We start from the raw sequence: 1,153,433 nt of genomic DNA, 5'->3' as shown, positions 1-1,153,433 counted from the left end.
GTTGTCATTCCATTAGACTGCTGATGGTTGTCCATATTCGCAACTGTGAACACATTTCATGCATACAATTTCTGAAATCCATCTACTTCTTAAACGGGGGGACATCAGTGTCACCTATTTCCTTTTGCACAAGTTTCTTTGCATTATCTCAACAGTGGTATGTTATTTATCAAAGTTGTACGCCCTTGCTATCAAAAATTGTGAGGCAATAAATATGGTTCCTGTCTCTCCTCTTTTATAATTAACTGCGGAGTCAAGCAAAGTTGGGCTTTACTCTTCTATAGTGTGCCACTACCTTCTTCTAGGGAGTCTCATTCCACGTGGTATGAAATAGATTTGAGATCGATTGCTGAAACAGCTCTGATAATCGTAATCTCTCTTTTCTTATTGGTGAGGTCACGTCGCCCAACTTATGTGCAAGGGTTGTACTGAATCGTGGTGGAATAAAAGATTAAGCTGTAATGATCTTCATGACAATGGTATGCAAAGGAAATGTTTGCAATCCCGTATGGCCATATTGGTGACGAACTATTCTATTGACATTCTTTTCACATTTCTAAATTTAGTGCCTCTCTCAGATGCATCTACAAAGGAGGTGTCTTGCAGTGGTAACTCAAACAGAAGATTAATTCTCATAGAAATCTGATATTTATCATATAAAGTTTCAGTTCAACATAAAAATAAATCTTATAATCAGGAATAAATTTAAGTTAGTGTGGTCCCATGCCACACAAATAGACTTCGACTAAATGGATCAGTGAAAACACCTCTCGACGAGACGTGGGATGTCATTCAATCCAGGGACAAGAAAGCTCCAAGTTAGAATACCTGTTAAGAATTTAATTATTCCAATAACAACAGTTCAAGGAACGTGCCACTGAGCATGTCAGGGTTCATTGTACTCAGGGTAACTAGTGTCATGCTGTTATGTCGGAAGCTATGAATGTACAAAGGAAACAGGCCAACGTGCGGTGGCCACGTTCGTTATTCCCATGAGATTATTCATGTGGTTATCCTATATGTTCTTAGAATCGAATGGTGTCCAATATCACACAAAGAATCAACATGATTCTGCTAGACGTTGCCACAGGTTTTAAATATAATGTCAAAGCTCGTCAAAGGCGATAGGAGGAACAAATAATAAAGAGAACTTAAGATTAGAGCTCAAGATTACAAAGAAACACACATAGGGCCATCATTCATGAAAGACACCAAGTATGCTCCACTACTAGAATTTCGTTACGTCGGGAATGTTGCAACTGAATGTTACTATTCAGTCCAAACATCCACAGTTACAGAAAAGTGTTTTACTGCTGTAGTTCCTTAACGGTAGCACCTTGCACAAAACGACCAAAAACATAAAAAATCTCCTGACGGGCGCTACTAGAACAGAAATGTGGCAATACAATAAGAAACAACCAAAAACATTTATTAAGAACTATCATACCATACAGAATTTTCGTACAGTTCGATGCGTGGCACTTAATGTCCTAAATCTACGAGGGTTTTCTTTTCTTTTTTTTTTTTTTTGCTTTATTAAATTTAAATTCCCCATCTGGATCGGGCTGGCAGCAGCATAGGCGCCGCTCTTGACCCTAGAGACAGTTAAGTACAGAACATAGAGACATTTAAAAAAACGTAAAGGAGAAAATGTGGCAAAACAGGGATATCAAAAAGGCGGGAACATAATGGAAGATAACAAAAAGAGGGTGATTGTAAAAATGGAGATAAAAATCTAAAAAACAGTAGTGTACACAAAAACCACATCCTGTGACGATTAAAAGCACAAGGTGACTTACGGCTGGAGCTTAGAAGTTGCGACGAGCGGCGTATCACAGAACAGTCATGGACAGCAACACTATGTACAAGGCAGGCACACAATTAAAGCCACAGCACTTGACTTCACTTTAGAACAGCAGCGGACACAACACCGACGTAGCACAATGACAACGAAGAACAAACTGGGAGCATCTACCAGCGGTAGGGATACGAGGGAGAAGGGAAGAAAGGGAGGAAATGAGTAGTGCTAGAGGGGGGTGGGGGGTGGGAAGGGAAGATGGAGTGGGGGGAGGCGCTGAAGGGGGTCAGGGAGGGGAAGACGGATGAGGGAAACAGCTGAGGAGAGGGTGCAGAGACTCAGGGGGGGAGAAGAAAAAACGACTTTGGTGGAAGGAGGGGAGAGGAAAAGGAGTGAGCCCTGAGGAGTGGGGGGGGACAAGGTCAGGCTACAGTTGCTAGGGAGGGTAGATGTCACAGCAAATCTCATCATTTGGGAGGGGGAGGTGCTGGAAATTGCTCTGATGAAGGAGATCGAGGGTGTGGAGGTGGAGAGAGGGAGGGATGCAGCGATAGAGGAGTGGCAATGGGCAGGGGGTGGAGAGGCAGGAGGGCACCAGGAGGTGGGGATCAAGCCTACAGACAATGTAAAGGATGCAGATATGTTGGAGGAAAAGGAGGAGGTGGGGGAAGGGGATGAGGTCATTTAGGAGGCGTGTGGGGGATGGAAGGCAGATACAGAATGCAAGACAGAGCGCATGGCATTCTGGGATTTGGAGGGCCTTATAAAAGGGGGAGGGCAGAGATCCAGGCAACGCTGGCATAACAGAGGATAGGGAGGATTAGAGATTTGTAGGTGTGGGGGATGGTGGAATCCCCACATCCTGCTGGAAGGAGTTTAAGGAGACAGAGGTAGGTATGGGCTTTCTGGTGGATGCTCAGGAGGAGATGAGGAGTCCAGGTGAGGTGACAGTCGAGGGTGAGGCCAAGGTATCTCAGGGTGGGGGTGAGCTGGATGGGACAACCATAAATGGTTAGGTAAAAATCATGAAGGAGTGGGTGGTGTGGCCTATGATGATTGCCTCGGTCTTGGAGGGGTTGATACAAAGGAACCACTTGTTTCACCAAGTGGTGAACTGGTCAAGGTGGGTTTGTTGGGACTGTTGAAGGGTAACATATGAGGGACATTCAATACGTGAAGCAACATCTTTTTTCTTAAATTGGGTTGGTTTTATTCAGGATTCCAATACACCATATTATTCCCCACTCTTTTGGCTACAAAACCCTATTTTTCAAAATAATCTCTGCTCAATGCGATGGCCTTACGCCATCTTACTGAGAGGACCTATATACCCTCATGGTACCACTCTACTGACCAACGCTGGGACCAACACCTTGCTGCATGTATAAATCCCAATCACTCACGTACTTCATCTCACAGAGTGCATCCTTCATTGGGCCAAACAGATGGAAGTAGGAAGATGAGAGATCTAGGCTGTAGGGTGGTTGAGACTGAACAGTCCAATGAAATTTTCTGAGCGGTTCTGTGACCGTGTACTGCAGATTCCTTGACTTGCGCCATCGGGTGGTGGGTTTTCGGGTTCCGCTTAATATGTCAGGAGTCCACTAGACACAGGAGGCCGCTACACGGGTAGCGGGGGCTGTGTGGAAGGGACTGGGCGATGTTTTAAGTTAGAGGGTCTCAGGGAACCACAGAAGGGGCGTCCGTCTAAAAGTGGGCAGGTAAAACACAGTAAGGTACTTGTAGAAACTATTGGTGTTGTAGTTGTAAATTGTCGTAGCTGTGTTGGAAAAGAACCAGAGCTCCAAGCCCTAATAGGAAGCACTGAAGCTCAAATAGTTGTAGGTACAGAGAGCTGGCTAAAGCCGGACATAAGTTCAGCCGAAATCTTTTCAAACGATCTAACAGTGTTCATAAAGGATAGATGAAATACAGTTGGAGGTGGCGTATTTATTGCTGTCAGAGGTAGTTTGCCTTGTAGCGAAATTGAAATAGATAGTTCATGTGAAATAGTATGGGTAGAGGTTATGCCTGACAATCGGACTAAACTACAGTATTAACTGGATCGTTTTACCGACCTCCCGACTCAGAAGACATAGTTGCTGAACAGTTCAAAGAAAACTTGAGTCTCATTTCAAATAAGTAGCCCGCTCATACAATTATGGTCGGTGGTGACTTCAAACTACCCTCGATATGCTGAAAAAATTGTAAGTTTAAAGTCGGCGGCAGACATAAAACGTCATCCGAAATTGTACTGAATGCTTTCTCAGAAAATTATTTTAACAATTAGTTCATGAGCCCACTCGAATCGTATATGGTTGCGAAAGCATACTTGACCTTTTAGCAACAAATAATCCTGGATAAATAGTGAGTGTTGTGACGAATACAGGGACTAGCGACCAGAAGGCAGTTGCTGCTAGGCTGAATACCGTAACACCTATAACCATAAAAAAGATACGCGAAGTATATCTACTTAAAAAAGCTGATAAAAATGCTCTTAACGCCTTTTTAAGAGACAATCTTCACTCCTTCCGATCTGATCATGTAAGTGTAGAAAAGTTGTGGAATGTTTTCAAACAGATAGTATCAACAGCAATTGAGAGATACATACCACATAAATTAATAAGTGATGGTACTGATCCCCCATGGTACATAAAACGGGTCAGATCGTTGTTGCAGATGGAACGAAAAAAACATGCCAAATTTAAAAGAACGCAAAATCCCCAAGACTGGCAAAGTTTTACAGAAGTTCGAAATATAGCGCGTACTTCAATGCGAGATGCTTTTAATAATTTCCACAACGAAATTCTGTCTAGATATCTGACAGAAAACCCAAAGAGATTCTGGTCATACATAAAGCACACCAGTGGCAAGACGCAATCAATACCTTCACTGCGCGATAACAACAGTGAAGTCACTGATGACAGTGCCACTAAAGCAGAGTTATTAAACACGGTTTTCCGAAACTCCTTCACCAAAGAAGACGAAGTAAATATTCCTGAATTCCAATCAAGAACAATTGCCAAGATGAGAAACATAGAAGTAGATATCCTCGGTGTAACGAAACAGCTTAAATCACTTAATAAAGGCAAGGCTCCCAGTCCAGATTGTATACCAGTCAGGTTCCTCTAAGAGTATGTTGATAAAAAAGCTCCATATTTAGCAATTATATACAACCACTCGCTCACAGAAAGATCCTTACCTAAAGACTGGAAAATTGCTCAAGTCACAGCAATACCCAAAAAGGGAAGTAGGAGTAATCCGCTGAATTACAGGCCTATATCACTAACGTCGATTTGTATACTGTATTCGAACATTATGAAGCACCACGAAGAAAACGATTTATTGACATATAGTCAGCACGGATTGAGAAAATATCGTTATTGTGAAACACAACTAGCTCTTTATACTCGTGAAGTAATAAGTGGTATCGACAGAGGATGTCAATTTGATTCCATATTTTTAGTTTTCCAGAAGGCTTTCGACACCGATCCTCACAAGTCTCTTTAGCCAAACTGCGTGCCTACGGAGTATCGCCTCAGTTGTGCGACTGGATTCGTGGTTTCCTGTCAGAAAGGTCACAGTTCGTAGCAATAGACGGAAAGTCATCGAGTAAAACAGAAGTAATATCCGGCGTTCCCCAAGGAAGTGTTATAGGCCCTCTATTGTTCCTGATCTATATTAACGACATAGGAAACAATATGAGTAGCCGTCTTAGATTGTTTGCAGATGATTCTGGCATTTACCGTCTTGTAAAGTCATCAGATGTACAAAAGGACTTGCAAAATGATTTAGATAAGATATCTGTATGGTGTGAAAAGTGGCAATTGACCCTGAATAAAGAAAAGTGTGAAGTCATTCACACGAGCACTAAAAGAAATTCAGCTAAATTTCGATTACGCGATAAGTCACACAAATCTGAGGGCTGTAAATTCAACCAAACACTTAGGGATTACAATTAAAAATAATCTAAATTGGAACGATCACACAGCTAATATTGTGGGTAGAGCAAACCAAAGACTGCGATTCATTGGCAGAACACTTAGAAGGGGCAACAGGTCTACCAAAGAGACTGCTTACACTACGCTTGTCCGCCCTATTCTGGAATATTACTGTGCGGTGTGGGATCCGCATCAGGTGGGACTGACGGATGACATCGAAAAAGTACAAAGAAGGGCAGCTCGTTTTGTATTATCGCGAAATAGGGGAGATAGTGTCACAGACATGATACGTGAATTGGAGTGACTATGATAAAAAAACAAAGGCGTTTTTCGTTGCGATGGGATCTTCTCATGAAATTTCGGTCACCAGTTTTCTTCTCCGATTGCGAAAACATTCTGTTGGCACCCACCTACATAGTGAGAAATGATCATCACGATAAAATAAGAGAAATCAGGGCTCGCACAGAAAAATTTACGTGCTCGTTTTTCCCGCGTGCCGTTCGAGAGTGGAACGGTAGAGAGACAGCATGAAGGTGCTTCATTGAGCCCTCTGCCAGGCACTTTATTGTGAATAGCAGAGTAAACACGTAGATGTAGATGTAAATGTCCCAACATTGCAGGAGTCACAGCTGTGTGCGGCCGCTCGGCATGCGGGATATCAGACAGGTTTCTGCGACCTTGTTGCGATGATCACAGACGCTTCGCCCAACGACTCACAGCGCTTTTGTTCGCTGTCATATCTCCATTGATATTCTGCAAGCGCCTATGAAGTCTGCGATGCTCTGGTTTTCCTCAAAAAGAAATTGAAAGATAGCTTTCTGCTTCTAACTCACCTCCATTACAGACGTCATTTTGGAGGCTATGTATAGACCACTATCTATCGGAACTTCGTGAAACTACTGGAGCAAATGCGGCAATATTCCACTATGTCCAACAACACATTCAGTGGTTTTCCAATCGAAATTGGCCGAGAAAAATTGTTTTGCATTGCCTGTTGGACGTCCCTCGTAGTACCTACACGTCTAAACAACTCTGCTGCCTCTAGGCACCATACGATACTGTCACTATGACTCAGTGCACTTTGCAGACACTCTCTTAGTTCTCCATCAATAGCGACTGCTAACTAGGAATGTTGTCTTCTCAACGAAAGTCGTAAATCTGTGCTTTGGAGTGTAATTACAGGAGCTGTACTGAGCTACCTGCTGGCACTGATCTGTACTGCGCGACTGCTGAATGGAAACTGTGCTAATGTCTGCGGCGCGCTGTGTTTTTAGTCCATGGATGACAACACTCTGGCGGCTGGCTGCACTGTCAGCGGATGAGTATGATGTGAAGATGGATGGGGCGTGGAAGCAAAATCTGGCCCTAATTTGTGAATGCCACCTTGAGGCTCTGTTCGATCGCGCCTGGTACACATCATCCTTCTCTTGACGGTGGGCGGGGGCGGGGCCGGGGAGGCGCGGGGGGGGGGGGGGGGGGAGAAAGCTGATGTGAAGCCGGCTGCCTTCATTAGCGTCCTACTTCTTTCCTTGCCATTGTGCATATTTGGTGGGTGCGTTATGTTGCTCCCTGGTGTTCACCTGCAGCATCGCGAGAAACCCACTCAAAACCGCGGTGAGGGGGCGGCTGGTCAAGCGTTTGCCAACTTGATGTCTGTTCTCTGGTCTGAGGTGCGAGGTGAGAAGCCCATTTCCGTCGGTTCTTCTTTGGTTGGATGCAGCTGCATCGTAAGGTCCCACAGACAACAGGTATTCTGATTCTATAAAAGAAAACGTCCTAGGAGGTCTGCCTATTTTAATCTGAACGCTGTGCTGCCGGATTAGATTTTTACGGTGCTTTGCGACTCTATTTGAGCTTCAGTATTTAACATGACATTGCTGAGCTTCTCTATGACCATAGATGGCACCCACATCTTTTTCCCATACTTTTACACTGAAATGAGTACATGATCATTCAGATTAAAAAAATTTCGTTTGGACTGCTGTCGAACCTCAGCCTGTGAATAGATGAATGGCTATAAAGTAGACATCGATGTTCGATGGCGTCTTCCATGTAATTTCTCCACTAGAGATTGTTCCTCGTTTGGAGTCGCTCTGTACTGAGAGAAGAAGATAAATAAAGTATTGTCTTTACAGTATTGCTGAACCAGCTTCATCATGCGCGACTTGAAAGTTCGTACAAATGTTCAGCGAGTCACTTGGTCTCAAGGTGAAACGGTGCAATCCAGAAAGAGTGAAATGCCATACCTAAGAAGAAAATTGTGTACCTTTGTCAGTGACAATAAAGTTCGGCAGTCCTTCAGTAGAGAAAACCTTTGATAAGGCCTGAGCAGCCTTTGTTGAAAATGCCTACTACATCTGTATCACAAATCAAAATTTGGAGAAGAGGTCAATAAGGAAGAGCCAGTGGTTGCAGAGAAAGCTCCTGCAAAATCAGTATGCGGACGTGACCAGGGTTCTGACGCCTGTGGCCACAGAAAATATTATAGAGGCGTTCATTACTGGTGTTTTTAACTTAAATGGCACTTAACCAACATCATTTCAACGTCTCTGTAAATATTTTTCGAGTAATAACACCCTCAAGCAATGCGTCTGATACGATGCCTCTGTGGCATTAATGTAGCATCTGTAGTAGATTAGGTTTAAGCAGTAATAGTCACTCATGTCTTGCCTGATTCTGGGTATATCAAAATGACACTTCTGTACACTGTAAATCCTTGCCTCACATTCCAATAAGACTTAATCTATTCTTCACTAATCAACGTCTTATCATTAGGCCACGCCCTGTAAACATACTGTTTGATCTCCGGCAATACAGGATCGTTAGGCACAAGTTAGGCAATTAAATTTTCATTTACTGAGAATTTTTTCACAGTGTCTTCACTACTGATATCTATTTAAAAACAAACATCAGCTCATCAGTCAAATCCTATGGATGCTTTCGCATGTTGTGCTTTGAATCTGAATATAACTTCGTAGTCATAATTCGACATAAGTAGCACCCACCATTGCAAACGTTCGGCTGTCTGTGTAGGAACAGTATTTTTTGGTCCAAATATCCTCTTCAGTCCCAAGCAATAGTACAAGTGATCTACTATTGTGTTGTGTAAATTTAAAGAGATGTAGGAAGACAGATCCGGGCAATCGCAGAGGGTAGGATTATTGGTAGTTGGGAGCTCCAACGTTAGGCGCGTTATGGGGCCCCTTAGGGACTTGGCTGACAAGAAGGGTAAGAAAACCAACGTGCACTCCGTCTGCATATCAGGTGGAATCATTCCAGATGCGGAAAGGGTCCTCCCGGATGCCATGAAGAGCACATGGTGCAGGTAACTGCAGGTGGTTGCTCACGTCGGTACCAATGATGTGTGTCACTTTGGATCAGAAGAGATTCTCTCTGGTTTCGAGCGGCTAACAGAAGTGGTAAAGGCTGCCAGTCTTGCTTGCAAGATGAAAGCAGAGCCGACCATTTGCAGCATAGTCGACAGGACCGATTGCGGACCTCTGGTACAGAGCCGAGTGGAGGGTATGAATCAGACGGTTCTGCAACCGTGTAGGCTGCAGATCCCTCGACTTGCGCCAAAGGGTGGTTGGGTTTAGGGTTCCGCTGAATAGGTCAGGTGTCCACTATACGCAGGAGGCGGCTACACGGATGGGAGGGACTGTGTGGCGTGGACTGGGCGGTTTTTTAGGTTAGAGGGTCTCGGAAAAACACAAGAAGGGCTTCAGTCACAAAGGTAGCAGGCTGAACACATGAAGAACGTAGATAAAGGAACCATTGGTATAACAGTTGTAAACTGTCGTAGCTGTGTTGGGAAAGTACCAGAGCTCCAAGCGCTAATAGAAAGCACTGATGTTCAAATCGTTATAGGCACTGAAAGCTGGCTAAAGCCGAAATTTTTGCGAAGAACCTAACGGTGTTCCGAAAGGATAGGCTAAACACGGTTGGCGGTGGTGTGTTTGTTGCTGTCAGAAGTAGTTTAACTTGTCGCGAAATTGAAGTAGATATTTCCTGTGAGTTAGTATGGGCAGAAGTTATTGTTGGCAAACGGCATAAAATAATAACTGGATCCTTTTACCGACCTGCCAATTCAGATGATACAGTTGCTGAAAGGTTCAAAGAAAACTTGAGTTTGGTTTCAAACACGTACCCGACTCATACGATAATAGTTGGTGGTGATTTTAATTTACCCTCGATATGTTGGCAGAAATACATGATTAATTCCGGAGGTAAGCATAAAATATCATCCGAAATTGTGCTAAACGCATTCTCTGAAAATTATTTCGAACAGTTAGTTCATGAGCCCATGCGAATAGTAAACGGTTATGAAAACACACTTGACCTCTTAGCAACAAATAATCCTTAGTTAATGACGAGCATCAAAACCAATACAGGGATTAATGAACACAGGGTTGTCGTAGCGAGACTGAATATCGTAATCCCCAAATCCCCGAAAAATTAGCGAAAAATATACCTATTCAATAAAGCAGATAAAAATTCACTTGACGCCTTTCTGAGAGACAATCTCCACTCATTCCAAATATATAATATAAGTGTAGACCACATGTGGCTTAAATTCAAAGAAATAGTATCGGCAGCAATTGAGAGATTTATACCAAATAAATTAACAAACGACGGAGCTGATCGTCCTTGGTACACAAAACGGGTTAGAACGCTGTTGCAGAAACAACGTAACAAACATGCCAAATTTAAACAGACGCGAAATCCCCAAGATTGGCGTTCTTTTACAGAAGCTCGAAATTTAGCGCGGACTTCAGTGCGAGACGCCTATAACAATTTCCACAACGAAACTTTGTCTCGAAACCTGGCAGAAAATCCAAAGAGATTCTGGTCGTATGTGAAGTATGTTAGCGGCAAGAAAGAATCAATGCCTTCTCTGCGTGATAGCAATGGAGATACTATCGAAGACAGTGCTGCCAAAGCAGAGTTACTAAACACAGTCTTCCGAAATGCCTTCACAAAAGAAGACGAAGTAAATATTCCAGAATTCGAAACAAGAACAGCTGCCAACATGAGTAACATAGAAGTAAATATCCTCGGAGTATTGAAGCAACTTAAATCACTTAATAAAAGCAAGTCTTCCGGTCCAGACTGTATACCAATTAGGTTCCTTTCGGAGTATGCTGCTGCATTAGCTCCATACTTGACAATCATATACAACCGTTCGCTCGACGAAAGATCCGTACCCAAGGACTGGAAAGTTGCACAGGTCACACCAATATTCAAGAAAGGTAGTATGAGTAATCCACTAAATTACAGGCCCGTATCGTTAACGTCGATATGTAGCAGGATTTTAGAACATATATTGTGTTCGAACATTATGAATTACCTCGAAGAAAACTGTCAATTGACACACAGTAAACAAGGGTTTAGAAAACATCGTTCCTGTGAAACACAACTAGCTCTTTATTCACATGAAGTGTGGAGTGCTATTGACAAGGGATTTCAGATCGATTCCATACTTCTGGATTTCCGGAAGACTTTTGACGCTGTACCACACAAGCGGCTCGTAGTGAAATTGCGTGCTTATGGAATATCGTCTCAGTTATGTGACTGGATCTGTGATTTCCTGTCAGAGAGGTCACAGTTCGTAGCAACTGACGGGAAGTCGTCGAGTAAAACAGAGGTGATTTCTGGCGTTCCCCAAGGTAGTTTTATAGACCCTTTGCTGTTCCTTATCTATATAAACGATTTGGGAGACAATCTGAGCAGCCGTCTTCGGTTGTTAGCAGATGGAGCTGTTGTTTATCGACTAATAAAGTAATCAGAAGACCAAAACAAACTGCAAAACGATTTAGAAAAGATATCTGAATGGTGCGGAAAGTGGCAGTTGACCCTAAATAACGAAAAGTGTGAGGTCATCCACATGAGTGCTAAAAGGAACTCGTTAAACTTCGGTTACACGATTAATCAATTTAATCTAAAAGCCGTAAATTCAACTAAATACCTAGGTATTACAATTACGAACAACTTAAATTGGAAGGAACACACAGAAAATGTTGTGGGGAAGGCTAACCAAAGACTGCGTTTTATTGGCAGGACACTTAGAAAATGTAACAGACCTACTAAGGAGACTGTCTACACTACGCTTGTCCGTCCTCTTTTAGAATACTGCTGCGCGGTGTGGGATCCTTACCAGATAGGACTGACGGAGTACATCGAAAAAGTTCAAAGAAAGGCAGCACGTTTTGTATTATCGCGAAATATGGGAGAGAATGTCACAGAACTGATACAGGATTTGGGCTGGAAATCATTAAAAGAAAGGCGTTTTTCGTTCCGACGGGATCTTCTCACGAAATTCCAATCACCAACTTTCTCCTCCGAATGGGAAAATATTTTGTTGAGACCGACCTACATAGGGAGGAACGATCACCACAATAAAATAAGGGAAATCAGAGCTCGTACGGAAAGATATAGGTGTTCATTCCTTCCACGCGCCATACGAGTTTGGAATAATAGAGAATTGTGAAGGTGGTTGGATGAACCCTCTGCCAGGCACTTAAATGTGATTTGCAGAGTATCCATGTAGATGTAGATGTAAAAAGTGAAGGGGCTATTATATCAGTTGCATCAGGTCTTTGTGCGGCATCAGCGGTTACGAGTGAAAATGTGTGCCGGACCGGGATTCGAACCCAGGATCTCTTGTTTACAAAGCAGCTGCGTTAACCACTGCGCAACTGGTCGGACTTTCTTGTCACACATCTCAGCTGACCCGCACTCCCACCCAGCGCCACCTACCTGCAGTCCCTATCCACGTCTTCCAAGCTCGCTACTTTGAGGTCGGACGTAATTCAAAAATGTGTGTGAAATCTTATGGGACTTAACTACCAAGATCATCAGTCCCTAAGCTTACACACTACTTAACCTAAATTATCCTAAGGACAAACACACACACCCATGCCCGAGGGAGGACTCGAACCTCCGCCGGGACCAGCCTCACAGTCCATGACTGCAACGCCCTAAGACCGCTCGGCTAATCCCGCGCGGCGGACGTAATTGCCCATCTGTACTGAATGTGGTGGACTCATTGCTCACTGAGGTGAATCGGTTATATGAACGCGTGGTGTCTGTACTTTTGGACGTGTCCGAAAGAACAGACCACATGCATTCATATGCTGTTGTGTTAATTGCTTTGTGTTAATGCTAGTTAACAATGAATGGCCCCCAAAGATTTTTTGAAACTGTAGTGAAATTTTTTTGTAGATGACATCATATATGACACCTCAGGACTAGAGTTGTAAAATTACCGTAGGCTACTGTAGACAGTCAGAAGTAAGAATAGACTACGGTAGTTTCCTAGTAGCCTTGCTCAGTTAAGTTCGTAACAGCATTATCCGTGTGTTAGCTGAGTTGCAGACCTATCAGGCGTTACCTCGTTTCGATCACTTTGTTTGAGTAAGCGATCAACTTTTTATTAGATTCCACTACAAACAAATGGTGAACCGCCTAGAAAGTGCATAATGTTAGGAAGAACTCCGCTAACAGCTGGTAAAATGGTTGTTTATTAAAACACAACTGGTTTCGCAGCCTAAAGCCGCATCATCAGGTGCGACTTACATGGTAAAAATCAAAGTACAGTGTCACCCCATTTTGTGGAGATTGAAATTAATAAAGCAATGTCCAAAATATACTTACAGCGTTAAAAGATCATAGGCATACCCATCGCTTCTTGCCAAAATTTACTATTCAGTGAATATCGTCAACACTATGGCGAGCAAAAGGTAAAGGAGACGTGCTTCATGTTTTAAAATTAGCCTGCACCTGAAAAGAGAAAAAGAGAAGGAGTAGAAGAAGGGGTTACGAGAGAATATGGGTTTGGTAGTAGGAATGAGAGAGGAGAAAGACTGACTGAGATCTCCAATAAATTCCAGCTAGTAATAACGAATCTCTGGTCAAGAATCACAAGAGGAGAAGGTATACTTGGAAGAGCGCGGGAGAGACGGGAAGATTCCAGTTAACTTACATCACGGTCAGTCAGTGATTCCGAAATTAGATACTGGATTGTAAGGCACACCCAGGAGCAGATAAAGATCACAATTTAGTAATGACGAAGAGTAGGCTGAAGTTTAAGAGGCTTGTCAGGAAAAATCAGTGCGAAAAGAAATGGGATTCGGAAGTACTATGGAATGAAGAGACACGCTTGAAGTTCTCTCAGGCTACAGGTACTGCGATAATGAATAGGCCAGTAGGCAGTTCAGTTGATGAAGAGTGGACATCTCTTAAGAGGGAAATCACAAATGTTGGACAGACGAACATAGATTCAATGAAGGTAACTGCGAAGAAATCTTGATTAACAGAAGAAATACGTCAAATAGTTGATGAAAGAAGAAAGCACAAATATGTTCAGGGAAAGACAGAAACACAGCAGTTAAATCCCTTAGGAATGAAATAAATAGGAGGTGCAGGGAAGTTACGGTGAAATTGCTGCATAAAAAATTTTAAGAAATCGAAAAAGAAACAATTGTTGGAAGGACTGATTCACAACTAAAACATGACAAGTGCCATAACCCAATTTTCGGAAACTTCGCTCAATGAAAAAGGCATCAAAATAAGCGAACACATGTCCCAGCTTATCAATAGATACTCGATCGTTTCTGAGAAAACGACGGTCAAAGTTTTCAGATACTTTATGTGCCTTTAAGTAGTAGTAGTAGTAGTAGTAGTAGAAGGGTTGTGTGGGCGCACGACAGCAAGGTCTTCAGCGCCCGTTCAGTATCATAGTGAGACGGGTGTCAAGAAAAAAACTCAGAACATTTACATATAATGGAACAGAAAACACGGGGAACAATCATTGAAAGACATGTGCTCACCCACACCGAAGCGTGGGATGAAGCAGGGCGTCAACAGTAAAACATGGACAACACGGGAAGAAAAGTGTGAAACAAAGATCAGCTGAAGTGGTGACAAAGTGGTTAGCGTCGTAGCTTCATGCTTTTGCGCTCCGAGTTAAAAATTCGAGTACCATATTTATCTTTGTTTTTCGCTTATCTACCTATGTCCACAGAAGATTTCTCCATGAATGTTTCGCAATGTATATTGAAATAATATTGTCCTTATTCGTCTACTAATTACATGGCTGGTGAATAAATGTAAAAAAACAGATAAAAGCAATAAATAAATTAGAAAATTATTTTTGGGGATGTTTCTGTAGTGTATCTAGATTCATAATAACTGGAAGCGCCAATTTTTGATAAAGTGATACGTTACAATAGATTGCAGCGAAGTTATTGGCAAAGAGTGAAATCTTCAGCAATGTTAACGGCGTATCTATCCCCCAGTAAGACTGATACGAAGAAATGACACTCTGGTAAACCTGCCTTCGCTTGAAGCTCCTCGTGCATCCAAGTGAATGCACTAAATCTTCCTGTGGAATAAACTCACGAATAATAGATACGAATTAATATAAGACTGGATGTAAGAATGAAATATAAGAATATGAGAATTTAAAAAGATTTTAACCCCCGCAAATACCACTCACTCGTATATTATATAATAAATATATGACACTTATTGTGAAACATAGTTGTAATTTTACCATTAATGTAACGCCCTTGTATCCCCTAACTTGATAAGAAACATTCGTGTAGTAACCTTCTACTGACATGGTTAGATAAATGAAAGACAGAAAACATTAAAATAAAACAAATAAATACATTAATCGGGTTTCTAACACGGGACGCAAATGTGAGAACTTGTAAACGCTGCCACTCAACCATCGATTGGCTGAGATAATCACCAGCTAAAAGACATGTAAATTACATCGAAAACTTTAACTGTCGTTCCCACAGAAACAGTCGACTATCTACGGAGAAGTCGAGAAACGTCTTCACTTATTTTGACTGCTCTTCCACTGCTCGAAGATTCCGAGAAACTGGTTTATGGCACTTGCCCTATTCTCTTCATCAGCATATAGAAAATCAAAACAAGAATGAGCGGTAACATTAAGAGTGCAATGGGAATTCCACTGTTAAATGGAGATGAGGGAGCAGACAGGTGGAAAGAGTACGTTGAACCTTTCTATGAGGATTAGGAATTTCTGATGACGTGAAAGAAGAAGAAACAGGAGTCGCTAGCGAAGCAATAGGGGATCCAGTACTAGAATCAGAATTTAACAGAGCTTTGGAAGACTTAAGATCAAATAAATTCTAAAATCATTGGGGCAAATCTATGAGACTGACAATGTGCCATCAGACTTTTGGTAATATATCATTCATTCAATACTGAAGATAGTAAAGATAGATAAGTGGGAGAACTATCCTATCAACTTAACCTGTCATGGATCCAAGCTGCTGACAAGAATAGTACACGGAAGAATGGAAAAGAAGATTTAGGATCCATTATATGATTATCGGTTTCGCTTTGGGAAACTTAAAGGCAGCAGAGAAAAAGCTCTGATATAGCGCTTGTTAGTGAAAGTAGGACTGGAAAAAAAGAGTAGGATACCATTATGAGATTTATCTTCCTGGAAAAAACGTTCGACAACATAAAATGGTGCAAGGTGTTCGAAATTCTGAGAAAAATAGGAGTAAGTCATATGGAAAGACGGTTGATCTATAATACGTATAAGAACCAAGAAGGAATAAGAACGAAGTTCTCGGATTAAAAAGGATGTAACGTAGGGGTTGTAGCCTATCCCCCACCCTGTTAAAAATATACATCGAAGAAGCAATGGCGGGAACGAAAGAAAGGTTCAAGAGTGGGCTTAAAATTCAAGATGAAACGATATCAAGGATAGTATTCGCTGATGACATTGCTTTCCTCAGAGAAAGTGAAGAAGAATTACAGTATCTGCTGCGTGGAATGAACAGACTAATGAGTACAGAATATGGATTGAGGGTAAATCGAAGAAACTTGAAAGCAATAAGAACAGCGATAAACTTAATATCAGAATAAGAGACCACGAAGTAAACAAAGTTCTGCTACATGGGCAGCAAAATAACCCATTACGACGGAGCAAGGACATAAAAACCAGTTCAGCACTTGCGAAAAGGGCATTTTTGACCGAGACATGTCTACTAGTATCGAACTTAGGACTTCAATTGAGAAAGAAATTTCTGAGAATGTATATTTGGAGCACAGCATTGTATGGAGTTGCAACATGGACTGTGGGAAAACCGGAACAGAAGAGATTCGAACCATTTGAGATCCGTTGTTACAGAAGAGTGTTGAAAATTAAATGGATGATAAGGAACGAGGAGGTTCTTCGCAAAATCGGCGAAGGTAGGAGTGTATGGGAAAAATTTTTGGGCAAACACTGACAAGAGGAACAGAGAGAATGATAGGACATATGTTAAGACATCAGGGAAAAGCTGCCATAGTATTAGAAGGAGCTGTAGAGGGTAAAAGCTTTAGCGAAAGACAGAGATTGGAGTACATCCAACAAATAACTGAGTATGTAGGTTGCAATCTCTACTATGAGGTGAAACGGTTGGCACAGGAGAAGAATTTTTGGTTGGCCGCATCAAACCAGTCAAAAGTTTGATGACTCAGGATAAAAGAAAACAAAAAAGCTTTCCGTACGCTTTTAGGTTAACGATTGAAATTGCCAGTCCTATATGAATCTGAAAAGTGAATGGCACTTTATCAACTCGAAGACTTACTGATTACTACTCGTTATTCCCAGAAAAGATAGCATTCGTGTTACGTTTCGCCAGTGAAAGTTTTTCAGTTTGTACATGTTCGTTATGAACATTACGGTACTTGAATTTTCATTGTTAAGCACAGTCGTATGTTTGAGTGTCCGCTTGGTCTTTCGGTTGTGCTTTGTTTTCACACCTTAGCCGTAAGTCAAGTCATTCTACAGTAATTACAAGGTGCGTTGCGACACAAAAAAAAAGAAAATAAATTGTCTCTTCCGTGGCTCACATCATAGATCGAACAAGATCAGAAGTTAGAATTCGTAAATATGTTTACTGACTGTTTCAGTCGAGTAGTGTGCGTGTCATGTTTTTTTGGGTCTGGCTATGCTGGTCACTTGGCCATGCCGGCTGCTTACGTAAAGTGAATACGTCAGTGACTTCATACTCTATTACCTTAGGAGAAACCGGCATGAACCATGGATCTTGCCGTTGGTGGACAGGCTTGCGTGCCTCATCGATACAGATAGCCGTACCGTAGGTGCAACCACGACAGAGCGGTATCTGTTGAGAGGCCAAACAAACGTGTGGTTCCTGAAGATGGACAGAAGCCTTTCCAATAGTTTCAGGGGCGACAGTCCGGGTGATTGACTGATCTAGCTTTGTAATATTAACCAAAACGGCGTTGCTGTGCTGGTACTGCGAACGGCTGAAAGCAAGGGTAAACTACAGCCGTAATTTTTCCAGAGGGCAAGGAGCTCTACTGTATAGTTAAATGACGATGGTGTCCTCTTGGGTAAAATATTCCTGAGGTAAAATAGTCCCCTATTCGGATCTCTGGGCGAGGACTACTCAGGAGGGCGTCGTTATCAGGAGAAAGAAAACTGGTGTTCTACGGATCGGAGCGTGGAATGTCAGATCCTTAATCGGGCAAGTACGTTAGAACATTTAAAAAGGGAAATAGAAATTAGTGAAGTTCGGTAGCAAGAGACACAAGACTTTTGGTCAGGTGAATACATGGTTATAAATACAAAATCAAATTGGGGTAATTCAGGAATAGGTTTAATAATTAATAAAAAAAATAGGAGCGCGGATAAGCTACTACGAATAGCATATTGAATGCATTATTGTAGCCAGGATAGACAGGAAGCTCACGCCTACCACAGTAGTACAAGTTTAAATGCCAACTAGCTCCACAGATGATGAAGAGATTGAAGAAATGTATGATGCAGTAAAAGAAGTTATTCAGAAAGTTAAGGGAGACGAAAATTTAATAGTCATGGGGGACTGGAATTCGATAGTAGGGAAAGGAAGAGAAAGAAAAGTAGCAGGTGAATATGAACAGGGGGTAACGAATGAAAGAGGAAGCCGTCTGGTATAGAATTCTGTGCAGATCACAACTTAATCATAGCTAACACTTGGTTTAATAATCATGAAAGCAGGTTTTTGTACACGTGGAAGAAGCCTGGAGACACCAGAATGGTTCAAAATGGTTCAAATGGCCCTGAGCACTATGGGACTCAACTGCTGAGGTCATAAATCCCCTAGAACTTAGAACTACTTAAACCTAACTAACCTAAGGACATCACACACATCCATGCCCGAGGCAGGATTCGAACTTGCGACCGTAGCGGTCGCGCGGACACCAGAATGTTTCAGACAGATTATATAACGGTAAGAGAGAGACGTAGGAACCAGATTTTAAATTCTAAGACATTTCCAGGGGCACGTGTGAACACTGACCACGATTTTTTGGTAATGAACCGTAGATTCAAACTGAAAAACTGCAAAAAGGTAGGAATTTAAGGAAGTTGGGCCTGGATAAACTGAAAGAACCAGAGATTGTAGAGCGTTTCACAGAGAGCATTAGAAATGTTGGAACACGTGAGGCAATACTGATCCTACGACTAATCTTAGAAGATAGATTAAGGAAATGTAAACCTTCGTCTCTAGCGTTTGTGATTTAGAGAAGACTTTTGAAAATGTTGACTGGAATACTCTCTTTCAAATTCGGAATGTGGCAGAGGTAAAATACAGGGAACAAAAGGCTATTTATAATTTGTACAGAAATCAGACGGCAGTTATGGGAGTCGAGGGCCATGAAAGGGAAGCAGTGGTTGAGAAGGGAGTAAGACAGAGTTGTAGCCTATCCATGATGTTGTTCAATCTGAATATTCAGCAAGCAATAAAGGAAACAAATGGGAAATTTGGAGTAGGAATTAAAATCCACGGAGAAGAAATAAAAGCCGATGTCATTGTAATTCTGTCAGGGACAGCAAAGGACCTGGAAGAGCAGTTGAACGGAATGGACAGTGTCTTGAAAATAGTGTGTAAGATGAACATCAACAAAAGCAAAACGAGGATAATGGAATGTAGTCGAATTAAATCAGGTGACGCTGAGGGAATTAGATTAGGGAATGAGATACTTAAAGTAGTAGATGAGTTTTGCTATTTGGGGAGCAAAATAACTGGTGATGGTCGAAGTAGGAAGGATGTAAAATGTAGACTGGCTATGGCAAGGAAAAAGTTTCAAAAAAAGATAAATTTGCTAACATCGTGTATAGATTTAAGTGTCAGGAAGTCTTTCCTGAAAGCATTTCTATGGAGTGCAGCCGTGTATTGAAGTGAAACGTGAACGATAAATAGCTTAGACAAGAAGAGAATATAAGCTTTCGAAATGTCGTGCTATAGAAGAATGCTGAAGATTAAATGGGTAGATCATGTAACTAATGAGGAGGTACTGAATAGAACTGGGGAGAAGAGAAGCTGACTAAAAGAATGAATCGATTGGTAGGACACGTTCTGAGGCATCAAGGGATCACAAATTTAGTATTGGAGGGAAGAGTGGAGGTCGTAAAGGGGGACCAAGACATGAATACACTAAGCACATTCAGAAGGATGTAGGTTGCAGTAGTTACTCGAGACGAAGAAGCTCGCACAGGGTAGAGTAGCATGGGGGGCTGCATCAAACCAGTCTCTGGACCGAAGACCACAACAACAACCTCCCCACAGAAAGAAATCCGGCGATGGCAAATCAGGCGACCAAGCGGGCCAATTAATAGGGCCACTTCTGCCGATCCATCGACCAGTGTAAACATGGTCTAATACCTCCTGTGCATCAGACCAGTCTCTGGACAGAAGACCACAACAACAACATATGCCCAAATCAGTGACAGACAGTTTGGAAATATGGATTTGTTAGACTAAGCAGCTGCTTCTTCAATTTATCATCAGCGGAATGCGTGATAAGCATATAGCGAATTAGGGATTCTGCGTAAGTCTTTTTACATTTGTCATTAACAAAATGAAATTTAAATTTCAAATAGACAAAAAGTTGTGTGTGTGGTTTGAGACTATATTGATATAAAAATTATAACGATTGCTGGTGGATCGCTAATAACAGTCATAAGATGTTAGGAGAATTTCTTTATTGCACTACGCGTTTCGGGCAAAGGCCGTCATCAGATGATCAAAATACAAAGTTGCTGAAAAAGTTTTAGATGCAAACAGTGTCATGTCACAACTAAAAATCCACAGTGAGAGAATAGTAGTGCCAAGTGATAAACATCATTCCCTAGTCAGGCCCTGTTATTGACTCAAGAGTGAAAAAAAATCTGTTTCTGGCAGCAGCAACATGGACTTGTGAATCAAAACATTTCACAAGCATTTCTTTACTATCAGAATAAGAGAGTGTAATAGGTTCACAAGTAGATGAGAATTTCAGAAGGAGTTGAAATGCAGTGGGGTCTACAATGCTAATAAAACGGATTATCATTGCACATCAGCTGATATCTGATCCTTGACGTAGTACTGCTCCAGACGCTGGAATAATTGTTCCAGGTCTCAACAATCCGATCGAAACGCAGAAAGGGTAGCACTGGCATCTTAAGTGATTTCAAGACGCTTTTAGCCGATACCATCGCTCACTGAACACAATTTGAAACACCACATAGGTTTGTACTTCTTTATTATAGGCGATCCACAATTTGACATTTAGTCCAGCAACCAATTTAAGTTTAGTAGAGAGTGCTTTATAAAATTTGAATGCCACAATACATTTCCCTGTGCCAGTGTCATTTCTCTGAAGTATTTGCTTAGCTCTATCGGTTAAAATTCGATCTGTAGCATGGCGATCTGACAAACCTTAATTTGTAGTTTATGCTAAATCCTGCTTCTTGCAGGGCTCATCAAGTAGATTAAACCCCATATCACCATGAGCCAAATGATTTTTCAGTTTCGTTCGAGAGTCCACAGAAATTTTATACAGGAATATTAAGTTCAAGTGGCCATTCATCGAGAAAACCATCACGACCTCTGATGCGCTTCCTAGCGCTCATGGTATGTTTGCACACACCGTTATATACCAAATCGAGTGTGTTCATCCAACTTTTTTGTGATGCTGGAAAGCTGAACGATTTCACTAAATTCCTGTTCCCACAACACAAGAAACACGTCCAGTTCAGAACTTTTCTGTAATTCCTCTGCTATTTCTTCGCCGTCACTGTCCTAAGAGATGCAAACTATCAGGTTTGTCCTCTGTACTTTGGACACTGTGAAGTTCTCTGTCGACTCAACTGTCGACTCAAGACTTTTGTAGTTCGAAACACGTACCAAATTGCCTACATTGAACTTCTGCTTGTAATTTATTAACACAGGTCTAATAATGTTAAAGAATTTCTTACTGTTTGGGTTTGTCAGTCGTCCTTTTGGACCATTGTCCTGCCTATGTATGTTAGTCATACACAATATTTCATTGTATGATCTCTCTTCTTTCGGCAAATCCTTTTTGGCTTTCGAAGCTTGTCGGAATATTAGCTACACTAAAACAGTGTCCACTGAAATTCCCTATCGCTAACGTGTAGAGTGTCCTCCTTAAGCTTTCCTCGTTAAGCTTCCCTAGATTATACGGCTGATCTCGACTAGCACTGTGACAGTTGATGAAATCCGTGATAATATATGCTTCTTCTTCTCTTGTCCTGTGTATGAGAGCTGTTGAACACTTTCTGTTATGGGTCTAAGCGTTTGAAAGAGACTGTTCACACGCCAGCTGTCCCAGTTTGAATACTTGCATTTTACAACGAATTTCTTTCCACACCTCTTCTTAGCTCTCCTATCTCAGACTCAAGTCGACGGATTCTTTAATTGGCCTCCCCCATCAGGGATTCATACTACTCGACTTTCATAGACTTTCTCTTGATAAACCTATTAATAAAGCATTGACACTTCCGCTGACTGCTTCAATCTTTGGCTCTACGTGTCTCCCACATATATGGATTCCACTATTCCACCTTAGATTAAACTTTCGTAACTGCTGCCTTGGTAATGCTATCCAAATCCGTTAACTTTGTGTTGACTGCTTGCTCACTTCGTTGGATTCTATCATTCAGCTGAGATTCACATTTCACATCCGTCGCCTTGACACTGATATCCAATTCCACTTACCATGCGTTGATTGTCTCGATTTTTCTGTTGATGTATAAACGCTTCTGCTTCATCCCACTGGAACGAGCGCACCGCATAAGTGCGAATTTATCTATAGCCTACAGTATACTGAGACAGTTGCGTTTAGTTCGCTGCCTTTTATGCAGAATCTCGTTGAAGTTCCGTCTATATCGGTCTTCATCCAATTTCCTCGTTTTATCACTAACCAAAGAGCCGTACTGCGAGTTATTCCAGCACTCTCCACACATGGTAAAAAATTCATCTAATGCCATGTCGGTTCGTACGTGAGCCTGGTAAACATGCTTCAAATTCAGATTGTCTTGAAACTTCCTGGCAGATTAAAACTGTGTGCCCGGCCGAGACTCGAACTCGGGACCTTTGTCTTTCGCGGGTAAGTGCTCTACCACCTGAGCTACCCAAGCACGACTCACACACCGTCCTCACAACTTTACTTCTGTAAAGTTTGGAAGGTAGGAGACGAGGTACTGGCAGAAGTAAAGTTGTGAGGACGGGGCGTGAGTCGTGCTTGGGTAGCTCAGGTGGTCGCCGGCACGGTAGATCAGCGTGTTCGGGCAGAGAGCTGGTTGGCCTCTGTAATAAAAAACTGAGTGGAAGGATGAACAAAACGAACTTGAACGGATGTCAAATGACGTCCGCAACGACCAAACACAACGACCAGCAACAAAAAAAAAAAAAAAAAAAAAAAAAAAAGTAGAGCACTTGCCCGCGTAAGACAAAGGTCCTGAGTTCGAGTCTCGGTCCGGCATACAGTTTTAATCTGCCAGTAAGTTTCACATCAGCGCACACTCCGTTGCAGAGTGAAAATCTCATTCAGATTGTCTTGTTTGAAAGCAATAATAAAGTTCACATTATCCCGAACTAACTGCTTTTGTGTCCTTGAGTATGTCTGCTCAAATAAGATGTGTCAACTTGTATATGGCGGCCAAAGCAAACATATTTGCAGATCTCGCTCTGATTTTCCACTGCTACATGATGAAATATAAATACACTGTTTGGCTTTACCTTTTCAGGCGGTGGAATATCGCCACTTGCCCTGAGGGTCTACTAAGCTGTTCCCTCATTGCCGTGCAAAATCTCCTGCCATAGATGATATTCTGTCTGAAAAAATATATACATGCTCGAAGCCTATCCCCTCAGGAAGTGTTAAGAATGTTAGAACAAGATTTGTCTTTCCACAGTCTCAAAGTCCAATAATTAAAGCATGTATGATATCGGAAAGTAATGATCAATACTGTTTCTTTTTCTTCCGGTTTCCAGCATCATCATTGACGGACTAGTCAGTTACTACAAGACTCTTGTGAAAGGAATGTTTCGGCCACTCAGTCATGATGACGACTATGGGCAGACATTGGCATGCAGAGTATTTTATAGAGAACTCACACACATATAGCTCTCTTTATAATCAAATACATATTGCTTTGTGTACGAACAGTCTTAAATACAATCGAGACTTTGAGCCTACATCAGGCATGCTTGGCTCGCAGATTTCTGTTTCCATACTGGCACGACATGAATAATGTAGTTGAGTGATAGTTTCTTCCGATGGGTACAGAATCCGACAAGCAGACTCCAACAGTTTACTCCATAGTGGCTAATGTAATCATTGGATGTGTGACTGTCACCGTAGTAGACAGTCACATGCACATTGTGTAAACACCATGTGTACAATAGATTCTTGAACCTCTGTTCTTGCAGATGCATGTACTCTCTGCTATTAAGTCTGTTCCAGGGACGTCTCCTGCTGTGACTGTACGATCTTACAGCATTACTGATGCTGCGTGAACAATGCCATGAAAGGAAGCAGAAATATACTCTGCGGTACCACACAGTCGAAGCCATACATCTGCAGGTAATATCACCTTAACATCACAAAATCGCGGATTTTCTAATACAATGATCTGATTGAACTTTTGATCCAATATCATACCGACAATGTCTCGTTCATAGCTTGTGTTGTTTAAACTGTAGTTAACGTTAAACAACATAATTATTACGTCATGTGGCTGCTGCTTCTTCGCCTTACCTGCTACACAGCTCAAGCCTTATGTCGGTTCCCTTGCGATTAGGTGAACTGTTCATCAATCACTGTTTATATACAGGGTTATTACAAATGATTGAAGCGATTTCACAGCTCTACAATAACTTTATTATTTGAGATATTTTCACAATGCTTTGCACACACATACAAAAACTCAAAAAGTTTTTTAGGCATTCACAAATGTTCGATTGTGCCCCTTTAGTGATTCGGCAGACATCAAGCCGATAATCAAGTTCCTCCCACACTCGGCGCAGCATGTCCCCATCAATGAGTTCGAAAGCATCGTTGATGCGAGCTCGGAGTTCTGGCACGTTTCTTGGTAGAGGAGGTTTAAACACTGAATCTTTCACATAACCCCACAGAAAGAAATCGCATGGGGTTAAGTTGGGAGAGCGTGGAGGCCATGACATGAATTGCTGATCATAATCTCCACCACGACCGATCCATCGGTTTTCCAATTTCCTGTTTAAGAAATGCCGAACATCATGATGGAAGTGCGGTGGAGCACCATCCTGTTGAAAGATGAAGTCGGCGCTGTCGGTCTCCAGTTGTGGCATGAGCCAATTTTCCAGCATGTCCAGATACACGTGTCTTGTAACGTTTTTTTCGCAGAAGAAAAAGGGGCCGTAAAATTTAAACCGTGAGATTGCACAAAACACGTTAACTTTTGGTGAATTGCGAATTTGCTGCACGAATGCGTGAGGATTCTCTACCGCCCAGATTCGCACATTGCGTCTGTTCACTTCACCATTAATAAAAAATGTTGCTTCATCACTGAAAACAAGTTTCGCACTGAACGCATCCTCTTCCATGAGCTGTTGCAACCGCGCCGAAAATTCAAAGCGTTTGACTTTGTCATCGGGTGTCAGGGCTTGTAGCAATTGTAAACGGTAAGGCTTCTGCTTTAGCCTTTTCCGTAGGACTCTCCAAACCGTCGGCTGTGGTACGTTTAGCTCCCTGCTTGCTTTATTCGTCGACTTCCGCGGGCTACGCGTGAAACTTGCCCGCACGCGTTCAACCGTTTCTTCGCTCGCTTTAGGCCGACCCGTTGATTTCCCCTTACAGAGGCACCCAGAAGCTTTAAACTGCGCATACCATCGCCGAATGGAGTTAGCAGTTGGTGGATCTTTGTTGAACTTCGTCCTGAAGTGTCGTTGCACTGTTATGACTGACTGATGTGAGTGCATTTCAAGAACGACATACGCTTTCTCGGCTCTTGTCACCATTTTGTCTCACTGCGCTCTCGAGCGCTCTGGCGGCAGAAACCTGAAGTGCGGCTTCAGCCGAACAAAACTTCATGAGTTTTTCTACGTATCTGTAGTATATCGTGACCATATGTCAATGAATGTAGCTACAGTGAATTTATGAAATCGCTTCAATCATTTGTAATAGCCCTGTACTTGATTTCCAGCAGTGTATGCGAGTTTTTAAAGACAACAAAAAGTCGCAGTATAAAAGACGAATACAATGGCCGCTACTGCCAGTTCATTGTCAGAATCGACAAGGTTATGATCATTCTTGGAGCGACTGTGATCACCGTTAACGTGAAGTAAGTGAGTTTTGCTGATATGTCGACGATTACCTTACTATTTAGGGAGGACAGAGATTGCACATCTTTGGTGTATTCGAGGAAACGACTTAACCCAGCCGTTCTGGATCTTCCCCAATATACAGTGATTCAGTTCGAGGACTATGGCTTTGAAGATTAGGACGAGCGAGTTATTACTACTTATTACATGTCTGAGTTGCTGTAATCAAAAGATACTTGTAAAGTGATTATTGGTAAGTTATTGAAAGACATCGCCCTTTGAATGTCGTAAACTATTACTTGTTCCCAACTCAATTTATACTTTCGCTATGTGATATTTCACACAACGATAATTTTGTGTTTCAAGTGTCTAAAAATAATGTTCTTTTCTTCTGTGTATGATCCCTGCTATAAACATTCTGATGTGAATGCACGATGTCAGATTGGTGGACCTCTTTCCATTGAACTGCTTTGTGTTAGTTGTAAAATGGAAAATAATAAATGATTTTTTCCTACTTAATCTGTTTTTAAAATAATAGTATGCATGTGTAGACAAAGCAGTTAAAAAGTACGTAAGATGCTTCTAAGTGACATCGTTTCAAGACTATTACTTCATACTTCAATAAGACACTTTGAGATACGGACCCCCACAGTTGGGTGCTAGTAGCTGCTTATCAGGCCCCAAAAGCCACAGACCCTGGGCTGTCTCTCAATGTATCTGACAGTTAATTCGCCAGTGTTGCGTTCAGCAGCATCGGCGGAGGCAGCCCCAAGGTGCTGAGGATGGTCCCTTTGCACCATTGGTTGCGGCAGCAGCAGTGGCGCTTGTACGAGCTGATTCCTGGTAAGAAGCTATATATTTTTATAGGTAGTTGGATAGGGCGGTGTGGGGTGTGTGGGGGGGGGGGGGGGCTGTGTGTGAAATGAACAACAGCTTTTGAAACACACTGTGCCTTAATGATGTTTTTTTCATCGCAGATTTCATTACACAGTTGCAAAAGAAAATTTTAAAAATAGCTTCCATCAGTAGGCTTTAAATTCGTCCTGTATCCCATTATTCAAGCCAATACGTGGCATTACCCACAGAAGAATTGCTTCAGTGAACTCACTCTGTATAGACCTGCCAGGATCTACACTCATACACTTTCGGCATAGGGGGTACACAGGCATTGGTACACTGCTCCACTTGGTACATAGTAACATTACTTATTCAAATAGTCTACCGACTCATAGCAAATTGTTTTTACATAAGGCTGCCAGTGGCACAATCTTTGGCGATAGACAGTGCCCAGTAAAGATTTTCTAAATTCACAACTCTTGAATATTTTAAGTACACTACTGGCAATTAAAATCGCTTCACCAAGAAGAACTGCAGATGATAAACGGGTATTCATTGGACAAATATATTATACTAGAACTGGCATGTGATTACATTTTCACGCAATTTGGGTGCATATATGCTGAGAAATCAGTACCCAGAACAACCACCTCTGGCCGTAATAACGGCCTAGATACGCCTGGGCATTGAGTCAAACAGAGCTTGGATGGCGTATACACGTACAGCTCCCCATGCAGCATCAACACGATACCACAGTTCATCAAGAGTAGTGACTGGCGTATTGTGACGAGCCAGTTGCTCGGCCACCATTGACCAAAAGTTTTCAATTGGTGAGAGATCTGGAGAATGTGCTGGCCAGGGCAGCAATGCGAACAAGAGGTGACCGAGACGTGTAACCAATGGCACCCCATACTATCACGCCGGGTGATACGCCAGTATGGCGATGACGAATACACGCTTCCAATGTGCGTTCACCGCGATGTCGCCAAACATGGATGCGACCATCATGATGCTGTAAACAGAACCTGGATTCATTCGAAAAAATGACGCTTTGCCATTCGTGCACCCAGGTTCGTCGTTGAGTACACCATCGCAGGCGCTCCTGTCTGTGATGCAGCGTCAAGGGTAACCGCAGCCATGGTCTCCGAGCTGATAGTCCATGCTGCTGCAAACGTCGTCTAACTGTTCGTGCAGATGGTTGTTGTCTTTCAAACGTCCCCATCTGCTGACTCACGGATCGAAACGTGGCTGCACGATCCGTTACAGCCATGGGGATAAGATGCCTGTTATCTCGACTTCTAGTGATACGAGGCCGTTGGGATCCAGCACAGCGTTCCGTATTACCCTCCTGAACCCACCGATTCCATATTCTGCTAACAGTCATTGGATCTCGGCCAACGCGAGCAGCAATGTCAAGATACGATAAACCGCAATTGCGATAGGCTACAGTCCGACCTTTGTCAAAGTCGGAAACGTGATGGTACGCATTCCTCCTCCTTACACGAGGCATCACAACAACGTTTCACCACGCAACGCTGGTCAATTGCTGTTTGTGTATGAGAAATCGGTTGGAAACTTGCCTCATGTCAGCACGTTGCAGGTGTTGCCACTGGCGCCAACCTTGTGTGAATGCTCTGAAAAGCTAGTCATTTGCATATCACAGCATCTTGTTCCTGTCGGTTAAATTTCGCGTCTGTAGCACGTCATCTTCGTGGTGTAGCAATTTTAATGGCCAGTAGAGTATATGCCTGTGTCCCATGAATTTAATTCTGACATGACCTCATCATACACGTCAACTTTTGAGACTTTACGGCCATACATATGGGATGCATCATACTCATCCGTCATCTAATTCTTCATGTACCCCATCATATTACACATATAATATTTCCTCTAGAACTGTGCATATTGAACTCTGGTACCAATGCACTGTGCGTTTTAAACTTTAGTTACTATGGCAAAGTCATTATCTGGTGACAGACCCACATTTATTCGTTTAGATCCAACAGCAGCCACGCTATATATGCTGGTGAACAGAAGTGCTCTTGATAAGGCACTCGCCTGCAGTTCTGTAAGATGTGGCAGTTTTTATGGTAGCAGCTGCTACTGTACCTGGTACTGAAATGGAATATAGTGTAGAGGAGCGACACTAGTCCGATAAATGAGGAAGACCATCTCTGGGTTGCTGTGGCAGTGGAGCCAGTAGTACGAGGATTTCGTCATCTAGCAGTTCTGCCAATACTGGATCAGGGGCTCATTGTGCTGCTGGAAAAGTAACAAACTGTATGTGTAATCGAATGTATATTTGTTAATAACAATGATAATTATATTATTATTAGATAATTACTTTCAAATATAACAATCTTATTCCTCTTGTGCCTGGAGGCGTTGGTTAATACCTCTCAGTATGAAGAGCAGACCTCTAATGAGGTAGACTTGGGCAGCTGTATTCATAATATAATGAAGGGGAGAGGTTGGGAGAGCTCGTTTCCTATTGTTACAGCCTTGCTATTGGTCGGCAGGTTGGAGGTGAGGAAAGGGGGAAGGGGCAAAACGGGAGGAATGGGGTTCCCATGAATGACCTCTATCATTTGCTACTGGTTCCCAGTGGTGGAGGGGAGTGACCATGAATAAAAGTCACCCAAGTGTGTAACCTGTCACTGAAAATCCTTATCAGTGACCCTGTGGTAAGACCATCATCTGGTCTTGTTCTCTCACTGGTAACCTAATAGTAACTTACTATTATGTATTAAATGAAGTAGGCAACAACTGCTTTGTACCGTTATTTCACAGTTGCTTAATACGCTAGAATTTCAGTGAAAGTTTCCTCTGCATTACTGTAAGAAGCAATAACATGTTTATTTTGAAGGACCAAAAAGCATCATAATTTGATGAGCTGTTCCGAAAAATTTTCTTTTATCTGTAAATCCGTTTGCAATTACTCAGACCAAAGGCTTAGAAACTAGAGAATGCAAGAAAAAAGGTACCATGTGGATACAACTTCCCTTTAGGTAAATAATGCCTTGAAAGCTTTATGGTAGGAAAAATTTCACGTGGGGTGGTTTCACATTAGTATAAACATTATCCTTTCTTATCCCTACAACACCATAATTTCTAAGACAGGAGAATCAATAGGCAAAAACCAGAATCACATGTATATGAGCAAAGCATGTAATTATTGGAAAACAAGTTTGCACCGCAAATAAATTCACACTACAAAGGTAATTAAATTTTATTTTCCTTGAAATATATTAAGTTTCATCTTACTTTTATTTGCCACTTTTTCTGACTGTATGTCTGCCCACTTATCTGTGTGATCAGTGCATCTGACTACCTTGCATTGGGCCCAGGTTCGATTCCCCTCCAGCTCAGAGATTTTCCGCACTCAGGGACTGGATGTTGTGTTGTCCTCATCATCATTTCATTATCATCGACATGTAAGTCGTCCAATGTATTTGAAACTGTATTTGATACATCTTCATACACATCACTTAAAACATCACCACACAAACAAGTATCATGAAGAAAGAAGTTTAGACTCGCATCTGAAGAAACACTTCTTTTTCAAAACTAACTTGTGAACCTGCTTTTGGTTACACATTTTTAAAAAGTGTAGTTCATATGAATCTTGTATTAGTACACATATAGTATCCAAGCTAGGTGATATAATTTTCAAACAGTTGAGGATGGCAAAGTTAAGCCACGCTTATTAAGAATGTCAAAATAAAGACATTCATTTGATTTCAGAACTGGAACACAAATTTCACATGACCTCTTTTGTACAGCCTTCTGTGCCATATATCCACAGACTTAAACAATAACAGGATTATTATTAGGTATATCATTTTTGTTCGTATCTTTGGCACATCTATCTTCAATTCTTGGCTTGCTAGACACTGTGAACCACTCCAGAATCATCATTAAGAATCTGGTAGTTGAAAGAAATGCTCCAAAACGTGAAGACAGAAGTCAAGTAAACTCTTGACATCAATTCTGGTTTTGTATTCTAAAATTTAAGTGTACAATATATGATAATTTCCTCCAGGCAGTTGTTTGTCCAATCCAAATCTTGCTTCTAAATTATTGGTCTGAAACTTTCTAGTCAGAAAATATTATTTAGAAATTGTTGAGACATAACTGAATAATGTAAGAAGAACTTTGTGGCACAATGCTTTGTGTTTAGCTCTTAAAGGGATCTGTTTAACCAATATTTAGAACTTTCCAACAAATGTAGCTTACAAAAATTACAAACAAATTGTGAAATGGATTTCTCAGTATCTTTATCTTCAACCATTTCTTTAGGAAAATAAATTGTTTCAAAATGTGCTTTTTTCCTTACGTGTATGCAAATACCACCATGGCTGTAATTTTTTCAACAAAATTGACCAGCTAATGCATAACTTTAAAATCCAACAATGTAAAGTTTTTCCTTGTCAAGCCAGCGTTCTGTTAGACATATGGAAGTCGGGTATGGTGAGGGTATCATATAAATGAGGTGTGACATGATATGGTAGACCTACACATTATTACGTGAATACATACACAGATAAAAGAGGAATGACTGTTCACCATGGATGCTAGGAACAGAGTCAAGTCTCTGGTCATTGACAAGTATTGCACTCATAGCACGTCAGCAACCTAAATCGCATCGTATGTCCCCACAGAACACTTGTCCCCCATAGTGTGAAGCTTTGAAGTCAAGACAAGAGTAGGGTGAGCGACTGTGGAAGTGCTAGGTACAGACATACATGACCGGTAGCGTTACGGCATGCAATTTCGTGAGACATGCCTGGCCTGTTTTTCAAAGTGATGTTGTGCAGATGTGTTTGACTAGTCGTAATGTGGCTGTCACTTTCTCGAGACATGACTGGACTGTTTTTCAAAGTCACATGGGCGTGGTATGAGCACTGAATGGGTGGTATAGCTGTGGCTGATGTTGGAAGCTTTCAATGCATACACATGAGATGCAAGTGGAACCACTGAAAAGATGGGGTTGAGATGTCAGTAGTGAGGATGTCTGCATGTGGAGGCCTCACATGTCAGAGAGAGTTTGATCTGATCACAGTGATGGCGTACATTGAGTGGGCAGTGTGGTTGACATTAACTGCTAATTTATATGCGAGTGCAAACTTCAGTGGGTGCACCTATACCACTTGCCATCCATGGCAAACTGGATGCCATGATGAGGTAGAAATGCTAAGTAACAACCCATTCTGGGCCATGGTTGAAGTGGTACTGTTGGAGATACAAACTTAAAGTCCAGCATTGTTGTGTTGAACTCATGTTGGGGAGAGGTGCTAAGGTTGTCAACGGTGGTTGAGGGCAAACTGTGCTGTTGAAAGACGTCAAAAAGGTGTTGTGTCTGGTTCCTCTGATGTTTTCTGTGTGTGGCATTGTAGAGCATCATCAACCTGTAGTATGTGTATAGTAGTCTTAACATGGAACCAGGTGGACACAGCCAGTGAAATCAGTGTTTTCATGTGAAGATCAATGGTAGGTGGTGGTCGGGATGCATAGCAGTGAGTCATGTGAAAGAGATGTGTCGACAATGTACTGTTCAGCTGGAAAGCATGCCTGATGATGCCAGTGGCAGGGTAGCTGGGTGGCGAGGTAGGGCACTGTGTTCTAGTGTGTGTGCTTCAGTGTGTGCCAGGCAGCCATGACAAAGTGATTGTTGCATAGAGCAGAGAGTGGGTGTGATCAGATATAGGGTAGGCATGACTGGTCAGCAGAAATGGGGCTACACAGAATGGGGCCACACATATGCTCCCACTGTAATCATCATGACGATTGTGTGACACGCCCTTTGGCTGCTCGCACAGCAGGGCGGGTGCAGTGAATATATCATTATTACAGTGTGGGAGCAATGTTTTCCCTGTATGTAGTGCATGTCGTGACGGATAGCAGTCAGTGTAGCGTTGCTGAATTACCAAGAGCTCACCGACTGTGGAGGCAGACTTGTCGAGTGTGTTGATAGATGTGCAGTCGTCTTCCTGTTGTTTGTCTTGAGCAGTTGATGTACCAGATAGGGCTAAAAGTCCTGGGATGTAGTGGCCTGTATCAAAGTACAGGAGCAGGATGTTTTGTATCAGTAAGTGATGGGAATGGAGTAAAAAGTCCAGCAGTAGGTCAGGTTTTATGATACGATTAATGGGGATTGTCCATGTAAGGTTGCATGAAAGTGACAGTGCACTGTAGTCGATGACCTGGCAGCTTTCCGCAGTTGCTGCGCATGCAGTGCAGTACAGGGTGTGGTAGATAAGTAATGAGACTGGCCGCCGCGCGGCGCCCCAGTCGCTCGCAGGGCGGTCTCCACCTGTACGTCACGTGGTGGGGGATCTGAGCTAACAATAGAACCGGTTCGCAGTCGCGTCGGAGCTCTGGTGCAGTGAGGGTCGAGCTTCGCATATTACGTTGTTTGTGTGCCCGTGACACTTGTGAAAACGCTGAAGATGGATCGCTCGATAGAACAGCGGTATGCAATCAAATTTTGCTTTCGCTTGGGCAAAACTGCTTCGGAAACTTTTGCTATGATTACGGAGGCCTACAAAGAAGACTCCCTATCAAGAGCTCAAGTGTTCCGGTGGTTTAATGAATTTAAAAACGGGAGGGAATCCGTTGAAGACGTGGAACGATCTGGACGCCCTTCAACGAGTCATGTGGATGAAACGGTGGCCAAAGTGAAAGAACTCCTGGACTCCGACCGTCCTTTATGTCTCAAAATGATCGCCGATGTGGTCTCCGTGAATAAATTTACGGTTCACCAAATTGTTACGCAAGATTTGATGATGAGGAAAGTTTGCGCAAAATTGGTTCCCCGAGTGCTCACCGCCGAACAAAAGCAACAACGAGTGGACGTTTTCCGTGAGATGTTGAATGATTTAGAAAATAATCCAGACCTTTTAGACAACGTAGTAACAGGCGACGAATCATGGACATTCCAGTACGACCCGGAGACGAAAGCCCAGAGCTCGGAGTGGCACACACCGGCATCCCCGCGGCCGAAGAAAGCAAGAATGTCAAAGTCCCGCATCAAGACAATGCTGATTGTGTTTTTCGACAAGCGGGGGTTAATTCACAAAGAGTTTGTCCCTCAGGGGAAGACTGTCAATGCCGAATTCTACAAAGAAGTCCTTCAGCGATTGCACAGAGCCGTCAAACGGAAGCGACAGGACCTTGCTCAACGCTGGCGTCTCCACCACGACAACGCTCCGGCGCACACAGCGTTTCTCGTGACCTCCTACTTGACCCGAATTGGAGTTGAAGTTCTGCCACAGCCACCATACAGCCCTGACTTGAGTCCTCCTGATTTCTTCCTATTTCCGAAGGTCAAAAGATGCCTGAAGGGTCATCGTTTCGACGATATTCCAAACATCCAACGTGCTGTCACGAAGGCACTAACTGGGATAACTCAAACGGACTACAGTGGGGCCTATGAAGCTTGAAAAACGCGCTAGCAACGTTGTGTCGATGCCCAAGGCGAGTACTTTGAAGAATATTAACGTTTTGTACAAATTGGATCAATAAATTTGTTTTTCTAGACTGAGTCTCATTACTTATCTACCACACCCTGTATGTTCATCCATCGTCGATGAGCTTTCAAATAGTTAAGGGTGGATGTCAGAACTGATGTCTGCCAAAACGTGGTACATCAGGGGCAATGAGGCATCTACATCTACATGATTGCTCCACAATTCACATTTAAGTGCTTGGCCGAGGGTTCATCGAACCACAATCATACTATCTCTCTACCATTCCACTCCCGAACAGCGCGCGGGAAAAACGAACACCTAAACCTTTCTGTTCGAGCTCTGATTTCTCTTTGTTTTATTTTGATGATCATTCCTACCTATGTAGGTTGGGCTCAACAAAGTATTTTCGCATTCGGAAGAGAAAGTTGGTGACTGAAATTTCGTAAATGGATCTCGCCGCGACGAAAAACGTCTTTGCTTTAATGACTTCCATCCCAACTCGCGTATCATATCTGCCACACTCTCTCCCCTGTTATGTGATAATACAAAACGAGCTGCCCTTTTCTGCACCCTTTCGATGTCCTCCGTCCATCCCACCTGGTAAGAATCCCACACTGCGCAGCAATATTCTAACAGAGGACGAACGAGTGTAGTGTAAGCTGTCTCTTTAGTGGACTTGTTGCATCTTCTAAGTGTCATGTCAATGAAACGCAACCTTTGGCTCGCCTTCCCCACAATATTATCTATGTGGTCTATCCAACTGAAGTTGTTCGTAATATTAACACCCAGGTACTTAGTTGAATTGACAGCCTTGGGAATTGTACTGTTTATCGAGTAATCGAATTCCAACGGATTTCTTTTCGAACTCATGTGGATAACCTCACACTTATCGTTATTTAGCGTTAACTGCCACCTGCCACACCATACAGCAATCTTTCCTAAATCACTTTGCAACTGATACTGGTCTTCGGATGACCTTACTAGACGGTAAATTACAGCATCATCTGCGAACAACCTAAGAGAACTGCTCAGATTGTCATCCAAGTCATTTATATAGATCATGAACAGCAGAGGTCCCAGGACGCTTCCCTGGGGAACACCTGATATCACTTCAGTTTTACTCGATGATTTGCCGTCTATTACTACGAACTGCGACCTTCCTGACAGGAAATCACGAATCCAGTCGCACAACTGAGACGATACCACATAGACCCGCAGCTTGATTAGAAGTCACTTGTGAGGAACAGTGTCAAAAGCTTTCCGGAAATCTAGAAATACGGAATCAACTTGAGATCCCCTGTCGATAGCGGCCATTACTTCGTGCGAATAAAGAGCTAGCTGCGTTGCACAAGAACGATGTTTTCTGAAACCATGCTGATTATGTATCAATTAATCGTTCCCTTCGAGATGATTCATAATGTTTGAATACAGTATATGCTCCAAAACCCTACTGCAAACCGACGTCAATGATATAGGTCTGTAGTTCGGTGGATTACTCCTACTACCCTTCTTAAACACTGGTGCGACTTGGGCAATTTTCCAATCTGTAGGTACAGATCTATCGGTGAGCGAGCGGTTGTATATGATTGCTAAGTAGGGAGCTATTGTATCAGCGTAATCTGAAAGGAACCTAATCGGTATACAATCTGGACCTGAAGACTTGCCCGTATCAAGCGATTTGAGTTGCTTCGCAACCACTAAGGTATCTACTTCTAAGAAACTCATGCTAGCAGCTGTTCGTGTTTCAAATTCTGGAATATTTCATTCGTCTTCTCTGGTGAAGGAATTTCGGAAAACTGCGTTCAATAACTCGGCTTTAGCGGCACAGTCGTCGGTAACAGTACCATCGGCACTGCGCAGCGAAGGTATTGACTGCGTCTTGCCGCTTGTGAACTTTACATACGACCAGAATTTCTTCCGATTTTCTACCAAATTTCGAGACAATGTTTCGTTGTGGAACCTATTAAAGGCATCTCGCATTGAAGCCGTGCCAAATTTCGCGTGTCTGTAAATTTTAACCAATCTTCGGGATTTCGCGTTCTTCTGAACTTTGCATGCTTTTTCCGTGGCCTCTGCAACAGCGTTCGGACCTGTTTTGTGTACCATGGGGAATCAGTTTAATCTCTTACCAATTTATGAGGTATGAATCTCTCAATTGCTGTTGCTACTATAGCTTTGAATTTGAGCCACATCTCGTTTACATTTGCATAGGCAGAGGGCTTGGTTGAAAATGCGGTCCTCACAAGTGGATCAAGCGGAAGTGGAAGTCTCATAGAATACTAGAATTCAAGTCGATGAGATCATGTTCATGTGCGTGATCAGAAATTTGAACCCGGTAGCAGTCACTGTCTGTAGGGTGAGAGAAGATTTGCTACTGTGTGGAGTGTCAAGGCCAACAGAATAGGTGAAATTGTTACGGGCGCTGTCGAGTAGTCGAAAGACTGGCGACAGTCGCATGAAGTGTTGGCAGACTACTCTTGCGTGAACATGGTGAACATTGACTCACAGTCGTTTTTTTTGGCTGTGTGACAGTCATTGTGTCGAGAAGTGGCTGTGATGTATGTTGCATGATTCCGATAGAAGTGGTCTTGCTCAGTCGGGACACACTTGGTTGGTGTTGTGGCTGGATGGGCAGGGCTTGGCTGGCAATGTTCTGCACAGGCATGAGAGCAGCATGCTCAGTGCTAATTGGTGCAGGCACGAGCACGTTGCAAATTAGAGATATTCTGCAAAGGTGTGGGTGCAGCATTGTTAGCGGTATTCCGTGTAGGCATGGGCGCAGCACAGATGGCTTGGATGTGATACTTTGTTGATGCCATAAGGTCATCACTACAGCCAGATGCAGTACTGACGGAGACAGGAGTGACCAGGTTAAGTCGGTCGAGCATGACCATTGTGTGGAAGTTAGCATTTTGAGGCTGCTTGGCGGTCAGCATTGTCGTTAACAATGTGAAACATTGTTGGCATTCCACGGAACGTTCTATGCGTAGTTGTCCATTTGTGGTGCCAGTCGCTACAAATGAGTTATCAACAAATGCAGACCAGTCTTGAGGTTGGTCCAGGCGAAGTTGAGTAAGCTCCGGATTCCTCCACAGCACAGTGCGAGTGTCTGAAATCTGGGTAGCTGGCAGCACCAGATGCAGGTAGAACTAATTTGTGTGGATGTGGAAAACACAGTATCTGTGGCGGACGAACCCAAATCTGAGGATTTGGGATGTTGCATTTCACCAGTTATGTAGTATTTCTGTATGGCCAGAAGAGCAATGAGGTGCCACAGTAGATCATATGTTGCTTTTAACTGTTCAGCACTAGTATCATAAGTTGAAGCGAAGTATTGAAGCACATCACTTGCAGTACACATCACTGTAGTGACTGAGGAGTCGGTTGAGAAGCACTACACTTTCCAGAACAGAAAACTTCGGTATGGTGCGTGAATTTCGGCACACGACCATTACTTGTGGATCGCTTTTTCATAGTATGACAACTGTATCGGCGTTAATTTTATGTTATATGTGGTCAAGAAGATTTGTCAGAATCACCAGTGTTGAATTCGGGTATGGTGTAGGTGTGTTACAAATAAGGTACAAAGCGGATAATAATGATGTAGTTTATTTTTTTGATTCAAAAATGGTTCAAATGGCTCTGAGCATTATGGGACTTAACTTCAGAGGTTATCAGTCCCCTAGAACTTAGTACTATTTAAACCTAACTAAACTAAGGACATACACATCCGTGCCCGAGGCAGGATTCGAACCTGTGACTGTAGCGGTCGCGCGGTTCCAGACTGTAGCGCCTAGAACCGCTCGGCCACCTCTGCCGGCTTTTTTGATTCATTTTCAAATAATTCTTGAATATCATCTACTTTACTTGGTGATGATTGCACATTCCGCTCAAATACAACTAAGTTTTAATTTAATTTTGGACTTGGTGACTTTTTGGCCAAGAGGGCTTGATATATTGTCTATGGGTATTTGTCATGTGTCACCACTTAAGTCCTGGTTGTGTGCTGCAGGTCAGTGTTTCCTGGATGCTGATGTCATAGTCTTCTGGATGACTGGAGTTATACTCTCAGATGTAATGTGATCTTCTATTACTGGAATAGACAGATGGCATCCAGATGTGATCTTCAAGGTTTTTTTCGTAAGTTTCTTGTTTCCTCTGAATCTGCTAATGTTTCTGTTGTCAGTGCTATTTCTGTAGTTATGGAGTTGCCCTTAGATCTAGCATAACTACTTACTGACAGAGTAGCTTTTCTTTTTCTTATCACATAATATAATTTGGTCACAGAGGAAACTGACATAAATAGTGTTTCCATTTCTTCAGTAAAATTTTTCTTCAAATTTGCAACAGAGTTTTTTAATTTTGTGATACAATCAAGTTCACAACTTTCACTGGACGTTTCAGTTGTTACATACCTCTACAGAAAGTTCTCTAATAGTGACCACCGGTTTATTTCCAAATTTAGAGGCGCTATCCTTGACACCTCATGGACATTACAATATTATTGCCAACAGATACTTGAACGTACATACAACTAACAATCTTTACACTAACTTGAATTTTTTGAATGCTTCCCACTGATAACCCATAGAAACATGTAGAATCATTCATTACAGTATCGCACCACATGACACTATCTATATTTTTATACAAATCAGTGACACTTTTTATCACATCTTCCGCAAGCTGCTCTTCGTTTCTCTTATGAAGATGTTCCTCTCATTTAGGTCTTCTTTCACTGGGTTTTTTCCCAGAGTCAGTTTTAGATGTTTTATTTAAATAATGAGATATATTGGCGAAAACTCTTGGTATTACGCCGTCTCTTGATTTTGGTCGAGATCTTAGGTATTTCTGCCTATTTCCTAGCATATCCTTAAACATTTCAAAGTTTATTCTGTCCTCTTCTTTCAACTGATTAACACATACCACAGAACTCTCGGAAGGGAACCAGTATTTTCCTGGAATTGCTTTCAACCATTCACAGTGTTTGTCCTTATCTCCTGGGAACCAGAATAACGTGATGTAGCTTTGACCACCACTGGAACGGTACCTGTTTGGACATCCTGGAGCATAACACGTGTCTGGCATCTGAAAAATGTCGTTTAACTAACAGTAATACACATTTCCTGTAGTTAACAAACTACTCTTAACTAGCATGTTTTCTATTTGGCCTCATTCTCGTATGTTGTATTTAAATGTCGTTTCTATAAAAACATATCAGTCAGAAAACTTACCTTTAGAGACAGACTAGCGATCTTTGGACGTTTAGAGACAAAGTTTAACAAAAGTAGCAGACCTCACTGCAAAGAAAGCCGAACATTCACAATCTGGATGTCTCATAACATAGAACTGCATAATTTCAAGAGGCTGTCTTCACAGTGTTGCTATTTCTTATGACTATGGCGGGTGTGGAATAGAACTTAGGATGAGGTTGGCGAAGAAAAAATGGGCACATAAATACTGGATACAACGATAGGTATTTGTAGAAATCGTTTGGAGATATTCAATAAGCTAATAAGGGAACTACCTGCCGAGGACGAAATTCATTTTCATCACTGCAGTACATGTGTTCCAGACAGCACTATTTCTAAAACTTTATGTTAAGTACAGTACTTCGATGCTACATACAACAGGTTTTTGTCTCAACAATTCTACTTTGTTTTTATTTTTAGAGGTAGTTAAGAATCTGATAGCTTGTGGGCGACATAAACATGATGCTTCCCTTACCAATACAGTACTTAATTTTGTAACCAAACTTTCTACTGCTGTCCAGAACAGTTATTATTCAGTGGTTGCAGCAGTAGAAACACTGTTGTACTTACATAGCATTTTAATTAGGCTGAAAAGTAGCTTTAAATTCATAAAGAGCAAATAAATTTCTTATTTCCACTGCACTCGATGACTAAAGAGAGAAACTGTTCCCATAATGGTGAAATAAAAAAAAATCCCTGTACAATTTTGTCTATTCAGCAGTAATATGAACCTCAACAACTTCATACTCCCAGTTACAATATTTTTCTAATCTATACATCAATTTAAAGAATGCTGTGTTATTTTATTACAAATAAGTGCTTATAAGGAATTGTTGAATGCCAGAATGAATTTCCTATCACACAATTTAAGAACATTTTTCCATTTTACAAAATATTTTCTCCTTAGTTGGAAAAGTGCTTTTAAAGAGCCCACATACAAGCAATGGATTGCAGCGATCGTATGATTACTTCATGGGTCTCACTTGTGTGGGTAAATCGCAAAAATCCATTGCTGACTGCATGGAAATCCCAAGCATTTTGAGGTTCACATGTGATTTGTGCATGAAATATGGCTACCTGGATGTAAAGCAGCAAATGTGGCAATATGGCTGCAATTCGTTTCTGTAGTTGTTAAGTTTTATTTCATTCCACTTTGCCCATGTTGAGTAATAACATCACATTAGAATTCATAGTTATTCAGGGCCCCCCTAGATAGGTCAGGCGTGCACTACACACCGGAAGCAGCTACTAGGGTAGCAGAGTACGTGTGGCGTGCACACGGGGGTTTTTTAGGTTAGAGGGACCCCCCCTTGGGCGAAACGATAAAATACCTGACGGCTTACCAGAGAGGACATTATCATCGTTGATAAAGAACGTCCGTCCTCAGAGACCAAAAACAGGAAAAGTTAACGTAATATTGGTAAACTGCAGGAGTATCCAGGGCAAGGTTCCTGAATTAGTATCTCTTATTGAAGGAAATAGTGCGCATATAGTATTAGGAACGGAAAGTTGGTTAAAACCGGAAGTGAACAGTAACGAAATCCTAGACACAGAATGGAATATATACCGCAAGGATAGGATAAACGCCAATGGTGGAGGAGTATTTATAGCAGTAAAGAATTCAATAATATCCAGTGAAGTTATTAGCGAATGCGAATGTGAAATAATCTGGGTTAAGCTAAGTATCAAAGGTGGGTCAGATATGATAGTCGGATGCTTCTATAGACCACCTGCATCAGCAACCGTAGTAGTTGAGCGCCTCAGAGAGAACCTGCAGAACATCGTGAAGAAGTTTCGTGATCATACTATTGTAATAGGGGGAGACTTCAATCTACCAGGTATAGAATGGGATAGTCACACAATCAGAACTGGAGCCAGGGACAGAGACTCTTGTGACATTATCCTGACTGCCTTGTCCGAGAATTACTTCGAGCAGATAGTTAGAGAACCAACTCGTGAAGCTAACGTTTTAGACCTCATAGCAACAAATAGACCGGAACTTTTCGACTCCGTGAATGTAGAAGAGGGTATCAGTGATCATAAGTCAGTGGTTGCATCAATGACTACAAGTGTAATAAGAAATGCCAAGAAAGGAAGGAAAATATATTTGCTTAACAAGAGTGATAGGGCACAAATCGCAGAATATCTGAGTGACCACCATCAAACGTTCATTTCTGAGGAAGATGATGTGGAACAAAAATGGAAAAAATTCAGAAACATCGTCCAGTACGCCTTAGATAAGTTCGTACCGACTAAGGTTCAAAGCGAGGGGAAAGATCCACCGTGGTATAACAATCATGTACGAAAGGTACTACGGAAACAAAGAAAGCTTCATCATAGGTTTAAGAGTAGTCGAATCATAGCTGATAATGAAAAGCTGAACGAAGCGAAAAAGAGCGTAAAGAGAGCAATGAGAGAAGCATTCAACGAATTCGAACATAAAACATTGGCAAACAATCTAAACAAGAACCCTAAAAAGTTTTGGTCATATGTAAAATCGGTAAGCGGATCTAAATCCCCTATTCAGTCACTCGTTGACCACGATGGCACCGAAACAGAGGACGACCGAAGAAAGGCAGAAATACTGAATTCAGTGTTCCGAAACTGTTTCACTGCGGAAAATCGTAACACGGTCCCTGACTTCAGCCGTCGCACGGACGCCAAAATGGAAAATATTGAAATAAACGATATCGGAATTGAAAAACAACTGCTATCACTTAGTAGCGGAAAAGCATCCGGACCAGACGAGATACCCTTAAGATTCTACAGTGATTATGCTAAAGAACTTGCCCCCTTTCTATCAGCAATTTATCGTAGATCGCTGGAAGAACGTAAAGTACCTAGCGACTGGAAGAAAGCGCAGGTCGTTCCCATTTTCAAGAAGGGTCATAAATCAGATGCGAATAATTATAGGCCTATTTCGCTTACGTCAATCTGTTGTAGAATAATGGAACATGTTTTGTGTTCTCGTATTATGACGTTCTTAGATAATACAAATCTCCTTCATCATAACCAACATGGATTCCGCAAACAGAGATCATGTGAAACTCAGCTCGCCCTATTTGCCCAAGAAATTCACAGTGCCGTAGACACTGGCGAGCAGATTGATGCCGTATTCCTGGACTTCAGGAAGGCATTTGATACGGTTCCGCACTTACGTTTAATGAAAAAAATACGAGCTTACGGAATATCGGACCAGGTTTGTGATTGGATTCAGGATTTCCTAGAAGAAAGAACACAACATGTCATTCTTAACGGTTCAAAATCTGCAGATGTAGAGGTAATTTCGGGAGTACCGCAAGGAAGCGTGATAGGACCTTTATTGTTTACAATATACATAAATGACTTAGTTGACAACATCGGTAGCTCCGTGAGGCTATTTGCAGATGACACGGTTGTCTACAAGAAAGTAGCAACATCAGAAGACTCGTATGTACTCCAGGAAGACCTGCAGAGGATTAATGCATGGTGCGACAGCTGGCAGCTTTCCCTAAACGTAGATAAATGTAATATAATGCGCATACATAGGGGCAGAAATCCATTCCAGTACGATTATGCCATAGGTGGTAAATCATTGGAAGCGGTAACGACTGTAAAATACTTAGGAGTTACTATCCGGAGCGATCTGAAGTGGAATGATCACATAAAACAAATAGTGGGAAAAGCAGGTGCCAGGTTGAGATTCATAGGAAGAATTCTAAGAAAATGTGACTCATCGACGAAAGAAGTAGCTTACAAAACGCTTGTTCGTCCGATTCTTGAGTATTGCTCATCAGTATGGGACCCTTACCAGGTTGGATTAATAGAAGAGATAGACATGATCCAGCGAAAAGCAGCGCGATTCGTCATGGGGACATTTAGTCAGCGCGAGAGCGTTACGGAGATGCTGAACAAGCTCCAGTGGCGGACACTTCAAGAAAGGCGTTACGCAATACGGAGAGGTTTATTATCGAAATTACGAGAGAGCACATTCCGGGAAGAGATGGGCAACATATTACTACCGCCCACATATATCTCGCGTAATGATCACAACGAAAAGATCCGAGAAATTAGAGCAAATACGGAGACTTACAAGCAGTCGTTCTTCCCACGCACAATTCGTGAATGGAACAGGGAAGGGGGGATCAGATAGTGGTACAATAAGTACCCTCCGCCACACACCGTAAGGTGGCTCGCGGAGTATAGATGTAGATGTAGATGTAGACCATGACCTACTGTGAAACATGGAGTACAGAGCTGCCATTTATATTAAGAAGTAATACAAAATGCACCCTCAGTTTTTGCAGTGGTTAGCATTTTTAAACTTGTGATGCAGAAGTAGACTTTTTGGGAAGTTGATAAAAGTATCCCTGTACACTGGGCTTCTCCAGATGATATCGGGTTATTCATCAAGAATTACATGCATTGTTAACAAGTTTTAACTTTCAAACAGAATGATCAACTGTAATATTAAGTGGTAGTCAAGCTACACTCAAGTTCCTTCTCACTTCTCATAGTCTTTTTCTTATAAAATTTATAACAAGGTTTATGGTAATCAGAAGTACTGATACTGAAAACATTCCTACAGATATAAAAGTTTTCTGAGCAAAGTTGTTTACATTATGACATGGAACGATACTCAGAAAAGTTGTATGTCAACTGACTCTGAATGTGGAAGCCTACATAGACATGAACATTTCTATTGAGACACTGAGATGGTAAAATAAATTGTGTAAATACTTGAAGTTAAGCTATAAAGTAGGTAAAAGGTTTTTAACAAGCTACCAAAGTCATTAAGGAGATAAAGGAATTAAATTGATTTAAATATTGTTTAAAAGTGTACCTTACAGAGAAATGTGTATGCAGTATGAATGAGTATGAAATACTACATTAAATATCAGTTGTTATCTTGTGACATAAAACAGTAATGACCTCATATGTGCGTGCACAATGTAATCCTGTTTTCTTTACTGTACATTTATTGCATATCCAACATTGTATGACATGCCCTACACACTCAACTGAAAACTATCAACTGGACTCCATGGGCAAGAATAAATAAATAAATGAAAAAATACCAATAAACGAAAAATGAATTTCATTAACCTTGTAGTAAGATGTACACAACCCACTGGTGTCAATGAAAAATGCTACATATTATGTAAAATGGTCTACAGTTACTAACTGGAAGAAATAGTTTCAAAACAAGTTTAATAAATTCCAGTTCCTGTATTTTTTATTTATTTTTTGTTTGGGGATACCTACTGCTGCTAAACAGTCGATTTTCCAGACGATAACTTCTCAACACAGTGGCGTTCATAATAATGGACTGACAGGAAATGCTCTGCAAATCGTTTGTGTGTGGCGGTGTCAAGGCATGCGACCAGTTGCAGCAATATCATATGTGACAGATTGCTGTGATCCATCGCTCATGTGTGGGACTCTTAAGAAAGTTAAGTGGATATTAACTTTCAAAGCTTATGTGTGTAAGGTGTGATGGCAATGTGCATGTAGGATGTCTCCACTTGTAAGTTGACTTTCGCCAGTGGTGGTGGGGGAATGCTCATGTAAGTAATCGAAGGCTCTGGAAACCTTAATTTAATCCGGGTTCAAACACACAACTACAGTGATGCCTTAGACAAGGCACGGCAGTTGGAGTTGTACAATATTGTGGATCAATAAAATACATAAAATACAATGAGAATAACCTGACATCATTATTTTATCCATGTTGAATCTCGGCTACTCTGTGCCCATTTATCATAGCTTGTGAGTGACTCAACCATCCACCATCACTTTTGAAAATGTTTTATTTCAATGCCATAACCAATTTCTGGTTACCATGTTCATCTATCATTAAATGGCTAATATGTTCAGTTAGATAGATATTTTGATCAGCAGAATGTCATCTATTCCTCCAATAAAGCTAGGTTCACACATGCAAACAAAGTGTAAACAAAGCTAATGGCAAACTGCAGTTGTAATGCAGTTGCGTGTGTGGGCTCACAGTTTTTAGTGGCGCAACGCAAGAGAAATAACTTTTGTCATGCCTCTGAAAGTTGAACTTGGTTGTACTTTGTTGCACCACTTTCCTTCCACTACTTCTCACTGGTGGCAGATTTCTAAATGCAAGCATTCTGTCTCATTTATCACAGAGCAATTGCTGCTGTGCTCCTTTACATTTCAGTGTGTTTTCATCTTATTATCGAAAAAAGTGAAAACGGTGGTCATCAGATACACTTTTGCATCTTCTAGAACTTCAAGAACAGCAACCCATGTTTGATTTTCTGCAGTAAAATCACGTATCCCATAACCTTAAGATTATTTATTTCCGACTAGCTAATAGTTTCATTACATACTCGAATATCAACATATAAAATACTGAGAGGAAGATAACATTTTTACACAGCACAGATTCAACTTGTATTTCGTGCGAAAGATATAAAGCATCAGAGGTATGACGAACTTCGTAATGTTTGTTTCTTTTTGGATCCAACTTTTGGGTTTCTTCTTCCTTAAATTTAACTCTTATCACAGCGCTAATACCATAACTCTCACTATAACACTCATACCCACCCATATGATTTCAGTTGACTCCATATTAAAAGCTGTGCAACTACATAGAATTTGTGGCATCCTGTGTGCATGGTAACTCGTAATGCCATTACAGAAAACCACAAGTGGTGGCACCACATTAATTGAGTGTGTGTACCCGGCTAAAATTCCAGTAAAAAGAGATTTTTAATTTTTTTTAAATCCATATGTTTTCCAGGTCACTATATCTACATCTATACTCTGCAAACCACTTTGAAGTGCATGGGAGAGGGTATGTCCCATTGTACCAGTTATTAGGATTTCTTCCTGTTCCATTCACGCATGGAGTGTGGAAAAATGATTGCTTGAAAGCCTCTGTGCATGCAGGAATTATTCTAACCATATCCTCACGGTCCCTATGTGAGCAATATGTAGGGTCCATCAGTATCTCTGTGACACTCTCTTACGGGTTAAACAAACCTGTGACCATTTGTACTGCCCTTCTCTGTATACGATCAATATCCCCTGTTAGTCCTATCTGGTATGACTTCCACACATTTGAGCAATATTCTAGAACCGATCACAGGAGTGATTGGTAAGTAGTCTCCTTTGTAGACTGGTTGCATTTCCCTAGTATTCTACCAAAAACCGAAGTCTACCACTTGATTTACCCACAACTGAACCTATGTGATCATTCCATTTCATATCCCTTCAAAGTGTTACACCCAGGTATTTGTATGATTTGGCCAATTCCAACAGTGACTCTCTGATATTATAGTCCATAGGATACTATGTTTTTTTCTCTTGAAGAAGGGCAACATTTTGCATTTCTGAGCATTTAAAGAAAGTTGCCAGTCTCTTCACCTCTTTGAAATCTTATCAACATATGACAATATTTATGCAGCTTCTTTCAGATGGTACTCCATTATATAAAACTTCAACGTCTGCAAAAATCCCGATTTTACTGTTAATAATGTCTGCAAGGTGATTAGTATACAACATGAACACCAAGGGTCCTAACACCCTTCCCTGAGACTTACGTAAAGTTACTTCTACATTATACGATGACTCTCCACCCAAGAAAACATGCTCCACCCTTCCTACCAAAAGGTTCTCAATCCAGTCACAAATTTCACTTGCTACCCCGTATGATCATACTTGTGACAATAAGCTTAGGTGTGTTACTGAGTAAAATGCGTTTCGGAATTCAAGAAATACAGCATCAGCATCCACCTGACTGCTTTGATCCAAAGCTTTCAGTATGTCATGTGATAAAAGTGCGAGTTGGGTTTCACGTGATCAATGTTTTCGAAATCCATGCTGGTTATCATTGAGGTCATATTGGTTGAGCCGAGAATAAGTTCTAAAACTGGGATCACACTCGCAATTACTGTGGTATCACAGGTCGTGGCTTTCTGTAGTGGCATCTTGAGCTACCATTTACACAAGGCAGCACAAATTCTATTTTGTTGCACAGCCTTCAATATCACGTCAATTGAAATCATGTGGGCGGGTATGAATGTTATAGTGCAGGTTATGGCGTTACAGTTGTGACAACGGTTAAATACAAGGAAGACGAAACCCAAATATTTGATCCGAAAATAGATTTCGCATAAGGACAAGTCAGGAGCCACAAACACATTTATAAAAGAAATAACACTCAGAGACGAAAATACCGCCTGCAATGGCAAACTAACCAACAGATGGCGCGTAAATATCATCTGCAGACATGCCACTCTTCTAAGATTTTAGAATCTTATTGTACTCGTTGATATAGGCATTTCGAATAACTGATTCTAAAGTTTAGCAGCTACCACACCACACTTGACAGCTTTTTCGTGCATATAATCCGTAGTTTATATGATGTTTGGTCTCACAAACCACGAAGTTTATATAACTTACTTTCTTTGTTCCATGTATCAAGTTTATTTATTTATTCATCCAAAAACCTTGTAAGTTGTGGCATGCGTCACTGGTTTGCAAATATTGCCCCTCCCCCCTATCCACACACACACACACACACACACACACACACACACACACACACGCACGCACTCTCTTTCACTCTCTCTGCTCCAGAAATCAAACTATGTTGCTCCTCTTGCTGTTGCAGAAGCTGTAAAATTTTACCGGCTACCACTGTGATCACTTTTATTACAAATAAAATGAAAACACACTGAAATCGAATGGAGTACAGCAGCAATTACTCCACGATAACTACAACAGAATGCTCTTGGTTGGAAATACTGCTGTCAGGGAGCAGTAACGGAAGGAAAGTGGCGCAACAAAGTACAACCAAGTTCAACTTTTTGTGGCATGACAAATGTTGCGTCTCTTAAGTTGCGCCAATACAAACTGGAAGTTAGCACATACAACTGCAGTATGCCACGAACTGTGGCGACACTTTTTTTGCGTGGGTGAACCGGGCTTACGGTTGTACAACAACTCGATGTCAAGGATATTGGACGGTAGTTATGTGGATCACTCCTACTACCCATCTTGCAGACGGATGCGACCTGTGCCTTTTTCCAAGAACTAGCACGGTTTTTTGTTTGAGGGGCAGATCGTAACGAGAAGAGAGGATAATTCAGCAACAAAATCAGTACAGTATCTAACAGGGATTCCACCGGGGCCTGGAGCTTTGTTCCTGTCACTTCACCCCAAGGCACCGACAGGTTTCTCGGGAAGAAAGTTTTGATGGCTGAAGTCATTCGTCCGTTGTCGATCAAGTGACCCCACGCCCATTCCCTCCCGATACACGGCCATACGCAGATCTTCATATTTCATTTCGTTATGGTTTCCGTGGTTGATTTCAGTTGTATTTTGTTCGTTAATTGTTATAAATTGTTTCGTTTCGTTATTTCTTTTGTTAAAATTTATAATAAATGATGAAAGATTAATTGAAACAGTGAGGCAGGAGACTGAATTATACGACATGAGCGCACTAAATTAGTTGCCCTGTACTACACTTATAAAATGGATTTTTATACATACCAGTATGGCATTTAATATTTAACAATGAAATGGATTACAGTATGGCTGCAGCTTGTAAAGTGAAAAATGTATTGTAGCTAGAATCACATTGATTAGTAGGTGGAATTTATTTATTGTTGTCAGGCATTTGTAGCGTTTTGTAACGAAGTGGACTGAAACCTTCAGACACTGCAAGTTCTTTGCTTTAATGTTTGTTTGTGGCGGACTTATTTTTAGTAGCTCTGATGCAAGCATCAGGGGTTAATATTTGTGTGGTTTCATCAGCTAACCCAGTACAAATAAGGCACTCGAACTGTTAAAATCTTCATACAAAGCTTAAAGAAAATCTATAAATCTTGAAGGGAAAGGTACTGAAGGAGATACGACTATTGCACAAAAGTTTGCATTGGCCTAACAAATAAACTTAACCTTAAACAAACCAATATTTCACGGTGATGGCAGCGTGTAACACTGTGTTCCTTTTAGTGAGTCTGGTTTCAATTTGACGTAACAAATGAAAAAAAAAGAAAACTGATTCTTCGACTTTCTAAAATATAAAATCCAGATTCCTCCTCCTCGAACTCATATTTTTCAGACCCACACATTTCTTTGGTTCTTGTTTTTTGCACTTCTGTCTTCCTCCTCAAATATGTACCCTATCCCTGCAAGCTGCAAACTATTTGAGCCGAATAAAAGTAATTTTTGTACAAATGTGAACTCTCAACTCTGTGTATATGAACTTTGTGCACTTCGCGCGTGCAAACAGTTGAATGCAATGCCCGCGAAAAAAAAAAAAAAAACTGCGGACAGCTATACAAGCCGATATCAAGGTACGTTTACACTGGGATACATGTATCGCGACATGTATGAGCGACATGTCAATTTGACATGTCGCGATACATCACCTGATACAAAAATTCACGGAACTTGTATGCGGACCCTCGAGCCCATACATGTCGCGTATACATTTTGTATATCGCTTTTTGGCCATATATGCGACATGCATGAGTGACATTTGAAGAACTCGTGCATGCGCAGAACTATAATTTCCTGTCATCTTGTCGCCTGCCGCTTATTTTGGCGATTAGCGCATGGGTAGTACCAGGCTCTTTGGCAGCTGTTTGAGTTTTGAAGGTGCCGACTGTCGTTTGTTGTGTAGTTATATGTGTATTGTGTCGTGTGTTGTGCCCTCGTGTAATACTTTAAAATTTTCCATGACTTCTTGGTCAAAACAAAATACACTGCATTTTATAGAGGCAGTGTGAAGGCATCCCTGTATATGGGATGTGAAACTAGGAGACTATAAGAACACTCAGAAAAGGTACAACGAGTGGGAGGAAATTGCTAAGGCATTTAACGTGTCAAGGAAGGAATGTGAGGACAAGTGGCATAATTTAAAAAGCCAATATAGTCGCGAGTTAGCGAAAAGGAAAAGCAGCAAAGGAACTGGCAGTGCTACAAGCAATGTGTACCACTCTACAAGCTATGCTTTTGAAAGTATGCAGTTCATAAGAGACAATTACAAACCACTGTCTCATAGGAGCACACATGAAGTAGTACCAGTAAGTAAATTTGTTATATTGTTTTATTAATCATATATTTGGCAACATTTTTTCGTTCTAATGCTTTGCATAATGTGAATATTTACAATTTCACTGAGAAACATGATGCTCCATACTGCTATGGTTTGAAGTCCTGAATGCTGCAGAAGAATAGAGCATATTCCTTTATGTCATCATTTAACAATGATGTGGAACTTATTTTCCATAATGCCATGGGATGGAGCCCTGAATACTGCAGAAGTAATCAGCTTATTCTCTTCTCTTGTCATTCAGCAATGAAGTTCTTCGGGCAGTTCTGGGCAGTGGCTCCAACACAGTAGGGGTGTCCCTCCAGGACGCAGGTATTACGTTGCCATCATCTCCCTCTCTGTCGTATGTTCCTGCTGGACAATACCTTTGAGATTTTCTGTTTTGAAGAAAATTATGTAAATAAACACAGGCTAGTGCCACCACTGTAGCCTTTCCCGGACTGGGAAGCATTTTCTTCCTCAGCACTCTGTAAACAGCACTTATAATCCCAAATACATTTTCTATTACTCTTCTTGCTCTGCATGCTCTATAGCTAAAGATACGTTGCCAACTATTTTTTTCATGCAGACCTGGAAATGGTTTCACAACATTTTCCTCTAGGCCAAAGGCTTCGTCAGCGACGAAAACATATGGAACAGGCTTGCCCCTACCAGGAAGAGGAGTTGATGGAAGTGGATCTGCAACCGTGTCACCCTGTGCCACTCCAAGTCAGAGTGGAACTGGTAGATCAAGTGCACTGAAGGGAGCCAGGAGAGACCTGGATGAAGACCGAGAAGGTCTTTTACAGACCTTAAGAAAAGTTGGCGACAATTTTTAGCAGGCAGAAAAAGGGACCAGTTTACCCACTTGGGTGACTTGGTCACAACTAAGCTCAGAATTCTTTATGAAAATGGCCATACTAGAATTATGGCAAGACTTGAGAACAGAATACACAAATGTTTGCAGGAGGCAAACGATGAACTAATAGATGCAAATGCAACATAATTTATGGATTCTTTAAAAACATGTATAAATGTTGAAATATGCATGTCATGTGCTGTCAAATACTACTTAATAAAACTGAATACAAAGTAAAGTTGTTGGATATCTTTACAGTGCAGAAAGTGTCCTTAGAAATTGTGATATTGTATTACTGAGTGAAGCATGTCAGTCGTTCCAAAGAACTCAAAGCTAACCCATTTCAGCAAAATTTGAGAAATTTATGGTGCAAAATGTATGTGCCGTTAAAATTTTACTTCCTATTCCAGCAGCCTTATGTGGTTATGTTGGCAACATCAACGACGCGGTAGAAAATTTGTGCTGCTGTTCCTGGTTGACAGTTACTTGTATGTATCCTCGTCCGCTCGTTAAAAGTAATTGCCCTCGTAAAAGGAAGATTTAATGACAAAACATTTGCATTGTCGCGCGATTGCTAATGCCAACATCTCACACACGATTGTCGGCATTAGCATCGGTAGTCAACATTATCACGCGAGGCCGCCGGAATAATAGCAAAAAATTTATATACGTGCCGGATGCATGAAAAAATTATATAACGTATTACATACTCTGATATAATATAAAACGTTTACCTTCACTTCTTGGGATAATACTTGCACAATGGCCTCGCAAATACGAAGAATAATGTTGCATATGGCACTTTTTGATATTCTATGCAGATACATTAACGTCGAAAAGGAATCCCCAGTGGCGAAAAAACGGAGTGTTAGTGCCAACTGATCCTCTGGTGGAATCGCTTCCCGCAAGTTTGTGTTGGTTTTAGACACAAGAGGAGCCGCAAGAGATAACAAACCGCGGAATTCCTCCAGACTCATCCTAACATAATTTCTAAAATATGCTCCATCCTCTAGCGTTAATTCATGAACGAGCATTGCGTAAGCTCCGTGAGTAGCGCGTTTGCGAAGAAACTCTCTCTGCCACCATCTACGCTTCCTCCGCCTTTTCTTCCCATCATCTTCCAAAACAGCAAGTGTACCAGCACATAAAAATGTGAAATCTTCCAAATCGTCGTCGGAAGCCATCGCACAGTGATACAAATCAACAAGTGTAAACGCACGCTCATACATGTATGAGGTTGATACTTGTCAACTCATACAAGTCGCGATACACGTCGCAAAGTCGCATATACATGTATCTCATACATGTGCCGATGCAAATCGCAGTGTAAACGCACCTTCACATGACTTGAATTGGCTTGTCGTGACCAAGGAGGTATATAAACTAGGTCGTTGGTCGTGACGGTGCTTTGACAGCCAGTATGAATCGGCATAATTACCGTTACATTTTCTGTAGCTGTAAGTGCGTGAAAGATTTTTGGATGAATAAAGAAATAACTTTTATGTGTTGACAAAGAGAACGCTATAAACGTTGTGGTTTGAGAGACCAAACATTGCATGAATTTGGGTTATATGTGGGCAATAGCTAGCTCACGAGTATGATGTGACAATTGTGAAACTAAAAATGACAGGTATTTGAAATGCATACGTTAATGAAAATAATAAAATTGTAAAAACCAATTTGTAACTGCAACAGCATTTGATGTTGGCTGCCTTGGATTGTGCGTACCAGTCAGAGATCACTAATATCGACTTATTTAATAAGTATCACTGATGTTATGTGAATGTGGATTGTAGATTGTAAACATGGCAGCACCTGTAGGGATTGATGGGCTGGATCCACCGCAGAATCCTGATACTCACGCGGCTCCTCATGGCAGGCTTGATCCCCAGTTTTCACCTCAGATGGCAAGCCACCTCATATGTGAAATAAATGAAAGTGACATTTTGTATTGTTACTTTATTGTCAGAAATTCAGTGTTATTGTTTGGTTTATTTTAGCCTTACCGGCTTACGATGGAAGAAGTAAGAGTACTAAGACAATGCAACCGAGATAGTTTCTATCAGAGATCGTTACCTTTCGCAACAATTTTGGGTGGTACAACCTATTTAGCCGTGAAGTCAGGTGAGTGTAATTGTCAAGAGTGTGTTCAGATGAAGTAAACAATAGTGGCGTCGCATCACAAGAGAGAAAACATTTGCTATAGCGCCTAAGAAACATACTGTCATTGGTAAAATAAAGCAGTTTTTATCAATTTTGTAACAGTTTCGACAAGTTACATCATTGTGAATTTGAGTTTACTTCGTAGTCTGTAACTATCAGAATGTTATAGAAACTAACATAGATTTATATTTTTTACGCATACAGGGATTATCTTACAATGCTGTAGGTAGTGCCATAACAATATCAAAAAGAAAATAAATAGCGCGAAATACACATACACTCAAAATGTAAAAGTATGCTTTTATGAGGATAGGAAAGGTTGTAGGACGTGCTCTTCTTGAAAGAATCATCCTAGCATTTGCTAGAAGTAATTTAAACCTATGTCAGGATGGCCGAAACTCTACTCTCGGTTATGAGGTCATTCAAAACGCCTTTACTCCTTCAGTTTGTATGGTTCCTATTGTACAGGATTCTTTGATATTCCCACAATTTGCTCTTGATAAGTTATGAACATAAATTTGCTCTTCATTACTGCATAGATCAAGTACACTTGCTGGGGACTCCAGAGCCTTAAACGTGCTTGTATAGCCTAACTCCAATTTGTCCAGGAAACTGATTCAGTGCCCATAAACATACTGGTATGCCTCATGCTTGTATTCGTACTTGGCTTCATTTCCTCCTGTTAGTCAGCTGGAACAAAACTGACAGCATTCTCCCCCATCCCATAATGAGTAACTCGGAGAATGGCAATACATTACTGACCTCCACTAGAGATCTCAATACATGATTTTCTTGTTAAAATTTTGTAATGTTGCAGAGTGTTGCAGTTATCACCTTTCATTATTAACCAGTACTCCGAGTCCACTATGTAGTCCTTTAATCTGTGGTATGCATTACTTTTGAAGACTGTTTTAACTACTACTTTTTATTATATTTTAATAAAGTGATTCAGCTCCTTGGGCTATTTGAAATACAGTTTTTTTGCTGATGGAAAAAGCTTTTGATGTTTACTTGTTTTCCTTTGGTGAATGTAAGTCTGAACTGGTTCCTGTTCAGTGATTATGTAGAGAACTGTTAGTGAAATATTTGGCAATGTTTTTTCTGATATGGACACAGATTGATTAATGTACTTACTTGGTACAATAAGTATAGCCATTGTTAACTGTTTTATTCAGTGAGCCTGACTGCTACTTCTAGATAGTTATTATCCTTAATGTCCTTTTCCTGCAGTTTAAAAAGTGTTCCCATGTTTTATATCTTTGATCCTAAGAAAAGAATCACATACTAGCTAAAAATACGGTGTATGTAGGCACACTATGAGTGCAAGACATTGACTCACAAACTGATGGTAGAACAGTAGAACCCTACAAACAATTAGTGATTAGATACTGTTTACTCAATAGACTTGTAGTGAAGAATTCCTCGAGAATATATAAGACGATAGAAAATGAAGTAGGCCCCTAACTACATAGGTTGATAGGTTACATCATCACAGATGTCAGCTTGATCTTACTAATAAAACCGAAATCTCGTAGAAACTGATAGCACATGGAGGAGTATGTAGCATAGGCCTTATATATATATATGTGTGTGTGTGTTAGCTATTTTCATGTTCATGTGATTATTTGCATGATTGGGATTGGTGGTAGTGGTAGTAATAACAATAATGAGCAAGCCATTTTACATTTGCATGTAAAGTATTTGAGAATAGATGTGAATTAGTAATTCCTACAGAGCACCTGTCATACATTACAAAAATAGAAATTGTTCTGTAGGCTGTGTGTTGCTCTTTTCCTCAGTTACATGTAATGATGTTCATGGAAAAGATTTATATTCTGTATATGTCCAAACCCAATATGATTTCGAATGCTAGATGATCCCCCATTGTTGAACCAGTGATTTCAGAAAAACGTCCTCCACAGGCCTACTAGGTTAATTTTGAAAACTTACAAATGATTTTCTTATTACAGATAATTGAATGAGACAATAAAAGTTCTGATAAAATTAGATAAAGATCTCCAATAGATACAGATGCCAGTTAGTCCTCCTCCACTGAAATGCTGCACAGAATCTGCAGAGTCACTGCCACAGTTAACTTGCATTTCTTCCCGTAGCAGATTATCTTCACTCCCATCTAATGCATATTTGTTACTCAGCGTGTCTTAGTCATTTACAATTGATAAACTGGATATGCATGTGCAAGGGGCCTGAATCCATTCTGTAATTAGCGATAGGCCTACTGAAGGCTTCCTTAGTTTACCAGTAGGTGTCATAGCTTGACCACCTTAAAATAACTAACAGGTGTACAACTGCTTTCAGATCTTTAAATGGCTCATTCACCAATGCATCTAACACTTCTTGTTATGAAGTCATGCCTCCTGGAATGACAAGATCTGTGATCAGTTTCAGTATTTCTGCCTTTACTGTGGGTGTCAGATGCCCCTTGAAAGCATTAGGGATCCACATCCTAGCCTTCCGCTCCAGTGCTCCAGACTGTATGGAGCCAGCCTGTAATGAACTCATTAATGTATCCTTGAAATGAAATACGACACCAGGCAGCAGCTTTTCCTGTGGCATAGTTTCATGATTGAGGATGGCATATAGTCGCATCTTTGTTCCATCGGCAAGCATGCATAACATCATGGTGATTCAGAATTTCTCACTGCATGTAGTGCAAATCAATACACTTTCAGCACCTTTCTCTTCACTGTTGTACTAGGTGGCATCTTGAAATAAACAGAAGTCTCGTCAGCATTTCCAATTTGCCCTAAAAGGCAAGCATATTCCTTCTTCAGTCGTATAATCCGATACTGATCCTCTACCAGTTTCTCCACGTTTAATGCCGGAGGACGCAGAGCAAGGTACATTCAATGGCACAGCAGAAGTACGTGGTGTCTCATCACCCCAGTACACTATCGATAGTTCACTTTAAATTGGTCACTGTGATCCTGTGCTAATTCATGTGCTTTATTTCATATGGCATTACAGGAAACTGCCATTACTTCTTTTCATTTCCCGTGCACCAATGCTTCTACTTCCATTTCAATAATTTTGAAATGTCTACTTCCATTTCAATAATTTTGAAATGTCCACTCTGTGGACCACTGAAAGCTTTTGTAGTTGGCTTCACATTTTTCAAACATTCTTCTTTTCACCATTTCCTAAAATTGGCTTATGTCACTCCACACTTCATTCAAGCCGCACAATTGTTTGTTCTTTCTGCATGGTGAAAACCATGATTTTGAAATTTGCATCATAGCAACACCTGTTGAAAAACTTTATTTCGAACTATGTTGTTCCACACTAAGATCTATTGCACACTTTACTATGCGGTTTAGAGGTGTGATGTCCAAAGTTAAACAATTACTGATGTAAAATATTTGTCACAATAAACATTTAATGCTATCATACCACAATGCTCAAAGTGCATGTATAAGTTCAAGGCTAAAGTAGTAGATGTAGCAGAGAGTAGAGTTATGGCTTAATGGAAGCTCGATGTTTATTTGGTCACGAAAAGGAACTCGACATCATGTGCTGTGACTGCAAAAAGACCCCCTACAGCTGGGTGTGATATTTCAGGAAATAACCTCATCTTGAATTCAGAGATATATGATTATTCATAAGTAGTGGTGATTTTACTAAATGGGCACAGACTGCAGGAAACAATCCCTAAAGGGTAAGAATCAAAAGAAAGTCATAGATGCATATGGTCGGAAAGTCTTTCCAATGGAACTACACCCACTAGAAGGCTGAGTTAAAAGATCTTTAATAGTGCAGATTTCAGTGATTTAAAGGGCTCATGAAATTGCACCAGGGAAGTTGGAACATTCTGTCTGTACTAGTGTTCTAGCTCTGCACTCAAGAGAGCATTGAGTGTGATGCACCATTATCAGGTAGACCTTTGCACCACCAAAGACATGCGTTTCAGAAGGGAGGCACAGTCACCTGCAGGAAGTGCAGATATGCCTTGTTGTGGGGTATTGTGGAAGAATGGTTGGTCACATGATGCTGTTAACAATAATCCCTCCCCACCCATCAATGCTGAACCAGTATTGACGGTTCGCTGCCACCAGGCCTTGGGGATTCTGTGTAGTACATATGTGGGTTTTGTGAAGGTTGACAATACTGCCCTTTGTAAAGATAACCTCATCAAAGAACAGGATGATTGACAGAAATCCCAGCATAATGGAGGCCTGTGCAATGAATCAACAACAAAACCTTTGCCACGGTGGCAGGTCTGCAGTTAATAAGGCCGGCATTCATTATAAGTAATATAGATAGTGGCAGCTGTCATGGGAAATGTTCCACACAAGTGTCTGGCTGACCCCATGCTGGCAGGCCACCTGTCTATGATCACTGTTAAATATCTTTTATCTCTACCTCAAAGTCAGTGTACCTCCTTTGGAATGCATTTCTGGCCTTATTCCCTCAGGTGTCATTTTCTGCAGTTTGGCCTCATTTTGCAAAAGCACCCAGTATACTCATATTTAATCTACTGTACATAAAGATGTTACAGATCTATTGAACCTACAAGTATCGGATGTTGGCTTTACCTTACTCAGCTAAAGTCTGGACCAGTGCCAGTGGCACTCATGGTGCTATTTATCTACAGATGGTAGATTGGCATTGTGTCAATTACAGGTAGCAAATGGGACGATACTTTCATGTAACAGTTGAGAGATGAAAATATTAATTTATAGCATTCTCTTCTTTGCTGTTGTCATAAATGTTTGACTTTTTCCAAATATGTCATGAATTAAAAGGTTGTGGCTATGTTGGAACCTAACAGTACAGCTTCAGTTGCAGCAGCTGACTATTTGTAATAAATATTTCCACTAATATTCAGCTGCTTTTTTTAATATGTCACAGTTTCCAAGGGTGTGGTTAAGCTGGGACAGAGACAGATTAAATTTATTATCATCATTTTCACAAATATTTGATTGCTTTTTTGCCGATTATGTCACAAATTGAGGCTGTGGTTGAAATGGAATGTGAGGGTTTGGTTGTGAGTTAGCAAAGCAAATAGATGTGAAAGCTAAAATACCTCATTCTGGCGACAGACAGATCTGTAGCTTAACGCAAGGCCTAGATTGGACTAAAATGCAACAGTTTTACTCACACAAAATAAATTTAAAATCTGCATTGTGACATAAATTTGAGTATTTCATCCATATGTCACAAATTAAGAGTTTTTAGTTAGTTTGGGACCTAATACCACAGTTTAAATTAAATTTATTGTCTTAGTTATCAAAATATTAGTCTATTTCTTCCGCTTGTGTGACAATATTACGTGAAACACACCGTCTGCTCCCTGCTCTCTCATTGGCTATAAAGAGTCAGCAGGTAACACACCCTCTTTCTTCCCATTGTCCCCCAGAGTTAGCACTGACAACATTGCTGCACTAATCATGTAAGTATGCTACAGCCCTGGTCTAGACCTTTAATGCTCTCCTCTAATGTTGCTTATAGAAACTGACTGATTTTGAAGTGAGAATATAGTGAAATATGTTTTCTATTGTGTACATATAGTTGCTAAAATTTGACAAAAAATTGTATCATATCCTCCATTCATTTCTACTACATAACAAAACATACCTGTAACTATACATACTACTTCCCTTGTTTGTAGGTTACTTCAAGGCTCACCCTCGTTTTGGTGCCACCCCAAAAGTCATTGTGGCAGGCCTCTTGGGTTATTTTGTAGGGAAAGTATCATACCAGAGCAAATGTGCTGAGAAATTGATGCAACTTCCCAACAGTCGTATTGGAGAAGCTCTAAGGCAAAGGAAGAGACAAGGAAATCAAGAAATGTGAGGACAGGTTTTAACTGTAATTTTTACAATATAATTGGATAAAAAATATACTGTAATTTTGAGCATTAGTTTGTCGTAGAATTGTAAACCATTTCTAATGATGAATCACCAATTTGTTGTTATAAGCTCATTATTAGTTTTTTGTATACTACTATGCCAGTCTCTTTAATTATACTTAGAACTGTAATAGTTGCTTCTAAATAGTGCTCCCTAACACGAGGACAGAAACAGAACTAGGGGGAAATAAAGGGTTGTATGTGTGAATAAAGTGTCTGGTACCATGGACAGACATATATTTGTAATCTACAAGCAATGTGTGTGTGTGTGTGGGGGGGGGTTATGGTCACCAGTCCATGTAATTTGATAAATTACATATGTATTTTGAGTCATCTACATGTAAAGCCATATTTTGCAAACCAGTGGTCACTGTGGTAGAAGATAAGTGGCTTGGTAGAAGATAATTTCCATTGACCACAACTTTGGATTTCTTCCTTTCCATTCACATAATAGAGTCCCGTAAGAATGACTGCTTAAGGAATGCTTTTGTGCATGCTGCAGTTAGTCTTATTTTGTCTTGTAGCAGTCTATACAAGAACAATGTGTATGGGGCTGTAGTACATGTGTATTCATTGCTTCGTGCTTGTTCTTGAAACATTGTAAGCGGTAGGCTTTCACAGAATAGTTGCTGTTACTCTCTTAAAGTGTCTATTAATTCAGGTTTTTCAGCATTTCTGTGATGTTATTACATGAGCCAGATACTTAGAAGTTAGAGATTGAACAGTTGCATGTAGATGAATTCATGTTAATGTAACATAACTGAGGAAAGGGAGAGTAGCTATATACACAATAACACAATAAGTTGAGTGAAGTCACAGGCCACACACCACAGTGAATACCACATTGACCACCTAATTTGAATGCTGCACTTCAATAATAGACTTGGAAATATACAGTGCAACAGTTCTGACACTCTGTAGTAACAGCAGAAATGCTTAAAGGAGTACTTAGTTGAAATAACTGAGAAATGATAGTATGTGGTGATTTCAGTAAAGAGTTCATCTTAGATAGTTCTGATCGAGGATATTTGGAGTAACTTTTATGTGACTACCTCAATAACATTCCTGACAAGAATGGGACATAGTGCTACAGTGACTGATAGTTTATTTTTAAATATGTCTTTACTGAAATAGATGTTAGCCCCATAATACGTGGTTTATTTGTTGATTGTTGTCAAATGGCAGCTATAAAGCGTCCTCATCAGTCATATTCAAGTAAGAAAGGAAAAGGAAATTTCACAGATTTCTAAATGCTTACTTAGTTTCACCATTAAGAGTGACTTAACATCATAAAAAGGTAGTAGTAGTTCACTAAGGATACACAGTAGACAAATTTCTTTTCTAAAGATACTATTACAACCTTATGAATCCAGTTTTTCCTCTACAACATGTTAGGGGCATTGCAGTGGAAGCCAAAAGAAAGCTTGGCTGATTTATGGGATCAAAAGACCAGGTACTAGAGAGAGAGAGCTTTATTTAGTGCAAAGGGCTAGCTCTAATTAACGCTTTAAAATACATTACAAGCAGCAGCAGTATTGCAGAATTCTTCAGTGTGTCTTGAAAAAGCCATAAACTATATACTGTCCTCAAAAAATTCGAAATTAAGAACAAGGCAAAAACAATTTGGACAAAATTAGGCATGAAACAAATGAACTCGGCAAGACAAATGATAAGTATAGCAGTAAAACAAATGGTATAAAATTAAAATCATTGGCTCCTAAACTCTTCATATCTATAGCTGAAAACACAGGAATAACAAAAATATGTCCGTCAAAAGCAAATCCCATAGACTTGTTTATGTAGGCAATCCATACTCCACCATCAGACGTTGGTATTGCCAACTCATCTCTTTGAGAGATCATGAAACTCATTGGTCTCAAAAAGTAGTTAATTTTCTGTGTATACTGGTATCTCAATCAAAGTACTGAAATAGTGGGCTGACTTTTTTTGTGTAATCCTTAACTTTGTAATGAGTCAAGGTGCATTTGCTGGAAGAGTGAAGTATGCACTACATCAGTATAAATATGTGGAGATAAGCAGCAGACCTCTAATAATAAGCTGAGCATCTGCCTTTTAATTATAATTTCACCTGCCTCAAGATGACTGGGTGTTTGTGTTGTCCACATCATTTCATCATCATTCATGAAAGTGGCGAGATTGGACTGAGCAAAGGTTGGGAATTTGTACGGGCACTGATAAATGTACAGTTGAGCACCCCACAACCCAATAATCACCATCATCATCATGATCATCATCATCATCTAATTATAAACCAATTTCCCTCATTCCATGTTCTAAAAAGTTTTTGAGAAAACAGTTCACAGCAAAATATTAAGCCATCTTTCTGAGACCAGCCTCTTTACAGCAGTTCAGTTTGACTTAGGAATGCAATGTATGATGTTACAAACTCAATTATAGAAGAACTAAGCAACAAAATTTATCTTGTTGGAATTCTCTGATTTTTCCATGGCCTATGATTATGTAGATCATACAATTCTGATGGGGAAACAAGATTGGTATGGCATCTTTGCATGGATGGAACCACAACACCAAAAAAAGACTCTTCAGGAACAGTAATACATGCTGCTGACATTAGTACATTGATAAGAGGCCCACATGCAACTGCACCAGACACTGCCAGGGGAATAATGGAACAGGTTTATGATTTGTTTACAGAAAACGGTGAACCGTTAATCTTGCTGAGCTTGTATTATGCAATTAGTGATACAGTAAAATCTCCTTTTTACGCTTTTCAACAGACTGACCCAAAAAAGTGTAAAATACAGAAAAAGACGAAGACTGTCAACTTTAGTGTTTTCACCTGTATTGCTTTACATGTTGTATTTAATGTAGCTTTATAATGATTATCAGTAAGAAGCAGTACATTACAACACGAATATCTTTTTATTGTATTTTCACGAAAGAGTATTGCTTCCACATTTTATTTTAGCCATTGGACATATTTGGAATGAAGAAGGAAACATGCGTTTGAGTGTGTTAACACTCACCCACTGCCTTTGTGATTACCACAAATGTGCCTTACTGACCAGGTTTAGCACCATGCGACTCCTGGCACTTTCCAAAAATTAAAACCATGCTTACAGGATAACATTTTGACTCCATTCCTGTCACTGAGGGGCCCACGACAGAGCAGCTGAATGGACTTCCAAATGAATCCTTCCAGAAATGTTTCCAGTCAATGTTTGGGATAAGTGCATTGCCAGCCAAGGACAGCACTTTAAAGGAGATTAACTCAAATTATGTGTACTTTGTTTCTAATAACATTATTTACCATAATTTCTAATCACACCTCATACGTGCAGATAAGAAATTTTATGTATCTGTTAATGCCTGGGTGGACAATTCATGCAAAGTCATTCCCCAGTGACCACCCGCAATGGGTATCAGCACGTCAGCTACTACAAATCGAAGTTTCTCTCTTTTAGTACCAAGGAGGAATTTTCTGTTTACCATAATGTGCAGGTGGCAGAACAAGAAATAATATCTTATTGGGAACTATGTGGTTGTCAGACTCTCAAGTCAACTGTCAAAGAATGTTATCGTGCATGGTGCGAGAGCCACACCTTCTGATGTAGTTGGTAAATTCTCTAAGATTTTGTGCATCTATACATCTGTTATGAAAGGATACTATATCTATGCAGTAGAAAGCCAGATATGGGTCCTTAGGAAGTTGTTGGAGGGTGTTGCCCTGTTGGTTCATACTGGATCTCATATTGATATATGCTCTGAAAATGGGCCCATCTCTTTAGTCTTAGCACAACTTTTTTTTCCATCAATGCCAGATCATTCCATGTCAATTCAGACAGAAAAATTCTCACCTAACATCTCAGATTTAGATGAAACTAGACTTACTTGTTTTCCTGTTAGCTATTTTCATCTCTCCATTTCCCTTTTATACCACTACAAAGTTGGTAAGTTTTGTTGGTTTTAACATTGTCATGACATAAATTGACACTTGCACACATTTGGAAATTAAATTACCTCATTTACCATTCAGATTGTAAAATTTGATGGTAATATTCACTGTAGTATAAGGATTGTAAAAGAAAAGGGGGAAAATCCTCATACCTTTAAATGGAACAATTAAGACAGGTAAAGAAATTTATTTTTATCTATGTAGTTTATATTGCAATAGACGTGGTTTCTACATTACACTAAATATGACTTGAATGGAAAAGGGTAATCTCAAATATTCTTTTTTGCAAAATAACCCTCAAGTATTGTCTTTCACTTAGGAAAATAAAATTAGTGGGGTGATTGTTCATCTTTTGTTTTTCATTTTAGCAACAGATAAATGTTTTTAGTTTTTGCTTGAGAATTTAACATAAACTGCTGAAATTTCAAAGGTCTGAAACAATGTGTGTTTAAAAATGTAAGCGACTGAACTGATGAAAGGAGCAGGCTCAACCAACAATATTGAAAAAAAGTTAAAGTTGATTCAGTTTTTTAAAATAGCAATGCTTGTGGTAAGCATAATTTGTTTCAGTAACTTTTTAATATTTTCTCAATAGAGGACACACACTCCTCTAAGTTCTTCCAGTTGATGTTTTAAGTGGTTCAACAATAAGCACGTGAACTGGAACCAGAAAATACCGCCTCACTTCTGCCAACGGTATGACAATAAAAGATCTGAAGGATGCATGAATTGTACAGCAACATCATGTTCTGTTGTATTTAGTTTAATTATTATCCCAAATTAGCACTTATTACAGTATTTACAAGCTATGTACATATCTTTATGCGATAAAGTTTTCTTCTCATGCAGAAGGTTGACACCTGCGCGGTCTGAGCACCTTGTCACAGTCCAAGCAATGTTCCCCCTCCCCAACAAATTTCCATTTTTTTCCAAGGTTGACAATTTATTCCTTAAATTATCTTTGAAGATGGGCTCCACATCACTGCTGATCTCCTTTCTTCCAAGTTTCCTAAAGAATCTAATTATTGAAAGGTACCAGTACCATGGGGAAGTGCGTTGGGAGTGGATGACAGAATGGTAGAAGGGGAGGATGTGGGAGAGACGGTGTGGATGTACGATTAGTGAAGGTAGGGTCCTGTAGCAAGGTGGAGGTGGGTGAGGGGCTGGGCATTTGTAACCAGGAGGATTTGTAAGGACAAAGGATGTGTTGCAAGGATAACTCCCATCGATGTAGTCCAGATAGCATGGGTAGTGAAGCTGCCAGTGAAATCAAACTGTTGTGCTCAGCAGTATTTTCCACCACTGGGTGGTCAACTCTGCTCTTGGCCGAACACCAGCTTTCCTGAACTGCATGCATGGGAATTATCCTTGCAACATATCCTCCGTTCCAGTAATGTTCCTGGCTTCAATCTCTACTAAGATTAGAATACAGGAAAGTTTACAAAACCCATAGGAAGTAAAATATTGTCAGCATTAGATAAATTTCTTTCAGTGCTTTAGTGTTAACATCACCAAATTAAGTTTTATTTTATGTCTGAAGAGTCCAATACATTCCTCCCTTGACAAAATTCATGCACTGCCTGGAATCAGAGGTGTCCATAATTTTGAACAGGAACATTGTTTAGGAAACATGGAAACAAGGAAGATCAATAGTGACAGGGAGCTCACCTTGAAAGATAATTTAAGGAATAAATTGGCATCCTTTGTAGAGAAGAAAACTGATCCCGTAACAAAATGTACATAGCTTGTAAATATTAAATTTTCTGGTAATTTGGGATAATCATTAAACTGAATACAACAGAATGTGATGTTACTGTACAGTTTGTATATCATTCAGATCTCTCACCATCATTTTATTATCCGAAGTGAGGTGATATTTTTCTCCTTCATGTGATCATGGTAATTGAACCATCTAAAAAATCAACTGGAAGAACATAACAATTTTCAGAGGAATATGTATCCCCAGCTCAAAAATATATCACTTTTGCACATTACATTAACTGTGTGACATGTTGTTAAAAGATTAAATTAACTGTAACTAACTTTTAAATATTGTTGGTTGTGAGCCTGTTTCTGTAAGTTCAGTCACTTACAATTGCAGCTTTACCACCAATGTATTGTTCAGATCTTGTGAAATTTCAAGGTTTATTTTAGGTTCTCAAGAAGAAATTGAAAAAGTTTATCTGTTGGAGTCAGCTGGTGTGGCTGAGCGGTTCTAGGCGCTTCAGTCTGGATCCCCCTGCGGGTTCGGGGGTTAGAATAGGCCCGCGGTATTCCTGCCTGTCGTAAGAGGCGACTAAAAGGAGTCTCACATGTTTCGGCCTTATGTGATGGTCCCCTCTCGGGTTTGACCTCCATCTTTCTAAATTATTCCGAAGAGCGAGCCAATTGGGGAAGGGCGCCTTACGTGGTGCACTGTATCCATCGTGCAATTAGACCTTTAGCCGTCTTTCTCGTCGTTGCAATGGTGTCCCGCTCGTTTTCGATCTCTTGGGCGATTACCACACTGCACTCTGCAGCGTTTCTTTTAACTGCGACGACGGCCTTGGCCATTTTTGCACCTAAGATCCAGCACGGTAGCCAGTCCGTTGTGGTGGGGCCGCCATGTACCCTCTTGGTTGTAGCCCCCTGACAACACAGGGATCGCTCTACTGATGCCTGCGCCGTTAACTCCCCACGTATGCCAAGGAGTAGATGCCCATCGCCCTGGGGCATCGGGACTCCCGGCAATGGCCATCCTGCCAGGTGGCCTTTGCTGTGGCTGGGTGGCGCCCGTGGGGAGGGCCCTTGGTCGGAGTAGGTGGCATCAGGGCGGATGACCCGCAATGAAGCGTGGTACATCATCTCTCGCTGGTGGGCCTCCACCAGCAGTCTCTAAGCGATCGAGGTCTAACCTCAACGGCAGGAAATACGATCCACGATCATTTCCCTCCCTGGCCACTCCATGGGAGGAACGTATGGCAAAAGAAGGCAGTGGAGACTATTCACCCCGGTTCCTTGTGTGTACGCGAGTTGATGGGGAATCGTTTATGTCAACCAAGCCCCAGTTTTTTGTGGAGCATTTAGAGGACAAGTTCGGGGAGATGGAGGGCTTGTCCAAGATGCGCTCTGGTTCTGTGCTCATCAAAACGGCATCCTCTGCCCAGTCACGGAGGTTGCTCAATTGTGACAAGTTGGGGGATGTTTCAGTTACCATCACGCCGCATAAGAGTCTGAACATGGTCCAGGGTATTATATTCCACAGGGATCTTCTTCTGCAGTCCGACGATGAATTACGCGCCAACCTCGAACGACGAGGTGTTCACTTCGTCCGGCGCGTCCATCGGGGTCCGAGGGATAATCAGGTAGCCACCGGTGCCTTCATCTTGGCCTTTGAGGGTGATGTCTTACCCGAAAAGGTTAAGGTGATGGTTTACCGTTGTGATGTGAAGCCATATATCCCTCCTCCGATGCGGTGTTTTAAATGCTGGAAGTTCGGGCACATGTCATCTCGCTGTACTTCCAGCATCACGTGTCGGGATTGTGGACGTCCTTCGCATCCTGATACTCCATGTGCCCCGCCTCCTATCTGTGTTAACTGCGGAGAACACCATTCCCCCTGCTCGCCGGACTGTAGGATCTTCCAGAAAGAAAGGAGGATAATGGAATATAAGACCCTGGACCGCCTGTCCTACACCGAGGCAAGGCGGAAATTTGAGAGGCTACATCCTGTGCCAATGCCAACTAGTTATGCCGCTGCTGCAACACCAGTTCGATCTCAGCTCGGTCAGCATTCACCGGCCCCCTTGGTTGTGGGGGGCACTTCACTCCCTGTTGCTCCTGGTCCATCTACTTCAGGAGCAACGCCACCCCAACCACCGGGGCCATCTGTTCCCCCTTCACAGCCGGAGAAGCGTGAGCCTTCTTCGGCTCCTCTCGCTCGGAAGGGGTCCCTTGGGGCCCTCCCATCCCAGGCTTTGCCCAGTGCCAAAGTGGACACCCGCAAGGTTGTCAAACAACCACCGGTCGCTGGTCGTAGGGCGTCACGGTCGTCTTCAGTCCCAGAGACTGACCCAGTGAGGCCCTCCCAGCCAGAACCACCTAAGGCTCAGCGCGCAAAGCAGTCAAAGAAAAAGGCTCCCAAGCATCCTGAAATTGCGGTGGCACCTGTCCCACCGCACCCTTCTCCCTCTGCGTCCGAAGATGAGGTGGAGATCCTGGCGTCCGCTGAGGACATGGATCTCGCCAGTCCCTCGGATGCAGTGGATAGCTGTTGTCCAGGTGGTGACTCAGTAGCAGCAGGGGCCCCGGAGGCGTAATCTGCCCCCCCCAGTCCCTTCACGCCTTTCCCATCCATGGCTAATACCATCCTCCAGTGGAACTGCAGCGGTTTCTTCCACCATCTAGCTGAGCTCCGCCAACTTCTCAGCCGTCATCCTTTCCTTTGCATTGCTCTGCAGGAAACTTGGTTTCCAGCAATGCGAACCCCCGCCCTCCGTGGCTATCGGGGTTATTTTAAGAACCGAGCAGCTTATGAAAGGGTGTCTGGTGGCGTCTGCATCTATGTCCTTAACTCTCTTCACAGCGAGTTTGTACCTCTACAAACAGCTTTAGAGGCTGTCGCTGTTCGGGTGTGGACGCCACAGGCTATCACCGTCTGCAGTATTTACCTTCCACCTGATGGTGTTGTCGCACAGCATGTCCTGGCTGCTCTGATAGCCGAACTGCCGCCACCTTTTTTGCTGCTGGGTGATTTCAATGCCCACAACCCTCTATGGGGTGGGACTGTCTCCGACGTTCGCGGTCGGGCCGTGGAGCATGTGTTGGCTCAGCTCGACCTTAGCCTCTTGAACACCGGTGCTCCCACGCATTTCAGTGTGGCCCATGGCTCGTTCTCGGCCATCGATCTCTCTATTTGCAGCCCTGGCCTTGTCCCATCCCTCCACTGGAGGGTGCACCCTGACCTGTGTGGTAGTGACCATTTTCCCATCTATTTGTCACTGCCCCAGTGTCATTCTTCTGGGCGCTTGCCCCGCTGGGCTCTCCACAGGGCTGACTGGCCAGCTTTTACTTCCGCTGCAACCATTGAGTCTCCCCCACAGGGTGACATTGACGAGGTGGTTCGTGTTTTAACCACGTCCATCATTTCAGCGGCCGAGGCTTCCATCCCCCGTTCTTCTGGCCTCCCTCGGAGGAAGACTGTCCCCTGGTGGTCGCCGGAGATTGCTGAGGCTATTCGCGACCGTAGGCGGGCTCTCCAGCGTCATAGGCGGCACCCGTCTCTGGAGACCCTCATCGCCTTTAAGAGGCTCCGTGCCTTCGCCCGCCGTCTTATTGCACGGCGTAAGCAGGTGTGCTGGGAGAGGTACGTCTCCTCCCTGGGCTCCCGTGTCTCGTCCTCGCACGTGTGGTCCCGGATCCGGCGGATTTATGGCTCCCAGACCCCTATGGGTGTCCCTGGGCTCTCCTTGGACGGCGCTGTCTGCACGGACGCTGCCGCCATTGCTGAACGGCTAGCCGCGCACTTTGCTCAGAGCTCTGCGACTGCTTCCTATCCCCCCGCCTTTCGCTCTCTAAAGGAGCGAGCCGAGCGGACGCCGTTCTCATTCCACACGCGTCATTATGAAACATACAATGCTCCTTTCAGCGAGAGGGAATTCCTCGCTGCCCTCGCCGATTGCCCTGATACAGCACCAGGACCGGACTGCATCCACGCACAGATGCTGAAGCATCTCTCCAGTGACTGCCAGAGACACATTCTCGCGATATTTAATCGCATTTGGAGCGAAGGCGTGTTCCCGTCGCAATGGCGAGAGGGTGTTATTGTCCCCATCTTGAAGCCCGGTGCGGACCCACTGGCGGTGGACAGCTATCGTCCCATTACCCTCACCAACGTTTTGTGCAAATTGCTCGAACGTATGGTGGGGCGGCGTTTGTGTTGGGTCCTTGAGTCGCGCGGTCTCCTCGCTCCATCCCAGGGTGGCTTCCGCCGGGGCCGGTCTGCAGTGGACAATTTGGTACGGCTGGAATCTGCTGTCCGTACGGCCTTTGCCCGACGTCAGCATCTCGTTGCCGTGTTTTTCGATCTGCGGAAGGCGTATGACACCACATGGAGGCATCACATCCTCGCCACATTGCATGAGTGGGGTCTTCGTGGTCGACTCCCGGCTTTTCTTCAAAGCTTTTTATTGCACCGCTCTTTCCGGGTGCAAGTCGGTGCCACCTCTAGTTCCTCTTACATACAGGAAAATGGGGTCCCGCAGGGCTCGGTGTTGAGCGTCTCCTTATTTTTAGTGGCCATTAATGGTCTGGCAGCAGCAGTGGGGTCGTCGGTGTCTCCTTCTTTGTATGCCGACGACTTCTGCATCTCATTTAGCTCCACGACTACGGGAGTCGCCGAACGCAGGCTGCAAGTCGCCGTTCGTAAGGCAGCATCATGGGCTCTGACTCACGGTTTTCAGTTCTCTGCACCCAAGACTCGAGTTATGCACTTCTGCAGGCGTCGGACGGTCCACCCTCATCCTGCACTTTACCTCGACGGCCACCTGCTTGAAGTGGTGGACACTTGCCGCTTCTTGGGACTCGTGTTTGATGCCCGGCTCACATGGGTTCCTCATGTTACTCAGCTGAAGCAAAAATGCTGGCGGCACCTCAACGCCCTCCGCTGCCTTAGCCACACGTCTTGGGGTGCAGATCGCTGCACGCTGCTGCGGTTGTACCGAGCCCTTGTGCAGTCCCGGCTTGATTATGGGAGCCTGGCCTATGGGTCTGCGTCCCCCTCAGTGTTGAAGTTGTTAGACCCCATACACCACTGTGGGGTTAGGCTTGCCACTGGCACTTTTCGCACCAGCCCCGTGGATAGTCTCCTGGTGGAGGCCGGGGTTCCCCCGCTGCGGATTCGCCGCCATCGTCTGCTCGTCGACTATGCTGTCCACGTTCATTGCTCGCCAGATCATCCCAATCGTCGCCTGCTTTTCCCTGCTATGGTCCTCCATCTGCCCGAACGGCGACCTAGGTCTGGGCTTTCCGTCGCTGTCCGCGTTCAGTCCCTGCTGTCGGAATTGGGTTCATTCCCTCTTCCGCCTCCCTTCCGGGTCCGTGCACCTACGCCTCCCTGGTGTTTGTCCCGGCCGTCCGTCCGTCTGGACTTGGCACAGGGACCCAAGGACTCGGTTCCGCCTGTGGCCCTCCGTCGCCGTTTTCTTGCTCTCCTCGCCTCATTTTCGGACTGTGAGACTGTCTACACTGATGGTTCCCTGGTTGCTGGTCGCACTGCCTACTCTTTTGCTCATGCTGCTCATGTTGAGCAGCGCTCCTTGCCGGCTGGCTGCAGTGTTTTTACTGCAGAGCTGGTGGCCATATTGCGCGCTCTTGAGCATATGCGTTTCTGCTCAGGTAGGTCTGTCGTCATCTGCAGTGACTCCCTGAGCAGCCTTCAGGCCATCGACCGCTGTTATCCCTCCTCTCCTCTGGTGTCCTCCATTCAGGAGAGTGTTTCCGCCATTGCCCGTTCTGGTCGTTCGGTGGTCCTGGTTTGGACGCCCGGTCATGTTGGCATCCCAGGGAACGAACGTGTAGACAGGCTGGCCAAAGGGGCGATCGACGCCCCGGCTTTGGAGGTCGGCCTTACGGCTCGCGACCAGCAGATGGTGTTGCACCGTAAGCTGATTGGGCTGTGGGCTGCTGAGTGGCGTGGCATGACAGCCCCGAATAAACTGCGGGCTGTCAAGGGGACGACCGATGTGTGGCGTTCCTCCCTGCGGGCTTCTCGCAGGGACTCGGTAGTCCTGTGTCGGCTGCGCATCGGCCATACATACCTGACGCACGGCCATCTGTTGCGTCAGGAGGATCCCCCCTTGTGTCGGTGTGGGTCCCGGCTGACGGTCGGCCACATTTTGCTGGAGTGTCCTCGACTGCGCACACTCCGGCAATCTTTTAATCTCCCGAGCACTTTGGCTTTGGTTTTATCTGACGATGCCTCCATGGCTGATGCCGTTTTAAATTTTATCCGTGGTAGTCCGTTTTATGGTTCGATTTAGGGAGGTCCTGCACCTTTCCTTTTCTGTGTCTTTTGTCCTTGTGTCTGTTGCTGTTCTGGTGTGCCGTGAGATGGTTGGCTCTTTCCGTTTTTTCTTCTCGTGGTCAGTCAACCAGTCTCCGGCCGTCTTCCTTTCTTCTGTTTCTTCTGTTTCTTTCTGTCTGGTGTTCCTCTGTCCTGTTCTTGTCTGTAATGTTTGTTGCTCCATTTGTGTTCTTTTAGCGCCTGGGGGGACGTCTCCTCCCCCTTTGGTTTTTACCTGCTCCGTAGATTTTCGGCTCGCCTGATTTTGGAATGGGGGACTGATGACCTTCGCTGTTTAGTCCCCCTTAAACATCCCAACAACCACCACCTTCAGTCTGGAACTGCGCGACCTCTATGGTTGCAGGTTCGAATCCTGCCTCAGGCGTGGATGTGTGTGATGTCCTTAGGTTAGCTAGGTTTAAGTAGTTCTAAGTTTTAGGGGACTGATGACCTCAGATGTTAAGTCCCATAGTACTCAGAGCCATTTTATCTGTTGAAAAAAGAAAATAAAGGGAACAAACAGCATATGAGTCCTATTTTCCTAAGTGAAAGACCATGCTTTGAGGTTTATGTTTCAGAAAAGGAAATTAGAGAGTGTCCCTTTCCATTTATGTGATATTCAGTGTAACGGAGAAACCATGTATTTTCATAAAGTGAACTATATAGATGAAAATATACCTTTTCTTTCCTGTACTGATGGTTATATTCACAGATATGAGGCTTTGTTCTTTCTATACTATAGAGTATAACCACCAAATTTTACAATTTAAATGATAAATAAAGAAATGGTAACTTACTTTCTAAGTGGTAGCAAATGTCATTTTGTACAGCCAGTGTTAAAAAAGACAAAATTTCCAAATGTTGAAGTGCTGTAAAAAAATTAAATAGAAATAAAATGATAAAAATTTGGTATGGTTACTTACTTCTATAGGGAGAACAAATAAGCTGTGTTAAATCAGTGCAACATGCTGTCGTGACTTTCTAAAGTGTCAGTTCTAGCTTTCTGCTCGATAGGCATTTTGTGCCACGGGAAGTTGTAAAAATCTTGACTGCTTGGTGCTCCACAGCTCTCAGATATTTATAATAATAAACAAGATGTTGTGTTACAGTATGTATGAAGTCCGTAGCAAATCCCACTTTTTGATCTGCAGTGGTTTAGCAGAAAATTTTCCGTATACACTTAAAAATGAAAGTTGTGGGAAACGCAGAAAAAAGATTTTATTAGTATTTGTGACAGAAATAAGTTCTTTAATGTTGGCCATTACCATACATTTGATCTTTTAGGTCTTCATTGCAGCTCTCTTCTTCTAGTATGATCCTTCCGGCATTAACTTTTGCCAGCATCTTCATCTGACGTTACACACATCATCAGTCTTTTTCAGTGGAGCAAATTGCATCAAATCCTGGTCTTGTAAGAGTCCCGATTCTTCCAGTGTCAGCATCATCAAACACCAAACAGGCATCATATGAGGAATTTTAGTAACAGTAGCTGAGCAAAATGTTTTTTTAGGGTGTCTCTTCTAAATGAGGTTTTGGGTTCCATCGTGTATGCATTTCTGTAGTAAATCGTAATTAATGACATGGTCAATGGGCTCACAGCCTTCTGTACTCTGCAGGTGTCTTCCCTGATGCGAGGAAGTAATTAAATATTGCAAACAATGACAGAGTTGAGTTGTGTAAAAAAGGGTCAAGTCACTGTGCATTTGTTGATACTAGATGGCTTTTAAACCATTTGTTGTACGAATTACATTCTGACAAATGTAGACAATAGTTCCAACATGCCACAGAACTTTCTAGTTAAAAAAAGAAAAAAAAGACTAATTTATGTACATCCCTCCTTAAGTCTATAAATGTTTCAACATTTTGTGCTATCTCTGGTGATGGCTTTATTATCATCAGTATTATTATTTATTTATTTAATAGTCATGGGTGGCTGGAATTCGAGTGTAGAAAAAGGGAGAGAAGGAAACGTAGTAGGTGAATATGGATTGGGGCTAAGAAATGAAAGAGGAAGCCGCCTGGTAGAATTTTGCACAGAGCACAACTTAATCATAGCTAACACTTGGTTTAAGAATCATGATAGAAGGTTGTATACATGGAAGAACCCTGGAGATACTAAAAGGTATCAGATAGATTATGTGATAGTAAGACAGAGATTTAGGAACCAGGTTTTAAATTGTAAGACATTTCCAGGGGCAGATGTGGACTCTGACCACAATCTATTGGTTATGACCTGTAGATTAAAACTGAAGAAACTGCAAAAATGTGGGAATTTAAGGAGATGGGACCTGGATAAACTGAAAGAACCAGAGGTTGTACAGAGTTTCAGGGAGAGCATAAGGGAACAATTTACAGGAATGGGGTAAAGAAATACAGTAGAAGAAGAATGGGTAGCTCTGAGGGATGAAGTAGTGAAGGCAGCAGAGGATCAAGTAGGTAAAAAGACGAGGGCTAGTAGAAATCCTTGGGTAACAGAAGAAATATTGAATTTAATTGATGAAAGGAGAAAATATAAAAATGCAGTAAATGAAGCAGGCAAAAAGGAGTACAAACGTCTCAAAAATGAGATTGACAGGAAGTGCAAAATGGCTAAAGGTACGTTGTCCAAGACGCGACGCACACTTGCGACTGCGACGGGTCGCTACGTGACGTCAGAAGTTGCCTGCTGGCGCATGCGCAGTTCGAGTTTGTGATGCGACGCGTGACTGTTGCGGCAGCTGCCGCAGCACTGCACCAGTGAGCAGTGTTGCGACGGAAGTCGGACGACACAAAGACGTACGGCTGCCATAAAGATGTCGAGCCAGTCAAGGAAAACTGAAATGAGCCACTCACAGGATGTGATGCTCTGTGAGCTGGTCTCGCAACATCCTTGCCTTTACGATTTGAAGAACCCTAAATATAGAGACACTATGTTCAGAGACAGAATTTGGGAAGAAATTGGTGCACAGTTGAAACTGGCAGGAGAGTGAAATATATAATGTTTTCCCATTAATGCAAATTTTTCAGGCCTGTTATGAAAATCAGTATAATCCATGCAGATGTAGAATTAGAATGATGAAAATTAACTTGGAGGTCAATTTTCGCATTACTCTTTTTTGTGACGATAAAAATTAAAAACGGCAAGTACATTATAAATTGAACAATCTAAAGTACAACGAGAAAGTTACATTTTACAATACCTTCACTTTGAAAGTAAACGGTAGATTGGTGTCTTGATGATACCTTCTAGTTGTGAAAAACCACCAGCAGATTGTTGTACAGCTTTCTGTAATCAATAGATGTTCGTTTTTGAGGAAGGCGTTTCTCAACAGATTGCGCAAACAGTATGCTGCAATAAGTAATTTGTCACATTCACTACAATTCATTGGTAGAAGATGGCGCTCAAAGAACTTGTGCCAAAAGTGCACTACTGTTTTACAAGGCCCTTCTGGTCTGACACAGTTCACAATTGAAATTCGTCTTTTGTAAATCCTGGAGTCATCTTTTGAGTGCAGCTTGGCAGGATTAAATGTTCAGGTCATCCATAACGATGTATGCTGTCAGAATATAAGAATATGGAAGTTCATTTGGATGGGAATAAAGAGTCAGTCGGCTATGAAAGTTGCCTTAGCTTGATCCAAAAGTTTCTGCATGGGAGAAACTGACAAGTATAATTTGGGGAAATTTTGTGAACAAGCACGGACATTATTTCTTCCACATTTCTGCCTGTGTATACTGTAGACGTTCAGAATGAAAATTCTAGAGATGTTTAAGGTGTAACCCTATCTTGTTGTCAAGAACTTGAAACAATGCAATGACGCTAGCGTGCGCTTATTGTTAATAAACTTATCTTTCATTGAAATTTTAGGTGAAATGTGCAAAAACAGATGGAGGAATGTTCGGGACTCGTATCAGAGAAATAAACGAGAAAGAAAGCTTGGAACAGGTTCAGATGCCTCAGCAAAACCAAGAAAATGGGTTCTGCTTGATCACTTGGCTTTAAGAAACCTACATTTCGTGGCATTTTAAATGAAATTGTCAAGAGCATATGGAGAAATATTAGTAACTCATACCGGAGAAGTATATGACATAAAATGGTTTCATTAGGTCCAAATGTGTCAGCAAAACAAAACAAATGCATTCTCTATCGTGTGATGACCACACGATTCTCGTTGCGCGTCGACAGAACTGGCGGCTAGTCGCGACGCTCCCGGAGATATATGAGCCCAAATCTCGGAAACGGAGATCGATATCATTCTGATCTCAACTTTAAAAATAATTTTGATATGTTAGCTTCTTTTCATCGGCAACGATGTATGACCTAACTTGAACCATACGTAAAGTAGCCAGCGACCACATTTTTCACTGTACACAATTCAAATTTTATGCAGTAGGTTACTTGTAAATTAAGTATCGGAATAACTGTGACGAATATCGGAAAAATAGACACCTCATTATCAAGCTGTGATGTGAAACTGTAAGATACGCAAACATCAATTTTTTGTGCCTTTTACATTCCTAACAATTGATAGAGAAGTAATACACAGTGAAAAAAACACGCAAAACCGGAAGAGATACTTTTCAATTTTTTAAAGTAAAAGGAGAATCTGTATCGAAAAACTAACTCTGGGAGCCGATGTAATTTTGTAGCATTAACATACAGCAAGAAAATCGGAATTCTTATTTTTCTTATGTATTTGAATCCGCCGCCGCCGACTGGAGCTTGGGAAACAGCGACGACTCCTGTCGTGTTGCAGCCGTGTCGCCGTCTGCCAGGGTGGGAAAAGAGGAGGGGGCAGCTTCGCAGTCGCAGCCAACTGTCGCGTCTTGCACAACGTAACTTAAGCAGGGATGGCTAGAGGACAATGTAAGGATGTAGAGGCTTATCTCACTAGGGGTAAGATAGATACTGCCTACAGGAAAATTAAAGAGACCTTTGGAGATAAGAGAACCACTTGTATGAATATCAAGAGCTCAGATGGAAACCCAGTTCTAAGCAAAGAAGGGAAAGCAGAATGGTGGAAGGAGTATATAGAGGGTCTATACAAGGGCGATGCACTTGAGGACAATATTATGGAAATGGAAGAGGATGTAGATGAAGATGAAATGGGAGATACGATACGGCGTGAAGAGTTTGATAGAGCACTGAAAGACCTGAGTCGAAACAAGGCCCCCGGAGTAGACAACATTCCATTAGAACTACTGACGACATTGGGAGAGCCAGTCCTGACAAAACTCTACCATCTGGTGAGCAAGATGTATGAAACAGGCAAAATACCCTCAGACTTCAAGAAGAATATAATAATTCCAATCCCAAAGAAAGCAGGTGTTGACAGATGTGAAAATTACTGAACAATCAGTTTAATAAGCCACAGCTGCAAAATACTAACAAGAATTCTTTACAGACAAATGGAAAAACTAGTAGAAGCCGACCTCTGGGAAGATCAGTTTGGATTCCATAGAAATACTTGAACACGTGTGGCAATACTGACCTTATGACTTATCTTAGAAGAAAGATTAAGGAAAGGGAAACCTACGTTCCTAGCATTTGTAGACTTAAAGAAAGCTTTTGACAATGTTGACTGGAATACTCTCTTTCAAATTCTAAAGGTGGCAGGGGTAAAATACAGGGAGCGAAAGGCTATTTACAATTTGTACAGAATCCAGATGGCAGTTATAAGAGTCGAGGGACATGAAAGGGAAGCAGTGGTTGGGAAGGGAGTAAGACAGAGCTGTAGCCTCTCCCCGATGTTATTCAATCTGTATATTGAGCAAGCGGTAAAGGAAACAAAAGAAAAATTCGGAGTAGGTATTAAAATCCATGGAGAAGAAATAAAAACTTTGAGGTTCGCCGTTGACATTGTAATTCTGTCAGAGACAGCAAAGGACTTGGAAGAGCAGTTGAACGGAATGGATGGTGTCTTGAAGGAAGGATATAAGATGAACATCAACAAAAGCAAAACGAGGATAATGGAATGTAGTCAAATTAAGTCGGGTGATGTTGAGGGTATTAGATTAGGAAATGAGACACTTAAAGTAGTAAAGGAGTTTTGCTATTTGGGGAGCAAAATAACTGATGAAGGTCGAAGTAGAGAGGATATAAAATGTAGACTGGCAATGGCAAGGAAAGCGTTTCTGAAGAAGAGAAATTTGTTAACATCGAGTATAGATTTAATTGTCAGGAAGTCATTTCTGAAAGTATTTGTATGGAGTGTAGCCATGTATGGAAGTGAAACATGGACGGTAAATAGTTTGGACAAGAAGAGAATAGAAGCTTTCGAAATGTGGTGCTACAGAAGAATGCTGAAGATTAGATGGGTAGATCACATAACTAATGAGGAAGTATTGAATAGGATTGGGGAGAAGAGAAGTTTGTGGCACAACTTGACCAGAAGAAGGGATTGGTTGGTAGGACATGTTCTGAGGCATCAAGGGATCACCAATTTAGTATTGGAGGGCAGCATGGAGGGTAGAAATCGTAGGGGGAGTCCAAGAGATGAATACACTAAGCAGATTCAGAAGGGTGTAGGTTGCAGTAGGTACTGGGAGATGAAGAAGCTTGCACAGGATAGAGTAGCATGGAGAGCTGCATCAAACCAGTCTTAGGACTGAAGACCACAACAACAACAACAACAACATTATTATTATTATTATTATTATGCCTCGCGTAAGTTATTTAATGCCAACAGTGTCATATGTAACAGACTGTGACCAACTTGTCACAGTTGCTGGAGTTGAAACACTATTTACCATAGTACAAGACCTTATGTGAGTTGTAATAAAGTCCCAGCCTAGAGGCAATATATATCTATTGAAGAGACACGGTCTAAACTACTGCTTCAACCCTTTGAGAAAATGAGGGTCGGAAAATACTGTGATTCAGGAGGCGAGTAGTTCATTCTCATTGAGTAATTATCTTTCATGTAAACCTTTTGAAATATTGAAGATACCATTTTTTGGTGTTGCAGACTAACAATGGATCCAAGTTTTGGTGCTGGAGTGTCATTACCAACATTTGGAAGTTTGGATACATTCTCAGATGTAGGACCACAACATGACTTGGATTCTGGATACCCAGTGAGTGAAGGGTTAGATGATACATACAGGCCAACTCTTGACTGTAAGTAGTTTTCACATTTTCATGGATTAATGAATGCATAAAAGCCTGTTCATTACCTTTGTGATTTCTTCAATTTTCTTAATGGGGTAGAACATTTCAAACGGTACAGTGTATGGAATGTCCTACAAGCATATGGATTTCACCTTGTACAGCTTTTCCAGTTAAATACCAGTCTCACTTTAATGTTTTCAGCTGGATCCTGATAATCATATTATTTCCCATATAAAAAGTCTCCCACAGTCTGGCAATAGGGTCCTGATTTAGGAACCAATTATCAGGTCAATCTCTTGTTATTTGTTAGGAAAACATACACTGGTAATAATCAGTTGCAGTTATTTATAGAAAACAATATAAACTGTTGAAGCATATCTGCAGAGAATAGGTTTACATTGATTTTGTGATTAAATTTTGCTTTGCAGTAAATTGCAGAGGTTACTTTACATCCAAAATGGATCTTCTGGTAAAGGCTTCGTAGAAAGAAAGAATATTTGACCCTCAATGAAAAATATTTTTAGTTCAAATACGGTAAGAAAATGAGTCACTCTCACTTCAGTTTGTCATTCCTTCAGTGTAAGAGCCAACTAATGAGTTCTAGGTGAAGGCGGTGTGGTGTAATGTAAAATCATTCATAAGAATGCAGTTACTTATTTAAGGACTGCACCGTCACAGGTTCACTTACCGTGAAGTAAAAGATACTAAATGTAACAACAGAGGCAGCTGTCAAAGTGGATTAGACTGGTGGGTTTGATGTGAACAGAGACCACCATCAAAAGTAGTGCGATCTGGAGTAATATTGTAGATTTACTGAGAATAGGCAAAATGAACTAAGTAGGAATCTGAAAACCGATCATAAACAGCAGAGGGAGGGAGTGGGGGGGGGGGCAACAAATAGGAGTGAATAAGTATATGAGAACAATTACATCTGAGAGCAAGTGAACAAAACAGTATAAGAAATAAATCTGCAGTTGTGTTTTAAAGAAGACTGTTCCCAAGAAAATGTGAGGTACACAAGATAACAACTGAAGACTGCTTGCTGACAAAGAAGAGACAAATGCCCATGAGCAAGGTTGTGCAATTTTAAGACACCGGTCTCACATTCACGAGCAAGACCTTTCAAATTCCTGTCCCACTATCCAGATTTAGAGTTTTCATTGTATCCTTAAGTCATTTCAGATGAATGCTCGTATGGTTTTTTACAAGGATGTGCCCTATTTCTACCCCATTTTTCTCCAGTCTGAGCTTAAACTCCATCGTCAGTGGCCTCAAAGTCAGTGGGATATTGAACCCCAGTGTTGCTTCCTCTGACAGGTTTACATAAGTGGAAAATTCAAGTCTGGCCTCAGTGTCCGGAGATAGTGGTCATTGTGTGCGAGTTGTGGTTGTGTGAACGTGTGTGTTCTCTACTTCAGAAGAAGGCCTTTTGGCCGGAAGCTCAAATGTATAGCAGTCTTCTTGTTGTGCTTGTCTGCAGCTCAACATCTCTATATGGTCAGTAGCGATGTACCCTTTTTGTAATGTTGTTATTTCATCCCGAATTTTCCATTGCGGGACAATACAAAATACTGATAAAGAAACAAAATGTTGTCAGCCTGTTGGTCCTATTTAGGTACATATTTTCAATATGTCTTAACTGGTAATGAATGATTTTGCACAATTTATTTGTGAAGTACACTGTTTTGACCATATTGCTCTTTCCCATGAATATTTACCATGGCTATGTGCAATAAATGTAGAGATTATCAATCCAGTATAGTATCTCAGTCATTGCAAACACAGAAGAAATACTAATTTTCAACAAATTAAAATCATCCTGTACTTAAACACGACACTGCCCTGTTTTCTAAATCGTTTTCTGTATCAAGAACCTGACTTTGGAACAGTCTTCTTCAAAATATTAGAGAAATTAAAATCCTTTCGAACTTCAGAAGATAGATAATGGCCCACCTCTTCCAAATTCTCCTCTGCAGCTCACTCTTGATTCAGCCTTTCCTCCCCCATATTTCCCTCCCCTAGTCTACAGAGTTTTCTATCGAAAGTCTCTTCTTTCGAAACAGCCATTGTCAATTTCATTTCACTCTTCTCCTCTCTCTTCCATTTCTTTCAGTACCAAACAAGGCTTCAAAAGTGCATAAATGATCAGTATCATTCTTAGTGCCTCCATTAATTATTATTATCATAATTGCCAACTATTATTTTTTATTAATAATGGATATAATTTTCTGATCGTTATGTAAATTTTTTGTGTGTTAATTCCTCGGCAGTTGTAAGAGAGGGCTCCTAAGGCCTTAATCTGATGAGGCTAAATAAGCAGTAAATAAATAAATAATCTGCTTATCCTTCAACATTGTCACAGACCATGACCATGTCATATATTAAATGTGCAAGAATTAAAGCCAGCCTCTCTATTTTATTTTCATTTGTGTTTTAGCACCAGCATTTGAAGAAGAGATGCCTCTGCCTGAGGCACAGCAGCGTTCTACAACATATGAAGAACTACGTAGGAAGAACAGAGAAGAATATGAGCAAAAGAAAACAAAACCATACAGGTATAGCAAGAGATGTTTCAAGAGTTTTGTGCACAAAAACCACTTTAAGAACATGGATTAAAATGTTTCGCGCTATGTATTGGATGATGAAGCATCAATGTGTTAACCCCCATTTCATAAAGATTGGCTTTCAGTTCAGTTCTTTTTCCTTTATCTTACTTACAATAAGAGGTAACAAAGAGTATAATATTCTCAAGAAACAAATTCACCGTTTTTGCCGCCACCTCTCTCTATTGGCAACCCACCATTTTCTTCGGTTTTAGTTGATAATTGAAAGTACAATAGTCACTAATCACTGTTGAATCCATTTCATGTTGTACTTGCTATTACATGTCATGTTAAGGTTTCTTTCATTTTATATTTGTAAATGGAGCATGACAAAAATTGCCACTTTAAATGCCTCTGTGCACACTCTTACTAGTCTAATTTTGGGAACAGTTCATAGGGGACTCTAGTGTATTCTCAGATTCTTCACTTAGTATTAGTCCATGGAGATTTGTCAGTAGGTTTTCACAGGATGTTTCAGAATAAAATTCAGTTGTCAGTTGCAAATCCATTTATATTTTACTTTACTGGTTTCGAAAAATTAATTTGTCATATTCAGAAGCCTACAAAATAAGGAAAGTTATAAAACTTCAAACCTTGGCTAAACATATATGCTAAGTACAAAAAAAGTGCGTTACAGAAACTTACTTAGTATTGATTTAGCAGATATCAGTATCTTCTTTGTAGAAGTGTGATGCCATGATATGTCCAAAAATGTGTGTATTATATTTGATTATATTAAACACAAATTGACAAATAGATGATTTACAGAACTAAATCATCTATGTACATGTCAGTGTGTTGTGCCAGCAGCAAGGAACATTTTATAAAAGCTTGTAAAAAGTATAATTAAGGTATACAAGGAAATTTTATATAATACTTGCGGAAAAACATAGCACATAGTTCTTATATATAAAGGGAATGGGCTAATTTTCACATTTTATGAGAGATGCTGTGCATTCAAAATAGTGTCTCTTTTTAATACAATTTGATCATTCAACAGAGCTTGTGAATTGAGGTGGGAATGTTTATATATTTCAAATTCTTCTAAAGAGTTCATTTTGTAGCCCATGTGCACTATATGCAAAATTTCCATGTTGTGCAAGGATGGAGGAGGAAGAAGAAGCTGTTTTTAGATTTTGAGTTATCCTACAAAAATGGACTTACATGAATTCTCACTTTCTTTATTGAGCAAGTGATTCAGTTACTGTGAATTATCAATCTGTTTTTAAATCACATACACACATATTTGGACGTATCATGGCATTGTGCCTCTGTGAAGAAGATACTGACATCTACTAAACAAATACTAAGTAAGTTTCTGTAATACACTTCTTATATTTTACATAAATGTATAGCCAAGGTCTGAAAATTTATAATATCCCTAACTTTTTAGTCTTCCGAAGATAACAAATTAATTTCTCAAAACCAGTAAAGTGAAATAAAAATATATTTGCAACTGATAACTGAATTTTATTCTGAAAGATATACTACAGTTGCTGAAAAATAACAGCTATGAATAAAGTACTTTCACAGGATGGTAGGATCTGCCTTAAAGCATCTGCCAGTTCAGTTTCTTTCTACTTTTCAGTGAAATGCTTCTGTGAGTCAAACAAATCTTTGAACATTTGTGTTACTTTTCTTTGCACATGTTCAGTATTCATTGTAAGTCCTATTTAAGATGGGTCCCACTCACTTCAGTGATGTGTTGCACAAATTACATGTAAGCATTTTCATTTATAGATGCCATATATTTTCCCGTTACCCTACAAATTAATAAAGTATGCTACCTCCAAATTGAGCCTATGTGGTAATTCCATTTCATATATGTTCAAAATGTTACTCCCATTTATACCTATAAGTTAATTGGTTTTAGTTGTAACTCTTTGATACTATAGTCATAGAATACTATGGTTTTGTATTTTGTGAAGTGCATAGTTTTAGACTTGTGAGTATTTGAAGCAAGTTAGCCATATCTGCAGCTTTTTGGTACCTTATCAAGATCTCAGCGAATGTTTGTGTGGTTTTGTTTTTTATCCCCCCCCCCCCCTTCTCTCTCTTTTTTAGACAACTGCTTCACCTGGAGACAAAATATAATCTAAGGATACTTTTGATATTGTCTGTCAGGTCACTTAGACATAAATGAGCAATAAGGGTCCTAAAACACTTCCATGTGTCACAATTACAGTTTTTTCTATATCTTTTGTTTATCTGTAGCCAAGATAACATGCCCTTTCTACCTAGAAATCGTTGACCCAGTCACAAATGTCTTTCAATACCCCTTTTGATCATTCTTTCATTAATAAGCTTTGATCTGATGTGGAGTCAAATGCCTTTTGGAAGCCATATGTATGGTAACATGCTTGGATGGCTCTTAATTCTAGTTAGCGTGCCATTCTCCATAGACTTGTTTGTGAATGAAGAACTGATGACCTTGTAGTTTTGTTCCTCAGTCCCCATTTAACAAACTGTCATAAAAAGAATAGTCCCTTGTTTTTTTTTCTTACCACATAAACACTGTGTAATTTGTTGATTTTATTTCAGAGGTATAGCGGGTACTGATGAAGTGCCTACCGTAATTCGTCAACAAACACCATTGGAGGAACAGGCACCTAAAAGACCTACACCACCACCTTCTTGGAACAAACCAAAAAACAAATATGGAGATGTGTGGGAAGAATAACATGTAGGTTGTTAATTTTTTGAAGAATGTTATTACGTGTGTTACTGCTGAGCTATTCTGCACAAAACCATTTTACATTGTAAGTATTGGTAGAGAATATTCCAAGTCTCCTTGAATACACAGTATTAGTTTAAGTTGAATCTAAATGTTAATTCTCTGTTTATGAGTTCTCCCTCGTGTGTGTGTGTGTGTGTGTGTGTGTGTGTGTGGAGGGGAGATCTGTAGAGGATCATCAAAGAACAAGTTATTACTTTAACTACTAGCATTTGGATTGATATTTCATACATCTGACGAAGCAGTCATTCGAAGATCCATCGGGGATTAATATCACGTACTTGTTATTCACAGGTGTTGCTGGTTTATTTAGAGATGTTGAATGCTAATAGTACATATGATGCAGGCTCTTGTTCAGTCCAAGTGAAGTGACAAATTAGAGACCTTATGTAATGCCCTCTGCCTCCTGATGGAAACACAGATGTGTTTTGAGAGAGAGACTATTACCATGCTGCTATGGTGCTTGGAGATCATAACAAAATTGGTGTTACTACTTATGTACGGTTGCTCAGTTATTTTTTCATGTAAGAGAACATTTTAATCACACCTGGCCTCTGCATTTGCACAGCTGCCATTAAAATGATGTTACTGTCTGGTGTTTCATCTTATGGGAGCATATGATTGTTGCATGAAGTGAGTGGCTGAATAAAAGGAATTTCAAAGTGCTGATTTCTTCAATCAATGTGGTTGTAAGGAAGTATTCCTGTAAAGTAGTAGTTACTGGTTAGCAGCTTACTGTTTGTTTCGTTTGAGAAATGATAGCTGGTCTGAAAATGTTTCTGTAGGTCAGCTATTTATGGCTAGCACCTTTAAACTTACAATGATGCGCAGTGTTTTCTGACAAGTGCCAAAGTCTAATACCTGCCTGGCACATGCATGTAACCTTCAATAGGGTTCAACGTAGCATTTATTTTATCAGATCTTATTTCGTAACTGTCGCTAAGAAAATTAGAAACTAGGTACCTAAAAATGTAACATCTATGTTTGATCAAATTAGCATCCAGATTTTGGAAACACATAGAAAGTTCAAAGAATTTATCTCTATTACCAAAGTGTATTACAATTAATAGTTGTTAGTTGATTCATTAACTACTATTGTTCCTTCAGTAACTTTGAAGAAAGAAACAAAATTGACGCTTGACAACTGAAAAATAATGTTATAATGAGGTAAAATCCATCATCATGTTTGATAGTGTCCACAATAAACTCAGACAAAGTGTGTCAGTTATATCATTCTAAGTTCAAATAGCAGTCAAGATACTTATCAGATGATTTTTATTATTCTGTTTTAGCTGCATTTCAACAAGTCTTGAAAAGACAATAGCCACTGGAACTGCATGTCACATTATACCCAAAAATAGAAAAAAATCTCGGCTTTTGTTTCTCTTACCACTATTACTTAAAATCACATTCATTGGCTCAGATATCGAAGATAAAGGCTCAAACCTTGTTTGGATTTTAGTCTTATTTATTTATTTATTGTATGACGATACAGGGCTTGGCTCAAATACACAATTTTAAGAGTATACTGTGTAAGAAATGACAAGCAATATATAGGTACAGAATCAAATGTCCAAAGTATTATGCTAAATTATGTACACATTACACAAGTTCTTAGACTTCTAAGTCCAATCTGTTGATCCAGTTGAGCCCTTCAGTTGATGCATGGTGGATGTCATTTATTGATCCCCTGAAGGCTCGTTTTGGGCAGTCACCAACAATGTGATATATTGTGGCTACGAAGGCTTTCCCGGCGTAATAATTGATAATATTCTTCTCGGGTATGCAGCCGGATCATAACGTCTTCATGACACAATATTTCCGCAGTCCAACTGGCCGCCATCATCAGGTGAGAGTGCTGGAGCACGATCTCGCTAGAACTGACTTCCTAGCGTAAGCTGCGGCCCCTATATAGGCCGCAGAAGACCCACAACGCGTGCGCGAGAAGGTGCCGTAACTGCCCTCTAGCGCAGTAAACATACCGTGCCGCCAGTGGTGGAAATAGGCGAAATCAAGATATCGCTGTCAAAAATTAAATTTTTTTTTTTAAATTTTTATTCCGATGATCGAAACAAAGACCGTTGTTTTTTGATGTCAGATAACACCGGGTCCCAAGTCTTACTTAAAAGAGGATTTTGAGGACATGGCACTGAAGACGGCGTCCTTAAAACCAACTTGTTTCTGGAGGTACGTTGACGATACGTTTATGGTGTGGCCTCGTGGGAGAGAAGCTCTTGACCGCCTCCTAGATCATTTTAATTCCCTGCATCCTAGCATCAAGTTTACCATGGAGGTGGAAAGTGATGGAAAGCTTCTGTTTCTGGATGTTGTGGTGTACAGAAAGGATGATGGGACACTGGGACACAGTGTTTATCGAAAGCCTACACACAGGGACCATTACCTGCATGCTTCTAGCTGTCATCCATCGTTCCAGCGTACGGAGGTCCTGCGGACATTGGCGAGAAGAGCTTATGCCATTTCAGATGGAGAAAGCTTGACACAAGAATTGGACCATCTTAAGTTTGTGTTCAAGCAGAATGGCTATACAGATAAACAGATCCGTCGTGCTTTCCAGTTTGGACCTTCGCCTGAACCACCAGAAGATACCTGCAAATCGGTGGCTTTTCTGCCTTTTGCTGGGAGCATTTCCTCGAAGATAGGAAGAATTCTGAAAAGATACCATATCAAAAGTAATTTTCATCCGCCAGCCAAGATTAGAGCGCTCCTTGGCTCTGTAAAGGATGACTTGGGTTTGAGGAAGCCCGGTGTGTACAAGATCCCTTGCCACTGTGGGAAGGCTTATATTGGGCAGACAATCCGGACCATTCAGGACCGATGTGTTGAGCATCAGCGGCACGCACAGCTGCTTCAGCCTGAGAAATCTGCAGTGGCGGAGCACTGTCTCACCGAGGGACACAGAATGCTCTATGACAAGACACAAATGGTTGCCCCTGCATTGGGACTGTGTTTTAAAAGAATCCATAGAGATTCGTTTATCTGACAATCTTATTAATAGAGACAAGGGCTATCTTTTAAGTAAGACTTGGGACCCGGTGTTGTCTGACATAAAAAGACAACGGTCTGTGTTTCGATCGTCGGCATAAAATTTTTTTTTAATTTTTGACAGCGATATCTCGATTTCACCTATTTCCACCACTGGCAGCGCGGTATGATTACTGCGCTAGAGGGCAGTTACGGCACCTTCTCGCGCACGTGTTGTGGGTCTTCTGCGGCCTATATAGGGACCGCAGCTTGCGCTAGGAAGTCAGTTCCGGCGAGATCATGCACCAGCACTCTCACCTGAAGATGGCGGCCAGGTGGACCGCGGAAATATTGTGTCATGAAGACATTATGATCCGGCTGCATACCCGAGAAGAATATTATCAATGTGATATATTGTTTGCAGGGCAGCTCCACTGTCGCAATCTGGAGATGTTGCCCAGCCCCATTTGTGCTTTAGATATCTGCAGTTCCCTTGTCCTGTTCAGATGCGGTTGATGGTTCTCCACTGGCATCTGGGGAGTGTGAAACCTGGAACTAGCATGAAAGGCTTTTCAACCAGATGACCGTTGAACACTGACGATTCTTCCCACTGACTTCTCCATACTTCATTGATGTTAAAGTCGGAGGCTTCAAGATGTTGTGCAGTTTGCCAAGGTGGCTTTCTTGACTTCAGGCGCTGTTGTTCTGCTATTAATATATCGCTGTGTAGGGGTAGCTGGGGGTTCTCCTGAATGTTTCTCCAGATCTTCAGGAGAGCATCTGATCTGTGTAGAGCTGGAGGTTGAATTTTACTTAAAACTGGTAGCCATGCAGTTTGAGTGCTATGTATGCAGCCTGTGATAAGTCGCATTGTCTGGTTGAGTTGCACATTTATCTTGCTACAGTGAGCACTGTTCACCCAAGTTGGACAACAGTATTCAGCGACAGAGTATGATAGTGCCAAAGCAGTTGATCTTAGGGTTTGTGCGCTACAACACCGGAGGTACCAGCAAGCTTCTGAATGATATTATTATGGGTCTTCACTTTTGCGGCCACATTGGAGAGATGTTGTCGGGAAGTTAGAGACTTATCGAGTGTTATTCCGAGGTACTTCGGTGTGCTGCAGTACTTCAGGGTTTGTCCTCGGAGTTAAACTTCTGGTTCATAGTCAGAGAGTGTGATCCGTAGGTGGAATGCTGAAGTAACAGTTTTCTGAGGGTTTAGAAAACTGCTAGAGTCTTTGCTTCACAATTGAGTAAATTTGCTTTCTGCAGAATTAGCTGCTTTGTCATCATGTCTTCGAATGCAGCTTGTTGTAATGTAGCTATTGCATGAAGTGATTTTTGTATGGCTGTAGAATCTTTTCTTTCATATTTGATTCCAAAATTTAGTTCTTCAGAGCTGTTCCAGAAAACAAGTACTGTTTGCACATACTTCCCACGCTACTGAGTGCACGATGGTTGCTCATGCACAATTACAGTTCATCGAGAACAAAGTAGCCTAGCCATTTTGTTTCATTATGTTAACATCTGAAACCATTATTTGTCAGTAGTCACGTTCAAAACTATTGATTTATCTGCCAGCATAAAATTTATCATGAGATAAGTGAAACTTACCAAGAGAATGTGATGAGTGAAGGTGTGGTGTGAAAGTGGACTAAGGTGTTTAATGAAGGAAGGAAAAATGTCCACAATGAGGAGTGCATCTACTGTCTTTGAACATTGAAGAATTGGTGTGCTGCATTGATGAATAGATGAATAACAATTTATGATGTGTCAATCTACTTTCAAAACACTTCACGATCTTTATTATATGCAATTGTAACTGAACATATGCACTAAAAAAAGATTGGGCACATGGTGGCCACTGACAGTAAAAAAGGGAAATCCAGGGACCAGCCTTTTGTGTTTTTTTGCAGGGTTATGGGACAGAAGAAAATGTATTTTGAAAAGGATTGCCAGAGGCAGAGACATGGATTTGTTACAAGACACCCAGAAGAAAATGACAGTCACTGGAATGGCTCCCTGAAACCAAGAAAGCAATGCCACCTCTTTCTTTAAGGAAAATAAAGTGCATCATGTATTGGGAATGTGAGATTGGGGTGTATTTTTCATTCTTTTCCTGTTGGTGTTTATTTTGTAAGATTTGTGGTGGGTCTTATACCAGCACTAACGCCTACCCCAATACACCACCAGATGAAGGTAGTATTACCTTTATCCCCTCTCCTTTTTGGTGGTCCGGATCCTTCCGTGCCACCTCCCTGTCGATACAACTGCGCTGAAGATAACTGGAATGCTACCGCAAGTTCTCTCTATTGTGCTGCTAAATAAATAGCCACATTTCTCATAAACAGGGGTATATTTTGCCCAGCATTTTCATTATTACTTTCTTCTATGCAACTAACAATTGCTATGGTAATATCACACTCTTGAGTACATCCATCTTTGCGGCCGCTTCTTTATTACATCAAATTCTGCACAGAAATTAGAGTCATCTTAGATTTAAAAATCTAGTCACTTGCCGTGCTTCATTTCTGACTGTATCGCTGTTAGGCATAAGAATAATACGAATATAAACATGACACGATACGTATATTCTTCCGCGTTTGCTGTTGTCTCACTCTAGTTTCGTAGTTTATTAGGCAGACAGGATTTAAATGAGAGAGCAGCAAACACGAAAGAATACGTGGCAAAATGTTTATATCCGTATTATTCTTATGGTGAAGAGAATACTGTATGTGATTCAAATTTCATCAGGTTCCTATTAGCAACCATCTCTTCTCACAGATAGGAAAAAATTCAGAACGTAGAGTTGGCCATATTGACAAACATCCCAAACAGTCTTGCCAGTCAGAATTTCGTAGTACACTGAAATTGTGCTACATTCGAAGATGAACAATACGGAATTTGTATTTACTTCGTTGGATAATGTATGAAAATGCAGTGGTCGAAACTCGCGGCGGAGAAAAAAACTCGTCTTCCACTTTTTTTAAAATTTATTTACTGACGCAGAGGTTTTGGCGCCAGTATTTATCTTTGTGCCTACAGAGCATGCGTGCGTAGCGCTACATATATTCGATGGCAGAAGTTAGTTGTGGCGGCACGTACCAACATTTTTCATAACTTCCGCTTGCTTTGCACTCGATTCTAAGCCGCAGGCGGTTTTTTGGGTTACGAAAACCGGAAAAAAAGTGCGGCTTAGATTCGAGTAAATACGGTACATGCACACTGTAGGAACTGAGAGAAAAAACCAGAAAAACAACTACCACTCTTCAATTGTTCATTAAGCCAATGATGGTGCGTCATTTACTCCAAGGCTTTCGGGTTCAGGCACTTGTTGCATCATGGCACAAATGACTCCCAAATGACCAGTGGTTGTAATACCATTTCTACTGGTCCCCTTCTTGCAGGCTTCACCACTACACCACATTCACTGCATAGAAGAAAGGAAAGCACATAGTTTCCCTTTCCCACTACATTTATCCTTATTCAGTTTACTCACGAGCATCTCTTGTCGACAGCTTTCCAGTGGTGTGTTGGGATGTTTACAAATATCCCAAAACAGTACAAGACATAGAAGAATTTACATTGCATAATACAGAACAAAAGGTTTGATTACTGATTTGTGGTGCTGTTTTCATGCATGACAATGTGTGGTCACATACTGCACATGTAACAACTATTGTACTTGTAAGAATATTATGAGAAGGAAGGTTGCCACTCACCATATAGCAGAGATGCCAAGTTGCAGATAGGCACAACAAATATTCTCACACTTACAGCTTTTGGCCATTATGGCCTTTGTCAGCAACAGCAACAACAAAACACACACACACACACACACACACACACACACACACACACACACACACGTGAACGCGAATGCAAATTCAACTTACACGTATGAGTGCAATCTCAGGCTGTACTTCATTCATTTTACTGGGAACATTTCTGTCACCCTCCTTACAGTGTGGACCTAGTTGCATCCGACTTCCATTTGTTTCAAACAATCCAGTTGGAAGAACATCCACAACTGAGCATGAGCATTATAGCAGAGGTTGAAAATACCACTTCAGTTGTAAGTTACTTTATTATCACACAACCGGTTTTGGACTGTTATAAGCCTATCCTCAGGTGTTGTACTGGAAATAGCAAAAGACAGGAGATAATTTTCACATGCCGCAACACACACACAAAACAAAACACATTTTTTTTCCTAAAAAGTTTTAAAAACTTTTAAAAAACATTTCGAAACCGCCAGTTGGGCTAGGTGCTGTGAAACCAATATCAATGTGCAGGTGGCACCAGACAGTACTAGGGAATATATACTAATGATATCATGACACGCTGTGCTGCGGTCCCCGACCACTGCGTTTACCAGGCGCAGTGTGCTGCCTATGAGCGCAGAACAGGGAGTAGCGGATGCGAACGAGGAGGCAAATTGGTAAACCAGAGTGGCAAAAGTGCTCCCATCATTGACAGAGAGAACAACGCAGGACCACTAGCCCGGCCGTTCACAATTTGAATTTATTGGTTTACATTTAAAATGAAGGAAAAAACAAAAATAAATATATAGAAGACACACGATATAATGCTTTATACATAGTAAAGAAGCGTATTGAACAGATCGGTCCAGAACTGTGGTAAAACACAGTTTTTTGTTTTTTGTATGTGTTGCAACATGTGAAAATTATTTCCCGTCTTTTGCTATTTCCAGTACGACACCTGAGGATGTGCTTATAACAGTCCAAAACCAGTCACATGAAAATAAAGTAACTTGCAACTGAAGTGGCATTTTCAACCTCTGTTCCATTTGTTTTCTCATCTCAGGAAATTTTTTGCTGGCCAGCCTTTGTTAGTGATGGAGATCAAGGTAAACATCCAAAACTGGTTCCAGTCACAGGTGGCCAAATGCCGTGAAGCGGGTATGTTGCAGTTAGTGCCAGGATGTAATGCCTTAATTTTCAATGTGAATATGTTGAAAAGTAGTTTAAAATCTGTAGGTTTTTTTGTAATAAAATACAAATGAAAACAAACTGCTGATATTTGTTAGTTACATTCTAGATCAGCTTTGCAGTTTTACCAAGTTTTGGATATAGTTTAAGTGTAATGTCTGATAGTTGGAGACCTTGAGGAAAATTAAATTTCCACCAGCTGACTACCATAATCTTTCACAAAAACCATGTGGGTGTAAATTCTGTTCACATCGTCACATCCCAACACAGGTTCTATCACTGGTTTTGGATGAAAGTGTGACCTTTATGGCGTAATCACGATGTCACTACAGTGTGGTCTGAGATCTGCTAAGTTAACTTTAACAGAGTGAGAGGGAGGAGATCTCCTCGGATGCTTACACCGAAACCTCCAGACGTTGAGACTCTCAGATCGGTGTCAAATGTTGTATGTCAGTAGACTATCAACCGAAACACCAATTTAGTTTGTGCTGTATGCTGTCATGTAGTAGAAGGTCCGTAAATGGTAATTAAAAGTAACAACGGAACTATGGAGCACAGGAAAAGCATATCTCTGAGTCTTTTTTGTAGATTTCTAATGGGTGAGTTTGTAGAGCATGTGGTTGTCATACCAAGGGTCCCATGTTCAATCCCCACTGATGATAATTTTTTTAATCTGATAATGCGTGAAACTGTTGTATAGAAGAACATTTTCCTAACTTGTAAAAGGACTTTGTGGAGTTCGTTGCAACTTTCTTGTGACAGTCTGTTTTCACTTTGTTAGTTGAAAATAGCAAACATATAGAGTAAATTTGTGTAGATAGGTGTGGTGTTCTGTTGCACATGTCCATCAGAACTCCACACCTATCTATACAAATGTACGGTCTGCTATTTTCAACTAATGAAGTGAAAGCAGACTGCTAAAAGAACATTGCTGCCACCTCCGAAAAGTCCGTTTACAAGTCTTGGCCCTCACACTGACTATTTTCAGGTACTCTTGTGAAACTTTTTTCCTTAGAGATGTCACCTCCCCCCACCCTCATGCCCTGTTCACCGTTCCCCAACTCTTCCAAAGGTCTTCATAAAGATTCTTCCAGAAGATTCTCGAACATTCCTACTGGTGCTTGAGGGTGCTGTTTTTGCATAGCCATTAAGGCATCACTGCTTCTCAGCATGGTGTGAGCAAGTGTGATTCCATTTGGAGTGCTGGCCCGCTCTCTGATGTCCATGTGACATCATGCCTTGTGTGTTGTTCTTACTAAAATTTGTCTCCTTTCCTCACAGCTATGTGACTACTTGTATTAATAAAATTTTATAACTGTGACAACATCCTTGTTTTAAGCTTTGTATGAAACTTTTAGCAGAGTTAATAGTCTGTATTTATGGCATTTAAAACAGATGCTTACAGTATCTAAAGCAACTTTCCAAATAGAACAGTTAGTAATTACAGGTAATGGAAAGAAAGTTTTACCTTCTTTATATTTCCATTTCTTGATTACAACAATTGAGTATTCTTTTATTTACATTTTTTGTGTTCAGTAATGCTGACTTCACAATGATTACTTCATTTGAGTAAGACGTAGTTCTTGTGCAGCATTTGCCAAGTAAGTTGTGTTTATGTGCTCAACAGTGCAAAATGATCAGAATGTATTGAGTGATGACTTTTAAAGTTTCGTAACAAGAGTTACAAATAAAGCACTTTTGCAGACATATTCACAGCATCATAAGCCACATTATGTTCGTGTGTTGTATCTAGTATTACACAGGAACAATATTATGGGAATGATAGATTGCTGCTCACATAAAGATGTTGAGTAGCAGATGGGCCATCTGCACTCAACATCTCTGCTATATGATGAGTAGCAATCTATCCTTTTGTTCCATCTTGTATTTTCCATTGTTTGCTTATACAGAAGCAGTTTGTCTTGCATTTTGTAGTTCGGGGAAGCTTACTGAGGCACCGAATAACTTGCATTCTTGTGAGCTTCGTACAGTGAAAATTCTGTATAATACTTTTGGGGCATCACAGATTCTGAGCACGGTATAGGGGAAACCACTACACTGAGGTAGCAGAATGCTTGAGATACCTCCTAATATTGTGTCAGCCCTCCATTTGTCTGCCTTAGTGTAGCAGCTTGACACGGTAGCCCCTGCAAAAATGAGTCACGCTGCTGGTTTAGCCATTCATAATTGTGAAAGTTGCCTGTGCAGGTTTTTGTGCAAGAAATGACCTCTCGGTTATATCCCATAAATGATTGATGGGCTTCATGTCAAGCGATCAGGGTGGCCAAATCATTCACTGGCATCGTCCAGAATGTTCTTTAAACCAATCATGAGCAATCGTGTCCTGGTGACACGGTGGATTATCATCCATAAAAATTCCATTGTGTTTGGGAACATGAAGTCCATAAATGGCTGCAAATGATCTCTAAGTAGCTGAACATAACCATTTCCAGTCAGACATTGGTTCAGTTGGACCAGGGACCCATTCCATTTCTTGTAAACACAGCTCACACCACTATCAAGCCACAACTAGTTTGCACAGTGTCTTGTTGAAAGTTTGGGTTCATGGCTCTACCATAAGCTCTTACCAACTGAAATTGGGGCTCATCTTACCAGACCACAGTTTTCCAGTAGTCTAGGAGCCAATGTAAATGTTTACAAGTCCAGGAGAGATGCTGCAGGTGACGGTGTGCTATTAGCAAAGGCACTCACGTCAGTTGTCTGCTGCCACAGCTCACACTGTCCAAGTGGACGTGTTTGTTGTACATCCTACATTGATTTCTGCTGTTATTTCACCCAGTGTTGTCTGTCTGTTTGCACTGAAAACTCAACACAAACACTAAGTGTGAAGGGCATCAACCACTGTGTTGTCTGTGGTGAGAGGGAATACCTGAAATTTGGTGTTCTCGGCTCACTCTTGACACTGTGAGTCTCAGAATATTGAATTCCCTAACAATTTCCAAAACAAAATGTCCCATGTTGCTAGCTCCAACTACAATTGCACGTTCAGATTCTGTTAATTCCTGTTGTACAGCCCTAATCATGTCGGAAATCCTCTCACATGAATCATTTGAGTACAAATGACAACCAACTTGTGTATGCAGTACTACTGCGTTCTGTATTTATGTATCACTATCCCATGATTTTTGTCTCCTCACTGTCTAAAGAGGACTTCCAGTTGACAATAATCAAATTTTACCGTAGACATCTTACACCAAAATACAACTGTAGTCAAATTATCAGGAAAATCTTTGAATTGATGCAACTCGAGCATGGCAATCCTAGTATTTTCTTTTAAGTATTCAAGCAAGCAGTTTGCTTCCTGTTTTTTCTGTATATTATTGGAATCATTTCTAGCTTCAAATGAGAAGGTTGTGTTATGGTTCCTCTACATCTACATACATACTCCGCTAGCCATCAAGTGGTGTGTTGGAGGGCACTATTCGCGCCAAAGTCATATTTCCACCCCTCTGTTCCATACGAATCACGCAAAGGAAAACCAACTATCTGAACGCCTCATTATGAGTGTGTGTCCTCAAGTAGAAGTCTTGTCTGGCATTAAATTAAAGAGTATGCCTGTTTCATCAGCATTAAAAATGTTGCGTAATTCATAGCCGGTTGTGAGATTGGGGAGAGTCTGCATCTATTGATGAGGTACAGTGTATGCTGGTATACACTTTTGCTCTCCCCTTATTCTGCTTTATACACAGCACCATGCCACTCTCAAAATTTGTCATTCCAAGCATTGAGTGGTGCTGATGTTTGGTTTGTGGGGTGCTCAGCTGCGCAGGCAACAGCACCCGTACAAAGTCCCGATTTTTTTTTTTTTACACACACACACACACACACACACACACACACACACACACACAGTCCCAGTTTTTACACAGTCCAATCTGTTCACTGTCACGGATGACGACGACGACGACGATGATGACCATGATGATGATGATGATGATGATGATGATGACCACGAAATAATGAGGACCACACAAACACCCAGTCTCTAGGCAGAGAAAATCCCCAACCCAGCTTGGAATCGAACCCAGGACCCCGTGATCCAGAGGCAGCAACACTAGCTACTAGACCACGAGCTGCAGACATTCCAACATTGAAAGCCTTGAAAGTTTCAACCCCTAACCACAAAGCTACTTGTAGAACCATTTCCTTTAAAGTTGTTCAGTTTATGGGGATATTTGTGACATGAGCTTGTTGAAGCCCAATTATTAAAACTGCTCTGTTTCGTCATAGGTGTCATCCGCAATTTTCACATACTTCAGCAGCTTCTATTATGTATGATTAGGTTTTCAGTACAGTGGTGAGTAGAAGGGGCCAGTTCCAGTTCCTCAGCTAGCTCTGTCCGACTCATGAGGATTGGACTCTAATAATTAAAACTTTTTCTTCAGTAGAAATCTTTTTCCGCTTCTCTGCCATTCACTGAAAAGTCTTCAAAACCTTGATACTGGTGACCTACACTTCTTTACATTTCACTGCCGTCTGCTATATCCACTGTTGTTTTCGCTACAGCTCATTAACATTTGCTTATGTTAAGAACAATAAAATGGCACCAATAAGACAGATAGCAAACACAATGTGCATTACATCTCAGGTGACTTGATTGCTGACCCTGTCATGTGATGTGACCTTTCAGAGCACATGCAAACCCACAGAAGGGAAAATGAAGCGTCTACATGCATTTCCTTAAATGTTATAAAAAGGGAAATAATTGATTAGGGTTCCAGAAATAAGACAAATATAGGAGCATTACATGGACAGAATCATTGTCTAGAGGAAACATAGTCCAGAGAAAAATTTAGCATTGTGTGTATGGACTGGTGTTCAGGACTGGAAAATATGGGCATAATATAGAGGAATTATAGGGGGGGGGGGGGGGGAGATATTATAAAGAGGTTTGTTTCACTGTACGTGGAACGATGAAGACACAGCATACCATTCTGTCACAATTTTTTTTAACTACAGTGAAACACCAGTTTTATATTTTCGTGTTGTACAGACTTTAAAAATGCTAAATAGAGAAGAATTAACAATTGAGGAAAATGTTAAAACCTCAAAATGTGAGAAAAAATATGTAATTAGTGCATTTGATTAAAAATAGTAATCCTCTCCAATACATTGTAAAAAATCTGTATAAGGAAGGAAATTAAATGTACAATACGATGCTTATACAATAATTTGTGGTAGTGAATTTAATCACAGATGTGTAACAACAAGCAAAAGCTCATCAAAAAATTGAAATTGATATTTGGGGGAAGGTTATTGAGCTATTTTCCAACATGCTACAGTCACAAATTATATGTGAAAACATGCTGTTTTGAGAGAGTTTTCCTTTGTGCTCATGGAGAAAAAAAAGCAAAAAATTATGAACATGGTGAATTAAACTGAAAATGTCACAGCAGTCAAGTTGTTAAACAATAAGCAAAAATGTGGACATCTGCTTAATTACAAACTTCGTCACCATTGCTATTATTGTTTAACGTGTTTCTTACAAGCCAAACTTCATATGCTTACCACCATTAAAGTGCTACTTTAGGCTCGATGAGAGAAACAGAGACATGAAAAAATAAGCTTACTCCCCCAATTGACGTTACAAGCTTATTAGGAAGCAGCACAGTCAATTTCTGTATACTTTGTAAAACGTAAATTTAAAAGAAAGCTTAAGTGCTACAGTTTTACTTCATGGCTTCTATCTATGCTACCAATCTTTGCGATCTACAGTGTGTATTGAAAACTGTGTGTGTGATTACTGTACGTAGTTCTGCACCTGTACAATGTCATATTTGAACACAAAAGTTTTTAAAATGTGCTATCGCAAAACCCTTGTTCTGTTTCTGTGTGACACCTCTGCCATAGCACATGATCTGCACAAAAGTGTATTATCAGTACTTCACAAGCTTCTTTAATCCGTATCTGCATTCCCATTGTTGAAGAGCCACTCCTCTCCACACATCCAGCAGGCGAGCTCATTTTAGTAAATATCTAGAATAGCACCAGTGGCATACTTACTTGTTTCGTGCAGGAATGTTGTCAGCACTGCTGTGAGGTGTGATGGAAGCAAAAGAAGGTGGGTCAGCTGTTTGTGTAGGGCAGCCAATGAGAGAGCAGCAGGAAGATGACATGTTTCAAAGTAATACATTTGGAAGGAAGGGCAAACATTGCTGTAAATGAGGGTTATTAATTTAATTGTTCCTTGTGTGAGCCACAGCTGTTTAAACTGTGCTATTATTTGAAACTGAGGGCCGTGTCGCAAGCATTGATATATTAAAAAAAAAAAAAAAAAAAAAGGTGAACTATTTCTCTGTAATGTGTTGCTACACAGTCAATCTGCACACTGAGTTAACAGATCAATGTTTTTTGAGTGAATCATAGGTGGAGGCAGGTGGATCAGTGTTTTTAATTAAATCATGGGAGACAGTAGGTGGATCCATGTTTTTAATTAAATCATGGGAGGACGTCAGTGGATGAGTGTTTATTAATGTATCGAATGCGCGACTACTATGAATAAACATTGAGCCACCTTCCTTCTCCCATGATACAATTAAAAAATACTGATCCACTTACAGTATACCCACACAGATCGATTCTGTACCACCTCCACATTTGATACATTTTTGTGTTTCTGCAATTAATCCACAAGACATGTACCAAAATCAGTCCACTTTATACACTCGCTGCCATAATCACAAAATATTTTTCTAGAAACTCACTAATATACCAAAAAACGACAAAGAAGTCAATGGTTTCAATTTCGGTACTACATTGCCCCTCTCCTCGCCTCTCATTGGCTATACAAAATTGTTGCACTGCCAATCTATGAGCAATCAGATAGTCACCACTATGACTGCCGGTAGCCCTGATCTAGACTTAAGGCACTCATTTTGTGTGTGTTGTTTGGTGTGGTGGCTGTGTTGGCTGATGTAACAGGTTGACAGCCAATAAGAGCAATATCAGTCTGGAAATGGCCAGTGTTTCCTTGATTCTGACGGCACATTTTCTTCAAGACTCTGGGTTTGAATTTAAAAGGTTGATGATTGATATTATGCTGAATACAGTACGTTAGAAATAGGCCCAAAAGAATTCGGCTGAATTATAAGTGACACAAGTAAAGGTGGGGGCTGGGCCCTTTCATCACATGTTGGCTCGATCCAGAACATCAACTGTCCCGTTTTTCCACTGCTGCTGCAACCTAGCAGTAGTTGTATTATATTTGCATGATGAAGCTAAATATTGCAAATTGTGTTGGCAATACCGATCATGGATTAGGTTAGTATTTACTCCCTGATGTCTCCTAAATCTGCAACAGCCTAAAACATTCCCTTAATTTTGGCATCTGCGGTGCAAACTGCCTTTCTTTTGTGGCACTTACAACTTGTTCAGTCACATCAAATGTCAGTAGGAAGACAACGGGATGAAGTCTCGTGGGATGTTGAGCATCGTAGAATTGATGTAAATCTTACGAGGAAGAAATGTAAAATCGCAAAATTTTTAGCATTGATCTTATAGATTATTCACAGGGGCTATGAATTTATGGTGCAGAATTGTGAAGAACATAAAATCAGAGAATATAGAATCGAAGTTCAAATTTAATAATATATTTGCTGCTACTAATCATGATTTTTGTTTAATTTGTATCTTGGTCAACACTTTTCTTGGAAATACTTCCGATAAAGTAGTGACAGGACACAACAATATCATCTGATGGCCGTTTTTGATGTGTTTTTTTTTCTTTTTTTTTCTGCCAGTTTTGGAGTAATTTTTTAATGATTTATTTTTCCAAGTTTGTTCTCTATTTTTTCCTCGTGCCATAGTTTTCAGTGTAATGTTGAAAATGAAATGATACCTATCAGTTATATTTTTTGCACATTATTGCTGTGTCCTTCAGTCAGTATAAGAATTGGTATACCAGGTATTGGTGCTGTTTTCAGTTATTTCTAACACACAGTCCAATTTCCAGTCTCAAAAACCTGTTACTTACCTGGCGAATTTTCTCATGCAAAGTTCTTATACACATTAGATATTCATTCAGGAATTCAGCAGAGCACAATCATAATGCACTGTTTTCAGCTTTACAAATAGAATATTTGCTTTTTCAAGAACTTCAGTCAGCCTTTTTCCAAAATGATCTTTCCTTTCTTCTATTAACAGTTTTTAAGTTTTCAACTATTGAAGATGGCTGCTGTTGGGAAGCAAGAAGCAATATTTAGATGTGAACACAGTGTTTTTCAACATTACCTTCTTGTCTTATTCAGTTTGACCAAGGCAAAACCTGCAGAACACAGTTCTTATTTCTATAGCATATAAACCATTACTAGAAAATTGCTCAGCTCTTTTATGTGCATTAATAGCGATGTGATACCACACTAGGTAATGCTATAAATACAACCTCTGACAAAGTTCAGTGAATAGTCCTGTAACATGAACGTAGATGAACTATGAACTATGAACTACAGTTACCTTACTCTCCTTTGAAATAGTCACCTCTCAGAACTATGCACCACTGAGCTCCGTGATACACGTCCTAGGAACTTTGCATGAAGTCTTCCTTTGGGATGGTGTTCAGAAGCTGCGTCATGTGTTGTTGTGTGTCAAGAATATCGTCAAATCTCTTCCCTTTCAAAGCGAGTTTGAGTCGAGGGAATATTAGGGAGCCTGGAGGATTGAGATCTGGTGCGTATGGTGGATGGTGGTGCACACCCCCTTTTTTGCCAGGAACTGTTTAACGATTTTGGCTGTGTGTGAGTGAAGGTTGTTATGAACAAAAAACCAGGAACCTTGTTGTGCGTACTGGGGTCATACCCTGTGTAGATGTTACATGAAATGGTTCATAATTTCAACGTACTGTGCAGCATTCGTTGTCATTCCCTCGGGTAAAAATTCCTTTTGGATAATGCCGTGACTATTGAAAGAGGTGATGAGCATCGTTTTTATGCATGATTTTTTGGCTCTGACCTTTTTCCAATGAGGTGATGTTGGAGAACACAATTCCATGCTTTGCCGTTTCATTTCAGGGTTGTACTGGAGACACCAGGTTTCATCCTCAGTGACAATACAGTTCAAGAAATTGGTTGTCACATCCACTGCTTTGACAGAATCCTTGAAGCCTCTGAACGTGCCTGCTTTTGGTGGTCTGTCCAGTGATGGGATAGAAGACAACACGTTTTCCTCTTTCCTATCTCCTGGATAAGGACTTGTCACACGGATTCATGGTTCATCTGCAGTTCATTTGCTATCATGCGCACAGATAATCAATGGGCATTCGTGATTAATGTCCTCACTTTCTCAATGTGTTTGTCGCTGACGGTGGTCGCCGTCATCCACCACGGGGATCGTCGGAAACCCTTTCCCAGCTTCGTCAAAAACGGCCAAACCTCTCGTTCACACACATCGTGGACAGTACTAGATCCCCATAAATACGTACCAGCATTACATGCATTTTTTTCAGTGTCTTGCCAATCTTAGCACAAAACTTTAAATTGACCCTTTGCTCGTTCATTGTCCTGTTCTCAGTTGAGAACCAATGCACTAAACAAGCACTTCATCCAACAGGTCTAACGCGGAACACAAACGATGCTCAATGGAACTATGGTGAGGGCAGGTTGTCAACACTGGCAGTTGCAGCGTTGCGAGTCGCCACTGTTGCCCGATTGATCGTTCTGACTTCATTCACTGAACTTTATTATCAGAGGTTGTAGAACCAAACTTAACTATCCACATTACTTCATTCTCTGATGATAGGTCCCCCATTTCGGAGAGGTACACTGCCATTTGTGGAATATATCTTGTACAGTCCCTTCACCCAGCTGTCAGTTGGCATAACACCATAGCATCACTTACAGCTGCACAACTGCATTAATAGGCTGTTGTATTCATGCACAGGTTCAGTAATTATTTTGCAAATGCATAGTTACACACATTCTCTTTCTGAATAGGTATTTGCCAGATGTGATAAAACCAGTAACTACACCCCACCCCCCACCCCTCCACCTAACCTCTAATTATTAACAATCAAACTTCAGCTGAATGTGAACTTTTCACAAATTTCAATGTCTGTGACATCACATATCCTAAATTGTGTGTCATACAGTGATATAATTTTGCAGGTGCCTTCAGTGGATAGTGTTTGCAAAATGGGTTCTGACTAGAGCTGGTAGGAAAGAAATAATAAATTAAAATGTCTTTGCCTGATGCTGAAGTTTTACTGCATGATAGTGGAAATATAGCTAGGAATAATCTTAATAATCTGTTTTCTTTCATTGTTTTGCGAATGAGAGAAAGTTTCAGAAAGGTTTGAAATTAAGTGTAGAATTTGTTGGACATTTCTAAGTGCTCTCATTCTTGAGTACTGGAATAATATAGTGTGGGTAATTTAAGCAATGCAAATTATACTGCTGCAATACATACACGCAGTTTCTAACTTTAATATTTGTCTTATTGTGTTAAACCTTTAACTTAAGATTTTTAAATTCAGTCAGTAATTTCATGAAATACTTAAAAATCAAAATTTTGTTGCCCCTGGAAGTCATTAAATAGGCAATCTGCAAATGTAACTGGATTAGCTTCTAGCAGTTTAGTATCAGGGATTGGTGCATAAGTTTATAGCATTTTTGTTTTGCATGTTAATATTGTGGTTGCTATGGGTTTGTTTATTGGTTGTTATTTTGTACATGTAGTTCACTGTTGGAGATAATGACTGGAGCTGTGGATGCTAGAAAATGGAGTGCCAAGTGGAGAAATCAATATGTTTCCGACATATGCTTCTGTTTGATTTCAGTAGAAGGGTAACAGCAGCGGAAGCAGCCAGAAATATTTGTGCCCTGTATGGAGATAGTGCCATTGGACAGAGCATGCCAAGAAAATGGTTTTCTTGTTGTAAAGAGGATCATTTTGATACTGATTCTCTAGTGTCAGAAACACCTTCGGGGTTTGGTGAATGTTGTTTAAATGAATTAATCCACAATGATCTTGGTCAGTGGACTCGAGAACAGGCAAAGATGATGAACTATGATGATTCCGTCACCATGTGACATTTGCATGCAGTGTGGAAGGATCAAAAACTGGGTGTGTGGATGCCAAATGTTCGAAGCCAAAATCACAAAAATCAGCAGCTGGCCATGTGTGCATCACTTTTTGCTCATCATCAATTGGCTTGTGAGCAACACCAACCATTTCTATGCTATATCATTACAGGTGTTATGAAAATATAAGGAAAAGAAAGGAGTGTTGTGCCCAAACAAAACGGCAACTCTCCACAGAAAGACCTTTGCACAGTCGCAGAAGATAATGTTATGCATCAGGCGGCACAGTGACAGTGTGGTATACTGAAAATTGCTTCCCTGAGGCGTAACCATCACTGCTGACATTTATTGTCAATGATTGAGGCATCTTGTGGACACGGCCCAAAAAAATGACCAGGAAGATTGCGTGAAGTGATGTTCACAATAATGCCCATCCTCATTCTGCTAGACTGACAAAAAACATGATACAGGAGTTGGATTGGGAAGTCATTTTGCACCAACCTTATTCTCGTGACCTTGCACCCTCAGATTTTCACCTTTTCCATACTCTGTCAAACAGCCTTCAAAGAACTTCCTTTATGGATGAAAATCTGCTCTGAATATGGCTTGACAAGTTTTTTGCTTCAAAACCACACGATTTCTACAATCACCGAATCAGAAAGCGTTCGTAGTCTGTTGTAAATAGTGAAGGAGAATATATTATTGATGACTAAAGTCCCTGTTACATGTATTTATTGTCTTTATTAAACTTGTGGAAAAATGCTATGAACTTGTACATCAACCCTATAATATAGATACCAGTATCTGTAAATATTTACACCTGCTAAAAGCCTCAGTAACCCACTTTTTACCGTGTGGATCGGTGTAGGACATGCAGCAAGTGCATCATTGAAGTCTTGGAAGGTACCAACGGCAATATGCAGTTGTGACAGACTCCAGTGCTGTGGCCAATTTTACTAGTTTTCTCGGTTGAGGATCACTTGCATGAACAGCATGATCAAGGTGATCCAACAGATTATTGATTGGGTTTCAATCTGGAGATTTTGGTGGTCAGGGGAGTACAATAAAATCATCCTGGTGCTCTTCCAAACAAGCATGTACACTGAGCTATGTGACACATTGCATTGTGCTACTGGCAGATGCCATTGTGCTGAGGGAAAACAAAATGCGTGTAGGGGTAGACATATCCCACAAGGATGGATGCATACATGTGTTGATCCATTGTGACTTCTATAATGCCATGAAAACATTCACCAGACCAGTAACGCTACCTCCTCTGTCCTGGATGCTTTTGCCTTCAGATGTTGCATGCCATACATGCCAACATTCTTCAGTCCAGTGGAACATAAAACATGATTCATCTGAAAAGGCCAACTATCACCACAAAGTGAACATCCAGTTGCAGTATTGGCATGCCGATTCCTATCTTCATTGCTGATAAACAGTAGTCTGCATGGGTGCTTGAACCAGGTGCCTGCTGTGGAGGCCCTTATGCTGCAACAGTGTCCACTGAATGGTCATTGAGGAGGCATTGTCAGTAGTCTCATTGTCCATATGGGTGATCAGTTGCCCAACACTTACATGTGTATTCGCCAGTACCTGTGCTGCACCACAGTTGCTTCAACTCTGGTTTTGGGCAGTGCTGTTTTGCCATGAAAGGTATACTTTAACCAAAGTGGCACAAGAACAGTTTACAAACTTAGCCATTTCAGAAATGCTTCCACCTTTGGCCTGGAAACCAGTGATCATGCCCTTGGATGTCAGATAAATTGCTTCGTTTCTGCTTTATGACAATGACTGCAATGTTTTCCACACCCTCCTGGCATACTTTATATACCCTCTACTGCTAGTGTTGTCCCCTACAGTCTACAAGTGCTTATTGCATGTTGACATTGAACATAGACAGTGGTCACATTAATCTAACTGGACTGTGTATTAGTAAAATAGAAAGAAACATTCTACACGGGAAAAATATATTAAAAACAAAGATTCCATGACTTACCAAACGGGAAAGCGCTGGTAGATAGGCACAATAAAAAAGCACACAAACACACACACAAAATTTCGAGCTTTCGCAACCCCCGGTTGCTTCATCAGGAAAGAGGGAAGGAGAGGGAAAGATGAAAGGATGTGGGTTTTAAGGGAGAGGGTAAGGAGTCATTCCAATCCCGGGAGCGGAAAGACTTACCTTAGGGGGAAAAAAGGACAGGTATACACGCGCGCGCGCACACACACGCATATCCATCCGCACATATACCAGTATTAGGTTATTTTGAAGCACTAATTTATCGCAGATGTTACTTTTTGAGATTGCTGTAAATAAGTACACAAACTAGAGTTAGAATCGAAGTACCATAGATAAGATATATGTAAAAATTCATCCCACTAACCAGATCAGCCAGTGTGCTTTCATTCTATACACTTAGAATGGCAAAATTGATCCGTACGTGGGTCACCTTCCCATTCCTGGAATTCATGTACTAACCTCTCTGCTGTTTCAAGAAATTGGAAAAACTATGAAGACCACTTTGTGATTGTAGAAAGAAAAAAAGTAGTATTTTTTCATAGTCAGTGTTAAGAGCATTTTTATTCATGTAACTGATTTTAAGATATTAAATCTCATTTCCAATAATACAGTGTTATTTAGTAAAATGAACTGTACTTGTCTTATTTGACAAAATGTACAAATGTTTGTTGCAGTATTTTCTGTATTAAGATCTAATTGTTCTTGTGAGAGTGCAAGTGTTTACAAAAAACAGGGAGAGAAATGACGTAATCTAGCTTATTTCAAATGTTTGTTTTCCTTATTTTCAGATTTGCTCCGTTGCGGTCTTCATGTGCAGATTTTTTAGATTGTCTTTTATGAGGTATTCAGCAATAAATTGTTTGGCTATTATTTTAGCAGAAAATATTTTTGAGTGATTATGTTATTATGATGAATATTTGCAATTGACCAACATATATGCTAATTTTCCAAAAAGTTGTTTCAAATATATTGATACAATTTTATCGCTGTTTACTCCAGTATTTGTTTATTGTCCAGCATACAGAAAAGAATGGTTTTAGCAAGAAGGTTTACCCTTTGAAACACGAAGTTTTTTGTTTGATGTTTTCAGATGTAATTCTCATTGTCTATTGGCTTTGAACTTTTATTTTTATACTTGAATCCTTATTGCTGTCAAAACAAATATGAACACCAGTTAAGCAAGTTTCAAAATGAAGTTGAGAGCAGTAAACCCTGCCTCCTAATGTGTGTTAACTATAACTGAATCTTGTGAAATTTGACATATTGCTGTTTTTATGTGTCCTCCATGATTGGATGAAGAAAATAGCTGAAGTTACAGTAAACTGTATATAATATATTTATTGTTTTGTGCTTTATCCAAAGTGCAATCTTCAGATTTTGGTGAACTTATTGTATGCCTTTCAAATTGTTTTCATGCTGCAGAGATTTCATTTTCTTAAAAACTGTCGAGTTTTGGGTTCGATGCTGTAGTATGGTGACGTTACTCATTTTTCATTGATGAACAAGTAAGACTGCTCAAAACAAGGCCTGGCATAAGGTGAAGCACCTGGAAAACATGGTCAGATGTCAATGTAACTTCGTAAATGTACATGTACACACCATTGGTGAGTATGTAACTGATTAACATGGCAGTTCTCAGTGACAGGTAGAATTCACATCAGACTGCATTAGTGTTGTTCTTGTTTAGTGCTATTACCTGGCCCCATAGGATATGTAAAGTGCAGGAACATCATCAGATCTTGAGTGATCATGATGATGTTGCATAATCATGTGTGAAAGTGTTATAAAGTAACTGACAGTGTTTGAAAGGGGCATCTTCTTGGGTCTCCATTTGGCTGGCTGATTGAATAGTGCAATATCCAGATTTGTAGAACATTCGGTTATGACAGTGGCCTGGTGTTGGACTACAGGGGAACATAAGGGCAGGCATATTTGTCAACAAGAATCTGGTCAAGCATGAAATGAAATGAGTGTATGGCATCGTTGACCAGGAGGTCCTATCTGGGGAAGTTCATCCCCAAGTGCAAGTCTTATTTCAGTTGAAGCCATGTTGGGTGACTTGTGCACTGGTGATGAGGATGAAAAGATGATGACAAAACACAATGCCCAGTCCCCAAGTAGAGAAAATCTCCGACGTGGCTGGTAATTGAATCTGGGCCCATTTACATGGGAAGCGAGCATGTTACCACCCAGCTTAGCAGGCGGACTCCAGTCAAGCATGTCTGACCAGCACAAGGGTAAATCATTTCACCAAGTGCATCTTAACCCCTTAACATCTGTGTTTGTCATATGAGAAAAATCAATGGACTCTGCAACATTCTGTTCTTTCTGTACCATTGGACAGAGACTAGGAGCAGTCAGACTAGATTACCATCCCATGCTTAGGCCGCTGTTTACACTACAATACAAATGACTGCATTTGGATTGGTACTATGACAGTGAAGTGCAACTGTTGATGGACAGTGTCACATTGTGTTCAGTAATGAATTGTGCATGTACACTACCCCAGTGAACATCATTGCCAAGTATGGAGACAGCCTGGAAAAAGATCGCTTTCATCCAATATTGGAGAGGCACAGAAGTATTACTCGTCCATCCTGTTATGGGGTGCCATCAGTTATGTCTTCTGGTCACAGCTGCTAGTGATTGAGAGAACTCTGATGGCACAATGGTACGTAACTGATACCCTGCATCCTCGTGGTCACCTTTCATGTGACAGGATTGTGGTACCATTTTTCCACAGGACAACACTCGTGTACATGTGGCACATGTCACTATGAACTGTCTGCATGATGTTAAGGTACTCATGTGCCCAGCAAGTTCCCTGATGGAACAAGTGTGCACCAATGCAGACATCACTCTATCCAGTGCCAGTATCTAGGATAGTTACAACATTTGTGGGCCAGCTTGCCTCACAATGGGATACAACTACTTTATGGCACCCTTCCCAACCAAATCAGTGCATGAATACAGGCCAGAGGGTGTGCAGTGTTATACTGATAAGTGGACTAACACTGCTAATTTATTTGTAAATTTGATTCGAGTATGTAATCAGTGAAATAACATCACAGAACCTTCAACAAGTGAAGTTTCATTTTGTTTCCTCGTCCTCTCCTGGGTACTTCACCTTCCTTATCAGGCAGTGTACAAAAGCTATAGGTGACCTACTTGGGAGCAGCAATGCGTCATCCACTCATCTACCGGTGTAGAAAGTGCACATATATGTTGATGATGTACAAAACTTTTTTCAGAAATTGGAAATTCATTTCCTTGTGAGAAGTTTCATGTGAACTGTAGGAAGCAATTTCCTATAAGCTCGCTTGCCCCAAGGGTGACTTCAAATAGCTCTAGTGTTGCTGGGTGTCAGTGTAGTATTGAAGGCAGTAACATCAAGTGAGACCATACAGGAGGTTTTATATTAATTTCAAGTTCTAGTTTAGAGCAGGAAACTGCACACAGTGAGGCAGTGAACACTGCAAACATCTGTCTGTGCAAGAAAAAAAATCATTTAAATATGCAAGATGAATCCAGTGTTTTTAGTTGTACTCCCAATGGCATCCAATAAATTGTTAAAAATGAAAGATAAAGCTCCAATTTTATGATGATTTTTTTCAAAGGGCATCACATTCACCATTGCCTGTAGAAATTATTTATTTTGCAATTGCAATTTCAGTCCTTTTGGGCCATTGTCAACTGGCACTGCAAAAGCTAAAACAAAAATGAAGCACAATGTATGTAACATCAAACAAATATGAAGCTCTGTACATCATGAAATGGTGTAAATTATGTTAACTGTTAACATTGTGAACATCTTGCACATAAATTGCTACAAACCAATATTCTAACACACTTTTTACATGTGCACTAAGACTGTTGGCGTGAAAATACATTCACAAGTCAGACTGTCTGTGGTCTTCTCAAAAATAGTACTTTTCAGAGATAATAATTTAAGTGTTGTATCATAACATCTTTTTATGTCTGTTGAAATGTACAGTTTTCTTAGCTGCCCTCAGTTTCCTAATACTGAATTGCAGGACCCCATCACAATTAAATTTTCATCTCCGTTAGTAGAGCAAATAAATTATTTTACATCAGAGTTTCTTAATATCATCATCATCATCATCATCATCCTCTGCAGAACTAGTAGGCATGTAAAGTATACTAAGTATACTTGTACAAATACAATGGGTCTTGTCCTTGCATCTGTCTGAGCTACAAAAAATACGTTCACTGTACTGATCACAGTTGTACATCACATTCTTAATTTTTTTTTTTAAATTAAGACTATTTAATTTTGTATTGACAGCCTTGTTCTCAATTGGCCAGAAATCCATTCTGTCACTGTATCTTACCAATTCTTACTGTATTTCTGCTTACCTACTTATCTTTCCAATTATGCTATTATGTGATCTGAAATTCCACACGATTCATGGAATGTTAGTGGAGTATTTTTTATGACTATATTGGTTTCAATAAATCCAGTCCAGATATTCTAATGGAGGACAGTTTTACCCATTCAGTAGAGTTGCATATCCTCGGAAATATAGCGGCTGTAGTTTCCCCTTTCAGTTGTTGGCAGTACCGAAATAGCCATGCCATGTTGATTATTGTTACAAGGTCAGGTCAGTACAATCATCCAGACTGTTGCTCCTACAACTACTGTAAATGCCGCTGCCCCTATTAAGGAATCATGTACGGACATTTTGGACCATCAGTATAGGCATTACAGATGACTATGATTATCAGGATCAAATCTTCACATAATAAAGAACTGAATGGAGAAGAGGTAGATGCTAGTTGATGACGAATGCTTGAAATTGGTAAATGTAAAATACATAATACAAAGATGCTGAAAGGGTACACAAATATTGTTAACATTTGTACGTGTATTACAATGAGGTGACAAGTCATGAGATAGTGATGTGCACACATACAGATGGCAGCAGTCCTGCTTTCACAAGTTATAAAATGGCAGTGCACTGTTGGAGCTGTCATTTGTTCTGAGGTGATTAATGTGAAAAGGTTTCTGTTGTGATTATGGCCACGTGACAGGATTAACTGACTTTGAACGCAGAACGGTAGTTGGTATTAGATGCATGGGACATTCCATTTTGGAAATCATTAGGGAATCCAATAACCTGCAATCCACAGTGACGAGTGTGCCAATAATACAACATTTCAGGCATTACGTCTCACCACGGATAACACAGTGGCCAACAGCCTTCACTTAACGGTCAAGAGCAGCTGTGTTTGTGTAGTGTTGTCACTGTTAACAGACACGCAACACTACATGAAATAACTGCAGAAATCATTGTGGGGCGTACAAAAAACGTATCCCTTAGGACAGTGTGGCAAAATTTGGTGTTAATGGGCTATGGCAGCAGATGACTGACACAAGTGCCTTTGCTAACAGCATCACATTGCCTCCAGGGCCTCTCCTGGACTTGACTGCATCTGTTTGTCCCTAGATTATAGGAAAACCTTAACCCTGTCAGGTGAGACCCAGTTTGTTGGGAAGAGCTGATGGCGGGATTAGAGTGTTGTGCAGACCCCTAGCAGTGGCTCCATAATGTTGTGGGCTATATTTATATGGAATGAACTGGATTCTCTAGATGTTTGGCTACTTGTAGCCATTCGTGGACTGCATGTTCCCAAACAACGATGGAATTTTTGTGGGTGACAATGAGCCATGTCACTGGGCATTGTGCCAGGCAGAAGGAAGTCCGACACGATATTAGGTGGTGTCCCATAACTTTTGTCACCAATCATCGCTAATCTTGATGTAAACAGAAATTACTCAGTAATAAATCATGCCATCTCTATGCTACGTGTTATGGAAAGATGTAACTGGAAGAAATCTAAAGAATTAGAAAAACATAAGTTGAAACATTAGGTGACAAAATGACTTTGTATTTAAAGTACAAAAGTAAGGTACAGAATACTAATCAAAAGGTTCTATACACATGTCATAATTTGTGATGCTGGCACTAAATAAGAATACAGTTTCTATAATACAATGAGAAATCAGTACAAGACAAGAATAACACAAAACATGGTAAGATTGATGCATAAACCTATGTATATGAATTAAGGACAATGCGTAACAATAATGGGGAACCATACACTAACAAAAAGAGAATGCTAACACTTGGTATCAGTATTCTAAAAAATCACAAGCTCTCAAAGCATCTTGCTGCTAAAAATATTAAATATTAACTGAAAATTGAAGAGGGGATTTGAATGCTTACACTTAAGGACAAAAATGTTTAAATAGGGAGAAAGGATTAATGAACAGTCTTCAGATAATTAGATTGGGAATTGGAGGATAAAGTAATATTTCATGAGAATTTTAATGATAGTTTCTGGATACATTTGAGAGGTGTGGATGTTGTTTTCACAACCTCACATGTACGTGTTAGCACTGTCAGAAGGCTTTACAATTACTGGAAGCAGATTCAATTGTTTATTATGTATGTAAGTTTCAGTTGTGAGCTAAATAACCACATTATTTTACTACTTTATTATGCAACTAATTAAGTGTGAGATGCATAAAGGCGAGATCACATGAGACTGAAAACATCAAGAGTAAGTAATCATAGAGAATTGAATTTAAAGGATGGAAAAGAAAGTAATACCACACACAATTCTGATACATTGTTGTCGTCAGGTACATACTCAAAAGTTATTATTTTCATGAGCTACAAAGAGCATACATTGCTGACAATTAAATTGCAATAAGTTTTTGGAAGTAAAAATTCGTGCTGTTTAGACACCAAATCAAACACATTAAGGCAACTTCATACTGGCTGTCACATCACATCAAAAAAACATTTCAGTGTGCATTTCAAATGGTGGCATTCACTCTTGCCTTCGAGTGACTATCGTGTCACGTCAGTGTTTCTTGGGAAGAAAGTTGTGATGGTGTCCTGGTCTGCTAAAACTGGGAGTTAACCTGCTACCATTGCGTATACTATGTTATAGTTGTGAATTTTGTCTCTTGTTAATTTCTATCATATTATTTTGCTTTGTTTTCATTACAAATTTCAGATGTTACATCGCGACTTTTTTTTCCCCAGTGTTCTTACAGACATCTGAAAGCGAGAAACTTATTTAGGATTTACAAAAACAGAATATAACTGATGGGCACATTGTGCATAAAGAACATCATTAGTTGATGAAGCAGTTTTCATTAAACATCATTTTAAGCAAAAAAGCCAGCTCGAATGAATGAGAAAAATACAGCGGTTAGTTACATTAGACATGTAAGCAAAAGAAACATAATGGATATGGTAAACAGGTTCTAGACATGTAAGCAAAAGAAACATAATGGATATGGTAAACAGGTTCTATTTATTCCCTTGTCAATATTGTTTGAGGTGTTTGTTTGTTTCACTGGCAAATAAATTTCAGTGTTTTGAAAGGTTTTGCTTCTCAGCACTGTACCACACAAAATTGAAGAACATATGTTATGAAGTTTGCTTTGGCCATTATTAAACTTTATTGTTGTTACTTCCTCAATTGTGAGACTATACTCCAACTGAAACTTCCTGGCAGTTTAAAACTGTGTGCTGGACCGAGACTCGAACTCAAGACCTTTGCCTTTCGGGAGCAAGTGCTCTACCAACAGAGCTACCCAAGCGTGACTCACAACCCGTCCTCACAGCTTTCTTCTGCCAGTACATCCTCTCCTACCTCCCAAACTTAACAGAAGTTCTCCTGCAAAACTTGTAGAACCAGCACTAGGAAGAAAGGATATAGTGGTGTTTCTTTCAATGATGGATGTGCCTTTATTTGCGTATACATTACGAGAGGTACTGTAGCTGTGCTCCTTTCAAAGGCATAATTTGGCTGAAGCACCTGGGTGCTTGTATTTGGTGTGTGTGTGTTTTTATTTTTTTTTATTATAAACAAATTTTAACTAATGTGCTATAAATAAATGTTGCTCCGAAACACTAGCACATTGAGGATCTCTTGAAAAGGTACAATTTATTGATATGAAATGTCAGGTTATGAGTTACCGGTGTTAAGTTTCACAAAGCATATGACACAGGACGTAGTTATCATTTTTACGTCAGCACTGTGGTGTGTGAGTAATGTTTGCAGTGGTGGATGAACAGATGGAATGACGAATACAACTATTCTGGTTTGCTTCGTGCTACCAGCAAACATTTTATTGTTCACCTCCACTTTCTAGGACTTGTCATTGTCTATAATTTCCGAAAAAAGAATGATACATGGAAATGTGAATTATCTCGTAAAAACAAAATACCTTTCATTGTCTGAAAAATACCGCACATATGCAGATGATATATATATTGTAGGAGTGGTACAGACATATTCCTGCTGAATTTTTCTCATTATTTCAGTTACTTTCAAGAGAAAGAAAGAATTTTACTTTTCTGTCAGTGAATTGTAATTTTTCATACAAATTAGAACGTATTTCAAACAACTAGCACATTTATCTACCAGTGGGTGAGAAGCTGCTGTGGTACTTTTTGTAATGCATACAGCTGGGTAAATAACAGATTGCCCGCGAAAGGCAAAGGCCCTGAGTTCGAGTCTCGGTCCGGCACACAGTTTTAATCTGCCAGGAAGTTTCGCAACAAATATTTAGTTGACAGTTCCTCACTTTCAAGGAAAGAAAAGACAGCAATGGCTTCCAGATTTGCAATGAGTGAACCAGGTGAACATGTAGAACTTCTTTAATTCTTCTGCTAGAATAACTTAGCAGTCACGACGATACCTTGGCAACAGAGACATCTATTGATGCCTTTAAGAAAGCTGCTTAAAGTGATGGAGGAAGCCTATGGTGATAAGTGCTTCAGCCATACTCAGTGTAACGAATGCTTCACACGGTTTAAATATGGCCGGATAGAAGTTGAAGAATGCCCTTTGACGTCAATTGACGATGCTCATGTCAGGAATATCAATGAAATTGGGCATTCCAGTCAGCATCTGTCTGTTAGAGAGACTGCAGGAGAATGTAACTTTCAGTTGAATCATGTCATGAAATCCTGACACAATATCTTGAAATGCATTTGTGTTGCTGCCAAGTTCGCCCCATGGCTAATGGGTCAAGACCAGAAATACCTTTGCCTTGCAGTTTGCAAATAGCTTTTTCAGTATTCACAATGGGTTGGGAAAGATTCTCCAAGACCATAAGAAGCTCGTCAGGTCAGGTCAAATGTGAAAACCATGCTGATAGTTTTCTTTGACTCGAACGATTAGTTCATCATGAATTCGTGCCACGGGGATAAACTGTTAATCAGTGGTACAATCGGGATGTGTTAATTGTAAGAATGAAACACCTGAAATGTGGTGAGACAATTCACGACTCTTGCATCACAATAATGCAACCAGACATTCATCCATGTTGGTGCATGTCTGTAGCACAAAAAACGAAATCCCTGTGCTGCCTCATCCTCCGGGCTCTCCAGACTTGGCTGCTGCGGACTTTTTTGTTTCCGAAGTTGAAAATCCCATTGAAAGGAAGATGATTTATGACAGACAAGACAAAAGAAAATTTACAGATGACACTTCACACTATCCAGCAAGAAGTGTACCAAGACTGCTTCTGCAAATGGAAACGGTGTTGGGAAAGGTGTATCAATTGTGGAGGAGAGTAATTCGAAGGACACCATGATGAGTAAATACAAGGTGTGCCTAGAAAAATATTGTGAACGAAGTTCTGGAATTTTTTGAACAGACCTCGTACACTTCATGACCATAATTCATGATCACATTACAAAGAATTTCAGTTCAGTAAATGCTCAAAGTTTTGACTATTAACTTTGACGCATTTCTGAAAACACATTTCAAAAGACAGTGGAACACGCCTGAACATTTTTTTGCTTATTTCTGCACAGACGTTCCTAACTTGTTGACATAGATTTTTGTGTTGGCATTTCTTGATAAACTTTGTCCTTCATGTATCCCCATAAGAAAAACTCTGGGGGCATGAGATCTGGAGAGCAAGCAAGCAAATGGACAGGTCCTTCTGTTTACCTTCAATGAAGTATGGTCTAGTGATGCGTAATCCCAGAATTCCACACCAACCATTCATGTTCCACTGCCTCTGATGCTAAACTTCCTGTGACCACCTTGGATTTTCCATTGAGCAATAATGCATATTATGTTGGTTCACTTGAACATGATGGGTGAATGTTGCCTCATCAGAAAATAAAATGTTTGATAATGTTTCAGTTTCAATTTGTACTAGAGCCATTTGTTAAAATTCAACAGGCTTCTGGAAATCATCCCCATGAAGGGCTAGATGTAGACTAATGTGGTATGGATTGAATTTATTACGTGGAATTATTAGAAGAACACTCCTTTGCGAAATTCCTGAATCACGTTCCAGTTGACGGGAACTTATGTGTGGATTAACAGTAAATGCAGCAAGTACAGCGACTTCCAAATTTTCCCCAGTAGCAGTTCTTTGATAATGTTCTCTTGTTGCAACACCTCCAGATTCACAGGATAAGTTCACAAGTCGTTGAACATTTCTTACAGGTGGCAGTATTCTTTCAGGGTACCGTTCTCCTTGTAAGTTGCTAGCTGATCTAACGTTCTTACGAACTTAACCATAAATGTAAATCTTATCGGTTCTCTCATTAATCATGTATTGAACATCCATGATTACAAAACAAAGTTCTTATGAGGTTTAAATTGGCTTTGGATACACTCCTACCGATGTCAACAAATGAGTATTGTAATGAGAATACAACTAAAAGATCAACAAACCAGCTTACTTAATCAAATTAATTTTGCTCATTGATTATCAGTAACAAAATAAAAGTAGGAAGAGAGAAGTCATAGTTTGTGAGAAACATTTGCTGTCTTATTTATCCAATATCACACCACCTATCACCACTAGCAGATAAACATACGGCAACATTTATACTCAAAATTGAATGCCCTCTCCATTTCCATAGAAGGAAATACACTATCCTATTTTTTTTTAAAAAAAGTAATTTGACACTGAAAAACATTGAGCATTGTGACTCTTATGTCCCCTTACGAATACCGCAAATTTTGTATGAAAACATTTTTGATTTCCCCCTTCGTTTCAGAGCATAATGCCTGTGACACTAGAAACGTCTCACCTTGTGTATATCTCAACAGTAAATGAAAGGTTTGAGTGTTAGCTTTTCTAGTGAGATCAGAACTGAAGTTACTACCTAGAATTTACATGAATTAGCGACTTAAAGGAAACTGTTGTAAAGTATAAACTGGTATTGATGGAAGAGTCAATATCAGTTAAATGCTGACTCCTTCAGAATGATAAATGATATGGCATCACTGGGAAGCAGGTGGAGGATAGGACGGGAATTGCAGTGTTGCCAGTTCCAAACTTAATCAGCTTTGTTTTGATTGAAGTACAGAAAAGCGAATTGTTGACTGACAAAAAGAAGAAAACTAAAATATATTGTGTGCTAAAACTCAAACATATATGTGTAGAACAATGTATAGAAATGATGTAATAAAGTAAACATGTCATTAATCCAAAGACTGTTTTGAACACCTCAGTGGAGGTGCTACACCTTTGCCTTCCTCTTACATTAGAGTTGACTTACTCAGCCAGTTATAGGTGTGTGTGTGTGGGGGGGGGGGGGGGGGTGTAGTCCAATGTAGATTCTGAATCAGCGTGCTACTCAATGCTGCAGCAGTTAAAAAACTGACCAGTAAAGATGCTTTAAAATAAAGTGTAACCTGTCTGGTCTAAATGACTTTTATTATAGTGGCAAAAGTCAGAATATATCCCAGTATTAGGTGTACAACTGAAAATCTTGAAGAGAGGCTACCGAAACCAGAAAAGACAACATGAATATTGTGTGTGTGCACACCCCATATTTTCCATAATATTCAGTCAAACCGATTGTCAGCTACATTGCTGCAGTCTATGTCTGTTTCTGATTTTGGCTGGTCTTAGAGTGATGATGATGGGATCAAGCTGTTCATCATTTAAAATTTCCCTCTCCATATCCTCATCATGTAGCCACTCTGCATGCCGAACACATTTTGCCTGTGATGAAGTTGTTTTGCTGCCAAGTGCTTCGTGCAAAAGCCTTTATGTGTTGGCAGCTGCCCACATAAGCCCCATCAGACTGTGTTGGCAGTGATACAATGGCAAATGCAAAACTGTATGTCCATGTTTCTGTGTACTGCATTCGAGGCCCATTAAGCATTATGACGTGCAACAATTCAGCACGAGCTTAGTTGGCAGCATGCAGTATATCTTTCTGCTTGTAAGCCACAGAATGAGATCAGTTTTTTTGTACTTGCTGTGGGTACCTTGTCAACAACAACAGCAGCAGCAGCAGCAGCAACAATCCCCCGAACTGCTAAATTTTACCTGAAACACTAATATGTCTCATGGAATGTCTCCAGAAACAGAATGAGTGTGAAGTACAATTATTTTTCCATCTTTACCAACTGCGGCTTTAAAGCCACCTGAACCATCCCTTGTTTTCCAACATGCTTTCCTTGTATGAATCTGTATTACCCACGTTTTGCCCAAGTAAAAATTGTTCTGACTGGTGATTTTCTTGTGACTTCGAGATTCGGCATAAATACCGCGACTGCACCTGGGCTCTTCAGTAGTTGTGTACTCACTTGATGATGGCCGGACGTCTCTGGGCCGAAATATCGTGGCAGAATGTCGACGGGATCCGGCTGCATACCCGGAAATTATTAGAAGATGGTGATTTTCTTATTTGAACAATATGTCCCAATACTGTGCCCATGAAGCAACGATATCACTAAATTCCGTTAAAAATTTTCTGCCAACATTTGTGTGTACGTAAAATATCCTTTGCATTGAGGTAATATTGCCTGTAAAAGTTACAGTTTCACACATTTGCAATATTATTTTTTTGACAGATGGAAATTCTCTTGTGTTATACATATTAAGCACAACGCGTGTTAGAGCTTTAATGGTCACACTGGCTGTAATGTTGAAAACAGAGCACCCAGAAAACTACGAAACACACACTCACTGCCAGAGAATGTGTGACATCAGGTGCACAAAATGAGCCTAATTCAATCAGCTTTGTTTGTGACTGACTGTAGGTGAGTGGCTTTATCCCCCAGTTTTATGGCCGTTAGTGGCAGACGGGGCACAGACACGCCACTGTGATGATAGTTACCAACAGCAACTGGCATGGGTACAGTGACCAAGACAGTGGCCAGCCATATAACTGGCAGTTGGTGGACTTCATCTCATTTACATGCTGAATGTGTCACACATTTATGTGGTTCTGCATAGTGATGCGAAACGAAATGAGCAAATTTGTTGGTAAGTAAGTAAGTTAGTAAATTCGTGTTGCATCATCAGTTGGGAGGCTGCCAAACCTGTGTTACTGTCCTGGTCCGAGAATAGCTTGTTTGCTACCATTTTGTGAACTTTGCAAGTAGAAAGAGAATTTTTTAAATTTTATTAGAATGTCTGAAAACAGATTTAATGAACTATTAAAGAAAACTGAAAGCCACACAAGGGCTATAAAAAAAACAGTGCACAGGAAATGAGAAGAAACTATGGTAATATTAAGGTAAGCTTTTTAGTACTATGTAAATCCTTACTTAATATCAGTAATTCCACTCAAAGAAATGCAAAGTAGTGATGAAACAGCACTATCAACAACTCAGCCTTCATATTATGTTTCTTGGTATGACTGTGCCTTCGTGCAAGTTTGCGAGGAACTGCTTGGTGTAATGTTGTGCTTTTCAGTGTTCAACCAAGTTATTGTTGGCATTTTTATGCACGCTATTTCATCGACTAACCCAGTGATTGGGTATATGTCCTTATCGTGAACAATTTTCTTCATATTTTAAATAAAAAATTGCGGCAACTAGTATGTTTGTATGTATGTATATATTTCATTCTGACACAGTCCGTCCAGTCATGACTGGACGTAGATATAGTGACGAAGTCATCAAACTAGGTGTTGCAAGGTGTGGTGTTATAGTAATCGCTACGTACACACTAGCAGTGTAGGTGTCGTGCCTTTATTTATCAGTATAACATGTCTGACTGTGTCAACAACACCTTTGGTGCCCTTGTTCAGAGCTCGCACTGTTATTCTGAGAAATGCTCATTTCCTTAGCGTTTTCCAGCGCTGGTGGATGAGATTGCAGAGAGACATGAATAAACAGACTGCTGGACACCAAGATTTGTTTAAATAGAAACTTCTACTTCTACATCTATACTCCGAAAGCCACCTGATGGTGTGTGGCGGAGGGTACCTTGAGTACCTCTATCGGTTCTCCCTTGTGTTCCAGTCCCGTATTGTTCGTGAAAAGAAGGATTGTCGTTATGCCTCTGTGTGGGCTCTAATCTCTCTGATTTTATCCTCATGGTCTCTTCGTGAGATATACTTTGGAGGGAGCAATATACTGCTTAACTCCTCAGTGAAGGTATGTTCTCGAAAGTTCAACAAAAGCCTGTACCGAGCTACTGAGCATCTCTCTTGCAGTGTGTTCCACTGGAGTCTATCCATCATCTCCGTAACGCTTTCACAGTTACTAAATGATCCTGTAACGAAGCACATTGCTCTTCGTTGGATCTTCTCTACCTCTTCTATCAACCGTATCTGGTATGGATCCCACACGAGTGAGCAGTATTTGAAATGTCCCCTTAGAAAAATTTATGAATGACTTTGCTGATAAACCTCTTACATTATTTGATTTTCAAACAGCTGAGCAGAACTAAACGTACTCAGACATTTTGCTCTTTACCTATTCTGATCAACACTAAACTGACACACAATATTTTTAGCGCAACGCAATCTGACTTTCAATAATCCCTACAAAAGAATGGCCCTGACTAACAATAACCTATACCTTTCACAAATCACTTACCTCACAAAAATCTTTGTTACTCAAACTACTGCAATACAGCGAGCGCCAATACTGCCAGCTAAATAAAAGATTCTAACTACTGAAGGCACTAACTACTGATAGGGATAGTTAGCAAATGAAAGATTTTGATAGAGAACAAAAAATGTATTTACCTTAATAGTGTTCAAAAGTCATAATTATATAGCAGTTCATGACATCCAGTCTTACAAATTTACTGTCTCTGATGGACACACGTCCAGATCATCCGCTCTCAAAACTCCATCTCTCTCCCCACATCCACCACTGCTGGCGGCTCACCTCCAACTGCGCAACGCTACGCGCTGCAAACAGCCAACTCCCCAACGCTACAATAGCGAACAGCAGTGCAAACCAGCCACAGACTGCACACAGCACAGCCAGTGATTTTCATACAGAGCGCTAGGTGACGTTACCAACATAAAAGCCTAAGCAGCCTACTTACATATTCAAGCAGTGGGCGAACAAGTGTACTGTAACCTACTTCCTTTGTTTTCGGACTGCATTTCCTTAGGATTCTTCCAATGAATCTCAGTCTGGCATCTGCTTTACCAACGATTAATTTTATATGGTCATTCCATTTTAGATCACTCCTAATGCCTACTCCCAGATAATTTATGGAATTAACTGCTTCCAGTTGCTGACCTGCTATATTGTAGCTAAATGATAAAGGATCTTTCTTTCTATGTATTTGCAGCACATTACACTTGTCTATATTGAGATTCAATTGCCATTCTCTGCACCATGGGTCAATTCGTTGCAGATCCTCCTGCATTTCAGTATAATTTTCCATTGTTACAACCTCTCGATGCACTACAGCATCATCAGCAAAAAGCCACGGTGAACTTCCGATGTTATCCACGAGGTCGTTTATATATGTTGTGAATAGCAACGGTCCTATGACATTCCCGTGTGGCACACCTGTAATCCCTTTTACTTCGGAAGACTTTTCTCCGTTGAAAATGACATGCTGCGTTCTGTTATCTAGGAACTCTTCAATCCAATCACACAATTGGTCTGATAGTCCATATGCTCTTACTCAACTTCCGTTGCAGTTTATTAGGTTTTGTGACAGCTTTAATTTTGTAGACTTCTTAATTACACTGTCTTATAAACTTGAATTTTGCACCATAATTTTGGTCTCCCGTTTTCATTTCGTGAGTATATTCGAGACAATAATGCTTGGTGATACATTGCTGCTTGTGATGAGAAATAACGCCTGAAATTTGGTATTCTGGTCACATTCTTGACAGTGTCAATTTCGGAATACTGAATTCCCTAACGATTTCTGAAAAGGATTGTTCCAAGCGTATAGCTCCATCTACCTTTGCGCATTCAGAATCTGTTAATTTCCGTAGAGCGCCCATAATCCCGTCGAAAACCCTACACAGGTACGAGTGACAGCTCCGCCAATGAATTGCCCTTTTATACCGTGTGTTTGCGGTACTACCGCCATCTGTATATGTCCATATCGCTATCCGATGACATTTGTCACCTCACTGTAAAGCCGTGTACACGTCTAGTGACGAAGTAGCCAAACATGAGTTGCAGGACAACTTGCGCTTGTTACTTGCATAACACTTAAAACACACTTGTGAAGAAAAATGTTGACCTGGTGCTGAGAGCAATGTAGCATCCCTCGTACTGGAAGGATTGACGCCGCATCTTAAGTCGACAACAGACAGTTGCATCCCTTCTCTGAGTTGATAGCAGCACAGCTGACCATCATTTCAGCACTCGACATTGGTTTCTAGTTATCACAGAGGAAGCGCTACAAAATATGTTTTCATCCATTTTATTTACATACCGGAGTGCATTCGAAGAGAAATGTACTTTTAATGCAATTCCTGGCTCTCATTCAAAGAGAAATGGCGTACCTGGCACGCATTTTAAGAGAAACGGCATAATTTACTTGCGACTTCTACGGTGGGCTAAAGCACGTTAGTCACCGCTGCAGTAATTCGTTTTTTTTTTTTTTTATTTTGAAGGGAACAACACTGCAACAAACCACCCTGAATTGGTGGTCTAAGGCAGTGGTTAGTTGGCACAGATGCTTCCAGTGTGCTCAGACAAGCCCGTATGACGAAGAACTATGTGGAAGACTGTCTGTGACCAACTGCAAATGACAAGAGTTGTGGAGGTCCTGGTGCTCGACGATTGGCGTGTAACATTCGAGGAAATAGTGAAAAAGTGAAAATCAGTCATGAATACTGATTCATGAGTACGAACTTTAGTGTGACGATAATCACCCTACGCGTGTTGGATTCCACAACTGCTTATACTCACTCAGAAACCCTCTAAACCAAGACAGCAACGGAAATGATAAGTTGTCAGGCTGCGTGACGTTACGAGTAAGTGGCTTGTGGAGCATGAGCTGATGGACTGGCTGTCAATGTTGTGGCTGGGCAAGGCTGGCCACTGATAGGGAGAGTGATGGGTGGATGTAGGATTGTCCAGAGCGGGTCCATTCACACCTGTGTGATGGGATTGTGACGAGTGACAGTGGCAACTAGACTGAATGAAATTTGAGATGGATATTGCATTGTCACCGAAACCACGACACAGATCTTACCAAAATAACTCAGCAAAACAAATACACCTAAAATATCGCGGCATGAGACGAGCTCGTTGCAACTTTAACATGTTGACTGCCTCATGCATAGTGATGGATGTTTCTCCAGCAAACCAGGCCATGGTGTCATAAGTGAGATTCTGCTGTGGCTGCCAGCAGTCTCGTAGCAGTCAACTTGTTAAGCAAGATTCTAGAACAAATGTTAAGAAAGCTGCTACTGTTTCTAGTTATGAATACACCACTGGACAATAGAAACGAATAATAATTAAACCAGTGGAGCGAGCACGGAGTATGAAATATCAAATGAAAGCTGACGACGTCAGGAAACACCATAGTAGGCTGCATTCCAAATTCTGCATGTATGCAAATCCCATCAGATCACCGAAGTTAAGCTCTGTCGAACTTGGACAGCATTTGGATGGGTGTTCATCTGGGCTCTCGAGCGCTGTTGGCAAGCTCGGTGCACTTGTGAGTCCAATTGGGAATCTACTTGACTGAGGAGTAGCGTCGTCGATCACGAAAGCTGATAACAGCCGGGAAAGTGGTGTGCTGACCACCTGCCACTCCGTATACACAACCAGTGACGCCTATCTGGTGAGGGTGACACGGCGGTCGGTCAGCACTGTTTGGCCTTCCGAGGCCTGTTCGGACAGAGTTTATGCTTGCAAAAATGCCACAGCCATAAATACGCCACAAACTGCATATAGCATGAAGGTGTAAAAGTTACCTAGTTCTCACCTAATCATCCCAGGTAATGACTATATACATTTCATTTTTAGGTATATTTCAAATGATTATTTATGTAAATGACCAATGAAAAACATTATTTTAATCGCTACGGAAGTGCAAATATTCAAAGTAAATCATTTGCACAAAATAGCATATACATAGAAGCCAGAAAATCACACTTTCTTCAAGGTGGTAATATTTATTTTACAATTTTAAATAAATTACAAAATTTTCAATGAGCGATTTTATATTCGAACTGGTCGCTTCAACCACGATGGTAGTCAGCTGTAAGCGAATTAAAGCGTAATGAGTGTGTTACAAGTAGATATGTGTTTGGTTTAATCTAGTAGTAATTGCGCCAAAATGCAGTCGTGCAGTGGTGAGAAGGTGATTTGCAGCAAGGCAGAAACCAGGGCAACACATCGGCGCAGCTGTTCACACCAGCATCAACGGGCGCTGCAAATAACAACTTGATGGAAGGGAACGCTGTTCATTTGTTTGGGAAACCGTTTCGAGTGAAATTATCATAGGGCTTAAGGTCAGTACGATTGGAGCCTGAGAGATCGACCAGTTTCGGCTCAAGACTCAATCGTTCGGAAGTAGTAGTGGGCAGTCGGGAGTTGGCCACAAGAAATATAGCAAGTCGGTGATCTGTTGAATACAGTACTGCTCAACTAGTAAGTCATGCGAGACGCCTGACTTACTGATTAGTAAAGAGCCTATGCTTACAGAGCAATGTTAAGAGTTTTCCGTGAGAGTGATATAGTGATTATTTACGTGAACACACATCGGAAGTTTGACTGTCGATATCTGAATATAGTAAAGATTAATTTGAGTGCTATTTAAAGTGATTTAATTCAGCAATACTAGATACACCGCAACTGCTGTTGGCTATTAGAGTGTTGGAGGATGTTAAATAGATTTGTTTGGTGATATTTGGTCAGAGTTTAAGTGTTGGTGGCCCTTAGTGGTTTATTTTTACTTATTTTTCTGATCTTTAGTCCGCTTGTCAGGGAGGTGTCAGCCCCCGTAACGTATCATCGTGTGTCTGTATTAAGAAAATATAGTCACTCAAAGAAAAGGAAAAGTATATTCCGACTTGTTAATAAATTGAACCCTATCTACTATCTTCCTATGAAAGAAGGAAAACTATACAATAAAAGAAAGTAACAATTTAGTAAAGAATAATTACGAAATTAGAGAGATTTGTCAAAATATTAGAGCTTTTAAACCTGGTGGAATAACCAAGATGTTAAAACATGGCTATTATTTACAAAAGAAATAAAGTTCCCAAAACCAGTCTAAAAACATATAGTCATTCCAAAGGAAATAACAGGAATAATTAGCGGGTTATGAAAAGAAAGTGAGACTTTGAACAATTAATATTAAGAAATATTTTGTAATGATAGCAAAGAAAGAGATTGTCAATAATCAGTTGGGCAAGGATTATATCACAGGTGAGTAGTTAAATTCATCGCTGTCTTTAGAGACAAGATTTGCACTCTTTAACAAGAATTTTTGCCATCATACACTGGAGGAGCACTGGAATAAAAATATTAGGCTTGTTTTCTTGAAGAGCATTACTGTAATGGAACAGGATTTTTCTGAATATTTACTCCACTGGTTGGTAAGTTATATGAAGTGAATCGACAGTGAGGCTTAAAGTATGCAGTTGACAGCCATTTAGATGGTCGTGCATCGATGTTACTGTAGCAGTACCACTGTTTAGGATAGGGAAAGTTAGTTTTGTGCGATATTCGTAGCACGAGTTACAGCCAGGTGCAGGCCAGATGGCAGTAAGTTACACATACCAGCAGTTGCGAAGACGAGTACAGGCCACAGAGGCATAGAACTGCCAGAGAGGGTGCACCCAGCAGTATCCATGGCGCAAGTCACAGGCAGAAGAGGGCCACTGGCCAACCTAAGTGTTATGCAAACGTGACGTGAAGTTGCGTGCTTGGCAAAACAGAGGCGCACAGCCGAGTATATATAGGTGTCGTTTTCTAACGGGATTGATTCAAGTGTGTCAGCTCTCCTGGATGGCGGGGCATGTCACACCGCTGGGCTACACGCAGAAACAGATGGGGCGACTTCGTCACAGTCCATGGTGGATCGTTGGTTCGACGCTGGGTCCACAGCCAGCCAACGGCGGGCCAATCTTCGGCTCACTGCCGCGGGCAGTCATCTCGGCTCCAGACACACATTAGAGACTTCCCAAGGTGAGGGCCGCAGATTCATAAGCCGGATAGCAGGCGCTTGTTCGTCGCTGTGATCTCAGCCACGCCGGCGAGGAGAAGGACACAGCTGGCTGCCCGCTGCTCACACCGAGCAACGCTGTATTGGTTGCTGGCACAGCTATCCTGACATCATTGGAACTCAGTGGGCTGGCCAAGGCCGACATTACACAGCATTGCATTGCACAGGCCAATGGGGCGCTTCCTCAGCATTACGGGGCCCTGAGATGCAGACCGAGGTGATCGGAGCACTGTAGTGGAAACAAGTAAATCATTCGGAAAGTTCTCACCGAGTTTTAATATGGCAACTCCTGGCCCATCCATATTAATGTATATGCTCATCATTCTTGAATACTATTACGAAATTTTAGATGAATTGTGGTACATCTTTAGAGTTAAGCATAAAAAAGGCTCAAATCAAAGTAACCACAGTCATCAGAATAGTTGTGCTGTGGCAGCGATTGTATGGCAAGGTCCTGCAATCTTCTAATAGAAAAGCAGTCAGTGCAGGATTAGTTGTTTCGGTCTTTACTGAAGTATTATGAGCGCTCGTTCTCAAGTGCAACATTGTATAGTGGTGTGTGCCAAAGTGCTTCATCTAGCTTAGACGATTTGTTCATTAGATTACGCATCATTAAGGTGAAAGCCTTTCTTAAAACAGTGTTTCTTTGTGGAAGTGCTGTTCGAGAAAAACGCCTACACTTTTCTGTCCACAAAGTAACTCCTTTACGATGTTAGAGAACTTAAAAGTTTTCCAACGACTTGTTTCACAGACGTAAATAGGATTTATTTTATTTATTTTTGGTAATCCTAATCTGAACGATGACAGTGTAGTCTGTGGTAGGAAGAGCGATACATGTAACTGTTTCGAAGCACCAGACTACCGTTCTCGGCAACTGATACCCTGGCAGCCAAGTCAGTGAAGCTACTGCATGTTCTTTGAGTGAGCCAACGCACGGAACACGGCGGACTTCGTTATTCGCTTACTGTTTCCTTCGTGTTGACAGTATGCGTGTGTGTGCAGTGTGTCCTGCCGTTCGTTGCGAGTTAGCATAGAGGTTAAAAAAAAAGAAAAGGTAGGATGACCAGCAAAACAAACTATTTTTCTTGTTCTGTCTTTAAAAAGCTAAAACTTACCAATAATTCTTTTGCGACTGAAAGGTCAGGAATGTCGGCGTTGTCGATGGATGATAAAAGTGGAAATGTAAACCTGAACACTGAATCCATCTGTGAAAATACAGTGAACAAATGTATACATAACAAGTCAAATAATCGTCTAATAATTCTTTTGCGACTGAAAGGTCAGGAACGTCGGCGTTGTCGATGGATGATAAAAGTGGAAATGTAAACCTGAACACTGAATCCATCTGTGACAATACAGTGAACAAATGTATACATAACAAGTCAATTAATCGTCCAGAATGTTGGACTTTTCATCAAGAAATACACTCCTGGAAATGGAAAAAAGAACACATTGACACCGGTGTGTCAGACCCACCATACTTGCTCCGGACACTGCGAGAGAGCTGTACAAGCAATGATCACACGCACGGCACAGCGGACACACCAGGAACCGCGGTGTTGGCCGTCGAATGGCGCTAGCTGCGCAGCATTTGTGCACCGCCGCCGTCAGTGTCAGCCAGTTTGCCGTGGCATACGGAGCTCCATCGCAGTCTTTAACACTGGTAGCATGCCGCGACAGCGTGGACGTGAACCGTATGTGCAGTTGACGGACTTTGAGCGAGGGCGTATAGTGGGCATGCGGGAGGCCGGGTGGACGTACCGCCGAATTGCTCAACACGTGGGGCGTGAGGTCTCCACAGTACATCGATGTTGTCGCCAGTGGTCGGCGGAAGGTGCACGTGCCCGTCGACCTGGGACCGGACCGCAGCGACGCACGGATGCACGCCAAGACCGTAGGATCCTATGCAGTGCCGTAGGGGACCGCACCGCCACTTCCCAGCAAATTAGGGACACTGTTGCTCCTGGGGTATCGGCGAGGACCATTTGCAACCGTCTCCATGAAGCTGGGCTACGGTCCCGCACACCGTTAGGCCGTCTTCCGCTCACGCCCCAACATCGTGCAGCCCGCCTCCAGTGGTGTCGCGACAGGCGTGAATGGAGGGACGAATGGAGACGTGTCGTCTTCAGCGATGAGAGTCGCTTCTGCCTTGGTGCCAATGATGGTCGTATGCGTGTTTGGCGCCGTGCAGGTGAGTGCCACAATCAGGACTGCATACGACCGAGGCACACAGGGCCAACACCCGGCATCATGGTGTGGGGAGCGATCTCCTACACTGGCCGTACACCACTGGTGATCGTCGAGGGGACACTGAATAGTGCACGGTACATCCAAACCGTCATCGAACCCATCGTTCTACCATTCCTAGACCGGCAAGGGAACTTGCTGTTCCAACAGGACAATGCACGTCCGCATGTATCCCGTGCCACCCAACGTGCTCTAGAAGGTGTAAGTCAACTACCCTGGCCAGCAAGATCTCCGGATCTGTCCCCCATTGAGCATGTTTGGGACTGGATGAAGCGTCGTCTCACGCGGTCTGCACGTCCAGCACGAACGCTGGTCCAACTGAGGCGCCAGGTGGAAATGGCATGGCAAGCCGTTCCACAGGACTACATCCAGCATCTCTACGATCGTCTCCATGGGAGAATAGCAGCCTGCATTGCTGCGAAAGGTGGATATACACTGTACTAGTGCCGACATTGTGCATGCTCTGTTGCCTGTGTCTATGTGCCTGTGGTTCTGTCAGTGTGATCATGTGATGCATCTGACCCCAGGAATGTGTCAATAAAGTTTCCCCTTCCTGGGACAATGAATTCACGGTGTTCTTATTTCAATTTCCAGGAGTGTAGCATTTTGTGAGAAAAATGACTGGTTAATCGTTTCAAACATAAAAGTCGGTTATAAAATTATCAAAGAAACGGGAAATTTAAGTGCAGAAAGAAGCAGGACGTGAACGTTGCGCAACCTTGGGCCACTGTATTTGTGTCATCTTCAGGTGATTCGAGAAAAGAAGGTTGCTGTCCAAATACTATTTAGTGCTAGAGAGAAGACTAGGACATCTCGAAATGAATAGGAGGTGACAGCAAATATATTTCGCACTTCTTTTTAAAGTCACGTAAAAGAATGGACACTTCAGTGAATTTGAGACCAAAACTGTCCTGCAAGAACTTAGCAGAATTGGCATGGGCTGCAGGCTCCATTTTACATTCTGGAAATACGTGTATCACCATTATTAATCACAGCGCACAAAAATGAAAAAAAAACAATGATTAAAATAGTTGCTGAGACAAGATGTAAAATATCATTAATTATTGATGAGACAGTTATCATCTAAAGTCATTTATTTACAAACCTGAGTCCAAGAGATGAGTGAGCCCAAAAAGGTATTTGTAAGAGATCGCTAAATCGTCTGGAATCCATGGGATTTTCTAATGAGTTCCTCATTTCAATTGCAAATGGCTCTGAGGACTGTGGGACTTATCATCTATGGTCATCAGTCCCCTAGAATTTAGAACTACTTAAACCTAACTAATCTGAGGACAGCACACAACACCCAGTCATCACGAGGCAGAGAAAATCCCTGACCCCGCCGGGAATCGAACCCGGGCGCGGAAAGCGAGAACGCTACCGCACGACCACGAGCTGCGGACATTTCAATTGCAACAGATAGACCAGCAGTAATGATGGTATTAAATACACAACAACCTATATTGAAAACTTCAGTAGTTGTCGCTGCATTTTATCTAATGTGAGAGTACCTCAAAAGATTTTTTTTTTTTTGAAAAATGGCACTGCTTAAAATACTTTACAGTACTTTCTGAATTTGAGTGCCCATACGAAAAGACTTGACACTTCTTACAACTACAACTATTTTGCAGCAGTTTGAAACTCACGTGTGATGGATTTGTACTTGTTGTCACACTGATTATTTAGGATAATGAACTTTTGTTTTATGTAGAGATTAAAAGTCAGGACTTGTGCCGTATGACTTTGAGTGTTTGTCTTTGAGTTTTGTCATTAATGGGCTCTTAAACAAGCTATTAAAGTCAGTGTTCCATTTGTACTGCTCTGCTGCACTAGATTAATTATCATTTATCTTTTATTTTAATTTGAATTCGCAATTGTGTGAGGCTGCCTTCCCGAAATGTGTAATCAATTATTATTCTCTTTCCAAAAAAAATTTAACCCAAGGGATTTATCTGTGCAGTTTATTTATAAATTGTATCGCTAACATGCCTATTAGATTGTGATGGTGTAAGGGTCAAATGGTAAGTAAATCCATGGATTTCATTGTGGTGGTTCACTACCGATCCCTACAACAGTGAAGCGAGCCAAGCTAAAAGTCTAGGATATAAATTGCTCGTACCCAGAGCAGTCTGTGTAACCGCTAGTGCAGGCATAAGGCCAATCAAGATGAGTTCTTTAGCTGCCTAATGTCCATGGAAGAGTGCTGGATGTTTCTATGTGATTCTGACACAAAGATGCGAAGAAAGCATTGGGAACATGTGGATGCACCGTTACCAGAAAAAGCAAAGACCTCACCAGCACTGATGCTGAGTACCTTTTTTTGGACTTCTATGGTGTGGTGCTAACATTACGCTTATAATGGCTAAACTGTCATGCGAGTATACTACCGAAATCTCGTGACAAGTTTGTGTATGCTTCGAGGCAAAGACCTGAGGGATCCTGTCCAAGGAAGTGTTTTTGCTAACTGCAGCTATTTCTGCTTCTTTGGGCTGTATTTCCTCGCCCCACGTATTCCTCATCTTTCCGTGAATGAAGAAACCATTACATGACAGATATTTCCAGAATGCTGACGAGGTGATATTTGATGTGGAATGTTGCCTGCACACACAAAGTGCAGACTTTTGTAACTGTGGGCACCCTCAAGTCATCCGTCTTGTGTAAAACTGTATCGCACCGGACGACGAATATGCAGATAAGTGCTAACATTATCATTAAGTTTCATGCTCACAGCTTAAGTTTTTCACCTTTATAACCACTACACCGACAGATAATTTTCTGTGCTGGGATATTTTCTTTGCTTATTCTTCATATGATGAGTGCCACATAGCAAGTCTTGACAGAATTTTTAATATAAACTTTTCCACTTCCAGAAGATCTATAATAACAACGAGATATTTATTTGCTTGCTATTTTCTTTAGCCTGTTGTCTATATAAAAGACCAGATTTAATGCTGCACATGACTTCGCATGATTATAGCACGTAATATGTAACATAATTTCAGATGTGTTAGAAATAACTTTGCCTGTTTAAGGGGGAAATTGTGCATAGAATGTTACATGAAAAGAATAATAATAATAATTGAAAATATAATCTACTTGCTATCGTTCGACCATGAAGATACCTGTTCATTCGGAATCCAAAGGCACACATAACTGGTCTGTTACACTAGGCAGCATTGGTATACCACAAATTTTGTGATTAACAATTGTGGACTACACTGCTATACAGCATACAGATAAAACCTTTACAGAAATTTACACACTTGGAAGCATGCCGTTGGCCGGACGGGCTCTGTCTGTGTAGCGCGTCCCCTGCCCCTTAGAGCTGGAAACGTTGCCAGCAGTGGCCATCTGGCTGGAATTTGGTCCCAGTGGTGATAGTAACAATCTCTGCCTTAACGATCGTAATATTCCAGAGATGCTCTGCACATTGGTTCTGCACATGTGCTTTGGATATCCTTCAGTCGTCTTTTTTTCCCTCGCTCCATTAAGAAATATATAAAAGTAAATTAATCTGGGAGAAACCACTTTTTAGCCTTCGAGGGTAAAAAAAGTACAGACGTATATACGGTAGACATCTATACTCATGCTCATAAATTAAGGATAATTGCAGAATGTGGTGCCACACAACGTGGCACTACACAGAACTGGCGCTAATAGCATAGGCATGTAGGGAACACACACGACATATACCTGTAAGTCCACGGTATTGGTGATAAGTTGAGAAAACCGTCCCGAAACACCTGTGCTACAAAACGCCACTGTTTCCTGCGCATGTACCCAGACATCAATATTGGATATGGTCACCATGCACACGTACAAAGGCAGCACAGTGGGTTGGCATACTCTGCAGAAGGTGGTCTAGCAGCTGCTTGGGTATAGCCTCCCATTCTTGCATCAGTGCCTGTCGGAGCTCCTGAAGTGTAGTAGGGGTTTGAAGACGTGCAACGATACTTCGACCGAGAGCATCTCAGACGTGCTTGATGGGGTTTAGGTCTGGAGAACAGGCAGGCCACTGCATTCGCCTGATATTTTTTGTTTCAAGGTACTCCTCCACGATGGTAGCTCGGTGGGGCTGTGCGTTATCATCCATCAGGAGGAAGGTGGGACCCACTGCACCCCTGAAAAGGCAGACGTACTTGTGTAAAATGACGTCCCATTACATCTGACCTGTTACAGTTCCTCTGTCAAAGATATGCAGGGGTGTACATGCACCAATCATAATCCCACTCCACACCATCAAACTACTTCCACCCCACACCATCAAACCACGACCTCCATACAGGTCCCTTTCAAGGACATAAAGGGGTTGGTATCTGGTTCCTGGTTCACCCCAGATGAAAACCCGGCGAGAATCAGTGTTCAGACTATACCTGGACTCGCCTGTGAACATAAACTGGGACCACTGTTCCAATGACCATGTACTGTGTTCTTGACACCAGGCTTTACGGTCTCTCCTGTGACCAGGGATCAGTGGAATGCACCTTGCAGACCTCTGGCGAATAAACCATGTCTGTTCAGTAGTCTGTAGACGGTGTGTCTGGAGACAACTGTTCCAGTGGCTGTGGTAAGGTCCCGAGCAAGGCTACCTGCAGTACTCTGTGGCCGTCTGCTGGCACTGATGGTGAGATATCGGTATTCTTGTGGTGTTGTACACTGTGGACGTCCCATACTGCAGCGCCTGGACACGTTTCTTGTCTGCTGGAATTGTTGCCATAATCTTGAGATCACACTTTGTGGCATACGGACGGCCCGTGCTACGACCTGCTGTGTTTGTCCAGCCTCCATTCGCCCTCGTATTCTACCCCTCATAACGTCATCAATATGCGTTCTTTGAGCCATTTCCATCTCACAGTCACCATTAGCATGTCTGAAAACGTCTGCACACTTACTCGCTGCACCGTACTCTGACATGCACCAACACACCTCTGCGTATGTGCACTGCTGCCAGCGCCACCGTGCGACGACCGCAGGTCAAATGCACCGCATGGTCATACCCCGAAGTGATTTAAACCCGCAAACCTCCCAGCAGAGCGTTGGTTCACCATTCATCAGCATTATCCTTAATTTATGAGCATGAGTGTATATACACCATACCGTAATGTGCATTACACCAATAAATTATTCGTCTTGCCCAGTGAGCTACATAAATCAGTTACGATTGTTATTTCATTGTCCTCATTAAACATAGTAATAAGATGTAGTTTTCTGTGTTTCATGGCCGATATTGCTAGTATTAGTGTAGTAAAGCAGTTACGCACCAGTCTGGTGATAAAATCAATCAAGACATTGAACGCTCATTCTGTGATTATTCATCTAATTATATTTACGAACCTGCGTCGTCGTGGTTTTTTTTTTTTTTTTTCAAAGATCATTTTAACTGTAACCTATAGCGTAACCACATATGTTTAATTTTCATCATTCCCCAGAAAATGTAGACAGATATTGTAAGCAGGCTGTTTAGGTTTTCTTATTGGTAACGGCACGTAGCGCTCTGTATGAAAATCACTGACTCTGCTGTGGGTTTGCTCTGTTGTGGCCCATTACCTGTCAGCATGTCAAGAGTCAGCACTGTCTTTCCGTTGGAAGGACAACACTACTTGTTCAAGACTGCATGGAAATCCACTACTTCCGTGTGCATTTTCTTTTACTGCTCAGACTTTGAAAAAAAAAAGCACTGAAATTTTACTATGATGAATGATCAGGACTATCTTTATGGACTGTGAGAAAATTTTAGCTTTTGACCAACATTGTATCAATAAGTGTGTGCATTTGATTTCTTTATTATTGTAATTACGATTATGAAAAATTTTAACAAATATGTATTGCCCACCGCCCAAAACAATTTATAAAATTTTTTGTGGGGAGCATGGGGGCTATGTAAGTAGGCTGTTTAGGTTTTCTTATTGGTAACGCCACGTAGCGCTCTGTATGAAAATCACTGGCTGTGCTGTGTGCAGTCTGTGGCCAGTTTTCATTGTTGTCAGCCATTGTAGTGTTGGGCAGCTGGACGTGAACAGCGCGTAGCGTTGCGCAGTTGGAGGTGAGCCGCCAGCAGTGGTGGATGTGGGGAGAGAAATGGCGGAGATTTGAAATTTTTAAGACTGGATGGCATATATATTATGATTATTAAGGTAAATACATTGTTTGTTCTCTATTAAAATCTTTCATTTGCTAACTATGCCTATCAGTAGTTAGTGCCTTTAGTAGTTTGAATCTTTTATTTAGCTGGCAGTAGTGGCGCTCGCTGTATTGCAGTAGTTCGAGTAACGAAGATTTTTGTGAGGTAAGTGATTTGTGAAAGGTACAGGTTAATGTTAGTCAGGGCCATTCCTTTGTAGGGATTTCTGAAAGACAGATTGCGTTGCGCTAAAAAAGATTGTGTGACAGTTTAAGCACAGTCTTGTATAAATGTTCAAAAGGGGACGTTTCAATATTTACCCTACAAAGTGCAATTCGTGGCAGATGTCACAAATCAAGATAGCGTATCTTTCCAAGGAAATGATATGTAAACCCATTCCTGACACAAAGTGAGAAGATGTGTAGTTTGTGCCTCATCAGGGTTGGCTGTGGAGTGGACATAAAGGAATGGAATAAAGCGTAAAGGAAAGGAATAAGGCAGTATTTACTTTTTAGGAATAATGGTTTGTTCATGTATGGGGACTGACCCAAACTGCATGCCAGGCTACCGACCAGTCGTTGGGACATGGGAAATGGTCACATTAGGAGAGTGGGCTTGAACGTATGCCATTCAGGTCTATATTGGAGTAAGGGAGACAATATGTCGTATTTAGATGGTCGCCAGTTCACGAGTGTGGCCTGGGCCGAGACTCCTAGGCAGCCACCAGTAGCCCACACCTGATTCCTCCCCCAAGTCTTCTTTTGGCGCCGGCCGCGGTGGTCTAGCGGTTCTGGCGCTGCAGTCCGGAACTGCGGGACTGCTACGGTCGCAGGTTCGAATCCTGCCTCGGGCATGGGTCTGTGTGATGTCCTTAGGTTAGTTAGGTTTAAGTAGTTCTAAGTTCTAGGGGACTTATGACCTAAGATGTTGAGTCCCATAGTGCTCAGAGCCCTTTTTTTTCTTCTTTTGGCAACACACGGATTCTTTAGTTGCATTTCAGGAGAATGGCTGGAGCTGCACTATCTTGCTATGTAGGTCGTTGTTAGCTGTAAAACTTTTAAATAAATTTTGTTAACTACGGTGCTTGTGTCCTTTCGCATAATTATAAAAATCACTTGTACTCTGAACCCAGTGATTCTGTACATATCACCTACATGTGCATCTACATCTATACCCCGCCAACTACCGTGAAATGTATGGCTGACAATACGTCCCTTTCCACCAGTTATTAGTGTTTTTCCCATCGACGTATGGAGTCCGAGAAAAATGATTTTAAATGCCTCTGTGCACGTTGCTCTCTTTCTGTTTCCGGAAATCGACGTGTTTTCCGACTTCAACTTTTACTTCGTAAACTCAGCTGTCATATTTGAGACCTTAGCCAAATGTAATCTTTTGCTGTTGGAGGGAAGATAGTTTAACATTTGATATTTAGCTATAACTTTAATTTTCTCTTTTTTATGAGAGTATTTGTCGTCAGCTAATATAAGTTCCATTTCACAGAGAACCCAGCTTAATATCTGCTCCCATTAGGCGACCCTTAGAACTCAGATATCAACAGTAGTAATGAGCTTCTATGGGTCCTCGCTTTGGACGCTTGTACCTTTCCATCAGTGCTAACTACTCGAGTCCCCTTCGTGTTAAGATAATAGTTTTCACTTCTGTCCGTGCAGTTGATTTTACAGTGCCTAAGAATTAAAAAAATTGCGAAGTCCATACAATTAAAAGTTTTCCTTAAAATTTTCGTCTTTTATTAACTGCACTGTTGAAATTGCTCTATGAGTTCCTCTGTTTCTCATAAAATAAAATAAGTACTACACCAATCTTTCTTCAATTTTCTGTTACATTCTTTGGTAAAATACCCTTTATCAGTAGTTTTGAAGCATATGGAAATTGGAAATTTGTGATAAGTTCCTATGGGACCAAACTGCTAAGGTCATCGGTCCCTGGGCTTACACACTACTTAATCTAACTTAAACTAACTTAGGGTGAACAACAACACGCACACCCATGCCCGAGGGAGGATTCGAACCTCCGAAAGGGGTAGCCGCGCGAACCGTGGCAAGGCGCCTCTGGTATATACCCACTTTTCCTTACTTTTGGCCGGCCGAAGTGGCCGAGCGGTTCTAGGCGCTTCAGTCTGGAACCGCGCGACCGCTACGGTCGCAGGTTCGAATCCTGCCTCGGGTATGGATGTGTGTCATGTCCTTATATAAGTAGGCTGTTTATGTTTTCTTATTGGCAACGTTACGTAGCGCTCTGTACGAAAATCACTGGCTGTGCTGTGTGCGGTCTGTCGCTAGTTTGCATTGTTGTCTGCCATTGTAGTGTTGCGCAGCGGCAGCTGGATGTTAACAGCGCATAGCGTTGGGCAGTTGGAGGTGAGCCGCCAGCAGTGGTGGATGTGTGGTAGGAAATGGCGGAGTTTTGAAATTACATATATTATGACTTTTGATGATATTAAGGTAAATACATTGTTTGTTCTCTATTAAATTCTTTCATTTGCTAACTATCCCTATTAGTAGTTAGTGCCTTCCGTAGTTTGAATCTTTTATTTAGCTGGCAGTAGTGGCGCTCGCTGCATTGCAGTAGTTCGAGTAATGAAGATTTTTGTGAGGTAAGTGATTTGTGAAAGGTATAGGTTAATGTTAGTCAGGGCCATTCTTTTGTAGGGATTTTTGAAAGTCAGATTGCGTTGCGCTAAAAATATTGTGTGTCAGTTTAAGCACAGTCATGTATAATTTTTCAAAGGGGACGTTTCACTTAGGTTAGTTAGGTTTAAGTAGTTCTGAGTTCTAGGGGACTGATGGCCTCAGATGTAAAGTCCCGTAAAGTCCCATAGTGCTTAGAGCCATCTGAAACTTACTTTTGCTGCTTAATGGCTCTGAGCACTATGGGAGTTAACATCTATGGTCATCAGTCCCCTAGAACTTAGAACTACTTAAACCTAACTAACCTAAGGACATCACACAACACCCAGTCATCACGAGGCAGAGAAAATCCCTGACCCCGCCGGGATTTGCTGCTTACTTACATTATTTACAAAAAGTGGTGGAACTTCTCAGTTTCATGAATTTAATTTATGAGGATATCAGTTATTGCTCCGTTATATTGCTTGATTTCAATAAGATTTCCGATCGTATTTAATCAATATTTGGGCAATACTTCTTTCCGACTTCGTGCAGAAGTTTTCGGATTCACAAAGTATTCAGTGCCTCCTATCATCTTCTTGTGCTTTGTCCTCATTTTCAGTCCTCATTTCTTCTGGAAACCTTTGAAATTTCTCTAGGTATTGTTTCCATCCTTTTGCCTTATTTTCTGCTTCCATTACACAACTACATTTTCAGTTTAGATTTATTAGGATCCTTGTTCTGTGTTTCCTAATATTATTGTTATTGAGGGTGTACGCAGCATCTACTTCATCCTATTTCAGTTTTGTATCTGTAGCATGCCATATTTCTTCTGTTCCGTTTTTCAACATTTCTACAGCTAATTTTATTTCTGAGTAGCGTTTATTGTTGCTGTTTACTTGCAACATTATGAAATTTTAGTCGTTTCTTTATTATAACAGTATCTCATCTGTTATCCATGTTTCTTTAACCCTTGTACCTCGTATGCTTTATTGTACTTACTACGTCTCTTAAGGTACTTTTATCTGTTTTTGAATATCATTTCTTTTTAGTTAGATATTGTCAAGCTACTACTAACATTAAATTATGTTTAATACTTTGCACAAACCAGAATAGTGATTGCTAGTCAGCTGAGCAACTTAAGCCTTTTCGCTGGGTCCTCACTATGTTATTCAGATGAATATTTTATAACCATTAATTCACAAATTTCTTATTAAACAATCATAAAAAATTAGAATACTACAGATCTTTCATGCAGCGGCTAACCTTCTTATGTAGTGGTGCAGAAATCTGGTTTTGCCACTCAATAGTAATAATATACTTTTTTCTTTATAACAAATTATTTGTTTGTTTTTAGGATATTTAATATGTTCGATTTTTAGATGACTTCATACTCTTTCAGTTGGCTTATCGTACGTATCTGTAATTTCTCTTTGTTACTTTGTTTTAAACAGTTTTACACATGAAAATTATTAACGCTGCTGATATTGGTTGCACAATGGTAAACTGAACTCCTCCCGAACAGGCCACGAAGGCCCAACGCTAGCGACCGGGCGCCGTGTCATCCTCAGCCCATACGTGTCACTGGATGCGGATATGGAGGGGCATGTGGTCAGCTCACCGCTCTCCCGGCCGTATGTCAGTTTCCGAGACCGGAGCCGCTACTTCTCAATCAAGTAGCTCCTCAATTAGCCTCGCAAGGGTGGTGATAATTTTATTTGAATCGTTTCTTTATTATGAATTCATAGCAATATCGTGTCTTGTCTGGAATCAATTTTAGCATTTTTAGTGAATATTTGATACTTCATATATCGGCGCAGACTCTCGTCATGGTACTGAGTTGCTTTCAAGCGAGCAGTAGTGGGGATATCGTAATGACGCGTGAATTCCAAGAACCAGAAGCACAGCCAACCCGCCACTCCCCCAGACCTTTCAACGGTTAGCAGCAGTACCTCACGTACCTGATATAGCTGTTTGCTGCAATTTGCTGGCAACGTAATCCTCAGCTGAATCTTCCTTTTTATGATTAATTTACATATGTGACGTGTTGCTTGTAACGTTACAGAAGCCAGTTCTATTATTTCTTTTTCACATGGTCTTCAAAGGCTTTACATTTTTCAACATGCACTGGTACCAACGTTTTAGCTGCTTTAACTTCTTGAATTTAAACAAGCATTTTTTTCGTGCTAGGGTGTGGTCACTATCAACGTTAGCAACTTACAACTATTACTGATCTTAAATTGATTCCCGAATCTTTATTTTATAAAAAATAGCCAGCTGTGTTGTTTGATTCCCTATCATACTATATGATAGGGAATCAAACTATATATATATACAGGGTGTTACAAAAAGGTACGGCCAAACTTTCAGGAAACATTCCTCACACACAAAGAAAGAAAATATGCTATGTGGACATGAGTCCGGAAACGCTTACTTTCCATGTTAGAGCTCATTTTATTACTTCTCTTCAAATCACATTAATCATGGAATGGAAACACACAGCAACAGAACGTACCAGCGTGACTTCAAACACTTTGTTACAGGAAATGTTCAAAATGTCCTCCGTTAGCGAGGATACATGCAGCCACCCTCCGTCGCATGGAATCCCTGATGCGCTGATTCAGCCCTGGAGAATGGCGTATTGTATCACAGCCGTCCACAATACGAGCACGAAGAGTCTCTACATTTGGTACCGGGGTTGCGTAGACAAGAGCTTTCAAATGCCCCCATAAATGAAAGTCAAGAGGGTTGAGGTCAGGAGAGCGTGGAGGCCACGGAATTGGTCCGCCTCTACCAATCCATCGGTCACCGAATCTGTTGTTGAGAAGCGTACGAACACTTCGACCGAAATGTGCAGGAGCTCCATCGTGCATGAACCACATGTTGTGTCGCACTTGTAAAGGCACATGTTCTAGCAGCACAGGTAGAGTATCCCGTATCAAATCATGATAACGCGCTCCATTGAGTGTAGGTGGAAGAACATGGGGCCCAACCTGTTGATGCTACGTACTGATGTGCTTGATGCTAGTACTGTAGAGCAATGAGTCGCATGTCAACACAAGCACTGAAGTCAACATTAACTTCCTTCAATTGGGCCAACTGGCGGTGAATCGAGGAAGTACAGTACATACTGACGAAACTAAAATGAGCTCTAACATGGAAATTAAGCGTTTCTGGACACATGTCCACATAACATCTTTTCTTTATTTGTGTGTAAGGAATGTTTCGTGAAAGTTTGGCCGTGCCTTTTTGTAACACCCTGTGTTTATATATAAACAGTACGAGAATAAAACTTCCTGGCAGATTAAAACTGTGTGCCCGACCGAGACTCGAACTCGGGACCTTTGCCTTTCGCGGGCAAGTGCTCTACCATCTGAGCTACCGAAGCACGACTCACGCCCGGTCCTCACAGCTATACTTCTGCCAGTACCTCGTCTCCTACCTTCCAAACTTTACAGAAGCTCTCCTGCGAAGGTTTCGCAGGAGAGCTTCTGTAAAGTTTGGAAGGTAGGAGACGAGGTACTGGCAGAAGTATAGCTGTGAGGACCGGGCGTGAGTCGTGCTTCGGTAGCTCAGATGGTAGAGCACTTGCCCGCGAAAGGCAAAGGTCCCGAGTTCGAGTCTCGGTCGGGCACACAGTTTTAATCTGCCAGGAAGTTTCATATTAGCGCACACTCCGCTGCAGAGTGAAAATCTCATTCTGGAGTACGAGAATAGCTTTGGCAGGACATATGTATATATATCGTTTGATTCCCTGTCGTATAGGATGATAAGGAATCAAACAACGTAGCTGGCTATATTTTGATAACATAAAGGCTCGGGAATCAATTTAAGATCTGTAATAGTTGTAAGTTGCTAACATACATAATGTGTGTGTGTGTGTTGTTGTGGTCTACATTCCTGAGACTGGTTTGATGCAACTCTCTATGCTACTCCATCCTGTGCAAGCTTCTGCATCTCCCAGTACCTACTGCAGCCTACTTCTTTCTGAATCTACTTAGTGTATTCATCTCTTGGTCTCCCTCTACGATTTTTACCCTCCACGATGCCCTCCAACAGTAAATTGGTGATCCCTTGATGCCTCAGAATATGTCCTACCAACCGATCCCTTCTTCTAGTCAAGGTGTGCCACAAATTGCTCTTCTCCCTAATTCTATTCAATACCTCCTCATTAGTTATGTGATCTAATCTTCAGCATTCTTCTGTAGCACCACATTTTTAAAGCTTCTATTCTCTTCTTGTCCAAACTATTTATCGTACACGTTTCCCTTCCTTTCATGGCTACACTCCATACATATACTTTCAGAAACGACTTCCTGACACTTAAATCTATACTCGATGTTTACAAATTTCTCTTCTTCAGAAACGCTTTCCTTGCCATTGCCAGTCTACAGCAGCCTCTTCAGTAGATGCAGGGGCAACAGTCTGGATGATTGACTGATCTGCCTTTGTAACACTAACCAAAATGGCCTTTCCGTGCTGGTACTGCGAACGGCTGAAAACAAGGGGAAACTACAGCCGTAATTTTTCCCGAGGGCATGCAACTTTACTGTATGGTTAGATGATAATGGCGTCCTCTTGGGTAAAATATTCCGGAGGTAAACTAGTCCCCCATTCGGATCTCCGGGCGGGGACTACTCAGGAGGACATCGTTATCAGGAGTATATATATACGTCCTGCCAAAGCCATTCTCGTACTATTAATATTAATATTTCTCTTCATTCATACCACTTGCCGAGTTCGAACTATCCCGATATTTTCTCTCTCCCCCCCCCCCTCCCCCACCTTCAGTAACGACCATTCTTATCCCTTTTCACATATTGTACGAGCTCATTTCTATTATCCTACACTTTTACAAGACAGTCATGTCTTCCGCATCTGTGGTCAGCATGTACACTTATAGGGGTTGGACAGAAATATGGTAACACCGCGAGAAATGTCTGCTTGATCAAATATGCAGATGCTAGACAAGCCTGCCGGTTAGACTTTGCAAGTGTTAGTCTTGTTCAGAACAGTGTTCTGTGTGGCTTTGAGTGAATTATGTCGGAGTTAAGTGTTGGTGCTCGTATGGTGGGTGCTTCTGTAACCAAGGGAGCTCAAGTATTTGGCCGGCCGCGGCGGTCTAGCGGTTCTGGCGCTGCCGTCCGGAACCGCGGGACTGCTACGGTCGCAGGTTCGAATCCTGCCTCGGGCATGGGTGTGTGTGATGTCCTTAGGTTAGTTAGGTTTAAGTATTTCTAAGTTCTAGGGGACTTATGACCTAAGATGTTGAGTCCCATAGTGCTCAGAGCCAGCCATTTTAGCTCAAGTATTTGGTCTTTCAAGAGGCACCGTATCGAAGATTTGTACCATATGCAGGGAAAGCGGAAAAACATCATCCGCTAAGTCACAAAGCGGGCGAAAGTGTGTGTCGAACGATCGTGTATTTGGAAGAGGGCTGTGACGATAAATGCGAGGACGGCAGCTGCGAAAGTCACAGCAGAACTGAATTCCGCCATCGCGAACCCTGTCAGCACCAAAAGAACACGAAGGGAGCTCCTGTAGCAAGGAACCGCTGGGTGAGCTGGAATTCCAAAACAACTCTTCAGCGATGCAAATCCCCATAACAGGAAAACTTGGTGCTGAAGCCATAAAACCTCGACTATGGAGCAATGGAAGAATGCTATTTGGCCGAATGAGTCTGCTTTGACACTGTTTCCAACTTCTGGTCGAGTTCACATCCCAATAGTGAAATATAGCGGAGGTTCGGTGATGATTTGTGCAGCCATATCGTGGTTTTCCTTGGAAAACATGGTTACTCTCCAAGGGTCGCGTTACTGTCAAGGATTACGTGACGATTTTAGCTGGTTACGTCCATCCTATGGAACAGTGTTTGTTTCCCACTAGTGATACAGCGTTCTAAGACGACAGCGTCTCTGTTCACACACTCGCATAATTCAGAACTGCTTTCGTTAACAGGAGGATGAATTGTCGCTTCTTCAGTGGCCACCATAGCCATCAGATCTCCATTTTACTGAGCCATTGTGACCTACTTTGGAGAGAACGGTGCAAGATCGCTATCCACCTCCATCATCGTTATCTGGTCCGTCCCTAGCAGCTGAGTGGTCAGCGCGACGGAATGTCATATCTACCTGCCCGGGTTCGATCTCCGGCTGGGTAGGAAATTTTCTCCGCTCAGGGACTGGGTGTTGTGTTATCCTTATCATCATTTCATCCCCATCGACACGCAAGTCGCCGAAGTGGCGTCAACTCGAAAGACTTGCACTAGGCGAACGGTCTACCCGATGGGGGGCCCCAGCCACACGGCATAATATAATCGTTACCTGAACTTGGCACTATTTTGCAGCAAGAATGGTATGAGATTCTATTTAAAACCATACCTTTACTTATCCATTCCGAGACGACTGGAAACTGCACTACTGGCCATTAAAACTGCTACACCAAGAAGAAATGATGATGATAAACGGGTATTCATTGGACAAATATACTATCCTAGAACTGATATGTGATTACATTTTCACGCAATTTGGGTGCATAGATCCTGAGCAATCAGTACCCAGAACAACCACCTCTGGCCGTAATAACGACCTTGATACGCCTGGGCATTGAGTCAAACAGAGCTTGGATGGCGTGTACAAGTACCGCTGCCCATGCATCTTCAACACAATACTACAGTCAAGAATAGTGACTGACGTATTGTGACGAGCCAGTTGCTCGGCCATCATGGACCAGACGTTTTCAGTTGGTGAGATATCTGGAGAATGTGCTGGCCAGGACAGCAGTCGAACATTTTCTGTAGCCAGAAAGGCCCGTACGGGACCTGCAACATGCGGTCGTGCATTATCCTGCCGAAATGTAGGGTTTCGCAGGGATCGAATGAAGGGTAGAGCCACGGGTCGTAACACATCTGAAATGTAACGTCCACTGTTCAAAGAGCCGTCAGTGCGAACAAGAGGTGACCGAGACCGAGACGTGTAACCAATGGCACCCCATACCATCACGCCGGGTGATACGCCAGTATGGCGATGACGAATACACGCTTCCAATGTACGTTCACCGCGATGTCGCCAAACACGTATGCGACCATCATGATGCTGTATACAGAACCTGGATTCATCCGAAAAAATGATGTTTTGCCATTCGTGCACCCATGTTCGTCGTTGAGTACACCATCGCAGGCGCTCCTGTCTGTGATGCAGCGTCATGGTCTCCGAGCTGGTAGTCCATGCTGCTGCAAACGTCGTCGAACTGTTCGTGCAGATGGTTGTGGTCTTGCAAACGTCCCCATCTGCTGACTCAGGGATCGAGACGTGGCTGCACGATCCGTTGCAGCCATGCGGATAAATGCCTGTCATCTCGATTGCTAGTGAAACGAGGCCGTTGAGATCAAGCACGGCGTTCCGTATTACCCTCCTAAACCCACCGATTCCATATTCTTGTAACAGTCATTGGATCTCGAAAACGTGAGCAGCAATGTCGCGATACGAAAAACCGCAATCGCGGTAGGCTACAATCCGGCCTTTATCAAAGTCGGAAACGTGATGGTACGCATTTCTCCTCCTTACGCGAGGCATCACAACAACGTTTCACCAGGCAACGCCGGTCAACTGCTGTTTGTGTATGAGAAATCGGTTGGAAAGTTTCCTCATGTCAGCACGTTGTATGTGTCGCCACCGGTGCCAACCTTGTGTGAATGCTCTGAAAAGCCAATCATTTGCCTATCACAGCATCTTCTTCCTGTCGGTTAAATTTCGCGTCTGTAGCACGTCATCTTCGTGATGTAGCAATTTTAATGGCCAGTAGTGTATTTTGAATGCCGACGATTTTCCTGCACCGTACTGGGCATAGTAATGTGTTATGTTCTTGGTTTTTGCACATTTTTGTCCACCATCTGTATATGATTATAAGGGACAGGCAAATGAGAACGAAACAGATGAAAAAAGTAAGTAAACCGTTTATTATTTCAAAAGTAATTGCGATAGCTGTTGACACATTTATCCCACTGTGAGACAAGACGGTCACTGTCTTCATGGAAAAAGGTTTGTGGTAGCCTACAGAACCATGGTTGGCATGCAGCTCTTCGTTCGAAACAAATGGACGACCACGAGTGCCTTTCTTCTCTCTCTTCTCAGCGACCACAGGCCCTGTAGACCACGCGCTGCATCAACAATCTGCTTCCACCGCCTTCTGTCTTTCGCAGCCTCTCTCCACCCTGCGGAAATTCCTAATATTGTGATGTCCTTCTCTATATCTACTTTCCACCTTGTACGAGGTCGGCCCAATGGTCTTGTTGCCTGGAGAGTTCCTTCAAATGATTTTTTGGTGACTGTTGTTTTCCATTCTAGGCACATGTCCAGCCCATTGCAGTCTCCTACTTTTTAATTTCTGGATGATAGTGGGTTGCTTCATTAACTGATGAATTTCTTTGTTCTTTCGAATTCTCCATACGCCATTGTCCAACTCAGGTCCCCAGGTTATTCTCGTCACTTTTTCCTTCGAAAACATTCAGTTTTTCTCTTTCATTGTTTGTAAGCGTCCAGCTTTCTGAACCGTACAGTACTATGGGGCAGATGGTAGTGTTGTATATCTTCATATTTGTGGTGATTGACAAAGCTTTACTTTTGAGTGGGTTGCTTAGTGAGTGCAGACATTTTGACCCTGAGGCTATTCTTTGATTTATATCCATTGTTATGATATTTTTACTGTTGAAACGTGATCCAACGTATTTTAACCGGAGAACTTTTTCTAGATTTAGAATGCTGGTCAATTTCAAAGTAAGGATTTGGGTTTATGACTCGACCTATTTCCAGGTATTCGGTTTCCTCTTGGTTAATCAAAAGCCCCATTTTGCTAGCACTGTGCCTGAGAGATCTGTACATGTCTTTCATTTCTTCTTCAGTGTCACTCAGCATCACTATATCATCTGCATAAGCCAGGAGTTTTACTTCACTGTGTTCGAATCGGAGACCATTGTATAGATGTAAATTACTCTCCCGAACCACTTTCTCTAATGCTAGGTTGAAGAGGACACATAAAAGAGCGTCGTAAGCCTGTTTTAGTTGGAAAGGTGGGTGATATGGATCCTCTGAATTTCACTGCTGCTGGGGAGCCATCCATGTACAGCTGTATCATCCTAATGATTTTCTTCAGGACTCCAAAAATATAGAAATCGCATGCGAAGAGATCAGGACCGTATCCAGGATGTGTAAGGGTTTTCCCAGCAAAACTTTTGCAGCATAGTTGCAGGCCCTCCAGCTCCGAGAAAGTCATGATGACCTTTTTCTGTGACTGCAAGGACCTGCTGCTCGTTCACTTTCTGGAACACGGCGACACAATTAACGCACAGCGATACGTGGACACTTTGCGAGAACTGAAGCGCGCAATCAGACCCAAACGACAAGGAGCGTTCACCGACAGCATCATTCTGTGACAAGATAATTGCCCGCCCACGTGTAGCCAACGCTGTTTCGACTACGTTGCAGAATTTTCGCTGAAAAGCCAATAGTCACTTCCTTAACTCAGTCCGGATCTCTCCTCATGCGATTCCCATACTTTTGGTTCTCTGAAGAAAGGCATTCGTAGGCGTCGATTTGATTTGGACCGAGAGGTGTAAATCTGCGTACAATATTGGTTCCGCAGGCAACTCAAACATCTTTACATGAAGACATTGATCGTCTTGTCTCATTCTAGCATAAATTTATTAATAAAATATATGAAAAGCCACGATCGCTTCAATATAGTTTACTAGATGACCGGTTTCAGCCTCTGAAGGTGCCATCATCGGATCTGTGAAGGTATAACGTAACAGGTTTCAGGGAGGGCTTACATGAGTTAACTACATACATTACAATTATTACAGAACCACATACCTGAAACGTGCATTAACATTTATAAAACCATATGGACATCATGGCACATGAGTCAGACCATCTGATAAAAATAATTGTCACAACCAATAAAAAATAATAAAAAACTGCTCTCATGGTCGTTCTTTCCATAAAATATAAAACTGAAGTCACCAGATGAAACTACCACTGTTCGCCTAACACCGGTCAGCATCATCACTGCCCTATTCCGCGCAGGCTTACCTGCTGTGATTCTAGCGGTTCACGAACAGCCACCAGATAGCGCTGTCCAAGCAGCGCACACACACTTGTGGCAGATGTGATGGTCTGCCTCGTGCCATGATGTCCATATGGTTTTATAAATAATTGTAATGTATAAACACTCCTGGAAATGGAAAAAAGAACACATTGACACCGGTGTGTCAGACACACCATACTTGCTCCGGACACTGCGAGAGGGCTGTACAAGCAATGATCACACGCACGGCACAGCGGACACACCAGGAACCGCGGTGTTGGCCGTCGAATGGCGCTAGCTGCGCAGCATTTGTGCACCGCCGCCGTCAGTGTCAGCCAGTTTGCCGTGGCATACGGAGCTCCATCGCAGCCTTTAACACTGGTAGCATGCCGCGACAGCGTGGACGTGAACCGTATGTGCAGTTGACGGACTTTGAGCGAGGGCGTATAGTGGGCATGCGGGAGACCGGGTGGACGTACGGCCGAATTGCTCAACACGTGGGGCGTGAGGTCTCCACAGTACATCGATGTTGTCCCAGTGGTCGGCGGAAGGTGCACGTGCCCGTCGACCTGGGACCGGACCGCAGCGACGCACGGATGCACGCCAAGACCGTAGGATCCTACACAGTGCCGTAGGGGACCGCACCGCCACTTCCCAGCAAATTAGGGACACTGTTGCTCCTGGGGTATCGGCGAGGACCATTCGCAACCGTCTCCATGAAGCTGGGCTACGGTCCCGCACACCGTTAGGCCGTCTTCCGCTCACGCCCCAACATCGTGCAGCCCGCCTCCAGTGGTGTCGCGACAGGCGTGAATGGAGGGACGAATGGAGACGTGTCGTCTTCAGCGATGAGAGTCGCTTCTGCCTTGGTGCCAATGATGGTCGTATGCGTGTTTGGCGCCGTGCAGGTGAGCGCCACAATCAGGACTGCATTCGACCGAGGCACACAGGGCCAACACCCGGCATCATGGTGTGGGGAGCGATCTCCTACACTGGCCGTACACCACTGGTGATCGTCGAGGGGACACTGAATAGTGCACGGTACATCCAAACCGTCATCGAACCCATCGTTCTACCATTCCTAGATCGGCAAGGGAACTTGCTGTTCCAACAGGACAATGCACGTCCACATGTATCCCGTGCCACCCAACGTGCTCTAGAGGTGTAAGTCAACTACCCTGGCCAGCAAGATCTCCGGATCTGTCCCCCATTGAGCATGTTTGGGACTGGATGAAGCGTCGTCTCACGCGGTCTGCACGTCCAGCACGAACGCTGGTCCAGCTGAGGCGCCAGGTGGAAATGGCATGGCAAGCCGTTCCACAGGACTACATCCAGCATCTCTACGATCGTCTCCATGGGAGAATAGCAGCCTGCATTGCTGCGAAAGGTGGATATACACTGTACTAGTGCCGACATTGTGCACGCTCTGTTGCCTGTGTCTATGTGCCTGTGGTTCTGTCAGTGTGATCATGTGATGTATCTGACCCCAGGAATGTGTCAATAAAGTTTCCCCTTTCTGGGACAATGAATTCACGGTGTTCTTATTTCAATTTCCAGGAGTGTAGTTAACACATGTTAGCCCTCTCTCAAACCTGTTATGTTATACCTTCACAGATCCGATGATGGCACCTTCAGAGTGCTGAAACCGGTCATCTAGTGAAGGATATTGAAGCGATCGTGGCTTTTCAATTAATTTAAAAATAGAGTGATCACCCCACGACGCACCATGTGTTCACTGCAATTTATTAATCGTTATGGATTACTTTTTAAATAATTAACAGTGCACTTACTTTTTCCAACGGCCTTGCTTTAGTGGTAACACCGGTTCCCATAAGATCACCCAAGTTAAGCGCTGTCGGGCTGGGCTAGCACTTTTGGATGGATGACCATCCGGTCTGCCGAGCGCTGTTGGCAAGCGGGATGCACTCAGCCTTGTGTGGCAAACTGAGGAGCTAATTGACTGAGATGTAGCGGCTGAGGTCTCGTAAACTGACATAAGGCCGGGAGAGCGGTGTGCTGACCACATGCCCTCTCCATATCCGCATTCAGTGGCGCCTGTGGGTTGAGGATGACAAATGGCTCTGAGCACTATGCGACTTAACTTCTGAGGTCATCAGTCGCCTAGAACTTAGAACTAATTAAACCTAACTAACCTAAGGACATCACACACATCCATGCCCGAGGCAGGATTCGAACCGGCCATTATACAATCTTTGTGGAATATCAATTCGTGACTGTTCTTTCTGTTTATTCCAGATAACCCGTTACTGCAGGCTACTGTGGCCGAGTGGTTCTAGGCGCTTCAGTGCGGAACCGCGTTGCTATTAAGTCAGTAGGGTTTAAGCAGTTCTAAGTCTAGGGGACTGATGATCTCAGATGTTAAGTTCCATAGTGCTTAGAGCCATTTACACCATGACCCGTTACTCTATTACCAGCTTCCCTACTCATTATTTCTTCGCCTGTCCTACCATTGTCGGAATCGGTGCGAATAATCATTTGATACCCACTCCAAAAATCTCCCTCTACCCATCTCAGTGATTCGTAAAATTGCATCTGTATTGTTTTCAATTTCACCTTTAGATTTTCTAGTTTTCGACCACATCGTAAGGTTAAAAAAAGTTCTCGTGATCGCCGTAACAGGGATTTCGTTTTTTGTAGTATTACTCCTATCGATTACATTCCACCCTGAGATCTGAATAGGCGACTGTTTTATCTCTGAAATATTTTGCCGGGAAGGAAGCTATTGTGTCATATTTAGGAGGTAATGTTGTGGTTACGCTTTTCTTTCGTTGATGTTGTCACACTTGGTTTTTAAAATTCTTGGTGAGTCACTTTCATTAGTTACGTACTCTTTCTTTTCAAAGGATATTTATAGATCTGACTTCTCAGTTGTTCTCTTCAGAAGTTCTGGTCTTCTCATTATATGAGGTTCCATCCATTATTATGTGTTTTTCTTCCTCTATTTCCCATTCTCTTATAACTTTTTCCAGTACACAGTTGAATAATAATGGCAGTAAACCCTCCCGTTGTTTGATTCCCGATACAATTTGGAAGGATCTAGAATTTGTTCCTAGAAATTCAACTTCAGGTACTATATTTGTGAGAGTTTGTTTAGTTATCTCTAGAATTTTCCTGTCTACGGCAAATTCCTTCTGTGTTTTGAGGAGTGAGTCTCTGTCTGTTGAATCATAAGCTTTTATAAAATCAACAAATATTAGAACTATTTTCTTATTTGATGTTTTCATGCTCCTATTTATCTGTGTAAGGTTTAAAATTTGCTCTGGATAGGATCTGTTACTCTTAAATCCAGCTTGGTACTCTGAAATTTTTTAATTATTGGCTTCTGAATTGTAAAGTTTAACACTATCTCGCTAGTGAAAGCTAGGCTGGTGACCCTTATTAATTTGGCTCGCACGCCACACATCGCCAACAACGCGTGCATCCCGAGCACGGGCGAGAGTGTGATTTTCCACGACGGCACGGAAGTTGCGACGCACGGACGAAAGGAACGTATCACACTGTGATAGACAAAATGTAGACTAAGAATCCGTACTAGTCGTTTTGCGAGTTCCGACAAAAAAGAACACGGTTTCTCGCATTACTTAGGAACTATGTGTCGTGACTTGTTAGGATGCGACTGTACAAAGTGACAATTATTAAACTATATGAAAAACGTAAATTAGTTATAAACTACGGCGTGGACACACCTTATTAAACATGTAAACGTCACTATAGGTATTCGGATTTAGGTTATGACATGTTCGATATGCCTGCCATCATAGGCAACGGTGTGGCGCAGACGAATAGCGAAATTCTGCATGACCCGCTGAAGTGTCGGAACATCGATGGTGTCGATTACCTCCTGAATGGCTGTTTTCAGCTCAGCTATGGTTTTGGGGTTATTGCGGTACATCTTGTCTTCAATACAGCCCCATAAAAAGTAGTCGCATGTGTTCACATCCGGAAAATATGGCGGCTAATCGAGGCCGATGCCAGTGGCCTCTGGGTACCCTAGAACTAGAATGCGGTTCCAAAACTGCTCCTCCAGGACATCAAACGCTCTCCTGCTTCGATGGGGTCGAGCTCAGTCTTCCATGAACCACATCTTGTCGAAATCAGGGTCACTTTGGATAACGGGGATGAAATCATTTTCCAAAACCTTCACGTACTGGAATGAAATTTTCACTCTGCAGTGGAGTGTGCGCTGATTTGAAATTTCCTGGCAGATTGAAACTGTGTGCAAGTTTCGCAGCAGGACTTCTGTGAAGTTTGGAAGGTAGGAGACGAAGTACTGGCGGAAGTAAAATTGTGAGGACGGGTCGTGAGTCGTGCTTGGGTAGCTCAGTTGATAGAGCACTTGCACGCGAAAGGCAAAGGTCCCGAGTTCGAGGCTAGGTCCTGCACACACTTTTAATCTGCCAGTGAGTTTCACCTCCACGTATTGTTCGGTAGTCGCCGTGCCATCAGGGAATACCGCACCGATTATTCCGTGACTGAACATTTCACACCACACAGTTACCCGTTGAGGGTGAAGAGACTTCTAGATTGCGAAACGCTGGTTCTCAGCCCCCCAAATGCGCAAGTTTTGCTTACTGAAGAACCCATCCAAATGAAAGTGAGCTTCGACGGTAAACCAAACATAATGCGCATACTAATTCCCATCATACGTCGCGGCCGACCGTGCAGTTTGAACGTCCTAACGCAACCCGTTCAGGACTTATGATGATTTAATTTCGTATAGTTCAATAATTGTCACCCTGTATTTCAGTCTTGAACTGTGTCCTTATGCTCTGACAGATTTTATCAAGATTATGGGATTTCCGCTGTGAAATAGCGTGGTGAAGACTGATACACACACACACACATATACACACAAAAAAGTCTGGCGTTTCAGATTTGTTTATTTATCGGATTAATTGGATTAGAGGTGGTCACATTCGAAGGTGGATCCATTCGAATCCACGCACGTCTGAATTCATTCCTTCCACTATCCAAAACATATCCGCATTCGTTTTCCGTGAGGCCGTGCATAGATCCCGTCGTTATTGCATGTTGTTGTTATTGTGGTCTTCAGTTCGAAGACTGCTTCACACTAGTCTATCCTGCGCAAGCCTTCTAATCTCTGCAGAACTACTGCATCCTATATCCATTTGAGAATGGTGACTGTATTCAAACCTTGTTTTTCTTCTGAAGTTTTTACCCCAACACTTCCTTCCATTACCACATTGACAATTCCTTGACGCCTTTTTTTAAAATAAATTTCGTCATAAATTTCTTTTTTTTTCCCAGTTCGATTCAGTACCTCCTCATGAATTATATGATTATGTAATCGTGTACTTTCCGTTGCACCACATGTCAAAAGCTTCTATCTTCTTCTTGTCTGAGTTGCATATCGCCCACGTTTCACCTGTACACAAACATCTTCAAAAAACACTTCATAACCCTTCAATTTATATTAGATACTAGCTGAGAATCCAGCGTTGCCCGGATATGTATTTATTGCAGTCTCCTATTAGTCCATGCCCTCCACCCCCTCTCTCTGTCCATCTCCTCCCACCCCTTTCCAACTATATCTTCTCCTAGCACCTCTACTACTTTTTCTTTCCTCTGTTCATCACCTCCCCCTCCTCTCTCTGCCTTATCTCTGCCCGTCTGTTCCTCCACCCAGTCTCTGCCCATTTTTCCTCTTTCCTTTCACTGTCCGTCTCTTCTTCTCTCCTCTCTCTGTCCTTTTCCCCATACCCTACTCACTCTCTCTGCATCTCCTCTTCCCTTCTCTCTCCACATTATCATCCGAACCCCAACGGGAGGCTGCTGGATCTTATCCTCACAGTATTTCTTTCCATGTCGTAAAAAATATATATATGCCAAATTTGACTGAAGTCGTTCCAGGGGTTTAGGATGAGTTTTTACCCGTGGCTTAGCCCGCGTGCGCACATATAAGATATATTTCACATATATTTAACTTACTTCACACCCGTTTGAAAATATAGTTCACATGTATGTTAGCGATTTTTGCTCTGCTGTTTCATTTCCACACAGTTCAATGTTTATTGCGTCGTATCTCCTGAGCTATGTGTCGTACAATGATATAATGTTGCAGTTACATCCAGTGGCATATGTGGCTACTGTCTGCGAAATGTGTTGTGAACAGAGTTAGTAGTAAAGAACTAATAAATGAAAACGTCATGCTTGATGCGGCACTTTTACTGCTAGAACAGCGAAAATGTAGTAAGCGATAAACTTTTTTTCTTTTCATAGTTTTTTGGGGGTTTCATAGAGGTTTGAAATTATGTGAAAAGTTTGTTACAAGTCACTATGTGTTCTCGTTCTCAAATACTAGATGAGTATTCACCCGTTGTGGGCTACACTGTTTTTTCACCCCTACCCCATCCTCGTTCCGTTGATAGGTAGGTAGTCCTTATCCTCACAGAGATTCTTTCCAGACAATAACTGATATGTGTATTAAGTTCCGTTGAAATCGGTCGAATGGTTTCGAAGGAGATCGAACATACATACACCCATACGCCTATTTATAAACATCCGCCTTTATGATATCTGTGGATTAATAAATTCCAGAAAGGCTTTTCTTGCTATTGCCAGTTTGCGTTTTAAATCTTCCTTACTTCGGCGATCATCAGTTATTTTGCTACCCAAATAACAAAATTCATATGCCACTTCTTGTGCCTCGTTTCCTAATCTAATTCTCTCATCATCGCCTAAGTTAGTTCGACTTCACTGCATTACCCTTGTTTTTCTTTTATTGATGTTCGTCTTAAATCTCTTTTCACAACAGTATCCATTATTTTATGCTGCTCTTCCATGCCCTCAGCCGCCTCTGACAGAATTACAGTGTTATCACCTGCAGTAAATTGCTGCTTTCAGACTTCAATTCATATTGTGCTATTCGTAGCAAGGCATTCTACGAGTCGTATATCTGATGATAGTGCACTGAACATTGAAACCAGTCGTGTATTAATAAAAATACTTCGCCATCGAGAACGAAACTTTTTATAATACTAATAGTTCGGTGATAACTGCAGTGAAAACGACCCAATTCAAATTAACTTTTTGATTTTAATACGTTTTTATGTGTCAAATGAGGGTGACAAATGCAACCACCAAAACGTTCATCTGTCGGTGCTGGGGAGTGAGGGAACGTGGGGTGTGAGGAAATGAGAACAGCACGACACGTTTGTACGCTAGCAGATTTTTATTGTAGGAAGAGCAGACTTGGTTCTCACAGGTTGTACTTGATGAGGGCGGCCAGAAGACCCTGGAAGCCTGCGTTGTAGTCGAGTGCGACCTCGTTCTTCTGGGAGTCCTGGCGGGTGTCGACGTAGTCGTCGTTGGCGCCGGGACCACCCACCAGTGCGCCGTTCAGCACGTGCGCGTTCGGCTGGGCGCCGTTGAACGTGTTCCAGTCGCACGTGGCCGGCGGGTCGGGGCACGAGCTGCAGACAGGTTACTCCAGTGGGTAAACTCATTTCTAGTCACTATAGCCAATAAAAAGAGAAGAAATTGAAAACAATGTATTATATGCGGACAATGCAATTGTCTCACAGCTCCTGGCTTTCTTTCTTTAAAGCAGAAATCACTGATGGTACTGATTCGCCATAGTCGATATTATTGTGTCGAGAAATTAGCGAGTGTATTGGTATTTAAAACAAGTGTAGATTTCTTCAATCTCAGTTGCATACTTTTAATTACATGACATGTTTCGATCTCTGTGGATCATCTTCAGGTATAAGTAATCTGATATGAGTTTCTGACGCTCACAAGACGGGTTGCTGACGCAACTACTTAGATCTGAAGATGATCCAGAGAGATCGAGACATGTCATGTGATCAAAAATATGCAACTAAGACTGAAGAATAAATGACAACTGTTTTAGGTACTGATTCAGCCGTTGCATTGCATCTCTTTGGACTAATAGCTAACTACACGCATTAGATTCTCGTTAAAGTAGAATCTCTGTTCCTTCAGGTACTTGGTCAACTCCCCCTCCCCCTCAGAAGATAAAGGTAGCTTGTTGTTCAATGTATGCTGCGTGCACGACGATCAAGAGGTTCTAATTTTTTCCACGTGGAGTTAAATCAGCAGGCGGCGCACTCTTTCTCAACAAAATTTCCACAACGGATGTGTATGGGAGAGTGTCGTGTACAGTACTAAGTGAAAAGCTGAACTCATGGATCAAGTTGGGATTTGTCAGCAGTTCGTGTTTCACATACCAGCCAGCAACGTTCATCTGCTACGATCACTGTTACCGATACACAGAGACGATTATGCAAGATATAACCTCTTGATTGTATTCGTCAGCAGTTAAAAGACAAGCATTGCCCACTTCTTAGAGAGATTTTACTCTTTAGCCCTTCTCACCGTTCTGCCAGTTGGTATCTGCAGGTAAACTAGGGCGTGTACAATGCATCTGACAACTCATTATGTGACACTCTTAGTACGGGACCATTTGAATATACCTGGATGTAACAGTTACAGTATATTGTATTGCAATATACTAATGTACGTGCACTTCAATTGTTGTCCATAATGTTCACGACATAAGTGAACTATTTGGCCAGCAATGAAACCGATCATTTTTATTGTCTCATCATAGTAGGTGTGATCACTTCTAACAGTGCATCATATCTACATCGCACTGATTTAATAGATTATCGACAAGTTGTCGACTGTGATGGTCTCGTAGTGAAACTCGTGACTGGTAAATGAGAAGATCCTAGTTGAACAATGGGAATTTTTCACTCTGCCTTTAACCTAACTTTCACCTCTCAATGATGTGAAGATTCACCAGAAATGTCTCGAGGTTCGCTTTCCACGTTAAACTGTAGGTCCTCTTTCCCCAGTAGGACTACTAGGGCTGGTTAGGGATACGGAAGTCTCCGAAGTGGCGTCCGGCTGAAAGACTTACAACAGGGCTTTGAACCACACGAAATTATCGTTACTATTATTTACAAGTTCCGCTTGTACGTTTAGCCATTTCTGATAAAGAAGAACGTACAGTTCTGGAATTGCACTGAATCAGCCAAATGAGTCCCAGATATGTTCAACTGGGTTCAAGCAAGAGAAAAACGATGCCTATTCCTTCTGTAAAATTGAGTGAGCCTTTAATTGTACCAGCATGAGGTAGAACGAAATGTGTAAGGATGGTAGCCCCCATATTTTGAGACTCCAGTGCCGGCAGACTGAGATAATAGTCTGTGGTGTCGTTTTCTTTGATTAATCTGGCTGTACGTTAGTTACATTAACAGTAGAAAAGAGCAGCTTATGGCTGTAGGTTTCTCCTGTTTTCGGACATATTCAGTTAATTCGAAACTATTCGGCTACGACCATGCAGCAAATCGACTATCTGTAACACTGAAACCAAAGTGAGAATGGTAGTGTATAGGGCTGTAGGTTTATACCGTGGATTTCAAGTCTGTCAACTCCGAACCCCCCTCCACCCCCCCCCTCCCCATTTTTGAAGAAGAACTGTGTGGGAACGTAAAGTTTCAGGAAACAGCCGAGCCATTATGTTCAGCGAATGCAGTCGTCATTTATTTTCGACATTCATATCTGTGTACGCACTAGTGCAGCGACATGTTACTCCCCTGAAGTAGTTAACAAGTGTTTCACGAGCGTCGACTGCATGAAACCATACTTGCTCTTTGCGTTCACGCAATTGAGAAACTGTAAAAGAGCAAAACTTCATTTGTATCCGTTACAAACGAGAAGCGTTCGACACAGTTTGTCATTGCCGCTTAGTAAACATTCCGTGCCTCTGGAATATCAAACCAGTTCTGCGGCTGGACAAAAATTTCTTACTTTACATCACTCAGCATTTCGTTTTCCACGGAAATACACTGCCAGAACAGAAAACGGTGTCAGTGTAACAGGACTGTGAATGTACACCACGTGTATAAATTATTTTGTGCATAACATGGCTCGCTCTTTGAGGAAGTGGAAGAGCTCCAGATCATCAGCGTCTTGAACAAAAACTTCCTGCTAATTCCAACGAAAACGAAGCAGTATTATGGGCGTAAATAAGCCAAAACAGCGGATATAGTTTAATTATGTCATAATTATTCACGCAGTAGAACAACAACCATCATATATCTACGTTTATCCTCCTGGAATGATTGAAGGTGGAAGATGTTGGGTTGGTTGGGTTGTTTTGGGGAAGAGACCAAACTGCGAGGTCATCGGTCTCATCGGATTAGGGAAGGACGGGGAAGCGATTTAGGGAAATCATGGAAAACCTAAATCAGGATGGCCTGACGCGGGATTTAACTGTCGTCCTCCCGAATGCGAGTCCAGTGTGCTAACCACTGCGCAACCTCGCTCGGTGAAGGTGGACGAGCACGTAAGTCTAGACGTGAGGAATGTAGATGACGGATTCGTACAAGGAATCGTGAAGTTAGCGTAATTCACTTTCAAAACGCTCTTATGGCTAATTCTTGAGTGCCGTTCGGAGCTATCGGTCCTTTACCAAGTTGAACTAACAGAAGGGCTGTGGGAATCGTCATGGATTTGCGTAACTAATGTATGAGCTTAGCAAAAATGTTCACGTAATCATAGCGGTGAAGCTACAAGAAAGACTTTGTCTATTAAACAAAGATGCACATACGGACATTTGGTGACTAAATCTGGCAAATACATTTGCTTACTGACCATTTGAGAGGTCTGGTTTCGTACTGAGCACCAATCACTTCTTCTATGAATCATCTGCTGGCGGTATAGAAAGGGAGAAAACCTTACGGTGGCTAACAGTGCGAAGATGTAAGCAGATGTGTTGATGTAAGAAGTCCTGTATACTTCTACAGACGTTCCTTGATCTAAAGAGTGTTTACAACTGAGTTTCTTTCTCAGCCGTTGACACTGAAAACTGATGTCGACTTACCTGGAGCGGTGATGCGGGCTGCGTGGGTAGTTGCTGTCGATGCCGCACACGTAGCTGAAGCCGGTATCTCCCAGGGCGTAGCCCATCTGCTCCTTCACCATACTGCGGTACGCTGTTGGGTTGATTCCAAGGTCGGACGCCTGCAGCAGAGGAACAAATTCACCATGCGCTCTACGTACCGCTATTACATTGCTCTCAGTACACACACCTCAATAGACGGATGAGCGAACGGTTATGACTAGTTTCCACCAAGAGACTGATTGCCGCCTGGTGGCACTGAGGTAAGTGACGCGTTAAGGAAAGTACACAGTCCAGTCACATTAATTTGACCACTACCTCTGTCCTAGGTCAACGTGCTATAACCACAGACGGCATGTGGCAACACTCGCAGTGGATGGTATATAAAGCGTGTCAGAGGTGTGTCGAAAAGAGTGCAGTCGTCGTCGTGGTGTTATCTGCTGTCAAAAAGGGCGTGATCATTGACTTTCGCCCAAAGGGCAGCGTTTCCGAAACGGCTAAGTTTGTAAGCTGTTTGCGTTCCGAACCGGCAGCATAGGTCACCGATGACAGAGGTACGGCTGTGGGGATGTTCATGGGCAAACAGATGTGCAGCTGTTGAACAACTGACCGCCCAGGTGAACCAAGAAGCTACTAGCACTGTCTCTCCAACAACTGTTCACCGAACATTGCTTCGCATGGGCCACCGCTACAGACACCTGGTTTATACACCCATATTAACTGCGGTTCTTCGTCGATGAAGGTTGGAATCTTCATACCAGAACCTAGGTTGGACATCTGCTGAGTGGCGACAGGTGGAATTTCCAGATGAGTCACTTTTTATGCTCTGTCAGACAGATGGCCGTTGATGAGTACGGACTTGGAACAATCGTCGGAAAGGTCCACGTCAAAGGAGGGAATGTTATTGTCTGGGGAAAGTTTCTGTGCTATTCCGTAGGTGATCTCGTCATTCTGGGGGCCTAATAGATCAGCTCGAGTATCTGTATCTATCTTTTGGGACCATGTCCACCCGTATATGCAGTTTCTTTTGTTCTCGATATGATCGCAAATAACAGAACGACAATGCAACGTGTCCCACAATTCGCAATGTACATGAGTGGTTTGGAGTTTACCGTAATCTCCTGGTCCAAAAGTCCCCGGATTTAAACCCAGTTGACAGTCAGTGGGGCCATCTTGATCGTATTGTACGCGCCATGGATCGCCAATCGAGAAACATAGGGCAGCTGACCATGGCACTAGAGTCTGTTTGTTTCCAAATTCATGTAGGATACATTTCACAACCTCACTGACTGTCTGCCTTCACGTGCGAACTGCAGAAGGCGGTTGTTCACGCTTTTGAAGGTGGCCACATGAATGTGACTGAACAGTATATATAAGCGGAACAGAGACGGTGAGCAGTCATTCTGCGGACATTACGTGTTGCGAGTGGGGAAACCCACAGATATAAATGACTTGAACACAGGGCAGATTGTTACGGACGGCGACGAAACGAGCTTCTCGGAAACAGCGAAGCTGTTCAGCTGTTCACTTGTTTCTGTCGTGAGCATCTATGGAAGATGGCTGAGGACCGTGGAATCAACGGGCAGGCGGCAAGGTGTTGAACGCTCACGCCTCACCACCGAAAGTGGATCTCGGCAGCTAGCCTGCTCTGTACAGCAGGACAGCGGCGAACTATAGCGAAGCATAATGTTAGTGCAGGAAAAATTCTTTCGGAACACACGGCCTCGTTGTGGAACTTGGAACTCCGCAACAGACGACGCCTAAGTGTGCTGATCCAATGACATCGTCATTTACGATTGCAGTGGGTGGAGTATCGCCAAAATTCGATTTTGGATCACTGGAAACGTGTCGCTTTGTCGTCTGAATGACATGTATTGTTACAACAGCTCGATAATCGTGACTGGATGTACCGTCATCCAGATGTACGGCTGCTCGAAATAAGCAACTTGTCACGGACACAGCCACAATGACAGCCGTGGACTACGTGAACATTATTGCGGACCATCCCTTCGTTCTTGATGTCTTCCCCGACTTTTATGTCATCTTCCAGCAGGATAAGTGCCCATGTCACCAGGTCGAGGCGTTCTAGTTGGTTTGGGGATCACGTGTAGTGAAGCCACGTTGCTATCTTTGTCAGAAAATTCGTCTGTTCTGAAACCGATGAAGCACATCTGGGACGCTATCGGAGGGCAACTCCGCGCCCACAAACCACCTTCCTGTAATATACTAGAACTGTATGACCTGTGCGTAGTCACGTCGTGCCAGACAACTCCGGAAACCTACCAAGGACTTGTAGAGACCTTGCTATTCAGAATCGTTGCTGTGTTGTTTCCCGAGATGGTCGAAAACGCTATTAAGGAGATGGTCGTAATGTTCCGGCTTATCAGTCTATATTGGCACTATTTTAAAAGCTCTAGCAAACTTAACATCGCTAACAAAAAGTTCATAACCTCGCAGTTTGAGGCGTAAGTATGCGTCGCGGAAGGGAGCGGAGCTGTTGGGAACCACGTGCGGAGTGTAGATAACTGTGTGTTACTTACAAACAATACTGACGTGAGGGAATGGACAACTTGGGTGACTACTTACAACCGTGCATCATGACACCCGTAGAGGAAAGTGTTGAATTTCACATGTAGTCATAGTGTTTAGATTTATCGGTGGTGGCAGGCCAGGTCTGTGACAAATTAATATCAACATCGTGTCAGAATGACGATCCTGACTGGCCGAGACCTCCGGCGGTTCTCAGCAGTTGTATTTAAAAATTTCTTGCCTTGAGAAACATAAATTGCCATAGGGAGTCTGCAGTTGTCCTTCTTGTCCTATTTTGTATTCTGCAAAAAGATCACATGGATATTCACACAAGAAACTCTTCCCCATTTACGTCCACGAAATTTTCCGATTACACTGGGCGAAAATAACAACACAGGGCTGTGAAGGACTTGGAACGTGTTATGTGATCAGATGAATCAGTGTTCTACCATTATGCGAATGATGCGCACCGTTGTGTTCCTCTAGGATCTCAGGAAGCCTTCCGGGACGGCTACGTTCAAGAGAGATGCAGCAGGGACAGTGGCGTCTTTTTGTTGCTATAAAAACATGAAACTGGTTCCTGTGGACCAAGCCACCATGGCGTTTGTGGGTCCAGTGTGACATTGTTTCAGTTTATGTCTTCCCAACCTGAGAACACATGATTCACAAGACTGAAGTCTCTGGTTCTGCGGTACTTACCATCATGCAGATGAACATAGCGTCGGACATGATCCTCAGGGAACCCCACTCTCCCAGGAAGATGAGACCCTTGGGTGTCCTCTGCTGGTTGTTCATCAAATTGTCGCAAATGTTCTGCACAGTCGTCTTGTACGTCTGGTCACTCGTGAACCGCGCAAGCATAACCTGTACAGAAAATAGTTACATTTAAAAAGAAGCCCTACGAACAAAGCATAAATGACACCAGTTTTTCTTAAATTAGTGCAAAATGTTTTACACTTGCATGATGCAGCAATTTGTTACTCGAGCATCACGTGTACAGCATTTCATTCTTTTTAAAAAAAAATTAAATAGCTCATTTTCGCTCCTGTCCATAAATGCATCATCTGTAGACAGACTTTCTTCTTTACCGAATGACGTATCGAAGTGATTAAGACATTGGATACAATTTCCGCAGGAGAGGTCAGTGAGACCCCTGTCTGTTCGTCTGGACCTCGGTATTTTTCATTTTGCCCTATTCAGTGACAGCAATTAACCTCATCATTTCCGCAATTTTGGTCCACAATATAAGCCAAACTGAGATAAGTATGAGGAAATTTCGCTGAACCTTAGCTTTGTAACAGGAGTCTAAAAATAACTGTATGTAAATAATAAAACAAATAAATAAAAATTCCGATTGCGATGCTTATTTTAGTAAGCCCACAGCCTATACTCTTCTCCAGGCAAGTTTTATCTTACAGAGCACTGCTCCGTCTGTAACGACCACAATGTTGCGACAACATTAAGTTCTAGCCTGCATTTTTCAGTCTTATGGTTTTATAACTGGAGCATACCTGTAGCAGTGGTAAATTATAGACCGTTTTTCGCTCTATGGACGTCACACAGTAGGAAAACAGGAAAATTACATTTTAACATGGCGTTAAATTGATGATCATTCTATCTGAAATCAGGAAGACGTGCTGAAGGGGATCTGTCGTGTGATTCCCAAGATAGTGAAGAAGGCACCGTCAAGGAAGAGAGTGAGCCATTCTACTCATTTTTATTCAGGATGAGTAGGATTCGATCCCTGCTCTGCACAGTGGGAAATCCGCAAAGAGAGACAGATACTCACTACGCACAATGTGCTTGGCGGTTTACAAAAGGACTCGTTTTACCTGCACGTGCAAAATCTAGAGTGGTGGGGCAGTGCACAATAGCAAGAGGCAGTGTATCAGTATGACACACCAGTCAAAGTCGTCATTCGTCTGTAGCGTGTGCACTGAGCAGGGCGTGCATGGGACATTTAGCATGGATTTTGTTGTTAGCGCGTATCCAGTATCTGTTGTTTTCTCACTGTAATGTTCATTACTCATGACATAAAGGAAGCGCAACAAGTATTACATGAATAACTGAGAGTGGTAAAGTGCCGCGTAAGTAAATATTGCCGTCCGGGATGGTCGAGCGGTTCTAGGCGCTAAGTCTGGAACTGCGCAACCGCTACGGTCGCAGGTTCGAATCCTGCTTCGGGCATGGATGTGTGTGATGTCCTTAGGTTAGTTAGGTTTAAGTAGTGCTAAGTTCTAGGGGACTGATGACCTCAGCAGTCAAGTCCAGTAGTGCTCAGAGCCATTTTTTTGAAGTAAATATTGTCAGAGACTCTAAAGAAGGAACAATATGCCCAGGCGGAGAACACATCACAGTTGCCAGTTGACAGATGAAAAGACAGTTGGAGAGTCAAGACAATTGTGAGCAGACAGTCCAAATAGATGACCGTCGTTTTTACGAATCAGTTGTTTTAAAAGCAATAATTGCAACAGTCCTTGTCTTGAACAGCAGTATTAAATTTATCTGTTACAAGCAAAACGTATTAAGTCGGCTACCAATGTTAGAAATACTTGAGGATCAGGATTAACACTTTTCTGCTGTTGTTTTTGCATGTCACCTGACCAAAAGGTATTTTATAAAAAATATTTAGGTTGGTACAACTGAAAGGGAAGTTGCCCTGTCGGAACCACAAAGGGAGTTTTATTGGAGTTTTGTTGAGAAAGAGATTAGGCGTACTTTACGGCTTCGGTTATGACTTTTGTGACGGACTTCAATCTGCTACGGACATCAACTAGACAGACCTTTATAGCAAATTATGATGACATTTCCGCTCGAGATTCCTGTCATAGTCTTAGATGGGCGAACTGAAGCCTTCTCTTGCTAGGGATGGAAGAAGTTTCATAGTTTCGTGCGAGATATGTGACGCATCGATTCATTGGAGCCCACTGAGAAGGTACTGCAAGTCACTGTACATGTGTTTCCAATGTCGACATGATTAGTCGCTGTCGGCTGCAGTAGACTCGCTTCTAGCAAAGTAAACCTCAACAGTATCATAGGCGAGGTCTTTACCGTCGCTCCACTGGACTTCTCGTCCCAGCCGTATCCGCTCCTGTACTGGAGACCTCCTTCATTGTAGAGCTCGATGGCACGGTTGAGGTAGCTCTCGGAGGCCGTGGCGCGGTACAGCCACACCGCTGCCCAGGGCAGCTCGTCGGCGTATCCATTGGAGCTGGAAAAAGAGAAATGGTTCAGCATATTATCCAGTGTCGTGCTGATGTGAAGCATGTGCTCTGGGTACCATATGGACGTCATCATGGCGAAAAGGTGAACATGGATGCCTCACAAGCTGCAAGACGCATTACCCATGTTAGTTACGCTTCAGTAAAATGTAGAAGCGTGCGTTTTAGTTCGAAGTTTCACAGTATCGCCTTTGAAATTGTGGACATGCTTTCGTTTTGCAGCTATGAGACGACGAGCAACAGAGACGTATAGTGTGAGTACTTGTACTACAGCTGCTGCTGCCACTAATAGTGATAACAGTAATAATAATAATAATAATGGCAATAATAACAATAAAGATAGTGACAGATATAAAAAGACTTTATATTGTACAAAATAGATGTTTCTGATATAGCAAGTTGTGGGCAAAGGAAATTTAGAGACAGCTCCAGTTAAGAATATTAGGAAATGCGGAAGGTCTGTTTGGAAAGAAGGATGTACAAGGGTAACGAGTGCTAACGGGCACAGTGGTAATCATTATTGATACTTAAGCAGATATGTCATTAATTGTCTTCTAAAGCTGGAGATATTATTTAGTTCCCAAATGTATTGCGGGAGGTTATTCCAGAGTCGGGTCCCTGCTAATGAGAAGCACCTCGAGAAAGTGGCTGAACGTTGGACAGAAAGGATTTTGCTCCGATGGGAACAGGTGTTTCTGCCCTGTTGTTCAGACTAGAGTGTTAAGGTTGAGGAGTGAGACGCGGGACAGTATACGTTGATAGGACAGTAGAGAAGACAGAGGGCATGGAAATCCCTGCGCTTGTCTGCACGCAGCCAGGATAGCGGTGCATATGACGGTGAAATATGATCACTGAGTCGAACGTCATAGGTATACCGAACCCAGGCATTCGTAACCAGTTCCAGGCACCGTGAGATTTCCTGAGAAAGTTCTTGCAGGATAACATTGCCGTAACCAATAACTGGAAGCATACGTGCTTGTAGAAGTTTCTTTTTGAGGTCGAGAGGGAAGATCTTCCTTTATTTTTGTAGGGCACGGAGAGAAGCTGATGCCTTCTTGTATATTGCAGCTACGTGCGGAGTACAATTTAGATTTTTATCTGTTATTACTCCTAGACTCTTTCTGAAGGAGAGAAGTTGATATTTGTCCCATTTACTGGTAAGGGGGGCAGGGATTACCGATATTTCAGGATAATGAGCCTAGAATGACCAACCAGTACAGCATGGGTTTTGGACGGGTTGATCTTTAACCCTGTATTCCGCACTCATTTTGATAGTGCACATAGGTCGTCACTAGATTCTCGATAGCTGTCTTTAGGTTTATTGGTTTTGCATTTTGGCATAGATCATCAGGGCACGTGTGGTATTTGCTTTAAGACAAAACTGATGACACATCTTGACTTACAATAAATAGCGTGTTATAGGGTTACGAGACGAGAGTTTTTTGCGTCCTTTCATCGCCCACTAACTAGCCCCTTCTGACAAGACAGAGTGCTTTGGAGGTGTGCCTGAACATATAACGTTACTGTGGGTGTCATCAATAGAGAGGATTTAGTTGATATACCGATAAGATCGAGCTGACACAGCAGGTATTATCTTGGTACAGTTATTAACCTATTTGGGATAAATGCTCATATTCAGGAAGAGTGGACTTCAGACCCCCGTCTGGACATTCTGATTTTCTGCAGCGTTGTGGACAGTCGGTAGAGAAAAGAGTGTGTGTTTACCTTAATCATACGTACGTTATAACTCACATGTAAGTGAACTTATAAGGAAAGAAATGAGGACCCACTCTTCAGAATGGGCGGGGAAGAAATATTTGGAAAATTCTAGCCCTATGTATAAGAAGTGACAGGATGACAGATCATATTTTAAGATATCATAAATTAACTTCCATGGTTTTGGAGGGAGTCGCAGAGAGCAAATATATAGTGGGAGGCAGAGATTAGAATATACACAGCAAATATTTTAGGATATTGGCGGTAAATGCTACTTTAATGTGAAGTATATATTACAAGAGAGGAAACTGTGGTGTGTCACACCCAACCAGCAGAAGACTGATTTTCCAGTAGAAAAAGGATACGTAGGTATATAATGTCTGCACATTGTTAACGTACTACCAAATTTGTTGAATTCCAACTCACGCCATCAAAAAGCCCAACATCTTACTCCAAACGAGCCGATTATTTAGATAAAGGGTCAATTTATAGTTCAGTGTTGTACTGGGGACTCCCTAGTATAGTTAGTTTATAACACCTTTCTAATGGTTCAGATGGCTCTGAGCACTATGGGCCTTAACATCTGAGGTCATTAGCCCCCTAGAACTTAGAACTATTTAAACCTAACTAACCTAAGGACATCACACACATCCATGCCCGAGGCAGGATTCGAACCTGCGACCGTAGCAGTCGCGCGGTTCCAGACTGAAGTGCTTAGAACCACTCGGCCACTCCGGCCGGCTTATAACAATTTTGTCAGCCAAGTTTCTTGAGCCTTATATCCACCAGACCTGAGCGATATTTCTTATTTGGAAATGACTGCAGTTCACTCAGATTCGGTCCCAAACTCAGTCAAGGGATATTTTGTAATGGGGGGCACAAAGAAACACAAAAAATAAATTACAGAAGGCAAGTAACTTAAAGTAGATATTTCTATAAATAAGTGCATGTGAGATTACACCATGGATGACCAGAAATGGGCAACTCAAGTTCATCTGGAGCCGGCTGCAGAGTAGGTGGTCGATGGATGACCAGAAATAGGCAACTTCAAGATCATCTGGGTTCGGCAACGGAGTCGGTACTCCATGGTTGTCCCTCTCCATAGCGGCAGTTCCAACGGCAGAGAGTAAGCGATTGGGAGCACGCCACGCCGTCCACTTTCCTAGTCTCTGTCTGCAGCTATGCTCCGCAAGCTTCCTTATGATGTGTGGCGGAGGTTACTTTGTGTACCACTGTCACTTCCTGTCTTTCCTATCCCAGCCACGAACGGTTCGCGAGAAGAACTATTGTCGGTAAGCCTCCTTTTAATGAGGACCAGGAGGGGACTTTTCAAATTGTCAGGGGCGATGAGGATCTTCTAAAACTTCTGCTTTCCACATTGTCATTCTCGTTTTGGATCAAGTCGTTCGCAAGATGGTGCTGCTTTTCGTGAAACTTTTCCTGGACCTAGATCTCTGTACACATCGATTGGTGCACAATCATGTAATAGATGGCTAGGTTTGGTGACAAGGTGTACCCTTTCCGTGCTGGCAGCGACCTCAAGATGTATGTCTGGGAGATCGATAGCTACCAGATGATAAAAAATTTTCAGATGTGTGTGAAATCTTATTGGACTTAACTGCTAAGGTCATCAGTCCCTAATCTTACACACTACTTAACCTAAATTATCGTAAGGACAAACACAGACACCCATGCCCGAGGGAGGACTCGAACCTCCGCCGGGACCAGCCGCACAGTGCATGACTGCAGAGCCCTAGACAGCTCGGCTAATCCCGCGCGGCACCAGATGATATATGTATATGTTGGTTGGTGGAGTAGGCTGCGGACAGCCAATAATAAGACTGCAGGTATCACTCAGTGCTGACAAGCGTGGGCTGACCTGTCTAGATTGGGCATACATATTCGGTCACGAAATGCTCTTAAATTTCACGAGTGATGGCCCCATGTACCGCCGATCATTTTCCTTTCTAAAAGGGGGCCCTCAACTCACTGCAGTTTTGAGACCTTGGCTTCGGAAGCAGGTTGCGGACAAGAGGGAACGTCGCTTGTGCTTTATTGGACGAATATCCTTGCAGATACGTAGTATCTGGTAAAGTGCGTTAAATGAGCGCAACGGGCACAGTGCGGAACCTACCCATAGAAACTGGCGGCGGCGGGAACGCTGTTCGAGTAAACGCCACGGTAGTTGTCTGCGAAGTCGAAGAGCGCCTTGGCGTGCGACAGCAGTGTGTTGGCGTAGTTGTCGTCCACCCCCTTGAAGACCAGCGAGGCGGCAGCGAAGGCGGCAGCTGTCTCAGCGGCTACGTCAGAACCTGCAGGAAGTGGGGCAACCGTGACGCCAGTGGGTCGGCGAGAGCTTTGCACAGTGGACAAAATAGTTTGAACATCCATATGATAAGTTGTAAATAAACACTTTTTAATTGCAACCGGGTAAGCAATAGACAGTGTGTATGTGCTTCTGAATGGATCGAACACGAGACATCGGTTCCGAAATGAGCGTAATCTAAATGACAGTAATACATCTCTCGACCTTCTTAAGTTACAGTCAATAAATAATCAATATTAGCTGTGCAGATCATTTTAAGACTTCCAGTGCCCACACCTTATTTTACTGTAAAGACACTGAATAATATACTACTGGCCATTAAAACTGCTACACCACGAAGACTACGAGCTACAGACGCGAAATTTAACTGACAGGAAGAAGATGCTGTGATATGCAAATGATTAGCTTTTCGCAGCATTCACACAAGGTTGGCGCCGGTGGCGACAGCTACAACGTGCTGACATGAGGAAAGTTTCCAACCGATTTCTCATATACAAACAGCAGTTGACCGGCGTTTCCTGGTGAAACGTTGTTGTGATGCCTCGTGTAAGGAGGAGAAAGGCGTACCATCACGTTTACGACTTTGATAAAGGTCGGATTGTAGCCTATCGCGATTGCGGTTTATCGTATCGCGACATTGGTGCTCGCGTTGGTCGAGATCCAATGACTGTTAGTAGAATATGGAATCGGTGGGTTCAGAAATGTAATACGGAACGCCGTGCTGGATCCCAACGGCCTCGTATCACTAGCAGTCGAGATGACAGGCATCTTTTCCGCATGGCTGTAACGGATCGTGCAGCCACGTCTCGATCCCTGAGTCAACAGATGGGGACGTTTGCAAGACAACAACCATCTGCACGAACAGTTCGTCGACGTTTGCAGCAGCATGGACTATGGCTCAGGGACCATGGCTGCGGTTATCCTTGACACTGCATCACAGACAGGAGCACCTGCAATGGTGTACTCAACGACGAACCTGGGTGCACGAATGGCAAAACGCCAATTTTTCGGATGAATCCAGGTTCTGTTTACAGCATCATGATGGTCGCATCAGTGTTTGGCGTCATCGCAGTGATCGCACATTGGAAGCGTGTATTCGTCATCGCCATACTGGCGTGTCACCCGGCGTGACGGTAAGGGGTGCCATTGGTTACACGTCTCGGTCACCTCTTGTTCGCATTGACGGCTCTTTAAACAGTGGACGTTACTTTTCAGATGTGTTACGACCCGTGGCTCTACCCTTCATTCGATCCCTACGAGAACCTACATTTCAGAAGGATAATGCACGATCGCATGTTGCAGGTCTTGTACGGGCCTTTCTCGAGACAGAAAATGTTCGACTGCTGCCCTCGCCAGCACTTTCTCCAGATCTCTCACCAATTGAAAACGTCTGGTCAACGGTGGGCGAGCAACTGACTCGTTACAATACGCCAGTCACTACTCTTGATGAACTGTGCCTACGTGTTGAACCTGTATGGGCAGCTGTACCTGTACACGCACATCCAAGCTCTGTTAATGCCCAGGCGTATCAAGGCCGTTATTACGGCCAGAGGTGGTTGTTCCGGGTACTGATTTCTCAGGATCTATGCACCCAAATCACATGTCAGTTCTAGTATAAAATATTTGTCCATTGAATACCCGTTTATCATCTGCATTTCTTCTTGATGTAGCAATTTTAATGGCCAGTAGTGTATGCCTTTAAACGAACATTTTTTATCAGTGTTAGCAACTGGAAGAGTTGGAGTTACGAGTATGTATTCAGGGTCGCAAAATTGCTGTAAATATAATAAAATGTGCTACATAAACTAGAATTTTTAATTTGTAAATAAAAACAACAGCCTAGCCAGAAAAATGAAAAAGAAACCTGCTCTAGGGACGTCACATTTGCTTTCTTCATGCTTTTCCCATTGTTCTATTGATATCCCATTTACGCACGACCTACTCACACTTTACAACTCGTCACCTCTATTCACTGCGCTACTGTGAACACACAATCCGTGCCTATATTTTTTACTTGCACGTTCTTAAGGTTCTTAACCGTTGATCTGTCACTGTCTTAGATTTCATTACAACAAATCATCACACAATACCGACGCGGTTTTGAGAGATCGAAAATATTTGAAACGCATATTCCCATAGGAAATTCATTATAATGTAAAACCCGTCAAATAAACATTCCAACCAAAACAATGAATTCGATACGACCGCGAAAGTCGTTAGACATCCCAAATGGTCGAAATTAGTCACGTACACAATACAGACGCCTCACGGAACGCTATCACAGCGGAGAGCCTAACGTGTCTCACACAAGGAAACCTATATCGATTGATGTGAAGAAAGAGTGACATCTAATTAATACCTAGAAACCTAAGTACGTATTGTTTGAGGTAAAACGTCAGAGATAGCATTAATAGTGGAGCTAGGTTGATAAAATACTTCCCCAATTTCCCCCGTACCGAAATTTTCTTCTCCAGAAATTTCCCCAAGGTTTCCGTTTCCCCAAAAGTTCGCCCAGAATTTTTTTCCCCAAAATTACGAAAAAAGGCTAATATGGAGCCGCTGTGTTGGACGATAACGGAGTTAGCCAACAAGAATGATTTAAAAATGGCAAAATGATCGAGCATTTCTGTTGCTAACTGAATGACCCGGATTGCGTCGACTGTTTTCATTCGGCTGCTCCCCTAGACTGGTTTCACTTGAATGAATATAGGAGCAAATCAACTGATAAGTAAAATTACAACACAAAGGGTGGACTGCTTCCAACAAACGACTAAAGTGACTGTTGTCATCCGGTTGCTCCCATCACTAAAAATGCATTCATGAATTTGTACAAGAATTTACGGTTGCAGTAGGTGGAATTCTCAGGATTGAAAAAGGTGCGTGTTAGGAAGCTATTCCACAGGAAAGCTTGTTGGATCACTTTTTGCGATATGGCCGGTCGTTTATGGATGACTGACGTCTCATGAAACTACGCTGGAAGACTGTAACGCTAGAAATCATTTCAAAGAGGAATGAAAAGAAAAGGAACTTCAGCGTGCAGCTGTTGGGCGTTGGATTAGAGAGGACTGCCTATACGTACCTGGTGCACTGGTGGTGATCTTGTACGAGGGCCTGTCCATAGTCATGTCCTCGGGGCGACCCCAGTAGTTGTGGTCGGCTGTGCCGTCGCCCACCTGGACGTAGAGCTCGTTGTCGGAGATGTGCGCCTTGATGAGGTAGTCCATGCCCCAGCGGATGCAGTTGCGTGCCTCGTCCATAACGCCGGCGCTCGTGTAGCCGTCGCCCCAGTCCAGGATACCCCAAGCAAGCGTCGTCATGGCGAACGCCATAGGGAAGCCGAACTTGACGTGGTCGCCAGCTGCGCAAAAGTAGACGGCCTCATTGTTTAGCACGTCCTCAAGTCTCGCTCAGGTACGAGATAAGTAAAAGCCTAGACTCACACTTGTTAATTTTATTCACGGGCAATCGGTTTCAGTTACTTAACCATCATTAGTCCATTAACATGCTGCCAACGTGGAGGGAATGTCGATTAGTACTTAGGTAGGTAAACATCGCTTTTTCTTTTCAAACATGTAACTTTATCGACAAATGGTTATTATGCGCAAGAAAAATTTCAATAAAATGCGTGTCTTAAATAATTTAAATAAAAAATATAACAATAAAAAACTTCTTGAGCGGTAAAATTATACGTTGTCAAACTTAAATTTGTTCTTGTTAAGTTTGTTGTTCTCTTCTCTGTCTTACTTCTGTCCCCTAATTAGATTCTCCTATTCTGAGACTGTCAAATGATATTTCAAGCAAGTTGCCAAATAATCTTTTTGTGTTACGAATCCTTTTGGTTTTCCTAGATCATTTCCACGTGGCTAATGAAGTTGGTAAAGTTATCACATCCTCTTACGTTAATTATGTAACTGGCATAATCTCCCAGTAACCACAGTACAATGTTATTTTTTGTGATGGGATGCAGTTTGGATGCGGGCCGAAGTAGGATGTTTGTCGCGTAGTTGGTTTCGGAGCTCCTTGTTAGCAGGGCGAGTCTATTCCTGATCCATCTCCAGTTGCATAAATGACCACAGCAAGTGAAACGCTGAAGAAGAGAATCAAGTAACCCATATGAGTGCTACTAACTCCGTTTCTATGGAGCTTTTCGCTAGTTGCAGTGTTAACGATTGTGTGTCACGTGGTTGTAACGTCAGATATTAAGTATTTTAATGGTATGTTCGTCCACGCAGTCTCCTGGTCGGTGGCCAGTTGCCTATACATTGTTAAGTTTTTCGTCCTTCTTCCATTCACACAGGAAATCTCTTGTTGTGAGGTGGATCCTCTTTAGAAGACTAGCATCTATGTAGCTGGCTGGAGGTAGAATTCTCTACTATGTTTTAACTTGTAGTTAATTTTGCTTGCTTAGATGGCAGAAAGCGTACTAGCTGGGCGCACGGTTTGAAAAAGCTTTGTCTTGATATTGCCTGGACTTCTAGCAGTGTTGTTATTCTCTTGAGGAACAACTCTGTTGCTTCTCTGCTAGTGTGGAAAACTTCAAGCCCACCAGATTCCCTCGATTTGGCTAGCGTATCATAAGACAGCTTGAATATGCTTTCCTTCCATATGCATCTGCCAGGTAGTCGCATTATCCTGGTGCCCTGGATTTTTGAATCGAAACGAACTGCTCCCATAGACCATGAGCTGCTGACCTCTTATCTGATGGTATGGTATGGTATGGTATTGGTGTCACAGCAAGCTTGTGGAAGCTGTATGCCGTCCCGTTAGGACGCGAACATTTCAAGCTTACACTGTGTCGTCAAAAGTCGTGGGAAGGGACTGTGACACTAGTCAGTTGTTGGCACTGAAGCGTACCCTTGTATTTGTCTCGTTACAGCCGCAGTAGAAATGGGTTCCTGACGACCCACATTCAAATCTACGCGAGCGCCTAGAATAGCTCTGCACAGGCATGTGACGTTCGTTCGTCAAACACTTGCGATCGTCCTGTCTGGCGTGTGGAAAGTTGTTCTCTCTGATAGTGAAGATTCGTCCAAGGCGCTGTTGGACTCAGAAACACAAATTCTTGTGTTATCCTCTACTTGCTATGCCCCATGGGTCTCGCACGGATTATCATCTCAAGTTCAAAGTCGGCTAACTTGCTCTACACCGAGAAGTACGCAACATCTAACCACAACGTTCGGGCGTCGTACAAAATGGGATAATCTACTTACCTCTGACTTCTCAGTTTGTTAATATCTGTGTTTTAATCAAACGATGTTGATATGCTGCTTGTGTAATGTTCACTTTACTTCTTGTAATGATGCACGACATTACCATTTCTGTATCCCACTTTCTAAATTTCTGATTCTGGCTGACCAGCAGGAAACTGGCTTACCCCACCTAGGGGCATGGGAAGGGAACGGACCCTCTCTCCCTCTAACGTGAGGTCATATGTCCCCTCCTCCTAGCACTGTACTGAGTACGCTCTTGCTCCATTGCTCCATAGTCTATTGGTTTGAAAAGACTGAACTGTATTGCGAATTATAAAGTCCGCTACGCAGGAGAATCTCTGTCTCCCCTACTTCATCAAAATAAATGCTATAAAACTGTCCTACAAAGTCAAAATAACGATTAAGATTTAAGGCTGTTCTCAGCTTTGGGGGCTACGGTAGCCTGACGTGTGCGTGTGCTCAGCAATCTCTCTGTAGTTACCATCGTAGTATCCTCCAGTGAGGTCCTCTCCGTTCTGGCCCTTGTCGTTGAGCGCAGAGTCTCCCCTCCAGTAGAGGGAGCTGTCCATGCCCGACAGCTTGCCGGACCGCTGCGCCTGGTAGAACAGCAGCGACTTCTGCAGCGCGTCCTTGTAGTCATAGGCTGTAACACCGGAAAAAAGCGTCTCCGTTAGTCAACTGTCCACTGAGACTGATGCTGGGGATCGCAAATCAACTCCAGGCAGACAGCTTGCACACACCATGTTACACTGTTTCACGGAGAAAAACATTCCAAATACGGGTTCTAATTTTCGAATCAAATAACATCCAATTGTAATCAGAAAGAGCTTGCTTAGTGCCGTCATCACCTTCCGTTTCACGTACACAGTCATGATAAAATCTTGGTGGATAATGGAAACGCTTGAGATTCGGTTTTATAGTGCAATGCGAAAAACGAAGTGGCCTGACAAGAAGCGCAGGGTTCTCAACAGAATAGACGATGAGGGGAGGAATGTATGGAGAATGGCTAGCAAAAGGGATAGGAAAATCAGAAACGTGTTAAGAAATAAAACTTCCATTGTACTAAAGGGCAAAACTTGTTGAGGAAGTCAAAGTTAAATGCAAGGTAATGAAGAGGAGTTAAAACAGGCGATTCGTAGGAAATAGATTAGGAAATAAGATACACAACATTACTGGAGAGATCTGTCATTTAAACGGCAAAATAGCTGATGGTGGCTGAAACAGGACATAAAATGCAGTCTGGCAACAGCAAGTGAAAAAGGGAAATATTTTACATCTAATTTAAAGTTCTAGGAAGACACAAAGGAATTACAGACATTTGCTTCGACTGGGCATTGATATAAATCAATGGGGAAGGTTGAAAGTTTGTGCCGGACTGGGATTCGACCCCCGGTCTCCTGCTTAGTAGGCGGAAGCGCTGACCACAACGCCAGGCGGACACAGTGGTCATCGCAAGTGCACGTACTGCCGTAGCACGATTCCCGTCAGACCCAAATTCTCAGACTATCCACCCACTGTTGATGTAGTGCCCCTTGTCCATTATCCTCATTACTCGCAGCATTTCGCCGATTCCCGTAACAGTTCGAAAAAAGTTTTTGTCTCGGGCGTACATTTGTATGGAAGTGACTCGTAGACGACAAGGAACGAACAGAAATGTGGTGATGCATAAGAAAGTTGAAAATCAGTTCGAATAATAATTAAGAGGTAGTCAGTGGATCAGGAGAGCAATAATTGTATGGCACCATTAAAAGAAAAAATCGGTTGATAGGACAGACCCTGAAGCATAAACGAATAGTGACTTGGGCTGTGGAGGAAAGAGTGGTTGGTAAAAAGTGTAGAGGTAGACCAAAGCATGACTTCAGCAGTAGGTTCACGTGGATGCAGGTTGTATTAGCTGTACCTAGATGAAGGGACTCTCACAGGATATACTAACGTGCAAAGCGAGAGGTCGCAAACGATAACAAGAGATGGTGGTCTTGGGTAACACATAAGGGTTGGATTAACAAGACGTCGTCTGAAATTGATCCAGTAGCGGAAACAATATCCCACAATGTGTTGCCACGTTATGGCTGGAAATAAATACTTATTTTTATTGATGCGGATAACTCTCGCTGTACAGGAACAGCTTAAGCTAACAGCAACTCTCGAAGTAATGGTAGCCAATCTCAATGCGTGAATTTCAACATAATCCATTGACTGAGCTGAATTCTGGGTTTAAAAGTAATTGAAGTCATTGTCTACAAACGATGTTTATGGTAGATGTATAAGTTCTGGTCCACAAGCACTCTCAGGCTGTCTTCTTCAAATTGCTCAGAGGAAAATAGAGATGAGAACCCATACTGCAAAGGAGGCGACAGCCGAGCCTCAGTAATAGACAGCAGAGCTCACAGTTCCTAGAAATGCACCTACCTTGGCTCGAGGCCAAGAGGCCGAGTAGAAAGAACACGCCGTACCGCGCCATCGTGCACAGCTGGCGTTCGGATACGCCTCCGGCTTATATAGGCGCGAAACGAGTTATTTTTGCGGTTGATTACACAAGTGTTATTTGCGACGATGGTGGCCAAGATACGAATCGCACTTGCCTCTATTGAGAGTTTTCCTCGATAAAGGAGCAGCACGAGTAAACAAGGTGGCAGGAGAAAGAGCAGCTGATTAGAGGGCTCGTCTGGGTGTGTCGTAGCTTTTCGAGTGGGAAACGTAATTACCCGGCATTCAGGCCGTACCATGGGAATTGCACGATAACAGAGCTAAGTGATTTGTGCCAACAGCTTCTCGAAGCTTTTCACGTGGCCCAAGCATGGCCACGAGCGTCCACAGAAATTTATGCAAAAGGTGGCTAGTCTCTAAAATTTCCAGTTTTAATACCAGAAAACTGAGCAATTTTTGTTGAGTATTAACGAAAATAACCAACAAAACTGCCTCTGATTATCACACCCGGAAGAGAAGAAAGAGGAAATAAACGTTGAAGACGTTTATTAAGTTTAGCAACCTTTTCTTACTTACACAATTCCACATTTTATGATCTTAATGCATTTATTACAACATTTTCATCCCTTTCATTGTTTTTGATGTTGACTGACATAATTGAGGATTAATATAAAGTTTTCTGAAAGCTTCGTTTTAGTGTGACAAGGCAAATGTGGAAAACCTCCCAAAACATTCGTAAATTCCCCAGCACAAACTACTCTTAATGGCCTCGGATTGATGCAAGATGATCTTTGTCCCTTTTTTTTATCATCAGTCTTCTGACTGGTTTGATGCGGCCCACCACGAATACTTCTCCTACGACAACGTCCACATCTCAAAGTAGCACTTGCAACCTACGCCGTCAATTATTTGCCGGATGTATTCCAATTTCTGTCTTCCTCTACAGTTTTCACCCTCTACAGCTCCGTCTAGTACCATGGACGTTATTCCTTGAAGACTTAAACAGATGTGCTACCATCCTATCCCTCCGTCTTTTCAGTGTTTTCCACATATTCCTTTACTAGACAATTCTGCAGAGAACTTCCTCATTCTTTACCTTATCAGTCCATCTAGTTTTCAACATTCGCCTGTGTCACCACATCTCAGATACTTCTGTTCTCTTCTTTCCCGGTTTTCCCACAGTCTGTGTTTCACTACCATACAATACTGTGCTCCGAACGTAGATTCTCAGAAATTCCTTCCTCAGACTAGCGCCTATGTTTAATACTACTAGACTTCTCTTGGCCTGGAATGCCCCCTTTGTAACTGCTAGTCTGCTTTTGATGTCCTCTTTGCTCCGCCCGTCATTGGTTATTTTGCTCCCTAGGTAGCAGAATTCTTTAACTTCATCTACTTCGTGTTCGCTTATTCTGATGTTAAGTTTCTCGTTGTTCTCATTTCTGCTACTTCTCATAACTTTCGCCCTTCTTCGATTTACTCTCAATCCGTATCCTGTACTCATTAGACTGTTTATTCCATTCATCAGATCCTGTAATTCTTGTTCACTTGCACTGAGGATAACAATGTCATCAGCAAATATTATCATTAATATCCTTTCACCCTGAATTTTAATTCCATTCTTGAACCTCTCTATTATTTTCGTCATTGCTTCTTCGACGTACAGATTGAACAGTAGGGACGAAAGACTGCGTCTCGATTCGAACACTTCGTTCTTGGTCTCCCACTCTTATTTTTCCCTCTTTGCTCTTGTGAATATTGTCCCGTAACTAGTGGTAAATAACAACTGGACTACTGGTTTCGTAGACTTGTGGCTACTGAAGGTGGAGAAAGTCCCATTTCTTGAAATGAAGTTCTTTTGGACCTTGACGTTTTCTCAGATTTTCCCCTCTCTTCTAGCGCAGAAAATGGTCTTTTTTCTAATTCCAATTGATGCATTTAGATCCATAAATGAGTTAAAAATGTACACAGCAAAAAGTGGCAAGACTGTAATGTTCAGCGGCTACTGAAATCGCTCTGTGATTGTATAACTGGATGTGGCATCAGCATGATTCTATAACTGGATGTGGCATCAGCAAGGCATGACGGGTCTTCCTTGACCACACATAAACATTAAACTACTGTTGTGATTAAGTCATGCAGTAGTAGATGTGGGAATTGGGGGAGAATGTTGAACATGGATACTGCAACCACGTTAATTTCACGCTGGGAATAGGCACCGGAATTTGAGCGCCAGCATGTTGGAATGGTGTCTTTCTGCAACCATATAAAGAGTATATGAGGAAGGGATGGAATAGTTTTGGGATTATTTTGGCCATGTCCTGTGGATCTCCACAGCCACCTTGAATGCAGGACAACGCAGAAATCGCCGCTCCAAAGAACAGTGAATGTGAGAATTCTGTGTCCCAGATTCCAGGAAGGATGAAGCGCCCCCTCCCCCCCCCCTTTCTTGCAGACTCCTGTGAGCACCGCGCTTACCCGTGGGAACCAATGCTCCGGTATACGATTTTTGGAGATTTAGCGCTGGGGTACCTTTAGAGTGTAATAAATTTCTTCTCTTACGGAGAGATTTAACAAATGTCCATCCATGTGACGAGTTCCTGATGTGCATGCTTTATTGCTCCGAGCTTTTGAAGCGACAAAATAGAATTTTTTTCTGACTAGTTTGTGTCGTTTTACGACACTGTTAGTTTTGATTTTAACGAAAGGCTTATGCGAAATGACCATAAGAATACGATGCGACTAACTTAAGTAGCTTTACTAGGGATACTCCTACACGAAATGGCAAGTTTTTGTCAACCTCTGACTGGATTACTGGCTTACCTAGACGTCTTTGCGGTGTTACCAGATCTCACCGATAAACTTTGAAGAACAACAGGCCTCAGCTACTGATTCAGTTTTTATTCCTGAATGTATTTATGTTAATTCATCGATTATAAACCCGCAGGATTCTGAAAATGAAGAACAGTAAGAGTATCCTCGCGAAAGGAAAAGTTCTGCGTTTTGTTCCCTGTCCAGCACACATTTTTAAACCGCCAGGAAGATTCGAAATAGATGAATGAAGGATTCGCTGTGGAAACGATCTCCTAGGCTGCGGGTAAGCCATTTCTTCACCACATCTTTTCTTCCAGTACTGTTAGTACCGCAAATTTGCAGGAGAATTGTGAAGTTTGGAAAGTAAGAGAGATGTGGTGGCCATGGTGAAGCTCTGAGAGTGGGTCTTGAGTCGTGCTTGGATAGCTCGACCAGTAAGAGAATGACCGTGATAGGTAATGTTCCGGGTTCGGCACACAGTTTTAATCTGCCGACATGTTCAAAACAACGATCACTGCGTTGCAGAGTGACATTTACTCTAGAAACAGTATTGTACAGAAATTTCCTTTTATTAATGGCATGTTTCATTGAATTAACAAGAGTTGGAACGGTCTCCATAAGCGTCATTACATGATTAGCAGCAGTGATCATACACCTGTATCTCGCACGGCAGGATCCTGTAGTTTCGTATTGTAATTAAAGTCTAACACAATTGCTTTTATTTTCACAAAACACTTTATTTTGTTTCTGTATGCATATAGATAGGGAAAATCAGCTTCTAAACGATCATTAAAATTCATGATAAAAAACTACAGCTGTCTTTTATTTTGCACAGTGACATTATTTTCGGACATAGACAATTTTCAAGCTTAGTGTAAACGAGGAAATACAAAACGTTAGAGATTGTACAAGCTGACAAGTTAGTGTAACGCTATAAACAGCATACCTACAGGCGTAAATGGCAGATTCGTTCTATCATTTCCATGTTTCTTCGTACTTCACATTTCCACGTTCTCCCCTGGCTGGCTTCCATCCGTCCTTCCAAACTCCCCCCCCCCCCCCCCCTTTTCACACCTACCGCAACTTCCCGTGGCACTACAGTGTGTTCCTTCCCTTTACATTTCCTGTTTCATACAATGATACATTCAGTGTATATTATTGCTACATTATTATACTCTTGTATTGAACTTGATGATTCTGAAGTAAAGCTGTTCAAATATGGCCTCAGTGGGCAGTTTGTTGTATTGTGCTGTTCAGTGTAGATATTAGGCTGTACTATATACTCCAATATCGGGAATAATAGGATTTTAATATGCAGTATGATCCTTAAACAAAATATTTGCAAGTATATTTTGTAATGTTTGATAAGCTATGTGTGGTTCCAATTTTAATACTTTGATACATTTTCATTTCTCTCATCTTCATTATTCTGCTACTAGATTCTATTATTTTTCCTCTCTAGTGTCACTTTTCCTTTCTTCCCTCTTCTCCCCGCCCCCCTCCCCGCTGCCCACCCCCCATTACTCTTCAATGTTATATTGTATTTTGGCTTTTTGTATACCAAAACCTACTCGTAATATAATTTTTGGTGAACAATTTGTACTTATAAAGAAATAATTTTTTGTGAGAGATTTTTTCTTCAGTGTGTAATATAACCTTGGTGACTTCCCTGTAAATAATGTTATGCTGTGTACTCTCCTTAATTCACGGAGAAACTGGAGCTTTTTCCTATTTTGTTTCTCTATGAAAAAAAAGTTCTTAAGCGTAAAAATTATTTTCGTTTAAGCTTTTAAAATATTATGTAAGCTATGGGCTGTCATCTTGCGTTTTGTTAGTACAGTTTCTTCTCATCCTTTCCTTGTTTCTTCTAACTTATATTCGTATCTTCTCCCCTGCTGGCCTCCGCCACTCCTTACAGTCCCCCGCCATCCGCCCACCTCCTTACGTTCCCATCTATTAGTTTTTATTCGTTCTCTGTTTTGTACGATTGACTCGATAAATAATTTTATTCATGGATTCTCATCCGCTCTTCCACCACTTTTACCCCCCTCCCCCCTCTCGACGATTGTGCAGGGTGATATAAGGATACTTAACCACTTAGTTAACATATAAGCTAATTTTTGACTGTTAATGTCCCTTGTCTCCCTCTGTTGGTTTTTATATGTTTTCTTCTCCCCTCCCCATCTCCTTCCCCCTTGATACCCTTCTACCCTCTTTCCCTATTACGTTTTCTTTTTCTTTAAATTGTCCTATGTTTATAGTGGATCATTAAAATATCACTGTAAAGAAGTGGGTCAACCCGCCTCTTCTTTGGTTATAGTGGTTACAATTAGGTTATTTTCCTAAGCTCTCAGTTCAGTCGAATGTGCTTCATAGTAAATATAAATTTATTACTAAGCTTTTTGGTCGGTTTGACTTTCTTTGTTTATATTTATGTTGTACACTTAATATTACGATCTGTTTGACAAATGTAAGTTGTTTACTTTCAGCCAAAGACAACGTTGTACCATTCTGTTTGTTAGGTTAAAGCTTCAATTGTTAGCATTCCCAGTTTTCCGACGCTGTCAGAAACGTACGTTGGCCAAGAATGTTCCTTTCTAAAACCATTTCTGATTAATCATGAGTCATATTTAGTTTATTTGATATTAGTAAACTTCGTGTCCTGTTGAGTAATAAATATTATTAGGTCTCTTCAATTGTCTCCACCATTACACAACTGTCGTAATGACCTACAGACAAAGACACTTAGGTGGTGCCTGTCACTTACGTCCAGCTACTGCAATAAGACCAGGGAGTTTAAGTGCCTTCAGTTTCGCTGTCTGTCACCAGGTGGCGTGGGAATCTCTCTTACACATCAATACAATATCAGTTCTGTTTCGGATAGTATGTCGAGGCTGCATGGTTACATTGCTGCCACTTTTGTTTTCATGCTTGTAACATTTTTAAGGATTGGATCCAAGATCTGGGACTTGAATTTTACCAAGAAAACATTACTTGTATTGGAGGAATCCTTTATAAGGTGCATCCTTTATGACTGGGCATGCTGTGAGTTTTTGAATCTGAAAGAAAGCTGCCTTTAACAATGTTTGGATCCGTAGGAGAAGCAAACGCGCCAAGTTCTAATCACCTTATTCAACTGCGTCAGCAAGAATAATAGTCATAAACATATGAAGAAAACTAACACGAACTACTGATTACTTATAGCAGCAGAACCGATTCTGAAATACAAACGAATAATAATGGGCGATAATGGATGGTAACCAAAAATTTACTTTAAACTGTAAAAACCTTTTATTATGCATATACGGTGTTTTTGAATGTTCAGTTCGAAACACTTTTCTATAAAAAGTGTGGGTGTAGAATTAAGTTGTTGCGTTTTTATTAAAAAAAAACAGTGTCACATGTTTTACTTTGTACTAGATAGGTTTTTCATAATGTTTTCAGAACAGGACTGGTGATCTGTCGAGTGTATACCAAGCGAGAGGCAGTGGAGTGGAGCTGACACCCTAATTAAAAAAAAAAAAACTGCAAAGTAGCATCGTGCTCCGCTAAACAGAAGTATCAGTTTAGTGAGTTTGAAAAAAGTAATACGTAATGCATACCGACTAGTAGCAGGTGTACACCGAGTTTGTAATTCAGAACTGTTTTTGTCACTCACGACGAATCTAACATGGCTTTTCAAGCCGTGGGTAGCTCAGGGGAACTAAGTGACTTCGAATGTGGACTAGTCGTTGCACGTCATTTGAGTAAAGAATCGATCGGCTATTCTGAACCCCTCTAAAGCTACCCAAATCGACTGTTGGTCTTGTGATTGTGAAGCCGAAACATGAAGGCACAACTGCATCTAAGCCAAGACCAGGTAGACCTCTTATGGGCTATCTTCAGACAGGGAACGCTAAACATTGCGAAGGTGGTTGTAAAAATTCGTATGAAATCAGCGGAAGAAATCAGTGGTGAGTTCTAAAGCGATACCAGTAGTCCAGCTAGCACGGTTACTGTGCACAGGGCGTTAAAAATATGGGTGTTCAAGGGTCGAGTAGCTCCTCATAAGCCACATAATACTGCAGTCGCCACTACGCAGAGGATGACCGGAACCGAGTGATTTGGAGTGATGAGTAACGCTACAGTCTATGGCAATTCTATGGAAGGGTTTGGGTTGAGGCGAATACCCGGAGAACGTTACCTTCCATCATGTGTTGCGCCAACAATGAAGTACTGAGGAGGCGGTGTAACGGTAGGGGGCTGTTTATCGTGGTTAGGGTGTGATCATTTGATTAATCGAAGAAAATGCTTAATGCGGAAGGATATGAACACATTTTACGGCACTTTGTTCGGGGACGATGACTGTATCAACATGACAAATAAATTTATCGTAAAATAGCATGGTCCTTAACTTTCCTGAAATTGACAGGCCTGCCAAGAATCCCGAAAATTTATCATAAAATAGCATGGTCCTTAGACAATAACTTTCCTGAAATTGACAGGCCTGCGAAGAATCCCGACCTGAACCGTATGGAATACCTCTGGGATGAGACAGATACAGCTTCGCTCCAGATCCCAGCGGCCAGGATCACTGCCTTCTCTAACCTCGGGTCCTAATGAAATAATAGGCTGCCATTCCTTTATAGACATTCAGACACCTAATTGACAGTGTTCTCAGCAGAATTCAAGACGTCATGAAGGCGACGGGAGGACATGCTCCATATTACTGTCCACTAATAGGTGGCTGGATGGGCAACGGCCTTGCCGCAGCGGATACACCGGTTCCCGTGAGATCACCGAAGTTAAGCGTTGTTGGGCGTGGCCGGCACTTGGATGGGTGACCATCCAGCCACCATGCGCTGTTGCCATTTTTCGGGGTGCACTCAGCCTCGTGACGCCAATTGAGGAGCTACTCGACCGATTAGTAGCGGTCAAGAATACCATCATAACGACCGGGAGAGCGGCGTGCTGACCCCACGCCCCTCCTATCCGCATCCTCCTCTGAGGATGACACGGCGGTCGGATGGTCCCGGTAGGCCAATCGTGGTCTGAAGACGGAGTGCTATAATAGGTGTCGGGATACTCTTGATCAGATAGTGTATTTATTTATTCGCTTCGTTACGGTGGTCAGAGTATACGATACAAGCAACTATGCAACATTGTTTGAGGAGAACTCAGATCTACAGCCAGCGAGAAGTATTACAGAGGCTGCGCGTTAGAGCCATTATAAACGACTAGGTGGCTGGCTCTCTCTGATGTTTGGTATACTGTTAGCAAGCTTCCTTATCCTTGTGGGCATTAACTACATACAGAGGTGGACTAATGGGTTTTACAATAACATCGTAGTACATAACTTTAAAAAAATCCGTTTCTACCTCCATTTAACTGAAGGGTTCAAAATGGTTCAGATGGCTCTAAGCACTATGGGACTTAACATCTGAGGTCTTCAGTCCCCTAGACTTAGAACTACTTAAACCTAACTAACCTAAGGACATCGCACACATCCATGGCCGAGGCAGGATTTGAACCTGCGACCGTAGCAGCCGCGTGGTTCCGGACTGAAGCGCATAGAACCGCTCGGCCACAGGGTTTTGCTCTGTCAGCTTAGAGAGTTTTTTATGCCGCCATAAAAAAGAAATCTGTTTCCAACACCATAGGTCGTTATAGTCATGATATTTCTGTAAGCCGTTTGATACTTTATTAAGTTGGCCGAATTACGTCCTGGAGACGGCCTTCTGAAATCTCCTTACGGCGACGGAGGAGGATGTCATCGAAAGTTTGAGACTGAATACAAATCTTACGCGGCAACAACTCCGTGAAGCTTTTATTCAAGAATATTGTGGCGAAAAAACTACTTTGTCCTACGACTCATCTGCATCTGATGAAAATTATTCCCGTTCAGATTAGTTCAGGAGGTTACGGCGTACAAACGTGAGAACAGTCTGGGGAACGCTGGTGAACTATTTCAGCCCATAGCTAGAAAATGAACATCGCAACGGTGGATAAGCGAGAGGTTTGAATTCAATACCACATCGACACCCTTTAAGCGTAATATGTTTTTAAGGAATATCTAATTAGGTCCGCCTCTGATTTGAATAATTATTAACAGACAGAATGCAGAAAGTCATCGTGGACGGCGAGTCGTCTACAGACGCTGAATCAATATATGGTGTTCTCCAGTGGAGAGTAATACGACCGTAGCTGGGTCCATCGATACTTTCGTGACTTAACGGGTAATATTATTAGGAATCTCAAACTTTTCGCAGACGATGCAGTTGTCTGTGAGGAACTTCTATGCAGTAATAATTTCATTAATATCCTGTTATAAATTCAAAAAGTGGCAGACTGGTGCAAAGATACGAGAAAGTAATGATTGTAGTAGAGAAGGCGAATGACTGACTTTTTAGGAAAGCGTGGTTCTTCTCTAAAGGGGACCGCATACAAGACACTAGTGCGACACATTCTTGAGTACTGCTCAAGATATCGAAGCAACTCAGAAGCGTGCTACTAGTTTTGTTACTGGTATGTCCGATGAATACGCCAGTACTACGGAAATGCTTTGTAAACTCTAATGGGAATCTCTGGGAAAACAACGACGTTCTTTTCCGGAAACACTATGGAAGAATTTGGAGAACGGACATTTACGGGTGAATGCAGCACGAGTCTGCTGCAGCCGACGTACACTTCGCGTAAGGACCGCGGGGACAATGTAAGAGAAATTAGGAATTATGGAGAGTCGTTATTCCTTCGCGCCATTTGCGTGTGAAACAGGAAAGCGAATGGCTAGTAGTGCCTTGTGGTACTCTCCACTATGATGGTTTTTGATGTATGTGTGTATGTACAGGGTGTTTCAAAAATGACCGGTATATTTGAAACAGCAATAAAAACTAAACGAGCAGCGATAGAAATACACCGTTTGTTGCAATATGCTTGGGACAACAGTACATTTTCAGGCGGACAAACTTTAGAAATTACAGTAGTTACAATTTTCAACAACAGATGGCGCTGCAAGTGATGTGAAAGATATAGAAGACAACGCAGTCTGTGGGTGCGCCATTCTGTACGTCGTCTTTCTGCTGTAAGCGTGTGCTGTTCACAACGTGCAAGTGTGCTGTAGACAACATGGTTTATTCCTTACAACAGAGGATTTTTCTGGTGTTGGAATTCCATCGCCTAGAGCACAGTGTTGTTGCAACAAGACGAAGTTTTCAACGGAGGTTTAATGTAACCAAAGGACCGAAAAGCGATACAATAAAGGATCTGTTTGAAAAATTTCAACGGACTGGGAACGTGACGGATGAACGTGCTGGAAAGGTAGGGCGGTCGCGTACGGCAACCACAGAGGGCAACGCGCAGCTAGTGCAGCAGGTGATCCAACAGCGGCCTCGGGTTTCTGTTCGCCGTGTTGCAGCTGCGGTCCAAATGACGCCAACGTCCACGTATCGTCTCATGCGCCAGAGTTTACACCTCTATCCATACAAAATTCAAACGTGGCAACCCCTCAGCGCCGCTACCATTGCTGCACGAGATACATTCGCTAACGATATAGTGCACAGGATTGAAGACGGCGATATGCATGTGGGCAGCATTTGGTTTACTGACGAAGCTTATTTTTACCTGGACGGCTTCGTCAATAAACAGAACTGGCGCATATGGGGAACCGAAAAGCCCCATGTTGCAGTCCCACCGTCCCTGCATCCTCAAAAAGTACTGGTCTGGGCCGCCATTTCTTCCAAAGGAATCATTGGCCCATTTTTCAGATCCGAAACGATTACTACATCACGCTATCTGGACATTCTTCGTGAATTTGTGGCGGTACAAACTGCCTTAGACGACACTGCGAACACCTCGTGGTTTATGCAAGATGGTGCCCGGCCACATCGCACTGCCGACGTCTTTAATTTCCTGAATGAATATTTCGATGATCGTGTGATTGCTTTGGGCTATCCGAAACATACAGGAGGCGGCGTGGATTGGCCTCCCTATTCGCCAGACATGAACCCCTGTGACTTCTTTCTGTGGGGACACTTGAAAGACCAGGTGTACCGCCAGAATCCAGAAACAATTGAACAGCTGAAGCAGTACATCTCATCTGCATGGAGAGTTCCTTCAAATGATTTTTTGGTGACTGTTGTTTTCCATTCTAGCCACATGTCCAGCCCATTGCAGTCTCCTACTTTTTAATTTCTGGATGATAGTGGGTTGCTTCATTAACTGTTGAATTTCTTTGTTCTTTCAAATTCTCCATACGCCATTCTCCAACACAGGTCCCCAGGTTATTCTCGTCACTTTTCCTTCGAAAAAATTCAGTTTTTCTCTTTCATTGTTTGTAAGCGTCCAGCTTTCTGAACCGTACAGTACTATGGGGCAGATGATAGTGTTGTATATCTTCATATTTGTGGTGATTGACAAAGTTTTACTTTTGAGTGGGTTGCTTAGTGAGTGCAGACATCTTGTCCCTGAGGCTATTCTTTCATTTATATCCATTGTTATGATATTTTTACTGTTGAAACGTGATCCAACGTATTTAAACTGGAGAACTTTTTCTGGATTTAGAATGCTGGTCAATTTCAAAGTAAGGATTTGGGTTTATGACTCGACCTATTTCCATATATTCGGTTTCCTCTTGGTTAATCAAAAGCCCCATTTTGCTGACACTGTGCCTGAGAGATCTGTACATGTCTTTCAGTTCTTCTTCAGTGTCACTCAGCATCACTATATCATCTGCATAAGCCAGGAGTTTTACTTCACTGTGTTCAAATCGGAGACCATTGTATAGATGTAAATTACTCTCCCGAACCACTTTCTCTAATGCTAGGTTGAAGAGGACACATAGAAGAGCGTCGTAAGCCTGTTTTAATTGGAAAGGTGGGGGATATGGATCCTCTGAATTTCACTGCTGCTGGTAAGCCATCCATGCACAGCTGTATCATCCTAATGATTTTCTTCAGGACTCCAAAAATATAGAAATCGCATGCGAAGAGATCAGGACCGTATCGAGGATGTGTAAGGGTTTTCCCAGCAAAACTTTTGCAGCATAGTTGCAGGCACTCCAGCTCCAGGAAAGTCATGATGACCTTTTTCTGTGACTGCAAGGACCTGCTGCTCGTTCACTTTCTGGAACACGGCGACACAATTAACGCACAGCGGTACGTGGACACTTTGCGAGAACTGAAGCGCGCAATCAGACCCAAACGGCAAGGAGCGTTCACCGACAGCATCATTCTGTGGCAAGATAATTGCCCCCCCCACGTGTAGCCAACGTTGTTTCGACTACGTTGCAGAATTTTCGCTGGAAAGCCAATAGTCACTTCCTTAACTCAGTCCGGATCTCTCCTCATGCGATTCCCATATTTTTGGTTCTCTGAAGAAAGGCATTCGTAGGCGTCGATTTGCTTTGGACCGCGAGGTGTAAACCTGGGTATAATATTGGTTCCGCAGGCAACTCAAACATCTTTACATGAAGACATTGATCGTCTTGTCTCATTCTAGCATAAATTTATTAATAAAATATTTGAAAAGCCACGATCGCTTCAATATACACTCCTGGAAATTGAAATAAGAACACCGTGAATTCATTGTCCCAGGAAGGGGAAACTTTATTGACACATTCCTGGGGTCAGATACATCACATGATCACACTGACAGAACCACAGGCACATAGACACAGGCAACAGAGCATGCACAATGTCGGCACTAGTACAATGTATATCCACCTTTCGCAGCAATGCAGGCTGCTATTCTCCCATGGAGACGATCGTAGAGATGCTGGATGTAGTCCTGTGGAACGGCTTGCCATGCCATTTCCACCTGGCGCCTCAGTTGGACCAGCGTTCGTGCTGGACGTGCAGACCGCGTGAGACGACGCTTCATCCAGTCCCAAACATGCTCAATGGGGGACAGATCCGGAGATCTTGCTGGCCAGGGTAGTTGACTTACACCTTCTAGAGCACGTTGGGTGGCACGGGATACATGCGGACGTGCATTGTCCTGTTGGAACAGCAAGTTCCCTTGCCGGTCTAGGAATGGTAGAACGATGGGTTCGATGACGGTTTGGATGTACCGTGCACTATTCAGTGTCCCCTCGACGATCACCAGTGGTGTACGGCCAGTGTAGGAGATCGCTCCCCACACCATGATGCCGGGTGTTGGCCCTGTGTGCCTCGGTCGTATGCAGTCCTGATTGTGGCGCTCACCTGCACGGCGCCAAACACGCATACGACCATCATTGGCACCAAGGCAGAATCGACTCTCATCGCTGAAGACGACACGTCTCCATTCGTCCCTCCATTCACGCCCGTCGCGACACCACTGGAGGCGGGCTGCACGATGTTGGGGCGTGAGCGGAAGACGGCCTAACGGTGTGCGGGACCGTAGCCCAGCTTCATGGAGACGGTTGCGAATGGTCCTCGCCGATACCCCAGGAGCAACAGTGTCCCTAATTTGCTGGGAAGTGGCGGTGCGGTCCCCTACGGTCTTGGCGTGCATCCGTGCGTCGCTGCGGTCCGGTCCCAGGTCGACGGGCACGTGCACCTTCCGCCGACCACTGGCGACAACATCGATGTACTGTGGAGACCTCACGCCCCACGTGTTGAGCAATTCGGCGGTACGTCCAGCCGGCCTCCCGCATGCCCACTATACGCCCTCGCTCAAAGTCCGTCAACTGCACATACGGTTCACGTCCACGCTGTCGCGGCATGCTACCAGTGTTAAAGACTGCGATGGAGCTCCGTATGCCACGGCAAACTGGCTGACACTGACGGCGGCGGTGCACAAATGCTGCGCAGCTAGCGCCATTCGACGGCCAACACCGCGGTTCCTGGTGTGTCCGCTGTGCCGTGCGTGTGATCATTGCTTGTACAGCCCTCTCGCAGTGTCCGGAGCAAGTATGGTGGGTCTGACACACCGGTGTCAATGTGTTCTTTTTTCCATTTCCAGGAGTGTAGTTAACTCATGTTAGCCCTCTCTCAAACCTGTTATGTTATACCTTCACAGATCCGATGATGGTACCTTCAGAGTGCTGAAACCGGTCATCTAGTGAAGGATATTGAAGCGATCGTGGCTTTTCAATTAATTTAAAAATAGAGTGATCACCCCACGACACACCATGTGTTCACTGCAATTTATTATCGTTATGGATTACTTTTTAAATAATAAACAGTGTACTTACTTTTTCCGGCCAACGGCCTTGCTTTAGTGGTAACACCGGTTCCCATAAGATCACCCAAGTTAAGCGCTGTCAGGCTGGGCTAGCACTTTTGGATGGATGACCATCCGGTCTGCCGAGCGCTGTTGGCAAGCGGGGTGCACTCAGCCCTTGTGTGGCAAACTGAGGAGCTAGTTGACTGAGATGTAGCGGCTCAGGTCTCGTAAACCGACATAAGGCCGGGAGAGCGGTGTGCTGACCACATGCCCTCTCCATATCCACATTCATTGGCGCCTGTGGGTTGAGGATGACACGGCGGCCGGTCGGCACCATTGGGCCTTCCAAGGCCTGTTCGGACGGAGTTTAATTTAGTGGTTTGGTTTACTTTTCTCCATCCGCCTAGTTTCCATTCAACTGGCCATTATACAATCTTTGTGGAATATCAATTCGGGACTGTTCTTTCTGTTTATTCCAGATAACCCGTTACTGCAGGCCACTGTGGCCGAGTGGTTCTAGGCGCTTCAGTGCGGAACCGCGTTGCTATTAGGTCAGTTAGGTTTAAGTAGTTCTAAGTCTAGGGGACTGATGACCTCAGATGTTAAGTTCCATAGTGCTTAGAGCCATTTACACCATGACCCGTTACTCTATTACCAGCTTCCCTACTCATTATTTCTTCGCGTTGTCTACCATTGTCGGAATCGGTGCGAATAATCATTTGATACCCACTCCAGAAATCTCCCTCTACCCATCTCAGTGATTCGTAAAATTGCATCTGTATTGTTTTCAATGTCACTTTTAGATTTTCTAGTTTTCCACCACATCGTAAGGTTAAAAAAAGTTCTCGTGATCGCCGTAACAGACATTTAGTTTTTCGTGGTATTACTCCTATCGATTACATTCCACCCTGAGATCTGAATAGGCGACTGTTTTACCTCTGAATTATTTTGCCGGGAAGGAAGCTATTGTGTCATATTTAGGAGGTAATGTTGTGGTTACGCTTTTCTTTCGTTGATGTTGTCACACTTGGTTTTTAAAATTCTTGGTGAGTCACTTTCATTGGTTACGTACTCTTTCTTTTCAAAGGATGTTTATAGATCTGACCTCTCAGTTGTTTTCTTCAGAAGTTCTGGTCTTCTCATTATCTGAGGTTCCATCTATTATTATGTGTTTTTCTTCCTCTATTTCCCATTCTCTTATAACTTTTTCCAGTACACAGTTGAATAATAATGGCAGTAAACCGTCCCGTTGTTTGATTTACGATACAATTTGGAAGGATCTAGAATTTGTTCCTAGAAAATCAACTTCAGGTACTATATTTGTAAGAGTTTGTTTAGTTATCTCTAGAATTTTCCTATCTACGGCAAATTCCTTCTGTCTTTTGAGGAGTGAGTCTCTGTCTGTTGAATCATAAGCTTTTATAAAATCAACAAATATTAGAACTATTTTCTTATTTGATGTTTTCATGCGCCTATTTAACTGGATAGGATCTGTTACTCTTAAATACAGCTTGGTACTGTGAAATTTTTTAATTATTGGCTTCTGAATTGTAAAGTTTAACACTATCTCGCTAATGAAAGCTAGGCTGGTGACCCTTATTAATTTGGCTCGCACGCCACACATCGCCAACAACGCGTGCATCCCGAGCACGGGCGAGAGTGTGATTTTCCACGACGGCACGGAAGTTGTGACGCACGGACGAAAGGAACGTATTACACTCTAATAGATAAAATGTAGACTAAGAATCCGTACTAGTCGTTTTGCAAGTTCCGACAAAAAAGAAACACGGTTTCTCGCATTACTTAGGAACTATGTGTCGTGACTTGTTAGGATGCGACTGTACAAAGTGACAATTATTAAACTATATGAAAAACGTAAATTAGTTATAAACTACGGCGCGGACACACCTTATTAAACATGTAAACGTCGCTATAGGTATTCGGATTTAGGTTATGACATGTTCGATATGCCTGCCATCATAGGCAACGGTGTGGCGCAGACGAATAGCGAATTTCTGCATGACCCGCTGAAGTGTCGGAACATCGATGCTGTCGATAACCTCCTGAGTGGCTATTTTCAGTTCAGCTATGGTTTTGGGGCTATTGCGGTACATCTTGTCTTCAATACAGCCCCATAAAAAGTAGTCGCATGTGTTCACATCCGGAAAATATGGCGGCTAATCGAAGCCGATGCCAGTGGCCTCTGGGTACCCTAGAGCCAGAATGCGGTTCCAAAACTGCTCCTCCAGGACATCAAACGCTCTCCTGCTTCGATGGGGTCGAGCTCCGTCTTCCATGAACCACATCTTGTCGAAATAAGGGGCACTTTGGATAACGGGGATGAAATCATTTTCCAAACCCTTCACGTACTGGAATGAAATTTTCACTCTGCAGCGGAGTGTGCGCTGATTTGAAATTTCCTGGCAGATTGAAACTGTGTTCAAGTTTCGCAGCAGAACTTCTGAGAAGTTTAGAAGGTATGAGACGAGGTACTGGCGGAAGTAAAATTGTGAGGACGGGTCGTGAGTCGTGCTTGGGTAGCTTAGTTGATAGAGCACTTGCACGCGAAAGGCAAAGGTCCCGAGTTCGAGGCTAGGTCCTGCACACACTTTTAATCTGCCAGTGAGTTTCACCTCCACGTATTGTTCGGTAGTCGCCATGCCATCAAGGAATACCGCACCGATTATTCCGTGACTGAACATTTCACACCACAAAGTTACCCGTTGAGGGTGAAGAGACTTCTAGATTGCGAAACGCGGGTTCTCAGCCCCCCAAATGCGCAAGTTTTGCTTACTGAGGAACCCATCGAAATGAAAGTGAGCTTCGACGGTAAACCAAACATAATGCGCATACTAATTCCCATCATACCTCGCGGCCGACCGTGCAGTTTGAACGTCCTAACGCAACCCGTTCAGGACTTATGACGATTTAATTTCGTATAGTTCAATAATTGTCACCCTGTATTTCAGTCTTGAACTGTGTCCTTATGCTCTGACAGATTTTATCAAGACCGATGAACACTATGGGATTTCCGCTGTGAAATAGCGTGCTGAAGACTGATCACACACACACACACACATATACACACAAAAAAGTCTGGCGTTTCAGATTTGTTTATTTATCGGATATATTGCATTAGAGGTGGTCACATTCGAAGGTGGATCCATTCGAATCAACGCACGTCTGAATTCATTCCTTCCACTATCCAAAACATATCCGCATTCGTTTTCCGTGAGGCCGTGCATAGACCCCGTCGTTATTGCATGTTGTTGTTGTTGTGGTCTTCAGTTCGAAGACAGCTTCACACTAGTCTATCCTGCCCAAGCCATCTCATCTCTGTAGAACTACTGCATCCTATATCCATTTGAGAATGGTGACTGTATTCAAACCTTGTTTTTCTTCTGAAGTTTTTACCCCAACACTTCCTTCCGTTTCCACATTGACAATTCCTTGACGCCTTTTTTTAGTTAAATTTCGTCATAAATTTCTTTTTTTTCCCAGTTCGATTCAGTACCTCCTCATGAGTTATATGATTACGTAATCGCGTACTTTCCGTTGCACCACATGTCAAAAGCTTCTATCTTCTTCTTGTCTGAGTTGCATATCGCCCACGTTTCACCTGTACACAAACATCTTAAAAAAAGACTTCATAACCCTTAAATTTATGTTAGATACTAGCTGAGAATCCAGCGTTGCCCGGATATGTATTTATTGCAGTCTTCTATTAGTCCATGCCCTCCACCCCTTCTCTCTGTCCATCTCCTCCCACCCCTTTCCAACTATATCTTCTCCTAGCACCTCTCGCTATCCATCTACTACTTTTTCTTTCCTCTGTTCATCACCTCCCCCTCCTCTCTCAGCCTTCTCTCTGCCCATATGTTCCTCCACCCAGCCTCTGCCCATTTCTTCCTCTTTCCTTTCACTATCCGTCCCCTCCTCTCCCCTCTCTCTGTCCTTTTCCCCCATACCCTACTCACTCTCTCTGCATCTCCTCTTCCCTTCTCTCTCCACATTATCACCCCCACCCCAACAGGAGGCTGCTGGCTCTTATCCTCACAGTATTTCTTTCCATGTCGTAAAAAATATATATATACCAAATTTGACTGAAGTCGTTCCAGGGGTTTAGGATGAGTTTTTACCCGTGGCTTTGCCCGCATGCGCACATATAAGATATATTTCACATATATTTAACTTACTTCACACCCGTTTGAAAATATAGTTCACATGTATGTTAGCAATTTTTGCTCTGCTGTTTCATTTCCACATTGTTCAATGTTTATTGCGTCGTATCTCCTGAGCTATGTGTCGTACAATGATATAATGTTGCAGTTACATCCAGTGGCATATGTGGCTACTGTCTGCAAATGTGTTGTGAACAGAGTTAGTAGTAAACAACTAATAAATTAAAACGTCATGCTTGATGCGGCACTTTTACTACATGAAAATGTAGTAAGCGATAAACTTTTTTTCTTTTCATAGTTTTTTGGGGATTTCATAGAGGTTTGAAATTATGTGAAAAGTTTGTTGCAAGTCACTATGTGTTCTCGTTCTCAAATACTAGATGAGTAACGCATGGGTATTCACCCGTTGTGGGCTACGCTGCTTTTTCACCCCTACCCCACCCTCGTTCCGTTGATAGGTAGGTAGTCCTTATCCTCACAGAGATTCTTTCCAGACAATAACTGATATGTGTATTAAGTTCCGTTGAAATCGGTCGAATGGTTTCGAAGGAGATCGAACATACATACACCCATACGCCTATAGATATACATCCGCCTTTATGATATCTGTGGATTAACAAATTCCAGAAAGGCTTTTCTTGCTATTGCCAGTTTGTGTTTTAAATCTTCCTTACCTCGGCGATCATCAGTTATTTTGCTACCCAATTAACAAAATTCATATGCCACTTCTTGTGCCTCGTTTCCTAATCTAATTCTCTCATCATCGCCTAAGTTAGTTCGACTTCACTGCATTACCCTTGTTTTTCTTTTATCGATGTTCATCTTAAATCTCTTTTCACAACAGTATCCATATTTTATGCTGCTCTTCCATCCCTCAGCCGCCTCTGACAGAATTAGAGTGTTATCACCTGCAGTAAACTGCTGCTTTCAGACTTCAATTCATATTGTGCTATTCGTAGCAAGGCATTCTACGAGTCGTATATCTGATGATGGTGCACTAGACATTGAAACCAGTCGTGTATTAATAAAAATACTTCGCCATCGAGAACGAAACTTTTTATAATACTAATAGTTCGGCGATAACTGCAGTGAAAACGTCCCATTTCAAATTAACTTTTTGATTTTAATACGTTTTTATGTGTCAAATGAGGGTGACAAATGCAACCACCAAAACGTTCATCTGTCGGTGCTGGGGAGTGAGGGAACGTGGGATGTGAGCAAATGAGAACAGCACGACACGTTTGTACGCTAGCAGACTTTTATTGTAGGAAGAGCAGACTTGGTTCTCACAGGTTGTACTTGATGAGGGCGGCCAGGAGACCCTGGAAGGGTGCGTTGTAGTCGAGTGCGACCTCGTTCTTCTGGGCGTCCTGGCGGGTGTCGACGTAGTCGTCGTTGGCGCCGGGACCACCCACCAGTGCGCCGTTCAGCACGTGCGCGTTCGCCTGGGCGCCGTTGAACGTGTTCCAGTCGCACGTGGCCGGCGCGTCGGGGCACGAGCTGCAGACAAAACGGAAAGACCGGTTACTCCAGTGGGTAAACTCATTCTAGTCACTACAGCCAATAAAAAGAGAATTGAAAACAATGTATTATATGCGGACAATGCAGTTGTCTCACAGCTCCTGGCTTTCTTTCTTTAAAGCAGAAATCACTGATGGTACTGATTCGCTATAGTCGACGTATTTGTGTCGAGAAATTAGCGAGTGTATTGGTATTTACAACAACTGTAGATTTCTTCAATCTCAGTTGCATACTTTTAATTACATGACATGTTTCGATCTCTGTGGATCATCTTCAGGTATATGTAATCTGATACGAGTTTCTGACGCTTACAAGACGGGTTGCTGACGCAACTACTTAGATCTGAAGATGATCCAGAGAGATCGAGACATGTCATGTGATCAAAAATATGCAACTAAGACTGAAGAACAAATGACAATTGTTTTAGGTACTGATTCAGCCGTTGCATTGCATCTCTTTGGACTAATAGCTAACTACACGCATTAGATTCTCGTTAAAGTAGAATCTCTGTTCCTTCAGGTATTTGGTCAACTCCCCCTCCCCACCAGAAGATAAAAGTAGCTTGTTGTTCAATGTATGCTGTGTGCACGACGATCAACAGGTTCTAATTTTTTCCAAGTGGAGTTAAATCAGCAGGCGGCGCACTCTTTCTCAACAAAATTTCCACAACGGATGTGTATGGGAGAGTGTCGTGTACAGTACTAAGTGAAAAGCCGAACTAATGGGTCAAGTTGGGGTTTGTCAGCAGTTCGTGTTTCACATACCAGCCAGCAACGTTCATCTGCTACGATCACTGTTACCGATACACAGAGACGATTATGCAAGATATAACCTCTTGATTGTATTCCTCAGCAGTTAAAAGACAAGCATTGCCCACTTCTTAGAGAGATTTTACTCTTTAGCCCTTCTCACCGTTCTGCCAGTTGGTATCCGCAGGTAAACTAGGGCGTGTACAACGCATCTGACAACTCATTATGTGACACTCTTAGTACGGGAGCATTTGAATATACCTGGAAGTAACAGATACAGTATATTGTATTGCAATATACTAATGTACGTGCACTTCAATTGTTGTCCATAATATTCACGACATAAGTGAACTATTTGGCCAGCAATGAAACCGATCATTTTTATTGTCTCATCATAGTAGGTGTGATCACTTCTAACAGTGCATCATATCTACATCGCACTGATTTAATAGATTATCGACAAGTTGTCGACTGTGATGGTCTCGTAGTGGAACTCGTGACTGGTAAATGAGAAGATCCTAGTTGAACAATGGGAATTTTTCACTCTGCCTTTAACCTAACTTTCACCTCTCAATGATGTGAAGATTCACCAGAAATGTCTCGAGGTTCGCTTTCCACGTTAAACTGTAGGTCCTCTTTCCCCAGTAGGACTACTAGGGCTGGTTAGGGATACGGAAGTCGCCGAAGTGGCGTCCAGCTGAAAGACTTACAACAGGGCTTTGAACCACACGAAATTATCGTTACTATTATTGACAAGTTCCGCTTATACTTTTAGCCATTTCTGATAAAGAAGAACGTACAGCTCTGGAATTGCACTGAATCAGCCAAATGAGTCCCAGATATGTTCAACTGGGTTCAAGCAAGAGAAAAACGATGCCTATTCCTTCTGTAAAATTGAGTGAGCCTTTAATTATACCAGCATGAGGTAGAACGAAATGTGTAAGGATAGTAGCCCCCATATTTTGAGACTCCAGTGCTGGCAGACTGAGATAATAGTCTGTGGTCTGGTTTTCTTTGATTAATCTGGCTGTACGTTAGTTACATTAACAGTAGAAAATAACAGCGAATGGCTGTAGGTTTCTCCTGTTTTCGGACATATACAGTTAATTCGAAACTATTCGGCTACGACCATTCAGCAAATCGACTATCTGTAACACTGAAACCAAAGTGAGAATGGTAGTGTATAGGGCTGTAGGTTTATACCGTGTATTTCAAGTCTGTCAACTCCGAACCCCCTTCCCCCCCCACCATTTTTGAAGAAGAACTGTGTGGGAAGGTAAAGTTTCAGGAAACAGCCGAGCCATTATGTTCAGCGAATGCAGCCGTAATTTATTTTCGACATTCATATCTGTGTACGCACTAGTGCAGCGACATGTTACTCCCCTGAAACAGTTAACAAGTATTTCGCGAGCGTCGACTGCATGAAAACATACTTGCTCTTTGCGTTCACGCAATTGAGAAACTGTAAAAGAGAAAAACTTCATTTGTATCCGTTACGAATGAGAAGCGTTCGACACAGTTTGTCATTGCCGCTTAGTAAACATTACGTGCCTCTGGAATATCAAACCAGTTCTGCGGCTGGACAAAAATTTCTTACTTTACATCACTCAGCATTTCGTTTTCCACGGAAATACACTGCCAGAACAGAAAACGGTGCCAGTGTAACAGGACTGTGAGTGTACACCACGTGTATAAATTATTTTGTGCATAACATGACTCGCTCTTTGAGGAACTGGAAGAGCTCCAGATCATCAGCGTCTTGAACAAAAACTTCCTGCTAATTCCAACGAAAACGATGCAGTATTATGGGTGTAAATAAGCCAAAACAGCGGATATAGTTTGATTATGTCATAATTATTCACGCAGTAGAACAGCAACCATCATATATCTACGTTTACCCTCCTGGAATGATTGAAGGTGGAAGATGTTGGGTTGGTTGGGTTGTTTTGGGGAAGAGACCGAACTGCGAGGTCATCGGTCTCATCGGATTAGGGAAGGACGGGGAAGGAAGTCGGCCGTGCTCTTTCAAAGGAACCATCCCGGCATTTGCCTGGAGCGATTTAGGGAAATCATGGAAAACCTAAATCAGGATGGCCTGACGCGGGATTTAACTGTCGTCCTCCCGAATGCGAGTCCAGTGTGCTAACCACTGCGCAACCTCGCTTGGTGAAGGTGGACGAGCACGTAAGTCTAGACGTGAGGAATGTAGATGACGGATTCGTACAAGGAATCGTGAAGTTAGCGTAATTCACTTTCAAAACTCTCTTCTGGCTAATTCTTGTGTGCCGTTCGGAGCTGTCGGTCCTTTACCAAGTTGAACTAACAGAAGGGCTGTGGGAATCGTCATGGATTTGCGTAGCTAATGTATGAGCTTAGCAGAGTTGGTTGTTGTTGGTTGGTTTGGGGAAGGAGACCAGACAGCGTGGTCATCGGTCTCATCGGATTAGGGAAGGATTGGGAAGGAAGTCGGCCGTGCCCTTTCAGAGGAACCATCCCGGCATTTGCCTGGAGTGATTTAGGGAAATCACGGAAAACCTAAATCAGGATGGCCGGACGCGGGATTGAACCGTCGTCCTCCCGAATGCGAGTCCAGTGACTAACCACTGCGCCACCCCGCTCGGTGAGCTTAGCAGAAATGTTCACGTAATCATAGCGGTGAAGCTACAAGAAAGACTTTGTCTATTAAACAAAGATGCACATACGGACATTTGGTGACTAAATCTGGCAAATACATTTGCTTACTGACCATTTGAGAGGTCTGGTTTCGTACTGAGCACCAATCACTTCTTCTATGAATCATCTGCTGGCGGTATAGAAAGGGAGAAAACCTTACGGTGGCTAACAGTGCGAAGATGTAAGCAGATGTGTAGATGTAAGAAGTCATGTATACTTCTACAAACGTTCCTTGTTCTAAAGAGTGTTTACAACTGAGTTTCTTTCTCAGCCGTTGACACTGAAAACTGATGGTCGACTTACCTGGAGCGGTGATGCGGGCTGCGTGGGTAGTTGCTGTCGATGCCGCACACGTAGCTGAAGCCGGTATCTCCCAGGGCGTAGCCCATCTGCTCCTTCACCATACTGCGGTACGCTGATGGGTTGATTCCACGGTCGGACGCCTGCAGCAGAGGAACAAATCTCACCATGCGCTCTACGTACCGCTATTACACTGCTCTCAGTACACACTCCTCAATAGACGGATGAGCAAAAGATTATGACTAGTTTCCACCAAGAGACTGATTGCCGCCTGGTGACACTGAGGTAAGTGACGCGTTAAGGAAAGTACACAGTCCAGTCACATTAATTTGACCACTACCTCTGTCCTAGGTCAACGTGCTATAACCACAGACGGCATGTGGCAACACTTGCAGTGGATGGTATATAAAGCGTGTCAGAGGTGTGTCGAAAAGAGTGCAGTCGTCGTCGTGGTGTTATCTGCTGTCAAAAAGGGCGTGATCATTGACTTTCGCCCAAAGGGCAGCGTTTCCGAAACGGATAAGTTTGTAAGCTGTTTGCGTTCCGAACCGACAGCATAGGTCACCGATGACAGAGGTACGGCTGTGGGGATGTTTATGGGCTAACAGATGTGCAGCTGTTGAACAACTGACCGCCCAGGTGAACCAAGAAGCTACCAGCAGTGTCTCTCCAACAACTGTTCACCGAACATTGCTTCGTATGGGCCACCGCTACAGACACCTGGTTTATACACCCATATTAACTGTTGCTCTTGGTCGATGAAGGTTGGAATCTTCATGCCAGTACCTCAGTTGGACATCTGCTGAGTGGCGACAGGTGGAATTTCCAGATGAGTCACTTTTTATGCTCTGTCAGACAGATGGCCGTTGATGAGTACGGTCTTTGAACAATCGTCGGAAAGGTCCACGTCGAAGGATGGGAATTTTATTGTTTGGAGAAAGTTTCTGTGCTATTCCCTAGGTGATCTCGTCATTCTGGGGGCCTAATGGATCAACGCAAGACTGTATCTATGTTTTGGGACCATGTCCACCCCTATATGCAGTTTCTTTTGTTCTCGATATGATCGCAAATAACAGCACGACAATGCAACGTGTCCCACAATTCGCAATGTACATGAGTGGTTTGGAGTTTACCGTAATCTCCTGGTCCAAAAGTCCCCTGATTTAAACCCAGTTGACAGTAAGTGGGGCCATCTTGATCGTATTGTACGCGCCATGGATCGCCAACCGAGAAACATAGGGCAGCTGACCATGGCACTAGAGTCTGTTTGTTTCCAAATTCATGTAGGATACATTTCACAACCTCACTGACTGTCTGCCTTCACGTGCGAACTGCAGAAGGCGGTTGTTCACGCTTTTGAAGGTGGCCACATGAATGTGACTGAACCGTATATATAAGCGGAACAGAGACGGTGAGCAGTCATTCTGCGGACATTACGTGTTGCGAGTGGGGAAACCCACAGATATAAATGACTTGAACTCAGCTGTTCACTTGTTTCTGTCGTGAGCATCCATGGAAGATGGCTGAGGACCGTGGAATCAACGAGCAGACGACAAGGTGTTGGACGTTCACGCCTCACCACCGAAAGTGGATCTCGGCAGCTAGCATGCTCTGTAGAGCAGGACAGCGGCGAACTATAGCGAAGCATAATGTTAGTGCAGGAAAAATTCTTTCGGAACACACGGCCTCGTTGTTGAACTTGGAACTCCGCAACAGACGACGCCTAAGTGTGCTGATCCAATGGCATCGTCATTTACGATTGTAGTGGGTGGAGTATCACCAAAATTCGATCTTGGATCTCTGGAAACGTGTCGCTTGGTCGTCTGAATGACATGTATTGTTACACAGCTCGATAATCGTGACTGGATGTACCGTCATCCAGATGTACGGCTGCTCGAAATAAGCAACTTGTCACGGACACAGCCACAATGACAGCCGTGGACTACGTGAACATTATTGCGGACCATCCCTTCGTTCTTGATGTCTTCCCCGACTTTTATGTCATCTTCCAGCAGGATAAGTGCCCATGTCACAAGGTCAGAGTCGTTCTAATTGGTTTGGGGATCACGTGTAGTGAAGCCACGTTGCTATCTTTGTCAGAAAATTCGTCTGTTCTGAAACCGATGAAGCACATCTGGGACGCTATCGGAGGCCAACTCCGCGCCCACAAACCACCTTCCTGCAATATACTAGAACTGTATGACCTGTGCGTAGTCACGTCGTGCCAGACACCTCCGGAAACCTACCAAGGACTTGTAGAGCCCTTGCTGTTCAGAATCGTTGCTGTGTTGTTTCCCGAGATGGACGAAAACGCTATTAAGGAGATGGTCGTAATGTTCCGGCTTATCAGTCGATATTGGCACTATTTTAAAAGCTCTAACAAACTTAACATCGCTAACAAAAAGTTCATAGCCTCGCAGTTTGAGGCGTAAGTATGCGTCGCGGAAGGGAGCGGAGCTGTTGGGAACCACGTGCGGAGTGTAGACAACTGAGTGTTACTTACAAACAATACTGGCGTGAGGGAATGGACAACTGGGGTGACTAATTACAACCGTGCATCATGACACCCATAGAGGAAAGTGTTGAATTTCACATGTAGTCATAGAGTTTGGATTTATCGGTGGTGGCAGGCCAGGTCTGTGACAAATTAATATCAACATCGTGTCAGATTGAAATCTTGACTGACCGAGACCTCAGGCGGTTCTCAGCATTCGTATTTGAAAATTCCTTGCCCTGAGAAACATAAATTGCCATAGGGAGTCTGCAGTTGTCCTTCTTGTCCTATTTTTGTATGCTGCAAAAAGATCAGATGGATATTCACACAAGAAACTCTTCCTCATTTACGTCCACGACATTTTCCGATTACACTGGGCGAAAATAATAACACAGGGCTGTGAAGGACTTGGAACGTGTTATATGATCAGATGAATCAGTGTTCTACCATTATGCGAATGATGTGCACCGTTGTGTTCCTCTAGGATCTCAGGATGCCTTCCGGGACGACTACGTTCAAGAGATATGCAGCAGGCACATTGGCGTCTTTTTGTTGCTATAAAAACATGAAACTGGTTCCTGTGGACCAAGCCACCATGGCGTTTGTGGGTCCACTGTGACATTGTTTCATTTTATGTCTTCCCAACCTGAGAACACATGATTCACGAGACTGAAGTCACTGGTTCTGCGGTACTTACCATCATGCAGATGAACATAGCGCCGGCCATGTTCCTCAGGGAACCCCACTCTCCCAGGAAGATGAGGCCCTTGGGTGTCCTCTGCTGGTTGTTCATCAGATTGTCGCAATAGTTCTGCACAGTCGTCTTGTACGTCTGGTCACTCGTGAACCGCGCAATCATAACCTGTACAGAAAATAGTTACATTTAAAAAGAAGCCCTACGAACAAAGCATAAATGACACCAGTTTTTCTTAAATTAGTGCAAATTGTTTTACACTTGCATGATGCAGCAATTTGTTACTCGAGCATCACGTGTACAGCATTTCATTCTTTTTTAAAAAAATTAAATAGCTCATTTTCGCTCCTGTCCATAAATGCTTCATCTGTAGACAGACTTTCTTCTTTACCGAATGACGGATCGAAGTGATTAAGACATTGGATACTATTTCCGCAGGAGAGGTCATTGAGACCCCTGTCTGTTCATTTGGACCTCGGTATTTTTCATTTTGCCCTATTCGGTGACAGCAATTAACCTCATCATTTCCGCAATTTTGGTCCACAATATAAGCAAAACTGAGATAAGTATGAGGAAATTTCGCTGGACCTTAGCTTTGTAACAGGAGTCTAAAAATAACTGTATGTAAATAATAAAACAAATAAATAAAAATTCCGATTGCGATGCTTATTTTAGTAAGCCCATAGCCTATACTCTTCTCCAGGCAAGTCTTATCTTACAGAGCACTGCTCCGTCTGTAACGACCACAATGTTGCGACAACATTAAGTTCTAGCCTGCATTTTTCAGTCTTAAGGTTTTATAGCTGGAGCATATCTGTAGCAGTGGTATATTATAGACCGTATTTCGCTCTATGGACGTGACACAGTAGGAAAACAGGAAAATTACATTTTAACATGACGTTGAATTGATGATCATTCTATCTGAAATCAGGAAGACGTGCTGAAGGGGATCTGTCGTGTGATTCCCAAGATAGTTAAGAAGGCACCATCAAGGAAGAGAGTGAGCCATTCTGCTCATTTTTTTTTCAGGATGAGTAGGATTCGATCCCAGCTCTGCACAGTGGGCAATCCGCAAAGAGAGACAGATACTCACTTCGCACAATGTGCTTGGCGGTTTACAAAAGGACTCGTTTTACATGCACGTGCAAAATCTAGAGTGGTGGGGCAGTGCACAATAGCAAGAGGCAGTGTATCAGTATGACACACCAGTCAAAGTCGTCATTCGTCTGTAGCGTGTGCACTGAGCAGGGCGTGCATTGGACATTTAGCATGGATTTTGTTGTTAGCGCGTATCCTGCATCTGTTGTTTTCTCACTGTAATGTTCATTACTAGTGACATAAAGGAAGCGCAACAAGTATTACATGAATAACTGAGAGTGGTAAAGTGCCGCGTAAGTAAATATTGCCAGCCGGGGTGATCGAGCGGTTCTAGGCGCTAAGTCTGGAACTGCGCAACCGCTACGGTCGCAGGTTCGAATCCTGCTTCGGGCATGGATGTGTGTGATGTCCTTAGGTTAGTTAGGTTTAAGTAGTGCTAAGTTCTAGGGGACTGATGACCTCAGCAGTCAAGTCCCATAGTGCTCAGAGTCATTTTTTTGAAGTAAATATTGTCAGAGACTCTAAAGAAGGAACAATATGCCCAGGCGGAGAACATATCACAGTTGCCAGTTGACAGATGTAAAGACAGTTGGAGAGTCAAGACAATTGTGAGCAGACAGTCCAAATAGATGACCGTCGTTTTTACGAATCAGTTGTTTTAAAAGCAAGAATTCCAACAGTCCTTGTCTTGAACAGCAGTATTAATTTTATCGGTTACAAACAAAACTTATTAAGTCGGCTACCAATGTTAGAAATACTTGAGGATCAGGATTAACACTTTTCTGCTGTTGTTTTTGCATGTCACCTGACCAAAAGGTATTTTATAAAAAATATTTAGGTTGGTACAACTGAAAGGGAAGTTGCCCTGTCGGAACCACAAAGGGAGTTTTATTGGAGTTTTGTTGAGAAAGAGATTAGACGTACTTTACGGCTTCAGTTATGACTTTTGTGACGGACTTCAATCTGCTACGCACATCAACTAGACAGACCTTTCTAGCAATTTATGATGAAATTTCCGCTCGAGATTCCTGTCATGGTCTTAGATGGGCGAACTGAAGCCTTCTCTTGCTAGGGATGGAAGAAGTTTCATAGTTTCGTGCGAGATATGTGACGCATCGATTCATTGTAGCCCACTGAGAAGGTACTGCAAGTCACTGTACACGTGTTTCCAATGTCGACATGATTAGTCGCTGTCGGCTGCAGTAGACTCGCTTCTAGCAAAGTAAACCTCAACAGTATCATAGGCGAGATCCTTACCGTCGCTCCACTGGACTTCTCGTCCCAGCCGTAGCCGCTCCTGTACTGGAGACCTCCTTCGTTGTAGAGCTCGATGGCACGGTTGAGGTAGCTCTCGGAGGCCGTGGCGCGGTACAGCCACACCGCTCCCCAGGGCAGCTCGTCGGCGTATCCATTGGAGCTGGAAAAAGAGAAATGGTTCAGCATATTATCCAGTGTCGTGCTGGCGTGAAGCATGTGCTCTGGGTACCATATGGAAGTCATCATGGCGAAAAGGTGAACATAGATCCCTCAGAAGCTGCAAGACGCATTACCCATGTTAGTTACGCTTCAGTAAAATATAGAAGCGTGCGTTTTAGTTCGAAGTTTCACAGTATCGCCTTTGAAAATGTGGACATGCTTTCGTTTTGCAGCTATGAGACGACGAGCAACAGAGACGTATAGTGTGAGTACTTGTACTACAGCTGCTGCTGCCACTAATAGCGATAACAGTAATAATAATAATAATAATAATAATAATGGCAATAATAACAATAAAGATAGTGACAGATATAAAAAGACTTTATATTGTACAAAATAGATGTTTCTGATATAGCAAGTTGTGGGCAAAGGAAATTTAGAGAGACAGCTCCAGTTAAGAATACCAGGAAATGCGGAAGGTCTGTTTGGAAAGAAGGATGTACAAGGGTAACGAGTGCTAACGGGCACAATGGTAATCATTATTGATACTTAAGCAGATATGTCGTTAATTGTCTTCTAAAGCTGGAGATATTATTTAGTTCCCAAATGTATTGCGGGAGGTTATTCCAGAGTCGGGTCCCTGCTAGTGAGAAGCACCTCGAGAAAGTGGCTGAACGTTGGACAGAAAGGATTTTGCTCCGATGGGAATGGATGTTTCTGCTCTGTTGTTCAGACAAGAGTGTTAAGGTCGAGGAGAGATATGCGGGACAGTATACGTTGAGAGGGCAGTAGAGAAGACAGAGGGCATGGAAATCCCTGCGCTTGTCTGCACGCAACCAGGATAGCGGTGCATATGACGGTGAAATATGATCACTGAGTCGAACATCATAGGTATACCGAACCCAGGCATTCGTAACCAGTTCCAGGCATTGTGAGATTTCCTGAGAAAGTTCTTGCAGGATAACATTGGCGTAACCAATAACTGGAAGCATACGTGCTTGTAGAAGTTTCTTTTTGAGGTCGAGAGGGAAGATCTTTCTTTATTTTTGTAGGGCACGGAGAGAAGCTGATGCCTTCTTGCATATTGCAGCTACGTGCGGAGTACAATTTAGATTTTTATCTGTTATTATTCCTAGACTCTTTCTGAAGGAGAGAAGTTGATATTTGTCCCATTTACTGTTAAGGGGGGCAGGGATTACCGATATTTCAGGATAATGAGCCTAGAATGACCAACCAGTACAGCATGGGTTTTGGACGGGTTGATCTTTAACCCCGTATTCCGCACTCATTTTGATAGTGCACATAGGTCGTCACTAGATTCTCGATAGCTGTCTTTAGGTTTATTGGTTTTGCATTTTGGTATAGGTAATCAGGGCACGTGTGGTACTTGCCTTAGGACAAAACTGATGACACATCTTGACTTACAATAAATAGCGTATTATAGGGTTACAAGACGAGAGTTTTTTGCGTCCTTTCATCGCCCACCAACTAGCCCCTTCTGACAAGACAGAGTGCTTTGGAGGTGTGCCTGAACATATAACGTTACTGTGGGTGTCATCAATAGAGAGGATTTAGTTGATCTACCGATAAGGTCGACCTGACACAGCAGGTTTTATCTTGGTACAGTTATTAACCTATTAGGGATAAATGCTCATATTCAGGAAGAGTGGACTTCAGACCCCCGTCTGGACATTCTGATTTTCTGCAGCGTTGTGGACAGCCGGTAGAGAATAGAGTGTGTGTTTAGCTTAATCATACGTAAGTTCTAACTCACATGTAAGTGAACTTATAAGGAAAGAAATGAGGACCCACTCTTCAGAATTGGCGGGGAAGAGAATATTTGGAAAATTCTAGCCCTAAGTATAAGAAGAGACAGGATGACAGATGATATAAGATATCATAAATTAACTTCAATGGTTTTTGAGGGAGTCATAGAGGGCAAATATATAGTGGGAGGCAGAGATCAGGATATACACAGCAAATATTTTAGGATATTGGCGGTAAATGCCACTTTAATGTGAATTAATTATTACAAGAGAGGAAATTGTGGTGTGCCACATCCAACCAGTCAGAAGACTGATTTCCCAGTACCAAAAGGGTACGTAGGTATATAATATCTGTATATTGCTAACATACTACCAATTTTGACGAATTCCAACTCACGCCATCAAGGAGCCCAACATTTTACTCCAAACGAGCTGATTATTTAGATAAAGGGTAAATTTATAGTACAGTGTTGTACGGGGGACTCCCTAGTATAGTCAGTTTATAACACCTTTCAAATGGTTCAGATGGCTCTGAGCACTATGGGACTTCACATCCGAGGTCATCAGTCCCCTAGAACTGAGAACTACTTAAACCTAACTAACCTAAGGACATCACACACAGCCATGCCCGAGGTAGGATTCGAACCTGCGACCGTAGCGGTCGCGCGGTTCCAGACTGAAGTGCCTAGAACCGCTCAGCCACTCCGGCCGGCTTATAACAATTTTGTCAGCCAAGTTTCTTGAGCCTTATATCCACCAGACCTGAGGGATATTTCTTATTTGGAAATGACTGCGGTTCACTCAGATTCAGTCCCAAACTCAGTCAAGGGATATTTTGTAATGGGAGGCACTTATGTGACGGTAGTGTCAGTAGTATCGGTACAGACAAACACAAAAATGAATTGCAGAATACACAAAGGAAGTAACTTAAAGTAGACATTTATAGAAATAAGTGCATGTGAGATTACGCCATGGATGACCAGAAATGGGCAACTCAAGTTCATGTGGAGCCGGCTGCAGAGTAGGTGGTCGATGGATGACCAGAAATAGGCAACTTCAAGATCATCTGGGTTCGGCAGCGGAGTCGGTAGTCCATGGTTGTTCCTCTCCATAGCGGCAGTTCCAACGGCAGAGAGTAAGAGATTGAGAGCACGCCACGCCGTCCACTTTCCTAGTCTCTGTCTGCAGCTATGCTCCGCAAGCTTCCTTATGATGTGTGGCGGAGGTTCCTTTGTGTACCACTGTCACTTCCTGTCTTTCCTATCCCAGCCACGAACGGTTCGCGAGAAGAACTATTGCCGGTAAGCCTCCTTTTAATGAGGACCATGAGGGGACTTTTCAAATGGTCAGGGGCGATGAGGATCTTCTAAAACTTCTGCTTTCCACATTGTCATTCTCGTTTCGGATCAAGTCGTTCGCAAGATGGTGCTGCTTTTCGTGAAACTTTTCCTGGACCTCGATCTCTGTACACATCGATTGGTGCACAATCATGTAATAGATGGCTAGGTTTGGTGACAAGGTGTACCCTTTCCGTGCTGGCAGCGACCTCAAGATGTATGTCTGGGAGATCGATAGCTACCAGATGATAAAAAATGTTCAGATGTGTGTGAAATCTTATTGGACTTTACTGCTAAGGTCATCAGTCCCTAATCTTACACACTACTTAACCTAAATTATCGTAAGGACAAACTCAGACACCCATGCCCGAGGGAGGACTCGAACCTCCGCCGGGACCAGCCGCACAGTGCATGACTGCAGAGCCCTAGACAGCTCCCGCGCGGCGCCAGATGATATATGTTGGTTGGTGGAGTAGGCTGCGGACAGCCAATAATAAGACTGCAGGTATCACTCAGTGCTGACAAGCGTGGGCTGACCTGTCTAGATTGGGCATACATATTCGGTCACGAAATGCTTTTAAATTTCACGAGTGATGGCCCCATGTTCCACCGATCATCTTCCTTTCTAAAAGGGGGCCCTCAACTCACTGCAGTTTTGAGACCTTGGCTTCGGAACCAGGTTGCGGACAAGAGGCAACATCGCTTGTGCTTTATCGAACGAATCTTCTTGCAGATACGTAGTATCTGGTAAAGTGCGTTAAATGAGCGCAACGGGCACAGTGCGGAACTTACCCATAGAAACTGGCGGCGGCGGGAACGCTGTTCGAGTACACGCCACGGTAGTTGTCTGCGAAGTCGAAGAGCGCCTTGGCGTGCGACAGCAGTGTGTTGGCGTAGTTGTCGTCCACCCCCTTGAAGACCAGCGAGGCGGCAGCGAAGGCGGCGGCTGTCTCAGCGGCTACGTCAGAACCTGCAGGAAGCGAGGCAGCCGTGACGCCAGTGGGTCGGCGAGAGCTTTGCACAGTAGACAAAATAGTTTGAACATCCATATGATAAGTTGTAAATAAACACTTTTTAATTGCAACCGGGTAAGCAATAGACAGTGTGTATGTGCTTCTGAATGGATCGAACACGAGACATCGGTTCCGAAATGAGCATAATCTAAATGACAGTAATACATCTCTCGACCTTCTGATGTTACAGTCAATAAATAATCAATATTAGCTGTGCAGATCACTTTAAGACTTCCGGTGCCCACACCTTATTTTACTGTTAAGAAACTGAATAATATACTACTGGCCATTAAAACTGCTACACCACGAAGACTACGAGCTACAGACGCGAAATTTAACTGACAGGAAGAAGATGCTGTGATATGCAAATGATTAGCTTTTCAGAGCATTCACACAAGGTTGGCGCCGGTGGCGACAACTACAACGTGCTGACACGAGGAAAGTTTCCAACCGATTTCTCATATACAAACAGCAGTTGACCGGCGTTTCCTGGTGAAACGTTGTTGTGATGCCTCGTGTAAGGAGGAGAAATGCGAACCATCACGTTTACGACTTTGATAAAGGTCGGATTGTAGCCTATCGCGATTGCGGTTTATCGTATCGCGACATTGCTGCTCGCGTTGATCGAGATCCAATGACTGTTAGTAGAATATGGAATCGGTGGGTTCAGAAATGTAATACGGAACGCCGTGCTCGACCCCAACGGCCTCGTATCACTAGCAGTCGAGATGACAGGCATCTTTTCCGCATGGCTGTAACGGATCGTGCAGCCACGTCTCGATCCCTGAGTCAACAGATGGGGACGTTTGCAAGACAACAACCATCTGCACGAACAGTTCGTCGACGTTTGCAGCAGCATGGACTATGGCTCAGGGACCATGGCTGCGGTTATCCTTGACACTGCATCACAGACAGGAGCACCTGCAATGGTGTACTCAACGACGAACCTGGGTGCACGAATGGCAAAACGCCAATTTTTCGGATGAATCCAGGTTCTGTTTACAGCATCATGATGGTCGCATCCGTGTTTGGCGACATCGCAGTGATCGCACATTGGAAGCGTGTATTCGTCATCGCCATACTGGCGTGTCACCCGGCGTGATGGTAAGGGGTGCCATTGGTTACACGTCTCGGTCACCTCTTGTTCTCATTGACGGCTCTTTAAACAGTGGACGTTACATTTCAGATGTGTTACGACCCGTGGCTCTACCCTTCATTCGATCCCTGCAAGAACCTACATTTCAGCAGGATAATGCACGATCGCATGTTGCAGGTCTTGTACGGGCCTTTCTCGAGACAGAAAATGTTCGACTGCTGCCCTCGCCAGCACTTTCTCCAGATCTCTCACCAATTGAAAACGTCTGGTCAATGGTGGGCGAGCAACTGGCTCGTCACAATACGCCAGTCACTACTCTTGATGAACTGTGCCTTCGTGTTGAAGCTGTATGGGCAGCTGTACCTGTACACGCCATCCAAGCTCTGTTAATGCCCAGGCGTATCAGGGCCGTTATTACGGCCAGAGGTGGTTGTTCCGGGTACTGATATCTCAGGATCTATGCACCCAAATCACATGTCAGTTCTAGTATAAAATATTTGTCCAATGAATACCCGTTTATCATCTGCATTTCTTCTTGATGTAGCAATTTTAATGGCCAGTAGTGTATGCCTTTAAACTAACCTTTTTTTTAGTGTTAGCAACTGGAAGAGTTGGAGTTACGAGTATGTATTCAGGGTCGCAAAATTGCTGTAAATATAATAAAATGTGCTACATAAACTAGAATTTTTAATTTGTAAATAAAAACAACAGCCTAGCCAGAAAAATGAAAAAGAAACCTGCTCTAGGGACGCCACATTTGCTTTCTTCATGCTTTTCCCATTGTTCTATTGATTTCCCATTTACGCACGACCCACTCTCACTTTACAACTCGTCATCTCTATTCACTGCGCTACTGTGAACACACAGTCCGTGCCTATATTTTTGACTTGCACCTTCTTAAGGTTCTTAACCGTTGATCTGTCACTGCCTTAGATTTCATTACAACAAATCATCACACAATACCGATGCGTTTTTGAGAGATCGAAAATATTTGAAACGCATATTCCCATAGGAAATTCATTATAATGTAAAACCCGTCAAATAAACATTCCAACCAAAGCAATGAATTCGATACGACCGCGAAAGTCGTTAGACATCCCAAATGGTCGAAATTAGTCACGTACACAATACAGACGCTTCACGGAGCGCTATCACAGCGGAGAGCCTAACGTGTCTCACACAAGGAAACCTATATCGATTGATGTGAAGAAAGAGTGACATCTAGTTAATACCTAGAAACCTAAGTACGTATTGTTTGAGGTAAAACATCAGAGATAGCATTAATAGTGGAGCTAGGTGGATAAAATACTTCCCCAATTTCCCCCGTACCGAAATTTTCTTCTCCAGAAATTTCCCCAAGGTTTCCGTTTCCCCAAAAGTTCGCCCAGAATTTTTTTCCCCAAAATTACGAAAAAAGGCCAATATGGAGCCGCTGTGTTGGGCGATAACGGAGTTAGCCAACAAGAATGATTTAAAAATGGCAAAATGATCGAGCATTTCTGTTGCTAACTGAATGACCCGGACTGCGTCGACTGTTTTCATTCGGCTGCTCCCATAGACTGGTTTCACTTGAATGAATATAGGAGCAATTCAACTGATAAGTAAAATTACAACACAAAGGGTGGACTGCTTCCAACAAACGACTGAAGTGACTGTTGTCATCCGGTTGCTCCCATCACTAAAAATGCATTCATGAATTTGTACAAGAATTTACGGTTGCAGTACGTGGAATTCTCAGGATTAAAAAAGGTGCGTGTTAGGAAGCTATTCCACAGGAAAGCTTGTTGGATCACTTTTTGCGATATGGCCGGTCGTTTATGGATGACTGACGTCTCATGAAACTACGCTGGAAGACTGTAACGCTAGAAATCATTTCAAAGAGGAATGAAAAGAAAAGGAACTTTAGCGTGCAGCTGTTGGGCGTTGGATTAGAGAGGACGGCCTATACGTACCTGGTGCACTGGTGGTGATCTTGTACGAGGGCCTGTCCATAGTCATGTCCTCGGGGCGACCCCAGTAGTTGTGGTCGGCTGTGCCGTCGCCCACCTGGACGTAGAGCTCGTTGTCGGAGATGTGCGCCTTGATGAGGTAGTCCATGCCCCAGCGGATGCAGTTGCGTGCCTCGTCCATAACGCCGGCGCTCGTGTAGCCGTCGCCCCAGTCCAGGATACCCCAAGCCAGCGTCGTCATGGCGAACGCCATAGGGAAGCCGAACTTGACGTGGTCACCAGCTGCGCAAAAGTAAACGGCCTCATTGTTTAGCACGTCCTCAAGTCTCGCTCAGGTACGAGATAAGTAAAAGCCTAGACTCACACTTGTTAATTTTATTCACGGGCAATCGGTTTCAGTTACTTAACCATCATTAGTCCATTAACATGCTGCCAACGTGGAGGGAATGTCGATTGGTACTTATGTAGGTAAACGTCGCTTTTTCTTTTCAAACATATAACTTTATTGACAAGTGGTTATTATGCGCAAGAAAAATCTCAATAAAATGCGTGTCTTAAATAATTTAAATAAAAAAATATAACAATAAAAACTTCTTGAGCGGTAAAATTATACGTTGTCAAACTTAAATTTGTTCTTGTTAAGTTTGTTGTTCTCTTCTCTGTCTTACTTCAGTCCCCTAATAGATTCTCCTATTCTGAGACTGTCAAATGATATTTCAAGCAAGTTGCCAAATAATCTTTTTGTGTTACGAATCCTTTTGGTTTTCCTAAATCATTTCCACGTGGCTAATGAAGTTGGTAAAGTTATCACATCCTCTTACGTTAATTATGTAACTGGCATAATCTCCCAGTAACCACAGTAAAATGTTATTTTTTGTGATGGGATGCAGTTTGGATGCGGGCCGAAGTAGGATGTTTGTCGCGTAGTTGGTTTCGGAGCTCCTTGTTAGCAGGGCGAGTCTATTCCTGATCCATCTCCAGTTGCATAAATGACCATAGCAAGTGAAACGCTGAAGAAGAGAATCAAGTAACCCACATGAGTGCTACTAAGTCCGTTTCTATGGAGCTTTTCGTTAGTTGCAGTGTTAACGACTGTGTGTCACGTGGTTGTAACGTCAGATATTAAGTATTTTAATGGTATGTTCGTCCACGCAGTCTCCTGGTCGGTGGCCAGTTGCCTATACATTGTTAAGTTTTTCGACCTTCTTCCATTCACACAGAAAATCTCTTGTTGTGAGGTGGATCCTCTTTAGAAGACTAGCATCTAGGTAGCTGGCTGGAGGTAGAATTCTGTACTATGTTTTAACTTGTAGTTAATTTTGCTTGCTTAGATGGGAGAAAGCGTACTAGCTGGGCGCACGGTTTGAAAAAGCTTTGTCTTGATATTGCCTGGACTTCTAGCAGTGTTGTTATTCTCTTGAGGAACAACTCTGTTGCTTCTCTGCTAGTGTGGAAAACTTCAAGCCCACCAGATTCCCTCGTTTTGGCTAGCGTATCATAAGACAGCTTGAATATGCTTTCCTTCCATATGCATCTGCCAGGTAGTCGCATTATCCTGGTGCCCTGGATTTTTTGAATCGAAACGAACTGCTCCCATAGACCATGAGCTGCTGACCTCTTATCTGATGGTATGGTATGGTATGGTATGGTATTGGTGTCACAGCAAGCTTGTGGAAGCTGTATGCCGTCCCGTTAGGACGCGAACATTTCAAGCTTACACTGTGTCGTCAAAAGTCGTGGGAAGGGACTGTGACACTAGTCAGCTGTTGGCACTGAAGCGTACCCTTGTATTTGTCTCGTTACAGCCGTAGCAGAAATGGGTTCCTGACGACCCACATTCAAATCTACGCGAGCGCCTAGAATAGCTCTGCAGAGGCATGTGACGTTCGTTCGTCAAACACTTGCGATCGTCCTGTCTGGCGTGTGGAAAGTTGTTCTCTCTGATAGCGAAGATTCGTCCAAGGCGCTGTTGGACTCAGAAACACAAATTCTTGTGTTATCCTCTACTTGCTATGCCCCATGGGTCTCGCACGGATTATCATCTCAAGTTCAAAGTCGGCTAACTTGCTCTACACCGAAAAGTACGCAACATCTAACCACAACGTTCGGGCGTCGTACAAAATGGGATAATCTACTTACCTCCGACTTCTCAGTTTGTTAATATCTGTGTTTTAATCAAACGATGTTGATATGCTGCTTGTGTAATGTTCACTTTACTTCTTGTAATGATGCGCGACATTACCATTTCTGTATCCCACTTTCTAAATTTCTGATTCTGGCTGCTCAGCGGGAAACTGGCTTACCCCACCTAGGGGCATGGGAAGGGAACGGACCCTCTCTCCCTCTAACGTGAGGTCGTATGTCCCCTCCTCCTAGCACTGTACTGAGTACGCTCTTGCTCCATAGTCTATTGGTTTGAAAAGACTGAGCTGTATTGCGAATCATAAAGTCCGCTACGCAGGAGAATCTCTGTCTCCCCTACTTCATCAAAAGAAAGGCTGTAAAACTGTCCTACAAACTCAAAATAACATTTAAGATTTAAGGCTGTTCTCAGCTTTGGGAGCTGCGGTAGCCTGACGTGTGAGCGTGCTCAGCAATCTCTCTGTACTCACCATCGTAGTATCCTCCAGTGAGGTCCTCTCCGTTCTGGCCCTTGTCGTTGAGCGCGGAGTCTCCCCTCCAGTAGAGGGAGCTGTCCATGCCCGACAGCTTGCCGGACCGCTGCGCCTGGTAGAACAGCAGCGACTTCTGCAGCGCGTCCTTGTAGTCATAGGCTGCAACACCGGAAAAAAAGCGTCTCCGTTAGTCAACTGTCCACTGAGACTGATGCTGGGGATCGCAAATAAACTCCAGACAGACAGCTTGCACACACCATGTTACACTGTTTCACGGAGAAAAACATTCCAAATACGGGTTCTAATTTTCGAATCAAATAACATCCAATTGTAATCAGAAAGAGCTTGCTTAGTGCCGTCATCACCTTCCGTTTCACGTACACAGTCATGATAAAATCTTGGTGGATAATGGAAACGTTTGAGATTCGGTTTTATAGTACAATGCGAAAAACGAAGTGGCCTGACAAGATGCGGAGGGTTCTCAACAGAATCGACGACGAGGGGAGGAATGTATGGAGAATTGCTAGCAAAAGGGATAGGAAAATCAGAAACGTGTTAAGAAATAAAACTTCCACTGAATTAAAGGGCAAAACTTGTTGAGAAAGTTAAATGCAAGGTAATGAAGAGGAGTTAAAACAGGCGATACGTAGGAAATAGATTGGGAAATAAGATACACAACATTACTGGAGAGATCTGTCATTTAAACGGCAAAATAGCTGATGGTGGCTGAAACAGGACATAAAATGCAGTCTGGCAACAGCAAGTGAAAAAGAGAAATATTTACATCTAATTTAAAGTTCTAGGAAGACGCAAAGGAATTACAGACATTTGCTTCGACTGGGCATTGATATAAATCAATGGGGAAGGTTGAAAGTTTGTGCCGGACTGGGATTCGACCCCGGGTCTCCTGCTTAGTAGGCGGAATCGATGACTACAACGTCTTATGGACACAGTGGTCATCGCAACTGCACCTACTGCCGTAGCACGAGTCCCGTCAGACCCAAATTCTCAGACTATCCACCCACTGTTGATGTAGTGCCCCTTGTCCATTATCCTCATTACTCGCAGCATTTCGCCTATTCCCGTAACAGTTCGAAAAAAGTTTTTGTCTCGGGCGTAAATTTGTATGGAAATGACTCGTAGACGACAAGAAACGAACAGAAACTTTTGAAATGTGGTGATGCATAAGAAAGTTGAAAATCAGTTCGAATAATAATTAAGAGATAGTCAGTGGATCAGGAGAGCAATAATTGTATGGCACCATTAAAAGAAAAAATCGGTCGATAGGACAGATCCTGATGCATAAACGAATAGTGACTCGGGCTATGGAGGAAAGAGTGGTTGGTAAAAATTGTAGAGGGAGACCGAAGCACGACTTCAGTAGCAGGTTCACGTGGATGTAGGTTGTATTAGCTGTACCTAGATGAAGGGACTTTCACAGGATATACTAACATGCAAAGCGAGAGGTCGCAAACGATAACAAGAGATGGTGGTCTTGGGTAACACATAAGGGTTGGATTAACAAGACGTCGTCTGAAATTGATCAAGTAGCGGAAACAATATCCCACAATGTGTTGCCACGTTATGGCTGGAAATAAATACTTATTTTTATTGATGCAGATAACTCTCGCTGTACAGGAACAGCTTAAGCTAACAGCAACTCTCGAAGTAATGGTAGCCAATCTCAATGCGTGAATTTCAACATAATCAATTGACTGAGCTGAATTCTGGGTTTAAAAGTAATTGAACTCATTGTCTACAAACGATGTTTATGGTAGATGTATAAGTTCTGCTCCACAAGCACTCTCAGGCTGTCTTCTTCAAATTGCTCAGAGGACAATAGAGATGAGAACTCATACTGCAAAGGAGGCGACAGCCGAGCCTCAGTAATAGACAGCAGAGCTCACAGTTCCTAGAAATGCACCTACCTTGGCTCGAGGCCAAGATGCCGAGTAAAAAGAACACGCCGTACCGCGCCATCGTGCACAGCTGGCGTTCGGATACGCCTCCGGCTTATATAGGCGCGAGACGAGTTATTTTTGCGGTTGATTACACAAGTGTTATTTGCGACGATGGTGGCCAAGATACGAATCGCACTTGCCTCTATTGAGAGTTTTCCGCGATAAAGGAGCAGCACGAGTAAACAAGGTGGCAGGAGAAAGAGCAGCTGATTAGAGGGCTCGTCTGGGTGTGTCGTAGCTTTTCGAGTGGGAAACGTAATTACCCGGCATTCAGGCCGTACCATGGGAACTGCACGATAACAGAGCTAAGTTACTTGTGCCAACAGCTTCTCGAAGCTTTTCACGTGGCCCAAGCATGGCCACGGGCGTCCACAGATATTTATGCAAGAGGTGGCTAGTCTCTAAAATTTCCAGTTTTTATACCAGAAAACTGAGTAATTTTTGTTGAGTATTAACGAAAATAACCAACAAAACTGCCTCTGATTATCATACCCGGAAGAGAAGAAAGAGGAAATAATCATTAAAGACGTTTATTAAGTTTAGCAACCTTTGCTTACTTACAAAATTCCACAATGTATCATCTTAATGCATTTATTACAACATTTTCATCCCTTCCATTGTTTTTGATGTTGACTGACTTCGTTTTAGGTTTGTTTCGTTAAAGTGTGACAAGGCAAATGTAGAAAACCTCACAAAAAATTCATAAATTTCCCAGCACAAACTACTCTGAATGGCCTCGGATTGGTGCAAGATGATCTTTGTCCCTTTTTTTTATCATCAGTCTTCTGACTGGTTTAATGCGGCCCACCACGAATACTTCTCCTACGACAACGTCCACATCTCAAAGTAGCACTTGCAACCTACGCCGTCAATTATTTGCCGGATGTATTCCAATTTATGTCTTCCTCTACAGTTTTCACCCTTTACAGCTCCGTCTAGTACCATGGACGTTATTCCTTGAAGACTTAAACAGATGTGCTACCATCCTATCCCTTCGTCTTTCAGTGTTTTCCACATATTCCTTTACTAGATAATTCTACAGAGAACTTCCTCATTCTTTACCTTATCAGTCCATCTAATTTTCAACATTCTTCTGTGTCACCACATCTCAGATGCTTCTGTTCTCTTCTTTCCCGGTTTTCCCACAGTCTGTGGTTCACTAACATACAATACTGTGCTCCGAACGTAGATTCTCAGAAATTCCTTCCTCAGACTAGCGCCTATGTTTAATACTACTAGACTTCTCTTGGCCTGGAATGCCCCCTTTGTAACTGCTAGTCTGCTTTTGATGTCCTCTTTGCTCCGCCCGTCATTGGTTATTTTGCTCCCTAGGTAGCAGAATTCTTTAACTTCATCTACTTCGTGTTCGCTTATTCTGATGTTAAGTTTCTCGTTGTTCTCATTTCTGCTACTTATCATAACTTTCGCCCTTCTTCGATTTACTCTCAATCCGTATCCTGTACTCATTAGACTGTTTATTCCATTCATCAGATCCTGTAATTCTTGTTCACTTCCACTGAGGATAACAATGTCATCAGCAAATCTTATCATTAATATCCTTTCACCCTGAATTTTAATTCCATTCTTGAACCTCTCTATTATTTTCGTCATTGCTTCTTCGACGTACAGATTGAACAGTAGGGACGAAAGACAGCGTCTCGATTCGAACACTTCGTTCTTGGTCTCCCACTCTTATTTTTCCCTCTTTGCTCTTGTGAATATTGTCCCGTAACTAGTGCTAAATAACAACTGGACTACTGGTTTCATAGATTTGTGGCTACTGAAGGTGGAGAAGGTCCCATTTCTTGAAATGAAGTTCTTTTGGACCTTGACGTTTTCTCAGATTTTCCCCTCTCTTCTAGCGCAGAAAATGGTCTTTTTTCTAATTCCAATTGATGCATTTAGATCCATAAATGAGTTAAAAATGTACACAGCAAAAAGTGGCAAGACTGTAATGTTCAGCGGCTACTGAAATCGCTCTGTGATTGTATAACTGGATGTGGCATCAGCATGATTCTATAACTGGATGTGGCATCAGCAAGGCATGACGGGTCTTCCTTGACCACACATAAACATTAAACTACTGTTGTGATTAAGTCATGCAGTAGTAGATGTGGGAATTGGGGGAGAATGTTGAACATGGATACTGCAACCACGTTAATTTCACGCTGGGAATATGCACCGGAATTTGAGCGCCAGCATGTTGGAATGGTGTCTTTCTGCAACCATATAAAGAGTATATGAGGAAGGGATGGAATAGTTTTGGGATTATTTTGGCCATGTCCTGTGGATCTCCACAGCCACCTTGAATGCAGGACAACGCAGAAATCGCCGCTCCAAAGAACAGTGAATGTGAGAATTCTGTGTCCCAGATTCCAGGAAGGATGAAGCGCCCCCTCCCCCCCCCCCCCCCCCTTTCTTGCAGACTCCTATGAGCACCGCGCTTACCCGTGGGGACCAATGCTCCGGTATACGATTTTTGGAGATTTAGCGCTGGGGTACCTTTAGAGTGTAATAAATTTCTTCTCTTACGGAGAGATTTAACAAATGTCCATCCATGTGACGAGTTTCTGATGTGCATGCTTTATTGCTCCGAGCTTTTGAAGCGACAAAATAGAATTTTTTTCTGACTAGTTTGTGTCGTTTTACGACACTGTTAGTTTTGATTTTAACGAAAGGCTAATGCGAAATGACCATAAGAATACGATGCGACTAACTTAAGTAGCTTTACTAGGGATACTCCTACACGAAATGGCAAGTTTTTGTCAACCTCTGACTGGATTACTGGCTTACCTAGACGTCTTTGCGGTGTTACCAGATCTCACCGATAAACTTTGAGGAACAACAGGCCTCAGCTACTGATTCAGTTTTTATTCCTGAATCCATCGATTATAAACCCGCAGGATTCTGAAAATGAAGAACAGTAAGAGTATCCTCGCGAAAGGCAAAGTTCTGCGTTTTGTTCCCTGTCCAGCACACATTTTTAAACCGCCAGGAAGATTCGAAATAGATGAATGAAGGATTCGCTGTGGAAACGATCTCCTAGGCTGCGGGTAAGCCATTTCTTCACCACATCTTTTCTTCCAGTACTGTTATTACCGCAAATTTGCAGGAGAATTGTGAAGTTTGGAAAGTAAGAGAGATGTGGTGGCCATGGTGAAGCTCTGAGAGTGGGTCTTGAGTCGTGCTTGGATAGCTCGACCAGTAAGAGAATGACCGTGATAGGTAATGTTCCGGGTTCGGCACACAGTTTTAATCTGCCGACATGTTCAAAACAACGATCACTGCGTTGCAGAGTGACATTTACTCTAGAAACAGTATTGTACAGAAATTTCCTTTTATTAATGGCATGTTTCATTGAATTAACAAGAGTTGGAACGGTCTCCATAAGCGTCATTACATGATTAGCAGCAGTGATCATACACCTGTATCTCGCACGGCAGGATCCTGTAGTTTCGTATTGTAATTAAAGTCTAACACAATTGCTTTTATTTTCACAAAACACTTTATTTTGTTTCTGTATGCATATAGATAGGGAAAATCAGCTTCTAAACGATCATTAAAATTCATGATAAAAAACTACAGCTGTCTTTTATTTTGCACAGTGACATTATTTTCGGACATAGACAATTTTCAAGCTTAGTGTAAACGAGGAAATACAAAACGTTAGAGATTGTACAAGCTGACAAGTTAGTGTAACGCTATAAACAGCATACCTACAGGCGTAAATGGCAGATTCCTTCTATCATTTCCATGTTTCTTCGTACTTCACATTTCCACGTTCTCCCCTGGCTGGCTTCCATCCGTCCTTCCAAACTCCCCCCCCCCCCCCCCTTTTCACACCTACCGCAACTTCCCGTGGCACTACAGTGTGTTCCTTCCCTTGACATTTCCTGTTTCATACAATGTTACATTCAGTGTATATTATTGCTACATTATTATACTCTTGTATTGAACTTGATGATTCTGAAGTAAAGCTGTTCAAATATGGCCTCAGTGGGCAGTTTGTTGTATTGTGCTGTTCAGTGTAGATATTAGGCTGTACTATATACTCCAATATCGGGAATAATAGGATTTTAATATGCAGTATGATCCTTAAACAAAATATTTGCAAGTATATTTTGTAATGTTTGATAAGCTATGTGTGGTTCCAATTTTAATACTTTGATACATTTTCATTTCTCTCATCTTCATTATTCTGCTACTAGATTCTATTATTTTTCCTCTCTAGTGTCACTTTTCCTTTCTTCCCTCTTCTCCCCGCCCCCCTCCCCGCTGCCCACCCCCCATTACTCTTCAATGTTATATTGTATTTTGGCTTTTTGTATACCAAAACCTACTCGTAATATAATTTTTGGTGAACAATTTGTACTTATAAAGAAATAATTTTTTGTGAGAGATTTTTTCTTCAGTGTGTAATATAACCTTGGTGACTTCCCTGTAAATAATGTTATGCTGTGTACTCTCCTTAATTCACGGAGAAACTGGAGCTTTTTCCTATTTTGTTTCTCTATGAAAAAAAGTTCTTAAGCGTAAAAATTATTTTCGTTTAAGCTTTTAAAATATTATGTAAGCTATGGGCTGTCATCTTGCGTTTTGTTAGTACAGTTTCTTCTCATCCTTTCCTTGTTTCTTCTAACTTATATTCGTATCTTCTCCCCTGCTGGCCTCCGCCACTCCTTACAGTCCCCCGCCATCCGCCCACCTCCTTACGTTCCCATCTATTAGTTTTTATTCGTTCTCTGTTTTGTACGATTGACTCGATAAATAATTTTATTCATGGATTCTCATCCGCTCTTCCACCACTTTTACCCCCCTCCCCCCTCTCGACGATTGTGCAGGGTGATATAAGGATACTTAACCACTTAGTTAACATATAAGCTAATTTTTGACTGTTAATGTCCCTTGTCTCCCTCTGTTGGTTTTTATATGTTTTCTTCTCCCCTCCCCATCTCCTTCCCCCTTGATACCCTTCTACCCTCTTTCCCTATTACGTTTTCTTTTTCTTTAAATTGTCCTATGTTTATAGTGGATCATTAAAATATCACTGTAAAGAAGTGGGTCAACTCGCCTCTTCTTTGGTTATAGTGGTTACAATTAGGTTATTTTCCTAAGCTCTCAGTTCAGTCGAATGTGCTTCATAGTAAATATAAATTTATTACTAAGCTTTTTGGTCGGTTTGACTTTCTTTGTTTATATTTATGTTGTACACTTAATATTACGATCTGTTTGACAAATGTAAGTTGTTTACTTTCAGCCAAAGACAACGTTGTACCATTCTGTTTGTTAGGTTAAAGCTTCAATTGTTAGCATTCCCAGTTTTCCGACGCTGTCAGAAACGTACGTTGGCCAAGAATGTTCCTTTCTAAAACCATTTCTGATTAATCATGAGTCATATTTAGTTTATTTGATATTAGTAAACTTCGTGTCCTGTTGAGTAATAAATATTATTAGGTCTCTTCAATTGTCTCCACCATTACACAACTGTCGTAATGACCTACAGACAAAGACACTTAGGTGGTGCCTGTCACTTACGTCCAGCTACTGCAATAAGACCAGGGAGTTTAAGTGCCTTCAGTTTCGCTGTCTGTCACCAGGTGGCGTGGGAATCTCTCTTACACATCAATACAATATCAGTTCTGTTTCGGATAGTATGTCGAGGCTGCATGGTTACATTGCTGCCACTTTTGTTTTCATGCTTGTAACATTTTTAAGGATTGGATCCAAGATCTGGGACTTGAATTTTACCAAGAAAACATTACTTGTATTGGAGGAATCCTTTATAAGGTGCATCCTTTATGACTGGGCATGCTGTGAGTTTTTGAATCTGAAAGAAAGCTGCCTTTAACAATGTTTGGATCCGTAGGAGAAGCAAACGCGCCAAGTTCTAATCACCTTATTCAACTGCGTCAGCAAGAATAATAGTCATAAACATATGAAGAAAACTAACACGAACTACTGATTACTTATAGCAGCAGAACCGATTCTGAAATACAAACGAATAATAATGGGCGATAATGGATGGTAACCAAAAATTTACTTTAAACTGTAAAAACCTTTTATTATGCATATACGGTGTTTTTGAATGTTCAGTTCGAAACACTTTTCTATAAAAAGTGTGGGTGTAGAATTAAGTTGTTGCGTTTTTATTAAAAAAAAACAGTGTCACATGTTTTACTTTGTACTAGATAGGTTTTTCATAATGTTTTCAGAACAGGACTGGTGATCTGTCGAGTGTATACCAAGCGAGAGGCAGTGGAGTGGAGCTGACACCCTAATTAAAAAAAAAAAAACTGCAAAGTAGCATCGTGCTCCGCTAAACAGAAGTATCAGTTTAGTGAGTTTGAAAAAAGTAATACGTAATGCATACCGACTAGTAGCAGGTGTACACCGAGTTTGTAATTCAGAACTGTTTTTGTCACTCACGACGAATCTAACATGGCTTTTCAAGCCGTGGGTAGCTCAGGGGAACTAAGTGACTTCGAATGTGGACTAGTCGTTGCACGTCATTTGAGTAAAGAATCGATCGGCTATTCTGAACCCCTCTAAAGCTACCCAAATCGACTGTTGGTCTTGTGATTGTGAAGCCGAAACATGAAGGCACAACTGCATCTAAGCCAAGACCAGGTAGACCTCTTATGGGCTATCTTCAGACAGGGAACGCTAAACATTGCGAAGGTGGTTGTAAAAATTCGTATGAAATCAGCGGAAGAAATCAGTGGTGAGTTCTAAAGCGATACCAGTAGTCCAGCTAGCACGGTTACTGTGCACAGGGCGTTAAAAATATGGGTGTTCAAGGGTCGAGTAGCTCCTCATAAGCCACATAATACTGCAGTCGCCACTACGCAGAGGATGACCGGAACCGAGTGATTTGGAGTGATGAGTAACGCTACAGTCTATGGCAATTCTATGGAAGGGTTTGGGTTGAGGCGAATACCCGGAGAACGTTACCTTCCATCATGTGTTGCGCCAACAATGAAGTACTGAGGAGGCGGTGTAACGGTAGGGGGCTGTTTATCGTGGTTAGGGTGTGATCATTTTATTAAGCGAAGAAAATGCTTAATGCGGAAGGATATGAACACATTTTACGGCACTTTGTTCGGGGACGATGACTGTATCAACATGACAAATAAATTTATCGTAAAATAGCATGGTCATTAACTTTCCTGAAATTGACAGGCCTGCCAAGAATCCCGAAAATTTATCATAAAATAGCATGATCCTTAGACAATAACTTTCCTGAAATTGACAGGCCTGCCAAGAATCCCGAAAATTTATCATAAAATAGCATGGTCCTTAGACAATAACTTTCCTGAAATTGACAGGCCTGCCAAGAATCCCGACCTGAACCGTATGGAATACCTCTGGGATGAGACAGATACAGCTTCGCTCCAGATCCCAGCGGCCAGGATCACTGCCTTCTCTAACCTCGGGTCCTAATGAAATAATAGGCTGCCATTCCACCTAATTGACAGTGTTCTCAGCAGAATTCAAGACGTCATGAAGGCGACGGGAGGACATGCTCCATATTACTGTCCACTAATAGGTGTCTGGATGGGCAACGGCCTTGCCGCAGCGGATACACCGGTTCCCGTGAGATCACCGAAGTTAAGCGTTGTTGGGCGTGGCCGGCACTTGGATGGGTGACCATCCAGCCACCATGTGCTGTTGCCATTTTTCGGGGTGCACTCAGCCTCGTGACGCCAATTGAGGAGCTACTCGACCGACTAGTAGCGGTCAAGAATACCATCATAACGACCGGGAGAGCGGCGTGCTGACCCCACGCCCCTCCTATCCGCATCCTCCTCTGAGGATGACACGGCGGTCGGATGGTCCCGGTAGGCCAATCGTGGTCTGAAGACGGAGTGCTATAATAGGTGTCGGGATACTCTTGATCAGATAGTGTATTTATTTATTCGCTTCGTTACGGTGGTCAGAGTATACGATACAAGCAACTATGCAACATTGTTTGAGGAGAACTCAGATCTACAGCCAGCGAGAAGTATTACAGAGGCTGCGCGTTAGAGCCATTATAAACGACTAGGTGGCTGGCTCTCTCTGATGTTTGGTATACTGTTAGCAAGCTTCCTTATCCTTGTGGGCATTAACTACATACAGAGGTGGACTAATGGGTTTTACAATAACATCGTAGTACATAACTTTAAAAAAATCCGTTTCTACCTCCATTTAACTGAAGGGTTCAAAATGGTTCAGATGGCTCTAAGCACTATGGGACTTAACATCTGAGGTCTTCAGTCCCCTAGACTTAGAACTACTTAAACCTAACTAACCTAAGGACATCGCACACATCCATGGCCGAGGCAGGATTTGAACCTGCGACCGTAGCAGCCGCGTGGTTCCGGACTGAAGCGCATAGAACCGCTCGGCCACAGGGTTTTGCTCTGTCAGCTTAGAGAGTTTTTTATGCCGCCATAAAAAAGAAATCTGTTTCCAACACCATAGGTCGTTATAGTCATGATATTTCTGTAAGCCGTTTGATACTTTATTAAGTTGGCCGAATTACGTCCTGGAGACGGCCTTCTGAAATCTCCTTACGGCGACGGAGGAGGATGTCATCGAAAGTTTGAGACTGAATACAAATCTTACGCGGCAACAACTCCGTGAAGCTTTTATTCAAGAATATTGTGGCGAAAAAACTACTTTGTCCTACGACTCATCTGCATCTGATGAAAATTATTCCCGTTCAGATTAGTTCAGGAGGTTACGGCGTACAAACGTGAGAACAGTCTGGGGAACGCTGGTGAACTATTTCAGCCCATAGCTAGAAAATGAACATCGCAACGGTGGATAAGCGAGAGGTTTGAATTCAATACCACATCGACACCCTTTAAGCGTAATATGTTTTTAAGGAATATCTAATTAGGTCCGCCTCTGATTTGAATAATTATTAACAGACAGAATGCAGAAATTCATCGTGGACGGCGAGTCGTCTACAGACGCTGAATCAATATATGGTGTTCTCCAGTGGAGAGTAATACGACCGTAGCTGGGTCCATCGATACTTTCGTGACTTAACGGGTAATATTATTAGGAATCTCAAACTTTTCGCAGACGATGCAGTTGTCTGTGAGGAACTTCTATGCAGTAATAATTTCATTAATATCCAGTTATAAATTCAAAAAGTGGCAGACTGGTGCAAAGATACGAGAAAGTAATGATTGTAGTAGAGAAGGCGAATGACTGACTTTTTAGGAAAGCGTGGTTCTTCTCTAAAGGGGACCGCATACAAGACACTAGTGCGACACATTCTTGAGTACTGCTCAAGATATCGAAGCAACTCAGAAGCGTGCTACTAGTTTTGTTACTGGTATGTCCGATGAATACGCCAGTACTACGGAAATGCTTTGTAAACTCTAATGGGAATCTCTGGGAAAACAACGACGTTCTTTTCCGGAAACACTATGGAAGAATTTGGAGAACGGACATTTACGGGTGAATGCAGCACGAGTCTGCTGCAGCCGACGTACACTTCGCGTAAGGACCGCGGGGACAATGTAAGAGAAATTAGGAATTATGGAGAGTCGTTATTCCTTCGCGCCATTTGCGTGTGAAACAGGAAAGCGAATGGCTAGTAGTGCCTTGTGGTACTCTCCACTATGATGGTTTTTGATGTATGTGTGTATGTACAGGGTGTTTCAAAAATGACCGGTATATTTGAAACAGCAATAAAAACTAAACGAGCAGCGATAGAAATACACCGTTTGTTGCAATATGCTTGGGACAACAGTACATTTTCAGGCGGACAAACTTTAGAAATTACAGTAGTTACAATTTTCAACAACAGATGGCGCTGCAAGTGATGTGAAAGATATAGAAGACAACGCAGTCTGTGGGTGCGCCATTCTGTACGTCGTCTTTCTGCTGTAAGCGTGTGCTGTTCACAACGTGCAAGTGTGCTGTAGACAACATGGTTTATTCCTTACAACAGAGGATTTTTCTGGTGTTGGAATTCCATCGCCTAGAGCACAGTGTTGTTGCAACAAGACGAAGTTTTCAACGGAGGTTTAATGTAACCAAAGGACCGAAAAGCGATACAATAAAGGATCTGTTTGAAAAATTTCAACGGACTGGGAACGTGACGGATGAACGTGCTGGAAAGGTAGGGCGGTCGCGTACGGCAACCACAGAGGGCAACGCGCAGCTAGTGCAGCAGGTGATCCAACAGCGGCCTCGGGTTTCTGTTCGCCGTGTTGCAGCTGCGGTCCAAATGACGCCAACGTCCACGTATCGTCTCATGCGCCAGAGTTTACACCTCTATCCATACAAAATTCAAACGTGGCAACCCCTCAGCGCCGCTACCATTGCTGCACGAGAGACATTCGCTAACGATATAGTGCACAGGATTGAAGACGGCGATATGCATGTGGGCAGCATTTGGTTTACTGACGAAGCTTATTTTTACCTGGACGGCTTCGTCAATAAACAGAACTGGCGCATATGGGGAACCGAAAAGCCCCATGTTGCAGTCCCACCGTCCCTGCATCCTCAAAAAGTACTGGTCTGGGCCGCCATTTCTTCCAAAGGAATCATTGGCCCATTTTTCAGATCCGAAACGATTACTGCATCACGCTATCTGGACATTCTTCGTGAATTTGTGGCGGTACAAACTGCCTTAGACGACACTGCGAACACCTCGTGGTTTATGCAAGATGGTGCCCGGCCACATCGCACTGCCGACGTCTTTAATTTCCTGAATGAATATTTCGATGATCGTGTGATTGCTTTGGGCTATCCGAAACATACAGGAGGCGGCGTGGATTGGCCTCCCTATTCGCCAGACATGAACCCCTGTGACTTCTTTCTGTGGGGACACTTGAAAGACCAGGTGTACCGCCAGAATCCAGAAACAATTGAACAGCTGAAGCAGTACATCTCATCTGCATGGAGAGTTCCTTCAAATGATTTTTTGGTGACTGTTGTTTTCCATTCTAGCCACATGTCCAGCCCATTGCAGTCTCCTACTTTTTAATTTCTGGATGATAGTGGGTTGCTTCATTAACTGTTGAATTTCTTTGTTCTTTCAAATTCTCCATACGCCATTCTCCAACACAGGTCCCCAGGTTATTCTCGTCACTTTTCCTTCGAAAAAATTCAGTTTTTCTCTTTCATTGTTTGTAAGCGTCCAGCTTTCTGAACCGTACAGTACTATGGGGCAGATGATAGTTTTGTATATCTTCATATTTGTGGTGATTGACAAAGTTTTACTTTTGAGTGGGTTGCTTAGTGAGTGCAGACATCTTGTCCCTGAGGCTATTCTTTCATTTATATCCATTGTTATGATATTTTTACTGTTGAAACGTGATCCAGCGTATTTAAACTGGAGAACTTTTTCTGGATTTAGAATGCTGGTCAATTTCAAAGTAAGGATTTGGGTTTATGACTCGACCTATTTCCATATATTCGGTTTCCTCTTGGTTAATCAAAAGCCCCATTTTGCTGGCACTGTGCCTGAGAGATCTGTACATGTCTTTCAGTTCTTCTTCAGTGTCACTCAGCATCACTATATCATCTGCATAAGCCAGGAGTTTTACTTCACTGTGTTCAAATCGGAGACCATTGTATAGATGTAAATTACTCTCCCGAACCACTTTCTCTAATGCTAGGTTGAAGAGGACACATAGAAGAGCGTCGTAAGCCTGTTTTAATTGGAAAGGTGGGGGATATGGATCCTCTGAATTTCACTGCTGCTGGTAAGCCATCCATGCACAGCTGTATCATCCTAATGATTTTCTTCAGGACTCCAAAAATATAGAAATCGCATGCGAAGAGATCAGGACCGTATCGAGGATGTGTAAGGGTTTTCCCAGCAAAACTTTTGCAGCATAGTTGCAGGCACTCCAGCTCCAGGAAAGTCATGATGACCTTTTTCTGTGACTGCAAGGACCTGCTGCTCGTTCACTTTCTGGAACACGGCGACACTATTGACGCACAGCGGTACGTGGACACTTTGCGAGAACTGAAGCGCGCAATCAGACCCAAACGGCAAGGAGCGTTCACCGACAGCATCATTCTGTGGCAAGATAATTGCCCCCCCCCCCCCACGTGTAGCCAACGTTGTTTCGACTACGTTCCAGAATTTTCGCTGGAAAGCCAATAGTCACTTCCTTAACTCAGTCCGGATCTCTCCTCATGCGATTCCCATATTTTTGGTTCTCTGAAGAAAGGCATTCGTAGGCGTCGATTTGCTTTGGACCGAGAGGTGTAAACCTGGGTATAATATTGGTTCCGCAGGCAACTCAAACATCTTTACATGAAGACATTGATCGTCTTGTCTCATTCTAGCATAAATTTATTAATAAAATATTTGAAAAGCCACGATCGCTTCAATATACACTCCTGGATATTGAAATAAGAACACCGTGAATTCATTGTCCCAGGAAGGGGAAACTTTATTGACACATTCCTGGGGTCAGATACATCACATGATCACACTGACAGAACCACAGGCACATAGACACAGGCAACAGAGCATGCACAATGTCGGCACTAGTACAATGTATATCCACCTTTCGCAGCAATGCAGGCTGCTATTCTCCCATGGAGACGATCGTAGAGATGCTGGATGTAGTCCTGTGGAACGGCTTGCCATGCCATTTCCACCTGGCGCCTCAGTTGGACCAGCGTTCGTGCTGGACGTGCAGACCGCGTGAGACGACGCTTCATCCAGTCCCAAACATGCTCAATGGGGGACAGATCCGGAGATCTTGCTGGCCAGGGTAGTTGACTTACACCTTCTAGAGCACGTTGGGTGGCACGGGATACATGCGGACGTGCATTGTCCTGTTGGAACAGCAAGTTCCCTTGCCGGTCTAGGAATGGTAGAACGATGGGTTCGATGACGGTTTGGATGTACCGTGCACTATTCAGTGTCCCCTCGACGATCACCAGTGGTGTACGGCCAGTGTAGGAGATCGCTCCCCACACCATGATGCCGGGTGTTGGCCCTGTGTGCCTCGGTCGTATGCAGTCCTGATTGTGGCGCTCACCTGCACGGCGCCAAACACGCATACGACCATCATTGGCACCAAGGCAGAATCGACTCTCATCGCTGAAGACGACACGTCTCCATTCGTCCCTCTATTCACGCCCGTCGCGACACCACTGGAGGCGGGCTGCACGATGTTGGGGCGTGAGCGGAAGACGGCCTAACGGTGTGCGGGACCGTAGCCCAGCTTCATGGAGACGGTTGCGAATGGTCCTCGCCGATACCCCAGGAGCAACAGTGTCCCTGATTTGCTGGGAAGTGGCGGTGCGGTCCCCTACGGTCTTGGCGTGCATCCGTGCGTCGCTGCGGTCCGGTCCCAGGTCGACGGGCACGTGCACCTTCCGCCGACCACTGGCGACAACATCGATGTACTGTGGAGACCTCACGCCCCACGTGTTGAGCAATTCGGCGGTACGTCCACCCGGCCTCCCGCATGCCCACTATACGCCCTCGCTCAAAGTCCGTCAACTGCACATACGGTTCACGTCCACGCTGTCGCGGCATGCTACCAGTGTTAAAGACTGCGATGGAGCTCCGTATGCCACGCAAACTGGCTGACACTGACGGCGGCGGTGCACAAATGCTGCGCAGCTAGCGCCATTCGACGGCCAACACCGCGGTTCCTGGTGTGTCCGCTGTGCCGTGCGTGTGATCATTGCTTGTACAGCCCTCTCGCAGTGTCCGGAGCAAGTATGGTGGGTCTGACACACCGGTGTCAATGTGTTCTTTTTTCCATTTCCAGGAGTGTAGTTAACTCATGTTAGCCCTCTCTCAAACCTGTTATGTTATACCTTCACAGATCCGATGATGGTACCTTCAGAGTGCTGAAACCGGTCATCTAGTGAAGGATATTGAAGCGATCGTGGCTTTTCAATTAATTTAAAAATAGAGTGATCACCCCACGACACACCATGTGTTCACTGCAATTTATTATCGTTATGGATTACTTTTTAAATAATAAACAGTGTACTTACTTTTTCCGGCCAACGGCCTTGCTTTAGTGGTAACACCGGTTCCCATAAGATCACCCAAGTTAAGCGCTGTCGGGCTGGGCTAGCACTTTTGGATGGATGACCATCCGGTCTGCCGAGCGCTGTTGGCAAGCGGGGTGCACTCAGCCCTTGTGTGGCAAACTGAGGAGCTAGTTGACTGAGATGTAGCGGCTCAGGTCTCGTAAACCGACATAAGGCCGGGAGAGCGGTGTGCTGACCACATGCCCTCTCCATATCCACATTCATTGGCGCCTGTGGGTTGAGGATGACACGGCGGCCGGTCGGCACCATTGGGCCTTCCAAGGCCTGTTCGGACGGAGTTTAATTTAGTGGTTTGGTTTACTTTTCTCCATCCGCCTAGTTTCCATTCAACTGGCCATTATACAATCTTTGTGGAATATCAATTCGTGACTGTTCTTTCTGTTTATTCCAGATAACCCGTTACTGCGGCCACTGTGGCCGAGTGGTTCTAGGCGCTTCAGTGCGGAACCGCGTTGCTATTAGGTCAGTTAGGTTTAAGTAGTTCTAAGTCTAGGGGACTGATGACCTCAGATGTTAAGTTCCATAGTGCTTAGAGCCATTTACACCATGACCCGTTACTCTATTACCAGCTTCCCTACTCATTATTTCTTCGCGTTGTCTACCATTGTCGGAATCGGTGCGAATAATCATTTGATACCCACTCCAGAAATCTCCCTCTACCCATCTCAGTGATTCGTAAAATTGCATCTGTATTGTTTTCAATTTCACCTTTAGATTTTCTAGTTTTCGACCACATCGTAAGGTTAAAAAAAGTTCTCGTGATCGCCGTAACAGACATTTAGTTTTTCGTGGTATTACTCCTATCGATTACATTCCACCCTGAGATCTGAATAGGCGACTGTTTTACCTCTGAATTATTTTGCCGGGAAGGAAGCTATTGTGTCATATTTAGGAGGTAATGTTGTGGTTACGCTTTTCTTTCGTTGATGTTGTCACACTTGGTTTTTAAAATTCTTGGTGAGTCACTTTCATTGGTTACGTACTCTTTCTTTTCAAAGGATGCTTATAGATCTGACTTCTCAGTTGTTTTCTTCAGAAGTTCTGGTCTTCTCATTATCTGAGGTTCCATCTATTATTATGTGTTTTTCTTCCTCTATTTCCCATTCTCTTATAACTTTTTCCAGTACACAGTTGAATAATAATGGCAGTAAACCGTCCCGTTGTTTGATTTCCGATACAATTTGGAAGGATCTAGAATTTGTTCCTAGAAAATCAACTTCAGGTACTATATTTGTAAGAGTTTCTTTAGTTATCTCTAGAATTTTCCTATCTACGGCAAATTCCTTTTGTGTTTTGAGGAGTGAGTCTCTGTCTGTTGAATCATAAGCTTTTATAAAATCAACAAATATTAGAACTATTTTCTTATTTGATGTTTTCATGCGCCTATTTAACTGGATAGGATCTGTTACTCTTAAATACAGCTTGGTACTCTGAAATTTTTTAATTATTGGCTTCTGAATTGTAAAGTTTAACACTATCTCGCTAGTGAAAGCTAGGCTGGTGACCCTTATTAATTTGGCTCGCACGCCACACATCGCCAACAACGCGTGCATCCCGAGCACGGGCGAGAGTGTGATTTTCCACGACGGCACGGAAGTTGTGACGCACGGACGAAAGGAACGTATTACACTCTAATAGATAAAATGTAGACTAAGAATCCGTACTAGTCGTTTTGCAAGTTCCGACAAAAAAGAAACACGGTTTCTCGCATTACTTAGGAACTATGTGTCGTGACTTGTTAGGATGCGACTGTACAAAGTGACAATTATTAAACTATATGAAAAACGTAAATTAGTTATAAACTACGGCGCGGACACACCTTATTAAACATGTAAACGTCGCTATAGGTATTCCGATTTAGGTTATGACATGTTCGATATGCCTGCCATCATAGGCAACGGTGTGGCGCAGACGAATAGCGAAATTCTGCATGACCCGCTGAAGTGTCGGAACATCGATGCTGTCGATAACCTCCTGAGTGGCTATTTTCAGTTCAGCTATGGTTTTGGGGCTATTGCGGTACATCTTGTCTTCAATACAGCCCCATAAAAAGTAGTCGCATGTGTTCACATCCGGAAAATATGGCGGCTAATCGAGGCCGATGCCAGTGGCCTCTGGGTACCCTAGAGCCAGAATGCGGTTCCAAAACTGCTCCTCCAGGACATCAAACGCTCTCCTGCTTCGATGGGGTCGAGCTCCGTCTTCCATGAACCACATCTTGTCGAAATAAGGGGCACTTTGGATAACGGGGATGAAATCATTTTCCAAAACCTTCACGTACTGGAATGAAATTTTCACTCTGCAGCGGAGTGTGCGCTGATTTGAAATTTCCTGGCAGATTGAAACTGTGTGCAAGTTTCGCAGCAGAACTTCTGTGAAGTTTAGAAGGTATGAGACGAGGTACTGGCGGAAGTAAAATTGTGAGGACGGGTCGTGAGTCGTGCTTGGGTAGCTCAGTTGATAGAGCACTTGCACGCGAAAGGCAAAGGTCCCGAGTTCGAGGCTAGGTCCTGCACACACTTTTAATCTGCCAGTGAGTTTCACCTCCACGTATTGTTCGGTAGTCGCCATGCCATCAAGGAATACCGCACCGATTATTCCGTGACTGAACATTTCACACCACAAAGTTACCCGTTGAGGGTGAAGAGACTTCTAGATTGCGAAACGCGGGTTCTCAGCCCCCCAAATGCGCAAGTTTTGCTTACTGAGGAACCCATCGAAATGAAAATGAGCTTCGACGCTAAACCAAACATAATGCGCATACTAATTCCCATCATACCTCGCGGCCGACCGTGCAGTTTGAACGTCCTAACGCAACCCGTTCAGGACTTATGACGATTTAATTTCGTATAGTTCAATAATTGTCACCCTGTATTTCAGTCTTGAACTGTGTCCTTATGCTCTGACAGATTTTATCAAGACCGATGAACACTATGGGATTTCCGCTGTGAAATAGCGTGCTGAAGACTGATCACACACACACACATATACACACAAAAAAGTCTGGCGTTTCAGATTTGTTTATTTATCGGATATATTGCATTAGAGGTGGTCACATTCGAAGGTGGATCCATTCGAATCCACGCACGTCTGAATTCATTCCTTCCACTATCCAAAACATATCCGCATTCGTTTTCCGTGAGGCCGTGCATAGACCCCGTCGTTATTGCATGTTGTTGTTGTTGTGGTCTTCAGTTCGAAGACAGCTTCACACTAGTCTATCCTGCCCAAGCCATCTCATCTCTGTAGAACTACTGCATCCTATATCCATTTGAGAATGGTGACTGTATTCAAACCTTGTTTTTCTTCTGAAGTTTTTACCCCAACACTTCCTTCCGTTACCACATTGACAATTCCTTGACGCCTTTTTTTAGTTAAATTTCGTCATAAATTTCTTTTTTTTCCCAGTTCGATTCAGTACCTCCTCATGAGGTTATATGATTACGTAATCGCGTACTTTCCGTTGCACCACATGTCAAAAGCTTCTATCTTCTTCTTGTCTGAGTTGCATATCGCCCACGTTTCACCTGTACACAAACATCTTCAAAAAAGACTTCATAACCCTTAAATTTATATTAGATACTAGCTGAGAATCCAGCGTTGCCCGGATATGTATTTATTGCAGTCTTCTATTAGTCCATGCCCTCCACCCCTTCTCTCTGTCCATCTCCTCTCACCCCTTTCCAACTATATCTTCTCCTAGCACCTCTCGCTATCCATCTACTACTTTTTCTTTCCTCTGTTCATCACCTCCCCCTCCTCTCTCAGCCTTCTCTCTGCCCATATGTTCCTCCACCCAGTCTCTGCCCATTTCTTCCTCTTTCCTTTCACTATCCGTCCCCTCCTCTCCCCTCTCTCTGTCCTTTTCCCCATACCTTACTCACTCTCTCTGCATCTCCTCTTCCCTTCTCTCTCCACATTATCACCCCCACCCCAACAGGAGGCTGCTGGCTCTTATCCTCACAGTATTTCTTTCCATGTCGTAAAAAAAAATATATATATACCAAATTTGACTGAAGTCGTTCCAGAGGTTTAAGATGAGTTTTTACCCGTGGCTTTGCCCGCGTGCGCACATATAAGATATATTTCACATGTATTTAACTTACTTCACACCCGTTTGAAAATATAGTTCACATGTATGTTAGCGATTTTTGCTCTGCTGTTTCATTTCCACACAGTTCAATGTTTATTGCGTCGTATCTCCTGAGCTATGTGTCGTACAATGATATAATGTTGCAGTTACATCCAGCGGCATATGTGGCTACTGTCTGCGAAATGTGTTGTGAACAGAGTTAGTAGTAAAGAACTAATAAATTAAAACGTCATGCTTGATGCGGCACTTTTACTGCAGGAACATGAAAATGTAGTAAGCGATAAACTTTTTTCTTTTCATAGTTTTTTGGGGGTTTCATAGAGGTTTGAAAATATGTGAAAAGTTTGTTTCAGGTCACTATGTGTTCTCGTTCTCAAATACTGGATGAGTAACGCATGGGTATTCACCCGTTGTGGGCTACGCTGCTTTTTCACCCCTACCCCACCCTCGTTCTGTTGATAGGTAGGTAGTCCTTATCCTCAGAGATTCTTTCCAGACAATAAGTGATATGTGTATTAAGTTTCGTTGAAATCGGTCGAATGGTTTCGAAGGAGATCGAACGACTATAGATATACATCCGCCTTTATGATATCTGTGGATTAACAAATTCCAGAAAGGCTTTTCTTGCTATTGCCAATTTGTGTTTTAAATCTTCCTTACTTCGGCGATCATCAGTTATTTTGCTACCCAAATAACAAAATTCATATGCCACTTCTTGTGCCTCGTTTCCTAATCTAATTCTCTCATCATCGCCTAAGTTAGTTCGACTTCACTGCATTACCCTTGTTTTTCTTTTATCGATGTTCATCTTAAATCTCTTTTCACAACAGTATCCATATTTTATGCTGCTCTTCCATCCCTCAGCCGCCTCTGACAGAATTAGTGTGTTATCACCTGCAGTAAATTGCTGCTTTCAGACTTCAATTCATATTGTGCTATTCGTAGCAAGGCATTCTACGAGTCGTATATCTGATGATAGTGCACTGAACATTGAAACCAGTCGTGTATTAATAAAAATACTTCGCCATCGAGAACGAAACTTTTTATAATACTAATAGTTCGGCGATAACTGCAGTGAAAACGACCCATTTCAAATTAACTTTTTGATTTTAATACGTTTTTATGTGTCAAATGAGGGTGACAAATGCAACCACCAAAACGTTCATCTGTCGGTGCTGGGGAGTGAGGGAACGTGGGGTGTGAGGAAATGAGAACAGCACGACACGTTTGTACGCTAGCAGATTTTTATTGTAGGAAGAGCAGACTTGGTTCTCACAGGTTGTACTTGATGAGGGCGGCCAGAAGACCCTGGAAGCCTGCGTTGTAGTCGAGTGCGACCTCGTTCTTCTGGGAGTCCTGGCGGGTGTCGACGTAGTCGTCGTTGGCGCCGGGACCACCCACCAGTGCGCCGTTCAGCACGTGCGCGTTCGGCTGGGCGCCGTTGAACGTGTTCCAGTCGCACGTGGCCGGCGGGTCGGGGCACGAGCTGCAGACAGGTTACTCCAGTGGGTAAACTCATTCTAGTCACTATAGCCAATAAAAAGAGAAGAAATTGAAAACAATGTATTATATGCGGACAATGCAATTGTCTCACAGCTCCTGGCTTTCTTTCTTTAAAGCAGAAATCACTGATGGTACTGATTCGCTATAGTCGATATTATTGTGTCGAGAAATTAGCGAGTGTATTGGTATTTAAAACAAGTGTAGATTTCTTCAATATCAGTTGCATACTTTTAATTACATGACATGTTTCGATCTCTGTGGATCATCTTCAGGTATACGTAATCTGATATGAGTTTCTGACGCTCACAAGACGGGTTGCTGACGCAACTACTTAGATCTGAAGATGATCCAGAGAGATCGAGACATGTCATGTGATCAAAAATATGCAACTAAGACTGAAGAATAAATGACAACTGTTTTAGGTACTGATTCAGCCGTTGCATTGCATCTCTTTGGACTAATAGCTAACTACACGCATTAGATTCTCGTTAAAGTAGAATCTCTGTTCCTTCAGGTATTTGGTCAACTCCCCCTCCCCCTCAGAAGATAAAAGTAGCTTGTTGTTCAATGTATGCTGCGTGCACGACGATCAAGAGGTTCTAATTTTTTCCAAGTGGAGTTAAATCAGCAGGCGGCGCACTCTTTCTCAACAAAATTTCCACAACGGATGTGTATGGGAGAGTGTCGTGTACAGTACTAAGTGAAAAGCTGAACTCATGGATCAAGTTGGGATTTGTCAGCAGTTCGTGTTTCACATACCAGCCAGCAACGTTCATCTGCTACGATCACTGTTACCGATACACAGAGACGATTATGCAAGATATAACCTCTTGATTGTATTCGTCAGCAGTTAAAAGACAAGCATTGACCACTTCTTAGAGAGATTTTACTCTTTAGCCCTTCTCACCGTTCTGCCAGTTGGTATCTGCAGGTAAACTAGGGCGTGTACAATGCATCTGACAACTCATTATGTGACACTCTTAGTACGGGACCATTTGAATATACCTGGAAGTAACAGTTACAGTATATTGTATTGCAATATACTAATGTACGTGCACTTCAATTGTTGTCCATAATGTTCACGACATAAGTGAACTATTTGGCCAGCAATGAAACCAATCATTTTTATTGTCTCATCATAGTAGGTGTGATCACTTCTAACAGTGCATCATATCTACATCGCACTCATTTAATAGATTATCGACAAGTTGTCGACTGTGATGGTCTCGTAGTGAAACTCGTGACTGGTAAATGAGAAGATCCTAGTTGAACAATGGGAATTTTTCACTCTGCCTTTAACCTAACTTTCACCTCTCAATGATGTGAAGATTCACCAGAAATGTCTCGAGGTTCGCATTCCACGTTAAACTGTAGGTCCTCTTTCCCCAGTAGGACTACTAGGGCTGGTTAGGGATACGGAAGTCGCCGAAGTGGCGTCCAGCTGAAAGACTTACAACAGGGCTTTGAACCACACGAAATTATCGTTACTATTATTGACAAGTTCCGCTTGTACGTTTAGCCATTTCTGATAAAGAAGAACGTACAGCTCTGGAATTGCACTGAATCAGCCAAATGAGTCCCAGATATGTTCAACTGGGTTCAAGCAAGAGAAAAACGATGCCTATTCCTTCTGTAAAATTGAGTGAGCCTTTAATTGTACCAGCATGAGGTAGAACGAAATGTGTAAGGATAGTAGCCCCCATGTTTTGAGACTCCAGTGCCGGCAGACTGAGATAATAGTCTGTGGTCTGGTTTTCTTTGATTAATCTGGCTGTACGTTAGTTACATTAACAGTAGAAAAGAGCAGCTTATGGCTGTAGGTTTCTCCTGTTTTCGGACATATTCAGTTAAATCGAAACTATTCGGCTACGACCATGCAGCAAATCGACTATCTGTAACACTGAAACCAAAGTGAGAATGGTAGTGTATAGTGCTGTAGGTTTATACCGTGGATTTCAAGTCTGTCAACTCCGAACCCCCCCTCCACCCCCCCTTCCCCATTTTTGAAGAAGAACTGTGTGGGAACGTAAAGTTTCAGGAAACAGCCGAGCCATTATGTTCAGCGAATGCAGTCGTCATTTATTTTCGACATTCATATCTGTGTAGCGACATGTTACTCCCCTGAAACAGTTATCAAGTATTTCGCGAGCGTCGACTGCATGAAATCATACTTGCTCTTTGCGTTCACGCAATAAAGAAACTGTAAAAGAGCAAAACTTCATTTGTATCCGTTACAAGTGAGAAGCGTTCGACACAGTTTGTCATTGCCGCTTAGTAAACATTCCGTGCCTCTGGAATATCAGACCAGTTCTGCGGCTGGGCAAAAATTTCTTACTTTACATCACTCAGCATTTCGTTTTCTACGGAAATACACTGCCGGAACAGCAAACGGTGTCAGTGTAACAGGACTGTGAGTGTACACCACGTGTATACATTATTTTGTGCATAACATGGCTCGCTCTTTGAGAAACTGGAAGAGCTCCAGATCATCAGCGTCTTGAACAAAAACTTCCTGCTAATTCCAACGAAAACGAAGCAGTATTATGGGCGTAAATAAGCCAAAACAGCGGATATAGTTTAATTATGTCATAATTATTCACGCAGTAGAACAACAACCATCATATATCTACGTTTATCCTCCTGGAATGATTGAAGGTGGAAGATGTTGGGTTGGTTGGGTTGTTTTGGGGAAGAGACCAAACTGCGAGGTCATCGGTCTCATCGGATTAGGGAAGGACGGGGAAGCGATTTAGGGAAATCATGGAAAACCTAAATCAGGATGGCCTGACGCGGCATTTAACTGTCGTCCTCCCGAATGCGAGTCCAGTGTGCTAACCACTGCGCAACCTCGCTCGGTGAAGGTGGACGAGCACGTAAGTCTAGACGTGAGGAATGTAGATGACGGATTCGTACAAGGAATCGTGAAGTTATCGTAATTCACTTTCAAAACGCTCTTATGGCTAATTCTTGAGTGCCGTTCGGAGCTATCGGTCCTTTACCAAGTTGAACTAACAGAAGGGCTGTGGGAATCGTCATGGATTTGCGTAACTAATGTATGGGCTTAGCAAAAATGTTCACGTAATCATAGCGGTGAAGCTACAAGAAAGACTTTGTCTATTAAACAAAGATGCACATACGGACATTTGGTGACTAAATCTGGCAAATACATTTGCTTACTGACCATTTGAGAGGTCTGGTTTCGTACTGAGCACCAATCACTTCTTCTATGAATCATCTGCTGGCGGTATAGAAAGGCAGAAAACCTTACGGTGGCTAACAGTGCGAAGATGTAAGCAGATGTGTTGATGTAAAAAGTCCTGTATACTTCTACAGACGTTCCTTGATCTAAAGAGTGTTTACAACTGAGTTTCTTTCTCAGCCGTTGACACTGAAAACTGATGTCGACTTACCTGGAGCGGTGATGCGGGCTGCGTGGGTAGTTGCTGTCGATGCCGCACACGTAGCTGAAGCCGGTATCTCCCAGGGCGTAGCCCATCTGCTCCTTCACCATACTGCGGTACGCTGTTGGGTTGATTCCAAGGTCGGACGCCTGCAGCAGAGGAACAAATTCACCATGCGCTCTACGTACCGCTATTACATTGCTCTCAGTACACACACCTCAATAGACGGATGAGCGAAAGGTTATGACTAGTTTCCACCAAGAGACTGATTGCCGCCTGGTGACACTGAGGTAAGTGACGCGTTAAGGAAAGTACACAGTCCAGTCACATTAATTTGACCACTACCTCTGTCCTAGGTCAACGTGCTATAACCACAGACGGCATGTAGCAACACTCGCAGTGGATGGTATATAAAGCGTGTCAGAGGTGTGTCAAAAACAGTGCAGTCGTCGTCGTGGTGTTATCTGCTGTCAAAAAGGGCGTGATCATTGACTTTCGCCCAAAGGGCAGCGTTTCCGAAACGGCTAAGTTTGTAAGCTGTTTGCGTTCCGAACCGGCAGCATAGGTCACCGATGACAGAGGTACGGCTGTGGGGATGTTCATGGGCAAACAGATGTGCAGCTGTTGAACAACTGATCGCCCAGGTGAACCAAGAAGCTACTAGCACTGTCTCTCCAACAACTGTTCACCGAACATTGCTTCGCATGGACCACCGCTACAGACACCTGGTTTATACACCCATATTAAATGTTGTTCTTCGTCGATGAAGGTTGGAATCTTCATGCCAGTACCTCAGTTGGACATCTGCTGAGTGGCGACAGGTGGAATTTCCAGATGAGTCACTTTTTATGCTCTGTCAGACAGATGGCCGTTGATGAGTACGGTCTTTGAACAATCGTCGGAAAGGTCCACGTCGAAGGACGGGAATGTTATTGTCTGGAGAAAGTTTCTGTGCTATTCCCTAGGTGATCTCGTCATTCTGGGGGCCTAATGGATCAACGCAAGACTGTATCTATGTTTTGGGACCATGTCCACCCCTATATGCAGTTTCTTTTGTTCTCGATATGATCGCAAATAACAGCACGACAATGCAACGTGTCCCACAATTCGCAATGTACATGAGTGGTTTGGAGTTTACCGTAATCTCCTGGTCCAAAAGTCCCCTGATTTAAACCCAGTTGACAGTAAGTGGGGCCATCTTGATCGTATTGTACGCGCCATGGATCGCCAATCGAGAAACATAGGGCAGCTGACCATGGCACTAGAGTCTGTTTGTTTCCAAATTCATGTAGGATACATTTCACAACCTCACTGACTGTCTGCCTTCACGTGCGAACTGCAGAAGGCGGTTGTTCACGCTTTTGAAGGTGGCCACATGAATGTGACTGAACAGTATATATAAGCGGAACAGAGACGGTGAGCAGTCATTCTGCGGACATTACGTGTTGCGAGTGGGGAAACCCACAGATATAAATGACTTGAACACAGGGCAGATTGTTACGGACGGCGACGAAACGAGCTTCTCGGAAACAGCGAAGCTGTTCAGCTGTTCACTTGTTTCTGTCGTGAGCATCTATGGAAGATGGCTGAGGACCGTGGAATCAACGGGCAGGCGGCAAGGTGTTGAACGCTCACGCCTCACCACCGAAAGTGGATCTCGGCAGCTAGCCTGCTCTGTACAGCAGGACAGCGGCGAACTATAGCGAAGCATAATGTTAGTGCAGGAAAAATTCTTTCGGAACACACGGCCTCGTTGTGGAACTTGGAACTCCGCAACAGACGACGCCTAAGTGTACTGATCCAATGACATCGTCATTTACGATTGCAGTGGGTGGAGTATCGCCAAAATTCGATTTTGGATCACTGGAAACGTGTCGCTTTGTCGTCTGAATGACATGTATTGTTACAACAGCTCGATAATCGTGACTGGATGTACCGTCATCCAGATGTACGGCTGCTCGAAATAAGCAACGTGTCACGGACACAGCCACAATGACAGCCGTGGACTACGTGAACATTATTGCGGACCATCCCTTCGTTCTTGATGTCTTCCCCGACTTTTATGTCATCTTCCAGCAGGATAAGTGCCCATGTCACCAGGTCAGAGTCGTTCTAGTTGGTTTGGGGATCACGTGTAGTGAAGCCACGTTGCTATCTTTGTCAGAAAATTCGTCTGTTCTGAAACCGATGAAGCACATCTGGGACGCTATCGGAGGGCAACTCCGCGCCCACAAACCACCTTCCTGTAATACTAGAAGTGTATGACCTGTGCGTAGTCACGTCGTGCCAGACACCTCCGGAAACCTACCAAGGACTTGTAGAGCCCTTGCTATTCAGAATCGTTGCTGTGTTGTTTCCCGAGATGGTCGAAAACGCTATTAAGGAGATGGTCGTAATGTTCCGGCTTATCAGTCTATATTGGCACTATTTTAAAAGCTCTAGCAAACTTAACATCGCTAACAAAAAGTTCATAACCTCGCAGTTTGAGGCGTAAGTATGCGTCGCGGAAGGGAGCGGAGCTGTTGGGAACCACGTGCGGAGTGTAGATAACTGTGTGTTACTTACAAACAATACTGACGTGAGGGAATGGACAACTTGGGTGACTACTTACAACCGTGCATCATGACACCCGTAGAGGAAAGTGTTGAATTTCACATGTAGTCATAGTGTTTAGATTTATCGGTGGTGGCAGGCCAGGTCTGTGACAAATTAATATCAACATCGTGTCAGAATGACGATCCTGACTGGCCGAGACCTCCGGCGGTTCTCAGCAGTTGTATTTAAAAATTTCTTGCCTTGAGAAACATAAATTGCCATAGGGAGTCTGCAGTTGTCCTTCTTGTCCTATTTTGTATTCTGCAAAAAGATCACATGGATATTCACACAAGAAACTCTTCCCCATTTACGTCCACGAAATTTTCCGATTACACTGGGCGAAAATAACAACACAGGGCTGTGAAGGACTTGGAACGTGTTATGTGATCAGATGAATCAGTGTTCTACCATTATGCGAATGATGCGCACCGTTGTGTTCCTCTAGGATCTCAGGAAGCCTTCCGGGACGGCTACGTTCAAGAGAGATGCAGCAGGGACAGTGGCGTCTTTTTGTTGCTATAAAAACATGAAACTGGTTCCTGTGGACCAAGCCACCATGGCGTTTGTGGGTCCAGTGTGACATTGTTTCAGTTTATGTCTTCCCAACCTGAGAACACATGATTCACAAGACTGAAGTCTCTGGTTCTGCGGTACTTACCATCATGCAGATGAACATAGCGTCGGACATGATCCTCAGGGAACCCCACTCTCCTAGGAAGATGAGACCCTTGGGTGTCCTCTGCTGGTTGTTCATCAAATTGTCGCAAATGTTCTGCACAGTCGTCTTGTACGTCTGGTCACTCGTGAACCGCGCAAGCATAACCTGTACAGAAAATAGTTACATTTAAAAAGAAGCCCTACGAACAAAGCATAAATGACACCAGTTTTTCTTAAATTAGTGCAAAATGTTTTACACTTGCATGATGCAGCAATTTGTTACTCGAGCATCACGTGTACAGCATTTCATTCTTTTTTTAAAAAAAATTAAATAGCTCATTTTCGCTCCTGTCCATAAATGCATCATCTGTAGACAGACTTTCTTCTTTACCGAATGACGTATCGAAGTGATTAAGACATTGGATACAATTTCCGCAGGAGAGGTCATTGAGACCCCTGTCTGTTCGTCTGGACCTCGGTATTTTTCATTTTGCCCTATTCGGTGACAGCAATTAACCTCATCATTTCCGCAATTTTGGTCCACAATATAAGCAAAACTGAGATAAGTATGAGGAAATTTCGCTGAACCTTAGCTTTGTAACAGGAGTCTAAAAATAACTGTATGTAAATAATAAAACAAATAAATAAAAATTCCGATTGCGATGCTTATTTTAGTAAGCCCACAGCCTATACTCTTCTCCAGGCAAGTTTTATCTTACAGAGCACTGCTCCGTCTGTAACGACCACAATGTTGCGACAACATTAAGTTCTAGCCTGCATTTTTCAGTCTTATGGTTTTATAACTGGAGCATACCTGTAGCAGTGGTAAATTATAGACCGTTTTTCGCTCTATGGACGTCACACAGTAGGAAAACAGGAAAATTACATTTTAACATGGCGTTAAATTGATGATCATTCTATCTGAAATCAGGAAGACGTGCTGAAGGGGATCTGTCGTGTGATTCCCAAGATAGTGAAGAAAGCACCGTCAAGAAAGAGAGTGAGTGATTCTGCTCATTTTTATTCAGGATGAGTAGGATTCGATCCCTGCTCTGCACAGTGGGCAATCCGCAAAGAGAGACAGATACTCACTACGCACAATGTGCTTGGCGGTTTACAAAAGGACTCGTTTTACCTGCACGTGCAAAATCTAGAGTGGTGGGGCAGTGCACAATAGCAAGAGGCAGTGTATCAGTATGACACACCAGTCAAAGTCGTCATTCGTCTGTAGCGTGTGCACTGAGCAGGGCGTGCATTGGACATTTAGCATGGATTTTGTTGTTGGCGCGTATACAGTATCTGTTGTTTTCTGACTGTAATGTTCATTACTAATGACATAAAGGAAGCGCAACAAGTATTACATGAATAACTGAGAGTGGTAAAGTGTCGCGTAAGTAAATATTGCCGGCCGGGGTGGTCGAGCGGTTCTAGGCGCTAAGTCTGGAACTGCGCAACCGCTACGGTCGCAGGTTCGAATCCTTATTCGGGCATGGATGTGTGTGATGTCCTTAGGTTAGTTAGGTTTAAGTAGTGCTAAGTTCTAGGGGACTGATGACCTCAGCAGTCAAGTCCCATAGTGCTCAGAGCCATTTTTTTGAAGTAAATATTGTCAGAGACTCTAAAGAAGGAACAATATGCCCAGGCGGAGAACACGTCACAGTTGCCAGTTGACAGATGAAAAGACAGTTGGAGAGTCAAGACAATTGTGAGCAGACAGTCCAAATAGATGACCGTCGTTTTTACGAATCAGTTGTTTTAAAAGCAAGAATTCCAACAGTCCTTGTCTTGAACACCAGTATCAATTTTATCTGTTACAAACAAAAACTTATTAAGTCGGCTACCAATGTTAGAAATACTTGAGGATCAGGATTAACACTTTCCTGGTGTTGTTTTTGCATGTCACCTGACCAAAAGGTATTTTATAAAAAATATTTAGGTTGGTACAACTGAAAGGGAAGTTGCCCTGTCGGAACCACAAAGGGAGTTTTATTGGAGTTTTGTTGAGAAAGAGATTAGACGTACTTTACGGCTTCAGTTATGACTTTTGTGACGGACTTCAATCTGCTACGCACATCAACTAGACAGACCTTTCTAGCAAATTATGATGAAATTTCCGCTCGAGATTCCTGTCATAGTCTTAGATGGGCGAACTGAAGCCTTCTCTTGCTAGGGATGGAAGAAGTTTCATAGTTTCGTGCGAGATATGTGACGCATCGATTCATTGGAGCCCACTGAGAAGGTACTGCAAGTCACTGTACACGTGTTTACAATGTCGACATGATTAGTCGCTGTCGGCTGCAGTAGACTCGCTTCTAGCAAAGTAAACCTCAACAGTATCATAGGCGAGGTCTTTACCGTCGCTCCACTGGACTTCTCGTCCCAGCCGTATCCGCTCCTGTACTGGAGACCTCCTTCATTGTAGAGCTCGATGGCACGGTTGAGGTAGCTCTCGGAGGCCGTGGCGCGGTACAGCCACACCGCTGCCCAGGGCAGCTCGTCGGCGTATCCATTGGAGCTGGAAAAAGAGAAATGGTTCAGCATATTATCCAGTGTCGTGCTGGCGTGAAGCATGTGCTCTGGGTACCATATGGAGGTCATCATGGCGAAAAGGTGAACATAGCTCCCTCAGAAGCTGCAAGACGCATTACCCATGTTAGTTACGCTTCAGTAAAATATAGAAGCGTGCGTTTTAGTTCGAAGTTTCACAGTATCGCCTTTGAAAATGTGGACATGCTTTCGTTTTGCAGCTATGAGACGACGAGCAACAGAGACGTATAGTGTGAGTACTTGTACTACAGCTGCTGCTGCCACTAATAGTGATAACAGTAATAATAATAATGGCAATAATAACAATAAAGATAGCGACAGATATAAAAAGACTTTATATTGTACAAAATAGATGTTTCTGATATAGCAAGTTGTGGGCAAAGGAAATTTAGAGACAGCTCCAGTTAAGAATACTAGGAAATGCGGAAGGTCTGTTTGGAAAGAAGGATGTACAAGGGTAACGAGTGCTAACGGGCACAATGGTAACCATTATTGATACTTAAGCAGATATGTCATTAATTGTCTTCTAAAGCTGGAGATATTATTTAGTTCCCAAATGTATTGCGGGAGGTTATTCCAGAGTCGGGTCCCTGCTAATGAGAAGCACCTCGAGAAAGTGGCTGAACGTTGGACAGAAAGGATTTTGCTCCGATGGGAACGGATGTTTCTGCCCTGTTGTTCAGACAAGAGTGTTAAGGTCGAGGAGAGAGACGTGGGACAGTATACGTTGATAGGACAGTAGAGAAGACAGAGGGCATGGAAATCCCTGCGCTTGTCTGCACGCAGCCAGGATAGCGGTGCATATGACGGTAAAATATGATCACTGAGTCGAACATCATAGGTATACCGAACCCAGGCATTCGTAACCATTTCCAGGCACTGTGAGATTTCCTGAGAAAGCTCTTGCAGGATAACATTGCTGTAACCAATAACTGGAAGTATAAGTGCTTGTAGAAGTTTCTTTTTCAGGTCGAGAGGCAAGATCTTTCTTTATTTTTGTAGGGCACGGAGAGTTGCTGATGCCTTCTTGCATATTGCAGCTACGTGCTGAGTACAATTTAGATTTTTATCTGTTATTATTTCTAGACTCTTTCTGAAGGAGAGAAGTTGATATTTGTCCCATTTACTGTTAAGGGGGGCAGTGATTACCGATATTTCAGGATAATGAGCCTAGAATGACCAACCAGTACAGCATGGGTTTTGGACGGGTTGATCTTTAACCCTGTATTCCGCACTCATTTTGATAGTGCACATAGGTCGTCACTAGATTCTCGATAGCTGTCTTTAGGTTTATTGGTTTTGCATTTTGGCATAGATCATCAGGGCACGTGTGGTATTTGCTTTAAGACAAAACTGATGACACATCTTGACTTACAATAAATAGCGTGTTATAGGGTTACGAGACGAGAGTTTTTTGCGTCCTTTCATCGCCCACTAACTAGCCCCTTCTGACAAGACAGAGTGCTTTGGAGGTGTGCCTGAACATATAACGTTACTGTGGGTGTCATCAATAGAGAGGATTTAGTTGATATACCGATAAGATCGAGCTGACACAGCAGGTATTATCTTGGTACAGTTATTAACCTATTTGGGATAAATGCTCATATTCAGGAAGAGTGGACTTCAGACCCCCGTCTGGACATTCTGATTTTCTGCAGCGTTGTGGACAGTCGGTAGAGAAAAGAGTGTGTGTTTACCTTAATCATACGTACGTTATAACTCACATGTAAGTGAACTTATAAGGAAAGAAATGAGGACCCACTCTTCAGAATGGGCGGGGAAGAAATATTTGGAAAATTCTAGCCCTATGTATAAGAAGTGACAGGATGACAGATCATATTTTAAGATATCATAAATTAACTTCCATGGTTTTGGAGGGAGTCGCAGAGAGCAAATATATAGTGGAAGGCAGAGATTAGAATATACACAGCAAATATTTTAGGATATTGGCGGTAAATGCTACTTTAATGTGAAGTATATATTACAAGAGAGGAAACTGTGGTGTGTCACACCCAACCAGCAGAAGACTGATTTTCCAGTAGAAAAAGATACGTAGGTATATAATGTCTGCACATTGTTAACGTACTACCAAATTTGATGAATTCCAACTCACGCCATCAAAAAGCCCAACATCTTACTCCAAACGAGCCGATTATTTAGATAAAGGGTCAATTTATAGTTCAGTGTTGTACTGGGGACTCCCTAGTATAGTTAGTTTATAACACCTTTCTAATGGTTCAGATGGCTCTGAGCACTATGGGCCTTAACATCTGAGGTCATTAGCCCCCTAGAACTTAGAACTATTTAAACCTAACTAACCTAAGGACATCACACACATCCATGCCCGAGGCAGGATTCGAACCTGCGACCGTAGCAGTCGCGCGGTTCCAGACTGAAGTGCTTAGAACCACTCGGCCACTCCGGCCGGCTTATAACAATTTTGTCAGCCAAGTTTCTTGAGCCTTATATCCACCAGACCTGAGCGATATTTCTTATTTGGAAATGACTGCAGTTCACTCAGATTCGGTCCCAAACTCAGTCAAGGGATATTTTGTAATGGGGGGCACAAAGAAACACAAAAAAAAAATTACAGAAGGCAAGTAACTTAAAGTAGATATTTCTATAAATAAGTGCATGTGAGATTACACCATGGATGACCAGAAATGGGCAACTCAAGTTCATCTGGAGCCGGCTGCAGAGTAGGTGGTCGATGGATGACCAGAAATAGGCAACTTCAAGATCATCTGGGTTCGGCAACGGAGTCGGTACTCCATGGTTGTCCCTCTCCATAGCGGCAGTTCCAACGGCAGAGAGTAAGCGATTGGGAGCACGCCACGCCGTCCACTTTCCTAGTCTCTGTCTGCAGCTATGCTCCGCAAGCTTCCTTATGATGTGTGGCGGAGGTTACTTTGTGTACCACTGTCACTTCCTGTCTTTCCTATCCCAGCCACGAACGGTTCGCGAGAAGAACTATTGTCGGTAAGCCTCCTTTTAATGAGGACCAGGAGGGGACTTTTCAAATGGTCAGGGGCGATGAGGATCTTCTAAAACTTCTGCTTTCCACATTGTCATTCTCGTTTTGGATCTAGTCGTTCGCAAGATGGTGCTGCTTATCGTGAAACTTTTCCTGGACCTCGATCTCTGTACACATCGATTGGTGCACAATCATGTAATAGATGGCTAGGTTTGGTGACAAGGTGTACCCTTTCCGTGCTGGCAGCGACCTCAAGATGTATGTCTGGGAGATCGATAGCTACCAGATGATAAAAAATGTTCAGATGTGTGTAAAATCTTATTGGACTTAACTGCTAAGGTCATCAGTCCCCAATCTTACACACTACTTAACCTAAATTATCCTAAGGACAAAAACAGACACCCATGCCCGAGGGAGGACTCGAACCTCCGCCGGGACCAGCCGCACAGTGCATGACTGCAGAGCCCTAGACAGCTCGGCTAATCCCGCGCGGCACCAGATGATATACACTCCTGGAAATGGAAAAAAGAACACATTGACACCGGTGTGTCAGACCCACCATACTTGCTCCGGACACTGCGAGAGGGCTGTACAAGCAATGATCACACGCACGGCACAGCGGACACACCAGGAACCGCGGTGTTGGCCGTCGAATGGCGCTAGCTGCGCAGCATTTGTGCACCGCCGCCGTCAGTGTCAGCCAGTTTGCCGTGGCATACGGAGCTCCATCGCAGTCTTTAACACTGGTAGCATGCCGCGACAGCGTGGACGTGAACCGTATGTGCAGTTGACGGACTTTGAGCGAGGGCGTATAGTGGGCATGCGGGAGGCCGGGTGGACGTACCGCCGAATTGCTCAACACGTGGGGCGTGAGGTTTCCACAGTACATCGATGTTGTTGCCAGTGGTCGGCGGAAGGTCCACGTGCCCATCGACCTGGGACCGGACCGCAGCGACGCACGGATGCACGCCAAGACCGTAGGATCCTACGCAGTGCCGTAGGGGACCGCACCGCCACTTTCCAGCAAATTAGGGACACTGTTGCTCCTGGGGTATCGGCGAGGACCATTCGCAACCGTCTCCATGAAGCTGGGCTACGGTCCCGCACACCGTTAGGCCGTCTTCCGCTCACGCCCCAACATCGTGCAGCCCGCCTCCAGTGGTGTCGCGACAGGCGTGAATGGAGGGACGAATGGAGACGTGTCGTCTTCAGCGATGGGAGTCGCTTCTGCCTTGGTGCCAATGATGATCGTATGCGTGTTTGGCGCCGTGCAGGTGAGCGCCACAATCAGGACTGCAGACGACCGAGGCACACAGGGCCAACACCTGGCATCATGGTGTGGGGAGCGATCTCCTACACTGGCCGTACACCACTGGTGATCGTCGAGGGGACACTGAATAGTGCACGGTACATCCAAACCGTCATCGAACCCATCGTTCTACCATTCCTAGACCGGCAAGGGAACTTGCTGTTCCAACAGGACAATGCACGTCCGCATGTATCCCGTGCCACCCAACGTGCTCTAGAAGGTGTAAGTCAACTACCCTGGGCAGCAAGATCTCCGGATCTGTCCCCCATTGAGCATGTTTGGGACTGGATGAAGCGTCGTCTCACGCGGTCTGCACGTCCAGCACGAACGCTGGTCCAACTGAGGCGCCAGGTGGAAATGGCATGGCAAGCCGTTCCACAGGACTACATCCAGCATCTCTACGATCGTCTCCATGGGAGAATAGCAGCCTGCATTGCTGCGAAAGGTGGATATACACTGTACTAGTGCCAACATTGTGCATGCTCTGTTGCCTGTGTCTATGTGCCTGTGGTTCTGTCAGTGTGATCATGTGATGTATCTGACCCCAGGAATGTGTCAATAAAGTTTCCCCTTCCTGGGACAATGAATTCACGGTGTTCTTATTTCAATTTCCAGGAGTGTATATGTTGGTTGGTGGAGTAGGCTGCGGACAGCCAATAATAAGACTGCAGGTATCACTCAGTGCTGACAAGCGTGGACTGACGTGTCTAGATTGGGCATACATATTCGGTCACGAAATGCTTTTAAATTTCACGAGTGATGGCCCCATGTACCGTCGATCATCTTCCTTTCTAAAAGGGGGCCCTCAACTCACTGCAGTTTTGAGACCTTGGCTTCGGAAGCAGGTTGCGGACAAGAGGCAAAGTCGCTTGTGCTTTATCGAACGAATCTTCTTGCAGATACGTAGTATCTGGTAAAGTGCGTTAAATTAGCGCAACGGGCACAGTGCGGAACTTACCCATAGAAACTGGCGGCGGCGGGAACGCTGTTCGAGTACACGCCGCGGTAGTTGTCTGCGAAGTCGAAGAGCGCCTTGGCGTGCGACAGCAGTGTGTTGGCGTAGTTGTCGTCCACCCCCTTGAAGACCAGCGAGGCGGCAGCGAAGGCGGCGGCTGTCTCAGCGGCTACGTCAGAACCTGCAGGAAGCGAGGCAGCCGTGACGCCAGTGGGTCGGCGAGAGCTTTGCACAGTGGACAAAATAGTTTGAACATCCATATGATAAGTTGTAAATAAACACTTTTTAATTGCAACCGGGTAAGCAATAGACAGTGTGTATGTGCTTCTGAATGGATCGAACACGAGACATCGGTTCCGAAATGAGCATAATCTAAATGACAGTAATACATCTCTCGACCTTCTGATGTTACAGTCAATAAATAATCAATATTAGCTGTGCAGATCATTTTAAGACTTCCGGTGCCCACACCTTATTTTACTGTAAAGAAACTGAATAATATACTACTGGCCATTAAAACTGCTACACCACGAAGACTACGAGCTACAGACGCGAAATTTAACTGACAGGAAGAAGATGCTGTGATATGCAAATGATTAGCGTTTCAGAGCATTCACACAAGGTTGGCGCCGGTGGCGACAACTAGAACGTGCTGACATGAGGGAAGTTTCCAACCGATTTCTCATATACAAACAGCAGTTGACCGGCGTTTCCTGGTGAAACGTTGTTGTGATGCCTCGTGTAAGGAGGAGAAAGGCGTACCATCACGTTCACGACTTTGATAAAGGTCGAATTGTAGCCTATCGCGATTGCGGTGTATCGTATCGCGACATTGCTGCTCGCCTTGGTCGAGATCCAATGACTGTTAGTAGAATATGGAATCGGTGGGTTCAGAAATGTAATACGGAACGCCGTGCTGGATCCCAACAGCCTCGTATCACTAGCAGTCGAGATGACAGGCATCTTTTCCGCATGGCTGTAACGGATCGTGCAGCCACGTCTCGATCCCTGAGTCAACAGATGGGGACGTTTGCAAGACAACAACCATCTGCACGAACAGTTCGTCGACGTTTGCAGCAGCATGGACTATGGCTCAGGGACCATGGCTGCGGTTACCCTTGACACTGCATCAGGCAGGAGCACCTGCAACGGTGTACTCAACGACGAACCTGGGTGCACGAATGGCAAAACGCCAATTTTTCGGATGAATCCAGGTTCTGTTTACAGCATAATGATGGTCGCATCCGTGTTTGGCGACATCGCAGTGATCGCACATTGGGAGCGTGTATTCGTCATCGCCATACTGGCGTGTCACCCGGCGTGATGGCAAGGGGTGCCATTGGTTACACGTCTCGGTCACCTCTTATTCGCATTGACGGCTCTTTAAACAGTGGACGTTACATTTGAGATGTGTTACGACCCGTGGCTCTACCCTTCATTCGATCCCTGCGAGAACCTACATTTCAGCAGGATAATGCACGATCGCATGTTGCAGGTCTTGTACGGGCCTTTCTCGAGACAGAAAATGTTCGACTGCTGCCCTCGCCAGGACTTTCTCCAGATCTCTCACCAATTGAAAACGTCTGGTCAATGGTGGGCGAGCAACTGGCTCGTCACAATACGCCAGTCACTACTCTTGATGAACTGTGCCTACGTGTTGAACCTGTATGGGCAGCAGTACCTGTACACGCCATCCAAGCTCTGTTAATGCCCAGGCGTATCAAGGCCGTTATTACGGCCAGAGGTGGTTGTTCCAGGTACTGATTTCTCAGGATCTATGCACCCAAATCACATGTCAGTTCTAGTATAAAATATTTGTCCAATGAATACCCGTTTATCATCTGCATTTCTTCTTGATGTAGCAATTTTAATGGCCAGTAGTGTATGCCTTTAAACTAACATTTTTTATCAGTGTTAGCAACTGGAAGAGTTGGAGTTACGAGTATGTATTCAGGGTCGCAAAATTGCTGTAAATATAATAAAACGTGCTACATAAACTAGAATTTTTAATTTGTAAATAAAAACAACAGCCTAGCCAGAAAAATGAAAAAGAAACCTGCTCTAGGGACGCCACATTTGCTTTCTTCATGCTTTTCCCATTGTTCTATTGATTTCCCATTTACGCACGACCTACTCTCACTTTACAACTCGTCACCTCTATTCACTGCGCTACTGTGAACACACAATCCGTGCCTATATTTTTGACTTACACCTTCTTAAGGTTCTTAACCGTCGATCTGTCACTGTCTTAGATTTCATTACAACAAATCATCACACAATACCGACGCGTTTTTGAGAGATCGAAAATATTTGAAACGCATATTCCCATAGGAAATTCATTATAATGTAAAACCCGTCAAATAAACATTCCACCCAAAACAATGAATTCGATACGACCGCGAAAGTCGTTAGACATCCCAAATGGTCGAAATTAGTCACGTACACAATACAGACGCCTCACGGAGCGCTATCACAGCGGAGAGCCTAACGTGTCTCACACAAGGAAACCTATATCGATTGATGTGAAGAAAGAGTGACATCTAGTTAATACCTAGAAACCTAAGTACGTATTGTTTGAGGTAAAACATCAAAGATAGCATTAGTAGTGGAGCTAGGTAGATAAAATACTTCCCCAATTTCCCCCGCACTGAAATTTTCTTCTCCAGAAATTTTCCCAAGGTTTCCGTTTCCCCAAAAGTTCGCCCAGAATTTTTTTCCCCAAAATTACGAAAAAAGGCCAATATGGAGCCGCTGTGTTGGACGATAACGGAGTCAGCCAACAAGAATGATTTAAAAATTGCAAAATGATCGAGTATTTCTGTTGCTAACTGAATGACCCGGACTGCGTCGACTGTTTTTATTCGGCTGCTCCCATAGACTGGTTTCACTCGAATGAATAAAGGAGCAATTCAACTGATAAGTAAAATTACAACACAAAGGGTGGACTGCTTCCAACAAACGACTGAAGTGACTGTTGTCATCCGGTTGCTCCCATCACTAAAAATGCATTCATGAATTTGTACAAGAATTTACGGTTGCAGTAGGTGGAATTCTCAGGATTGAAAAAGGTGCGTGTTAGGAAGCTATTCCACAGGAAAGCTTGTTGGATCACTTTTTGCGATATGGCCGGTCGTTTATGGATGACTGACGTCTCATGAAACTACGCTGGAAGACTGTAACGCTAGAAATCATTTCAAAGAGGAATGAAAAGAAAAGGAACTTTAGCGTGCAGCTGTTGGGCGTTGGATTAGAGAGGACGGCCTATACGTACCTGGTGCACTGGTGGTGATCTTGTACGAGGGCCTGTCCATAGTCATGTCCTCGGGGCGACCCCAGTAGTTGTGGTCGGCTGTGCCGTCGCCCACCTGGACGTAGAGCTCGTTGTCGGAGATGTGCGCCTTGATGAGGTAGTCCATGCCCCAGCGGATGCAGTTGCGTGCCTCGTCCATAACGCCGGCGCTCGTGTAGCCGTCGCCCCAGTCCAGGATACCCCAAGCCAGCGTCGTCATGGCGAACGCCATAGGGAAGCCGAACTTGACGTGGTCGCCAGCTGCGCAAAAGTAAACGGCCTCATTGTTTAGCACGTCCTCAAGTCTCGCTCAGGTACAAGATAAGTAAAAGCCTAGAATCACACTTGTTAATTTTATTCACGGGCAATCGGTTTCAGTTACTTAACCATCATTAGTCCATTAACATGCTGCCAACGTGGAGGGAATGTCGATTAGTACTTAGGTAGGTAAACGTCGCTTTTTCTTTTCAAACATATAACTTTATTGACAAATGGTTATTATGCGCAAGAAAAATCTTAATAAAATGCGTGTCTTAAATAATTTAAATAAAAAAATATAACAATAAAAAACTTCTTCAGCGGTAAAATTATACGTTGTCAAACTTAAATTTGTTCTTGTTAAGTTTTTTGTTCTCTTCTCTGTCTTACTTCAGTCCCCTAATAGATTCTCCTATTCTGAGACTGTCAAATAATATTTCAAGCAAGTTGCCAAATAATCTTTTTGTGTTACGAATCCTTTTGGTTTTCCTAGATCATTTCCACGTGGCTAATGAAGTTGGTAAAGTTATCACATCCTCTTACGTTAATTATGTAACTGGCATAATCTCCCAGTAACCACAGTACAATGTTATTTTTTGTGATGGGATGCAGTTTGGATGCGGGCCGAAGTAGGATGTTTGTCGCGTAGTTGGTTTCGGAGCTCCTTGTTAGCAGGGCGAGTCTATTCCTTATCCATCTCCAGTTGCATAAATGACCACAGCACGTGAAACGCTGAAGAAGAGAATCAAGTAACCCACATGAGTGCTACTAAGTCCGTTTCTATGGAGTTTTTCGTTAGTTGCAGTGTTAACGACTGTGTGTCACGTGGTTGTAACGTCAGATATTAAGTATTTTAATGGTATGTTCGTCCACGCAGTCTCCTGGTCGGTGGACAGTTGCCTATACATTGTTAAGTTTTTCGTCCTTCTTCCATTCACACAGGAAATCTCTTGTTGTGAGGTGGATCCTCTTTAGAAGACTAGCATCTATGTAGCTGGCTGGAGGTAGAATTCTCTACTATGTTTTAACTTGTAGTTAATTTTGCTTGCTTAGATGGCAGAAAGCGTACTAGCTGGGCGCACGGTTTGAAAAAGCTTTGTCTTGATATTGCCTGGATTTCTAGCAGTGTTGTTATTCTCTTGAGGAACAACTCTGTTGCTTCTCTGCTAGTGTGGAAAACTTCAAGCCCACCAGATTCCCTCGATTTGGCTAGCGTATCATAAGACAGCTTGAATATGCTTTCCTTCCATATGCATCTGCCAGGTAGTCGCATTATCCTGGTGCCCTGGATTTTTTGAATCGAAACGAACTGCTCCCATAGACCATGAGCTGCTGACCTCTTATCTGATGGTATGGTATGGTATGGTATGGTATTGGTGTCACAGCAAGCTTGTGGAGCTGTATGCCGTCCCGTTAGGACGCGAACATTTCAAGCTTACACTGTGTCGTCAAAAGTCGTGGGAAGGGACTGTGACACTAGTCAGTTGTTGGCACTGAAGCGTACCCTTGTATTTGTCTCGTTACAGCCGCAGTAGAAATGAGTTCCTGACGACCCACATTCAAATCTACGCGAGCGCCTAGAATAGCTCTGCACAGGCATGTGACGTTCGTTCGTCAAACACTTGCGATCGTCCTGTCTGGCGTGTGGAAATTTGTTCTCTCTGATAGTGAAGATTCGTCCAAGGCGCTGTTGGACTCAGAAACACAAATTCTTGTGTTATCGTCTACTTGCTATGCCCCATGGGTCTCGCACGGATTATCATCTCAAGTTCAAAGTCGGCTAACTTGCTCTACACCGAGAAGTACGCAACATCTAACCACAACGTTCGGGCGTCGTACAAAATGGGATAATCTACTTACCTCTGACTTCTCAGTTTGTTAATATCTGTGTTTTAATCAAACGATGTTGATATGCTGCTTGTGTAATGTTCACTTTACTTCTTGTAATGATGCACGACATTACCATTTCTGTATCCCACTTTCTAAATGTCTGATTCTGGCTGACCAGCGGGAAACTGGCTTACCCCACCTAGGGGCATGGGAAGGGAACGGACCCTCTCTCCCTCTGACGTGAGGTCGTATGTCCCCTCCTCCTAGCACTGTACTGAGTACGCTCTTGCTCCATAGTCTATTGGTTTGAAAAGACTGAGCTGTATTGCGAATCATAAAGTCCGCTACGCAGGAGAATCTCTGTCTCCCCTACTTCATCAAAAGAAAGGCTGTCAAACTGTCCTACAAAATCAAAATAACATTTAAGATTTAAGGCTGTTCTCAGCTTTGGGAGCTGCGGTAGCCTGACGTGTGAGCGTGCTCAGCAATCTCTCTGTACTCACCATCGTAGTATCCTCCAGTGAGGTCCTCTCCGTTCTGGCCCTTGTCGTTGAGCGCGGAGTCTCCCCTCCAGTAGAGGGAGCTGTCCATGCCCGACAGCTTGCCGGACCGCTGCGCCTGGTAGAACAGCAGCGACTTCTGCAGCGCGTCCTTGTAGTCATAGGCTGCAACATCGGAAAAAAAGCGTCTCCGTTAGTCAACTGTCCACTGAGACTGATGCTGGGGATCGCAAATAAACTCCAGACAGACAGCTTGCACACACCATGTTACACTGTTTCACGGAGAAAAACATTCCAAATACGGGTTCTAATTTTCGAATCAAATAACATCCAATTGTAATCAGAAAGAGCTTGCTTAGTGCCGTCATCACCTTCCGTTTGACGTACACAGTCATGATAAAATCTTGGTGGATAATGGAAATGTTCGAGATTCGGTTTTATAGTACAATGCGAAAAACGAAGTGGCCTGACAAGAAGCGCAGGTTTCTCAACAGAATCGACGACGAGGGGAGGAATGTATGGAGAACGGCTAGCAAAAGGGATAGGAAAATCAGAAACGTGTTAAGAAATAAAACTCCCATTGTACTAAAGGGCAAAACTTCTTGAGGAAGTCAAAGTTAAATGCAACGTAATGGAGAGGAGTTAAAACAGTTGCTACGTAGGAAACAGATTAGGAAATAAGATACACAACATTACTGGAGAGATCTGTCATTTAAACGGCAAAATAGCTGATGGTGGCTGAAAGAGGACATAAAATGCAGTCTGGCAATAGCAAGTGAAAAAGAGAAATATTTTACATCTAATTTAAATTATAGTTCTAGGAAGACGCAAAGGAATTACAGACATTTGCTTCGACTGGGCATTGATATAAATCAATGGTGAAGGTTGAAAGTTTGTGCCGGACTGGGATTCGACCCCAGGTCTCCTGCTTAGTAGGCGGAATCGCTGAATACAACGTCTTACGGACACAGTCGTCATCGCAACTGCACGTACTGCCGTAGCACGATTCCCGTCAGACCCAAATTCTCAGACTATCCACCCACTGTTGATGTAGTGCCCCTTGTCCATTATCCTCATTACTCGCAGCATTTCACCGATTCCCGTAACAGTTCTAAAAAAGTCTTTGTCTCGGGCGTACATTTGTATGGAAGTGACTCGTAGACGACAAGGAACGAACAGAAACTTTTGAAATGTGGTGATGCATAAGAAAGTTGAAAATCAGTTCGAATAATAATTAAGAGGTAGTCAGTGGATCAGGAGAGCAATAATTGTATGGCACCATTAAAAGAAAAAATCGGTTGATAGGACAGATCCTGATGCATAAACGAATAGTGACTCGGGCTATGGAGGAAAGAGTGGTTGGTAATAATTGTAGAGGGAGACCAAAGCACGACTTCAGTAGCAGGTTCACGTGGATGTAGGTTGTATTAGCTGTACCTAGATGAAGGGACTATCACAGGATATACTAACATGCAAAGCGAGAGGTCGCAAACGATAACAAGAGATGGTGGTCTTGGGTAACACATAAGGGTTGGATTAACAAGACGTCGTCTGAAATTGATCCAGTAGCGGAAACAATATCCCACAATGTGTTGCCACGTTATGGCTGGAAATAAATACTTATTTTTATTGATGCAGATAACTCTCGCTGTACAGGAACAGCTTAAGCTAACAGCAACTCTCGAAGTAATTGTAGCCAATCTCAATGCGTGAATTTCAACATAATCCATTGACTGAGCTGAATTCTGGGTTTAAAAGTAATTGAAGTCATTGTCTACAAACGATGTTTATGGTAGATGTATAAGTTCTGGTCCACAAGCACTCTCAGGCTGTCTTCTTCAAATTGCTCAGAGGGAAATAGAGATGAGAACCCATACTGCAAAGGAGGCGACAGCCGAGCCTCAGTAATAGACAGCAGAGCTCACAGTTCCTAGAAATGCACCTACCTTGGCTCGAGGCCAAGAGGCCGAGTAAAAAGAACACGCCGTACCGCGCCATCGTGCACAGCTGGCGTTCGGATACGCCTCCGGCTTATATAGGCGCGAGACGAGTTATTTTTGCGGTTGATTACACAAGTGTTATTTGCGACGATGGTGGCCAAGATACGAATCGCACTTGCCTCTATTGAGAGTTTTCCGCGATAAAGGAGCAGCACGAGTAAACAAGGTGGCAGTAGAAAGAGCAGGTGATTAGAGGGCTCGTCTGGGTGTGTCGTAGCTTTTCGAGTGGGAAACGTAATTACCCGGCATTCAGGCCGTACCATGGGAACTGCACGATAACAGAGCTAAGTTACGTGTGCCAACAGCATCTCGAAGCTTTTCACGTGGCCCAAGCATGGCCACGGGCGTCCACAGATATTTATGCAAGAGGTGGCTAGTCTCTAAAATTTCCAGTTTTTATACCAGAAAACTGAGTAATTTTTGTTGAGTATTAACGAAAATAACCAACTAAACTGCCTCTGATTATCATACCCGGAAGAGAAGAAAGAGGAAATAATCATTAAAGACGTTTATTAAGTTTAGCAACCTTTGCTTACTTACAAAATTCCACAATGTATCATCTTAATGCATTTATTACAACATTTTCATCCCTTCCATTGTTTTTGATGTTGACTGACTTCGTTTTAGGTTTGTTTCGTTAAAGTGTGACAAGGCAAATGTAGAAAACCTCCCAAAAAATTCATAAATTTCCCAGCACAAACTACTCTTAATGGTCTCGGATTGATGCAAGATGATCTTTGTCCCTTTTTTTTTATCATCAGTCTTCTGACTGGTTTGATGCGGCCCACCACGAATACTTCTCCTACGACAACGTCCACATCTCAAAGTAGCACTTGCAACCTACGTCGTCAATTACTTGCCGGATGTATTCCAATTTCTGTCTTCCTCTACATTTTTCACCCTCTACAGCTCCGTCTAGTACCATGGACGTTATTCCTTGAAGACTTAAACAGATGTGTTACCATCCTATCCCTTCGTCTTTTCAGTGTTTTCCACATATTCCTTTACTAGACAATTCTGCAGAGAACTTCCTCATTCTTTACCTTATCAGTCCATCTAGTTTTCAACATCCTTCTGTGTCACCACATCTCAGATACTTCTGTTCTCTTCTTTCCCGGTTTTCCCACAGTCTGTGTTTCACTACCATACAATACTGTGCTTCGAACGTAGATTCTCAGAAATTCCTTCCTCAGACTAGCGCCTATGTTTAATACTACTAGACGTCCCTTGGCCAGAAATGCCCCCTTTGTAACTGCTAGTCTGCTTTTGATGTCCTCTTTGCTCCGCCCGTCATTGGTTATTTTGCTCCCTAGGTAGCAGAATTCTTTAACTTCATCTACTTCGTGTTCGCTTATTCTGATGTTAAGTTTCTCGCTGTTCTTATTTCTGCTATTTCTCATACCTTTCGCCCTTCTTCGATTTACTCTCAATCCGTATCCTGTACTCATTAGACTGTTTATTCCATTCATCAGATCCTGTAATTCTTGTTCACTTCCACTGAGGATAACAATGTCATCAGCAAATCTTATCATTAATATCCTTTCACCCTGAATTTTAATTCCATTCTTGAACCTTTCTTTATTTTCGTCATTGCTTCTTCGACGTACAGATTGAACAGTAGGGACGAAAGACTGCGTCTCGATTCGAACACTTCGTTCTTGGTCTCCCACTCTTATTTTTCCCTCTTTGCTCTTGTGCTTATTGTCCAGTAACTAGTGCTAAATAACACCTGGACTACTGGTTTCATGGATTTGTGGCTACTGAAGGTGGAGAAGGTCCCATTTCTTGAAATGAAGTTCTTTTCGACCTTGACATTTTCTCAGATTTTCCCCTCTCTTCTAGCGCAGAAAATGGTAATTTTTTATTTCCAATTGATGCATTTCGATCCATAAATGAGTTAAAAATGTACACAGCAAAAGGTGGCAAGACTGTAATGTTCAGCGGTTACTGAAATCGCTCTGTGATTGTATAACTGGATGTGGCATCAGCATGATTGTATAACTGGATGTGGCATCAGCAAGGCATGACGGGTCTTCCTTGACCACACATAAACATTAAACTATTGTTGTGATTAAGTCATGCAGTAGTAGATGTGGGAATTGGCGGAGAATGTTGGACATGGATACTGCAACCACGTTAATTTCACGCTGGGAATAGGCACCGGAATTTGAGCGCCAGCATGTTGGAATGGTGTCTTTCTGCAACCATATAAAGAGTATATGAGGAAGGGATGGAATAGTTTTGGGATTATTTTGGCCATGTTCTGTGGGTCTCCACAGCCACCTTGAATGCAGGACAACGCAGAAATCGCCGCTCCAAAGAACAGTGAATGTGAGAATTCTGTGTCCCAGATTCCAGGTAGGATGAAGCGTCCCCTCCCCCCCCCCCCCCTTCTTGCAGACGCCTGTGAGCACCTCGCTTACCCGTGGGGACCAATGCACCAGTATACGATTTTTGGAGATTTAGCGCTGGGGTACCTTTAGAGTGTAATAAATTTCTTCTCGTACGGAGAGATTTAACAAATGTCAATCCATGTGACGAGTTCCTGATGTGCATGCTTTATTGCTCCGAGCTTTTGAAGCGACGAAATAGAACTTTTTTCTGACTAGTTTGTGTCGTTTTACGACACTGTTAGTTTTGATTTTAACGAAAGGCTAATGCGAAATGACCATAAGAATACGATGCGACTAACTTAAGTAGCCTTACTAGGGATACTCCTACACGAAATGGCAAGTTTTTGTCAAGCTCTGACTGGATTACTGGCTTACCTGGACATCTGTGCGGTGTTACCAGATCTCACCGATAAACTTTGAGGAACAACAGGCCTCAGCTACTGATTCAATTTTTATTCCTGAATGTATTTATGTTAATCCATCGATTCTAAACCCGCAGGATTCTGAAAATGAAGAACAGTAAGAGTATCCTCGCGAAAGGCGAAGTTCTGCGTTTTGTTACCTTGTCCAGCACACATTTTTAAACCGCCAGGAAGATTCGAAATAGATGAATGAAGGATTCGCTGTGGAAACGATTCCTAGGCTGCGGGTAAGCCATTTTTTCACCATATCTTTTCTTCCAATACTGCTACTACCGCTAGATTGCAGGAGAATTGTGAAGTTTGGAAAGTAAGAAAGATGTGGTGGCCATGGTGAAGCTCTGAGAGTGGGTCTTGAGTCGTGCTTGGATAGCTCGACCAGTAAGAGAATGACCGTGATAGGTGATGTTCCGGGTTCGGCACACAGTTTTAATCTGCCGACATGTTTCAAAACAGCAATCACTGCGTTGCAGAGTGACATTTACTCTAGAAACAGTATTGTACAGAAATTTCCTTTTATTAATGTCATGTTTCATTGAATTAACAAGAGTTGGAACGGTCTCCATAAGCGTCATTACATGATTAGCAGCAGTGATTATACACCTGTATCTCGCACGGCAGGATCCTGTAATTTCGTATTGTAATTAAAGTCTAACACAATTGCCTTTATTTTCACAAAACACTTTATTTTGTTTCTGTATGCATATAGATAGGGAAAATCAGCTTCTAAACGATCATTAAAATTCACGATGAAAAACTACAGCTGTCTTTTATTTTGCACAGTGACATTATTTTCGGTCATAGACAATTTTCAAGCTTAGTGTAAACGAGGAAATACAAAACGTTAGAGTTTGTACAAGCTGACAAGTTAGTGTAACGCTATAAACAGCATACCTACAGGCGTAAATGGCAGATTCGTTCTATCATTTCCATATTTCTTCGTACTTCACATTTCCACGTTCTCCCCTGGCTGGCTTCCATCCGTCCTTCACTTCCCCCCCCCCCCTTTTCACACCCACCGCAACTTCCCGTGGCACTACGGTGTTCCTTCCCTTTACATTTCCTGTTTCATACAATGTTACATTCAGTGTATATTATTGCCACATTATTATACTCTTGTATGGAACTTGATGATGCTGAAGTAAAGCTGTTCAAATAAGGCCTCAGTGGGCAGTTTGTTGTATTGTGCTGTTCAGCGTAGATATTTGGCTATACTATATACTCCAATATTGGGAATAATAGGATTTTAATATGCAGTATGATCCTTAAAGAAAATATTTGCAAGTATATTTTGTAATGTTTGATAAGCTGTGTGTGGTTCCAATTTTAATACTTTGATACATTTTCATTTCTCTCATCTTCATTATTCTGCTACTAGATTCTATTATTTTTCCTGTCTAGTGTCACTTTTCCTTTCTTCCCTCTTCTCCCCCCCTCCCCCCTGCACCCCCCAATTCCTCTTCAATGTTATATTGTATTTTGGCTTTTTGTATACCAAAACCTACTCGTAATATAATTTTTTGCGAACAATTTGTACTTATAAAGAAACAATTTTTTGTGAGAGATTTTTTCTTCAGTGTGAAATATAACCTTGGTGACTTCCCTGTAAATAACGTTATGCTGTGTACTCTCCTTAATTCACGGAGAAACTGGAGCTTTTTCCTAGTTTTGTTTCTCTATGAAAAAAAAGTTCTTAAGCATAAAAATTATTTTCGTTTAAGCTTTTAAAATATTATGTAAGCTATGGGCTGTCATCTTGCGTTTTGTTAGTACAGTTTCTTCTCCTCCTTTCCTTGTTTCTTCTAACTTATATTCGTACCTTCTCCCCTGGATGGCCTCCGCCACTCCTTACAGTCCCCCGCCATCCGCCCACCTCCTTAGGTTCCCACCTATTAGTTTTTATTCGTTCTCTGCTTTGTACGATAGATACATTGACTCGATCAATAATTTTATTCATGGGTTCTCATCCCCTCTTTCACCACTTTTAACCCCCCCCCCCTGGCGATTGTGCAGGGTGATATAAGGATACTTAACCACTTAGTTAACATATAAGCTAATTTTTGACTGTTAATGTCCATTGTCTCCCTTTGTTGGTTTTTATATGTTTTCTTCTCCCCTCCCCATCTCCTTCCCCCTTGATACCCTTCTACCCTCTTTCCCTATTACGTTTTCTTTTTCTTTAAATTGTCCTATGTTTATAGTGGATCATTAAAATATCACTGTAAAGAAGTGGGTCAACCCGCCTCTTCTTTAGTTATAGTGGTTACAATTAGGTTATTTTCCTGAGCTCTCAGTTCAGTTGAATGTGCTTCATAGTAAATATAAATTTATTACTAAGCTTTTTGGTCGCTTTGACTTTCTTTGTTTATATTTATGTTGTACACTTAATATTACGATCTGTTTGACAAATGTAAGTTGTTTGCTTTCAGCCAAAGACAACATTGTACCATTCTGTTTGTTAGGTTAAAGCTTCACTTGTTAGCATTCCCAGTTTTCCGACGATGTCAGAAACGTACGTTGGCCAAGAATGTTCCTTTCTAAAACCATTTCTGATTGATCATGAGTCATATTTAGTTTATTTGATATTAGTAAACTTCGTGTCCTGTTGAGTAATAAATATTATTAGGTCTCTTCAATTGTCTCCACCATTACACAACTGTCGTAATGACCTACAGACAAAGACACTTAGGTGGTACCTGTCCATTACGTCCAGCTACTGCAATAAGACCAGGGAGTTTAAGTGCCTTCAGTTTCGCTGTCTGTCACCAGGTAGCGTGGGAATCTCTCTTACACATCAATACAATATCAGTTCTGTTTTGGATAGTGTGTCGAGGCTGCATGGTTACATTGCTGCCACTTTTGTTTTCATGCTTGTAACATTTTTAAGGATTGGATCCAAGATCTGGGACTTGAAGTTTACCAAGAATACATTACTTGTATTAGAGGAATCCTTTATAAAGTGCATCCTTTATGACTGGGCATGCTGTGAGTTTTTGAATCTGAATGAAAGCTGCCCTTAACAATGTTTGGATCCGTAGGAGAAGCAAACGCGCCAAGTTCTAATCACCTTATTCAACTGCGTCAGCAAGAATAATAATCATAAACATATGAAGAAAACTAACACGAACTACTGATTACTTATAGCAGCAGAACCGATTCTGAAATACAAACGAATAATAATGGGTGATAATGGATGGTAACCAAAAATTTACTTTAAACTGTAAAAACCTTTTATTATGCATATACGGTGTTTTTGAATGTTCATTTCGAAACACTTTTCTATAAATAGGGCGGGCTTAGAATTAAGTTGTTGCGTTTTTATTAAAAGAAAACAGTGTCACATGTTTTACTTTGTACTAGATAGGTTTTTCATAATGTTTTCAGAACAGGACTGGTTATCTGTCAAGTGTATACCCAGCGAGAGGCAATGGAGTGGAGCTGACACCCTCATAAGAAAAAAAACTGCGAAGTAGCATCGTGCTCCGCTAAACAGAAGTATCAGTTTAGTGAGTTTGAAGAAAGTAATATGTAATGCATACCGACTAGTAGCAGGTGTACACCGAGTTTGTAATTCAGAACTGTTTTTGTCACTCACGACGAATCTAACATGGCTTTTCAAGCCGTGGGTAGCTCAGGGGAACTAAGTGACTTCGAATGTGGACTAGTCGTTGGACGTCACTTGAGTAAAGAATCGATCGGCTATTCTGAACCCCTCTAAAGCTACCCAAATCGACTGTTGGTCTTGTGATAGTGAAGCCGAAACATGAAGGCACAACTGCATCTAAGCCAAGACCAGGCTGACCTCTTATGGACTATCTTCAGACAGGGAACGGTAAACATTGCGAAGGTGGTTGTAAAAATTCGTATGAAATCAGCGGAAGAAATCAGTGGTGAGTTCTAAAGCGATACCAGTAGTCCACCTAGCACAGTTACTGTGCACAGGGCGTTAAAAATATGGGTGTTCAAGGGTCGAGTAGCTCCTCATAAGCCACATAATACTGTAGTCGCCACTATGCAGAGGATGGCCGGAACCGAGTGATTTGGAGTGATGAGTAACGCTACAATCTATGGCAATTCTATGGAAGGGTTCGGGTTGAGGCGAATACCTGGAGAACGTTACCTTCCATCATGTGTTGCGCCAACAATGAAGTACTGAGGAGGCGGTGTAATGGTAGGGGGCTGTTTATCGTGGTTAGGGTGTGATCATTTTATTAAGCGAAGAAAATGCTTAATTCGGTAGGATATGAACACATTTTACGGCACTTTGTTCGGGGACGATGACTGTATCAACATGACAAATAAATTTATCATAAAATAGCATGGTCCTTAGACAATAACTTTCCTGAAATTGACAGGCCTGCCAAGAATCCCGAAAATTTGTCATAAAATAGCATGGTCCTTAGACAATAACTTTCCTGAAATTGACAGGCCTGCCAAGAATCCCGACCTGAACCGTATGGAATACCTCTGGGATGAGACAGATACAGCTTCGCTCCAGATCCCAGCGGCCAGGATCACTACCTTCTCTAACCTCGGGTCCTAATGGAATAATAGGCTGCCATTCCTTTATAGACATTGAGACACCTAATTGACAGTGTTCTCAGCAGAATTCAAGACGTCATGAAGGCGACGGGAGGACATGCTCCATATTACTGTCCACTAATAGGTGGCTGGATGGGCAACGGCCTTGCCGCAGCGGATACACCGGTTCCCGTGAGATCACCGAAGTTAAGCGTTGTTGGGCGTGGCCGGCACTGGGATGGGTGACCATCCAGCCACCATGCGCTGTTGCCATTTTTCGGGGTGCACTCAGCCTCGTGATGCCAATTGAGGAGCTATTCGACCGATTAGTAGCGGTCAAGAATACCATCATAACGACCGGGAGAGCTGCGTGTTGACCCCACGCCCCTCCTATCCGCATCCTCCTCTGAGGATGACACGTCGGTCGGATGGTCCCGGTAGGCCAATCGTGGTCTGAAGACGGAGTGTTATAATAGGTGTCGGGATACTTTTGATCAGATAGTGTATTTATTTATTCGCTTCGTTACGGTGGTCAGAGTATACCATACAAGCAACTATGCAACATTGTTTGAGGAGAACTCAGATCTACAGCCAGCGAGAAGTATTACAGAGGCTGCGCGTTAGAGCCATTATAAACGACTCGGTGGCTGGCTCTCTCTGATGTTTGGTGTACTGTTAGCAAGCTTCGTTATCCTTGTGGGCATTGACTACATACAAAGGTGGACTAATGAGTTTTGCAATAACATCGTAGTACATAACTTTTAAAAAATCCGTTTCTACCTCCATTGAACTGAAGGGTTCAAAATGGTTCAGATGGCTCTAAGCACTATGGGACTTAACATCTGAGGTCTTCAGTCCCCTAGACTTAGAACTACGTAAACCTAACAAACCTAAGGACATCGCACACATCCAAGGCCGAGGCAGGATTCGAACCTGCGACCGTAGCAGCCGCGTGGTTCCGGACTGAAGCGCATAGAACCGCTCGGCCACAGCGGCCGGCGAACTGAAGGGTTTTGCTCTGTCAGCTTAGAGAGTTTTTTATGTCGTCATAAAAAAGAAATCTGTTTCCAACACCATAGGTCGTTATAGTCACGATATTTCTGTAAGCCGTTTGATACTTTATTAAGTTGGCCGAATTACGTCCTGGAGACGGCCTTCTGAAATCTCCTTACGGCGACGGAGGAGGATGTCATCGAAAGTTTGAAACTGAATACAAATCTTACGCGGCAACAACTCCGTGAAGCTTTTATTCAAGAATATTGTGGCGAAAAAACTACTTTGTCCTACGACTCATCTGCATCTGATGAAAATTATTCCCGTTCAGATTAGTTGAGGAGGTTACGGCGTACAACGTGAGAACAGTCTGGGGAACGCTGGTGAACTATTTCAGCCCATAGCTAGAAACTGAACTTCGCAACGGTCGATAAGCGAGAGGTTTGAATTCAATACCACATCGACACCCTTTAAGCGTAATACGTTTTTAAGGAATATCTAATTAGGTCCGCCTCTGATTTGAATAATTATTAACAGACAGAATGCAGAAAGTCATCGTGGACGGCGAGTCATCTACAGACATTGAATTAATATATGGTGTTCTCCAATGGAGAGTAATACGACCGTAGCTGGGTCACACGATACTTTCGTGACTTAACGGGTAATATTATTAGGAATCTCAAACTTTTCGCAGACGATGCAGTTGTCTATGAGGAACTTCTATGCAGTAATAATTTCATTAATATCCAGTTATAAATTCAAAAAGTGGCAGACTGGTGCAAAGATACGAGCACGTAATGATTGTAGTAGAGAAGGCGAATGACTGACTTCTTAGGAAAGCGTGGTTCTGCTCTAGAGGGGACCGCATATAAGACACTAGTGCGACCCATTCTTGAGTACTGCTCAAGTGTTTGGGATACGCACCAGGTCGGATTAAAGAAAGATATCGAAGCAACTCAGAAGCGTGCTACTAGTTTTGTTACTGGTATGTCCGATCAATACGCCAGTACTACGGAAATGCTTTGTTAACTCTAATGGGAATCTCTGGGAAAACAACGACGTTCTTTTCCCGAAACACTATGGAAAAATTTGGAGAACGGACATTTACGGGTGAATGCAGCACGAGTCTGCTGCAGCCGACGTACACTTCGCGTAAGGACCGCGGGGACAATGTAAGAGAAATTAGGAATTATGGAGAGTCGTTATTCCTTCGCGCCATTTGCGTGTGAAACAGGAAAGCGAATGGCTAGTAGTGCCTTGTGGTACTCTCCACTATGATGGTTTTTGATGTATGTGTGTATGTACAGGGTGTTTCAAAAATGACCGGTATATTTGAAACGGCAATAAAAACTAAACGAGCAGCGATAGAAATACACCGTTTGTTGCAATATGCTTGGGACAACAGTACATTTTCAGGCGGACAAACTTTCGAAATTACAGTAGTTACAATTTTCAACAACAGATGGCGCTGCAAGTGATGTGAAAGATATAGAAGACAACGCAGTCTGTGGGTGCGCCATTCTGTACGTCGTCTTTCTGCTGTAAGCGTGTGCTGTTCACAACGTGCAAGTGTGCTGTGGACAACATGGTTTATTCCTTAGAACAGAGGATTTTTCTGGTGTTGGAATTCCATCGCCTAGAACACAGTGTTGTTGCAACAAGTTTTCAACGGAGGTTTAATGTAACCAAAGGACCGAAAAGCGATACAATAAAGGATCTGTTTGAAAAATTTCAACGGACTGGGAACGTGACGGATGAACGTGCTGGAAAGGTAGCGTACGGCAACCACAGAGGGCAACGCGCAGCTAGTGCAGCAGGTGATCCAACAGCGGCCTCGGGTTTCTGTTCGCCGTGTTGCAGCTGCGGTCCAAATGACGCCAACGTCCACGTATCGTCTCATGCGCCAGAGTTTACACCTCTATCCATACAAAATTCAAACACGGCAACCCCTCAGCGCCGCTACCATTGCTGCACGAGAGACATTCGCTAACGATATAGTGCACAGGATTGAAGACGGCGATATGCATGTGGGCAGCATTTGGTTTACTGACGAAGCTTATTTTTACCTGGACGGCTTCGTCAATAAACAGAACTGGCGCGTATGGGGAACCGAAAAGCCCCATGTTGCAGTCCCATCGTCCCTGCATTCTCAAAAAGTACTGGTCTGGGCCGCCATTTCTTCCAAAGGAATCATTGGCCCATTTTTCAGATCCGAAACGATTACTGCATCACGCTATCTGGACATTCTTCGTGAATTTGTGGCGGTACAAACTGCCTTAGACGACACTGCGAACACCTCGTGGTTTATGCAAGATGGTGCCCGGCCACATCGATCGGCCGACGTCTTTAATTTCCTGAATGAATATTTCGATGATCGTGTGATTGCTTTGGGCTATCCGAAACATACAGGAGGCGGCGTGGATTGGCCTCCCTATTCGCCAGACATGAACCCCTGTGACTTCTTTCTGTGGGGACACTTGAAGGACCAGGTGTACCGCCAGAATCCAGAAACAATTGAACAGCTGAAGCAGTACATCTCATCTGCATGTGAAGCCATTCCGCCAGACACGTTGTCAAAGGTTTCGGGTAATTTCATTCAGAGACTACGCCATATTATTGCTACGCATGGTGGATATGTGGAAAATATCGTACTATAGAGTTTCCCAGACCGCAGCGCCATCTGTTGTTGAAAATTGTAACTACTGTAATTTCGAAAGTTTGTCTGCCTGAAAATGTACTGTTGTCCCAAGCATATTGCAACAAACGGTGTATTTCTATCGCTGCGCGTTTAGTTTTTATTGCCGTTTCAAATATACCGGTCATTTTTGAAACACCCTGTAAATGTAGATGTAGAAGAGAGATGCCAATGGTTACAACTTGTTTTACTCGTGCGAGAGTGTAACAGATATGTTGAAAAAGCTTTACTGGCTGGATCCACAAGGAAGGCATCATGTACTGGGTGATCAAAAAGTCAGTATAAATTTGAAAACTGAATAATTCACGGAATAATGTAGATAGAGAGGTACGAATTGACACACATGCTTGGAATGACATGGGGTTTTATTAGAACCAAAAAAATACAAAAGGTAAAAAATGCCCGACAGATGGCGCTTCATCTGATCAGAATAGCAATAATTAGCATAACAAAGTAAGACAAAGCAAAGATGATGTTCTCGAGGAATAGCACTGTAAAGCATGTCCGGAGTTATGGGGAGGCATTGGCGTCGGATGTTGTAACCTCAAAGCCAACAATCGCACGGACTGAGGTCTGGGGACCTGGAAGGCCAAGCATGACGAAAGTGGCGGCTGAGCACACTATCATCACCAAACGACGCGCGCAAGAGATATGTCGGACATTCTGTGAACTTTGTTTTTTTTATGAAATACTACGTCATTCCAAGCATGTGTGTCAATTTTCATCTCTCTATCTACGTTATTCCGTGGTTTATTAAGTTTTCAAATTTATACTGACTTTTTGATCACCCGGTACTTTTCGAGAATCTGTTTTAAAAACTTCATCAAGTGTTTTTCGGGACAGAAACTATGAGTATTCTTCCGCCGCCTACGTATCTATTCTTCGCACATTCCATTCGCGAATGGAACTGCAGGAATATGAAATATCTGATGCAACATAAAGCATCCTCCAGCATACTCTTCATAGTAATATGCATAGTATAGATGTAGATGTTGAGTCTCATGAATGTTATGCCAAGGGTAGTTAGTCTCGATCCCGTGAAATTTGCTGACCGCTTCTTCAGATGGCATCTCTGTTTAGCATCCGCAGACTGCTTACTCATTGTTTGTCCGACGATGCTGTAATACATTTATAGGGTCATAAATGGCGTTGAGTCGTGATTCAGGGCCCCACCAATTGTGTACAGCTTTATCTGGCTTCTTCATCCATTTCTAGAAGCAATGTGATAAACAGGGAGTGGACAAAAATATGGAAGTCCAATAATACATCACATTACTATGTCGAATACTGGGTCGGATACCCGTTAGCACTCAAAACAGCTTGCAGTTATCTCGGAATGCATAAGTACCGGTCCAGTATGATTTTCAAAGGGATCTTATACTATTCTTCCTTCAGAATAGTGACAAGTTAAGGTAACGATGACGGAGGTGCATAGCGATCAGGCACTCTTTTCTCCACAGTGACTCAACAGTATTAAGATCATGTGACTGTGTTGAATGAATGAGTGTCGTGTGACTAGGGCCTCCCGTCGGGTAGACCGTTCGCCGGGTGCAAGTCTTTCGATTTGACGCCACTTCGGCGACTTGAGCGTCTATGGGGATGAAATGATGATTATTAGGACAACACAACAAACAGTCACTGAGCGGAGCCTTCCAAGGCCTTCCAAGGCCTGTTCGGACGGAGTTTAATTTACTGGTTTGGTTTACTTTTCTCCATCCGTCTAGTTTCCATTCAACTGGCCATTATACAATCTTTGTGGAATATCAATTCGTGACTGTTCTTTCTGTTTATTCCAGATAACCCGTTACTGCAGGCCACTGTGGCCGAGTGGTTCTAGGCGCTTCAGTGCGGAACCGCGTTGCTATTAGGTCAGTAGGGTTTAAGTAGTTCTAAGTCTAGGGGACTGATGACCTCAGATGTTAAGTTCCATAGTGCTTAGAGCCATTTACACTATGACCCGTTACTCTATTACCAGCTTCCCTACTCATTATTTCTTCGCCTGTCCTACCATTGTCGGAATCGGTGCGAATAATCATTTGATACCCACTCCAAAAATCTCCCTCTACCCATCTCAGTGATTCGTAAAATTGCATCTGTATTGTTTTCAATTTCACCTTTAGATTTTCTAGTTTTCGACCACATCGTAAGGTTAAAAAAAGTTCTCGTGATCGCCGTAACAGGCATTTCGTTTTTTGTAGTATTACTCCTATCGATTACATTCCACCCTGAGATCTGAATAGGCGACTGTTTTATCTCTGAAATATTTTGCCGGGAGGGAAGCTATTGTGTCATATTTAGGAGGTAATGTTGTGGTTACGCTTTTCTTTCGTTGATGTTGTCACACTTGGTTTTTAAAATTCTTGGTGAGTCACTTTCATTGGTTACGTACTCTTTCTTTTCAAAGGATATTTATAGATCTGACTTCTCAGCTGTTTTCTTCAGAAGTTCTGGTCTTCTCATTATATGAGGTTCCATCCACTATTATGTGTTTTTCTTCCTCTATTTCCCATTCTCTTACAACTTTTTCCAGTACACAGTTGAATAATAATGGCAGTAAACCCTCCCGTTGTTTGATTCCCGATACAATTTGGAAGGATCTAGAATTTGTTCCTAGAAATTCAACTTCAGGTACTATATTTGTGAGAGTTTGTTTAGTTATCTCTAGAATTTTCCTGTCTACGGCAAATTCCTTCTGTGTTTTGAGGAGTGAGTCTCTGTCTGTTGAATCATAAGCTTTTATAAAATCAACAAATATTAGAACTATTTTCTTATTTGATGTTTTCATGCGCCTATTTTATCTGTGTAAGGTTTAAAATTTGCTCTGGATGGGATCTGTTACTCTTAAATCCAGCTTGGTACTCTGAAATTTTTTAATTATTGGCTTCTGAATTGTAAATTTTAACACTATCTCGCTAGTGAAAGCTAGGCTGGTGACCCTTATTAATTTGGCTCGCACGCCACACATCGCCAACAACGCGTGCATCCCGAGCACGGGCGAGAGTGTGATTTTCCACGATGGCACGGAAGTTGCGACGCACGGACGAAAGGAACGTATCACACTGTGATAGACAAAATGTAGACTAAGAATCCGTACTAGTCGTTTGGCGAGTTCCGACAAAAAAGAAACACGGTTTCTCGCATTACTTAGGAACTATGTGTCGTGACTTGTTAGGATGCGACTATACAAAGTGACAGTTATTAAACTATATGAAAAACGTAAATTAGTTATAAACTACGGCGTGGACACACCTTATTAAACATGTAAACGTCACTATAGGTATTCGGATTTAGGTTATGACATGTTCGATATGCCTGCCATCATAGGCAACGGTGTGGCGCAGACGAATAGCGAAATTCTGCATGACCCGCTGAAGTGTCGGAACATCGATGCTGTCGATAACCTCCTGAGTGGCTATTTTCAGCTCAGCTATGGTTTTGGGGCTATTGCGGTACATCTTGTCTTCAATACAGCCCCATAAAAAGTAGTCGCATGTGTTCACATCCGGAAAATATGGCGGCTAATCGAGGCCGATGCCAGTGGCCTCTGGGTACCCTAGAGCCAGAATGCGGTTCCAAAACTGCTCCTCCAGGACATCAAACGCTCTCCTGCTTCGATGGGGTCGAGCTCCGTCTTCCATGAACCACATCTTGTCGAAATTAGGGTCACTTTGGGATGAAATCATTTTCCAAAACCTTCCCGTACTGGAATGAAATTTTCACTCTGCAGCGGAGTGTGCGCTGATTTGAAATTTCCTGGCAGATTGAAACTGTGTGCAAGTTTCGCAGCAGAACTTCTGTGAAGTTTAGAAGGTATGAGACGAGGTACTGGCGGAAGTAAAATTGTGAGGACGGGTCGTGAGTCGTGCTTGGGTAGCTCAGTTGATAGAGCACTTGCACGCGAAAGGCAAAGGTCCCGAGTTCGAGGCTAGGTCCTGCACACACTTTTAATCTGCCAGTGAGTTTCACCTCCACGTATTGTTCGGTAGTCGCCATGCCATCAAGGAATACCGCACCGATTATTCCGTGACTGAACATTTCACACCACACAGTTACCCGTTGAGGGTGAAGAGACTTCTAGATTGCGAAACGCGGGTTCTCAGCCCCCCAAATGCGCAAGTTTTGCTTACTGAGGAACCCATCGAAATGAAAGTGAGCTTCGACGCTAAACCAAACATAATGCGCATACTAATTCCCATCATACCTCGCGGCCGACCGTGCAGTTTGAACGTCCTAACGCAACCCGTTCAGGACTTATGACGATTTAATTTCGTATAGTTCAATAATTGTCACCCTGTATTTCAGTCTTGAACTGTGTCCTTATGCTCTGACAGATTTTATCAAGACCGATGAACACTATGGGATTTCCGCTGTGAAATAGCGTGCTGAAGACTGATCACACACACACACACATATACACACAAAAAAGTCTGGCGTTTCAGATTTGTTTATTTATCGGATATATTGCATTAGAGGTAGTCACATTCGAAGGTGGATCCATTCGAATCCACGCACGTCTGAATTCATTCCTTCCACTATCCAAAACATATCCGCATTCGTTTTCCGTGAGGCCGTGCATAGACCCCGTCGTTATTGCATGTTGTTGTTGTTGTGGTCTTCAGTTCGAAGACTGCTTCACACTAGTCTATCCTGCCCAAGCCATCTCATCTCTGTAGAACTACTGCATCCTATATCCATTTGAGAATGGTGACTGTATTCAAACCTTGTTTTTCTTCTGAAGTTTTTACCCCAACACTTCCTTCCGTTACCACATTGACAATTCCTTGACGCCTTTTTTTAGTTAAATTTCGTCATAAATTTCTTTTTTTTTCCCAGTTCGATTCAGTACCTCCTCATGAGTTATATGATTATGTAATCGCGTACTTTCCGTTGCACCACATGTCAAAAGCTTCTATCTTCTTCTTGTCTGAGTTGCATATCGCCCACGTTTCACCTGTACACAAACATCTTAAAAAAAGACTTCATAACCCTTAAATTTATGTTAGATACTAGCTGAGAATCCAGCGTTGCCCGGATATGTATTGATTGCAGTCTTCTATTAGTCCATGCCCTCCACCCCTTCTCTCTGTCCATCTCCTCCCACCCCTTTCCAACTATATCTTCTCCTAGCACCTCTCGCTATCCATCTACTACTTTTTCTTTCCTCTGTTCATCACCTCCCCCTCCTCTCTCAGCCTTCTCTCTGCCCATATGTTCCTCCACCCAGTCTCTGCCCATTTCTTCCTCTTTCCTTTCACTATCCGTCCCCTCCTCTCCCCTCTCTCTGTCCTTTTCCCCATACCCTACTCACTCTCTCTGCATCTCCTCTTCCCTTCTCTCTCCACATTATCACCCCCACCCCAACAGGAGGCTGCTGGCTCTTATCCTCACACTATTTCTTTCCATGTCGTAAAAAATATATATATACCAAATTTGACTGAAGTCGTTCCAGGGGTTTAGGATGAGTTTTTACCCGTGGCTTTGACCGCATGCGCACATACGTATAAGATATATTTCACATATATTTAACTTACTTCACACCCGTTTGAAAATATAGTTCACATGTATGTTAGCAATTTTTGCTCTGCTGTTTCATTTCCACATTGTTCAATGTTTATTGCGTCGTATCTCCTGAGCTATGTGTCGTACAATGATATAATGTTGCAGTTACATCCAGTGGCATATGTGGCTACTGTCTGCAAATGTGTTGTGAACGGAGTTAGTAGTAAAGAACTAATAAATTAAAACGTCATGCTTGATGCGGCACTTTTACTGCATGAACAGCGAAAATGTAGTAAGCGATAAACTTTTTTTCTTTTCATAGTTTTTTGGGGATTTCATAGAGGTTTGAAATTATGTGAAAAGTTTGTTGGAAGTCACTATGTGTTCTCGTTCTCAAATACTAGATGAGTAACGCACGGGTATTCACCCGTTGTGGGCTACGCTGCTTTTTCACCCCTACCCCACCCTCCTTCCGTTGATAGGTAGGTAGTCCTTATCCTCACAGAGATTCTTTCCAGACAATAACTGATATGTGTATTAAGTTCCGTTGAAATCGGTCGAATGGTTTCGAAGGAGATCGAACATACATACACCCATACGCCTATAGATATACATCCGCCTTTATGATATCTGTGGATTAACAAATTCCAGAAAGGCTTTTCTTGCTATTGCCAGTTTGTGTTTTAAATCTTCCTTACTTCGGTGATCATCAGTTTTTTTGCTACCCAAATAACAAAATTCATATGCCACTTCTTGTGCCTCGTTTCCTAATCTAATTCTCTCATCATCGCCTAAGTTAGTTCGACTTCACTGCATTACCCTTGTTTTTCTTTTATTGATGTTCATCTTAAATCTCTTTTCACAACAGTATCCATTACTTTATGCTGCTCTTCCATGTCCTCAGCCGCCTCTGACAGAATTACAGTGTTATCACCTGCACTAAATTGCTGCTTTCAGACTTCAATTCATATTGTTCTATTCGTAGCAAGGCATTCTACGAGTCGTATATCTGATGATGGTGCACTGAACATTGAAACCAGTCGTGTATTAATAAAAATACTTCGCCATCGAGGACGAAACTTTTTATAGTACTAATAGTGCGGCGATAACTGCAGTGAAAACGTCCCATTTCAAATTAACTTTTTGATTTTAATACGTTTTTATGTGTCAAATGAGGGTGACAAATGCAACCACCAAAACGTTTATCTGTCGGTGCTGGGGAGTGGGGGAACGTGGGGTGTGAGGAAATGAGAACAGCACGACACGTTTGTACGTTAGCAGACTTTTATTGTAGGAAGAGCAGACTTGGTTCTCACAGGTTGTACTTGATGAGGGCGGCCAGGAGACCCTGGAAGGGTGCATTGTAGTCGAGTGCGACCTCGTTCTTCTGGGCGTCCTGGCGGGTGTCGACGTAGTCGTCGTTGGCGCCGGGACCACCCACCAGTGCGCCGTTCAGCACGTGCGCGTTCGCCTGGGCGCCGTTGAACGTGTTCCAGTCGCACGTGGCCGGCGGGTCGGGGCACGAGCTGCAGACAGGTTACTCCAGTGGGTAAACTCATTCTAGTCACTATAGCCAGTAAAAAGAGAAGAAATTGAAAACAATGTATTATATGCGGACAATGCAGTTGTCTCACAGCTCCTGGCTTTCTTTCTTTAAAGCAGAAATCACTGATGGTACTGATTCGCTATAGTCGACATATTTGTGTCGAGAAATTAGCGAGTGTATTGGTATTTAAAACAACTGTAGATTTCTTCAATCTCAGTTGCATACTTTTAATTACATGACATGTTTCGATCTCTGTGGATCATCTTCAGGTACACGTAATCTGATATGAGTTCCTGACGCTCACAAGACGGGTTGCTGACGCAACTACTTAGATCTGAAGATGATCCAGAGAGATCGAGACATGTCATGTGATCAAAAATATGCAACTAAAACTGAAGAACAAATGACAATTGTTTTAGATACTGATTCAGCCGTTGCATTGCATCTCTTTGGACTAATAGCTAACTACACGCATTAGATTCTCGTTAAAGTAGAATCTCTGTTCCTTCAGGTATTTGGTCAACTCCCCCTCCCCCTCAGAAGATAAAAGTAGCTTGTTGTTCAATGTATGCTGCGTGCACAACGATCAAGAGGTTCTAATTTTTTCCAAGTGGAGTTAAATCAGCAGGCGGCGCACTCTTTCTCAACAAAATTTCCACAACGGATGTGTATGGGAGAGTGTCGTGTACAGTACTAAGTGAAAAGCTGAACTCATGGGTCAAGTTGGGATTTGTCAGCAGTTCGTGTTTCACATACCAGCCAGCAACGTTCATCTGCTACGATCACTGTTACCGATACTCAGAGACGATTATGCAAGATATAACCTCTTGATTGTATTCCTCAGCAGTTAAAAGACAAGCATTGCCCACTTCTTAGAGAGATTTTACTCTTTAGCCCTTCTCACCGTTCTGCCAGTTGGTACCTGCAGGTAAAATAGGGCGTGTACAACGCATCTGACAACTCATTATGTGACACTCTTAGTACGGGACCATTTGAATATACCTGGAAGTAACAGATACAGTATATTGTATTTCAATATACTAATGTACGTGCACTTCAATTGTTGTCCATAATGTTCACGACATAAGTGAACTATTTGGCCAGCAATGAAACCGATCATTTTTATTGTCTCATCATAGTAGATGTGATCACTTCTAACAGTGCATCATATCTACATCGCACTGATTTAATAGATTATCGACAAGTTGTCGAAAGTGATGGTCTCGTAGTGAAACTAGTGACTGGTAAATGAGAAGATCCTAGTTGAACAATGGGAATTTTTCACTCTGCCTTTAACCTAACTTTCACCTCTCAGTGACGTGAAGATTCACCAGAAATGTCTCGAGGTTCGCATTCCACGTTAAACTGTAGGTCCTCTTTCCCCAGTAGGGCTACTAGGGCTGGTTAGGGATACGGAAGTCGCCGAAGTGGCGTCCAGCTGAAAGACTTACAACAGGGCTTTGAACCACACGAAATTATCGTTACTATTATTGACAAGTTCCGCTTGTACTTTTAGCCATTTCTGATAAAGAAGAACGTACAGCTCCGGAATTGCACTGAATCAGCCAAATGAGTCCCAGATATGTTCAACTGGGTTCAAGCAAGAGAAAAACGATGCCTATTCCTTCTGTAAAATTGAGTGAGCCTTTAATTGTACCAGCATGAGGTAGAACGAAATGTGTAAGGATAGTAGCCCCCATATTTTGAGACTCCAGTGCCGGCAGTCTGAGATAATAGCCTGTGGTCTGGTTTTCTTTGATTAATCTGGCTGTACGTTAGTTACATTAACAGTAGAAAAGAGCAGCTTATGGCTGTAGGTTTCTCCTGTTTTCGGACATATTCAGTTAATTCGAAACTATTCGGCTACGACCATGCAGCAAATCGACTATCTGTAACACTGAAACAAAAGTGAGAATGGTAGTGTATAGGGCTGTAGGTTTATACCGTGGATTGCAAGTTTGTCAACTCCGAACCCCCCCCCCCCCTCCCCCCATCCCTTTTGAAGAAGAACTGTGTGGGAACGTAAAGTTTCAGGAAACAGCCAAGCCATTATGTTCAGCGAATGCAGTCGTCATTTATTTTCGACATTCCTATCTGTGTACGCACGAGTGCAGCGAAATGTTACTCCCCTGAAACAGTTAACAAGTATTTCGCGAGCGTCGACTGCATGAAATCATACTTGCTCTTTGCGTTCACGCAATTGAGAAACTGTAAAAGAGCAAAACTTTATTTGTATCCGTTACAAATGAGAAGCGTTCGACACAGTTTGTCATTGCCGCTTAGTAAACATTCCGTGCCTCTGGAATATCAGACCAGTTCAGCGGCTGGACAATAATTTCTTACTTTACATCACTCAGCATTTCGTTTTCCACGGAAATACACTGCCAGAACAGAAAACGGTGTCAGTGTAACAGGACTGTGAGTGTACACCACGTGTATAAATTATTTTGTGCATAACATGGCTCGCTCTTTGAGGAACTGGAAGAGCTTCAGATCATCAGCGTCTTGAACAAAAACTTCCTGCTAATTCCAACGAAAACGAAGCAGTATTATGGGCGTAAATAAGCCAAAACAGCGGATATAGTTTGATTATGTCATAATTATTCACGCAGTAGAACAACAACCATCATGTATCTACGTTTACCCTCCTGGAATGATTGAAGGGGGAAGATGTTGGGTTGGTTGGGTTGTTTTGGGGAAGAGACCAAACTGCGAGGTCATCGGTCTCATCGGATTAGGGAAAGACGGGTAAGGAAGTCGGCTGTGCCCTTTCAAAGGAACCATCCCGGCATTTGCCTGGAGCGATTTAGGGAAATCATGGGAAACCTAAATCAGGATGGCCTGACGCGGGATTTAACTGTCGTCCTCCCGAATGCGAGTCCAGTGTGCTAACCACTGCGCAACCTCGCTCGGTGAAGGTGGACGAGCACGTAAGTGTAGACGTGAGGAATGTAGATGACGAATTCGTACAAGGAATCGTGAAGTTAGCGTAATTCACTTTCAAAACTCTCTTCTGGCTAATTCTTGTGTGCCGTTCGGAGCTGTCGGTCCTTTACCAAGTTGAACTAACAGAAGGGCTGTGGGAATCGTCATGGATTTGCGTAGCTAATGTATGAGCTTAGCAGAGTTGGTTGTTGTTGGTTGGTTTGGGGAAGGAGACCAGACAGCGTGGTCATCGGTCTCATCGGATTAGGGAAGGATTGGGAAGGAAGTCGGCCGTGCCCTTTCAGAGGAACCATCCCGGCATTTGCCTGGAGTGATTTAGGGAAATCACGGAAAACCTAAACCAGGATGGCCGGACGCGGGATTGAACCGTCGTCCTCCCGAATGCGAGTCCAGTGTCTAACCACTGCGCCACCCCGCTCGGTGAGCTTAGCAGAAATGTTCACGTAATCATAGCGGTGAAGCTACAAGAAAGACTTTGTCTATTAAACAAAGATGCACATACGGACATTTGGTGACTAAATCTGGCCCATACATTTGCTTACTGACCATTTGAGAGGTCTGGTTTCGTACTGAGCACCAATCACTTCTTCTATGAATCATCTGCTGGCGGTATAGAAAGGGAGAAAACCTTACGGTGGCTAACAGTGCGAAGATGTAAGCAGATGTGTAGATGTAAGAAGTCCTGTATACTTCTACAGACGTTCCTTGTTCTAAAGAGTGTTTATAACTGAGTTTCTTTCTCAGCCGTTGACACAGAAAACTGATGGTCGACTTACCTAGAGCGGTGATGCGGGCTGCGTGGGTAGTTGCTGTCGATGCCGCACACGTAGCTGAAGCCGGTATCTCCCAGGGCGTAGCCCATCTGCTCCTTCACCATACTGCGGTACGCTGATGGGTTGATTCCACGGTCGGACGCCTGCAGCAGAGGAACAAATCTCACCATGCGCTCTACGTACCGCTATTACACTGCTCTCAGTACACACTCCTCAATAGACGGATGAGCAAAAGATTATGACTAGTTTCCACCAAGAGAATGATTGCCGCCTGGTGACACTGAGGTAAGTGACGCTTTAAGGAAAGTACACAGTCCAGTCACATTAATTTGACCACTACTTCTGTCCTAGGTCAACGTGCTATAACCACAGACGGCATGTGGCAACACTCGCAGTGGATGGTATATAAAGCGTGTCAGAGGTGTGTCGAAAAGAGTGCAGTCGTCGTCGTGGTGTTATCTGCTGTCAAAAAGGGCGTGATCATTGACTTTCGCCCAAAGGGCAGCGTTTCCGAAACGGATAAGTTTGTAAGCTGTTTGCGTTCGGAACCGGCAGCATAGGTCACCGATGACAGAGGTACGGCTGTGGGGATGTTTATGGGCTAACAGATGTGCAGCTGTTGAACAACTGACCGCCCAGGTGAACCAAGAAGCTACTAGCACTGTCTCTCCAACAACTGTTCACCGAACATTGCTTCGTATGGGCCACCGCTACAGACACCTGGTTTATACACCCATATTAACTGTTGTTCTTCGTCGATGAAGGTTGGAATCTTCATGCCAGTACCTCAGTTGGACATCTGCTGAGTGGCGACAGGTGGAATTTCCAGATGAGTCACTTTTTATGCTCTGTGAGACAGATGACCGTTGATGAGTACGGTCTTTGAACAATCGTCGGAAAGGTCCACGTCGAAGGATGGGAATGTTATTGTCTGGAGAAAGTTTCTGTGCTATTCCCTAGGTGATCTCGTCATTCTGGGGGCCTAATGGATCAACGCAAGACTGTATCTATCTTTTGGGACCATGTCCACCCGTATATGCAGTTTCTTTTGTTCTCGATATGATCGCAAATAACAGCACGACAATGCAACGTGTCCCACAATTCGCAATGTACATGAGTGGTTTGGAGTTTACCGTAATCTCCTGGTCCAAAAGTCCCCGGATTTAAACCCAGTTGACAGTCAGTGGGGCCATCTTGATCGTATTGTACGCGCCATGGATCGCCAACCGAGAAACATAGGGCAGCTGACCATGGCACTAGAGTCTGTTTGTTTCCAAATTCATGTAGGATACATTTCACAACCTCACTGACTGTCTGCCTTCACGTGCGAACTGCAGAAGGCGGTTGTTCACGCTTTTGAAGGTGGCCACATGAATGTGACTGAACCGTATATATAAGCGGAACAGAGACGGTGAGCAGTCATTCTGCGGACATTACGTGTTGCGAGTGGGGAAACCCACAGATATAAATGACTTGAACTCAGCTGTTCACTTGTTTCTGTCGTGAGCATCTATGGAAGATGGCTGAGGACCGTGGAATCAACGAGCAGACGACAAGGTGTTGGACGTTCACGCCTCACCACAGAAGTGGATCTCGGCAGCTAGCCTGCTCTGTAGAGCAGGACAGCGGCGAACTATAGCGAAGCATAATGTTAGTGCAGGAAAAATTCTTTCGGAACACACGTCCTCGTTGTTGAACTTGGAACTCCGCAACAGACGACGCCTAAGTGTGCTGATCCAATGACATCGTCATTTACGATTGTAGTGGGTGGAGTATCGCCAAAATTCGATCTTGGATCTCTGGAAACGTGTCGCTTGGTCGTCTGAATGGCATGTATTGTTACAACAGCTCGATAATCGTGACTGGATGTACCGTCATCCAGATGTACGGCTGCTCGAAATAAGCAACTTGTCACGGACACAGCCACAATGACAGCCGTGGACTACGTGAACATTATTGCGGACCATCCCTTCGTTCTTGATGTCTTCCCCGACTTTTATGTCATCTTCCAGCAGGATAAGTGCCCATGTCACAAGGTCAGAGTCGTTGAAATTGGTTTGGGGATCACATGTAGTGAAGCCACGTTGCTATCTTTGTCAGAAAATTCGTCTGTTCTGAAACCGATGAAGCACATCTTGGACGCTACCGGAGGCCAACTCCGCGCCCACAAACCACCTTCCTGCAATATACTAGAACTGTATGACCTGTGCGTAGTCACGTCGTGCCAGACACCTCCGGAAACCTACCAAGGACTTGTAGAGCCCTTGCTATTCAGAATTGTTGCTGTGTTGTTTCCCGAGATGGACGAAAACGCTATTAAGGAGATGGTCGTAATGTTCCGGCTTATCAGTCTATATTGGCACTATTTTAAAAGCTCTAGCAAACTTAACATCGCTAACAAAAAGTTCATAACCTCGCAGTTTGAGGCGTAAGTATGCGTCGCGGAAGGGAGCGGAGCTGTTGGGAACCAAGTGCGGAGTGTAGACAACTGTGTGTTACTTACAAACAATACTGGCGTGAGGGAATGGACAACTGGGGTGACTAATTACAACCGTGCATCATGACACTCATAGAAGAAAGTGTTGAATTTCATATGTAGTCATAGTGTTTAGGCCAGGTCTGTGACAAATTAATATCAACATCGTGTCAGAATGACGATCCTGACTGACCGAGACCTCCGGCGGTTCTCAGCAGTTGTATTTAAAAATTTCTTGCCTTGAGAAACATAAATTGCCATAGGGAGCCTGCAGTTGTCCTTCTTGTCCTATTTTGTATTCTGCAAAAAGATCACATGGATATTCACACAAGAAACTCTTCCCCATTTACGTCCACGAAATTTTCCGATTACACTGGGCGAAAATAACAACACATGGCTGTGAAGGACTTGAAACGTGTTATGTGATCAGATGAATCAGTGTTCTACCATTATGCGAATGATGCGCACCGTTGTGTTCCTCTAGGATCTCAGGAAGCCTTCCGGGACGACTACGTTCAAGAGAGATGCAGCAGGGACAGTGGCGTCTTTTTGTTGCTATAAAAACATGAAACTGGTTCCTGTGGACCAAGCCACCATGGCGTTTGTGGGTCCAGTGTGACATTGTTTCAGTTTATGTCTTCCCAACCTGAGAACACATGATTCACAAGACTGAAGTCTCTGGTTCTGCGGTACTTACCATCATGCAGATGAACATAGCGCCGGCCATGTTCCTCAGGGAACCCCACTCTCCCAGGAAGATGAGACCCTTGGGTGTCCTCTGCTGGTTGTTCATCAGATTGTCGCAGTAGTTCTGCACAGTCGTCTTGTACGTCTGGTCACTCGTGAACCGCGCAATCATAACCTGTACAGAAAATAGTTACACTTAAAAAGAAGCCCTACGAACAAAGCATAAATGACACCAGTTTTTCTTAAATTAGTGCAAAATGTTTTACACTTGCATGATGCAGCAATTTGTTACTCGAGCATCACGTGTACAGCATTTCATTCTTTTTTAAAAAAAATTTAAATTGCTCATTTTCGCTCCTGTCCATAAATGCATCATCTGTAGACAGACTTTCTTCTTTACCGAATGACGTATCGAAGTGATTAAGACATTGGATACAATTTCCGCAGGAGAGGTCATTGAGACCCCTGTCTGTTCGTCTGGACTTCGGTATTTTTCGTTTTGCCCTATTCAGTGACAGCAATTAACCTCATCATTTCCGCAATTTTGGTCCACAATATAAGCAAAACTGAGATAAGTATGAGGAAATTTCGCTGAACCTTAGCTTTGTAACAGGAGTCTAAAAATAACTGTATGTAAATAATAAAAAAATAGAGCCTATACTCTTCTCCAGGCAAGTTTTATCTTACAGAGCACTGCTCCGTCTGTAACGACCACAATGTTGCGACAATATTAAGTTCTAGCCTGCATTTTTCAGTCTTAAGGTTTTATAACTGGAGCATACCTGTAGCAGTGGTATATTATAGACCGTATTTCGCTCTATGGACGTCACACAGTAGGAAAACAGGAAAATTACATTTTAACATGACGTTGAATTGATGATCATTCTATCTGAAATCAGGAAGACGTGCTGAAGGGGATTCCCAAGATAGTGAAGAAGGCACCGTCAAGGAAGAGAGTGAGCGATTCTGCTCATTTTTATTCAGGATGAGTAGGATTCGATCCCTGCTCTGCACAGTGGGCAATCCGCAAAGAGAGACAGATACTCACTACGCACAATGTGCTTGGCGGTTTACAAAAGGACTCGTTTTACCTGCACGTGCAAAATCTAGAGTGGTGGGGCAGTGCACAATAGCAAGAGGCAGTGTATCAGTATGACACACCAGTCAAAGTCGTCATTCGTCTGTAGCGTGTGCACTGAGCAGGGCGTGCATTGGACATTTAGCATGGATTTTGTTGTTAGCGCGTATCCAGTATCTGTTGTTTTCTCACTGTAATGTTCATTACTAATGACATAAAGGAAGCGCAATAAGTATTACATGAATAACTGAGAGTGGTAAAGTGCAGCGTAAGTAAATATTGCCGTCCGGGATGGTCGAGCGGTTCTAGGCGCTAAGTCTGGAACTGCGCAACCGCTACGGTCGCAGGTTCGAATCCTGCTTCGGGCATGGATGTGTGTGATGTCCTTAGGTTAGTTATGTTTAAGTAGTGCTAAGTTCTAGGGGACTGATGACCTCAGCAGTCAAGTCCCATAGTGCTCAGAGCCATTTTTTTTTGAAGTAAATATTGTCAGAGACTCTAAAGAAGGAACAATATGCCCAGGTGGAGAACACATCACAGTTGCCAGTTGACAGATGAAAAGACAGTTGGAGAGTCAAGACAATTGTGAGCAGACAGTCCAAATAGATGACCGTCGTTTTTACGAATCAGTTGTTTTAAAAGCAAGAATTCCTACAGTCCTTGTCTTGAACAGCAGTATTAATTTTAACTGTTACAAACAAAACTTATCAAGTCGGCTACCAATGTTAGAAATACTTGAAGATCAGGATTAACACTTTTCTGCTGTTGTTTTTGCGTGTCACCTGACCAAAAGGTATTTTATAAAAAATATTTAGGTTGGTACAACTGAAAGGGAAGTTGCCCTGTCGGAACCACAAAGGGAGTTTTATTGGAGTTTTGTTGAGAAAGAGATTAGACGTACTTTACGGCTTCAGTTATGACTTTTGTGACGGACTTCAATCTGCTACGGACATCAACTAGACAGACCTTTCTAGCAAATTATGATGACATTTCCGCTCGAGATTCCTGTCATAGTCTTAGATGGGCGAACTGAAGCATTCTCTTGCTAGGGATGGAAGAAGTTTCATAGTTTCGTGCGAGATATGTGACGCATCGATTCATTGGAGCCCACTGAGAAGGTACTGCAAGTCACTGTACACGTGTTTCCAATGTCGACATGATTAGTCGCTGTCGGCTGCAGTAGACTCGCTTCTAGCAAGGTAAACACCAACAGTATCATAGGCGAGATCCTTACCGTCGCTCCACTGGACTTCTCGTCCCAGCCGTAGCCGCTCCTGTACTGGAGACCTCCTTCATTGTAGAGCTCGATGGCACGGTTGAGGTAGCTCTCGGAGGCCGTGGCGCGGTACAGCCACACCGCTCCCCAGGGCAGCTCGTCGGCGTATCCATTGGAGCTGGAAAAAGAGAAATGGTTCAGCATATTATCCAGTGTCGTGCTGGCATGAAGCATGTGCTCTGGGTACCATATGGAAGTCATCATGGCGAAAAGGTGAACATAGATCCCTCACAAGCTGAAAGACGCATTACCCATGTTAGTTACGCTTCAGTAAAATGTAGAAGCGTGCGTTTTAGTTCGAAATTTCACAGTATCGCCTTTGAAAATGTGGACATGCTTTCGTTTTGCAGCTATGAGACGACGAGCAACAGAGACGTATAGTGTGAGTACTTGTACTACAGCTGCTGCTGCCACTAATAGTGATAACAGTAATAATAATAATAATAATGGCAATAATAACAATAAAGATAGTGACAGATATAAAAAGACTTTATAGTGTACAAAATAGATGTTTCTGATATAGCAAGTTATTGGCAAAGGAAATTTAGAGAGACAGCTTCAGTTAAGAATACTAGGAAATGCGGAAGGTCTGTTTGGAAAGAAGGATGTACAAGGGTAACGAGTGCGAACGGGCACAATGGTAATCATTATTGATACTTAAGCGGATATGTCATTAATTGTCTTCTAAAGCTGGAGATATTATTTAGTTCCCAAATGTATTGCGGGAGGTTATTCCAGAGTCGGGTCCCTGCTAATGAGAAGCACCTCGAGAAAGTGGCTGAACGTTGGACAGAAAGGATTTTGCTCCGATGGGAACAGGTGTTTCTGCCCTGTTGTTCAGACAAGAGTGTTAAGGTTGAGGAGTGAGACGCGGGACAGTATACGTTGATAGGACAGTAGAGAAGACAGAGGGCATGGAAATCCCTGCGCTTGTCTGCACGCAGCCAGGATAGCGGTGCATATGACGGTGAAATATGATCACTGAGTCGAACGTCATAGGTATACCGAACCCAGGCATTCGTAACCAGTTCCAGGCACCGTGAGATTTCCTGAGAAAGTTCTTGCAGGATAACATTGCCGTAACCAATAACTGGAAGCATACGTGCTTGTAGAAGTTTCTTTTTGAGGTCGAGAGGGAAGATCTTCCTTTATTTTTGTAGGGCACGGAGAGAAGCTGATGCCTTCTTGCATATTGCAGCTACGTGCGGAGTACAATTTAGATTTTTATCTGTTATTACTCCTAGACTCTTTCTGAAGGAGAGAAGTTGATATTTGTCCCATTTACTGTTAAGGGGGGCAGGGATTACCGATATTTCAGGATAATGAGCCTAGAATGCCCAACCAGTACAGCATGAGTTTTGGACGGGTTGATCTTTAACCCTGTATTCCGCGCTCATTTTGATAGTGCACACAGGTCGTCACTAGATTCTCGATAGCTGTCTTTAGGTTTATTGGTTTTGCATTTTGGTATAGGTCATCAGGGCACGTGTGGTACTTGCTTTAGGACAAAACTGATGACTCATCTTGACTTACAATAAATAGCGTGTTATAGGGTTACGAGACGAGAGTTTTTTGCGTCCTTTCATCGCCCACCAACTAGCCCCTTCTGACAAGACAGAGTGCTTTGGAGGTGTGCCTGAACATATAACGTTACTGTGGGTGTCATCAATAGAGAGGATTTAGTTGATATACCGATAAGATCGACCTGACACAGCAGGTTTCATCTTGGTACAGTTATTAACCTATTAGGGATAAATGCTCATATTCAGGAAGAGTGGACTTCAGACCCCCGTCTGGACATTCTGATTTTCTGCAGCGTTGTGGACAGCCGGTAGAGAAAAGAGTGTGTGTTTAGCTTAATCATACGTAAGTTCTAACTCACATGTAAGTGAACTTATAAGGAAAGAAATGAGGACCCACTCTTCAGAATCGGCGGGGAAGAGAATATTTGGAAAATTCTAGCCCTAAGTATAAGAAGAGACAGGATGACAGATCATATTTTAAGATATCATAAATTAACTTCCATGGTTTTGGAGGGAGTCACAGAGAGCAAATATATAGTGGGAGGCAGAGATTAGAATATACACAGCAAATATTTTAGGATATTGGCGGTAAATGCCACTTTAATGTGAATTAATTATTACAAGAGAGGAAATTGTGGTGTGCCACATCCAACCAGTCAGAAGACTGATTTCCCAGTACCAAAAGGGTACGTCGGTATATAATATCTATATATTGCTAACATACCACCAATTTTGATGAATTCCAACTCACGCCATCAAGGAGCCCATCATTTTACTCCAAACGAGCTGATTATTTAGATAAAGGGTAAATTTACAGTGCAGTGTTGTACGGGGGACTCCCTAGTATAGTTAGTTTATAACACCTTTCAAATGGTTCAGATGGCTCTGAGCACTATGGGACTTAACATCTGAGGTCATCAGCCCCCTAGAACTTAGAACTACTTAAACCTAACTAACCTAAGGACATCACACACATCCATGCCCGAGGCAGGATTAGAACCTGCGACCGTAGCAGTCGCGCGGTTCCAGACTGAAGTGCTTAGAACCACTCGGCCACTCCGGCCGGCTTATAACAATTTTGTCAGCCAAGTTTCTTGAGCCTTATATCCACCAGACCTGAGCGATATTTCTTATTTGGAAATGACTGCAGTTCACTCAGATTCGGTCCCAAACTCAGTCAAGGGATATTTTGTAATGGGGGGCACAAAGAAACACAAAAAATAAATTACAGAAGGCAAGTAACTTAAAGTAGATATTTCTATAAATAAGTGCATGTGAGATTACACCATGGATGACCAGAAATGGGCAACTCAATTTCATCTGGAGCCGGCAGCAGAGTAGGTGCTCGATGGATGACCAGAAATAGGCAAATTCAAGATCATCTAGGGTCAGCAGCGGTGTGGGTAGTCCATGGTTGCCCCTCTCCGTAGCGGCAATTCCAACAGCAGAGAGTAAGCGATTGAGAGCACGCCACGCAGTCCACTTTCCTAGTCTCTGTCTGCAGCTATGCTCCGCAAGCCACCTTATGAGGTGTGGCGGAGGTTACTTTGTGTACCACTGCCACTTCCTGTCTTTCCTATCCAAGTCACGAACGGTTCGCGAGAAGAACTATTGTCAGTATTAGGACCAGGAGGGGAGTTTTCAGATGGTCAGGGACGATGAGGATCTTCTAAAACTTCTGCTTTCCACATTTTCATTCTTGCTTTGGATCGAGTCGTTCGCAAGATGGTGCTGCTTTTCGTGAAACTTTTCCTGGACCTCGATCTCTGTACGATTGGTGAACACTCATGTAATAGATAGCTAGGTTTGGTGACAAGGTGCACCCTTTCCATGCTCGCAGTGACCTCACGATGTATATCTGGGAGATCGATAGCTACCAGATAACATGTGTTGGCAGGTGGAGTAGGTTGCACACAGCCAATAATAAGACTGCAGGTATCACTCAGTGTCGACAAGCGAGGACAGAACTGTACAGATTGGGCATACATATTCGGTCACGAAATGCTCTTAAATTTCACAAGTGATGGCCCCATGTACCGCCGATTATCTTCCTTCCTAACTGGCGGCTCTCACCTCACTGCAGTTTTGAGACCTTAGCTTCGGAAGCAGGTTGCGGACAAGAGGCAACGTCGCTTGCGCTTTATCGAACGAATTTCCTTGCAGATACGTAGTATCTGGTAAAGTGCGTTAAATGAGCGCAACGTGCACAGTGCGGAGCCTACCCATAGAAACTGGCGGCGGCGGGAACGCTGTTCGAGTAAACGCCACGGTAGTTGTCTGCGAAGTCGAAGAGCGCCTTGGCGTGCGACAGCAGTGTGTTGGCGTAGTTGTCGTCCACCCCCTTGAAGACCAGCGAGGCGGCAGCGAAGGCGGCGGCTGTCTCAGCGGCTACGTCAGAACCTGCAGGAAGCGAGGCAGCCGTGACGCCAGTGGGTCGGCGAGAGCTTTGCACAGTAGACAAAATAGTTTGAACATCCATATGATAAGTTGTAAATAAACACTTTTTAATTGCAACCGGGTAAGCAATAGACAGTGTGTATGTGCTTCTGAATGGATCGAACACGAGACATCGGTTCCGAAATGAGCATAATCTAAATGACAGTAATACATCTCTCGACCTTCTGATGTTACAGTCAATAAATAATCAGTATTAGCTGTGCAGATCACTTTAAGACTTCCGGTGCCCACACCTTATTTTACTGTAAAGAAACTGAATAATATACTACTGGCCATTAAAACTGCTACACCACGAAGACTACGAGCTACAGACGCGAAATTTAACTGACAGGAAGAAAATGCTGTGATATGCAAATGATTAGCTTTTCAGAGCATTCACACAAGGTTGGCGCCGGTGGCGACAACTACAACGTGCTGACATGAGGAAAGTTTCCAACCGATTTCTCATATACAAACAGCAGTTGACCGGCGTTTCCTGGTGAAACGTTGTTGTGATGCCTCGTGTAAGGAGGAGAAAGGCGTACCATCACGTTTACGGCTTTGATAAAGGTCGGATTGTAGCCTATCGCGATTGCGGTTTATCGTATCGCGACATTGCTGCTCGCGTTGGTCGAGATCCAATGACTGTTAGTAGAATATGGAATCGGTGGGTTCAGAAATGTAATACGGAACGCCGTGCTGGATCCCAACGGCCTCGTATCACTAGCAGTCGAGATGACAGGCATCTTTTCCGCATGGCTGTAACGGATCGTGCAGCCTGAGTCAACAGATGGGGACGTTTGCAAGACAACAACCATCTGCACCAACAGTTCGACGACTTTTGCAGCAGCATGGACTATGGCTCGGAGACCATGGCTGCGGTTATCCTTGACACTGCATCACAGACAGGAGCACCTGCAATGGTGTACTCAACGACGAACCTGGGTGCACGAATGGCAAAACGCCAATTTTTCGGATGAATCCAGGTTCTGTTTACAGCATAATGATGGTCGCATTCGTGTTTGGCGACATCGCAGTGATCGCACATTGGAAGCGTGTATTCGTCATCGCCATACTGGCGTGTCACCCGGCGTGATGGTAAGGGGTGCCATTGGTTACACGTCTCGGTCACCTCTTGTTCGCATTGACGGCTCTTTAAACAGTGGACGTTATATTTCAGATGGGTTACGACCCGTGGCTCTACGCTTCATTCGATCCCTGCGAGAACCTACATTTCAGCAGGATAATGCACGACCGCATGTTCCAGGTCGTGTACGGGCCTTTCTCGAGACAGAAAATTTTCGACTGCTGCCCTCGCCAGGACTTTCTCCAGATCTCTCACCAATTGAAAACGTCTGGTCAATGGTGGGCGAGCAACTGGCTCGTCACAATACCCAGTCAGTACTCTTGATGAACTGTGCCTACGTGTTGAACCTGTATGGGCAGCTGTACCTGTACACGCCATCCAAGCTCTGTTAATGCCCAGGCGTCTCAAGGCCGTTATTACGGCCAGAGGTGGTTGTTCCGGGTACTGATTTCTCAGGATCTATGCACCCAAATCACATGTCAGTTCTAGTATAAAATATTTGTCCAATGAATACCCGTTTATCATCTGCATTTCTTCTTGATGTAGCAATTTTAATGGCCGGTAGTGTATGCCTTTAAACTAACATTTTTATCAGTGTTAGCAACTGGAATAGTTGGAGTTACGAGTATGTATTCAGGGTCGCAAAATTGCTGTAAATATAATAAAAAGTGCTACATAAACTATAATTTTTAATTTGTAAATAAAAACAATAGCCTAGCCAGAAAAATGAAAAAGAAACCTGCTCTAGGGACGCCACATTTGCTTTCTTCATGCTTTTCCCATTGTTCTATTGATTTCCCATTTACGCACGACCTACTCTCACTTTACAACTCGTCACCTCTATTCACTGCGCTACTGTGAACACACAATCCGTACCTATATTTTTTACTTACACCTTCTTAAGGTTCTTAACCGTTGATCTGTCACTGTCTTAGATTTCATTACAACAAATCATCACACAATAGCGACGCGTTTTTGAGAGATTGAAAATATTTGAAACGCATATTCCCATAGGAAATTCATTATAATGTAAAACCCGTCAAATAAACATTCCATCCAAAACAATGAATTCGATACGACCGCGAAAGTCGTTAGACATCCCAAATGGTCGAAATTAGTCACGTACACAATACAGACGCCTCACGGAGCGCTATCACAGCGGAGAGCCTAACGTGTCTCACACAAGGAAATCTATATCGATTGAATTGAAGAAAGAGTGACATCCAGTTAATACCTCGAAACCTAAGTACGTATTGTTTGAGGTAAAACATCAGAGACAGCATTAATAGTGGAGCTAGGTAGATGAAATACTTCCCCAATTTTACCCCGTACCGAAATTTTCTTCTCCAGAAATTTCCCCAAGGTTTCTGTTTCCCCAAAAGTTCGCCCAGAATTTTTTTCCCCAAAATTACGAAAAAAGGCTAATATGGAGCCGCTGTGTTGGACGATAACGGAGTTAGCCAACAAGAATGATTTGAAAATGGCAAAATGATCGAGCATTTCAGTTGCTAACTGAATGACCCGGATTGCGTCGACTGTTTTCATTCGGCTGCTCCCATAGACTGGTTTCACTTGAATGAAAAAAGGAGCAATTCAACTGATAAGTAAAATTACAACACAAAGGGTGGACTGCTTCCAACAAACGACTGAAGTGACTGTTGTCATCCGGTTGCTCCCATCACTAAAAATGCATTCATGAATTTGTACAAGAATTTACGGTTGCAGTAGGTGGAATTCTCAGGATTGAAAAAGGTGCGTGCTAGGAAGCTATTCCACAGGAAAGCTTGTTGGATCACTTATTGCGATATGGCCGGTCGTTTATGGATGACTGACGTCTCATGAAACTACGCTAGAAGACTGTAACGCTAGAAATCATTTCAAAGAGGAATGAAAAGAAAAGGAACTTTAGCGTGCAGCTGTTGGGCGTTGGATTAGAGAGGACGGCCTATACGTACCTGGTGCACTGGTGGTGATCTTGTACGAGGGCCTGTCCATAGTCATGTCCTCGGGGCGACCCCAGTAGTTGTGGTCGGCTGTGCCGTCGCCCACCTGGACGTAGAGCTCGTTGTCGGAGATGTGCGCCTTGATGAGGTAGTCCATGCCCCAGCGGATGCAGTTGCGTGCCTCGTCCATAACGCCGGCGCTCGTGTAGCCGTCGCCCCAGTCCAGGATACCCCAAGCCAGCGTCGTCATGGCGAACGCCATAGGGAAGCCGAACTTGACGTGGTCGCCAGCTGCGCAAAAGTAAACGGCCTCATTGTTTAGCACGTCCTCAAGTCCCGCTCAGGTACAATATAAGTAAAAGCCTAGACTCACACTTGTTAATTTTATTCACGGGCAATCGGTTTCAGTTACTTAACCATCATTAGTCCATTAACATGCTGCCAACGTGGAGGGAATGTCGATTAGTACTTAGGTAGGTAAACGACGCTTTTTCTTTTCAAACATATAACTTTATTGACAAATGGTTATTATGCGCAAGAAATATCTCAATAAAATGCGTGTCTTAAATAATTTAAATAAAAAAATATAACAATAAAAAACTTCTTGAGCGGTAAAATTATACGTTGTCAAACTTAAATTTGTTCTTGTTAAGTTTGTTGTTCTCTTCTCTGTCTTACTTCAGTCACCTAATAGATTCTCCTATTCTGAGACTGTCAAATGATATTTCAAGCAAGTTGCCAAATAATCTTTTTGTGTTACGAATCCTTTTGGTTTTCCTAGATCATTTCCACGTGGCTAATGAAGTTGGTAAAGTTATCACATCCTCTTACGTTAATTATGTAACTGGCATAATCTCCCAGTAACCACAGTACAGTGTTATTTTTTGTGGTGGGATGCAGTTTGGATGCGGGCCGAAGTAGGATGTTTGTCGCGTAGTTGGTTTCGGAGCTCCTTGTTAGCAGGGCGAGTCTATTCCTGATCCATCTCCAGTTGCATAAATGATCACAGCAAGTGAAACGCTGAAGAAGAGAATCAAGTAACCCACATGAGTGCTACTAAGTCCGTTTCTATGGAGCTTTTCGTTAGTTGCAGTGTTAACGACTGTGTGTCACGTGGTTGTAACGTCAGATATTAAGTATTTTAATGGTATGTTCGTCCGCGCAGTCTCCTGGTCGGTGGCCAGTTGCTATACATTGTTAAGTTTTTCGTCCTTCTTCCATTCACACAGGAAATCTCTTGTTGTGAGGTGCATCCTCTTTAGAAGACTAGCATCTATGTAGCTGGCTGGAGGTAGAATTCTCTACTACGAGGTGCGGCTAGAAAAAAACCGGACTGATGCTGGAAAAAACATTTATTTACAATTTCATGTTATCTCCTTCAATGTACTCTCCTCCTCGGTCTCTACACCGCTCCATACGAATTTTCCAGTGTTCATAGCAATGCTGCAGATCATTTTCGGTAAGTCCATACATTACTTCCGTCGCTTTTTCTTTTACTGCTTCAACAGTCTCAAATCTAGTTCCTTTCAAAGCTGACTTGACTTTAGGGAAAAGAACAAAGTCACAGGGGGCCAAATCAGGTGAGTAGGGTGGATGATCTAAGATGGGAATGTTGTGTTTTGCCAAAAACGTCTTCACTGACAACGCTGGGGCATTGTCTAGGTGAAGGATTCATGATTTTTTTCTCCACAAATCGTTCCGTTTTCTCCGTACTCGCTCACGTAGGGTAGCCAGGACGCTAATGTAGTAATGCTGATTCACTGTTTGTCCCTCTGGTACCTAATCAATGTGCACAATCCCTTTGATGTCAAAAAAAACAATCATCATTGCCTTGAGTTTCGATTTTGACATTCGTGCTTTTTTTTTTTTGTCGTGGAGAACCAGAAGTTTTCCAATGCATCGATTGGCGTTAAGTTTCGGGATCGTAAGTAAAAAACCACGATTCATCGCAAGTAATAACATTTTGTAAGAAGGTGGGATCACTTTCAATGTTTTCCAGGATGTCAGAACAAATCATTCTTCGGCGTTCCTTCTGTTCAGTTGTGAGACACTTTGGAACCATTTCTGAACACACTTTGTTCATGTTGAAACTTTCATGAAGAATCTGCCTAACACTTTCCTTGTCAACTCCTGTTAACTCAGACACTGCTCTGATTGTTAAACGGCGATCTTGTCGAACAAGTTTACCGAGTTTTTCAATGTTTGCATCAGTTTTTGCTGACAATGGTCTGCCAGTGCGAGTGTCATCACTGGTGTCTTCGCGGCCATCTTTAAATCGTTTAAACCACTCAAACACTTGTGTTCGCGATAAACAATCATCGCCGTACACTTGTTGTAACATTACAAACGTTTCACTTGCAGATTTTCCTAGTTTGAAACAAAATTTGATGTTAACACGCTGTTCTTTCTGTACACTCAACATTTTCCGACGCACAGACAAAACGTCAACTACTTAAAACAGACGCCACGGGCAGACTGAGTGCAGGAGGCAGATGAAACTCGAGCAGTAGGCGGAGCGAGAGTCACGTGACAGGCCACGCGACTTTCAGCCTTATTGCATTCGTTTTATTGTTTCACCAGTACTAGTCCGGTTTTTTTCTAGCCACACCTCGTATGTTTTAACTTGTAGTTAATTTTGCTGGGCGCACGGTTTGAAAAAGCTTTGTCTTGATATTGCCTGGACTTCTAGCAGTGTTGTTATTCTCTTGAGGAACAACTCTGTTGCTTCTCTGCTAGTGTGGAAAACTTCAAGCCCACCAGATTCCCTCGATTTGGCTAGCGTATCATAAGACAGCTTGAATATGCTTTCCTTCCGTATACATCTGCCAGGTAGTCGCATTATCCTGGTGCCCTGGATTTTTTGAATCGAAACGAACTGCTCCCATAGACCATGAGCTGCTAACCTCTTATCTGATGGTATGGTATGGTATTGGTGTCACAGCAAGCTTGTGGAAGCTGTATGCCGTCCCGTTAGGACCGAACATTTCAAGCTTACACTGTGTCGTCAAAAGTCGTGGGAAGGGACTGTGACACTAGTCCGTTGTTGAAGTCGTGGGAAGGGACTGTGACAGTAGTCCGTTGTTAGTACTGAAGCGTACCCTTGTATTTGTCTCGTTACAGCCGTAGTAGAAATGGGTTCCTGACATCCCACATTCAAATCTGCGCCAGTAGAATGGCTCTGCAGAGGCAAGTGACGTTTGTTCGTCAAACACTTGCGATCGTCCTGTCTGGCGTGTGGGAACTTCGTCGCTTCGATAGTGAAGATTCGTCCAAGGCACTGTTGGACTCAGAGATACAAATTCTCGTGTTATCTTCTATATGCTATGCCCCATGGGTCTCGCACGGATTATCATCTCAAGTTCAAAGTCGGCTAACTTGCTCTACACCGAGAAGTACGCAACAGCTAACCAGAACGTTCGGGCGTCGTACAAAATGGGATAATCTACTGACCTCTGACTTCTCAGTTTGTTAATATCTGTGTTTTAATCAAACGAGGTTGATATGCTGCTTGTGTAATGTTCACTTTACTTCTTGTAATGATGCACGACATTACCATTTCTGTATCCCACTTTCTAAATTTCTGATTCTGGCTGACCAGCGGGAAACTGGCTTACCCCACCTAGGGGCATGGGAAGGGAACGGACCCTCTCTCCCTCTAACGTGAGGTCATATGTCCCCTCCTCCTAGCACTGTACTGAGTGCGCTCTTGCTCCATAGTCTATTGGTTTGAAAATACTGAGCTGTATTGCGAATCATAAAGTCCGCTACGCAGGAGAATCTCTGTCTCCCCTACTTTATCAAAAGAAAGGCTGTAAAACTGTCCTACAAAGTCAAAATAACGATTAAGATTTAAGGCTGTTCTCAGCTTTGGGGGCTACGGTAATCTGACGTGTGCGTGTGTTCAGCAATCTCTCTGTACGTACCATCGTAGTATCCTCCAGTGAGGTCCTCTCCGTTCTGGCCCTTGTCGTTGAGCGCAGAGTCTCCCCTCCAGTAGAGGGAGCTGTCCATGCCCGACAGCTTGCCGGACCGCTGCGCCTGGTAGAACAGCAGCGACTTCTGCAGCGCGTCCTTGTAGTCATAGGCTGCAACACCGGAAAAAAAGCGTCTCCGTTAGTCAACTGTCCACTGAGACTGATGCTGGAGATCGCAGGTAAACTCCAAGCAGACAAATTGCATACACCATGTTACATTGTTTCACGGAGAAAAACATTCCAAATACGGGTTCTAATTTTCAAATTAAGTAATATCTGATTCTAATCAGAAAAACCTTGCTTGGCAGCGTCATCACTTTCCGTTTCACGTACACAGTCAGGATAAAACCTTGGTGGATAATGGAAACGTTTGAGATTCGGTTTTGTAGTACAATGCGAAAAACGAAGTGGACTGACAAGAAGCGAAGAGTTCTCAACAGAATCGACGACGAGGGGAGGAATGTATGGAGAATGGCTAGCAAAAGGGATAGGAAAATCAGAAATGTATTAAGAAATAAAACATCCATTGTACTAAATGGCAAAACTTGTAGAGGAAGTCAAAGTTAAATGCACGGTAATGGAGAGGAGTTAAAACAGGTGCTACGTAGGAAACAGATTAGGAAATAAGATACACAACATTACTGGCGAGATATGTCATTTAAACGGCAAAATAGCTGATGGTGGCTGAAAGAGGACATAAAATGCAGTCTGGCAATAGCAAGTGAAAAAGAGAAATATTTTACATCTAATTTAAATTAAAGTTCTAGGAAGACACAAAGGAATTACAGACATTTGCTTCGACTGGGCATTGATATAAACCAATGGTGAAGGTTGAAAATTTGTGCCAGACTGGGATTCGACCCCGGGTCTCCTGCTTAGTAGGCGGAATCGCTGACTACAACGTCTTAAGGACACAGTGGTCATCGCAACTGCACGTACTACCGTAGCACGATTCCCGTCAGACCCAAACACAGACTATCCACCCACTGTTGATGTAGTGCCCCTTGTCCATTATCCTCATTACTCGCAGCATTTCACCGATTCCCGTAACAGTTCGAAAAAAGTCTTTGTCTCGGGCGTACATTTGTATGGAAATGACTCGTAGACGATAAGAAACGAACAGAAACTTTTGTAATGTGGTTATGCATAAGAAAGTTGAAAATCAGTTCGAATAATAATTAAGAGGTAGTCAGTGGATCAGGAGAGCAATAATTGTATGGCACCATTAAAAGAAAAAATCGGTTGATAGGACAGATCCTGATAAACGAATAGTGACTCGGGCTATGGAGGAAAGAGTGGTTGGTAAAAATTGTAGAGGGAGACCAAAGCATGACTTCAGCAGCAGGTTCACGTGGATGTAGGTTGTATTAGCTGTACCTAGCTGAAGGGACTTTCACAGGATATACTAACATGCAAAGCGAGAGGTCGCAAACGATAACAAGAGATGCTGGTCTTGGGTAACTCATAAGGGTTGGATTAACAAGACGTCGTCTGAAATTGATCAAGTAGCGGAAACAATATCCCACAATGTGTTGCCACGTTATGGCTGGAAATAAATACTTATTTTTATTGATGCAGATAACTCTCGCTGTACAGGAACAGCTTAAAAAAAACAGCAACTCTCGAAGTAATGGTAGCCAATCTCAATGCGTGAATTTCAACATAATCCATTGACTGAGCTGAATTCTGGGTTTAAAAGTAATTGAAGTCATTGTCTACAAACGATGTTTATGGTAGATGTATAAGTTCTGGCCCACAAGCACTCTCAGGCTGTCTTCTTCAAATTGCTCAGAGGAAAATAGAGATGAGAACCCATACTGCAAAGGAGGCGACAGCCGAGCCTCAGTAATAGACAGCAGAGCTCACAGTTCCTAGAAATGCACCTACCTTGGCTCGAGGCCAAGAGGCCGAATAAAAAGAACACGCCGTACCGCGCCATCGTGCACAGCTGGCGTTCGGATACGCCTCCGGCTTATATAGGCGCGAAACGAGTTATTTTTGCGGTTGATTACACAAGTGTTATTTGCGACGATGGTGGCCAAGATACGAATCGCACTTGCCTCTATTGAGAGTTTTCCGCGATAAAGGAGCAGCACGAGTAAACAAGGTGGCAGGAGAAAGAGCAGCTGATTAGAGGGCTCGTCTGGGTGTGTCGTAGCTTTTCGAGTGGGAAACGTAATTACCCGGCATTCAGGCCGTACCATGGGAACTGCACGATAACAGAGCTAAGTTACTTGTGCCAACAGCATCTCGAAGCTTTTCACGTGGCCCAAGCATGGCCACGGGCGTCCACAGATATTTATGCAAGAGGTGGCTAGTCTCTAAAATTTCCAGTTTTTGTACCAGAAAACTGAGTAATTTTTGTTGAGTATTAACGAAAATAACCAACAAAACTGCCTCTGATTATCACACCCGGAAGAGAAGAAAGAGGAAATAAACATTAAAGACGTTTAATAAGTTTAGCAACCTTTGCTTACTTACAAATTTCCACAATGTATCATCTTAATGCATTTATTACAACATTTTCATCCCTTCCATTGTTTTTGATGTTGACTGACATAATTGATGTTTAATATAAAGTTTTCTGAAAGCTTCGTTTTAGGTTTGTTTTGTTAAAGTGTGACAAGGCAAATGTAGAAAACCTCCCAAAAAATTCATACATTTCCCAGCACAAACTACTCTTAATGGCCTCGGATTGATGCAAGATGATCTTTGTCCCTTTTTTTTATCATCAGTCTTCTGACTGGTTTGATGCGGCCCACCACGAATACTTCTCCTACGACAACGTCCACATCTCAAAGTAGCACTTGCAACCTTCGCCGTCAATTATTTACCGGATGTATTCCAATTTCTGTCTTCCTCTACAGTTTTCACCCTCTACAGCTCCGTCTAGTAACATGGACGTTATTCCTTGAAGACTTAAACAGATGTGCTACCATCCTATCCCTTCGTCTTTTCAGTGTTTTCCACATATTCCTTTACTAGACAATTCTGCAGAGAACTTCCTCATTCTTTACCTTATCAGTCCATCTAGTTTTCAACATTGTTCTGTGTCACCACATCTCAGATGCTTCTGTCCTCTTCTTTCCCGGTTTTCCCACAGTCTGTGTTTCACTACCATACAATACTGTGCTCCGAACGTAGATTCTCAGAAATTCCTTCCTCAGACTAGCGCCTATGTTTAATACTACTAGACTTCTCTTGGCCAGGAATGCCCCCTTTGTAACTGCTAGTCTGCTTTTGATGTCCTCTTTGCTCCGCCCGTCATTGGTTATTTTGTTCCCTAGGTAGCAGAATTCTTTAACTTCATCTACTTCGTGTTCGCTGTTCTCATTTCTGCTACGTCTCATAACTTTCGCCCTTCTACTATTTACTCTCAATCCGTAGCCTGTACTCATTAGACTGTTTATTCCATTCATCAGATCCTGTAATTCTTGTTCACTTCCACTGAGGATAACAATGTCATCAGCAAATCTTATCTGAATTTTATTTCCATTCTTGAACCTTTGTCATTGCTTCTTCGACGTACAGATTGAACAGTAGGGACGAAAGACTGCGTCTCGATTCGAACACTTCGTTCTTGGTCTCCCACTCTTATTTTCCCCTCTTTGCTCTTGTGCATATTGTCCCATAATTAGTGCTAAATAACAACTGGACTACTGGTTTCGTAGATTTGTGGCTACTGAAGGTGGAGAAGGTCCCATTTCTTGAAATGAAGTTCTTTTCGACCTTGACGTTTTCTTAGATTTTCCCCTCTCTTCTAGCGCAGAAAATGGTAATTTTTTATTTCCAATTGATGCATTTCGATCCATAAATGAGTTAAAAATGTACACAGCAAAAGGTGGCAAGACTGTAATGTTCAGCAGCTACTGAAATCGCTCTGTGATTGTACAACTGGATGTGGCATCAGCATGATTGTATAACTGGATGTGGCATCAGCATGATTCTATAACTGGATGTGGCATCAGCAAGGCATGACGGGTCTTCCTTGACCACACATAAACATTAAACTACTGTTGTGATTTAGTCATGCAGTAGTAGATGTGGGAATTGGGGGAGAATGTTGGACATGGATACTGCAACCACGTTAATTTCACGCTGGGAATAGGCACCGGAATTTGAGCGCCAGCATGTTGGAATGGTGTCTTTCTGCAACCATATAAAGAGTATATGAGGAAGGGATGGAATAGTTTTGGGATTATTTTGGCCATGTTCTGTGGGTCTCCAAAGCCACCTTGAATGCAGGACAACGCAGAAATCGCCGCTCCAAAGAACAGTGAATGTGAGAATTCTGTGTCCCAGATTCCAGGAAGGATGAAGCGCCCCCTCCCCCCCCCCCCCCCTTTCTTGCAGACTCCTGTGAGCACCGCGCTTACCCCCGTGGGAACCAATGCTCCGGTATACGAATTTGGAGATTTAGCGCTGGGGTACCTTTAGAGTGTAATAAATTTCTTCTCTTACGGAGAGATTTAACAAATGTCCATCCATGTGACGAGTTCCTGATGTGCATGCTTTATTGCTCCGAGCTTTTGAAGCGACAAAATAGAATTTTTTTCTGACTAGTTTGTGTCGTTTTACGACACTGTTAGTTTTGATTTTAACGAAAGGCTTATGCGAAATGACCATAAGAATACGATGCGACTAACTTAAGTAGCTTTACTAGGGATACTCCTACACGAAATGGCAAGTTTTTGTCAAGCTCTGACTGGATTACTGGCTTACCTAGACGTCTTTGCGGTGTTACCAGATCTCACCGATAAACTTTGAAGAACAACAGGCCTCAGCTACTGATTCAGTTTTTATTCCTGAATGTATTTATGTTAATTCATCGATTATAAACCCGCAGGATTCTGAAAATGAAGAACAGTAAGAGTATCCTCGCGAAAGGCAAAGTTCTGCGTTTTGTTCCCTGTCCAGCACACATTTTTAAACCGCCAGGAAGATTCGAAATAGATGAATGAAGGATTCGCTGTGGAAACGATCTCCTAGGCTGCGGGTAAGCCATTTCTTCACCACATCTTTTCTTCCAGTACTGTTAGTACTGCAAATTTGCAGGAGAATTGTGAAGTTTGGAAAGTAAGAGAGATGTGGTGGCCATGGTGAAGCTCTGAGAGTGGGCCTTGAGTCGTGCTTGGATAGCTCGACCAGTAACAGAATGACCGTGACAGGTAATGTTCCGGGTTCGGCACACAGTTTTAATCTGCCGACATGTTTCAAAACAGCAATCACTGCGTTGCAGAGTGACATTTACTCTAGAAACAGTAATGTACAGAAATTTCCTTTTATTAATGGCATGTTTCATTGAATTAACAAGAGTTGGAACGGTCTACATAAGCGTCAATACATGATTAGCAGCAGTGATTATACACTTGTATCTCGCACGGCAGGATCCTATAGTTTCGTATTGTAACTAAAGTCTAACACAATTGCTTTTATTTTCACAAAACACTTTATTTTGTTTCTGTATGCATATAGATAGGGAAAATCAGCTTCTAAACGATCATTAAAACTCATGATGAAAGACTACAGCTGTCTTTTATTTTGCACAGTGATATTATTTTCGGTCATAGACAATTTTCAAGCTTAGTGTAAACGAGGAAATACAAAACGTTAGAGATTGTACAAGCTGACAAGTTAGTGTAACGCTATAAACATCATACCTACAGATTGTATTGTGCTGTTCAGTGTAGATATTAGGCTATACTATATACTCCACTATTGGGAATAATAGGATTTTAATATGCAGTATGATCCTTAAACAAAATATTTGCAAGTATATTTTGTAATGTTTGATAAGCTATGTGTGGTTCCAATTTTAATATTTTGATACATTTTCATTTCTCTCATCTTCATTATTCTGCTACTAGATTCTATTATTTTTCCTCTCTAGTGTTACTGTTCCTTTCTTCCCTCTTCTCCACCCTCCCTCCTGCCCCCCCCCCCCCTTCCTCTTCAATGTTATATTGTATTTTGGCTTTTTGTATACCAAAACCTACTCGTAATATAATTTTTGGTGAACAATTTGTACTTATAAAGAAATAATTTTTTGTGAGAGATTTTTTCTTCAGTGTGTAATATAACCTTGGTGACTTCCCTGTAAATAATGTTATGCTGTGTAGTCTCCTTAATTCACGGAGAAACTGGAGCTTTTTCCTAGTTTTGTTTCTCTATGAAAAAAAAGTTCTTAAGCGTAAAAATTATTTTCGTTTAAGCTTTTAAAATATTATGTAAGCTATGGGCTGTTATCTTGCGTTTTGTTAGTACAGTTTCTTCTCCTCCTTTCCTTGTTTCTTCTAACTTATATTCGTACCTTCTCCCCTGGCTGGCCTCCGCCACTCCTTACAGTCCCCCGCCATCCGCCCACCTCCTTAGGTTCCCACCTATTAGTTTTTATTCGTTCTCTGCTTTGTACGATAGATACATTGACTCGATCAATAATTTTATTCATGGGATCTCATCCCCTCTTCCACCACTTTTCCCCCCCCTCCCCTTCCCGGCGATTGTGCAGGGTGATATAAGGATACTTAACCACTTAGTTAACATATAAGCTAATTTTTGACTGTTAATGTCCCTTGTCTCCCTTTGTTGGTTTTTATATGTTTTCTTCTCCCCTCCCCATCTCCTTCCCCCTTGATACCCTTCTACCCTCTTTCACTATTACGTTTTCTTTTTCTTTAAATTGTACTATGTTTATAGTGTATCATTAAAATATCACTGTAAAGAAGTGGGCCAACCCGCCTCTTCTTTGGTTATAGTGGTTACAATTAGGTTATTTTCCTAAGCTCTCAGTTCAGTTGAATGTGCTTCATAGTAAATATAAATTTATTACTAAGCTTTTGGGTCGGTTTGACTTTCTTTGTTTATATTTATGTTGTACACTTAATATTACGATCTGTTTGACAAATGTAAGTTGTTTACTTTCAGCCAAAGACAACATTGTATCATTCTGTTTGTTAGGTTAAAGCTTCACTTGTTAACATTCCCAGTTTTCAGACGCTGTCAGAAACGTACGTTGGCCAAGAATGTTCCTTTCTAAAACCATTTCTGATTAATCATGAGTCATATTTAGTTTATTTGATATTAGTAAACTTCGTGTCCTGTTGAGTAATAAATATTATTAGGTCTCTTCAATTGTCTCCACCATTACACAACTGTCGTAATGACCTACAGACAAAGACACGTAGGTGGTACCTTTCCATTACGTCCAGCTACTGTAATAAGACCAGGGTGTTTAAGTGCCTTCAGTTTCGCTGTCTGTCACCAGGTGGCGTGGGAATCTCTCTTACACATCAATACAATATCAGTTCTGTTTTGGATAGTGTGTCGAGGCTGCATGGTAACATTGCTGCCACTTTTGTTTTCATGCTTGTAACATTTTTAAGGACTTGAATTTTACCAAGAATACATTACTTGTATTAGAGGAATCCTTTATATGGTGCATCCTTTATGGCTGGGCATGCTGTGAGTTTTTGAATCTGAAAGAAAGCTGCCCTTAACAATGTTTGGATCCGTAGGAGAAGCAAACGCGCTGAGTTCTAATCACCTTATTCAACTGCGTCAGCAAGAATAATAATCATAAACATATGAAGAAAACTAACACGAACTACTGATTACTTATAGCAGCAGAACCGATTCTGAAATACAAACGAATAATAATGGGTGATAATGGATGGTAACCAAAAATTTACTTTAAACTGTAAAAACCTTTTATTATGCATATACGGTGTTTTTGAATGTTCAGTTCGAAACACTTTTCTATAAATAGGGCGGGCTTAGAATTAAGTTGTTGCGTTTTTATTAAAAAAACAGTGTCACATGTTTTACTTTGTACTAGACAGGTATTTCATAATGTTTTCAGAACAGGACTGGTTATCTGTCAAGTGTATACCCAGCGAGAGGCAGTGGAGTGGAGCTAACGCCCTAATAAAAAAAAAAAAAATAAATCTGCAAAGTAGCATCGTGCTCCGCTAAACAGAAGTATCAGTTTAGTGAGTTTGAAGAAAGTAATATGTAATGCATACTGACTAGTAGCAGGTGTACACAGAGTTTGTAATTCAGAACTGTTTTTGTCACTCACGACGAATCTAACATGGCTTTTCAAGCCGTGGTAGCTCAGGGGAACTAAGTGACTTCGATGTGGACTAGTCGTTGGACGTCACTTGAGTAAAGAATCGATCGGCTATTCTGAACCCCTCTAAAGCTACCCAAATCGACTGTTGGTCTTGTGATTGTGAAGCCGAAACATGAAGGCACAACTGCATCTAAGCCAAATGGTTCAAATGGCTCTGAGCACTATGGGACTTAACATCTGAGGTCATCAGTCCCCCAGAACTTAGAACTACTTAAACCTAACCAAGCTAAGGACATCACTTACATCCATGCCCGAGGCAGGATTCGAACCTGCGACCGTAGCAGTCGCGCGGTTCTGGACTGAAGCGCCCAGAACCGCTCGACCACCTCGGCCGGCATCTAAGCCAAGACCAGGTAGACCTCTTATGGGCTATCTTCAGACAGGGAATGCTAAACATTGCGAAGGTGGTTGTAAAAATTCGTATGAAATCAGCGGAAGAAATCAGTGGTGAGTTCTAAAGCGATACCAGTAGTCCACCTAGCACAGTTACTGTGCACAGGGCGTTAAAAATATGGGTGTTCAAGGGTCGAGTAGCTCCTCATAAGCCACATAATAGCGTAGTCGCCACTACGCAGAGGATGACCGGAACCGAGTGATTTGGAGTGATGAGTAACGCTACAACCTATGGCAATTCTATGGAAGGGTTTGGGTTGAGGCGAATACCTGGAGAACGTTACCTTCCATCATGTGTTGCGCCATCAATGAAGTACTGTGGAGGCGGTGTAACGGTAGGGGGCTGTTTGTCGTGGTTAGGGTGTGATCATTTTATTAAGCGAAGAAAATGCTTAATGCGGAAGGATATGAACACATTTTACGGCACTTTGTTCGGGGACGATGACTGTATCAACATGACAAATAAATTCATCATAAAATAGCATGGTCCTTAGACAATAACTTTCCTGAAATTGACAGGCCTGCCAAGAATCCCGACCTGAACCGTATGGAATACCTCTGGGACGAGACAGATACAGCTTCGCTCCAGATCCCAGCGGCCAGGATCACTGCCTTCTCTAACCTCGGGTCCTAATGGAATAATAGGCTGCCATTCCTTTATAGACATTCAGACACCTAATTGACAGTGTTCTCAGCAGAATTCAAGACGTCATGAAGGCGACAGGAGGACATGCTCCATATTACTGTCCACTAATAGGTGTCTGGATGGGAAACGGCCTTGCCGCAGTGGGTACACCGGTTCCCGTGAGATCACCGAAGTTAAGCGCTGTTGGGCGTGGCCGGCACTTGGATGGGTGACCATCCAGCCACCATGCGCTGTTGCCATTTTTCGGGGTGCACTCAGCCTCGTGATGCCAATTGAGGAGCTTACTCGACCGACTAGTAGCGGTCAAGAATACCATCATAACGACCGGGAGAGCGGCGTGCTGACCCCACGCCCCTCCTATCCGCATCCTCCTCTGAGGATGACACGGCGGTCGGATGGTCCCGGTAGGCCAATCGTGGTCTGAGGACGGAGTGCTATAATAGGTGTCGGGATACTTTTGATCAGATAGTGTATTTATTTATTCGCTTCGTTACGGTGGTCAGAGTATACGATACAAGCAACTTCGCAACATTGTTTGAGGAGAACTCAGATCTACAGCCAGCGAGAAGTATTACAGAAGCTGCGCGTTAGAGCCATTATAAACGACTCGGTGGCTGGCTCTCTCTGATGTTTGGTGTACTGTTAGCAAGCTTTCTTATCCTTGTGGGCATTGACTACATACAAAGGTGGACTAATGGGTTTTACCATAACATAGTAGTACATAACTTTAAAAAAATCCGTTTCTACCTCCATTGAACTGAAGGGTTCAAAATGGATCAGATGGCTCTAAGCACTATGGGACTTAACATCTGAGGTCTTCAGTCCCCTAGACTTAGAACTACTTAAACCTAACTAACCTAAGGACATCGCACACATCCATGGCCGAGGCAGGATTCGAACCTGCGACCGTAGCAGCCGCGTGGTTCCGGACTGAAGCGCATAGAACCGCTCGGCCACAGCGGCCGGCGAACTGAAGGGTTTTGCTCTGTCAGCTTAGAGAGTTTTTTATGCCGTCATAAATAAGAAATCCGTTTCCAACACCATAGGTCGTTATAGTCACGATTTTTCTGTAAGCCGTTTGATACTTTATTAAGTTGGCCGAATTACGTCCTGGAGACGGCCTTCTGAAATCTCCTTACGGCGACGGAGGAGGATGTCATCGAAAGTTTGAGACTGAATACAAAGAACTCCGGCAAGAACTCCGTGAAGCTTTTACACAAGAATATTGTGGCGAAAAAACTACTTTGTCCTACGACTCATCTGCATCTGATGAAAATTATTCCCGTTCAGATTAGTTCAGGAGGTTACGGCGTACAAACGTGAGAACAGTCTGGGGAACGCTCGTGAACTATTTCAGCCCATAGCTAGAAACTGAACATCGCAACGGTCGATAAGCGAGAGGTTTGAATTCAATACCAAATCGACACCCTTTAAGCGTAATACGTTTTTAAGGAATATCTAATTAGGTCCGCCTCTGATTTGAATAATTATTAACTGACAGAATGCAGAAAGTCATCGTGGACGGCGAGTCGTCTACAGACACTGAATTAATATATGGTGTTCTCCAGTGGAGAGTAATACGATCGTAGCTGGGTCACACGATACTTTCGTGACTTAACAGGTAATATTATTAGGAATCTCAAACTTTTCGCAGACGATGCAGTTGTCTATGAGGAACTTCTATGCAGTAATAATTTCATTAATATCCAGTTATAAATTCAAAAAGTGGCAGACTGGTGCAAAGATACGAGCACGTAATGATTGTACACTCCTGGAAATGGAAAAAAGAACACATTGACACCGGTGTGTCAGACCCACCATACTTGCTCCGGACACTGCGAGAGGGCTGTACAAGCAATGATCACACGCACGGCACAGCGGACACACCAGGAACCGCGGTGGTGGCCGTCGAATGGCGCTAGCTGCGCAGCATTTGTGCACCGCCGCCGTCAGTGTCAGCCAGTTTGCCGTGGCATACGGAGCTCCATCGCAGTCTTTAACACTGGTAGCATGCCGCGACAGCGTGGACGTGAACCGTATGTGCAGTTGACGGACTTTGAGCGAGGGCGTATAGTGGGCATGCGGGAGGCCGGGTGGACGTACCGCCGAATTGCTCAACACGTGGGGCGTGAGGTCTCCACAGTACATCGATGTTGTCGCCAGTGGTCGGCGGAAGGTGCACGTGCCCGTCGACCTGGGACCGGATCGCAGCGACGCACGGATGCACGCCAAGACCGTAGGATCCTACGCAGTGCCGTAGGGGACCGCACCGCCACTTCCCAGCAAATTAGGGACACTGTTGCTCCTGGGTTATCGGCGAGGACCATTCGCAACCGTCTCCATGAAGCTGGGCTACGGTCCCGCACACCGTTAGGCCGTCTTCCGCTCACGCCCCAACATCGTGCAGCCCGCCTCCAGTGGTGTCGCGACAGGCGTGAATGGAGGGACGAATGGAGACGTGTCGTCTTCAGCGATGAGAGTCGCTTCTGCCTTGGTGTCAATGATGGTCGTATGCGTGTTTGGCGCCGTGCAGGTGAGCGCCACAATCAGGACTGCATACGACCGAGGCACACAGGGCCAACACCCGGCATCATGGTGTGGGGAGCGATCTCCTACACTGGCCGTACACCACTGGTGATCGTCGAGGGGACACTGAATAGTGCACGGTACATCCAAACCGTCATCGAACCCATCGTTCTACCATTCCTAGACCGGCAAGGGAACTTGCTGTTCCAACAGGACAATGCACGTCCGCATGTATCCCGTGCCACCCAACGTGCTCTAGAAGGTGTAAGTCAACTACCCTGGCCAGCAAGATATCCGGATCTGTCCCCCATTGAGCATGTTTGGGACTGGATGAAGCGTCGTCTCACGCGGTCTGCACGTCCAGCACGAACGCTGGTCCAACTGAGGCGCCAGGTGGAAATGGCATGGCAAGCCGTTCCACAGGACTACATCCAGCATCTCTACGATCGTCTCCATGGGAGAATAGCAGCCTGCATTGCTGCGAAAGGTGGATATACACTGTACTAGTGCCGACATTGTGCATGCTCCGTTGCCTGTGTCTATGTGCCTGTGGTTCTGTCAGTGTGATCATGTGATGTATCTGACCCCAGGAATGTGTCAATAAAGTTTCCCCTTCCTGGGACAATGAATTCACGGTGTTCTTATTTCAATTTACAGGAGTGTACATCACATTACTATGTCGAATACTGGGTCGGATACCCGTTAGCACTCAAAACAGCCTGCAGTCATCTCGGAATGCATAAGTACCGGTCCAGCATGATTTTCAAAGGGATCTTATACTATTCTTCCTTCAGAATAGTGACAAGTTAAGGTAACGATGACGGAGGTGCATAGCGATCAGGCACTCTTTTCTCCAAATTATGTCACAGTGGCTCAACAGTATTAAGATCATGTGACTGTGTTGAATGAATGAGTGTCGTGTGACTAGGGCCTCCCGTCGGGTAGACCGTTCGCCGGGTGCAAGTCTTTCGATTTGACGCCACTTCGGCGACTTGAGCGTCGATGGGGATGAAATGATGATGATTATGACAACACAACACCCAGCCACTGAGCGGAGAAAATCTCCCACCCAGTCGGGAATCGAACCCAGGCCCTTAGGATTGACATTCTGTCGCACTGAACACTCAGCTACCGGAGGCGTACGGTGACTGTGGTGCCAAGGGGAGATGCGACAACTCATCCTCGTGCTCACAAAAACCAGTCCTGGACGAAGCGAGCTGTGTGAATGAAGTCCTGTTGTCTTGGAACACAGCATGATCATTGGGGAACAGACATTGTACCATGGATGGACCCGATCAATCAAAATGTTGAGTATGATCCTAGGAAGTAGTGCAGTCTTGCGGAGTAGCCATGGAGCCCTTGGAATACCTCCATATGGCTGCCCAATTCATCACCGATACCCCCTCCCCCCCGCCCATTTTTTTCACTCCTGGGATGTAAACACAGCCAGAACCTGGAAACAGTATGAAACAAGACTTATCCGAACTCCATTGCTCCATTGCCCAGATTTTATGGCTTCAGCACCACGTTTTCCACGAGACTCAGAGGGCCATAGGCACGGGTTCCCAGGTAGATGCCGTGTATCTTGACTTCCGCAAGGCGTTCGATACAGTTCCCCACAGTCGTTTAATGAACAAAGTAAGAGCATATGGACTGTCAGACCAACTGTGTGAATGGATTGAAGAGTTGCTAGATAACAGAACGCAGCATGTCATTCACAATGGAGAGAAGTCTTCCGAAGTAAGAGTGATTTCAGGTGTGATGCAGGGTAGTGTCGTAGGACCGTTGCTATTCACAATAGCAAAGGTACCGTTTGCGGTCAGGTAAAAGAGCTTAAGCTGCAGACTCAGCTGTCATCTGCGTTTATGTGATGCAAGATGCAACTTGGTAACAAAAATGGTGACCGGTTTCAGGCTACGGCCATTCTCAAACCAATCAATGTTTGGCAAATAAAATGTCCGTCCAAAATACTAGTAAATAACGCGGGTACATTTGTGTATGGTCCCAAAAAATCATGAGTATCATTCGTTAATGAAGACTGATTGGGACCATACACATATGTATCCACTTTATTTATGGCTATTTTGAATGCACACTTTACTCGGCAAACGTTGGTTGGTTTGCGAATGGGCATAGCTCGAAACCGGTCACCGGCTAAATGAACATCCATTTTAGTTGCAACTCTGGCTTTCTTTTTTTGCATCACAGTCTTAAATATGTTGCTGTCCTACACTACCCAGCACACCGGAGTTACGCGAAAAAATCTACATTTATGTTTAAGCATGTATTTCTCGTGGTATTTCCATATTTTTGTTGAACGTCTGTAGTAACTTGCTATCATTTTTTAAACTATCTGTAACTACTACAGCCGGCCGGTGTGGCCGAGCGGTTCTAGGCGCTTCAGTCTGGAACCGCGCGACCGCTACGGTCGCAGGTTCGAATCCTGCCTCGCGCATGGATGTGTGTGATGTCCTTAGGTTAGTTAGGTTTAAGTAGTTCTAAGTTCTAAGGGACTGATGACCTCAGATGTTAAGTCCCATAGTGCTCAGAGCCATTTGAACCATTTTTGTAACTACTACAGTTCTTTCTTACAGTACAAGAGATGTGCTTTAAAGTACAGTATTTGTTTATCTGTTCCATTAGATTTTATTTTTATTTCTGAGTCATTAGTATTTTCCTTGATTGATATTGTCCGCCGTCTCTTCTTGTTTTGTGATAATATTTTCAGCTCTGCTCGATTCCTAAAACTGGTTTAATCGTCACAGTTTCCACTAACTTACTCAGTTTTCTGGTAAGGACTTTCAGCCGTAATTGCTTTTCACGCACACCTTCCAGTGCTTCATTTTATACTTTTTTTGTCCTCTTTTGTAGCACTTCATTTTTCATTCATTACTTCTAATTTTCAGCCATCATATCTTCTTGTTTAATTTGTATGATGTCAGTTAAGACTCAGTTATGGTCCTCACGGTGCCACCTGGAATACGAGTAAATGCACAATTCTAGCAAAAAAGAGTGATTTAATTGGATACTTATGGAACGATCAAAAAATGTTTTGTGTGTGTGGGATAAGTATCAAGATTGTGAGATAAAAAATGAAATGACTACGAGATACTATTTGCGTAATCTGAAGAAAAATAAGGAAAACTTACGCGAGATTCACATAAAGAAGTGGTACTCATAACTTGCTACCTGGTTATTTACCTTGCTTTTATGTTAAAAGCATTTTTAGTTTCAGAAACTTTAGATGGCCTACGATGAGATATCCGAAACCGAAATCAAGTACATCATGCTTCAATGATATGTGTATTGTATCTGTAAATCCGTGGTAGTTTAATCCACCTGTAATTAACTGTCTTGTTGTTGCAGTCTGCAGGCACTGATGTGCAGAAATGTAGAACTGCGATGAGTAGTTGGAGTTGAGCGTCTCGCCAGCAACCATACTGACAAACTGAAGTAGTAAATTTAAAAAAAAAAATTGAGTGGAGAAAATTATGTTTTCCGGTTTCACCATGAAATCATGTCTTTCTGGTTACTGGAAATGGTAACTGTGAGTCGTAGAAACAAATCGACGTGTGATGCTTCATTCCTTCTCATCTCTGTATGCAGGCTGTTATATTGATCGGAAATACACGTAGCTGCTGGAAGCTGACGCAAGGAAGGTATGAGCGCGGTCGTCATGCATCTGTGTACACAAATGTCCCATGCAGCCCTCGTATTTACCTCTAAGTTGTACACCTGAGCTCACAACAGCCTAGGCGGAAAAAATACCGCCACAGTTTATGACCGTGGCACACTTGCGGAGGGTGGAGCCTCATACGTGCCTCCACTCTGGATAATGGCTCCCCTAGTGTAAATGCAACGGACACGATGTTGTACAAACTAAGCAAAATGAATAAGCGTAGTCTAATATTTTCCAGTCTCACTGTTCAATATTGTATTATTCCCTCCGCTTTGAAGAAAGAAAGATTACGTTTAAACTTAGTTTCAGATAAAGCACAGTTTAATCAGAGTTTGAAAACGTTTCTTGATAGGCAATTCCTTCTACTCTGTAGATGAATACCTTAACAGAGACTGTTAGATCAGCTTAAGTAAAAATGTCTGTTAAATTTAAATTTTGACAGCATTTGGTCACAACAGTCAAGATCAGGTATTTTGTATAAAATAAATTTATTAAAAGTGCATAACTATGTTTCATTCCGACAGACTATCAATTCTGTAAATATTAACAGTTCCACTTTACTATAATATATTCACATATTTTGACAATCCCCTGACAAATGATTAGGAAGTGAGCATTATATTGAGATGTTCTATGTCCTTTATGTTATGCGATTCACTCCCTCGAGGATAATCTCACTTGTAGGTCTATGGAACTAAAACTGAATCTAGTCTAATCCAATCTAATCTCTCTAATGTCCCGTCCACAGCGTGGTCGTTAGCAGTGAAGCACAATTCGGGTTACGGAAGGTTGGAGAACCGACCATATCTTCTTCAAAGGAAACATCCTGTCATTTACCTTAAGGGAATTAGGAGGACGAATGGGAATTTGAACTGTTGTCCCCCCGAACACGACGCCAGTGTCTTAACCATTGCATCATCTCATTCGATACTTTTTCTTTGCATCATCAGTCTTCAGACTGGTTTTCTGCGGCCCACCACGAATTCCTCTCCCCTGCCAGGCTCTTCATCTCAGAACAGCACATGCAACCCACGTCCTCAGTTATTTGTTGGATGTATTCCAATCTCTGTCTTCCTCTACAGCTTTTGTCCTCTACAACTCCCTCTAGTACCTTGGAAGTCATTCCCTCTTGTCTTAAAAGATGTCATATCATTCTGTCCCTTCTCCTTGTCAGTGTTTTCCATATATTTTTTCCCCACCGATTCTGCGGAGAACCACCTTATTCCTTATCTTATCATTCCACCTACTTTTCAACATTCTTCTGTAGCACCACATCTCAAATACTTCGATTCTCTTCTGTTCCGATTTTCCCACAGCCCTTGTTTCATTACTATACAATGCTGTGCTCCTAACGTACATTCTCAGAAATTTCTTCCTCAAATTAAGGCCTATGTTTCATACTAGTAGCCTTCTCTTGGTCAGGAATGCCCTTTTTGCCAGTGCTAGTCTGATTTTGATATCCTCCTTGATCCGCCCGTCATGGGTTAGCTTGCTGCTTAGGCAGTAAAATTCCTTAACGTCATCTACTCTGTGACCATCAATCCTGTTGTTAAGTTTCTCGCTGTTTTCCTTTCTGCTACTTCTCATTACTTTCGTCTTTCTTCGATTTGCTCTCAATCCATACTCTGTACTCATTAGACTGTTCTTTCCATTCATCACATCCTGTAATTCTTCTTCACTTTCACTGAGGATAGCCATGTCATCAGCGAATCGTATCATTGATATCCTTTCACCTTGAATTTTAAATCCACTCCTGAACATTTCTTTTATTTCCATCATTGTTCCTTCCGTGTGTAGAATGAACAGTAGGGGCGAAAGACTACATGCCTGTCTTACGCAGTTTCTTGGTCGTCCACTCTTATTATTCCCTTCCTCTTGTACATATTGTATATTACCTGGCTCTCCCTATAGCTTACTCCTATCTTTCTCAAAATTTAGAACATCGTACACCATTTTAAATTGTCCAACGCTTTTTCCAGATCGACGAATCCTTTGAACGTGCCTTGATTTTTCTTTAGTCTTGTGTCCATTATCAATCGCAACGTCAGAATTGCCTCTCTGGTGCCTTTACATTTCCTAAAGCCAAACAGTTCGTCCTCTAACACACCCTCAATTTTCTTTTTGATTCTTCTATATATTATTCTTGACAGTAACTTTGATGCATGAGCTATTAAGCTGATTGTGCGATAATTCTCGCAATTTTCATCTCTTGCAGTCTTCGGAATTGTGTGGATGATATTTTTCCCAAAGTCAGATGGAATGTCGCCAGACTCACACATTCTACACACCAACGTGAATCGTCGTTTTGTTGCCACTTACCCCCAATGATTTTAGATATTCTGATGGAATGTTACATATCAGTGTTACCCATCCCTTCTGCCTTAATTGATCGTACGTCCTTCAAAGCTCTCTTAAATTCTGATTCTAATACTGCATCCCCTTTCTCTTCTAAATCGACTCCTGTTTCTTCTTCTATGACATCAGACAAATCTTTCCCCTCACAGAGCCCTTCAACGTACTCTTTCCACCTATCTGCTCTTTCCTCTGCATTTAACAGTAGAATTCCCATTGCACTCTTAATGTTACCTCTCTTGGTTTTAATTTTACCGAATGTTGTTATGACTTTCCTGTATGCCTGAATCAATCCTTCCGATAATGATTTCTTTTTCGATTTCTTCACATATTTCATTCAGCCATTTCGTCTTAGCTTCCCTACACTTCCTGTTTATTTCATTCCTCAGCGACCTGTATTTCTGTGTTCCTGAATTTCCCTGGACCTTCTTGTACTTCCTTCTTTCGTCGCTCAACTGAAGTATTTCTTCTTTTACTCACGGTTTCTTCGCAGTTACCTTATTTGTACCAATGTTTTTTTTTCCAACTTCTGTGATAGCACTTTTTAGTGGTGTTCATTCTGCTGCAACTGTACTGCCTTCTGAGATATTTCTTATTGCTGTATCTATAGCGTTAGAGAACTGCAAGTATATGTCGTCAAATCTTAGTACTTTCGTGTCCGACTTCTTTGTGTATTGATTCATCCTGACGAATCTCTTAAACATCAACCTACTCTACATCACTACTACATTGTGATCTGAGTCTGTATTTGCTTCTGGGTACGCCTTGCAATCCAGTGTCTGAATACGTAATCCCTGTCTGACCATGATGAAATGTAACTGAAATCTTCCCATATCACCTGGCGTTTTCCAAATATACCTCCTACTCTTGTGATTCTTGAACGGAGTATTCGCTATTACTAGCTGAAATTTATTACAGAACTCAATTAGTCTTTCTCCTCTCTCATTCCGTGTCCTAAGCCCATATTCTCCTGTAACCTTTTCTTCTAGACCTTCCCCTACAGCTGCATTCCAGTCCCGTATCACTATTAGATTTTCATCTCCCTTTATGTACTGTATTACCCTTTCAATATCCTCACATACTTTCTCTGCCCCTTCATCTTCAACTTGCGACGTCGGGATGTACACTCCTGGAAATGGAAAAAAGAACACATTGACACCGGTGTGTCTGACCCACCATACTTGCTCCGGACACTGCGAGAGGGCTGTACAAGCAATGATCACACGCACGGCACAGCGGACACACCAGGAACCGCGGTGTTGGCCGTCGAATGGCGCTAGCTGCGTAGCATTTGTGCACCGCCGCCGTCAGTGTCAGCCAGTTTGCCGTGGCATACGGAGCTCCATCGCAGTCTTTAACACTGGTAGCATGCCGCGACAGCGTGGACGTGAACCGTATGTGCAGTTGACGGACTTTGAGCGAGGGCGTATAGTGGGCATGCGGGAGGCCGGGTGGACGTACCGCCGAATTGCTCAACACGTGGGGCGTGAGGTCTCCACAGTACATCGATGTTGTCGCCAGTGGTCGGCGGAAGGTGCACGTGCCCGTCGACCTGGGACCGGACCGCAGCGACGCACGGATGCACGCCAAGACCGTAGGATCCTACGCAGTGCCGTAGGGGACCGCACCGCCACTTCCCAGCAAATTAGGGACACTGTTGCTCCTGGGGTATCGGCGAGGACCATTCGCAACCGTCTCCATGAAGCTGGGCTACGGTCCCGCACACCGTTAGGCCGTCTTCCGCTCACGCCCCAACATCGTGCAGCCCGCCTCCAGTGGTGTCGCTACAGGCGTGAATGGAGGGACGAATGGAGACGTGTCGTCTTCAGCGATGAGAGTCGCTTCTGCCTTGGTGCCAATGATGGTCGTATGCGTGTTTGGCGCCGTGCAGGTGAGCGCCACAATCAGGACTGCATACGACCGAGGCACACAGTTCCAACACCCGGCATCATGGTGTGGGGAGCGATCTCCTACACTGGCCGTACACCACTGGTGATCGTCGAGAGGACACTGAATAGTGCACGGTACATCCAAACCGTCATCGAACCCATCGTTCTACCATTCCTAGACCGGCAAGGGAACTTGCTGTTCCAACAGGACAATGCACGTCCGCATGTATCCCGTGCCACCCAACGTGCTCTAGAAGGTGTAAGTCAACTACCCTGGCCAGCAAGATCTCCGGATCTGTCCCCCATTGAGCATGTTTGGGACTGGATGAAGCGTCGTCTCACGCGGTCTGCACGTCCAGCACGAACGCTGGTCCAACTGAGGCGCCAGGTGGAAATGGCATGGCAAGCCGTTCCACAGGACTACATCCAGCATCTCTACGATCGTCTCCATGGGAGAATAGCAGCCTGCATTGCTGCGAAAGGTGGATATACACTGTACTAGTGCCGACATTGTGCATGCTCTGTTGCCTGTGTCTATGTGCCTGTGGTTCTGTCAGTGTGATCCTGTGATGTATCTGACCCCAGGAATGTGTCAATAAAGTTTCCCCTTCCTGGGACAATGAATTCACGGTGTTCTTATTTCAATTTCCAGGAGTGTATATGTGAAACTACCATTGTCGGTGTTGGTTTGTTGCCAGTTCTGATAAGAACAACCCTGTCACTGAACTGTTCACAGTAACGCGTCCTCTGCCTCACCTTCCTATTCATAACGAATCCTACTCCCGTTATAGCATTTTCTGCTGCTGTCGATATTACCCTACACTAATCCGACGAGAAATGTTTGTCATCTTTCCATTTAACTTCACTGACCCATTCTATATCTTGATTGGGCCTTTGCGTTTCCATTTACAGATTTTCTGGCTTTCCTACCACGTTCAATCTTCTGACATCCCGCTCCCCGACTAGTAGAACGTTATACTTTTGTTGGTTATTCAATCTTTTTCTCATGGTCCCCTCCCCATTGGCAGTCCCCTCCCGGATATCCGCATGGGGGACTATTCTGGCCTCCTTTTCCAATGGAGAGATCATCATGACACTTTTACAGCTACAGGCCACATGTCCTGTGGATACACAATATGAGTCTTAAATGCAGTGATTCCAATTGCCTTTCGCATCCTGATGCCGTTGATCATTGCTGATTCTTCCGCCTTTAGGGGCAGTTTCCCATCCCAAGGACAATAGAGTGCCATGAAACTCTGTCCGCTCATCTGCCCTCTCTGAAAAGGCCGTTGACAGAATGAGGGTGACTTCTTACGCCGGAAGTCTTCGGCCTCTAATGCTGATTATTAAACAAGATTCAAGCGGCGATGGGTTTCGAACGCGGGATCGAGAACGATTTGATTACTAATCAGAGACGCTACACCTAGCCAACGGCTGATACTATCTTCCATTGAGCCCACATCTCGTGGTCGTGCGGTAGCGTTCTCGCTTCCCACGCCCGGGTTCCCGGGTTCGATTCCCGGCGGGGTCAGGGATTTTCTCTGCCTCATGATGGCTGGGTGTTGTGTGCTGTCCTTAGGTTAGTTAGGTTTAAGTAGTTCTAAGTTCTAGGGGACTTATGACCACAGTAGTTGAGTCCCATAGTGTTCAGAGCCATTTGAACCATTTATCTTCCATTGATATACTACTGGACGTGCCGTCGCGGACCCTAGACACAAACGACAAAAATAATTCTATACTGTATTGACGCAGCGTCTGATGCAATACCAATATGAATTTTGCCGACTCCACAATATTCCAGGAAGTATGACATGTAAGCTTTTCTTATTCATTTATTGAATTTTGTGTTATTAATTGTTATTTACGAAAGATTAGAAAATATTTATTGGTATTTTTTTGTTCTGTGCTTGAAGCGGAGACGCGGTGTAAGCAGATGAATCTTCTGGGAGCGGTAATATGTTCCGAGGTGCAGTATCATATAAACTGTAAGCCGACAACCGTTTCTCAAGCATTCTCTAGAATTCCATTTTGTCACCGGATTGAATTCGTGGTCTAGGAGTTGCATCTTTAGTTAGTAGTGAAAACATCATGGGTCCTGAACCAACACAGCCACTGATTAAATTTTAAACAAAAATCATCAGGAATGGCGGCCGAAAACTTCCGCCATGAGAAGTCGCCCTCGCTGTGCCAACGGACTTGTCAAAGAGGGCAGAGGAGCCGACAGACTTTCAGGGCACTCTCTTGCCCTTGGAGTGGGAAAGTGCCCCTAAAAAGTAGAAGTATCAACAGAGATGAACGACATAAGGATGCAGAAGGCAATGGTAACCAATGCACTAAAGACACAGAATGTGCATCGACTGGACAGGCTGCCTGTAACTGATCTCTCTATTTGCAAAAGAGTCAGGACTAGTCCCTATTCCGATCTCTGGGAAGCGACTGCCAAGGTTGAGATGACCCTGAGAAAAAGATTGAATAACCAACGAAAGATTAACGTTCTACGAGTCGGGACGTGGTATTCAGTATGTTGAACGTAGTAGGAAAGCTAGAAAACCTGGAAAGGCAAATGCAAGCGCTCAATCTACACCCGTGCTCATAAATTAAGGATAAAGCTGATAGATGGTGTAACAACGCTCTGGTGGGCGGTTTGCGAGTTTAAATCACCACATGACCATGCGGTGCATTTGACCTGCGGTCGTCGCACGGTGTCGCTAGTCAAAGAGGGCAGAGGAGCCGACAGACTTTCAGGGCACTCTCTTGCCCTTGGAGTGGGAAAGTGCCCCTAAAAAGGAGAAGTATCAACAGAGATGAACGACATAAGGATGCAGAAGGTGTGTTGATGCAAGTCAGAGTACGGTGCAGCGAGTATGCAGACGTTTTCAGATGTGCTAATGGTGACTGTGTGTTGATCAAATGGTTCAAATGGCTCTGAGCACTACGGAACTCAACATCTGAGGTCATCAGTCCCCTAGAACTTAGAACTACTTAAACCTAACTAACCTAAGGACATCACACACATCCATCCTCGAGGCAGGATTCGAACCTGCGACCGTAGCAACCGCGTGGTTCCTTTCTGAAGCACCACGAACCGCTCGGTCACAGCGGCCGGCGACTGTGTGTTGAATATGACTCAAAGTACACATATTGATGACGTTATGAGGGGAAGAATACTAGGGCGGCTGGAGGCTGGTCAAACAAAGCAAGTCGTAGCACGGGCGCTCCGCGTGCCACAAAGTGTGTCCTCAAGATTATGGCAACGATTCCCGCAGACAGGAAACGTGTCCAGGCGTTACAGTACGGGAAGTCCACAGTTTGCAACACCACAGGAAGACCGATATCTCACCATCAGTGCCCGCAGACGGCCACGGAGTACTGCAGGTAGCCTTGCTCGGGACCTTACCACAGCCACCTGAATAGTTGTCTCCAGACACACAGTCCACAGACGACTGAACAGACATGGTTTATTCACCTGGAGACCTGGAAGGTGGATTCCACTGACCCCTGGTGAAGGGAGAGCCCGTAAAGCCTGGTGTCAACTACACAGTACATGGTCATTTGAACAGTGGTCCCAGGTTACGTTCACGGACGAGTCCAGGCATAGTCTGAACAGTGAACATCTGGCGTGAACCAGGAACCAGATACCAACCCCTTAATGTCCTTGAAAGGGACCTGTGTGGAGGTCGTGGTTTGATGGTGTGGGGTGGGGTTATGATTGGTGCATGTCTTTGACAGAGGAACTTAGCAGGTCAGTTGTATAAGGACGTCATTTTGCTCCAGTATGTCCACCTTTTCAAGGGTGCAGTGGGTCCCACCTTCCTCCTGATGGATGATAACGCACGGCCCCATCGAGCTGCCATCGTGGAGGAGTACCTTGAAACAGAAGATATCAGGCGAATGGAGTGGCCTGACTGTTCTTCAGACCTAAACCCCATCGAGCACGTCTGCGATGCTCTCGGTCGACCTATCGCTGCACGCCTTAAAACCCGTACTACACTTCAGTAGCTCCGACTGGCACTGGTGCAAGAATGGGCGGCTATATCCTAGCAGCTGCTCGACCACCGGATCCAGAGTATGCCAACCCGTTGTGCGGCCTGTGTACATGTGCATGGTGATCATATCCCATAGTGACGTCGGGGTACACGCACAGGAAACAGTGGCGTTTTGTAGCACATGTGTTTCGGGACGGTTTTCTCAACTTATCACCAATACTGTGGACTTACAGATCTGTGTCGTGTGTGTTCCCTATGTGCCTATGCTATTAGCGACAGTTTTGTGTAGGGCCACCTTGTGTGGCACCACATGCTGAAATTATCCTAATTTATGAGCATGAGTGTAGATAAAGCGAGGGTCATTGAAATGAAATGGAAAGGAGATGAGAGGTAATATCAACAGCCGCAGAAAATGGTATAACGGGAGTTGGGAATCATTAGGGATGAGAAAGTAGGGCAGGAAAGTGAAAGAACAATTCAGTTAAGGGGTTGTTCTCATGGGATTCGAAGCAAACCAACGCCGACGACGATAGTTCAGGTATACATGCTGACGTAGCAAGCAGAAGAGGAAGAAATAGAGAAAGTACAGTTATATGAATATATTGAGCGGATAATTCAGTATGTACAGGGTGTTTCAAAAATGACCGGTATATTTGAAACGGCAATAAAAACTAAACGAGCAGCGATAGAAATACACCGTTTGTTGCAATATGCTTGGGACAACAGTACATTTTCAGGCAGACAAACTTTCGAAATTACAGTAGTTACAATTTTCAACAACAGATGGCACTGTGGTCTGGGAAACTCTATAGTACGATATTTTCCACATATCCACCATGCGTAGCAATAATATGATAATATGGCGTAGTCTCTGAATGAAATTACCCGAAACCTTTGACAACGTGTCTGGCGGAATGGCTTCACATGCAGATGAGATGTACTGCTTCAGCTGTTCAATTGTTTCTGGATTCTGGCGGTACACCAGGTCTTTCAAGTGTCCCCACAGAAAGAAGTCACAGGGGTTCATGTCTGGCGAATAGGGAGGCCAATCCACGCCGCCTCCTGTATGTTTCGGATAGCCCAAAGCAATCACACAATCATCGAAATATTCATACAGGAAATTAAAGACGTCGTCCGTGCGATGTGGCTGGGCACCATCTTGCATAAACCATGCGGTGTTCGCAGTGTCGTCTAAGGCAGTTTGTACCACCACAAATTCACGAAGAATGTCCAGATAGCGTGATGCAGTAATCGTTTCGGATCTGAAAAATGGGCCAATGATTCCTTTGGAAGAAATGGCGGGCCAGACGAGTACTTTTTGAGGATGCAGGGACGATGGGACTGCAACATGGGGCTTTTCGGTTCCCCATATGCGCCAGTTCTGTTTATTGACGAAGCCGTCCAGGTAAAAATAAGCTTCGTCAGTAAACCAAATGCTGCCCACATGCATATCGCCGTCATCAATCCTGTGCACTATATCGTTAGCGAATGTCTCTCGTGCAGCAATGGTAGCGGCGCTGAGGGGTTGCCGCGTTTGAATTTTGTATGGATAGAGGTGTAAACTCTGGCGCATGAGACGATGCGTGGACGTTGGCGTCATTTGGACCGCAGCTGCAACACGGCGAACGGAAACCCGAGGCCACTGTTGGATCACCTGCTGCACTAGCTGCGCGTTGCCCTCTGTGGTTGCCGTACGCGGTCGCCCTACCTTTCCAGCACGTTCATCCATCACGTTCCCAGTCCGTTGAAATTTTTCAAACAGATCCTTTATTGTATCGCTTTTCGGTCCTTTGGTTACATTAAACCTCCGTTGAAAACTTCGTCTTGTTGCAACAACACTGTGTTCTAGGCGGTGGAATTCCAACACCAGAAAAATCCTCTGTTCTAAGGAATAAACCATGTTGTCTACAGCACACTTGCACGTTGTGAACAGCACACGCTTACAGCAGAAAGACGACGTACAGAATGGCGCACCCACAGACTGCGTTGTCTTCTATATCTTTCACATCACTTGCAGCGCCATCTGTTGTTGAAAATTGTAACTACTGTAATTTCGAAAGTTTGTCCGCCTGAAAATGTACTGTTGTCCCAAGCATATTGCAACAAACGGTGTATTTCTATCGCTGCTCGTTTAGTTTTTATTGCCGTTTCAAATATACCGGTCATTTCTGAAACACCCTGTAAGTGGAAATGATAATTTAAAACTCATGGGGGATTGGAATACGGTTGTAGGTGAAGGAACAGAAGAAAGGGTTATGCGAGTATACGGGATAGGCAGTAGGAATGAGATAGGAGAAATATTGAGTTCTACAATAAATTTGATGTGGTGATAGCGAATACTCTGAGCAAGAATGGCAAGAGGAGGAGCTACACTTGGAGAAGACCTGGAGACACTGGAAGATTCCAGCTGGATTATACGAGGGCCCCTCCAAAAGAAATGCACACTATTTTTGTAAAAAATACAGTTTTCATTGTGCATGTGTGAAAGTCTTACAGTGTGTAGATACATCCTTCCCGCTTGTTTTCAAACTTTGTTCAAGCTGTTCCAGTGAGTGGCGCCGTCACAGCATAAGATGGCTGCTACACTTGACGTTCGTCAGAAGCAACGTGCTGTCATAGAATTCCTGTGCTGTGAAAACGAGACAGTGGGAAACATCTACAACAGGTTGAAAAAGTTGTATGGAGATGCTGCTGTCGATCGCAGTATAGTTAGTCGGTGGGCAAGCAGGTTATATGATGAAAGCGGGCACGGAAATATTGAGGATTGTCCACGCAGCGGCAGGCCTCGTACTGCACACACTCCAGACAATGTGCAGAGAGTTAACGAATTGGTGACTGCTGACAGACGCATCACAGTGAACGATTTGTAACGCTACGTTGGGCTAGGGGAAGGAAGTGTTTGCAGAATAGTGAAAGTGCTGGCGTTAAAAAAGGTTTGTGCCAGGTGGGTTTCCAGGATGTTGACAGTGGCTCACAAAGAAACAAGAAAAACGGTATGCAGCGAACTTTTGGAACAGTACGAGAATGATGGAGATTAATTTCTTGGAAGAATTGTGACACTGATGAAACATGGCTTCATCATTTTTCACCAGAGATGAAGAGGCAATCAATGGAGTGGCATCATGCAAATTCACCCAAGAAAAAAATTCAAAACCACACCTTCTGCTGGGAGGTGTTTTTCGATTCCGAAGGATCTTGCTTGTGGACATCATGCTAAGTGGAACTACCATAAATTCTGATGCATATGTGACGACACTGAAGAAACTTCAAGCTCGACTGAGTCGTATTCGATCACATCGGAAAAAGCAGGATGTTTTGCTGTTGCACGACAATGCACGGCCACATGTCAGTCAAAAAAACATGGAAGCGATCACAAAACTCGGATGGACAACACTGAAACACCTGCCTTACAGTCCTGACCTGGCTCCATGTGAATATCATATCTTTGGGAAACTGAAAGAATCTCTTCGTGGAACAAGGTTTGAAATGATGACCCCCTTGTGCACGTTGCCAAACAGTGGCTCCAACAGGTTGATCCAGAATTTTACCATGCGGGTATACAGGCGCTGGTTCCAAGATGGCGTAAGGCAGTTGAGAGGGATGGAAATTATGTGGAGAAATAAAAATATTGTTCCTAAAGGATGTATCTAAACACTGTACAACTTTCAAACATGTAGAATAAAAGATGGATCTTTTTTAAAAAAGTGTGCATTTCTTTTGGAGTGTCCCTCCTATCATGTCAGACAGTGATTCCGAAATCGGATATTGGATTATAGGGATAACCAAGGAGCACATACAGACTCATATCATAATTTAATAATGATGAAGAGTACACTGATGTTTAAGACAACCTCAGAGAAAAATGAGTGTGGAAGCAAGTGGGTAACTGAACCATTGAGGAAGGGTGTGTGATGTGTCTGAAGTTTGCTAAGGATGTGGATACTGCAATAAGGAATTTCGCAGTAGACAATTAAGTTGGAGAGGATTGGACATCTTTAAAAAGGGAAATCACAAATTTTGGTGAAGCAAACGTAGGTACGAGAAAGGTAACTGCGAGAAAACTTTAGGTAACAGACGAAATACTTCATCTGATCGGCGGGGGAAGGAAGTACAAAAATGTTCAGGAGAGACAGGAATGAAATAAATGGGAAGTTCAGGGGGGCCAAGGCGAAGTGCCTGCAGGAGAAATGCGAAGAAACCGAAAAAGAAATGATTGTCAGAAGAATTGACTCAGCATATAGGAAAGTCAAAACAACTTTCTTTGAAATTATAAGCAAGGATGGTAAATTAGGAGAGCAATGGAAATTTCACTTTGCACCGCAAAGAGCAGATGGATGGAAAGAGTACAATGAAAGCCTCTATGAGAAGGGTGACTTGCCTGATGACTTGACAGAAGAAGAAACTGGAATCGATTTGGAAGACATAGGAGGACCAATATTAGAGTCGCTACAACCATATCAAATTTATTGTATAACTCAGTCTTTCTCCTATCTCATTCCGACTGCCTATCCCGTATCCTCACATAACTTGAGATCAAATACAGCAGAAGAGACTGATAACATTACATTGGAATTTCTAGATTCCTTGGGGGAAGTGGCAACAAAACGACTATTCAAATTGGTGCGTAAAGTGTATGAGACTGGCGACGTTCCATTAGAATTTCCGGAAATACACTCCTGGAAATGGAAATAAGAGCACATTGACACCGGTGTGTCAGACCCACCATACTTGCTCCGGACACTGCGAGAGGGCTGTACAAGCAATGATCACACGCACGGCACAGCGGACACACCAGGAACCGCGGTGTTGGCCGTCGAATGGCGCTAGCTGCGCGGCATTTGTGCACCGCCGCCGTCAGTGTCAGCCAGTTTGCCGTGGCATACGGAGCTCCATCGCAGTCTTTAACACTGGTAGCATGCCGCGACAGCGTGGACGTGAACCGTATGTGCAGTTGACGGACTTTGAGCGAAGGCGTTTAGTGGGCATGCGGGAGGCCGGGTGGACGTACCGCCGAATTGCTCAACACGTGGGGCGTGAGGTCTCCACAGTACATCGATGTTGTCGCCAGTGGTCGGCGGAAGGTGCACGTGCCCGTCGACCTGGGACCGGACCGCAGCGACGCACGGATGCACGCCAAGACCGTAGGATCCTACGCAGCGATGAGAGTCGCTTCTGCCTTGGTGCCAATGATGGTCGTATGCGTGTTTGGCGCCGTGCAGGTGAGCGCCACAATCAGGACTGCATACGACCGAGGCACACAGGGCCAACACCCGGCATCATGGTGTGGGGAGCGATCTACTACACTGGCCGTACACCACTGGGATCGTCGAGGGGACACTGAATAGTGCACGGTACATCCAAACCGTCATCGAACCCATCGTTCTACCATTCCTAGAGTGGCAAGGGAACTTGCTGTTCCAACAGGACAATGCACGTCCGCATGTATCCCGTGCCACCCAAAGTGCTCTAGAAGGTGTAAGTCAACTACCCTGGCCAGCAAGATCTCCGGATCTGTCCCCCATTGAGCATGTTTGGGACTGAATGAAGCGTCGTCTCACGCGGTCTGCACGTCCAGCACGAACGCTGGTCCAACTGAGGCGCCAGGTGGAAATGGCATGGCAAGCCGTTCCAGCATCTCTACGATCGTCTCCATGGGAGAATAGCAGCTTGCATTGCTGCGAAGGGTGGATATACACTGTACTAGTGCCGACATTGTGCATGCTCTGTTGCCTGTGTCTATGAGCCTGTGGTTCTGTCAGTGTGATCATGTGATGTATCTGACCCCAGGAATGTGTCAATAAAGTTTCCCCTTCCTGGGACAATGAATTCACGGTGTTCTTATTTCAATTTCCAGGAGTGTATATCGTCCACATAAGTCCGAAGATAGCAAGGGCAGATAGGTGTGAAAACTATCGCACAGTGAGCTTAACACCTCATCCGTCTCAGCAGCTGACAAGAATAATATACAGGAGAAAGAAAAAGAAAATTGGCCGGCCGGTGTGGCCGTGCGGTTCTAGGCGCTTCAGTCTAGAACCACGTGACCGCTACGGTTGCAGGTTCGAATCCTGCCTCGGGCATGGATGTGTGTGATTTCCTTAGGTTAGTTAGGTTTAAGTAGTTATAAGTTCTAGGGGACTGATGACCACAGATGTTAAGTCCCATAGTGCTCAGAGCCATGTTTGAAAAGGAAATTGTTAGATGACGATCAGTTTTACTTTAGGAAAGGTAGAGGCATGAGAGAGACAGTTCTGGCTTTGTGCTTGATAATGGAAGCAAGACTGAAGAAAAAATCAAGATACGCACATAGGATTTCTCGACATAGAAAAAGTGTTCGAGATTGTGAGATGGTACTAGATGTTCGAAAATCTGAGGAAAGTTGGAGCAAGTTACAGGTAAATTGGGGTGATATACAATATGCACAAGAACCAAGAGTGAACAATAAGTTTGAAAGACCATGAAGGAAGCGCTCTGATTAACGAAATGGTCGGATTAAAATCAGTATAAGGCAGGCGTGCAGTTTTCCGTGTTCAATCTGTACATCGAAGAAGCAATGACAGAAATAAAAGGAAAGTGGAAGTGAAGGCTCAAAATTAAGTGTCAAAGGATATCAATCATTAGATTCGCTGTTGACATGTGAAGAAGAATTACAGGATCTGTTGAATGGAATGGTCTAATGATTACAGAATATGTTTGGAGAGTGAATCGGAAAAAGACAGAAGTAATGAAAAATAGCAGAAATGAGAATAACGAGAAACTTGACGTTAAAATTTGTGGTCACAAAGTCGATGAAGTTAAAGAATTTTGTTACCTTGAAACAAAATAGCCCATGACGGAAAAAACATGGAGGACATAAAAAGCAGACTGGCAGAGGCAAGTAGGGCGTTCCTGGCCAGTAGAAGTATATGTCAGACACAGGCTTTAATTTGAGAAAGAAATTTCTGAGAATGTATGTTTGGAGCAATGCGCTATATGGTAGTGAATCATGGACGTTGGGAAAACCGGAACAGAAGAGAATCGAAGGATTTGAGATGTGGTGCTACAGAAGAATGTTAAAAATTAGGTGGAGCGGTATGATTAGGAATCAGGAGGTTCTCCGATGAACCGGCGAAAAAAGGAATACATGGGAAACAATGGCAATAATGGCAGGAAGAAGGAACAGGATGACAGGACATATGTTTAAGGCATCAGGGAATACCTTCATGGTACTACATGGAACTATTGAGGGTAAAAACTGTAGTGGAAGGCAGAGACTGGAACATGTCGAACACATAATTGAGGACGCAGCGTACAAATGCTACTCTGAAATGAAGAGATCGTCGCAGGAGAGAAATTATTGGCGGGCCGCATCAAACTCCTCAGAAGACTAACGTGGAATATAAAATACGTTTCTGTGATGAATTTGAAAGGAAGTTTTTTGCACTACGAATGATACTGAGATAAACAGAAAACCCCAATAAAAACTGAAATGCAGTCACTAAGTAGAACTAACGGGATATGTCATCTCTGACTCTGCTTGACTTTGGTGAAACGAATCTATAATAGAGTGCTTTAATATGAGAGAACCCAAGCGATCGTCCATTTTTATCTTGATGTTCTTCCCGATATAGATATGGAATCACATCGCTTCTCATGAGACAGTGCCAATTAAGTTGTTCAAAGGAAGTTATGTGGCCCTGACCACTGTATACTGAGTAGGTCTCAGTTAAATTTCTATTAATGCTCTCTTAACTACGAAAGAAAAATCAAGGGATAAAATATATTCATTATTTATTCCATAACTGGCATATTAACTATTCAAGGAATTAAACATTCATTTTTATTTTGAGCCAAATAGTACATTTTTTTCAGTTAACAGCTTTCTGACTGTCCTGATGCAGCCCGCCACGAATTCCTCCCCTTTGCCAATCTTTTCGTCTCACTGTAGCAATTGTAACCTACATCCTCAATTATGTGCTCTATGTATCCCAATCTCTGTCTTCCTCTACAGTTTTTATCCTCTACAGCTTCCTCTAGTACCATGGAAGTTATTCCCTCATATCTTAACAGATGTGTGTGTGAAATCTTATGGGACTTAACTGCTAAGGTCATCAGTACCTAAGCTTACACACTATTTAACCTAAATTATCCTACGAACAAACACACACACCCATGCCCGAGGGAGGACTCGAACCTCCGCCGGGACCAGCCGCACAGTCCATGACTGCAGCGTCCTTAGACCGCTCGGCTAATCCCGCGCGGCTATCTTAACAGATGTTCTGTCATCCTGTTTCTTCTCCTTGTCTGTAATTTACATTTATTCCCCTCCTCGTCTATTCTGCGGAAGACCTCCCCATTTCTTACCTTATCAATCAACTTAATTTGCAACATTCTTCTGTAACACCGCATATCAAATGTTTTAATTCTCTTCTTTTCCGGTCCATGTTTCACTACCATAAAATGCTATGCTACAAACGTACATTCTCAGAGATTTCTTCCTCAAATTAATGCCCGTGTTTGATGCTGGTGTACTTCTGTTGGCCAGGAATGCCTTTTCTGCCAGTGCTAAACTGATTTTTACGTCCTCCTCGCTCCGTTCGTCATGCATTATTTAGCTGCCTAGCTAGCAGAAATCCTCACCTTCATCTACTTCGTGATCACCAATCCTTATGTTAACTTCCTCGCTGTTCTCATTTCTGCTACTTCTCATTACTTTCGTCTTTATTCGATGTACTCTCAATTCATATTTTGTATTCATTACACTGTTCGTTCCATTCGACAGATCCTTCTACACTTTCACTCAGGATAGCAAAGTTATCAGCGAATCTCAACGCTGATATCCTTTCACCTTGAATTTGAATCACAATCTTGAACCTTTCTTTTAGTGCCGTCATTGCTTCTTCGACGTACAGATTGAGCAGCACGGCGAAAGACTACATCGCTGTCTTACACCCTTCTTAATCCAGGCACTTCGTTCTTGGTCTTCCACTCTTTTTCTTCTCTTTATGTTCTTTTACATGTTGTATATTATCCGTCTTTCCTTATAGATTACGCCTGTTTTTCTCAGGATTTCGAACATCTTGCACCATTTTACATTGACGAACGCTTTTTCCAGATCGGCTAATCGTATGAAAGCGTCTTGATTTTAATTTCATAGAAAGTTTTTTTTACTTTTCTATATGCTGAGTCTGTCCTTCCGACCAACATTTCTTGCTCGAGTTTATCATGTTTTCCATATAGTCATTTCCTCTTCGCTTCCTTGCACTTGCTGTTTATTTAATTCCTAAGTGACTCGTATTTCTGTATCTCTGAATTTCCGTGAACATTTGGGAACTTCCTTCTGAAGTTGATCAGTTGAAGTATTTCTTCTGTTATCCATGGTTTCTTCGCAATTAGCTTCTATGTACCAACGTTTATCTCTTCAGCTTCTGTGACTGTTCTTATTAAAGATGTCATTTCCTCTTGGTATGAACTGTCTACTGAGGTATTCAATGTCGCAGCACCTATAGCCTCAGAGAACTTCAAGCGTATCTCATCGGGGCATAGCAACCAATCGTGGACTGACTACTTCCATAAAGCCAAAGAATTAACACGCCTATTCTTGCTGAGTCAGAGACCAGATTCTAATTTATATCGTTAAAAAGGATTAGCATCGATTCTGTGATTTCGTCTTTTAATATCTTTTTAAAATAACTGAGGCACATTAAGTCTCCTTCTTGTTAATTCTGTCTCGTCTTCATGTAAGGATGCATTTCCTTATTCTTTGTCATTTTGCTTTTAACAATAAGGTTATCTAAGACACTTGCTGGAAGGTTATCGAAGTTCATTTATGTTTTTATTTAGAAGCAACTGATCCACGTTATAAGGGTCTATTTAAAAGTTACCGTTCGAAAGCGGTGCAGTCCAGAATCGGTAAGCTAATCAGGCAAAATCGCCATGAGCATTGAGGCAAGCATCGCACCAACGCACCAGGTTGAAGACAACCGTTTGGGAAGACACCGTGTCCTATTATGCGAAGAAGTCCATAACTGCCTGCTGCACTTCCTCCTCCGACTGGACGTCACTTCGAGGCCTATTTTAGGGGATCAGAGGCATGTTAATCTCTTGGGGAGAGATCAGGACTAAAGGGCGGGTGCTCGAATGTTTCCCAATTGAGTTGGTGTAAATTCTGAGTTACGTCATTTGCGATATTGGGAGGTGGATTTGCATGAAGCAGCAGCACCACTTGGCACACCAATCCACAACGGTGGATTTCGACAGACAAGCTGCCACATACACATTCTTCAACCAGCGGTGGATGTCTACCGGTTGTTCGAGCGAGGTGGCGCAATGGTTAGCACACTGGACTCGCATTCGGGAGGACGACAGTTCAATCACGCGTCCGGCCATCCTGATTTGCGGTTTCCGTGATTTCCCTAGATCACTCCAGGCAAATACCGGGATGGTTCCTTTGAAAGGGCACGGCCGACTTCCTTTCCCATCTTTCCATAATCCGAGCTTGTGCTCCGTCTCTAATGACCTCGTTGTCGACTGGACGTTAAACACCAATATCCTCCTCCTCTACCGGTTGTTGTCCTTCGGCAGCCAAGAAAAGAATAACAACACATTGGTCCTGTTTGTATGCATCTGGTAATAACGTTCATGTTTCCGCATTTACCCTATACTCTTCGGACACTAAACCTTTACCCCACACTAATCCCTTGCCCAGATGACGACTCTTGTATACCCGCACAGGAGTCACGCTCCATCGCATATACGCGACAACAGTGCCCTCAAACGGAAACTTTTTCATCGTCCCTAATAAATTGGTAACGGTAATGTTACGAGTGATTTGCAAACACATAAAAATAGCTTTTTTCCTCACATTATTTTCCATTTTTGTGAACAACTTTCCATCTGTAATAGCGAGCACGTCTATAAGACTTTAACCGCTATTACTACCTCCGTAAACGCTTACTGAAATAGTTCTCCAGAGAAGTCGGGTCGATTATCGGCTGAGAACAATACTATCGCAAGAGTCCGTTTAATATTCTTGTAACTAAGTTCCCATGTCACGGGTTTGTCTCATCTTTTCTTATCGAACTCTGACAGAAGTATAATGCTGTTTTATGTTAGTACAGTAGTCGAGAAAAAAGAATAAAGGAAAAAAAAAGGAAACCAAAAGGAAACTGACAGATCTGCTCCAAGTGAAATGATCTTACTTTTGGTGGAAAATTGATTACAGATTATTACTTTGCAGAATGAGCTCTGTAACCAGCTAGTAACAGGTGCCATATTGAACTCAGCAAGAGACATGCGCCGCCGATCTGGTACCTGAAGACTTGTTTACTTCAGAACGTCTCTCTCTAACAGGACGGAAGATAACTTAGCACCTGAAGTGCTCCTGTCGACTTTAAGTGCTTCAGAGTTCACGGCAATAACCGTTAAGTATCTGAAGAGGCAGCAGTCCGACAGCTTGTTTGTTTGTGTTTTTGTATAACTTTTCCGAGGAAGTCATTATCGCCGTGTTATGTAACTTATCAGCAATTAATTTTGGTAGCTGGGAACGAAATACACTCCTGGAAATGGAAAAAAGAACACATTGACACCGGTGCGTCAGACCCACCATACTTGCTCCGGACACTGCGAGAGGGCTGTACAAGCAATGATCACACGCACGGCACAGCGGACACACCAGGAACCGCGGTGTTGGCCGTCGAATGGCGCTAGCTGCGCAGCATTTGTGCACCGCCGCCGTCAGTGTCAGCCAGTTTGCCGTGGCATACGGAGCTCCATCGCATTCTTTAACACTGGTAGCATGCCGCGACAGCGTGGACGTGAACCGTATGTGCAGTTGACGGACTTTGAGCGAGGGCGTATAGTGGGCACGCGGGAGGCCGGGTGGATGTACCACCGAATTGCTCAACACGTGGGGCGTGAGGTCTCCACAGTACATCGATGTTGTCGCCAGTGGTCGGCGGAAGGTGCACGTGCCCGTCGACCTGGGACCGGACCGCAGCGACGCACGGATGCACGCCAAGACCGTAGGATCCTACGCAGTGCTGTAGGGGACCGCACCGCCACTTCCCAGCAAATTAGGGACACTGTTGCTCCTGGGGTATCGGCGAGGACCATTCGCAACCGTCTCCATGAAGCTGGGCTACGGTCCCGCACACCGTTAGGCCGTCTTCCGCTCACGCCCCAACATCGTGCAGCCCGCCTCCAGTGGTGTCGCGACAGGCGTGAATGGAGGGACGAATGGAGACGTGTCGTCTTCAGCGATGGGAGTCGCTTCTGCCTTGGTGCCAATGATGGTCGTATGCGTGTTTGGCGCCGTGCAGGTGAGCGCCACAATCAGGACTGCATACGACCGAGGCACACAGGGCCAATACCCGGCATCATGGTGTGGGGAGCGATCTCCTACACTGGCCGTACACCACTGGTGATCGTCGAGGGGACACTGAATAGTGCACGGTACATCCAAACAGTCATCGAACCCATCGTTCTACCATTCCTAGACCGGCAAGGGAACTTGCTGTTCCAACAGGACAATGCACGTCCGCATGTATCCCGCGCCACCCAACGTGCTCTAGAAGGTGTAAGTCAACTACCCTGGCCAGCAAGATCTCCGGATCTGTCCCCCATTGAGCATGTTTGGGACTGGATGAAGCGTCGTCTCACGCGGTCTGCACGTCCAGCACGAACGCTGGTCCAACTGAGGCGCCAGGTGGAAATGGCATGGCAAGCCGTTCCACAGGACTACATCCAGCATCTCTACGATCGTCTCCATGGGAGAATAGCAGCCTGAATTGCTGCGAAAGGTGGATATACACTGTACTAGTGCCAACATTGTGCATGCTCTGTTGCCTGTGTCTATGTGCCTGTGGTTCTGTCAGTGTGATCATGTGATGTATCTGACCCCAGGAATGTGTCAATAAAGTTTCCCCTTCCTGGTACAATGAATTCACGGTGTTCTTATTTCAATTTCCAGGAGTGTATAACACGACGATATAATTCTGATATCTGGCGTAGAGGCAAACTTGCTCCGCTTACTGTGATTCATTACAGTACATTTTCTCATATATCTATAATATGCAATTTTTTTTGTAAAGTTTTGGCTGAGTCAAAAGACACAAGTTGTAAATAGTATTAGAAAATTATCGAGTTGTGAAATGTGAAAACTAATACGAATCTCCGTTCAAAAAATCAAATTAAACAATAGAAAACATACAGAAAGCATAGAAATTAATTAGGGTTTTAGACAAGAATGTGATCTATATCCGACATCTTTTATTATTCGTGTGACCGAAATAGCCCAGGAATGTAAAGATGTAAATACGGTTCATGCACAAATCGTACATTAGTTGGAGACCAGCAGACACACATAACTGAAAACTAATATTGCGTGCGGACTTCTAAACTTTCTAGCCAAGTATAATATGAAAATTTCGGATACAAAAACAAGGGCAATAATGGCTCTGAGCACTATGGGACTTAACATCTGAGGTCATCAGTCCCCTAGAACTTAGAACTACTTAAACCTAACTAACCTAAGGACATCACACACATCCATGCCCGAGGCAGGATTCGAACCTGCGACCGTAGCGGATGTGCGGTTCCAGACTGCAGCGCCTAGAACCGCTCGGCCACCCCGCCCGGCCAAGGGCAATAACTGTAACTGAAAAAAAGGGTTGAAATTTCGGTCAGCAATAAAATAAAAGTGTGGGTTGCATGTTTTACATCTGGGTATCAATGTTTCGAAATTTTTAAATCAGACAATAGAGAACAGTTCACCAAAGTTGATGAAATCTTCTCAGGTTATCAGTCGAGTCGTGACGTCGTGTTGTCACAATGTTCCGACGAGTTTCGTACCCGTCACTTTCAGGCAAAGTGTCGAATTCAATTCCAGTCCGTTTCTTTATTGCTGCTGGACCACAGACGTTTCTACCTGGGACTCAGTGGGTAAGCCAGTTGCGTGCATCCAGAAGAGATGTTGCTGCCAGTATTTATGATGATTGGCGCTATTACGAATCCCATGGCATCTCCGACTATTTATAGAACTTTGCACGACAGTGGAAGTAGGTAATTGTGAACGCGTTTCGCATTAGTTTCGCATGTCGTTGTCGAATTGACTTTTCAGTAGTACCGTGAAATCTTATAGCGGTATCTGTGTGAAGGGAGACATCGACAGTAATGATTAAAGGGCTATAATCAATTTTACTGGATAGGAACTCGACGAGGCAACAACATCCATACTGTCAAAACGTCTGAAATTTACAGCAGTTCCACGAACATTAAATAAACGGCCTCCCTCCCCAGCCGCGACTTCTCTGCCAGAGGCATGCAACGGCTCACCCTTTGGGTCCCAGGCATAGGAGTCTGCGGTCCAGTGACTATAAAGAAAGGAACTGAACGTGAAACCGATACTTGCCAGCGTGCTAGCCCACACATTAGTGACGACCAACTTCATGCTGGCGACCAGCACTGTCGATAAGATTTACATGAGCCAGATCGAAGAACAGCTGCCCATCTTCCAGGCAGCTATGGCAGAGAAAGAGATTCAACCGATCACAGACGAAGAAGTAGCTGTACAACTTCAGTATCTGGACTCCAAGAGGACAGGAGGCTGTGACGAAGTCGACAGCCACGTGTTGAAACAACCTCCCACCGGGTGTCCATCGAACACTAGCCGATAACTTCAATCAGATACTTCGGAAACGTGTGGAAGTGGTGGCTATCTCAAAAATCAACGAGGAGCAGGTCAGGACCATCAACTTGCTCCATCCCTCTCGAAGGCGTTAGGGACAGATGCATCACGTCACTCAAGAGACAGTTTGGATTTCGGAGCGGCCACTCGACCTCCCACCAGTTGCTGCAAATGGTTGAGCCGGTGTTGAGAACGCTTCAAACAAGGAAAAATCTTGGGGCAGCATTTCTGACGTATCCAGAGCACTTGATTCTGTTTGGCACGATGGCCTCGCGTGCAAACTCTTTGAAATTGGGGTACAGACCTCGAACGAAGTCTTTCTTCTGTCCTACCTCGCTGGAGGGAGAACTTTCCATGTGAGGGCAGCGTCGATGTTCGGCGCCTTGCTGTACTCCCTGTACGCTGCCGATACGCGACAGGTGGCATGTGTAGAGCTGGCGCTTTATGCCGACCATGTAGCGCTGTTCACACACAGCATGAATGTCCACACAATGAGACGCCGCCTATAACTTGGGTGCGTCCCACTAGGATCATGAATGGCGAGGCGGCGACATAAATTCAACCCGAAGGATGCTGCAACCAGATGTGCTACCTGTCAACATCATGAGAGGTTCCATCCCACGCACGAAGACCACGCAGTACCTCGGGGTGTTCCTCGACCAGAGGCTCACATAAGCCCAACATGCACTTGACGTCAGAAGCAGAGCAGTGGGAAGTCTCCACGCCCTGTATCCTCTGCTTAATTCCTGGACGTCGCTACCTCGGCATCACGGCATTATGCTCTACCAAACACTAGTCAGAACAGTGCTTGGCTACATCGCCATGGTGTAGGGAAAGTCCGGTGACTTGCACATCGTTCTGCCCCTCCCGGATTGGTTTCCAACTCGTCTGCAACAGGGACAGAATCCGGCAGAATGCTCGTGCCTTCTCCAGAAGTCAGGTAAATCCCGCAATCGGCTTGTCCTGGAACTGAGCCACCACCAATACCGCATGAGAATAAGTTTCTCCACATCACCTGAGGCCAGTCCATTAAATCAGGTTATCGTACACCACAACGTTAGGTTTAGCAGGAATAATATTGCATTGTTTAATCTGTACACATGCCGAGCCATAAATGCTCGCCAAATAAGCGACAAGCAAATGAAACTGACACCTCGCCGGAAGATGATGAATACGAAACTCATCGAAACGTTATGACAACACAACGTATAACTCGACCGAGATCCCGAGAAGTTTTCATCATATTCGCTGAGAAAACTTGCGTTTTCGTGCAACTTAAGAAGGTGTAATAAATGAGGCAAAATAAGAAAATGAAATGTCGGTACAATATCATTTTATGTCTGAAAATGAATACTGCACACTTCCTCAAAGTGAAAAAGCCACAATAAGCACCACACAGGTAAGATTTTTATGTTCCCTAAGCAGGGTAATTTTGGGCGAAAGCCGGCAATGAAAAAAAATGGTTCAAATGGCTCTGAGCACTATGGGACTTAACGTCTTTGGTCATCAGTCCCCCAGAACTTAGAACTACTTAAACTTAACTAACCTAAGGACATCACACACATCCATGCCCGAGGCAGGATTCGAACCTGCGACCGTAGCAGTCGCGCGGCTCCGGACTGAGCGCCTAGAACCGCGAGACCACCGCGGCCGGCCCGGCAATGAAAGTACAAGAAAGTAATGTCTCGTAAATGAAATGACACATAGTGTGCAGATGTGCCAATCTAAATGGCATCAGTATATTATTAGAATGCCAGAAAATAGGCTGTCACATCAAGTACTCTATCGGGGATGGAAAGATTTAGGAAGACCACATACTCGATGGTTGAGCAGTTTATGTAGTCGCAGAACGCGAACATTGCTGATAATCTGTGTCAAAGATAGTAACGGCGACGATTATGATGTAAATATAAAGGACCAAAAACTGTTGCATATAAGAAAATACCAGTATTTGTATTTTGCTGAAACTTTTTACAACGTTTCAGTAAGACCAATTTTCACTAGTTCCAGGTCTCCGCTCGCCACCTTGTAGTTTCTAGGCAAATCAACATGTAAATTTCCTACGATGCTCAAGCAGTAATGACTATAACCAGCGATTGGGTTAATCTCTTTGGTGCGCTATGAAGTCATTCCGGATTTGCAGGTTCGGGTTCAAGTCTGCATTTCGGTTTTTACTAAACTTCCTCCTTGTGTAAAATATATTTCATCTCAAAACTATTAATTTTTTATTTTTCCGTGAGCCGTCGAGCACATATATAAATTTTCTATAATAATGATGAAAAATATAATATTCATTAATATTCACCATTTAAGGAAAGGGAACCCAACAATCAGGTCCTGAAGACCTCGCGATAGTACACCGAATGTCATCCTCAGTCATTCTGCATCAGACGCTGCACGAGGGCGTGCGTTCAGCAAACCGCACTCCCGGCCGTTGTCGACGTTCCGACACTGGAGCCGCTGACTCTCACAATCAGTCAGCTGGCTCCTCAGTTTGCGTCATAAGGCTGCGTGCACCTCGATCCAGTCCTCCCACCGAAGAAAAATCCGGCAACACTGGGAATCGAACCCAGATCCCCCGCATGAGCGTCTGTCGCGTTGGTCACTCGACAACGGAGGCGGACTGTCACCGTTTCTTCCAAAGTAAATTCGAATAGATTTACAACATTGCAGTACTAGTTATTTTTCTGAAAAATATATCTCCTTTTCCTACAATTTTTTTTGTGCGTTCTCGCTTTGGTCACTCCAGATGACTACTCCTAGATATTTATGGTATTTGTGCTGTGCCCAGTGATTAATACCGCCAAATGTGTGGTTTGGAAGTGTTTGATCTCTTCACCCGCATGCACTATGTGATCAAAAGTATCCAGACTCCCCCAAAAACATATGTTTTTTCATGTTAGGTGCATTGTGCTGCCACCTACTGCCAGGTACTCCATATCAGCGACCGACCTCAGTAGTCATTAGACATCGTGAGAGAGCAAAATGGGGACTTCGAAAGGTGACTGGGTGTCACTTGTGTCATACGTCTGTATGCGAGATTTCCTCACTCCTAAACATCCCTAGGTCCGCTGTTTCCGATGTGATAGTGAAGCGAAGGGACACGTACAGTACAAAAGCGTAAAGGCCGACCTCGTCTGATGACTGACAGAGACCGCCGACACTTGAAGAGGGTCGTAATGTGTGATAGGCAGACATATATCCAGACCATCACACAGGAATTCCAAACCGCATCACGATCCACTGCAATTACTATGACATTTAGGCAGGAGGTGAGAAAACTTGGATTCCAAGATCGAGCGGCTGCTTATAAGCCACACATCGCGCTGGTAAATGCCAAACGACGCCTCGCTGGTGTAAGGAGCGTAAACATTGGACGATTGAACAGTGGAAAACGTTGTGTGGAGTAATGAATCACGGTACACAATGTGGCGATCCGATGGCAGAGTGTGGGCATGGCGAATGCCCAGTGAACGTCACCTGCCAGCGTGTGTAGTGCCAACAGTAAAATTCGGAGGCGGTGGTGTTATGGTGTGGTCGTGTTTTTCATGGAGGGGGCTTGCACCCCTTGTTGTTTTGCGTGGCACTATGGTAGCAAAGGCCTACACTGATGTATGAAGTACATTCTTGCTTCCCACTGTTGAAGAGCAATTCGGGGATGGCGATTGCATCTTTCAACAGGACCGAGCGCCTGTTCATAATGCACAGCCTGTGGGGGAGTGGCTACACGACAGTAACATCAGTATAATGGACTGGCCTGCACAGAGTCCTGACCTGAACCCAATAGAACACCTTTGGGATGTTTTGCAACGCCGACTTCGTGCCAGGCCTCCCTGGCCGACATTGATACCTCTCCTCAGTGCAGCACTCAGTGAAGAATTGGCTGTCATTCCCCAAGAAACTTTCCAGCACCTGATTGAAGGTATGCCTGCGAGAGTGGAAGCTGTCATCGAGGCTAAGGCTGGACCAACACCATATTGAATTCCAGCATTACCGATGGAGGGCACCACGAAGTTGTAAGTAATTTCCAGCCAAGTGTCCGGAAGCTTTTAATCGCATAGTGTATTTGCGCTATACTCTGAGTGTATTTATACTCAGGTTCAGCAGCAATTTTTTCTACAAATCGTTCTTCCGCATTTCAACGGCACACTTGAACCTCCAGGAGTTTTTGACACATATCCAGTGAACTCCTTCTCATTCCTATTATTTAATAAGGACGAAGAAGTCGACTCAGACAGAACTCTGGAAAAATCTGATACAGTTCGGATGCGAAAGTACTTCAGACGTTGTACGCTGTAAAATTTCAGTAACCATACGCGTCATCGGCGTGTGTGCTACCTTCATGTCGAGCGTCTTTTTTATACAAAGGTCTGTTTCGTTACCGCGGTCCAGACGACTGCAACAAGATACTCACTTTCTGACACAAACCGTCAAGCCTAATGGTGGTTGATCACTGAAAAAATACAGAACCCACAATTACAAGAACGTAGAATTTCTGACAGCAGAGAACGTCTACCTCTGGTTCTCTTGGTTCGTGATAACGGTTCCGAAGAATTTCTGTATGCACCCCGGGGCGTGGAGAAAGGGGACATAAATAAACGAAAACTGTGAACCAATAACAACAAATGTGTTTCATCGACATAGGCCACGTTTTGCAGATATTTCATGTCTAGACTCGCAATGACTACCTGCATATCAGAGTCTAAACTTTCGTGAATTTTATGTTATACGGTATTTGTGATGTAGTCGTAAACAACTCCATCTCTTAAGAAACCGAAGTGGTTGGTACTCATCGAAAGTCACAAGCCATTAATAACAGTTTCCATGGGCTTTTTGAACCCACTTGAAAATGTCCAGATAAGATTTGGTGTAAACAGCTGGAGCACAGAGTACATCGATTTCTTATCGATTAAAACTGACTGAGGACAGTTGGACGCGTGATCTCTCAGATTTTGTCGGCGTGATTGATTAATGGTGTGCTTTCGGCTACACACCAGAACTGTTTCCAGTTTTGCACAATATTTTGACGACCGAAGGAATCTTCTTCTTCAGGTTCTGCGTGTTGTGGTGTTATATGTATTCATTATATACAAGGTGTAATGGGCTTAAGAGCAGATATTTGTCTTGGTGATTGAGGACGGTGTACTGAACAACATTACACCTGTATGTACGTCATTTGCAGACTAATGATTATAGCTATTAGGAGTAGCGTGTTTTTTGCTTGTTTAGTACCTCCAAGCACATTTGGCAAGCGCAAGCCTTTAATGCTTACTTCCCCCTGGGCACCAGGTTAGGTGCTGAAGTGTGGACACATGCACGCAAACCGCGAAGTCTATACTGACAGGTGTAGTACTGTTAGTAGTGCAGTTACGGCCATGCAGAAAATATCAGGCAGTAAATTAAGTGACATGCTTTATGTGATGTGTTTGTAGGAAGACTGTTCGAAGCAGGGAAAAAAACTACCAGCACACTGTGCATATTAAGGTATCGTGTATGAAAATATCTGTGCCTACACCCACTACTACCTGTATATACATAAAATACGTATAGCCGAAATGTTGTTTCCATTTTTCACAATATTTCGACGTACGACTCTTGATCAAACCGCTCTGGTTGGAAGATAGACAACGAGTACATGTACCACCACAACTCGCGGCACCTGAAGAGTACAATTGGGTCGGCCATCGAAATACTGTGCGAGAATGGAAAGAGCAACTCCGTTGTAAACGCTGAAGTACACCACTAGACAGTTAGAGGTTTTTATGTGCGACCTTGCTCTGCTTTCCGTAGTAGAGTGATGATAGGAACAAAAAAGTCTAAGACAAAATATGTAGGCTTGTTAGCAATAACATCTGCTTTTAGTAACAAAGCGATAGTATTGGATTTGGTATTCAGTGTCAATATTAGTGTCCCACAAGCCTCCGTATAGTGTTTCGTGGAGGGTACATAGTGCGCCAACATTATTTTCCTCCCGTCTTATTCCAGTCATCACGGATAATACGCGAGAAGAAACACTTCCTGTACACGTCAATGTGATCAAGAAGTTACCTGAAGTTAGTGCCATAGTTGCTTTGACAAACGTATATTGAACGAAGTAGTTAGTTCCTTGCCTAATTTTATGACAACAACTCGGTTGTACAAGCAGAAGCACACTATTTTATTAAGTAAGTTTCTCCGCCGTGTATAATCACTTTCTTGTTATGTCTACCGCTATAGAGTTTTGAGAAACTCTATGAGACCTCAACAAAACACACGCATGATAAGTCGTGCTACTCTTCTTCAGTCTTTTCAATCTCTTTCGTAAATCAATTCTGATAGACAAAATTTTGCTGAAGCAAGCGTGGGAGATTGGTGCCAACAGAGACACAAAACATTTCAAGCAGATAAGGGGGATGACAAATGTCCCATCAAGAAGATTTTCAGTTCCTGCTCTCTTCAAATAACGTTTGACTCGTTGAGAATGTTTGTAATATGTTCTCACTTATAAAGAACCCCTTGTGAGCGAGATCGCAAAAGGCCAACGCATGTACCATGCAATCCTAATGCAATCCTAATATTGGCTGCTAATGGCAACAGGGGGAGGGACTGGAGGTATCCAATGGTGAGCACAGCATGAGTCTACAGAGTGTAGTTGAACTGTTTAGTTGACAACTATGTCTCAACGGTGCTACAGTAATAGTGGTGTTGATACAAAGCAGAGCAATGGCAACGATAAACAAAGCAAATATTACATTATATCTACAACAACAGTTTCCAAAGTTGACGTTTCGTCAGAAAGCAAACGAAGAAATTTGGCAGTGTGACAAAGAAATGGCAGATGAAATATCAGCATTTCTGCAAGATGAGTCAGTGGAATGTGTGGTGTCGTATACGCTAGACTGTGTGGACTATGTACATGAGGAGTACAATGATGACGATACGTACTTAACAAGTGAAAGTAATACTGATACAAGCGTCGAACCTTGCAGTTCATCATCCTTGTCGAATAGGGAGCTACAGATCCCGTCTCCAGTGAAACGTAGCAAAAGACAGTCGTTGTCCGAGGAGCAGGTAATATACATAACGTGATCAAAAGTGTCCGGACACCCGGCTGCAAATGACTTACGACTTCGTGGCACCCTCCATCGGTAGTGCTGGAATTCAATATAGTGTTGGCCAACCCTTAGGCTTGATGACAGCTTCCACTCTCACAGGTATACGTTCAATCAGGTGCTGGAAGGTTTCCTGGGGAATGGCAGCCCATTCTTCACGGAGTGATGCACTGAGGAGAGGTATAGATGTTGGTCGGTGAGGCCTGGCAGGAAGTCGACATTTCAAATCATCCCAAAGGTGTTCTATAGGATTCAGTTCAGGACTCTGTGCAGGCCAGTCCATTACAGGGATGTTATTGTCGTGTAACCACTCCACCACAGGCTGTGATTTATCAACAGGTGCTCGATCTTGTTGAAAGATGCAATCGCCATCCCAAAATTGCTCTTCAACAGTGGGAAGCAAGAAGGTGCTTAAAACATCAATATAGGCCTGTGCTGTGATAGTGACATGCAAAACAACAAGGGGTGCAAGCCCCTTCCATGGTAAACACGACCACACCATAACAACATCGCCTCCAATTTTATTGTTGGCACTACACACGCTGGCAAATGACGTTCACAGAGCATTCGCCATGCCCACACCGTGCCATCGGATCGCCACATTGTATATCGTGATTCGTCATTCCACACATCGTTTTTCCACTGTTCAGTCGTCAAATCTTTACGTTCCTTGCACCAAGCGAGCCGTCGTTGGCATTTAACGGTGTGATGTGAGGTTTATAAGCAGCCGCTTGACCATGAAATCCAAGTTTTCTCACCTCCCGCCTAACTGTCATAGTGCCTACAGTGGACCCTGATGCAGTTTGGAATTCCTGTGTGTTGGTCTGGATAGGCTTGCGTGCCTCAGCGACACAGATGGCCGTACCGTAGGTGCAACCGCAACGGAGGGGTATCTGTTGAGAGGCCAGACAAACGTGTGGCTCCTGAAGAGGGGCAGCAACCTTTACAGTAGTTGTAGGGGCAACAGTCTGGATGATTGACTGATCTGGCCTTGTAACATTAACCCAAACGGCCTTGCTGTGCTGGTACTGCGAACGGCTGAAAGCAAGGGGAAACTACTGCCGTAATTTTTCCCGAGGGCATGCAGCTTTACTGTATGGATAAATGATGATGGCGTCCTCTTGGGTAAAATATTCCGGAGGTAAAATAGTCCCCCATTCGGATCTCCGGGCGGGGACTATTCAGGAGGAAGATAGACACGAAGCCCACGCCTACAACAGTAGTACAAGTCTATATGCCAACTAGCTCTGCAGATGACGAAGAAATTGAAGAAATGTATGATGGGATAAAAGAAATTATTCAGATAGTGAAGGGAGACGAAAATTTAATTGTCATCGGTGACTGGAATTCGATAGTAGGAAAAGGAAGAGGAGAAAACGTAGTAGGTGAATATGGATTGGGGGTAAGAAATGAAAGAGGAAGCCGCCTGGTAGAAATTTGCACAGAGCACAACTTAATCATAGCTAACACTTGGTTCAAGAATCATAAAAGGAGGTTGTATACATGGAAGAAGCCTGGAGATACTGACAGGTTTCAGATTATATAATGGCAAGACAGAGATTTACGAACCAGGTTTTAAATTGTAAGACATTTCCAGGGGCAGATGTGGACTCTGACCAGAATCTATTGGTTATGAACTGTAGATTAAAACTGAAGAAACTGCAAAAAGGTGGGAATTTGAGGAGATGGGACCTGGATAAACTGAAAGAACCAGAGGATGTAGAGAGTTTCAGGAAGAGCATAAGGGAACAATTGACAAGAATGGGGGAAAGAATTACAATGTCATCGGCGAACCTTAAAGTTTTTATTTCTTCTCCATGGATTTTAATACCTAGAAGAAGAATGGATAGCTTTTAGGGATGAAGTGGTGAAGGCATCAGAGGATCAAGGGTTAGTAGAAATCCTTGGGTGACAGAAGAAATACTGAATTTAATTGGTGAAAGGAGAAAATATAAAATTTCAGTAAATGACGGAGGCAAAAAGGAATACAAACGTCTCAAAAATGAGATCGGCAGGAAGTGCAAAATGGCTAAGTAGGGATGGCTAGAGGACAAATGTAAGGATGTAGAGGCTTGCCACACTAGGGGTAAGATACACTCCTGGAAATGGAAAAAAGAACACATTGACACCGGTGTGTCAGACCCACCATACTTGCTCCGGACACTGCGAGAGGGCTGTACAAGCAACGATCACACGCACGGCACAGCGGACACACCAGGAACCTCGGTGTTGGCCGTCGAATGGCGCTAGCTGCGCAGCATTTGTGCACCGCCGCCGTCAGTGTCAGCCAGTTTGCCGTGGCATACGGAGCTCCATCGCATTCTTTAACACTGGTAGCATGCCGCGACAGCGTGGACGTGAACCGTATGTGCAGTTGACGGACTTTGAGCGAGGGCGTATAGTGGGCATGCGGGAGGCCGGGTGGACGTACCGCCGAATTGCTCAACACGTGGGGCGTGAGGTCTCCACAGTACATCGATGTTGTCGCCAGTGGTCGGCGGAAGGTGCACGTGCCCGTCGACCTGGGACCGGACCGCAGCGACGCACGGATGCACGCCAAGACCGTAGGATCCTACGCAGTGCCGTAGGGGACCGCACCGCCACTTCCCAGCAAATTAGGGACACTGTTGCTCCTGGGGTATCGGCGAGGACCATTCGCAACCGTCTCCATGAAGCTGGGCTACGGTCCCGCACACCGTTAGGCCGTCTTCCGCTCACGCCCCAACATCGTGCAGCTCGCTTCCAGTGGTGTCGCGACAGGCGTGAATGGAGGGACGAATGGAGACGTGTCGTCTTCAGCGATGAGAGTCGCTTCTGCCTTGGTGCCAATGATGGTCGTATGCGTGTTTGGCGCCGTGCAGGTGAGCGCCACAATCAGGACTGCATACGACTGAGGCACACAGGGCCAACACCCGGCATCATGGTGTGGGGAGCGATCTCCTACACTGGCCGTACACCACTGGTGATCGTCGAGGGGACACTGAATAGTGCACGGTACATCCAAACCGTCATCGAACCCATCGTTCTACCATTCCTAGACCGGCAAGGGAACTTGCTGTTCCAACAGGACAATGCACGTCCGCATGTATCCCGTGCCACCCAACGTGCTCTAGAAGGTGTAAGTCAACTACCCTGGCCAGCAAGATCTCCGGATCTGTCCCCCATTGAGCATGTTTGGGACTGGATGAAGCGTCGTCTCACGCGGTCTGCACGTCCAGCACGAACGCTGGTCCAACTGAGGCGCCAGGTGGAAATGGCATGGCAAGCCGTTCCACAGGACTACATCCAGCATCTCTACGATCGTCTCCATGGGAGAATAGCAGCCTGCATTGCTGCGAAAGGTGGATATACACTGTACTAGTGCCGACATTGTGCATGCTCTGTTGCCTGTGTCTATGTGCCTGTGGTTCTGTCGGTGTGATAATGTGATGTATCTGACCCCAGGAATGTGTCAATAAAGTTTCCCCTTCCTGGGACAATGAATTCACGGTGTTCTTATTTCAATTTCCAGGAGTGTAGATACTGTCTAAAGGAAAATTAAAGAGACCTTTGTAGAAAAGACAACCACTTCTATGAATATCAAGGGCTCAGATGGAAACCCAGTTCTAAGCAAAGAAGGGAAAGCAGAAAGGTGGAAGGATACATAGAGGGACTATACAAGGGCGATGTTCTTGAGGACAATATTATGGAAATGGAAGAGGATGTAGATGAAGGTGAAATGGGAGATATGATACTGCGTGAAGAATTTGATAGAGCACTGAAAGACCTAAGTCATAACAAGGCCCCGGGAATAGACAACATTCCATTAGAATTACTGACAGACTTGGGAGAGCCAGTCCTGACAAAACTCTACCATCTGGTGAGCAAAATGTATGAGACAGGCGAAATACCCTGAGACTTCAATAAAAAAATATAATAATTCCAATCCCAAAGAAAGCAGGCGTTGACAGATGTGAAAATTACCGAACTATCAGTTTAATAAGTCACAGCTGCAAAATACTAACGCGAATTCTGTACAGACGAATGGAAAAACTGGTAGAAGCTGACCTCGGGGAAGATCAGTTTGGATTCCCTAGAAATATGAGAACACGTGAGGCAATACTGACCCTACGACTTATCTTAGAAGCTAGTTTAAGAAAAGGCAAACCTACGTTTCTAGCACTTGTTGACTTGGAGAAAGCTTTTGACAATGTTGACTGGTATAATCTCTTTCAAATTCTGAAGGTGGCAGGGGTAAGATACAGGGAGCGAAAGGCTATTTACAATTTGTACAGAAACCAAATGGCAGTTATAAGAGTTGAGGGACATGAAAGGGAAGTAGTGGTTGGGAAGGGAGTGGGACAGGGTTGTAGCCTCTCCCCGATTATTCAATCTGTATATTGAACAAGCAGTAAAGGAAACAAAAGAAAATTTTAGAGTAGGTATTAAAATCCATGGAAAAGAAATAAAAACTTTAAGGTTCGCCAATGACATTGTAATTCTGTCAGAGACAGCAAAGGACTTTGAAGAGCAGTTGAACGGAATGGACAGTGTCTTGAAGGGAGGATAAAAGATGAACTTCCAGAAAAGCAAAACGAGGATAATGGAATGTAGTCGAATTAAGTCTGGTGATTCTGAGGGAATTAGATTAGGAGATGAGACGCTTAAAGTAGTAAAGGAGTTTTGCTATTTGGGGAGCGAAGTAACTGATGATGGTCGAAGTAGAGAGGATATAAAATGTAGACTGGCAATAGCAAGGAAAGCGTTTCTGAAGAAGAGAAATTTGTTAACATCGAGTATAGATTTAAGTGTCAGGAAGTCGTTACTGAAAGTATTTGTATGGAGTGTAGCCATGTATGGAAGTGAAACATGAACGATAAATAGTTTGGACAAGAAGAGAATAGAAGCTTTCGAAATGTGGTGCTACAGAAGAATGCTTAAGATTAGATGGGTGGATCACGTAACTAATGACTAAGTATTGAATAGGATTGGGGAGAAGAGGAGTTTGTGGCCCAACTTGACAAGAAGAATGGATCGGTTGGTAGAACATGTTCTGAGGCATCAAGGGATCACCAACTTAGTATTGGAGGGCAGCGTGGAGGGTAAAATTCGTAGAGGGAGACCAAGAGGTGTATTCACTAAATAGATTCAGAAGGATGTAGGCTGCAGTACGTATTGGGAGATGAAGAAGCTTGCACAGGTTAGAGTAGCATGGAGAGCTGCATCAAACCAGTCTCAGGACTGAAGATCACAACAACAACAACAACGGTCTGGATAGATGTCTGCTTATTACTTATTACGACGCTCTTCAACTGTCGGCGGTGTCTGTCAGTCAGCAGACGAGGTCGGCCTGTCCGCTTTTGTGCTGTACGTATCCCTTCACGTTTCCACTTCATTATCAGATCGGAAACAGTGGTCCGAAGGGTGTTTAAGAATGAGGAAATCTAGCGTACAGACGTATGACACCAGTGTAACCCAATCACCTGACCACGTCCGAAGTCCGTAAGTTCCGCGAAGCGCCCCATTCTGCTTTCTCACGATGCCTAGTGACTACTGAGGTCGCTTATATGAGTACCTGGCAGTAGGTGGCAGCACAATGCACGTAGTATGAAAAACGTCTGTTTTTTTGGGGTGTACGGAAACATTTGATCACATAGTTTATATAATCAGCTACATGGAAGACCAACCACAACATAGGAAGAAAAGCAGATATGAACAGATTTCGAATAATCCCTAGCAATATGATCGTATAGTGCATAAGAAAAAATGGATATTCAAGGGAGAATAAGACGCACTTGTTATAAAAACTGGTGTTGGCGCGTTTCAAGGATGCTCAGTGCAACTTACAGGACGCGCCTGATAGAGACCTCCTACGTAATGCAAATCAGATTTTGCACGACATAGATTACAGTGATTTCAAGGGAGGCAGTGGATGGTTGCATAACTTCAAACTTTGCTACAGAATGCGAAGACGTAAGATAACGAAATTTCAAACATAGCGTCAAGTTGACGATACACGGCAAACTGTGGAATTGGACCGAAAATTTGTAGATGAGATAAACAAATTTATCCCATCGTTTAGTAAGGAATTTATTTTCGACTCCGACCAGTTGGGATTTGAAGAGGAAATGAATGTGGAAGGAACCCTGGGAATTACAGGTACCAAGGGAGTTGTATCAATATCAACTAACATCAATGCCTTTGCGCATTCGTATACAATTATGCCGACTGTTAATTTGGATGCTAAATTGGCTGGAAAGTTATTTATTGTGCTGTGAGAAACTGGATGTTCTCTGCCCCCTACGATGCTTTCTCGTGTGCGTGATTTTGCAAGGGCGGTATGGAATATTTACATCACAGCAAACAAGAGTGGCTAAATGGGCGTAAGAGAACTACAACTATGGTATTAGCACTGGTTTTGGCCAATAACTGGTCCAAATAACTTGCATTTGTTTGAGTGCTGGTATGCGTATAAAAATCATATTCTTCAGAGCAAACTATCCATCCTGAAAAGCGTGTAACCTTTCTATTCATACCACCTGGAAACAATGGACGAGTTCAGCCTCTGGATGTTTGTTTTTTCCATGCTTAGAAAGCATTTTATCGCTCTATCTGCATCTATGTCGTAAAGAATAGCCAGGTTCACGATAAGCTCCACGAAAGACTGTTTCATATTTGGCTGCATGCCATCACGCTCCATCAGCTCTCATCATCTCGTTACACCAATGTGATTCTATATGCATTCTTTAAGAGTGGATATCTGCCTGAACGTCGTGCACTGTTTATTAATTCCCAAGGAGTTCGTCTTAGAACTCGATGATGCGAACCCCTGTGGTCACCGTGGATTTTTCATTCGGTGTTCACGGTGCAAGTTAATGGTTTGTTTTCAACATTTCTTGAATGTCGTTGATCCCCATTTCGTAAAGTGTAATACGTGCATCCCATAGAAGATTGATCTCTGCACCTCCTGGGCACTCATTTTCTGTCACCCTTCAGATGCATGTGGTGAGTATTGAGCAGCTAACATCTGTCCTGTCATAGTTGTTAACACGGGGGTATCTGTTGAGAGGCCAGACAAACGTGTGGTTCCTGAAGAGGGGCAGCAGCCTTTTCAGTAGTTGCAAGGGCAACAGTCTGGATGATTGACTGATCTGGCCTTGTAACAATAACCAAAACGGCATTGCTGTGCTGGTACTGCAAACGGCTGAAAGCAAGGGGAAACTACGGCCGTAATCTTTCCCGAGGGCATGCAGCTTTAGAAATTTGTTAACATCGAGTATAGATTTAAGTGTCAGGAAGTCATTTCTGAAAGTATTTGTATGGAGTGTAGCCATGTATGGAAGTGAAACATGGACGATAAATAGTTTGGACAAGAAGAGAATAGAAGCTTTCGAAATGTGGTGCTACAGAAGAATGCTTAAGATTAGATGGGTGGATCACGTAACTAATGAGGAAGTATTGAATAGGATTGGGGAGAAGAGAAGTTCGTGGCACAACTTGACTAGAAGAAGGGATCGGTTAGTAGGACATGTTCTGAGGCATCAAGGGATCACCAATTTAGTATTGGAGGGCAGCGTGGAGGGTAAAAATCGTAGGGGGAGACCAAGAGATGAATACACTAAGCAGATTCAGATGGATGTACGTTGCGTTAGGTACTGGGAGATGAAGAAGCTTGCACAGGATAGAGTAGCATGGAGAGCTGCATCAAACCAGTCTCAGGACTGAAGACCACAACAACAACAGTTGTTAACACAACATTTTCGAAGGAGATCTACTTAAGACTGAACTTGGGACCTTGCACTCAAGGGATTTCTTGTTAGACGAAACGAGACGAGAGACTCATAACGCTGTTCCCTAGTTGTATTAACTGCCGTGACTCATGCATGAACTTTGTTTTTTAATGGGACTACCATATTTCTGACGGCCAAATAACACATCTTAATCAGATAAATTCAGTGATTTAACCCTTATGTAAGACTGAGAAGGAACTGGAAACGTTCCGGATTGCAACTGATTGCTAGACTAGTATGTTGGTTTAGTCTCGATTATTTCGAATCTTTAGCTAGTAATTTTCCAAGGTAAAGTAAGATGTACTCTAAATTTCTGAAACATTTTTAGTTGCTGTACATTATGTTATTGAGCGGAGAAGGACATGCATGACAGGAGAAAACGACATAAATTTGGAGATTAAGATTAATTTGTTTGATTTAAAAACGACTTTAGAGCAGATTGGCATTTGTCACTTACAGATTTTCTTGTACTAAGTTTGAATGTTACTGTATCTTTACAGTCATCTTTTCTGTAAGTTCTCTAATTGATCCAGGTATCTTTTTTTTTCAAATTCTATAAATTTTGCAGTTTGACAGTCTTGAAAAAATTGATTAATTCAAGAATATCTTCATCACCTGGACTCTAAGTATGCTAAAAGTTAAGATAAGTCATTAACCATAACCAAAAATTTCTGTTTTATTGTCGAAGGATCAGTATCTTTCAGAATTCTTGGGTTAAACACTTACTACAGTCACATTTAAATACACTATCAAAACTCAGCTATAATGGAAGGTTCCCGATATTTTATGATATGCCCATCTTAGAATGTAAGAAACCATGGAAATTTCAGTAGTTCACATAGTGCTGCTATTTGCAAAATCGTATTTCATTTTTATTGAAAATATTTCAACAGTTATAACTGAACGATCTGGGAAAATAAGCAAGAGCTTGTAATTTTCTCAATGTATGCATCCAGATGCTATATTCTCTACAAACTATGGACATTTTTTGGAATTCCCAAGGGTACCTAAGCGGGACGGCCTCATAAAGCAGGTTGTAATAAAAGCCGATGCTACTTGATTCATTCGGAGAATTCTGAGGAAATGAATTCATAAACAAATGCGATGGTTACGAACATTCGTTCGACACATTCTTAAACTTTTGGTCGTTGATGTCGCATGCTCTTTTTAAAGTAGACAGGAATTTCTAGTGCAGAAAGTACCTGAGTAGGATAGACTCACGTTCTCTTAAAATGGCTCCTTGTAACAGCAAACTTATATTAAGATTGTCGCTTTCTTAAAATATATGTATATTTTTCTCTGCTTGTGGGAATTTCTGGTGTATGATTTTAGTGTGGTAGAAATTTGAAACTATATGTGTTTTACTTAGGAGGAAAGTATGCAAATGGAGTGGACACGTAACACCAGAAAAGAGGCTCCCAACAATATTTTAGTTTATGAGGGCGTTCGTCAAGTAATGCGTCACATTTTTTCCTCGGCCAATTTCGGTTGAAGTGAGGAGTTTGTTGTGGAACGTCGTGGAATATTCCCGCCTCAGTCCCTATAGTTTAATGAAGTTCCGATAGGTGGCAGCGCTATACGTAGTCTTCAAAATGGCGTCTGTTACTGAGGTGCGTTCCAAGCAGATATCTATCGTTGAGTTTCTTGGCCGAAAACCACAGCGCTGCAGATATTCATAGGCTTTTGAAGAATGTTCTTGATGTGTAATTCGATTGGGAACCGTGTACACCACGGCCATATTATTGTCAATATACGAGGGCAGTTCAATAAGTAATGCAACACATTTTTTTTCTCGGCCAATTTTGGTTGAAAAAACCGGAAATTTCTTGTGGAATATTTTCTAACATTCCCGCTTCGTCTCGTATAGTTTCATTGACTTCCGACAGGTGGCAGCGCTGTACGGAGCTGTTAAAATGGCGTCTGTAACGGATGTGCGTTGCAAACAACGGGCAGTGATCGAGTTTCTTTTGGCGGAAAACCAGGGCATCTCAGATATTCATAGGCGCTTGCAGAATGTCTACGGTGATCTGGCAGTGGACAAAAGCACGGTGAGTCGTTGGGCAAAACGTGTGTCATCATCGCCGCAAGGTCAAGCAAGACTGTCTGATCTCCCGCGTGCGGGCCGGCCGTGCACAGCTGTGTCTCCTGCAATGGCGGAGCGTTCGAACACACTCGTTCGAGATGATCGACGGATCACCATCAAACAACTCAGTGCTCAACTTGACATCTCTGTTGGTAGTGCTGTCACAATTGTTCACCAGTTTGGATATTCAAAGGTTTGTTCCCGCTGGGTCCCTCGTTGTCTAACCGAACACCATAAAGAGCAAAGGAGAACCATCTGTGCGGAATTGCTTGCTCGTCATGTGGCTGAGGGTGACAATTTCTTGTCAAAGATTGTTACAGGCGATGAAACATGGGTTCATCACTTCGAACCTGAAACAAAACGGCAATCAATGGAGTGGCGCCACACCCACTCCCCTACCAAGAAAAAGTTTAAAGCCATACTCTCAGCCAGTAAAGTCATGGTTACAGTCTTCTGGGACGCTGAAGGGGTTATTCTGTTCGATGTCCTTCCCCATGGTCAAACGATCAACTCTGAAGTGTATTGTGCTACTCTTCAGAAATTGAAGAAACGACTTCAGCGTGTTCGTAGGCACAAAAATCTGAAGGAACTTCTCCTTCTTCATGACAACGCAAGACCTCACACACGTCTTCGCACCCGAGAGGAGCTCACAAAACTTCAGTGGACTGTTCTTCCTCATGCACCCTACAGCCCCGATCTCGCACCGTTGGATTTCCATATGTTTGGCCCAATGAAGGACGCAATCCGTGGGAGGCACTACGCGGATGATGAAGAAATTATTGATGCAGTACGACGTTGGCTCCGACATCGACCAGTGGAATGGTACCGTGCAGGCATACAGGCCCTAATTTCAAGGTGGCGTAAGGTCGTAGCATTGAATGGAGATTACGTTGAAAAATAGTGTTGTGTAGCTAAAAGATTGGGGAATAACCTGGTGTATTTCAATGCTGAATAAAACAACCCCTGTTTCAGAAAAAAAATGTGTTGCATTACTTATTGAACTGCCCTCGTATTTAGGATAAATGGCAGCACCGGTCGTAAAGATTGAAATCCTTTATTTTACAGATCGATTTCGGGCATGGCGTGCCCCTCTTCAGTGCAAACTATTCGAGCGTTGTAGGCACGTATCATAAAAACACAACATTTCCATGAGGTGTAACATATACTGTGATGTTTACTTCCAACATACCTCATGGAAAATGTTGTGTTTTTATGGTATGAGCGTACAAAGTGCGAATAGTTTGCACTGAAGATAGCGAAACAGTGACCGAAGTCGATCTGTAAAATAGAGGAGTTCAGTCTTTACGACGGATGCTGCCATTTATCCAAAATACCTTGCAGAATGACTACAGAGATCCGCCAGTGAACAAAAGCACGAGTAGTCGTTGGGCGAGTCGTCTGTCATCACTGTAAATCATGTCGATCGCCATACCGGCTGGCCGCACACAGCTGTGGCTCCTGCAATGTTGGAACGTGCGGACACTCTCATTCGAGGTGATCGACGGATCAAAATCAAACAGGATGCTGCAGGATGGACGTCTCTGTTGGTAGTGCTGACACACTCGTCCACCAGTTGGGGTACTCAAAGGTGTGGGAGAGCTGGGTTCCTCGTCGCCTAACAAAAGATCATAAAGGGCAACGAAGGATCATCTGTGTGGAAGTGTTGCACCTTCCGGCGATGAAACATGCATTCGGCACTTCAAACTGGATACAAGATGGCAATTCATTGAGTTGCGCCACACCACGTCTCCTCCGAGGAAAAAGTTCAAAGGCACACCCTTCAACCGATAACGTCATGGCGACGGTCTACTGGGACTCTAAAGGGGTTATTCTGTTTGATGTCCTCCATCATGATGCAACGATCCAACTCGGAAGTGTGTTGTGCTTCCCTCAGGAAACTGAAGAAACGATTTCAGCGCGTGTCGCCACAAAAATTCAAACGAACTTCTCCTCTCCTTGACAATGCAAGCCCTCACACAAGTCTGCGCACCCTAGAGGAGCTCACAGAACTTCATTGGAGTGTGCTTCGTCATCCGCCCTAAGGACCGGATCTCGCACCTTCAGACTTTCATCTGTTTGATCCAGTGAAGGATGCACTTTGCGGGGAGCAGTACCTGGATGATGGGAATGTTGTTGATACAGCTAGACGCTGGCCATGACATCGACTATTAGAGTGATACAACGCGAGCGTACAGACACTCCCAGCAAGGCGGCGTAAGGCCGTCGCATTGAACGTAGATTATGTTGAAAAATATGGTTTTGTTGTCAAAAGTGTGGTGAATAATATGACGTATCGGAATCTTGAATAAAACCAATCAGTTTTCAGAAAAAATATCTTGCATTACTTATTGAATGCCCCTCGCACATATTTGCTGCAGATTGTTTACCGCAAGCCTCTTCGTTTGTACGATAATGTCACTGCTTATTTTCGTACTTCACATTTTGTACTTTTTAATTTTATTTACAGTACGTTATCGCGGATGAATGACAACAGATGTTGTAGAACTGGCATTGGCAGCTATAGGCAGAGATGAACCCCCGTCGGAGGGTTCAGTGTATGTGTAGCATAGTCAGGATTGCCGTTCCGACCACCACACCCTTTGCGTGGCCTACGACAGTGGAGAGCAGCGCTTTCTCCGACCATATACGTATATTTATTAACTTGGTTATGGTCTAGCGACGCTCCAAATCCATGTTCAGTGGGCAGGATGGGCGTCGAACCCAAGATACTTGTTGGTACTTCACTCTCAGGATCCCAGCCTTAGCTGCAAACGGAGCAGTGTTTCCCTAAGTGGAGCTTTCCTGCTGGGGAGTCAGTAACTGACCGCTGATTCAGTGCTGACGACACAGCCTTTCCTCACAGTCGCATAGTAGAAGTATGGTGTTGCTTGCTGGCCTGGCAGTAACTTGCTGTGAAGGTGGTGTCACCCAGAGAGTGAATCTTGCTCCTGATGTTTGACTGGTGGCGTCCAGTGATGGCAGTCGCTAGGTGGGGTGTGGCCAGTGGGGTCCTTGTTCAACCCTTGAGCCCATTGGTGCAAGATGCAGGACTGTACAGTAAGTGGTCCTATTGAATGATGCTGACTGGTGCTGATGACTGCACCAGGATTATGATACTACTCTTAATCAACAGTCGTTGCCCTCTCAACAGCTGTAGCCTACTCAGTGCCATTTGACCAGATGGACGAGCGACGTTTATATGCGTCCAGACCTAGTGTGTTCTGTGGATGCTGTAGGTGCACACATTGTTGAAGAGACTTCCTGGATTTAGGTGACGCCGCTGGCTGACAAACGGTGGTCTGTGGTTCGCCTGCCAGGGGTAGCCTACTCAGTGCCATTTGACCAGATGGACGAGCGACGTTTATATGCGTCCAGACCTGGTGTGTTCTGTGGATGCTGTAGGTGCACACATTGTTGAAGAGACTTCCTGGATTTAGGTGACGCCGCTGGCTGACAAACGGTGGTCTGTGGTTCGCATGCCAGGTGGAATAATGCTAATACAGTGACTTTCAGCAATTTGTGGTAGTTAGATGGGCAAGAACCGCCTAGCAGTGCTACACCGTGAGCAAGACTAAAATTGGAATAAACCTTAACGATAGTAATGGGGTGCAGTTTCTGGATCATTTCTCGTTATGGTCATCTAATAATTTTTCTTTCTCTTTTGGAAGACAGTCTGATCCTTAAATTGATCCAAAAGTTTGTTTAATTGTTCCATAATGTCATTTTTTGGAGAAAACCGTTTTTAGAATGCAGAAATCTTTTGTGCTGTGAAATTTAAAGTCTTGTAAATGGATGTTGGTGTTGTCATACCTGTGGAGGCAGAGCCATGTCGAGCCTTGCTAGGCTGGTGCGAGACAGCAGTTGAGAATCTGGTCCAGTGACTTGAAAGCGGCAGCAATATGAAGCCAGTCTCAGGTCCAGTGGACCATATCGGCGGATAAAACCTTACGTGCGGTACTGGGCCATACGGGGCATACATCCTAGTCTTGTTTACCTTGCAGAGTCGCTGATTCTTCTAGTTAGTCACTGAGCAGCAGAGTCTGGGTAGACAGCTGGTGGTTGGCTGTGGGCAGGCGATGGCAGCAGTCGGTGTCGGCAATATAGAGCAAAGTCACCCACTTCAACATGATCGGCATTCGGCAGGGATTCGATATCGGGCTTGGTAGGGTTTGTCAATCATACTTGTTTTTGTTAGCGTTGTAGTTGGGCAAGGTTTGGCCGCATTTGTCAATCGAGGGTGCAATTGCAGTTGGTCATGCTGGTGAAACGAGATGGACCCTGGAGAAGAAACAGTGCTATGGAGTCATAGAGACTGGTGGAGGCAGCAGAACGGTGGGACTGTGGGTTTGGCTGCCTCGCACAAAGGGATCATTTGGGTAGGGCAGAGGATGGTGTTTCCTCCGTACATCCACAAAAATACGACAGCTGGAACTCAGGGAGGAACTTTGGAAGAGAGTTTCTGTTACGACGATTCTAAAGCAAGGCATCAGAGTTACTTTGTACCACTCACGCCACTATTTCTGGCGTGCTTCGCGTTATCGACTCTGTTCTCACCCTGGTTACCTCTTTGGGTGGCTTTGGCAGGGGCAATGTGACGGCAGAGGGCAGGCTAGACTGTGAAGGAGGGCTATATAGCTGCGCGAGTAGTGTGTTCGAGGTGTTGACTCCGCTAGTGTGAGCGAGTGAAGGTACAGTACAGGTGTGGGGCTGATGCCGGGCTGACTTGAGAAGCCGAACTGAGTCACGAGGCGACGGCTGCTCAAAGAAGAAACCGTTGGGTGTCATAGCTACAATGAGGACGAGCTGTGTGCAGTCGTAAATGTGGAAAGATTGAGTCATCTGGTGGAAGGCGATGAATTTCTTCTTACTTCGATGAGAACATTCTGAAACACCTGGTTAAATCCGCAAGACAGAACATGTAGTTGGAATTGTGGATAGGGGCCAAAAATGAGCGGCTGTCAGTTACACTCGAACACATATAGCTTTATTTAGTTGCCCAAACATTACAGCTCAAATTTCCGAGCTTAACTATCGACTGGATATGTCACACAATCTTATGGCTTAATTAATTAATTTTTAAAACTGCTGAAGGCCCATGATTTAAAACACGACTCCAATAAATTTTCAAAAGGCAGAAAGCGCGAGGTTTTATCCTTAAATAATATTTCAAATGAGGCTGAAGGCCCAAACAATCTAAGATTTAACAAGTACAGAATTTAAAGTTTAAGACGGCTGAAGGCCCATGATTGAGAAACACAACTACAATAAATTTTCAAAAGGCAGAAGGTCCAAAGCTTTATAAAAAAAAAAAAAAATTAAATGAGGCTGAAGGCCCAAACAATCTAAGACTTTGTAACGCCGGAAATGCATATCCTCCTATTTCCACCTATTGTACTATTTTTTTCCTTGCTTTGTTACCTCAAGATATGACATTTCTGTCTCTTTGTATGTTGTAATTGTTTTACTATTTGTATATTTATGCATTTATGTCGATGTATAATTGGTTTGTTTCGTAAATATTATTTGTATTTTTACGCTGGGTCTTGCCTAGGGAAAACTGGTATCGAACGATTACGTCGATAGGTCGTGTGAAGAATCAAAGTGTGTAGGATCTTTGGTAGTGTTAACTCTGCCGCGTGGAGCGCGGGCTGAGGAAAGGAGTCTGGCAGGAGTAGCGAGTGGAGCAGGTGTGTTGTGTGACGCTCCCGCGAGTTGCCGCGCTTTCGGGGTTTGGCAGCATGTAATTGCGCTCGACTTGCGATGATAGTTTCTGACATGGTGTCGCGGACGGGAAACATTAACTAGCGCACATCAAGAGCCCGTTTCGTCTGGTGACCGTGTCGAGAAGAAGACGCGCCAACATCCAGCTTCTGCAACAGCGACGGCCGACAATGAGTGACTGTCGCCACCTCCTCGATCGACGGCTTCAAACCTTCAATCAACCATCAAGGAAGACTGGAAGCAAGTAAAGTTTTAGAACTGTATGGCAGACCTCAGCTTTTCAAACTGTACCATTTCGTAACTATAATAACAGCAACTTAGCATGAACCTTTGTTGCTCATTGTCCCAATTGCATTACCAAGCAGGGTCCCTTCCTTTTCCGAAATGAACCCGAGTGTCGTTGAAATTTAAACGCCAGCATTAAAATTATACCATTCGATTTCACTGCTTTAATTTCAAAGTATTCATAGCTGGCTACAATATTCAGATTACATAAGCACAAATTAAGAGTGCGAGTTTTGTTAGCACATTTTAGCTTACCTGTGACTGCAGCTCAGCTTGGTACGTACTAAATTTTACTATTGTTAATTGTTCAGAATCATTTAATTCAAGTTCAAAGTTAAATCTCTTATTTCCAAATTGCGTAGATTCAAGTAGTTTTTTGAAATGATTGTTGAGGTAGTCCAAGACTAACCGTATTTTACTGAATTTCGATGTGCTTCAGAAAGAAAGCTCACTATTAACTTCAGTCACTAAATTAACTTTCGATTTTCCGGTTTTATTAATTCTTTGCTAAATTAAGTCAGGGTGTAGCGAAATTTATTACTTCTGACAAACTTTCAGTTTTCACACTACACGTGTCAACCTTCAGTTGCCACGCTTCTAGTGCTAATTATATGTGTAATAACCTTTCTTTTTCAGTTACTATAGTAATTGTCCTTAGGACTGGCGACCGTGATTTCCCCCAAATCTCAAATACCTAATTACCGCTAGTTAATTGTTAACGTAATGGCTGCACATTTACTTTCTTTATTAACTTTACCCCTTTTCAAAATTAATTTCCACCAGTTTCATTAGCACATTTCCTTTCATTTAGATGTAACCCTTTCCTCCCTCTTTACCGACAGCTTAACTTCGGTGACGATTGCTTTTCCAAAACTCCCATTAGGTGCACGCGGTTTCATCTTTCACTGTCATTAAGGTCGGTAAGTGAGGGGGAGGTTACACGTGGCGACCTGGTGACAGGACAATCTTCAGATTTGAGGTTGTTCTGGACACGAATTTTGCATTGTGCAAATCTCGTAACAAAGTATTGGTTACGTACAGGCCGTTACGTCAGCGAGAATAAGTAGTGGGAGTAATACTAATTATATTTGAGATTTGGCATTTATATTGAAAATTATTAAAATGAGTGAAGGCAACAATTGCCAAAATTTGGTAGACTTGGATACGGAACAATCGGTCGAACAGTGGGAAACGCGCACCGCGGTACCCATTGTTCAGGGGCAGGCGGCTAGCATGAAAGACGCGACCGCCGAAACGCAACAAAGAGCAGAAATGGAATTCCAAACTTTAGAAAATGTTTCGGAATCGGAAGTGAAAATCAAACCTGAATCCCTTTATGACGAATACGGGGGGACAATTAAAGAGGAAGCCGCTACGGAAGTGGAACCGGTAGTTTCCGGGAATTTAACTGATTTATTGAATGTTTTGATTAACGAAATCAAGAGTCAATCGGCCAAGCTAGACAATCAGAACAAAGCTATTAACGTTGTTAACAACAATGTTGGAGTTGTTAATACAAAAGTTGATAAAATCAAAGAAGATATTGTTGTAATTAATACCGAAATCGGTAATCTTAAACAGGAAATGATAGGCGTTCAGGCGGAAATTGCGAGCATAAATACTCGTTTTGATTCCGAAATTAGCAGAATCGAGAAAAGTGTAGGAGAAGCAGTTGCTCCGATCATCGAGAATAAGGTGACGGAACAAATTCAATTAGTGAAAAAAGAAGATCAACAGAAGGTGGAAACTTTAAAGGCTTTAGTGTCTGAAGTAGACACTAAAGTGAGGGAGCAGGCTAATACCTGCGAAGAGAAAAAGAGGGAAGTGGAAACGCTTGCGACAACCACTTGCCAAGTAATTACGAGAGTGTCGGAATTAGAAAAGAAACTTGACGAAAAACAGAGCTATGTGCCAATCTGTGCACATAGTTCGGAATCGTTGACGAAAGAGGAGCGGTTCGACCCCTTGAAAAAAGGCGGTATACACGCGACGGATTTCATTAAAAATTGTGAAAGAGTTTTACCCAGATCATGGACTAATGAGAGAAAAATTAATGCGGTTATTGATGTGCTGGCTGGTGATGCCAAGCGTTGGGGCTTAAACCTCAACATTACGAACCTGACTTTTGACGAGTTTAAAAATTTGTTTCTGGCTGAATACTGGTCAGAGCAAAAACAGCAAAGTGTTTGGCGCGAATTTGTCGTATCGAGGCCTTTCGATGCGAATTCGCGCGGCTCGATGAAGGAGTTTTGTGAGGGCTGGATTCGCAAATTGGAATATTTGCGTGATCGCCGCACGGAATCCGAAATAGTCTGGGAACTCTACAAGAAGCTTCCAGATGATACAAAACGCTACGTAGGAAGCAATTATAGGACAGTGAATGATTTCCTGGAAAGAGTTGAGGACGAGGACAATTGGCGCAATAATCGCGACAGTGGTAGAGGCCGTGGTAACAACAACGAGTACCACAGCAACCACAACAATGATAACCATGGGAATAATGCATACCGCAGCAATAACAATAATGGTTTGGACCGTAATAACAATCGGTACAATGCAAATAATAACAGGAATGACAGAAACCAGTATCATACTAACGTGATACGGGCTTCACAGAATAGTAATAACGCCAGAGGGTGTGATCAGCCGCCTCAGCAGCATCCGGGGAGCGTATCTGCTGGGACGAGACAGGGAAACCATTAGCCGCTCCGGTGAGGGGCCGAGCGGGCGTGGAGAAATTTTGGCGGCCCAATAACAAGAGAAAACCCAGGTGTCACCGTTATGAAAATTCCGTATGGAATAATCAACGGCGGGAGTGTGTGCCAGTGTTAGGAGAAAGGAGTGCGCCCACAAGTAGTAGATCAGCTGTATACACGGCAGTAGGTAGTACATTCACTGTCAGTGAGAACAATTTAAGTAGTGTTCCGGAAATCGATCATAAAGTGGCAGCTGTAACACCCGCAGCGGAACTGGAGATTGAGTTTAAGAATGATTCGCAATTGTTGAGAGAAGATCAGATGTCGGATAACACGTCCGTCATCGAGCGAGGGGATGCAGAGAGGGATGAGGTCTGGTTAAGGCAGTTTGGTCGCTTATACGACGAACTAAGAGATTATAGGGGTCTGTATGGGAGAAGTGTTTATGGGGAGCGCGTGCAGGATTTGCCGCGTCTCGTCCCGCAAGAAGATAGTGTTTGTGAAATGATAGGAAGTTCTGGCCCTAATCGGCAGACTTTACTAGAAATAGTTGATGTTAAGGGGGGGTACGAGCAAGATTCGTCGTGTTTCGTCCCGCAGGAGTTAGATGTTGAAGTAGTACGGGAAGTTCTGGCCCTAACCGGCAGACCTTACCGGAAGTTTCAGTGGTAGAAGTAACCGACCCATCCGACGCAAACCTCCAGTTTAAACGTTGCGAGAGTATTAAGGAGAAAGATTGCGAAAATTTTAGTGATAGCCGGACACGATTGGCAGAAAAGCACATAGATTACAACGTGTATGAGGTTAGAGCTGACGTTATACGGTCAGACGGTAGCAGTGTGGGTTGCGCAGATCCAGAGGAAGTAATTGCAGATACTACTGGGCACATTTCTCCAGGTAGATTGGCGGATGAGATTAATCTGACCAAAGTGGAATCAACGAAGGTGACGATTAATGAATTGATAGCAAAGCAACACTCACTAGTTGACGAGTTACAGGAAAAGGTTTCGGTATTGGAGGCGAAGCTACAGACTACGCCTCAGGACAAACGTGTTGAAATTAAAACTGTATTTGAACAGAGGCTGAAAAAGCCGCCAGATAAGCCGGATTTAGGGTCAAAGCCGGATGGTTTTTTCTGGAATGACCTGGATATAGACGAGGATTTACTGTGGGAAAATAAAGAGACAGCCGAGGACAAGTGTAGACAGATAGTAGTGTCTGTTAATATGCATGACCTACAACTAAACGTGTTGATTGACACCGGTGCAGAATTGAGTGCTGTATCTGGGAAAATATTTGAGTTACTGAAAGACAGACCTGGCATCGTAGTTATGCCAGTAGCAGGAGTGAAAATTATCGGTGCTACTGGGAAGGCCAGTAAACCGGTCACAAAACAGATTTTTGTCAACTTCGAAATATGTGGGGCACGATTTGAACAAGAGTTTGTCGTCGTGCCAGACTTGACTACGGAAGTAATTATCGGGTTAGATTGGCTATTAAAGTACCGTGCAGTGATTAATTGCGAAAGTAAAACTTTGACATGTACGTCACAAAATAAAACAATAGTAGTTAGTTTTGACGAGGCAGGAGACGGTGTGCATAGGCAATACCAGCCTATACACATTGTTAACTGGCCGGATGCTATTGACGTAGGTATGAATTTGAACTACTGTAATGTGAGGAATCTCGGAATTGACAATAGTGTAGAAAGTGAATTGGAAAGTATTGTAGACGGTGTGTCAAACGTAACACACGAACAAAGACGAGGCCTGTATGAAGTAATAATGAGGAATAAGAGTGTGTTTTCAGACAAACCGGGACTTGTGGAAGGATATAAATGCAAGTTGCATGTAGTTCCGCACGAACCATTCTTCGTGAGACCGTATGCTATACCGCTGTCCAAAAAGGAAGCAGTGCAACGAGAGATAGATAAGATGATCGAATGGGGAGTGATTGAAAGAAGTACGAGTCCATACAATAACGGTTTGGTCATTGTAGCAAAACGGGATGGTAGTGTGCGTATTGTGATTGACGCACGCACGTTGAATAGGGTCGTTCAACGTGAAACAGACAGACCAGAGAGTATGGAGGAGGTTTTGCAACGTTTTCATGACGTTAAGTTCATGACTAGCCTCGATCTGACGGCTAGTTACTGGCAAATAGAACTCGAAGAAGAATCTAGGCCATACACCGCCTTCTTGTTTGCTGGCAGGTGTTATCAGTATAGAGTACTGCCGTTTGGACTTAATATATCTGTGTCCGTATTCATCAGGGCCCTAGATAAGGTGCTAGGACCGGCTTTGAGTTCAAGATTAACTGTATATGTTGACGACCTATTGTTGGCCAATGCCACTTGGCATGACCATTGTGACCTGTTAGATGAAGTTTTTAGAGCATTGCGCCGTGGCGGAATGACTCTAAAGCTAAAGAAATGCGAATTTGTGAAGCAGGAACTGAAATTTTTAGGGCATGTAATTACCACTGCTGGTATTACGAAGGACCCAGAGAAACTAGAGGCAATAAGGAATTGTCCTCCACCCAAGTCTAGGAAACAGTTAAAAAGTTTTCTAGGGTTAACAGGATTTTACCGCAAATTTGTAAAAGGACAAGTGTTTAATGACGAAAATTTGAATAACCTCTTACGCAAAAACGTTCCGTTTGTGTGGACTGACGGGTGTCAGGCCGCTTTCGAGAGATTAAAAGACGAGTTGTTAAGATCTAACATATTATTTCATCCTGATTTATCGCTACCCTTCCATCTGGGAACGGATTCGTCCAATTATGGGGTGGGGGTAGAACTGTTCCAAGAAGTTGGTGAAGGAGAGGATAAGGAACACCGGACGATAGCGTTCGCGAGTCGAACTTTATCAAAAAGTGAGCGAAACTACACGATTTCTGAGAAAGAGTGTCTCGCTATCGTGTGGGGATTCAAGAAGTTCAAGGGTTACCTATGGGACCGTAAGGTGATTATTCATACGGACCATAAGGCGCTCACTTATCTGAAGGATTGTAAACTACTTCACGAAAGACTGACTAGGTGGTCGCTGTATTTACAGCAATTTAACTATGACCTCTGTTACGTAAAAGGGATCGACAATTGCGTAGCGGATGCGCTGTCGCGGTTGCCCGAGTCTAATCAAGATGTATTGAAAGATGAGTCAGATGGAGTGGTCAAATTATACTATTTTAAAGAAGTTGAGGGACGTAAATTAGTAGTGAACATCTGTAAGAATCTACGTCGTCATCAGAACGAGGACGGTTGTTTAAATATGGTGAAAACCCGATATGACGAAAGGAGTCCAGAAGGAGAGAAATTAAGAAAGTATTACAAGATATACGATCATATCTTGTACATATGTAAGGGTGAAGATAGTAATATTTGGCGGGTATGCTGGCCCACCAAATACGTCACGGAAATAATAGACTACTACCATTTGGCGTATGGTCACTGTGGACCAAAGAAATGTACGGAAAAGCTGAGTGAAGTAGTGCATTTTAACAACATGTTAAAACGCGTTACTGACAGAGTGAAAACTTGCGATTTATGTCAGAAGGTGAAGGTTACCAACTGTACGAGTCGTGGTCCTATGCAAAGTATAAGTCCTAACGACACCTTTGAGTTACTGTGCGTGGACTTGTACGGACCTTTGCCCAAGTCATCAGGAAACTTTGCCTACATTTTAGTAGTGCTAGAAGCTTTTTCCAAGTTCATCAAGCTATACCCGATTAGGAAAGCTACAGCCAAAGCGGTCTATAGCAAGCTTGTGAACGATTATTTTGTTCATATTGGCAAGCCCAAGGCGATTCTATCAGATAATGGGGCACAATTTACTTCTAAGTTGTGGAATGAAGGCATGGAAAGTAATGGGGTCGAGGTGATCCATATTTCAGCTTACTGTCCGGCTGGGAATCCCGCTGAGAGGTATATGCGCGAGCTAGGCCGACTTTGCCGTACCTATTGCCATCACAATCATAGGGCATGGGGCAAATATGTAGCAGTATTTGAGAGAATTATGAACACCTTGAGACATGAATCGACGGGATTTTCTCCAGAGGAAATCCTGTTGGATGACAGAAGTAAAAGTTTAGTGGAAGAGATAATCAAATTCCCTCCACGGATTGACATTAGTATTGGTGTGAAAAAAGATCGTTTGCGAGAAGTAATGAAGCTAAAAGCCGATGCTCGCATACGTCGTCATGACGCTAAAGCGCGTTTTGCTAAGTTTGCAATCGGAGACTTAGTACTTGTAAAAGCTCATGAGAAATCGAGCGAGATAGACAACGAAATCTCTAAATTTAAGTTTGTTTATAATGGACCATATAAAGTCATTGGTATACCTCACACAAATGCTTATTTCTTAGAGTATCCAAGCTCTGGAAAACGATTAGGTATACGGAATATTGTAGACTTGAAATTGTACCAACCTAGGATCGATTAATACCACACAATGGGAAACTTGTACAGTATGTAAATATAGAGTGTAAGATTTAAGGATGTGCCATGTTACGATGCTTTTGCCTGACCTAGAGGTCATTAAAGAAGTTGTAATTAATAAGTAATTGATGTTGATTAAATTATTTAGGAGTTACTGAATATTAATCAATTTAAAAATCCAAGCTGCCAGTTTTCAGCTGAGTCACAGTAGATTAAGGAAAGTAAATATGCTTTTGTAACTAGCTGTCAGATTTCATGAATGTGTGTTTCATTAGTCATTGCCGATGTACTTAGACGCTGTTTTAAGTTTCAGGCTAGTACATGCGTGTCATGATGGACAGTGTTGAGTTATCCGCTGTGATAGTGTTTATGGACTCCTTGAGATTACTCGGGAGTGAGTTTTTCCGAAAGAATTCAGTCAAACGGACGTTCTGGAAACGCCGTTACAAGGGGGAGTGAGATCAAGCGTGCCGCACCGGCGGGCGCAACAATAATGGAAAGACCGAGCCGCTGTCGGCTCTTGTGTCGCTGTCGGCTCTTGTTCCGCTGTCGGCATTCTTTGTACTCGCGAGTACGGAATGTGGAGTTGCTTTTCTTCCCGGACAGCTGATGTGAAAGGATTCTGCTGTCAATATTTATGTTTTATTTTATCTGCTGTATATTATTTTCTTGTTTAGCGTTAATTGGACATGACGAGAATATTAATTATGAAAAGGTTACATAAAATTGTGTATTCTATGTAATTAATTATTAGTTTGCGTATTTTGATATACCTGTTTTTTATGACCATGTACTCTGATCAATTTTGCAAATAGTATTCCATTTTTTATAGTGTTACGAATTTTAATGATTTTGGAATAGCTAAACCATTTTCTATGTTTTCTATGAATTTTGATATGTTGTCAACCTGTTTTATTTTGTGCAAGATGACAGAGTGGAATAAGATTAGGAGTGTCTCCACTCAATTATTATTGTCTAAAAATTGGTTTATGATTAATTAGACGAATGCTAAATTTTTTTGATGTTTTGAGCATATGCATTTCCGCTGTTTCTTTTTTGGGACATTTTCTGAGTCTGTTTACGTTACACGAACATCCTCAGACAATGTGGGGCACGTGTAACGCCGGAAATGCATATCCTCCTATTTCCATCTATTGTACTATTTTTTTTCCTTGCTTTGTTACCTCAAGATATGACATTTATGTCTCTTTGTATGTTGTAATTGTTTTACTATTTGTATATTTATGCATTTATGTCGATGTATAATTGGTTTGTTTCGTAAATATTATTTGTATTTTTACGCTGGGTCTTGCCTAGGGAAAACTGGTATCGAACGATTACGTCGATAGGTCGTGTGAAGAATCAAAGTGTGTAGGATCTTTGGTAGTGTTAACTCTGCCGCGTGGAGCGCGGGCTGAGGAAAGGAGTCTGGCGGGAGTAGCGAGTGGAGCAGGTGTGTTGTGTGACGCTCCCGCGAGTTGCCGCGCTTTCGGGGTTTGGCAGCATGTAATTGCGCTCGACTTGCGATGATAGTTTCTGACATGGTGTCGCGGACGGGAAACATTAACTAGCGCACATCAAGAGCCCGTTTCGTCTGGTGACCGTGTCGAGAAGAAGACGCGCCAACATCCAGCTTCTGCAACAGCGACGGCCGACAATGAGTGACTGTCGCCACCTCCTCGATCGACGGCTTCAAACCTTCAATCAACCATCAAGGAAGACTGGAAGCAAGTAAAGTTTTAGAACTGTATGGCAGACCTCAGCTTTTCAAACTGTACCATTTCGTAACTATAATAACAGCAACTTAGCATGAACCTTTGTTGCTCATTGTCCCAATTGCATTACCAAGCAGGGTCCCTTCCTTTTCCGAAATGAACCCGAGTGTCGTTGAAATTTAAACGCCAGCATTAAAATTATACCATTCGATTTCACTGCTTTAATTTCAAAGTATTCATAGCTGGCTACAATATTCAGATTACATAAGCACAAATTAAGAGTGCGAGTTTTGTTAGCACATTTTAGCTTACCTGTGACTGCAGCTCAGCTTGGTACGTACTAAATTTTACTATTGTTAATTGTTCAGAATCATTTAATTCAAGTTCAAAGTTAAATCTCTTATTTCCAAATTGCGTAGATTCAAGTAGTTTTTTGAAATGATTGTTGAGGTAGTCCAAGACTAACCGTATTTTACTGAATTTCGATGTGCTTCAGAAAGAAAGCTCACTATTAACTTCAGTCACTAAATTAACTTTCGATTTTCCGGTTTTATTAATTCTTTGCTAAATTAAGTCAGGGTGTAGCGAAATTTATTACTTCTGACAAACTTTCAGTTTTCACACTACACGTGTCAACCTTCAGTTGCCACGCTTCTAGTGCTAATTATATGTGTAATAACCTTTCTTTTTCAGTTACTATAGTAATTGTCCTTAGGACTGGCGACCGTGATTTCCCCCAAATCTCAAATACCTAATTACCGCTAGTTAATTGTTAACGTAATGGCTGCACATTTACTTTCTTTATTAACTTTACCCCTTTTCAAAATTAATTTCCACCAGTTTCATTAGCACATTTCCTTTCATTTAGATGTAACCCTTTCCTCCCTCTTTACCGACAGCTTAACTTCGGTGACGATTGCTTTTCCAAAACTCCCATTAGGTACATGCGGTTTCATCTTTCACTGTCATTAAGGTCGGTAAGTGAGGGGGAGGTTACAACTTAACAAGTAAGGAATATTAAATTTAAGATGGCTGAAAGCCCATGGTTGAAAACCACAACTACAATGAATTTTCAAAAGGCAGAAGGCCCAAAGTTCTATAAAAAAATATTTTAAATGGGACTGAAGGCCCAAGCCATGCAAGACTTGACAAGTAAGGAACTTTCAATTTTAAAACGGCTGAAGTCCCATTATTTAAAACCCAACTAAAAGCATACACATTCAAACCATCGGCTAAGAGCCATTAAAAATACACAATGAAACACCAATAAGAAAAGGCAGTACAGCCAACGGCGCTCAGAAGTTTCCGGGGGTCGGACTGCACTTGAAATATTAACGCTCGCTTAGGGGAGACAGGTAGTCGGCCCAACTATATACGATCCGCCGGCAACCCAACCAAGAGACAGTCAACGGACCCATCGACAAGACGGCTTGATTTCCACCTGATCAGTACACAAGGAACTCCAAAGCCAAAACGTAAAAGGCGTAGCCGCCCACAACCAAGTATGCATAAGCTGTCAAAACTACACAAACTTGTTGGACAGTGACAACAAGGTGACGAAAGGACACTGCCCGAATTTTACGTCAGCGGCCAGGGCAGGTAACTAGAACGCTAACGGCCACAAGGTAGAAAATTCCGCTGGTGTACTTGGACTTCAAATAACGAAAATACAGTTAAACTCCACTGGATGGTGGCCAAACTTTCGCCAACACGAACACTCACTGTTGCTCACGGGAATACCCCCAACAGCCAACCATGAAAACCAATGGCACAATGTGAACAGACTGACTTTGGTAATTAAATCACCACTCAACTCTGATGTCCTGGGTTGGTGAGTCACGAACCTCGTAGCAATCAGAACAGCTCCCACGCACTCCGACACTATGTAGAGACTGCCAACAGTCCCGGCCCACTGCGCCGCGCGGAGATTTCCTGGCTGATCCACACCAACCGACCGACTGCCACACAAGAGCACGGAGACAGCACTAAAATAACTGGACAGTCGACATCACGAGCTACACACAGTTTCACGAACACTTGCAAGAAGGACTAGACAATACTAACGGCAGCAACTGTGCAGTAACAAGGACGAATCACGAGTCGGCACACGCAGGCAACCCATACGTGACAACATACACGTCGTCCTACAAGACGACCGACCGACGACCAACCAAGGTGGTTCGCAGTCAAGTGATGTGTATCAGCAACCGTCAGGCGAGTCATGGCTGTCCGGCCCTCACTGCAGCCGCGCCCCGACTGAACTTCTGCCACGTGCTAAGTCAAACACTGCCAGGTCCGAACTGCACTGCTAGCGCCTCCCAACTCACTGGATGATCCGAACTAACACTGAACACATGATAACCAGGACGTAATAGCAATCAGCAAAGATAATACGCCAGGGCTTATATCGATAAGTGCCGCTGCTGCCGCTCACGGGCAGGCAAGGCGGCAACTCAGTGGCACCAGTAATTGAAATTAACATAACGAGGTGGTAATACAGTAAAAACAGGATGTCAAATGAGTTGTGGCACGAACCCGATTCACTCACTGCTCACATTCAATATTCATAGCCACAAATTCTCGTGTGCTAGAACTTGGTCGCTCCTGCGTTTGACTTCGCTTTTGTGCATTTCCGACCTGTTAGCCATTGTTGATGATTAGCCACGACATTTTCGATTTACCTTGTCTTTTTTTTTTTTTTTTTTACTGTTTCAAGCACAAGAGTGATATTTTTGTCTGCTCGTGTGGCTTCGTTAGCTGATACAGCAAACCTTCCTCCACGTCTGTTTGTAATCATTTTGCTGTCTAGGGGACTAGGGCAGATCAGTATGGCGTAAAAGTTTTGTATTTCTTTAACTTGCGGAGTAATGCGTTCTGTGTATGTTGCAGTAGTAGCCTGTGTAAATAATTAATGGGGAAGTTACTGTTCCGTACTTGATGGCTTTTCTATAACTTCAGAGTCGGTGTGACAGCTGAGCATCGTCGTTCTTTTGAAAATCGAAGGCTTGTACACGAGCAAGAAAGTTCGCAGCTTAATAAGGTATTTGTATCAGCTTAGTTAAAAACTGAGAACTGTCTATGGCTGAGCAAGCACACGTCTTATTGTCCGTTTTTGTAGCGTCCGACTTAGAGATTTTATGTTTTCAGTTTCTTAATAATTAACTGGTGACGTAACGTCTCGATTTGTATGTTACAGTAGTCACCAATGTACATGGCTGACTAGAGTATTGATGTTTTTTCTGGGTCATAGCGCTTACTATCAAGGGCAGCGGCACATTGGGCGCCATTGATTTATACCGAATGGTTGTATCTGGACTAGAACATCAGCTTCACTGAATTCAGAATTATCAACCAGCTGACACTGGCGTCTTAAGTGTTACTGTTTATCTTTTGATTTCTCGAGTCTGCGTTAAATTTGAGTGAGATAGGCAGAGGCAGCTTAGTGATATTTAATCTCTTAAATTATTTTGCGTTGCTTTTTGAGGCACTCACTAACGCGTCTTATTTACTGTTTTATTGAAACGTTACGCTAAATGGTAACTGTTAACTTGGGGCCTATTTAGATCCGACTAAATTTAATTAATTGGTTACTACCAGAAAACATGGTGCTCGCTCAGCTGTATATATGTTTTTATTTATTTATTTATATCTATTACATTTAAAGATTTCCGGATAAGCGCGTCTTTGCTTTAGAATTCTGATTTCCGCGCGCGTAAGTAAACGCTTAACTGCCGGCCGGTGTGTCCGTGCGGTTTAGACGCTTCAGTCTGGAACCGCGTGACCGCTACGATCGCAGGTTCGAATCCTACCTCGGGCAAGGATGTGTGTGATGTCCTTAGGTTAGTTAGGTTTAATTAGTTCTAAGTTCTAGGCGACTGATGACCTCAGAAGTTTAGTCGCATAGTGCTCGGAACCATTTGAACAATTTTTTAAACGCTTAACTGATTTTGGTTGGTTCCCTTTTGACTTGAGATAGTCGTTGAGATGGACCTCTTGGTCGTACAGATTAAAATTTCTGAAAAGTTATAAGAATGGTTAATTGGAGAAACTGTGAGTGATTTGTCCAAGTTGAGCTAGTGTTTTCATAAGTGTTTAAATTCTTATAACTCTAATGCTTTACTGTGTAAGTGCGTAGGCACAAATCAAGGTGTGTAATTGCTTAAATATTACTATCAGTAACTGATTGCCCTGTCTGCATATCGGCAGCAGTGCCCAAAAGATTAACTTCACTCTGTACATTATGTTAGTGGTACCACCACTCCCATGTTCCGTATGATAATTCTGGCACTTGGCGTAACTGAACGGTACTTGAACTTTAGGTTTTATGTACTCGGAAGATTTTTTTAAATGATCCTCAAAGTATTTGTGAACCAAGAGTGATTATCCCATGTTGTTAGGGGCATTAATGGCCACAGTTTCATAATAATGGTTTCAAGCTGTTAACTCAGCATTAGTATGTGACTATGTTGCTGTCATTTTTTTTTTTAAGGAGGGAAAACTTTAGATTAGTACCTCCACATTGCTTATTGCATCATTCTAAATTGAAGTAAAGACATTATTTGGCAGCTTTATTACAGGATTATAAAGATCTGTTCATGCTTTTTATGGATATCTGAAGTGTTTTGTTGTAAGTTCCTTTAATTGTGCATATAAACTGATTGTTAATTGTGGACTTTGTCTTATTGGGAACCAGTACCACTCCAAACCTAGTTTCCCACTGTATCAGAATTGTGCTGTTGCGTGTGCTTACAACTGCGTTTGTACTGGCATTAGTGTATCACAAGGATTTGAAATGTCAAAGCAAGGTGAGGCCGTGTTGCGCCAAATTGGTGAATTAAAAAGGCGTAGCAATACTGCGGTGTGCTCTGGTTGTATTGTAGTTGTAGCTGCATCAAAAAGGCATGGAAAGGCCATGGGGTGAGTGATTGTGTCATAGAAATAAGCCTTGTAATTCTATCACAAGTTCTTGCTTAATTGTATGTCAGCTAGTTATGTCAGTGTAGAATGTATTGTTAAGGTATTGGTTGTAGTTGGGTGTTGTACTTTTTGAACTGAACATTGTTGTGCAGTATTATTTTCTGTGATACTTCTAAAATCAGTTTCTGTAAGTTGCAGCCATGTTTCTTATGAATGATACGTATACATGTAGCTTAGATTAAGTGCTGTGGTATGTTGTTAGTGCCTGCTAAGAAATTTTTACTATTTTATTACTCTGGGTCAACTATTTCTTTTGAAAATGTTGTTTCATTTGAAGTTAATTTATTTAAAGACTGACCACAAGTGTTTTTTTAATATTGTGCACTCTGGCATTGAATACAGCTGCTAATAAAACGAAGTTTTTGGTCAGACGCCTATACCTAGACAAGTATCATCCACATACCACTCTTACCAGAATCCTGTGCCACATTTTGGTAGCAGAGTATGGTCAGTGTTGTGTTAGCATGGTGCCTGAGATAGTATTAGAATAGTGTTACCTGGGTTCTGCGTTTTGAGCTCCTTATTGTCACCTTACAGGTGTAGCTTTCAGGGATGTCCCAGGCTCAGTTCACTATAAAGAAGAGCTGGGCTCTGATGTAGCCCTCCAAGGGAAAGCCGCCGCAAGCAGAGTTTCCAAGCTGACCCAGCAGCTTCGCTAGGTGATGATGGAACTACCACAGTTGACGTCAGGGGATCACTTGACGTAAATAAGCAAGTAGTTCCTATAGAATCAACACTGACTGAAGTACAAGATGCGTTGAAATTTTGTCAGAATTAGATTCCTTCTCATGCACAGATTGCAGTCTAGGGTGATTCATTATGTGAAATGGTGAATGATCTCATACTTTAAACTAAAAAGGAGCCCTTCAGGGTTGTTTAGATGAATTTCAGAGTAGGGCAGTGTGGGTAGATGTGATGATAAGTAATACGTTGTTAGCTACATCACAGGATAAAAGAATGAATATGGATATGGTGCAGGCAGTGGATACAGATTAGCTGCAAGAGGTAGAAGCCTCAGAGTTAGAAATTTAAAAGCGTGGGCAGACAGTTCGCCAGGTTATCACATCTTTCATTAGGCATGCTGAACCGTCGTGAGCTCCATAGAGTCGATTATGGAAACGATTACGTGTCTGTACTACCTGGTAACCTTGTTGGAGTGAAAGGAGGTGTTTTTGTTGAGTGATGTACGCTGCCGGGAAAAAAATTAGTACACCGGGAAAGACGATGTCGATCACGGCATATGCTACCTGGGGGATACTAGATGTTCTAATAACGCCTTCATTGTCATCAGCCAAGAGTGGCATAGCTAAGAGAGCGCCACCTGTGTCTACCCTTTAATAGTGAATGCTCAGAGCCAGAAGGCTCAGTGTGGTGCAAACGTGTGAAGCAAGCAGGCAATCTTGCCGTGGAGATGCACCTGTGCTTCCTACAGCCAACTGAACAATTTTGAGATTGGTCAAATTGTGACCTTCCGAGTGGCGGGATAGTCCTTTCGCAGAATTGTCACCAAGTTGGAGGTTCTGCGTGAGCTGTGCAATGATGGTAGTATCAGCAGTCACACCTGTAGACGAGGTTCTGGTCATCCACACAGCACAGGCACCTGCCAGGATCTTCACATAGTAAGGGCAGTAGTGGCGGATCGTACAGCTACCACACCACAGATAAGAGGGCTTGTGAGCCTTGATGTGTCAACATGAACTGTTGCGAACTGAATATTAGCAGTGAGACTACAGGTATGCACACTTCTAGCCCATGTTCCACATATGCCATAGCATTGACATGCATGTTTGACTGGTGCCATCAGAGGAACACTTGGAAGATGGAATGACGTGTTGTGATCTTCAGCTATGAAAGCTGAAGCTGGTGTTTTGTTCCAATAGGATATCGCTCGCCCACACACTGCTCGTGAAACTAGGCGTTCTCTTCAAGACATGCAGCAATTTCCGTGGCCTGCACGATCTCTAGACTTGTCTCAAATGGAGCATGTGTGGGATTTGATAAGAAGTGGCTCAAGGGACTCGTCATCCAAGAACTCTTATACGATTAGGTCGAGCACATTTCGAATAACGTATTCGCCATTTGTACGATTGGCTCGATGCCAGTGCCAGCGGCTGCATTGCCACCGATGGAGGCTACACTGCGTACTAGTATGGGTGTTAACAGCTTGTATCTATAACTGGTACCTCAGAACAATTTGTGCTGTTGATATGTAAATGTAATCTTTTCTGTACTACATATGCACTGTTGCAACAATAAATCAAGAGTGAACTGGAAACTTCTAAAAGGGTTTACTAATTTTTTTTTCGGCAGTATACAAATATTTCCACCCACCAGGTTAGCCGAGAGCGCTAATGCGCTGCTTCCTGGACTCAGATAGGCGCACCGGCCCCAGATCGAATCCGCCTGGCGGCTTAACGATGGAGGCTGGTGTGCCGGCCAGCCTGAATGCGGTTTTTAGGCGGTTTTCCACATCCCACTAGGTGAATACCGGGCTGATCCCCAAGTCCCGCCTCACTTGCATGGCTCGCAGACATCTGAACACATTCGCACTATTCCATGAATTACACTGGGCACAGACAGTTGGGGTACACTAATTCCGTCCCAGGGGGTATGGGGTAGTGGCAGGAAGAGCATCCGGCCACCCCTTAAATTAACATTGCCACGTCTGATTAACCATGCCGACCCTGCGTCCTTGTAGGAAAAGGCACACGCAAAAGACAGAAATAAAGAAAGTATACAAATATTTCCGATGTTGTACCCATATGTAAAGGATTGCTACGCTTTTTTGAGAAAGATACGGTTGTGGGCGTCAATGTGCTGTTGTATGGAAGGATATTTTCACCTAGAACCATGTAGAAAATTTTATGTCTCTCATTTTGCGGCACTGTGCTGGATGTTGTCCAGGAACTGCCAAACTATCCAAGTTAACTTTCAAACAAGAAATAACCAGAATGTGCCATTCGTATAGCTCGTCGAAAGACAAATACACTGTCTCACAAAGAAACTGAAGTACCAATAAGGGAAGGAGGAGAAACGAAATAAAACGTTGCAGGTCGAGAGAGCCCACAACCGTTGTAACTGGTTCCTGATATCCTGGATAATACACTACGACGAAGTTGACGTCTGAGTTGATCATACACATTTTCTATCGTGGACGGATCTAGAGATCTCGCTGGCTGCAAGAGTACCTCGTTACCACACAGACAGTTCATAGACTTGCGCCACGTGTATATAAACATTGTCCTGTTGAAAAACGGCGCCACAGTACACTTGTGTGCTAGGTAACACATGACGAGGCAGGACATCCGTGACATACTATTGCGCACCAACAGACTTTCCTCAGTCACTACCAGCTGTGACTTGGAGTCATACCCAGTAGCTTCCAACACCATGGCACCAAGCGTAACGTCACTGTACTTCTCCAAAACACTGCAAGAATGGGACTCCTCCCCAAGTAGCCGTCCTACTCGCTGACGCTAGTCACTGGGATGGTGGTGGTTGGTGGGGGATAGTGCAGAAACGCGATTATTCATCGATGAACACAATGGGACACCATTCATCAGCAGTTCATGCTTCCCTGTCATGACACCATTCCTTACGCAGACGTTTGTGTTGTTTAAGCGTGGGCTGTTAATTCCCTAGGCCGACTGCTGCTCCAACCAATGGTGCAGGATGGCACAGAATATTGCACGGAATTCATTACTTGTTCTTAGATGGCAGGCACATATGTGAAAGGGTCACGATGTGGTTGGTTCAGTACGGTTGTTCTCCCTTCGATGGTCAGATGTCATCGATCAGAACCTCGACGACGAGTATTCCTGCCCTCACATTCCCATACAGTCCAACATCGAGCTCCTGTCACATCTTAATGCCCCAGAAATCTGCAGATTGCAAGATTCTACTAGCCGGCAAAATGGAGACCCACAATGAGGCCCCTTTCGAGCTCTGTCAGGTGCTGATAACGCTATCTCACAGGCGGACGTGACATCTTCGTGTCCTTAATAGTGATGACTCAACAATGTAACGCTGTTCATGTCCACAGTAGTAATACTAACCACGAAAAACATTCATGCACTCTGATGGCCGTTCTGCCTGACGCGCATAATTACAATTCTAATTTTTTATGGATAAAACCCTCTAGATCGCTAAATAATATGTCGTTATTTATTACGTCGTTTCTGCCATCATCAGATATAGAAAACATTCAGCTTGCGAAACGCGGTTTAGTGCCAGTTGATTGACAATGGGCCGTGTTTCACAAGTTCAAAGTTTACGATATCTGATGATGGGAGATGCTGAAACATACTAATAAATAAAGACTTTTTTTAGTGAACTAGACGGTTTCATTCATGAAATATTCATGGTGGTCGCGGATTCATACCGTAAATTTGTTTCCTTTATTGATAAGCTACTTTAATCATTTACATACACGCCGATGGTCTGTGCATGTACGAAGTTACAATTACATCCTGAAATATCTTCCTCCCCCCCATGAACCATGGACCTTGCAGTTGGTGGAAAGGCTTGCATGCCTCAGCGATACAGATAACCGTACCGTAGGTGCAACCACAACGGAGGGGTATCTGTTGAGAGCCCAGACAAACGTTTGGTTCCTGAAGAGGGGCAGCAGCCTTTTCAGTAGTTGCAGGGGCAACAGTCTGGATAATTCACTGATCTGGCCTTGTAACACTAACCAAAACAGCCTCGCTGGGCTGGTACTGCGAACGGTTGAAAGCAAGGGGAAACTACAGCCGTAATTTTTCCCGAGGGCATGCAGCTCTACTGTATGGTTAATGATGATGGCGTCCTCTTGGATAAAATATTCCGGAGGTAAAATAGTCCCCCATTCAGATCTCCGGGCGGGGACTACTCAGGAGGACGTCGTTATCAGGAGAAGGAAAACTGGCGTTCTACGGATCGGAGCGTGGAATGTCAGATCCCTTAATCGGGCAGGTAGGTTAGAAAATTTAAAAAGGGAAATGGATAGGTTAAAGTTAGATATAGTGGGAATTAGTGAAGTTCGGTGGCAGGAGGAACAAGACTTCTGGTCAGGCGAATACAGGATTATAAATACAAAGTCAAATAGGGGTAATGCAGGAGTAGGCTTAATAATGAATAAAAAACAAGAATGCAGGTAATCTACTACAAACAGCATGGTGAACGCATTATTGTGGCCAAGATAGACACGAAGCCCAAGCCTACTACAGTAGTACAAGTTAATATGCCAACTAGCTCCGCAGATGACAAAGAGATTGATGAAATGTATGATGAGATAAAAGAAATTATTCAGATAGTGAAGGGAGACGAAAATTTAAAAGTCATTGGTGACTGGAATTCGATAGTAGGAAAAGGAAGAGAAGGAAACGTAGCAGGTGAATATGGAATGGGGGTAAGGAATGAAAGAGGAAGCCGCCTGGTAGAATTCTGCACAGAGCATAACTTTATCATAGCTAACACTTGGTTCAAGAGTGATAAAAGAAGGTTGTACACTGGAAGAATCCTGGAGATACTAGAAGGTATCAGATAGATTATATAATGGTAAGACAGAGATTTAGGAACCAGGTTTTAAATTGTAAGACATTTCCAGGGGCAGATGTGGACTCTGACCACAATCTATTGGTTATGAACTGTAGATTAAAACTGAAGAAACTGCAAAAAGGTGGGAATTTAAGGAGATGGGACCTGGATAAACTGACTAAACCAGAGGTTGTACTGAGTTTCAGGGAGAGCGTAAGGGAACAAATGAGAGGAATTGGGAAAAGAAATACAGTAGAAGAAGAATGGATAGCTTTGAGGGATGAAGTAGTGAAGGCAGCAGAGGATCAAGTAGGTAAAAAGACGAGGGCTAGTAGAAATCCCTGGGTAACAGAAGAAATATTGAATTTAATTGATGAAAGGAGAAAATATAAAAATGCGGTAAATGAAGCAGGCAAAAAGGAATACAAACGTCTCAAAAATGAGATCGCCAGGAAGTGCAAAATGGCTAAGCGGGGATGGCTAGAGGATAAATGTAAGGATGTAGAGGCTTATCTCACTAGGGGTAAGATAGATACTGCCTACAGAAAAATTAAAGAGACCTTTGGAGAAAAGAGAACCACTTGTATGAATATTAAGAGCTCAGATGGAAACCCAGTTCTAAGCAAAGAAGGGAAAGCAGGAAGGTGGAAGGAGTATATACACGGTCTATACAAGGGCGATGTACTTGAAAACAATATTATGGAAATGGAAGAGGATGTAGATGAAGATGAAATGGGAGATATGAGATTGCGTGGAGAGTTTGACAGAACACTCAAAGTCCTGAGTCGAAACAAGGTCCCGGGAGTAGACAACATTCCATTAGAACTACTGACGGCCCTGGGAGAGCCAGTCCTGACAAAACTCTACCATCTGGTGAGCAAGATGTGTGAGACAGGCGAAATACCTTGAGACTTCAATAAAAAAATATAATAATTCCAATCCCAAAGAAAGCAGGTGTTGACAGGTGTGAAAATTACCGAACTATCAGTTTAATAAGTCACGGCTACAAAATACTAACGCGAATTCTTTACAGACGAATGGAAAAACTAGTAGAAGCCGACCTCGGGGAAGATCAGTTTGGATTCCGTAGAAATGTTGGAACACGTGAGGCAATACTGACCCTACGACTTATCTTAGAAGCTAGATTTACGAAAGGCAAACCAACGTTTCTAGCATTTGTAGACTTAGAGAAAGCTTTTGACAATGGTGACTGGAATACTCTCTTTCAAATTCTGAAGGTGGCAGGGGTAAAATACAGGGAGAGAAAGGCTATTAACAATTTGTATAGAAACCAAATGGCAGTTATAAGATTTGAGGGGCATGAAAGGGAAGCAGTGGTTGAGAAGGGAGTGAGACAGGGTTGTAGCCTCTCCCCGATGTTGTTCAATCTGTATATTGAGCAAGCAGTGAAGGAAACTAAAGAAAAATTCGGAGTAGGTATTAAAATCCATGGAGAAGAAACAAAAACTTTGAGGTTCGCCGATGACATTGTAATTCTGTCAGAGACAGCAAAGGACTTGGAAGAGCAGTTGAACGGAATTGATAGTGTCTTGAAAGGAGGATATAAGATGAAAATCAATAAAAGCAAAACGAGGATAATGGAATGTGGACAAATTAAGTCTGGTGATGCTGAGGGTATTAGATTAGGAAATGAGACACTTAAAGTAGTACATCTACATCTGCATCTACATGATTACTCTGCAATTCACATTTAAGTGCTTAGCAGAGGGTTCATCGAACCACAATCATACTATCTCTCTACCATTCCACTCCCGAACAGCGCGTGGGAAAAACGAACACCTAAACCTTTCTGTTCGAGCTCTGATTTCTCTTATTTTATTTAGATGATCATTCCTACCTATGTAGGTTGGGCTCAACAAAATATTTTCGCATTCGGAAGAGAAAGTTGGTGACTGAAATTTCGTAAATAGATCTCACCGCGACGAAAAACGTCTTTGCTGTAATGACTTCCATCCCAACTCGCGTATCATATCTGCCACACTCTCTCCCCTATTACGCGATAATACAAAACGAGCTGCCCTTTTTTGCACCTTTTCCATGTCCTCTGTCAATCCCACCTGGTAAGGATCCCACACCGCGCAGCAATATTCTAACAGAGGACGAACGAGTGTAGTGTAAGCCGTCTCTTTAGTGGACTTGTTGCATCTTCTAAGTGTCCTGCCATTGAAACGCAACCTTTGGCTCGCCTTCCCCACAATATTATCTATGTGGTCTTTCCAACCGAAGTTGTTCGTAATTTTTACACCCAGGTACTTAGTTGAATTGACAGCCTTGAGAATTGTACTATTTATCCAGTAATCGAATTCGAACGGATTTCTTTTGGAACTCATGTGGATCACCCCACACTTATCGTTATTTAGCGTCTACTGCCACCTGCCACATCATACAGCAATCTTTTCTAAATCGATTTGCAACTGATACTGGTCTTCGGATGACCTTACTAGACGGTAAATTACAGCATCATCTGCGAAAAACCTAAGAGAACTGCTCAGATTGTCACCCAGGTCATTTATATAGATCAGGAACAGCAGAGGTCGCAGGACGCTTCCCTGGGGAACACCTGATATCACTTCAGATTTACTCGATGATTATCCGTCTATTACTACGAACTGCGACCTTCCTGACAGGAAATCACGAATCCAGTCGCACAACTGAGAGGATACCCCATAGGCCCGCAGCTTGATTAGAAGTCGCTTGTGAGGAACGGTGTCAAAAGCTTTCCGGAAATCTAGAAATACGGAATCAACTTGAGATCCCCTGTTGATAGCGGCCATTACTTCGTGCGAATGAAAAGCTAGCTGCGTTGCACAAGAACGATGTTTCCTGAAACCATGCTGATTACGTATCAATAGATCGGTCCGTCGAGGTGATTCATTATGTTTGAAAACAGTATATGCTCCAAAACCCTACTGCAAACCGACGTCAATGATATAGGTCTGTAGTTCGATGGATTACTCCTACTACCCTTAAACACTGGTGCGACCTGCGTAATTTTCCAATCTGTAGGTACAGATCTATCGGTGAGCGAGCGGTTGTATATGATTTCTAAGTAGGGAGCTATTGTATCAGCGTAATCTGAAAGGAACCTAATCGGTATACAATCTGGACCTGAGGACTTGCCCGTATCAAGCGATTTGAATTGCTTCGCAACCCCTAAGGTATCTACTTCTAAGAAACTCATGCTAGCAGCTGTTCGTGTTTCAAATTCTGGAATATTCCATTCGTCTTCCCTGGTGAAGGAATTTCGGAAAACTGCGTTCAATAACTCCGCTTTAACGGCACAATCGTCGATAACAGTACCATCGGCACTGCGCAGCGAAGGTATTGCTGCGTCTTGCCGCTTGTGTACTTTACATACGACCAGAATTTCTTCGGATTTTCTACCAAATTTCGAGACAATGTTTCGTTGTGGAACCTATTAAAGGCATCTCGCATTGAAGTCCGTGCCAAATTTCGAGCGTCTGTAAATTTTAGCCAATCTGCGGGATTTCGCGTTCTTCTGAAGGAGTTGGGGAGCAAAATAACTGATGATGGTCGAAGTAGAGAGGATATAAAATGTAGACTGGCAATGGCAAGGAAAGCGTTTCTGAAGAAGAGAAATTTGTTAACATCGAGTATAGATTTAAGTGTCAGGAAGTCGTTTCTGAAAGTATTTGTATGGAGTGTAGCCATGTATGGAAGTGAAACATGGACGATAAATAGTTTAGACAAGAAGAGAATAGAAGCTTTCGAAATGTGGAGCTACAGAAGAATGCTAGAGGTTAGATGGGTAGATCACATAACTAATGAGGAGGTGTTGAATAGGATTGGGGAGAAGAGAAGTTTGTGGCACAACTTGACTAGAAGAAGGGATCGGTTGGTAGGACATGTTCTGAGGCATCAAGTGATCACCAATTTAGTTTTGGAGGGCAGCGTAGAGGGTAAAAATCGTAGAGAGAGAGACCAGGAGATGAATACACCAAGCAGATTGAGAAGGATGTAGGTTGCAGTAGGTACTGGGAGATGAAGAAGCTTGCACAGGATAGAGTAGCATGGAGAGTGCATCAAACCAGTCTCAGGACTGAAGACCACAACAACAACAACATATCTTCTGTGTGCTTCACTTCTTTTTATCAGGCGTTTATTTCCAGAACATCAAACTACTCTTCAAAAACTCTTTGGTATCATATCGGTTTTACGATAAGCAATCAGTTGCAGCGTTAATGAGATATGGCATGTACTTCACCCGGAGACGAAAAGTAAACAACACTTTATCGTACTATTGACGATTATTGTCTAGAGGAAATTTTGCTTGAAGGAGGATGGAAAATTTAATGACACGCATCAGAATGGTTCAAATGGCTCTGAGCACTATGCGACTTAACTTCTGAGGTCATCAGTCGCCTAGAACGTAGAACTAATTAAACCAAACTAACCTAAGGACACCGCACACATCCATGCCCGAGGCAGGATTCGAACCTGCGACCGTAGCGGTCGCTCAGTTCCAGACTGTGGCGCCTAGAACCGCACGGCCACTCCGGCCGGCCACGCATCAGAATCCTCTGTTGTATGATTACATGTACTATCACTGTGTCGGATACTTCTGGAACGTGAAATTATGGGACGTTAAAGAAACCTAAAAGTCGTCTACGGCAAGTACTGCCGCGGAGAGGTAAACCAGAAGAAATTAGGACCTGTAGTGTATGAGACAAAATAAAAACAAGAAAGGTTGTGTCCTACAGTAGCTATTGTTGATCTTTCATCTCACTAGATAATTCTTATTTTGTGAGTGAAGCAGAGGATAACTTTATCTCCTTCATCTCTTGAAGAAATCCATGTGTTCCATAGCATTTTCTTTTTCGGGGTGCGGTGAGGAGGCAAGTGTCATCGTTATGAAGACAAGTATCCGCCTTGATTTTCGTATGTGATATACTACCGTGCCAATAACTTTTTTTCCCAGATCCCTTGGGACCGCAAGGAATTAGTGAAAAATGGTAAACTGCTATGAGGAATTCCTGTACAGAAAAAAAGGGAAAGTGCAACAAGTAAACCTTTCAACCGAAGTTTTTGGTTTATTACTCACATTTATTAGTTTTTTTGGCAGCCTCCTGAAACTGCAAATTGAATAATAGAACATACCCTTCGGTACATTCGTAGAATCATTATCCTGGTATATAGCTTTGCTCTTTAGTTTCACTGAGTATATGCTGCCGTTTCGTTTTAATGATCGTTATTAAATACCCTCCCATTAATCAAAGAATTACACGGATAGCCGAAATATAATTCCGAGGTCTACTGAATAATGGCATGCACGAAGTTTGTGAAACTTTCTGGCCTGAACATACTGCTTCCGAATGTAGAAAATACGACACCAAAGAGATATTACAATGACAGCAGCACAGCAAGGAAGTTCCCTCATTTCACTGTCACTGATCGTGAAGTTCATTCTTAGAGTTCGTAACTGTTTTCACTCGGTTTCTGCACAATTATCTGTATGTTATAGTTCCAAGGAGGTTTCACAAGTGACTTCGGTGTTGGGAATTAAAATGTTCATCTTGAATGATTATTTGATCATCGTGTGATAGTAAAATTTAGCTTTTACAACAAAAGAGCAAAGTGTTTTATTGCAATTAGACGACAGTCTGTGCTAACGAATTAATATTACCCACCACTAAACGTGATACATCATTTACACTACGAAGGCGTTCAGTACGTAAGGCAGCACATTTTTTTCTGACAGCATGTTGGTTTTATTCAGGATTACAGTGCATCATATTATTCCCCACTTTTTTTTTGCTACAAAATCCTATTTTTTCAACGTAATCTCCGTTCAATGCGACGGCCTTACGCCGCCTCGCTGGGTCGGATACTACATCTTGCTGCATCAATAACCTCCCCAACATCAATGTACTGTATCCTGCGGAGTGCATCCCTCGTTGGGCCAAACAGATGGAAGTCGGAATGTGCGAGATCCGTGCTTTAGGGTGGATGAGGAAGAACAGTCCAGTGAAGTTTTGTGAGCTCCTTCCGGGAGTGCAGACTTGTGTGATGCCTTGCGTTGTCATGGAGAAGGAGATAGTTTGTTTTTGGGCAACGAACACGCTGAAGTCGTTTCTTCAATTTCCTGAAAGTATGTGAGGCCGGCGGAGAAGAGGGAGATCGGATGTTGTTGCGATGATGACAAACGCCTCGCCGATAGACTCACCGTGCTTTTGTTCACCGGCAGGTCTCCGTAGATATTCTGCAAGCACCTAAGAATATCTGGGTTGCTCTGATTTTGCGGCAAAAGGAACGCATCCCATTACAGGCGACGTTTTGAAGGTTGCGTATAGAGTCGCCACCTATCGGAACTTCATGACACTACAGGAGCTAAAGCGGGAATATTCCACGATGTCGCATAAAAAGTTCCGCTTGTTCTCACACGAAATTAGACGAGTAAAAATGTCTTTACTATAAAAGACGGATAATTGTGCTGTTGTGGCACATTTTATCATATTAACAGAATCTTCCGTCGGTTATTGGTAGAACAACCTTATAATAAATGAAAAGCACCAGTTTGCTTTTGTTCTACAATATTACTTTTATTGTTAACCGGTTTTCGGCTTACAAGGCCATCTTCAGACATTTACTGAGTATTATCACCAAATAAGTTAAATGTTAGCAGACAACATTGGAAGAGAAGTAACACATCTCTTCCAATGTTGTCTGCTAACATTTAACGTCTTTGGTGATAATACTCAGTAAATGTCTGAAGATGGCCTTGTAAGCCGAAAACCGGTTAACAAAAAAAGTAATATTGTAGAACAAAAGCAAACTGGTGCTTTTCATTTATTTTAAAAATGCGTTTCATTACTTATTGAACGCCCTAGTTCATTTCACTCCCTCCACAAGGATACTTCTGACCTAAGCGAATAAAAAATGAAAATCAAGAAAAGCAGTGGCTCAATATACCCTGTGGCTTCTCCCATTATATAGCACACCTGTCAGAATTAATTTGGTCAGACAATCGTCGTAAATCACACCACTCGCTCCTTCCGGCTTCTTGATTTTTCCCTTACCATCTGCGTCCGTCCTGTCCTCACGCTCACCTACCTTAGACTCACCATTAACCGTCACCTCACCTGGATCCCTCATCTCCACTTAATCCAATCCAAAACACACAACTGCCTCTGTCTCCTTAAGCTCCTCATGGGGGTTGAACCACTCTACCATCCTCCACACCTACAAATCCTTAATCCGTCCGATCCTCTATTATGCCAGTCCCACCTGGATATCCGCTCCCCCCCCCCCCTTTCAAATTCTATAAGTCCCTTTAGATTCTCGAGAACCTTTAGAACCTGCGACCGTAGCAGTCGCGCGGTTCCGGCCTGAAGCGCCTAGAACCGCTCGGAAGGTCAAGTATAAAATCCGTTTCTCAACACTTTCAGTTTAAGATCATTTAGCCCTAATCATATTGTATTCCGAATTATTCGCTTTAACGATTGTGAGTTCATTTCTTAATTGTTTTTACTTCTGTCTGAACGTGACAGCAGCTTCCAAATGAACTGAACAGAAGGTTTTGTACTAGGCCTTCGACTTCGCTGAATTTTTTCAGTAAAATATCGCCTCTCATTTTCTTTACATGCTACTGATTATTTAGATGGAGTTACTTGATATTGTTGTCAGTGAGTACCAGTCAGGATTTGATAGGAGCGGAAAAGTCCACATGCGTATCGCTGGCAATGTATTCGAAGACTGTGTGCTCATGCGTAGTGAAAATTATAAAACGACGTCGCAGGAGAGTGAAAGAGAGTAAACAGCGTCTGCTGGATTTTTATTTCCCGTATTGTGCAACACTCTCAAAGATTATTGCTCAATGGAGGCTACCAAAATCAAAACTGCCTGTACATTCATCAAATGACCCATCAGCATTGGAAAGTATCCTCAATTATTGAATTAACAAATCCAGATGCCCAAAATAATGGATTCTCAGTTTTGTGATACATATTTCTTGTGTACTGAAACAATATAAAGCATAAAAGAAAGAAAAGGATGAAAAAGTGATCTGATATGTTTTCATAAGGAAAAAAATGTAGATAGTCTCGAGAAAAATTCCGTTCTTAATATTTAGGGCTAGAATGAACACTGAGAAAGGACGAAGACCATCCTATACTATTCATAGAAGGAACATACAAGGGTCTTCGGGACCCTATAACTTCAGTTTGTGATACAACAGAATAAAAAAAGAAAACACATCAGAGAAGTGAACAGCGTTTGCCTCTTAAAGACAAAATCACGTGAAACGTTTTCTGCAAGGGCTTCAATTGTAGGTATATTTCAAGAAGAGATATCAAATCGAGGGAAACGCTAATTTACAGATTAAAAAGTAAGTACTGAAATTGTTTGGAAGACATGGTAACAGTAAATGTAGTGCCAGTAATAGTTAATAACCACTAAAGGGAGGCTAAAAAAGGAATTTAGGAAAGCTACCGGAACATAGACAAGTGTCATCAGCCATCCAAGTCTACTTAATTTCGATGGGGAGGAAAAACATTGTATGCGGTATAAGAACTCAGCCGACTGTTGTGAGGGTCTTAGTGTCAGCAGATGTATTTACGTAGAATCGAAAAAGGCGGATCAAAAAGAACCAGGTCTAGTTATCGAAAGACTGATGATAAGGTTGTGTTGTTTTTAATACGTAAATGTGCATTCATGATTTGTATAATCCACGTAATTTTCATTTTTATACAAAGTATGCCACTCGTGATACCCCAAGATCATTGTTTCCTAGATACGAAACAAAAAGAAACAGAAATACGTAGCTTACATGCCTAACTCACAAAGATCTAAAATTTACTTCCGGTCTGTAACTGAGGAAGAGAAAGTTGCTAAGAAAGACACCATGTATCCACAAGCAAGTACAAGAGAATGCGTCGGAAGTCGAGCATTCGTTCGTTATTTTGCTGCAGAGGGACTATCATGAAACGTATAATACGACAACACCAAATATCAAAAGAGTAAAACCATGGTGTAAATAATTTCTGGCCATTGGAAATTTGAGTGAAGTACGTTGAGGAGAAAGACGCGGATCCAGCGATCAAACGGAAAAGCTCGCCAGAAGTTCGTACGCAGAAAAGGAAATCGGCAGATTGCTCTAGTACTTCACAGGTCTAAAGTTATTGTACGAATTTCCCTCATAAAGAAGATGATGCTCTCTACACACAAAGTGCAGATTCTACAGGATATTATGCCTGCAATCATGTTAAAGCAATACAAAGTTGCATATGAAGCTTATTCGATCTCTTTAGGCTATCCAACAACATTTAGAAAGCCAGATATCAAGTCGTCAATCTATAGTTCTCTAAGATAAGAGAATATATTCAAACTAAAAGTTATTTTAACTTTACCCTCTACGCTTGACATTACTGTGGCTGTGGTCATCCAGACGAAAGCTTATATGAATTACACAACGTATCATAAAAATAACTGTTTTAAATTACGTACTGTGACATTACGCATCCTTTGGGCACACCTTTAGAACATTCTGTTTTTATAGCATTATTTCTTTGTATCTTTTATATGATTTCGTGAAAGCCATACAGTATTTGATCAAAAGTGTCCTGACACGCCTGTGTAACGCAGAATTGTCCGCTAGATGTCACGAGAGGCGGACCTATGAATATAAAAAGAGTCGGCGAGTATTATGTTGTCAGTAGAGAAGCAGTAACACCGGAAAAGATAGGTCACGATACCTCAGTGACCTGTAAAATGGACTAGTCACTGGGTGCCACCCGAGTAACCGATCCATCACGGACATTTCAACCATTCTACCTGCACATTTAGACAGCTGATGATGTGATTGTGAAACGGAAACACGAAGGAAGAACCGCAGCTAAACCAAGTCTACGCAGACCATATGTAATGACGGACAGGGATCATCGAGCATTGCGGAGCGTGGCTATAATACACTACTGGCCATTAAAATTGCTACACAAGAAGACATGCAGATGATAAACGGGTATTCATTGGATAAATATATTATACTAGAACTCACATGTGATTACATTTTCACGCAATTTGGTTGCATAGATCTTGAGAAATCAGTACCCAGAACAACCACCTCTGGCCGTAATAACGGCCTTGATACGTCTGGGCATCGAGTCAAACAGAGCTTGGGTGGCGTGTACAGGTACAGCTGTCCATGCAGCTTCAACACGATACCACATTTCATCAGAGTAGTGACTGGCGTATTGTGACGAGCCAGTTGCTCGGCCACCATTGACCACACGTTTTCAATTGGTGAGAGATCTAGAGAATGTGCTGGCCAGGGCAGCAGTCGAACATTTTCTGCATCCAGAAAGGCCCGTACAGGACCTGCAACATGCGGTCGTGCATTATCCTGATGAAATGTAGGGTCCCGCAGGGATCGAATGAAGGGTAGAGCCACGGTTCATAACACGTCTGAAATGTAACGTCCACTGTTTAAAGTGCCGTCAATGCGAACAAGAGGTGACCGAGACCGAGACGTGTAACCGATGGCACCCCATACCATCACACCGGGTGATACGCCAGTATGGCGATGACGAATACACGCTTTCAATGTGCGTTCACTGCGATGTCTCCAAACTCGGATGCGACCACCATGATGCTGTGAACAGAACCTTGATTCATCCGAAAAAATGACGTTTTGCCATTCGTGCACGCAGGTTCGTCGTTGAGTACACCATCGCAGGCGCTCCTGTCTGTGATGCAGCGTCAAGGGTAACCGCAGCCATGGTCTCCGAGCTGATAGTCCATGCTGCTGCAAACGTCGTCGAACTGTTCGTGTAGATGGTTGTTGTCTTGCAAACGTCCCCATCTGTTGACTCAGGGATCGAGACGTGGCAGCACAATCCGTTACACTCATGCGGATAAGAAACCTGTCATCTCGACTGCTAGTGATACGAGGCCGTTGGGATCCAGCACGGCGTTCCGCATTACCCTCCTGAACCCACCGACTCCATATTCTGCTAACAGTCATTGGATCTCGACCAACGCGAGCAGCAATATCGTGATACGGTAAACCGCAATCGCGATAGGCTAGAATCCGACCTTTATCAAAATCGGAAGCATGATGGTACGCATTTCTCCCCCTTACCCGAGGCATCACAGCAACGTTTAGCCAGGCAACGCCGGTCAACCGCTGTTTGTGTATGAGAAATCGGTTGGAAACCTTCCTCATGTCAGCACGTTATAGGTGTCGGCACCCGCGCCTACCTTGTGTGAATGCTCTGAAAAGCTAATCATTTGCATATCACAGCATCTTCTTCGTGTCGGTTAAATTTCGCGTCTGTAGCACGTCATCCTCGTGATGTAGCAATTTTAATGGCCAGTAGTGTAAATCACTTTAAATAAGCGGAAGGAATCACGCATGAGTTTCAAAGTACTACTAGCAGTCTTTCTGGCACAGTGACTGCGTGGGAAGGGGAAAAAATCGAGCACAATGGTCGAACAGCTCCTCACAAGCCACATGTTTCTGTATTCATTGCTAAGCGACGTTTGGGTTGGTGCAGCTACTGAACAGTGGATGGCTGGAAAGGAATGGTATGCAGTGTTGAATAAAGATATACCTTCCGGAAATCCAGTAGAAGGACTCTGATTTGGCGAACGCCTGGACAACGTTACCTGCCATCATGTGTAGTGCCACAGTCAAACACAGAGGAACTGGTAATATGGTATGGGAGTGTTTCTCATGGTGAAGAGTGTAGCCGCAATTTGAGCTAAAGGAAACGATAAGTGCGGAAGAATATGAAATTTTGCATCATTGTATTCTGCATACAGTAGCGGAACAGCTCGCAGATGATTGCTTGTATAATTGTATCGGCACGAAAGTGTACCAATGATTTGTGGACAGTAACATTCCTGAAATGGACTGACCTTCCCAGATTGCCGACATGAACGCAATGGAACATTTGGGAAGTGTCAGAACGTCGACTTTGCTTCAGACATCAGCGTCCAGCATCACTACCTTCTCCAGTTCCGTCTCTTGCCGACGAACGGCCAGCTGTTCCTCCGCAGACATTCAAATATCTCTCTGAAAGTATCATAAAGGCGAAAGGTGGACACATACCACATTAACATCCACTGATATGTGTCTGGCTGGATACTTTTGATACGATGGTGTATATGCTAAAACATAGTCCACTAAAAATTTAATTAGTGAGTTTATTGTCATATTATATCGATGCCTCTTCTTTAGTCTTCTTCTTCTTTCTTGTTTATCCCGGCTTCTTGAGTTCTCTTGTGAAGAGACACGACACAACACGTTCAGTAGTGGCGTGGGAATATCAGTGAAGTTACACAACTGTTACTAATTTAACTTTTGAAACCGCCGGTTAATTGGCATTTCTGGAAATAAAATCACTCTCATACTCTCATGCGGTCAGCAAATTTCGTGTAACAGTTTGTATGTGTAATGGGACTTATTACGTCGCAAATCGTTCTAATGATTTAATTAATCTGCGTTACAGTGTTGCTAAGCAACGTGATCAACAAGGTGATGTGTGTCTCAAAACAGAACCTTGATATTTTGAATAAACTTTCGGTTAATTTGTGTCAAAATCAGCCCTTTCCAACTTCGTGCATTAAGTCCGAGCCCATTTGCAACTGTTGTACGCGATTCACTGGACAGCTCGATCACGCACTAGCGTGTAATGTACACTCCTGGAAAAGGAAAAAAGAACACATTGACACCGGTGTGTCAGACCCACCATACTTGCTCCGGACACTGCGAGAGGGCTGTACGTTCACTTGTGTTAACGTGCCACAGCAATGCCTCGGCGACGTGCTTGGCGACGTCGCATGCGGCACAGCGTTCCAGTTTATCGTTCACTGAAGGCAATTGATATTGATCTGGCTGGGCAGTTTAATAAGCAGCAGCTAATTGGAGGCCCGAATGTTTTTCGAGGCCTCAGACTGCAATTCACATGTGATGTACAGGCTCTGTTTGGAGGTAGTACATGGCTGACCTTGGCTGTTGTTTGGGGCAATCATTGTGATTATGGTGGCCTTGAAGCATTTCCAGATGCAAATATTTTAGTCTGGAAAACGTGGAGTATAGCAGAGACTACAGGACTCTTGGCTAAGGTTCCCTATGGTACTCTTGTTCCATCAATGCCATTTGTCTTATCTACCAGAAGAAAGAAGAAATTAAATGCAGACGAGTACCTATTTATATGGGCTAAAGTTGGTAATGGAAACTGTAAAATAAAGATCACTGGTGACTGTATGTTGTATTACAGACAATAAAGATTTATCCTTTGTCCTTGAACCATCCTTCTCTATCCCGTGAGATTTTTTTAAAAAAAAGAATAAAAACATTATTCATTTGAAAGTAGTAGGCTGGGCCCTCTTGGTTGCTTGCTGTGCGCGTGACCTTGAGTGGGACGCACGGCACAGCGGCCACACCAGGAACCGCGGTGTTGGCCGTCGAATGGCGCTAGCTGCGCAGCATTTGTGCACCGCCGCCGTCAGTGTGAGCCAGTTTGCCGTGGCATACGGAGCTCCATCGCAGTCTTTAACACTGGTAACATGCCGCGACAGCGTGGACGTGAACCGTATGTGCAGTTGACGGACTTTGAGCGAGGGCGTATAGTGGGCATGCGGGAGGCCGGGTGGACGTACCGCCGAATTGCTCAACACGTGGGGCGTGAGGTCTCCACAGTACATCGATGTTGTCGCCAGTGGTCGGCGGAAGGTGCACGTGCCCGTCGACCTGGGACCGGACCGCAGCGACGCACGGATGCACGCCAAGACCGTAGGATCCTACGCAGTGCCGTAGGGGACCGCACCGCCACTTCCCAGCAAATTAGGGACACTGTTGCTCCTGGGGTATCGGCGAGGACCATTCGCAACCGTCTCCATGAAGCTGGGCTACGGTCCCGCACACCGTTAGGCCGTCTTCCGCTCACGCCCCAACATCGTGCAGCCCGCCTCCAGTGGTGTCGCGACAGGCGTGAATGGAGGGACGAATGGAGACGTGTCGTCTTCAGCGATGAGAGTCGCTTCTGCCTTGGTGCCAATGATGGTCGTATGCGTGTTTGGCGCCGTGCAGTTGAGCGCCACAATCAGGACTGCATACGACCGAGGCACACAGGGCCAACACCCGGCATCATGGTGTGGGGAGCGCTCTCCTACACTGGCCGTACACCACTGGTGATCGTCGAGGGGACACTGAATAGTGCACGGTACATCCAAACCGTCATCGAACCCATCGTTCTACCATTCCTAGACCGGCAAGGGAACTTGCTGTTCCAACAGGACAATGCACGTCCGCATGTATCCCGTGCCACCCAACGTGCTCTAGAAGGTTTAAGTCAACTACCCTGGCCAGCAAGATCTCCGGATCTGTCCCCCATTGAGCATGTTTGGGACTGGATGAAGCGTCGTCTCACGCGGTCTGCACGTCCAGCACGAACGCTGGTCCAACTGAGGCGCCAGGTGGAAATGGCATGGCAAGCCGTTCCACAGGACTACATCCAGCATCTCTACGATCGTCTCCATGGGAGAATAGCAGCCTGCATTGCTGCGAAAGGTGGATATACACTGTACTAGTGCCGACATTGTGCATGCTCTGTTGCCTGTGTCTATGTGCCTGTGGTTCTGTCAGTGTGATCATGTGATGTATCTGACCCCAGGAATGTGTCAATAAAGTTTCCCCTTCGTGGGACAATGAATTCACGGTGTTCTTATTTCAATTTCCAGGAGTGTATTTCAAACCGAGTGCGCGGGTTTCAGTTTTCCCTAATGGGCTAAACGACTCTTTTGTAATAACTTGATATGTCTATCTCACGTAAAGTCTAAATTAAATTGGATTTGTCTCCGTTCGGGTCAAAATCACCAAAAATAAATTTCACCGCGCAGGTCAGCGAACTGTGCACGCGCACTTCCAGCACTCTAAGTGATAACTCGTCTCAGAGTATAAGTCGCACATAAATTCACACTTTTTCATGCACAAAAAATTTATATTAAACAGATAAATTATGACAAACTGCCTATTGGCTTCTGTCTCGGGTTCTTCACGATTTTACTGACGTTTCGCCAGCACGAGTGGCTGTCCGTGTCGGCGAATTTTATTACGTGGTCGGTCTCACGCAGTGCGTGCTCTGCCACGGCCGATTTCTCCACCTGCCCCAGCCTGCGATGTTGCTTATGCTTTTTGATCCTGGTGTTGATTGGTCGTCCAGCCATTCCGACATAAACTTTTCCGCATGTGCTTGGTATACTGTATATTACCGACATTGCAAGTGGGTGCCTTTTCTCCTTTGCCGATCTAAGACACTCTTTGATCTTACTTGTCGGTTTGAAGATCGGCTTTACATCATGTTTGCGCAATATACGGCCGATTCTGTCCGTCACCCTGGGAATGTATGGCAGAAAGGCCGTACCCGACATTTCTTTTTCTGATTTCTTACTTCGCCGAGTGTTTGTCTCTGTCACACTTCTAATATAATTTGTGGAGTACCCATTGCTCCTCAGAACACTTTCAAGGTGTTGCCTTTCGTTTCTGAGGTGCTGCGGCTCACATATTCGTCCTGCTCGCGTTACGAGCGTGTTAATCAAGCCTCTTTTCTGACTCTGGTGGTGGTTTGATAGCTTGTGTAGGTATCGGTCCGTGTGTGTCGATTTTCCATACACGCTATGTCCCAGGTTTTCGCCGTCCCTTGTGACCAGCACATCTAGAAACGGCAGTTTTTTGTCCTTTTCTACTGCCATGGTAAATTTTATGTTGGCATGGAGGCTGTTCAAGTGTCTTAGCACACACTGAGTGATACCGACCACGTAATAAAATTCGCCGACACGGAAGTTCTGGCTGCAGAGAAGCACTATCAAATGCGCTTGTTCAGAGAAGCTGTAGAAATACAAAAACACGCGAACAGTTTGAACAAGAAAGAGGAAAGCCTTAAGGTAAACGGATCCTGGCTTCCCGTACTGCAGCGAACGACCGTCGCAGTTAGCAAGAGGAGAACCGCACCGGAAATGACCGCGGAGAAGTCCTCGGACGTTGGCGCGCCAGGTACATATAGTCTGCGGCCACGAGCTCGGCTCCAGTTCACCACCGGCAATGGAGGGTGAAGCTTTGACAATGCCAGCCACTCGTGCTGGCGAAACGTCAGTAAAATCATCAGATGAACGTCGGCCGAAGAACCCGAGACACGAGCCAACAGGCAGTTTGTCAACAAGTGGCCACGAAAGACTTAATAATTTAGATAAATTATGGCCTGCAATTACTAATTAGCATTTCCCATTCTGAATAAACTTCAAGAACTGGTACTTCATAATCAATAAAATTTTATCGCTTGACAGAAACTATTAGTTTGCTAAAACGGATTCAGATTACAGTCAACTCGTGTCCAGGAGAGTCCGTTGAGTAATTTACTGACTTTTATAGCAAATTTGGTACCCCTTGCATCGCTACAATATCACACCGTTTTTACTAAGCCCCGTGCAAGAAGACACTTTTTTTTAGTCATCAGTCTTCTGACTGATTTGATGCGGCCCGCCACGAATTTCTGTCATGTGCCATTCTTTTCATCTCAGAGTAGCACTTGCAACCTACGTCCTCAGTTATTTGCTGGATATATCCGAGTCTCTCTCTTCCTCTACCGTTTCTACTCTCTACAGCTCCATCAATTGCCTTGGAAGTTTTTCCCTGACATCGTAACAAATGTAATATCATGCTGTCTTTTCTTCTTGTCAGTGATTTCTATATATTCTATTGTTCGCCAATTCTGCGGAGAAACTCCTCATTCCTTACCTTATCAGTCTGTTGTTGTTGTGGTCTTCAGTCCTGAGACTGGTTTGATGCAGCTCTCCATGCTACCCTATCCTGTGCAAGTTTCTTCATCTCCCAGTACCTACTGCAACCTACATCCTTCTGAATCTGCTTAGTATATTCATCTCTCGGTCTCCCTCTACGATTTTTACCCTCCACGCTGCCCTCCAATGCTAAATTTGTGATCCCTTGATGCCTCAGAACATGTCCTACCAACCGGTCTCTTCTTCTCGTCAAGTTTTGCCACAAACTCCTCTTCTCCCCAATACTATTCAATACCTCCTCATTAGTTATGTGATCTACCCATCTAATTTTCAGCATTCTTCTGTAGCACCACATTTCGAAAGCTTCTATTCTCTTCCTGTCCAAACTATTTATCGTCCATGTTTCACTTCCATACATGGCTACACTCCATACAAATACTTTCAGAAATGACTTCCTGACACTTAAATCTATACTCGATGTTAACAAATTTCTCTTCTTCAGAAACGCTTTCCTTGCCATTGCCAGTCTACATTTTATATCTTCTCTATTTCGACCATCACCAGTTATTTTGCTCCCCAAATAGCAAAACTCAGTCTACCAAATTTTAAGCATTCTCTTGCAGAACCACATCTCAGATGTTTCTGTTCTTTTCTGTTCCGGATTTCCCACAGCCTATGTCTCGCTGACATAAGCGACAGTACCTAGCGGTTACTGCTGAGTAGTTGCCCTTCCAAACACCAGTCCACAAAAACAAACCAGTTGCACCTTTCCCTGCGGTTACTCGTACTTTAGGTACTAGGGCTACGCATGGCTCTGTTTAAAAAGAGTAGCTCGATGTAGTCATAGGGTTGACCCGCGCACGTCTACTTTTATATCCCGCAGCTGATTCGCTGTAAATAATAACCTGTAGCTGTGACCGTGCTGTCAAGTAACCTATCCATTAGCTGGAATTGCGAGTTAATAAAATGCACAGAAATATCAAATAAAAGATTAACGAATCATTTAAGAAAAAGGAATTCTTCCAATCCATATGTGGCATACAGCAAACCAGTGCTTAACAGTAGTGGTTAAAAAACAGTTTTCGTTGCAATTTTATTTTTTTTATTTTTCAACTACGCGTTTTGCCTTATTTAGGCATCTTCAGGTTATCTACATAGAAAACAGAGAACAAACACATCTATTTAAGAATCGCGATCGCGTTGTGCAGACTTGGATACCCTATAAGCATGTATAAACAGATCATCTATTGAAAGAGCAAGTACCTTAATTTGGTATTTCTTAGAAGAATCCTTTAGTCGGTGTAGCCAAAGGGCATCGTCGAATATATCAGGCCAACATCGCCTTCGTTAAACTCAGTAAAAACTAGAAATATAAAATAGTAAAATCATTACCTTATCTAGATGGACGCGAGAGGCACCAAGATCTGCATAACGCGTTCCCGTTAAGCATAATGCTTACTACCTGAGCTCCCATCTTACTTCGTTACTCGCTCCTGTGAACTACTTAAACATAACTAACCTAAGGACATCACACACATCCATGCCCGAGGCAGGATTCGAACCTGTGACCGTAGCGGTCGCGCTGTTCCAGACTGTAGGGCCTAGAGCCGCTCGCCCATCCCGGCCGGCACGGCCTCTGTGAAGGAGCTGCTCCAAGAAATGACACAGTGTCAGAGACTCTTAAAGATGGATAAGTTACTGTTTCTTTGCATTCGACAATAACTCACAGTGAAATATTAGTTCAAACCTGAACATATCTGCGATCTCAGAACCTTGAGGTGCATCTAATGACAAACAATATTTCTATATCTTTAAAACTACAGAAGCTAATATTTCACAGTTCTAGGACCTCAGATATTAAGTCCCATAGTGCACAGAGCCATTTGAACCATTTGAACAAAGGCCGTGCGAGTAACAGCTGTCAAAATTCCTAGCTTAGAGATTTTCACCTTTCCCGGCGGATCCCTTGTGCTCACACCTGGGCTCTCCAGCAATGGTCGCTGCCTCTGGAGTCAACCAGCGCTCAGCTGTACAAGCAAATTCACCTCTTACCAATACTGGGCGGCCGACTAGATAGGCTAAATACGCATAACGATACACATTCAATGCTGTGCTCCAAACGTACAATGTCAGAAATTTTTTCCTCAAATTAAGGCCTATGTTTGATACTAGTAGACTTCCGTTGGTCGGGAATGACCTTTTTGCCACAGGTGGTCGGCTTTTAATGTCCACCTTGCTCCGTCCATCCTTGGTTTTTTTGCTGCCTCAGTAGCAGAATTCCTTACTTTCAGCCACTTCATTATCACCAATTATGATAAGTGTCTCACTGTTCTCATTTCTGCTACTTTTCATTACTTTCATCGTTCTTCAGTTTACTCTCAGTCCATATTATGTGCTCGACAGGATGTTCACCTCATACAACAGGTCTCGCAATTCTTCTTCACTTTCAATTTGGACTGCAATTTCATCACCGAATTTTAACACTGATATTCTTTCACCTTGAATTTTAATCCCACTCTCGAATTTTTGTTTTATTTACGACATAGCTTCTTCCACGTGTAGATAGAAGAGAAGAGACGAAAGACTACATCCCTGTCTTACAACCTTTTTAATCAGTGCATTTAGTCTCGCGGCGGCGCGGTTCCTTTCGTCCCATTACCTGCACCTACCTGTGAACTCGTTGCAGCAGATCGCCGTTATGAAAGCCGAGCAGTAACCTATCGTAGTGTGACTTGCACCAGCCTGCATACAACGTAACTACTCGAAGAACCGTGAAAACATCTTAATTTTGAATGAAAGGTGGAAGTACTGGCAAAATGTCGGTATATTCTGAACCTTGATAATGTACACATTCACTGCCAAGCCCGTGCTCATCTGAACACACTCATGCACATAACTTTTCATTCACGTTAGCAAGTTTATGGTAACGTATTTCTCGAAATGTAAACAGCTACTAAGCACGGATTGTCCTTAAATGAAAACGCTCGCCATACTATTAAGTTTATCGGTATCTAATGCACTCAGGTATTTAGTCACCGATCTCCTCAATATGCCACGCGGAATTACTGTCTTTCCTCATACACAAAATCAATTAAAAATCCGTACTTTCTAAAAAAACACTCAGGAATAAATACGCCTTCACTTTAAAGCTATTTTGAGGCATGTAGCACAACTAAAGCCGGCAAATTATAACTTCCTTCGGAGCTCATACTACACACGACCGTACTATTGAAAGGTTGGACTCCGACTACTTAGAGTGCTGTAAGTATTCTATATCTACAAGATAAAAGATTCAGGAAGAGTACTCCATTCTGATTGGTCAGTTTTCTTTAAGGCCAATAGAAAACATTATTCTCCCGCGTTAGTCCGCGCTTTTCATGACTAACGAATCAACAAATTACACACTTTCGAACTTTACTTTTTCCCGAAATAAATATTTAACATTCTGATATTTTGTTTATACTTTAAGATATAAACTATTTTCATTTGCACTCAAATTAGCTTTACTTTTACCATAAACTTACTTAACATATTATGATACAAAATTCCCAGTCGTCTGCATTCAGACTGTCTTGAAAACTTTCTCACACTATTTCGTACAGCGTTAATCAGTAGAACAATGATCTATATATTTACTTTTAACCCATCATTCACAGTACTAAAAGCATATAGAAAACGGTAAAAACATAAATAAACAAAAAATCTTTCAAGAAATAAACAGAACAAGTCGCAAAAAACATTCTCTTGACTTATTACTTGAATGTCTCTGTGCACTACTGAACTCTGATGGTCAAAATTCTTAACTACATTATAGTTCTTTCTGTTTATTCCTGTCTGCTACTGTCCTCTAGCCGATGAAAATTAGAACTACGTACTCTACTGAACCTCCTTCAGACCATCTGTCACTATCCAAGAATGAGTCATTCTACCCATAAACATGAGCGATATAAGGCGCCACGACTCAGTCTTGCTTTTCCACTCTTATTGTTCCCTCTTGGTTCTTGTACATATTGAGTATTATCAGTCTTGCCGTATGGTTTACACCTATTTTCCATGGAATTTTGAACATCTTGCACCATTTTAGATTATCGAACGCTTTTTCCAGGTCGACAAATCTTATGAACCTGCCTTGACTTTTGTACAGGCTTGCTTCCTTTATCAACCGCAAAGTCAGAACTGCATCTCTGGTGCCTTTACGTTTCCTCAATTTTTTCCCCATTCTTCTGTATATTGTTCTTGTCAGCAACATGGTTGTATGAACTGTTAAGCTAATTGTGCGATAATTTTCACACTTCTCGGTTGATGTAATATTCGGAATTGTGTGGATATTATTGTTCCAGAAGTCTGATGATATATCGCCAGTCTTATACATTCTACACACCAATATGAATAATCTATTTTTTGCCTCTTCTCCCAACAATTTGAGAAATTCCGATGGAATTTTATCATTTCTTCGGCCTCATTTGATTTGAAGTCTTCCAAAGCTGGTCTAAATTCTTATTATAATAATAACTCCCCTGTCTCTTCCATATCGGCTCTTGTTTCTTCTTCCATCACATCAGAAAATTCTTCCCCCTCATAGAGGCGCTCTTTGAACTCTTTCCACATATTCCCTCTCTCCTATGCATTTAAAGTGGAATTGCCATTGCTTTCTTATTGTTACCGCTCTAGCTTTTAAATTCACCGAAGGTTGTTTTGTCTTTTCTTTATGCTGTGTCAGTCTTTTCGACAATCATTTCTTCCTTGATTTCATTTCATTTTTCATATAGCCATTTCGACTTAGCTTCTGTCGATTTCCTATTTACACTCCTGGAAATGGAAAAAAGAACACATTGACACCGGTGTGTCAGACCCACCATACTTGCTCCGGACACTGCGAGAGGGCTATACAAGCAATGATCACACGCACGGCACAGCGGACACACCAGGAACCGCGGTGTTGGCCGTCGAATGGCGCTAGCTGCGCAGCATTTGTGCACCGCCGCCGTCAGTGTGAGCCAGTTTTCCGTGGCATACGGAGCTCCATCGCAGTCTTTAACACTGGTAGCATGCCGCGACAGCGTGGACGTGAACCGTATGTGCAGTTGACGGACTTTGAGCGAGGGCGTATAGTGGGCATGCGGGAGGCCGGGTGGACGTACCGCCGAATTGCTCAACACGTGGGGCGTGAGGTCTCCACAGTACATCGATGTTGTCGCCAGTGGTCGGCGGAAGGTGCACGTGCCCGTCGACCTGGGACCGGACCGCAGCGACGCACGGATGCACGCCAAGAAGGTAGGATCCTACGCAGTGCCGTAGGGGACCGCACCGCCACTTCCCAGCAAATTAGGGACACTGTTGCTCCTGGGGTATCGGCGAGGACCATTCGCAACCGTCTCCATGAAGCTGGGCTACGGTCCCGCACACTGTTAGGCCGTCTTCCGCTCACGCCCCAACATCGTGCAGCCCGCCTCCAGTGGTGTCGCGACAGGTGTGAATGGAGGGACGAATGGAGACGTGTCGTCTTCAGCGATGAGAGTCGCTTCTGCCTTGGTGCCAATGATGGTCGTATGCGTGTTTGGCGCCGTACAGGTGAGCGCCACAATCAGGACTGCATACGACCGAGGCACACAGGGCCAACACCCGGCATCATGGTGTGGGAAGCGATCTCCTACACTGGCCGTACACCACTGGTGATCGTCGAGGGGACACTGAATAGTCATCGAACCCATCGTTCTACCATTCCTAGACCGGCAAGGGAACTTGCTGTTCCAACAGGACAATGCACGTCCGCATGTATTCCGTGCCACCCAACGTGCTCTAGAAGGTGTAAGTCAACTACCCTGGCCAGCAAGATCTCCGGATCTGTCCCCCATTGAGCATGTTTGGGACTGGATGAAGCGTCGTCTCACGCGGTCTGCACGTCCAGCACGAACGCTGGTCCAACTGAGGCGCCAGGTGGAAATGGCATGGCAAGCCGTTCCACAGGACTACATCCAGCATCTCTACGATCGTCTCCATGGGAGAATAGCAGCCTGCATTGCTGCGAAAGGTGGATATACACTGTACTAGTGCCGACATTGTGCATGCTCTGTTGCCTGTGTCTATGTGCCTGTGGTTCTGTCAGTGTGATCATGTGATGTATCTGACCCCAGGAATATGTCAATAAAGTTTCCCCTTCCTGGGACAATGAATTCACGGTGTTCTTATTTCAATTTCCAGGAGCGTATTTCATTCCTAAGTGACTTCCTGAATTTTCCTGAACATTCTTGTACTTCCTTCTTTCGTCGATCAGTTGAAGTATTTCATCTGTTCCCCATAGTTTCTTCACACTTACCTTCCTTGTACGTACGTTTTTCTCTCCAACTCCTGTGATTGACGTTTTTAGAGATGTCCATTCATCTTCAACTGAACTGCCTTCTGAGCTACTCACTATCGCAATATCTATAGCCCGAGAGAACTTCAAGTGTATCTCTTCATTCCTTACTACTTCCGTATCTCACTTTATGGTGCATTGATTCCTGCTATCCTCTTAATCTTCAGTCTTCATCATTACCAAATTGTGATCTGTGTCTACATCTGTCCTTGCGTAAGCCTTACAACAGGATATCGTATTTTGGATATCTGCTTGACCATGATGTAATCTAACTGAAATCTTCCAGTACCTCCCGGCCTGTTCCAAGTATACCTCCTCCCCTTGTAATTCTTGAACGGAGTATTCGCTGTTACCATCTGAAATTTATTGCAGAATTCTGTTTTGCTCCTCTCTCATTCCTACTACCAAGCCCATATTCTCTCATGAGTCTTTCTTATACTCCTTCCCCACAACCTTATTCCAATCCCCAGTGAGTATTAGATAATCATCTCCCTTTCGTATTGAATCACCCCGTTAATATCCTCATATACTCTCTCTCTCTTTCTCTTCATCTTCCGCGTGCGACGTTGGCATGTATACATGAACTGTTGCTGTCGGTATTGGCTTCTGTCGATTCCGATGAGAAATATTCTATCACTGAATTGTTCACACTAACACACTCTCTGTGCTATTTTCCTATTCATAACGAACCCTACCCCCATTATCCTGTTTCTGCTGCTGTTGATATTACTCTATACTCATGTGTCCATAAAGCCTTGTTTTATTTCCATTTCACTTCACTAAACCCCGCTCTATCTCGACTGAGTCTTATCGTTTCCCTTTGCAAATTTTCTAGCTTCCCTACCACCTTTAAACTTCCGACATTTTGCGTCCCGAGTCGTAGAACGTTATCCTTTCGTTGGTTATTTAATCTTTTCTCATGGTCACTTCCCTCTTGGCAATCCTCTCCCAGAGATTCGAATGGGGTACTAGTCCGGAATCTTTCGCCAATGGAAAGATCATGATGAGACTTTTTTTGTTACAGACAACATATCCTGTGGACACACGTTATGTGTCTTTAATGCAGTGATTTACATTGCCTTCTGCGTTTCCATACAGCTGGTCATTGCTGATTCTTCCGAGTTTTAGAGTCAGTTTCCTACCCCAAGTGCAAGAGAGTTACCAGAACATCTGTCCTCTCCACCGCTCTATTTGACAATATCGTTGGCATAAAGAGGGCGAATTCTTGTGGTGGAAGTCTTTTACCGCCAATGCTGATGATTTTTATTAAAAATTTAAGTAGTGATGTGGTTCGAGCCAGGGGGCAAGAACTTTTTGGTTACCAATTAAAGACTCTACCGCTTGTTTTTTTATCTAATTTTCTTTCGTTATTTCTCACTGCATTTGTTCGGGGTGGACGTCCCATGTGATTCAACTTTATCGTAGATCTATTCACTCAGTTTTTTTTATTCCAGAGGGCAGTTGACCGAACACGCTGAGCTACCGTGCTGGCATCCTCTAGACCATGGGTGGATGCTGTAAAAACCGTAACACCTGAAGATGGATGCGCAGTGTTCAAAATATCACCGTGAATGCGCTAATGGCAATTAAAATTTCACCACCTGAAAGGGAAAAAACGAAGTTTTACGTTTTGTGTGTGAACTGTGTGGTAAAAAGAATACGTGACAGAATCTGTACGTGATTTGAAGATGTTGACGGTACGAAATTTTGTACACAGAACTGATACCGCTAGCAGTAAAAGGGGCTCTAACCTGGCGCACAGTGTGTCAGAATCCTGAATAAGTGCCCATAAATTGAAAAAAATGTGCCGAGTTAAGAACTTTCATTTAATAGGCTGACTAGAGTAATGGTGGTACTATTGATTATCGGTCTCAGAAGCGGCCAGCTGTTTCTTCCGAAGGTAGAATTTCAGTTCAAACGCGGCATTTATTTCTGAGACGGGAGAAGATCGAGTCGGGATGGCGTTAGGATGAGAAAGATTTGTTCAGAAAAATCAGACCGAATTTTTTTTTAAAGGAGGTTATTCCAGAAGGTATTTACTTAATGACGAACACTTATTTCTTATCATTAATTAAAGTTTTTTAATTAACTTCTTATTGCATTGTAAGCAAAGAAATTGTAAAACGCCGGCGAAAAAGGAGATTAGATTTAGATTCCACATAATTCCGCTTTCTGTTTCATTCTGTCCTTAAGTATGTACTATTCTCTTCACGAATCACCCTTAAAATCCAAGTACAAGCCGCAACTCCTGCTTCGAATCACTTCTTAAGTGTCAGTTGCAAAATATCGTTATTTACAATGACGAAACAGAACTGAAAATATGACTTAAATACGAATAAAGTACATGGGCACACATAATTATATAACTGTTATTTCTTTAATACTGCAAACAAGCTATCACAAAATAAAAATACAATTACTAGAATTTTACCAGTCTGTCAGCTGTCGGAAGATACGCAGTGACCAACAAAAAAGTTAATAAGACAATATCGCCTAAGCTTTTCTGGTAAGACTTCCCGCGTGAAGAACTTGAGGGATGTGTTCCGCAGACTTGTGGCAACAGTCGGTCCCCACATTTCTTCTTTGCGGAGAACATCTCGGAGGAAAGTGTAAACTTGGTCAGCTAACACTGTTGCCCTCTTCGTACCTGTTGCCGAAGATTACGAGGAATCAGTAGCTGAGCGTGATGAAGATACAAATGGCGGTGAGGAATAAGATGAAGAGGGAAATGATAAAGAACAAGAAGCACAAGATGAAGAAGATAAAGAAGACTTATATATATTGCTGTCATTGTCGATCTGGGGGTAATCTGCAGTGTATAGTAACTGACGGAAAAGCCAAGCACGCTAAAAAAGCATTTTATTGGATGACCGGTTTCGACAGAGCTATGTTGTCATCACCGGATCTTACGCTTCTATATATATGGTTTGATGCGGCCCGCCAAGAACTTCTCTCCAGTGCCAATCTCTTCACTTACAACCTGCGTCCTCAATTATTTGCTCAATGTATTCTAATATCCGTTTTCCTCTACAGTTTTTACCTCTACAGCTAGTACAATGGAAGTCATTTCCTGATGTGTTAACACATGTCCTATCGCCCTCTCCCTTCTCCTCGACAATGTTTCCCACATATTCTTTTCCTCTCCGATTCTGCGCAGAACCTCCTCATTCCTTACCTTAACAGTCCACCTAATTTTCAACATTAGTCTGTAGCACCACATCTCAGATTCTTCTATTCTCTTCTGTTCCGGTTTTCCCACAGTCCATGTTTCACTACCATATAATGCTGTGTTCCAAACTTACATTCTTCCTCAAAATAATCGTCCGCCGCTCGTGGTCTCGCGGTAGCGTTCTCGCTTCCCGAGCACGGGGTCCCGGGTTCGATTCCCGGCGGGGTCAGGGATTTTCACCTGCCTCGAGATGATTGGGTGTTTGTGTTGTCCTCATCATTTCATCATCATCCAGGAAAGTGGCGAAATTGGACTGAGCAAAGATTGGGTAATTGTACGGGCGCTGATAACCACGCAGTTGAGCGCCCCACAAACCAAACATCATCATCATCTTCCTCAAAATAAGAGCTATGTTTGATACTAGTAGACTTTCCTTGGCCAGGAATGCCCTTTTTGCCAATGATAGGCAGCTTTTGATGTCCTCCTTGCTCCGTCCGTCATTGGTTATTTTGCTGCCTAGGTAGTAGAATTCCTTAACTTCATCTACTTCGTGACCGTCAATCCTGATCTTAAGTTTCTCGCTGTTTTCATTTCTGCTACCTCTCATTACTTTTGTCTTTCTTCGATTTACTCTCAGTTCATATTCTGTACTGGTCGTTCCAGTCAGCGGATCCTTTAAGTCTTCTTTACTTTCACGTCAGCGAATTTTGCTAGTGATATCCTTTAACCTTAAATTTTAATTCCACTCTTGTATCTTTCTTCTTTCTTTTATTTCCGTCATTGCATCTTCGATGTTTAGATTGAACAGCAGGGGCGATAGACTACATTCGTACCTTCCACCGTTTTAAATCTGAGCTCTCGTTCTTGGTCTTAATGATCCCTCTTTGCTCTTGTGCATAATTTATGTTAGTTATCTTTCCCTATAGCTTATCCCTATTTTCCTCATAATTTTGAACATCTTGCACGATTTGACACTGTCGAACGTTTTTACCAGATCTACAAATCCTATGATTGTGTTTGATTTTTCTTCGGTCTTGCATCAGTTATCAACCACAACGTCGGGATTGCCTCTCTGGCGCCCTTACGTTTCTTAAACCTTCTTTCCATTTTTAGACGTTTGTATTCCCTTTGGCCTGCTTAATTTGCTGCACTTTTACAATTTCTCCTTATTAAATTCAATAGCTCTTGTGTTATCCAAGGACTTATACTAGGCCTTGTCTTTTTACGTATTTGATCCTCTGCTGCCTTCACTATTTCAGCTCTCAAAGCTACCCACTCGTCATCTGCTGTATTCCTTTCCCCTGTTCTAGTCAGATATTGCCTAATGCTCCCTCAGAAACTCTCAACAACCTCTGATCCTTTCAACTTATCCAGATCTCATCTCCTTAATTTCCTACCTTTTTGCAAGTTCTTCAGTTTTAATCCACACTTCACAACCAATTAATTGAGGTCAGAGCCCGCATCTGCCCCTGGAAATGTCGTACAACTTAAAATCTGAAACTTTCCTGTGTCTCCAGGTCTCTTCCACGTACACAACCTTCTTTCTTGATTGGTAAACCAACTATCAGAGATGATTAAACTACGCTCTGTGTAAAATTCTGCCAGATGGCTTCCTCTGTCGTTCTTTTCCTCCATTCTGTATTCGCCTACTATTTTCCCTTCTCTTCCATTTGCTGCTATCGAATTCCAGTCCCCTCTCTTAACTGTCCATCATGTGTGGGGCTAGTTGGCATAACTTGTAGTACAGTAATGGGTGTGGGTTTCGTCTCTATCTCGGCTACGACAATGGATTCGCTGTGCTGTTCATAGCAGCTTGCCTGCATTCCTATTGCCTTTTTCATTGTTTAACCTACTACTGCACTACACCTATTTCATTTTGTATTTATAATCCTGTATTCAACCATCCAGAAGTCCTCTTCCTCCTGCCTTCGTACTTCAGAAATTCGCACTATATCTAAATTCAACCTATCCATTTCCTTTTTTTTAATTTTCTAACCTAACTGCCGATTAAGGGACATAACATACCAGTCTCCGATCCGTAGAACGCCAGTTTTGTTTCTCGTGATGACGAAATCTTCCTGAGTACTCCCGCCCGGAGATATGACGTCATAAACACTGAGCTTCTTCAAAAACAGCCACATAATGCAAGACGTTTTAATTTATTACTTCTTTACTACTAACTCTATTATCAACACATTTCGCTGACGGTATCCACGTATGTTGTTAAATGTATGTAGAAGAATACATGATTGTACCATACGTAGTTTATGAGACATAACGTGAAGCACTAAGGTTCGTGAAAAATTGTGGCGTCATGCATGACTTTTTAATTTATTTCTTTTTTGGTGCTATATTCATAATGTAATTATCAGACAGTAAGCACATGTATCACATGATATACCTGCATAATTGTATCGTTGTACAGCACATAGTTAAGGAGATTTGACATCATGAACATCGAGTTTCATGAAAATGAAACTGCGTGGCGAAATTAACAGGTAAAGGTTAAATAAGTGTACAGATGTGTGTGAAAGATGTTAAATATGCGCAAAATATATTTGACATGCTTGTACATTGACAAATCCCTGGGTAAAAACTCATCCTAAACCCCTGGGACGGTTTCAACCGAATTTAGTACATATATTATTTTTACTATCTGGAAAGAAACAGTATGAGGTAAGAAACATCAGCCTCCTATTGGGGTGAGTGTGATGATGCGGAGAGAGAATAGGGAGAAGGAGAAGGAAAGACAGCGAGAGGAAAAGAGGAGATGGGTACAGATGGGGGGGGGGGGACGGACAGAGGGGAGGAGAAAATGGACAGAGAGAGGGGAGAAAAGGAGATGGACCGAGGAAGGAAAGAGGGTTAAATGAACAGGGAGAGGGGCAGGAGGAGAGAGGAGTTAGAAGGAGGTGGACAGAGTGAGGGGGGGAGTAGGAGATAGTGGGGTGGCGAGGAAATGGATAGAGTGGGAAGGAGCAAATGGACAGGAGGAGGAGCAGATTGACAGAGAGAGGGGGGAAGAAGATGGTCAGAGAGAGAGGCAGGAGGAGATGGATTTAGGGGGGGGGGGAGGCTGGAGGAGCTGGTCAGAGTGAGGGGGTGGAGGAGATGGACAGAGAGGGGATGGAGGAGGAAATAGAGAAAAGAGGAAGGAGAAGATGGACTAATAGAAGATTGGAATCAATACATATCTGGGCAGCGGCGATATACAGCTAGTCGAGAATAAATGAATCTATAAGCATTAAGTAAGTAAATGAAATATTTGTAAAAAGAAAGGCATGGGATGCAGTCTATGGAAGACCCTTACCACAAGAAGAGATAACTTGTTGGGAATGTGTTACGATATCCAGCAATAAAGAACGTGTCACTGGAAGACGCAGTAGAGGGAAGCTTTGGGAGGAGGGAGTAATCGGTCTCCTGACTGATTAGTTGCGCAACGCTACGACTTTCTCTCCTGTGCCACTGTGCCAAGCCCCTCACCTCTGAGTAAATCTTGCATCCAACGTTCTCAAGTATTTGTTGTTCAGTCTTTATCTTCCGTTGTAGTTTTTGGCCTCTATCGCTGTCTCTGGTACCACAGAAGTTGCTCCTCTATGTCTCAACATATGCGCTATCATCGTGTACCTTCTTCTACTCAGCGTTTTCCAGATGCGTTCCTCGCCTATTCTGGGAAGACCTACTTATTTTTGTCTGTCCATTTAACTGCCACTATCGTTTGTAGGGAAGCAAATGGGTTTGACATGTACTACGTGTCAGAGATGGTACAGAGCTCCAGAAAAATTCGGATTACCTTTTCCCCTCTTCTGCGCTTCAGGGCCAAGCGCGCGAGATCCCTGATGGGGCGTACTTCTAGGGACTGCGCAACAACACACTGAAAAAAATTAATGCAAACTGTAACTTTTACAGTTCAAATATGTATAAGAGTACTACATCCTGAGTTTAACAATGATTAATGTAATAATTTCCATAAAAATAGACGATTTCCGTAAATTTTAGAGGTGCGAGATACGAAAGCCAGAAACTTGAAAGTTTAGTACATAGGAAATGTATTTTATCCAAAATTCGTTACCCTGAGGTCGCTGGTGAGCTAATTCGTTATTTTCCGAAAGTTTTCCTGGCAGTTTAATGTTTGGCACGAAAGTTGTAAAAGTTAGAGATAAATAGACAAGTAGAAATTTGAGCACCATGTTCCAAGTATAGATTAATATGGCTATACCAACTTTCAAGACGATGAGTATAATATTGCTTTGTACAGATGTTTTGAAATGTCATGTTCAGAGGAGAATGGCTACGAGTAGTTCCATTCGAAAATTTGTAGAGACCATAATTATTTAAACACAGACCTCAGACTTTGTCAGTGTGTTCTGAAAACTCTTCTCTATTACAGAAAATATTAGTATTGGAATAGAATCTCAACTGAGAGGAATATTTGAGATCTGCTCTTGCGCGAATGTGCTTTCTGAGTGGGCAGTTAGATGCGCTTGAGGCGAGAAATCGCGTTCCAAACACCGTCAGTACCAAATAACAAAAGGAACACCATTGAAGGCAATAAAAATGAGTCGTCAGTAGCCGGTTGTTGTGAGCAGATCGTGACGGAGGCTGCGAGAGGCGCGGACCGTGGCAAAAAAACAGAGTGCGTAACCGTCTCCTGTGTTGTGGCAGCTGAGAGCGAATGTCGGAAAAACTAAAACGGAGGTGTCCTGCTGCCAGCTAAATAATATGCTCATCACACAATTTTAAAACACAACAAATTCTCAGAATAAAACCCAAAAGTACCCGGGATAACCCTTGATAGTGCTCTATATTTCAGAGAACATCTAACAAAAACAGTCAGAAACGTGGAAACAAGCAACATGATCCAAAAGCTATGCGGTACAATCTGGATAACATCGGCACCAACCTTAGTTCTCCTGCTCTCGTTCTTTTATTCTCAACTGCTGAATACTGTGCCCCAGTGTGGCTAAGCAGCCCATACGCACAAAAAGTAGAGATGCAGGTAAATAACACCATGACACTGATTACTGGTGCTATCAAATCAACCCCTACTGAATGGATACCAGTTCTACGCCACATTCCTATCTCTGCATATATGCTCTCGCAAATAAGTACAAAGACGGTGGACAGTAAAATCTCCCGATCCATAAAGAAATCGATGATGCAAACCTAAAAGATCCCGCTTTAGGTGACCACCAACAAAAATGGCACAGGTCGCTGTGGAAGATGATGGTTCAAATGGTTCTGAGCACTGTGGGACTTACCATCTGAGGTCATCAGTCCCCTAGAACTTAGAACTACTTAAACCTAACTAACCTAAGGACATCACACACATTCATGCCCGAGGCAGGATTCGAACCTGCGACCGTAGCGGCCGCGCGGTTCCAGACTGAAGCGCCTAGAACCGCTCGGACACTCCGGCCGCCGTGGAAGATGAGTTCAGGCTTATCAAAGCATGGACTCTTGAATGAAGTACACAACAAATAATAATATGCTATGTATCACTCAAAAACCATATAGATTTGACTTGCCACACAAAACATGGTCATTCCTAAACAGAATTAAAACCCAACATGGTAGGTGTGCATTTTTTTCACAAATGTGGTAAGAAACCATCCTCATTTTGTGACAGCAGAGAACCAAGACCATCGGACACATCACAGAAAACTGTCCCATAAGATCATACCATGGAAGACCACAAGACTGCTGACCGAGCGGGGTGGCGCAGTGGTTAGACACTGGACTCCATTCGGGAGGACGACGGTTCAATCCCGACTCCGGCCATCCTGATTTAGGTTTTCCGTGATTTCCCTAAATCACTCCAGGCAAATGCCGGGATGGTTCCTCTGAAAGGGCACGGCCGACTTCCTTCCCAATCCTTCCCTAATTCGATGAGACCGACGACCACGCTGTCTGGTCTCCTTCCCCAACCAACCAACCAACAACCAACACAAGACTGCTGGCAACTCCAAAGATGATACATCACATAAATGCCCGAGACGTTTGATTGTAAGGTTTTATATTATACGTTTTACGTATCTTTTTCAAGGGACCAGACAACCATACGATAAATAAATAAATCGTAAAAACTTCCGTATATTGGAAGAGTTTATTTATATTCTGCAGGTTTTCTTTCGTGTGTAGTTTACGAAACTCTAAAGAGACTAAATGGTGTTGTGGTCTCAGACTTTTTGGTATTTGATAGTTTTCGTGTGACGCCTGAAGTAAAAATCCGCGTAGCGAGTGAGCATTAGACTTTCCACCTTATAGGCGAGCAAAGCTACCACCGACTAAACCAACTAATGCTTAATACTACCATTAAATGTTGTTGATTGAACTTGAGCACAGTTCTCGAATCTGAAAAGTGTCAGGTATTGAGAGCATGTTAACAGCTGTATAAGGCTTTACTTGGTAAGTGTTTTGATCAAAAGAACTTATAATACGTAGACTTTTTATTAGAACTGTGTTAAATTAATATCATTAAGTAAGAATTTTTGAGCTGGTGAAAGATGATGTGTCAACAAGCAGAATGAAGGCTGCAATTAACTCTTTCCTACTAATTTCAGGTTACCTATGTCAGTAGGTTGCACATATTTCTTACAAGGGTCAATTCAAGACTTTTGTTAGCTTTTACAACTGGTTTTCATTCTCGTTCAGTGAAACGAAAGGCCTAGAAGCGATGCATAGTCATCTGCACTTCGTAGTAAGAGGAATGATAACGAGAAGTTACCCGCCACCCTACCACTAAAAGGATTCGTTTTACTATTTTTCCAGTTCTCCCACAATCGATTACTAACGTTCATGGAATGATAAACGCAATATGTAAATCCTCAGAAAATTTTTTCTCAAATTAAGTCCTATGTTTGATACTTGCAGGCTTCTTTTCCAGAGGAATGTCCTCTTGGCTTACGCTGTTCTTCTATACTCCATATTTTCTCCGTAATGATTTATTTTGCGTCCAAGTACGAGAATTCCCTCAGTTACTTTACTACTGGTCTCCACTTTTGTTTGCTTAGTTTATTGCTAGTTTCATTACTGCTACTCTTGGTTCCTTTCTTCTTTGCTTTACTCTCAATGCATATTCCGTACCTATTAGACTGTTCATTTTATTCAGCTGATCCTTCCGTTCTTCCCGACTTTCACTGAGGGTAGGAATATCGGCGAATTTTGTAATCGATATCCATTCATTCTGAATTTTAATCCCTCTCCTGAATCCTACCTTGATTTCCATTATTGCTTCTTCGATTGAACAGCAGTGAGCACCTCCCTCTTCATTTTCCATCTTTATGGTCCCTTATTAGTTCTTGTACATTTATATATTACCTGTGTTTCCCTATAATTTATGCCTTCCTGATCGTTTTAAACATCTTGAATCATACACTCTGCCTAACAAAAAAGCACCAAGAATTATTTGAGAGGTGGGGGTGGGGGTAGGAATGAAATGGAACTTCCTGTGCTGAGAGGGTATGTGGTGCTTTTCTCCTGATTACGATATATACGCAGATTTACGAAGACTAGCAGTGTGAGTCCACTTGTCAGTATGACGGTGATCGTGAAGCCATTTCATCCACTCGTAAAGGCAAGTTGGACAAGAACTACTGTAACTGGGCCTTGATATCCTGAATACCGGCAGTGGCAGAGCTGATCCCGCACGTGTTAATTGGGGACAGATCTGTGTATCTCACTGGCTACTGGAGAACCTTAAAAAACTACGCAGACGGGTCACAGAGACACACATGTGTACGAGTACTGTCCTATTGAAAAATGGCACCTCGATACTGTCGCACTCGAGTTAAACAAATGATAACGCAGAATACCCGTGATTACCGTTTTGTCGTCAGTGTTCCCTTAATCACTACTAGCTGTGACATGAAGTCATACCCCACGGCCCCTCACATTATGACGCTAGGAATAACACCACTGTGAATGAAGAATGGCTCCTCTCCCCAGTTTGCCGTCATACTCGCTGATGCTGGTTATGGGGTGTAGTGCAGAACCACGATTCAACGACAAAAACAGTGTGACGATATTCATCACCAGTCCACGCTTGCCGGTTACGGAACCATTCCACAAGCAGCCGTTTGTGTTGTTACGTTAACGGTAGCCTAATCAGGAGCGGTAATTCCCTGCTCCGACTGCTGCTTGTCTCCGATCAGTGGTGCGGGAGGACACAGAATGTTGCACGGAATCCATTACTTATTCTCGGATGACAGGTGTAGTTGTGAAGGGATTACGGTGAGCTTCGTTCACAGTACGGCGATCCTCCCTCGTGCTGGTCACACTTCATCGAATAAACTTTCACAGCGAGTATGGCTGCCCTCAAATTCTCATGTAGTCCACCATCGGTTTACTGTCACATCCTAATGACCCACAACTCTGCATATTGTACAATGAGGCCAGACGAGCAAATGGAGACCCACAATGAGGACTCTTTCAAACTCTGTCAGACGGTCATAACACAGTCTCACATGAGAATGCTGCATCTCCGTGTCTTTCACGGTGATCACTCAACATCTGACACAATTCACGTCTCTTATACACCGAAGAGCGAAAGAAACTGGTACAACTGCGTAATATAGTGTAGGGCCCCCGCGAGAACGCAGAAGTGCCGCAACACGACGTGGCATCGACTTGAATAATGTCTGGAGTAGTGATGTAGGGAACTGGCACCATGAACCCTGCAGGGCTGCCCTTAAATCCGTAAGAGTACGAGGGGATGGATATCTCTTCTGAACAGCACGTTGCTAGGCATCACGGATATTCTCAATAATGTTCATGTCTGGGGAGTTTGGTGGCGAGCGGAGGTCTTCAAACTCAGAAGAGTGTTCCTGGAGCCACTCTGTAGCAATTCTAGATGTGGGGTGTTGTATTGTCCTGCTGGAATTGTCCAAGTACGTCGGAATGCACAATGGACATGAATGGATGTAGGTGATCAGACAGGAAGCTTACGCACGTTTCACCTGTCAGAGTCGTATCTAGACGTATCAGGGGTCCCATATCACTCCAACTGCACATGCCCCACACCATTACACAGCCTCCACCGGCTGGAACAGTCCCCTGCTGACATACAGAGTCCATGGATTCATGAGGTTGTCTCCTTACCCGTGCACGTCCATCCACTCGATACAATTTGAAACGAGACTCATCCGACTAGGCAACATATATCCAGTCCAATGTCAGTGTTGACGGGCTCAGACGAGGCGTAAAGCTTTGTGTCGTGCAATCATCAAGGGTACACGAGTGGGCCTTGGGCTCCGAAAGCCCATATCGATGACGTTTCGTTGAAGTATTCGCACTATGAAACTTGTTGATGGCCCAGGAGTTAAATGTGCAACAATTTGCGGAAGGGTTGCTCTTCTGTCACGTTGAACGATTCTCTTCAGTCGTCGTTGATCCCCCTCTTGCAGCGTCTTTTTGCGGCCGCAGCGATGCTGGAGATCTGATGTTTTGTCGGATTTTTTATTTTCACTAGACGCTCGTGAAATGGTCGTACGGGAAAATCCCCGCTAAATCGCTACCTCAGAGATGCTGTGTCCCAACGCTCCTGCGACGACTACAAAACCACGTTCAAATTCACTTAAATCTTGATAACGAGCCATTGTAGCAGCAGTAACCGATCTGACAACTGCGCCAGACACTTGCTGTCTTCCATATGCGTCGCTGACCGCTGCGCCGTAATCTGCTTGTTACATATCTCTGCATTAGAACACGCAAGCCTATACCAGTTTCTTTGGCGCTTCACTGTATACCCTACCAGTCGTAGTGACGTCAGCATGGGCTGTTAGCTGAGTGTACAATAGTTCTATATGTGAAACTTCCTTGCAGATTAAAACTGTGTGCCCGACCGAGACTCGAACTCGGGACCTTAGCCTTTCGCGAGCAAGAGCACTTGCCCGCGAAAGGCAAAGGTCCCGAGTTCGAGTCTCGGTCGGGCACACAGTTTTAATCTGCAAGGAAGTTTCGTATCAGCGCACACTCCGCTGCAGAGTGAAAATCTCATTCTGCAAACATCCCCCAGGCTGTGGATAAGCCATGTCTCCGCAATATCCTTTCTTTCAGGAGTGCTAGTTCTGCAAGGTTCGCAGGAGAGCTTCTGTAAAGTTTGGGAGGTAGGAGACGAGGTACTGGCAGAAGTAAAGCTGTGAGTACCGGGCCTGAGTCGTGCTCCGGTAGCTCAGGTGGTAGAGCACTTGCCCGCGAAAGGCAAAGGTCCCGAGTTCGAGTCTCGGTCGGGCACACAGTTTTAATCTGCCAGGAAGTTTCATATCAGCGCACACTCCACTGCAGAGTGAAAAACTCATTCTAGTTCTATATGTTATCATCCTTTGTTGTCGTCAGGATTAGTTGGAGGAGTGCTTTGAACGTCCGATAGGATGTCTCCAGTCTTGTAGATTCTACACGTTAATTGTTTTTATGCCATTTGCCCGAACGATGATATACATTCAGTAGAAATGTAATCCGTCCTTTCCGCTTGTTTGATCACAAATCTTCCAACGCTCATTCAGACTCTAGTACTGGAGCCCCACGTCTTCCAAATCGACGCTCTTTCTTCTACTATCACATCAGTAGACAGTTCTTCTATCCAGTTCTTTTAATATTGCCGTCCTTGCAGTTATTCTCAGTTTTTTGTTTGTTGTATCCATCGATCCGACGACCATTCCTTCCCAAGTTCTTCATATCTTACATGCAGCTTCCTTGTACTTGTTGTCGGTTTCATTTTTGGGTGACTTACTTTTTGGGTGATTTACATTGTTCTTAATATTTTCTTAAACATATTTGTGGTTCGTTCTCTCGTCGATTTCCTCTGTTACCTACAATTTCTTCTCAGCGAACTATCTTACTCTTTGATTATTATAAAAAAATTTATATCCTCTGAGAACTTCAAACACATCGATCGTTCTTCAGTGCTTCAGTACCACAAGTCTTTACACATTGATTCCTTGTGACGGTCCTCTCAAACTTCAAGGTAATCTTCATTACTATTAAATTGTGATATGATTTCATATCTGCTCCTGGATACGCCTTACAGTCGATTATTTTATTTGAGGATCTATGTCTGATCTTGATGTACAGTTGTAATCTTCCCGTGCCTCCGGGCCTTTCCCAAATCACCTCCTCTTCTTGTGAATTTTGAACGGTATATTCGCTAGAAGTAGATGATATTTAGCGCAGATCTTGGACTTTTACTCTCTCATTCCTACTACCAAGCCCAGATTCCCCCCGTAACATCCCTATTACTTCCCCTGATATAGAATTCTTATCCCCCAGGATTATTAATTTTTTTGCAAATAATACCGTCTAGATTGCGCAATAAATAAATAAATTTATTAATTTATCTAGGTGATTTTATTCACAAAATATTCACACTGTTCACGGACTTATACAGGACATTAATTCCTTTATTAACATATTACGTACTGAGGTATAATTTCAGTGTACTGCTAGATCTTATCTCTTCATCTTTCGCCTGTGAGATCGGCTTATGTACGTGAACAACTGGTGTTAGTTTCCTGTCGATATGAATGAGAATAGTCCTACCATTGAATTGTTGATAGTAACTCTGTTTGCCCTACATACCTGTTTATAGAGCAGATAAACTGTATATTCGACCACGACTGGAGCCTGCAAGCTTTTATTTTGCAGGAAATGCTGTCTCAGCTTGGCAGGTACGTCTCACGACCAACGATCATAGCTTTATTTACTTTAGTTTAGTTACACGTCAAGTTCCGTAGGACCAAATTGAGGAGCAAATCTCCAAGGTCATGGAATGTGTCAGTACATGAAATTACAACATAAAAGTAATAACAGATAAAAGTAAAATGTTTATGAAGCCGAAAAAAAAGTCAAGCCATAAGTTTAAATAAACGAAATCAATAATACAACAATCAGCTTAATTTTTCAAGGAATTTCTCGGCAGCATAGAAGGAGTGACTCATGAGGAAACTTCAGTTTCTATTTGAAAGCGCGTGGTTTACTGCTAAGATTTTTGAATTCTAGTGGTAGCTTATTGAAAATGGATGCATCAGTATACTGCACACCTTTCTGCACAAGAGTTAAGGAAGTGCGCTCCAAATGCAGGTTTGATTTCTGCCCAGTATTAACTGAGTGACAGCTGCTTATTCTTGGGAATAAGCTAATATTGTTAACAAGAAATGACAGCAAGGAATATATACATTGAGAGGCAAATGTCAAGATACCCAGACTCATGAACAGGGGTCAACAAGAGGTTCGTGAACCTGTTTCCCAGAGAGCGTATAAAGGTGTGAGCATCGGTCGTGTATCGTGCCTGCATAGCTCAGACAGTAAGAGCATTGCCTGCCAAATAAAAGCTTCAGGAGACTAGTTGTATTTCGACGCACAGTTTTAAGCTGCTGGTATGTTAGGTTCCCGTGGTCTAGGAGTAGCGCCTTTTGCTAGTAATCAAAATGTCAGCAGTCCCGAGTTCGAACCGAGCCCCTGCTTAAATTCTGAGTAAAAATCATCAGCAATGGCGGCCGAAGCCTTCGGCAAAAGACGTCATCCACGTTCTGCCAACGGCTTTGTAAAAGAAGGCGGAGGAACGGACGTAGGTTCAGGGCGCTCTCTTACCATTGTGTTGGGAAAATACCCTTAAATGGCGGAAGAACAGCAATTACCAAGGCAATGAGAATACAGAAGTCGGTGGAAACGACTGCATTAAAGACACATAATGTGTATTCCCAGGACAAGTGACTTGTTACTGAAAAATTTAAGTAATGTTTTCTCATTTAGCAAACAATTACGGATTTGTCCTCCATTCGGATCTCGGAGAAGGACCGTCAAAGGGAAGGTGACCATGAGATAAAAAGATGGAGTAACAAACGGCGGCATAACATTCTACGCGTTGAAGCTTGTAATGAGAGAATTTTGAACGTAGTAGGAAAGAAAGAAAACCTAAAAAGGGAAACGCAGAGGCTACAACACGTTCTTCAGGTGCATGCTATTTTACGACGATTTTGACGTCCCTCTTAACTCCATTCGTTAAGAGACAGATTTAATCCAATGACCGAGGAAGTGGATAATGAGGGGTGCTATGAAGAATATTGTTATGAGGTCACTAACGGTACTATTTACTGTCAGAAACACAACACAGCAGATACTTTGCAACAATCGCAATTACTTAATATTCTGTGTGCCAGTATACGACTTCTATAATTCCACACTGCAACTTTCAAATGAAGTAACATGCCACGAATAGCCACCCAGTATACCGGTTAGCTACTCTAACCGAACAATGCCGGCTCTCTCATATTCTCAACCCGACACCACGACTCACGAGACAATGCACTGTCGGCCGACTGCAGACTGCCAATTGCTGCCCAGCACTCCCGCTCAGCAACAACAACCAGATCTTATTCAAATCACTGTCAGTGGGCAGCGCTAACTTTAAAATTCTACCTCCGTGAAACCAGAGGTAGCTGCAACGTACTCACTGTGATTAAGCATTTCGATAAATTGGCTCTTAACTGTTATACACTCCTGGAAATTGAAATAAGAACACCGTGAATTCATTGTCCCAGGAAGGGGAAACTTTATTGACACATTCCTGGGGGCAGATACATCACATGATCACACTGACAGAACCACAGGCACATAGACACAGGCAACAGAGCATGCACAATGTCGGCACTAGTACAGTGTATATCCACCTTTCGCAGCAATGCAGGCTGCTATTCTCCCATGGAGACGATCGTAGAGATGCTGGATGTAGTCCTGTGGAACGGCTTGCCATGCCATTTCCACCTGGCGCCTCAGTTGGACCAGCGTTCGTGCTGGACGTGCAGACCGCGTGAGACGACGCTTCATCCAGTCGCAAACATGCTCAATGGGGGACAGATCCGGAGATCTTGCTGGCCAGGGTAGTTGACTTACACCTTCTGGAGCACGTTGGGTGGCACGGGATGCATGCGGACGTGCATTGTCCTGTTGGAACAGCAAGTTCCCTTGCCGGTCTAGGAATGGAAGAACGATGGGTTTGATGACGGTTTGGATGTACCGTGCATTATTCAGTGTCCCCTCGACGATCACCAGTGGTGTACGGCCAGTGTAGGAGATCGCTCCCCACACCATGATGCCGGGTGTTGGCCCTGTGTGTCTCGGTCGTATGCAGTCCTGATTGTGGCGCTTACCTGCACGGCGCCAAACACGCATACGACCATCATTGGCACCAAGGCAGAAGCGACTCTCATCGCTGAAGACGACACGTCTCCATTCGTCCCTCCATTCACGCCTGTCGCGACACCACTGGAGGCGGGCTGCACGATGTTGGGGCGGGAGCGGAAGACGGCCTAACGGTGTGCGGGACCGTAGCCCAGCTTCATGGAGACGGTTGCGAATGGTCCTCGCCGATACCCCAGGAGCAACAGTGTCCCTAATTTGCTGGGAAGTGGCGGTGCGGTCCCCTACGGCACTGCGTAGGATCCTACGGTCTTGGCGTGCATCCGTGCGTCGCTGCGGTCCGGTCCCAGGTCGACGGGCACGTGCACCTTCCGCCGACCACTGGCGACAACATCGATGTACTGTGGAGACCTCACGCCCCACGTGTTGAGCAATTCGGCGGTACGTCCACCCGGCCTCCCGCATGCCCACTATACGCCCTCGCTCAAAGTCCGTCAACTGCACATACGGTTCACATCCACGCTGTCGCGGCATGCTACCAGTGTTAAAGACTGCGATGGAGCTCCGTATGCCACGGCAAACTGGCTGACACTGACGGCGGCGGTGCACAAATGCTGCGCAGTTAGCGCCATTCGACGGCCAACACTGCGGTTCCTGGTGTGTCCGCTGTGCCGTGCGTGTGATCATTGCTTGTACAGCCCTCTCGCAGTGTCCGGAGCAAGTATGGTGGGTCTGACACACCGGTGTCAATGTGTTCTTTTTTCCATTTCCAGGAGTGTAGATGTTAGCAAATAACTCGACATGTGATGGTATAGTGTCCTTACAGGCTGAATCTAGGTATGGCGAGGTGTCAGTGAAGTAATATGGAAAGAAAATAAGAATTTCTGGTAGACGAACAATTGCAGAGAATGGTAACACAGCAGTAGCATTTGTTACGAACAGGAAATGAAATTAAAGAGTGAGCTGTTGTCAACAATTTAGTAGTTCAGTAATAGGGTTGTTCTCATCCGATTCGACAACGAACCAACGCCGACAACGATAGCTGAGGTATATATGCCAACATCACAAGCAGAAGATGAAGAGCTAGAGGAGGTATGTGAGGATATTGAGTTTGTAATTCAGTATGTAAAGGGGAACTGGAAAGCGGTTGTAGGGAAAGGAATAAAAGAAGGGATCACTGTAGAATAAGGGCTCGGCAATAGGAATGAGAGAGGAGAAGAAGTAATTGAATTCTGCAAAAAATTTCGTAGTGAATAGCGAATGCTATGGTCAAGAACCACAAGAGGAGGAGGTATGCTTGGAAAAGACCCTGAGATATTGGAAGATTCCAGCTGGATTACATCACAGTCAGACAGATTCTGAAATCAGATATTAGAGTGTAACGCGTTTCCAGATGCAGTGATCAAGAGCAGACTGAAATTTAAGTGAATTTACAAAAGAAAAATCACCAAACAACTGTATGTTCGCAGAAACTTATATTTTATATACACGACCAGTTTCGGCATCTCACTAATGCCGTCTTCAGGTCCCTATGCACGCCATGTGAAGAGAACAAGATACATCGATGCATGAATAACCGGAATCTTCAATACCTAGATTCCGTGAATTTTTTGTGGATTGCGCACTTCGAAGACTTGACTTAGTGTCAAGCGAGAAACAGAAAAACTCACAGGACCTAAAGAATATTGCGAGGTCAATCGTCGAAACATTGTGCATAAAATTGAAACAACCCGGAAGCATACTATTAAGGACTCTTAATACGTTCTGTGGCATTAGTTGCGTTGCAGTACGTCTAAAACGACCTTGTAGCCACCTTTCCTATACTCAAATATAAGGGGTGATCAAAAAATTTCCATTTGTAGGCAACACTAACTCTTTGCCTGCATGCCGCTGCTTATATACCCGCAATGGAGTCTTGGTGAGTTGCATATATGCTGCAGCAACGCCCTCAAACGGACTCTCCTGATCAACCCTTATATAGTGTTGTTCTCTTAATGTTAGTTTTATCGAGAGTCTGATCACATCTGTGAAGCAGATGATCTTGCTGCGACTTTGTCCGTGTTACGTCTAAAAGCGTAGTCACCAACACAGACAAGGATATTGGCGCTTTGAACACTATGTTAAACTGGAATGGACATTTTGACTAACTTTGACGGCGTGTTTGCCTCATTAAAATTCAATTTGGCTATCAAACTTCATTTAAAGTGTTTAGAAGACTGATCACTGGGCCGTTGTATTTAGCAGCAAAGTATTCCAAACACTTTTCTGCTTACCTTCTGTGTTTTCCACTAAACATAGTGACTGCCTCTACGACTGGAACAGAAACTGTGACTAAACACATATTGAGAAGTACCTCCTGGAATTTAAAGATACTATTTTCTATATACTGTGGCCTCGTACTGAAGGAACGAATTTTGAAAATTAAACCTGTTCTTTCAACATCGAACAGTTATTCAAGTTAATTTTAACGAAGTAAACCCTTGTATGATCTTAGGCTTTCCCAGCGAAGCAACTGTTCGTACTGTTGTCGTGTATCCAGCTGGGTGTAGTCGTTATCGTAACACATTTCGGCAGGGTACCTTGCCGTTGTCTTCAGGTGATACCTTTTGCAGCTGTCACCTAAAGATGATGGCAATGTACGCTGCCGAAATATCGTATTATGAAAACGACTGCACTCGGCTGGACACCCGAAGCACTACAAACAAGTAAAAGTTTCATTTGGGAACCAGAATGAAACTGACAAGATATTTTATTGACTTATTTTCAAAACTTTAATTCTTTTCAAAATTCAGCCAAAGTTATTGTTTATCACTTTAATAAAGATATTATACTTCTGAAATTTCAAGAAAATGGTTTTATGCAATTGAATTTTACTCAAGCAATGTAGCAAAGCGAACCATCAAGAGTGTGTAATACTCTGACTCTTAAAATTTAAGAAAACACTGCAAGTACTGCTGCTGCTGTGACGATCATCACGTTGCAACTGAACGTAAGACGCAAGAAATATGAAATGGATTTTGAAATCAAACATTAACACTCTGCAGGTATGACAATATATTGAACAAGACGTACTTGATCACAGAACAAGTTGAATTAAGTCTGGTTCTCCTTGATAATAACGTAATTAAATAATTCGAAGCTAGCCTTGTTTGAGTTGAGAAAGTGGTTGCCAAAAAGACTTCTGCAAATTCTTCACTGCTGTGGTTAAAACAATAAGACAATGGCGTCGCCAGGGTTGCACATATTCGGCGTTCTTGAAGCGAAGTCGAGCAACCGCTGAAAACGAATAACTGAGCCTGGTAAGTCTTGCAACCAAGGCTAATAATTACCAGAGACGACTTTTAAATACAAAAGTATTAATAAACCTCTTGTTATAATACTTTGTGCAAATGTTAGAAGAAATAGTAAAGTCTTGAGGAGCGCACGTTTCACCGTCACTGCTGTCTGGCCACTACCGCTCTGCTCAGAGTACTTACCGTAACCTTTTTTCCACACAAATGTTATTCCCAAAACCGAGCTCGACAAGGCCACCTGTGGCCCCTATCTCATCACTGTCCGTCGGATCAGCCTACTTCGCCTTGTCCGTTAAGAAAAGGCGCTTCCCAAAGGGGAACGACAAGGACAAAACGCTAAACTTCCATCAAGACTAATGGTTTCCTTCTTTCTTATGTATGTAATTACACTTTTTTATAATATTTAATACCAAAAATAATAATAGTAATTAATAACAGAAAGTGATTCATTTTATATTCTCACTTGTAGAACAATAATTCAACTGTGTATTTGTCACTGTAATTAAAACTTTACAGAATCTATTAAATATGAACTTCAGATTTCAGCAACACACTACATACAAGGAGAGCAGCACTGTTCCGTTATATGCTGATGAAAATGCAGTGGCTGCTGTCCGAAAAAGAACTGATGTTAACACTGAATGCCTTTTTCACAGCATACAAAAGTTTGATGTCAAAAGGAATGTCAGCAAAATATAAATCCTTTTCAAAAATACTCCCTCGGGATGGATGAAGAAATATAGGTATCACCATCGACGGAATGATTCTTCAAGTAGTTAACACCTCTTATTACTTCTCATCAAATGAAGTTATAGATTAGAAAATTCAGTACAGTATTAACCACGCTGGGGCATCCTTTGCCAGACTAAGATCTCAAGTTTTTGACAATCATAATATCGCTGTTGCAACAAAGATGCTCATATGCAGGCCAGCTGTATTTCCTACACTGCTCTATGGATATGAATCCTGGACCTGCTACAGAAGGCATTTTAAAGAGCTGGAACATTGTCTCCAGCGAGGTATGAGGTGGATTCTGTATACAGCATGGCGAGACAGATGCACAAATGTCAGCATCTTTGAAGAAGCTCGCGCAACCAGTGCAGAAATGATGGTTTTAAAATGTCAATTACGATAGGCAGGGCATGTAGTCGGTATGTCCAGTATTCAAATTTCCAAACAAGTATTTACTCTAATAGTGGGAGATCAGAGGAAACTGTTTAACGATATAATTGGGGCTAACATGAAGATGTATCACATTAGTGTTAACAAATGGGAGACATCATCCTGGAGATTACGCGTCCATAGCGGGGCACTACTCTTTGAAGGAAAAGAGCCGACAAATAGTGACAGGTGATTCTGCGTGGAAAAGAAAAGAAACTGGTGAGACGAAGTGGAAGGATACAACCTCCTCACCTGGCACCACTTGTCATCACTGCGGCAAACTATTTACCTCTGGAATTGTACTGTATAGCCACCTCTGGACGCACACATGACTGGAAGGCAAACCTACTCAACTACGAAAGTTTTCTACAAATGCCGGTGAGGTGGTTGTTGCTAATGTTTTTGGGGGCTAAACGGTACATACGTTAACATCAGTACCTATGAATGTCGGTTGGAACCCAAAGTCGACTTGTCCCATAATTGACTCCTAATTTACGTAAATTCAGAGTCTGTTAATAAGTTTTATTTACTTTAAATGTATTGGAGACGATTGCTGTTATCACGAAACTTGCTACAATGTGAGACGCTGCTTATAAGGTATTTGTCTTCTCTCGAACTGCGTCACCCTGTACGCCCGTGTCCGCAAATCAGGAGTGTGTAGTGGGTTGCATAAGTGCCTGGTATAACCGACTGGTTGCTGACAGTCAACAAGTGTACAGCGTACATTCTTTGGCGGACGTTCGGTGATCTGAAACGGAAAACAGGCTCACAGATGACTTATCGATTATCTTAAGAGTACATGATTAGCCTTTTTCCTGCATCGGCGCAGTTTCATCATGGTTATTAACGGATTTGGCACGAGTAGTTTAAGCGATGGCCGGATGCCCTTCGTGTCAGATGGAAAGAAGTTACGGATTTATGGTCGGACGAATATAAGGAAATATCGTAAGTTGTAGTAAATGGCATGTCGGCAGTAGCATTCGTTACAAATTGGAAAGTAAAGCAGAGAGTGAAACCCTGTGCACATTTTAATGATAGGGTTGTTCCCATCAAATTAGACAACAAATTAACGCCGACAAAGATGGTCCAGGTGTACAAGCCGACATCGCAAACAGAAGATGAAGAGGTAGAGAGAGTGTATGAGATACTGAAAGGATAATTCAGTATGTGAAGGGAGATGAAAATGTAATAATCATGGGTTATTGATATTCGGTTGTAGAGAAAGGAATAGAAGAAACTGTAACGTGAGGATATGCGCTTGGTAATAGGAAAGAGAGACGAAAAAAATAATAATTGAGTTTTTCAATAAATTTCAGGTGGTAATAGCTAATAATCTGTTCAAAAATCGCAAGAGGAGGAGATATACTTCGAAAAGACCCAGAGCCACAGGGAGATCCCAGCTGCATGATATCACAGTCAGACAGAGATTCCAAAATCAGATATTGGATTGTAAAGGGTGACCAGGAGGAGATATAGTCTCAGGTCACAATTTAGTAATGATGAAGATTGGAATGAAGATTATGAGAATCATCCAAAAGAAACAGAGAATGAGGAAACGCGACATTGAAATACTGACGAATGGCGAGATGCATTTGGAGTTCGCTGAGGATGTGGATACTGCGATAAGAAATACAAGACTAGTGAGTTCAGTTGAAGAGGAGTGGACAGCTTTAAAAAGGGCAATCACAGATTTTGGAAAGACAAACATAGAAACTAGAAATTTAACTGCGAAGGAACCTTGGGTAACAGATGAAATACGTTAAATGATCTACGAAAGAAGGAAGTACAAAAATGTTTAGGGAAAGAGAGGACTACAGTAATATAAATCATGCAGGAATTAAATGAATAGGAAGAACAGGGAAGCGAAGGCGAACTGGCTGCAGGAAAAATTTGGAGGAATCGAAAAAGAAATGGTTCTCGGAAACCTTCTGTGAAAATAAAAACAAGGGCGGCAACATTAAGAGAGCAATGGGAATTCCACTGTTAAATGTAGAGGAAAGAGCGAATAGGTGGAAAGAGCACACTGAAGGCGTCTATGACTGGTAGGGCTTGGCCGACGACGTGATAGAAAAAGAAACTGTATTCGACAAGGCAAACATACGGTATTCAATCTTAACTCAGTATTTAAAAGTGCTTTGGAAGTCTTGAGATTAAATAAGGCAGAAAGGATAGATCACATTCCGTAGGAATTTCTGAAACCATTAGAGGGAAGTTGGTGTGAAGAATCTGTGATACTGGCGATGTATCGCCAGACTTTCGGAAAAGTATCATCCACACGATTCCAAAAATAGCAAGGACAGATACCTGCGAGAACTATCACACAATCTACTTAACAGCTATGCATCCAAGTTGCTTACAAGAATAATATGCAGAAGAACGGCAGATAAAATTGAGAAACTGTTAGATGAATATCAATTTGGCTTCAGGATTCTATTAGATACCTACAGCCTAATCGTCTTCATAGGTGCGTAGAAAATATCCGGAGAACGTATACCCAAGTTAGTGTATAGAAATACTAAAAAGTGCGTCAACAAAAGCTAGGAGTTACTTAAAGTGCGGTCTATAGTAAAGACCGAAATATAATCTTATATACAAAGGAGTAAGTAAAGGTCTAAACTAAAAATTTTACTTAATAAACATAATACCAAAAGAATGGGTGAAGAGGAAAATGACATATTTATTACAGCCTGCGAGTCTATAAGCCACTCTGTCCTATCTAAAAAGACTAGTTTTTAAGTTGCTCCCGTTCATTTTTCCGTCTTTTCCCATCATTTCGCTTACCTTGCACAGTGCCGAAATTGTTACCTGCCAATGTCCACGTAATTTGTACTGTTTAAGACGCTTAGGCACGATCTCGTGCCAGCACAAGAGAAAATCGAGAAAAAAATAAAAAATGGAAAACCTAATGTTACTAAATAATAATGGAGGAACGCAATAGAGATGTATCTGATTTGTCATAAGTACACAGGTAAGGATAGACGTTGTATTAATATCGATGAACGCAACACGTAATAGAAAATTTAATGTTGTCTGAAATGGCAATTTTTCCTCCCAGCACTGTTGGATACCTCCGGAATAAATCGATATTCACTCTTCTATAATTAAATTTCTCTTAATCGTGAACATAAGGTATTATGAATGCCAGTCAATCCGTTTTATGGAGAAAAATTCCTAAAAGTAGCACCCAATAATCGTACCAGAGAATACTACCAAACACTTTTACAACGTATTTATCGCACTACTAGAAATAAATATATACTAATGTGAATTATCTTGAATCGGGGACCTCCCTTTCTCCTCTCCTTACCAAAGATAAGTATCGTACATCACACGTAATTCAACGAGTGAAACTAACGTCCAATAACCTCACAGTAACGTCCATAGCACTAATCTGTATTTAAGAATACCTTTGCCGTAAAAATATTCATACAGTCCTCAGGTTACTTACAACTCAAAAATCATCACGAAATTGTTAATTTAGAATGCAAACGGATTTCAAAGAAATACAATTTGTTTTTTAATCCAGAGACGCAATGTTTTGTAAGTCAACGACGATTAATTTCACTAAATTTAACCTCTGGTATTCAGATATCTACTTATTCCTTATTATATGCTTATTCCTTATTTATTGTCCGCCTTTTTAGCTGGTTGGTAACGTGCTCGCCTCCCATGTAAGGGGCCCGAGTTAGGCTCCAGGCCGGGTTGGAGATTTTCGCCACTCGGTGACTGGGTGTTGTGTTGTTCTCATCATAATTTCATCCTCATCACCGGCGCGCAAGTCGCCCGATATGGCGTTGACTGAAATAAGACTTGCACTTGGCGGCTGAACTTCCCTGGTGGGGCCATACGCTCATTTCATTTTCCTTATTTATTACTATCTTTAGACAGAGAATTGTCCATTCCTTCTGAAAATCGTTGAAAGCATTCTTAAATTATATCCACCTTTTATTTTGACTCGATACCTCATTAAAATCTCTTTTTACTGGTTTAATGTCTTGTAGCGTATTAAGCGATTCCTTGCACATTGATCTCTCTATATCAACAAGCGCCAGTTCACAGTCTACACCTCACCTCCAACTTTAGCCAGCTTCAGCTACTTGTAAAACTGAATTTCATTAAAATTTCTCCCTTTCAAATTACCTATAAAATGATTTATATATTTAAATTTGAATGGAAATGAAAACTCGTGTGGCTTTAGATTAGACTTTACGAACTATAGTTTATTTTCTATTTTTTCAGTATGTTTTGTTTTGCAATAAACCAACGTCGTAATGTAAACGAGTGACGGGATGAAAATAAAAAGAAGGAAACACCTACACCCCACCAACATGTTCAAAAGTTCAGTCTCTTCAGTTGTTGGCTTATCGCTTTCCCACTTAGAAAAACATAAGTTAATGTCATTAGTCACAGTGAACTACTAAACTAATGATAAGCTGGGTTTCCGCGTCAAAATGATTCAACTAGAGTACCACTATCTTAATTGTCATGTCACTGTTACTCCTTACGGGCGAAGTACGCTGACTATAAGCATGAATTCGGGTCCGCATGATTGTGTGCTTGATCCACGAATCAATTAGAACTAGAGACTACAACTCGATAAACCACTTGCCGGCCGCGGTGGTCTAGCGGTTCTGGCGCTGCAGTCCGGAACCGCGGGACTGCTACGGTCGCAGGTTCGAATCCTGCCTCGGGCATGGGTGTGTGTGATGTCCTTAGGTTAGTTAGGTTTAAGTAGTTCTAAGTTCTAGGGGACTTATGACCTAAGATGTTGAGTCCCATAGTGTTCAGAGCCATTCGATAAACCACCACTCTATAAACAATAAATGTTACTACCTCGTAGTACGTATCTAAGTAAAAATAAACTAGCGGCTAGTGCTCAGCTAACTTAGAGCGTGCCTTATAAGTGCACAAAGTAAGAACACATCAACCACAAACGGACCCACTCAGAAAAATACCGAATTCAGTATTCAAAACCGTCGTACCTCACAACTCACTAAAATTCCTACCGGGCACCAAAATCAGCCTATCAGAATCACTTGAATAAGCACGTACAGAATCTTGCGTCACATGATCTTCCGTCATCACAAAATAAAATACGGGGAGCCCAATTCTGAATCGAAATCGGAATATATTTCCGTTTTTAGTGCCCAAAATAAGTTACTGCAGCACTTCATCCCTTTCCTTTCTGAACTTTTCAGCCAGGAACAACGCAAATTACATTCACAGTAAAATTCGAGGAAATTCTCACACCCATGAAATAATCGACACACTTCCCATTAATTGGTTATCGATTCTGACACTTGCAAACGTGTTCCAACTGCGATGCAGTAACGAACACGTCGGATTACCGATCTTGACTCCCTCTCTCTTAGACCCTCAATAGTGACTGACTCAACTCCCATAGAAAACTGTAGGGGAACCATTCATTTAGACAAACGTAGAGCGCTACCATTATTTTTAATAATTACAAATGAACATTTCGAGGCCCCCGGTTGTTCTGCTAGCGACTAGCTGGCCCAGGACGATCTTTTGTGTGCCCAATCGCTGCCGCGGCCGACGACGCAAGGTTGATCTTTGCCCCCTCATTTCGAAAGTTTTTGTTGCTCGACACTCTACTGGCTTTCTACAACATGGGTGTTAAGATGGACATTAGTTACAAAAATTTGACATATCGTATACAAAGCTCTTCGCGTTAACTTACTTCCTGGCTGCGATTACAATAATTTGAAACGACAAAAAACATCGTGACGGCACTGAAGCCAGTCAGATTTATTTGGCACGTCCACCTTATATCACTTATTACAAAAATACTTTATATTAGAGTTACGTCATTGGTTCGGAAAATAATTTTATTGACGATAACAAAATAAAAAGCTGTATATTTGTCTTTTCGTACTGTCGTTCGGGCACTAAGCACCCATTTTTATGTCAGTATTTCAGTTTTTTAATACTGTAGTTGTTTTCTAGTCAATTCAGAGCGATTCCCTCCCTTTCTTAAGCGCACACTTATTTTGTAGGACATTTTCCTCAACTGAAGAGACATCTACGTGATGTCATTTCACTAGCTGAGTTTGTGAGCACCTTCTGATGACAGTTAGCACGATCTTGCAGGTGAATTTTATCTTCGATTCTGCCTTGTCGTTACATTTTTACCTTCGCAGCATTATATACCCAAAAAGAGTAAAAATTGTTTGTAAGTCAATGATCTGTTGTCACTTTTACTATAAATCAATATTCTAACGCGTATATAACATGAAACATTTTAGGTGCAATCATTGAGCTTTCTGAAGAATACGTTTTAAAGACGTTGAAACTTAGGTCAAGGAGTTTTTAATTAATCTTTTCACTATTGTAACTGATTTGGCTGATTTTCATTTTTCCTCCACGAAGGCTGCATTCTACAGTTGTTGCTTCCAGCCATGTTAAAAATCTTAAAGCATCGAAGAAGCAATGATGAAAATAAAGGAAAGTTTCAAGAGTGTGATTAAAATTTAAGGTGAAAGGATAAGAGTGATAAAATTCGCTGATGAGATTGCTATCGTCAGTGAAACTGGAGTAAAATTACAAGTACAGTTGAACGGAATGTACAGTTTAATGAGTGCAGAATAAGAAAAACTTGACATCAAAATTTGTGACCACGAAGTAGACGTAGTTAAGGAATTCTACTACAATGGAAGTAAAATAAGCCATGGGGGACGAAGCAAGGAGGACGTAGAAAGAAGACTAGCACAGGAAAAGAGGTGATTCCTGGTCAAAAGAAGTCTATAAGTATCAAACATAGAGTTTAATTTGAGGAAAAAATTTCTGTTTGCAGCACAGCCCTGTATGGTAGTGAATCTTTCCGAGCGGGAAGACGTGCCGGTCCCCGGCACGAATCCGCCCGACGGATTAGTGTCGAGGTCCGGTGTGCCGGTCAGTCTGGGGATGGTTTTTAAGGCGGTTTTCCATCTTCCTCGGCGAATGCTATGTTGGTGATACGTGTACACCATAATTACTCCACCACGCAAACATTTGGGGTTACACTCGTCTGGTGTGAGACGTTCCCCTGGCCTGTCGGTGTGGCCGAGCGGTTCTAGGCGCTTCAGTCTTGAACCGCGCGACCGCTACGGTCGCAGGTTCGAATCCTGCCTCGGGCATGGATGTTGGTCTTAGGTTAGTTAGGTTTAAGTAGTTCTAAGTTCTAGGGGACTGATGACCTCATATGTTCAGTCCCATAGTGCTCAGAGCCATTTGAACCATTTTGTGACGTTCCGGGGGGGGGGGGGGGAGGGGTGGCCACTGGGCACCGAACCGCACAATAACCCTGGGTTCGGTGTGGGGCGGGGGTGGGGTGAGTGGACTGCTGTAGCCTGTTTTGGGATTGTGAACCACAGAGGGCTACGGCGGGGACGAAGCCTCTCCGTCGTTTCTGGGTCCCCAGTTCAATACAGTACAATGGTAGTGAATCATGGACTGTGAGAAAACAAGAATAAAAGAGAACTGAATCGTCTGAAACGCGGTGCTACAGAAGAATGCTGAAAATTAGGTAGACTGATAAGGTAAGGAATGAGAAGGTTCTCCGTAGAAGCGACGAAGACAGGAACGTATGGAAAATACTGACAAAAAGAAGAGACAGGATGACAGGACACGTGCTGAAACATCAGGCAAGTACTTCTATGTTACTATAGGGAACTGTAGCGGGCCAAAACTGTAGAGGAAGACAGATTGGAATACATCCAGCAAATAACTGAGGGCGTGGGGTGCTATCGCTACTGTGAGACGAAGAGGTCAGTGCAGCAGAGAAGATTAAGTCCAACTTCCCCTTACTGTGATAGTGACTTACTTTAAGATTCTTCTTATCTGTCGTTTAGAGGCACTTGTGAACAATAGCTGAAAAAATTTTTCAAATGTGTGTGAAATCTTATGGGACTTGACTGCTAAGGTCATCAGTCCATAAGCTTACACACTACTTAACTTAAATAATCCTAAGGACAAACACACACACCCATGCCCGAGGGAGGACTCGAACCTCCACCGGGACCAGCCGCACAGTCCATGACCGCAGCGCCTTCAGACCGCTCGGCTAATCCCGCGCCCGGTTGTTGAATATTTTTGTTGTAACTGCTGCTGCCACTCAAAATACAAAATGCGGATTGCTTACTGTCTTCTTTATCCTCTTTTAAATTCACGCCACATAAACTTCCTTAGTTGCTCTGGCTCAGAGAGCGTTGCATTACCTCATATTTCGAGACGATAATGTTACTGCAGCTTACAACATGAACGATCCTGCCCAAATATATAGGCATGTCAAGTTCTGCCCTTTACAAAACATCAACACGTATTAGCGATTTTTTTGTAACATTAGTACGTCACAGCCAGCGTCATTCATATAATGTGAATATCAGAAGGTAATATTGTGGCGCCGGCCGGAGTGGCCGTGCGGTCCTAGGCGCTACAGTCTGGAACCGAGCGAGCGCTACAGTAGCAGGTTCGAATCCTGCCTCGGGCATGGATGTATGTGATGTCCTTAGGTTAGTTAGGTTTAATTAGTTCTCAATTCTAGGCGACTGATGACCTCAGAAGTTAAGTCGCATAGTGCTCAGAGCCATTTGAACCAGTATTGTGGCGCTACGAAATTAGTGAGCCAAATAACTTACATTTCAGTTACTGTTCTTAGATGTGACCTTCACCCCCAGATCCAACTACAGGGTATGTTTCACATTTATTTTAGCTACAATCCACAGTACATTAATAAAATCGTTTCCTTTCTTATAAACCAGTACAGCGTCAAGGCCCAACAGATAGCCTACGACTGCTGACAATTCGACCCTGTAGAAGGGACATAACACTGTTGCCCATGGAACACCAACGTTGAGCAACGTTCCTCCGCGAACCACGTTAAAAAGCCGACAGGATAATGCAGCCTGTTGCTATGCTGTCAGTAAACAACATCACGTGATGATGAGCTTCAGTTGCTATACGTGTATCTCAGCTCTCTTTGCGATGTGCAGTTTTTACGAACGTTGGAGTGTTCTGCTTTCGAGAGCTGTTGCTGTGAACTAGTATTTGTTTAATAGTACTGCTTTTGATAGTAGTGCGATTTGTCTCAAAACTAAGCTTTACATAAAAGAGTTCGTCCGAAAATACAGGCGATAGCTTCAAAGGTATTGAGTGTTGGAATTCCAGTTCGCGAACAACGTCGCGAATATGTGTATTCTGTGCGGTAGTACTTCGCAATTTTCGGGCTGCGATTTAAGATGTTACAACAGTTGTGGAGAGAACAGCCGCTGCATTTAACGTTCGTAGATGTACAGCGCCAAATATTGAAAGAAAGGAGGAAAGGGAGGAAAGAGATGAGACATCACCAGCCCATTATTACTCGGAAAAACCGGGCAAGAAAAAAATTTCCGACGGACGGGTAACCAAGGAGGATGTATCCTAGCAAAATGTAATATGTAGACACGTTTGAGCTTATTATTATTCGATGGACCAGTATACGTTAAAGAGACCTCTTTTTAGCCGATTAGAGTTAAATTAGAGCATCTCTTCGAAACCATTTTCAACAGATTGGTTTCTGGCAAGGAAAGTTTTCATCTCAGAAGTTACCGTAGAGAGAGGCGACAGTTTTAGAAGATGCCGATATATGAGTTCAGTGAGGAGCCTTTGATCTGAAGACGTCATGTGGCAGAACAAGCAACGAATCGAAAGTAGTTTTCAGGAGAAAAGGCGGTGTGTGCACTTGCTACTAGTCAATGCACATTACATATTCTGGCTTTCTCGCAAATTGTACGGAAAATTTTGATATGAGCTGCCCTCACCTACTCCTTACTAGGTACGTCCTCGATGGAAAATAAATTTGTGAGTAAAAACCAGGAAATCAATTCTACATTATAAATCAGAAATTATCTAAGATAGACATGTAACTAGAAATAATACTGTATATTTACTGCCACATCAAAAATAAGTTGATTATGATATACCATTATGTGTACTGAAAAAATCCCACCTATGGGGATAAGCATTACAAAAAATTCAATCCTCAAGTAAAATGTAAGAATCAGATTTTTCTTCTTGAACAGAATGGAAAATGTAACAAAGTTGTCTTTTTTTTAGGCAACCTTTGGTACGATCACAATTTTGAATCATCAGTAGCCAAATTATCGTTTTCTGACAATCTGGACCATTTGCAGGTAGTGTTACTGAAGTTTTCTTGAATAAAAACTTAACGTATCAAGATATAAATGACAACGATGCTTTGGCACTTTTCTTAAAAGCAAACTACTGAAATACTATTTTCAGATCTCCCACAGTGTCTGAAACCGATTGCTTGGTTATTGTTTATCCAAACTTAGAATTACGCCGAAAGTTTCCTAATAAATAAACCTCTAAATAAAATTTTTGAAAACATTATCGGCGATATTATATTAATATGATAATTAGAAAACAGTCTTGATCGCCAATTTCCTTTAATCGGAGTGACCGGTTTCAATCCTTAAGGATCATCTTCAGACTCCAGATAGGCAGGTGGACTTCGATGCTTTATTACCAGTCAGTTCAGCGTCGTGGATCGGCGCAGCCTGCCCCATCGAAGTCCACCTGCCGTTCAGGAGTCTGAAGATGATCCTTAAGGATTGAAACCAGTCATTCCCATTAAAAGAAATTTGCGATCAAGACTGTGTTTTAATTACCAAACCTCTAAATCACTTTATCTCCGTAACAACAGATATTTGTTTCCAATATGAGTCTTAGTCTTAGATGAAAACTTATTACACCAAAAGTTTTAATGCTACATAGCTATGACCACTGTAAAGCAAGAAAACTTGAAATTGTGTTTTACTATTTCCGCTACGTACTGGTATTAACAGATGTAAATATTCTATTACATCAGTGTATAAGTCTGCTCAAATAAATTATTTGAATTGATAAGTTGCAATAATTTGTGATTTGTTGCACTATAGGTCGGAAGTTTGCTGCAGTTTATTTTATGGTTGTTACAGTTTCGAGGTGCAGCAGAACAGTAACCGGTCTTTCCACAGTCACCACGTATGCGCCATAAAAGGTCTTTTATGCAGTCTGTTGTGTAGATCAGACTGTAGTTTCCCAGATTCGTATATGTAGATTGTAACTTGTCGTTTTTTACCTCCAATTTGGTCTATGTGGTTGTTACATTTCGGATATCTGCACGTCGTTGCTATCAAATATTTGTCTGACACGGCTGACGCTATAGGACTCATTATCCAAAGAATATAAGTAAAGTTTTATTACCAGAAGCAAATGAAGCTGCAATGATGGAACTTTGTGCTAGTGTTATTCATTCTCTAACTGATTATGGTCCTGTGACGGTTTCCTCATTACGAGCGTAATCTGTTAGCGTCACACCATGGCAGTCTAAAAATACACCTTGTCCGATAATGATTGGGTCCCCGCTTTTTTCGGTGGTGGTGAATCCACACGATGGCACAGCATGCTTTGATTCTTTGTCTCGTCCTTGATGATTAGGCGTTTAGAAAAACCATTTGGAATGCCGTGACACAGCTGCAATAATTCCCCTGCTGCCTCGATTCGACGGGTTTGTGAATGGATGTTAGCTGCAGCGAAGCAGCGGACGGCGAGCTTTATCACCTTTAGAATGTCATACAAGATGTAAATAACTAACCCTCGACTGATTTTAAATTTTTCCACTATCGCTTTGTGTCAAGCCAGATTTCGAACACCATTTCTCTTGCGATTCCGAGTTCTTCACAGAATGATGGAGTGGCACTTCGTTCTTCGTCGTCAGATTTCTTCGGCAACAACATTTAAAGCGTATGCGCAATCTATCCATTCGGAAATATGACGATGCGTTGCTGCAGTACCCCTACAGTAACTGACTGTGGCTGTAGTAACGTTATTCCGCTTCAAATACGGAAAACGAATTACACCACGATAGTCGACAATATCAGTCGGCTCTGTCATTTTGCTCTTGTCGCCTCTAGCGGTGCGCTACAGTACTGTGGCGCGTGTATTTCAAGGTACACTAGGTTTCCATGAAAATATACGTCAAGTTAATTACGTAACTTTATTTATTCCATGCGAAAATAAGATCTTATATTTATCACTTGTAACAGTAATCAAAGTAAGCCACGCTTTTACGTTTCATGGATTACACAGTTCTGAATTTATCTACATAAAGAACAATTTGTTAATCTTTGCCCTAGACTTGTTCTGTTATTCCGACTCTCGAATACATCAGTTACCTTGCTTTGTAGACCTGGAGATACTTTTGGAACTCCTGTTGAACTGTGTGTCGATGCGTAAGACGAGTATGGCTTTCGTTCAAGGCTACGGTTTTCTGCTAGCGGTAACTGAAATCATAGCGCTAGCTGTCTACTGCGTTTTCGGCTTCCGACTAAGCGTCGATCTTGTTTTCTACATATTACGTTCGTCGCGGAAGTACCCTGCACACCTAAATATCAGAGTATTACACTTATGTTTTGTCGAGATTTAACTTGGTGTTACTGTACTAGAGCTACCTCATAAGTAACAGGACTAACTGGGAAGAGCCTGAGCTGTCGAGTAATACTATTAGTTTGATGCACGAGTTCGTCACGTTTTCGTTTTGCATGTTCGCATTCCTGTTGCTACGGGTTTGATTATCGACAGAGTTTTTGCTATTTGAGTTTACATGTTGCCATTTCGTCGTTTGGATATAGTGAGCTGTGGATGCTAGGAAATGGAGTGTCAAGTGGAGATCGGAACATTTCCGACATATTCTTCTGTTTGAGTTCAGTAGAGGGGTGACAGCAGTGGAGGCTAGCAGAAACATTTGCACTATGTATGAAGTTAATGCCACTAGACAGAATACAACAAAAAACGGTATTTCTCGTTTTAAGGGAGTATCGTTTTGACATTAGTAACTCTCGACCTTCAGGAAGACCTTCGGGGTTTTATAAAGATCGTTTAACACATGTTAGTGTATTCGAGAACTGGCAAATGCGATGACCTGTGATCATTCCGCCACCGTGCGACATTTGCACGCCATGAGGAAGATTCAAAAATTGGATGTATAGGTACTGCGTGCTCTAAGCCAAAATGACAAAAATCAGCAGTTGGCCTCTGTGTATCTCTGCTTGTTGGTCGTCAATTGGCTCGTGAACGACACCGACCTTTCCTATCGTGTATCTTTATTGGTAACGAGAAATGGTATTTTTATGTTAAGGAAAAGAAAGGAACAGAATGATTTACTATTGATCGTTTAGTTGGCGCGAGAGCGTTCCAGAGACGCTCAACAAACTCCATTGACAGACATTTCAAGAGAGGCGTTGCGCACCAGGGAGAGGTTTGCTACTGAAATTTAGAGAGAGTGATTTTCGGGAAGAGTCTGGCACTATATTACTTTCCCCAAATATGTCTTGCGCAATGACCGCGAGGAGAAAATTTCAGAAATAATGCCAATACAGAGACGTACTTACAAAATCACCTTTCCCACGCTCTATTTGCGAGTGGAACAGTGTTCGAGGGCTCAGTTAGTGGTAAAAAAGTGACCTCCGCCACACACCATTAGGTACCTCGCGGAGTATGACGTAGAAGTACAAACAAAGCAGCAACTAGACCTGTGCGCATCCAGAAACGATAACGGCATGCATCTGTGGAACAGCGGCGTCGTGTCGTATTACAGATTGTTTCCCCGAAGTGTAACCATAACGGCTGACATTTATTGTCAACAATTGAGACGTCTTACAGACGCAGTCTGAGAACAACGAGCAGGAAGACTCCGTGAACTTATTGCTAGTCCACGTTAGCGGCCGTCCGCATTCTGCTAGCCACACAGAAAACAGTATACAAGAGCTGGGTTCGTAAATCATTCCGCACACTTCTTATTCACCTTCAGATTTTCACCTTTCTCGCTCTCTGCTGAACAACCTTCAATGAACCATATATATACTAAGATGGTATCTGTTCTTTCGGACATGTCCGAAAGAACAGATACCATCTTAGTATATAAATAGTTAAGGCTCAGCGGCCACATGACCATCTTCTTCTTCTGTGCGAATGCACAAACAGTGCCCGAACTCTTACGGGAATCGGCAACGCGCCGCAAGTAATGAGTATAATGGGCGGGGGCACTACAAATGTAGTGCGGGACAATACGTCGAGAATCTGGGTTTTGCGGGAGGCGTGCCAGAGATAAATACCTGCAGTCGCGCTATCCTCTGTGTCCTCGGTGACTCAGATGGATAGAGCGTCTGCCATGTAAGCAGGAGATCCCGGGTTCGAGTCCCGGTCGGCGCACACATTTTCATCTGTCCCCGTTGACGTATGTCAACCCCTGTAAGTAGCTAACGGTGTTCATTCCATTGTAACTTCAAGGAACTTCCCTTACGCACGAAAATGCTCCCCGACTATGTCTCGGCGAGTTCGTCGCCTTAAAACCACGTGGTTTCCAAAGTCGCGGAATTGAAAAGTTACCACAGCGTTGGCAGACTGTTGTAAATAGTGAAGGAGAACAAATTATTGATGAATAAAATCTACGTTGTATCCGTTGTGTTTATTAAACTTGTGGAGAAACGCTACTAATTTCTGCACTAACTCAATACTCGGTACAGGATATCAAATTAAACACCTTTCAGCCGTCTAGTTTCCAAACTTATTTTATTTGGCTACCAGTTTTAACGTTTTGCTACGCCATCTTCAGGCTCCTGACCGACGTGTGGGAAGAGAGTACCTCTGTTCTGATCATAACAGGGCCCAGCAATATTGGTAATAGTAGGTTTTTGCTATAGCGATCACTTCAGCCCTCATCTGCAGACCTATCATGATAGTGATCGCTAAAGCAAAAACCTGCTAATACCAGTACTGCTGGGCCCTGTTTTAATCAGATCTGAGGTAAAATCCTACTACATGTCTGTCAGGGGCCTGAAGATTGCGTATTAAAACACTGAAACTGGTTGCCAAATAAAATAAGTTTGGAAACTAGATGGTTGAAAGGTGTTTAATTTGACATCCGGTATCGATAAACCGAGTACCGCAACCATCTCTAAAAAAGATGGACATACAAAGACAATATTCCGTAAGTCATTAATGCGTTAGATGAACAGCAATGTTCTTATTACACCCCGTCGAAGGACTCCAAACATGCTTCCTAGCCTGTGTGAGTTTTATCTATATATTCTACACTACTGGCCATTAAAATTGCTACACCAAGAAGAAATGCAGATGATAAACGGGTATTCATTGGACAAATATACTAGAGACGACATTTGATTACATTTTCACGCAGTTCGGGTGCATAGATCCTGAGAACTCAGTACCCAGAACAACCACCCCTGGCCGTAATAACGGCCTTGATACGCCTGGGAATTGAGTCAAACAGAGTTTGGATGGCGTGTAAAGGTACAGCTGCCCATGCACCTTCAACACGATACCACAGTTCATCAAGCGTAGTGACTGGCGTATTGTGACGAGCCAGTTGCTCGGCCAGCATTGACCAGACGTTTTCATTTGGTGAGAGATCTGGAGAATGTGCTGGCCAGGGCAGCACTCGAACATTTTCTGTATCCAGAAAGGCCCCTACAGAACCTGCAACATGCGGTCGTGCATTATCCTGCTGAAATGTACGGTTTCGCAGGGATCGAATGAAGGGTAGAGCCACGGGTCGTAACACATCTGAAATGTAACGTCCACTGTTCAAAGTGCCGTCAATGCGGACAAGAGGCGATCGAGACGTGTAACCAATGGCACCCCACACCATCACGCAGGGCGATACGCCAGTATGGCGATGGCGAATACACGCTTCCAATGTGCGTTCACCGCGATGTCGCCAAACACGGATGCGACCATCATGATGCTGTAAACAGAACCTGGATTCATCCGAAAAAATGACGTTTTGCCATTCGTTCACCCAGGTTCGTCGTTGAGAACATCATCGCTGGCGCCCCTGTCTGTGATGCAGCGTTAAGGGTAACCGTAGCCATGGTCTCCGAGCTGATAGTCGTTGAGTACATCATCGCTGGCGCCCCTGTCTGTGATGCAGCGTTAAGGGTAACCGTAGCCATGGTCTCCGAGCTGATAGTCCATGCTGCTGCAAACGTCGTCGAACTGTTCGTACAGATGGTTCTTGTCTTGCAAACGACCCCATCTGTTGACTCAGGGATCGAAACGTGGCTGCACGATCCGCTGCAGCCATGCGGATAAGATGCCTGTCATCTCCACTGCTAGGCCGTTGGGATCCAGCACGGCGTTCCGTATTACCCTCCTGAACCCACCGATTCCATATTATGCTAACAGCCATTGGATCTCGACCAACGTGAGGAGCAATGTCGCGATACGTTAAACCGCAATCGCGATAGGCTACAATCCGACCTTTATCAAAGCCGGAAACGTGATAGTACGCATTTCTCCTCCTCATACGAGGCATCACAACAACGTTTCAGCAGGCAACGCCGGTCAACTGCTGTTTGTGTATGAGAAATCGATTGGAAACTCTCCTCATGTCAACACGTTGTATGTGTCGCCACCGGTGCCAAACTTTGAATGCTCTGAAAAGCTAATCATTTTCATATCACAGTATCTTCTTCCTGTCGGTTAAATTTCGCGTCTGTAGCACGTCATCTTCGTGGTTTAGCAATTTTAATGGCCAGAAGTGTATATTGAATTGAAACGAAAATGCCTCACTTGGTTCTCTGTCTGCTAAATCTCTGATCAACCTTAAGCGGCACGAAGAAAATCGCCGAACTTAACGCCGGCCGTTATCACACTTCTCCGCTGCACAGCCAAGTGACCGTTGAGATACAAAACATATCTAATTATGGACTATTTAAACTACTCTGGCGGGACGCAGCGTTACTTGAAGTGAAAAGTCGGTAGGCCACAAGAGCACTTGTCACACTCGTCCGTTAAGGACTTCCAAGGTCCACGCGCTCGCTACGAAAGCCCGAAGGACACCGAACCGCTTGGCGCTGTTTGATTTGCGATGTTTTTAAAAGCGCCGGCTTTCGGTAGTTCTGACAGCTCCTTCCTGCGGCTTTTACTCAGCCTCTTAGCCGGGACACGATATATTTGCCTAAGCTCAGGTTTGGCGTTTTTTTTGTAAGACGCTGCGTGATGACTGAACGCACCTGCGTGTTTTCGCAGGAGCATTCGTGCCAAACTCCAAGCGCAAATGAACAATATCACATTCCAAACGCACCGTTCGACTCGTGTTAGCAATGAGCGGACTCGTATAAGACAGAACAGCTACATGGAAGATCCAGTTTCGCCAACGATACAGCAGTATCTGGCAGGTTGGTATCTCGTACCTCCTGAAGTTTTCTCCTAGCAGCCTGGATGACTGTGACAAAATGCTGCAGAGTAAATGCACTTTTAATAGATCTGTTCAGTCTGAACAGTTTTACAGCATTATGAAAGAAATACACAGCTACTGAAATTTACTTACAGCTGTATTCTCTACTCCGCTGTTAATTTCAAAATGCTGGCGATTTTGTCAGTTGTTCGGAAAACATCTGAAATAGGATGGAGAAATGTTTGTCTACGAAAATTACAATATTCTCTCCTATTCAACATCAAGTAAAATTACATGGTAGTTTTGAGAAATGTAGTACAAATCACTATGAAGCACTGATTGCGAGAAATAAAAAGGACAAAATAATTATTACAAAACAACATGATTGCCGGTTGTAATGGTCGCCTGGTCGTAGATATTGCTAATTGCTATAATCGCACTATTTCACTCCCATTTACGGAGCTTGTTAGCACTTGATGTTAGGTTGGCGCCATTAAAATGCATTGTGTTGTAGTAATCGCTGCTACTTGCTGGATCGCTGCTGTCTCTCGATGCTGATGCTGGCTCTACATCTGGTTGTCTAGGGTTAAAAACATGAGGTCCCGTGTTTTTTATGTGCTTTTGATGATAAAGAACGAGCGAAACCAACAAATATGTAAACTTCAAATATTTATTATTCTGGTGGCCATCTTAATTCCACTGTCCACCAAAGACCATGACACAACACAAAGTAGTATTTCCGTTACATGTTCTTTGCATTGTTTATCCACCTCAAACAATAACACACAAACACACTTTACCAAAGTGACATTCCGACTGCCTCCCGACCGTTCTTGCTGCTTGTATTTATAACATTGTCAAAGAACTACTAAAAAGACATATAGTTTACAAGTCACATGTACATCTGTTATCATAATTTGTGCAGAAAAGTTATTAATTTGCATCGAGTGACATAATTTTACATGTTATTAAAATGACAGACAGATTTGTTGACTTGACAGAATAATTCTTTGTTACAAAAAAGGCCGTTTTTTAGAAGTTTGTCAATTGACTTCTCTAATTTGCATAAATAAGTAAATAACATGAATTATTAAGAATTACATTGGTTTTCGTCTAAAACAGGATTGATTTCGTGAATACTGAGTGAAAACGCTTCTAGTGAACAAATAGGTTTCACTGGGTGATTTTTATTTAAGGAGATCCAAAATACCTAAGTTGGCCACTATTTTTCGTACTTCATATTAATTATTTAAGATGAACTTAGTGTTTTTAAATGATGACATTTGCTGTATCAGTGATATAAACTTTTGTGTGGGTCAGTTACTCAGTATAATTTAATGGGTTGACTGTTTATGCAGACATGTTATGCAATCATTGTTAACATACACAATAACTTTTCTATGATCATAAATACTCGTTAAACTGGTTGAATTTGGAGGGTATCGCATACTTCGGTACAGTAAAGCCTTTAATATGTTCCGTTACACGGTCAACTTTTGATAATTCTACTGTGTAACTAATCAGTTATTAAAATTGTGGGTCTTATAATTTAGACACAATTGCATTTACTATTACCTCAGCGCACCGTGAGTGCAAAACTAAAATGCTGCTTTCAGATTCACATAAGAAATTACTTTGTTATAAAGAAAGACTATACGTGTTAAGTTTTGAAAATTTGACTAAAATATCAGAAGTGTGATAAAATGTGAAGTATACAGCGACTCGGTAATAATACAACGGTAAACAGAAATCACTCGTACGCTAGGGTCACCGGCAGTATACTGTGTTCGTACCTTAACATACAGTGTAGTCTCCTGCACGCCAAGCCTCTTCAGTTGCTTCCACATGGTGACTAAGAGAGAGACAATGTTGCTTTTAGGTGGTTCTCGGGTCATATAGGTAACTGCTACTGGTAGTACGCTTTCTACACTAACGCGATGCTCTCATTGATGAAATTGCATATTATTTTTCTGTTTTTATGATCACTTCGATAGAAACTGGTCATAAAATAAAGAAAAAGCTTGGCGGCCTAAGACTGTTTTAAATTTTGCAAGCAATGAAAACACGTCGCAATACAATAACGCTTGTTGGAAAAGGTTAGCATTGCCTGATTCGATCAACAACATTAAAAAATAACTTTTAGGCATAACACTTGAAATAATACCCCAATCAGAATGATGAGTCAACGCCGAAATAGCGCGTGCCAAGCACAACAAAATATAATCAATATAACCAGAGATTAAATAAATAAACTGGAGAATACTAAAGATATCATACCAAAATACACATGTCAAAAAGAGTTTTGCATCACCCCGGTTCCCAGATAGACGTTGACTGTGGATATTGTATCACAGACACAGTCCCTTTGACTGTTCAAGAGATGTCACTAAACCCACCCAAAGATGTAAACAACCATGCCTGAATAGCACCTATTAGACGGAGGGGGTCCGACAGCCGATCAGTTCCAGTCATTCCACCAGGAAGGAGGTACACGGCTCGTGTTGTCTACAGTTCAACCATGCACAGACGGTCAATACCGCGGTTCGATCGCGTCCGCACTGTTACTTTGTGCCAGGAAGGGCTCTCAACAAGGGAAGTGTCCAGGCGTCTTAGAGTAAATCAAAGCGATGTTGTTCGGACATGGAGGAGATGCAGAGACAGGAACTGTCGATGACATGACTCGCTAAGGCCGCCCAAGGGCTACTACTGCAGTGTATGACTGCTACCTACGGATTATGGCTCGGAGAACCCTGACAGCAAAGCCACCATATTGAATAATGCTTTTCGTGCCGCCGCAGGACGTCGTGTTAAGACTCAGACTGTGGGCAATAGGCTGCATGATGCGCAACTGCACTCCCGACGTCCATGACGAGGTCAATCTTTGCAACCACGACACCATGCAGCGCGGTACAGATGGGCCCATCAACATGCCGAATGGACCGCTCAGGATTGGCATCACGGTCTCTTCACCGATGAGTGTCGCATATGCCTTCAAGCACACAATCGTCGGAGACGTGTTTGGAGGCAACCCGGTCAGGCTGAACGCTTTAGACACACTGTCCAGCGAGTGCAGCAAGGTGGAGGTTTCCTGCTGTTTTGGGGTGGCATTATTTGGGGCCAACGTAAGCCGTTGGTAGTCATGGAAGACGCCGTAACGGCTGTACGATCTTCCGACTGATAGTGCAACCACATCGGCAGCATACTGGCGAGGCATTCGTCTTCATGGATGACAATTAGCGCCCCTATTGTGCACATCTTGTGAATGACTTCCTTCAGGATAACGGTGATAAAGACATCGTTCGATTAGAGAGGCCAGCATGTTCTCCAGACACGAACCCTATCGAACATGCCTGGAGTAGACTGAAAAGGGCTGTTTATGGACAACGTGACCCACCAACTACTCTGAGGGCTTCTACGCCGAATCGCCGTTGAGGAGTGGGACAATCTGGACCAACAGTGTCTTGGTAAACTTGTGGATAGTATGCCACAATGAATATGGTATGGATCAATGCAAGAGGACGTTCTACTGTGTCTTAGAGGTACCGGGGTGTACAGCAATCTGGACCACAATCTCTGAAGGTATCGCTGTATGGTGGTATAACAGGTAATGTGTGGTTTTCATGAGCAATAAAAAGGGTGGAAATGATGTTTCTGTTGATCTCTATTCCAATTTTCTGTACAGGTTCTGCAACTCTCGGAACTGAGGTGATGCAAAACTTATTTTGATGTGTGTAGTTGCCGGAAATGTATCCAGTTATTTTAATGACACTGATTACATCTTCAGTTTAAGGCTGTGTTCTTTAGGATTTACTTTAATCATTGAGTCAGTTCACTAAGCAAGAAAGTTAGTTTTAATCGTTGTTGCAAAACAGTGCAATCGGCTGGTACGTATATGACTAGAGATGCAGTTTTCTGCGACAGACAGAACTGTAACCAGAGTGTGGCTCGTGCTTAGTGTTGTTACCAAGTGTAGTGGTGTATATGTGGGACGTGAACAGCGTCAGTCGTTGAATAATCAAAGTGAAGGACAAGAAGATACCGCATACGTGTATGAGACAGCGTTATCAGCACCTGGTAGAGTTTGAAAGGGGCTTTGTTGTAGGTGTGATTTCCTCTGGCTCTTGGAATAGTGCAGTATCCAGTTTTTTGGAATGGCTGATAACGTGAGAGCAGGCATACTGGTCGTGAAGCTTCTGACCATCACAAGGGAGGATTTTCGTGTTGTGCAGCAAACGCATCATAACCCTTTCACACCTGCACATGCTACCCGAAAACAACTAATGGACTCATACAACTTTCTATTTCATACTGCACTATTGGTCAGAGACTACAAATAGCCAGACTAAGCGATTCATCATCCCATGCGTAGCTGCACTTAAAACCACAACAAAAATGGCTGCGTTTGGGGTGGAGCAGTGGTTGGAAAGCATCGATAACTGATAATGGTGTCAAGTTGATGAATTGTGGTACTGCACTTCCAACATCTGGAAGTATGGCAGCGACAAAGGGAGAGAGCAGAAGTTACTCTGTCACCTATTTTTTGTATACGGAAAATTATTAAAGGTTTTATTACAACCTGACGCACCTTCAGCGAGACTCTAGAAAGTTAATGGCCTGAGCAGACATTGATGGAGCCTGGTGGGGCACTAAAAGCATGAGGTATTTTTATGGTTCTTAGCTCACAGAAACAGCATGTTGGAAGTTGAAAGCAACTGGCCGCGAGCCATACAGGGCAGACAGAGCAGCCCCTAGTCCAGACAGGTCTCCAGCAGAACAATGCCGAGCTACCTGCTGCAGCACCAGCGGAAGACTGGGCTGGGGGTGACAGACAGAAGGGACGTGTTTACACAGGGAGTCGTAAACTGGGCATTGTGTGCAGAGTCACGCATAATAAAAATTCACAGGTTTTCGTATACACCGATACTGCAAATAGGCCTGTGACCCACTTTCATCAGCCACCTCGGTTGTATAAGAAACTCCGGCGTCTGAGAAACGTTTATAGATAGAATCTTTTATACACGTCATAGCCTGGACACACAAGCTACAAGGCACAGGTGGTTTAGATAAAGATCTTTAAGATTGTATCTGTTAGCTTGTCACTGTGGGAAGCGATGCAAATTCTGAGAAAAGCATCTTCTCCCTCCGCGAAAACTTAAAAAAGCCAGTAATTGGTGGTTTCTTTTTTTGCCAGAGATACGGGCTTCTTAACTCTTGCGCTGGTTCGACATGAGTTTGTGCTGTCGTGTAGGAGGGGAGATTTAGGGCCTCTTAAGCCCTGTGATTGGCTGAAGATGGGATGAAGGCGGTGCATTCGTACACTTTGCGGGAAAACGGATATTTTTTATCTGGAAGGGTGCGAAGCACTCGGGCTCTGGACTTCGGTCTGGAAGGTGATCTTCTGGTCGAAGCTCTGGCATGTGGGGTTGTTGCTTGGGATCTGTCCTGAGACTAACTTCACTTGCTAGTTGTTTAGACTGGGGTGCCTGTGGCGAAATTATTACTGTACTGACAGTGTGACTTCAAATGTCTCGGACTACTCCTTTGCCGAGGGCACATTTATTCGTTTTTAGTTTACCACGATTTCAGTGCTCTGGTAGAGAGGAAATTGCGATCCATCTGCCTGACCACTAGACCGTGAGATTTTTACGTTTTTCGTGGTCGCGATCGATTCACAGGTGCCGCCTCACCTCTCGCCTCCGCCACACACATCTCGACAGCTGCAAGTCACATCACTGCACGAAGCAGACAGGGTAACGCACTGTCGCTCCGGCCTTGTCAGAGCATACAGATCTCAGTCGCCACTTGTTCTCAGCTGCACCTATGTTGAGGCACTTCTGTGGATTACCAATCAAAGTCTACTCAGTGTCAGATAAATTCAGATTGCATAATCCACATTTTTAGGGCCAGAGTACTTGACTCATTTCTGCCATCTATGATCCTTGCGTGTTGTGGTCTTAAACCACACCGAACGAGGTGGTGCAGTGGTTAGACACTGGACCCGCATTCGGGAGGACGGCGGTTCAATCCCGCGTCCGGCCATCCTGATTTAGGTTTTCAGTGATTTCCCTAAATCGCTCCAGGCAAATGCCGGGATGGTACCTTTCAAAGGTCACGGCCGACTTCCTTCCCCGTCCTTCCCTAATCCGATAAGACCGATGACCTCGCTTTCTGGACTCCTTCCCCAAAACAACCAATCTTAAACCACCGTCAGTTGTTTACGATATTCAATCATAACTTGTTTAGCATAATTTATGTCTGTCTTTGTTTTCGGAAAATAAATGTTGTCAGTAAACTAGATTTTGCGTACATTCTCAATCATTTTTATATAGTCCTTACAGTGTTACCATTCGTTGTGGCGTCCCCTGCCAGGATCTCGGATTGATGAGACCTTCTGTGACCGTCAGATCGTGTTGCCTAGCGTTGTCGTTCAATCTGACACCCTTGTGCAGAATTTTGAATTGATGGCACATTCCATCACCGTCAGATCGTAGATAGTGATGCATAGTGAAGTTTCTGTTCCCAATGTTTAATGTTGTGCACTGGGTAGAAGAGATTTACCTGGTGCCTAGACATAGTACTAATAATTAATCATTGAATGTGTGTTTTTTCATGTTGTGGTTGTGACTTCTGTGTCACTTGATTGTTTCTGACTGCGAACGGCGTTGTGCTGATTTGTTAGGACTGAGATTTTCGTTTGTGAGTATAGACAAGCGCGCTGTTATTTGAATTCGTCGTCAGGAACTAGGAATCAGTAGCTCATGGGAGCATAATTTAGAGTAGAATATGTGTGGCATAGGAATGTGTAGCGTTTAAATTCGTTTGGGCCAGCATTAATGCGCCTGATGACAAGAAGCAAGGCACATTTGTTACAGAGTGGCGGAAGTAATTGTGTTTTGTTAACAATGGATCCGCCTCAGATTATGACCAGGCAAGATATCACACGGGATTCTCAGGTAAATGCAGCTACAGACCGGCCAGAAATGTCGAACATAGAATCTGCAGAGTATGAGGACATGTCTCAGTCAGGTGACGGATCTGAACGGGAGACCGCCGCAGAACGAAATGTAGGCATTGCTGGTACGAGACGAACCATCGGTGAGACTGGCAGACCAGAATCACACCATCGGTGAGACTGGCAGACCAGAATCACGAACGAAACGTCACAGAATGATGGAACCTCGTTCATCTAGCCCGGAAGGTGTTAGCGGTGGATATCTGTTTGAGGCTTTCATGCAGTTCATGCAAGAGGCAGAAAGGAAGAGGCAAGAGGGAGAAAGCAAGAGGCAAGAGGCAGAGAAAAAGAGACGCGAGGAAGAGAAGGAAAGACACAAATTAGTCGTAAGGACGGTCACAGACGGTATAGATGTAGTCAAGAAACAGATCGTAGGAATTCAAGAAGAGCTAGAGCCTGTCAAGGAAACGACAGTAAACCACGTGGGGTCGCGGACCAGGCGAAGCGCTATTCCAAAACAGCGCGACTTGTACCGCAAGTAGCACTAAAGGAACTGGCAAGAACTGAGGTGTTAAACTTAATGTTAAACATAATGTTTATGTTTAACAGCCACAAAATAAAAGCCCACTGATGATGCTACAACTGCAGTCAAACGTGTTTGGGATAAAAAGAAAATTGTGTTTTGCTAAATGTGGACCCCATCCAAAAACATATGTAATGTCAGTGGTGTTGGGTGGCAAGATAATTTCGCTGTTTGATAACATAAATCTACTTCCTGACCAATTTCTTCCATGATTTCCTACTTCATATGTAATAAAATAGGTTTACGTAGACTGCATGTGCTATGAAATACACTGTTCAAAAGAATTAAGAGAACTCGTGAATCAACATCCGGTATAGCACATGTATTTTGATACAGGTGATAACTGTGGCCTTATTGCATGGCTTGCGTTCTGTGAACCCAACAGTTAAAGTATTTCTCAAACTATTGGCTGTGTCTCGAATTACTGTGTCAGGTGAACGCTGAAAAGGAAGTGAGTACCAGTGTTCCAGTGTTTTTTTGGTAAGGACCACAGGTGACAGTTGTCATTTGTGGACAATGTGTTCAACCAAGAACATGCAATCCGACATCTTAATGCAATGCAAGTTGCAAGGTATAATATAATAAAACATATATAATAAATGTTTGTTTAGATACACGTAAATAATGAGATTAATTTTTTGGCAAGTCGGGAAAGCACAATAAGCTGATCTATGCCTGTAAATGGATAAGGAATCTTTTTATATTAGTTCCAGATTAACGAAATAGTCATTCTCTTGTTGCCGATTTATGCTTACCAATTAATAATACTAAGTCCGATGGCCGTATCCTCCTACAATATCTTGACCGTGTCCTTGATATTGTAATCGGATCCTCGTCAAAACTCCGAAGTACACAGGTGGGCTTCTTGGATTTTTATATAGTACAGTAATACTTGGGATAGTGACTCATACAACTTCAGTGGTAAAATAATGCTATATTCTATAAAAAATACAGACTTTTTATTCATTCTCTCAACCAAAATGGCTACCGCTGATTACACTCTAAAATAACATACGTCTACCTTCTTTCATGGTATGTCTCTCCATGTGAAAGATTCTGGAGTTAAAACTTCCCCTCATTCGCATCTCCAGGAGGGGAACACTTTGAGAGTGGACATATTTCAAATGAAGAAATGGAAGTGAAGGAAGGAAAGCTAAGGGTTGGAACATGGACTGCGAGGACACTACTGCAAGTAGGAAAGCTAGAGAATGCAAAACAGGGGATGAAAAGTAACAGATTAGATGCCCTCGTTTTGTGTGAAATGAGATGTGGAGAGAATGGGGAGATAGAAAGTGGAGATTATGATCTCTTTTACTCAGGAGAAATCAAGAGTGGTGAAAAAGGAATAGGAATATTGATAGGGAAAAAGCTGACAAACAAGGTAATGAAGGTACAATATGTTGATGGAAGACTGATGATGATGCGACTGAAAGGTAGTTTAAAAGATTTAGTGTTAATACAGGTATATATGCCTACCGGTCAGCATAGAGATGAGGAATAATATGAGAAAATACAAGAACTCTTCGAGAAATAAAATAAAAATGCCTGCATTATCGTCATGGGGGACTGGAATGCAGTGGTAGGTGAAGGAAGAGATGAAGATACAGTAGCAAAATATGGATTAGGAGTAAGAAATGAGAGAGGTGAACGACTAATTAGTTTCTCTAAAGATAATTCATTAGCAGTTCATTATATGAACACCACAAAAGGAGACTTAACACATTGAAATCAAATTTGAATAGGGAATGATATCAGTTAGACTACATCCTGATACAAAAAATTTTTAGGAACTGTTTGAAGAATGCCAAAGCTTATCCAGGAGCGGATATTAATTCAGGCCACAACCTAGTAGTCGGAGAAATACAAGTGAAGTTAAAAAAAGACTGGAGAGGTAAAGCAAAGGAAAGAATAAACATGGAAAGACTAAAAGAGGTAGGAAATGCATCAGATTTGGAGAACAGATTTATGGAAAAATGGGAAAGAGGTAGACAAAAGTGTTAATGACAAATGGATAAAAATGAGGGAAGGACCCATGGACTCTGCCAAAGAAGTGCTAGGAATTAGAGTATCCCCAAGTACCAGGAAAGAATGGATAACAGAAAACATGTTGAAAGAGATGGAAAAGCAGAGAAAGTGGAAAAATGTAAAACTGAAGAAGGCAAAGAGAGGTACAGGAAGCTGAATAATGAATTGAGAAGAGAAACTGAAGAAGCAAGGGAAAAATGGACGAAACAGAAATGCGACGAAATAGAGAATGTGGAGAAAGAGAGAAAGTATGAAATGATGTATAGACTGGCAAGTGAGATAGTTTTTGAACGTCAAAGAAACAGGAATAACATGGAAATAGAAAGAGCGGATGGTACTTTAGCAGAAGAACCACAGGAGGTTTTGAACAGATAGCAAGAATATATTGAATGTACGTGTAAGGGGAATGAAATACAAAGCGAAATTGAGGTTGAAGAGGAGCAATATGTGCCAGAAGATGGAAAGGGATTCACCATCTTGGAAGCAGGAGTACAAAATGCGCTGAAGAAGATTAATAGGAAGGCATGTGAAACTGATGCCAGCAGAACTGTTGAAGAGTCTGGAAAACAAGGCAAGAAAATAAATAGTCTACCTCTGTAATGAGATATATGACAAAGGGTAATGGCTGAGGACTGCCTTGCAACAGTTATGATACCAACAGAGAAAAAGGGAAACACTAAAAAATATGAAGAGTATAGGACCATCAATCTAACTTCTCATGCAGCTAGAGTCTTGCTGAGAGTGTTGAATAGAAGGCTACATGGCAAGCTGGGTACATGTATTGCAGAGGAGCAGTTCGGAATTAGAAGAGGAAAAAAAAGAGATACAATTGGTCTGTTAAGAACTATAGGTGAAAGATACATGGAAAAAGGTAGAGAAATGGGCTATTCTGTGCCAAGTGGTCTAATATCGAGAAATGTTCCCACATGACCATCACGGATTTTGATGAAATTTTGTATGAACATTCACACAAGTTTTCAGTCAACACTGGTAAAGTTTCAGTTTCAGAAAATCAATACTTTTGGCGATACAGTCACTTGTTTAAGACCATAGCACAGCTTTCTATAGTGCGTCCTTGAATTTTCAGCAACTTTGAGATGAGATATCTCTGTAAGTATTTGCATGAAAGAAACAAACCTTGGCCATCTTATACGACTTTTAGAGGTCTTTAAAGTAAAATATTAAGAAAAGGATTTCTGAGCATTTTTCATATAGATAATTTGAAGCAAAGATGGGCGAAAAAATTGCTGTTTAAAAAAATGCGAACTTTAGTTTTTTATATCTCCAAAAGTAATTGTGGGAAGTACATGAAACTTTGCACACCATAACTCACCAACACAAGGTCTTAGAATAAAAAATTCTCCTTAGAATAAAAAATTCTCCTATTGCTTTCCATTATTTCACAAGTCTAGGGTAAAGTTGACGATTTTTCAAAAAGTGTTAAAATGGGTATTTTTAGTCAAATTTTTCAAACACGTGTTTTCTCCAAACTCTTCGAAACTATGGTCGTTAGAAAGAGCATATTCTAAACTATCTAGAAAAGTGGATTTGGTTTTGCAATGCAAGCACATAAGGCCCTAAAAAGTAGCATCATCAAAGAGGCACACTGGAAGGTTGACCACATTTTTCTGGCACTCAGATTATACCTGAAACCTTTTATTGTGCCTAATAAATGTTCATTAGTGCCTTGAATAATTTAAATAAAAAGATCTGGTAAATAGGCAATGAGACTGTCAGAAAAACTTGAAAAATATGAGAAGTAGCCCTTCTGCTTTTATCATAAGTGTTCATCTGCATAAAACTCTTCTCATTTGTAAAAAAAAAAAAGAAAAAACGAGAGAGATCCTAAAGAATTCAATGAATAATAGCTTCATATTTTTTGTACTTCTCAAAATTGTAAATATTAAATATTTACAAGTGGAAAATGAAGACCTAATTTTTGGATTCAATTGTATAAAACATTTTTCCAAAAAAGAATCGATTTGCTTGAATCATGCATCAAGTGATGTAAATTTTCCAATCAATATTGCAGAGATTTTAATACCTAGGTGTTGTAACCTGTGAATTTTTGTCTTAAAGTTATTAGGGAAACATGTGAAATTGGTTGGTTAAACATCTTAAAGTTTTAATTTTGTATTTAATCACACTTAAATGTAGCCTACTACCTTGGTAAATACGTAACCACTAGTTTCACAGAGAAAATTCACAAGATTCACTGTTTATAGAAAATATAATGGTAACAATTACTTTAACAATCAGATTGTTTAATTATTGTGAGCCTTGTTTGAACAATCAGTATTTCAGTGGTGTGTTTGCAGCATAGTGAGTGGGTTCTCTTGACTGAGTGTGGCTAGTTAAGTGATTCGTAAGACCATCAAAGTTTGTAATCTAATTTTAAAAAAATTGTTTTGATTGTGTTTTTTATAGCATATATCTCTTATTACATTTTTTCATTGGTATTATACATTGTGTATAATTTCATTCAGTAGCAATTTGTCTGAAATTTAAACAGATTATAATTTGCACTTAGAGGCCAAATACATTATTTAGTTAGAGATGAATGCAGAAGGGAACAGCATACCTTCCTACTCAATTGGGCAAGGAGATAGTGGAACAAAGTGTCATGTCACTTTTTTTGCCAAAAAAGCTGCTTTAAAATGGTTTGCGGATTTTAGTGATGAGGAAAAAAGAGTTGTTGGTCCGACGTTCTGAAGCAAAGCTGGGCAATAACTCTCAAGTTTGCCTACACCATGTAGCCCTGTTATTGACCCAATATGAGAGGTCACAAAAAAAATGCTTCAATCCCTTTGGGAAGGTGAATCATAATGTTAAGGCAGGAATTCGCACTCTTGATACTCAAACAGCTAATAAGGCTTCTGATATGTTGAAGAAGCAGCTTGTTAATAACATAAAGCCAGGTCAGAAAATTTGTCCGGCTTGCAGGACTACCTTAAATGAACACTTGGACGAAGCTTTATCAGCCTCATCATCACATTCTGATGAGGAATTTACGCCAAAAGAAGAATTAAATAGTAGCTTATTGTCTATTGGTATTTCACCCTTGAAGTGAACAGTAAGTTACAGAGATAAGCCCCAATATGTGAAGAAGAAATTTCAAAGGGCTCAAAATGTGATTAAAAACAGAATTGTAAATGCAATGGGAGTAAACCGACAAATTGAAGATGCTAGTGAAATTAAGGAATGTGGAAACTGTGCCGACTATGCACATTTGCTGACTGAACTGAAAGCCAAGATGCAGAATGCAATTCATAAAGAACAGATGCAAATTTTAACCTTGGCACCTGGAAGTTGGACAGTCAGAAAAACAGCAGCTCAGTTCGGCGTGTCCGAAAGAATGGTGAAGAATGCTCGGAAGCTTAAGGCAGAGAAGTGCATTCTGGAACTTCCCGAAAATAGGAAAGTCAGGAAATTACTAGCAGATGTTGTTAGTAGAGTGCGAATTTTTTTTGAAGATGATGAGTGTAGTGGGGTGTGCCCTGGAAAAAAAGATAGTATTTTAGTTAGACTTTTAGATAGAAAGACATACATGCAGAAAAGATTGTTACTTTGCAATTTACGGGAAATGTGTGTTATCTATAAGAATATAAATGGTCCAGAAATAGGGTTCTCAAAGTTTTGTGAACTTAGACCCGAATGGTGTGGGAAAGGTGTCCTGGGCCCGAAGCTATAGCATCTGAAATTGCCAGCTATTTCCTAGATCATGAGCCACAGGAAGTTATTGTGTTTAAGCAATGGATACATACAGATCGGGCCACACTGGACACGAAGCAGATGGTAGTGAATGAATTTACTGAACATGTAAAAAATAAAATATGGAGTCTGTCATGCCATCATTACATTGCCAAGCATCAAAGCTTAAATGTCATCTGAAAGACGAAGAGCTTGTTGTCCTAATGGATTTTGCAGAAAATTATTCTTTTATCATTCAAGATGCTGTGCAAGGCTTCCACTGGGACAATATTCAAGCAACAATTCATCCATTTGTTATCCACTTTCGTCAAAATGAGAAAGTAGAATCTTAAAGTTTTTGCATTATCAGTGATTGTTTGCGGCATGACACTATTACAGTTCACGTTTTTATCAAGGAGCTCATCAAATATATAAAAACACGGTTTGCACAGATGTCCCACATTCACTATTTCAGTGATGGCTCCGACGCTCAATATAAAAATTTCAAGAATTTCCTATATTTGTGCTATCATAAGAGTGATTTTGGAATGACAGCCGAATGGAATTTTTTTGCTACTAGTCACGGGAAATCACCTTTTGATGGGATTGGAAGTACAACAAAGCGGTTAGCAGCAAGAGCAAGCTTGCAACGGCCAGTTAATGGACAAACTCTTACTCCCCTAGATCTGTTTCACTTCTGCTCTGAAAACATTTAATTTTATTTTTTTTTATTTTTTTTTTTTTTGGTCATCAGACTACTGACTGGTTTGATGCAGCCCGCCACGAATTCCTTTCCTGTGCTAACCTCTTCATCTCAGAGTAGCATTTGCAACCTACGTCCTCAATTATTTGCTTGATGTATTCCAATCTCTGTCTTCCTCTACAGTTTTTGCCCTCTACAACTCCCTCTAGTACCATGGAAGTCATTCCCTCATGTCTTAGCAGATGTCCTATCATCCTGTCCCTTCTCCTTATCAGTGTTTTCCACATATTCCTTTCCTCTCCGATTCTGCGTAGAACCTCCTCATTCCTTACCTTATCAGTCCACCTAATTTTCAACATTCGTCTATAGCACCACATCTCAAATGCTTCGATTCTCTTCTGCTCCGGTTTTCCCACATACCATGTTTCACTACCATACAATGCTGTACTCCACACGTGCATCCTCAGAAATTTCTTCCTCAAATTAAGGCCGGTATTTGATATTAGTAGACTTCTCTTGGCCAGAAATGCCTTTTTTGCCATAGCCAGTCTGCTTTTGATGTCCTCCTTGTTCCGTCCGTCATTGGTTATTTTACTGCCTAGGTAGCAGAATTCCTGAACTTCATTGACTTCGTGACCATCAATCCTGATGTTAAGTTTCTCGCTGTTCTCATTTCTACTACTTCTCATTACCTTCGTCTTTCTCCGATTTACTCTCAAACCATACTGTGTACTCATTAGACTGTTCATTCCGTTCAGCAGATCATTTAATTCTTCTTCACTTTCACTCAGGATAGCAATGTCATCAGCGAATCGTATCATTGATATACTTTCACCTTGTATTTTAATTCCACTCCTGAACCTTTCTTTTATTTCCATCATTGCTTCCTCGATGTACAGATGGAAGAGTAGGGGCGAAAGGCTACAGCCTTGTCTTACACCCTTCTTAATATGAGCACTTCGTTCTTGATCGTCCACTCTTATTATTCCCTCTTGGTTGTTGTACATATTGTATATGACCCGTCTCTTCCTATAGCTTACCCCTACTTTTTTCAGAATCTCGAACAGCTTGCGCCATTTTATATTGTCGAAAGCTTTTTCCAGGTCGACAAATCCTATGAAAGTGTCTTGATTTTTCTTTAGCCTTGCTTCCATTATTAGCCGTAACGTGAGAATTGCCTCTCTCGTCCCTTTACTTTTCCTAAAGCCAAACTGATCGTCACCTAGCGCATTCTCAATTTTCTTTTCCATTCTTCTGTATATTATTCTTGTAAGCAGCTTCGATGCATGAGCTGTTAAGCTGATTGTGCGATAATTCTCGCACTTGTCAGCCCTTGCCGTCTTCGGAATTGTGTGGATGATGCTTTCCCGAAAGTCAGATGGTATATCGCCAGACTCATATATTCTACACACCAACGTGAATAGTCGTTTTGTTGCCACTTCCCCCAGTGATTTTAGAAATTCTGATGGAATGTTATCTATCCCTTCTGCCTTATTTGACCGTAAGTCCTCCAAAGCTCTTTTAAATTCCGATTCTAACACTGGATCCCCTATCTCTTCTAAATCGACTCCTGTTTCTTCTTCTATCACATCAGACAAATCTTCACCCTCATAGAGGCTTTCAATGTATTCTTTCCATCTATCTGCTCTCTCTCCTCTGCATGTACAGTGGAATTCCCGTTGCACTCTTAATGTTACCAACCGTTGCTTTTAATGTCACCAAAGGTTATTTTGACTTTCCTGTATGCTGAGTCTGTCCTTCCGACAACCATATCGTTTTCCATGTCTTCACATTTTTCCTGCAGCCATATCGTCTTAGCTTCCCTGCACTTCCTATTTATTTCATTCCTCAGCGACTTGTATTTCTGTATTCCTGATTTTTCCCGGAATATGTTTGTACGTCCTCCTTTCATCAATCAACTGAAGTATTTCTTCTGTTACCCATGGTTTCTTCGCAGCTACCTTCTTTGTACCTATGTTTTCCTTCCCATCTTCTGTGATGGCCCTTTTTAGAGATGTCCATTCCTCTTCAACTGTACTGCCTACTGCGCTATTCCTTATTGCTGTATCTATAGCGTTAGAGAACTTCAAACGTATCTCGTCATTCCTTAGTAGTTCCGTATCCCACTTCTTTGCGTATTGATTCTTCCTGACTAATGTCTTGAACTTCAGCCTACTCTTCATCACTACTGTATTGTGATCTGAGTCTATATCTGCTCCTGGGTAGGATTTCGGAATCTCTGTCTGACCATGATGTAATCTAATTGAAATCTTCCCGTATCTCCCGGCCTTTTCCAAGTATACCTCCTCCTCTTGTGATTCTTGAACAGGGTATTCGCTATTACTAGCTGAAACTTGTTACAGAACTCAATTAGTCTTTCTCCTTTTTCATTCCTAGTCCCAAGCCCATATTCTCCTGTAACCTTTTCTTCTACTCCTTCCCCTACAACTGCATTACAGTCGCCCATGACTATTAGATTTTCGTCCCCCTTTACATACTGCATTACCCTTTCAATATCTTCATACACTTTCTCTATCTGTTCATCTTCAGCTTGCGACGTCGGCATGTATACCTGAACTATCGTTGTCGGTGTTGGTTTGCTGTCGATTCTGATTAGAACAACCCAGTCACTGAACTGTTCACAGTAACACACCCTCTGCCCTACCTTCCTGTTCATAACGAATCCTACACCTGTTACACCATTTTCTGCTGAAAACCTTAATTGAATTAAATTTGTTTTCGTCAGTAAAGATGAAATTGAAAAAAATATTGTGTCACAAGAAGAGAGGTTTAAACTTGGACAAAGTGTAGCAGGCACTAGAGAAAATCATCACTTTTTACCTATTGATGAAACAACAATTCAGGTCAGCAGAGTTTCAAATGATTGCTCATCTTTTCAAGCTAAAATGGGTCACAGTAATGAAGGAGTTATATTTATGTCTGCTCTCCAACCAGGACAATATGTTGCATGCATCTATGAAAACGTGTGGTGGATTGGGAATATCTGTGAGACCTCCACAGAGCAAAGGGATGCATTAACAAACTTTATGCACCCACATGGTCCAGCAAATTCATTTTACTGGCCACCAAGAAGTGACAAGTGCTGGGTTCCGGAACACCACATTATTGCAGTTATTCCAGCTCCATCAGTAAATTCGTCTGGTCGGCAATACACCATTCCTCTTGATATTCATCAGAAAATTAATGTAGCATATCGAAAATTGAAATAGGTTAGAGGAAACAATTTAAGAAACCCAAGAGTGCCTTCTAATTTTACACAGGGCACTTAAATAATTTTACTATCAGGCTTGGGAACCTGTGTAAAGAAACCCTTATCAGGCCTGGGATCCTGTGGTAAAGAAACCCACCCGTGGCTGTTGTTGCTAAACTATCGGGCGTGGCCCCTATGCCAATGGGAATGCTGGTTTTCTCAGGTGAAATGAAACTAGCAGTGGTTAAGCCACTATGGACCATAGCAACTCATTTATACACTTCTTTTCCATCAGTAAGCTGGTGTTGTTCATTAAACAGGCAACTAATAATTAGATGAGTATGCAAATAAATTTTACGATTGACATACATTCTTAATAATAATTTTGTGTGTGTGTGTGTGTGTGTGTGTGTGTGTGAGAGAGAGAGAGAGAGAGAGAGAGAGAGAGAGAGAGAGAGAAAGAGAGAGAGTGGGGGGAGGTGACAATTAAGAAATAACATTGTTTCTATTTTTATTCTTTTGCTATTCGGACATAAGCTAGGTCCTATTCATCAGGACTTCTTATTTCGCTTATCCCAAACATTAATAAACATGTATAAGGCAAACAAAAAGATTTCAGGTATAATTTCAGTACTAGAAAAATGTGTTCAAACTTCCAGTGCGCCTCTTTGATTTGCTACTTTTTATGGCCTTATATGCTTGCGTTCCAAAACCAAATCCACTTTTCTAGATAGTTTAGAATATACTCTTTCTAATGACCATAGTTTCGAAGAGTTTGGAGAAAACACGTGTTTGAAAAATTTGACTAAAAATACCCATTTTAGCACTTTTTGAAAAATCGTCAACTTTACCCTAGACTTGTGAAATAATGGAAAGCAATAGGAGAATGAAATTTTATATTCTAAGACCTTGTGTTGGTGAGTTATGGTGTGCAAAGTTTCATGTACATCCCACAATTACGTTTGGAGATATAAAAAACTAAATTTCGCATTTTTTATAAACAGCTATTTTTTCGCCCATTTTTGCTTCAAATTATCTATATGAAAATGCTCAGAAATCCTTTTCTTAATACTTTACTTTAAAGAGCTCTAAAAGTTGTATAAGATGGCCAAGTTTTGTTTCTTTCATGCAAATGCTTACAGAGATATCTCATCTCAAAGTTGCTGAAAATTCAAGGACGCACTATAGACAGCTGTGCTATGGTCTTAAACAAGTGACAGTATCTCCGAAAGTATTGAATTTCTGAAACTGAAACTTTACCAGTGCTCATTGAGAACTTTTGTGACGGTTCATACAAAATTTCATCAAAATCCATGAGGGTCATGTGGAAGCCTCTAGACCACTTGACATGGAATGATCCAAATCTTTGCTGTTTTTATAGATTTAGAAAAGGCTTTTGACAGAGTTCAGTGGGACAAGCTGATGGATATTTTGAAGAGGAAAGGAGAAAATTGGAAAGAGAGACAACAGACACAGAATCTATATTTACACCAGAAAGTAAGGGTAAGGATTGGAAATGAAATGTCAGAAGGAAACAGCATTGGACGAGGTGTTAGACGAGCTAGTTGCCTTTCCTCACTGTTGTTTACCGCATACATTGAAGAGATTATTGCGAAAGGCTTAGATGGGAACAGAGGAATATGTATTGTTGGAAAGAGTATAGAATGTACAAGATTTGCTGATGACATGGTATTAGTGGCAGGAAGTGAGCGGACAGTGAATAACATGCTGAAAGATCTGAATGAAGCTTGTGTGGAACATGGGATGCAAATAAACACAGCAAAAACAAAGAGTATGGTTATCAGTACAAGACACCGACTGTCCAATATTAAAATCGGACAATCTACCATTAGCCAATTAAGTGCATTTAAATATCTTGGAAGCACAATAACTGAAGACTTGAGATGTCACCAGGAGGTGAAAACTCGAATTGCCATAGCGAACAGAAAGAGGGGACTCTGATGTGGCAAATTAGGTACAGGTCTAAGGAAAAGGTTTGGCAAATGTTTTGTCTGGAGTGTGGCACTACATGGGGCAGAAACATGGACGCTGAGACGAGAGCATGAAAAACGGTTAGAAGCATTTGAGATGTGGTTGTGGAGGAGAATAGAGATAAGAATCTGGATGGAAGGAGTGAGTAATGAAAGAGTATTGGAAAGGATTGGTGGGAGAAGGAGAGGAAAAAGAACTGGTTGGGACATTCACTGAGAAGGGAGTGCTTGCTAGCAGATGCTTTGGAAAGATTGATTTGTGAAAGAAGACTGAGAGGATGTAGGAGATACAAGATGATAGACTACATAAAGGGAAGAGGAAATTAGGCAGACTTGAAGGGGATGGCAGAAGACTGGACAGCCTGGAGAACTACCATGTGAAAACCTGCCTTTTGGAGGAACACTGATGATGATGATGACCTTCGTTAATTAACAAAGAGCGAGTCCTTCCTCTTACTGAGGAAAAGGAAAAACATCTTATGTTTTTTAACACTTGAAAATCAAAAGTACATGACGGTAGGCGCGGGCTCTACGCTGGGCTACCGCTTCATCTTTTCTCTTTGCCTTTGAAGAAAACGAAATCGTAAAAACAAGAAACGCAAAAGGTACATCACAAAATCCCCCCTTCTGTATACTGTAGGAAATAAGTTTCTTTATTTAGGGAGACAGTATACAGTAGCCTTATTTACATTGGAGCTCATAGTTTGGTCACTTGATGCAAGTCAATGGGGTTTTAATACTCTTATGCTACTACAAAGCTTCATTTCTTCGTCCATTGCAAATTCATACATATAAATACATTCACATATATTTACATTACATAATTGCACGTCCATGATGTGCTACCGTCTTAGTTTGTTATATATCCTTACAATTGTTAAGCTGTATGGTGTGCACAAGGCAAAATTTTGATTTAATTAAATTGTCTTTTCACCCTGTTTCAACAATTGTTTTTCTCACTTGCTTTAAGTTCATTGGCAATTCTGAGAAGGTGTCCTTTCGGCACACGCTGTCTCATTGTTCGCTGTACTTATGGCAGCAGCAGCTCATTGTTTAAGCGCCCGTTGCAGTGGCGCAAGCAGTACTGTCCGCGCATGCATTGTAATGTCGCTCCAGGCTTTTGTAGTCGGTGTTGTGTATGCCCTCCAGTCTGGAGACTGTATATGACGGATTCAGTTCCAACACTCAACCCGAAGAACACCGAAAACCTCATCTCGTACGCGGACGTAGTTTTCTGCCAGTGAAATTGACGGTAAGGGCCGCACTGCAGAATTCGGCATTGTCTTCCGTAGTGCATTGTAGTTCGACGGTCCTCACACATCAATTAGTAGTTATACGGATTTCCGCTGATTTCTCTGTCCCAAACGCATCACACTCACTGTATTCACTTTTCTAGACTAGCGTTTACTCTTTTCACGGCTGAGCCGTTGTTTTCACTGTTATCAGGCCTTACTATATTTGTATCACTTCACACATGCGAGTATTGTACTCGTCCGTCGCGTTGCACTTCACGTATATACATAAATGGTTCTCCTTGTAATATTAGTAATTTTCGCCTCACAAATATTAATATACGCTCAATAGTACACTCCTGGTGGCCTAAAGTTATCGAACAATTGCAAAGTAAAAGAAATGAACCATCGCATAGCAGCGACAGAATCTATTATTCTTTGTCTTTGCCGTTCTTGCGCGGTGCCTGTAAATCTCTATATACATATATCGATTAATGATATAAGAAAGAATTCTGTTGTTTTAAGACAAATGAGGCATTGGGTGCCTCACCTTTAACTGTTTGTATTCCATGAAAGGCGGACGCGGACTTGCTGCGTTACGCATCGGCATTTTATATTTTATGTAAAAATATTCAGTAACTATGCTAATTGTTATTTATCCAATCAGAAAACATGTAGTTTCTTGTAACTGATTACGAACACACAGCATCAAGACATTTTGACTGTTATGTATAAAGTATTTAACCACAATGGTCATCTATTGTAATTTAGTATGAAAAGGTACATAGCATTAAAAACGTGTGTTAAAGATAAATGTGTTTATTTTAGTAAATTAACCTTGATGATTTCCATCTCCTCATTTACTTGATTGTTAATCATTTTGTGTTAGTTCATCACCAGAAATTACGATCACGCTGATGGGCCGAACGCAGCATGAGGCAGAAGGAACATTATCGTTTTCCTATTATTTCTGAATCAGCTCTTTTTTTTAATTGTGTAGTGTTGCATTTCTTTTGAAAGCCTATAAATCTTCTGGTCCCTTAGTGTTGTTTCGGGTATATCCACATCGCGACTATAAAAATGCACAGAAATGATAATGTTTCTTCCGAACGATCTCAAATAAATCAATCTGCTACTCTCGTTCAAAATAATCCAATCAGGTATTTAATGCTCAACGTATGTTATTATAATAGTGTAATCAATCCCTGATTCTGTTGCCAAGTGCCCAACCAAAATATTCACTTTTTCGACTTCAAGAATAAAATTCCACATAAAACTGACTGTAGTACATACATTTTACATAGACATAAACACTGACAATAATAACGATGACGTATAAATGTACAGTTCACATTCAAATTTCATTTATGGACTCCATGACATGCACCATTTTACACACTAATATGTAAATTAGAAGTAATCTTACATTTGTTCTGAATATTTGCATTTTCCTTTTTTGTCTTGCAGGACCGATCTCCTGTGCATTTTTATCTTCACAATTACACATAGAAAATTGTACATAATTTTACATAGACATCGACAATAAGAATAATAAATTTGACAAATAAATGTACAATTAACATTCACATTACAGATATGGACGTCATGACAGGCACCAATTACACACTAATATACACTCCTGGAAATTGAAATAAGAACACCGTGAATTCATTGTCCCAGGAAGGGGAAACTTCTTTGACACATTCCTGGGGTCAGATACATCACATGATCACACTGACAGAACCACAGGCACATAGACACAGGCAACAGAGCATGCACAATGTCGGCACTAGTACAGTGTATATCCACCTTTCGCAGCAATGCCGGCTGCTATTCTCCCATGGAGACGATCGTAGAGATGCTGGATGTAGTCCTGTGGAACGGCTTGCCATGCCATTTCCACCTGGCGCCTCCGTTGGACCAGCGTTCGTGCTGGACGTGCAGACCGCGTGAGACGACGCTTCATCCAGTCCCAAACATGCTCAATGGGGGACAGATCCGGAGATCTTGCTGGCCAGGGTAGTTGACTTACACCTTCTAGAGCACGTTGGGTGGCACGGGATACATGCGGACGTGCATTGTCCTGTTGGAACAGCAAGTTCCCTTGCCGGTCTAGGAATGGTAGAACGATGGGTTCGATGACGGTTTGGATGTACCGTGCACTATTCAGTGTCCCCTCGACGATCACCAGTGGTGTACGGCCAGTGTAGGAGATCGCTCCCCACACCATGATGCCGGGTGTTGGCCCTGTGTGCCTCGGTCGTATGCAGTCCTGATTGTGGCGCTCACCTGCACGGCGCCAAACACGCATACGACCATCATTGGCACCAAGGCAGAAGCGACTCTCATCGCTGAAGACGACACGTCTCCATTCGTCCCTCCATTCACGCCTGTCGAGACACCACTGGAGGCGGGCTGCACGATGTTGGGGCGTGAGCGGAAGACGTCCTAACGGTGTGCGGGACCGTAGTCCAGCTTCATGGAGACGGTTGCGAATGGTCCTCGCCGATACCCCAGGAGCAACAGTGTCCCTAATTTGCTAATTTGCTAATTCGATGTACTGTGGAGACCTCACGCCCCACATGTTGAGCAATTCGGCGGTACGTCCACCCGGCCTCCCGCATGCCCACTATACGCCCTCGCTCAAAGTCCGTCAACTGCACATACGGTTCACGTCCACGCTGTCGCGGCATGCTACCAGTGTTAAAGACTGCGATGGAGCTCCGTATGCCACGGGAAACTGGCTGACACTGACGGCGGCGGTGCACAAATGCTGCGCAGCTAGCGCCATTCGACGGCCAACACCGCAGTTCCTGGTGTGTCCGCTGTGCCGTGCGTGTGATCATTGCTTGTACAGCCCTCTCGCAGTGTCCGGAGCATGTATGGTGGGTCTGACACACCGGTGTCAATGTGTTCTTTTTTCCATTTCCAGGAGTGTATAAATTAGAAGGAATCTGGCATTTATTCTGAATATTTTCATTTCCTTTTTTGGTCGTGTAAGACCGACCTATTGCGCATTTTTATCATCACAACTACACACAGAAAATACGTTCCAGCATTACTCACTACATGGAAAAAAGAAGATTTGCTAGGGTCTGCTTCACAGATCAAGCTACTTCTATGATTGCTACTTGTAGTGCGTCGTTAGTTTACTTATTCTATTCATGGCATTTGATAAATCTTCATACTACGTACAATGTTTACAAGTGCTCGTTTGTGAGCGAGTATGTAGAGTGTTTTATCGCTTGACAATCCTGACTTCATCATTGCTTGTTAATCGTCGTAATATTTCATATTCATGAACACATATTTCAAGCTGTAGATCTGCCTTATTGATGCGACGACAAATACATGTTTACCTTCGTAACGTGTGACCGGTAATTTTACTGCATTTCTGTCATGGGTAATTCCACTCATAATTCATTCCTGCTGTGGAAGAAGGTGCTTATGTTAAAGTGCTGCTTTCACTTCTGCGTGTGGCAAGAACTTAGTGTAAAGAATATTGTTTCACAGCATTTTGTATTCATCCCTCGTACGAATTGTATATCATATTTTCATTTCTATTCAGCATATAGTTGCTCAAGCTGTAACAGTTAGTCGCTAAGGAAGTAGTTTTCATAGTAAGTTACTTCCCGTTCTGAGCTATGTGTAGCAAATTACTGCTCTGTGGCGTACGTTATTGTATTTTTCTGTTTGGAACTGGGGACCTATAAATGACGGAGAGACTTCGTCCCCGCCGTAGCCCTCAGTGGTTCACAACCACACAACAGGCTACAGCAGTCCACTCACCCCACCGCCGCCCCACACCGAACCCAGGGTTATTGTACGGTTCGGCCCCCAGTGGGCCCCTCCGGGAACGTATCACACCAGACGAGTGTAACCTCAAATGTTTGCGTGATAGATTAATTACGGTGTTCGCGTACGTGGAGTTAGTGTTAGCGGAGCAACCGCCGACATAGTGTAACTGAGGAGGAATAAGGGGAACGAGCTCGCATATGGAAAACCGCTTTAAAAACCATCCACAGACTGCCCGGCACGTCGGACTTCGACAGTAATCCGCCGGGCGGATACGTGCCTGGGACCGGCACGCCTTCCCGCCTGGAAAGCAGTGCGTCAGACAGAACGGCTAACCAGACTGGCCGGCGTACGTTAAATGTACCGTGTACCTTTGCTACTATTGAATTCACTGTCTCTTCTTTACTCTTCACTGCTACTTCAAGATGTTCGTTTTTACAAGTACTTACCGTACATGTATGATGATACTTCCCTTGCCAAACTCGCTTTCGTGGTTCTTTCCTAGGTACCAAGTAATATTCAACTTCATATTCGTCACCGTGTACCCATATAATTATTAATTAAAAATATACCACATAAATCTCCGTTTATACTCATATATTACCTATGGGTTTCTCATAATGGCACCACCGCCCTGCTTATTTCTTCCCACGAATATAAATAAACTCATATTACTCTAATACATTTTCATTCTTTTCCTAGTTTCACTCCATGTACGATATGTCACCACAAACGTAGATTAATTAATTAATACCTCCAGTTGAATCTAAAAATTACACACTCTCTGTACTTCCAAGCATTATCCAGCAGTGAAATTTCATTTATTTCCCCATATCGTTTTTTAAACACACACAGTACTTACCAAAGTTATTTTGTTAAAGATCATGTAATTATATTGTGTGGGTATTGGCTGGTTCAAATGGCTCTGAGCACTATGGCAGTCAACTTCTTAGGTCATTAGTCCACTAGAACTTAAAACTACTTAAATCTAACTAACCTGAGGACATCACACACATCCATGCCCGAGGCAGGATTCGAACCTGCAACCGTAGCGGTCGCGTGGTTCCAGCCAGAACCGCTCGGCCACCCCAGCCGGCGTGGGTATTGGTTTGTTTTAGTATTCACTTAGCTTATCTCCCGCGTGTTGTTCGATTCATGTTCACAGTTTTATTTTGCTGCTTATGCTTTTCCTAGAAGGTACTATGTAATTAATAGCAGCTAACGGAAGTGAGTTCTGTAATAGCAAATTTGTGGGTATGTATTCTTCCTGTACATTAAGCTCACTACTTTAATATTGTCTGTAAAGAAGTCTAGTTCTGTAAGTACACAACTGCTCCTCTCGCTAAATCTTGTATGATACGTTATTTTGTAGTTTACGCCTCAGTCACACGCATTTTTCTATGTGTATATTTCATTCTGCCTTAATCTTCGTCGCTTACTTGCGTGCTGTATGTAAGTCTCTTAGTTTGTAAGTTCTGTGCTAATCGTCTTCTTGGAAGTGTACATGTTATTACTTCTCTTTTAAACTTGTCTTAATCCTGTTGTATATAGTGGGATAGGTAATTTCCTGTGTATATTCTTTCCTACTTTTAATACTTATTTCTAACTATGTACATTCAGTAGTCTATGTTAAGTTCACAAATTTAGAGTGTTCTACGGTCTTAATTTACTTGCGTCGATGCGCTTCACCTAATGATATACTCTTAGAATTAGTGTTCTTCAAAGCATAGTCTCCGACTTGGGAATAAATGTCTCTGTTGGTTTTGTTTGTGTAGCTGATTTACGTTATAGTAATCAGCTGACAGGCACTCCATTTCGTATAGCTTCTGCTTTGTCCAGTTGTCTGCGCGCTGTGGATGCCGATTCGCTTAAATTCCAAATTGGTTTCCGTCGCGGTGCGCGGTGTGTCTTTGCGCTTCTCGGCTGTAACAGGCTGTCGTTAAAGATGACACTGACCTTAACTCTGTATTTTGCCTACTCTGCCCCTACAAGCAGCTGTTAGCCGCTTCGCATATACTCGTAGTTGTTAATATACGCTCAGCTTTAAGCGCGGCTGCGCGTCTCTGTACATTTCACCGCTCGTGACTGTCACTTAAATCTCGCGCGTTGTGAATTCCTTCCTTTTCTATCACTCTTATTCAAGTTTTTGCGCCTGATGTAGTATAACTACGTCATCTAATTGTTTTCACTCGTTCTGTATTATGTATATTTGTTTTAGTCCTCCTTGTATATTCCGTGTTTCCTTAACGAATATCAAAAGGTTTCCTTTGCTTCTATACATATTTAAGTCCTAACAAAGTACAATATCAAAATACAAGTAAAATTTCTGTTCACTAAGTTGCATATCATTCTTTGCTTGTTAGATAGTAGAAGAACATTGAACATTCCTTATTGGCTAAACTGGATAGTAGAAGAGGAAGAGGGTACCGGAAATGTAAGTATTGTACCTCTAGCTGGAGAGGAACCGAGCGCCAGGCGGTTTATTCATCAAAGGCCCACAAACCTCCCTTCAGAAAACCTCAATACTAAGTATACAGTTCACTATAAGTTTGTCTTCCAACAAGAAAGTACACTGCAAAATTACACCACATATGCTAATTGGTATGCTGGCCTGTAATTTTATAACTTTAGATTTACTTTACATGCAGTTCTCTACAGGTAGCATAGATACACTCCTGGAAATGGAAAAAAGAACACATTGACACCGGTGTGTCAGACCCACCATACTTGCTCCGGACACTGCGAGAGGGCTGTACAAGCAATGATCACACGCACGGCACAGCGGACACACCAGGAACCGCGGTGTTGGCCGTCGAATGGCGCTAGCTGCGCAGCATTTGTGCACCGCCGCCGTTAGTGTCAGCCAGTTTGCCGTGGCATACGGAGCTCCATCGCAGTCTTTAACACTGGTAGCATGCCGCGACAGCGTGGACGTGAACCGTATGTGCAGTTGACGGACTATGAGCGAGGGCGTATAGTGGGCATGCGGGAGGCCGGGTGGACGTACCGCCGAATTGCTCAACACGTGGGGCGTGAGGTCTCCACAGTACATCGATGTTGTCGCCAGTGGTCGGCGGAAGGTGCACGTGCCCGTCGACCTGGGACCGGACCGCTGCGACGCACGGATGCACGCCAAGACCGTAGGATCCTACGCAGTGCCGTAGGGGACCGCACCGCCACTTCCCAGCAAATTAGGGACACTGTTGCTCCTGGGGTATCGGCGAGGACCATTCGCAACCGTTTCCATGAAGCTGGGCTACGGTCCCGCACACCGTTAGGCCGTCTTCCGCTCACGCCCCAACATCGTGCAGCCCGCCTCCAGTGGTGTCGCGACAGGCGTGAATGGAGGGACGAATGGAGACGTGTAGTCTTCAGCGATGAGAGTCGCTTCTGCCTTGGTGCCAATGATGGTCGTATGCGTGTTTGGCGCCGTGCAGGTGAGCGCCACAATCAGGACTGCATACGACCGATGCACACAGGGCCAACACCCGGCATCATGGTGTGGGGAGCGATCTCCTACACTGGCCGTACACCACTGGTGATCGTCGAGGGGACACTGAATAGTGCACGGTACATCCAAACCGTCATCGAACCCATCGTTCTACCATTCCTAGACCGGCAAGGGAACTTGCTGTTCCAACAGGACAATGCACGTCCGCATGTATCCCGTGCCACCCAACGTGCTCTAGAAGGTGTAAGTCAACTACCCTGGCCAGCAAGATCTCCGGATCTGTCCCCCATTGAGCATGTTTGGGACTGGATGAAGCGTCGTCTCACGCGGTCTGCACGTCCAGCACGAACGCTGGTCCAACTGAGGCGCCAGGTGGAAATGGCATGGCAAGCCGTTCCACAGGACTACATCCAGCATCTCTACGATCGTCTCCATGGGAGAATAGCAGCCTGTATTGCTGCGAAAGGTGGATATACACTGTACTAGTGCCGACATTGTGCATGCTCTGTTGCCTGTGTCTATGTGCCTGTGGTTCTGTCAGTGTGATCATGTGATGTATCTGACCCCAGGAATGTGTCAATAAAGTTTCCCCTTCCTGGGACAATGAATTCACGGTGTTCTTATTTCAATTTCCAGGAGTGTATATTTACTTCATGCCCTATCTCTTTAAACAAGCTGGTTGACATCGGACTTTTTGATGCGCCAGTATCAAAAAGAACTGGTATATCTATGTTTCCGACCTTTACCTTTGTTGTTGCTTGAATGATTTCACTTACCTTGCGTGTTGTATCTTTCTCGTCAGTGAACAAATCTTCTTTCATCTGTGCTTCCTTATTATACTTTAAAAATAGATTACGGATATGCTGTACGTGTAAGCTTGTTTCTGTTTCTACTTCTTCTTTTCTATTTCTGTTCAGGTTAGTGTTTATGTCGCTAATATTATTACTGTGGCACACTGACAGTTCATTACCTTTTTCCTCTAGTCATGCTCGTTTATTGTTTTTTCCTGGGAGCGGTAAAGGTATTGTTTCATTTTCTGCTGTCACTTCTACTATGTTCATCGTATTTTCGCGTGCTCGCCAGTTCGTGTCCCGGTTGTTTCGTTTTGACTGTACGGGCTGCCGGTTCTCTCTCGGATCCCTGTGTTCCGCATTCCGATCATGGTATTTTGCATTTCCTTGTCGCCTAGTACCAAAGTTTTCTCTCTAATTTATCCTATCTCGGCCATTGCGATACCAATGGGGTTGATATTTATTTTCGTACCTACGGTCACGCTGTGGCTGATAGGTAAATCGATTGTACTGATTTCCGTTGTGGCGCGACGGTGCATAAGGATGCCATTCATTCATACGAACACGACCATTACAGTTACCAAAGCCACTGCCGTTACCGTAGTTGTTTCTCCCATTTGGGTTGTGTTCATTACCAGTACGATAACTAGGCATGGTTTGCCAATCTTCATGAACCAGACCTATTGAGTCGAGCACTGAGAGAAAATACTCGAGATCATATTCGGGAATGGTTATTAATTTTTCCCTAACATTTGTAGACAACTTGTTCTTTAAGGTTTTCGAAACATGGACATGAGATATCGGATTATTCCTGTTGTGTCTAGACAAGACAGCCTAGACACAATGAGAGGAAGCCGAAAGGCACGCGCTTAAACTCACGCAGGCTGGCGTGAGGTCTGAAACAGGATACGTAATGAATGCTATAAAGAAAAGTACGTAGCTTCTGGCATACTTAACTTTAATCCACATTTGTAGAACATCGCTCTGGATGATACATTAATAGAATCTCAATATCGATTGAATACGGCGCCTTGCTAGGTCGTAGCAAATGTAGCTGAAGGCTATGCTAACTATCGTCTCGGCAAATGAGAGCGTAATTCTCAGTGAACCATGGCTAGCAACGTCGGCTGTACAACTGGGGCGAGTGCTAGTACGTCTCTCTAGACATGCCGTGTGGCGGCGCTCGGTCTGCAATTACTGCCAGTGGCGACAAGCGGGTCCGACGTATACTAGCGGACCGCGGCCGATTTAAAAGCTACCACCTAGCAAGTGTGGTGTCTGGCGGTGACACCACAATTCCAGTAGTGGGTGTTGTTTAGATATGTTTCAAAATAGTTTCTTAGCCTCCCTCCCCCCCCCCCCCCCGAATTTTGGATGATATGATAATGGGTTAAATAGCTCTCGTCTTAATTTCTCCTGGATAGCTGTTGACCAGTATTTATCTAAAAATGCATTTTCAAATTGATCAGATGTCTCGCAGAGTTCCGACATCTCTTTAGCCCACAAAAGGGCGTCGCCTTCTGTGTGTCCTACCACATATTTGATCTTTAGAGCTTCTGTCCAAGTCCTAGGCAGTACATTCCTAAAGGCTTGAACAAACACTACTGGGTGCGTTCGCTCTGTTTCATTTGCAAATACGGGAAACTGTCGGTGCTTTATTAAACTCTGGTCCATTAACAACGCTGTCCAGCAGGATGGAACAGCTTTTACATGCGGTGATGACATATCTATCTCATAAAGTCTTTGCCCGTTGCTCGCGTCGCGCGTCGGCTTGCGCTCGCGCGGCGTGGGTTGGATTGGGCATTGTTGTCCGCGTCACTGATTTCTCTCACCGGCGGACGGCTGTTCACAGTTCCGCTTGCCGCCCCCCGGCGATGATATTATCGTACTTTGTTTGCTAACTATTTCGTTCATTAATCTTTGTTCTACTGTTTGATATCATGTTCGACCTGTTTTAAACTTTCTTCTTCCTTGTCCCCCATTACTTCCTTTACCGCTTCCACATAAGTACGCTGTTCGCGTACGCATTTTTCCGCGAACGTTGTGTTTTCATCTTCTGTATTATCCTTCACTGTTTCGTAAAGTTGCACAATGTCTGAGTTGATTCTTTTATGTTCTAACTTAAGTAATCCTATCTCCACTCTGATTTTCTCTACATTTTCTGATAAGTCGTCACAGAACGAATGCACCTTCGCTACTTGCGTGATTGTACATTATCTATGGTAAGCTGCGTATTCTTTTGCATTACCTGTAAATTCTCCTGAGTTTCTCTGATTCCCGATAGCTCCTGTCCATATGTGCGCGTGAGTGTTTCAAATTTTTCTTCCACTGTGCCTTGTAACTTCTCACTCATATCGTGAACTGAAATTTGTACTTGTTCGTTAATTTTCCTATCCACCTCCGTGGAGATTTGCGAAATCTGCTGTGTGAACTTCGCATCCAGATTATTAACTTCTGTGCGCAAATGTTTTACTTCGCCTGATATGTGTGTCATGTTTGTATTTATTTCCTTTCCCGATCTCAGCTTTACTGTGGTCACGTCTGCTTTCATATTAGTCATGTCCGCTTGTATTGCTTCTAAACTCGACATTTTTGAATTTTTTGTGTTCAAATTGGTCTCTAAACCCAACATTTTTGAAATTGTGTCTGTTTTCATTGCGTTCACGTCTGTTTCTATTCCGGTTAAGGCTCGAAATAAGGCTTGCATATCTTCCCTAGTCACTTATGGCCTACCCCTGTCAGCACCTGCGTCTGTACTACGCTTACTGATACTAAAATGTAGACTTTCACGGCCGGAAATATTATGTCCATTATACACTCCTGGAAATGGAAAAAAGAACACATTGACACCGGTGTGTCAGACCCACCATACTTGCTCCGGACACTGCGAGAGGGCTGTACAAGCAATGATCACACGCACGGCACAGCGGCCACACCAGGAACCGCGGTGTTGGCCGTCGAATGGCGCTAGCTGCGCAGCATTTGTGCACCGCCGCCGTCAGTGTCAGCCAGTTTGCCGTGGCATACGGAGCTCCATCGCAGTCTTTAACACTGGTAGCATGCCGCGACAGCATGGACGTGAACCGTATATGCAGTTGACGGACTTTGAGCGAGGGCGTATAGTGGGCATGCGGGAGGCCGGGTGGACGTACTGCCGAATTGCTCAACACGTGGGGCGTGAGGTCTCCACAGTACATCGATGTTGTCGCCAGTGGTCGGCGGAAGGTGCACGTGCCCGTCGTCCTGGGACCGGACCGCAGCGACGCACGGATGCACGCAAAGACCGTAGGATCCTACGCAGTGCCGTAGGGGACCGCACCGCCACTTCCCAGCAAATTAGGGACACTGTTGCTCCTGGGGTATCGGCGAGGACCATTCGCAACCGTCTCCATGAAGCTGGGCTACGGTCCCGCACACCGTTAGGCCGTCTTCCGCTCACGCCCCAACATCGTGCAGCCCGCCTCCAGTGGTGTCGCGACAGGCATGAATGGAGAGACGAATGGAGACGTGTCGTCTTCAGCGATGAGAGTCGCTTCTCCCTTGGTGCCAATGATGGTCGTATGCGTGTTTGGCGCCGTGCAGGTGAGCGCCACAATCAGGACTGCATACGACCGAGGCACACAGGGCCAACACCCGGCATCATGGTGTGGGGAGCGATCTCCTACACTGGCCGTACACCACTGGTGATCGTCGAGGGGACACTGAATAGTGCACGTTACATCCAAACCGTCATCGAACCCATCGTTCTACCATTCCTAGACCGGCAAGGGAACTTGCTGTTCCAACAGGACAATGCACGTCCGTATGTATCTCGTGCCAACCAACGTGCTCTAGAAGGTGTAAGTCAACTACCCTGGCCAGCAAGATCTCCGGATCTGTCCCCCATTGAGCATGTTTGGGACTGGATGAAGCGTCGTCTCACGCGGTCTGCACGTCCAGCACGAACGCTGGTCCAACTGAGGCGCCAGGTGGAAATGGCATGGCAAGCCGTTCCACAGGACTACATCCAGCATCTCTACGATCGTCTCCATGGGAGAATAGCAGCCTGCATTGCTGCGAAAGGTGGATATACACTGTACTAGTGCCGACATTGTGCATGCTCTGTTGCCTGTGTCTATGTGCCTGTGGTTCTGTCAGTGTGATCATGTGATGTATCTGACCCCAGGAATGTGTCAATAAAGTTTCCCCTTCCTGGGACAATGAATTCACGGTGTTCTTATTTCAATTTCCGGGAGTGTAATTATCCGGGCTGTTATGCCGTGGTCGGTTGATGAATTTTGTCTCAATTCCCAACGTTTCGAAGAGACGCAAGTACTAGCGGCCACAAGCGGATACTACGAAAGGCTCTACAGGGAGGCAATCGAAATCGCTAAACACCCAAACAATTTCAACCGAAAGGAGGAGGGCGTGAAATTAAACGGTATATGGATGCCGGTGTTAAAGAAGATGTGTACCACCCGTCCACTACTGGGTGATGGCAACGGCGATCGACGGCGACGGACAGCGGCCAATTGCACTGACGTTTTCAAAACACGTGACGTCACACCGCGGCGCGGCAGCGCGCGGACACGGAATTTAGCGGCAGTCAGTAGCGAGCCAGTGGGTGTGTTGAACCTTCCATCGACCTACGGACCCCCTTGAAGATGTCTCCCGCAGTCGGAGAAGAAACGTTGGGAACTGAAACAAAATTCATCAACCGACCACGGCATAACAGCCCGGATAATTATAATGGACACTACGCTTACTGCTTTCATTTAAAATACTCCTGTGCCTTGAGGTGTCATTAATTTCGTCTACTGTAATCAACGTATCACTTGTAATGAAATGTCCGTATTCATGGGCGTCGAATGCAACAATGGCACGTCGCGCCCAGCATCCAAATAATCACCACATGACGGTTCCAAATCACTCATTGTTACATTTTGCATATGCAAGTCTACTACGTTGGCATTTTCATTTTGAAATGACATTTCGTTATTGTTTTGTCCATCCATTACAGAAATCTTTACGCCTTTGCAATTACCAAAATTAATATTTTCTCTGTTTGGATTTTACTTCCGCGCTATTTTACGCACGACAGAATGCATATACAGCTATATGTAATTGTAATCTGAATTGTTGTTCACTCAATATGCTTTTCGTTCTGATAAAGAAATGTCATTGTCTCTACTTGATTGCAATTGCGGTAACCTCCGAAGCTTTGGGTTCTGGATTTTAGGAAATAGGTGCTTGGATTTTCTAATAGGTCTACAAGGAACGCATTCTCTACATGCATTGCGCGGTGCTTCCTTCTTGTTGTCTTGTTAACTGGTGCTTCGCTGTATTGTACTTTTAGTTGTCCACTTTTGATATTGTTGTCTTCTTCCTTCTAATTCATTTATTATTTCTTTTTCTTCCAGTTAGTATTTTTCCAGTGTTACATCATCGTCTCCGTTATGTCTCAGAGTACATGGAATATAAAGAAATTATTAACATACATGTATATTCACTGTCTTAACTATACTAGTACTCACAGTTTTGCCGACTACGTATCGTGCCTGTCACTTGTCCCCATTTTATAATATAGTAGCAAATATATAATAAATGTTTGTTTAGATCATCATCATCATCATCATCATCATCATTTAAGACTGATTATGCCTTTCAGCGTTCAGTCTGGAGCATAGCCCCCCTTATACAGGTCCTCCATGATCCCCTATTCAGTGCTAACATTGGTGCCTCTTCTGATGTTAAACCTATTACTTCAAAATAATTCTTAACCGAATCCAGGTACCTTCTCCTCGGTCTGCCCCGACTCCTCCTACCCTCTACTGCTGAATCCATGAGTCTCTTGGGTAACCTTGCTTCTCCCATGCGTGTAACATGACCCCACCATCTAAGCCTGTTCGCCCTGACTGCTACATCTATAGAGTTCATTCCCAGTTTTTCTTTGATTTCCTCATTGTGCACACCCTCCTGCCATTGTTCCCATCTACTAGTACCTGCAATCATCCTAGCTACTTTCATATCCGTAACCTCAACCTTGTTGATAAGGTAACCTGAATCCACCCAGCTTTCGCTCCCATACAACAAAGTTGGTCGAAAGATTGAACGGTGCACAGATAACTTAGTCTTGGTACTGACTTCCTTCTTGCAGAAGAGAGTAGATCGTAGCTGAGCGCTCACTGCATTAGCTTTGCTACACCTCGCTTCCAGTTCTTTCACTATGTTGCCATCCTGTGAGAATATGCATCCCATGCGTGTAACATGACCCCACCATCTAAGCCTGTTCGCCCTGACTGCTACATCTATAGAGTTCATTCCCAGTTTTTCTTTGATTTCCTCATTGTGCACACCCTCCTGCCATTGTTCCCATCTACTAGTACCTGCAATCATCCTAGCTACTTTCATCTACATCTACATCTACATCTATACTCCGCGAGCCACCTTACGGTGTGTGGCGGAGGGTACTTATTGTACCACTATCTGATCCCCCCTTCCCTGTTCCATTCACGAATTGTGCGTGGGAAGAACGACTGCTTGTAAGTCTCCGTATTTGCTCTAATTTCTCGGATCTTTTCGTTGTGATCATTACGCGAGATATATGTGGGCGGTAGTAATATATTGCCCATCTCTTCCCGGAATGTGCTCTCTCGTAATTTCGATAATAAACCTCTCCGTATTGCGTAACGCCTTTCTTGAAGTGTCCGCCACTGGAGCTTGTTCAGCATCTCCGTAACGCTCTCGCGCTGACTAAATGTCCCCATGACGAATCGCGCTGCTTTTCGCTGGATCATGTCTATCTCTTCTATTAATCCAACCTGGTAAGGGTCCCATACTGATGAGCAATACTCAAGAATCGGACGAACAAGCGTTTTGTAAGCTACTTCTTTCGTCGATGAGTCACATTTTCTTAGAATTCTTCCTGTGAATCTCAACCTGGCGCCTGCTTTTCCCACTATTTGTTTTATGTGATCATTCCACTTCAGATCGCTCCGGATAGTAACTCCTAAGTATTTTACGGTCGTTACCGCTTCCAATGATTTACCACCTATGGCATAATCGTACTGGAATGGATTTCTGCCCCTATGTATGCGCATTATATTACATTTATCTACGTTTAGGGAAAGCTGCCAGCTGTCGCACCATGCATTAATCCTCTGCAGGTCTTCCTGGAGTACGTACGAGTCTTCTGATGTTGCTACTTTCTTGTAGACAACCGTGTCATCTGCAAATAGCCTCACGGAGCTACCGATGTTGTCAACTAAGTCATTTATGTATATTGTAAACAATAAAGGTCCTATCACGCTTCCTTGCGGTACTCCCGAAATTACCTCTACATCTGCAGATTTTGAACCGTTAAGAATGACATGTTGTGTTCTTTCTTCTAGGAAATCCTGAATCCAATCACAAACCTGGTCCGATATTCCGTAAGCTCGTATTTTTTTCACTAAACGTAAGTGCGGAACCGTATCAAATGCCTTCCTGAAGTCCAGGAATACGGCATCAATCTGCTCGCCAGTGTCTACGGCACTGTGAATTTCTTGGGCAAATAAGGCGAGCTGAGTTTCACATGATCTCTGTTTGCGGAATCCATGTTGGTTATGATGAAGGAGATTTGTATTATCTAAGAACGTCATAATACGAGAACACAAAACATGTTCCATTATTCTACAACAGATTGACGTAAGCGAAATAGGCCTATAATTATTCGCATCTGATTTATGACCCTTCTTGAAAATGGGAACGACCTGCGCTTTCTTCCAGTCGCTAGGTACTTTACGTTCTTCCAGCGATCTACGATAAATTGCTGATAGAAAGGGGGCAAGTTCTTTAGCATAATCACTGTAGAATCTTAAGGGTATCTCGTCTGGTCCGGATGCTTTTCCGCTACTAAGTGATAGCAGTTGTTTTTCAATTCCGATATCGTTTATTTCAATATTTTCCATTTTGGCGTCCGTGCGACGGCTGAAGTCAGGGACCGTGTTACGATTTTCCGCAGTGAAACAGTTTCGGAACACTGAATTCAGTATTTCTGCCTTTCTTCGGTCGTCCTCTGTTTCGGTGCCATCGTGGTCAACGAGTGACTGAATAGGGGATTTAGATCCGCTTACCGATTTTACATATGACCAAAACTTTTTAGGGTTCTTGTTTAGATTGTTTGCCAATGTTTTATGTTCGAATTCGTTGAATGCTTCTCTCATTGCTCTCTTTACGCTCTTTTTCGCTTCGTTCAGCTTTTCCTTATCAGCTATGATTCGACTACTGTTAAACCTATGATGAAGCTTTCTTTGTTTCCGTAGTACCTTTCGTACATGATAGTTATACCACGGTGGATCTTTCCCCTCGCTTTGGACCTTAGTCGGTACGAACTTATCTAAGGCGTACTGGACGATGTTTCTGAATTTTTTCCATTTTTGTTCCACATCCTCTTCCTCAGAAATGAACGTTTGATGGTGGTCACTCAGATATTCTGCGATTTGTGCCCTATCCCTCTTGTTAAGCAAATATATTTTCCTTCCTTTCTTGGCATTTCTTATTACACTTGTAGTCATTGATGCAACCACTGACTTATGATCACTGATACCCTCTTCTACATTCACGGAGTCGAAAAGTTCCGGTCTATTTGTTGCTATGAGGTCTAAAACGTTAGCTTCACGAGTTGGTTCTCTAACTATCTGCTCGAAGTAATTCTCGGACAAGGCAGTCAGGATAATGTCACAAGAGTCTCTGTCCCTGGCTCCAGTTCTGATTGTGTGACTATCCCATTCTATACCTGGTAGATTGAAGTCTCCCCCTATTACAATAGTATGATCACGAAACTTCTTCACGACGTTCTGCAGGTTCTCTCTGAGGCGCTCAACTACTACGGTTGCTGATGCAGGTGGTCTATAGAAGCATCCGACTATCATATCTGACCCACCTTTGATACTTAGCTTAACCCAGATTATTTCACATTCGCATTCGCTAATAACTTCACTGGATATTATTGAATTCTTTACTGCTATAAATACTCCTCCACCATTGGCGTTTATCCTATCCTTGCGGTATATATTCCATTCTGTGTCTAGGATTTCGTTACTGTTCACTTCCGGTTTTAACCAACTTTCCGTTCCTAATACTATATGCGCACTATTTCCTTCAATAAGAGATACTAATTCAGGAACCTTGCCCTGGATACTCCTGCAGTTTACCAATATTACGTTAACTTTTCCTGTTTTTGGTCTCTGAGGACGGACGTTCTTTATCAACGATGATAATGTCCTCTCTGGTAAGCCGTCAGGTATTTTATCGTTTCGCCCAAGGGGGGGTCCCTCTAACCTAAAAAACCCCCGTGTGCACGCCACACGTACTCTGCTACCCTAGTAGCTGCTTCCGGTGTGTAGTGCACGCCTGACCTGTCTAGGGGGGCCCTACAGTTCTCCACCCAATAACGGAGGTCGATGAATTTGCAACCATTATAGTCGCAGAGTCGTCTGAGCCTCTGGTTTAGACCCTCCACACGGCTCCAAACCAGAGGACCGCGATCGACTCTGGGCACTATGCTGCAGATATTAAGCTCAGCTTGCACTCCGCGTGCGATGCTGGTTGTCTTCACCAAATCAGCCAGCCGCCGGAAGGAACCAAGGATGGCCTCAGAACTCAAGCGGCAGGCGTCATTCGTTCCGACATGTGCTACTATCTGCAGCCGGTCACACCCAGTGCGTTCAATAGCTGCCGGAAGGGCCTCCTCCATATCCGTAACCTCAACCTTGTTGATAAGGTAACCTGAATCCACCCAGCTTTCGCTCCCATACAACAAAGTTGGTCGAAAGATTGAACGGTGCACAGATAACTTCGTCTTGGTACTGACTTCCTTCTTGCAGAAGAGAGTAGATCGTAGCTGAGCGCTTACTGCATTAGCTTTGCTACACCTCGCTTCCAGTTCTTTCACTATGTTGCCATCCTGTGAGAATATGCATCCTAAGTACTTGAAACCGTCCACCTGTTCTAACTTTGTTCCTCCTATTTGGCACTCAATCCGTTTATATTTCTTTCCCACTGACATTACTTTCGTTTTGGAGATGCTAATCTTCATACCATAGTCCTTACATTTCTGATCTAGCTCTGAAATATTACTTTGCAAACTTTCAATCGAATCTGCCATCACAACTAAGTCATCCGCGTATGCAAGACTGCTTATTTTGTGTTCACATATCTTAATCTCACCCAGCCAGTCTATTGTTTTCAACATATGATCCATAAATAATATGAACAGCAGTGGAGACAGGTTGCAGCCTTGTCTTACCCCTGAAACTACTCTGAACCATGAACTCAATTTACCGTCAACTCTAACTGCTGCCTGACTATCCATGTAAAGACCTTTAATTGCTTGCAAAAGTTTGCCTCCTATTCCATAATCTCGTAGAACAGACAATAACTTCCTCCTAGGAACCTGGTCATATGCCTTTTCTAGATCTATAAAGCATAGATACAATTCCCTGTTCCACTCATAGAACTTCTCCATTATTTGCCGTAAGCTAAAGATCTGGTCCTGACAACCTCTAAGAGGCCTAAACCCACACTGATTTTCATCCAATTGGTCCTCAACTAATACTCGCACTTTCCTTTCAACAATACCTGAGAAGATTTTACCCACAACGCTGATTAAAGAGATACCTCTGTAGTTGTTACAATCTTTTCTGTTTCCATGTTTAAAGACTGGTGTGATTACTGCTTTTGTCCAGTCTGATGGAACCTGTCTCGACTCCCAGGCCATTTCAATTCTCCTGTGTAGCCATTTAAGACCTGACATTCCACTGTATTTGATGAGTTCCGACTTAATTTCATCCACCCCAGCCGCTTTATTGCACTGCAATCTATTGACCATTTTTCCACTTCCTCAAATGTGATCCTATTTCCATCTTCATTCCTATCCCATTCTACCTCGAAATCTGAAACATTACTGATCGCATTTTCACCTACATTGAGTAACTCTTCAAAATATTCCCTCCATCTGCCCAAGGCATCCACAGGATTCACCAGCAGTTTTCCTGACCTGTCCAAAATACTTGTCATTTCCTTCTTACCTCCCTTTCGAAGACTGCTAATTACACTCCAGAATGGTTTTCCAGCAGCTTGACCCATAGTCTCCAACCTGTTTCCAAAGTCTTCCCACGATTTCTTCTTGGATGCTGCAATTATCTGTTTGGCTTTGTTTCTTTCTTCAACATAACTTTCTCTGTCTACCTGGGTTCTGGTATGTAGCCATTTTTGACAGGCCTTCTTTTTCCTTTTACAGGCTGCCTTGACTGCATCATTCCACCAAGCTGTTTGCTTCATCCTACTTTTACACACTACTGTTCCAAGGCATTCTTTAGCCACTTCTAGTACTGTGTCCCTGTACCTTGTCCATTCCTTTTCCAATGACTGTAATTGACTACATTCAACTAACTGGTACCTTTCTGAGATCGCTGTTATGTACTTGTGCCTGATTTCCTTATCCTGAAGTTTCTCCACTCTTATCCTCCTACATATGGACCTGACCTCCTGCACTTTCGGCCTCACAATCCCAATTTCACTGCAGATTAAATAATGATCAGTGTCATCAAAGAATCCCCTGAATACACGTGTGTCCCTCACAGCCTTCCTGAATTCCTGATCTGTTATTATATAGTCAATGACAGATCTGGTTCCCCTGCCTTCCCAAGTATACCGGTGAATGTTCTTATGTTTAAAAAAGGAGTTTGTGATTACTAAGCCCATACTGGCACAGAAATCCAAGAGTTGTTTCCCGTTCCTGTTGGCCTCCATATCCTCTCCAAATTTACCCATAACCTTTTCATACCCTTCAGTTCGATTTCCAATCCTGGCGTTAAAATAACCCATGAGCAGAACACTGTCCTTGTCCTTTACTCTAACAACTACATCACTGAGTGCCTCATAAAAACTATCCATCTTATCTTGATCTGTCCCTTCACAATGCGAATATACTGACACAATCCTAATTTTCTTGCTAGACACTGTCAAATCTATCCACATCAGTCGTTCGTTTACATACCTTATTGCAACTACGCTGGGTTCCATTTCTTTCCTGATGTAAAGCCCTACACCCCATTGTGCTATTCCTGCTTTGACTCCCGACAGGTAGACCTTGTATTCTCCCACTTCCTCTTCTTTCTCACCCCTTACCCGAATGTCACTAACAGCTAAAACGTCCAGCCCCATCTTACTTGCAGCCTCTGCCAGCTCTACCTTCTTCCCAGAGTAGCCCCCATTGATATTAATAGCTCCCCATCTCATTACCATTTGCTTGCCAAGTCGTATCTTAGGAGTCCCTGGTTTGTCAGTTAGAGGTGGGACTCCGTCACCTCCAAAGGTCCGAGGCAATTTGCTCTGATTGTTGCCAGCATCATATTTAATGTACCAGGGAAGCAGGTTGCTAGCCTTACTTGCCCCGAGTCCCATTGGGTTTTACCCCTAACGGCTGAGGGACTAACCGGTGGATTTGGTAGTCTTTGCCGTATGAGCACAAAGGTGACCACGACTCAGAATATGTCCGAGATGCCCAGCCTTATTCCAAAGTAACTGGTATCCCGACTGTCGGGACCACTTACTTGGCCACTCATACGTTGCCCGTGGTTCATGAACTAGGTCATGACTACAGGAACCCACACCATGTTTAGATACATGTATATAATGAGATTAATTTTTCAGCGAGTCGGACAAGCACAATAAGCTGAGCTATGCCTGTAAATGGGTAAGGAATCTTTTTATATTAGTTCCAGATTAACGAAATAATCTTTCTCTTGTTGCAGGTTTATGCTTACCAATTACGTACGATCGTATCTACCTACAAAATCTTAACCGTGCCGTTGATATTGTAATCGGATCTTCGTCATAACTCCGATGTACACAGGTGAGCTTCTTGGATTTTTATATAGTACACTACTACTTGGGATAATGACTCATACAATTTCACTGGTAAAATAATGCTGTATTCTATAAAAACACAGACTTTTTACTCATTCTCTCAACCAAAATGGCTACCGCTAATTGCGCTCTAAAATAACGTGTGACTACCTTCGTTCATTAACAAAGAGCGAGTCCTTCCTCTTACCGAGGGACAGGAGAAACATCTTATCATTTTTAACACTTGAAGATCAAAAATACAATACTGCAGGTGCAGGCTCTACGCTGCGCTACGGCTTCACCTTTTCTCTTAGTCTTTGAAGAAAACGAAAACATAAAAGCAAGAAATGCAAAAGGTACATCATAAAGGGCGGCCTGTTTGATCCAAAAAGACTACACTTTAACTCGTGTTACTGCGGATGCCAACGTCTCTCCATCCGTCATCCATAGGTTGTGGACACGCCGAAGGGAGACAGGTCAGTACACAAGGCGAGTTGGAAAGGTTGCCGTCGCATTAAAGCCCCATGTGAAGAACGACATCCGTTGAGTTGCAGCGTCATTCTGATACCGCCAGAGCACTACCAGGCGATCTCAGAAGGGCCACTGGATTCGCTGTGTCCAGCCAGGTTGTAGTGAACAGGTTACATGAAGGGATCATGAGACCTACACGTCCTGTTCGAGTACCCCACTTGACACGATATCTTGCAGCTCGCCTTCAGTTTTGCTGTTCCCAAGTCAACTGGTAACTTCGTCACTGAGCCAGATGTCCTCTGACACAAGATTGATGGCCGTGTTCGTGTGTGGAGATCCGTGATCATCGGTACCTCCCAGATGTTGTCCAGGAAGTTGACAGATTCCCAAGGTTCTATGATGTCACTGTTGACCCGCATACGGATCTTGTTGTTGTCCATGGTCACCTTATCGCCACTCAGTAAATCTAACAGATCCTATTGGACCATGTGGTGGATGCTGTACACGATGGCAGTCCTGAATTTCTTCTATTGCCAGGGCGCATGTGACGGCGTCAGCAGGGACTTCTTGCGAAGCCTGGACACTGAAGTGGTCGGTGGTGAATCCCGACTTAAACCCCATCGTGCATAAGTGGGACATGATCTACAGGTGTATCCGTTGTTTCCTGTTCCGCCATAGACTTTCCAGCATTTCTCTTGTGCTCGTATTGAAGAATGAGGGCGGATACGATAAGGCGACTTCGGTAGACTTATACGGAGTATGTCACGTAGGTTTCAGGCACTGATCAAAGCTGACGGAGGGCCTAACTGTTACTGAAGCTCTCAAATTCCAATGAAAAGCATACAAGATGACTGGATGGAAGGTTGTTTTCACTTTTTTTTCGACACCTCTTGGACATTTAATTTTTTCTTATGCAAACGATCGAGGATGAAATGATGCTTCGTTGCGTAATTCATTTGTAGCAGATAGAGGTGTAATTTGGGAACATACGCAGTCCTCAATTATTTCTTAATGGAGTAAGACTGACGCGCAAAACGATATTCCCCTAATTATACTGAGCAGTGTAGTACAGTAAACGCGATATCATCTATCAGGTTATTTTCTCAAATATGCACTCATATACACCGCCTGTGGAAAAAAATGATGCATCACTAAGGATGTGATGTTATATTGAGATTATATAATCGATTCAAATTTGCAGAGAACTTGACTTTATGAGCCCACTTATTAGTATGATACTATATGCGCTTTGGACTCGAAGCACTCGTTCGATTGCGAAGGGTGCCTTAAAGCCTTTGTAAACGCTCCATATGTAAGATGGAAAACAATTGTAATTGGTCCTATCAATCCTACAGGGTGTTTCAGAAATGACCGGTATATTTGAAACGGCAATAAAAACTAAACGAGCAGCGATAGAAATACACCGTTTGTTGCAATATGCTTGGGACAACAGTACATTTTCAGGCGGACAAACTTTCGAAATTACAGTAGTTACAATTTTCAACAACAGATGGCGCTGCAAGTGATGTGAAAGATATAGAAGACAACGCAGTCTGTGGGTGCGCCATTCTGTACGTCGTCTTTCTGCTGTAAGCGTGTGCTGTTCACAACGTGCAAGTGTGCTGTAGACAACATGGTTTATTCCTTAGAACAGAGGATTTTTCTGGTGTTGGAATTCCACCGCCTAGAACACAGTGTTGTTGCAACAAGACGAAGTTTTCAACGGAGGTTTAATGTAACCAAAGGACCGAAAAGCGATACAATGAAGGATCTGTTTGAAAAATTTCAACGGACTGGGAACGTGACGGATGAACGTGCTGGAAAGGTAGGGCGACCGCGTACGGCAACCACAGAGGGCAACGCACAGCTAGTGCAGCAGGCGATCCAACAGCGGCCTCGGGTTTCCGTTCGCCGTGTTGCAGCTGCGGTCCAAATGACGCCAAAGTCCACGTATCGTCTCATGCGCCAGAGTTTACACCTCTATCCATACAAAATTCAAACGCGGCAACCTCGCAGCGCCGCTACCTTTGCTGCACGAGAGACATTCGCTAACGATATAGTGCACAGGATTGATGACGGCGATATGCATGTGGGCAGCAATTGGTTTACTGACGAAGCTTATTTTTACCTGGACGGCTTCGTCAAAAACAGAACTGGCGCATATGGGGAACTGAAAAGCCCTATGTTGCAGTCCCATCGTTCCTGCATCCTCAAAAAGTACTGGTCTGGGCCGCCATTTCCTCCAAAGGAATCATTGGCCCATTTTTCAGATCCGAAACGATTACTGCATCACGCTATCTGGACATTCTTCGTGAATTTGTGGCGGTACAAACTGCCTTAGACGACACTGCAAACACCTCGTGGTTTATGCAAGATGGTGCCCGGCCACATCGCACGGCCGACGTCTTTAATTTCCTGAATGAATATTTCGATGATCGTGTGATTGCTTTGGGCTATCCGAAACATACAGGAGGCGGCGTGGATTGGCCTCCCTATTCGCCAGACATGAACCCCTGTGACTTCTTTCTGTGGGGACACTTGAAAGACCAGGTGTACCGCCAGAATCCAGAAACAATTGAACAGCTGAAGCAGTACATCTCATCTGCATGTGAAGCCATTCCGCCAGACACGTTGTCAAAGGTTTCGGGTAATTTCATTCAGAGATTACGCCATATTATTGCTACGCATGGCGGATATGTGGAAAATATCGTACTATAGAGTTTCCCAGACCGCAGCGCCATCTGTTGTTGAAAATTGTAACTACTGTAATTTCGAAAGTCTGTCTGCCTGAAAATGTACTGTTGTCCCAAGCATATTGCAACAAACGGTCTATTTCTATCGCTGCTCGTTTAGTTTTTATTGCCGTTTCAAATATACCGGTCATTTTTGAAACACCCTGTAGATACTGACACTGGGGTGCAGGCTGGCGTCCGAGCTGGTTCCGCGCATACTCTATCGGCCGTAGATATGCGGATGTGCTGGCCACTGGAGTTGCTCGTCATCGCGCAAACGGTTACGTGTAGACGAGCATTGCTGTATTGAAAAGTGGCACCATGATACTGCAGCATGAGAGGGTACCACGTAAGGACGCAGAATCTCCCTGACGTGCCGTTGTGCCTCAGTCACTACCGACCATGAACTGAAGTCATACCCGATGGTTCCCCAAACCACGACGCCGGGACAAACACCACTGTGCCTCTCCAGTACACTGGAAGAACGCGACTTCTCCCCAAATCGCCCCCATACTCGCCGAGGTTGTTCGTCCGGGTTAGTGCCGCAGCGTTGTTCATCGCTGAACACAATGCCATGCGACCCTTCAACAGTCCATGCTACATCTACATTTACATGAACCACGTTCGCAATAATTCTCTATTATTCTAATCTCGAACAGCGCGTGGAGAAAAACGAACACCTGTATCTTTCTGTGCGAGCTCTGATTTCCCTATGTAGGTCGGTGTCAACAAAATATTTTCGGATTCGGAGGAGAAAGCTGGTGTTTGTAATTTCGTGAGAGCATTCCGCCGTAACGAAAAACGTCTTTGTTTCAATGATGTTCACCCCAAATCCTGTATCATGTCAGTGATACTCCCTCCCCTATTTCGCGAAAATACAAAACGTGCTGATCTTCTTTGAACTTCCTCGTTGTACTTCATTAATCCTGTCTGGTAAGGATCCCACACCGCGCAGCAGTAATCCAAAAGAGGTCGGGTAAGCGTAGTGTAGGAACTCACGTTAGTAGATCTGTTACATTTTCTAAGTGTTCTGCCAATAAAACGCAGTCTTTGGTTCGGCTTCCCCAGAGAATTTTCTGTCTGTTCTTTCCAATTTATGTCGTTCATAATTGTAATTCGTAGGTAATTAGATGAATTTACGGCCTTTAGGTTTGAGTGATTTATCGTGTAACCGAAGTTTAACGGATACCTTTTACCACTCATGTGGATGACCTCATAGTTTTCATTATTTAGGGTCAATTGCAAATTTTCTTTTCTAAACCTTTCGGGGTTTGTTTTGATCTTCTGATGACTACTAGACGATAAACGACAGCATCATCTACAAACAACCTATGACGGCGTCTCAGATTGTCTCCTAGATCGTCTATATAGATAAGGAACAGCAGAGAGCCTACAACACATCGTTGGGGAATGCCAGAAATCACTTCTGTTTTACCCGATGACTTTATGTCAGTTACTACGAACTGCAACCTCTCTGATAGGATATCACGAATCCAGTCACATAACTAAGACAATATTGCATAAGCATGCAATTTCACTACTTGTGTGGTTTAGCGTCAAAAGCGTTCCGGAAATCTAGAAATACGGAATCAGCTTGACGTCCCTTGTCAATAGCACTCAACGCGTCGTGAGAGTGAAGAGCTAATTGTGTTTCACAAGAACAATGTTTTCTAAATCCGCGTTGACTATGTGCCAATAGACCGTTCTCTTCGAGGTAATTCGAAATATTCGAACACAATATATGTTCCAAAATCCTGCTGCATATCGACGCTAATGACGTGGGCCTGTAATTTAGTGGATTACTCCTTCTGCCTTTCTTGAATATTGGTGTGACCTGTGAATTTTCCAGTCTTTGGGTACGGATCTTTCGTCGAGCTAGCTGTTGTAGTATATCATTATTAAGTGTGGGCGTACTCTGAATGGAACCTAATTGGTATACTGTCTGGACCGGAAGACTTGGTTTTGTTAAGTGGTTTAAGTTGTTTCACTACTCCTAGGATATTTACTTCTAAGTTACTCATGTTGGCAGTTGTTCTTGATTCGAATTCCGGAATATTTACTTCGCCTTCTTTGGTGAAGGAATTTCGGATGGCTGTGTTTAATAACTCTGCTTTGGCAGCAATGTCGTCGATAGTGTTTCCATTGTTATCATGCAGAGAAGGCATTGGTTGTGTCTTGCCGCTAGTTTACTTCACGTACGACCAGAATCTCTTCCCGGTGACGCACCACTCCAAACGCAAGCTGCTGTGTTATGGTGTTAACACGATGGGACGTTAATTCTTTACTACGGCTGCTGCTGGTCGGCGGCCAATGGTGCGGGTGACGCATAATGGTGCAGGGAGTGCATTACTTGTTCTCGGATGGCAGGCGCGAATATGAAGGGGTTACAAGGTGCTTGGTGCACAATATGTCGGTCCTCCGTTGTGGTGGTCGGAGATGGTAGGCCAGGACCCTGACATTGAGTCTGTCTGCCCTCACGTTTGCTTGCCGTCCCTCGTCGGGCACCTGTCCCCTTCGAACGCCCAACTAATCTGGATACTGCGCGATTCGACCAGTCGGCCAAATGGAGTCCGACAACGAGACCCCTTTGAAACAGTCAGGGGTTGATAACCCACTGTCTTGCGCGGCATCACCGAGTACTTCACGATGGTCACTCCACATTTGACTATGTTTAGGCCTCCTATATGAACATCAGGCTTGGTAACAACACTGAACATGAACAACTCTAATACGGACTGGTGGCCGTTCTGTTACAGAGACTGTCATTTACACACCCGCAGATGATGTGTACATATGCAAAGCTACAATGGCATCAAACCAGGTCTTTTTGGTGCTCCACGTTTTCGTCAGGCAGTGCTTATCCTGCAGTTCTTGGTGCTAGGAAAAATCAAATCTGAGGCTTTCGCACTGTTAGCTCTAAACCCCCTAAGAAATTTGTACGCTCGTAATATACTGAAGTGCCAGAGAAACTGGTATAGGAATGAGTACTCAAATACAGAGATATGCAAAGAGACAAAATGCGGCGCTGCGGTCGACAACACCTATATAAGACAAGAGTCTGGCGCAATTGTTAGATCGCTTAATGCTGCTACAATGGCTGCTTTTCATGATTTATTTAAGTTGGAACGGGGTGCTACAGTCGGCGCACGAGCATCTCCGAGGAAGAGTGGAAGTTTGGCTTTTCCTGTACGACCATATGACGAATGTACCGTGAATGTCTGGTATCCGATAGAACATCAAATCTCCGACAGTGCTGAAGCCAGAAAAACATCCTGCAAGAACTGGACCAACTATGACTGAAGAGAATCGTTCAACGTGACGGAAGCGCAACCCTTCCGCAAATTCCTCCAGATTTCAATGCTGGGCCATCAAGAAGTGTCAGCGTGCGAACCATTCAACGAAACATCGATATGGGCTTTCGGAGCCGAAGGCCCACTCGTGTACCCTTGATGGCTGCATGACTGGAAACATGGTCGGACGAGTCTCATTTAAAAACTATTGAGCGGGTGGACGTGTACGGGTATGGAGACACCCTCATGAATCCATGGACCCCGTATGACAGCAGGGGACTGTGCAAGCTGATGGAGTATCTGTGATGGTATGGGGCGTGTACAGTTGGAGTGATGTGGGACCCCTGGAACCTCTAGATACGACTCTGACAGGTGACACGTACGTATGAATCCTGTCTGATCACCTGCATCAATTCATAGCCATTATGCATTCCGACGGACTTCGGCAATTCCAACAGGACAATTCGACACCTCTCATGTTCAGAATCGCTACAGAGTAGCTCCAGGAACAATCTCCTGAGTTTAAACATTTCCACTGGCCACAAATTTCCCAGACACGAACATTACTGAGCATATCTGGGATGCCCTGCAAAGTGCTGTTCAGAAGATATTTCCACTCCCTCGTATTCTTACGGATTTATGGACAGACCTGCAGCATTCATGGTGTCAATTAGTCGAGTCCATGCCACGTCGTGTTGCGGCACTTCTGCGTGCTCGCAGGGGACCTACACGATATTAGGCAGGTGTACCAATTTCTTTGGCTCTTCAGTGTAGATACGTTTATACTTCTTCGTGCACGGCTGGCACAACAATAACAAACTGGATTGCCGATCCACACGCCATTGCTATCGAGATTACTGTGACATTAAAACAGTAAGATAATCAAATGTCCACAGAAGTGTTTCGTCGCTAAGAAAAACAAAACTCTAGGAAATAACTATGCTTATAGGATCGGGCTAATAACTTACGACTACTATCACACGTTCCGGAGGTTTCGTAAAAAAAAAGCAATGATATTGGTGCATTTGCTTTTGCAATGAATTGTGAGTTAGAAAGAGAATGTATTCTTATCGTAATGTAGGAATTATTCGTATCTTCAAGTAGCTTAACAAACTAAAATGAATTTTCATCTACATCTACATCTACATCTACATCTACATGGATACTCCGCAAATCACATTTAAGTGCGTGGCAGAGGATTCATCGAACAGCTTTCACAATAATTCTCTACTATTTTATTCTCGAACAGCACGTAGAAAAAACGAACACCGATACCTTCCAGGCCGAGCTCTGATTTCCCTTAGTTTTATTTTAAATTTATAACCATGGACCTTGGCGTTGGTGGGGAGGCTTGCGTGCCTCAGCGATACAGATGGCCGTACCGTAGGTGCAACCACAACGGAGAGGTATCTGTTGAGAGGCCAGACAAACGTGTGGTTCCTGAAGAGGGGCAGCAGCCTTTTCAGTAGTTGCAGGGGCAACAGTCTGGATGATTGACTGATCTGGCCTTGTAACACTAACCAAAACGGCCTTGCTGTGCTGGTACTGCGAATGGCTGAAAGCAAGGGGAAACTACAGCTGTGATTTTTCCCGAGGGCATGCAGCTTTACGGTATGGTTAAATGATGATGGCGTAAAATATTCCCGAGGTAAAATAGTCCCCCATTCGGATCTCCGGGCGGGGACTACTCGAGAGGATGTCGTTATCAGGAGAAAGAAAACTGGCGTTCTACGGATCGGAGCGTGGAATGTCAGATCCCTTAATCGGGCAGGTAGGTTAGAAAATTTTAAAAGGGAAATGGATAGGTTAAAGTTAGATATAGTGGGAATTAGTGAAGTTCGGTGGCAGGAGGAAAAAGACTTTTGGTCAGGTGAATACAGAGTTATAAATACAAAATCAAATAGGGGTAATGCAGGAGTAGGTTTAATAATGAATAGGAAAATAGGAATGCGGGTAAGCTACTATAAACAGCATAGTGAACGCATTATTGCGGCCAAGATAGATACGAAGCCCACATCTACTACAGTAGTACAAGTTTATATGCCAACTAGCTCTGCAGATGACGAAGAAATTGAAGAAATGTATGATGAGATAAAAGAAATTATTCAGATAGTGAAGGGTGATGAAAATTTAATAGTCATGGGTGACTGGAATTCGAGAGTAGGAAAAGGGAGAGAAGGAAACGTAGTGGGTGAATATGGATTGGGGGAGAGAAATGGAAGAGGAAGCCGTATGGTAGAATTTTGCACAGAGCATAACTTAATCATAGCTAACACTTGGTTTAAGACTCATGAAAGAAGGTTGTATACATGGAAGAACCCTGGAGATACTAAAAGGTATCAGATAGATTATATAATGGTAAGACAGAGATTTAGGAACCAGGTTTTAAATTGTAAGACATTTCCAAGGGAAGATGTGGACTCTGACCACAATCTATTGGCTATGACCTGTAGATTAAAACTGAAGAAAATGCAAAAAGGTGGGAACTTAAGGAGATGGGACCTGGATAAACTGAAAGAACCAGAGGTTGTACAGAGTTTCAGGGAGAGCATAAGGGAACAATTGACAGGAATGGGGGAAAGAAATACAGTAGAAGAAGGATTGGTAGCTTTGAGGGATGAAGTAGTGAAGGCAACAGACGATCAAGTAGGTAAAAAGACGAGGGCTAGTAGAAATCCTTGGGTAAAAGAAGAAATATTGAATTTAATTGATGAAAGGAGAAAATATAAAAATGCAGTAAATGAAGCAGGCAAAAAGGAATACAAACGTCTCAAAAATGAGATCGACAGGAAGTGCAAAATGGCTAAGCAGGGATGGATAGAGGACAAATGTAAGGATGTAGAGGCTTATCTCACTAGGGGTAAGATAGATACTGCCTACAGGAAAATTAAAGAGACCTTTGGAGATAAGAGAACCACTTGTATGAACATCAAGAACTCAGATGGAAACCCAGTTCTAAGCAAAGAAGGGAAAGCAGAAAGGTGGAAGGAGTATATAGAGGGTCTATACAAGGGCGATGTACTTGAGGACAATATTATGGAAATGGAAGAGGATGTAGATGAAGATGAAATGGGAGATACGATACTGCGTGAAGAGTTTGACAGAGCACTGAAAGACCTGAGTCGAAACAAGGCCCCCGGAGTAGACAACATTCCGTTGGAACTACTAACGGTCGTGGGAGAGCCAGTCCTGACAAAACTCTACCATCTGGTGAGCAAGATGTATGAAACAGGCGAAATACCCTCAGACTTCAAGAAGAATATAATAATTCAAATGGGTCAAATGGCCCTGAGCACTATGGGACTCAACATCTTAGGGCGTAAGTCCCCTAGAACTTAGAACTAACTAACCTAAGGACATCACAAACACCCATGCCCGAGGCAGGATTCGAACCTGCGACCATAGCAGTCCCGCTATAATAACTCCAATCCCGAAGAAAGCAGGTGTCGACAGATGTGAAAATTACCAAACTATCAGTTTAATAAGTCACTGCTGCAAAATACTAACACGAATTCTTTACAGACGAATGGAAAAACTAGTAGAAGCCGACCTCGGGGACGATCAGTTTGGATTCCGTAGAAATACTGCAACACGTGAGGCAATACTGACCTTACGACTTATCTTACAAGAAAGATTAAGGAAAGGATAACCTACGTTTCTAGCATTTGTAGACTTAGAGAAAGCTTTTGACAATGTTGACTGGAATACTCTCTTTCAAATTCTGAAGGTGGCAGGGGTAAAATACAGGGAGCGAAAGGCTGTTTACAATTTGTACAGAAACCAGATGCAGTTATAAGAGTCGAGGGACATGAAAGGGAAGCAGTTGTTGGGAAGGGAGTAAGACAGGGTTGTAGCCTCTCCCCGATGTTATTCAATCTGTATATTGAGCAAGCAGTAAAGGAAACAAAAGAAAAATTCGGAGTAGGTATTAAAATCCATGGAGAAGAAATAAAAACTTTGAGGTTCGCCGATGACATTGTAATTCTGTCAGAGACAAGCAAAGGACTTGGAAGAGCAGTTGAACGGAATAGATAGCGTCTTGAAAGGAGGATATAAGATGAACATCAACAAAAGCAAAACGAGGATAATGGAATGTAGTCGAATTAAGTCGGGTGATGCTGAGGGAATTAGATTAGGAAATGAGACACTTAAAGTAGCAAAGGAGTTTTGCTATTTGGGGAGCAAAATAACTGATGATGGTCGAAGTAGAGAGGATATAAAATGTAGATTGGCAATGGCGAGGAAAGCGTTTCTGAAGAAGAGAAATTTGTTAACATCGAGTATAGATTTAAGTGCCACAAGTCATTTCTGAAAGTATTTGTATGGAGTGTAGCCATGTATGGAAGTGAAACATGGACGATAAATAGTTTGGACAAGAAGAGAATAGAAGCTTTCGAAATGTGGTGCTACAGAAGAATGCTGAAGATTAGATGGGTAGATCACATAACTAATGAGGAAGTATTGAATAGGATTGGGGAGAAGAGAAGTTTGTGGCACAACTTGACCAAAAGAAGGGATCGGTTGGTAGGACATGTTCTGAGGCATCAGGGGATCACCAATTTAGAATTGGAGGGCAGCGTGGAGGGTAAAAATCGTAGAGGGAGACCAAGGGATGATTACACTAAGCAGATTCAGAAGGATGTAGGTTGCAGTAGGTATTGGGAGATGAAGAAGCTTGCACAGGATAGAGTAGCATGGAGAGCTGCATCAAACCAGTCTCAGGACTGAAGACCACAACAACAACAACAGCTGATGGTAATTCTCTTGTATTTGGTGAGAAAAGAGGTGAAAATTCGGTGGCTGCAGATACAATATTCGTGGCTGTTCAGCGTCAGTTTGAAAAAGCTCTTGCGTCAGAGAGTGTGATGTTCAGATTGCTAAGCAGTTTATGCAAATACGTTGCGTTAGCGCGGCGTCACCGGATACACGGTATCTTAATTAATTCGTTGCATTTGCATTTGTGACATCTAACGAAGCCGCTTCATTCAGGAGGGAGCTCGTGAATAAAAGCGTGACAGGTTCTCAGTGCACAATGTCGCTCTGTGGGTGGTGTATGGATGATAAGTCGCGGCTGTCAAACAGCGTTTCCCGTGGCCTCGGCTTTTATGAGATGTTACAGACTTCCTGAAGCGTGCCGCTTTACAGTTGCTGTTCGTTTCAGCTGTCGCTTTGCTTTCGCTCGCCAATGGTTTTTTGCTGCTAGAAAGTGGTTGTCGTGTTATCCAGAAACATGACAGGTATTGTGACGAACGAAGCAACACACCTTTTTTTCTTATCTTATTAGCTTCTTAACATCGTGTCAACAGTGAGGGCTATCTGACTATGACCTATGAACATAATTATTTCCACTGCTGCTCCTTCTGAATTCCATAAAGCTTGACTTATCGAATTACAATGCCCTACCCATACTGGCAATGCTCGTAAAATACATCCTGAAAAAACACAATAAAACTGAATACGATGTCAGTTTAATGGATAAATGCTCCCTAGGGGTTTTTATGTAATTATAAAATATTTGAATTCATAGTGTTTTTTTTTTGGGGGGGGGGGGGGCAAATGATAGTCCGAATCATCGGCGTAACATTTGTCTACTTTAACTTTCCGTTCCAGAAAACACACTTCCGCACAACCACTCTTCTATTTTTTTACAGACATTTTAAGTTAGTTAACATAAGTAGTAACTACAATTTCAAATGCAATTATTTTTCATAAAAAGTTTTTTCACCTTGCTTGCTCAACAATTATCCAACATTGTGATTTATTTCAGGGAATATAATCGTCGTAAAATAATCGGAGAAAGCTGTTACGTTTGGGGGAACTTTATGTTTGAACCTTCCTTCTGTATGACAAGATGAAATTGCTTTTGAAATAGATATAGTGCCTTTTCCCTCCAATAAGTGCAATAATTATGCCCCAACATCATTTTCCTAGCTGAATAACTCACCAGTAAACTATAACAATCCTAATTTTTCTGAAGAACTTCGTCAGTCAGCCGAACCAGTTGTCCATAATGTTTCAAAAACAGCAAAATAAAAAATCATTTCTAATACCTTACCTGTCTGACAAGGAAAAGAATATTTGCTCTACATGTTGTGGATTGGCAAGACAGCCAACCCACTATGAGGTAGCCGAAAGGCACGCGTTTAAGCTCACGCAGGCTGGCGTGAGGTCTGGAACAGGACAAGGTAATTATACTAGCAAAAAAAGTACGTAGCTGCTGGAATACTTAACTTTAATCCATAATTGGTGAACATCGCTCTTGACGGTACATGTTTTACAGCATCAATAGTAACTGGTAATGGCGCCTTGCTAGGTCATACCAAATGACGTAGCTGAAGGCTATGCTAACTATCGTCTCGGCAAATGAGAGCGTAATTTGTCAGTGAACCATCGCTAGCAAAGTCGACTGTACAATTGGGGCGAGTGCTAGGAAGTCTCTCTAGACCTGCCGTGTGGCGGCACTCGGTCTGCAATCACTGATAGTGGCGACACGCGGGTCCGACGTATACTAACGGACCGCGGCCGATTTGAAGGCTACCACCTAGCAAGAGTGGTGTCTGGCGGTGACACCACACTACACATAACTGAGGAAATATATAACGCAGTCAACCAGTACCCGAGACACTGAAACATTGGGTTCCACCAGTCAGACACAACAGAGGTGCATAATAACCGGCTTTTCACAATAAAGTTTAGTTCTGGTTATCTTCATATAAACTATATTCGTTTCGCCTGACCACTCACTATCGACAACCATTACACACTTTACACACTTTTTAATCGATGACTACGTCAAAATAGAATACAACATTTCTACTAAACTGCTAATAGAGGACTGCTTTTGATTTACGTCAGTCCTTTTATTGGTGTGATACTGTCCTCAGTTTTTTCCTAGCCTGTGCAAATCTTTTCACTTCCTTGAAAGTTTTACACCAAACATCCTTCATTGTGTCTTTACATATCCTAGCTATAGGCTCCTACTATTTTCCTTTCTAATGTTCCAACGAGCAGCAAGTTAGTCTGACACGGACGAGGCATCAGGTGTCACATTAACTAGACGCTTCTTCTGATAAGGACTACTTAGTAGTTTTTTCATTTCATTATCAACTTAATTTTCAACAACATTCTACAGTACTTCATATCGAATGCTCCCAGTTTCCTCTTCTTAGAATTTCCTTTTCTTCACCTTTCACTTTGAAACTATGTATTCCTCCAGGAATTTACTTATTTCAGTATCAAAATTTGACGTCAGTAGAGCTTGAGAGGCGTTCGCTGTCCACACATCTTTCATGGCGCGTTTTCGTGCCCTCGTCGAAAGGCACTCGCCAGGCTCAATGATCAGCTGTTAGTTATCCGTCTGCTAGGGTAGTACATGTCTAGCTGGAAACTGCATGGTACGCCTTATCAACTCGTGCCGGCCGGGGTGGCCGAGCGGTTCTAGGCGCTACAGTCTGGAACCGCGCGACCGCTACGGTCGCAAGTTCGAATCCTGCCTCGGCCATGCATGTGTGTGATGTCCTTAGGATAGTTAGGTGACCTCAGAAGTTAAGTCCCATAGTGCTCAGAGCCATTTTTATCAACTCGTGTGAGATTTGACGTTACTCAGCCATTAGGAAAGCTTGGCGGCAGAATTGGTCCGCGAGGCCCTGAGGCTGGCTTACAAAGGCACACACACTTGCATTTTTACCCGATGTGTATCAAATGGTTCAAATGGCTATGAGCACTATGAGACTTAACTTCTGAGGTCATCAGTCCCCTAGAACTTAGAACTACTTAAACCTAACTAACCTAAGGACAGCACGCACATCCATGCCCGAGGCAGGATTCGAACCTGCGACTGTAGCGGTTGCGTGTTTCCAGACTGTAGCGCCTAGAACCGCTCGGCCACCCCGGCCCGCCCCGATGTATAGCTTTCAAGATAATCTCATCCGAAACTTCAGATGGACCACCTGTATAAATTTTCTAGAACCTCCAATTTGCTCGGCAGCTGTGGATGCAGCAACGAAGAATAACAGAGGCTACTGAAATAAGCAAATGTTCGAACAGCAGGAACAGGGAGGGGCCGCGCGGGATTAGCCGAGCGGTCTGGGGCGCTGCAGTCATGGACAGTGCTGCTGGACCCGGCGGAGGTTCGAGTCCTCCCTCGGGCATGGCTGTGTGTGTTTGTCCTTAGGATAATTTAGGTCAAGTACTGTGTAAGCTTAGGGACTGATGACCTTAGCCGTTAAGTCCCATATGATTTCACACACATTTTGAACAGGGAGGATGGCTGTAAGTTATCTGCGGCCTGACTGCCAGCGATTCCAGCTTGGCGGACGGCGTGTGTTCGCCAGCCAGCAGCAGCACCACTTGACCTGCGTTTAGCAGCATAAACAGAGGCCACGAGAGAACCGCCGTGCGGCCTTAACGCTTCGCTGCAGGAAAACATGACCCCTTGGATAACAGCTGCCGATTTGCTATTGCCTGCCAGTTATCAACGAGAGTTACCTTGCAGTCAGCCAGCAGGGTAGCACAGACAATAGCCCACCATACACCTAACCCCTTCCACAACAACCTCTCTTCATATTGTCCAGTGACGTACCTGATACGTGACATCACAGCAACTAGATGACCGAAACAGACAGCACGTAGGAGACCAGATTCACCAGTCTCCAGCAGTTAACTACCCTGAAGAGGACCACAGGAGGGCGGTCGAAATGTCGGTGATTTAGTTGCTATAGTGTTTTAGAATGACACGGCATAATACCCAAACTTCTTTTATTCGAAGTTGTCCAAGTTCTTACACTGTCTTTAACTGATTTTTATTTAAACACATCTGTCGCAACTGCCTTTTATGAAAGTAATATGAGGGAGAGCGTAGTAGGCTGTACTGTTTTCATTTTTATTAGCTGTGCTATCGGCCGATTTCGACAATTACGTCATTATCAAGTACACCTTGACGAGTATCAGATGATGGCACACGTAAGATGTTAAAATTTCTATTTCATGCTTGAGGCCACATTTTACACAGTCCATATCCAATATTACCCGTTCATGATAGCTTGTCATTACAAATACACGAACAAATCACAGTAGGTGTAACCTGCAGCCATTCAGTAGGTAAACTGACAATTACAGTCCAAGCTGTCAGTTTATATTTCGGGTGATCACACCTTACATCTCCTGTCATGTGCTTATGTATATGTAATGAAATGCTTCCGTGCACCTGATATATTTGATGTGGAGTATATAAAATGTGGCCACAAGCGTGCCACAGAAGTTTTCATCATGTGGCACACCTTATGTGTTGCATCATGTGATACTTATCCATGTGTGGTTCATAATGATGTAATTGTAGAAATCGGCTCATAGCACCACTAATAAAACATAAACAATATGCAGCCGTCATAAAATTTCTAGAGGCTATGGCCCCACACAAAAGAAAAATTTCAAAAATGGTTCAAATGGCTCTGAGCACTATGGGACTTAACATCTATGGTCATCAGTCCCCTAGAACTTAGAACTACTTAAACCTAACTAACCTAAGGACATCACACAACACCCAGCCATCACGAGGCAGAGAAAATCCCTAACCTCGCCGGGAATCGAACCCGGGAACCCGGGCGCGGGAAGCGAGAACGCTACCGCACGACTACGAGCTGCGGGCCAGAAATATTTCACGACAGTATTATTTGTAATGACTAACCTGACTTCACCTAGTTCAGTGATTGTATTTCTGATGTTTGCTTATCATATAGCGATGCCTGGAAAACGAGTAGCGTAGGGAACCAACTTTATTTATTTTATTTCCTTTTATTTCATATCAACATCGTTTGTTATCTTCTGCCCATAACCTAATAACTCTGTGATGCATGAATGTGTGGTTGTGTGAAAATACGTGTGCAATTGTAGAATCAGAGTAGCCTTCTTGGGTTTCATTGCGGAACAGTGGGAATGTCCACTGAGTTTTAACTTTCGAAGTAGGCTTGTATCGTGACTCGACCTGAGACAACAGTTTGTCCTGCTCATTTTAAAAGTTCGTCTTGCGATTGGTCAGTCACGCTAACGAATGAACTGTGGAATTTTCTACCGAACTATTGTTCGAATTTTATTCGGTAAACTGGCGCGACGTTTGATTCACGGGCGCTAACATTGTTTTAGCGTCCATTCGATTGGGCGAAGCGTTTGGCACCGCAGGGTCGTTTTTCCTGACTATTTTCTGTCCACCGCCACGAATCAGAAATTTTGCACAAGACCACAGCGTCTGGGAAGTTAGAGAATTTTTCGTGGTCATTTGGTCTGATTAGTGACATCTGCTGCTTTTGAGCCCACTTAGCATAAAACATTTTGGTTGATACTATTGTTAGAGGTTTCTCTTTATAATGTTGGTAATCGATGCAGTGATTACATTCAGTTAGCAAGGGAAATACGCGAATAAATTCTGTGTATGTAAACTTTAACCGTTTTCAACTTAGTTCTCGAAAGAATCTTGTTCTCATTATCCACCAGCGTCAGAATTTGTCTATTGTGCTCTGCAGATTTTCTTGGACTAAAAGAGCAGTCACAAGTCAGACATTCTCAATTCGCAGGGATTATTAGGATTTTCTGTGATTAGTGAATTTCCCTTCCCAGCTGTGGGGAGCGTTTGAATTCTAATGCCTGCACAAGAGCGTGTCGATTCTTTGTTGACAGAATTTGTTAAAAAATCAACCCCCGTAATAAACCATAATATTAAAATGGAAGCTGTGAGGCAGGACACAAACTAGGGGGTTCTATGTGGGTAATGCTCTAGCTGCAAATGTACTCGGCTTTTCGTTAGTGACCGTTAGAATAGCATTATTAACGATAGATATGAAGACAAAAATGTAGTTTGTGAACTACCATGTACACACTGAAGAAAGCACATGCCTACTGAAGGATGAATTCTATGCGGAACTGGTAGCTGTCGTGTATGCCAGCCGCAAAAGAAATTTTGAAGCCTTACTAGGTGATATGAATGTTAAGGCGGGAAGTGAAGACGAATTCCTTTCAACAACTGGAACACGCAGTTTATATACACTCAAAAATGACAACGAAAATGGCATCAGGTTCATATCCATTGCAACATCGAAAGGGATGATCAATAATAGCACAAATTTCCAACGGAAGTATATGCATAAAGGAACTTAGGTGTCGCCAGATGATAAAACAGTTAATCAGATAGATCACACGGCAACTGACATCAAAGCAAAGAACAGAGTGATGGATGTAAAGACAGCATGCGATGTCGCATGTAAAGACTGAATGGAACGCCGGGTGCGGGAGCGACCACTTCCTAGTACTTCCCAGTAAAAAACTGGCTACAAGCTTAGCCCACAGTCAGAGTTAGAAACAATCCGACGAATTTAAGCTCCAGTTCAGAAACCGCTTTGAAATTCTGCAGGAAGAGGATTCACAAAAAAGGACAAGAGTGGAAAGAAGCCAAATATGCAGTAACTGAGGTGGCAAATGCCGTTATCAAGAAGCGGTTTGGGGGCAAGTTGATTCGGTTTGGGGACGAATGCATTAAGGCATTAGCCAAGAGAAGAGAAGCCAAGGAGAGCTGGCTACGAGGCGCAGATTTTACTTAAGGCAAAGTATAGTTCGAAGAAGAATAAAAACCTACCAAAGAAACCATGACGAGAGCGAAGAGAATGTATGCCAAAGGAATGGTAGATGAAGCTCAACAAGGTTTAGTGGAAAAAGAGGCGCAAAAGATGTCCTGTAAAGTTAACTTCTGTAAGAAGGGATTCCAGAGCAGCCAAAATTTTATCAAGGACGATAATGGGATCATACTCACCAACGATTACAACATTGCTGAGAGATGACAATATTTTGGGGATATCCTAAACTGTGATGAACCTAAAGACCTATTCTAATTTTAAGCTTCTGATATTGTAGATTTAGATAATCGCCCATCTTCACGGGAGGACGTAAATATTCAGATAATGAAACTGAAAAGAAGAAAAGTCCAGGAGAAGATGGAATTCAAGCAGAAATCATTGAGGCTGGAGAAGAGAAACCACAATAAAATTCACAAACTAATCAAGAGGTTCTGGATTTTGAAGGACATCGCAGAAGATTGGAAGGCAGCTGTCATCTGCTGTACCCAAAAGAATGGTGACAAAATGGTCCGTACTAATTACAGAGAAATTGGTCTCGTGAACGTCCGCTATAAGATCTTCTCCGACTGTGCGATGGATACAATCCACCAGTTTGCAGAAGAAATGACTAGTGAATATTAGGGGGGTTTCAGAAAGGGCTGTTCTACTGTCTACAACATCTATGTGCTGCGACAGCTCACCAAGAAGATTTAGGAATATGGCGAAGACCTGCTTGCGCACTTCGTAGATTTTAAGAAGGCATACGCCTGAATCCACAAGGAGAGCCTGATGAACTGTTCATCCGAGTTTGAAATACCTAAAAAGCTTTTCAGCCTAGTCTCACTGATTCCAAAGGCGAAGTGAAGCTCGGAAAACAGGTCACGGAGAGTTTTGCATAAATGGGGTTGAGACAGGGAGATGGTATGTCACCGATATTGTTCAACCTGGCGCTCGAAGAGAAATATTTCTGACATATTCCGCCGGTTCGTGGGGGAACATAGGCATATTGATAACTTGAATACACAGTTTTAATGTTCCACAATGATTTGTTTAATAGTTCGCTATGAACCGGCTTTCGGCTTCTTAGGCCATCGTCAGATATCTTAATACTAAACAAATAGTTCACACAACTTTAGTGAAAATTCATAGTTTTAAAACGATTGTTGTGCAGAGATATTTGATATTTCATGACTGTATCAATGCAAAACATAAGCATAATACAATACCTAAAGAGGGGCAATGAACAAATAAATCTTGTTTTACCGTTTATTAAAATATTAAAACTACATGAATGTACAAGCTAAAAATGTCCTACAAGTGAGTAATGGCAAAGGCTTCTATATCATACGGAAAAACTGCTGAATAGACCCAAAAATCCGGGAGGAGGGGCGAGAAAGAACTCACGGAATATTCCATAAATATTATCAAATGTGCTAACGTAGCTCAATTATTCGTCATACAAAATGGGTTTGTGAAACAGAAGTCTATAGCCAAAAAACGTAGCTGGTTCACTTTATATTGCTTAAAACTAAACGTAACACCGAAATGAGCGATGCTGATGTCAATAATTACCAGACAAGCACCCAAGAATGCTGCCCATGTTGCCCATAGAACGCTGGTGAATGAAGAAATGAAAAAGTGGTGTATGGTGCCTGAAAATTGGTGTTTACATTTGAAAGTTGTTCACATGGCAGTTACGTCACTCCCACACCCTCGTGAATTCGACATGTTTCATAAAGAAGTCCCAGTAGATTCATTGGCTGTTACAAACCAGATATACATAGGCCAGAAAGTTAAAGTCTAACAGTCATATCAACTTTCACGAGCTCCATCAACCACTAAACGTCAACAGTTTGTAGAACCAGTCATTAACATGTCAAATCTAAATTTATCTTCTGAAGAAGTCCAAATTTTAAGTGAGGGAATTAAGTAGGCTCGCAAATACAGTATTTCCAAAAACAGCTAGACATTCTGAAAATGTTTCTCGGAATATTCTTTGTTAGACGATGTGTCCACGATACATTTGGTAACTCATGAACGAAACACTATAAACACAGCTGTATTCAACTCTAGTTGTAGGGAGCAAAGAGTGTTCTCCACATTCTCAAGATGTGATTGCCATCATGAGCGACAAGGGAACAGTTTAGTGTTAGTAAATCAGAATATCCAGAATGAGATTTTCACTCTGCAGCGGAGTGCGCGCTGATATGAAACTTCCTGGCAGATTAAAACGGTGTATCGGACCGAGACTCGAACTCGGGACCTTTGCCTTACGCGGGCAAGTGCTCTACCACTTTTTTTTATCATTGTGTTTGGTCGTTGCGGACGTCACAATGACACCCGTTCAAGTTCGTTTGTTGATCCTTCCACTTAGTTTTTTTTGTTACAGAGGTAACCACTGAGCTACCCAAGCACGACTCACGCCCCATCCTCACAGCTTTACTTCTGCCAGTATCTCGTGTCCTACCTTCCAAACTGTGAAGTTTGCATACATAAAATAACCACGTCACTACAAAAGTACTTTGTTTTCCACATACACTCCTAGAAATTGAAATAAGAACACCGTGAATTCATTGTCCCAGGAAGGGGAAACTTTATTGACACATTCCTGGGGTCAGATACATCACATGATCACACTGACAGAACCACAGGCACATAGACACAGGCAACAGAGCATGCACAATGCCGGCACTAGTACAGTGTATATCCACCTTCCGCAGCAATGCAGGCTGCTATTCTCCCATGGAGACGATCGTAGAGATGCTGGATGTAGTCCTGTGGAACGGCTTGCCATGCCATTTCCACCTGGCGCCTCAGTTGGACCAGCGTTCGTGCTGGACGTGCAGACCGCGTGAGACGACGCTTCATCCAGTCCCAAACATGCTCAATGGGGGACAGATCCGGAGATCTTGTTGGCCAGGGTAGTTGACTTACACCTTCTAGAGCACGTTGGGTGGCACGGGATACATGCGGACGTGCATTGTCCTGTTGGAACAGCAAGTTCCCTTGCCGGTCTAGGAATGGTAGAACGATGGGTTCGATGACGGTTTGGATGTACCGTGCACTATTCAGTGTCCCCTCGACGATCACCAGTGGTGTATGGCCAGTGTAGGAGATCGCTCCCCACACCATGATGCCGGGTGTTGGCCCTGTGTGCCTCGGTCGTATGCAGTCCTGATTGTGGCGCTCACCTGCACGGCGCCAAACACGCATACGACCATCATTTTAACCAAGGCAGAAGCGACTCTCATCGCTGAAGACGACACGTCTCCATTCGTCCCTCCATTCACGCCTGTCGCGACACCACTGGAGGCGGGCTGCATGATGTTGGGGCGTGAGCCGAAGACGGCCTAACGGTGTGCGGGACCGTAGCCCAGCTTCATGGAGACGGTTGCGAATGGTCCTCGCCGATACCCCAGGAGCAACAGTGTCCCTAATTTGCTGGGAAGTGGCGGTGCGGTCCCCTACGGCACTGCGTAGGATCCTACGGTCTTGGCGTGCATCCGTGCGTCGCTGCGGTCCGGTCCCAGGTCGACGGGCACGTGCACCTTCCGCCGACCACTGGCGACAACATCGATGTACTGTGGAGACCTCACGCCCCACGTGTTGAGCAATTCGGCCGTACGTCCACCCGGCCTCCCGCATGCCCACTATACGCCCTCGCTCAAAGTCCGTCAACTGCACATACGGTTCACGTCCACGCTGTCGCGGCATGCTACCAGTGTTAAGGACTGCGATGGAGCTCCGTATGCCACGGCAAACTGGCTGACACTGACGGCGGCGGTGCACAAATGCTGCGCAGCTAGCGCCATTCGACGGCCAACACCGCGGTTCCTGGTGTGTCCGCTGTGCCGTGCGTGTGATCATTGCTTGTACAGCCCTCTCGCAGTGTCCGGAGCAAGTATGGTGGGTCTGACACACCGGTGTCAATGTGTTCTTTTTTCCATTTCCATGAGTGTATTTATCGTTGCTGACCACTCAATTCTCAGTGGTTAGTAATACTTCATGGAAGATAGAAGTATACTAAATATGTCCACCTTTATATTTTCGTACTTATTTTGATTTTTAGGAAGATTTTTAGTAGTTTGTAATGGGGAGGTTATTGATACGGCGAGACATTGACTCCAACGTCCACCACTAAAGTGATATCATGAGGGTATACAGGCCCTCCCAGTAAGGTGCCGCAAGGGCGTCACATTGAACGAGATAATGTTGAATAATAGGATTTGTAGCCAAAAGAGTGGGGAATCCTGAATAAAACCAAACTGGTTTCAGATAAAAAAAAGTTGCATTATTTATTGAAACCCCTCACAGTTACGTTACACTCCGCCACGTTATACGCTACAATAGTATACCTTTGAAACTTTAACCGATCAAATGCTTAGGCCCCCCTCCCACCCTCCTCTCTCTCTCTCTCTCTCTCTCTCTCTCTCTCTCTCTCTCTCTCTCTCTCTTTCTCTCTCTGTCTCTCAGAATGGCTGACATCCTATGGATTTTGATCAGTCAGTGACACATCTTTGAGAAACAACTTCAAACTTTTTTTTATGTTTTATTGGATGCTAAATTTCGACATTTTATAGCAAAGACTGTTACTGTCTCCACGATCCACTGGAGGAACAGATTCTATGTCATGTACTCACTCATCCAAAAAGAATTTTGAATGGCCACTAGCATCTTCGACATTAGTTCGCTGAATCCCATTTGGACTACAGTCAAATGTATTGGGGGGGGGGGGGGGGGCACAAAAAATATCAACTAGCGATATTTTGCTATGTGACGTTTTTAAATGTACAAATGGCATTCTCAGTTGAGCAACTCGTTTGGAACTCAAAATATGTGTTTAATTCACGGGGCACATCAAATAGAGCGAGAATATAGAGGAGATATCGTACACATTTGCGTGTAGAGACGATGCGTTGCCACCGTATCATTCTGTCTAGCATTCACGTATCGGACAGTCTCGAACTGAAATTTGAAGCAGGAGATTGTGACTGCCTCTAGATGCGATGTCCTTCACTGAAGGTGAACCTGCGCAGTTGCCTGGATGACGCCTCCTGCTGCTATCGAGGGCCGGTGTACTCTGCAGAGATAAGACTTGTTTGCTCGCAGGTTCGGCAAATCAGTCCAGCTGGAGATAAGCGACAACGACCAGCCTTTCCGCTCAATGGTCCAGTCTCATCCGTGCAGACCAGGCCCGAGAAACTAAACTGCCGCATTTACAGCCTGTACTTATCAGGGAACATTTACCCATCCTAGAAAACTTTTGTAGAAACAAGCCTAATTTATGAGTGTCTTTTGGGAATAAGTTACGAACGTACGTACGAAGCATTGAAAAACATTAAGACACGGAAAACAAAACTTATTTGTTGGAAACTGGAATAAGGAAGTGCGTAAGAGAATAAACTGATATTTCATTTTGGTTCGTCTCATATGACGCCACGTGCTCGAGAGCCCCTAATAGCCGACGGAAGCGCTCTCTCTTACCTCTATATAACTATATCTTCAGGATTATGGAGAGCAGCAACACTGCAACAGCGATATATTGACATTTTTAAAGCAGAAACCAAAAATACAAAGAACAGTTTTTTGTTCACCACGAAAATGCAATTTTTTTACCGATGGCCACGTGCATAAAGGATAGCATATTTGTGGACAGAGGAACGATTTTTTGTAATAATTAGTCTATTATTTATATTATAATTTGGCTGTTCTCTGTCCGGGACTTCTTTTCTTAATTTCTGGTGGAGATGGATGTATGAGAACGTGTAAAATAATTTATTAAATGAAAAAACGTAGAAATACTGCAAAAAAGTTACCGCTAATATTAAGAGTCTCAAGATAGTTTTTGTGTTGTATTTCTTGTTTTGTTTCCTCAAATGCAATTACAACTGAAGTACGATGAAGAAAGGAAGTAGATGGAAATAAATACTTCAGTGACGTATTTCATTGGTCTTCTGGAAAGAGATCGAGTTGTTTCGATCGCACAGCACATTCGTGATTGTACATGTAATGTGACTGAAGTTATTGCGATACTGTAGCTATTGTACTATCATAGAGCAAAATAGCTCGAAACACAACATTTTTAACTTCTCGTTGCTGAAATTATAGCTCTGGTAACATTTTGTAAAATATATCATGGCAGTCTTTGGTTATAAAATTCTGTATTTGAATAACCCACTATTGAAAGACTGCGTCTTACAGTTAAAGAGACAACACACGAATGTGACTCCGACATCCATATTTGTTACATGATTTTATTAGGTTCTTGACCTGTACTGAGGAGCAATTACTACCAGTTCTGGCCAAAAGCCCGAAATTGCAACAGCGGGACGTGCAAATAAAAATTTTACAGTTTCAACTGTCAAACGCGAGAAAAATGTATTTTACAGAATAGAATTTTTAAGGCAGTATCTTGGTACTCTTTTCAAATAGGTGTTGATACGATAATCCCAGCGAGCTCCCAGCTTCCACACAGCCATAAACACGCAGCTTTACATTCGATGGTGCATCGCTACATATTGCTCCATTATTTGAACCAGCCTTTCATACAGGGCTACAGACTATCAAACATATCGCTTCCAGCAACGGCTGTAGCTATGTCCTGAATGATAATATACAACGAAAAAAGAAAACACATAACGTTGTACCACTTCTGTACGCTGCCAAACAGCAATCACTCAGTAGTTACAAAGCGTCTTGCAAAAGCCCATACACTGGCAACATTGAAGACAACCTTCCAGTCCGCAGCTCGTGGTCGTGCGGTAGCGTTCTCGCTTCCCGCGCCCGGGTTCCCGGGTTCGATTCCCGGCGGGGTCAGGGATTTTCTCTGCCTCGTGATGACTGGGTGTTGTGTGCTGTCCTTAGGTTAGTTAGGTTTAAGTAGTTCTAAGTTCTAGGGGACTGATGACCATAGATGTTAAGTCCCATAGTGCTCAGAGCCACAACCTTCCAAAAAAGTCTCGTAACTACGGACTCGCCTTTTATAATACCAACAGCATAGCAAAATTTTTATTTAGTAGCAAAGACAATTGCAACCGGTGGCACAGAGTGATGCATATAAAATCACTTGCAAGCAGTGTGAAAAAGTGTATTTTGGTCAGTCAGGCAGAGCTGTGGTAATTACGCTACGTGAATATGAGAGAAGATGGAGATTAAGGAAGAAATATTCATCCTTTGCTGACCACGTGTTAGCAGAAAACCATTCATACGAAGTAGAATGTGAAGTTTTACTTCCTGTCAAGAAAGCAGAAAGATGACTCTACTGGAAATACTGGAAATCACCAGACACATGACACAGAATGCCAGCATAGTAATAAATGATCAGACTCAATTTCCATTTTCGCCTTTGTTGAATTAAGTTTTCGTTACAAACACTAGATCAAACTGTAACTTCTTTTTATTTTCCATCAGCTGTCAAAAGCATCTCCACTTCGAAACTTTGTTCATCCCCTTTTCTAGTTACTGTTTTTACTTCTTTATGACAAAGAATGTATTGTTCTCCTACGTAAAGACTCTGTCATCTTTGTATCTGCTGTACAAATAATGTCTGTCTAAGTCGCATGTTATGTTTATGTGTGTTTGCAACTTCAGCTGTCACATGAAGATGACCTGAGAAACCGAAGGCTGGTTCGGCACCAAATAAGCATAATGTTGCAGAAAATTGAAAAGTATTTTCTTTTTTAATATTAAAAATACATTTCTTAAGCATACAATGTAGGCTTTAATCATACAATGTAGGCTTGCAGTAGCCGGACGACCTCAGAAGATGTCTCCCGCAGATGGAGACGAAACGTTAGGTGGAAATTTTATACATCGACCACGGCTTCTCAGCCCGGAAGTTTTAACTGAAGACATTTCTTAAGCATTCTCATGGATTATAGGAGGTGGAAAGGAATGTTGGCATACGTGCAGGGGTAAAGACTAGCGAACGATACTCAATAGTAAAGGACGTACACTAACACGAGCTAGTCTCTCCTCGAACTTTGTCATTCATTTACTTACTTTTAAGCACTTTACGCGATCACGACCAGAGGTCCGCGTGCGGCTGCGAAGCTCCTGCTCCAAGGGATTCTGTTTTGTGCCTTTTCTCACCAGTTTCCCTCTATGTCAATCTGCAGCAAGTCCACACTGAATCCTTCCCTTCATATTTTTTTTCGGTCTTCCTAGTGCTCGTCTTCCACAGGAAGTAAAATCCATGGTCATCAACGGCCGGCGGTGTTCATCTATCCGAGCGACATATCCTGCCCATGGTTCATAATTGGTTATGAGCACTATGGGACTCAGGATCTTAGGTCATAAGTCCCCTAGAACTTAGAACTACTTAAACCTAACTAACCTAAGGACATCACACACACCCATGCCCGAGGCAGGATTCGAACCTGCGACCGTAGCAGTCCCGCGGTTCCGGACTGCAGCGCCAGAACCGCTAGACCACCGTGGCCGGCAATGTCCTGCCCATACTAGCCGTTTTCTTCAGTGTTATTAGTTACGTCTTTTTTTCTGACACTACAATTTTCGCAACATCTACATCTACATCTACATCTACATTTATACTCCGCAAGCCACCCAACGGTGTGTGGCGGAGGGCACTTTACGTGCCACTGTCATTATCTCCCTTTCCTGTTCCAGTCGCGTATGGTTCGCGGGAAGAACGACTGTCTGAAAGCCTCTGTGCGCGCTCTAATCTCTCTAATTTTACATTCGTGATCTCCTCGGGAGGTATAAGTAGGGGGAAGCAATATATTCGATACCTCATCCAGAAACGCACCCTCTCGAAACCTGGCGAGCAAGCTACACCGCGATGCAGAGCGCCTCTCTTGCAGGGTCTGCCACTTGAGTTTGTTAAACATCTCCGTAACGCTATCACGGTTACCAAATAACCCTGTGACGAAACGCGCCGCTCTTCTTTGGATCTTCTCTATCTCCACCGTCAACCCGATCTGGTACGGATCCCACACTGATGAGCAATACTCAAGTATAGGTCGAACGAGTGTTTTGTAAGCCACCTCCTTTGTTGATGGACTACATTTTCTAAGGACTCTCCCAATGAATCTCAACCTGGTACCCGCCTTACCAACAGTCCGACGCGTTGGCTCTGTATTTTGTGCAGCTGGAGTTTGAAATTCCTTGAGGGACTACGTGATTTAAAAAGCTGACTTGGAAGGAACCCCTTGAGTGCGAGGTCGCAAGTTTAGTCTTTAGTAAGGCTTATTTGAAAGTGTTGTGTTAGCAATTATGATGGCAAAAATATTAGCTGCTAATGACGCACCACGTCCACCAGGAGTGCGACAGAAAATGGGTGTCCGGGAGGTGTAGAGATCAACCTTCTATGGGATGTATGAATTACACTTCACAAAATAGACGTCGTCGACATCCATGAAATGGACCATTAACTTGCACCATGAACACCGAATGAAAAATGGCGGGTCAACAGTGATCACGAAGGCTCGCACCATCAAGATCGAAGGCGGACTCCCTGGGAGTTACAAGCCGTGCAGGATGTTCAGCTAGGTATTCACTCTTAAAGAACGCATATAGAGTCATATTAGTGTAACGGGGTGAAGAGAACTGATAGAATGTGATGGCATGCAACTGAATACAAAATAATCTGTCGTGGAGCTTATCGTGAAACTGGCTATTCTTTAAGACGTAGCTGCAGATAGTGCAATAATATGTTTTATAGGCATGGGAAAAACGAACATAGAAAGACTAAATTTGTCCAGTGTTCCAGTGGTATGAATTTCAATGTCACTCAAATTTCTGGAGGCATACTAGGTTCTACAGCAGTATCATTTTTATACACAGACCAGGAATCAAGCAAAACCAATTCACTTTGACCAGCTATTGGATAAAAGCAGTGCTCATTGCACAGTTGTAGTTCTCTTACGCCTATTTTCCAGATCTTGCATCCTCCGATGTAAAAATTCCCTACTGCCCTTGCAAGATCACGCACACGAAAAAGCATCGTAGGGGGCAACGCATTTCCAACTTCTCGCAGTACAATAAATAACTTTCCACCCAATTTACCATTCAGATTAACAGTGGGCATCATTGTAAAGGAATGCGTTAAGGCACTGATGTTAGTTGATTTTGATACAACTCTCACGGTAGCTTTAATTTCCAGGGTTCCTTTCATACGCGTTTATTCTTAAAACCCCAATTGGTCGGAGTTGAAAACAAATTCCTTACTGAACGATGGGATAAGTTGGTTTATCTCATCTACAAATTTTTGGGCAGATTCCGTAGTTTGCTGTGCATCGGCAGCTTAACGCTTTGTTTGAGATTTAATTATATTAAGTTTTCTAATTCTGTAGCACTGTTTGAAGTTACGCAGCCAACTACTGCTTCCCTTGAATTCATTGTAATCTAAGTCGAGCGCAGTTTGATGTGCGTGATGTAGCAGGTCAGTATCATGCACATCCTGTAAATTGTGTCGAGCATCCTTGAAACGTAAAAACCGCAGTTTTTGGAGTAAGTGCGCCGTGTCTCCCATTGAATATCCGAAATTTATCTTATGCATTACACACTCATATTTCTGCGGAATTATTCGAAATATGTTCATAATCGTTCTTTTACTGTGCTGAGGATGATCTTACACGTACGTAGTTACGTTTAGTACTGTCTACTTGAACAACGACTGTCCTTTACAACGCCGGCCGCGGTGGCCGTGCGATTCAGGCGCTGCTGTCCGGAACTGCGGGACTGCTACGGTCGCAGGTTCGAATCCTGCCTCGGGCATGGGTGTGTGTGATGTCCTTAGGTTAGTTAGGTTTAAGTAGTTCTAAGTTCTAAGGGACTTATGACCTAAGATGTTGAGTCCCATAGTGCTCAGAGCCATTTTTTTTGTCCTTTACAACGTTTTCCTGGAGACCAGATATGTGGCTCCCTGTCCGAGAAGGATTATGAACTAAATGGCTTGATACCTGTTTCAATATCACTTTCACTTGTTAAGCACCAATCGTCATCATTGTACTCTTCACAGCAAATACATTGTCCACACAGTCGAGCTTATACGACACCACACACTCCACTAACTCATCTTGCAGAAACGGTAATATTTCATCTGCAACTTCTTTCTCACTCTGCGAAATACCTTGGGTTCCTTTTCGATAAAATGCCAACTTCGGCAACTGTTGTCATAGACATAATGCGATGTTCGCTATGTTTATCGTTGCTATTATTCTGCTTTGTGTCAACACCACTAGCACTGTAGTACTGTTGTAAGTTACTTGTCAATTACGCATTCAACTACGCTCCGTAGGCTCATGCTGTGCATACCATTGGATTAATCTCCAGTCCCGCCCCCTCTTTCCATTAGCAACTAGCGTTATAATTGGATGGTTGACAACTTGTGGACCGTCGAGTATCGTAAACATTATTGGCCTTTTGCGACATCGTAATGGTTTCAAATGGCTCTGAGCACTATGGGACTTAACATCTATGGTCATCAGTCCCCTAGAACTTAGAACTACTTAAACCTAACTAACCTAAGGACAGCACACAACACCCAGTCATCACGAGGCAGAGAAAATCCCTGACCCCGCCGGGAATCGAACCCGGGAACCCGGGCGTGGGAAGCGAGAACGCTACCGCACGACCACGAGATGCGGGCTGCGACATCGTATTCAAAGGGTTCCTCGTTAGAGTGAAGTACGATCAGTTGGCATCTTGGACTCTCGCTTTGATTTCTGCCTCACACGATGTATCCTCTGTAAAGATTGCCCCCAGATATTTAAAATTCTCAACCCTTTTGTATGATCGAGTTCCGATTACCAGGCGCTGGAGACGGTCTCTCGAACAGGCATGGTTCCTGCTCATCACCGTGTACTTGGTCTTCGATTGTCTCGCAAGGAACCGGTTGTGCTCGCTGACGCCTCCACGCTGTCCAGCATTCGCATCAGTTCTACCTTAGATCGGGACAACAGGGCCACTTCGTCGGTTAATGGGAGGTGTGTGATTTTCACATCCTCTACCTTAATCCCCTCAAAATTTTATAGAAAGCTTTCTCATTAACTTATTAATAACTTGAATATACTGTATTAATGTTTCAAAATCATTTGTTTAAGAGTTCACTATGAACCGGCTTTCGGCTTCTTAGACCATCGTCAGATAACGTAACACTAAACAGATAGTCCACACAACTTCAGTGAAAATTCACAGCTATACAAAGGTTGTTATACAAAGATATTCGACATTTTATCACTATATCGATACAAAACACAGACACAAAGAGAGAGACTCTGAACAAATAAATCTTGGATTGAAGTATATTAAAATATTAAAACTATATGAATGTACAAGCCAAAAAATGTTCTAAGTGTGAGTAATGGCACAGGCTACTCTGTCATATCGACAAACTGTTGAATGTGATTGAACGGCTCAGAAAAGAGGAGGGGGTGGAGGGAAGAGTGGCGAGAAAGAAGTGTACAGAATATGGGTCTGGAACAAGCATTACCTGACGGTGCCACTCAAAAGTTTCCACATGTTCATTAATTATTCTTTCTGTACCTAACAGAACAGATCTTTACTACACATGAGGGTCCAGTGCAGAAGTTGCTGCTAGTGAGTTTTGAGATCATGGTTATCGTACTCTCCAACACTTGCAGAAAATAAATACTGTAGTAGGATAGTACACGACAGATTGTCTGTGTGGTCTGTTAATTTAAAATCTGTATCTGTTCCCCTGGAATTTTTATTCATTTGCTGCCTTTCTTGTTTCTTCGACATACGGGATGAACTGCAGTTCCGTCACATACCCACGCTAACAAGAACTTGTCCTACTTCCCCTTTTATTACGTTGTCTACCTTTAAGGCTTCTTTGTGTTCGGTGGACTCGCGAAGCTGTATTGTGGACTGCCCGTTTCTGAGAAAGTGACTTGCGCTGAGCGGGCAAGTACGTGAGGCACATTCGTTCCGGCGTCGGCCTAGATGCGGCGCGGCTCGTCGGCGCCCTGCGACGTCCAGGTGGCGCCGCAGCCTTCGCGTCACCTAGGCGTGCTCGCGGCCCTCCACGCCACGTTACGCGAGCAATGGCGGACTCCCAAGGGCGGGCGTGGCGCGAGACCCCGGCGGGCGCTCGCGGATGGCATTCTCCGCGCCGTGCCGTGAAGGCGGGCTGACGCGATCGCGTAGCCTTCACCGCCTCACGATGCCATCCGGCGTGGAATGTCGTCAAAGGAGAGGAGCAATCGGGGACGAGTATTACCGGTGGTGACAGGATCCCGCTAGCCGGCGAGTTAAGTCAGAGTTCCCTCGGGTTAGCTCTTGTGTTACTCAAAGCAGCTCTATTGGAGCCAAGGGTACGGTCCGTACAAAATAACTTGGTCCATAACTGCACAGGCGGTGAGGTAGGGGAAGAGGCAACGCTAGTTTGGAACTCCGAGTGAACCACTTCCATGCCACAGTGCAGAAGTACACTACTGGCCATTAAAATTGCTACATCACGAAGATCGCGTGCTACAGATGCGAAATTTAACCGACAGGGCGAAGATGCTGTGATATGCAAGTGATTAGCTTTTCAGAGCATTCACACAAGGTTGGCGCCGGTGGCGACACCTGCAACGTGCTGACATGAGGAATGTTTCCAACCGATTTCTCATACACAAACAGCAGTTGACCGGCGTTGCCTGGTGAAACGTTGTTGTGATGCCTCGTGTAAGGAAGTTAAATGCTTACCAACACGTTTCCGACTTTGATAAACGTCGGATTGTAGCCTATCGCGATTGCGGTTTATCGTATCTCGACATTGCTCCTTCGACAAATCTTAATGACATTGTATACAGTCATTTGCGCCTGATTACCAAGAACTTCTCCTCTACCTACTTTGCGCGAAGACTGCAGTGCCTTGATAGCTGTAATAGGGAGACAGCAAAGAGAACCCTCGTAGGTGGGAGTTCGCTGGCTGCAGTCAATTAAGGCGGCCGGTACTTCCTAAGAACAGGGCCGAGTCTCCCAGCATTCGGGCCGAGAATGCGATTCTCTACAGGAGCCACGTTATTTTGTGAGAGTTATGTAGACATCGAATCCATTTAATTCGCTATGAGGTTATAACTTCTGACTAGAGTGCTATCATAACGATGAGGAACGGATGAGATGGTCATTTGGCTATTCTTTACGTAGGGCAAAACGCAGATCGGAGGCTCGAAAGGGAGGGTGCACCGACATCTGCTTCCCACAGTCACTTAAAACGATGCCACAAAAATTAATATGATGATGGACGGCCAAAAAGTATGTAAGTGTGTCTCATAAAGACGGCATCTTTTGAAATGCTCGCTATTTCTATACTAATAAATTTGGCGGCACTGAATGTCCCATGATTTTCATCTGTTTTCGTCGTGATTATTAATGGAGAACTTTACGGCGAAACAGCGTGGTGTCATAGTGAAAACTCATTAAAACTGTGGAAAATGTTGTAAGGAGACTGCTCACAAAGTGCGTGGAATATTTGCTCAACGTCATGCTCTGGATAAGTAGACTATGACGAGCCTTGCGGCTAAATTTGAGAAAACCGGTTCTGTTGAGCACATTTCAACCTAGGTGCGTCCTCATTTTAGTCTGCGCCTTGTCGAAAGACACGGTTGTTTTCCCCGCATCCAGAGCGTCATTCTGGTTCAAATGGTTCAAATGGCTCTGAGCACTATGGGACTTAACATCTGAGGTCATCAGTCCCCTAGGCTTAGAACTACCTCAACCTAACTAACCTAAAGACATCACACATACATGCTCGAGACAGGATTCGAACCTGCGACCGTAGCAGCAGTGCGGTTCCGGACTGGAGCGCCTAGAACCGCTCGGCCACAACGGCCGGCTCGTCGTTCTGAATGGAGTGTGATCCTGGTGCCGCTGGAGGGTGGACAGGGCAGGTATGTGTCTGCTGCGATCGTCGTCTTGGCCGAGCAGATGGGGAGAGCGGTCAGCGGAGCAGCCACTCAGTTGCCGCGAGCTGTCACCAACATCTTCTGGAGGACAGCACCTCGCCGCGCTTGGCAAGCCTACGGCACATCGTCAGGCGCCGGTTTGGCGTGGCAGCCGAGGTGACCGGAATGGCGGGTTCGGCCTGAACGTGTTGGAGTCACTTACTTGACATAAACGAAAGAGCGACTTCTGGGCAAAGGTGTGAGCGAAGGCCTCTAGTATTTCCAGCTAGGTCTACACAGGACGTGGACACTATGTGGACACAATGGCGTGGTGGCGCGGTTTGTGTGTTTCCCAGGCCAGGCGGAAAGTGATCCCAGTCGAGGCAGGGGAAGGGAGAGGAGCACTACCGTAGTGATTCTGCAGCTGATGGTTGCTTGCCCGTGGTTTGATGGTTGATACGACGCTTATATCTGCACGGAATCCGTGGCTGTAGTGTAACAAATGTGTATTTGTATTGAAGAGACACAGCAGTGGAGTTACGAGTGCTGGAAGCGAGAGAAGTTCTACTTGTTATTACATGCTCCGAGAGCGTGTAATTATATTAATCCTGAAGTGTTCTGTTTAAACTACACCATGAGATTTGCTGCTGAAAATTCATCCTGTTACTTGCTCTGTGCGGATGATCAATTGTTTGTATTCTAATACATGAACCTGTTAAGATATGTGTGTAGGTAGACAGGCAGAGCATTGTGTGCAGCTTGTTGTGGTAGCAGAAGATCAATGCGCAGTTGTGTGTTATGATCCTAGGTAAGTCTATGGGTTGTTTTTCCACTTTGTGTTCTACTGCTGAAGTTGGCTCGAATATTATTACTGGTTACGGCCTAAGGCTGAGCATTGTAAATTGTTAATGTTGTTGCCCTCTTGTTTATGTTGGGACAAAGATCGGATTTTCGTTCTCTGATTGAAAGGAAGATATTTTTTGTATTAATTATGTGGTGCCCTATTTAAGGATCTTTAAAGGACACAGAAATATTTTGCTTCATTGAATATGCTTTACAATTCTGAAATCAGAACTATATTCATGTTAAAGAATAAAATCGTTAAATTGAGCCCCAAGTCTGCAAAACCTCCGCTGGACCCGTATTCCACTTAAATCCTATGCTATAAGTACTTCCGCTGACGGGAATGGTAATGTTGCTGTAAGTTCGGTAAAATATACATTGTGACGTTCACATAAAGCAGCATGTATCGGATACTGAAGGAAGATCAGCACCTTGAGCCTATAAAATTTAACAGACACAAGAGCGAATCAAAGAGAAGACAACAAATTCATCAATAAAATAGTATTCATTTATGAGACGTGCTTGAGGGGCTTTGTGAACAAGTAGAATTGCAAGATTTGAGGCATAAAAACCCTCGAGAACCCATTACATCCAAAACGAGGTATTGGATGGTGCGGCTTTTGAGCTGAGGTCGTAATTGGGCTGCACTTCTTTGAAGACAGCGCCGGAAACGCGCTAACACCGGACACCGAAAGTTACCTCAGTATGTTTAGGAAGATTTTTTGGTCTGAAGTGGATCGTGTGAATAGAGAAAGAGGCTTGCTTTCAACAAGACGGTGCAATCTGTCACTCATGGATTGCAAAAATGGACTTGTCACGAGAGAGGTTCCCTGTCCTAGTGATAGTTGGCAACAGGCATGTCAATTGGTTATCTACATGTTGTGATATGACACGACCTAATTTCTTTCTGTAAGGGTGTTTGAAATTTCTTGAGCAACCCAACAAGCCACTATCAGTTACAGAGCTCAAGGTCGAGATTTAGCGCATTATTTCAGAGACAGAGGTGTAAGTATGCCTAAAAGTTATGGTAAATATCATCGAGGGAACGAGAGTGTGCCTGCAGAGTCGTGGAGGGCTTCTGACTTCACAGAGAGCATAAACTGAAATAATACGTAAATTACTCAATTTCATCAATAAATTTGTATGTTATTCTATACTCAAAATTTCATTCCTTATGCGGAAATTCTAACATGAAAATTTCTGAAAACAATTTATGCAGACGCATCGAAAACTTACAACTGGAACAGAGGGCACTCACAGTTCAGGGGGATAACAAAACCGTAGTTCTGCAAAGATATTATGTATTAAAATATATTAAAAATTTGGTTTTCTTGATGTCCTTGAGGTGTAATACAAACCATTACGAATTTTATGCTTATCTAAAAAAATGCTTAGCTAGGAGATAATCTATTAATTGTGTATCGCCATTCTGAAGATTTGAATGGAATACACTGGAATCAAAATCTGCGTAGTCACACATAATGGTACATAAGCCTAAGTTAATTTAATTTATACTTCCCATAAATTATTTTGTGTACCAGCGTTATTAATTTTTAAGCTTTTTTGGTCTAAAACTATTTTTAATAATGTATAATTAGCTGACAACGAAGTTGTGGAGAACACTTAGAGAGCACAGAGCTGAAGTAAAACTAACATTCTGCAACCAAAAAGCCGAATTGTTTCATATGAAAAAACCGAGCTGTTAACTGACACATTCATTGGTTAATAGGGATACAAAAACATGAAGTTTCATGAGCCCATGGTGACTACTCAAATTCAAATGGCTCTGAGCACTATGGAACCTAACATCGGAGGTCATCAGTCCCCTAAAACTTAGAACTAATTAAACTTAAGGACATCACACACATCCGTGCCCGAGGCAGGATTCGAACCTGCGACCGTAGCAGTCGCGCGGTTCCGGACTGAAGCGCCTAGAACCGCTCGACCACCACGGCCGGCTAGTGACTACTCTTCAATGTGAAAACAGGCTTATTATCCTTAACATTAGAAAAAGTATCTGAAGCGAAGTAAGTACCCTCTGCTGTAATGTGCTCTGTTCTACTGTTAAGTAGCATTATTATTAACAACTGTGCAGTGTTCTGGAACTACTAGACGAATTAGTCCACGTGCAAGAAGTCTTAGGTTGTTGTGAGTCACAGAATTCGTTAACATTAACTCCAGTACACGAGTATTTTCAGCACAGACAAAAACTTAATCCGACACAAGTTTATCAGGTGCAATAGTAAATATCCTCTAGGCAGGCAAAAGGGAACGCACAAATGACGACAAGCGCAGGTTAGTAGAGATTGTTGCGTCTGTGAAAATATCTATGCGCGAAGCGTACAGCAACTACCATCGTCATACTTTAGCAAAAAATCTGGCAGAGAACCCCAGAAATTTCTGGTCTTATGTAAAATTGCTAAGCGGGTCTAAGACTTCCATTAAGTCCCTTGATGACCAGTGGCAGTTGAAGACAGCAAAACAAAATCCGAAGATTTAAATTTCACGCAGGACAACCGCACAAATATACCGTCATTTGACCATCGGACAGACTCCCGTACGGACGACATAGAAATAAACATACCTGGTGTTGAGAGGCAACTTGAAGATTTGAAAACAAATAAATCACCCCGTCTGGATGGAACCCCAGTTCGATTTTACAAATGTTCAAATGTGTGTGAAATCTTATGGGGCTTAACTGCTAAGGTCATCAGTCCCTAAGCTTAGACACTACTTAACCTAAATTATCCTAAGGACAAACACACACACCCATGCCCGAGGAAGGACTCGAACCTCCACCGGGACTCGATTTTATAAAGAGTACTCTATGACATTGGTCCGTTACCTAGCTTGCATTTATCGAATCTCTCGCCCAGCACAAAGTCCCAAGCGACTGGAAAAAAGAGCAGGTGACTCCAGTATATAAGGTAAAAGAATGGACCCGCAAAATTACGGACCAATATCCCTAGCTACTGTTTGCTGTAGAATCCTTGAACACATTCTCAATTACATCATGGTAAACTTTTATGAGGCTAAGAAGCTTATGTCCACGAATCAGTATCGTCTAAGAAAGCATAGCTCGTGCGAAACTCAGTTTGGCCTTTTCTCACATGATATACTGAGAACTATGGGTGAAGGGCAAAACGCAGATTCGATATTTCTAGATTTCCAGAAAGCATTTGACACGGTGCCACATTGCATGCTGTTAGCGAAAGTACGAGCATATGGAATAAGTTCACAGATATGTCAGTGGCTCGAAGACTTCTTAAGTAATAGAACCCCGTATCTTGTCCTTGACGGCGAGTATTCATCAGAGACGGGAGTATCTTCGGGAGTGCCCCTGGGAATTGTGATTGGACCGCTATTGTTCTCTATGATTTGGCGGACAGGGTGGGCAGCAGTCTGCGGTTGTTTGCTGTTGATGCCGTGATGTAGGTAAGGTGTCGAAGTTGAGTGCCTGTAGGAAAAAAAAGACTTAGACAAAAATTCCGATTTGTGTGATGAATGGCAGCTAGCCCTAAATATGGAAATTGTAAGTTAATAGGCGTGAGCAGGATGATGAAACCTGTAATGTTAGAATATAGTATTACCAGTGTCTTGCTTGACACAGTCAAGTCTTTTAGATATCTGGGCGTAGCGTTGCAAAGCTATATGAAGTGGAACGAGCATGTGAAAACTGCGGCAGGGTAGGCAAATAGTCGACTTCGGTATATTGGGAGAATTTTAGGAAAGAGTGGATCACCTGTAAAGGAGACCGCATATATGACGCTGGTGCGTACCGCTCGAGTCTTTGGGATCCGTACCAGGTCTGATTGAAGGAAGACGTCGAAGCAATTCAGAGGAGGGCTGCTAGATTTGTTACCGGTGGGTTCGAACAAAACGTAAGTGTTACGAAGATGCTTAGGGAACTCATATGGGAATCCCTAAGGGAAGGCGACGTTCTTTCGAGAAACACTAATGAGAAAATTTAGAGAACCAGCATTTGAAGCTGACTGCCAAAAGATTCTGCTCACGCTAACATATATCGCGAGTAAGGACCGCAAAGTTAAGATACGAGAAATTAGGGCTCATGCGGAGGCGTACAGACAGTCGTTTTTCCCTTCCTCTACTTGCGAATTGAACGAGAGGGGAAGTGACAAGTAGTGGTATGGGTACCCTCTGCCACGCACCTTACGGTGGCTCGCGGAGTATCTATGTAGATGTAGATGTAGATATAGACACTATGTCTATATCTGTGATGCAGCACTGTAGCTGTGGTGGGTTCTATAACAAGTGTGTTTGCTAATACAGTATATTCCAGTCTGTGTCTTTTGACAGTCCATGGCACATGTTGGTAACATCGTAACTGTGACTGCACCTTGGTGCAGAGTAGAACTGCAACTGCTGGAGTAAAATTGCAACTGCCGTGCAGCCCAAGGGCTGCAGGTTATAACACCGTGCAAATTGTTCCACTGGATCCAGGTGATTGGCTGCCACTCACGGAAGTGTTCCTTGTCTATTGGCTCTCCTGACTGGATGATTTCTGACTGGTGTCCATGGTGAGTGTGCCAGTGTAGTCCTTATGCTGGAGGTGACCTTTGTGAAGAGTCGCCGAGGCTTGTGCTGCTCATTGAATCGCCTGCGTTGCATGCAGCCTGGAACACAAAAGTGCTGGGAAGGATATCTATGCAGCAGGGGTACCCAGGGGATACAACATCCCTGTGATAGTGTGAGGTGAAGCCTCATCTTCATTGGCCAAGGTTTTTGGTCTTCTGTCTGTATCCAGGCCTCCCTGCCGATGCTGTGGGTCTCTGCATCCAGGCAGCATTTTCTATGTCTGAGCATCAGTGAGAGTGGTCCGGTGCTGTGTTAGACTCCCCATTCCCCTTCATGAAAAGACGCATAACTGGCACCTGTAACTGATGAGGGCTGTAAGGCCTGTAAGACAAGACTGCCCTGATGCATAGGGAACAGTGGTGTGAGGTCAGCGTACGTCTCCGTACTGTCCCAATCAAGTCACTGACTTAGAAACTGTGGTGTCCAGGGTGAACTGCCGTTTACCAATATGGAAACCGGTAACGTCCACGTTTTCCTGGTGGCAGGGCGTCGCTCATAACAGGAGTGCATCCTGTCCGCTGGCAATGCAAAGCACCCTTTAGAAGGTAGTCAGCCACTAACGTCCAAATTTGATCCTAGAATGTTTCGATGAAGAGGCCTGTGACACCATCGGCAGAGCAATACAAATGCTGTATGCCATGATCCGTCACAAGGGCGTGAGGAAGATCATTCACAGCGAAAATACATTATAATGTCCAGACCGTCTGGTAGATTGTCCATACATACCACATTGGAATTGTCAATGCTAGCTTACAGCAAGACGAACCAGTGCATTCCCACAGAAGTTCCAACAGATCGAAGGTGGAGCCAGTTCCATGGCTCACATGGCTCTGTCGCACGCAGGGAAGAAGGCGCCCCCATCAACGTCCATGGTCAGGATGTGGGGTCCTGAATCAGGGACCCAGACGCAGTTGGCGAGAGAGATCTAGTCGCAAGACATTGGCCACTGTATGCTTTTGCATCACTAAAAACAGAGTTTATACTTGATTGTATTTATACTGGACACATACTTGACAATGACTTCTGATTTACGCTGTTTGCTTATCGTTACAGTTCAGAGTTCCAAGGAACATGAACAAATTTAGAGATCCAATTATCTCATAAGTATCACTATTGACAAGAGCTTTATATGAGCCAATGCGCACATGAAACTGAATTATTTGTCCATTAACTGCGATATCCACAAACGTAACCTTATCATTATGTGGAAGTATCCGATCCAAGTCATTTCATATTCATCAACATTAGGGTGAAACTTGTAATATGAGAGAGCACCGTATAAATTATCGTGAAAACCATCACTACTAAAATTATCACGTAATAACGCATTGTATACTGTGTTCTCAAAACCATAAGTATTAGAATATCTTTGCTGAATCATGTGTGCCACCGGTGCAAGTGAAGCACTTGATCGTGTGACATAATCTCTTCACACTAACTTCATCCTTATTAATTCGTGCGTTTGTAATAGCAGAACTGCGAATTACGAGTCACGAAACACTGAGACCAAGATTTGACGTGAGAGAAGTTACCACCAGTAGATGATTTTGCCTTGTTATGAGGCGCAGAGTCTAGGTGCCTGGCGATGTTTACCGTTCTTTTTTCCTTTGTGAAAGTCATTACTCTTGAAGTTTGAAATATTCCTCAAGAGCCTATGCCACTTATTTTAACTGTTCGAATGCACTCATCAAATGTAAGATTATTCAAATTGATGAGATCATTACGAAGCCTTGCGATAGGAGCACAAATAACTAACATATCTCTCACTACAGCATTTGCATAGGAAAGAGCAAAATCTTTGTTTTAATAACTGAAGCGACAGCTGAGAGTGAAGCCTCCAATTGCAAAGACCTATTCTTTAAGTGTTTGCCAGGCTCTTCAGAAGTACACCAAAATGTATAGCATGCCGCCGCAACTAGGCGTTTACTCTGAAAATATTCACTTAACTTGTCCTTAATGTCTGAATAGCTCAACTCACTCAAGTCTTTATTTGGGAAAAGTTGCTGAACCAGTCCATACAAGTAAGTATCAGCATTAGAAAAGGGAAATGTACATTAGTTATATAACCTGAAGTTCAGTGTGCAGTAAAACGTTGTTCAAGGCTGACCATGTAACTGGCCCATTGTTCCTGTGCCACGTCAAATGGATGGAACGCAGATGTCATTTGCTAAATATCTAGGTGGTGTCGTTCCTGGTCCTTCAGCTGGTGCAACAATAAGTCCTGAGTAAGACTTAATTTTTCCGCAGGAGCACTGAGTGCCTGGAAAATGTTCATAACGTCAAGTGTTCGCGACATTTGGAACAGTTCACGAACAGTGAGAATGCTTAACCATATAATAAGGCCGCAAGAGTGACTGCCCAAGTCCAAAACGCCCACAAAATAACCTATTTTCAATGAATGTTCAACAGAGTTCTGAGAAAAAAAGTCGTTGACCGCTATGTTCACAATAAACACCTAACGTTCTGAGCACAACACTAGAAGATATAACATCCAGAGTAAGTACACTGTGCTGTATAACATTGCCACATGAAATACCTTGTCAGTGCGATCCAAAAGAAATGCACTGAAGTATAACTGCTTCAATGGCTGCCAATAAATTTGCCAAATATATGGAGAAATGCAGCTAACGTGTAGGTCACCTGTGGCAATGGTGACTAAAGCATAGGTATTGTGTCACGGTACTACTTCGCCACTCCTGCGACGTGGTGTCTACTCCTTTTGAACTCTGGTACTATGAACGACTGCACCAGTCCAGTGTTCTGGAACTACTACATAAACGAATGAGTCTAAGTACAAGAAATCTTTTTTTTTAATTTACAGAATATCTCAACGTGAACTCTGGTACTCAAGTGTTCCAATAGAGCCTTACAAAATGTCTCTCTGACAGGCAGGCGTGTGAGTACCTCTAATGAACTTTTCCCTCTCAATATCTCTAAGACACAGAACCACCCCTTTATTGACACTATGGAGGAAAGTGTAAGCAAAAGATTTTAGACATGAATAACAATAAGTGTGTCCTGTGCAATAAAACTGAAGACGACAAATTGTATTTTTTTATTCCAGGACTACTCCTAGTATTTCCCACTTAGATAAGTAAAATTAGTAAAAGTGATCAAGGGACCTTTTCTGTGTGAATAACAGGTAGAATTCAATGTAACGACAGATGTATTTCTAAAAGACATGAATTAAATGGAACATAGGTTAACACAACACATAGAATATATTTTTCTTTTCATAAAGTGCAGTGTTGTTATAGACAGCTGACGAAGTTGAACAAATGGATAACGCGATCTGACTGTAATTAATAGAATGGCAGTGACTGTGAAACTGTACCCTGAAACAAACATCCACAGTGTCCTTAAATAAGACTACGACTGCTGCTGCTGTGGGCGTGCGATAAAGCAAGAGAAATTCACTGCAAAGATTCCTAGTGCCAGTGCTGTGAAATGCTCACCGTGTGCATGTAGAAATCTCGAGATGTGATGCCCAATACGCGTCAGCGTCGGGTCGAACGGCAGACCACAATTTCCTCCTCTCGTCCTGATCTACCTTCGCACTCGGGGTCCGAGTCCAAAACCAAATCTCTTCTCCAACACCAAATTGACTGCTCTCCTCCGCGTTTTGCCATCGAATCTTCTGCTTCTACACATTACGTCCAAGTCTGCCGAAAGGTCACCGTGGAGCTAAAACCACCAACTGAAATCTAGTAAAGCACTCCTGCGCCAGTCGTATATCACTTCATATACCGCACAGCCTCCTTCCGCCTCCTTCCGCTAATCACAGTAAGTCTCAAGCAATGGAACAGCTGTCAAAGCTACACACCGTGTTGGACAGCGACAAGGACGCTGCCTGAAATTTAGAGGCCAGGGCACGTAACCGGAACACTAACGGCCACAAGGCAGAAAATTCCGCTGGTACACATGAATTGTAGTCAACCAATATAGTTAATTCCACCGCATGGCGTCTAAATTTCAGCAAAACAAACACTCGATGTTGCTCACAGCAAAACCTCAACAGCGAACCACCGAAACGAACCACAACATGAATGGACGTGGCTTGGATGCATAAAACACCACTCAACTTTGACGTCCTGGGTTGGTGAGCCACGAAGCTCGTAGCGATCGGACAGCTCCATACACGCTCCGACACTGCGCAGGGACCCTCAGCAGACCCAGATGACTGCGCCGCACGGAGATATCCTCCATGATCGCACCAACCATCCGACTGCCGACAGAATTCCCGAAAACATCTAAAATAGTCGTCAGTGGAAATAACACCAATTACACACACAACCTGACAAATACTTGCACGAAGGCCTGAACGATACCCAACAGTAACTAAGCACGCACGAAGACAAATCGGGAGTCGATGCACACACACACACACACACACACACCAGACTCATGAACGATCGACGAGCCAAAACGCGTCGTCATGTAGGACGACCGACCGACGATCCACCAAGACCGTGGCCGGACTCAAGTGATGCGTGGCAGCAATGGTCGGGCGAGCCATGTCGACGCAGACCTCACTGCTGCTCCACCCGACTGCACTAGTGCCACATTCCAACTCCCCGACTGGCAGGTCCGGACTGTGCTCCAGATCTGTTCCAACTGACTGGCAGCCAGAACTCGCGACGACAGAGAACGACCGGGAAGTAATAGCAGTCCAGCAAAGAGAGGAGATACAGTATATTGATACGCGCTGCTAGCGCCGCTCACGGTCAGGCAAAGCAGCAACTCAGTGACACCAGTAATTTAAATTAACGTAGTGAGGTGGAAGTACGTTAAAAACAGGGTGTAAAATGCATGATGGGGGGAACATAAGCCACGCACGGCTCACACTGTTACGTTTTCTGACGTCACCGTCCACCTCCCAATCAACACATTATTATTTACCACACAGCACAGCTCGTGCATCTACAATGACATATGAAAAAAAGTGCGACAGCACTCTCGGCCACCCAGTATCTCGTCCGTTCCGGCGAAATGTTTTCGCCGGCTTGCTGATACCAATCTGACAAAGCTTCCCAGATAACAATACAAGGATCCTTGTCGAAACGGCAGAATGTGCTTCAGCTAGGCCGGGAGTAATTTCCATTTCCTCAGTCCATCGCAGCTCGGCGGAAGCAGTCGTAAAATGTTTTGCCTCTGGCGTCAGGAACAATACGCTGTTCCCCTGCTTCTGGCTTTCCACTCTCTATGGCCAGTGACCGTCCTCACCCCTCCCAACCACCGGGCCTTAGGCTGAGACCTCTGCACTGGCTTCCGCTGTCCAGAGGTGCCAGCTTGGGTCTCTCCTCCCTCTAGAGACACCTGTGACTTGTCATACTCTCAGAATTGTCACCCTGAAGCCACTACTGTCACAGCCGTGGTTGTTTGATAAAATAAGTGCTCAGTCCTCCACCGCTAATGCCTTCATGCATTTAGCTACCATTAAATTCGGTATCAAAACCACTGACAGCCCTCTGTAATAGTCTCATTGACCATCGAGCCTGTTCTTGTCTGTTCGACTGAATAAATAAATTGGAAGAAAGGCGCGTAAAAGAACCTGCTACCTTTCAACTTAGTCCGTAACAAGTTTAAAAGTTGCATTAGTAAATATTCAGACACTAAGTCTGTATCTGCGATGCAGCACTATGACTGTGGTGGTTCCAATAACAAGTGTATTTACTAATACGACGTATTCCAGTATGGCATCTCTCAATAGTCTACGGCACTTCCTGATAACTTCATAACTGCAACTGCAGATTGATTCAGAACAGAACAGCAACTGACGGAGTAGAATTATTATCACTAAGGGTAAGATAGATACTGCCTACAGGAAAACTAAAGAGACCTTTGAAGAAAAGAGAACCACTTGTATGGATATCAACAGCTCAGATGGAAACCCAGTTCTAAGCAAAAAAGGGAAAGCAAAAAGTTGGGAGGAGTATATAGAGTTCAGCGCTCGTGGCTGCCGCGTCGCGGTCGCGAAGTGGGGCCGAGGCAGTTCCAGATAAGTTTTATAGTCTGACGATAATTTATGGATTTGTAGTTTCAGCTTGACGATGTCCACTATGGAAAGACGGTAGTTACTGTTATTCTGAAGAAGGATGGGTTATCCCGACTGAAACATAGGTAAATTCTAGGCAAACGGTGCAACTGAGACTGTTAATTATTCAAATTAAAATTAATATTTACACAGTTGCCGAAAGGACCACGAAATGTTGAAGATATTTAAGTATATAGAGGGTCTATACAAGGGCGATGTACTTGAGGACAATATTATGGAAATGGAAGAGTATGTAGATGTAGATGAAATGGGAGATATGATTCTGCGTGAAGAGTTTGACAGAGGACTGAAAGATCTAAGTCGAAACAGAGCCCTGGGAGTAGACAACATTCCATTAGAACTACTAACAGCCTTGGGAGAGCGAGGCCTAACAAAGCTCTACCATCTAGCCAGCAAGATGTATGAGACAGGCGAAATACCCTCAGACTTCAAGAAGAATATAATAATTCAAATCCCAAAGAAAGCAGGTGTTGAAAATGGCGTGAAAATCACCGAACTATCAGTTTAATAACCCACGACTGCAAAATACTAACAGGAATCCTTACAGACGAATGGAAAAACTGGTAGAAGCCGACCTCGGGGAAGATCAGTTTGGATACCGTAGAAATATTGGAACACGTGAGGCAATACTGACCCTACGAATTAACGTAGAAAATAGTTTAACGAAAGGCAAACCTACGTTTCTGGCATTTGTAGACTGAGAGAAAGCTTTTGACAATGTTGACTGGAATACTCTCTTTCAAATTCTGAAGGTGGCAGGAGTAAAATACAGGGAGCGAAAGGCTATTTACAATTTGTACACAAACCAGATGACAGTTATAAGAGTCGAGGGGCATGAAAGGGAAGCAGTGGTTGGGAAGGGAGTGAGACAGAGTTGTAGCCTATCCCCGATGTTATTCAATCTGTATATTGAGCAATCAGTAAAGGAAACAAAAGAAAAATTTGGAGTAGGAATTAAAATCCATGGAGAAGAAATAAAAACTTTGAGGTTTGCCGATGACATTGTAATTCTGTCAGAGACAGCAAAGGACATGGAAGAACAGTTGAATGGAATGGACAGTGTCTTGAAAGAAGGTTATAAAATGAACATCAACAAAAGCAAAGCGAGGATAATGGAATAAGGGAATTAGATTAGGAAATGAGACACTTACAGTGGTAAAAGAGATTTGCTATTTGGGGAGGAAAATAACTAATGACGGTCGAAGTACAGAGGATATAAAACGTAGACTGACAATGGCAAGGAAGTCATTTCTGAAAGTATTTGTATGGAGTGTAGCCATGTATGGAAGTGAAACGTGGACGATAAATAGCTTGGAAAAGAAGAGAATAGAAGCTTTCGAAATGTGGTGTTACAGAATAATGCTGAAGATTAGATGGTTAGATCACATAACTAATGAGAAGGTATTGAACAGAATTGGGGAGAAGAGAAATTTGTGGCACAACTTGACTAGAAGAAGGGATCGGTTGGTAGGACATGTTTTGAGGCATCAAGGGATCACCAATTTAGTATTGGAGGGCAGCGTGGAGGGTAAAAATTGTAGAGGGAGGCCAAGAGATGAAATACACTAAGCAGATTCAGAAGGATGTAGGTTACAGTAGGTACTGGGAGATGAAGAAGCTTGCATAGGATAGAGTAGCATGGAGATCTGCATCAAACCAGTCTCTGCACTGAAGACCACAACAACAACAACTCTAGTCATCGAGCTCGAGGTTGCAACACCGCACAGAGTGCTACTTCGGATCTACAGAATTGGCTACCATATTTGGTGATAACGAACTCGTTGACCATTGGCTCTCCTGACCGGACGATGTCTTCGTAGTCTCTGGTTGGTGTTCGTGGTGGGTGTGGCAAAGTGGTCCACCTGCAACCGGTGACACCTTTGGTCAACGACCGAGGCCTGCGCTACTCATGCCGTCACCTGCAGAGCATGTCACTCGGAACACAAAGGTGCTGGAAGGGATATCTGTCCGGCAGGGTTAGCCAGTGGGTACAACACCCTATATATGGGATTCGGTTGTGTGAAATCCCTTCTCTCCCTAATCAAACGGAGCAACTCGCAGATGCTAACAGGAATGGAGGGAAAGCTCCGTCTCTCGAAATGGGGTTTTTTTTTTTATGGCTGGCTCTGAGCACTATGGGACTCAACTGCTGAGGTCATTAGTCCCCTAGAACTTAGAACTAGTTAAACCTAACTAACCTAAGGACATCACACACATCCATGCCCGAGGCAGGATTCGAACCTGCGACCGTAGCGGTCTCGCGGTTAATCTCTCGAAATGCCACTCTGTGACCAACACTATAGTCTGTTACGATACTACACACATTAGCAGCGCACTTACTACAGTAGTAATTACGTACTCTGAATCTGATATAACCTGGGTAAAGGTAAGCATTAATGGTGGGTCAAATTCGAAAAATGCTTTTATAAATCACAGATCTGGTTAAATAAATTTCCTGTTCATGTTGTGGTATTAGGATGAGATGAAACATTGTACAGCATGGTAGTCTCACATGATCAACAAGTGACTTGACTGGGAACATATGATATTACTCAAGTGTCTTATCCGAGAATCACCTAGGGTATATAGGTAATTCACTCGAGAGGGAAACAGAAAAGGAACCAAACAAAAAATGTTTCTTCGTTTAAAGTAGACGAGGCAGTTAGTGTGCATAAGGCTGTGTTGATACATGCGACTACATATGGTCATAGGGACGTTAAGGAATGACCTAAAATATTCCTTCTTCCCGTCTGTGGCAATGCTGGACCGAAGTTGGTGTATGAGTATTTAAGGCACTTAAAAATAATACTTTGTAATTATTCTACCATTGCAATTATTCTACCATATGTGTGGCATTTTATTAACTGGTTTTTAGTCTCATTTTTGCTTTCGTTCGGAAATGTCGTCTCCATGCTCATTTTCCAGGCATTCTTGCATTTGGTACTGGTGTCATCGGCTTAGTTTCCCTTAGTCTTGCAGTGCTATCGTTTCTTGATATTTAATTGTTCTCCACTAATGTTTATTTAATTAAAAAACATTAGTGGTGTGATATTTAGTAGTGTATTATACTACGAAATGTGTAGTGCTGCAAGTGAAAGAGAAACTAGGCCGAAAAAATTAGTACCAATCGGAAGAATGCCTTGAAAATGAACATGTAAACGACACTTTTGAATGGAAGTGAAAAATCATACAGAGCGAAATTAGTCATTATGCTATAAATAAAAGAATAAAACGCAACTTGTATGGTAGAATAAATATGCATCCTTAGTACTAGCAAGAACGGAGTTTTTAAATAAATGAAGCAACATATTTCCATTTAAAAGTCCTCCAAGGAACAGATAATAGATGAACTGAGCATCAAACATAAACAGTTCGTCTCCGGATTAGGAGAAGGAGCATCGATGGAATTAATTCAAGATTAATGTAGAATACACTTTAACAGGTATGTGCCGACCAAATTTTTGATCGGTATGAAAGACTCGATGGGGTTCAATACAAGTATTACGAAGTTAGTGCTATAGTAAAGAGGGCATCAGATTTGTTGAGAAGTAAAAGTTGAATGAAGCATAGACGAGCGTGAGGAGAGTAACGTGAGAAACGATCGATGAAGTTGAAAGTAAAATTTTATCACTAGATATGACAAAAAGAACCCTAAGATACTCGTTTATTTGTCATATGAAAAATCAGAAAACGTATCAGATTCATCTATCCAATTGTTCTGTGCTCATTCTCGCACTAATACAGATGGCACAGAGGAGACAGAAATACTGGTCTCGACCCATAAAGGTGGTTTTATTGTGAAATATTGTAATGATATTTATCCTTTCAGCCGTTGCACTAACAAAAAGACATATAGAGTCGTAAGTGATCGCGGTATAGCTGTGCAACAGAAACTACTGAGCAGCATGAGAAAGACGTCAGGACCCCTTTGGATATCCTGCAAAGATTATGTGAATGATCCTGTTTCTCTTCCAAAGCAGTTCGTCGAGAATAGCAACGAAGCGTTGCAAATAATGGGAACAAAGCTCCGGTGATTTACGTTCTTTTTTCTTAAAAAAAAAAACAAAAAAAACAAGGGGCCATAGTCATAACTGCAGGACTGTATCGAGCACGAGTGTTGTTGAATTATGGCACACTTTTACGATAGCAATTCTTTTTGGAGTTCGAATATCTCTTCTTTGGGCATCAACACGAAACTCACAAACACAGAGCTTGTGAGTGTGTTCGTCAATGTGATCCAGATGGTTGTAAAAAAGGGTACATTCCGAAATACACTGGCGGATGAAAGCACGATTAAACACCAGCCAACATTTATCAAACACCGTGGAGTTGTTCTCCACGTAACGGGCTGTTGTTGTTGTGGTCTTCAGTCCAAATAGTGGTTTGATTCAGCTGTCCATGCTACTCTATCCTGAGCAAGCCTCTTCATCTCTGAGTAGCTATTACAATCTACAACCTTCTGAATCTGCTTACTACACTCATCTCTTGGTCGCAATCCACGATATTTATCTTCCACGCTTCCCTCCGGTACTATACTCGTGATCCCTTGATGATTCAGAATGTGTCATATCAATGGATCGCTTCTTCATGTTAGGTTGAACCACAAGTTTCTCTTCTCCCCAATTCTAGTCAGTACCTCCTCATTAGTAAATGATCTACCCATCTTCAGCATTCTTCTGTAACACCATATTTCAAAAGCTTATTTTCTCTCCTTGTCTAAACTGGTTATCGTCCATACATGACTACACTCCATACAAATACTTTCACAAAGGACTTCCTGACACGTACACGTACACTCGATGTTAACAAATTTATCTTCTGTAGAAAATCTAATTCCCTCAGCATCACCTAATTTAATTCGACCACATTCCATTATCGTCGTTTTGCTTTACATTGAAGCGCCAAAGAACTGGTATAGGCATGCATATTCAAAACAGCCAGAATACGGCGCTGCCGTCGACAACGCCTATATATGACAAGTAATGTCTAGCGCAGTTGTTAGATCGGTTACTGCTGCTACTATGGCAGGTTATCTAGATTTAACTGAGTTTGAGCCTTGTGTTACAGACTGTGCACGAGCGACTGGACACAGCAACTCCGAGGTAGCGAAGAAGTGAGGATTTCCCGTACCATTACACGAGTGTACCGCGAATATCAGGAATCCGGTAAAACATCAAATCTCCGACATCCATGCGGGCGGAGAAAGATGCTACAAGAACGGGACTAACGACGACCGAAGAGAATCGTTCAGTTTGAAAATGCAAACCTTCCGCCAACTGCTCCAGATTTCAGTGGTGGGCCGGCAACAAACGGCAGCGTGCGAACCATTCAACGAAACATGATCGATAATGGACTTCCGGAGCCCACTCGTGTATCCTTGACGAGTGCACGACACAAAGCTTTACACCTCGTCTGGGCCCGTCAACACCGACATTGGACTATTGATGACTGGAAACATGTTGCCTGGTTGGACGAGTCTCGTTTTAAAATGTATCGAGCGGATGGACGTGTACGGGTATGAAGTCAACCTCATGAATCCATGGACCCTGCACATCAACAGGGGACTGTTAAAGCTAGTGGAGGCTCTGTAATGGTGTGGGGCAAGTGCAGCTGGAGTGGTACGGGACTCCTGATACGTGTTGAAACGACTCTGACGGATGACACGTGCGTAAGCATGTCTGATCACCTACATGCATTCATTTCCATTGTGCATTGTGGTAGACTTGGGCAATTCCAGCAAGACAATGCGACACCCTACACGTCCAGAACTGCTACAGAGTGGCTGCAGGAAAACTCTTCTGAGTTTAAACACTTCCGCTGGCCACCAAACTCCCCAGCCGCTTGCGGATTTATTGACAGCTCTCCAGGATTCATGGTGTCAGTTGCCTCCAGCACTATTTCAGACATCAGTCGAGTCCATTCCACGCCGTGTTGTAGAACTTCCGCGTGCTCGAGCGGGCCCTACACGATATTAGGCAGGTGTACTAGTTTCTTTGGCTCTTCAGTGTATATTTTCCTTTCAAAACACTGTCCATTCCGTTCAGCTCTCTTCCAGGTCCTTTGCTGTCTCCGACAGAAATACAGTGTCATCGGTAAACCACAAAGTTTTTAGTTCTTCTCCATGGACTTTAATTCCAACTCCAAACTTTCCTTTTTTTTCCTTTGCTGCTCGCTCAATTTTTTTTTTTTTTTTTGAGTCATCAATCTTCTGACTGGTTTGATGCGGCCCGCCACGAATTCCGCTCCTGCGCCAATCTCTTATCTCAGAGTAGCACTTGCAAGCTACAGCCTCAGTTATTTGCTGGATGTATTCCAATCTCTGTCTTCCTCTACAGTTTTTGCCCTTTACAGCTCCCTCTAGTACCATATAAATCATTCCCTCATGTCTTAACAGATGTTCTATTGAAAGATTACCGTCAAACCTTCTTGACTAGGGACGCCAGATGAAAGTTGATGTAGTCAAACCCTGAATGAAAATTGCGCGCAACGGATAACTGGGGAGGGGAGCTTGAGAGTGCTACCTAGAGAGCGTGCCCTTTCTGTCCGATACTAGGCAAGGGGCTGGAGGGCTCACACGCTTATGTGTGGGTCCCTGCATTCTGTATCTTTTATTTTAAATGAATTTCTTTAACTTGACTCCTTTGTGATTTTTAGGGTATGTTAAAGATTGATGACAACTGATTACCTATTTATTTTAAAATATTATCACTCGACTTTACAGCGATTGCAGAAATTGTTCCAGTTTACAGATATTACAATTTTACAACTTATAGTTCAGGTATATTACATACTAATCTGCACGCACATTTCTACGGGCAAGACGGAATTGCGTTGGCCAAATGTATACCACCAAAGTCTCCCAATATTTTACATGGGACATCCATTACGTGAGGAGGATAACGGGCAAACTGGGGACCAGATACAGTAACACAGGGCGGTCAAATTTCCGGAATTAAACGAGAACATTCATTTCCTTACACATTCCGAAACTGGAAATAAAAAAATTAGTGCAAATATTCAAATACCTCTCTTCCACGCGTGAACATCGAGACAGACTCACTGAGGGCATGTCTGCTCTCTTACCCGTCTTCTGTAACACTCCCAGAATATCGCAGGCACCCGGAGGTCTTCCTGGGCCCCGGTGGAGGGGATAGTCGAACCACTTGGCCGTGACCAACCTTTCCACCCCAAATCTTGTGACACTGGAACGTCTTTGACTTTGCACTGCCTGTGCTGTCTCTCTGATCCCCTACCCAGGAGTAATGTTGACACTACTGTATTACAGAACTACTTCCCAACTAAGATTTGGCCACGTTTTATGGAAAGGTGTGAGGAGGATTAGGAAAGTTCATGCGCAGATTTACATTCACGTACAAGAAATGCATAATACACGGCACATATAAATACGTATTAAGAAGCCTGACGGCAGCGTCGTGCAATAAAATTGGCGGCGGAGCAGCCTCCGTTTGTTTTTCCCGGTGCGAGCGAGCTGCGAAACCTGCTGCTTATAGAGCGGAAACTACTGTACCGTTTCACGATCATCCTGTACCTTCTCCTTATCAGTATTTTCCACATATTCCTTTCCTCCATGAGTCTGCGAAGAACCTCCTCATTCCTTACCTTATCAGTCCACATTCGTCTGTAGCACCACATCTCAAACGCTTACATCTCTTCTGTTCCGGTTTTCCCACAGTCCATGTTTCACAACCAAACAATGCAAGTACATTCTCAGAAATTCTTCCTCAAATTAAAGCCGATATTTGATATTAGTAGACTTCTCTTGGACAGGAATACCCTTTTTACCATTCCTAGTCTGCTTCTGGTGTCCTCCTTGCTCCGTCCGTCATGCGTTATTTTGCTGTCTAGGTAGCAGAATTCCGTGACTTCATCTGCTTTGCGACGATCAACCTGATCTTAAGTTTCTCGCTGTTCTCCTTTCTGCTACTTCTCATTACTTTCGTCTTTTTTCAATTTACTCTCAATCCATATTCTGTACTCATTCGACTGTTCATTCCATTCAGCACATCATGTAATTCTCCTTCACTTTCACTCAGGATAGCAATGTCATCAGCGAATCGTATCATTGACGTCCTTTAACCTTGAATTTTAATCCCACTCCTGAACCTTTCTTTTATTTACATAATTATTTCTTCGAAGTACGGATTGAACAGTAGGGGCGAAAGGCTACATCCCTGTCTTACACCCTTTTTAATCCGAGCATCTCGTTCATGGTCGTCCATTCTCATTATTCCCTCTTGATTCTTGTACATATTGTATATTACCCGTCTCTCCTTATAGCTTACCCCTATTTTTCTCAGAATTTCGAAGATCTTGCACCATTCTACATTGTCGAACGCTCTTTACAGGTCGACAAATCCTATGAACGTGTCTTGATTTTTCTTTAGTCTTGCCTCCATTCTCAACAACAGCGTCAGAATTGCCTCTCTGGTACATTTACTTTTCCTAAAGCAAACTGATCGTCATCTAACACATCATCAATTTTCTTTCCCGTTCTTCTGTATATTATTCCTGTCAGCAACTTGGATACATGACCTGCTATGGTGATTGTGAGGTATTTCTCAAACTTGTCAGCTCTTGCGTCTTCAGAATTGTGTGGATAATATTTTTCCGAAAGTAAGATGGTATGTCGACAGACGCGTAAATTCTACACAGCAGCGTGAATAGTCGTTTAGTTGCCACTTTCCCCAATGATTTTAGAAATTGTGATGGAATGTTACCCATCCCTTCTGCCTTATTTAATCTTATGTCCTCCAAAGCTATTTTAAATTCCGATTCTAATATTGGATCCCCTATCTCTTCTAAATCGACTCCTGTTTCTCCTTCTATCCCATCAGACAAATTTCACCCCTCACAGAGGCCTTCAATGTACTCCTTCCAACTATCCGCTCTCTGCTCACATTTAACAGTGGAATTCCCGTTGCACTATTAATGTTGCCATCCTTGTTTTCAATTTCACCGAATGTTGTTTTGACTGTCCTATAGGCTGAGTTAGTCCTTCCGTCAATAATTTCTTTTTCAATTTCTTCACATTTTTCGTGCAGCCATTTCGTCTTAGCTTCCCAGCGCTTCTTATTTATTTCATTTCCATTTCTCAGCGACTTGTATTTCCGCACTCCTTAATTTCCTTGAACATTTCTATACCTTCTTCTTTGATCAATCAACTGAAATACATTTTCTGTTGCCCATGGTTTCTTTGCAGTTATCTTATTTGTGCCTATGTTTTTCTTTCCAACTTCTGTGATGGCCCTTTTTAGAGTTGTCAATTCCCCTTCAACTGTACTGCCTACTGAGCTATTCCTTATTGCTGTATCTGTAGCCTTATAGAACTTCAAGCGTATCTTGTCATTCCTTAGCACCTCTGTATCCCACTTACTTGCTTATTGATTCTTCCTGACTAATCTCTTAAACTTCAGCCTACTTTTCACCACTACCAAATTGTGATTTGAGTCTATATTTGCTCCTTTGTACATCTTACAATCCAGTATCTGATTTTGGAATCTCTGTCTGATCATAATGTAATCTAACTGAAATCATCCCGTATCATCCGGCCTTTTCCAGGTTTACCTCCTGCTGTTGTGATTCTTGAGCAGAGTATTCGCTATTACTAGCTGAAATTTATTACAGAAGTAGATTAGTCTCATTCCTTGCCCCAAGCCCATATTCTCCTAGAACTTTGTCTTCTCCTCCCTCCCCTACAACTTCAACTGCGCTGCAGCCCCCCATGACTATTAGATTTTCATCTCCCTTTACGTACTGTATTACCCTTTCAATACCCTCATATACTTTCTCTATCTCTTCATCTCCAGCTTTCGATGTTGGCATGTGAAATATCATTTTCAGTGTCAGTTTGCCGTCGATTCTGATAAGAAAAACCACATCACTGAACTGTTCACAGTAACACACTCTCTGCCCTGCCTCCCTATTAATAACGAATCCTACTCCTGTTACGTCATTTTCTGCTGCTGTTGATATTGCTTTCTTTCCATTTCACTTCACTGACTCCTACTGTACCTTGATCGAGCCTTTACATTTCCCTTTTCAAATTTTCTAGCTTCCCTACCACATTCAAGCTTCTGACAGTCAACGTCCCGGCTCGTAGAACTTATCATTTCGTTGATTATTCGATCTTTTTCTCATGGTACGCGATATACAGATTGAATAACATCGGGGATAGGAAGAAACCTTTTTCATTCCCTTCTCAAACACTGCTTCCCTTTCGTTCCCCCCCCCCCCTCCCCACCCGACTCTTATAATTGCCGTCTGGTTTCTGTACAATTGTAAGTAGCCTTTCGCTCCCTGTATTTTAGTCCTCCCACCTTTAGAATTTGAGAGTATTCCAATAAAGATTGTCAAAAGCGTTCTCTAAGATCACGAATGCTATAACATAGGTTTGCCTTTCCTTAACCTGTCTTCCATGAGAAGTCGTAGGATCAGTATTGCCTCTCGTGTTCCTACATTTCTCCGGAATCCAAAACTTTCCCCGAGGCCGGATTCGTGTTAGTATTTTGCAACAGTGACTTATTAAATGATAGTTTGGTAATTTTCAAACCTGGCAGCACCTGCCTTCTTTGGAATAAGAACTGTTATATTCTTCTTGAAGTCTGAAGGTATTTCGCCTGTCTCATACATGCTGCTCACCCAGATGGAATAGATTTGTCATGGATGGCTCATCCAAGACTATCAGTAGTTCTAACTGAATGTTGCCCACTCCTGAGGCTTTGTTTGTAGCTAGATCTTTCAGTGCTTTGTCAAATTCTTCACGCAGTATCAAATCTCCCACCTCATCTTCATCTACGTCTTCTTCCATTTCCATAATATTCCTCTCAAGTGCATCTCCCTTGTATAGACTCCCTATATACTCCTTCCACCTCTCTCCTTTCCCTCCTTTGCGTAGGACCGGTTTTCAATTTGAGCTCTTGATATTCACACAAGTGGTCCTCTTTTCTTCAAGGATCTCTAAATTTCCTGTAGGCAGCAACTCTCTTACGCCTAGTGATGTTTGTACATCCCTACGTCCTCTAGCCATTCCCGCTTAGCCATTTTGCACTTCCTGTCGATCTCATTTTCTATCCGTTTGTGTTCCCTTTCACCTGCTTCATTTATTGCTTTTTTAAATTTTCTCCTTTCCTCAATTAAATTGAATATCTCTTGTGTTCTCCAAGGATCTCTACTAGCCCTCGTCTTTTTACCTACTTGATCCTTTGGTTCATTCGCTGTTTCATCTCTCACAGTTACCCGCTCTTCTTCTGCTGCATTCCTTTCCCCTGTTCTTGTCATTCGTTCCCTAACGCTCCCTCTGAAACTCTCTACAAGCTCTGGTACCTTTCAGTTTATCCAGGTTCCATCTCCTTAAATTCCTATCTTTTTGCAGTTTCTTCAGTTTCAATCTGCAGTTCATAACCGATAAATTGTGGTCAGAGTCCACATCTGCCTCTGGAAATGTCTCAGAATTTAAAACCTGGTTCCGAAATCTCTGTCATATCATTGTATAATTAATCTGAAACATTCTGAAATTTCCAGGTTTCTTCCACGTATACAACCTTCTTTCATGATTCTTAAACTAAGTGTAAGTTCTGACTGAATTACGCTCTGTACAAAATTCTACTAGAAAAACATTCAGTTAAATTACACGTCTCTATCCATGTAGAGTAATCATATTAAAAAACGCAAGTATACCTACAACATTTTAAAGAAAAAAAGGCGTAGAGTGGTAGTTTTCAGACATAAACATAAATTGGATGCATTTATAATTGCAAGCAATGTGATTGACGGATCTTTGATGGTGTAATGGTGAACGGGAAGGGCTGGGAAGCATGGTGGATTTATAGTAGTGGTCCGAAACACCTAGGGTAACAAAAATTTTTTCTTTTCTTTTGTTATTTGTTTGAATTACGTGGCGTTATTTGTGAGTCTATAGTCAATGTGTCTATTCTCCACAATGATCCGTTTTGTGTGCATAGAAATTAGCAGGATGGGTATACTATCCATACTAACGGGATGTGGGAATCCCAGTAGCGTATCCGTTGTTTCTGCAGTTTGCTCCCGCCTCCATTTCGTGTTGGCTCTTCTGTCTTCAGCTATGGCGTTACGAAGCCCGGTGTGGGATTATTTTATGAAGATGAATTTTGAGAAAATTAAACATAACTTGTGCTCGGCAGTGTTGTCGTTCAAAAGTAGTTCAACTTCTTCCTTAAACAGACATTTGCGACATATGCGTCCTACAGTTAATTTAATTGAAACTCGTTCGAAACTAGTTTTTATGAATCCGGGCAGTGACGAAGCCAGTTCAGCTTCCACAACAACTGTTCAGGAATCTATTATTTCAGTGCTTGTGCGTCAAGATGAACAATCTGTGCAAGAAATACCCAGAACTTCACCCGGTTCAGTTCTGGGTAGGTGTGGCAGACGAACAAAGATTACTGGATTTGCATCAAGACCAGTGCCTTCATCCAAACGAGCCGAAACAGACGAACAGTTTTCAAGACTTGTTGTTAAAGAATGTCTTCCATTTAATGTAGTTGAAAGTGTAGAGTTTATAAAAATGACATATTTATTAAATGGAAACTATGTACGTCACAGTAGAAAAACGCTTTCCAACCGTTTACTCTCTCAAGTGTTCGAATACACACCAGTGCGAGTGAGATCTAGAGTGTAAGCTGCATCCTCCATCTACATTACGACTGGTGGATGGACACCTCTGAAGAATGAGAATTATATTGCACGGCTGCTCACTCCATTGATGAAAACTGCAATCTGAAGTCATATTTGTTATTTAGTTTTAAATTCCATGACAAGCATACAGCTGAAAACATTTCCAGTTAATTACAAAATGTGATTTAAACTTGAAGTATTACCAAGAAAATTGTAGCTTGAACGACAGGTAATGCACCTGATATGGTGAAGGCAATGATGATGCGCAAATGGTGGCATGCACCACGTTTTGCACACAGTACACTGAATTTAATTGTGCAGTCAAGCCTTGAATCAATTACAGACACAAGAACAAAAGTGAAGTCAACAGTGGAATTTTTCAAAAGAAGTCCTCAAGCACTTGAAAAATTATACAGTAGTCAGAAGCAAATGGGCTTCCCTGTTTTAACACCGAAACAAGATTGTCCTACGAGATAGAATTCCATATATGAAATATCTGACAGGCTTTTGAAAATCAAAGAGCCTTTGCAAAGCACCCTTGCAATCCTCAGTGTGGATTCACAAACAAAACTGTCCAATGAGGACTTGTCAGTTATTGAAAAATCTTGTGAAATACTGTTTCCTCCTCAGTAAGTCACAACAGAGATTAGCAGCGGAAGAAATGTAACCTTGTCAAAAGCTGTCTGAGACTGAAAAATTCGAATTACAGCAATGAAGCCATTAATGCAGTAACTGCTAAACTTGAGGATGGAATCTGTACCTGCCTTGTTCAGAAGTTTGCAGATAAAGCAATTGTTTGTGAAGCAACATTATTGGATCATCGCTTCAGGGAACATGAGTTTCCATCGATTAAAAGAAACAAAAGATGCCATAATTAACAAGTGCTGTGCAATATGACAGAAATCCACTCGGTGTTCTACAGATAATCCACCACCAGCCAAACCAGTTGTGGTGAGCACATTGAACTCTAGCAGTGGCAACAACTGGCAAGATTTTGACCAAGCTGTAGGAGGCTTGATCCAAAGTGTAGACAATCCACATGCTGCAAGTATAGTCGAGCTTGATAAATATACGAAGATGTCACTGATACACAGATCACAAGACCCATTGCTGTGGTGGAAAGAAAATGGTGCGTTGTTTCCTATGTTGTTTGAAATAATGAAGCGGGCGTGTTTATATTACGGCCACCTCTGCTCCATGTGAGCGCATATTTTCAAAGCAGGGGCAAACAATAACAGACAGACGATCCCGTCTTTCAAGCGAAAAAGTATCAAAAATTATATTTCTAAGCTACAACTCAGAACAGATACAATAGATATTTCTAAGCTACAACTTAGAACAGATACAATAGACATACGCAGAAACGAAACAGTAAAATTTCAGTTGATTTTGTTCTTCTCTGGACAATGTGCATTGAATTTGTATTTGGCTATATTTTGTTTAATCCACTAAATCTTACATGTAGCTACCTTACAAGAACGTTTTTCTCCAATTTGTTGCACACCTATTTTTGCTCACCATTCAGTGAGTTTAATTTTTTTGAGTACGTTATTCATTTATGTATTTGAGAATAATTATCTGATTGAAGTGTGTATATGTTTGTGTGTTTATTTCTGTAAATGTGCTATGTTTGGTTATTACACTACAGGCATCTTAACATTTGTGTATCATAAATAATTCTCAAGCATATCAGCAAAATTTAATACTTTTGTTTTTGGCGTTTAGATATTGTGATAAAAATTGCATTTCAACAGTAACTTAACTTCAGTACTTGAGGGAACTCCATATACCTGTACATCAAACAAACTTCGTTAACAAGAATTTTAAGTGGTGTAGAGCCAGATCTGCCATGATATAGGTATCGCAAAGGCATTACACTGTATGAATTGTTTTAAATTTTAGCTTGGACTTCATACTTCAAGGAAACATACCGATCTCTGCATTTAAGTTGCAGTAAAATGTTTTAACATGTTTTCCAGTTCTAGGAAGTGTACGTGTTATGTTCTGTATCCAGCTAACTTGCGAAAGTTTTATGAATAACTGCCATACTTGACCATTGTGCTATACGCTCCAGTCTATTATGGTAATCTTTTAATCAGTGTGCATCAGTCACTTGCATCCTTATCTGCGCGACAAACAATAGAAAATTTAACTGTGAGTAATAAAAGTGTGAGTGGCACATCCAAAAATGTTAATCCAGTGCCTCGCTTCCCAGAATGCTATCTCAATAAATTATATCTCATGATAGGCTTTTTCAAAAGCACATACAGATTACCACTCATAATACCTATCAAAATTAGTCACTAGAATACAGGGAAACAAATTAGGCAAAATATGTTATGTCAAACATATAAAGTCTGTCCTCAGCCAATTGGAAAGTATGAAAGCCACATGACACGAAAGCAGCGCATGTGAAACAGGAAATACGAAACTGCCAAGACGCCCAAGTGAAAGTTTCATACTTTCTTCAATATGATTGGCGCTCTCGCGCCTCTTCTTTTACTTTTTTATTTTTTTGTTTTTGTTTTTGATAAGGTTCTATGGGACCAAACTGCTGAAGTCACTTAAACTACCCAACGCTAAGGACAACACACACACACACACATGCCCGAGGGAGGTCTCGAAACTCCGACGTGGGAGGGGGCGCGGGGGTGGGAGCCACGCGAACCGTGGCAGGGCGCCATAGACCGCGTGGCTACCACGCGCGGCTTTGTGTTTTTATGACAATATTTATACAGTAGACACTCAAAATCTCAAGATGAGATAATGTGTAGGCCTATACGATTACAAAATACAAACTGTTTCACTGTTTCGAAACAGCGTTTCGAAGCCTTACATTGTACTGTTTCGTTTGTTATGTGTTTAGTTTGCCTATCTCTAGTGACCGCCGCAGACACAAATACACTTGTATCCGTTGTGGCATGGAGGCAAGTAGTAACGGAATGTCATTTGGTGTGAGCGGCAATATGAGATTTGAATTATCCTGCTGGAATATACCATTTTGTATCATGGTCATGAAGGGTATGACATCAGGGTACAGTATTCTCGCCACATAATATCGAACATTTAGCTTTCCTTAAACAATAACTATATCCTCTCTGTTTGCCATATCCAATAGCTTAGCAGTACATTATTCCTGCAGGCGGAGACATATAGGACTGGAGTGAACTATTCATCTGCAGGAATGACTTTCTTCAGTACTGAAGGATATATCCCACAGCCATGGAAATACTTGTGTGTCGATGTGAAAGCGTTCTGTGAAGCTGTTCGTTCCGTTTCCATGAGTGTACACACTAACACCACCCCCTCCCCACCCCACCCCCCACTCACACACCCACATACACACACACACACACACACACACACACACACACACACACACATATTCACACAAAATCCAAATGAGACAGTAATGAGTAGATGTGACGTACATGTAGGCTATAGACAAACAAGTGATTACAATTTCAGAAAAATTGTGTTTATTCAAGGGAAGTAGCTTCACAAAATGAGCAGGTTAATGACGCGTTGGTCCACCTCTGGCCCTTATGCAAGCAGCTATTGTGCTTAGTATTGATTTTCAGGTTGTTGGATGTCCTCCTGAGGGATATCGTACCAAATTCTGTCCAACTGGTATTTTAGATCGTCAAAATCCCGAGTTGGTATAGCGACCTGCCCGTAATCCTCCCAGAGTTCATAATTCGGAAGTGATTCCGCGACTTTGCTGGCGAAGGTACTGTTTGGAAGCACGAAGAGAAGTAGAATCTCTCGCCGTGTGCGTGCGGGCATTATCTTTCTGAAATGTTAGCCCAGAATGGCTTTCCACGAAGGGCATCAAAACGGGGCATAGAATATTGTCGAAGTACCGCTGTACTGTATGGCTGCAGCTGATGACAACCAATGGGGTCCTATTACGGAAAGAAAGAGCAGTCCAGACCAGCACTCATGGCTGTACGGTGGCGACACACAGGTTTGTCACCCATCGCCGCCTGGAACGTCTCCAGAATTGGAATTTCATTGGGTGGACTATAATCGCCTAAAGTGATGAGTCCCGCTCATAACTGAGCCCAGAACCCCACCGAATGCCCGTGTGGAGACGCCTCAGAAGGCGGTGAATGTTGCGCGCTAGACCGCCTAACGACAATGAGTAATGGGCTGAGGTGCCCTTTCTTTTCATAGCAAGTCCCGTTTGGTTCTCATCCACAGTACTTCTTATAGCACAGTCGTAGGTCTACATCTACATCTACATACATACTCCGCAATCCACCATACGGTGTGTGGTGGAGGCTACCTCGTACCACAACTAGCATCTTCTCTCCCTGTTCCACTCCCAAACAGAACGAGGGAAAAATGACTGCCTATATGCCTCTGTACGAGCCCTAATATCTCTTATCTTATCTTTGTGGTCTTTCCGCGAAATTTAAGTTTGCGGCAGTAAAATTGTACTGCAGTCAGCCTCAAATGCTGGTTCTCTAAATTTCCCCTGTAGCGATTCACGAAAAGAACGCCTCCTTTCCTCCAGAATCTCCCACCCGAGTTCCTGAAGCATTTCCGTAATACTCGCGTGATGATCAAACCTACCAGTAACAAATCTAGCAGCCCGCCTATAAACTGCTTCTATGTCGTTCCTTAATCCGACCTGATACGGATCCCAGACGCTCGAGCAGTACTCAAGAATAGGTCGGATTAGTGTTTTATAAGCGGTCTCCTTTACAGATGAACCACATCTTCCCAAAGTTCTACCAATGAACCGAAGACGACTATCCGCCTTCCCCACAACTGCCATTACATGCTTGCCCCACTTCATATTGCTCTGCAATGTTACGCCCAAATATTTAATCGACGTGACTGTGTCAGGCGCTACACTACTAATGGAGTATTCAAACATTACGGGATTCTTTTCCCTATTCATCTGCATTAATTAACATTTATCTATATTTAGAGTTAACTGCCATTCTTTACACCAATCACAAATCCTGTCCGAGTCATCTTGTGTCCTCCTACAGTCACTCAACGACGACACCTTCCCATACACCACAGCATCATCAGCAAACAGCCGCACATTGCTATCCACCCTATCCAAAAGATCATTTATGTAGATAGAAAACAACAGCGGACCTACCACACTCCCCTTGGGCAATCTAGATGTTACCCTCATCTCCGATGAACACTCACCATCGAGGACAACGTACTGGGTTCTATTACTTAAGAAGTCTTCGAGCCACTCACATATTTGGGAACCAATGCCATATGCTCATACCTTAGATAGGAGTCTGCAGTGGGGCACCGAGTCAAACGCTTTCCGGAAGTCAAGGAATATGGCATCCGTCTGATACCCTTCATCCATGGTTCGCAAGATATCATGTGAAAAAAGGGCGAGTTGCGTTTCACAGGAGTGATGCTTTCTAAAGCCGCGCTGATGCATGGACAGCAACTTGTCTCAAGGAAATTCATTACATTCGAACTGAGAATATTTTCGAGAATCCTGCAACAAACCGATTTTAAGGATATTGCTCTGTAATTTTGAAGATCCGTCCTTCTACCCTTCTTATATACAGGGAACCTCCGCTTTTTTCCAGTCGCTCGGGACTTTACGTTGGGCAAGAGGTTGGCGATATTTTACGCCCTGGTTTGTTGCACATCATGGCAAGTCGTCTTGGTCTTACGTTTCAGTAAACTAATGCACGTCAGCACTCAGTGAGTGTTTCTACTGCTTGTGACTGTGCGTCCAAACCCCACCTTGACCAGCAATGTCGCCGGATCTTTCCCTAATAGAGGATGTTGCGGACCTAATTCGCTAATCGTACAGAATTTGGCACGATGTCCCCCCTCAGGAGTACATGCAACAGCACTGTCATTTAGTGACAAGCCAAATAACTGGTTACCACAGGTGGACCAAGGCGTTACGACAAGCTCAATTTGTTAAACTCTCTCTCATAACTAAGTCATCCAATTTTTCTGAAACTGTAATCATTTGTTTGTCTGTACACGCACATCACATTTACCGATTTCTGTCCCAGTCGGATAATCCCATCGTGATGTGTCTTTTTTCCCTTAGAGTGTAAAAGTTTACGTGGTATGACCGGCATTATGACCGGCACTGAGACTGCACAGAAGAATTTCTTGTAGACAGAATGCAAAATGTGGTTCTTAAAGTGGGAGGAATCGTCAGATGCGCAGCAGCGTAGGGAGTACTCCAAGGGAATGTTTTGGGGCCATCACTCCTCGTGATACATTTAAATGATCTCGTAAATAGTGTCGGGAGGTACGAAAGCCTATTCACGGGTTTTGCTGTTGAGTATAGGGAAATCGGACTGCTAGAAAATTGTCGTGAGATACGGAAAATCTCGATTCCAGCTGCTAGTGAAACGTGCTGAGTTTCGACGCTACAACTTGTCCTCACTAGCAAATGTGCTGCCACTTACCAGTGAAACGAAGAAAATGATTGTATTTCACCGAATCCAACTATGTGGAATTTACAACGTTTCTTCTCATTAAACCTCAAGTGATTGTTTTCAATTTCCAGTATTTACCCTCACAATAAAAAACGATATGGCATTAAACGTTAATTTACTAGCTGCTGCGAGAATTTGCATTTGTAATTCCCGGAGTGTCGCATATATCCTTGGCGGTGTTGGTGTCAAGAAACTATTACTTTCGGTGCCACCATCGAGATTTTAATATTAATTAGGCCTTCGGGATATTGCTGCACGAGCCGCTATTTATTACCGATTCTCAACGCCAAACTATGACAGCATCGGCAAGATTGAAATCCTATTTGTTCGGAAGGTTGCACCACGTCCACTCGGTCATTATGAATAGATGCCGCCGCAGGGGTCGGTGACGTCAGTTCAGTGTGACGTCACTGCGCAGCAGGTGTACAGGCGGCGAAGACGTGTCGGCAACGACTGTACAGGTACCGAGCCGTTATATGCAAGCCATCAAAGGCAGAGTCACTCGTATAAGGTGTACCATATACTCCACGCGCTGTCTTCAAACGCCCGTTATTTACTTGCATCTCAAGAAACCAGATGTCAAAAATTTTCGAGAATTATTGAACAGTTTGCCAATATTATACAGGCCACTGGTTGCCGTGACATCGACTGACCTAGAAAATGATGAATAATAGCTGAAACGATTGCGAGTCGCATACAATGGAGCAGCTATGTGATGTTTGTCAAGATGATACCAGACGAGAAATATTTGTTGGTTGCGAAGGATGGTACCTAGACAGCATTTGATATTCTTCCAGGCACACTAACTACTTGATGGTGTTGTATATCTAACTTAGAATACCCCGTAGTCTTTACAACTACTTATTTACTTATTCATTGCGCAGTAATTGAAAGCAGCGTCCGTCGTGACATCTGTACGCAAACACTGTCGATAGTAGGTTTATACAAAATATGTCCCGGTTTAATTGTGAGGATACTGCTGTATGGTGTCTATGAAGACAAAGTAATTAAAAAATAGATCGGTGCATGTTGGAACTACTTGTGTAGCAATTCCGCCACTAACTCTTGAATGGTCTGTAACTTTCAATGGCGTCAGGACCGGAACTCTCAACCAAATATTGCCTCATGCAGGTTACACTCACCAAAAACCATCTCAACTCAGCCCTTGGAATTTTATCAATCGACGACGCGCAAATCAGTTTTTATTTGTCCCAAGATTATTGCTTGCAAAACTTTTTAAATTTACTGCGCTTTTACGTCTGTTAGATTGGAATATTCAGCGCTTTCTTGATTATCTATATCCTAGGATCATTCATCGGGGAGCTAGTGGGTGTAAATCAAATCAAAAGTATGTGGACACCTATTAGTGGACATTAATATTGGGTACTTCGGCTTTATGACGGAGTCTGAATGTGGAGGAATGACAGTCCGTTCTTCCTCAAGAATCGAGACCGAAGAAGATATTGATGTTGGACCTGGGTTCTAGAACGAAGTAGACGTTTCTAACCCAACGCAAAGGTCTTATAATTGATTCAGGTTGGAATTCTGGGAAGGCCAGTCCATTTTGGGAGTGTTATGATCCCCTATTATCCTCTAGACCATGACCTCAATGATGCTGCATTATGACAGGGTTCATTGTCATGCTAATGCAGTCATCGTCATCGCCACAGAACTGTTTCTCTACTGTACGCAGCGACCACACACCTACCACAGAAAACACCCCAGACTGTAACAAAGTAACACTGCCTCCTCCGTATTTCACTGTTGGCGCTACACATGATGGCAGGTGAAGTTCTGTAGGCATTCGCCAGACCCAAACCCATTTATTGCACTGTCACAGGGTATAGCGTGATTCTTCACCCTGTATCACTTGTTTCCAGTCATCCAACGCCCAGTGGCGTCGCTCTTTCTACCAACTAGGCGTCCTTTAGTATTGACTTCCGAAATGTGTAGCTTATGAGGAGCTGCTAGAGCATTGTACCCCGTTCTTTTTAACTCCCTACGCACAATCTTTGTGCTATCTGGAGTGCTGGTAGCAAATCGGAACTCACGCTCACGAGTCATTCCTTTCGTTGATTTCATGAGATTTTGTACAATTAGCCTCAGCAGTGCTTGACGGCCCCTGTCCGTCAGTGGATAAGGTCAGGATGGTCCTGATTCAGCTGTGATTGTTGTTTCGCATTTCCAATTTTCGCGGTCATATATCACCAACGGCCGACTAGGGCTAGTCCATTTTCGAAGTCACGATCACTCCTGGCAAGCACATTCTGCTTTTGCTGATTTCTTACGAGCAAACACAATACTCCACGTCTCCTTTTATACAAATGGGTCGGCCTGTCGTGACACCTAGTAGTCACTTCCGCCCATCAATAGATTTAGTCGAGGAAGCCTGGTGATATTCCTGGAAATCTGTCTAAGTACGCTCAGACTAAAGGAGGAGGAGTTTTACTCATCTAGTCATTACATGGGGCAGTCCGGGTACTTCAGATAGTGACGTGGTTGGAAGCCTGAAATTATTTTGTGCCTTTATTTAATGTACAAATCCAACTGCGTTTATTACAATTGTATACAAATTATTAAAAAGTGATACGATAATTCAAGGATATCCGTTATAATTAGGGGATTCGCGTGTGATCCAAGTTCTGTATCCGGCGATGCGGAAATCAGTACTGAGGAAGCAGGTTCCGATTGTTGCACGCGTTCCAGACCGTTCCTTTGACTGCGGTAGGCAGTGTATCGGTTTTAACTGTTCCTTACGAGATGGGGGCTGGTCTCAAGGAACACTGACAAAATCGTTGTCCCCCTAAACACTTCGGACTGAAGTCTCACAAAGTAACAGTTGTGGACCAACACAAATTTTGCTCTCTACTACACCCACTAGTACCATGGAAGTACCTGATGCCTTAACGCAAATCCTATCATCCTGTCTCTTCTTCAAGCCAATGTTTTCTGTACATTACTTTCCTCGCCGTACCAGTGCAGAACCTCTTCATTACTTATTAGTCCACGTAATTTTCAGCATCTCTGTGTAAACCACATCCCACTAGCTTCGTAACTCTCCCGTTTCCTTCAGTACATAACACTTCCATACAATCACGTGCTCCCGACTTACATTCTGGAAAATTCATACTTAAATATAGCCTATTTTTGCAGGCTCCTTTAGCGTCGAATTCCCTCTTTGCTTTTGCTAGTGTGCTTCTTATATTCTCCTTGGTTCGTCTGTGACGCGTTTTTTTGCACCCAACGTTACAGATTACTTGACGTCGTCGTGAAATTTATAGCTAAAATTCATTTCTGCTATTCCACATTAATTTCGTGTTTCTCTCATGAGACTGTTCTTTACATTTAACAGTTTCCGTAATACTTCCTCATTTTCACTGAGGGTAGCTTCTTCGTCAACAAATCTTATGATTGATACTCTTTTATTCAGAATTTTAATCTCAATCCTGAACCTTTCTTTTAGTTCCGTGATTGGTTCTTTGCTCTACAGCTTGGTTTTATAGTGTTACTGTTTCCTCATGGTGCAAATTATATACTATCTGTTTTCTCTACAGCGTATAACTATTTTTCTGACAGTCACAAACATACTGCCACATATTCCGTTGCCGAACACCTTTTCTCAGTCTAGAGATCTTGTGAAGGTGTTTTGATTTCCCTCCATTACGAAGTGCAACCTCGGAACTGCTTCCGTGGGCCTTTACCTTTTCTGTTTTGCCGAAGTCTTCCTGCATTTCCTTTCTGTCGTCTAACGTCGAAATTTTTCTTTAGATAACAATGTCTTTAGAGGCTGTCTGACAACAAATTTAGATATATTGAGAACATTACAATTTCTTTTGCTCCTCCTTGGTTAATATCCTATGTTACTTCCATTCTAATGAACTGATGAACTGCGTCCTTTGTAACGTACTGGGTTTTGTTAATCAAAAAATCTTCGAGCCAGCCGCATATCTGTGAAGATCATCATATCTTGGTTGCTAGTAGACAATGTGCTAGAGCTAGAGCATAGGATACCTTTTAAAAATTTAATGAGAAAAACTCTACCTGTGCACCAGCATCTGTTATCTGCAACGTACCCTGCTTGAATGAAGCAAGCTTTTTTTTTTACGTGGACGAGCCTTCGCGAATTCGTGCTGGTGGTAAAGATGTTTTATAGATGTCTAACGGTTAATACTAGTCTCGTTTACTTGTATGCGTTAGCAGTAATGACAGAAGTAAATAAGTAGCTGTAAGTGAGTAAATTACCCAACAGTTAATTGATATTCACGGAAATGAAAGATATTTGAAAAACCTTATTTTCGTTTGTTAGAGATTACTGCCTACATGAAGGAATTGAAGGCCAACTGTCTATTAACTTTTTTTTTTACAATAGTGGATAAGGATTTCGCCTACTGCTACTTGCGTAACGGACCTTTTTTTCACCGACATCTATTTAACGGATTTCATCCTAGAATACAGCGCCCTATTCTCAGTACCTGCATTTATTTCTTTAATTATCTTTCTTGTTAGTCTTGTATTTAACCTTTTTATAGGGACAAATATTATTAAAGAATGGCTGAAGAACGTCTTCGAAACTTGACTTTTAACAGAAGAAGAAGTATTTCTTGAGCACGTCTCAATCTTCCTTTTGTCGCAAATTTAAGAGCAAAAAGTCAAATTATATGCGCACAGGTCATGTATGGCGTTTAAAAAAAAATACTCCAGATCCTCAGTACGTTGTGCGGAACGGTAATCCCGTCAATTTTAAAGGGGGAATAATTTAGACACTGCTGGGCGTCGAAGTTTGAGAGTGATGACGTCAAAGCTCCTTCGGTTTGTGTTTGGTATCCTAAGATATCTGCTTAGCGATAGGTACAAAGTGGACATACGGACTGCGCCTAGCAAGAGAAGCATTCCAGTGCATATCTGGACATGAGTTCAGTCTCGAAAAGTTGTAACTTTGATCATTTTCAGCTTCATGCGGAGTCGAAGTACGTACGATCACTGTGGTCTGATGGTTATTGGATATAATAACTAACTGGTACACCAAACACAATCCGAACAAGTTTTGACGCTACTTCATTCAAGGCACGATTGCATCTGAAATTTGTACCAGTAATGTAAACAGGTTAGGCTTTAGTGAATTAGTATTTCCTCTTATTTCGAGGAGGAGGAGGAGATTAGTGTTTGACGTCCCGTAGACAACGAGGTCATTAGAGACGGAGCGCAAGCTCGGGTGAGGGAAGGATGGGGAAGGAAATCGGCCGTGCCCTTTCAAAGGAACCATCCCGGCATTTGCCGGAAGCGATTTAGGGAAATCACGGAAAACCTAAATCAGGATGACCGGAGAAGGGATTGAACCGTCGTCCTCCCGAAATGCGAGTCCAGTGTGCTAACCACTGCGCTACCTCGCTCGGTCTCTTATTTCGATATTATATCCCATTTATTACTATCTGCTAAGGCTATCCTCCACCGTAAACGCATGATAAATTAGAATATGCTGTCGTCATTATTCAGTATGACGTAAGTCAGTCATCAGAGCGATTGCGCTTACTGTCTCCTCCTTGTTACCACAGACGGCACTTAACTGTCTCCATGTCTCCTACAGCAGAAGGACGTGTAAGAGGGCAAGTTGTGTATTGTGGCATCAAAGAAAGAGGCAGAAATTATGAAAATGTCCACCAAGATTGCGTCTTGAAGTGATGTTCTACTTCCAGCACAGAAGTAGCATGTAGATTTTCAGTCAGTTGCTTTCGCTGTGAGGCTGTAACGAAACTACGGAAACCGGCTGAGGCTCGCTGCTACTAAAATTAGTACCCAGAAATTTTTTGGAATGCTATCAACTTTTTATTTTTCAGATTTCATCAGCTAGTGTTGAAAACTGATCATAGAAATCATGTGGTAAAAATCTTTCCCTTAGAAGATTCACACGTAAAGTCATTAATCATTCTCGTTCTGAAGATGGTAGAAAGTTTTGATGGTATTTAACAAATCAAATTACACTTCCTAAGCTTATGAAGTTTACAACGATTGTGACCAGTTTCTTGTTTCTTGCTCTTTGTGGCCAAACTGTTCTAGTATTCCTATATTTCAAGAAACATTCTTGCAATTGGAAGAAGAAGAGCATGGAGGTGCTTGGCACGATGCGGTCTGCATACAGAAACGTCGATACTGAGCATGACGTCAGACGCTAGAAGAGCAAAGCACATGAATATTCATAGCCGTTCGCAAGGACTGCTAGATGTTTCGTTCAGGTGAAGCGTGCTTGTAACGTGACCGGGATGGCTATATACAGCATTATTTCCAAAAATTGTTTCCCCATTCGGAGACACACATATTGAGAGGAGTGACGATTTCTTATTAAATTATTACTCCTTATATATGTTCAGTAATAATTTTGAAATATTTAAATACACAGGATTTAGTATTGCAAATCAGTGGAGATGCACACGTAATGAAGTAAGGAGTACAGGCACTTCGCGTATGTGTGGTATAAACGTTGCGGCAGTAGAATGCTAATTTTGTTACGTGGAATTCGGATACCTAATAAAGAACAAAGTGTAGAAAGTAGCATCATTTCACTCTCTTGGAATGTGAATGGCGTTGGACTGTGGAGATGTAATTAAAACAACGTTAGCAGTAAAACTGACACACAATTACAGTAACAGAATAAACTTTTTTGTTTAAGGAGGCAAGTTGTCGCTTCGGAAAATTCCACGATCTGTATAATAATTATTTTTCTTTAATTTATCCGGACGACAAACACCATTTTTAATTACACAACATCCAATAATTAGTTTTGACGGTAGGCAGCAGTCATTTTCAGACTGACCCAGTACTCGAAACCCCTTTACTGAGGATATATATTGCACCATTTTCATCTGAAATAAGAAAGAAATATCGTGATGGACATTAATAAAAATTTGAACGTTCCCAACAGGGTTAGTAAAGGCCAATACTTGGCGATTTTTTCATCCGCTCATTCATTATTTATGATTCGTACATCCCAGCAAGAAGAAAAAACTTAAGAGGTGTGACATGACTCAAGGTATACACCTGTCGCCGAAAAAGACCCGAGACTGATTTTATTCCTGGCGTGTAAACAACTTCAGAGCATTAACTACGGTGGCAGCGTGATCTAACAACTGTTATTAGACGTGCATTGTACCAGTCAGCTGTGAGCAGGCATTGTTAGGCAGTGGACGTGTGGCTGTAGGGTGCCAACGATCTTGTGTCACAAATCGCAATGGAGCAACCTCTCTAAACCTAAAGACATTTTCAAGAATGTTTTGAAGAAGAGCAAAATGTGTGCAGTGTTTGTGCCGCACACCTTGACTCCTCAACAAAAACGACGCACATACGCCTGCCGCGACTTAATTGAAATCCAAAAGCAGACAATTGATTTCTGGCAAAAATTTTCAGGGGTGACGAGAATTGGTGCTATCAGTACAAAACCTGCCAAAAAACGACACAGTCCAGAAATCTGTGTTTTGACGTCATAACTGATATACACTCCTGGAAATGGAAAAAAGAACACATTGACACCGGTGTGTCAGACCCACCATACTTGCTCCGGACACTGCGAGAGAGCTGTACAAGCAATGATCACACGCACGGCACAGCGGACACACCAGGAACCGCGGTGTTGGCCGTCGAATGGCGCTAGCTGCGCAGCATTTGTGCACCGCCGCCGTCAGTGTCAGCCAGTTTGCCGTGGCATACGGAGCTCCATCGCAGTCTTTAACACTGGTAGCATGCCGCGACAGCGTGGACGTGAACCGTATGTGCAGTTGACGAACTTTGAGCGAGGGCGTATAGTGGGCATGTGGGAGGCCGGGTGGACGTACCGCCGAATTGCTCAACACGTGGGGCGTGAGGTCTCCACAGTACATCGATGTTGTCGCCAGTGGTCGGCGGAAGGTGCACGTGCCCGTCGACCTGGGACCGGACCGCAGCGACGCACGGATGCACGCCAAGACCGTAGGATCCTACGCAGTGCCGTAGGGGACCGCACCGCCACTTCCCAGCAAATTAGGGACACTGTTGCTCCTGGGGTATCGGCGAGGACCATTCGCAACCGTCTCCATGAAGCTGGGCTACGGTCCCGCACACCGTTAGGCCGTCTTCCGCTCACGCCCCAACATCGTGCAGCCCGCCTCCAGTGGTGTCGCGACAGGCGTGAATGGAGGGACGAATGGAGACGTGTCGTCTTCAGCGATGAGAGTCGCTTCTGCCTTGGTGCCAATGATGGTCGTATGCGTGTTTGGCGCCGTGCAGGTGAGCGCCACAATCAGGACTGCATACGACCGAGGCACACAGGACCAACACCCGGCATCATGGTGTGGGGAGCGATCTCCTACACTGGCCGTACACCACTGGTGATCGTCGAGGGGACACTGAATAGTGCACGGTACATCCAAACCGTCATCGAACCCATCGTTCTACCATTCCTAGACCGGCAAAGGAACTTGCTGTTCCAACAGGACAATGCACGTCCGCATGTATCCTGTGCCACCCAACGTGCTCTAGAAGGTGTACGTCAACTACCCTGGCCAGCAAGATCTCCGGATCTGTCCCCCATTGAGCATGTTTGGGACTGGATGAAGCGTCGTCTCACGCGGTCTGCACGTCCAGCACGAACGCTGGTCCAACTGAGGCGCCAGGTGGAAATGGCATGGCAAGCCGTTCCACAGGACTACATCCAGCATCTCTACGATCGTCTCCATGGGAGAATAGCAGCCTGCATTGCTGCGAAAGGTGGACATACACTGTACTAGTGCCGACATTGTGCATGCTCTGTTGCCTGTGTCTATGTGCCTGTGGTTCTGTCAGTGTGATCATGTGATGTATCTGACCCCAGGAATGTGTCAATAAAGTTTCTCCTTCCTGGGACAATGAATTCACGGTGTTCTTATTTCAATTTCCAGGAGTGTAATTTGCACAAAGAATGACTAAGCAGGTTCCTTTTAAATTTATGTTGAACTGGTTGACTTGCTGATCAGCTTATGCCAGGTGGTAACAACCGTTAAATACTCAAGGGTAATCATCCGGAGCGACTTCAAGTGAAACGGACAGATACACCTAGTTGCAGGAAGATCAAGGTTCAAAAATGGTTCAAATGGCTCTGAGCACTATGCGACTTAACTTCTCAGGTCATCAGTCGCCTAGAACTTAGAACTAATTAAACCTAACTAACCTAAGGACATCACACACATCCATGCCCGAGGCAGGATTCGAACCTGCGACCGTAGCGGTCGCTCGGTTCCAGACTGTAGCGCCTAGAACCGCACGGCCACTCCGACCGGCGAAGATCAAGGGCTCGACGGATATTCACTGGCAAACTCTTAATGAAAAATATGATTCATACATCAAAGAAGTGACTTATAAAAAGCTTTTACAAAGGTCGAAACTTACGTCTAGACGAATACTAAGTACATTTAATCCCTGGAGTCACGATTTCGTGCTCTTACGTCATTATAACGTAATTGCTCGCTATGAACTGCTTCAGTGCATACCATTCCTTTTAGGAAGACAGTGTTATCATACCAACCAAGGTTACATATTCCATTTTTATAATAAAACTGGATTCTTCGTCATTTTCATGAAGGAGTGTCACACTTCGTGTAATAATTACTATCGAACTCGTGTCATCTGCGCCTACTACAACGTAGGGCTACTTTACAAAATTACATTTCAAATCAAACTATTTATTTACTTTTGACAAACGTTAAACGTCCCTTTCACCGGACGCAAGACAAACATCCAACGACACGCTAGTCACGATCGTCACATACTTTTGCGATCATGTTTGGAAATCCTGCTTTCACAGCTGTTTTTCTGCGACCTCGCAGTTGTTCAGAACTGTTGTGGGGAGCGGCAGATGGACGAATATTTTTTATGTCGGTATGCGGTTGGTACAGTATCCGACAGGGAAGAATGCGGTATTGTGTGCGACAGTCTGGTTACACCACCTTTCTCGGGTGGGTGTTGGTGACAAAGTGAAGCCTACACCTTTATCCAATTCTGTGAGTGATCTTCCGTGTGATCTTGGAATATGTGAGATCAATTTTCTACTTATATGACATGTGCCAGAGAGTCACTGTCTTGCTTCCTTTTAGTTGACTCGTATGGATAGTCTATGCACCTGATAACGGGACCATCTTCCTGAAACCTGGTTGTGCACTCTATTGGAAAAGAAAATTTAATACAAAAGGTTGAAGGAGTGCGTCAGAACGCTCTATTACATTGATTAAATATTAAATTGAGTATCGAAAATAATATAGCCGACTTAAGGCTATTCTGTGATTCTCTGTGGAAATAAATAACCATTCAGATATCGATAGTAACAATCTGAGGGCGAAACATGGGAGCGCGGTTCTAAGTATTTGTTGTGAGACGAGGTCTGTCTGCGAGAGTAAAATTTCAGTAGTGTTGGACGAGAACTCGGAGACAGAAGACGTGTCACGCTGCCCTCACGTCGGTGATGGCGGATCTTACCACATTCAAGGCCTGATTTTATATGTCCAGGAGAGATTTAGATGGCTTAATTACGCTTGAAGATGGAACTGAAGGCAAAATTCGCAAGGATAGAGTAAAGCTCAATTGCAAGGTTAGGATCGCGATTGTTATCCGAGTTTGCAAAAATCCCATGTTTTGCTTATCAGTTAAAGAAGCCTCCTTATCCGCCAAACCATAATAATTGCTCTCCACATCTAATTTATAAATATGCTGTGGTTATTAAATGTTAATGTAACTTTGAAATTGAAATAATTTGTTAATCTGGCACTCTGTAATTATTGATACTTATAAGGTCATTGTCAGGCATTTCACCATTATTAATGCTTGTCAAACTATTGTTGGTCATGATGATTTCTGATGTTTTTAAATAGACATAATTTTTGAAATCCCTTCTTACAAGTTATTTAGTAGTTAACAGGAGCCAAGCAATCTCCTTTTTATTAAATTCATTCTTAGTAACAATAAGCTTTAGCCGCTGCTGCTGCATGCTGCTGCGAATTGCTGTAAACCACTTAGAAAAAGGCAGTCATCTAAAGAGGCGAGTGCAAAACTTAGGACACAACATGTCATGTACTCTAATTCAGTAAATTCCGTTGCACAATCTAGATTCTGTATTAGTTGTAAATTCCTATTCAGATACGCAGTTAGATAGCTTAGGTATTCATTGTTACAGGTTCATTTGTTCCTGTAGTTTTTCATATTCAAATAAGCAGCCAGATAGCTTATCCAAATGTTCGTTTTAATTTTTTGATGTAACGATCTGCGGAGGGCTTAAATGACAGTGAAACCGATACTCATACAACACGCACTCAGTGTTATGCAGGTTAGATTCCGATTACTGATACCTCAGGTTGCTTATCGAGTCCATTTTCACAGACGAACATAGGCTTTATTTGTTGTAGGTACGTTAAAAAGGATGCAGACGGTACCAATCACGAATAATGAGCACAACTGTTGTCGATGTTCTACCAAGAGAAGCATGTGTCAGACAGACGATCACTTTCTTAACACACGCTTCACCCCTAGAAAAACAACAAAATCATACCGCGGGCTGAGGGGACCTTGGAGCCAAAGGCGTAATGAGAGATCCGTACGCCCCCTACGGACGATCCATCCTACAGGCAGTTCATCTGTAGGAAATCCTGTTACATGCCGATGCCACTGCCATGGTGCTTCTTCCTGCTGAATTAATAATAATAATAATAATAATCTCGTGTAGTTCAACAGTCTGATGCTACTTCTTCGGCCGGCCGGTGTGGCCGTGCGGTTAAAGGCGCTTCAGTCTGGAACCGCGTGACCGCTACGGTCGCAGGTTCGAATCCTGCCTCGGGCATGGATGTGTGTGATGTCCTTAGGTTAGTTAGGTTTAATTAGTTCTAAGTTCTAGGCGACTGATGACCTAAGAAGTTAAGTCGCATAGTGCTCAGAGCCATTTTTTTAGCTACTTCTTCAACTGGACGCCACTTACGCGACTGCATGACCCTAGCCAATAGTACCCGGCGTTCCGAGCCGGAAGTTGCGCAACTACGATAATCGTGCGAGAATTGGTGAATCCAACGTGGTAAGGGCGTTGGAAATGAATTAATAAAACGTATTTTTGTAAGGTGGTGCTCCACGCAATGAAAGACGTATTTAAATATCCCGTCAGTCCAAAAAATTTCGACACTGAATTAATGAAAAATGTACAAATGATGACATGGTGGTTTTAATGCTCCAGGTGCTCTACTCGTACTTAGCCTCCACCCTCCCCCGCCCCCTCCCTACTTGAGTACAACGCACAGCAAATGGCTCAAATGGTTCAAATGGCTCTGAGCACTATGGGACTTAACATCTGTGGTCATCAGTCCCCTAGAACTTAGAACTACTTAAACCTAACTAACCTAAGGACATCACACACATCCATGCCCGAGGCAGGATTCGAACCTGCGACCGTAGCAGTCGCGCGGTTCCGGACTGAGCGCCTAGAACCGCTAGACCACCGCGGCCGGCACGCACAGCACGTTCATACAACCATGTACAGATATCACGTAAGTCCAGCTTTGGCTTGTTGTTCAACTCGCGCGTAACAGTGGCTTGAATGTCGGTTATGTAGTCAAAGGGATGACTTTTCATGCGAATATCTGCATTTTGTCGTTTAGTGATAGGTTCGCACTGATAACACGAAGTCTCGTCACCCCTGATGATTTTTTTACAGAAAATAATTGTTCGTGTTTCGCGTTCCAATCAAGCCGCGGCAGGCGTCCTCGATCTTGTCTTCGTTCGGAAGTCAAGGTGTCCAGGACAAACTTTGCTCACAATTTTCGCTCCTTCAAATGGGGAATGGCTTGACCATGTGATTTAGAGATGTTTCTCCAGTGCGATTAGTAACAGAAGAGTGTTGTGGTACTGCAACTACAGGTCCACTACTTAATCCTGCCTGTTTACAACTGACTATTAAAGTTGACTGTTCATGCTGCCAAAATGGTGACTGGTGACTGCGCTAACGTCGGGAATAAAATCAGTCGCGGAACCTGTTGGATGCACGGTGTACATTATCAGATGTTGAATAACCTTTACTGAAGTGTGCTGTTGGTTTCGGTCTATGTGGACCATCCTCTGGCACTGGGCAAAAGTTGTTTTAGGGTCTTGCTTTGTAATATTTTAAATATAGTTGCCAAAATACTGACCGAAACTTCATCGTGATATCACGAGTAGCAAAGGTAAAATTACACTCCCAAGCAGACACTACACTTTGATTCAATGGCTGAAGGTGTCTCTACGTCCAAGATAACGTGCTCCAACCTGCCCGCAGGGAAATTTTCGATCCAGCCGCAAAAACTAGTTTTTATTTCCACAGGGATGTAATTTCTTCTATGTGGTGCGTAAGTTTAAAATCCAGAACGAAACTGGTTTCCTCTGTACATGGCACTGACAATACGTCGTGGAGTTCCTCCGAGTCGGCTTTTTTTTTTTGTGTCACTTTGTTGAAGAAAGGCCCATCGGCTTTGCCGATTCGCCGTGTATTTTTGTGTATGTTTGGGTGGTTGTGCTGTGGTGGCACTATTTATTTGACTTTGGGGGACAGGAATGTTATTTTTCCGGACTGCGTCCGCCAATCCGCCTCCTTGGGTGGTGGTCCGCTCTTCCTCTTCAGGAGTTGTGTGGTTCTCGTTGTCTTCTTGTTTCCTCTTGGTGTTTGCCGTTGGGTTGTCGTACTTTGGTTGTGGATGTGGGTCCTAGTTGCTTAGTTCTTTATAATGCTAATCCTACCTATCCTTATACGCTGTGAATTTCCACACATTTAATTTCTAATCCTACCTAACCTTATGTTCTATGGATTTTTCTAATTACTAGTTACACATTTATATTGAGAGATGGTTGTTATTTTAATCTAATTACTCATTATATGCTAATTCTAATCTACTAGGGGTGGCTGATGATTTTGAACTATTTGCAGCGTTTGTGTCTGCTCTGTTGTACTAGTCGTCAGTTTGGTCTGCTGGTTCGTCGTAAGAATCGCACCAGCGTAGAGTCAGTGGCCTGGATGGAGCCAACTGCTTCGGAGGAAGCACAGCCATGACTCATCGCCGGTGACAACAGGCAAACTCTGCAGGGCTTGCGTCGTTTTATTTTTGGCTGTATAGGTTTCTGCAGGCACCGAGTTAATCAGACTCTCTTCTCCGACCGTGAACTCAGCGGGAAGCTATCCGCCCCCGCAGGAAACGTTTCATATAGCACGCAGTGCCTCAGCGTCGCAGTGACCCGCCGCAGGTCAAGCGCATCTCCTTCCTTTTGTCTTCCCGCAGTGACTTCACCAGAGAAACACTCTAAGCACTCACGCGTCATGCTTCTGTGCTTGAACTTACAGCTTCCTCGCAGCCGCAACATAACTGCAGCATTCGTGTGAAGTCAGTGGGTACTAATAGTATTTCAAGTACGAACACAGATTGTACATTACCTTCGATTTACGAAACTTTGTGCCCATCTTGTAACAACAACAACACTGTACTATTGTACATGTAATAATTTTTTCTTCTGATTTTCGATTAATTTGCGTAATCGATGTTCTGATTTCATTTCTTTTTTGTTTCATGTCATTATGTTAAGGAAACTGTAAACAATTTTCAATGTGAATATTAACGGTTATGTCAAATGTCAAACAATATTGTAACAGAATTGAAACGTAAGAAACGTTGAAACTGTTGTAACATGTTTAAAATTGTAACTGTGCGTCTGGTCCATACGTAGGCAATGTGTTAGGATATGTAGAATACAAAACCTCGGGTGAATACCCGGTTTGTAAGGGAGCGGTAAAAGGTGGATGGCAGGCGAGCGCAGGAAAATGCACACGGGCGCTGCACGGCACAACGGGCTCAGCAGTGGTAGTCTGAGTTGGGCATTGGTCTGGGCAACACGTTCTGGACCGAGGAGGCTCTCCTGGAAGACGTAGTTTCATTGAGCCTCGGATATGCCGTTCCAACGTCTATACAGCATGGCAAAATTCCACAGGCACTAAAAGGAAAAGCATTGCGACGCTAAGAAGAATTAAAGTGCCGATACATCAAGAGCCATAGCTGTGGTTGTATGTGTGCTCTGTGCTTCGCCATCTCGCTGCCCGCCAACCGCCGCATCGATACGAACAGGTTGAAACTTTTAGTACTGTATTCGTGTGGACCAGTGTTACTTTTGTTCCATACTGTTCAATAACAACTTAAATTTTACCAGAACTGTCCTATCATTTAATTATCCTCACAACTAACCTAGACAGGGTCCTTTCCAAATGTTGAGCAATCCGAGTGTCCCGAGATGAATAATTAAAGTTTGTGTTAATAATAATTACCTGCAGACCTAACTATGTTAAAATGGTGTTTAAAGAACTGTCTTGTTAATGAACTAGTTAATGAATAACGGAGGTCTGACAAAGTCGGAAGATAATTTTGATATTGATTTAGTAATGAAGTTAATTATTTCGAGACAGATATAATGGTATTTAAATGAGCAGGAAATAAGATGAAAAGAGTAGTAACTCATATATTGGAAATATTGAGCACATAATGATTTCAGTAATCAAATTTTTTAATACAGTGATCATAACAGTTTCAGGCCCCCCCCCCTTTTTTTATTCATTTGAATTCTGAAGTGTTCTAAACTGATTTGACCAGCAAAGTTAAAGTCAATATAAAAACCAAAATTTACCAGTGTTTTATCTTTATCAAAATTGACATTCCGTGTGTGATTCGAAAGTGCTATTTCTAGGGTAACCTATGCCCGATTTTAATCAGATCAATAGACAGTACGAAGTTTTGTAGTAAACATTATAGTGTGGTGTTATGTATTTATGGTTTATCCATATCAGTACAGAAAGTGAAATTATCAGTTCAATAGATTTTCTGGTTCTAAAATTTACCATATTATGCAGTGTTTCTACGTGTTGTTTTGCATGAACGTACATCAACTTGTACAGGGAAGAAACTCAGTTAATGCCTAATTAGGCTGGCGACCGTATTATTAATAAATTGGTAGCATCTGCTGTGTTGCTTTTTGTCCGTCCTAACGTGTAGTTGCATTTCGGAATCACTTGACGTATCATTGTTATTACAGAGTGGGTGTAAGTCTGATTTGCCTCCATTCAGGTACACGCGGTCAATATCTATACGAAAATCCTTTCTCATAAGGTGAAGCCCGTCAACTTACCATAGTACAGGCTTTAAGGAGTATCGTGTGCCCCGCGCGCACGTTAAATCTCTACGAAAAATATTAACAACAGGTTCCGCCTTTGTTTTGAAAGCTTTGTGATCGAAATTCTGTATGTTTGGAATACGTTAAAACTGGGTTGTTGCTATTCTTTTTATTATTCTTATGTATCATTGTACCTTTCCTTTAGATAACATTTCCCTTTTGTCTGACACAGAACTGTTTTGTCATAATGGGGTGTGAATACAGACACATGGAAAAAACGAAACAAGCGTCTTTCTGTATTCATCAAATACACTATAACGAAAAAAAACGACGCACCCCGAAGGAATTATCAGAATGGGACGGAAATCGGTAGATGTTACATATATGTACAGACTAACAAATGATTACAATTTCAGGAAAAATAGATGATTTATTCAAAAGAAATACCTTCACAAATTGAGCAAGTGAGTATCGTATTGGTACATTTCTGGCTCTTACGCAAGCAGTTGTTCGGTTTGGCATTGATTGATAGAGTTGTTGGATGTCCTGAGGAACACCATTCCAAATTAGGTCCAATTAGTACGTTGTTGCTGTTGTGGTCTTCAGTCCTGAGACTGGTTTGATGCAGCTCTCCATGCTACCCTATCCTGTGCAAGCTTCTTCATCTCCCAGTACTTACTGCAACCTACATCCTTCTGAATCTGCGTAGTGTATTCATCTCTTGGTCTCCCACTACGATTTTTAACATCCACGCTGCACTCCAAGGCTATTTTTGATATCCCTTGATGCCTCAGAACATGTCCTACCAATCGGTCCCTTCTTCTTGCCAAGTTGTGCCACAAACTCCTCTTCTCCCCAATTTTATTCAATACCTCCTCATTAGTTATGTGACCTACCCATCTAATCTTCAGCATTCTTCTGTAGCACCACATTTCGAAAGTTTCTATTCTCTTCTTGTTCAAACTATTTATCGTCCACGTTTCACTCCCATACATGGCTACACTCCATACAAATACTTTCACAAACGACTTCCTGGCACTTAAATCTATACTCGATCTTAACAAATTTCTCTTCTTCAGAAATTCTTTCCTTGCCATTGTCAGTCTACATTTAGTATCTTCTCTACTTCGACCATCATCAGTTATTTTGCTCTCCAAATAGCAAACCTCCTTTACTACTTTAAGTGTCTCATTTCCTAATCTAACCCCTCAGCATCACCCGACTTAATTCGACTACATTCCATTATCATCGTTTTGCTTTTCCCTTCCCATAGTGCTCCAAACGTTCCCAATCGGGAGAGAACCGTTGACCTTGCTTGCCAAGGTAGGGTTTGGAACACACGAAGAAAAGTAGCAGAAACTCTCGCCGTATGCGGACGGATGTTATCTTGCTGAAATGTAAGACCAGGATGGCTTGTCATTAAGAGCAACAAAACGAGGCGTCGCACCGGTGTGCTGGCGTGCTGCGGGTGACGACAAAAGAACTTCTAGACAACGAAAGAACTTCTACTACGAAATGAAATAGCACCCTCTGTAACGCCGGAAATACATGTCCTCCTATTTCCATCTATTGTACTATAAATTTGTTTTCCTTTTTTGGTTACCTGAATATATGGCATTTCTGTGTCTTTACATATTGTAATTGTTTTACTATTTCTATATATATATTTATGCATTTATGTCGATGTATAATTGGTTTGTTTCGTAAATATTATTTGTATTTTTACGCTGGGTCTTGCCTAGGGAAAACTGCTATCGAACGATTACATCGATAGGTCGTGTGAAGAATCAAAGTGTGTAGGATCTTTGGTAGTGTTAACTCTGCCGCGTGGAGCGCGGACAGGGGGGTCTGGCTGGAGTAGCGAGTGGAGCAGGTGTGTTGTGTGAAGCTCCCGCGAGTTGCCGCGCTTTCGGGTTTGGCAGCATGTGATTGCGCTCGACTTGCGATGATAGTTTCTGACATTGTGTCGCGGACGGGAAGCATTAGCTGGCGCACATCAAGAGCCCGTTTCGTCTGGTGACCGTGTCGAGAAGAAGGCGCGCCAACATCCAGCTTCTGCAACAGCGACGGCCGACAATGAGTGACTGTCGCCACCTCCTCGATCGACGGCTTCAAACCTTCAATCAACCAACAAGGAAGACTGGAAGCACGTAAAGTTTTAGAACTGTATGGCAGACCTCAGCTTTTCAAACTTTTAAAATTGTTGCATCACAAAATTACACCTACTTAGCATGAACCTTTGTTGCTCATTGTCCCAATCGCATTACCAAGCAGGGTCCCTTCCTTTTCCGAAATGAACCCGAGTGTCGTTGAAATTCAGACGCCAGCATTAAAGTACAATATAATTCAATTTCGTTGCTTTAATTTCAAAGTTCAGTTAAAGTATTTATAGCTGGCTACAATATTTAGATTACACAAGCACAAATTAAGAGTGCGAGTTTTGTTACCGTATTTTAGCTTACCTGTGACTGCAGCTCAGCTTGGTACGTACTAAATTTTACTATTGTTAATTGTTCAGAATCATTTAATTCAAGTTCAAAGTTAAATCTCTTATTTCTAAATTGCGTAGATTCAAGTAGCTTTTGAAATGATTGTTGAGGTAGTCCAAGACTAACCGTATTTTACTGAATTTCGATGTGCTTCAGAAAGAAAGCTCACTATTAACTTCAGTCACTAATTTAACTTTTAATTTTCCGGTTTTATTAATTCTTTTGCTAAATTAAGTCAGAATGTAGCGAAATTTATTACTTCTGAAAAACTTTCAGTTTTCACACTACACGTGTCAACCTTCAGTTGCCACGCTTCTAGTGCTAATTATATGTGTAATAATCTTTCTTTTTGAGTTACTATAGTAATTGTCCTTAGGACTGGCGACCGTAGTTTCCCCCAAATCTCAAATATCTAATTACCGTTAGTTGATTGTTAACGTAACGGCCGCACATTTACTTTCTTTATTAACTTTACCCCTATTTCAAAATTAATTTCCACCAGTTCCATTAGCATTTTTCCTTTCATTTAGATGTAACCCTTTCCTCCCTCTTTACCGACAAATTAACCTCGGTGACGATTGCTTTTCCCAAATTTCCATTAGGTACACACGGTTTAATTTTTCACTGTCATTAAGGTCGATAAATGAGGGGGAGGTTACACGTGGCGACCTGGTGACAGGACCATCTTCGGATTTGAGGTTGTTCTGGACCCGAATTTTGCATTGTGCAAATCTCATAACAAAGTACTGGTTATGTACAGGCCGTTACGTCAGCGGGAATAAGTAGTGGGAGTAATCCTAATTATATTTGAGATTTGGCATTTATATTGAAAATTATTAAAATGAGTGAAGGCAACAATTGCCAAAATTTGGTAGACTTGGATACGGAACAATCGGTCGAACAGTGGGAAACGCACACCGCGGTACCCATTGTTCAGGGGCAGGCGGCTAGCATGAAAGATGCGACCGCCGAAACGTAACAAGGAGCAGAAATGGAATTCCAAACTTTAGAAAATGTTTCGGAATGGGAAGTGAAAATCAAATCTGAACCCCTTGATGACGAATACGGGGGGACAATTAAAGAGGAAGCCGCTACGGAAGTAAAACCGGTAGTTTCCGGGAATTTAACTGATTTATTGAATGTTTTGATTAACGAAATCAAGAGTCAATCGGCCAAGCAAGAAGCTCAGGCTGCCAAGCAAGAAGCTCAGGCTGCCAAGCAAGAAGCTCAGTTTGAAAAAATTGAACGGATGCTAGACAATCAGAACAAAGCTATTAACTTTGTTAACAACATTGTTGGAGTTGTTAACACAAAAGTTGATAAAATCAAAGAAGATATTGTTGTAATTAATACCGAAATCGGTAATCTTAAACAGGAAATGATAGGCGTTCAGGCGGAAATTGCGAGCATAAATACTCGTTTTTATTCCGAAATTAGCAAAATCGAGAAAAGTGTAGGAGAATCAGTTGCTCCGATCATCGAGAATAAGGTGACGGAACAAATTCAATTAGTGAAAAAAGAGGATCAAAAGAAGGTGGAAACTTTAAAGGCTTTAGTGTCCGAAGTAGATACCAAAGTGACGAAGCAGGCTAATACCTGCGAAGAGAAAAAAAGGGAAGTAGAAACGCTTGCGACAACCACTTGCCAACTAATTACGAGAGTGTCGGAATTAGAAAAGAAACTTGACGAAAAACAGAGCTATGTGCCAATCTATGCACATAGTTCGGAATTGTTGACGAAAGAGGAGCGGTTCGACCCCTTGAAAAAAGGCGGTATACACCCGACGGATTTCATTAAAAATTGTGAAAGAGTTTTACCCAGACCATGGAATAATGAGAGGAAGATTAATGCGGTTATTGACGTGTTGGCTGGTGATGCCAAGCGTTGGGGCTTAAACCTCGACATTACGAACCTGACTTCTGACGAATTTAAAAATTTGTTTCTGGCTGAATACTGGTCAGAGCAAAAACAACAAAGAGTCTGGCGCGAATTTGTCATATCGAGGCCTTTCGATGCGAATTCTCGCGGTTGGATGAAGGAGTTTTGTGAGGGCTGGATCCGCAAGTTGGAATATTTGCGTGATCGCCGCACGGAATCCGAAATAGTCTGGGAACTCTACAAGAAGCTTCCAGATGATACAAAACGCTACGTAGGAAGCAATTACAGGACAATCAATGATTTCCTGGAAAGAGTGGAGGACGAGGACAATTGGCGCAATAATCGCGACAGTGGTAGAGGCCGTGGTAACAACAATGGGTACCACAGCAACCACAACAACGATAACCATGGGAACAATGCATACCGCAACCATGGCAGCAATAACAATAATGGTTCGGACCGTGATAACAATCGGTACATTGCAAATAATAACAGGAATAACGGAAACCAGTATCATACTAACGTGATACGGGCTTCACAGAATAGTAATAACGCCAGAGGGTGTGATCAGCCGCCTCAGAAGCATCTGGGGAGCGTATCTGCTGGGACGAGACAGGGAAACCATTAGCCGCGCCGGTGAGGGGCCGACCGGGCGTGGAGAAATTTTGGCGGCCCAATAACAGGAGAAAACCCAGGTGTCGTCGTTATGAAAATTCCGTGTGGAATAATCAACGGCGGGAGAGTGTGCCAGTGTTAGGAGAAAGGAGTGCGCCCACAAGTAGTAGATCAGCTGTATACACGGCAGTATTAAGTACATTCACCGTCAGTGAGAACAATTTAAGTAGTGTTTCGGAAATTGATTATAAAGTGGCAGCTGTAATACCCACAGCGGAACTGGAGATTGAGTTTAAGAATGATTCGCAAGTGTTGAGACAAGATCAGATGTCGGATAAAACGTCCGTCATCGAGCGAGGGGATGCAGAGAGGGATGAGGTCTGGTTAAGGCAGTTCGGTCGCTTATACGACGAACTAAGAGATCATAGGGGCCAGTATGGGAGAAGTGTTTATGGGGAGCGCGTGCAGGATTTTCCGCGTCTCGTCCCGCAGGTAGATAGTGTTTGTGGAATGATAGAAAGTTCTGGCCCTAACCGGCAGACTTTACCAGAAACAGTTGATGTTAACGGGGAGCACGAGCAAGATTCGTCGTGTTTCGTCCCTCAGAAGTTAGATGTTGAAGTAGTAACGGAAAGTTCTGGCCCTAACCGGCAGACCTTACCGAAAGTCGTAGTGGTAGAAGTAGCCGACCCATCCGACGCAAACCTCCAGTTTAAACATTGCGAGAGTATTAAGGAGAAAGATTACGAAAATTTTAGTGATAGCCGGACACGATTGGTAGAAAAGCACGTAGATTACAGCGTGTATGAGGTTAGAGCTGACGTTATACGGTCAGACAGTAGCAGTGTGGGTTGCGCAGATCCTGAGGAAGTAATTTCAGATACTACTGGGCACATTCCTCCGGGTAGATTGGCAGATGAGATCAGTCTGACCAAAGAGGAATCAACGAAGGTGACAATTAATGAATTGATGGCAAAGCAACACTCACTAGTTGACGAGTTACAGAAAAGGTTTCGGTATTGGAGGCGAATCTACAGACTAAGCCTCAGGACAAACGTGTTGAAATTAAAACTGTATGTGAACAGAGGCTGAAAAAGCCGCCAGATAAGCCGGATTTAGGATCAAAGCCGGATGGTTTTTTCTGGAGTGACCTGGATATAGACGAGGATTTACTGTGGGGAAAATAAAGAAACAGTCGGGGACAAGTGTAGACAGATAGTAGTGTCTGTTAATATGCACGACCTAGAACTAAACGTGTTGATTGACACCGGTGCAGAATTGAGTGCTGTATCTGGAAAAATATTTCAGTTACTGAAAGACAGACCTGGCATCGTAGTTATGCCAGTAACAGGAGTGAAAATTATCGGTGCTACTGGGAAGGCCAGTAAACCGGTCACAAAACAGATTTTTGTCCACTTCGAGATATGTGGGGCTCGATTTGAACAAGAGTTTGTCGTCGTGCCAGACTTGACTACGGAAGTAATTATCGGGTTAGATTGGCTATTAAAGTACCGTGCAGTGATTAATTGCGAAAGCAAAACTTTGACATGTATGTCACTAGATAAAACAATGGTAGTTGGTTTTGACGAGGCAGGAGACGGTGTGCATAGGCAATACCAGCCTATACACATTGTTAACTGGCCGGGTGACATTGACGTAGGAATGAATTTGAACTGCCGTAACGTGAGGAATTTCGGCATTGACAAAAGTGTAGAAAGTGAATTGGAAGAGATAATCAAATTCCCTCCACGGATTGACATTAGTATTGGTGTGAAAAAAGATCGTTTGCGAGAAGTAATGAAGCTAAGAACCGATGGTCGCAAACGTCGTCATGACGCTAAAGCGCGTTTTGCTAAGTTTGCAATCGGAGACTTAGTACTTGTAAAAGCTCACGAGAAATCGAGCGAGATAGACCATGAAATCTCTAAATTTAAGTTTGTTTATAATGGAGCATATAAAGTCATTGGTATGCCTCACACAAATGCTTATTGCTTAGAGTATCCAAGCTCTGGGAAGCTATTAGGTATTCGGAACATTGTAGACCTGAAATTGTACCAACCAAGGATTGATTAATACCACAGAAAGGGTAATTTGTACAGTATGTAAAATAGAGTGTAAGATTTAACGATTTGCTAGATTGCCATGCTTTTGACTGACCAAGGTCATTGATTGGTTTTTGGTTAGTGGTGTTTAACGTCCCGTCGACAACGAGGGCACTAGAGACGAAGTTGTAATTAATAAGTAACTAATGTTGATTAAATTATTTAAGAGTTACTGAATATTAATCAATTTCAAATTCCAAGCTGCTAATTTAAGTTTTCAGCTGAGTCACAGTAGATTAAGGAATGTAAATATGCTTTTGTAACTAGCTGTCAGATTTCATGAATGTGTGTTTTATTAGTCATTGCCGATGTACTTAGACGCTGTTTTAAGTTTCAGGCTAGTACATGCGTGTGATGATGGACAGTGTTGAGTTATCCACTGTGATAGTATTAAGGGACTCCTTGAGATTACTCGGGAGTGAGTTTTTCCTAAAGAATTCAGTGAAACGGACGTTCTGGAAATGCCGTTACACAGGCGAGTGAGATCAAGCAATACTTGCGAGGCGAAGCCGCTGTCGGCTCTTGTGCCGCTGTCGGCTCTTGTGCCGCTGTCGGCTCTTGTGCCGCTGTCGGCATTCTTTGTACTTGCGGGTACGGAAGGCGGAACTGTTTTTCTTCCTGGACAGCTGAAAGATGTCTACTGTCAATATTTATGGTTTTGTCGATCTGCTGAATAGTATTTTCTTGTTTAGCATAAGTGGACTCTCATGGCGAGAGTATTAATTATGAAAAGGTTATATAAAATGTGTATTCTATGTAATTAACAATTAATTTGCGTATTTTGATATAGCTGTTTTTATGACCATGTACTCTGATTAATTTTGTAAATAGTATTCCATTTCTTGATAGTGTTACGGATTTTGACGATTTTGGAATAGCTAAACCAGTTTATATATTTTCTATGAATTTTAATAAGTTGTCAACCTGTTTTATTCTGATCAAGATGACAGAGTGGAATAAGATTAGGAGTGTCTCCACTCAATTATTATCGTCTAAAAATTGGTTTATGGTTAATTAGGCGAATGCTAAATTTTGTTGATGTTTTGAGCATATGCATTTCCGCTGTTTCTTTTTTGGGACATTTTCTGAGTTTGTTTAGGTTACACGAACATCCTCAGACAATGTGGGGCACGTGTAACGCCGGAAATGCATATCCTCCTATTTCCATCTATTGTACTATAAATTTGTTTTCCTTATTTTTGTTACCCGAATATATGACATTTCTGTGTCCTTACATATTGTAATTGTTTTACTATTTGTATGTATATATTTATGCATTTATGTCGATGTATAATTGGTTTGTTTCGTAAATATTATTTGTATTTTTACGCTGGGTCTTGCCTAGGGAAAACTGCTATCGAACGATTACATCGATAGGTCGTGTGAAGAATCAAAGTGTGTAGGATCTTTGGTAGTGTTAACTCTGCCGCGTGGGGCGCGGACAGGGGGGTCTGGCGAGAGTAGCGAGTGGAGCAGGTGTGTTGTGTGAAGCTCCCGCGAGTTGCCGCGCTTTCGGGGTTTGGCAGCATGTAATTGCGCTCGACTTGCGATGATAGTTTCTGACATGGTGTCGCGGACGGGAAGCATTAGCTGGCGCACATCAAGAGCCCGTTTCGTCTGGTGACCGTGTCGAGAAGAAGGCGCGCCAACATCCAGCTTCTGCAACAGCGACGGCCGACAATGAGTGACTGTCGCCACCTCCTCGATCGACGGCTTCAAACCTTCAATCAACCAACAAGGAAGACTGGAAGCACGTAAAGTTTTAGAACTGTATGGCAGGCCTCAGCTTTTCAAACTTTTAAAATTGTTGCATCACAAAATTACACCTACTTAGCATGAACCTTTGTTGCTCATTGTCCCAGTCGCATTACCAAGCAGGGTCCCTTCCTTTTCCGAAATGAACCCGAGTGTCGTTGAAATTCAGACGCCAGCATTAAAGTACAATATAATTCAATTTCGCTGCTTTAATTTCAAAGTTCAGTTAAAGTATTCATAGCTGGCTACAATATTTAGATTACACAAGCACAAATTAAGAGTGCGAGTTTTGTTACCGTATTTTAGCTTACCTGTGACTGCAGCTCAGCTTGGTACGTACTAAATTTTACTATTGTTAATTGTTCAGAATCATTTAATTCAAGTTCAAAGTTAAATCTCTTATTTCTAAATTGCGTAGATTCAAGTAGCTTTTGAAATGATTGTTGAGGTAGTCCAAGACTAACCGTATTTTACTGAATTTCGATGTGCTTCAGAAAGAAAGCTCGCTATTAACTTCAGTCACTAATTTAACTTTCAATTTTCCGGTTTTATTAATTCTTTTGCTAAATTAAGTCAGAATGTAGGAAAATTTATTACTTCTGACAAACTTTCAGTTTTCACACTACACGTGTCAACCTTCAGTTGCCACACTTCTAGTGCTAATTATATGTGCAATAATCTTTCTTTTTGAGTTACTATAGTAATTGTCCTTAGGACTGGCGACCGTAATTTCCCCAACGGCCGCACATTTACTTTCTTTATTAACTTTACCCCTTTTTCAAAATTAATTTCCACCAGTTTCATTAGCATTTTTCCTTTCATTTAGATGTAACCCTTTCCTCCCTCTTTACTGACAAATTAACCTCAATGACGATTGCTTTTCCCAAATTTCCATTAGGTACACACGGTTTAATTTTTCACTGTCATTAAGGTCGATAAGTGAGGGGGAGGTTACACCACTATCACTCCAGTTTGTCGCGCAGTGTAGCTGGCAACAGTAAGGTTGGTCTCCCACCGTTGTCTGAGGTGTCTCCAGACACGTGTTCGCTGGTCATCGGGGCTGAGTTTGAAGCAGTACTGATCAATGAAGACAGGTCTACTCTAGTCAATGAGATTCTGGGCCGAATGTGCCCGTCACCGCTGCAAACCAGCTTGTTGTTGTACCGGGGTCAATGGTAGTCGGCGGAAGGGGCGAAGCGAGCTCAGCCCTCTTTATGTAAACCGTCTATTAATGGTCTTTGTGGCCACTGAAGCACCAGTTGCACTTTGAATCGATGATGAATACGGGACTCAGTGTCTCTCTGACGATTACAGAGCCCTCACGTTCTACCGTCTCTCTAAGTTGACCGCTTTCTTTTTGACTCTATTTTTAGCCAAGGGTCACCGATTTCTGTCAGCATCATCGAAAAGTGACATAGTTCGTATTCAGATTTAGAGCGATTCACCGATTACTCCAGTTGTTTTCAGTGAGACCAACTACACGTCCTATATCAAACGCAGACATCTACGCATAATGTTCAGGCACCTGTCTGCGAGACGTAGTTGCTGTCTGCCTGAGTGAACGGAATGAAATTCGCAAAGAATATAAGCCCTGGTATCAACATGTCCCCTGTTTACTGTTCTTACCAGCTAAAAAAAAAAAGAAAAAAAAAGAAAAGAAACACCCGGTTCAAATGGCTGTTAGGTCATCAGTCCCGTAGAACTTAGAACTACTTAAACCTAACTAACCTAAGAACATCACACACATCCATGCCCAAGGCAGGATTCGAACCTGCGACCGTAGCAGTCGCGTGGTTCCGGACTGAGCGCCTACAACCGCTAGACCACCGCGGCCGGCTACCGACACAGCAGTGTGAAATGCTAAATGACGCAACTGTTTTCACAAATTGCTTCCCGACGCCACATTCCTCGTATATTTCGGCTCACAGAATAGTGTGCCTCTTGCTAAAGTTCGAGGAACGGACCGATACATTTGCTGCGATCAGAGCATATCTCCCTGGTATGGTTTTCGTGCAATGCTGGAGACAGCTAGCGTCGTACACGAAACACCTGGTGTATAAGAATACCTGAATTTTTTGTTTGCTTCCTATCAGCCTTCGCCGCTGTCAGCTCTAGAAATAAATTACAAAAGCTTTTTAGCCACTTCGTTGTGCACACTCGGATGCTACTATACAAAAGTATTCTATCCTTCACTAAAAGTGCTGTCTGGCTACTCTATGCTCCTTATCCAAGTTACCATATCGGTAAATATTATGCATGACTCATGAGTCAAGCACAAATAACTAGTGACGAGAGAGCTCTGCGTGGTGCTACACGTTACCGCATATCAACATATACAAGCTCTACAAAAGACTGGGAAGTGCATGACAAGGCATAGTTAACATTATACCTTGTATTAGGGTTTCTTCTTGTTCCATTCACATACTAAAAGAGGGAATAATTACTGCTTAATACTTCTGTAGACGATGTAATTAGGCTAAACTCGCCTTCATAGTTATTACGGGACAGATTTGTTATCACTTGATAGGGTTCCAAAAATAGAAAACTATGCTTGTGTTTTATTAACAACAACGTGTTTCGCGCCGTTAGTGAATCTTCAGATTATCTGTAAGAAGTAACAATAATCTCGCTATAAGAAAGATGAAATTAATAGCAACAATCAAATCACTAATACACAGAAACTCATAGATTAATGAATTAAAACATTATTGTAACCATTTGCCATCGCCGGTGTTACATCAAATAAAACTGTCAAAAGTACGAAAACTACTGAACAAAACAAGAAGGCTATAGCCAACAAAAAAATCTCACCCGTAAGACATATCAACCAGGTCTGTTGTAATGTTTTGTGATTCCTGGCTGGACGAGGAGAGGATGGTATGATAGGTGGGTGGCCGGTTTCCTCTCAGTACAACACAAAATACACGTGTGTTCAAAATACACTTTGTTACTGGAACCAGTTGAGTACTTAAAATCAACGTTGCCCAGTCTGAAGTTCGGAGGTTAACAGAAACATGTATTAAATCTTGAATTTTGTCCGTGTCCATATCACAACTATATACAATGACTAATGTTGTCTCACAAATAGTTAAGGTGCTAGGTGACGACCTTTACTGTGGTAGGCTAGAGCACAGTGCGACGTATTGAGGTGCAATGCGAACTGAGTCCCAATGCGACATACTCAGATTGAGAGATTGAGAAGCTCGGTCGGCGGCGGCGGCCTATATTCACACTGCCCAGGGAGCGTTATCGTCGCGTAGCCTGTGGGCGTGTCTTGGTCTTCTCTTGTCATAGGTGCGCTTAGTTCAGCGCCTGCTATACAATTTTTCCTCGTGCCGAACCTTGTGCTGGCGAAGGCCGCCGCCAGCATAAGGTCATTAGACAGTGACAGCACAAGTGGATGTAATTACTATTGTATAATCACCCAGCATTGTCAATAGTTGTAAGTGAGGATACAAACGAAGATTAACAGAATTACTTATTATCTGTAGCCAGCTAAAAAATAGGACTGGAGCCGAAATAGACATATCTTAAACCAATAAAGCGCGAAATACTTTTGACGTAGCAGCTGTTTGGGTTACTCTGCTTATTATCTCTTCCAAAGTGTAATTTTTTCCCTTTAGGTACCACACGTAAGATCAGGACAGAATCGAGCGTCGGTTCACAATGTCCACTAGCCCTAAATATTCACTGAAACAAGAGCAATCTTTTACAATGCCCTTTTTAGTGACAAGATTCTCCAGAAGCCGTATTTTAACCTCGCGACATGTCCAATATGTGTGCGAGGGTTCTGGGCACAAGTGAGTCTATAGACTCCTGAATTAGAAAGTAAATCTTTGATTATTAGTTCATTGTAAATGAGTTGTTACTAGATTCGATGACATGTAGAAAAGGAGATTTTAACACCATTGTCTTTGAGGAAACTGGCGAGTCTGTGAGATACGTCAACGAAAAAAGTGTACTCAGAAAATATACTCCGAGTACCAGCTGTGTTGTTCGTAGTGATTGACTACAAATGAATGACACAGCTGCTACTTGGAGTACCCCTTCTGAGTGCATCAATGTACATATAACTGTCATGTAAAAAGACTATGATTACTAATTAGAGGTAATCGCAGATACGTTAACCCCGTGAAACAGGTCGTTATAAGAACCGACTGTGGATCAAATACAGGGTGATTGTAATTAAAGTTTCAAAACGCTGTAGAAATAAAACCCACTGGTCGGAATGATGTCAAATTGCGACAGAATATTATCGGATAGGGGGGAACACGTATGGCAGAAGAAAAAAAAAATAGTGTGAAAACTGATCAGCGTTTGGCACTGGATGTGTCAGAAAACGTAAATGAAAACATCTGTTATGCGCCGGCCCACTGAAGTTGGTACAAACTGTCTCAATGCAGGATCACGCTCTGCTTCTAAAGCTGTATTACACTACTGGCCATTAAAATTGCTACACCACGAAGATGACGTGCTACAGACGCGAAATTGAACCGAAAGCAAGAAGATGCTGTGATATGCAAATGATTAGCTTTTCAGAGCATTCACACAAGGTTGGCGCCGGTGGCGACACCTACAACGTGCTGACATGAGGAAAGTTTCCAACCGATTACTCATACACAAACAGCAGTTGACCGGGGTTGCCTGGTGAAACGTTGTTGTGATGACTCGTGTAAGGAAGAGAAATGCGTACCATCACGTTTCCGACTTTGATAAAGGTCGGATTGTAGCCTATCGCGATTGCGGTTTATCGTATCGCGACATTGCTGCTCGCGTTGGTCGAGATCCAATGCCTGTTAGCAGAATATGGAATCGGTGGGTTCAGGAGGGTAATGCGGAACGCCGTGCTGGATGCCAACGGCCTCGTATCACTACCAGTCGAGATGACGGGCATCTTATCCGCATGGCTGTAACGGACCGTGCAGTCACGTCTCGATCACTGAATCAACAGACGGGGACGTTTTCAAGACAACAACCATCTGCACGAACAGTTCGACGACGTTTGCACAAGCATGGACTATCGGCTCGGAGACGATGGCTGCTGTTACCCTTGACGCTGCATCACAGACAGGGGCGCCTGCGAGGGTGTACTCAACGACGAAACTGGGTGCACGAATGGCAAAACGTCATTTTTTCGCATGCATCCAGGTTCTGTTTACAGCATCATGATGGTCGCATCCGTGTTTGGCGACATCGCAGTGAACGCACATTGAAGCGTGTATTCGTCATCGCCATACTGGCGCATCACCCGGCGTGATGGTATGGGGTGTCATTGGTTACACGTCTCGGTCACCTCTTGTTCGCGTTGACGGCACTTTGAACAGTGGACGTTACATTTCAGATATGTTTCGACCCGTGGCTCTAACATTCATTCGATTCCTGCGAAACCCTTCATTTCAGCAGGATAATGCACGACCACATGTTGGAGGTCCTGTACGGGCCTTTCTGGATACAGAAAATGTTCGACTGCTGCCCTGGCCAGCACATTCTCCAGATCTCTCACCAATTGAAGACGTCTGGTCAATGCTGGCCGAACAACTAGTCCGTCACACTACGCCTGTCACTACTCTTGATGAACTGTGGTATCGTGTTGAAGCTGCATGGGCAGCTGTTCCTGTACACGCCACCAAGCTCTGTTTGACTCAATGCCCAGGCGTATCAAGGCCGTTATTACGGCCAGAGGTAGTTGTTTTGGGTACTGATTTCTCAGGATCTACGCACCCAAATCGAGTGAAAATGTAATCACATGTCAGTTCTAGTAAATGTGTCCAATTAATACCTGTTTATCATCTGCATTTCTTCTTGGTGTAGCAATTTTAATGGCCAGCAGTGTACAAGAATGATAACTGTGCACATGTCGCTCTGCAGAAGTTCAGCTTGAAAAATGGCGTTGGTCTGATGACTGCCGTGGGTCTGGATAAAATGATTCGGAAATTCGGAAGGACGGGTTCTGTTGGTGTGCAACCTGGTAGTGGAAGGAAACGAACTGATTCCACGTCAGTGAAGTCAGTGGCCACAGCAATGCAGGAGCACGGACATACCCCTGAGCACGGTGCGTAAAATCCTACGAAACATACTTCTTTGCAATCAGTTCCAAATTACCCACGTGCACGAGTTGCTTCCTGTTGACCTGCCAGCAAGACAGCCTTTGCTTTAGAATTTCTTGCTCGCACTGAAGTGGGCAATGAGTGGCCGTGGAAGATTTTGTGGACAGGCGAAGCCTACTTCCATCTGACAGGACATGTCAATACACAGAATTGTCGAATATGGGCAACGGAAAATGGACACGCATATCAACCAGTACCACTTCATCCTGAAAAGCTCAATGTGTGGTGCGGGTTTACGGTATCATTTATCATAGGGCCATATTTTTTCGAAGAGCCAGGTGCTTCCGGTCCTGTTACCTGTACCGTCACTGGTAAGCGCTGTGAGTGTCTTTTGCGCAACCACGTCATTCCAGCTCTCCAACATCGTGGATGCGTGGATGAGATCATTTTTATGCAAGATGGCGCACCTCCAGTTAAGCAGCTGGTGAAGCGCCTTTTCGGAAATGCTAGAATTACCCGCCGCCATTTCCCTACAGCCTGGCCGTCCCGATCAGCTGATCTTAATACGTGTGACTTGTGGCTGTGGGGCTATCTGAAGCATGTTGTGGTCAGTGTTCCGACTGCAAACTTAGCTTCATTGAGGGCACTCATTGCGCAACACATTCTGAACATGAACGCGGGAACTCTTCGATCAGTTATGGAACATGCTGTTTCACGGTATCAGCTTGTTGCAGAAAACGGTGGACAGTATATTGAATATGTTTTGCGCCAATCACAAGGAAATTAATAATCCGATTTCATTTTTACTGATGCTTTTTATGCCGTTTTTGGCCTCAGGACACTTAAAAACCGATTTTTCCCATCTGATGTGATATGACCTTGCCGTGGTGGATGGTTTTTATGCAACTAACAATATCACACCTTTAGACCCAAGCACAATGAGTACTGCAATTTGTTTAACATCAAACGTACACCTTAGGCATTGTATGATTCATTTGTCATTTCTAGTCGAGACTATTGAATTGTGATGCTTACAGCGCCATTTATTGCTACATTTTGTAACTATTTATTTTTCTTCTGCCACACGTTTTCCCATTTCTCTGATAATATTCCGTTGCAATTCGACGTTATTCTGACCAGTGGTGTTATTTATACAGCGGTTTGAAAGTTTAATTATAATCACTCTGTACATTTTGGAAGTCGAGAGAGAGTACATCCACCTGACTACCTTGATCAATGGCTTTTGGGAAGTCACTTATGGCTTTTGTCAGTTATCGGCCAGTATTATGTTCCGCGGTATCTTGCTAACGTGTATGCTCCGTCCAAGTCTGAATGGTTGCGGTGGTGTCAAACGTAGCCGTCACAACATTCGAAGCAGCATCAACATACCGACACGAGAGGTCCTCAAGAAAAATCAAATGGCTCTGAGCACTATGCGACTTAACTTCTGAGGTCATCAGTCGCCTAGAACTTAGAACTAATTAAACCTAACTAACCTAAGGACATCACACACATCCATGCCCGAGGCAGGATTCGAAGCTGCGACCGTAGCGGTCGCTCGGCTCCAGACTGTAGCGCCTAGAACCGCACGGCCATTCCGGCTGGCAGAGGTCCTCAAGTAAGTAACGATTTACGTTTACTGAATAAACGGTGTATGGAATAAATTTCGTTTATAAAAGTAATTAATTGAAAAGAATTTACAAAAAGATTACAGATAAGGCATTTCTCATACGAGTGCAATATTCTCGTAATTCTTACATGTCTGAGGAGCAACTACTCGCCGTTTTAACAACTAATTTAGGCCCGCAGTGATATGTGTCAGCAGTACAAACGTTTCACTTTATGCTGCTTGTTTCCCTGCATACTCTCTGTTGTCCACAAGGGAACAAACGCCATTTTGCTGCAATGCAGATGTCGAAATGACGTGACACAAACAACGGGTAGGTAAATCACGCTTTAAGCTTGATTACAGTGCGGCATATTCTTTTCAAAGAACTGCAACTCGTGATAGAATCAAGGGGCTGTAATTTGCATTCTAATGTATTCTTATTCCTTGTAGTCGCGTACTTTTACAGGAGACGTGCACGTAAGCTGAGTACAGAAATCTGATGTCGTCTGTACAGTTTTGTCTGCTGTTATGGACAAATTTTCCTTTTTTCCCTCGAAAGTGTTTAGTAAAGCAAGATACGTGAAACTACATGAAATCTTGCCAAAACAATAAGAAAGCCACCGATAGCACCAGATCACACGATTAAAGTAAAAAGTTTTTAGCGTGTCAAAAATGTATAGCGGTAATAGTAAAAAAGAAAGGCTATGAATGGGGGTAAAATTCAGGGTGGAAGGGTATGAACGACAAGGTTTACCTATGACACATATATGTATGGCGACTCTGGATGACTGTTAGCATTTATGATGTCACGTTACGCAGGTCACTTCCCTACCCATGATGTCACAAGCCAGGTCCTCCTTATCAGTGACGTAGACACCCTTATCGCTGACATCATGATCTTCATCTTCATCATCGTCATAATCATGATTATCAATGACGTCATCACGTGACAAGTGAGTCCCATCCCACCTCCCACACACACCCTCTTCTAGCCATTAATATGAAACGCCCAATTACAGTGTAGTATTTTAGCGGCCAGTAAAATGAAACAGCCAAACACGATGTACATCCAGGCTGTGCAGAAACGTATGCATATGATATACCGTGCTCAAAAGCATCCAAAAGATCTGAATTATTTGTAAAAGAACTACGTTTTCAGTATTCTCGCATCTAAAATACGTCAGTAACACACAGACACACACACACACATACACACACAAACAACGCACATACTTTAAAAAGACGTGATCTCCACCTGAACTGCGTTAAATGGCGCATTGTTAAAGAAAATGAATCGCTTATTTGTGAAATGACAGAAGTCAGTTTTTTGTGAAAATGTGTTACTGGTGGAAAGCGAGCCTTTAATTGTAGAAGAATCGTTTGGTAATAAAAGGACCTAAGTCTGGCATTTAGAATGTTACTAACAAGACTGGTGTTTTCCTCATTTATTGATGTAACATCTAAACTCAGCCCTTCGTAAATAAACGAAACAGTTTATCTTTCAAGTACTACGTAATGAATGGACACTACGGGCTGGAAGTTGACAAAAATGTGTTTCTTCAATTGTACGCTATAACTAAAAAGAGGGCGAGAAGACTGCAAATTTTATTGTTGGTGGGAGAATCTCCAACGAACAAATGGGCCCACAAGAAAACAAGATGGCAGTCCAAACAGAAGTTGTGGAACAAATTAAATCATACATATGTTCCTTTCCCACAAACACCAGTCACTGTTTCAAAGGAAATTAAATATCTTCATTGGGCTCTAGATATTGCTGTGTTTTCAGGGAAAGGTTTCCATAGTCACAAGATGTTCAAAGATGGCTTTGATTTTATTTATGGTAAACCACACGTTGATACTTGTGGCGTCTGTGAACAGCTCAAAGTTTAAGTGAAGAACGCTACTTTAAAAGTCACTGCAAACGTTTGGCAGCCGCTGAATCAGCAGACTATGAAAGAAAACTAAAACGTTTTACAGGTATGTAAAAACAGTTATAGCATTTGGGTCTCATGTTTGATTACGTGCAGAACACATCCCTGCCAGTCATTCCCATTCAAGAGATGTATTACTGCGGGCAGCTTTCTGTTTTCCCAATTTCAGTTCATAATCTCAGCACTGGAAGTGCTGATTCTTCTTGTGCCATGGAGAGCAAAGAGAGAAAGGCCCAAATGAAACATGTTCTTCCTTTTCCGGAATTTGAATGAGCGCGCTTTCTCAAACACCAGAGAACTTTATGTTTTTACGGATTCCTGTGGCGGGAAAAACTAAAACCATTGCATGGTAATATTCTTACTAGTCCTCACAGACAATCGGAAGTTTTACAAAACTGTTTATCACATGCCAATCCACAGTCACTGATTCGTACTGTGTGACCGTGGTTTGGGTCTTGCAAATCGAGTACTCACAAACAGAGATATACATATTGTATACATTTAGAAGCTTCTGAAATCATCGGCTCTGTTTTAACTCCTCATAAGATTAATGTTCACAAGGAAATACTACATTCCAAAACATGGTGGCCAAAATGGTAAAAGCGAAGATGAGTATCATAAGAATCTAAATATAGTGCAGTTGCACGATCCCAAGAACAAGACTTCATAACTGGTAGTTTCTTGTAGTTTGAGTGCAACTAAGCCATTAAAGACATATTCATTGTTTCACAACACATAGGGGGTTTAATGAAGCACACTTTTGTACTAAGGCACAAGTTGCATGTGAATGCCTCATGTGTAATGCCAACTTAACGAACGCACAGTGATGAGAAATTAACTATCGAACATGATAAAACGAAGAACTTGTCCGGACGAACATTAAGACATTTATAGATCTATTCTCCAGAGGCCCACAAACACTTCTTCTGTGTAACTTAGTTATGTTTTATAACTTACTACTATTCGTTAAACAGGGTTTTGTGCACCGTATGCCATTTGTTTATTCTAACAGAAACGAAAATAAAGTATTGTTAGTTGGTATATAATATTATAAAAGCATTTTTTTCTGAAATATGTGCGTTTATTTATGTAAAGGCGTAAGAAAAGATAATTTTCAAAACTTTAATGTTTTTTGTAATTACACGGCATTGTTCATGTACCAAGACTTTCCATTAAACCATCATATATATATATATATATATATATATATATATATATATATATATATACTCGTATAAGTTAATAAATGCTAAGCTTGACTCACTGACAGCCAGAGAGATTTAATAAATTTTTTGTCAATTCCGAAAGCTTTACTTTTCTGACTTATGTCCTTTCACAAATATGCAATTCAAATATTTCCACCTATGTTTATATTCTTCACTATAAAAAATCGTTTATGGACTTTCTTACATCTGTAAATATCTCTGAAAACTACATACAATATATTATTTGCCATGGAATAATTATGAGAGTGAATGTAAGATATCCTTTCCATAACTATCTGAAAATTAGCATTTATTATGCATTGTAATAGACACAGTTACTGCACTGGAGATCTACTTTAAATGCGATTCCACAAAACTACACAAACAAAATAAAGTCAACTGCTGCTTTTTGGTCATCACTAAAAAATCACACCGTTCAAAATTCGATATGCATATATATGCCAACGCTGACCTTCCTTTTAAATTCACGTATATGGTTGTTGTGCACAAAGCACTCCATGGAGTCCACAATCAATCAAGAAAATTAGGAAAGTAAACGATGTTATTTGAACGTCAGAAACTTATCTGATATAAAAATCAGTCAAACACAAAATAGTAACCACACGCTAGGGCATTAATTTGAAAGTCGAGCTCAAAACATTGCCATCTTCTTCTATTAGACAGTGGAAACTTAAGAGGGAAAACTACGTTCTTTTAATTCCCACTGTAATATATTATCATGCTACCGCCTGCAAATTTACTAATGTGAATAAATCAGAGAGATGATGTCAGCTACAGGGCAGTTGTCTGCTAATAGAAGTGTCAGTTCTTGGGCAGTATCAGCTAGGATGACAGTGCCTAGATCTGACATCCTCCAGTAGCTTAAAGAAGTGTATGTCTGTGCTTGCGTGAGTGTGTGTATTGGGGGGGGGGGGGAGGGTTGCGATAAATAGCATTGTGATACTTGACGCTGAATTAACAATGTGATGCTTGACAGGAATTATAGAAAAGTATAGATATGAAAAAAATAATTAATTTGAAGCCCTGATTTGCGTAACACCTCTAGTGGTTCATAGAGCAAAATATGAAGTCTGTCGTCTGTTGGTGACGATAAGCAACAGCAGCATGAAGCAGAAGATGGTTTTATTTTGCATCTGAAATTATTGCAGAATAGCAGTTAAATCATATACCATAAATAAATGCTGTTTTTTAAGTAGCAGCTGGTTATAATTAAAGTGCAGCTACTCATGATGGTCCCGTATGGGTTATAATTCCCGTATGGGAGCGAAATTTGTTAGATATGATAGTGCGTTAATGCAGGAACGATTTAGTCAGGCAAAAATTAATTCCGATTATGGGCACCAGGCAGAAATCTGGCACCGTGCACTGTTTGCATGACATCCATGCTGTTACTTGACAAGCCATAGTGGTTAATAATAAAACCAACCTTACGTCTTTCTCACCTGTTTGACCTTCCCTGTCCATGTCCCAGTCCCAATGGTAACATTTCTATATACCTTTCTTGCATTGACAGTACCAGATCTGCATCAAATGGCTAAATTTGGAAATAATTTTTTTCCCAGCATATATCAATTCTGCATTAATGGATTAGCATGTCGACCAAGTTGGCAATATTTTTTTAATATGGCGCAATTTTGAGAAATTCAGTTCAGGTGGAGGTTACATTTTCTTGAAGTGTGTGTGTGTGTGTGCTTCACTGCTCACAGTTTCGAGATGAAAAATACCGGAAACATAATATTTTTTTATAAATAATACAGGTAGTACATATGCAAACTCAAGTGACAAATGGAAATTTGTACCAAGGCGGGATTCGAACTAGGGTCCCCTGCTTACTAGGCAGATGCACAAACCTCTATACTGCCCTGGCACAGTGGCTTTCCATGACAGCACGAACTGCCCTAGCACGACTCCCTCCTCAGTTCAAAGTCACATTCACACCTCAGCCCACTTGGTATTCTCTCGAAACAGGAATAGCATTCCAGAGGCTCTCCAACTGTATTCGAATAGCACGTATGCGTCTAACGAAATGGGTATCCTGCCTGAAACCCAAGCATAGGTGCATTAATGAAAGGAAACACATGGCTTTTCAAGTCTCAAACATCTATGACACACACACACACACACACACACACACACACACACACACACACACACATGCGCGCGTAGATGCACAAACCACTACAGAACCCTGGCACAGTGGCGTTGCACAATTGTACATATTACCCTAATACGAAGCTTCCTGGCAGATTAAAACTGTGTGCCGGACCGAGACTCGAACTCGGGACCTTCGCCTTTCGCGGGCAAGTTCTCTACCAACCGAGCTACCCAAGCACGACTCACGCCCCGTCCTCACAGCTTTACTTCTGCCAGTACCTCGTCTCCTACCTTCCAGACTTTACAGAAGCTCTTCTGCGAACCTGGCAGAGTAGCACTCCTGAAAGAAAGGATAGTGCAGAGATATGGCTTAGCCACACCGTGGGGGATGTTTCCAGAATGCGATTTTCACTCTGCAGCGGAGTGTGCGCTGATATGAAACTTCCTGGCAGATTAAAACTGCGTGCCGGACCGAGACTCGAACTCTGGACTTTTGCCTTCGTGGGCAAGTGCTCTACCAACTGAGCTGGCTGTGAGGACTGGAGGACGGGGCGTGAGTCGTGCATGGGTAGCTCAGTTAGTAGAGCAGTTTCCCGCGAAAGGCAAAGGTTCCGAGTTCGAGTCTCGGTCCGGCACACAGTTTTAATCTACCAGGAAGTTTCATATCAGCGCACACTCCGCTGCAGAGCGAAAATCTCATGCCCTAATACGACCTCCTCCTCAATCCAAATTCCATTTGATTGAGGAGGGAGGTGTGCTGCGGTAGTCTTTGCAGTTGTGCAAAGCCACTGTGCCATGTTGACTTAGTGGTTTGTGCATCTGCTTACTGAGCAGGAGATCAAGCTTTGATTCCTGGCCCTGGTACAAAGTTTCGTTCATAACTTCAGTCTGCATATACGGGGCTATTACAAATGATTGAAGCGATTTCATAAATTCACTGTAGCTCCATTCATTGACATATGGTCACGACACACTACAGATACGTAGAAAAACTCATAAAGTTTTGTTCGGCTGAAGCCGCACTTCAGGTTTCTGCTGCCAGAGCGCTCGAGAGCGTAGTGAGACAATGGCGACAGGAGCCGAGAAAGCGTATGTCGTGCTTGAAATGCACTCACATCAGTCAGTCATAACAGTGCAACGACACTTCAGGACGAAGTTCAACAAAGATCCACCAACTGCTAACTCCATTCGACGATGATATGCACAGTTTAAAGCATCAACGATGCTTTCGAACTCATTGATGGGGACATGCTGCGCCGAGTGTGGGAGGAACTTGATTGTTGGCTTGATGTCTGCCGAATCACTAAAGGGGTACATATCGAACATTTGTGAATGCCTAAAAAAACGTTTTGAGTTTTTGTATGTGTGTGCAAAGCATTGTGAAAATATCTCAAATAATAAAGTTATTGTAGAGCTGTGAAATCGCTTCAATCATTTGTAATAACCCTGTATACATCATAGATGTCTGAGGCTTGAAAATATCTCTGGAAGCATACAGTATCATTTGATTAAAGCATCTGTGCCTGGATTTAAGGAACGATCCCCCGTTTCGTTCCATGCTGAGGTGCTAATACTACACAGTTGGAGAGGCTCTGCAATGCTATTCGAGTTTAAAAAAAATGGTTCAAATGGCTCTGAGCACTATGGGACTCAACTGCTGTGGTCAGCAGTCCCCTAGAACTTAGAACTACTTAAACCTAACTAACCTAAGGACATCACACACAGCCATGCCCGAGGCAGGATTCGAACCTGCGACCGGAGCAGCAGCGCCGCACGGCCACCGCGGCTGGCCAATGTTCGAGTTTAAAGAGAATAACAAGTGAGGTGAGGCGTTAATGGGGATTTGGCTTGAGGAAGGAGACATTATAGGGCAGTCTGTGTTGTGCAAAGCCACTATGCCAGTTTGGCATTTAGTTAGCGCATCTGCCTAGTAAGGCCCCAATCCCGGGCTTTGTAGGAATGTTTATTCATCGCTTCAGTCTGCATAGATACAGCATTGACGTTTCAGACTTGAAAAGGTCTCTGGAATCATGTAGTTTCATTTGAATACAGGTAGTTCACATAATTTTGTGTATCGGTAAAAAAAAAAAAACATATAATTCAGATATTCTTAGCACACCCTGGGGCTATATTGTGACTGGCCGTTTCATTTTAGTGACTGCTAAAATACTATACTGTAACCGGCTGACTGGAGGTGAGAGGAGAAGGAGGCGAGTCGGATAGGGAGGGGAGCGTGATTCTACCGTGCTGACATCAATGATAAGAACGATCATGTCAGTGATAAGCACTCGCACAGTCGTTTTTAGTTTAGTGCTAAGCATTTATGTGTGAAAATGACAGAAATAAATTCAGTTTATTTAAATCAGTAGTACAGTGAGTTGTGAACATTATACTTCACCACATAATCATGCCTGCATATTTAAAAATTGAACTTTTGTAACGAATTAACAAGAGTAATTGTGACAGATGCATTAGTTTGGCTCTTACACTGTAGCACATCCAAATGAAAAGAACCAGCCACGCATTTTGAAATCCTAGGAAGAACGCTTTTTGGACTATTTCAGTTTATAATTCGCGCACTCCTGCGTGGGTGCTCAAGAGATAAGCAAATTGTTTTGTAGCAGCAAATTACTTTCGTATGATTTGTACCGTTGGTTCAGACCTAGGATTAGTTTGTATTGAACTGAATCGGTACGCAGAACAGGATTGCGCGAGAAAAAAACATCGGTGGCATTTAACGCCCTAAGATCTGTGGCACCTGAGCACTGAGAAGCCATCCAGCCGCAGCTGTCACAGCTGTTACTGACACACTGCGCAACACCGTATTGCCCAGAGACAGCCAGTATGCAGCAGCAGCAGCGGATAGTAGTCACAGGAGTTAAACCTTCGACCATAAATATAATAGACTGGCCCTGACGTCATTTTCGTGGCTCCAACATCTCTGGGCTGAAGTCACGTGAATGTTGGCAAAACATGGTTGTTTCGTGTTGCGCTTATGGCTGTTCTCAGCGTTTTGTCGGGGAAATGGCATTACATTTCACGTGTAAGTGTGTCTAAGATGGTGCAGATGCGTTTATTGAAATCTGCTCAAGTGACTTTTATATCATTTTTACACTTGAAATAGAGTATCACGTAAATTAAAGTGTTGAAAGTGATGCCTGTAAAGTCAGACTGATATTACATTTTGAAAAGTATCTGTGATAATTCGGTTACAGAAATAAGTATAATCATTTCTCGTTGCTACCCATAGGTTCCGTAAGGATGAAAAACGAAGGCAGCTTTGGATACAGGCCCTGAAACGGAAAAACTTTAAGCCGTTTGCACATACGCGCCTTTGCTCGAAGCACTTCGCGGAGAAGTGTTTTGATAGGTTAGTTATTATTTACAATGTATATCTATAATTTTTATTTACAGTGTCTGTCATTTTTAAATCTAGGCTCCAAAATTATTTTCTGAAACTGCAAAGTCTCACCTTTCATCTAAAATATCATTTTTTTTTAAACTGATAGTTTAAACTTTTGTAAAAGTAGTGGGAACTAAACCTTTGAAGTGCACCTAAAATTGATACTGTAAAATGGACCTGCTCCTGAAGTAAACAATTTTGACACCTATAGTTGACATAATTCCCATAGCCCATTTCCTTTTATAAGTGACTAAAGCTCGAAACGAGGCGAATACAATGTTTAAAGTTTTGACACGAGCCCACTCTTACTGTTCAAAAGAATTTTTACGACTTTTTACTATAATTGATAGTTTATAGTAATTTCGTCCCGCTGCCCACCAGAGTGGCGTTCGATGTATTTGTTAGATTTTATAAATGGTACTTTGAACAAATCCAGGTCAAATGTAGTTCTGGCAAAATTTTTCACTAATAAAAAAGTAGTTTTTGTTGGAAGCGTTTGGCAGTCAATTGAGAAATGTGGGGAAAATCCGATACAAACATAGGATGGCAGACCGCTGATTTGAAATCCCGCCACGTTTTGCCAACAGTCACGTGGTTTATGTTGGAGCCACACTAGCCCCATAGCTTCTGCACAGCAAGGCCAGTCTACTAGTATCTATGGTCGAAGAGTTAAACACGTATGGCAGCGTCCAGCAGTGGCAGAAAGCAGTTAACAGCTTTTCCACACACGCGGTGGCAAACCTCACTGCATCGGAGAAGTCAGCAATGGCAGCAGTAGCAGAGCCACAGCCACAACAGCATACATTAAGAGTTGCAGCAGGCGCGTTATTATTTAACTTCATTTCTCTTGGTAGCCACAGAGATGGACCAAGAAATTAAAAAATCCCCTAGTGATTGTAAATCCACAGCTAGTGGAAGTGCGCCAAAGATGCAAGAGGTAGCAGCAGAAATGATATCAAGCACAGTGCTTAGTTCAATTATGAACCTATTGAGTGAAATAGGTAGTTTTGTGAGGAATCTGAATGGCAAATTTGGTAGTTTCCAAAGTTGTATAGGGGCTTTAAAAATGATTTGGGTGGTAAAATAAGATATTTAAAAATGAAATTGGGTGGCTGGACACTAAACTGGAGGTTTTAAATGTGAAGTTTGACCATTTTTGAACAGCAACATAATACTACGATTGACATGGTTGAGGCTAAATTTGAGTGTGAGACTGGTTTGTGGAGGCAGCTGTGTTACACAAGGGATGAAGAGGCGACACAAGCTCTCATTGAGGCAGATAGAAAGATTGTGGCTGGAAATGAGGGGACAAAAACTGGCAGATGAACTGACAGTTACAGCTGGTAGTATGAGGAAGGAGGTGAAATGTTTGGTTGCTGTAAATAATAGTGAGATTAGCAATGTAGCTAGTAAAATAAGTAACTTGGTATTATGCAGTGGGGTTGTATCTAGTGGTAAAAATTTCTCACCTGAAAACAAGTACCAAGCTATGAATTATTTCGCTGCAGCATGCAAAGACTTTTTCATTCAAGGGATGACTGAAGGAAGTAAAATGAAGTTTGTTAGAAGACTGCTAGAAGGTTCTGCACAGACATGGGCAAATCAACGTGGTAACTAATTTATTTCATTTGGTTGAACAATTATTTTAGCGAGCTACTGCAGCCAAGCAATACAATGTAGATTATAGAACTAGTTTCGCAACAGATCTGTGTACAGAAGAGGCTCATATCCTATGAGAGAATCTTATCAACAGGAGTTGAGAAAATTAATACATTTAGATAGAGCAAAACATTACAGTGGGAGTTAATACATTGTTCTACTGACTCCAGTGAAAGGTTTTTAGATTTTGTAGGTAGGTTGGATCAGGCAGTGTCATGATAACAATCAGAGGAATTACCAAGATAATAGAAATGAAAATAATTGGGGAAACAGTTGGCACATTCAAAATAGTAATAGGAAGCAGAAATAGAACTGAAGAGCAAATTAAGAAGATTTAATGATGACAGTAGAAACAAGGAATAGAGGCTGAGAAGATAAATGTGTGATGTGGGGGTATAAGTGATATGTGAAGTGGAACAGTAAGAATACTGAATTAGGTGGCATGGAATCTACCTTTGTGGAAGTCAGTGTTAATTATGTGCAGGCAGTATGGCCTGAATTTAGGGTTTTTTGGGTGAGGATGTGCAACGAGCTACTTGCACCACTGTTGTGGTTAAGACTGTGAACAGGCGGTGATTCCTGTATCAGATATTTCTTTTGGTGGTGCTTGTAATGTTTAGAGTATAGTACAGATTATGGTTTTTTTGTAGAAACTGTGAGTGATAGATTGAGTACTAATGCAGTCACATTTATTTGTTGAACCTTGGGAGAGTAAGAAAGAGAGATATTTTGATTCTATTGACTAGGTAGCCAAGGCTATATTGTTTCAGAAATAGACACATGAGGGTTGGGAGCTTAGGGAGGTTGGTTATACAAGGCAGATAAGGGATCTAAGTGAGGAGACTTAGGAAAATAAGATATTTTTAAAGAAATGTTCAGTGGGGACAAAGATTTTGAATTATTACAGAAGTAATGTGTTCATGAGGGAGAAAAATAGCTTTGGTAATAATAATGCAATTAACATTTCAGTATTTGCAGGGGTTGATGATACTGTACTGTTTAGTGAAAAACAGATGTGCACCTTCACTAAAGACTGTTTACAAGAGGTAGAAGAGGATCTTTGGGCAGAAACACAACTAAAATATGATTTTATTGGAAAGGTTCAGCCTATAATAAATATTAAAGTGGGAGAGATTCATGAAACTGCTTTGATGAGAGTGAGAGTTCAATTTGTGGGATATCTGAAAATTTCTATGAACATATCAAGAACAGGAGAACAGTTGAATTATCAATCACAGCATTGACGATTAAAAATGCTACTGCAAATTACACAGAGTCATTAAGGAGGGTGGTAGTGTTAGATGAAAATGTTTAGTAGAATTGTCTGATCGTGCATTTCTTGTGATACTATCCTTGAGCATAAATAGTTTTAGGCATAGGTTTTTTTGGGTAAACATGAAGTAAGCATCTGCTGAAAGGAGAAAGTACTGGAACTGAAATCTGAAGGTGGCAGGAAGAATGTCAAATTTAAGAGTAGTTTGTCTGGGAAGTACTTTATGACCACTTCATATGTGTAGAAGTGATGAGAAGAGAGGTGGCAGAGAAAGAAGGTATAAAGTAAGCTGACCAGTAATGTGCACCAATGTACAAAGTTGACTGATGGTTACTTTGTAGTTTTTTTTTTAATTTTATTATGTAGATGTGTTTAGAGGTATTGTTTTGATGAAATTGTGAAAGTGTAAGACCATGCAAGAAATAGCTGTTTATAGTTAGTGTGGTGGTGAGTGAAGCTTGTGTATGTAAAGTTGATGGTTTTCCTGTGTTTAGTCTCAAATTTTGGAAAGTCGAATTTCTATGCAAATGTGTTATGCATCTAATTTTGGAGTTCGACTTATTGTTGCATGAGAGTTAAGAATTATGGATGTACAGAATGTTTTTGTGTCATGTTTATTCAGTACATTTTGTTTAACTTGTGGGAAGTAATAATTGTTAGAAATAGATGACAGAGAGGTTGAAGCTGTTGCTCAACAGGTAGTAATAGTTATAATTAATTTACAGTATTTATTTCATGTTTACTTTCAGAATGCGAGATGTGATTTTATATTCCTGTTGTTGAAAGATTGTTGAATACAGTTGTATTTTGCAGGCAATGCTGATTTTGTTTTGGTCATGCCCCAAACATATTTGGTGTGTGTGGATCTGGCTGTTAGCTGATATCAAGTCAGCTGACTGCAAAAAAAAAAAAAAAAAAAAAAATGGAATGAAATGACTTAAAATTTGTCACATAAGATGTCAGGGTGGATTTATTTAAGCATGAGTTAATTTTTTGGGCTTCAATTCATTGGAGGTTAAATTAATAATTGTTTTTTATTTATGGCATTACGTTTTTGATAAATTATTAAGGAACATCAGTCAATTTATGGTTTTGTTTTTCCAAATATGGAAAAATAGTTGGTTTCACTCACAGTTTTTTATGACACAAATCATATATTTAACATTATGAACATTGTTTACACCACATCTAAACTTAATTTTAGTTGGAGAAACTTACTCTCAATGTAGTGCACTTGCAAAGGCTTGAGCGATTCTCACCATGAATGGAACAAGTTGCTGCTGCCAAAACGAAAGTTTTTACTTAACATGCATTCCATGTGAACACTACTATCTATCTGTTTGTGTCAAGTTTCGTTCTAAGATATAATTTCTGAATACTTCAAGTCTGGATATCAGAGAGGGCGGGTTTTAATTGTACTGGTCATTGGCATTCAGATTCATGTAAATGACAAGTGATTGATTAGGTGATTTAGGTGATTCTTTTTCCTTGCTAGCATGATGTCAACTGACTGGCAGATGAGTTTGAAACAGCGCCATCTGAAACAGCGTCTCTGATCTGGCTGTATCATTGCTATGAGAATGAGTGGTACCTAAGAAGACAACAAAGGTACTGTGAACAATGTTTATGTTTGTGCTGTGAGAGATGTGTAAGTAAAGTAAGATAATGCAATTGGTTGAACTGAAAAGTTATCACAAAAAGACCACTTGCTTTTGAGAGAAAGTGAATGCACGTGTACACTTAAAAATACAAGAGTTTAGAAGCATTAATTCACTAGGATCGAATTTATTCTTTGTTTTCGTTTACAGATGTGTAGTTCCTTTTTGGTATGCGCTGAGATGAAGAATTTAAATATATTCTAGGATAACAGGGTACAAAATGCTGCTGCATTGCGTGTGTGGAATAGCAGGTGTGGAGGGGGGGTGGGGATATTGTGACGGTACATCCCAAAACAAGTGAGTCTAAACAGTAAAAATCAGATGCGGTTATGTACTCACGTCGTGTTGTTACAGGAGAAGCAGGCGCGGCTGAGGGTAGCACATGTGATTTGACACCTGAGGAAGCAGGTAAACTCATGTATTGATGCGTGATCTGGAAAAAGTGAAGGCACGCTAGATGTTGGTGCATGGCATGGAATGTGTACTCACCTAGTCGAAATGAGTGACTAATAAAGGGCTTAAATAAATTCGATAAAAACTGACTCAGAATAGTCACAGATCATCCGTTGGTGTCGTTACTAAGAGAAAAATAATACTAGTACCTGTGTGGAAATGCGGTCTCGATCGAGATATTAATGTAAAAGTTAGTATCTCGACAACACCTTGGACGATTTTCAGATAGGGCTCTTCGATTTCTATCTAAATATAATAATGAATTTTTGCAAAAATTATATATTTTATATTGCAGGCCAGAATACGTATTCTGTAAATAAAAACACGAACTCTCACCAATATAATCACCAAATGAATGCAGTCTGCATCAGAATAGCAAAAACAGGCTTCGAGATTGATGTATAAATGAATTTAGTTTGATATATTTGTTTTGTAAATAAATATTTCTCTGCTTTCTGCTGAAGATGGCAACGTAAAAAAAACTTATTCGTCTGATATGGTTGCATTTATTAACAACTAACTAGCTTAAAGTAGCGTTTACGCTAACAAATACCAGTTACTGAGTGAACTATTTAAGTTAAAAAAAGCGAGGGACAGCAGTGAAAATCTGAGAAAATTCAGGTTCTGAGTGATGTATCAGTCATAAATATAGTATAAAATCAGTGATTTTGAAGTATATACCGAAGTGGAAGGATGCTGACTTGACTAGAGACAATAGGATTGCTTAAAAATCGGTGACCATTTTGAGCGGCGTCATTCGTCTTTGGGCAGTCGTGGGGGTCAGATGGTCGGAAGAGCCAAAGCTGTTAATAGGTATGTATGAGCGACAAGTGGTACGCATTTATAGTGTCCAAAACATTTTGTAAATGTTTTTTTTTCCGAGCATCAGCAGCGAATACTTTGAAATATTTCAGGAGTAAGCTAGTTTGTGAATAATTCGGGGGGGGGGGGGGGGGGGGGTAAGGTGAACTAGACAGAATGTGTAACTTATGTTTGTTTTGGTTAACATAGCTCAGTGTCGGATAGACCGTCAGTGACAGAGCACCTCGTGTTCCTGCTGCTAAGAAAGCGAGCACAATGTTCCTTTGTTATATATTTTTACAAGCTTCCAGCAAGAGCGACTTATTTATTTACAGATACCTGTGTAGTTACTAGATTATTTTTGTAATTTCTTGTGTGTTCGAGTGCCTACTAGGCACAAGCTTTTATTTTGATAACGGTGTAGTATACTGTACCGTCATTGCTATCGACCCTTATATCGACCCTTGGATCGTACAGGCTTTTGTTTGTTTTGTTAGTGTAGCTCAGTGTCGATTAGACCGTTACTGAGAGAGCACTTTGAATTCCTGCTGTTAATAAACCGAGTACACCCATCGTTTGTTGTAGCTTCCAATAGGAGCGACTGCAGTAATGGATAGGAACTGTGATTGCTGTGTACAAATGTGAGCTGAGTTGGCGACCCTTCGCTCACAGCTCCATTACGAAATATCGTATTCATGATCCATGGAACTAGTATTAATCTAATCTAATCTAACCAGGCTGCGTTCGCTTCCGTCACACAGCTTGAGGCTACTGCCAAGGGGCATCACTGTGGCAGGTCAGATGGGGGGATGCGATAGATGTCTAGCACGCCCCACGTGTCCCCCATTTGGTCCACTGCTGTGGCCACCCCAGGTACTGCCTGCACTGCGGTTGACCCCTCACTCGTGATCGAGTGGGAGATCATTCCAAAGTCTGGCAAGCAGCGAAAAACTTTCCAGGGTGCCGAATGTAGTGCCTCTCTGGTTCGTTTGACGAACAGGTTTTGGGCGTTCTCTGTGGCTGACGATGTCTCTGAGCCAGATGCAGTCGTCCACCCCATTCAAGCTTCTCGGCCTGCAAAGTCTGGGTGTTCACAGAGGGTGGGTTTGCTGGTAGTCGGGAGCTCCAATGTTAGGCATCTAATGAGGACCCTTAGGAAAATGGCTGCCAAGGAGGGGAAGGAAGCCAGTGTGCACTCCATGTGCATACTGGGGGGTGTCATTCCAGATGTGGAAAGGCTGCTTCCGGATGCCATGAAGAGTACAGGGTGCAGCCAACTGCAGGTGGTGGCTCATGTCGGTACCAATGACGCGTGTCGCTTTGGATCGGAGGAGATTCTCTCTGCTTTTGGATGGCTAGCAGAAATGGTAAGGACTGCCAGTCTTGCTTCCGAGATTAAGGCGGAGCTCACCATCTGCAGCATCTTTGATAGAACCGACTGTGGTCCTTTGGTGCAGAGCCAAGTGGAGGGTCTGAATCAGAGGCTCAGGCAGTTAAGTAACCATGTACGCTGCAGATTCCTTGACTTGCGCCATCGGGTGGTGGGTTTCCGGTTTCCGCTTAAAAGGTTAGGAGCCCACTACACACAGGAAGAGACTACACTGGTAGCAGGGGCTGTGTGGAAAAGACTGGGCGGTTTTTTGGGTTAGAGGGCCTCAGGGAACCACAGAAAGTTTGGCTTTAGGAAAAGTAAAGGCGTCAGAGAGGCAGTTCTGACTTCTGACGCTGCTGTTGATGATGGAAACCAGACCGAAGAAAAATCAAGACACATTGATGGGATATGTCGAGCTGGAGAAAGAGTTCGGCATTGTAAAATGGAGCAAGATGTTCTAAATTATGAGAAAAATAGGAGTAATCCATTGGGGAAAACGGGAAAAATGCAATGTCTACAAGAACCAAGAAGGAACAGAAAGACTGGAAGATCAAGAACGAAGTGCTCTGATTAAAAAAGGTATAAGTCACAGATATAGTTATTCGCCCGTCGAAGAAGCAATGAAGGAACTGAAAGAAAGGTAAAAGAATGGGATTAAAATTCAAGGTGAAAGGATATCAGTCATAAGATTCGATGATGACATTGATAACCTCCGTGAAAGTGAAGTAGAGTTACAGGATCTGCTTAATGGACTGAATTGTGTAATGAGTAGAGAATATGGATTGTGAATTTAACGGAAAAAGTCAAAAGTAATGACAAGTAACAGAAATCAGAACAATGAGGCGTTTAATATCAAAATTGAACGATAGACGATATTGAAGAATCCCGCTACCATGGAAGCAAAAAAGCCCTTGATAGACGAAGCAAGGAAGGCATAAAATGCAGACTAGCACAAGGGAAGATGTCTACTGGTATCAAACATAAGCCGTAGATGGAGGAAGAAATTTCTGAGAGTGTACGTGTGGAGCACAGCGTGGTGTGGTAGTGCATCATGGAGTGTGGGAAAGCCGGAACAGAAGGCAATCGAAGCATTTGAGGCATGGTGCTACAGAAGAATGTTGAAAATCATGTGAACTTACAAGGAATGAACAAATTCTCCACAGAACAGGCGAAGAAAGGAAGATATGGCAAACACTGTCAAGAAGAAGGAACAGACGGTATGACATGTGTTAAGACATAATACATCCAAAAAATAACTGACAATGTAGGCTGAAAGTGCTACTCTGACATGACGAGGTTAGTGCAGGGGAGAAGCTTGTGGCGGGCAGCGTCAAATCAGACGAAAGAACTGAAGTATGACGTAATCTTGACACGGTTCATGCAAATTTTATTTTTATATTGTAATTATAATTATCATGTACGTTTTTTTACTTGGATCAATCATTTAATAAGAGTCATCACAACATTAATTACTTGTATTCCTTTTCGAAATTGTATCTACCCATCACCGGCTACCACCTATTAGTTATTACTGGAAAACCACAATGGGTACGGGCGAGCACACACAGCGATTAGTCTCCTGCTGGTTTTATACAATAATTGCCATCCTTTGACCAGTCTTTTAAAACTGACATAATTAGCAGCGATGTTTTTGTGCTCAACACTGGAAATAGCTACCAATTACAATGGGGGCATGGTAGTTTTTTCCGTGCCTTTTTATGCTGGAAAACTTTTATAAAATGTATGGTTCTTAAATTTCGTCAAGTTTTCACATTAACTGAAAGTAATTCTTCTGTTTATCGTAATTACATTTCATTATGATCAAAGCCATTAAAATTTATAATAAATAAAACATTGCTGTGCGTACTCCCCGTGATAATGTCAGGTCTTACAAGTATTAAAATTTGTGTAAGAACTTCCGTGTTGCTCCATCCCTCCCAGTTGGATACGTGGTAATCAACAGCCTACTCACAGGGCAAATGCAGCCGCTCTCAAACAACACAGTTAGGAGAAAAAGAAACTGTTACTTACTGGATTCCGTGCATCTATAATATTGTTGAGGGTTGCATTTACCGAAGAAGTTCAAAGTAGTAATTTCTTGCTTGACAGAATGTTAAAAAAAATCTTGACTTTTTGGTATACTAACATTCCACTGTAAGTGCAACACTATCATTGAATGCATTTAACGGGTGTAAGAATGATAATTTATTTTCTGAATAACATGGACGGCTTTCGGATAATGTGTATGTCTGACAGATGGGCCCTACCATTTGCCTCGATGAAACGTCAATCTAGAAGTTCTTTCCGTACAATTATATCTCACACTCAAGACACAAGTGAGCAGCTACTACTAATTACGCACTGCAGCCATCTAACTACGGATTCGATAACAATAGCTTCGGCAAGGACGGCGTATGGCGAAACGATAATCTGACGATCAGCATTTACTGCAATGCACGTTAACATCACCGCCCTTCACCTCAACTACTGTCTGGCCTCGAATGGGTCGTCGAGGTTGATTAAGAATTTGTGACGGCACAAAGTACGCTGTCGTATGCCTTAGGATAGCCATTAACACTTCTCTGACAATGAGAATCCACAGAGAAGAAACCAATACACACACTGCAAGTTATTACCGGTTTAGTAGCTGGATATGTACAGGGTTATTACAAATGATTGAAGCGATTTCACAGCTCTACAATAACTTTATTATTTGAGGTATTTTCACAATGCTTTTCACACACATACAAAAACTCAAAAAGTTTTTTTAGGCATTCACAAATGTTCGATATGTGCCCCTTTAGTGATTCGGCAGACATCAAGCCGATAATCAAATTCCTCCCACACTCGGCGCAGCATGTCCCCATCAATGAGTTCGAAAGCATCGTTGATGCGAGCTCACAGTTCTGGCACGTTTCTTGGTAGAGGAGGTTTAAGCACTGAATCTTTCACATAACACCACAGAAAGAAATCGCATGGGGTTAAGTCGGGAAAGCGTGGAGGCCATGACATGAATTGCTGATCATGATCTCCACCACGACCGATCCATCGGTTTTCCAATCTCCTGTTTAAGAAATGCCGAACATCATGATGGAAGTGCGGTGGAGCACCATCCTGTTGAAAGATGAAGTCGGCGCTGTCGGTCTCCAGTTGTGGCATGAGCCAATTTTCCAGCATGTCCAGATACACGTGTCCTGTAACGTTTTTTTCGCAGAAGAAAAAGGGGCCGTAAACTTTAAACCGTGAGATTGCACAAAACACGTTAACTTATTGTGGATTGCGAATTTGCTGCACAAATGCGTGAGGATTCTCTACCGCCCAGGTTCGCACATTGTGTCTGTTAACTTCACCATTAAGAAAAAAATGTTGCTTCAACACTGAAAACAAGTTTCGCACTGAACGCATCCTCTTCCATGAGCTGTTGCAACCGCGCCGAAAATTCAAAGCGTTTGACTTTGTCATCGGGTGTCAGGGCTTATAGCAATTATAAACGGTAAGGCTTCTGCTTTAGCCTTTTCCGTAAGATTTTCCAAATCGTCGGCTGTGGTACGTTTAGCTCCCTGCTTGCTTTATTCGTCGACTTCCGCGGACTACGCGTGAAACTTGCCCGCACGCGTTCAACCGTTTCTTCGCTCACTGCAGGCCGACCCGTTGATTTCCCCTTACAGAGGCATCCAGAAGCTTTAAATTGCGCATACCATCGCCGAATGGAGTTAGCAGTTGGTGGATCTTTGTTGAACTTCATCCTGAAGTGTCGTTGCACTGTTATGACTGACTGATGTGAGTGCATTTCAAGCACGACGTACGCTTTCTCGGCTCCTGTCGCCATTTTGTCTCACTGCGCTCTCGAGCGCTCTGGCGGCTGAAACCTGAAGTGCGGCTTCATCCGAACAAAACTTTATGAGTTTTTCTACGTATCTGTAGTGTGCCATGACCATATGTCAATGAATGGAGCTGCAGTGAATTTATGAAATCGCTTCAATCATTTGTAATAGCCCTGTATAATGATTGGTCGAGGACTTTAGGGCGTCACGTATTGATACAAAAAAAAAAAAAATTGTGCGGAATGATGTGTGCCCGTTCAATAGAATTTAATTCATGAGGTTCTACGACACCACGTGAGCCAAAGCAGAATTGTCGTGGAACGAGTCATTACATAACGCGCAGGAAGCTGATAAAATCTAAAAAGATGGTATAAACATTTAAAAACCACTAAAGATATTCAGGACAGTATATCAAAGAGAAAATTCCTAGTAGTCTGTGACTCTAAAGTAAGCAAAAAATAATATAAAAATCTTACGATGCAAGAGTATGAACTACTATGAGAAACTCCTATACAGAATAAAAGGATTACTCAGCGAGCCTCTAGAGACCTACTGGAAGTCAAACTTTCTGTGGTGGTGGTGGTAAGTTCCTATGGGACCAAACTGCTGAGGTCATCGGTCCCTAGGCTTACACACTAATTAATCTAACTTAAGCTACGGACAACACACACACCCATGCCCAAGGGAGGACTCGAACTTCCGACGGGGGAAGCCGCGCGAACCGTGGCAAGGCGCCTTAGACTCGCAGCTACAACGCGCAGTAAGCTTTCTGTAGAATAAAGAAGCGTTATACAAATGAGGTTCTGAGTACCACAAGGGTCTAAAGCAAACCGTCATTGATTGTTAGGTTATGGCAAGTATGCATGCACCTGACATCTGTTGATATTATGGTGAACAAGATTTATTTATATCTGTGGCGCCACACTGTACATATGAACATTCACGAAAAAATGTCTCACGGATTTCTCCGGCATTCATTTCCACAGGGGCCCAAAGCACAATCCATAATTTTGTTGCTCTGTGCTGCTCGATTGTTATCTAGGGTTGACAGCATAATTTAATATCTGCATCAGGTGCAAAGTAATTTTTGTATCCCGCCTGGAAGGCGGCGCGTGGGTAGGAGAAGGAGCAGGAAAAATACGTCGGTACTGCAGTGAGTAAAAAAGGTCTACTGGTGCGAGAAAGAATACATAACTTTGTACAGATGCGAAGTCTTCGACCCATCGTTTGGAGAGCAAACTGAAGCCAAGTTTCCTGGCTGGCTGCACCTGATGAAATAAGCGAAGCAGCCGCGGAGATCGTAGAACTCGACAGCACCGGCTAGAGGGCGCTGTCGTCTGTGTCTCGCGGTAGTGCCAACCTTTAAAACTATGCGTTGATATCGATACTACAGTAATAATACTTCAAAATCGGAGGTGTATCGACGGAGTTATCTGAAACTCAAGGCACAACATGTGTTACGGGAAACGATGATGTCGAGAGCCACTAAACGTTGGAGTAGGTCATAACTGTGTGTGTGTGTGTGTGTGTGTGTGTGTGTGTGTGTGGTGCATTTAATATCTGTTCTTTATGACCTGTTTCTACACTCCTGGAAATTGAAATAAGAACACCATGAATTCATTGTCCCAGGAAGGGAAAACTTTATTGACACATTCCTGGGGTCAGATACATCACATGATCACACTGACAGAACCACAGGCACATAGACACAGGCAACAGAGCATGCACAATGTCGGCACTAGTACAGTGTATATCCACCTTTCGCAGCAATGCAGGCTGCTATTCTCCCATGGAGACGATCGTAGAGATGCTGGATGTAGTCCTGTGGAACGGCTTGCCATGCCATTTCCACCTGGCGCCTCAGTTGGACCAGCGTTCGTGTTGGACGTGCAGACCGCGTGAGACGACGCTTCATCCAGTCCCAAACATGCTCAATGGGGGACAGATCCGGAGATCTTGCTGGCCAGGGTAGTTGACTTACACCTTCTAGAGCACGTTGGGTGGCACGGGATACATGCGGACGTGCATTGTCCTGTTGGAACAGCAAGTTCCCTTGCCGGTCTAGGAATGGTAGAACGATGGGTTCGATGACGGTTTGGATGTAACGTGCACTATTCAGTGTCCCCTCGACGATCACCAGTGGTGTACGGCCAGTGTAGGAGATCGCTCCCCACACCATGATGCCGGGTGTTGGCCCTGTGTGCCTCGGTCGTATGCAGTCCTGATTGTGGCGCTCACCTGCACGGCGCCAAACACGCATACGACCATCATTGGCACCAAGGCAGAAGCGACTCTCATCGCTGAAGACGACACGTCTCCATTCGTCCCTCCATTCACGCCTGTCGCGACACCACTGGAGGTGGGCTGCACGATGTTGGGACGTGAGCGGAAGACGGCCTAACGGTGCGCGGGACCGTAGCCCAGCTTCATGGAGACGGTTGCGAATGGTCCTCGCCGATACCCCAGGAGCAACAGTGTCCCTAATTTGCTGGGAAGTGGCGGTGCGGTCCCCTACGGCACTGCGTAGGATCCTACGGTCTTGGCGTGCATCCGTGCGTCGCTGCGGTCCGGTCCCAGGTCGACGGGCACGTGCACCTTCCGCCGACCACTGGCGACAACATCGATGTACTGTGGAGACCTCACGCCCCACGTGTTGAGCAATTCGGCGGTACGTCCACCCGGCCTCCCGCATGCCCACTATACGCCCTCGCTCAAAGTCCGTCAACTGCACATACGGTTCACGTCCACGCTGTCGCGGCATGCTACCAGTGTTAAAGACTGCGATGGAGCTCCGTATGCCACGGCAAACTGGCTGACACTGACGGCGGCGGTGCACAAATGCTGCGCAGCTAGCGCCATTCGACGGCCAACACCGCGGTTCCTGGTGTGTCCGCTGTGCCGTGCGTGTGATCATTGCTTGTACAGCCCTCTCGCAGTGTCCGGAGCAAGTATGGTGGGTCTGACACACCGGTGTCAATGTGTTCTTTTTTCCATTTCCAGGAGTGTAGTTTCAAGTTAATTACAAACATTACACCTGTCAAACGACACTACTATCGCTAGACTATCTGCGAAAAACTTGTGAATTACCCTTAATGATAAATATAATTGTAAATATTAATTAGTATTTCTAAGATAAATGGACGTACGTTATTTTTTCATTGGAAGCATAGGGTGTTGAGACATGGGCTATATACAATTCAGATCTATGAGACTGCTGGTTTGCGCATAAATTTGATTTTCACAACCATCTATTTTTCTCAAAACTTTGTTTCTGAGCTTCGGACCCTTATGGTTCTCAGTGTCTCAAATCATTTTTTCCATTCATTGTTCACGGAGTGAATATAGGAGTACCTTTTTAACTAGTCCATAATACTAATCACAAATTTTGCGAGGGAGTGTATTTCCAGGCATGGAAGAGATAGGATCCCATACTGCTGGAATCACAACAACGCAAATACCTGGTTGGTACTGATATGTTGCCTCAATTAAACGCTACGCAGACATTTAGGAAACGTTCTTACTCTTGAACGCAAGATTTATTCTAAATTATGACAGATGGGATACACAGATTACGTACCGTGGGGCGGGGGGAGGGGGGGCAGTAGTGGCCTGAGGGAGGGCATCCGGCCAATCACTGTCGCTAACACTGCCAATACCCATATCAAGACGCCGACCCCATAGAGCAACGGGGTATGCGACAAAGAAGAAGGAGGTCATTATGGACTGAAGGTAAGCAAAATCAAAAAACTTTCCCGTTTTTCTGTAAGTGACAGTGAAGGTTATTCGTATCGTTAAGAGAGCAGGTTTCGGTTTAACTTTCTGTCGATATGGCCATTAGAGAAGGAGCATACGCTGGCGTTGTGGAGGGATGAAATGAAAAACCTTATAGCCAACGAAAATTAGCCCGAAGAAAAACTACTATGGCCAATAAATACACTATGTGATCAAAAGTATCAGGACACCCCCAAAACATACGTTTTTCATATTAGGTGCATTGTGCAGCTACCTACTGCCACGTACTTCATATCAGCGACCCCGGTAGTCATTACATCGTGAGAGAGCAGAATGGGGCGCTCCGCCGAACTCAGACTTCGTACGTGGTTAGGTGATTTGGTGTCACTTGTGCCATACGTCTGTACACGAGACTTCCACACTCCTAAACATCCCTAGGTCCACTGCTTCCGATGTGATAGTGAAGTGGAAACGTGAAGGCACACTAACAGCACAGAAGCATACAGGCCGACCTCGTCTGTTGACTAACAGAGACAGCCGACAGTAGACGAGGGCCGGCCGGTGTGGCCGAGCGGTTCTAGGCGCTTCAGTTCGGAACCACGCGACAGCTATGGTCGAGGCATGGATGTGTGTGATGGCCTTAGTTAGGTTTAAGTAGTTCTAAGTTCTAGGGGACTGATTACCTCAGATGTTAAGTCCCATAGTGCTCAGAGCCATTTGAGTTGAAGAGGATCGTAATGTGTAATAGGCAGACATCTATCCAGACCACCACACAGGAATTCCAGACTGGATCAGGATCCACTGCAAGTACCATGACAGATAGGCGGAATGTGAGAAAACCTGCTTGAGGCTGAAAGAAAACTGCAATCGTTGTCAAACCTACGCTTTTGACAAAGAAAATTTTTTCTTTCAATTATAAATCTATTAAATCCCCCCTTACATATTGAGAGACAGACTCAGTCATAAATGTATAATACAGTCATATTACAATTAGTTGTATTATAGGTGTCTGGCCTCATTAGACTGCACAACATGAATACATGTTGACAGACCAAAATGTCAGAGAGTGGATAATATCTTTTGTCTTCACTTCTATGACATCACTATTGTAAAGGCCGCAACACACCTCGAAACCATGACACACAGCAAGTAGATACACTAAACTTGTCATAGAGTCTTGTAGATATGCTGTATTAAGGGGAGACGGTGGCAGTCTTGCACTGATATTTTTGTAAAACCATATCCTTGCCATTTTTTGTTCAATCTCATTGAAATTTTCCACACTTATGTATAGAGGTCTAATATGATTTTTTTTTTAAATTCAGAATTTTTAATAACAATCTAATGCAGTGAGATAATTTTGAATTTTTCATTACATTATTATTTTAAGGTACACTTTTCCATAATTCCGAAGCAAATTTGGGCAATTTTTTTAGTGGTAAAAGAATCTACACTAATAGGTGCACAATTAAGTGCAGTACCTTTTTGTTAAATTAATGCTATTATTTTCTGTGCTATTTTGGATTCGAACATTTTTTACAAGCAAACTTTTCAATATATTATCAACCACAAAACTGTGTATAATATCTCGATTAAAATTTTGTTACACTTAAATATTGCTTCAAAGTAAAAAAAAAGTAAACAGGTGTGCCAAATTTCATTGCAATCCTTCCAATAGTTTCTGATATGTGTGTTCCTGAAAGCAGAAAAACTTAAGTTGCAGAAAAATCATTTTAAAGCTTGGATGAAACAAAAAAAAAAAAAATCTATCATACCTTAGCTAAAACTGCCCATATCCGTATTCCATTTCTTCCTTATCATCCTCTACAGCTCTTTTAGCTTCTCTGCTCCTTTGCCTAGCAATTTTTTGTATGTACTGGACCGAAGTCTCGGCCTTCGCGTTTCTTTGCTTATCGATGATCATCAGTATCTGCTCAGTGAAGACTCCAAGTGTAAAGCCCAACTTGCTGAGGATGTGAAGTCTTGCCACATTCCCATCGTTAAACACTGCTGCAGCTTCCAAAACAGAAATCTTCACCACCAAACTGGAAACAAACACAGTCTTTGGACATCTTTTCCAAACAAGAGCATTGAAACTTTCATTTGGGTTCTGTGTTTTCCCATGCAGACAATTTTCTAGCACTTCTGGTGAAGCCAGTGCTCTAAAAGATGGTTTATTGGCCATTGAAACCTCATAAGGAAGGTTATCTTTATGGGTATAAGCTTCCCCACTTTCCTTACTTTTCAAACATTTCCACCATTCATTAGAACAGAGGCCATGTTGAGGTGTAGTGTCTGTCGACAAATAATGAAACCAAAAGGCCCATACTTCTTTCCTCATACTGTCCAAGCTTGTGATGTTACTTCTAATTGCAGCACCATAATAGACTTGTAGGCTGTCAACTCTCTTTTTGTTACTCTGTTTTTACCTCCCAGTGGCTTCCCATCCTCTAGTAGCTTGTCTTTATTGTCTGCAACAAGTCTTCGGAGTCGTCCACCCATCCTCTTCTGAATATGGCCTAATCACTCCAGTTTCTCAATAGTGGAATCTTTTCCATAGGGCTGACTTTCAACTACGTTCTTGAAAGCACTAGAGTCTCCATCTCCTAAATACTGTACGTATCTTACTCCATACTTTTGCAAAGATCTATGGAAAATGAATTTCATACCTGCAGCTTCCATCCCACCACTGGCGCCTGCATAATTTCTGCTACAAACAGCTTTATGGGCTTCTTGCCATTCTGTTTATTTACCTGCATCAATATATTTCTTGTGCAAGGAACCTGCAGAACAATATTTAGACATCACCTCTAAGTCTAATACTTTTCCAGTGTCGACACTAATGATTGTTAAAACTCCATGCAGTGAAGTATGCCCCCTCTTCATCCAGGAACTGTCACAGGAAACTGCTATATCGTTGCTTCACAATTTTCTTGAATTGCCCCCAGGACTGCCATTTTCATGCTCTCTTCACTTATTTCTGGTAATTGAATTGAGGAGAGCAGTATTCATTGCAGAAAATTTTAGGGGAGGACCAGGCATGTTCATAACACCACATAAAAGGGTTCCACCATCTCTTCCAATCCATATACATCTTAGTCCATAAGCAAATCTCATATTGGCTTCATAGATTCTATTACTGACCTTTGATGTCTTGAATGGTCTATCAGCATCACAGTTTTGACACAATGCAATATGCAAACCGAAACCTTCTCTCTTTCCATCATCAACCAAATCCACATTTCCTCCACAAACAGAGCACTTGCAGGCCTTTCTAAGTGCTTCTGCAACCATTTCCAGATCCACAATTCTGAAACCTGTATTTCTGTCATGATTTGTTTCTTCTGACACAATCCCTGTCCCAAGTTTTATTTTAGATGCACTTGGAGACAAGCTAATGTTTACATGTGCAGACCTGACCTTAACCTCAATGTCAGTTTTTCGCTTTATATTGAAAATATGGGACTTACTATATTTTTTAAATACTTTACCAGGCCTAGGCATTGTAAAAAGGGTTCAACAGATTCAACATTGCACAAAAAATGTCACAATAAATCAAGCATCACTCGAATTTCACTGAACAGGATAAAACTTGTTTACAACACTCCACAGCCTTCTATACCGCACTGATCGAACCAGAAAATGGCTCCATAGCCTTCTTTACAACACTGTTGTTATGTATACAAAAAATCACAGCCTTCGAAAGCTATATTTTCTTGTTTCACAGGCCAAATTCTGCAATAAAATTTTTCCTCGATTTCGTACATTGAAAAGCTGGCTTGGCACTTTACACTGCTTAGGGTTTTAACTTTTTTATGCCATTTTTAATTCGAATTTCAAGGAAAATATTTGGGTTAATAATCTCAATTATATTTACTATCTAATAAGCAAATAAAAATTATTTGTAAATTTTTCATTATTTCTGCCCCCATGTCCTCTTAATAGAGTATTTCTCCCAAAATATGCTGTCTGAAACTTAATTGATAATTTAAAAAATATTAAACATGATGGTCATCTTTCATCATTTAAGAAGATAGAGTGAAAGAAAGGAAGTGCAATGCTCTCCTTTTTCTTGATGTCTGCTAATCTCTAATCATTTCCCTAATTTTGTGATTGGTGCTACAGAGCGCATGTATTCTGTTAATCTCTATCAATTTTCTATACTTTTTCTCAGTGATCCCTTTATGGATTTAACTTATTTTATTTTCTTCTTCTACTTTTATGGACTCATTCGAAGACTTCAGCCAATCATTTTCTGGTCCTCTTCTTCAGTAGGTTTCCTTTCCAACTTGTCCAGAATTTTTTCATTCATTCTCATCATTGCTGGCGTTTCTCATCTATAAATAACAATTTTATTGTTGGCTGTCTGCTCATAAGCTACACATCAAGCCGGTAAATGCCACACGACGCCTCGCTATATGTAAGGAGCGTATACATTGGACAATTGAACAGTGGTAAAACTTTGTGTGGAGTGAAGAATCACGGTACACAACGTGGCGATTCGATGGCAGTGTGTGGGTATGTCGAATGCCCGGTGAACGTCATCTGCCAGAGTGTGTAGCACCAACAGTAAAATTCGGAGGCGGTGGTGTTATGGTGTGATCGTGTTTCTCATGAAGGGGACTTTCACCCCTTGCTGTTTTGGATGGCACTATCACAGCACAGACCTACATTGATGTTTTAAGCACCTTCTTGCTTCCCACTGCTGAAGAGCAATTCAGGGTCAGCGACTGCATCTTTCAACACGATCGAGCACCTGTTCATAATGCACGGCCTGTGGCGGAGTGGTTTCACGACAATAACATCCCTGTAATGGACTGGCCTGCACAGAGTTCTGACCTGAATCTTATAGAAAACCTTTGGGATGTTTTGGAACGCCGACCTCGTGCCAGGCTTCACCGACCGACATCTATCCCTCTCCTCATTGCAGCACTCCGTGAAAAATGGGCCACCATTCTCCAAGAAACCTTCCAGAACCTGATTGAACGTATGCCTGTGTGAGTGGAAGCTGTCATCAAGGGTAAAGGTGGGCCAACACCATACTGAATTCCAGCATTACCGATGGAGGGCGCCACGAACATGTAAGTCATTTTCAGCCAGGTGTCCTGATACGTTTGGTCACATAGTGTATTTAGAAGACGTAAATAATTTTAACCGAGGTTAGGCATTCAAAATGAGAGTTAAATAAGTTTGCAACGATTTCTGGCTTTGCTAAAGCTATGAGGGCTGAAAACCTACAAAGCTTTCGCCTTTTACAGTTTTTCGGTTACAGCTCGGAAATGATACTCTTACTGGAAATTGACGAAACAACAAAATGAAAGAGCGTAAAATTTCGTGTTGAATGACCTACTTGAACTTAAAATCGGTTCAGATGTATAGCCAAAACTGATCAGCAAAAATCGGGAAATTTTACCAAACTGACGGAAGAGTGAGTTACGCTCATATTGTAACGCCCGTAACTCAGAAATGGCTAGTGACGTTCATGAAAGTTACAGAGCATCCAAGTCTGCACAAAAAGTGCTTCTAAATTTTAAAATTCACTGACTCATTTGCAAAGATACAAGTAAAAACTTGAAAGTATTCGTAGCGCTAAACTCATGTCAAGACTTTTTTGCGAAGACAAATCACTTCTCGACGCCAAATCATCCACGTTCCTCCAAATCTTCACTTTTCGCCGACAATGAAGATGTCACCTCTCTCTCCTGACTTTTCTATGCGTGTCCCAACAACGAAGGGGTATACGTCCTCACGTGCCATCTTGATCTGATACCCTGCACCATAATTTTTTCTGTTAACGTTGAGATAAGATACTCCTTATTAAGTTTGTTTAGTAAGAAAATTTTTTTAGTACTGTTTGTGACATTGTCTTATCAAATAAACCAGAAGTGGATGACTCAGCGCGGCTCTACGGGTACGTTCAGCACATTTTTATGTTTTTCTCTGTTCTCTTCTGGAGCCCTGTGCTGCAATTGGATCCAAAGTGTATTTTGACGTAGTTCACGTATTTACCAAGGATGGCGGAAACCACTCCATGAGTATTCTGCACTACACCCAGGAACTGTTCAACACATTACCATACACGTGCAAGAAGGGACGCCAAGCAGCATGTTCCTGTAGGAAAGCGGTGATTGTAAGCCTTTTAAGCATTAACTCTCCAACAGAAGATGACATCTTCCTTGATTCAAGCCGGCCGCGGTGGTCTCGCGGTTCTAGGAGCCCAGTCCGGAACTGCGCGACTGCTACGGTCGCAGGTTCGAATCCTGCCTCGGGCATGGATGTGTGTGGTGTCCTTAGGTTAGTTAGGTTTAAGTAGTTCTAAGTTCTAGGGGACTGATGACCATAGATGTTAAGTCCCATAGTGCTCAGAGCCATTTGAACCATTTTTGAACCTTGATTCAACGCAAATCGACGATGAGACTGACATCGACGAGGAAGGAATTGAATTAGATCCCATGCCAGAAGAACACGGAGAAATGGACGACGACAATTTCTCCCCGGGACCAACTTACCCTAAATACAGCAACACATAAAAAAATGAAGCGTCAATGAACGTAAATACGTAACAGTAATTGCTTAAGAAACATTACTATAAAAATTCGCCCGCCAGTTTTATATTGCAACTGAAATATATTTCCGTCAATAAAACCTTCCATTTGGCATGGTTCTTTTCAATTTAAACCAGTTTACAAACTGCCTATTGGCTTCTGCCTCGGGTTCTTCGGCCGACGTTCATCTAATGATTTTAGTGACGTTTCACCAGCACGAGTGACTGGCATTGTCAAAGCTTCACCCTCCGTTGCCGGTGGTGAACTGGAGCCGAGCTCGCGGCCGCAGACTATATGTACCTGGCGCGCCAACTTCCGAGGGCTTCTCCGTGGTCATTTCCGGTGCGGTCGTTCGCTGCAGTACGGGAAGCCAGGATCCGTTTACCTTACAGCTTTCCTCTTTCTTGTTGAAACTGTTCGCGTCAGTAAAATCATTAGATGAACGACGGCCGAAGAACCCGAGACAGAATCCAATAGGCAGTTCGTCCACAAGTGGCCACGAAAGCCTCAACAATTTTTTAAACCAGTTTATTATTATCTCGAACTCACGTGGTGATAAATCATTATTTATACAGAGAGCTAACTACCTACCTAAACTGCTCTTAAATTTGAATATTTCGACGGATGATTTAGAGTTCAAAAATAATTTGACTTCGCAAAAAAGGCTTAGCAATAATTTAGCGCTACGAATAATTTCAGATTTTTATTTTATAAACGCGTCAGTGAATGTTAAAATTTATGCGCTCTTGTTCGCAGAATTTGACGCTCTATTAATTTCAAGCACGATACTTTTAAAAAAATGGATCAAATGGCTCTGAGCACTATGGGACTTAACTTCTGAGGTCATCAGTCCCCTAGAACTTAGAACTACTTAAACCTAACTAACCTAAGGACACCACACACATCCATGCCCGAGGCAGGATTCGAACCTGCGACCGTAGCGGTCGCGCGGTTCCAGACTGTAGCGCCTAGAACCGCTCGGCCACTCCGGTCGGCATACTTTTCATTTATAGTAGCTGTTTCAGAGGTACAGGCGTTGGAACGGGAGCATAATTCAATTTTCCGGCAAGTTGGTAAAAAATTTCCTATCTTTAACGACAGTGTGTTGCTAAATGGCAAAGTTTCATGCTGTTTCATTTTGTTGTTTTGGGAATTTTCTGTATGATGAATCGTTTTCGACTCAAAAGCGAGAAACTGATAGTCCAAAATTTCGTAGTTTCTTGGCCCTCAGAAATTTAGCACAAACCAGAAGTCGAGGCAAACTCATTTGGATCTCGTTTAGGATGCCTATCGTCGACTGAAGTTACTTTCATCTTTGTATGTTTATTGGCCAGAAAAAGTTGAATTTGACTACAGTATTAAGCTATTTAGAGAAATCACCAAAAACCTAAATCCTGAAAACAGGACGATGGTTTCAACCGCCATCGTTCTGAAAGCGATTACAGTAAGGAAAGCAGACGATTCTGTGATACTTCCAAGAAAGGTTTTCAACAATTTCAAGTAACACGAAAACTTTTCACTGCAATTTTGAGTAAAAAAATTTCACTTCCGCTACAGTTCTATGTCATAACACCTGTTCATTTTGTTTTGTTGCTGTGAGACATTGTATCTGTTTGGTTTCCGCCAAAAGCTAATTTCATCCACACAAAGTAAATTTCACTATGCAAGTGTTAGCTGATTTTTGTGAGGAAAATGTCAGAAATTTATTTTACATTGTTTCATTCATCATGTGGGACAATACTCCTGTGGCGTTTTTACTTTGCATACGATGCATTTATTGTACAAGAAAGTGAAGTGCGCGTTACATGTTTGGCCTGTCCCTGAGACCTAGAGACCATTGAGCTTACTAACAACAGTCTCACAACATATTTAATATCAAATGTTGTCTGTCCTTACAAACAAGGTACGAACTGTAGAACAGAGCGAAGTGGCGCAGTGGTTATCACACTGGACTTGCATTCGGGAGGACGACTGTTCAAAGCCGGCCGCGGTGGCCGAGCGGTTCTAGGCGCTTCAGTCCGGAACCGCGCTGCTGCTACGGTCGCAGGCTCGAATCCTGCCTCGGGCATGGATGTGTGTGATGTCCTTAGGTTAGTTAGGTTTAAGTAGTTCTAAGTTCTAGGGGACTGATGACCTCAGATGTTAAGTCACATAGTGCTCAGAGCCATTTGAACCATTTGACTGTTCAGACCTGCGTCCAGCCATCCTGATTTAGGTTTTCGGTGATTTCCCTGAATCGCTTCAGGTAAATGCCAGAATGGTTCCTTTGAAAGGGCTCCACCGACTTACTTCACAATCCTTCCCTAATCCAATGGGACCGTTGACCTCGCTGTTTGGTCCCCTCCCCCAAACCAACCAACCAACGACCTGCAAACATCAGTGATGTTTGTAAACAAAACATCAGGAATAAAGTTGAGCTACAATATTCACGACGAAAAGTTGCTCTAGCTCCAAAGAAGCAAACTGTACAGACATAAACGATTCCATATCTGCGGTAAAATAAAAGTGCTCACAGACAACGAAATTAAATTTAAAAACAAACTTTTTGTAAGGTGTTGTGTAGGTCTTGGAAACTGTTACAAATGGCTCTAATCACTGGTCATCAGTCCCCTAGACTTAGAACTATTTAAACCTAACTAACGTAAGGACATCACACACATCCATGCCCGAGGCAGGATTCGAAGCTGCAACCGTAGCAGCAGCGCGGTTCCGGACTGAAGCGCCTAGAACAGCTCGGCCATAGCGGGCGGCTTGGAAACTGTTAAATGCCTTTGGGAAACGAAAGTCGTTAACCTACATTAAAATTTCTTTTTCTTAAAAAAGGAAGGAAAAAAACCTTCGATTTTCTCTTACGGCAATTTAAGATGTTCGAGTTTTAACAATGGGCAGCTATTTTCCCAATTTATTCGAACGTTTTCATTTCAGTAAGACAGGCACTTGGCATAGAACTTAGAAATTGCAAATGGCCTGCCTAGGCCTCGAGTCTTCTCACAAACACCTCACAGACTTTACGAGCTGATGTTTCATCCACGGTCGTAACTGCACCACTAAGTGGAGTGCACCTGTCAGTATAAACTATTTTGCACGAAAGCTGGTGTTTATTTATCACTGATATCTTTATTATTCACGTTCTGTACGTCTAATCACAACAAAGTTGATTTCTGTAATAAGTGACTTCTGAAAATCGGTAGTGCTCGAACCTAGTCAGCCAGTAAATGAACAGCAGCTTTGGTGTTGAAAATATTTCTCTAATATTTGAGAGCTGCAAGGCACGACGTACTAAAAATATTTATGCCGTTTTCCGTCCTGACCAGCGGCACAGGAGAAAATAAGCTTTAATGGCTTGCTAAAGATACCATGCAATCTAAAAACACACGACTTGTAGTAACAATAATTATTAGTCTGCAAATTGCGTAAATACTGATTTAATGTTAGAGTACACCGTCCTCAGTCACCTATAGAAATACACTCCTGGAAATGGAAAAAAGAACACATTGACACCGGTGTGTCAGACCCACCATACTTGCTCCGGACACTGCGAGAGGGCTTTACAAGCAATGATCACACGCACGGCACAGCGGACACACCAGGAACCGCGGTGTTGGCCGTCGAATGGCGCTAGCTGCGCAGCATTTGTGCACCGCCGCCGTCAGTGTCAGCCAGTTTGCCGTGGCATACGGAGCTCCATCGCAGTCTTTAACATTGGTAGCATGCCGCGACAGCGTGGACGTGAACCGTATGTGCAGTTGACGGACTTTGAGCGAGGGCGTATAGTGGGCATGCGGGAGGCCGGGTGGACGTACCGCCGAATTGCTCAACACGTGGTGCTTGAGGTCTCCACAGTACATCGATGTTGTCGCCAGTGGTCGGCGGAAGGTGCACGTGCCCGTCGACCTGGGACCGGACCGCAGCGACGCACGGATGCACGCCAAGACCGTAGGATCCTACGCAGTGCCGTAGGGGACCGCACCGCCACTTCCCAGCAAATTAGGGACACTGTTGCTCCTGGGGTATCGGCGAGGACCATTCGCAACCGTCTCCATGAAGCTGGGCTACGGTCCCGCACACCGTTAGACCGTCTTCCGCTCACGCCCCAACATCGTGCAGCCCGCCTCCAGTGGTGTCGCGACAGGCGTGAATGGAGGGACGAATGGAGACGTCTCGTCTTCAGCGATGAGAGTCGCTTCTGCCTTGGTGCCAATGATGGTCGTATGCGTGTTTGGCGCCGTGCAGGTGAGCGCCACAATCAGGACTGCATACGACCGAGGCACACAGGGCCAACACCCGGCATCATGGTGTGGGGAGCGATCTCCTACACTGGCCGTACACCACTGGTGATCGTCGAGGGGACACTGAATAGTGCACGGTACATCCAAACCGTCATCGAACCCATCGTTCTACCATTCCTAGACCGGCAAGGTAACTTGCTGTTCCAACAGGACAATGCACGTCCGCATGTATCCCGTGCCACCCAACATGCTCTAGAAGGTGTAAGTCAACTACCCTGGCCAGCAAGATCTCCGGATCTGTCCCCCATTGAGCATGTTTGGGACTGGATGAAGCGTCGTCTCACGCGGTCTGCACGTCCAGCACGAACGCTAGTCCAACTGAGGCGCCAGGTGGAAATGGCATGGCAAGCCGTTCCACAGGACTACATCCAGCATCTCTACGATCGTCTCCATGGGAGAATAGCAGCCTGCATTGCTGCGAAAGGTGGATATACACTGTACTAGTGCCGACATTGTGCATGCTCTGTTGCCTGTGTCTATGTGCCTGTGGTTCTGTCAGTGTGATCATGTGATGTATCTGACCCCAGGAATGTGTCAATAAAGTTTCCCCTTCCTGGGACAATGAATTCACGGTGTTCTTATTTCAATTTCCAGGAGCGTATCTCGTATAACCGTTACACCCTGTGTACAGAAACTTTACTCGTGAATCATTGTATCAAGATCCCTAGAGTATGAAACTTGCTGGCAGATTAAAACTGTGTGCCCCACCGAGACTCGAACTCGGGACCTTTGGCTTTCGCGGGCAAGTGCTCTACCAACTGAGCTACCGAAGCACGGTAGCTCAGTTGGTAGAGCACTTGCCCGCGAAAGGCAAAGGTCCCGAGTTCGAGTGTCGGTCGGGCACACAGTTTTAATCTGCCAGGAAGTTTCATATCAGCGCACACTCCGCTGCAGAGTGAAAATCTCATTCTGGATCCCTAGAGTAGTTTCTGAGATTAGCCTTCACTTACAGACAGAGAAACGCGGCATAGGACTTCAGTTTATAATATGTATAGATATGTACAGATTATAGTAAAGGTTCGGTGCTGTCTGGAGTTGTGGCAGCTGTATTCTGCTTTTCCCGTCAGATACCGCCCCCTCCTGTTTCACATCATTGCCACGAGATATCACTTCAAACGACAAAGAAATATGGGATGGATAACATTACGTATAATACACATCCACCATTACTGTTGTTGTGGCCGTCTGTGTAACGAGGTGGATGAATAGACTATAACGTATCAGACACTATAGAACGATGAAAACAGAATCTATTTGTTTACAACATATACCCTGTTGAGTATACGTATCTCTGATTCCTGTAGTCTGTCTGCAGTCTTTCTTTTGGTTCGAGTAGCATTGGTTATCAGTATTCATTAGCAGTTGGAGAAACAGTAGTGTTTGCTAGGTTCGTAAAGTTCCACTGGCGTTGTGCTAGGTTCGTAAGATCCCACTGCAGTGTAGCCCTGTAAGTAGGCTGTTTAGGTTTTTATGTTGGTAACGCCACGTAGTGCTCTGTATGAAAATCACTGACTGTGCTGTGTGCAGTCTGTGGCTGGTTGGCATTGTTGGAATATTCGCGTGTGTAGTGTTGGGCAATTGGATGTGAACAGCGCGTAGCGTTGGGCAGTTGGAGGTGAGCTGCCAGCAGTGGTGTATGTGGGGCGAGAGATGACAGACTTTTGAGAAGTTACTATAAGCGAACGATCTGGACGTTTGTCCGTCAGAAAAAGGAAATTTGTTAGACTGGACTTCATGAACTGATATATAATGACTTTTGAACACTATTAAGGTAAATACATTATTTGTTCTCTATCAAAATCTTTCATTTGCTAATGATGCCCATCAATAGTTAGTGCCTTTAATAGTTAGAATCTTTTATTTAGCTGGCAGTATTGGCGCTCGCTGTACTGCAGCAGTTCGAGTAACGAAGATTTTTGTGAGGTAAGTGATTCATCAAAGGTATAGGTTATTGTTAGTCAGGGCCATTCTTTTGTAGGGATTATTGAAAGTCAGATTGCGTTGCGCTAAAATTATTGTGTGTCAGTTTAGTGATGATCGGAATAAGGAAGGAGAGAACTGTCTGAGTACGTTCAGTTTTACTCAGCTGTCTTTGCTTCAAATTACGTAGAAGTGTACTAGCACAGTCATTCATAATTTTTCTAAGGGGACGTTTCAGCCAGTACGCTCGGCGTGATCTGAGGGTAGTCCGAAGATGTTCTGAAGAAGAACTCTGAATTATGCGTCTTAAACAGAGCGCGGACGAGCCACATTTGCCGGCAGCAAGCCGAAGCGAACACGACATCCTGTGGTGATGTGTGCGTGTGGCGCCACGTAGCGGCGTACGGCGAACCATCCCTAGCAGCGGATCTCCGGTGGCAGATTTAAATATCTCTTCTGTGGAGATGTGAGCATTTTATGGTGTCGACAAAGGCACCGACGATACTGCAACTACAATTACGTATTGTGCACGCAAACCCCCTCGTGAAGCAGTCTATTTATTACTGACAACCGTATCAAAATCCCAAAACTAGTTCCTGAGATTAACCTTCCCATACAGACAGAAAGACGCGACCGTGGATTTTAATTTAGTAATACAGGGTTAGCCAGTGAAACGGGAAGATTTAAATAAGTAACTAATTCTTTAAGAAAATTTATTTTTTTAATGTAATGGTTATAAATATAAAGTACAAAGGTAGCCATGTAGTGTACAATAAGTGAAAAAATTATTTTTTGAATATGACATCTGCCAAATGTCCTCCATTAGAACTATGCACTTCTGCAGCCGGGCCTGGAAGTTTCCCATGACATTTTGCAGCATATTGACTGGTATTCCTTCAATTTCGTCACGAATTCGTTGTTTTAGGGCTGGGATAGTTCTGGGTGGATCGCTCTGAAAAACTCTTGTTTTTAAGTAACCCCATAGAAAAAAGTCGCAGGAGAGCGAGGGGGCCAAGGGATATCCCCGTTTCGGGAAACGACGCCACCTGGAAACAAAGCATTCATAGCAACTCTTGCAGTGTGGCTTGTTGCCCCATCATGGTGGAACATTGTGTGTTCATTCACTGGAAAACGGGCGAGTTCTGGCGTAAGAAATTTCTGGATCATTGCAACGTAAGGCACAGAGTTAACAGTCACAGCACTTCCACTGATATCCTCGAAGAAAAATGGGCCTATCATTCCTCTTGCCGACATTGCGCACCAAACTGTCACTTTTTGAGCATGAAGAGGCGTTTCATGAAGTGCGCCAGGATATGCCTCCGACCAGTAACTGAAGTTTTGTTTATTAACAAAACCAGAGAGGTGGAAATGCGCCTCATCGCTCATGCACAAGTGGTTTACTTGGTCGTCATTTTCTTCAAGTCTTCTGGCCATTTCCTCACAAAATTGTAATCGTTTATGATAGTCGCTTGGTTTGAGAGATTGCACAATCTGTATCTTGTTTGGGGAAAATATAAATCTTGGGGAAGAATCCTTCTCACCGAAGTGTAATTTATTCCAAGACGTAGAGCTTGTTGTTTGGCAGATCGGCGTGGACTTTTGAGCATTGCCTGTTGAACAGCAGCGATGTTTTGAGGGGTTCGGTTTTTGCACTCCCACCTCGTTTTTTAGACGTTGATCCAGTTTGTTCAAGGTTGTTTATCCACGAACGAAATGCGTTATCCGAGGGAACAGGCCTGTTGCGCGGTATGTTGAAATGGCGTCGAAAAGCACGTTGCGTTTTCACCAAACTCTCACAATTCGTATAATACGCTTTAACCGCGTAGCCGCGATGTACACCCGTCCAACGATCCCTTATAACTAAATGGCGGGACATGCTGGTAGAACGGAGCAGGCCACCATTACGCCCACCACTCACATTCCAGCTGTCAAGGCCATCTCCAATCTGCCCGTTTCACTGGCTAACCCTGTATGTATAGAGGACTAGCTTTTTATCATCTGGCAAGATAGTTTCAGACGGAAGCGGTCTGAAACGGCAGCGACGTGACTGCGAGCAGACGGAGAGTGGAGGTGGCACCCAGAATGTGAACAGGACCGGTCAGGGCGACGCGGCTGCTGCGAGAACGCGACCGGAGCGGGTTGTTGACAGGTGCTGAGTCACGAAAGGCAACAACACGCGAATTTGAAACCAGCACGAGGCGCAAGTCGTCGCGAGCCAGACAGGGTATATAAACACCAAGTGCGCAGCTAGACAGTGAGATGTAGCTGGGTCGCTTCCCACACACTGAACACCGCGGGGTAACGCTTCACACTATACTGACTAGTTGACAGTCATGCCGTCTCACTCGGTTACTTAACAGCATTACCCAGGAACAGCGAGTGGTCACCTGGCTCAGTGCGCGCACCGTTCTCGTGCAGAATCACGTTCAGTCAACTCCGACACCTCTAATATCTGTGATTTATCGTCCGAACCTACATCTGTATCATCTGGTGTTGTGGTCTTCAGTCTGAACACTGGTTTGATGCTACTCTATCCAATGCGAGCCTCTTCATCTCCGAATAACTACTGAAACCCTCATCTTTCTGCATCTGCTTACTGTTTCCATCGTTTAGTCTCCCTCTGCGATTTTTACGCACCACACTTCCCTCCGGTACTAAATTTGTGATCCCTTGATGTCTCATAAAGTGATCTATCAACGGAATCCTTCTTTTGGTCAAGTTGTGCCGCAAATTTCTTCTCTGCCCAACTGTATTCACTACATCCTCATTAGTTCCGTGATCGACCCATCTAATCTTCAACATTCTTCTGTAAAACCACATTTCAAAAGCTTCTATCCTCTTTCTGCCTAAACTGTATGTCGTCCACGTTTCATTTCCATACGTGGAGATACACCAGACAAATACCTTCTGAAAATTCTTCGTAACACTTAAATCCATATTCAGTGTTGATAAATTTCATCTTTATCATCTATGTGTATATTATTAAATAGCTGATCTGGTGTCCAATCTCAGTTGCAGGTTACCTGTCTAACAGCTTACCGGCTGAAGTGGCCGAGAGGTTCTAGGCGCTACAGTCTGGAACCGCGCGACCGCTACGGTCGCAGGTTCGAATCCTGCCTCGGGCATAGATGTGTGTGGTGTCCTTAGGTTAGTTAGGTTTAAGTAGTTCTAAGTTCTAGGGGACTGATGACCTCAGAAGTTAAGTCCCATAGTGCACAGAGCCATTTGAACCATTTGTCTAACAGCTTTCAATATTTCACTCGATTACTGGCCGAAATTAAAAATTTAAAATTCTGTCTTAATATCCTCAAGTCCGTTAGCTTTACCATAAATCATTTGAAAGTTTTTTTGTCTAAATGCTGTGGAATGAGTCAGTTTACAGGATATGTATACGTGATTAGTCTTAACAAAAATAAATGGTTCAAATGGCTTTGAGCACTATGGGACTTAACATCTGAGGTAGTCAGTCCCCTAGAACTTAGACTACTTAAACCTAAGGACATCACACACATCCACGCCCGAGGCAGGATTCGAACCTGCGACCGTAGCAGTCGCGCGGTTCCGGACTGAAGGGCCTAGAACCGCTCGGTCACCGCGGCCGGCTTGTCTTAACATTAATGATCTCAAGCAAGTACACTTTTTTTATTTACTAGCTATCAATTATTAGGTGGAAATGAATCAAGTAGCTGTACAGGAGAAATGATTTTAAACTGGACTTAAAAAATGCTTCGCTACCTGTCATCAGACATTTTATGCTATTGGGTAAAAGATCAAAAATTTTTGTTACTGCATGCTGATCTCCTTTCTGAGCGACTGACTGATTTAACTATGGGTAAGAAAAATATAATTGTTCCCTCCAGTGTAGTAGGTATCACTGTTCTTCTCAAATTGTTATGGATTTTTCACGATGAATTTCATTAGCGAAGGCGCAGTTAAAATGTCTAGCTCCTTGAAGAGGTACGAACATGACGATCGTGGATGAACATCATGTATCTTATGGTAAAGGCTTAACAAAAGAAGTCGAGTATTAAAATAATAAACTATATGTATGCGTTGAGGAATTTGTGACGGGCCGCATCAGACCAGTCAAAAGACTGATGACTCAAATAAAAAAAAAATGAGAAAAAAATGGGTTCAGACATCGTAACCCACAGTACGTAGATAGCCCCGACCACTTTCAACTGGTATTTGAGAATCAGACCAATTGGCGACTGCCAACAAACGTTTCGCTTAGTTTCAAGCCTTTTCGAATTTTTTTCTCACTGACACTCTGTGGCGGTACGCCACATAACGTGAAAAATTAATATTGAAGGATTTCGCAAATTTAACGAAACTGACGTCGTAACGAAATAAATATTATCGCAGAAAAATCGAAAAGACTATGTAATCAACTAATATGATCTGTGATTGTTATTGTAATCTCTGTTCCTTTTGAAAAATGATCGACACACTTCCCTGTTATGTCTTGGTAGTGCAAGAAGCCATTTTGTGACGAGGCACGAAAACGTGTAAGTTTAATTTAATATTTAGACTAAATATAATCAAATACTACTTAAAAGTGTCGCTAATGTTTTTCTGTAACAACTCCTATATTCAAGAAGTGAATGACTTAATGAATTAATTTATGCAAATTCTGTAGGGGAGCATTGGTGCAATATTTTAATATTTGCTAATTTTGAGAAATAATAAAAACAAATGTAAATGTAGGAGATTTCTCTCGATTAATGGTTCTTCCTTTGAAGCAATGAAAGTAATCCGTTTTCCAATACTGACTCGTATTTAAGCAAAGTGACTTTAGCAAATTCTATTGATCTCCACTTAACGGAAATTGCGAGAATCTCCTTCAGCACTATAGTTTCACAATACTTAGACAAGTAATTAACTAGGCAGCTGTATATCTCGAATAATGTCTGTTGATGGTGTCTTTTAAAATAAAAACAGCATGTCAGGCAACGTAACTGCGGGAAGTACCACAACTGAGTCACTGACTAAATAATTTACCAGTTATGAAGTAGGCAGCATAATACTTAACTCCAACTTGTAATAACATATAAATACCAAAAATATACGTAACATAAAAAGAACCACCACAACTCTCCACATAATGAAAGGAAAACTGTTTATCCCTTACTACAGTTCTGTTGTTAATGGAGTAAAAAATTCAGTTCCAGGTTGGACCTTGTAATTTATTACTTTGTAACTGATTCTACTCGCAACTCATTTGGCAGACAGTATCGATATAGGGCTACACCAATGCATGTGCCCGCCATGTTATATCATTGTACAGCGCTTAGTTCAACAAACATGACGAAATAAACACTGAGATACGTGAACGACAACTTTTTTTTTTTTTTTTTTTTTTTTTTTTTTTTTTTTTTTTTTTTTTTTTAACGGAGCGCAGATTGTCCTGACCTCCAGCGGTGTTTGGTTCTTTACGGAATCTGGAGAAGGGCGATACAGGTAGAAAATTAATATGACGTTGAAAAGGAGTGTATGGTTTGTAGTGATATTTATTTCTTTTCATATTTACCATTAACGTGAATTTTTCGGTCAAATGTTTCAGCGGGACGAAAAAAAAGATCCTCTAATATTACTCCATGGATTTTTGTCCGAATTTTCATAGCCAAATCAACAGTGGTAAACCGAAAAAAGGGTATTAAATTGATCAACGTGAGGTTTGCTGTTGCGAAACAGAGTAATCAGAAAAACTTAACAAGCGATTCAAAAGAAAATGGAAATAGTTCACGAGGAGCTGCAACTACCCATATAAAAGAAGTGCCAAGAAATATCGGATCACAGCATAAATTGAAACTTCTCTTGATAATAATACAATACCGGTCGATATTTAAATATATTTTATTTCGCGCTTTCTGAGTAAAACTTGAAAAAAGTTTGAAAAGAAACTTTGAAATGTTTTGTGAAATGATTTGTCTAGAAACGATAACTGAAACGTATTAGTGTCTTCGAATGATGATCGAAAATATGTACAGCAATGAAATGCAGATTGGAAATTTAAAATTCAATGTTTAACTTAGAATTTTAAAGAGTGCTAGAGAATATCTGTCTAGTAGAACTCCACTCAGTGGCCTACTTACGTCAGTTAACACATCGGCATCTTAGCTGCTGTACATTATTTCGAGGATCGTTCAAAGGTGCAAATAATTTTCTCTAATAGATATCATTTCTCACTGTTAGAAAAATCATTTCAAGAAACATCTGACAGACCTTTTTTCAGTTTTGTTACATAAGCATGGAAATGACGCAAAAATAAAAAATGGACATATAAGATGACAGTAAATGACAAACCAAGATCTACAAAATAAAAGGAAATAAAGCAGAACTGGTCATAGAACAAAAAGATTTTTTCTTATCTCTAAATGATACATTACGGCGAGAAACCAGGAAAATGTTCCAGTTTCTTTGTAGAATGACGGGACTGTATTCAGTCTCATTTTTCATTGTTTTCCTCATGAGCTGGAGCCCGTTGTGGACATAAACGTTCTGGGTATTACGTTTCGAATGGTACGTGAGAACTTCAGCGCGGTTTTTCTCGACCTCAGGATATCCACATCCGCTTCGTTTTTGTAAACACTTCTTATAGGAGCTACGCGTATTCTGGGGCTGACATGACTCACGCAGCATTCGTGAGCAAACTGTCAGCCCATCCGGTGATGCGTGGCTCTGGCGGTAGCGAGTGATAACCGACAGGCGTACGGAGCAGATAAGGACCGCCACGCACGTAAGCAGCTAGACGGGGATCCACCGCCGACGATACGACCCAGTGTGGACCATTTAAGGCTGCGCAGAACGCCTCGATGGACAGAGCGAGTGGCTTCTGCAGAACTGTTTACTAAGCGTCCCCCACGGCCTGCGTCACACGAGACGGATGTCCAAACAATGTGAGCTCACTGTTTACCACTTTAGGTGTTTCTTCGCATTAAGAAGTAGTTCAAGGAAACAGGGCAGCACAGGGAATTTCAGACGCACATGTCTAAGCTTGTTTGCTTCTTACTTGTACTTCTTTATGTAGTCTCCCTTTTGTTAGGCATTTTGAACACAGTCTTACACTGCATTGTTGTTATATTGTTAACTGAACAGTGTGTCTGATATGTCATGATCTTACACACTCTAAGGCAGAAAAAAACGACGCACGACGAGCTAATTATCCGATGGGATCCGATGGTAGATGCGATGTACATGTACGGACACACCGCAAATAAATATAATTGAATGATTTATTCAAGAGAAAGAGCTACACAAACCGAACAAGTCAGTAACTCGGCGGTCCACGTCTGGCCCTTATGCAAGCAGTTATTCGAGTTGGCAGAGCTGTTGAATGTCGTCCTGAGGTAATTCGTGCCAAATTCTGTCCAATTGGAGTGTTAGACCGTCAAAATCCTGAGGTGATTGGAGGACCCTGCTCATAATGTTCCAAACGTTATCAGCTGCGGAGAGATGTGGCGACCTTGCTGTCCAACGTAGGGCTTGGCAAGCATGAGGACAAGCTGTGTCCGGTGGGGCATTGTTGTTGTTGTGGTCTTCAGTCCCGAGACTGGTTTGATGCAGCTCTCCATGCTACTGTATCCTGTGCAAGCTTCTCCATCTCTCACTACCTACTGCAACCTACATCCTTCTGAATCTGCTTGGTGTATTCATCTCTTCGTCTCCCTCTACGAGTTTTACCCTCCACGCTGCCCTAAAATACTAAATGGTGATCCCTTGATGCCTCAGAACATGTCCTACCAACCGATCCCTTCTTCTAGTCAAGCTGTGCCACAAACTTCTCTTCTCCCCAATCCTCTTCAACACCTCCTCATTAGTAATGTGATCTACCCATATAATCTTCAGCATTATTCTGTAGCACCACATTTCGAAAGCCTCTATTCTCTTCTTGTGTAAACTATTTATCGTCTATGTTTCACTTCCATACATGGCTACACTCCATACAAATACTTTCAGAAACGACTTCCTGACACTTAAATCTATACTCGATGTTAACAAATTTCTCTTCTTCAGAAACGCTTTCCTTCCACCTGCCAGTCTACAGTTTATACCCTCTGTACTTCGACCATCATCAGTTATTTTGCTCCCCAAATAGCAAAACTCCTTTACTACTTTAAGTGTCTCATTTCCTAATCTAAATCCCTCAGCATCACCCGACTTAATTAGACTACATTCCATTATCCTCGTTTTGCTTTTGTTAATGTTCATCTTATATCCTCCTTTCAAGACACTATCCATTCCATTCAACTGCTCTTCCTAGTCCTTTGCTGTCTCTGACAGAATTACAATGTCATCGGCAAACCTCAAAGTTTTTATTTCTTCTCCATGGATTTTAGTAACTACTCCGAATTTTTCTTTTGTTTCCTTCACTGCTTGCTCAATATACAGATTGAATAACATCGGGGAGAGGCTACAACCCTGTCTCACTCTCTTCCCAACCACTGCTTCCCTTTCATACCCCTCAACTCTTATAACTGCCATTTGGTTTCTATACAAATTGTAAATAGCCTTTCGCTCCCTATATTTTACCCCTGCCACCTTCAGAATTTGAAGGAGAGTATTCCAGTCAACATTGTCAAAAGCTTTCTCTAAGCCTACAAATGCTAGAAACGTAGGTTTGCCTTTCCTTAATCTAGCTTCTAAGATAAGTCGTAGGGTCAGCATTGCCTCACGTGTTCCAATATTTCTACGGAATCCAAACTGATCTTCCCCGAGGTCGGCTTCTACAAGTTTTTCCATTCGTCTGTAAAGAATTCGCGCTAGTATTTTGCAGCCGTGACTTATTAAACTGATAGTTCGGTAATTTTCACATCTGTCACCACCTGCTTTCTTTGGGATTGGAATTATTATTTTCTTCTTGAAGTCTGAGGGTATTTCGCCTGCTGAAATGTAAGCCCAGAATGGCTTGTGAAGAAGGGGAACAAAAGGGCTCGTAGAATACTGTTGATGTACCACCGTGCTATAAGAGTGCCCTGGATGACAACCAAAGGGGTTCTGTCATGAAATAAAATGGCAACGCAGATCATGACTGGTGACTAGAGCCATGTGGCGTCCGACAGTTGGGCTGGTATCCCATCGCTGTCCGGGGCGTGGCCTGACACGCCTTCGCTGGATATCGGGATCATTTCGAAGCAGGACTGATCACAGAAGAGAATTCTTCTACTCCAGTCAATGAAACACCTGGCCGAATGTGTCCGATATCACTGCAAACGGGCTTGTTGGTGTACAGAGTGCAATAATAGTCGGCTCAAGGGGAACCTTGAGCTCAGCCGCCTTTCTGTGAGCCGACTGTTAGTTGTCCTTGTCATCACTAAAGCAACAGTTGCACGTCAGATAGTCGATAATGATACATACGAGGCTTTATATGCCTCTCTGACGACTGATCGTCCCTCATATTTATCCTCTCCATGTATCAACCTCTGTCTTCTTGACGCTACGTTCGGCCATATTTCACCCATTCCTATCAACGTCATCGAATAGTGGCAGGGCTCCTATTCAGATGTCGAGCGATTCGCCAATTACTCCAACCGGCTTCTTTGAGCCCAACTGCACTGGTCTACTATTGATAGCAAGCCGTCACAACGATAGTCGCGATACCTCGTGAGTAATCACTGATAGACACATACATGGTGTATACAGTATCTGAGAGCGTGCTGTCCGTATGTAGAATGGGGAAGGCGTGCGTTCTGAGTTTGACCAGGACAAATTGTGATGGCCCAGAGCCTCGGCAGGATCATTTCGGGACTTGTCGGTTGTTCGAGAAGTGCTGTGGTGATTGTCTTCAGCTCTTGGCGAAACCAAGGTGAAACCATGTCCAGAAGTCGTGGCGTTGGTCGGCCAGTCCTGATTACAGATATAGGGCGTCGTAGGCTGGGCAGACTGGTAAACTAGGACAGGCGGCGAATTGTGGTGTAATTAACATCAGACTTTAATCTGGGCAGAGTACAAGTATGTCTGAACATACAGTGCACCGAACACTCCTAACGATGCTCCTCCACAGCGGACGAGCCATGCATGAGCCAATGTTAACACCACAACATCGGAAATGACGACTGAAATGGGCACATCACCATCGGCATTGGACGTTGGCGCAGTGGCTGAGCGTTGCATGGTCTGAAGAATCCCGATACCTTCTTCATCACGTCAATGGGAGGGCACGAATCTGTCGTCTTCCAACGGAACCCCTCCTTGACACCTATGCTGCAGGACAGAGACAAGCAGGCAGCCACTCAATTATGCTCTGTGGAACATTCACATGGGCATCCATGAATCCAGTTGAGCTAATGCAAGGCATCATGATGCCCAAGGAGTATCATATACTGGTTGCAGACCACGTACACTCCTTCGCGATGATCGTGTTTCTGAAGGCAATGACATTTTTCCACACGATAATGCTCTATGTCTCAGGGCCAAGAGTGTGACGGAATAGTTCAAGGAACCCAGTGACGAGTTCCAATTGATGTATTGCCCCTCCCCCCCCCAGCCCTCCCCCTCTCCAGTTCGCCAGATCTGAACCCGATCGAACACGTCTGGAATGAGACTGAACGTAGCGTCAGGGCTGATCGCCCCTCTCCCTGGAATTTACGGGAATTAGGTGACTTCTATGTGCAGATGTGGTTCCAACTCCCTCCAGCGACCTAACAAGGCCTCACTGCTTCCATGGCATGATGCGTCGCCGCTGTTATCCGAGTCAAAGGTAGACATGCTGGCTGATCAGTATGTAGATCCTATCTCAGCTGCTGACATCCGCGTGTATTGTCCACGGGCTTGTCTGCGAGACATTCTTACTGTCTGACTGAGTGCATGGAATGAAAATCGCGAAGACCTTAGGCCTTGTCTCAACATGTCCCATCTCTACTATCCTTGCTTGCTGCGCTCTGAAATTGCGCTGCAGTGCCACAAGTGCATCCATCGGCCGCCAAAGTTTACTATTTGGTATTTTCCCTCGATGCCAGTATGAATATCATTTTGTGACCGATTTGCGTGGCTACTTCGTGGTGCATCGTTGTCTTTGTCTTAGAGTGTAGTAAGCCCAGTAGATGATGTGGGCTACTTTTGGCTGTCACATCGACCACAGTGGGAAAGTGCCTAAAAGGGAAACCGCAGTTAACATTAATTTATCCATTTTACCGATTGTAGCGTAGCCTGGTTCAGGATTATATTTATTTAAGAAATACAGCAGCTAGCCAATTTTTTACTTATTTTTTTATGTCAATACGCGTATCAGGCTTTCACCCATCTTAATTTGGCGCAATGGATGTTTAAATCTTCAGCGAGCACGTTTCTAAAAACTACGACTTCAAATTTGGATGTTCCACCCGTCCCGCGCAAAATAACAATTTTCTTTGCCTACTACACTTAGCTAGTTGTTTATTCACAGTACACGGAGGTGACAAAAGTCATGGGATACCGCCTTGTATCGTGTCTAACCTCGTTTTGCACAGCGTAGTGCAGCAGCTTGATATGGCATGGACTCAACCAGTTGCTGGAAGTCCCCTGCAGAAATACTGAGTCATTTTGTCTCTATAGCCGTCCATAAATGCGAAAGTGTTGCCGGTACAGGATTCTGTGCACGAACTGACCTCTCGATTATGCCCCATAAATGGGACTCATGTCGGTCGATATGGAGTGGTTTGGCATTCATTCGTATTGCCCACATTGTTCTTCAAACAAGTCACAAACAACTAGCCCCAGTGACATCGCTTTTTGAGAACATGAAATCCATGGTTCAAAAAATGGCTCTGAGCACTATGGGACTCAACATCTTAGGTCATAAGTCCCTAGAACTTAGAACTACTTCAACCTAACTAACCTAAGGACATCACACACACCCATGCCCGAGGCAGGATTCGAATCTGCGACCGTAGCACATGAAATCCATGAATGGTGGGAAATGGTATCCAAGTACTCGTACATAACCATTCCCATTCAATGGTCTCTTCAGTTGGACGCGGTCCACTCCATGTAAACACAGACCACACCAAAATGGAGTCACCAAAAACTTGCACGCTGCCTTGTTGACGACCTGGGTCCATGGCTTCGTTGGGTCTGCCCCACACTCGAACCATACCATCAGCTCTTATCAGCTGAAATCGGAGACTCATTTGACCACGTCACGGTTTTCCTGTCGTCTAGGGTCCCACCGATATGCTCATGAGCCTAGGAGAAGCGCTGCAAGTGACGACGTGCTGTTAGCAAAAGCATTTGCGTCGGTCATCTGCTGCCATAATCCATTAACGCCAGATTTCGCCCTACTGTGCTGATGGATACGTTCGTCGCACGTCCCACACTGAATTCTGCGTCTATTTCACGCAGTGTCGTTTGTCTATTAGCACTGACAGCTCTACGCAAAAGCCTCTGCTCTGTCGCTAAGTGAAGGCCGTCGGCCAATGCGTGTCCGTGTTGAGAGATAATGCCTGGAATTTGGTATTCTCGGCACGCTTTTGACACTGTGGGACTCGGAATATGAATTCGCTAACGATTTTCGAAATGGAATGTCCCATGTGTGTACCTCCAGCTACCTTTCTACGTTCAATGTCTTTTAATACCCGTCGTGCGGCCATAATCACATTGGAAACCTTTTCACAGGAATCGCCTGAGTACAAATGACTGCTCCACGCTGCAGAATATATTGGGGCATCAAGGATTGCCCAGTCTGAAAATGGAAGTTCAAGCCATGCGGCTACGCCTTCAATAATAAAAAATTAACATTAAAACAATAGCTTTTTGGTTGTCATATATTTTTCTGCTTTTAAATGATTTAAAATACGTTAGCTGCATGATATTTTTTTTATTTTTTATTTTTTTATTTTTCTTTCTGTTTTTATTTTTTTTATTTTATTTTTTTTACATTTTTTTTCGCTCCCACATTCACACATTATATACATATACTCACACATACATATACAGTTAACACATTCTCACACTCATTCATTCACCTTTGTTAAAATAATAATAATAAATAAATAGATGATAAATACAATAAAATAAGGTTAAAAATAACGATTATTAAAATAAAATTAAGATAAAATAAATTGAGTTAAAATAAATAAAATAAGAAAATAAAATTTAAGTTGTTAAAATTTAAAATTATTAAAAGTGTATAAAAATATATACACAAGATGTCTAATCTCGTTATTCACGTAGGTCATCGGCCCATCTAGTGGAAGCCAGGTAGTGCACCCTGTGTCCAAGTTGTCGTACAAGTTCGTTATCTGACTGTTGCGTGTTTTCATAGAAGGTTTTTGCACTGGTTCTAAATCGGTCTTTCAAGTAGGGTACCCCTGCGAGTTGGTGAAGCTCATTCGTTGGGAACCGGTATGGAAGATGGAGTGCTCTTTTCAGAGCACGATTCTGAATTCTTTGTAGCCGTTGTATGTGAGTTGGAGCAGCATTGCCCCACACGACAGCAGCGTAGCCTAAGATTGGTCGCACCAGTGTGAGGTACAATATCATCCCCAGTCTTGATGGTAGTGTTGACGCTGGATTTAATAATGGATAGATCTGTACCATTCTTCTCCTGGCTTTCTCTCGAATATCTTCTATATGAGGTTGCCATGTCAATCGCCTATCAAGGGTCACACCCAAGTATTTTGCTGTTTTTGACCACGTAACTGGGGTGCCCCTTATCTCAATGGGCTGGATGTTAGGTGGAAGTGGTCTTCTACAGATTGCTATTGCCTACGTCTTTGTGGCGTTAAAAGACAGTCGCCATTTCGTAGCCCATTCACTCAGATTATTACATGCTTATTGCAGTCTTGCCTGGAGGTGTGCAGCATTCATACTTCGGGAGTAAATGGCTGTGTATCATCGGCATATAGAGATAGGTGTGTTCTGTCCGTCGATGGTAGGTCGGATGTATACAAGATGTATAACAGTGGTCCCAGAACGCTGTCCTGAGGTACTCCTGCTTTGATTGGTCTGGTGGGTGATATACTGTCTTGAGTGCGGACATGAAAAGTCCGGTTTTCTAGATAACTCTTCAGGAATGTTGCGTGTGACACGGAGACCCCTATATCTAGGAGTTTATAGAGGAGTCCCTCGTGCGACACGCAATCAAAGGCACGAAAAACATCCAGAAATACAGCCCCGAAGAATTCTTTCCTTTCCATGGCGCTGAATGCTTCCTCAACTAGGCGTAGTAGCTGCTGGGTGATGGAAAGGCCTTGGCGAAAGCCGAACTGGACGTCTGGTATCAGATGTTCTGCTTCCACATGCTGTTGAAGTCTCTTTATGTATAAACGTTCAAAAAGTTTCGATATGGCAGGTAAAAGACTGATTGGTCTGTAACTAGCAGGTGATCGAGGGTCCTTTCCTGCCTTCGGTATGGCGACGATCTCTGCATGTTTCCATGTGAGGGGGAAGTCACCAGTTGCCAGGATCTCATTGAATGCGGCCGCTATTATTGGTACTGCAGTAGGTGGTAATTGCTTCAACAGCTTATTAGTTAGAAGGTCTGGTCCTCCGGCCTTCTTTCCGTTTAATTCTTCGAGCTGTTTTGTAACTTCTGCTGTCGTGATTGGTTGAATGTGGTCATCTTTGGCTCGACTGGCGAGGAATCTTGGAAGTCTCTCATTGACTAGGCCAATGTGGTCAGCGTCGGCAGGGTCATTCATCGGTGTGAAGTTTTTTGCGAATACATCTGCCAAAGCATTTGCTTTGGCATCTGGTTCGCTGATTATATGGTTGCCCACATGTAGTGGGGGTAACTTCTGTCCGCTTCTTAGTAGAGACTTCGTCATCTTCCAGGCCGATTGGTCTTGTAATTGTAGCAGTGCAACCTTATCTGCCCAGACTTGATTCCTGTGTTTTGCTACTTCTGCCTTAATTTCTCGTTGTAGACGATTTACTAGGCGCTTTGTGGCTGGATTGCGCGTTGCCTGCCATTCTCTGAATGCTCGGTTTTTTTCCCTGATGGCTGCTATGATAGGTGGGGGCAGTTGGTGAGTTTTTGGTGGTAGAGGCCGTCTCGGAGGTATGGCTTCTGTTGCAGCGTCTAGTGCTTTAGATGTTAGGTATAATGGAGTGGCTTCTGCTCCTGCTGTCCCTGGGTCTGGTGCATCCAGGAGGTCTCTTTCAAGCAGTTGACGATACATTTCCCAGCTGATTCCTCGAATATCAAGATAGTGTCTAGGCGGTTTATTGATGCCGACGAGGTCGACATAAAAAATGACAGGTTCGTGGTCAGATGTAAGGGCCCTTCTGGTAGTGGCAGTAGCACCATTGGGAAATCCCTTAATGATGGCTATATCCAACACGTCGCTCTGGCCTCTATTCGGAAAACAAGTGGGGTCGTATGGTCCCACGATGATGGCGTGGTTCCTTTCAGCAACTCGCAGAAGACGACGTCCGCTGATGTTAGTGATGCGGCTATTCCAGTTGGTATTTTTGGCATTAAGGGCACCAGCAAGAAAAAGATTTCCTTGTTGTGGCAGTAGCACCTCAAAGTCTGCTTCTTCTAGATGGCCACGGGGGGGCCTGTACACTGCAATGAATTGTATGCGGCCTCTTGATGTCTGGACTGCAACTGATGTGGCTTCTACTGTGGCTAATGCTGGAAGTGGCAGTTGGTGATGCATCAGGGAGTTTCTTACGTATACTGCTGTTCCTCCACCAGCAGTCGGCCGGTCCGTCCGGAAACAGCTGTAGTTGGCGACTCGTACTTGGATGTCGGGTTTCAAGTGTGTCTCGGTGACAAGGCAGACGTCGATTCTTTCATCTTGGAGGAATTGACGGAACTCTCCTACTTGATTGCGAATTCCATTGGCGTTCCATGTGCACACAGTTAGCCCAAATCTAGCTGCCATGTTGGGTGGTGGAGGTTGACTGTGGAATGGCCCGTAGGGCAACTTGAACTGCAGCAGAAATCTGTTGCAGAATAGTAGCCATGATAGCCTGAAGGGCATCAGTGATAGCTTTCGTCATGACTTGCATGACTGAGGTCAGATTAAACTCTTGGCAAGAGGTGTTGTGTTGCGCCTGAGTTGTTTGCGGTCCGGCACTGATTTTGTGCTGCTGAGATGAGCAATGGTCGGAGGAGGTGGAGCTGGGCGATGGGGAGTAAACTGAGTACGCCTATGGTGGTGTAGGTTGATTCTCTGTATGCCTGCAGTGGAGGCATTGGCCTTAGAGGATGAAGCATTATTGGTGTTGGTGGTTGCTACATTTGTTTTTCTCCTAGCAGCTGCAATAGCAGCATAAGTGAGACCCTGGTGAGTGGTTGTCTTTTGTCTCGTCCTATAGGCTTTAATGACTTCACAGCCAATGTAGCTAGCAGGATGAGCTCTGCTGCAACGGACACATGTGGGAGGAGTGTCTTTGTCCTTAAGGCAATCTTTGGAAGTGTGTTCTTGGCCGCACTTCACATACTTGAAGGGCATTGCACAGTGTCTGGCTACATGGCCAATGCCTTGGCATCGGTAGCAGATGGTGGGGCCACGTTTGCACCGAGGCTCCTCAATTGTGACGTCTGTGTTGGCTATGACCTTCATTGTCAGTAATTTTCGGTTATCTGGTGTGTTGGTGAGCACTACCATAAAGAGAGGGGTGTCTTTATGAGCTCTAGGCGATTGCACTCTGGAAATTGACCTACGAACAATTCCGATGGCTTCCAGTTCTTTCCTCAGATCATCACACGAGAAACTGAAGGGAAACCCTCGAATGACTTTCTTGATGGGCTTGTTAGGCGAATAGGTATAAAATCCTCATTGCCTTTTTGAGATTTCTTCTGTAACTTTCATAAAATCCGTAGTATTTGCGGTTTGAAGCTTATAGAGGTCTTTAACAGCTGTTCTGAATTGAAAAGGGTTGCAAAGAAGGCCCATAATAGTTTGTAATAGTATCTTATACGCCTCCTTGAATTCAATGATAATGGGAGGAGGTTTCTGTGCTTTTGTAGAAGTCTGGGCCGTGGTAGCCAAGGTGTCACTTTGGTCGGTTGGTTCGGCGTCCATAGCCGCGAAAGAGTTGTTTGTTGATATAGGAGCAGCACTCGTAATCTTTCGGGCTGGAGCCGTCCGAGTGGCTGGAATGAATCCCTCCTCATCGGCGATGGGGGCGGGACTTCTTGTGTCGGTTTTCGCTAGCTGACGAGTTCGGAGTTGTCTCGTCCGTCTTTTTCCTCTTGGCAGGTCCAGGAAGTTCTTCTGTTGGCGTAGAACACATATTAGTCGTTGGCATCAAGTCGGTAAGAAGCTTCAAGCTTTCACTTGGATCTTGCTCGGATTGGTTGGACGTTGCATTGCCAGTGTGATGCAAGTCAGTGTCTTTCTTGGCGTCGAGTTCTTGCTTCTTCTTCGAAGCCTCGGACGAGCGGGGCGCCTTACGCGTGTCAGACATAATGCCTATAAAGGCGAAGAGATTTGCACATAGGGGAAGGAAAGCTAGCCTTGGCCTCTGCGAGCGCGGGCTTGTTCCATGCGAAGGGGGCCCTGACTCGCAAAATCCCTCACTAACGGTCCCTAGGTGTGCAGTGTTTTATTCCTGATGAAAGCACTGCACAACCAAGAGGTACAGGAACACCACAAGTTGCTTCCGCGTGCGTGCGTCGACAACGCGTGCAGGACAACGGCGTGCGTGCCGCGTGCGTGCCGCGTGCGTGCGTGATGACTGCTCCACTAATGCAGTGCTCTTTTATATCTTGTACACGCGATACTACAGTCATCTGTTTCCGTGCATATCGCTGATGTCCCATGACTTTTGTCACCTCTGCTTGTTTTCACTCCTACTTTCCGTATTTATAAGCGTGGAACGATCACTTTTCGTTTGCGTGATGGAAGAAAGCGCAACATTTGCCAAGTTGCCGTCTAACGTTTTCGTTTATTTCGGGAAAATTTTCTCCGGTGTCAAAGGCACACTTTGCTTAGAGGTTCTGAAAATGCTGCTTAAGTCAGTTGGGTATATATATAGACTAAATAATTTTAATTTAAGCTCCTGAATAACTGAAAAAACTGCTTAGTACGCAGTGTACTGTGTCCCTCGCGCGGTTGTTTGCCTTTATAGAGTAGTTAAGTAAACTGTACTGAATATTACAAAACGATATAATAAATTTTATATGAAAGAATTAATATCGCATATCTCACCCACAGTTAATAAATGTGGCATATTGGAGTGATATTTAGAATGAATTAAAACAGAACAACAGACTTACAGAAAGCAGAGGTAGTACGTACATTTGACGGTCTCACATAGCGTATGACAACAGAAATATAAGGTCTTTTATTTATTGACGAAATAAATCTCGGGTGAACAGCGTGGTATGAGTGTGCATAGGACACAATATTCCGGCAATCGACCACGTCGCCATGATCAGGTGAGCCAATGTACTGACCTGCGGTCGGCCGGCGACATGTATATATAGGACAATCCCCCTCCCGCTCCTCCCCAGATTTATTTCGTCATAAAATACGCCTAGAGAAATTGAAGAATCACATCTTTTATTTATTATCAGTGTTATGTTTTTCAGTACTCTACTTGGTATTTGAGTGTACCGTAGTATATTACGGAAGTTTCTTAGAAAAATTTTTTTTGGGTAACTCTGTCTTGTGGACGCACATTTGCGGAAATAAATTTTAATTTCTAGGAGTAGGTCCATTCTTTTACCTTTGTTCTCCAAGCGAAGTCCTTGTATAAATACTTCCGAGTATAAAATAAGTTTTGGTACAAATAAAAACTGCCTGCAAGCCGTTGTTACTTCGAAATCGATTAGAAGTAACAAAACTGAGTGGAAGAAAAGCAGTAAGACAATAGCTTTTGTTCTCTATAATAAAACATCTCTTTGTGGCTTATTGCGTAAAAATCATAAGCTTATTTTTAAATCTCTCTCATGTTACGGTGGTTTTTTTAAGCGTTTCAATCGCTGTAAAACGTTGCTACGTTTTTTTTCTCCCCAGAAGTTAACTTTTTTCTCATTTAAGTTTCCGATTTTCCGTGTTATTCATGTACTTGAAACGTTTTAGTGTAACGGCCCTTGTTGCTTTATATTTGATATAATTTACTCAATGACAGTTGAAGTTAAGTATTAAGGATCAGCAGAAATGAGATAGCGACAAGGCTAAGATCAAAATTGGGATCTATGTTGTAGATGAACTGACAGAATTTTGCAACTTTGGAAGCAAAGTAACGCATAGTGGAAAATTCAAAGAGAATGTAAGAAACAGACTTGCACAAGCAGAGAGTAATCGTAACCAAAACAAGCTTACTGGTAGAGAAAGATATTTCTGATACCATATGTCTGTAGCGCAGCATTGTATGGAAGTGAGTCATCGACTGTAATAAAATCAGAATGGTGAATCGAAGCATTTGAGATGTTACGTTACAGAAGGATGCTAAAAATTAACTAGGTTAGTAAGATACGAAATGAACAGAGTCCAGCAGACTAACGAAGAAAAGCGTACTTGCGGGAAATTCTGAACAGAAGAAAAGACAGCCACATAAATTATTTGTTGCGTTGATAACCTGATGAGCTGGGTGCCGAATTCAGGGGTGTGGTCTTAATCCTAAATGTACCTAAATCTTGGACTTAACTTTAGCGATCATAATACCTCCAGACCAGTTTCATACAGAAACACTCGTAGCACTTCGCTTCTCCTGTCGCAAGGTCACCATATAGCAAACATATGAATTTAGAACATAAATTTTATTCGTAAATACATTTTAAAATAAAATAAATATCCAATACTCATCCAACGCCGAGAATTTTACTGGTTTTTTTATTGTTAAATTGCCGAATTTGTGAGAACACGTTGAAGCAGTATTGAATAAGAGATACTTGATTCCGAGGAAATTGCAGGAATATCGAATGATAACACTTTCCCAGCAATTCTATCGCCATAAGTATAACGTGAGAAGAGAACATCAAGCACCAATAACTCCAAGCTTGCTGCTGCCGTTTATAAATACAGAAACTGTGACACGGAAACGTTTTACATATTGATAGCTAAAACTCAAGCTCTGGGTCAAGATATCAAAAATTTTGTAGTCAACAGAAATTCTGTTCACAAGTCCCCAGAGTCTCCGCGAGAAAAGAAAGAGTACTGAAATCAAGAACGAATTTAAGGATAACGAACTGAAGGCTGCTGCTATTCTTTGGGATTCCCGCCGGTAATTACCATCAGAGTGAACAGCTAACGATTCCATAGAAAGATTTCTTACGATTCTTTCAAGCTGTGCTACTGAGCAACTTCTTACGATTTATTGTATTACAAATAATACAACAAATTTAATAATTGTGTAGAAAGGACTAGTTAATGAGTTACTTCTGTGTAATATTTTCTTAAGATAAAAAGCACATGATGTTTTTTATGTTATTTTCGTTTTTCTTTCAAAAGTAGCGGCCTAGGGGCAGGGCTTACTCTTTTCCTACAGAGAGCCCGAAGTATACATAACTCATTCTTTCGTGAAATGCAACCAGGCTAAGGGGATAGCACACAGCAAAATTAAACTCTAAAAATATAAACCATCCTAATACACATGTATTCGAGAACATGCCAGAGCGTATCTTTAAGTATACTGTAGCTGAGTTTGAGACGGAATTAAAGAGATTTATGTTGAAGAGTATGTTCACAGAAACTCTTGAGAATTAACGTTTTTGGCTATATTATACGTACCGAATTATAGTATAAGGAATATTAGCACTGCAGTGAGCGGCTCGTAGGCGCACTGGACAAGTGCCAAATTACAATTCTAAAAGGATACAGATGCATCGAAATGTTGGTGAAAGAATGTGATAACCCACAAGAGCAGATTTTGAGTCCTTACGTATTACATATTTGGAAAAATAAAAATAAAAATTATAAATTGAATGAGACAAAAAATTTACTGCATATAGAAGACAGTTCTTTCAATCGGTATATGTAGAATTATTTGCTACCACAGTATGGTGCATTCGAATGTTCAACAGATCGGATGATCAAAGTAATCTGTACAAAATCGAGAGTTATCACTGTCTTCCGCCGACCGCTTCAATGGGGCTTGGATTTTTTCTGACACTTTTTGCTAATTTCATGTCTGGCAATGATACGTTAAATTAAAGAAAAAAAAGAGGCGCCAAGTGCATCGTTGATCAGACTCGATGAAAAACTGTAATTGTCCTGTAACTTAGAGGGGACGTCAGCTCAGATGTTGGAGGAATGCAAGGGAATATCAGCTCTAATAGGCCATGCCTTGTAAAGCAATGTCGTATTCAAAGCAACCTTCGCGCTGCAGCGACCTACCAGCTTTTCAAATACAATAATATTTCACAATGTTGCTTTGTCACACTGCATTTCTGTAATGTGTATACTAGCGCGTCATGCGTTACTCACTTGGCAATTCAAAGACGATCCGACACTAGCCGACTATGTCTGCTAGATCGGTGCACTTCTGCAAAAGAATCAGCAGGCATTTCCTAGGACTACAAATAAGCTTTGTCCGGTGGCGGTCACTCAGAGAACTGGGATTCAGAGTTGCCATGGGAAGCGTTATATGTGTGCACTGTTTTGAGGATATAGAAATTAGCAAGCTAACATACTTTTCATACTTTCATTCTCTGATGTCATACGGAATAATATTTTGGGGTACCTCAACACTTCGGTAAAAAGTATTCACCGCTCAAAAGAAAGTTGTTAGAATAATGTGTGGGGATTATAGTCGCACATCTTGTAGGCGTCTGTTTAAGAGGTCAGGAATTCTTGCAACAGCCTCACAGTACATTTACTCAATAAAGAAATTTGTCTTCAACAACAGTGACTTTCATGATAATAATAGCAGGAGAAAGAAAGGCTTACGCTCTCCTGTACTTAATCTATCTTTGGCACAGAAATGGATAAAATATGCTGATGTAAAAGTTTTTCATAAATTACCAGATGAAATAAAGTGTCCGACAGACAGCAGTAATAGTTTCAAAAGTAAACTGAAATCGTATCTTCTTCACAACTTCTTCTATACCATAGATGAATTCTTGAATAGGAATAAATAAATCTATAGGTATAATATATGCATTTTGTGCCAGTTAAGCTTAAGAAAAAAAGAACCTTGATTGATGTGTGCATTTCTTATGCACTTTACACGTTCCACATTATAACGGTTTCCGTGAGACTGATCAATGGAACACGTAACTATTTGACTAACTGTTCTCCCATTCTGTTCTCATCTGAACAGGTGGTGTTCGGTAACCGTTTCTGATTTAACCGTCCGCGAATTCAAGTGACCTAGAATTTCTCTCAGTCTAAAGATTAAGCCTCATAGGTTTGTATCTTATTTTGAATTATGTTCTTGCTATGATGCCCGGTGGGGATGTTAACTGGTTTTATCTGGTACTTGTAGTTGTTCATAACAAGCAACTTTACGTATGTTGTCTTTTTGAAACAATATATTGCATTTTTCATACCTTGGTCTTCACGAATTTGTTATGTTCTACCTTTTCCTTTGCTCACGAATTCCAGCATGTATCCCATATCTCTATATGTGAATATTTAAGATTTGCTTCATAAAAACCATAAAAACGTGGGCCATTGGTTTTCTTTGCAATTAGTCCCTTCATAACGGAGCACGGAGCACGGAAGAGTTTTACAGCACAGGTTCTGTGCATGCACATTGTTTCTACATAATACAGTACAAGACAAGCGGCAATGAAGACGGCGTCATCGAAACTTATTTCTTTCACCACACCAGCATACAGATTTACTAGTTCTTATAGAATAGATCACGGACGACAAAGATATTTGTGGAAGTCCATCGTTGCTGCTGACCTCAAACGGCGGCTGATGATGTAAATAAAGGAAACGAACCAACACAGCCGTATGATCAAAGAAATGTATTCCAAACCACTAGTTTCTGCGCAACACTTACGCGATTTTGAAGTCCACTATAAACCAAAAGAGTACTTTCGTTCAGTGGTCCATGTATCGTAGAACAGTGGTGACAACACGTTGTAGATTATACACTCCTGGTGTATGCAATCTACTACAGCTAGGATTATTTGGGTCCTACGAAACATGGGCCAAGGAATGAAAGTACTCTTTTGGTTTACAGTGGACCTGAAGATTGCTTAGAGTTGCGCCGAAACTAGTCGATGAACTTCTTTGATGATAGGGCTGTGGTGGTTCGTTTTCTTTATTGGCAAAGGTATTTGTCCTGCAAATTTTGAACCAATAAGGATCAACTTATTACATTTGAAGTAGTGCGATGTTTGCAGTCAATTTTTGAACCTCAGCTGTGTTACTTCTGAGTAACCCTTCCTCCATTCTTTTCTGTTGCGTTTTGCGTAAGTTTACTCACCTCTGAAACTTCATTATAATTCATGAAAACGAAATATATTTGTAATTTGTGAATACGATTATACACCAGCTGTATTATTTACTAAAAACACATGAAAATTTGTGCCCGACCGGGACTCGTACCCATATTTCTCGCTTATTGCGAGCGGCCACTTTAACAACTTCGGTTATCCGAGCACGCCTCCATGAGCAATCCAGACGTCCACATTTCCTCCTGTCTCGTCCCTTACTGTTGGCACATCATGAGACTCCTGTACAGTGAAAGACAATATTTCACGTATTTAATACCGCCGTAAATCGTCAGCAGTCTTGTCTTCCTTCAGACATGCATGCATGTCTAAACACAGACGCTGCAATAACTGTATTGATTGTAATAAGTCATTTATAATGGGTCACGTTCAGTGTCTAGAATATATTTCAGGGCAGGTTCATGTTCTTATAAGAGAACAGAAAGGCTTAGTGGACTATCAGTATGCCGGCCGCTGTGGCCGAGCATTTCTCGGCGCTTCAGCCTGGAACCACGCGACCCCTACGATCGCAGGTTCGAATCCTGCCTCGGGCATGGATGTGTATGATGTCCTTAGGTTAGTTAGGTTTAAGTAGTTCTAAGTTCTAGGGGATCGATGACCTCAGATGTTGAGTGCCACAGTGCTCAGAGCCATTTGAACCATGTTTTTGGACTATCAGTATATCTACATCTACATCCATACTGCGCAAGCCGCCTGACGGTGTGTGGCGGAGGGTACCTTGAGTACCTCTATCGGTTCTCCCTTCTATTCCAGTCTCGTATTGTTCGTGGAAAGAAGGATTGTCGGTATGCCTCTGTGTGGGCTCTAATCTCTCTGATTTTATCCTCATGGTCTCTTCGCGAGATATACGTAGAGGGGAGCAATATACTGCTTGACTCCTCGGTGAAGGTATGTTCTCGAAACTTTAACAAAAGCCCGTACCGAGCTACTGAGCGTCTCTCCTGCAGAGTCTTCCACTGGAGTTTATCTGTCATCTCCGTAACGCTTGCGCGATTACTAAATGATCCTGTAACGAAGCGCGCTGCTCTCCGTTGGATCTTCTCTATCTCTTCTGTCAACCCTATCCGGTACGGATCCCACACTGCTGAGCAGTATTCAAGCAGTGGGCGAATAAGCGTACCGTAACCTACTTCCTTTGTTTTCGGATTGCATTTCCTTAGGATTCTTCCAATGAATCCCAGTCTGGCATCTGCTTTACCGACGATCAACTTTGAATGATCATTCCATTTTAAATCACTCCTAATGCGTACTCCCAGATAATTTATGGAATTAACTGCTTACATTTACTGACCTGCTATATTGTAGCTAAATGATAAGGGATCTTTCTTTCTGTGTATTCGCAGTACATTACACTTGGCTACATTGAGATTCAATTGCCATTCCCTGCACCATGCGTCAATTCGCTGCAGATCCTCCTGCATTTCAGTACAATTTTCCATTGTTACAACCTCTAGATATACCACAGCATCATCCGCAAATAGCCTCAGTGAACTTCCGATGTCATCCACAAGGTCATTTATATATAATGTGAATAGCAACGGTCCTACGACACTCCCTTGCGGCACACCTGAAATCACTCTTACTTCGGAAGACATGTCTCCATTGAGATTGACATGCTGCGTTCTGTTATCTAGGAACTCTTCAATCCAATCACACAATTGGTCTGATAGTCCATATGCTCTTACTTTGTTCATTAAACGACTGTGGGAAAATGTATCGAACGCCTTGCGGTAGTCAAGAAAGACGGCATCTACCTGGGAACCCGTGTCGATGGCCTTCTGAGTCTCGTGGACGAATAGCGCGAGCTGGGTTTCACACGATCGTCTTTTTCGAAACCCATGCTGATTCCTACAGAGTAGATTTCTAGTCTCCTCGTCTTGTTTCGACATTCCAGAAATGCTTCTTTTCGAGATCCGTGCAATGCCAAATACGTAATTTCGAAAGAAGCCGTTGTACGGAACACTGGTGGTGATTTAGGAAACGCCGGCATTCCGTGTAATGAGACCCGGGGTTGTGTACGGAAGCGCTGCGGTCCGCCAGGAAGTCACGTACGCACCAGGCGCAGCTGTTCTGACGCACCGCAGGCGATTCGTTATCTGCCGGTCCGCTTCGCAGAAAACCGAGAACTGGCACCCAGCCGTCTGCGCTCGCTGGCCGCATCTTCCGGCGCAATGCCTCCCGTTGGAAAGGAGCGAGAGGGGGTGGAGGGGGGAGGGATGTGTGAGTACGTCTCACCAGGCGGGAACAGCCACAGCGATTCGGAGAGTCACACACATAACGAGAACTGGAGTCACTTTGCGGTCACCCGCTTGGAACAAAACTTTCCCAAGCTGTGAACGTCGAAGTGTGGCGTTACGATTCTTTAATTATTGACCGTGTTTTGTCACCAACTATTGGAGCGTTTACAATGTAGGGTAAGCCGAGCAAAACGGTCAGACTAGGGCTCTTCTTTTTTTCTTTTCTTGCTGCGTATCAACCGACGGAAATGCATATAAATCAGTCGTTACAATCTACAACTATTGAAGTATGATGTCAAATAGCCCGCCCAGCTAGCCGTGCGGTAGCGTGCTACTTCCCGAGCGGGAAGGCGAGCCGGTCCCCGGCACGAATCCGCCCGGCGAATTAGTGTCGAGGTCCGGTGTGCCGGCCAGTCTGTGGATGGTTTTTAAGGCGGCTTTCCATATGCGTCGGCGAATGCGGGCTGTTTGCCCTTATTCCAGCTCAGTTACACTATGTCGGCGATTGCTGCTCAAACACTGTCTCCACGTTCGGGTATACCATAATTAGTCCACCACGCAAACATTTGGGGTTACCCTCGGCTGGTGTCCGCCCCCGGTAGCTGAGTGGTCAGCGCGACAGACTGTCAGTCCTAAAGGCCCGGATTCGATTCCTGGCTGGGTCGGAGATTTTCTCCGCTCAGGGACTGGGTGTTGTGTCGTCCTAATCACCATCATTTCATCCCCATCGACGTGCAAGTCGCCGAAGTGGCGTCCAATCGAAAGACCTGCACCAGGCGAGCGGTCTACCCGACGGGAGGCCCTCGTCACACGCCATTATTATTATTATTATTATTATTACCCGCGTCTGGTATGAGACGTTCCCGCGGGGGGGGGGGGGGGGGGGCATCCACTGGGGGCCGAACCGCACAATAACTCTGGATTCGGTGTGGGGCGACGGTGGGGAGGGTGGACTGCTGTGGCCTGTTGTGGGGCTGTGAACTACTGAGGGCTAAGGCAGGACGAAGCCTCTCTCTCGTTTCAAGGTGCGTGTGAAATCTTATGGTACTCAACAGCTAAGGTCATGAGTCCCTAAGCTTACACACTACTTAACCTAAATTATCCTAAGGACAAACACACTCACCCATGCCGGGACCAGCCGCACAGCCCATGACTGCAGTGCCTATGACCACTCGGCTAATCCCGCGCGGCCGTTTCAAGGTCCCCGGTTTAATACACAATGATGTCGAATAGTTTAGAGCCAAATTAAGTACTTTATACAATTCGTTTCTCAGATAGTGGCGGAATGGTCAGTTTGCCACGAATGCAGAGGCAATGTGGCCACACAGTTTTTTTGCCGGCTGCGGTGGCCGTGCGGTTCTGGCGCTGCAGTCCGGAACCGCGAGGCTGCTACGGTCGCAGGTTCGAATCCTGCCTGGGGCATGGGTGTGTGTGATGTCCTTAGGTTAGTTAGGTTTAAGTAGTTCTAGGGGATTGATGACCTCACATGTTAAGTCCCATACTGCTCAGAGCCATTTGAACCATTTGAACAGAAAAGTGATACGCCGTTTCTTCACAAGATTTTTTTTACAGATGAAGTGTCGTTTACAACCATGGGTCAAATCAATTACTGCAGTTTGCTGTCCAGGTCAGTTGAAAATCCACGTTGATTGAGAGAACTGGATAAAAACCGCCTCGGACTGTCAGAGTAATATTCGGCATTTCAAGAATTGCGTTGTTGTACCCTGGTTGACTGAGATGACTATAAAAAGCCATCTACAGATTCTAACATATATGCTGCAACAGTTATTGGGCGACATGCCACTGAACGTGAGACAACCCATGCGATTCCATATTTGCGAATGTCCTGCACATTCCACAAATATACACTCCTGGAAATTGAAATAAGAACACCGTGAATTCATTGTCCCAGGAAGGGGGAACTTTATTGACACATTCCTGGGGTCAGATACATCACATGATCACACTGACAGAACCACAGGCACATAGACACAGGCAACAGAGCATGCACAATGTCGGCACTAGTACAGTGTATATCCACCTTTCGCAGCAATGCAGGCTGCTATTCTCCCATGGAGACGATCGTAGAGATGCTGGATGTAGTCCTGTGGAACGGCTTGCCATGCCATTTCCACCTGGCGCCTCAGTTGGACCAGCGTTCGTGCTGGACGTGCAGACCGCATGAGACGACGCTTCATCCAGTCCCAAACATGCTCAATGGGGGACAGATCCGGAGATCTTGCTGGCCAGGGTAGTTGACTTACACCTTCTAGAGCACGTTGGGTGCCACGGGATACATGCGGACGTGCATTGTCCTGTTGGAACAGCAATTTCCCTTGCCCGTCTAGGAATGGTAGAACGATGGGTTCGATGACGGTTTGGATGTACCGTGCACTATTCAGTGTCCCCTCGACGATCACCAGTGGTGTACGGCCAGTGTAGGAGATCGCTCCCCACACCATGAAGCCGGGTGTTGGCCCTGTGTGCCTCGGTCGTATGCAGTCCTGATTGTGGCGCTCACCTGCACGGCGCCAAACACGCATACGACCATCATTGGCACCAAGGCAGAAGCGACTCTCATCGCTGAAGACGACACGTCTCCATTCGTCCCTCCATTCACGCCTGTCGCGACACCACTGGAGGCGGGCTGCACGATGTTGGGGCGTGAGCGGAAGACGGCCTAACGGTGTGCGGGACCGTAGCCCAGCTTCATGGAGACGGTTGCGAATGGTCCTCGCCGATACCCCAGGAGCAACAGTGTCCCTAATTTGCTGGGAAGTGGCGGTGCGGTCCCCTACGGCACTGCGTAGGATCCTACGGTCTTGGCGTGCATCCGTGCGTCGCTGCGGTCCGGTCCCAGGTCGACGGGCACGTGCACCTTCCGCCGACCACTGGCGACAACATCGATGTACTGTGGAGACGTCACGCCCCACGTGTTGAGCAATTCGGCGGTACGTCCACCCGGCCTCCCGCATGCCCACTATACGCCCTCGCTCAAAGTCCGTCAACTGCACATACGGTTCACGTCCACGCTGTCGCGGCATGCTACCAGTGTTAAAGACTGCGATGGAGCTCCGTACGCCACGGCAAACTGGCTGACACTGACGGCGGCGGTGCACAAATGCTGCGCAGCTAGAGCCATTCGACGGCCAACACCGCGGTTCCTGGTGTGTCCGCTGTGCCGTGCGTGTGATCATTGCTTGTACAGCCGTCTCGCAGTGTCCGGAGCAAGTATGGTGGGTCTGACATACCGGTGTCAATGTGTTCTTTTTTCCATTTCCAGGAATGTATATGCACACCTTAACAGAAAATTTTTGAGAGCGTTCGATCAGTTGTTTGTGGGACACGAAACAGCCTTCAGGCTTACCAGATTGAACACGTCTGGACTTTTGTCTGTGGGGAAAGTTAATACATGAGCTCTACAAGGACCCTCTAAGGACATAATATGTCGTATAACATAGGGCTGTGATATGGTAAATCCAAATAAAATTCAACGTGCAATATTGTCTTTGTGGAATCGCATTATAGCTTCTACAAGAACTCAAGGTCAACATTTTGAGCATTTAATATAACAGTCATAGTCCATACATATTATTGAAATGGTTGCATATAAGTGTTTCCGCGTGTATGTTCCACATCTCCTCCATTTATTTCAACCAAACTCCCTTACTGTCAACATCAATCGCTTTGGGGGTAAGAACCACCTGCGTATTTCAGGAGATATGAAGTAATGAAAAATGAGATGCATTAAGAACTGCTGCAACATTCATGGCCTTTATTTATTACTTCTGTCCTACTAACTCCATTCGCAATAAATTTCACAGTCATTATCTACATATGCCGCTGAATGCACTTAAAGAATTACAGCATGTTACCATGTATAGTCCATGGGATATGACGTCATAACCACTGAAATGCGTGAAAAACTGTCGCACTGTGCACAACACTTAAAATTATTACTTCTTTATTGCTGACTCTATTCGCAACTCAGTTTGCACACAGTATCCACATATACCGGTGAATATACCTACAAAATTATACCACTGTATGAGACATAGATCAGGAGATATGACGTCATAAACAGTGAGATGGGTGAAGAGCTGCCACATCTTGCATGACGTTTAAATTTGTTACTTCTTTCCTACTAACTCTATTCGAAACATATTGTGCAGACTGTTTCCACTTTTGCGGTTGAATGTACCTACACAAAATTTATCACCGTACGATACGTAGTTCAAGAGGAACGACTACATAAACTCTGAGATGCATGAAGTCTTAAGACATTTACTCTTTACTTTTAAGACACTCCTACAATCGAATCAATCCCTGACACCTGTAAGCGCTTTTGGCAGCTTTCAACTGCGAAGCGCAAGCGGCTATAGGCGAAGACAACGGCAATCTATAGTGCCATGAAGAGACTTTGTCATGGAGACTTTTACAAAATCGCGTTGTGGACACAAGAAGCAACTGCACGCAGCGTACAGAAACTGTCCGGGATCGTCTCATAGCGATCCTGCTGGAGGAGTACATTTGAAGGTAACAAAAATAATAAAAAAAACGAAAGAAAAATGTTCCTCTTGGTCACAGGTCAGACTGGCAAAATGAAAACTCGGACAGTACCAGGTTTGTCAACTACACTCCTGGAAATGGAAAAAAGAACACATTGACACCGGTGTGTCAGACCCACCATACTTGCTCCGGACACTGCGAGAGGGCTGTACAAGCAATGATGACACGCACGGCACAGCGGACACACCAGGAACCGCGGTGTTGGCCGTCGAATGGCGCTAGCTGCGCAGCATTTGTGCACCGCCGCCGTCAGTGTCAGCCAGTTTGCCGTGGCATACGGAGCTCCATCGCAGTCTTTAACACTGGTAGCATGCCGCGACAGCGTGGACGTGAACCGTATGTGCAGTTGACGGACTTTGAGCGAGGGCGTATAATGGGCATGCGGGAGGCCGGGTGGACGTACCGCCGAATTGCTCAACACGTGGGGCGTGAGGTCTCCACAGTACATCGATGTTGTCGCCAGTGGTCGGCGGAAGGTGCACGTGCCCGTCGACCTGGGACCGGACCGCAGCGACGCACGGATGCACGCCAAGACCGTAGGATCCTACGCAGTGCCGTAGGGGACCGCACCGCCACTTCCCAGCAAATTAGGGACACTGTTGCTCCTGGGGTAACGGCGAGGACCATTCGCAACCGTCTCCATGAAGCTGGGCTACGGTCCCGCACACCGTTAGGCCGTCTTCCGCTCACGCCCCAACATCGTGCAGCCCGCCTCCAGTGGTGTCGCGACAGGCGTGAATGGAGGGACGAATGGAGACGTGTCGTCTTCAGCGATGAGAGTCGCTTCTGCCTTGGTGCCAATGATGGTCGTCTGCGTGTTTGGCGCCGTGCAGGTGAGCGCCACAATTAGGACTGCATACGACCGAGGCACACAGGGCCAACACCCGGCTTCATGGTGTGGGGAGCGATCTCTGCACTGGCCGTACACCACTGGTGATCGTCGAGGGGACACTGAATAGTGCACGGTACATCCAAACCGTCATCGAACCCATCGTTCTACCATTCCTAGACCGGCAAGGGAACTTGCTGTTCCAACAGGACAATGCACGTCCGCATGTATCCCGTGCCACCCAACGTGCTCTAGAAGGTGTAAGTCAACTACCCTGGCCAGCAAGATCTCCGGATCTGTCCCCCATTGAGCATGTTTGGGACTGGATGAAGCGTCGTCTCACGCGGTCTGCACGTCCAGCACGAACGCTGGTCCAACTGAGGCGCCAGGTGGAAATGGCATGGCAAGCCGTTCCACAGGACTACATCCAGCATCTCTACGATCGTCTCCATAGGAGAATAGCAGCCTGCATTGCTGCGAAAGGTGGATATACACTGTACTAGTGCCGACATTGTGCATGCTCTGTTGCCTGTGTCTATGTGCCTGTGGTTCTGTCAGTGTGATCATGTGATGTATCTGACCCCAGGAATGTCTCAATAAAGTTTCCCCTTCCTGGGACAATGAATTCAGGGTGTTCTTATTTCAATTTCCAGGGGTGTAGTAGTAAGTATACGAACTGTACATCAGTTACACGTTTACTTAGTCTTGGTACAGATGTTCGTGGGACACCACCTTCTGATACCGGGACGACTGATTACGGTGTCATCTTCCTAGCATTTGCCCAAGTTTCAACATATTACATTGCTGAACTCTTCTAGGTCTCTTTCCAGCGCCACAGATAAAAAGAGTATACTGTCGTTATAAAAGTCAATGTCATAGTTCAGCAGCAACGAACGTTAATAATTACTTTCGGCGATCAGTAAGTTCGCCACATTATCAACTATAACTTACCGAAAACCGCACCTTGACATACACTGACTGATAAGGCAAATGAAGCAAGTAAGAGGCGACGCGGAAGTGAAATGAATCTTCACTGGCTGAGATGGTCTGTGACGCTATTTCAGTGAGCGTTGTTGTGGTCTTCAGTCCAACGATTGTTTTGATGCAGCTCTCCACGCTACCCTATCCTGTGGAAGCCTCTTCATCCCTGAGGAACTACTGCAATCGACATACTTCTGAATCTGCTTGCTGTATTCATCTTTTGGTCTCCCTCTACGAGTTTTACAACCCGTCCCCCCTCCCCCCACGCTTCCCTCCAGTACTAAACTGGTGATCCCTTGATGTCTGAGAATGTGTGCTACCAACCGAATCCTTCTTCTAGTCAGGTTGTGCCACAAATTTCTTTTCTCCCCAATTTCATTCAGTGCCTCCTCCTTAGTGATCTACCCACCTAATCTTCAGCTTCGGTATTCTTCGTTAGCACCACATTTCAAAAGCTTCTATTCTCTTCTTGTCTAAGCCGTTTATCGTCGATGTTTCACTGTCGCACATGGCTACTCTCCGTACAAATACTTTCAGACAAGACTTCCTGACGCTTAAATCCATACTCGATGTTAAAAAATTTCTCTTCTTCAGAAAAACTTTTCTTGCCATTGTTAGTCTACATTTTATACCCTCTGTACTTCGACCATCATCAGTTTCTTTGCTGCCCGAACAGCAAAACTCATCTGCTACTTCCTAATCTAGTTCCCTCAGCCTCAGCTGAGTGATTCGACTACATTCCGTTATCCTCGTTTTGATTTTGTTGTTGTTCATCTTATATCCTCCTTTCTAGACACTGTCCGTTCCGTTCAGCTGCTCTATTAGTAGGCTGTTTATGTTTTCTTATTGGCAACGTTACGTAGCGCTCTGTGTGCTAGTTTGCATTGTTGTCTGCCATTGTAGTGTTGGCCAGCTGGACGTGAACAGCGCGTAGCGTTGCGCAGTTGGAGGTGAGCCGCCAGCAGTGGTGGATGTGGGGAGAGAGATGGCAGAGTTTTGAAATTTCTAATACTGGATATCATGAACTGCTATATACATTATGACTTTTGAACACTATTGAGGTAAATACATTGTTTGTTCTCTACTAAAAACCTTTCATTTGCTAACTATACCTATTAGTAGTTAGTGCCTTCCGTAGTTTGAATCTTTTATTTAGCTGGCAGTAGTGGCGCTCGCTGTATTGCTGTAGCTTGAGTAACGAAGATTTTTGTGAGGTAAGTGATTTGTGAAAGGTATAGATTGATGTTAGTCAGGGCCATTCTTTTGTAGGGATTTTTGAAAGTCAGATTGCGTTGCGCTAAAAATATTGTGTGTCACTTTAGTGAACGTTTGAGTACGTTCAGTTTTGCTCAGCTGTTTGAAAAGCGAATAATGTAAGAGGTTTATCAGCACAGTAATTCTAAAATTGTTCTAAGGGGACGTTTCAGCTCTTCCAAGTCCTTTGCTATCTCTGACAGAATTACTATATCATCGGCAAACCTCCAAGTTCTTGTTTTTTCTCCCTGGACCTAAATTCCTACTCCAAATTATTCTTTTGTTTCCTTTACTGCTGTTTCAGTGATTACAAATTTTAATCAGATTTACAAAGAACTTGGCAGTGTGAGTTCATTTTGTAACACGCCCGGCCCTACAAATGGTGAGGGTCCCTTAAACAGGCTGTCGCTTCTTCAACGTGCGCCCTGTCCACACCACGTATCTGATAATCCCGCGGTGGTCGTATTGTTCTGCCTCACACTGCTGCTGGCTTGCCTCAAATTATGAATCTAAATATGCACGCGGGTTTAGGGGAGGCACCCAACATCAAACACAACGCTGTCCTTCATCTGGTATGAACAACTATATTCTGAAATGATAAGAAGAATAGCAGGTTGCACTGTTTACACTCTAAGTCGTAAGTTTTGATGCCAATTTCTAGATGATTATCCGTCCACAATATCACTTCGACGAGCGTACGCGTAATCGACGCGACGTGGATAATTGTTAATGATGAGGAAGCCGACTGATCGAACGAAAGTTCTTACGCTCGTCACGCATACACAGATATTTTGTACCAGTCCTCCTTGAAACTATTAACGATATAACACTGTAGAGTTAATTTTTCTCAGTTCTCACTTGTACGAGCGTGCGCGTAACCGTCGCGGCGAAGCTGATTGTTGGTGATACGGAAACGCGATGACCGAACGCACGTTCTCACGCTCTCTACAAGACACTGACTGGCACTTGATTGCACTCTTTTGTGGTACCTAATTTTTACTGATTCACATTAGTTCATTCTGGAAGACCGAACACGGCGCGAATGATTGATGCTGTATGGTACGACACGCAACGAGCGGCTACAGAAAACGTTATCGGCGGCGCTGCTCATATTTAATTACTTCTTTGCGCGCTTTTCACTGAAACCACTTCTATATCTCATTACTTCACTACAATAGTATTTGTAGCAACACTTAAACTTCCATAACAATGCCTTTTACGCGTAGAGCTACCGACAGCACAACATAACAGCTCCGTGTCCTGTGCTCGACTCTCCAGACGCGGCCACCCGCAAAGATACTCCGCAAGCAAGCCAGCGATATGACAATACGCTTACAACTTCTCAGTACGATGTTCTATCTTTTCTTGCTTGAATGAATGCACTGACTCGTTTTGGAACGGCGTCATAAAGGCGTTGCATCCTCTCCCGAGGTAAGCTGACCCATGACTGTTGTAGATTGTCCTTTACATTCTGAACACTGGCATTGGAATGAAATTCTACATCTATATCTACATACATACATACTCCGCAATCCACCATACGGTGAATGGCGGCGGGTACCTTGTACTACAACTAGCATCTTCTCTCCCTGTTCCACTCCCAAACACAATGAGGGAAAAATGACTGCCTATATGCCTCTGTACGAGCTCTAATCTCCCTTATATTATCTTTGTGGTCTTTCCGCGAAATATAAGTTGGCGACAGTAAAACTGTACTGCAGTCAGCCTCAAATGTTGGTTCTCTAAATTTCTTCAGTAGCGATTCACGAAAAGAACGCCTCCTTTCCTCTAGAGACTCCCACCCGAGTTCCTGAAGCACTTCCGTAACACTTGCGTGATGATCAAACCTACCAGTAACAAATCTAGCAGCCCGCCTCTGAATTGCTGCTATGTCCTCCCTCAATCCGACCTGATAGGGATCCCAAACGCTCGAGCAGTACTCAAGAATAGGTCGTATTAGTGTTTTATAAGCCGTCTCCTTTACAGGTGAACCACATCTTCCCAAAATTCTACCAATGAACCGAAGATGACTGTCCGCCTTCCCCACAGCTGCCATTACATGCTTGTACCACTTCATATCGCTCTGCAATGTTACGCCCAAATATTTAATCGACGTGACTGCGTCTAGCGCTACACTACTAATGGAGTATTCAAACATTACGGGATTCTTTTTCCTATTCATCTGCATTAATTTACATTTATCTAAATTTAGAGTTAGCTGCTATTCTTTACACCAGTATCAAATCCGGTCCCGCACATATTCTATCAGAGGCAGATCTGGGGATTTTTCTGGCCACAGGACTACTTCAGCATCACGCAAACAGTTCACAGAGACACGTGTCATGTCTGGACGAGCATTTTCATATTGAAAGTTGACACCACAATACATGAGGACGCAGGACCTGAGTCACTACCAGTCGTGACTTGCAGTCGTACCCTGCATCATAACGCTAGGAGTACCATCTCTCTCCCTATCACTGGAAGCGTGGGACCTCTCTCCAGGTCGTCACCATACTCACTGACGATGGTCATCCAGGATGGTGGAGAAAGCGATTCACCACTGAACACAACTCGGTGCAGTTCATCAGCAGTCGATGCTTTCCGTTTGTAATGCCGGAAATGTATATCCTCCTATTTCCATCTATTGTACTATAAATTTTTTCCTTATTTTGTTACCTGAAGATATGACATTTCGGTGTCTTTATATATTCCAATTGTTATATGCATTTATGTCGATGTATAATTGGTTTGTTTTGTATATATTATTTGTATTTTTTTAGGGAAAACTATGCTATCGAACGATTACATCGATAGGTCGTGTGGAGAACCAAAGTGTTTAGGACCTTTGGCAGTGTTAACCCTGCCCCGTGGAGCGCGGGCAGAGCAGAGTCTGGCTGGAGTAGGGCGGTGGAGCAGGTGCGTTGTGTGACTCTCCCGCGAGTTGCCGCGCTTTCGGGGTTGGGCAGCATTTAATTGCGCTCGACTTGCTATGACAGTTTCTGACTAGGTGTCGCGGACGGGAAGCATTAGCTGGCGCACACCAAGAGCCCGTTTCGCCAGGTGACCGCGTCGAGAAGAAGGCGCGCCAACATCGAGCTTCTGCAACAGCGACGGCCGACAATGAGTGACTGTCCCCATCTCCCCTATCGACGACTGCAAACCTTCAATCAACCAACAAGGAAGACGTTAAGTTTTAGAACTGCATGGCAGACCTCAGCTTTCCAAACTTTTCCATTTGCATCACTAAAATACAGTAACTTAGCATGAACATTTGTTGCTCATTGTCCCAATTACATTATCAAGCAGGGTCCCTTCCTTTTCCGAAATGAACCAGAGAGTCGTTGAAATTCAAACGCCAGCATTAAAGTAATATAATTCCACTTCACTGCTTTAATTTCAAAGTTCAGTTAAAGTATTCATAGCTGGCTACAATATTTAGATTACACAAGCACAAATTAAGAGTGCGAGTTTTGTTACCATATTTTAGCTTACCTGTGACTGCAGATAAGTTTGATACGTACTAGATGTTACTATCGTTAATTGTTCAAAATCATTTAATTCAAGTTCAAAGTTAATTCTCTTATTTCTAAATTGCGTAGATTCAAGTTGCTCTTGAGATGATTGTTGAGGTAGCCCAAGACTCACCTTATTTTATTTAAATTCGTAGTGCTTCAGGAACAAAGTTCACTATTAATTTCAGTCACTAAATTAACTTTCGATTTTCCGGTTTTATTAATTCTTTTGCTAAATTAAGTCAGAGTGTAGCGAAATTTATTACTTCTGACAAACATTCAGTTTTCACACAGCACGTGTCAATCTTCAGTTGCCACGCTTTTAGTGCTATTGTATGTGCATTAACCTTTCTTTTTCAGTTTGTAACAGCAACAACTGTACATATTATAATTTTTTTTCCTTCTGAATTTCGAGAGATTAATGTAAGCAATGTTTTGAATTTCTTTTTCTTTTCGTGTCATGTTAAAGAAACTGTAAGCAACTTTTGAAAATGAATGTTATTATTTATGTTAGATTTCAAGCAATGTGATAATCAAAAGGAAGTGTACTTAATGTCGGAACTATTGTAAGATGTGAAAATTGTAATTTATACACTTGGTCCATACGTAGGTAATGCATTAGGATATGTGTAGTAGAAAACCTGTGGTGAATACCCTACCTGTAGGGGAGCGGGAAAATGTGGAGGCAGGCGAGAGCGGGAAAACGCACACTGGCGCGGTTCGGCACAACGGGCTCAGTATAACAGTCAGAGTTGGGCATCGGTCAGAGGAAGATGTACTGTACCGAGGAGGCTATTCAGGAAAAGTGGATTCCATTGAGCCTCGGATGGGCCGATTCCGACGACTACATGGCATGGCTATATTCTTAGGCACCAAAATTGGAAAGATTACGACGCTAAGAAGAAGGAAAATGCCGATGCAGTGAGAGCCTTAGCCATGCTTGTATGTGTGCTGTGCTTCCCGCTATCTCGCTACCCGCCAACCGCCACACCGACTTGCACAGGTCAAACATTTAATTCATCTTTAGAAGTGTATTTGTGTGGACCAGTGACGAAACTGTTTCTAACTGTTCAATAATAACGTGACTTTTACCAGAATTGCCTCAGCCATTACTTATCCTGATCACTGACCTAGACAGGGTCCTTACCACATATTGTGCAACCCGAGTATCCCGAACTGAAAGTTTAGAGTTAGTGTTAACGAAAATTATCAGCAGATTAATCTATGCTATAAAGAAGTTTAAAGTTCTGTGTGTTATTGCAAATGTTGATAAAGAACAAAAGTATGACTAAATTGGAAGAGAGTTTTTTTGAATTGAGTTAGCGATGTTATTTAATTAATTTGAGACAGAAATAATGACAGTTAAATAATTCAGAAGTAAGACAAAAGAGTAGTTATCCATAGATTAATAATCTTGAGTGTTAATTTACCTTCAGTACTTAATAGTTTCAGTATAACGACCGTAACAGTTTCAGGGCCCCCCTCCTTTCTCTGGTCTGTTCTTCCAAATCTTGAAGTGTACTGACCAGATTTGAACAGCAAAGTTAAGTTCTATATTAAACCTAAGTGTATTAGTGTTTTTCTAATTTTAATAGTGACATTGTATGTGTGCTTTCAAACTTGCTAATTCTAGGGTAATCTATGCCCGATTTCAGTCTGATCAATATACAAAATGCAATTCGTAGTAATCATTGTTGTGTGGTGTTGTGTAAGTTTAGCTCGTCCAAAGTAGTACAAAAGAAGAAAACCTTAGTTCAGTAGATTGTACTTTACATTTGCTTGACTGCATCACTGTAGTTACTGACTGAGTATAGGTCCGATCTTGCTTCCATTAGGTACACGCGGTCAACTTATGTACTAAAATCCTTGTTTATAAGGTGAAGCCCGTGAACTTATTACAGTACAGGCTTTATAGAGCTAACGTACGTCCGAGCGGGCGGTAGCGTTACAAGTTATTATAGTAGTTGTCCATAGGATTGGCGACCGTAATTTTCCCCAAATCTCAAATATCTAATTAACACCAGTTAATCGTTAACGTAACGGCCGCACATTTACTTTCTTTATTAACTTTACCCTTTTTCAAAACTAATTTCCACCAATTTCATTTGAATTTTTCCTTTCATTTAGATGTAACCGTTTCCTCCCTCTTTACCGACAGAGTGCTTTTCCCAAATTTCCATTAGGTACACGCGGTTTAATTTTTCACTGTCATAAAGGTCGATAAGTGAGGGGGAGGTTACACGTTCACGACGCGACTCCAAACTCAGCCGGTTATGTTGTGGTGTTGATGTCAGCCTACACATGGGACCTTAATTCCCTAGCTCGGCAGCTGCTGGTCTCCAGCCAATGAAACGGGATGACATAGAATGTCGCATAGAGTCTATTACCTGGTCATGGACGGCAAGGCGTAGATGCGATGGGGTTCAACACGTTGCTGGTGCACAATACGGCGATCCTCCCTAGTGCTGGTCAGACGTGGTATGCCTGCCCGCGCAGTTCACCGTAGGACCACTGTCACATCAGAATGTCCCACAAATCTGGATATTGCACCACTCGAGCAGTCGGCCAGATGTAGACTCACAAGGAGCGCCCCCCCCCCCCCCCCACACACACACCTTGATAACGCTGTCTCAATCAAGTACGCAGCATTTTGCGTCCTTCACACTGATCATTCAACATCTAACGTTCACGCCCCCTATATACCCTGACTGGGAAGAACAGTAAACACGAGAAAGACTAACGCATTCTGGTGGCCGTTGTACCTATCACAGGAAATGCAACTCTAATAATTTACGTATCCATAAATGGTGTATGCCTGTATGTCGTTTCGTTAACATCCGAGAATGTTTTCTGGTCCTACACTTTTTTTGTCAGGCAGTGTATTTACACTCATGCTCATAAATTAAGGATAATAGCAGAATGTGGTGCCACACAACGTGGTACTACACAAAACTGATGCTAATAGCATAGGCACATAGGGAACATACGCGACAGAGATCTCTAAGTCCACGGTCCACGGTACTGGAGATAAGTTGAGAAAACCGTCCCGAAACACATGTGCTACAAAACGCCACTGTTTCCTGCGCATGTACCCCGACATCAATATGTGATATGATCACCATTCACACGTACACAGGCCGCACAACGGGTTGGCATACTCTGGACCAGGTGGTCGAGCAGCTGCTGGGGTATAGGTTCCCATTCTTGCACCATCGCCTGTCGGAGCTGCTGAAGTGTCCTAGGGGTTTGAAGACATGCAGCGATACGTCGACCTAGAGCATCCCAGACGTGCTCCATAGGGGTTTAGATCTGAAGAACAGGTACACCACTCGATTCGCCTGATATCTTCTGTTTGAAGGTACTCCTCCACGATGGCAGCTCGGTGGGGCCGTGCGTTATCATCCATCAGGAGGAAGGTGGGAGCCACTGCACCACTGAAAAGGCGGACATACTGGTGCAAAATGACGTCCAGATACACCTGACCTATTACAGTTCCTCTGTCAAAGACATGCAGGGGTTTACGAGCACCAATCATAATACCACCCCACACCATCAAAGCATGACCTCCATACATTCCCCTTTCAAGGACATTAAGGGGTAGGTATCTGGTTCCTGGTTCACGCCAGATGAAAACCTGGCGAGAATCACTGTTCAGACTATACCTGGACTCGTCCGTGAACGTACCCTGGGACCACTGTTCCAATGACGTGTACTGTGTTCTTGACACCAGGCATTACGGGCTCTCCTGTGACCAGGGGGCAGTAGAATGCACCTTGCAGGTCTCCAGGGGAATAAAACATGTCTGTTCAGTCGTCTGTAGATTGTGTGTCTGGAGACAACTGTTCCAGTGGCTGCGGTAAGGTCCCGGGCAAGGCTACCTGCAGTACTCTGTGGCAGTCTACGGGACGGCCGGGGTGGCCGAGCGGTTCTAGGCGCTACAGTCTGGAACCGCGCGACCGCTACGGTCGCAGGTTTGAATCCTGCCTCGGCCATGGATGTGTGTGATGTCCTTAGGTTAGTTAGGTTTAAGTAGTTCTAAGTTCTAGGGGACTGATGACCTCAGAAGTTAAGTCCCATAGTGCTCAGAGCCATAGTGCTCAGAGCCAAGCTGTCTGCGGGCATTGATGGTGAGATATCGGCCTTGTTGTGGTGTACACTGTCGACGTCCCCTACTGTAGCGACTGGACACGTTTCCTGTCTGCTGGAAGCGTTGTCATAATCTTGAGATCACACTTTGTGGGACACAGAGGGCCCGTGCTACGACCTGCTCTGTTTTACGAGTCTCCAGTCGCTCTAGTATTCTGCCCCTCATAACATCAATATGTGATCTTTGAGCCATGTTCAACACACAGTCAACATTAGCACGTCTGAAAACGCCTGCACACTTACTTGCTGCACCATACTCTGACATGCACCAACGCACCTCTGCGTATGTACATTGCTGTCATTGCCAACGTGCGAGACCGAAGGTCACATGCACTGCATGGTCATACCCCGAGGTGATTTAAACCCGCAAACCGTCCACCAGAGCGTTGTTTCACCATGTATCAGCATTATCCTTAATTTATGAGCATGAGTGTACTTCTTCTGGACATATGTATGGTGGCCTGCTTTAGCTGACTCTTACTGTGTTTGTTTGAATGATTACTAATTTCTAATATTTCACAGGACGCTCACCGTGATGAGTTTTGAATGGGTTGCACTGCCGTTTCTCTCCTAAGCTGGTTCCTATATTGGAATCGACGACGGAATAATTTCTTTTTCCAGCAGCGGGAACCTCGTTTTTTTTTCTAATACAGCATCATGATACGGACGATCACATATGCAGAATCCGGAGGTATGACAGAGGGCGTTCGAGATGGTTGTCTTGTCCAGCTGACAACTCATCCTTTCCGTGTCTGCCATGCTTTGTGTAAACACAGCATGTTGTTATCAACGGAGAGACGTCTACAGACATTAAAGTAACCTCTGGCGTGCCACAGGGGAGTGTTATGGGACCATTGCTTTTCACAATATATATAAATGACCTAGTAGATAGTGTCGGAAGTTCCATGCGGCTTTTCGCGGATGATGCTGTAGTATACAGAGAAGTTGCAGCATTAGAAAATTGTAGCGAAATGCAGGAAGATCTGCAGCGGATAGGCACTTGGTGCAGGGAGTGGCAACTGACCCTTAACATAGACAAATGTAATGTATTGCGAATACATAGAAAGAAGGATCCTTTATTGTATGATTATATGATAGCGGAACAAACACTGGTAGCAGTTACTTCTGTAAAATATCTGGGAGTATGCGTGCGGAACGATTTGAAGTGGAATGATCATATAAAATTAATTGTTGGTAAGGCGGGTACCAGGTTGAGATTCATTGGGAGAGTCCTTAGAAAATGTAGTCCATCAACAAAGGAGGTGGCTTACAAAACACTCGTTCGACCTATACTTGAGTATTGCTCATCAGTGTGGGATCCGTACCAGATCGGGTTGACGGAGGAGATAGAGAAGATCCAAAGAAGAGCGGCGCGTTTCGTCACAGGGTTATTTGGTAACCGTGATAGCGTTACGGAGATGTTTAACAAACTCAAGTGGCAGACTCTGCAAGAGAGGCGCTCTGCATTGCGGTGTAGCTTGCTCGCCAGGTTTCGAGAGGGTGCGTTTCTGGATGAGGTATCGAATATATTGCTTCCCCCTACTTATACCTCCCGAGGAGATCACGAATGTAAAATTAGAGAGATTAGAGCGCGCACAGAGGCTTTCAGACAGTCGTTCTTCCCGCGAACCATACGCGACTGGAACAGGAAAGGGAGGTAATGACAGTGGCACGTAAAGTGCCCTCCGCCACACACCGTTGGGTGGCTTGCGGAGTATAAATGTAGATGTAGATGTAGAAGGGCGAGAAACTCGTCCCGTGAAGCACCCTCGTGCAACTGTCGCGTAGAGTAAACGCACCAGACCCGTGTGTAGACGAGATACAGTGCAACAGATCAGTCATCAGTTACATTCTGGGAAAGAGACACAAATACAACAGTCAGTGAGCAGAGGTATCATTCTGTACCCCTCCTTGCTATGGGGTGCAGGAGGGATCTCCCATACCTGCACCTCTGCTCACCGTATGCAATCTCGCACACAGGTTAGAATGGGCTCAGGAACACCATCTTTGGACTCTCGAAGCATCGAAAAAGGTGACTGAACTTATCGATTGAGATACGTGCCGGAGACCGCAGAGGTGATACATGTTGTTTGCTAACAGGGCATCATTCAGGAAAGTGGTTTAGGCACTCGAGTGCAGGGAATCAAATGGCTCCTCAAATTCATACTTTACAGTATAATCTCTTTCACTACTATTATTCACATCTGTTTGACTTGTCCGAGACTTAAGAAATAGCCCTGGAATCGGCAAAATTCTTGAATGCAGAGTTTTCAAGCCAAATATTTGACAGAGATTTCGAAAGCTGAGTTCGGAAATAGTCGTGCACTGAAGTGCATGTCTTCAAACACGACAGGATGTTTGAGGTAAACAGACTTGAAGAGCCTACGAAAACAAGACTCTGTTATGCGGAGATTTTGAATTCGTGACTTTGTTTAGCAGAGAGCGAGACTTGAGAGATATGACGAGGTCCCGTTTCAGCACGACCGACGAGACGGAGGTATTAACAAAGGAACTGTACAGTATTCCCGAAGATTGGAATATTTTTGCCTATATTTCTGAGGACAGAACCGCAGCCTGAGACTGGAGACTTTTTAATGTGGTAATTTGAATTGATGTTCATAGAATATAGGATCTAGGTTGGTAGTTTCCCGCAAAAACTTTCTGTAAAAAAGAAGTATGATCTAGTAGCGTCGGATTTCAGCAACTGAACTGAGAAACCTATGGAATACCCCTTGCGTTAACGGACTGATATTTGAGGAGAAGAAAAAAGGAGGCAGGGAATTTAGAGTTTAGTTTTCGGTGGACGGTGCGACTATTATATCTGGGCAAAAACTAAAATTGTACTGGAATCTATGTCTGCAAATATGTGATGCGAATCCTTGTGAATTGCATGCCAGAGGATATTTTTCGCTGTATCACATACTAACTGTCCTTGTTCACAGGTGGAGCTTACTATACTCAGTAACTACACTCAATAGGTGAACTATACTCAATAGATGAACTATACTCAGTTGATGAATTTTCAGATATGAAGTAGGAACTGTGAAAAAAATTCGTGGAAAGAAAATGACACCTTACACATTGTTACGAAATGTATTCATGATCTGTGGAGCAAGAGTTGATGTAATGTAACTCGAGTGGTATATGGTGCCTTCCCTCGACCGCCTATAGGTTAAAATCTTTCAGCGTTACTGTAACTCACTTTCGCCAATCAAAACAGCCTGTGACCATTTGCATCAACCTTTTTCTTTTGTATGCTCACAATGTCCCACACTCTTGAGCAGTATTCAAGTACGCACGTAGAAGCTTGTTTAGGCGATCTATTTCGTGGACATCAGGCAATGCCCCAACGGCGTAGCTTGCCATTTTCTTTCACCTTCACCTGAGCCTATGCGGTGTTATATTCCATATATCTAGAGAATGTGACTCCAAAATATTTGGTATGACGTCCTATAGTCAGAGGATATCATACGTTAAGGTTCGAAAGTGTGCAGCTTTGCATTTTTCTACATTAAGAGCAAGCTGGCAGGATTTCAGCTATAACGATAATTACTGAATCGCCCCTTCCTCCACCCCCCTCCACCCGGATTTCTACTCAAACGATTTAGGGAAAACTCGGTAAATCTGAATCAGCAGGATGATTACACGGAATGTGAGCCGTGTTTCTCCCGAATGTGAGACCACTACCAGTAGCATTGTTCCAAATCACTCGGTGAATTGATCAATTCACTTTGTTTCCTTCCACTGTAAACTACTGGATATATTCTTTAATATTTTGACTTGTTTTGCAAGTAAAGGCAAGCTCGTCGGACAGAACTTTAGTCACACTATTAAAAGAACACACTGATGGCTTTACGGCGAGTAACCTCCCATGGGTGACGTATGTTCATCAGAGACAAGCGTATCGTCAGGAGTGCCCCAGTGAAGTGTGATAGGACCGCTGTAGTTTTCTATGTACACAAGCGATCAGATGGACGGGGTGGGTAGCAATCTGCGGCTGTTTGCTGATAATGCTGTGATGTATGGGAAGGTGTAATCGTTGAGTGACTGCAGGAGGGTACAAGACGCCTTACATAAAATTTCTAGTTGGTGTGAATGGCAGATAGCTCTAAATGTAGGAAAATGTAGGTTAACCCAGACGAGTAGGAGAAACAAACCAGGAATGTTGGAATACAGCATTAGTAGTGTGATGCTTCACAGAGTCACGTCGATTAAATGTCTAGACGTTACGTTGCAAAGCGATATCAAACAGAACGAGCCCGTAGGGCTTGTAGCAGGTCACTCCGGTTTATTGGGAGAATTTTGCATAAGTGACCCATTGTTCGCGACTCTGGCCGGGGATGCATAGCTGTGGAATGAGAAAAAGAACCTGTATCAGTAGGAGGGCGGCGTTCTGTTAGATTGAGAATAGTGCCTCCGGGAGATAACCATTTACAACTTTCGAAAGAATATGATTAGGCCAGAGAAGTAACGGGTAGCCTCGGACACAGTTCCTAACTTTCTCAGGATCTGGGAAGCGAGGCTAGTTGCTGAGCGCAAAAAACACCAATTGGTAAAAGCTACATATGACGTCATGAGGCAGATCACGTAGAGGGAAGTTGTTTAGAGAAGAGAGGAGGTTAGAGAAACTATTGGAGTTTTCCACACGACGCGCTTTCTTGGTGGGATTTCATCTGCAGGTGCTATTACGCCATTGGCAGACAGGTCATTTAATAATGACTGGTGTTCTTCTTGTCTTGGCTATAAGGAAAGAGCAGGCTGCTCGATTCTGACAGACAAGACGAGTCTTGGACGTGGGCCTTGGCGCTAAACGCATTTCTGCAGGCTGTGGTCCCCATTGCAGTAGCTGATCGGGAGACCAGTGTTCAAGTCTGCAGTGGTGTCGCACTTGAGAGAGTCAGAGACGGCACAAACACACTGTACAGCTTCCGTTGGTAGTTTATGGTGGAGATAATCACAGCACCGACTCGTTAGGACAATTCAGTCTGAGCACTGCAGTCATCTTGGGGCGGCGCGGTGAATTGCACAGTTCCACTAACCTGGTGGTGAACCCCTTCTTACACATGCGCCTCCTTGGAGTTACTGGCACGCAGTTCTCAACCGGAAAAAGCTATAGAAAAAACAGCTGTACACATCGTAACCACAAGCGACACTAAAACTGTTTTGTCGGTGGAAGGAATAGTTAAATGAAAGTATTTACGTGTGCAATATTTCACTCTATTGCGATAAGCTTGCATACACCGGTCACTACCAAGCCTTACTCTAGGCTGTACAAATTCTGAAAGGTCCACACGCTTGCATCTTTCATAACCGTAACCAGTTTATGGTCATCATTTCCTTGGGACCCTTCAGCCTTTGTCCCACTTCAACGCGGGGCCGGCTGTGTTACTATGGATCTGGCGATGTTAGCATCAGAGGGTGGCCAGATGCTCTTCTTGTCGCCACCCTGTACCCCTCGGGACGGAATTAGTGTACCCTAGCTGTCAGCATGTAGTGTAAGCCATGAATAAACGTTTTCAAATGTCTGCGAGTCGTGTAACTGAGGGGGGACATGGGGACCAGGCAGGTAATCACCTAGTGGGACGTGGAAAACCGCATAAAAACCACATCCAGGCTGGCTGGCACACCGACCCTCATCGGTAATCTGGGGCGGGCGCACCTACCCAAGTCTAGGAAGCAACACATTAGTGCCCTCGGCTAACCTGGCGTGTGTAACCAGTTTATGGTAATTATGAATTATTCTTCACCGAAAGCTTACAAACGGATTGTTTCTTTTAGAATTGCTCGCTCAAATGTTGCCATAATCAGCCTCAACTTCTCGCTTAAATGTTGCTATAATCAATCTCATGGAGCAAAACATTCAAGTTCGCGAGTAAGCAACATGCCACACAGAATTTAGTTACTTAAATGTCACCAAATGTTCCGAATTTCACACCGTGCTTTAAATCGACCTCCCTTCCACACTTCATGGCACTTCTCAAACATCGGTACCGAAACATTACAATATTAATAATTTTTCACTGGAGCACATATCAGAAGGTCTGAACACTATGAGATCAAAGCTGTGACTATGCTCTTCTCTCTACACAATTGAAATTTCTAGTTCCCAAAATACGCGCAAATATGCCAATTTCTGACTGTCGGAGAAACAATAGAGCCAATTGTGAGGTGATGGGCGAGTTTTGGGGCCCTGAAAATATTCAGTTCGAAGTTGGCGTGGCCGCTTGGGCCGCTCCGTCAAGCCGCGGCTCGTTAGCAAACGCGTGATGCCGCACAACCACGTGGATTATCGACCCTTGGCTGGGAATTTCATGGTGACGCTGAGTCGATGAAGGTGACATGCAGGAAGTGCCAAAGATGGCGACCTTCGTGAAACCTTAATGGCAGACATTTCACAGTTCGTATAGAAATTAATAGTAGCCAGCTGAATCATGATACCTCAAAAAAGAAACATGTACATTAACATTATTTGCACGATGATTCTGATGGTGTAATCAGATTTTCAATATCTTCATTAGTTTTAAGTTTAGTATCTGATGATAAATTATACAAGTAACACCCAGCAACGAATTTACAAAATCTAAACGGTTCACCCGATTTTCTCGGTCGACATGTCTTTAGAAAGCTATTAGTGTAAACCTTGTTGTTGTTGTGGTCTTCAGTCCAGCGACTGGTTTGATGCAGCTCTCCATGCTACTCTATCCTGTGCAAGCTTCTTCATCTCCCAATACCTACTGCAACCTACATCTTTCTGAATCTGCTTAGTGTATTCATCTCTTGGTCTCCCTCTACGAGTATTACCCTCCACGCTGCCCTCCAATACTAAATTGGTGATCAAATGGTTCAAATGGCTCTGAGCACTATGGGACTTAACATCTGAGGTCATTAGTCCCCTAGAACTTAGAACTACTTAAACCTAACTAACCTAAGGACATCACACACATCCATGCCCGAGGCAGGATTCGAACCGGCGACCGTAGCAGTCGCGCGGTTCCGGACTGAGCGCCTAGAACCGCGAGACCACCGCGGCCGGCATAATTGGTGATCCCTTGATGCCTCATAACATGTCCTACCAACCGATCCCTTCTTCTGGTCAAGTTGTGCCACAAACTTCTCTTCTCCCCAATCCTATTCAATACTTCCTCATTAGTTATGTGATCTACCCATCTAATCTTCAGCATTCTTCTGTAGCACCACATTTCGAAAGCTTCTATTCTCTTCTTGTCCAAACTATTTATCGTCCATGTTTCACTTCCATACATGGCTACACTCCATACAAATACTTTAAATCTAAATTGGTATAAATTACACGCATGTAACTTGAATGGTACATGAGTTATTGGAGGTCAAATTGGCCGATTACTATTAATTGTGATTTTCTCTGCCTCGTGATGACTGGGTGTTGTGTGATGTCCTTAGGTTAGTTAGGTTTAAGTAGTTCTAAGTTCTAGGGGACTGATGACCATAGATGTTAAGTCCCATAGTGCTCAGAGCCATTTGAACCATTTTTGAACTATTAATTTATTAATTGCGTCAGGCCGTAAGTACTCCACAATTACACGAAAAAACGGTAGCAGCGTTTTTATAAACATATTTATTCGTCTATGTGTTTGTTTATATCCGATATATACCATTCATGAAGAAATTGGTCAATTATTTAGTGTGTTTTAGAAAGCACAGAGACATTAGGATACTGGCTCACTTCTGTTCTATTCCTTTGATATATGTTTATTTAATTTTTTATGTATTTAATAATGTGTCTTAGAGCGTATTTATGGTCCAGCCGTAGGAATATTTATTTAATTTCAAGTTATTTAAACGTAAATCCAGTATTTCTCATGTGTTTCATTGTATCTGCGAGTGTGCATTGGCTTGGAGACAGGCTGGGAGCGCTCTAACCAATCACAGCCATCGTTCCAAAAAGGACATGTGGAGAGACTGTATGGAGGTGGGGAGGACCATCGTTTCGAGAGAGGACAGAGGATTTCTGGGAGGTACGGGAGAGGACACGAGAGAGTCCTGGACAGTACGGCGCGACGGACGCACAGTCGCGGCAAAGACTTGGAGAGTGGAGCAGTTTAGCTCGTGGTAGCGGGAGATATAAATATTTCGCAGTGCCGACTGGTGCACCTGTGAGATTTCCGTGGTTTCTGCAGTGAAGACGTAGCATGCGTTTAGAAGTGAATATCTCGCGTGCTATGTTGTTGTTCATAACTAATTACGTAAAGTAGGAATCTATTGTTTCCCTGTTATTCAACTTATATTTTATTTAACTGCTGGACCATCGACACCAATAAGTGTTTTACAGTAATAAACGGCATTCTTAAAGGTACTTCTGCTATCGTACTCATAATTTAAAGTCGTTAAGATAGTACCTGCAGATTTTATTTAATTGCAATCTTCCATTTATAAATTACTATGTTGCATTAAAAATTCGCAATTGCCGAGTAATAGGAACCTTTGACCATTCGATCAATGTGTCTTTTCATATTGTATACTGTAGACTCAGCAGTGTTTGGCTTGTAATGCGGCAACTATGTATCCCAGCCCCTAGACAACGAAGCCAGCCGAAACTTTTAATATTTCAACACTGAGTCTGTAGTTGAAGGCCAGAAAGCCCGCGCAGCAGCATCAAACCGCTCAATCCCGCGCGTATATACAGAACCAATCAAAATTTTTTCACTATTATCATAAATAAATTTTGGAAACACAGAAACATAAAATTAATTCCGTCTTAACAGAACAGCTTTGCCGAAATAATAATCTCATTTCCCTGGTAACTTAAACTGATGAAAGCCTTTACATCAGATTCCTCTGGTACGAATGACTAACACACGTCATTTTCGTACATTCCTCAAGTGACCAGTTACTTCAATGTATTGTAAAACTTTTTTACATGAAACATATCACATTCACACCTTCATTCACTCTCATAGCTCAGCACAGTAACAGTAATAATAAATTAACAATTAGAAAATTAAACAAACAGAACCACAAATAAAATTGAGAGTATTTTAACTGCAGCCCAAACTGTCCGTCAGCTAGTGACCTCTACCAGATCGCATAGCAACTACATACTCTCAAGCAATCTGACGCCACCTGGCCTGCGTGTGACTCATACTGCACGCCTGTTCACTGCTGTAATGTCCCATCTAAATACGCACGGTGTGAAGGCGCTACGCCTCAATCTGTTGAAAGTCCATCAGAGCATAGATAGGTGCATGCGTCTCTTTCAGTTAAACATTGAAGCAAGAGTCGCTGTAATCGATTAGTAGGACATCAAGTGGTATTGTATCTACAGCTGCCGGCCGAAGTGGCCGAGCGGTTCTAGGTCCTACAGCCTGGAACAGCGAGACTGCTACGGTTGCAGGTTCGAATCCTGCCTCGGCATGGATGTGTGTGATGTCCTTAGGTTAGTTAGGTTTACGTAGTTCTAAGGTCTAGGGGACTGATGACCTTACAAGTAAGTCCCATGGAGCTCAGAGCTATTTGAACCATTTTGTATCTATAGCTGTCCTTTGTATCTTTCGAACTAATTCTGACAAGAAGAAGATTCATTTTGTTTGGAGTGTTAGTATATTTCATGTGTTTCACTTTGTTTATTGTCAGATAGATGCGTTTCCAAATTTTTGCTTTGTTTAAATAAATTAATGTGATCATTCAAATTTTGTTTTTGTTAACACCTTGAACATTTTCACTTTGACATTAGCCAATTCCTCCCTTTTGGTGCACAGCTAGGGCCTTAACATCTCATTGTGTTTATGAATCCGTTTGCGTACAGTAATTTAGTTTGGATTTGTTTCATAATTTGTTTCCTGTTTCGGACTTTTATTTACATTTAACACACGTTTGGTTTTTCATACTGACTGACAGAAGTAATTTTCTTGCGTGATACTGTCTGTCTTTCTAAAAAAATAAACATTTACTCTAAAGTTAGCGAACTGTGCTCGATTGCGCTTCATAAAGGTTCATCGTAAAAAAATGTACGATACGTGATACACACAGCAGTATGAAAAGTGCAACATAAGTCTCTAATAAGAATGGAGAAACACGCTGCATCGTGTACAAAGGTAATTCATAAATTTTTAATTATTCAAATATTCAAATGTGTGTGAATTTCTAAAGGACCAAACTGCTGAGGTCATCGGTCCTTAGTCCTGCACACTGCTTAAACTAACTTAAACCAACTTATGCTAAGAACAACACACACACCCATGCCCGAGGGAGGACTCGAACCTCCAACGGGAGGGGCCGCGCAGTCCGTGACATGGCGCCCAAGACCGCTCGGCCACTCCGCGCGTCTTTTAATTATTACCTAGAAAATAAGGAACAAGCAGATGCGACTGCGAAAGGCACATTTTTCCTATCGATGGATGACTTGGAGAGAGCTATGTTGTACAAGTCTGCTTTTAGCTGTTCTGGTAACGTCTCAGCCCGAAAATCACGTCGTCGTCATTCTGGAAATCTTTGCACACAATGGTTTCTTTATCCAAGGAAAGAGATAGAAATCACTGGTTGTCACACCTGGCAAATAGGGGGAAGGGGTGGGGTGGGGGGGGGGGCAAAACGTGTAAGCCCAAAGAAGCTGCTTTGCGCCCTGTGCAGAGTCTGCTGGGGCGTTGCCACCGAGCAAAAACATCCCTTTGGATATTAAAATAGCTAAGAGGATTATAGCTATTTGAACATTGTATACATAAGGAGAAACAAAGGTATCACACTTCTTTGAATAGCTTGTCACCACACTTCGTCTTGACTGACTGCCGTAACGGTGTGAGATGCTCCTGTGATAGACTGATCCTTACGAACGTAAACTGCTAGCACCACACCACAACAGTTCCAGAAACTCTCGTCACTGCATCACCCGATGATGCTTAGATCTTCGTCAATTTTGGCGATGGTCGATCACTACTTGTTCTTTCGCTCATACTGTCAAACCTAGCACTCGTACACGATGATTAGGCGGCTAAAAAAGTTCGTCTTGATTGGCGTGACACAGCTGCCTCATTTCCGCGTCTGCCTCGGTTCGATGACGTTTTTCAGTGGGTGTGAGAAGTCACGGAACCCAAAGGGCGGCGACTGTCTTCTGTTCAAAATATTGTGCAATATGATGAGAACTGATGCGTGGCTGATTTTCACTTTTTCCCACTATGGCCTCCATTTTGATACGATAGTCAAAGAGCAATAGGTCGTTCTCTTAAAGGCCCCAGGCCTGCAGTTGTAAGTGGTACACTACATCGTTTTTCGTCTTTCAGATTTCTTGACGATATTTGAAACATCTGCGGAACCTAATAGGCTGGTAAGTTCGCAGCGTTTTCATTTTGCATGTTGGTATTTCGGTTGTTATGGGTTTATTTGTCGATTGTTATTTGTAGTTCATTGTTGCTATGTGTGTTTCCATATCGTTATTTGAAGTTACTGAGTGAAGCTGTGGACGCTAGAAAATAGAGTGCCAAGTGGAGAAATCGGAAAATTCCCGATATATTCTTCTTTTTGATTTCAATAGAGAGATGACAGCAACGGAAGCAGCCAGAAACAGTTGCGCCGTGTGTGGGGATAAGGCCATTGGGCAGAGCACGGAAAGAAAATGTTTTCACGTTTTAAGGAGGATGCTTTTGACGTCAGTGACTCTACACGTTCAGACCTTCGGGATTTGATGAAGATCGTTTAACCGCATTAATCCACCATTATCCATGTCATTGTACTTAAGAACTGGTAAATATGACGAACTGTGATCATTCCACCATCGCGCGACATTTATATGCATTGCGGAAGGTTCAAAAATCGGGTGTACGGGTACCGCATGCACTACGCCAAAAATCACAAAAATATGCATCTCTGCTTGCTCGTCATCAATTGGCCCATGAACAGTACCGACCATTCCTGTCCAGTATCGTTACTGATAACGAGAAATGATGTCCTTATGCTAACAAAAGGAAAAGAAAGGAATGACCGAAACAAAACAAAGCAGCAGCTACCCGTGCAAAGACCTGCACACCTCCACAATAGATAATGTTACACATCCGGTGGACTAATGACTGTATGGTGTACTACGAATTGCCGGCCGAGGTGGCCGAGCGGTTCTAGGCGCTACAGTCTGGAACCGCGCGACCGCTACGGTCGCAGGTTCGAATCCTGCCTCGGGCATGGATGTGTGTGATGTCCTTAGGTTAGTTAGGTTTAAGTAGTTCTAAGTCCTAGGGGACTGGGTGACCTTAGAAGTTATGTTCCATAGTGCTCAGTGCCATTTGGACCATTTTTTGTACTACTAATTGCTCCCCTGAGGTGTAACCATCACTGGTGACATTTATTGTCAACAACTGAGACGTCTTGCAGAAGCAGTCCAAGAACAACGGGCAGAAAGACTGTGTGAAGTGATGCTACTCCACCACAAGGCCCACCCACATTCTGCTAGACTGACAAAAAATACTATATAGGAATTAGTTTGGGAAGTCATTCCACACCCACCTCATTAGCCTAGTCTTGCATCTTCAGATTTCCAGCTTTTCCGCTCTCTATTGAACAGCCTTCAAGGAACTTCCTTTCCGCATGAAAATGCTCTCTGAACATGGCTCGACGAGTTCTTCGCCTAGAAACCATGAGATTTCTACTCGTACAGTCGCGAAATCGAAAAGTTATTCCGGCGTTGACAGACAGCTGTTAATAATGAAGGACAACATATTATTGATGACTAAAGCCTCTGCTATGTGTGTCTGTCGTGTTTTGAAACTTACGGAAAAACACTGCGAAATTATGTATCAACCCAGTAACTACAGCTTCACACGTTAGTGCATAGTTTTGCCGCACACTTCCTCCAACTCATCACCTAACGTTGCAGTGTTGTTCCCTGTAACATTGGGAAAACGAAACCTAAATACTGTACGGTACTCGATTTTATCAACTTTTTTTTGCCCGGCGCCATGTGTGAATTTCTATGAGTACCATGAATACACACTTGTACCTGAAAATTACCGAAAAATTAATTGAATATTTTATTTTTTGAGGTAAGTTAAACTTTATTGCTACCGTTCGTATAACATGACTTTTTTGTGTTATGTATCTTGATAACGCCAAATTTGGGGACTTCACCTAATAGCAAATGAAACGAATGTGTTTCTTACACAGGATACCGACTTCTTTCAAGACATTCTGAAAGGCAAGTAATGGCGCCCAGAGAATTGTCCATCCTTCAGACAGCTTCGGAGACATATTTCAGCAGGCAATGCCCACACATGTGACAAGGAATGTGCATGCTTTCTTCAAAGAATGACAGATATCACAGCAAGCTATTTCTCAAAGCTAACTGATACGTCATGCATCGAACAAATCTGCCACATAGTTTGTTTGCCGCTTGTTCATCATGGTAATTAGTAAGTGCTGTGACATTTCGTGCTATCGTGTGCACAACTATATACAGAGTGGTTATAATGAAACTTCCGCTGCTTGAGAAGGCCCCCATGAAACACGAGTGATCATAGGACAATGAAATTTGATGCAAGCATTTGTAAGGACAGGCGGAAGAGAAGTAAAGAACAAACTAAAGTTAAAATCTTCTTGGTTGTTAGGCCGCGTCACGTCATATTTCTTCACACAATCGACGTTTCGACCAACTACTCTGGGGACCTTCTTAAGAATCTTCTGATGTCCACTATAGATTGACCTCAATCTACAGCGGACTTCAGAAGATCCTGAAGGAGAACCCAGAAGAGGAGTCGAAACGTCGATTGTGTGAAGAAACATAACACGGTCTACCGACCCAGGAGATTTTTAACTTCAGAGACAACAGCCACGAAAGCCTGCAGACGTATATAAAACGAATGAACTATTGAAAGGACCACATTTCAATTTCCACATGAGACGCTAACATTTGTTAATTGCGTACCATGTTTACGCTTCCACGTTACAAGTGTTGCTCAATGTGACGAACATTTGCATCCACTAGAGCCTAGGACCACACTAGAGATGCCATTTCATAATTGTTCGCAACACTTTCTGGACGGTAGTCGGCGGAATGATCAGCTGTCGTGACACAGATCGTGCACTGCTTCAGGATCGCACATTGCGTCAAGCATTCTCATGCACGACAATAGTAGCTTCTTCAAGAATTTGTCGCGCAATTGGCCGTCGCCCTCTCCCAGGAACAATTCCTAAATCACCAGTTAATTCGAACGTGTTCTTCAATCGCGGTGCGGAATGAAGATCTCTCCGTATTCATTTAACGCGTTGATACTGGTGAAGTGCGACAGCACTGTTGCTGTTATTTTGCCCGACAGCAAGTTGTGCCCCCTAGCATTACTAACACCTTAAATTCTGCAGCGCACAATCTGAACAATGTTCCTATGAAGTTGGGTATCTACAGGTTTACCGTCTACACCGGCTCAAGTAGTGAAAGTTTAATTGTAACCAACCACTAGGGTGATCAGACGTCCGGATTAACCCGGACATGTCCTCCTTTTTAGCTCTTTGTCCGGGTCCGGCCGGATTTTTACAGTGTCCGGCTTTTTCGCAAAGTTAAGCGTAATAGAGTTAAATTTAAAATTCGTTCCGTTCTATTGCTCTTTTCTTAAATACACTCCTGGAAATGGAAAAAAGAACACATTGACACCGGTGTGTCAGACCCACCATACTTGCTCCGGACACTGCGAGAGGGCTGTACAAGCAATGATCACACGCACGGCACAGCGGACACACCAGGAACCGCGGTGTTGGCCGTCGAATGGCGCTAGCTGCGCAGCATTTGTGCACCGCCGCCGTCAGTGTCAGCCAGTTTGCCGTGGCATACGGAGCTCCATCGCAGTCTTTAACACTGGTAGCATGCCGCGACAGCGTGGACGTGAACCGTATGTGCAGTTGACGGGCTTTGAGCGAGGGCGTATAGTGGGCATGCGGGAGGCCGGGTGGACGTACCGCCGAATTGCTCAACACGTGGGGCGTGAGGTCTCCACAGTACATCGATGTTGTCGCCAGTGGTCGGTGGAAGGTGCACGTGCCCGTCGACCTGGGACCGGACCGCAGCGACGCACGGATGCACGCCAAGACCGTAGGATCCTACGCAGTGCCGTAGGGGACCGCACCGCCACTTCCCAGCAAATTAGGGACACTGTTGCTCCTGGGGTATCGGCGAGGACCATTCGCAACCGTCACCATGAGGCTAAGCTACGGTCCCGCACACCGTTAGGCCGTCTTCCGCTCACGCCCCAACATCGTACAGCCCACCTCCAGTGGTGTCGCGACAGGCGTGAATGGAGGGACGAATGGAGACGTGTCGTCTTCAGCGATGAGAGTCGCTTCTGCCTTGGTGCCAATGATGGTCGTATGCGTGTTTGGCGCCGTGCAGGTGAGCGCCACAATCAGGACTGCATACGACCGAGGCACACAGGGCCAACACCCGGCATCATGGTGTGGGGAGCGATCTCCTACACTGGCCGTACACCACTGGTGATCGTCGAGGGGACACTGAATAGTGCACGGTACATCCAAACAGTCATCGAACCCATCGTTCTACCATTCCTAGACCGGCAAGGGAACTTGCTGTTCCAACAGGACAATGCACGTCCGCATGTATCCCGTGCCACCCAACGTGCTCTAGAAGGTGTAAGTCAACTACCCTGGCCAGCAAGATCTCCGGATCTGTCCCCCATTGAGCATGTTTGGGACTGGATGAAGCGTCGTCTCACGCGGTCTGCACGTCCAGCACGAACGCTGGTCCAACTGAGGCGCCAGGTGGAAATGGCATGGCAAGCCGTTCCACAGGACTACATCCAGCATCTCTACGATCGTCTCCATGGGAGAATAGCAGCCTGCATTGCCGCGAAAGGTGGATATACACTGTACTAGTGCCGACATTGTGCATGCTCTGTTGCCTGTGTCTATGTGCCTGTGGTTCTGTCAGTGTGATCATGTGATGTATCTGACCCCAGGAATGTGTCAATAAAGTTTCCCCTTCCTGGGACAATGAATTCACGGTGTTCTTATTTCAATTTCCAGGAGTGTACTTTAACTATTGGCACGGCCTCGGTGACAAACACGCACAAAGGCGGTGTTAGTAGGTGGCACCAGGATCGTCGACGTTATCGTTGATCAATCTTTAAGCGAATGCAAATGTCGAGTATTTAAAATTTTCGTTTTGAAGCGGAATGTGACATGTTGACCTGGAACGTACATCTCAGTGGCCAACAAAGGTAAGAAATAACTCGACAGATTAACTGTCATGGTTTTATTTCATTGTTTCATAGTCATTCGATTTATTTGTATTCGGAAAAGTAAAGTGCAGTTTACATGTCGTCAGCTGCTGATTGAATTGTAGATGTTGGTAGCGGTGCGTCGAATGAAGGGAGGTGAATGGTCTTACGTTTTTCGCTTTGTAGACAGTTCCGTGTTGTTGACATAACACAACAATTGACGCCACACTGTCGCCACAATCAATGTTTTTAATTTTTTTTATATTGCTCAGTTAACCACCACCTGACCATCAGTAACAATTAACTACTAGTTTTATCGGTAATTCCCGGCAGTCACGTGACTTGTCCAAAGCTGACGGGTGGTATCCTCATCTGCAGTTGACCCGTCTGATGTGTCCTCTTTTTTTCTTCCCTTGTCCTCCTTTTTCAAGCTGTTTGTCCTCATTTTTAAACAATTGCATCTGGTCACCCTACCAACCACACAGTTCAAAAATGGTTCAAATGGCTCTGAGCACTATGGGACTTAACATCTATGGTCATCAGTCCCCTAGAACTTAGAACTACTTAAACCTAACTAACCTAAGGACAGCACACAACACCCAGCCATCACGAGGCAGAGAATATCCCTGACCCCGCCGGGACCCACCCAGTTCTTTGATTTTATTTCAGTCATCTGTCGCGAGCTTGGAGTATCAAGTTTCAGGAATGATAAGGTAAAACAGAACAAATTCCGCAAGATACAATCATTTTTATTTCTCTGGACGCCGGTACTTCCGTGCAAGTTTCCAGTCTATTAACACGAAGCATCTCCGAGTGCCACTGCCGGCCGGTGTGGCCGTGCGGTTCTAAGCGCGTCAGTTTGGAACCGCGTGACCGCTACGTTCGCAGGTTCGAGTCCTGCCTCGGGCATGGATGTGTGTGATGTCCTTAGGTTAGTTAGGTTTAATTAGTTCTACGTTCTAGGGGACTGACGACCTCAGTAGTTAAGTCCCATAGTGCTCAGAGCCATTTGAACCATCCGAGTGCCACTGCCTGAAGCAGGCAGCGACAGCATTCGCTATTTCTGTGTCAGATTCACACGTCTCAACTTTCTGTTTCCAGACGCGCAGCTCGTCGGTAGCCCGAGGGCGGGCCTCCGCCATTTTTACGATCGGCAGCCGCTACGGCGTCGGCTGCCGCTCACTAACTTCCGTGGAACCGCAGATAGCGAGCGGTGGGCGTGGCTGTCGACGCATTAAGAGATCGTAAAAGACCGGCTTTAATCACGGACCCGTCGGCAGCCCGTAAAACAGGAACACGGAGGCCATCCCTCTCCGCCCTCTCACCCCCATCCTGCTCCCTAACACGAGGAAAATGAGCTACAGGCCATTATCCGTCCGCGTCTTTACGGCCGTTTTCGCGGCCACGAATTCAATTTGAGCCGCATAATGAAAAGTTATCGCTTCCAGAGCTGCTTCACAGTCATGCTGTGCATATATCGTTCCTCGTTTTGCGCCCTATGCGCCACACGAGTGCCAAACCGCAGGAGAGATAGCAAATTTTCAAACCGTCGGATGCTAAAGTTTTTTTTTCCTTTATTGTAATTTTAGCACCTCATACAGGCGGGCTGTCAGCAGCATAGTACGCCGCTCTTCAGCATTAAGTGGTACAATCATATGAGAAAGAGGCGACATAGACAATACAATGAAAATGGCGGGCAAAAAAAGTAGAGAAAAAAAACAATAAACATGAAGTCGTTCACGCTGGACGATAAAAACACTAACACATGTTGACACGGCGCACAGAACAAGGAGGACGGCGACGGCACATGTGAACAGTGGAGTTGTAACTGTGAAAGAACGCGAAACACAAAACGAAGCACACACACGAGAGACTGATGGCGATGATCTCCGGCGCGCGAATATTCACTATGCGTGTGCGAGTCCGGGGACCTGCCAAGCGAGGAGGAGGAGGAAGGGGATGGGGAGAGCGAGAGGGGAGGGCAGAGATGGCACGGGCAGGGGAGATACGGGGGAGGGAGGAAGGGGGAGGGGAAGCCCAGGAGAAGAGGGGTGGAGGGAGGGGAAGGGGGAAAAGGAAAGAGAAGGGAAGAGAAGAGAAGGGAGGGAGGGTGCCTAAAGGAAAGGACACCGGAAGTTGGGGGTGGGGCAGGGTCAAAGTTGATAGGAGGGGTAGATGGAGGGGAGGAGGACATCATCAGGGAGGGGGAGCTGGCGGAAGCCACCTTGGGAGAGGGTAAGGAGGGTGGAGAGATGGAGACCGGGTGGGATGTGGGAATACAGGCGCGGCAGCGGGCGGGGGTGGGAGAGGATCGGGGATACGAGCAGGTGAGGAGGATCAAGTTTGCGGGAGGTGTACAGGATCCGTATCCTTTCAAGGAAAAGGAGGAGGTGGGGGAAGGGGATGAAATCATACAGGATCTGCGTGGGGGAGGGGAGACAGATGTGATAGGCGAGGGATTTATAAAAGGTAGGGGGGGCGGAGATCCAGGCTGGATGGGCGTAACAAAGGATAGGGCGGATGAGGGATTTATAGGTGTGGAGGATTGTGGAGGGGTCCAGACCCCACATACGGCCGGAAAGGAGCTTGAGAAGACGGAGTCGGGAACGTGCCTTAGCTTGGATTGTCCGGAGATGAGGAGTCCAGGAGAGGCGACGGTCGAGGGTGACACCAAGGTACTTAAGGGTGGGAGTGAGGGCGATAGGACGGCCATAGACGGTGAGATAGAAATCAAGGAGGCGGAAGGAAGGGGTGGTTTTGCCTACAATGATCGCCTGGGTTTTGGAGGGATTGACCTTGAGCAACCACTGGTTGCACCAAGCAGTGAACCGGTCAAGATGGGATTGGAAAAGGTGTTGGGAACGTTGCAGGCTGGGGGCAAGGGCAAGGAAGGCGGTGTCCTCGGCAAACTGGAGAAGGTAGATGGGGGGTGACGGCGGCGGCATGTCCGCCGTGTACAAAAGGTACAGAAGGGGGGAGAGGACGGAGCCTTGGGGCACACCGGCGGAGGGGAAAAAGGTGTAGGAATCTGTGTTATGGATGGTGACATAGGAAGGACGACGGGAGAGAAAGGAACCGATCAGACGGACGTAGTTAATGGGAAGAGCGAAGGTTTGGAGCTTGAAGAGGAGACCGGAATGCCATACGCGGTCATAAGCGCGTTCGAGGTCAAGGGAGAGGAAGATTGCGGAGCGACGGGAATTTAGCTGGTCGGAAAGGAGATGAGTGAGGTGAAGGAGAAGATCGTCGGAAGAGAAGGACGGCCGAAAGCCACACTGGGTAACGGGAAGGAGGCGGTGCTGGCGGAGATGCTGGTGGATGCGTCGGGTGAGGATGATGCTAAAGCTGTGTGTTGAATGTATGTAAATACAACACATCAATCATTGTGTGTGTGCTGATCCTTGTTTTCGTTGATGTTTGCAAACTAGGGGCCTACCAACTCGAGTTTAGAGCAAGTCGTGTTGCCTGGAGAGAACCTAAAGCAAGCAATGATTTATGAATCATATTACTCTTACATAAGCTGTCACATCTGTTGTCCGCTGCGTTCAGTTATGCACACTATCTAATCAAAAATATGCGGACACCTGCATGTATTGCGGAATTGACCACTAGATGTCACGAGAGGCAGACTCCTCAGTAAAAAGGGAGGCAGGTGGTATTGTGTTGTTAAGATGCTAAGCGACGCATGATGTGACGTAAAGAGCGACACCACTGGGTACCCGATGACTGGAAACTAATGGTTCAAATGGCTCTAAACACTATATGATCTAACATCTGAGGTCATCAGTCCCCTATTTATGCATAGTGCTGCCATCTGTTGGCAGTCCTTCTGAACTCGGAAAAAATTGAGGCACTGGAATTCTAATTGTATAGAAGGCTGTGACTGTTTAGAATGCCGCAACCATTGCTTCTTGTGTCTCGAAACGGTTTTGGTCGTTTTCTTGTTACTAAAAATGTCCGAAATAAGTATTGTCCTGTTTCATATTACTTAGATATTCACGAACAATAGCTACGCTTTCTAAAACTCATTTTATGTCTAAAGTTTTTGCAGTGTATTTACAATTACAGGGAATGCATGTTCCTCAGTGACCACTATGTGGCCATATAGTGACTTTATGTTGCGATATTGTAGTACTGATATTTCAAATAAATACAGTTTTTCTGTACATTTTATGTTAATAAAAGCACAGCATGTGGTTTACAATTACCTATAATATTCATTACAGAAGCTGCGAGACAGCGAAATCCTGGATTTTTTTTCATTTTCACTGCCAGATAACCCAGAAGACTCAGAAATTGATGACGACGAAGTTTACGAAGACATTTCATTTTGTGATCATTTGTCTCCTCAAAGCACCTCACTAGAAACGTGGACAGACATATTTATACAACAGATTAGTATTCAAAGACTGCCCTATGTGCGGGAGAGTTGTGTTGGAATTGTGTAAACCTTTTTTCAGTCCCAATAGAATTTTTTTTGACAATTTCGTAACATCTAGACTAATGAAAGTACTGAGGAAAACAAGGCTATATAGCTGTGGTACTGTCAGTTGTTGTTGTTGTGGTCTTCAGTCCTGAGACTGGTTTGATGCAATTCTCCATGCTTCTCTATCCTGTGCAAGCTTCTTCATTTCCCAGTACTAACTGCAATCTACATCCTTCTGAATCTGCTTAGTGTATTCATCTATTGGTCTCCCTCTATGATTTTTACCCTCCACGCTGCCCTCCAATGCTAAATTTGTGATTCCTTGATGCCTCAGAACATGTCCTACTAATCGGTGCCTTCTTCTTGTCAAGTTGTGCCACAAACTCCTCTTCTCCCCAATTATATTCAATGCCTCCTCATTAGTTATGTGATCTGGTACTGTCAGAGGAAACAGAAAAGATCTACCTGAAACTTTGTCAGGTAAATTATCTCGTCTATGCCACGGAGAATTCACATTTGCTGTCAAATCTGGTGTTTCTACTGTTAAATGGCAAGACAGCAAACCATTCTGTCCCCTTTCCACTGCACGTAATCAGAATTATGTTCATCAGTAGAAACCTCAAGTCTGGATCATAAATCAGCATTTCATGTCCTGAAGTAGTACATGTTTATAATACTACTATGGGTGAAGTAGATCGTTTTGACCAGCTAAGAGAAAGATACATGATTGGCAGGCGATCAGTGGAATGATGACACCCACACTTTTAATTTTTGTTTGTTGACTTAGCCATTGTCAACTCTTATTATTATTTAAGCTCTCAAGACGGAAACCAGACCAGCTGTCATTTCGAATGAGACTGGCAGGACAGCTGACTAATGGATTTTCATCCAGAGTGAAGAAAGGCTCATCGCCTGCTTTCTGTTCAGGAAAAAAGGTGTCACTACAGTGCCAGAGGAAGTTCGGCTTGTGAATTTCTGGAGTCATACTTCAAAGGAACTTAAGACCAGGAGGCGGTGTAGGTTCTGTCGTACAAAAGAGACTGTTTGCTATTCCTGTAATGTGCCACCCTGTATTTCACCCTGCTTTCACAAATTTCATGTAAAATAAATAATGTTCACTAACTTGTACCTGTAATATGCCATTCTGTATTTCACCTTCGTTTCACAAATTTCGTGTAAAGTAACTAGTGTTTACTAACTTCAAAATGTATTTTTATTGGAAATAATAATAGATTCAACATTTATATGTAATGCCAAAAATGACAAATTTAATACCTATTGGATAATGTTAAATACTGGTGCTAGTAAGCCTTGCTTGTAAGTGTTGTATTAAATTGTAGTGATTTCATTCTGAGGGAAGTCTGTTCCAGAAATGGTCAATGGGACATATGCGTCCCACTTTACTTTTTGGAAAAATACACTCCTGGAAATGGAAAAAAGAACACATTGACACCGGTGTGTCAGACCCACCATACTTGCTCCGGACACTGCGAGAGGGCTGTACAAGCAATGATCACACGCACGGCACAGCGGACACACCAGGAACCGCGGTGTTGGCCGTCGAATGGCGCTAGCTGCGCAGCATTTGTGCACCGCCGCCGTCAGTGTCAGCCAGTTTGCCGTGGCATACGGAGCTCCATCGCAGTCTTTAACACTGGTAGCATGCCGCGACAGCGTGGACGTGAACCGTATGTGCAGTTGACGGACTTTGAGCGAGGGCGTATAGTGGGCATGCAGGAGGCCGGGTGGACGTACCGCCGAATTGCTCAACACGTGGGGCGTGAGGTCTCCACAGTACATCGATGTTGTCGCCAGTGGTCGGCGGAAGGTGCACGTGCCCGTCGACCTGGGACCGGACCGCAGCGACGCACGGATGCACGCCAAGACCGTAGGATCCTACGCAGTGCCGTAGGGGACCGCACCGCCACTTCCCAGCAAATTAGGGACACTGTTGCTCCTGGGGTATCGGCGAGGACTATTCGCAACCGTCTCCATGAAGCTGGGCTACGGTCCCGCACACCGTTAGGCCGTCTTCCGCTCACGCCCCAACATCATGCAGCCCGCCTCCAGTGGTGTCGCGACAGGCGTGAATGGAGGGACGAATGGAGACGTGTCGTCTTCAGCGATGAGAGTCGCTTCTGCCTTGGTGCCAATGATGGTCGTATGCGTGTTTGGCGCCGTGCCGGTGAGCGCCACAATCAGGACTCCATACGACCGAGGCACACAGGGCCAACACCCGGCAACATGGTGTGGGGAGCGATCTCCTACACTGGCCGTACACCACTGGTGATCGTCGAGGGGACACTGAATAGTGCACGGTACATCCAAACCGTCATCGAACCCATCGTTCTACCATTCCTAGACCGGCAAGGGAACTTGCTGTTCCAACAGGACAGTGCACGTCCGCATGTATCCCGTGCCACCCAACGTGCTCTAGAAGGTGTAAGTCAACTACCCTGGCCAGCAAGATCTCCGGATCTGTCCCCCATTGAGCATGTTTGGGACTGGATGAAGCGTCGTCTCACGCGGTCTGCACGTCCAGCACGAACGCTGGTCCAACTGAGGCGCCAGGTGGAAATGGCATGGCAAGCCGTTCCACAGGACTACATCCAGCATCTCTACGATCGTCTCCATGGGAGAATAGCAGCCTGCATTGCTGCGAAAGGTGGATATACACTGTACTAGTGCCGACATTGTGCATGCTCTGTTGCCTGTGTCTATGTGCCTGTGGTTCTGTCAGTGTGATCATGTGATGTATCTGACCCCAGGAATGTGTCAATAAAGTTTCCCCTTCCTGGGACAATGAAATCACGGTGTTCTTATTTCAATTTCCAGGAGTGTAATATGTGTCAAAAATTTTTGAGTAACATATTTGTAATCCTGAACCAAATCAGATTCTGTAACAGCTGAGGTAACTTAAGAAATTCTGAAAAATAAGTAAAAGCGACGAGAGGGATATCGCTCTCCAGGTATTCGCCAAACCCAAATCTTTCCATCATATTGTCGCAGGGTATAGCGGTATTCACCACACCAAATTAATCGTTTCCAGTCAGCCGGCAGCTGTGGCCGAGTGGTTCTAGGCGCTTCAGTCCGGAACCACGCGGCTGCTACGGTTGCAGGTTCGAACCCTGCCCGAACCCTGCCCGAGGCAGGATTCGATCCTGCGACCGTAGCGGTCGCGTGGTTCCGGACTGTAGCGCCCAGAACCGCTCGGCGACAACTGCCGGCGGGCAGCTTTAGAAGGTATGAAATGTCACTGATGGATTTGCTACTCACAAGGGAGTTAGCGCAAGTAGCGATCGCAGCACCAAGTTTTGATTTGCATGCAAGAGTTTTATATGTGCATTATAAATATGCACACAATATTTGCTATCGAAAACTCAATGCATTTTATAATCAAACGGATTTTCAGTCACTGATTTCAAAGAAAAGGCCGTCGGTGGCTCTTGGCTGAAGATTACGAGGATGAACATAACCAGAGACAAAGTTGTTCATCACAGTAGGAGCACTTCATGAATGTCTACGTGAAGCAGTTTTCCGGGTCACACTACACTGTAACATCAAAAATACGTTCGGGCGATGTTTGGAACCTCTCTTGTCTGAAGCCATTATATCCTGCTACAGTACCGAGCAAAGTTTGCGAAAAAGTGGAGAACAGAATTGATTGTGTAGAATATACATCAGCAAGGAAACTTAATCCCTCGGCGATAGTGTGAACTGATAGTCGTTAAGGACACTGTGATTTTCAATCCGCTTCAACACCACCTTAAACAGTCGTCAAACATGTATCCACTTGCCGACTTAGCGGGTTGGATGGTGCAAGAATGAGTTGTTGCGATCAGTCCACACCGAACTTCTTACGACTTCCCTCGCTTGAAATGCAGGGTCCACAATGTCTGGAGTTCTTTCTTGATCGGTTAGTGTTCTTTAAGAACATTACCTCCTTGCGAAACTGGTCACATCTCTCACTCACTTGCACATTTGTATTCCAGGCTTTAGTAATTACTTCTTAATTATTTTTTAGTGATTACACATTTTGTCATTGCTTGTGAGCCAAGATGATGTCTCCGTTCAAACCTGGCAACCCGTCCATGGATAGTTCCAGTGAATCGAGTCAGTCCTGTTCTAGGGGCTTTTCCGAAACCCAAGCGTGAATATCTCTGTCGTGAACATTAGCATCTAGAACAGTTTTGGCCAGTCAGACTCTTTCAGTTACGTAATCGTCAAGCACATAAAGTTTTGAGCGCTGCCCTTCCTCCCCTTTCTCTACCATGTGATGTAAGTATCATAGGTGATGTATTCCTTGCACCTTATGATAACGATTCTGTTCTGTATTGAAGCTTGATCTTTTAGTTTTTGTAGAATCCTACGATGCAATTATCTTCTTTGCCTTTTCGAAACACATATCACTCCACTTTCTCCTCTTCGGTGGGCTTGGCAGATAAACAGACGACTAGCTTCGATCACTTCGCAACATCTCTTCGTCACTATCAGGTTCTGGATCATCCACAAGTTATTCACAAGACAGGTCTTCTTATGCTTATCCATAGTCTTCAACATGATCTGTTGTGTATTCGTGATGTATATTATTCTCGCTGGTTGCCACTGTTTCATCCATCACATTGATTATGAATGCAACTACATTTCTCTCCTTTACTGTAATTTCTGTGGATCTTCCTTTGTGGTTGTAATATCTAATAATCATGTACACTGCATTTTCAGGACTCATTATCACACGATTACATTGACAGCGGGAATAACGCGACGCGCTACGAAATCGGTAACACCACAAACGGCTGGATTAACTGCCGAGTCTGATGCAACACAGATGGGGGTCACTATGATACTGGATTCCTTGTTCTAATCCGTAATGTCTGTCTGGTTCCCTTAGATGTCGCAGCGGACACTCCGTCAGATGACCTTCGGTACGGCACGGCGTGTGTTGACCTTTCATACTCTGCAAAATAACTATTAGCTAGAGGAGCATTGTTCATGAAGACTACAGTTACTAAAGTCACAACACCATGCTATGTATGGTGAATGTGAGTGAAGTATCGCATCTACGTAGAGTGGCGTGGGCGCTTAGTTCATACATTTTTGCAATCAGCACCCCAAAATTACTAATAAAAACCACTACTCAACTGCAGTTGCGATTGCAACTTTCGCTAACTCCCTTGTCAGGTGAGAGCCAGTGACTAGGTTACTTTGACCCATTGTCTTATTACTGCTTCTGTACTCTCCACCTCCTTATATATTTCGGGTTCTCGTGAGATTAATGGTCGGTTCCACATAATTCAGGTGTTCAGTATACACTACTGATCCGACAAGTATATGTACGGGGTGGTCCATTGATCGTGACCGGGCCTAATATCTCTCGAAATAAGCGTCAAACGAAAAAACTACAAAGAGCGAAACTTGTCTAGCTTGGAGGGGGAACCCAATTGGCGCTATGGCTGGCCCGCTAGATGGCGCTGCCATAGGTCAAACGGATATCAACTGCGTTTTTTAAAGTATTCGTAAGATACGTAAAGAAATATGAATGTTTTAGTTGGAGCACTTTTTTCGCTTTGTGATATATGGCGCTGTAATAGTCACAAACATATGACTCACAATTTTAGACAAACAGTTGGTAACAGGTAGGTTTTTTAAATAAAAATACAGAACATAAGTACGTTTGAACATTTTATTTCGGTTGTTCCGCAGTTGGTAAACGGTCCATTTTAAAACGGATAATGTATCAACTGAGAAAAGGTGGGAATTTAAGGAGATGGGACCTGGATAAACTGACTAAACCAGATGTTGTACAGAGTTTCAGGGAGAGCATAAGGGAACAATTGTACCTTTGTGAAGTTATCATTTCTGAGAACGCATGCTGTTACATCGTGATTACCTGTAAATACCACATTAATGCAATAAATGCTCAAAAGGATGTCCGTCAACCTCAGTGCATTTGGCAATACGTGTAACGACATTCCTCTCAACAGCGAGTAGTTCGCCTTCCGTAATGTTCGCACATGCATTGACAGTGCGCTAACGCATGTTATCAAGCGTTGTCGGTGGATCACGATAGCAAATATCCTTCAACATTCCCCACAGAAAGAAATCCGGGTACGTCAGATTCGGTGAACGTGCGGGCCGTGGTATGGTGCTTCGACGACCAAGCCACCTGTCATGAAATATGCTATTCAATACCGCTGCAACCGCACGCGAGCTATGAGCCGGGCATCCATCATGTTGGAAGTACATCGCCATTTTGTCATACAGTGAAACATCTTGTAGTAACATCGGTAGAACATTACGTAGGAAATCAGCATACATTGCACCATTTAGATTGCCATCGATAAAATGGGAACCAATTATCCTTCCTCCCACAATGCCGCACCATACATTAACCCGCCAAGGTCACTGATGTTCCGCTTGTCGCAGCCATCGTGGATTTTCCGTTGCCCAATAGTGCATATTATGCCGGTTTACGTTACCGCTGTTAATGAATGACGCTTCGTCGCTAAATAGAACTTGTGCAAAAAATTTGTCATCGTCCCGTAATATCTCTTGTGCCGAGTGGGAGAACTGTACCCGACGTTCAAAGTCGTCGCCATGCAATTCCTGGTGCATAGAAAAATGGTACGGGTGCAATCGATGTTGATGTAGCATTCTCAACACCGACATTTTTGAGATTCCCGATTCTCGCGTAATTTGTCTGCTACTGATGTGCAGCCGCAACAGCAGCTAAAACACGTACTTGAGCATCATAATTTGTTGCAGGTCGTGGTTGACGTTTCACATGTGGCTGAACACTTCCTGTTTCCTTAAATAACGTAACTATCCGGCGAACGGTCCGGACACTTGGATGGTGTCGTCCAGGATAGCGAACAGCATACATAGCACACGCCCGTTGGGCATTTCGATCACAATAGCCATACATCAACACCATATCGACCTTTTCCGCAATTGGTAAACGGTCCATTTTAACACGGATAATGTATCAACTGAGAAAAGGTGGGAATTTAAGGAGATGGGACCTGGATAAACTGACTAAACCAGAGGTTGTACAGAGTTTCAGGGAGAGCATAAGGGAACAATTGACAGGAATTGAGGAAAGAAATACAGTAGAAGAAGAATGGGTAGCTCTGAGGGATGAAGTAGTGAAGGCAGCAAGGGATCAAGTAGGTAAAAAGTCGAGGGCTGATAGAAATCCTTGGGTAACAAAAGAAATATTGAATTTAATTGATGAAAGGAGAAAATATAAAAATGCAGTAAATGAAACAAGCAAAACGGAATACAAACGTCCCAAAAATGAGATCGACAGGAAGTGCAAAATGGTGAAGCAGGTATGGCTAGAGGACAAATGTAAGGATGTAGAGGCTTATCTCACTAGAGGCAAGATAGATATGAATATCAAGAGCTCAGACGGAAACCCATTTCTCAGCAAAGAAGGGAACGCAGGAAGGTGGAAGGAGTATATAGAGGGTCTATACAAGGGCGATGTACTTCAGGACAATATTATAGAAATGGAAGAGGAGGTTGATGAAGATGAAATGGGAGGTATGATACTGCGTGAAGAGTTTGACAGAGCACTGAAAGACCTGAGTCGAAACAAGGCCACGGGAATAGACAACATTACATTAGAACTACTACGGCCTTGGGAGAGCCAGTCCTGACAAAACTCTACAATCTGGTGAGCAAGATGTATGACACAGGCGAAATACCTTCCGACTTCAAGAAGAATATAATAATTCCAATCCCAAAGAAAGCAGGTGTTGACAGATGTGAAAATTACCGAACTATCAGTTTAATAAGTCACAGCTGCAAAATACTAACACGAATTCTTTACAGACGAATGGAAAAACTGGTAGAAGCCGACCTCGGGGAAGATCAGTTTGGATTCCGTAGAAATGTTGGAACACGTGAGGCAATACTGACCTTAAGACTTATCTTAGAGGAAAGATTAAGGAAAGGCAAACCTACGTTTCTAGCATTTGTAGACTTAGAGAAAGCTTTTGACAATGTTGACTGGAATACTCTCTTTCAAATTCTGAAGGTGGCAGGGGTAAAATACAGGGAGCGAAAGGCTATTTACAATTTGTACAGAAACCAGATGGCAGTTATAAGAGTCGAGGGACATGAAAGGGAAGCAGTTGTTGGGAAGGGAGTGAGACAGGGTTGTAGCCTCTCCCCGATGTTATTCAATCTGTATATTGAGCAAGCAGTAAAGGAAAGAAAAGAAAAATTTGGTGTAGGTATTAAAATCCATGGAGAAGAAACAAAAACTTTGAGGTTCGCCGATGACATTGTAATTCTGCCAGAGACAGCAAAGGACTTGGAAGAGCGGTTGAACGAATGGACAGTGTCTTGGAAGGAGGATATAAGATGAACATCAACAAAAGGAAACCGAGGATAATGGAATGTAGTCGAATTAAGTCGGGTGATGCTGAGGTAATTAGATTAGGAAATGAGACACTTAAAGTAGTAAAGGAGTTTTGCTATTTGGGGAGCAAAATAACTGATGAAGGTCGAAGTGGAGAGGATATAAAATGTAGGCTGGCAATGGCAAGGAAAGCGTTTCTGAAGAAGAAAAATTTGTTAACATCGAGTATAGATTTAAGTGTCAGAAAGTCGTTTCTGAAAGTATTTGTATGGAGTGTAGCCATGTACGGAAGTGAAACATGGACGATAAATAGTTTGGACAAGAAGAGAATAGAAGCTTTCAAAATGTGGTGCTACAGAAGAATGCTGAAGATTATATGGGTAGATCACATAACTAATGAGGAGATATTGAATAGAATTGGGGAGAAGAGGAGTTTGTGGCACAACTTGACAAGAAGAAGGGACTGGTTGGTAGGACACGTTCTGAGCCATCAAGGGATCACAAATTTGGCATTGGAGGGCACCGTGGAGGGTAAAAATCGTATAGGGAGACCAATAGATGAATATACTAAGCAGATTCAGGAGAATGTAGGTTGCAGTAAGTACTGGGAGATGAAGAAGCTTGCACAGGATAGAGTAGCATGGAGAGCTGCATCAAACTAGTCTCAGGACTGAAGACCACAACAACAAGAATGTATCACGAAGCAAATACCGTCCGCAGTGGCGGAATGTTACGTGATACCACGTACTTATACGTTTGTGACTATTACAGCGTCATCTATCACAAAGCGAGAGAAAAATGGTCCAACGAAAACATTCATTTTTCTTTACTTACTACACGAATATGTAATAAAAAATAGGGGTTCCTATTTTAAAAAATGCAGTTGATATCCGTTTGACCGATGGCAGCGCCATCTAGCGGGCGAACCATAGCGCCATTTGGTTTCCCCCTTCAAGCTAGACGGGTTTCGTTCTTTGTAGTTTTTTTCGTTTGATGCTTATTTCGTGAGATATTTGGCTCGGTCACTATCAATGGACCACCATATATAGATTTTTGACGTGTGCTTAAGTACCATTTTGCCGGCCGGAGTGGCCGAGCGGTTCTATGCGCTACAGTCTGGAATCGCGCCGCAGGTTCGAATCCGCCTCGGACATGGATGTGTGTGACGTCGTTAGGTTAGTTACATTTAAGTATTTCTAAGTTCTAGGGGACTGATGACCTCAGAAGTTAAGTCACATAGTGCTCAGAGCCATTTGAACAATTTTTTTTAGTACCATTTTCGCAGCACTCCACGTGAAAATCGTCACACAGCCGAAACTGATTCTTTGAATAAACCACGTCTACGTTCATGAGCGACCATGATGTGTTTATTTCAAAAGATCTCCATAAAAATAGGACAACTCATTACTTTCTCCCGCATACATTTCGCGAAAAGAGCGCATGTGAGAAATCAGATAAACTGGAACTCACGAAGTCTTACTGACCTCTTTCGTACACGCCACTGACGAATGCCACAGGGAAGGTCAGATGTGATAGAAGTACCGACATTAAGCTTCTACCCACACCTTAAGACGGCTTGCCGAGTGCGGATGTCGATGTGTTCAGGGAACGGTGCCGTCGTCAATAACCATGCCACATCTGTTACGTCGGAAATGCGTCATGTTCCCCCTATACCAGGGGCGGGCAGGAATCCTGCACATGTGCGGTGCACTTGCACGCGTGCAGTTAACAGGTGTTCCGCGTGCACACAGGGGCAAGCTGGCCACCCGCTTATCTCCCATCCCCACCATAACTTCTGTCCGCTCCTTCCTCTGTAATGCGTTTTGTTTCCTACCTTGCTTTATTGAGTGAATGAATAAGGTTAGTAGGAGTGCTTGAAAGAAATCATGGTTTGAAAAAGTACCTATTATCTATTTAATTATCACAGGTGGAGTTTACAATACGTTTAATATCTGGAACAAAATTTCTACATACAGACAAACACAAACAGTTACGTAAATTTTCATCACTGATGTTTGCTCTTAACCGAGACTTATTAATTCAGCAAATGGTTTTCCAGCTCTCGCTATATTAAGCGCATCTTATAACTTGCACATACCGCTGGGATATTATTGTTGTCGTCCTGAAAACTTGAAAACAGTGCTCAATAAAATGTTAAATCAGTTAGATGAGAGACATGACGAGAGAAAGTCGCAGATCTCTCGTGACAACAGCAACTACGACTAATTCAAATGGCTCTGAGCACTATGGGACTTAACTGCTGTGGTCATCAGTCCCCTAGAACTTAGAACTACTTAAACCTACCTAACCTAAGGACATCACACACATCCATGCCCGAGGGAGGATTCGAACATGCGACCATAGCGGTCGCGCGGTTCCAGACTGTAGTGCCTAGAACCGCTCGGCCACTCCAGCCGGCCAACTACGACAGATTCATCTGGTATCGTCAGATCGCTCTTCTTAAGCTCAGTCAATTCCCCATCCGCTCAGAATCCGACAATAAATTGTACTCCTCCTTGTGAAATTTATTATAATGGCCTTCAATACTAAACTTCCGTTGACCAGCGAGAATACTGCCACATATTAAACATTTCGAATTTTCACGTTTTTCCACAAAGAAAAAATGATTCTCCCATTACTTTTTAAAAGACAGCAAATCTCCACTTCTCCGTTTCTTGAAATACAACGTTCACTACATAGTGCTCGCTTCGCATCAACGTCCGCAGCTTAGCCTGGCACTACACTGCCGCAACCTACCGGCTGCCGCCACAGCCCCGGTCGACGCCTGCACGCGAGCAGCACACGTGCAGCGCTGTGCGCTCATGAGCCGCGTGCAACGTTTGCCCGCCCCTGCCCTATACGAAACTATCGAATTAACGGACTGAAAACAGCACGGTGTGTCGGATAGGAATAGTCAGGGGTGCGGAGATCTGTACGCAGCCGTGTTGAGGACCCCCTGCGCCACACATGCGGCGCTCCCGCCGCCGGCGCGTTCATTGAGAGGTCGGCTCGGCTCGGCTCGGTCCGCAGTGCGTGGCTCCGCAGGGCTGGAGCCGGTATGCTAATGCGGCCGCGGGCCGGCTGGCTGGGACCTGCTCGCTCCCGTCACGTCGCGTCCGGACAGCCTCACACAGCGCGCCGTTCCGCCCGCCTCAGGGTCGCCCCGCAGCCGTCACACCTGCCCCACAACTAACTGTACCGCTCTTTCCTCCCCTCCTCCGAGCCACTGACATCAGCTTCTATATTCCCCACAACCCGATCACTTACGACAAAGTGGCTTCAGGTCTACCAGTTCGGATGTGAGGCAATCGGTGGCCAGTTAAGACTGAGATGAGGTGGAGAAACGTGCTGTCATGCTCAAAAGCATTGAAATGCGTCCCGTCTGATTTGTGTGCAACCTACGAAACTTAATATTCACGCATGTTCATTGATCTCTTTTCGGTACAGTCGCGCGACTATAAAAAATGACTACAACAAGTAACCACTAGAGAACACTGAACTACATACGAATCAGTACAGATTGATCAGTCCAGTTTTACGTTAATACAACAATAACGCGAATATCAGGCGACACGTTATTACACTACTGGCCATTAAAATTGCTACACCGCGAAGACGACGTGCTACAGACGCGAAATTTAACCGACAAGTACAAGATGCTGTGATATGCAAATGATTAGCTTCTCAGAGCATTCACACAAGGTTGGCGCCGGTGGCGACACCTACAACGTGCTGACATGAGGAACGTTTCCGGCCGATTTCTCATACACAAACAGCAGTTGACCGGCGTTACCTGGTGAAACGTTGTTGTGATGCCTTGTATAAGGAGGAGCAACGCGTACCATCACGTTTCCCACTTTGATAAAGGTCGGATTGTAGCCTACCAAAATTGCGGTTTATCGTACCGCGACATTGCTACTCGCGTTGGTCGAGATCCATTGACTGTTAGCAGAATATGGAATCGGTGGTTTCAGGAGGGTAATACAGAACGTCGTGCAGGATCCCAACGGCCTCGTATCACTAGCAGTCGAGATGACAGGCATCTTATCCGCATGGCTGTAACGGATCGTGCAGCCGCATCTCGATCCCTCAGTTAACGGATGGGGACGTTTGTAAGACAAACAGTTCGTCGACGTTTGCAGCAGCGTGGACTATCAGCTCGGAGACCATGGCTGAAGTTACCCTTGACGCTGCATCACATACAGGAGCGCCTGCGATGGTGTACTCAACGACGAACCTGGGTGCACCAATGGCAAAACGTCATTTTTTCGGATGGATTCAGGTTCCGTTTACAGCATCATGATGGTAGCATGCGTGTCTGGCGACATCGCGGTGAACGCACATTTGAGGCGTGTATTCGTCATCGCCGTACTGGCGTTTCACCCGGCATGATGGTGTGGGGTGCCATTGGTTACACGTCTCGGTCACCTCTTGTTCGCATTGACGGTACTTTGAACACTGGACGTTACATTTTAGATGTGTTACGACCCGTGGCTGAACCCTTCATTCGATCCCTGCGAAACCCTACATTTCAGCAGGATAATGCACGACCGCATGTTTGCAGGTCCTCTACGGGTCTTTCTGGATACAGAAAATGTTCGACTGTTGCCCTGGCCAGCACATTCTCCAGATCTCTCACCAATTGAAAACATCTGGTCAATGGTGGCCGAGCAACTGGCTTGTCACAATACGCCAGTCACTACTCTTGATGAACTGTGGTATCGTGTTGAGCTGCATGGGCAGCTGTACCTGTACACGCCATCCAAGCTCTGTTTGACTCAATACCCAGGCGTATCAAGGCCGTTATTAAGGCCGTTATTACGGCCAGAGCTGGTTGCTCTGGGTACTGATTTCTCAGGATCTATGCACCCAAATTGTGTGAAACTGTAATTACATGTCAGTTCTAGTATAATATATTTGTCCATTGAATACCCGTTTATCATCTGCATTTCTTCTTGGTGTAGTAATTTTAATGGCCAGTAGTGTAAATATGAGATAAACTTTACTTCCCTCCCCCTGTGACTGAATAATGTCCAGTTACTTGAACGGAAACTTTTGGGCGAGAGTAGTCGCTTCCCCAATATTTTCACACAGTTATCTCCCACTCTTCCAGGCATAAAATTAACTACTCCACCTGGAATAAAATCTCTGTGGCTCTCCAAAATTCCAGCGATCGTCGACTCCGAAAATTCTTAAAACAATCAGAGGCGCAATCGTACGCTATGGGGAAGCCGTCTTGGGTACTATGACGTACTCACTCTGCAGCATGGGAATCTGTATCAAAGTTGTGTATCAATTTCCAGAATTTAATCTATAAAACAGAGCTTAAACAACCATGGTGCAGGCTCTATTGATTTCCGAGGATACAAAGTCCCTCCGAGTTACGACACATCAAATAGTGTCATTAGCCACAAACAAGGGAGAAGTTAAAGTAACCAGAGAGATGAACGTACCTTCTCCATCCGTGATATTATAATCCATAAATAATTTTCCTGGCTACATTGCAGCATACATCATACTCTTTTATGTGATTAAATGGTATCACAATTCCTCAAATTACATTCGGTATTCTAGATGGCAGCTTACAACATTGCCGCTAATTACAGTTCCACTGCGATCCTACTCTCCGCAATTCTCAGTCAGAAGTAACTAAGTCCATTGTACACGTAATGTTCCACATTCTATCCACCGAGTTTTTTTTTTTTTTAATCACGATTCAGAGATAAGCAGTCTCTCGCAGTCGTAAGGAGTCTTTGAGCCATACAAAAGACTTGCTCGGATACACACTACTGATTTTATGAGGTATATCCTTTTTTCTTCTTCATTAGGAACTTGAAGCACAAGTAATGCCGTCTTGTTCATTATCTGTAGGTATGTCTTCTGTGTAAGAAATGCGGAGAACAGAGAAGTGTGATGTTGAGAAGCAATTAGTTCAAAGCAACATCAAATAATACGCAGCCGGCCGGGGTGGACGAGCGCTTCTAGGCGCTACACTTTGGAACCGCGCGATCGCTATGGTCGCAGGTTCGAATCCTGCCTCGGGCATGGATGTGTGTGATATCCTTAGGTTAGTTAGGTTTAAGTAGTTCTAAGTACTAAGGGACTGATGACCTCAGAAGTTAAGTCCCATAGTGCTCAGAGCCATTTGAACCATTTTTTAATAATACACATCATTTGGTTCAATTGGCGTACAGGCGCGCTGTATAATGTACCCACAAGTATTCCTCGCTATCATGGGGGCAGCTGAGCTCAGCCAAAATAAAGGTTCGGCAAATAAAAATCGTATTAGGAGATATTTCCAAGGTCTCTCACAGAATCCCAACAAAAATATCAACAGTAGCGGAGGGCGGATACTGAAATCTGTATTTGTTGGGCTGACAGTATTGAAGATAGTTGCTATGGATGCAGTAATAACTTCCAATGATGGTGCAATTTCCAGGACTCACATTCTGAAAAAAAAAGCCGTACTGGAAGGAATATGATTTCTGCTGTACCTGTTATTGATCAGCTGCGAGTAGTTGAAGCAGAGAGAGCTGTACGAGCTGCTACCGTGAAGGCTGGGATAAATAAAAGAATGAAGAGAAATAGTACCAAGAGCAAAGAATAAGGTGAACAATAGGAATATGCAACTTCTAAAACAGCATGTGGTAAGCCAATAAATTCATAAATCTTCTTTTGACATTTACAAGAACCTGAATTTTTATCATTCAGGCATACTTTGCTCCAAAATGACTGAAGTTACAAACACAAAAATTCGCACATTTAATTAGAATGACATTTCTTCCGCCCTTGCCTACGATTTTCGTAAATTCTAAAATATGATAATGGTGTGTGTGGGTGTGTGTTTGTGTGTGTGTGTGTGTGTGTGTGTGTGTGTGTGTGTGTGTGTGTGTGATTATTTGTGAAAATTGTTAAATGTAAGTCTTAAGTAAAATAAATTTTATCTATTTTTCAGAGATCAGTTTCAGAAGAGGAAATTGGAGGCATAACATTTCTCTGAATGTTATCTGCAGCCTGCCTGTTTTTTTAAACTGTACAGTCAATGGTACCAAAGAAAATGGTACTCCAGCTCAAGAATGTTCCATTTTTTACCCTTTTATAAATATTGTTGTTAGCATCACAATATAATAAACAGCTAACTGATTTTCTCAAAAATGCTTTGACTAATATCCCTAATTATTTGTGCAAATTTTGAGGTACCTCTGCATTATAGATCAGTTATACTGTGAGAGGGATGAAATGCTAAAAACGCAGCACATTCAGGGACTTGCACAAGCAAATTTGTTTCGTAAATGACATTTCAAAAATGTACTTGAAAATGGTCTTGTAACTTAGGTTGTGGAGTAACTATAATAAGATTTGTGAAATAAGGCAAAAAATGTTTGTTTAGTTAATTAAAAAATGTTACCCCTCTCATTACCATCTGTGACTACGACTCGTAATATGTCTATGCCTTTCACAGAAAACGTTCAGCAATTCTTACTCCAGACTAATTTTCTTTTAATTACAGTTTTTGAAGAACAGCTACTCCCAAAGTTCTATGACAACTCGAAATATTCTTGCTCTCTAAAATGTTTTCCGAGCACCTACTAACTGTCGTGCAGTTGGCAGGTGATTCAGCTTGAATTACATAATGAACAATGAACAATGTACGCTTTTTATACCATCAGGACTTCAACAATAACATCAAAATCAACAGTGCAACACTAGAAATTTCATTGTTCTCAGGCTGGCACATGGATCTAGGCGTACGAGTAGTTCGAAAGTCATATGTCGCCCTTGTTAGCTAGCAAAAAATAAACATCTGTGTTACTCACATGTTGTTTACATGTTTGAACTTCCGATAACATGAACGGTTTGGCTCTGGATATGGACTGAAACTCAACACCTACAGCCAGAGCTAAGGAAGCAGAAAACTTCGTTCCTGATCGAGACGCGAGCACAGCACCAATCGCTGTTGCTGACTAGGATTAAAAGGGACGTGAAACACCTAAATTTTGGCCAACAACAGCTAGTAAATTCATACGTGATATTACCTTGACTGAGACACCTATACAGCAGCTGTTATCACTATTAACTAACCACGAAAGACGTTAAATATGGTTTCATTTCTAAGTAGCAAAGTGTGTTCATGTTCATACTTGAAATGACGTGACTAAAAATTTTGTGCTGGACTTGGATCCGAACTCATTATCTAATCAAATTTTCAACCAAGCGTAATCAAATCACAAAGATAAGTAAATCTTTAAATCTTTTTAAGACATTTGTGTGACTACCCTCTTACCTGACCCTGGGGCATAGCTGTGTAAGAGTGGCGGGAAGAAACTGTCTTATCTGTGTACTGCACCAGAAGCCGTTTCACGTACTCCAAAACTAGGTCTACCGTAACAAAACTGGCAACTCAGCCTCCACAGAAGTAGCGACGGGGCCTTTACAAAGCTGGCGACGAAGGTTTACAAAAGATATGACCTGCCAAAAACTTTTGAGCCGGAGCAGTTCTAGAACCCAGACACGCACCTTTCACAGACACCTTGCGGAGTTTAGAATCTTGGGGCACCCCTAACTGATGCAACTGTATCTTACTGAAGACACCAGATCTTGCGAAAGGGGCCGATGCGAATTCGAATTCTAGTCCAGCATCAATATTTTCAACATCTCCAGTTAAAGTAAGAAATAAATACCCTTTGACCTTACATGATGATTGGTTCATTAAATAAAATAATGTCTTTATGGTCTGAAACCTTTTGCTGGCAGCATTTCTACGAGTACTTACAGCAACTTCCGCGTCTGTCATGGCCCAACCTAAACCGAATTGTTCCAATTGGAAGGAAAGGGAAATCACTTTTAATGTGGATTTGGAACCACGGTGTAACCCTATGTTCTTCACTCGGCATTACCATAGGTGAAGTGTTGCCTTGCATTACAGGCGTTGTACGGTGAAAGTGTCAGCCACATGGGTACTCAGATATAATGCGCGTATCTTCTTACGCGTCAGTAATAGCAGAACACTGGAAAGAGCTCGCAACTGCTTGTTCTGACCAGAACACTTTATACTGCAACTGCCACAGGTCACCTGATTCAGGCCTACAGCGTATTTGCGCTGGCAACAACAATAGTGTTTATTATTGTACATTACTTAATATTGTGTGCTACTTTTCAGCACGAAATATGTTCTATGCAACAACAGCATTGTGACCATTGTTCAGCCCGCATATGATGTAAGATGTATTGAAGTACGTAATCTACCATTGCGAAGAAAATTTACCTGATTAAGTTAGGTTGGTGCATACGTTGGAACTGATTGTGTCTGACACGTCGATATTCTGCTTGATGTAAATGTATTTATACATACATACATACCCAGCGGTCACGGACCCTGCAGACCAAGTTCTGCTTCCACAAACTGACTCCATTCCTTTCTGTTTCGTGCTCGGCTCGGCCAGGTGTCTTCAGTCTCCTGGGCTGCCAGGTCCTTCGGCGGTCGTCCATCCAGCACCGCCTTGGTCGTCCTATGGGGCGCCTGGTGTTTGCCTTCCCCTCAGCCGCGTGGGATTATCCAAGCGGTCTATGGCGCTGCAGTGCTGGACTGTGCGGCTGGTCCCGGCGGAGGTTCGAGTCCTCCCTCGGGCATGGGCATGTGTGTTTGTCCATAGGATAATTTAGATTAAGTAGTGTGTAAGCTTAGGGACTGATGACCTTAGGATAATTTAGATTAAGTAGTGTGTAAGCTCAGGGACTGATGACCTTAGCAGTTAAGTCCCGAAAGATTTCATACTCATTTGAACATTTTTTTGGCTTCCCATCAAACGCTTGTCTTTCTTCTGGCATACGGGTTACACGGCTTTCCCACGGATTCGTTTGCTCTACAACTTCTGTAGTATTGTCGATTGTTGCACCAAGAGATAGATTTCCCTCATTCCACCTCCTTCTCCATTCTCCTTTATCTGAGATGTCTCCACATCTTCCTCATTACTGTTCTTTCAAATATTAATAGTTGTTCCTTTTCGTCTTTTTTTCATGCTTCAGGTTTCTAAACCGTACAAGACTGCTGGGCATATCAGTGTGTTATAGATTATCATCTTAGTATTTGCTGATACTGATTTTGAGCTCAGCGTCTACATGAGGGAGTAAAATAGTTCAAATGGCTCTGAGCACTATGAGACTTAACATCTGAGGTCATCAGTCCAATAGACTCAGAGCTACTTAAACCTAACTAACGTAAGTACATCAAACACATCCATGCCCGAGGCAGGATTCGAACCTGGGACCGTAGCGGTCGCGCGGTTCCAGACTGTAGCGCCTAGAACCGCTCGACCACCCCGGCCGGCCCTGAGGGAGTACATAACATTTCATTCCCACTGCTATTTCTTCTTTATGTCCATTTCTATGCTTTTGCTACTGTTAAACAAAGATCCCAAGTATTTAACGTGGTGAACGTTTTTAACCTCATACCATCTGTCTCAAGAAATTCTTGCTGATCTTGTCTTCTTTCTAAGTGCATAAACTCCGTCTGGTCTTGATTCACCTTTAGTCCAACCTTCTGCTAATAGTTGTCCATTTTCTGGCACATTTCCTTCGACTCATGGATTGATTAACTTAGCAGTGCTATACTACCTGCATATGCAAGACAGTCGAAATTACCATCCATCTGTCCTCCAGCCCATTCCTGTTGCCTACATTCCCTTATTACTTTATTTAAGATGAAACTGAACAGAACACAAGAGACAGCATCCCCTTGTCTCAGACCTGTCTTAGTCCGGAAGCTTTCTGACGTGACCCTTGGAAACGCATAGCTGCCGTTGATCTGTCCATACAGGCATCCTCCATTCTCGTCAGCTTCTCGGGAAGTCACACACTGCATTGTATAGGCTGTTCCTGTGGATGCTGTCGTATGCACGTTGAAAATCGATTCATGGACTGTGCGGCTGGTCCCGGCGGAGGTTCGAGTCCTCCCTCGGGTACGTGTGTGTTTATCCTTCGGATAATTTAGGCTAAGTAGTGTGTAAGCTTAGGGACTGATGACCTTAGCAGTTAAGTCCCATAAGATTTCACACACAGTTGAATATTTTGAAAATCGATAAACGTACTGTAGAAATTTTTATCCTATTCCCAGTGTTGTGGTTCATGGTGTGGGTTCCTGTAGTCATGTCCTAGTTCATGAACCACGGGCAACGTATGAGTGGCCAAGTAAGTGGTCCCGACAGTCGGGATACCAGTTACTTTGGAATAAGGCTGGGCATCTCGGACATATTCTGAGTCGTGGTCACCTTTGTGCTCATACGGCAAAGACTACCAAATCCACCGGTTAGTCCCTCAGCCGTTAGGGGTAAAACCCAATGGGATTCGGGGCAAGTAAGGCTAGCAACCTGCTTCCCTGGTACTTTAAATATGATGCTGGCAACAATCAGAGCAAAATGCCTCGGACCTTTGGAGGTGACGGAGTCCCACCTCTAACTGAAAAACCAGGGACTCTTAAGATACGACTTAGCAAACAAATGGTAATGAAATGGGGAGCTATTAATATCAATGGGGGCTACTCTGGGAAGAAGGTAGAGCTGGCAGAGGCTGCAAGTAAGATGGGGCTGGACGTTTTAGCTGTTAGTGACATTCGGGTAAGGGGTGAGAAAGAAGAGGAAGTGGGAGAATACAAGGTCTACCTCTCAGGAGTCAAAGCGGGAATAGCACAATGGGGTGTAGGGCTTTACATCAGGAAAGAAATGGAACCCAGCGTAGTTGCAATAAGGTATGTAAACGAACGACTGATGTGGATAGATTTGACAGTGTCTAGCAAGAAAATTAGGATTGTGTCAGTATATTCGCATTGTGAAGGGACAGATCAAGATAAGATGGATACTTTTTATGAGGCACTCAGTGATGTAGTTGTTAGAGTAAAGGACAAGGACAGTGTTCTGCTCATGGGTGATTTTAATGCTAGGATTGGAAATCGAACAGAAGGCTATGAAAAGGTTATGGGTAAATTTGGAGAGGATATGGAGGCCAACAAGAACGGGAAACAAATCTTGGATTTCTGTGCCATTATGGGCTTAGTAATCACAAACTCCTTTTTTAAACGCAAGAACATTCAGCGGTATACTTGGGAAGGCAGGGGAACCAGATCTGTCATTGACTATATAATAACAGATCAGGACGGCTGTGAGGGACACACGTGTATTTAGGGGATTCTTTGATGACACTGATCATTATTTAATCTGCAGTGAAATTGGGATTGTGAGGCCGAAAGTGCAGGAGGTCAGGTCTATATGTAGGAGGATAAGAGTGGAGAAACTTCAGGATAAGGAAATCAGGCACAAGTACATAACAGCGATCTCAGAAAGATACCAGTTAGTTGAATGTAGTCAATTACAGTCATTGGAAAAGGAATGGACAAGGTACAGGGACGAAGTACTAGAAGTGGCTAAAGAATGTCTTGGAACAGTAGTGTGTAAAAGTAGGATGAAGCAAACAGCTTGGTGGAATGATACAGTCAAGGCAGCCTGTAAAAGGAAAAAGAAGGCGTATCAAAGATGGCTACATACCAGAACCCAGGTAGACAGAGAAAGTTATGTTGAAGAAAGAAACAAAGCCAAACAGATAATTGCAGCATCCAAGAAGAAATCGTGGGAAGACTTTGGAAACAGGTTGGAGACTATGGGTCAAGCTGCTGGAAAACCATTCTGGAGTGTAATTAGCAGTCTTCGAAAGGGAGGTAAGAAGGAAATGACAAGTATTTTGGACAGGTCAGGAAAACTGCTGGTGAACCCTGTGGATGCCTTGGGCAGATGGAGGGAATATTTTGAAGAGTTGCTCAATGTTGGTGAAAATGCGATCAGTAATGTTTCAGATTTCGAGGTAGAATGGGATAGGAATGATGATGGAAATAGGATCACATTTGAGGAAGTGGAAAAAATGATCAATAGATTGCAGTGCAATAAAGCGGCTGGGGTGGATGAAATTAAGTCGGAACTCATCAAATACAGTGGAATGTCAGGTCTTAAATGGCTACATAGGATAATTGAAATGGCCTGGGAGTCGGGACAGGTTCCATCAGACTGGACAAAAGCAGTAATCGCACCAATCTTTAAACATGGAAACAGAAAAGATTGTAACAATTACAGAGGTATCTCTTTAATCAGCGTTGTGGGTAAAATCTTCTCAGGTATTGTTGAAAGGAAAGTGCGAGTATTAGTTGAGGACCAATTGGATGAAAATCAGTGTGGGTTTAGGCCTCTTAGAGGTTGTCAGGACCAGATCTTTAGCTTACGGCAAATAATGGAGAAGTGTTATGAGTGGAACAGGGAATTATATCTATGCTTTATAGATCTAGAAAAGGCATATGACCGGGTTCCTAGGAGGAAGTTATTGTCTGTTCTAAAAGATTATGGAATAGGAGGCAAACTTTTGCCAGCAATTAAAGGTCTTTACATGGATAGTCAGGCAGCAGTTAGAGTTGACGGTAAATTGAGTTCATGGTTCAGAGTAGTTTCAGGGGTAAGACAAGGCTGCAACCAGTCTCCACTGTTGTTCATATTATTTATGGATCATATGTTGAAAACAATAGACTGGCTGGGTGAGATTAAGATATGTGAACACAAAATAAGCAGTCTTGCATATGCGGATGACTTAGTTGTGATGGCAGATTCGACTGAAAGCTTGCAAAGTAATATTTCAGAGCTAGATCAGAAATGTAAGGACTATGGTATGAAGATTAGCATCTCCAAAACGAAAGTAATGTCAGTGGGAAAGAAATATAAACGGATTGAGTGCCAAATAGGAGGAACAAAGTTAGAACAGGTGGACGGTTTCAAGTACTTAGGATGCATATTCTCACAGGATGGCAACATAGTGAAAGAACTGGAAGCGAGGTGTAGCAAAGCTAATGCAGTGAGCGCTCAGCTACGATCTACTCTCTTCTGCAAGAAGGAAGTCAGTAGCAAGACTAAGTTATCTGTGCACCGTTCAATCTTTCGACCAACTTTGTTGTATGGGAGCGAAAGCTGGGTAGATTCAGGTTACCTTATCAACAAGGTTGAGGTTACGGATATGAAAGTAGCTAGGATGATTGCAAGTACTAGTAGATGGGAACAATGAGGAAATCAAAGAAAAACTGGGAATAAACTCTATAGATGTAGCAGTCAGGGCGAACAGGCTTAGATGGTGGGGTCATGTTACATGCATGGGAGAAGCAAGGTTACCCAAGAGACTCATGGATTCAGCAGTAGAGGGTAGGAGGAGTCGGGGCAGACCGAGGAGAAGGTACCTGGATTCGGTTAAGAATGATTTTGAAGTAATGGGTTTAACATCAGAAGAGGCACCAATGTTAGCACTGAATAGGGGAGCATGGAGGAACTGTATAAGGGGGGCTATGCTCCAGACTGAACGCTGAAAGGCATAATCAGTCTTAAATGATGATGATGATGATGATGATGATGATTCCCAGTGTTTTTCAAACAGCTGCCTTAGATTGAAAATGTTATCTATTGTCAAACGGTTTGGTCAAAAGCCCGCTTAGTATTCCTGTATGTTGTTCTCTATGAATGGTTGTAATTTTCTGAGGATAATGATACACAGTATCTTGTAAGTTACTTTCAGCAAACTGATACCTCTGTAGTTACCATATTCCATTTTGCTTCTCTTATTGTATATCGCGCATATCATGGCCAGTTTCCATTCTTCTGGCAATGAGTGATTCTTCCATATCAACTGGATCCGTTTATGTATTTCAAAGTGCAAGCCCCCATCTCCCTCTTTGATCAACTCTCCTGTTATTCTCTCCTCGCCTGGGACGTTGTTGTTTCTGAGTTTTTTGATTGCTATCTTCACATCTTCTTCAGTCACTTCCATTCTTATTCATCTTTCCTTGGTATCTGCAGGTAGCACTTCATTTGGGGCTGGACGATTCATGAGTTCTTAGAAGTATTCTCTACATCGTTCTACAATTCTTTCCTTGTTATTTACCAAGTTGTCGTTCTTATCTATAATGAAACAGATTGGGCACTGAAATACATATTTGAGATTTTTGTCTTGGTTTCTTGTTGTGGCTCTATGCCTCAGCTTGCTCTAATAAACTGGTTAGATACATTCTCTTCTCTGTTCTCAGTATTCACTTTGTCTCCCTTCTGATGTTGAGAAAATGTTCCCTTTCTGCTCATTCTCCCTATCAGCTAGCCACTCCCCCCTCACCTTTCTTCTATTTTCTACAGCCTTCTGGCATGTCTCGCTGAAACATAGTCCATTCTTTATTCTCTTCTTTCTTCCCAACGTATGCTACGCTATGTTTAGTACCGTGATCTGTATTTCTTCCCACTTTTGCTCCACGTTCTCTCTTGTTTCTAGGTTCCCTAGAGCTTCAAAACAGTTTTCGGTTTCTACATCGTATTGTTCTTTAATTGCACGTTCTCGCAGTCTCCCAACATTTAAAGCAGATTCTAGTGTCTCCTTCTTCTTTCTGTAAGTATAGGTGAATATCAGTTTAAGTCCACACACAACAAGGAAGTGATCTGATGCACAGTCGGCTCATCTATACGACCTAATGCCTATGACTATATGGCTATAGCGCTGGTGCTGTGAAATATCTGGTTGCTTGTTCTTCCATCCGATGAGCATCACTTTCCCATATGTGTTCTGTGGTGTTCGAAGTAAGTCGAACGTACTCTCAGGTTCTTCGGGAACAATTAAGCTGACCATTCCTATTGGTCTTATCAAGCAAACTGTGCCTTTGCTATAGACGGTATACATTATTCTAATTTTCCTGTTTTTGCATTTAGAGAACTATCTTGATATTTCTAATTAGTGTGTTTTCAGTTGTTTGTTGTAGTTGGTCGTAGAACTCTTCCTTTTCCTCATCTGTTTTATCTTCAGTCAGGGAGTGGGAATTGCTAAGTATAATTTCTGACAGTTGGTTTCCGAGTACCATGTATGATATTCTTTTGTTAACGGCTTTGAATTCTTTAACCGAATTTCCTACTTTGTGATGCATCACAAAACCAGTACCGACTTCGTTTTATCCACACACCCTTCATAAAGTGGTACATATCTATCTTCTTTGTGAGTACCCTCACTCAGCCATCTCATCTCTTGTACTGCCTCCAAGTCCAGTTTATACCACTTAATTTTTGAGCCCATAGTCTCGGTGATTCCTGGTTTATATAGGCTTTGAACATTCCGAGACCCTAAATTCAAATTTACAAATTGTAGGCTATTCTTCCTTCGCACTTTTCATCTTCTATTGCACCCATCCGTGTCTGAGGCAAGTTTGTGTTTCGTAACAAAGGCCTTTTTACGGGGCTGCGTTGTTAGCCCAATGCCCAACTCTCCTATTTGATCTGGGCTTGGAAGCGGCAGTAGCTGTTGCAAGGCAAATAATCCCAGGAGGAATTAAATGTATTTATAGATCTTCATTTCCTATTTTAAGTTCTAATATCGTTCTTGCAGTGACATTGAACGCTGCATATTTGACAGTTATGAGAAATCTCGTTTAAGTGTTAGGAAAATGAGGGCAAAACGGAAAAAGGTCTAACGTTTGAGACATTTTTTTTAATTTAACAGAGTACTGAAGGGAGTGAGGCTGTTAGAAACATATGTACTGTGTGTGGTGTGAGTGCTGTCGAAGAAATCACGTCATTCTGACGTGAAATATTCACCAAATTCACGACGACCAAAGTCCGTTGATGGAGAACAGTTACCACTATGGTCCACGTCCGCATATCTGATAATTGGCAAACTTGATGAACTGCGACAATGTAATCTTCGTGCGATTGTTGCGTTCAGTTATTTAATGGACATTGTTGGGTGTCGATGACGAGAGCATCAGAGGCAAAGCAGAAGCTCGAATTGGGAAGATTTAAAAAAAAGTCTGTATCCTTTCAAAGGAAAGAACTCAGAATTTGACTTAATCGGTTTATGAAAATCATGAAAATCTGAATTATGTTCGAAAGACAGGGTTTTGAACCACGGTGCTTTACCTTCATAAAAACAAAATGATAGTTAAGTCCGAACAAAGAAAAACTGTCAATCAGTGTGGATCAACAAAATGATATGTTGCGCATCAGGCGGCATAAAGCAGGTTTTCTGTGTCACGAATTGCTTCCCAAAGCTGTGTCCACCGCAGGTGTCTTTGGTTGAAACAAAGATGCTGTGCTTCCACAACATAATAAAAACGCCCAAGAAGGCTGGATCAAATATTGCTACCGCACAAGGGGCCCCTCTGATTTTCAAAAAGGAGCTGTTCGGGAACTTGATTGGGAAGCCTTCACTCTCAGCACTTATTCTTCTAATCTTGCGTCTTTAAATGTTAGGATTTTTAGTTCTTATCGAATAACCATCAAGAAAATTTCTTGGTGGATGAAGATACGCGTTGAACTTGGCTTAACTACATCGTTAACTGTGAACCAGTAGGCTTCTACAGGCACGGAATCATGAAACTGCTATCCGTACAGTTCAGTAAACCAACGAACTATATAAAATGTGCATTATAGTGATATAGACAAATTACATCTCGTGATGATAATCTTATGACTAAAGTCTCTCTTAATTAAACATAAAGAATCTGTAACATGAGAGTGTCCAAATCGTCATTAGTAAGGTATCATGTTCCTTGATCCAGAAAATACCAGTGCAATACTATGTCACAGTCAAGTAAGTGACTAAGTTCTGTCACCAGAAACAGAACGCAGGTGGTGTTACAAAGCTAATAATTCTGTAATATCTGAAGTTTCTCAGCTTTAGGTATACTGGATGCTGAATGTAATGATAAAATCTTAGCGTAGTGAGAAATTATGGCATCCAACCCTCCCTAATTGCCCTACTAGTGGCTAAGATACAGTACTAAATATGCAAAAGACAAAATTAATTTTAGGGTCTGCGTGGAACGATCTTCCTGCATTCAACCAATATAAATTTGATAATTCTGTGAGTCGTCATAAATGAAAGTCTGAATATTTAACTGAAATGCCTAGAAAATGTCAACTCTACGAAGTAAGACCGTTATTAATAGAGTTCCCAGAAATATTGCAGAAGTATTTTGCAATGCTGCCAAGTCTAGCAGTGGGAACAATTCCACAGTCATGTCTTTCTTGGGCAGGCTAGCGTTCAGGACCAATGTTTACACTTCAAAGAGATAGTGTGAACAGCCATTAAATTGCAGAATGTTGAAATTCGATAATTATAAGCCAATGAGTATAAGCCAACAACACCATAAATTACGAGTGGGAGGCATTAATTGTCTAATCAGCTTCTTCATAACTGACATAATTACATTTGCTTTAGTATATAGGTTATCAGAATATTCGTATGAGATACAACAAAGCGTAATTGTTAGAATAGACTGATTCATAAAATGTAAAAAACACGTTAGTGAACATTCTGCCTTAGGGCTCAATAACACAAAATCTTTAAATAACAAGAAAATTTTTAAAAAATTAGCTTGGGGTGGTGTTTACACACAGCACCACATGGAGGTTGCAAATGCAGTGGTATAGGTGGGAAGAAGGTGCTGAAATGTGTGGAGACTATCAATGTGCTGCTGATTTATTATGACTTATAAGCCTAATTTTAACCCAAACTTAATTTCTGCTTTCTCAACAGTATGCCATTAAAATCATCACTCTTATATCCCACATACCATACAGTTATATCTTATGCTAGTTAATCATAGAAATATGACCTATGCTTAAGATTTTCCACATCAGCCTGTCACCGCTTTTGTGAAAGAGATAAACAAGTCACGGGCCATTGCATATCATGCACTCCCACCGTTACCCACCCCCTAACTGAACCCTATGGAGTTGTTATAAATTATGACCCAGGGGGCAAATGAATATTCTATTATCCGAATATCGTTCCCCATTTTTTACATTGGTGAAGAGTTGTTGTCAGATGGGTTATTATCGTTTGATAAACAATATTGTTTGATCTTAACTCTTGAAGTGTTTAACGTGTCCAAAACTTGTCGAAAATCCTACTGACTTTTGTAGAATCTAAATAACGCCTTCAAGATAGCTCTTGAGATCATTCACTTGTCTCCACATATTATTGATCATCATCTCTTGTTTAAATGAAAAATTTCAGGTTACACAAGTAGAGCGAAACCTGAACTACAAATAAACGTGCAGACCAGCCACCTCTCAATTGACATAGTTATGGACAGACCTGAGAAATTCATTAAGCTGTTGAAAAATGTGAAAGAAGTAGATTTGCATGATACAAGAGACGAACAAATTAAATACTCTGTGATGAATTTCTCTGTGTCCATAAGGTTTACCATGTTGGTTTTTTGTTAAATGACGAACTTATTGCTAATACGTGTCACTGATGGTGTCCTGAGTCATAGGAGAATTACTCTGGTAGCTGAAAGTCGTTATCGCAAGCATCGACCAAGTCCAAGTCTGGTACTGTATGTGACTTTACTGCTGCGATGTGTGCACACTGTCCAGATTGTACACATCAATGTTGTCAAATTTGCATAATTTTTAATTTTTTAACAGTGGTGCATACGGACATATCTTAGCTGCAGGTTATTTTGAAATAAGTTATTACTGTAAATTAGACAACACAAAGCAGCCTCCTTCGAGACTCGCTTTATCTGAGAAGTAAAATGATGATTTCTTTATGCACTTTGCATGATAAATAATACTTTTGCATGATGACTTATACAGTTAAATATTGCCCGCACTGGAGATAAGTCTTACGACATTCAAATAACTTACGGGAACGGAGCAAGGTGACGTTGTCGACAATCGCCGATATTTTGACAGGAGCACACCTGGCCACTTTCAAGGCAAAAACCTCGGTCTGCAGAAAAACTCCGGAAAGATCACACACGCACACACATACACACACACACACACACACACACACACACACACACATAGTAAACACTAGTGCTACCACAAACCAAAGAATACAGACGTCAGGAGTTACCGATAGTAAAATTAACAATCAACGGGTGAGGTAGCGTTAAATCTGTCCCACTGTTTTTTGACAAGGGAGAAAGCAGGATTCTGTGCAGAACTTCAACAAAAACCACCATCTCTGTTCATAAGGATACTTGCTAATTTAACTTAAACTGTTTCCTTAATAATACTACTCCAATAACTATAACTATATGCGAGTCTCTGTGTTACGAGGGCAGTTCCATAAGTAATGCAACACATTTTTTTCCTCTGCCAATTTTGGTTGAAAAAACCGTAAATTTCTTGTGGAATATTTTCAAACATTCCCGCTTCGTCTCGTATAGTTTCATTGACTTCCGACAGGTGGCAGCGCTGTATGGAGCTGTTAAAATGGCGTCTGTAACGGATGTGCGTTGCAAACAACAGGTAGTGATCGAGTTTCTTTTGGCGGAAAACCAGGGCATCTCAGATATTCATAGGCGCTTGCAGAATGTCTACGGTGATCTGGCAGTGGACAAAAGCACGGTGAGTTGTTGGGCAAAGCGTGTGTCATCATCGCCGCAAGGTCAAGCAAGACTGTCTGATCTCCCGCGTGCGGGCCGGCCGTGCACAGCTGTGACTCCTGCAATGGCGGAGCGTGCGAACACACTCGTTCGAGATGATCGACGGATCACCATCAAACAACTCAGTGCTCAACTTGACATCTCTGTTGGTAGTGCTGTCACAATTGTTCACCAGTTGGGATATTCAAAGGTTTGTTCCCGCTGGGTCTCTCGTTGTCTAACCAAACACCATAAAGAGCAAAGGAGAACCATCTGTGCGGAATTGCTTGCTCGTCATATGGCTGAGGGTGACAATTTCTTGTCAAAGATTGTTACAGGCGATGAAACATGGGTTCATCACTTCGAACCTGAAACAAAACGGCAATCAATGGAGTGGCGCCACACCCACTCCCCTACCAAGAAAAAGTTTAAAGCCATACCCTCAGCCGGTAAAGTCATGGTTACAGTCTTCTGGGACGCTGAAGGGGTTATTCTGTTCGATGTCCTTCCCCACGGTCAAACGATCAACTCTGAAGTGTATTGTGCTACTCTTCAGAAATTGAAGAAACGACTTCAGCGTGTTCGTAGGCACAAAAATCTGAACGAACTTCTCCTTCTTCATGACAACGCAAGACCTCACACAAGTCTTCGCACCCGAGAGGAGCTCACAAAACTTCAGTGGACTGTTCTTCCTCATGCACCCTACAGCCCCGATCTCGCACCGTCGGATTTCCATATGTTTGGCCCAATGAAGGACGCAATCCGTGGGAGGCACTACGCGGATGATGAAGAAGTTATTGATGCAGTACGACGTTGGCTCCGACATCGACCAGTGGAATGGTACCGTGCAGGCATACAGGCCCTCATTTCAAGGTGGCGTAAGGCCGTAGCATTGAATGGAGATTACGTTGAAAAATAGTGTTGTGTAGCTAAAAGATTGGGGAATAACCTGGTGTATTTCAATGCTGAATAAAACAACCCCTGTTTCAGAAAAAAAAATGTGTTGCATTACTTATTGAACTGCCCTCGTATTATACTCCATTGGATGACTGGTGCAGAGACAATGTTCTGCAATGACGGAGTGTCTCAGCTGTTATAAGCGTGTGTGACGCTTATGCTCAGTAATCCAATCCTCCGTAGTCCTGATACTCTAACCAATATGTGATATTCTGCAACATCTAGGAATATGGTAGACACCCTCCTTACGCAAACCAATGTATTCTTTACGGAACCTAAAAGGACGCTAATCGCAGATGGTGGTCGAAAAATGCATTTCGCGTCATATTTCCGAAAAATACGACTAATCCTGTTAGAACTGCTCCCTGCGTAATGGAAAAAGACCGTAAGTTTTAGTGTCACGTAAGTGTTGCCGTCAACCTTGTATAAACATCACTATCGATATCCTGATAGGTAGTTGGAGTGGTAATATGACAGATTAAGTTACCAGTGTCTGTGTAGAACAGGTTTACATGTGTGCCAACATTTTGTTCAGTACGTGTTCACAATGAATGTCGAAAAGCGTGGTTTCGAAACATCCAAAATGGCCATTCCTACTGCAATGGGCTTAGCAAAGCTTACACTAAGCCTCTTCAGTTGAATGCAGATTAAATTTTCATGAAAAGTTATACTTCATTGAATATTTGATTTGGTAGTTTCATGTCTTCCTTCCCAGAATGTTGCTAGTCTTAGTTTTCTCAAATGCACTATTATTCGTCAGTTTGAAAGAGTTCTTTCGAAATCTTTGCTTGCATTCACGCAGTTCCGTTCTTAAATCTCAGTGTGTGGCATCGTTCAGGGTGCCTGTCTAAACGATAATATTCAATGAACCTTTTTAAAACTAGTCCATGTTGTAAGCAGTGTTACAAATTACTTCAATGAATAACATATTTTACCTTATCGTACAAATCCGAGATTAATTTCTGCTTTCGAATGAAAATAGTGAATACTCTCGGAATTTTCGAGTTCCATCTCTAAAATGTATCATACGTCGGAATCGTCTGGCATGTCTCCAGCCACAAAAATTTCGTCACTATCGGGACAAAGCCTTACGAAATTCTACGCCGAAAATACTATAATATCAACCAGCTGTATAGGCTGTTGATAGTCTTGTTGTACACAGATCCACAGCCTCGATGTATTTTTCAAAATTCAGATGAAAAATAAGACTCAATTGTGACTCATATGGGCATAAGGAGACACGTAAGCTGTTGCCTCCACTACAGACTGACGTGATGTACGGAGTAATATTGAATGCAGATTATGTGAACGGTATTGTTAGGACAAGGCATGCTAAGGAATGAGATAAGTCTAGTAATCCCGGGTGGAGCAAAGTGTGGAGGTAACAAGGAACAAGGTTATATTTAAATGTAATTTTAACTCTGTTAAAAACCAGCCAGTGTAATTAGCTTTACGCTTAGTAATGAGGAAATGAAAATTTCAGATATGGTCTTGAAGTATGACCTTAAACCTAAACTCAGTAACAGCGAAACCAACAAAGTTATTGCAAATACGAATAGGCACTACATATGACACAATTACCCTTATGTGAACACAATAACATTACCAATAAAGCAGCAATGTTAATGAGGAACAGTTAAACGTGATAAACATGGCATGCAATTCCACAATACCAGGGCGAACACAGTATGTGAAATCTGTAAGAAATCTGATAGACGATAATGCCATAATAGTCAAGGGTGACAATAGAAATATACTTGTCTAAAGGGAGTAAAATAATTACTTAGTTAAAGTAGATTTCTTTTGTAAAAAGGAGCTTGTTAAACTCACCAGTAATCATGTTAACAGGTGTAATAAAGTAATATACAGAGCGATAAAACAATGTAATTTCATTTCTTCTGAAAAAGAGAGTAGAAAATGTATCATCATGTATTATCGTGATATCTACACTGAGGGCTCGACCTGAAATTCTCATGGTAAATAATACAATCCAGCCTATAGTGAATCTTATAGATAACTAGACATGTATTGTGAGCAAAACTCTCGTCGTCCTGACTGAGAAAAACAGTTAGTTCCACAGATCATTTGAACGATCCTTTTATAGAAATGATGTGGGAAGTGTGAGTTTACAGGATCCGGCTATGTATACATGATAACTGTTAGCATTAATCAACGCATGTCCGCTGCCCGGTATCTGAGTGGTCAGCGCGACAGAACGTCAATCCTAAGGGCCCGGGTTCGATTCCCGGCTGGGTCGGAGATTTTCTCCGCCCAGGGACTGGATGTTGTGTTGTCCTGATCATCATCATTTCATCCTCATCGACGCGCAAGTCGCCGAAGTGGCGTCAAATCGAAAGACTTGCACTCGGCGAACGGTATACCCGACGGGAAGCCCTATTCACACATTTTTTTTAATCACCGCATCATCATTTTGTTTATACTATTCATCTGCAATTAACATAATTTCACTGGTTTTGTAGGGATAAATGATTTAAATTAGATTTAAGGTTTGCTTCGCTATCTGTCAGACATTTTATGCCACTGGACAAATGACAAAAATTTTTATTGCTGAATGTTGAACTCCCCTCTGAGTCACTGACAGCTTTAACAATGGGTGATAAGCATAATTTTTCCCTCTAGTGTTGAAGTATGTACATCACCGTTGTTTTCAAATTGTGATGGATTATTTATGACGAATTTCACTATCGAATGTATGTCTAGCTCGTTGAAGAGGTACCTACAGGACGTCGGTGGGTGAACATCACATACTATTCTTACTCACTTTTTTGCAATCAGTACTTTCTTTCTAAGTGATGAGGTACATCTGGAAATTATTCTGTAAGACATTATTGAACAGAAATAAGCAAAATATATCAGGTGGCTGGTACGTTTATTTCCAAGATTAGCAATTATACGAAGAGCAAAAGTAGCCAAACTTCTCTGAGTAGCTCAGTAATATGCTTCTTCCCTTTCAAGTATTCAGCAACAAGTACACCCAAACATTTGGAGCATTCTACCCTTCTTAGTTACTGGTGTTCATGTGCTGAATCAGTTGCTGGTATGACTCTATTTGTTGTATGGAAATGAATCTAGTGTGTTTTGACAAAATTTCTATGGAAACAGCATTTACTAACTCTTCTGTTGCTTTCCTTCTAATGTGATTTATTAGAATACTACTATCTCTGCAAAATGTACCTGTTCTGATTGTTGAATGTTGAATGGAAAGTCGTTCACATGTGCATAAGAAATGCTGGTGGAGCCAAAATCGTTCTTTAAAGGACTCTCTTTGTGATTTTACGCCATTCATTCAGATTTTCTACTTTACCGACATGGTCGGAATTATTCAGCACAATCTTTTACATTCTGTTTGTCAAATATCATTCAAACCAGCTGTGTGTAAATCCAATTCCATGAAACCTACGTTTTTCTAAAAGAGTATCATGATCCACGCTACCAAAGGCCTTGGAGAGATCGCGAAAAATAACAACTGGTAACATATTTTTCTTCAAGAGTTTTTACTGTTTTACGAGTGAATGCATAAATAGCATTATCACTTGAACAACCTTTTTGCAATCCAAACTGTGATGTACTAAGTAAACTGTTTCCAATTAAGTATGTGACAACTCTTGAATACATCACGTTTTCGAATATTTTGGAACAAGATATTAGTAAGGAAATAGAACGACCTTTGCTTAACTCTGTCTTGTCATCTTTCTTAATGAAGTAATTTAACCTATCTAGAAAAATTTCCTGTGTGACTGATGCATTCCGTATATCACTAGGGTATCACTTATTAAGCTTCAACGACCTTTCAGAATTCTGTTTGTAATTCCATCGACCTCATAAAAGTCTTCGTTTTTTAGAATTGTTATTACTGTATTAATTTCAGTTATGGATGCTGGTGCTACTTCCGATTGCTTAAAGTTTTGGGGAATAACGTTTTAAATACATTCTCTTCCTTCATCAACTGAACCATTTAATCCTATATCTGCTGCTACGTTTATAAAAGTGATAGGTAAAAGTACTTGCAGCTTGTTATTAGCCATAACATGGAATCTAGTACACTGACTGGCTGTCTTGTCATAATGTATACATTTCGGCTAAGCGAACGTCGGTTAAAATGTTCAAATGAATTCCTAAGGGACCAATCTCCTGAGGTCATCGGTCCCTAGACTTACACAGTGGTTAAATTAACTTAAACTAACAACACACGCGCCCATCCTCGAGGGAGGACTCGAACCTCCGGTGCGAGGGGCAGCCAATTCGTGACATGGCGCCTCAAACCGCGTGGCCACTCCGCCCGGCGAACGGTGGTTAATATGGGATAGGGCAACCTTGCAAAGAGCGAGAATACTTGTAGATTTTTCTAAATTATGAGTGACGCAAAGCTTAATCTCGGAATGATTAATTTGGTTGGTTAGGTTAGTACTTGTTCCATAGATCATGAATACGACACTTCGTAATGATGTGGAACGTGTCAGGTTAATAAAAGGTGCCTATACAAGATATTACATTACCCAAAATATTACATGACACTTAATATTTGCAATTTTTCTTTTTTTGGTGGGGGTTGGGGAAATTACCCACTAACTATACCCAAAAATTCATCTAATGAGTAGAAGGAGTTGCCGTTAAGAAATTCTTTTAATTTCCTTTTAAATGCTATATGGCTATCTGTCAGGCTTTTGATGCTATTAGGTAAGTGACCAAAGACTTTTGTGGCAGCATAATTTACCCCCTTCTGAGCCAAAGTTGGATTTAACCTTGAGTAGTGAAGATCATTTCTTAGGAAGAGAAATTTGTTAAAATCGAGTATAGATTTAAGTGTCAGGAAGTCGTTTCTGAAAGTATTTGTACGGAGTGTAGCCATGTATGGAAGTGAAACATGGACGATAAATAGTTTGGACAGGAAGATAATAGAAGCTTTCGAAATGTGGTGCTACAGAAGAATGCTGAAGATTAGATGCGTAGATCACATAACTAATGAAGAAGTATTGAATAGGATTGGGGAGAAGAGAAGTTTGTGGTACAACTTGACTAGAAGAAGGGATCGGTTGGTAGGACATGTTCTGAGGCATCAAGGGATCACCAGTTTAGTATTGGAGGGCAGCGTGGAGGGTAAAAATCGTAGAGGGAGACCAAGAGATGAATACACTAAACAGATTCAGAAGGATGTAGGTTGCAGTAGGTACTGGCAGATGAAGGAGCTTGCACAGGATAGAGTAGCATGGAGAGCTGCATCAAACCAGTCTCAGGACTGAAGACCACAACAACATAGTGAAGATCATCCTTTCTCCTAGTGTAGTAGCCATGCACACTGCTATGACTTTTGAATTCGTTCAGATTGTTAGTAACAAATTTCATAAGTGAATATATATATATATATATATATATATATATATATATATATATATATATATATATATGAAGATCTCTAGCTCTTTAAATAAGTGTCTGCAGGATGATCTTGGATGAGCTCCAGCAATTATTCTGATTACACGCTTTTGTGCAATGAACACTCTTTTACTCAATGATGAGTTACCCCAGAACATGATGCCATACGAAAGCAGAAAATGAAAATAGACGTGGTAAGCTAATTTACTCAGATGTATATCGCCAAAATTTGCAATGACCCTAATAGCATTAGCAGCTGAACTCAAACGTTTCAGCAGATCCTCAGTGTTTTTTTTTTTTTTCCAGTCCAACCCCTCATCAATGCATACACCTAGAAATTATGAATATTCTACCTTAGCTACCGATTTCTGATCGAAGTCTATATTTATTAATGGTGTCATTCCATTTACTGTGTGGAACTGTATTACTGTGTTTTGTCAAAGTTTAATGAGGGCCCATTTGCAGAGAACTACTTAATGATTTTCTGAAAGATCATCATTTACAATTTCACCAGTTAGTTCTTGTGTATTGGATGTGATAGCTATACTTGTATCATCGGTAAAAAGTACCAGCTTTGCGTCTTCGTGAATATAGAATGGCAAGTCATTAATATATATTACGCTGTCTGGTCTCCTTCCCCAAAAACAACCAACCAACAATATATATTAAGAACAGCAGAGAACCCAAGACCGAACCTTGCGGCACCCCAATCTTGATTGTTCCACAGTTTGAGAAATCACTAGATTTTTGCATATTATGTGAACTGTTTATTTCAACTTTCTGCACTCTTCCAGTTAGGTATGATTTAAACCATTTGAGCACTGTCCCATTCATACCACAGTACTTGAGCTTATCTAGAAGTATTCCATGATTTAGACAATCAAAAGTTTTTGATAGGTCACAAAAAATCCCAATGGGAGACTTCCGGTTACTCAGAGCATTTAATATCTCATTAGTGAAAGTATATATAGCATTTTCCGTTGAAAAATCCTTCTGAAAACCAAACTGACATTTTGTTAAAACTTTATTTTTATAGAGGTGTGAAGCTACCCTAAAATACATTACTTTTTCAGGAATTTTGGATAAAGCAGTCAGAAGAGAGATGGGGCGGTAGTTGTTGACATCTGACGTATCCCCTTTTTTATGCAGTGGTTTAACAATGGCATACTTCAGCCTATCTGGGAAAATACCTGATTCAGAGAGCTATTACATATGTGGCTAAGAATCCCACTTATTTCTTGAGAACAAGCTTTTATTATCCTGCTGGAAATGCCATCAATTCCATGTGAGCTTTTATTCTTGAGAGAGTTTATTATCTTCCTAATTTCAGAAGGAGAGGTGGGTGGAATTTCAATTGTATCAAATGGTGTGGGTGAGGCCTCTTCCATTAACTGCCTTGCTTCTTCTAATGAACATTTAGATCCTATTTTCTCTACAACATTTAAAAAATGATTATTCAAAATGTTTTCGACTTCTGGCTTGTTGTTTATCAAGTTTCCATTCGCTCTGATGGTGATGCCGTCATCCTGTACTCTTGGTTGCCCTGTCTCCCTTGTAATAATATTCCAAATTGTTTTGATTTTGTTATCAGAAGTATTAATCTCAGACATGATGCACATGCTTCTGGACTTTTTAATAACCTTTCTTAATGTAGCACAGTAGTTTTGATAATATTTGGCTGTTTCTGGGTCATTACTCCTTCTTGTTGTTAGATACAGTTCCCTTTTGTGGTTACAAGATATTTTTATTTCTTTAGTAAGCCAAGGTTTTCTGCATGGTTTCTTATAATTAGCTTTAACTACTTTCTTGGGGAAACAGTTTTCAAATTCTCTTACAAGTGTATCATGAAATAAGTTATGTTTTAAATTAGCATGTAGTTCCCTGTACACCTCATCCCAGTCTAACTGCTGAAGATTTTCTCTGAAAAAGACATTGCTGTATTTATTCTTCATCCCTATCCTATCTGAGCTTATGTTCCGACATAGAATACTTCATAATTTCCTTTAGTTCACGTCTATGGCCATAAGTTTTTTGTCATCGGTCTATAATGACCATCTTCAGATCTGTTTTACAAAAAAATGTCTTAATACACTGGAGAATATTTCGTTGTCCGCTTCCTTTGTTTTCCTTGACTCAAGGGTGAGGTTCGATTCACGTATTTCCATCGCACTGGGCCAAAGGAAATGTTCTAAAATGTAACAACTGCGAAGTCATAGTGATCTATGACTGGCGAATGACCTGGGAGAGTGAAAGATACGCAGACGGAAAAAAACGTAAAGGAACTGAGAGGAAGAATCAACAGCCCGTATGTGTTTTTGTATGTATCCAATAAGTAACTGTCCAAAATGATTACCTGGGATTCTTAGGGGAACAGCCGAGGTATGGTCCTGCGCAAAGTAATCTATTGTGAACTGAGTTATTGGTTGAGACCAGTGTCATGAACTGTACATGCGACTTACATTCCAGGCCCGCAGCAACTTTGCTCCACAGAATTGCAGTCATAACGTACAGGCGGAAGCAATTTGGTGAAACGCATTCAAAGGCGTGCTGCACGATTCGCAAATAAACTGTTTCTGCCAGTTTTACGTAAGCGTCTGGTATTACTACATGAAAATAACAAACTATGATACCCTCGAGAAAAGTACCTGGAAAACTTATAGCTACGAAATTATTTTCTCACGGGCATCATACTATAACGAGGTAACGAGGTGGTTCTATCATGCAAAGACCGACCGTGAGAAATCTAATGACGTTTTGCTGATGTTCTCGTTTAGGCACGCATGATATGTAAATCAGAAATGGAACTGAATGCCACGACTGCTAACTATCATCTGTTTGTCATTAAGTAGATGGAAGTGGCATACTGTATTTTATCATATTATTTACTAATTGATTCTGAACGAATGTACAGAAACGAGACAGCTAGTTGTTACAAGGGAATTCTTGCATCATGTTACGGGTTTAGTCGAGTGAAAGGTTGTCACTTACGATTTTCTATCTTAACTGAGCATGGGAAACGAGATCCACAGAGAGACGATGGAGATGTCATAGTGAAAGCTACGAATGGCAAAGCTGACGCTGCATTATCTATAAGATGTAAAAGATCCGTGTAGAAGTTTTCAAATCGCCTCACATGTTTCGGTACTCCTCATATAAGCCGCCAAGTGTGAGACGTACGTTGATGATAGTTCAGTATTTCCTTCATTTTTTTCGTCATGTTGACAGTCCTTTTTTTATATCCTTGTACTACTGCAACTAAATGAAATCCTTCTGACTTGTTTGACGCAACTCTCCACGCTAATATATCCTGCGTATCTACAAGTTTACATTACTGCAACCTACATACAGGTGAAACTGCTTACTGTATTCGAGTGTTGCTTCCCTCCACATCTTTTACATCCGACACTTCCCTCAAACCAATGCCTCAAAACGGCCAATCAAACTATGTCTTCTTTTGATCAGATTGAACGACAAATTTTTCACCAATTCAGTTCAGTTCCTCCTCATTAATTATTAGATCTTTCAAGCTCATATACAGCGTTCTTCTGAAGAACCACGTTTAAAAAGTTTGTAATTCTTTCCGGTCTGAGATGTTTATCGTCTACGTTTCACTACTATTTTAAAATACTTGTTAAAATTGAAATATAAGATGTTAACAAAGTTCTCTTTTTCTTACCATTGTCAGCCCGCATTTTATATCCTGTCAAATAAGCCCATCACAAGTTATTTTTCTGCCCAAATGGCGAAACATATTATTACTTTTAGTGTCTCATTTCCTAATGTAATTCCCTCAGCACCACTTGATTTAATTGCACTACACTCAATTACCCTTGTTTTGTTTTTATAACCCATTTTCAGGACACTATCCATTCCGTAAAGAAGCTCTTCTAAAGCCTTTGCAGTCTTTCACAGAATTCCAACGTTATCACACTTTTTAATACTTTTCCCTGAACTTTATTTAATTCCCGTTCCAGATTTCTTCTTGGTTTCCTTCACTGCCTGGTCAACGTACAGATTGAACAACACCGGGAATAGGCCACAACCCTGTCTCGCTCCATCTCAACTGCCGCTTGCTTTTCATGTCCTTCTGCTCTCGTAAACGGTCCACCTTTTTCCAAATTTAAATACATTTTCACCCCTTGTCTCACTGTTACTTCAGAATTTTCAGTCAATGTTACCAGCCGTTTCTCTAAATCTACATCCTGTATTCTAAGACATGTTGTAGGGTCAGTATTGGCTCTAGTGTTCATACATAAACCCAAGATGATCATATCTCACTACTACTACCAGTTTTTCCATTCTTCTCCAAATAGTTCGTGTTAATATGTTGCCACCATGACTTATTAAACGGATAGTTCGATAATATTCAAACCTGTAAACAAATGCCTTTTTGGAATTCGAATTATTACATTCTTCTTTGATATCTAAGAGTATTTCGCTTGTATCGTATGCCTCATTTATCTCAGTATTTCAGGGGGAATAGTTTTGTCTTGGCTGGCTCTCCCAAGAGTCTCAGTAATTCCGAGAGAATGTAGCCTGCTTGTTGGTTAATGCCTTGGATCACCTAAGGTGGTAATTATCAGCTCAGGTTTTCGATATTTGTTTCCTTTTCAGTTACTATGATAAATGGCTCGTAGAGTTTCTTAAGCAGCCGTTCTTGTAGTATACCAATATTCAAGAAAGGAAATAGGAGTAATCCATTTAATTACAGGCCCATATCAATGATCTCAATTTGCAGTAGGATTTTGGAGCATATACTGTACTGGAACATTATGAATCACCTTGAAGAAAATGACTTATTGATACATAACGAACAGGGATTCAGAAAATATCGTTCTTGTGCAACACAGCTAGCTCTTTATTCCCATGAAGTAATGAGTGCTGTCGACATGGGATCTCAGATCGATTCCATATTCCTATATTTCCGGAAGGCTTTTGATACCGTTCCTCACAAGCGACTATTAATCAAATTGCGTGCATATGGAGTATCGTCTCAGTTGTGTGACTGGATTCGTGATTTCCTCTCAGAGAGGACACAGTACGTAGTGATAGATGGTAAATCATCGAGTAGAACAGAAGTGATATCTCGCTTTCCGCAAGGTAGTGTCATAGGCCCTCAGCTGTTCCTGATTTATATAAATGATCTAGGTGATAATCTGAGCAGCCACCTTAGATTGTTTGCAGACGACGCTGTAATTTACAGTCTAGGAAAATCATCAGACGATCAATTCCAATTACAAAATGATCTAAATAGAATTTCTGTAGTGGCAATTAGCACTAAACAAAGAAAAGTGCGAGGTCATCCACATGGGTACTAAGAGAAATCCGATAAATTTTGGGCATACGATAAATCGCACAAATGTAAGGACTATCAATTCGACTAAATACCTAGGAATTACAATGACGAGCAATTTAAATTGGAAAGATCACATAGATAACATTGTGGGAAGGCGAAACAAAGACTGCGCTTTGTTGGCAGAACACTTAGATGATGCGACAAACCCACTAAAGAGACAGCCTTCATTACAGTTGTTCGTCCTCTGCTGGAATATTGCTGCGCGGTATGGGATCCTTACCAGGTATGATTGAAGGAGGACATCGAAAAAGTGCAAAGAAGGACAGCTCGTTTCGTGTTATCGCGCAATAGGCGTGAAAGTGTCACTGATATGATACGCGAGTTGGGGTGGCAGTCACTGAAACAATGGCGGTTTTCTTTTCGGCGAGATCTATTTACGAAATTTCAATCACCAACTTTCTCTTCCGAATGCGTAAATATTTTGTTGACAGCCACCTACGTGGGGAGCACTGATCATCATAATAAAATAAGAGAAATCAGAGGTCGAACGGAGAGATTTAGGTGTTCTTTTTCCCACGCGCCATTCGAGAGTGGAATGGTAGAGAAGTAGTATGAAAATGTTTCGATGAACCCTATGCCAGGCACTTAAGTGTGAACTGCAGAGTAACCATGCAGATGTAGATGTAGATGCGAATCCAGTCGCAGATGCTGGTTTTCATATGAGGGTGATTTAAAATGTTGCGCACACACTGAAGGAACTGATAGAGAACTCGAAATACAACAAATATGTAACAGCAACAAATGGTAATTTTATCTTGGAACTCTTTAATTGGTCCGTGTTTGCATACCAAAACAACAACACGTACCACTTTCGTTTTTTTATTTATTTATTCCCAAACTAGTTTCATCGAGGAATATCAGTGGGTTCTTTGATTCTAAAACATGCAGAAATAGCATCGTTATAAAACGTTGTAAAACAATATTAGATGTGTACTGTTTGATTTTAAATATTATTTTCTGTGACACAAGTGATAATGTTTTATAATGTTTTATAACTATGCTATTTCTCCATGTTTTAAAATCAAATAACCCACTGATGATGGCGACATTTGTCGCTGAAACTAGTTTGGGAATAAATAAACAAATAAAAAATTGTTCTGCATCAAGGTGGACCCACAATTCCCTTACTGTAGGAACTAATGGTCTTGGAAGTAATCCTGAAGAAAGTGCAAGCTTTGAAATGTTAGCGACAAGAACAATCAATTCCCACGCTCCTTATATTCAGCAAAGATACTGTCTGTTTAGTCAACACTGTTGCACATTACAGAAGGTGCAAAAAACAGCAAGCATCGCGTCCAGTACGGTCTTAACATCTTCGTAGAAAATTTTAGTTCACTATACCAAGTACAACAGGCTCCACACGAACCCTATTACACATTGCAAACACTCTGAGGAAAAATGTTTCTTCGTCGGCAACTGGTGCTACGCACACGAGGCTTCTGATAATGTTCTCACAGAAAATATCATGAGGCCTGCGATGAGAGGTGCGAGGTGGCCATGCAATTGGATTTCCCTTTCCGATGGTGTGCAGGGAATGGACAAAGATATACAAACACCAAGAAACACAGCACATTACAGCGCCTGAAAAACAATTGACATTCAAAACAGCTTCCAGTCCTCTTGGAATGGATACATACAGGGCGTGTATGGTTTTCATAGACTACAAAGGTCAATAATATTGTGGACTGATAAGGTAAGGAATGACGAGGTTCTTCGCGGTATCGGAGAGGAGACGAATATATGGAAAACACTGACGAGGAGAAGGGACAGGATGATAGGACTTCTGTTAAGACATAACTTCCATGATACTGGAGGGAGCTGTAGAGGGCAAAAGCTGTAGAGGAAGACAGAAATTGTAATACACCCAACAAACAACTGAGGGCGTGGGCTGCAAGTGCTGCTCAGAAATGAAGAGGTTGGCACAAGAGAGGAATTCGTAACGAGCGTATCAAACCAGTCAGAACACTGATGACTAAAAAAAATTGTGGTCTGGTGATTGTGGTGGCCAGGTGAATTGTGACAATTCATTTTCGTGCTCACGAAACCACTCCTGGAGGATGGGAGCCGTATGAACAGGAGTCCTGTCGTCTTGGGAGACGGCATCACCAATGGGGAACAAACATTTTACCTTGGGATGGATATGATCAGCCAAACTGGTCACATGATCGTTGGGAGTAGTGTGACCCCGCAAAGTACTCATCGGTCCTTGAAATACCACAATATGGTTCCCCACTTCGATACCGAACCCGCTGCCATGTTCCATTCTTGGGACGTAAACTCGGCCAGAAGTTGGTAACAGCGTGAAGCAAGTATAATCCGACCAAACGACTTTCTTCCATTGCTCCCACAATCGAGGTTTTATAGCTTCGGCATCATGTTTTCCATTTGCGACCATGTGCGTCACTGATGAAATGTTTTGGTATGCCAGCTCGCCTTCCAATTCGCTACTTACGGAGCTACCTTCGTTTTGTTTTGGTGTGAGTGTTGTAGTGCTACAATGATGAAAATTAATATTACGACGATGTCAAACCTTATTTTCATGATTTAAAGAAGTATTCATGATATTAAAAATGGAATTATAATGTTATTATTTTCATTTTTGTGCTCAGTGTATCAAAGACTTTCTAGTGCACGGAATAAATTAGCATTGCTTGTACTACGAAACTATATATGATTGTTAAGGGTTAAGCATGTAATAATTCGATGTAAGACATTTTGTTGGGTCTGAATTTTGTTCTCGTACTGGTCGGTAGAGAAGGAAAAGTTCCTTAATCGATGTGAAGGTATAAAGGCTGTAAAAAGGAGAGAGACGGAAGGTAAATATAAGTTATTCAAAACAAATATCTCTAAAGTGTAACGTCTTGTGATTTCCTATAACTAAAAATTGCAAGGTCTAATCTGAGCTTGTCCTGAATAACAGCGAAGAACATTTATGTTATCATATATTTTCTTCGTTTGATCACGGTTGTGATTCGCATGTTTCTTTTTGTTGCGCGACGTGTTATGAATATTTTCATTATACGCGTAAAAGTGCACACAGCTTTAATCGAACCTGCGTCTTTCGCAAACGATAACTTTTAATCAGTACAATTACGCGAATACCGTCTAAATCGCAGCCGTGATCGCGAAAGTGTTTCCTGGACCAAATAATTCTTATAAAATGTGTATTCTCCAAAGCGAGCAGCATTGCACTATCGCTGACTCGCAACAATCGAAAGAGTAAAAACAGTGCTTAAATAAAATTGCCACCTTTTAATAATTATTATTATACCATTAAATAAATAAATAGCAATTCAGTGGCTATCCAATCAATAAACAGAGAGGGCAATTCAGTGTGACATTTAGTTCTGCAGTGGCTTTTGTAGCTGTTGTCTTCTTATTTTTAGTCACAATCGCATTCAATGATGGGCTGTCACAATCATTCAATACATATTTCCCTCTGCGTTGTGACTTTGCGGAAGATGTTTCTCCTCCGCTTTCCCTCTATGTGATGTGAATCTTCGATACGGTTCCCCTTGAAACACCAATCGATTCGGCTACCTTGGTTATGGAAACACCAGCCTCTAGAGCACCAGCAATTTGCCCAAGTTCGGTTTCTCTTATCTCCGACTTGGAATCGGAAATAAACCTACTGTCACGTGGGCAGATACAACAGCGCACCTGCAAGCGTGACTAGCATATGGATTTGTGTTCAAGCATGAATTTCTCGTAGTGTTCCCATATTATTATCCAGTACCTGTATGTGGCACAGCGTACGTCACGCACTTGCGCAGAAAAGTATGCAGGTGCTCCGGTTAGTCGCATCCACATATGACGGCTCATTTTAAATGATGCATCCTCTAACAGTTACTGAACTCACTTCGGTGTGCTTTGATTGTCCTTATTGTCTCTGGTATTCCAAAACTTTCACTGGCCCAGGATTATTTGGAAGACAATAAGTACTTGTTAAGTTGTATTTCGACTCCTCTATGAGCGCCTTCAATTTGTTCGCACCCTTTTGAATCACTCTGTGTACTGAGTTGTTTACGAGCACGTGATGTCCTTTGTTATGGCATTAGGGTAAGGGACATGAAAAAAACACGTGTGAGAGTTTGGCAGCAACGGAATTCTCTTTTACAACACTAATAACATCTTATTAACACCCTTTAACGATATTCAAGAGAATTTGTTTTGCTTAAAAAGAAAGTAGGCTTGATGATAAAGTATTGTTTGCAGAAATTACAAAACCGTTAAGGGGGGTAGGACGTCAAACGGGCCTACTTGGAGCAGGAGAGGCACCACAGGACATTTTAATTTCCACTGTCTATACTTTTACAAGTAAATTCATAAAAGTTTCTCAGCATGACCAGGAGGGATTCAGGATTCACACTCGTAGCAGTGGGAATTTTAAAAACATGTGAAATTTCATCATTTTTTCACTTACTATTGGCTGCATTTGTTGCTATAGGTACACTTTTCTTCATAAGTAAGAGAGACTGTTCCACAAATTTTGCACAGCATACAAACCATACTTACAGGTGTCTGAAACTCTAGAATCTATTTAATTTATGAAAAAATGAATGAGCTGTTACGTTTTAAACTTTATGATTAGAAAAATATCAAATTTTGTAGTTAATTATCTCAATTTTTATCACAGTTTTTAATAGATTTGGAAAATTCTAGAGTTTCATACACCTGTAAGTATGGTTTGTATGCTGTGCAAAATTCATCAAAGAATCTCTCTTACTTGTGAAGAAAAATGTACCTATAGCAACAAATGCAGCCAACAGTGAGTGAAAAAATGATGAAATTTCATATCTAAAAAAAAATTATTTTGCTATGTTTTTGCACTTCCACTGCTATGAGTGTGAATCTTGAATCCTTCCTGGTCATGCAGACAAAGTTTTATGAATTTATTCGTAAAAGTATAGACAGTAGAAAATAAAATGTCCTGTGATGCCTTCCTGCTCCAAGTCGGCCCGCTTGACGTCCTACCCCCCTTAAAGAAGAAGATAAATGATGAAGCAGTTACATGAGATAGTGATCGATTTATGACACGTAAATGATTAGAATTGTAGAGCGATACTGGAAGCATGGACTGACGTAGAGCCTCTGCCGCCTGACTTTTGGCAAGTGTTAGTACTGTTGTGTTAATAATGTGAGTGGTTTACTTGGCGATATATCGAAATCGTCACTTGCGTAATTGTAACGCTGTACCTTTATTAAAGGTTTTCGACGGCGTGTCCAACAAAGAAATCGATGATGTAACACATTTCAACGTTCACAGCCAAACTAACAGTAGGAACTGTCAGGAAATATTCCAAACATGTGGCTGAATCCGCGAGAGGGACGTCCTTTCGTTTGTACTATTGCCATGCAAACAGCAAACAATTCCTCTGTTTTTGTAGACTTCGGCCTCAATTTTAGCGAAGTGTATCACTACAATACTCCAATACGATCCTATGGAAAACACTAATATTCGCCACAAGTAGGCCAGGTGAAACCAATAGCGCGAAAGTAGGTAAGGAAGTTGAGTTTCTATGCCGTGAAGACAGTCTGGGCAAAAGAGACAAAACGTCATCAGTTGGATGAGATTCGCGAAGGTAAACAGTTGTCGCTCCTTCGTCTCCAAAGATATACGTCAACGAGACTAATGTTGCGTCTTCTTGTTATTTTTCGAAAGTTCAGGCTTCAAGCTTGCCATGTTATTTTTAATTGGGAGCATTTTGACTAATTTGATCTAGCACTCTATCTATTGTTATATTGTGGTAAAGCTGTCACCTCTAAATACAGTAAGCATCATAGAAAAGATGAAATTGAATGCGAGAAGGGGAACACACTGTTAGTGCAGTACATTCGAAAAGCCATTTGATTCGTGGATTTACCTCTACAGTTACATCCACGCTCAGCAAACCGCTGTGAACTGCGAAGTACGGAAAGAATGTGTAATTGCCTCGGTGCATGCGGTAGACAGTTTAATACATGTATGATGCTGTAACATATTCCTGACTACTCACTTCAAGCTGGTTCTTGAAACTTCGTAAATGCGTCTTCGCAGGATCGTTTACCTGTATCATCAAGCGTCTGCCACTTGAGGATTCTCAGCATTTCAGTGACAAATTCCCATTGGTCAACTGACCTTCTCTGTATATCCTCTGTTAGACCTATTTGGTAGAGATTCTACACACCAGAGCAGTATTCTAGCATGGATCACACAGTCCTCTTTAGGGACTGGCTGCATTTTCCCCGGATCATATCAGTGAATCGATGGCCACCACGTTTTCTACAGATGTCATCCTCTGTGATCATACCATTTCGTATCTTCACAAATGGCTTCATCCAGGTATTTATAGGTGTTGACTGAATTCAGTTGCGACCTTTTGGTGCTGCAGTCGTAGGACACTGCTTTTATGATTTTTATGAAGTGCAAAATTGAGATTTCTGTACACCTGAAGCAAGTTCCAATGCAAGAGTCGGGATATGTCTGAATATTTGGTCAGCTTTTTCAGTTCATTATAGCAGTCCCATGCTTCTTTACAGAGCGTAGGGGAACGATGCGGTAGACCCGCACCGCCTTACTAGGCAAGGTCCTAGTGGAGGTGGTTTAAAAAAAAAAATTATAGCAGTAATCCGACGGTCTCGCTATGGGAAATCCCTTAGCTGGTATTCTTGCTGGTATTTTCAACAACTCTCTAGAAGAAAAGTTTTTTAACTGTTTTTCAGCTACAGCACTAGGCATTCTCTCCTATTTCAGATACGTTGATGATATTTTAGTCATCTGCGAGGGACCTGCTGATGGCATTGACCGTATTTTCGATTTCTGCAATGAACCTCATGAGAAAATATCTTTGACCATCGAACTGGAAAACGAGGCCGGCCAATTAAACTTTCTTGATTTGACGCTTACAGTAGAAGAAAATAAAATCTCATTCAATATTTTTCGTAAGGAAACATAACTGATCAGATCGAACGTGCGTCTTCCATGCATTCACAATGTCATAAAAACGCTTTCATTCACTCTGCTGTTCTCCGAGCTACTTCTGTTCCATTCTCGAAAGACAGATTCAATGGTGGAATCAACTTACTCAAAATGATAGCAATTAATAACGAATATGAACCTGGCATAGTAGATGACATCCTTAAAACGAAAACTGTCAAGAGTTACTATTCTCGGCACCTCTATCATCGAATGTGAGCCCAAAAAAATATTTTTCTATTCTTTTCTTGGGGCCCATCTCCTATTAGATCCAACGCCTTCTTCGTAATAAATACAACTGCAATGGTGTAATTAAGCTGACGCTGTTCCGAACGCTGCACTGTGGGATGTGTACATCGCAGTACGCTGAAACATCGTAGGTATGTTCAGTAATCGTTGCGCTCGCCGAGGTGCTGAATGAAAATATTAGTTCCACTTTCTGGCACCAGGCGAAACTATGACACTGTTAGCAGTCAGAATGTGAAATGTTTCCTGTTTTCACTTCGGTATGCTGTTTGTCGCTTGGCGATAACTGTTAATTTCTTTAGTGAAGTGACTGTTGGTGTAAAGGATTAATAAGGTTAAAAGTTTCCCGTATGAGACGCAACGGCTGTTGAGAAGAGAGACCCTGGATTGCTGGTAAAGTTGTTCTATCACAACGTCAACAATAGCAGCGCTGCATTGCGGGAATATCGCCGACAGAAACAGCTGCGAGGAGGCCACATGTCAATAAATGGGCTGAGGAATATGATGAAGAGATGTGAAGAACCAAGCGACTTACGTGGTGTAGCAGGGAGAGGCAGGCGGTCTAATCCCACTTACTAATGAAGTATCTGTAGCAACAGCCGGGCATGCAGCTCATGGCTCAATTCGTGCAGCCAGTGCTCGACTTGTGTTACCGGAATTCTCTCTCGCCTGGTCGACAGCTCAAATTATATTGCGGCGCATTTTAACAGTGGTATCCCTACACTCTACAGCAGGGCCGGCCAGAAATTCTGCACGCGTGCGGTGCTCTTGCACATGTGCAACTTACGGGTCACAGCGTGCACGCCGCAGCCGTCAGCGTTCAGGTAGTGCATGTTTCTACGCACAGATGTCGCTCCTCTGTTACACAAAGTGCGTCATCGACACCTCGTATGTATATCACAACCTGGGCTGTATCTGTAAACATCGTGTTGTTTCATCGAGCGCAACAGAGAAAGCAACAAAGTCTTTAGCCTTATTTATTAGCTACCTGTGCAGATCGCCGGCCATAGCACTGATACGTCTTGTCACTGTTTGTTTGGATAGACTGATTTCTTGAAACCTTCTAACGTTCGTGGGACACACAAGTTTTGCAGCATCAATCAGACACCCTTTCACAAACTCCCCTTCGGAAAAGGGTTTCCCAGATTGTGCAATTCTTAATGCGATTTTAAAACTTGCTCGCAGTGAAGATTTAGTATGGTTGTCACTCTGGAAAATTGAAAACAGTACATTGTACAGCGTATAGTAAAACAGACATAAATGTAACACAAGAAACTAAGAGTTCAGGAAGTATCAGTTACTTTGACATACAGTAAAATCGATTTGATGTGTCTCATCCATTTTCTGAAGGACATTTAATTTTGCTTGCCGTTCATCACTCTTGAGTACACTACACTCGTCTTTGAGATATGTATTGTAATGTCTTTCAATTGAAAACTTACACTGGACGCCTATTATTCGGCGGCACAGCAAACACTGTGAGTTTTCACCAACGGCAACAAAAAAAAATTGCAGTTCCTAGTCATTTTTAAACGACTGAGAACATAGATCTCCCGTCTTTTGCTTTTTCACAGTACCTGCCATTTCTCAGTACTTCGCTGTTAAGGTTACGGTCACAAGGGGTAAACAAGACTGGGTATGTTGCGCTCTTGCTTGCACCACATAAACAGGGAAGTGGAGCCGCCGCCGTTCATTTAGGACACATGTCTAATAACAGATGTCGCTGTCGCTCGCTGTCGCACACGTGCGCACATGTGCAGCACTTTCGCACGTCTGCACACTGTGCAGCGTTTGGCCGGCCCTGCTCTACAGGATTCAGAATGTGCACCAAATGAAGCGTCAAGATCGGCTATAACGCTGCGACTTTACCCTTCTTTTTTTTGATACATATGGAAATGGCTGACAAGTGGCCGGGAATATTCTTTGGATCGACGAGGCACATGTTACTCTGCACAGTGCCGCGAATGCTCAGAACTGTTACAAATAGGATTCTTCTCCGCCACATGTCTAGCACGAACATCCACCTCACTCAACTTCTCTGACTGTATGGTGTGGTTCCACAAGTTCCTCCATTCTCGGTCAGGTTTTCTTCGAGGAGACAAATCCTCACGGGCCTGTTAGGTGTGCAGTGACATATGTCCAGTGACATCTATACGTTATAAGGACCTCCTTATTTAACAGGTAGTTCTAGCTTTGCAAAAACGCAGCTGTGTCCACACCGCTATTTTCATGCAGTGGATGGGGCATACCACATGTCGTTTGGCAGGTGAAAAATTTGCTTCGTCAAAGCTTCGTTAACGACTGCATCATCTCCAGGCAGCCCCCCCCCCCCCCCCCAATCACCCTCCCGCCTCCGACTAAAATCCGTGCGACTTCTGGTGCCGGCTGCTGTGGCCGAGCGGTTCTAGGCGCTTCATGCCGCGACCGTACTGCTGGTACGGTCGCAGGTTCGAATCCTGCCTCGGGCATGGATGTGTGTGATGTCCATAGGTTAGCTAGGTTTAAGTAGTTCTAAGTCTAGGGGACTGATGACCTCAGATGTTAAGTCCCATAGTGCTTAGAGCCATTTGAACCATTTGACTTCTGGTTGTTGGGCTATCTAAAATCGTGTCTGTCAGGGATGTACCTGGAATGTTACTAATATCAAGGACGGAATACGACAACATTTCGCTCTGATTACTACTGATATCCATGGTATGCTGCGAGGAACTGTCGTCCATGTCGTGTTACGGATGAAGCATGTTGCTGAGCCGGGGAGACCATAATACTGAACACGTGGTGTAACTTGTGACCATACTGTAATAAATGTGCCTGAATCTCCATTATCATGTGTTTGATCGTTCCTCCCCTTTTCCTATACCCACACCACATTCTGACTCCTTATAGCGCCATATATTCACCTGGGGGAAGAGAGTAGAACTATTACTTTTGCAGCAAACTACATGAGCGCACCGATTGATGAACATTCCTATGATGTTCAGAGTCCTGCAATTATACAACTTACACTACATCACTCTAAACTCTGTCAGTTTAATTATACTTCTACATGTTACTGTAGTCAGCTAGTGAAAAGGGTGACAGATCAGTCTGATTGTCGCAGTTTTCATGCGTCTGTCCTATTCTCTAGGATAGCAGATAACGCTCTTTTGTAAATCTTTTGTTGAAGTTTCGAGAACATACCTTCACCGAGCAGTCAAGCGGTATATTGCTCCCTCCTACGTATATCTCGCGAAGAGACCACAAGGATAAAATCAGAGATATTAGAGCCCACACGGACGCGTACCGACAATCTTTCTTTCCACGAACAATACGAGACTGTAATGGAAGGGAGAACCGATAGAGGTACTCAAAGTACTCTCCGCCACACACCGTCAGGTGGCTTTCCGGAGTATGAATGTAGATGCAGACGTAGATCTGGTGGCAAGTCTGTTTCATTAATGTGAGGTTCTCATTTTTACAATCCGAGCTTGTGTTTTTCCTTAGTGCTGAAGGTTTGGCCTCGTGTCATACAGTACTCTACCAAACTCTGGGCACTTGTTTGATCATCTGTTTCTTCCACATTGGCGTCCACTGCTGCAGAACGAAATATTCGTTCCTGAAACAAACCTTAGGATGTGTAAATGTGGACCTTCTCAACGTATACTATTAATGAAAAGTTTCCGGGATACCAGTCAGGTGGCAGTAGTAAAATACCGTGATGTTTCGAGGAGTACCGTACTTACCATCTGACGAAGTGTCGCAATACCGCGGATGTCGAAACACACTGAAGCGCGAAAGAAACCGGTGTAGGCAAGTATTTAAATTCAGAGATATGTAAACAGGCAGAATACGGTGCTGGGGTCGGAACTCCCATACAAGACAAGTGTCTGGCGGCAGTTGTTAAATCGGTTGCTACTACTACAGTGGCAGGTTATCACGGTGTGAGTGAGTTTGAACGTGGTGCTATAGTCGGCGCACGAGCGATGGGACATAGCATCTCCGAGGTAGCGACGAACTGGCGATTTTCCCGTACGATCATTTCAACAGTGTACCACGAATATCAGGAACCAGGTAAAACATCTAATCTCCGACATCGCTGCGGCCGATAAAAAATCCTTCAAGAACGGGACCAATGACGACTGAAGAGAATCGTTCAACGTGACAGAAGTGCAACCATTCCCCAAACTGTTGCAGATTTCGATACTGGGCCATCAACAAGTGTCAGCGTGCGAACCATTCAACGAAAGATCATCCATACGGGATTTCGGAGCCGACACAAAGCTTTACGCCTCACCTGGGCCCGTCAACACCGACGTTGGACTGTTGCTGACTGGAAACATGTACCCTGGTCGGACGAGTCTCGTTTAAAACTGTATCGAGCGGATGGACGTGTACAGTTATGGAGACAAACTCACGAATCCATGGACCCTGCATGTCAGCAGGGGACTGCGAGGCTCTGTAATGGTGTGGAGCGTGCGTGTGCAATTGGGGTAATATGGGATTCCTGGTACGTCTAAAAACGACACTGATAGGTGACAAGTACGTAAGCATCCTGTCTGATTACCTGCATCCATTCATGTTCGTTGTGCATTCCGACGGACTTGGGCAATTCCAGCAGGACAATGCGACACCCCACACGTCCAGAATTGCGACAGAGTGGCTCCAAAAACGCCCTTCTTAGTGTAAACACTTCCGCTTGCCACCAAACTCCACAGACATGAACATTATTGAGCCTATCTGGGATGCCTTGCAACGTGCTGTTCAGAAAAGATCTCCACCCGCTGTTACTCTTACGGATTTATAGACAGCCCCACAGAATTCATGGTGTCAGTTCCCTCCAGCACTACTTCAGACATTGGTCGAGTCCATGCCACGTCGTATTGCGGCATTTCACGTGCTCGCGTGGCTCCTACACGATGTTAGGCAGGTGTACCAGTTTCTTAGGCTCTTCGCTGTATTTATACTGCTGGTGCGCCCGCTGCACCTGGCTGCGATTAGCCTGGGGAGGGAGGTGAGTTTGCAATGATGGGAGCAGCGGATGGCAGCGGAGGCTGCGTTCGAACCTCTGTCTGAGCGTTCCGGACGCCTCTTGGTTGTTGGGCGGTGCTGGGAGCGCTTTCATCGTATTCCACGCCGAAATAAGTTAGTATCTTTGGTCGCTATTGATCAGATTATCTTGAATATTTATTTATAGGGATTCCTTTGTACTGCTGATTCAGTTGCAGTTTGGTCGGTCTAGCAGCTAGGTGTTCTGAAAATCAAAAGTGTGGACTTCATTGATGCCATGCCCAGACATCGCTGATTTCTCTGTGTGTCGCAATCGTACGTGCCTCATTTGTTCCTTGCAGTGATTCATAACACAGCGCTGCGTTTGCCCGATGTATGGGTGGTTTCATTCACGAGAGGTACTGTATATCCCAGGTATGCTCAGTTTCAGTGGATTTTTCGCAAATCCAAGGTACTCTTTTGTCTTAGGTGCTGGTTGGAAAATTGTTTTATGTTGGATTTTCTAAGCAGCCTAGCAATTTTGGCTGAGAGTGGTTCCAATTAAGGAAGGAAAGCGTCTTTCTTGTTGTTTTTCAATCTCTTTTCCCAATTTGGTGCATCTTTTATTTTCTTAAATGCTCTAATTATCTGCCTAGGCTCTGCATTATACACTTTCCTCAGAAGTGATAACCCGTTTCCGAAGAGGTGAGAAAGTAGGACAGAGGTATTGGGAGCTTGGAAGACGTAAGAGGGATCATTGCCGTGTTTGGATAACTCACATCGAAATAGGAAAGTGTGTGTGTGTGTGTGTGTGTGTATGCCGAATGTCAAGACAAATTTAATTTTCGTATTTTGACATAAAACCACATACACACAAAAAATTGTCGGAAATTTACAGAAATTAGCCACAAGTAATTTGAGAATATTATTTTCTATGTGGAGTAAATGGCCAAGAATACGACAAAAATTGTTAAGGCTGACAGTTCCCGTGAGTGATACGTGTTCTTGTGAGAAAACGATAGGGAGGATGAGAATCCGGAAAAGAATGAACGGTTTCTTGCATCCGCCCCATGAATCATTTTACAGTGTGTTCACCTTGTCTTAACGGACCCAGCAATTAAAACTATTTACTAACGTTACCCTCGAGTATTTTGAAGATTTTATTTGTCAGATACTATCGCTTCCAGAGGGAACGGCGCTAGGCGACGTATCTACTAGTACGTAATTCACTGGTCAGAAGACAAGGTGCCAATTAAGTACCGTATCAAGCGAGTTTCGTGTTTATATATTCATTTGCTTGGATTCCAATATCTTTCACGAAAGATCTTCGCTTCTTATGCAGGGTTACAAGCAACCGGCAGCCACGCAAAGACAGACACTGCCTGGATGGAACATTAAGATAGAAAACGCACGCAACCGTGGCACAGTCTATTGCTAGTTACGGAAGCGCGATCAGCGTCAGCTTAGTGTTGCTTCTGGCTATGACGACACATGTGGCACAGCGGGCAGGTAAGTTTATTGACACGGTGGCATAGTTTCTACTACATGAGGAACATACAAAATGGACATCATTATGAAGAAACAATGGTCATAAAAAAAGAAGAAATTCATGATTGTGATTTGCGCTAAATGTCGTACGACAGAATGTTTGATAGCTATTGTGTCAATACATAGTGTCTCTGATGTTTCATCTGCTGTTGGTATACTCTTTGATTGCAGCAGTCACATTAAAAGTTGCGATGTTTCTAATTCAGAAAACACGAAACTTAAGTGGAGCAGTTTTTTTGGAAAATTAGTCCAACAAAGAAAAAGATCTGTTCCGAACAAAATGGTACCAAAAATCAAAGAAGACCTACGCAGGGAAATTCTAAACATTGTTTTATGTTTACTGAATGAATTTAATTACTTCAAGATAATTATCCAGAAAAGTAACTTTATCTGTGAGATATTGCATCATTATGAATAGACTGACCCTACAGACAACAGACGATGGAGACAATAACTCGGTTCAATGAGAACTCTCGTACCACAAAAGTTGAACTCAGTTGACAGGTCATTTGTGTTTCACACCATTGTTTTAATATAACTTGTCACCGTAAATAGAACAGGCAAAAAAAAAAAAAAAGGAATGACCGACAACAGTCACCACATATTTTTCACATAAATTATACATATCAGCTACTTAAGGTAGATTTAAATAATCAACTGTTCATTTAATGTAACTTACACTTTGCTTTCTATGCTTTACTTCTGATGTATATTTTGGAATCGCAATGCATAGTTCTCATTTTAAGCACGAATTACATAATATACACACATCAAAAAAAGTTTTACATCACCCTGATTCCCAGAACTCCAGAAGATAGGCGTTGACTGTGGATATTGTAACATAGACATAGTGCCTTTGACTGTTCAGAGGTGTCACTAAACCATGTAAACAACCATGCATGAGCAGTGCCTATTAGACGGAGGGGGTCCGACAGTTCCAGTCATTCTGCCATGAAGGAGGTACACGACTCGTGTCGTCTGTAGGATTGGCATCACATTCTCTTCACCGATGAGTGACGCATATGCCTTCAACCAGACAATCGTCAGAGACGTATACGGAGGCAACCCGGTTAGGATGAAAGCCTTAGACACACTGTCCAGCGCGTGGAGGAAGGTGGAGGCTCCCTGCTGTTTTGGGGTGGTATTAAGTTGTGCTTACCTACGCTGCTACTGGTCATGAAAGGCGCCATAACGGCAGTACGATACGCGAATGCCATCCTTCGACCGATAGTGCAACCATATCGCAGCATATTGGCGAAGCATTAGTCTTCATGGACGACAATTCGCGCCCCCATCGTGCACATCTTGTGAATGACATCCTTTAGGATAACGACGTCGCTCGACTAGTGTGGCTAGCATGTTCTCCATACATGAACCCTATCGAGCATTCCTGGGATAGATTGAAAGGGGCTGTTTATGAACGACGTGACCCACCAACCACTCTGAGGGAACTACGCCTATTCGACAATCTGGACCAACAGTGCTTTGGTGAACTGGTGAGCAGTACGCCACGACGAATACAGGCATGCATCAATGCAAGAGGAGGTGCTACTGGGCATCAGAGGTACCGATGTGTACAGCAATCTGGTCCACACCTCTGAAGGTCTCGCTGTATGGTGGTACAAGACGCAATGTGTGGTTTTCACGACCAATAAAAAGCGTGGTAATGATGTTTATGTTGATCTCCAATTTCCTGTACAGGTTCCGGAACTCTCGGAACCGAGGTGATGCAAAAACATTTTTGATGTGTGTATTTTGTCTTCTTTGAATCTATTAGGTGTCTACTTACTACAAATTGCTATGTTTTTACTTAACTTTGAAGTTAATTTGATAACCATTTTATCAGTCACTGCTTGAAAACTCACCGCTACAAGAAGGGCAGAAAACTAAATCACAAAAACAACTGTTTGATATCACTGATATTCATCTGTTGTAGACTTTTACAACGTATTCCGGTATCTGTCGTCATGTTTGGACAGAATGATGTCCTCCATGCCAGCCATAATTGATTCCAGAAACATCTGTTGTACTAAACTTAAATCGCGCTCTTGTCACATTTCATTCTGAAAGACGCATATTAACGCAGTCCGGTAGCTGCAGTATTTCCCGTTTTGGGAAACGCAATTTGACTCAGTTGCGCAACCTCACATATTAACGAATGTTCGATTGTAGGGGAATATCAAAGAAATTTGTGACTGGGTTGAGGATATTTTGGTAAGGAGGATGCAGTATGTTATCTCGGAAGGTAGTGTAGAAGTAATTTCAAGCCTTGTCGAGGAAAGTATTTTAGGATCCTTAGTATGAATGTTGCATGTTAATAACCCGGCAAGTAATATAGTAATAAACCGTCGAGCATTTTGCAGGCATGTGTAATAAAGGACTGTCTGATACAAGTTATACAATATTAGCCTAATATTGATAAGATTTTATATTGGAGCAAACATTGTTTTAAATACTGTTACGCGCAAAACGTAGAAAAGCAGTAGTTTCTGATTAAAATTTCTCTGATTCACAGTGGTAATCAGTCAAATCACACATATACCTGAGTTTAACGAAATTCTGGAGGAATGAAGACTCCACAGCATACAGGAGTTGGACAAGAATATGGAAACTGTGAGGAATGCATGCTTAAACATAAGTGCAGATGCTAACCAAGTCTGTTCGTTATGCTTTTGTCTTTGACCACTAACGGCGCTTGCGCAGTGTCCTCAATATAGAAGCGAACTCGAGAAATTGTTCGTGACATCACGTAACACGAAAATTACCAATGATTCCGAAGTTGTTGTGAGAGCAGGCACACACACTTGAAATGTGGTAATGGTAGTGACACACCAAAATCACAATAGTAATCCGTTGTAGTTGCTACATAGTTTATTACAATGAAAAACATTTTAAAATCACAATCACAATAATACAGGAGAGTGCCTTACAAGGCCAGATCGCTTGGACAAATAACAAATAAATTTCTTTAACCGGAACAAGACCCATAGAACTTTAAATCTGAATATGACTAGGTAAATATACTCAGTTAAATCTTTACTTGAATAATACAAACGTCCATACAATTCCCATCAGAACTCTCATTACTTCCAATCAGCTGAGGAATAGACTAAGGGTAAGAACACAGATCTTTTAAGGTTTGGCTAGCCAACTATCGTAAACAAAACTATATACAAATGACTAAAACAATTAAGGAGGTGCTTCAAGTTTACTTACTCAGTTGATTAATCAACAATATTCTTAGAATGATTACAACTAGAACATGACCATACGACAAAACCCCTAAAATGAGGTTGCTTCAATATTACGTGTGAATTAGCGATAGACGCGAGCAGACCAAGGACTCGGGTCAATACGATAGATCCACGAGACACGAAATGACATAGAAATGTACTCAACTTTGCACTGCACCTGAGCTTCAGACGTATAATTCTCCACCGGAAAGATGGAATCACGCAACAGTGACAACATAACCCAAGATGTAAAGGAGAAGACAGGCCTTAAATATTTCTCTGCCTTGGTGATGCTCTGCTCCCAGTATGCTCGCGGCGGCCGCTGCTAATTATCTGTAGCACAACACACATCAACGGCAGACATTATTCTGAGACATAAACTACACAGTCTTATCTAAAGAACAGGTGATCATTACAACTGAATTGAAGCTAATTAGCCTCCGTGAGTTACTTGGCCAATGCCAGACCTTAAACTTTGGTTAACAAATTAGCTAAAAATCATGCCATAAAGTTAAGATGAGCAGAATTATCTCGGCGCACATTTACACGCCAAACTACCGAATGAACTACAAGATAGAATAGAGGACGTATCTCGGCGTGTCTTGAAACGCCAGAGCCAGACTTACTCACTACTCGCTGAACTTGTAGCTATGTCTTTAACCACGCTTCATGTCGGTTGGTTGGGCGTAGCCACACTTCAACTGCCGTCAACATAGTTAGTCACGTCACAGAGGTAAGTGATCAACAACTAAAGCAATTCCAAAGGATTTTTAGTACACTGGCATATTCAGTTAAGCCGCACGCAACCCACCGAAGCAACTCGGCGACTCCAATTCAATTGGCCGGCGTAGCTTAAAACAGACTCGAAGGAGCTTGTCATTCCGACATCTAGGACAACCCAATCACCATGGGCGGTGGATCTGCCCTCACGACTCAACACGCTGTAGACGCTGGCCCTGCTCCTTCGTTGTCCGACTCGTTCTCTTGTCGTCCTACCTACGTACACAGTCCCACATGACTCTCGCTCACCGCCGCAGCAGAGTGCGCCGCTGTCGTTAAATCCGCGCCGCCAAAGATGAGTAGAAGACAAGTACGCATCTAAGTCGACTCAAAGATCAAAATGACGATCGATGGACACTGTCGCCACAAACGCACCAGCTCAACACTTCTTTATATCGTTTATCTCTTCGTGAGGTCTGGACGAATTAATGTATGTGCTTTGTCTCAGAGAGTGCTGGCGTCTGCAATTCATAATTAATGTCCTAATTGTCCAGACATCATCTTTTTAAGAAGGCTGATTTGTCTTACGCGCCTCCCTGTGCGAGTTTTGTGTACGTTCATCCCAGTGCTCGTGGGGTACTGGAATTGTAAACACGTTCTTGCTTTCTAAGGCAGGTAGAATGTATCGTGCCAGGCTTTCGCGTGGCCATTCTTGACGTTCCATCCTAATGGCTGCAGTTGTCCATCAGTTTTCGGCACTTCTCCTTGTCTGCCAGGCTCTTCGCAATGTGTCCATTATTAAATGCGGCGAGGTCGTCCTCTCGCCACCCACATGTGTGGTTGCAGAATGGCTCCAGCGTCAGCGTCTCTGATGCTCGCCACATGAGATCCGGCCTGCTTTCTCCTGGCACTGTGAGTTGGCGAAGGTGACCCACGGCAGTACTATCACACAGCTCCTTGTCATTAGTATTCAATCTTTGATATGAAAGATTGAGAGTCATGGTAAAGTGGCCCATCTATATTCACTTGGACCGTCGCACACATACACGCTTCAAAAAGAAACCAAAATCTTCAATGAATAACTGTAACACTAACACTTCACTTACTAATGTGAGATTTTGCGGGAAAATTACATATTCCGCTGTGCTTTAGCGTGTCAGGCCCAGTCGACTACTTAAATTGCCCTTGATAAATAATACAAGTCATGCACAAATAAACATAAATCATAAACAGTAAACAAAACATGACGAACACAAACTACATTCAACGTGATGATAACGTCACAAATGTACTTAAGACAAATGTAAAATAAACATGTAATCAAGACTGAGACCCAGGACAGGGATCGGCATTCCTTTAACGAAAACACGTGAAAGGGTGGGCCATCTTGATGCTTCATTTATTATTCCCAAAGAAATATTTTTAACTACTAACAGTCCTATCATAAGCCAACTAAGAGTTACCGAGACTCTTGCCGAATTCTTAAAAATAGTAAAGGTTTTTGAATTACTATCACAATGCACATTGAAATTTGCATTCTACATAAAATTATAAGTGGTACTCGAAGAACATATCAAGTGCGCAATACAATGGTCGCCCGATTCCAATGGATTAAATAAACCTGCGACGGTAATCTGACCGCCCGTAACAGGACTTGAATGTAAGTACAACAACCGTTCAATAAAAGATATTAAAATGCATACATCTCCTCTCCAACAGTATGCTCCAGTCCTACTCGAAGGCAAGAAATTAGATACAATACATATAATGTTGGCATCCGAAGTCGATTAGCCACTTCACCACTAGGAGGTACACAATCTCGTTAAATTATCCTTTTATTAACGATACTAGGGAGCGGAAGGCAAATGACGACGCTTTGTTGTCATAAGACAATGTTATTCTGCTCCCCCATAGAAAAGAGGCGGCCAAGCTGGCGAAACGCTACCCACGTGTAGAAACCGAATCAAACAGTAATACCTCACTGATTAGCCACAGGGTTATTACACGTTAATCAAGTAATCAAACTACCACGTCCCTAAAACACTATTAAAATATGAGGGTAATCCCATTTCCTATTTTTTTATAAGTACGTAGACCTGTTTATTTCTACAATCGTTTACATCAGTTTACAGCTTCAACATTTAGCTATTTTTCGACATAATCACAATTTTTATTGGTGCATTTTTGTATACACTGTGGCAGTTTTTGTATGCCCATGTCATACCAGCTCGCCGCCATGCTGTTCAGAAAGTTATGAACCGGTAGTTCAATGTTTCCGTTAAAATTCTGTGAGCGGTGCTTCGGGAAACCTCAGGAACCAACGTGCAGAGATCATCCAGGGCGATCCGCCGATCTTCACGTAAGCTTTGCTCAACCTTCAACACTGTCTCCTCAGAAACTGATGGTCTCCCGCTCCTTTGTTCGTCGTGAATTTCGGTCCGACCAGCTCCAAACTCTCTACACCATTTACGAACATTTCTGACAACCATGCACGAATCACCATATACCTCCGTCAGTTGGCAATGGATTTCAATCGGCGCAGTGCCCTTTGAGATCAGAAACCGAATAACTGCGCGCAATTCGCACTTAGCCGTAACATCCAAAGGGAGATCCATTCTGAACGGCTGCCAAACCGAGACTGAGCGCCTCAGCGCGGTGTGCACATGTTTACACACAGCGCGTGAAGCACTCTTCATAACAGTGTGACCAACTGCCACACAAACAGAGTTCTGTACTTATAAAAAAATAGGAGACCGTACTTTTGGGATTACCCTCGTAAGTGCTCTATTTGCCCAAAGGATTTCATCATACGCCCACCAAGACCTTGCAATAATAGAAACACTGAGTGAATTGCTTTCCCAAAATCACTAAAACTAAGTCCTAATCCGGCAACACCTCCGCCGCGGCAAGATACCAAAAGAAAGACAATAACCACTCAGCTTGAGGCTGGAACTGGAGACCTACAGGAGGGCGTGTGACCCACCAACATGTAGACCTCGTGCGATGACGGAAAAGCCGCCGAAGCAGAAGGAAAACGCTTCCCTGTCCAGGACCAGCAGAACAGCTACGCATCAACCGCTACTGAAACAAAGCTGTCAACATATATACCAAACAGCAAACAAAACTGGTAGAAATTAACATACACAGCAATACATAAACAGTCTATTAAAGATTATTTTCAAGGAAGCCAACTCATCATCATCATCATCATCATCATCATCATTTAAGACTGATTATGCCTTTCAGCGTTCAGTCTGGAGCATAGCCCCCCTTATACAATTCCTCCATGATCCCCTATTCAGTGCTAACATTAGTGCCTCTTCTGATGTTAAACCTATTACTTCAAAATCATTCTTAACCGAATCCAGGTACCTTCTCCTCGGTCTGCCCCGACTCCTCCTACCCTCTACTGCTGAAACCATGAGTCTCTTGGGTAACCTTACTCCTCCCATGCGTGTAACATGACCCCACCATCTAAGCCTGTTTGCCCTGACTGCTACATCTATAGAGTTCATTCCCAGTTTTTCTTTGATTTCCTCATTGTGGACACCCTCCTGCCATTGTTCCCATCTACTAGTACCTGCAATCATCCTAGCTACTTTCATATCCGTAACCTCAACCTTGTTGATAAGGTAACCTGAATCCACCCAGCTTTCGCTCCCATACAACAAAGTTGGTCGAAAGATTGAACGGTGCACAGATAACTTAGTCTTGGTACTGACTTCCTTCTTGCAGAAGAGAGTAGATCGTAGCTGAGCGCTCACTGCATTAGCTTTGCTACACCTCGCTTCCAGTTCTTTCACTATGTGGCCATCCTGTGAGAATATGCATCCTAAGTACCTGTTCTAACTTTGTTCCTCCTATTTGGCACTCAATCCGTTTATATTTCTTTCCCACTGACATTACTTTCGTTTTGGAGATGCTAATCTTCATACCATAGTCCTTACATTTCTGATCTAGCTCTGAAATATTACTTTGCAAACTTTCAATCGAATCTGCCATCACAACTAAGTCACCCGCATATGCAAGACTGCTTATTTTGTGTTCACATATCTTAATCTCACCCAGCCAGTCTATTGTTTTCAACATATGATCCATAAATAATATAAACAACAGTGGAGACAGGTTGCAGCTTTGTCTTACCCCTGAAACTACTCTGAACCATGAACTCAACTTACCGTCAACTCTAACTGCTGCCTGACTATCCATGTAAAGAACTTTAATTGCTTGCAAAAGTTTGCCTCCTATTCCATAATCTTTTAGAACAGACAATAACCTCCTCCTAGGAACCCGGTCATATGCCTTTTCTAGATCTATAAAGCATAGATACAATTCCCTGATCCACTCATAACACTTCTCCATTATTTGCCGTAAGCTGAAGATCTGGTCCTGACAACCTCTAAGAGGCCTAAACCCACACTGATTTTCATCCAATTGGTCCTCAACTAATACTCTCACTTTCCTTTCAACAATACCTGAGAAGATTTTACCCACAACGCTGATTAAAGAGATACCTCTGTAGTTGTTACAATCTTTTCTGTTTCCATGTTTAAAGATTGGTGTGATTACTGCATTTGTCCAGTCTGATGGAACCTGTCCCGACTCCCAGGCCATTTCAATTATCCTGTATAGCCATTTAAGACCTGACATTCCACTGTATTTGATGAGTTCCGACTTAATTTCATCCACCCCAGCCGCTTTATTGCACTGCAATCTATTGACCATTTTCTCCACTTCCTCAAATGTGATCCTATTTCCATCATCATTCCTATCCCATTCTACATCGAAATCTGAAACATTACTGATCGCATTTTCACCTACATTGAGCAACTCTTCAAAATATTCCCTCCATCTGCCCAAGGCATCCACAGGATTCACCAGCAGTTTTCCTGACCTGTCCAAAATACTTGTCATTTCCTTCTTACCAACTATTAAAATTAAATACAGGAGCGTCCCGCTCAAAACATTGCAAGTTAGGCCGGCCGAAGTGGCCGTGCGGTTAAAGGCGCTGCAGTCTGGAACCGCAAGACCGCAGCGGTCGCAGGTTCGAATCCTGCCTCGGGCATGGATGTTTGTGATGTCCTTAGGTTAGTTAGGTTTAACTAGTTCTAAGTTCTAGGGGACTAATGACCTAAGCAGTTGAGTCCCATAGTGCTCAGAGCCATTTGAACCAACATTGTAAGTTAACCTACCTAGCAATAACAAGAAACAATGTGTGAAGTCATTTAAAAAAATAACTACACAATAATTCAAACAAGATTAAGAAAATCAAGGTGTGCCGCTACTGGAGCCTCTTAGGGACCGATAGACACTGTAATTTGGATACGCATCAAGTGGCAGATGATCAGTTAAAATGTACACCTATAACTCGTAGGGTTCCCAAACACGGAGTAAGAGGGCGTGCAAATACAAGCTTACACACACAGGATCCACACGTGTGTACTTCTGGCTAAGCGGACAGAACTTTAGTTACAGGCCAAATCCAATAACTCGCCCCAGGAAGGACTATAATGTCTACAACAAGCCGAAAGTACTATCAGTAGTATCAAATACACACTTATAACAAACAATGATTTCAAGTACCAGATTAACATGGCAGAACACTAGCTCGGCGCTAATAGAAACCTCCAGACTGACACACACATCTCTATAAGGGGTCACTGCAAGGCATAAAGGAACCGCATTCCTGGTCAGCTCAAACCTCGGCAGAAATAACAATCTTTAAGTATAGTAGTTACTGAACAGTCTTCACACATAATTTCAAATAAATGCCAACGAGGCCAATAGCTTCAGGACTCCAGGTAGGCAACGGATAAAACTGCCCTCCTGCTCGTAGCTGCTAACAATTGTTCAGAACATCTCGATGTGTTCAGCACACCACAACTGACTGATGCACGTCGTAACTAGGTCGCACGCGACGAGAGCCGCTGCTTGCCCGCCAAACTTGCCGGTAGGGACGGTCAACGCCGCAGGTAAAAGCAGGCCCCCACAGCGCAACCATCAACGGTTTCAACTCACTGCAGTGGCCAGGACGCCGAGTAATCAGACACACACGTCCAGCTCCGTATCACACACACCACTCACAACACAGCCCCAGAGGGAACACGTAACGGAGCAAAGATGACATGGCGAGGGGCGGAAACTGTGGAGGTAAGAATAGAGGGAGACGCCGTGACGTCACAGCTGTGAAGCTATGTGAAGCCGAGGATAGCCATCTCAATCCGACCAAAACATTGCTGCTGCACGCTTGTGTGCATAGGCTTGTCGCTCGCTTTTGGAAGGATTTTGCGCTATTATGGTGACTTGTGTGGTGTTCGGATGTACGAATCGTTCTGATTGTGATGCGAAATGGAAGGGATTAACATTTCATGTGTAAGTTGTCTCGTTAAGTGTGATTTTACAACTTCATTGTGAATGAAAGTGTGCTACATCGGTACTTGTACTATAGCGTGTTTTTCTCCTGTATGATTTTAGATTTCCTAAAAATGAAAGTCGGAAAGCTCTGTGGGAGAATGCCGTGAGGAGGAAGAGTTGGCGTGCGTCTAAATGGAGCACTATATGTTCTCAGCATTACCGAGAAGAGGGCATAGACCGAACTTCCCTTTCAACAGTAAGGCTCCGAGAAAATGCTGTACCATCAGTTTTCCCTACACACCCAAAACATTTGCAAAAGGTATGTTAATTCAAAGAATTAAATTCTTAGTTTTCAAGTTCACGTTTCAGTATAATACGTACGTATCGTCGATAATCGAAGTGTTGAGTAACTCACTTTCTCTTCATCATGTACCAAATTAAAAGCTAACACTACATTAACTGTCGTAAAGTATAGGCCTAATCAGGACACTGTGTAGATTTGCCATTCTATGTACCGTATTTTAGTAAATATTGGTGGTAATGAACAGTGTTTCCCAGCAGTGTAACGTAACTGAAATGTCCCAGTACGTATTACAAACAATATGTATTTATGGGGCTTTGGAGGGAGGGTATAGCTAACTTAGTTTTCAGTCTCTATTATTTAGTTTGTGATACACGTTTATTACTGAATTAACAAAACTGTATCGTTTGCATTGAAGGCTAGCTATTCGTAATATTACATTAAAAACTATTTTTAATCAGAAGAAACGCAGAATTTCGCCTTTACGAGATTTTATTTTAAACAAAAACTTTGAAACAACCAATCTGATGACGTTACATGCGTATATGGTGCAATTAGCGATTGTAATACACGCAGCGCTATAGCACACTGGCAATGTTTTGGTCAGAGTGTCATGGCAGCGAGCCATGCCCCCATGGCTTCAAAACGTAGTACGGCTGGGATACGTAGCGCCATCTCCCCTTATTCTTACCTCCATGGCGGAAACGATGGAACGCGCGTACAAGTGGCGCCAGTAGCATCGCGCGCGGGCCCTCACAGAAGCCGCCACGACTCAAAGACATATGAAAATCGCAAGTAAGCAACACTCAATAACACTGCTCACCAGGTCGTAGATGAGACTGCTACACATAAACACGATACATAGAGTTAAGACACGTGAAACAAAAATGATTTGATTTTTGCACTGCAGTGATGGTTATCAACGAGTTAAATGTCACAAATGTCAGCATAGGAAACACACAGGGCACTATAAATTAAGACGCGTGGCACAAAAGTTACCTTTACACCGCATCGAGTGACATTATACTGAGTGCACTATCCGAAAATTACCTCGAGCAATTAAACAGAGAACCGACTCGTGGCGATAACATCTTGGACCTACTGATAACAAACAGACCCGAACTTTTCGACTCTGTAAGCGCAGAACAGGGAATCAGTGATCATAAGGCCGTTGCAGCATCCCTGAATATGGAAGTTAATAGGAATATAAAAAAAGGGAGGAAGGTTTATCTGTTTAGCAAGAGTAATAGAAGGCAGATTTCAGGCTACCTAACAGATCAAAACGAAAATTTCTGTTCCGACACTGACAATGTTGAGTGTTTATGGAAAAAGTTCAAGGCAATCGTAAAATGCGTTTTAGACAGGTACGTGCCGAGTAAAACTGTGAGGGACGGGAAAAACCCACCGTGGTACAACAACAAAGTTAGGAAATTACTGCGAAAGCAAAGAGAGCTTCACTCCAAATTTAAACGCAGCCAAAACCTCTCAGACAAACAGAAGCTAAAGGATGTCAAAGTTAGCGTAAGGAGGGCTATGCGTGAAGCGTTTAGTGAATTCGAAAGTAAAATACTAGGTACCGACTTGACAGAAAATCCTAGGAAGTTCTGGTCTTACGTTAAATCAGTAAGTGGCTCGAAACAGCATGTCCAGACACTCCGGGATGATGATGGCATTGAAACAGAGGATGACACGCGTAAAGCTGAAATACTAAACACCTTTTTCCAAAGCTGTTTCACAGAGGAAGACCGCACTGCAGTTCCTTCTCTAAATCCTCGCACAAACGAAAAAATGGCTGACATCGAAATAAGTGTCCAAGGAATAGAAAAGCAACTGGAATCACTCAACAGAGGAAAGTCCGCTGGACCTGACGGGATACCAATTCGATTCTACACAGAGTACGCGAAAGAACTTGCCCCCCTTCTAACAGCCGTGTACCGCAAGTCTCTAGAGGAACGGAAGGTTCCAAATGATTGGAAAAGAGCACAGGTAGTCCCAGTCTTCAAGAAGGGTCGTCGAGCTGATGCGCAAAACTATAGACCTATATCTCTGACGTCGATCTGTTGTAGAATTTTAGAACATGTTTTTTGCTCGAGTATCATGTCGTTTTTGGAAACTCAGAATCTACTATGTAGGAATCAACATGGATTCCGGAAACAGCGATCGTGTGAGACCCAGCTCGCTCTATTTGTTCATGAGACCCAGAAAATATTAGATACAGGCTCCCAGGTAGATGCTATTTTTCTTGACTTCCGGAAGGCGTTCGATACAGTTCCGCACTGTCGCCTGATAAACAAAGTAAGAGCCTACGGAATATCAGACCAGCTGTGTGGCTGGATTGAAGAGTTTTTAGCAAACAGAACACAGCATGTTGTTATCAACGGAGAGACGTCTACAGACATTAAAGTAACCTCTGGCGTGCCACAGGGGAGTGTTATGGGACCATTGCTTTTCACAATATATATAAATGACCTAGTAGATAGTGTCGGAAGTTCCATGCGGCTTTTCGCGGATGATGCTGTAGTATACAGAGAAGTTGCAGCATTAGAAAATTGTAGCAAAATGCAGGAAGATCTGCAGCGGATAGGCACTTGGTGCAGGGAGTGGCAACTGACCCTTAACATAGACAAATGTAATGTATTGAGAATACATAGAAAGAAGGACCCTTTATTGTATGATTATATGATAGCGGAACAAACACTGGTAGCAGTTACTTCTGTAAAATATCTGGGAGTATGCGTGCGGAACGATTTGAAGTGGAATGATCATATAAAATTAATTGTTGGTAAGGCGGGTACCAGGTTGAGATTCATTGGGAGAGTCCTTAGAAAATGTAGTCCATCAACAAAGGAGGTGGCTTACAAAACACTCGTTCGACCTATACTTGAGTATTGCTCATCAGTGTGGGATCCGCACCAGATCGGGTTGACGGAGGAGATAGAGAAGATCCAAAGAAGAGCGGCGCGTTTCGTCACAGGGTTATTTGGTAACCGTGATAGCGTTACGGAGATGTTTAACAAACTCAAGTGGCAGACTCTGCAAGAGAGGCGCTCTGCATCGCGGTGTAGCTTGCTCGCCAGGTTTCGAGAGGGTGCGTTTCTGGATGAGGTATCGAATATATTGCTTCCCCCTACTTATACCTCCCGAGGAGATCACGAATGTAAAATTAGAGAGATTAGAGCGCGCACAGAGGCTTTCAGACAGTCGTTCTTCCCGCGAACCATACGCGACTGGAACAGGAAAGGGAGGTAATGACAGTGGCACGTAAAGTGCCCTCCGCCACACACCGTTGGGTGGCTTGCGAAGTATAAATGTAGATGTAGATGTAGAAAAATATTTGTAAGAGTGTTATATGTCGGAAATGCCAACATGGAAAACACACAAGACACACAGAATTAAGGTAAGTGACACAAAAGTTGACCTTACAAAGCAGTATTGTTCATCAAAGAAATGCTTCAATTGGCTCTTAGCACTATGACACTTAACATCTGAGGTCATCAGTCCCCTAGAACTTAGAACTAATTAAGCCTAACTAACTTAAGGACAACACACACATCCATGCCCGAGGCAGGATTCGAACCTGCGCGGTTCCGGACTGAAGCGCCTATAACGATTCATCAAAGAATTCCACTAAATGGGCGTTAGTTTAAAGGTTTGGTCACACAAAATGATAAGGTTTTGATGACATATATTATTGGACTGTCTTGGGCCAAGCCGGATAGGACTGGATGCGTAATGCCTTAACGTTTTACCAACAGTACACTCTGTTCCTTTCAGTAAGTTTGTTTTCCTAACTTGAGACACACAAAAAAGGAAAAAAAAGCTTCTATCATGCAAAATAATCTTATTCACTAAGTTTAAAAGTGTCAGTTGTGCGAGCCGTGCACACGAACTCTAATGTCAATAATATAAAAGCAGATCTTGCGTGTACCTAACTTTCTATGTGGTGCATTCAAGTTCTAAGACCTCCGATTTTTTTTCTCCGGACTGGAAAGAGATAGAAACATGCGCATTGTTTTAAAATGAGGCCGCGTTCATTGTCTATACGTCCCAGAGATAGCAGCACCGTATGGCAGATGGAATTTTACCACCAGCGGCGAGAATGAGAACTGTTTTAAATACTTAAAATGGCGACGTTTTCCTTACTTGAACAGCGTGCAATCATTCGTTTTCTGAATTGAAATTCATCGACAGTTGAATGAGACATGTGGTGATGGAGTTATGGATGTGTCGAAAGTGCATTTGTAGGTGCGACAGTTTAATGAAGGCAGAACATCGTGTGACAACAAACCGAAACAACCTCGGGCTCGCACAAGCCGGTCTGACGACATGATCGAGAAAGTGGAGAGAATTGTTTTGGGGGATCGCCGAATGACTGTTGAACAGATCGCCTCCAGAGTTGGCATTTCTGTGGGTTCTGTGCACACAGTTCTGCATGACGACCTGAAAATGCGAAAAGTGTCATCCAGGTGGGTGCCACGAATGCTGACGGGCGACCACATGGCTGCCCGTGTGGCATGTTGCCAAGCAATGTTGACGCGCAACGACAGCATGAATGGAACTTTCTTTTCGTCGGTTGTGACAATGGATGAGACGTGGATGCCATTTTTCAATCCAGAAACAAAGCGCCAGTCAGCTCAATGGAAGCACACAGATTCACCGCCACCAAAAAAATTTCGGGTAACCGCCAGTGCTGAAAAAATGATGGTGTCCATGTTCTGGGACAGCGAGGGCGTAATCCTTACCCATTGCGTTCCAAAGGGCACTACGGTAACAGGTGCATCCTACGAAAATGTTTTGAAGAACAATTATTTTCCTGCACTGCAACAAAAACGTCCGGGAATGGCTGCGCGTGTGCTGTTTCACCAAGACAACGCACCCGCACATCGAGCTAACGTTACGCAACAGTTTCTTCGTGATAACAACTTTGAAGTGATTCCTCATGCTCCCTACTCACCTGACCTGGCTCCTAGTGACTTTTGGCTTTTTCCAACAATGAAAGACACTCTCCGTGGCCGCACATCCACCAGCCGTGCTGCTATTGCCTCAGCGATTTTCCAGTGGTCAAAACAGACTCCTAAAGAAGCCTTCGCCGCTGCCATGGAATCATGGCGTCAGCGTTGTGAAAACTGTGTACGTCTGCAGGGCGATTACGTCGAGAAGTAACGCCAGTTTCATCGATTTCGGGTGAGTAGTTAATTAGAAAAAAAGTCGGAGGCCATAGAACTTGAATGCACCTCGTACATTCGAGTGATTTTAACGTACCCTTAAATTCTAACGTGCAAAATAATCCCAACATGATTCATTCCACCTTTAATGCATTACTTTGCAAAGGTAAAATATCCTCTCCACCGACTGTAAGGTACCTTCTGTGCCCCTGTGTATGCTGCAACAGGAGTATCATCAAATATTGGTGCATGTTTGTGTTTTTGATCCTTCACACGAGAATCATAGCGTTGAACACCTCTCATTGTAATACGATAAAACATGGATTCATTGCACTGTATTACAATCAAGTATATACAGCAAACAAACGTACATGAAAATGGCAATGCGCTTGCATGAGCTGCATGATAATTCCACGCCACGAGAAATATCATGCTGACCAATGCGGGCGGCTTTCAGCCTCCCACGGCGCATTGAGACGGCCCACGTAACCCAGGCACACACCTACACACACACACACACACACACACACAGACACACACATACACACACACACACGTGTGTATCACTTCTCCACCTTCACACGAAGTGTACCACTGTCAAGACACACACGAAAATGGTCAAGCACATAAATACATAGCAATTACTACGACTGAAAATCGTACTGCTACGAATCATTAGCAACGCTCCACATTACACACGCACCGTGGGTCTTCACCATGAATACCGCCTTGATACCCTCAAGGAAGTATTCAAAAAATACGCCACACGACCATACAGGAACTCGAGACACTCGAACAATCCTTTCATCCTCACTCTGGGAAACTACGATCACAGCCACAGGTGGAAGCACAAGCGGCCAAAGACACTGCTAGCTAGGGCATAGCCACCTATGGTAAACTAACATACGCAAACAGCGACAAACGTCGGTAAGCCCCTGCATATCAGCAACACTGACTGGCAACTACCAGCTGCTATTAGAGCCGACCAACTGGCCACAGCAGGGACACCGACGAGCTAGCCCACAGACGCACAAACAATCTGTCAACATTCCCTCACACTGTGCTTCCGGTATATGACCTATCGGACACAAGATCGATAACAAACCTAACTGTTGCAGGTTGCTGACGCTGAACGAGGACTCTATATCAGCACTCAGCGCCAGCCGCCGAGCAGCACAAACGCACAACGTCAAGGTATCGACGTGCATGATACCCATTACTAACAAAGCCTATCCTTGCACGACCTATTGCAGACAGCAAGACAACCGCTACTGCTCTTACCACCCGACCTAACTATCGCAGAGGTTTTTTTCCCTTGGCTCTTGCCTTGGCACTTTTTTTCCTCTGCCCTCCAAACCGCTACCCTTCGTCCGATTTCGACCAATCTATCTCCAGATGAGCGCGTATTAATGGTTAACCCTAACCAGACGTACGCAGACATCGCAGTACCCACATCCTGCGACACCTCACTTTAGTGAATACTAACCCTCATGCAGAGATGGCCGTAGACCTTTTGTGTTGGCCATCATGCCGGTGTGGGCGTGGAGGGGCTCTAACTCTTTCTTTCTCTCTTACGACTGAAAATCTATTCACAAAATACAGCGTGCTATTAATAGTAACAGTAATGTACAATTTGCGACACCTCTTGTGCTGTACAGTACTCTATTGAGTCACATACGCTCTCAGGCAGCGGACGTTGAATATCCCAACCTCGCCCTCGTCATCATAAATTGGGTAGGTATTCGGTGCTAGAACCTGTCGCACCGAGTATGGGACCTCGTACAGGGCGAGAACTCTGCTTTTTCCTTTTCGACATCCGACGGGCTGTGCGTTCTCACTACGACTCGCTTCCCAATCTAGAAAGTCTGCGTCCTTTTTCCCTGCTCCTTTTCAATTATTTCCGTCATTTTTTACATCGTGAACTGTAGGGCCCGATTCACGACTTGTTGGTGAGTCTCTGCGTCTTCTCCCTTCAGAGGTTTGACAATCCTGCCGTTCACAGACGTTCACAGTTTCTGGAACTGTAGGCCTGTAGGTCTCTATCCTAAACAGAAATGCACGGCTTCATTGAAGTACCTCTGTATCTTCCTTAGGTACCGAATCTAGGCATTGTGTCTGTGAGAAACAAAATTCTCAGCTGGGGCTTGTACCGTACTGCACGTTTGGACTGAGGGTTTCTAATTTCTTTCCTTATCCTACTTTCCATCTGGGGATGCGCAAATTGTGGCATGGTCTGAGAGGACCCTCTTGGGCATACCACAAGTGCGCACAATCTTCCGTAGAAGCTTTCACACAGATTTTCGTTGTGATGCGGTTTATGGCGTAAAGCCTGATGTGCTTAGTAAATATATCCGCGACAACGAAAATAAACTGCCGCCCGAACTGTCCTTTCGGCAGAGGGCCGTCATGATCAACACAAACCAGATCATTTGCTGCTTCTGATATGATGGCATAAATTTCACCTCGCACAGTCGTGTTCGGGTGTTTTACATGTCGCGTATCCCAACTATCTTTGGAACCATCCGTCTAAATACGGCATTTTCCCGCCGCTTGCCGATTATCGCATACAACTTCGTTGCTCCGCACTGCCCAAGGTGCTGATGACAGCGCCCTGTTAAATCTCCCAAAAGAGCGTCAGCGAGTCAAATTTTCCACCTTCTTTCTTTCACATTCGACCGGAAACATATCCTCCGCTCAATCGTGCAAGATAGAGCAGTATTTCTCATTCGGCTTCACCAGTCGGCAGATTTCAAGTTTGTTATGTTTACCGCGTCAATAAGCGACTTCCAGATCGAATTCCTGAATCACCAGGGTCCAACGCATCACTCTCTTACTCGTGTATTTGACTGCTCTTCTTAACTTGAGCACTTTTTTTGTTTTTTTGTTTTTTTTGTTTTTTGGTCATCAGTCTACTGACTGGTTTGATGCGGCCCGCCACGAATTCCTTTCCTGTGCTAACCTCTTCATCTCAGAGTAGCACCTGCAACCTACGTCCTCAGTTATTTGCTTGACGTATTCAAATCTCTGTCTTCCTCTACAGTTTGTGCCCTCTACAGCTCCCTCTAGTACCCTGGAAGTCATTCCCTCATTGCCATAGCGAGTCTGCTTTTGATGTCCTCCTTGCTGCGTCCGTCATTGGTTATTTTACTGCCTAGGTAGCAGAATTCCTTAACTTCATTGACTTCGTGACCATCAATCCTGATGTTAAGTTTCTCGCTGTTCTCATTTCTACTACTTCTCATTACCTTCGTCTTTCTCCGATTTACTCTCAAACCATACTGTGTACTCATTAGACTGTTCATTCCGTTCAGCAGATCATTTAATTCTTCTTCACTTTCACTCAGGATAGCAATGTCATCAGCGAATCGTATCATTGATATCCTTTCACCTTGTATTTTAATTCCACTCCTGAACCTTTCTTTTATTTCCATCATTGCTTCCTCGATGTATGGATTGAAGAGTAGGGGCGAAAGGCTACAGCCTTGTCTTACACCCTTCTTAATACGAGCACTTCGTTCTTGATCGTCCACTCTTATTATTCCCTCTTGGTTGTTGTACATATTGTATATGACCCGTCTCTCCCTATAGCTTACCCCTATTTTTTCAGAATCTCGAACAGCTTGCACCAGCGGTATGTATATAAACGAGTTTTCCGACCGAGCAGGTAACTCCTGAACTGTTTTGTCGCAGAGACGAAGGCCAGCATTTATATTTCAGTAGTGCAATACCGTGTCTCTGCGTCGAGTAGCTACATGTGGCCTCAATGTGCACATTTTCACCCTTGCCTTGCGCACTTGCGTTTGTGAAGAATTGAAAAGGTGCCAAAAAATCAAGACGCGCAAAACATGAAATGAGCCTTACCTTTTCAAATGAATTTTCCTCCTCGTTTCCTCAGCTCCACTTCTTGTCCTTCTGCAACAGCGCGTATTGAGGACTCAAAATCTGGTCAGAGTTTACAACGTGCCACCTAAAATGAAATCGGTCCCAAGAACTTTTCAATTCTCGTACGTGGGATAGGCGTTGCATTTTCGTGATTCCCCTCAATTTGCACTTTTCAGGATGGATACCTTCCGGCGAGACCTCTAACCCGATATATGCCACCCTGTTTCCGCACAAGTTCGCTTCGTCAGGCCTGAGAATCACGCCATATCTCTGCAGTACTGCCAGCAGCTGATTCACGTGGCACATGTGTTCTTCAAATGCTGTAGCCGCGACAACTACGTCGTCGATGTAGGCAACACAAAATCCCCACATCCTTGCTGTGGTTATATCATTCACCTCATACGTGCCGAATTTGATCCTTAAGATCGAATGGCAGTTGGTTGTACTCCTAGTTTCCCCCATCGAAAACAGAGATAGTGCATTTGTGGCAGCATGGATCGAGCTCAACTTGATTGAAACCGATTGTACTGTCAAAGGTTGGCAGCCAAATTCTTCCGAGAATTGGCGCAGTATGTCTTGGATAGATTCCAGCCTTGTCCCGTTTGCATCTATGTTATCACTGAACACACTCACTTCGAGGTAACAACGGACCGATCCGTCGTTCTGACAAGGGAACCTCCCCATCGCACCCCCCTCAGATTTAGTTATAAGTTGGCACAGTGGATAGGCCTCGAAAAACTGAACACGGATCAATCGAGAAAACAGGAAGGTGTGGAAGTATGAAAAAAAAAGCAAAATATACAAACTGAGTAGTCCATGCACAAGATATGTAACATCACAGGTAATTGTGAGTGCAGCAGCGCTGTGGTCTCGTGGTTAGCGTGAGCAACTGCGGAACGAGAGGTCGTTGGTTCAAGTCTTCTCTCGCGTGAGAAGTTTAAATTTTTATTTTCAGACGATTATCAAAGTTCAGGCACTCACACATAATCAATTTCGCTCTCCAAAATTCCAGGACATGTCCAGATTTGCTTGGACATACGCAGGATTTGACGGTCTACGCACGAAAAAATTTGAAAACGTTAAAAACATATGTTTTGACAGAACACAGGGAAAACTGTGCGACTGTGAAACTGTTGCATTCATTTGTTGCAGTTTATGTGACAAACTCTTATGTTTTCATCACTTCATTGGGAGTGATCATCACATTCACAAGAAAACCTAAATCGGGCAAGGTAGGACAATCTTTTTACCCATTCACCAAGTGTACAAGTTAGGTGGGTTGACAGCATATTCCTGTCGTGTGACGCACATGCCGTCACCAGTGTCGTATAGAATATATCTGACGTGTTTTCCTGTGGAGGAATCGGTTGACCTATGAACCTGCGATCAAATGTTTTCGGTTCCCATTGGAGAGGCACGTCCTTTCGTCTACTAATTGCACGGTCTTGCGGTGCGGTCGCAAAACACTAAACTTATTCCAGTGAACAGAGACGTCAATGAATGAACGGACAGATCACAACTTTGCGAAAATAAGAAAGAAAAATTTTTTACTTCAGGGAAAACTTTAACCAAGGACCTTCGTTCCGTAGCTGCTCACGCTAACCATGAAACCACGGCGCTCCTAGACTGGCAATTCCCTGTGATGTTGCCTATCTTACGCACGGACTACTCAATTTGTATATTTTGCTTATTTTTTCATAGTTCCACACAACTTCTTCCTGTTTTCTCGATTGATCTGTGTTCAGTTTTTCAAGGCCTATCCACTGTGCCAACTTATAACTAAATCTGAGGGGGGTGCGATGGGGAGGTTCCGTTGTTAGCACAATCGCGAACGGATTCACGTATTCCGAGGCGGCCCGCGATATGACTCTTGCTGCCTCCATCGCCTGTACTGCTTCCCTGGTAGCCTTTCGATACTTCCAGGTCACTGAGTACGCTTTCCTTGTCGGCTGCCGATCACACGTTACCCTAAACTTGTGAACCACTCCGCGAAATCTTCGCGGTAGGAAAGTGAACGTATCCCTGAATTCCACGATTGTTTTCTCCATATCCCGTCTCTGCTACCGGCTCAACCATGGGTTATTTTGGATACTCTTTCTAAATATTCCGATCGGATCAGCCTCTGGATTATCCACGACCACTTCTGGCCATCTACCGTATCCCTTGTTTCTGAGCGATGAATTTATCTCACCACTTCGACGCGTGAACACACCTGCAGTCCTCTAAAAGCCGTTTTGCTGTTAGACATTTTTTGACCGTGGACAGAACAACGATTTCTTCAACTACTGGCGAGTAGGCGTTGCGCTCCTCACCAACTCTACTATCGCTTTCGCGTTCTACCATCCACAAAAGCTTCTCTGTTGCTGTGGGGGCTACACCTCCATCTTTTTTCGTTGTATCGGCGCTCTGGTCGTCACGGCATTTGACTGTGGTCTCTTTCTGCATATTATTACGTTTCTTTTGGAGAGTTTCATCCGTGCTCGCATGGGCGGCTTAGTGTGTCACGGGAGCGTACTCATTAACAGCCTCTGGCCATCTAAATTTAAAAGTCTATGTGCGAGGGCTATGACCAGTCGTATCATGTCCGTCAGATTCTGTTTCGTCGGCTGTGATCCCTTGGTCCACCTATGAAAATTTCATCCTCCTTACATTTTACTAAATTAATTGTGCCCTTAGTGCTCTCTGCACCCCATGCGATCGATCTCTGAACAAACTGACCACAGTTTTAGTGCCTCTGAGCACTATGGGACTTAACATCTTAGGTCATCAGTCCCCTAGAACTTAGAACTACGTAAACCTAACTAACCTAGGCACATCACACACATCCATGGCCGAGGCAGGATTCGAACCTGCGACCGTAGCAGTCACGCAGTTCCGCACTGAAGCGCCTAGAAGCGCACGGCCACCGCGGCCGGCCACAGTTTTAGTGGTCCAATCCATGATCACCGTTCCTCTAGAGAGTGTGTCATTACCGATTTTATATAAAAAAAAAATGGTTCAAATGGCTCTGAGCACTATGGGACTCAACTTCTGAGGTCATTAGTCCCCTAGAACTTAGAACTAGTTGAACCTAACTAACCTAAGGACATCACACACATCCATGCCCAAGGCAGGATTCGAACCTGCGACCGTAGCGGTCTCGCGGTTTCAGACTGCAGCGCCTAGAACCGCACGGCCACTTCGGCCGGCACCGATTATAAAATCTAGTGACAACGCAGAGACGGCGACTGCATTCACCAGGAAGCCACTTCTTCCATCGCTTAGCTACATCAAGAATTGTTTCTCTACCTTTTTCCTTTTCGCCCCAAAAGCGGGAATTAGTGAGATTCCTTTTACGGGTATGTCATCTAATGCCACTTTTCAATAGTTTCGCTTAAAAACGCGACGAAAGTGCAGTCACTTCAGTCCCAGAATCGAGGTATTCCCTCCTCTACTTTGCTTCCACGGTTATTTCAATGAGAGGACACAGATTGCCCACTTTGTCGGCAGCTCTGGATCATCGCATTACTGGTCACTATCTTCTTGCGCTTGTGATTGCCAGTACTGTACAATGAGTATGTGATGTCCCTTCTCTACTGAGGCGCCTCCTGCGGTATCTCATTGTCTTTGGTCATTCACTTGTGGGACATCACGCTCCTTTGCCTAAGGTGGGGCCAGAGTTGGTGAACCTCCGTTACTCTCACAGCGTCTCTCACTATGCGACGCTTGCAGTTAATTCACGTTGCGTCTGCGGTTTGGTACTTAGTTCCTGCCCTGCTCTCACTGGTGTGCACCATGGCGTCTATCTCACTCTCGCATTCACTTTTTCTCTCCTTCGTCCGTTGTTGCGGCAGTTCTGCCTGTCATTTCGCTGCACAAACTCTTGGCGCGCCCTATTTCTCTCCTAATTGCAGTCGTCTGTTTTTCCTGTACTTGGATGGACTCGAAGAACGCTCACGATTAGACGATCAATTAGGATTACGTAATAATACGCTGTAGGTGTACTTCTGTACTATGTACCACAATGATGGAAATGTAAATACATTACATTACTTACAACCGCGTCAGCCATATTCCACGGAGGTAAGTGGTGAAATAGTCGCTCTAGTGTGGACCTCGTTGAATCATCGTATGTGCATACTGTAGAAGGATACAAAGACTGAGGCGCGGTTTGACCGCGACTCCATAAAGAAAGGCGATCGTTCATCCTATAGCGCAGACTATCGCCTGAGTCTTGGCTGTAGGGATACAAGGGATACAAACGTCCACGCAGAGGAAACAGTCGATCATTTGCAGTCTCATCATCCAAACTTCATGAACACCGGCGCAGGTCAGACGATGGGCGTCATCGTCCACTGAGTAACAGGTGGAGCATAAAGGAGTGTCCATCAAACCAGTCGCATGTAAACGCTGATTGGCTGCGAATTTTCTAGATGAAATGTGATACCATGTCGCTCGGACGCATGTTGGGAGCTACAGCTGATGAATGTTGCGCCATACTGCAGTCCATCTCGTTAATGGATACTTGATCCCAACGTTATTGCATGTTACACTGCACAATAGTTGAATGTAGAAATGTTTCGTACATGTGGGGGCAAGGGGGTGGGATACATGTGCATGGGAGACCGGCACATACAGAGCTAAAGTCCATGAAGAAGACAGACAGAGGCGAGAATAGAGGCACAACATCTACTGTTACTGGCAGGGAGATGGAGGTGGGTGTGTAAATGTACAAAAGTTCTCACACAAGTGAGTTCCCCGTGTCCGAACACTGTTTATTCATGATGTTCAGATATAAGGCCACCCCATCACACAAGGTGTTTGGTGAGTCCAAATCCTCTGGCTTCTGGAGGAGCGTGAGTGTGTCGTATTTATCCAAAGAATGTTACCAACCGTCATGAGGGATCCCAATGTGGCCTGTAGGTTGCGACCAATCGCTGGCGACATAGGAAGGACCTATACTATATGCACCAGCTTGGAGTCTACATGGTCGTTTCGATATTCCATACGTTGCAATGTATCAAGCCAATAGATGTGATGTTGCCGAACAGTCACTCGGGTGACTTGGAGAGCATGCTAGAAATTGGCTGCTGCAGTACAGCATGTTGTGGACTGTAGTAACTGGGAATAGACAAGACCAAGAGGCACTGGCCGACAGGCTGAGGGCGTCGACGGTGAGTTGCCAAAAACAACGAAAGATAACAACAGCAATGGATGAACAACAAAACAATAAGACAGATTGACAAGTCTAGAGTGCAAACCAAAATTGAGAGCCTAGACATAGCAATATCTGGAACCAAGCAATGCTGTGTCTGGAGTGCAAACCAGAACCGAGAGCCTAGATGTAGCAGTGTGTGGAACCAAACAATGATGTGTACAAGGAACGATTCAAGAACGCATTCATAACATGACTGAGGTCTGGGCCCCTGCACTGCTACCACTATAGTGCAGCTGAGGGGGCCAATAGGCTGGGCTGTGGCCTGCGCTCAGTGCTGAAGCAGCGACAGCAGCACTCGCAATTATTAGGAGCACCATCTAGTGGCTGTTATCTACTATCATGTGTTCTGGTGAGCTTCCAAAGTCGGTGGGCCAGGATACCAGATGCATGTAAAGATGAAGCCAAGGTAACGAAAGCTCTGGATGCAGGTAGAGGCGCCATTTCATCTTGTGTGAGTTCGCGACCAATTGGTATCGCAGTAGATTTAGTCATGTTCAGAGCACTGCCCGCCACTTTCCTGTACATGGAGATCCCATGACTGTACCAGCAGCAACAGATCATCTGCATATGCACGACAGCAGAACGTGTACTGTCGCAAATTGAGACTCATGATAAGCGGCTCCAACGCGAGAGGATAGAGGAGTTCGATAGCAGGATGCCTGACGTAACGAACAGCAGATCAATACCAGTCCAGTGATACTTCCGTTAAAGTGGATAAACGAGAAGGTGCTGGCTTAGAGACAGTATAGAGTACCAGTGAAGGGGCCCCGAAGGCAAGGAGGTAACCATGTCATACCCAATCAAAAGCATTATCAAAAATGATAACCACCAACGAGACACCAAGATTGCATATAGCTTCTAGAGTGATCACATCTTGACATTTGCTAGTGTCGATGTGGGCATTGACAGGTCCACCCAGTGCCATTTGTTCAGTGGATATTGTACTTGGTAGGATATGACGGCAATATGTCACCGAAATATATGTATAAATATCTTGTAATCACAATTGAGTAAGGTTAGGGGGTGGTAATGGGCAATGGTAGCCCCCTGTGGCAGATTGTGTGCTGGGATAATAATGCCTATGACTTATGCTTCCAGAACCATGGTGGCTGTCATCAAAAGTTCTTCATACAACGAGGTCTGCACTGATGCCACCAAATCCTGGAAAGTGTTTGGAGCACCCTTCACTTGTCACAAGCTGTGTCTTCTGTCAGAGTTTCAGCCTTGATGCCTGAGGGTAGTGTGAGTGATGTGGGACAAAAACGGTTCCACACCACGAACGTCATGTTGCTTATACTGGTAAATGCGGCGAAAGTGTTCCACAAAGCTAGCCAAGAGATTTGTCTGATTAATGGCCTGTTATTCCTTATGAGTGATGAGCCCTCAGACCAGTTTTTGCCAGCAGTGGTTCCTGCTAGTGAATATGTGGTGAATTTAGGAGTCCTCCTGCCATACCTTGATGGTGGGTTCTCACAACCACTCTGTGCAATCTATGATGGGTGACTGCTGATGTGGTCCATCTGAATGTCCAGAGACAATGGTTGTATATCAGGGTCATGGAGCATGGTGAAGTAGTAGTCTGCTGTATGGTGGTTCCATGCAGACACCTCCCTATCAAACTAACACAAGACTCACCATATCATGGGCTTTGACTCATACCCCGTTCACCAAGCCATCATTGTCAGATATGCTGGACACTAGCACTGACATGCAATCCAAACCTCTGCTACATGCAACCAGCAGTTGGGACTGGTAAGATGGTTGGTTTTTAATTTTCACAGTGCATAAATGCTCCACATCACCTATCGTGGGAGGAGGACTATGCTGATGCAGGCACAGTAGTCTGAGAGTGCCAAGTGCCAGCGTTCTTCATCTTGGATAGCACTGGTAAGCCTCTGGGAAACGTAAATCCTATCCAGGCGACATGCAAGAGTGGCCCATCTGATGTATATAGCCTTGTGAATCTCCAAAGTATCACAAAGGGAAATGTCGCAGTCGATGTAATACAGCTCTTGGCAGGGCTTGAAGTGTGTTTTCTGGTCTCCCTGATTTAAAACACAATTGAAGTCACTGCCAAGCAGACAATGATTATAGTACCCAAGAAAGAGGGGACTGTTCGCCTCAGAGTAAAATCGATCTCTGTCTCTTCCATGGCCAGAACCAGATGGGGTGTATAAGTTTATCATGCAGGTGGTCGGCACGATGAGCCCCAACCCTTCACAGAAGGCAGGCACATGGTGTTCTCAATTGATGTGCTTTCACACATATCTGAGGCCACTAAGCGTCCGATCACCACAAGGAGAGGTATAAGATATGTAACCTGCCACATCTGGCAGTATGGCCAAGTGGTCTTCCTGAATCAGCGTGATGTTAATGTCAGAAGCCCAAATCGTTTGTCACAGAAGTTAGACGTTGCTGTTGACGTTAATCATAGTCACGCATTGCGTCTGAAGCTGCAGCTCACTGCAGCGGCGATCCCACCAACAGGCATCAGAATGGGGACAGCCAACAGCGCCATGTGTCATATACCCCTGAAATCCATCGGTGCTGCCCTGAATTAATTGCTCCATTGTGGGCCCCCTAGATGGGACCTGTCTCGTCCACGATGTCGTCGTTGCATGTCGACGTCATCGGCACCTCGAGTGTGTCCTTACAGTCTACAGCAAACGTCGCCGGTGGTGTCGGCAGAACAGCTGAACCGCCAGTTGGGCACAGTTGTACCAGGCCATGGCTTTGCACGGGCAGCACATGTTTTCAGTCCTCGTCCATCAGCCAAACCAACATTGTCGTCCTCTTCATCTTGAGAACTCACCAAGGTGTCACCAGGATGGTCGGTCATGGATGAAAGGCTAGGTGTCTCAGTTGGTCATGTGGTGTCTCCACTTGTGCTTCTTGGGCGACCACTACTTGTGCACCTGACCATTAGAGTTGGTAGACGGAAGGATTTCTCAACTTTCTGGTACAAAAGCCGACTTAGGAATGATGAACGGTGATGTAGTTCCGTCGATGTGGAATATGCACATGTTGTGATTGTTTGGCAGGTCAACATCTATGTTTTAGGGAAGATAGTATCACTCTATATGCTTACTTGCAAGCATTTTTAGAAATTCTGGAGTGCATACATAGAAAATAACACTCTGGATTGTGCATTCTACTATGCCATGCCTGGGCGTTTATGGCAAGCAATGCTCAAAACCGAAGAAGTCGACATGAATTTGATTTACGCCCTGTACTTGGATGTACACAATGCATATGAACATGCCATGGAACAATCTCTGCTAATTTGAGAGTTTTGATGGCTGTCCAATAAGGAAATAATCTGATTATGTGACATCAGAGATGTGGCAGTGTATTCTGATGTAGGATATATTGTTCAGGCAATTTATACATGCTGTGAAAGAGTAATCCTATAACATCCCACTGGTGGGACACCCACATTTACTTTTATGTCCGTCTTCTCCTCTCCAATCAGGAACACATGCTGTGTTCTGTTTGCTAGATACTCCTCAGTCCAATCACACAGTTGAAGTGTTATTCAGTACGCTCATTAGATGACACTGTGAAACTGTATAAAATGAAGTACACAGTATCCACTTGGGTCTGTACCTACTGCTTTCTGAGTATCATGGATGAACAGAGTGCACTGGATTTGACGATCGTTACTTATCTGCTTGAGTGTAAAGTAAATTTTATGTGTTAGTGTGAGAAATTTTTCTAAATGCGTGTATGGCTTGTATCTGAGGTGGGACATGGTCACCAGCATGGTATTCACCTAGTGAGATTTGGTCAACTGTCTAGGAACCTCATTCAGACTTACCAGCATACCATCTGGACATCATTGTTAATCCGCCTGGTGGAGTCAAACTGAGACCGACACCTCCCCATCGCATCCTTTATCACGCTTAGCTATGTGAGCAGGCCTTTGAGATCAATTTCTATTCCCATCCCGTATGGCATGATTGACTAAAATTGTAGGTTGCATACCCAGTATATATGGCTGTACCCTGCTAACCCTGTGTGAATATCCTCATGGAGATTAACGAAATCGATAATAATACATCCTTCTTCCTCTTTTTCTTCTTCTTCTTCTTCCTCTTCGCTTTCACCTCCATCAGTCTTAGAGGGTGTGTGTGAAGGCCTTTACGACTTTCTGGTATAGTCTTAAACATTTCTGAAAGAGAATTATCCCTTTCCAACTACCCTACATTCAGTAATCGTAATTTCCGCTGAATAGCTTTCTGCATCTTGTTGTTACCACGGCCTCTACCACCGTCGCGATTATTGCGCCAATTGTCCTCGTTCTCCACTCTTTCCAGGAAATCCTTTATTGTCCTGTAATTGCTTCCTACGTATCGTTTTGTATCATCTGGGAGCTTCTTGTAGAGTTCCCAGACTATTTCGGATTCCGTGCGGCTATCACGCAAATATTCCAACTTGCGGATCCAGCCCTCACAAAACTCCTTCATCGAACCGCGCGAATTCGCATCGAAAGGCCTCGATACGACAAATTCGCGCCAGACACTTTGCTGTTTTTGCTCTGACCAGTATTCAGCCAGCAACAAATTTTTAAATTCGTCAAAATTCAGGTTCGTAATGTTGAAGTTTAAGCCCCAACGCTTGGCATCACCAGCCAACACATCAATAATCGCATTAATTTTTCTCTCATTAGTCCATGATCTCGGTAAAACTCTTTCACAATTCTTAATGAAATCCGTCGCGTGTATACCGCCTTTTTTCAAGGGGTCGAACAGCTCCTCTTTCGTCAACAATTCCAAACTATGTGCATAGATTTGCACATAGCTCTGTTTTTCTCAAGTTTCTTTTCTAATTCCGACACTCTCGTAATTACTTGGCAAGTGGTTGTCGCAAGCGTTTCTACTTCCCTTTTTTTCTCTTCGCAGGTATTAGCCTGCTTCGTCACTTTGGTATCTACTTCGGATACTAAAGCCTTTAAAGTTTCCGTCCTTCTTTTGATCCTCTTTTTTCACTAATTGAATTTGTTCCGTCACCTTATTGTCGATGATCAGAGCGACTGATTCTCCTACACTTTTCTCGATTCTGCTAATTTCGGAATAAAAACGAGTATTTATGCTCGCAATTTCCGCCTGAACGCCTATCATTTCCTGTTTAAGATTACCGATTTCGGTATTAATCACAACAATATCTTCTTTGATTTTATCAACTTTTGTGTTAACAACTCCAACATTGTTGTTAACAACATTAATAGCTTTGTTCTGACTGTCTAGCTTTCGTTCAATTTTTTCAGACTGAGCTTCTTGCTTGGCCGATTGACTCTTGATTTCTTTAATCAAAACATTCAGTAAATCAGTTAAATTCCCGGAAACTACCGGTTTTACTTCCGTAGCGGCTTCCTCTTTAATTGTCCCCCCGAATTCGTCATCAAGGGATTCACATTTGATTTTCACTTCCGATTTCGAAACATTTTCTAAAGTGTGGAATTCCATTTCTGCTCTTTGTTGCGTTTCGGCGGTCGCGTCTTTCATGCTAGCCGCCTGCCCCTGAACAATGGGTACCGCGGTGCGCGTTTCCCACTGTTCGACCGATTGTTCCTTATCTAAGCCTACCAAATTTTGGTAATTGTTGCCTTCACTCATTTTAATAATTTTCAATATAAATGACAAATCTCAAATCTAATTAGGATTCCTCCCACTACTTAATCTCGCTGACGTAACGACCTGTTCGTAACCAGTACTTTGTTACGAGATTTGCACAATGAAAAATTCGTGTCCAGCACAACCTCAAATCCGAAGATTGTCCTGTCATGGTCGTCACGTGTAACCTCCCCCTCTCTTATCGGCCTTAATGACAGTGAAAAATTAAACCGCTTGTACCTAATGGAAATTTGGGAAAAGCAATCGTCACCGAAGTTAATTTGTCGGTAAAGAGGGAGGAAAGGGTTACATCTAAATGAATGGAAAAATGCAAATGAAACTGGTGGAAATTAATTTTGAAAAGGGGTAAAGTTAATAAAGAAAGTAAATGTGTGGCCGTTACGTTAACAATTAACTAGCGGTAATTAGATACTTGAGATTTGGGGAAAATTACGGTCGCCAGTCCTAAGGACAATTACTATAGTAACTGAAAAAGAAAGATTATTACACATATAATTAGCACTAGAAGCGTGGCAACTGAAGGTTGACAAGTGTAGTGTGAAAACTGAAAGTTTGTCAGAAGTTATAAATTTCGCTACACTCTGACTTAATTTAGCAAAAGAATTAATAAAACCGGAAAATCGAAAGTTAATTTAGTGACTGAAGTTAATAGTGAGCTTTCTTTCTGAAGCACATCGAAATTCAGTAAAATACAGTTAGTCTTGGACTACCTCAACAATCATTTCAAAAGCTACTTGAATCTACGCAATTTAGAAATAAGAGATTTAACTTTTAACTTGAATTAAATGATTCTGAACAATTAACAATAGTAAAATTTAGTATGTACCAAGCTGAGCTGCAGTCACAGGTAAGCTAAAATACGGTAACAAAACTCGCACTCTTAATTTGTGCTTGTGTAATCTAAATATTGTAGCCAGCTATGAATACTTTAACTGAACTTTGAAATTAAAGCAGTGAAATGCTATATTATTATTTTAATGCTGGCGTTTGAATTTCAACAACACTCGGGTTCATTCCGGAAAAGGAAGGGACCCTGCTTGGTAATGCAATTGGGACAATGAGCAACAAAGGTTCATGCTACGTTGCTGTAATTTAGTGAGAAAAATTTAACAGTTTGAAAAGCTGAGGTCTGCCATACAGTTCTAAAACTTTACGTGCTTCCAGTCTTCCTTGTTGGTTGATTGAAGGTTTGTAGCTGTCGATCGAGGAGGTGGCGACAGTCACTCATTGTCGGCCGTCGCTGTTGCAGAAGCTGGATGTTGGCGCGCCTTCTTCTCGACACGGTCACCAGGCGAAACGGGCTCTTGATGTGCGCCAGCTACTGCTTCCCGTCCACGACACCATGTCAGAAACTATCATCGCAAGTAGAGTGCAATTACATGCTGCCAAACCCCGAAAGCGCGGCAACTCGCGGGAGCTTTACACAACACACCTGCTCCACTCACTACTCCAGCCAGACTCCCTCTCTCAGCCCACGCTCCACGCGGCAGAGTTCACTACCAAAGATCCTACACACTTTGATTCTTCACACGACCTATTGATGTAATCGTTCGATAGCAGTTTTCCCTAGGCAAGACCCAGCGTAAAAATACAAATAATATTTACGAAACAAACCAATTATACATCGACATAAATGCATATATATATATATATATATATATATATATATATATATATATATATATATATATATACAAATAGTAAAACAATTACAATATACGAAGACACAGAAATGTCATATATTCAGGTAACAAAAATAAGGAAAACAAATTTGTAGTACAATAAATGGAAATGGGAGGATATGCATTTCCGGCGTTACAACTTTCTCGATCATGTCGTCAGACCGGCTTGTCCGAGCCCAAGGTTGTTTCAGTTTGTTGTCACACGATGTTCTGCCTTCGTTAAACTGTCGCACCCACGAACGCACTTTCGACACATCCATAACTCCATCACCACATGTCTCCTTCAACTGTCGATGAATTTCAATTGGTTTCACACCACGCAAATTCAGAAAACGAATGATTGCACGCTGTTCAAGTAAGGAAAACGTCACCATTTTAAGTATCTAAAACAGTTCTCATTCTCGCCGCTGGCGGTAAAATTCCATCTGCCGTACAGTGCTGCCATCTCTGGGACATATTGACAAAGAACGCGGCCTCATTTTAAAACAATGGATATGTTTCTATCTCGTTACAGTCTGGAGAAAAAAATCGGAGGCGTTAGAACTTGAATGCACCTCGTAGTAACTGCTGCCCTATCTTTGGGGCGACGTCGTCGTTTATCCTGGTCATGTGAGTGTGCGAGTTCGGTTGGGGACTCAGGAGGAGCCAGGTCCGCGCAGTGCCAGAACACATTGGGATCGCTGGTGGCACGTGTGCACTGCCAGATGGAAGGGCTGTATTCACGAGGGTGTACGATCTCGTCGTAAACCGGATCCAGCAAGCTTTAAGATGAATGCATTTAAATCCAAGTAGAGAAACCACCACCATTGTGATATCTAACGATTCTCCAGTGACTTGGGTTCGTGTTGCTGCTCGTAGTGTCGCCGAGGCTAAGAGCAGCGAGTGGACTCCTTGGGGAAGACGGATCTGCTTAGCTTTCCTCGACTTCTTATTACTGCGTTCAACTTGTTACGATTTGTTAAGTTTAACCAGCGATAATATTTCTTGCCTGCTGGCCGCTAACGCCCTAGTTACCTGCCCTGGAGGTTAGCGTATGTAACGGCAGTGTACGTTTCCTCACCTTGCCACTGCTGTCCGGTAAGGCGTGTAGTTTTAACAGCTTTCTTGATTGTAGGCCAGTTGGTGATTCTTCTGCTCTGGTGGTAGTCATTCCTTTCTCGTTTCGGGCGCTCTAAACACAGTATTCTGAGGACACAGACCGCAGAACACCGGTTTTTGCTTCGGCGTATTTTTCCATCGTTACATGTGGTTTATAGGACTTCAGGTAGTTTCAGCAAGATTATCATTAGTCATTTGTTAGACTGCCACTAGTCTGAGTTAATATCTTGTGAAGTGAATGCTACTCTTGGCTGCCTATCTCATCGCTCGTGAAATTGTTTGTTGCTGGACCTTCTCAGAGGTCGATCCCTGGAGCACCGTCTGTGTCCCCTTGGTTCTTGTAAGACATGTGTGTTCTAAAAGGAGGTCCGATGCCCAATAGCTCAGTGTAACGCTTCTTCAGGCCACGCCGTCTGCGGGTATAATCAGCCTCAGTACCCTTTAAGGAACTTATGTACTGCTCCTTGCGTATTATTAGTGTATTATTTATTACAATACCTTATAATGCCTGCATTAAAGGTTACATATGTCTAATTAGTGAAGGTAGACGAAAATCTACTAGTCATGGGTGACTGGAATTCGGCAGTAGGAAAAGGGAGAGAAGGAAACGTAGTAGGTGAATATGGATTGGGGGTAAGAAATGAAAGAGGAGCATGGTAGAATTTTACACGGAGCACAACTTAATCATAGCTAACACTTGGTTCAAGGATCATAAAAGAAGGTTGTATACATGGAAGAAGCCTGGAGATACTGACAGGTTTCAGGTAGATTATATAATGGTAAGGCAGAGATTTAGGAACCAGGTTTTAAATTGTAAGACATTTCCAGGGGCAGATGTGGACACTGACCACAATCTATTGGTTATGAACTGTAGATTAAAACTGAAGAAACTGCAAAAAGATGGGAATTTAAGGAGATGGGACCTGGATAAACTGACTAAACCAGAGGTTGTACAGAGTTTGAGGGAGATCATAAGGCAACAATTGACAGGAATGGGAGAAAGTTCATTTTCTTATCTTAAAATGTGAAGCACTGAGCGTAAGCAAAACATGCAATAGCGAGTAAATATACCAGTAGAGAGCAGAATGTCAACAAGTGGATGCAGCACAATTCCTACAACAAGGCTCTGCCAAGCGAACAATCTATAATTAATACCATAGTGTAATCTTAGCTCTATGTTTGTACACAGTATATAAGCATGTCTATATACTAAATTATAGAGTAGTTATGACAACAAAACAGAATTTGTAAATATGCAATCCATATGCAAAGCAGCAAGTATATATCTTACATAATAAATAAGTCATTATCATCATATCTACATAAGCAAATAAATGTTCATATGTAATCTTAATAAGTAAACATGAAGGCGCAAGCATATAAATCACAAAGTATAACTTACATACATAGCCATATCAGCACAACTAATCAGGTGACAAATATAATTTAAATAAATAGGAACAGCAGGCACATAATGAAAAATATGACATCAGTGAAAAAGCATAGCAGCCAAGCGATGCATAATATACACAAGTAACAACCCCGATCATTAATAAAACATTGTCAAAATCAGCAAATGTATGCAAGCATGTCGCTTCACAAGTAAATTCATGGAGCATAAAATTTAACACAAAGTATAAATCATGTAATCCGAGCAGCAAATTACGTATAAAGTACATACCTAAGTAGAAATATGTTATAAGAACAATAAACTCTGTTAATAGTTACTTTTTAGTTTATTACTTTCTTCCTCGAAATTACATTCTTCCTGAAATTTTCTCGATAGCAAGTCTTCTTAATGTCGGACACGCAGAGAATTTACCTGTAGTTCTTAAAGATTTTATACAACTGTATCCTGGAAAAACTGAACGTTAATAACATAAGTTGTCAGGTCACTGAATTTAACCGGAGAAATTATACTGTGCATTTGTCTACGACTGTCAGTGCATTTGCACTGAGCGCTCGATCAGCTGTAGGTAAGCGTGATGTAGGAAGTAATTGTTTGCGGTCAACGGCTCCCTTGTGCAGCGCGCCGACTGATTGTCGCTTTGTGTATGGGCTGCCGCTAGAACACAGCGCGGTGTCCCTGTGTTCTATGCGTGTTTACGTGTAACTGTTAATTTTCTCAAAAGTATGTCATTCCACAAAAATTTTAACGTTCGATATATGATGTATTCCCTTAAAGCACCGTGATTTAAAAGTTTCTACTTCAACAGTGTTATCATGAACAATTTTGCGAACTCTATATGGACCGTTATAAAGCAGAAAAAATTTGCGACACAAGCCTTCTCCTTTGTGAGACAAACGATGAGACTTAATTAACACATTTTGACCAACTGACAATGTTTTTAAACGACCAGGACGTTTAGCTGATTTCTCTCTTCTAGCAGCTGCAGATGCAATATTTTGTAGAGCCAGGTTCACAACTTCAGAATGCCGCAGTTTTCGTGTAGATGGAAAAGAAATGATTTCAAAAATACGATTTGTCGGTGCTTATATCAATATAGGCAGTAAAGAAGTTGAATAATTAGGGAGTTCGTTCAGAATGTTTTGAAAAATATGAAGATACTGATCCCACATTCTGTGATTATGATGACAATAAAGACGACACAATTTATTAATTTCCTTCATCCATCTCTCTGACGCATTAGATTGTGGGTGAAAAAGTGAAATAAAAATTGGTTTAATCATACGACGCCGTAGAGTAAGAAGCCAAATTTTAGAGCGAAACTGTGATCCATTATCTGATATAACTTTATCAACATGACCCACTTCTTTAAGAAAATGTTTAATGAAAGCATTAGATATTGAACGAGTTGTTTCTTTGCGTAAAGGTGTAAAACACACATATTTTGATGTCAATTCCACTACTACCATAATGTACGCAAAACCATTAGTAGAACGAACCACTGGACAGACCAAACCGACTGCAGCCATCTCCTATAATTTCGCTGGAATTATAGGAAACAACGCTGCTCTGTGAGAAATAGTTGGCGGCTTAGCCTTATGACATAATTTGCATTTAACAAGAACAAATCGAATACGTTTTTCCATATAACTGAAGTAGCAATTTTCTCGTAATTTATGAAAGCATTTTCTGGGACTAAAGTGTGCATAGCTGAAATTTGTGTACCAAATAAATTTATTAACCCACTCATCAGGAATGCAAACTAATCAAACAGAGTTGTCAACCGATTTTCGTTTAAAAAGAACATCGTTACGAACTAAATAATACTGTCTAGTCGCTACGCTTTCCCTTCTCCTCCACTTCTCCTTAATGTCCTTCCAAAGTGGATCCTTGTTTTTCCCCTAAATGGTGTGTGTTCTACTTTAAATAAATGTTGTAAGCCTTGTATAGTTCCTGTGTGATGTCTAAATAATGTAGCATGTGAAGTCAAAATTTGGTGTAATTCTTCTCTTGCAGCATTATCTGTCACTTCAGCTTTGTTAACCTTTTCATTAATTAATTCTTTACTATTAATCATATCATCGGTCGCGTCTCTGTATCTATTGCCGTTGTCATGAATGAACACATTGTCGTCATAATACTCAGCGAAAACATCAGAAGTAAGAAACCTTAAACAATTTGTGTCTGATTCAGATTTCGTTACACACTCGAAAATTTTCAAACATCTCGGCATTCCGGCAACAGTCAAGTTCACACTTCCTTCTTTGAAGCTTAGAATTGCTTTATATGTGTTAAGAAACTCCATACCTAGTATAATTTGTGTACTGAGTCCTGGAACAATAATAAAATTAGCAGAAAATTCATATCTTTGACAAATGAAATTTAGGTTGGTCTGTTGTTTGACTTCCACACTTTTTCCAGAAATAGCTCCTCGAATTGTGGTTTTAGAAACAGGTAACACAGGACAAGCAATAGTTCTTACACATATACGAAAAACTGATTCACTAATAACATTCAATGGGCTCCCAGAATCTAAAACCGCAGTGAACGTATTCTTACTCTCACATACTTCAATAACAGGACGTAAAAATGCGTCTGCATTATTTTCCTTTTCGTCTAGCAAAATATCTCTCATGTCTTCCAAGCGTACGTAGTGTAAAGTCGTAGTGTCATTACTTTCTGAACCACCTATACTCGTATTGCTGCCAGAAGCCGAAGCTACAAGTCATTGTCGACTGTTTGCGTCACGTCTTTGATTATTCGTATCACTTCGCGTATCGATTTCTACGATTTGCACTTGTCTTTCTGAATTTCTGTCCACGTGAAGAATGCCAATTAGGTTCCTCCTGTCTGGCAGATGTAAATTCTTGGTTGTGTCTGTTATTAAAATTTCTATTTCCCTGGCTATCTGCATGACTACTTCTTGTGTAATTTCGACTGTCACTTCTGAAATTATTGTTAGGTCTACTACCCTGGTTATTTCTGTAGTAAGAATTTCTATTATTGTATGAATAATTTCTGTCTTGATGATACCGATTACTGTTTCCGTATGATTGGTCATTCCGGTAAGAATTTCTGTTATTATAATTGTCTGTGTAATTTCTGTTAGAACGTCTGTTATTGTCATAAGGCTGGTATGCATTTTCCTGTCTGTTTCGTCTGTCATTTTCAAAATTACCGTTATAACGTCCGTTACGATCATTATCCCTTTTCTCTGAAAATCTGTTGTGATTACCGTTACTGAAAAAATTACAAGAAGTTCCATCTGTGTTGTTGTTGTTGTTGTTGTTGTGGTCTTCAGTCCTGAGACTGGTTTGATGTAGCTCTCCATGCTACTCTATCCTGTGCAAGCTTCTTCATCTCCCAGTACCTACTGCAACCTACATCCTTCTGAATCTGCTTAGTGTATTCATCTCTTGGTCTCCCTCTACGATTTTTACCCTCCACGCTGCCCTCCAATGCTAAATTTGTGATCCCTCGATGCCTCAGAACATGTCCTACCAACCGATCCCTTCTTCTGGTCAAGTTGTGCCACAAACTTCTCTTCTCCCCAATCCGATTCAATACCTCCTCATCAGTGTTATCATACTCAAATTCTTGTAGCAAAGTCTTAAAAGTTTCAATGTCGTCTTTACATCTTCCAGCTAAAGCAATGTGTCGATTGTGGCAGTTTAGGTAATCAAATACGAATTAATTCAGTCGGGCTTTAAGATTGGAAAGGAATTGATTCTTTCGAATATTGTCTTCAAAGTATACTGCAGGCGTGCGGAATTTAGACTGTTTAAAATTACGCTGCATAATAAGACTATGTTTGATTCTATCTTGCGTGTTTTCGGACCAATATGCCGGTAGCAATGCATGACAAAAATCATTTAAATTATTACAATCTCTAACAAGTGCGCGCATGCGCGTCGCCGGTTCGTTTACTAAATATCCACACATAAATTCCAGTTTGTGTCCTATTTGGCGGAAGTGCGTACATAAATTGACCTAACCATGAACATGGATGTATGTCATTATTAGAATTGCAAAAGATCTTAAATTTCCGAACAGTTAAGAAGTGTTTATAGTCAAAGTTTTCGCCTCGTGGCGACAAAGACCTACCGCATCTGTCCCAGTCCGAATGGCGATTATTGTCAAGTTCGCGCGCCTGCCGCTCTCTTGTTGCATCTCGTAAATGAAAGAAATTACTTTCTTCAAAATCCATCGCTATCGCTGATTCTAAATTTTTTCTACTGTCTTTTACAACGATTTCGCTTTCAATTTGTTTAACTTGCTTTCGTAAAGCCTGAAATTCCCTTTTAACGCGTTCATTAAATTTTCCATGATTTTCAACATGTTTATTTATATTCTGGTACTCTTCTGTTTCTGCAAATGGCAATGGAGCTGTATCATCTGAATCTCTGTCCCCATTTAAACTAAGACTTGTCAATTTATCTTAAATCTACTAAACTTTTTCCGATAGGTCACCTATTTGTTCTTTCTCTTTATTTACGTCTTCCGGAAGTGTCGTGACTCAGGTTTCAGTATTGACACATTTAGTAGTTAACTGTTGATATTGTTGTGTTATTTATTCTGTCATTTGGTATGGATTCCTCAATTCTTTCAAATATTTCTTCCTTATCGTGTGCACGTTGTAAATTTAACTCTGAAATTTTTTGTACTATCAAGCGATCTCTTTCTTCCTGTTCTCTATCCCGCTCCTTTTGTCTAATTTCTATTGAAGTTAATCTATTATTTTGAGCATTCAAAATCGGTTGTACTTCTTCTCTAATTTATCTCTTCAATTCATCTTTCATGTTTTTAAAACATATCCCTATTCGTGGGTCTAACCGTGTTTCCATTATTCCCATGTCAGTTGTAATTGTTCCTATTTATGATCTCAAATTTAATATTGCACTCATCAACTGCTCCATATTAACTGGTTCGAAAATCTTTTCGCCCCTAACATTTCCCGTAAAACTAACTTCCTTGGTCATAGCCATAAAGCTATCTGTGTTCGATACTATTCCAGAATCTTCTATCGTTAATCTCGTATTCTGAAAATTTTTCGATTGTGAAAAATTTTGAACTGGTTCCGGACTATTTTCCCGGCTTATTAAATTGTTTTATACTTCATTATTCACCATACTTTTCTCTTGTGTTGGCAAGTTCGACATGTTATCAATTTCGTTATTCTGACTACCCATCATTCTTGCCTTTTTCATCGATCGCGTAATCATTTACAAAACATACAAAACACTTTATCACCAACAATACCATTTACACGAAATGCTTCCCGACAATCACGATTAACGAACAATTAAAACCTTCACAATTGCACAAAATTGTCAAACCCGTATACGACACATCAAAAATTAAATTCTACAAAAATACCACCAGAAGAATGACAAGACAACTTCAAATGTTCAATTACAAAATCTACAAGTGCAATATAGACTACAATTACTAAACTACAAATTACTACAACAATACAACTGTCTACTATTGTTACTATCAAAAGAATTCCAAGGGACGATCCTGGCAGGGTCGCGACGTGCATGGGGACCTAATTAAAAAGAAAAGGGACTAATATTAATGAATAAATGCAATACTTTTAGTAGCTGTGTGACCGGATACGAAGTCTCGTAACCGGTTGGCCGTGAATAGCATTAGCACACAATCTGACTGCATAAAATAAAAATAAAGAATGACAAGGAATTTCCATTACCAAAATTGATTAATTAAGTCCCCGGCAATTATAAAAGCAACGAAACAACAAAGCACAAGTGTAACTATTCTGTGTGTGCTAGTGTGACTCAACATTGATGTATCTGGCTCGGTTCTTTCTCAATACGACAAAATATTTTAAACGCCATTTACAATGAACTAATTGAAAAACCAGAAATACTATAATTGCACATAGGAACCAGAATTACAAGTCTAATAAAAGACACGAGCCAGATGCTTTGTTGACTGTACCTATGAGCAGCGGGGATTGTCATTAAAGAAAACTGTAATACCTTTTTACTTCATTATATAATGAGGTATATTGACGAAAATATTCCATTACACCAGCATCATGAATCAAAAGCCCATCTCCTTTCTCAAATATGTTCTGACAATTGCAACTTCTTCCATCTATACATTACACCAACCGAACAGCGTCTACCCTATCGCCCACCAGAACAACAACTGCCCTCGACATCTGTGAACTACTACTGCCCAGTGGAGGCGGCGGAATAATAATCTTTGGCGCAATCTCTGTTGCTGTGACTCAGAGTAGCCACCTTTCAACGCCCTTGGAAGAGCCAGTCCTGACAAAACTCTACCATCTGCTGAGCAAGATGTATGAGACAGGCGAAATACCCTCAGACTTCAAGAAGAATATAATAATTCCAATCCCAAAGAAAGCAGGTGTTGTCAGATGTGAAAATTACGGAACTATCAGGTTAATAAGTCACGGCTGCAAAATACTAACGCGAATTCTTTACAGACGAATGGAAAAACTAGTAGAAGCCGATCTCGGGGAATATCAGTCTGAATTCTGTACAAATATTGGAACACGTGAGGCAATACTGACCCTACAACTTATCTTAGAAGATAGATTAAGGAAAGGCAAACCTACGTTTCTAGCATTTGTAGACTTAGAGAAAGCATTTGACAATGTTGACTGGAATACTCTCTTTCAAATTTTAAAGGTGGCAGGGGTAAAACACAGGGAGCGAAAGGCTATTTACAATTTGTACAGAAACCAGATGGCAATTATAAGAGTCGAGGGACATGAAAGGGAAGCAGTGGTTGGAAAAGGAATGAGACAGGGTTGCAGCTTATCCCCGATGTTATTCAATCTGTATATTATGCAAGCATTAAAGGAAACAAAAGAAAAATTCGGAGTAGGTATTAAAATCGATGGAGAAGAAATAAAAACTTTGAGGACGCCGATGAAATTGTAATTCTGTCAGAGACAGCAAAAGACTTGGAAGAGCAGCTGGACGGATTGGACAGTGTCTTGAAAGAAGAATATAAGACGAACATCAACAAAAGCAAAACGAGGATAATGGAATGTAGTCTAATTAAGTCGGGTGATGCTGAGGGAATTAGATTAGAAAATTAGACACTTAAAGTAGTAAAGGAGTTTTGCTATTTGGGGAGCAAAATAACTGATGATGGTCGAAATAGAGAGGATATAAAATGTAGACTGGCAATGGCAAGGAAAAAGTTTCTGAAGAAGAGAAATTTGTTAACATCGAGTATATATTTAAGAGTCAGGAAGTCGTTTCTGAAAGTACTTGTATGGAGTTTTGCCATGTATGGAAGTGAAACACGTACGATAAATAGTTTGGACAAGAAGATAATAGAAGCTTTCGAAATGTGGTTGCTGATTGCTGAAGACTCGATGGGTAGATCACATAACTAAGAGGAGGTATTGAGTAGGATTGGGGCGAAGAGAAGTTTAAGGCACAACTTGACTAGAAGAAGGGATCGGTTGGTAGGATATGTTCTGAGGCATCAAGGGATCACCAATTTAGTATTGAGGGGGGGGGGGGGCGTGGAGGGTAAAAATCGTAGAGGGAGACCAAGAGATGAATACACTAAGCAGATTCAGAAGGATGTGGGTTGCACTAGGTACTGGGAGATGAAGAAGCTAGCACAGGATGGAGTAGCATGGAGAGCTGCATCAAACCAGTCTCAGGACAGAAGACCACAACAACAACATGTCTAGTTAATAATTTTGGTCGCCTTCTGGAATAAATCTAGCAGTGTATTGTTCAGTGGATGTTAAGGGTTGTGTTAACAAGTTTACCAACATCTTATTTGGCTCTGAGCACTATGGGACTTAACTTCTGAGGTCATCAGTCCCCTATAACGTAGATCTACTTAAACCTAACTAACCTAAGGACATCACACACATCCATGCCCGAGGCAGGATTCGAACCTGTGACCGCAGCGGTCTCGCGGTTCCAGATTGAAGCGCTTAGAACCGCTCGGCCACTCCAGCAGGCTTATTGAAATAAGCCCTTCATATTAACTCCAGCTCTCGTTCCCTTTTGAAATTCTCTAACCTTATCATTCTGCTGAGGCATCTAACATTTCACGCTACAACCTATAGAAAGCTAGTCTTATGTTTCCTAATGACGACACCAACCGGCGTAGTCCCCACCTGAACATACAAATGTGGGACTATCTTACTTCTGGAGTAACTACGTAAACCTAACTAGTCTAAGGATATCACAATAATCCATGCCAGAGGCAGAATTAGAAGCTGCGACCGTAGCAAAAAAAATGGTTCAAATGGCTGTGAGCACTATGGGACTTAACATCTGAGGTCATCAGTCCCCTAGAACTTAGATCTACTTAAACCTAACTAACCTAAGGACATCACACACATCCATGCCCGAGGCAGTATTCGAGCCTGCGACACTAGCGGTCGCGCGGCTCCAGACTGTAGCGCCTAGAACAGCACGGCCATCCCGGCCGGACAACATCTTATTTCATCTGTTTGGTGATCAGTTGCTTGTTTTTTAATTAATCTTTGCTATTTTATTTGCTGTTTTACAGCAGGTTTCTAAATTTTTTATGTTATTGCCGTTCCTGGCGTGTAAGGTCTTCAGCCGTGATTGTGGTCATTTGCCTTAAAATTCTAAGTTGGTATTTGTATTCTAGCAGTAAGCCTTAAACATTATTTAGTCCCATCCCTGGCGTCTGATGCCTGTGTTTGTGGCGACTTACCTTTAATATTTCAATACCTGTAAGATGTAAATTGCAGCGAGTCCTTAAACAATTCTTGGCGTATAAAGCCTTCAGCCGTGATTGTGGTCACATGCCTTAAATTTCTGCCGGCCTGGGTGGCCGGGCGGTTCTAGACGCTACAGTATGGAACTGCTCGACCGCTACGGTCGCAGGTTCGTATCCTGCCTCGGACATGTTTGTGTGTGATATTCTTATGTTAGTTAGGTTTAATTAGTTCTAAGTTCTGGGGGACTGATGACCTTAGATGTTAAGTCCCATAGTGCTCAGATCCATTTGAACCATTTTGAACCTTAAAATTCTAATTTGGTACTTGTATTTACGCAGTAAGCCTTTAAAACCTTATTTACTGCCATTCTTGGCGTTTGATGCCTTCTACTGTGTTTGTGGCTACTTGCCTTGAATATTTCAATACCTGTAATTTGTAAGTTGCAGCGAGTTTAAACAATTCTTAATTTATTGCCGTTCCTGGCGTGTAAGGCCTTCTGCCCAGATCACCGTGGCTTGCTTTTAAAACATTATCTGCTGTATCTGTATTTAATGGTGATTTGCAAAATTGCAATTCTCTGAAAACACTATTATTTACACAGTTGTTTATTCCTTTATTAATAACGTGTGTTATTTTTATTTATTGTTCAGTCTAGAATTATTGATTTAAAATAAATTGTTGGTAACTGTAAAAGGCAAAGAATAGTAACTGATTACGAATCCTGCCTTACCTTGACTACCAGGTATCAATTGTGTTAAAATAATAAGACTGTTTAAATTTCGTACTGGATATATGAGTTTGTCTTGGCAGAGGTACGTTTGAATTGTGACATTCATTTTGCAAACATTTTATAAAGCAAACATTTTATAAGGCATCTGTTGCCACTATGATGGTGATTATTAAGATCATGCGCTTTCACTGCAGTCTCCTTAGGCTAGGCTGGAAAACGAAAGGTTTGAAACTAGTTGTCAAATATAAGTACTGTAACCGTTGGCAGATTAATTAACAAGTGTTTCGTGTCCTCCATTAGTTTGTCAGTTCAGAGTTAATTTTTTCTCATCTTTATTGTGGAATTCCAGGTTTCAGGGTCGTAAGTAAAAACTGGTAAAATTAATTATCTGTATGCATACAATTGCGATACCTGAGAAAGTAACTTGCTCTTGAAAGTTGTCGTCATATGTATGTACCAAAAGTTTTTGTTGGACTTCACGTCATATTTGTGGGTTCTTCAGGAGTTAGCGTTTCCTTTTGTGGAGTCATGCAGTAGTACCCAACCGAGATAGACGTAGCAACAGGGAAGTAACCACTTTTGTGACATTTACGAGTTCCTAACCAGGAACAAATTTTATTATATCATCTATGTGCTTTAATAATTTAGTTTCTTGAGTTTCTGTGTGTAAATTTAATATCTAATAGCCAGAGTTCTTGCGTTTTCGTTTGCGTCGGAAAGTAACCCGATTTTGTGACATATTACATGTTCGTGCTCAGGGGCGAATTATTTAGTTTCACCTGAGTTCTTCGGCAGTTAGGTTTTTGAATATCTGCGTATTCTTAGACACAGTTCCTGCGTTATCGTCAGCATCTGCAGTAGAGTCGCGCAGCATGGAACCGTTTGTCCGTTTATCTGCATAGTTTAGTTTTCGACGGTCTTTAGTATGGACAGGGACTGCGATTGTTGTGTGCGGATGCGAGCCGAGCTGGTGACACTTCGCTCTCAGATTCAGGCTGTGATGGCTTCGGTTACACAGCTTGAGGCTGCAGTGGATGGGCACAACTGTCGTGGGCCGGCCGTGGGGATCCGACGGACGTCCAGCACGTCAGAGTCCTCCGATCAGTCCTCACCGGTGGCCAACCCAGAAACTGCTGGCACTGAGGCTGACCCTCACCTGTGGTCGAGTGGGAGGTCGCCCCGGGGCGAAGCAGGCGGCGAAAGACTGCCCAGGCGGCCGCTCATAAGGCCTCCCCAGTTTGTCTGACAAACAGGTTCCAGGTGCTGTCTGTGGCTGGCACTGTCGCTGAGCCAGATGCTGTCGCCTGTCCTGTTTCAGACGAAACCACTCAGCCTGCAAGATCCGGGCAATCGCAGAGGGTGGGATTGTTGGTAGTTGGGAGCTCCAACGTTAGGCGCGTTATGTGGCCACTTAGGGACTTGGCTGACAAGGAGGGAAAGAAAACCAATGTGCACTCCATGTGCACACCGGATGGAGTTATTCCAGATAGGGAAAGAGTCCACGTGGATGCCACGAAGAGCACAGGGTGCAGCCAACTACAGGTGGTTACTCACGTCGGTACCAATGATGTGTGTCACTTTGGATCAGAAGAGATTCTCTCCGGCTTCAGGCGGCTAACAGAAGTGGTAAAGGCTGCCAGTCTTGCTTGCAAGATGAAAACAGAGCTGACCATTTGCAGCATACTGTCTAGTTACTGCCCTCCATTGATGTGGAGCGCATGTTGGTCTTACCGCGGACTGCTAGACTGAGAAACACACAAGTGATTTCATCAAAGTGTACGGGCCTGAAGATGGCGTCGACGCAACGTCGAAACTAGTAGCGAAGTAAATATAAAATCTTCAATACAGCTGGAGGAATTTCATTTTTAATAAAAATTTGCAGCATAGTCGACAGGACTGATTGTGGACCTCTGGTGCAGAGCCGAGTTCTGCGACGGAGTAGACTGCAGATTCCTCGACTTGCGCCAAATGGTGGTTGGGTTTCGGGTTCCGTTGAGTAGGTCAGGTGTCCACTATACACAGGAAGCGGTTACAGGGGTGGCAGGGTCTGTGTGGCGTGGACTGGGGTTTTTTAGGTTAGAGGGTCTCGGGAAAACACAAGAAGGGCTTCAGTCACAAAGTATGCAGGCCGAACACAGGAAGAACGTAGATACAGGAACTACTGTTATAACAGTTGTAAATAATCGTAGCTGTCTTGGGAAAGTACCAGAGCTCCAAGCGCTAATAGAAATAAGTGATGCTCAAATCGTTATAGGCACTGAAAGCTGGCTAAAGCCAGATGTAAGCTCAGCCGAAGTTTTTGCGGAGAACCTAACGTTGTTGCGAAAGGATAGTCTAAACACGGTTGCCGGTGGCCTGTTGTTGCTGTTAGAAGTAGTTTAACTTGTTGCGAAATTGAAGTAGATACTTCCTATGAGTTAGTATGGACAGAGGTCATTGTTGGCAACTGGAATAAAATTATAATTGGGTCGTTTTACTGACTTCCCAATTCAAATGATACAGTTGCTGAAAGGTTCAAAGAAAGCTTGAGTTTGATTTCAAATACGTACCCGACTCATACGATAATAGTTGTTGGTGATTTTAATGTACCTTCGATATTTTGGCGAAAATTCATGTTTAATTCCGGAGGTACGCATAAAATATCATCTGAAATAGTGCTAAACTCATTCTCTGAAAATTATTTCGAGCAGTTTGTTCATGTGCCCATGCGAATAGTAAATGATTGTGAAATCGCACTTGACCTCTTAGCAACAAATAATCCTGAGTTAATAACGAGCATCAAAACCGATACAGGGATTAGTGAACGCAGGGTTGTCGAAGCGAGACTGAATATTGTAATCCCCAAATGCTCCAAAAATAAGCAAAAAATATAACTGTTCAAAAAAAGTAGATAAAAATTCACTTGACGACTTCATGAGGAACAATCTCCACTCATTCCTAATTAATAATGTAGGTGTAGACCAGATGTGACTTGAATTCAGAGAAATAGTATTGGTAGCAATTGAGAGATTTGTATCAAATAAATTAACAAACGACGGAGCTGATCCTCCTTGGTACAAAAAACGGTTTAGAACACTGTTGCAGAATCAACGAAACAAACATGACAAATTAAAACATACGCAAAATCTCCAAGATTGACGATCTTTTACAGAAGCTCGAAATTTAGCGCGGGCTTCAGTGCGAGATGCTTATAACAGTTTCCACAACGAAACTTTGTCTCGAAACCTGGCAGAAAATCCAAGGATATTCTGGTCGTATATGAAGTATGTTAGCGGCAAGAAACAATCAATGCCTTCTCTGCGCGATAGCAATGGAGATATCATCGAAGACAGTTCTGCAAAAGCAGAGTTACTAACCACAGCCTTCCGAAATGCCTTCACAAAAGAAGACAAAGTAAACATACCAGAATTCGAATCGAGAACAGCTGCCAACATGAGTAACGTAGAAATAAATATCCTCGGAGTAGCAACTTAAATCACTTAATAAAAGCAAGTCTTCTGGTCCAGGCTGTATACCAATTATGTTCCTTTCGGAGTATGCTGATGCATTACCTCCATACTTAACAATCATATAAAAGGGTTCGCTCTACGAAAGATCCGTACCCAAAGACTGGAAAGCTGCACAGGTCACATCAATATTCAAGAAAGGTAGTAGAAGTGAACCACTTAATTACAGGCCCATATCGTTAACGTCGATATGCAGCAGGATTTTGGAACATACACTCCTGGAAATTGAAATAAGAACACCGTGAATTCATTGTCCCAGGAAGGGGAAACTTTATTGACACATTCCTGGGGTCAGATACATCACATGACCACACTGACAGAACCACAGGCACATAGACACAGGCAACAGAGCATGCACAATGTCGGCACTAGTACAGTGTATATCCACCTTTCGCAGCAATGCAGGCTGCTATTCTCCCATGGAGACGATCGTAGAGATGCTGGATGTAGTCCTGTGGAACGGCTTGCCATGCCATTTCCACCTGGCGCCTCAGTTGGACCAGCGTTCGTGCTGGACGTGCAGACCGCGTGAGACGACGCTTCATCCAGTCCCAAACATGCTCAATGGGGGACAGATCCGGAGATCTTGCTGGCCAGGGTAGTTGACTTACACCTTCTAGAGCACGTTGGGTGGCACGGGATACATGCGGACGTGCATTGTCCTGTTGGAACAGCAAGTTCCCTTGCCGGTCTAGGAATGGTAGAACGATGGGTTCGATGACGGTTTGGATGTACCGTGCACTATTCAGTGTCCCCTCGACGATCACCAGTGGTGTACGGCCAGTGTAGGAGATCGCTCCCCACACCATGACGCCGGGTGTTGGCCCTGTGTGCCTCGGTCGTATGCAGTCCTGATTGTGGCGCTCACCTGCACGGCGCCAAACACGCATACGACCATCATTGGCACCAAGGCAGAAGCGACTCTCATCGCTGAAGACGACACGTCTCCATTCGTCCCTCCATTCACGCCTGTCGCGACACCACTGGAGGCGGGCTGCACGATGTTGGGGCGTGAGCGGAAGACGGCCTAACGGTGTGCGGGACCGTAGCCCAGCTTCATGGAGACGGTTGCGAATGGTCCTCGCCGATACCCCAGGAGCAACAGTGTCCCTAATTTGCTGGGAAGTGGAGGTGCGGTCCCCTACGGCACTGCGTAGGATCCTACGGTCTTGGCGTGCATCCGTGCGTCGCTGCGGTCCGGTCCCAGGTCGACGGGCACGTGCACCTTCCGCCGACCACTGGCGACAACATCGATGTACTGTGGAGACCTCACGCCCCACGTGTTGAGCAATTCGGCGGTACGTCCACCCGGCCTCCCGCATGCCCACTATACGCCCTCGCTCAAAGTCCGTCAACTGCACATACGGTTCACGTCCACGCTGTCGCGGCATGCTACCAGTGTTAAAGACTGCGATGGAGCTCCGTATGCCACGGCAAACTGGCTGACACTGACGGCGGCGGTGCACAAATGCTGCGCAGCTAGCGCCATTCGACGGCCAACACCGCGGTTCCTGGTGTGTCCGCTGTGCCGTGCGTGTGATCATTGCTTGTACAGCCCTCTCGCAGTGTCCGGAGCAAGTATGGTGGGTCTGACACACCGGTGTCAATGTGTTCTGTTTTCCATTTCCATGAGTGTATTTTGTGTTAGAACGTTATGAATTACCTCGAAGAAAACTGTCTATTGACACACAGTCAACACGGGTTTAGAAAACATCGTTCTTGTGAAACACAACAAGCTCTTTATTCACATGAAGTGTTGAGTGCTATTGACAAGGGATTTCAGATCGATTCCGTACTTCTGGTTTTCCGGAAGGCTTTTGACACTGTACCACACATGCGCCTTGTAGTGAAATTGCGTGCTTGCGGAATATCGTCTCAGTTATGTGACTGGATTTGTGGTTTCCTGTCACAGAGCTCACAGTTTGTTGTAATTAACGGAAAACAGAAGTGATTTCTGGCGTTCCCCAAGATAGTATTATAGGATCTGTGCTTTTCCTTATCTACATAAACGATTTGGGAGACAATGTGAGCAGCCGTCTTAGGTTGTTTGCAGATGACGCTGCCGTTTATCGACTAATAAAGTCATCAGAAGATCAAAACAAACTGCAAAACTATTTAGGAAAGGTATCTGAGTGGTGCTAAAAGTGGCAGTTGACCCTAAATAAGGAAAAGCGTGAGGTCATCCACATGGGTGCTAAAAGGAATCCGTTAAACTTCGGTTACGCGATAAATCAGTCTAATCTAAAGGCCGAAAATTCAATTAAATACCTAGGTATTACAATTACGGACAACTTAAATTGGGAGGAACACCCAGAAAGTGTTGTGGGGAAGGCTAACAAAAGACTGCGTTTTATTGGCAGGACACTTAGGAAATGTAACACATCTACTAAGGAGACTCCTACACTACGCTTGTCCGTCCTCTTCTAGAATACTGCTGCGCAGTATGGGATCCTTACCAGATAGGACTGACGGAGTGCATCGAAAAAGTTCAAGGAAGGGCAGTACGTTTTGTACTATCGCGAAATATGGGAGAGAGTGTCACAGAAATGATACCGGATTTGAGCTAGACATCATTAAGAGAAAGGCGTTTTTCGTTGCGACGGAATCTTCTGACGAAATTCCAATCACCAACCTTCTCCTCCGAATGCGAAAATATTTTGTTGATACCGACCTACATAGAGAGAGATAAAGTAAGGGAAATCAAAGGTCGTATGGAAAGATATAGGCGTTCGTTCTTTCCGCGCGCTATAGAAGATTGTAATAATAGAGAATTGTGAAGGTGATTCGATGAACCCTCTACCAGGCACTTGATTGTGATTTGGAGAGTATCCATGTAGATGTAGATGCTAAATACGATAGTTGCGCGTTTACGGGGTGTTCATTAATAAAACCGACAAGCTGCTCGGACAGATTCCTGACCGGAAATGAAGAAAGAAGGTCCTATGAACGTGTGTACGGAAATTGACGGTGTATGTGCAACGACAACAAATCGTGCCGGGACACAGTACAGAGCTGTATCGCATCCACGTCTGAACAGATGTTCAAAGTGGCCTCCATGGGACTGCAGGTGATAGGGAGGGAGGCGGTTATCATGCATGATACACGCATCGTACATTGGCTTACACCACGTTGGTAGGCCACTCGCTTGGAGCTTGTGCGAGGATTCCTTTCAATATTCTGCGTTCCTGGTGCACGCACAGCCCGCCGCCTCCCTGCACTTTCGTCCGTTTGAAAGGACTCATGACCTCACAAACGCAGAAAGAGGTTGTGTGATGTGGTTTGGTGTCTGTGAGGGTATTTGTTTTGATATAGCCGTGCTGCCTCTCGACCGTTTCCATCTGCTCTCCGTACACAAACTCCATCTTGGCTTATTCCCGACATGAATACTTGGCCATTCTGCTGCTTACGCTGCGTCAATCACACGGCCTACAGCACACAAAGAGCACAGGGCATGTGGTCAGAGGAAATGTCATTCGTCAGCGCCATCCACCGTGGCAACGACACATGTTCATGGGACCTTTCTTCCGCCATTTATAGTCGGGAATCTGTCCACACGGTTTGTCGGTATTGTTAATGTTCACCATGTTTACCGACCGCAGAAAACCTTGCTGATGACGGTGCCACGGTCCCGTCGTTGGCGTCACTGGTGCAGGAAGTCGGGGATCGTGCTCGGTATGGGTGAGGGGGCAGCCGACTGGTGTCGTGACTGAGCGGTGACATTTCGCGCTATCGCCGGCACTTGTTCATGCTGCGGTGTGGTGTGACGTGTCCGCGCGGGCAGCTAGCTAAATGACAGGGCGGCCCGCGCGAAGCGCTGTATGACGTCACTGCTGAGGTCAACAGTTGGCTGCCCTGCGGCGTACCACAGGTGGCGGGGAACCCCCCCGAGCGGGAGCGAACGGCAGAGAGAGAGAGTGGCGCCGTGGGGCTACGGCGTTCTTGGTAGCTCCGTGCTCAGCGTGCAGAGAGGACGCTCCGGAAGTCCGGGAGCTGAAACCATGTGGAGCAGCTTGAGTCACTCTCTGGTGTCGACTGTAGAGCTTGAGCTCAGGGTACAGCTGTTAGATTAGGCTATATTACATATGCATTTGTTTCATAGACCCACAGTGCGATCTTCAGTGATGTGGAACATGTCATAAAACAAAAATAGGTGATACGGTTTACAACATAATTTGTACAGACTTCCGGGCGCTGCAGTCATGGACTGTGCGGCTGGTCCCGGCGGAGCATGGGTGTGTGTGTTTGTCCTTAGGTTAATTTAGGTTGAGTAGTGTGTATGTTTAGCGACTGATGACCTTTGCAGTTAAGTTCCGTAAGATTTCACACACATTTGAACATTTGTACAGACGTCCTGCTATAGCGGCAAACTTAATGACAAAAGATTGTAACTGATTGGGAATGATAATAGACCACCACCAAACCGGTTAATCATGAGAGAGGCGAGGAGCTTCTCACTGTAAGACCACATCGTGAAAGCTAACATAAATGGAATACTAATTTGGAAAGATTAAGATAGGTTAGATATTGGAAAATTGTTTGTGAATAGTGAGTACAGTGGTTTCATATTGTATATTCTGCAACGAAGAATGTGAATGGATTCTAAATTTTATTAATGACAAACACGATTACTTTCAATACTATTTATTCCCAAAACGTAGCTGGAAATCACGTTTGGATGCCGTTCGGCTCACATGTATGACGGGTGTCAGCGAATGGTTGTAAACCAATGAAGAGATCATGCGTTCAGTCAGCGACAGTGGATATTAGATATTACTTTCGGTATATCTGAAACTTCGTATTTGAATATTCAACCATATGCAAAAAATTACTGTACCGTTGCTATATTGTTAGTGCATCCTGTGTGGAATGGTCTTCATAGCGAAAGAGGAAAAAAACACGATTATATTTAATATGTACTCTCAAACATCTCACAGAAATTTGAAAATATATACACAAATGTGGATAAGATAACTCTTAAGCTATCAACCAGTAAGCAATTTGAAATATTTATTTACACAGATTATATCACAGCACTGATGTACAGAAGTCAGATTTTAAGTATTTTATTATCTAGTGTTATTAATACATCAGCTGGTACTAACACCAAATTCTTCAACGGAGTTGGAGTTCGCCGCCGATGAAGTCTTTGAATTCGTATTACACTGAACTTCGTTAGTTTTTAAAAATTTTATGGCTGCAGACAGGTTACTGAATACGAATTTTCCAGGGTAATGGACACCTTTCAGGACCAATGTAAGTGACTTCAATTTTTAATTTATTACTATTTATATTTATTCCATAATCATAACTTCGATAAAATACCTAGCACCTGTGTGTAATGATCGCATAAAACTAGTCGTAGGAAAATCAGATGCAAGGCTGCCATTCAATGGCCGAATTCTAAGGACTTGTACTCCATCCACGAAAGAAAAAAGCTTACAAAATACCGATTCTTCAGTATTGCTCGTCTGTCGGGTACAATTAACCGAAGAGGACAGTCAGATCCGACGAAGAGCAGCGCGATTCATCAAGAGTCCGTGTGACTGCGTTCTGGAGGAACTCAACAAGCTTAAGTGACAGACGCCAGAAATGAGTCATTGTGCATGATGGAGAAGTTTCCCGTTAAAATTCCGAAAGTATACGCCCAAAGGAGAGCCAGGTAACGTATTTTGTATGCATCTCGCAAAATAAACACGATGTGACAGTCGAAGATATTGAAGGTTATACGGAGGCTTAGTGGCAACTGTTCTTCCCAAGCACGATTAGCGAATGAAACAAGGAAAAGAGGGAATAACAGCGACAAATAACAGTGACCAGATGTACCCTCAGTCACACACTATAACGTGAGTTGAAAAATAAATATGTAGATGCAAATATAGATGAAAATTTGTAAAATATTACCTATCTAATGAATTTCAGAGTTTTAGCGTGAATCCACAAAACCTGCAACCTAATAACTTCCAGTTTACAATAGTAAATCACTTCTTAAAACGACATCATATTTTGCTTATGGCTGTCGAGGTTTTTATTTTAATATTTTAATTTGCGTTTAGCCATTGTCAAGCAAGTCCTTTGTTAACAGCACAAATATAGGTAATGCTGCCCTTGTAGGTTTGTGTCCCACTTTACAACTAGAGGTGAGGGGGGGCTGAACAAATGTGAACATTGATAAAAAGTAACATAATGTCTTCGCTCTTGCTATTTCTCAGGCTGCAAACTAGTGTCAGAAGAAGTTAATAATTGTAAGACCATTGTATGATGTTCATATGTCACTGAGTGCACCACACAGGTAATGGTGTTCCTACACTTCAACGAACGATTTTGGAGGTTGGAAGATTGTACACAGAGCATCGTTAAACGATTTATAAGCATGAAATTTTCCTTAAGGCCCTGAGAATTGATAGGCGAATTTGTATACAAATTACGTGTACAAAAAATTTTTTAACACTTCAGATTGTCTTTCCCGTTCTTCGCTACAGCCACGATACCTTCTGCGCAATGATCACCGAACTCTGTCGACCAAGACAAAACTTCTTTCCATGCCAGCAACCACGTGTTTGATTCGTGGAACTACCTCAGTTCTTGTCGCTATTGGAATAATGTATACCAAGTTTTTGACATAACTACAAAGAAATAAAAGTCAAGATCGTTAAATCAGGCTCAAATGGTCCAAATGGCTCTGAGCACTATGGGACTTAATATCTGAGGTCATCAGTCTCCTAGATCTTAGCATTCGAGTGGTTCCGGACTGAAGTGCCCAAAACCGCTCGGCCACCGCGGCCGGCTTAAATCAGGCAAAAAATCTGGTTGTCGAATTGATCTTGCTCGACCCATATCGGAAGTTAGGTGTGATCTAACTTCTACATAGAGCTGTGCTAAGGCCCCACAGATTTGGGTTTTCACAAGCAGGAATTATTTACTTACCCCTCCCTCAGTCTCTCGTGTAAGTAATTTACATACGGAAACGTCACTCTTGTACGCTTTCATGCCAACTTATGCGTAACTTCACGAAAGTTAAAAGGTGTTTAACTTACTTCCTTGAATGCAGTATTTTCCCCAGACCATCGCCTACGAGCTTCAAGGACTGTCACTAGATGGACCTGCTGACAATCCGCTCTCGTCCATTGGACAGCACACGGCTTGAATCGTTTGTTTCTGTACGTGAGTGGTTAGCGTTATGACGAAATAGTGCCCATAATCTTCAAATAAATAAATAAATGCTTTGTAAAGTGACAAAATGTTTGTAAACTATTCGATAAGAATGTCATTTTATTTTAGCATTGAGCAATTCCTTGTTGTTTGTTGTTGTGGTCTTCAGTCCTGAGACTGGTTTGATGCAACTCTCCATGCTCATCTATCCTGTGCAAGCTCCTTCATCTCCCAGTATCTACTGCAACCTACATCCTTCTGAATCTGCTTAGTGTATTCATCTCTTGGTCTCTCTCTACGATTTTTACCCTCCACGCTGCCCTCCAACGCTAAATTTGTGATCCCTTGATGCCTCAGGACATGTCCTACCAACCGATCCCTTCATCTAGTCAAGTTGTGCCACAAACTTCTCTTCTCCCCAATCCTATTCAATACCTCCTCATTAGTTACGTGATCTACCCACCTAATCTTCAAGATTCTTCTGTAGCACCACATTTCGAAAGCTTCTATTCTCTTCTTGTCCAAACTATTTATTGTCCATGTTTCACTTCCATACATGGCTACACTCCATACAAATACTTTCAGAAATGACTTCCTGACACTTAAATCTATACTCGATGTTAACAAATTTCTCTTCTTCAGAAACGCTTTCCTTTACATTGCCAGTCTACATTTTATATCCTCTCTACTTCGACCATCATCAGTTATTTTGCTCCCCAAATAGCAAAACTCCTTTACTACTTTCAGTGTCTCATTTCCTAATCTAATACCCTCAACATCACCCGACTTAATTCGATTACATTCCATTATCCTCGTTTTAATTTTGTTGATGTTCATCTTATATCCTCCCTTCAAGACACCATCCATTCCCTTCAACTGCTCTTCCAAGTCCTTTGCTGTCTCTGACAGAATTACAATGTCATCGGCGACATTGCAGCACTAACAAAATTTGTGCGGATGGTGTGCTAATTTCCTATATATGATAACGACAAGGTTACCGATCGAAATAATGAATGTACAGTACGAATTGACTGCTTGACATTAGACTGTAAATTTAACTGTTGAACTCCTCATTGAGAATATAAGACAAAGATAAACACATTGCAGAGTGTTGTTCGGTCCAGCGGTATGTTAAACACCGTTGCCGTCTTCCAGACGCGGAAAGCATACATGGACGATCGCAGCACACCAGTGTGTATGCTCCGGTCATACTGCGCCTTGTGTTCTTTTAACTGTCCCAGTGTGTGGTTTTTTGTGTGCGCTACTTTTTTACATTCGCCCCTTTTTTTTCTATTGTATTCCATGATGATCCCCTTCTTTATATCTGTGTTCACCATGTTCTCTCCTTTGTTATTTTTAAATGTCTTCTATTGTTTGTTCTATATCTTTCAGCTGAAGAGCAGCGCATATGCTGCTGCCGGCCCACCCCGATGGGGAATTGCAATACAATAAAGGGAAAAAAAACATCATTTGAAGTGACGTACTTATTGGAAACATGTTGCAACTTTGAGTGTGAATTTGCTGAAGTTCATATTGGTGCAGAAAAGTCAACCTTGTAACGGTTATTTTATTTCAGTATATTTTTGGTTTAGTTACTGAATGTAAATATTATGGTGCAAATACACTGCCCAGCAACAATAAAGCGATTGCGTGTCAAAAGCCTGAATAACTACCCTCTGCAGCGCGGAAGGCTGCGATATGTACAGCAATAGACTCAGGGATGTTCTGGACGGTACCGACAGGGATTTAGGGCCATGCCAACTCGACTGCCGTGGCCCAGTGCGCTAGGTTTCTCAGTTGAGGATCCCTGGTGCGAACAGACCGATCGAGGTGGTCCCATAGATTCTCTGTCAGGTCGAAAAAAGGGAGTTTAGTGATTCGGGAAGCACAGAAAACTCATCCTGGTGTTCTTCAAACCACGCATGTACAATGCGAGTTGTGTAACACGTTGTCCTGCTAGTGGACGCCATCGTTGCGAGGAAAAACAAACTGCATGTAGGGGTGGAGATAGTCCCCAGGGATAGATGCATTCTTGTGTTGATCCACTGTGCTTTCCAGAATGACGAGATCACTCAGGGAATGCCACGAAAACTGTTTGCATGTTGCTATGGTTACAGTATAATGTGATTAACAAACTGTTCTCTTGGGGTACCCGCCGGACTTTCGAGTCCTCCCTGAGGTTTGGGTGTGTGTGTTGTTCTTAGCCTAAGTTAGTTTAAGTAGTGTGTAAGTCTAGGGACAGATGACCTAAGCAGTTTGGTCCCTTAGGGATTCACACACATTTTCTTGGGGTACAATGATCAACGTTACCAAGATCATCTACGACTTTCACTGCTAGTTGATCCTAGACGATGATGATGATGACTCCTATAGGCAGAGGTCCCGAATTGGGGCAGAGCTCTTACTACGTCGACACTATATTGACTTCAGCATGAGGGCGCTGTTATGCTGAGAGGGGAGGTGTGGCACGCAGGAGCGCCTCCCATACGTTCTAGGGGACTGCAGGGAGCCCTCGCTAATGTCTGTGGTGTCGATTTGCATTGCCGACCTCCGTATGGCATTGCGATAGCACAGTTGCAAAATTTCAAACACTGTCTACCATAATATAAGTATTCAGTCAATGGTACTAGAACTTCTGGAGAGACTGAAGATATTCCTTCGATATCATTGCACATGACTGCAACAATGCAAAGCTTTAAATCCTCTTGGGCCATTGGAACTTGTGTACAGACATCCTGTTTGAATTTATGCCAGACAAAAACTTACAGTGGCGTCAAATCAGGAGAACGTGCAGGCCAATTGAGTAGAACTGGTACAGGAATCTCAGTAATCAATGCTAGTAAAAGAGATTGGATAAAAAGAGAATTACGATATGTCAGACGGTTCTGGAAATATTTGAGGTGAACGTATTAGTTGAATTACTCTCTATTTTTGTTTTGCAGCTCAGAGGTTATGGCAAGCTGGAGAAGGGAGTTAGAGGGAGAGAGAGAGAGAGAGAGAGAGAGAGAGAGAGAGAGGGTGATATATTGTAACTGGGCTGCTTCTGTATTGGCAGCGCTGTGTAGCGCTTTGTATTGGATCTCTGTCTGCGCTTTCTTCGTAACACACTCTGTGGCTGGTTGGACTCGTTGTAGGAAGTTAATCGCCAGTAGTGTTGGGCAGTTGGAAGTTAGTCGCCGGCTGTGATGGAAGTAGCCTATTGCAGTAGTTCGCGTAATGAAGATTTTTGTGATGTAAGTGCTTAGTGAAATGTATACGTTATTGTTAGGATTTCTTTTGAGTCAGGGCCATTCGTTTGAATCAATTATTTGAAGTCAGGATATCTTTTTTTTTTTTTTTTGAGCAGTCAGATTGCGTTGCGCTAGGATATTGTGGGTCTTAGTCATTAGAAATTTAGGTACAGCCACACTCATTTGAATAAAGAAGTTTCAATATATACGTGCGTATGATAAACCCCTTCCCTCAAATGTGTTCCTCTCCTTCATATCTCCTCTGTGTTGCCACAGAGGACGTGTCACTATCATTTGTACTGAGACTACTGAGACAGCAGTACACGCGAGGTATCTATTTGCTTCCACGGTCCTGAATGGAATGCCTAAGTTCTAATAAATGTTCACCAACTCTCAGTCTTCCATATTTGTTGTCCCCTGCGTAGAAAACAGCACGTTGATCGTGAATCCATTATCTTGAGGCTGTAAGAAACACGTAGCGAGTAACTGTTATTTTAGAAATAATTAAATCTCCAAACAGTTTGTTTATACGGGATGCCATTTGCTTTTTATTAACAGAACACGAGAAACTGCACAATTGGATTCCACTTTAGAGTCACAAATAATTTCTATTCTTCAACAAATTAACGAGCTGTGTATTTCCGCAATTACTATCAAATCGTTCTAAAAAAAAAAAGAAAAAAATGGTTCAAATGGATTCTGAGCACTACGGGACTTAAGATCTGAGGTCATCAGTCCCCGTGAACTTAGAACTACTTAAACATAACTAACCTAAGGACATCACACACATCCATGCCCGAGGCAGGATTCGAACCTGCAACCGTAGCGGTCGCGCGGTTCCAGACTGTAGCGCCTAGAACCGCTCGGCCACCGCAGCCGGTCACTTTTCTCAACAACATGTCAATATAACCATACATTGCTAATAAAATCTTCACCTGATGCCGACCGCGGCAGACAACATATGTGTCTTCCGGCACTGCCGAACGAGCAATCACATTTCAAACTAGACATTGCAAATTAAGTCTTAACTGATATAGCGGCGGACAACATGTCCGTCCTCCAACACCGCCGAACCAGTTCTGATCTCACAGCCGAACCACTTCGCCCGCCATCCAAGTTAGGCACGATCAGAAGATCATGAAGTGTTTCGTCTGCCTTTTCGTTTAGCAGTTGTTTATTATTCTGCTGGTTATTCATACTTGTGAAATAATGGAATGGACACACGATATTGAGAGGTGCTTTAATTTGAGACGCAAGTAAATATGCTATTTAGTTTATTTTATATTAATAACAGATCATTTTGGCACGCAACTTCACAAGGCAGCAGCCAATCCTGGAGAAGGACCACAATTTAGGCGGTCTTTTCCACGATACCCGTACCGAACCTGTCGTCGGTACCTCACATCACATAACGCCATCTTGCCACTGCTACCTTCTCAACTGCTCCAAAAAGTGCGTCTTGTAGCCGAATATGTTGGCTGTAAAGCTATATGATGCCTGTAAAGCCAGAAATATTACAAGGTGTTGTTGTGGTCTTCAGTCCTGAGACTGGGTTGATGCAGCTCTCCATGCTACTCTATCCTGTGCAAGCTTCTTCATCTCCCAGTACCTACTGCAACCTACATCCTTCTGAATCTGCGTAGTATATTCATCTCTTGGTCTCCCCCTACGATTTTTCCCTCCACGCTGCCCTCCAATACTAAATTGGCGATCCCTTGATGCCTCAGAACATGTCCTACCAACCGATCCCTTCTTCTGGTCAAGTTGTGCCACAAACTTCTCTTCTCCCCAATCCTATTCAATACTTCCTCATTAGTTATGTGATCTACCCATCTAATCTTCAGCATTCTTCTGTAGCACCACATTTCGAAAGCTTCTATTCTCTTCTTCTCCAAACTATTTACCGTCCATGTTTCACTTCCATAGATAGCTACACTCCATACAAATACTTTCAGAAATGACTTCCTGACACTTAAATCTATACTTGATGTTAACAAATTTCTCTTCTTCAGAAACGCTTTCCTTGCCATTGCCAGTCTACATTTTATATCCTCTGTACTTCGACCATCATCAGTTATTTTGCTCCCCAAATAGCAAAACTCCTTTACTACTTTCAGTGTCTCATTTCCTAATCTAATACCCTCAACATCACCCGACTTAATTCGATTACATTCCATTATCCTCGTTTTAATTTTGTTGATGTTCATCTTATATCCTCCCTTCAAGACACCATCCATTCCTTTCAACTGCTCTTCCAAGTCCTTTCCTGTCTCTGATAGAATTACAATGTCATCGGCGACATTGCAGCACTAACAAAAATTGTGCGGATGGTGTGCTAATTTCCTATATATGATAACGACAAGGCTACCGATCGAAATAATGAATGTACAGTACGAATTGACTGCTTGACATTAGACTGTAAATTTAACTGTTGAACTCCTCATTGAGAATATAAGACAAAGATAAACACATTGCAGAGTGTTGTTCGGTCCAGCGGTATGTTAAACACGGTTGCCGTCTTCCAGACGCGAAAAGCATACAAGGCCGATTGCAGCACACCAGTGTGTAGTACTGTGTGCCAGAGTAAGTGCGTTTTCCTTGTCCTGGCTTGTCCCTGCAGCACTAACAAAAATTGTGCGGATGGTGCGCTAATTTCCTACATATGATAACGGCGAACATTGTGTTCACTGTAACGAACAATTGGAGAGAAATTAAACACTGCTAAAGGGGCCCTCACACACACAGTATTTATTGTAAAATAATATTGTGTCGATATACTGCACGAAAGTGCGATGCCAAGAGCGCACAATATTATTGCGCAATATTTACGCCTGGGAGGCGTCTGCTAGAATCCTGCCTTCGAAGCGAACATGTCGGCGCTCGATAATGATGATGATGATGATGATGATGATGATGTTTGGTTTGTGGGGCGCTCAACTGCGCGGTTGTCAGCGCCCGTACAAATTCCCAACCTTTGCTCAGTCCAAACTCGCCTCATTCATGAATGATGATGGAATGAGAAGGACAACACAAACACCCAGTCATCTCGAGGCGGGTGAAAATCCCCGATCCCGCCGGGAATCGAACTCGGGACACCGTCGGCGCTCGAGGTTGCAGAACTCGCACGTACAGTATTACGATTTCAGTCGCTACGAGCCGCAAGAAGAAAAGCAAGAGGAAGCGGCGATGGCGTTCTATGCGCGGCCGTATTAATATGCTAGCAGAGCTTGCAGAAAAATCACATGACTATGGCAGTAATTTAAGTTTGAACAAGGAATCATTCAACAGATTGGCGAACTTCGTTGCACCTTATGTGCACAGGAAATATATTGTTCATATACTCGTCGGATTTCACTTCCCACGATGATGGCAGCGATCTGTAAACCTGGAAAGAGTAGAATACAGTAGAATGCGTTATTGCAGATGGCTGGGAGGAAGTGGTATTATGTATTTCGGCAGCACATAATTCAAGCTTCTGAAACAAACAAATAAGCAACTGCAGTGCTGTTTCCCTGCATTTAAATACTTTTTTACGCTAATGATCATAGCAGTTTTGCGTCCTAAAACCAAAAACAAAAACATAAAAAACAAAAAAAATACTTTTGTCAAATGTTAAGGGTTTCTACATCTAATTACTGATTGATGAATATGCAATCAAATTATTCCCCCTAATGCACTTCAACAGTTCATTCTTTTCATCTGTCTTTCCTGATATATTCATATCCAAATGGCGTCACTGGGACAGTTGTTTAAATGTCGGCAAGTCATGAAGTGTTGGCACCAACAGCTAAGTATGTGTTGGGCACTCACCCTTACATGGTATAGTATACTGCGCAATATATCTAGCGAGAGTCAATGTTTTTAAAGCTATTCAGTTTCCTTAAAAAATTGCTCAAACCATCAATACTGCATTCAGACGGTCAACATTATTGTGCAATAGTATTACGCAATACATACTGAGCGTCTAAGAGCCCCTCAAACGTCTAAATGTCACGTCAAGAGGATGAAACGTCACGATCACTCTGCATGGTTCTGCTGGGGTCATTTAAAGTTGGTAATCCACTCCCGCATTGTCGGCGGATTCGTCTTTACACAGTCATTTGTGGTCGGTCCGTCGCCAAATAAGGCTACGTTAGCGTTCCGCTCCCCTTTAGAGACGTAGTTTCCAAAAGTAGTAGTATCCACACCTACAGAATATCTTATATGTAGTGGCATTCTATGTCTCAAACTGTCCTTTACAGACCCAATAAAATGGCATTTCTTGAAATACGAAGATCGATTTCTGTATGTCTTCATCAACTATCTGATCATACCGGTCACTGATCCACAAGATGGTGTAAACTCTTCGGCGTTGTTTTACTATCTCACCTAGCCAGCAATGATTTGCGAAATTCGGTGACGATTGTAGTAACTTTCTCAAATGACTTTCGGTGACACAGTACTTGCGGTAAAATTTCGGCTTCTGAGATGGATTTTATACGGTACAACAATTCGCGGTAATGCCAGTGCTGGTTGGTTGCTGCGAGAAACGTGCAGATACCGATCCATGTGGAGGGGTTTGCTGTTCAGACTATGGCTGAGACAGCCATTCGTTTTTTAGCTGACAAGGAGGCCAAGGATTGGGCATCGCGCTGTCTGTCTCCACCTCTATCGTGAAGTTTTAAATTAATTCCTATCGCAGCACTACTAGCACGCATTTGACGACTCCTAATGTAACAAGATGATAGTGTGCATGGTGACCGACCAAATTCAGCAATAAATTTAAGATCATCGATATTCAGCTAGTTTCGTTCATTCATCTGCCGTTAACTATCAACTATCTTCTATCGATTTATCTGTCTTCTAGTCTTTCAAGTCCTCCACGGCAATTTCTGTTTATATATCCGGGCTTTAGATCATAGGGTTTTTGGAAGGTCTTCACTAACAGAAAACCAATCCACGAGGAAGGTTTGTGTTTGTAGTATATAAATACTTCGTGTATGTTGGCTGAACCGAGATGAATTGAATTTCCTCCCTTCACCTCCCTCACTGTGTAAACGATGCCATTGCCGTGGAAAAGTGATCGGCATAAGGCCGCTTCACCGCAGTGCCATGCTAGTGTGAGCTGCCGCTATGGGAGGTTGTCGCAGGCTACCACCAACGCCCATCAACAGTGAATATGATGTCATTGTCATCTAGAAGTGACAGGCGGAAGGTATATTACATGAAATGTATCAGATATCTGTCACTCCGTGTACTACATGGTCCTTAATTTTGATGCCATCACTAATTCCATTTCTGCGATTCCTCACTCCTTTCTTCTTATTTATTTTTTATTTTATATGTCATGTTCACTGGTTTACTTTGAATCCATCTTCTGTGCTCAGTAGACTACACATTTCATTCAACAGCTTCTGTAACTCTTGATTACGTTCAGTGTGGAAAGCAACGCCGTCTGCGAACTTTATCTCTGATAGCCTTTTACTTTCAGTTTAACCCCACCAATACTAACGCATTTTCCATAATGTGTTTTACCATGGGGGAGGGGCAGTACTTTATCTTTATGCTCAACCAAATTTACAAAAAATGTTGTTAGACCTAACTTGGGTTAACAACATACTTTTTAAAGAGGTACTGATCTGTAAGTAAAGACCAGAACCTGAGGGTCTCTGTTAGCACTCTCTTAGCAAAACCAACGCACTCTCAATAATGCGAACTACAGGAATGTGCCGGCCGGAATGGCCGAGCGGTTCTAGGCGCTTCAGTCTGGAACCGCGCGACCGCTACGGTCGCGGGTTCGAATCCTGCCTCGGACATGGATGTGTGTGATGTCCTTAGGTTAGTTAGGTTTAAGTAGTTCTAAGTTCTAGGGGACTGATGACCTCAGATGTTAAGTACCATAGTGCTCAGAGCCATTTGAACCATTTTTACAGGGGTGTGGACGAAAGAGGGGGGGGGGGGGGAGAGAGGGAGTATTTCATGACTACCAAGAAAACAATTAAAAATATAGATCTCGTTAATTATTTTTGACTTATATTCCCAGCACACTTTTTTAAGAGATGTTGGTGTGTAAGTAGGGCCCAAAACGAGAATATATTTAACATTACTCGCATTGCGAAGCCTGACATCTACTACTAAGACTTAAATTTTTGGTTTAAGTTTAACTTATAAATTTAAAACTTTTGTAGAACCTGGCAGAAGATTTCATTAAAAAGATAAATATTTTTGAAAATTTTAAAGCATGAAGTACTTTACTAAATTACTAAGTTTTCAAATGTGGGCACACAGTTTCTATTACTGGGGCTACAACTTTGTTTCCGCCGTTTTTTCTCGAAGTTCGAGGCCTTATTGTGAGCATCTTACAAAAAATTTACGTTACGAAGTACTGGCCATCGCCGGCCACTACTTTCTCCCATCTTTCGAGCCGCATACTATTCCCGCAGCGGAAGAACTGGGTGTCTTTTGAGAGAAAGAGAGATGTCGTGTGGCTAGGACCTCCCGTCGGGTAGACCGCTCGCCTGGTGCAAGTCTTTCGATTTGACGCCACTTCGGCGACTTGCGCGTCGATGGGGATGAAATGATGATGATTAGGACAACACAAGACCCAGTCCCTGAGCGGAGAAAATCTCCAACCCAGCCGGGAATCGAACTCGGGCCCTTAGCATTGACATTCTGTCACGCTGACCACTCAGCTGCCGGGGGCGGACGTCTTTCGAGAAGATCCATGCATCGATCCAATTTTGGAAGCGCTGGACAGCCAGGTCGTATGCCATTGAACTAAAATGTTGGTAGTCAAAGGGAAGAATGTCTGGAGAATACGGCGGGTGGGGTAGGACTTCCCATTTCAACGTTTCCAGGTATGTTTTGGTGGGTTTTGCGACGTGGGGTGGAGCTCTGTCACGGTGCAAAATCAACTTTTCATATCTGTCGGTGCATTGTGGCCGTTTGTCCTTCAGTGATCGGGTCAAACACATCAATTGCTTTCCATAACTATCTCCTGTGATTGTTCCCGTCGGTTGCAGTAGCATCGAAAGCTTTATCTCGTTCACAACCATGCCAGTCTTCAATGTCAAAACCACCGTTCCTGAAGCATGGAAACCAATTTCTGCAATGTTCTGTCACTAACAGGCGTCTCATCGTAGGTCTTACCCAGCTTTTTATGAGCATCAGCACGCAGATTTCTTCATATCAAAGCAGAAAACTAAAACATCCCGCAGATGACGAGAATTGGGCTCGTAAGTTGACATATTCAGCCGAGAATAATTGTGAGATGCAATCAAAAATCGACTGATATTTTGATGGCGTTATGTTCTCAAATGCCTGAGCTTACTGTATGACACTTACGACCTACGACTTGCGCCACTACTTCCCACTAATGCCGTCTACTGCAAAATGGCGGAAGCAAAGCTGTAGACCTAATAAAAATTATGCTTTATATTCTACTGGTAAAGTTCGACGAACATCCTTTTTAACCCCCATTATGTCGCAAAAACGGTTGAAAGCAAGGGGAAACAACAGCCGTAATTTTTCCCGAGGGCATGCAGCTTTACTGTATGGTTAAATGATGATGGCGTCCTCTTGGGTAAAATATTCCGGAGGTAAAATAGTCACCCATTCGGATTCCGGGCGGGGACTACTCAAGAGGACGTCGTTATCAGGAGAAAGAAAACTGGCGTTCTACGGATCGGAGCGTGGAATGTCAGATCGCTTAATCGGGCAGGTAGGTTAGAAAATGTAAAAAGGGAAATGGATAGGTTAAAGTTAGATATAGTGGGAATTAGTGAAGTTCGGTGGCGGGAGGAACAAGACTTTTGGCAGGTGAATACAGGGTTATAAATACAAAATCAAATAGGGGTAATGCAGGAGTTGGTTTAATAATGAATAGGAAAATAGGAGTGCGGGTAAGCTACTACAAACAGCATAGTGAACGCATTATTGTGGCCAAGATAGACACGAAGCCCACGCCTACCACAGTAGTACAAGTTTATATGCCAACTAGCTATACCGATGACGAAGGAATTGAAGCAATGTATGATGAAATAAAAGAAATTATTCAGATAGTGAAGGGAGACGAATATTTAATAGTCATGGGTGACTGGAATTCGGTAGCAGGAAAAGGGAGAGAAGGAAACGTAGTAGGTGACTATGGATTGGGGGTAAGAAATGAAAGAGGAAGCCGCCTGGTAGAATTTTGCACAGAGCACAGCTTAAACATAGCTAACACTTGCTTCAAGAATCTTAAAAGAAGGTTGTATACGTGGAAGAAGCCTGGAGATACTGACAGGTTTCAGAATGATTATATAATGGTAAGACAGAGATTTAGGAACCAGGTTTTAAATTGTAAGACATTTCCAGGGGCAGATGTGGACTCTGACCACAATCTATTGGTTATGAACTGTAGATTAAAACTGAAGAAACAGCAAAAAGGTGGGAATTTAAGGAGATGGGACCTGGATAAACTGACTAAACCAGAGGTTGTACAGACTTTCAGGGAGAGCATAAGGGAACAATTGACAGGAATTGGGGGAAAGAAATACAGTAGAAGAAGAATGGGTAGCTTTGAGGGATGAAATAGTGAAGGCAGCAGAGGATCAAGTAGGTAAAAAGACGAGGTCTAGTAGTACTCCTTGGGTAACAGAAGAAATTTTGAACTTAATTGATGAAAGGAGAAAATATAAAAATGCAGTAAATGAAGCAGGCAAAAAGGAATACAAACGTCTCAAAAATGAGATCGGCAGGAAGTGCAAAATGGCTGAGCAGGGATGGCTAGAGGACAAATGTAAGGATGTAGAGGCTTATCTCACTAGGGGTAAGATAGATACTGCCTACAGGAAAATTAAAGAGACCTTTGGAGAAAAGAGAACCACTTGTACGAATATCAAGAGCTCAGATGGAAACCAAGTTCCAAGCAAAGAGGAAAAGCAGAAAGGTGGAAGGAGTATATAGAGGGTCTATACAAGGGCAATGTACTTGAGGACAGTGTTATGGAAATGGAAGAGGATGTAGATGAAGATGAAATGGGAGATGCGAAACTGCGTGAAGAGTTAGACAGAGCACCGAAAGACCTGAGTCGAAACAAGGCCCCGGGAGTAGACAACATTCCATTAGCACCACTGACAGCCTTGGGAGAGCTAGTCCTGACAAAACTCTACCATCTGGTGAGCAAGATGTATGATACCGGCTAAATACCCTCAGACTTAAAGAAGAATATAATAATTACAATCCCAAAGAAAGCAGGTGCTGACAGATGTGAAAATTGCCTAACAATCAGTTTAATCAGTCACGGATGCAAAATACTAACACGAATTCTTTACAGACGAATGGAAAAACTGGTAGAAGCTGACCTCGGGGAAGATCAGTTTTTATTCCGTAGAAATATTGGAGCACGTGAGGCAATACTGACCCTACGACTTATCTTAGAAGCTAGGTTAAGAAAAGGCAAATCTACGTTTCTAGCATTTATAGACTTAGAGAAAGCTTTTGACAATGTTGATTGGAATAATCTCTTTCAAATTCTGAAGGTAGCATGGGTAAAATACAGGGAGCGAAAGGCTATTTACAGTTTCTACAGAAACCAGATGGCAGTTATAAGAGTCGAGGGACATGAAAGGGAAGCAGTGGTTGGGAAGGGAGTGAGACAGGGTTGTAGCCTCTCCACGATGTTATTCAAACTGTATATTGAGCAAGCAGTGAAGGAAACAAAAGAAAAATTCAGAGTAGGAATTAAAATCCATGGAGAAGAAATAAAAACTTTGAGGTTCGCCGATGACTTTGTAATTCTGTCAGAGACAGAAAAGGACTTGGAAGACCAGTTGAACGAATGGACAGTGTCTTCAAGGGAGGATATAAGATGAACATAAAACAAAAGCAAAACGAGGATAATGGAATGTAGTCGAATTAAGTCGGGTGATGCTGAGGTAATTAGATTAGGAAATGAGACACTTAAAGAAGTAAAGAAGTTTTGCTATTTGGGGAGCAAAATAACTGATGATGGTCGAAGTAGGGAGGATATAAAATGTAGCCTGGCAATGGCAAGGAAAGCCTTTCTGAAGAAGAGAAATTTGTTAACATCGATTATAGATTTAAGTGTCAGGAAGTCGTTTCTGAAAGTATTTGTATGGAGTGTAGCCATGTATGGAAGTGAAACATGGACGATAAATAGTTTAGACAAGAAGAGAATAGAAGCTTTCGAAATGTGGTGCTACAGAAGAATGCTGAAGATTAGATGGGTAGATCACATGACTAATGAGGAGGTATTGAATAGGTTTGGGGAGAAGAGGAGTTTGTGGCACAACTTGACAAGAAGAAGGGATCGGTTGGTAGGACATGTTCTGAGGCATCAAGGGATCACCAATTAAGTACTAGAGGGCAGCGTGGAGGGTAAAAATCGTAGAGTGTGACCAAGAGATGAATACACTAATCAGATTCAGAAGGATGTAGGCTGCAGTAGGTACTGGGAGATGAAGAAGCTTGCACAGGATAGAGTAGCATGGAGAGCTGCATCAAACCAGTCTCAGAACTGAAGACCACAACAACAACAATACGTCGCAAAACTGTACACGATGCCTGTGTGGCGGAATTCATTCAAATTCAGGATTCGTTATGGCCGCATGGCTTTGCCTGAGGCCAATAAAAAATATACATGTACACCTAAATCATCCTAGGGCAGAAGACAGCGGTATCGGCGCTGCGGGGCCAGCAGAAGGAACCGGTGCGGGTCAGGAGCGGCAGCTGCAGGCCCCGCTGTTTAGCCGGGGACCCTGGACGCTCACGCCGCGCCGTGAGAAGTGGCCAGTGAGCACGATAAATAACGGTGCGCGGGCCAGTAATTGAATCGGCGGGCCTTACGCTGCGCGCTCGCCGCGGCCGGGGTTATCGCTAATTGAATCTACGGCGTGCGTAGCGACTGGGGCCGTACCGGCCGCATGTTGGACACGGTGCCATGCTGCGGCTTGAGGTATTGGTGCAACGGCGCGCAATCCAGACGCCGCCGGTGGTCGATCACTGCTACCAGAGTACACCCGGCCCGCTTCAGAACTCCAGGCAGCGTCGCTTCGTGTTGTCGCTACTGGCGTGCGGTATTTCGTGAAAAATATCTGGACACTGTTAAAATCCTCTCCAGGCCTTGAAGGCCCAAGGGATATCCATCGACAGTCGTGTCATCTTCAGACATGGGCGTAATGAGGATGCGGTGAGGACTGGCAAGTGATCAGTGTATTAGTCTCCCGGCCAGTTTGCAGATTTTTCCAGGCCCTGGAGCCACTACTTCTCCGTCAAGTAGCTTCTCATTTGGCATCGTGAGGATGAGAGAAACCCGCACCAGTGCTCTGACCAAGGAAAAATCCTTGGCAGTACGGGAATCGAACCTGATTCCGCCCTTATGACGAACTGAGCTCAGCGAGGGACAGTTTCAATGGCGTGTCTGAACCTCTGTTGGAAAATGGCACTCAGTTCTTCCTCAAGAGCCGAAACTAGAAAAGGTAGTGATCTTTGACACTGAAGTCTGGACCGAATTCGACGTTATAACTTACCTCATTGGAGTTCCAATCAATTGAGGTCGGCTCTATGAGAAGACCAGTCTATTTCAGACTGTCCGCTCTCATTTGGAGTACTGCTGTGTGGTTATGGGATCCATACCACACTGGATTAACGGCGTACTGCGATGGAGTTCAAAGGAGAGCAGAACGCTTTGTATTATCGAGAAATAGGGGAGGGAGGGTCACGGGCCTGATACAAGGTTTGGGGTCGACGTTATTAAAACAAAGGCGTTTCTCATTGCGTTCGAGATCTTCTTACGACATTTCAATCAGTAACTTTCTCCTCCGAATGCGTAGAAATTTAGTTGATACCGACATATACAGGGAGAAATGATCATCGTAATAAAATAGAAATCAGAGCTCGCACGGAAAAAAATGGTTCAAATGGGTCTGAGCACTATGGGACTTAACATCTGAGGTCATCAGTACCCTAGAACTTAGAACTACTTAAACCTAACTAACCTAAGGACATCACACTCATCCATGCCCGAGGCAGGATTGGAACCTGCGACCGTAGCGGTCGCGCGGTTCCAGACTGAAGCGCCTAGAACCGCTCGGCCACACCGGCCGGCCTCGCACGGAAAGATATAAGTGTTCGTTTCTTTCGCGTGCTGTTCGAGAGGGGAATAATAGAGAATTATTGTGAATGTGGTTCGATGAACCCACTGCCAGGCACTTAAGAGCGATTTGCAGAGTATCCATGTAGAGGTAGATGTAGATTTATTGTCCACAAACAACTGCCTCTCAGGCGATGTCTTATGTGACGACGCTTGGTCATACCGACGCAAACAGTCATGGTCTCCAAACTGTTCTTCTGTTAATCTCAGTGCATAATGCTGTAAAAGGTCTCATAACCTTCAGCATATCACGTTTTCTTAACCTCAATAAGCAGACCACACCGTAACAATGAACAACTCCCCTGTACCTTTAGACCACCTCCTTTGTATTTCACTGTTGGCCCTACGCTTGGCCGTAGGTAAAATTCTGCAAGCACTCACCGAAACAAAACCTTCCCATCTGGTTATCACAGGGTATAGCATATTTAGCACTCCAAATCACTTGTTTGAAGCCATTCACTGTCCAGTGGTGTGACTCTGTACACCCTTCGAGCGATACTTAACGTTGACAACAGAAATGTGTAGCTTATGATGAACTGCTGGACCATTTAATCCTATTGTTCCTAAATCCCTATGCACAGTCACTGCACCAGCTGGTCTGGTTGTAGCACTTTGGAACTCACGAGTGGTCGGCCGCGGTGGCCGTGCGGTTCTGGCGCTGCAGTCCGGAACCGCGGGACTGCTACGGTCGCAGGTTCGAATCCTGCCTCGGGCATGGGTGTGTGTGATATCCTTAGGTTAGTTAGGTTTAAGTAGTTCTAAGTTCTAGGGGACTTATGACCTAAGATGTTGAGTCCCATAGTGCTCAGAGCCATTTGAACCATTTTTTTTTTTTTTTTTGAACTCACGAGTGACTTCTTCACTGGTCAGGTGGAGCTCCACTGCTGATGCAAGTCATGGCAGTGAAGCGGTGTGCACGTACTAGTCAGCTGAATGTAATCAGCTCAGTAAGTTGTGTCGACGTGGTGGCGTGACAGCCTTGCAGAAGGAGCCATTGTGTTTGGACGTGCCAACGAGCACATCGTGACTGAAGCTGACATATTTTTAGCATATCAAGACGTTCTGTGCATCGTGTCTGCAAGGAATGGTGTGCCACTGGCAGCATTGTAAACTGGCGTAAGAAAACCGCAGGCAGAATGCTCTTAACAACAGGGACCAGTGACGTATGTCGCGCACTGTCAGTACAAGATGCATGGAACAGTTAATGACAAGAGTAAGCGTCCTTGCTGCAACGCCAACAAATGAAGACGCCCTGGGCGCGATCAACAGGTTTTCATGTACCCCAACGACACTGGTGCGTTCTGAATCGCAACAGAAATGACCGGGGCAAATACGGAACCATGTCCCACCAATGGGGATGGAATACCTCTCGTCAATGATACTGTGGCAAAGCACAGCAAACTACTTTTGAATGTTCCCCAGAGCAATGAAAGGGAGAGTAGAAGACCTTTACAATGCGTCTGCAGAAGTTTCTTGCTGGATGTCAAGCCTGGACTCAGGGAGATGAACCCACAGTGAACTTGAGATTGTGGGTGTCTACGTAGGAATGTATATATTTGTTGTAAATACTTGTGAAGTTCCTCTGTCATCACACGATAAACAAGTAAATAATTGCTGGTTCAACCCGACAGTAAATTCTACTGTCTGTAAATTCAGGTCAATGTTAACAAGTTTCATAGCGAACATTGCGAAGGAAACATTTGCGCATCATACAGGGTGGGGCAAATAAAAGTGGCCCGGACGAATGGTTACGACTGGACGTGAATGCATGCATATAAACGCACCTCGTGATGTGCCTACCGCCTGCACGCCGCCATGTGATATCCTGACACAGTTGTTATCAGAAGTCAATCTGGTCGCAATCCCAGTTGGCGACCCAGTTCACCTGATCTGCTGGTGTAGGTTACTTTGTTTGGGGACTCCTCAGGTCTAAGGTATACCGAAACAACCCTGACAGTCTTCAAGAACAGCGGGCTTTCCAACAGTCCAGCGTCGATCCGCCTACAGCAACATGCTGACCAGGGTCCCAAAGTGCCAAGAGACAAATTGTGGTCACTTTCACCATCTGTCGGTTAGTACTGTGTTTCGTTTCCTCTGCTGTGTTTCTTTGTATCCTGGAACTTCGTTCTCCGAGTCACTTTTTTCAGCCCCACCTTCTCCGAGCCACTTTTATTAGCCCCACCCTATATTTCTTCCTCTCCAATTCGATCTCAACAAAAAACTGGAAAATTTAGTTGTCATGTGGAGCTTCACCGTCTAACAACCCTACCACAACAAAGGTCAAAATTTAATAATGATTGTGGTGTTGCTCACGCTGCTAAATACTGAATTTTCGGGCAACAACAAAGTTATTACGTGGCAGGTGTCATTAGAGCACAGTTATTAAAGTCATTTCATGTAATAATGAATAAACTAGGCACTCATCTTTTCGTGTTTCCCACGCTGATCTCGTTGTAAAATCATGGCTCCATCGTCGAAAAGCTAGGTGGTGATGATTCCAAGCTCGGATGCAAAGAGGCCTAGGTTTTATTCTGCTATATTCAAAAGTTTTGTAGATGCGCTTCACAAACCATTCTTGAAGATTAAAGCTTTCAAAGTTAGCACAATAGTGATGTAAAAAAAAATGATCAGCACTCCAAATTTAAGTTACACTTCTTTTTAATTGCTTTTATTGCAATATCACGTAACACACAAAACATCACTTCACAATACAAAACATACTTGAAAACATCTTCCTCACAGTTCACATTTTATAAACTGGCTACAATATGCGTCTTTCCGACATGACGATCAAAACTTGACTTTCTCAAGGTCCGACTCTCTAACAACTAACTAATAATCGCTTACGCGCCCAAAAATCAGAGGTACAAGTACGTCAAAGATCATAGTGACAAAAGAAAGAATACAAATGAGAATAATATCACTACAATACAAACATATCGATGTATCAAAGTACCTCTACATTAATGAAATCAAATCTGAATGTTGTCTCAGAAATACGTCAACTACTTTACAGAAACACAGTAGAATATTGCTGGTATCGAGAGGTGAAGTTGAGGTGCCGTAATGGTTACGTAATTCAAGTACCATTACAACCGACAGTCACTTTTCTAACGCACTATTCGTGAATGAAAGATGTAGAGAAGATATAAAAGTGCTCTCCACCGCACAGCGTGAGATGGCTTACGGAGTTACAGGGTGTCAGTATTCAGTGATATGACACTAATTAGAATTTGAAGCAAAAACATCTAGTCATTATAAGATCAAAATTGCATATGGTAATACCCATGAGCACTCTTCATCTCTGATACTGTGAAACAAATCTCTTCTACTGTAAGCTCTTTGCTTTCCATATTTTGAGAAGTAGCAGTATGGACCAAAACAAGAGAAAGTGAGCAGTTAATATGTCTTAAGAGGTATGAGCACTTGTTCTGTAGATGTGTTTCACGGAAGAGAAGATGAACCAGAGCTCACAGCTCTTGAGGCATGCACTTTAGAGCCCATATTAACTGCTCATTTTTTCTTGTTTTGGACCATACTGCTACTTCTCAAAATATGGAAATATGAAACGTCCCCTTAGAAAAATTATAAATGACTGTGCTTAAACTGACACACAATATTTTTAGCCCAACGCAATCTGACTTTCAAAAATCCCTACAAAAGAATGGCCCTGACTAACAATAACCTATATCTTTCATGAATTACTTACCTCACAAAAATCTTTGTTACTCAAACTACTGCAATACGGCATGCGCCAATACTGCCAGCTGAATAAGAGATTTTAACTACTGAAGGCACTAACTACTGATAGGCATAGTTAGCAAATGAAAGATTTTGATGGAGAACAAACAATGTATTTACCTTAATAGTGTTCAAAAGTCATAATATATATATCAGTTCATGATATCCAATATTACAATTTTACTCTTTCTGACGGACACACGTCCAGATCGTCTGCTCTTAAAATTCTGCCATCTCTCTCCCCACATCCACCACTGCTGGCGGCTCACCTCCAACTGCGCAACGCTACGCGCTGTTAACATTCAGCTGCCCGCCACTACACTAGCGAATATTTCAACAATGCCAACCGGCCACAGACTGCACACAGCACAGTCAGTGATTTTCATACAGAGCGCTACGTGGCGTTACCAACATAAAAACCTAAACAGCCTACTTACAAAACAAAGAGCTTGTACTACAAGAGATTTGTTTCACGGTACTGAAAATGAAGAAGTGTTCCTAGCTTTTAAAGAGTGCATTTTAGAGCCCATATTTACTAGACTTCTTTGCTTCGAATGATCGTTGCTGTCATATGCCTGATTACTGACCATTCCTCCTGTAACACCCTGTACATGTTGATGTTGACGAACTTTAGATGTTGATGTTGACGAACTGCTTGTGACAGCCATTTGGAGTCGGGTACCTAGCAAAAAGCCATTGCTCGCTGAGGCACGTGAAGCTGCAGGTCTTCAGTGGGCCACAAAACACACAAAGTGATCGGTGGCTGACAGAAATGTGGTGCGACCCGACGACTTAAGATTTTGCCTCTTTTGAAGTTATACCAAGTGTCGAGTGCATCGAAGTCCCAATATGGCGTTTCAACTACAGTCTGAAAGCTGTACTTCATGCGGAAATTCCGTAAAATTATGAGGATATTTTTGATTTTATGACTTGGGCCCACTCATACTGGCTACCGTGAATGTGAATGGGGGTGTACTTTCTAAATTCTCGACCTATTGTTGTCCTTTCTTCTTCATGTTCATAGTGGGTATAGTGCGCACATTCCTCCTTCCGCGATGACAAATACCGTTTTCATACGATTGCTCGCATCCGTTTCTCTTTTGACGAACGCTCAGACATGCTCTCGCATATCGACTGTTCCGCTATATCACCCTGCTTTAATGTCATTGACAACAATTACTGTCAAGTGTTTACTTACTGGCATATTTATCCAAAATAGTACAGAAAAGTAATGTACTCAAGAGTAGTCTGATACTTAAGTAGAAACAATTTACTTAGCATATGACAGTTTTCATTCCAGAAGGTTGTTCGACACAAAATGCTATTTATACATTCACTCCTCAATTACTACAAGCCTTAAATAATAAAATATCGCCAGTTAGTATTTTCTGCAGTTCTTCGAAGGCGTTTGATTGTGTAGTGCATGTTACCATCTGACAAGGAGAGGTCCTCAGCGCTGCAATCGACTTTTGGAAACTATCTATATATGCTGATGTGGGTTAAGATCCCACATGTCACGTACTGCAGCCATTCACCTTGGTGAGCCTTCGTTTGGGAGTAATTGACGAAAAAAATCGTAATTATGTGTGAAAATCAACAGCGCTGGAAAAGGGGTGTTACACAGTCTGCTTGCGTGGTATAGTGGATGGGATAACAGATACACAGGTAGAAAATTGTGGACTCGAATCTCATCAGGTGCAGTAATTTTTTTATTTTTAAATCGTTATCTAAACTAGTTTGATCATCGTTTCTATTCAGTTAACTGATTTAAAGGCAATTTTTTATTCCATTCCTTTGTTACAATATTTTAATAATAATACCAACTTCTTTATTTGCTGTCATTTTTCTTCCCGTCATTTTTCTCCACTTGAAAAAATTGTTCGTGTGTTTTTAGTTAATTTTATATATTAGTTTCCATTTAATTTTTTTGTTTTATCACTCTGTTTTTTCGTCTACGTTATTGCGTTCATTGTGCCTATTTCTCATTTTGCTTGAATTTCGCTTTACCTATAAATCCATCTTTCATTTAAATTTACATATGCGTTGTTTTGTCCATAAAACAACAGGTATTTAGGTTATGTTTGAAATGTGTGTATGACGATTACCGTGGGAAAAAATTGCACATCTGGTAACAAAAATACATTTTCACACTATTGCATAAATATAAAAAGTTTATTTCGCCTTTTTTAACTGATAGATCGGAATTTTCAAGTAATTATACTGTTATAGAGAAAAATATTACTTTCGTATTCACAGAAAAACAGAAATTCCTGTTAGAAAAAGAATTATGTAATGAAAAACTGAAACAACTGAAAAAGCATACGGTGATTAAAATGGCGTGACAAAGGAAAATAAATAAAAAAAACATTTAAGCCCATTAACTGAATAAAAATGATGATAGCTGTAATTTCGATAAAGATTTAAAAATAAAAGAAACTATTTAATGCTCCTAATAAGATTCGAGGTCACAATATCTTACATGTTAAGTTGTTATCGTGACAACACAATCATACTATATAACACACCTTTTTAGACGCTGCTGCGTGCCACAAAAAATTGCGATTTTCTTTGTTAGTAACTCGCAAACGAGGGCCCACTAGGGTGAATGGTTGGAGTGTGTGATATGACGTACATTGCCGTACAGATAGTTTCAGAAAGTCAATCGCTTGTTAGATAAACTCAAGATTTATAGGATTGATGACTTTACGCACAGCTAGTTTAAATCATTCTTAACGAACAGAATGCAAGGGTTGTGCTGAGTAATTTGGACACTATTGGAAGAGTTGAAAATATTAGTAACTGGGGTCTACTCCCATTCGTTATATATGTGAACGATCTCCCACTTAACGCTATACAAGCAGAATTTGGTACATTTTGCAGACAGCACTTGTGTTATAATAAATTCCAATAGAGAGAAAGAAAATGAAGAATGGGTAAATGGTATTTTCAAAAGAATTATAAAGTGGTTCTCAGTTTTGAAAAAGGACAGTATATTCAGTTCTGTACAAGAAGTAGGGTCATACCAACAATTGATGTAGCACGTGAGCAGGTGTGAGTAAGTAGGGTAGAATGTTCTAAATTTTGGATTGTACATATTGATCAAAACTTGAACGGGAACAAGCACACTACTGAGCTTCTCATTCAATTTAGTTCAGCTAGTTTTGCTCTTCGTGTAACTGCTAATCTTGGAAACAAACGAATCAGCCTCGTGACATATTTTGCGTATTTTCACTCAATAATGTCTTCTGGAAAAATTTTCTGGCGTAATTCATCTCTTAGAAAGAAAGTATTGATTAACGAGCAGTAAGAATAATATGTGGTGTTTACCTACGGAGGTCGTATAGATCCATCTTCAAGGAGCTAGATATTTTACCTGCGCACCCACAATACAAATTTTCGCTAATGAAATTTGTCAGAAATTATCCATCGCCATTTGAGAGGAACTATGTTGTCGATAACGGCAACACTATAGGAAAAAACTACCTTTATTTCCCATTATTAAAACTGCCAGTGCCACAGAAAGGAGTTCCACATGCAGCAAAAAATTTTTTTCGTGATTACTTAAAATTTATTACAGGACGCAGGTTTTAAATATAACTTTCAAGTTTGATCCCGGACAACTCCGTTTATTCCCCGGACTAATTTCTGTATGAAAACTGGTAGTCTGTAAAAACTTTTTAACTGTAGTTGCGTGAGGAACACTAAAAAGTAATGTCTCCAGTAACGTTAACACTAATCACGCATAAAAATTTAAAAAAAGAGGAGAAAATAAAAAAAAGGAAAAGAATGAAAGAAAACTTGTTTTTGAGTGTACTTGAATGTGTGGCACCAAAATGATAATGAGATAATTAATGTTAACACTGTTCATGAATATAACTCTGTAAACTGATTCGTTCCGTATCATTTCGATAAAAGAATCGTTCAGATGATCTGTGGAATATGGAACTAACTAATTTTCTTAGAAAATAACTAAATTATTTTGGAACCATGGGTGAAACGCAGCAATCAGTATCCCCATAATTTGGTAGTTCCACGGAATATAAACATCAGTGGACAGCTGCAGCTGGATATGGTATGTGTTCCACAACTCTGTTCCCCTGCCGAAATGAAGCTGTTACGAAGGTAGAGGCAATGTCACACGGTCGTTAGAATGATGTCTCGTACGGGGCTATTGATTTTTTGTTCAGTGTGCTTATGTGCCTTGCAGATTTACTTTATGAAAACGCAAAAGATTTTGAAAATGATCCAGTGGTCGGTTTATCTAAGTAAATTTTAGATGCAGAAAGATTGATTTTAGTAGACAAGACCAATTAAGTATCTTTACATCAAAATCGACGATTTTTTGTATACACTCGTCAGTGCATTAGTGACTCATGACATTACAAAGAAATTTTTGGATGTAAGTGGAGTGTTATTTAAATATAATCTGTGCAGTTAAGCTTGCGAATTTGCGATACATGAGGTTTCAGTTTCTCATATTTGGTATCTACTCATCTAAAAGGAGCGGCAATATGAAGTCCTGATGAGACACAAATGCACAAAAGTCCTGTAACTGAATCACAGAAATGGTGCAACAACATTTATTAAAACTAAGTTGGGATCCACAGGAAAATTTTTAACCAATAAAATCTGTACGACCCGAGCTGCTACGATCCTAACATTTGCCAAAAGCTTAAGTACTGAGTGGCGGTAAAACTGCATCACTTTACCTTCAGCGAACCACATTACGTTTCGTGCTTATGTCCAGAGACAACCAAGGGCGTTTCGCAAGTCAAAGCAGTCACCCAAAACTTCATCCACTGATCCACCTCCTAACTCCATGAGCGTCTAACAACGACTGACCATGCTCAATCTTAAATATCTTTCCACCGATAGGTAAATTTGACGAAACAACGACTCTTCAAATTTATCATTACTTAAACATGCAATTGACATGGCATAGGAGTGCCTCTCTTCACTGGTAACATCGAGGTAATGTCTTTCTAAATCTATTGGTTGGTTAGCTATCGATAAAATGCCAAATTATAAACACATTTATTAATTACATTAAGCAGAAGAACATGATTCACTTGATTTAAATAGCCTGCTTGTATGGAAGGTTTTTCATGAGCTCTCAATCAACTCGTATGGTTTATATAGTTTACACCATATTTCAATAATATGAGTCATTATTTATGGCACCGGCAGGTGTGGCCGAGCGGTTCTAGGCGCTTCAGTCTGGAACCGCGCGACCGGTACGTCGCAGGTTCGAATCCTGCCTCAGGCATGGGTGTGTGTGATGTCCTTAGGTCAGTTAGGTTTAAGTAGTTCTAAGTTCTAGGGGCTGATGACCTCAGATGTTAAGTCCCATAGTGCTCAGAGCCATTTGAACCATTATTTATGGCCAGGTGAATAAATAATCAAGTAATTACTAAATTAATCGGAATTTCTAGCATACGGTTTATTGGGAGATTGGGATTTGACACGGCTACATCGTATGCCTTTCACACCAAATTGAATAACTGTGTCATGGCTAAATCTCGCAACTAACTCAATTACGCTGAGGGAACGTCGTCTGGGACTGGGGCTCCGTTTTAACTTAGCTCTTTCAGCGCTCTATGAAATTCTTCTCGCGGTATCACATTCACTTCCTCTTCTATTTCTTTAATATCGTCTTCATTTCCCTCGTGAAAATCTTTATACATTCCTTCCACCTTTCAGGTCTCCATCTCTTCTTAAGCTCTTAATACTCAAGACATGTGCATCTCATATCTCCTAAAGTGTCTTTAATTTATCTGTATGCTGTATTTATCTTTCTTGTGGTCACATATACTTCGACGTCTTTGCATTTGTTGTACAGGCATTCATGCTGTACCATTTTGCATTTTCTGTTAGTCCCTTTTTTTTTGTTGACACCTATACTTAATTTCATATGATTCGAATGCTGCGTTTTTATATTTTCTCCTTTCATCTAGTATATTCAGTACCTTGTATGTTACCCAAAGCTTTCTACTATGATTTGTCTTTACGCTTATTTTATCCTCTGCTGCCTTATTTTTTATCTCTGTAAGTTACCCATTCATCTTTTATTGTATTTGTTCCCCCTGTTTCAGTCAACCAGTGCCTAATGCTCCCTTTCAAACTCGCTCTTTGATCTTTTAGTTTGTCAAGAGCTCATCTCCTTAATATCTTACCCTTTTGCAATTTATTCAGTTTTAATCTGCAGTTCATAACCAAAAAAATATGGTTAGAATAAACGACTGCCCATGGGAATATCCTGCAGTTTAAAATCTGGTCCAGAAACCTCTGACATACGATTATTTATCACTATTTATCTGCAACCTACCAGTGTCTCCGGAACCCTTCCACACAAATAACTCTTTTTCACGATTCTTAAATTATTTGAAATGATCAAAATACGTTTTGTGCAAAATTCTACCTTTCATTCCTTTTCCCCAGTCCATGTTCTCCTTATTATATTTTCTTCTCTTACATCTCCTACTATTAAATCTCAGTCCTCCCCCGTGATTAGATTTTGGGTCCCCATTACAAGGCAAATATTTTATTTTATCTCAGTACACATTACTCTTACAGTTCCGGAGGAACTAGTAGGCTTATAAACTTGTTTTTCTGCGACAGATGTTGGCTTTATTTCTGTCTTGGCTACAATAATGCGGCCACCGTGTTATTCAGTGTAGCTTATACGCATCACTGTTTTGTTATTCCTTATTAGACCTACTCTTGAATTACTCCTACTTCGTGTTGTGTTGGTAACTCTATACTCATCTGAGCTGAAGTACTGTCACTGCACATTAATAATTCTCACTGCATTTAACTTCAACCTATCCATTTCTCTTTTTAAATTTTGTAACCTACCATCTGACGAAGGAGTCTGACATTCCGCGATCTAAACTGTAGAAAGTCCATCTTTTTTTAACGATAACAATGTCCTCCTGAGTTGTCTGCCGAATATACGGATGGGGGCTACTCAAGCCATACAGTAGAGCTGTGAGTCCTCTGGAAATATAATGTCTATAGTTTTCCTCTCATTTGAGCTTTTCGCGCTAACAATACAGAAGGGTCATGGTAACTAATGTTACAATGTCACATCCAGACTGTTTTCCGCAGCTAGTGAAAAGCCTGCTGCCCGTGTTTTGGAACTACAAGTCAGTCTGGATTCTCCACAGATACTCCTCCCATGTGGTTGCATCTACGATAAGTCTATCTGTACAGTTGAGGCATGCAAGTTATCCCATCAGAACTCATGGCGGATGTGGATATCCTCCCATTTCCATCTATTGCACTATAATTTTTTTCCTTGTTTTGTTACCTCAAGATATGACATTTCTGTCACTTTATATATTGTAATTGTTTTACTGTTTGTATATATATATATATATATATATATATATATATATATATTTATGCATTTATGTCGATGTATAATTGGTTGTTTTGTAAATATTATTTGTATTTTTACGCTGGGTCTTGCCTAGGGAAAACTATGCTATCGAGCGAATACGTCGATAGGTCGTGTGGAGAACCAGAGTGTTTAGGATCTTTGGTAGTGTTAACTCTGTCGCGTGGAGCGCGGGCAGAGAGAGTCTGGCTGGGGTGGTGCAGTGGAGCAGGTGTGTTGTGTGAAGCTCCCGCGAGTTGCCGCGCTTTCGGGGTTTGGCAGCATGTAATTGCGCTCGACTTGCGATGATAGTTTCTGACATGGTGTCGCGGATGGGAAGCATTAGCTGGCGCACATCAAGAGCCCGTTTCGTCTGGTGACCGTGTCGAGAAGAAGGCGCGCCAACATCCAGCTTCTGCAACAGCGATGGCCGACAATGAGTAACTGTTGCCACCTCCTCGACCGACGGCTTCAAACCTTCAATCAACCAACAAGGAAGGCTGGAAGCACGTAAAGTTTTAGAACTGTATGGCAGACCTCAGCTTTTCAAACTTTTAAAATTGTTGCATCACAAAATTACAGCAACTTAGCATGAACGTTTGTTGCTCATTGTCCCAATTGCATTACCAAGCAGGGTCCCTTGCTTTTCCGAAATGAACCCGAGTGTCGTTGAAATTCAAACGCCAGCATTAAAGTAATATAATCCGATTTCACTGCTTTAATTTCAAAGTTCGGTTAAGGTATTCATAGCTGGCTACAATATTTAGATTACACAAGCACAAATGAAGAGTGCGAGTTTTGTTACCGTATTTTAGCTTACCTGTGACTGCAGCTCAGCTTGGTATGTACTAAATTTTACTATTGTTAATTGTTCAGTATCATTTAATTCAAGTTCAAATATAAATCTCTTATTTCTAAATTGCGTAGATTCAAGTAGCTTTTGAAATGATTGTTGAGGTAGTCCAAGACTAACCGTATTTTACTGAATTTCGATGTGCTTCAGAAAGAAAGCTCACTATTAACTTCAGTCACTAAATTAACTTTCGATTTTCCTGTTTTATTAATTCTTTTGCTAAATTAAGTCAGAGTGTAGCGAAATTTTTTACTTCTGACAAACTTTCAGTTTTCACACTGCACATGTCAACCTTCAGTTGCCACACTTCTAGTGCTAATTATATGAGTAATGACCTTTCTTTTTCAGTTACTATAGTAATTGTCCTTAGGACTGGCGACCGTAATTTCCCCCAAATCTCAAATATCTAATTACTGCTAGTTAATTGTTAACGTAACGGCTGCACATTTACTTTCTTTATTAACTTTACCCCTTTTCAAAATTAATTTCCACCAATTTCATTTGCATTTTTCCTTTCATTTAGATGTAACCCTTTCCTCCCTCTTTACCGACAGATTAACTTCGGTAACGATTGCTTTTCCCAAATTACCATTAGGTACACGCGGTTTAATTTTTCACTGTCATTAAGGTCGATAAGTGAGGGGGACGTTACAAGTGGGGGGGGTTAGCATGCTATACCTTACAATCTTATCGCACACTGTCCAACAGAAATATCAATCCAGTAGCATTCAGTTGCGATCTGTAGATATTTATTACATTCTGTTACATCTGAAACTCATTTTAAGTGTTAGTTTTCTATCTCTGGCGGCTATTTGCATTGTACAATCCTCGGACGTAACTCAACTCTCTGTGTTCCCCTACGAAATATTATTTATCAACTTCATCTGTTTGAAGCGATTACATCCGACTTTGTCTTTATTTACTTGTAATTCTTCAAGCAAAAGACATACAAATTAACCCAATGTGCCACTAATTTGGTAGCTTTTGTTTAGTCATCCTGCTAATTTTCTTTCAATGGAAAACGAAAAAAATGATCATTGGGCATTGATGGTCGCTGAGTCGCGTCTATTCAGTTGACGCCACATTGGGCAACTTGCGTGTCGCTGATGATGAACCGATGATAAAGGCAACACAACACCCAGTTATCGAGTGGAGAAAATCTCCGACCCAAGCGGGAATCGAGCCCGGGACCGCTGCATGGCAACCAGACGTGTGGAAAACTTTTTTTAAAGTCTCATTATGTTCGGGGCAGACGTCACGCTTGTTCAGGTTTATTGCTGACCCATTATCTCAGGTTTTTTTTTTTTATTATTACAGAGGGCAGCTATCCCCCTGACCGCACACACGGAGCTACCGTGCCGGCAGCGCTCAGCTAAGCGGGCGAACAGTAATGCTGCCAGTACACTGCAAGAAATATTCAGCTGCTCTTCCGGCATCTTCTTTCTATCCGTTATAGGCCCAAGAACGCAGAATCTGGCAGTTGTCAGCGCGAGACGAGTACCCCTCTCGTGTGTTCTACCCTGTATTCTCACAAACGTGTTCTCTGGATCGTCTGTGGCTTGAAATTTCCTGGCGGATTAAAATTGCGCTGCAGATCGAAACTCGAAGTCGAGGCCTTTGCCTTTGGTGGAAAAGTTCTCTACTAACGTAGCTACACAAGCACGACTGACAAATCCTTCTCACAGCTGTACTCCCACCAGTACCTCGTCTACTACCTTCCAAATATCACAGAAGTTCTCCCGCGAAACTTGCGAGACTCCCGGAAGAAAGGATATTGCGGAGACATTCCGTAACCACAGACTGGGAATGTTTTCAGAATGGTGTTTCACTCTACAGCAGAGCGTGTGCTGCTGTGAGACTCCCTGGCAGATGAACAGTTGGTGCCGGACCTAGAGTCGAACTCGGTATAGAACACTTGCCTGCGAAAGGCAAAGTTCCGAGTTCGAGTCTCGCTCTCACACAAAGTTTTAATCTGCCAAGAACTTTCATATCAGCACACAAAATGGCTCTGAGCACTATGGGACTTAATATCTGAGGTCATCAGTCCCCTAGAACTTAGAACTACTTTAACCTAAGGACATCACACACATCCATGCCCGAGGCAGGATTCGAACCTGCTACCGTAGCGCTCGCGCGGTTCCAGACTGTAGCGCCTAGAGCCGCTCGGCCACACAGGCCGGCCGTCAGCACACACTGTGCTGCAGAGCGAAACATTCATTCTGTATCTAGCTAAATGACATTTGACTGGTTGACGGGAGAATAAAATAGTGACATATTTCTAATACCCAAACGTCCAGATGTCAGACACGGATATAGGTATCGAACGTTGTGTGTCGATAGAGTGTGAACCAAAAAACCGATTTAGCTAGCGCTGTGTGCTATCATTGAGTAGACTATGAGTAAACCGTAATTAAAAGTATCACCAGAGCTACGGAGCACATGAAAAGTGTGTCTTTGAGTGACTTGTCCGCAGCTCGTGGTCGTGCGGTAGCGTTCTCGCTTCCCACGCCCGGGTTCCCGGAGTCGATTCCCGGCGTGGTCAGGGTTTTTCTCTGCCTCGTGATAACCGGGTGTTGTGTGATGTCCTTAGGTTAGTTAGGTTAAGTAGTTCTAAGTTCTGGAGGACTGATGACCATAGATGTTAAGTCCCATAGTGCTCAGAGCCATAAGAACCATTTTTTGAGTGACTTTGTTGTGGATATGGTGTGGATGAGAAGGTAGAGCGTCCAACCCCGCTGATGGCAACCTTTGTAACTGTTATATGGGAGAACACTTCCCTGGCACGTAAAAAGACTTATCGGGGTTTGCAGCCACGTTCTTTTGTCAGTCTACTTTCTCTTCGTTACTTGAGCGTTATCTACTTATTATTGCTCTAATTATTTTGTTTATTATTACTTACTAATTTTACTATTACTTCCGTACGTATGATACAATTGTTTCTTTATTTTTCTGCTCTGATTGTATATACGGTGAAACTACAAATGAACTCTATAGGTTTACTACTTCCAAAGAAACGAAAGCAGACTGCCAAGAGAAGATTCCTGTAAACTCACAAACAGCCCTTTTACCTGTCATAAACATGTAGTTCCATGTAACACTTCCACGCAAAATACAGCAAAAGTTGACATCTTGGATATTCGGGAATCCAGCCGGATGTTCGCGTCGTTCTCGCACGATATTTCAACAGCGTGCCTCGCTGTCTTCTTCAGGTGCTACCTGAGACTGATCCTTGGCTCGATCGAGTCCAGTATTTATGCCTGGGAGGAGCTGGGCGTTCCCTAATCGGTCCGCGCCGGGTCGAGTGTTCCATCTGTGGTCCGCGCCCGCCAGACTCTGCTTCAATGGACCCCTCCAGTCGCAGATGTTCCGACTGCCGTCGGCGCCCGTTCTGGCCGTCCTCAACGGGTGTGGTTATCCTCTGAGGTGTGTCAGACCTGGTCTGAGGTGTTGGGTACTCTATCTCCTGACTGTTACTATGATTTCCACTTCTGGTACCCAAGAACCGCACGGCCACACCGGCCAACGTACTAAGTGATCGTGACAGATAGTTGTTGAAGAGGATTATACGGAAAAGTAAGCAGACGACCGCTGCAAAAGGACTGCAAAATGGAATGTTGCACACGCAAACTTTGTCAGCACCAGTGATGAAAATGCCGATACGAGGAAAACGTGCTCATGAAACCTGAACTGTGGAGCAATGGAAGAACTTCGTTTTGTCGGATGAGTCTTGTTTCAGACTGTTTCCAACTCTGGCCGAGTTTACGTCCCAAGATTGAAACGTGGTGTGGGTTGGATGATGATTTGGACAGCCATATTGTGGTATTCCATGAGCTCCCTGGCTACTCTGCATGATCGCATTATAACGAATGATTGTGTGACCAGTTTGGCTGATCAGGTCAATCCCATTGCACAATGCTTGTTCGCAAGTGGTGATGCCGTGTTCCAAGACGGTACGGCTCCTGTTCACACAGCTCGAATCATCCAGGACTGGTTTTCTGAACACAAGGACGAATAGACGCATCTCCCCTGGCCACCTCAGTCACTAGATCTCAGCATTATTGAGCCTTTATGGTCGACTGTGAAGAGATATGTGCATGACCACCTTCCACCTCTGTCATCGTTAGCTGTACTTGCCACTATTTTACGGGGAGAATGGTATAAGATTCCCTTGAAATCATACAGTACCTCTATTTATCGTTCCCGATACGAGTGGAAGCTGCTTTGAATACCAACGGGTTTTAGTCTTGTCATTTTTTGTCCATCGTTTGTAGGAGATCTGTGAGCAACAGACAGAGTTTTACGCAGTATGGGAATTCCCTTTCCAGCATCTTGCCAACTTCATAGGCGCTGTATGAGAACAACTCTTTACTAAGGAAAATCTTGTTGTAGCTGGGATTCACAGTCATAAAATTTTTTTTTGGAGGACATGATCTTTACGCCAGTGACTGTTATTTTTATTGAGAGGCACCCACATGCCTTGCTCATACTGTGGCATCAAGCAGTCAGGCCTGCAAGATGAGTGGTCTGCCAAGCGAGTGGATTCATTCTTAGTTATCGAGTAATATTAGCTCTAGTACTCTCACTTAAGTTACAAGTTATCCTCCTATATGATTACTACGCAACGGAAACGCATATCTGACTATCAGTGATTTACAGAACTCTGACTGTACACTACGCACTGGCAGTACCACATTTTCTTTTTGTCTTTTATTTGACGGCTTTTATTAACACGTGGCCATCCCACTGAATATGAATGGCGCACACATTATAAATTCGGGACATTATGACAACATACAATTTGAAGGAATAGTCTACCAATCTCTTTCTTTTCACTATCTGATTTATTCCGATAAATTCCCTAACCTAAACACACAAATTCTATAACCTACAACAATAACATATGAGAAATTCCGCCCAGTGGGCATGGCTTTACATTAGTGAATCTCTATATTATGGTCTCGTAATTTATTTAACGCTACAGTGCACTTTCTGGATAGGTTGGTGGATCTTTTATTATACCTCACACTTTGACTCTCACAATCATCATCACGAAACTTTCCTCCAGACCGAGCGGTACAGAAGGAACAAGCATAACCCACTAATCTTTTGAAACTACTTCGCTACACACCCATGGAAACCACACATACCCAAATTACATGACATACACCATACAACAATATGAAATACTACACAGAGAATGGTTACAACATTATCACTTTCAGCTTTCCCACTTCAATTAATATTGATCCCAGTTTCACACGACACTGCCCCACTTTGTAATTCTACTTTCCTACTCTGAACTCTGGAGGTAAATGCACGTCTTCCTGTGCAATGCAAGCCATGTGGCGTTGCTGGATAGACGGGTGTTAACAGCACAGGATCCAGCGGCAGAGTGCTGAAACATGGCCGTATTCAGGTTCTCTCGCACCTCTGTCGAAGTGGGAGAAGCACCTTGCTACCTTATTGGTCAGCCACATTTCAGGCGCTCAAAGCTCTGGTAAATTTCATCTCTTTGGTTCCACCAAAGGTGGCCAAAGGATCGACTCAAAGATGATCATATATTCACATTCACTATCTGCGGTTAGCAGACGACCATACATTCATTCATTTCAAAAGATCTCACCAAACTGGATGTAGGGATTTATTTTGTGGGAGTGCACATATGATAAATTAAATAAATAAATTGTCATTCTTTCCTACACTGGTATCCGGCTTCGCTGTATTAATTGAAATTGAGTTATTTTACAAAAAAAAAATGTGTTGTTCTGACAAAAATAATGAAGTGTGCTGTACCTATTTTCAATGTCGGGCGCTACTGTACCCTTTCATTATTACACTATTACAATTTCGTCCTTAGGTCATTATCAAGAACTGGTAGTATGGCTTTAAGCCATGTCAACGTAATATAAGCTGACACATTTGTATGTCGTTGTCAGTACTGTTAAATACACTTGTGACGTTGTTACACAGTGCGAACACACGCAATCGGTTGGGATGGAGCAGGAGTGAGGCCCAGCAGCACGCCCCAGTGCGGGGACATGACGGGAACGGCGGCAGCATACAGGCACTGCCAGATCGAGAGGCTGTAGTTGCGAGGGCGACAACCTCGTTCTCCACCAGACCCAGGACTTTTGAGTTGAGTGAACACATTAACCCAGTTGTGAAACCTCCACTATTTTGAGATCACGCCGTTTGTTCGCTCGTTGCTGCTCGCAGGGTCACTGACACGAAGAGCAACGAGTGGACTGTTTTTGGTTGGCGAAATTAATTTACCGTCCTCCAATTCTTATTATTAATCATTGAATTCCTTTTGTTATTATTGGTGAAGTTCAACCAGCTATATTTTTCTGCTTAGTGGCCGCTAACGCCCCAGTTACCTACCCTGGAGGTTAGCGTATTTTCGCGACAGTGTACCTTTCCTCGCCTTGCCGCTGCTGTCTGGTAAGACGTGCAGTTCGACAGCCTCCTTGACTGTGGTTCGGATATTTTGTTTTTTGGACTACTTTAGTCGTACTGGGTCCTTCTGCTTCTGGATGTTCTAAACACCGGATTCTGAAGATTCAGTGCTGTCCACCGGTTCCACGTTGCCTGTGTTATTCCATCGTTGTGTTGGTTATCAGACGTTAGGCAGATGTTGCAAGAGTTTTGACCTGTGTTTAAACTGTCACTAGTTTCAGTTGCCTACCGGTTAGTTGAATTCAACTCTTGGCTGCCTGTCTCGTCGGTTACAAACTTCAACGGCTTTCCCAGGTGAAAATGGTTCAAATGGCTCTCAGCACTATGCGACTTAACTTCTGAGGTCATCAGTCGCCTAGAACTTAGAACTAATTAAACCTAACTAACCTAAGAAGATCACATACAACCATGCCCGAGGCAGGATGCGAACCTGCGACCGTAGCGGTCGCTCGGCTCCAGACTGTAGCGCCTAGAACCGCATGGCCACTCCGGCCGTCTCCCAGGTGAATCCTTGGAGCGCTGTCTGAGGCCCACTTCTCTCTCTATTTGGTCAGATAGTGATAGTTGTCAATAAGGCCTTCAGCCGTGATTGCAATTTGTCTTAAAAATTTTTAGTTAGATATTGTTTCTTAATAGTGAAAATTTGATGATTGTCCTTTTTTATAATGTTTTAGTATCTGTTGGAGGAGTTTAACGCATTCTTAAGAACCTGCTATCTAGACCTTCAGCCATCAAATTGTTTTTTGAGTTATTACTATTGGGGCCTTCACCCAACAAATTAGTTGGGTTTCAGGTCAATAAGGCCTTCAGCCGTGAGTGCAACATGTTTAAGAAATTTTTTATTATACATTGTGTCTTAACAGTCAAATTTGATAATTGTTCCTTATTGTCAACCTTATTTGCAATTGTTTTCAAATAAACTGTACTTGATTTAAAAAAAACCAACTGAGCAACCAACGGTAACTGAGTTCGGCCCCGTCCACACTGAATCCTGCGTTTCCCTAAGTACCACGCATCAACCACATTTGTAATGGTTCAAAAGGCTCTGAGCACTATGGGATTTAACATCTGAGGTCATCAGTCCCCTAGAACTTACAACTACTTAATCCTAACTAACCTAAGGACATCACACTCATCCATGGCCGACGCAGGATTCGAAACTGCGACCGTACCGGTCGCGCGGTTCCAGACTGTAGCGCCTAGAACCGCTCGGCCACTCCGGCGGGCCAACCACATTTCAGTTGGATAGATAGATCGTGCCTCTCTTCATGACAGTCCCATCACATAGTAAGAAAATAATGCCATCAAATAATAACGAATGCTATCATAAACAAACTCTCTCTTCCAGAAATAGGTATATGAAGTATTATGGGTGTGTTTTATGTAAAGGATAAGCTCACCTGTTGACATTCTCCTGGTTTGCGGCCGCTGATAAAATGGCGCAATATTACCTCTACAGTCTGTCGGCAGGCCATCGTCTCTCGGCTTCACGTAATGACCCAAGAGGAGGAGTGAGCGGAGAGAGGTCTGAAAGGCAGTGCCTGCGGCTGCCTACGTCGCATGTTTTTCCACAGTAAAACATAAAATTATGGCTGAAAGCGAACACCACGTCCCGTACGTGCTATATGCAATGACGTATTCGTATAGAAACGTAGTGTGAAATACCCAGCAAGCATTGAATTTGAAGCGCTTTACAGCGTCTCTTAAAAGCGTCTAGAATTTCACAAATCTTACGTCATTTCTCGTGAACGTAGGACTACTTGAGTAATCAAGATGATTGTCTTGACGCTCGTAGTAAGTTAGGACTTTTTCTGAACGTCGGAACTTAAACGACGTTTGTCCTCTAAGAGACGCCAGGGACGTTTTCTCTGATGTTTCGGCTGATATTTACAGTTTTGTTTATGCAGTGGAAGGTTGTTTTCATTGTATCAACAAATAATAAGAAAAGCAAAAGGGACTGTGACAGCTAAAGCGGGATCTAACTTCCGAATACGAGATACAAGGTGTTATCCTTGGTAACACGGGAAAATTTTAAGCAGTATACTAAGGAAATAGTGGGGTATTAGCCTGTATGTTTCGCAGTAGGAAAATTACAATTAACGATACATTTATCATGAAACATTTACGCGAAAAGTATTGGGGGATGTAACAAACTAGTATTCGTCACATTCGTAGATTTTTCATACCATAGTGTTCACAGAGTGTGCCAATACGTCAAGGTTTAGAGGCTTTGGTAAAAGTGTATACAACAGAGACGAAAGGTAAAGTAAGACATCAGAGATGAATGTCAAAGTAAGAGGAGGCTCGAACAGGTGTACGACGACGTGAAGCATTGTCACAAATGTAATTTAACTTTGTCCTTGAAAAAAAAATTACACGAGATGGAAAATGCAGGAAAAGGCATCAACATGAATGGAAATCTTTGTGCTCCAGCTTTGCAGATGAAATAACGACCGTATCAGAGTCAACAGAAGAAACGACATAAACTGTTAAGGACCGGTAGTGCAGAGAATGTGCGCTTGTGAACAAACCCAGAAAAGACAGAAGTGATGGAACTAAGTAGAAGGATGAACCAACAATATGCCTCAGGATTTTCAGATGGGAGAAATGAACTTGAAAATAGTTGAGATTTTTTAATATTTGACATCATACTTCAACCAGAGGATAATGTCTGGCTTGAAGTAAACCGACGAATGGTTTGATGCTTCTAGGTAATACAGCAGCCTAAACTAGCCAAGAGATCAAAGATGATCTCAACTAAAGTTAAAATGAAGGCATATAATACAATCCCCCGGTGCTGTTATATAACATAGAAATACTGAGTACAAGCAAGAGCGTTAGAGAAATACTGTATCATGGGCAAGATTTTTGGGCGAGTCAAGGAGGAAATAGGGTGGAGGAGACTGAAAAATGTAGAAATGTATGTTACTGTGAAGCAGACCGATATTGTACAAAAAGCACAGGTTAAGCGAATGCAAATGGCTGTATATGTTGCGAGGATGCTGGATTCCAGAAGCAGTGTTGATGGGAGGGCCAGACGGAAAGCACGTCCGTTCAGGGAAGGTCAACAACAAGATGGGAGAATGCGCTACGGAAAGTCCTGTAACAACCAGGATTCATAAGAAGGTGCATGGAAGCTGCAGCGGACAGGATCTATTGGAGGCATTTTTTAAGGTTGGAACATGATCGGCAAGATCCCTTATCGCCGGTGAAGTAAATCTATGGATTCAGGCCAGACAACTACTGCTCATCTTGTGTTTCATGCGACACCCGCGCCCACGTATACTGTCTGTTTCAAGTAAAAAACTAAATATCTTTGAAAATATAATTTAATATACTCCTTCGATAGAGCGGCCGGAAATTAGTTTCATGAGATTTTCAATGTTACGACTGATAATATAAGGGGTGGAAAAACACGAAGATTAGGAACTACTCCATCGGCGACTACGAAGCGCTGCTGCACGTCACTATCAAACGGAAAGAGCAGTGCGGGCCGGCGCACTAGACCCGAATTGTTCGGGAAGGAAGAAATGGCGTGCGTGGTTGTCACAAACGGCGTTAGAGAAGGTCGAGATCGTGCCAAACTACCCATAGTTCTAGCATACTCCAGTACAACGCCACGTTCAATGTCTTTTCGCAAGACGCTCTAGATGTTCTATTTCCACATCGGTAATATTGTAATACACACTTCAAAACAAGTTTTAAATCACCTCGTTTTCGAGAGCCCGGAACCTGTACAGAAAATTGCAATAGAGATCAGCATAAACATCATTTCCGCCATTTCTATTGCTCAAGATAACCACACACTGCCTGTTATACCACCATACAGCGAGACCTTCAGAGGTGGTGGTCCAGATTGCTGTACACACCGGTACCTCTATTACCCAGTAGCACGTCCTCTTGCATTGATGCATGCCTCTATTAGTTGTGGCATCCTATCCACAAGTTCTTCAAAGCACTGTCGGTCCAGATTGTCGCACTCCTTAACGGCGATTCGGCGTAGATCCCTCAGAGTGGTTGATGGGTCACGTCGTCCATAAACAGCCCTTTTAAATCTATCCCAGGCATGTTCGATAGGGTTCATGGCTGGAGAACATGCTGACCACTCTAGTTGAGCGATGTCGTTATGCTGAAGGAAGTCATGGGGGCGCGAATTGTCGTCCATGAAGGCGAATACCTCGCCAATGTGCTGCCGATATGGTTGCACTATCGGTCGGAGGATGACATTCACGCATCATACAGCGGTTACGACGCCTTCCATGACCACCAGCGGCGTGCATCGGCCCCACACAATGCCACCCCAAAACAGCAGGGAACCACCACCTTACTGCACTCACTGGACAGTGTGTCTAAGGCGTTCGGCCTGACCGGGTTGCCTCCAAACACCCCTCTGGCGATTGTCGTGCTGAAGGCATATGCGACACTCTTCGGTGAAGAGAACGTGATGCCGATCCTGAGCGGCCCATTCGGCATGTTGTTAGGCCCATCTGTACCGCGCTGCATGGTGTCAGGAGTGAAGTTGGGCATCAAGCAGCCTATTGCGCACAGTTTGAATCGTAACACGACCTCCTGTGGCTGCACGAAAAGCATTATTCAACATGGTGGCGTTGCTGTCAGGGTTCCTCCGAGCCATAATCCGTAGGTAGCGGCTATCCACTGCAGTAGTAGCCCTTGGGCGTCCTGAGCGATGCATATTGTCGTCAGTTCCTGTCGTTCTGTATCTCCTCCATGTTCGAACAACATCGCTTTGGTTCACTCCGAGACGCCTGGACACTTTCCTTGTTGAGAGTCCTTCCTGGCACAAAGTAAAAATGCGGACGCGATCGAATTGCGGTATTGACCGTCTAGGCATGGTTGAACTACAGACAACACGACCTGTGTACCTCCTTCCTGGTGGAATGACTGGAACTGATCAGCTATCTGACCCCCTCCGTCTAATAGGCGCTGCTCATGCATGGTTGTTCACATCTTTGGGCGGGTTTAGTGACATCTCTGAAATGTCATATGGACTGCGTCTGTGATACAATGTCCACAGTCAACGTCTATCTTCAGGAGTTCTGGGAGCCGGGGTGATGCAAAACTTTTTTTGATGTGTGTATTTTGCTACGCTCTTTATAAGAGAGTAAAATAGGACAAGGTGGAATAAATATTGTAAGTGGGCTTAGGTCCTGTACTTTATGTGTAAAAGACAACACATTTACAACGCAAATCGTGACCAACCATACAGTCAGTAAATTAGTTACTTACAAAGCAATTTTCTGAAATTTAGAATTAATATTCATACTCAATTTCGATTCTGTTTGTTTCTTTCTGGTAGAAAATTATCTCACACTTAGTTCAAAATGGTTCAAATGGCTCTGAGCACTATGGGACTTAACATCTGTGGTCATCAGTCCCCTAGAACTTAGAACTACTTAAACCTAACTAACCTAAGGACACCACACACGTCCATGCCCGAGGCAGGATTCGAACCTGCGACCGTAGTAGTCGCGCGGTTCCGGACTGAGCGCCTGAACCGCTAGACCACCGCGGCCTGCCCACACTTAGTTATTGATTCTTTGCAGCTGGTACGTGATCCATAACAATACAAAAGATGTTGAAAGTAGTAAGTTCAAGCAATTGAGGACTGGACATTTCTGTTGGTTTCACTTGCAGATATCCACAACAGTAGATGTATTTAGTGTATCGGCACCAAATACGTAATAAATTAATGTTTGTCTTGATAGAACATCCACAACTTTCGAATAGATCATTTACAATTGATAACATCCGCATGCAGTTGTATTAAATTTTATATTTCAAGGAAAAAAGGGAAGTGTAACCGAGTTTCAGGATGACAATCCCATCTTCAGGTGCATCTGAAAATTTACTACTATACACATTATCAAACTGTAAGAAAACCAGTGACACTTGTAGCAATATTCTAAAGATGATACGACAATACATGCAGAACATCCACGCGAGTCAATCAGAATGGGTAATATAGTGATTCTTTGGTATATGGTAGGTAGGTAAGCAGAAAATTCGTCTCGTATATTCATACTGTGTCTAATGTAGACCCAGTTCTTCGAGACGCTTCTCCCTGTGGCCATGGAATATGTGATGAGTTTTCTTCTTACATGTCATGTACTAGGGAATCAGTATTATCTATTACCCCCATTTTAGTTGTACTTATTGAGGTACACTCTTCAGCACGTTGGCACAAGATTTATTGATTTTCTTAAAGTTTGATAATATGTGTAGGCGTCACATTTAGTTGTAATTTTTCAGACGCACCTGAAGTCCTTTCACTGCGGATGTTGTGTAGAGCATCGAGGCTGCAGAAGTCACAGGCTAAAGCAGTGAAGCCATGGTAGCTGGAAGCAGTCTAAACAGCAAGTGGTGTGCATACGTGTATCGGTCGATAGAATAACTGAAAACTTGAAACGAGACATAGTCATCGTGAGCCAAGTCCGTACCACCAGGAGAGAATTCCGTAAGCGTAGTCCAAGAGAATTATGTCGGATCTTTGTACTGGAACTGTAATGGCGGGTGATGGAAAGGCTACCATGTACAAACAGCAAGTGATGGATTGACTACCTGCGCGGGACTTGGTACAGCCGCTCTCCACTGGCCGTGCATCCATACATGGCTAACGCTTGTTTGCCAGGGGGCGTGGCCAGCATTCCCACCTTCGGCGCTTGGTGTGGACGTGATACGAAGGTGCATAATCGCATACTGCTGAGATGCCTTCCTCCGAATCGAGAGCGGTGTCGCAGGATACTAAATTTATGTATCTGGGTGACACAGTGCATGCAGGTGTTGGAGCGGCGTCACTGGCTGCAACTGCAGGGCTTTGTCTCTGACACCGGTGATGGTGGTCATAGGGGTGGTGCGTGTGGGGGCCGCTGTGACCATTATTGGAGGGTTGTTACGCCTGCCGCCCTTAGGCCATGGAGTGCAAAGGAAACGCTATGGGTCACGGATACGTGAGTAAATGCAGGTGCTAGTACACTCCTGGAAATGGAAAAAAGAACACATTCACACCGGTGTGTCAGACCCACCATACTTGCTCCGGACACTGCGAGAGGGCTGTACAATCAATGATCACACGCACGGCACAGCGGACACACCAGGAACCGCGGTGTTGGCCGTCGAATGGCGCTAGCTGCGCAGCATTTGTGCACCGCCGCCGTCAGTGTCAGTCAGTTTGCCGTGGCATACGGAGCTCCATCGCAGTCTTTAAAATGGTAGCATGCCGCGACAGCGTGGACGTGAACCGTATGTGCAGTTGACGGACTTTGAGCGAGAGCGTATAGTGCGCATGCGGGAGGCCGGGTGGACGTACCGCCGAATTGCTCAACACGTGGGGCGTGAGGTCTCCACAGTACATCGATGTTGTCGCCAGTGGTCGGCGGAAGGTGCACGTGCCCGTCGACCTGGGACCGGACCGCAGCGACGCACGGATGCACGCCAAGACCGTAGGATCCTACGCAGTGCCGTAGGGGACCGCACCGCCACTTCCCAGCAAATTAGGGACACTGTTGCTCCTGGGGTATCGGCGAGGACCATTCGCAACCGTCTCTATGAAGCTGGGCTACGGTCCCGCACACCGTTAGGCCGTCTTCCGCTCACGCCCCAACATCGTGCAGCCCGCCTCCAGTGGTGTCGCGACAGGCGTGAATGGAGGGACGAATGGGGACGTGTCGTCTTCAGCGATGAGAGTCGCTTCTGCCTTGGTGCCAATGATGGTCGTATGCGTGTTTGGCGCCGTGCAGGTGAGCGCCACAATCAGGACTGCATACGACCGAGGCACACAGGGCCAACACCCGGCATCATGGTGTGGGGAGCGATCTCCTACACTGGCCGTACACCACTGGTGATCGTCGAGGGGACACTGAATAGTGCACGGTACATCCAAACCGTCATCCAACCCATAGTTCTACCATTCCTAGACCGGCAAGGGAACTTGCTGTTCCAACAGGACAATGCACGTCCGCATGTATCCCGTGCCACCCAACGTGCTCTAGAAGGTGTAAGTCAACTACCCTGGCCAGCAAGATCTCCGGATCTGTCCCCCATTGAGCATGTTTGGGACTGGATGAAGCGTCGTCTCACGCGGTCTGCACGTCCAGCACGAACGCTGGTCCAACTGAGGGGCCAGGTGGAAATGGCATGGCAAGCCGTTCCACAGGACTACATCCAGCATCTCTACGATCGTCTCCATGGGAGAATAGCAGCCTGCATTGCTGCGAAAGGTGGATATACACTGTACTAGTGCCGACATTGTGCATGCTCTGTTGCCTGTGTCTATGTGCCTGTGGTTCTGTCAGTGTGATCATGTGATGTATCTGACCCCAGGAATGTGTCAATAAAGTTTCCCCTTCCTGGGACAATGAATTCACGGTGTTCTTATTTCAATTTCCAGGAGTGTATTTCTTTTGCGGAAAGGAATTCTCTTTTGCCTGCTCTATTCTGCTTCTTATGTACTTCAAGCCTACGTTCGCCATGCGTAATTTTACTTATGCATTTGGCATCTCTTCCAATTTGTCTCCGAATTTGCTCTCAATTTTGATGTTAAATTTTTCGTTAATTAGATTTCTGCTCCTTCTAAATATTTTCTTCTTTCTTTGGTTCATTCTCAGTTCATATTATGTGCTCAATAGACGGTTCATTCCATTCAAGGGTGTTATAATCTTTACTGATCTTCACAAAGGATATCACTATCATGTGCAAGTTTTGTCGTTAACATAATGGGTGATTATAATTGATGTTTCGAAACACTGTTAAAAAGGAATTGCTGCTCAGAATGATGTCAAATTTGAACGAAATATTATCTAAGAAGGGAAAACGTCGTGGAAACAAAAAAATTTAACGAAAATTTACCCAATGGATGGTGCTGTAGGCGTCAAAGCGTAAATGTGTTCGGCTGGAAATGACAGATGACTCGTAATATGATGGTTATGGTGTGAGCTGCACATTAAAGCAACTGTACTGTGCAATCTGCATCATTGCAAAAGCTCGTCATTCAACCGTTGTGACGTTGTTGGTTTGGTAAGGCCATCCACCATGTCATGGTCTACTACATCGGATGGGAAATCGGGTTTTAATTGACCGAGGCCAAAAACGACATAAAAATCAAAAACTACATCCTTGAAATAAGACACTCTCGGTTGCAAAATTTTTTTTATTTACAGGAAATGATGCGTTTAGCCCTTTTGGGGAATCATCAGATTGGGGTAGAAAGAGCCAAAACAAGTCGTTTCTTGTAAAAAAAAAAAATTTTGCAACCGAGACTGTCTTATTTCAAGAAATTAATGACATGTTGCTGTAGCAAGAGCCCAGTATGGAATGGAAACGTAAATGAGATCGGTTTTAATTGTTATGATGCCAAAAACTACATAAAAAGCAACAATGAAATTGGTTTTGCAAGTAACATATATTCAGTGTACTGTCCAACGTTTCCTCCCACATGTTGGAATCGAGGAACAGCGTGTTCCACTACAGATAGGAGTGTGTCCGGGGTCGCGTTGAGAACGCGTTGCGCAATGCATGCCTTTAGTTCAGCTACGTTTGTAATCGGAGCACTGAACGCAGCGTCTTTCAGATAATTCGACAGATGTCACGCGGATTTAGATCAAGTGCTATGGACGGGTATGCTGCAGAAAGTGACGGCTGATAATTCTGAAATTTCCGAAATGCCTTGGCAACAGCTGCTTTTCTGGCTGTGCAATGTGTGGCGGAGAGCTGTCTTACATAAAAAACGATCCTACCCACACACTCACACTGCTGAACTGTTGCAATGATGTTGGTGCGCAGAAGACTGTCATAGCGTTTACCAGTGACGGTAACAGGACCCGCAGGACCCGCTTCCTCAAGGAAATATTGGTCCTACGATAAATGATGTCATTAAAATTCATGATGAAACATTCAGCTGTAATTTATTTTGCACAGTTCGCTACTAGTTTCGGTCAGTGACCATTATCAAGCTGCCGTTTACGCCAGCTAAACTCGATTTTGGTCACTGACTGAAGATGGTAGCGAACTGTGCAAAATAAATTACAGCTGAAGGTTTCACAGTGAATTTTAACAATTATTTGCCTGTTAAATATCCCCACCTGCAGACATATATAAATGGTGTAAACTCTCACCACACAGTCACTTTTACAGAATGAAGCGATACCGGTTGATGCATGAGCGAATTTTCCGTTGCCCATATGTGGCAATTCTGTGTATTGACATGTCACTGGAGATGGAAATGGGCTTCGACTGCCCACAGAACGTTTCATGGACATTCATTGCCAACATCCGTGCGAGCAAGAAATTCTAGAGCAAACGTTTGTCTTTTTTATTTTCACGCTAAATTCTAACCCCTGTTCTGAACTTTCCTTTTACTCCCAACATTGCTTCTTCGATGTGGAGGTTCAACAGTAACGGTAGAACGTCTTTTTAATGACATCACTTGTAACATTCACTCTCACGTAACTAAGCACAAGACAAAAACTAGTCACTCTGAAACGTTCCTTCTTGTGCGTCTCCGGATCTCCCGTAGCGTCAGACGACGACCAACTCGTGACATTCAGCAGTATCCACACACACTGAGACGCGAGGGATAAATTACCCTACATACTACTTCTCAGACTTCTCGCAACGGTTTATTGGTGGACCTGAATTAATTCTACAGACTGCCAAACATACACTGTCAGCCCAAATAAGGATCATTAGTTTAGCTTTATTTTGCAAGACAGAGTTAAAATTATCACTGTTCATGTGTCATTAATCAGTACCCTGCAGCAATCCATCTATTTTTAGAAGACTTTCTGATCTGACCACTGAACAGGAAAAAAATGGTTCAAATGGCTCTGAGCACTATGGTACTCAACTGCTGAGGTCATTAGTCCCCTAGAACTTAGAACGACTTAAACCTAACTAAACTAAGGACATCACAAACATCCATGCCCGGGGCAGGATTCGAACCTGCGGCCGTAGCGGTCTTGCGGTTCCAGACTGCAGCGCCTTTAACCGCACCGCCACTTCGGCCGGCACTGAACAGGAAAACGTGCGCCACAAACACTCAACCATCTGAAACCCTTTTAGTCTCTCCTCTCGGTAAACTCAAAATGGTTCAAATGGCTCTGAGCACTATGGGACTCAACTGCTGTGGTCATAAGTCCCCTAGAACTTAGAACTACTTAAGCCTAACTAACCCAAGGACAGCACACAACACCCAGCCATCACCCATCACGAGGTAGAGAAAATCCCTGACCCCGCCGGGAATCGAACCCGGGAACCCGGGCGTGGGAAGCGAGAACGCTACCGCACGACCACGAGATGCGGGCTCGGTAAACTCCTCCATAAACAAACCAATATAACAGGCTACAATAAGAAAGGAGAAGTACTCATAGAAGAACTTCACATTTCCAATTTACGTTGGAACAAAACAGAATTTATTATATTTCATTAGAGCTTGTTCGTTAAACAACGCCTCCAGCTAGCTAACGGTTCCACGCTCTCCACCGCTATGAGTGTACGTCCACTAAATAGCAAAACCCGCTTTGAAAACAGGCAAATGACTCATCCAGTTCCCACGCCCACGAACCGAAACTCTCATCCAAACTCATTCGAAACTTCGCGCAAGGGGAGAACAACTTTATTCACTACTGATTCCTACCGATTTCCCAAATACACTATACAGTGCTACTTCTGTCCTAGAACGCACAAAACGTGCCTCCGGCGACCCACGTCAACTGCTGGCTGACTTAGATTACACGAATTTCTAAATCGCTTCACAAAGTAATACACTACTGGCCGTTAAAATTGCTACACCACGAAGATGACGTGCTGCAGACGCGAAATTTAACCGACAGGAAGAAGATGTTGTGATATGCAAATGATTAGCTTTTCAGAGCATTCACACAAGGTTGGCGCCGGTGGCGACACCTACAACGTGCTGACGCGAGGAAAGTTTCCAACCGATTTCTCATACACGAACAGCAATTGACCGGCGTTGCCTGGTGAAACGTTGTTACGATGCCTCGTGTAAGGAGGAGAAATGCGTACCATCACGTTTCCGACTTTGATAAAGGTCGGATTGTAACCTATCGCGATTGCGGTTTATCGTATCGCGAAGTTGCTGCTTGCGATGGTCGAGATCCAATGACTGTTAGCAGAATATGGAATCGGTGGGTTCAGGAGGGTAATACGGAATGCCGTGCTGGATCCCAACGGCCTCGTATCGCTAGCAGTCGAGATGACATGCATCTTATCCACATGGCTATAACGGACCGTGCAGCCACGTCTAGAACCCTCAGTCAACAGATGGGGACGTTTGCAAGACAACAACCATCTGCAAAAACAGTTCGACGACGTTTGCAGCAGCATGCACTATCAGCTCGGAGGCCACGGCTGAGGTTACCCTTGACGCTGCATAACAGACAGGAGTGCCTGCGATGGTGTACTCAACGACGAACCTGGGTGCACGAATGGCAAAAGGTCATTTTATCGGATGAACCCTAGTTCTGTTTACAGAATCATGATGGTCACATCCGTGTTTGGCGACATCGCGGTGAACGCACATTGGAAGCGTGTATTCGTCATCGCCATGCTGGCGTATCACCCTGCGTGATGGTGTGGGGTGCCATTGGTTACACGTCTCGGTCACCTCTTGTCCGCATTGACGGCACTTTGAACAGTGGACGTTACATTTCAGATGTGTTACGACCCGTGGCTCTACCCTTCATTCGATCCCTGCGAAACCCTACATTTCAGCAGGATAATGCACGACCGCATTTTGCAGGTCCTGTACGGGCCTTTCTGAGCGCAGAAAATGTTCGACTGCTGCCCTGGCCAGCACATTCTCCAGATCTCTCACCAATTGAAAACGTCTGGTCAATGGTGGCCGAGCAACTGGCTCGTCACAATGCGCCAGTCACTACTCTTGATGAACTGTGGTATCGTGTTGAAGCTGCATGGGCAGCTGTACCTGTACACGCCATCCAAGCTCTGTTTGACTCAATGCCCAAGCGTATCAAGGCCGTTATTACGGCCAGAGGTGGTTGTTCTGGGTACTGATTTCTCGGGATCTATGCACCCAAATTGCGTGAAAATGTAATTACATGTTAGTTCTAGTATAATATATTTGTCCAATGAATACCCGTTTATCATCTGCATTTCTTCTTGGTGTAGCAATCTTAATGGCCAGTAGTGTATTCAGACCCTTCGGCCAGTCAGTCTTAAGAAGAGAGTTCATTTACATTTATCATTTCCAGTTCGCACTATTAAAACTCAGCAACTAGCTGCTTGCTATCGGAGTTTTTGGGATTTATTTCCCTCTGATGCTGCAAAACACCGCCCATCCAGGGAAAATCATTTGACCTTGAAAACAGAATAGTCAGCTCTGACCGTCACATATTTAGCAGGGTTGACGAAACTCAACATCAATATATTTTGGATAAATGGCAGCATCGGTCGTAAAGATTGAAATGTTATAGATCGATTTCGGTCACTGTGTGGCCATCTCCAGTGCAAATTATGCTAACCTTGCACTGAAGATGGTCATACTGTCAGTAAATCGAGCTGTAAAATAAAGGATTTCAATCTTTACGGCAGGTATTGCTATTTATCTAAACTATGTTGACAATAACATGGTCGTGGTCCCAACAGAATCAGACATTTTGAAACACCACATTTTTTTCTCACCTATGCCATAACTAACTAAAACCATTCAGTGACGATCAGTTCCAGTAGACTTGCTTGGACGTTGATTGTAATTTTACCCGATGTTCCAAATGGAAGTTTTCTATGTGGTTATGACCGGGTGATTATCCGTCCAGTCGGAGTGGGATGCCTACAAAAATAATTACGTGTGAACCTATGTACCCGGTTGCTACCGGCTGGGGAGACGGGAATGTCAATAGCACAGTGACTATGAAGATTTAGAGGAAAAGGCAACAATTTCTCTCCGAGAATGAAAAAAATATTCTAGTTCACATTCGTGGTGACCTGAAGGGGTGGGGATCATGTCATTGTATGAAAAACATGACCTTAACATCACAGAATGACCATCGGCCTGAGCGTCACACTGCACACAATGTGGATTGAATGCCTCATTGGACCATCGGTGAAATCGATGCCTTGAGTCGTTTGAAATGAAAAACAATAGGGACTCGTCGGACCACACTACACACCTCCACTCAACTACTGTGATATATGGCTCTCTGTAGACGGGTAGCTTTGTGTGCCGCTGCGAGTAAATGCCTTTTTCCAGATGTATACTGCATGCAAGTCTCTTCACAACGTTCACCTGAGAACTGGTTGAGCCGGACCTACATTGCCTGACAGCAGCAATTCCCATCTGTTCATAAACCGACTGTCATTTACAGTGAGTGACCCTCTCCTCTGACTCCTGTCGATTAGTATCTTTTTACCGCTATTGTTCTTTTGCCGCGTTACATCGCTGTGTGTTGCTCAGCAATCCTCGTAGTCACGTTGAGTATTCGGCGATGATACACCAGCAAATACTGAGTTTTTCCTTCCTACGATTATTACCTTTTCGATGAATTAACATTTTTCTTGCAGCCATATCACCTATATTTTTTTGAACTTCACACACATCCACTTGTACTGATATTATATTGCTATAGATCTTTCTTTTCCTGAAAAAAATTATATTTCTTTGTTCTTCCATCATTAGAAGAATTTATTCTGCTACCTACAGTTTGTTCGACATTACTTCCCTTATGCTTATATTTATTTGTCCGTCTTCTGTGACCGACCGTCTTTGAGATATCTCCCTAGCGTGGTATTCATTACTACAGTGTCTACTACTTCAGAGAACTTTGAATGCACATAATCGTTCCTCATTTCCTTGTAGGTTGATTTTTTTATTAAGATTCTCTTAAAGTTGTGCTGAGACTCGATACTGATGAGAATAATCCTATCGCCGAACTTTTCACAGTAATTTACGCTTTGTCCTAATTTTCAATTTTTATCGAATGCTATCTTCGTTACAGCATTTCTGATGCTGTTAGTATCATCCTACATTCCTATATTCCTATTACATGCGTATTACACTTTCCATTTTCCTTTCCAGGTCGTCTAGTTCCCCTACCTCTTTCAGATATCTGGATTACACATTCCTACTTCTAGAACGTTATCGTTTCGTTGTTTTACAGTCATTTTCTCACGGTCGTGTGCCACTTGGCAACCTCTTATCGAAGATACGGATGAGGAAATAACCGGTACTCTTTTGCTTATGGAGCGATATGATACTTTTTTAGCTTTTGATCATATTATCTGCCTTTTTAATGCAGTTGTTTCATTGCCTTCTGCAGTCACATGCTGTCGACCGTATCTCCTTCCTCTGTCTCTGGAAGCAGTTTCCCGCCCAAAAGGAAAAATGTCGCTCTTCTACCCTCTTTTAACGATAATGTTGGAAGAAAGAAGGTAACTCCTTACACTGTAATTCTCTAGACGCTATAAATAACGAATTTTATTGAAAATATAATCATTGGGTGCAAAGTATTTGCGATGAGCCAAGTATCACTGTAGGAGCCATTTGACGCGCTCTGTATTTCCTAGATTGTTTCAACGGTAAGACAAGTGATTACCACAAACGGTCCAGATCAGCACCATAGAAGAAGTAATGCTTGTTCCGTTCAATGAATAGACGCCAATAATTACTCGATAAGCTGCTTGTAAAATGAATGTTTCACACAGAGAAAATACGAACTGAAACTCCTGCTGACTTTGGTTCTTGCATCGTGTTCAGCCACTGGATGTTGCAGCGCTGCCTGTTCGATCCACACTTTTCCCTACGTGTACTTTTCTCGGATGTAGTTTCACAATGGACGGGCCGCTAATGGTCTCTAAGTAGCTGTTGCGAAGAACTATTCACACGGATTTACCGTGAACTCATCAGCAGGCAGAGTCAGTGACTTGTTAATAGGGCCCTTTCTGGTTCCTTTCTGCATTTCTTCACCACTGCACACTATTTTTGAGACACTGAATTCTCAATTGTTGGATAATATCTCGCTTGTCCTCACGAATGTATGTAGATCCATCGTAAAGGAGTATTTAAACTCAGTTTGCACGTTGTAGACACATGCTTCAGACCTTCCCTGGGAGCGGCCATCATTAGTGCCCTGCTGGTACATCTGATCTTGATGATTTCTTTTCGAAGAGTTACGCGAAACGTCTTTTGCACGATACATCTGTCGAGTGTGAAGTCGACGTTCTTGCAAGACTTCTTGCTGGTCGTATCATTGTTAGAACAAACCGAAATTTGTAGAAACTGTTACCAAAGAGCTGTCTTGGAAGGTCTCACGCCTGCAAAGAAATTGATGGACGACACTTTCGGCAACTGTTGTGAATATAGCACCTCGTGCGAGCAATGCTGATAAATATATTTAACACAGGACCGCATCTACTTCTATTGTCAACAACCTTTGTACATCAATAGTAAATTTGAATCTTTATGGCTTTTGCTTGCAGCTTTCTCCTCAGACGTTCCCCGACCACGACTCTATATCTGAAAATGATATGTTTGATTAGCAGCAGTGTAAGTTTCTTCCATCATCGCGCCAGCTGGTCGGATACGGGATAATGCCTACCCAACACTGTTGGCAAACTATGTACACCAGCCACTGAGAAATCTACTGTCTATAACCATTGCACCAACACAAAAACGAGATTCGTGAAGGAACATGTTACTTTGGCACTCTACCATCGAATTGTGGCGTTAAAACGTTGACCGTTATTGTACCATCATTATGGGACAGGCCTCAGGCTCGTACTGTAACCTTAAACGGACGTACTCAGTGCATGGTGTCTGGTATTAATACTGGGAGCACGACATCATTCCACGTGGTGTCTGATTGTGGACTGTGTCATTACTACCTATTGTACACAGCTTGGAACAGTCACTTCCCTTCCTAAATATTTACATGTCACATTTAGAGTTTTGCGGATCTTTTATCACGCAGGAATTATAAATTACCTACCATATTCTAAAGGGTGACGGGCCGCGGTAACTTAGCACCGAGCTGCTTTGGTTCTTGGTCAGTTCCGTCTTACCGCTACTGGAGAAGGAACGACGTGATCAGCGACAAATGTTCATTCCGTATGGATGTAAACCTCAACTCGGCGTAGAGGTGTCTTGATGACCGGCTCTAGGATTGATAAGCTCATTTGTCTGAGAAACATGACGCCCGAGTTTCAGTACAAACTTGATTCGCCTTCGCTGTTCGGTCAGTGGGTATACGGACAGAGTGGAACAGCGGACGCATATAGAATTGTTTGGTGAATACATTGTTTGGTCCCTTGGCGTGCTTATGTTCAGTAGTTACGCAAACACACTTCGAAGAGATGTGTACCAGTAGCGGCGTTACTGGGCTCATTTGCCGAGGTGCAGCTGGAACAATTGCCTTTTGACGATTATGTGTTTAATGTGTCTGCCACATGTGTACAGTGCATGGGCAAGCTCATGTTTCCTAGGCTTGTTTCTTGAGCCCACTGAACTGGTCTGTTTCAAAAAATGGTTCAAATGGCTCTGAGCACTATGGGACTTAGCTTCTAAGGTCAACAGTCCCCTAGAACTTAGAACTAGTTAAACCTAACTAACCTAAGGACATCACACACACCCATCCCGGGGCAGGATTCGAACCTGCGACCGTAGCGGTCGCACGGTTCCAGGAACTGGTCTGTATTGACCATATTTATGTGTGCTGGGCGAGGTGAACTGATTTTGTTAAGCATGAGCCTGCTGAGTCTTTCGGGCTCCAAGCCGTTGATACCTTTTTTTAAAAATCTGCTGTTGATTTGCTTAAATATTGTTTAAACTGGAAAATTATTTTGAGAGTAAATTTATTTTGCCCAATAATTGCCATTTTTAAAATTTTTTGGTGAAATAGGTGATTTGCTTGGAGTTTATGATTGTTGAAAAGACATTCTTGAATGTGTAGAACGGGGTTTGTTCGAAGTTCAGTATTTTAAACATACCTGTTCATTCAATAGCTAGGGTTTCATTTTCTTAATCATACTTCTAAGTTGTATGGCGTACAGTCATTAGTTGTGACGGTTCACTGGTTCATCTGGGACGATTCTTAGACGTCCTTGAATGTTGCTTCGCATCAATACGTCTAACGTATATTTTTTTTCTGTCTTTGGTTTGTTTGTCTGAGATAGATTGAACCAGGTGTAGCGTAGGCTACAACTAATTAAATTTCCCCTTTAGTTATCTCCTGTAATTATGCTGTTAATATTGTTATGTTTTTAAATTGTTACTCATTTGCTTGGCTACTGTTACAATAGAGAAGTCGTTTGCTAAAATATTAATAATCACTAACGAGTAAAATCAATCTTCCGATTTGTTAAAAAATATTTGAACTATAAGAGTACTTGATTTTGCTGCCGTTAGCAAGCATTTAGCACTAAAAAGCAAAGTGGAATATCTGAATTTTATGTTAATCAGTTGTAACTGATGTTTTCCAGGTAAATGTCCTTTTGTGGTGCAAATGTCTAGTTTTACCTCCCAGCCATCGCCACTCCCAGCTCTCCGCTAGCTGCCCCATTTAAAGTGGCTTTCGGGCTAAAGCTCGAAGCGTTTCCGAAACGGTTAAATTTATAAACTATTCGCGTGCTGCAGTTGTTAATGTATACCATGCATGGCTAAGTGGCGCTAGCAAAACCAGCACCTGGGCAAGTGTGGTGCAACGTGGGCCATAGATGACAGGCGTGAACGAATGCTGTGGTAATGCGTACGGGCGAACAGACGTGCAACTGCTGACCAATTGTCCGTCCAGATGAACCAAGGGGCTACCAACAGTTTCTCCTGAACGATCGTTCAGCGAACGTGCTGCATACGGACCTCCGCAGCAGGTATCTGGTTGGTTCGTACACCCACGCTGTCTGCTGTTCTTCGGCAGGAAGGCTGTAAGTTGCACGACAGTATCCTAAATGGACTTTCACTGAGTGGCGACAGGTGGCTTTCTCAGATGAACCATGCTTTATGCTCCAAAGGGCAGATGGACTTTAACGTGTTCGACGTGAAACCTTTAAAAGCAGACACCCTCAACAATTGTCGGAAGTATCCAGGACGGAGGGCTTCCCCTGAATGATCTCGTCATTCTGGGAGGCGCAATGGTTGAACACAATTATGCAGCTATCCTTAGGGACCACGTCCACCTCTACAAGGAGGAATTGGTTCTCCTCGGCACGATGACATCGCCAGTAGGACAATGTGGCGAGTCACACACCTCGCAGTGCACCTGCGTGGTTCGAAGGCACCAGGATGGGTTTACCGTACTTCCCTGGGCGCCGAGCTCCCCGGATTTAAATCTAATCGAGGCAATGTGGGGCCACCCGGATCGGGCTGCACGCGCCGTGGATCCCCAACCGAGAAACCAAGAGCAGATGGCCACGGCAATGGAATCGGTATGGCTCCACATCACTGTCGATACTTTCCAGAACTTCATTTACTCTCTTCTTTCACGTCCTTGCACAAAAAGGTGGTTATTCAGGCTTTTGACAGGTGGTCACAATGTATATTCATATATTACCAGAAATTCTAATCCTTTGGAGTCCACTTCTATTGCAATTTGCTATTCATAAACCACGTAATTAATTTTTCCAGTTCTCCTCATCCTCCTTGTGTTTGATGACATAGTGGTTGTATATAATTTCCATTTCAAGGGGTAGTATGGTGTAGCATCGGTACACGTCTAAAACACTGAAGTATACGATGTTTGTACCGGTCACCTCGTGAATCTTATACATATGAACACCGGTAAGTGTGTTCGCGTAGTCCACACAAACAAACTACAAAATATAGTGAGCCGAATTAGACATCGTAAATATGTCTTTCGAGAAAGCAAACCACTGTATTACAAACGTGAGAGATGAAGTGAATTACGGGAAAATACATTACATGACATTTGAACAGTGTTTTGATTGGAATAAAGGCCCCGTAGATATGAAAGTAGCACTGTATGTACCAAGCAACTGTTAAAAGGATGTGTACACAGCGTGTACAAATGATTGATTTGTGGGATAGTATTGTAATCTCTGTGGCACTGTGTACGAATAACTCCTATTTTGGTCCATACTATCTCCTCTCACAATATGCAATGCATAGATCTTGCAGTAAAAGAGGTCCAGTGTCAGATGTATCAGAACGATTTTCGCTTATAATTTTCTACTCGGCCATTTCCGGACCAGGGTTAAATTGATGCATTTACCCTTCTCCAACATCCTTGAAAGTATGTAACATCATTCCGGAATCACTATGTACATGGATACAGAACGTGAGTACCACAATGATAGTACGTGACGCCGTGAACGGCCAACGTTTACTCTCCTGCGCGACTATGAGTAATGTTCTAATGTATAAATACTTGTTTTGTAAATAAAACTGCCTTTTCCTGCTGGTAGTTACTTTATTTATCCCATACGCATTTCGCCTTCTCTTGTTCTAAGGCATCATCAGTGGAATTTATAACGATACAGTTTTGTTAGTTATAGATCCCACTGATGATGTCTTAGAAGAAGAGTAGTCGAAACGCGTGTTGGATAAATAAAGTAACTAGCACCATGAAAAGGAGCTTTATTTACAAAACAAGTATTTATGGGCTTGCTGCGGAGAATGGCTACACAGACAAACTTGTTAATGTACTAATGTATTTTGTCACCTGAAAATGTGTGGAAATGGTATAAAATTTATAGACAAATATCTACCTCTGAGTTTAGGTATAGTAAATGTGGCTTTACAGACAAAACATATATATATGCAGTAAGTGGTCAAGTAGTTTGTGAATTTTAGAGCGAAAGAACATAGGTGACATGTTCCAGCGTTGTGACGAGTACTAGCCAGTTTGGTACAGAAATAAGAGAACGTCGGTGACGCTACCATTTCGTAAGGACCCATTCGCTCATTCCTAAACTATGGCGTCCCGGTACCACACAGCCGTTAATTCTGGGTCATTTGGCCTATTGCAGCGTCGTTTGCCAAATTACAGACGGCAGAGTGCTCGAGATGACTCATGAGGAATGAGATCGAAACGCTCCCGTAATGGGGCTGAATTAATTCAGACCGCATGACACAGGCGCGACTTTTACCTCTCTTTTGCTAACCGCAGGCTCTGACTTCATGTGGGACACCCATTTGCATATGACGTCACTGGAACTACTCACTCCTTTCCACATTTTTCTTAACTGTAATTCTTTACTCATTTCCTGTTTGCATTCATAAACCGGATATGATATTTTTGACTGTTTTTAACTCACTCGCCGTTCTGCAGCGATAGAGTTTCGATTCTTGTTCTTAATCGGTAGTGAGTGCTGGTGTTCTGTGCACAAAATAATAAGTTAATTTTGTCGCAACATTAAAATTACTCAATTTCGCCATTGATGATGTTGTTATTAAACAGAGGTATATTAATTTCGTTGCAGCAGATATTAGAAATCGGAAGTTAATGGGCTGTATTTATGAACGGTGCCAGAGATCGTTTGGAGTTAAGAACTGTGATTAGAAGCGGACGAGAACTCTGGCTGTATAGCTTCCAATAAAATAACAAGATCCCATAGAATTATTGACGTAATTACGAAACGAACTAGATAATTTGTGGATCACATGCAGCCATTTACTGCATCAGCTGCAATTACGATGAGCAAAATTATTAACACGTGAGACAACGCAAAGGAGAAAAGAAAGATACTGTGATGCACTACCTACCGAAGAGATTTCCTGAGTTAATAGGATAACACAGAATATAATTAAATAATTACATTGTGAGAAATGATGACAAATTAACTAAGAAAGAGAAGAGGGGGGGGGGCAGTGCTTGGCGACAATAAGCAGATTCAAATGAATAAAATGGATATCGATTCCAGTAGTTGTACAGGGTTGGAGGAGCTTGCAGAGGATGAGCTAAGTTGGACAGCTCCATCAAACAACTCTTCAGAGGGAAGACCTCAAGAATAAGAACATCGTCTGTTTTATATTGTATGTAATTCAAGAAATGAACCATTTTACACTCTGTTTAGAAAATATTACTCAATATCATTAATTCGTGAACTTCAAATGACAGTGACACGGTGTTTTACTGCCATAAATGATCATATCTCCCCCTTATCTCTTTATATATACCATGAAAGAGATTTTTCTGATTTTTTGGTTGTTTTTAATGTGTATCCTAGGTTTGAGAATTTTTTTAAATTAACGTTTAGGACCCTGCCGTGTACTAAATTGTTCTGTAAGTCTTTCTGACCTCCCTGTCAAGGAAGTATGCTTACCTTCCTTAATTGTGCTAAATCTTAAGATATTTGTGTGGATAAAGATTGGTGGTTTGTTGATTAGCAACAGCTGTCTGCAGTGTTAAGCTTTCCTTCTAATTTTCTCATGTTTCATTTTGTCCTTTTCACGCTTGTGATTGTCCGCCTGTATCAGCCGTCCGTGGGCTGTTTTCATTTCCTACTATTAAGTAACAAGGTTAGGGCGATATGAATTAAACTGCAAGTTGGGGATAAACCTTGTATTAATTTGTGTGAAAACTGTTTTAATAAAGTAACGCGCCGTAATTTAACTCGCTGGGGAAAGAAGTACATACCCGTAGCAGGGTGCGTAGGAACGGCAGCATGACAGAGGGTCTAAGGGCACGGAGCCTTAGAATAAAATTACTGCAGTAATGTTATTCTCAAACGTTCACGTCCCTTGGACGTTGTTCTCGCAGATGTTTGCTATGATAGGTTTGCATCTGCATACACTTAAAGAGGGTGACAGCGTAAGGGAGAGTTGCCTATATTGTACCGGCTCGTAATTTATAGCACTGCCATATTTAATTCTTATCTCTTGTGCTGTCTACATCTACATCTACATCTACATTTATACTCCGCAAGCCACCCAACGGTGTGTGGCGGAGGGCACTTTACGTGCCACTGTCATTACCTCCCATTCCTGTTCCAGTCGCGTATGGTTCGCGGGAAGAACGACTGTCTGAAAGCCTCCGTGCGCGCTCTAATCTCTCTAATTTTACATTCGTGATCTCCTCGGGAGGTGTAAGTAGGGGGAAGCAATATATTCGATACCTCATCCAGAAACGCACCCTCTCGAAACCTGGCGAACAAGCTACACCGCGATGCAGAGCGCCTCTCTTGCTGAGTCTGCCACTTGAGTTTGTTAAGCATCTCGGTAACGCTATCACGGTTACCAAATAACCCTGTGACGAAACGCGCCACTCTTTTTTGGATCTTCTCTATCTCCTCCGTCAACCCGATCTGGTACGGATCCCACACTGATGAGCAATACTCAAGTATAGGTCGAACGAGTGTTTTGTAAGCCACCTCGTTTGTTGATGGACTACATTTTCTAAGGATTCTCCCAATGAATCTCAACCTGGTACCCGCCTTACCAACAATTAATTTTATATGATCATTCCACTTCAAATCGTTCCGCACGCATACTCCCAGATATTTTACAGAAGTAACTGCTACCAGTGTTTTTTCCGCTATCATATAATCATACAATAAAGGATCCTTCTTTCTATGTATTCCCAATACATTACATTTGTCTATGTTAAGGGTCAGTTGCCACTCCCTGCACCAAGTGCCTATCCGCTGCAGATCTTCCTGATCTTCCTATCCGGCATTCTGTAAGGGCAGCGTGAAATCTGTACTTCTTGGAGTATAATTGTTAGTTTTGAGTTCTGTATGTTGAGGAACAGACCGTCTGAAGACAGTGTCCATTTTGTTGTACAAGGGTGTGCTAAAAAGTAATGCTTTCGGAGTGATATGAAAACGTCCGCCTGCTTAACTTGGTGGTAACGAGCTCGTCTCCCTTGCAAGCGGGCCCGGGTTCGGTTCCCGGCCGGGTTGGAGATATTTCTCCACTCGGGGACTGGGTGCTGCGTTGTCCTCATCATCATTTCATCCTCATGCCGGCGCGCAAGGCGCCCAGTGTGGCGGCCGAACTTCCCCGAACAGGGGCCTCCTGGCCAACGATGCCATACGCTCCATTATACTCGTATGTGAAAACTCTTAAGGCCTTAAAATAAAACAAACTTTCTTAACGATAAACATCTTTCTTTTCATGTCTAAATATTTGTTCCTCAATATAGTCACCCTGGAGACGAACACGTTTCTCCCAAACAGCGACCAGTTTGTTGATACGTTTCTCCCAATGAGCGGCCAGTTTGTTGATACGTTTCTCCCAGTGAGCGACCAGTTTGTTGATGCCGTCACTGTAGAATCTTTATTTACAGAAGCACAACCTAACCTCTGCTTGCACCGTTTCTTCGCTTTAAGAGTTAAGTCCTCTAAGGTGTTCTTTAATTTATGGAAAGAGAAGAAAATCAGATGGTACAAATCGGGACTGTATGGAGGATGTAATTCTCTAGCCTTTCCCAGTGATCGGTTGACATATTGAGCTGTTGGGTATTCTGCCGGATATCAGCATGTCGCACTTTGTGAGAAATGTGTTCATCACTAGGGTGACTATATTGAGTAAAAATACGTAGACGTGAAGAATAAGCAACAGGACGATAGGACATCTGCTAAGGCATCAGGGAATGACTTCCTTGGTACTAGAGGGAGCTGAAGAGGGTAAAGATTGTGGAGGAATACAGAGATTGGAACGCATCCAACAAATAGACTACTGGCCATTAAAATTGCTACACCATGAAGAAATGCAGATGATAAACGGGTATTCATTGGAAAAATATATTATACTAGAACTGACATGTGATTACATTTTCACGCGATTTGGGTGCATAGATCCTGAGAAATCAGTACCCAGAACAACCACCTCTGGCCGTAATAACGGCCTTGATACGCCTGGGCATTGAGTCAAACAGAGCTTGGATGGCGTGTACGGGTACAGCTGCCCATGCAGCTTCAACACGATACCACAGTTCATCAAGAGTAGTTACTGGCGTTTTGTGACGAGCCAGTTGCTCGGCCACCATTAACCAGACGTTTTCAATTTGTGAGAGATCTGGAGAATGTGCTGGCCAGGGCAGCAGTCGAACATTTTCTGTATCCAGAAAGGCCCGTACAGGACCTGCAACATGCGGGCGTGCATTATCCTGCTGAAATGTAGGGTTTCACAGGGATCGAATGAAGGATAGAGGCACGGGTGGTAACACCTCTGAAAGGTAACGTCCACTGTTCAAAGTGCCGTCAATGCGAACAAGAGGTGACCGAGACGTGTAACCAATGGGCCCCACACCATCGCGCCGGGTGATACGCCAGTATGGCGATGAAATACACGCTTCCAATGTGCGTTCACCGCGATGTCGCCAAACACGGATGCTGTAAACAGAACTTGGATTCATCCGAAAAAATGACGTTTTGCCATTCGTGCACCCAGGTTCATAGTCGAGTGAACCATCGCAGGTGCTCCTGTCTGTGAAGCAGCGTCAAGAGTAATCGCAGCCATTGTCTCCGAGCTGCAGACGTCGTCTAATTGTTTGTCTTGCAAACGTCCCCATCTGTTGACACAGGGATCTAGACGTGGCTGCACGATTCGTTACAGCCGTGCGGATAAGATGCCTGTCATCTCGACTGTTAGTGATACGAGGCCGTTGGGATCCAGCACGGTGTTCCGTATTACCCTCCTGAACCCACCGATTCCATATTCTGCTAACAGTCATTGGATATCGACCGACGCGAGCAGGAAATGTCGCGATACGATAAACCGCAATCGCGATAGGCTACAATCCGACCTTTATCAAAGTCGGAAACCTGATGGTACGCATTTCTCCTCCTTACACGAGGTATCATAACAACTTTTCACCAGGCAACGCCGGTCACCTGCTGTTTGTGTATGAGAAATCGGTTGGAAACTTTCCTCATGTCAGGACGTTGTAGGTGTCGCCACCGGCGCCAACCTTGTGTGAATGCTCTGAAAAGCTAATAATTTGCATATCACAGCATCTTCTTCCTGTCGGTGAAATTTCGCGTCTGTAGCACGTCATCTTCGTGGTGTAGCAATTTTAATGGCCAGTAGTGTAATTGACGTAGGTTGAAAATGCCTCTCTGAGATGAAGAGGCTGGCACAGGATAGGAATTCGTGGCGGCTGTTTCAAACAAATCAGAAGACTGAAGACTCAAAAAAATAAAATAAAATAAAATAAAATAAAATAAATAAATAAAATCAGCGTGGAGGATGGAGGATGACCGACGGCAGTGCACACAAGGCTTTGGAATGTTGCACATGCTGCAGTACTGGTGTGTGGTCCAGCACTGTTATGCTGAAGGAGAGGGTGCTCGCCATGTGGACGTACTCTTCAAACTCGTACTTTCAGATTTCTGAGGCTCTCTCATACACCGAAATAGTTACGTTACACAGTGCCACGCTACACTTTTCTATTCGGAGCCCTCTTACGGCAAGACGGCATGCAGCTTGCGTTAGTAAATTGGGGAAGTCGACCGAGTAGTCTGGATGACATGGAATACCGTAAGAGATATTGAAAACACAATAAAAAATTCGGAGGCATTACTTTTCAACACGCACTCTTAATTTCATCTAATTTTTGTCCACGTGGCGAAGAGAATTACTGTTAGAAGTTTATAGCAACAAAATGTTTTATTTGTGGATGAATATACATGAAATAATCTCAGTTTTCAGACAGTCATGAATCCGTATTCGTTGTGGTTCTTTTGTAGGAAATCGACAAAGAGAAGTTGTAGACGTTGCCCATAACGTACCGCTGTAAGTTTCCGAAATAGTACCAGTACAATTTAAGAAACTTAGTCGTATTACAAGTTAAAAAAAATGCCGTTAGCATTATTAGTGCAACATAATGTTTAGGAATAAGTAGTGAATATTCTAATATGTTATTAATTAAACTATTATTTTGTATTATAATACGGCGACACAAAAGCATTAAGGAATGTGGAGCAAATATGAAAGGTATCCAGAAGTAATGGAATATTTAAATGGGGAGCACAGATTAAATTAATGTGGAATTACATAAATGTGCCTAAGCCCACAGTTAAGAGGCACGCTGAAAATAAAAACAAAAATGCAAAATAAGACACAAAAATATTTGGCCGCTACGAATTGTTTTCAAACGAAATTGAAAAGGAACTGGAAGAGCATATTCTCGCATTTGAAGAGATGATCCTCGATTTAAACATGTCAGAAGTAAGAAAATTGACGTTTGTCATTGTTGAACAAAACGGATTACCCCATAATTTCAAAGCAGAAAAAGCATGGTGGGCAAATCGTGGGATGAAGGTATCCGTTTAAGAAATATCGTCGAATCTGTGGTAAATGATGAAACCTGCAAGCAAAATTTCAAGGCTTAGCCAAGGAGCCTTTAAGCTGACGAGCAGCTCATGGAAAAAATAGCAACCTAACTAAGCGAAGGAGGAGAAATCTAGAACTACAAGGTGCAGCGCTTAAATCCGGACAAATGAAACGTTTTTAAAGCAAATTTATTGAAACAAAATAGAAATGTAAACTAAAATCTTTTTACATATAAGTAGTGGTATATTTCAAGAGTAACGTTACTGGATGTAGCCCCCTTCAGCCGCAATGACCGCTTCCGATCTTGTCCTGAAGCGATCGCACGCATTCTTTAAAACAGCGCTGTCCGTATTCGCGAATGCTGCTTCGATAGAGGTGCGTACAGATGCTGCTACATTAGGGTGCCTCGTCTTATTGGTAACACTTTCGACTACGTTGCAAACATTGTAGTCGAGGGAGTTCAAATCCGGGCTATGCGGGGGGCAGAACTCCTTTGACCAGGACATTCCAGCGTTATCCAAGAGCCAGTTTTGGACTAAATGGCTCGCTTGAGCCGGTGCACCGCCCCGTTGAAAGACATATTGTCCCCCGGAGACCACAGTTACCATCCAGGGTTTCACCACAATCCTCAAAACTTGCAGGTAAACTTCTTTTGCGACAGTTTGTCCCTTTTCAATGAAATGCGGTGGCATGATATCACCCTCATTGGACACAACACCTAGGACGTGAACCCTAGACTTCTCCGAAGCATTATACTCGGCCCCAACATCATAAACGTCGGGCACCCGAAGAATCGAACTATTTCAGTGGGCGAAGGTGCAGCGCTAAGATCTTTCATAATCGCGACTCTTCGGTTGTGCTCTGCACTTTTCCCTAACATCTAGGTCATTTTGAGGGTCTGACTGTTTACTAGATGCCTATGGCTTTCGAGGAAAGAACGTCAGTCACGACTTCCAGCGGAAATACGACATGGCGGGAAATTGAAATTTGTCCGGATTTTAGCGCCGCACCCTCTACAGCTCCATCTCTGAAAAGGAAGTGTTTTGGTACTCCACAGAAACTTATTCGCGAAACGGAGGAAAGATACGGCGAACTGTGCGAGAAAAATCGAATGGAAGAAATGATAAGATGCGTGAAATGCAAATTTTGGATTCATGCAAAGTCTGCTGGAGTGGAGGAAGGCAGGGGGTGGGGGGAGAAGAGAAAAAGTTAAATTATATACCTGCAAATAACGATGTGACAACTAAAATATGCTCGAGTTCGATTCCCGGCGGGGTCAGGGATTTTATATGCCTCGTGATGACTGGGTGTTGTGTGATGTCCTTGGGTTAGTTAGGTTTAAGTAGTTCTAAGTTCTAGGGGACTGATGACCATATATGTTAAGTCCCATAGTGCTCAGAGCCATTTGAACCAACTAAAATATGGAACATTTCCTTAGACTAGTGCATATATCTATGTTCAGGGACATAGTTTATAAGGGCGGTATAATTTCTGCACAAAATTACGAAACCGGATTCCTAATTTGTACCACTTGCAGATATTTAAAAAGTTAATTATTTTGTGTTGACTTTCCTCAGAATTTCCATTCTTTAAATCAGATGCCACTAACAACATCGTAAAGACGAGGTTGGCATTGTTTAAATAATTTATAACTTACAGTTAAGGCTAAAAATAGTACAATTTAGGCAACTCTCCCCCAAATTCATGAAATAGGAGTGCGCACATGAAACTGGCCAGCAGTAGAAATCAGCTGATAGTGGTGTAAATAACAGTGATTCTTTGACAGCCATGTTGGAAAATGGAACTTTACTTTATTCAATTTGTGGCTGTGGCCTCTGAAACGGAAAAAAACCCATCTTATTTTCTTAATTTTAATTTTAATAATTAACAGCCTCAGTTGCACCGTTTACCTAGAATTTACCTAGGTTTCAGTCGGTATAACCCTACCTTCTTCAGAATAACAGTAGCTAGCGTTTGTCCACAGTGGACATCGTCAAGCTAAAACTACAAATCCATAAATTCTAGGTAAACGGTGCAACTGAGGCTGTTAATTATTAAAAGTAAAATTAATATTTACAGAGTTACTGACAGGGCCGCGAAATGTTGAAGATATTTAAGATCTTATGTCCTGTACTGTTATAAATGACAGTGTTAAACGGAAGTAAGTTTATCATTTTCCATATCCACCAGTCTCTATCCGAAACACTGCACGTCACGAGGCACTTGTCGTACTCGGTGGTGGTGGTGATTAGTGTTCAACGTCCCGTCGACAACGAGGTCATTAGAGACGGAGCGCAAGCTCGGGTTACGGAAGGATGTGGAAGGAAATCGGCCGTGCCCTTTCAAAGGAACCATTTCGGCATTTACCTGAAACGATTTAGGGAAATCACGGAAAACCTAAATCAGGATGGCCGGAGACGGGATTGAACCGTCGTCCTCCCGAATGCGAGTCCAGTGTGCTAACCACTGCGCCACCTCGCTCGGTCCGTACTCGGAAAATGTGGCGTCGTGCATTCCGGGCGAAGTACACGCTGTTCGTTATGTTTTACGTACAAAGGGTGTCATCCACCCGTTAAGTGCTAGGTCCTCTCCTCTGTCATGTTGACGTGATCCCCGGCCTTCTCTTCCTCTGATGGAGGGCGCAGCAAGCCGGAACCGCTGGTACTCATCAGCAACTCACGAGCTGAGACCCATAGTACACCCTGGGAAAGTCATGATTCCTGAGCCAGCCGTTGCGACCGAGAGGTTCTAGGCGCTTCAGTCCGGAACCGCACTGCTGCTACGGTCGCAGGTTGGAATCGTGCCTCGGGCATGGATGTGTGTGATGTTCTTAGGTTGGTTAGGTTTAAGTAGTTCTAAGTCTAGGGGACTGATGAACTCAGATGTTTAAGTCCCATAGTGCTCAGAGCTATTTTTTTCATGCTTCCTGTGCGAAGTGCTGACGTCACTCATAGTTGGTTTGCTCTGTCTGGTTTGATGTTGGATCTACAGTAATGCAGCCCTGTTAGACATTACATTCCAATTTCTCAGCCAGCTTCCACGCTAAACTTACTAAAGTAATAATGAAAGCGCGCTTTATGTCACCGCGTTTGGCCGGCCGACAATGAGAACGCTTACTACTTACTTCTACAGTACAGTTATATTGTCAGTGAACGCACGTTACACTTGTACGAGTGACTGCACAATAGAGTGACAACTCTTGGGTGTGATGTTACCAGTGAATTGAACGGTTTTAAGCAACTGTCGACATAGGCAGCTTTAGAAGGGTTGAAATGTCCGTGATGGATTAGATACTTATGTGTCAGTCAGTGACAGGTCCACCATGGAAGTCAGTGAGCCCTCCTGATAGACGCATTCTGCTGCTACTGGTTCTTGTCAACAAAATAGTCGCTACCTCGTTTAATACTGGCGGGTCCGACTCTCGCGACATTTACTGGTTGACATCCAACGGTCATTTCCGCATTGCATGGGATTCGTTTGGTGAATATCACTGTAATAACTTTCTTAACTGTGTGCCCTTGTGACATGTGTCCTCTCAATCTGTTGCTTCCAATCTTCAATATCACTCACTCAATGAACATACTGTGATAAATAAGGACTCCTGAAACTGAACAATTTATATTTAACACTTGCTTTAATATATCTTGATTTCATTAAAATGTCCCTACACTGATCTGAAGTTCACTCAGAGTACACTCTCACTCACGCTATTCACTTTTCCATTGAAGTTATCTATTGCCCATGACGAGTCAGTTGGATCGTCGTAAAGATAAACAATAATGTTTCAAATCACAAAATATTGACAAATCTACTTCGAGACCCCATTCGCTTCAACGGAACCACGCCCTGACTCGTTTTCACGAGGCGATCTCTCACACTAGCTGCCTATACGCATGTCTGTGGGCGCCAAAAGCTCACCCCACTCCCTAGCTGATGGGGCATACTCATGCCACCTGTTCTCTTGGATCCAATATTTATAGGTGAGAGTTAGGTTCAATACATCGCAGTATCGATAACTGTTCCCTTAGAAGGAGTAATTGGCGTACGATTTGCCCAGTAGGATACTCATGTACTAATGTTATCGACACCACGTCTATCCAAACTCCCACTCGATAAGGGTGACAATGAAGATTATTGCTTCATATCTTCTGGTGGCGTGTAGATCACGCACAGAGTGACAGTTACTGAACTATATGAAGTCATCGTAACTTCTGAACTGTTTGCGTCAGGACGTTCAATCCACATGGTTGGCCGCTGGCCATGATGGGAATTAGTATGGTGTGGTTTACCGACGAAGCCCACTTTCACTTGGATGGGAATTAGTATGGTTTGGTTTAGCAACGAAGCCCACTTTCACTTGGATGTATTCGTCAATAAGCAAAATTGGCGCATATATAGAGGACTGAAATGGTTCAAACGGCTGTGAGCACTATGGGAAAACTTCTGACGTCATCAGTCCCCTAGAACTTAGAACTACTTAAACCTAACTACCCTAAGGACATCACACATATCCATGCCCGAGGCAGGATTCGAACCTGCGACCGTAGCGGTCGCGCGGTTCCAGACTGAAGCGCCTAGAACCGCTCGGCCACTCCGGCCGGCTAGAGGACTGAGAAACCGCATTTCGCAGTCGAGAAGTCTCTTCACCCTCAACGGGTCGTGCAATGTCCAGTCATGGAAGAATCGGTACGATATTCCTTGATGGCTCGGTGAAGGTTTTGGAAGATGATTTCATCCCCATTGTCCAAAGTGACCCTGATTTCGACAAGATGTGGTTCATGCAAGACGGAGCTCTAGCCAATCGAAGCAGGAGAGTATTTGATGCCCTGCAGGAGCACTCTGGGGACCGGACTGTAGCTCTGGGGTACCCAGAGGCCTTGGCATGGGCCTCGATTGGCCGCCATATCTCTGGATCTGAAAGCATGCGACTCCTTTTTGTGGGGCTGTATTAAAGACAAGGTGTACAGCAATAACCGCTGAGCTGGAAACAGCCGTTCACGAGGGTTGGTTGGTTGTTTCGGGGAACGAGACCAGACAGCGAGGTCATCGGTCTCATCGGATTAGGGAAGGACGGGGAAGGAAGTCGGCCGTGCCCTTTGAAAGGAACCATCCCGGCATTTGCCTGGAGCGATTTAGGGAAATCACGGAAAACCTAAATCAGGATGGCCGGTCTCGGGATTGAACCGTCGTCCTCCCGAATGCGAGTCCAGTGTCTAACCACTGCGCCACCTCGCTCCGTTCACGAGGGCATCGACAGTATCCATGTTCCGTCAGTTCAGCGGGTCGTGCAGAATTTCGCTAGTCGTCTGCGCCACATCATCGCCAATGATGGCAGGCATATCGATCATGTCATAACATAAATCTGAATATCTGTAGCGGCGTTTTCATGTTGAATAAAGCGTGTGCATGCTGTAGTTTGTGACTAATTTACGTTTTTTAAATGTGATTCAATGATTGTCACCTTGTATCTTACCTGCAAAAGTAATTTAAAAGCTTTTTCAGCATTGCTGAGCTTTGTATCGTACAATGTAGAAATGTGAACTCGCTGAAGCGTGAGTATAAACGCATGCCGCGGTGAAAGATGGAACCTGGCGTGCTCAGTCGCTTGTCGGAGCGTTCCTTGCGGAGGGTCAGTCGCCGCGGCTCGGCGCCTGCCCGCAGCGGTTAACCGCTGCCGCCGTGTGTGATCACGTCGCGTCCACGTGTGCACGGCCGGACAGCACATGCTAATTTTTATAATGACAGTCATCTGCGGTCGCTGCCTCCTTGTACGGCTGAGCATGTGTCACATTACAAGCAATCACATTAATCACAGCCAGCCTGCGGCAAATAAGCGACAGCGTTCGGAAGAATCGTGGCCAATAACGTGTCATTACTCCGGACCACACGTCCGGCGATAAAGGCTTTGCCAAGCCGACAAGGGCCACAATAAGAGGCGAGTAATCCCTCTCTTGTTTCGCTGAGCAAACACTCGGGGAACTCGGCTGTAGACGGATGGCGCGGGCTTCAATGTCTTCCGGCTCTCCTGACTGTTACGTGCGTGCTGGAGAGGCGCTGCCACGCTCCCATCGTCTGCAGAGGTTGAACAAGTACTGGATGATGCATAGTGAGGTTCCAGGAAACGTACAAGTACAGGAGATCTGGGACCAAAAAGGAAAGAAACGATCCAGGCACGAAAGACACTTCCAATGCATGTGTAGAGGTAAAGAAGTATTCTGAAATGTAAATGCAGTTCTTTCTTTTTAACATCTCTGTGGATAGCAAAATGAGGAAAATTAGAAATCAGAATAGAAATAAAAATGGATGTCTAACAAATACCCCAATGTTTATAAGAGCCGGCCGGTGTGGCCGTGCGGTTCTAGGCGCTTCAGTCTGGAACCGCGTGACCGCTACGGTCGCAGGTTCGAATCCTGCCTCGGGCATGGGTGTGTGTGATGTCCTTAGGTTAGTTAGGTTTAAGTAGTTGTAAGTTCTAGGGGACTGATGACCATAGATGTTAAGTCCCATAGTGCTCAGAGCCATTCGAACCATTTTTTGTTAGTAAGAAATCAATTCGGTCGGCAGAGTGTCGAACTTTTATTTCTCTTGCTAACATTCCTTTTGGCTGTAGCCTGATAGAAAGGCAAATATTTTTCCTACTCCAATGGTAAATTGCATGTAAGATCAACATCTAATGAACTGTTTCATGACTCTTTTATTTCCCCGAACGAGTAACCATCCAACACACTATTCGTTTCTTGTGGCAGAGCAGATATCGTTCAAACAAAATGACTAAATTTTGAAACTTCCTGGCAGATTAATACTGTATAGCGAACCGAGACTCAAACTCGGGACTTTCGCGAACAAGTGCTTTACCAGCTGAGCTAACCATGCAAGATTCACGACCTGTCCACACAGTTTTATTTCAGCCAGTACTTAATCTCCTACCTTCCAAAGTTTGAGAGCTAGGAGATGACGTACTGCCGGAAGTAAAGCTGTGAGGACGTGTCGTGAGTCGAGCACAGGTAGGCTCAGTTGGTAAAGAACTTGTTCGCGAAAAGCAAAGGTTGCGACTTCATGTCTCGGCCCGCCACACAGTTTCAGTCCGTCAGAAAGTCTCATATTAGCGCACACTGCGCTACAGAGCGAATAATTTATTCCGTCTAATTTTCGTGTGCGCAATTCAAGTGTCAAATGTTAAGCGGCTAACATTTATATCTGAGAACATGTGAGTCGTAATTCGGATATAAAGTTGTGTCCCTATATTTTAATGCAGACAACAGAATCCCTTATTCAGCACCGTGCAACAACTCTGGAGACTGCGTTATCCCATAGATATTGAGTGTGTTCTGCCACATTGCACGACGCTAGTAAGTTAATACAATAGGGTTCGTGCTACTGAGGAAAATAACTTTTGTCCGATTTCTTTGTCGTACGAAATGTCTGTTTGTGATGCAATATTCGAGAATTGTATCGAAAAGTGGTACAGAAAAAAAATATAGTATCCATTTGTCTCATCTCACTTACACTGGAAGTGACAAGCTTAAAAGGAGTATTTCAACCCCTATTAATTTTGTTTTCAGTATTGATTTATCAGTTTAAAAGCTTCGTTGCCATTTTAGTCCAAAAAGGCAACCAAACCAAGCTAAAGCTATAGTCAGGAAGACTATCTTGTTGATGCATTTCGTAATGTACTTTTTTTTAAATCAGTAATTGTTCGTTTTTTGACCCTACGTTTTGTCTGTGCACGCTACAGTTTTTCGTGCTACTTCATTCAATAGTGCATACTCAGGTTTATTCAAAAAATAGTTTTTCGTTACGAATGAATATTCCACAATATTTATTATGTATTTCAGAAACCCGTTTTTGACTGTTACGCCATCTTCAGGTACAATGATAAATTCGTGGTGCACTGAAATTTTTTGGGATTAAAGATTTTTAAATATTGCATCCACAGAGTATTTCCGTTTCCAGAGATGATAAATGTTAACCTTAAAGTTAGCAAAAACTAGAGGACTTAATTCAATGTAAATGCTACGTAAGATTATTTAACTAAAATAAAATATGTGACACGTTATCTAACGAGTTATATACAAATTGCAACAATTGTTCATAGAAGAAAATAAACTGAACAAAATACATCGATGGCACGTTCCGGGGGTGTGGCTGAAAAAAAGATAGTCTTGCCTCTAGTAGGTACTAAATTACAGCAGATAAGACTTAGTAGTAGTGAGATTAATCAGGTAAGTGAAACAGCTATGATTATATAAAGAAATTTTTTTAACACGATAAGAAAAAAGTTACTAACTGAAATAAAGGAAAAATGGGGCATGTGAGCAAGAAGATTGATTTACAACATGATTTACCATTGAGCAATAGGTGTACAACAGTGCTGCTCACATAAAATGTTTTTAAGTTCCTGGATTTAAGCTTCCTGTCTACATTCAGTGAGATTTATGCTAAATGTGGAACTGGGTGCGCCGTCGGGGTGGCCTAGCGGTTTTAGGCGCTACAGTCTGGAACCGCGTGACCGCTACCGTCGCAGGTTCGAATGCTGCCTCGGGCATGGATGTGTGCGGTGTCCTTAGGTTAGTTAGGTTTAAGTAGTTCTAAGTTCTAGGGGGCTGATGACCTACGATGTTAAGTCCCATAGTGCTCAGAGCCACTTGAACTGGGTGCACCATTTATTACGTTCTTGAGGCTGTGTGTCGAGAGCAGTACAAAGAAGTGATTACACCTGTTGTTTCTGCCTATTGTACATTATGGAGACCACCAATGTAGAAGGGTAGCCATTGTCTGGTGCTGTTTGTCTGACTGCATTTAATTTCATTTGGAAGTTGTCTTCACTCATGGGGATGGATATTGGGCGATGTATCATTCATTGAAAGGTAGCAATTTCTGGGTCTCTGGATGTTGAGAATTGGCAGGTACTGCAATATCTGCAGTGGTAGATTTCCTATAAATCTTGGAAGTATTAATGTGGTCTCTAATGTCAATGGTCAGACTTACATAATTTATGCAGTTGCTTCAAACTAAATTGTGAATTTTAGTACTGTTATGTTCAGAATTTAATTGCTGTAAGACTTTTTGAAGTAGTCTGCTAGTACCTGTCCATAGACACAACACATCAGCAACGTACCTAAACCATTATCCATCCTTGGAAGAGAGTGGGTTATTTTCTCTGGCTAATTTGTAACATGCACCTGAGAATGAAGACGCCACAGGGCAGATTGCTATACAATCTTTATGGAATTCAGAGGAGCCAATGTCTGAGCACTATAATATTCATGTTGGTGATAAAGTGGGCTCAGAGTCTAATTTTGAACTTTTCTGATAACACATTTAGTTATATCACCATAAAACTGTGTTGAGTCTTTTTGCATCTGTTGGAACCTAGTGAAGTTCAGGAAATCTTCCACTTTGTTAACATAGTCACATTTGTTCATTAAGACGACAGTACTTCCTTTGTCTGCTGCTGTAGATGACGTAATCAAGATCAGAACCAAGTTGAAACCTAGTCATGGTATTCTTAATTCAGTTGACTTAGTGATAAGGACAAAAGACAAGCAACTACCCCTTAGCTAGTAGTTTCTTTTGATGTTAGCAACTTATTCACTAATATATCTGTTCAGGAGTGCCTAAAAATTGTCACAGACTTACTACATGAATAAGGAGTTAGTCCAATTGTCATAGATTACATAAGGTTGGTTACATAAACTTGCTTAACATAAAATTATTTCTGTCTCAGTTGCAGGATATTCAAACAGTTGAATGGTCTAGCTTTAAGGTCCTCTTCTAGTCTAGTCCCTACTGAAACCTTCATGGAAAACTTATAAAAACCTTTTTTAGAAAATATCCGACGTTGGATATTGGTTTGGGTATGTTGATGATGTGTTGTGCTTATGGACAGGTATTAGCAGACAACTTCAAAATTTCCTCAAGCAGCTAAATTCTAAACATAACCGTATAAAATTCACAGGTGTTTGGGAGTACCTGCAGAAATTATTTAGATCCGATCACAGATATCTTTCAAGATTTGTAGGAAACCTACTTCTGAAGATATTGTAATACCTGCCATTTCTCAGCACACAGGAACCCATAAACATAAACTCACGATCAACAGTGTCAGACGCCCTCACTTGAAGACACACTACAGACAGGTTTGTAATTTAATCCAAGACATTGGCGCAAAGACTGGCAATCACGAATTTTACGACATGACCTCTTCTCCCCCTTGTGGGCCAAATGGTAGTGACAATTTGTTTCACCAACAGGATAAGAATCAGCTTACCTCCAAGTCGAGCGCCACTGCACAAGCGTGCGTTAGCGACGTTTTCTTCGCAGTTTTTATTTAGTTGAATATGAAGAAATTAAATATACAAATACACTATTCTACAGATATTTCAAAGGCAACACAACTCCATATTCTGTACTTCTATATCACACTGAATCGTATTGCATACAATCATCCAAAGTTAACTGTATATAGTATTACTAAAAACTAAAAATTTAGAAAAATGATTAACTGTATGTTTGGAATAAATGTTTCATTTCTTTTTACCACAGAATATTCTATTAAAAGGAATTACGAAATTAAATGTGATCTAAAACTGCATCATATACATCTGGAAACAGGTTTAGTGCATTACATGATAGGTCTCAACAGTACCAGTAATTACATGAACATTTCAGAGTCTGAATAGTTTGAAGAAGATAAATGACAATTGCAAATGAGTGTTTCTGCAGGTGTGGTTTGTATTATATTATCAACACACCAACATATATGACTGGTACAATAATGACAAATGGCAATAACTTTTACACTGGTCAATAAGATTATGAAATCCTGAAACTCAACCGTGCACGATACTGTATCACATTTCCATGGACTGTTTCTTTTCATACTGCCCAGTACACTTTCATTACCTCTTTGGAAAGCAACAAATATTATAAAACTAACATGACAGTTTCATTGAACCTGTAGACAAAAGAGAAGATATGTGGATTACCTACTTTCCACATAAAAAGGCTCAAATGTAAATTACTTAGTTAAGTACAATGCCAAAAATACTTTCTTTGTCATATAAAACTGTTGTGGCCAATACGTAAATTAATATTTTTACAAAAGTATTATACCCATAAAACACACAAATTCTATGACCAAGATTTTACACTCTTCTCCTTGAAACGCAATACTCTTGTCAGGATTGAGGTGAAGTACGAGATTTGCTTCTGACTATGCATAATATCGTTATTAGGTGTGTTGGATTCAATGTCTGTTGCAACACACGAATATCAAAGATGTCAGAATATCAAGTTTTCTTCCTGAACTCTGGAGTTCCGAGCAGAGGACCTACTTGTAAACGTTTGACAGGTAGCGAAGCAAATTTTAAATACATTCCTGCTGGACAACTCCTTCTATTCAGCTGTTAAAAAATTTCTACTTAAAAACTGGTAAAAAGTTAAAAAAATGTTTTAAGTGTAGTTGCATGAGTATGAATAAAATGATAATGTGTTCATTAACGTCGATAGTAATCATGTGTATGTATCCTATAAACTGACTCGTTCCATATCTTTTCGGTAAGAATCGTTCAAATTATTTATGGTCCATGTAACTACCTAACTAATGAGCCATAGATAGTGTTCCGTCACAAATAGAACCCGGGAACTGTTGAATATGCTATCAGGAATTCTGCCACCACGAATCCTGCAGGGCTGTCCATAAATCCTTAAGAGTACGAGGGGGTAGAATTCTCTTCTGAACAGTGGCGTCTCAATACTGTTCATGTCTGGGGTCTTTGTCGACCAGCGGAAGCGTTTAAATTCAGAAAAGTGTTCCTGGAGCCACTCTGTAGCAATTCTGGACATATGGGATGTTGCATTGTCCTCCTGGAATTTCCCAAGTCCGTCGGACTGCACAGTGGACACGAATGGATGCAGGTGATGAGACAGGATTCTTATGTACGTGTTACCTGTCAGAGTCGTATTTAGACGTATCAAGAGTCCCACATCACTCCAACTTGTAATGCTGCAACGAAGCATAGCCAAGGCGCAGCAGTTGAATAAGTGAACGCTCATGCCATCTGTTGGATACCTGCGCAAACAAAAGCACAGGTGCATCCGCCTAGCAGCAGTCAAATGAAATAGTGCTACGAGTAAGACAGTATCTAAATAGTGTTGCGCTCGAACGACGAAATAAAGAAGTATTAAACTGGGATAATATTATTACATATATAGTAAAAATATTAATTATATATATATATATATATATATATATATATATATATATATATATATATATATATATATATATCTTCTGATTGTAATTGAATATGGTAATGTTATGGTATGTCCATTTGTAAATAGAGAACTAGGCATAGTGTAAATTAATGTTTAAATGTGAGGGAAATCCCCGAGAACGCGAACAATGCAGGTTGGCGCGTGAATTTGGCAGTAGAGAGAGATGTGTTCTGGATGCAGAACAGATATTACGCGGCGCGAAAGTGACGGTTTGAGTACGGTACGGTAACGTTGCTTATAGACAGTTAAAAGTGAGCTTACAACAAACACGAACTGGATTTATGGTGTGTCAGCAAGTCAAATGGACAATAAGGCTTGCAAGATGCAACATTTCGACGGAGACGGCTTGTGAGCGATAGTTGCTGTTCCCGCTCAAAAAGCACATGGCACGCCTTGTGGAAGTCTGCGTAATTTACGACGGACTGCAGCGACCAGCAGCAAGGTATGAAGTGACCAGTGTCTGCAGCTAATGTTGCAATGTGATCTTACTACCATATGAGATCCATTGATGAGCTCACGCCAGCACAAGCAACGAACTAGTAGTTATCGTACGACAGTGTTTTTATGAACAGTGCATTTTATACCGCCGCTATAACAAGTACATTTATCCATAGCGAACCAGTTTATGTGTTTATCAAGTCAAGTTCTTTACAGTGTAATGTCTGAGTAAATAATAAGTTTGTGATTCAAAGTGCATTCTACGAGTGTCATCAATTATTTACAGAAAATAGTTCATTACTATCCCAAATCCATCACTGTGTGTGCAGCAATACCAGTAAAAAGGCTATATTACGTGAGTATCGGCGTATTAATGCAACAAGAATATATAATCGCAGTTAAAGCCGAAAATTTCCAACAAACGCCGGATTATACAACTGACAGAAGACGCCAGGTACTGTGCAACATTAATTACAGTTCAACTCGATGTGGTGGCTTTTCAGTAGATTATTAACGTAAAAACTCATTCAGTTTCATTAGAACAAAATGATTCTAAAGTAATGTTTTTAACATCTCTAGTAACCATCAGTTCTATAGTGTTCACTGATTATTCAATTAAAGAATTATTGCCACCACAGTACTAATTGTACCTTCAGTACAATGCAAAGTCAGTAACATTAAAATCATTACTGACAGTTGGTGTAGATCAATCTAACTTACGGCAAGTTCAAGTGTTTATCATATGTGTGTGTATATTGTGTTACGTAAATGTTGTTCGCCTGCTAGGCGTGATTAACGTACACCAGTTAGTGCATTCTGTTCAGTCACTTCAAAGAGGTTATTTTTGTTAATGAAAATCAGATTTCATTTAGCATTCGATTTCTTGTACACCATCGCCAATATTATTTATTCAGTAATTCTATGTAGTAGTCTGAACTACATAGCAAAGCTATTCAGGCTTATTACACGCGATAGCCGCTTTCCAGACGTCCGATGCCGCATGGTCTAAAAATATTACAGTACATTCGGATTGAAACATTAATTACAGTTCAACTCGATGTGGTGGCTTTTCAGTACATTATCAACGTAAAAACTCATTCAGTTTCATTAGAACAAAATGATTCTAAAGTAATGTTTTTAACATCTCTAGTAACCATCAGTTCTATAGTGTTCACTGATTATTCAATTAAAGAATTATTGCCACCACAGTACTAATTGTACCTTCAGTACAATGCAAAGTCAGTAACATTAAAATCATTACTGACAGTTGGTGTAGATCAATCTAACTTACGGCAAGTTCAAGTGTTTATCATATATGTGTGTATATTGTGTTACGTAAATGTTGTTCGCCTGCTAGGCGTGATTAACGTACACCAGTTAGTGCATTCTGTTCAGTCACTTCAAAGAGGTTATTTTTGTTAATGAAAATCAGATTTCATTTAGCATTCGATTTCTTGTACACCATCGCCAATATTATTTATTCAGTAATTCTATGTAGTAGTCTGAACTACATAGCAAAGCTATTCAGGCTTATTACACGCGATAGCCGCTTTCCAGACGTCCGATGCCGCATGGTCTAAAAATATTACAGTACATTCGGATTGAAACATTAATTACAGTTCAACTCGATGTGGTGGCTTTTCAGTACATTATCAACGTAAAAACTCATTCAGTTTCATTAGAACAAAATGATTCTAAAGTAATGTTTTTAACATCTCTAGTAACCATCAGTTCTATAGTGTTCATTGATTATTCAATTAAAGAATTATTGCCACCACAGTACTAATTGTACCTTCAGTACAATGCAAAGTCAGTAACATTAAAATCATTACTGACAGTTGGTGTAGATCAATCTAACTTACGGCAAGTTCAAGTGTTTATCATATGTGTGTGTATATTGTGTTACGTAAATGTTGTTCGCCTGCTAGGCGTGATTAACGTACACCAGTTAGTGCATTCTGTTCAGTCACTTCAAAGAGGTTATTTTTGTTAATGAAAATCAGATTTCATTTAGCATTCGATTTCTTGTACACCATCGCCAATATTATTTATTCAGTAATTCCATGTAGTAGTCTGAACTACATAGCAAAGCTATTCAGGCTTATTACACGCGATAGCGGCTTTCCGACGTCCGATGCCGCATGGTCTAAAAATATTACAGTACATTCGGATAGTGGCATCGCAAACTACACACGACCCACACCATTACAGAGCCTCCACCAGCCTGAACAGCCCAGGTGGAGGCGTAAAGGTTTGTATCGCGCAATCATCAAGGGTACCCGATTGGGTCTTCGGTTCCGAAAGCCCATATCGATGATGTTTCGTTGAATGGTTCGCACGCATCAGCTTGGACCATCACTGAAATCTGCAACAATTTTCGCAAGGGTTGCCCTTCTGTCACTCTGAACGATCCTCTTCTGTCGTCGTTGATCCCGTTCTTGCAGGATTTTTTCTGGCCGCAGCGATGTCGAAAATTTGATATTTTACCGAATTCCTGATACGCACGGTGCACCTGTGAAATGGTCGTAAGGGAAAATCCCCACTAAATCGCAACCTCGGAATGCTGTGCCCCACCGCTCTTGCGCCAACTGTGTGATACCACAATCAAACTCACTTAAATCTTGATGACCTGCCATTGTAGCAGCAGTAACTGATCTAACAACTGAGAGAGACACTTGTTGTCTCATATAGGTGTTGGCGGCCGCAGTGCCGTATTCTGCCTGTTTACACATCTCTGTATTTGCATACGCATGCCTACACCAGTGTCATTGTCGCTTAAGTGTATATGTTACCTACAAAGTCACGTGGATAGTTATTCACTATTGCAATGTGTCTTACTATTGCCATTTCATCATCATGTTCGTCTTTTGACAAAGGAATTTTGAACACCCGATTGATGGTAAAATAAAAAAAAATGCGTTCTTACGTTGAGCCGGGTTGTTTGATGTAAAATCTACAATACCATCGGTGCTAGTTTTTCTGCGAACGATACTAGATAATTAAATGTTTTCCATTTACATTGGGAATTGAGAGATCGAAAAAATTAATGATTTAGTTGTTTCAATTTCATATGTAAATTTAACTGTTTGATCCAAGTTATTAAAAATGGATACTATAGGATTGATGACATCTGTGTTACTCTTTATTAACAGCAACGTATCAGTAGATTATAATTTTGTCCACCCATTATGAATTATCAGAAAAGAACCTGTTTTCTAGATGATTGATAGCTATATCAGCGAGCAATCCAGCTACTGAGCACCCCCATACTTAATCCGTCTTTTTGGGAATAAATGTCTCCGTTAAATTTAAACACTTAAATTTCAGAATTAACGGATATAGTCTTATAAATTCATGTATGTCTCTCTCTGGAAGTTTATTCTATTCTAGTAAATCACGCTGAATAACCCGCACCGTTTTGTGTGTAAGTTGATGATGTCTAGAGAAACAAATTTAATTTCATCAGTTATTGGCATGCTTCTAACTTTATTCACAAGTTAGAATTCTTTTTAATAGAAAAATGGTTGTAGATCATGTAAATGGTTTTAAGAAAGCGCAGGCATTTACGAGCTATTGTACAGAAAGGACTGCTCCTACCATCCACCGCCGCACGTATTCGAAATCCATGTGTGTGTCTTAGATGTGCTCTAAGTGTGGGTGCCGAGAGGTCCATTACTTTCAACAGTTGTACCTCCCTTGGTGATTTTACCTCACTTTAAGTTTGTAACTGATGAGGTAATTTCATCTGAACTTCGGACGTTATATCCTTATCAATTTTATGTATTTCATTATCCTCAAAGAATTTTAACGTTTTAGCAATATAGACATCTTTTGCAACGATCACAATATTTCCGCTTTTTTCCACCCTGGTTACTACCGCGTCACCTTCAGAAAGCTTAAAATTAATGCTTTGAACGAACCTTTTTTCCTTTGTAGAACTGGGAAGGGTTCATTTATTTCATTCCCAATAGCATTGTTAACAGCTAAACAAAATCTATTCTGATCTAGTTTTGGCACTTTCAATGAATCACAAGCATATTTATCATGGACCACCACATATTTTATAGCCCTGCGATCCATTTTCCTGTTTACATTATACTTCAGCCCGTATTAAGCATTTGGATAAATAAAGCCTCTAGAAATATTTGGTGCTAGATTGAACAGCTCTCAGCGGTTTCTACAAAGCTGAAGGTCGCAGCCACAGAAATACATTACTAAACTGGCAATACTGTATACAGTATCGTCGGCATTACTGAAACCAGCACTTTAGTATAGCAATATGGTGGCAAGTGCAAAGGACGTGTAAACAGCTGTTGATTTACTGATACTCATAAGAAATGAGGATGAACTGATGTAAACACTTTACCTTTATAGTTTTCTCTTATAGCTGAAAGGAAAGGAGTATGTCACAATGCAAGAATAGTGAGAAACAGCTTACGTATTTTTGCTTTTGTGCCATATCTAATCCAAAATAATTACATTACAGTTTGCCTTATGTGAATTACCAGCAGTAATTAATTAATTTATGTACATTTTATTTTATTTCATGAATCCAGTGTTAACAGATGTAACTTAATGATGTGTTTGTAACCAGTTTTCATCAACTTTGGTTTGTCTTTGAATAGTATGCCAGATATGAAAGTGCTCCTATAAGTAGAACGTGCTATTTGTCGTTGACAACAACTTGTAACATACCCCCCCCCCCCCCGCCAACATTAGTATAATATTCGATACCCGGAATTTGTAGCCGGGTATAGGTACTTTCTGTTACACAAAGAATAAAAATCATGCCACTATGGCAACTTTTCCCGTTATGTAATTGTACTATAGAATACCATGTATGATATTTAAACAAAATTTACGAATAATTAAGTAATATGTAAATATGTAACATAATAATCACTATGAACCATTAACATTTACTCAGAACTATAATAACCAGTATGTAATTCATTTGATTAGAAGTAGTTATAAATGTTACCATCGTTATTACTTTCGTTAATTAACTGCAATTAGATCTCGAAAGTTCAGTTTGGAAAACGTTATTGTAAATCGATCAAAAAGCAAGAACCAAATTTAAATTCACGTAATTTCAAGTGATATGTAATTTCAAACCCAAATTTTTAAACCAGAATTAATAACATTACTAAAATAATTAATTGATCATTGTTAGCACATATAATTAACTCCATTACGTTTGGATGCATATTTCAAAGTTATGAGCCATTAAAGAGGTTAAACAACTTGTGTATATATTACGTAAATGTTAGCAATATTTTCCGATCGATCATTGATTTGTATTTATTAAATTAATGAAACGCATTATTGTAAAAAAGTCATATTTAATTTTCAATCTTAAATTGTACAATTTCTAACGTAAAACTCATCTCTAATGAACTGATATTTTATGCTGTAAGTAATCTGATTGTCAACCTTTTGTATATTTCTAACTTTTAAGTGTAACTATTGATTTCACTATGGTGTAATAATAGAAGTAATGAAGTAATGAACACTTATTGTTTGGAATATATAAAAGCAAACGCGGCAATGCAGCGTCAGTTCGCCTAGGGGTTCACTTTGTAGTCAAGACTTTTCGGTCAGTAAGTCAGTCTGTCAGCTGTTGGATAGTCAGAGAGACTTTATGTGAAGTTTGATGTGTTCTGGAATGACTTTAAAAATGTTGTTATCAACAAATCAATCTCCGCAAATTGTATGACCTGGAGTTTTAATTAGAAGGAATCACCAGATACCTGACTCAAGCAAATAACAAGATAAGTGGAACAAAAATACTTTGTTATGCATCGCCCATACTTACGTTCACTCCAGGTGCAAATGTTGTTGTTGTTGTGGTCTTCAGTCCTGAGACTGGTTTGATGCAGCTCTCCATGCTACTCTATCCTGTGCAAGCTTCTTCATCTCACAGTACCTACTGCAACCTACATCCTTCTGAATCTGCTTAGTGTATTGATCTCTTGGTCTCCCTCTACGATTTTTACCCTCCACGCTGCCCTCCAATGCTAAATTTGTGATCCCTCGATGCCTCAGAACATGTCCTACCAACCGATCCCTTCTTCTAGTCAAGTTGTGCCACAAACTTCTCTTCTCCCCAATCCTATTCAATACCTCCTCATTAGTTACGTGATCTACCCACCTTATCTTCAGCATTCTTCTGTAGCACCACATTTCGAAAGCTTCTATTCTCTTCTTGTCCAAACTAGTTATCGTCCATGTCTCACTTCCATATATGGCTACACTCCATACAAATACTTTCAGAAACGACTTCCTGACACCTAAATCTATATTCGATGTTAACAAATTTCTCTTCTTGAGAAACGCTTTCCTTGCCATTGCCAGTCTACATTTTATATCCTCTCTACTTCGACCATCATCGGTTATTTTACTCCCTAAATAGCAAAACTCCTTTACTACTTTAAGTGTCTCATTTCCTAATCTAATTCCCTCAGCATCACCCGACTTAATTTGACTACATTCCATTATCCTCGTTTTGCTTTTGTTGATGTTCATCTTATATCCTACTTTCAAGACACTGTCCATTCCGTTCAACTGCTCTTCCAAGTCCTTTGCTGTCTCTGACACAATTACGATGTCATCGGCGAACCTCAAAGTTTTTACTTCTTCTCCCTGAATTTTAATACCTACTCCGAATTTTTCTTTTGTTTCCTTTACTGCTTGCTCAATATACAGATTGAATAACATCGGGGAGAGGCTACAACCCTGTCTCACTCCTTTCCCAACCACTGCTTCCCTTTCATGCCCCTCGACTCTTATAACTGCCATCTGGTTTCTGTACAAATTGTAAATAGCCTTCCGCTCCCTGTATTTTACCCCTGCCACCTTCAGAATTTGAAAGAGTATTCCAGTCAACATTGTCAAAAGCTTTCTCTGAGTCTACAAATGCTAGAAACGTAGGTTTGCCTTTTCTTAATCTTTCTTCCAAGATAAGTCGTAAGGTCAGTATTGCCTCACGTGTTCCAACATTTCTACGGAATCCAAACTGATCTTCCCCGAGGTCGGCTTCTACCAGCTTTTCCATTCGTCTGTAAAGAATTCGCGTTAGTATTTTGCAGCTGTGACTTATTAAACTAATAGTTCGGTAACTTTCACATCTGTCAACACCCGCTTTCTTTGGGATTGGAATTATTATATTCTTCTTAAAGTCTGAGGGTATTTTGCCTGTCTCATACATCGTGCTCACCAGATGGTAGAGTTTTGTCATGCCTGGCTCTCCTGAGGCCATCAGTAGTTCTAATGGAATGTTGTCTACTCCCGGGGCCTTGTTTTGACTCAGGTCTTTCAGTGCTCTGTCAAACTCTTCACGCAGTATCTTATCTCCCATTTCATCTTCATCTACATCCTCTTCCATTTCCATAATATTGTCCTCAAGTACATCGCCCTTGTATAAACCCTCTATATACTCCTTCCACCTTTCTGCTTTCCCTTCTTTGCTTAGAACTGGGTTGCCATCTGAGCAAATATATATGTGATTATATTAACGCACCAGTAAATAAATCATATGCATTCATAAAGTAAGGGAGATGTCACAAACTGTCTATATTAATTTGAGTGTTCATACGAAAACTACGATCTGCTTTAAATGTTTGTATATTTAACTTGATCTTCTTATGATAACATGATTCTACAATTTATGCGTTAGTCTCAACTAGTAGCCAAATATTTGCTCAACTGCAGAACTTGACTAGACCACCTCATAAAGGTTACAACGTCAGCTGACTTCGTAAAATCGTAGTAGTACCATACAAGAACTTCTTGATGCCACCATATTACCTCACTAAACGGCTGGTTTGAGTAAAAGATGCATCTTTGTCAGTCTAATAATGTATGTCTATGGCTGCAGCGATACCAGTTTTCGAGCAACCGATCGTTCGCTGTGCAGCGAGATCGATATGGGGCAACTGCCACTTTCACCGCTGAGCGCAATTTGAACGAGAATTAAGCGATCAACTTGCTTATTCCTGGAATTTTCAGTAAATTATACACCTTTCACCGCCATAATGTAGTAACCATAATAATGCGACGTAATTCGCCGTAACCGAGCGCCGACCGTCCGACAGCGGCGGGGAGAGACCAGCTAGGTATCTAATGCCAACCGTGGCGAGCCCCTAACGACAGCGCAGAGCGGCGTTTGATAAACACGGGGAGGTGTTGCGGCACAGCATACCCCACCGCCACCACACGACGTCGCGGAATTCGCTTGCACAGCTGGTGATCTCATCGGAACCTTCATGCTTCAATTTACATAATCGCCTCTCATGAAAACAGTCTTTAGGAGAACACGGCGTGACGCGGGGAGCACAGAGCCAGCGCACGACGCCGTCTTGCGTCACGGCAGATCCAGGTCTGGAAGGAAAACGCAGTTCTGGAAAGGGTTGCCGCTGTGGCGGTCTTCGCGAGGGCAGCTGGCGGACAGAACGGCTACCAATAGCAGTCACAACACCCTGTCGTCGCACAGTTGATTTCTCATATTAACGTACATCTGCCGCTACAGGGAACTTTGTAACAGGACACTATGGATTTCGTATCATACACATAAAATAAGTTTTCTTCTCATCTGCAATAAAACTCACATCTCAGTTTTGAAACAAGTTACATGTATGCATCTGTCCACATGCTGTGAAGACAAAGTTACTATTCTAAAACATTGATTACAGTAGAATTTAATTTAATTGGAAAAGACGAGTAAACAATGTAGGTAATATCGTACACATGTGCGCCGCTAGACAAATATATGTTACCTCTATATATTGCGTAACAAATCCTTAACATTCTAGGAATGATCATTGGCTTTCAATTGTGAACACACAAACATATCTGCAAACAGATTGTCGTCACAATGTTGTGCCCTTGGACTCCTGTTATCAGTGTGTAATAGCTGATTTGTTCCATATAATTCACAGGTGCACTCAGTTTCTAAGTATGGAATTATTTTCTGGGAGAAAGTGCAAAAAGTGTTAATACAGTTATCAAATTACAGGAAACGGCCACAAGAATACTAACGAATAACCAATAATCGGCCTCAAAGTAAATATCTTTTCAAAACTCTTCGAATTTCAACTATACCACGTCAGTACACTTACCGTCAGCTACGCACATAAAAATAACCTCGATAATTATTCCAAAAACAGCTCTTTTCACTATCATGGAATAAGATCTATTCTGAGCCTACATTCACAGGAAAGAAAAAAGATAATACTCAATACAGGATTTTCTGCCAAGGAATGAAACTGTACGATAAACTGCCTAAGGAGAGTAAAGACATTAGTAAAAATTATTGAAAAATTCGTTAAGTACATACTAAGGAACACATTCTGTATATTGAAGTATTGCTTAAGTAACACAGATCGGTTCTTTCATAAAAAGTGTAACACAAGAAACTGATAATAAAAAACCTCTGCTACTTCACAACACATTTTGTCATTGAAATGTTTAAATGTTTTTATTTTCTGTAAAATATGATACCGAAACTCTCAAATCGATAATTCTAAGATTTTATCTTCTTTAGGACCTCAACTGCTCAGTCGTTATGGATAGATGATGACCCAAATTTTTCATGGTAGCAATTGGAAAATAGTAGCACACAAATGAGAAACCAACCATCATCATCACTGCCCTGTTGCGAGCCGACGGTATGTATGCGAACTGTTCAGTGATTCATGTTGAAAAATGAATGACCAGTTTAGCACCAGCTTTTTACGAAATTCCTTCTATGCAAGAACGTACAAACAAGACAGTGTTATACACAAAGGGTAACTCCAATGAGGTTGCGCTCTTTTAAGTAGACTAGTCTTGCATTCGGAAGGATAGAGGTTTTAATGTCAATCCGGCTATCCTGATTAAAAAGAGTAAGCAGCCATTTGATTATGTCCTATTGATTTGTCCATTAGATTTGGTCCTATCCATATTTCGGTTTTTTTGCCATTGCCGCGTACACTGCTGAAGGCTGTTAGACCATTCTTTAGTCACATTTGTTGAGGCAGTTCAAAGCAGGTAAACAACGTTAACGGATGTCTTTAAGATGTAACTATCCTTTGCGTGACTGTGACTCAATGCCATCGAAAACAATTTACACTGATTTAAGTTTTCCAAGGTTGGCCTAAAACACCTCGTGGATATAAAGGCCGACTACCTGCACCATCCTTGTCAAAGTATGCCTGTGTGTTCTGAAACTGTAGCTGCAGTGATCCACGGATGAGTAAAACTACTACTGCTGTTACTACTATAAAATTTACGGTGTATTGAATATGTTAGGAAGGAACCGGTCTACAGACATAAAAGGAAGTAAAAAAAGAAGAAAAAAAAAGACTTTGTAGGGACGCTGACGTAGATAACGTGAGCTAAACAGGCAGGCGGAAGATTAAGTGCATAAAAATTACGACTATCGTAGTGGTTTACGTAAACCGAAATTTGATCTATAACTGCCATTCTTGTCATCTGTAAACTGGGCTAGAATAAATCAATAAATAAAGGATGACCCAGAGAGGCCTCTCGTTATCTCAAGGAGAAGGGCAATTGTTGTCGTCCCACCTCGTCACTACTGTTGGTCCAATGCTACAAAACACCATAGTCACTTAGAGAGTACAGAACTGACTTAGTATATCAGTACTAAATTTTGGAATAGTAATAGAGACGTCCTGACCAAACTGATTCCAGAATTTATCGGTATCCTCTATCATTATTTCCTCGCCAATCGTTCGAAGCGTGTTTCCCTACTGCTATCTCAGTTTCGTTTATGAATTTTATTACTTTAAAATCTAACTTTTTTAAAGTAACGCAGAAGTGTTTCAAGTTAATTTTATAAAAAAGTAGCAGATCATGAATAGTTTTCAAAGTACAGTAATAGTATAAGTTATTGGGGTAATAACGTCTTTTGCGACTGTAATAAGAGTTTTATTAAGACCATGCGAGTTTTACTTCATTTTAAAGCAACTGCAGTGATCACTGAATCAGTATGGTTTTCCTTCAATTCTGTTTGCTAGGATCATGAACAGCCCTCAAGCGTTAGCTTACTACTATAAACAGTATGAAATTACTATAATTGTTTGTTTGGTTCTTACTTCACTCTTATATGTTAGATTTTTCCAGAAAGCGCTTTCACCGACACAAAATATAGTGTGTTTATTTTGAGTACATCCTTTGCCATCTCGCCACATTGGGTACTTTGTTTGTTTTAGCATTGCTGGATGCGAACGTATTTTGTTTTGTTTCGGTGGTAGTGGGAGCTTATGCAGTTGCCCTGTGTGTGTTTCTATCATTCTACTGGTGTGTGTGTTGGGGGGGGGGGGGGGGGTGTTTATGTATGTGTGCGCATGTAAGGGGAACTAAAATGTCCTACCTTCTGTATGTTTATTACTTCACTGCGGTACAGTGATGGGTAATCTAGAGTGGGTACATTTCGTAGTTTGTGTGATACCGTTTTGTAGTGTCTAGAAGATTTGTTATTTATCTACTCTATGTTTTACTAGCTTAAATAATGTTCGGTTGCTAATGTTTGTTTGGTAATTTATTATGTGCGTCTTTCCTGTGATTTCCTTTTGTATTCAGAAGTTTTCTTGTAGGATTAGAAAAGTTTCTTGTTACTGAATATATATTCATGTCTGTCTCTGTTGTGGTGGGGTGGTTGTTTTGTTGTCAGGGGTATTCTGCAAACGTCCAGTGGCCGGAACCATATTTCCGTGCTGTTCTATTTTCCTTACACCTAATTTCAAACGTTCTATTGCTCTGTCCCAAGCACAGACCATCATAACGGTCACATGGAATTTGATAAACGAAGTTTTTTCATATATGTCCATATCATCCTCTTTCTTTAAACATTATGAATCGAGTTATTGTTTTGGTTAATTAGATTTATACCTTTTTCCTTAAGGACGTTCTGTGTGCAAAGATATTTGCCCATGCGATTTTGCACCAGCTTTTCTGTTGAGTTTATATGTTGTGTCCTTGTTGTGTATTGGTGTTGTTGTTGGTTTGTGTGTTCGTGGTGAGTGTTGAGGAGCCTTTGATCTTTTTTTTTTATTCAGTGTCTTTCTGGATTTTCTTATTCAGTTTTATAACTAGATAAATTTTGTATGGATTATTTTATCTTTTGAATTAATACTTCTAATTCCTTAGTCTAGTTGTGTTTGTAAAGTGGTACTTATTTTGTAAGGCGCACATCTGAGAGCTGTTTTTTTGGGACTGTAAATGGTTAGATGGCTAGTGTAGCATTGTTTCTGTTGTAGTGATTTTCCTGCAAATACTAAATACATGACCGTTATTTTTTTTGCAGTGGATATATCTAGTAAGTTTATTCCCCCACTTTTTTCCTCTACAGTGAACTTCATGTTTTTGTGCAGTGTATTTATCTCTGTGTTTCGCTGTCCTACCTTAGTTTCTGGTTCGTCTACCAAGCAGATAATATCATCCATTATCTCCACCAATGGAGTAGTTGCATTTTCCTGATACTCTTTTCTGGAACACTCTTTCTTCTGTTTTGATCACGAAGATATGTACTACATTTTCTGACATAGGGCGTCGCATTACCAACCATTTTTCTTGTAACTATAATTATCTGTTAACTTAAAAGTAGTTTTTGATTTAAAAAAAAAAAGGGTACGAGTGTGCTTAACTCTGACAGTGTCCTAGTGGTAGTTGACTGTAGGTATTACGACTTGTTCTATTACCTTGATCAACTGGGACTGTGGAGTACATGTTTTGTACATCAAAGGGACCATATCGTGAATATACGATACACTTGTGTCAAAATTTACAGACGAAAGTAACTTTCTATGAAGTGTCACTATCAAGTAACATAGCTCAACGAAACTTGGACCATACATGGAAACAACTGCTACCGTATAGTACAGACAGTAACTAGAAGAAATACGCTATGAGACGAACAGAAGTGACACTTTGCTCAAAGACAATAATTACACGGAAGTCATCGTGATTTATGATGTCCCCCTGGTTATTACACAAGGCAGAACATGGTTCTTAATAGGTGTGCGATGACCACAGACGGCAATGCATGCTCTGCAATGTGCACGAGGTTGGTAAAATGTTCTCGTGATGGGGCGATGTTGGAGTTGACAACTGCTGGATGGCCAGTGGTACATGCTGACATGCTGCAATACATTTCCCCAATGCATCACATTTGTACTCGATGTAATTTAGGCCATGTTATCGCGCAGGCCGGTCCATTTGTCAAATATACTCTCGTTCCATGAACTGCACTACGTGCCCTGTTTTTATGTGGTCACTCATTGTCATCCTTTAAAATCAAGTCAAGGCTGATTGCAGCCTTGGAGAAACGCAGGTGGGGAATGGCACAGTGTCACAATAACACTGACCAGGTAGTGTACCACATTCAAAGAGTGGGAGGTCAGTACGTTTATGCAACATTTTGCCTCCAACCACCATAATAGATACCTGGGCCACCAAAACGAACATGTTCAAGACCGTCAGATATACCCTCATATGGAGAGAGGCGAGAAAACGTAATGCACTCAGGAGTCTTGCTGAATATGATGGTTTTGGTGATACAAACATTACGATGGTGAGAAGTATAATGCTGCATGCGCATACTGACCTCCAAATATCTTACCATAGTACACTCACTGGTCAACGTTACTGCAACACTATACTCCTTTCCTACATCTTCCAGGGCTGTATTCAGCCCAGACTTCATTTTTATACGTCACAATGCATGACTGCGTCAAAATGTATAGATAGATGTGCTCTTGGAACGAGAGGATATTTAGTGAATTAATGATCCTGCCCAGTTATCCAGCTTATATCCCATCGAGCACATGTGGGATATGTTGGGGTTACGTTCTGCAGCACATCGATGTGCACCAACGGTCATCCAGCAGTTGTCAACATTCGAGTTTCATCGACCTATGTTACTTGGCAGTTACTTATGTCCTTAAGAGTTGCACACCAGCGTGTATGCCTTTTATGTGTTTCTCACTGTCCTGTGTGAGTACATTGACATATGTCTGGTGAGGGTGCATGTGGGTGCTTTTCGGTAATTTTTGATTGGTCTCACAGATGTGTTTACTTTGTGAATTTTTGGTTGGCTGTGGAGTTTTGGAACATTATGTTTCATACATGTCCTTAGCACATTTTCCATTTTTGTATGTAACCTGCCTGTTGCATTAATGTATTATTTTTGTTATTTCATTCTGTGTAATTAATTATTGTGTACTTGTAAATGATAGATTTCAGCTATCAGTCGTCCTTTGGAATTTTTATTGGCAGATCTAGATTTCAGTTAGAAACTAGCCATTCTCAATGCACTATCATTTTAGGTCAATGCATGTAATGCCTTTTGGTCGGGCTTTGTCCACAGTTCATTGAATACTAATGTTTGCGGAAGGTGAGCTGTGTTTTGCAATTAGACTATGTGAGCACGACTCATGGCCAGACCCAAATTTCTATACATCACTCCCATGTGTCTACGACGTGCACTCGTACATTCATTACATAAATTCCAGTACAGGGGACATACTGTAACTGAAAGTCACATACCCTGTGTTATTCAGAAGTACGATGCATCCATATTTGAAGGAGCGGTGCATCGTGCTTCTGAACAACACAGCCTCTGCAATATCGTATTGCAGAGGAAGGCTGTAGGCACCTTTGAGCCAAAGTTACGACTCACAAAGCAACGCAATTACGATGTTTCGAAAAAGTGATCCTTTAATTTTGTTGCGTGGTTTATTACCTTGGAAGTTAGTCCCACCCGACTAGCTGTGTGGTCTAATGCGCTGTTTCCCGAGTGTGAAGGCATGCAGGTCCCTGGCACGAAACCGCCTGGCGGATTAGTGTCGAAATCCGGTGTAGCGGCCAGCCTGTGGATGGTTATTAAGGTGGTTTTCCATCTGCCTCGGCAAATGCGGGCTGTTCCTCTTATTCCTCCTCAGTTACACTTCGTCGGCGATTGCTGCACAAACACTGTCTCCATATGTATGTACACCATAATTACTCCACTCCGCAAACATTTGGGGTTACACTTGCCTGATATGACAAGGTCCCGGGGGGGTCTATTGGGCGCCGAACAGCACAATAACCCTGGATTCGGTGTGGGGCGGCGGTGAGGTGGGTGGACTGCTGTGGTTTGCTGTGGGGTTGTGAACCACTGAGGACTTCGGCGGGAAGAAGCCTCTCCCTCGTTTCTAGGTCCCCGATTCAATACACACACAATACACAATACAAAAATGGTTCAAGTGGCTCTGAGCACTATGGGACTTAACATCTGAGGTCATCAGTCCCCTATAACATAGAATTACTTAAACGTAACTAACCTAAGGACATGACACACAACCATGCCTGAAGCAGGATTCGAACCTGCGGCCGCAGGAGCAACGCGGTTCCGGACTGAAGCGCATAGAACCGCTCGGCCACACTGACCGGCTACACAGTACACCATGGAAGTTATTACCTTATCTTAAAACAAACGTCCTATCGTCCTATATCTTCTTCTAGTCAGTATTACCCTTATATTTTGCGGTGCGCAAATTCTGCAAATTCTTTGTCTCATCAGTCCATTGCATTTACAGTATCATTCAGTTGCACCACACTTCAAAAGCTTGGATACCCCAGTAGGAAGTATTAATTCTACCTTGTCCAAAGTAGACAGGAGAAACGTGGCTGTAGTATATTTATAATGTACATAATTTTAAACAGCAGCCAGCCGCAAGGATACGCACTGACGTAAAACGTAGAAAGGTGTGAGTTCTGGAAGTTCCCCTGAAATTTGAAAGCACATAGTGCACATACGAAAATGTAGAAACTATAAAAGGGATAGCATAGATAGACGACGAATTTGTCACACAGAAATACACATCTTGTAAGTTCTCGCTGAGTTTTATGTTTATTAATATTAACATTAAAATCATTTGAAGTGTGTTCCCGTGAATGTCAAAGAGAAATGATAAAAAGAAACATCTGTCGTAAGTGTGCCTGATTTTGAAAGAAAAAACTTTTGTTCATCGTAGAGCACAAAACCTGTCACAAAAAAAAATAGAAAAAACACGAGGCCGCAGCAGACGACAAGAGAATTTGTGAAAGCCATCTGATGATGGATTTGTAATAAATCCGAAACTGCATTGGTTTGATTGAAATATTTTTCCTTAAACCAGGTAATACACAATACGTATAAGAACCAAGAGGGAATAATAAGTGTGGAAGACCAAGAACGAGGTACACCGATTAAAAAGGGTGTAAGGCGGAGATGCAGCCTTTTGACCCTGCTGTTCAAGCGTTATCGAAGAAGAAAGACGCAAATTGAAGAAAGGTTCAAGACTGTGATTAAAATTCAAGGTGAAAGAATATAAACGTTAAGATTCGCTGATGGCATTGCTACCCTCAGTGGAAGCGAAGAGGAATTGCAGGACCTGTTGTGTGGAATGAACAGTCTAATGGGTACACAATATGGATTGGGAGTAAATCGAAGGAAGACGACAGTAAGCCCGCATCTCGTGGTCGTGCGGTAGCGTTCTCGCTTCCCACGCCCGGGTTCCCGGATTCGATTCCCGGCGGGGTCAGGGATTTTCTCTGCCTCGTGATGGCTGGGTGTTGTGTGCTGTCCTTAGGTTAGTTAGGTTTAAGTAGTTCTAAGTTCTAGGGGACTTATGACCATAGCAGTTGAGTCCCATAGTGCTCAGAGCCTTTTTGAACCATTTGAAGACGACAGTAATGGGAAGTAGTAGAAATGAGAACAACGGGAAATCAGGATTGATAATGAAGTTAAGGAATTCTGTTACCAAGGAAGGACTAGCACTGGCTCAAGTGGTTCAAATGGCTCTATACACTAAGGAACTTAACATCTGAGGTCATCAGCAGCCTAGACTTAGAACTACCTAAACATAACTAACCTAATGACATTTCATACGTCCATGCCAGAGGCAGGATTCGAACCTGCGACCGTAGCAGCCGTGTGGTTCCGGACTGAAGCGCCTAGAAGCGCTCGGCCACCGCGGCCGGCACTAGCACTATGAAAAAGGGTATTCCTGACGATGAGAAATCTGTTAGTGTCCAACATATGTCTTAATTCGACGAAGAAATTACTGAGAATGTACTTTTGGAGCACAGCATTGTGTGGTAGTGAAACATGGACTGCCGCGTGGGATTAGCCAAGCGGTCCAAGGCGCTTCAGTCATGGACTGTGCGGCTGGTCCCGGCGGAGGTTCGAGTCCTCCCTCGGGCATGGGTGTGTGTGTTTGTCCTTAGGATATTTAGGTTAAGTAGTGTGTAAGCTTAGGGACTGATGGCCTTAGCAGTTAAGTCCCATAAGATTTCACACACTTCTGAACATTTTTTTTTTAAACATAGACTGAGGGAAAACCGGAAGAGAACGGATTCAAAGATTTGAGACGTTGAGAACGTTGAAAATTTGGTGGGCTGATAAGGCAAGGAATGAGAAGGTTCTCTCCAGAATCGAAGAGGAAATGAATATATGAAAAACGTTGACAAGGAGAAAGGCAAGATGATAGGGCATCTGTTAAGACATCAGGGATTAAAAATGGTTCAAATGGCTCTGAGCACTATGGGACTCAACTTCTGAGGTCATTAGTCCCCTAGAACTTAGAACTAGTTAAACCTAACTAACCTAAGGACATCACAAACATCCATGCCCGAGGCAGGATTCAAACCTGCGACCGTAGCGGTCTTGCGGTTCCAGACTGCAGCGCCTTTAACCGCACGGCCACTTCGGCCGTCCACCAGGGATTAACTTTCATGGTACTATACAGGGTAAAAACTGTCGAGGAAGACGGAGATTGGAATACATCCAATTGACGACCTGGGTTGCAAGTGCCACTCTGAGATCAAGAGTTTGCACAGGAGAAGAATTCACGGCACGGGGCCCAAAACATAAAATTCTGTACTTGGTTCGGTGCGCATGATACTCGTAGATCCGTCGAACTTCCATCGCTGCAGCTCGCCATCAAACGGATGAATGGCTGACGCCGGCAGTGAATCACGGCGACCCTGATTGGCAGAGCGAGAGGCGCGGAGAGAGCGCGGCCCCCCCTGGCGGCGGCAGCTGGCCGCAGCAGAGCCTTGTTTATGTGTGTCCTCGGTGGGTGAGGCGCTGGCTGAATCACCTCTGGGCCAGGTGGCCGCTGCCGCTGCGCATAAATTTGGCACAGTGGTATGCGAACTCGTCCGTTTAGCGGGCCTTCTGCGTGCGGTGGCAGGCCGCCAGCGGCCAGGGGAAATCTGCCTGACTCACCCGGGACTCAAAGCCCGGACTCGCAATTAGCGGCTGCTTCTTAATGAGCACTCGCCTCCTTTTGAGAAAAGGAATCCGAAGCGGCGAACGGGGTCGGCAAGAGCGGCGGATCGCCACGCGCACGCTGACTGGGTTGCTATCATCTGACAGAAACAGACTGGGTTGATATCATCTGACAGAAACAGAGTGCTAACGACGCAGTGTAGCGGAGGTTAGTAAGTCAAAACGTCGTCTCACATCTACGTCTGTATTCTCCTTGTCGAATGATCGCTGGAACAACAATTGCTTGAACGTGTCTGTGAGTCATATGACTGGTTAAATCTTGTCTTTGCGGTCCCTACAAGAGCGAAACGTAGGAGTTGTAGCATATTTCTACATTCCTGACTTCTACATCTAGATACATACTCCGCAATCCACCATACGGTGCATGGCGGAGGGTACCTCGTACCACAACTAGCATCTTCTCTCCCTGGTCTACTCCCAAACCGAACGACGGAAAAATGACTCCCTATATGCCGCTGTAACAGCCATAATCTCTCTTATCTTTGTGGTCTTTCCGCGAAATGTAAGTTGGCGGCAGTAAAATTGTACTGCAGTCTGCCTCAAATGCTGGTTCTCTAAATTTCCTCAGTAGCGATTCACGAAAAGAAAGCCTCCTTTCCTCTAGAGACTCCCACCTGAGTTTCTGAAGCATTTCCGTAACACTCGCGTGATGATCAAACCTACCAGTAACAAATCTAGCAGCCCGCCTCTGAATTGCTTCTATGTCCTCCCTCAATCCGACCTGATAGGGATCCCAAACGCTCGAGCAGTACTAGTGTTTTATAAGCCGTCTCCTTTACAGATGAACCACATCTTCCCAAAATTCTACCAATGAACCGAAGACGACTATCCGCCTTCCCCACAACTGCCATTACATGCTTGTCCCACTTCATATCGCTCTGCAATGTTACGCCCAAATATTTAATCGACGTAACTGTGTCAAGCGCTACACTACTAATGGAGTATTCAAAGATTACGGGATTCTTTTACCAATTCGTCTACATTAATATACATTTCTCTATATTTAGAGTTAGCTGCCATTCTTTACACCAGTCTGAAATCCTGTCCAAGTCATCTTGTATTCTCCTACAGTCACTCAACGATGACACCTTCCCGTACACCACAGCATCATCAGCAAACAGCCGCACATTGCTATTCATCCTATCCAACAGATCATTTATGTAGATAGAAAACAACAGCGGACCTATCACACGTCCCTGGGGCACTCCAGATGATACCCTCACCTCCGATGAACACCCACCATCGAGGACAACGTATTGGGTTCTGTTACTTAAGAAGTCTTCGAGCCACTCACATATTTGGGAACCAATCCCATATGCTCGTACCTTAGTTAGGAGTCTGCAGTGGGGTACCGAGTCAAACTCTTTCTGGAAGTCAAGGAATATGGCATCCGTCTGATACCCTTCATCCACTTAATGCTAAGTCTTGAAACCTTTGAAGTAGCCTTTCCTGGATTTGCTAGTGGCCATCTTGAGACTCTGCCAGTTCAGATTTTCCAGCGTCACCGAGACAGATCCCGATGGGTGAAACAAACTGTGACAACACGTACTGCCTTTCTCTATATACGCTCACTATCCCTCGACATTCCATTTGGTGTGGGCGACACACACTTGAGCAGTGTTTTAGAATGAGTTTATGGGCAGTCTCCTTTACACAATGATAGCATTTTTTCTAGTTTCCTGCCGACATATCTAAGACTACCACCTGCTTTACCCACAAGCCTATGTGATCATTCCATTTCATATCGCTACGATCTGCTAAGTTCTGGTATTTTTATGAGTTTATTGATTCTAATTGTGACTTACTGATATTGTAGTCTTTTTCATCCCATGAACAATGGACCTTGCCTACGTGGGGGAGGCTTGCATGCCTCAGCGATATAGACAGCAGTGCCATTGGTGCAATCTCAACGAAGGGGTACCTGTTCAGAAATCAGACTAACCTGTGGTTCCTGAAGAGTGGCAGCAAACCTTTCCAGTAGTGTATCAGTCTGGATGATTGACAGGCGTGGCCTTTTAACATCAGCCAACTGGCACGAGGGGAAGCCGCGAGGTCTAAGACGTTTTATCACGGTACGCGTGGCTTACCCCGTTCGAGTCCTCCCTTGGGCATGGCTGTGTGTGTTGTCCTTAGCGTGAGTTAGTTTAAGTTAGACTAAGTAGTTTTAAGCATGGGGACCGATGACCTGAGCAGTTTGGTTCCATAGGAGCTTACCATAAATTTCCCAATTTCCTTCAGGCAACAATTCCTTGCTGTAATGGTAATGCAAACAGACGAAAGCAAGGGGAAACTGAAACCGTTATTTTCCTTAAAGCATGCAGTTCTTTTGTACCGCTTGATGATGATGGCATCCTCTTGGGGAAAAAGCTCCCACATTTGTATGTTCAGGTGGGGACTACGCAGGTTGGTGTCGTCATTAGGAAACATAAGACTAGCTTTCTATAGGTTGTAGCGTGAAATGTTAGATGCCTCAGCGGAATGATAAGGTTAGAGAATTTCAAAAGGGAACGAGAGCTGGAGTTAATATGAAGGGCTTATTTCAATAGGCCGGCTGGAGTGGCCGAGCGGTTCTAGGCGCTTCAATCTGGAACCGCGAGACCGCTGCGGTCGCAGGTTATAATCCTGCCTCAGGCATGGATGTCTGTGATGTCCTTAGGTTAGTTAGGTTTAAGTAGTTCTAAGTTATAGGGGACTGTTGACCTCAGATGTTAAGTCCCATAGTGCTCAGAGCCATTTGAACCATTTTTTATTTCAATAGTGTTACAAGTCCATTTTTGTTCATTGCGAGAGACAGAGTCATAAAGTTAAATCAGCGCTGAAAAATCTGCAGTTGAGATACCAGAAATATTCAAGCATATGACTTCTTGCTAGAGATGAACCTTCCTTTCTGTTTGTTTGGATCATTAATTTCAGAATCACTATAGGCAGAAAAGTGGGAGCAATGGACTTGTACCACTATTGAATAAGCTCTTCATATATGATGAAAATTGTGAAGCGTGGTGGTACGTCAGTACAGAGTTATTAAATCATAATCGAATATCGTTAATGCAGTAGCAATCCGAATGGCGGCGAATAATGAAAAAGAAAATCCTAATCTGGGGAAGCTACTATCAACAGCACAGTGAATGCATTATGCATTATGCAGTGTCGTCGTAACTGCCGCCTGCCTCAATTCTGCTGTGCAGCGAGCTACCTTAATTTAAGTATTAACTGTATTTTTCTTACTTGTCACTTCTTCTTCCGTGTGTATTTGCTTTTAGGAAGCATTAATTGTCGGGTGCTATTAATAGTGGTCCATAGATTTCGTGTTTGTCTTGAATACAGTCAGAGAGAGTCCCTTTAGTCAACCATAGTGCCAGTAGAGTCAGTGTCGTCGTAACTGCCGCCTGCCTCACGTCTGCTGTGCAGCGAGCTACCTAAATTTAAGTATTAACTGTATTTTTCTTACTTGTCACTTCTTCTTCCGTGTGTATTTGCTTTTAGGAAGCATTAATTGTCGGGTGCTATTAATAGTGTTCCATAGATTTCGTGTTTGTTTTGAATACAGTCAGAGAGAGTCCCTTTAGTCAACCATAGTGCCAGTAGTGCTAGTGTTTGTTTTCAATACAGTCCAGAGACACGTAGTGCTATTTTCATTGTTTTCTATAAGAAGTGGCTAGCAACCACAGTTTAGTGAATAAACAGCCGCCTTTAGTGAATTAGCAGTCTAGTTAAAGGTTGATTAACTCTCTTCAGTAAATTGATTTCTTAGGATGGATAGGATGTGTGACTGCTGTGTACGGACGCAGGAGGAGCTGGCCACTGTTCGCGAACAGCTGAGCGTGTTGATGGCCGCGGTCAGCCGTCTTCAGGCTGCTGCCTCGGAGTGTAGCGGCAGTGGGGAGTCTGGTGCGTCGCAAGGTACACCCCAGGTGTTACATGCTTCACCCACTGTCCCTGCTGTCGAGACATCTTCGCGGGTACCGGGCGCGGTTGGGCCACCCTCTCCCCAAGGGGAGTGGCGGGTTCAGCGGCGTTCGCGGCGCACGAGGCGGAGGGTCAATGTGGAGGCTGGCCGTGTGGCATCGCCCGCTCTGCCTGTGAGTGGACATGTGGCTGCTGCTTCAGCAAAGTCCGAGCAGGCACACGGGGGGAGGGGTTTATTAGTTATTGGGAGCTCCAACGTTAGGCGGGTGATGGAGCCCCTTAGGGAAATAGCGGGAAGGTCGGGGAAGAAGGCCAGTGTTCACTCTGTCTGCTTGCCGGGGGGTCTCATCCGAGATGTGGAGGAGGCCCTACCGGCGGCGATAGAGAGCACTGGGTGCACCCGACTGCAAATTGATGCTCATGTCGGCACTAATGACTCCTGCCGTCTGGGTTCAGAGGTCATCCTCAGTTCGTACAGGCGGTTGGCGGAATTGGTGAAGGCGGAAAGCCTCGCTCGCGGGGTGAAATCAGAGCTAACTATTTGCAGTATCGTTCCCAGAACCGATCGCGGTCCTCCGAGTGGAAGGCTTAAACCAGAGGCTCAGACGATTCTGCGGAGGTCTGGGGTGCAAATTTCTCGACCTCCGCTATCGGGTGGAGAAATGTAGGGTCCCCCTGAATAGGTCAGGCGTGCACTACACGCCGGAAGCGGCTACAAGGGTAGCGGAGTACGTGTGGAGTGCACATGGGGGTTTTTTAGGTTAGAGAATCCCCTCCCTAGGCCCGACAAGACGCCTCCTGAGATGCGGCAAGGTAGGAGTAGGCAAAATGCAACAGGGAATAACAATATTAATGTGCTAATAGTAAACTGCAGGAGCGTCTACAGAAAGGTCCCAGAACTGCTCTCATTAACAAACGGTCACAACGCCCATATAGTACTAGGGACAGAAAGTTGGCTGAAACCAGACGTAAACAGTAATGAAATCCTAAACTCAGATTGGAATGTATACCGCAGAGACAGGCTGGACAGTGAAGGAGGAGGCGTGTTTATAGCGATAAGAAGTGCAATAGTATCGAAGGAAATTGACGGAGATCCGAAATGTGAAATGATTTGGGTGAAGGTCACGGTTAAAGCAGGCTCAGACATGGTTATTGGATGTCTCTATAGGCCCCCTGGCTCAGCAGCTGTTGTGGCTGAGCACCTGAAGGATAATTTGGAAAATATTTCGAGTAGATTTCCCCACCATGTTATAGTTCTGGGTGGAGATTTTAATTTGCCGGATATAGACTGGGAGACTCAGACGTTCATAACGGGTGGCAGGGACAAAGAATCCAGTGAAATTTTTTTAAGTGCTTTATCTGAAAACTACCTTGAGCAGTTAAACAGAGAACCGACCCGTGTCGATAACATATTAGACCTTCTGGTGACAAACAGACCCGAACTATTTGGAAAAGTTAATGCAGAACAGGGAATCAGCGATCATAAAGCGGTTACGGCATCGATGATTTCAGCCGTAAATAGGAATATTAAAAAGGGTAGGAAGATTTTTCTGTTTAGAAAAAGTGACAAAAAGCAGATTTCAGAGTCCCTGACGGCTCAACACAAAAGTTTTGTCTCAAGTACAGATAGTGTTGAGGATCAGTGGACGAAGTTCAAAACCGTCGTACATAATGCTTTCGATGAGTATGTGCCAAGCAAGATCGTAAGAGATGGAAAAGAGCCACCGTGGTACAACAACCGAGTTAGAAAACTGCTGCGGAAGCAAAGGGAACTTCACAGCAATCATAAACATAGCCAAAGCCTTGCAGACAAACAAAAATTACGCGAAGCGAAATGTAGTGTGAGGAGGGCTATGCGAGAGGCGTTCAATGAATTTGAAAGTAAAGTTCTATGTACTGACTTGGCAGAAAATCCTAAGAAATTTTGGACTTATGTCAAAGCGGTAGGTGGATCAAAACAAAATCTCCAGACACTCTGTGACCGAGATGGTACTGAAACAGAGGATGACGGACTAAAGGCCGAAATACTAAATGTCTTTTTCCAAAGTTGTTTCACAGAGGAAGATTGCACTGTAGTTCCTTCTCTAGATTGTCGCACAGATGACAAAATGGTAGATATCGAAATAGACGACAGAGGGATAGAGAAACAATTAAAATCACTCAAAAGAGGAAAGGCCTCTGGACCTGATGGGATACCAGTTCAATTTTACACAGAGTACGCGAAGGAACTTGCCCCCCTTCTTGCAGCGGTGTACCGTAGGTCTCTCGAAGAGCGTAGCGTTCCAAAGGATTGGAAAAGGGCACAGGACATCCCCGTTTTCAAGAAGGGACGTCGAACAGATGTACAGAACTATAGACCTATATCTCTAACGTCAATCAGTTGTAGAATTTTGGAACACGTATTGTGTTCGAGTATAATGACTTTTCTGGAGACTAGAAATATACTCTGTAGGAATCAGCATGGGTTTCGAAAAAGACGGTCATGTGAAACCCAGCTCGCGCTATTCGTCCACGAGACTCAGAGGGCCATAGACAGGGGTTCACAGGTAGATGCCGTGTTTCTTGACTTCCGCAAGGCGTTCGATACAGTTCCCCACAGTCGTTTAATGAACAAAGTAAGAGCATATGGACTATCAGACCAATTGTGTGATTGGGTTGAGGAGTTCCTAGATAACAGGACGCAGCATGTCATTCTCAATGGAGAGAAGTCCTCCGAAGTAAGAGTGATTTCAGGTGTGCCGCAGGGGAGTGTCATAGGACCGTTGCTATTCACAATATACATAAATGACCTGGTGGATGACATCGGAAGTTCACTGAGGCTTTTTGCAGATGATGCTGTGGTGTATCGAGAGGTTGTAACAATGGAAAATTGTACTGAAATGCAGGAGGATTTGCAACGAATTGACGCATGGTGCAGGGAATGGCAATTGAATATCAATGTAGACAAGTGTAATGTGCTGCGAATACACAGAAAGATAGATCCTTTATCATTTAGCTACAAAATAGCAGGTCAGCAGCTGGAAGCAGTTAATACCATAAATTATCTGGGAGTACGCATTAGGAGTGATTTAAAATGGAATGATCATATAATGTTGAGCGTCGGTAAAGCAGATGCCAGACTGAGATTCATTGGAAGAATCCTAAGGAAATGCAATCCGAAAACAAAGGAAGTAGGTTACAGTACGCTTGTTCGCCCACTGCTTGAATACTGCTCAGCAGTGTGGGATACGTACCAGATAGGGTTGATAGAAGATATAGAGAAGATCCAACGGAGAGCAGCGCGCTTCGTTACAGGATCACTCAGTAATCGCGAAAGCGTTTTGGAGATGATAGATAAACTCCAGTGGAAGACTCTGCAGGAGAGACGCTCAGTAGCTCGGTACGGGCTTTTGTCAAAGTTTCGAGAACATACCTTCACCGAAGAGTCAAGCAGTATACTGCTCCCTCCTACGTATATCTCGCGAAGAGACCATGAGGATAAAATCAGAGAGATTAGAGCCCACACAGAGGCATACCGACAATCCTTCTTTCCACGAACAATACGAGACTGGAATAGAAGGGAGAACCGATAGAGGTACTCAAGGTACCCTCCGCCACACACCGTCAGGTGGCTTGCGGAGTATGGATGTAGATGTAGATGTAGATCTAGCCACCATGACAGAACGAGTTTATATGCCATTCAGCTCTGCAGGTGATTGAGACATTTGAAGAATGTTTTGTAGTATCGTGGTTCCACTCTAAGTTCGACAGTGATAATCGATACCACAGATATTAGCGAGGGGTCGCTGCAATCCGCAACGAACAATGGGAGGCGCTCACACTCCAGAAGACCATGCCTCCCTCTCGGCAATGCAGTGCCCTCACACCGAGTTCAATATAGTGTCGAGGATGCAAGTGCTCCCATTTCGAAACCTCAGGTACAACAGTCAACATCATCGTATAGGACAGTGGCAGTTAAAGTTTATGATGAGATGTTCATTCGTAAATGTCGCATTTTGTAACGCAAGCGAGCAGAAACTGTGTAAGTGATGCTTTCATAGTAAATGACTGTTGTGAACTGCCAAGCAATCCTGTGGCAAAGAAATGTGTAAAAGTTAAGTAAATCTTTTATTCAGTTGTGTAATAAAGTGAACTAATATTTCATGTGTTCTAGTTTGATGAGTCTTCTGCCAGAGCAATCAAAGAATCCACAATTATGGCCAGATGGAAATTTTTCAGATACTTAAGGGAGACAAAAATTTGGTTGTGATGAGCTACAGGAATTCGGTGGGAGGAAAAGGGAGAGAAGGAAAAATAATAAGGGATATGGACTGGGATAAAGGAATGAAAGAGGAAGTTACCTGGTAAAATTTTGCGCAGAACTTAATTTAATCATTGCTAACACTTGGGTGAAGAATCGTGAAAGAAGGTTCAATACGTGGAAGAGGCCTTGGCAAACTGGAAGGTTTCCGATTGATTCTATAATGCGAAGACGGAGATTTAGAAATCATACGCAAAAGAAAGACATTTCAATATGCAGACGTGCACCTCGACCGTAATTTAAAGATTATAAATTGTAGATTAGAAATGGAGAAATAGCAAAAAGGTAGGAAACTAAGTAAATGTTACCTGGACCAACCTAAAAAACCAGAGTTTCAGATGGAGTATTACGCAACGTTAACTGAAACAGTAGAGTAACACAATAGAAAACGAATAGGTGGCACTGGGAGATGAAATAGTGAAGGCAGCAGTGATCAGATAAATAAGAAGTCCAGGTTTAGTAGAGGTCCTTGGAGAGCACAAGAAATTTGATGAACGATAGGAGAAAATATAAAAAAAAAACAGCAAATAGAGGAGGCCAAAGGGAATATGGTAGAAATGCCTGAAAATGAGACTGATGGAAAGCGCAGAAAGGGTAAGCACGAATGGCTAGAGGGAAAATGCAATGTGGTGAAGCACGTATAAGTAGGTCAAAGATAGATGCTGCTCATAGGAAAAATGAAGAGCCCTTTAAAGAAACAAGATCCAACTGTATGAATATCAATAGATGAAATAGCCTGCAAGTGCCAAGCAAAAATGGGAAAGCTGAAAGGTAGATGGAACATAATAATACAAACGGGTCTGTATATAAGGAAAGAAGGTTGAGGACAGTATTATGGAAATAGATGACGAAGTTGGTGAAGATTTGATACATGGTAAGATACTGCGAGAAGAATTTGACAGCGCACTCAAAGAAGTGGAAAGAAGGCTCTAGAACAGACGACATCCTTAGGAGAATCAGTCATGACAAAACTATTGCACGTAGTGTGTAAGATATGTGAGGCAGGAGAAATACCCTCAGACTTCAGGAAAAATGTAATAATACCATTTATAAATAGGTAGCTGCTGGAAAGTGTGAATATCACGTAACCATCAGTTAAATAAGCCAAGCTTGCAAAACACTGACATGAATTAGAGAAGAACAGGAAAAACTGGGAGAGACTTATCTTGGAGAGTATTAGTCTGCGTTCCGGAGAAATGCAAGAACACGAAACGAAGTACTAATACTGAGACTTGTGTTAGAAAATAGCTCTTGAAATGTTGCTGTATAGAAGAAACCTGATGATCTGATGGGTAAAACGACTAACAACGAGGAGTTGCTGACTCGAATTATGACATTTGTAGACTCTGAGAACGCTCTTTACTCTGTGGAATAGACTGTTTGAAATTTACTATTTATGCAGAAACCCCACTGCAGTATAAGTGTGGGAGAACATGAAAGGGAAGCCATAGCTGAGAAGGAAGTTGTGAGTGAGCCGGATTGCAGACTGTTCACGACGCCATGAAATCTGTACACTGAGGATGCTGTGAAGAAAACCAAGCAGAAATTTGAAAAATAAGTTGAAGTTCAGGAGCGAGAAACAAAAATTTTATGGTTTGCCGGTGAAATCATTGTTCTTTCAGAAACTGCAAAAGTCTTGGAAGAGTAGTTGAACTGAGTGGGTAGTGTCTGGAAAACAGTTTATGATGAACATCAATAAAAGTAATACCGAGGTAATGGAATGTAGTGGAAACAACACATACAATGCTGAGTAAATTACATCAGACAATGAGAGACCAAAAATAGTGGATGAACTTTTTTATTTTGGCAGCAAAATAACTGATGATGACGGAAGCAATGATGATGTAAAATGCAGACAGGTAAAAGCAAAATAACCGTTTACGATAAAGACAAATTTGTTGACATCTAATATAAATGTAAGAGTTAGGAAGTGTATTCTGAAGGTATTTATCTGAAGTGTAGCCTTGTATGGAAGTGAAATGCTGACGATGGCAATTTAGATAAGAAGAGAGTAGAAGCTTTTGAAATGTTGCGGTGTAGAAGAACCCTGATGTTTAGATGGGTAGAACGACTAACAGATGAGAAGTTGCTGACTCGAATTAAAAAAAGAAAACTTATGGTACCAAAAGTACGTATAAGTTGATAGGACACATCCTGAAGCATCAAGGATTGGTCATTATGGTAATGGATGGAAACGTTTGAGGGCGGGGAGGGGAAGGGGATACAATTCTAGATGGTGACCAAGGCTTGAACATAGCAATCAGATACAAATGGATATAGGTGGCCGTAGTTATGCAGAGATGAAGAGGCTGGCACGGGGTACAGTAATGTGAAGAGCTGCATCAAACCAGTTTTCGGAATGAGGGCTGTAACAGCAACAGAAACTACGATCTTTTTTGTTTAGAGAAGTGAACCGTTTTACATTTCTGAACATTAAAAATGAGTTAGCAATCTTTGCACGACCTTAAAATCTTATCAAGTTCTAACTGAATATTTGTGCAGATTTTCAGACAGTACTTCATGGCAGTTGGCTGCGTCATCTGCGAAATATCTGAGTTTACTATTAACGTTGTCTGTCACGTCATCAACATGCAATATGAATAGCACAGGTTCCAAAAACCTTCTTGGGTTCACATAAAACGCATGAAGTTAATTCTGCGTCTGACAGTGGCTATCATACAAGGTAACATGCTGCATCCTCTATGCCACGAAATCTTCATTCAAGTCACCAATTTAGTTTGAAAGCCTGTATCATCAAACGTTCATTAATAGGTGAGGGGGTGGCAGTGTCAAATTGTTTTCAGGAGTTAGGAAATACTGCGTCCATCTGACTATCTTAATATACGGCTTTTAGGACGTCATATTAGGTAATTAGTAGAGATGGTAATACAAAATTGTCTGTTCGGGAATCACAAGAGGAGGAAGTATCCTCGGAAAAGGTCAGGAGACAAGGGAAGATTTCATATTACATCATGGTCAGTCAGAGATTCAGAAATCAGAAATAGGATTGTATGGCACACCCAGATTCAGATGTAGATACAGATCCCAATTTAGTAATGACGAACGGACTGAAATTTAATATAAACGCCGGGAAGAACCAGCGTGGACTAAACTGGAACACTGAACTACTGAGAAAGGATAAGACGGTTTGGAGGAATAGTAGAGTAGGCAGTTCGGTTGAAGAGGAGTGGACATCTCGAAAAAAGCCTTGGGTCACAGAAGAAATATTTCAACTGATCGACATGAAGGAAGTGCAAAAATGTTCAGGGAAAAACAGGAATACTGCAACAGAAATCCCTTAGAAACGAAATAAAAACGAAGTACAGGAAAGTCAATGCGAAGCTGCTGCAGGAGAGATGTGAAGGAACCGAAAAAGAAATGATCGTCGGGAGAACTGACTCAACATGCAGAAAAATCAGTCTTCGATGAAAGTAAAAGCACTGTAACATTAAGAGTGCAACAAGAATTCCGATGTTGAACGCAGAGGAGAGATTAGATAGGTTGAAAGAATGCAATGAAGGCCTCTTTGAGGGCGAGAACTTGTCTTTTTACGAGCTAGAGGTAGTAATTGGAGTCGGTATGGAAGACAGAGGGGACCCAGTATTACAGTCAGAATTTAAAAGAGCTCTGGAAGAACTGAGATGAAATAAGGAAGAAGGGCTAGACAACATTCCATCGGAATCTGTGAAATCATTAAGGAAGTGGCAACCAAACGACTATTAAAAGTGGTCTGCGGTACCTACTTCCTGGCGACATATCATAAACCTTCCGGAAAAATATCATCCAACAATTTTCAAGATTGCAAAAGACCACAAGTACCAGAATTATCAGACAATCAAGTTAACAGCTTATCAATCAAACCTGCTGACAAGAATAATGAATAGAAGAATGGGAAAGGGAATCGAGGATCTGTTGAACGACGATCAGTTTGGCTTTAGAAAAGATAAAAACACCAGAAAGGCGTTGTGACGCTTGATAATGGAACCAAGACTGAAGAAAAATCAAGCAACTCTCATTGGAGTCGTCGACCCAGGAAAAGCATTCAACAATGTAAAATGGTGCAAGATGCTCGAAATTCTGAGGAAAATAGGAGTAAGCTCTAGGGAAGGACAGGTAATATACAATATGTACAGGAACCAAGAGAGAACAAAGTTCGACTTCAAGAGGGAAGTACTTGGATTAAAATGGTGTAAGACAGGAATACAGTCTTTCGCCCCTACTGTTCATCGAATGATGGATATAAAGGACAGGTTCATAAGTGGAATCTATTGAACAGAATAAACAGTCTAGTGAGTAGAGAATACGAATTGAGAGTAAACTGGAAGAAAAAGGTAATGAGAAGTAACGGAAATGAGAATAGCGAGAAACTTAAATTCAGTATTGATTAGCTCGAAGCAGACCAACTTAAGGAACTGTGCTACCTCGCAGCAAAAAAAAAAAAAAAAAAAAAAAAAAAAAAAAAAAAAAAAAAAAAAAAAACGAACGAAGCTAGGAGGACAAAGAAAGCAGACTAGCACAGCAAAGACTGTATTTCTGGCCAAGAGAATTCTACTGGTTTTAAACTGAGGAAGAAATTTCTGAGAATGTACCTTTAGAGCACGGCACTGTGTCGTAGTGAATCATGGACAGTGGGGAAACCAGACGACCATCGACGCGTTAGAGGTGTGATACTACAGAAGAATGTTGAAAATTTATTAGGGCTACTGGTAAGGAATGAGACGGTTCTCTGCAGAATCGACGAACAAAGGAATTTACGGAAACCACTGACGAGAAGAAGGGGCAGGACGATAGGATATGTGTTAAGACATGCCGGCCGCGGTGGCCGTGCGGTTCTGGCGCTGCAGTCCGGAACCGCGGGACTGCTACGGTCGCAGGTTCGCATCCTGCCTCGGGCATGGGTGTGTGTGATGTCCTTAGGTTAGTTAGGTTTAAGTAGTTCTAAGTTCTAGGGGACTTATGACCTAAGATGTTGAGTCCCATAGTACTCAGAGCCATTTTGTTAAGACATCAGGGAATAACCTTCATGATACTAGAGGGAGCTGTAGAAGGTTTTTTCCGACCTCAGCGATGCCGGAGATTTGACATTTTACCGGGTTCCTGATATTAACGGTACACTCGTGAAATGGTCATACGGGAAAATCCTCACTTCATCGCTACATCGGAGATACTGTGTCCCATCGCTCACGCGCCGTCTATAACACCACGTTCAAACTCACTCACATCTTGATAACCTGCCATTGTAGCAACAGTAACCTATCTAAAAACTGCGCCAGACACTTGTCATACATAGGCGTTGCCGACGGCAGCGCCGTATTATGCCTATTTACATGCCTCTGTATTTGAATATGCGTGCATATACCAGTTTCTTTGGCGCTTCAGCGTATGTTGGCTAGCCTTCACGCACTGAAAAAGTGCACATTGAGAGGTGTATGTGTTGTGAAAAGCATCAGTCACTCTCAGACATAGGGACGTGCAAGCCCTGACATTACAGATTTAAGCAGAATGAAAAATGTAAGGCCATGAAAAAGTTTCCCTAAATATTACCTCCAATGTAGCCACACAGCACACCATTCACATAAATTAACACAATGGATGAAAAGGGCCGGCATATATCCGTATAATATATTTAAGTGAATAAGAGAATGGGACCAACATGTGCCACTAATATATATTAGTACCCATTTGTAGCGACCCACAATGCAATGGGACTGTTTCTTTAAATGCGTGTTATTCAGTTCGCAGTGAACGCAACAGTTGAATCACCCAAACATAATTAACAGTATGACTTCAATACTTTTGGTATGTAAAATAATTGTGATTACGTAGGCTTTCCCGGAGTAATAAGTCTTGAAAGTCTCTTCGGGTTTGCTGCCGGATCCTAAAATCAACTTGACTCCATATTTCGGCGATCCAACTGGTCGCCATCTTCAGGAAAATGCTGCTTCTGCTGATGAGCCCCGCTGTGAACTGACGCCAGGCCACAAATCGACGTCCTATATAGGCCACCGTTCAGTACATGGCGCCGTGTACTGAACGGTGGCATATATAGGACGTCGATTTGTAGCCTGGCGTCAGTTCTCAGCAGGACTCATCAGCAGAAGCAGCATTTTCCTGAAGATGGCGACCAGTTGGATCGCCGAAATACCGAGTCAAGTTGATTTTAGGATCCGGCAGCAAACCCGAAGAGACTTTCAAGATGTAAAATAATTGTTGGGTGATATGGTGCTACCACTCTTAAGACATCAGCGACCAGCTACACAGCAATCCATGTCACCTTACCCTGTTCAGCTGTGAAAAAAAAAAAAAAAAACTAGACTGCAAAGATTGTGCAAAATTCTACCATTTGTTTCCAGTCGCACTTCATTGCAGGAATTTAACCGTCCGGTATAACTTTGACCTCTACTTTGCCTAAGCTCACGTCAACAAATTCATGATATTGGTTACTTTACTTTGCAAGCAGAACAGCTACAAAGAAAAGTAAGCCAATCTCAACGTAACAAAATCACCTAGTAAATCTGCTTCTTTAGTACGAGCAAAATTTAAAACACGATAATATGAACTGCAATTAACATTATGTCATAACCTGTCTTATCAGAACAGCATGCTTCTTCAAATAAGTTTCCGATACCAAACACGTCTTGACGTAACTAGAACTGGAATCCGTAACAGGAATGCCACAGGTACGGTCAACATTCTTTTGAATGAGCAAGAACATGGTATTCTTTACCATTAAGGCACGTGATTGGCTGACCAAAGACAAAAATTGTAACGCAGTGGGCAAACAAAGAGTTTACATAAGTATCAGAATAGATATACGCTGGAGCTGGCAATAGTTCACAGATAGCTGAAAAATAGACGTTATAGATCTTGAAAAATGAAAACAGCTGATGAGAAAATGTATTGATCCAACAACAGGCATCTTCATCACCCCTTAATGAGTTGAAAAAAAATTGCATGTGCACTGGTGGAGACCACCAGTAAACATTCCGAATCTCTGCATTAATTCAAAATGTTATACCTAGTCACAAGAAGGTGATAAAAGCTGAGTTCTAAAACAAATGTTTGAAAATACTGGGTACATTATCACATTCCTCACTGCTGATTATGTACAGTTACGTTTATGATATCTAATGTTTTCTTGGAAAGCTTACTAATATTACAGAATATGTAAGGAATCTCTGTCAATTATCCAAATATTGTGCTTGAAAGGCATACTTACGTAAAATCAATAACGAAAATGTAATAACTATTCAAGATTCAATTAAAAACAGCCTTTATAATCACATACAACTACATGAAGTTTAAATGGTAATAAGTGACTCTCCTTTATTTTAAAATGTCTGCTACAAGATTAAATTTCAATGGAAGCAGTAAATGTTCATTGCGTAATTCAGAAATAGAAAAATGTCAGCAAGCAGTGCAATATTTGAAAATACAATTGAGCTCCATTTGATCATCAGTCTAAAACAATTCCAAAAATGCTGGTAAGATGAGTTCGTAGTCTCAACTGAAAGGTACGCTAGACTATATATCTTCAATAATACTGAATATTTTTATACAAAAAATAAGAAATACTTTGTCAGACATTTCTTTATTTTTTGGCTTTGTGGGCAACATCTCTACAATCAAGGGGGACACCAGTAGGATAAAAGTAACTGCCTTCTCAGAAATTGACGCAATACAAAATTTTCACTATAGAGGTCCTGATTTTTTAATAATTTGTCATTACTTACAACTGGTGGTGAACGAATCATAGAAAATATTGAGAAAAGACAACCCTTCTGTTTCTTGAGGCAACAAAGTATATCGATCCTGTCCACTTAAGATGGCAGCTCATCATAGGCTACCTCTCGACTGCAATGACATCTTACGGTCTGGCTACACACTACACTCCCGAGTGTTAATTTAATTCCTCTCGACCATCAGGAGGTGTATTCCGTACACATATTTGGACACTGATCCACGGGTGAGAGGTAATGTCTGCAAACGACTGATTGTGATGGTAACATGTCATTCAGTCTGAAGTTAGTGGCAGTGTGCCTCCCCCCCCCCCCCCCCGCCCCTGCAATGGATTATCCATGAGGCTCCATTCTCCTTTTGCTATTATATCCACTTCCAAATAATCCCTCTTCTTGTTATCTCTATCTGATCCTGATATTACAAAATTGAATATGGTAAGTTTGATTTTTTCATCAGTTACCCTTACGCTTAACATTATCATTGCCTATATCTATAGAATCTCGCCAACAAATGCGTATATTGCACCACCAATTATTGATGTCATACTTAATGATCAATAACAAGAGAAGGAACCCTCACAAATTCTCTAACTCACTTCAAGAACTCAACACCATCAGGACATTAGTAGATACAGTTTTCTAGATTAACATTATATTTACGTGAAAATTTAAACTGAAATCACACAAGGCTCTTAAAAGGCATCTAACTTAATTCCTATGAGTACACAACAAGTCTGATACACATAGGACAATGTTCACACATTCATCTTATGTTAGTTCAAATAAACACCTTCCTATCCACTCACAGCAGCTATGACTCTCCCACGCTACATACCACCGTAACTTAAGTACAATTATGTCCCTAGGTACCACAAGCTATGGGCCCAAAGCTACCTATACTGACTCCTTTCACAGGTCAGAATCTCAGGTAAATTTCCTTCACATATATGGATATTCTCATCCCCTGAAACCATTCCATTAGACGGCACAAAACAAAACACACAGTAAATTGGTTATTTACAAATACAGCAATTTAGTTATTGTAACAACATTACCTCTTTACATTAGCAATAGATCAGTTTGGACAATGCAGTTACCAGATACCATCTCTTTATATGTCACCTAACAGACACCAGTTCCCTTCTAGTGTGATACACTGTCCGTCTTTCGAAAAAGACGGTCATGTGAAACCCAGCTCGCGCTATTCGTCCACGAGACTCAGAGGGCCATAGACACGGGTTCACAGGTAGATGCCGTGTTTCTTGACTTCCGCAAGGCGTTCGATACAGTTCCCCACAGTCGTTTAATGAACAAAGTAAGAGCATATGGACTATCAGACCAATTGTGTGATTGGATTGAGGAGTTCCTAGATAACAGGACGCAGCATGTTATTCTCAATGGAGAGAAGTCTTCCGAAGTAAGAGTGATTTCAGGTGTGCCGCAGGGGAGTGTCATCGGACCGTTGCTATTCACAATATACATAAATGACCTGGTGGATGACATCGGAAGTTCACTGAGGCTTTTTGCAGATGATGCTGTGGTATATCGAGAGGTTGTAACAATGGAAAATTGTACTGAAATGCAGGAGGATCTGCAGCGAATTGACGCATGGTGCAGGGAATGGCAACTGAATCTCAATGTAGACAAGTGTAATGTGCTGCGAATACACAGAAAGATAGATCCTTTATCATTTAGCTACAAAATAGCAGGTCAGCAACTGGAAGCAGTTAATACCATAAATTATCTGGGAGTACGCATTAGGAGTGATTTAAAATGGAATGATCATATAATGTTGATTGTCGGTAAAGCAGATGCCAGACTGAGATTCATTGGAAGAATCCTAAGGAAATGCAATCCGAAAACAAAGGAAGTAGGTTACAGTACGCTTGTTCGCCCACTGCTTGAATACTGCTCAACAGTGTGGGATCCGTACCAGATAGGGTTGATAGAAGAGATAGAGAAGATCCAACGGAGAGCAGCGCGCTTCGTTACAGGATCATTTAGTAATCGCGAAAGCGTTACGGAGATGATAGATAAACTCCAGTGGAAGACTCTGCAGGAGAGACGCTCAGTAGCTCGGTACGGGCTTTTGTCAAAGTTTCGAGAACATACCTTCACCGAAGAGTCAAGCAGTATATTGCTCCCTCCTACGTATATCTCGCGAAGAGACCATGAGGATAAAATCAGAGAGATTAGAGCCCACACAGAGGCATATCGACAATCCTTCTTTCCACGAACAATACGAGACTGGAATAGAAGGGAGAACCGATAGAGGTACTGAAGGTACCCTCCGCCACACACCGTCAGGTGGCTTGCGGAGTATGGATGTAGATGTAGATGTAGATGTGATGCCTCTGTATAGACTGTGTACAAAGCAGCATCCATGTTAGACTCATCATTAGTCTCACGGCTTCTTTCCTTGGTATTCTCGTTTTATCTACACACAAAACAAGAATTATAAAGGAAAGATTGATACTCGGAAACGTAACCCTACGTTAATCTTCTATCATAGAAAATATAAATATTGAAGACACTTCAGAAAAACTGTTTACCTAATTAGGAGCTCCCTCACTATGCTACCTAACATTATTATTCGCACAACAGCTTCACATTCGAAACATGATGCACGCCCTATCAATTTCGTGTCCTTGGTGTTTCCAAAACTCTTGAATTTGAGTGTGCATATACACTGCACTATGAATTGTCCAGCATAAATGTGAAATAAATTAAACTTCACTGCATGTTGCCTTCTGGACAGTTCGTGCAATTTTACTAAGACCTTCTAACCAGGCTGGAACAGTTTTACCGATATTTTTCATTTGTCATTGCTTTGATGCCTCTCTGCAGCATTTCTAATATTTTCCAATGCCAATCTCACCACATCACTGTGCCTCAATTTAGTGGGAACTGGAAATGGTATATTTTTCTCCTATCGAATCTGATGAAAACTAGTTATGTCACCAAGAAAGAGAGCGATGTTGAATCATCCAGAAAGCCATTTATCGTTTTCTCAAATATGTGCAAAAGTGAATTCCATGATCTGAGACATCGTTGCAAACACAGCCGGCATAGTTTGCAAGCTTCTTTATGAACTGCTCAGAGGAAATTGATGGGTGAGATGAAATGTAAATTGTATGAATTTTTTCTGACGTAAATTGTGGTCCATTACCAGAGACCATTTTGTCAACATCGTTAATTTGTGTAGAAAATCACGCAGGAATGCACAAACAACCGATCGAATTGTAGCTTTCCTTAGTGGTGTGAGTGAAAATCAATACAACAGCAAAAAAACATAAGAATAACCTTGGATCAGTATCTAAGAATTTCTTGTTCAGTAATCGTATGAATTTGCGTCAAGTTAATTTTTGACTGCTTTTTTGAATAGATATACTTTTCGCTTATTTTTGGAGGGTTTGGGGATTACAGTAATCAATCTCGCTAGGACACCCCTGTGTTCACCAATCCCTGTATCGGTTATGATGCTCGTTATTAACTCAGGATTATTTGTTGCGAAGAGGTCATGTGTGTTTTCACGACCGTTGATTATTCGCGTGGCTCATGAACTAACTACTCGAAATAATTTTCAAAGAACGCGTTTAGCACAATTTCGGATGATATTTTATGCGTACCTCCGGAATTACACATGTATTTTCGCAAATATATCGAGGGTAAATTAAAGTCACCACCAACTATTATCGTATGAGCCGGGACGTGTTTGATATCAAACTCAACTTTTCTTTGAACCTTTCAGCAACTGTATCACATGAAGTGGGAGGTCGGTAAAAGGATCCTATTATTATTTTATACCGATTGCCAACAATGGCCTCTGCCCATACTAACTCACAGGAAGTATCTACTTCAATTTCGGGACAAGTTAAACTACTTCTAACAGCAACAAACACGCCACCGCCCACCGTGTTTAGCCTATCCTTTCGGAACACCGTTAGGTTCTTTGCAAAAATTTCGGCTGAGCCTATATCCGGCTTTAGCCAGCTTTAAGTGCCAATATCGATTTGTGCATCAGTGCTTTCTATTAGCTCTGGTACTTTCCCAACACAGCTACAACAATTTACAACTGTTATGCCAATGGTTCCTGCAGCTACGTTCTTCCTGTGTTTGGCCTGCACCCTTTGCGACTGAAGCCCTTTCTGTGTTTTACTGAGACCCTCTAACCTAAAAACCGCCAAGTCCACGCCACACAGCCCCTGCTACGCGTGTGGCCGCCTCCTGCGTATAGTGGTCAGCTGACCTATTCAGTCGAACCCGATACCCAACCATTCTTTGGTGCAAGTCTACACGGTCGCAGAACCGTCTAGGTCCGCAATCGGTCCTGTTGACTATGCCGCAAATGGCCAGCTCTACTTTCATCTTGCAAGCAAGACTCGCAGCCTTTACTGCTTCTGTTAGCCGTTCGAAATCAGAGAAAATCTCTTTGATCCAAAGTGACACGCATCATTGGTACCAACGTGAGCAACCACCTGCAGTTGGCTGCACCCTGTGCTCCTCATGGCATCCAGGAGGACCCTTTCCACATCTGGAATGACTCCACCTGGTATGCACACGGAGTGCACATTGGTTTTCTTTCCCTTCTTGTCAGCCAAGTCCCCGAGGGGCCGCATAACGCACCTAAAGTTGGAACTCTTAACTACCAATGATCCCACCCCTCTGTGATTGCCCGGATCTTGCAGGCTAAATGGTTTTCTCTGAAACAGGACAGGTGACAGCATCTGGCTCAGCAACACTGTTAGCCATAGGCATCACCTGGAACCTGTTTGTCAGGCAAACCGGGGAGGCCTTACGTGAGGCCGGCTGGGAAGTCTTTTTCCGCCTGATTCGCCCCGGGGCGACCTCCCACTCGTCCACAGGTGAGGGGTCAACCTCAGGCAGAGCAGTAACTGGCTTGGCCACCGGTGAGGACCGATTGGAGGACTCTGACGTACTGGACACAAAATCGGATTACCTTCCGACGCAAACTAAAACACGAAAACTGTGGCTATTAGATTTTAAATTTACACGCAGAAACTCAAGAAACTAAACTGTTAAAGCACACAAAATTATCTTCTGGTCAGGAACTCGTAAATGTCACAAAAGCGACTACTTCCCTCTTTCTTCTCTTTACTCTCTGATATTTTCTTTTCTAAACTAAGTGTTAACTCGTAAATATTCTTCTTTAAACTCGTATTAATGTAGTATGACATGACACCTGTTCCTGAATTTCAGTAACAGTTTCTCATTAGGTAATATTTCAAACCTTTCTATCAAATTAGTCTGACTCATGCTACTCTCATAAATTAGAAAAGTAGTTTATAACTACTTTAATTATTCATTAATAAATAAAAGAAACTGGGACTGAGCTTCTTCAATAATGGAAAGCTTAACTTCAACATTAGAAACTCTCCCATGAAACTTTGTATGTAATTCGTCTGTCTGTTGTATACCCAGTGCATTAACGTTACCTACAATAATGGACTCACATCGTTGTTCTAACCTACTTACTGGTACATATACAGCACTAAGATTGGCTTACTATTCTATTGAAATACCTACAAGTTTTTCCCTTAACCTATCTGTACTATGTTTCGGTTCGTCAGCACTAATTTCTGTTTTGTCATAAAGTTCTCTCACATTAACGCCTGCTAGATTCCAATTTCTCACTAAGTTGCTTTGCACTCGCTTCACTACTTGCCCCAATTTTATCGCTTACAGATGTCATCCACATGTTGAAAAAATCTATATCAACAGTAATATTTCAAACCGCATTAGTTACTTGTTGTTCAGTTTGAAAAGAACAAGCGTAGAAGCACCATAACTACGAATATAGTCATGTGGCTAAGCCACAAGAGAAATAACTTCGCCCTCAATCATGACAACAATATTAGTATACTGAATTTCAATATTAACATCATTGTTACAGCACATTCACTTTACCTACTAGACATACTGACTGAACTGCTATTAAGTACAGTATCACTTCCCTGTGGCCAGCCGGAGTGGCCGAGCGGTTCTAGGCCCTTCAGTCTGGAACCGCGCGACCGCTACAGTCGTAGGTTCGAATCCTGCTTCGGGCATGGATGTGTGTGATGTCCTTAGGTTAGTAAGGTTTAAGTAGTTCTAAGTTCTAGGGGACTGATGACCTAAGATGTTAAGTCCCATAGTGCTCAGAGCCATTTTTGAAATTCCCTGTGTAGAAGCAACTGACACGAGATGTGCATCAGAGTGTTCTGTAGCTTTGGATTCTAAACATTTCCTACTTTTCTCAAAATGGTTTCTTTCAGTCTCTCTCTAGTTATAATTTCCCCCATGTTTTCTGATTACTGATACCAACAACACTCAAGGATAAAACTCAAAATGATGAAAGTTAAAAAAAAGAAAAAATTCACATGACTATAATAATTTAAAAATAAAATATCCAACAGAAACTTCCAAATAATTATAAACAACCTACTTGATTCTCAAGAAATTGAAGAATACCACTCAGAATCTCCTCTCGCTAATATCAGTAACCAACAAAAGCAAGAATACAACAAAAAATAATGCTATATGAAAAAAGTGGAGAATAATTACAATATGTTGAGAATAGCTAAAATAACGATGAAGAACTAAAATGGTAAGAAATCTCATCCAACACCTTCAGCAAAAGCACTGCCTGACACTCTTGAGAACTGTAGTAATTTCAGCAATTGCTCAATAAACTTAACACCACCTCATATCTTGATTTTCACACAGGCTTTCCAATTCCAGAAAAAATTTCTGAAACTGACAAATAAATAATTCAATGTGATACATTATAAGTCAGTCATCATGACTATCATGCATGAATTATGCGCAAATATCTCCTCAATCATCTCTGTAGAACGAGTCCTTCCTTATAAGTCACTCAGGAGAGATAGATGGAGAGGAGGGAGTTGAAAGTTTTCCCATCTCAAAATTCTGATTTTCAAAGAAGAATGACAGTCCAAATTAATTCTTGTCACTATGAACTCTGCCTTAAGGCAAACAGTTGCCAAATGTAATTTATTATACAAACATCTTCTTGCTGGAATCCATTGAAGGAGACCACAATCCCGAACACTTCTCCAGTCATGAAGATACGTGTATCTTGTACTAACGCTAAAATATGAAAACATAAATCGCGTATGACACAGAGCATTTGAAAGGAATAATATTAACACTTCAAAGAAATCCTATCTGAGTAGTATAAGTCAATGTTTCCCCAGAACACAACACAAGATAATTACCAACGAGACAAGAACAACCAAACAATACCTTAAGTCAGTTAAACACTTAAGTAATGCCCTCTTGCGCATCAGAAACTGTATACCTTCCATTTCACAATCTATTGTCATCAAACCTCGATAACGTCTTACACTGTATAACCAAGAATATTATTTCAAGTCATAAACTACACATAAATTGCGTTCACCATCTCCAAAATGTGTGCAAAACTATAGCTTCACTGACTTGTTATCAGTACACTGTTGGTAATAAGATTGATTACGGCAGTCTACAGGTAAAAATCGTGAATTAAATTAGTAAATATTATGACAACATGAGGTAATCTGCGTGTAATGTTATTTTAACTCGTAAGAAGAAGAAAACTAAGAAGTAGTACAGTAAAGATTAGCTGAGATTCTGGTGGGCAGCACAGGCAGTTCAAGTATCGAATAAATTCGATGTGATCAGAAAATTTCAAGAAATACATTGACAGAGGTCATCTAAAAATAAAAAAAAGTGTGTGCTTTGTGAAAAGCGTGAAACACTGTCAGAGGTACTAATGTGTAAGTCCTAATATTATAGGCATATGCGAACTGTAATATTTAATGGCCATGAAAATGTTTCTGATTCTATCTGAATTGAAACAGTAACGCAAAAGTAGTTATACAGCACGTACATTCACATTAATTAATGTATTAGATGAAAAACGGCCTCCATGTATCCATATAAGGTAGAATACGAGTACATTCTGGTACATGAACAGTTGCATGGCTCCTTCATGTGATACTAATTGTTATAAAATTGTCGCTTGTAGTGATCCACAGTGCAATGAGGGTGTTGCCCCAAATGTCTATCATCAGTTCACAGTGGATGCAATAGCTAATTATATAAAGGAAATCATTCAACAGAACTCCATCTCTCACACATAAAATAATGATTCAGTGATACAGTTCTACCACTTCTAACATATCAGCAACGGGCAACACAGCAAATTCACGTCACCTCACCTCGTTGATCTATTGGAAAGCTAATTAGCATAGAAGAGGTGTGCTGTTTCTATCTTGTTTTCAACCCTGTTCCATAGCATGAATTTAATCATCAGGATAACTTCCAGTAAGTTGCTACCTTGTCTAACATAGTGTCAACAAGATGTTCTTACTGAAGTGCAGGTAAGTAAATCAAGAAAAAAGAAATTATCTAGCAATGACTGTGCAATACATGCCACTAAAATAAGTATATTTTTTCTCAAAAATATAGACACAAGTTACATTACTCTTTATACAAGCAAGCTCCCATTGTCAGAAAAATAATCCAATCTCAACATAACAAACATACCCGGTACATTTGTAAAATTTATTATGAACAGAATTTAATGCACAGTATGAACTGAAGCTAACATGATCTCATAATCAGACTTCAAATGTTTGATAATTTGCTACCAATTAAATCTTACACTACTGCAATTAAACATGTGGAGTTGTATAGGATCATGAAATGTGATCTAGGAGCATCATTACCACACTGTGCTTACAATGGAACTACAAACAGCTGAGGGGCCATGAAAGTAAAAAGCTGACATGATCATGGTGTATGGAGAAAGTAGGAAGAATGAAATTCGTACCTGCAGAATGTATGTGGAAGATATCCCAACAGACGTCAACCTTCTCGGCAATTATTTACCAACGTCTTCAACCAGTAATGTCGAAGTGGTAGTGTAACACCTAGTAGATGAAGGAAACAAGTGATGAGAGGAGACAAGGTAATTAATATTCCTGCTGCTGTTGCATTAGCTCCCACGCAATCGAATGAGGAAGTGGCACGAGTCAGGCAAATGACCTATGCATTCTTATCGACATATGTTTCATCCCTATCACATCTCTCTCCATCAAGAGCTACATGAAAACTATTATGAGAACAGTGTTAACTTCTGTACGTGGGCATTACGACAGGATACTCCAGATGCATCATGTGTCTTGTTTTGTGATGATGTCTCATTTAGCAATCATTGCCAGGTAAACCACCAAAACATGCACTATTGATCTGCTAACAATCCCAGTTAGCTTCGTCAAATGAAACATTGACATCCATGAAGTGTAAACACGTAATGTGGGATAGTGAAACATCAGTTCATAGGTCAATTTTTCATAAATGGAAAATTGAACATGCACAAGTTTTGCAGCCTCATTAGAGACTGCCTTTCACAGATGCTAGAAGACATTGCTCTGTAGACTAGGAGGAATCTGTGGTATCTAAATGATGGCTTTCCGCCCTTAGTGCATAAAGTACTGTATTCATGAATTGTTTCCCAATCGTTGCATTGGATGCATGTATTGCGCTGCCTGTGGTCATTCTGAACACAATCTGTGTTGGTTAATTGTCTTGTTAATGACCAGAATCCACATACCTAGTCTGTACACTTGTGTTGTTCTTTAGAGTGTGCTACCAATGTATGCACATATATATGTGTATGACCAGGATGTTGTCCCAAATCCTACGATGGATTTAAACTGAATTTGGCACAGAAACAGCAGCTTGGAGTATAAGTACTGTGAGGTTTCCAACCTTATAGCAGAAATAGAGGTGAGGATACAGGCAAGACTGTGTGTTTGTATTGTGAGGTTTACAACCTTACAGCAGAAATAGAGGTGAAGATACAGGCAAAACCGTGTGTTTTCAACCCCTTGGTGTACAGGATGCCCTGCACAACAGGCATGTTGTATGGTAACAGTATCAGCCTACCAGATCAACCTGATTTACAGGGGAGTCTATATGTCAGGGGCAAATAAATTTTTCAGGACCCCAACATATAGGACACACTGCTTGGCAGGTGTGATGTGCTGTGTCAGTATTAGCCTGCTTTTCTGTCCTGCTTTGCATTGCAACCTATATTTCAGGGGCTAATAAATAATTTTCAAGCCCCTGATGCATAGCCTTTGGTGAATGATTGGTGTACTGAATTGTATTTCAAATGAGTGTGACTGAGGCAGCTTGAGATGGATAGAGACAGTGATGGAGAGAGAGGACAGAGAGAGGGGAGGAGAGGGAGAGGTGGAAAGTTGAGGGGGATAGTGGGAAGGTGGATAAAGAAATGGAGATGGAATGAGAAAGGGAAAAGAGGATATGGTCAGAGGGACAGAGGAGAGGCAGAATAGGAGATGATGAGACAGAGAGAATGGGGAGAAGCCGATAGAGACAGGAGGCTGAGGTGTACAGAGAAAAGGAGGAAGAAGTGGACACAGAGGAGGAAGAGAAGAGGTGTGTTTAATGTATATGTCGAATGTATAAGTAGGTGAAGTCATGGGGAGAGGCTAGTAACGGCTATAAATATTATTTGCTCCTTTATCTAAGTTTAAGGAGATAGGTCAATCTGAAGATAGATCAATGTGATGGTGATCACAATTGTAGAAACCGGTTACTGAGTTGAATTAAACCAATTTGCGATCAAAGGTTGTTTTGATTTCCTTGTATTACAAACCACAGACTTGCAGAATCAATGCTGAACTGTGATCCAAAAGTGGACCAACATTCTATCCAAGCAGATAGTCATAAAGTTCTGGTTTATCAGCGCAAATTTTTCGATGAAGTTTTACTGAGCCATCTGCATGTACTAAAGGCACCAACATATTAAATAACTCATCGCACTGACCTTCTTCCAAGTGTCAAACGACGCCTTATCATATGCTAATTTATGTTACTCACGATCTGTGATGAGCAGAAGCATATATATGAAGTAGTGCCAACTGTAGCCCATAGCGAGATTGTGGTTCTGCATTATATTTATGCTCTCTCGCTGTCATCGTCCAGAACTGGATTGGTGTTCCTTACCTCTGTTACAATGTGAGAAAATTAACCCATTTCAGCAATATGCAGACTAAAGCAAGTTCTTTCACCTTTGCCAACCAATTCTGCGGAGTTGTGGAAGGCAAATGGGTGAAGTTGCACAATATTCGTCAGCGGGCTCAACTAGCTATGAAATCACAAATCTCAGAATTGGAGGTTTGATATACTTACTAAGAGGATGTGCTGGGACCTATTTGTGCACATAAAATAGAGATAAACTTGAAACTGGCTGACATTGTCAAAAAAAGAACTCCTGTTTCAACCACACAATCTGTATGGAATTATGTTTTTCTCTGGCTTTATACACCTCTAGGTGGAAATGAAAACAGGCATTGAATTTATTGAGGGTATGGTGGCCATACAGAAGAAATCAGTTGGTGTGTGAAGTACTACAATTAGGTTATATAGCCAAGCATTGCACCGCAAAGACAACCATTTTACCTATTTTGGAAAACTATCCCAGCAAAAGGTCTGCTCTTCCCACTATACCTGCTGGTAAAAGGGGAAGAGTATTCTGTTGTTCTGGACTGGAATGCGGTACACAGAAACTTTTTATACAAAAGAAGTCAACATGATGATTATGGTTGCTAGTACACCTCACAGAATAACTATAATCAAGGCGACAAAGTGGTCGATGTCCTGAACTCACAATTGAGAAGATAAGACAACAAATACCTAGCTGACCACAGAAATTTATGTTTTCCGTAGTAGCTCTAAATCGTACAAGACAAACTGAAATATTAGAACGGTTCTTTTTATAAAGATCAGCTGATTTCCTTTTCCATTCTCGTCCAGCTCGATGTTGTCATCCATTCCTCATTACATCATAATTGCAGGATAATATAACATGCAGCTCGTTCTTGGCAATTTTTCAAGGGAAATTACTCTTTTGTTGTCTTTCAGAACAGGTTGACTCCGATGGCTTGGTGAAACAAACATGAATGATTACTTGAATTCGTTTTATTAGTTCTGTTAAGAGCCATCAGAATATCCAACTCCGTCGAAACTTAACACTGTAAACCATTCTAAGTTTTACAATAGCCTAGCGATCCATCCGGACACAGATGTTAAAAGATGGCTACTAAATCAGTTTTACGTCCGAAACATCAAGACAACGCTCATCATGTGACTGTATCGGGCAGATCCTGTCCATGTCTCCTCAAGAGTGGCTACAGTAATTTTCTTTCTGCCCTGAGTAACTATTCTAGGCAAACTATATTTCACTTTATTTGAAGAAGAGATTTGTGGCTGTGCATTCATTTACTTAATTATTTGATCTTAGCATTTTCCTACAGCTTCCAAAGTAGACGAGTGGTGGCTGTCACCTCTTCCCATTAACTCCGAGGCCTCCTGTAGATCGCTGCCCCCTTCCCTTACCGCAACTATATCAGTGTTCTGCTGCAATTTATCAATGGCGAAAGGGAGGGTTTAGAACCATTCTGAATCATTGACAACCAGATCTTATATTTTTCATTATTCAGATTGTGGAAGGAAACACCACTATGCAGGTTGTTGTGGTATCAAGAACGAAAACTGACTTGATGCAACTTTTCAGACTGGTGTATACTGTTCCAGTCTCTTCTTCTCTCTATAACTGCAGCATCCTACATCCACTGAAATGCCTTACTGTAGTCAAGCCTTAGCGTACCTCAACAGTTTTTCACCAAACACTCCATTAATCCACTACTAAAATTCCATCTGACATTACAGTTCATGTTCTTCGTTAACAAAATTCTCTTTTACTCAGACACTTTTTATTCTAGTGCCAGTACATTATTTTCCTTTACGGATGAGCCAACAGAGCACCAAGTGCCAGTTTCAGTCACTTTTCGTTGTTCTTTTCCTCCAGAACTGTTTCATCTGTTCACTGTTTTTTCCTTCTGGTTTACAACCATTTTCGACCAGTTACTTTCACTCTCCTACCCTGGAATCCTTCCATGTTCAATACTTTTTCCCTAAACTTCTCCGTCGGTTGTTTCAACTTTTATAGCATTTTTCCAACATCCATCTTTTATCCTTCTTTTCTTCTCTCATCGTATTTCTCTGCCCAAGTTACAAACTCATTTACCACTTTTATGTGTCATTTCCTAATCAATTTTCTTCAGCATAGCAACGGTTAATTTCAAACGACTACATCCTATGTTTTACTTTTGTTGGTCATCTTACAAGCCATTTTCAAGACACTATCCATTCCTTGTAACTGATCTTCCGTCTCTTTTGCCATCTCTCACTGAAATACAGTGTCATCAGCAAACCCTGAACTTTCGCTTGTTTTCAAATTCCTCCTTTGCTTTATTTACTCTTGCTCTATTTACAGACAGAATAACATGTGAAGTAAGTTAGTGTTTCCCGTTCGTGTGCAGCGACTATTAAAAATAGTTTGTGTACAAGTTGTAAATTATCAATCTCTACCTAAATACTATCGCAGATTAAATCAGAGTTTCTAAAAGTGTATTCCAGCGATCATAGCCGAAAGCATTATTTGAAATCTGCAGATGCTATAAATATGTTTTTGCCTTTCTTGAACTTATGTTCTCTCGTCAAATTGCTTCGTATTTCCCTACATATGTCTGAAAACCAAACATCTCTGACCGCGTCGTCTTCTATCAGTGTCTACATATACATCACAGGACCACAGCGAATCTCAGTAGCTCGATCAGCAAATGAGATGGAATTCTTTGATTGTCTGGTACCTTCTTCACATCTATCTGAGTCTGAATAACGCGATAACACAATAGTTGGTGGTTTATCCACAAGATGCAGCCGCACAGAATCAATTTGTTTGTTCATTGAACAATTTTGGGAGCAATGATTCGTCGTTGGCGAAATAAGCAGAGATGGTACGCCGTTGTCAGCTGGTAATATATGTGGCTTTGATATTTTTTTATGGAACTGCACCAAACCAAGCGCTAATGAAGCCTTTTAAAGCGTTGTTTGTGGCGGTATACTTCTTGTCGTGGGTTGCAACTGTTTTTAGTAAAAAGGAGTACTTTAAAGACCACAAGTAGTCACAACAATTTGAGTCAGGGAACGCGTGGGCAGAGTTTGCGTCAAACGCCGCACTGGTTTTCATCGCCATATAAACCGGAGAGAGTAGTCACTGCCTGTTTTGGGAGACTCGGCCACTGCTGGCAACGTTTGCTGACGCACATGCGCGATGTAATCGTCATGCCCTGCGTCTGATTCTGTTCCCACATTGTGTCTGAAGTAAGGAGAGACGTGGATTACGTTTTCCTTCAGCTTATTACGGTGTAAATTCCAGGAAATGCATGGACGCATACAAAGAGACGGTTACGCAAAAAGTAACTGGAGACACGCTCGCAATACACTTCGCATTTTATCAACAGAGGCACAGCTGCAGATCATCACGCTAAAATTTCTGGAAACATTAAGTCCTGCAAAGTATGCTTGAGTACCTTTTTGAAGCTAGCGAGAGCACTAGACAAAGACTGGCCGAGTTTGGAGTCTGGCAGTGAGGCGTGCTTTCTACCTTAGATGTGAGTTGTCTGCCAAAAACAAAGGCCAAAAGAAGAACACAGCTTAAATATGGCAAGGAGTTTAAATAAAAAATACGGTAAAGACAATAGCGGGAGCTCTTCAAACGTGTTCCCCGCGTTTGGATTGCGCCTCAATGTTGAAGGATTAGCTGCGCCAGAAAATGTAAGACACGACGAAGAAGTGAAGGGAAAAAGACTAGCTTTTAACACCCCATTGACGATGAAGTCATTAGAGACGAAGGAGAAACTCAAGCAAGACCACTATATTCAGAGAAAAATAAGTTTTGACCTGTTCAAACAAATCGTTGGTATTCACGTTAGCGAATTTGGCGAAACCCTAGGTAGCCAAAACATAGACTGGCAGGCGAGGATTTGAACGTCAATCCTCCTGCGTACGAATACAATGTCAATTAAGTGCTCCATGTGGATTGTATAAAATATTCATTCGGGATAAAAAAAAATTTATTTCTTCTAATTTGTGCTACGTAATTGATACTATATGTGAATTCACGTTTTAGTTTTTTTCTGGCTGGCATCTCTTGTAAAATTGTTGAGTTTCAATAGCCATGCAAGTTAGTCCTAAGGGGCCATTGATATTACTTTCCATCTGTAATGTTTCTACAAAAATAGTGACTGGCACAGTATATTTAGGACATGTTTACAATTGCATTAGAAGTAAAAAGAAATATATACATTCCAAGATCACTGAGAATGATGTTGAACTGTGTCAGTAGTTATGATATTCCTCTACAAGTAGAGCAGGAAGCGTGCAAGCAGAGGTGACCTATATGTTGTGTTATGACGTGATTAACCGTGAATCAGGGAGGCAACATTTCAGACCAAATCTCCAAAGTCTACGCTCAAGGTGTGAGAAATTCTACTATTTTTATTACTTCTTCCAATTAAGTAAGATTGAAATGCGATTATGAGGACAACACAATTAAAAAACAGTGTTTCAGATGTTTTTAAAACTTCTGTGTTTCTGATTCTTGTGTATAATACTATTCGAAATATCCAGAATAAATTAATTTACAAACAAAGTCTTCTGAAGTTAATAAATTTCAGTGAGCTGCAGGCAATGTGAGGCGACAGTAGACCCACAATTCAGCATACATTTCGTTTCTCATAGAAGAGAAGTTGGCTAAAAAATTTAACGACGACATGAAACTAAGTAGGTATATTTTCATGTGTTACGTAATTGAAGAAAACTTATACCCTTACGAGTAGAGGCGTAATGTGAAAACTGGTAGAGCGAGTAACGCTGAAAGGAGAGGAAATTAAGATTTAATGGTTCGTCGACGACGTCATTACTGGCGGAAGAAGTACTGTAACTAGCAGACGAATTACGGTGGTATGTGTAGGCTGTAATATTGAGATGCAATTATCGTATCATTTGTCTAGCCTTCCTTTAAAAACTCGTAACCGGAACTGCATTTACGTACAATCATTTATGTTTCTTGTGAGACGCACACACACACACACACACACATACACACACACACAGACGTTCACATTCACGTGCCCGCGCCTCTGCATGCTCCCGATCAGAAATATCACATGTTTGTGTGTTTCTAGCAACTTTTTCACCACGAATCTCGATGCGATCCTTAATGAGCAGCAGGTTTGGTCATCTTAACGTTCGCGACTAATGGAGAGACTTTGACCTGAACGGATCTCGCTTAGACGACAGCCTCATTAGTTCCAAATAAGCGCTCACTTTGTCTAGTGAATCTTGCGTAAACGAGAATAGCTGCTACGAAAGGTAAATGTTTTCGCTTCGTTAGGGACGTCGAAAACTCAGTTAGACTGCCATTGGTAGGGGGCAGCAACAGTCGTGTCATTAGTTACCATCGTCTTCCGTCTCCTGATCTAGTGAAACCAAAACACGTAATGTGGCCTTAGACAGGACCGTTACAACCCTACAAAAGCATTCAATACTGGTTGCAAAATGTTAGCTGTCACTTAATTTTGACGGTTACTTATAATATTCCAGATATAACAATATTTGAGGACGTGGATGTATGAGGAGTCACATGCGAAGACCCCCACACATAACAGTGTCTGTGTTTCTCAAAATTGTTGCATGCTGTTCCGAAGCAATGGCAGTATGAAATAAATTACCTGTGGCAATAGCTCCCACCTGTTAACTTTCATATCAGATTTTCGTTGTCTGCAAAAATATTGTAACTTCTGTTATTATTATTAATCTTTGGATTACGCTGAATGACAGTATAAAGTTATTTTTTAATTATTAATCTTTAGATTACGCTGAATGAAAACGTATCTCAGAATGCATACATAACTGGAGCTATCGTGTAACTTTTTGTAGCTGCCAGAGGTGAACTTACTCTGTATTATTGTTAGCTAAAACTTTATACGAACTGATTGGGCAATAAAATTCCCAGTACCAATAAAGAAATACACTCACTGCAAAATACATTCAGTACATTCAGCCCCTTAGGCACTGAATTCTCTGGCCTGCTCAAAACTGACAACTTTGGTCCCTGGGCACATAACACATAAATAAAATTGTCTTACCTCTAAAGCAGCAACGGTGGAGCGTGATATATTCTGGTCTCTCATAAAAAAAATAAAGTGTACTAGCTACAGGCTCAGCGGTGTGCAATGCTGGCCGTAAGATTTTGAAATGTATAAGAAATTCTTTTTGCTGATAAATGAAAACACTTGAAAAATTCAATGTCTTTGAAAACGTTTGACCTGGACAGGGAGGCGGTACTGATTTCGGTGACTTACTAACACTGACTTTCTCTGTAGCGAAATCCTGTTGGAAATTAAGTTTAGCTTTCCAAAACATCTGAAAATTGAAATTACTTTACTCAGAAAAATTACAGCCTTTTTAGTAATTCATAATGAGTTTTATACAGCAAGAATTGTCTAACCTCACCAAAAAAGCATAAATAAAAAACATCAAATTATGTATACCTGTGTTAACAGATCTTAGAAACATTATAAAAGGGAAACATCTAAGTAGCCTTTACATCAAATTTGTTTACGTACATTCTGGGGTTACTCAACAATTGATAATTATCAGCCAACTCATCTACAATAACGCGCTGGCAAAGCGAACGTCATAAACATTTAACATTTTTACGTTGCATGCGAGAAGGTTTCTACCTCCAACAATACATGTACTCGTAATTCCTACGTTATAGCCTCACGCTAGGTGGCTTCACAGAGCACGCCACAAAAACTGCTTACTCCGTCCTTTTTCGCTCAGAGACCGCTACTCACTGCTGTGCGCCAAGCGCTCCCTTACTCCAACACTAAAGTGCGCGTCATATACACTCCTGGAAATGGAAAAAAGAACACATTGACACCGGTGTGTCAGACCCACCATACTTGCTCCGGACACTGCGAGAGGGCTGTACAAGCAATGATCACACGCACGGCACAGCGGACACACCAGGAACCGCGGTGTTGGCCGTCGAATGGCGCTAGCTGCGCAGCATTTGTGCACCGCCGCCGTCAGTGTCAGCCAGTTTGCCGTGGCATACGGAGCTCCATCGCAGTCTTTAACACTGGTAGCATGCCGCGACAGCGTGGACGTGAACCGTATGTGCAGTTGACGGACTTTGAGCGAGGGCGTATAGTGGGCATGCGGGAGGCCGGGTGGACGTACTGCCGAATTGCTCAACACGTGAGGCGTGAGGTCTCCACAGTACATCGATGTTGTCGCCAGTGGTCGGCGGAAGGTGCACGTGCCCGTCGACCTGGGACCGGACCGCAGCGACGCACGGATGCACGCCAAGACCGTAGGATCCTACGCAGTGCCGTAGGGGACCGCACCGCCACTTCCCAGCAAATTAGGGACAATATTGCTCCTGGGGTATCGGCGAAGACCATTCGCAACCGTCTCCATGAAGCTGGGCTACGGTCCCGCACACCGTTAGGCCGTCATCCGCTCACGTCCCAACATCGTGCAGCCCGCCTCCAGTGGTGTCGCGACAGGCGTGAATGGAGGGACGAATGGAGACGTGTCGTCTTCAGCGATGAGAGTCGCTTCTGCCTTGGTGCCAATGATGGTCGTATGCGTGTTTGGCGCCGTGCAGGTGAGCGCCACAATCAGGACTGCATACGACCGAGGCACACAGGGCCAACACCCGGCATCATGGTGTGGGGAGCGATCTCCTACACTGGCCGTACACCACTGGTGATCGTCGAGGGGACACTGAATAGTGCACGGTACATCCAAACCGTCATCGAACCCATCGTTCTACCATTCCTAGACCGGCAAGGGAACTTGCTGTTCCAACAGGACAATGCACGTCCGCATGTATCCCGTGCCACCCAACGTGCTCTAGAAGGTGTAAGTCAACTACCCTGGCCAGCAAGATCTCCGGATCTGTCCCCCATTGAGCATGTTTGGGACTGGATGAAGCGTCGTCTCACGCGGTCTGCACGTCCAGCACGAACGCTGGTCCAACTGAGGCGCCAGGTGGAAATGGCATGGCAAGCCGTTCCACAGGACTACATCCAGCATCTCTACGATCGTCTCCATGGGAGAATAGCAGCCTGCATTGCTGCGAAAGGTGGATATACACTGTACTAGTGCCGACATTGTGCATGCTCTGTTGCCTGTGTCTATGTGCCTGTGGTTCTGTCAGTGTGATCATGTGATGTATCTGACCCCAGGAATGTGTCAATAAAGTTTCCCCTTCCTGGGACAATGCATTCACGGTGTTCTTATTTCAATTTCCAGGAGTGTATCTTGGCGGCCGAGTTTAGGTTCGTTCTGCGCATCAGACGTCACAAAACACAGTCAGCCAATGAACAGAGAACGACGTTGCCAGATCTCGACTGGAGTTCAGAGCACGGACGAGTGTCTTTAGTTTTAGAAACGTTCAGTCATAAATAAAGTAATAGAACAAAAGCAATGTCTTGATAGCAGACTTTCTTTTGTAGAAAGTTTGGAAAAAGCATTCTTTATACCAATTGCTTCATATTCTATTAATTAATTAAACCAAACAAGCAATAAGACTCCTAATTCAGGCGATAGCAAGGAAAGTTGTTTGTTTCAATCTCACGAACTGCTTTTTCGCAATAAAGAACAGCGGTAATTGTTTATTTCCTATTGTACTTCGACGAAGCGTGAGTAATTCATAGTCATACCAACCGTGTTTATAATATTGCTTGAGTGTTTGAGTCCTTCTTGAGTTACACTGTTTGATGAGCTGAGGTAGCGGAACGGTTAAGGTGTTGGGCTGCCAAGTGAAAGGTTATGAGTTCAAACCTGCCGGCACGGTAGCTCAGCGTGTTCGGTCAGAGGGTTAGCTGCCCTCTGTAATAAAAAAACTGAGTTCACCGATCAACAACGAACGAAAACGGGTGTCTTACGACGTCCGCCCCGAGCAGATACAACGAACGAAAGAGAGCAAAACGAGATTTAAAAAAAAAAAAACAAACTTGTGGGGTGCTTAATATTTTATTTATATAAAAACAATATTGGAGTGCCTTACTTCACGAATTTTATTCGTTTGAATGAAATTTCTAGTGCTTTGCCTCTTCATTAACTTTTTCGCTGCTGCAGACACGTGCTCCCCGCATTCCGCGCTGTGCGCGATTTTGTCATCACTGCACTTCTCGCCTGTGCAGACACATGGTGTTCCCACTGCTTTGACACACTTATCATTCGATTTCACAAAAACTATTTGGCCAATAAATTTGATTTTGACACGACTTCTTGACTGATACCTTCCCCCCCCCCCCCCCCCCCCCCCCATAAATGACTTAATTTTGTTTTGATGTGCAGCATTAAATGTAGTAAACCATTGCATGAAATTTTGAATAGTTTGCAGGGGTAAAAGTCCATAGCGTATACTTTCCGTATGGTCGATTTTAGTTGCCACAATTTTGAGAATGAAATGTGGACAAGATACCTAAATTTCACATAATATTTACTGTATAACAATATCTCATTTAATTTAAGTACCACATAGGTGTCGAATGTAATATTGAGAAATATTCCGTCTTTCGCGACTGTAATAAAAGTTTTATTTACACAGGGCGCGTTTGGCTTTATTTTAAAGCACTTCCATCGGTGAAAGGTATGACACATACACAATGGTATTCATGTTCTATTTCTTGTTTTTGTTCCACAGTCGCAGTTTTACCAATGGTATTGAAATATATCCCTCTCCTGCAACTGTAATAAGCGACTTATTTAAACCAGACGCGTTTCTCTCTTTTGAAGCATCATAAGAGAACTGTATTTTGTGTCCTCCATTGCCAAGTCACCTTTCGTAGTTTTGTGCTGCGGTAGCACAATATTCAACGTTTGTGTTGGCTCATCAGTGTTTTAGCAAATAAATGCTGTTTGTGTGTGCCACACACAAAATTATATTTAACATAGCTCTGAGCACTTCACTGACAGACGGTATATTGAAGTCCTAATGTTTTTGTAAGTCCACAGTTTTGTTTAATGTATTTTGTCTACTTCCTTTTGCTTGATTGAAGTGCTTTCAAATAAAGCCAAACGTGCCCAGTGTAAGTAAAACTTTTGTTACAGTTGCGAAAGGTGGAATATTTCTCAATATTACATACGACATTTATGTGGTACTTAAATTAAATGAAATATATAGGTATCTTGTCCACATTTCATTCTCAACATTGTGGCAAATCGACCATCCGGAAAGTATACTCTATGGACTTTACCTCTGCAAACTCTTCAAAATTTCGTGCAATGGTTTACTGTATTTAATGCTGCGTAATAACTGCGTTGAACATCGAAACAAAATCAAGTCATTTATGGGGGGAAGGTATCAGTCAAGAAGATAGGTAAAAATCTAATTTTTGAGCCAAATAGTTTTTGTGGAATCGAATGATAAAGAGTGTCAAAGCAGTCGGAACACAGTGTCTGCACAGGCGAGCAGTGCAGCGACAAAATCGCCCACAGCGCGGAATGCAGGGAGCACGTCTTTGTAGCAGCGAAAGGGTTAATGCGGCCGTGGTGGCTTTACTACATGAACTGCGCGCTCCCCCCTAAACGTAAACTTGCGAACTATACTATACTATGGCGCTGCTTCTCTTGGCGCGTGCGTCGTGTGCAACTGGCAACGCAGCAATCTCCCGCGTCTAGGCGGGCATGCGCGAGCCGCCAAGATAAAAGAATTGAACTATAAAGTCTCAGACCGGAAGCAGTATCTTTGGCTCTGCGGTCGTGCACAGTCAGCGATCCACTTTATACAATCCACCAGAGACATATACATCATTTATGATATAATAGTTTCATTCTAGTTTGCATTAGTATTCTTACTATATTCGGGTGCAACATACAAGTGTACTCCAGTATACTTCTTTCAATATTTATACATCCTGAATTCACAGATATCGTATTTCGTGGTGGTTTTGTGGCGAAAGTCAACAGGTTCCTATCGCAGGACTCCTGTTTCCAGCCTGTGTGCAGACGCTGGTGAGCCTCCACTGTCAGTTCGACATTTACTGTTCGTGTCGCCCCAAGCATGTAGTGTAGGGCTTCCTCCGTTCCTACATCGCTAGCATCCAGCTGAGTTACTCAGCCGCCAATGCAACAGCTGTTCAGTCACCGTCCACGGGCGTCGAGGCCATTGGGGATGCTTGCGGGGGAGAGCCTTGACTTACTTTAGGTGGAAGGGGTATTAAAATCCAAAGCCGGGAATGGAGCAGTGCATCCCCTTGGTTACTAAAGAGGGCCAGATTACTTTTAGACTTAGCAGCTCCATGTAAACATTGTACACCAGATTAACCTTTTAAAATTAGACTTAAAGAGATTTTACTTCACCACCTGGTTTTAATTACTGTTTACATGTATGTGTCTAAGCGGGGAGATTTTTACCGTTTGCTCTGTCGTGTTCCCCGAAACTGTCCTCAGGATAGGGCTTCCAGATCAGTTTTCGGTTTATTACGTGGAACTGTTTGCTATCCTTAGGCCAGTGAAAGAGCTGAGGCAGCATCATCAGAAGAACTTCATTATGTGCACAGATTCTCAAGGTGCCCTTCGCGCTGTCTGTCAAATGTACCCATCAAATCATACTCTGCAAGAAATGGAGGACGCTCTCCATCTCTTCCAAAGGCAAGACAAGGAAACAATGTTATGCTGCGTTGCAGGGAACATAGGGATCCAGGTAAACGAACTCGCTGATGCGGCTACCAAGGAGGCTTGCTGTCTTCCACCTCCTGCTCACTGTTCAGTACCTCTGCAGGCTGTCACCTCATTTGTGACCAAGAACACCATGTGTTGGTGGGAGACCCAGTGGCTGGATGCAAGGAATAGTAAGCTACGTACCGTAAAACCTTCAGTGCGACCACGAATTACCTCCTTCCGCTCGCAATAACCTGAAGAAGTTGCCATTACATGGCTTAGAGTGGGACATTGTCCATTGACGCTCACTCCAGGCAAATGCCGGGATGGTTCCTCTGAAAGGGCACGGCCGACTTCCTTCCCAATCATTCCCTAATCCGATGAGACCGATGACCACGCTGTCTGGTCTCCTTCCCCAAACCAACCAATCCATTGACGCTTGGCTTTCTCTTACGTCGTGATGAGCCCGCAGGTACGTGACAGATCTGGGATACAGCTGTCATTATGATATGTTTTGTGCTTTATATGACCACCTGAGGGTTGATCAAAACCTGCCCTTTATTTTAAATGATAATGAGGTGAGTGTGATTCGTGTTTTGTATTTGTGTGATGTCCGGACTTCTTCCCAAAATAATTTTTTCATAATGTGGGGCCACAGTCGTAATATATTTCTTTAAAGTCAGTACCGCCATTTGACTGTTGTTCATTTACAGTGCTACATTTACACTTACACAATCATGATTTCGGTTTCAAATTGCCATTATCAAGTGCTTTAAGTGTTATAAATTGCCTAAGTATGCCATCTTAGGCAATTTATAACACTTAAAACACTTGATAATGGCACTTTGAAGCCGAAATCGTGATTGTGTAAGTGTAAATGTAACACCGTAAATAAACAACAGTCTAAAGGCGGTAGTGACTTTAAAGTCTTCCCAAAATATTGGGTGTGTGATTTTAATGTGTCACTGAGTGGTCCTGCCACAGCCGTCTGTCTCCTTTTAACCGCGTCTGTACTGATATTTTGTTCTTTTTTTTATCTGGTTACTCAGCTGTGTTTCGTTGGAATTTTGTTAGGGCTTTTCTGGTATTCAACTTGTCGGGACTGCGTCTCAATTCTTGTGGGAGAACGCAACTTGGTTTTCCGATTTATTGTCATTTATTAATAGATTTTCTCCGTGCTCGTTTGTGTATCATTCATGTAAGGGCGCTGATGATCTTACTGTTTTGCGCCCTCGCCCGCAAATCATCATCATCTTGAGGCGAAATGTTGAGAAAAATGACTTTTAGCGTGTGCATAGTGATAAGAACATTCACTGTTATTGTTACGTAGTAGAGCTGTTATACTGTTGGATTCACCTACTTTTACCATTAAAACTTTAGTTTCAATTAATTAATTAAGTCTTATATCACAGTTTACTTAAATAATGATATAATTATAATAATAAAAATGTCATATATACACTCCTGGAAATGGAAAAAAGAAGACATTGACACCGGTGTGTCAGACCAACCATACTTGCTCCGGACACTGCGAGAGGGCTGTACAAGCAATGATCACACGCACGGCACAGCGGACACACCAGGAACCGCGGTGTTGGCCGTCGAATGGCGCTAGCTGCGCAGCATTTGTGCACCGCCGCCGTCAGTGTCAGCCAGTTTGCCGTGGCATACGGAGCTCCATCGCAGTCTTTAACACTGGTAGCATGCCGCGACAGCGTGGACGTGAACCGTATTTGCAGTTGACGGACTTTGAGCGAGGGCGTATAGTGGGCATGCGGGAGGCCGGGTGGACGTACCGCCGAATTGCTCAACACAGTACATCGATGTTGTCGCCAGTGGTCGGCGGAAGGTGCACGTGCCCGTCGACCTGGGACCGGACCGCAGCGACGCACGGATGCACGCCAAGACCGTAGGATCCTACGCAGTGCCGTAGGGGACCGCACCGCCACTTCCCACCAAATTAGGGACACTGTTGCTCCTGGGGTATCGGCGAGGACCATTCGCAACCGTCTCCATGAAGCTGGGCTACGGTCCCGCACACCGTTAGGCCGTCTTCCGCTCACGCCCCAACATCGTGCAGCCCGCCTCCAGTGGTGTCGCGACAGGCGTGAATGGAGGGACGAATGGAGACGTGTCGTCTTCAGCGATGAGAGTCGCTTCTGCCTTGGTGCCAATGATGGTCGTATGCGTGTTTGGCGCCGTGCAGGTGAGCGCCACAATCAGGACTGCATACGACCGAGGCACACAGGGCCAACACCCGGCATCATGGTGTGGGGAGCGATCTCCTACACTGGCCGTACACCACTGGTGATCGTCGAGGGGACACTGAATAGTGCACGGTACATCTAAACCGTCATCGAACCCATCGTTCTACCATTCCTAGACCGGCAAGGGAACTTGCTGTTCCAACAGGACAATGCACGTCCGCATGTCTCCCGTGCCACCCAACGTGCTCTAGAAGGTGTAAGGCAACTACCCTGGCCAGCAAGATCTCCGGATCTGTCCCCCATTGAGCATGTTTGGGACTGGATGAAGCGTCGTCTCACGCGGTCTGCACGTCCAGCACGAACGCTGGTCCAACTGAGGCGCCAGGTGGAAATGGCGTGGCAAGCCGTTCCACAGGACTACATCCAGCATCTCTACGATCGTCTCCATGGGAGAATAGCAGCCTGCATTGCTGCGAAAGGTGGATATACACTGTACTAGTGCCGACATTGTGCATGCTCTGTTGCCTGTGTCTATGTGCCTGTGGTTCTGTCAGTGTGATCATGTGATGTATCTGACCCCAGGAATGTGTCAATAAAGTTTCCCCTTCGTGGGACAATGAATTCACGGTGTTCTTATTTCAATTTCCAGGAGTGTAGTACAACTAATGACCAACGACAGCTTCGCACGAGTAGCTCTAAATGTCTTCGGCCGGACGGCTTGGCTGGCGTTGTCGTAATAGATGACATCTATAAGCCTTCCTCGTCAATCAGTCTATCTACAAGTGGAAACAGTACATAAATCCTTGCAGTAGTTCTTGATGTTGGCTTTCAAAATGGTTCAAATGGCTCTCAGCACTATAGGACTTAACATCTGAGGTCATCATTCCCTTAGACGTAGATCTACTTAAACCTAACTAACCTAAGGACAGCACACACATGCATGCCCGAAGCAGGATTCGAACCTGCGACCTTAGCAGCTGCGCGGTTCCTGACTGAAGCGCCTAGAAGTGCTCGGCCACAGCGGCCGCCTGGTAGCTTTAATGTAGAAACAGGAAAAAATGAGTGTGACTTAAATATAGTAATATCCGTATGTACAGATAACCACGTAATACAAATGAAAGAGTATTTTGAAATAAGATTTGCATATATCTAACGCCTTTGGGATAACAGTGCTGACTGTAAACCAACAAAATAATTGTAATAATAGTACTGAACCAGACTGGTGCCATAACTGATGTTATTTTATTGCTATAGAATATAAAGTAGCAACTGGCCGATTTTATCTCAGTGGTCAAATTCAGGCTACCTGCAGCCAAATACGCTTTTTTAGCCTCTGTAAAATTATAACTAATAACATTTTTCTTTGATTGTATGTTAGTATTTACAGCCACATTGCATCGTGGGCCAGTCGCTGTCTTACAACATTGTTGCTGCATATGGACCTTCAAATGCAGCCTGATTTTATGCGTTAATCAATTAATTTTCACTTATTATTGTTGTTGTTCAGAAATGTCAGCTTAGGTCTTTTATCGACGGTGTATGCTGTTGTAGTTTTGCTAGATACATTGACAGCTATTCGACAGAAGCTGTATGGTTACAATTTGCTTATTTATCTGTCTGCGTATCATAACGATCTGTGACATGGTGACATAATATTTGTTACGTTGTCATTGTGTGTATGTCTTTTTTTATTTCCTTTCGATTATCCGGGACCGAGCTGTATGATTTCAATAAAGTAATCTGCATAATTTTTATGTTACAGGTCCGTTTCTTAATGTAATATTTTATCACGAACTGACAGTGAGTGTATACAGATATTGTTTCCTTCCAAAACATTCATTTTAAATCACTTTGGTGTTATATGTAAGATGTACACACTACGAAAACGTAACAGAGATTATACTACCGTGCCATAAATCCATACGATACATAGAAAAATAAATAAACAAATTGTAACCATACAGCATCGCTAGATTAGTTGTCAACCGTAGCTTTCAAAACTAAAACAGTGTGTACCACAACAAAAGATCCATACCGACATTTCTCAATACCAGCAGTCACAAGCCAAAATTAAATGATTAACAAATACAGTTATGCTGTAATTGAAGATCCTCAAGCAGCAATAAGATTATAAGATAGCGATAGCGCCACGATGCAATGTAGATGTATGTACCAACACACAATCAAACAAAATTGCTATTGGTTGTAATTTTGTAACTGGGAACAAAACGTATATGCCCGTAGATAGCCACTACACCAGAACACCACAATCACACTGTGTTCTGGTGTAGTGAAAAAGTATTTTACTACATTATTTGTGGAAAATACTTGTTATAGTTGCGTATGCACACAACATCTCAGCATGATGTGGAGAATGGAAGCGCTTGCCACACGAAAACATGACAAGCTACCTGTAGTAATTAACACAAAGTGATCCAGAAATTTCAAGCACACCAAATGTAAAGAATAAATAATTTAAAAAAACGAAAACCCAATGATGATGGCACAGTGGTGCCGAAACATGTTTGCGTACTGAGAAAAACGGTGTTTTGCATAACTGGCAGACCTCACATAAAAAAAAGATTTAATTGAGTTTGAACATGACGTTATAGTCGGCCTACGAGCGAAAGGACACAACATCTCTGAGGTAGCGATGAAGTGGGGATTTTCCCGTATGGCTATTTCACGAGTATACTGTGAATATCAGGAATCTAGGAAAACATCATATCTCCATATCGCTGCAGCCGGAAGAAGATCGTGCAAGAACGGGACCAACGACGAGTGAAGAGAATCATTCATCATGACAGAAGTGCAAGCCTTCCGCAAATTGCTGCAAATTTTAATGATGTGTCATCAAAAAGTGTATGCATGCAAACCATTTAACGAAGCATCATCAATATGGGCTTTAGGAGCCGAAGGCTTACTGTGTACCCTTTATGACTGCACGACACAAAGCTTTACGCCTCGACTGGGCCAGTCAAAACCGACATTTGTCTGTTGATGACTGGAAATATGTTGCCTTGTCGGACGAGTCACATTTGAAATTATATCGAGCGGATGGACGTGTACAGGTATGGAAACAATCTCATGAATCCATGGAGCCTTCGTGCCAGCAGGGGACTGTTGAAGCTGGTGGAGGCTCTGTACTGGTGTGAGGTGTGTGTAGCTGGAGTGATATGGGACCCCTAATACGACAGGTAACCCGTACGTAAGCATCCTTCTGAGCACCTGCATCCGAGTCATATCCATTGTGCATACCGGCGGACTTGGACAGTTCCAGCAGGACAATGCGACACCCCACACCTCCAGAATTGCTACAAAGTGGCTCCAGGAACACTCCTTCTGTGTTTAAACACTTCCGCTGGTCACCAAACACGAATAATATTGAGCATATCTGGGATGCCTTGCAACGTTCTGTCCATAAGAGATCGCCACCCCCTCGTACTCTTAGGATTTATGGACAGCCCTGCAGGATTCATGATGTCAGTTCCCTCCAACACTACTTCAGACATTAGTTGATTCTGCGAGCTCGCGGGGGCTCTGCAGGTGTACCAGTTTTTTTGACTCTTCAGTGTATAACAGTTTGGGTAATCAATCCCTTGGAAAAAATATTTCTCTATACAAAAGAAACTAATCATATTTATACCTGTAAGTACGTCCAACGATCCGACAAATCTTTAGTAGGATTCTCGAGTTTACTACGCTTAGGTCTTGCAATTTCCTTAAATTACAGACAGGTGGTTTGTAGTTGCGGGAATGTTTTCCGACAGCGTCTCAGATATGTTCCTTGCGGTTCAGATAACGCAGTCTTGGTCACCAAGACGTCCCTGACACCTGAAACTTCTCGGCAGACGAAAACTTTGTGCCAATTTGGCACACATTTTTAATACGGCACGACTTTTCAAACCACTGCAGAGTAAAAATTCGTTATAGACCTGAGCATCAATTCACTGTTCCGCCCTTGTAACTATTGTAGGACGATTATGGCCTTGCGATACAACAATCCTATTGGAAGATATCATTGCCGTCAGGGAAGAGATGAAGCGTGAAGGGCAGCAGGTGCCCCGCAACAAAATTCTCGTAGTCCACAGCTGTCATGTTATCTTCGATTATTACCACAGGTCCGATGTGAGCCCAGGTGAATATCCTCCATAACACAATACCATCCCTATGGGCCTACGTGCGTGGCGCGATATTTGTTTCATGCAGTTTTTCGCCTGCATCACGGTGTATCAGGACACAACCATAGACGGTGTAGCAAGAAACACGTTTCCATTGATATCCGGTCCAGCCTCTGCGATCCTTTGCCGATTACAGTTGTAAGATGTGTCTCAAAGAGTACGGTACAACTTTAATGTGTTATAGCATCCAAACTAATTATGACAATCACACCATGTTCGGCTTATGTGACACATTATCTCACAAAGTTTTTATGCCATTCAGACAGAGTCAACAAGTCCTCCTCTGGTGGTACAAACGACACCCAGTCTGTATCCGAGTACTTTCCCCAACCGGTGCAACGTATTCGCGTCAGCTGTGGAAATGGCAGCCTCGATTCGGTTCTTTAATGTGGTTGACAGGCGGTTAGTGGATTACGTTCTTGAAATGCCCCCAATGAAAGAAGACGATCGGTGTAATGTCGTGCAAGCTAGGAAGCCAGGGAATTGTACCATCCTTGTCAATCCAGCGGTCTGGGAACACTTAGTCTAGAACATAGCGAACAATCTGAGCTCAGTGCGGCGGTGCATAAAATTGTTGCACGGCTGGTGTATCGACGTCCATAAATGTGCTTGCTTTGTATGCCGTGTTTCTTTGATCCCGCTTGTCCGATTTGGTCCGAATAAACTATCCCACACACAGAGACTTTTTTGAACCATTGTCATCATGCTTACACTCATAAACATACCTTTGTGAGTTTGTCTTTCACATAAGTCAAACATGGTGCGAGTATCTGAATTAGTTTGGGACCTGTAACACACTGATGTTGCAGAATAGCTGCTGAGACACCCTGTAATCGCTGATATTGTTGGACGGACATGGATACACGTTGGTCTGCAGCGAAGACCAATATTCAACAAAGCATGATGAGCTGTGTGTGCTCCGAAACACTTGCGACTGCTCCAGTATTGTGTTCTGTCACCCGATGTGCCATAGATCGCCTCTTGTCATGCTTTGTCTGTCATCCACTTTTGATTTTATCGTCCTTCTACCATTTTCCACAGATACTCACGCTAGAAGCACGCGATCAGTGGACCATATTCGGCTTTTCCAACCTGCTTGTTCAGAGGTGTCGGTCCTTAACAATTTGTCCTTTGTCGAAGTCGTTTATTCCAGTGAATTTGTTCATTTGCGACCAATATCACTGCTAGAATTATTCGTCTCTGCTATGTTCACATACAGGTTGTCCCAGATAGGACCTAGACGCCTCACGTCACGGTTAATCACCTCTAGTCGAACTGCTTGTGAAGTGGCAACATTGTCTCGAAAGTTGGCTACACTGCATTTAATCGGAAAGTTTAGTGCAGCTGCGTGTTCGTGCGTCAGTTGTTGTGAGAAACTCGTAATCACCCCATTTACATGGGGCTCCCAAAACCGGATTTCGTAAACCGATTTCCCAATACCGCTTCAAAATCAAGTCTGGAAATCCGCTTCTAGTTGCCGGTTTTCCAATTCCGCATTCGACTTTCGCTCCCATGTAAAAGTAACCATTTTTCTAACGTGTTTGTATGTATTGTTTTCAGAATATTCGCTTCATACGCGCTTATTATGCAGTGAAGGAGAATCAGAAATATTGAACTAACCATGAAACGGTCTACCTGTAATATTCACGGGAAGAGAAATAACGACCGTGTTGACTGAATCAGAAATTGAATCAGCTGTTTTTCGCACGCCATATTTAACTGGTCTAGCAAATCCGATTTAGGCGATAACATGTAAAGTCGTCAGCGGGAAACGGTTTTCGAAATTTGGCTTTCGTCTTCCTGAAACGTGTCGCACGTAAACGTAGTGATTGTTGAGTTGTTTTAGAAACGAGGCAATGTGCATTAGACGAGCGAATTGATGTCGTGGCCGGCCGGTGTGGCCGAGCGGTTCTAGGCGCTTCAGTCCGGAACCGCGCGACCGCTACGATCGCAGGTTCGAATCTTGTTTTGTTTTGTTTTTTATATATCGTGGAATGTTATATAAAGGCGGGCTCCATCAAGGAAGGGAAAGAAATGTTTCAAGCGAAGTAGGTAGGGACCTCTCCATGACCAGCACTGTTCAAGATCTGTAAAAGAAATAGAGGGGTGTAGAATTCCTTCAAAATGTGCAGGAGACCGTGGAGACCCTTGAAACTATAGACGGAATTCGCATGGACTTTACGAGAGGTCCTCGCAGGTCAGTAAGGAGGTTACCGCAGCAGGTTGGTATACTCTTACAGAGTGTCACTGTGTACTACAAAATATGAAATTAGAAGCCTATCGCGTGAAATTGGTGCAAGAGTTGAAATATGAGGACTGGCAAAAAAGAGTTCATTATTGTAACTTTCCGTTAACATAAATGCTAACGGTTACGTGGACCCTTTGCTTTACTTCATGCCAGATGAGCCCTGGTTTCATCTGTCACATATGTGAACTCCCAGAATAGCAGATACTGGTCACAGGACAATTCACATACTCTGCATGAAGAATCTTTCCACTCCGAGAAGATAGGTGCTACGTGTGCGTTGTCCGACGTGTGCATTATTGGTCCCATATTTTACAATTACACCTTTAACAGTGCCAGGTATCTAGAGGTGAGGTCTTTGACTCTTTCTGTGCAAAATAGCAGATTTAGCATTTTGTCCATCTTCAACAACTGTAGTTGTATATAATGAAATAATAAGCAACTAGCTGCATGAAAGAAATTTAATTTCTTTATCGGTTTTGGGCACTTAGTACCTTTTTTCAGAAGGTTGTGCCTATCTCATTATTTGCGTCAATAATAAAGTACATACAGTGTTTCACTATCTAGTAAAAGACATGGAATTAAAAGCCTGTCGTACGAGTAAGGTGCAAGAGTTGAAATTTAAGTCCTTACGAGACATGTACGATGATAGCAACATAGTGGTCGTAGACTCTTCCGTTTATACATCTGATACATATACATTTTATACATGTACATTTACTCCGTAGCGTTTGGAGAAAAATACGTTGACTTTCTTCCACTGATTCTCATTAAAATTCAATATTGTATTACCTTACTGCTCCCGCATAATTTTTTTTGGACCAGGGCATTGTGCTGCAAGCACTTTATTGTTGGCACTCGCTAATAATCCGATAGGTATAGCCTTATGGAGAAGGGAACTAAGTGCCCGAAAGCAATAAAGAAATTAAATTTCCTTTATGCAACTGGTTGCTCATTATTTCATTATATATAATAAGCGATGCAGAGAAGCTGTGAGCAATATTACATCAAGATGGAGAAACCTCTCACTCATCCAACCAAAATATGGCCCGCATCAACAACGTGTACACTGAAGACAGACTTGTCGGTAGACACCTCCTGCGCCCAAGGTCCACGGAATGACTTTGTGTGATATTAATTCATGGGGCACACTAAAAAGCTAAATGTTTGCTGACAATGCTCGCACAATAGACGATCTTAAACGGAACATTACTCAAAAAATTAACAGCATCACGCCTCCAGTATTTGAGTGTGTCATCACAGGAGGTCAGCGATGCCTGGATGTCCATTGTCACCACTTCCAGTATCTCTTGTAATTAGGTAAATACATGTTTTTTAACGTTACTGTTTTGTAATATTTTTTAGTTAGATCATTGTTACTTGAATATCGGGAGTGAGGCGTACCGGTTTTATGTGGGACGCCCTGTACTTCCCTTACTGCCTCAGCTGCTTGCAACGTCGCCAGGCGGCATTAAATACCACGCTGGCCAGTGGTCATAAAGTTTTGGCTCCGTAAGTCGCAGTAAAATGTTTGACCGAAGACACTTCGTACCAGTATTAACAGTTTTCTATCCTATTCCGTTTGCGTACTGAACGAGGACAATGTAACTCTCTGTAAACCGATGTACACTTCATCTCTCTCTCTCACGGTAACAATGGGACAAGTGCGACGGTGGCAGTAGAATGGTCTTTCACTCTTCCATTTACAGAGTTTCTGTATATTTACTCAATAGGGCATGGAGAAAAATACGTTGACTTTCTTTCCAGTGATTCCCATTCAAACTTTCTGAGTATCTCTGTTAGTTTTTCATGTGGCATTTACCGACCTCGCGCAGTCCAACTTGTTTTCTAAGAGTTTAGGAAGATGTTCTTAATGTGTTCACTGTGTGAATGGCTCACTCATGTTTTTTGTATGTGGTCAGCCTGTCAATTTTTCCGGCGCTGTTATTTTATCTTCTCTGCTATTTACTTATGTTTTAATCCCAAGTACAGCATCTTTAATCCTTTCTCCGTTGTCTTAACGCGTTTCTGCACATTCGTTTCTCTTTCTGTAGGTTGAGCGATCGTGAACTCCAAATACACACACACACACACACACACACACACACACACACACACACACACACACACACCATCCCAACAGTGTATTTCTGAATTCGTTCGATCAGTCGTGCATAGAACATACGGACTCCATACCGTCTGTTATCTGTGACGCAACCCTCAGTGCCCCAGTCTTTTAACGAAGGAAAATTGGGAGAAAATGGCTCTGAGCACTATGGGACTCAACTGTTGAGGTCATAAGCTCCCTAGAACTTAGAACTACTTAAACCTAACTAACCTAAGGACATCACACACATCCATGCCGAGGCAGGATTCGAACCTGCGACCGTAGCGGTCGCGCGATTCCAGACTGTAGCGCCTAGAACCGCTCGGCCACTCCGGCCGGCCAATTGGGAGAAAAAAATTTCATATAGCCGCAAATTTTTGTTCAGGGACAGAAGGTGAGGAGATCGTAATGAATAATACACATAAAATCTTGACTGGTGGGGGTGCGAGCGTTGGGATTGGAAGGAGGGAAAGTGGGACCGTTTATAGCTCACGTTTTGTTTTTCTTGACTATCTAGGAAACCGTGACAAGTTTCGACAGTTAAAAACAGGCTCTCCTATAAATAATGACAATACTAATAGCAATAGTAATAACAATAAAATAAAAAACCATACAAATACACTGAAAAATATATGTTCGTCTCGATGTATTGTTAGAATGTACACGTATAGACGTTTACTACTAAATACACTACTGGCCATTAAAATTGCAACACCAAGAAGAAATGCACATGATAAACGGGTACTTATTTGACAAATATATTATACTAGAACTGACATGTGATTACATTTTCACGCAATTTGGGTGCATAGATCCTGTGAAATCAGTACCCAGAACAGTCACCTCTGGCCGTAATAACGGCCTTGATACGCCTGCGCATTGAGTCAAACAGGGCATGGATGACGTGTACAGATACAGGTGTCCATGCAGCTTCAACACGATAGCACTGTTCATCAAGAGTAGTGGCTGGCGTATTGTGACGAGCCAGTTGCTCGGCCACCATTGACCAGACGTTTTCAATTGGTGAGAGATCTGGAGAATGTGCTGGCCAGGACAGCAGTGGAACATTTTCTGTATACAGAAAGGCCCGTACAGGACGTGCAGCATGTGGTCGTGCATTATCGTGCTGAAATGTAACGTCCACTGTTCAAAGTTCCGTCAATGCGAACAAGAGGTGACCGAGACGTGTAACCAGTGGCTCCTCATACCATTACGCCGGGTGATAAACTATTACGGCGATGACGAATACACACTTCCAATGTACGTTCACTGCGATGTCTCCAAACACGGATGCAACCATCATGACGCTGTAAACAGAACCTGGATTCATCCAAAAAAATTACGTTTTGCATTCGTGCACCCAGGTTCGTCGTTGAGTACACCATCGCAGGCGCTCCTGTCTGTGATGCAGCGTCAAGGGTATCCGCAGCCGTGGTATCCGAGCTGATAGTCCATGCTGCTGCTAACGTCGTCGAACTGTTCGTGCAGATGGTTGCTGTCTTGCAAACGTCCCCATCTGTTGACTCAGGGATCGAGACATGGCTGCACGTCATGCGGATATGATGCCTGTCATCTCGACTGCTAGTGATACGAGGCCGTCGGGATCCAGCACGGCGTCCCGTATCACCCTCCTGAACCCACCGATTCGATATACTTCTAACAGTCATTGGATCTCGACCAACGCGATCAGCAATGTCGCGATACGATAAACCGCAATCGCGATAGGCTACAATCCGACCTTTATCAAAGTCGGAAACGTGGCGGTACGAATTTCTCCTCCTTACACAAGGCATCACAACAACGTTTCACCAGGCAGCTCAGGTCAACTGCTATTTGTGTATGAGAAATCGGTTGGAAACTTTTCTCATGTCAGCACGTTGTAGGTGTCGCCACCGGCGCTAACCTTGTGTGATATGCTCTGAATAGCTAATCATTTGCATATCACAGCATCTTCTTCCTGTCGGTTAAATTTCGCGTCTGTAGCACGTCGTCTTCGTGGTGTAGCAATTTTAATGGCCAGTAAGGTATGATGAATAAAGCAAAATAATAAAAGGAAAAAGTTATTCCTATAGGCTCCCTAGAGCTATACATTTAAAGTGTTCACTCTTTTCAGTAAGTCTTGTAATTGTTCTTCATTTTCACAGAGCAGAGGTATGTCGTGAGAGAATCTTATCAGTATTGTGAATTCGACTTGAATTGTAATCGTACTAAATTACCTTCCATTTATTTCGTTCCGGAGTAGAAGAGCAAAACTGCAGCACTACGTTACATCCTTTTTAACAGGGGCACTGCTCTCTCGTTTCTATATTTTTTGTTCTGTCTTGGTTTTGTTCCTACTGTATACTTGTATTATCAGTCTTACCCTATATCGTACTAACGTTTTTCTGGGAATTTCAAAAGTTTTGCACCACTTAACAGTCCCGAATACTTCTCATTCCTTACCCTCGTATATCCGTCTTTCCAACACGATCTTCATCCTTTCCCAGCATTCCTAGCCGATGTAGTCTCCTTAAATTTCCTTTTCCCAGAACTCGCTGTATCAGAATACATCTGTTTTGCATAACTATAAATTCTTCTCATATCTGACACTGTTACTATTACTATTATTATTATTAACATTATTATTGTTCTTAACTTACAGTGGCATGGCAACATTTCTTGGTCGGTGACGAAAAGGTGCTACCTGTCAGTTACGATATGCTACTGCAATAACGCAAAACACCTAATGCAGCTGTCGTACATTGTATAGTTCCGAAGATGTAATCAATATGCAGGTTCAGTTTCAAAAGTCGCTCGTCGAGGGCTTAAACACATTGGTAGCAGTAGCTATAGTAGTATTCGCGATATAAAAATTTACTTATCACGGTCTTGTATATCTTCTTTTAAGTTTCCACAGCAACTGATTTTTGGTCCTACGAACATTTAATGTTGGAACAATTTATAATTTTTCACTAAAAAGAAACACAGACTCACGAAGTTTCACTTTTGAAGAATAATTGGCTTTTGGACTAGTTCCACCTAACACTTTTCCATGATTGGTATGACTTTCCACATTAAAATTGCATTTAACGTAACTTACAATATCCAGTGACTTCAGTATAGTGGTCCACCGCAGCTGCGCTTTAAGTGCAAAGACGATATTTGCCTGTTGATTTATAAGTGTCACTTGAAAACTTATTTCGCCAGTAATTTGATAAACCTTCGTTTCTGCAATGTTATGAATTTAGATTTATGTTTTGTATGTCTGCTAATGAAAGTCTTGGCATCCTAATCGCCGTGATATATAGTCCATAAAATATCACGTCCGTGTATTTAATATTCCAACGATAGTATTATCCCATATAATATGATCTCCCGTTTCATTAAGCTCACTTCAACTTTAAAAAATAACTTCACTTAACCCACAATACATTCCACTCAGAGTCAATTCGTAACAATTACCTTCATATAAACTTTTCTACTGAATACTTCAAAATTAATAACTTCACATTTTACCCAGTTTATTACAGTGAAATAAAAAAAATGGTTCAAATGGCTCTGACCACTATGGGACTTAACTTCTGAGGTCATCAGTCCCCTAGAACTTAGAACTACTTAAACCTAACTAACCTAAGGACATCACACACATCCATGCCTGTAACGCCTAGAACCGCTCGGTCACCCCGGCCGGCACAGTGAAATCATACGGTTATAAATAGCCACGTATCAAACATTAACAACGTGTATGAGTAAGTTTGCGTGACTTAAGTTGAACATGAACTCTCTCGATCTTTACAGCATCAATTCCATACAAAATCGTTTTCAGTTCGTAACATTCTTCTTTTTTTCCCATTATTATGGCAAGGTTGGGCAAGTCGCTTCGGGACGTTTTCTTTGGAACTCGACAGTCGTTGTTATGTTTCTGATGGCCGGTAACTCTATGTGACGACGGGAAGACCTTCCCTTCTGCTACTGCCACACCACCTCTCGTATCATGAAGCAGAAATAAATACAAACATATATTCCAGTATTACAGCTGTTGTTGCAGTTGTTGTTGTTGTGGTCCTCAGTCCAGAGAGTGGTTTGATGCAGCTCTCCATGATACTCTATCCAGTGGAAGCTTCTTCATCTCCGAGTAACTACTGCGTCCTACATCCTTCTGAATCTGCTTAGTGTATTCATCTCTTGGTCTCCCTCTACATTTTTACCCTCCACGCTTCCCTCCATCACTGAATTGGTGACCCCTTGATGCTGCAGAACGTCTCCTGCTAACCGATCCCTTCTTCTAGTCAAGTTGTGCTACAAACCCCTCATCTCCCTGATTCTATTCAGTACCTCCCCACTACATTTTATATCCTCTTTGCTTCGACAGTCACCAGTTATTTTGCTCCACAAATAGCGGAACTATTCTACTGATTTAAGTGTCTCATTTCCTAATCTAATTCCCTTAGCATCACCTGATTTAATTAGACTACATTCGATTATCCTCGTTTTGCTTTTGTTGATGTTCATCTTATATCCTCCTTTCAAGACACTGTCCATTCCGTTCAGCTGCTCTTCCATGTCCTTTACTGTCTCTACCAAAATTACAATGTCATCGGCAAACTTCAAAGTTTTTATTTCTTCTCCATGGATTTTAATTCCTACTCCAAATTTTTCTTTTGTTTCCTTTACTGCTTGCTCATTGTACATATTGAATAACATCGGGGACATGCTACAACCCTGTATCACTCCGTTCCCAACCGCTACTTCTCTTTCATGCCCATCGATTATTATAACTGCCATTTGGTTTCTGTACAAATTGTAAATAGCTTTCTATCCCTGTATTTGTCCCTGCCACCTTCATAATTTGAAAGAGAGTATTCCAATCAACCTTGCTAAAAGCTTTCTCTAAGTATACAAATGCTAGAAACATAAATTTGCCTTTCCTTAATCTATCTTCCAAGGTAAGTCGTGGGGTCAGTATTGCCTCACGTGTTCCAACATTTCTACGGAATCCGAACTAATCTTCCTCAAGGTCGGTATCTACCAGTTTTTCCATTCGTTTGTAAAGAATTCGTGTAGGTATTTTGCAGCCGTGACATTAAACTGATAGTTCGGTAATTTTCACACCTGTCAACACTTGGTTTCTTTGAGATTGGAATTATTATATTCTCATTGAAGTCTGAGGGTATTTCGCCTGTCTCATACATTTTGCTCACCAGATGGTAGAGTTTTGTCATAGCTGGCTCTCCCAAGGCTATCAGTAGTTCTAATGGAATGTCGTCTACTCCCGGGGCCTTGTTTCGACTTATGTCTTTCAGTGCTCTGTCAGATTTTTCACGCAGTATCACATCTCCAATTTTATCTTCACTTACGTCCTCTTCCATTTCCATAGCATTGGCCTCAAGTACATCGCCCTTGTATAGACCGTCTATATACTCCTTCCACTTTTCTGCTTTCCCTTCTTTGCTTAGAACTGGTTTTCCATCTGAGCGGTTGACATTCATACTAGTGGTTCTCTTTTCTCCAAAGGTCTCTAATTTTCATGTAGGCATTATCTATCTTACCCCTTCTGATATATGCCTGTACATCCTTACATTTGTCCTCTAGCCATTCCTGTTTAGCCATTTTGCACTTCCTGTCGATCTCATTTTTGAGATGTTTGTATTCCTTTTTGCCTACCTCATTTACTACATTTTTATATTTTCTCCTTTCATCAATTAAATTCAATATCTGTTCCGTTACCCAAGGATTCTACTAGCCCTCGGCTTTTTACCTACCTGATCCTCTGCTGCCTTCATTATTTCATCTCTCAAAGCTACCCATTCTTCTTCTACCGTATTTCTTCCCCATGTTCGTGTCAGTCATTCCCTAATGCTCTCTCTGAAACTCTCTAAAACCTCTGGTTCTTTCAGTTTATCCACGTCCGATCTTCTTAATTTCCCACCTCTTTGCAGTTTTACTCTAGTTTTCATAACGAATAGATTGTGGTCAGAGTCCACATCTGCCTCTGGAAAAGTCTCAAAGTTTAAAATCTGGTTCCTAATTCTCTGTCTTACCATTATGTAATCTGTCTGAAACGTTACAGCGTCTCCAGGCCTCTTCCATGTATACAACCTTCTTTCACGATTCTTAAACCAAGTGTTAGCTATGATCAAGTTGTGCTCTGTGCAGAATTCTTCCAGGCGGCACCCTCTTTCATTCCTTAATCCCATCCCATATTCACCTACTACGTTTCCTTCTCTTCCTTTTCCTGCTATCGAGTTCCAGTGACCCATGACAATTAAATTTTCGTCTCTCTTCACTATCTGAATAATTTCTTTTGTCTCATCAAACATTTCTTGCATCTGATCATCATCTGCGGAGCTAGTTGGCATATAAACACAGTTAACAACTAAATATAAAATTCATTTTACCATATCTAAACGTTATAATAAGCCTACAGCTACTTACATTCCATGTGTCACGTGGGAACAAATCGATGGTACAGCGTTCCATAGACTATATCGTCACAATCTGCAGCTGCATGGGTAATGTTAGTATTGACTTTTGTTAGTTCATAGTCAGTACAATTTACTTACACTGCCACTTCAGACACAAAGGTCATTTTCATACCAGTTATCATATTAAAATTTTTGTTTCTTAGGTAACTATGACGTAAGAGATATGTATGTGTGAAACTCTCTTCCAATGAAAAAGAGGGCCTGATGGCCGTAATCAGTTCAGGTGAAATAAATAATACCACGAAAGAGTACTGATTTTATCACATGTCTTGGTTTCGTTATCAATGAAAAAAGTAAGAGCATATGGACTATCAGACCAATTGTGTGATTGGATTGAGGAGTTCCTAGATAACAGGACGCAGCATGTCATTCTCAATGGAGAGAAGTCTTCCGAAGTAAGAGTGATTTCAGGTGTGCCACAGGGGAGTGTCATAGGACCGTTGCTATTCGCACTATACATAAATGACCTAGTGGATGACATCGGAAGTTCACTGAGGCTTTTTGCAGATAATGCTGTGGTGTATCGAGAGGTTGTAACAATGGAAAATTGTACTGAAATGCAGGAGGATCTGCAGCGAATTGACGCATGGTGCAGGGAATGGCAATTGAATCTCAATGTAGACAAGTGTAATGTGCTGCGAATACACAGAAAGATAGATCCTTTAGCATTTAGCTACAAAATAGCAGGTCAGCAACTGGAAGCAGTTAATACCATAAATTATCTGGGAGTACGCATTAGGAGTGATTTAAAATGGAATGATCATATAATGTTGATCGTCGGTAAAGCAGATGCCAGACTGAGATTCATTGGAAGAATCCTAAGGAAATGCAATCCGAAAACGATGGAAATAGGTTACAGTACGCTTGTTCGCCCACTGCTTGAATACTGCTCAGCAGTGTGGGATCCGTACCGGATAGGATTGATAGAAGATATATAGAAGATCCAACGGAGAGCAGCGCGCTTCGTTACAGGATCATTTAGTAATCGCGAAAGCGTTACGGAGATGATAGATAAACTCCAGTGGAAGACTCTACAGGAGAGACGCTCAGTAGCTCGGTACGGGCTTTTGTCAAAGTTTCGAGAACATAACTTCACCGAAGAGTCAAGCAGTATATTGCTCCCTCCTACGTATATCTCGCGAAGAGACCATGAGGATAAAATCAGAGAGATTAGAGCCCACACAGAGGCATACCGACAATCCTTCTTTCCACGAACAATACGAGACTGGAATAGAAGGGAGAACCGATAGAGGTACTCAAGGTACCCTCCGCCACACACCGTCAGGTGGCTTGCGGAGTATGGATGTAGATGTAGATGTAGAAACGTAATGCCAGCCTCTCTGGCGCCTTTATCTTTCCTAAAGGTAGACCGCACGCAGTCCGTGTTGACGAGCATCGCTATCTCTAGATCGCAAGTCCCATGTTCGATTCCCGTCCGGATCAAATATTTCCTTCAGTTGGGGAGCGGGTGTTTGCGCTGCCGCCGCCAGTTCATCTCTTCTTCATCACAAAGTCGCACAAGTCGCCGAAGAGGAATCAAATAGAGAACAGACGAACGAACAATCCCAAACGTGGTCTTCAGAAAAGTAATGTCACAGATCATTTCAAGCTAACCTGGTCGTTTTGTAACACATTTGCTCGCCCGCTCCTCTGGCTATGCGAATCGGGTAGTCGTTTCGAGACCGTTCACCCTTGTAGCCTGACCGTTAGGCCGAACAATAGGCGCGCATCATTGCTATTCGCAGAACACGTGTCGCTAGGTGGCGGCCCGCCGCGGGGAGACAGAATCCGGCGCTGGGCCGTCTGGAGCTGTCAGCTGCCGTGACAGCCCGCCCTCGGCGACGGGAGGGTTTCATATGCAGACGCGGTGCCCGGGCTGAGCTAGCGCGACGTGAGGCGCCTCTTAAATTCACGGACTCGCGTATGGATTCCATGAGTCGCGGCTACCGGAACAGACCCACTGCTGCTAACCGTACGCTGGGTCATCGGAATTTTCCACGATTTTTGCCACTGCTAAGGTCCATGTGTGGTTTTCTCAAACGTACAATGTGTAAGATGAGAGGCAGCAGTGCCGCATGATAATACATATCACAGCTCAGGCACCATCTGGTGGAACATGTGCATTGTGGCAAATTTCGCCAGTAATTTTCCGACGAGAGTGAGAGAAGAGTGATTTAGAAAAAAATACGTTCAAATGGTTCAAATGGCTCTGAGCACTATGGGACTTAACTTCTGAGGTCATCAGTCCCCTAGAACTTACAACTACTTAAACCTAACTAACCTAAGGACATCAAACACATCCATGCCCGAGGCAGGATTCGAACCTGGGACCGTTGCGGAAGAAATAGGTGTCACAGTGAAACCGCTATACTTTAATCAAGATAAAATTTGACTGTGTATTTTGAAAGGAAAATTAGAAACTGGTGTAAAAAAGAAAAAAAATAACATTTGAGTAACGCAGTGTCGAAAAGGAAGCTGTAGTAAATACAGGGAGTAACAAAATAATGTATACGCTCTTTGAAGGAGAATATCTCTTTAATTAAAGGAGACAGAAATACAATTTTTATGGGTAATAATTTAGGAGGCGGTGAAAAACATAACAATGATTTCTTTTGTTTCACGATTGTCAGCAAACATGGCGTTATCGTTTGAACAACGGAAGTGGGTGCCAAAGTGTTACTGGAAAACAGAGAATGTGAGTGCGGTAGGCCCATGTTGGAGAATTGAATTTGGAACACCACCACCGACAAGAGTAACAATTACAAGAATCAGAGATAGGTTTGAAGTCGAAGGAACAGTGCACGATATGAAGAAGGGGCATGACTCTTCCTGGCAGATTAAAACTGTATGCTCGACCGAGACTCGAACTCGGGACCTTTGCCTTTCGCGGGCACTTGGTCCCACGTTGTTCTTGCCGTCAACACATCGGAGTACTTTTGTCGATCTCGTTTACCAGTTTGCGCCCTCCTTCTGCGCTCACTGGAGGTACACTGCGTCCTACGCTCCTCCACCGCGGCGCTGGGGGTCACAGCATAAAGTGTAAGAGTCCTGTTCATTGCATATTTCTTCACCCAGACAGTCATATGTAGTTTCGTCTGGTGTCGCTTTGGCACTGACTTAGGCTTCACCGAACCTAGTCCAACTGCTGTTTGTAAAATGTTATATGGAACATCTTTATTATTTTCTCATATGTACTACTGCGTGTGAAAACTATTATTGGCTTCGGTCTCTTGTTTATTTTCGGTACCACTCCTCATGATGGGCATGTAAGAGTTCGACACCGGTCGTGACTTCAGTTCTGAATAATAAAAAGAACCTTATAACTGAAGCGGCAATTTCAAACTCTACTATCTACACAGAGGTAACTGTACAGTTACATACCAAAGAGCCATGTAGGAAGGACTCTAAACTGAGTGATAACCTTTTGTACCGTAAACTTTTCATGGATACATTCAACTTGTTTATTTTGACCATCCATCGTAGTGGATAGTAAGAAGAGAACCGTGTAATGACATCCAACTATAAATAAATTAGGCTCTGGGTGCAAGGATGGTTTTCAATTAAAGCAATTAAAAACCATCCTTGCAGCGAGAGGCTAATTTATTTGTAATTGCAAATTCAAGCTATTTATTTAATTTTTCCAAATACCTCTCACAATGCGAGCAATCTGGATACGCTAGACTTTTGGATCAGAGAGTCCCTTGATATGCAATTACACTCAGGTGATAATGAATCAAAAGCAGCTGCGTTGTAGAAATGGCGAATTGAGTAATATGGCATGTGACGCGACTGGGAAGTCTTCCAACCCAGTAGGGGTCGTCAGTGCTACAGATGGGTACAGAGTGGCAATACGCACAGTACCACTGCATTTGATGGAGATCAAACTGTCTGGATCCAATGCACGACACACTCCGTCTCTAGGTTCTTGTATCGACAGGGATTTTCACGTGCTACGGAGTATTCTCATGTACATCTATATTCCACAAACCATCTTACGGTGTGCAGCGGAGGGTATCTTTGTACTGACTTTCACTTCCCATTTTCTGTTCTAGTCGAGTATGGTTCGCGGGAAGGTGATTACTGGTAGGCCTCCATGTGGGATGGAATATCTCTAATTTTATCTTCATGGTTCTTTCGCGAGAGGCGGAGGAAGCAGTGTATTGATTGACTCTTCTAGGAACGTACACTCTTGAAGCTTCTGTAGTTTAACAGTAAACCAAAGAAGGGATGCAGAAAGCCTCTCTTGAAGCACCTGCCAGTGGAGCTGGCTGAGCAGCTCACTTATGTTTTTGCTCGTACTAAATGAACGTATTATGAAACGTACTGCTCTTCTTTGTATCTCCTACATTTCCTTTATCTATCTTATCTGGTACGGATTTCATACTGACGAACAAAATATTTGTCGATTGCGATTAATTTTGTGTGGTCGTACCACTTCAAATGGTTCAGTACGAATACTCCCTGATACTTTACGGAAGTAACTGCTTCAATCGTCTTTCTGCAACAGTGATCATACAATAAAGGTGATATCTCTCTGTGGATTAGCAGTAGGTTACATTTGTTTATGCTTAGGGTCAATTGCCACTCCCTGTACCATGCGTCGATCCTCTGCAAGTTTTCCTGCATTTCGCTACAATTTTCTCCCGTTGTGACTTCACTGTGTACAAGAGCATCATCTGCAAAAAGCCTCATACAACATCCGTCATTATCTGCCAGGTCACTTATGTACGTTGTGAAACGTAATGCTCCTATAACATTCCCTTGGGACATGCCAGAAGTTACTTTTACGTTCGAAGACATTCCTCCGTTTAGAAGGACAAGATCTGTTCTATGTTACAGAAACTCTTCACTCCAATCACACAGATGCTTTGATAACCGTGCACACGTACTGTTTTCATCAGGTGGTGGTGCGGATCTATATCGAACACGAGACTTCCTGGCAGATTAAAACTGTGTGACAGACCGACACTCGAACTTGGGTCCTTTGCCTGGTAGAGCACTTACCCGCGAAAGGAAAAGGTCCTGAGTTCGAGGCTCGGTCCGGCACACCGTTTTAATCTGCCAGGAAGTTTCATATCAGCTCACACTCCGCTGCAGAGTGAAAATTTCATTCTGGATATATCGAACACCTTCCGGAAGTAAGTGAACACGGAATATACGTGGGCGCCCGTCTCCACTACTTTGTGGGAGTCGTTGAAGAATAGATAGAGTTGGGTTTCGCACAATAGTTGTTTTCGGAAACCATACTGATTCCTACAGCGGAGATTTTCGGACTTCAGAGATGAAGTAATACGCGAGCATAAATCACGTTCCAAAATTACAGTTTGGTGCGTCTGTTCGATGATCCTTCTTGAAAACTGGAATCTTCTGTGATTTTTTTTCCAATTATTAGAAACGCTTCGCTTTTCTGGAGACATTCGATACACTGCTACTAGAAGAGGGGCAAGTTCTTTCGCATATTCTGTGCAGAATCGAACTGGTGTCTCATCAGATCCAGTGGCCGTTTCTCTGTTGAGACATTCCATTTGCATTTCTATCACGTGGTCACTTGTATCGATTTTATTGTCGATAGTGAATGATTCAAAGTAGGAATTGCAGTGGGATCTTCCTCTGTGAAGCAGTTTTGAAAAAGGACGTTTATTATTAGACCTTCTGTGTCATCCTCTGATTAAGTGTCATTGTGGTCAATGAGTGTCTGGACAGATGCATTAGATCCGTTTACTGATTTACCATAATGCTAAATATTCTTAGGATTTTCTGTCAAGTCAGTTGATAGAGTTTTACATTCGAATTCATTGAAAGTTTCACTCATAGTTCTCCTCAAGCAATTTTTTTTCTGACGTTTTGGCTACTTTAAATTTGCAGGAAGCTCTCTCTGCTTCTCTCTTTTGTAACAAATTTTTAGCAAGATCGGCGAACAACTGTGTGTCTTTTCTGACTCTCACAAATCTGCTCTGTACATACATCTACATCTACATATCTACATAAATACTCCGCAATCCACCATACGGCGCGTGGCGGAGGGTACCTCGTACCACAACTAGCATCTTCTCTCCCTGTTCCACTCCCAAACAGAACGAGGGAAAAATGACTGCCTATATGCCTCTGCACGAGCCCTAATCTCTCTTATCTTATCTTTGTGGTCTTTCAGCGAAATGTAAGTTGGCGGCAGTAAAATTGTAGTGCTGTCAGCCTCAAATGCTGGTTCTCTAAATTTCCTCGGTAGCGATTCACGAAAAGAACGCCTTCTTTGCTCTGGAGACTTCCACCCGAGTTCCTGAAGCATTTCTGTAACACTCGCGTGATGATCAAACATACCAGTAACAAATCTAGCAGCCCGCCTCTGAATTGCTTCTATGTCCTCCCTCAATCCGACCTGATAGGGATCCCAAACGCTCGAGTAGTACTCAAGAATAGGTCGTATTAGTGTTTTATAAGCGGTCTCCTTTACAGATGAACCACATCTTCCCAAAATTCTACCAATGAACCGAAAACGACTATCCGCCTGCCCCACGACTGCCATTACATGCTTGTCCCACTTCATATCGCTCTGCAGTGTTACGCCCAAATATTTAATCGACGTGACTGTGTCAAGCGCTACACTACTAATGGAGTATTCAAACATTACAGGATTCTTTTTCCTATTCATCTGCATTAATTTACATTTATCAATATTTAGAGTTAGCTGCCATTCTTTACACCAATCACAAATCCTTTCCACGTCATCTTGTATCCTCCTACAGTCACTCAACATATGTGCCTAAAGGGTATTGTACGAAGTATTGTACTTTGTCCATTGAAGCTCAACACTTCGTGTTTGACTGTTAGGTAACCTGAAATCTATCATCACTCTTGCCAAACCGAAAGATCCTCCCACTTGTCTTTCTATTTACAGCCGTATTCCGTGGTGTCGTAATGGCCTTATGATCACTGATTCACTGTTCTACATCTATATCTACATATACATTTACATCAGTACCAAGTAAACTACATTACGCTGTTCCATACGCGAATGGCACGTGGGAAGAATGATTGTCGTAAAAAGTATGTATTAACTGTATTGTCTGGAAGTTTCTAGTTGGGGTCACTTCGCGAGACGCTTGTAGGAGGAAGTAATAGTTGTCCGACTTTTCCTCGAAAGTATTCTCCTGAATTTTCAGTAATAAACCTCTCCGTGATGCACATCGAATCTGTCGTAGCATCTACCATTGGAGTTTGTTGAGTATCTCTCCAATGCTCTCGCGCTGACTAAACGATCCCGTGACAGAACGTGCCGCTCTTCGTAGGATTTCCTCTATCTTTTCTATCACTCCTACCTGGTAAGAGTCGCAGATTGACAAACAGTGCTGAAGAATCGGTGGAACGAGCGGCCTGTGAGTCACTCCTTTAGTGGATGGATAAATTTCCTTAAGATTTTTCCTACGAATCTCGATATAGGAGGTGATTTTCACACTGTATTATAGAGGGTGCCATGCGTACCTCGACTGGGTGGGACGACTGCTGAGGCTAGAGTCAACACCCATGGGTAATACATTGAAGAGAGATGACTTCTTGGAATATATCCGGAGCACAGTGAAAAAGTTGTTACTCAGTCGAAAGCTGGACGACAGTATACGATGTGTAGCCACACAGTCCAGAACCACAAGCCAGTTATGGTTTACAGAAATCACAGCTCCACAGGGTCGAGAGGTTCCCAATTATAAATAGAAAGGACACGTTTCTAGACTGAAATTTTCACTCTACAGCGGAGTGTGCGCCGGACCGAGACTCGCTCGAACTCGGGACCTTTGCAAAGGTCCTAAGTTCGAGTATCGGTCCGGCACACAGTTTTAATCTGCCAGAAAGTTTCAGGGCACGTTTATGAGTCCTGTCATTTATCTGACGGCCAAGGGAAACCTCCCTAACACTGTGGAGCGTACCAGGTCGTTGGAACTGCTTCGATTATTTATGGGAGAGTGTTCTCCATTGTCACCGACAAGAATCAAAATTCTGTTTATCTAAATTGCGTGTTTGTATCAGTTGTGTGTTTGTATCACTGTACAGCGTGCCATCGGCTCATAAATATGGGGAACAATGTAGTGAAATACTTTTCAGTAGTTTCATTACTTTCCATTCCCTACTCCTGAAGCGAGACAATGCTGTTTAAGCATACTGAAGAGACAATTTCCAGGTGAGCTCTATTAACTTTCATTCCCTAGCCTTGAAGACAGAGCACGCTGTTCCAGTAGTTACGTACTGAAGACTCAGAAACGCTTCACCCAATTAACTGATGCGCTCTCATTACCTACCCCCGAACCTATTGAAGAGCCAGAGACTTTACAGCCAATTAGCAAGTGACCCCTCATTAGATTTCACTCCTTAGCCCTGAAGGTAAAGCACGCTGTTCGAGTAATTACCTACTGAAGACACAGGGAATTTTCAGCCAATTACTAGGTGAGCTCTAATTACTTTAAATTCCCTTCCCCTGAAGGTAGCAGTTGCTTTTTGAGTATTACTTAGTGAAGAGTCAGGGTCTTTTGAGCCAATTACAACATGAGCTCTGATTAACTTTCAATCCCTACTCCTGAATGTAGAGCATGCTGTTCGAGTAATTATCTGCTGCAGAGACAAACACTTTTAAGCCAGTTACCAGGTGAGCTTTCATTGCCTTTCAATCCCTAAACCTCAAGTAAGAGTGTGCCGTTTGAGTAATTACCTACTGAAGTGTCAGGAAGTTCCAACCAATTATGAGGTATTTTGAATGTTTCTCCAGTCAGTTTGCAGTTGATGGTTAGAGTGCTGTAACCAAAATTTTCAGGTAGTCTGCATAACCAGTTATGCTGGCCACTAATGCGATATATTTATATAGGGATCGTGTCAACCCCTTCTGCATCAACTACAGCCTGAATATGGCGCACAGAAGCACCGAAACTAGTTGCAACAAAATAAATAAAATCATAAAGACAGCTTTAGGCGTTTTATTTTTTCAGAATTGAGGTGGGCTCTCACTACCTTTCATTCTCTGCCAAGAAGGCGGAACATTCTGTTCGAGGAATTACTTACTGAAGAGTCAGTGTCTTTTCGGGAAATTAGTAGATGAGCACTGATTACTTTTTATTCTGTGTCCTTGAAGATAGAGCTCTCTTTTCAAGTAATTACCTATCGAAGAGTCAGGAATTTTTCAGGCAGTTACCAAGTGAGTTCTCATTAACTTCCATTTCATACACCTGAAGCGCATGTTGCTAAGTAATTATCTATTGAAGAGTCATGGATGTTTCTCATCGCATTTTCTTACCCTGAATGTAGCGCATTCTGTTTGAGTAATTACCTGCTGAAGAGACAGGTATTTTTCGGTAATTTATCAGATCTCTTTATCTTTCATTACCTTACCATCAAGGAAGAGTGTCTGTTTGAATAATCATGTACTGAAATGCCTGGCACTTTTCAGCCAATTACCAGGTGATATATTAAACTTTGTTCTTTTATGTTCGACGATGTCATTGCTGGAGATTAAATTTTCGTGTCCAGTTGTCAGATAATCTGAAACCTGTATTTTATCACTCTTGCTAACAAGGAAGAACTTCCTACCTGTTTTTTCTGTTCCTATTTATAGCTGTATTCAGTGATTCTGTGACGGCCTTATGATCACTGATACCCTGTTCTACATCTATATCTACATCCACATCTACATCACTACTCCGCAGTGCACCTGACGTTGTGGCGGAGGGTAAATGTGGTATCACCAAATGGTCCCCCCTTCCCTGATCCGCTCTCGTGTGGTACGTGGGAATAATGACTCTTGGTAAGCTCTATTAGCTCCAGTTTCTCGAAGTTTCTTCTTGTGGTCATTTCACGAGATGTTTATCGGAGAACGTAATAATTTGTCTGACTCTTTCTGGAGAGTACTCTCACGAAGTTTCAATTAAACACCTCGCTGTGCTACATAGCGCCTCTCTTCTAGCGTCTGGAATTTGTTGAGTCTCTCTGTAACGCTCTCGTGCTGACTAAATGATCCTATGACGAAACGCGCTGCTCTTCTTTGGTTCTTGTGTATGGCTTGTATCAGTCCTCCTCGACTGGGAGAACACTTCTGATGCTAGACTCAACAGCCGTGGTTAACGCACAGTGAAAAAGATAGTAATTTCTAAATCGAATATTGGGCCACAGTAAACGATAGACAGTTATATAGTCCAGGACCAACTACAGGTTATGGTTTACAGATGCCACAGCCCCACTGCGCAGAGAGGTTCTTGGAACTGCAATGAAGCAGTTATGAAGTTTCATTCACATATGTTATTCTGAGAAAATTCTATTTGGAGCGCTTCAGAATCTCGTGGAGTTCTTCATGGAAGCGTGTTGCCTTCGCTAAACAAGTTTTCAGGTGTATTTTGGCGTACAGGCTGTATTTTCATATAATCTTTTCCAACCCCTACGTATAAAATGCGGTATCCTATTAATTTATTTTAATCTGTCTTTTCGACAGATTGCTTTCTTCGTCAAACATATCTTCATATTTCATATGATGCCACACGTTCAAGATAATTGTTACCTCTTTCCCATTATCTATCAGTGATTTTCTGTTAATTAAAAGTTGCGTGAAATATGGTGGCACAACATTTTAGTGTCAGAATTATCAGTATCGACATAATTTATTTCCGAAATTTATGAATCGAGAAAAAATTACATCCTTTCAGTGGGAAAATCCGAAGAATGCCAACGGCGCATGCACGTAGCTGCCGGCCGATGTGGCCGAGTGGTTCTAGGCGCTTCAGTCTGAAACCGCGCGACCACTACGGTCGCAGGTTCGAATCCTGCCTCGGGCATGGATGTGTGTTATGTCCTTAGGTTGTTTATGTTTAGGTAGTTATAAGTTCTAGGGGACTGATGACCTCAGATGTTAAGTCTCATAGTGCTCAGAGCCATTTGAACCATTTTGCACGTAGCTATGATAACTAAACAATGTGCATCCAAGATCACTATAGCAACTTCAGATTTCGTTATTTGAAGTTGTGTTTAGATCATGTATTTGTGTTTAGGGAAGAAGAAAATATTGCCTGATGAAACATGCCAATAATAATCCATTTAATTTGTTTTGCAAAATGTCCTAAACATGACGCTGCCCTCATTTATCTGGGGGCTCTATTTTACAGCAAAAAGTAATAGTATTCCACATTAAGATATCAGTTACAGTAATATTATTACAGCTTGTAAGCTTCCAGAGTTCTTTCGGATGCCTTTAGACCCTACCAGAAAGATATAATTGTTGCTGGAAACTTCGCAATAACTGAGCACGAGGGTCGAACTGTGGTGCTTATGCCAATAACTAAGTTGCACTAATGGAAGCTTTTGCAGCGTATAGGGAGAAAAGCGGATACTTAATGCGCCTCTTGAAAGTCTCATAAAACGGCGTACGACGCTCGGCGGCGGCAGTTTAAAGGAATTGCTTCCTGCCGTTTCTCTCCTTCCGCTGCACTTTCTCGTAACAGTGGTGTAGTATCAGATGGAAAAGGAAGCTTTTATGATTCTGTGTGTCTTCTACAGTGACACCAACGGAAGTCATAAGAGAAATCTCTTCTGTAAATGGCGACGTAAAATAGCGAAGAGGCAATCGTGAACAATGGCGGATGCTGGCGAAATCAGTCACAGTCCGGCACAGTCATTGTCGGCGTAAGCATCTAAAAAATTACGATGGGTGTTTGCTGATTAAAATGTTAGGAAAATATTATTAGCGGGGTCGGACAAGGCGCAGTTATTTTCACGAAAATATCACTTGCGTGTAGTTTATTGAAAATTAGTAAAAATTCAGTCTAGAGTCGCGGCCTGCATACCTGGAACGTCAAGTATATCTGACGGTTGTGGGTGGACTTCGAAAACGCCCTCCGCATCAGCAACGTCAAACACTCATACACAATTGAATCTCGTCTTATGCTACGTGAGCTGTCACAGCGCAGCAGTACTGTGCGTTTTGGTTACAGGATAAGTATTTCTGGTGTCAATTTCCATGAAGTCTTCTACTCCATGGAACAGTATCCAACTTCAGTGGTTACAGATGCACTTTGCTCTCATATGCTGTGACATTTTAAGAGACTTTTGACTTTTTTAAAATCATAGCATTACATTTTCTTTGCATGTTTGAGAAACTTATTTGGAAGGCCAAAAGGGTTGTACCCACGTGGCTGACTAAGACTGGATAAGTAGTCTATAAAACATGACACCGTCTACGGACAGGCGTCGAATCAATAAAGTCGGAAAACACTGGTGCATTTGCAGATAGCGACGTCCGGTAGCCTGGCTGTCGGAGTGAAACTGGAATGAATTTTCTAAATTCGCTCTTATAAAGAAATCCACGATGGTGACATTATGTCTATTTTCAGAGGCATTACTGACGTCTAAATTACTTCGACAGAATCGGCAGCTCATTTGGACGGATATTGACACACTTCTACAAGAGGTTTCTAAGCCATAAAAGGAAAAGAAATAAAAATGTATGACCTTTGTCAAACTAATGGTTGGCCACGCCGTTGTAACTACATCATTCCTTCTTCTGCGATAGTAGATCCTTGTATGGTCAATGATTCCTGTTCAGAGTAGCAAGTTGTTTTGCAGCGATTTGTAGAAAGCTTTAGTCATTGTGAAAGCTGGCCATAGAACGACACCAACACAATATGTTTGCAGTTTCGCAAGCATTCTCCGTAAATCTCGACAAAGGTGTGACAAAAGCTCTTTTTATAGTAAAGTACGTTGAAGTTTCCTCCATTTTCACTCACGGGCAGAGAACGAAGAAAATTACTTCTAATATGACGCTGTTGTGGTCTTCAGTCCTGAGACTGGTTTGAAGCAGCTCTCCATGCCAGTAAAGCTGCATGCCCTCAGGAAAAATTACGGCTGTAGTTTCCCCTTGCTTTCAGCCGTTCGCAGTACCAGCATAGCAAGGCCGTTTTGGTTAGTGTTACAAGACCAGATCAGTCAATCATCCAGACTGTTGCCCCTGCAACTTGTAATGTCCCCACAGCAAATACCCTCTACCACGCACCAATTAATCATTTTTAATGAAACCATCCACATTCATTCACTTTGGAAAAGTTATCTGGTCTGATTTTCTCCTAATATATGCGGCGACAACTCGTCGACGCCAAAGTATTTTCTAATGCATTTATTCTTTGAAATAACAGAGATGCATATATGTATTCTCCATGGTTGTTAGAGGGGTAACTAGGACAGCTTCTGGAGTATCTGTTGAGGGATTGACGTGTTTCTGAGATATACATATTCTGCTTTTCTTCTCGCTAAAGCGAGCCAATTAACATTTGTGCCGCTAGCGGTTTGTTTTGAAGAGAAAGAGATTGTAAAGGGAAAATAATTAAGGCGTGGAATCACCGGAGATCTGGACATGTAATGGAGATGGTTTTAATACACGATTTCCTCCATGAATAAGGTTTGTGACTTTTTTGTTCTGGAGTGAATGAACGAATGAGTTTTTTCTGAATCATTTGTTGATCACGTTGGCCCTGTAATTAGTGGGGAAGTTTCAGCTGTGTCGAAGAGAGCCTGCAATCACTGAGTCTGTGTTAAATCGTCCAAAAAGCCCTCGTACACATCTGGAATTCGCAATCTTTCGTAAAAGGAACAAATTGTCCAAACGATTGACTCTCCCGACTGACTGCAGTGTTTAATAGTAATAATAAATGTAAAGATCTCTTACAACAAGCCAGCCCCTGATTACCAAGACGAAGGACTCCACCAAATATTCTGTTTGGCTGATTCTTTTTATAACTATATCACGTACTGAAATCTTATATTAAAAACTATATATAGATAAAGAAGAGAAAGAGAGAGAGCGAATGAAAATAGAGATAATACTAATAATCCTCCATTAGTCTAATTTTTCGCCTGTCTTATCACGGATCAGCCAAAAACTGGGAGGGCCTTACTTTACAGTATAGACTTATGTGTGAAGGTGAAGGGATCTTAAAGACAACAGATACACGTCTATAAAGACAATACATTACACAGATATAGCGCCTAGCTGCATTGATCATCTATTCTTAAATTAAAGAGACGGCAACTTATTATCCGAACATAAAAATGTTAAAAACTACTGTACAGGCTGCTGCCCCTCTTCAGGAACCACACGTTTGTCTGGCCTTTCAACAGATACCCCTCTATTGTGGTTGCACCTACGGTACGGCTATCCGTATCGCTGAGGCACGCAAGCCTCCCCACCAACAGCAAGGTCCATGGTTAATGGGGGGAATATGACGCTATGTGGACAATAATGGGACAGAATTTGCTTTCACTTTCCCAGTGCGACCAATAAACAGTAGTTTAATCAATGCACACACATTCTTCTCTAAATACTGGCTCTTAGTGATATGTTTTTTACAAGTTATAAGGAGTCCCTTGTGACGGATCGAAGAGTCGTCACAGTAGGCTGCTTCGTTTTAACTTATTTTTGCAGTGCTTTTAACCTATAGTTACAATGGCCTGATTGTACACAACATGTGTTGAATGAGCTTTTATATTATTAATATATGTTGCTTATGTGTGTTCTTCGAGCAATATATGCTGGTCAGTGGCCGGGGTACAACTTTTAGCGGAAAAAATGGTATTTACTGACAGCAGACAGCGCGAACAAGCCGAGCGGCAAAGACTACACTGTTAGCAGCCCGCCATGAGAAACAAGACCCGACAGCCATATAAAAACTAAATTAATTATTGAAAGTAAAGAATTTGTACTACATTTGTATTTGTTTGGTAAATGCTTCGTAAATGTTTTCGTGTTGGATTAAGTCAGTTGTGGGATGAGTTATGCTTGGGATGGTGGGGCGGGATGGGAGGAGTCAAAGTAGAAGAGTCTGGTTATTTCAGTAAAGAGGACATTTCAGTAGCTGTTGCTAGCTATATTGGTAGGCCTATTAGCTGCAGCGGAACAGTAGCACTCGTAGTTTTTTTTTTGTTTTTTTTTGTGACGTGCAAGTTCCATCTATGGATTCATAGTAAATGGTAAACGTGATCAATAGTGGTGATAACGATGGATATATGGTTTTTGATAGCGCGGAGTGGGAGAGGATGAAACGTGAGAATGTTCCGTTGGAAGCGAAAATTGAATAGCTTAGACTGTCCAGAGCGTCTCTGGTTAGTGGGTTGTGATTAGAAAGAGCGATGATATGTTGACTGGAATACTTACCTAAATTTGCTTTTGTGTACTCCAGTTCTTATCTATGATTGAGTGCTGTAACTGTTGTTCGGTGCGGGAATTTAGTATCCTCTGATTGAATTGAGTGTTCGGTGTAGGAAATAATGTAACTGCGAACACGCAGATCTAACAGTGGGATGCATCTTAACTGGAGAAGTTTATTTTCACTTTGGGTAATAGTAACTCCGGAGCGATGAGTAGTACATTGCTGGCTCTAACGAATTTAGGAACTTGATAAATGTTTGGTCTTACATGATTAAGTTTCTCCCACTCAGTGCCAAGATCTTGCTCGAAAGTTGGGTGACAATTAAACAATTTATTGGAACTATTTTTTTACGTGTGTCTTTAAAGTACGAATACATAGTGGGTCACCATCAGCCAACACATGAAGAGTCTTGATTTTGCTTTGATCTGTTTAAATGTTGTGGTGAAGAATGGTGGTGGTATACAGGATTTTTGTGTATGTAAATTGCTTTAATATGGGACCGACTGTATGGGATCTAAGATTTTGTGTTGACTCGTTCAGTATCGTCGACTGCTCCAGTACACAAAAAAAAAGCTAAGGCGCGTTAAACTGAAATAAAACTCTGACTCTTAATTTACCATATAATAGGAAAGAAAAGAAGTGAAAGAAATTTTCTCCTTAATGAAAGCAAAATAATCATTTGAATAAAAATTACAAGAAGTAAAATCAAAGTAAATATTGGTAATGAGCAGCCAGAGACAGTCTTTGACGTTAACTTTTAGCTGTGCGAAGGGGTAACGCTGTTTTACAATACTCCCCGCGAACGGGACGTCATTTTGACGTCACACACAATAGCGACGACCACATGATGGGCTGTCGACTTTCGTTAGCATTCAATATGGGCCTCTCATAAGATTTCGTGGGCGCGTACCGAAGATTTACAAAAATACCTGGAATGATTTTTTTATAACTGTTGTTATAGTAAAATGTCTTGTAATATTTTATTGGCAGTTGATGTAAGAGTCCTCTATTAGGAGTGAGTTATTATCGTCAATAATTTTCAAATTAAGAATCAAACACAGTTGTTTTATAATTTGAAGTATGTCGTTTCACTGGTACGGAGCACTGAAAGTTGATAACAAACACATCGCCATTACCGTTAAATGTCACTTAATAACCCATCAACGATACAAGCCTTCAAGGTAGTACAACACAACCAAGACCGGAGTCAAATACCACATGGTTAAGTGCTAGTGTAATGAATAACTTTGTGGTTCTTGGAGTCGAAAGTTGTTGTTTCGCATACCATTACATGCAATTTCTTTTTCATGATAGCCTTATCAAGATGTTCTGTTACTTCCTTATGAATATAGTACAAGTATGTTCTGTAATATTGGACGTTATTTACATTCAGTCTGATTTGAGAACGAAGTATGAAATGAATATTTAGCGATTTCCGTGTAGCCTACGTGGTAAGGCAGGAACCTAAGAGTACAGCTTAAATTGCTGCGACTGAAACGAGTAAAAATAAAATTCATATTCTGCCTTTTCACTAATATTTGGCTCTTTATTTACGAATATGTAGCAATTTCTCAGTGTATGGTTACGCTGGAACCTAAGAGTACAGCTTTAAATGCTACAACTAAAACCACCTGCAATAAAATTTGTGTTTTTTCTTCTTACAAATATTCATCTCTTTATTTCCGAATATGTGGCGACTTTCGAGTGTGTGGTTAGGCATCAATCTAAGAGGACAGCTTAAATGTCTGTGAGTGAATCGAGGAGTAATGATACATTCTTCATTGTCATAAAGTCGATAGCCGATCATGCTGTCGTCGATATTGTGCGTGACTTCAAAATGAGGTCACGTCTGCGGGAATCGTGAAACGAGCATTATCCTTTGCAAAGCCATGAAACATCAGAGAAGTTGTAGTTAATCAGCAAGCCTGAAATAATATTACTAAACAGTTCTCCAACTTAAAGACAGGAGATAAATAAAAAGGTAATAATACAAACGGTTACCCTGAAGATAAATAAACGAAAAATGCAAGTACGCGGCAAGGATATTGATTTCTGTACGGGAAGGAGAGAAACAAAACAGAGATAATTTGCAGTCAGAAAACTTTACCGCTGACTGAGGGTCTGGTATATTTATGGATTTCAAATTTTTCGAAGTACATAACACATCAACATTCTCGTCTTTAAATATATCTGTATCGTAAGTAATGAGATATTTTCTAGATATATCAGGTAATAAAGTAGCATTGCAGGCAGGAGGCAACTGCTAATTGTGTAATTAACTGTTATACGATTAGATAGTTCAATTTCATCTCACGTTAACATGAAGAGCAAGGATATAGATGAATCCACCGTGAATGTAGAAATATCTTCTGATTACCATTTCTGTGAGGTTTATTTTATTATTCACATACTTGATATGAAGGAGTTTCACTGAGATTCGGAATTAATTATTAGATTACAGTAATTATTTACGGTGAATTATAAATTGTATTAAATGTGCAGAGTGTGAAATGTCAGTCATTATCTGAAAATTTGTTGGTTCAGTCAAGTGCATTTTGAAAGTTTGCTATACGCTAAGAAAGAGATATTTTCTGTTTTAGCTTTATTGTGCTGGATTAATTATAACATTAGCATTTATTCTAAATTCACGATTTCACACGTCCAAACAAAGCTTGCTATAACACTGTAAATTCTGACCACTATCAATTTAGATGCGTTGACGTAACGGATTGTTTGTATGACGTAAATAACTTGTTAATTAAATAATCTTGAGTTAGAACGGAGTAACCTTCGCCGAATAATTAGGGGTTTAGCACACATTGTTTCGTCGTGTGTAGTAACTATTAGTCCTTGGTATCGCACCGTAAGGAGCAATGTATAGTGATATTTGTCTTGTGTGTTTGATTACAGTTTTAAGCACATTGTTATCTTGTTTCCCTTTACGTAAGACAGCGTAAGAAACGCCAACCGTGGTGAGAACACACGTGTTAGAAATCATCACTGGGAAGTGTCGACAGTTACTGCACAGATACAGAAGTGCTGTTCTGTCACAATGCACCCTTCTTCAAGTAGGTGCATATTTATACCCATCAGCAGTTTTGCTACTTCCCATTAAGTCAACCTATTCACTTGGCATCGTTGCCCATGTTAGTTTAACCTGGTATTTTGTCATCCACTTGAACATTACTCCATAATGTGCCACGCAACCCCTATAACTCTCACCGTGCATCGAGTCACAAAGTTGCATTCTTTTCAGAGGCCAATAATGATACGACGGATACATTAGGAAATACAACTTTCATATCGGTCGCATGGAGAGTCTCTGAATGGGCAGTCAGTCTACGTCACAATTCCTGAAACAAATGCTTCATGCTACGAACTTCCTAAGGTGAGCTGGATGGCCTAGTTACTGTGTGAGATGAAAACTGCACATGATGCACACGCATGTTTGACAGACATTAAAAGTGGGGGGAAGAGTAGTACAGCATTCCTCAGTAGGATAGAAGATAGACGGACCGGATAGTGTGTGTGGTATTTCCCTTGCAAGAGGCTGTTTATGACAAAATACAGCGCGAGGGGCGAAAATATGTAAACCAAAGATAACTGTAACTTACACTGAAGAGCGAACCGTCATGATCACCTGTCAGAGTTAATCTAGCACGGCATGGATTGGAAATTTTCGGTAGGGTTCCACAGGTATGGGGCAGTTCTCATGAATTACGGGCCGGTGGTTTAAGGGCGTGGAGCTGACGCTCTATTGTGTCCGAAATATGTCCCATCTGGTTCACATCAGGCGAATTTGGGGGCGAAGACATCAACATGAGTTCACTATCGTACTTCTCAAACCAGTGCAACCCGATTCTGGTCTTGTGACAAGGACAGCCATCCTACTGGAAGAAAACATCCGGAGGAAACATCAAGTGTTAAGGGATGCAGGTAGTCCACAACATGTTCACGTAGTCCACAGCTGGCATGGTACCTTAGTTTAGTACCACAGGTCTCATGGAAACCCCAGTGAAATTACTCCATAATATTATACTTTCCCCACCAGCCTAAGTCCGTGGATTGTTAAGTGTTTGAAGTAGCGTTTCGCCTGGATGACGGTGTATCCGTTCACGATTGACGACCTGGTGAAACGTGATACGTCCGACAAGGCGACATGTCTACATCGATCCACCGTTCAATCTGGATAATCTCGTGGCCAATGCAGTCGTAACTGACTATGTCTTTGGTTCAACATGGGAACACGTAGGGGTCGTCTGTAGTGGAGCCTCGTGTTCAGCACTGTGCACATGCAACACCTTGTCAACTACTCGTGGTTTCACCGTCCTTCACTCTTTCTCCACAGATGCTCACGACAATAGCACGCGAACAGCCGCCCAGCATCGCCATTTCTGAGGTCCTCGTTCCAAGTGCTGGGTCACAGCCATCAGCCCTTTGCCAAAGTCGTTTACACCAGCGAATTTCCCCAATTGCGTCCCGTGTCGTCGTTAGAATGACTCTCCATTAGCTGCTGCTCCGCATATGTTCTTTTGCTGCCACGTCACATTGCCTCAACGCCACCAGGCGGCACTGATTTTAGGAGGCTGATCATGTTATATACACTCCTGGAAATGGAAAAAAGAACACATTGACACCGGTGTGTCAGACCCACCATACTTGCTCCGGACACTGCAAGAGGGCTGTACAAGCAATGATCACACGCACGGCACAGCGGACACACCAGGAACCTCGGTGTTGGCCGTCGAATGGCGCTAGCTGCGCAGCATTTGTGCACCGCCGCCGTCAGTGTCAGCCAGTTTGCCGTGGCATACGGAGCTCCATCACAGTCTTTAACACTGGTAGCATGCCGCGACAGCGTGGACGTGAACCTTATGTGCAGTTGACGGACTTTGAGCGAGGGCGTATAGTGGGCATGCGGGAGGCCGGGTGGACATACCGCCGAATTGCTCAACACGTGGGGCGTGAGGTCTCCATAGTACATCGATGTTGTCGCCAGTGGTCGGCGGAAGGTGCACGTGCCCGCCGACCTGGGACTGGACCGCAGCGACGCACGGATGCACGCCAAGACCGTAGGATCCTACACAGTGCCGTAGGGGACCGCACCGCCACTTCCCAGCAAATTAGGGACACTGTTGCTCCTGGGGTATCGGCGAGGACCATTCGCAACCGTCTCCATGAAGCTGGGCTACGGTCCCGCACACCGTTAGGCCGTCTTCCGCTCACGCCCCAACATCGTGCAGCCCGCCTCCAGTGGTGTCGCGACAGGCGTGAATGGAGGGACGAATGGAGACGTGTCGTCTTCAGCGATGAGAGTCGCTTCTGCCTTGGTGCCAATGATGGTCGTATGCGTGTTTGGCGCCGTGCAGGTGAGCGCCACAATCAGGACTCCATACGACCGAAGCACACAGGGCCAACACCCGGCATCATGGTGTGGGGAGCGATCTCCTACACTGGCCGTACACCACTGGTGATCGTCGAGGGGACACTGAATAGTGCACGGTACATCCAAACCGTCATCGAACCCATCGTTCTAACATTCCTAGACCGGCAAGGGAACTTGCTGTTCCAACAGGACAATGCACGTCCGCATGTATCCCGTGCCACCCAACGTGCTCTAGAAGGTGTAAGTCAACTACCCTGGCCAGCAAGATCTCCTGATCTGTCCCCCATTGAGCATGTTTGGGACTGGATGAAGCGTCGTCTCACGCGGTCTGCACGTCCAGCACGAACGCTGGTCCAACTGAGGCGCCAGGTGGAAATGGCATGGCAAGCCGTTCCACAGGACTACATCCAGCATCTCTACGATCGTCTCCATGGGAGAATAGCAGCCTGCATTGCTGCGAAAGGTGGATATACACTGTACTAGCGCCGACATTGTGCATGCTCTGTTGCCTGTGTCTATGTGCCTGTGGTTCTGTCAGTGTGATCATGTGATGTATCTGACCCCAGGAATGTGTCAATAAAGTTTCCCCTTCCTGGGACAATGAATTCACGGTGTTCTTATTTCAATTTCCTAACTATCAAGTTAGGGACGATCTGCATTAATGTAGAAACAGAAGCATAACTTCAGACGGCTTAGATCGCTATTGCATAGCATTTATTGTGATGACCGGTTTCAGCGAATTATGTTGCCATCATATTCAAGCACACTGGGATCAGATGTTAAGGGGCGCAATATACGTTTATGTAAGCATGGACTATGCTGTGGAACATAACATACCTCCAGCAGTACATTTAATTGAATCTTGATCAAATGCTTCTTATACCGTGTCAGAGCACATGAGAACAGTGGTATATCAGCAAGTCAGGCATGCCTGGCCAGCTAGCCGCGCGGTCTAACACGCTGCTTCCTGAGAGGGAAGGCGTGCCGCTCCCCAGCACGAATCCGCCTGGCGCATTAGTGTCGAGGTCCGGTGTGGCAGCCAGCCTGTGGATGGTTTTTAAGGCGGTTTTCCACCTACTTCGGCGGATGCGGGCTGGTTCCCCTTATTCCGCCTCAGTTACACTATGTCAGCGATTGCTGCACAAACACTGTCTGCACGTACGCTTGCACCATGATTACTCTACCACGCAAACATTTAGGGTTACACTCGTCTGGTATGAGACGTTCCTGGGCACGGACGGAGAGGGGGAGGGGCCTCTGGGGGCCGAACCGCACAACAATAACCCTGGGTTTGGTGTGGGGTGGCGGTGGGGTGGGTGGACTGCTGTGGCTTGTTGTGGGCCTGTGAATCACTGAGGGCTACGGCGGGACGAAGCCTTCCCTGTTTAATACACAATACACACAAGTCAAGCATAAAATAAATATTACATAAAACAATGTACGTATTACACTGATTATATAAGCTCACATTCATACATTAGCAGAAGAAGTCTGGCATCATAGATATTACAACAAGCATCCAGGTGGCACTGTGACAGTAGTTACAAACAAAAATGCCACTTTAGGCTTTCCCGGCGCAAACTATTGAAGGTTTCTCGGGTCTCCAGCCGGGTGGTAGCGTTGATATCTCGCGACGTTTCAGGAAGTGTCAAACAAAAATGCGTTGAGTCATATAAAGTATAAAGAAAAACCAACGATCCTAGAACGTAACACTGCAGACATGTGATGTATAATTCAAATCAGAGTATATTACTCTTATTTTGTTATAATAATTTAAATTAATTTATATAAAATTAAAACCACCTTTAAAAACATAACAGGAAGCAATGTACCTTCAGTATATCGTTTAATACAGAAGAAGCAAAGTCAGTCATAAAAACTAAAAAAAAAAAAAACTAATACAAGTTATAACACACAGGCACTATAAGTCTCAGCAACCATACACTGTTGTTCGGTACGTTGGTGTAGTTAAGCAAGCATGAAGGAACTACAAAAAGAACACCAAGTGTTCCACTCATAACTAACAAAAACACGTCGTTAGAAGTACAGCAACCATACAATTACATCACTTAATCGGCTTTATACAAATCAAAATATTTACGCTATCAACATGTAATTCAACGTTTAGGTACTAGCATGGAGCCTGGGGTCTTAGTGTGAAAGATACGGATAACAGGACCACAGGTATATACAGCGTTATCCTGAAACCTGCTATGCAATACAACAAAATTAGATGTCTGTACAATATAACCAATTATTCTACTCATATAAACCATGAAGAAGTCGTTACAGTCATACCAGCTATACAAAAGGGCCATGTAACTGGCTACACACAATCACACCATATTCAGCTATCAACTTGTAGCTCGAGGTTTATGTACTAACATATTGCTCGAGGTCTAAGTGTATAATAGGAACTATGAGCGATATACGAAATGAATAGCATAGTCCCAATAATTGTGGTGTCGTAATGTTTAATATTTCTGTATATTTTGTAAATTAATAAACACAAAAAGCAAAATGTGACCAGAAATGCTACTGCTTTAATAGCGTGTCGCCTAGTGTCTAAGTGCATAAAATGATTTTCGAGGCCAAAGTGTTACGCTGAATATCGTTAAACCAAGAGGGAAAACAATTTCTTGCCAGAATGAATTTTCCAAAATTCTAATGTATGAGCGAGAGGGAACCAATATCGAAGAACATGGAGGCCTCAACTTCCTTGAAATTATAGAAGCACACCATCTTGACAAGAGATATTTCGTAAAAGCAAATCACCAAAGATCATCAAATATAGCAAGAAATGTTTCTCATTAGATTCTAGCTAGTAAATCAATAAATTATTTGGAGACCTTTTCTTACAACTATAAATTTGCAGATTTTCTAAGATATCTAAACTTTTGCCTTTGGTAGCATTATGTGGAGCAGACGTGTAGATCAGTTTTGTACAGGATTTAACGAACAGACTGGTACTCATAACAAAAGAACTATCGGAGATCATCTCAAAGACAGGAAGCTTAGCATTACTGATATCTTTCGTAACATGACAGTCTTACATAACGTTCCCAAAGGAAAAAGCAACAAGTGTATCAAATATATCATAAGATCTTTGGTTGCAGCTAAGCCACAGCCTTCTAGATACGACTGTACTTAGTTTCTGACAAGCAGAGCCTTCTATAATACATGTATGTTTACGACCCATATCTAAAATCTGAAAAAAGGTAAGGAAAAGATGAATACATCAAATATTCTAATGCACTTTAAAAGGACAGAGATGCGTGGCACCTGTTCAACTTTACGTTCAAACTAACTTTACTAACAAATGGAGAATGAAAATGTCCACAAACTACAAATTTTTGTATTTGGCTTGTAATGTTCTTTTCTATAGAGCAGAAATATTCTTTCAAATTTTTGGACACTTTTCACGAGCAAGTCCCTTTAAAATACTTAAAATTTGAGTGTTACCCCTTCCACTGCCCAGACGGAAAGCCAGCAGATTCACCAGTACTAATTAACGACATAACATCATTAATTTTCTGTCTCATTTTCGTCACAGCATCTCAGTGCTAACGCCACTGAGCTGTTGGGAGTTGTCCTGAGTTCTACTTTAGGTGTTTTGATTTTTTTAGGCGTAGTCTGCAGTAAACACCACAGCACACGTAACGGTTGTTCCAAATACTGAGGAATGAGTATTGCAAGTAAGATTAATCTCTGAACGGAGAGTGTTTGAGCGTGCGGTTCGTATGTCGTCGTAGTACGCAAGGTCGTCTGTGACGGAGTGCAGCTATTGAAGGCATCCTCGCCACGCATAATCAACGGAGTCCCCACCGCCGCTGAAGCGCTGGAGCCCATTTATCTCGGCGGCTTTTCGCATACTAATAAGGTGTGTGTACCCTCTGAAGCCCCCGTTATTTATGGCGAGCTCTCTGTTTTCACTCGGGCAATTCAATTTATCGTGTCTTCACTTCGAGTCCGCGTTATCGTCCGTCAGGCGAAGGGGGCAGCAGAGCGGAGAAATGACCAATAGTTCGAAAAAAAAAGGTCTGAAGTTAAATGTAGGAAAATATTTTAGGCTGCGAACATATCCTCCCTGACGTCGGGCAATACATTACAGATCGCCATTTTTCTCTTTGAGTATTAGTAATATGCGGCCGGAGACTTGTTTATCTGTGCACAGCTGCAAACTAATTTTCTGCTTAAAAATTGCCTAGAGACACAGAGCTCCGTTTCTTCCTGTTCTACTATTATTTTTCTTGAGTATCCCGTGGATGTTATTGCAGGTATTTTCGGTTTTAAATGGCTCTGAGCACTATGGGACTTAACATCTGAGGTCATCAGTCCCCTAGAACTTAGAACTACTTAAACCTAACTAACCTAAGGACATCACACACAACCATGCCCGAGGCAAGATTCGAACCTGCGACCGTAGCAGTCTCGCGGTTCCGGACTGAAGCGCCTAGAACCACACGGCCACCGCGGCCGGCTTTTCGGTTTTATATTTTTTCCCATTCGTCAACCGTTTTGTCCTGTTGTCAATTTCTTCCCTTCGAACCTGTGGCAGTGCATAGTTTCACAGCGTTCTCCTCAATTTCCCTTTTCCTTGATCTTAGTTTTTTAAGCTGTTTGGCGTTTATTTACTCACCAGATCTGCGAGGAACGCAGTTTTATATTACATAAATTTAATTTTTAACATGTTTTTGTTAGAAACTGACATGTAAAATGCGTCCAACGCATTATAGTGCCAAGATAGTCATAAAGTCAAGTCTTACCACAGTAGTACAAGTTTATATACCAAGTAGTGACGTAAATGACGGAGAGACAGAAGAGTGTATGATGAGATGAAAAATAATTATTCTGATAGGTAACGGAGACGAAAATGTATTTATGAAGGTTACTGGAATTCCATAGCAGAAACAGGAAGAGAAGAATAAAGAGTAGGAGAATATGGACTGGGAGAAAGGAATGAAAGAGTAAGCCGCCTAGTAGAGTTTTACACAGAGAAAAATTTAACTACACTAACCACCAACACTTCGTTGAAGAATCATGTAAGATGAATTGAATACATGGAAGAGACACTGAAAGATTTCTGATTGATTATAAGAGATTTAGAAACCAGATTTTAAACTGCAAGACATTTTCCGGATCAGTTGTTGACTCTAAGCATAATATGTTGGTTGTGAATTGCAGATTACAGCTAAAGAAATATCCAAAAGGTAAGAAGTTAAAGAAGAGGCACCTGGATATGGATAAATCGAAAGAAGCAGAAGTTGTTGTTAGGTTCAAAGGGAATTTTAGGTATCGTTTGACTGAAACAGGGAAAAGGGATACAAGAGAAGAGCAATGCAATGCTTTAGAGGACGAATTAGTGAAGATAGTAAAGGCTCAAACAGCTAAAAGTAAGATTGCTAGAAGAAGACTTTGGACAAAACACGAGATATTGAATTTAACTCACAAAAGGAGAATATATAAAAATGCAGCAAACGAAGCAGGTGAAAGACAATACAGATCTGAAAAAAATGAGACTGACAGAAAGTTCAAGATGGCTAAGCAAGAATAGCCAGAGGACGAATGCAACGCTGCAGAGGAATACATAACTAAGGAAGAGACAGATTGCAGCTATAGGAAAATGTAAGAGACATTTGGGGAAACATGAAGCAACTATATATACATCAAGAACTCAGATTGCAAGCAAATATTAACCAAAGCAGGGAAAGTTTAAAGCAGGGAAATTTTAAAGGTGGAAGCAATAAGATGGTCTTTACGATTGCAGCAAAACTGGTGACAATGTTATAGAAAGAGAAGAGGAAGTTGCTGAAGATGAGTTGTGAGATATGATACTGTGAGAAGAATTTGACACAGCAGCGAAAGACCTGAGTGGTAACAAGGCCCCTGGAGTAGACGACATTCAGTCAGAATTACTGACATCCTTGGAAGAGTATGACCAAACTACTACAACTTAAGGCAAGATATCTGAGACAAGCAAAGCACTTTCAGACTTCAGGAACAATGCAATAATACCAACTGAAAATAATACAGGAGCTAAGGGGAGTCAATATCACACAATTATGAGTTCAAAGAGCCTTGTTTGCAAAATAGACACTAATTATCTACAAATGAATGAAAAAACTGGTAAAATCCAACGTTGGGAATATCAGTTTTATAAGTGTCGAAGGGCATGAAACGGAAGCAGTTATAGAGAAAAGAGTGAGATAAGTTTGTAGCCTATCCCCGGTGTTATTCAACTTGTACATTGAGTAATCAGTACGAGAAGACGAGAAGAATTTTCGGAAGGAAACTAAAGTTGAGGGAGAAGAAATAAAAGCTTTTAGGTTTGCCTATGACATTGTAAGTCTGTCAGAGACTGACTTAGACGGTCAGATCTTATGGACGTTTAATGGGAATGAACATTCGCGGACACGCGAATCGTCGTGTACAGTCACTGTAAGCGCACTCTCTCCCGGCCGGCCCCAACACCGGAGTGCAAAACTAATTCTCACAGACTCGTCTTCTGTTTAGAAACATAGTATCTCGTACATACTCTTGACTCAGCTGCACTTTAATTCCCCGTCTACCTTTGCTGATGGCTGAAGGGCAGAGAATTTCTAGCCAGGTTTCTTATGAGAATACACTTAAAAATGATCTTTTTCGGCACACACTCGTTACTTGATTACCCCTGAATTTCCTCTAATCGGTGAGGCCATTGTTCCAAGAGAGGTGTTCCTTCACATGTCTACACGGTGTTTTTGTCCCTGCGGAAGCTCTGCAAAGAAGACATTTCGAGAAATTACCACATCATAGATCTATGTCATCCGACAATCCAGCTTTCTTCTTAATTTCATTACTGGCATTCAGTAATGAAGCTGAACGTTGTGGGAACATCATATAACGACTGCGTACAGACAAGAGAGCATGGAAACGTGTTTTTTGCTTACTTTGCCATATTATGGTTTTATGATCTGTATACTTGCTAAAAGGTATGGTAAGTAAGGATGTCGGGAGACAGTTGATGCTCACACTAAACTGTGTTTACGGATGTTTCAAGTAAGAGAATTGTAATCTGCAGTGGTTCGTTATCATTTGGTGATAATTCAGCGGTACCATGACCATTGTGTTCACAATAAATCAGTTATGTATACTTCTACATCCATATCTACATCCGCAATATATAGCACGGTGTTTTGTGGACGGTGCCTCTGGTACAATAACAGAGGCTTTCGTCTTATATTATTTCTATATATTAATTTGACTCTAGTTTACGTGTTATTAATCGCCTTTGGGTTCAGTATAAAGTTATTGTATAATTTATTTGACATATGAATGAATGTATCTGAGTGGATGATACTTTATTTTTATTGTACTGTTGTTTAATGTTAATGTATTGAATGTATTCAATATAAATTTTATAATATTTGCTATCAAATGTCATGCCGTTTATGTCAAATTTAATATCTACGTTTTGTAATCGACATAGCAGGAGGACAACAGTTGGTAATGAGTTATTGGTGGCAAAGGTAGAGTGAGGCAGGGAGGTATGTTGGTGGAGGAACAGTTTATGTAACAGGAAACGAAAGAGCATTTTCAAGTAGTGGCTAGTCGGTCAAGTGTTCAGAAGACTCCTGAAGGGGCGATGAAGTGATGTTGTTTGGAAAATTTGTCAGAGAATGTGTAATGCCATCATGGTAGAACCTGTTGGTAGACTTTCTCGTCGGAACATTACGATGTAAATTATTCAAGTACTGTGAAGGTGTATCAAGGAAGATAGAAGCCGATTGAAAGACAGAAGAAACAGCGGAATTCATTTTATGATGAGGATTCACAAGAGGGAAGAGAAGAACAGAAGAGATCAAGAATTTCTTGATGCCGGATGGCGGCTACGTCCAGTTTAAAAATTCTGAGTAATTATATGGACTCTGAAAACTTGTGAGTGAGAGAAGTGAAAGACGAATGTAATGGCAAGAACAACCAAGGATGGTTTTATTAGGCAGTGTAAAGGGAGATTAGATGAGTTACAGTAAGCACGGAGGTATTTAAACAATCATTCTTCTCGCGCTCCATACGTGAATGGAACAGGGAAAAACCTTGATAACTGGTACAAAGGAATGTACCATCTAACATGGAATCCACAGTGATTTGAAGAGCGTAAATACAGGCACAGAAGAAAGTGTGTGCTGTAGAAAATGTGTGGATTGTGGGTGGGACAACGCAAATTTTACGCAGATTGACAGGATTTACGGACAACTTATCTGTGAGGGCATACTGCGTGTTTTGTTAAAGACAAAAAGTTTAAACTAAAGGTGTACTTCACCTGTTAACAATGTCAGTTGTGCAGGTGCTCGTTGTTCAACGTAAATTGTGAGTTCGTCAAAATACCCACGGTAAACTCCATCATGAACTCTCCTACGACGTACGGAAGATACTTCCTGAGCATCTAACTGTCGTCTGGATCGCAGGATTGGTAGTAGGCTATTAGTATTCAGACCATTTAGTAAATCTGAACTCTAGACGCCGCCACTTCCCCAGCCATTTTAGCTCAGCGACAGTAAAGTTGTCCAGTGACATACTGCAACAGCCAACTGTCTTCAACCCATGGAAGTACGAATAAGAGGCGTTTTCATGATGTCGAAAACATGAAGCCGATGTCCGCCACCCTAGTTGTTCAAAACGTAACCTACAGATGTTTTGATTTTTTTGAATGGTGAAAGTTGCTTAATCAATTATGCCGGCTTGCGTCGTTTGAGAGTGTAGTAATGGTTCTGATCACAGTCAAAAACCATTTGTTGGAAAGTGTTTAGTCATACATATAAAATACATATTTCCCAGAAGAGATCAAATGAGTATTGAATGAATAAAATGATAGTTGCCTGCTGTACATGCTTCACTGGTTGAAATATTCGAAAGCGGAAGATTCTTCTGATAAAGAATAAGGACTGCTTTCTTAATCGCATATTTTCTGGACTTCATACGTTCAGAATGTTTAATCTTGTAAAACTTGCCTAATTTTCTCTTATGTAGTTCATTTTACGTCGTTAGATGTTGTTCCTGCTCATTCAAAATTTGTGGTGTATCTTTCTTGTCGTTTATCTGTAAATCAAGTTTAGAACAGTCGTCTCTAATTTTGTCACACACTGCAGATGTGTCAGTTATGGAGTACACACATCTTATGTTGTAATTGGCCACAAAAATCAATCGATATTGTTCGAATGGAACAGGATTTGGAGGATTCTTCACTGAATACAGCAGGTATATCTTTCGAATATCCAGTTCTTCTGGTAAATATAACCGTTTGTTATCAAGGGTTTTGTGGCGTGGTTTGCGGCCTCTCACTGAATGCATATGTTTGTGCAATTTAGGTGCGGTACGTCCATTAAGTTTGTTTGATGTAGTGTTATGTTTTCGTCTGGTTGCCACAAATGCTTTCCCTGTAACAGCCGCGGGTTTTTAAGGATAACAATACATCTATTGGTGATTCCATGCAATCCCAAGAATACTGGTTGACACACGTATTAATACGCATCTTATGTATTTGTACACAGGACGGAACATGATATGCAGCATCATTAGAACTTTTCTTTGGTCCCATTACAAGATTAACACTGATAACTCCAGTCAGGTGAGTTTTAGGTACTAAACATAGCCGTTTGATTAAATCCTTTCATTAACGTGACGCAATACGTGAGCGGCGACGTGCTCTTCGCGTCTTCAGACACCATCCTACTTTGGCCAACTGTATCCGCTATAAGCAGTTCCGTGTGCGATGCCGTCGCGTCATCCGCGATAGCAAGAAGGCAAGCTGGGAATTCTTTACTAGGTCATTTAACACCTTCACTCCCTCCTCGGAAGTTTGGAGTCGGATTCGGCGGTTATCTGGAGTGCCTAGTTTCTCCCCGGTCTCTGAGCTCACTGTCGCGCATGATAAATTAGTGGACCCCGTCGTAATTTATAACTCATTGGGTCAACACTTTGCTGAGATTTCGAGCTCTTCAAATTACCCGCCAGCGTTTCTCCCGAAGAAACGTGCAGCGGAAGTGCAACCTCTTGCTTTCTCTTCTCAAAATTGCGAAAGCTACAATACTGTTTTCTCCATGCGGCAACTCCAACATGCACTCTCTTCTTCTCGCACTTCCGCCCCAGGACCGGATGGTATCGACATACAAATGTTGCTGCATTTATCATACCATAGTCTGCGTTACTTCCTTCGCCTTTATAATCGAATTTGGACCGACAGTACTTTTCCCAGACGATGGCGGGAAGCTATCGTCGTTCCTGTTCCGAACCCTGGAAAGGACAAACATCTCCCCACTAGCTATCGCCCCATTTCTCTCACGAGTAGTGTATGTAAGGTTTTGGAGCGTATGGTGAAAAAAATTAACGTATTCGTTTCTGTAAATGGAACATTCTGTTACCTCTTCAGTAGTAAGTAATTTCAACAGCCGCCCATAACGTTACTTACGACCCGTAACCTTTTTGAAGAATCAAAATATGCTCCAACACGTTTCTTTTCCTTGTATTCTGCACAGGACTGGAATGTTGATCTCCAACTCTCGGACATTTCTGATGCCACCATTTGACTTACGAAATAACTTTATGCACAGTCTCGGTGACAGTAACACATCAATGTTCCTGCTCAACATATCACGAAAAACTCCTTTGCCAGCCTACTTTGGAAGCACAATGTAGCGCATTTTATATAGGTCTTCGAGTTATTACTAAAGAATATAAAAGTTCTAAGATTATTAACAGTGTGTAAGTGACCGGTTAGAATTGTTGGAAGGCCAGTACATGAAACTGCTGCATTATAAGATGCAACATAAAAAGAGAAGAAAAAACCCAAGTAGAAAATGGATCTTGATCGTTCTTCCTCAGAACTGAGAGGACCTTGCCGGTTTTGCTGAAGTACATCAAATCCTTAGCACAGAGTTCCGAGCATCTTGATCGTTTTTACGAAAACAAACCTTGCCACAAGTCTTAGTACTTACATTCCTTTATAATATGGCATTATGAAAATTTTTTAAAATCTTAATGGACTTTGATCGTTATTCCTGTGTACCCTGAATAGCTACATAACACTTCGTATTATGCACACTTACATTCATGGTTATACCTGATAAGTACATTACACCAAATTTCATATCCTGTGTAATGGATGAATGAATAAATAAAAGCAGTCGTTCCGTGGCGCCCTAGTGTTATTTTGGGTTTATCACAAAGCTTGGTGCAGGCTCATGTACTTAGAAAACTCAAAATAAAAATTAAAAGTAAAAACAAGCAGATTATATCTGAAACACTGGCACAGAGGGGTACTGGCAAGAAATACTCTGGGAAACAAGACAAAAAGGCTGCTGTTAAAATGATGCAATAATTTAGTGTGAAGACGAAGTGTGAACTACGTGCAGTTAATTTCATCTTTATTAAAATATATGTGAAACACCTATATAAGAAGTATCTTTATGTCACCGAGGTTAGGCTTCCATAATTAAAAAAAGGAGCTAGATGCTTTTAGAAGCAAAATATCCATTTTACAGGGTTTTCACTATTGAGACATTCCCAATACGTTCTTTTACACTAGATAATATATACTGGTGTCAAAAAAGTTGCAACACCGAGAAGGAGTCGTGCAACAGAAAACAAAGCCGGTAGGCGTGTTTCTACATCTGAAAGATGATGTCTATACTCATTTCGCGCCAGTCGCATAAGAGTGGCGCTAGTAGCATTACTATGAGGGTGAACATCAGGTTTCCTTTAAATACACGACCTTTGAGGTTGGACATGGTGAGGTTATGTTGGTCAAGAATGTCTTTAAGGCAACAAAGACGCCGTTACCAACATCTCACTTAGTTTCAACGAGATTGTATAATTTGGCTACGAGAAGATGGATGTTACTTCTACGATATTGCAGAGAGACTTGGCAGGAATGTAGCCACTGTACATGACTGCTGGCAGCTGTGGTCACGAGAACGTACGATCGCAAGAAGACAGCGCCCCGGGCGGCCACGTGACACTACCGAGATGGAAGACCATCATGTTCGGCATATGCCCTCGGCGCATAGTACTGCAGCCATCTGAGCAGCTCTTGGAACGACACTGACAATCACTGCTAGAAATCGATTACTTCAAGGACAGATGCGAGCCAGACTTCCTGTTTCGTGCATTCAGCTGACCCCAAACCACAGCCATTTGCGACTTTAAGTAGTGTGAAGCGAGAGCTCATTGGAGGCCAGCTTGGAGGTCTTTTGTGTTTTCTGATGAAAGCATGTTTTGCCTCGGTGCCAGTGATGGCCGAGTCTTGGTTAGAGGGACGCTATTTGAGGGCCTGCAACCAACTTCTCTGAATGCTAGACACAATGGACCTACATCTGGATTATGGTCTGGGATGCGATTTCGTATGAATGCAGTAGTACTCTCGTTGTTATTCCACGCACACTGACAGCGGATTTGTACATAAATCTGGTGATTCGACCTGTTGAGATGCCATTCATGAACAGCGTTTCGGGGGGTGTTTTCCAACAGGACAACGTTCGCTCACATGCCGCTATTGTAACCCAACGTGCTCTACAGAGAGTCGAAATGTTGCAATGAACCGCACGATCACCAGATCTGCCTCCGGTCGAGCACATATTGGACGTCATCAGACGACGACTCCAGCGTTATCCACAAACAGCATTTACTGCCCCTCTATTCAGTGATGAAGTGCAACAGGCCTTCTGGTGGTTAGACCGGTTTTTAATGTACCAGCATTTCACACTTGCTATGGTTAATCTCGCTCGTACGTCAACCCGTGACAGTGCAATGTTAATCACTTAAATATGTTCCCTAGACATATAAATTCCTAAAATTTCATTACTCTACGTTATTTATTTTTTAGTGTTCGGATTATTTCCGTCAGTGCTCCTTAATACCATCGGAACTGCTGGCTGGTGACATTTATTGAATTGCAAATTTGACATAAATTCATAGTTTTTTGTTGTTATTGGCCACAAACTGAATGACACTTCAGAGGTAAACTTTCACAACGAGAATATGTGTAAACTGCAATAACTATCACGCACTGACAGTTTAATGAAACAAGATCTCAGTTCTGCATGCAGTTCTGTTCCTTTCACATTTCACGACACTCACTACGTTGACATACACAAGTATAATGACAGCATGACTTGCTTATTTCTTTCCTGATTGTACACATTTTTGAGCTAGCGAAGAAAAGGTACGTTAGATTTTTGCAAACATCATCTTTAAGCATGGAGTTTATACGATTTGAATGACTGAAGCGTTGCGAGTAACCAGTAAGCGTTACACAGGCCAATGATGGAAAAACTTATTTGCTGAAAATACCTTATTCTTACTTTTTTTTAAGGTGGGAAATCCAAAAATGGTACTTAAAAAACTGTATCACCCACCATATATTCACATTTTACACTAAATTGTATTAAATTAAGCGATTTTTTAAAGAATTTAACAGCTTTTATATAGTTAAAATAATTTAAAAAGGAGGTGTAATGAATGTAGATGACGTTGGTAGCACTGCTGAAAAACATTTGCTGGCAACAAAAGTCGATTCTATTTTTGTGTTAACAGATGGTGTTTTGTTTAAGGTCAACCTAACCTCACTTTCCCATTTCCTGTACATGTGCTCAGTACAATGTCTAGTCGTGCTTGTAAAAACTCTGCTGACAGTTTTCGTTATATTTGTGGTGAATTTGTGATTAAAAACATCAAAGAAACATTACAGACTTAGCGAAAAAGGTTTATCTATCGTACTTTGGATCTAAAAATGGTGATCAAGATAAATATTCGGTAAATATTCGGTGCCACATAATGTTATGTGTGTGTTGACGATCTGAGAAAATGATCCAAAAAGGAGAAAAAAGCCTTTAGATTTGCTGTTCCTATGATATGGAGGGAGCCAAGAAATCATTCCGATGATTGCTACTTTGCAGTGTTGATATTACTGGTCACAAGGAGATAATAAGCTACGCTAACCTTTCGTCCGCTATCCGAAGAGTAGAGCATCAAGTAGATTTGCCAGTTCCTGAACCACCAGATGATTTAAATTCTATTCCAACAGAAGTATTTTCTGATGTACAATCTGATTTACATAAACCAGATGATGAATTCCATTGAAATACAGAAAGTATAGAGCCCAAATTGTTTACTCAGACCGTGCTTAATGATTTGGTTAGGGATCTGGGCTTAACGAAAGGAAAAGCTGAATTGCTTGGTCCTAGATTAAAAGCAAGGAACTTATTGGCAGCTGGAACCAGCATATACATGTGTAGAAAGAGAGAGCAGCAATTTTCTAAGTTTTTTTCAACAAGAAGGTGAATTAGTGTACTGCTCAGACATTCCCGGTCTGATGAATGAGTTTGGTATTGAATACAAAAAGGAGCACTGGAGACTGTTTATTGATTCATCCAAAACTAGATTAAAGGCTATTTTATTATACAGTGGTAACATGTATGCATCTATACCTGTTGGACATTCTGTACCTATGAAAGAAAGCTATGAAAACCTAGAAACAGTGCTACATAAACTAGGCTATTCTGCTCATGTTTGGATGATATGTGGCGATCTAAAAGTAACATGCATGCTCCATTGTTTTAAGTTCAAATGGTTCAAATGGCTCTGAGCACTATGGGACTCAACATCTTAGGTCATAAGTCCCCTAGAACTTAGAACTACTTAAACCTAACTAACCTAAGGACATCACACACACCCATGCCCGAGGCAGGATTCGAACCTGCGACCGTAGCAGTCCCGCGGTTCCGGACTGCAGCGCCAGAACCGCTAGACCACCGCGGCCGGCTTGTTTTAAGTAGCTTGCTGTAAATACAAACCTTGCTTAAGTTGTAACACAACATTTCATTAATTTCCCCATTTACTGTATAGCATTAGATTTTATACTACATAGTAAAAAAGCATATTGCTCGAAAACTATAGGTGATACAAAACAACTAAGGCTAGATTTGGATTCAGCTCATAAAAATCTGTAAAGATCAGCTATCAAAGTAAAAACAGTTTGAAAAAAAAAAATTTCGTTGGCCAGCGAATTATTTTCTGAGTTCCGGCTTCAGCATCTATAGATGTTAAATACAGCGAAAGAGGATTTAAATGAATTACGAAAGTATCGTTTTCAGATCTTATACTAGTCTGCTTAGTTATCTTAAATGTATAAACAAAAAGAAAGTGACATTTACAAGGGCAAAAGCGTCGTATTACTGGATAAAATACGCATTTAAGACCACAAAAAGATCTGAAAGTACCTCCTGACACTACGTTATTAGTGTAAGCAGTGTAATATTTACAACTGAATACAACTGCCCTGTGCACTCGTAAACGATCTGTATGAAAACACTAGTCAGCTAATGTTTTGTTGCATCTGACAAGGAGGTGCCGGGCTCAAAACAATGTACAGCTGTAGGGCAGTATCCCCTTCAAAAACTTACCTCCATGTTTCAGCCGGAGGTCGGTGCTTCTCCAAACCAAATGTTTGACAACAGCCAGAACAACAAAGCCATGATTGTAAGCATCGAGATCACCGCTAACTCACTTTAGAAAAATGAATTAATGAACTTCAAAACATCCACATGCAGCAGGAGATGAAATAATAAAACTATGTTAAAAGTGCTATGAAAAGCTTTGAAATGGACTCAGTTTAAGATAGCTAATCCGAACTTAATAAACCACACATATACGGTTCTTTGTTTTGTTTTAGGGCGCGAAAACAACTGGGTCCTACGCGCCCAAGTGTTCTATAACACGAAGGCACAGAGGAGTTAAAAAACGACTACACGTCAGTCCCAATCAACGTAAGAGAAGACAGCTAAAAACAGGGACGTGGAGAAAGGTCTATAAAATACACGATAGAGAAACGGAGGTCCAGAACTAAACATAACATTCGCACTTCATGTTGGATCTTGTTTGCCTCTTATATTAATCTCTTGTTGGTCAGAATGATGTTCAATACTCAAGAAGCGGACCAACGAATGCACTGTAATCTAGTTCTTTCGTGGACGAATGTCATTTCCTTATGTTCTTTTCAGTGAACCTCACACTAGTATCTGTCTTCCCTATCACTGATTCCTGAGGATACTTTCGTTCTGTCGTTATTTCTACAAGAAAATGCGCGAATTATTCCCTTGTTTTCACCAGCTGCGTTTTGCTTTATTGAAGTAAAGCATCATCAGTGGTCTGCAATTAAAGATATTTACAATCTGATTCGGTTTTAAGATCGAAAACAGGTCGCTAAAATATGTTGAATTTTACTTAGGGTGATTTCCGCTTGGTTTCTCACCTACATCGGAGAACGTCAGCTGTTAGCATATCTTTGGCGTTTTTCTTCGTTCGACACTGATACTTGTAGACTAATTTTAGTTGCTCTGCAGATCTATGCATTTCTTTTGTTTCACACAGCACACTTTTTCGCACATCACTGTTTTCCGTCATTTTTATAGTTCTAAGTGTGTATTGTGATATGTGCTTCGTGCTGTTGCCAGCACAATATTGCCGCTAACTTTTTTATTTTAGTTAATTTTATGTGAGCAATTATGTTTAATTACTTTGCTTTGTATTTATATACTATGTAGGCTTACTCATGGGTTCACCTATTTCAGGAACAGTAGCCACAATTTTCATAAATCACGAAGAAAAATTAATATTTGAAGACATAATAACAAAAGGAAGCTACAACGTCATATGCTGGCGCAGGTACAGGGATGACTTAATGTGCATGGCAGATAAACCTAAAAATAGAATACAGCAATTACACAAAGACATAATTACTGTACACAAAAACATAATGTTCACAATTGCAGGAAAACAAGAAAACTCACTCAACTTTTTATATATTAAAATTACAAATAACAATAACAAACGTAAAGTTGACATATACAGAAAACCCACGATAAGTGACATTATGTTAAATACAGAATCAGGTACATGATAAACAGACTGAACAAGATTCCACTAAACACTTCTGATTACGAGAAAGAGCTGGCCATTGTAAAACAAAGAGCATTAAAAATGGACACAAAGAAACGAGGGAAGACAAACTAAACAGGAAAATAAAGACACATATAATGAAAAACGCTAACCAAACCACACTAACACACACAACGATCCCTACTCCAAAAAAGGCATACAGTGACCTATCACAAGACGTTCACATATAAAATAGATAACATATTCAAAAAAGGGCACAAACATTGCTTGCAAACCAAGTAACTCAGTACAAAAGAACATCGTAAAACTGAAATCAAAACCTGACAGACACCCACAATCTGGTATCTATCAGGTAAGTTGCAAAGATTGTGAAAGAATGTACACTGAAATGACTGGCAGCACATTCGACACAAGCTAAAAAGAACACGTCAGAGCATTTAAATATGGTGCAAACCATTCAACATTTGCAGATCATCTAAAACAAGAATACCATAGACCAAGCAATATTGAAAAAGATATGAACATCATGAGAACTAGTAAAGACAGACACCTCCTCCCTTCCTTTCGAAGAAAATTCCCGCATACACGAAGTATTAACACAAAATAAACAGTTGCTCAATGACAAAATAAATATTGGAAACCAATTACTGTTTAAAATAATTGGAGAGATTACATGAGAAAGAAAAGAGCCATTTCCATCATTCGCCCTTTCCCACCCAACCCCTCCCCCTGTCCCCCTCCCCCTGTCCCACTCCCTATTTCCTTTCACTTCTTGTTCCTTACCTTCCTCTCCAACTCACACTCCATCAGACTACTATATACTTATGACGACTGATCATGGCTTCTTCCTCCGTCACCTTAAAAAAAAAAAGTAAATAAAGAAAAAAAACCTCTAGCACTATTCCTTCATTACTCTAAAATAGTACATAAATACAGAGCAACATAATGAAATAGAATTACACATATACAATTAACTACAATAAAAAAGGTGTTGGACAAAGACCAACTAGTGAGAATGGTATGTTGGCACAGCGCAAAACACAATACACACTTGGAAATGCAAAAATAAACAGAAAACAGTGATGTGCGAAGAAGTGTGCTGTGTAAAACGTAAGAAATGCATACTTCTGTAGAGCAACTAAAAATTAGACCATATTCGGAACCTGTACAGAAAATTGGAATAGAGATCAACATAAACATCATGTCCGCCCTTTTTATTGCTCATGAAAACCACACATTGCATGTTGTACCACCACACAGCAAGACCTTCAGAGGTGTTGATCCAGACTGATCTACACACCGGTACCACTAATACCCTGTAGCACGTCCTCTTACATTGATGCATGCCTGTATTCGTCGTGGCATACTATCCACAAGTTCATCAAGGCACTGTTGGTCCAGATTGTCCTACTTCTTAACGGCGATTGTTCCGTAGATCTCTCAGAATGGTTAGTGGGTCATGTCGTCCATAAACAGCCCTTTTCAATGTATCCCAAGTATGTTCGATGGGGTTCATGTGTGGAGGACATGCTGGCAACTAGTCGAGAGATGTCATTATCCTGAAGGAAGTCATTCACAAGATATGCACGATGGGGGCGTGATTGTCATCCATGAAGACGAATACATTCCAATGTGATGCCGATATGGTTGTACTATCGGTCGGAGGATAGCATTCACGTATCGGACAGCCGTTACGGCGCTTTCCATGACCACCAGCGGCGTACGTCGGCCCCAAATAATGCCACCCCAAAACAGCAAGGAACCTCCACCTGGCTGCACTCGCTGGGCAGTATGTCCAAGGCGTTCAGCCTGACCAGGTTGCCTCCAAACACGTCTCATGCGATTGTCTGGTTGAAGGCATACGCGACACTCATCGGTAAAGAGAATGTGATGCCAATCCTGAGCGGTCCATTCGGTAAGTTGTTGGGCCCATCTGTACCGCACTGCATGGTTGCAGAGATGGACCTCGCCATGGACGCTGGGAGTGAAGTTGCGCGTCACGCAGCCTACTGTGCACAGTTTCAGTCGTAATACGACGTCCCGTGGCTGCACGAAAAGCATTATTCAACATGGTGGCGTTGCTGTCAGGGTTCCTCCGAACCATAATCCGTAGGTAGTAGTCATCAACTGCAGTAGTAGCCCTAGGGCGGCCTGAGCGAGGCATATCATCGACGGTTCCTGTCTCTGTCTGTATTTCCTCCATGTCCGAACAACATCGCTTTGGTTCACTCCGAGATGCCTGGACACTTCCCTTGTTAAGAGCCCTTTCTGGCACAAAGTAACAATGCGGACGCGATCGAACTGCGGTACTGACCGTCTAGGCATGGTTGAACTACAGACAACACGAGTCGTGTACTTCCTTCCTGGTGGAATGACTGAGACTGATCGGCTGTCGGACTCCCTCCGTCTAATAGGAGCTGCTCGTGCATCGTGGCCGGCCGCTGTGGCCGAGCGGTTCTAGGCGCTTCAGTCCGGAACCGCGCTGCTGCCACGGTCACAGGTTCGAATCCTGCCTCGGGCAAGGATGTGTGTGATGTCCTTAGGTTAGTTAGGTGTAAGTAGTTCTAAGTCTAGGGGACTGATGACCTTAGATGTTAAGTCCCATAGTGCTTAGAGACATCAGAGACATGCATGGTTGTTTACATCTTTGGGTGGGTTTAGTGACATCTCTGAACAGTCAAAGGGACTGTGTCTGTGATACACAGTCAACAGTCCACAGTCAACGTCAATATTCACGAGTTCTGGGAATCGGGGTGATGCAAAACTTTTTTGATTTGTGTAATTACTTGTTCTTTCAGGCGACTCTTCTTGAAACCTACAATAACCTTCGCTGTCTTCCATCAGTAGGTACCATTCGTTGCTCCAGAGACCTACGATAAATTACTGATGGAAGGGGAGCATATTCTTTCGTGCAATCTGCATAGACTCTCACACGTATTTCACCAGGTCCTGATGCGTTTTGACTGTTGACCCATTTTAGATGCTTTTCTATTCAGTGATCAATTATCTTGATGTTGTAACGTTCCCTGGCAGCACACACACTGTTAATAAACTGAAATGACGTTTCATTGTACTATGTACGCCGCTATGAAGCAATTTTTAACATAAAATATTATTTAATTTTGTATAAAGGACGTTGGTTATTATTGTAATATTTTCTGTAATAATATTCTCGATGTATTTATGATTGTAATATTTCTATACTCATAATGTAATTACAAAATATGTTAATATCTGCGATGAAAAAAATGTAAAATATAGCCACAGAGGAAAATAATGTTGTAAGGTTACAAAGAGATATTAATAATCAGCAATAGTATAAATAGCACTACATAATGTGCATTCTTTGTCGTCTTCGTCGAGAGCTGAGAGAGAGAGGAACCTGTGACGTAGCATTATATGCATGAGTAGACTTCTTTTGTCTGTATCTGTCTTTAGCCGCCATTTGAGGAGAAATTATAAAGGTGTGTAATTTTAATTATTGTTGTGGTCTAAATACATTATAATTTATCAAAATTGTGTATTACTAATGTAAATTAGCTTGCCCATGTCATCTATAATATTTCTTGAAAGAATTTTCAGCACTTTTAGCGATTATCGTTGGTGTTGCTGGGCTGTGCCGCGACCGAACGATTTGCAGCGGCGGCACATTTAAAAAAATGTTCCGCTATAAAATTAACCAAACCCGTAAATCGGGAGCAGGTAAAATTAGCAGTGAATTGCGAAATATTTTTATTTTACAGCGATCCTGAGGCTGACTGAATTTATTACTGGTTTTACATTTGTGCATTCATAGGCGGATAATTAACGTTGAAGTTGTTAATCTGTTGGTTCTTTCAATTTCTAAATCAAATAACTTAAACGTATAGTGAAGTGTGTTTTGTCAATGATAATTAAACGTTCAGGTCGGCTTGGCAATATTTAACCATTTTATGCTAACAGAGACAGTCTTGTGTTCCATAGCTAACGCCAGGAAAGATTTCAGTAAATATTTAAAAACCCACTGCATGTAGAAAATGTGTTCCAAGGCTGAAATACGTAAAAAATTTAATTTAAATAATTTTCAAAGTAATAAATTTTATTAATCAGTTAGTTTGAATTTACCAGCATGAGAGGGTTGCTAAAGTTCACGTAATTTTAAATGTGCTTAATTCTGTCTAAATGAATTTTTATTACCACACGTACAAAAAAGGGTTCTATAACAAAGTTCGTATTGAAAGAGTAAATAACAAAAATATTTAAAGACATTTCTTCACCATTTTCATCCATTCATTTTCCAAAATAAATATATAAATATATGTATACATACTTTTTTCATTAAAATATACGCCATTTCAGTGTTCATCTGATGATTGAAAAGCTGAACCATATTACGAGCTTCCTCTGTAACTCACTTTCGGGAAAAACGAATCAGATATTTCAGTCGTCTATCATACTCTTTTTCAGTGTCAATATGGTCCTGAGCGACTGAATAGTCGCTTACGATACGTTTACTGACTTCTTGTAAGACTAAAATTTCTGTTGTCTAAGTTTTACTTCTGAATACATTGAACCGCTTCTTGCAGTCCAATGATTACAGTCAATTTTTCTTCATTTAGATTTTGTTTGTTCACAACGCTCTTACTTCTCTTAAATCCGCGATGAAACACTCTGTGCTTTCGCAGAAACTTTCTAGGACAGCTACTAACCAGCGTCGAATCTTTCTCATCCCTCGCAACCTTGATGGTTAAAATGAAGTCGAAAGCGTATTGTGCAATGCGTATTGTCAAAAGTTTTTCAATTATGTACAGTTATGTTCCCCATATTCGTTATCAGAGCTAATATTTTATGAGCCAGATGACATGAATTAGTGTGCTCGAAAGAAGATAATTACGATGATTAATGTAGCAACACTTGGGTAAAAAGTATTTTTCAAAATTTTTTAATTTGAGAAGGCCAGCATGGAATGGAGGAAGCGGGCGATGCAGCCACCATACCTGTTCCTCGTGCTACATAGCGAGTGGCTCTGAAACCAGAGTGATACACCTATGTGAGCCGGCCGCGGTGGTCTAGCGGTTCTGGCGCTGCAGTCCGGAACCGCGGGACTGCTACGGTCGCAGGTTCGAATCCTTCCTCGGGCATGGGTGTGTGTGATGTCCTTAGGTTAGTTAGGTTTAAGTAGTTCTAAGTTCTAGGGGACTTATGACCTAAGATGTTGAGTCCCATAGTGCTCAGAGCCCTTTGATACACCTATGTGAGAAACATTTTAATATATCCTGTAATCTAAACTGAACTGTAAGTCTCGTTATAGAGTAGTATGTTCAGTAAAGATGGTATGAGTTAAATTAATTGTCGTATGACGTTTAAGTCCCAAAGTTACGACGTTTTCGTGTTAAATATTGTCTGCAGGGAGCCACCATAGGGCTCTGCACTCTGCGGCAATAGCTCAGAGTTTTAAATACTTAAAAATCTGCATAAATCCTCCCACTCTATGACCATGGTGCAGCACCCTTGAATGTTTTCAGCAGGAAAAAGCAGTCTAGGCTGCAGAAACAGCGTGAACTATATTGATGCGTTTCACCTTTTTGATACACCATATAAAGCGTTAGCCGTAGTTTGTATACGATTTTTGAAGATGCCTCGTAATGGCAAAACGCGTCAGCAACGCTTATGCTGTTTTTGCAAACTAGCCTGTGTTTTCCTACTAAAAATCTGTAATTCCCGCCTTGGATAGTTCTCTACAAGGTCTCAATTTTAATTATGCCTGAGTTTTATTTGCCATTGAAATAGGTCAAATATTCGCGTCTCAAAAGTATCCTGCATGAAATACTTCGTGAATATAGTCGTCTGGGTTGCTTCCTAAAATTTCTCCAGCTGTTACGCTGTTTCGGCCACTGCCACCATCAGATATCAAGAAATCTTAGAACTCGCAAACAAGATTCAGGTATCTTCAACTTTTATAGTCCTGTCTTCTTCAATTGCATGTAATATTACGGTATATTGATAATTTTTACTCATTGACCGTCTGACACACCTAAGCCAGCCAGCTACCAAGAGGGACAAATTCCAACAATCAGGAATATATAAACTTGAATGTCAAAGTTGTGATGCAGTATACATAGGCATGACATGCAGGAATTTTCAAACAAGATACAAAGAACATATCAGATGTTGGAAGTATGAAACAAACCATTCCACATTTGCAGAGCATTTAAAACACTACAATCATCATCCTACAAACATGGAACAAGAAATGAAAATAATGAGAATAAGCAACCATGACAAACATCTTACAGAAATAAAATAAAACTTCCACATCCAGAAAGCCATAGCAGAAAACAAACATGTGATAAATGAACAAACACACATAAACACAGGCTCCCTACTACACTTATTAAAGGAAATGATAACATAAAAAAAATAAAAAAAAACTTCCCCAAGCCATCTGGAGACACACACACACACACACACACACATACACAGCAAAGAAAAAAAATATAATACCAAAATACACACACACACACAGCACAAAAAAATATATATCACACCAAAACGCACACACACACACACACACACACACACACACACACACACATATATATATATATATATATATATATATATATATATATATATATATATACAAACGCACACACAAATGCATACACGAACAGACCACAGATGGTTCAATAGTTACACTCATAAGTTTGGCAATGTTTTCGATCTTTGGCAAAAACATTTGACAGTCGGCAACAGAAACCAAAACATTGCATTAAAACAAGCTTTCAGTGCATGATGCTGTGGAATGTGGAAAAAAACGCAAATTGGCGTTCATAAGAAGAAGAACTACACCAAAAATGCAACAGGAGCGTAATATGTAAGAAATTGTCCACGCAACTTGTAAGTACAGTTCAAAACATTACTACTTAATAGGAAATACCAACCACCAGAACTGTTTATAACCTATAGGCACAATGACAAAAATGTAAATAAAATAGCTAACATATGTACATATTCCAGGCCACTAATGATGCCTTGCAGAAAATAAAGGCGAAACGCGTATGGTACTAAAATTGTGTTTTATTCAGTTGCTGTCAGACGGTCCATAAGTAAAAATTATCTATATACCGTAAGATTCAGGTAGTTTTGTTTGTTTTATCATCAAATTTGTGTACCGATAATTAAAGAAAATTTAAGCGTGAAATTTGAAACAAACACTAAAAGCAAATGATGTATTAATATTTCTCATAAAACAAGTGCACAGAACCTTTGAACCGTATCTTGTGAATGTACCTACAAAATCTGGCATGTGAAAATTATGGCATGAGTACCAAAAGTTGGTTTGCAACTGTACGATTAAAATAATATTAAAGTTTTTAACCTCTAAAACCAGCGAAGTTACCAACTTCAAAATATTGGCATAGGTACATCTTTATGTTACAGACACCATTTTAAAATTTGCTTGCTATCGGCAAAGTAGAAAAAAAAGTTATATTTTTGGGTGGAGTGTCCCCTTAAGCACTCTAAGGCTATGCCGAGCCGAATTATGGTCATTGCTCTGAAGATAGCAAACTGTTCGCACTTCTCTTGCGCTCCAGTCGGCCGTAATGCGCTACGGTATGACGACCGGCCGTCCCATTTTCCCGCGAGCGCCCATAACCTAGGTGGCGAGCGAACGTGAGCACTCTTGCCCGCCTAGCCGCATCCCCAACAGGTCTGCAGAGGTCTATGACATGGTTACTAGCAATTAGTTTTAACATATGTTGAGAGGCTGCAAAACTGCGACCGGTCACTTGTTAATGATAATTTATTTTGTCTTTACCGGTTTCATGCAGGTTAGCTCATCTTCTAACGGGAGAAGAAATTATCGATTTAATTTGATGTCATTTGTCGGAGTTTCCGCTACAAATTATTTGTATTCGGTGTTGTCCATACAGATTTTGTTTCTAAGAACCTCTCAAGGTGAATGCTGCGATTATTCCCTAGCAAAGGCTTGGTCTTTGAGACAGTCTTGTCAGTCTTCGTTAGGAAATATTTTACAAATTTTAAGACACATTTACCGACGACGAGGAAGTAGACTCTTTTCGTTCCCGATCAAATTTATATACAATATTTATCATATTTACAGGATTGCCAATGATTGATCCAAACAACGTTTTAATATTTACAAATTTTTCAATGATTCTGACGTTTTCTTCGTCACTGTAATGTCTATGCGTACGCCACACTAGTCAGAAATGATTTTAGCTTCCCATCAATCTGGAGTTTCTACAGACTTTTTTTCGCCTACGGCAGTTTAAAATTAGTCGGTCAAACTGGTGGCCGTGGTACTCTGCTTCTTCTAGAAGATTTTTCACCAATGAGTAAACATTCGGATTAACTTTTGATATTAATGTATTTATTCTTCGGCTCCATCCTTCTGAGACGATATTACTGCGATTGCACCTTCCACAGCAATTCCACATTTATGCTGGCATATGTTCGTTATCCACCCACTGGTCCACAAAATAGTCACAAAGGTCCTGAAGCTTTTGATTTTCAGGTGTGTTCTTCTAAATACACAGCCAACCATCATCAAACATTTGTTTGGGAAGATGTGCTAGAGCAGAACACATTCTTATATGACAGCGGATTTCCTCCTTTTCCGCATGCCGATGTTGCCGAGCGATTCCAGGCGCTTCAGTCCGGAACCACGCTGCTGCTATGGTCGCAGGTTCGAATCCTGCCTCGGGCATGGATGTGTGTGATATTCTTAGGTTAGTTAGGTTTACGTAGTTCTAAGCGTAGTGTACTGATGGCCTCAGATATTAAGTCCCATAGTGCTTAGAGCCATTTGAACCATTTGAACCTCCTTTTTCTTATAGGCTGGAACGAGGCAGCAACACTTAACTTGTTTCCACAAACATTGATTGAAATGATAATTTCAGCCAGTAATCTCTGTTTCAAGAAAGAAAGTATTAGTTGCTTGGACTTCGAGCCCGTCATCAGAGATACAGGACACCATTCAGACACGTTAGTTTTAACAGCTGTAAAAAAACGTTCTTATGGTTAATATTTTTTTATAATGCAGGGCCACAGTCATAATATATTTCACTTTGAAGGCGAAATCATGATTGTGTATGTAACACTGTAAATAAATAACAGTCTGACGGCGATACTGAATTTTTAAAAAAGTTCTTATGTTTCTCGCTTTTTATTTGGCAGCAGAGTGCGAACAACTGGAATGGTGTTTCCTTCCTTCCAAGAACTACTGAAGTCGGTATGGAATGTAAACAACTGTCCAAACTGCTTGCTCGAACTCTTGAACATTGCATTCACGAAGAATGATTCGTAGTTTGACAAACACACTTTCCCTTTTCTTCGGCAGACACCAGTATTCTGTCATTCGGTCCCCTGTTACCATCTGCAAGTAAAATATTGCAACGACCATTCATCAATAAATTATTTTATTTGGAAGAATATTCCTCCAGAATTGGTTTGATATTTCTCATGATGCAATGTAACGATTTATTCGCACTTCCGTGTGATGGCAACGATGTTTTTAAGGCATAGCCTTCGTTGCAGAGCTGCCCTGCTTCTGGAACGTAAAATGATGCAACTGTACCGTCTATTTCTTTTACCCGCTTCTTAGCGCTGACAAAATGTTCCGCACCTAATTTGCTGTTTCTTCTGGAGTGAAAACACGGCTACCTTCCCCTAAAGCTGTGTTATTGTTTCTTGGTTAGCCTTCCTTTGCATTTATTCTTTTCAAAGTTTACACAAGGACAGTAAGGCACTTCTTGTTTGTATAGTCCACTATACTGTATACTGATCCCAGTTGTAAACCAATAAAGTCTTCCCTTTGGTACTCTCGGTGAACTCCATTTCCTTAGCGTTAAAACACGGTCAACTGCAGTACTGAACTCTGAGAGAAAGCCACGCACGCTACGAACTGGTACGGGGACAGGGAACTTTGTGCTTAAAATGAGCTTCGGCCTTCCCCAGTATACGTCGCATGTAGCGACGGACGGTTCTGGGACACCTCGTCTGCTACCTTCAGTGTCCTGGGCTCCGTAAAAATGTCAACACATTCCGTCTCTGTACAGTTGTGATACAGAACAGCACGATGAAAAAGCAGAGTTAACTCGGCGGAATAGAATCCTTACTCCCGCTACGCATCACGAACTCAGACACAAACTCTAAGCCGGCAGGTGAACACGCTTCACGCTATGAAGACCACACATCAACATGTCAACGCAAGACCACTAGCAGAACAGATAACATATTTTATCACACATGGAGTTACCCACAGTATCTCATGGGCATCACTGAGTAATCTGCCAAACAGGTTGCATCTTTCACTTGCCCGTCCGCCGAGATAGGTATCGTAGTTTTTAGCATACTGGACTCGCATTCGAGAGGACGACCATTCAGACCCGCGTCCGGCCACCCTGACTTTGATTTTCCGTGATTTCCCTAAATCGCTTCAGGTAAATGCCGGGATGGTTCCTTTGAAAGGGTACGGCCGACATCCTTCCCTAATCCGATGGGACCGATACCCTCGCTGTTTGGTCCCCTTCCCCCAAATCAGCCAACCAACCAATTTGATCGTCCAAATGTCGACTGCCACGAGATGGTCTGTGTCTGCTCTCTTCGAGCTGCGAGCTAACACCCCCCTCCCCCCCCCCCTCCCCCGCGCCATCTCCGCGCCACCTGTAATCGTAATCCCTGACACAGTACTCGTTAAAGCCTGTGCTATGGTAAGTGAGCGGGATTCACCTTATGAGAAAGGATTTTCGCATAGATATCGACCGCGTGTACCTGAATGATGGCAAATCAGACTTATATCCACTCTGTAATAACAATGATACGTCAAGTAAGTTCGAAATGCAATCACACGACAGGATGGATCAAAAGCAAACCAGAAGATGTTACCAATGTGACAATAATACGGTCACCAGCCTAATTAGGCATTAACTGAGTTTCTTCCCTGTACAAGTTGGTATATATTCATTTAGAAAAGAACAAGTTGTAACACTGCATAATACAATAGAATTTTAGAACCAGAAAATCTATTGAACTGATAGTTTCACATTCTGTACTGATATGGAAAATCATGAATACATAACACTACACTATAGTGTTTACTACAAAATTTTATACTGTGTATTAATCTGATTAAAATCGGGCATAGGTTACCCTAGAAATTGTGCTTTCGTGCCACACACAAAATGTCAATTTTGATAAAGATAGAACACTGATAAATTTTGACTATTACACTCCTGGAAATGGAAAAAAGAACACATTGACACCGGTGTGTCAGACCCACCATACTTGCTCCGGACACTGCGAGAGGGCTGTACAAGCAATGATCACACGCACGGCACAGCGGACACACCAGGAACCGCGGTGTTGGCCGTCGAATGGCGCTAGCTGCGCAGCATTTGTGCACCGCCGCCGTCAGTGTCAGCCAGTTTGCCGTGGCATACGGAGCTCCATCGCAGTCTTTAACACCGGTAGCATGCCGCGACAGCGTGGACGTGAACCGTATGTGCAGTTGACGGACTTTGAGCGAGGGCGTATAGTGGGCATACGGGAGGCCGGGTGGACGTACCGCCGAATTGCTCAACACGTGGGGCGTGAGGTCTCCACAGTACATCGATGTTGTCGCCAGTGGTCGGCGGAAGGTGCACGTGCCCGTCGACCTGGGACCGGACCGCAGCGACGCACGGATGCACGCCAAGACCGTAGGTCCTACGCAGTGCCGTAGGGGACCGCACCGCCACTTCCCAGCAAATTAGGGACACTGTTGCTCCTGGGGTATCGGCGAGGACCATTCGCAACCGTCTCCATGAAGCTGGGCTACGGTCCCGCACACCGTTAGGCCGTCTTCCGCTCACGCCCCAACATCGTGCAGCCCGCCTCCAGTGGTGTCGCGACAGGCGTGAATGGAGGGACGAATGGAGACGTGTCGTCTTCAGCGATGAGAGTCGCTTCTGCCTTGGTGCCAATGATGGTCGTATGCGTGTTTGGCGCCGTGCAGGTGAGCGCCACAAGCAGGACTGCATACGACCGAGGCACACAGGGCCAACACCCGGCATCATGGTGTGGGGAGCGATCTCCTACACTGGCCGTACACCACTGGTGATCGTCGAGGGGACACTGAATAGTGCACGGTACATCGAAACCGTCATCGAACCCATCGTTCTACCATTCCTAGACCGGCAAGGGAACTTGCTGTTCCAACAGGACAATGCACGTTCACATGTATCCCGTGCCACCCAACGTGCTCTAGAAGGTGTAAGTCAACTACCCTGGCCAGCAAGATCTCCGGATCTGTCCCCCATTTAGCATGTTTGGGACTGGATGAAGCGTCGTCTCACGCGGTCTGCACGTCCAGCACGAACGCTGGTCCAACTGAGGCGCCAGGTGGAAATGGCATGGCAAGCCGTTCCACAGGACTACATCCAGCATCTCTACGATCGTCTCCATGGGAGAATAGCAGCCTGCATTGCTGCGAAAGGTGGATATACACTGTACTAGTGCCGACATTGTGCATGCTCTGTTGCCTGTGTCTATGAGCCTGTGGTTCTGTCAGTGTGATCATGTGATGTATCTGACCCCAGGAATGTGTCAATAAAGTTTCCCCTTCCTGGGACAATGAATTCACGGTGTTCTTATTTCAATTTCCAGGAGTGTATATTGACTTTAACTTTTGCTGGTTAAACCAATTTAGAACACTTCAGAAACCAAATGAATGAGGGGGAGGGGGGGAATCTGAAACTGTTATGATCGCTGTATTTAAAGAAAAATGATTACTGAGTTTATTATTCATTCAAGATTTCCAGTATATAAGTTACTTGCTTTTCATCTTATTTACTGCTCACTTAAATGCCTTTAAATCTGTCTCGAAATAATGAACATTATTATATCAATACTAAAGTATCTTTCGACTTAGTTAGATCTTCGCTATTCATTTACTGGTTCTTTAACAAAACATTTCTTTAAACACCATTCTAATATAGCTAGTTCTGAAAATAAATATTATTAACACAATTTTTAATTTTGATTTCGGGACACTCGGATTGCACAACGCTTGGAAAGGACCCTGTCTAGGTTAGTTGTGAGGATAATTAAATGATGGAAAAGTTCTGGTAAAATTTAGGTTATTATTGAACCAAACAAACACAGTTCACTCTCTTATCCATACGAGTACAGTACTAAAAGTTTCAACCTGCTATGATCGATATGGCGGTTGGTGGGCGGCAAGATGGCGAGGCACAGAGCACACATACAACCACAGCTATGGCTCTTGACGTATCGGCACTTTAATTCTTCTTAGCGTAGCAATACTTTTCCATTTAGTGCCTATGGAATTTTTCCATGCTGTGTGAGCGTTGGAACGGTATACCCGAGGCTCAGTGAAGCTATGTCTTCCAGGAAAGCCTCCTCACTCCAGAAGGTGTTGTTCAAACCAGTGCCAAACTCTAACTCCTACTGTGCCCGTTGTGCCGTGCAGTGCCCTTGTGCATTTTCCCGCCCTCGCCTGCCATCCACCTTTTACCGCTCCCTGACAGACCGGGTATTCACCAGAGGTTTTGCATTCTACATATCCTAACACAATGCCTACGTATGGATCAGACGCACAGTTACAATTTTAAACATCTTACAACAGTTTCAACATTTGCTACATTTCAATTCTATTACAATATTACTTGAGATTTGACATAAACATTAATATTCGCATTGAAACTTATTTACAGTTTTCTTAACATAATGGCATGAAACAAAAAGAAATGAAATCAGAAGATCAATTACACAAGTTTATCGCAAAATCAGATGAAAAGAATTACTTATATGTACAATAGTACAGTGTCGTTGTTGTTACACACCTAACGGCGGAACAGACCTCGCGCGCAAACAGCAAACTCTCTGCAGTCGATACTGAACTTCTCAGGAAGAACGTGTCCCGTCGAAGGATTAGTGTGTGGAGAACGTTAGATATTATCATGATGGTGGAGTGTGCGGCTGGTCCCGGCGGAGGTTCGAGTCCTCCCTCGGGCATGGGTGTGTGTGTTTGTCCTTAGGATAATTTAGGTTAAGTAGTGTGTAAGCTTAGGGGCTGATGACCTTAGCAGTTAAGTCCCATAAGATTTCACACACATTTGAACATTTTTTTTTATCATGATGGGAGCTTGATATTTTCGAGGTCATAATTAAAGGTTTATGACTGGCCTTTGTAAAAGGCGAGGCTTTTTGTTTAGAACGAATACAAAGAAATACCACCTGCGTAGAGGACGACTCCCGGCTACGGTGATTGGAAGTATCTGCATCTATAGTGCTACGGATTTGATATTCTAGCTCGAGGTCCTTTATTCCCCGAAGAGTGACGCATGCAAATGTCAGCGGCTTGCTACTTCTCGGAATCAGCTACTAAATCAAACGACCGCCGCAACTGCTCCACGTCGTTTAATCGTCCATTAAACGGCCGTCTTTATTCCGCGGGAGCGCCTCGTTGTTCCTGGCATCGGGCCTAATAGGGCCCGGAGACAAACGACGACGTGTTTATCTGGGGAGAAAGGGTCCGGCCGACCGGGGACACCAGGGCCCAACACACGTGGCGTGGGTGGCGCGCGCGGCGCGCTGTCGCAATTACCGGGCAATCTGCCGACGTCTCATTTGGCGGCCCCAGCGCCGCCCATTAAGCCGTAAACACGGCGCCGCCGATGATCGGATGCGGAGCGTGGCGGAGGGTGAGTGCGGCGCCGCCTCTGGCGCCTGCTGGCCGCCTGTTCCCACGGGCCGCGGCCAAGGACCGGGAAAACCGCACTTTCCCGGTATCGGAACAGAATCGCTCACCCACTCGGATGAAACAACTCACCGCTCATCATTTAACGAAAAATACTTTGTTTTCGTTAAGAATAGCACGTAAATAATAACATGGTCGCATGTCAGTGTACGCTACAGGCCGTTAAAATTTCTACACCACGAACATGACGTGCTACAGACGCGAAAATTAACAGACAGGAAGAAGATGCTCTGATATGCAAATGATTAGCTTTTCAGAGCATTCACACAAGGTTGGCGCCGGTGGTGACACCCACAACGTGCTGACATGAGGAAAGTTTCCAACCCATTTCTCATACACAAACAGCAGTTGACCAGCGTTGCCTGGTGAAACCCCGTGTAAGGAGGAGAAATGCGTACCATAACGTTTCCAACTTTGATAAACGTCGGATTGTAGCCTATCGCGATTGCGGTTTATCGTATCGCGAAATTGCTGCTCGCGTTGGTCGATATCCCATGACTGTTAGCAGAATATGGAATCAGTGGGTTCAGGAGGGCAATGCGGAACGCCGTGCTGGATCCCAACGGCCTCGTATCACTAGCAGTCGAAATGACAAGCATCTTATACGCATGGCTGTAATGGATCGTGCAGCCACGTCTCTATCCCTGAGTCCACAGATGGGGACGTTTGCAAGACAACAACCATCTGCACGAACAGTTCGAGAACGTTTGCAGCAGCACGGACTATCAGCCCTGAGACCATGGCTGCGGTTACCCTTGACGCTGCATCACAGACAGGAGCGCCTGCGATGATGTACTCAACGACGAACCTGGGTGCACGAATGGCAAGACGGCATTTTTTCGAATGAATCCAGGTTCTGTTAACAGCATCGTGATGGTCGCATCCGACATCGCGGTGAATGCACATTGTAAGCGTGTATTCGTCATCGCCATACTAGCGTTATCATCCGGCGTGATGGTATGGGGTGCCAATGGTTAGACCTCTTGGTGACCTCTTGTTCGCATTGACGGCACTTTGAACAGTGGACGTTACATTTCAGATGTGTTACGACCCGTGGCTCTACCCTTCATTCGATCCCTGCGAAACCCTACATTCCAGCAGGATAATGCACGACCGCATGTTGCAGGTCCTCTACGGGCATTTGTGGATACAGAAAATGTTCGACTGCTGCCCCGGCTAGCACATTCTCCAGATCTCTCACCAACTGAAAAGTCTGGTCAATTGGGGTCGAGCAACTGGCTCGTCACAATACGCCAGTCACTACTCTTGATGAACTGTGGTATCGTGTTGAAGCTGCATGGGCTGCTGCACCACCTGTACACTCCATCCAAGCTCTGTTTGACTCAATGCCCAGGCGTATCAAGGCCGTTATTACGGCCAGAGGTGGTTGTTCTGGGTACTGATTTCTCAGGATCTATGCACCCAAATTGCGTGAAAATGTAATCACATGTCAGTTCCAGTGTATTTGTTCAATGAATATCCGTTTATCATCTGCATTTCTTCTTCGTGTAGCAATTTTAATTGTCAGTAGTGTTACTTCTTACGGGTACACTCCATAGGCGAGTATTTAAATGACTAGAATGACATGTAGAAAAGCCTCCAGGCACGTTAACGTTGTTCGTGTTTAGTGTTGTTACCAGGCCTGTTAGGGTAGATATGAGAGATGATCAGCGTCAGCTGTTAATTAATCACTGTGAAGGACATGAAGATGCAGTATTCTTGTGTGAGGCGGCGTTACCAGGACCTGAAAGTGGCGTCACAGAGGGCCTCCATTGGTCCTGCTGGTCAACTCGTGCAATAGCGAGAGTTGCGTCGGGATTCCGATGTGACAGTAGCCCGACGTTGGACTGCGTGGCAACATGAGGGCAGGCATACTCGCAACGGACGCCAAATCACAGTCTCGTGAGGCTATCGACAAAATTTCGCATACTCTTAAAGATAACACGTACTTAAATATGAGCTCCCACCGTAACTGGAACTTATTCTTTCGGATGGAAATAAATTCCCGAAATGTAACTAAATTTTGCGTCAGATGTTCTACCTGTTGGTGACATACCAAAAATTGTGCCGGACCGGGACTCGAACCCGTATTTCCCGTTTATGGCAAGCAGTCGTCTTACCGTTAGGCTATCCATGCACGCCTCTCTGACTGGCCCATACTTCCATAAGTCGCATTGTCTACACCCCTACACCACAGCCTCTTACTTTCATCATTGAGTACTCGCAGCTTAATTCTGTATTCCCATATTAGTGAGACTAAGACCATGAATAATCGAGACCCATGAATTATCATATAATGCTCGCCTCAGCATCCAATATTTACATTGATGATAATTGATAATCGTTCATATGTCACAACAGGTAGAACATCTGTACCTAATAAAACTGACGTCAAGTTATTCGCATTCAGCGAATTTATTTCGATCTCATTTCGAACAGCTGTCAGTCGTCATCAATGTAAATAAGATTCTTTTGGTTATAAGGATGGATCTGTTCTTCCAGAATGATAGGTTCTCTGCACATTCTAGTCCTCAGGTGCAACATAATGTAAACTTACATTCTCTGGAAGATAGATCGGCAGAGACGGCCAATTTGTTGGTCACAGTGGTCCCCAGACGTTACCCGTTCAGATTTGTGCCTGTGGGTTGGGTGAAACGCGAAATCTACGTATCAAATACAAAAGGCTAATTGATTACCCAGATTCTGATTGTGCTGTTTTCATAACAGAACGCCAAGACGAAAAAGAAAGGTTGAAATGGCTCTAAGCACAATGGGACTAATCATCTGAGGTCATCATTCCCCGTTCCTCGACTGTAAGGACTCTGCTTCCTTGTTTGCTACTCCATTTGAATTTTATGATGGTGTTTCGGGACTTTTGGACCACCCTGTATTGAGCTGAGGGCACTGAACTTGCCGTTTGACTGGCTACAAAAACAACATACCTAGACCGCCGGCCATCTGGCGCCAGACAGTCGCACTCAGCAGGGCACTGTCCACAAGTATTCTTGGAATCAAGAGGACAATGCAGTCAGTCGGTGCTGGGAGTCTTCGTTCCGGACGCGTTGTAAACACATGAACTGCGGCGGCACTGAGACATCTCGCAGGTCATTACGCCCGGCACACGGTAGGCCAAACTCGAACGACGTCAGTCGTTCCGCCAGGCGCTTAAGCCTATTCTACGAACACCTCAGAATTCGGGGAAGTGCAGCCCCCAACCTGAATTGCAGTGTGCCGCGTCCTCCGATACTCGCCTCGCACAGGCCACCCAGGGAAGTAAAACAACATGCATAGGAATCAGGTGAAAAGTATTTTTGAGCTCTCAGTACAAATACTCCCATTACAATAACCTTATTCGGTCAGTTACCACCATCCAATAACATAGCACATTAATAAAATTGATGACATGAGAGGCGACATGCAAAAGAGGGCATGGAACTTCTCAAACTCATGTGATATAGTGTAGCAGCTCTTTTTTTTATCTGTGGTCCAAGCTTTATTGAGCTGTATTATTTGGCAGTGACACGTCACCCGAAAGTCGCCTTTGTGTTTACAGTGTTAATAGAGTTTTTCCATCCTAACTCTGACCAGCAATACAGAGCTACAGTTGTCACTGCTCCACGATCATTGATAATCTGTAGCTATCTAACTGCAGATTTCGATGCCTGCAGGTAGATTTCGAGGTCCGACTAGTGAACTGCCAAGGACAGAAGACATACATTGCTAAGAGTCGATACACTGAATCCAGCTGGTATTTAGCCACTGACACTGATAATGTACAGGGAGACAAAGCAAGATAACAGTTTGAAATTTGCGCATTAAACGGCACTTTCTATTCTTGCTACAGTTTTGTTTCTTTAATTTGCGATCTGATGTTAGGAAGATGGCGCAAAGGTGTTCAGTAACCATAACTGACACGCAATCTACACTTTTTCACTTGTGTCTGAAGCACTGTCGGATAGCGTGTTTACCTTTTGTATCTGGCGTACGCTTGAGTATCCGCGCGCAAAGGGCTGATTGGCTAACTTCAATGCTAATAATTCGGAAAAGGCGCAACTATCGAATTTCTTTCTGAACAGTTATTTCTCAGTACATGTTACCCTGCAACATCCTTACGGGCCTTTCAGACTGTTTCTGAACACCCTGTATATATAATTCATTTGACTTTGCTGTTACTAATTTCTGCTTTTCATATATCTTTTACTGCATATTTATACGAATTATTGCTGCATTTCTTGTTGGATGCCATCTTGTGTACAAATGGTTCAAATAGCTCTGAGCACTATGGGACTCAACTGCTAAGGTCATAAGTCCCCTAGAACTTAGAACTAATTAAACCTAACTAACCTAAGGACATCACACACATCCATGCCCGAGGCAGGATTCGAACCTGCGACCGTAGCAGCAGCGCAATTCCGGACTGAAGCGCCTAGAACCGCTCGGTCACAGCGGCCGGCTAATTAGATGAGTACAGACAGTTAAATAATTATATAACTGAGTTGATACACCGCTTTCCTCTATTGATAGTAACAATTATCCCATTCCCTGCAGGTATAAATTTCTGGTGAAAAGATGAGTTCTGGCATTGTATTCTGAATGCAGAGTTGTAATCTCACAATCTCTGTATAGTGTGTGTATGTTTATGTCTCTGCGAAATAACTTGCACAAAGCATGGTACTATTCCTTTCTGAATTTCGTAATAATTCAACATCATTATTAGAACGACTTTGAGTCCTGTTATCAGCAATTAACCATTTCGTGTTAAAGCATTGTGTTACAAGCAAAGGCTACGATCCTATTACACTATGTGCAGTTGTAAGGCGAACATCTGTGTACTTTACAGTCTTAATTGAAACTTAAGAGTGATTTTCTCGGTATTTGAAGCTCTAGTATTCAAACTATGCGTGGCAGTTAATAGTTACGCAATTCGTTGAAAGAGGATTCTATTGTGACTCTTCGATTTTCTATTCACGAAGTCAGATTGCATTACAAGATTGATTATAAGTTCGAGAGTTTGATGATTATAAAGCATAGTTTCCCTAAATCAGTGTCTAAAGATACTGCTGGAAATGAAAATCCAGTTTCTAGAACAGTAGCTTACTTACAAATTCGAGTCAATAAGTGCAACTCACACAAGATCACCACGCTTCACGTCTCCATGGAAACAGATGTCTGTATTTACCTCAGTTGAATACTGCCAAGCATAACAGTTTCCGGTCCATGAATAAGAATAGGAAGAAAAATATAACAATTCCTTTCAAAATCTGTCATAAGTGTTACAGCAAATGAAGTGAAACAGTTCCTTGTTTCCGTTATACATTAACCCACATTGCATGTTTGGGACATTGATCTTGTGCGATGCGTTTCTTAAGCAGTACACATCTTAGAGAGGGTCCTATTTTTGACCTACGGTTGCAATATTAAAGTGATTTTCTGGTGCAATGGCTTGCATCTGTCTGTTCTACTGGATCTGAGACCTCTTGTGGTTAGAAGATGATGAAGATGTTCCATCTAAGCCAGCAAGTACAGAGATTCTGAATTGTTTCAAGGATATTTGCTTGTGACTGCAATGTTTGTTGTAAATGATGAAACCATAAGCAACAGTGTCATCAAGAAACATTCCAGAAAAATCTGTGCCACCACTTTTTGATTTTCTATCAATCTCACGGACTGAATCTAACATATTCAATTTGTATACAAGCTGCATATAGCACTATGATGCTTTACAAAATCTGGGCCGACATTCCTGTACAGGATCCGTCTTTTCATTGCTGGAATTCTGTGCTAACGTTTTTAATACTGCGGAAATTTGAAAGAAATTTTGGTGGTTTGCTATCTTTCCAGACGATTGCTTTGATACCTTGGCAGCTACATCGAAACTGGAATTCTCGTCGGTATATCTTCTTTTCATTTTTGAAGTGTTTTGTGAACCCAACTGTCCCTTTCCTTACCGTCCCACAGACATATATAGACTGTTTCTTCAGATCGAGCGTGGGGGGTACAGAAATAAAATGGTTATCAAACTACAGCTTATGATATTTACGTGCAAGTTCTGTTTTACACCTCACGAACCTAAGCACTTTTCTACCTCCTGGCCAATTTTCCCAGAACACAGCTGAAATTTGGAAATATAGCCAGTTTCGCTTGAGAGTACCCAAACTTTGTACCCACATTTTATGGGTTTCTGTGTCGTATTCTGCTTGAGGCTTGACGTGCCTTTGAAACGAATCATCGATTCACCTACAGCGAGGTGTTCTGTTTGCTTATGGCTTTCACAGTAGCTCTTGCTAGGATTCTCCAGCAGGGCCTTATCTTGACAGTTTATCGTAACGTTTCTCTCCATTTTTAGCTGTTGATCATTATCATACACATGTATACGCCCTAGCAACCATGAAAATCTATTACGAGGCATGAGAATTGAGATATAGGAATCACGGAGAACTGGAACAGACGACCAGCAATCCCTATATGACGGATATTACTTGATGTCAGTTAATGAATTAATGATCATTAATTAAAACTTCCGGGCTGAATTAATGGCAATAAGTTTTTTTTTTTTTCATTTCGTCAATATCACTTGGTTTGAAAGTTGTGAAACTCCATGCTGTAATTTGGTTTGAAAAACTGGGTGGTGTAGTAAATGATCAGCAAATAAGCAGTCAAATGTGTCAGCGTGGCTTGCTTACTCAGAAAAAATATTTGAACTGCATTTAGGGGAAAATTCAGTACTTTCTTTTGCAAGTATCTCTTGCACCCATTTCGCATGCTCCACAAGTTCTCCGTTATCATTACACACATAGTTGTCACCTTAAACACAAACGCTTTCACCCACATCGCTTTCGAGTTCTGCTATCTTCTCATGAGGCGGAGTAAGTTGTGATTGTTGATCAGTTTCGTCTGATTTACTTTCAGTATCCGAAGCAGCCGACTGTGGATCACCTAGGATTCCAGCAAGTATGTCCATTAGCATACCTCTGCTGAGGTCACAAGCTCTAAAGCCTAATTAATGTAGGTTAATTCTTACAAAGAAGAAAACAGCAAGCAGCCGCTATTGATACAGCTATTTATTTAGGTAAATAGCGCCGTTACCGGTTTCGAACTGGCAAGTTCATCATCAGACGGCTGTTCACATGATTTTCAAGATACACTTTGCATTATTGTCCGTTTTCGATTTTTATTGTTCCACTGTGGCGAAGTATTTTTGGTGTGTTTTTGCCCTACGGTAGAAAAACGGTATTATAAGCGCCCTATGTGAAAATAACTAACCTCCAAACGATGAAATACAGCTTCAATAAATATGTGTTGGTGAAAGCCTAGTTTACACGACGACACTAGGTTTCACGCAACTACGCTACCGGCCATTGCGCAGGCACGCCGCGCGGTTGCGCAACTCGTCGGTGAAACTAAACACTTTCGGCGTGTAAAGTTTGACAATATCTGAGCGTCAGGACAAAAGTTATTGAATTAGAAGCAGATATACAACTGAATTAATAAAAATACAAACAAATGTAATGCTAGCTGTGTAAATACTCCCGTCTACAAGACTAAAATCCCATTGTTCGAGTTGGCCAACCCTTTTTTTTTTTTTAAGGGATATTGTTGACGGGGGGGGGGGGGGGGGAGGGGAGGCTACACAAACCAAGAAGCTGCGTTCTTTATTCATCTATTTAAAACGTCGGAGCAACGCTCCCCATTCACACATGTTTCAATTTTGAAATATTGCCACTGTACAGATCTTCAAGAGAGTAGTTTCCAGCCTGTTCGAATAATTACTGCTGTTAATGTTAATAATTATTACTGTTAATGTTAATACTTATTGGTGTTAACGAAAAAGTGTCATCATCAACTATATCCGCATCTTATTATAGCATGCCGAGTGTTCTAGATTGTAATGCACGTAATGTGATATGTAATTTCAGTTCTGGCGAAGTACTTCATGCATTACAGTATCGTTAATTCCTTATCGCAAAATTAACTCTATTTAGAAGAAACGTGAACAGTTCTAGTGACATTCTAAGATAATTAAAAGAACTTCTTGGGTCTTCCATTACAAATTATTTCATCAAGAATGCTGGGCAACCGAGCTGACGTCATTTCTTTATCCAGTCAAAAATCGAAACACATTTCTTATTTTTTTTTCTTATGCAGCGATTCCACTCAACAAGCTTTAACACCATCACAACTCATGCGACGTGCAACTGCCAAAACTTTCATTTCAGACACGACTCAGGAAGCCACAAAACGACGAAACTGATGTATATACTCGTTTCGCCGTGTCGACAGTCAAACATGAAAACATTTGCGTGCAACTCATTCCACGCAACGAGTAGCGCAACCCAATGTCGTCGTGTAAACTAGGCTTAAATGTTGCTCTAATCTGGGCTGTGGTTAACTATTCTCACTGACACTCTATAAAGGAAAAAAAAATTGCATCTAGGTTAATCGTATGAAGGTCGTTATGTCTCGGTGTTTCAGAATGAAACCACCTGTACTCCTGTAAGAAACTAAACTACTTGTTATGATTTATTAATAAAAACATCTTCCAAAAATCTTCGATATAAGAATAAAGCACTATTTGAAGTTGCAAAAGTCTGCTGTGGAAGTGTCACAAATTGATACTGAAGTCAGGGTTGCGTGCCCTGGTACTCAGCACAACACTACACTCAAAAGACGAGTTACTTTCAACAATCACTTTTCTGCTGCATCTAGTTGTCGGTACTATCGCCTAGGTGTCACCAGCAATAATTGTTCAGTGCTGGCTTCAAGAAAGAATCCATGGGGTTGCATACAGAAGTTAAGTAAAAATATGCTCTCAAACTGAAAGCGCTGGGCTGAAAAGGGATGCAACTAGTTAACAGCTCCGCGTTCTGCTATAAGGCCCCTGGAAATCGAGCATATCCGCTGTCATTAAACCTGAATACTTGCCTAGAGTACAAGAAAACTGTTTAGAATACCACGCTCGCACAAGGGAACGAATTTCAATTTTTTTTTTAGATTTTCTGTGTAGAAGATTCTACTCTATTGCTCACTATATACAGGCTTTAGAAGTGTGAAAATCTTTTAACACCACCTCCCAAAGGGCATACGCATCTCCTTCTACATCTCTCTCGATAATTTCTAAACCTCTCAGCTGTTTGCCGGCCGGAGTGGCCGAGCGGTTCTAGGCGGTACAGTATGGAGCCGTGCGACCGCTATGGTCGCTGGTTCGAATCCTGCCTCGGGCAGGATACACAGAGAAACAGGTTAGTTAGGTTCAAGTAGTTCTAAGTGTTGGGGCGTAACAAGACAGCCACGCCACTCGGAAGTAGCCGAAATGCACGCGTTAAGCTCACGCAGATGGGCGTGAGGTCTGAAACAGGATACGTAATGAATGCTATAAAGAAAAGTACGTAGCTTCTGTAATACTTAACTTTAATCCATCATTTGTATACAGCATTCTTGATGATACAAGTGAGACTCTCTCTAGAAATGGTTAATGGCGCCTTGCTAGGTCGTAGCCATGGACTTAGCTGAAGGCTATTCTGTCTCTCGGCAAATGAGAGAAAGGCTTCGTCAGTGTAGTCGCTAGCAAGTCGTCCGTACAACTGGGGCGAGTGCTAGTACTTCTCTCTAGACCTGCCATGTGGTGGCGCTCGGTCTGCAATTACTGACAGTGGCGACACGCGGGTCCGACATGTACTAATGGACCGCGGCCGATTTAAAGCTACCACCTAGCAAGTGTGGTGTCTGGCGGTGACACCACATTCCTCCCCCGCAAATCGGCGAACGGTCGTGTGATAAGGCTTCCGCCCGCCGTGGGGAGGGCCCCATGTTGACGTATGCGATGAGGTGGGGAGCCTAACAACAGGCGAGGCTGTGCCACCCGCACCCGGCCATTCGGTCCGAGGGGAGCTAGGAAACGCCTGGAAACCTAGTCCAGGATGCACGTCAACATGCGGTGTATGCGCCCGGAATGAGACAGGAGGGGCCGAAGGGTCGACCTCCATTGCGTCGGGGTATCCGACGCACGAAGACGCCATGTGGTCCGGAGCGGGCAAGAGTTCCATGGCGGAGGACAGTTGGTCACGGGAAGCGATCGGCGGCGCGTGACCCAGGGAGGCGCTTGGCGGCTGCAGCGAAGCGTCCACTGCGGGCGGCGCCGGCGGGAGAACAGGCGGCGGCGGCGGCGCGTCGCCATGGGGCAAAATGGAAGGTATCGTCGGTAACACCTGGGGATGAGGCGACCAGTATGGGTCCCCAGGGCGCTGACCGGACGGCACCGTCGCTGAAAGCAGACGGGGAGCGGCAGAACCCGTGCGACGACAGAGGCGCAGCTGATTGAGATGCCGACGCACCTCACCAGAGGCCCCCAAAACCAATACATCGCGCGGCCGAGGCAGCGAAGAATGCGCCCTGCGAGCCAACGCCGTGAACCGCGATAGTTGCAATAGAATACAACGTCGCCTGGAGCAAAAGCAGGTGTCTGCCGCTGCACAGGAACCTGATGCGGCGGATGCAGCAAAGACATCAAGGTTCGATGAGGACGACCATGGAGCAACTCAGCCGGCGAACGACCATCCCGGGGCTGAGAGCGATACGAGGACAAAAAGAGCAACAACGCGTCCTCCCGAGAATGCGACTCTTTCAACTTCAACATCTGTGACTTGAAAGTCCGGACCAATCGTTCAGCGGCACCGTTTGACGGAGGCGAAAACGGCGCGGATGTCAGATGTTGAACACCATTGGCCTTGCAGAATGACTGAAATTCTGCGGACATGAATTGTGGGCCATTGTCGGAAACAATAGTCTGTGGAAGACCTTCAATGCAAAAGATAGCAGACAACGCTTGGATGGTGGCAGATGACGTCGTGGAAGACATCCGGACAACAAAAGGAAAATTACTGAAGGAACCGACCACAACCAACCATCGAGCATTCCAGAATGGACCAGCAAAATGTATGTGTAAGCGTTGCCAAGGGGAAGTGGCTTTTGGCCATGCAAAGAATTTTCGCGGTGGCGCGGATTGTTGTTCGGCACACGCCATGCAAGAAGAGCACATATGCGTAATGGCAACATGATCTCATCCTCGTCGCCAACTGTTGTGGCGTAACAAGACAGCCACGCCACTCGGAAGTAGCCGAAATGCACGCGTTAAGCTCACGCAGATGGGCGTGAGGTCTGAAACAGGATACGTAATGAATGCTATAAAGAAAAGTACGTAGCTTCTGTAATACTTAACTTTAATCCATCATTTGTATACAGCATTCTTGATGATACAAGTGAGACTCTCTCTAGAAATGGTTAATGGCGCCTTGCTAGGTCGTAGCCATGGACTTAGCTGAAGGCTATTCTAACTGTCTCTCGGCAAATGAGAGAAAGGCTTCGTCAGTGTAGTCGCTAGCAAGTCGTCCGTACAACTGGGGCGAGTGCTAGTACTTCTCTCTAGACCTGCCATGTGGTGGCGCTCGGTCTGCAATTACTGACAGTGGCGACACGCGGGTCCGACATGTACTAATGGACCGCGGCCGATTTAAAGCTACCACCTAGCAAGTGTGGTGTCTGGCGGTGACACCACACTAAGTTCTAGGAGACTGATGACCTCAGAAGTTAAGTCCCATAGTGCTCAGAGCCATTTGAACCATTTTTTCCCAGCTGTTTAGCCAAACAGAATACAAGCATTTTCATTGGTCATTTCGTGCGCTGACTCAAAGCATTCCTCCGGAAGGTGCTGCTTGCTGTGAAGACCTTCCATTGGATAGAGGAAACATCTGCTGCCATGGAAGTGTACCAGTCTTTAAACCAGCTAACAGGTTCTTACTAAAGGGGGATTATCAGTTCACCATCTGCGGGATGGACAAAGCCTCCTTACAGCCACTAAAATGACCTCATGGCGTGCCCAGGCATGAAACCTTAGAGCTGATACTCTGCTGCTAGAGTTCTGGAAGGCAGCTGGTACAATTATGTAATGTAAACAAAAATGAGCTTAAGGAAAATCGTTCATACTTTGAACTGGAATAGAGGTTTCGTAGCAGGTGCGACCCGAAATACCCGCCTCCAAAGCAGAGGTTGCCAATGCACATCAGTGCAGTGACACTGAACTTAAAGGTAGCATGGTAATGGAAAAAAGTTTCAGAGGGTGTGTTGGGCTGACAAGGGAGGAAGGGATGATAGCTTAAACTGCCTGATTACCCGAAGTCTCGCCATTGCCCAACACGTGAGGGCAAGTGAGATTGGTGATGGTGATCCGTCCGTCGATGTAAATGTTGAGCTCGGCGGTCTCGTTGTTGCAAATGGAAATGAGAACATGTGCCGGAATTGAGAGCAGTGTGCTGGCCCTGTGCCTGTCCACACCGCAATCGCGTGACGCAGAGAATGAGACTACGACTTGCTGCCACTGCATGTTCTTCAGGGCGTGATCACGGAGTTTAGTTTTAGTTTTATATGTGCCAACATCGAGTTTCACAATCTTCCTTGTCTCATCATCATACAAAACAAATATGACACCGGCCTTACGCTCACCTTGATCAACGGATACACAGATAAACAGACAAATTTTCATACACTGCAAGGAAAGGGCCATTATGCGTGGGAAAGAAAGACCTCTCCGAATAGGCAACTGGTTGGTTGATTTGGAAGAGGGGACCAGACAGCGAAGTCATCGGTCCTATCAGATCAGGGAACGATGGGGAAGGAAGTCGGCTGTGCCCTTCCAAAGGGACCATCCTGGTATTTGCTTGAAGCAATTTAGGGGAATCACCGGAAGCCTAAATCACAATGGCCGGACGCGGGTTTGCACCGTCGTCCTCCCGAATGCGAGTCCAGTGTGCCAACCACTGCGCCACCTCGCTCGTCGGTGACTAGGTGGGTGAACCCAATCCTTTGTGTATCCCCGCTATAGTAGGGATACCACCTCTTTGGTGGACAGTTCCAGTTTCTGTCACTAGGTGGCAGCACAGTCGCGGCAATGCAGTCGCTTTTGGTGGGAAATTAAAAAAATTCAATATGACGGCCTGCGTAATTCAAAAATTGGCGGGAAATTCTAATTATTCCTACTGTCCTGTGCACAAAAAGCTGGTAAATTTTAAGAAATTGGTGGAAAGTTAAAAATCAAAGATGGTGCATAGCGAGAAATTTAAAAACATATACATGAACATAAATAACATAACTTGAGATTACTTTTACGCCAAAGGTAAATGCAGGTAGTAAAGGGAGAACCACAGAGGTAATGACCACGCAAAGGCCCTTGGACGCTGACGCGCCAGGTACATATAATCTGCCGCCGCAAGCTCGACTCCAGTCTACCAACAGCAATGCAGAAAAGGCAGAAAATCATCAAAAACTTGTCGTCGGAAGAGCCCAAGACAGAAGACAATAGGCAGTTTGTCAACAAGTGGCCACAAAAGCCTTTTCTGTGGGTCATCAGTCTTCTGACAGGTTTAATGCGGCCCGCTACGAATTCCTCTCCTGTGCCAACCTCTTCATCTCAGAGTAGCTCTTGCAACCTACATCCTCATTATTTGATGGATGTATTCCAGTCTCTGTCTTCCTCTAAAGTTTTGCCCTCTGCAGTTCCCTCTAGTACCATGGTAGTGGTTCCCCGATCTCTTAATAGATGTCCTATCATCCTGTCCCTTCTCCTTGTCAGTGTTTTCCACATATTCCTTTCCTCTCCGATTCTGCGTAGAACCATCCCCATTCCTTACCTTATCAATCCACCTCATTTTCAACATTCGCCTGTAAAACCACATTTCAAATGCTTCCATTCTCTTCTGTTCCGATTTTCCCACAGTCCATGTTTCAGTACCATAGAATGCTGTGCTCCAAACGTACATTCTCAGAAATTTCTTCCTCAGATTAAGGCCTATGTTAGATAGCAATGTCATCAGCGAATCGGGTCATTGATATCCTTTCACACTCTTACTATTTCCTCCTGGCTCTTGTAAATATCGTATATTAGGCGTCTTTTCATATAGCATACTCGTATTTTTCTCAGAATTTCGAACGTCTTGCACCATTTCACACTGTCTAACGCTTCTTCGAGGTCTACAAAACCTACGAACGTGTCTTGATTTTTCTTTAGTCTTGCCTCCATTATGAACTGCAACGTCAGAATTGCCTCTCTTGAACCTTTACCTTACTTGAAGGCTAAGTAATCGTCATTCAACAATCCTCAATACAACATACAAGCTGGCGAAGTACTTGGCCAAGCTCCTCGCTCCACATGTGGGACACTGCGAACATCATATAAAAAACTCAGCAGAATTTATCAGCAGAATCAACCGTCTACGCCTTAGTGAGGACGATATTATGGTCAGTTTTGATGTAGTGGCGCTGTTTTCGAATGTGCCTATCAAAGATTTTCTGGATCTAATTTCCCAGTACTTTGTAAGTGACGTGGTCGAGCTATTTAGGCACACTCTTACGTCATCCTACTTCGTGTACAACGGCCAGTATTACCATTAGACAGACGGCGTAGCAATGGGTAGCCTGTTGGCTCCAGCTGTTGCACACCTCTTCATGGAGAATTTTGAGGATGTTGCCATAGATACTGCGCCATTGAAGCCTAATTGTTTCTTTCGATACGTTGACGACACGTTCGTCATTTGGTTACACGGACGCGAGAAATTAGACGAGTTTTTGGAACACCTCAATCGCATCAACAGTAATATCCAGTTCACCATGGAGGTGGAAAAAGATAATGCATTGTCCTTCCTCGACGTCCTTGTCCACCGTACGCGAACTGGGTGCCTTGGCCACAACGTCTACAGAAAACCCACCCACACAGACCTGTACGTGCACGCCACCAGCCACCATCATCTAGCACAGAAGCGCACGGTATTACAAACATTGGTACATCGTGCAAGAGTAATATCAGACGACGACAACCTCCCCCACGAATTGAGCCACCTACGCAAGGTTTTCAGGAATAACGGCTACAGCACCCATCAAGTGAAAGAAGTGATTCCTGGGAAATATCAGTATAAGACCAGCGACGAAGAGCAGGAAAAGAAACTAGCTTTGCTGCCATTCTGTGGCTCTGTGTCGGGCAAGATAAGCCGCCTGTTGAAAAGACACAAGATCAAATCGATCTTCAGGCCTCCAACGAAAATCCGTCAATTACTGAGACCAGTTAAAGATGCTGTAGGTCTCAGAACACCTGGAGTTCACGAAATACCTTGTGAGTGTGGCCAGAAGTACATCGGACAAACAGTGCGCACAGTGGAACAACGCAGGAAAGAACATGAGAGGTATTATCGTCTACGCTATCCAGAGAAATCTGCGTTAGCTGAGCATGCGTTAGAAAATGGTCACCACATAAAATTTGACGATACCTCTGTCATGGCTCGCACTAACGGCTTCTGGGACAGCTTAATACAGGAAGATATTAAAATAAAAATTACCACAAACACCCTGAATAGAGACGGTGGCTTACAGCTCAGCGCTGCGTGGGATCCAGAGATCGCGAGGTTGAAGAGGGCACATCGAACGTCGACTCAAAACATATCCATATATGGCAATGTCACGGGCACCAGTGACGTCACAGCCAGCAGCTAGCGTATATAAGGGCGCACCAACAGCCCACTGGCAGTCATAACACTTGACAATGGCCAAGGAGTGCTTGGCCGAAAGCTCGTGTAGTTTTAAGGGGCTCAGGAACGCCCTATACTTGCAATGTTAAAATAACGCTTATAAATTACATCTTTCCTCACAAAGTATTTGAGGTAGGAAGTTGAACTTTTTACAGATTATTTATTGGAATATGGGCTACAACTTAACACAGGGATTTTACAAAATTTTAGTTCAGTTATTAAAGATGATTTTTTTTTCAATTGTAATGAAAATTCACAACATTTTTTTGCAATTTTTTATTTATATATTCAAAAATATACAGTTTTTTGGAAAAAGGCTGTGTTAAATTATGCAGAAGGTACTGTGTAACATTTACTGAAAGTTTGAAACAAATATGTTTGGAAGATCCTTAGAAAACATGTAATTAGTATGAGAAAATAAAAGTTTTGGGAATCGAGCGACAAAGATTGGATTAACTTTTTAGTGCATTCCAGGTCCATAGGATGGATTATCTTCATCCTCTGCAAACTCCTCCTCCAGCTTCCTCTTGTTCCTTCTCCTGTTTACTCTTGCTTGTATTTCTAGACTCTTTACAGCCCTGTCTGCAGCTCGAAGGCGTTCCTTGTCTAAAGCAAGCATCGCTCGTACCATGTTAGAACCTATCTTCATTCCCATATTTCTAAATACCTTGCACCTTACAATGTTGCCATCACTGAAAGTCGCAACAGCATCATACACACCAAAGTGAAGTGTTTCTATTCCAACAAATACAGTCTTGGGGATTCTCGACCATATAACACTATTTACACTTTCATTGGGGTTTTGAGTTTTTCCGTGAATACACTTTTTCAACAGTTCAGGTGCTGCTAAGTCTCTGAAAATAGGTTTTATCACCTCCATTATTGCATGAGGCAGACTATGCTTATGAGTGTACACTTCACCAGTTAGTAATCCTTTGTTATATTTACACCAACTGTACCACAGTGGGTCATGCCCATGCAGAACACATTTTAAAAAAATTTAAAAATAGTTGTAGTCTTCGGAATTGAATAAATTATATATCTATTAAAAGGTAATAGTCTGCAGATTCAGAAAACGCAAAAAAGTAAAAATTGAACTTTTCATGATTTTGAGCCTTTCCGGAGCCCCTTAACCAATTGACGCGGTTGGAAACCCGAGAACATTTTATTCAACCGCAAGCCGATGTTCGGCCGGAATGTCTACAGTTTGTGGTGAGCACAGTGTGAACAAGTTCTCGTAGGATGTGCTCCCAGTCTGACTCTTAGCCTGTGTTATTTGTGGGTGCCGACCCCTTGTGTGTTACTGCTTCTTGGAGTCCTGTAAGATTTTACAGCAAAACTGTGTTTTTGTGGCATTCTGTGTTTCTGGCTCAGCCTCCGCCTAGAAAGAGGAAAGATTTGGAATTCCTTATTGCTGTAATTTAAACATATAAAAATGGTTCTTTCAGAATAAGCGCCTGTTTCTTTGGGACACTGCAGTTCAAACAGGAGTGGCATAATGTTAATGAGTATTTGTTAATCGCCAAATGAAGTGCATTTAATGTCTTGCTGTTTTCTGGGGCACGCAACTGTGTTATTGAACTCATTTTGAAGTGTTCTGTCGGGTGAATGACTGCTCCCCACTTCAGTGCATTCTTTTGAGTAGTATTGTAAGGATTTTTGGATATTTGTCAGTGGGGTGTATTGATTCAATTTTGTTTTTCTCTTTCTTTTGAATTACGGTGAATTGTTTAGTTTACCTGGTTATTGGCTTAACTCGCGCTTCACGTACTAAATTAACTGATATTGAAATTGTTTTCTTTTTATAATTCCTGTTTAATGTCAGACAGATTCAAATGTAACTTCATTTATGTTATTCGAAATAAATGTGTTAGATTGACCTTAATGAATTATGTGCAATCGAAGTAAGGGACCCAGTCCTTCATTAGTACTTAACAGTGGCGTGTGGTTCGGGTTGTGAGCCCCGTACTCGGAGCAGGGGCACATGGCGGACCATGTGGCTACCAGGCAACAGGACACATGTTGAATGGAGGTGACTGAAATGCTAATCATTTCTGCAGAACATACTAATGTACATGTGATGTTAATGTGAACGTCCTATCTCTAATTGTTCAAGGTGTTCTGTTTTTTTCTGAACTTGAGTGTATAATGAAGTGAAAGAATACGTGCAATAAACAGCCGAAGTGAGAGACTTCAACATGTCTTTTAACAAATATACGATTGTGGTACCTAATATGACGAAAATAAAGGACCTCTGCTATGTTGGAAGCTAAATTACAAATGTGGGACGAAGGATGGAGGACATAAGAGCAAACCAGACTAATACACGCCATGGTGGCATTCCTGGGTAAGAGAAGTCAATTAGTACCAAACATGGACCTACATTTGAGGGAGAAATTTCTGAAAATGTACGTTGGGAGTACTTGATTGTATGTAAGTAAATTATGAACAGTGGAACAACCGAAAAATCCGATAGATGCCAGGCTGAGATTCATTGGAAGAATTATCAGGAAATGTAGTCCATCAATAAGGAAGTAGGTTACGAAACACTCGTTCGACCAACACTTGAATATTGCTCGTCAGTATGTGGTCAGTGTCAGATAGGACTGAGAGAGGAAATAGAGAAGATCCAAATAAGAGTAGTACATCTCTTTACAGTTTTTGTGTTTTTTTCTTTTTTTTTTTTTTTTTTTAGTACGCATGAAAGAGACACAGAGTCGATCAGCGAACTCTAGTGCCAGAAGCTGCGAGAGAGGTGTTCTGCATTACGGTTTAGTCTATTGTTAAAAGTTCCGAGAGAGGATTGTTCTACAAGCGTCAACAAATATATTGCTTGCTCCTAAGATTTTCTTCGGAAAAGATCATGAATGTTAAATTAGAGACTCAAGCCCCCACGAAGGCTTACTGGAAATTATTCTTCCAGCAAACTATTCCGCGAGTGGAAAAGGAAGGAGGGAATGGGGGCGGAGTGACAGTGGTGCATAAAGTATCCACCGCCACACACCTCAATGTGGCTTGCGGAGTATGGATGTAGATGCAGATGCAGGACAGAATAGAAATAGTAGATTTGGTGGTATGGAAGGATGTTGAAAATTAGTTGGACTCATAAGATAAGAAAGGTTCACCACAGAATCGGCGAGATGCATAAAAACATGGGCTAGACAAGTTCTCAAGGAATAACTTCCACGATACTTGAGGGAGCCGTAGACGGTGAAACTGCAGGGGAAAGCAGGCATTGTGATATATGCAACAAAATAATTGAGTCGCTGGATGCAAGTGCGATTCTGAATGGTTAGCGTGGGAGAGGAATTTGTGGAGGGCCGCATCAAACCAGTCCTAGTCACGGGAAAAACAATGTTGATAAGAAAGTATCGTGAGAGGGTACACAGATGATGCTACTTTACATAGGAAAACTTTAACGTCAGAAAACTGTATCGAGAAGGAGGAAGACGTGTGGATGAATGACGCATATTGTACGGGCTGGGAATTAATTCTCAGCGCAAATAAATGGAACGAATTACCCTAATGTTTGCCACAAATTCAGTATTTTCCTTACACTGTTGGTAATAAATCATTGGAAACACTAAAAACACTAAAATATTTTAGAACCTTCGCGTGGACCGAGCTATACTGGACCGCCTACATAAAAATAGTCGTAGGTAAGGTTAATATCTGGATGAGATACGTCAGAGGAATCAAAAGCAATTTTAATTCACGTGGAAACGTAGTGGCTTACAGTTCACTCGTTAGACATCTCTTGAGTGCTGGTAGTATCTATATCAGATCAGATAATGTAGAAGATAAGACAGGTCCTGAGAAGAGCGGTATGTTTCATTGCAGGTTCATTTAGCAAGCTTGAGAGCGTTACAGATATGCTCAACAGACTGCATTGGCAGACTCTTTAGAGAGTCGCTGCACATCAAGAGAGGTTACTGTAAAATATGTTCCATGAAGAGTCAGGAGACATATTACCTCCTCGCTTATGTACGAAGGTCAGTCAAAAAGTAATGTGTCCTTATTTTTATTATTCGCCAAGAAAACCAGATGCATCTACATAGACTTAATACCCAACATTGGCCATTTATTTATGGCTTTTCACTATAATCTTCGTCCATTTCCACAGTTTTGCCACATCTGTGAACAGGAGCACGTATTCCAGTGTCCTAAAACGCACGGTCCTGCTTCCGAAGCCACTGACGCATGGACGTTTTCATGGCCTCCTCAGCTTCAAAGTGAATCCCAAGGAGAGTTTCTTTCAGCGGCCTGTACCAATGGAAGTCTGATGCTAGCAGATCAGGGCTCTCTCCAGTGGTGTGACAACTGGTGTGTGATCTTGCATTGTTATGCGCCGGCCGCGGTGGCCGTGCGGTTCTAGGCGCTTCAGTCCGGAACCGCGAGACTGCTACGGTCGCAGGTTCGAATCCTCCCTCGGACATTGATGTGTGTGATGTCCTTAGGTTAGTTAGGTTTAAGTAGTTCTAAGTACTAGGGGACTGATGACCTCAGATGTTAAGTCCCATAGTGCTCAGAGCCATTTTTTTCTCCGTTGCGTCAACCAACGTCGTTTGCCCTTCAACTTCGTTACAGCGACAATCCCATCGTCTAACAGATCTGATTTGATCTGATATCCATTGTTCTATCACTTTGCATGTTTTTCAGTCTTTCATGAAAGCGTTTTCTTCTGTCACAGAACGCTGTCTAATACCAACATCGTTGCCAGCCGGAGTGGCCGTGCGGTTCTGGGCGCTACAGTCTGGAGCCGAGCGACCGCAACGGTCGCAGGTTCGAATCCTGCCTCGGGCATGGATGTGTGTGACGTCCTTAGGTTCGTTAGGTTTAATTAGTTCTAAGTTCTAGGCGACTGATGACCTTAGAAGTTAAGTCGCATAGTGCTCAGAGCCATTTGAACTAACCAACATCGTTGTCGACCATTTCGAAAGCGACTGCAGTGCTGGCATCTGTTAACGCAAATTTATACTAATGCAGATGAGTGGAGAAGAAGCTTTGAGTAGTAGTGCTAAACTAGAAATTTCCTTTAACAAGATTCATTTAATGCGAAAAAATAGGAGGCATTACTTTCTTACTGGCTCTTGGTGAATATTTCGGGAAAATCAGAGGAACAGAGTTCATGAGGAAGCTTACCTTCTTCTCACGCACCCACTTGCCAGTGGAACAGGTAAGTGTGGAATCTGTAGATGGCATCAGGAAAACAAATATAACTGTATGTTATGTCCATACCCACACAAACAGGTGATCCACGAGATTCAAGATAAAGTAATACCTATTTGCTGGCTGGTGACTCCATTGTGGAATCCCAGTACTTACGTGATGTGAAGCCGCGCCTGGAGAGCAGACAGGTGATGCCTAGGATAAGCGCCAGGCGCCTGGCGAAGAGGAGTGCGTGCGGCGCTGCACGAGCCATGGGTCAGGGGTCGAGGGTCAGACAGAGGTCACGGGTCACGGGTCACGGGTCACGCCCTGACTGCCAGCATAGTGCCAGCCGCGATGGTTTGTGGGCGGCGAGCTTACGCTCCTGATCGTCGTTTTAATAGCTGGCCGACAGTAGTAGCAGGCGCATAACCACTAGCAATTGCTGTAGTGGTTATTACGTGGCACTACAACCCGAAATCCCTACAAGGCCGCAGTTTATGGCTACGCATTTGGACCTACCTGCGATTTACACCATCATTTGTCGTTTCCTGTTCATCTAAATGGAGTCACTGTTTTTGTTTCCCCTGATTGTGAGTGTGTCACGCCGGAAATGCATATCCTCCTATTTCCATCTATTGCACTGCAAATTTTGTTCCTTATTTTGTCACCTGAAGATATGACATTTCTGTCTCTTTATATATTGTAATTATTTTACTGTTTGTATATATATATTTATGCATTTATGTTGGGTTGTTTTGTGAATATTATTTGTATTTATACGCTGGGTCTGGCCTAGGGAAAACTATGCTATCGAACGAACACATCGATAGGTCGTGTGGAGAGCCAAAGTGTTTAGGATCTTTGGTAGTGTTAACTCTGTTGCGTGGAGCGCGGGCAGAGGGGGAGTCTGGCTGGGGTGGTGCAGTGGAGCAGGTGTGTTGTGTGAAGCTCCCGCGAGTTGCCGCGCTTTTGGGGTTTGGCAGCATGTAATTGCGCTCGACTTGCGATGATAGTTTCTGACATGGTGACGCGGACGGGAAGCATTAGCTGGCGCACATCAAGAGCCCGTTTCGCCTGGTGACCGTGTCGAGAAGAAGGCGCGCCAACATCCAGCTTCTGCAACAGCGACGGCCGACAATGGGTGACTGTCGCCACCTCCTCGATCGACGGCTTCAAACCTTCAATCAACCAACAAGGAAGACTGGAAGCACGTAAAGTTTTAGAACTGTATGGCAGACCTCAGCTTTTCAAACTTTTAAAATTGTTGCATCACAAAATTACAGCAACTTAGCATCAACCTTTGTTGCTCATTGTCCCAATTGCATTGCCAAGCAGGGTCCCTTCCTTTTCCGAAATGAACCCGAGTGTCGTTGAAATTCAAACGCCAGCATTAAAGTAATATAATTCGATTTCACTGCTTTAATTTCGAAGTTCAGTTAAGGCATTCATAGCTGGCTACAATATTTAGATTACACAAGCACAAATTAAGAGTGCGAGTTTTGTTACCATATTTTAGCTTACCTGTGACTGCAGCTCAGCTTGGTACGTACTAAATTTTACTATTGTTAATTGTTCAGAATCATTTAATTCAAGTTCAAAGTTAAATCTCTTATTTCTAAATTGCGTAGATTCAAGTAGTTTTTGAAATGATTGTTGAGGTAGCCCAAGACTAACCTTATTTTACTGAATTTTGTAGTGCTTCAGAACCAAATCTCACTATTAATTTCAGTCACTAAATTAACTTTCAATTTTCCGGTTTTATTAACCTTCAGTTGCCACGCTTCTAGTGCTAATTATATGTGTAATAACCTTTCTTTTTCAGTTACTATAGTAAGTGTCCATAGGACTGGCGACTGTAATTTCCCTCAAATCTCAAATATCTAATTACTGCTAGTTGATTGTTAACGTAATGGCCACACATTTACTTTCTTTATTAACTTTACCCCTTTTCAAAATTAATTTCCACCAGTTTCATTTGCATTTTTCCTTTCATTTAGATGTAACCCTTTCCTCCCTCTTTACCGACAAATTAACTTCGGTGATGATTGCTTTTCCCAAATTTCCATTAGGTACACGCAGTTTAATTTTTCACTGTCATTAAGGTCGATAAGTGAGGGGGAGGTTACAAGTGTAAGTCTGAGCTAGGAGCTGATGTATACATGGTCTAGTTTTCGTGTTCGAAATTTTTCAATGAACGATCGGAATTTTAGGAGACTTTGATGGGTGTGGGTTAGCTCCTGCCTGAGTCAGCGTCTTATCTTCCGGTTTGTAAATTACTTTATAAAGTGATTGTGAATTTCTTTAACACTAAAGGGAAAAATCTGTAGGTTGTTAATAGTATTCATGTTTTCATTTATTTATATCGCTTATTAATAAACTTAAGAAATACTGTGAATTGTTAACGTAAAAATGTTTGGTTTGATTGCCATACTATATGTTAAATATTTCTTGTGAGAATGTTGATGGTTTGAGCGTTTACTTCTGCAAATATGAGTTTTCTCTGTACAACTGTGTACACTACAAGGTCCGGAAAAACAATCTGATCAAAAATGTAGGGCAAAACAATAGCATCAAACAAAGGAATTTAGGTATAGGAACTAGAGGTACCAGCTGCCTATTTCCGGCGGTACATGAAAGTAATTGGAATCTAACATATGGACGTCTTTACTCAAAATGAAATGAAATTCACAGAAAATGGGTATATAAACAAAATATTTGGAATGTAGTCATGATGAGAACGAGAAAAATTTCCAGCATCACACACACGTTTATCGTACTCAGCTGACGTATCATACAGCACCTCTTAGAACAGAAACCAATCACATGTCCATGATTCTGTGCCAATATGTCCTAAAAAAACGTAAATGAAAAATGAGTTTTCTCCTCTACACAGACTTGCCACTACTGTGTGTCGTAGCAAACGTTCGATCTGAGCAGCGTTCACGCTGGCATAGCATCGTAACTATTCATGGAACTATTCAACTGCGAGTCCCAGATTGACGCAGTCTTTCTGTCCTACAGTTTTGGTCAAGTTGCTTTTCTGCACCGTGTATGTGAACTTCTGTTTTCGATAGCTAATCGAGGCCAAACAAAATTAAACAATTACTGCAGTGGTGTCTGTCACAGTAGCGGACAGTCGCTGACTCTTCTGTAACGTACTGTCTACCGTTACACTACATCTACCTCTATTGCACGGCAAGCCACAGTATGGTGCATGGCGGATAGTACCCCGTACCGCTACCAGTCACTTCCTTTCCTGTTCCACTCGCAACTAGAGCGAAGGAAAAATGACTGTCTCCATGCCTCGGGCATGAACCGAAATTTCTCGTATCTTATCTTCGTGGTCCTTACGGGCAGTGTATGTTGGCGGCGGTAGAATCGTTTGGCAGTCAGCTTCAAATGCCGGTTCTCTAAATTTGCTCAATAGTGTTCCTCGAAAAGAACGTCGCCTTCCTTCCAGGCATTCCCATTTGAGTTGCCGAAGCATCTCCGCAACACTAAGTGTTGTTCGAACTTACCGGTAATAAAACAAACAGCCCCTCCCCCCTCTGAATTGCTTGAGTCTCCCTTCAATCCGACCTGGTACGAATCCCAAGCACTCGAACACTACTCAAGATTAGGCCGCACCGGCGCTGTATACGCGCTCTCCTTTATAGATGAACCACCCTTTCCTAAAATTCTCCCTATAAACTGAAGACGACCATTCGCCTTCCCTCATATACTCGTTCCATTTCATATCGCTTTGCAGCATTACGCTCAGTTATTTACTCGACTTGACTGTGTCAAGGAGTGCACTGCTAATACTGTATTCGAGAATTACAGGTTTGCTTTTACTACTAATACGCATTAATTTACATTTTCCCACATTTAGAGCTAACTGCCACTCAACACACCGACTAGAAATCTGTATCTTCCTGCAGTCGCACATCTTCGACACCTTACCGTACAAACAGCACCATCAGCTAACAGCCGCACATTGCTGCCCACCCCGTCCGCCAAATCATTTAAATCATTTGTGTGCAGAGAACAACGGTGGTCCTACCATACTCCCCTGGGGCACTCCTGTCTCTGATGAACACTGGCCGTCGAGGACAGCACACTGCATTCTACTGCTTGAGAAGCCTTCGAGCCACTCATGTATCTGTTGACTTATTCCATATGCTCTAACCTTTGTTAACAGCGTCCAATGGCACCGTGACAAATGCTTTCCGAAAATCTAGAAATATGGAATCTGCCTGTTGCCCTTCATCCATATCTCGCAGTGTATCATGTGAGAAAATTGAAAGCACGAGCGATGCTTTATACAAACATACTGATTCGTGGACGTAGGCTCTCATTTTCAAGAAAATTTATTACATTCTAACTGATTATATGTTCAAGGATTCTACAGCAAACCGAAGTTGCGCATATTGGTCTATAATTTTGCGGGTTTGGTCTTTTATTCTTCTTGTACACAAGAGTCACCTGCGCGTTTTTCCAGTCGCTTTGGACTTTGTTATGGGAAAGAGATTCACGATAAATGCAAGATGGGTAAGGAGCCAATGTCGCAGAGTACTCTTTGTAGAACCGAACTGGGATTCCATCCGGACCTGATGGCTTATTTGTTATCAAATCTTTCAGCAGTTTCTCTACGCCAGGGATGCTTATTACTATGTCGTACATATGGGTTGCTGTCCGATGATCAAATGACGGCATGTTTCCCCGATTCTCTTGCATGAACGGTTTCTTCAACGCGAAGTTTAAAATTTCGGCTTTCGGTTTGCTGTCTTCAACTTCCACACAAGAGTGGTGGGACTGAATGAATGCCTCGTACTCGTTTAACGATTTTACATAGAACCAGAATGTTCTCGGGCTCTCTGCAAGATCCTTCACTAAGGTATGATCGTGGTAGTCGTATGCTTCGCCCATAGATCTTTTCACAGACTCACGAATCTGTACTAACCTTTGCTTATCGTCATTTGTGCGTTCTCTTTTAAACCGAGAATGCAACAGCTTCTGCTTTCTCAGCATCTTCCGAATATCGTTAATAAACCGTGGTGGGACTTTTCCATCCTTTATCCACTTGCTAACTACATTACTCTCCAGACCAAGATTTACAATCTGCTTGAACTTTGCCCATAATCCCTCTACGTCAATCTTACTGGAACTAAGTGACGTTAGTTCACTGTCTAAGTGAGATGCTAAGAACTGCTTATCTGCTCTATCTAGCGGAAACACTCTCCTAGCCTTCTTGACTGGTTTACTAACTTTTGCAACCTTAGTTGCTATAATGATATCATAATCGCTAATCCCCGTTTCTCTACGGATATTTTCGATAAAACCCAGCATATTTGTAGCTACAAGGTCTAAGATATTTCCATTGCGTGTGGGCTACCGAGGCAGCTGCTCAAGACAGTTTTCAGAAAATCTGGTCAAAACTATTTACCTCTGTACCAAAAAAAATGGTTCAAATGGCTCTGAGCACTATGGGACTCAACTGCTGTGGTCATAAGTCCCCTAGAACTACTTAAACCTAACTAACCTAAGGACAGCACACAACACCCAGCCATCACGAGGCAGAGAAAATCCCTAACCCCGCCGGGAATCTAACCCGGGAACCCGGGCGTGGGAAGCGAGAACGCTACCGCACGACCACGAGATGCGGGCAACGTCTGTACCACCCGCAATGAATCCATAGACGTCCCTGTCTATACTTCCTAGGTTAAAGTCGCCTCCAACTGGTATTGCATGATCTGGGTATTTATGCGTTACTGACCGTAGACTTTGTATGAATGACTCTAGAGCTGTCACAGTGGAATTGGCTGACCGGTAAAAACTTTCAGCAATTAACTTGGTTTCACCTACACCTGTTGTACGCGACCAGATAACTTTACTGTTGCACTCCACTTGGTCCGCAGCTCGTGGTCGTGCGGTAGCGTTCTCGCTTCCTGCGCCCGGGTTCCCGGGTTCGATTCCCGGCGGGGTCAGGGATTTTCTCTGCCTCGTGATGACTGGGTGTTGTGTGATGTACTTAGGTTAGTTAGGTTGTAGTAGTTCTAAGTTATAGGGGACTGATGACCATAGATGCTAAGTCCCATAGTGCTCAGAGGCATTGTCAACCACTCCACTTTGATCTCAATAGAGACAATATTATTGTCAACAGTAATGAATACTCACCCTCCTATGGCCTATATACGTTTCATGAACCCGTGGTCTAGTCTGGCATTAGCTGCCGCAGCGGTCGCACGCTCAAGTTTGCTCCGTGAACGTTCAGTGTTTACGCAAGTGTTTTCGTGTTTTGTGCTCGTTTATTGACGTTTTGCACGTGAATTAAGCGTTATCAATTGAGCATTTGGTCTTCTTTCGTGCCATCTTTCTACGAAGTGCCGTTGGGATTTCGGCGTTGTCCGAGATTTCTTCGCTGCAGAACACCATGGCAAACTCCGTGAGAAAAAACACCGTGATTTTCACCTTCGACAAGTACACCCGTCGAGTACAGCCCTCTGCACTTGAAATACACGACTGGATTACCGAGGTAATTGGCCTTCATTCTGAATCTGTTCATACCATGCAGCTGGACTCTGATGAATACTGCATTTTTGTAAAGTTTAACGATTCCGCGAGTGTAGACCGCTTTCTGGCAAAATTTGGTTATGAAACGAAATTTATACACCGTGATGGTACTAAAAGTACTGTCAAACTCCGGAATTCCGAGTCTGTAATTAGGAATGTTAGGTTTTTGAATATTCCCATAGAAGTAGACAATTCGAAAATTAAAAATGTCCTTTCAAAGTATGGGGTTGTCAGGCAAATAGCCAACGAAAGGTGGGCTTCGCATTTCAAGCTGCAGTGCTTTAACGGCATTCGCTCCGTGGAGATGGAAGTGAAAGCAAACATTCCCTCCCACATCTTTGTTGACGGGCACAAGGCGCATGTTATGTACTCAGGGCAAACCCCTACATGTCATGTATGTAACGAGTCTGGTCACCTCCGTCAAGACTGCCCTCGCCGTGTATTTGTGCTAACAAATAACCTTACGCAACGCCGGAAATTGACACTCAACGATTTGTTGCCAGCCAGTAATACAACAGAGCCGGCGGCGGTCGTGGATCCTGTTACTACCTCTGAAAATGTTGCACTTAATGGTAATGACTTTCCGTCTTTAAAACCTGCATTAACTGCTGAAATTCCGTCCCGTGACAGCGAGATTCCCACAAAAAAGCGTCCTCTAGAGGACACTGAAAGAAATGTTGATGAGGACTCTTCCTGTGAAACACCCGTTGCCAGGAGGCCGAAGCCCAGTCCTGAAGATCTGTTGGAAGTGGAAAAAGGAGATGGAATGAAGGTCGATGTGGCTCCCACCTCCGCACAAGGACTTACACCGCCACGAACAGATAGTGACGCAGCGGGTAGTGATTTTTCACGGAAATGTGACCCTGAGCCTGAGGTCACGGCTGAAATAACCGCATCAAGTGCACAACCCATACAGTGCGAACCGTACGAGGAAGTACCAGGTAAAGAACCTGCTGATTCCGAAGCGCAACGCCGCGCCGAAGGAGGAAATACACAAGCATCACCGCCTCGCCAGCAAAACAACACAACAGACACCACGCCGGAACCAAACATTGACGACTCGCAAGCCACGGCCGTTGCCCCATTCAGCCACCGCCGGCGGCTGCGACAGACACCGGGTCTTGCTGTCACGCGTCATCAAGCGAAAGTCACACCAGAGAAGAAAGACATCAAGAAAAAGAATATTAAATATGAAGTCATCAGGGCCAACACTGACGAGGAGAAAGAGAATGGCCACAGTGACTTATAGCAATGCATTGTCAGGATTTCAGGATACGTTTCTTCTCAAGCTATTTGTTTAAAAGCAGTGCAAATTTTTCTAGGCAGTTAGTACATGTAATGGGCACACAGCTTGTAAAGATCGTGCCTTGTAGGGAAGCACGTTTGCTGCTATAATCATACCGAACCTCATCCCAAATAGCTTCTTCCGGTATATCTGTGCTGCAAGCTTATAGCATTACTACTATTAACATTAATAAAATACAGTCACCCTTGAAATTGGCAGCACTAAAAGAATTCTTGTACCAGTCCGGAACAGATATCGCGTTGCTACAAGAAGTTGCGATAACGGAATTTCGGAACCCAGGCTTTTTTGAAATTGTTAATGTTTCTACGGAAGCCAATATCGGTACAGCCATTCTTATAAGGGAAGGCATTCCGGTGACTGAAATCGAACGACTAGAATCAGGAAGAGCCATAGGCATAAAAATTTTCGATGTGACAGTGATTAACCTTTACGCCCCATCAGGAACTTCCCACAAATTGGATAGTGCGAAGTTTTTTCAAGATGAATTGATTTATTTATTGAGGAAAAATCCGTGTTCTCTTATACTAGGTGGAGATTTTAACTGTGTTTTAAACCAGAAAGATCAACAACCCAACTTCAACTACTCGCCACAGTTAAAAAAGTTAGTAAGTGATCTACACCTTAAGGATGTGTGGGAACTTCAGCACCCGACGTCAGTCGGGTTCACGTATATAACCAGCCACTCCCGCAGCAGACTAGATAGAATTTACGTGTCACCAAATTTGCAAAATTATTTATTAAACGTTGAGACTATTCCAGTGTATTTTAGCGATCACAGTACACTTTTAACTTGCTTTAATCTAAGTGTACAGCCAACCCGTCGATTCAGAGGCCAATGGAACTTAAATATCTCTGTTTTAACTGACGAAGAACTGGAACAGGAAATAAGGTTTGCGTGGACTATGTGCCTCCGCACAGTAGACAAGCACCCAACAGTCATTGACTGGTGGACAAGGAGGGCTAAACCAAGGCTGCGGAAAGTTGTCATGCAGTATAGTGCAGCGAGGCACAGGGAGTTGAGGAATACAATGGAGTTTTATTATAAAGTTTTAAGAGACTTATATCAACAGGCCCATGATGACGTAATTCGTCTAAATGATATCAAAAAAATTAAAGCCAAGTTATTAAGCATTAAACGGCAGCAGATGGAGGGACTCAAAATTAAATCGAAAGCCACATCAGTCGTAGCAGATGAAACAGCTTCTCTGTATCACTTGGTGCGGCATGCTAAAAACAGACGTCTAACTTTAATTGATGAAGTCCAGACGCATACTGGTACGAGGCTCACATGCCAGAAACAAATACTGGACGAAGTCCACAGGTACTATGAAACCTTATATGCCCCTACCACAGTGGAAGATGCAGCTCTCGAGGACTTTCTCACTATTTTAGGTCCACAATTGTCGGGAACAGACAACGCTGTCATCCTATCACCTATTACTAAAGATGAAGTGCATGAGGCAGTGCGTAACTCACCTCTCAACAAATCTCCGGGACTTGATGGCCTCCCTGTGGAGTTTTATGCCCGCTACTGGTCTATAATTGGGGACAAGATCACTTCCATGGCAAATGAGGTCCTGAACGGAAAACCGGTCCCTGCAGAGTTTAAGGAAAGTAAAATAGTACTGATTCCTAAGAGTAAAGGCAAAACCAACTTAAACAATTTTCGGCCTCCTTCGCTACTAAATTCTGATTACAAAATAATTTCGCGTATTATCAACAAAAGACTCTCTGCCTTTTCCAACAAAATATTGAGTCATCACCAATCTTGCTCTCCGACCAGAACGATATTCGAAAGTCTATCTGCATACAGAGACGTCATTGCAATTACCTCCGTGACAAGTATAAAATGTGCTTTAATCTTTATAGATTTCAACAAAGCTTTTGACCGCGTTAGTCATAGATACCTCTTTGCGACGCTGTCAAGAATGGCTTTCCACCCCCAGATTGTGAACATGCTAAGGAATATTGCAACAGGTGTAAATGCGAAAATAGCAATCAATGGCCAAACATCTAAACCCATACAGATAAGGCGAGGGGTTCCACAGGGCAGCCCCTTATAAATGTTTTTATTTTCAGTATCTTTAGAGCCCTTCCTCCGCACTGTCCACGCAAGATTAACAGGCATAACATTGAGTGGTGAGAAAACTGTCATACGAGCTTATGCTGATGACGTGGGCGTTGTAATAAGGAATAAGGAGGAGACAGTTACACTGGAAAGAGAAATCCAAAGATATTGTCTAGCGTCGGGAGCGACAGCAAATGAAAACAAAAGTCAAATATTGAATCTACTGGGCCTAGATCACCTTCGACTGGCATGGGCAAAACAAGACAACAAACATAAAACTTTGGGAATCACCTTAATGGCATGTCCGATGCGGATGGCTGCTTTTAACTGGACGGAAACTAGGAGGAAAGTTCATGGTGCTGTAATGGAGAACATCCATCGAACTATGGACCTGGTGCAAAAAGTCAGATTCATCAACTCCTGCGTTTTGTCTAAAGCGTATTTCACTGCGCAGGTATTTCCAATCCCTAAACTAGTAGCGAAAGGGATCATGTCCACTGTTATCAATTATTTATGGCGAGGAGACATATTCAGGGTTGGTGCGACTACGGTTATACTGGATATCAGAAACGGGGGCCTCGGTTTGGTGGATATTCGCAATAAAGCGTCTGCTCTGTTCCTCAAACGGACTTTCCATATACTCAGAGAACTTCCACAATGTATAACCGCAAAGCTCTTTGAGGCTGTGACACCCCATAGCCTGCAAGCACCGATTGATGTGCGAAGGATTAATGCCCGTCTGCAGTATGTGAGGAACTTTTTCCTCGAAGCAAGTTATCTTAGTGACGAAATCAGAAGCAACACACGTATCACAGCGCGCGACATCATACTTGAAAGGAAGTTAAATGAGGGTAGAAACAAAATTGAAACGAAATTCCCAAATTGTGACTGGAAAGATGTATGGCGGAACATCAACTATGCCGGGCTATCTACAGACGCTATTTCCGCATGGTACAAAACAGTTAATAATGTCATCAGCACCAACGAGAGACTATATGGGATCGGTTTAAACCAGACACACCTTTGTGGAAAATGCAATCTGGTGGATACACTCAGCCACAGATTCACCTGTGGTGGCAATGTGCATAACTGGAATTGGAGCAGGCAACAAATCGCCTTTCTCACCAGATCCTCTACGCAATATATAACGCCATCGCTCCTCCTGAGACCGGACATGACATACTTTCCGAAATTAAAAACCAACGCCATTAGCTGGTTACTGGGAAAATATGTTAGTTATGTCATCCACACACTTGGGTCGGACAACGAGATAGAATTCCGCGTTTACATGAAGTGTGAATATGCAAAAATCAGCACGTATCGCAACCACGAGAAGCACTATGGCAACATGCTGAAGATCATTTTTGAAAGAATGGGTGTTGGTTAAATATGTGAAACCACTACAACACCTTGAACGAGAACGAACAGAAGAAAAATAAAAGTCACTTGGTTCCTTATTATTATTTACTTTAACCTTGCTTCCGGAACTTTTTTTTTGTGTTATTGTATGTGTTTAATTGGATTGTATTTAAACTGGTTCATAGTCAAGAAAACTGGTATTAAATATGCTATTATTTTTTATTCAATGGACAGTTTACAAATTAAACAGTGAACTCAACTTTGTAGACAAACCCAGTGATTGGGTGACAATAGTTTGCACCTTAGAATAATCTCAGTTATCTTGAGCAAAGTTTTTACTGTAACCCACTTTTAAAGTTTGTTTTACCATTATTACTGTATTAGACATATTTAGCATATAAATAGTTTAAAACTGGTTCTTTTTTTAATGTTGCAAATGGTTTAATCATTAATTGTACTGTTGAATACTTGAAATGTATGTTTTAGTAAAATTCAATAAAAATGTACTGTTCTGTAAAAAAAAAAAGGGGGGTAGCGTCTTTGATTCATAATCAAAACGTCTTCGGTCCTGGGTTCGATCCCCGCCACTGCCTACATTTTTAAAAATAATCAGCATTGGCAGCCGAAGACTTCCGGCATAAGATGTCAGCCTCATTCTGCCAACGGCCTTGTCAAAGAGGGCGGAGGGGCGGATAGAGTTTCAGGGCACTCTCTTGTCCTAGGGGTGGGAAATTGCCCCTAAAGGCGGAAGAATCAGCAATGATCAACGACATGAGGATGCAGAAGGCAATGGGAACCACTGCAATAAAGACACGTAACATGTATCCACAGGACATGTGGCCTGTAATTGAAGAAGTGTCATGATGATCTCTCCACTGGCAAAAGATTCCGGAATAGTCCCCCATTCGGATCTCCGGGAGGGGACTGCCAAGGGGGAGGTTCCATGAGAAAAAGACTGAATAATCAACGAAAGGATAACGTTCTACGAGACGGTGCGTGGAATGTCAGAAGCTTGAACGTGGTAGGGAAACTAGAAAATCTGAAAAGGGAAATGCAAAGACTCAATCTAGATATAGAAGGGGTCAGCGAAGTGAAGTGGACGGAAGACAAGGATTTCTGGTCAGATGAGTATCGGGTAATATCAACAGCAGCAGAAAATGGTATAACAGGTGTAGGATTCGTTATGAATAGGAAGGTAGGGCAGAGGGTGTGTTACTGTGAACAGTTCAGTGACCGGGTTGTTCTAATCAGAATCGACAGCAGACCAACACCGACAACGATAGTTCAGGTATACATGCCGACGTCGCAAGCTGAAGATGAACAGATAGAGAAAGTGTATGAGCATATTGAAAGGGTAACGCAGTATGTAAAGGGGGACGAAAATCTAATAGTCATGGGGGACTGGAATGCAGTTGTAGGGGAAGGAGTAGAAGAAAAGGTTGCAGGAGAATATGGGCTTGGGCATGGAATGAAAGAGGAGAAAGACTAATTGAGTTCTGTAACAAGTTTCAGCTAGTAATAGCGAATACCCTGTTCAAGAATCACAAGAAGAGAAGGTATACTTGGAAAAGGCCGGGAGATACGGGAAGATTTCAATTAGATTACATCATGGTCAGACAGAGGTTCCGAAATCAGATACTGGATTGTAAGGTGTACCCAGGAGCAGATATATACTCAGATCACAATATAGTAGTGACGAAGAGTAGGCTGAAGTTCAAGACATTTCTCAGGAAGAATCAATACGCAAAGAAGTGGGATACGGAAGTACTAAGGAATGACGAGATAGGTTTGAAGTTCTCTAACGCTATAGATACAGCAATAAGGAATAGCGCAGTAGGCAGTACAGTTGAAGAGGAATGGACATCTCTAAAAAGAGCCATCACATAAGTTGGAAAGGAAAACATAGGTACAAAGAAGGTAACTGCGAAGAAACCATGGGTAACAGAAGAAATACTTCAGTTGATTGATGAAAGGAGGAAGTACAAACATGTTCCGGGAAAGTCAGCAATACGGAAATACAAGTCGCTGAGGAATGAAATAAATAGGAAGTTCAGGGAAGCTAAGACGAAATGGCTGCAGGAAAAATGTGAAGACATCGAAAAAGATATGATTGTCGGAAGGACAGACTCAGCGTACAGGAAAGTCAAAACAACCTTTGGTGACATTAAAAGCAACGGTGGTAAATTAAGAGTGCAACGGGAATACCACTGTTAAATGCAGAGGAGAGAGCAGATAGGTGGAAAGAATACATTGAAAGCCTCTATGAGGGTGAAGATTTGTCTGATGTGATAGAAGAAGAAACACGAGTCTATTTAGAAGAGATAGGGGATCCAGTATTAGAATCGGAATTTAAAAGAGCTTTGGAGGACTTACGGTCAAATAAGGCAGAAGGGATAGAACTTCTGAAATCATTGGGGGAAGTGGCAACAGAACAACTATTCACGTTGGTGTGTAGAATATATGAGTCTGGCGATATACCATCTGACTTTCGGAAAAGCATCATCCACACAATTCCGAAGACGGCAAGAGCTGACAAGTGCGAGAATTATCGCACAATCAGCTTAATAGCTCATGCATCGAAGCTGCTTACAAGAATAATATACAGAAGAATGGAAAAGAAAATTGAGAATGCGCTAGGTGACGATCAGTTTGGCTTTAGGAAAAGTAAAGGGACAAGAGTGGCAATTCTGACGTTACGGCTAATAATGGAAGCAAGGCTAAAGAAAAATCAAGACACTTTCATAGGATTTGTCGACCTGGAAAAAGCGTTCGACAATATTAAATGGTGCAAGCTGTTCGAGATTCTGAAAAAAGTAGGGGTAAGCTGTAGGGAGAGACGGGTCATATACAATATGTACAACAACCAAGAGGGAATAATAAGAGTGGACGATCAAGAACGAAGTGCTCGTATTAAGAAGGGTGTAAGACAAGGCTGTAGCCTTTCGCCCCTACTATTCAATCTGTACATCGAGGAAGCAATGATGGAAATAAAAGAGAGGTTCAGGAGTGGAATTAAAATACAAGGTGAAAGGATATCAATGATACGATTCGCTGATGACATTGCTATCCTGAATGAATGTGAAGAAGAATTAAATGATGAGAAGTAGTAGAAATGAGAACAGCGAGAAACTTAACATCAGGATTATTGGTCACGAAGACAATGAAGTTAAGGAATTCTGCTACCTAGGCAGTAAAATAACCAATGACGGTCGGAGCAAGGAGGATATCAAAAGCAGACTCGCTAAGGCAAAAAAGGCATTTCTGGCCAAGAGAAGTCTACTAATACCAAATACCGGCCTTAATTTGAGGAAGAAATTTCTGAGGATGTACGTCTGGAGTACGGCATTGTATGGTAGTGAAACATGGACTGTGGGAAAACCGGAACAGAAGAGAATCGAAGCATTTGAGATGTGGTGCTACAGACGAATGTTGAAAATTAGGTGGACTGATAAGGTAAGGAATGAGGAGGTTCTACGCAGAATCGGAGAGGAAAGGAATATGTGGAAAACACTGATAAGGAGAAGGGACAGGATGATAGGACATCTGCTAAGACATGAGGGAATGGCTTCCATGGTACTAGAGGGAGCTGCAGAGGGCAAAAAGTGTAGAGGAAGACAGAGATTGGAATACGTCAAGCAAATAATTGAGGACGCAGGTTGCCAGTGCTACTCTGAGATGAAGAGGTTAGCACAGGAAAGGAATTCGTTGCGGGCCGCATCAAACCAGTCAGTAGACTGATGAAGAAAAAAAAAAAGACCCGCTAAATATCTCAGAGCTTTCCACTTCTGTTTTCAGCCAGCTCTCTTCCTCAAGAATAATTTGAGCTCGAGAGCTTTCCTGGAGGGCTGTAAATTAGGGTACTTTGTTTCAAATGCTTTGGCTGTTTTCTGATAAAATTTCGACAATCGAAACGTCTTTACTCTGAACGCGGTCTGACTTCCCTTGTTGCGTATCGACTGGTGAGTGCTCTTCAGAGCACTTCAAACCACCGTGTAACCTAACAAAACTATCATGTTGCTGTGCTACCCGAGTAGGTGTTTTCTTCATGTAGAGCACGCCAGAATTATCAAGCGGAGACCTACAAAACCCCTCCCTATAATGCATGTCTAGAAATTTACAGCCAAGGCCATTCAAGGGTTCACACACACACAAACACGTGCGAGCGACCTTGCTCGAGCAAACTCGTTAACAAGCCATTAAAAAGAAATGAAAAAAAAAATACCTCGGGGCACTGTTTGGAAAATGTTGTGTACATGAGGCATAAATAAATATAAGGCGACGTATCTGTTTACATGTACTTTCAACAACGATGAGACTGGCGAAAGATTATGACGTATGTCCATCGCTGATACCGCAAAATCATGCTGATACGATTGTACTGCTGGTGAACTTCGTACGTAAATAGTTGAGATGAACTCAGAGTGGTGAAGAATACATTTCGAAATCCTGTCAGCTTACGATGGGTGACTTGGAGCAACGTCTGACATACGAAACGCTCTAGAGAAGGAAAGAAGAACTACACAAACTGTAAATGTGATTCTATACTTGTCGAGAACTAACAGGAAATGGAGAGAAGGGAACAGTAAAGAAAACTCTGAGAAACAGATATGGAAGTTATAAAACCAAAGACCAGCAGCCTCAAATCAGCATTATAGCAGGTCTGTCCCAGAATCTGGAAAATCAGACAACTTACCGGATATGAACAACTTCGCCTCTTCAGTCGAAATTTCAGGCATGTGAGGCTGAAATTGACGTATAAAACTATTTACCAACGTTTCGTCTCGAAATGCGAAAGACTTTTTCATGAATAAAATTGTTAAACGGCAGTTGTGAAGCAGTCTTCCCAGATGCAGATCTCTTCCATTTCCTCTGCAATTTCAAGACTTGTATAAAGTAGCGCCAGTCATTATTTTTGGGATAATTAATGCAATATAACAAAAACTGAAAGGTCGGATAGAAAGTTGTGGCCAAGTTGATGCTTATGATCTAAGAGCTGTACTGCATTAGGGTTCGATCCCTGTCAGTCCCAGAATTTTTCTGTCAGTTATCTTTCTTTCAAAACTGGCAATGATAAGAGAAAGGCAACGGCATACGACCATTCCTGGTCATTGTTGCCTAGTTAAAACCAGCTGTCAAGGAAATGTACAAGCGACAAAAGTACAGTGGATATTTAATGTGGGAACTATTAAGATTTGATAAACATTTCGGCATGTTTTGTTGTAGTCGAAAGACTGTATTAAAGAAACTCTACATTTGACACCATATAGATGTAAATATATGGAGCAAAACTTCAACAGGGTTGTACCTCCTATGCAGGTCAGTATCACACCCTCGTTCGGCACGAGGTGAGCCACTGTATGAATCGTTCTTAAAGAAGTTAAAACCCCTACTGAAAATTAGCTCCGCAGATGAGGACGAAACGTTGGATTCTTCCAAAAAATTCAGACGAACACGGCGTAGTAGCCCGCAATAAGCGCGACATTTAGGACCGTCAGAGTTTACATTTACAAAGAAATGGTAAAATTGGTTCAAATGGCTCTGAGCACTATGGGACTTAACATCTGTGGTCATCAGTCCCCTAGAACTTAGAACTACTTAAACCTAACTAACCTAAGGACATCACACACATCCATGCCCGAGGCAGGATTCGAACCTGCGACCGTAGCAGTAGCGCAGTTCCGGACTGCGCGCCTAGAACCGCTAGACCACCGCGGCCGGCAAAATGGTAAAGTCATATGTCCAGGAGATTTCAAATTCAAGTAAATGAAAATGGTCGAAATCGAATTTGTAAAATGTTACCGAAGATACAGGGGAGGAGAAGAGGAAAAACCTGACATAACGGAGCCCAAATACACAGCAACGTAACTCGTGTAAATCAATGACATGTTGCAACCGTTAGAGAGTTAATACGGAACAGCAATTCACTTGTGGTTGGGTGGGGAGAAACTTCATTAAAGTGGACAAGGAATGTGAGGGTCCCAGAATGTGCAGAGTTTCTGAGAGTGTTGCTCCAGCCACCAAATAATCGCTCCTGTGGCAAGAGAGACGGGACTTACACGCTGCTGGAATTACCGAAATTGAGCGACTCCAAATAATTCACGTTAAACCGCTAGATGACCTTGTTCAATATCTGACAGAAATGCACTGCTAAAGGGAGCAGCAAGGCTGCGGATGTGGCAAAGTAATTACACCCGACCACACCTTAATAAATGAACTGACAATGTTTCAGATCCCTGAGGGTAGACACAGCTGCAGGACACTCATGACTCCGAGGAATCGCTTTATAACCTGAACTGCAGCATCCAGAAAGACAAGACTCTAATTTTCTTAGACACAGACAATGTATAAGATGTTTGACCTCTTTAATGGGCCAATAAAGGACAATAAAAAATAAGTATTCCCCGATACGACACGGTACGTCTGTGCACACGAACAACTCATTAGATGATCACCGAGTGTCCGAACTGCAGACATGTAGTTGAGGACAAACACAATACAGAAAGCGTTTAACATGGCCGCCGTTCATGCGACTGCAAGCTTCAACAGGTCTCGTCATCGATACCTGTACGCGTTAAAAAATCCCAGGAGTGTTCCGAATGGACTGGAAACCATCCGCAATGCGTACCCGGGGTTCGCCAACGCTATCGACTGGATTTCAATACACGAAGGGTTTTAAATATCAAAAAAACAAACACAAAGGGTTCCAGCTGGGGGACCTTCGAGGCCCTGATATTCGCGAGCCGCGACTGATACACTTGCTGTCGAAACGCTATTAACGACTAATTAAGTACCCAGAATGACGATAAAATGAAACGAAGATAGTTTATCACATTGTAACTTACTCCCAGCTTGCCGTGTTTCGAAATAAACATAGTCTTAAACTTTAACAGTGTTGTAAGACTGACATGATTGCATTTGTGCAGATGTCGTTATCAGGGACACCATTAACTTCCGCGCCTATGTTTATTAGGATTATTTGATTCTTTCGTTGTCCACTAACCGTTTCTTTCGATTGCACCTGTAACAGTCAAACCGCCTACAGAGCATACAGGTAACCTAAAGCGTGTTCAGGACAGACGAATACGATCCTTGCAGGAAGGGAGCACCTCGATACAAGGATAGGAGTAAATATAATGAATGAAGGAAAACAGAAGTACATTTGGCATTCTGGAGAGTGGATTTGTACCTTACTCTCTATGATCCACTGTTTATTACCTAACATTTACAATGAAAGTATCAAAGATAAAATTGTTCCTAAATAATTAGTCAACAAATCTGCATCTGACTGCGTCTGCAAACTTGTTTCGAGCACTCCTCCATTTTGCCAGTAATGAAATATGTATTTGACTCAGCAATCAAGTTTAAGAGAATAATGCTGTTTGTGCAATGGCATTAAGATGGTACTGAAAAATTAACTTCTGGCACTGATGTTTACTTAATGAAATTATATCTTGACTTCAATAATGCCAGTTGTGCAATGGCATAAAATTAGTTATTTCAAATAAATTTGCTCTGATAACTTTAGTTATACCAAAATCGATTTCAAACCATGAACTGCACATATATATTGCATAGAGACCTCATTTTCTTTACGTTCTTTCATTTGGTGGGTAACTTTACTACTCATTTTTATATTCAATACAAGCAAAGGATGTGGATTATGATTCAGGCTGTTAGATTTAAACACAATGTTGACTCAATATATATATATATATATATATATATATATATATATATATATATATATATATATATATATATATATATATATATATACTCCTGGAAATGGAAAAAAGAACACATTGACACCGGTGTGTCAGACCCACCATACTTGCTCCGGACACTGCGAGAGGGCTGTACAAGCAATGATCACACGCACGGCACAGCGGACACACCAGGAAGCGCGGTGTTGGCCGTCGAATGGCGCTAGCTGCGCAGCATTTGTGCACCGCCGCCGTCAGTGTCAGCCAGTTTGCCGTGGCATACGGAGCTCCATCGCAGTCTTTAACACTGGTAGCATGCCGCGACAGCGTGGACGTGAACCGTATGTGCAGTTGACGGACTTTGAGCGAGGGCGTATAGTGGGCATGCGGGAGGCCGGGTGGACGTACTGCCGAATTGCTCAACACGTGGGGCGTGAGGTCTCCACAGTACATCGATGTTGTCGCCAGTGGTCGGCGGAAGGTGCACGTGCCCGTCGACCTGGGACCGGACCGCAGCGAAGCACGGATGCACGCCAAGACCGTAGGATCCTACGCAGTGCCGTAGGGAACCGCACCGCCACTTCCCAGCAAATTAAGGGCACTGTTGCTCCTGGGGTATCGGCGAGGACCATTCGCAACCGTCTCCATGAAGCTGGGCTACGGTCCCGCACACCGTTAGGCCGTCTTCCGCTCACGCCCCAACATCGTGCAGCCCGCCTCCAGTGGTGTCGCGACAGGCGTGAATGGAGGGACGAATGGAGACGTGTCGTCTTCAGCGATGAGAGTCGCTTCTGCCTTGGTGCCAATGATGGTCGTATGCGTGTTTGGCGCCGTGCAGGTGAGCGCCACAATCAGGACTGTATACGACCGAGGCACACAGGGCCAACACCCGGCATCATGGTGTGGGGAGCGATCTCCTACACTGGCCGTACACCACTGGTGATCGTCGAGGGGACACTGAATAGTGCACGGTACATCCAAACCGTCATCGAACCCATCGTTCTACCATTCCTAGACCGGCAAGGGAACTTGCTGTTCCAACAGGACAATGCACGTCCGCACGTATCCCGTGCCACCCAACGTGCTCTAGAAGGTGTAAGTCAACTACCCTGGCCAGCAAGATCTCCGGATCTGTCCCCCATTGAGCATGTTTGGGACTGGATGAAGCGTCGTCTCACGCGGTCTGCACGTCCAGCACGAACGCTGGTCCAACTGAGGCGCCAGGTGGAAATGGCATGGCAAGCCGTTCCACAGGACTACATCCAGCATCTCTACGATCGTCTCCATGGGAGAATAGCAGCCTGCATTGCTGCGAAAGGTGGATATACACTGTACTAGTGCCGACATTGTGCATGCTCTGTTGCCTGTGTCTATGTGCCTGTGGTTCTGTCAGTGTGATCATGTGATGTATCTGACCCCAGGAATGTGTCAATAAAGTTTCCCCTTCCTGGGACAATGAATTCACGGTGTTCTTATTTCAATTTCCAGGAGTGTATATATATATATATATATATATATATATATATATATATATATATATGTGTGTGTGTGTGTGTGTGTGTGTGTAGTTAAGAATTTAAGTCATATACAAAACCTACCATTTCCAACACTTTTTTCGCACGAATCACTTTTACAAAAAAAAATTTTACAAAACGCTTACTGCGTCAAAACTTGGACATACAAATCCTAATTCTCAACATTATCTAACAAAAATAATTTTTGAAATCATTTATATAGCTTCTCCCATTAACGTGCTAAAATTTGCTCAGTGTACAACCTGAAAACTGCGTTGCGCGAATCCTACCTTAAAGCTGTCAACACACGTCTGCTTGCTCTGGGCACCTACCTGCGACACTCTGGTTTTTTTACTGTGCGCGCCCGGCTCTCTCAACCATCAGAGATACTCCTAATCAAAGATATTATACTCATTCCACCTTGCGGTTGGCAACTATCGACTTTATTTTCTGGATCTACCCTGATCAGACCTTAGCACATACCTTTCAACAACACTAACTATTGGACTGAATGACTGTTCCATCGTTTCTTGGTGGAATATTTTATACATTATGAACGAAACACACGCAACACTGGTGTAATATTCATAACACTAACAGTTGCTGAAAGACCCATTACTTTTATGCTACCGCTCTTGTTGCGGCCTTTAAGTTCCGACTGGTAGCATTTTCAGAGAGTCGCAAGTGAAGGTAAATGAACAGTTTGTTTTCCTCTGTTTGTGTTTTTCCAGCAGTTCTGCCGTGGGGGATAGCCGTGCGGTCTGAGGCGCTTTGCCACGGTTCTCGCGGCTCCCCCCGTCGGAGGTTCGAGTCCTCCCTTGGGCATGAGTGTGTGTGTTGTTCTTAGCGTAAGTTAGTTTAAGTTAGATCAAGTAGTGCGTAAGCCTGGGACCGATGGCCTCTGCAGTTTGGTCCCATAGGAACATACCACAAATTTCCAAATTTTTCGAGCAGTTTTCTTGAGGTGTAGCTCAGTAAAGCACTGATTTCTTATATTGTATATTTTTGTTTCATCACATCAACTCGAATAATCTAACAACTTTTTACCATGAGAAAGAACACCTGTCACGGAAAGCATTACGTCGTATGAAGATGCGCCGATTATAACGTTTGAGAGTTGGGGGCAGATGCAGCGGAAGGCGCGAGAGCAGACACGATGATCCAACAATTCGTTGCAGACAGATGTGTAGTGCACATGGCAGCACATCGCGAGTTAGCCGACTTTGACCTAAAGCCATGGGATAATCGGTGCAAAATTCAGTGATCATAGCATATCAGAGACAGCACGAAAATTCTGGTTTCCGAATTCAACAGTCAACGGTGGACCTCCAACATCACGGAGACAATGCTGCCACAGACGTAACCACTCACACAGAATGACCGCAAGTGTACGACAAATGGAGTTACGTCATCTCCCAACGGCCACATACGGCTGTCGACGGTATACAGTGAATCAGATCGCCGCCGTCTGGACGTAGGGTGTTAGTATCCCATCTCTGGCAGGACTGAACGGAGACAAGAACACCGCTTTCAGCATCCCACGAGCGACGTGCGTCACAGAATATTCCCACGGCTTTGGCTCGCTCAGCATACTCAAGCAATTAGCAAGATCGCAGGTTTTGTCACATGAGGTACCTCCTTCTTTTGCGACCTCAATGTATCCATTCCGGGTAGTGGATATCGTCCGGACTACAGTAAACACAGCAATGAAACAACTGTCGGGGTTTCCCCAAGGCAGTAAAGAGTCGACTATTTACGTACAAAAATTCAACGTCGCGGAAGTCTGACTTGTTCCCGCAAGTAAGGGCGTAGTAGAAAAGTCGTAACTGGATTTTTACGACACGAGTTAAAGGTGAGAGATCTAAGGCAAAGTCATGACAAAAACAGGGATAGGACAAGCATGGAAAAAAATTTCGGCCAATTCCTCTGTGAAGAAGCCATCCTGACATTTGTCTTAACCAAATTAGGACGTCAAGTGCGTTAACATACCACTTCGCGGGACTAAGGATGAGGAAAGTAATACAGAACGGAACACCTAAATTTAGGAAAATGGATTTTCAAAAGTAAAAGTTTTATTTGGGACATGGGAACCAGTTTGACAATTTCTGGGGCCAAATGAAAAAGTAGAATTAGAATGTCAGCTGATGTTCATAGATCTTGTATGATATACGGTCGGACAAGTTTATAAATGGCAGTGTAATAAAATGATACTGTGGCCACGGCAGAGAACGCAAACAGATCCAACATTCATTGGCTTCATTACTCCTTGAGATTTATATTTTTTATCTCACTGTGACTATGTTTAACATTCGAATAGGTTATTTAAATACTAGAGCTGTTGTAAATTTTAATTGGTGCCCCCACGAAGAGCTCAGTTTTAATGAACAAAGTGGTAACTGTTCGCACTTGCTGTAAGTGACCAGTTATCATTGTTCGCTACCAGGGAGCAGCGTGATTGAACGAAAGGCCACTAGCGATCTGTACGCGAATTTGGCAACTTGGAGCCTTTACTCGGGCCACTTGGAATGAGAAAGTGAATCTAGAGAGGAAATACAGCAAAATGGCTATGCCAGAAAGTACTTTAGGGAAGATGAGGGCACAAGTTGTCCAGGAATAATGCTACTTATTTGTTTTTATTGCAGTATGACCACCTTTTTAGCTTATCCACTAGGTACAGAATTTACGCGTTATTAATCTAGGAGCCAGCCGGTGTGGCCGTGCGGTTCTAGGCGCTTCAGTTTGGAACCGCGTGACCGCTACGGTCGCAGGTTCGAATCCTGCCTCGGGCATGGATGTGTGTGATGTCCTTAGGTTAGTTAGGTTTAAGTAGTTCTAAGTTCTTGGGGACTGATGACCTCAGATATTGAGTCCCATAGTGCTCAGAGCCATATTAATCTAGAAAAGCACAGTACAGGCATGCCTGAGAATAAAGGCCCATTAAGGTTATTATATTAGCTTCCAGCCACACAACAGAATGAGATAAAGAAGCCTTTTGTCAATGAAAAGAGTTTCCCTGGCCACAAGACCCCATTCTACTGTGTGCAGGAAGCTCCTCCAGATGAAAGAAGACCTCAAAACAGTTGGTATTTGTCTGAGTTACTCACTTTATTGATAAAAGTGAGAAACTGTTCATGTGCTGGTATTATTACATGGCAATCTTTTCATAATGGCTTAATAAGCTAGTGGCCAGGACAAAGTGCTCTGAATTCTGCCTGTACTTGGGCACGCTCTGACAAAGGCTAACATTTCTTGCAGTTTTGGCCGTAGAAATCGTATATAATTCAGCGCGGCATCAACTCAATGAATATATTTACGAAGGTGTGTTTTCCTAACTGGTGCCGCAAGGTTGTACTGATCTGTTTAGTGTGGAGACTTGGAGGCTACTTAGTCCTGGATTACGGTGAGTTCTTCGTTCGCCTGCGATGCCTTTGCGTGATTATATTTTAAGGAATATCACATTTATTTGCATGAGATATTTCTCAGTCACATTCAATGTATGCAATATTTCTTTTGGAGCTAACCGTTTCGTTAGAACGGGGAGGGGGGGGGGGAATCTATACGCATTTACTATTCAGTAATCCGGATTTGCACGTTGATATCCCAATACGTTTCCACTAATTATAATACTATGGATGTTAATACAGATGTAGAGTAACTTTCATCGTGTGTTGTAAATGTGTGTTCATGTACATGAAAATTAGATTTTGTGTGCATTTTCTGAGCAAACATATGAGTTTATGAGTTTGCATATAACCTGTGGTTCTTACGAACTTACTTTTCACCCCTTTGAAATCCTTACAAGTGTTCACTTAAGAACTACGTTCTGAAACGGACTGCGTTTCGTTTTCACTATATTTCAAGGAGAGACGAAATGTATTGCCTTCAGCAGTAATGACACTTCCTTAATTTTAAATGAAATTTAGAGCTAGCCAGGTAAGGTCGCGTTTCAGTGGACTTCATGGCATGCAGTTACAGCGACGGATAATTCAATATTTTGCTATCACGTTATCTCAAATCGTTCTAGCTAATTAGTTGTACGATACACATCGCGTACACATTTGTATTGCACACAGACAGCGAATAACTGCATGAAATCTGTTGTAAGTAGTGTAATTTCAGTTTTGTTTTGGCTTAGCTTATGTTAAACCCCGTTTGAATTATTCGGTTTGGCTTAGAGAAAGTTCCTGGTCACTGCGTAATCTGAAACAGTGTAAGTCAGATTGCATTTGCTCACTCTTGTCTCAGATTTCGTGTAAAGGGAAATTTTTCAGGGCACTGAAATACCAGGATCATGGTCTCTTATGAACTCTCGGGTTAAAGTGTGAAGTACTGACAGGCTTTCAACGTCAGTTCTCTTGTCAGGACCAAACAATGAAATTTTAATAATTTTACCTTCATGAGGAATTAATCTTGTCAAACAAATGAGTATTTTTGTAAAATACTGTTTCTACTCTCTCTCTGTATCATCTACTTTGACTAAATTTGAGCTCTAGGAGTCGTAACCCCTGGTACGATATACTTACTGCCAATGCTGCAAAGCCAAGATGTGGTGTGCGTACCGTAAGACCTTTAGTACACACACCATCAGATTATTTGACTTGTCGCTCTAACGAAGTAGGTGAGTGTCAGCAATATGTCTCGTGGTCTTATCGTGGCGTGTTTATCTTCCACCATTAGGCCAGACGATAGAAATGCCACTTGCACACTTAGAGTAGCAGATTGACGGTGACCAACTTGAAACAGAACTTGATTAATTTTCAAACACACTTATTAAAATAATAACAAGCAAAAAAATTACTTAACTCGGGTCTGGATGCTATTTACAATTGACAATCTGAAGTTCCTTTGGTATTGTTACGTTAATCTTAGTCTCACATTTATCTCTGATAATTGACAAAAGTGTCTATACATTTATCTTCATGGCTATGTGCAGGAATATGGTAATCTTATTAGGCGCAGACTGAAACTTGACTATAGACTGGTACAGACTGGTGCAGACAAATGCCGACTGACTAATCAGAGGTCTGTACACTTGTTATAGTACCTTGCACGTTCATGTATCACTGCGCGAGTGTGATCCGCGAGGAGAAAAGGTTCTACGATAGCAGCAATCTCATTGGCTGCGTTACATATTAATACGCGGATCGGCGGAAGCAGAATTTGGTCCGTCTCTATGGCAGCGCCATCTCGCAGTGCAGAGTTCTGATTAGTGGGGCGCGCTCTAGTGGGAAAGTTGTGTACGCGCTGACTACACGGAACTATGTACACAACACAAGAAGAGTAAGATTAGAGCGGAGTTTATATCGTATCTCTTTCATCCTGATAGTTACTGCAGAATCTGTCTAATAGGCTTACAAAGCTTATCCGACATCAGCAGGTGAGCGACTACGTCACAGATAGACAGAAAGCGAGTTTATGAGTACGGTTTTTGTTGGAACTGAAAGGAACAACCGATGATGATGTGGCTTAGTTCGTTCTCAGTCCCGCCTACATGTCGGGCTATACGATCAAATGAAGCCGATTAAGATACGGTCTAAGGCCATTGAAGAGCATACAGTGGCGTAAGCCTCCATTTTCTTCGCCCCAGTTGCAACCCATGCTCTTGTTGCGGCTCTGCAGCTCTGTCTATAAGGCTGTTCATCGCCTGCTGCACTGGGACGCACCGAGTAAAATTGCTTGTCTCTTAATAATGACAGAAACTACCGAGTCAGGGGTGACGGATACGTGACTGGCTCTGTCGAAGCGCTTATGTCACCGGAGTGAAAGGAGACGTGGCAGATTGACCGCTGACACCTCTGGAAAAGCGCGCCGCCTTTCGACACCTGCTGTCGACACACACCAGCGCCAAGGAGTACGCCGTCGCGCCTCTCGCGGAGAACACGCACACAGCTGGTTACTAATGGGCACGCAATCTGTTACACGCGACTGGTATTGAGTGGATCCCATCACCCCCGTCACGTGGAAATTAATTACACGCGCGCTCGGAGGAAAATTTCGTTTCTCCCGTGCGTGCGACGATTACTCACACCGCATACGCAAGTAAGTGCGGCTTCCTTTCCGTAATAAGCAGTTCACGTAATGAACTATGGCGCACATAATGAACTATGGCGTACACTTTCGTTGAGTTAATTCTTTATTCCGTTGTATTTTACTGAGACAACTACCGACAAGTTATTTTTTTTTCGCCAAAACTGTCACCCGCCTCCGTAGCCAAGAGCTCGCCGGCACGGTAGCTCAGCGTGTTCGGTCAGAGGGTTACGTGCCCTCTGTAATAAAAAAACTGAGTCAATCGATCAACAACGAACATAAATGGACGTCGTGGTGGTGCAGAGAAGTTTGTGATCAGCAGTCCTTGCGCCAATGTCCTGCGTTAAACTACCAACCTCTCCGCAGTGTCTCATGAAGTGAGCGTATGTAACACTGTTGTTGGTGATCCATCAGCTGGATGGGGACCTTAAGCTCAGCGGCCACCTTGTGCTATTGGAGAGGACCACTCTCTCTCTCTCACACACACACACACACACATCTCAAATTTCGTGACGGGGAAGTGCCCGCGGGAGTGGAGGATAGGAAAAACCTTTCCAATTAGGCAGCTCTACCTGGCCTTCGGGGACTCCCAGACATCCACGCCAGACGACTTCAGTATTACTTGCGTTTCGTATGACCCCAAAAATAAACATTCAGTGACGGGATAGTAATAATTCTGTAAATAAGTTTCAGCTCGTCGAGTTGTTACACTACTAGCCATTTAAATTGCTACACCACGAAGATGTCGTGCCACAGACGCGAAATGTAACCGACAGGAAGAAGATGCTGTGATATGCAAATGATTAGCTTCTCAGAGCATTCACACAAGGTTGGCGCCGGTGGCGACACCTACAACTTGCTGACATGAGGAAAGTTTCCAACCGATTCGTCATACACAAACAGCAGTTGACCGGCGTTGCCTGGTGAAACGTTGTTGTGATGCCTCGTGTAAGGAGGAGAAATGCGTACCATCATGTTTCCGACTTTGATAAAGGTCGGATTGTAGCCTATCGCGATTGCCGTTTATCGTATCGCGACATTGCTGCTCGCGTTGGTCGAGATCCAATGACTGTTAGCAGAATATGGAATCGGTGGGTTCAGGAGAGTAATACAGAACGCCGTGCTGGATCCCAACGGCCTCGTATCACTAGCAGTCGTGATGACAGGCATCTTATCCGCATGGCTGTAACGGATCGTGCAGCCACGTCTCGATCCTTGAGTCGACAGACGGGGACGTTTGCAAGACAACAACCATCTGCACGAACAGTTCGACGACGTTTGCAGCAGCAAGGACTATTAGCTCGGAGACCATGGCTGCGGTTACCCCTGACGCTGCATCACAGACAGGAGCGCCTGCAATGGTGTACTCAACGACGAACTTGGGTGCACGAATGGCAAAACGTCGTTTTTTCGGATGAATCCAGGTTCTGTCTACTGCATTATGATGGTCGCATCCGTGTTTGGCGACATCGCGGTGAACGCACATTGGAAGCGTATTACCCGGCATGATGGTATGAGGTGCCACTCGTTACACGTGTCGGTCACCCCTTGTTCGCATTGACGGCACTTTGACCAGTGGACGTTACATTTCAGATGTGTTACGACCCGTGGCTCTACCCTTCATTCGATCCCTCCGAAACCCTACATTTCACCAGGATAATGCACGACCGCATGTTGCAGGTCCTGTACGGGCTTTTCTGGATACAGAAAATGTTCGACTGCTGCCCTGACCAGCACATTCTCCAGATCTCTCATCAATTGAAAACGTCTGGTCAATGGTGGTCGAGCAACTGGCTCGTCACAATACGCCAGTCACTACTCTTGATGAACTGTGGTATCTTGTTGAAGCTGAATGGGCAGCTGTACCTGCACACGCCATCCAAACTCTGTTTGACTCAATGCCCTGGCGTATCAAGGCCGTTATTACGGCCAGAGGTGGTTGTTCTGGGTACTGATTTCTCAGGATCTATGCACCCAAATCACGTGAAAATGTAATCACATGTGAGTTCTAGTATAGTATATCTGTCCAATGAATACCCGTTTATCATCTGCATTTCATCTTGGTGTAGCAATTTTAATGGCCCGTAGCGTATTTCTATTGCATAAAATTTGATATGTGCAATAAAAAATAAAGCAGTAAGTAAAATGCTTGTTGGCAGTTGGTGTCGAAGTATTAAGACCATGATATTCCTCACGGGAGAAGAATAATCTCTATTAGAGTGAGGTTGCACTCTTTCCATACATATTTCTTCTTATCTATTGCCTCGTTGTTCTTGGAGAGTTAGATCTTTGCAGAGAAACGGGAAGTACACAATTTTTTCTAATCTAAAACACCATGTGATTTAGATGAATTACAGATTTCTCGATCTGAACATGAGTTCTTAATTCAGTTCCGCTATGGATGTGTCATGATTAACGGAAAGTTGTTCCCCACTGGGATTCGGACGCAGATTTCCTACTTTTCCTAACCGTTTCTTCTGGGATTCGTACCCATTATGATTTATGAAAGAAGTAAAGGAAGTTCTTCACGATAAAGGATGACAGCCAAAACAGTTGCAGGATAAAAATTTATTAAACTTCTTGAGCAAGGTTTCGGTCTTCTATGGGACTTAACTTCTAAGGTCATCAGTCCAATAGCACTTAGAACTACTTAAACCTAACTAACCTAAGGGCGTCTCACACATCCATGCCGGAGGCAGGATTCGAACCTGCGACCGTAGCGGTTCCGCGGTTCCAGACCGTAGCGCCTTTAACCGCTTGGCCACCCCGGCCGGCACGTCGCCTATGAACTAGTTCATAGGCGAAGTACTGGTGCTAAACTGTTCGCATTGACCCTGTGCACATAGTTATCTTGTACAAATGGAGAAGATGTTTTAATTATTGACGACGCCTTTGGCACGATTGTTTTATTAATCGCCATTGCATGATGTAATTTTAGATTTTTTACTTCTGATGAAGGTATATTTATATGTACCGAAACCTTGGTGAAGAATTTTAATAAATTTTTATCCTGCAACTGTTTTGGCTGTCATCCTTTATCGTGAAGAATAAAACAGTTGCTGTTGCAGCCATGTTTAAAATCTTGAAGTAAAGGAAGTACAAACAAGACCGTTTACGTTTCAAGTTTATTTAGTAAACACAAAGGCGTCACGGAAATGCTCAGTCAACTCCAGTGATAAGCGCTGCAGGGCAGGCATTCTGCATCACGTAGCGTTTTTCTATTATTCCGAAAGGGGGCGCTCCTAGAAGAGTTAACAAATACATTGCTTTCTTCTTAATTTAACTCGATAAAGTATCATGAACGTAAATTTGAGGAATTTGATCTCCGCTCAGAGATTTACCGACAATCGGTCTTGCCGCGAACCATTCACGACTGGAATAGAAATTGCAGAAGTGACAAAGTACCCTCCATCACACACGAATGAGGTGACTTGGGAAGTATAGATGTAGCAGTAGATATCGACAGACTCCAGGACTTTGTTTACAGTTGGCAGTCTCTCCTCCTTCATGGTACGCAAAACGTTTAACTTGGCCCCATAAAATAAACAGCAGTCAAGAACGGTGAATAAACCGTCCGCGAGACCGGGACGGTCAGCATTTGATGTGGAGCAAGACGTAACAAGATGAGCTGGTGATCCGTCGGATGGATGCAAGTTCGTGCATCAAGTTCATGCACCTTCGAATATCGTGGGGAGTATAACATGTTACAGTCGGGTTCCATGTACACATCATTCGCACTGTACACAAACATATTGACAGAGGCTGCCTTTACTACAGTGTGAGAAGGTACGTGCGTAATAAAACAGCAAATAACATTGTGCAAACAACGATTCGTTGCTCCTCCTACAATATGTTTAGCATCATAACTTCCGACTTATATCGTTGGCTCAGCATTGTTACTTACCTGGAATTGATAAATTGGTCCTTATCCAGAACCATCCATCTCCAGTGCCAACGTCGCAGAAACGCCCTACAAGTAAATTTTTTTTCTGTCGGAAGGAATCAGTGGAGAGGACTGTTTGTGTTGACACTGACGGGAAGGAAGGAAGAAGTTGTCAGCAGTGCCTTATCTTTTTAACTACAATATGCTTAATTAAACAAGATTAAAACAATTTTCCCGGGTTCGATTCCCGGCGGGGTCAGGGATTTTCTCTGCCTCGTGATGACTGGGTGTTGTGTGATGTCCTTAGGTTAGTTAGGTTTAAGTAGTTCTAAGTTCTAGGGGACTGATGACCATAGATGTTAAGTCCCAAGGTACTCAGAGCCATTTCAACTATTTTTAAAACAATTATTTACACCCTGAAAATGCCACTCAATAGAAGAAAATATTTAAGGATAGGGCGATTTGATTCGAATGTCGATAGGGAGAGAAAGTGTGCCTTATTTGAATATAATTTTTTTCTTCATAATTAACTGTTTAATCGTCGCGGAGTGACATCCTATACTTAGTCACTTGACAGCACTTTTTTTTACAAAGAAGATTGTAGCCACTTCTTGCCTGTTCAGCTGGACTCTGGTCAACTCTTGTGCGCCTGAAATTCACCATCAACAACAAGGAAATACCAGCAAGAAAATTTTGGTTGTAATTGCTACAGGAGTTCAGTATACACCGAAGGGCCAAATAAAATGGTGTAGGCATGCGTATTCAAATCCAGAGATATGTAAACAGACAGAATACGGCGCTGCGGTCGGCAACGCCTATATAAGACAACAAGTGTCGGGCGCAGATCGGTTAGGTTAGGTTAGGTTTAGTTAGTTTAGGTTGGCGCAGATCGGTTACTGCTGCTCAGTGGTAGGTTATCGAGATTTATGTGAGTTTGAACGTGATGTTATAGTCGACGCACGTGCGATGAGACACGCCATCTCCGAGGTAGCGATGAAGTGGGGATTTTCCCTTCCGACCATTTAGCGAGTTTACCGTGAATATCAGGAATCCGGCAAAACATCAAATCTCCAACATCGCTGCGACCGGAAAAAGATCCTATAAGAATGGGACCAATGACGACTGAAGAGAATCGGTCAACGTGACATGAGTGCAACCCTTCTGCAAATTGCTGCAGATTTCAATGCTGCGCCATCAACAAGTGTCAGCTTGCGAACCATTCAAAGAAACATCATCGATATGGGCTTTCGGAGCCGAAGGCTCACTCGTATACCCTTGGTGGGAGCAAGACAGACAGTTTTACGCCTCACCTGGGCCCATCAACACCGACATTGGACTGTTCATCACTGGAAACCTGTTGCCTGGTCGAACGAGTGTCGTTTCTAATTGCACCGAGCGGACGGACATGTACGTGTATGGAGACAACCTCATGAATCCATGGACACTGGATATCAGCAGGGGACTGTTCAAGCTGGTGGAGGCTCCTAATGGTGTGGGGCGTGTGCAGGTGGAGTGATAGGAGACCCCTGATACGTCTAGAGACGACTCTGACAGGTGACACTGAAACACCCCCGTTATGTCCTTTATTGTGTTTTGTGTGTGATATACCGAAGCCCCCAAACAGTTAATTATTACGATTATATGACCGTGTGCTTAATGGATGTAAGTCTATCTGTTCTTATGATGTGGCTTCGGGGTATTTCAACCGAGTGCGGTTGCTCTGAGACAGAACAGTTAATGACTGAAAGTTTGTCTATTATTAAAGACCATAAAGGTTGCGATGTACAAACTGATATGTATTTTCTACAATAACACACCATTTCTGAGGCATTTGCTACCTTCGTCTTACACGTTTAATTACGGTTAGATCTTTAATTGGTTGCTGAGTTTAGGTACTTCGTCACACGCGATGATGATGGTTAAAATTCACAACATGGCCGACGCGGTTGACGGGAAACACGTAATTCGGCACTTGCCACTTTTGGTTTCATATCACACGCGAATTGATATTGATGAGGGTCAACCCCACGACGATCAGGAGGACGCGCTCATTTGTCATACTCACTCGACCACCATTCTTGCCCGTCTCTCCAGTACTACTTCTCACTCGACACTAGTCTCACTGCCTCCTGGGGCGCGCGACAGTCGAGTACTGTCTGCTATCGAGCTGGGTGTCGAATACTAATACCTACGTTCATAGTAGCATGGATTCCTTACAACACATACGTAAGCATCCTGTCCGATCACCTGTATCAATTCATGTCCATTGTGAATTCCGACGGACTTGGGGAATCCCAGCAGGACAATATTATACCCCACACGTCCAGAATTGCTACAAAGTGGCTCCAGGAAGACTCTTCTGAGTTTAAGCACTTCTACATCTATATCTACATCCATACTCCGCAAGCCACCTGACGGTGTGTGGCGGAGGGTACCTTGAGTACCTCTATCGGTTCTCCCTTCTATTCCAGTCTCGTATTGTTCGTGGAAAGAAGGATTGTCGGTATGCCTCTGTGTGGGCTCTAATCTCTCTGATTTTATCCTCATGGTCTCTTCGCGAGATATACGTAGGAGGGAGCAATATACTGCTTGACTCTTCGGTGAAGGTATGTTCTCGAAACTTTGACAAAAGCCCGTACCGAGCTACTGAGCGTCTCTCCTGCAGAGTCTTCCACTGGAGTTTATCTATCATCTCCGTAACGCTTTCGCGATTACTAAATGATCCTGTAACGAAGCGCGCTGCTCTCCGTTGGACCTTCTCTATGTCTTCTATCAACCCTATCTGGTACGGATCCCACACTGCTGAGCAGTATTCAAGCAGTGGGCGAACAAGCGTTCTGTAACCTACTTCCTTTGTTTTCGGATTGCATTTCCTCAGGATTCTTCCAATGAATCTCAGTCTGCCATTCCCTGCACCATGCGTCAATTCCCTGCAGATCCTCCTGCATTTCAGTACAATTTTCCATTGTTACTACTTCTCGATACACCACAGCATCATCTGCAAAAAGCCTCAGTGAACTTCCGATGTCATCCACCAGGTCATTTATGTATATTGTAAATAGCAACGGTCCTATGACACTCCCCTGCGGCACACCTGAAATCACTCTTACTTCGGAAGACTTCTCTCCATTGAGAATGACATGCTGCGTCCTGTTATCTAGGAACTCCTCAATCCAATCACATAATTGGTCTGATAGTCCATATGCTCTTACTTTGTTCATTAAACGACTGTGGGGAACTGTATCGAACGCCTTGCGGAAGTCAAGAAACACAGCATCTACCTGTGAACCCGTGTCTATGGCCCTCTGAGTCTTGTGGACGAATAGCGCGAGCTGGGTTTCACATGACCGTCTTTTTCGAAACCCATGCTGATTCCTACAGAGTAGATTTCTGGTCTCCAGAAAAGTCATTATACTCGAACACAATACGTGTTCCAAAATTCTACAACTGATCGACGTTAGAGATATAGGTCTATAGTTTTGCACATCTGTTCGACGTCCCTTCTTGAAAACGGGGATGACCTGTGCCCTTTTCCAATCCTTTGGGACGCTACGCTCTTCTAGAGACCTACGGTACACCGCTGCAAGAAGGGGGGCAAGTTCCTTCACGTACTCTGTGTAAAACTGAACTGGTATCCCATCAGGTCCAGAGGCCTTTCCTCTTTTGAGCGATTTTAATTGTTTCTCTATCCCTCTGTCGTCTATTTCGATATCTACCATTTTGTCATCTGTGCGACAATCTAGAGAAGGAACTACAGTGCAATCTTCCTCTGTGAAACAACTTTGAAAAAAGACATTTAGTATTTCGGCCTTTAGTCTGTCATCCTCTATTTCAGTATCATTTTGGTCACAGAGTGTCTGGACATTTGGTTTGATTCACCTACCGCTTTGACATAAGACAAAAATTTCTTAGGATCTTCTGCCAAGTCCGTACATAGAACTTTACTTTCGAATTCATTGAACGCCTCTCGCACAGCCCTCCTCACACTACATTTCGCTTCGCGTAATTTTTGTTTGTCTGCAAGGCTTTGGCCACGAAACTCACCAGACATGAACATTGTTGAGCATGTCTGGGATGTCTTGCACCGCATTGTTCAGAAGAGATCTCCACCCCCCCGTAGGCTTAAGGATTTATGGACAGCACTGCAGGATTCATGGTATCAGTTCCCTTCAGCACTACTTCAGACATTAGTGGAGTTCATGCCACGTCGTGTTGCGGCACTTCTGCGCGCTCGCGGGGGCCCTGCACGATATTAGGCAGGTGTACCAGTTTTTTTGGCTCTTCAGTGGATATTCTAGCTGAGCATCCGAAGTTGCCTGGGTACGTATTTATTCCAATCTTTTATTAGTCCATCTCTTCCTCCCTCCTCTCTATCTCCTGCTCCTCCTCCTCCTCCCTCTCTGTGTCAATCTGCTACTTCATTCTTTGTAGAACTGCCCCTTCATCCTCTGTCCATCTTCGCCTCCCTTCTATCTCCTCCTCGCCTCCTCTATGTCCATCTCCTCGTCCCCCTCTAACTCCATATACTCCTTTCGCTCTCCGTTCTTCCCTCTCCGTCTACCTCCTCCTTCTGCTGTCCATCTCCTTTTCCTCCTTCTCTCTGACTATTACCTCCTCCCACTGTGTCCATTTCTTTCCTTTCTCTGTCCGTCTCCTTCTGCCCCTCCCCTCTGTTCATCTCTTCCTTGCACCTGCCTGTATCTCCTCCTTCATCCTCTTTATCTGTGCATAGCGTCCTGTCTCTTTCTGTCTCCAGTTTATCACCCGTGCCTGAGCTGGTGGCTACTGGTTCTTATTCCCACAGTACTTCTTCCCAGATAGTAAGTAAAATGTGCACCAAATTTGTAAGAAACCGATCAAGGGATTTAGGAGAATCTCTCTATCAGTAGTTTTGCCCACTTACGCACATGTCACATTTACCATATTTGACATATGTTTTAGATATTTCTGATATATCTGTACATAGAGTTCGTTTCACGCAGCACAATCGGCATGACGTCATGTACCCTGAACTATGTGTCTTAAAATGTTATAACTTTCTAAATCGCGGCATATATGTCAGCGAAATGTGTTTCGTACAGAGTTAGTAGCAAAGAAGTAATAAATTAAAACGTCACGCGTAACTAGGCAGTTTTAATGCATGAACAGCGCTAACGTAGAACCGAGTAACTTTTTTTCTTTTCATAATTGTTTGAAGGCTATTATCTGTAAGTTGGTTGTAAGTCACTAAGTGCTCACTTTGTTAAATACTGGATGAATAAAATATCGGTATCCATGCATCATGGGCTTCATTTCGTTTCCACCCCTAATCCCATCCCTTTGATGAGGAGGTGATTCTTACCCCCACAGAGATTCTTTCCAAACGGTAAGTCATATACACAAGTTCCTATCAGTTCGGTTGATGGATTAGGAGGAGATGGAGAACGTAAATACAAGCATACATTTTTAGAATATGTGTGGATATCTATCTATCTCAAGCGAGTCCTCCATGGTGAGAGAAAAATGTGTTTAGGTTGCAGTCGGTTAATAGTATAGTAATAGCATTTCTAAATCTGTAATTACTGAAAATAAATGAAGAGCAGTGCGTTTCCCGGTATGTGTGAAAGGACAGAAACTGTTGGCGATCTACAACTGTGCTAAATACTTTCGAAGTTAATTTGCTGACAATGAATTCCTTGAAAGCAACTGTATGTATAGACCTACTACCCAATAGTGATTGACCCGGACTCGAACCCAGATTTCTCGATAATCGCAATTGGTTACCTTAACCACCTATAACCCCCTCCCCCTTTTCCCACCCAGCTTAGGCTATCCACGCACGCTTCCCACACCTACCCGAACTGTCACTATCGCAAGCAGATCTAGACTAATACATCTGATGTGAATGACTTCACAGTCGACAGTGAACTACTTTTTTTTTCTTTTTAATTTGTGGTAGGTTCTATGGGATGAAACTGCTAATGTCATCGGTCTCTAAGCTTACACACTACTTAAACTAACTTACGATAAGGAGGACAACGCATGCACCCATGCCCCAGGGAGGACATGAACCTCCGCCGGGCAGGGCTGGGGGGAGGGGGAGGAAGTCGCTGTGGATCATCAACAGTGTCTGGTCTTCCAGACTGGCACGTAAGTATTACAGGCACAATCACATACACTATGATAACAACAACGGTCTCGATTCCTCATTGTCTCATTTCTGCCTGATGCGGGAATCCCATTAATGCTGCGAGCTTTAGGTGATGAATTTAGTGGCCTGCGTTGTAAGGATGTAGGCATTGTGACATGTGGAACTTTTGGTCGGTCCAGGGAGCGCCCTCGGATAATCGAAGTTGTGCAGCCTGCCCTTGTCAGTATCCTGGCACGAACGTCTCCTTCCTTGTCGGGAACTTCGCGGTCAGGTTTGTTTTTATGCTTGAGGGGTCTTTGCGCGCTATATTTCCTTTCGAAGAAGAATGACTCACTCTTATCGTAAATCTATTCTGAAGATTAGTTCTCCAAACGATTATATAAGTCCGAAAGAAAATGAAATCGAGCAATTCCTCAGAGATGTACTTTTGATTGAGTATAACGATCTTGTTGGCATACACCTATCCATAGTGAGCAGTGTGGTATGTTGTTGTTGTGGTCTTCAGTCCTGAGACTGGTTTGATGCAGCTCTCCATGCTACTCTATCCTGTGCAAGCTTCTTCATCTCCCAGTACCTACTGCAATCTACATCCTTCTGAATCTGTTTAGTGTATTCATCTCTTGGTCTCCCTCTATGATTTTTACCCTCCGCGCTGCCCTCCAATACTAAATTGGTGATCCCTTGATGCCTCAGAATATGCCTTACCAACCTATCCCTCCTTCTAGTCAAGTTGTGTCACAAATTTATTTTCTCTCCAATTCTATTCAATACCTCCTCGTTAATTATGTGATTTACCCATCTAATCTTCAGAATTCTTCTGTAGCACCACTTTTCGAAAGCTTCTATTCTCTTCTTGTCTAAACTATTTACCGTCCATGTTTCACTTCCATACATGGCTACACTCCATACAAATACTTTCAGAAATGACTTCCTGACACTTAAATCTATACTCGATGTTAACAAATTTCTCTTCTTCAGAAACGGTTTTCCTAGCATTGCAAGTCTACATTTTACATCATCTCTACTTCAACAATCACCAGTTATTTTGCTCCACAAATAGCAGAACTCATCTACTGCTTTAAGTGTCTCATTTCCTAATCTTATTTCCTTAACATCACCTGATGTAATTAGACTACATTTCATGATCCTCGTTTTGCTTTTGTTGATGGTAATCTTATATCCTCCTTTCAAGACACTGTCCATTCTGTTCAGCAGCTCTTCCAGTTCCTTTGCTGTCTCTGCCAGAATTACAATGTCATCGCCAAACTTCAAAGTTTTTATTTCTTCTCCATGGATTTTAATTCCTATTCCGAATTTTTCTTTTGTTTCCTTTACTGCTTGCTCAATATACAGATTGAATAACATTGGGGATAGGCCACAACCCTCTCTCACTCCCTTCCCATCCACTGCTTCCCTTTCATGCCCCTCGACTCTTATAACTGCCACCAGGTATATGTAAACATTGTAATAGCCTTTCCCTTCCTGTATTTTACCCCTGCCACCTTCAGAATTTGAAAGAGAGTATTCCAGTCAACATTGTCAAAAGCTTTCTCTAAGTCTACAAATGCTAGAAACGTAGGTTTGCCTTTCCTTAATCTATTTTCTAAGATAAGTTGTAGGGGCAGTATTGCCTCACGTGTTCCAACATTTCTACGGAATCCAAACTGTTCTTCCCCGAAGTAGGCTTCAACCAGCTTTTCCATTCGTCTGTAAAGAATTCGTGTTAGTATGTGTGAAGCTAATTAAGGACGCAGTGCATGACAGGATTCTAAGTAACACTACGAATGCCGTCAAGTTCAGACATTTAGATGGTGATATGGATTACGTGCCTGTAGACTATTCATGACTTGGACTGAAGATGATACGTGTGGTTTCTGCGCTCCGCCCTTATTGGAAGGTGACAAGCCATATGGCTGAAAATGGACTTAACTTCACCACATACCTCGTACTCTTTGGAGTAAGGCAGGTCCGTATTAAATTGACTAAACACGTGCCGTCCTACATCTACATGGGCTGGTGCCACGCTGTTATAATCTATGATGGCCTGCTGAAGACGTGCTCGCATTTCGATCATCGTGACGCAGGCAACGACGCTGAAGTGCTATTTCCAAAACTGTCTAAGAGTGGGACTGGTAGCTCCAGTCAACTCAAAGCAATGCTCGAAGAGTGCTTTAGTGTAGAGCTTCTTAAGGTTAGAAATAATCTGCTGGTCCGTAAGCTGGAGTAACAGAGTGGTGTTGGGAGGCAGAAGTTGAATACTGATGAACTGCAGTTCTTCAAGGAGATGGTCTGTTAGGGCTGAAGAATGGGCAGGGACGTTATCCATAACGAGCAAGACATGGTGTGCAGATTCATCTCAAGCAAATATTTTTTCGCTGAAGCACCAAAAACTTTATTAATCCAATCACAAAAAAGACCACACGTCACCCTAGCCTTATTGTTGGACCTCCCCGTCACATTTAACCTGCTCTTCTGGACTTTGCATTTCGTGAAGGCTTGTGGAGTTTCTGAATTCTAAACAAGCAGTGGTTTAATTTTAAAATCCGCTTTCAGTGTCACAGAATAGCAATGTAAACGGTCTTTTATTGGCTTGTGATCAGGCAATGCATTCTCCTCTACTGTTATAAAGGAATGCTTCGGCACCTTTTTCCAGATTAGACTCGTTTCGTCAGAATTAAAAACCTGCTGCGCCAGATAATCCTCAAAATCTACGAGCATCTTGAAGTTGCTGACGAAGTTCTCTGCCGCCTTTATGCCCGGGCTGGCTGCTTCGCCGTGCATGTTGTGGATGCCGGTTCTTCTCTTGAACTTCTCGAACCACCCACGGCTTCCCTACGGCCGCTGATGATCCTGGAATCTTCTTAACGAGGTAGGTGAAAATCATTCTCGCGTTATCACAAATTATGTTCTCGTTAATAGTGTCGCCTTGCAAATGCTTTTCATTTATCCATATAAGGAGCAACCTTCCCGTCATCGTCCAGAATACGAAACCTTTGTTTAGATACTCTTCTCATTTCCTTTGACTCATCTATCTCCTTAATCTTGTTCTTGTTCTTGAGGACAGTGCACATAGTGGATGTAGACCGATTGTATGTGCGTGCTAAATCAGCAACGCTCACACCACGTTTGCGTTTCTCAATGATTTTACGTTTCATTTCTAAGGTCATCTTATTTCTTGCGACTTTATCTTTGGGGCCATTTCTACGAAGGTTACTAAAATCTGCACAAGAAAAAGCACTTTGTGAACGCAAGTTTAGAAAAATGTGTGATCTCAAGCTGCACTAAGATGGTAGCAGAAACAACGATAAACCCAGACTGCAGTACGTACTAAAGACGTCGTTCATATGCTGCTGCCGACAGTGAAAGGTGTTCATATTATTGAACGTTTTCCCCGCCGTGCGCGAACGGCTGGTGACATCACACTGAATCGTCACTCGTTATGCAAAACATCGCTCGTTAAGCGAGACATTTTTCAACAATTTGTTTCTACATCTACATCTACATCTACATCTACATTTATACTCCGCAAGCCACCCAACGGTGTGTGGCGGAGGGCACTTTACGTGCCACTGTCATTATCTCCCTTTCCTGTTCCAGTCGCGTATGGTTCGCGGGAAGAACGACTGTCTGAAAGCCTCTGTGCGCGCTCTAATCTCTCTAATTTTACATTCGTGATCTCCTCGGGAGGTATAAGTAGGGGGAAGCATTATATTCGATACCTCATCCAGAAACGCACCCTCTCGAAACCTGGCGAGCAAGCTACAACGCGATGCAGAGCGCCTCTCTTGCAGAGTCTGCCACTTGAGTTTGTTAAACATCTCCGTAACGCTATCACGGTTACCAAATAACCCTGTGACGAAACGCGCCGCTCTTCTTTGGATCTTCTCTATCTCCTCCGTCAACCCTATCTGGTACGGATCCCACACTGATGAGCAATACTCAAGTATAGGTCGAACGAGTGTTTTGTAAGCCACCTCCTTTGTTGATGGACTACATTTTCTAAGGACTCTCCCAATGAATCTCAACCTAGTACCCGCCTTACCAACAATTAATTTTATATGATCATTCCACTTCAAATCGTTCCGCACGCATACTCCCAGATATTTTACAGAAGTAACTGCTACCAGTGTTTGTTCCGCTATCATATAATCATACAATAAAGGATCCTTCTTTCTATGTATTCGCAATACATTACATTTGTCTATATTAAGGGTCAGTTGCCACTCCCTGCACCAAGTGCCTATCCGCTGCAGATCTTCCTGCATTTCGCTACAATTTTCTAATGCTGCAACTTCTCTGTATACTACAGCATCATCCGCGAAAAGCCGCATGGAACTTCCGACACTATCTACTAGGTCATTTATATATATTGTGAAAAGCAATGGTCCCATAACACTCCCCTGTGGCACGCCAGAGGTTACTTTAACGTCTGTAGACGTCTCTCCGTTGATAACAACATGCTGTGTTCTGTTTGCTAAAAACTCTTCAATCCAGCCACACAACTGGTCTGATATTCCGTAGGCTCTTACTTTGTTTATCAGGCGACAGTGCGGAACTGTATCGAACGCCTTCCGGAAGTCAAGAAAAATAGCATCTACCTGGGAGCCCGTATCTAATATTTTCTGGGTCTCATGAACAAATAAAGCGAGTTGGGTTTCACACGATCGCTGTTTCCGGAATCCATGTTGATTCCTACATAGTAGATTCTGAGTTTCCAAAAACGACATGATACTCGAGCAAAAAACATGTTCTAAAATTCTACAACAGATCGACGTCAGAGATATAGGTCTATAGTTTTGCGCATCTGCTCGACGACCCTTCTTGAAGACTGGGACTACCTGTGCTCTTTTCCAATCATTTGGAACCTTCTGTTCCTCTAGAGACTTGCGGTACACGGCTGTTAGAAGGGGGGCAAGTTCTTTTGCGTACTGCGAACTGCATGTTAAGGGAGGTACTCGTTAAGCGGGATCCCACTGTGCACATAATACAGTCAGACTAAGTTATCAATTTTACGTGTAATAACTGCAACACAAAAAAAAACAAAGCACGAAAATAACAGTAAGAACGGGAAAGGCAAAAGGGGAAGTAGAAAGCTACACCTTTTTCTGACTTTGTGTAATAATTCTGAGATTACGTGTTGTGTCCAACATCGACCAAGCTCGAATTAAAGACAAGGGTACTGTTATTTTAGGAAATACGAGTTACTCATTTAGGTAAGAAATGTGTAACTTACCTAACGTTAAAAGTTATTCCACAGTCGAAGACAGCGCTGAAATTGGTGTAGCCGTTTGTGTGTGTGAATATTGAGTATCCTAACAGTGTTGTTGGAGTAGGGAAGCTATACTTGTCGACTAATATTTTAGGCTTTACTTCATCTAATATGATGCATCAAAAGTAACTTCATCTTCTAGCTGCACATAATCAGTTCAGCACACTGCTGTAATGCCGTCTTATCATTTCACACAGCTGACACAGTTTTCCATCCTGTTGTAAGACATCGCACAACAAAATATTACTCGACAACCATCTACATCTCAAGATGGTAATAATAGTTGGAATATTAGGAAGTCCTGAGAAAAAATAGCGGTTCCAGTTTTGATCCTTGAGGGACACATGATGTGGTGTGTCCGCATACAGCCGGTGGTATTCCATTCAAAATGCACTATTGGTAGTCGTTAAGGCATGGTTAGAACGATTTCTCAAAGAAAATCCTAACCTTTCAGTATTATCAATTAGTTTGTGAAAATGGACAGCGCTGGAAGCCGCTTATAAACCTGAAATGGTCAGTTCAGTTGCATGTCTCAGTTTCCTGTCAGTTTCCTGTCGTGTGTCATTCTGATAGGGGTAAATTCCGAGCCGGGCTACTTCCGACTTGACCTGGTTTGAACCCAGTGCTGTTTCAGAGAAGAGTACCCAGCCGGCGCCCATGGGGCTGTACCCGGCTGCTGCGCTCGTGATGTAGTGTGCACGCGCGCAGCGCCACACACGGAGGGGCTTGTAACGGCCGCTGGCCGGCGTCTTCCGCCGGCAGGTAATTGCCAATCGCCAGCCGCGCGATAAATCTAAACCACGGGTTCCGCACGTTTTTCTTCCGCCTCATTTTGTGCGGACTTGGCGTTTTCTTTACCCCATTACACACATCAGACAAATCTTGTTTCCCTCGGGTTATACGTTGCTGTACCACTAACGTATCACAGTGGGGACAGCAGGTCATATTGTACCACACAAGGAAAGAAACAACTTTCTGTAAAGGGCTTTTTTGCCTGTTTTTGACCTTACTCATTCCAGCTCAGTGTGGGGCTTTGCAACAAACGAACCTTCGCCTCTCGCGTGAGTCCTTGTGACTGAGACGCGGTACCATTCCTGAAGGCATAGCGACATGTATCTATGCGGTAGTGGGAAAGAGTAAAGGGCAGTTGTTATTTACTCTGTTTGCAGATTTAAGCTTATGTATGTTCTCACGTTTCTGGCCGAGCTGAAGGATCGATTTTGGAGCACACTATTTGAACGACTGACCTGGTAGTCTTGTTCACAAGCTACGATCTGTGGGCTTAGCATGGTCTTCCGCTGAGATCATATTCTACATCTACATCTACATTTACATCCATACTCCGCAAGCTACCTGACGGTGTGTGGCGGAGGGTAGCTTGAGTACCTCTATCGGTTCTCTCTTCTATTCCAGTCTCGTATTGTTCGTGGAAAGAAAGATTGTCGGTATGCCTCTGTGTGGGTTCCAATCTCTCTGATTTTATCCTCATGGTCTCTTCGCGAGATATACGTAGGACGGAGCAATATACTGCTTGACTCCTCGGTGAAATTATATTCTCGAAACTTCAACAAAAGCCCGTACCGAGCTACTGAGCGTCACTCTTGCAAAGTCTTTCACTGGAATTTGTCTGTCATCTACGTAACGCTTTCGCGAACACTAAATGATCCTGTAACGAAGCTCGCTGCTTTCCGTTTGATCTTCTCTATCTCTTCTATCAACACTATTTCGTGCGGATCCCACACCTGCTATATTGTAGCTAAATGATAAAGGATCTTTCTTTCTATGTATTCGCAGCACATTACACTTGTCTACATTGAGATTCAATTGCCATTCCCTACACCATGCGTCAATTCGTTGCAGATCCTCCTGTATTTCAGTACAGTTTTCCATTGTTACAACCTCTCCATACACTACAGAATCATCTGCAAAAACCCTCAGTGTACTTCCGATGTTACCCACAAGGTAATTTATATATATTGTGAATAGCCACGTCCTATGACACTTCCGTGCGGCATACCTGAAATCAAACTTACTTCGTCCGAGTTATTGGCAGACTGTTGGAATCATCAATTAGAAAGTTGTCAGCTAAGTGAACTTTCACAATTAGGCGATGCTTGCACTATCTAGGGATATGCATTCCTCACGAGAAAAAGAATCTAGCGAGTCGGAAAGGAGCGATGAGTCAGTCCCGTACTAAGCGAACGACGCAGACTAGAATTTTGTCACTTGCATGAAGAAATGGAGAGCGGTCTGGGGACAGATTTTCGATAGCTAGAAGCTACTTGAGAAGTGGTCGAATGTAAGAGAAACTGTATCACCTGAAGAACGCCCGTCTTTAACCATGAAGTTGGTTGTTTACATGGTTAGTTACGATCTATCCGGTTTACTAGTTATATTATGCGTACAACTGGTGGGCGGAAACTTCCAAGATTTTGTATATAATTACAGTCTCCAGAAGCTGTTCCTAACAGTCCTAAACGTTAGTCAGGTTTCTTGGAGATGTTTCTTACAAAACTGAGTCACACATTCATTAAATCTGATCAAGCAATATTTTTCAGTCGTGTCCTCCGTGACTTTATTTACCTGTCGTCCTGCGTATCGAATGCTCAGACCGATTGCGTAAAATACTTCCATTTCACCAACTTCCATCAGTCAGTGGGCCATATTCGGCCGTATTTTTTGAGGGATTAGACGTTTACCAGTTATTTTACCTGTCGTGGAATTATATATTCGGCTGTAATCAACCATATTCGGTTGACCAGCTCGTCGGACGAAAGTACTTCAAGTGGGCGAGCAACGTTATAAGTGATCCCTGCCTGAAGTCGTACCATAGTATGATAGAAAGTTTAATTACAAAGCAGTGAAACAACTGAAGTGTTATTGGAACTATCCCCGAGTATAAAGGCGAATAAATTAGACATTTAAGCTAGTGACATGGAACAACAGTTAAAATACACAGAGATAACGATGTTGATGGTTTTACGAACTTTTAAATTCCCTTTTTATTACTTTACTAGTTGGATGCTTCTCACGAACGAGAGCAACCAGCGGTCAACTAAAACGGGTCTCACAAATGTACAACCCTGGATAGTAGTAGATCGCTTACCCCGTCTTAAATGTGGCTCATAAACCCTCTTACAGGTACTCCAAGCTCATATAAAAACTGATTTTACACTTAATCATACGTTCGAAACAATATTAAGACAGGTACGTTCGCAAATTAAATAATTGTTAAATGTCATCAAGGATCATAAGTAATGGTACACAACATAAAAGTGTTTATGGGTAAATTAAATCAGTTATTTATTCATATTAATTTACATGAAACTTATGAATGGTAACATTACAGTGATTCAATTGCGGATACATGTTGAATGCTATCTAAACATAAAAAAAATGAAAAAATGTTATAAATCCACGAAAGCTTGCGCAAATGCGAACAAGTGATATCAGGTTGTTTTAAACTGCTATCTGTTAAGTACTGTTAAACACAAATATACAGTTGTTCGGAGGTTCATTAAAGTGAATGAGTTAATATGAATCTTTCGTCCGTAAGGGAAGGCATTATGAGGGCTTCGACTATTGATCAATGCAAATAAAACAGTTTCTGCTTCAGACACTTGTTTATTTTGCCACTACGCCTTTCGATGGTTCACACCCTCATCTCCAGGCGGAGAGCTGATTATTTACATGGCTGGTATTAGTGAAGATACAGACATCTGCGACTGTGCAAAGAAGTCTGTACTCCTCACCAACACCAGCCACGTAAATAAACAATTCTCCGCCTGAAGATGATGGTATGAACCATCGAAAAGAGTGGTGCCAAAAGAAACAAGTGATTGACACAGAAACTGTTTTATTTGTAAAGAGTTAAAACATTAATATTACGATTCAGGCTCCCATACCACTGTCTTATGGTACAGGGACGATATTAAGATCACAAACATTGTGGCATGGAGCAGATAGATATCTGGAACACAGTCTTCCACTGATGAGATGAAAGTGACACCGTCAGTAGGAAAATTCCTGCAATGAAGAGTCCCTTAATGCGTGACAAAAAAATGGTTCAAATGGCTCTGAGCACTATGGGACTTAACATCTATGGTCATCAGTCCCCTAGAACTTAGAACTACTTAAACCTAACTAACCTAAGGACAGCACACAACACCCAGCCATCACGAGGCAGAGAAAATCCCTGACACCGCCGGGAATCGAACCCGGGAACCCGGCCGTGGGAAGCGAGAACGCTACCGCACGACCACGACATAATGCGTGACATTTCGGAAAGCCAGGTGCGAGAACATTAGCGCTACAGTGTAATCAGTGATTACTGAGATGTTTATTTTCGCCTGGTATATCTTAAAACACGGAAAACATTCTCAAAAGTCATGTGACATTAAGTTACTGTGCTCAAACATGTGTGCTTGACGTCTTGCCGGGGGAGAAAATACGTCAAATAGAATTTATGCGTAGCCACACCTTGATAAGAATTACTGAGAGTGTAAAAGTGACTTAAAATGTCTTTAAAACTTTATAGGTTTGCTCCACGGAGCTACTCGTGTAGCGTAACATGCAGTGCAATAACTTGTGAGTCACCGAGCGAGGTGGCGCAGTGGTTCGACACTGGACTCGCCTTCGGGAGGACGACGGTTCAATCCCGCGTTCGGCCATCCTGATTTAGGTTTTCCGTGATTTCCCTAAATCACTCCAGGCAAATGCCGGGATGGTTCCTCTGAAAGGGCAAGGCCGACTTCCTTCCCCATCCTTCCCTAATCAGATGAGACCGATGACCACGCTGTCTGGTCTCCTTCCCCAAAACAACCAACCAACTTGCGGGTCAAGGAGGTGCGCCAGATACCAATCAAATCTGCTCGGCATACTAACAAACGTGGGTTCGTCCACGGGCCAGCTTGACTGTGGTTTTCAGTCAGTTCCCCGTGCCCGCTCAAGCAAATCGTATTCTTGCCCCCATACTCCTCCTCAGAGAATCCGGCACAGAAACAGCTGAAGGACGAGAACACACAGATTAAGTTTACGTGATTCACAGAGAGGCGGCAAGCACAACTTCTCTAAATTGGGTTACGTTGACGACGTTGACGTTACATTCGGATAGAAAGTGAAATAACTCCTTCCGAACAGGCCATGAAGGCCCATAGGTACCAACCGGCCGCCGTGTCATCCCCAGTCCATAGGCGTCACTGGATGCGGACATCGAGGGGCATGTGGTCAGCACATCGCTCTCCCGGCAATGTGTCAGTTTCCGAGATCGGCATCTCAAGCAAGTAGCTCCTCAGTTTGACACGCAAGGGCTGAGTGCACCCCGCTTGCCAACATCGCCCGCCAGACCGGATGGTCCCCCATCCAAGTGCTAGCCCAGCCCGACAGCGATTAACTAAAGTAATCTGACGGGAACCGGTGTTACCACTGCGGCAAGGCCGTTGGCGCAAAGTGAAATACTAAAATAAAATCTGCCTAATCCTGAAAAACTTGGCCCCGTACTAGACGGAATACACGCAAGGGGAAAGAAATGTTGAAGGAGGAGGATAGGTGTTTGTATGATTCTCCTTCGTCAGATGGACAACACCCGAACGAAAATCCATTTCACGCCATACATTCTGAACCATATATGGATTTACCGACCCTTTGACATCAGAGTATTTATTCTACAACTGTTTTCGGCAAAGAAGACACATTCACTATGTAACCAAAAGTATCCGGACACCTGGCTGAAAATGACTTACAAGTTCGTGGCGCCCTCCATCGGTAATTCTGGAATTCAGTATGAAGTTGACACACCCTAAGGCCTTGAATACAGCCTCCACTCTCGCAGGCATAAGTTCAATCAGGTGCTGGAAGGTTTCTTGGGGAATGGCAGCCCATTCTTCACGGAGTGCTGCACTGAGTAGAGGTATCGATGTCGTCAGTGAGGCTTGGCACGAAGTCGGAGTTCCAAAACATCCGAAAGGTGTTCTATAGGTCAGGCCTCTGTGCAGGCCAGTCCATTACAGGGGTGTTATTGTCGTCTAACCACTCCGTCACAGTCCGTGCATTATGTACGGATGCTCTATCGTGTTGAAAGATGCAGTCGCCATCCCCAAATTGCTCTTTAACAGTGGGAAGCAGGAAGGTGCTTAAAACATCAATGTAGGGCTATGCTGTGATAGTGCAGGTGCAATCCCCCTCCATAAAAAAATGACCACACCATAACATCACCGCCTTCGAATTTTGAAGTTGACAAAACACACGCTGGGTGGTATTCGCCATACCCACACCATGTCATCGGATCGCCACATTATGTACCGTGATTCGTCACTCCACACAACGTTTTTCCGCTGTTCAATCGTCCAATGCTTACACTCCTTACACCAAGCGAGGCATTTACCGGCGTGATGTGTGACTTATGACCAGCCGCTCGACCGTGAAATCCATGTTTTCTCACCTCCCGGCTGTTATAGTACTTGCAGTGGATCCTGATGCAGTTTGGAATTCCTGTGTGATGGTCTGGATAGATGTTTGCCTATAACACTTTATGACTCTCTTCAACTGTTGGCGGTCTCTGTAGTGAGCAGACGAGATCGGCCTGTACGATTTTGTGCTGTACGTGTCCCATCACGTTTCCAATTCACTATCATATCGGTAACAGTGGCCCTAGGGATGTTTTGCAGTGTGGAAATCTCACGTACAGACGTATGACACAAGTGACACCCAATCATCTGACTACGTTCGAAGTCCGTGAATTCCGTGGAGCGCCCCATTCTGCTCTCTCACGATATCTAATGACTACTGAGGTCGCTGATGTAGAGTACCTGGCAGTAGGTGGAAGCACAATGCACCTTATATATAAATCGTATGTTTTTGTGGGTGTCTGGATACTTTTGATCACATAGTGTACGTAGGCCTTTCACATAGTCGCATAAAAAGAAAGCCATAGGCGTTAGGTCTGGAGATTTAGTTGGGCGAGAAGACAATACAGCGTCGTCATTACCAGGACGGCTACTGATCCAACGGTTTGGTACGAAATTTCATTCCTTAATGTAGATATACTGTATATCCTCTAAATATATAGTAGGTGGAATCCCTATCAAGCTGTGACATCATCTATTTCTCAATCACTTCAAGTAAATCGTTGTTGAAACACCTCACTGAATAAAGAAAAATGTACCTAACTATTATCATGCTGACACCACAGCGAACACAATGACATTCGATGAGTCACGCTAATATTCAGTTACACACTCTTCTGTATTTGATATTCGAGTGCAATACTGGCTAACTGTGCAACCTATATGGAAGGTTGAAAGTTGGCTAGTCCTTTGGGCTCGTCTCTTTCACCTAAATAATCACAGTTAGTGACCATATACAGATCAGGTCACTTGTGTTACGCTAAGGAGACACAGCGAGCAATACAGTGAACAGTACAGAGGACTGACAGTGATTACGCATGGTGTTTGTTATGATGTTAATTTTACAAGCAGTACCTTGAGGTGAAGGAAATGTGCTCATGTTGGAAATGGGGCTTCATCATGGACAGCCAAGGCTGCTGCTGGGCACTGTAACAGCCACCGCCATAAGTGGTAGAACTGCCACTTTAATGCTGGCGACTTAGAGAATGCAAACGACCGAGCTCAAGTAAACTGGAGCAATGGGTGAGGAGTCATGGTCACCACTTCCCCCTGTGGGAGAAACGATTGCGAATGGGCCTTGTAGCAGCAGGTGTGGCTGTGTCCTGTAGTGATACACCTTTATTTGGGACATATCGCGTTTCTGTGCAAAGCCTGATATCTGAGGTTTATGGCTCCTTAGCTGGATCACGTCGAAATTGGGCACTGCAGTGAAGAAAGTGTGCCTCAGTCTTTGCATGTAGCCCTGACAATGTTTGTTTCATTGGCCTTCTTCAAAAATGGTTCAAATGGCTCTGAGCACTATGGGACTCAACTGCTGTGGTCATCAGTCCCCTAGAACTTAGAACTACTTAAACCTAACTAACCTAAGGACATCACATACACCCATTCCCGAGGCAGGATTCGAACCTGCGACCGTAGCAACAGCGCGGCTCCGGACTGGAGCGCCTAGAACCGCACGACCACCGCGGCCGGCTTGGCCTTCTTGAGAACGCTTTATCGATTCGTGACAGAAAACATTTTATTATGGTCGCTATTAGAGGTCAGCGTGGCTTAGTGTCCACCGCACTGACATCTGACCATGTCCTTGGATACTGTACTTTTTTTGTCAGGCAATGTATACGTAGTGTTCACAAACATCTGCAACTTTTTAAAAGATGGCAGTATATCAATAAGAATAACAGAGAATGTAAAAAAAAGTTCAAAACTTCGATAGCCGCACAAGTGCAGTGAATCGGAAGCCAGTACACGTCTGGACTATGCTACGGCAGTGCCGGAAGACAACAAGAAACACTTTCTGCACATCTCATCTTCAGCGGTAAGGCAACCTTGGAAGTCGTCCTTGGCGCAAGTTTATTTTGGTAATGTGGACACCACTCCTTACCTCAATCTGTCAGGTAATACTTTGCGTGGTAGAACCATTCTTGAGATACATACTACAAAACTATATCAATAAGAATAACAGAGTATGTAAAAGAAAGTTCAAAACTTCGATAGCCGCACAAGTGCAGTGAATCGGAAGCCAGTACACGTCTGAACTATGTTATGGCAGTGCCGGAAGACAACAAGAAACACTTTCTGCACATCTCATCTTCAGCAGTAAGGCAACCTTGGAAGTCGTCCTTGGTGCAAGTTTATTTTGGTAATGTGGACACCATTCCTTACCTCAATCTGTCAGGTAATACTTTGCGTGGTAGAACCATTCTTGAGATACATACTACAAAACTATATCAATAAGAATAACAGAGTATGTAAAAGAAAGTTCAAAACTTCGATAGCCGCACAAGTGCAGTGAATCGGAAGCCAGTACACGTCTGAACTATGTTATGGCAGTGCCGGAAGACAACAAGAAACACTTTCTGCACATCTCATCTTCAGCAGTAAGGCAACCTTGGAAGTCGTCCTTGGTGCAAGTTTATTTTGTTAATGTGGACACCACTCCTTACCTCAATCTGTCAGGTAATACTTTGCGTGGTAGAACCATTCTTGAGATACATACTACAAAACTATACCCAAGGGAGATCTGAATTTATCTAATTAATATTTTGACCCTAATGGTGAGACTGAAGTGTATGTAAATTAATACATTTTCAGCTACTATAAGAACCTGTCACGTAAATTAACAAAACATGGGTTCTAGTGTCTGGTTTCTACTGAAATTGAAGATGTGATTACACACACGTAATGTGGAAAAAGGTAAGGGTGACGACGAGTAAACGCAAATAACTCCATTTACAAGATGTACCAAAAGCGCTGCGGTGCAGTTGACAAAGTCAGCAATGGGTTGAGGCCCTACCATGGTTCTCATTTAGAACGTAGATACCTATCTGACTGCAACTCACTAGATTGACAGATACTGTGAACGGAAAAGTACACACTAATGCGGCGTATACAGGGTGCTCTATTGATCGTGATCGGGCCAAATATCTCTCGAAATAAGCGTCAAACGAAATAACTACAAAGAACGAAATTTGTCTAGCTTGAAGGGGAAAACCAGATGGCGCTGTGGTTGGCCCGCTAGATGGCGCTGCCATAGGTCTGCGGTTTTTTAAATAAGAACCCTTATTTTTATTACATATTCATGTACTCGATGGGCAATTCATCTCCAATATACCCATCAAGCCGGAGCAGTAGCACACTGGACTCGCATTCGGGAGGACGACGGTTCAATCTCGCGTCCGGCCATACTGATATAGGTTTTCCGTGATTTCCGTAAATCACTCCAGGCAAATGCCGGGATTGTTCCTTTCAAAGGGCACGGCCGACATCCTTCCCCATCCTTCCCTAATACGATGAGACCGATGACCTTGCTGTCTGGTCTCCACCCCCAAATAACCCAACCCAACCCCGGAGCAGCACAGTGCTTACCATGCTACATCGGGAGTCTGCAAAGAGGTGATCTGCACACCGCAGCATTGACTAGATCGAAGTACGAAGGCCCTCACTACTCAATAAAGAACCTGGAACTGTACCTTCAAGCCAGACACGAAATTGTGATGCCATGCCAACCAAGGTTCTGAGTCAAAAACGTGTCAGATTTACCTCGCTGCAACAAACCGAAATTCAACCAGAGGTTCCTCACATCTGTCACCGAATTTTTGGTGGGACGTTGCGGCTACCACACGACACTAATACCGCCGTCTGATTACAAGTCTCACTCAGAGAGTCTGGTCACGATTGTCCTTTGCCGCCTCCCAGACACACACTCTCTTCCCTCCGGACTCTCCACCTCATTATCCTCCTAAACGATATGCTCCACATGGAGCTCCTTCCAGAAGTACAGTCCACCAATGGACTGTTTTTCCACCATCGTATTTTCTAATACCTGGTACTGCCCTGCTCCAACTGACGAACAGATCTTTTTTCACAAACCCTATCTTTATTGCCTCATCGAACAGGCGCCCTCCGGTATATGCCTGGATGTCACAATGATCTCCTCAATCAAGACGTAGATACAGTATTCGTGTGGGATTACTGGCGTGGGAGCCAGCATGTCCCTCACAAAAAGAAAGAAAAAAATGCGGCAGTGTAGCTTCTTACAAACACATACAATCGGCGGGTATTTAAGTGATTAGTTACAATTCTCTGTGACACGCAGAACGCCCACCAAAATATAGTAATGTAGTTCGGGTGTAGTGCTGTTACCAAGCATTGTAGGGTATGTAAGGGACGTGGACAGCGTCAAATGTTGACTAATCGCTACGAGGGCCACGGAGAAGCAGCGTACTCGAGAGGGTTATCAGAACCTGACAGAGCTGACCATTTCCGACCCAAAAGAAATGATAGCTGTCCTGTGCACCAAGCACGTCGTAACCTGCACGTGCCATCCGATAACGTGTAATGGACGTCCTTCAACAATTTGTGTCATCCAGTGATACTGTAATACAGACTTGCTCCCTAAAAACTGTTGCCCATTATGTTCATTGTAAGTATGATGTACTTATTTTATTCTGTAAGTCTTTAGATACTGTGTGTTAATTAGAAGTATGATACGTGATGTAATGTGAGTATATGATGTGTTGAGGTTGTTAAAGAAATATAGGGAAAGCGCTATCGCTGGCAGAGAGTAAAGAATTGTGCAGGAGTCATAGAGGTAAATAATGAAGGGTGTTGTTATTACGTCACAAACTTGAAGCCGACGTACACCATCTTGCATAGCCCAAAACATTAGGCTCACCGCATTTATACCAGCAAGGTTCACCACAGGGTTCCTTCCGACTGGCGTCACTCTGACGTACCCTTGCCCAGTTTCGATCGCTGGGGATGTCTATCGACTATTGAGGACGTATCCCAAATAGTATCTGGCGCTTTAATTGTGTGGAGACGTAGCTGTTTCATCAATAACCCTAGCTTGTGCCATTAACGGATGTACTAAGTGATTAGATCGTGATCTGAAGTTTAAAAGAATTGTTTTTCATTCATATCTGATACCGTTCAAGGAACATTTTCTTTTGTACACATGAATTACGGCTACGCTATTTGTTTCTATACTTCCCTGTGTTTCTCATTGCCTTCCAAACCGCAAACTCTCCCTCATCCGAGCCACACTGTATGAATTGTCTCGTCCCCGCACAACACATAGACAGGTGACCATGCTGACTGCTGGTGCAGCATCTCATGCCCTAAATTTCTCCCGCCGATAATTATTCATGATTCACATTTTCTCCCTCATTAAAAAAGATACTGGCTAGAGCAGCTGGAGTCATCGGTCAAGTGGGTATGAGTTTTGTGTATACGACTGTACGAACGAGTATGCCTGCCATGCATCCTATCTGAAGAAACCTTTGGCCGAAAATGTAATGAGAACCCTCCTTACGTCGTGCCTGCCTGCTGCTCGGCGTGGGAGTAGTACGACTAGTCCCTCACGAAGTTTGTTATAAATAATCCACTGTGCACTTCAGCCGGAACAATGATGTACATAATTACAATATCGGAAGAAATAAAATGACATTGATTATTCCACATTAAGGCTGTCTGTTGCACAAACAGGGGTTCACAATGCTGATAGCTTAAGTTTTGATCACTTCCCCAGTGATATAAAATGACTGACAGACAGCAAAACAAAATTTGGAACTAAACTGAAAAAATTTCCCTTTGACAGCTCCTCCTATCACAAGCCCTATGACATAAAATTCCTGGAGACAGTGAAATTTGGAACTAAACTGAAAATATTTCTTTTTGAGAACCCCACCTACTCCGTAGAAGACTATCTATTACTGCAACGCGTAAATGGTGATGAGTAGGAATTAATGACTAACGTCTGTCTGTCTTTAATTTAAAAACAAAGTAAGGAATAAGTGGTCACCATGGAGGCATATGTACAAAAAGTATTGACGTTAATATGAAACGATTCGTTGCACATCATTACGATTTATCTTGCAAATGATACGTGGGACATGAAACTACACTCCTGGAAATGGAAAAAAGAACACATTGACACCGGTGTGTCAGACCCACCATACTTGCTCCGGACACTGCGAGAGGGCTGTACAAGCAATGATCACACGCACGGCACAGCGGACACACCAGGAACCGCGGTGTTGGCCGTCGAATGGCACTAGCTGCGCAGCATTTGTGCACCGCCGCCGTCAGTGTCAGCCAGTTTGCCGTGGCATACGGAGCTCCATCGCAGTCTTTAACACTGGTAGCATGCCGCGACAGCGTGGACGTGAACCGTATGTGCAGCTGACGGACTTTGAGCGAGGGCGTATAGTGGGTATGCGGGAGGCCGGGTGGACGTACCGCCGAATTGCTCAACACGTGGGGCGTGAGGTCTCCACAGTACATCGATGTTGTCGCCAGTGGTCGGCGGAAGGTGCACGTGCCCGTCGACCTGGGACCGGACCGCAGCGACGCACGGATGCACGCCAAGACCGTAGGATCCTACGCAGTGCCGTAGGGGACCGCACCGCCACTTCCCAGCAAATTAGGGACACTGTTGCTCCTGGGGTATCGGCGAGGACCATTCGCAACCGTCTCCATGAAGCTGGGCTACGGTCCCACACACCGTTAGGCCGTCTTCCGCTCACGCCCCAACATCGTGCAGCCCGCCTCCAGTGGTGTCGCGACAGGCGTGAATGGAGGGACGAATGGAGACGTGTCGTCTTCAGCGATGAGAGTCGCTTCTGCCTTGGTGCCAATGATGGTCGTATGCGTGTTTGGCGCCGTGCAGGTGAGCGCCACAATCAGGACTGCATACGACCGAGGCACACAGGGCCAACACCCGGCATCATGGTGTGGGGAGCGATCTCCTACACTGGCCGTACACCACTGGTGATCGTCGAGGGGACACTGAATAGTGCACGGTACATCCAAACCGTCATCGAACCCATCATTCTGCCATTCCTAGACCGGCAAGGGAACTTGCTGTTCCAACAGGACAATGCACGTCCGCATGTATCCCGTGCCACCCAACGTGCTCTAGAAGGTGTAAGTCAACTACCCTGGCCAGCAAGATCTCCGGATCTGTCCCCCATTGAGCATGTTTGGGACTGGATGAAGCGTCGTCTCACGCGGTCTGCACGTCCAGCACGAACGCTGATCCAACTGAGGCGCCAGGTGGAAATGGCATGGCAAGCTGTTCCACAGGACTACATCCAGCGTCTCTACGATCGTCTCCATGGGAGAATAGCAGCCTGCATTGCTGCGAAAGGTGGATATACACTGTACTAGTGCCGACATTGTGCATGCTCTGTTGCCTGTGTCTATGTGCCTGTGGTTCTGTCAGTGTGATCATGTGATGTATCTGACCCCAGGAATGTGTCAATGAAGTTTCCCCTTCCTGGGACAATGAATTCACGGTGTTCTTATTTCAATTTCCAGGAGTGTAGCTAACTAACTATTGGTATATTACAAAGCATGGTCTAGACTTATACACTTTGAAAATTTCAGAAAGAAATTGAGATGTAAAATCAAGCAGATGATAAAAGTACGTGTACATTCCAATTTTGATATGTTCGGTTATTCATGAAAAACTGACAGAATTACCGGCGAGAAGTATTCCGGAAAAAGAAGGAAATAGGCTGCTGTTTCAAATGTAGACATATATGTTACACAGGTTGGACTATTATTACCAAAAAAGTGACTTACATACATGTCAAAGGGAATTATCCATTTTACAGGGTCTAAGTGTTTGAGACCATTCCCTTAATTACATTTATAGTAGTTCACAGCGCTGGAAGATGTCTACAGCTTATATCATTTTTCTCCCCTGCAAATTACTCTTAATAGTCACACACTGAATGACGTAAGATCCCAAAACGAGAAAATCTGCAATGTACTGTGAAAGTAATGCACTGATAATCTAATAAAAGGACACTGTTCTCCATGGAGGTGTACCTCTAAGCAGTTCAGTTTCTTTGACATTTCCGTAACCGTTCACTATGTTGACACGTACAAGATACAACAGCATGCGTTGCTTCTTTCCTCACTAAACACCTTTACGGGCCAGCAAAGAGTTTTTTTTACAAAAGTGAACATTAAAAAGGTTGTGCATACGAGTTGAAAGCTGAAAATGTAACGATAAAAAATGTAGCAATAAGCAAACAACGTTTCGGAATTCCAGCTTCAATCGCTATCTTTACAAATACTGTAAAATTGGAATTAAATTGATTACGGAAACATGCTCTTCACATCACTTCCTTCTCTACTTGGTAATTAAAAATATATCAACAAAAAACATGTTACATGAACGAGGCCACATGTGTCGTGTTACTGCAACAAATATGCGTTCAATAACAGAGAAACATTAATAAATGCCTTCTTGACACTACGTTGTTAATGTAATCACTGTAATTTTTATTGTTTAAAGAGACTGTTGCTTGCACACAACAGAAATAAGGAACAGGAAGAAGTCGTCAACACTAGTCTGTTAATGTTTTGGCTATTGAAGATGGCGGCAGGACCCGTCCACTCTGGTTTCGACATACTGTACAGCGTAAGTCTAAAGCGCCATGCACTTTTTATTTTATTTTATTTTTTTTTTTTACGACTATGGTAGGAGCTCTGTCTCTGGACGCAGTGTGACTTCAGAACAGAGCGTTCAGCAGACTTACATACGAGATGAACACGGCAAGTTCCACCACCCGCTTTCTCAGGAACTTAGCTCAGTGGAAGAGGAGTTAAAACAAGCGAACACGTGTCTCTACCATTTCTTAAAAAACGTTGGTCAAAATTTTCGAGGTATTGTCAGGATACTCTATGTGCCTTTCACGGTATGATGTTATCAGACGAAATGGTGACTCAGTGGTTAGCATCATGGCTTTATAAATTTTAGCTCAGTGTTCGAAACTGAATTATTGTTCTCATTTATTTTATTTTTATTGTTTTCATTTATCTATTCATGTCTGTAGAAGGTTACTGCACGAATGTTTCTTATCAAATTAGGGGATACAAGTGCGTTATAGTAGTTATAAAATTAGAACTGTATATTACAATCCACTGAGCAAATCCGGTTATGGTACTTATTGCTGTGTTCTCCTGCTTAGCTGTGGATGTGAGAGTGAACACACGAGCATGGTGTGTATGTGAGACGCAATTGTTATTAGCAAGACACCAAGAGCATGACGAGTGTGGCAGATGTAAGAGCCTCCAATAACACCAAGGTTCTGTCTCATAATTGGTCACCAAGTCAACTTGTGGGTGCAATATAACATGGAGTAATATGAGCCAAGTTAGAAACTTAATGAGATTCTCGGTAAACTATGTTTCAGTAATAAGGGTCGTATGTAAAAACTGTAGGTATCCGATCTTGTTATTAGCCACAGTCTTTGTCACTCACTTATGGAGTACCCGAGTGTTGTCGTTTAAATAGCTAAAAAAAAATATAGAAATCATTGCCAGTCTTGCTTGTTTACTAGATAGATAACTGAAACTAATTAATAATAAAGTAATTAATAAAATTAATTAAATAATAAAACAATTATTAATAATGCCTCAATCAGTTTCCAGTGTAGTTCAATAGTATTTAGAAGTAAGGTCATTCTTGCTAATTGAGTGAATACAAAGTAAAGTAAAGTAACTAAAATTAAAGTAATTCTGCGTATCTCAGATAAAAGAAATGAATAAGTTAAGTCCCTATATTTCATTTATGTGTCCATTGTAATAACGCTTTCCTGTTCTGGCATTGGTTCGTATTTCGGCGTTGTCAGTCTGTTGAAACACAACAGTTGCTTATTTGATGCAGTAGAATTTTTGTATTAACTACAATCTATTCAAAGTACTTATCTTGCCATGTCCAGGCATGTGCATGTAAATAAACGTTAGTCTAAGGTTACATCGATTATTGTCAGAACAAAAGAGCTACCTACAGTCCATCATTTACTTTGTAATAACGAGCTTAAATATCTTTTTCCCTAATTAACTTAGCTGAGATTAAAGAATTTCAAAGAGTTTCTTTCTTTATTTATTATTATTTCGTAACGTATTGTGTTGTCAGAAACCTGTTTCAACCTCCTATTGTCACACATACAGCCAAACGGTAACTTATTCATTGCTGTTCGCATTATTGAGCAGAGAGTGGACAGAAATGCTCAACAGGGCTGGCAGTGGTATTAATTTGTTTATGTATTATTTCAATTTGTTTTGTTGTGAACTTCTGGAGTTATGTGGTGCCCCTTTACCTTTCGTATATTACGTGAGCGATGACACTGTTTTAAGTACTAAACTGAATTCTTAGAACGACTTGTTGAGCATTTCTCTCCACTAACCAGCCAAACTTTCTTCAGAGACGATAGCCATATCGAAAATTTATTTGATTAGGCATACGTGATTACACATTAATCGATTAGTAAGGGTGGATGCTACAATCCAGCGCCATTAGACTAGCAGCAGCCGGATTAGGGAATTGTCCTCCGACATGAGAGCTGTCGTTAGCGCCTCGATATAAACACAAAAGAGACGGTGGAATGGTGAGAGGATCGGAAATCATGGGCTGCTGAGGAATAGGCTCTCAATGTGTTCAGCAACAACCTAGGGAGAGGTCCTATTATTCCAATGTTTAGGAGAGGCACAGCAGTGGTATTCTTTGCGTTTAGGGCGGGAAGGAGGGGGGGGGGCACTGAGTATAACTTCAGGACACCGTAGGCAGTGACTGAGAGGACTCTCATGTAACAATGGTCCGTCACGCACATCCGGAGTCCTCATGTGTTACATCTCATGCGACAATATTGTGACGACATTTTTCTGCAGAACAATGCTCTTCTATACGTGGCACGTATCTCTGCGAACTTTCTGCCTGACTGATGTCCCCCGTGGCCAGCAGGATCCTCAGATCTTTGATCCTCAGATCTGTCACCAACAGAACATGCGTGAGACCATCTCAGACTTCAACTCCATTTAGGAGTCAGTACCCTAGATATCAAGAACCAGTTGTAACTGTGGGCCAGATTGACTCAGGACAGGATCCAACGGCTTTATGACAGCCTTACAAATCTAATCAGTGCACTGATTTAGGTGACAGGGGGGTTGAATGTCATATTGACAATTGAGCTCTTTTTTTTCTGGTCATCAGTCTAATGACTGGTTTGATGCGGCCCGCCACAAATTCCTTTCCTGTGCTAACCTCTTCATCTCAGAGTAGCACTTGCAACCTACGTCCTCAATTATTTGCTTGACGTATTCCAATCTCTGTGTTCCTCTACAGTTTTTGCCCTCTACAGCTCCCTCTAGTACCATGGAAGTCATTCCCTCATGTCTTAGCAGATGTCCTATCATCCTGTCCCTTCTCCTTATCAGTGTTTTCCACATATTCCTTTCCTCTCTGATTCTGCATAGAACCTCCTCATTCCTTACCTTATCAGTCCACCTAATTTTCAACATTCGTCTGTAGCACCACATCTCAAATGCTTCGATTCTCTTCTGTTCCGGTTTTCCCACAGTCCATGTTTCACTACCATACAATGCTGTACTCCAGACATACATCCTCAGAAATTTCTTCCTCAAATTAAGACCGGTGTTTGATATTAGTAGACTTCTCTTGGCCAGAAATGCCTTTTTTGCCATAGCGAGTCTGCTTTTAATGTCCTCCTTGCTCCGTCCGTCATTGGTTATTTTACTGCCTAGGTAGCAGAATTCCTTAACTTCATTGACTTCGTGACCATCAATCCTGATGTTAAGTTTCTCGCTGTTCTCATTTCTACTACTTCTCATTACCTTCGTCTTTCTCCGATTTACTCTCAAACCACCCTATAGCTTATCCCTACTTTTTTCAGAATCTCGAACAGCTTGCGCCATTTTATATTGTCGAACGCTTTTTCCAGGTCGACAAATCCTATGAAACTGTCTTGATTTTTCTTTAGCCTTGCTTCCATTATTAGCCGTAACGTCAGAATTGCGTCTCTCGTCCCTCTACTTTTCCTAAAGCCAAACTGATCGTCACCTAGCGCATTCTCAAGTTTCTTTTCCATTCTTCTGTATATTATTCTTGTAAGCAGCTTCGATGCATGAGCTCTTAAGCTGATTGTGCGATAATTCTCGCACTTGTCAGCTCTTGCCGTCTTCGGAATTGTGTGGATGATGCTTTTCCGAAAGTCAGATGGTATATCGCCAGACTCATGTATTCTAGACACCAAAGTGAAAAGTCATTTTGTTGCCACTTCCCACAACGATTTTAGAAATTCTGATGGAATGTTATCTATCCCTTCTGCCTTATTTGACAGTAAGTCCTCCAAAGCTCTTTTAAATTCCGATTCTAATACTGGATCCCCTATCTCTTCTAAATCGACTCCTGTTTCTTCTTCTATCACATCAGACAAATCTTCACCCTCATAGAGGCTTTCAATGTATTCTTTCCACCTATCTGCTCTCTCCTCTGCATTTAACAATGGAATTCCCGTTGCACTCTTAATGTTACCAACGTTGCTTTTAATGTCACCAAAGGTTGTTTTGACTTTCCTGTATGCTGAGTCTGTCCTTCCGACAATCATATCTTTTTCGATGTCTTCACATTTTCCCTGGAGCCATTTCGTCTTAGCTTCCCTGCACTTCCTATTTATTTCATTCCTCAGTGGCTTGTATTTCTGTATTCCTGATTTTCCCGGAACATGTTTGTACTTCCTCCTTTCATCAATCAACTGAAGTATTTCTTCTGTTACCCATGGTTTCTTCGCAGCTACCTTCTTTGTACCTATGTTTTCTTTCCCAACTTCTGTGATGGCCCTTTTTAGAGATGTCCATTCCTCTTCAACTGTACTGCCTACTGCGCTATTCCTTATTGCTGTATCTATAGCGTTAGAGAACTTCAAACGTATCTCGTCATTCCTTAGTACTTCCGTATCCCACTTCTTTGCGTATTGATTCTTCCTGACTAATGTCTTGAACTTCAGCCTACTCTTCATCACTACTATACTGTGATCTGAGTCTATATCTGTTCTTGGGTACACCTTACAATCCAGTATCTTATTTCGGAATCTCTGTCTGACCATGATGTAATCTAATTGAAATCTTCCCGTATCTCCCGGCCTTTTCCAAGTATACCTCCTCCTCTTGTGATTCTTGAACAGGGTATTCGCTATTACTTGCTGAAACTTGTTACAGAACTCAATTAGTCTTTCTCCTCTTTCATTCCTTGTCCCAAGCCCATATTCTCCTGTAACCTTGTCTTTTACTCCTTCCCCTACAACTGCATTCCAGTTGCCCATGACTATTAGATTTTTGTCCCTCTTTACATACTGCATTACCCTTTCAATATCCTCATACACTTTCTCTATCTGTTCATCTTCAGCTTGCGACGTCGGCATATATACCTGAACTATCGTTGTCGGTGTTGGTCTCCTGTCGATTCTGATTAGAACAACCCGGTCACTGAACTGTTCACAGTAACACATCCTCTGCCCTACCTTCCTATTCATAACGAATCCTACACCTGTTATACCATTTTCTGCTGCTGTTGATATTACCCGATACTCATCTGACCAGAAATCCTTGTCTTCCTTCCACTTTACTTCACTGACCCCTACTATATCTAGATTGAGCCTTTGCATTTCCCTTTTCAGATTTTCTAGTTTCCTTACCACGTTCAAGCTTCTGACATTGCACACCCCGACTTGTAGAACGTTATCCTTTCGTACTGCCACGTTATTTGTAAATTTGACCTGAATTTGCAGTCACTGAAGTAACATCACAACCGTCTCAAATCGTGAAGATTGATCCCTTTTCTCCTCCCGTTGTGTGTACTTCAATTTGTCGGTCAATGTACTTTGAATTACCCTGTCAATTAGTAAGTCTCTTACTCACTTGTTCTCTAGATAAAATGCACGATGAACGTTATGACGTGAAAAGCGTCGACAGAACACTTATATTCAAGTAAATAAAAAGAAGGAAAGGTATTATTTCAGCATCTGTTTATCTCCTCTCAAGAATTTCTGCATGTTATAGAATGATTTGTTAAGGAGAAAGCTTTTTAATCTAGATTTTAAAACATTTCTGCTGTGTATCAGACATTTCCATGGCCAGATTGCCAAAGAATTTTATAATTACTTACTTCACCCCTCTCTGTCCGAAGTTAAGATTCATTAAAACGTAATACAAACCATTTTTCCCTCGGTCGCTGTGCTTGTGAATATCAGAGTTACTTTCAAATGTAGACGGGCTAATGTAACAAATTTCGTAAGAGAATAAATATGCTGTACGGCTGTGGTTAATATTCCCTGCGTATTAAGGAAATACCAGCATGGTGTACGTCTGTGAACTTCCGTAGTTCCAATTACTTTTCTTTTGTCTAATGAATATATTTTGCCTAAGCGAGAAGTTATCCTGGAATACTATTCCATTATATATCAGAGAGAAAAATACGCAGAATGTCGTAACTTACTGACTTCCATATCCTCAAATTTGGCAATTGTTATTATGGTAACAGTAACCGAACCTAAACGTTTTAGCAGGCCTGCTACGTGGGCTTTCCAGTTTGTTTTCCCAAAATGCATAGCTAAGGACTTACAATTTTCTATGCTGTTTATCATTTATTGTTGGTATACTAGGTTAATGGAAGGTGGTGTATAACTAACATTACAAAATTGGGTGAGCTGCATTTTTAAAGTTTTAAACTAGCACATTTGTGTAAAAAGATGCAGCAACTTTCGGAAAAACATTTTTTACTATTTTACCTGTTAATGATTCTTTGCCAGGCTTCACAAAAAAGCTTGTATCATCTGCCAATAGGACTAATTCAGCCTCATGATTCAAATAAATTGACAGATCATTAACATAAAGAAAAAGCGGTAGTGGACCAATGAATGAAGCCTGTGGGACTCCTATTGTAATATTTACCTATGCAGATGGTGTGGCACCCCTCTTTCTGTTATTCAAACAGTCTAATGTAACTTTCTCTATTCTGTTTCTTAATAAGATCTAAATCAGGAATTTGCTGAACTACATATTCTTGTTCTCCAACAGAATATTGTGGTTGACACAATCAAATGCCTTCCATAAATCACAGAAAATGCCGACTGATGTTGTTTTATCATTCAAAGATTTTATTATGAGCTCATGAAATGCTTAGATACCTGACTCAGTGGAATGGCCCTTTTGAAACCTTAACTGCAGTTAGCCCACTACTACACAGATGGGTAACAACCTGGGAGGACATAAACTTCTCAAACATTTTAGAAAATTAGGTAAGTAGTGATACTGTCCTGATAAAATTTTTAAATATTTCTGAGAAAATACAGTCGGTTCATGATGGATTATATATGTGACTAAGAAACTACATAATACAAGGTCACAATATGTCGTTAGTGTATTACTGGAGATATTATCAACCTCATCTGAACTTACGCTTTTTGGAGTCATGATGGTCTTTTCTTTATTACAGATGGGGATGTCAGATTAATTTTAATCTCTTATTTGTCATCTGTTCCGAAAACACTGTTCAACTCTCCCGACTCGACAGGGACATAAAAAACTGGGGGATACGGCAGAATTCAGTTGAAATCGATGAATCTCCCTACCAATAAAGATTAACTGTATGATCAAATAACGTAAAAGGCGTACCGACTGCGACAATTTCTAATTACACGTGATAGAACTGCATTTAACGCATATAAACCTTGACCAGTACCACGTACGCTCGAATCATACTGGATCTATTACATCAGATAAATAGCATACATGTATTACAATATTAGGAGAAGGATAGACTGCAACTCACTATATAGCGGAGATAGTGAATCGCAGGCACACAGAACAAAAAGTACTAAACACGTAAGCTTTCGACCAGAAGGTCTTCTTCTGAAAAAGACAACGTACACACACACATTCACGCAAATGCAGCTCTCACACACGTGACCACTGTCTCTGGCTGCCTCGCTCTGGATGTTCTTTCAGTAATATTACTGAAAGCCTTGGCAGGAATATAGCCACTGTTCATGACTGCTGGTAGCAGTACTTACGACAAGTTATGGTCGGAAGAGACCGGGCTCCACAAAGAAACTCAGCCGTGTGCGGCTCGCGTTGGTGTCGTTGATATGTCGGCATCGTGTAATAAGGATAGTGTCGTTTCGTTTCTTTCTTCTGTTTACTGGCACCACTACATTTGCTAGCGTTGTCTGTCCGTGAGTGACAGCAGCAGTGTTTATCGATATCTAGTACCCGTACTATCTTTGGACGGACGTGAAGTGTTTTTCCGGGTCGGGTGTGTCGGGAGTTCGGTTGGGACAGAGCAGTAGAGAGGTCCGACAGCGGAGGACATACTGGGACTGCTGGCGGCGTGCGGGCATTGCCGGATGGAGGGGCTTCAGTTGCGAGGACCACAACCTCGTTGTTCACGTTGAGTTGAGTGAACATTAATCCAGTAATGAAACCTCCATTTTGTGGTCATGCAGTTTTTTCGTGCGTTGCTACTCGGGGGTCGCCGTGAGACGAACAGCAGCGAGTGGAGCGTGTCGAGTTGGCAGAATCTATTAAAAGTCTTCTACTGCCTGTTATTAGTTTTGGAATTTTGTGTTGTTATTTGGTGAAGTGCAACCATTGATATTTTATTGCATAGTGGCCCCTAACGCCCCAGTTACCTGCCCTAGAGGTTAGCGTATTTTTGCGGCATGTACTTTTCCTAGTCTTGCCGATGCTCTCCGGATTGACATGTAGTTCGACAGCCCCCTTGATTGCGGCGTGGACTGTGGTTTCTTTTGTCTACCTTGGTTGTAGTGGTTCCTTCTGCCTTTCGATGTTTTAAACACCGGATTCTGAAGACGCAGTGCTGTCTGTCACTTCGCCCTCGCTTGAATTATTGCATCGTTGTACTGGTTATCACACGTTAGATGGAGTTGGCAATAGGACTGATCGGCGTTTGAACCGTCCCTAGTTTGAGTTGCCGTCCTGTTACGTGAGCATAACGCTTGGCTGCCTGTCTCACCGCTTACGCAGCTGTAGGGACTTTTCTCAGGTGAATCCTTGGAGCACTGTCTGTGGATCATTTTCTTTCTTTATTTGGTCTGATTGTGTGAATTGTTTGAAAATAATATTCGTTTAAATTATTCCTATTTTTTGTGGCCTTCAGCTGACAAATAATTTGAATTCTTCTTAATAAGACCTACAGCCGTGACTGTAGCTTGTGTTGCAGTCAATTTTTTAAAATGATTGTTTTAAAAATTGTTTTGTTATTTTTTAATGTGTAATTGTCTTCCTAATTTGCAGTTCAGGCCTTCAGCCGTTAAGGGGCTCCGGAAAGGCTCAAAAGCATGAAAAGTTCAATTTTTACTTTTTTGCGTTTTCTGAATCTGCAGACTATTACCTTTTAATAGATATATAATTTATTCAATTCCGAAGACTACAACTATTTTTAAATTTTTTTTGAAATGTGTTCTACATGGGCGTGACCCACTGTGGCGCTGTTAAACTGCTGTCAAATGGTGTTATTATTAACGTCCGTGTTCATCAGGTACATTTTAGTGATGTGAGATAAAGTATGTGTTGTGGCTAACCTGTGATGGTTCAATATATATCGCTGGTGTGATTGTCGATTGTTTCATGTTTATTTACTCTGTCGTTATCTCGAAAATATTCGTAATTAATTCTGTTTCTTGAGTCTCTGTTTTGTTGAAGTGTAATAATGAGTAAAAGTAAAGTTGCTGTTGCGACTTTCAATGATGGCAACATTGTAAGGTGCAAGGTATTTAGAAATATGGGAATGAAGATAGGTTCTAACATGGTACGAGCGATGCTTGCTTTAGACAAGGAACGCCTTCGGGCTGCAGACAGGGCTGTAAAGAGTCTAGAAATACAAGCAAGAGTAAACAGGAGGAGGAGCAAGAGGAAGCTGGAGGAGGAGTTTGCAGAGGATGAAGATAATCCATCCTATGGACCTGGAATGCACTAAAAAGTTAATCCAATCTTTGTCGCTCGATTCCCAAAACTTTTATTTTCTCATACTAATTACATGTTTTCTAAGGATCTTCCAAACATATTTGTTTCAAACTTTCAGTAAATGTTACACAGTACCTTCTACATAATTTAACACAGCCATTTTCCAAAAAACTGTATATTTTTGAATATATAAATAAAAAATTGCAAAAAATGTTGTGAATTTTCATTACAATCGAAAAAAATCATCTTTAATAACTGAACTAAAATTTTGTAAAATGCCTGTGTTAATTTGTAGCCCATATTCCAATAAATAATCTGTAAAAAATTCAATTTCCTACCTCAAATACTTTGTGAGGAAAGATGTAATTTATAAGCGTTATTTTAACATTGCAAGTATAGGGCGTTCTGGAGCCCCTTAATTGTTCTGAAGTATTGCTCGTGGCCTTCAGCCTACAAATAACTGTGTATTCTCTCTTAATAAGGCCTTCAACCGTCAGTGGAGCTTGTGTTACAGTCATTTTTTTAAATAATTGTTTTAAAAAATTATGTCCTAAAATAAAGTGTATGTGTTTACTGTGCAACCAAAGGTAACTGATCAGGCCCCGTCCACACCTATTCCTCCTTTCCCGCAGTCCCACGCTTCAGCCACGTGGCACTACCTAGAGCGAAGACCATCGTGTTCGGCGTGTGGCTCTGACGAACCGTACTGCATCTGCAGCAACAGTATGAGCACCGGTTGGCACCACAGCGAACTGTTACGAATCAGTTAATTCACGAATAGCTCCGACCCAGACGCCCTGTGAATTCCGATGGCCCGAAGCCAGCGCCTTTGTGATTTCCGTGGTGTCAAGTGAGAACTCTCCGGAGAGCAGGGTTGAGGCCTGTTGTGTTTTTTTGATGAAAACTGTTTCTGCCTCGGTGCCAGTGATGCTGTGTGTTGGTTAGGAGGGCAGCTGAAGATCCGCAACCAGCCTGTCTGCTTGCTAAACACACTGAACATACAACTGGAGTTATGGGCTGGGGTGGGATTTCGTGTGGTAGCAAAAAAACTCTCACGGTTATCCCACGCAGTCCGACTGCAAATTTGTACGTCAGTCTGGCGATTCGACGTGTTGTGCTGCCATTCTTGAACAGCATTTGACACGGGGCTGTTTTCCGACGGCATAACGCTCGCCACATAAGGCTACAGAGTATCGACTTGTTGCCTTGGCCTGCTCGATCACCAGATCTGTCTCCAGTTGAGCACATGTGGCACATCATCGGACGGTCAGTACAGCGTCATTCACAAAAAGCATTTACCGTATCTATGTTGAGCGACAGGCATGGAACTCCATCCAACAAATTAACATCCACCTCCAGTACAATATAATTAATGCAGGTTTGCATGCTTGCGTTCGACATTCTGGCGGTTACACAGTTTATTAATGCGTCATCATTTTACTTTTGCAGTGGTTTATCTCGCGCTTACGCTAACCTGTTATCTTGCCATGTTAATCCCTAAAATACATTATCTAGACAAATGTATTTCCGAAATTTCATTACTCTGCCTAAATGTAGTCCTCTTCTTGCAGTCATATGCCGTTTTTTGTCTTCAGTCTTCTGAATGGTTTGATGCAGCCCTCGCGGGACTGCTACGGTCGCAGGTTCGAATCCTGCCTCGGGCATGGGTGTGTGATGTCCTTAGGTTAGTTAGGTTTAAGTAGTTCTAGGGGACTTATGACCTAAGATGTTGAGTCCCATAGTGCTCAGAGCCATTTTTTTGATGCAGCCCTCTACGAATTTCTCTCCTGTGCAAACCTGTTCATCTCAGAGCAGCACTTGCAATCGACGCTTCAGTTATTTGTTGGACGTATTCCAGTACCTGTCTTCCTCTACAATTTTTTCGCTGTACAGTCCGTTTAGTATCATGGATGTTATCCTCTGATGTCTTGGCTAAGGCAAACCGATGCAGTAAGAAAAGCAGAGCGCAAGTGTCTCTGCAATTTCAAGAGATTTGGAAAAATTTACGAAGTGTGGAGACAGTTGCAACATTCTCATACTTTATGATGGAGAACAATAAAGACTCGCGAGTAAGGATAGTGGTGAAACGATATAGATCTCTAGGTGTGGTGTAATAGTACCTTGGCGGCGGCTTTGTATTGGAGCAGATGAGCCAGCTGAATTAGTTTCTTACCTGGCATTAGTCTAAAGAACTTTAATATGGTAGTAAGAAAGATGCATAGGTACCCGTGGTCTAGGAAACGCCGGTACGGTAGCTCAGCCTGTTCGGTCGGAGTGTTAGCAGCCCTCTGTAACAATAAAAGAAACTGAGTGAAAGGATAAATAACGAACTTCAACTGGTGTCGTAGGACGTACGCCACGAACAAGGTAACGAACAAAAATAACGAACAAAATGAGATTTTTTAAAAAAATGAAGAGGGGTAGCGTCTTTGATTCATAATCAAAACGACTTCGGTCCTGGGTTCGAATTCCCTGCTTAAATTTTGATTCATAATCAGCATTGGCAGCCGAAGACTTCCGGCATAAGAAGTCCCCCCTCATTCTGCCAACGGCAGTGGACAGAGATTCAGGGCACTCTTGTTCTTTGGACGGGAAACTGCCCCTAAGGGTGGAAGAATCAGCAGTGATCAATGATATGAGGATGCAGAATGCAATGGAAACCACTGCGTTGAAGACATGTAATATGCATCCATAGGACATGTGGCCTGTAATTGAAGAAGTGTCATGATGATCTCTTCATTGGCAAAAGTTTCCGGATTAGTCCCCCATTCGGATCTCTGGGAGGGGATTGTCAAGAGGGAGGTTACCATGAGAAAAAGATTGAATAATCAACGGATGAACAACGTTCTACGAGTCGGGGCGAGGAATGTCAGAAGCTTCAACGTGGTAGGGAAACTAGAAAATCTGAAAAGGGAAATGCAAAGGCTCAATCTAGATATAGTAGGGGTCAGTGAAGTGAAATGGAAAGTAGCCAAGGATTTCTTGTTAGATGAGTGTAGGGTAATACTAACAGCAGCAGAAAATGGTATAACGGGAGCAGGATTCGTTATGAATAGGAAGGTAGGGTAGAGAGTGAATTACTTCGAACAGATCAGTGATAGGATGGATCTCATTAGAATCGACAGCAAACAAACACCGACAACGATAGTTCAGGTATACATGCCGACGTCGCAAGCTGAAGATGAAGATATAGAGTAAGTGTATGAGGATATCGAAAGGGTAATACAGTATGTAAAGGGATATGAAAATCTAATAATCATGGGAGACTGGATTGCAGTTGTAGGGGAAGGAGTCGAAGAAAAGGTTACAGGAGAATAGGAATGAGAGAGGATAAAGGCTAATTGAGTTCCGTAACAAGCATAAGCTAGTAATCGCGAATACTCTCTTCACGAATAACAATAGGAGAAAGTATACTTGTAAAAAGCCGGGTGATACGGGAAGATTTCCGTTAGATTACATCATGGTCAGACAGAGATTCCGAAATCAGATACTGGATTGTAAGGTGTACCCAGGAGAAGATATAGACTCAGATCACAGTATAGTAGTGATGAAGAGTAGGCTGAAGTTCAAGACATTAGTCAGGAAGAATCAATACGCAAAGAAGTGGGATACGAAAGTACTAAGGAATGACGAAATACGGTTGAAATTCTCTAAGGCTATAGATACAGCAATAAGGAATAACTCAGCAGGCAGTACAATTGAAGAGGAATGGACATCTCTAAAAAGGGCCATCACAGAAGTTGGGAAGGAAAACATAGGTACAAAGAAGGTAACAGAGAAGAATCTGTAATACTTATATCGATGAGAAGCAGTATTATTTTATGTAACTGTGTATCTGTAATTATGAAGTGTGTATTCTTTGTTGATTCAGGTCACTGATTTGTGACATGAAATTTAAAATATTGTAACGTATACATGCAAAAACCTAAATGATGGTCAAAATAACGAAATTTTATAATATGTGTATATTTAGAAGAAAAACATTGTATATTGGAAGGTAGTTTATGCTTAGGGCAATTGTATTGTAAAATGTAAAACATGTAGGGAAGTCCCTCCACAACAGAAGTGGCTCGGCGCGATGTAAAAGGTCGAATGGGAAGCTACTTGGTGGGAATGGTATGCAGTCAGTGGCTAGCCGTTGCACGGTACACATCGATGGTGCCAAGGGAGGCAATTGGAAGCCACTTTGCAAGGAATTTTGCCTCGGATGTGGATTTGGCTGTTGAGTGGTACTCTCGCCAATAAGGAATGGCTCTAACACACTAAAAATCCACCTCCAAGAAGAAATTGTATAGAGCATTCAAACATCAAAAGCCATGAGTGCAGTTAGCCGCCATGTCGCTTGCCACCACAACTTCGTCACTGCTCCACCAACTTCATGCATACAGATAATATGTATCAGAGCATGGAGCAGTTGATTTGTGTGAGTGATTTTAATAATAATCCAAGTGCTGTAAACCTGTGTTTAAAGCCATATCTTCGATCCTGATCATGAACCTATGCATGGTCCTCTGCTAAGCGTTTATAAAACCGAGTAACATGTTTCAAATGAACTAGTGATTTATTCATGTTTGTCAAATGTGCAAGGATTAACAAAAGTTGAAGTTAGTTAGAATTTTTCTAAAGCACTATCAGTTTATTGGAAAGTATCGCTTTGCAAAAATTCAGTGCCAGATTGTGTGAGTGTTACTGTCTAAAATATCTGCTTCATAGATGATGAAAAAGCACATAAGTTAAATTTATTTGAAACATAATTTAGCCTAGATTACTATCAGGAACGATTTATTTGAAGTTAATTGAGCGGAGTGTTGAACAAGTTACCTTGAAAAGTAAAAACATAAACTACTCCAAGTGAAGCTAATAATTTAGTTGAATTAGATTTTGCTGCTGAAATAATCATAGAGCTTGAATAGTGATACTATACCAGTTTATGCGTACCCACTATATTCTTCTCATTTTAGAAAGATAATTGGAATATTATTGCTACTAAGGAAATCTGACATATTTATTTAAATGGGAGTGTAAACAGTGTAATTGTGATATTTTGTTTTTAATTTTTATTACTGGTTGTTACATATCAGTTAAGTTAGAAGCCTCTCCATGTCCCACTTTAGTTCGGTGCTTTCTGCCGTAACACCTCAATACTGAGGTTAGTAGCTGTTATTATTATGAGATGGGAACAATTTTGCTTTCTATGGTTACTGGTTTGTGCATTATTGGTAACTACTGCTACCCGCAGCTTAGATTTCCCTGTGTCCGTTTGTATCCGGTATGCTATTCAAAGTCACTTCAGCAACTAATATTCAATTTCCTTAAACATATATTTTCAAATTAATGTGCCTAACTGGGCTGGTGACCGTTCGATTTTTCATTCATATATAACTTTTACTACTTTCATTAACCCGAAAGTTAAGCCTGTTAGTTTTTCTATTAGTTGCAGTATATTCAAAATTACAGTCCGATACCTTCATACATTAGGCAAACACACGGTCAAAATTTCCGAAATCCTCTCAGAGGGTAACATTAGCTTGTGTCACTACAGGTTGGTGTTATAAAATCAGGGGTAACAGAAGAAATACTTCAAATGACCAGCGAAGGGAGGAAGTACAAAAATAATCCGGGAAAGTGAGGAATAGAGGAATGAAATAAATGGGAAGTGCAGGGAAGCTAAGACGAAATGGCTGCAGGGAAAATGTGAAGACATCGAAACATAAATGATTGTCGGAAGGACAAACTCAGCATACAGGAAAGTCAAAATAACCTTCGATGACATTAAAAGAAAGAATGATAACATTAAGAGTGCAATCATTGGGGGTAGTGGCAACAAAACGACTATTCACGTTGGTGTGTAGAACGTATGAGTCTGGCGACATACCATCTGACTGACTGAGTTTGTGCTGCAGGAGGACAATGCTCAAGCACGTACAGTGCATGCTGTAACTGATTTGTTTGACTGATGGGGCTGCTAAGTGCTATACAACCTACTGCACTCCCCTGACGTAAGCCCTCGTGAGTTCAACTCGATTTCTAAACTGAAGGAAACACTTCACGGCATTCGCTTCAGAACTGCTAGAAATTCGTAGGGCAATAATCCGCGCCGCTCGAACTGTCAACACAACTGACACTGCTAAGAGTATCCTACGACTTCCACATGATTCGCAATGGGTTATACACAATGCTGGTGACTACTTTGAAGGTCAGTAAAACTTTGAAACACATATCTAATTTGTACGAGCAACAAATAAATAGTTGCCACTATTAAAGTTCCAATCCTCGTATAACGCCCTTATGCGACTGATAGCAGTCATTGAGAGTGTGGTATTTTTTCCCGAAAATGTATATCTACTGGTGCGTTAATAAATGAAAGAAATAATTATTTCGACTACGTGCTCGTCTCTTTTATAACAGAATCATAATCATGCTCCCATAATTTAAACTGGTTGCACCATAATCAAATGGATTTGTTTTTATTAACGGCATAAATGAATGCTAATTTAGTTGCTTGCTAATTTCAGATTAAAGCTAGAATTGGGACAGATCAAGATAAAAGGATTGTTTGAGATTCTATAATGCTGTATTGAAATCACATGTATGTGTGGTTGATTCGGTGTCATGACAGATTTGCTTAATATAACTTGATTGAAAGCCTGAATGATGCTTATTCTATTCGAAACTACAATTCAAGCTCATAATATTGATAGCTGACACACAAACTTTCCTTTGGCTGTATGCATCTGCATGCTACTGGTCTTGTATTATATAAAAAATTGATTTACGGGAAGTGTTGTCACTTCCTTAATTTCCATAGTCCAGCTATCAGCTAAGTGGCAATTACTTGGTATAGGGTACTGCTTGGGAAAGGCAAGCGGATGCGATAACAAAAGCAGAGCACACACAGTTTCATGGAGTTTGGACAATTTGCGAATGGTGGAGACTGTTGCAAGATTCTCATGGGTTAGGACGGGATGAATGAAAAATGTAAGTAAAGATAATGGTTGAACGATGTAGATCCGCAGGAGTGGTGTAATAGTAATTTCAGTCGATTGCTTTTTGTTGGTTGGTGAACACATGAGCATGCCGAGTACGTTTCTTATGTAGGATTAGTCTGAATGAATTACATGTAGGTGGAGAGGGGGATATCATCGAATGGTGCAACCAGATTTGTCGGCTTGACTTTGATTTTGTAATTTGAATCTATTGCTAGGAAATAAAGAGAGCGCTATAAGAAGAGTAAGTGCAACAGTGGGAGCTATTAGTAGCTACGAGTGCTGTGGTGTCACATTGGAACATTGGACGCTGTTACCCCATGCTACTGGTATTTCTTCGACAGGAAGATGATGCACTTTTTCAGCAGGACATACGGCTTCTACGACGCAACGTACTCTTCACGGTGTTCAACAACCGCCATGGCCAGCAAGATCACCACATGTCTCTCCAATTGAACACGTTGTGGACGTTCTGAGGCGGGAACTTACTCCTTCTCCAGGGCCTTCCGAAACGCTACGAAAGGTGCAACATTCTTGGGACACACTATCGCATAATGCCTTTCGGCACCTTTACGGTCGTTTGCATTCGAGAATACACACGTGCGTTGCCGTCAGAAGGGCGTACACTGTTTATTAGTGCGAGAGCTTCGGCGCTCTTTACTATGACGTGTGTCTCATTGGGTTTGAATTTGTTATCATACGGTCCTGCAACGATGAACGACCTGTCACATAACTTTCCAATAAAAAGCCCTTGGCGATGTTGCATTTTCTTCAGCCAGTGTAGCTAATGTCAGAACATGATACTGCGAAAGGTACAAAATCGCCACTGAAAAGGGGCAGTTTAATCAAGTTCTGATTTCCCATCACAAATATGCTTCCTTATATATTTCACAAAGTAACAATCTGAAAGCTACGAAGTTTCGACAGTGGAATAACGTGTTTACCATTTGAACTTTTGGCGTGTATCCAGGAGCTGTAATAAGGACGAACCGAAGCCACAAACTAATATCTGAGAAAGCAGTACAGAATAGTGGTGAGAAATTTTTGATGATCGCCTTGATGCCGCTAAACACCACATTTTTCTGGGTGAAGCACGCTTAGTCTACATCGCTATCTACAGATACTACAGTCGACGATGGGACAGTAAGTAAAGCACTTTCTATATGCAAGCAGCGTTTTTCAAAAGGACAGCTCCAGTGGGAGCTCCCAATAAGGCTAACACTAATACGGTTTATAGGCCGCCAACGCAAGATGATGATGATTACGACACGCTATTTCTCACAGCCAAGAGCTTTTTCATTAGACTACACGACTTTTAAAAACTCTCCTCTAGCAGATTTATTTCATAAAAACTTATGTATTAAACAGGAAATTTTTTCTGGAAGTTGTCGTTACCTATCTCACTTTATACTTGAAAAAAGAGACAGCATTGGTCGTATATTTTTCTATCGCAAAATCGATTTTCTGTCACTGAGTGACCATCTTCAGTGCTATATTGTATAACAAATTGGGATGCACTGTTGTTACTAGGCTTACGGCAATCACATAGACTGTGTCAGTCTATGTGATTGCCGTAAGCCTAGTAACAACAGTGCATCCCAATTTGTTATACAATATAGCACTGAAGATGGTCACTCAGTGACAGAAAATCGATTTTGCAATAGAAAAATATACGACCAATGCTGTCTCTTTTTTCAAGTATACCTGTTACCTGGTCGTAGTGCACAAGACAACATGGAGTCGCCTATCTCACTTTTCTTACATCTCAGGCATTTTATACAATACTATAAGATAAACTGAAATTAATTCCCTTCCTTTTATCGAAAGATACTGTAGTTTGCGAGTGTATATCCTTTTGGCATCACCTACGTTCTTGTAGCATTAACGAGTCAGCAATACAAGGCATTTTTACTTTTGTTTTGTGTTTCCTCCATCTTTTCCCACATTTAAATCTGTATTATATATGTTGTTGATAGCTGCTGCTTTCTTTTGCGAGTTTATCCATGTTGCATGTTGAATTAGATGATGTTTAGAGCAATATGCTGGTAAAGTTCGTGCTGCGTGTGGTGTCAGGCATTAAGTCAGTTGGCTGCAACCAGTGAAGAGAGGGTACGTGGATTCTCAACGGTGAAGCATGAGACGTGTGATATACACTGCGTCCAAGAAACAAGAGGCGTATTGTAGTTTTTTAATAGAGTATATTTTGTGTCTGAATTTGGAAATTTGTGGTAAGGACCGTGGGACCAAACTGCTGAGGTCATCGGTCCCTAGGCATACGCACTACTTAATCTAACTTAAACTAAGGAAAACACAGACACCCATGTCCGAGGGAGCACTCGAACCTCCCACGAGGGGAGCCACGCGAACCGTGACAAGACGCCTCAGACCGCACGGCTACCACGCGCGGCTTTTGCGTCTGTGCTACGATTGGAGCATCCAGACGTAATCTGCTCACATCGCTGTGGCTTGGTGCCAGATTGAGTGCTTTGAGCATTAGACAACAATGAAAAGTCCTACTGCCCATAAGTGGCACCTGTCTCAGTCAAGTATGAGATACCACTCCTTTATTTTGGCACTGTATTACGTATTTATGCACCACAGATCGTATTTTACAAATGTGTAATGTGGAACGGTACCCCTTGGTTCTGTTTGTCACGTATGGACCTCTGGAACAGCTGAGCAGTTTAAATTCTCGAATCCATTCCAGCGATATAGGACTTTTTGGTTTATCCACTCGAAGGTGCAGCTTGTTGTTTAAGTTCAGCAGTATTAAAAGACGTTCTACTGTTCTCTTTGTAACAGTTAGCATCAAATATCCGTTTAGATGTATTCAGTCGAGACAATTGTTTTTAGAGTTGATTATATTTGAAGCGTCCTGAAGGATGGGAACTGTCTGCCGGGAAGGTCTCACTCCAGGAACCTTGCCTTTCGCGGTCGCTGACCTTACCACCTGAGCTATACACTTCTGAGAGCACCTATCTCCTATTTTCTAAATCTCATAGGAGCTCTCTCCATACCTTGCCGGACTAGGGAGGAAGAAAACAGGGGAGAAAGATCAACCACAGTCTACGAGTGGTTTAGAGGATGTCTCGAACCTTCTGAAGAGATTAAAACTGCGGGTCTAGGCACCTCAGATGGTTTATTCATCAGAAACTGCTTCACAAACTGGGCAAGTCAACGCGTTGGTCCACCTCTGGCTCTCATGCAAGCATTCATTTGACTTGCCACTGAGTGACAGAGTGTTGGTTGTCCTCCAGAGGGATATCGTGCCAAATTCTATTCAAATGACGCCTTAGATCGTCGGAATACCGAGTTGACAGGAGGGCCCTGCCTAGAATGCTCCAAACGTTATCATCTGGGGATAGATCTGTCGACTTTGCTGGCAAGCACGAAAACAAGCAATAGAAGCTCTCGCCATTGGCGACCAGGCGTTATCTTGCTGAAATGTAAGTTAGGATGGCTTGCCATGAAGGACAAGGTTGGTACCCCGTGGCTGTCTTCGCTTGTCATCTGGGCTCAGTTCGAAGCGAGACTCATCAAGACAATTCTACTCTAGCCAGTGAAATTACGGGGTCAAGATTTGTCTAGAGACAAATAGTGGAATATGGTTCAAATGGCTCTGATCACTATGGGACTTAGGGACCGATGACCGTAGCAGTCTGGTCCCTTTAATACCACAAACAAACCAACCAACCACTATGGGACTTAACTTCTGAGGTCATCAGTCCCCTAGAACTTAGAACTACTTAAACCTAACTAACCTAAGGACATCACACATATCCATGCCCGAGGCGGGATTCGAACCTGCGAACGTAGCGGTCGTGCGGTTCCAGACTCTAGCGCCTGGAACCGCTCGGCCACTCCGGCCGGCCAACAGTGGAATACCAAACTGACTGTCGCCTGCTGTACGGCCTGACAACAAGGTGTGACGGTCCGGCATGTCATTCCTTTTCATAGCAGGACTCCTCTGGTTGTCATCTGCGGCACCTTTACAGCACAGGGGTACAACGACGATATTCTGCACCCAGTTACGTTCCCCTTCATGACTCGTCAGACATACACTACTGCCCATTAAAACTGCTACACCAAGAAGAAATGCGGATGATAAACGGACATTCATTGGACAAATATATTATACTATAACTGACATGTGATTACATTTTCAAGCAATTTGGGTGAATAGATCCTGAGAAATTGGTACCCAGAACAACCACCTCTGGGCGTAATAACGGCGTTCATACGCCTGGGCATTGAGTCAGAGCTCGGATGGCGTGTACAAGTACAGCTGCCCATGCAGCTTCAACACGATACCACAGTTCATCAAGAGTAGTGACTGGCGTATTGTGACAAGCTAGTTGCTCGGCCAACATTGACCAGACGTTTTCAATTGATAAGAGATCGGGAGAATGTGCTGGCCAGGGCAGCTGTCGAATATTTTCTGTATCCAGAAAGGCCAATACAGGACCTGCAACATGCGGTTGTGCATTATGCTGCTGAAATGTAGGGTTTCACAGGGATCGAATGAAGGGTAGAGTCACGGGTCGTAACACATCTGAAATGTAACGTCCACTGTTCAAAGTGCCGTCAATGCGGATAAGAGGCGACCGAGACGTGTAACCAATGGCACCCCATACCATCACACCGGGTGATACGCCAGTATGGCGATAACGAATAGACGCTTCCAATGTGCTTTCATCGCGATGTCGCCAAACACGGATGCGACCATCATGATGCTGTAAACAGAACCTTCATTCATCCGAAAAAATGACGTTTTGCCATTCATGCACCCAGGTTCGTCGTTGAGTACACCATCGCAGGCGCTCCTGTCTGTGATGCAGCGTCAAGGGTAACAGCAGCCATGGTCTCCGAAGTGATAGTACATGCTGCTGCAAACGGCGTCGAACTGTTCGTGCAGATGGTTGTTGTCTTGCAAACGTCCCCATCTGTTGACTCAGGGATCGAGATGTGGCTGCACGATCCGTTACAGCCATGCGATTAAGATGCCTGTCATCTCTACTGCAAGTGATACGAGGCCGTTGGGATCCAGCACGGCGTTCCGTATTACCCTCCTGAACCCACCGATTCCATATTCTGCTAACAGTCAATGGATCTCGACCAACGCGAGCAGCAATTTTGTGATACCATAAACCGCAATCGCGATAGGCTACAATCCGACCTTTGTCAAAGTGGGAAACGTGATGGTACGCTTTGCTCCTCCTTACACGAGGCAGCACAACAACGTTTCACCAGGCAACGCCGGTCAACTGCTGTTTGTGTATGAGAAATCGGTCGGAAACATTCCTCATGTCAGCACGTTGTAGGTGTTGCCACCGGCGCCAACCTTGTGTGAATGCTCTTAAAAGCTAATCATTTGCATATCACAGCATCTTCTTCCTCTCAGTTAAATTTCGCGTCTGTGGCATGTCATCTTCGTGGTGTAGCAATTTTAATGGCCAGTAGTGTATATTGTAGCAAGATAATGCCCGCCCTCACACGGCGAGTGTTTTTACTGCTGTTCTTCGTGATTTCCAAATCCTACCTTGCCTCTTCACGATCGAACGTGCCAACTGAACAGAATTTTGCATTATATACCTCTTGAGGACATATAACGACCCTGTAAATCATTGGCAACTCGAATGAGTGTTTGCGTAAGAGGTGGACTAATACGTTATTGACTTTCCTTCATTTCCGTCCCATTCGGCTGATTCCTTCGTGGTGCGAAGTATTTTTTGTCTATCTAGCCGCCTACGTCGCCAGTAACAATCGGTGGCGAACGGTACGCAATATGAACATCGAGGATGAAGATAATCCCTTAAAAGGCAAGAAAGGACGGAGGGAAGGAAGCAAAACGTAGATAACGGAGAGAACTGAGGTCATGTTCGCAAACTTTGAGAGTAATGGTCCATTTAATTTGCTCTGAAGGAAGAGTACGCGACAAAAATCAATATTTCCCGTTGTTCATTGTTCCGTTCGTGCTATCAGATTTGAAATACGAGTCATTACCAATTTCCTGGTGCTCACTCGGCTCTCGAATTCCCTCCATCTGCAAATATGAAAGGGCAATAAGGTAAATGGATGCCTTCATCTAATGAAGCCTGTAGCCATCGAACAGGACGTTGTAGATGTCACGGCAATAACCATCATAAACGAGTACACATAAACCAATCCCGTGTTTTATGATAATGAAGCCCCCCTAATAGCCAGCGTTACTCGCCCATCGCTGCTGTGAACTTATAACTTCTGCAGCATCTTAAGAGATGACGGAGCGGGAAATGGCTCTACAGCCTATAAATTCCCTTTTTCTGCCGCACTCGCTGTTCAGCGTCACCAGAAAAGTTAGCCTGGGTACTTTCTCACGCACCGCTGTCGAAGGAGTAGGCGAAAATTCCGTGTATAGCTGCTTTTAAATTATCGAAAGAACAATTAATTTCGAACTAAAACTGCAGTGCGTATCGAGAAGAAGGCTGCACATTCTTAAAATCAGTCATATGTAAAGAATCACTAACACATTTCCTTTGAAAGAAATACTATGGGAAATCTATGTCACACCTTTCCAATCTCGTTAGCTATCCTAGCGATCGTGCACTCGTGTGCCTTTTTTTCAGATTGTACATTCTGTCACACTGATATCAAAGTAACAGTAAAAATTTAGACGACAATAATCACATACAATTGTCTTTCCTAGCGTTTATCACTTTGTTCGGGATCCACCGCTTTTCATGAATTGGCAAATTTATTTTCGTTTTAACTTTGTCACTGAACACCTTTCGTGTCTACAAACTCGTATATTTGTGAGCTGTGTAAACTGTGTTCTGCATGGTATTGTAATTTAAATGTTTTTATCAGGCGGAAAGTGAGGACATTGAGGACCAGCCTAGAATTTCCATAAACGAACGTGATAAACTGATAGATAGTCACACTCAGGCTGATTATTGTACCAGAACAACGGTCGTTACACCACTGTGCTTATTGGAACCAGGTATGCTCACTTCCATGTCTTGAAAGCTAGCGTGCTGTGTGTTACATTGAGGGTGAAGCCCAGTGGAGTAAGATACAAATGAGACGGAAAAAGATACACGAAAATTTAGACAGGCTAAAAGAGAACCAAATACACTGCAATAATGAAGTCGTTAGTTCAACGACAGCACACACTTAGTAAAAGTTCTGACTACTTGTGTTGTAATTATACTAAGCTAGCAGAAATGTGCAGCTTAAACACACTTACGAAACCTGCACGACTGATAAGATTACAATGAAATGAACATCCTCAGCTGCTTATAGGCGTTGACATACGTCAACGGGGACAGATGAAAATGTGTGTCTCGACCGGGACTCGAACCCGGGACCTCCTGCTTACAGGGCAGACGTTCTGTCCATCTGAGCCACCGAGGACATAGAGGACAGCGCGACTGCAGGGATTTATCTCTGGCACGCCTCCCGCGAAATCCACATTCTCACCTTATTGTCTCGCACTACATTCGTAGTGTCCCCGCCCATTATACTCATCACTCGCGGCGCGTTGCAGATTCCCGCAAGAGTTAGGGCACTGTTCGTGCATTCGCACAGAAGAAGAAGATTGTCAAGTGGCCGGTGAGCCTGAACTATATATTTACCAAGATGGTCTCTGTTCTTTCGGACATGTCCGAAAGAACAGATACCATCTTAGTAAATAAATATACGACTGATAAGAATTTACGTAATGATAGAAAACTAGTCACTGTGCTTGTCAAAATAACTAAATTTATTTTAAAAGTGCAAATAATATAAACACTGACGGAAAAAGTAGCAACACCAAAAAATAATTATCATAGAGTAATGAAATTTTTCGAATACATTTTTTTCTAGATAACATACTTAAATCATTAAAATTGCAAGCTCGTAAGTTAAGGTAAGCGCGAGATAAGCCAATGCAAATACGAAATGATAATATATTAATACCTGGTGTAACGGCCAGAATGTTGAATGGAAGTGTGCTAACGTGAATGCAATGTGTTGTACAGGTTCAGGATATCAGTTTGTTGGATGGAGTTCCACGCCTGTTGCAAATTGACAGTCAATACAGGGACGGTTACGCTGGTTGTGGATGACGTCGAGTTGTCGTTTGATGATGTCGCATGTATGCTCGGTTGGAGACAAATGTGGTGATCGATCAGCGCAAGGCGACATGTCTACACTCTCTAGACAAAAACTGTTATCCTGTTGGAAAACACCCCTGGAATGCTTTTCATGCACGGCACCACAACAGATCGAATCACCAGACTGACGTACAAATTTGCAACCAGGGTACGTGGGATAGGCTGGTTGTGTACCCTCAACCGGCCTCCTTCTAAGCAAACACTGACCGAAAAAATCGCGACACTGACGCAGAACCGGCTTTCATCAGGAAACTCAAAAGATCTACAGCCTGCCCTCCAGTTAGCTCTCGCTTGACACCACTGAAGTCGAAAACGGTAGTGGTTTGGAGCCAGTAGAACACACGCTACGGGGCGTCTGACTCGAAGCTGTCCTTGAAGTAACCAATTCGTACCAGTTCGTTATGTCACTGTGGTGCCAACTGGTGCTCAAATTGCTGCTGCAGATGCAGTACGATATGCCACAATCATACACCGAACACGATGGTATTACCTCTCGTTAGCGCCACGTGGCTTCCGGAGCCCGGTCTTCTTACCACCGTACTCTCTCGTGACCACCGGTGCCAGTAATCACTTACAGTGGCTACATTCCTTCCACGTCTTTCTGCAATATATCAGAAGCAACATTCAGGTTCTCGTAGCCCTATTCCACGACTCCAAACTCAATGAGGTGCTGACAACGGATTCTTTGTCGCATTCAAGGTATTTTTCCCTACCATCAGCTCAACTGTCATTTATGTTGCACAGCGCCTTCGCGTTGTTGCGTTTTTTTCCGTCAGTGTATATTGAAAGTACACTACTCGCCATTAAAATTGCTACACCACGAAGATGACGTGCTACAGACGCGAAATGTAACCGACAGAAAGAAGATGCTGTGATATGCAAATGATTAGCTTTTCAGAGAATTCACACTAGGCTGGCGCCGGTGGCGACACCTACAACGTGCTGACACGAGGAAAGTTTCCAACCGATTTCTCATACACAAACAGCAGTCGACCGGAGTTGCCTGGTGATGCCTCGTGTAAGGAGAAATGCGTACCATCACGTTTCCGACATTGATAAAGGTCGGATTATAGCCTGTCGCGATTGCGGTTTATCGAATCGCGACTTTGCCGCTCGCGTTGGTCGAGATCTAATGACTGTTAGCAGAATATGGAATCGGTGGGTTCATGAGGGTAATACGGAGGGCCGTGCTGGATCCAAACGGCCTCGTATAACTAGCAGTGGAGATGACAGGCATCTTATCCGCATGGCTGTAACGGATCGTGCAACCACGTCTCGGTACCCAGATCAACAGATGGGAACGTTTTCAAGACAACAACCATCTGCACGAACAGTTCGACGACGTTTGCAGCAGCATGGACTATCAGCTCGGAGACCACGGCTGCGGTTACCCTTGACGCTGCATCTCAGACAGGAGCGCCTGCGATGGTGTACTCAGCGACGAACCTGGGTGCACGAATGGCAAAACGTCATTTTTTCGGATGAATCCAGGTTCTGTTTACAGCATCATGATGGTCGCATCCGTGTTTGGCGACATCGCGGTGAAAGTACATTGGAAGCATGTATTCGCCATCGCTATACTGGCGTATCACCCGGCTTGATGGTATGGGGTGCCATTGGTTACACGTCTCAGTCACCTCTTGTCCGAAAAAATTGCTCTGAGGACTATGGGACTTAACATCTATGGTTATCAGTCCCCTAGAACTTAGAACTAGTTAAACCTAACTAACCTAAGGACAGGACACAACACCCAGTCATCACGAGGCAGAGAAAATCCCTGACCCCGCCGGGAATCGAACCCGGGAACCCGGGCCCGGGAAGCGAGAACGCTACCACACGAACACGAGCTGCGGAGTCCTCTTGTTCGCATTGACTGCACTTTGAACAGTGGATGTTACATTTCAGATGTTTTACGACCCGTGGCTCTACCCTTCATTCGATCCCTTCGAAACCCTTACATTTGGTGGTTGATCTGGGTATTGATTTCTTAGCATCTATGCACCCAAATTGCCTGAAAATGTAATCACATGTCAGTTCTAGTATAATACATTTGTCCAATGAATACCCGTTTATCATCTGCATTTCGTCTTGGTGTAACAATTTTAATGGCCAGTAGTGTACATAAACGTGTGCTTCACGTCACCTAGGAGAATGTGTTGTCTTATAGTAAATTTTACTGACATTGAAACTTTGATTTCACCGTACCGAATTAATCAAATATGTGTGTGCAAAATGATGTCGACATTTTAATTTACAAAAATTACGCTGATTCAACACAGTAATACTACAGTCCAAGATGCAAACAACAGGTAGAGAGTCATTAGGAAAATGAAATAAATAACCCAGTTACAATTATTTGTCATGATTTATCTTTAATTTTGTCGTGAGTGGTTTTTATAGTCGTTTCAGTGATATATTGTTCCTGAAAAGAAAATTTACATTTGTAATCACTTAGTGTGAGGTTCCAAGAATAAAACAAGTACAGTTTTTGAAAACTTTTTCCAACCGGAAAAGTATATTACTATTGCATCATAATTTGATACTAACGTGAACAGTAAACAAATGATATTTAGTAATGGTATATGTCGGTCCCTTAATGTGTAAGCATACGATCACAAATTCTATAGTCTGCTGTTCAGTCTTAGGGCAAGCATAGTATCTGTTCCATTTAGTACTGCCTCCTCTCCTGGCAATAATTTGATAATGTGAAAAGAAAATGCTCCACGGTTCGGTGTCAACATTAGATTGCAAGTCCCTTTATACCTGTCTGGTTAAGCCATTTCCAAGTTAGGAGGATGGTACGTCTAGTAAAACACTCTAGTGTTAAAACATCCGGTTTGAGGACCACTTTGCTTAGTAATTATTAAGAAAACATGTTTAAGACGTTATTTAACGTAACAGTTACTTAGCACAGTAAGATATACACAAAGTTACTTTAAACTCATTGTTATTAGGGCCACTTTGCAATTAGAGGGATATAAATTGCATTTGATGGTCAGCCGTACGATGTTCGATGTCTAAAGTAGCATGGGATCCGTCGACCGCGACATTCTCCCACCTCTGTTGAACCAACTTTGACATCGACTGGATAAGTAACGGTCAGCGTCAGTGAAATTCGCCAACAGCTGTGTAACTTAAGATGTTATTTTATTTTATTTTGAAGGCCATCAGTTTCAGCATTTCATTATGTCATCTTCAGGCCCCATACACTATGTGATAAAAAGTATCTGGACACCTGGCTGAAAATGACTTACAAGTTCTTGGCATCCTCCATCGGTAATGCTGGAATTCAATACGGCGTTGGCCCAACCTTAGCCTTGATGACATCTTCCACTCTCGCAGGCATACTTTCGATCAGGTGCTGGAAGGTTTCTTGGAGAATGGGAGCCCATTCTTCACGGAGTGCTGCACTGAGGAGAGGTGTCGATGCCGTTCGGTGAAGCCTGATGCGAAGTCGTCGTTCCAAAACATCCCAAAGATGTTTTGTAGGACTCAGGTCAAGACTCTCTGCAGGCCAGTCCATTACAGGGATGTTACTGCCACAGGTCGCGCGTTATTAACAGGTGCTCGATCGTGATGGAAGATGCAATCACCATCCCCGAATTGCTCTTCAACAGTGGGAAGCAAGAAGGTGTTTAAAACATCAGTGTAGGCCTGTGCTGTGAAAGTGCCACGCAAAACAACAAGGTGTGCAAGCTCCCTCCGGCCACACCATAACACCAACGCCTCGGAATTTTAATGTTGTCACTACACACGCTGACAGATGACTTTCACCAGGCATTAGCCATACCCACACCCTGTAATCGGGTCTCCACATTGTGTACAATGATCCGTCACTCAGTCGTCCATTGTTTACCCTCCTTACACCAAGCGAGGCGTCCTTTGGCATTTACCGGCGTGATGTGTGGCTTATGAGCAGCCGCTCGACCATGAAATCCAAGTTTTCTCACCTCCCGCCTAACAGTCACAATACTTGCGGTGGATCCTGATGCAGTTTGGAATTCCTGTGTGATGGTCTGGATAGATGTCTGCCTATTACACATTACGACCCTCTTCAACTGTCGGCGGTCTCTGCCAGTCAACAGACGAGGTCGGCCTATATGCTTTTGTGCTGTACGTGTCCTTTCACGTTTCCACTTCACCATCACATCGGAAGCAGTGGACCTAGGAATGTTTCGGAGAATGTACTCTGGTGACGTGTATGCCACTTACTCGTACAACCACGCCTGACGTAGCCTAATGTGAAAAATTCCAAATCATAGATGGTAAATGGCCGTACACACACTATCTATGGAAATGTTACATTCACAGTGCAATACAGGTACATATATTGATGGGGCTGGATGACAGGACTGTTCATGAGTACAAACTCTTATCAAACACTTACCACCCCTCAAGTGATGAATCTGATTCAACTTTTATGACCAAATCAGCTTAATCCGTTAATTGCCGAAGATGGAAAATCATGTCAACAATCTCATGACGACAGAATTTCAGCGGCAGCATTGTAGTTACTATTGATAGGAAACCTAGGGAATGGGGTACCGCTAAACGACTGAGTAATCGTTCATGCAGAAACTGTTATAAAGACAGTTTCTTGTTGTTATACATCATAATAGGAGTAGAAATAATAAAGGAGAAGTAGACATATGTAAGAGCTATAGTAGCAGTATCAGTGCTGATTGTGGTAGTGTTATCAGAACATTGATAGGAGTGGTAATAGTAATAGTTTGCTACATTTTTTAACCGTAGCATCGTTATTATATAACTTAAAGTGAATGTAAAAATGCAGGATAATTCATTAATGGCTTCAGGGGTTTAGAAGACAATTACGAAGAAACTACAATATATAAGGGAAACCGATGCATATGAGTGTATATAGCATCTCTCCCAGTTCTTACCTCACATAATACGTATTCAGTATGAGCACTGTTTTTTCGGTAGCAAATGTCTAGACTTTTTTTTTGTTAATTTGCTTTCGGCACATGGGCTTATGCCATCTCAAGTGTATGATGCGACGGTGTGTTTTCGACAATTCAGAACAGTCGGTACGGCCAACCAGTACCCTAATATGAATTTACATAGGCTTGCCCTGTGACGTCATGCAGGTAATTTTCGAGTCAGATATGACAGTAAGAAAGTAAGGACAACATACAGTCCCTGAGCGGGTAAATCTTCTACCCGGCCGGGAATCGAAGCCGGGCCCCTTTGGTCAGCAATCTGCAGTACTGACCCCGAATTTACTTAGTCCAGCACTTCTGGACCTGTGTCTAATTCACTAAAGTCGCTGACAAAGACTGTCCAGACCGATGACCTCGCTGTCTGGTCTCCTCCCCCAAAACAACCCAACCGAAAGACCGCCCAGGAAGGCACGACGACAGCCTGCTTTGGGAATCTGTTAATGTGGATGCCTATCGGCAGGCGCTAACTGCTAGTAATTCGATTCAACAATATTGAGCGGGTGATTGGTCTGTGTGTTCTCACTCGTCTGATCGCTAGTCCAACTACGTCATAGCGTGTGTTATGAATCGAAACTTGAAGAAATAAATTGTCCACTGTTATCTGTCATTTTTCTGTGTGTGTTGTAGTTTTCACGCAGTCGTCTTTCCAAACTCCAGAGATGCTTACGAATAAACCTGTACAACTGTTGATAGGAAGTAGAGTCTGTTATAGAATGTTATGTAACAGGCTGTATTGGAGAAGGAGTTACTAAGTAAATTCAAGACTTTTACACTCTTGTGCACGCCCTCACACTAATTTTAAAGATGCAATCATATCAAATCTGTTGTTTTGGTTATATTCTAATCTCATCATTTTTTATTGTTCCGCAATTGTAACTATAACTACAACTGTTTCTGTAATAATTTGCACAGATAATCACCAACAACTTTTAAAGAATACGCTAAAAGCAATTTTGTTACTAACATTGAGTAGCTTTTTGTGGTTATAATAAATTGTACCTTCTGGTGAGACACTTGGTCATAGAATTTCACTTCTTCTAATAATAGTAGTAATAGTAGTAGTAGTAGTTGTAATGGTAGTGCTAATAACAGTAGTGTTAGTTGTAGTGACAGCAGCGGTATTGTCATTATTTCACGCCTTGCATAATTGGACTAGGAGAATTACAACGCTCACAGCCAATAAAAGACATCGCGCCCTGAAAGGCACGAAGGAGAGACAATCCATTGTCCTCTAGGATCGAGCCCAGAAGAAGTAATTAAAATTCATTAGGGAATGGATAGTCAGTAGAATTAAATGTGATTCTTTGAAAGAACCATTCAAGTTTTAATGACGTCGACGAAGTCGTCCAGTCGGTTCACTACATTAATCTTCATTTAAGGGATGGAAATGAATATTTGTATAGGAATGTGATTCACATGCTAGGTTGTTTTAATCTCCTGATTATATGCCTAAAACTGCGTCTCTGAGATAATTTTCTCGCTAATTTGTTATTGTTCACAATTTTATAACGTTATTGGTAGTTTTGCTGTATTCACGAATAATTTTTCCAGAGCTTAATGGTGGAAATGTGGAGAATGGGGCCGGCATGAGTGGCCGAGCGGTTCTAAGCGCTACAGTCTGGAACCGCGCGACCGCTACGGTCGCAGGTTCGAATCCTGCCTCGGGCATGGATGTGTGTGATGTCGTTAGGTTAGTTAGGTTTAAGCAGTTCTAAGTTCTAGGCGACTGATGACCTCAGCTGTTAAGTCCCATAGTGCTCAGAGCCATTTGGACCATTTTCTGACTGTAGCGTGACTTTCGGTGGTCTGTGGTCGATGGTGATACACCAGAAAAATAGATTTCTTTCACTGTGGTACATGCCACTTAACGTACGCTGTCTTAGCCAAGATGATGATGATCTGTGAGTCAGGCCACTATATAACAAGTTCAACTGCGCCCTTGCATGAATTAAAAACAGGTGAGTGCAGTGAATACTTTGCCAAAGGCAATTAGAAGATGCATAGCATTGACGTTATTAGTATCTTGGAGGTCTACGAACAATGATTGTACCTTAAGTGTGAAACGCTTTTTTTTCTCGTTTTATAGATATTGGTCGGAGAGTTACGACTATCGATTTTTCCTGAATTCAAAGGAGAATTGGATGGGATCTGTGAGTGAATTCTACTGTCATTGTATTATCCTCTGGCCTCATTTGTAATTAAAATCATAATATCTTACAATTACAAAAAAGTATTAACCTTCAACGGGGCAGTTTCCTGAATAAGTGGCAACACTCTCGATGTTTACGAACAAAAATGACAAACTATACATAAACTCCTGCCAGAGAATAAATATATTTTTTTCTAGAAGATTCCAGAAATACTTAACGTTATCTGTTGAATATAGCATCTGCACAAAATGAAAGAAGTAATAAGATTTGGTGCTCAAGTGACGTGTGGCACACTCCAAAAGCGCAACTCAATCGTTTGGACATTTTGCATATTTAACAAAATCAATTTTAAGCATATTAGTCAGTCTTATTTGGAAAGCATACTACAGATACATTCGACAACACACAAACCTGAAGGCCATCTTCAAGGAAATCGCTGTTGTTAATTAATAGAGATATTTTCCATAACCGGTGCTAGACAGTTATCATAACAGTTAAGAATAGCGTCATGAAGCACAAAGCAGTACTTATTCTTTGTTTTTATTATCGATTTAAATCACATTCTGACCATTGTCGGGCCATACACGATGTATTCAACTGGGCATTCCACAAGTGCAAGAAATAATCACTCTTGAAATGTTCAGTTTGGCTACGTGTTGCAATAAGCATGTACTGTAGCAGTTCTTAATTTACTGCTGCATTATTTTTTGGGCAGTGCTACAGAAAGAGAAGGAAAAGTGTTTTACTTAATTTCTCTCCAGCACTGTTGATATGTGTGAATTTTAAATTAACAGTACATATTTTTCTTTGCGATTTTGATTTACTCAGATGCCAGGCCAATTACAACGGTTTTTTCCTAGTATGGTGTCTCTGGCTCAGTATTGCAGTAAGACGGTTATGAATAGTACGTTGCCAGTAAGGAAAGAGACACCTGCTGCCACAAGAAAGGTCTAGCAGATGGATGATTACCTGTGCATTGACACTGCTGTAATATACGGGTTAGAGATACTAGGTTGTCAACTGTTAAGCGCCCGTAAATGAACTAGTTGCTGTCAGACTGGCATATACCGAAACGGAAGAAAAACAGTTGGTCGCAATACCTTTTTAGTGCTTAATTTTTTGCAGGTACATTATTTCTGTAGTCCCGGTGCACAGAAAAGTGCCTGCACCTACAACCGTAGGTATCCCGTACAGGAGCCAAAACAAAATGGCACAATCCGTTGATTAACTACGGCGCCGTGCGGTTACTTGTTTTCCGTATTTGAAGGTAAAAAACGCTGCAGCGCTCCATGCGGGATTGCTCCAAGTGTAAGGCAACGATGCATCATAATTGACGCAGGCACTTCCTTCTTGCAAGTCTTAAGGCGAACGAAAAAAGAAGCAGACGATAGCTGCGAGAACCGTGAATCGCAAAAGATATGCACCAAGACAGGCGTAACACATTCTAGTCGATATTTGAAAAAGTGAAAACCAACTATGGCCATTTTCCAACATCTTGCACGGCATTTTGAACAGGTCATCATCCACTGGGATTCGTGACCGTTCACACCCAGTGAAAAATTTCGCCGAACCGAGGCAGCAGCCGAAACGCTGCAGCTGTGTCATGCTAATACAGACAACTCATTTAGTCTCACCATCACCCTGAACGAGTGCTGGGTGTAGCGCTGTGACCCAAGACAAAAGAGGAATGGCAGGAGAGAATACCACTGCCGAAGAAAGCAAAGGCCCAACTATCGTCGGGGAATGAGTTGTCGTTAGTTGTGTGAAATGTCTGCGTCTATTGTGAAGATATCTACGGAAACCAGACTGATGTAGTACAAGAGACTGGGAGGCTTACCTCGTTTAGCGTGTAGCATATGAGGCACCGAAACTGATAGCGTGATAAACTTATTCCATAAATTTACGGCTGTTTGATATCTCTTTTCTGTCAATCATAGGTCAAGGTGGCGCAGAGTGATTTTTTGAACTACACTCCTGCAAATGGAAAAAAGAACACATTGACACCGGTGTGTCAGACCCACCATACTTGCTCCGGACACTGCGAGAGGGCTGTACAAGCAATGATCACACGCACGGCACAGCGGACACACCAGGAACCGCGGTGTTGGCCGTCGAATGGCGCTAGCTGCGCAGCATTTGTGCACCGCCGCCGTCAGTGTCAGCCAGTTTGCCGTGGCATACGGAGCTGCATCGCAGTCTTTAATACTGGTAGCATGCCGCGACAGCGTGGACGTGAAAGGTATGTGCAGTTGACGGACTTTGAGCGAGGGCGTATAGTGGGCATGCGGGAGACCGGGTGGACGTACCGCCGAATTGCTCAACACGTGGGGCGTGAGGTCTCCACAGTACATCGATGTTGTCGCCAGTGGTCGGCGGAAGGTGCACGTGCCCGTCGACCTGGGACCAGACTGCAGCGACGCACAGATGCACGCCAAGACCGTAGGATCCTACGCAGTGCCGTAGGGGACCGCACCGCCACCTCCCAGCAAATTAGGGACACTGTTGCTCCTGGGGTATCGGCGAGGACCATTCGCAACCGTCTCCATGAAGCTGGGCTACGGTCCCGCACACCGTTAGGCCGTCTTCCGCTCACGCCCCAACATCGTGCAGCCCGCCTCCAGTGGTGTCGCGACAGGCGTGAATGGAGGGACGAATGGAGACGTGTCGTCTTCAGCGATGAGAGTCGGTTCTGCCTTGGTGCCAATGATGGTCGTATGCGTGTTTGGCGCCGTGCAGGTGAGCGCCACAATCAGGACTGCATACGACCGAGGCACACAGGGCGAACACCCGGCATCATGGTGTGGGGAGCGATCTCCTACACTGGCCGTACACCACTGGTGATCGTCGAGGGGACACTGAATAGTGCACGGTACATCCAAACTGTCATCGAACCCATCGTTCTACCATTCCTAGACCGGAAAGGGAACTTGCTGTTCCAACAGGACAATGCACGTCCGCATGTATCCCGTGCCACCCAACGTGCTCTAGAAGGTGTAAGTCAACTACCCTGGCCAGCAAGATCTCCGGATCTGTCCCCCATTGAGCATGTTTGGGACTGGATGAAGCGTCGTCTCACGCGGTCTGCACGTCCAGCACGAACGCTGGTCCAACTGAGGCGCCAGGTGGAAATGGCATGGCAAGCCCTTCCACAGGACTACATCCAGCATCTCTACGATCGTCTCCATGGGAGAATAGCAGCCTGCATTGCTGCGAAAGGTGGATATACACTGTACTAGTGCCGACATTGTGCATGCTCTGTTGCCTGTGTCTATGTGCCTGTGGTTCTGTCAGTGTGATCATGTGATGTATCTGACCCCAGGAATGTGTCAATAAAGTTTCCCCTTCCTGGGACAATGAATTCACGGTGTTCTTATTTCAATTTCCAGGAGTGTATCATAATGTAGTTACATCAGATAATGCCCCTAGGGGTAAACCGTCAGAGGAGTATAGTAACGAAATGTTCTGACGAGGTTACGGGAGGGTCACTGTAGGCTGTCCGAGAGTATTCTGTGCAGGAGAGAGCCCCATACCCTTCTTCTTTCATCAAATTTTGCATCACCCCAGTACTCTCCTGACATAGTGCCCAGTCACGTCTTCTTATTTCCTCCGACGAAGAAACAATTGTGTGGTAATCATGTACAGAGTGAGGCATAGTTAATTTTTGAGTTGGGACGTTTCCTGAACAACCGAAGTGCAGGCATCTACATCCGTGATGTCCACCAAATAACTCATCGGTGGGGAAGATGTAGCACACTAAAAGGTTGAATATGGTCGTACCTTGAGTTTTTCAAAGTGATAGCTAAAAGTGTATGATTTCCCCTCGTATAGTGAACTTGTTAATAAAAATGGTTCAAATGACTCTGAGCACTCTGGGACTTAACATCTGAGGTCATCAGTCACCTAGAACTTAGAACTAACCTAAGGACATCACACACATCCATTCCCGAGGCAGGATTCGAACCTGCGACCGTAGCAGTCGTGCGGTTCCTCACTGAAGCGTCAAGAACCGCTCGGTCACCGCGGCCGGCTGAACTTGATCATACTATTTATAATCATAAATTCCTAAACATGAGATGAGTGAAAAATTGAAAGCAATATTAAGTATATTTTATGGCAGTACAGAAGTACGTTAGAATACCTGTGTGTTGCAAAATTCACTGACATTTAACTGAAGTAAGAGAATAATTGTTATGCGCAGGAACACCTTACTCTGAAATGTTCTCCAGAGTGCAAGAGACGCTTCGCGGACACATTCTTCTAACTCCAAGAGAACAATTCGATATACGAAAAGGACCAAAAAGTGTGAATGGTCTTACTAGAGGCTTTTTAGTGTCAGGATTTTACGTACTGCAATTAAATTGATTTCAAAATAGGCTCTTCATAAAGCAATCAGTCAGAACCACCTTCTTGGTGTTTATGTGACCACTTTACTATTCATTACGAAAATTCGCGTTTGGGTACAGGATTTCAGCTGTCACCAACGAAATTTGCTCATATAAATGCTCTAGGAAAGGTACTCAGATTAAATTTCACAAAACAGTCGCAGATCCCACGTTTCTCTATGGAAGCGAGATCTGAGTGATTAGCGAAAAGCAAGACAACCATATTCAGGTACAAGAACTCGAATTCCCGAGACGAGTTAGAAGATAGACTAAGGAGTCAAGAGATAAGAGAAAAACTAAAAAGTTTTGCTTTTTATTATAAAATTCTACTTGATAGGAGAAAATGGAACGAACACCTAGAAAGAATGGAATCCTGCAGACTCCCCTTAAAGGCTAGAAATTGTGAGTGCCAAGGGAAGAAGAGATATAGGAATATCCCAGCAACGATGGATACTATAACAGGATACTACACCTAATACTCATTTAGAGGAAGAAGGAGAATAAGGAGGTAAATGCTTTGCAGCAGATGAGTAGTAATTTGGTTGATAGTTTGCTAATTGGTTGTTAAAATGCGAATGAAGTGATTTTATGTGGAATGAACGAAAACGACTAGTGTGTCAAACACTCGTTCGGGATGGTACTTGGTACGTTTTTACTGAACACATGCTTTGTTTAACCTTTAAATCTAAATGTAGTGGAAGGGTTGACCCAATAAACTGAACATTTCAATTCCAATATGTTTATTAACCACCCAAAAACAATCTCACACAAAAATTGACAGACGCCACTCAGGCAAGATTATTTACGAAACGCTCATTACATGAAAACCTAAGCAAGTTAATAAACCATTAGCCAACGATCTCCCATAAACATTGAGAAACGCCACTCAGGCAAATTATTTAAGAAACTTTGCATAAGATCATTAATAAACTAATAAACCATTAGCAATGATCTCATATAAAAATTGGCAGAAGCCTCTAAGGCTGAATTTGATCATAACTTTAACAAAATAACTCTAGTTAAGACACGTTATTTAAGACGCTTTCAATTCCAATACTTAAACATTACATGTCGAATAACAGTGGACACACAGCCTCAATTTTAACACGAATACTTAGAACATATTTATTAAAACGTAACTTGGGCAATCTTGCAAATTACTAGACCAGAGAACCCTGATGAGCGAACCATGAAATTATTCAAATGCCCATTGGCTTTTAAGATGGGCTTTTAGGGCATAGAAAGTAACAACTTTGTACAATCATAAATGTGTAACAACAGAAGTAAGGCTCGAGCTTGTAAGGTCCAAGTTTAACCACGAACGGTGGAACCGATTGAGGGAAGTAATACTTAACTTCGAACCAAGACGTGGATCCATTTCCACCATCACATCGAGTAGGCCAGCGAAATGTGAACCCAGCAAACGCTACCGAAAAGGAACACACGAGCTCTGGCGAAGTCCACCGCCTGTAAGCTAAACTTGTAATCTAAAGGAAGTTCTGCGCTTCGGTTGCCCGCTGCCTCAGCTCACTGAAACACAGACCACACCCGACAACAGGAGGCCAAAATCTTTTCTTAACTTTAACATTCAAGATTGACCAGTAAATTAGCACTATAAATTCAAGGCTAAACAACAACTAATTTCGCTCACCAGTCCTTTCTTTAGGTGAAACAGTACCTGATAAACAAACGTTAAGAGTGGGAAATGAACTGGCTCATTAGAACCGACACTCACTAGGACTTAATGACACACATATTGGCTACCTTATGTAGGCCTGCAAAGCTCAACAGGGTAACCTTTAGAAACAACTCAGACTGCCGGCAGAGGATATAATGACATGGATTAACCGATATCGTAAGCGCTTGTTAATAATAGCTAATGAACTAACAATTTGCAAATACATCAATATTATGCGGAAGCAGAGCACACGCTTAGTAAGAGGCATCAAATGAAATCGAACACACATAACATCACGCGTCCAGCAACGTCTTACTGTACCAGGAGCGATCAGAATCACAGTTAACTAAGCGCTCTTAGTAATTAGAGTAGTTAATTGGGTGTCTTGATGCTGGGGCGATTTTGCGAAGATGTGAGACCATCACTTCGCAAGACCTTAACGGCGTGTCCCTCCAAAGAAGCGGGCGCATCCACAGCTCACGAGGTTGCCAGAGAATGCGCAGCGCAGGCCAACTCCCGCCGCCTCCAGTATAACCACGTGATAACCGCCGCCCGGGCTCAGACACGCCGTCTTCGATTTTGCCCGCCAGCCAATCGCCGACTCGCGCACCGTTCTTCAAAGCGTTGTTTCTCTTACTCGCGGTCGGCACTCGCTTATATCCCGAGCCGGCCCACATGTTCCCTTTCCTCTCCGATTCTGCGCAGAACCTCCTCATTCTTTACCTTATTAGTCCACCTAATTTTCAAAGTTCGTCTGAAGCACCATGTCTGAAATGCTTCGATTACCTCCTGTTCTGGTTTTCCCACAGTCCATATTTCACTACCATACAATGCTGCGCTCCAAACGTACATTCTCAGAAACTTCTTCCTCAAATTAAAGTGTATATTTGATACTAGTAGACTTCTCTTGGCCAGGAATGCCTTTTTTGCCAGTACTAGTCTTTTGATGTCCTCCTTGCTCCGTCCGTCATTGCTCATTTTGTTGCCTAAGTAGTAGAATTCTTTAACTTCATCTGCTTCGTGACCATTAGTCCTGATTTTAAGTTTCTCGCTGTTCTCATTTATGCTACTTCTCATTAGTTTCGTCTTTCTTTGATTTACTCTCAATCCTTGTTCTGTTCATTCCATTCACCATATCATGTAACTCTTCTTCACTTTCACTCAGCATAACAATGTCTTCAGTGAATCGTATCATTGATAATCTTTTCTTTTATTTCCATCATTGCTTCTTCAATGTACAGATTGAACAGTAGTGGCGAAAGACTACATCCCTGCCTTACGCCCTTTTTAATCCGAGTACTTCGTTCTTTGTCGCCAACTCTTATTATTCCCTCTTATTTCTTGTACATTTTGTATATTACCGGTCTCTGCCTGTTGTTTACCCGTAGTTTTCTCAGAATTTCGAACATCTTGCACCACTTTACACTGTAAAACGCTTTTCTCAGGTCGACGAATCCTATGAATGTGTTTTGATTTTTCTTCAGTCTTGCTTCCATTAGCAACCGTAATATCAGCATTGCCTCTCTGGTGCGTTTATCTTTCCTACAGCCAAACTGATAATCATTTAACACCTCCTCAATTTTCTTTTCAATACTTCTGTATATTATTTTTGTTAGCAGCTTGGATGCATGAGCTGTTAAGCTCTCGCACTTGTCAGCTCTTGCAGTCTTCGTAACTGTGTGGATGATATTTTTCCGAAAATCAGATGGTACGTCGCCAGACTCAGCATTCTTCACACCAATGTTAGCAGCCGTTTTGTTTCCATTTCCACAAATGATTTTGTAAATTCTAATGGAATTTTTTCCTTCCCTTCTGCCTTATTTGATCTTAAGCTCTCCCCTATCTCTTCTGTATCGACTATTGTTTCTTCTCCTTTCACGTCATCTTCCGCTCATAGAGGTCTTCAACGTACTCTTTCCATCTCTCTGCTCTCTCCTCCGCATTTAACAGTCGAATTCCCGTTGCAATCTTAATGTTACCACCCTTGTTGCTTTCTATTTGCACCGAAGGTTATTTTCACTTTCCTGTATTCGGAGTCAGTCCTTCCGACAGTCATTTCTTTTTCGATTGCTTCATATTTTTCATGCAGCCATGTCGTCTTAGCTTCCCTGCATTTCCTATTTATTTCGTTCCTCGGTGACTTGTATTTCTGTATTCCTGAATTTCACTGAACATTTTTGTACTTCATTGTTTCATGGATCAGCTGAAGTATTTCTTCTGTTACCCATGGTTTCTTCGCACTTACTTTTTTAGTACGTATATTTTTCTTTCCAACATCTGTGACTGCCCTTTTTAGAGATGTCCATTCCTACTCAACTGTACTGCCTACTGAGCTTTTCCTCATTGCGGTATCTTCAGCCTTAGAGAGCTTCAAGCGTATCTCGTCATTCCTTCGTACTTCCGTATCCTACTTCTTTGCCTATTGATTCTTCCTGAAATCTCTTAAAATTCAGCCTATTGTTGATCACTACTACATTGTGGTCTGAGTCTATATCTGCTCCTGGGTACGCCGTACGGTCCAGTATCCGATGTCGGAATTTCTGTCTGACCATGATGTAATCTAACTGAAATCTTCCCGGGTGCCCCGGATTTAATTTTTTGGAGCCTTAATAACGACAAACGTAGTTTTTTAGGCTGCTATTAGTCATTTCACAACTTGTTATTGACACAAAACATCGTTCTGAATTTGAGTTCTGGAAGTTACAGCGTTGAAATCTAATGTATCTTGACATAGTTGCTGTTCAGCTGTAATTAACGTTAACTTAATAGTATAATAGGTTGTGGTGTTGTAGCGTACGTTGATTTTATGGTGCCGTTGTATACAGAGACGTCATAGTGCTGGAAAACAGCAGCGAGCGACAGAGGATTGACATTTATTGCAGGGACTGCTACTTGACACATATCATCAACAAATGCAACGTCACATTCATAACCAGGTGGGAAGACTCGTTACTGTATTGTAGAACATGTACGGAGAACTGTTACACCAATTAAAAAATTGAGAGCATACGCACTGGGCGATTCAAGGTGCAGCGATACCATAAAACACATCGCATTAAAGGTACGAGGGTAATCCCAAAAGTGAGGTGTACGGTTTTTTTTTTGGTAAGTACATAGACCTGTTTATTTCTTCTATGGTTTACACCAATTTACAGCTTGAACATTTAGCTACTTTTTCGACATAATCACCATTTCTGTCGATGCATTTTTGTAGACTCTGTGGCAGTTTTTGTATGCCCATGTCATACCAGCTCGCCGCCATACTGTTCAGAAAGTTATGAACCTCTTCTTTCACCTCGTCATCGGAGCTGAATCGCTGGGACCACAATTAACGCTGACAGGTACTGTGAGACTGAAAAAACTCAAACGGTCAATTCAGAACCGGAGAAGAGGAATGTTGAGCAAGGGCGTACCGGTACGCATTTTCCATGACATCGCTCACCCACACATCGCCCACCAAACCGTTGCTCTCCTGCAACGGTTTCAGTGAAACATAATCACTCACCCAACCACCCTATAGTCCTGACTTGGCGCCCAGTGACTATCACCTGTTCGCTAAGTTAAAAGAACATTTGGCCAGAAAGCGATTCAGCTCTGACGACGAGGTGAAAGAAAAGTTTCATAACTTTCTGAAGAGCATGGCGGCGAGCTGGTATGACATGGGCATACCGCAGCGTCTACAAAAATGCATCGACAGAAATGGTGATTATGTCGAAAAATAGCTAAATGTTCAAGCTGTTAACTGATGTAAACTGTTGTAGAAATAAACAGGTCTATGTACTTATAAAAATTATGTTCAAATGGCTCCGAGCACTATGGGACTTAACATCAGTGGTCATCAGTTCCCTAGAACTTAGAACTACTTAAACCTAACTAACCTAAGGACATCACACACATCCATGCCCGAGGCAGGATTCGAACCTGCGACCGTAGTAGTCGCGCGGTTCCGGACTGAGCGCCTGAACCGCTAGACCACCGCGGCCGGCAAAAATTAGGAGACCTTACTTTTGGGATTACCCTCGTAAATGGCAGGCTGAGATTCATTGGAGGCGTAGTCAGTTCACTCGATTTATCAGTACTCCTCGTCAGTCCGGGACTCTTACCAGAAATGACAGATGGAGCAGCTCATTTCGTCACGGGTTTAAGTAACAACAGCGGAAAGCTTCACTCAGATTCTCAGCCAACTCCGATGGCAGACACTGCAACAGAAGCGTTATGCACCACGGTGTATTTCATTGCAAACATTCCGTCCTAAAAGCCACTTTGGTCTGATGCAGCAACATTGTTTCAGTGTTCCAAAAATAGGAAACAATCTCTGTTCCAAGTGTTTTAATCAAGAACGACGCGTTTCGCGCAGTTAGCGGATCTTCGTACTATCTTGATCAAATGGTTCAAATGGCTCTGAGCACTATGGAACTCAACTACTGAGGTCATAAGTCCCCTAGAACTTAGAACTACTTAAACCTAACTAACCTGAGGACATCAAACACATCCATGCCCGAGGCAGGATTCGAACCTGCGACAGTAGCGGTCGCGCGGTTCCAGACTGTAGCGCCTAGAACCGCTCGGCCACCAGCGGGCGGCTATCTTGATCAGCGGAGAGTGTGTCCTAGGAGAATTTACCAATACACTGCTTCCTCCAACATATATATAGAGAAAACTCCATCAAGATAAAGCTATATAGATCCGAACTCGCAAGGATTCTCACCAACAATTGTTCTTTCCGAACATCAATCACTGCTGGTGCTGGAATGGGGAGAAATGACAACAGTAGACGAAATACTCTCCCAATAATGCCGTAAGGTGGCTTGGAGAATATCGATGTAGGTGTAGGTATCATTAACTTCAAGCAGCTAATGTTTCGTAACTGTTATGATTGCAAGACGTCAGGATAGTAACTCAGACGGAGCGTAACCCCTAGACCGGATTGGCAAAGTCTTTTCAGCCCTAACACAATAGTGTAATTTGGTACTGATATTACGTATTTGATTTCGTCTTCCGCAAGCTGTGTCGCGTGTAAGCGTATTGATGGTGAAGTACCAGTGTTACCACTTTGCAGTGGCGCGCGTGGAACACAACTGGAGGGCTGACGGGGCACAGCGGCGTGCTGACGGCAGCGAGCCGTGAGCCCGGCCAGCTTATCTGGACAGCCGTCTTACGGCCGACCTCCGCCCAGATAGCAAGGAGCTTCTGCTGGCGCTGCTCATCAGAGCTGCCGGCCGGCTGAATGGAGCCCTTGTTGCGCGCTCTGTTTGTCTTGTCCTCCACCTGCAGCAGCTCATCGCCCCGGGCCGTTGCTCCAGGCCAAGGTTACAAAAGCCCTCGGCAGTTTCTGTGAGTCCAGTGTTCGAGGCTCACGTGCAGCGTTTCCCCACCGGAGGAGGAGATTAGTGTTCAACGTCCCGTCACAATGATGTCATTAGCGACGGAACACAAGCTCGGAGAAAGGAAAGATGGAGAAGAACAGCGGCAGTACACTTTCAAACGAACCATCCCGGTATTTACCTTAAGCGATTTAAGATAATCACAGAAAACATAAATCGGGATGACTGGACTCGGGTTTGATCCGTCGTCCCCCGAAAGAGAGTACATTGTGCTAACCACTGTGCTACGCCAGCTCGGTTTCGCACAGTTTCGACAAGTGCGGTGGAGGGGGTGGGGGGGGGCGTGGGGTGTGTATCCTAGTGTCAGCCAGGTAGTGTCAAATCGGAGACTATTCACAAGAGCAGGGCATGTGGAATCACCCAATTTCCCAAAAAGTTTTATGAGTGCAGGAGGAATCGATATAAGCGAAAAGGTGTCTCGGCTTATTGATAGACACTCGACTTCTTGCTGCTGAGGCAGGAGCAGTGGTAGCATTGCGAAATTTTTTCTGCCTTAATCTGTCTAACAAGCCTTCATAATGCTTCGACATTCCAGATGATATACAATCACGTCATTCTGGTCTCATCCTAGCCCGTGCCTCCCATCTGTTTGTGTCGATTCCAAAGCTCTCCATATCTCCTTTACAGGAGTCCTTGAACCTAAATACAGGACGTCCTACAGGTCTTTTGGCTATGGAGATCTCTCCAAGCATCACCTCACGTGGTAATCTGTCAGGATCCATACGGTGGACGTGTCCCATCCAGCGGAGTCGTCTCTGCTTCAAGATAGCTGATATACTGTTGCAGTTAGTTTTAGATAGCACTGCTTCGTTGGTCACTCGGTCCTTCCACGTTACTCCGAGGATGGATCTCAGGCACCGCATGTGGAAAGCATTAAGGCGACGTTCTTGTTTGGCATAGGTAGTCCATATTTCCGATGCATACAAAAGGATGCTGAGGACCCAAGTTTGATATACAAGAATTTTGGTGGTCAAAGAGAGTTTGTTGTTTTTCCAAACACGTGTAGAGAGTTTGCCAAAAGTTGTCGCAGCTCTTCCAATGGGAGCATTAATTTCCTTGTCAACAGACATGTTTGCTTCTATAATAGATCCAAGATAGCAGAAGTTACCTACGACTTGCAGAGTAGTGCCATCTAGTGTGATATTCGGCTTCGTATTAGCACCCTGAACCATAATTACGGTCTTACTGCTATTTACACTCATCGAGAATAAGTGGCATGCGTGACTAAATCTTGATACTAGCTCTTGAAGCTCTTCTGCTGAGTTCGCAACAATTGCAGCATCATCAGCATACAGGAGTTCACGAGCGACTATCTCGTAGCGCTTTGTCTTACTCTTCAGAAGACTGACATTGAAAAGCCTTCCATCTTTCCTAGTATGCAGATGTACTCCAACATTGCAATTCTCGAAAGCCACTTGGAGCAGACCCGAGAGGAAAATTTCAAAAAGTGTAGGTGCCAACACACAGCCTTGGCTTACGCCACAGTTCATACTGAATGGTTTAGATGTACTGCCATCGAAGATTACAGAGCCACGCATATTGTCTTGAAAAGATCTTATTAAAGGCAGCAAAGTTGGGGACATCCAATTTTTTCCAATATGCTGTAGAATCCCTCCCTACTGACGGTGTCAAAGGCTTTGTTGAGCTCAACAAAAGCCACATATAATGGCACTCTGTGTTTGTTCATATTCTTTTTTTCTTAATAGTGGTTATTGTGCTTTGGCCGTTTTTAGATGCCAATTTTGAAGACGTAGTGCGGCTAGTATCTTCGTCCTCGGCTTTCAAGAGAGATATTCCTCTATAGTTGTTACAATTACCTCTGTCGCCTTTTCCCTTATAGATTGTTACTATATTTGCATCTCGCATGTCTTGAGGTACTGTGCCTTCTTCCCAGCACTGCTGTAGAATTTGATACAATGTCGGCAAAACGCAGTCAAGTTTGATGATTTCTGCTGGAAAGCTATCACGGCCTGTACTCTGGCCTAGCTTTAGTCTTTTAAGTGCGAGTTTTAATTCTTCAACAGTGGGAGAATCATCAAGCTCAGACATAACTGGGTAAGTTGGTAAAGTACCCAAAGCTTCTGAAGATATTTTGACCTCTTCTGAGTAAAGTCTAGCATAGTGCTGCACCCATCTATCTAGCTGCTGGTTTTTATTGTTGATTGGGTCTCCATTTAGAGCTTTTATTGTAGCGAACTTCCTCCTTGTTGGTCCAATGGATAATCTCCTTTGTCTCGGCAGATCTGAATAGTTTTACAAAGGTTGGTCCAATATCTATTTGTGCAATGGCGAGAAAGTCGTTGAAGATCTGCTTTGCAGGCCTTGTATTCAGCTATTGCTCGTTGGTCTTTAGAATTATTCATAACCTGTATATGAGCATTACGTTTCTGGTCTATATATGGACGCAACTCACTTTCACATTCAGTATACCAATCACTTTGAGTACTACCCTGCATCCCAAATGTTCCTATAGCTGTCTGCATAATATTTTCTTTACCTAGATGCCACATATTTTCGGCGCTCTGTGCAGTTATAAATTGCTTAGTATTCAGTTTCATCTCAATTTCTTCACTGAATTTTCTGTATAGCGCATCATCTTGAATGGCTTTGGTGTTGATCTTCACTCTTCGACAAACGCTCTCAGCTGAGTGAATCTTCTTTGGTGTGAACCGTGATTTGGTCATAACTGAAGAAATCAATCTTCAAACTTTAATTTAAGTCAGCTGAAAGCCTTATCTTAAAATTAAAACAAACCAAATTAATGGACGGCTGAAGACCTCGCACAGAACATCAGACTAAAATGAAAATCACAATCTAAAACCAACAGAACAGTCGTGCTGTGAAGTGTTCTAAAGGTCGGCCTGAGGAGGCAGCTCTAACGTAAGGTGAGGTGAGACAGGCAGCCACGGGTAAGGTTAAATAATCAGATGGCAACCCGACCCAGGGACGGCTGAAGGACCGACCAACAACCTAATCAGTTTCCTCCCGCCCGATCAAAGGTACGACAACGGAAAATAGCGGAGGTCGAAGATACTAGCCGCGCTACGTCTTCAAAATTGGCATCTAAAAACAGCCAAAGCATAATTACCACTCTTAAGGAAAAAAGAATATGAACAATCTACTAAAAGTCTGTTGAATTACATGCCGTGCCGGACAGCATCAACACGGCAAGGAAAACATAAAAAAATGGTTCAAATGGTTCTGAGCACTATGGGACTTAACTTCTGAGGTCATCAGTCCCCTAGAACTTAGAACTACTTAAACCTAACCAACCTAAGAACATCACACACATCCATGCCCGAGGCAGGATTCGAACCTGCGACCGTAGCAGTCTCGCGGTTCCGGACTGAAGCGCCTAGAAGGGAAAACACACTGCCGGAAAACTATGCTAACGACTAGGGCAGGTAACTGGGGCGTTAACGGCCACAAGGCAGAAAATACCGCTGATGGTTCAAATGGCTCTGAGCACTATGGGACTCAACTGCTGTGGTCATAAGTCCCCTAGAACTTAGAACTACTTAAACCTAACTAACCTAAGGACAGCACACAACACCCAGCCATCACGAGGCAGAGAAAATCCCTGACCCCGCCGGGAATCGAACCCGGGAACCCGGGCTTGGGAAGCGAGAACGCTACCGCACGACCACGAGATGCGGGCGATACCGCTGATGCGCTTCACTGATAAGTAACAACCAATTTAATAGTTAAAGACCATGCAGGAAGATGGCTGCAAAATTTCGCTGACTCCAACACACCCTACGTTGCTGCTAGCCGGAACGGCCCAGGAAGCAACAACCAGCAATGAACGAAGAGATGTCACAGCAGTTGAGATTTCTTAACAGGTTAACTGATCACTCAATTTCAGTGTCCAGTTTCGGTGGGCAACGAACATTGTAGCAACTAGCGCCTCACAATCCGACCACCCCTACACATCGTCAGCGGTCCCGGCCGCGGGACATCCTCCCGCTTCTGTCCCAACCGACCGACTCAATCTAGCATGCAGACAGCTTTAAAATAACTGCTGAGTCAAAACCACACAGGCCTACACACAGTTCTGCGAAAACACTTCTACAAACAACTCGAACAATACTAAAACCAGTGAAATATTCTAAGTTCTTATCAAAGTCACGCGCAAAGGCGCGACTATAAAAGCAAGCGATCGCCGCGCAGCGGCTCATTCGCGCTGATGCTGCTGCACAGGCAATTGCATTGTACGCTGCCAAGATGCCTTACAGAAGATATCGTCGCCGTGCAAGAAATACAATATATAAAACAATTGAAGACGTCGAAATGACAACATCAGCTGCTGACAAGAAGAAGAATACTATCAAATCTGTCGCTGCACACTCTCTACTCGATGGACCAGCAGTATTCTGTGGATGCAGACTGAATTTCAGTATCGACATCAATGATTCCTTCACACATGGCAACGAATGGTTAACTGTTGCTATTGTACGAGGTGGTTCAGGTGTCCCAAATGTATCTGGCCTCGAAAGTTTTGTCGATCGTGATGTCATCGCTTACAGAACTTATCATGTTACTGAAAATGCTAATAAAGACTTTGGTAAATCTACCTATATGTCACCCTCACCCTTTACTAGGAGGCATCACAAGTCGACACACACAGAGAACCCGGAAGCGGTCGGCGACCAAATACAAGTCGTCCGATGAGACGACCGACCGAACGACCAACCAAGGTCGTCACCACTGAAGTCATGTGTGCCGACAACAGTCGGGGGAGTCATGGCTGTCTGGACCTCACTGCTGCTCTGTCCCCACTCAACTCCCAACACACGACGACCTGGAAATACTATCGCTAGCTCCAGAGATAGTACGACAGTGCTCTTATCGATAAGCGCTGCTGCTGCCACTCACGGGCAGGCAAGCCAGCAACTTAGTGACGCCAGTAAATCGAATAAGAAATGGGACGGCAGTACCGCAACGACAAGATATCAAGCAATACTGCTGCTCTGTCCCCACTCAACTCCCAACACACGACGACCCGGAAATACTATCGCTAGCTCCAGAGATAGTACGACAGTGCTCTTATCGATAACCGCTGCTGCTGCCACTCACGGGCAGGCAAGCCAGCAACTTAGTGACGCCAGTAAATCGAATAAGAAATGGGACGGCAGTACCGCAAGGACAAGATATCAAGCAATACTGCTGCTCTGTCCCCTCTCAACTCCCGACACACGACGACCCGGAAATACTATCGCTAGCTCCAGAGATAGTACGACAGTGTTCTTATCGATAAGCGCTGCTGCTGCCACTCACGGGCAGGCAAGCCAGCAACTTAGTGACGCCATTAAATCGAATAATAACTGGGACGGCAGTACCGCAAAGACAAAATGTCAAGCAATAAACGGCACGAACACGAGCCGCGCGCGGCTCATAGTCTTACTAAGGACTCAAAAGTGTATTCCGAAAATGTGTTGCGGCGGGAGGCGCATTACATCCCGTATAAAACTTTCAACTTCATACATCTTCGGTCGTTCATGATCTAATGGAAAAGTAAATTTAATTGTGGCGTGGCGGTAAGAAAACGCCATGATGGTCGATGAAGTCGGATTTTGAGACAAGCCGCTACCAGGAAGTGAACAAGCCTTGTGTGCCTCACCACAGCCAAAGGCCGACTAATACTCACTGCGCCACCACTGCAGGGAAACTTATTAGGCGCTGAAAGGCATATGAAGTACCCCAGAAACGGTCGGCATCTACGGATAAGCCGAGATACGTGTTGACTCGTTCTGACCCCTTTCACACTGAGCGAAGTTCCTGGGAAATCGGGTTATACCAATTAACGTCAATGGTGGAGGTAACGATACGTTGATAAATCGGAAATATCTACATTTTATAGAAAATAATATTTATCCAAATTCATCACCAAGTCATGGAGAAGAAATAGCCAGACAGATCAAAAGACTCAAAAACAATAAAGCACCGAGAGAGGATGGAATCATATTATAAATCCTCAATGACCGTGTTCGAAATCACCAGAATCATGTAAGACATTTGTCAAACAGAAAAAATTCTAGAAGAATGGGAAAAAAACGTTAATTCTCCTGCTACACGAGAAAGGAGACAGAACAGACATAAATAACTATAGCGGAATCTCAATAAAATCAGTTACATACATAATACTATTTTAGTGTCTTCTCTATAAAGAGCACAAACAATTTAAACCAAAAATTTGAGAATATCAGGCAGGATTCAGAGCAGCCTGTTTGTGATTAGAGCAAATCTTGAACCTAAAGTAATCCTTAGACGTCAAAGAATTTGTTACAGAAACTAGCGTGCACGTTTAATGATTTCAAAAGAGCGAATCATTCTTCCAGATACTGTAAGTCATAAAACAGAGACTGACAGATGCAAAGTCCAAGGTTTAACTTATGGCGGAAATCTCAAACCCTTTCGGAATGAAAACGAGAGTAACACAAAAAGGTAGGCTATCACTTATACTTGTCTGTTCTTGAGAAAGTGGAACAAGAAAGGCGCAAAACTGGCCAACCAATTGATTTAGAGAGAGGCAAGTTATCTGTAGGTCAACTAGAATTTGCAGACGATTTAGCAATATTTATTTGTGACATTTCATCTGTCCAAAATCAGACTGAACTCTTGAAAGGACCTACAGATAAATCCGATCTCCAGACATCTTTTGAAACTACAGACTACATAACCTGCAACAAGGAAACACCAATATTTATGGAGGCGACATGAGGCAAGATTAAACAACTTCCACAATTTAAAAAAAATAAAATTATAAACAGCCGACCAGTTGCAATGGATAAATAAATTCTTTACCTAGCTTTCGACAAATATAAATTTGTCTTCTTCAGAAGGTAGCAATTTTACATTAGTAAGGACTAACGTACCATCGTCGTTTTTACAATTGCTGGCATAGATCCATGTGTCAAAAATAAAATATAGCCCTAGAATTAGGGTTTGTCACGTTAATATAAAATAGCTCATGGGTCTTGCAGAGCTACCTTCTGAAGAAGACAAATTTATATTTGTCGAAACCTAGGAAAAGAATTTCTTCATCCATTGCAACTGGTCGGCTGCTTATAATTTTATTACGTGAAACCGTTGCTGTTGTGCAGCTATGTTTAAAATATTGTTTAAAATATTCCACAATTTAGATATCTCGCTGAAACCATTGAGGAAAACGAAATCAAAACAAAAACAAACTAAATTAGATGTCAAAACAAGGAAACCCACATACAGGTTTACCCAAAATGTTTACAACCAGAATGCATCTCCAAGTACACAGAACTGGCGCGCTGATTTAAAGTTATTTAACCAGAATACCTCTACGGATCAGGACTCCTACATTGATCTTGAAAACAGTCATTGAAAACATCGAGAAAAACTAACGCAAAATCGTCAGAAAAGTTCTAGACCAAGAACTTGTAGACGAACAATGCCGACTCATAAGCAACCAGGAAATCAAAAAATACAGAAATAAGCATAGTGACATTAGAAAACACAGGTTAATATTCTATAGACACGTTAAAAGATTGAACACAGAGAGAGGTGCAAGAAACAGTCGATTTTTTTGACAATAGGAGCAAACGGGCACGTTGAAATGGGTTCGCCTAATCAGAACTAATCTGAAATTGGCAAGAATTACTCCAGAAGATGCCCAAAATAGTTATGTCCAAAATTCGCAAAAACATGAGTTGATTAAGAGGACAAACCAAAGAAGAAGACTGGGACAACATGGTCTGAAGAGAGAAAGGAAGCCCACAGGAAGAGAAAGATAAAAAATGTGGAAATCGATGTCTACCTCTACTTCGACCATATCAGTATTTTTATGTTATTATGGTGCCCCATAGCTGTCGATTATTTGGAAAAGGTCATTTTATTGGTGGCAGCTTTGCTCATTGGTGGTCACTTTTACAGATATAAGCAGAAATCCAATGAAAACGAGACAAATGGAAAAAGTAAGTAATCTGTTTATTTTTTTTTTAAATATAGTCACTGTAACCTTTAGTACAATTGTCCCATTGTGAGACACGACGGTCAGTGCCTTCACGGAAAAAGTTTGTCGCTGCCTACGGAACCATGATTGTACCTACGAGTGCACCTCTTCTTCCGAAGCATATCGACGGCCGCGAATGTCTTTCATCACGGCTCCAAATATACGGAAATCGCATGGGGAGGGAAAGGGACATATGGAGGATCTGTAAGAGCTTCCCAGAGAAATTCTGCAGCGTACCCGAAACAACTTTGGCAACATATGGGTGGTGCAGCCAGTCAGCATTCATGGGCGTTTGGTCTTGATGGCGTGCTTCAGGTTTTACGAAATGCGGTTTAGTTATGGCTCCATGTTGCAGGAAGTCAATGTGCAGGGGACCTGTGCGGTAAAAGAAAAAGGTCGTCATGGTTTTCCCGGAGCTTTCGTGAGTGTTGTTTCGACTATGCTGCAGAAGTTTAGCAGAGAATCCCTTACACCTACTCTATACAGTCCCGATCTCTCCATATGCAATTTCCATGCTTTTAGAGCGCTAAAGGAAATAATACGTGGTCATTGATTTGCTTCTGAGGAAGAGGTGCACGCTTGGGTACAATCATAGTTCCATAGGGAACCGCAAATATTTTTCCGTGAAGACATTGACCGTCTTGTCTCACAGTGGGATAAATGTATTAACAGTTATGGCAATTACTTTTGAAATAACAAACGGTTTACTTTTTTCCATCTGTCTCGTTTTCATTTGACTGCTCTTATACACTGAAGTGCCAAAGAAACTGGTATGGGCATACGTATTCAAATACAGAGATATATAAACAGGCACAATATGGCGCTGCGGTCGGCAACGCCTGTACAAGACAAGTGCTTCGCGCATTGGTTAGATCGGTTACAGCTGCTACAATGGCAGGTTATGAAGATATTAGTGAGTTTAAACGTGGTTTATAGTCGCCTGTATGACACAGCATCTCCGAGGTGGTGATGAATTGGGGATTTTCCCGTACGACCATTTCAAGAGTGTACCGTGAATATCAGTAATCCGGTAAAACATCAAATCTCCGAGATCGCTGCAGCCCGTAAAAAGATCCTGCATGAATGGGACCAACGACGATTGAAGAGAATCGTTCAACGTGATAGCAGTACAATCCTTCCGCAAATTGCTACAGATTTCAGTGCTGGGCCATCAACATATAATAAGGTGTGAACCATTTAATGAAACATCATCGATGTGGGCTTTCGGAGGCGAAGGCCCACGAGTACGCCATTAATGGCTGCACGACGCAAAGCCTTACGCCTCGCCTGGGTTCGTCAGCACCGACACTGGACTGTTGACGACTGAAAACGCGTTGTCTGTTCGGACGAGTCTCGTTTCTAATTGTGTCGAGTGGATGGACGTGTACGGCTATGGAGACAACCTTATGAATCCATGGACCCTGCATGTCAGCAGGGAACTGCTCAAGCTGGTGGAGTCTCTGTAATGGTGTGGGTCGTGTGCAGTTGGAGTGATGTGAGACCTCTGATACGCCTAGATACGACTGCGACAGGTGATACGTACGTAAGCATCGTGTCTGATCACCTGCATCCATTCATCTACATTGTGGATGCCAAAGGACTTGGGAAATTCCAGCAACACACTACACGTCGAGAATTGCTGCAGAGTGGCTCCAGGAACGTTCTTCTGAGTTTAAATACTTCCGTTGGCCACCAAACTCCCCAGACATAAACATTATTGTGCATATCTGGAATGCCTTGCAACTTGCTGTTCAGGAGATATCTCGACCCCGTCGTACTCTTAGGGATTTGTGGACAGCCGTGCAGAATTCATGGGGTCAATTCCCTCCAGTTCTACTTCAGACATTAGTCGAGTCCATGCCACGTCGTATTGCGGCTCCTCTGCGTACTCACTGCGGCCCTACACGATATTAGGTAGGTATACATGTTTCTTTTGCTCTTCAGTGTATAATGGATACGGCATGCAGTGACATTTTAAAAATGAAATGTGACGGCATAAACATGTAGATTTAGTTTGGCAAAATTGATGCTGTTGTCTGATGTGGCCTTATACTAGGAAAAGTTGTGTTTTACGTTGTTCGTTTCTTTGGGAATTTTGAGTCGCTAAACTATTGCAAAGACAATCGGTATCCGGTTTCTCGTTGCCAATTGTAGTACAGGATGTGACTGGTAAAGTGGAGGTGTGCCTGTAATGGAATCAGACAAATCACATGCCCATCCGGCAGAGCTGCGTTGAAGCGTGCTCCTTTGAACGGGGGACAATGGCACTAATTTTCGTTACTGACGACTTTCTGTTTCTGATTTTTCTGCGCTTGTTGAAGCTGGCTTGTGGGGGCTAGGTACTGAGTTGATGTTAGGTTCCCATGCTGCAAATTACATGGATTGTGGTGTGGTCGTGGCAAGTTTCGTGCATCTTGGCATAATATTTTCTTTGCAACGCTTTCAGGACAATAGATGTACCTTCAGTTGTGTTTAAACTTCCGTTACTGAAGGAGAGATATCTTGGTCCATGTATGCAGCAAACTATCACTACTTCAGTTGCACACGTGAGATTAATGTACGGCATCGCTTATATTCTCAAAGTTTTCCTATTCCTCCAAGTTATTCAAACTTGTGTGGAGTTTTCTTTTCTTCTTATTCTCATGCAACGAGGAATTGTAGAACACGCACTTTAGATTGTTTGTCACTGTTTATGGAGTTGTTTATTAATAATCAGGAATTTCACTTACATATCTTGGATGTATTTTGAAAGCTCAGTCTTTATGAAGTATGCACCAGTTTTGAGTTATTGATAGCTTCTCTTACGTTCATACTTCGCAAGATATTTGATTTAAGAATTACATGCATTCTGCCTTCATCGGCATTATTATCAAAAAGGAGACCTCTCTTGAGCAGAAATATTTTGAATTGTTCGTGTGATTTTACTCTTCGTAAGGAATGTCAGAGTTGGTGAGACCTCGAGGCTTTGTACTACTCCCGACTATGGGCGTCGTAACTGATATGTTTCAAGCTCTTTTGGTGAATAGACACTAGGCCTCCAAAGTGAGGTTACACGTTCTCGTTGCACGTGATCTATCTGTAAGGGAAGTCAAACATACACTTATTAGTCATGTTACGAAATTACTGTTCCAGTATAAAACCATGTCCTACCTTCCAGTATTTTAAGCAAACAATGGTCAGATAGCCCTAGAAATTATTCTTGTGTCAAAATTTTGTATAGAACGGTATATTTTTAGGGTACTTCGTGGTAATCACTCGTCTGAGTTATTCATTTTCGTTCAAGACAAAAATGGAAGGCTTTCAGAATCACCTCGTAATTAGCCTGACGTAATTCAGATAAACAACGGAAAACCGAAAGCAGGATTTACTGTAGATTGGACTCTCCATCCTGCTGAATGCAAGGTCAGTTTCTTTAAAACAGTGCAAACTGATTTGGTTTATCGCTAGTGGACAATACTCTTTCGCAGAGACGTTTTTTAATCACGTAAAAAGCTAGCGCTACACTGTTTATTGATCTCTTAATCACTACACACACTTTACAGACATTTTTTTAACAATGTAACATTACACACGCGGTCAGTTGACATCAGGACAATACCGACGAAGTTTGATTTCCGTTATGTGTATCGCAGCTTCCCGTTTCATTGCCAGAAAAACCAAGTCTGTGTCCCTCCATAATGTGTAAGAATAGGAAAGAGACTGTCAGTATTCTGTGACCTTGATAATGTACGATCTGGACATATGGTGTTCACACACCCACTCCAAGTGGAAGCTAGGAGACATGAACTCCTGTTAGGGCAAATACCGTTACTAGTTATGAATGCTGACACATTAAAGTTTCTGAACATAGGCTCAAATAATATATCTAGGAATATATCTAAGCAAAGAAGATATTAGAGACATAAACACACGTATAAGAAACATTACCATAAGGTAGGGGGTGAATGAGAAGGAATATGCGAATGGTCACGAGGTATGAAAGGACGGCGATACGGCTGATTTTGATTAAGTGATAAGCTTACAAGTAGCCTATAAACACTGTGCGATGAGTGAAGTGTTGTGTTGTCTGCTGATAACAGCATAAATAAGTAGTTTAATGTAAATACATTAATTATTAGTAATAGTGTGTTATTTTCATCGATAAATAATTGTGATCTTTTTGCTGAGTCGCTCAACTCTTGGACATTATAATTCAATCTAAACGATTCACATTAGTTATATAGGAATAATATGCGTAGTTGTGCAGATATGTGTCCAGTATTTAACTTATTGAAATTGCTCTTAGTCATCTTTGGTCAGGTGTAGCAGCATCGATGACGAGGTGGTTTCCCTTACAGCTAGCGGGGCGGTGTTTGTCGCCTGCCAGTATTTGGCACGCAAGACAGTCAGCCCGGCTTCAGTCAGCATGCTCAGCGGATGCGCTTGCTGTGCATGATCACGTATAAAAGTGAAATAGTTTGTTGAAATATTAATGTCAGGTAGCCTGTGTGCGCGCTGTGCGTGATCGCATGTGTAAATCTATTATGTGAAGATGGAGAATAATTTCGTGTTTGACGAAAGCGCAGTTGGTAGAAGACCATAAGTGGCAATCTCAGAAGAAATTGTGAAATATGCGAGGATATGACCATAATATGAATGGTGATTAGGCAACGTTGGGACATACTGTTTGTGCCTAAAGAACAATGAAATTTAGTGTTTATTTAAACTATGTTTATCTTTAAGAAGAGCTTTTCATCATACTTTTACTATTTTTTGGTAAGCAGTGAACAGAAACAGTAGAAGTTCTGACAGGGCACGTGTCAGTCGTCGCGCGTTTAGAGACTGTAGTAGTTTACGTGTGCGCTTTGGGCGTAAGCCTGCCCTTCTGTGCTGTCACAAACATTCAATCGGACGCCTATTAATTTAGAGAATAAAATTATCTAAAAATTTTTATGATCGATACGGAAAAGGCTTACACAGAAAATGCACGGGTGGTTGAAGCTTTTATTTTCTCGCACAGTGCAGCCATAATTCAGACGTGTACCGAATTAGCAGCAAGCCGAAGGTCAACATGATCGATACATCCGAACACTTGTTAGTGCTGTGCGTCCATACTTCGCCTTTATCACTGCTTGAAATCTGCTGGGGACACTTTCAATGAGGTGGTTGACTGACTGTGGTAGAATGGCAAATCTTTCTTGCTCAAGATCCGACACCGGAAGAGATAGTCTCATTGGACGTTGGAGTCTGGAGTGAATTCGACCTTCTGTCTCATCCCAAAAGTGTTTCAGTGGATTCAGTCGGCACTCGACTTTAGGCAGGCTTGTCCATTTCAGGAACGTTACTGTCCACAAATCATTGCCTCACAGATGTGACTTTGTGAAAGAGTGCATAGTCACCCTGAAACAGTCATCTTCTGCACACAGTGCACAGTTCCGGAAAATGTGTTCATATCCTTCCATGCTGAGAGTTTTTCTTAGGCACAATTATAACCATACCATAACACCACATCCTCCGTACTTCACTGGCGGAACCGTACACGACGTTCTCCAGACATTCATCAAACCAAGCTCCTTCCGTCGGATTGCCACAGGATATAGCGTGATTCGTCACCTCCAATCACTCGTTTCCAGTCTTAGATTGTCCTGTGGAATTGCTCTTTAGACCACATCAAGAGCCACTTATCACTAGTTTACCATTGAATCCAATCCTTTTTAACTCCCTATACACAATTATTATGCTGCCTGGACTCTTGGGTTACCTGTGGTTGTTCCTTCGCGTTTCCACATCACAATGACATCAGCAACAGTCGACATAGCCAGCTGTATAAGGATTGAGATGTCCCCTGATTGATTGTTACTCAAGTGACATGCAGAGACCATTCCGCTTTCGAAGTCACTGAGCTGTCCTGGCTGATCCATTGTCATGTTCCTGCTTCTCTACTGACAACAATGTGGATCCGTCTCTCGTGACGTCTGGTCGTCAGTTTCGAATTAGGTAATGGTCTGGATGCTTTTGATCAGATAGTATACGTGGCGGATATGTATACGAAAAATTTCTAAAGTTATGGCACACTTTCGCTCCGTTCACTATCGAAATTTTTCATGCATTTTCTGGGCAACGTGTTTCATTTAGACGAATCAGTTCTATGAATGTTTCTAATGTGATAATTTTACGTAATAAATAGTTACATGTTCTTCGGGCTTGACGTCTGTGAGGCACAGAACTTAAGTGACAACAATGTTAATATGGCTTGCATGAAGAATGGTACATACCTTTTCTAATCCCATCACCATTTACTGTACGTCGTTTGATTTTCGTACACTTCGAAAAGATTCTTTGTTTATGGTAGAAACTTAATTATTTGTTTAATGAATCCACGTTGACTTCTTAGCACTCTCGACGCAGTATGTATGTCACATATTCATGTTACTTATTATAAATCTTGAATAGGTGGTCCACTGTATAAGCAACTGCATTATCAATAAACTTGTCTTTCTCGGCCAATGGAGTCACATGGTTCAAATGGCTCTGAGCACTAAGGGACTTAAAATCAGAGGTCATAAGTCCCCTAGAGCTTAGAACTATTTAAACTTAACTAACCTAAGGACATCACACACATCCATGCCCAAGGCAGGATTCGAACCTGCGACCGTAGCAGTCGCGCGGTTCCGGACTGAAGCGCCTAGGACAGCTCGGCCACAGTGGCCGGCTACCAATGGAATCGGTAAATATCCTATTATTGAAGTAAGAACGATGTCAGCATCAATTAAAGTTTGCTCAGCCAATAAAATCCATCTAGTGCGACGTGTGTGACAGCTGGCTTTCTGCTGAAGTGGACTGTATCTTCCATTAATTTTTTACAGTGTGTGGTGTAAATTACATGTATAATGCAGTGAGACAAGGCTGATAAAATTGATATGGGCAGACATTTCAAGGAAACAAAGTTAAGAACTGACAGTAAGTGTAATTTTTACCATAAGATTTTGAAAACATATGGTGATACCTCAAACATGAATCTATAACTACAAATTTTGGTGGTTCACGTAAATCATAAACCAGAGGAAAAAAAATCCTCCTATCGGATCACAAGAAAGGCTAATATGCTCCTGCTTTAAAAGACTGCGACTGAAAGTGGAATACGAGCTGCGCCATTCGACCTTCTTTATGACCTTTAAGAATTTTCGAAAAAATTTTGGAATGCTAACGTATTCGCACTATTTTTAACATACATCTCCCTTCGCACGTCTACAAGCTCACATAACTGTAACTCGTTCATACCCTCTATTCCATCACTGTTAAAGCACACAGGCCCATCTACTCGCACCTTCACATTCTCACTCACTCATTCAGCCCAACTCATTGTCATTACCTTTTCGTGTCTCTCTGTCACTGGTCCTGTCTCAACGCCAAAGTCTCCGTTTTGTCCTACTACTGCTGTCTCCTCTCACTGTCACTCTCTCCCTCCTGCTCTCTCCTACCGCTAATATCTCATTCACTGCTTCCCACTGCTACTCTTTCTCGCTACCACTATTCTCGCTTCCTTGTTGTCATTTTCATCGACTCGGTCTCTCATTATCTCTGGCCCTCATCCACTTCCACTTTCTCCTTCTCTTTATTCCTCTCCCACTGGCACTGTTCTCTTCACTCCTAGCATTTTTCTGAAACTCTCTGCTACGCTCCACTGCAACTGTGTCTCGCTCTTTCTCTCGCAATGCCACTGTCTGCTTCGCTCTTTCTATATCTTCCTATACCACAACCACTATCTACTATCTTCCCTATCTTTCTCACTGTCGTTGCCTCCTTCTCTCTCAGCATAAAAAAAGTGATGTTCGCATGTCAAATTTTTTGGGAGAATTTTTAAAGGTTCTGAGGAAAATAGAATGAGGTAGATCGTACCCCACTGTTGAGCGAGAGTCTTTTAAAGCAGGAGCGTATCAGCCTTTTTTATGTGTGTTCGTAGATTTTCCCGGCGAGTGAGTGCTTGAAGGTATCTCGGGCCTGCAGCCGGGTTGACTGGTCGTTGTAGAAAGAATTTTCGACAGCGTAACGTGCCATCATCATCAGGTTACTCCTGTTGACTAACGTCCTAGGCCGTTTAAATAATAAATGATGCGGCCCCTCCACGCCCACACCAACGTGGTGACCAAACCAAAAGTTCTACTGTCACCTCCGTATAACATATTGGTTTTTGAATCAGTAGTCACAGGATGCGAGCTGTGATGTTATCCATGCGTCTGGGTAAGATTACTCATTAACATGGTCCATCAGGAGATAGAAAGTGGACGAAAGCGATCGAAGGGTAGCGGTTGTAAGGGCAGAGGAGAAAAAATGCCAAGGCAAGCGCCAAGGGAAAAAAAAACCTCTGCGACAGTAGGACTGGTAGTAAGGGCAGTAGCGGCTTGCTATCTGCGACAGCGCATGCAAGGTGTGGTTATGTTAGTGCGAGGTATCGCGCATCGTTACCTTTGTCGTTGCTGGAGCTCGTTGCGGGGCTTGCTGCAGTTGCTGCGTCCCTGCAACAGTTCAAGGTCGTTGTACATTAGTGGGCGATCGGTCATAGGTCGGCGCACAGACAGTGTAGGAGGTGTGAGTGGTTGGTTTGCGTGCTGTGTACAGTACGATTTCCCTGCGGTTGCCTGTTTTTCTGCTGATCGAGCATCTGGGGTTACCAGTAGTAGCTGTGTTGCAGGGGCTCGCCAGTACTGTCGTGTTGGCGTGCTATGGACCATAGATGTTTAGTTCCTAGCCAATAGTGTCTTTGGTCTGTTATGCTTCCATCCTAGGCCGGTGGGTGGTGTGGTATATATACCTGTCGCCTCTCCCCTCCACTGACTCCGCGTATGGACCGAGGGATGTGCAGGCCGCGGTGGTGGGGGTAGCTTGCGCTGACGAGATGACCGATGGGCATGTTCGAGGCAATGTTCTGCGATTGCAGATTTTGTAGGCTGTTGGAGATCGGTGTGCCGTTTGTGTTCAGTACACCTTTCCTCGATCGTGCGAACGGTTTGTCCCATATATGGTTTCCCACACTCGCACTGCCTATTTTTCCAGATACGTTGCCCCCGTATGGTATGTAGGCTGTCGCTTTCGGTGGATCATCATCAGGTGTCGGCTGTGGTGTGGTCTTTTGCTTGAAGGCGCGTTGAATTTGGCGGTCACTATAGCTGTTCTTCTGGAACACATCCTTGAGGTGGTCTAGTTCCGGTTTTAAGCTTTCTTCGTCGGAGATCACACCGGTAAACCCGGCTGCATCCCAGAGAGAAATTCAAGCAGCCTTTTTTATGATACGATACGAGCATTTTCCTGCTGCTTCCCTTCTTTTCATGTCGCTCCTATGCAAAGAAATTTATGGGTCAATAAAATTTTGATAGTGTCCATATACACTCCTGGAAATGGAAAAAAGAACACATTGACACCGGTGTGTCAGACCCACCATACTTGCTCCGGACACTGCGAGAGGGCTGTACAAGCAATGATCACACGTACGGCACAGCGGACACACCAGGAACCGCGGTGTTGGCCGTCGAATGGCGCTAGCTGCGCAGCATTTGTGCACCGCCGCCGTCAGTGTCAGCCAGTTTGCCGTGGCATACGGAGCTCCATCGCAGTCTTTAACACTGGTAGCATGCCGCGACAGCGTGGACGTGAACCGTATGTGCAGTTGACGGACTTTGAGCGAGGGCGTATAGTGGGCATGCGGGAGGCCGAGTGGACGTACCGCCGAATTGCTCAACACGTGGGGCGTGAGGTCTCCACAGTACATCGATGTTGTCGCCAGTGGTCGGCGGAAGGTGCACGTGCCCGTCGACCTGGGACCGGACCGCAGCGACGCACGGATGCACGCCAAGACCGTAGGATCCTACGCAGTGCCGTAGGGGACCGCACCGCCACTTCCCAGCAAATTAGGGACACTGTTACTCCTGGGGTATCGGCGAGGACCATTCGCAACCGTCTCCATGAAGCTGGGCTACGGTCCCGCACACAGTTAGCCCGTCTTCCGCTCACGCCCCAACATCGTGCAGCCCGCATCCAGTGGTGTCGCGACAGTCGTGAATGGAGGGACGAATGGAGACGTGTCGTCTTCAGCGATGAGAGTCGCTTCTGCCTTGGTGCCAATGATGGTCGTATGCGTGTTCGGCGCCGTGCAGGTGAGCGCCACAATCAGGACTGCATACGACCGAGGCACACAGGGCCAACACCCGGCATCATGGTGTGGGGAGCGATCTCCTACACTGGCCGTACACCACTGGTGATCGTCGAGGGGACACTGAATAGTGCACGGTACATCCAAACCGTCATCGAACCCATAGTTCTACCATTCCTATACCGGCAAGGGAACTTGCTGTTCCAACAGGGCAATGCACGTCCGCATGTATCCCGTGCCACCCAACGTGCTCCTGGAAGGTGTAAGTCAACTACCCTGGCCAGCAAGATCTCCGGATCTGTCCCCCATTGAGCATGTTTGGGACTGGATGAAGCGTCGTCTCACGCGGTCTGCACGTCCAGCACGAACGCTGGTCCAACTGAGGCGCCAGGTGGAAATGGCATGGCAAGCCGTTCCACAGGACTACATCCAGCATCTCTACGATCGTCTCCATGGGAGAATAGCAGCCTGCATTGCTGCGAAAGGTGGATATACACTGTACTAGTGCCGACATTGTGCATGCTCTGTTGCCTGTGTCTATGTGCCTGTGGTTCTGTCAGTGTGATCATGTGATGTATCTGACCCCAGGAATGTGTCAATAAAGTTTCCCCTTCCTGGGACAATGAATTCACGGTGTTCTTATTTCAATTTCCAGGAGTGTATGAACCTGAAGTAACGCAAAACTAATTTTACATCTCTGACAGGATTTAAGGTGCACTAGAATTACGCATGTACTTCAGTACTACAAAGTGGGTTTCCCAGAACTCTTCTGATGACAACGGAACATTTTACAGCATATTTCTCCTATCTAGTCACTTCATAAACTACATATTCACCTGAAGTGAATTTTACGTGCGTATGTTACATGTACGAGTAGGGTAAATTTGGACATCTGTATCACAGAAGCGGATAAAGATATCAAGAAAACTTTCAAGATTGTTCGAGATCGGGATCTAAGGAGTAAAACGCAAAAATTACATCAATTTGCTTATATCGACATTTAGGAATCCGCGGATCGGTTTTGATACCCAAAACCTGTTTTTCGGGTTTTCTCAGGAGCCGCCAACCAACTAAGTGGTGCCTACGCAGGTTCTTTGAGACGCACCATAGAGCACATACATTGCAAAAAGAACCAAATTATTTACTACGTTTACCTAGTGTGGAGGAAGAGTGTAATATTCAAATTTTGACCCTATACTGGAGGATATTTACTGGAAGACGACCCTCCTGTTGAGTTTACAAAACACTTGACCCTAACTTTCTATCTCCAATATAGCTCGTGGTATGAACCGTGGAAAAATCCCGTTTCGTGATCGGCGTTGTGGAACATGTTAGGCAGCGCACGATGTCACACGCTTACCGATCAACAACAATCACATCAAGTGGGACAGATATCTGCAAACTGATGACCGGCATATATCCAAGCACTGCAACGATTGTACATCTACATCTGTCTGAACGATCGTCATTATCAAGAATCCGAAACTTTGGGAGCTTCAGATATGTCTTCTGGTTCATCATCGTCTCTTCCGAATCACCGACGGACCGACTACCAAGTGCCATTCAAATTCAGGTCATGTGGTGTAATCCTTACGTTGACAACAGAGTTAAACGGGTCTTTTGTAGAAACAGAAGTAATGGATTTCTGGCTGTTCCTTCTCTTTTCTACTACCAATGGAACTATTCTTCAACTGGAAATTTTATGCTAATTGACATCACTTTTCAGTATCATTTTAGCTACAATTGGACTACGATACTAAGTAGAACATAAGAAAACGCTAATGTTGCTGGCTTCTGGATGTTGTTTTCGTTTTAAAGGGATTATTATCTCTCTGTTATCTGTATTAACACACGGCTTTTCAAAAAGAAGGAACAGATTTCAAACATTTATTGCTTCCAAATTACAAAAGGTAGAAAAACAATTCCAACGTTCCTGGAAGGAGAAAAGTTCAAACTCTTATTCATTCAATGTGAGCACCACGACTTACACGACAAGTATCAAAACGGTGGCTCATTTCCTGCCACATACGAAACAACTGGTCTATCGGTATCGCATTCGCAGATTCAACAATGCGATCTCGTATACTCTCAGGAGAATCAGGCATAGGGGAGATATAAATGCTATCTTTTACGTAAACCCACAGCTAAAAGCCACAAGGTGTGAGGTCTGGAGACCTGGGAGACCACTTGCTATGAAGTTCATCTTCTGTTCCTCCTCTGCCAATCCAAGTCCTGGCATGGTGTCATTCAGGTACAGAAATTCTCTAAACTTGTCCGACGTTACCTTAATGACAGCATTCCAGGACGCTGGATCGGAAGAGGAGGAGCAGATGATGAATTTCATGTCCGGTGGCCTCCCAGTCTCCATAACCTTGTCTTATCTGTAGGGTTACGTAAGGTATCGTGTTTTTCCCCTATGCCTGACACTCTTGAGTGTCTATGACATCGCACAGTTGAAGCTGTGAATTCGATAACGAGAGACCACCTGCTTCGTTTGAGGCAGGAAATGAGACACCGGTTTGATATTTGTCGTGGAATACATGGTGCTCACACTGAATGGATATGAATTTGAACTTTTCTTTTCCAGGAACATCGGAATTTTGTTTCTATCTTTTGTAGTTTGGAAGCAATAAATGTTTGAAATCTTTTCCTTAGTTTTGAATAACCCAGTATATTTTGAGAATTTTTAAGTTTAAAAGTAATGAAGTTTTATATGCTTTTGATGAAAATCACATTGGTTTCCTTTTCAAAACCTGTTTGTAAGTACAACAAATTTAAATGCGCAGGAATTTCAAAAAATAAGTTATGTATGTGTTCAAGACTGGCAGATTGCCTGACGAGAGTACATGTTCCGAGTTTTCTGCAGACACAGTTGCGCTGTGGTATGAATGGCAGCTGCATCACAGTGTACAGCTGAAAAGGCATGGCAAACGGAAACGTTCTCCACAGGTGAAGTTCGCAGAAAAGCGCGATGCTTGCCCTCTGAAACTCTGGAGGTAGAGTCTGCACAGGATAAGTTGGCAGATGCGCAGTGACAAATTTTCGTCCAAAGCGCTGGGCGAGTTCACTCGTTTGTCCAGAAGGGGAGGCCGACGCTGTCTGCCACTTTTCGGCCAGTAGGTGATGACAGAATTGAGGCGGACGCTCTGCAACCTTTCTTAAACGATTTTACAGAATCTACTTGCTAACAAGGGAACCTCCCCATCGCACCCCCCTCAGATTTAGTTATAAGTTGGCACAGTGGATAGGCCTTGAAAAACTGAACACAGATCAATCGAGAAAACCGGAAGAAGTTGTGTGAAACTATGAAAAAAAAGGATAGCGTGAGCTCAGGAGCACCGTGGTCCCGTGGTTAGCGTGAGCAGCTGCGAAACGAGAGGTCCTTGGTTCAAATCTTCCCTCGAGTGAAAAGTTTAATTTCTTTATTTTCGCAAAGCTATGATCTGTCCGTTCGTTCATTTACGTCTCTATTCACTGTAATAAGTTTAGTGTCTGTGTTTTGCGACCGCACAGCAAAACGGTGCGATTAGTAGACGAAAGGACGTGCCTCTCCAATGGGAATCGAAAACATTTGATTACAAGGTTATAGGTCAACCTATTCCTCCACAGGAAAACACGTCTGATATATTCTATATGACACTGGTGACGGCATGTGCGTGACATTACAGGAATATGTTGTCGACCCACCTAACTTATACACTTGACGAATGGGTAAAAAGATTCTTCTACCTTGCCCGATTTCGGTTTTCTTGTGGATTTGATAATCACTCGCAAAAAATTGATGAAAACATAAGAGTTTGTCACATAAACTGCAACAAATGAATGCAAGTTTCACAGTAGCATGGTTTTCCCTGTGCTCTGTCAAAACATATGTTTTTAACGTTTTCAAATTTTTCCGTGTGTAGACCGTCAAATCCTGCATATGTCCAAGCAAATCTGAACATGTGCCGAAAATAAGGAATTAAATTTTTCAGTGGAGGGAAGACTTAAACCAAGGACCTCTCGCTCCGCAGTTGCTCACGCTTACCACGAGACCACGGTAGTCCTGAGCTGAGCCTGTCCTTGATGTTGCATATCTTGCGCATGGACTACTCAGTTTGTATATTTTGCTTATTTTTTCCATAGTTCCACACAACTTCTTCCGGTTTTCTCGATTGATCTGCGGTCAGTTTTTCAAGGCCTATCCACTGTGCCAACTTATAACTAAATCTGAGGGGGGTGTGATGGGGAGGTTCCCTTGTAAGAAAAAAATCACTTTTGCTTCACTTGTAGCTTTGTGCGTCAGGCACCCGTTTTGTGCCGAGGATATGCTTTTTCATAAGATACTGACCTCACTTTTCTTCAGTTCCTCACTTAATAAATTCTATAAACCACTGTTTCAGGAATCTCTCGCAAGTGCTTCAGCATGTTAGTGAGATGAGACTCTGTAAACTCCGCTGTGTTTTGGCAAAAGAAACAGATTTCAACATGGCAACAAGAGAAATGTATAGGTTTTACTTAAAATTCGCAACTTGTGATGCTTCTCTGAAAGTTACAAATGGTTAATAAGCCAGGCGAAAACAAATCTCTGCATTTTCGGGGAATTCTTTTTAGGTGCTAACCAAAGCAAAGGCGACATATATTTTTGAATGGTGGCCTTGCAAATGTGGGCGTGGAGGGTCCCCGCTTAATGTTTACAGAAGGTGTCAGTGTAGGCTTCAGTTTATAGAACGGCATATCCCCGACAGCTCTCGGAACTTGCCCTACAGCGCCTGTCCCCAGCCCCCACCACTACCACTCCCGCTAGTGCCTTGCTGTCTGCGCATGTACCGGCCACAGTATTCTGCGCGGATTGTGTATGGACCAAAAGAAATGGCGCATCCAGATGGTGAGAAATCGTGCCGGTAGTTTCATAAATTCCGCACCGACTTAGGTGACGCTGGTACGGAAGACCATCGACGTAGATGAAAGACGACACTGTCTAAGCAGTCGATGAAGAACGTCTAGGGAATGAGATTTTCCAACTATGACTACATTCACACAGCGGTTTTCGAATTGTCTCGTACCGATATCTATTGCTGAGTGTAATGTCTCTTGCAGCGGTCTCTCTGCAATATTTTCAGAAATTTTATAAATTATATAACTCAGTACATATCTCGAAATATCTCTTCTTATCTTACCGATTATCAATGAAAAGTAGTTTCAAGCCCAATTATTCCTTGGAGCGTCCATTTTCTCCATGGAATAGCTTCTCTGCTATCTATGTTTTCTCTTATGAAAAGAATGAGGGACTTCTTGCCGATTAGCCGTGAACGGAGGAGGATGTATATGTATGTATTGTTGAGCTAGTCGCCATCTTGATGAGATTATGTATGAGAAGGAATTTAATACATGAACTAAACTAAAGTAAGTGTGTTCGCGTATTATTTAACTGATTTTTATTGACAGCGTCTGCTTACTACGCTGTGTTGCACGGGATCAGTGGGGAACGTCTGATTTACACAGGACGAACCTGCCGTTTTGTATGCACAAGATATCCAGTTATTTCAAATAAATAGGCTAACACGGTCTTACCAGCAAATCTCCGGTCTTCCCCATGTGATCACCGAAAGTTAATAATTATTACAAATGTTTCCAGGAGATCGACTGACAATTTTCGTCGCACAGAGACTTCGAAATTGCTTCACTGCCTTAAGGAATTTAAGTTAAGCTCAATTTAATCAGGATAGAACAGGATTGAACTGTGTGAATGTGATAAGCCTGCTTTGTGAATGAAAATTCCCTTAACATACGCATGTTTTTACTATCCTGATCAGTGAAGCTATATCAGGCCGGTGTGAGAGAGGTTTTAAATTTAAGATCACACAAAACAAAATATTAAATGAGGAACTGAAGTGTCTGCCGAACGTTCCGCCCGCTGCTTAAAAGATGTGATGACTACTGTATGTTTGAGACATTATCATCCATTTGTGTCACTTTAAAATGTAGGGCAAAATTCGATAAAAGATACTTGGCCAGCTGGAAGAATGTGTAGCATTCATTTTTGAAGTCACAGTGTTGTAAGAATCCCCTGTTTCAATCCTAACAACTTTTCTTTCAAATAACAGTAAATTTTTTTCAAATACCAAAACTCTGATACATCGAAAACAGCAGATTATTGATAATGTATCGAAAAGTTGGTACATCGATATTTTTCCAGCTCTACCGCTGACCCTTTGGGTAGTGTTAACGCTAGCGACAGCAATTTTAACATGATTACGAGGAAGGAAAAAGTTTGTGTTCGTCCACAAAATTTTTGGCTATAATAAATTGCGGAAGTATCTTCGTTTTCCCAAAGGAAAAATCGCTCGGAACTAAACAAGTGACAGTTCACTAGAGATTCTTTGACTTAGAAATGTATGAGGGCTATCCACAAAGTACATTACGTTTTGGAATTAAAAATAAATAAAGTATTGGAAATTTTTTTTATTATATACAGATGAAAGCCACACTTAAATACTCATTTTCTACATAGTTGCCATTTAAATTAAGGCACTTATCGTAGCGATGGACGAGCTTGGAAATTCCTTCGTTGTAAAATTCTGCCACCTGCGCCTTCAACCACGTGGTTACCTCTTCTAGAAGCTGTGGGTCGTCATCAAAACGCTGCATAGCCAACCACTTCTTCATTGCTGGGAATAAGTGGAAATCGTTCGGTGCCAGGTCGGGACTGTACGGCGGATGAGGAAACAACTCCCACTTAAAAGATTCGAGAACTTCACGAGTGGCATTTGCCGTGTGGGCCCGGGCGTTGTCGTGAATCAGCAAGATCTTTGAGCCCAACTCTCCCCTGCGCTTATTTTGTATTGCTCTTCTGAGGTTGTGCAATACCTTTGAGAGTTTATTGTTGTGCCTCTTTCCAGGAAATCCACAAAAATCACACCTTTTCTGTCCCAAAAGAGGTAACCACGTGGTTGAAGGCGCAGGCGGTCGAATTTTTCGACGAAGGAATTTCCAAGCTCGTCCATCGCTACGATAAGTGCCGTAATTTAAATGACAACTGTGTAGAAAAGCAGTATTTAAGTGTGGCTTTCATCTGTATATAAATTAAAAAATTTCCAATACTTTATTTATTTTTAATTCCAAAACGTAATGTACTTTGTGGATAGCCCTCGTAAAAGGAGCTATTGTAATGCTTTTGTCCAATGTAATTACCTCAGTTGCCAATTACATTTACAATTTTTTTAAGGAAAGTAGATATTAGAATCCCGCAAGTGTTTTACAGTGCTGGACGAAGGATGTTTCGAGTACCACTGCCAATGGTCTGCCTACAAGGTGTTTTCACTTGGTTTCGCCACGTGCTGAAGACACTCACCGCAGCACTCCTCGAACACCTGACAGGTCGTGCAGTTTCCGAAATGCTCTTGCCGAGCGTCCGGACCATCACAGTCTGCCCTCTGTTAAACGCAGACAGATCGCACGCCTTCTCCATTCTACACACGAACAGCACACTCACTGATACTACTGCATATGCACGGTGTGTGTGCCTGACTGACAGTCACTCCCCGTCAGGTGACACTGCTGTTATTGATCGGGTTTATGCTGATAGTTGGTTGGCAGTCGTAATGTTCTGGCTGATCAATGTATAAGCTGTTGTGAGCAGGAACTCTCTCACCGCACAACAAAATAATGAAAGGGAGGTTCAGTTTCAGCTAACTCAAAATAAACTGAAACCACAACCTTCAAGAACAGAAATCAGGTAGTTACTGTCTATCTGTGTTAGTGAGCCATTTATTGTAGGCAGACTTCGGCGCTGCATCCTGTAGCTCGTGAGGTAGCTAAATTCCGAAGTCGTCGTTACTATGAAAACGTGTGCCTTGAAGCTCCACTGCATCATGCACTTACCTTGCTAGCTAGAAATATCATTCAAAAATAAAAAAAAATCATCTCTGGTGAAAGCAGTTTATTCTCTTTCCTCGTTTGAATATAATGAAACCGAACGTAGTTCTCTTGTGAACTTATTTCTTAAGTAAGACGTTTAATATTAAGATCAGAGGGGCGAAAAATAACTTTCTAAGAGTTGCAGATTATATGAGTGCTGTATAAGCGTGGACATATTGACACAAAAGGAATGCCAAGTTTCATGCCTTATAACAAGTGTCCTTCAACGGATCATGTAACTTTGCACGACCATATATTTACAAAAGGCAGGAAAATAAACCTATATTCGTATTTGGGCTCATAATATTACCTAATGAGTGAAAAATCAATGAGATAAGAAACTTTCAGACCTAGATTACTGAATATAAAACTGATTTTGATTCCCGCGTGTTGCAACTAAGTTGTGAACCCGAACAAACAACTAACATTGGTCCCTTCAAATACAACTGCAAAATATCTCATCTGAATGAATCTGAAAACGCATAACTATGCAAAGACGGTGCAAGCCAGCAGCCATCTCACCTCCTGAGTATGTGTCAACATAATATAACTTCATATACTATTTTGAATGAAGAAGAAAGTGTTCTAGGTTCTGATTACAATGTCGCCAGTATGCCATGACCTAGAAGTGCCATAACTATAACACTTTTGAATATCAGCATTAATGTGTAAATTTCATCATATATGTGAGATTTAATTATTGTAAACTGAGCTTGGCAATCTTTAAACGATTAATAATAGAACATAAAGAGTAATTATCAGTGAAGTGCAAAATAACTTCCTTATAAGCAATCAAAAACTACGATGAATGAATCTGTAATGCTGTTAGAAAATGCAACTTCTGGGTTGTATGAAAAATATACAAATGGATAAAGTTTTGTAATTCTTCCTTACCAAGTTTATCTTAGAGTTACAGTTGATGATACTTGCCTGCACAATGTGAGACCCTGTTCTGCTCTGCTTTGATATCTGAACTAAAACGCTGAGCTGTGTGTTACTGAAAGATATTACTACCAGTTTGATGGTCTTAAGATTTACTTTAGCTGCTTGTCAAAGGGAGTGATCTGTTGCCAAGAGCGCAGTTGGCTGATCACGCTGTAACGCACGTCAGTAAACAACTTGCCGGGGAGAGTAACCACAGCTCAGAGACGTTATGAATAACATTAAGAACACTCAACACTCAATAACCATTCAGTTATCATAAAAATTACAACCATTAAAAATTGATTGGCGACTCCATGGAGTGCCGTGTGCACCACGACCATATATGTTATATTAAAAGGAAGGTCATCGTTGGTCGTAATATTGTTTTATTGATAGCAGAATCGATTTTCGATCACATAGTGATAAATCGCTTCAGGAAAATGCCGGGATGGTTCCTTTGAAAGGGCACGGCCGATTTCCTTCCCCATCCTTCCCTAAGCCGAGCTTGCGATCCGTCTCTAATGACCTCGTTGTCGACGGGTTGTTAAACACTAATCTCCTCCTCCTCCTCCTCACATAGTGATCATCTTCGGTGCTGTACACATTAAACTCAGACACTGGTATCAAGTTATCAATAACGAAAACTGAGAAGCGATCAGTTTTGGTTAATGATAGCTTGATACCAGTGTCTGAGTTTAATGTGTACAGCACCGAAGATGATCACTATGTGATCGAAAATCGATTCTGCTATCAATAAAACATCAATATTACGACCAACGCTGACCATCCTTTTAATAAAACCATTAAAAATTCAAGAATGATAAGGTGCTTCCAAAAGTAACACAATTGCATGAACTTGCTTTTTTCGCCAATTAACGGTTTCACGTCAGAGTGGACGCATCAACAGTTCATAATGGTTACATTCCCGTATTTTACATGGACAACTACGGTGTCGCATCAGTACCCTGAACACATGACTGACTGTTCTGAAATGGATAGCAAGGTGTAGATTGTTGATCAGAATTTCGTCTTTACATTATCGTAATAGATTGCAGAGTGAATACACATACTTAAATAGGTGGCGCAGGTGTTATGCTTAGCTCCTGCAACAAATAAAAACTTTGCCCATATGTCCTCATTCCAAACGTACATTCGCACTAGGAAGCATCTCAAAGATCATCGTCTGTTCCCCATGTTCGCCATCCGTGCTGCTCAGTCACCGACCAACAACGACGGACTACTACTCTCGTCATAATGGCAGTAATGTCATCTGCTACCTACACAACGTTTGACAACCGAAGAGTTACATATCACCCATGTGTTCAGATATACAAAGAAGCGCCCTGTGGCAAATGTAACTAACAGAAGTGACACTTCTCATAGTGTAGGAACCTTACAACAAGACAAAATGGCTGTGCTGTACAGTCCGGCACCTCCATGTGGTTGCAAGCAGGAAAGCAGGGCGTATTCAACTCAGCAAGCGAAAGAGTCCCTCCATCCATCAATGTCGCCAACTCTCCAGAACAAATTAATCTAAATGTGTCTAAAAAAATAATAAATAAAACATTTGAAATAAAATAAGGTCTATTACGTGCCGTTTTATTTTTGCAATAATTACGCTGTGTAACAGACAAGCATGACTTTATTTTCTTAATTTGCAACTGCTGTCATTACAGTAATACAAACAGTTAAATATGAATGTATAACATTTTTTTATTTAAATATCCTTGATACTACGGAAACAATAGACCGGCACTGTTAAAAGTTAGAACCGAATGATATGAATCACTAAACATATTAATTTAAACATTACTTTGTATCCATGAAACATATATTCAGTATTGCTTGTTCCAGATCATGTGTGTATTGTAGTGAGGTTGACACCATAGCAAGCTACTGCACTGAGCTGAAGTTCGCTGTTCCTCTCCTCAGTATCTGGCATATTATTTATTGAAACTGTAAAGCGAAGCCGGCCGGAGTGGTCTTAAGATTTACTTTAGCTGCTTGTCAAAGGGAGTGATCTGTTGCCAAGGGCGCAGTTGGCTGATCACGCTGTAACGCATGTCAGTAAACAAACAACTTTCCGGGGAGAGTAACCACAGCTCAGAGACGTTATGAATAACATTAAGAACACTCAACACTCAATAACCATTCAGTTATCATAAAAATAGGCGCTACAGTCTGGAGCTGCGCGACCGCTACGGTCGCGGGTTCGAACCCTGCCTCGAGCGTGGATGTGTATGATGTCCTTAGGTTAGTTAGGTTTAAGTAGTTTAAGTTACAGGGAACCGATTCCCTCAGAAGTTAAGTCCCATAGTGCTCAGAGCCATTTGAACCATTTTTTTGTAAAGCGAACCTCTTCTGGTTCATGCTGCATATATTAAAGTCTACTTTGCTTAGAACAGCTTCCTTCAATATTGTGAAATTGCGATACTTCGCTGACGTCAGATGTGCTGCAACAGCTTTTGTAGTGATGCTCTCAACAGTTTATATTTCGTAATTACGATTTTACGCTTCTGTATATGTATCCGGACGGGCCTCGAACACACAGCAACACAGCTTTAGTCTGCTTTGTTGCGTATTTTAATCCACTGCGATAGTAAATTTTCCGGTGATTTTCTGTTTTGAAGTCTCAGTAAAGTGTAAATCATCTCGATTTAATCAACATGGATTTTAATCCTTTCCTGCAGCCAAGAGAAAGAATGCCAGAAAAAAATCGAAATTATTGAGCAAAAAAACCTCTTTTCCAAGCTCCAGCTAAATCACTCATTTGCAGCTAAATTGTATTAAAAAGAAGCCATAATTACCGCCAAAAATTCTGATTTCACAACACTGCTATTCACAAGCCGTGTGAGCTTTGCTGCTTCTCCACATCAAGCAATATCTGCGTGGATTCAGTGTTTAAACGACTTGCTTAAGACAAACTATTGCTGCCCCAAACCAAATACAAAGTTACTATGGCAGATAGAAGATTACTAAAGCTTCTCTGAGACATGCAAGTCCTAATCAATACGTTTTTGGACACATAGCATGAAAGGTGTCCGGAGTAGACGACTTAACTGGACGTGAAGCAACTGTGGGCTACCTTCTTCTAGAGGACTCTCTCTGGAAACCACAGCAGTAAGATAATGACGACCCTAATATTTGGACGATGTAGACCTGTATGCTGACTAGATTGACCAAGAGAATCGGAGCGACGTTAAAGTGAAACCAGCGGCAATCGAGAAGTTCAGAGGACTGTTGGTGGGGTGAAGAGAAAGGGACGAGTAACATACGTCCGAGGTCGAGTACTGCTCAATTATAGGCGGGTGTTGGAGGCAAGTTACGGGTTCACGGGTCCGTCAGATGACGTCCGGTGTCGGCACTAGAGACCGCTGCCAATTAGGTGCATCCGCTGAGATCTCGCCGGATTTACGATCGCCGGCGTTTTCAGTTAACGAGCAGCAGCAGTTCGTAAGTACTCGGTGCGCGCAGCGCCCGTTCGTTAGACTGCCCAATGGCTAATAAATACGCCATTTTAAACCTGACCTTTTCCTGGGATAGGCCGCGTGCACGGTAAGGGAGCCACCCATAATCTGTGGAAGAGAACTAACAATTTGCTGGAAACAAAAATATTCACAAAATACACGTCTTTTTGGTAATTTCTCTGCACTTGGCATTAGCACTGCCCTTACTGTAAAATCTTACCTTTAATAGACGTGTTTACTCCTATAACATAAGGACAATTTGAAAACTGCTATTGTATCCGTTAAGAGGCCGAAACAACACTCAGAAGGCAATTTGTGATGATTACCCCATGCCTGAAGCTACCGATATATTAACTTTGGTTTGAAGTACCAGTGCCTTTCGCATTAAAGTATCGATGCTACTGCAAAACAGAGATATCTATTGGTATACTGCAGTACTTATGCGAAAGTACTGCATTGTAGCAGTAACTAGCAACTTTCAGAGCAAAAGTCGGCGTGGAGATTGAGCTACGAGAGATTCTGACATGTGATTACTTTATGGTCCGTTGTTGCATCAAATCAGTCTAAAGATTGGTTTGACGCAACTATTCCTGCTACACTATCTCGTGTAAGTCTCTTCATCTCCAAATAACTGCTGCTACATACTTCTGAATATGCTTACTGCATTCATCTCTTGGTCTCCCCCTACCCACACGCTCTCCTCCAATAATAAATTGATGATCCTTGATGTTTCAGAATGTGTCCTGACAACCTATCACTTCTTCTGGACAGATCGTGCCACAAACTTCTTTTCTCCCCCATTATGTGCAGTATCTCGTCATTAATTACGAGAAATATCCATCTAATCTTCAACATTTTTCTGTAGCACCACATTTCAAAAGCTTCTATTTTCTTCTTGTCCAAACCGTTTATCAACCACGTTGCTCTTCCATACATGATTACATTCCATACAAGTGCTTTCAGAAGATTCTTTCTAACACTTAATTCTATGTTCGATGTCAACAATTTTTTTCTTCTCAGGTACGCTTTTCTTTCTATTGCCGGTCTACATTTTATACTCTCCCTATTTCGGCTATCATCAGTTATTTTGACGCCCAAATAGCAAAATTCATCTGCTACTTTTAGTGTCTTTTTCCTACCCCAAGTCCATCAGTATCACCTAATTTAACTCGACAACATCCATTATCCATGTTTTGCTTTTGTTGTTGTTCATCTTTTATCCTCTTTTCAAGACATTGCCCACTAGATTAAACTGCTCTTCCAAGTCCTTTGCTTTCTCTCACAGAATTACTATGTCATCGGCCTAAAGCTCAAAGTTTTTATTTCTGCTACGTGAACAAATTTTTCTTTCGTTTCTTTCATTGCTTTCTCAGTGTACATATTTAATAAGATCGGGGATAGGGTACAACCCTGTTTCACTCTCTTCTGAACCATTGCTTGCCTTTCGTGCTCATCGATTCTTATAACTACCGTTTGGTTTCTGTACTAGTTATAAACAGTCATCCGCTTCCCGTTTTTTACCCCTGTTCTCTTCAGAATTTCAAAGGGTGTATTTCAGACGACATTGTCGAAAGATTTCTCTAGGTCTACAAATGCTAAAAACCTAGGTTCACCTTGCCTTAAATTACCTTCTTTTTTAGATAAATCGTAGGATCCTTTGCAACGTAAATTTGAGTTTGTACTACTGCTTCTATGAGTGGTTTCGAAATGAAACCACTTGGCCAGTATGTAGTTTTCATATAAATTTATTTAATTTTTGGCCAATTTTTGGGTGATATTTAGGAATAGAAGAAAAGGTGTAAAAATGGGCACATGTGTAATTATGGGCACCCCTCACGAAGAGGGTATGGCAAGTGCTGCACTCTGGCGACCAGGACTGAAAACAGTGCCTGTTGTTGATAGACGACAGCACTGAACAGTTGGAAGCATCGAACCAAGCAGTGCAGTTACAGCGTTGGTTATTGTGTGAATTGGTGTTTGTTCAGGATTTGCAAATGTTTGGCAGGTGTGTGAATTCGTTTTCTTTTTATATCCTTCTGACTAGCTTAAAACAATTTCTCGGTGATATCCGGAATCCTAAGCTAGTTTAAGAAGCACGTTTTACGTTACACACGCTTTTAGATTAGATGTGATAGTGACGATGTTGCTTAAGAATGGCTGGCGTAAATACGGGCCCATTGGGTTGGTGTAAAAATTGGACCGTATTTAAGGAGGGTCCATAATTACCCCATCTCTCCTCTTAAACAATGTAAAACATTTAAATAATTTTATGAGGATATGGTTAGTCGAATTTTCTTTAAGTTCATGCACACAACTCACACAACAACAAACAAACAAATAGAATTTTCAAATTTCGATAATAGACTCTAGTGCTTTTGTTCGTTCTTGCAGAGTGCCGAGAACAAAGAAGCGCTATGGATGTAAGAACCAGATGCATCAGTGGGATAAATCTTAGATGGTACGTGCCATAGAAGCTGTGAAAGCAAAGGAGGCTTCTGTGAAAGGTGCTGCATGAACAGTCAGAATGCCTCGTACCACTATGCAGAGATTTCATAAACTTGATAAAATCCCTGAGCAAGCGGTTCAAGAGACAAGTCTTGGAAGGAAATCGATTTTAAATGCAGATCTCTAAAAACAGCTAGTTTCTTATTCCTTCAGATGGAACAAAAGTTCTTTGGGTGCACTTTGGCGGATCTGAGAAGAATGGCATTTTTACTTGCCCAGAGAAACAGTTTGACAACCCTTTCAAAAGAGGAGAAGCAGGTCGAGCTTGGGCTGACCTTCTTCTTAAGAGACACAAGGATCAGCTGTCAATACGCAAACCTTCATTAAGGAAAATGTTCAAAAATGGCTCTGGGCACTATGGGACTTAAAGGCAGAGGTCATCAGTCCCCTAGAACTTAGAACTACTTAAACCTAACTAACCTAAGGACATCACACACATCCATGCCCGAGGCAGGATTCGAACCTGCGACCGTAGCGGTGGCGCGGCTCCAGACTGTAGCGCCTAGAACCGCTCAGCCACCACGGCCGGCAAAGAAAATGTGATGGTTTCCTTTGATTTATTGGCAGACGCTTTCAACAAACACTCATATCCAGCAGACCGAGTGTATAATGTGGACGAGACAGGCCTGTCCATTGTCCAAAGCAAAATGGGGGATGAAAAAGAAGGAACAAATTGCAGCTCTAACGTCTGCAGAAAGAGCGGCCACAATCACAGTCATCGCATGCATGAGCGCTTAGGGACATTATGTCCCACCAGTGATAGTATTCTCTAGAACCAACATGTCCCAAGTTCAAATGAGAAGCTGCCTGCCTGCTGCAACGATGAGTTCAAAACAATTTGTTCACCGAATGGTTTGTTCACTTCATTGAGAAAATATGTCCGACTGAACAAAGGCCTGTTCTCCTCATCCTGGATGGTCATTATAGCCACGTTCGAAATACAGATGTGACTGACTTGGTGGAAGTACACCACGTGACGATCATCTCACGTCTTCCACATCGCACCCACAAACTGCAGCCTCTAGATAAGACGTTCATGGGGTCTCTGAAAACGTACCACAGCGAGGCAGTGAGAGTGTGGTTGCATCACAATGAGCATCCCCTCACACCTTACGACTTACAGAGGTTTTTGACCAAGTCTACCTTCGTACCCAGTCAGCTGAGATAGCAATAAACGGATTCAGAGTAACTGGGCTACACCCTATGAACTGTTACATCTTCACCGACGCTGATTTCCTAGCTCCTGAGTTGGTTGCAAGGAAAACTTGCTCCACATAGACCTAATGTTTCTGAATCACATGCTCCTCTCCTTGCTGTCTCTAGACCATCGACATCATTTGCTTCTTCTTCGAGTTATCCTGATGTACTGTCACATCAAGCTCTAGCTATGCCAGTTGATGAAGAAATTGAAACACCGGGAAGTTATCCTGGGACTTCAACAAATGCAGTTTCACCATTCGACATATGTCCTGTTCCCAATATTCAGAAGGCAACCAAAACGCAGGGACGAATAGCAGCAGTCCCCTGCCACATCACTGGAACGCCATACAAAGATCAGTTGAAAAAGTCGCTTGGCAAAAGTGTTGCCAAGAAGAGGACGTTGAGTTTCTCTGGGGTTAGAGGTACAAAATCCAAACGCCTTCAAGAAAAGAAAAGTTTTTCCACAAAACTATCTGATTCACTATCGGAATCTTCTGGCTCCTGCAGCCCTCACCTTGTTGACAGCGATAATGACCTTGGTGTGAACGATGGGGATACACCAGACTCAAGCGATGCAAGTTGCATCTTTTGTGATGGAAAGTTCTCTCAAGACAGGATTGGAGAGGTGTAGATCAAATGTGTTATGTGCCAAAAGTGGGCACACTTAGATTGTGCTGGCACTGATGGAGCTTCTTATCTTTGCGATTACTGTAAATAATTTCAGGTTTCATGCATAAATGTACGAAAGTTGCCTTTTATAGGCTAGTCTGCCATTTTGTATTGTTTTAACCCATTTCTTTACAATATTTCAAAAGATTTCTTGCACCTTTTTGTGGATGTCCGGATTTGTATCCCTCTTTTTTACGTTCCATTTTACAAGCTGTTTGCAAATCTTTATTTTCGAATATAAATAAGGGATACTAGACATTGTTTCGCCGCTCATCATTTCTTAAACATGTTCGTAGTTGTTAGGGAAGGTATAAAATCTAGAATTTCTACTAAAGAAGGTGTCCATATTTACTCCTTTTCACCTATAATTTGTTTTAGGCACTATGAATTCATGGAAGATTCGCCATATGTAAGTCTGCAGGCTTTCGTGGCCATTGTCACTGAAATTAAAATCTTCTGGATTATTAGGCCGCGTCATATTTCCTCTAAAATGATCGACGTTGCGACCCCTCTGCTCTGATCTTCCTCAGTGTCTTCCGTGTCCACTACTGCTAGAACCAGTAGTGGACACTGGAAGATCCTGAAGAAGATTTTAACTTCAAGTTTCGCCATGTAGAATTGTGTATAAAAATGCGAAATTGCTTTCAGACGTATCTCACTGAATTATGAGTGGTTGAAAACTGTATGTCCCAGTGGTTCGAAAATGCAACCACCACCTTGAAACAATTGACTGTTTACTTTTGCCAGTTTCTCCTTGTATTCGTTGCTTACTATGATAATTATGGTTTGTGAAAAATTTTACAGTTATATTCAAAAGTGATAATACCTCCTCCGGACAACTGTTTCGTTTTTGTCAATTGGTTATTCTATTCGTTGCTTTTTATGACGATAAAAGTCAATTTTGTGAAAAATTTTAAAATAATATTTTATTGGGACTCAAAGCGTTACGGTACAGAGTAGCATGACATTATTTGGTATTCTGCTGATCCCAGATTTTTCTCTCTGTTCCTTAAACCTTTAAGTCCCAATAATGTGAAATAAATATAATATTAAAATTTTTGACAAAATTAGCTTTTATTATCGTAGTAAGCACAGAATACGAGATAAATGGGCAGAAACTAAACAATTAATGCTTTTAACGAGGTGGTTTCACTTTGGAACGTCTAAGTTATACAGTTTTCAACCATCCATCATTTCATGCGTTATATTTAAAAGCAAGTTCCTTTCTTCCCCAGACACAATCTCTCATGTCGAAACTTCAACGACCTCATAATTCCTAAAACACATTATGGTTCTAAATTACAAGCAAAAATAGACCTCTAAAATTTAATAAATTTTGTATGAAATCTGCATACTGCCCCACTGATTTCATTTCGAAACCACTCATAAAATCAGTAGTACCAACTCAAATTTACGTTACACTAACTTCAGATATATTTGTACCATTAGGTGACACTGTCTTAAAACAGCATCAGTGGTTTCATGTGAAAAGCACTGGTACATATTAAAAATAGGAAAATGATGAAGGGAAACAACCTGGCAACATTACTGTTAGTCTCTCGACGAAATGTAACAATTCTTACACACTGATGACCCGAAACATTATGAGCACCTGTGTACATCCACCTTTAGGACGCTAAAGAGCAGCAATTTTGCGTGGCATAGCTCCGACAAGTTCTTGGTAGATTTCTGTAGGTATGTGGCACCGTATTTCTGCACGAAGGTCACAAAATTTCCTTAAATTACTGACGGGTGACTGATGGGCGCGAAGCTAGACACCTGTATACCGTCCCAGATGAGTTCCATCAGGTTCAGATCAGGCGGATTAAGAAACAAAGGACATCAGCGTTAGTTCACTGTAGTGTGATTCTGCCTTATGATATGGTCAGCTATCCTGCTGGGAGATGTTGTCGCCGTCGGGGGATGAAGCAACCACGAAGAGATGCAGATTGTTCGCAATGATATTCATGTATTCTACAGCTGCCACGGTGTCTGATTATTACCAAAGGTCCCATGGGAACCAAGATGAATATCCACAGTAGTGTACGAAGACGTTTTTGTATCATGCACTCGTCGTGGAAACAGACCCACCCAGAGAGCCGAGTGCGCCGCTTCCCGGATCGAATCCGTTCTCGGAATCAGTGGCGAGGATGGTCTGCCGACCAGCCTGGGATGTGCTTTTTGACTGTTTCCAGATATATATGTATATATAGAGATGGCATGGGCATGGATGTGTGTGACGTCCTTAGGTTAGTCGGGTTTAAGTACTTCTAAGCTTAGGGGACTGATGACCTCAGATGTTAAGCCCCATAGTGCTGAGAGCCATTTGAACTATTTGATCTCCAACTTGAACATGTGCTAGACATGGTGTACATAAATTACGTCCTAGGGGAAAAGGGTGCTGCCAGGAATGGCATCCAGCTACCTAGTGTCACTAATATTGCTACTACCCATAGAACAATGCCGAACTCATAATCGACCTGGAAAAGGCAAGGGTGAAGAAGAAGATTTGCGGAGGAAAAGGTACTGCGGAAAAAAGGCTTACAAAGAACCAATTGAGTGCGAGGTCGCAAGTTCAGTCTTGGTACTGCTCATTGAAAGAGTTGGGTTAACAGTTACTACAGAAAAAATATCAGCTGCTAATGACTCACCATGTGCTTCAGGAGGGCGATAGAAAATGAGTATCCAGAAGGTGAAGAGATCAATCTTCTATGGAATGTATATATTACACTTCACAAAATGGACATCGTCGAGATTAAAGAAGTATTCAAAATAAACGATTAACATGCACCATGAACACCGAATGAAAAATGGTGCACCGCAGTGATCACAAAGATTCGCATCATCAAGATCGAAGGCGAACTCCTTGGGAGTTACAAACATTGCAGGATGTTCAGCTAAGTATCCGCTCTTAAACAGTGCAAGGAGGATCACTTTGGGGTAACGGCGTGATGAGAACTGATGGAATGTGACGACGTGCAACCGATGCGAAACATCTGAAGGCGTGGCTGCAGATAGTAAGATAATATGTATTATAGGTACGGAAATAAACTTTGTCCAGCGGGTCCATGTGGTTAAACTGCAATGTCGCACCCTTTTCAAGAGGGAATCTGATTTTTATATGCAGATCAGGAATCAAGGAAAAGCAAATTATTTTGACCAGCTGTTGGCCAAAAGCAGTGGTGATACCATATGCCCAATTTCCCACTCTCGTTTACCTCATCTACAATTTTTCTGGCCGGTTCCGTTCTTTGCTGTGCATCGTCACGTTTACACTCTGTTTGAAATTTCGTTTTCTCACTTCTCCCAATTCTGTAGCACTGGTTGAAGCTACCCAACCATGTACTGCTTCCTATGAAGTCACTGTAGCCTATGCCGCTCGCAGTTTGATGGGGATATCGTAGTAGATCACTATCAGTTTTTGTGACAAGTGTGCCTTGTTGTCCCTTGAATATCCGTAGTTTTTCCTGTACACTTCATGGTCACGTTGCTGCGCACTTTTTCGAGATTCTGTCCATAATTGTTTTTTTTTTTTACTATGCTGCGATCTTCCATGTACGTAATTATGTTTAGTACTAGCTCCTTGGACAGCGAGAGACTGTCCTCTACTCTACTACGTTTCACGGGAGAAGGGAGTTTAGGCTCCCTTGCACTTACTAAGCACGTATCGTCATCACTGTACTCCTCGTGTACATTGTCCGCACAGTTGAGCGTATACGACACCACATATTCCACTGACTCATCTCGCAGGAACGCTAATACTTCATCTGCTAATTCTTTCTCACTCTGCGATTCCTTGGGTTCTTTTCTGACGAAATGTCAACTTCGGCAACTGCTCTTGTAGTTATAGTGCAATATTTACTTCGCTTATCGTCGCCGTTGCTCTGTTTTGTATCAATACCACTAGCACTGTAGCATTGTCGTGAGTTGTGAGTAACTCGTCTCCGTAGCCTCACGCTATGCTCATTATTGGATACGTCCAGTCCAGCCCTCTGTCGCTTTTAGCAGCCAATATTGTGGTTGCGTGGTAGACAATATGTAGGGTGTTGAAAGCCGTAAACGTCATTGAGCTTTTGCAGCATAGAACTGCAGGGGTTCCTTGTTAGCCACAGCCTGGAGCAGTGAACGCAGAACCTTCGGTCGCGAGCCACCAGTAGCTCGTGAGTACATTTCTGTAGATCGTGGCAACGCCGAGCTTGGCTAACAACGATTGCTCCACTGAGTTTAGACGCACTCACTGCAACAACTGCTTCTCTCTCCCCCGCAAGCACCACTGTCAGTCAATAATATTACATTGTCAACATCCTAGGTGACTGTATAAGTGAGGTTGTGCACATTACATGTTTCGTGTGAATATCAGAATTTGGAATGTGGATAATTTGTTTACGATTTGGTACTAAGCTAAGATTATTTTAATGCTAGCATGTTCAAACTTGCCGCTTTGATTCCGCATGGGAAATTAATTACTCCTTTGAAACTCCCTGACAGATTAAAACTGTGTGCCCGACCGAGACTCGAACTCGGGACCTTTGCCTTTCGCGGGCAAGTGCTCTACCATCTGAGCTACCGAAGCACGACTCACGCCCGGTGTCACAGCTTTAATTCTGCCATTAACTCGTCTCCTACCTTCCGCCCGCGAAATGCAAAGGTCCCGAGTTCGAGTCTTGGTCGGGCACACAGCTTTAATCTGTCAGCGAGTTTCATATCAGCGCACACTCCGCTGCAGAGTGAAAATCTCATTCTAATTACTCCTTTACCCAGATAAAGGACAAATGCAAATGCGTATGTTTACTGTGCTAAGAGTATCAGATGGTAAGAAAGGGCCCTTAAATGTCAGTTCAAAGCCATTCACTCACGGCTGGAAAGGACTTCCCACTGGATTCTGCTCTAAGGAAAGGAGAATAAGGTATTTAAAATCCATCTTAAATCTAGTAATACCACCGTATTTTCCATAAAGTGCGATCCCAAAGAGGGGGAGGGGGGGGGGTTCTATTCTCTTCTTGTCCAAACTACTTATCGTCCGTGTTTCACTTCCATTCATGGCTACACTCCATACAACTGCTTTGAGAAAAGACTACCTGACACTTAAATCTATACCAGATGTTAACAGATTTCTCTTCATCAATAATGCTTTCCTTGCGATGCCGGTCTACATTTTACATCCACTCTACTTCGACCATCATCAGTTATTTTGTTCCCCAAACAGCAAAACTCCTTTACTACTTTAAGTGTCTCATTTCCTAATCTAATTCCCTCAGCATCAACTGATTTAATTCGACTACATCCCATTATCTTCGTTTTGCTTTTGTTGATGTTCATCGAATATCCTCCTTTCAAGAGACTGTCCATTCCGTTCAACTGCTCTTCCAAGTCCTTTGCTGTTTCTGCCGGAATTACAATGCCATGGGCAAACCTCTGAGTTTTTATTTCTTCTCCATGGATTTAAATTCCTAATCCAAATTTTTCTTTTGATTCTTTTACTGCTTTTTCAGTGTACATAACGTCGGAGATAGCCGCGAGGAGTGGCTGCGCCGTTACAGGCGCCACGTCACGGACAGAGCGTCCCCTCTCGCCAGAGGTTCGAGTCCTCCCTCGGGCAAGGGTGTGTGTGTTGTTCTTAGCATAGGTTAGTTTAAGTAGGGTGTAAGTCTGGGGCCGATGACCTGAGCAGTTTGGTCCTTTAGGAAGTCACACACTTTTAGACGTCGGAAGCTACAACCCTGTATCACTCCCTTCCCAACCACGGCTTCCCTTTCATGCCCCTCGACTCTTATCACTGCCATCTGCTTTCTGTACAAATTGTAAATAGCCTTTCGCTCCCTGTATTTGATCCCTGCCACCTTCAGAATTTGAAAGAGATTATTCCGGCAACATTGTCAAAAGCTTTCTCTAAGTCTACAAATGCTATAAATGGAGGTTTGCCTTTCCTTAATCTATTTTCTAAGATAAGTCGTAGGACAGCATTGCCTCACGTGTTCCAGTATTTCTACGGAATCCAAACTGATCTTCCCCAAGGTCGGCTTCTACCAGTTTTTCGTCTGTAAAGAAATCGTGTTAGTGAATCTTCAGGTTTTGGCGGCGCAAAGATTGTTCCATTAGGTTCCGGGTGTACAGCCGCAAGAATTCTCCTTCTTCTTCCAATATTTCGGCCCAATAACGTTGAACCATCTTCAGAGTGAGCCGCAAGAGTCAGTCTTGCGGCTCACTCTGAAGATGGCTGAACGTTATACGGCCGAAATATTAGAAGAAGGAGGAGGATAATTCTTGCGGCTGCACACCCGAAACTTAATGAAACAATCTTGTTAGTATTTTGAAGCCGTGACTTATTAAACCTACAGTCCGGTAATTTTCAACCCTGTCAACACCTGCTTGCTTTGGGATTGCAACTATTACATTCTTCTTGAAGTCTGGGGGTATTTCGCCTCTCTCATACATCTTGCTCACCAGATGGAAGAGTTTTCTCCTGGCTGTCTCTCCCAAGGCTGTCAGTAGTTGTAATGGAATGTTGTCTACTCCCGGGGCCTTGTTTTGACTTGAGTCTTTCAGTGCTCTATCAAGTTCATTACGCATTATCATATCTCCCATTTCATCTTCATCTACGTCCTCTTCCACCTCTCTGTTTTCCCTTGTTTGCTTAGAACTGGTTTTCCACCTGAGCTCTTGATATTCATACAGATGGTTCTCTTGTCGCCAAAGGTCTCTAACTTTCCTGTAGGCAGTATCTATCATACCCCTAGTGATGTATGCCTCTACATTCTTATATTTGTCCTCTAGCCATCCCTGCTTAGTCATTTTGCACTTCCTGTCGGTCTCATTTTTGAGACGTTTGTATTCCTTTTCGCCTTTTCATTTACTGCATTTTTATATTTTCTCCTTTCATCAATTAACTTCAGTATCTCTTCTGTTACCCAAGGATTTCTACTAGCCCTCGTAATTTTACCGACTTGATCTTCTTCTGCCTTCAGTATTTCATCTCTGAAAGCTACCCATTCTTCTTCTACTGTATTTCTTTCCCCCGTTTTTGTCAATCGTTCCCTAACGCTCTCTCTGAAACTCTCTATAACTTTTGGTTCTTTCAGTTCATCCAGGTCCCATCTCCTTAAATTCCCACCTTTTTGCAGGTCCTTCAGTTTTAATCTACAGCTCATAAGCAACAAATTGTGGTCAGAGTCCGCATCTACCCCTGGAAATGTCTTACAGTTTAAAACCTGGTTCCTAAATCTCTGTCTTACCGTTATATAATCTATTTGAAACCTTCTAGTGTCTCCAGGCGTCTTCCATGTATACAACCTTCTTTCATGTTTCTTAAACCAAGTGTTGGCTATAATCAAGTTATGCTCTGTGCAAAATTCGACCAGGTAGCTTCCTCTTTCATCCCTTATTCCCATTCATTATTCTCCTACCACTTTTTCTTCTCTTCCTCTTCCTACTACCGAATTCCAGTCCCCCCATGACTACTAAATTTTCGTGTCCCATCACTGTCTGAATAATTTTTTTTATCGCATCATATATTTCTTTAATCTCTTCATCATCTGCGGAGCTAGTTGGCATATAAACTTGTAAGGTGTGGGTTTCGTGTCTATTTGGCTACAATAATGCGTTCACTATGTTGTTTGCAGTAGCTTATCTGCGCTCCTATTGTTTTATTCATTATTCAACCTACTCCTGCATTCTTATTTGATTTTGTATTTATAACCCTCTATTCACCTGCCCAGAAGTCTTGTTCCTCCTGCCACCAAACTTCACTAATTCCCACTCCATGTTTTAACCTATCCATTTTCTTTTTTAAATTTTCTAACCTACCTGCCCGATAAAGGGATCTAACATTCCACGCTCCGATCCGTAGAAGGCCAATTTCGTTTCTCCTGATAACGATGTCCTTTTGAGTAGTCCCCGCCCGGAGATCCGAATGGGGGACTATTTTACCTCCAGAATATTTTACCAAAGAGGACGCCATCATCATTTAACCGTACAGAAGAGCTGCATGGCATCGGGAAAAACTACTGCTGTAATTTACCCTTGCTTTCAGCCGTTAACAGTACCAGCACAGCGAGGCCGTTTTGGTTGATGTTAGAAGGCCAGATCATCCAGACTTTTTCCCCTGCAACTACTGAAAAGTCTGCTACCCCTCTTCAGGAACCACACGTTTGTCTGGCCTCTCAAGAGATACCCCTCCGTTGTGGTTGCACCTACGGTACGGCTATCTGTGCAGCTGAGGCACGTAATCCTCCCCACCAACGACAAGGTCCATGGTTCATCGGGGTATATAACCGTTAGACAAGAATAAAGCGGCAACTGAGCTTTCATTCCGAGTTTTAAAAGCTGGTGCACGCAATAACAAACTTTACGATGACGGTGAATGAGTCAAAACTGCATCATCAGAAGCTGCGGATTTATTAGGCCTGTTTGATAGGTGAAAAACAATATTTAACTAAAGTTCATTTCATATTTACTAGAACTGTAGCTCTATAGGTAATAGACAAACTTATTTAAAAAGAAGTGTTGTTATTTCTTTTCTAGATTCTTCTGGTAGCTCAGAAGAGCATTTAAAAACTGTACGGCAGCTCAGAAGCTTCATATGTTTGGCAACCACTGGCCCAGAGATTGATTCCGGAGTGGAGACTACTTCGTTTTGAAACTTCCTGGTAAAAGTTACCCGCTATGTACTAATACTTTCTCCTGTAAGCGTAAGCAGAACTTCTTTGAACTTTGCTAAATTGAATAACTCATTCGGTAATACCACTGCCTGCGAAACGCAAGGTCTCTGGTTCGACCACCAGTGAGGCATACAGTTTTAATCCTACCGTTTCAGTCATAAAGTACTATTCATAATTTTGTTAAGTAGTAGGTAAGATTGCATACTATTACTAGATAAGGAAAGAAATCCCGTACTTCTCAACATGGTGAATTCTATTCGATATTACATAAATCTGCCTTAAGCGAGTGGTGTGCGAATGTCGCTCTTCGTACAACAAGCTTCACGTTTAGCTTCTAGAGAAGTGGTTCCCAACCTGTGGGTAATTACCCCCTGAGGGGTAAAACGAAATTTTCTGAGCGGTAAAAACAAAACTATTTAATTCTGTGTCAGTCATGAAACTAAATTATTTTCAAAAGACCATTATTATTATCTCAATTCTGTAAGACTATAATGGTGATTATATAAGATATCAATAATTACTTTTTCTCAGGTAGTAGCGTTAATGCGTTGGAGGTTACAGGTTCCTCACATAGTACGCCCACTACACACATATGTTGTGCTTTTCCTCGTACATCACTGACGATAAATGTGAGAGATATACGTAACAAATGCTAAATATCTCAAGAAAATGTCTTCAAGTTGTAGATAGTACCTGTAGTAGTCCAGAAATTGCTTCATTACTCGCTTCGAAACAGGTAAGTGAATTAAATGACAGCAAGACAGAGCAGCAACTACATAAAGGCTACTACAGTGCTGTACAGTTTTATTCATATTATTATTAATATTAGTGGTTGTGGTCAGACATAAAACATTAACAACCTGAAGTCTTCCAATTTCTGCCAGTTCAGAAGAAATGATTTACGAGCAATAAGTATAGTGCACACATCTGATCTTGTCTGAATTTAAATGGGGCTGCAATGTGCAGGAGAAAGAAGTGCCGCAATGGGGAGGGGTAATAAAAGGGACGCATGTTTTGCAAGAAGTGTGTGCGCTTTCTTTTCTGAGAAGGAGTTGTGAGTAGCACTTGCCATGCTCCACGAATTCCTTCGTCGTTCATTCTAACATACATACACACACACACACACACACACACACACAAACTAAATATCATTCATCTTTAATCACTATACTGTTTGGTGAGGTGATAAAGCTGGCGATAATGTGGAGTAGAGATGGAGCAACAGACGGCAGGTAGGTGGATGATGGTGAGAGGGCTGGAGGGGGGGGGGAGAGGTACTACTTAATACCTAATTGCACTCAGGGATAAGCACAATCGGCCAAAGACACTACTAGCTTGGGCATAGCCACCTATGGAAAGCTAACATACACCAACAAGCGACAAACGTCGGCAAGCCCCTGGATATCAGCAACACTGACTGGTAATTAATTACCAGCTGCTATTAGAGCCGGCCAAAAGGCCACAGCAGGGAAACCGACGAGCTCGCCCACTGACGCACAAACAAATCGCCAACATCAACCTACACTGTGCATCCGATATATGACCTATCGGACACAAAAACGATGATAAACCTGACTGTTGCAGGTTGCGGACGCTGATCGAGAGTTCAGCACCGGCACCCAGCGGAATCCGCCGAGCAACAGCACCGCACGACGTCAAAGGTATCGACATGCAGGACATCCACTACAAACATAGCCTACCCTTGCGTGACCTATCGTAGGCAGCAAGACATCCGCTACTGCTCTTGCCACCCGATCTAACTATCGCAGAGGATTTTTTCGCTTGGCTTTTGCCTTGTCACTTTTTCTCCTCTGCCCTTCAAATCGCTACCCTTCGTTCGACTTCGGCCCAATCTATCTCCAGATGAGCGCGTATTAAGGGGCTCAGGAACGCCCTATACTTGCAATGTTAAAATAACGCTTATAAATTATATCTTTCCTCACAAAGTATTTGAGGTAGGAAGTTGAACTTTTTACAGATTATTTATTGGAATATGGGCTACAACTTAACACAGGGATTTTACAAAATTTTAGTTCAGTTATTAAAGATGATTTTTTTTTCAATTGTAATGAAAATTCACAACATTTTTTTGCAATTTTTTATTTATATATTCAAAAATATACAGTTTTTTGGAAAAAGGCTGTGTTAAATTATGCAGAAGGTACTGTGTAACATTTACTGAAAGTTTGAAACAAATATGTTTGGAAGATCCTTAGAAAACATGTAAGTAGTATGAGAAAATGAAAGTTTTGGGTATCGAGCGACAAAGATTGGATTAACTTTTTAGTGCATTCCAGGTCCATAGGATGGATTATCTTCATCCTCTGCAAACTCCTCCTCCAGCTTCCTCTTGTCCTCCTCCTGTTTACTCTTGCTTGTATTTCTAGACTCTTTACAGCCCTGTCTGCAGCCCGAAGGCGTTCCTTGTCTAAAGCAAGCATCGCTCGTACCATGTTAGAACCTATCTTCATTCCCATATTTCTAAATACCTTGCACCTTACAATGTTGCCATCATTGAAATTCGGAACAGCAACTTTAATTTTACTCATTATTATACTTCAACAAAACAGAGACTCAAGAAACAGAATTAATTACGAATATTTTCGAGATAACGACAGAGTAAATAAACATGAAACAATCGACAATCACACCAGCGATATATATTGAACCATCACAGGTTAGCCACAATACATACTTTATCTCACATCACTAAAATGTACCTGCTGAACACGGACGTTAATAATAACACCATTTGACAGCAGTTTAACAGCGCCACAGTGGGTCACGCCCATGTAGAACACATTTCAAAAAAAATTTAAAAATAGTTGTAGTCTTCGGAATTGAATAAATTATATATCTATTAAAAGGTAATAGTCTGCAGATTCAGAAAACGCAAAAAAGTAAAAATTGAACTTTTTATGATTTTGAGCCTTTCCGGAGCCCCTTAATGGTTAACCTTAACTAGACGTACGCAAACATCGCAGTACCCACATCCTGCGACACCTCACTTTAGTGAAAACTAACCCTTTGCGGCGCGGCACGTTACTTTTTACCGCCCTGCCAGTGTCCAGCAATGTTCATTGGTCTAGCTAAAAGCTGTAGTAGAAAATACTAGACCACTACTGTCTATTGCAGGTCGCAACATACATAGGATTGTCCGGTAAACGGGATGTGGCTAGCTACTGAAATAAAAGTTTTAACTTGGCAATGCAAGTTTTCAGGTGTATTTTTACGATAAAGATCACAGTTACTACTGCCAAGTCCGTACTAAGTGCCAACACAATGTAAAGTTCACACGCACACCACAATCACACACGTAGCCAGTTTATGATTTTTACACCTGTTGCCGAAGTTAATAGAGTTCACCGGCTCGTTTGGTTATGAAAATTCTCGCTCAGATGTTGTGCCCTCTGCTCTACACGTAATACCTGTTCCAGTCTTAGATCGCACAACACGCCACGTGGTTTTAACTAACAGTCGAAAGCAATAATTTTGATATTCCGTCCGAGATTCCACATGATTTCCACTATACCGTTCACTTAAATACACTTTGTACTACTTCGCGAACTCGTAATTAGCATTTTCCCGCGATTTTACAGTACTTTCGTCGGACCTGCTTTCAATGGGATGGTATGAGTTCGAACCTTCAGCCCCGACCCCCCTAGATCATACCAAAGGCTTTGTTCCCAGCATAGATTGGCGCGAGCCTGCATTTTTCTGGTTGGCTGATATCACAAACAGCAAATCAGGTTGCAGTATAATCCCACGCTAACCCGCGTTTTACTTCAATGACCAATCATAGTAAAACATTTCTTTCTATGGCAATTGCTAAATAAATAAATTTAGAAAAGTATCAAATATAAAATTAGTCCTTCTAAAATTACCGATTAATTTGTGTTCTACTCACGATTTATTAGTACCATAAACTGACTGCACAAGTAATTATAGTAAATCCCCTGTATAGTTTAACTGGTACTTCGTGAACAAACAAAACAATTTTCGTTTACTTCTGTTCTTCTTCACTCATACAACACTCACACTGCTAATTACTACACATATAAAACGATTATAATTATGCAAATACATTAAATATTAATCAAACATAGCGTTACAACATTGTTTTGACTACGACTGCTAGCACTGTCCCTCAACTGCTGACCTCTGCCGCCTACTAGTACAACTACGTGCAGCTCTGTAACTCAGGTCCATGTCAGCTGGTGCCATCTGTCGATGACTCATGCCTATAACGATATCGTCCTAACAAGTGACAGGAGCGATGCGAAGGCGGTACGCCTCACCTTGTGCAGAGACGGCAGTAGACGTTTTGATTTGGCTACCATGCTGGTGTGGGCGTGGAGGGGCACCACCTCTATTAAAACAACAGGGATAATGGTCTAAGAGGTTGGAAACCACTGTTCTAGAGGGCGAGCGATTTCACTTCAAGACTACTCGAGAAGAACGCTATGTGGTCAAGATGATTCAGAAGTTAAACTCTCTCAGGGGTAACCAGCCACGGATACGCTAGGCTAGTGTGTTGGTACAAATGAAAAATGTTCAGAAGGTTTGTAACGGTAATGGTTGCAACAAACGTTAAGCTTTTCCTGCTCGTTACGTGACGGCAAAATTGAGTGCTACGAGCGAGTGCTTCTACCGTGGGAATAGCGTTAGCGGTTGTGGCGAGGAGTGAGGCTCGGGTAGCGGTTGAGACAGCCGCCGGCAGAGGTCAGAAGTCGGTGCAGAACCACGCAATATTTCAGCGTCGCCGTGCCTTCTGTTTCGAAATCGGTCGAGAGGTAATAGCGCGGCCGGCGGTACCCCCGTAGCCACGGTGGGCGTCAACCTAACAATTTGTAATTCAATCGCGGCGCCCGGGGGCTGACGTTTGCCCGGCCGGGGCGCGCGAGCGGCAGCCGCGCCGGCCAATGGCGTGCCAGCGCTGCGGCGCCGGCCAATCAGCGGCCCGCGAGTGTCAAGCGGTGACACGCCGCGTGGGCGCCGCCATTTGCATAAATTAGCGGAAGACGGCGGACTCACCTGCCGCCGAGCTGCAATTTACAGACCGCAGCTGCGGAAGACTGAGCGACGCTTTACGTCAACATGTCATCGCTGAGGTCACCAATGATGTATCGTGTCGGTTTGGTCCGCGCCGGTGAATCACATGTCATGTCGCAAAGGTTAAATTGTAAGTCTAGATTCTTCAGCTTGGCGGTAATGACTGTAGGCATTTTGGCGCCCTAGGCAAGAACTGTGTATGTCGTCTTCTCCTCCCTCCTTTCCACCTCCCCCTCTTGTTCTAGCCAATGGCGCTCTGTTATAATTTTCTGGGTGATTCTGTGGTGGTGTTACAACATTCAGGCTCGATGGAGAACGGTAAATGGATTAATATGAGGTAAGGGACCCTGCTCCGGAAACGATCGAGCCCGAAATTTGTAAGCGATAATCGTACTGATTCCTGTAACAGTGGAATAAATGTATCGCTGCTGTTGGTGATAAGATTACAGCGTATACAACTTTCAGAGGTGGTAGTATGGACCAAAACAAGAAATAAAAATGTGAAGTCAACATGGGTTTTAAAATACATACGGCCGGCCGATGTGGCCGTGCGGTTAAAGGCGCTTCAGTCTGGAACCGCGTGACCACTACGGTCGCAGGTTCGAATCCTGCCTCGGGCATGGATGTGTGTGATGTCCTTAGGTTAGTTAGGTTAAATTAGTTCTAAGTTCTAGGCGAATGATGACCTCAGAAGTTAAGTCGCATAGTGCTCAGAGCCATTTGAACCATACATACCTTAGGAGCTAAGAGAAATTGTTCATCTTTGCTGTAGTGAAACAGATTTCTCCTACTGAACGAATGGCTGCAGCTGTTGAAGTATGTCAGAAATTGAAGATACCACTACAGACCTCTGCGCTCGCTGGCAGCACACCGAGTCTTGTACTCGTCCACCGCGGCGCTCGGGCTTACAGAACCGTGTTACGACACCTGAAGATGGGCGTATAAGAGCCCGAAACCAGTCGTGTTCTAAGCAAAAGAACCTTACAACTGCAGCGATATTTTCAACCTCTGATAAAATGCTCAGATGCGGATGTTCCTCCGACAGGGTTGTTTGTCTTAAAGTATGTATTATAGAGCAAATATTTACTTGGTATTTTTGTTATTCTTTTGACCCATAGTACCATCTCTGAATGTTGATTTCCCTACAATCTTAGCAGTAATCGTACCGGTAGATGTACCACCGTCACAGTTATCAGAACGATTTTCACTTACAAATTTCGACTGGGCCAGTTCCAGAGCAGGGTCCCTTACTTCACATTGATATGTTTACCCTTCTCTACCACCCCTGAAAGTGTGCAACAGTATCACGTAATCACCTTGCATACAGTTCAGATTATCCAAGCTT

The 1,153,433-nt window shown here is 42.8% G+C and overlaps 5 protein-coding genes, 1 long non-coding RNA gene, 2 other non-coding genes and 3 pseudogenes across 9 annotated transcripts; 5 read left to right on the top strand and 6 right to left on the bottom strand.

The window, feature by feature from the left end:
- The first annotated feature begins 53,606 nt into the window (after nt 1-53,606).
- Nucleotides 53,607-106,141, top strand: LOC126187340 (OCIA domain-containing protein 1). 2 transcript variants are annotated; one of them, XR_007537712.1, is made up of 7 exons: nt 53,607-53,746; nt 53,840-53,963; nt 59,632-59,812; nt 78,797-78,948; nt 81,377-81,494; nt 84,084-84,301; nt 106,060-106,141. XR_007537712.1 is itself a non-coding variant. In XM_049928362.1 (7 exons), the coding sequence occupies exons 1-6, from the start codon at nt 53,645-53,647 to the stop codon at nt 84,220-84,222; spliced, it is 816 nt and encodes a 271-aa protein (XP_049784319.1). In that variant the 5' UTR covers nt 53,613-53,644; the 3' UTR covers nt 84,223-84,225; nt 106,060-106,141. The 2 variants fall into 2 exon arrangements, 1 of the variants encoding a protein (XP_049784319.1); XM_049928362.1 differs by having other exon boundaries at nt 53,613-53,746; nt 84,084-84,225.
- Nucleotides 106,142-153,974: 47,833 nt separating this feature from the next.
- LOC126187339 (endoglucanase E-4-like) lies at nt 153,975-175,240 on the bottom strand. Its single transcript, XM_049928361.1, has 8 exons — nt 175,104-175,240; nt 173,176-173,337; nt 170,564-170,842; nt 167,293-167,470; nt 163,273-163,432; nt 160,921-161,085; nt 157,675-157,814; nt 153,975-154,234 (listed from the first exon to the last, which is right to left on the bottom strand). Exons 1-8 carry the CDS (start codon nt 175,153-175,155, stop codon nt 154,021-154,023), a joined length of 1,350 nt encoding a protein of 449 aa, XP_049784318.1. The 5' UTR covers nt 175,156-175,240; the 3' UTR covers nt 153,975-154,020.
- Nucleotides 175,241-182,665: 7,425 nt separating this feature from the next.
- Nucleotides 182,666-182,782, top strand: LOC126189125 (5S ribosomal RNA; annotated as a pseudogene).
- Nucleotides 182,783-194,477: 11,695 nt separating this feature from the next.
- LOC126187338 (endoglucanase E-4-like) lies at nt 194,478-215,945 on the bottom strand. Its single transcript, XM_049928360.1, has 8 exons — nt 215,887-215,945; nt 213,956-214,117; nt 211,347-211,625; nt 208,078-208,255; nt 204,024-204,183; nt 201,672-201,836; nt 198,484-198,623; nt 194,478-194,737 (listed from the first exon to the last, which is right to left on the bottom strand). The coding sequence occupies exons 1-8, from the start codon at nt 215,936-215,938 to the stop codon at nt 194,524-194,526; spliced, it is 1,350 nt and encodes a 449-aa protein (XP_049784317.1). The 5' UTR covers nt 215,939-215,945; the 3' UTR covers nt 194,478-194,523.
- On the top strand, nt 194,700-849,090 carry LOC126187341 (uncharacterized). The gene is made up of 3 exons (XR_007537713.1): nt 194,700-194,760; nt 275,927-278,652; nt 848,971-849,090. It is a non-coding gene; the product is annotated as an uncharacterized LOC126187341 (long non-coding RNA).
- On the top strand, nt 223,477-223,593 carry LOC126189921 (5S ribosomal RNA; annotated as a pseudogene).
- Nucleotides 235,279-257,954, bottom strand: LOC126187337 (endoglucanase E-4-like). The gene is made up of 8 exons (XM_049928359.1): nt 257,817-257,954; nt 255,874-256,035; nt 253,265-253,543; nt 249,997-250,174; nt 244,564-244,723; nt 242,210-242,374; nt 238,966-239,105; nt 235,279-235,538 (listed from the first exon to the last, which is right to left on the bottom strand). Exons 1-8 carry the CDS (start codon nt 257,866-257,868, stop codon nt 235,325-235,327), a joined length of 1,350 nt encoding a protein of 449 aa, XP_049784316.1. The 5' UTR covers nt 257,869-257,954; the 3' UTR covers nt 235,279-235,324.
- On the top strand, nt 265,360-265,476 carry LOC126189104 (5S ribosomal RNA; annotated as a pseudogene).
- LOC126187335 (endoglucanase E-4-like) lies at nt 275,657-298,167 on the bottom strand. Its single transcript, XM_049928358.1, has 8 exons — nt 298,023-298,167; nt 296,085-296,246; nt 292,174-292,452; nt 288,918-289,095; nt 285,131-285,290; nt 282,829-282,993; nt 279,659-279,798; nt 275,657-275,916 (listed from the first exon to the last, which is right to left on the bottom strand). The coding sequence occupies exons 1-8, from the start codon at nt 298,072-298,074 to the stop codon at nt 275,703-275,705; spliced, it is 1,350 nt and encodes a 449-aa protein (XP_049784315.1). The 5' UTR covers nt 298,075-298,167; the 3' UTR covers nt 275,657-275,702.
- Nucleotides 849,091-1,032,915: 183,825 nt separating the features above from the next.
- On the bottom strand, nt 1,032,916-1,032,999 carry Trnas-gga (transfer RNA serine (anticodon GGA)). The gene is given in 2 exon segments: nt 1,032,916-1,032,953; nt 1,032,960-1,032,999. It is a non-coding gene; the product is annotated as a tRNA-Ser (tRNA).
- A 51,234-nt stretch (nt 1,033,000-1,084,233) lies between these two features.
- On the bottom strand, nt 1,084,234-1,084,308 carry Trnat-ugu (transfer RNA threonine (anticodon UGU)). Its single transcript has one exon. It is a non-coding gene; the product is annotated as a tRNA-Thr (tRNA).
- Between the last annotated feature and the right edge of the window lie 69,125 nt (nt 1,084,309-1,153,433).

This window comes from Schistocerca cancellata, chromosome 5, assembly GCF_023864275.1.
Source record: "Schistocerca cancellata isolate TAMUIC-IGC-003103 chromosome 5, iqSchCanc2.1, whole genome shotgun sequence".
NCBI lineage: Eukaryota > Metazoa > Arthropoda > Insecta > Orthoptera > Acrididae > Schistocerca > Schistocerca cancellata.
Note: the sequence above shows the minus strand (reverse complement) of the source record. Positions and strands in the feature narration are given on the sequence as shown.

Excerpts from the sequence above, each read along its gene's own strand:
- LOC126187340 (XM_049928362.1), top strand. The coding sequence starts at position 53,645 with ATGGCAGCACCTGTAGGGATTGATGGGCTGGATCCACCGCAGAATCCT. Across the intron at positions 59,813-78,796 it reads AGACAAGGAAATCAAGAAAT|ACTAACAATGGATCCAAGTT; the intron begins GTGAGGACAGGT and ends TTGGTGTTGCAG. Across the intron at positions 78,949-81,376 it reads ATACAGGCCAACTCTTGACT|CACCAGCATTTGAAGAAGAG; the intron begins GTAAGTAGTTTT and ends TTTGTGTTTTAG.
- LOC126187339 (XM_049928361.1), bottom strand. The coding sequence starts at position 175,155 with ATGGCGCGGTACGGCGTGTTCTTTCTACTCGGCCTCTTGGCCTCGAGC. Across the intron at positions 170,843-173,175 it reads CACTGGAGGATACTACGATG|CTGGCGACCACGTCAAGTTC; the intron begins GTAACTACAGAG and ends ACTTTTGCGCAG. Across the intron at positions 167,471-170,563 it reads GATCACCACCAGTGCACCAG|GTTCTGACGTAGCCGCTGAG; the intron begins GTACGTATAGGC and ends CACTTCCTGCAG.
- LOC126187338 (XM_049928360.1), bottom strand. The coding sequence starts at position 215,938 with ATGGCGCGGTACGGCGTGTTCTTTTTACTCGGCATCTTGGCCTCGAGC. Across the intron at positions 201,837-204,023 it reads AGAAGTCCAGTGGAGCGACG|GTTATGATTGCGCGGTTCAC; the intron begins GTAAGGATCTCG and ends TTTTCTGTACAG. Across the intron at positions 194,738-198,483 it reads AGCCCGCATCACCGCTCCAG|CTCGTGCCCCGACGCGCCGG; the intron begins GTAAGTCGACCA and ends TTTTGTCTGCAG.
- LOC126187337 (XM_049928359.1), bottom strand. The coding sequence starts at position 257,868 with ATGGCGCGGTACGGCGTGTTCTTTTTACTCGGCCTCTTGGCCTCGAGC. Across the intron at positions 250,175-253,264 it reads GATCACCACCAGTGCACCAG|GTTCTGACGTAGCCGCTGAG; the intron begins GTACGTATAGGC and ends CGCTTCCTGCAG. Across the intron at positions 244,724-249,996 it reads GCCGCCGCCAGTTTCTATGG|CTCCAATGGATACGCCGACG; the intron begins GTAAGTTCCGCA and ends CTCTTTTTCCAG.
- LOC126187335 (XM_049928358.1), bottom strand. The coding sequence starts at position 298,074 with ATGGCGCGGTACGGCGTGTTCTTTTTATTCGGCCTCTTGGCCTCGAGC. Across the intron at positions 296,247-298,022 it reads CCTCTTGGCCTCGAGCCAAG|CCTATGACTACAAGGACGCG; the intron begins GTAGGTGCATTT and ends CCGGTGTTGCAG. Across the intron at positions 292,453-296,084 it reads CACTGGAGGATACTACGATG|CTGGCGACCACGTCAAGTTC; the intron begins GTACGTACAGAG and ends ACTTTTGCGCAG.